Source organism: Balaenoptera borealis (genome assembly GCF_965194805.1).
Source record: "Balaenoptera borealis genome assembly, chromosome: 15".
Lineage (NCBI taxonomy): Eukaryota > Metazoa > Chordata > Mammalia > Artiodactyla > Balaenopteridae > Balaenoptera > Balaenoptera borealis.
This window is the reverse complement of record NC_138871.1, coordinates 471,079-1,624,511: the sequence shown is the minus strand read 5'-3', so window position 1 is coordinate 1,624,511 and position 1,153,433 is coordinate 471,079. Positions and strand designations below refer to the sequence as shown.

Sequence of the window (1,153,433 nt, the reverse complement as noted above, 5' to 3'; positions counted from 1 at the left end):
TGTATATGTGCATATACACACGCACAGACCTTGTATATACAATATACATATATACATTATTGTGTGTATATATATATGAAAAAAGACTTAACAAACAAGAAAAGGAGTGATAATTACAAAATTAAGAAAGTGGGGAGTCAGAGATTTGATAGAGAACAGTATAAAATTAGATGCAATTGTTCTTAAGGTAAAAGTTTTCGATTATTCATTTTATTGTAATGTTTCACAGTCTATCTGTCTTTCTCTTTTTTCCTCCCTCTCTCCAGATACATGTTTTAACTATTACATAAAACATTTTCAGAAAAGAATAATACTTCATGACCAACTGGCATATATCTGAGGAATGCATAAATGGTTCAATATTAAGACATCTATATATGTAAAAAATCACTGCATTACTTAATAAAAGATGAAAAAGATGAAAAATATTTTAATATTAAAAAATTAAATATTAAACAATGATTATCCAATTGATTCTAAGAAAAAATGATTGAACTCTACATTTCTGATAAAAATGCTTAGTAATCTTTAAAGAAAGAAATTTCCTTAATTTTATAAAACTATCAGAAAACTGCAGGAAACACCCTATTTCATGGTGAAACACAAAAGTCATTCCCTCCAGAGCTTGGAATAAGAAAAGCAGCCCACTCTCAGCATTCTAATGGAAGGTACACTAAAAAAGAGAAATAAATTAGGAATAATAATGTTGGAGAAAAGAAAAAACTGGTATTGTTTGCAGGCAGTATCTGATCTATCGAGAAATTGATAAGAAAATTGTGATATTGTTCAGCAAGGTGGCTGATCAAAAATCAATCTACAAAAAGAACACCTTTTTTATACCCTATTAATAACCAATTTAAAATATGATAGAAAACACATTCTTATCACATAGAAGCATGAAAACCTACATAAAAATTTCAAAAAATATGTTGAAAGGCCAAAATGAAGGTGATTAAATTTAGAGACACAGTATGTACTCAATATTTGTTTATTAAACCAACATTTATTTGGCACCTAGAATATGCTTGGCTTTTTTTCTAAATACTAAAGACAACACAGGAAAAAATAATTATTGCAATGGGGGAGTGACAGATATTAAACACATAATTAAAAATAAATAGTATCATATGGTAATAAGTATTATGGAAGAAAAATGAGGCAGCGAAAGAAGACTGGGAAGATGGGGTTGCTATTTAAATACAGTGGTCATCCAAGTCCTTATTGGAGAAACTGTATTTTAGCAAAAACAGTAGCTCTCTTGAGGAAGAGTATGCAGGTAGGGGAACAGCAAGTGCAGGAGCCCTGGGCAGACTCATGCGTGGTCAGGTGTGAGCTGGAGGGGAATGAGCGTTAGGAGTGGAGGAGGTTAGGCGACAGGGGCCGGGTGGTGTGGAGCCAGACAGGCTGCTCTAAGAAACTGGCTTTCACCACGGGGGAGGTGGAGATACTTATGGACTATGGATCGAGGTCTGACATGATCGAACTTGCATTTTAAAAGAACTACTCTGCTTGTTACTCTGAGTAAAGATTCCACAAAGGGAACTGATTATGGACACCGTAAACCAAGTTAGAGAGCCCTTGCAACATTCCAGGGTAAGATTAAATTTGCTGAGAATTGGTCAGGCTCTGGATTTACTTTAAGAGAGGGCCAACAGAAACTGTTGATGGTTTGGATGTGGGGTATGCAAAAAAAAAAAAAAAAAAAAAAATAGGAGTCAGGGATGAACCTGATGGTGTATATACTCAGCAAATAGAGGTGAAGTTGTCATTTCTTGAGAGCAAGAATATGGCTTGGGTGGAGAAGTGGAGGGATGGTGAGTATGTTGGACAAATGGTATAACGATGGAAAATTTCCCTAAAATCATCTTTAAATGTAATGCAATACCCACCCTAATCCCAACCTAATTCTTTATTGATGTGTATTTGATTTATAGTATTATATTAGTTTCATACATTATAATTAATTGAATGACTGTTGGTGCATGGGTTTATTTCTGGGCTCTTTATTCTGTTCCATTGATCTGTGTGTCTGTTTTTGTCCCAGTACCACAATGTATTCATGACTGTAGCCTTGTAGTATAGTCTGAAGTCAGGGAGCATGATGACTCCAGCTTTGTTCTTTTTTCTTAAGATTGCTTTGGTGATTCAGTATCTTTTCCGATTGTATGTAAATTTTAGGATTATTTGTTCTGGTTCTTTGAAAAATGTCATGAGTATGTTGAGAAATATTGCATTAAATCTGTAGATTGCTTTGGATGTATGAACACTTTAATAATATTAATTCTTCCAATCCATAACCCCGGGATAGCTTTCCATTTCTTTGTATCATCTTCAATTTTCTTAATCAATGTTTTATAGTTTTCAAGGTATAGGTATTTTACCTCCTTGGTTAAGTTTATTCCTAAACTTGGTCAATAAACTTGGTTAAGTTTATTTCATTCTTTTTGATGCAATTTTAAATGGGGTTGTTTTCTTGCCTTCTCTTTCTGATAGCTCATTATTAATGTATAGAATAGCAACATATTTCTGTATATTAATCTTGCATCCTGCAAATTTACTGAATTCTTTTATTGTTCTAATTGTTTTGGGTGGAGACTTTAGACTTTTCTATATATTTTATCATGCCATCTGCAAATAGTGACAGTTTTACTCTTCCCTTCCAATTTGGATGCCTTTTATTTCTTTTTCTTGTCTGATTATTGTGGCTAGAACTTCCAATATTATGGGTTTTTTTTAAATGAAAATGTAAGTTGTGGAATTCTACCTTTTAAAATTTAAGATCTATATGAGTAATTTAATAAATCCATTTAATGATTTAAATTTACATAATTCTGTTTTTTAAAAATTTGCTTAATATTGCTTAAATTGATAATTTGATGGATATATTATTTAGTAAATACTGATATGCAAATTCTATCTTTTTGACAAAATTATGCTCTGCCAGTTTTTCACAGCTGAGGAATCCCTGGGAAATCCATGTGACATTACTAGAAGCATCATGGTATGGTGGGTGGAAGCTTCCTAAATTAGAAGGACAGTGCCTAGCATAAGATAAACATACCAATATAGGATTGGCCCTGCAAATCCAACGGCATGTGAAATCAGTTTAATAAAACAAGAATGTATATAACAAATATCATGACATGAACAAAATTGGTTAAAGTTTAAAAGAGTGTTTGTGATTACAGGATAAGCTTCAGTTACCTGAATTTACCCCTTTCCCTGACAAAACACTATGTTTTCATGCATTCGTCTTCCTTTATGGAAAAAGAACAATATCAGAAGAAAAAGCATCACATTCACCTCAGTAGAGGAAGAATAAAATTTTTTAAATTTAGGAAATAAACTTGGTTGTATAACTTGATAATAATTGAGTCAATAGGTTAATATTCACTAACGTGTTTTCTCTGCAGTGCTGGCACACGTATGGGAAAAATATATAAATGGTGGAAGTTTCATTACAATTTTAGTGTTTGACAACAAGACGTTGTTTTGGTGTATATCATATATATTTAAAAGATATGATCATTTAAAACTGTGAATGCAGGAATAAGTTTATGATGCTGTTTTTTAAAGGAATGTGTTTAGTTACCTCTCACGAAGTAAGTATTTATTGACTATCTGCCACATGCCCATAAATTCTGTGCATTCAAATTTATACATTCAGAGGGAGAGCTTTAAAAAAAAACGTTTTCTTCTTTTCAACAAGTTTGTGAAGTGAACGTGAGGAGGAGATGGATCTATTGTTATCTCATCCACATTCTCAAGGGCTCTTCACAGTGGGCTTCTCTCTGCTGTGAAAGTGTTTCTAGCGCTCACGTCTGCATTTTTTGGAGTCTAAAACGGCCCCTGAATACAAATCAGTATGCATCATTCCAATGTTTGCAGAAACCCTGGAAGTGTTGGACTCATTTACACTCATGGGAAACTGGTCTCCAAAAGAGTACTTTCCTAACGGATTTCCATGCAAAATTTTGACTCTTGGCATTTTTACTGTGAATATTCACATTAGCATGTATGCTTTTCCCCATCACACGAGTCTAATTGCCAGGACTGATACACATGACTGCACTGAAATTTTATCTCCAGGGTCATAAAAGAAACACCTTGCCCTTATTAACAAGAGTAACCAATAATTAGTGAGAATTTATTGTGTGCCAGGCACTGTTCTGAGACTTACATAAGTTAATTTATTCAACCCTCTCAACCAAATTGTCAAGATATTCTTTCTGACTCAAGATATTTGAAACAGAGGGCAATATATAGAACCCACAGACAGTTAAAGGAAAAATCATAAAAGACAACTGAAAAACTTTCAAGTGACACAAGTTGAAAATTCACAGAAGAAAAGCAATACGAAATGGTTAATAAACACAAAAGTAGATCTTTCATGAATAACTAAAGGAATTCAAATGTTATAACCAAAAGTCACCATTTGTCAGTTAAAATGAGCACATAGAAAATCATAACAGTACTGGTGAAGGTACAGTCAACCAAACACCAATGGTAGAGACATAATTGTGCCTTGACAATATGCATACAGATATTTTTAAAAAACATTGCTTCTAGCTATTAAATATATAATTTTACCCCCCAAATTTATCTTAATGGGACCTTGGAATTTTATAGAGGAAGTATTAGAATCTTTGGAAATAGAATGAACCATTTAGTAAGTGGTTTTGCAAATTGAAAAAAAGTGGCCCCTTTGAACAGTATACATAAAATAAACATGGTGGATCAAGATTTTAATTATTTTAAAAAATCTTTAAAATTAGCAAGAGAAAATACAGGGAAATACCTCAATGAGACGCACGGTACAAATTATAAAGGTAAAAACTGATACATTTGACTGTATAAATTTTTAAAAACCTGTATAACAAAAAGCAACATACATAATATTTAAAAGAGATAGACTGGAAGAAGATGTATCGGTCAAAGAACTGATCTATATTTAGAACTGTAAATAATTCATACACATCTATTGATAGGTACATAATAGGAAACATAGAAAATTGAAGAAAAATGGTCAAAGGATATAAACAGAAAATTTACAGAAGAAAAATCTAGAAAGACAAAAACATGAAAAGATTTTCAACATTAAGAGTAATCAGAATTCTTTCAGAATTTGACAGATTAAGAGAACAAAAGTTAAACAAGAATCCAGGAAATTAAAGCAACACTCGGCTGAATCACATATAAAATGTTGTATTCTAAGTAGAATATTAGTGGTATAATCCCTGATTTCTTAGGCAAATACTGGACCATCAAGGAAACCTTAATGCTGAACAACAAATGTTCCACAAATGGCCCACAGATCTGCTGAGATGTAGCTCCTCTTAGTTATCCAGAAAATCGGGCAGGGCCTGGGCAGTTAGCAGCCCTACCCACAGACAGTCTCATCCATTTACCCAGTGTGCTGTGCAAATATTATCATTCTTGTGTGTACCATAATGTAAACAAAATGTTGGGAAGTTTGGTTTGATGATTTCCAAAAAGCTGAGATTTTGCTGATCACGTTTTCTCACCGTATGAACAGAAACCAACAGTAAATCTATGTTAAAAATAAAAAGAAAAGAAAAGGAAAATACCCTCCAAAACAAACAAAATCAATGATAATAACAAAATTTAATTTCTTTGAAATTTAGTAACGTCTTTCTAAATAACCCCTACATCAAAGATGTAATAAGAACTAAAGAGCCAAAGTATCTAAAGAAGAGATTACTTCATATAAACACTTAGGGAATGCAGTCAAAGCTAAAATCAGGAAGAAATACATAGTCTTGGAAGTTTTTATTAAATAGAAGCCTCCTTCTTGATTATGAAGGACGCACTGCTAGATAATCAATGCTATGAAATCACACACCTCCTATAGAAGCAGGATTTATTTTATATTTTCTGGTACAGTTGTCTGTAAGAATTTATGTTTTGAAATACAAGTTATTTTTAAAATAGGGGATTTCAGAGCTGGGCTGTAATCCTTCCTCCAGCCCCAGGGATGCTTCAGAAAAATCTGATGCTCCATCAACCTTTTTGCAGTATCAACTCAAGGAATATATCTACCAGAGAGATTCCTAAACATGGCTCTCTTGGTTGTCGGGATTGTGTATTTTGTCATCTGTGATTTGCTGTCAGCTGCGTTAAACAATGGAAGTTGGGCAGTTACCCATCCGATGTGACACAACTAGCAAGGTGTTTACACTGACAAACCCCAGGTCCGGAGTTACCTGTGCTCATGGGATTTGCATTTATGTCAGTGGTCAATGCTCATCTCTCAAGTTCAGTATGGATTTGTATTTGGAGATTGGAGGTCTTGTCTGAGTGTCGGAGACCTTCCTAATGCTTTGTCTTGTGCAGGCCTTGCTACTCTCCTAAAGCCAAGCGTGGTTGGTGCTGGATAAGCCTACTTTGTAAATCTGAATGACAGTCCAGCCTAAAATCCACGAATGCTGTCTTTAGGGAGATAGTAAAATCTCTGAACAGTACAGTGTACATGACAAACATGTGTCACAAAAGAGAGAATTAGCTCTGGTGGAATGGGAGCCACAGTTGTAGGTCATTAGATATTAATTCTTTTTAGATCAATGAAATATTAAATAAAATAATTTATTCATAACGAGTGGATATTTAGTCTGTAGGCATAACAATATTTAGGGCTAATTCTCAACTTAGGTATTTGGATCCCAAAGAATAGTCTGTGATTAACCAATTATACAGAGACTTAAAAACTCACATCAACACTCACACAACTTTAGTTCACACAGGTAGACCGCTCTTTAAGATGATAAAATTTCAAGATGGTAACAGAAATTTATCTGGTCAGATAACAGAATTTTAATAGAAATATAGGGAATGTGGGCAGGGTGATGAAAGTAGAAGTGTTCAGGGAATTTTCTGGAAAGTTCCCCAAAAGAAGTGATTCAAATGGAAGGAGGACTCCTTTTCCTATGCATTCCTCCCCCACTTGGTACTTGCTGATGTCAGGAAAGAATACGTGATGTCTGGATCTTAGTAAGCACTTTGTGAACTTGAGGTTGGGTCCAGTGTGCTGGAAACAGCAGAGCAGAAAGATAGATGCAGCCTGGGAAAACGATGGAGTCACACAGCTTCCTACCAGGCCTGAAGTGACAGCTCAGGATTTATTTTACATGAGAAGAAAAAAAAAATCCTTATTTGTTTAAGCCATTGTATTTGGGTTTTCTGCTGTGAACAGCATAACTGAATCCTAATTATTCTACCACCTCCCTCCCCCTCCCTCTCTCCTCCTTTCCTTCTTTTCTTTCTTCCTTCCTTCCCTTATAACAAATATAAAACTGAGGATGGTGGTGAGGGATAAATCAGGAGTTTGGGATTGGCATATACACACTACTATATATAAAATAGATAAACAACAAGGTCCTACTGTATAGCAAAGGGAACTATATTCAGTAATTTGTCATAACCTATAATGGAAAAGAATCTGAAAAAGAATATATATATGTATATATATGTATAACTGAATCACTACTGTACACCTGAAACTAACACATTGTAAATTAACTATACTTCAATTTAAGAAATGGTTAAAATTTTTTAGAAAGTATGAAATCACCTTGTTACAACACATAAGTTCTGATGAGTTAAAAATAAGAAAAGAGAGAGAGAGAGAGAGAAAAAGCATCAGAAATTAACATATTAAGAACCTAGAATAAAATTTGTAAATGGAAATTGATGTGACTACTTAAAAAATTTTTTTAAGTGTCTGCAGACAAAGGGTATAAACTGTACAATTAATAAGTGCATTTATGTGTGTGTGTGAAGTCGCATTTTGGTGTGGTTTTCCTGACACTGTTTGACCAAAAGGAAATTCCTCCCATAGCTCTTATTAAGCTATACACTTCCAAGCATCGACTAATTTTGATTAATAAAGAGAATATTTACCTTTCTATTCTGCATAAAAGGAAAGCTTTGCAGTGCTCTTGCTAGGTGATTACAATAAGTTAAAGCTTCCTAGTCTAGATCTGATTCCTTTTATAACAACCTCCTCCACTACCTGATAGAGTTTCCAACACCAGAAAGGGAGGGACCAGGTCCAGCACCAATAGTTTAAAAACATGTTAAAAGCAACATGTTAAGATAACACATGTGGGACTTCCCTGGTGGTGCAGTGGTTAAGAATCCGCCTGCAATGCAGGGAACACGGGTTCAAGCCCTGGTCTGGGAGGATCCCACATGCCGCGGAGCAACTAAGCCCATGTTCCACAACTAGTGAGCCTGCACTCTAGAGCCCGCGAGCCGCAACTACTGAGTCCGCATGCTGTAACTACTGAATCAGCCCGCGTGCCTAGAGCTTGTGCTCCGCACAAGAGAAGCCACCGCAATGAGAAACCCACGCACCACAACGAAGAGTAGTCCCCACTCGCCACAACTAGAGAAAGCCAGCGCGCAGCAACGAAGATCCAACGCAGCCAAAAATAAATAAATAAATAAATTTGTTTAAAAAAAAAGTTAAAAAAAATATAACACATGCATGATATCAGTACACGAAAGTACAGGATTGTATTCAAACAACATCAAAATTCACAAAAGGAAAAGAAATACTTTTCAGTCTATTTTCAGAATCCCACAGTAACCAAATTCCAGTAATTTTGTGTTTCTTTTAAATTCTTTTGTGGTTATTACTATAGTTCAAATACATTTGTGCTACTGATTCTTGATTTATCAACTTCAGTATCTATGGGCTCTCCATTATGAAAGATGAGAAATTTTTCCTTAAAGTTTATTCTTTTGGAGGCACTTTTTTTTTGCCTTATGAGTTGTGCATTTGGAGCTTCATTTAAGAATTCCTTCTTAAGGACTTCCCTTTAGTCCATCTCCTCCCCTAACTCACAGGAATATCCTGCTGCATTGTCTTCTACCAAAGTTATAATTTTACTTTTAATCTCAAGATGCTCATTCACCTGGCTTCTACATTGTGTCATGGAGTATGTGCTGGTTGGATATTCTTTCTCCATGTTTTCCTACCACCATTTACTGAGGAGTCTCTCTTTCCCTGTCTGTCTTTGCACTGCCCCCTTTATGATATATTTATTAGACGTACACATGTGTATTTGTAGGTACACACGGGTGTGTGCGTATGGGTGTGTCTCTGAACTAACCTGTTCCACTGCTCTATTCTCTTCCCTGTTCTCATACTAGCTTTGTGCTGTTATCCTAACCTTTATTACCCCAGCTTTAGAGACTGTCTTAATATCTAGAAATACAAATCTCGCTTATTTGATTTTCCTTTTCAAAACTGAATTAGCTATTTTGCCATATGAATTTCAGGTGGAATTTTTGTTGCGATTGCAGTGATTTTACAGATTAATTTGATGAACACTGACATCATGACATCCCATCTAAGAACATGTAATAGATGTTCTTCTATGTTACTTAATAGAGTTTTAAATTTTTCTCTATAAAGCCTTTGGCATTTAAAAATTTCATTCCTCGGTGTTTTATGGTTTTATGGCTATTGTCTCTAAGATTTTATTTTAAATTATGTTTTCTACTTGGTTATTACCCTTATAGAATGATGCTGTTGAGTTTTACAAGGTGATATTTTATTTGGCAACTTGCTGACCTCTTGTTTCTAATAGTTTAATTTCATTCTGTTCCAAGAAATGACAGTTTTACCTCTTCCGTTCCTCTCTTTTCCCTTCTCATTTCTTTTTCTTTCCTTACAGTGTTGGTAAGGCCTGTTGATTTTAAACCTTAATGGTAACGGTAAGATAAGATTTGATCTTAAAAGATATTAAGAGATATGTGTGTCTAAAGTTTCTCTGTTAAGTGTGATGATTATTGTAGGTGTTGCTATAAAATATTTATTTATGTAAGGAAGTTTTATCCTATTCCTAATTGGTAAGATTTTTAGTGTTAAGGTGTTGAATTTTCTCAAAGGTAACCCACATGCTTTATGGACAATCTCTTTGCACCCTTAACATAAAATGATGAAATATCCCTCCTTCACTCCATTTCACCAACTTTCCTTCTAGCTCTTTCATGTTTATATGACATTTGCATTATCAAAGTTTCTTATTTATATTATGTTTGATAACTAAAATTAAATCTTTCATATTTTTACTTTTTGTAGATCACAAAATTTAAAAAATAATAACCTTTAGAATATTATAATTATAAAATAATATGCACTCTAGAACCAAGTTTTATGATTTAGTCCTAAGATAAATGAATGTAGTTTCATGTCATTAAATTCTGCTCAAATGTGAAATTGCAAGAGTAAGGTAAAATTATTTCTATTTTCCATATTCTTCAATTATTTGGTATCATTCCACCTTTTAGATTTCTCCATGTTTAGACAATGCTTTTTTGCAAAGTGCTTTGTTTTCTTGATTTTCTAATTGCAGTTTTCAAATTTCTTCTTAACAGAAGACACCTAGCATTCTTAACAAACAATGGTATCTTTCACATCTTGATTGTGTTGTCTATCTGCTCAAGGGAACCTACATATTTTCTCTGAAAATATTTTTCTCAAATCTGCTTCAGTCCTGGTTTGGACCAATCACCTTCTTTCCCTCCAACTTAGTCATCATTCTGATATGTGTCTGTGTACACCCCTGTTTCCTGGATTCCTCAAGTTTCTTCTTTCTCAGATTACCTTTTTGTTTTAATGGAATATATTCTGGATGAAATTTACTAGTATCATGTCCTTATTTCTTGTGTGTCTGAAATTACCTTTTTGTTTGTCTTTACAATCTTGCTGACAGTTGGATTTGGTTTGGATTTCCAGGTTCAAAATAAGTTTTCCTTAAAACTTTGGAGGCATTACTTCATATTTTCTAGAATTCAGGATTGCCGAAGAAATCTGAAAGCATTCTCATTGTTACTGCTTTGTAGAAAAGGTTCAAGTGCTAGTGAGTGTTCACCCTTTTTATAAGAGTGTATAATATTGATATCTTTATACCAAAATGAAACTCTACATGCTAGTCAAGTGTTCAAGTTCTTTTTATGAGTGTGTAATATTGATATATTTATACCAAAATGAAACTCTATAGACATTCGATTAGAGACAATATCACATGAGACCTAGAATCGGTTGAGACAAGAGGTTTCTTGTTTCCTAACATCAGGCAAAGTTAGCTAATCAAGTACTAACTATGTGTTTATAAAATAGGTCCTTGATAGATGCAAGAAGAGCATTTACTACACAACAGACACTTCACAAGTACTTTTTAATTGTCACAACAACCCTGTGAAGTGGGTAATTATCTGCATTTTGCAGATGGAGAAACCGAGGCCCAGAGATGTTAATAAATTTCCCAAGGTCATCGGGCCAGTGAACGGCAGTCTGAACCTGAGGCCAGGCAGTCTGGTCCCGAGTCCACGCCTCCTCGTCTCCCCCCAATCCTGTCTCCTTCCCTCGCTCACCCACACCTCTGTCCCCATTGTCACCCACCCTAGTCCCCACTCTCCCACCTCAAGGCCTTGGCCTGCCCCTTTGGACTGATTCTTCCCACACCTGCCCCGTCTACACCTGTCCACCCTCACCTGCCCACCCTCACCTCTTTCAGTCCCAGCCCAGTCCTCATCTCCTCAGGATGGCATTCTTGACACTTTTGGGTGATGCACCTCCGGGTCTGCCCAGGACTAAGGGGTTTCCTGGGCTGGAGACTTTCGTGCCAAACCTCGGGAAACCTGCCCCGGTCCCGGCCTGTTTCTTCTCTCTGATCCTGATCTCCAAACTTTTATATTTTCCCTGCCTGTCTGCCTTCACCAGGATTATAAGCCCCCTGAGACGAGGGCCCTTTGTTCCTTTTCACTGTTTGTTTTGTTTATTACTGTTTCCTGGGACATTAGAATAACACTTGGCACAAACTATAGGTATTTGTTGAGCAAGTAATTCAAATGGGTCAAAACATTTTAAAAAAATCCACCACTATAGGCAATTAGGAACCATTAAATCTTGCGATCCTCTTTGGGAATATGAGAGGTCAACTCTCTTAAACACACCTTTTTCCTAGGATGTTACAGATTAAAAAAATCCCCTTTGTTCACGTGGCCACCACCTCCCATTCCATCTCTCATTTACTTAGAAATTTAAAAAATTTAAATATTTTTGGATGTGTGTGAAAGAGGTGAGGACATAGGAAAGGGAAATGCAAAGCTGTGAAGAGAGAAGCAAGAAAGATTGGAAGAAGTTCTCAGGAGCTTTGTTCCCCTGAAAAACGGGGAGCGCTCTGGACTGGGTGAGGCCACCTTAGGAGGGGGTCCCATTCCCGTGGGAGGGGACACACCCAGGGCCAGAGCCGGGCAGCCTCCTCCTGGACGGCTCACCTCGTGGAGGACATCTTTCCTTCACGCCGGGACTTAGGTGTAACACTAACCGGTTTTTCTTTCTTGAACCTGTGACCCTTTCTTGCTAAATTCAACTCACATCCTTTTTTCAGCTTCTCTATGCGGGGGGTAAAAGTTATCTTGGAAAGCGGTCTGCACATTTTCATAAAAATCACCTTTTGTTTTTGATTCCAAAGTCTTCATCATTCTGGGAAGCCTTCTTACCTTGTCACAGAGAGGATAGCGGGAGCCGGATGGATGGCTCTGGAGTCATTAACTTAAGGGATTCAGGGGGCATAAACCCTCCACTCACATTTCCATACCCCCTCCCGCCAGCAGAGCTCTGCGAGAAGTGGGAGAAGCGGCGTTTCGATTGTTCGAGAGAACTCTGCCTTTTACGTACCTGTTGGGCAACGCGTGTAACTGCTCCAGTGCAAACTGTCTCACCGGTCAGGTCTGTGTCCCTCCTGGGGGCGAGGCGGGGGCTTCAGCTCCGTGCCCTCCTCCTCTACCCAGTCCAGGAGCGATGCTTTCAGGGCTGGGAAGCTGGTGTGTGGTCCCCGCAACAAGCACTTGCTCACTCAGCCGTGCGCAGCAGCAGGGGAGAAAGATTTTCCACTTTAGATTAAACATCGATTACATATAAAAAACGCCATGACATGGAAGTCTTGAAATGGGCACGTTTGTCATCTTCATTATTTCTTCCCTGCGAGGAGGCACGCACTGCCCTTCCTCAACTTGATAGCACTTCACTGGCTGGCACGACAGTAAAACGTGTCTGGGGGAAACACAGGAAACAGCCAGAGGAGGACACAGCTAATTGTATTTTTGTCAGGCTTTGAGAATAATCGATATGCCCTTACTTTATTATTTACGTCTGCCCCAGTATGTACACCTAATGCTCAGTACTTTCCTTAGCGTGTTTTCTTCCTGGAGCTCATGGCACACGCTGTGCCAATGCCTCCCAAGAAGAGGGAATTGCCTCCAAAGACGTGGGCGCTTATGTGGCCTGAAAGCTTAGAGGGACAAGCGTCTGTCCTCTGTAGCCAGCCGCGGCGTCTTGTTTCCTTCAGACTGTAACCTCTGATCTTGGCCACAGTCTCAGGTAGGAGCCGAAGGGCAGATGACTATTTTCTGTTTCCGTAGTTGAATTAATTCCCTGTCCTGGGATGTCCGCCCTCCTGGCCCGGCTGGTTCCTCAGCAGGGAAGCGGTCTTGTCTCCCTCCGTGAGAATTTCCCGGGAATTTCACCGCCGTCCACCCCGGCGGTGGCCTCAGTTCCGCCCGGTGCCGTTGGTGCAGTGTGACTGCCCCCTTCCCCAGGCCCTGTCCTCACACCTTCCAGCCCTGGAGTTTCCCACTGGCCTGGGCACTGCCGGGCAGTGGTGGTTCCCTTCGGACTCTGATCTCTTCCAGCATCTTCTCCCATCCTGGCTCAAACCTGCTGCGTCAGACACCCGGCGCTGCCATCTGGGGGGCCGCGTTGGGACCAGATGGTGCAGGAGCCGTAAAATGGTCCCCGAGTTCCGGCTTTGGAGAGCAGTCAGCGGGCATCCTCATCCCGAGACGGGGTTGAACACAGAACAGCAGATTTGGGGTGAGGCGTTAGGCTCACCTAACCTGGTCTTGGGCCTCGTTTTCTGAACTGAATGTCGGCCTCACTCATGGCAAGGAAAACAGCTGAGTTTCCAGAGGCAGCAGTGACCCGCAGGGCTCACCGGGGGGCGTGTCCTGTGTCCTCTGGGTCCTGGCCCAGGTGAGCCCTCCCAGGGGCCCCACGACGGGGCCGCTCGTCCTCCCCGCATCCGTGTCCAGACCCCGGAACGGGACCCTGACGGCTCAGCTCTGTGGGCGCCCAGAGGCCACACTCAGACGGCCGGGGCCCTGGTGCCACCGCAGAGGTGTCCCTGGGGCAGCCCTGCCCGCTCCCCATACTCGCTGGGGACCCTGCTCCCCACCTGCCTGCGACTTTAAAACCCTGACCGTGCTCTGGTTTCCTCCCGCTTCATTTCACGTCTCTCGCTCCAGGCGGGTGTTTATCAGCTTAGGCGTAGTCCCCTCTTCCCCAAACTCAGCAGCTCAAGAGGAGTGGCAGGGTTTGAGATTTATTCGCAGCCCAGGTGACGGATGCGACCGTGACCCCGACAGAAGCCCTTAGCAGCGAGCGCTTGCCGAGGGCCGGCCTCGCTTGTGGACGCAGATCAGCTCACTCAACCCTCGTGGCAGCACTAGGAGCTGGCGCTTCTATTACAGCTGTTTACACAGGAGGAGGCTGTGAAGCCCAGAGAGGTCAAGCGCCTCGTCCGAGGCCACACAGAGACCCATGGTGACGGCGGGCTTCGACATCGGGCAGCCTGGCTCTGGCCCTTAAACCATCACAGGTAGACGGGTGTCATGCTCGGGTCACGGGGTTTTCAGAGATCAGGAGGTGTCTGGTCAGGTTCACGCAGCCCTGCCTGCAACCCAGGGGATGTCGTCCTGCAAAAACACCCAAAGCTGTTCCTGTCCATCCCCTATTGCTGGCTTCTCATTTTCCTCCGTATTTGTCTTTCCTCTGTGTTTCCTCCGAGGGGAACCTACACACAGCTGTTTGTGGCATCTGTCCTGTATCCTTCCTTATCGACATTTGGAAAAAAAAATTGTGTCACTTGTTAAGAACACCGATGGGTTACCTTCTCTATAGAGTTCTACCCTGGAAAACCACATTGGCAAGAAAACTAGGATAGCTTTTTAATACCCCCAGGGCATTTCTGGATACTTTAAATTTACCTTATATTTTTCCTTGTTTTGTGGGTCACTTGTTTTTATTTTCCTTCTAGGAGTTAGTAGGTTAATTCTTTATAGAAATTAGTTAAAAGTAAAATATGTAAAATAGTTCCTGTACTTTGTGTGTAGAAAGTAGCAATTTCCAAAAAATGCCTATGATATTAACTAATCATGTAATAAAGAACCTCTTGGTAAATCTGCGCTGGATTTGTGACAAATCAAATTTGCTTATTTTAAAGTAATCACATGGTATTTTGGGGTACTTTTTAAAAAAATTAATTAATTATGGCTGCGTTGGGTCTTTGTTGCTGTGTGCAGACTTTCTCTGGTTGCGGTGAGCGGGGGCTACTCTTCCGTGCGGTGCGCGGGCTTCTCATTGCGGTGGCTTCTCTTGTTGTGAAGCACGGGCTGTAGGCATGCAGGCTCAGTAGTTGTGGCACGTGGGCTCTAGAGCGCAGGCTCAGTAGTTGTGGCGCATGGTCTGAGTTGCTCTGTGGCATGTGGGATCTTCCCGGACCAGAGCTCAAACCCGTGTCCGCTGCATTGGCAGGCAGATCCTTACCCACTGCGCCACCAGGGAAGCCCTTGGGGTACTTTTGATTTTTGACCTAAACTTAACCTTTTTATAGATTAAAAAATTTTTTTACTCTGGAGTCTCAAATTGCCTATCAAGATTTTAATTAGTTCCAACTTAGGAGCAGACTGCTTCTATAATGCAGTCTCCTCTTTACCTGTTTCATCTCTCCAAGTTGTCACCAGTATGTGAAGCTGGATTTCTGTAGCGTTCATGGCGCTGAAAGCACATTTTCTCTCTTAGCTGGTGAGAATTGCTGCCCCGTTTTTGTGTGTTACGTTCAGGGGGCCCATGGCAACGTAGCAGGCCTAGGTGTTGCATGCTTCCAAGTACCCCCAGGTCTCTGACTCTCTGGGCTGGGGAGGTTGGGAGGCTGCCAAGTGGACTGAGGGGCCACGCTTTCCCCACGTGGAGGACACATCTCAACCCCAGCTCGGACGTCTGGCACACTCGCTACTTTCTTGTGGTTCTCCCCGCACAGGGACCTTGTGTTTTCTTGCGCGTCGGCCTTGGATAGGAACGTGTTTTAAATAACATCTAAATTGGGAACTCCTCAGTTCACACACAAAATTGTTGATGCAAAAGATACATAGCTAGTCCTTGACTTGGGTGCCGTGTACCCAGGGGTACTTACTCCACCCTAATTCATCAGTCTGTACACCGATGATCTGTGCACTTTTATGTATTGATGTTCTATGTCACTAAATATGATTACCAGAAAAGAGATCCATGAGAAGTGCAAAATGTCTCTTTACTCACAGGTCTGGTGCAGAATTTTCTCCCTGTGCTATTGACCTCTGACCCTGCGGGTGCTGAACTGGGCCCCCGGACTGGTTCTGCTGCCCCCAGATTTTGAGCATGGTCAGTATAAATGAACTCAAAATCTCATCCCTGCAAACTGATTTGCTCTTCAAGTTAGAACTTGAATTTGCAACATTTGAAAGGCCGGCAAAGTGCCCTCGTGAATGTGTGAGCTGAGAGCCATAATCCTTCTCAGTGAGCTTGTTCCAAAATCAAAGAAAAGTGTCTAAACATAACTTTGAGGTTTCTGTCGCGGCTCGCGAGGTATCATGATAGAGTTAACTGAAGCAGAGCAGGTTATGCTCTTTCAAGTTTTATCCCAGAAAAGTTCTGGTTTTTGAATGAAAACCGATGGATTTGGGCAAACAGAAAGTGGCTGGATTCCTGAGCTGTTATTTATGAACGCAGAAACCAAGTCTAGGGAGCTGCCCTCACTGGATCTTTGATAAAAAGTAATACTAAAAAAAAGATATGAGACTTGGCATTCAGAGAAATAAACACTATAATCTCAACAGATCTGAGATAAGAAATAGGCATTTTCTTTCTTGGCTTTGGGCAAAGTTAAGTTGCAAAGGGAAAACCCTAATGGAAATTGAATCCTTTGATCTTTTGTTTTTCTCGTTTCCTCTTTCATTCCGTTGTACTGATACATTTTTCTCTGCCTTCCTCTTTCTTTTCCTTTCCAAAAAAGACTATTGCAATTTTGAAACTCTCAGGTGAGTGAATAGCTAAGGAGAATTCATGAACTGTTTACTAGCTCTGTCCTGTCTAGTGGGGTCTGCTCTGCTTTGACAAGTCAGTTAGGGGATATTTCCCAAAGCAGAGGAAACAAAAACTGCCCTGGCCAGGCCTTAGGTCATCACCCTGCTGCTGGAGATGCCGGGACTTGGGTTTTGTAAACCTATGGTGGCCTTTGTCATCCACTGCTTGTGCTTAGCTCTCCCGATTCCTATGACAACTTGAAGGGATTCCCTCCTGCACATGGGCCTTTCCTCCTCCAAAAAAACGCTTTGAAAAGTCAGTTCTTTGCAAGTTGCTTCTGCTTTATGAGTGTGTTTGGCATTGACCCTGCAAGTTTACGTCTCCCTGTTTGGAGTTTTTCTACAGGAACGGAGAAAATGGGCTTTGTTACAACATCTGAGGACCCTGCTCTCCTCTTACCCACCCCTCCTCAAAGGAGGTGGGGCGCCAGGACCGGGAGACATGACTGTGGGCTGTGGGTGCCCCGGTGACCTCAGGAGGCTGTTAGGCACCTGAGACCCTCTATGCTCATCTGTAAAAACAGGAACGTGACCAGTGCTCCTTTCACAGGGTCCTTAAGGGGCGGATAAATGATACAGCGGCACATCGTACGTGCTCAGCTGGTGTTTGTTGTTATCAGGAGGCCACTCTCCTCTCCACCTCAGGTCACGCATTCCTTTAAGCTCCGGGAAAGAACGAGACTGAAATGAACACGTTCTGGTTTCTGCACATCGATGCATTCTGTTTCTCTGGACGTGTGTGTGTCTAGGCCTCGCATCCTGCAAGTCTTTGTTCAAATGTCACCTCCATAGTGAGGCTGCCTCTGACTATTTTAGCTAAAAATCTAAGCCCTGCTCCCTCCACCAGCCCCAGCCTGGCTCTGCTTCATTTTTTTCCATGGTGTCTAACATTTTTAAGGACTTTATATCACTTACTTATTTGTTAGGCTACTAGAATGTGGGTTCCATGAAGCCAAGGATATTTGTTTTTCACTGATGAACGTAGCTGACAGTAGTAGGAACCCAGTAAATATTTTCTTTTCTATTTTATTTTATTTTTTAACATTTCCTCTTTTTATTGAATTATAATTAATTTACAGTGTTTCAGGTATACAGCAAAGTAATTCAGTTATATATATATGTATATATATTCGGTTATATATATATGTGTGTATATATATATATATATATATATATATATATATATATATATATATACTCTTTTTCTTATTCTTTTCCCTTATAGGTTATTACAAAATATTGAGTAGAGCTCCCTGTGCTATACAGTAGGTCCTTGTTGGTTATCTATTTTATATATATTAGTGTGTATATGTTAATCCCAATCGCCCAATTTATCCCTCCCCACCCTTTCCCCTTTGGTAACTATAAGTTTGTTTTCTATGTCTGTGAGTCTGTTTCTGTTTTGTAAATAAGTTTATTTGTATCATTTTTTTAGATTCCACATATAGGTAATATCATATGATATTTGTCTTTCTCTGTCTGACTTACTTCACTTAGAATGATAATTTCCAGGTCCATCCATGTTGCTGCAAATGCCGGCATTTCGTTCTTTTTTATGGCTGAGTAATATTCCACTGTATGTATGTGAATGTGTATATATATATATATATATATATATATATATATATATATATATGCCACAAACCCAGTAAATATTTTCTGAGTGAATGAAAGAATGCATGTCTCATGAGACAGTCTTGCTAAGTAGTAAAGCTAAGACACTTGGGAAATGATGACAACATTTTGCCCATCTTTCACCTGCTCTGGACAGAATCTGGGTCTCAGAGAAGATCCAGTTCACATCTTGGCTCCTCCACCAGCACTGTGACCTGCCGCAAATTACTTGACCTCCCTGACTCTCGTCTACTTTGTCTCTAAAATGGGGACAATGATGTCCACCAACAGGGGCCCTAGGATTTAGTGGGAAAACGCATTGGAACATGCTTGGTGTAGGAGGAAACTGAAAATGCAGATTCTTATCTGTTTACGCTCAAGATCTCAACAAGCGTTGAGTCAAAATGCCAAAGATTCTTATGAAAACTCTGGAACTGGGTCAGTCTCCACGTGCAAGTTCGGTTCATGAAAACTGAAAGCTTCCCCGTTCATCAGATCTTTGAGGGGCTGGATGAAATGACAGTGCAGTGGGCTAAATAGTACCCCAGAGCTGTTCCTGCCAGCTGTGAACATGTAACATTACATAGTGGAAGGGACTCGGCAGAATCATTGAAGTATGGACCTTAAAATAGGGAGGTTATCCTGCGTTATCCAGAAGGACCTGTTCTAATGACATGAGCCCTTAAAAGCAGAGAACTTTCTCTGACTGGAATCAGAGAGATGCAGCAGGAGGGAAGCTGGAAAGATTCAAAGTATGCGAGGAAGTGGACCCACCATTGCTGGGGTGGGGTGCCACGTGAAGAGCATGAGGAGGAATGCAGCCGGCCTTCAAGAAGGAAGCCAGGCGCCTGACTGACAGCCAGCAAGAACCTGAGGACCTCAGTCCTACAACCACAAGGAACTGAATGCAGCCAACAACCTCCACAAGCGTGTAAGTAGACTTTTGCTCAGAGCCTGCAGGGAAGGATGCAGCCCCGCAGACACCTTGATTTTGGTCTTGTGAGACCCCAGACAGAGGAGACAGCTGCCCCAGCCAGACTTTGAGCTAGAAAAATGTCTGATGATACATTTGTGTTGTTTAAAGCTGCTAAATTGAAAGGCAATTTGTTATGGCAGCAACAGAAATGTAATAAAAGCCCAATGCAGTACACTTAACATGAGTGAATTTTCTAGTTTGTAAGTTATTCCTCAATAAAGCTGTTAAAAAAATCTCAGTACAAGAAAAAGGTAAGATGCTAGTGAGCTAGGATAGGTAGATAAGAAGGCCATGCAAGTGGACAGTTCTACCCGAGAAAGGATTCTGTCATTACTAAGAGAGGCCAAGGTGGAGTATTTAAGTTCTGATACCTCCCATGGAGTGTCATGTATAAACATACACACATTATGTTCTTATTTATGGAGCAATGCAAGGAGAGGAAAGCAAATTCATTATGGAATGGCACTAAAGCACTCTTTTATGAGCCAAGGTTGAAAACCTTAAAGCTAAAGAAGAGAGAGGAAAAAAAAAAAAGGATTCAGAGAGAGTGTAGTAGATCTCAGGGAATGAAAAGAATATTCAAAAGTTCAGTAAACTGTCCCCCTTGACACGAGAAATGCTTGTTGGAATACTCAGAGCTGGAGGCTTTGAAGGGGGCGGCTCAGCCCACTGTCAGAAGCCATGACTTTCTCTAGGGGGTTCCCAGATCCACCTGCCATATGCTGTTTTGAATTAAGACTCAGCAAGATATATGCCTGGATCTGAAAACACAGGCTTGTACAGTGATGGGCAGAAAGATATAACTGCTGTGGGGAAGAGAGCAAGCTGTTCTTTTAGTGCCTTTCATCTGCAGATTTTCATGTTTCTTATTTCAGAGGTGGTCGGCAGCTAAATTTGACTTTTTGTGTAATTATTTTAACTGAAGTCAAAGAGCCATTTTTGTTTCAGCAGAGTCTATACTGATTTTTTCCCTCCAGAGAATGATGAAAAGAGTTTTATGAAATTTTGAACCTTAGTGTCTTGGACATTAAGATCATTTCTATATCATCAAGAAAATGTCTATTTTTCTGACTCACCTGTAACCGGTAATTGTCATATAAATTTTGTGCAAACTGGAAAATTGCAGGGAATTTTCTATAGGACTTTCCATCACCTCTTTCTGCACTGTCAGTTGGAGTAGCTCTGATTCCCTACTTGCTCCAATAGGAAAACACTGTCTTAATTTTCTGGTTGTACTGAAATTCTTCTGCATTGAACTTTGTTTGGAATAATTTGGCTGTCAGCTGGTTTTTGAAACATTCTTCTAAATACATGTTTTTAAACAGATAGCAATAGCTTTTATTTTAAGATTTAAAAACCAAACAACTCAAAAACAGCAAACAATAAACCTCAAGCCATCTCTACATGGTCTGTTCTGCCAGTGATGCAATGAGACATTATTCTTCTGGTTTTAGGTGTTTAACTGCAAAGATCACAGGCTTTAGAGAGACACAGACATGGGTAAGAACTCTGGTTCTGCCACAGAATAACGGGATCTTCTTTGGCAGGTTAATTTGTTCCAAGTCCAATTTCCTTGCTTTGTGTGGTGGAGATTCCTGTGAGAGCAGGTGAGGGGATGCCTGCGGGGCTTTGTACTCGTGCTGTCCCCAGGTTATTGCCATCTAAGGCCCATTGTAATTTGGCCTAAATCATCTATCCTTATACTCACTCTCTTATCCTTACCCCTTGCATTTTGGGGGGAATATACATTTATATTGCTTTAAAAATTATATACTGTAAAATTGGCTTTTTGGTGTGTGTGCAGTTCTTTGAGTTTTAACGCATGTAGAGATTTGTGTAATTACAATTCCATCCCCAAGCCAGTTCCCTCGTGCTGACATTTTGTAGTCAGACTCTCCCCCCCATCGCATTCCCCAGCAACCACTGATCTGTGGTCAGTCCCTATAGTTTTGTCTTTTTGTCTTTTGCTGTTTTGTCTTTGAGGACGTCTTTGTTTTTGAGAATGTTACATACATAGAATCACAGTATGTCATCTTTTGAGACCGGCTTCCTTCCGCCAGCATGGTTTCTTTGGGAGTCAACCATGTTGCTGAGTGTGTCATGAGCTTGTCCCTGTGTATTATCCACCGCATAGAAAGGTCAGAGTATGTTTGTCCTTTCACTGTTGAAGGACACTTGGGTGCTACTTGAGTTTGTATTATGCTTACTGGACATGCCCTTTCCCTTTACCCTCCAGGGCTTTGCTTACAGTTGTTCCCAAGCCAGACTTCCTGATCAGCCTCTGTGTCTTCCTTTTGCATGACTGTCTTCCAAGAGCCTTGCTCTTAGAGTCTCATAGTGAGAAGGAGAAAGAAAAATCAGTCCCTGGGCCATAATCTCCATTGATCCTTCTCTGAACTGTCCCAGTGGAATCGGTCACCTTTCTTTCCCTCCTTTGTTCATGACTCTATTATGTGAGTCAGATGTAGACGTGGTACCTACCACACGCGCCGCCCTCTAAGTTCCTTGAGGTGCAGGTTTTATCCATCCTGGTGTCCAGTATGGGTTCAGAAGATTTCTTTTACAAATTGAATTGTACAAATTGAACATGATTGTGAAAAGGGCTGAGTTTGTAAACATCATGAAGTAGCAGGAGGTCTTCTTTTGCTTTCTGATCTTTCTATTTGTACCAATGCCCCTGATTTTCCAAGCAGTGTCTAGTGGTCCTTTTTGCTACTATGTCTTGCTCACAGATAATTTGCACTGAATTACAAATGACTGATGGCTTAAAATGTTTCCCGGGAGTGTTTGTACTTTTAGAGAAACCAAAGTCCTCAGGTGTAGGGATGAACTTATGAAATTGGCATTTCCTAGATTATTCTGAGTGTGAGAGGAGGATATAGGGAAAAAAATGGACCTTTGAGCATTGTTGAAATCACACTGTATGAGTCTGCCTACATCACCTTTCTATGAGTCCAGGCTTACAAGTGGGTTAGTTTATGGTCTCCACCGTGAGACCATAACCTCACAGTGGGGCATCCTTTAGTGGTCCCCATCATCCTAAATCGTTGCCATTTTGAAAAATGTGGTACTATATTCAATATGAGGGGATTGCTAGGTCTGATGGATTGTTCCTACTGGGTCTGGGAGGCATGGATAGGAAAATCCGGATCTCTTCGACTACAGAGATGTGACCTTTCTTTGGAAGTTCTTGGCAAGGGTCTTTCTGTTTTGACAGGCATGCTGCAGATAAGGAATATGTGGAAAGTCTCCGCGATCTTGACTTTGGCACAGAGTATCCCCCTTTTGGGAAGAGTCACAACACTTGTGGCAGTGGTGTGGCTGGCAGAGGAGCCAGCCCCTAACCCTCAAGCCATCCTCATCCCCACAAAGAAGATTTACATGAGGGCTTTTACTGGGAGACCCACGTCTTCAGTCTCCCAACGTTTTCCTTCTTTTGGAAAGACTCAGTCAGACTTCCCAATTATAGCCCTTTTTCATTATCACTCTTCTGAAAACACAAGAATAACTAGTACTATGTATCTGTAATAGATTTCTTCTCGTTGAAACTCAAATGAGAACATGCCAAAATATACAGTACTGATGAATGTCTGGAACTGAGCTACCCACGATCACGTGGTGTTGTCACAGGAAGAAGAGACCAGAAAGGATAAATGTGGTGCATGTTCTTCCCAGGATAGTTTTATATGATGTTGGGCAACTTAAAACGTGTTTTTGACTTTGAAATATGCATGGATATGTTAAGGAGTTGAGTAAACGATCAGAGTCATTTACAGAGTCATTTACATCACAGGGTGGAACTGGAGCTCCAGCTGAGAGGGGGCCCTCACTGAGGAGCAGAGGGAGAGAGGAGGTGAGGAATCTCCTTGGTGAGGGACCAAGGGCTGGAGTGAAGCACAGCTGATCTTCACAGGCAAAAATCAAGAAGCCAGAAGCCCGAAGAATGTCATGTATTTTAACAGCCTTAATTTGAACCCAAACAAATACTATGCTCAGTAGAATGTAATCTTAATTATTTATTAAACAAGCCCAGTATGACTGCCACTCGTCAGCACACTATCCGGAGTTAGCTGAAGATTCCCTCTGTATTTAAAACCGTAAGATTCAATTTTTAAAAAAATACTTGATAATTTGGGCTCTGTATTAATTTCTCTCAATTAGGCCTAATTAGTGTTTCTTCACTGTACCATATGTAATGTTTTCTTAGCTTGGCAAGGTGATGAATTGCTTCGGTTTACTATTTTGTCCCAAGGCTATTTGTAATGGAAAAAACCAAGTACCTCTTAATGAATTAAGGTCCCCTAATAAGGGCAACGATCTAAACAAACCGTTAAATAGAAAAGAGAAATGTCAGCACAGACAGAATCCCCCAAGTTTCTTGCAGTTAATAGATGTTGGCTGGTTTGCAGTGTTTGTGATTTTAATCTAAAAACGTGTATATGAATATCAGCCGTGTATAGTATACATACACAAGCATACATGTATCATACTTCTGTCATCCACAGTTTAGTGGTTATCAGGGCACCGTGGCCGACTCAGGATGTGGGCGGGAGTGGAGTCATGCAGAAACGAATGAGGGACACTCTTCCTCTTAAAAGGCCTCACAGTCCAATAGGGACTTGGCCACATTGTGTGACTCTGCATACAGGCTGATCCTGTATCATGCTTTAAGAGTACAGACCAAATTCACTGATGAGCTCTAGCAGTTTTCCAGTAGCATCTCTAGAGTTTTCTACATATAGTATCATGTCATCTGCAAACAGTGACAGTTTTATTTCTTCTCTTCCAATTTGGATTCCTTTTATTTCTTGTTCTTCTCTGATTGCCGTGCCTAGGACTTCCGAAACTACGTTGAATAAAAATGGATATTACTCAGCCATAAAAAAGAATGAAATAATGCCATTTGCGGCAACATGGATGGACATGGAGGTTATCATGCTAAGTGAAGTAAGTCAGAGAAAATCAAATATCATATGATATCACTTACATGTGGAATCTAATTTAAAAATGATACAAATGAACTCACTTACAAAACAGAAACAGACTCACAGATCTTGAAATCAAACTTATGGTTACCGAAGGGGAAACGTGGAGGGAAGTGATAAATTAGGAGTTGGGGATTAACATACACATACCACCATATATAAAGTAGATAACTAACAAGGACCTACTGTATAGCACAGGGAACTCTCCTCAATATTCTGCAATAACCTATATGGGAAAAGAATCTGAAAAAGAATGGATACATATATATATATATACATATCACTGAATCACTTTGCTGTATACCTGAAACTTACAAAACATTGTAAATCAAATATAATCCAATAAAATTTTTTTAAAAAGAGTACAGACCAAATGCTAGTGGGGTTAAATTTTAAAGCCATGGATGGTGGAGGTGAGAGGTGGTCTCAGTACCCATATATAAATATATATATATATATTCATATATATATAAATATATATAAAAATAATATATATTACATGTATTATATATATTTATTTATATATGTAAATATATATAATATATATATATATGGTTGTATATATATATTTAAGAGTCAGGGCCTCCCTCTTGGAGGAGGTCAGATTTGAGTCAGTCCTGAAAGATTGGTAGGTGGAATTCTCTAGCTCATTACGGAAGGAAAGTTTGGTTTTTATTTTTCTACTTTTTTCTTACTTACCTGGAATTTGTTGTAACCATCTTTCTGATTAAATAAGTAGCAATATACTCTTAATAGAAGATTCAGAAAGTACAGTATGAAGAAACAGGAAAAAGTGACCTCGAGGCAAATATAGATATTTCATAAATGTAAACTGATGAGAGACCATGTTTCTTCCAGATTCACCTGGTTCTGGTTTTCAAGTGTCCATCTCAAGCAATGAATATGTGTCCGGAGGTGTGCAAAACCACCTCTGATAACACTGACGAGTGACCTGCTGTTAGTAAATTTTTATAGTAATTGTATTAGATTCTGAGTGATTGTTCCACTTTTTGAATTTAAGCACAGAATGACTTTAATGTGTTTCAGTATTATTAGGTGTTTTGAAACACCGTGGTGGACAGAATAATAGGTACATCCTAATCCCCGGAACCTGTGAATGTGACCTCACAAGGTACAGGGATTTTGCAGATGTGATAGAGTCAAGGGTCTTGAGATGGTGAAGTTCTTCTGGGCCCAGAGTAACTACAAGGGTCCTTACAAGGGAGGGAGGGAGGCGCAAGGGTCAATGTGAAAGAAGAGGTGTGTCCATGGGGGCAGAGGTCAGAAGGATGCAGCCAGGAGCCAAAGGATGCAGGCAGCCTCTAGAAGCTGCAGAAGGTAAAGGAAAGGGTTCCCCCCAGAACCCCCAGAAGGCATGCAGCCCTGCCCAAAGCTCGTAAACCTGATTCAGCCCCATGAGACTGATTTTAAACTTCTGACCTCCACACGGTAAGCTATTGATAATACGTTTGTATTGCTTAAAACCACTAAGTTTGTAGTCATGTGTTACAGCCGCCGCAGGAAACACATACAAGTACCTAAAGGGTTTACAAGAATCTGCAGTTTTCAGTTAGTTAATCAAAGGTGTAAAAGTTTAAAGCTGTAAAATATATTGTTCCATACCTGAGAAACTGTATAGGAAGTATTTGAGCAGAGATGAAATACCATGAAGATGGGCATGGGCTGAGAATGTTGAAGAAACAGAAGATGGATTGGACATAAAGGAAGGTGCACATTCCATGGGATCCCCGGGCCAGACACTGTCTGCCAGCCCACCCCTGCGGTCGGGCCGCACGATTAGAACAGGGCATCCTCCTGACAGCAGGAGGCTGCAACGATGAGATGCTGGGACCCACCTGAACACACTGAGTTCATACGGCACTTTACTGATGAATACTAAGATCTGATAGGACCACACATGCTCTGCCTGATAGTTAGTGCTTTAGAATATTCCACAATGACTCATTTTACATAGTCAATTCCAAACTGTATGTGCAATTTTGAAACTGCATTTCCTAACCCAACAATCTACTGTAAGCTTTTCCTTTACATAATTATCTTGAATGATGACTGTGAACAAAACAGTCACAGAATGTGCATTTGGATCTTATTATCCCGCTATTGTTGAGCGTTTCTTTCTTCTAATTTTTAGTTATAAGTATTACTGCAACTAATATTATTGTAGATAAAATATGTATACCTAGCTGATGATTCCTTAGGAAGAATCTGACATTGTAAGACTTTTACATCAAAGGGCATGAGCGTTTTAAGGTCACCAGGTCACTTTCCAGAAATGTATTAATTCACACCCTGCAAGTGCTGGATTGCGTACCCTTCTTCAAAGGCCCTGTAAGAGCCAGATTTTGAAGTCATGGAATGGACTTTAAAAGCCATCAGCTTTGCCTGCAAACAGTGGTAATTCTAGAAGGGAGGGATTAAAAGTTGCAAAATAAACAAGGAGGGGAAGAAATGGCTGAGTTACTCAGGGACTGATGGGACTGGAGCACTTTGCAGGGGGTCTTACGGGTGACACTGGAGTCGGAGGTGGGGGAAGGAAGGTTCCTCCTGAATCTGCATTTGTGGGGTAGCAAAGAGTTTTCCCGTACACTGAATGTAACAGATCAATGAACGTTGTGACAGTTCCTAATGATTCACACATTCATCCTTCCATGAGATGTTTATCTAGTTATCACTTTTGTCCCCTGTGGCTGCTCACAGAACACTAACGGCGGTTTAGGAGGAGAATTAAACCACCCCGAGCCCCAGTGGTGCTGGACCACTGCTGTGGTCAGCAACTGTTCTTGATCGTCTCTCTGGAGGCCCGTGGCCGACTTGGGGAACCCCCGTAAGGGAAACGGACACAGCAGCGGTGCACATATGAAACATGGAAATACAAATAAATAAGCATTTCCAAGGGTGCAAAGGGCTGAAAAGGAGAATGACTTGATGCTACGGTTTGGATAACGGTGGGATTTAACTTACTTTGGGGAGAGACCTTCAAGGAACCAGTCTTCAAGTTGGACGTGATGATGGAGAGAAGGCAACCAGAGAGAGGGACTAGAGAGGTCCAGCCTCAGGAGGGCGGTTTGTGCAAAGGTTCAGAGGGCTGGGGAGACCCCATTGGAAGACTCCCAAAATACTTAGGTGTAGAAAAGGACTGAAATGAGCTTTAAAGGTAGCAAGCAGGTGCCAGGAAACTAAGACCTTAAGACAGAATGACCAGGGCCATGCACACATCCAGAGGTCCCTTTTTTCCCCCCTCTATTTATCCCTTAATGCACAGCACGCACCAGAACACACAGTCACACTGGGTTTTATAGAAGGGAAGATGGAAGGGGAGCATATTTGCTGGAGTCAAGAACTGCTGGATTGTAAGCCCGATCTTCCTATGGTGACCCCATAGCTCAGTAGCCTCAGAATATTCAGCAATCAAAGAAATCCAAAGAAACGGTAACACAGCAGAAGCAAATGTAAAACAGCAAACACCCAAGTCAAGCATCATTTGTTACAACAGCTAGTTGTGACAAATCACAGGCTACTCTGGGCTGTGATTCTGCTTATATCTCTTATCCAAACCTCTCTGCTGCTTGAAATCCTGTGGCAGAGACTGTGAGACCTCAGTGTAGAGTTCAGATCGGATCCCACGACGTGGAAAGGATGTCGGAGATTTGGAGAGTGGGGTTAGGAAGGTGTGGGTTCAGGAACAGTTTTGTTGTGTATATATGTATATTTGTGAAGGCTCTGATCTCTCTCTGGGTTTTTGCATCACTCGCAAGGCACTCACAAAAGAGATGGCAGGGTTTTTGTAAGCCCTTCTCCACGTCCTTCTTATGGCTATGGAGAAACTTTGCCAAAACATTTCATACACAGAAAGGAATGATTTAGCTAGCAGTGAACTCCAGGGCCAAGAAGGCAGTACTCAGGCATACTGAGGCGGATGGTCTCATCACCACTGGATAATGATGGTTGGAAGGATGTTTGAGAATCAATCACACTTCGATAGAGCAGCCTTCAAAGTGTAAAATACAGATGCCTGTGTGGCTTGCTGTGTATCACAAGTGAAAAAAATTTTTCCAACAGCTAAAATGCCATTTGAAAAGTATGTATATATATATATATATATATATATATATATATATATATATATATATATGAAAAAAGACGAAAGAAAATGTATTAAACAAAGGGAATACATCATGCACATTAAAATGTATGAATGTTAAATATATTTATATAGCAGCAACTTAGGTTGAATTACTGCTTAATCAAACTATTGTGGCTGATGGCAAAGCAATAAAAAAAAGTAAATGGCTTAATAATATTTAATGAAACATGCTTATGAATTACCTTAGAGTTCATTCTACAGCTTTCAAGATATTAGAGTAATTAATTGTTGTCCATAATCTTTACCTTATTTTAGAAAATTTTCCCCTTGCTAGTCAACCTGCTTAAATGATCCAGGATTATTATATCATTTTTTTGAATCTAGAGCTTTCTTGGCAGTGGAATGAATTATTATGTGGAAAGCTGCGTTTTCATCATTTTGGGGTAAATCAGTGAATAATTTAAGTTCGAAATTTCAGAAGGCCAATTACAGCTTTTGGCTACTCACTGCCGATGTCTTAGGCTAGGGATAGATGTGTTTGGACATGCTATCCTTTGAAAAATTCTAACGGTTTGTTTTAACTCATTAGAGTTTATCTCACTAGAGTTGGAAGGGTTACATTTAACAAAGAGCCAAGGTTGAGGACAGCATAAGCTAAAGGTGGGCCAAAGAATATTGAATTCTCCTGAACTCCAGAAAGAAATGTTTGTGATTTTATGTATTCAAGTGAAGAACGGTAATAGTGATTTTATATTTTTGGTATGGGTTTGGAAGCTTCATGGCTTGCCTTATGTTTCTGGAACCAAACATAATTGTTATTATTTGCACAAGACTTAAAATCCTCTCAACAAGACCTTGAAGAAGGTAGTATTCTTCTCCATTTACAGACAATGTTCAGATGGTTTATTAATTTTCTAAAGATCTCAAGTTGAACTTTATATTCAAATGCCCTGAGATCAAATTTGATAAATGCTGTTATTTGTTCAATAAGTAACATTCAACAGAACGTTTCTTGATAATACTGAGATAATTTTTAAACCTACAGCCACTTTCAGAAACTCCTAGCTTTTCTATCACGTCAAACAATGTCAGACTATTGATATCATCACTTTAGCAGTAAGCAAAAAGTGAACATGAGTGTGCTTCTGGAAATTCTATTTTATTTATTTATTTTTTTGCATTTATTTTTCCAAATTTCCTCTGTGCAGATTTATAGATGTCTTTTTTAAACATTTTAATTTTATATGGGAGTATAGTTGATTGACAATGTCATGTTAGTTTCAGGTGTACAGCAAAGTGATTCAGTCATACATATACATATAGCTATTCTTTTTCAAATTCTTTTCCCATTTAGAGTACAAAATATTGAGCAGAGTTCCCTGTGCTATACAGTAGGTCCTTGTTGGTTATCTATTTTAAATATAGTAATGTGTTTATGTCAATCCCAGACTCCCAGTTTATCCCTACCCTTTACCTTTCCCCTTTGGTAACCGTAAGATTGTTTTCTATGTCTGAGTCTGTTTCTGTTTTGTAAATAAGTTCACTTGTATCACTTTTTGTTTAGATTCTGCATCTAAGTGATATCATAGGAAATTTTAGATTAGAGACTTTTTCACCAAACATGCAGGTGAGGGCATTTAGAAATATTGGTCAAGATATGTAAAACAACCGATTGAAGGTATCAGAAAGCTACCAAGTCATCACAGGGCCAAGGTTCAAAAGAGGAGGAGAGAACAGGGCTCTGGCCTCATTCCCTTCAGGGTGATGCCAGTGGCTAAGTGGCTGAAATGTTTGTGGTTCTCTGAGCTGTTGAAGCTGGGCTCACAGCAGCTGTGTTAGAGGCCCATAAAGGAGGGAAAGCTCCGGTACCCAGCAGATTACTGGAGGAATGAAAAATTTAAAGGAATTAAAGATGTTTTAAAAATTAAAGATCTTTCTTGTCTGCATGACTGCTCTGTTATCCAAGGAGATTTATCCAAGTACCAAGGAGCTCCTAATCTTTAAAAAAAAAAATTGTTTTTTAAATAATTAATTTATTTTTATTATTTACTTATTTTTGGCTGCGTTGGGTCTTCGTTGCTGTGCGTGGGCTTTCTCTAGCTGTGGCGAGCGGGGGCTACTCTTCGTTGCGGTGCATGGGCTTCTCATTGCGATGGCTTCTCTTGTTGTGGAGCACGGGCTCTAGGCGCGTGGGCTTCAGTAGTTGTGGCTCGTGGGCTCAGTAGTTGCGGTTCGCGGGCTCTAGAGCGCAGGCTCAGTAGCTGTGGCGCACGGGCTTAGTTGCTCCGCGGCATGTGGGATCTTCCCGGACCAGGGCTCGAACCTGTGTCCCCTGCATTGGCAAGCGGATTTTTAACCACTGGATCACCAGGGAAGTCGCAGGAGCTCCTAATCTTGAATCGGTATAAATACTGCACTAAAAGAATCAATCAATTATTCATCCTGAAACTTGCTTTAGAACAAGCAACAGACAAAGCTTTCGAGGTCTCTAAGGTACTAAACCCTCCATGGTCATATTTCATAGGGGAGATATATTAAGCAAGCTTGTCTTTGGAGAGAAGGGAACATTTTCCCTAAACTACTCAGTTAGAGGTGCTGCAAAGTAAGGGCTTAACCATGAGTGGATGGAGACTAAGGGGGTGGGTACTGAGACCAGTTAATGGCACCAAGGTGTCCCCTTCACCTGTGGCTACAGTCTGATTCTATGTTAGATCCATTTCAAAGCTACACACTTTATTTTACATAATTATTTTTAAAGAAATTGTTTCTACCAGGCAGACTAGTAGAACCCTGAATTTGGAAGCACCCTTTAGGCTACCATCTCCGTGGTCCTGTCTCCAGCGCTGAGACGGGTCCTGTTTATTCCCAGGCCTCAGAATCCACACTGAGCCCCACTCAGCATTTCTGAGGCTGACGTTCTCAAGACCCTGTGGACACCTTCTCACAGCTACTGAGATTCTCATCATTACCATTAGCTTTTTTAACTTAGCACCTCATTAAGATCCTTTGAGAAAATTTACGCCTCTGTTTGTGTTCTCTAACCAGCTCTAAAAACACCGCACTGCCTAAAAGTCAGTGGATCTGAACACGGAGCCATTTAGTACGTAATAATCCTAAAATGAGAATTCATTTTAGATTTTGCAAAAATAAGTGGGATATATTTGGACCATTTAAAAGGACGCATGAAAAGTACTTGCTGATAAGGTTTTCATCTCAATCTTAATTCTTTGCTTTTTCTCTTGTTCTCTGGTGTCTCTCTGTATCCATTTCTCCCACGCCAGATTGAGCCAAATGATCGAATTTAGTCAATGTCATGGCCCGTTACGCTTGCTGTTTGATTTGGGCAGACGGCTCTTGTCAGGCAAGTCTCACTCAGGAGGCTTTCTTGTGCAGAACCCCCTAAGGCCCGGGAGGGTGGACTTCTGCCTGCAGGAAGTGGCAGCCTGGCCTTGGCTGGCTTTCCCTCCCTCCCGGAAGAGGCTAGGGGAGCCCCCAAGGAGGAGCCCCCATCCTGGTGCCACACCCCCTGCGTCCTTGCCCCTCCTCTGGAGCGGGCGGCAAGCACCAGCAACAGCACCTCCTTCGACAGAAAGACGAGGAGGGGTGAAGTGAGCTCTGCCCTCTGTCCTCCCCAAACTCCAGACCTCACGCCTGGCTGAGCAGCAGGGAGGGGAAGAAATAGACTGTAATTGGGTGTGGATTGGGATTTAAAGCTGGGGGGCGTAAAAGGAAAAAATAAAAGGGCCTGGGATCCATCTGACAACGTGAAAACAGGAGGAGTATAGCTGAAGGCAGTGACAGGACAAAGTAAAAGCCTTTCTTCTTTGTATCCCACTGAATTGGGGCCTAGGTACAAGTCTCAACACCATGCATCTTGTCTGGCTAGATTTCCACTGTGTCTCCAGCACCTGGCATATATCGGTAGGTGCCTGGCAGTTATTTGTCGGGGAAACAGACAAACAAACATGGACAAATGAATGGGCTTCTGGGTCAGTGGAGCCAAATATGAAGTCATACTCTGCCCCAGGGCAAATTAAGCAATATCCTTGGTGTTCCTATGTCCTCTGAGCTCTCGTTTCTCTCCTGTGAGTGTGACAATGGCAGTGATCTCAGAGGGTAGTGCTGGTTGACCAGACAACAGACAAGCACAGAGTAAGTGCTCAATAAACATTTATTTTAGCTCCTCCTTTGCTTGTGCACCTAATTATATACGCATTCTGTTTTATGCAGCAATTCAAGGGGCATTCCTTTGGACAGTGAATAAATAATATTACATTCAAAACAGAGAATTCAGTAGCAATAGTCACTTTTTTTTCCCATGATGAACAAAATATCAAAATTTTATTTTATTTACTTATGTTTTATGTCCTATTGGCATTATTTATTTATTTATTTTTTAACATCTTTATTGGAGTATAATTGCTTTACAATGGTGTGTTAGTTTCTGCTTTATAACAAAGTGAATCAGCTATATGCATACATATATCTCCGTATCCCCTCCCTCTTGCGTCTCCCTCCCACCCTCCCTATCCCACCCCTCTAGGTGGTCACAGAGCACGGAGCTGATCTCCCTGTGCTATGCGGCTGCTTCCCACCAGCTATCTATTTTACATTTGGTAGTGTATATATGTCCATGCCTCTCTCTCACTTCGTCCCAGCTTACCCTTCCCCCTCACCGTGGCCTCAAGTCCATTCTTTACGTCTGCATCTTTATTCCTGTCCTGCCCCTAGGATCTTCAGAACCACTTAATCCCTGTAAAATTTTCATGAGAACATTAAAAAAAAAAAAATCTAAGAAATGTTACACCCAGTGAAAGGAGGGCTATAGGACTTAACGGTACAAAGGCAACCTGAGCCCCATTTCAAAGCCTTTCCACCCACTTCCTTTCCCTCTTTCCCTTGCTGTTTCCCTTCCTGCTCTGGCTCTGCAGGATGGCTTTCTCCCCACTTCCTTTTCCACTTTTTGTTTTTCCTATTGCTACAATCTCCCTCTCTTTCATTTCTATCAACAGAAAGAAATGGAGGGAAAAGGGGAGAGGACCAGAGAGGTGGGACAAGAGTTGAAGGTCAGTCTCTTGATCTCCCCAGCGGGACACGTAAGGATGGAAGGAAGCGGCCGGGGGGATGAAGAGCAGAGGTGATGCTCATCTGCGACCACTAGCGTGTATCAGCATCCAGAGACATCCGCATGTACAGGTCGTTTTCATAACATTTTTTTTAAGAGAGGGCTTTCCTGCCCAGAAAACAAGACAAACAGAGACAGCAGAGAAAAGGTTGTGATGACAGCAGGGTTTTGTTTCCTGAGAGAGTGGGTACCAGATGTCAAACTGGCCTGCTTGACCGTGGCTAGGGGCCAGGCCAGCTGCTGACGTCTGTCCCACTTGTTCTAGCAGCAGAATTGTGACCTGTCCCTCCTACTTGCCCTTTGAAATCTAGGTTTCTCCTCCCAGTGCCCTCTGGCCTCATCCCTGCTGTGTGATCTCTGAACAAGGTTCCGGCTGAGTGAGACCAATGCTTCTTCCCAAAGAAGCAGCACTTTCTCCACTTCCTTGGAAAGGCAAGTAAAAATGGAAATGGACGTGGGACTGTGTCACAGGAAGCCAGCCCAACGTGGGGACACCCAGACTTGCACAAGGGATAAAGAATTCCTTTAAACACTCAGTCCTTCTTATACACTTGAAATGAGATTGAATTCACATACACACTCACCGCCCCCCGCCCCGTAAGTTAGTCTGTCACTTGTCAAGAAACCACCTGCTTAAGGAATATCATAGGAGAAATGATTCCATTTAAACCTGACTTTGTTGGGGCCTGTGCATGTCCTATCTGCCTTCTCTCCTTTTCCTTTCCTTTTCCTGGACATCACAAATTCATAAAAATACACTCATTGGGAATCTCCTATGTGTTCAGAACTATGTGAGGTGCTATTTGACAGAAATGAAATAAAAAGACTGGTCCCTGCCTTGGGGAACTTTGAACCTGGAAACAGGCATGCAGGTAATTAGGCAGTAAATCCTCCAGTGTTGCAGGCGGGAAAAGCTCTCTACCTTGTGAGCTAATTTGCAAGTTAGCTCATTCTTCTTGTGATTTTCCTTTTTAGAAGGTTTTTTTTTTTTTTAAACCACTTGATGGACTCAATATATCTCTGTATTGCAGTTTCGGTTTGTGAAATTTAATTCTGGTTTGCTTCATTTGAGGGAATGTACCTAGAAAGGTACATCCCTGTGCTGGCCACAGAGGCCTGGGAGCTCGGTGGATGGTCAAGGGTCCATCCACACACACATCACGGGTGAGTGGAGGGATGGCTCTGCTCCAGGTGCTGGGTGCTGCCACACAGATGCAGACTCTGTCTCCAAGGAGCATAGAATGTTCTAGAGAGGACCCTACCCCTAACCCGAATATGCACAAAGAGGGGAGAAGTTATTTTTGACGAAAGAGAGTGAGCAAAGCTTTATGGAGAGGTTAACAGATTATTTCTGTGCTGAGCAACACACAGAAAGTTTAGGGGGGCTTAGAGGGTGAACAAACCCATAGATGGAGCAGAAGCGGTACTGCTTTGAGTGGGTTGGTGAGGTTGACTTGTCAGCGTATGTTGACCTTGGTGTGAACCTTGGCAATGTGTTTGTATTTTCCCACTTTGAGTCTGCAGTTCTCTTGCAAGAAAGGTATTTAGAAGGTTCTATTTCCAGAAGCCTACTTGGAGACACAAGCTCGGCAGCTGGCAGGATAATGAACCCATTTCAATAGAATAAATCCCATTATTATCAATAGTAAGCAGCCACAGAATGATTCATGAAGCTCTTTTCAAAATTCAAAAAGTACTTAATCAAAAGGAGGGGAAGGAGAAAATAAATAGAAATCATGTCAGATGTTGATTATTGTTGGCTTTCTTTATGAGCCAGTTCTGCTCTTTCTCAGGCTGACTGGTGCTGAGGTCAAGTGCATGGATTTATTTTACTAAATAAAACTTTGCATTGGGCTGATAGAGAAAAAATCTGACAAAAGGCCCTAAACGTCCAGGGAGTTGACGGATTTTTTGCAGGTCACGTGACTGCCCTATGGTTTGTAAGTTCTGTGTTTGGGGTTTTTGATATGTTTCCAGCATGTGAATTTTGCTTGTTTCTCTCTCTCTCTCTCTCTGTTTCATGGTCCTTATTCCTTCTGCCTTTGGTTTCTCAACATGGAAATAGGTAGGTATCTCTGTTTTCTTCTGCTACGAGGAAAGACTTTCAGGTAAGGTTCTGAATAACCACGTACGACTTCAACTAGATTTCAAGTCTAAGTTTGCATCATCAGATGACACTAATACAATGGAAATTTGCAAGAGAGAGAAAGGAAGAAAGTTTCCATGTTAGGCAGGAAAATACCCAAAGGCAACTGTGTTTTTTTATTTCCAGGGCAGGAAAGAAGCATGACTTGTCTTTCCTGCTTGCTGTGCCCTTAGTTTTTCTAACCCTCCTTTGACTGTGTTCCTTGTCATGGTTTCTATAGAGCTAAAGTACTCCCTGTGAAGGACACTGTGGGATTTAGAGATTCTGCGGGGTCCTGGAGATGCAGTCCCTGTTTCTGTAGACACCACCCCCATCAACACAAAGCCTGTGATCAAAGTCACACTGATGTACCTTTCCTGGCCATTCAGCAAACTCAACCAGCCTTGCATCTAAGGCTGAATCTTTTTCTCAAAAAAGTCAGCCAAACTCTTTCTTTTCCTTTCAAATATCTTTCCTTCCTCCATGAAATCTGTATTCTTTTGAAAAGATGAATCCTCCTGTATTAGTTATCTTTTGCTGCATTAAAATGAACCATTTTGTTAATTCAGTGGCTTGAGCAAGAAACATTGCTTATCTCACAGTTCCTGAAGGGAAGGGATCCAGGTGCAGCTAAGCTCAGGGCCCCTCCTAAAGGTGTGACTGAGGTGTCCGCTGGGCTGCTGTCATATCAAGGCTCAGTGGGGAGATGACCTATCCCCGGCTCACGTGTGTGGTGGTCAGAGGCCCGGATCCTCATGGTCTGTTGGCAGGAGGACCAGGTCTTTGACGCATGGACCTTCCACAGTGCAGCTCATAATATGGCATCTGGCTTCCCTCAAAGTGACGGAGAGAATGAGAGAGAGAGAGAGAGAGAGAGAGAGAGAGAGGGAGAGAGAGAGACAGGAAGAACCCAAGATGGAAGTCCCAGTCTTGGTAACCTAACCTGAGACGTGAAATTTCACCAGGTCCAACCTACACCTAAGGGGAGACGATTACGCAGAGAAGGTGGGGGTCTTTGCGCCCTGTCTTACAGGGTCCTACCACACCTGCTGTGACTTATTGGAAAACTGTGTGCTCTAGGAGAGATGCTCTTTAAGGGCAGGGATTAGCCCCTTGGCATATTTCAACCACTGACGCTCTCTTTTAGACTTTTTTGGGTACCAAAAAGTAAAGAATTTCCACATCACCTCCACAAAACTGGAATTGATTTTGAGGAATTCTTGGCCCAGCATCACCAGTAAAAGTCTTTCTTTGGCTGTCTGCTGGATCCCCTCTCTCTACCAATCCTCTTCCTTGCTTGGAAAACTCCTACTGTCTCTCCCATCCTTGGATGGCACGTGGCCCGTTGAGGCCACCTGTGGCCTCCCTCAGTTTACATCAGCTCCCATTGCTGTGGTCTTGCACACTTCCTGCGATCACACCCACCACTGGCATGTGATCCAAGAAGTTCAGTCCCATTTTCAATCAGGCTCTCCATCCATATCAACGGACCTCCTCCTCCGCAGTTTTCAGCAATGGCTTTTCAAAGATTTTGTGTCTTGTTATAACCTTCTGCATCTGGGAAGAACCTCTCGCTTTCCTCCCCAAAGAATATTTCCTTCATTCCCTTCCTTGCTCCCCACCCATCTCACAACAGCTCTCTTCCCTGACCACATGCTGCTTCTTAACTTCTCTTCTGTTCCTGTTGCCTTTATTCCGAAATCCATCCTTATGAATTCTTTGTCATTTGATTCCTTGATAGTGTTTTCTATTCTTCAGCAGAAAAGGTCAAAGGAACTTTTCTGGCAGAGGCAGAACTCTCTCTAAAGGGGCAAGATTTGAGGGGCCAATAGAGATACCTAAAAGTGGGTAAGGGGAGGAGTCTGGGGGGAACACGGATGCTGATACAGATTTTGTCCTGTTGCTTTGCACATTCTCCAGAACTTGTAACTGGATAGACCAACTCACTTCTGCAGGTCGGCCCTAGTTGGGTGACCAGCCACGATCTGGGTGCCTGTCCTTTCATTAAGGGACATCTCTTGGTCCAGTCCTCTCTGGCTGGAGACCCTGGGTCAGAGTATCCATAATGTGGTCATTTAGAGAACAGGACCTGAAGCTGAGGCAAGTCCTCTTAGAATCAAGTGTTTTCACAGAAGGCAATGATTAGGTCAAACCAAGTACATTTGCAATAAAAGCAGAATGAATAAGCTACCTATGCATTCAAAATCCAGTGGGGCACAAGTCAGTGGGGATATGTGAGTAGGTATAAGGGTAGATTATCAGCAGGAAAATGCTTATTTTTAGGTGGTGTGGTGATCAGACCCTAAGTCCTGCAGAGCCTGGCTTCATGGATAAGGCTTACCAAGCCTTATCCATGTAGGGCTGGAAGAATGCAATACCTTCCACATATGCTTTCTTACATATTTTACAGCAATGAACAAAAACAACTATGCCAAGAATCCCATTAAAACAAAATTTAATGACTGCTTATTATTTATAAAGCAACTTTATATGCATTAATTCATCTAATAATCCCAATAACTGAACGAGGTGGTACAATTATACTCGTTTTTACTCACGAGAAAACTGAAGATTGTAAGGGTTTGGTCACTAGCCCAGGCTGGACAGTACACAAATACTGAGTCAAACTCCAACAAAATACATCTGTTTCCAAACTCAATACCTGTACCCACTACACTGCAATTCATGTAAGACACCAATATCATAGGAACATCAAAATGATTACTTGTTAAGGAGCTTGAAAAGAAAGCAAGTTCTGAGGTCAAATTAATTCCCATCTTCCAAAGTGTATAGCTTCTGAATAAGTAACTTGGTCTGAGCACATGCTCTGGGGCTGTAAGAACATGGTAGATCTGGTTGAGGAGTGAGGGTCATGCCTGCTGAGCTCTGCCAGCCCTCTATATAATAAGAGCAGATCTGTGTTGGATGTATGTGGTGTCTTTGAAGAAAAATGTGCCAAACACCAGGCAAAGAGTAAGCACTTAATAAATAGCAGCTACTCAGATGATAGCTCTTAAAGAATTTCAGTACAGTCTCTGAAAAGGAGACAAGCTGAGGCCTGTAAGATCACAAAGGCTGGGTCTGCAAGGAGCAAAGGATCTGGGTGGAGGCGGCCTCCCGCGTTTGCCTGAGTGGGGTGACCTGTTCAGACGCCTGTAAGCAGCACAGCGACGAGCTGAGATTTCCTGCGGCACAGGCAAAGCCCTTATCTTTCCGCATTTTCTCTTATGAGAATGAAAAATAATCCTTCCCATGAACAAAAGTGATGTGAGGGTTTGTGTTTTAAGGTGTGTTAACTTTCCAGTGACACATAAGCCCTACATTTATCATTTAGAGACCAGAGGCTTTTAAGATTTTTTAAAAGAGCAGTTTATTCATGACTTTCCTTTCCACCCAGGATTCTACACGCTGCCTTCTTGACTATTTCACGGTAACTGCTCTGATTTGTGTGAGCGGTTGTGAGTATTTCTATGCTGGGAGCTGAGAATAAGGACACGGGACCCAGGAATGTTAGCGCCACGCTCCACGGGGCTGTGGCGGGTGAGGGGTCGCTGAGACATACGGTTATTTCCTTTGACCCCCATGGGTTTTCCCTCCTCATTTACTGCCTTTCTCATTCCACCCCGCCCCTCCCACCACTATCCGCCCATTGCTGCCTCGGACCCTGTCCTGACTACAGAGAGAATCCCGTGTCCATAGTCTTAAGGCAGTTTATTGTTCCCTTTAAAATTTATGGTAAGAAACTAAACCATTATGTCTACGTCCTAGGAAGACAGATCCACAGCCATTTGAATTATCCAGCTTGGCAAATCTTTTCCATCGGTAGGACTTGCAAAGGGAAATGGAGTGAGTGAGTGTGTGTGCGTGTGTGTGCGTGTGCGTGTGTGTGTGAGAGTGAGAGAGAGAGATTCAGCAGCAGAAGCCAGGCCAGGCGGCATCTGTCGTGGAGGAAGCGCGTCCCTTTCTCTCACCATAAACAGCACAGGGAGATGCCAATCCTCCAGCCACTGGTCACCATCAGCTCCCTCACTCTTACAATCAACTCAGAAGCAATAAGACCAGAATTTTATGTCTCCCATGAAGGAAGATAAAGGCTCGTTTTCCTCCACAAATCCTGAGGCCTTTACTTTCTTGAGTCTAATGTTACGAGAAGAACGTGGAGTAGCATCGTGACGGCGAGAAACGCCTCCGTGGAAGGAAGTTTTGTGCGATGCCTCATCAGAAGGCAAGCTAGTGCCTCAGCAGAATCTGCTTTGCCTCCGGGAGAGGCTGATAGCCAGCACCGAGCCTGGCAACCGGGAGAGGCCTGATCAGCCGATGTACCGCTCTGGGTCCTCAGCAGACCCAGGCGTCGGGCTGAGGCGGGGGTCAAGGCATTCTCACCCAGAACCTCCGGCCGTGGGCCCTGGGCTTGCTTGGCCGTGAGGATTACCACAAGGGATCTGGTGAGCCACAGAGACGGCGGTGCACAGCAGTCCTCCCTCTGAAGTGTTATAACTACGGTGTGTGGGCGAACGTACAACAAGCATCTCCGTCAGTCGTGTGTGTTGGGTGGTGGCATCGCTGATGCTGAGAGATAAAGACTGAATTTCCTCTTCAGTAGGAAAGAGACCCCAGGCTAATCGCTCACTGCTACCGGCTCTGAGCTTTGTCCCTGCGCAGCTCTCACCCAGCAGTGGTGTAATATCGCCCTTTCCTCGTGTGCACACACTCAGTTAACGATCATTTACGCTTCCCGCTGTGGCTGCCATCAGAGCAGCAGTGACAAATGTCCTTGCTTAAGTCTGGTGGGACACGACTTCTTCAGCTTTGCTAAATACCCTTCCAGGTTGGCAGTAACGTGGAGAAGGTGACAAGCCCAGCTCATCTGATGGAAAGTTGTCCTGATTTTGCTGACACCACACTCCCTAAGCCCCATGCACTTTTCCAGAGGTGCATTAGAGCTGGAGTCTGTTTATTTGTCTATCTGGAAGTTTCAAGCTGTCACGCCTATGTTGTGATGCAGTTTGAGTGTATGTTATAGGAGTGAGCCACCCCAGAGATGCAGAACGGGCTCCTTGAGTAAAAGCCTTACTGAGCTTTCTCCATTTGCCCTGAGCTTGCTGCCCTGGGGGGCTGGTAGATGCTGCTCCCTTGGGGGAGGAGGGTGCATCACCAAGTTCAGCATGGGGGGTGCCAGGTTGCTGGGGGAAGTCACGTGGTGGAATCTTCATTTCTATTTGCTGTGGATTTTGTCGAGGAGACGTTAGCACACGTGGACGGCAGGACTTTCTTTGTTTCCCATGTGATTTCACAAAAATACCCCACATGGCTGAGGAGATTGAATCCCTAAGGTAAGAGAGGGTAGTAGTATGAAATTGCCCTCCACAAACAAAAGGTCTTTGAAGTTGTAAAAACTATGCATAATTTACAATTTAAACCAAAATACTTTTGTGTCTGTCTCAAGTTGTTCTATTCAGATTCTTTGGTGCAAGGAACAGAAATGTACTTGAAGAAGCTTAAGTCTAGAAAGGCATCTTATTGTAAGTGGACTTGTCTCCCAGAGTCCCAGAAGAGGTCAGGCAGAGGGGCTGGTGGTGTGTTCTAGAACCATCAGGAGGGAGGTGGTCTCCATCTCTGCAGATCTGCTTACTTACATTTACATGTGGTTCAGGATGGAGCGCCCCGCCCTTAGGTCTACTCAGCCTTATAGTTCTAGCCTTCAGCATCAAATACCTACAGCATCTTCATTCCAGATTGGAATGGTTATGTCCTTTAAACCAGGTGGCCACCCATAGGGTCAGACATCTAGAGCTAGGAAGGAAGTGGGTTTTGACCACGTGATACGTGTTGCTGATCTTCCAGGGTCTACGGTTAGGACAGGTTAAATTAGAAGGGAAAGTTACGCAAATAATCTACATGTAAATATAATGTTCCAAGTTACTTTCCCTCATGAAAAATCAAAAACAAAAAAGTATTTCACTATTTTCCTCTGTAGATTAATGTATAACATAGAACGAGATGAGATCCTATTTAAGGCTGAATTATAGATTCTACGGCCTCCCCCAGGACCTGGTGAATGTAATTCTCTTCCTCCAAACAAGCTATTTTATTATTAACAGTAGAATAATATTTACCTGACTAGACACCATGGATTTTAGTGGTGTGCTCTTATAGCACAGGTCAAAAATATAAAGAAAAGTGTATTTTGAAATCACCCTTCATATTCAGTATGAAATGGAATAGCATTTCCAAACTTGAGTAATGTTTAATTTTTAAAAAATTGTAATAACTTTTTTATTGTAGTAAAATATATAACATAAAACTTAACATTTTAACCATTTTGAAGTGTAAAATTCAGTGGTATTGATTATTTTCACAATTTTGTACAACCGCTATCACAATCTATTTCCAAAATTCAAAATGGAAATTCTGTAATCATTAAGCAATAACTCCCCATTCCTCCTGCCAGCCAGCTCCTGGTGACCTGTAACCTCTATGAATTTGCCTCTTCTAGACATTTCATAGAAGTAGAATCATGCAATATTAGTCCTTTTGTGTCTGTCTTGTTTCACTTAGATAATGTTTTCAAGGTTTATCCATGTTGTAGCCTGTGTTAGAAATTCATTCATTTTATGATTGAATAATATTCCATTGTATGTATAAACCACATTTTGTTTCATTTGTCCATGAACATTTGGGTTGTTTCTACCTTTGAGGTATTGTGAATAATGATGCTATAAATGTTGGTGTAAAAATATCTGTTTGAGTTCTTGTTTTCAATTCTTTAAGGTACATACCTAGACTGGAGTTTCTGGGTCATGTAGTAATCCTATATATAACTTTTTGATGAACTGTCAAGCTTTTCCACAGCAGCAGCCCTGTTTTACATTTCTACCACCATTTATGGGGGTTCCAATTTCTCCACAACCTTGCCAATGCTTGTGATTTTCCATTTTGTATTATAACCATTCTAGGAGGTGTGAATTGGCGTCTCGTACACTGTGGTCTCAGTTTACATTTCCTTAGTGTAAATTTCCTTTCCTTATATTGAGGATTTTTTCAAATGCTTATGAGATATTTGTATATCCTTGGAAAAATGTCTATTTAAATCTTTTGCCCTCTCTAGTAAATTTTAAATTTCAGTTATTTTTAGCTCCATATTTTTTGCTTTGTTCTTCTCTATATTTTCTCTTTATTAACATTTTCATTTTGTTCATATGTTGCTTTCCATTTTTTTACAGTTATGTGATCAATGTTTTCTTTAGACCTTTGAGCTTAAGAGAGTTCATTTATTTATTTATTTAGCTTTGGCTGCATTAAGTCTTCGTTGCTGCACCCGGGCTTTCTCTAGTTGCGGCAAGCGGGGGCTACTCTTCGTTGCAGTGCGTGGGCTTCTCATTGCGATGGCTTCTCTTGTTGCAGAGCATGGGCTCTAGGCGTGTGGGCTTCAGCAGTTGTGGCATGTGGCCTCAGTAGTTGTGGCTCGCGGGCTCTAGAGCATGGGCTCCGTAGTTGTGGTGCACGGGCTTAGTTGCTCTGTGGCATGTGGGATCTTCCTGGACCAGGGCTCGAACCTGTGTTCCCTGCATTGGCAGGCGGATTCTTAACCACTGCACCACCAGGGAAGTCCCTAAGGTGGTTCTTTTAAAGTCTTTGTCTAGTAAGTCCAATGACTGAACTTCCTCAGGGATGGTCGCTGTTCGTTTTTTTTGTTATTTTGAATGGGCTATACTTTCCTGTATGCCTTGGTATTTTTTTGTTGATATCTAGAATTTGAGTATTATAATGTAGGTACTCTGGAAATCAGTTTTCCCCTTCCCCAGGGTTTGCCCATTTGTGATTGTTGAAGGTTGTCTAGTTTAATTCATTTAGCCACTTTTCCAAAGTATTTAGGACAGACATATTCTTGGTTCGTGGTCACTGAAGTCTGTTCCTTTAGGTTGTGTTCAGTTGATATGTTGACAGAGAGTTCCTTGGATGCCAGGGTTAAAAACAACAATGACACCCTTTCCAGTCTTGGCATATTGTTTCTTGCTGAATTACTCCTTCAAATGCTGGCCAGTCTTGCCCTGAGCCTAGAGATAAATGAGAAGTAAAAAGTAGGGTCCTCTCGGTGTTTTCTGAGCACGTGCCTTGTTCTGCATATGCACATGGTTTTCTAAATTCCTCTGAATATATAGGTGCTTTTGAGTTTCTTAAAGCTCTAAGGAAATTCTCCCAGCTTTTCCTCTGAGGAATTAGGCAACGTTGTATGTCTTCACCATAATACTTTATCCCAGGTCACTGTGTATTGTTGACCATTTCCTGCCACTACCCCAAGTGGCTTCCACATTAGACACAGCACAGATGATCACCTTGCTTCAGTCCTTCAGGCAGCCTTGAACAGACATACACAATGTACAAGTAAGACCTGGTCTCTTCCTTCTGGAACCAGAGCCCAGGGTCCACACTGGGAACAGAGATTCCCAGCTCTAAGACTGTCACTGACTCAGGGAGAGCACAGGACGGGGGAAAACGCCACAAAGCTTTCCTGTGACTTTTAACTTGTCTTTTACCTGATTCAGCATTCTCTTGGTAGGTATAAAACTTTGACTGTTTTCCATAGTTCTGACAATGTTGGTTCTGACAGTTTCTGCTTGGTTTTTGATATTTCTAAGGGCCCCAACTTGGGCAGAAACTTCAAACTGCCTATTCTTCCATTTTTCTTACATCACTCTAATTGTAGTTTACTTTTTTTTTTTTTTCCCAAGAAGAGCTGCTGGTCTTATTTTTGATGCAGAACTTGAAAAACTATAGCCCGTGCAGCACATAGCGGCCTGTGGCCTGCTTTAATAAAGAAGGTTTTATTGGAATAGCCATGCTCATTTGCTTAGGTATTACCTATAGCTTCTTTCATGCTACGACAGCAAAGTTGTGTGATTTCAACAGAGAATGTGTGCCCCCAGAGAATGTGTGGCCCACAAAGTCTAATATTTACTATCTGGACCTTTACAGAAAAAGCTTGCAGACCCTGTAAATGATGTCTAGTGGACACTTTACTGTTTAATTGAAATTGTTTCCATTTAATGTTACTTAAATATGTATTAACAAAGTTGCATATACTTTTTTGTACTGATAGCATTCATAAACATATGAAACAAACAAATTTCAAAAGGAGATTAAAAAGACTAAAAAAAGTGATACAGTGAAAATTAACAAACTGATTTAACATGAGGTTCTTTTGATGAGACAAAATTGGTGATGCCGGGTTTAAGTAGAGAAATTATTTACCTCATTTTAGTTCTTGATGACTTGATTTGATTTGATTTTTGATTGTGAAAATGATTCCATTGAATCGTGATTATTACCATTTTCCTTTTTCCTTTTTAACAATGAACTTGCTAGTTCATAAGCTAACAAACATCCTTTACTTTGAAAAGCCAATCATTCCAATCATGCACCTGTTCTCAGTTTTGGGTCCACAGGGTCAGCCCTCAGAGGAAGTTTTCCATAAAAGGGATTGATTTAGGAAGGGTTCTCAGGAGAGTCACAGGAGAGAGTAGTGAAAGCGGGCTAGGGAAAGGAAAGAAGCCAAGCAGGTGTCTGATTTCCTTAGACGTTCCAGCCTTAGCCTGCAATGCAGGTTTTTACTAGCTCAGACATCTGTGCTACTGTAAATTGTAGGAAGATTCAGTTCTCTCACACATTTTTCTGTTCAAATGACCGTGCAATTTTTATCGACGCAGTGGGTGGAATGCCCTGTTAGGCCACTTGGCTCTCACTCGGACAGGACGCATCACTTGTGATCAGGTCTCTCTGTCCTTTTCTCATTAGCCCTCAGCGGTCGAGTTACACATTTCCCAGACACATGATGTGATTTCTGGGGTGTCAAATCAATATTTCATGAAACCATTTAGGAAATTCGGTCTTACTCTGTGAATGTGTCTTTCAATTGTAAATTTTCTCTATTATCTCTATTATCTTTATATCTGGTAAAAATAAGTTAATGAGTTCAATGTCTGACGAAGCACAACTGTGTCATTTGGACGTTACAACAGGACAACTCCAGGACAGCCAGATACACCCCTCAATGTGTTAAAAATTAAACATTATTGCCCTAGGTGATGATATGGCTCGAATACATTTGTAAACACAAATCAAACGTAAACACTGGGGTGAATATTTGATGGAAATGCATTATCTAAAATATTATCTCGAAATAAATTTACTTAATTAAAAAACATGATCAAGGACATATGGACTCCTGACTGTACGTTGGTAGGTTGCTTAGGGTCTGTGGACATGAGTCGGAATTCTAAGTGACGTTAGCCTTGTAAGTAAGTATGTGGCTTTGTATTTAGTTTTTAATTGCCTCATGAGGTGAAATAATCTAACTGCATTACAAATGTATGGCATAGGCTCACTGAACAAGGTGGGGGGAGAGGCGCTGTCCTAAAAAACTTTGGAATTGAGTGGAGATTGTTCAAGACAAAAGGAATTGCACACAAGCACTGTACTAAAGATGACAAAATTGTTTGGATGTTTGGGCTCACAAGTCTGAAACCACTCTATCAGGACATCGAAACTGAACAAATAAGTAAATGGATGGAGGACGATGAAGGGGAGAAGGGTTAGAATGAACCGTATGCAACTACACTAGAATTGGAGACACCAGTCTGAACTCACGTTCAGTGTAATGTACATATAAATGAAGATATGTGGAAACAATTATAGATAAGCGTACACAGATGAGTTTATGGACACACATCTACATTCATGCTCTGAGAGGGTCTAGGAGCAATGACATCACAGTAACAGTGAGCATTCCCAGCATCTAGATCTTGGTTTCTAATATCGTTCTTCAACTAAGGGAATCAGGGATCCTTGGAGAAAGGCTTGTTCTAAGATTGGGAGGGAGCATACAAGATGAGCCTGGGCCATCTTGTAGTGCCAACAAGTAAAGAAGTGCACACACACACACACACACGATGCTGAAATATATTTCAAAGGGACCCAGAAAGGAACTGAAAGAGTCCTCAGTGGTCAGAGCTGGCTGGAACAATTTGAGCAAGCATATGAATAATTGGATTTTACTAGATTATAACTCAAAGTATAAAATAAATAGCCAGGAGTTCATACTGATATAAAAATGGATGAGTAAATAAATGGGAAAAAAACTGTACAAATATCCTGTACAGAAGAATTCCAGATAATTTAATAGTGACTTCCTTTTTAAGAAAAAAAGAGTGATTTGCAGTAGGCAAACCTGACACACACCAGCTTTTCCTTGTGACCAAGCTTAGCATCAGCAGTGATAAGTTGCATTGACAGTATGTACCCTTGATACGAGGTGATGGAAATGACATTTTCCCGTTGTGATTTTCCTCCCTAGTCTGATCGTGAGAAAAAAAAACAGATAAAGCTCAAATTGAAGGACAGTCTACAAAATACCTGACTAGTACTCTTCAAAACTGTCAAAGCCATCAGAAAAACTGTCACAGTGGAGATAGGTCTAAGGAGACACCACAACTAATTGTATTGTGGTTTCCTGGATGGAATATGGGGACAGAAAAGGGGCAGGAGGTAAAAAATAAGGATTGTAATAACCTATGGAGTTGAGTTAATAATACTGTCTCAGTATTGGTTCATTTGTTGTGACACACATACCTCGGTCATGTACATATGTTAATGTACAATGTAATGTACCATGTACACAGCAATGTGCAATGTTAATTAATTCTTTCACACTGACTTTGAAAAGAGATCTAATCAGACTTTTGGAAAAGAGATCTAATCAGACTTTTGGAAAGTCACTTAAAAACATGCCGTAGAGAAAAACAAATACCGTATGCTAACACATATATATGGAATCTAAGGGAAAAAAAAAAAAAAGAAAAGGTCATGAAGAACCTAGGGGAAAGACGGGAATAAAGACACAGACCTACTAGAGAATGGACTTGAGGATATGGGGAGGGGGAAGGGTAAGATGTGACAAAGAGACAGAGTGGCATGGACATATATACACTACCAAACGTAACACTACCTTACTGCAGGGCAGGGACTGCTAACACGGTGTTGATTCTGGTAGTTGACCTGCCTTTGCCCCTTCAAACCCAAGTTCTCCACCCTGTCGTCTTTCGTAACCAGTGGCAGAATGATTGCTCCAATTTTCCTCTCCCCGCTCAGCTTTCGTCATTTTTCAAGCCTCTGCTTCATTTGCTAATGAGAAGTTCATTATATGTTACTTCTTGGTACTTTTTTCCTGCAGTTTTCTCACTGATTTATGTATTGTTGTCTGTGATTTGCTTTGCTGTGTCATAAAGACAGTGTTTATGGTTTACACATAAACTGCATGTAATGTATATAAAGCAACTATATATTTTTATCAACGATATTAATTATTTTGTGATCAGGAAGCAATACCATAAGAAATTTCACCCTAACATTGTAGGTTGTTATTTATATAAAATGTTTTACTGCGTTTTCATCTTATTTTAGGAAATTGGTTGGAGATATCAGCTTAAACTATAATGCATTGCAGTTTTTCCCATTTAAGATAATGAAGAAAGGTTTGTGGTTAGTGTTTTTGCAAAGAATGGATAAACAACTCAAAGTGGGAGATGCTTGCATTTTAATTGGTCCCTTTAATATACAGACTGTCCCCAACTCTCGATGGCTGGGCTTAGGGTGTTTGGGCTTTCTTTTTTTTTTAAATTTTAACTTTACTGGAGTATAGTTGATTTACAATGCTGTGTTAGTTTCAGGTGTACAGCAAAGTGATTCAATTATACATATACATATATTCATTTTTTTTAAATTAATTAATTTATTTATTTATTTTTGGCTGTGTTGGGTCTTCGTTTCTGTGCGAGGGCTTTCTCTAGTTGCGGCAAGCGGGGGCCACTCTTCATCGCGGTGCGCGGGCCTCTCACTACCGCGGCCTCTCTTGTTGCGGAGCACAGGCTCCAGATGCGCAGGCTCAGTAGTTGTGGCTCACGGGCCCAGTTGCTCCGCGGCATGTGGGATCTTCCCAGACCAGGGCTCGAACCCATGTCCCCTGCATTGGCAGGTGGATTCTCAACCACTGCACCACCAGGGAAGCCCTATATTCATTCTTTTTAAGATTCTTTTCTCATATAGGTTATCCCAGAATATTAAGTAGAGTTCCTTGTGCTATACAGTAGGTCCTTGTTAGTTATCTATCTTCTACATAGTAGCGTGTGTATGTTCATCCCAAGCTCCTGATTTATCCTTCCATCATGTTTCCCCTTTGGTATCCATAAGTTTGTTTTTGATGTCTATGAGTCTGTTTCTGTTTTGTAAATAAGTTCACTTGTATCTCTTTTTAAAAATTAGATTCCACATATGAGTGATATCATATGCTATTTGTCTTTCTCTGTCTGACTTATTTCACTTCATCTGATAATCTCTAGGTCCACCAATGTTGCTGGAAATGTCATCATTTCATTCGTTTTTATGGCTGAGTAGTATTCCGTTGTATATATACCACGTCTGCTTTATCCATTCCTTTGTCGATGGACATTTAGGTGGCTTGCATGTCTCGGCTATGGTAAATAGTGCTGCAATGAACATTGGGGTGCGTGTATCCTTTTGGATTATGGTTCTCTCCATGTTTTGACTTTCTGAAGCTGTGAAAGCAATGTACATGCAGTAGAAACTGTACTTTGAATTTTGGTCTTTGCCTGGGCTAGTGATCGGCGGTACAGTGCTGTCTCTTGACGCTGGGTGGGGTAACCACAGCACCCTGCCAACCACACGATCACCAGGGTGAACAGTCAACACGCTTGGAACCGTTCTGCACCCAGACAACCATTCTGCTTTCGCTTTCAATACAGGACTCAATAAATTACACAAGATATTCAACACTTTATTATAAAATAGGCTTTTGTGTTAGATGATTTTGCCCAACTGTAGGCTGATGTAACTGTTCCGAGAATGTTTAAGGTAAGTGAGGCTAAGCTGTGGGGTTTGGTGGGTTAAGTGTGTTAAACGCATTTTGACCGACGATATTTTCCACTCTTGATGGGATTATCGAGATATAACCCCATTGTAAGCCAAGGAGGATCTGTATTGAAATGAAAATCACAGAAAACATAATGAATGTACTTCCCTAATTTCAAAACATCAAATCCCCTAATTATAATATATTGTGGAAATAGAATGAAAGGGACAAAGTAAGGCAGTGAGTCTTACTTCCATGCATATCATCAAATTAGTAAGAAAGTTGCCAATACAGATAATGCAAATACCACACACATGTGGTGCTTTTCCAGGTCACAAAATTTTCCAAAGTAGTGAACATCTTTGGAAAGTCCTGAATAAAATAAAACACAAAATTTTTTCAATTTGTACTGCAATTGCATTCTTGGAAAATCCCATGTAAAATGAAAACGTGCAGAATTTTTGTAACTTTTATAAAAAACAAAGTTAGGTTCTAGCTTATATAAATTTAAATACTTATTTTTCAATTACATGCGTTTTCCTCGGGATGTTTTAAAGTTGCGCAGGATGCAGCCTAATTCTTCCCTCTGTGCACGGTTCTGCGTTTTGCGGAAAGCCTGGCATACCTGGATCTCAGACACTGCATTCTAGTGGCGTCTCTCAACTATTGGGACTGCCCCAAATCTCCCCTGAACATTTTCAAGACTCCTAATTAAGACCCTCAAACAGAATAGGTTACTCAATAGACCACTGCTTATTGTCTGAGTTATTATTACAGTAGGAGAGTTTAACTTAAGAATCAAACATCAAGTGAGCGAGTGTTTGCAGCCATAAGTGATAAAGGGCTCAATGCGATAGTAATTTTTAGGACTTTAAAGATGGCATCAATGCCACATTAACTTCCAGGGTCCCTAGGACCACAGATATTGAAGGAAGTATTGAAGTCCACTGTCCAGATTAGAGATCTGTTGGGAGTTATCTCTTCAGAGGCTGGAGAGCTGCAGAAGTCAAAGTGGGTTTCTCACCAGTTTCCAGTGAATTCCCTAAACTGTGAACACAAGAGTAATTTGCTAGCTTATAATCTATATATCTGATATATTTCATGATTTTCATTGTTTCTGCTATGAGGATAAGATTGCACAGATGGAAATTTATGTTTTAAAATATTTTTTATATCAGCCTCCACCTGGCAATGCACACTCGCATTCTGTCTGCCGTCAGGCAGGAGAGGCAGAGACTTGGTCTTCGACCCTGAGAAGTCATGTCACCGACCCTGCCGCTTGGCTTCCCGTGTGAGCTGCCTTGCTGATCAGATATCCCCCAGGAGTAGGGGGCATCTGCCTGGTGTGTATCTGCATTTGGTTTCTGTAAAGCTTTTGCATCTCCTTTTCCAAGCCTTAGCCATCATCTGAATTTTAATGCTGAATTATCTAAATATGATTTCTACTCTGTTTGCGCAGCTCCATGAATTTTAATCCGTTGCCCCTGTCAGATGCCGTCACTCCATTTTAAATAAACTGTTTCATCAGTGGCTGCACCTGTTGGGGCCACCGGCAGGGCCACCGGAGTAGCACATAGTCACCATGGACAGTAGGCCCCCACGTCAGTGTGAAAAGATGGAGCGTCTTTAAAGCTAAGGCCTGACGCGTCTGCTCTAGCTGGAGAGGGCACAGCGGTTCATCTCTGGGCCTCACATAGTCGAGGGGAATGGACAGGGAAGTTGAACTTACAGGTTGCTAGGTCATCAGGGAGAATCAGTTGTGGAAGTGGGAGTCTACCACAGCAGTAACGCCACAGCCATAGGCATCTTATGGGCATTTTACAGAAAGCCTAGATTTTCTTCAAACGTTCTAAAAACTCAAAGCTGGATTGGCAGAAGCTCAGGAGAAAGTCACCACAAAGTCCTTTCAATAGAAGTCTCTGTCATAGAAAATGTCATCAGCCTCCTGCACTTGTGAGTTATGGTCTATTTAGAAGACATTAATTTTCTAAATTAAAACATGATGCTGAGGCAGCTAAGGGAGATGTTGAACTGTAGATGCAGGTGCAGGTGTAGGTGCAGGTATAGAGGTGGGCAGGCAGGCAGGTAGGTAGGTATGTAGGTAACAATTAGCACAGCACAGATTACAGGGTGTGGCTTTCTCTCTCTCTCTCTCTCTCTATATATATATGTATACACACACATATATGCAACTATTTCTGTTGCTATGACGGTATCTAGCAAATGAGTCATTCTATTAATTTAATCATTGGGTATTTACCAAATACTCACTTGGGGAGGGTATAATGAAGATGGATACATGGATCTAGGAGATGACCATCTAAGAAAGAATATAGGCCTTAAGCATAAGTAATTTTTAAATTTGATAGTATACAGTTTTACCCCATTTTTCCTCATAGCTAGTCAGTGATTGTGTGTTGACTAACAAACTGGTGTCTGCAGTGAGCGATATGATTGGATGCGTCTAGAGAATGTAGTCATTACTGTCCTTATTTTACAAGGAAAGAAACTCAGGCTGAGCCTGGTTGGTGGTTTATCACATCAAATAGCCATGATGTGGCAGACCATCAACAAAGTGGACCCCGATCTTCTAATTGCAAATTCCAAATCCTATTTCGCATTGCTGTAAGAGAACTGCAGACAAAGTCATCTGCAAATACAGAAAAATAGGAAATTATCTGCATGCTTCACAAAAGGGAAAATGAGTATGGAAATCATGCTAGTGTTTGGTGGCGGAAATTATGTGTCCATTACATACTGTGTTACAAAGAGTGATCCTTTGAGGCAGTTCTTAGGTACCATATTGTAGGTATTGGGGGTGGAGGAGGTGGAGGTGGATTTGGGGGAGAACGGGAGTGTACATGGAAGGAGACAGCAGTATAGACAAGTATATGTTTTGCACAATTAAATCTATATTCCAATATAAATTGACAAGCAAAGAAGAAACCCTACCAAAATGCATTTTATCACGGCATTCCTCTTTTTCTTCACTTTTATCTCCTCCTTATAGTGTTCTCTACTCCTCTTCCTCTTCCTTTGCCCTCTTCTTTCTCTTCCCTTCTTTTGATTTTCTTTATAAGTTTCCAAGTTTTGGATAATATGCAAATATTACATTTATAAAGAGGAAAATAATTCTAAGGAGAGAGATTACTTCCAAGGGAAATGGTCGGAATGAGGAAAGTCTCCATATAAACAGTAAGACATTCACAACACGAGCCAGGAGATTTGGAACAGGGAGATGTGCGAGGAAAATGGAAAATGTCCCAGGAGGATGGATAGCAAAACTCGGAAGCAGGGAGCTGGCAACGCACAGACTGCATACGGAGACCTCAGCCAGGGCAGCTCAGCTTATTGAAACAAAGGATGCCGAGTGGGATGGCACAGAAGAAGGTTGGTGATGCGGGGGAGGGATCCAGCTAAGGGTTTGGTAGGGGGTGATCTGCAGTTTTCTGTGCTGTGACCTGGTTTTATGTAATTGGAAAACTGCCTCATATTTTTAGCATAAGCCTTAGGAGCAAACTGGCTAAGTCTGTTCTGTCTGAATGCACAGAGGGCAGAAACCTCTTAGTTTTCTCAAAACCAATAAAATAGAGAGAAATACTTATATTCACAAGTAGATGTTAAATCTAGGGCACATACTTGCCCAAAAACACAGGGCGTTTGGCAAGCTCAAGCTAGAGCTATCAAACATTAGGGCCTATTACTGAATATTTACGGTCTGCACCATTCCTGAAGTGGGTAATCTGAGTGTCTTCCACAGTTTATGGCAGGTATTTCTATCCCAATCATGAACACGCTAGCGAGTTTCGGCAGCACAGAAGTCAGTGCTATTTTTGCACCAATGCATTTTCATGGCCCACTGGTAGCTTTTGTATGCGTTTCAGATGAGTATAGTATAGTACAGACATTATAAATATACTGTGTTTCAACTTCAAATAATTTTACCTGGAATCTTTTTCCTCTTTTGAGGAATGTTCCACTTCTATTGCTATTAGTTAATCTATTCCTCTTCTGAGGAATGTTGCACTTCTATTGCTATAAGTTAAGCTATTATTTAGAACAATTAGTTCTAAGTATTGCAGGGATGCATTCCCACATGGAGTTTTCTGGGCCGGCTCTTGGCCCCAGTGTGTCCCGTTATTTTATGTGTCCATTACATACCGTGTTACAAAGAGTGATCCTTTGAGGCAGTTCTTTATGTATCATATAGTAGGTATTGGGGGTGGAGGAGGTGGAGGTGGATTTGGGGGAGAACGGGAGTGTACATGGAAGGAGACAGCAGTATAGACAAGTATATGTTTTGTTTTTACCTTTACCTTATTATTTACCTCTGTTCACTGGTGTCTTAACCAGATGACCATAATATCTGGGTGCATTTTTGACTTATTTAAACCTATTCCTTTCTTATTTCAAAGGAGACGGAACCTGCCGACACGGTCTGTGGCTTAGGGAGGCCGCTGACACCTCAACATGCCAACGGCTTAATGTTGGGCCTTTCCCACGCTCTAGTTTTGCTCAACAGAAACAATCCATCCAGCAGCGAAAAGTGTTGGGTTTTAACGATAGAATTAAATCCTCACAACTTACTAATTTCTTGAGCTTGGCAAGTTACTTAAAGCCCTGTGCCTCCTTACCCTTGTATAAGTGTAGGACTAACAATACTTTACTCATAAGATTTACAAGGTATTGCTTGAGATAACAGGAATACGATGCTGGGCATGGGGCTCTGGGCCCGGGATGATGGCCCAGGCTAAGGACACCTCGGCATCCACTGTGGTTCTGTCATCTCTTGCTCTGGAAGTGATGACAGGTCCAGTCATGGAAGGCAAAGTGAAATTTCATACCGAGCTGTGAACTTTCAATTCTGTTAGGGTGGTTTAAATTCCAGTCTAAAAATGACCTCTGTGAGTCATTTGTAATTTTCATTTGTGCCAGTCACTTTTTTTCAAAAATGATGGACAGTTGGTGCCATGTTGGAAAGCATCCTCTAAGGTGTGTAGAGGGGGGAAAGGACTGATGGAAAATCCACAGTGTAGAGAGACGTCTGTCCTGTCCTGTAACATAAGGAACCACCTGGATAGTAAACCTGTCATGTGTCAGCCAGCCAGAACGTCACTTTCCCTTTCAGACTTACCTAGTTTTGATGCCAGGAAACTCTTCCATTTATTTGGCTCTGGTTCCAAAAGCTAATTAAACCTGAAAATTAGATATGAAGTAAATCTATTTCAAGTTCTCTGCCAACATTTCAGCAAAAATTGCCCACGTTCTTGGTGCAGATTCAGGAGTGATTAACTTGTTGCCACTTACTACGCTGCTTCTTATAGATTTTATATCTGGAAAGTGAGCGATAGAATATTATATAACCTGGCAGGACTTATTGTATCAGAGAACAGAAATTCGTGGGATACTTGTTGACAACACAGTTTAGCATTAATTTCTGGAGCATTTTGCACATAGACACATAAGTGAGTAAAATACGTTCTGAACCGGTTTCAAGATGTGGGGTTAATATGAGATGGTTAATGATGGGATTAATGTTCTCTGTTTAAGAGCCTGAAATGTCATGTAGCTTCAGTAGTGGAGCTTTTGGTGCCTCAGTCAGTCCGAGGTCCCCGTCGTAGTTGGTGAGCAGTGATGTCCGAGTGAAAGAGGATGTGGAAGATGAGTTTTAGGGGCACAAATGCAGGGTGCTAACGGGGGGTATATGGGGGCCTCTTAGCAAGCTGAAAAGTAGCAAAATGTAGACCAAGTGTGGCTATACCCTCCCCCTCCCCAGATCCATGCTCTTGCTTCTTGCCTTACCTCTTTGCACAACTTCCACCTTCAGCTACACACGCCCAGCAGCCTGTAAGGTATAGTCTGTCACCATTTGTAAGCCCTCGTCAAGGAATACTGGGGCTTCAGAAGCCTGGGTTTGCAGAGAACAGGAGCTAACCAAGAGGTCTAATGGCTATGGCACTGCTTTTCTACCAGGGAGCTGGGAGTGGGGAGCGATTTGCAAAGGGACATAGAAGCTTTGGTTTCAGTTGGGCCGATGCTAACATCCAACTGGGTCATAGTCGCAGATTGGAGCAGAGCGCAGAGTTGTCTGGCATTAAGTAGCCCTGGTTCTGGGTGGTCCGTTCTGTTGGGAACTGGGCTTCTGCCAACCCTTGGTTCGTCCGAGGGCAAGGTTGAGCTCCAAAGACTTGGGAAGGACCCAGCACCTTAGTGGTTCCAATATATTTTAGCGGTGCCCTCCTATCTAAATAAAAAAATTAGCCCCTTCCTCATTATGTGCACATTGATTTTTATTTAAATAGTATAAATATTTTACCCTACATCTAAAAGAAAACATCATATATATACATCATAAAAAGCACAAAGACTGAACATACTTTTGAAAAATTAAAACTTAAAATAAATGTAAATGGAAGTTGTGTGCTTTCTTCCTGTGCTTCAAAGGATCACTTTGGAGAATGGGCTCTAGAAAAGTGTTCTAGGATTCAGGGGAGAGCTTGGTCTCCGTGGGAAGACGTTGCTATTTGGAAGCTGAAGTTTGGAAGCCGAGCATAACAGCTGGGAAAGCACAGCAGGGGTGAGAAGAGGCTTCAGTTTGGGGGGTGCAAAGGAAGCCTGGGATCCCCCTCACAGAACTGCATTTATGACAGCAAAACCAATCCAATTGACTCCAAGTTATCAGAACTGGAATCTAAATACACTCCTCTCCTCCATAAAGATCGCTGTGAAGACTGGGTCAAGCTGTATGTGAAGACCAATGTGATGCCAGGTGAACACTCTTTTTTAGAATATAAGCCAATAGGATATACTTATATCCTCATGGTAGACTCCGAGATTGAAAAGGTCTTTTAGGAAGAATACCCTCTCCATCTCCTCTCCCTCACCATTTTAGGCTGTAGGAGGTGAGTGAAAACTCGGGAAATCGTGAGAAAAAAATGCTCAACCCCTCAGTTTAGGAGTTTTCTGGGAGCCAGGTGAGGGACAAACGAGGTGGCCTGAGACTTAACAGAAAGGTCGGCCTAAAGGGGGGACGAGGTGCACAATTTCTGTCTCAGCCGGGGAAGCAACATGGATTTCTTAGAGAACATATGCTTTTGTGTGTAATGCCAAACAAGACTGCCCTTCTGGGAAGGCATGTGAGTCAGGCTTCTCCAGAGAAACAGAACCGGTAGGAGAGTTGTTACAGGAATTGGCTCACGTGGGTCTGGAGGCTGACAAGTCTCATCATCTGCCATCTGCGTCCTGCAGACCTGGGGGGGACCACTGGTGTGATTCAGTCTGAGTCCAAAGGCCCCAGAGCCAGGGGAACCGATGGCGTAAATCCCCGTCTGGGGCAGGAGAAGATGGCATGAGAGGCACCCACTCAAGCCCCGAGGCAGGAAAAAGGGTGAATCTTTCCTCCCCCTGCCTTTGTTCTATTCGGGCCCAATGGGTTGGAGGATGCCCACCCACCTTGGGAAGGACCATCTGTGGATTCCACTGACGCACGTGCTAGTTTCACCACAAATGCTCACACCCACACCCAGAAATAGCGTTTCCTCCGGGCACACTGTGGCTCAAGCTGACCCATAAAATCAACCATCCCAGGAGGTCACTGGTTCGGCCGGGTTTTGAGAGCTGAGGGGAGGGGGACCCAAGGCTCATCCCTGCAGAGCCGGCTTCATGGGCGTACAGCACACACAGTCCCACGGGGCCCCGGGCTGGCACCAGCCCGTGCGTGACCTGACACTCCTCCACCTGGAACTTCTCGGTACTGTTTGGACAGGGGCCCCGGCGTCTTCATTTGCACCGTGCTGCTCAGGCTGTGCGGCCCATCCGGCTCACCCACCTTCCCGCCTCCACGCTCTGTCCTCTCACTGTTTCCTGCTGCCCTTCGCGGTTCCTCTTCTGAGCTCCACCCTCCCCTTTATCACCCGCTCACCCCAGCCTTTCTCTGTTGCTTTACGTTCTGACGAAGCTGTATCCCATGTGGGACCGATCTGAGCACAGGAACCGAATCAGTTAAAAAGTTAGTTACAAAGTGTGACTTAATTTTGAGCTGACCTGGTCCTCGTGAACACTAAATGTGTGACAATCGCAACGCGCCTAATAAAACACTTCAAACTCTGTCAAAGCAAGCCAAGAAGACTCTGTGGCCTGAAACCACATGGAACATTTGCTTATACTATTTTGGTGGACTTATACTCATTTTTAAGAGCCTGTATTATCTTGAGTCTTTAAAACATATTATGTACAGCAGCTAATCCAGGATCCATCTGCTAAAACTGCCTCCGTGTAGCATTTGCTATTAAATGAGCTGTCAAGATGGTTTTGTTGGAAAATGAGAGTCTTTGTTTTTTTGTTTGTTTGTTTGTTTTTATAAATTTATTTGTTTTATTTTTGGCTGCGTTGGGTCTTCGTTGCTGCGCGCGGGCTTTCTCTAGTTGTGTCAAGCGGGGGCTACTCTTCGTTGTGGTGCGCAGGCTTCTCATTGCGGTGGTTTCTCTTGTTGCGGAGCACGGGCTCTAGGCACATGGGCTTCAGTAGTTGTGGCACATGGGCTCAGTAGTTGTGGCACGCGGGCTTCAGTAGTTGTGGCTCGCGGGCTCAGTAATTGTGGCACGTGGGCTCAGTAGTTGTGGCTCTGCGGGCTCTAGAGTGCAGGCTCAGTAGTTGTGGCGCATGGGCTTAGTTGTTCCGCAGCATGTGGGATCTTCCAGGACCAGGGCTCGAACCCGTGTCCCCTGCATTGGCAGGCGGATTCTTAACCACTGCGCCACCAGGGAAGCCCAGAGCCTTTGTTTATAGAACACAGGTAAGATAAACGAGGAGTGAGCAAGGGCGTTGCCGAAGGGGAGTTTTGTTCTGCTGGCCTTTAACACGGTTCTTGCCCTAATTGTGGTGTCACGGATCCTCTGGAGGAGAAGAGAAACAGAGACTATGTCAAGCTCTGCAACCTTTCTCAAATAAATCGCCATGCTACCCGTCTTTCCATTGGAGATGACTTGCCAGCGAATACTAAGGGCCATGGGGCCCGCGTCACTGACCTTCACCAGGCCCATGTGTTACCCTTGGTAGGGCGCCCGTTATGCACTGGCCGCTCCTGCGACTCGCCACTTCCTCCTTCTCCCGCCGGCAACTTCCCTTTCGGCTTTGGAGCCATCCATCAGGGCAGTGACTCTGACACCGAGAGTCTGAATGAGGTGGGTGATGGAACGGACTCTGAAGGTGCTCAGCCCCAGAGCAGGGGCCCGGGCACCACTTCTTGGCGACATCCTTTGCTTGGCGGTGCCGAGGGACGTACCGCACGCCACCACCTCCGCCCTCCAACCCCGGTGTCTCAGCTTCACCCTGTCCTCAAGGCACCGTGCTTAGAAAGTCAGTGTTAGCTGGCCGTGTCTTGTGTTGTTCCACTGTTAAGACAGAGTGATTATAACAGCTGCAGATGAATTTTACATAAAAATCTGAAATGCCTCTCCTTTCCTTGGTCTCCTAGCAGATTTCTTGTCTAGGAAATGAATGGAATTTGGAGTCCCACAGATTCAAGGTTTCATCCAATTTTTAACTAATCTTAGTTTCAGTTTAACTTCAGTTCAACTGTAAACCTGGGAGTCAAAATCCCTATCGCATACAATTTTCTGTGAGGTTTAAATAGGGTACATTTATGGAAGGTACCCAGGACAATGTATTTTCTATGCAATAAAATGGTAGTTATAAAACCAGGCATTTAAAATCTATAAAACCTGTGTGATCTGGAAGACTGTGGAATGCATCATTCTGGATGGATTTCCTATATAATCTCCAATTATCCCTCTATGATCCTAAAGATATGATCAAATTTTATGAAAATATTGCCTAAATTTAGTTTAGAATTCCTCTCCAGACAAAATACATGGTATGTTATCACACGTGTGTGTGTTTGTATCTGTGTGTGTCTGTGATGTTCCAACATCCTTGTCATCATGAACAGGAGCCACGGGTAACCTTCCTTCTCCAACTGCAAGCGTAATGTTCCTGGAAACCCTTTGGTAGAAGAAGTCAAGATTCAAAAATGTATTTTATGGGGAAAAATGTATTTGGGGGACCCTGTTTATGTGAAAGTATTTCAAATTACAAGAGGAACTACAAAGACCTTTCAAAATAGTTTGATGCTCAGTAAAATAGTCGTACCATGCTGAATAAAGAGAATAGTCATTAGCATTTTGCACTCCTGAAAATTACATGCTGGACATGGAAAATTAAATACACTGCCATCTCTTGTTCACTAAATCTTCTACCTCAAAATTTCACCGAGATTGTTGTTTGGCTTTATTTCACTTAATGCACTAGTGGAATGTCTTACCTTCTGCCCCTCCCTCTTCTGACTTTCTGACTTTTGTCTCCAAGTTGTTGACATTCCCTTTCTTGGATCTTTCCACACAAGCCTAGGACTGAAATTCTTAACATGGTCTGACTTTCTGACTTTTGTCTCCAAGTTTTTGACATTCCCTTTCTCGGATCTTTCCACACAAGCCTAAGACTGAAATTCTTAACGTGGTACCCAAAGCACGCTGTAAAGCTCCCCAACTCCCCTGTGCCCTGGACTATATCTCCTCTCTCCCTTCCCAAATCCTGTGTCTTTTTTGCCACTGCTTCCTAGCAGGACTGATTTTCATAGACGTGAATAAGCCTTCTCATTATTCTGGGCTGGCTGTGATGGGACTGAGTCTGCTTCTAGGAGGTTGTGCATACAGGGAACATGGGTTGGGAAGGACACCGCAGTGGTCCTGGGCGAGCGCGCTGGCCGGGGCTAAGCGGCCCCGCTGGGCAGTGCGTTCAGTTCTCCAGTCTTCTCTCTGGAGCGTTTCCGTCACCTCCAGGGTCGGCTGTTTCTTGGTGCTGTTCCTTTGCCGTATAACAACCACAGACTGGTTTCTCCTAGTGTTCACCTAAATCATCAGGTCTTCCCGTTCTGAATTTAAAGTTTATGAAGCTCACATCTCATTAGAGATTGCATCAACGACTCATTCCCTGTGTAATTTAACAGGCTGCATTTCAAGCTCAATTCAGTTCTAACGTTTGAGTTGAAAAATCTTGAAAAGCAATGTTCCAAGTTTTCTAGCTGTGTTCGGGAATTACAGCAGTAATTATTCTCTTTCATCTTACTGAGGGACACAGAGACAAACAGCCGTGAAATACGTCAGATCCGACAAGACTTCTCTGCTCAAGGTTGTAAAGTTAATAACGCATAGATTCCAATCAAATCGTTACCCCTCATTTTATTTTTTGTCACCCTCCTCACCACGTTTGAGGCTCAAGTTTTTTCCGTTTATTTATTAGTTGTATCCCCATAGTCTTTCCCCACCCACCGACCGCAGCCAACTATTCTAAGGTGTTGAATGTGATTCAGGTTGTTTTGTATAATTTTTGTAAATGATGTATAATTGCTTTGTGCATATAAATCTTAAATCTATGTGAGTGGCAAATTGACGTGAAATAGATTAATCTGATTCTCAGTTTTCCCCTCATCACAAATTCTGGTTTTGTAACACCTTACACTGTCTTGTCCTCTCTTACAGACCTTTGTAACTCTTAAAATATTTTTTTATTGAAGTATAGCTGATTTATGATATTGTGTTAGTTTCAGGTATATAGCAAAGTGATTCAGTTATATATATATATTTTTTTTCAGATTCTTTTCTATTATAGGTTATTACAAAATATTGAATATAGTTCCCTGTGCTATACAGTAAATCGTTGTTGCTTATCTATCTTATATGTAGTAGTTTGTAACCATAAGTTTGTTTTCTATGTCTGTGGGTCTGTTTCTGTTTTGTATATATATTCATTTGTATTATTTTTTAGATTCCACATGTAAGTGATATCATATAGTATTTGTCTTTCTCTGTCTGACTTACTTCACTTAGTGTGATAATCTCTCAGTCCATCCCTGTTGCTGCAAATGGCAATATTTCATTCTTCTGTGTGGCTGGGTAGTATTCCACTGTGTATATGCACCACATCTTCTTAATCCAGTCACCTGTTGATGGACACATAGGTTGCTTCCATGTCTTGGCTATTGTAAATAGTGCTGCTATGAACATAGGGGTGCCTGTATCTTTTCGAATTAGAGTCTTCTCCGATATATGCCCAGGAGTGGGATTGCTGAATCATATGGTAGCTCTATTTTTAGTTTTTTAAAAACCTCCCAGAGTATAGAGGTTCCTTACAATACTTTTAAAAGAAAGTTTATTTTTTAGTACACTTAAGATTTTATAGTCTTCCAAACCAAAACGGTAAATAGAACATCAAAACTTTAAAGATTGGTGAAAACACCCAAATCAGAATACTTCAAAACAACTCTGATTACTCACTATAACGTTCGGTCCTAACAACGAATTCACCAGACCTTAAATTTGTCTTGATTCCGTCCAGCCTCTTCCAAAGAAAAGCTGGGAGGTTTAAATGGGTTTGCTTTCAGCTTCCTGGGCCTGTTTCCACCCAACGCCTTCAGTGGGTCAGACGTTCAGCTCTCCCTCCCACCATGGCTGACACGTCCTCATCTTACGCCTGTTCCATCTGGTCTTTTCTAGGCAATTAGAAACTAGCCTGTCCATGCAAAGTATCTCCCAGCTGGGATACTTTGAGGGTGAAAGGAGACCTATTCAGAATGAAGCTGGGGCAGTAGGTGAAACCCATGGCTGTTCTAAGCAAAGGAAGACTTGTGGTCACTCTATGAAAAGCTGAAAGTCACCTTGAGCCCAGGGTTTATATCTTTAATAACCCGGATTGCACTGCCTTCCAGACCAAAATAACTGAATAGCAGGTCAGGCGCTGCGACAAAGTTGGTTAGGGGATATTTTTGGCGGAGGGGGGCGGCCCCTCCAGTCACATCACCCCAGCTCCCCTGCCATCTTCTCCCCTCTGTGTCCCCCAGCCCCGGGGACACGGGCTTTGCAGACACTCGCCCTCCCTGGGTTGCAAGGGCAGGTGGTGCCAGAGATGCTCAGCCCCCGAGGACGGGCCATGGCGTAAGGGGAGCCGTGCGTGTCTAGTGCCTCTGTCGCCACACAGAGTTTCTTTGCTCTGAGAGCCGGGGGAAGAGGGGCAGAAACGTCAGAGGCAGCGGATTTGTCTGGGACAGACCTGACTTCCTGCCAGAGCAGTTGAATCCCTCTCCGGTTAGACCGCGAGTTTCCAAAGAATCACACGTCTCTTTTCTTAGAATCTTATTCCCTCACGAAAACAACCAGGACGAGTTCCTAAAACAATAGGCACCTGATACGTTATTCCTTCCCATTAGTCAATCTTCTGCTTTATCTAGATTTGTCAAAGGCCGGTAAATACCTCCGTAGGAATTTATTAAAATCGCTGCTTCCCAGACAAAAATGGCTTTCCTGTCAAGTTCAGCAAACGATGCCTGCTCATTTAGAAGGTGATTTCTTTAGGTTGGGAAAGGCCTTTGGATAGAATCATTTTTCTTATTTTCTACGTTAATTTAGAGACCCAAAGCTTCATCAACAATCTCCAACCTGTGACTGAAGATGTATTTGCATGTTTGCAGCCCTTTGACGCTGGGCTGCAGGGTGGATAAGGTGGTGACTCCCTTGAAAAGGCACAGAGGGGCCCAGGCAGGTGGCGGTGTCTCGGGACGCATGCATGCCGACTGAAGTTCGGGTACCCACCACTCTCCCTCTTCCATCCTGGCAGCAGCGAATGTGTGGCTTTTGTTTCACTCTGCAAAGTCTCACCGAACAACCTCCCACCAGGAATCCAAGCAGTGGACCACACACAGCCCGCCTCACCCACTGTTCCTCCTCTTTCCCTTCAGTGATGCTGTCCCGCCAGCTCCAAGGACCCTGTGAGGGTGCTTACCCCCACTTGTGCCTCTTCCTGGGGGGCCTCCATCCTTGGATGATGCCAGAGACTCAGGGGCTGGCAGCCACCGGGGGGACACCTCCCTTCTAACAGGGAAACAGCCCTTTGTGCTAGACCACCACCAGGTACCAACAGGAAGGCTGTGTCCAGTTCCCGAGTCTCACATGGATTCAGTGAGGACACCCACTGCTAGCTTCTCTCTGCGGCTCTTCTTCTCGGAGAGCTCGGATGCAGGGCTGTGGACGTTGGCTCAAGGGCCCCACTTCCTAGAAGATGTCACACCGCTGCTGTCAGACACACACGCCTGCACACACGCCTGTGCACCCACCCACACACGTGCAACCGCACACACGTGCGCACACATGTGCACACAATGCACACACGTGTGCACACACGTGCAACCACACACACACGCACGCACATGTGCGCGCACACACGCACCCACACATGTGCACACATGCACACTGCTTTGTCGAGGTCCTCCCTCCCTCCCCTGGACCACAGAAGTCACGGCAGGCGCTGCGCATGGCCTGGACGGCTGCGCCCTCCATCTGCCACCCACGCACTGCACGGCCTTGGGCAAATCTCTCAGCCATTCTGGGTCTTGGGTTCCCCGTCTGTGACTCGTAGATAAGAACAGTACTTACCTTCTCAGGTTGTCGCAGATCTTAAATTGCTCATCACATGTAAACAGAGCTTAGACCAGGGCCCGATAAACCGTAAGTCCTCTGTGAATGTCAGCCACTGCTGTTATCACACTCACATCCACCTCGCCCGCGAGTTCTAAAATAAAGACGTTTGTGCTAAAAAGTCATCATAAGAGAACTTGGATTGATGCTAAGAAATCTTGGAAGAGGAGATAGGAGAGACTTGGTGGCTAAAAGCTAAAAGAGTAGACAGAAGCACTTTGTAAAGGCCTCAGTTAATTTCAAAATTGCAGACATGGAAGAAAGTGAGAGTCATATCTATCTTGTTCAACGAATAATACCAAAAGTATAGAGGCAAATCCTATAGAGTAGGAATATTACTATGAAGATGATTGATTTCTTAAATTTCTATGAAATAAAAATATTGTTACTGAACCATCAAACACTTGTGAAACCTTGAACTCCAGCTCTGCGACCCTTTCTGTTCCGTGATGCCCGCTGCTGAATTGTGCCAATGGGACCTGGAAAGACATAGGGTTAGGTCACTCAATAGTTGTGCCATCTGAGAAGGCATTTCGTTCCTCTGAGCCTTCATTTCTTATAACAGGGTGATAATAACACGTCCTCAAGGACCTCATTCTTCTTGTAAGATGGTAATGATAACGAATCCTCAGGGGAGCGTGGCAGATCCCACGAAAACGTGGGTATGAATGTGCTTCTGGAACCTGAGTTCTGCTCGAAGAATTGTCCTAAAATCAGGCTTTTACTTTGCTATGTCTTCATAAGAAACAATCTGTAACGTCCTTTTATAAAAAAATCGAGTCTACAATCTTTGCCCGGGCTCTAGACCCTCGGTAATCTGACTCCCACCTCTCTCTACCCTGCAGGCCCGGTCAGTCTACTCATACTATCGCTCATCTTGCTCAACTAAAAACACCTTTTAAATGCTTGCCGTGCCCCACGCTGGTCCACAGTCATGATTTTCCTCTTCAGGATGCCCCTTTCCTACTTCCCCACTAGATTAGGAGAACAGCACTGTTTACTCTTAGCCAGTCCAAGTGTTTTGCGTTAATGCCTCGCAAGAAGAATGTACTTTTATTCCCTGCACTTTGTACAGGGGGAAACTGAGGCTCAGAGGAGCCCAGGTCAGCACAGCTGGTGTGGCCTCAGCTGAGGGCTGACCTTGGCCTCCCGGGGTCCAGGGGACACCCTGGCATCTACCCACTTTGTTGTCTACACAGATTTTCCTGAACAGGACCTGGTTTGCTCGGCATGTCCTCCGTGTGTGCTGGGTATCTATCCTCTGCCAGGGACAAGGGCACCCAGAGGTCATCAGAACAATGTCCTCTGTGTTGGAGCCTCTCCTGATGTGAGAGATGGGCCTTCCCTATGTTTCCAGGGGGTCCATTGAATTGTGGGGCTGCTATAGTCACAGAAAAGAGTTGTTTTCTGTAGAATACACCCCTTTCTTGGTGGAAAGGTCCTAGATCCGTCTTCCTATATAATAATGAGTCCTCTCCACCACCTCTTTTTATAGCTAAGCTTGTGAAACAGCTAAAGGCTCTCATATGCTTCTGTGTGAAAAATGTTCTTATAATTTGAATGCCTACTTTGAACCAGACACTCTATTAAATAACAGTGACAACAGCAAGGAAGATAATTGCTCACACTTGTTGAGGGTCTGCTGTGGGACCCTCACATCTGCTCATGACTTTCCACGAGCTTATGGAATCCTCTGCGTACCCAGATGCAGGATCTGACCGCTGGATGCTTTGTTATCATTTTGTTTCTCACTTGTCCTGATACCCAAGTGGGAGGAGAGAATCAGCAAAGAAAGGGGCCCAGGCTCCGTGAGTGCTGGATGCTACGTGGCCCTTCCCACCTGCTTCCTAAAGGGCACATCACACAGCTCCTGACAAAACTCAGGCCACACTGCCCTCCGGCCAAGGCCCTCCATTGCCCGGCCCTGTGCTAAGAGTGCTTTCTGAACGTTTTCTCAACACTTGAATTTTACAAGCCAAAAAAAAAAAAAAGAGACTCAGGAAATTTAAGGACAGAGTTCCAGGTGATGTAAGACCGCAGATCCAGGGCTGGAGGCGGACATCCCAGTGGGTCTAAGGAGCCCATCTTCTGCCTGCCCTGTGCGGCCGAACTGTCCAGCCTAAGCGTGATGGATCCAGCGTTAGCCTCTGCTGTTTTCTGACTGCTTCCTGGACGTGAGCGTTTCCATATAATCTCCAAGAGAGGTTTCTGTTCCTTACAGGCATTTTCTGTGATGACATCCTCGTGTGTTCTGTGCAACAAGCACAGAGGCTGGCAGGAAACAGGGACACAATAATTGTCTGTTGATCGGAATGAAGCGTACAGCACCCGCCCCTCTATTCCTTTGTTTTATATGCAGGGAAAAGACACTGTCCCTATTTCTCTAGCTCCATAATTTGTGCTCAGAAAGACAAAGTAAATTGTGAAAACTAATTTATCAGTATGGGTCAGCTTCTCCAGAACATGAGTGGTCTCTCTTTTGCTGCGTTAATAACTTGCTAGCATTTTAGAAGAAACCAAGGCGCTAATGAGGTGCTAATCACCCCCCCCCACACACACACACCCTTTTAAGCAGCTAATTATGACAACAACTATGTAACCATATCAGCTTTAAAAACTAATGAATTCAACCTTATGAAGAAAAATGATTAATGAGTACGGTCTATACATAACTTACTAAGAAAAGGTCAGAGAGGCTATTCAGAGTCAGATGTTGAAAACGTTGCCAATTGCAGAATGGCTTTATCTCAATCTGTTATCCAAAATAAAAAGGGATGTCTTCATAGCTCGTTTTTATAAGCAATCTGGAGGTTCAGCCAGAACTCAACTCCCTGGGCCAAGAGAAACTTTGAAAATTTCAGCATTTCTCTCCTTAGCACAGTCAAGGAGTTCTTTCTCTCTACGGGGTTGGTACCTCATTTGCAAGTTTTAAGAGAGCTTTGCACGCTGGAAGGATTTGGGACTCCAGGGCAGCAATGAACCGAGCCTCACGCTTGTCCCTGTTGGTTTGCCATCTAGATTCTGTGCCTGTTTAATGTCCTTTTCAATGACTGAGTGCATAACTGCCCTACGGCTATATACAAACTAGTTTTGGACTTTTTGCAATTTCTCCCGGTTTCCGTTGCATGCTCATCGTTCAGTTTTCACAGTGTTCTTGAATGATAACATAGAAGCAGAATGCAAAAATTAATAGGAAATTATCTTTTTTTTTAAAAAAAGAATGGAACGAATGAGGTTTTTTATTTTAAGCTTTTGTTGTGTAATAGCTTTCCCATCACACTGGTCCTGAAAGATAACTCGCACAGCTGACGTGCGTGCCTGCACAAGGCTCAAAACACTTCATTCCTGTTGCCTCACTCCAATCTGTAGCTACCCGAGTTCCGCTCAGTCTGACCTCCAGCTTCCAATGTGTATCTTCATCCCCCAAAGTACGGGGCCCCAAAAGGGAATGCTGCGTGAGTTCCTACACAAAGCTGTTCCTGCTGGGCGTCTCGGCCCCCTCCTGGGGCAGCCGCCTCCTTGCCAGGCTGGCACCTACGGCTGGGACCTCTCAGTGCCAACACTGTGGGTCCTGTCTCCCTGGGAGAACGAGTCTCTGCCTTCGAGTTACGCCCTTTGGATGACAGCAAAGCCATGCTTCTTGTGTCTTAATGTTGTAAAAACTTCCAACACTTTCGGTTTTGACTCACATCCTTCTCTCTTCCAAGATTCTAAATCCTGGAGCTAGACAGGGAAGGACAGGAATGGTAATCGATAGGCAGTGTGTCTCCTGATGGTAATAATACTGCTCTCCATGCCTGGTCTTCCTGAGTTATAACATTGTGATGGTCCCCTTTGCCTGGAGCCCAACAGATACACTCAGGGAGCCCCTCTTAGGCCAATTTTGTGATACCCAAGCCAATACGCTTTCATTAAAACGTTTCCTCCATAACCTCGAATTTATTACTCAGTATTCCCAGGTCTGGTGGGGGCCATATTTAGAAGTGTCTGCGTCACTGCTTCAAAATCTAGTGGCTCTGTTATATTAATAATTATGCCCTGCTACTACTTTACTCCTTTTCCGTTTTAACCTGGAAGATTTGGGTAATAATTTAGATGTGAGGGTTTGCTACTTGGTCTTCACTCAATCATGTGATGGCCAGCTTTTATATAAGTATCGTCTCTATAGAAACTAAACATAAACCATGTGGATGTGTTTCAGTGCATGTATATCCTATGTACCCATATGTAAATACAACACACCATGTTTACCAAAGTGTAATAACCTTACCTTTCACCCTCAGGTTTAATATTTGGCTAACAGCAGATTACTAAGTTCTTGAGAGCGGATACTATGCTTAGCCCTCTAATTTTTTCCCTAGAGTGTCAGCACAGTGTTAGCATTAGAGGTCATTATATAAAAGGATATCAGGTGAGCCCTTTGACTATTTATGAAGTTACTTACTAAGATAAGGAGAATTTCATTATTGCTTATACAATAATGTGTAAGGGCTTGGGTTTTAGAGTCAAGCATCCATCGTAGGTCTGAATCCTGGTTCTGCCCTGTATTAACTCCATGACCTGGAGCAGGTTACAATGCCTGGTTTTGCCTTCATTTTCTCATTTATAAAATTGGGATAATAATAGTACATATACCATGAAGGTGTGAAGGTTAAAGGAGTTAATACTTGCATAGCATTTAATGCATTGCCTGTACAGAATAAGAGCTTAAAAATGTTAGCTCTTGGGGTTATCAATTCTCACATCATTAAATGGCTTGCTTTAAGGTGACAATTATGGTTTTTGGTTTGTTTATTTTTGGAAATTAAAACTGAGCACCTCACGAAAATACAAAAAGAAAAATCAATCATGAGACATTGAACAGAGGTCTGAGAGGCAAAGCAGGACTTGGAAACCAGGCTCAAGATCATAAATTGAGTACTATGGTCAGAACCTACAACAGCAGTTGAATTAAGGGCTTTTCCATGATATTCTTTTTATTTATTTATTTGTTTATTTATTTATTTATTTATGGCTGTGTTGGGTCTTCGTTTCTGTGCGAGGGCTTTCTCCAGTTGAGGCAAGTGTGGGCCACTCTTCATCGCGGTGCGCGGGCCTCCCTTTATCGCGGCCTCTCTTGTTGCGGAGCACAGGCTCCAGACGCGCAGGCTCAGTAGTTGTGGCTCACGGGCCCAGTTACTCCTCGGCATGTGGGATCTTCCCAGACCAGGGCTCGAATCCGTGTGCCCTGCATTGGCAGGCAGATTCTCAACCACTGCGCCACCAGGGAAGCCCCCATGATATTCTTGATTTCAAATATTCTCTCCAGTCATTCCTATAATAAAGATATTTGAAACAATGCTCCCTGTAGCCACATCCATAGAGAATTTTAAAGTCACATAGTAGCTTTGGTCAGGACCTGGAAGTTACAATTAAACAAACTGTAAGGGGGATGCCGAGCCAGGTCCCCAAAGCCTAAAGGAGCTTAACGGGTCCACATCAACAGGGCAGCACAGGCGGGCTGGGGTCAAGCCCACACAGTCTGTCTTTCTCCTTCTCGAGTCCACGGGGACACTAATCGTTAGCTGGGGGAGAAGACTGCAGTCCGCAGGTCACTCTCACCTTATTAGTAAAAAGCTGGGCATTCCTGAGCCAGACAGATCCTGACAGACAGACCCTGACTGCGTCTTAAGCTCCTGTTCCTATTGGAAATTATCTCACTGCTTCTCACCCAATCTTGGCATTAACAAGCATCCTGAAGAAAACAGTTAAACATTTATTTAAAAAATAAAAGCATGGCTCTTTCTCTGTCTTATACTTTACTGGGCAGGGAATGGCTGCTTTCTTGTTCATGTGTGTTCTCTGCATGAAAGCCACTAATACACAATCCCAAAAGTCTGAAAAATCTATCCTGGCACGAGAAACCTAAAATAATTTCTTTTGAGGCAAAGTCAGTGGTGTGAAGTCTAATGCATATTTTATATCTTAGTTTAATTCATCTACTGGTGTAAACCTTTAATCCTAAATCTCCCCACTCGTTTAGGGAGTGCTTGTAGAAAGTGGTCAAAATTGGGGTTGCATGGCCTAATACTAAAAGCGGCCAATGCTGGTGCTCTCAAAGCATTCACCTACGTGCACCGTGGAGGAATTGGGCTGCTGAATCACTCAGAAGCGGAGGGTCCTGGCGAGGCAAGTCATGTGTTACTGCGCAGTGAAGTAGGAGGTTGGCCCTCACTTTTCCTGGAGGCTCCGCTTGTAGCTGTTTTAAAAAGCTTTCCCGTCTGAGAATTAAATGTGGACGTTTATAATATTTCAGAGTCTGACATTTCATCCTTCTAGATGAAAGCTAATTGTCAGGAGAGGCTCCTGGGCACGCTCTCTATCAAAAGGTGGATGGATGTATCTGTAGAGACTCAAAGTCAACACCTTCTCGTTTCTCATCAATAAGGAGAGCTAATTTCCCAGCACTAACTTGAAATGTTTTTGGCTCCTTTGTTTGGAATAATTCATCATGGAACACCTGGTGAACTCATAAAAGCTTTGCACCTTCAAATAACTTTCTAACCTAAACTGTTCTGGGTGTATCAGCATTTCTTTTGATTATTAATATGAAGGACAAGTTTCATATTGTTTTGTGCCAACAGGAAGGAAACGTGACCAGTGAAATTTGTTCTCAGTGTGTCTAATGTTGCATGAGTGCAGAATTCTCTTCTCCTGAAAGCTCTGTCTCCCCCTTTGGTGAACCTGGCAACATAAACATTTTGATCTTCTCAATTATAGACAGCATCTGGGTGAAATTACCGAGTTCTTCACTGAACTGTTTGAGGGTTTCCTTTAAAGCCTTTCTTATTTGGGCGTTTGTTCCTATATATTTTTATTGTTATTATTATTGTGCAACCATAAAAATGAGTTTGTGGTTGAATTCAGTTTGAGAAAAGCAATAGATGCTAAATGCACCGATTTTGATATGATTTGATAAGCAAATCAACCTTCCATGAAGAAATGAGCTCTGCAGTCTGGAGACTGGTGTGTATCAGAAAATAACCCACGTAGCTTAAAAACATGCCGGCATGGAATTTCCAAATGTTAAAAAATTTATTGTTTACATTACGTAGTTGCCAAAACCCCTCAAAACATAGGCTTCTTTAAAGGGATGTAAAATAAGAACACTCACATTGGAACATAATGCAAGCAAATCAAGTACAGTAATGAAGAAAAAGAAGCATTTCAATTTCAGTTATTAAATATTAGCTATATACAAGCAAACCACTTTAGGTCTTAAGCTTTCTTCCGGCCAAGTCAAGTAAGGAAATGTGTCGAATTAAGTAACTAAGGATGGGAAAAGAGGAAATATGGTTTTCCTTTGAGAGAGATAAACCTCTCTTTCTCAGGTGGTTCTGTGTGGCCATTGAGAATTTAAATCTTGCCAAGCACACACATTGATATGAATATATACATTTAACTCATAGATTTATCTTTCAAACAGCAATTCCCTCAATTGCAAAGAGCAATTGCCAGCTCAAGGTATATCAGGAAGAGATAATTAAAACCAGAAGGCAGAGTTTGTAGGTATGATCTTGGGAGTAAATGCATATGAGATTTTGTTTCTGATCTTCTCTGTGAATTAAGTGCTATGGGTTTTCAGCTACGGCTTCATTGTCTAATTGCACACTTACGGAATCATCGTTATAATAAGCATGTAAATATAATGGCAATTGCAGCTGTAATCTCCTGCATGAATGTGGTTCTGAATTTGTAAATAGTGTCTAGAATAATTCATGGTGAAGTATCTAGTTCAGATTTAAAGATGGACATAATCACTAAGAAACGTGGGTTATTGTATTAATCTATTTAATTGCACATAGAAATAGTGTAAATTGCAGTTGAGCCTGTAAAACACAACCACTGGTGGATTTAGACTCACAGCCCTAGTCTTGTGTAAAAGAATCGCCACCAAGTCAGGATTCCTGCTCCTCTGGACCCATCTCACATCCTTTTTCATCTGCTGGGTGTCCCGGGAAGCTGACCTCTGTGATGGATTTGGCTAGTAGGGAGAATGGTCAAGGGAGCAAAGGTCGGAGTGGGATAGAGAGTTTGGAGAAGTTATTTCCTCGGACCCTTCCTTCCAGTTGGGCGATGTGACACTCTACTATGGCCATGACTCCTATCTCCCAGCCCTCCCCATGTACTGGCTATCTGGCCACCATTTCCACTTGCTCCCTGCCCTTGCTCCTTTGGGGCCTTGGGCAGCGGCCCTCTGATATTGCTAGCTCCAGGGCACTACGTAACCATTTTTGTAAATAATCCTTTGTTAAATTCTCCTCAAAGTATCCAATCTGAGTCAGCTATCTGTGACTTGCCAGGATCCTGACTGATATATATATATATATATATATATATATATATATATATAATTAAAGACATTAATTAGGGCTTTAAACTCAATATTGAAAATGACCTCTTTGAAAATTTGGCTTTCCTAAAATTTAAGTTTCCTCAATCTTAATTATCTTATAATGACTCAGATAATTTTAAAAATCAAGGAAATCATAATGAAAACAACACTCTGTTAAGCCTTTACATTCTTTGTCCACTTAAATCTCACCAAAGTCCTTTGCAGTGTATATGACTCCCATCCCCATTTTATACATGAAGAAATCGCTTAAGAGAGTTTACACAGACGGAGGTGGACAGGTCCAGATTAGTACCTGCATTTGGATTCTCTAATCCACAGGCTTCCATAGGAGGAACGGGTGGTTCAGACACAGAGGAGGGGCTGGAAAGAAGGGTCGGCTGAGAGAGAAAGATCCCCATAAAGGAAAGAAAAGAAAGGTGAAAGCAATGATGAACAGGAGAGTAATCTGCCAAAAGAAGTCAAGCTGAATGGTGGGAAGAAAGCAGTGAGCAAAAAGCAGCATGGGAAAGCCAGGGAAGGTGTGAGTGTGGGGCAGTGAGGGAAACTGGGAAGGTCCACGAAACAGCATCTTTACATAACCTGGCCTTGCAGCTCTTACCTCCCCTGACTCAAAACTGAAGGAAACTGGGGGGAGGGGGGGAGGGGAGGGGGAGGAACAAGGAGATGGGGGATGGGGAAGAGAGAGGACAGGGGGATGCGGAGGAGGAGGGACAGGGAATGGGCCAGGGGAAGAGGGAGATAGGAGACAAATGATCAATCAGTGCCTTTTTTGTAAACGACAACTGCCAGTGTTTTACTTTCATTATTACTATCTAGTCAAACCTAGCATGAAGACCTAACCTTAGTGGAATTTTAAATGAGAGAAAGTTCCAGAGGCAGGAAGCATCTTTCAAATGAAATAGACAACATTCCAAGCAACGGAACACCCACTTCCAAATCACAATAATGCTGCTTGGACAGTCAGGGTGAGAGCAGTTAAGGTCAGAGTTGCACATTGTCCAGTTTTGAACCTGATTGTCTGGTGTTTGAAGCTTCCTACTGAGCAAAAAGTTTTGAAAATACTCGACATGTGATGCTTGACCTTTCAAATTCAGAAAGCTTGTACCGTTGTATTCTGACATGACGTGAGCATTAATTTTATCGCTCATCCTCTTGTCTTCCGCCATTCGCGGTTATGACAACTTGCTTCTTAGGTAAAACCGGCACATAATGGACCTTCACACAAAAACACAAGGTGTTTTTGTTAAAACCATCTGGCAGCCCCAGCGCACGTCCCATTTGGACCTGAGCCAGTTACTGAGGGCGGCAGGAAGCACAGCCATTCCACTAATCTCCTCGGGTGTTTTTCCTCCTTACTTGATCATTTCCACGCATTTCTTGTTTCCCTTTATAGCAGGAGCTTTCTGCAGTGTTTGCCTGCACATCACCCCTTCCTCTGCCCTCTTAGTGGACATATACTACCCAAGCCTTTGTCCCCACCACCCACTGACATTGTCCTTATCAAGGTCACCAGTAATTTGCACTCTGCCCCATCAGGGGTCGCGTCACAGCCCTCATCTTACTCGTCCTAAGAGCCATCTGATCTATGGGACCACGCCCTATGTGCACCACTTTCTCCCGTTCCTCCCAGGACACCGCTCCTTCTCGATTTCTGCCCCCTGGCTGAATGCTTTTCTGGATCCTCCTGCATGTCCTAAACTCCAAATGGGGCTTCAGACCTCAGTTCCTGAGTTTGTCCTCACTGCCCCATCCCACATCTTCACATGCCACCTCTAGCCCAAGGGCTCCCAAATTTGCATCTCCAGCTCCAGTTTCTGCCTTGACACCCCAATCACATGTTCAGCCGTCCACTCTGCATTTCCTCTTGGGAGTCTGACAGGCATCTCGAATTCAGCATGTTCTAAACCGAAACTCTTGATCCTCACCCAAGTCACTCCTTTTCCTGGCTTCCCCTTCTCAGTAAATGGTGCCCCAAGCCCAAGAATCACTCCTAATCCCTTTCCTTCATATCTTCATCTAATCCATCAGCTCCACCTTCTACATATGGCCTGAAGCTAGTCGCTTCCCCTCAGAACCACCACTACCGTTGCATTCAGCTTATGTCCCTTTGCCCGGACAGTCACACCAGCCACAGGGCTGATTTCCTGCTTCAACTGCAGTCTCTTCTCCATTTAGCAGGCTGGGTGGTCTCCCGACAGAAGACCTGGTGATGCCATTTCTTTACTCAATACTTCCCAATGGCTTCTACGCCGGGGAGAAAAAGTCAAAGTCGTCATGATGGCTTAAGTGTCCTGCAAGGATCTGGTCCTGCCTACTTTACCTGCCTCATTTTTGGTCATTGCCCCCTTATTCCATATCAATCACATTGGTCTTTTCACCAATACTTGAATGCGTTAAGCTTGTTTCTCCGTGTCTTCTCGCTTTCTGCTCCTTCCACCTTACAATCTCTTTGTCTTGATATTTTTATGGCTCTCTCTTGCACTACTTTAAAATTTTGACTTCTCTGACCACCTTATCTAAAATATAGTTTTTTTTTCTTTCCACAAACCTGTGATTTGTAGTCCTTTAACTTGCCATATTATTTTTTATAGCACGTATAATTACCAGCCATTATATTATACATTTGTTACTTTGTTGTCTCATTTTAGAATACAGCTTCATGGTGGCAAAAACTTTGCTTTCAAGTGAAAACTTTCAAGGAAAACTTTGTTTTCATCGTTATATCCTTGGTGCTGATACTATTCGTGGTAGACGCTCAATAAATCTTTGCTGAATCAATGACTCTCTATTGCTGACTGTTACTACCCCAAACAGTCACACACATGTAGTGAGAATCTCAAAAAAAGGCATATGTGTATATTTGTGTATGTGTGTATATGTATATTGTGAGTTTATGTGTGTGTGTGATACCCCAGAACCAGCTACTGACAAGATCTAAAATTACACCCCAACACCATTGGGTACACTTAGCACCCATATATTGGTTTCTAAACACCTTTCTACACTTAAAGGAATGAGAAATTCTTGAAGAAATGGCAGATTCCAGGTCTGGAGCAGAAACAGTATAATACAAACCTGAAATATCTTAATATACCAGAAAGCAAGAACTGCTCCGAGGCTGATGGGTGTTTTAAAAAACACAGGCAGCATGTTGAAGACAAATTTAGAGAAATTAAAGCATCAAAAAGAAGGAAAACTATTAGTTATTGAAACACATGTTCAAGGTTTCAAGGGAGATTGAGAGAGAGAGACAAGGACAGAGCATGTCTTTTATAATTGGTCTAATTTTTGCACCAGCATCTAATCAAGTTCCATACATTGTCTTTGATTGTTAATTAAGGTAATCAAATAAGCTAAAAAACAGAAAGTATTTCCTAAAGGAAGGTTTGATAATATAATTCTAAGATTTGCTGGAGAAGAGCCTTTCCCCATTATTCAGCAATATGTTTGAAACTTGGGGACATGCCAGCTGCAACCTGAGTCTCTTCCTGGCCAAAGGGAGGGTGAGGCTGGAGAGCTTAGGTCTACGGATTTACCACTCACCACCATTGTCGGGTCACATCCTCCTCTCAACCCTACCACATTGATGTTGCTGCAAATAGAGAATTCATGGAGTTTCCAAATGACATTTGCAATGGCATGCCATTAACATATACATCTAGTGTATATTTGCCTAACACCTTGGGGAAAAATACATTTCCCCAGATGAGCTACCCCTCAAAATCCTGAATTACAAGGAGACAAGGACCATGTTCCCACTGGTGATTAAGGGACCATATGAGCTACAGCTTCCAGGCAACTATGGGTTCCCATTGTCTGCCACCCTTTATCTGGGGGAATTTAAAGAGATGATAATTTGCTCCTTTCTTCCTTCTCTGATATTCAAAGAATACACTCCTCCAACTAGACAAATGCATTTTGCATCTTTTTAAAATGAGGAACCAAAAATAACTCCGGGAGTAACCAAACAAAGAAAATAAGAATTTTAAGAATTCTTGCTTTTTCTCTACACGAGTGCAATTTTAAAAAGGGGAATAAGAAAAATTGGCAGGTTTTTTCATTGCTAATTAAAAAGTTATTTTAATGGCAGAGCAGAATATTTAGGAAAAGTTATAGGACCAAGGAACATGACAGAACTAAATGAACACCCACACATCTTTACAATGTAATCTGAACATCACGTGAATGTTTTTAAAATCACAATAAAGTGAAATTCTCAGAATATATGTTGGTAAACATAATCATAATTCATAAACATTACTGAATACCTTGGTAAACATAATCTTTTTTATTTCATTTCTATCTTTTGTTTCCTTTTATAGTGTGATAATCATTGTAAAAAACTTCAGTGTGCTTAGAATAAGTATGATCTAGTGACCATGAATTGATTCTGTGATAGTTCAGGATCTTGTAATGTCCTAGCGTTATCTTTGCTACCATTCTCTCTGCAGTAATTACCGCTGAGTGCGTGACTGTGGAAGGTTTAGGACATAAAACCAAATGGCTACTAAAATCAGGACAAATCATGGATAGCATTTCCTCATATGAACTGGTTTTCTTGGCATTTATCCGTTTCTTCAGGTGAGTCAGATAATTAAATCATTTTTGCTGAAACATTGCTTTCTGTTTTCACAGGTGTTCACTCACTGGGCCTTCATCCTGCCCTGTCCTGAGGCACTGTCACATCTGCTTGTCACAAACATCTTCAGAGCCCCTTGTATTTCTCCTTATTTGTCCTTCACATTGTGAGAGACTCAGCAAAGTGTAAAAAGCATCCAATTCAGTCTGCATCTCTGGTTTCAAGAACAATTTTACGCTACCTGGAAATCAATTCAATTTCATTATAAGCAAAATCCCTATTTAATCCCATGCGTTATGTAATGATATGTCAAATCTCACCAACAAAAGGAACCCATTGTTTGCTGAGTTCCTGTTTGCTACGAGTTATTAATGAAGTGTCATTCGTTTCCTTCAGCCATGGTGTAGATTCATAAATTGAGCCACAATTCTGCTGTTTTAGGTTCAGAGTCCCTTTTAGATAAGGCTGCCTTGCCTGTGCACTTCCAAGGCTGGTAACGGCCAAGGCAAGCATAGCCCAGTGCAGTCTGTATCCGTGTCAGCTGCTCGCGATGCTAAGATTTGATTTTGCTGTTCAGTTTCATGAGGCTGTCGGACCTCCTGGTGAAATGAGGACTTCTATATATTAATGTCATCACGAGTTCTACCATCACTGCTGGGTCTCAATCTGGAGAAACAAGGTCCTCTTGGTCTGCAGTTATGTCCCCAACACAGTGGTTACTGTGATATGTCAGGGCTTAGATTGCCTACCCATGCTTGGGATCTCATTGCTTGTGCTTTACATCCAAAAGTCATTGCTAAGACCCTTGTCAAGGAGCTTTCCCCCTATGTTTCTATCTAGGGGTATTATGGTTTCAGGTCTTACCTTGAAGTCTTTAATCCATTTTGGGTTATTTGATGTGCATAGTGTAAGATAGGGGTCTAGTTTCGTTCTTTTGCATGTGAATATCTAAGTTTCCCAGCACCATTTATTGACAAGACTATTTTTTCTCCATTGAGTATTCTTGGCCCCCTTGTCAAATATTAGTTGACTGTAAATGCTTGAGTTTATGTCTGGGCTCTCTGTTTTGGTCCATTGATCTATGTGTCTGTTTTTATGCCAGGACCACACTGTTTTGATTACTGTAACTTTACAATATAATTTAAAATCAGGACGTGTGATGCTTCCCACTTTCTTCTTCTTTCTCAGGATTTCTTTGGCTATTTGTGGTCTTTTGTGGTCCCAAATGAATTTTAGGACAATAGCTCCCACTGCTGAGGGTGGCCAGGATAACTTGCCCTCTCAGTGACCTCCCCTTCCCACATGGAATTCCAGTCCAGCAGTGGGTTGGGGTGGGGTTGGGGTTGCTTGGCTGGGAGGTAGCTGACGTTGCTTTCCTGGATCCCCTGCTTCTTTGTACCCCTGCAAGAGCTCAAGTCACCTCTCTCTTCTTTGCAGCCTAGAAGAGCCTCGCCAAAACAAAGCACCTGCCCTGCCATGGAGCAGTGAATGCAGGTTGTCTTTCTATTCCATTCCTTCCAGAGGTGGCTGACCCCTTAGCTGCAAGCACAGATGCCCTTATCAGAATTCCTGCGATGAGGCATCTCCCCCCGTGATGCAGGCTTTCTCTCCTACCTGACTGCTAGATGCGTTTGTCTTTCCTTGTCTAAAAGATTCATCTCTGTTTGATTTGATAGAGTTTGATGCATGAATTAATGATTTACAAGCCAAAGGGATAAGGCTAGGCCATTTATTCTATATTGTAATGACCACTGACCGGGTGCTTTCTGTATGCATAACCATACCGAAGAAGTACGTTTATCGTTTTTTTAATATTTTATATATTAGTTAGAAGTTTGCAAAGAAAGGTAGGAAATTTTCTTTACTTCAGGCTATTAAATGGAATGTGCAGTGTGATAAATCTCTGCTTTACTATCGCAAAACAAAGGCTCCTGAATTTCCCCAAGACCAGGTCGAGCTTCAGTCACTGAACAAAAAATAGCAAGATTCAGTACAATGATCACTTTTATATTCTTTTGGAAAGACCAGGTCCTCATCATTGCATATATAGAGTGTAACCATGAGTGACCACGCCCTGGGGAAATGAATCACCCAACCAGATGAACAGGAAATTGATGACTAAAATCAGAAATTAAAGTTAAATTTCATAATTATCCACGTCACCTTTGTGGTCTCAGTCTCATCGGAGGGGTACAGCAGGAGGACCAAGATGCTTGGGGTGCTGGATCAGCGACCCTGAGCAAGGTATACACACCTGAGACGTTCCTGTCACTTGCCTTTGCCGTTTCTAGGCTTCCACAGTTAATCTCTCTGTATTTCCAAAATCATCTGAGAGAAGCTCCATTAATTGCCTCACAACCTGTCTTATATTTGTCATGTTTTTGTAGAAATCAGAACGATGCTTTAATTTGGGAGCTTTTAACATTTTTGTTTAAAATTCTCAGAGTGTCTGATGAAAGCACACAAGCCACATTCTCCCCCAACGTGTCTGGGTTCCTTGGAGAGAGTTTCTGGATGCCCGTCCTCCTCTGTGGACCCATCTCAGCTCTTTCAATAGGCTGTGGCAAAATACCATTTATCACTGGTAAATAATCCATAAAATAAATCACTGGCATATTAAAACTTTAATAATTTATCAGTTTAAGCTGAGGTTCACTCTCTTTTTTTTCAAAATGAATAAAGCTAACGAGAAACATTTGAAGAGTGATGTCTCATTTTTAATATTGGCAACTTATCACTGATAACACAGTGGTGAATGCGGTTAGTTTATGAGTAAAATCAATGCAGCTGATTGTAATATTTCTGGTTTTTTAATGCATTTCCCCAGTTTGCTCTAACATCAGAAGCACACTCAGGAAGCAGAGAGTCAGGATGTAACTTTGGCCGATGCTTTGAACACAGGACCATTAGCTCCTATGTAACTAGACTGTACCTTGTCCGGGGACCCGTGCTTTAACAGTTTCCATGCCTTATTTCATTCTAATCTAATAACAACCCTATGAGCGGGTACTACAAATGCACTGCCCCTCTCATGTAGCTGTCTGATCCTTGTTTGTTGACTAAATTAATTTCCCAAAGAAAACGAGGCTTAGAGAGTTGAAGTAACTTATTAAAAGCCAACCAACTTTTGAGTGCTAGAACTGAGTCTGAATCCTGATGCAAGCCTGAGCCCCTGGGCCATGCCTCTCTTGTAACTAGATGGAGATGGACTGCCTCACCTTATGCTTTCAGAGCTCTGCTTCCCTGGGCCTTTCCTGTTGTCTGTGTCTTTTGATAATCAGAGAGATCAGCTCAGATGTGGGCCCCTGAAGTCTGGAGGCTGAGCGATCATCCAGAGCTGAGGTGATGCACACAGTAGAATGAGTGGGGAAGGCCCTGCAGCTTCGTGGGGAGGTGAGTTTCCCACAGTGGCATCCACTCTGCTTGTAGCTCTGACAGAACAAGACAGATAAGAACGATGGCCAAGAAACGTCCCCTGGCTTCCTCTGGCTCATAGATCTCGGTGGTCATGAGTCTTTTGATTTTCATGTGGTCAAGCTTTCCTTGTATGACCACATTCACTGTCCTGGCTTCAAACTTCATGCTAATAACTCCCAAATCCGAGTCCCCAGGTGGCTCCCTTGAGGCACAGACATATTTCTAAACGTGTAAGAGGTGATGAGAGATATTTTTTATCTGAGTGACCTGTAGTCATTGTAACTCATCCTGTCCCCAGGTTGGTGTCCATCTAACATTCACTGGTCCACCCAGGCTTCCAAGATAAAACCTCATGTTCATTCTTCATCAAGTCTCCACTCATCCAAACAGTTGCCAAGTCCCTCTTATGTCACCTTCTAATGCTCCCAGTCTGCATCTCTGGGGCACTGACTAGTTCAGGCCGTCTTCATCCCCTTCACATCCACGCAAGGCTCCTCATCATACACGTGTCATGAGATGCCCTCTTCTTGCTCAACTTCCTTCTACTATCTTCCTGAAACTCTCTGACCATGCTGAAGACTGTCTGAAGGACTTCTGGGCTCCAAGTTTCCCAAGGAACAGAGTTCAAGCCGTTAGCCCAAGATTCCTCATGGTGGGTCCCAACGCACCTCACCAACTTTAAACCTGCTCCCAAATTTATGCACCCGACCTGGGATTGCTCTGTATTCGTGGAGTCACCTCTCTATTGCCCTTTGTGTCTTTGTGTTTTTAGCCTTTGCCATTTCTTCTCCTTCCCTGAAGATCCAGCTCCAAAGGCATCTTCTCAGCAGAACTTTCTTCAACTTCTCTATTTAAGCATTCTTTCTTCTCTTTCCCAAAAGTCCTTTTAGCATATTTTCAAAATTACTTATTTTATTGGAGCGCTCTATGGGTTTGTTTCTCTTTTGTTGTTTTTTCTTCATGGCCATGTTTCTTGCCATGCCTAAACATTTTTGATTGAATGCTGGACATTTTGTGCAAGTTGCAGAGGCTCTGATGATGGTATTTCACTCCGGAGAGGATTCTTCTGTCACCTGGAAAGCAGATAGATGAGGGGTAGATTATCTTACTCCAAACAGGAACTGGGCTTACTGAGGCCACAGCTACCCCACGTTCCTCCACATGCTCTCCAGAGGTTCCAACCCTGATCCTCAGGTGTCTTTGGTGGGGCTCTTCTCAGTTTACAGAGACCGTATAAAACTTCATTCCACCCATCAGCCATTTCTGCCTGTTTTGCTATTGTTGGTTTTAATGCTCTTGCCCTTTGCATTTCCAGATTTCAGCAAATGTCTCAAGGGGAACCAATCTAAGTTCAGGATCACTTCCCTGCACCTGCTTCATCACCTGGATCTGACGCTTCAAGTTTTGCTTGACTTGACAGTCTTAAATCCTCAGATCTCAAACGTGTCTGTCTTGCATCATGAGATCACTAAAAGTTCTACTGGTTTCTTTTCTTCCCGCTGGTGGCCGTGTGGCAGGCCCTCTGCCTTCACGCTCAGACTCCCAACCTCATACCAAAAGTGAGAGACACAAGCGCAGCTGCAGAGTTTAGGCTCACCTTTCTGAAGTCCCTTCTCACAGGGACCTTGGCCACCTCCCCCCCGGTCACCACGGCTAATCAGCAACATCTTCAAACAGATTTTCTTCTTTCTTTTTCAGTAATGTGACCAGTTTTTCTTGTTGTTCCTGGTGGGAGTGTTAGTCTGCTGCAACTATTCATCACAGCAGAAATGGAAACTGAAGTCAATTCCTTTAAGCTACAGTATTTCACATCACAATGTGCTACATTATATGCCACTTTCGAAAGAGTCTCCTACTTGGTTTTACAGACTGAAGTTCTCTCTTCACGAATCTGTAATGGATGGCTGCTAAGAAACTAGGAGAATGGTCAAAACTACGTAGGCCTTTATGCTGTATTATATTTTATATTAACCAGGAAGTCTTTTTGCTTGCACACCGGGCTGAATTTCCCAGAAGTCGCAGAGATGAGGCAAGCAAATAAACCTACTGAAATTCTGTTTGTACACCTAAATCTACTGTACAGCACAGACAGAAGCATATTCATGTCTAGCAAAATTTTATAACAAGCACATACATTCATACCAGCATATGTAGAGCACTGGAAATATAATTCGAATAGTACAAAATTGTGGTATGGATATAATTATTGGAATTCAACATTAAAATTCATCATTCAAATGAGACAACAGTCTAATTATCCAGTCTAAATCTCTGCTCATTACACTAGCTTAAAGGAAGCAATATCTGTTTTTCTAGGATAAAATTCAGAAGACCTGGTTTTCTGTCCTTATTATTTGACCCTAAGCAAGTAGAATTTTCCCTAGGTGCATTTTCTCCTTTAAAAGGGGCCAGTATTATTTATGTTATCCTTGTCTTGTGGCTGTTTAGAGAAGAAAATTACATCATAGATATAAAAATACTATGAAAAGTTAAATGCATCTAAAATTATGTGTTATTATTAGCTTTAAAAAGTTTTAAGGGATTAGCAATACATGAATAGAGAAATTCAACAAGCTCACACCTGGGCATCTGACTCAGGAAATGGCTTTTTAGAAAAAGTGAGCTGGAGTGTGCAAAGCAAAACCAGGTCCCAGGAGCTCAGTCTTGATGTTGGGTAGGCGGCCACGCACACGTTCTGATTTCAGAGAGGCCGGGGTCATTTCTACTTCTCCATCCATGGTCCCCTTCCCCTCCTGTTGCTCCCAACCTCTTCCAAGTGCGCACACACACACACACACACACTCAGCGCTTGCCCTACTCTAGGTTCTAAGACTAAAGCTGCGTCATGACATCACTAACTCTATGGGGATAAACACTGTTGGGAACAACAACATTTTCAAGCCGTTGCTGTCATGTCTCTTCTTATGAGCAAGGTTTGCGTTCTTCCCCAAGAACAGTGTTTGCCATGGGAGGATCCGAAGGGCCCGAGAGCTCTGGGCTCCCAGGAGGGACAGGCTGAAGCTGGATGTGAAGAGGAAGAGAAAAAAGGGCTCCACAGGAGATACGGAAATAACATCAGCTCAGGCCTGGCCCCAACCGCACGTGGTGGGGAGGAGAGTAGGGCAAACGCACCTGGCCTGCTGCAGCCCTGCCTGCAAGGTCATGGCGAAATGGAGGTCAGCCGCTCTTCGAGGGATACGTGCTCTCTGCCAGCTTCTCTGCTGAGTGCTTTGTACACACGTCACTTCATTTGATGTTTATAAGAACATATGATCTTTCTTATACCATACATTATGGGCTGAATCGTGTCCCCTCAATTCTTATGTTGAGGTCCTAACCCCCAGTATCTCAGAATGTGACTGTGTTTGGAGACGGGATCTTTAAAGAGGTGATTGAGTTAAAATTAAATTCACTAAATGGGCCCTAATCCGATACAACTGGCATCTTTATAAGAAGAGGAGACGGGGTCTCAGACACCCTCAGAGGGAAGACCGAGGGAGGACACTGGGAAAGGTAGCCAAGGAGAGAGGTGTCCAGAGAGACCGGCCCTGCTCACATCTTCATCTTGGACTTCCAGCCTCCAGAGCTGTGAGAAATAAATTTCTGTTGTTTTAGCTGCCCAGTTGGTGGTACTGTGTTACGGCAGCCCTAGCAAACTAGTGCACCACAGTGTACAGCAGGAAATTAGCTCAGTTCTGGAGAAAGAGAAAGATGCGGTCACCACTGTCTCTTTAGGTCTTTTCTGGCACTATGTACAAATATTGAAAACATACTTCTTCACTTTACTGTCAATTTTTAATAGACACTTCTATTCAAGCTTTACAGTGAAAAGAAACTACAGTTTTTTTTTCATCCCATTCCTTTATGCATGCTTTGTAAACTGGCTTGATTTTTATTGCTACTCCTTCTTCTTTTAATTTAATCCTCTAACTTAGAAATCAGTAAAGTTCACAGGGAATCTTCTTAGTCCTCCTCTAATCATTACTGTAAAAACTGGCCTTGCATTTATGATTTGTTTTATTTTGATTTACCTAGTATTCTCTTAGTTTTACTCTAAGAGAAATTCAGCAACAATAGTAATGGTGATAGAAAAGAATATTATGGAATAGCCATTCACCAGGTAAAAAACTTAAAATATATGGCTTCATTTTTAATTAAAATACATTTTTAGAGCAGTTTTAGATTTACAGGAAAATTGTGAAGGTGGTACAGAAGGTTTCCATATATCCACACCCACTTTCCCCTATTATTAAATTTTACATTGTGGTGGACATTTGTTACAAATAATGAACCGATATTGATCCATTATTATTAGCTAAAGCCCATACTCTTTCTGAATATCCTTCGTTTTTCCCTAATGCTCTTTTTCTGTCCCAGGATCCATCCAGGATCGCATTTAGTCATCCTGTCTCCACGGGTTCCTCTGGGTTTTGACAGTTTCTCAGACTCTCCATGCTTTTGAGGACTTGACAGTTTTGAGAGTGCTGGTCAGGTGTTTTTGGAGAAGGTCCCTCACCTGGAATTTGCCCAGTGTTTTCCTCGTGATTAGCCTGGGGCTGTGTGTCTTTAGGGGGATGACCAGGAGGTCTTCTCAGCATCTCGTACGGAGGGTGCAACTGTCAACACGACCTACCACTGCTGGTGCGGACCTGGATTGCCTGGCAGAGGTCCTGTCTCTTCACAGAGAGTTGAAGTGGCCCACGTTTTCACAGCTGGTGGTGAGTGGAGAGGAAATTTCAGGTCAGATTTGTATTTTCTAATTTGAAGTTTAATATTCTCTTAAAAAGGTAAACAGTACCTTTTTAGAAAACAAACTCAAATACACGCTTACTAAGGAAGGGAGGGCTGGAGGTGGAGGCATACTGTTCAGGGAGAAGGAGCCCTACCCCAAAGCCCCTGGAGTAACGCATATCAGGTCATCTGTGCCGCATCTCCGGGTGGGATCGTCACACAACCGCGGCTGGGGGATTTGTGTCGGAGGGCTGTGGTTTCCCAACGTCTCTGTGTCAAGTGAGCGTCTGAGGTTGTAAGTAGGGAACGTGAGATTTTAAGGCAAATGAACTATTTGTCTTTCCCTAATTTAAGACGGTTTTCCAGAGAACCAGAACCAATGGGGCATATATAAATATATGATCTCTCTCTCTCTCTTTCTCTCTCTCTCTCTCTATATATAAAGAGATTACATAGGTAAAGGTATATGAGATTTGTTCATCATAAGGAATTGGTTCCTGCACTCATGGGGTCTGGGAGGCCCCCATCTGCAGGCTGGAGACCTAGGAGAGATGATGGTGCAGGTGAAGCCCAAAGGTTGTCCGCTGGAGGATTCCATCTCACTGGGAGAGGCAGGATTTTTGTTCTATTCTGGCCTTCCACTGATTGGGTGAGACCCATTCACATATGGAAGGCACTCTGCTTTACCCCAAATTCCCCAATTTAAATGTTGATCTCATCCCTCCACGCCCTCCAAGTGGACAATTAAATTCACCACCGCACTTGAGGCAGCTGAGCTCTCTCCTAAGAATGGAAAAAAATTAGGATAAAGGATGCTTCTTATGAATTCTGAGAAAATAGACCCCATTTCAGTAGTGTTAGTGCACCGTAAACCCAGCTGATCTAAGGACCCCACAAAAGTTTGGGTCAGCGTTGGCTACACTCAGACGCCTATGTGAAGGAAAAAAGCGATTTTCAAAGAAATGAGCAACTTCCCTGTCGTGGAAACTTCTCTAAATGTCCCTCTACAGTGAATGGATAAACAAGATGTGGTATATATACACAATGGGATATTACTCAGCCATAAAAAAGAATAAAATAATGCCATTTGCAGCAAAATGGATGGACCTAGATATTATCATACTAAGTGAAGTAGGTCGGAAAGAGAAAGACAAATACCGTATGATAGCACCTTAAATGTGGAATCTAAAATATGACACAAATGAACCTATCTACAAAACAGAAACAGACTCACAGACATAGAGAACAGACCTGTGGTTGCCAACGGGGAGGGGGTTGGGGAGGGATGGATTGGGAGTTTGGGGTTAGCGGATGCAAACTATTCTATATAGGATGGATAAACAACAAGGTCCTACTGCAGAGCACAGGGAACTATATTCAGTATCCTATAATAAACTATAATGGAAAAGAATATCAAAGAAGAATGTATATATATAGGTATAACTGAATCACTTTGCTGTACAGCAGAAATTAACACAACATTGTAAATCAACTATACTTCAAGAAAAAAAGAATTAAAAAAAAGAAATGAACAGCTTTCCCATTGTGTCTAAGCGGCTGTGCTTTCTCTTCTTAGCAGACAAGGGGATAATTTACTAAACAAAATATGTGGAGGCATCGAGACAGCCATGCTTCACAAGGTGAAGCTTTATTGCAGTGACAACTTTATTGCTTTTTCCCCTCACCCTGAGATGAGTTTCCTGGGGATGAGGGGTTGTACCCTCCGCTCACCAGCTGCCATGTGGTCTCATGCGCCAGCGATAATCAAGGTCTGAGACTGATGGTGACAGAGTCCTGCACATGACGTACTCGTTGGAGGACTGCTGAAAATATTATCCAGATTTCCCCACGACTTGGGGTGAGGCTGATAACCCGGTTTGCTCAGAGGCAGTGTGGGCTCTGGGGGGTTAAAGTTCATGGTTTTTGAATGAAGGAGATTATCAGACTCAGTTACATCCCGATAGCTTTCCTGGACGGAGCCAGAAGCTGGCTGGGCTCAAAGTGGGAGTCGCAGCTCAGAATCTCCGGGGCCTTTTTCAGCTTCCAGGATAACAGCATGGCTTAGCATTGACAATTGGCTTTATTGATTATTATTTTGATTTTTATATTAATAACATTTTATGTTAATAACATTTCCAAACCTGCACGAAAGTAGAGGATAATTTAGTGAAGGTACCTGTCACCTGCTTCCATGATTCATTTTGCTAATCTTGTGTCATTTATAACCCCTCTCTCACTCTTCCCCTCCCCCAACACCCCCTGAAGCATTTGGCAGCAGATCTCAGACATAACATCACTGTATTTATAAATACTTCAGTATGTTTCTTTAACAGATGATATTTTAAAACGTCACCATAATAACATTTTCACAACCAACAGAACTGAAAATAATTCCTTGGTATTATCATACACCCAGTGTGGGTACAAATCTCTAATTTCCTCAAAAATGTCTTTTTGGATATGGTTTGTTTGAATTAGGGCCCCAAAGGCTTCTACATAGTAGCCTTGGTTGGCATGCTTCTTATAGCCTTTTTTCTATAATAGCTTTCGCTCCATCTTTTCCCTCACAGACTACCTACCAGCTCCTGGGAAGCGGAGGATTTACACAGAGGAGAACTGACTAGGTCCTGCGCTGGTGAGGGGGTCTTCAATGTGCAGTAACTGGTGCTGAGTGATCAGATCTAGAGCCTTGATTAGAAGAAGGCGCTTTCTTCATGTTTCTGGCATGAGCACATCTCAGGTGGTCTTGTCTACACCCCACTGCATAACAACGGGGGCACTTGATACCCCACTGTCCTGCCTTCACGGAAGTGTGTTTGCACCTTGGGTTCAAATGTTGTTCGCCTGCTCCAGAGTCCTAGGGCCGCCTTTTAGTGTCTCCTTCAAGGGTTTTTACAACCATCGAGGACCACAGCCTGGATCCATTGTCTCATTAGTGATATTCTAATCCTGTCACTTCTTCTTTATTTAAGAATTAGAGTTCTCCCTAGAAAGAATGTTCCACTATTCAGTGGTACAGATGATCTTATTTGCAAGGCAGAAATAGAGACACAGAGGTAGAGAGCAAACATATGGTTACCAAGGGGGAAAGGGGTGGGTGGGATGAATTGGGAGATTGGGATTGACATATACACGCTACTATATATAAAATAGATAACTAATAATAACCTGCTGTATAGCACAGGGAACTCTACTCAATACTCTGTAATGACCTATATGGGAAAAGAATCTAAAAAACAGTGGATATATGTATATGTATAACTGATTCACTTTGCTGTACCCCTGAAACTAACACAACATTGTAAATCAACTCTACTCCAATAAACAAAAGAAAAAAGAAAAAAAAAAAAGAATGTTCCACTGTCAACTGTGTGGATACTTGAAATATGTTTGCATGGAAAATGAAGACTATGGGCTTGATTCTTTTCCTATATTTATCGATTTTCAAAATAATAATCTGATGCCTTAGCAATTTCGGAGAATGACCAATACCAGTGATCTCCTTTTTAGAGCATTACAAATGCATGGGGTTTTATGGATTTGATATGTTTTATTTCATTGCAATTCTAAAACTTTTATTATTCTTAATTTTATGCTCAGACCAGCTCGTCTTGATTGTGGGCACCCCGCCAGGTGAGTCCTGGACAAAATCCCCATGGTCATGGGCAGCCCTCATGCTTTCTGGCCACACGAGATGTTTGGACTTACTTGAATATTTCCTTTCTGGGATTTGGGGCATTGTTCCTTTCAGTGGGAAATCGTCCTCAGAGGCCACTTTTGTGTACAAGGTGTGCTAATTGCTATTAGATCATCATTATGTCTACTTGGCCTTTACAGTGGCCAGAGCTAGGAAATACGTCTGTTTTATAAGAACAAGAAACATAAATTATAAGCCCATAGTAACATTTCTATAATTCAAATTAAAGATGATAGAATGTTTAAGTCAGACAGAGAAAGATAAATATCATATGATATTGCTTATATGTGGAATCTAAAAAAATGGTAAATGAACTTATTTACAAAACAGAAAGAGAGTTACAGATATAGAAAACAAACTATGGTTACCAAAGGGGGAAAGTGGGGGGAGGTGAGGGATAAATTGGGAGACTGGAATTGACATATACACGCTACTACATATAAAATAGATAACTAATAAGAACCTACTGTATAGCACAGGGAACCCTACTCAATACTCTGTAATGACTTACATGGGAAAAGAATCTAAAAAAGAGTGGATATATGCATATGTATAACTGATACACTTTGCTGTACACCTGAAAGTAACACAACAGTGTAAATCAACTATACTCTAATAAAAATTTTTTAAAAATAAAAATAAAGATGATAGAATTTTTATCTGTTATTGATTTTTACATTTATACCTCTTTTTTCTTACCCTAGAAATCTTAGTTTTTAACTATAGTAACATAATTGCTTATTTGCTTAATAATTGAAAAAATTATTTGCATCATTAAATATTTGCTCATATGTATCAATTTCAAAATAAATCATTATTATTAATGACTATAATTGCTAAATGTATTTGAAATTTCTCTGTGTGTGTTTTGTCCTTAGAGTATATTCCAGTAAAATTACTGTATTTCAGAGTCACTGAAAATATTTCTTTTCTTTATGGTTGGGTCACTAACCTGATATACAGTTAGGGTCATTTGTTTCGCTTAATTTTCAAATTTTAACTTTATTTACATTTTGGCCTGGGGTAGCGGTGGGACAAGGCGGGCCCAGGCAGGCACTTCCCAGGCCGCCTGGGTCAGCAGGCCCCGCTGTGTCTGAGGGGTCTCCCGGCACATGTGGTTCCCGAGTTCCCTCTGGGAATAACCCCGGCTTTACCTCCTGGTTCCCCTGCAGGATCCTCTGGGGTGCACAAGGCAAGGCTGCGGAGAGGCCCTCCGTGTGGATTCACTGCTTTCCTTTACCACCACGCGCAGCCCGTGGTAAACCCACTCTAAATGGTACTTCAGGTCGGATCCTAAGGCTGCTCGTAAGGGTCCTTCCAAATCCAGGTCAGATGGAAATCCCAAGGTTTTCCACGGCACTGGACCTTTAACGATCTGCCTGAATCGGGGTCCCCCAGCGCTGCCACCCTCCCCGATGGTCCCCCATCTCCCAGCACCTGGTCAACGCCAACCGAAGTCCCTTCAGAATTTGTGCTCCATCCTGGACACAGCCCGCGGCCTGGGTACCGGTTGGTTTTGCCCTTCCTACTCCTTTGCTGAGGGTCATAGCGTGGCCAACACTGCCCTTTTGTCTCATCCTCGCCCTGGTGAGGGCTGCTGGCCTTGGGGGACGTTTGCTCGCCAGAAGCTGGCAGGAGTATGAAGAACAGGCTGGTGTTTATCACCCCCTTCTCACCTGTCTCCCACCGTGTTCTGTCTGGAGAGCTGAGGTTGCTCTATTTTGTCGCTCGATGTAAAGTTATAAATTCAGCCCAGTCTCAGGGCTGCACGGGTTTCTCTCAGAGGCCCAGGGCATCAGTGCGCTGCTGCGTGGCCTTCTCTGGGCACCTGAATTGGCCTTGCAAATACCTTACAGGGCTGGACACAGAGTGAGGGCAGTCAGCAGCTGGAGGTGACACAGAGGTTGCTATTAAAGCCCTTTTATTGCCCCAAATTCAGAATTGCTTATGTATATTTGCCAAACATAGAAATCTTGGGTGATAAATTGTTCTTTAAATGTTCAAACTCTGCATGATTCCTATCGCAGGAGAATAACTTTGCTGGCTGAGTGGTCGCCAGCTTAGACTAAGGATCGCTTGACTTGGCCCTCAGGCAGGAGACATTTATCATCCTTATCTTTAGACCCTCTCCCTCCTACCCCAGCTCAGAAATATATTTCAGCAAAGAGCTGTCCAAGTAAATGGATGATGTTTCTCTGTGTTAAATTTATGGCTCAATTACAATCAATCTTATGCTATCAGCTTTCAGGGTCTGTACATAATGAATATAAACAAAGTAGAGAACCATCATTTCTTATGCCACTTTGTTACATGCTGGAAAAAAATGAAATTGATGCCTCCTTTATAAGTAATTTGTTCCAGCATAGGATCTTAAAATGTCCAGTTAGCATAATGGGAGAGATAACAATTCCTATGGGTATAGTTTATAACAGTTGTGTAAGTTTGTATGCGACATTCACCTTACTGAAATTAACAGCTCAGATCATTGCTTTTTCTCTACCCATCATTCCCGGCATGTTACTTGGGTTGGGGGAACCGAACCTGCAGAGGTAAGCTTCTAAAGCTTCCACCTGCAGTATGGAAGGTGTGGTGGCCAGGTGGACTGTGCCATTTAAAGCCATCCAGCACAAAGTGACTCCCTGATGTAGGGTTGCTTTCCCCTAAGCTTTTCCCCCTTGGCTGCTAAGTCTTGCCACATAGCTATCATGACAAATCACTAAAGCCAATTATTGTAAGTGATTTGCCTTTTAAACCAAAAGAATATTTGGATTAAACCAGTTGAACACATTTCTTGTATTATAACAAGGCCATTCATTTAAAACAAAATGGTTCGCATGGAATGACTTGCTGGCATGTTGATACTTAGCATTCCAGACCCATATGCACAGCTGTTTACCATTTCTCGTCTAAGGCATTAGGTGTGCTACAGATATCAGACCCTAATTTCTCCACTGAAAACTTTATTAAGCATCCTTTTGTTTGGTCAGATAGACATCTGTGTTTCCGGACTAATGTATGAGGCATTTTTAAATCCTAGAGACACATTGAGCTGCTTTGCAGAAATTTCAATATGTACCCAAAGGATTATCACAGATCTATAGAGGGTATTACTATGTATATTTGTTGCTTGCCCCGCAAAAGACTGAGCCTTTCAGCAAATCTTCATGAAAAACAGCAGAGCTCCTGTATTTCGGCAATGCTGAGGATTGTTTGATAATAGGTGTCACCTTGGCACTTCACTCCAAGAGTTTTTGAAATGTATTTCCTCCTGAATTTCAATGGCTCGAATATGGATATGCAGTGTGACTGTATTTATGCTACTTGAAAGAACAACAGAATATTTAATGGCATACACACACACTTTAGGGTTAGCTCAAATATAGAAAAATGAAAGCCAAATGCAAAACCAGCATCCAACTGTAACCTGTAATGTGTTAACGTCCCTAATATGTAAAGCATGCATATGCATTAGGAAAATAATGCACCTCCTCCATAGAAAAGGTCAGGTAAAGCCTGAACAGTAGTTTATGAAACAAATGCAGGTAGGCAGGAAACTCACAACACGTCAGCCTTGTTAGAAACCAGAAAAGGCTGATTAAACAATGAGAATCAAGTGTTTCCTTGTAAGATCCAAAGAGGAACAGGAAGGGCAAGGCCACTATGGGGAGAGCGTGGGAAGACACTTCCCTATCATCACCTCTGGAGGGTGGAGCCCAGGGTCCCAGAGACAGCGGGTGCAGGAGGCTCTACGTTAGTGAGCGGTCCCTTGATACATCAATTAAACAAGGTCACACAAAGACATATATGTGCGTGTGTGTTTATATCACAGTGATTTTGAGAGAAGGAGTAAATGAAAAGCTAAATCTCTAATGATAGGATATTGGTGAGAAAATTACAGCACAGTCATATACTAGGGTAATAGGCAGCTACTAAATGAACTTATCGAAATCTATTTATTGACATGAAAAGATGCTGATTGCACATTTTACTGGGAAAAATTGATATAGCTCTGCAGCACAAACTACTTTTAAATGAATTGTAACATCAAGGATATTAAAGTGCACGCCATGTCAACAGCAGCTCAAGGATGGATTTTTTTTCCCTCCGTTTGGCTTATCTGTATCATCTCTCTTTCCTTTTCTCTCTTCCTTTAGTAAACAAATATAACTTTTGCAATATAAAAATAAAAGTTACCTATTTTAAAAATAGAACGCATGCATCTAAATGAGTATTATCTCTTGCTGTCACATTGGGGAACTATAAAAACCTAATGATTTGGTATAAAACCTTACTTTTGCGCCTCTTCACTAGAATCATTTTCTATACTGAAAAAGCATCCATCTTCATCTGTCTTGCTAAGATGGCATCTTTAGTATTTCTTGCTCCCTGTGTTTTCTTGCAAGAAGACCTCACGCCTGGAGTAACCTGTCGTTAAGGCTGAAAAGAACTGAAAACATCTTTGTAACCTGATTTTTTATTTATTTTTGGCTGCGTTGGGTCTTCGTTGCTGCGTGCGGGCTTTCTCTAGTTGCGGCAAGTGGGGGCTAGTCTTCGATGTGGTGCGCGGGCTTCTCATTGCGTTGGCTTCTCTTGTTGGGGATCACGGGCTCTAGTCGGATGGGCTTCAGTAGTTGTGGCTCGCGGGCTCTACAGCACAGGCTCAGTAGTTGTGGCGCACGGGTTTAGTTACTCCGCGTCATGTGGGATCTTCCTGGACCAGGGCTCGAACCCATGTCTCCTGCATTGGCAGGCGGATTCTTAACCACTGCGCCACCAGGGAAGCCCTGTAACTTGATTAAGAATGATAAGTTGCAGTGGTGAAACCATCTACGAGATTCCTTTGATGATATCTACATATGTTTTCAAGGTCGTATATTTTTTTCATAAATGAGAGTGTGCAAATGTTATGACTTTGTTAAATTAACATTTTTTTAAGTGGAGCCCTGGGGTGCTGGATGGTGAGCAAAAAGGCCATTGAAATAGGGGACTGAGGTGGAGAAGCTGATTATTCGCAGGTCCTGAAGGAAGGACCCAGCACACCTCAAGGGACCATGCGGGGAGGTCTAGGCAGGTTCAGACAGAGACAGAGGCGGGACCAGGGCATATGCCTTTATTGGGGTCCAGGGATGGAGTGTATTGTAGTTTCTGGGCTGAGGCCGATGGGTCAATTCAAACCAAAAATCTCAGGGGTTTTGGTCAGCTCTGCGGGCGTCTTATCTAAGGGGCTCAGAAGGGGAGGGCGCTGTGATCAGGGGAGCGACCGCTCCACAAAGGGCGGCTGGGAGTCATGTCAGGAATGTACATCTGCTCGTGACCCTGTGGGCTGTCATCTAGGGGACGTGCTGGCACCAGGGGCTGGTGTCCGTCTGAGGCCCCCAAGGGCCGCGTGGCTATACAGAACAGCTGCCGAGGTAGCAGCACCACAGGGCAGCTGAGCGAAACTCTCAACCACAGCCATTTAAGATGCATGTTCAAAGCTAAAGAAAATACAAAGGAAGTGTGGAAAAAATGGCTGCACAGGGGAATCCAGCTTCCCTGTCCCCCGCAAAGACCAATGACTGGACAGCCATCTACTGACCAAAACAGCCCTGGGCACCTCTGGAGTCCACATGGGAGTTTTAGCAACACCGCAGAACAAGAACCTGAGACGATCACACAGGAAAGAAAGGAAGACAGCTTCTCTGTGCTGCACTTGTCTCCCCCAGCAAGCAACCCTCAGGGCCAAGAAGGATCTTCCCAGCCAGAAAGCGTGCCCCTCGCTGGGAAGGTGGGCGAACAGCTTGTCTCGCCCCGGGGCACTGGCCTCACCGGCTGGCAGAGCTGAGGTGCGTTGAGCCCAGGGCCAGGAACCAGGCGGAAAAGCAGAAGCTTTGTTAGCCGACAGGTAGCAGTAGCTACTGTGGTCCAGGCACCTGCTCTCAGCAGATCCCACCCCTGACTGGGCCAGCATAGCCCTGCTCGCCCTGCAGACCTCACAGCTTTTGCCCCCAGAATGTTCACCTCTGCTGGGGCCAGCTCCCTGGGTCCTTCCCCACCCGCTGAGCCCAGGACCCTCAGGGCACCCATCCAAGGTCTGTGGCTCTACAAGTGCAAGACGCCAGCACCTGAGCCCCTCCCGGCCCACCAGAGCCCAGAGCGACGCCCGCAGGCAGCTGGGGCTTCTGCAGCTGCACGAGTGCAAGACAGCAGCCCAGCCCCCATGGCTGACCCCCACCCATGTGCCCACACTGGGTACCAGCCCCTCCAGCTGCGCACCTGCACGCCAGCAGCCTGACGGCCCTCGTGGGCTCCACTGCAGCACACGAGCATGGGGGAGAGCGTGCAGCTGGAGAGCGTGCGGACCGCCAGGGCCCTGCAGCTACTCGTGAGCTGGGCTCCGGCCCTGCCTCTGGCTGGGATCCCCTCTGGCTGGCACCGCCGTGCCCATCTGTATCCAGCCCCTCCAGCCGTGCACCTGCACGCGCCCAGCCCAGCCCCCATCCCTGGCCCCCACTGCGGTGTGCACGCCTCGGGGGGGTGTGCATGCAGAGGGCAGCACACCAACAGCCAGGACTTCTGAGCTGCCAGCGAGTCTACGGTGGGGTCCAGCCCTTGCTGCCTGACCTGGAAGCCATCACCGTAAGCGTGTCTGCAACCAGCCCTGCCACTACGCAGATCCCTGCAGCAACGTACGTGCACGCCACTGGCTCCGCCGCCCCCTCTGTCTGCCCTGGTCCCAGCTGCCGACCTGATCCAGAGGCCCTGCGTAGACCCGCAGCAGTCCTTGCAGTCCCGTGAGTCTCCCACCGTGCTCCCAGGGACCACACAGTTGCTGAAGCTGTGGACCCCAGTGGCCTGGGTGGAAGAGACGTCAAGCTGCCCAGACTCAGTGACGCCACGAGCCTGCATCACGGGACGCAGGGTCACAGCATGATCGCACGTCCCCATCTGTGGGTGCAAGTCTTCCCCTACTTAAATCAATCCATAAAGTCTGGAAGATGTGGACACTGCAAATGCACAGAAACATATGCGAGGCTGCAGGGATCGTGAAGAATTAAACTGCCGGTAATGAGGAAAACACAGTTAGAAATCTCTAATCTGCTATTTGCATGTCTCTTGTCATGGTCTTTTTTTCTTTTTTTGGGGGGGAAAAATGTCTGCTTCTTTAAAATTAATAAAATCCATGAGCAAATGACAGAGTGATCACATCCCGCAAGTGTATTTAAGCATCAAGTGTTTATTTTCTTAGGAGAGATTCAGGCTGAGTCAATTATTTGTTAAACACACAGAATTATGCTGCTACTTGTAGTCAAGGCAGAGAACTTTCAGCAAACTGACAGGTGATGCCATTTTGCAGTAAGAAAACCATCTGGGGTCCTAAGGAACATGCCTTAATTTTTCCTCTACTATTTGACTTAAAATAATCTAACTGGAATGATCATAATGTGTGAGAATGTCATTTCAGAGCTTACTAGCTTTGTGACTGTAGAACCCGGTCTGCTCACTTCTGTACACCCGAGAGCATCCGAGCCTGAGGGTGGGAGCAGGGTGGTTCCCCAAATTAGGCATCGTCTAGGGGGTAGACAGATGGAGGAGGATTTCTCACCCTGGGGACTAAGGGAGACGAAGACCCTGTCCTGGGAAGTTGATGGCATTTCAGGCACGTGTGGGTAAATCTGTCTGATGGAGACTGAGGATGTGACATCTGGGATAACAGCAGGTCCAGGGTTACAGTCTACACTATCCTTCTATACACAGTGTGCACGGAAATAAGATCACTGTGGTCACACACGTGATCCCTGAGATGTGACCAGGGTAACTGAGCAGTTTCAACAGGGAAACCTGCTCAATCAGCTTCTTCTCATTGAGGATCCAGAAAAATCAGTGTAGACTTTTGACCAAGGCTTCCTGGTTGATCCCAAAGAAAGTTCGGGGGTTTGGAAGGGTAATGCTGAACATCTGGTTGTGCTGTGGTGCAGACCTTTTAAGGACACACCTTGATGACTGGTTGCAAGCTGGAGAATTGTGAAGTATGGAATCATGCAGAAGGACAGTGCCGAAGGCGTGGACGCCCCCACATGTGTCTGAACACACATCACACTCACTGTCTCTGGGTAGACAACAGTGCAGTGGCCTGAAGAGAGGACGGCGAGGCGCAGGGTCTAAACCCCTGGTCGCTGGATGCTTCGGACACATCCCTGTGTCCAGAGCGAGCTTTTATTAAAAGGGTCTGCACTCGCTGCCTTGGCCCTAACGTGACCATTGCCCTAAAGAAGTGGCGCCCTTGTTCACTGCGCAGATTTTACTGAGCTGCCGGGACCAGAAGCACCGCCAGGGCTGCAGCAGCCCTTTCACCAGTCCTTGTCACTTTGTCATCATGGGTCCTTACTTCCTCCATAAAAAATACGAAAACGTCCTATTTTACAACTACATTGGTATAACGATGAATCTATTCCAGGCTGAATTCATTGTTACATACTCATTACTGTGATATTTATTTCTATCTTCAGATTTCAAGGTAAATTAAAATGAAAATATTCTGTGGCTCCTGAAAGTATAGATGGCCCTGGGCAGGGTGCCTCTGTGCCCGACGGGGCGGACGGGCTGCCGGCCCTGGGCACGGCGCTGCCGGGTGCCACGCATGGGGCGCGGCCTGTGCGCCCAGGGGTGAGTGGGCACGTCTCACCAAGGTGCTCTATTTGCTGTGTCATCTGTATTTAATTCAGCGGCTAGGTCTCTGGGGTGGCCCTGCGTGAGCCCAGTACCCAGCAGGGGCTCTCCAGGAGGACCCAAGCATCCTCCCTGGACGAGGCTATTCTCCCCAGGTTTTCTAAGCGACAGTCTGCGGAGGTACCCACCACTGGCGGGCCAGGGGCTGCCTGGTGGGAAGGCAGTTGACCATCTGCCCAGCATTCAGGCCTTTCTAATTCATTCACAGCCACGTTTTGCTTATTTCTTTATTTTTGGACCTGAAACATTTGGTCAGTATTGGAGGGGGCAGCACAGGATGGTGACAGGATAAAACAGCCCTGATTTGAATGCTGGTTGGGCCACTAAGCTGTGTAACCTTTAGGAAGTTACTTGCCTTCTCTGAGTGTCGGTTTCCTTTCAGCGTAGGTAATGACGCTTGGATTGCGGGAACGCCTGGCTTGTGAGGACACTGAGGAACGGAGAAGCAGGGGAGGCGGAGGCCTGGCTTTCTTCACCGTAGAAGCTCATTAACTGTTCATGTCTTTCTCCACCTCATCATCCATCCACCCCCAGGCAGAAGTGCAAATAAATGTTGGTTATGGACAAATATTAAATCCATTTTCAAAGGATGGAGAGCCAGGAAGAAATTTAAGGAAAGAGGCTGCATGTTTCTGAAGACAACCTTCAAAGTGGCAACGCAAAGCCCCAGGTAGCAGCAGCTCCATCAAAATGAAGTGCACATCTCTTCAAGGTGACCTTGAAGGGAGCAGAATCCCTCTGGCTATGAAAACATGAGTCCATTTGTTTAAAAAAAATGAAAAAATAGTCATGCTATAGCGAGCCGCATACATTTTCCATTTCGCATCTCTCGTAAACTGATGGACAGATATTTCTCTGAGATCTCTGGTTATTTAGTGCAACCCAGTTTTCTACTGGAATAAATAACTTTCTTTAATTATACAGTGAATGAAATGGAGATTCTGTTGTGCAGTGTCGGCATAAATCCCGTTACAAAATTTGGGAAAAAATAATAAAGTTAAGTTCTTCTTTCAAATTATAAAGCGAGACAAACTGCTCAAAATTAGCTTCATGTTTAGAACGAAATTTTTAGCCACGAAGGGCACGTTCATTTGTAGCCTGATTAGGTCCTTTTTTCCCCTGTTCCCCTAGACGTCCTTCAATTGTTCAACAACAACCTTTAGAAAATGAAGTGCTTTGGTCTGATTCCTTCCCAGCCATCTCGGCATCGCTTCTAAGAAACCCTCCCACCGACCTCCCCTCTCCTTTGTCAGGACTGTTCCCTTCAAGGGATGTCAGAGGCTGGAACTCAGACAGCAAGCCTGGCTCTCACACGGGATGTGTCCTGAAATGGTATCGACCCCATGGGTTTTTGGGTCTTTAATTTTTTTGTGTAAGTAATGTGCTTACGTGATTTAGACATCACAAATTAGAAGAAGGAAGACAATCACCAGCTCCTTTCCCACCCTCTCCTGGTTCCCTCTCTGCCCATTTTCCAACACCTGCAGCAGCTAACTTGATTCATAGCTTCTTATTTATCCCTCTGGTGAAGTTCTGTGTTGTGCAAGCCTTTCCAGGTGTGTGCACGTGCAGTTACATACATACCCTCCTGTGCACACATACCTACACACAATTAGTTTTCTGTTGCTGCAGCATCGCTGGCTTAAAATAATCCCACTCATCACCTCACAGTGTCGGTGGGCCAGGGGCCCGGGCAGTGCTCAGCTGGGTCCTCCCCTCAGGGTCACACAGGTTGCATCAAGGTGCAACCAGGCTGTGCTGCCTTCAAAGGCAGGGCTCTCCAGGAGCACAGGGTTGCTGGCAGAATTCAGTTCCTTGTCTCCCGAGACTGATGATAAAATTATTAAGCATTTCAAGATGGTACCCGCAGAGCACTAACCCCCAAGCGTGGGGTCTTCTGAGGCCAAGTGCGGGGACTGCGTCAGTCCCGGGTCCAGGAAATCAGTGCTTTATAGAGTGGGCACCCATGCCTGTTTTGGAATCAAGGCACTTTGGATCATCACAGTAATTTGAAGGGGACTGGCATTCGGTGTGTGGCAGCTAAGGACACTAAACGTCCTGAAAGTGCAGAAAAAGTCTCACTTGATAAAAATCTGTCCACACCCCGAAATCATGAATGTCAAATGTCCCCAGGCTTTCATGTGGATAAAAACCTGCTTACGAAGATCTGAGCCTTGACCCTAACTCTGTTTCACGTAAGTATTCTAAACATTTTTGCAATTTTAATATACTTTGGGTTTCCAAAGACAGTAACCGCCAAGTAAATTGAGAGAGGGTTGTATTTGTGTTGCTTGGAATTTCATTGAGTTATTTATCGCTTTTGGGAAATGGTGTCTCCAAGGACAGTGACCCTCCTGGTGTATGTCACCAGCTTTCACGGCTGTCACAACAGTTGCATTGGTCATAAGCGTGGTGCTCCAAGGACAATGGTGCTTCAAGGACAAAGGACGACCCTGCCTAAAAAAGTTTCAGCATTACACCCCCTACCGGACTCTTAATCGCCCTCTCCACCATGTTGTAATGGTTACGGAATACCTGAGTCCACCTGGGCGACGCCCACCTGGGCAACGGGACCTGTCCCAAATAAGGAAAAGCATCTGCCCTGTCCTGCTCCCACCCTATAGAAGGAAGGTATATGTGCCTCGACCAATCAGTAAACGAAATTTTCACCTCGGACCATTCCTGTGTTTTCTGGCCATAAAAACTGATCAGTACACATGTTTGGGCTCGACTCTCCCAGACTACTAGGAAGTCAGCTTGCTGTTCTGGCAGTGACCCTTCCCTCTAATAAATTCTATCTTCTTTACATTCTGCTTTGGGTCTGGAAATTCTTTTCCGGCCCGTGTTCGGATCACGACATTTGGTGGCCCATAAGGGGATCTCCAGGGGGATCTCTTTCCCCACCTCCTGCCCTCATTCCTTGGGATGCTCTGTGAACAGGCAAGTTGCTGTGGAAGCAACGGAAGAGCTCAGGCCAGGGCGAGTCACTTCCCGGCTGGCTACCGAAGAGTCGCCTCTCTGGTCACTGGTGCCCTGGCCGCACGGTTGTCACTGCTCTGGCCACCTCTCTCAGTCGGACGCGACTGCTGAGACGGCCGGCATTTCTGCACCTTAGTCGCACGGAGACGTCACTGGGACGAAGAGGGAGGCCTTTTTGCCCGTCAGTGATTCTCTGTACCCCCATTCTACGGCACTGGCGCTAAGGATGGGTTCAGGTACGTCTAACCCCTTAGCCTCACCTCTTGGCTGTATTCTCAGGAATTGGAAGGAATTTGACCCAGACAATCTCAAAAAGAAGAGGCTCATTTTCTTTTGTAACACGGCTTGGTCCCAATACAAACTGGGGGACCAAAAACAATGGCCTCTTAACGGGACGCTAAATTATATCACCATCCTCCAACTTGATCTCTGTTATCGGAGGCTGGGAAAGGATTCCAAGGTGCCGTAGGTCCAGGCCTTCACGACCCTCAGTCAGAATCCGAGCCTGAGGGACTCCGTCACGGGTGTCTCTCCATTGCCGCTTTCATGCCCTGTCCTCCCCCCTCTCCTCCTCCAGCTTCGCTACCTCGTCCCTCCCCATCTCCCCCTCCCCCAGGTATCTTGGATGACCCTTCTTGTCCCCAATCTCACCAGCCTCCTCAACCCTCAGCATCCCAACGCCCACCTCCGTACCCGGAAGCAGACCTTCCCTCCCCTCCCCACGCTCGGTCACGAGCAGCCCAACGCTCTGAATCGAGTCCCAATACGCTTCCCCTACAAGACGTCGCTAACGGAGACCTAGGTGCTATCAGGGCTCAGGGCCCCTTCCCCGTGTCTGATCTCTCTCCTATTCAAGGGAAACTGGGCTCCTTTAGCCAGGACTCCTCCACGTTCATCAGGGAATTCCAGGCTCTAACTATAGCCTTCGACTTAACCTGGCCAGATAGTCCTGTGGTCCCGACTACCTGCTGCATCACGAGGAAAAGGCCAGGATCGGTGCCGTGGCTCAGGCTTGTTGCATTTTGCAGGGAGGTCGCAAGAGTGAGGGGTCGTAGGAGGGAGAAGAGGAGAAATGCTGCCAGAATAACCCATGTAGGGGACATCTCGGGGCTCTGTAAGGGCTGCCCGGTGCGTTCTCGCTCTCCAGAACCACTGTGCCAGAGACGCTCCGTCCTTATCCCAGCAGACCTGTGCGCCCTCGGGACATTTGCAGATTTAACAACCGAATCCTGGGAGTGGCCGCTGTTTGGAACCTCACCAAGGTACAAATGTTAATAGTGTTCTAGGGCTGCTGTGCTGGACAGAGGGGACGTCCCAGGCTCTACCCTGGCATCGCTTATCACTCGCGAGACATCCCCAGGGGGGCTGCCTACATAGGCTTCATACCAGAAAAACAGGAAATTGTGTTCAATAGCAGGAAACCTAGTAATAGAAATCACCATACGAATTAGGTATAAAGAGAAAAAAGATCATCTCCACAGATGGCAAAAGGGTTTTGAAAAAACTCACTATCCATTCTTTTTTTAAATTAATTTTTATTGGGGTGTCGTTAATTTACAATGTTGTGTTAGTTTCTGCTGTGCAGCAAAGTGAATCAGTTATACATATACATATATCCCCTCTTTTTTAGATTCTTTTCCCATATAGGTCATTACAGAGTACTGAGCAGACTTCCTTGTGCTCTACAGTAGGTCCTTATTAGTTATCTATTTTATATCTGGTAATGTGTATATGTCAATCCCAATCTCCCAATTTATCCGTCACCCCCCCCATATCTATTCTTGATTTTAAAGATTTTATTCAATAAACCAAATAAAATAGAGCTATCTCATTCCAAAAGCCAGCACATGGGGAAAACATAGAGGCCTTCCCACTAAAGTCAGGATGAACGCAAGGATGCTTCGTGTGGGACCATCTCACCTCTCCTGGAATGAGATTCATAGGTGATAATCCACCTCCTCAGAAAATTTCAAAAGAAAATTTCAGTCAGTATTATTCAGCCCACACTGTAATAAAATTCTACATTAAAAAAGTGGTTTGTATTCCATATGTAAATGTGCAGACACAATTTCAGTAGAAGACAAAATGAAATATTCTTAGGCATACACCTAATTGTAATACCTAAGTAGGAAATGAACAGAACACAGAAAATATTGGACTGAATATTGTCTATACTTTTCTCTATATTTGACGTTTTGATACAAGGAATCAATAAGCAAACTTGCATCTATATAAATGTAACTCTAAATGTCATGGTCCAAACGTGGGTTGGAAAAGAATTTCCAGACACAAGGCAGAATGTAAAGAAGATAGAATTTATTAGAGGGACGGGTCGTTGTCAGACCTACTTCCTAGTAGTCTGGGAGAGTCGAGCCGGAACATGTGTACTGATCAGTTTTTATAGCCAGAAAACAAAGGAATGGTCCGAGTTGAAAATTTCATTTACTGATTGGTCGAGGCACATATACCTTCCTTCTATAGGGTGGGAGCAGGACAGGGCAGATGCTTTTCCTTATTTGGGACAGGTCCCATTGCCCAGGTGGGCGTCGCCCAGGTGGGCTCAGGTATTTCATAACCATCGCAACATGGTGGAGAGGGTGATTAAGAGTCCGGTAGGGGGTGTAATGCTGAAACTTTTTCAGGTAGGGTCGTCCTTTGTCCTTGAAGCACCTTTGTGCTTGGAGCCCCCCACTATATAGTATTTGATGAACTGTCTGAGTGTAAGTTATATCATGGCCCTTTACATCTAAATATTTCAGTGTGTTTTGTAAAAATAGAAATGTTCTCTTGCATAATTATAGTACAGTTAACAACCTCAGCAAATTCATAAATTGCACACCAATGCGATATTTTATCTAATCTGTTGTTCATATTCCAATTTTGCCCGTTGACCCAAGAGTGATCTTTAGGATATTTCCTCTTCCCTTACATTTGCTGTCATGTCTCTTTAGCCTTGTTTAATTGGGACTATTTCCACAATCTTTGTTTTTTCTTTACAATGTTGACATTTCTGAAGAAACTCTGATCTTGTTTTTATTAGACATTCCTCCTTTTGTTACCGAGTCTAAGGTTGCTCTGCTCGCCCCGCGAAAGGCCCATGAATCGGAGACGAGGTGCGGACGCAAGGAATACGACTTTATTTGGAAAGTCGGCAGACCAAGAAGATCGCAGACTAGTGTCTCCGATAAACCATCTTATCGGGGTCTGGATGCCAGTTTCTTTTATAGAATCAGAGAGGGGGAGGCGGTGAGGAAGTAAAGTAAAAGGGCCACCAGTCTTGCAAAACACCTCCTGGAATCAACAGCCTCAGGGAGGGGATGTGTTCATTTCTTCTTTTCTGCAGCCATTCACAGGCGGGCAGGGTTCCCTGAGGCAGCCCATTATGTATGATTATAATAACAAAAGCGACGAAAAGCAAAGGTTAAAGTCAAAGAGACAGATCCAACCTGGAGTCCCATTTAGCTCTTCCCTGTTACACTTTCAGGCTTGTCTGTTTGTTTCTGATTGGAGTCCGGTTATGCATCCTGGGCTAGAATCCCACAGAAGCAATGATGTGCCCTCAGTGTACCCCGTGGGGAGGCTGAGGGTACAACTGCAATTACATTTTAAATGGAAATGAAATACAATGATGTTTAAAAGGGGAGGAGGGAAAGAGCCCCAGGTCCCTTGGTTCTGCCCACCCTTCTCTTCAGGCGCCCAAGTTATCTTTTTAAAAATCCAAGTCTCACTCCGGCAGTCCCTCCTGAGGTCCTTTCTGAGCCCTGATTCCCCAGAGCCTCTGAGTCAAGTCCCACGTTGGCCAGAGTCCGCGCCCTGCCCCCACCCCGGCCCCCAGGGGTCTGTGACCTGGTTCCCAGGGGAGGCTGCTTCATCCTTCCTCCCCGGAGGCTTTCCTCTCGCCCCTCCGGTGGGCGTGGCCACGTCCTTCTCTCTGCTCTCTGCAGAGTGATTGCCCTGGACCCCAGCTGTATCTCCATCTACTACATCATAAGTTCTCTGAGGACCAGGATCACACATAGCTCGTCTTCGTAGTCTTGGTACCTGGGAGTCAGTGTCTGTTATGAAGGCATGAATCAATGAGTACATGAGTAAGGTCTTGCCCACGACAAAGTTCACCATTTGGCTCCTTTATTTAACAGCAGTGGAGGGAGACTGGATCAATTGCTCTAGATGAGATAGTGTCATTGTGGCCAAAAAGAAGGCATCACCAAGATACAGTCAAGCCAACCCTAAATATAAAGACTGCTAGAGCGGTAATTCCTGCTCTCAAGTAATTTCATGGTTTCGGCAGTTTTGCGTTTGATTATGAATACTTATTTTCTTTTTTTTTTTTGGTTGTGGCTCAGGGGCTCCTTAGTTGCAGCATGCATGTGGGATCTAGTTCCCTGACCAGGGTTGAAACTGGGCCCCCTGCACTGGGAACACGGAGTCTTAACCACTGTACCACCAGGGAAGTCCCATGAATGCTTTTTATTTATTTATTTTTTCCAAGAAAGCTCATCACATATTCAGTTCTAACCTTCTTCCCTGGAAATACGATTGTAAGACCCTTTGTTGATTGGGAAATGCTCGTGTTGTGTTGTATTTTCTTCCCACTCCTTATTCTAACAGAGCAAACAGGTTTTTCAAAGAAGGAAACTCATTCATTCATACATTCTGTGGACAGCATCTAGCTTTATTGTTCCAAATTGGGCAGTTCTCTCCTTTCTCACCTTGAAATAGCCCATATCTTCATGTTCTTCTCCAGGGTTTTGACTCTTTCAAGTTGAGTTTCTGGTGCAATTCCATGTAACATGATCTTATATGGCGCATGGGATTTGTATGTCAGAAACTTCATTAACCCAGATATACAAAATTTTGCTGGCTGGCATGGCTGATTATCAAAACTCCAAAATGGACCAATAAAAAAACCCATCTTCCCTATCAGGCATCATTTAAGAGTGGCACTTGAGTTGTTTTGAACTTGCCCAGATACGGTCATTTATCTTTTCAAGTACAATAACAGTTTACTCACTCCAGTAGGTTTTCATTCAGCACCAACTAAGCTCAGGGTTTCAGGCACTGGTCCATGCCCCAGCGATGCAAAAACTAAATCAGACAGTCCTTCCCATGGAGGAGCTTATGCTCTATTGAAGGAGACACCCGTGTAAAGCAACCACATGCTTATCGATTTCCCAGCAGTTAATCTGTCCTGCGATTATTCTATTAAGATCCCCTCCCCCAAGCATCCGTAATTTGGCAAACCCATAAAATAGGACTAGTCCTCTCTGCTTGGACTAAGCCTTCTTTGTACAGTTTCTTGGGTCTGATCTCGGAGAGGCATCAGTGAGTGGTGGCGTGAAGCGAGATCTTAGTTCCCTGCCCAGGAATTGAACCTGGGGAGCCTGGATGAAAACCAGGAATCCCAGCCACCACACCCCCTGGCTCTTGCCCGCCGTGAAAAATGCATTTCTCACAGAGGCAAAACTCTAAAAACAGGTACAAGTTTATTATTAGAGACATAGCACAACAACAAGTGGGAGAGCACACAGAGAAACAGTCTGTTTATTAAGACAGAAGCAAGGCAGAGATGCACAGCCGGAGGGGAAGGGTGTGGGCGTCCCCCCAATGAGGAGGAGCGCAGTAAAGGGGCGGTTAGGTCATTCATACAGGGCAGCTCTTCCGGGTCTCTGTTTACCTCTGGCCAATTCTCTGGTTTCTTTCTCCGCACCTGCCCTGCCCTAGCACCCTCCCCAACATGCGTGTGCAACTTTTTTCCAAGGTGGATTACAGCCCAGAGGCCTAAGGGACGGCCTTAGCATCACCTATTATGGGGTGGTGCCCCCTCCTTTTTGACCCCCAAGGAGCCTTTCTGTGCATGTGCAATGTCTCCCTTGCCCCAAGGATGGGAAATGTATGATCTCTTGATCTTTTAACAAGGTTTAGCCCCTCTCTGTCCCTGCCATAAAAGGGTCCAATGTCCGGTTATCTACCTTATTCCTGTTGTTGTTTCTTATATCGAAGTGCAGATCTCGAAATATAGACAGGAGTCAGGTCATAAATATGTAGTCCGGAGCCGGTTTGTCTCTTTCCTCAGGAAATGTAAACAGGGGACTGGTAATGAATGTCCGGCCTGGAGCTCATCTATCTTCTGCCTCAGGTCTAGTTAGATGTTCCTCTCTTGTTCTCCCTTAGAACCTTGGGGTCCTCTGTCTCAGCACCTACCTTACTGGGTTTGTCTGTTTATTGTCTCTTTCCCAGCCTAAACCAAGGGAAATGTCAGGAGAAGATTGTTCTTTCCAGTTTTGCGTCCCTCGTGCTCTGGGGGCACACATTTGGCACAATGAATATTTGCTGGATGGATTGATGCAGGACGGATGAGGTGACCCCTAACGTGAGTCTCCAATGACCACGGAGGCAGCCATCCAGAAAAGAGGGAAAGATGGAGGGCAGGTGCACAGGTCCCACCTTTTCATTAAATCCTATAATCCTTATTTGAAGGCATGGCTGTAAACTAGATGACAACTGTGCAAAATAGTTGTCTAGAGAGGCCATCTACTCATTCCAGGGATCTGTCACACTTCCATACGTTTGGAGTTACCTCTGGGAAAGCTAGTTCTAAGACTTCAGCACATTCTTCTGAAAGTTCTTGGTGCAGGCAGATCTTTGTTCTTTGAGATTTGATTTAAATTTTGGAAACAGGTCAAAGATATTTCAAGCAGAAACTTTTCTGAATCCCTCGTGCTTAGAGCAGTGTCTGGCACATAGCAGGTGTTCAAAAATGTGTGTTGAGAGAGTGAAAATATTTCTTTACTCCCAAATCACGCTTGGCTAAAAATAATTATCCTGTTTGTCTATGTGACTCACAGGGTCACATCATCCCTATGTGACTCATAGGGTCCTAGGGCTATTCCAGTGAAAAATTCCCCCAAATTTTTGAGGAAAGATAGTACCTTTGGAATAAGACTACAGCCACCTGAGTCACTTCAAAGGACACGAGTCCTCTCTGCTTGGACTAAGGCTTCTTTGAATGCACACTTTCCTGGATAAAGGATCATTAAATAAATATTAATCTTTGTGTACTATAGTTACATGTGTAAATTGATGTTTAGTGTCTATGTTCAATGAATAAGTGAATTAATCATCACCAGAGCACTGACTAAGGAAGCCAGGGCTTCTAAGGGTTCAGATAGAGGTAGAAAGGCTTCCAGTGCATTTTCAGAAAATGACTTTTCTGTGTGAGATTTTTTTTTAAGTGAATTTCTTTACTGAGAAGGTCTAGAAAGAGGAAGCAAGGACTCAGAAATTTGGTGATAAAGATACTGAAGTGCTTATCAGACATAGATTGTTTTTCCATCTCTGTCTTGGAGAAATACAAGCACCTTTCTTGATGCAGGGGAGGAACTGGACTCAGAATGGACCACATATCTTGACAATAAAGATGATCATTGTTCGTGCTAAGTTATTACTTGTTTGTAAAAACTGCTCAGACCAAAACATTTGGAGCCTTCCTTTACCCCTATATTTCTCTCAAAACATACATCCAATCAATTAGCAAATTCTGTGGGTGCAATAGTAAAAATAAATCAGACCATTTTAATCTCCTGGAATTCTAACCCATCGACTTTGCCATTTGGTTTCATGACCAGAAGTTTGAAAAATCCTGCTTTAGAATAGAATTTTCTCTTTTTAAACTTTATCACACGTCCTACTGTCATGTTTTTATTATGTTCTTAATAATCTTTATATCTTTTTGTCATTTGCATCTTCTAATGGTACTTGTACTCAGCAAGTATGTAATCAATTGCCCTTGCTATGTTTATTTAAAAATATTTTTCATGCTAAGAATATTCATGTGGTTTTTAAAAGATATTCTGAGTCTGTTCATTGATTTAAAGGCACATTCTCCTTCTCCACTTGCTACAGTGAGAAAAAAAACATTGTAATATTGTGTTTTCCCCAAATGCCCAACAACAGAAGATGGAATCCCTTTGAAACTCAGGCCCCTGACTGTGAGAGCTTCATCTGTTGATTTCTCTCAGATCTAATCAATAGTTTTTTATCTCATTCCTCACTCTTTGTTTGAAAAGGAACTTATTTTTTTTTTCTATGTTGAAATTACTTGATTATTGTTTCAGCAGAGGAAAATATTTGTTTCACCATTTGCTGCCTCTCAGACTCAGGGGAGATTTTAAGTTTCTAGATTGCTTTTCCCCTGCTTCCTATTTAGCCATTTGCTGAGCTTTTGTGAAAAATGTAATGTACTTAAAAATCGTCTGTGGAACTCCACCTAATGTATTTATCCATCTAAAGCCAGTGTTGTGGTTGGTCATTTCTGTGTCCCGACCATGGTTAATCTGTGCCCATGCTGCTGACCTGCACACTCACGGTGAGGAGGCCCCCCTCTCCTTCTGTCTGAGCTAAGCTGCCTCATGTGTCCCTGCCAGTCACTCATTCCCTCCATCTCCTGGGACTGCCTGGCCCCTGCCTCGCCCTCGGGCTCACATCGATACCCAGATCCCACCTCCACCTCCTCCAGGAAGACCTCCATGCTTGCAAGATGCCTGGCTCAGCTTTGCCCATCCCAGTGTTGGACGCATCTCATATTCCTTTTTCTGTTGGGACATTGGGAAGCTAGTGAGAGTTTGGGTCTGTTGGTGCAATTTATTCTGTGAATAGAAAGTAAGAGCTGGTCAGAGTTGATTGTTGAGAAGAAACTTTGTGTTTCGCTCTCCTCTTCAGAGAGAAAGAAAAAGTAGCTAAGATCAGGATTACTTATTAAAATAAAGGGAACTTTCCTGTACGGGAGAGCTATCTGTGCATCTGTCTCATTTCCACTCTGTCCTAGATGCTCTCTGTGAGTTGGGGGTGGCGACACATCTTCATGTGTTTGTTTATCCAACTTGGCCTGCAACAAAGTCCAGCATACAGAAAGTGTTCAACAAATATTGGTAAATTGATTAAATAAAACAAGTGTTAATACACTTGTTTGATGAAGGACAGATTGAAAGGGTGGGGAATCCACGCAAGGAAAACGATACGTGAGCCAGGATGCAGGGGAGATTCTTGGAAGGAGCAAATGCAGGTGCAAAGAAGAAAAGAAAGAATAATGGAGGCTGAGAAAGAAAGAGGTTGGTTTTAATATACTTTTTAAAGCCCAACATATTTTATATATTTGAAATGGGAGAAAACGCCATTCTTTCCCTCATTATGAAAGACACAAGGGGAGCGTCACACATTTCCACCTGGAATGAACATCTGGTAAAACGCAGATGGGGAGCCCTGCCCAGGCAGTGCCAGGCCCCTCCCCGGGCCCCTCCAGCCAGGAGGAGAGTCCACTCTCTTTGGGCAGCAGGTGGACTCCCAGTGTCAGGCTTGGGGCCCGTGGGCTGCTCTTTGGGGAGTTCCAGGCCCCCTCTCCTTCTGTCCGAGCTAAGCTGCCTCACGTGTCCCTGCCAGTCACTCATTCCCTCCAGCTCCTGGGACTGCCTGGCCCCTGCCTCGCCCTCGGGCTCACATCGATACCCAGATCCCACCTCCACCTCCTCCAGGAAGACCTCCATGCTTGCAAGATGCCTGGCTCAGCTTTGCCCATCCCCAGTGTTGGACGCATCTCATATTCCTTTTTCCGTTCTGCTCTACTGTGGTCTTGGTCCACTTTGGGGAAGTTGGGTGTTGGTTCTTTTATCTCCTAAACATGTCTCTCCCTGCCAACCCAGAAAAGCCCCCAAAAGAAAAAACCACAGCAGAACCAAACAATATAAAAGGCCAGCAGTGTCGGCTCCCTGTAGCCTCACCTGCCCGGGGGCAAACCATCTTGCAGGTGGATGGCACGGCCACCTGTCTGGGACGCTCACTGTGAGTGTGCAGGTCAGCAGCAGGGGCTGGAGGGAGGAGGATTTGAGGGAGGTGAGCCCTAGGACTAGACGGGGAGGCCGCGGTCCAGCAAGCAGGGAGAGGCTGGGGTGGTGGCGACCAGCCCACTCCCAGGTGCGGGGCAGTCAACCTGCATCTCTGATGCAGGCACCTGTGGTGACGCATCATTTCTACGAGCAACACCTTTTCAGGACCCTTCACAAATATGAACTTCACTCTTAGATGTGCTTTGAGTGAATGGATTACTTGGGGGCAATAGTACCTATAAAACCCAGGCTCTTTTAAGAAAGGAGGTATCCCGGAGTTCGCAAAAACTAAACAGGAGGATCAGGATTTCTGTAAGGCTGGTAACAGGTGGTTCAGGGTGGATGGGTGAGCAAAACCAACAAAATCTAGACTTTTAAGGATTGTCAGGAGTTTAGCTCACAGCTGGACTCCACAAACATTTTGTTTTACCAGGTACTCAGGGATCTTGGCTCCCTTGGACCGTCAGGAATTTTCACTGAGAGGTAGAGTTTTAAATGTAATTTTCTTTATGCTAAAATAGACCCTGGGGCTTGGGATTTGAGAGAACACTGGGGTCCTTTCATCTAATGTTGAACACCTATTATTGGCTATAAAATTAGTTTAATGGCTCATCTAAACAAGTAGTAGAACAAAACAGAAAATGTCAGCATTCATCTCACACAGTAAGAGTAAATATTGTTTAAAGAAAGTGTTGTTTCCTTTATATATATGCATGTGTATGTCCATGTGGGCATGTTCACGCATATGTGACCTGAACAAAGCACATCTTTTAGAAAAATCCCAAATATTAGAAATCCATATTTTTCAAAGGGGATGATAAAATGTAATAACACCATGAAAAAATAAAGTTCTGATACATAAGAATACACCTTAATTTAAAAATATATTATTCTCAACTTTACTCTAAACACTGATCAATCAGCCTGCTTCTAACAGCGGGAGATGGCCCCGTCTTTGTTACCTGTGTTCCAAATATAAGTTTTTAAAGTATTTTTCGAGTCATTGGCTTGGAGGGTGATTTCAGATGGGCTTTCACTTCCTGGGTCCTTAGTGCCACACTTGCCTTTCCTTTCATCATTTTCCTTTTTCTCTGTGTATTTTTTCAGGGCCACGTTATACACCTTCCCCCCGCCCCCGCCGTTTTAGTCCAAGTCTTTCTTCATGGTTATGATTCCCCTTCCGAATGTCTCCCTTGGACCAGCCACGAGCCCCTGCCCCTAACCCTTGCCCACGCGTGTGTGCACACACACTCACTCGTCACCTGGACACTGTAAGCTGAGAAGTCAGCCACCTCTTCTTTCCAAACTTTTGCAACTCAGATGCATCCTTTTCCACGATGTCACATGAATCCCTCTTCTCTGAACTTTTAGCTGCACATGGTTTTCCCTGTCACGTGAACTTCTACAATAAAATAGGGTCACCCTTCCACAATTCAGGGAACACTGCTCTTCACAAATAAGCATTGATAATGAGACAAAATTAACACAGCTGAGTAACCCCTTTATGTCCACTACATTTGTTATATTTAGACTATTCTTTTGTGTCCACATCAGAACTGAATGGTAGTCAGGAGCACAACAGAGAATAACTGCTAGAAGTTTCATTAATTAGAGTCATGTTTGCATTCTTACTGTCAATTTTATTTGGACTGAATTCTCCTAAATTTAGTGTGATTCTTAAGGTTTCTTAATAAGAAATGGTAGGCATGAATTTTTGACTATGTGTGAGCACAGGAAACCTGCATTTCTAACAGGAGATGCAATTAATTGAGTAAAGCACTTAGAAAAATCCCTGATACATGGTAAGTGGCCAATAAATTCTAGTTCTTATAATAATATTTTTTGTTACTTCACCAGCATTTTCACATTATGAGAGGTAGTCACAAGGTTTCACTTGACGAAGCATATGGCTATTTTAACAATAGAACAGGAACCCACACAATGAATTGGCAGATTGACACTCTCTGGTTCTATCTTATGTTACTTATGATTCTAATATAAAATTCTCATGATCTACATTAGAGTTGAGTATAATGTTTAAAAATGCCAATTGTTAAAGATACATCCTTCTATAGGAAGCCTTATGTTCTGGCTCCAAGAATAGAAAATACATAACTCACACTGAAGAAGAGTTACGAAGTTACTCTTCATATGAAGTTATGAAGTTATGAAGAAGACAGTTTTCTCTGTCTACAGAGAAAACTTAACTTTGTTCTTCTCAGTTACCATGTCTATCAGAGTGGCAGGGGATCCTTGATGTCTTTGATCCTGGTTGATGTGTGGATGGGGAACTCGGGTCAGAGTGAAATCAGCACGTTGCTCCTTGGAGGGAGAATTGCAGTCAACACGCTGCTTCCTTCATCAAGAAAGTCTCACCATTAAAAGAACCCCCGCATCTTTAATGATACAGGTGGTTTATATTCTGGCCTCATCTCAGTATGAACAGGTCAGGAGTAGCAGAACGTTCAAGAACTGACGTGGTCCACAGATCATACTTCTGAGTGACGTTGCACTAGAATATTTGAAATAAACCAATCAAAAAGTCTGCTTCTTAGATAATTCAAAATTGCTTATATAATAATTAAGCAATAAAATGACCTGACTTCTTTCTTTGTTCAAACAGCATTAGACTATGAATTATATGACTGCAATTCCAGGTTTGCTTATGATTATTACACGGGTAGGGTCATCAAATATAGCAAATAAAAGTACAGAACACCCAGTTAAATTTGAATTTTAGATAAACAATAAATACTTTTTTAGTATAAGTTTATTCCATGTACTATTAGGGACTTGTTTTACTAAAATTTTTTTAAAATAATAATAAATATTGTTTATCTGAAAAACAAATTTAACTGGGTGACCTGTATTTTATCTGGCAAACCTATACATAGAACTATGAACTAACTCTTTGGAATTACCTTATTGCAATATGTAAGTGGTCAATCACAAAAATAGTATCTTCCCCCCCAAAAAATCTCTGACTTTAATTTCCTGGATTGACAAGAAAGACTAATTAGTTGATGTTAAGAGTTAAGAATGATGGGTAAATTTTGAAAGCTTCCATGAGAAGGGATTTTCTATTTTATTATCCATTAATCTTGATATGGCAGGTAACTAGTGAGATTCCTTTCCAATATTGTTCAAGCATGAAATGACAAAACTGGCAGATGCTTCAGGCAAATATCATTTTTGATTGCATAATGAGCTTTGGGCATATTATTAATGACCATTTTGCCTACATTAATTACAACAGCATTATTTCTCCTGCTGGGTTTTCAGAATAGATAACATGCTTTAAGATTTTCTTTCAATTAAAGCATTCAGTTGAATGAAATAGGGAACACAGACGTTTGAGCATGATTTAAACTAAATGTATCAGTAATCACAATTAAGTGTAAATATAAATGAGATGAGGTCATTTAAACTAATTTAGTATATTTATTTATTTTAAAAAAATCTGTGTACTAGATAGTTTCATACGTATTTATTTTATTTAAATGCATATTAATGCACAGATAATTAGATAATATGTGGACCTAGATCCAGGTGTGCCTGGTTTAGAATCCATACTGTGAAGCACGAGGCTGTTCCACATCCTTTCTGGAGGCTAGAACAGCATCTGGTGTTCGTGTTATTAATGGCAACAGCTGATGGTCTACATTTCCTATCTCACTCGCCTAGAACCATCCCATCACGTCCCTTAACACATTCTATGTTCATAGTTTGTTTTCCATATTTCAATGTCTCTTCAAATTACTTACTTACTTAAAATTAGTCTTTGAGTCTACTCTTGAAGAGTAAATCAAAATCTCATAGCAATCTTACAGAATAGGAATTTCGGGCCAAGTGATCAGTTTGAGCTGAAACTTTTTATCATGAGGAACTAAAGCCCAGAATATCTAATTCTATTAAAATAACAATAAAAACAAAATCTAATGGACTGTATTTACTTTTTATTTTAAATACTTTTTATTATAGAAAAAATGAGCTTGGTGAATTATCAGTAAGTGAACATATTCACATAATCTCACCTACACCAAGAAATAAAATAACCAGGGTGCCAAAGCCCTTTTATACGACCTCCTGATTCCTACTCATCCAGCTTCTTCAAAAGTAACCGCTGTCCTGATGTTTAATTCCATAGATTAGTTGTTCCTGGTTTTGAAATTTTTGTAAGTAGAATTATACATTCCACATATTCTTTGTAAATAGCTTCCTTTACTCAACCATATTCATCCATATTGTTGTATGAAGCGTGAGTTTGCTCATTTTAACTGCTGTGTAGTATCCTATAATAGGAATATACCACCTTAGTAAATCTCTTATACTGTTTCCAGTTTTTAGCTACTATAAATAATGTGGCAATGAACATTTTTCTACTTATCTATACATGTCAGTTGATTTCATATTTAGGAATTTAATTATAGAATGATAGGGTAAATGAGTTAATTTGCTGAAAGAAAAAATGTCATAATCAAATTGGAATAATTCTTGATTTTTTCATTTCCATGTGAATTTGAGGATTAACTTGTACAAAAATGTCCTTAAGGGTATTATGATTAGGATGACATGAGCCTATAGATTAATTTGGGAAGACAATAATTTTACAATATTTAGTTTTCCAATCCATGAACATGGATTTTCTCTCCATTTATTTAGTTTTTTAAAAATAATGTTTTAGAGTTTTCTTTGTAGAAAAAATCTTTTATTTTCTAATTGATTCTGCTTTATTAAAATATAGTTACTATTTGTATACTGACTTTGTATCCAGCACTTTTGCTTAATTCATGTGTCAATTCTAATAGTTTACTTATGAATTATTTTTGAACTACTATATATGCACAAATATTTGGTCTTTAAAAAATGACAGTTATATATATTTTCTCATGAGTGTCATTTCTTTTTCTCATCTTATTACAATGGCTATGGCTTCCAGTGCATAGCTGGAGAGTTGCTATGAGGTCAGGCAATCTTATTTTACTTCTTAGCTTAAGGGGAAACATTTCACGAGGTTACCGTTAAGTACAGGCATACCTCATTTTATTGTGCTTCACTTTAGTGTCCATTGCAGATACTGCAATTTTTTACAAATTGAAGCTATGTGGCGCCCCTGTGTCAAGCAAGTCTAATGGCACCATTTTTCCAACAGCATTTGCCCCCTTCATGTCTCTGTGTTACATTTTGGTAATTCTCACAATATTTCAAACTTTTTTGTTATTATTAGATTTGTTATGATGGTCTCTGATCAGTGGTCTTTGATGTTACTATCATAATTGTTTTGGGGTGTCACAAATCAGGCCCATCTAAGATGATAAACTTAATTGATAAATGTTGTGTGTGTTCTGACTGCTCTACCGGCCAGCTGTTCCCATCTCTCTCTCTCCTCCGGCCTCCCTGTTCCCTGAAACACAACAGTATTGAAATTAGGCCAATTAATACCCTACGATGGCCTCTAAGTGTTAAAGTGAAAGGAAGACTCGCACGTCTCTCACTTTAAGTCAAAAGCTAGAAATGCTGAAGCTTAGTGAGGAAGGCATGTTGGAAGTCGAGACAGGCTGAAAGTAGGCCTCTGGCACCAAACAGTTAGCTGAGCTGTGAAGGCAAAGGACAAGTTCTACTTCAGTAAAAGTGCTACTTCAGTGAACGCACAGATGATAAGAAGTGAAACAGCCTATTGCTGATATGGAGAAAATTTTAGTCATTGATACACATTATACACACACACACTCACACATATTTATACTATTAGTGAATGGTGAATTATATTTATCGATTTCTAACCTCGTACTCAGGAATACATCTCTCTTGGTTGTGATGGATTATTCTTTTTATATTACAATGCATTCAGGTGGTTAATATTTTCTTTAGGACATTTCCATATGCTTTTTCAAAGAGTTCACTTGGATCTAGGTATTTTTGACACTCTTTGTCCCTTTCAGAAATTGGTACCAAGGCTATGCTGAAGTCATAATAAGTTGAAAAATGAGCCCTTGTTTCTACTTTCTGGATGAAATTGGATAATAATTGGTATTATACATCCCTAAAGCATTTAGTACAATTCACCAATGAAACCAACTGGGTTTATAGTTTTATTTGTGGGAACTCTTTAAATTACAGATTCAATTTTTTAAACAGATACAGCACCTTTCTGATTTCAATAAATTGTATTACTTTGCCTATTTTATTTAAAATTTTACTAAATCAAGAGCGAGGAGTTTTTCATAATATTTTATTATATTTTAAGGTTTGTAGAGTATCTCCCTTTTTATTCCTGATGTTGGTAATTTTGCATTCTTTTATTTATTCTTGATCATTCTTACCAGTGGTTTATCAGTTTTATGGGTTCTATAAATAATTGATTTTTGCCATTCATGACTATACATTTGTTTTTTAGTTATACTCTGATCTTATCTTTATTATTTCCTTCATCTACTATCTTTGTTTTTAATATGTGGAATTTTTTTTTTTTTTTGCTGGCTTCTTGGGATGTAAGTTAGGTCATTGATGGCCTTTCTTCTTCCCAGTGTATTCATTTACTGTCAAACATTTCGCTCAAAACACAGCTTTAGCCACATCCATCAACTTTTGATGCGTTATTTTCATTATAATCTGCTTCACAATATTTTCCAACTTCTATTGTGATGTCGCTTATTGTGATGTGGATTATTTAAAACTGCTGTGTTTTATTTTGCAAAGCATGGGGATTTTGTCAAGATTTTGTTACTCATTTTTTATTACAAATTTAGTTATTTTCACTGTGGTCAGCGATTTTACTCTGTATGAGACAATCCTTTAAAATTTGATGAAGCTTGCTTTATGGCTCAATGTACCGTAAATCTCAGTAAATGTTTCATGTGCAGAGAAAAATGTGTGTTGTGTATTCCTGGCACGTGGCCCTCTGTGTATGTCAATTACAAGGGGAAATTGTAAGGTCAGGCTGGTTAATGGTGCACAAAGCTTTTATGTACTTATTGATGTCTTTCTCGGCTTCTTCTATTATATATTAAGAGATACATGTTAAAATTTCCCATTTTAATTGTAGATTTGTCTGTTTCTTTTAATTCTGTGAATACTTGCTGAATATATTTTGAAGCTATATATCTAAGTGCCTACAAATTTAGAATATTTTTGTCTTCCTAGTAATTTGATTATTTTGTCACTATTAAATTTCCTTCTTTTTCTCTGATAATACTTGTTTTAGTATTTACATTGTTTTGAATTAATTATAGTCAACTTCCTTTGTTTTTCCTTCCTTTTACTTTCAACCATTCCATACCTATTTTTTTTTTAAGTAACATATGGTTGTGTTTTATTGCTTTTGTTTCTGTTTCTTTTTTAATTTCGAACGTAGTCTATCTTTGTCTTCTTTCATGTTTCACTGAAGGATAACTTACGTACAAGGAAACTGTTCACATTATAAGTGTATAGTTTCGTGAATTTTCATAAATGAAACACAACTGTGTGACCACCACTTGGATGAAGATGCAAAATAAAACCATCCCTCAGCAGTCCTTCGGTGCCCCTTCAGGCTGTTACCACCCAAGGCACCACAGATTGAAGGAAGCCACAAGCTGTCATGTGTTTCAGCATTCCCCCCGGGGTTTTCAACTCTCACCAAGTTTTACTCACAAACCCTTGCCCGTGGAGGGTCTCTGTCTCTTCAGCACTGGGAAACTTCCACTCACCCAGAAAATTCCAGTCTTTGGCATTATTTTATTCTCTTTATGGCTGAATGTATATATATATATCTATATATATCTCACATCTTTATCCATTCATTTGTTGATGGACATTTAGGTTGTTTCCATGTCTTGGCTATTGTGAATAGTGCTGCTATGAACATAGGGGTGTGTGTATCTTTTTGAATTAGAATTTTCTTCAGATATATATGCCCAGGAGTGGGATTGCTGGGTCATATGGTAACTCTATTTTTAGTTTTTTTAAGTATATGATTTTTATTTGTCCTATCAGTTCAATATTCTATATCTCTCATTCTTTGCCTTCTTTTGGATTATTTAAGATTTAAGCATATTTTATCATTCTGTTTTTCTTCTTTCTAGCTCTATTGCCTTTTTAGTTATATTTGCTTTTACTATTCTTTTAATGGTTACCCTAAGGATTACCACATATATTTTACTATATTTTGAACAAAACAAGGACTTTAAGAAGCTTAACCATATTGACTCTTCTCTACCAATTTACTCTGTCTTTGCTTCTAATTCTTTTATAATTTAAGTCCTACAACCTTATTATTGTTGTATTTGTTAGTATGCATACAGATTTTTTTTTTAATTAATTAATTAATTAATTAATTTTTATTTATTTTTGGCTGCGTTGGGTCCTTGTTGCTGCGCACAGGCTTTCTCTAGTTGAGACAAGTGGGGGCTACTCTTCATTGCGGTGTGCAGGCTTCTCATTGTGGTGGCTTCTCTTGTTGCAGAACACAGGCTCTAGGCTCACAGGCTTCAGTACTTCTGGCACGTGAGCTCAGTAGTTGTGGCACATGGGCTTAGTTGCTCTGTGGCATGTGGGATCTTCCCGGACCAAGGCTCGAACCCGTGTCCCCTGCATTAGCAGACAGATTCTTAACCACTGAATTAAAAAATATATATTTTTCCTTTTCTATTGTTTTTATTGCATCTCTGAGCTGCCATCTGGGAACATTTTCCTTCTGTCTGTCTGAATTTCATCAATAATATATCCATTAGTGCACATCTGCTGGTGATAAATTATCTTACTTTTTGTTTTTCTGAAAATGTCCTTACTCCATTTTCAATTTTAAGAGATGTTTTCACTGGATGTAGGATCTAGGTTGGCAGCTATTTTTTTTTTCAGCAGTTTGGAGATATTTTATTGTTTTCTGGTTTCTTGGTTTTCTGTTGAGAAGTTAGAAATCAGTCTTATTGTTCCTCCTTTGAAGGATAAGGTGTTTTAAATTGGATCCTTCTACATTTTTCTCTTTGTCTTTGGTTTTCAGCAGTTTTACCAGGATATGCCTAAGTACAGCTTATTTTTATTTGTTTGGTATTGTTGTTGTTGTGTGTTTTGTGTGTGTATTTATCTTGTTTGGAGCTAGTAGAAAATTTTGAACTTATTTACTAGTTATCTTGATATCAGTTTTGGAAGACCCTCAGCCGTTAACTTTTTAAATATTGCTTTGGTCCATTATTTCTTTCCTTTCCAAAATCCCAACTAAAGACATCATAGAACTTTCATCCTTGAGGTGTGTCTAATCTGATTACCCTCACTCAATTAATTTTTATTTCAAGACTTTCAATTAATGTAATTTTTAGTTCTAGAATTTAATTTTATTTTTTTATAGTTTCAATTACTGCCCAAATAATCTTATTTTTAAATTCCTTAACATATTCACTATACTTATTTTATGCTCTTCTCTCATAATCTTATTATCTAAATTTTTTTATATCTCACTTCATTGTGTGCTTTTCCCTTGATTTCTGTTATCTTGTTTTCTTGTTATTTCTAAGTCTTATCATTTTTGATCAGATGCCAGACCTGTGTATGATAATTCTAGAGACAATCTGAGCTTCTGAATAATACTGTTTCCTTCAGAAGGTTTTGATTTTGCTCCCAGTGGGCATTTAGACTGTAAATCTAGAAATCAAAAATCATCTTAATCCTGTTACGGCCCAGGGTGAATGAGGTGGGCTCTTGTCCCTTGAAGTCCTGATTTATTCTGGTTCTCTTTTACTCCCAGACTGTAGCCTTTCATTATACTGCAAGCCTGGAGTATTGAAACGGTCCTTCCTCTTTGGCACATCCTGATTTCCACCTTTTACCCTTTAGCTGGAAACTGCTTAGCTGTCCCTTAAAGATTCATTTAGAATTGGCAAATGCTTCAGAGAAAAAAGCAACACAAATCCATGTCTCCTAGTCTTAGGCCTGTAAATTTTTTCTGCCGTACAGATTTCTTTTTTTTTTCCTTTTCTTTCTTTCTTTTGTGTAATTAATCTAGTTTTTCTCTTTATGACTGGTAGGGTTAAGGCCAACCAGGTCCATTACGCTGGAAGTATAACCCCATTTGATAGAATATTTATGGCGCAAACGTCAGAGGTCCTAATTATATGAAGCAAACATTGATAGAACTGAAGGGAGAAATAGACAGCAGCATAATAATAGTAGGAGACTTTAATACCCAACTCTCAGTAATGGATGAACAACCAGACAGGAGATCAATAAGGAAACAACACTATATACCCACTGGACCTAAATGACATCTACAGAACACTCTAGCCAAGAACAACAGAATAAACCTTCTTCTCAAACACACAAGGACCATTCTCCAGGATACAATACATGTTAGACCACAAAATAAGTCTTATCTAACTAAAAAAGATGGAAATTATATAAAGTGTCTTTTCTGATTACAATAGAATGAAACTAGAAATCAATAGCAGAAGGAAAACTGGAACATCCACAAATACATGGAAATTAAACTACGCACTCTCAAACCACTGAAGAGTCAAAGTAAGAAGCACAAGGGAAATTAGAAAATCTCTAGTAACAAATGTAAACAAAAACACAACATAATATATCTCACAGGATGAAGTGAAGGGGTACAAAGAGGGAATTTTACTGTGGTAAATGCTTACATTAAAAAAGAAAAAAGATTTCAAATCAACAACCCAATTTTACATCTCAAGGACCAAGAAAGGGAACAAAGTAAACCTAAATCTAGAGGAAGGAAGAAAATAATAAAGATTAGAGGAGACATGAGCAAAATAGAGAACAGATAAACAATAGAAAAAGTCAACAAAACTGAGACTTTTTTTGAAAAGATCAACAAAATTGTCGAATCCTTAGCTAGATTAACTAAGACAAAAGAAAGAATACTCAGAAAATGAAGTCAGAAAAAGAAGAGGAGACTCACAACTGAAGCCATAGACATAAAAATGATTATGAGAGAATATTATGAACAATTATGTACCAACAAACTGAGTAACTTAGAAGAAATGGATAAATCCTAGAAACACACAGCCATCTAAGACTGAATCATGAAGAAGCAGAAAATCTGAACAGACCTACAACTAATATGGACATTGAATCAATCCCATCCCAGTAAAGAAGAGCCAGGACCAGATGGCTTCACAGGTGAATTCTACCAAACATTTAAAGAATTAACATCCATTCTCTTCAAACTCTTCCAAAAAATTGAAGAGGTGGGAATACTCCCAAACTCATTCTATGAGGTCAGCATTACCTTAATACCAAGGCTGGACAAAGACAATACAAGAATAGAAAGTGACAACACAATATCCCTGATGAATATTGACACAAAAAGTCCCCAATAAAATACTAGCAAACCAAATCCAACAGCACATTAAGAGGATTATTCACCATGACCAAGTAGGGTTTATTTCTGCAATGCAGGGATGATTCAATATATGAAGATCAATGTAATATACTGCATTCAGAGAATGGACAAAAGCACATGATCATCTCAATTGATGCAGAAAAAGCATGTGATAAAATTCAACACTCTTTCATGATAAAAACAAGAAACTAGGAACAGAAGGAAACTACTTCAACATCATAAAAACCCTATATGAAAAGCCAACAGCTAACATCATACTCAATGGTGAAAGAATGAAAGTTGCTCCTCTAAGATGAGGGACAAGAGAAGGCGAGCAGTCTCGCCCCTTCTATTCAACATAGAAGTCCTAGCCAGAGCAATCAGGCAAGAAAGATAACTAAAAGTCATCCAAATCAGAAAGGAAGAAGTAAAACTGTCTCTGTTCACAGATGACATGATCTTATATTTGCCAGGTATACTTCCAGGGACCAGAGCCCACCTCATTCACCTCAGGCCCTAGCTGGATTAAGATGATTTGGGATTTCTAGATTTATATCCTAAATGCCCACTGGGAGCAAGATGAAAAACAACCTACAGAATTGGAGAAAATATTTGTGACTCATATATTTGATAAGAGTTAATGTCCAAAATATACAAGTACTCGTATACTCAATAGCAAAAAAAAAAAAAGCTAATTAAAAATGAGCAAATAACCTAAATAGACATTTTTCCCATAGAAGATATTCAAATGGCTAACAGATACATGAAAAGGTGCTCAACAACACTAATCATCAGGGAAATGCAAATCAAAACCTTTTAGAATGGCTATTAACAAAAGCAAGAGATGAATTCTGGCAAGGATTTGGAGAAAAGGGAACCCTTGTGCACTGATTGTGGGGTTGTAAACTGGTACAGCCCCTATGGAAAACAGTATGGAGATTCTTTAAAAATTAAAAAAATAGAACTCTTATATAATCCAGAGATTCTACTTCTGGGAATATATCTGAAGGAAACGTGCTAGGGAGTTCCCTGGTGGTCTAGTGGTTAGGATTTGGTGCTTTCACAGTGGAGGCCTGGGTTCAATCCCTGGCTGGAAAACTGAGATGCCGCAAGCCACGCAGCGTGGCCAAAATAAAAAAAAATTATACAGTGCTATATGTCAATTGTATCCCAATAAAACTGGAAGAAAAGAAAAGGCAAATGATTTGTATAGGCATTTCCTCAATTATGATACACAAATGGCCAAAAAGCATGTAAAAAGATATTGAACATCTCTAATCATTAGAGAAATGCAAATTAAAACCAAAATGTGGTGTCCCCTAACATCCATTAAAATGATTACTATAAAAAGAAAAAAACCAGAAAATAGCAAGTGTTGGCAAGGATGTGGAGTAATTGGAACCCTTGTGCACTGTCAGTGAGAACGCAAAATTTATAGACACTGTACATTTCTTCCCTCAATTGCACATCTGGATATACACCTAAAAAATCTGAAATCAAGGTCTTGAAGAGATATTTATACACCCATATTCATAACAGCATTACTCACAATAGCTAAAACGTGGAAGCAACTCAAGTACCTATCAACGGATGAACAGGTAAGCAAAATGTGATACAAAAATACAATGGAGTCTAATTCAGCCTTAAAAAGGAAGGAGATTCTGACACCTGCTGCAACATGGATCAATCTTGATGACATTGTGCTCAGTGCAATAAGCCAGTCAGAAAATGACAAATAATATCTGATTCCACTTACATGAGTTATGTAAAGTAGTCAAATTCACAGAAACAGAAACTAGAATGGTGGGTGTCAGAAGCCAGAGGGAATGAGTGGACACTGGGTGAGAACAGGACTTTGTACACAAAAATAGGCCATCTTTTGTCCACTGTTTTTTCCCCATGCTTGCTAACAATTGGCTGATCTTGGACAACCAAAGAATATCCTTCCCTTAATAATTTAGTGTCACTCTAGTAATTAAAAATAAGAGTGTAATTTACTTACAATTTTCTTTTTTTTTTTTGAAACTCTTTTTTTAAAAATTTTATTTATTTATTTATTTTTGGCTGTGTTGGGTCTTTGTTTCTGTGCGAGGGCTTTCTCTAGTTGCAGCAAGCAGGGGCCACTCTTCATCGCGGTGCGTGGACCTCTCACTGTCGCGGCCTCTCTTGTTGCGGAGCACAGGCTCCAGACGCGCAGGCTCAGTAATTGTGGCTCACAGGCCTAGTTGCTCCGCGGCATGTGGGATCTTCCCAGACCAGGGCTCGAACCCGTGTCCCCTGCATTGGCAGGCGGATTCTCAACCACTGCGCCACCAGGGAAGCCCTACAATAATACAGTTTGATCTGTAGCAGTACGAGGCAGAAGCGATCAGGATGGAAAGGGCAGGAAGCATTCCAATAAAAGCCCTTGATTTCCTGAGCACAGATGCTCCCGTGCTTTACAAAAAAAGTCTCACGTAGCTTCTAACATTTAATTAACATTTTTATTTTGAAAATTACAACTTCAGTGAAAGCTGCAAGAATATTACAATGAACTCCCATGTACCTGCTACCATGATTCACATGGTGTAAGCATTTTTCCTCTCTCTCTCTCCTTTATATGTACAAACACATTTTAATTTCTATTTTCTGAACCATTGGAGAGTAAGTTACCTATATCATGACCCTTCATTCCTAAATATTATCTTTTTTTGGAAAAGTAAAGATATTCTTTTACATGTTAATGCTTATAAAAAGAAAGGAAGAAAAAAGCAAGAAATATGGGAGGGAGGGAGGGTGGAAGGGAGAAAAACAACACATCAATAGCAGAGGTGTCTCACCCTTCCATTCATTACAGTGAGTTTCTATCTGAGTGAGCATTACATGGAGATGTGAGTCTAGGTCTCTTTGAGACCAGCTGAGACCTGGGACCCTTTGCTGCGGTGCTTGCACCTGGACACACCTCTCCTTGAGCAACAAAATACAAAGAAACTGCATGGGACTAAAAATAACTGCGTGCATGCGCAGTCGGCGCAAATTCTGAACAAAAGATACAAGAAGACCAAAAAACCCCAGCTGCCACTTCTGAAGAGCTGGGAGAAAAAGCAGGGCGCTGCGCATGCCCCCTGCACACGGCGCCACCAAAGGGGTGGGCAGAACACCTAAGCCACCCCTCCGGCCCGACCCCTGGACACACCCCTACCCTCACCCCACATAAGGAAGCAGCTCGCCCCCCTCGGGAGTGAGCAAGGCCACCTGTTACTTGTTCTGGCTCCCCCCGTGCTGCAGCAGGGGGCCCAACAGAGCCTTGCCTGAATTTCTTGTCTGGCCTCTAGTCTGTTTCTATTGGTTAGGGAAGGCCAAGAACCCTGGGCGGTATTACCTTCACTCGTCTCAGGGCCCAGGACCGTCTTGTGGGATGAGCATCTAGGCACGCTGAGTCTAAAGAGACATTGTTAAAGAGTAATTTTGGCTAAAAGTGACTTCTTCTGTGTGCACCGTGTTTAAGAACTAAGCCCTATGAAACACGTGAATCCACCGCTCCCACCCTCAACAGGACATGGGCAGCAATGCTGTAATGCGACCAAATCATATTTCTGTAAATAATGTCTGTTTTGTTTCTATTTTTTAACTCTGGTATTGAATTAGACTGTTCTGTAAAATTGAGAGTTCAAATATCAGAGATCAAAAGTGAGTTTATTATAAAATAGGAAAAACAATTTCAATGACTAGAGTGATAATCCACTTTATGATCAAAAAGCAAAAGAATCTAGTTGACAATCTGTGAAACAGAAAACACACAACGTGTCTTCTATTGCAATCAACACTGTTGGTTTTATTTTAACAGAAAAACAGCGCCTTCGATATTTTAACTGGAGATTTTAATTGTATTGGTTGTCTCATTTTATTTACACGAGACTTATAAATTAGTTTCTTATTTATTGCTGTAAGAGATAAATACGTTCGACTTTTTACATCTAGTTTTTATGTTTTTACATATTTGAGTCATAGCATCATAAAAGTTGACAGTGGTGTTTAGTAAGAATTTTCCCCCCGACAGGGAGAACGTTGCTCAGTTTCAAGATGCCCATCTGTCAGAACCCAGGTTAGAACAAGGGCTCTGCTGTGCATTATTCAAACCTACATCCATCTCTGAGTTTCTCTGAGTCTCCACTTACCCATAACATAAGGAAAATACACTATAGGAATATTGGGAGGCCTGCGTAATGTAAGTGACAGTTTCTCAAACAGGGCCTGACACAAAGCAGCCACCAACCTCGCCGCCCTCCTCCTGGGTGTACACCCATCAGCTACTGTGCACCCACTTCTCCTTGTCCAAACCCCCAGCCCCGCCCCCAGGGCACAGGCTGGGGCACAGGGCAGGGCTCTCTGGGCCCAGTCAGCCGACATCACCATCGCTCCTGAAGCCCTTGGGGGGGATCTATATGTCCCCTCTGTAGGGATCTCCTGCTCTAGTCACTAAGTCTCTCTTCCATTTCAACCCTTTTTAGTTCTTTGAACATTTTTCTCTATCTCTTCCTATCTGCCTCTCTTCCTGTTTCTCTTTCTTTCCCACCTTGCATGTTTATTCCTTCATTTATCATTCGCTCATTCATTCCTTGAAGGCTATGTGGTGGCCAGGATTCTAAGATGCTCCAAGATCCCAACCCCAGGTGCGCATGCCCTGAGCCATCGCCGCTCCTGGTGCGTGGGTGGGCCCGACCTCATCAGGGAAGTGCTTTGAAAAGAAGGTTAGAGGTCAGAGACAGAAGAATTAGGAAAGATTCAAAGCTTCAGCAGGTGTGATCCTGTTGGTCTTGAAGGAACAAACTGCCATGTTGTAGAGAGGGTCACAGGGCAGGAAATTGTGACAGTGTCTAGGACCTGAACATGCCCTGCTGGCAGCCAACAAGAAACATGGGACTTAGAACTGCAGGGGTTGAATGTTACCAACAGCCACATGAGGCTGAAAGAAAACCCAGCGCTCCAGAGAGGAAGGCTGCCTGTCTCACATCTTTGTTTCTGCCTGTGAGACCCCGGGCAGAGGGTCCAGCTAAACTGAATCTGAATATCTGATCCTTGGAAACTGTGAGATTAAAAAAAAAAAAATCACATCCACTTATTAACATCTTAATTGGAGTATAGTTGCTTTACAATGGTGTGTTAGTTTCTGCTGTGTAACAAAGTGAATCAGCTATACGTATACATATATCCCAATATCCTCTCCCTCTTGCGTCTCCCTCCCACCCTCCCTATCCCACCCCTCTAGGTGGTCACAAAGCACTGAGCTGATATCCCTGTGCTCTGCGGCTGCTTCCCACTAGCTATCTATTTTGCATTTGGTAGTATGTGATTTTAAGCCTCTGTGTTTGTGGTTTTTCTGCACAACAATAGAAAACTGACACAGGCGCCTCGACTCCTGTGAGCTCATCCCTGGGCCTGATTCTAGGGCAGTTAATTCCTCTCCCCCAATCCCTCCATGCGGGCACCCCTGTCCCCGAGTTTCCAAGAGCACAGCCAAGATCCCGAGTCCCTAGGTCTGCACAGAACTCGCTGTCGGGAAACCCCTCCCCCCCTCTGCTGGTCTCCCAGGGTCTCTGTCCTTGTTTTCACCTAAATATCTGACTCCTTGACCAATCTCTGTATTAAATGACCCCTTGGCTGTTTTATTTTTCCCCACAATGTCCACGCTCATCCTATCACTTACCAGACCAAATAGTGCCTCTGGTTAAGCCTGTCCTTTCCTGCAGCCATTCTGAGATCTGCTGTGAAAGAGAGGGCAGGGCTTTGATAAATAATGAAAAACAAAATCATCTTAGAAAGACAGATGTCATGTTTTTCTGGTCAAGACAACCATCTCATTTAATGAAGGGCAACGTAAAAAGAGTGCCTCATCGACCAGGAGTAACTAGTCCCTTGGAAAGAGATGATCTCGAGCTTTTCCAAGATGTTTGAGAGGATCTCGCAAACACCAATAATTTGGGTTAAATTCAGGAGGAGTTTTGCTGTGACAAGACCCCGCGTGGTGAGGTGGGCTACAGAGCATACAGCCCGACCCCCAGCTGAAAGGCACACCGCCTCCCTTCCTGCAAACTCTGGCAGTGCCCTGTTTACCACCCAGCCTTGTAACCGCTCTGTTTGGGTCGGGGGGAGAGAGAGGGTCCTGAGAGTCAGGACTTGTGGAAGCTTCAGGTGCAGGTGAGAGTCAGGCACAGAGATAGTATTTGTCTTCTGAGGCCATTCAAACCCTAGATTTCCTTTTGTGTCTAAGATGCTGTAAGATACAGACATGTGTATCAGTCTCTGTCTCTGGTTCTTGACACAGAACTTCTGTATCCCTTCGAATTTCCTGGGTGATAGAGTGTCTTTTGTTCTAATGAGGAGACTCTGGGTGGGCTCCTGGGGGGCTCCTGCATGGAGCTGGGCAGCAAAAGACCAAGCCAAGACCGCAAGTGTAGAATTTTCAGCCCCACGCCCATCTTCCAGAGAGGGAAATGGAGTTGATAACTGATCACGCTCAAGCGTGAAGCCTCCGTAAATATCCCAACAGGGTGGCTGGAGAGCTTCTGGGCTGGTGAACACATCCAGGGACTGAGAGGGTGCCGCATCCAAACGCCCTGGGAACAGAAACTCACGCATTTGGGACTTTTCTGGACGTCACCTACTGTGTCTCTTCATCTGGCTGTCTATTCACATCCTTTATTACACCCTTTATAATAAACCAGTAAATGTAAGTCAGTGTTTCTCTTTCCCTGAGTTCAGTGAACAATTCAAACAAAGTATGGAACCCAGAGGGGGGTCGTGGGAACCCCAATTCACAGACAGGAGGTCAGAAATACAGGTGACATCTTGGGACTTGGGACTGGCATCTGATGGGTGTGTGGGTGTGGGCAGTGTCGTGGGACTGAGCCCCTGACCTGTGCCACCTGACACTGTCTCCAGGTAACGAGTGTGGGTGTTAAGTTTAATTGTAGGACGCCCAGCTGGCGTCGGAGAGCTTCTTGATGTGCGAACCCCCCATCCTACACGTCTGGTGACAGAAGTCAAGTGCGGCAGCAGGGAGCGGAGCGCGAAGAGAAGGGGTATGCGTCTTCCTTGGCAGGTCCGAAGAGCCTAATGTGCAGTCCTCTCTTACACTGATGTGTTCTCTCCTTTATGGTTACTATTCTCCCTCTGCCTGTGCTTTGCTTCCGTGTGCAGGGGGAGAACACTCTTCCCAGCTCCGGTGACAAGTCCCCTTTCATTCATCCTCGTGTCTTCGGGGAATTGTATGACGCTCCGTATGGCAAATGCTGCATAAAATAAATCGCATGACATGGCTAGACGAGGAACAGCATTTTTTGAAAAATAGCTACCACTCTGGAATAAAAGTTACTTGCAAATGTCAATATCATAGTTTTTTTAGGATTTTGTTTGAAGGGTGGAAAAAATTTTCAAACAACTGAAATGAATGATGAAGAGGGTGAATATTTTTTTTTCTAAAAATCTTTTGGTACAGAAGTCTTTCTAGCCAAAAAAATCAATTGGATATGGAGACATTTTTCTGCTTTGAGTTATGATGAAATGGTGGGTGGCTGCATTTGCCCCAGTTCAAGGACAACAAGTGGGTCATGTGAAGGTTGGAAATGTTTAATGGATTTTCCAGATTTTCTGAATCTCAACTGCTTGACTGAAAGTAATTAAGAGACCAAGTCCTAGGGTGAGCGTGAAGTCTCAGGGACCGGAAGTGAAGTAAGAGCGTCCTCAAAACCCCAGGGCATCAGCACACCTCCTGCGTCCTGTGCTCACTGGCAGATAGCGGGAGACAGTCACAGGTCTGAGAATGTGGGCTTTTCTGGCCAAAGTTAGCAGCAGAAATTCTGAAAACAGTTGCCAAAACCAACAGATTTTCTATGAAAAAACTAAAGTTAGATTTAAGATGAACTAAAATCGATGACCCGAAGTACAAACTTCTCAGATTGTCACTGTCTATTAAGACTTTAACCACAATAAATATTATTCACAGGTTTAGCAAAGTGAATGGCTGGAAAATTATCATGTGGCTCAGGTTGATAATGAAAGCACAAAACATGTGTTATGTTGATCGTTTGATGAATTAATTTAGAGAAGGTCCCTGGCCACTCCGGATAAACCACATTTATAGTGAACTCTCCAGGGTGTCTTGAGCGATTAAGGATGAGACATTGGTCTTTTCCCATCCTGTAAGGGAGGAGCTTTGCGCTTCAGGTTTATAAAACTCTTGAAAAGCAAAGTAACAATGAGCAAGAATCTAGAGGTCAGAGACAGGGAAAAGCTGGCCTTTCCTTCGGCCGGGAGGCACCGTGCATTCCGTTTCCTTAGGCTGCTTGCAAGCACTTGTTTGAAAGTAAAAAGGCATTTGTAACTTTAAGAAGCAGCCAGTACAGAGATGGCCAACACCACAGAATTCAAATCTATATATCTCCAAACCTGCAACTGCTACCCTCTTACATTTCAGTAACTTTGAAATGAGTTTACAGTTTATTCTAAAATGTAATTTCCTTGGAGCTGCAGAACAGCTCTGAGTAGATTTGTTAGGTCAGCTTTGAACCAGTGAATAGTCGGGTTTGTAATGGGGCTGCTGACACGCTCTTAACTCCATAGCAGAGAGCACTAAACTGTGATAATTACTCGGTGGTCATTTTCAGCTCTTAGGTATCGTTTTGATGGCTGATATCACAAAGCTGGCTGTTTTTCTCCTTTGATCATAAAAAAGTTGAATTTTTAGTGATTACAGTTTTGAAGTTTTTTTTTTTTCCCTGATGAAAGAGTAGAGGGGTCAGAGCCCCTCCTGAAAGGCGGAGGGCAGTCACTGACAGATGGCCGCTCAGGTTCCTAGCGTCTAATTTAGCATAATTTTCTGGAAAATGGTTCAGTTCTCTGTGACTCAGTCTCACACTTTCATTTTAGCATCCTTGGCCGTTCCCAATGCTTTCCCCAGATTTAAAAGCAGGATGGGCGCCACTTCCATCATTTCCACCTTCCTCTTCTCCACGTGGTGTTCCTTCCTTAAATCCCCACTGTTTCTTCCACAGTGTCTTTAATTTCATCGACACTGTTCTTCTTGCGGACGCTGTCCGTTCTGTTGCCTGTGGTTCTGCTGGGCTGTGTCTCTCACAGGGCTCCTCCCCGCAGCTGTGCAGATTCCACTGTGATGCTGGACGGCCCTTTCTCTCCATGCGACCAATTTACAAACTTACAGGGCCCAGTATTTGCAGACAAAACCACTCAGGATCACCCAGGGCTCTTTTTTGTGTGTCCTAATTCCCTTTAAAAGAACTTCTGGTTTTCAAAACCTGATTGGTAATGACTTCGCAGGCTAAGTAGCAGTTGGACATTTTTCTGTAATCTTGCACTTTGCATGCTTGCTTTGAGGAGTATCGTATTTTCAAAACTGTCCAGCTGTTCGAAACTGATACCCACAGTTTCTGCACATGACGGAGGGTTGTTTGTGTCTCCGCTGTTCAGAGTGAGGCGTGAAATGACAATCTTGACATTTTTGTGGTTACATCTGTCGCAGTGTCCTGTTGTGTCACTGTCAGACACACTTCGAATCTGGAGCAGAGACAATGGGAAATATGTACATGTTTTTGAATTAATGCAATCAGGAAGCATACTTATAACTCCACATCTTAATAGTAAACATAAATCAAATTTTCAGTTGTGGCAACTTTTCCTAGTTAAGATATTTTTATTCATATATATATATATATATACGTATATACACACACACAAAACTCATCTTGGTGCTTAAAATAGTTTTTTTCTTGCTAATCTTACTGGTCTAAAAATCTTCCTAACATGCTGGGACAATTATCTGCCTGAGGAAAAACATTAAAACTATCTGCAATTGGTAGATCCTATTGTGAAAAGGAAACGGCACACATGAGGCATTTTAGGACTGTGGGAGATTTAAAAATTGGTTATAATCTCTAAAGAAGGCGTTTGGGAGAAAATGTTTTGACATTACGAGTCTATTTCCAGATTTTTTTTCTGAAAAAATCCCACTAGGGATGGGAAATGTGATACTGAAATACGATATGAAAGTACATGGATTCCTGAGGTGGTCAAATTTTGTAATTAGCTTCATCAGAATCATTCTCATTTTCATATTTTATAAGGTGCATCTCGAATATTCTCATGAATTGTCATCACAACAATCAAACAATAACACTAGTCGGGTCACTGGAACATTTTTTTTTTAAATTTATTTATTTATTTATTTATTTATTTATGGCTGTGTTGGGTCTTCGTTTCTGTGCGAGGGCTTTCTCCAGTTGTGGCAAGCAGGGGCCGCTCTTCATCGCGGTGCGGGGGCCTCTCACCATCGCGGCCTCTCTTGTTGCGGAGCACAGGCTCCAGACGCGCAGGCTCAGCAATTGTGGCCCACGGGCCCAGTTGCTCCGCGGCATGTGGGATCTTCCCAGACCAGGGCTCGAACCCGTGTTCCCTGCATTGGCAGGCAGATTCTCAACCGCTGCGCCACCACGGAAGCCCTGGAACATTTTTTAAAAGTATACCAGCCCTTGTGCTTTAGAAAACAAATGTCACTGTCCCCACAGCAGGGTGACGAGGCTGTGTGTGCCTGGTGGCCTGTGGGAGGCGGGCTGCGGGGAGACACATGACAGACACATATGGTGTGTTAGAGAGAAGTCCGCCTGTTATCAATGGGGACACTGGCCTCCTGGCTATCGGCAACTTGGGGAGCTGGGATCCAAAGGGATGTTCTGATATCGCTTCCCAGCCCCCCGGAACAAGCCCTGCGTGGTGCAGAGATGCCATCCCAGGCTGGAATTGTGTGGACACCAGTGAATGCCTGCTGGAGCTAGAAACTTCGTCCTGGCCTTCCTTCCACTCCTGCATTTTTTTTGCTCTCATCCTTTTCACTGAATAGCTTCGTTTTTAAAAAGCTATGTTTAACCATATTTTGCCTTTATGATGCCAAAGCAATCTTTTTTTAAAACTTTTTATTTTATATTGGAGTATAGTTGATTAGCAATGTTGTGATAGTTTCAGGTGTACAGCAAAGTGATTCAGTTATACATATACATGTATCTATTCTTTTTCAAATTCTTTTCCCATTTAGGTTGTTACAGAATATGGAGCAGAGTTCCCTGTGCTATACGGCAGGTCCTTGTTGGTTATCCATTTTAAATATAGCAGTGTGTACATGTCATTCCCAAACTCCCCATCTATCCCTCCCACCACCCTTCCCCCCCGCCCCCGCCGGGCCCAGTAACCATAAATTCGTTCTCTAAGTCTGTGAGTCTGCTTCTGTTTTGTAAATAAATTCATTCGTATCATTTTTTTTTTTGTATCACTCCTGCATTTTCCCCAGATTAGGTCATTTTTATACCAAATGTTACTATTAATGGTTGCATCGTGATAATCCAGAGCGTGTTCTGAAGACCTTCATTCTGTCCTGTGAGCTTCTGCCCCGGTCTCGCAGCATGGGCAGCAGGAGTGGGGAGCACTTACCACGGGATTAAACACAAACGGTGGCCAGCGATCTTCTGTCTTTGGTTCCCTGGCCCTTCCCAGCTGCATAATAACACCTCCTTTCAGGGCCCGGGTGTTAGCGCACCCAGATGAAACCAAGTGCGCTGGGACATGAGTGGTCTTGGGTGCTGATGACCGAAGCATCCAACTGTGGTCCTGCACTAGCCGTGTGCAAGCCAGCAGGTGTGCCAGGCGTGGTCGGTGAGAGCTGGGGACGTTGTTCATCAGAGTCCCTGAAACAAGTGAGTGAGATCGGAGCTGAGCCCTCCTCTGTAGGAAGTGGAGAGGGTAGTCTGCCTCTTTCTACAGGGGTTTTGTTATTCATGTAGGGTGTAGAACGGCAACTGTATTTCTTTTATTGTTTGCTTTTTAATTTTGCAATCCGCCCTTTTAGCAGAAATGAGCTTAAAAAGTGAAAATGCAACTCTAAGGAAAATAAAAATGAAAAAATTTTGAGAGTTGATGATGGACACATAATCTGTCCAGAATGTTATTCAGTATTTACCATCCACCCTCCATTATAGAGACGTAGTGATTTCACAGACTCTTGACAAACAGAAGGCACACATCTGCTAACAAAACCTCAGCTCCTATTTCCTTAGTTAGCAGTTATTTAAAGAAGTCTGTGCCCAAAGATGTTGCTTGAATAAGTACAATTGCTGAAGGTGCATTACGTCTCACTTAGTGAAACATGGCTTTTCACTTAGATCAAATGTCTGTGTTTCTACGTTAGTTGTATACATTTTTTAATTACAAGTTTTTGTGTGCATGCATGAAAAGCAAGCTGATAGCTACTGATGTGTTATCTCCATTAGCAGGAGAAGAACTTGGCAAAAAGTTACATAATTCCACATTTAACCAGTAACATCAGATGTTTCACATATAAAACCAGTTAAGATAAACCCAACAATTTTTTGATGTTTTTACTCAATTCATGAAAATAAAATTTTAGACCTTTTTTTTTTTTTCCGTGAAAGATGAACTATCTGGCATAATTTGTGAACGCTATTGTGAAGTTAGTTAAAATTCAACGTTGAAGGTAAAATTATTTGTTTTGTGATTATATTATGAGTATAAATTTTACTGGGACACAGTATCAAAAAAAAAATTAATGTTCTTAATTTAAGAAATCTACAGATTCACTGTAGCACAAACATAGTCCATAATTGCACCCAAACAGGGTATGGTTTCCTACCAATAGAAATGGCTTAAAATTTACAAATCTTTATACAGTTGACCCTTGAACAACATGGGTTTGAACTGCATGGGTCCACATACATGGATTATTTTTCAATAAATATATTGGAAATTTTTTGAGATTTGCAACAATTTGAGAAAACACCAAACTGCATAGCCTAGAAATACCTAAAAAAATAAGAAAAAGTTAGGTATGTTATGAATATATAAAATATATTTAGATACTAGTTTATTTTATTATTTACTGTCATAGACTATACACAAATCTATCATTAAAAGTAAAAATTTATCAAAACTTACCCACACAGGGCTTCCCTGGTGGCTCAGTGGTTGAGAGTCTGCCTGCCAATGCAGGGGACACGGGTTCGAGCCCTGGTCTGGGAAGATCCCACATGCCGTGGAGCAGCTGGGCCTGCGTGATCTGGACCATAGACTGAGGTCTGCAGCTGCAGTTGCCACCATTTCAAGATAAATGTATCCAGTGCAAGGACCACTGTAAAAAAAGAAAAGGAAATTCCTGAAGCCATTGCTGCAGCTACACTAGCAGATTCAAAAAACTTGCACTTCTTGAGAAATCCCTTTTTATCTCATATTGAAAATGCAGCTTTTACGTGGGTGCAGAATTGCCATAGGATTAGAAAAAAAGTGAAGTCCTTATAGGACAACTTAAAGCAAAATGAAGGAGAAAGATCTAAATCTGGAGAATTTAATCCAGCAAAGGATGGTTTAATAATTTTAAAAAGAGGTTTGGCTTAAAAAATGTCAACATAACAGGAGAAGCAACTTCTCCCGACCAAGGAGCAACAAACGTGTTCCCAGATGCCATTAAGAAAATCATTGAGGAGAAAGGATATCTCACCTGTACAGGTTTTTAATGCAGACAAAAGTGTCCTAGTCTGGAAGAAGATGCCGCAGAGTACATTTATTAGTAAGGAAGAGAAGCGAGCTCCAGGATTTAAGGAAGGAAGGAATAGGCTAATTCTACTGTTTTGTACAAATACAGACAGAAGAAGCAGCACCAGGAAACAAGTTGACGTCAGACCACCTGGCAGAAGGGTTCTGATTATTCAGGACTGCTTCTGACTTCTTTTACGACGTGGACCTTCTATGATATGGGCACTGAAGCTAAAGCAAGTGGTGGAAGAAGGATTGGTACCATACAGAAACATTTTTAGAGAAACGAAAAAGCAAAAATGTCACACAGAAATTACGATGTATTTCCATGAAGTTCACCGAGTGTGCCTGCCTCTCCTGCCTTCCCCTCCCCCTCCTCCCCTCCCCCTCCTCCCCCTCTTCCACCTCCTCCACCCAAGACAGCAAGACCAACCCCTCCTCCTCCTCCTTCTCCTGAGCCTGCTCGATGAGAAGACAAGGAAGATGAAGACCTTTATGATGATCCACTTCTACTTAATGAACAGTAAATAACCATCATGCCGTATAGTTAATAAAATTATCTGTTTATTATCTGTTGTGTATGTACGTGTCTTGTGAAAATCCAGTAACTGTACAGCAAGAACTGTATGAGATGGTTTTCTGCCATCATCATCATCTAGATATTCATCGTGTAGAACGTTGTGTGCAAGACTTGTATTGAAGTGGAGAGCTTATCCTTATAAGCATAAAGTGAGTGATACTAACTATAAAATTAATAATGTGTTAGTTTTCCTACTGTTTTATAACTTTGCTTTCAAAGAATTACATTACCATATAGTATGCCTTTCTCTCTCATAATTGGAGAAACTGCATATTGGCCTATCATCACAGGTAAATGTTTAAAATGTAGTGATGTTTCCAATACTGTATTATGAATATGACGGTGCCATAAAAATTTTATAATGATTCTTTCCTAGTGTATAGGCCAGCCTACTGTGAAGCAATTGTATCAATTATACTAGGCTACCAATTAGCAATCGTATTGCTGCTTCTTCATTATAGATGCCTGAATCGTTACACCTGTAAATAAATATGAATTTATTTTTCACATTATGTTTTCATTTCTGATGTCTAGCGTTAGTAACACTATGCATACAGTGTTTTTTTTTTATTATATAAGACAAATTGATGTAGGTACCAATAGACAATTTATCTTGTAAACAGACTTTGTAAACTTACCATATCAATAAATACAGTACAGTACTGTGGACGTATTTTCTCTTCCTTATGATTTTCTTAATAACATTTTCCTTTTTCTAGCTTACTTTATTGTAAGAATACAGTGTAAAATACAAATAACATACAAATTATGTGTTAATTGATCGTTTAGGTTATCAGTAAGGCTTCCAGCCAATAGTATAGTAGGCTCTCAGTAGTTAAGTTTTGGGGGAGGCAAAATTTATACACGGATTTTCAACGGCATGGGGGTGGGTCGCTGCCCCGAACCCCAGCATTGCTCAAGGGTCAACTTTATATCAAAATTTACAGATCTTTATATATTTGTGTCTGAACTGCAACTTTTTTCTGATAAAGCTAACGTTGAATAAAAATAAATTAATAAAACTTCAGCCTTGCAGGATGAGTTTTCTCTCTTTGATGTTCATTAGGAATAATATTTTGGAAATGTTTGTGCCTTTCTAAAGGATTACTTTTAAATCAACCTAAGTGCCCTACATGGTATTGAACGTTTTTGTAAATCAGTTCTCTAAATTTTGGTTATACTTTGTTCAAAACTTGTTGGAAATCTTTAATTAAGTAATTCAACAAATGGGTCACCAAGAAATTTCAGCTTTCAAGACTTTTAGTGAATTGCCATTTTTAAGAACAAAAATTGCAAACAGAAAGATAACAGGGTTTATGCCTACAGAAGCACTTAGGAAGAGAAGAAATTAAATGATGGCAGATCAGACAGTATACAAGAAATGATTCGGACATTTGATACCTCTGGAATATCTTGATTATAAGGAGGAATATTTGATGGTCCTATTTTCAATAGAAAAAATTATATTCTGAGGTAGTATATAATAAAAGTGAGAAGATTAGAATTTTGTATCATTTAAATTGGGCATAATATTTCAAGACATAATAGAGATAAATTTCATATGTTTTGTCTTTTAAAAATATTTATTTTAATATTAAGTAATATTTAAAATTATTTATTGAGTGCAGTATTTTTTGAATATAAAAATAATTTTAATTGAGAATATCCTCCATTTAGTAGAATTTGATCTAAATTTACCAGGTGCCTCAGCACTGGTAAAAACACTATTTTCTCTTGTAAAAATACTGTTGTTTCCAAAGAAGAGTCAACGAAAGGTATCAACAATTTCAAATATATTAACTGTAAATCTCTATAAAATAATATCACAGATTTCGTAAAAAACATTTACAAACAATAAAATTATATTAAAATTAGCAACTCCAGAAAAATACCGGTGACATGATACAAGAGGGATACATGGCTTAGAAACTGATGACAGTATCTGACTACTTTCCAAGCTTCGCTTATACATGTGGATGTATATTTTTCATGCAGACTATCACTATGATGTTTTTTAAACTTTCCTTATGGTGCACACATTGTCTCTCTCTCACACACACACACACACACACAAATTATTCTAAAAAATAGATTTGGAACAGAACTATTCTACAGGTTGATATAATAATACAAGAAGACCAAGTTACCAAGTACTTAAAAAACAACCAGATGTATTTCATTTGAATGGTCCCCAGCAGCTCGCAGTTCGGACAGTGAGGTGCCCAGACACGCCAGCACCCAGGGCGGGCAGCCCCCAGCCAGCCTGGCCTCCGCATGGGCAGCCCCGGCGCCCACACTCGCTGCTGCGCTAGGCGCCCCTGCCTGGCCGGACCGCTCAGCACCCAAGCCCCTCCCCACCTCTCAGGGAGCCCCATCCCCTGAGTTTGCAGAAGGCAGAGCTCGCCTCCTACCAAAGCACGTGAACGTGTCCGACACTGACCCTCCAGCCTCGCGTGCACTGAGGGCCAAAGCATGCGACTTAGGCTTGGCCTCAGAGCCACCCTCAGGAGTCTGGAGCGGGAGCAAGTGACTCAGGGAAGGGGGACAGCAGGAAGCCCTGACGGTGGCGGGCCGTGCGGCCTGCGGCGGCAGCAGCACCCAGTTTCCAAGGACAGTGTCCAGTGTTGCTGCAGCGGTGGTGTGAAGGGTCCCGGCCTGGCAGGTGCAGTGGACGTGCAGTGGGGGAGGTGGACACGCAGGGGACGCACAGTGGATGCCACAGTGACGATGCAGTGGGCGCACAGTGGACGCACAGTGGATGCTTCCGTGGGAGGAGCCGTGGGGCTCAGTGTCCTGTGGTCCTTGCAGCCCCGCCTCTGCTCGCAGATCTTGGCTGCGACCCCTGACTCCCATCCAGCCTCTCTCATCGCTGCTCCTTTTCTCAGGCCGCTTCTCCTGGCTTCTGTGTGATTCGGGGATCAACCCAACTTGTTTTTATAAAAGTAATTTTCTTTTCCGCTCCTACCAGCCAGAGCCAGTGCCCGTGGTCCGCAGCTCAGGACCTTTGCTGATGCTGTCTCCAGGGACACCCGGGTCATGGGAGGTGCTTGAGCTCAGAACGTGGCTGGGGTCTCTGCTCCACACAGCATGCAAATCGGGAACTTTTCAAACTGGAAAAGGTGGTCGGCCGAGAGTGGAGGCACTTCAGCCCTGAAAACCGCACAGTGACCAGGGAGGGATGTGGCCCTGTCATCGGCCACCGATACTGTCCTCCTCTGCTTCCATTCCCATGAAACGGGCTTGTTCCCTTCACCTGTGAGGCGAGACACCATGTCCCCTGCTCTTCCCAGGATTCGATTTTCTCCCAGTTACTTTCGGTCCCGCGTGCCTACGTTCACCAACTTTGTGGTGTTTGCTTATCTTTTGAATGTATGTGACGAAACTTCCAATAGGCTAGGCTTTACCAGAATTAACTCACTTAGCACTCAAAACAACCTGTAAGTAGGTATCATTATCCTCACTGGAAAGATCAGAAAATTGAGGCACTAAAAGGTTTAAGAAATACTTTGCCTCGAGTCACAGAGTTGGTGACAGAGTGGGGACTAAATCTGAGCAGGGTGACCCCAAAGTCTCCCCACCGAGGCCTGCCTGCCCCCTGCGAGGCTGACGTGCTGGGCCTGGATCTTACGCCTGAAGACAAAGCAGGCAGGAGGCTACGTCTACGACAGATCTTTCAGTTGTGCGGACAAGGCGTACGTGTGCGGGAGGGGTGTGGAGAACGTGTTGCTAGGAACTGCTCCACTGCACCGAGATGAGCAAACACACACACCACCAACAAACTACTTCCTAACTTGCCTAGGTCACCTTTGCTGGTGGGACCCCTGGCAGGACCTTTGTTTCTTCTTTCCTGCTAAGTGTTTCCACCTTTTCCCCTTTATTTCCGGAAGCTCTGTGTTTTTACTTTTACTATATTGGTCAAATTGTTCTTATTCTTCACTTTCTGAGCTGTGTCCTAGGTCAGTTTTTGCGAAGCATGCTTGTGCATGTATTTGCTAGACCAGAAACTACTCTAATGGGCAGTGGAGCCTCTCCTTAGAAGAAAGACAGAGTTACGGGCTTTTCTCTCTTATTCTAGCCTAGAATAATAAGTAAACAAACAAAATGGAATAGAAAAGAACCGAACAGAATAGAATAGAATAGAGTAGAAAAGTAAAGTAAAATAAAATAAAATACCAAGAAAAAGCCCGTCTGACCCTGCTGCCAGTGACCATCCCACGGATGGCTCAGGGAGGGGAGAGTAGGGTGAATGGAGGACTCGCCGAGGTTGCTCCCACTCCAGGGTTCTGGGGACCAGAGAAGGGTTCACAGGTGCTAAGGCAGCTGCGCCCCTGAGCCACAGCGAACCGCACAGGGAAAAGCTATGGGGTCAGGCGGGAACACTCAGAGAGGGGCAGAGAGCCGCTTCTGGCTGGACCGGCCTCAGCAGTTCGGCCGGTCCGGAGCCGTTCCAGCTCAGACCAGCAGCGACGCTGGGGGGAGAAGTCACCTGGCTGGTGAGCCTTCCGCACGGTTTGCCAAACCAAACCCAGGCCCCGCTTGAGTTCTCTGTGCACAAGAATGTCAGCCAATCGTAGGGAAAGTCTAGCTGATATGAGCAAGATCATATTGAAGGGATGTATCACCTGTGGAGTGAGAGCCCGGGGGGGCAGCTGGTCCGGAGGCGGGGCTGTGATGGGGAGTGTGGGCGCGGGTGGCTGGAGGCTGGAGGGAGACGGGAAACAAAGGAGGAGCCGAGATGGGAGGGAGAGAGACGTGGGGAAGGGGAGCTGGGCAGAGGGGCGAGACCCCCCGCCCCGGGAAGGGGATGAGGGCACAGCCCCTGTGCCTCCTGGGATCTCAGCTTCTGCAGATTTGCTGCCGGAGCGAGAGAGCAGGTACTCCAGCAGCAACGACCGATGTGACCAAGAAGGGCTAATCGTGCCCTTTCCGAGCTGATTCACTCGCTACCTTAGCTTCAGGAGGAAACTGCGCAGGGGGACAGAGGGGCTCTGCCTCTCAACCAGGGCGGTGGTACTGGCTTTCAAGGGGAGTGAGGAGATGTAGGGGGTGTTTCTGGTGCCCCACTAACTGGAGGTGCCATGGCGATTGGTGGATAAGACCACGTTGTTAAACACCCTGCGACCCGCAGGTCAGCCAGCCCTCCTGCAAAGTGTGAATTGTGAGAAACACTGCAAAAACACAGTGCAAAGATTTGGGCTGAGCGTAGAAAAGAGAAACTGAAGAAGGTGTGGGGCGAGAAGAGAGGGAATGTGGAGGTGCATCTGGACCGATGCTTTGGGTGCCTCACGAGTCAGGCTCAAGGCTGAAAACAGGATCACGAATCATTTCTGCTGCAGAAACAGGACTTTGAATAGTATGGGAGGGAAGAGAGCAAGAGGAAGGGAAGCTGGTGAGAAACAGATGAGGGAAACACGTCCCCTGTCCCTCGGCTCCGGGTAATTCTGTAATAGAGCATCTCCCCGCCCACTCCACTCACTGCTTTTCTCCACCTTCCCCTCTGTCCAAGCTCTTTGCGGATATTGAAATTGTTCTAAATTGTACCCGAAGTTCTGTTTTTATTCAGGTGTAGTTGAGACAGGCTGGGACCTGGGAAGCTTTGCTGGGACCTGGGACCCTTTGCTGCAGTGCTGGCACCTGGACACACCTCTACTTGAGCAATAAAATACAAAGAAACTGCATGGGACTAAAAATAACTGCGTGCATGCGCAGTTGAGGCACATTCTGGACCCCAAATATACAAAGAGACCAAAAAACCCAACTGCCAATTTTGAGAAGCCTGGAGCAAAAACAGGGTGTTGGGAACAAAAGCAGGGTACTGCACATGCCGCCTGCACTCAACACCACCTTAGGGGTGGACAGAACACCTAAGCCAGCCCTCTGGGCCCACCCCTGGATGCGTCCCTACCCTCACCCCATATAAGAAACAAACTTGACCCCCCTCAGGAAGCGAGCAAGTGAGGGAACCTGTTGTCTGTTCTCACTCCCCTCTGCTGCAACAGGGGCCCCAATAAAGCCTTGCCTGAATTTCTTATCTGACTTCTGGTCAATTTCTATTGATTGCAGAAGGCCAAGAACCCTGGTCGGTAACACAGTGATGCCAACAGAGCAGGAGATGACCACCAATCAACGGACAGTTTGTTACTCACAGAGCCCAAGACGGGGGTCATACCACACCATGCAGGGACCGCCCCCGGGGAAGCACCAGGGTCAGTCAGCGGATAGAGGCAGAGAGGGGAAAACAGGGGCAGGAGACTTTATTGTGGTTTACAAGGGACAGAATGGGAGAAGCAGGTAAGCAGGCTGAGCCTTGGATGGTTTGAATAATTCCAGCAGGCTCTGGGGTACGTGGGTGGTCTCTAGCTGTCTGGTACCCAGCCCTGGGGGCGGATTTGGGGCAGAAGGATAGTATCCCCGACTTCAGGAGCCTGGTAAAAGGAAACAAGAAGAGTGTGGACCCAGGATTGACTGGCTTGCATTCAAAGGTGTGGACACCATCTCAGGAATCAGCTAACGCTCGGGGGAACATCTTTCCCTGACACCTCAAAGCCCCAAGATGTCAAAGCATCACAGAATACGGAAAATGAACAACGTGATTAGTACAGAGACAAGGATGGTGACAGAATGTTGCTCGGGGACCCACCCCCCCAACTGTGGCGACCCTTTTTTCCCCTCCTGGCCCTCCCCCTAGGGCGGGTGGTACATCCCCTGTGCCCATGCTGTCTGGCTTCCACTAGCCTGGCCCAGGCCACTGGCTTCAGGTTGCCAGATTCAGAGGCCAAGTTAACATCACTGGTGACATTTGGACCTCAGGACTCCTATTTCCGCTTCCTCACCCTTGATTCATCGTGCAGACATTTCTTGAGCAGCCCGGCACTGAAGAGGCACCGGGGTAAGTCCCAGATTGAGTTGATGGTCCCCATTAATGGCCTCACTAGATATGAGACCTTTATAAAGTAACTGTCCAGCTCCTCTCTTCCAGGGCAGACTCCATGACCCTGGGTTGTCTTTGTGCCTCCGTCTCCTGCTGGGTGCACGGAGCACCGCGGTGGGGAATCCAGTCTGGGGGGCCAGGGGCGCAGCCAGGGGACTGCAGCCTTTCGGGAGGAAGTGGCACCCAGGCAGGTAAGGGTGTGGCCTTGGGACCAGGCTGGTCCAGGCCCAGGTCTTGCTCCTAGAGACGGTGGGAGGGGCAGGTGAGCCAGAGGAGGGAGCAGGAACCATGAAGGGAAGGCCAGGCCTCAGGCGGGGAGAGACGTGGGCAACAGGACACATCAAAGAATGGAACCCACGTGCCGGGAGGAGTGGGGGGACTCACTCGGGGTCAGGATCTCAGGAGGCCTCGTAGACCTGCCTCGACCCCTCTGACTCCTGCCAGAACTGGATCTGCAGGTGACTGGCTGGTCCCACGAGTGTAGCACCAGCATGAAAATAATCACTGCTGAGCAGCCCTGCCTGAATATCTGTTCTCCCTTCTTCTTTTGTATCAGAACCCTGCATTTTAGTGCAGCACCTGGTGGGTCTGAATAAGCCCTACATTTCCAAGCTGCCCTTGCAGCTGGATGTGGCCATGTCCGTACCTTCTGGTCACCAAAATGTAACTAAGAATGAAAAGAGCATCTCTCAGAACTGTTCTCTAAGGAGAGTGAGCATGTCCTTTTCGGTCACCTTCTTCTTCCTAGGGGCTAGACTGTGGACATGATGGCTGGAGCCTAAGCAGCCATACTGGTCTATGAGGTGTCATCTAAGGAAGGCAGGCAGCGGAGTAGAAGCTAACAGCTCTGGCTGCCCCTCTTCAGATCTCTTTTACGAGTGAGAGTGATAAACGTGCATCTTATACGAGCCACTGGAACGTCTGAATGTAAAATAAGTACATTTTATTGCAGCAAACCTCATCCTAACTGAATCTCTGGGTTTATTATTCCTTTTTCACTTTCAGACTAGGGAACTATTTCTCTCTCAATGATCCATTCAAATCAGTGAAGCCTTTATATGGGATTGGGGAAATGGCAGTGGAGGCTGTTACGTAGATTAACTATCTTCTCCTGTTTCAGTGCTAACTTTTTCTGAAGAGATGGTTTTAGGAGTTGAAGGAATTGACTTTTTAAACCCTGCTTTCCATATTCAGTTTTCCAATTGTGACTTGAACGTATTACCCCAAGGCCGTTCGGAGAAACTGGATCAGTACATTTGGCATACTTTAACCGAGATGCACACCTTCCTTAATGACAGCAAAGAGGCACACTTCCCCCAGCTGCAACGTCCAATAGTTTCTAAAAAAAGATTTAAATAAAATATCATGGAATCTGAGAATGGAGGTTTTTTTTTTTTTTTTTTCAGCCCAACACAGACCAAAAAATTCATTTTAACACTTGTCAGCAGATATAAATCTGAAACAGAATACAAAAGCTTCTGGTGGTGCCCAGACACACCACCATTCTAAGTCAAATGCCAACCAGAGTCTTGTCATGTTTTCTCTATTTGTCCTCAAATGGGGGTGGGGGAGGATAGGGGGCAGCTCTGTGTTTAAGGTGATGGATGCTTTCATGGCTGTTTCCTTCTCGGTCCTGAAACGTGGCACCTTCTGGTGCGGTCGGCACATCCTGGGTCCCAGGAGTGCCACTGTGCAAACCCCAAAAAGATCTGCTGAAATCCCAGCTCCACGGTTGGGTGTTTGCATAACCTCCAGGGGTTTAGTTAATGCCTTTGCAGTTCCACATCCTCATCGGTGGAACTGGATAACAGCCGGCCTCTTAGAACTGTTGTGAAGGTGACTTGAGATAATCAAGTGAAAAACATGTGTTCCCCTGATACATGTGCTGTAGGCTGAAGCCCCTTTCGAGGGGAAAGCAGTTGTTTTTTAAACCTCTCAACAGTTATATGAGTGTGACGCCATTTAAGGGAGAGGACACAGGGGACAAGCTAAGCCATTTAAGGCGGGGTCCAGGCGTGCAGAGTTTCACTCAGTCAGTCTGAGTCTCCGAATCAGAGCTGGCTGCAGATCTGCAGAGTGGCAGCCCATCACCCCCAGAAGTCTGTTCCGTGGGCGTGAAAGGCTGGCCTGCCTGGGAGTTGCGATCGGTCTGTGGCTTTCTGGTATTTCCCGGAGTTTATCTCAGTGCTCACTGTTAGCAAGTGGACGCCCAGAGATGGAAGCCCCCTCACTTGGGAAACCGCCTGAGCAGAAGCTGTGTGCTTCATTTTCTCTGGAGGCGCCACTTCCCGACTGTCAGTTTCGGTCTCCAGATCTGCTGCAAGAACGCCGGCTCCACTGATAGCGGCCTCATTGAATTTGTTTCCACGCCTACATCAGGGAAAATGGAAAAGTTTACTTGTGTAAATTATACCGAAAGCGGGCTTCCTGGTGGTTGCTGCGTTAGCTTGTCATTTACCCCGAATCTTGATGGTTCATGTTGACACTGAACCGAGTGATGCTTCTGGAAGCCGTGCTTTTATGCTTCACGTCACTCACACCTTCTCTTAGGCTTGTCTTCCTGCTGTTTGGAAGGAAGGGAAACACACTTACTCACGCACAAACACGCACACACAAATATTTGAGGTCTCAACATGCTTTTGGGGGAGGGCTAGGGTGAAGCCAAATGATTGGTAAAATCTTCCTTTTTCTTCTTTTTCAGAGAAGTTGGCAGTTGAATGTAAACAAGGCTTGTTGAAATGGAAAATCTCTGGGCATAATTAAAGTCAATGAAACTCGAGCCTATTCTCAATGTGTTTCTTTTATTTTTGGAAACTTTAATTTCTTTAAAAAAAAAAAAGGCTGGAAATATGGAGGAAATAAACAGTAGATTTGGAGTGAAATGTTAAATAACCGTATTTTTGAGATGTAAGGCCTAGTGCATGTTTGCACATACACATTTGAGTTTTCTGTCCTGCAGAGACGGAGTAATTTCACCTCACAAAGGGCTGCCGTGTTGTAAAAACCATACAAATTGCAAAATACCAAGTTCTATTTTCTTCCCTCTTTCCTCCCTTTTATGAAAACTTTCCCTTCTCTTAGCTGAAAGCTTCCTAAAAATAAACAGTCCCAGACCTCAAGTGTTACCAAATTGGATGGCTATTGTGGCATTTCTGGGGAAATTTTCCATCATCGATTTTAAGACTATTGCAGAGATTTTCAATGACCTGAAAGATTTTGCAATCAAATTTCAGAATAAACATGAATAAAGATTGTGGTATTAAAAGCATGGTATGAATACATTAACACATAGGTAATAGATGTATCCACAAGAAATAATTTCCCCAATTACTTATTCTTGTATTTTCTAACCTGTCTGATATTTCACATACTTATACATTATACAAATATAAATATGTAACCTTTATATGATTTCCAGCACCCTCTTTGAGCAAGAGAAACAATTTATTCTAGGAGAAATGTAATACATTTGTTTAATGAATGTTGTTATCTCTGAACCTTCTTTTTGAGACTGCAGGCTGGTAAAAAAAAATGTTTTGTGAATCATTTACATTTTACATTAAATAAAGTGTTAGCACATTACCTACAAAATTCCACATAAATGAATGAACACATTTAAGGAGTTTGAAAATACTCACTGTATGTTGGAATATCGAGGTCTCAACTGCAGCACTATTAACATTTGGGGACGCATGCTTCTCTGTTATGGGGGGTCTCTGTGCGTTTTAGGGTTTGACCAGCAGCCATGGTCTCTGCCCTCGAGATGCCGGTAGCACCACCACCCCCAGGGTGACAACTAAAAAAATATCTCCAGGTATGGTCAGTATCGCCTGGGGGACAAAATTGCATCTGATCAATAATCACTAGGGATGACTCACTGTCAAACTGAAAAGTGGACTATTTTTTCTTGACTTATGTAAATTGTTCATGACTTGTTTTTGGCTGTTGTTTGTTCCAGTGTGGCAAGTGGTCTTTCCCATCGTTACTTAGCTAATATACGCTGATACCGGGCCTGGCACCCTCATCTGTCTGTGATTCGGGTCTGAAGCAGCGCAGAGATCGTGCTTGTTCTCTACGTAATGGAAGAGCGTAATGATTATCCCTTCACTTAATCGTCCGTTCGCTTAGCAAGGATGTAGGAGGCACGTCTCACATTGCCGGGTGCCCTGGAGACACACCTCAGGAAACACGGGGCCAGAAGTCCGTGCTTTCACGGAGTCTCCATTCTGGAGGCTGGGGATAGGCGGGAGACATGGAGGAGAAAACAGAAAACAAAAGGTGATAAGGGATATGGAAACAGAAAAGGAGCCTGGGGGAAGAGAAGTTTAGAAATTCAGGAAGGGGGGATGTCGTAAACTAAACGGGGGTCCAGGTGGACTTCACTGAAGACGTGAACATTGGAGCAAGTCTCCTAGGAGTGCGGGCCTGAGTGTTGCTGTCGTCTGGGCAGGGGTTTCATGACAGAGGAAGCAGCTTGTACAAGGGGCCGGCGGGGGCACATCCAGACGCCCAGGACCAGCAAGCCGGCCGGGCGGCAGGGCCAGCTATGGGATGGCTCGTCCTAGGACATGAGGGCACAGGGTCGGCCGGCGGCCAGGTCACGTGGGCCTTGTAGTCATTGTAAGGACATCGGCTTTATCTCTAGGACCAACGGGGCGGAGGCCCACTGGCGGGGAGAGCAAAGGAAGGACGCGAGCTTGCTCATGTTTTAATAGGTTGTCTCTGCTGTCAAGGGGCGCACAGGCTGTCGGAGGGTAAGGATGGGGCCAGCAAGGACACCGCGATGGACACTGAGACCGGAAGGGACAGCGGCCTGCACCAGGTAGAATCGGAAGAGGTGGCAGGAGTGCGAGAAGGAAAGGGGCCAAGTACGAGGGCAGGGCTTTGAAGCCTAGCTCTTCCCCGGGGCACAGGCGGAGATGCCAAAATGCCGGTTCGCAGCTGGGGGTCATGGGTCTGAAAAACTGGAGCTCGGCACTGTCTCATCTGAACATTCCGGGGACCATGTGCTTTGGATGTGCCGGCTGCCTTCCGGGAAGGTTCACCACGTGCCTGACCCATCACCTCCACTTCTCATTCTTTCGCCCACTCACTCCCTCAACACTGACTGACCTTCCTGGCTGTGGCCTTCGGGATCCTGGCAGGGCCATCAGGACAGTGGATCATTCAAGGAGTTGAAAGGAACCCACATGTGTTAATATATTATAGTTTAATTATTATTTAGTTCAGAATATTTTCTCTATTTTATTATAATTTATTCTTTGATCTGTAGGTTATTTAGAAATATATTATTTTCCAAATATATGAGATTGTTCCATGATCATTTTGCTATTCATTCTGACTTGTACTGAAGTCAGTTATATGCTATATTATTTCAATCTTTCGTATGTCTGAGATATTATTTATGGATTTGTAAATGGTCAATATTCATAAATTTTCTGTGTATGCTTAAAAAGAATATGTGTTTTGCAAAAAATGACTGCAGTGTTTCATAAGTGTCAGTGAGGCCAATTTTGTCAATCATAAAGTTCAAATTCTGTGTACAAATGTACAAAATCTCTTAGTGATTATTCTGCCCACTTGCGTTATAAATTACTGAGATGTCACTGAGTGTTGATGTATATTTGTCTACTTACCTTTTTACATTTGTTAATTTGTATTTTGAGGTATATTATTACCTACATAAAATTTAGAATTATTCTGTCTTCTTGTCTAATAAACCTTTTATCACCATGAAGTGCATGTCTTTATCTGTTACTCATTTTGCCTAAACACCTAATATTCCTCTATCTACCTGCTTTCTTTTAGTCGGTGTATGCATAGTGTATCCTCTTTGTCCTTTTATGCTCAATGTTTGTGTAACTTTACAGTTCAGATAAATCAATTATAGCCAACATCTAGTACTTCTAAAAAAAATTGGGCCTGGTGATTTTTTTCTTTAAATTACATAATTTACTCTATTTTCAATTAATGTAATTACTGATAAATTGCATGTAATTTATTATTTTGCTATTTGTTTTTCATTTGTTCTGCTAATTCTACATTTTTCTCTTTCTTCTATTTTGCTTATTTATGGATTGAGTATTTTTTACATCATTTAAAAAAATGTTTAGTGTTTACTCAAGATGATTCAAGATAGTAATCCTTGAATTATCATATCTAATGCGACTTTGTACTCTTACCCTTTCCTGAAACAACGAGTAACTTATAAGTCTTCAGTTTTATGCACCCTGCTATAGGCTTTACACACTACTGGCAATGTAGTTTAATTCCATACCAATTTTAAATCCTCCATATATTATCATTACAGATAAGTAATATTCAAAGATACCTTCTTACAAGTTTATCTCTTTTAAAGACTTCGCTTATGTCTTTATTAATAAATAAGGCATAGCAGTTGTTATCATAGTGTAAAAAAAGCAGCATCTACTAGGATTTCTGATTTGTAATTTTTGTTTGTTGTTTCTTTTGTTTCTTTTCCTCTTTTTCATTATCTTAGCTTTTTATTTTAGACCTAAAGAATAATTGCAAGAAAAGTACAAGTAATTCTCATAGATTCTTTATGTAGATTCCTCAGGTATGTACATTTCACCACATTGCTTTACTCTGTTTTCTCTGTCTCTCCCTCCCTCCCATTGTGCATGCACACACACGCGTGCACACACACGTGCACACAAAGCACACCCCTCATTTTTTTTCTGAATTGTTTGCGAGTTCGCTCATTGTTGACATGTTGCCCATTTATCTCTTAATATCTCCATGTGTCCTTAAAAGAAAGACATCGTCTTATATAACAGCAGTGCAATTACTAAACTTCAGGCAGGTAACATTGGTACAATCCTATTATCTACTCTATGGTGTTCTTTCAGTAGAGGGAAGATCTGGACCACACGTTCCCCTGGGTCGTGGGGTCTCTGTGACCCTGGTGAGTTTTGCAGTGCTTCTGCACTGTTCATGTCATTCACTATCTTGAAGAAAAGAGGTCAGCTGTCTTGAAGAACATCTTCAGTTTAGATTTGTTGGCTGTTTCCTCAAGACTATGCACTTTAGGCAGAAATACCGCAGAACGGAGGCTGTGTCCTTCACTGCACATCCCACCAGGGAACCAGGATGCCCACAGGTCCCCTTCTGGGGATGGTAACTTTAGTCACTTGACTGTGATGGTGTCTGTGAAATGTCTCCACTGTGAAGTTACTATTTTCCCCTTGGTAATTAATAAGAATCTTGGATGAGATACCTAAGACTGTGTAAATATCTGGTTACTCCTAAAAACCAGACAGAGCGTTCTCTTATCCACAGAAATAAAGAAGCTAGAAGACAGTGGAATAATCCTAAGTGCTGAAAGAAACAGCTGCCGACCTACAGTTCTTTACAGTGAAAGTATACCTGAAGAATGAAAATCAAATAAAATCATTTGAAGACAAAACAAAATCTGAAAAGTCCTTGTATGGAGAAAAAAGCGGTCATTCCCCTGAAGATGCTCATGAGAAGAAAACAGAGCCCACGGACACCCAGTTCCCATGCTCTGAATATCACGTTATCACCATCTCTCTGCAGCTGTTCTTTCTTATGCTGACCAGCCGGCCAGCCTGACCTGGAACCCTTTGCCTCACCCTGATCCTTGGCATATCTGTGTTGCCTAACTCCAGACTGATGTCTTGGGGTTTGATGCCTTGGAATCCTGACCTAATGGTCTGCTCACTCCATGTTTTCCACCCCTGGCTTGTCCTGGGCCTCCCAGTGGTAACTTCTTGCCCTGAGTCAGTAATCCACAGCTGTTATGCTTAGACGCAACAATCTGAAATGTGATATACATGTCTCAACAACTAAGAATCTCAGAGTGCATTTTATGTCCAGACTCTGCTAATGTATTAACTGTCATTTGCAGAACTGTGGTCTTCAGACCTCGTTTCCAAAGAGCTGTCCCAATCTTTCTCTAATAGATGTGTTATTGCTGAACGATCCAGATGGTTGCTGATTTAATTCAATTGCTAAGCAAGGGAGAAGAAAAGTCTGACCTACTCATATCTGAAACAAAGAAATCTCAATTTAGGAAGCAAGCTTAGCCTGCTTAAAATATTGCAAACGTTTTGATGGGTCGGATGGGATCAGTGCATCTTGAAATCACCTAAGAGGAGTGGTTTTGCAGGGCACACAGCTAACGGAGGGTGTTAGAGGCAGTAATTTCATACCCCTGACGCCACACGTGGCGGAAACTCTTGTGCGAGGTGTGGGCCATTGGCGGCATCTGCAGTGAGGAGGCCTGCGGGCCTGTGTGAGTTTCCTTCTCCAGCTGAGATAAGAACTGGGACGGGGTCCACAATCCTGTCCCACTCTAAAATGCGGATATCGCTTATATGTGGAATCTAAACAAGTGATACAATTGAACTTATTTACAAAACAGAAATAGACTCACAGACATAGAAAATAAACTTATGGTTCCCAAAGGGGAAACGTGCAGGGGAGGGATAAATTGGGAGTTTGGGATGAACAGATGCACACCGCTATATATAAAATAGATAACCAACAAGGACCTACTGCATAGCCCAGGGAACTATATTCAGTACCTTGTAATAACCTATAATGGAAAAGAATCTAAAAAAGAATGTATGTATATGCATAACTGAGTCACTTCGCTGTACATCTGAAACTAACACATCATAAATCAACTATATTTCAATAAAAAATTTTAAAAAAGAAAAAAATGCTGTGGTTTTCATGTTCTTATTATTCAATTAATAATACCAGTATCTCATTCATATCTTTAAACCAAATTTTTTCAGAAATGTAGCAATTTCCTTTCTGGAGTGAGGAATAGCAGCACAGCTACTTAGCAATAGCCTTGATCATTAACATAACTCGCTCCCTCTTGCAAACACACCATCGGCATTTGCAAGCCAGAGAAATACGTGTTGGGAGGGGAAAAAACGACAATCCTTAAGCCAAAAGGTAACAGCATGTCAGTTCATCATTTGGCACGAAAACTCGTTCCTCAGAATTCAGAGCATGAGAGATATTAAAGAGGTCAAGGGAGAAATGACAAGATAAAATGCAGATTGATTTAGGTCTTCAAAATTGATTAGCAGTTTGGGGCCATGAGAGCAATTCACTCTACTTGTTGCTAAAACTGATTAGCACTTTTTGAGGAAGGTATAGCAAATTGCTGTGCTAATCAAGGTAAATTAAATCCAGAAATGACGTTATTACTGCACCCTTTGTACTCTCAGCTCTGCTTCAGCAAAACTGGTTTGGAAAACAGTCTTCCATCAGAGCAGCAGATAAACTTTACTCTCCTCCATTCTTTCCTTTTGATTTTGGCATTTGGGGTAGAGGAGAAAAGCCACTCATGCTTTCCACCTTTGTGATGTCTCAGTATTTCTGAAAAAAAAAAAAAAAGCTATCATCTGAGAAGGTGCAAGTATCTATACTACTCTACATTGCAAAAAAATTGATATTTGCATTTTACCATTTTGTATTAAATTGCTTTCATTTGGTAAATAGTTTTAGCTGTGGCCCTGTCTGGGGCAGCAGTATAATTTGTGGATTACAGTCTGGAATATTGAGGGTGTGTCTCCCCCTCAGTTTGGAGTCTTGGGACGTCAAAAAGCTCATGGTTTTTTGTGGTTGGCCTGGACAAGCTTCTGTGTGGAAAGAGTGTGTTCCCTCCCCATGCATATACCTTGTCTTATGCTTTATTTTAATATTCTTTGGACATTTTGAACACTGAATGGAATATTAAAAGTAAATATCCAACTTAAATCAATTCCATACAACTAAAAGCAATTGTAACAGCATTGGGTCTAGATCTGCTTATCGATTGAGAAGTGCAAGTATCTATACTACCTTACATTGCAAAAAAAGTGATATTTGCATTTTACCATTTTGTATTAAATTGCTTTCATTTGGTAAATGGTTTTAACGGTGGCCTGGTCTGCCCAGGGCAGCAGTATAATTTGTGGATTACAGTCTGGAATGTTGAGGGTGTGTCTCTCCCTCAGACTGGAGTCTTGGGGCATCAAAAAACTCATGACTCTTTGCGGTTGGCCTGGACACGCTTCTGTGTAGAAAGAGTGTGTTCCCTCCCCATGCATATACCTTGTCTTATGCTTTATTTTAATATTCTTTGGACATTTTGAACAATTAATGGAATATTAAAAGTAAAGATCCAATTTAAATCAATTCCATGCAACTAAGCAATTGGAACAGCATCAGGTCTAGTTCTGCCAACAATTCAGATCAAGTCAATAAAAAAACCAGCATGTTTAGGTTTGAGTTTGTCTTGCCCCACTCCCACCCCAGTATTTTCAGACTGCGCAAGAAGCAACCCCTTGTTAGGTCTGAGGCGCCTCAGACTTAACTTCCCTTTCACTCCCGGGAGAATCTGGATTCATTAGGATAGGGGTGGAGATCGGAAATCTGTACTATCAGTAAACTCCACTCATCTGACTGACTTGCCACCAACTTTGAGAACTTCTGAATTTGTCCAATGTCCACACTTAACAGATAAAAACTTAATGTCCAAAGAGATAAAGTACAGTGCGTAGGGAAGATTGATGGTGGCGGATCATTATGAAAAACCCTAGATGTAGAGAAAGTCATCTCAGAAGACTTCATGGAGAACGTGACATTTAAAGGCAGGCCTTGAAAGTTGAATCAGGTCTTTGGAGGTAGCTGCAAATTGAAGGAAGAACTGTGGAGAGAGGTGGATATGCAAAGCCCAGGGCACAGCTGGAGGACTGCATGAAAGGGCTTATCGTCCTCAGTGAATGAAATTCATGGAGTGAGGACTTCCAGGCAGACCCAAGAGCAGTTTCAGGATTGGTGCTCCAGATGACATGGCCATTTGAAGAGGGTGATGTGGACTGAGTCCTACCAGGAGGAAATGGTGACGTTCAAAGAGAAGAAAGAGGGGATCTCAGCCTCTGCATCCACAGCTGCTTCTCCTGGGGCTTCATCTGTGCACGTGAGTGAACCTCAAAACAGTGAGAGGTTTGCTGATGCCTCACTGGGAGATCCAGTGCCAGCCATGGGTCTAAGAGCCGTCAGCATCCCTGCGGAGGATGGAGATTCAGTGTCTACTGCTTCTGTGATCATGCACCGCCCTACGACTATGCACATTACACAAGTTACAAATAACCCCCCTGATACTCACACTGCTAGCCTGTTGCACCTTCTCCATGAAAGCAGACTCTAGCTACTTCACAAAGCTGAGTTGGAAATATTCGGCCAATTAAGTCATTTTAATAGAAACAGTGGTTTACAATGTATTTTTCCAAAATTCTGCCCAGTGTGTATGTACCCTTACTTCATGCGTTATCAGGCATATTCCTTGCAGTCCTGAGCTCCCATTGCTCTGCTTATCCCTTTGGGAATCTAATAAACTCCGAAGCTCAAGTTCAAGTCAGCTGAGTCTTCAGCCGCAGCAGATTCCTGTCTTTATTCTGATGACTTAACCAATTAGTGGCTTCCCTGAAAAAGGCACCTCGACTTCAACTGACTCAGTCCTGATGAGCAAGATAAACTAGAGGTTGATTATTTGCAAAGAAAAGAATTTTTCTCAGGACGAGGGTCCCCTTGAGCCTTCTTTAGTTCTTTAAATATTGAGTGTTTACCTTGTTCTGGGTCCTCTTCTGGGCTCTAGGGATGCAGTGGTGAGCTAAACTGACAAAGTTTGTGTCCTCCTGGAGTTTATATCTAATGGAAAAACACCCAGAGATCAAAGAAACACATATACACTGTGTTTGCAAGCCATGATGGGTGTTTTGAGGAAAAATAAAGTAGGATAAAAGGGTTATAAACTTACAGGATGTGGGGAGGTGTCTTGGTTGGAATGGGAAAGTCTCTCTGAGGTTGTGACCTTTGAGTGGAGAGATGCGTGGAGTCAGGTATCAGCATCCACTCTGAGAACCGGGGCAAGAGCTGCCCTCCAGACAGGGGTGGCCCTGACACACAGCGAGCCAAGGAAGGCCAGCGTGGCTGGACCGTGTCTTAGAAGGTGCTGTCCGATAAAGAGCCACAGGAGTGAAAAGAGCCGCTGGAAAAATATTAAGTAAAACAGATGTGGATAGATTAGAAAACAAAAATTGAAAACCAAGAGACTCTAGGATTTTAGTTCTCTATTTATAAATGGGAAGGTCAAGATTAATGGGGTATAATCATTTGTCAGTTAATATTTCCTGAATATCCAACAGAAGTTTTTCACTTGGTGACAAAAGATAGAGTTCAAAGGGATGCTGACAATTCCCACCATTATGTTTCCCACCATTATGTTCTGCTCGTGATGGACAAAGTCAGTGCTTGATTGGCCTTTATACAAGATAGATAGATAGAGAGATAGATAGATAGACAGACAGACAGACAGACAGACAGACAGATAGATAGATAGATAGATAGACAGACATAGATAGACATACCTATATATAGTGAAACTTGTCTCTGTGTATAATTCATTCGTTTATTTATTCATTCATTCATTTGGTGGCAGTTTGTAGTCTGTAGGTAAGAAGGTCTGGAACAGGAGGCTAGAGTTGAAGTGACATCCTTGGGGGCGATTGTCATTACTGTCATTTCAAAAATGAACAAACAAAACCCAACTACAACAGAATAAGGACAGTAAACCCGCGTTGCGTTGCCCTGGGAAGCAGCTGCAGAGAGCAGCAGAGGCACCTGTGGTTGTATTTTTGGACAGAGAGGCAGTCTGTCCAATAAGAGGGTCAGTAGGAAGCTCTCCTGCTCGGGGACGTAGCCCCTGATCTTTAGCTCATGGACCAGTCCACCCAAACGATGAAAGAAGTTGCGGCTTTGATTATTCTGGTTGCTCTTTTGTGTGTAATTTCCAAGAAAAAGAATATCGCCAGTGGTTTCTGATGACCTCCAGGGAAATCGGACCACTTCCTCCCATACAAGTTCCCTTACTTCCTTCCCCATCCTACAGCTCTGATCACACCTCAGCCCTTCTCTGTCCCCTCACCTGTGCGTCCTACCTCCCACCCCCTGTGCTGTCCTCAACATTTCCAGCTGCGTGAACTGTCCCCATGTTTGCCACACTCTGTGAGACACACAGCCCTGGACGGCCTTCAGCAGACCGTGTGTCCTGACCGTCTGCCTTCGATGAAATCACTGTCTCCAGGCCACTGTTCTCCACCTGGAAGAAGGGGTTGGAAGGTAGGATAACATAGGATTCAGGTCAGACGCTCCCTTTTCCAAAATCCTTAATTGCACACCCCAGTCTAAGTATTATTGCCACCTTCTGGGTCTGACCCATGGCCGTCTTTGAGAGTCATTTGGCAACAGGTGACGCTGAGGTGGGACCTTTCCAGCTTTCCCTGGCAAGCCATGCCTCTCAGGAAGCGGACTTCTTCCTGTGCTGCGGTTCACTGACTTTCAGCCACACAGAGAGCTGGCTTCATCCCCTTCCAGCCACCTATCCTCACCAGCCACTCCCGCTACCCACAGATAATCAGCCAGGTAGGTCTGCCTGGCAAGATTCCAATCTGTTAGACTCCAGGAAAAGAATTTCCCTGTGGCCAGATGGCTGAAAGCTCTGGGGCATATTTCAGAGTAGAGACTTGCCCCTCCCACCACCAGAATCAGGAGACTTTTCTCTGATCTTCAGACCCTTACAAACTTATAGGCCTCCTGGAGGTAAAATTCCCCAAATATATATATATTATATTATATATAAATAAATATATTATATATATATATGATTCCCCAAATATATATATTATATTCCTCCAAATATATATATATATATACACACACACAAAGTTCAGTTCTAGTGAACTTTGTGTTTACACTGTTAAGATCATTAGCCCCAAATTATCCATGACATTACAATATGACAATTCTTTCTGTACCAGATTTTGACACAAAAATGAAGATAGAATACCAATCAGTGTTTAAATGTTGGGACACTATATCCCACATTGAAAGGTATAAAAAAGAAAGTTTTTAAAGGGTAGAGAACATCATTCCAAAGTCATTAACATTCTCAGGAGGAGAACTTGAATCCAGAAGCCATTCCAGTTTCTGGGATGAGAGTCTCTAGATTTCAGTTACTTTATCAAAAGAAGGGCATTTCTCAGGTTTAACCAAACACTACACACACACAGAATGTCATCTGCTAAATTTTAAGGAGGAAATGACGTCTTTAGGGTGTGAGCTCTTATGACACACCTCAGTGCTCCAGGCTCTTGACTGGATGAACCAGTAACCCCTCCACAATGTGAACAGAGCATGTGTCCTGAAGCAGATCATCATGGTTGCTTCTGAGGAATTAGAACTAAATTCTATTCACCAGTCTTTCCCTAATATGGCTGGTCCTTGTTCAACTCAATTCCTTGTGCTGCATTGACGTACAAGGAAAACTCACGCAATGGTACCCAAGTGAGGAATGGGCAAAGCACTAGTATTGGCTGAGAGAGTGATTTAAAACACTCAGCACCAGCCACATTGTCACGTGCTAATGATATCCCACTCTCTGGTTCAGAATCGAACACCTGGAAATCGTTTACTGTCTCTCTGGAAAAAAGCTCAAACGAACACTAGGAGCTCTTCTGGGTTAAGAAAACTCATGTGAGTATTAAACAATGGTTTCCAGAAAACAGTTGCCCCCACTTTTGGTTTGTACCTGTAAAGAAAACTGTGGGAAAGTCAACCAGGTGTGGAACTTGGAGGGATGGGGGATATTTGACATGAAGGCAGCTAGAGGTTAACGTTGGGAGCCTTCAAACTTCTGGGCAACTTGAGGCCTGAAAGTGGTTCCATTTGTCCTTCCCACCCCACACCCACCAGGTAAAACTGAGCATCACCCACACATCTCTTGTTGAAGGAGAGAACTCAGACCCAGGCAATCATCTCCTCACCGGCAGCACCTCTTCCACCCTTCCCTCCTCCCCCACTTCCTTTCCCCGGGTTGCTGAAGTCCGTCCAGTGTGCCAGGCTAAGTCCTGGACACACGCAGGACCTCATCAGTCACAGGCTTACAGAGGAAAGGGAGGCTAAGTCAATGTCCAACTTAGCCGGCAGGTAACGAATCTAAAAGTTGTATCCCAGGTAACACCTTAACCACAGTCTCCGCGCTTGAAAAACATACAAATTGCGAAAAGTGCGTGCCTGCTAATGCCAGTTTTGAGTTTGCATATCCTGTGTCCCCCGCAGAGAATATTCTTTCCCCTTTTCTCTGTTTGAAATCTCTCTCCGGACTCACCCTTAACGACAAGCTCTAATGCCCACCCTGGGTCCCGCCTGCCGGGATGGGTCCATGTGTGTGTGTCCCTGTTCTGTGGCGTTACCCACGTCCGCCCTGGTATCACCTGTCCTCTCCTCTATGTCAGGAGCTGCCTGGGGCCAGAAGCCATTTCGGACCCCTCTTTGCCTTTCCCCACAACCAGACACGGTTGTCAATGGTCGACATTTGATAAAAAGTCAGTCCAACTCACTATCGAAAGCAGCATATTTTCAGGTCCTTGCACTTGCAGCTTCTGCAGTAGAAAGTTAAAATGCACATTTTGGGTTTTTTTTCTACACTCACTCCGTGATCAGCGAGGTCTGCTGCCTGCCTGAGTGGCTCACGAGAGTGATTGGCAAATGTTCAGGAATTTTGTGAGCCTGGTGTTAAACACAGCCATTAATAAAAATGACATTGCGTAAACTTACAATTAAATGCATTTCATTAAAAACAAAGGTAATATGCTAAAATAGTATGTACTTCTTAATTATTTTTACATTGACTACTATCTCTGCTGTTGAGATTATTCACATGTAGTGCATAAGCCTGGTGGACATGCTACACGGTGCTGGACTCCTGGGTTTCTTGCCCCACCTGCACACGGTGATGCCAGGCTAGGTGCTTGCAATCTGCCAAGGCGGGAGTATTTGCCTCTTGGAAATCGGCAAAGCTCCAGATCAGGGGTCTTCCCACCCACAGCAAAGAGCGTACTGCTGACTTATTCTGAAACCAATTCCCCCTTATCCAGATCAAGCACTCTCATTTTTCTTTTAACCTTTTCTAATTAACTAACATTACAGCAGAATTCTTCCCACACACGGATTGATAACATTCAAAGCTTTAAAATATAGAAAACTGCATTTTAGGACTACAGAGGCGATGACCACCATTATCTTCTTCTTGAGCTGATTTAGAAGCCAGCATAGCCCTCCTGCAACATCACAAGGTCATAATAATGAATTCCGTTTTTATTATACGATCTGGAAAAATCTCTGCCATTTGAACTCTCAGGTTCTCCAGAGTCGAGAAAGACAGGGGTCCTCCTTATAATTTTCCATCAGAATACAAAATGAATAAAATAGAAAACATGTTCCTGTCAGTTGAATCACCATACCAAATACTTTTTAAGAGAAAAATGCTTAAATCCTGCATCTAATGATTTAATATAGAATCAGGATGAAGCAATTAAAAAGCCTGTATGATACCTCATGGGATTACTTCTGTATCTGGTTTATTCTCCCTCCCATTTCCCTGCCACCCCCATGTCTTCTTTGCTCTCTCCTTTTCAGAAAGCCTTTCTCTGAAGTTTTAGACTTTGAGCAGTAAACAGATAGGGTTTTAAGAAAAGCAGTGATCCACCGGAAGATTACCAGTTGTAACTGACTTGAAATACTTGTGGGGGGTATTTGGGGGGAAGTGATGTGTGAATCACTTTGTGTGCAGTCAGCGCTGCCTTTGAATGTGAAGTTGGTGTCTTCAGCAAGAAAAACAAGGTGAGAACACAAATGAGGTCCTGTCTTCTTCCCGAAAGTTGAGAGAAATTGAAGATTTCATTTTCATTCATTTATTCTTTTTTCCCTAATTAATTCCCATTTTTGCTCTATCTTCCTCTCTTCAACAATAAATCTTCCCTTCTCAAAATCTGCTTACTTAAGTGGGGTGTGGCCCAATTTGGGGTGATGATCTGGATGGGAATTTTATGAACATTGCTTACTGTAAATCAAAGGCATGGGGAGAAGTATGATTTATACAACTGGTTTTTTTAATGAAGTGAAGATTAGGTCATTCTCTCAAAGATATGTCTGCTCAACCAGCCTGGAAATTTTTTTTTTTTTAAGTAATAATCGACATTTTATTTAATTTAATTAATTTATTTATTTAACATCTTTATTGGAGTGCAAATTTTTTTAAATGTATTTTTCTTTTAACATCTCTATTGGAGTGTATTTGCCTTACAACAGTGTGTTAGTTTCTGCTCTATCACAAAGTGAATCAGCTATACATATACATATATCCCAATATCCCCTCCCTCTTGCATCTCCCTCCCACCCTCTCTATCCCACCACTCTAGGTGGTCACAAGGCACCGAGCTGATCACCCTGTGCTATGCGGCTGCTTCCCACTAGCTAACTATTTTACGTTTGGTAGTGTATATATGTCCATGCCACTCTCTCACTTTGTCCCAGCTTACCCTTCCCCCTCCTCGTGTCCTCAAGTCCATTCTCTTGGTCTGTGTCATTATTCCTGCCCTGCCCCTAGGTTCTTCAGAACCATTTTTTAAATTTTAGATCCCATATATATGTGTTAGCATACGGTATTTGTTTTTCTCTTTCTGACTTACTTCACTCTGTATGACAGACTCTAGGTCCATCCACCTCACTACAAATAACTCAATTTCATTTCTTTTTATGGCTGAGTAATATTCCATTGTATATATGTGCCATATCTTCTTTATCCATTCATCTGTCAATGGACACTTAGGTTGCTTCCATGTCCTGGCTATTGTAAATAGAGCTGCAATGAACATTGTGGTACATGACTCTTTTTGAATTATGGTTTTCTCATGGTATATGCCCAGTAGTGGGATTGCTGGATTGTATGGTAGTTCCATTTTTAGTTTTTTAAGGAACCTCCATACTGTTCTCCATAGTGGCTGTATTAGTTTACATTCCCACCAACAGAGCAAGAGTGTTCCCTTTTTTCCACACCCTCTCCAGCATTTATAGTTTGTAGATTTTTTGATGATGGCCATTCTGACTGGTGTGAGGTGATACCTCATTGTAGTTTTGATTTGCATTTCTCTAATGATTAGTGATGTTGAGCATCCTTTCATGTGTCTGTAGGCCATCTGTATATCTTCTCTGGAGAAATGTCTATTTAGGTCTTCTGCCCATTTTTGGATTGGGTTGTTTGTTTTTTTGATATTGAGCTGCATGAGCTGCTTGTATATTTTGGAGATTAATCCTTTGTCAGCTGCTTCATTTGCAAATATTTTCTCCCATTCTGAGGGTTGTCCTTTTGTCTTGTTTATGGTTTCCTTTGCTGTGCAAAAACTTTTAAGTTTCATTAGGTCCCATTTGTTTATTTTTGTTTTTATTTCCATTTCTCTAGGAGGTGGGTCAAAAAGGATCTTGCTGTGATTTATGTCAAAGAGTGCTCTGCCTATGTTTTCCTCTAAGAGTTTTATAGTGTCTGGCCTTACATTTAGGTCTTTAATCCATTTTGAGTTTATTTTTGTGTACGGTGTTAGGAAGTGTTCTAATTTCATTCTTTTACATGTAGCTGTCCAGTTTTCCCAGCACCACTTATTGAAGAGGCTGTCTTTTCTCCATTGTATACTCTTGCCTCCTTTATCAAAGATAAGGTGACCATAGGTGTGTGGGTTTATCTCTGGGCTTTCTATCCTGTTCCATTGATCTATATTTCTGTTTTTGTGCCAGTACCATACTGTCTTCATTAATGTAGCTTTGTAGTATAGTCTGAAGTCAGGGAGCCTGATTCCTCCAGCTCCACTTTTCTTTCTCAAGATTGCTTTGGCTATTCGGTGTCTTTTGTGTTTCCATACAAATTGTGAAATTTTTTGTTCTAGTTCTGTGAAAAATGCCATTGGTAGTTTGATAGGGATTGCATTGAATCTGTAGATTGCTTTGGGTAGTATAGTCATTTTCACAATGTTGATTCTTCCAATCCAAGAACGTGGTGTATCTCTCCATCTGTTTGTAACACCTTTGATTTCTTTCATCAGTGTCTTATAGTTTTCTGCATACAGGTCTTTTGTCTCCTTAGGTAGGTTTATTCCTAGGTATTTTATTCTTTTTGTTGCAAAGGTAAATGAGAGTGTTTCCTTAATTTCTCTTTCAGATTTTTCATCATTAGTGTATAGGAATGCAAGAGATTTCTGTGCATTAATTTTGTATCCTGCTACTTTACCAAATTCACTGATTAACTCTAGTAGTTTTCTGGTAGCATCTTTAGGATTCTCTATGTATAGTGTCATGTCATTCACAAACAGTGACAGTTTTACTTCTTCTTTTCCGATTTGGATTCCTTTTATTTCTTTTTCTTCTCTGATTGCTGTGGCTAAAACTTCCAAAACTATGTTGAATAATAGTGGTGAGAGTGGACAACCTTTTCTTATTCCTGATCTTAGTGGAAATGGTTTCAGTTTTTCACCATTGAAACGATTTTGGCTGTGGGTTTGTCATATATGGGCTTTATTATGTTGAGGAAAGTTCCCTCTATGCCCACTTTCCGGAGAGTTTTTATCATAAATTGGTGTTGAATTTTGTCGAAAGCCTTTTCTGCATCTATTAAGATGATCATATGGTTTTTATCCTTCAATTTGTTTATATGGTTTATCACACTGATTGATGTGCATATATTGAAGAATCCTTGCATTCCTGGGATAAACCCCACTTGATCATGGTGTATGATCCTTTTAATGTGCTGTTGGATTCTGTTTGCTAGTATTTTGTTGAGGATTTTTGCATCTATGTTCATCAGTGATATTGGCCTGTAGTTTTCTTTCTTTGTGACATCTTTGTCTGGTTTTGGTACCAGGGTGATGGTGGTCTCATAGAATGAGTTTAGGAGTGTTCCTCCCTCTGCTATACTTTGGAAGAGTTTGAGAAGGATAGGTGTTAGCTCTACTCTAAATGTTTGATAGAATTCACCTGTGAAGCCATCTGGTGCTGGTCTTTTGTTTGTTGGAAGATTTTTTAATCACAGTTTCAATTTCAGAGCTTATGATTGGTCTGTTTATATTTTCTATTTCTTCCTGGTTCAGTCTCAGAAGGTTGTGCTTTTCTAAGAATTTGTCCATTTCTTCCAGGTTGTCTATTTTATTGGCATATAGTTGCTTGTAGTAATCTCTCATGATCCTTAGTATTTCTGCAGTGTCAGTTGTTACTTCTCCTTTTTCATTTCTAATTCTATTGATTTGAGTCTTATCCCTTTTTTTCTTGATGAGTCTGGCTAATGGTTTATCAATTTTGTTTATCTTCTCAAAGAACTAGCTTTTAGTTTTATTGATCCTTGCTATTGTTTCCTTCATTTCTTTTTCATTTATTTCTGATCTGATCTTTACGATTTCTTTACTTCTGCTAACTTTGGGGTTTTTTTTGTTGTTGTTCTTCTTCTTTCTCCAGTTGCTTTAGGTGTAATGTTAGGTTGTTTATTTGAGATTTTTCTTGTTTCTTTAGGTAGGATTGTATTACTATAAACTTCCCTTATAGAACTGCTTTTGCTGCATCTCATACGTTTTGGGTCATCGTGTTTTCATTGTCATTTGTTCCTAGGTATTTTTTGATTTCCTCTTTGATTTCTTCAGTGATCTCTTGGTTATTTAGTGTTGTATTGTTTAGCCTCCATGTGTTTGTATTTTTTAGAGTTTTTTTCCTGTAATTGAGATCTAGTCTTATAGTGTTGTGGTCAGAAAAGATAGTTGATATGATTTCAGTTTTCTTAAATTTACCAAGCCTTAATTTGTGACCCAAGATATGGTCTATCCTGGAGCATGTTCCATGAGCACTTGAGAAGAAAGTGTATTCTGTTGTTTTTGGATGGAATGTCCTATAAATATCATTTAAGTCCATCTTGTTTAATGTGTCATTTAAAGCTTGTGTTTCCTTATTTATTTTCATTTTGGATGATCTGTCCATTGATGGAAGTGGGGTGTTAAAGTCCCCTACTATGATTGTGTTACTGTCAATTTCCCCTTTTGTAGCTGTTAGCATTTGCCTTATGTATTGAGGTGCTCCTATGTTGGGTGCATAAATATTTACAATTGTTATATCTTCTTCTTGGATCGATCCCTTGATCATTATATAGTGTCCTTCTTTGTCTCTTGTAATAGTCTTTATTTTAAAGTCTATTTTGTCTGATATGAGAATTGCTATTCCAGCTTTCTTCTTATTTCTATTTGCATGGAATATCTTTTTCCATCCCCTCACTTTCAATCTGTATGTGTCCCTAGGTCTGAAGTGGGTCTCTTGTAGACAGTATATATGGGTCTTGTTTTTGTATCCATTCAGCCAGTCTATGTCTTTTGGTGGGAGCATTTAATCCATTTACATTTAAAGTAATTATCGATATAATTACTATTTATGTAATACATAATGTATAATGTATAATGTATGTATAATGAAACAGTGATTCATTGTCTATTCAGGTATTCCACACATGCAGGGTACATCAAGTTGATTGTGGAGATTTAATCCGCTGCTCTTGAGGCTGCTGGGAGAGATTTCCCTTTCTCTTCTTTGTTTGCACAGCTCCTGGGGTTCAACTTTGGATTTGGCCCTGCCTCTGCATGTAGGTCACCCTCTGGCGTCTGTTCTTCACCCAGACAGGAGGGGGTTAAAGTAGCAGCTGATTAGGGGGCTCTGGCTCACTCAGGCCGGGGGAGGAGGGGTACAGAATTCAGGGCGAGCCTGCGGCGTCAGAGGCCGGCGTGGCGTTGCACCAGCCTGAGGCGTGCCATGTGTTCTCCGGGGAAGTTGTCCCTGGATCACGGGACCCTGGCAGGGGCGGGCTGCACAGGATCCTGGGAGGGGAGGTGTGGATAGTGACCTGTGCTTGCACACAGGCTTCTTGGTGTCTGCAGCAGCAGCCTTAGCGTTTCACACCCGTCTCTGGTGTCCGTGCTGATAGCCGCGGCTCATGCCCGTCTCTGGAGCTCGTTTAGGCGGCGTTCTGAATCCCGTCTCCTTGTGCACCCTTTTGGGAAGTCTGAGGTCTTCTGCCAGCATTCAGTAGGTGTTCTGTAGGAGATGTTCCACATGTAGATGTATTTTTGATGTATTTTTGGGGAGGAAGGTGATCTCCACGTCTTACTCCTCCGCCATCTTGAAGGTCCTCCTGGAGTGGAAATTTTTAATTAAAAAAAAAATCATTGACCAAACGTCTTTCTTCACAGTGGAGCAGTGATTTAATAAACACAGTGGTTTTATTTTTCCATCTCTACGCTTCTCTTTCCTACATAATATCCACTCATTTTGTCTTCTATCAAGTAGTTTATCATTGAAATGTTCAAAGATGCTACATCCTGTAGAATTGTCCTTTGAACAAGTTTCTGAGGGACACACTTTGCATTTGTCCATCCCGAAGGGTTGTTTCTTGGGCTTTTAAGAAAGAGGGTTTGGTAGGTGCTGCAGAGGGAAGAGGATGGCACTCACATAGCCCGAGTGCCCTGGCAGGCCCGACATCAAGAGAAGCTGGTGGGCAGGCACCTCCAGCCGACATCCCGACTCCAGGCCTCAGTCTGCCTTGAAAGGCCCAGCGTTAGTCCTGGCTCAGGGCAGGATTGAGGCTCTGCCCCATGCTCTACTGGCTTGCATCACTGAGCACGCAAGGGACGAGCGTGGTGACGGTGGACACAGGGATCCTGAGAAGAGGGAGGAGGGAGCGAGCCCACACGCCTGCCCTTCCGTGAACCTCCCACAGGGTTGGTGCTCAGGGCAGACAACAGACAGACCGATACCAAGAGCGAGACGGTCCAGATGAAGCAGGCAAGCTGCAGTGCATCTCCCGGCACAAGGAAAACGGTTATGTTGGAAGCCAAACAGCCGAGTACAGTCTTATGTCTGGGTTGGGGTACCTGGTCTTCCGTGTGAACTTCAACAAAGCACATACTTGTCCGAAGCCTCGGTTTCAGCATCTGTGAAGTGCGGACAGCGGCCCTGTTTCCTGCACCAGGAGCCTGATGAGAAGAAGTACCTGGCAATTCTTTGTCAAGAGCAAAGTCCTCTCAAATCACAAGGTGTTATCAATAGTTTGGAATCCATCTTCTAGAGACACATCACTGGGAAAAAAAGAGGTCACTGACTTTCCGGGGTCTGGAGAAAGGCTGCATTCCGGCCACGCTTTCTTCCAGGGCACTGGGTAGGCTGCCCCTGGAAGTGACAATTTTAAAGAAACTAGACCAACTGGAAAGCCTCAGGGAGCATAGTAAGTTCAGTAGCCTCTGAAATAAGCTCCTGACCCTAGAGAACTCGTCCACCATAAAATGAAAACGTGGCCAAGTGTGTGAAGTGGGGACCCACAGCAGGTGTCTTCTGAGTCCATGCCGTGAGCTGGACCGAGGAGAGGGTCTTGCAGGGCCGGTGGGAGTGAGCTGCCTCGTCTACAAGGTGGGCAGGTGTGCCCACTGCGCTGCGCTCACCTGCGAGGGGACCCAAGCCTGTCCCACAGCAGGAGCGAGCCAGCCACCAGCCGCCATCAGGAGCAGGGCTTGGAGTTTTCTCTCCCTAAGGTTGCGTTCCAGCTGCCTTGCCCCAGATGGGATCCTGGGAAAGTGAGAGGTAAGTGCTTTCATATTCATCTTGAGTAGATTGTTATTACTCCTTTCTCAGTTGACTGTCAGGAGGAAAAAAAGAAGAAGAAAAAAGCCATTTGCTGGAAAAGATAAGATGCACTCGCTCCCAGGTACCAAATGCTTTTTGACAGGGAGCTATTAGATGGAAAATTACCAGTGCAGCGAGGGGGTGTTAGGAGGACAGAGCAGCCTCTGGTCTAAAGGTCTGGAGGCTGCTGAAGGGCAGTGCCAGGGATCAAGCACCCCAAGCAAGGCCCCCAGGCAGCAGCAGCGCTGGGGAGCCTCAGGGCAAAGCATCTTCCACCCGGCCTGTCCTTCTCGCTGGGACAGGCCCCCAGGGCAGCCTCTTACTAGCCCAGGACACTCTGTGTCCATGTCACAGCCCAGGACTCTGGGAACATCGGCTGTCCGTGTTTCATTTTTGAACATCCCGCCACCTGCATTCTTGCTCCAAAGCTGAGCTTAATAAGGTGCTGACAGTTGTTCTGACCGACAGGACCTCAGCGACCATGGGAAGTGGCCATGGGAATTCAGCATAAACACACTAGGGCTTCTCTGCTGGACCCTTGAAGACTAAGTGAATCTGTGAAACGCTGTGAACCTGACCGACACGCCCTGCGCTTGCGAACAGGAGTGCCCAGCCAGAGGGCACGATGAAGGGACATCCGGTCACAGTGTCTCCAAAATGCCAGCACTTGAGTGCTCACCCACCCCGGGCCTGTCATCTAAGCAAGAAGGGTGGAAATGGAGGGACTTTGATCCAGTGTGTTCACAGAAAGAGATTTCACACACACACATACACACACGCAGGCACACTTGTGCACACACAAGCATTGCACACTAACAAACTTGAGCACACACGCAAGCACACATGCAACATGCATGCAGGTGCACATGCATGCACACGTGTACACACAAATGCACACACAATTGCCCATGCTTGCAGACTCGAACACATGCACACACACACATGCACACCCTTTAAACACAGTTTCCTAAAATTTCAATCATGACTCCGCTAATGAAGGAAGGGGGTGTAACAGCTGTACAGCAGTTCCTGTGACATTCAGGTCAATTCACAGTTTCTATAACAACGATTTTGAATTCTTGCTTGTGTGTTCATTTTCTTTATTTTTCACATGATAATTTCTTAGTTTCTTGTCAGTCTAAGCTGACCAACCTGCCTGCTTGCTGCAGGCTTTCTCTGTGAAGCTGTACTTCTGACATTTGTCCTTCAGAGACCTTCCAGCCAGAACAGAAAGCCTTGGCCAGACCCAAGGAGGACATAGGGCAGGCACGGCTCTCACAACCCCCTCCCTCCTCCATTCTTCCTTTCTGATCTATTACCACCCAAATCACAGCCACATCTCATTCTAGGTGAGCCTTGCAGAAATCAAATCCTAATCGTGCAAGGGCCATTGCATTCTTAACCTTTTATTGAAGAGTATTGTATGGAGACAGAATTGCACATGTGATAAAGACATTTTCACAAATACAACGCCCCTTCGTAAACAGCACCTGGATCAAGAAACAGAATATTACCAGCAATTCCAGGACCCCCTCTGGCCCCCTTCCAGCCACTGCTTCCTACCAAGGGGACCACGATGCTGACTTGTAACGGCTGAGATAAGCGTCACCTATTTTCGTTAGTTTTATAAAGTACGTAGTCCACTGTGTCTGGCTTATGTCACTGACTGCTGTATCCGTGATATTCATCTAGCTGTACTATTTCTGCACACGTGGCCCTACAGTATTCCATCATGTGAGGACACCACCCCCTCTTCATCCAAGCTACTTCTGATGGGTATTTAGATAAGTTCCGATTTCTGGTTATTACAAATAGTTACACTATAAGCTTCCTTGTACATGTCCTTTGATGACAGCATGTACACAGCTCTGGGGGGTATTAGCCTAAGAGTGGGATTTTGGGGTCATGTGATAGGAAAGTTCTTGGCCTTAGTAGATACTGACAAATAGGTCCTACACGGATGCTGATTTACACTGATGCTGGAAGTGTCTCAGAGTTTCAGTTGCACCCTTAACCACATTTAGTATTTTGTGTCTTCTTCATTTTAGTGTTATCACATTGTGCTTTTAATGCACATTTCACTGATAACTGATGAAATCGAGCATCTTTTCATAGGCTGAGTGGTGACTTGGATAAACTCATTTGTGTTTTCTATTTCCTATTGATTTGTAGGAGCTCTTTGTATATTCTGGGTGTGACTTAGTCAAATACATGGGGCTTACATTATCACTCTCTCTATAATGATATTTGGTGAATTCAAGTTGTTTATCTTAATGTGGTCTAATTTATTATATTTTTTCTTTTATGATTAGCATGTCGCATGATTTAGTGAAGTAATTTTTGTCTTTTCCGAGCTCATGAAGACGTTCTTCTATGATTTCTTCAAAAAGACGTTTTTTTTTTTTTTCATATGTGGATCTGTGATCCATCTGGAATTGATCTTTATAGTGTGAGGTAGGAATCAAGACTATTAGATTTTTCATATAAATGTCCATTAAAGCCAGCATCTTTTAGAAACCGTCATCACCAGGTGTGATGCTAAGGCCCTCACGTACATTCACGGTATCTTCTTAATAACTAGTCACCCCAATTTGAGATGAGGACTTGGCTGGGATCACAGAGTTCGCAAGCAACAGAATGAGAATTAGCAGCCAGGTCAGGCTGACTTCAAAGCTCGTCCATCATCCTGTTGTTCTGCTGTTTCCTGGCCTTTCCTCCTACACACGTATGCCCACACACCCACACACACCCTCACACACACACACAGATGCACACACAGAGACACAGACACACACCCATGGCAGAGTCTGTCCAGTGCCTTGGTACAGTAAGTTTTTAAATACTCATGTGGAATTTCTGTATCAAAGAACTAGATTTTACTTTAGATTTATTCCTTTAATGTATAGCAGGAGTTTGCCTCATTGTCCTTTGATGAAACTATTATTTTAAATAATGATTTTCTAAAGAAAAAAAGAGTGAACCAATAAGGAATGACAGATCTGCCCTATCATAGTTTATAGCTGAGAGTTTCCTGAGTTGTAAGAAAGCAGATTGTGTAATTTAAATAGCTGATCCTGTTTGCTTTACTGCAGGAGAATACGGGTAAAAGCAGAAGGGGATAATGCTGTGGATTAGAGGGAAGCCAGCCTTGTAAGGACAGCTTCTCTGCACCTTCTGTGCTATCGCAGTCGAAAGACACCAAAATTGCAAATTCCTTGGAGAGTTAAAGATGAGTCGTGCAGGAACATAGCCTGAATTTCCTGAGATGTATGTTGTCTCAGGAAACTATTAATTCTATATATAATTGGCAGCAGATGATTTTGAATAGAGCAGAATTTGATGATCTTTCCTTTGCTACCGCAGATGCCAGTTTCCAAGTTGGCTGGTGGAAACAGGAGTCAAGAAGGAGGGTGGGATGCATATGGACAACTTGACGCCCACAGGGACCACTGTTTGGTGGAGACCCTTCTATTTGAGTATCATGCTGTATCAGATGTTCAGTGCATATTTCTTTCATAAAAGTGGTCTAACATCATAATAACCTAATAAATCTTACTTCTTGAGGGACTGATATTACTGAATAGAGTAAGAACAGCTCCAGAACAACACCCGAATAGGATCCTTTCGACGATTTGCAAATGTGACATTAACAGAGAAGAATGTAGAACTGCTTCTAACACCCAGAGTGAAGATTAGCTTCCACTTTACAACTGAATCTGTTTACATGAATATACTAATTAATTCATGTTTATGAATGGGAACAAAAATCTCTGCTATTGAGAAATGTCAGGGTATATGTTCTATTTCTCTTAAAATCAATTCACTGAAAAGGTCCTGGGGATAGACCCCAGGGCCAGTATAAGGGTAGAGATCAATAAATGTACAAACAGGGGCTTCCCTGGTGGCGCAGTGGTTGAGAGTCTGCCTGCTAATGCAGGGGACACGGGTTCGAGCCCTGGTCTGGGAAGATCCCACATGCCGCGGAGCAACTAGGCCCGTGAGCCACAACTACTGAGCCTGCGCGTCTGGAGCCTGTGCTCCGCAACAAGAGAGGCCGCGATAGTGAGAGGCCCGCGCACCGCGATGAAGAGTGGCCCCCGCTTGCCGCAATTACAGGAAGCCCTAGCACAGAAACGAAGACCCAACATAGTAATCAATCAATCAATCAATCAATCTTTAAAAAAAATAAATAAATAAAAATAAAAAATAAATAAATAAATGTACAAACACTAAATAAATAAATAAATAAACAATGATTTTCTTATTAGAAAAAGAATAATACTCTGCATATAAACTTGGGGAATAATGATAGAAAAAAGAAAAATCAAAATTACTGTAATTCCATTATCTAGAAGTTTTTGCTAGTTTATTATATTTCTTTTAGTGTGTTGTCTTTTTCTTTCCTGTACACATGTGTTTTTCCACAATTGGGATCATTTGGTTCACAGAATTTTGATGACTTTTGTTTCACTTTATATTTTACCAGGAGCATTTTCCATGCTGTTAAATGTTTCTTGAAGGCTATTTTTAATGGCTATAAAATGTTTCTTTGTATGAATGACTATAATTCATTATTCACCTTTTGCTGCGTATTCTAGCTCTTTTTTTTTTTTTTTTTTTTGCTAGTATATAAATACCTATGGTACCTATGTTCTCTTACAAACCTTTAATCACATTTCTGATTCTTTCCTGATGATACATCCTTAGACGTAGACTGGCTGCGTCCACGTGTCCAGCTCCTTTTAGGCTCTTGCTGTGCGGTGTCAAGGACACGGTCTTCACAGAGATGAGATGTCAACCTAGGTCTCCTGGGAGCTTGTGTTAACTTACACTGTCCATCAGACCCCCAACATACACCTTCCCTGTAGCATCAGAACATGCATGTGCGGAATATGTAATATGGGATTGAAAAAAGATAGGTTTTGGAGAATCAAGCAAAGTCTGCAGTTAATGAAACAAAGAAAAAAATAGGTTTTTTTAAGCTGCTGAAAGAAAAGAAGAAGTTTGAATGCTGGTTAATCAATTTTTTTGACATCATACTCAGGAAAGTTTCTATCTTCCCAGAAAATAAAACTTAGAAATAAGACTCCTGAAGAGTTATTTTCTGGCTTTGTAGCTGAGGAAGTAATATGTGCAATCTTTTGGAAAGGATAAAGGCAATGCCTCCCATGCACAACATTTTTAATTAAGTTTTTATTTTGGAACAAGAAAGCACAGATTAAGAGCTTGCGTCCCTGTGGCATGTGACAGAGAATTCATCTCACAACTGATTTTATGTAAAGAGAGATTACGAACACCAAGTATGTAAATCTTTTCAGAATATCTAGTGGTTTTTTTTTTTTTCTACTTCCCAAATAGAAAAGCCACACGTGAGAGTTTATATTAAAGTCAACAGCAGAATGTAAGTGAGGGTTCCTGAGGCTTGCTTGCTTGAGCCTTGGAATGTTTTAATCACTTTGGCTGCTTTCAACACAAGGATGTGCAAAATGACTGCACTGCATCTTGGAAACACCACCAGGCTGAGATCCTGACATGACATCTTGTGTTGCATGTGTCCTCAACCCTCAGACCAACCGTCCTTTCATATCCCGATGCTTCGATTGGTCTCCTCGCCTTTGTTTTGTTATCTATGCCTTTTTTAAAAAAAAAATTTTATTGGAGTATAGTTGATTTACAATGTTGTGCTAGCTTCTGCTGTACAGCAAAGTGAATCAGTTATACATATATCCACTCTTTTTTAGCTTCTTTTCCCATATAGACCATTACAGAGTATTGAGAAGAGTTTCCTGTGCTATACAGTAGGTCCTTGTTGGTCACCTATTTTATATATGGCGGTACATATGGGTCAATCCCAGTCTCCCAACTTATCCCTCCCCCCTTTCCCCCTGGTAGCCATAAGTTTGTTTTCTACATCTGTGACTCTATTTATGTTTTGTAGATAAGTTTCATTTGTACCACTTTTAAAGGATGGGCTTTGGGTCACCTGCTGACTGAGGGGCTGAATTTCCAAACTGTCAAAGGAAAGTGACAGTATGCCCTTTTCTGATCCTTCTTCAAAGATAACCATGCCTTGGATTTCAAAATTACTCCTTTTCTTTATAACTTTGTCTCCTTTATAATACATAGTTTACTTGTGAATATTTTTGAACTTTGCATAAATAGAATTGTCTTGTTTTGTTTAAGTGTTCTTCATAATTCCGACGTTACTCCTTCACCAGTTAGTTACACACGCTGCAAAGTTCTTCCTCCAGGCCGTGCCCATCTCTCCTCTTCTTCATTAATGTAAGTTAGGGCTTCCTAACAGCCTGGTCATACTCTGCCTCCCCCATGACCTTCACTCGCCAGTGCGAGGACGACCTTGGAAGGGGGTGGAGGTGGTCAGCCAGGGGAGCCCAGATACCAAGTTCTGTATTAGAAACGCTGGGAAATGATGCAGATGTTTTTAACATATAAATGTTTCAACATGTGTGTATATGTATATATACATGTATATGTATGTGTGTGTATATATATGTGGTATATATATGTGTTTATATGTGTGTATATATGTATAAATAGGTATATATGTATGTGTGCATATATAATGTATGTGTGTGTGTGTATCATGAGAATTGAGAGGAAGAGTGATAGAGCTTGGAATACTTGCTCACTTAGGTATTCAGGAACACTAGGAATTGTTCACTCTACATTTCCTTTTTAAAAATTTAAAAAATTATTTTAAAAAGATTTTCTTTTGTTACTGAAGTATAGTTAATTTATGTTGTGTTAGTTTCAGGTGTACAGCACAGTGATTCAGTTATCTATCTATCTATCTATACACTCTTCAGTTTTATATACACACACACACACACACACACACACACACATATATATATATATATATATATATATATATATGTATATATGCTCTTTTTCAGGTTCTTTTCCCTTATAGGTTATTATAAAATATTCGGTCTAGTTCCCTGTGCTATACTGCTATACAGTAGGTCTTTGTTATCTATTTTATATATAGCAGTGTATGTATCTGTTAATGCCAAACTCCTAATTTATCCCTCCCCCCCTTCCCCTTTGGTAACCATAAGTTTGTGTTCTATGTCTGCTGGTCTATTTCTGTTTTGTAAATAAGTTCATTTGTATCTGTTTTGTTTTTTAGATTCCACATATAAGTGATATCATATGATATTTGTCTTTATCTTTCTGACTTACTTTACTTAGTATGGTCATCTCTAGGTCCATCCATGTTGCTGTAAATGGCATTATTTCATTCTTTTTTATGGCTGAGTAGTATTCTGTTGTATATATGTACCACATCTTCTTTATCCATTCATCTGTCAATGGACAATATAGGGACCCCTCTGAAAGCTCTTTTCTGGTACATGCTGCCATTCCCTGGAGCAGCTGATGGGGCCTGGACTTGGACCTGGACATGGCACTGTTGGTCTTTGGGCTTATTCTTGATTTCCCCCAGGAATTCTGGGGCATGATGATAAAAGGAGCAAAAAGTCCTCACTTTGTTCTGTGGGCAGTTGGTTTGCTGGCTCAGGTGAGGGGACCTTCTCGTGAAGGGATGCGTGCCTGACCCCAGATCTGTCAAACAATGCACAGGGCTCCAAGCACAGCTTGGTCTTTTGTTACAGGGCAGATTTGGATTTCATAGATTTGAGAAGAGGTGTGGTTGAGGTGTATTCAGTGCCCTGCATGCACTATACTACATTTTCACCCTGAGAAGCGGACATGAGCGTATGGGTTGTAATCGCCCATGAATTCAGCCTCTGTTGGCAAATTCGTCAGGTCAGAATATGTAAAGCCAATATGTGTCAGAAGTGAACATTTTGAAAACTGCTTGGTATTTGATTCCACACTTGCCTAATTCTAACAAATAATTTGTTTAAGAATTGTATCATAACCAGAAAACACCAAACAGTAAAATGCTTTCAAATATAGGCCAGTAACAAGAGTTGTCATTATAGAGGATGAGAACAGAGAATGAAAATGTTGATTTTTGTTATTCTTGTTATTACGGGTTTGGCACTATGATGGGTATTTTACAAAGGATTCAAGAAGTAGAAATACAGGGCTTCCCTGGTGGCGCAGTGGTTGAGAATCTACCTGCCAATGCAGGGGACACGGGTTCGAGCCCTGGTCTGGGAAGATCCCACATACCGCGTAGCAACTGGGTCCGTGAGCCACAATTACTGAGCCTGCGCGTCTGGAGCCTGTGCTCCGCAACAAGAGAGGCCGCGACAGTGAGAGGCCCGCGCACCGCGATGAAGAGTGGTCCCCGCTTGCCGCAACTAGAGAAAGCCCTCGCACAGAAATGAAGACCCAACACAGCCAAAAATAAATAATAAATAAATAATAAATAAATTTAAAAAAGAAGTAGAAATACAGTTAAAAAGTAGTTGTAGTAGTCGGTAGATTATTTTCTTTCTAAGTGATCTGGATTTTCACAAGGGTCAAAATGACCAGGTAGCTTTTAGACAGACAGCTGTGTGTCGCCCTTCTCAAGGCAGGAGGCCCGAGAACTTCCCATTTCAAGTGGACTCGAGAGAGTCTTAGAGGAGGTCTTGTACCCGTCACTGGATTCCAGGCTCTCCCCAGGCGTCCTGCCCCAGCAGCTGGGCTGGTCACAACCCTCAGAACTGGGGCTGGGAAAGGGGGTTTCCATCGCTTGTCTCCTGGGTTGAGAGACCTTTGGGCACCTGGGTTTGCAGGAGGGATTCTCACAAGTTCAAGACTGGGTCCTACGAGGTCCTGTGGGCAGGTGGCCGGGACAATGGAGAATGTCAGCTGATAAGGTAAATCCTCTGGACACGCCGGGGCAGAAACTCAGTCCCCTCCGCACCCCAGGTACCTGGTTCCCGTCTTTCTTTTCTGCTGCTTTGTTCCAAGTTGCTCGGCCCACAGGGCGCCATCCTTCCAAGTATGACATCATCCCTAAAGCTCTCGGGGTTACCACCAGAGGCCACGTGTATTCAGGGTTTACTGGCAACAGGAATAAACAGTTGGAAACTTTCCTGTGATGTCATTTCCTCAGTCAATTCCATCTTCTACTTTCCAGATACTCTAGGGGCTAACGCGACCTGAACCATTTCCTTCTCTCCTTCGTCTCCCTTTTTCTTCGCAGCTGACAAAGCCATGCTGCGCTTCGTGAGCTCACGGGAGGACCATGGATTTCTCTTGACTTGTTTGCCTCTAACCTCAAGTCACAGGACTTTGTAATTTTAAAAAAAAACAAAACTGAACAGAAACAAAATTATGTTCCAGTCAAGCTACACTAAGAATCTTACCGATAAAGAAGAAATAGCTTGCCACCAAAAAACAAAACAAACAAACAAAAAAACCCTAGAAAAACTAAAAATAACAAAAAAAAGGAAATTCCCTGGCGGTCCAATGGTTAGGACTCGACACTTTCACTGCCGAGGGCCCAGATTCAACCCCTGGTCTGGGAACTAGGTTCCCACAAGCCGCATGGTGCAGCCAAAAACAAACAAACAAAGAAACGACACTAGACAATAAAAGGTTAAGAAAAAAATTTTTAAAGAAAGCAAATTCCAAACCAGTTGATACAAATTCTAACTGAAGTAAATTGAGAGCGAACTTAGAAGGTGACCCACAAATCCACCCCATTTAGCTTCTTAGGACGATGGTGCGGACAACAAGCCTTCCTTACATCAGCCGTATATACATTCTCCAAATATTAGGGGCAGTCCCTGGGCAGTTACAAATGCGGTGCCCTCAGCCGCAGCCTCTGCCATAGGAGGTGGCCCAGAGCTGTGCAGGCTGACGGCAAGCGACAGCCAGCTCGGAGGGTCCCGAGCGTCCTTCCTTCCTCGAGGGGCTGCCAACTTCAGCCGTTACATCCACCACATTTCAGCCCCCAGCAAGCTTTCTAGGGACCCTTCCTGGCACAGGGCTCCACGCCGACCACGTGCCAGTTAAACGGCAGCTGGATAGATGCAGCCGCGTCGGCCCTGTTCTGAACAGAAACTCCCAGAAACCACGCCACAACCTTTGCGCTGGGGACAAGTCCTACAGCAGCCCGACCCCAGCCCTGAGCCCCGGGTGAGGGCAGAGGTCCTTCAGGACACAAACATGTGTCTGCAGGGTGTCCCTCTGCACCCTTGAGTCACACGTGTCCGAGGAGCTGGCGTCTTTCTGTTCCCTGGGCAACAGCTTCTGAGAGGAAAGCGCTCCTTGAAGGAGAGGGGGGACCGGGGCGGTCACAGGACCTGATGGGCAAGCAGGATCTGCCTATCTTTTAGCCAAACGCTTACACTCGCCAGCCTAAATCCTCTAACTCTGCTGTGATTTTTCTTCCCTCACTTGTCTCAAAGCCAAAGAAACATTTCAGGATGTGAACATGAGATATACTCTCCAGATTTCAACTCAGATTTATTCGGGGGCAAGAACTACAAATTCTCAAAAGCTATCAACTACCCAGGGACCAGAGTCTTCGTTTCCCGTACCTGTTGGTACATTCAGTACGGTCAGCAAAGAAACTGAAGGAAAGTGTGGTGGGTGTGAAGGAACAAAGGTGTTTGCAGGTTTGCGAAGTTGAAATGCCACCAACCACTTGTGCAGCTGTGCTTCAGACAGAGGAATTTATTCAGCTTTGCTCCAGAACATGCAAAACAGTCAGCATATCTTTTCATTGCAAGTCAGAAAACAGCAAATACATTTACTTTGTCAGTGTTTGACATTTAACTGGTTTCTCACTTCTTTCATCTTGTTTTGAGTTCACCAACTGCAGTTTCAGCAAAGGGACCTGGGAGGGGAGGGTCTGGATGGGGATGGGGGACCTGGGGGGGGGGCAGGTCTGGATGGCGACAAAGGGAACCTGGGGGGAGATTCTGGATGGGGATGGGTGACCTGGGGGGAGGTTCTGGATGAGGATGGGGGACCTGGGGGGGGGCAGGTCTGGATGGGAGCAGAGCCAGTGTCCACAGTCAGACTGGCCGGGCAGCAGCTGAGAGCAGCCAGCTCACTCAGTGGCCATGCGGGTAGTTTGTCATCTTCTCCCGTTCTCTGCATGCCCCCCGCCCTCCCCGCATACACACTCAGACCCCACAAGGAGCACACACCTCCCAGACACCCAGATGTGTCCCAGCACACGCAGCAAAGTGGTCCAACGCAGAGAGTCATGAGCAGATTGCTGCCTGAACTGACGCCTTGTTGCATAACCCATGCGAGCCTCCTAAGGCCTCACCCTTAGAAAGGGATCTGTCTGCAAACAGACCAGGACTCTTTTTTTAAGAAAATAAATTTATTTATTTATTTATTTGTTTATTTATTTTTGGCTGCGTTGGGTCTTCGTTGCTGTGTATGGGCTTTTCACTGCAGTGGCTTCTCTTGTTGCGGAGCACAGGCTCTAGGCGCGCGGGCTTCAGCAGTTGTAGCACGCAGGCTCAGTAGTTGTGGTGTGTGGGCTCAGTCATTGTGGCTCACGGGCTCTAGAGCGCAGGCTCAGTAGATGTGGCGCACGGGCTTAGTTGCTCCGCGGCATGTGGGATCTTCCTGGACCAGGGCTCGAACCCAAGTTCCCTGCATTGGCAGGCGGATTCTTAACCACTGCGCCACCAGGGAAGTCCTTTTTTTTTTTTATTTTTAAACCTCTTTATTGGAGTATAATTGCTTTAGACTCTTTTAAGAAACCAAAACCAACCAAAAAACAACCCAACAACATTGTATCTTTTTTCCTAAAAGAAAGGAACAAACAAAAGACACTTTCTCTGGGGAATGAAGTCATGGGTGTGTTTGTAAGGAAATTGTTTCTGTTTCTGTTGGAGTTTGACCTCAGAGCTGACAGTCAAAGGGGAATCATTTTTAACAGGAATAGCGTTTTAACTGGAATAGCCACTTGGCTGGGAGGCTTAGGTTAGGAATGTCATGCAAATATTCTTTTATTTATGATGAAAAGAAGTACATAGTAATATTTATCAGTTAAGGAGGCAATGATTTAATAAACACATAAATGCTCTTTGAAAATACGGTTAAGTGAGAGGCAGTGTTTAGTTAAATTTTTATGAGAAATTACACTGTAGCCATCTGACCAAAATGTAATAAGAGTTAAAAGTGTCTTTATAAATACATAGGCTGAAGGCTGAAGTCCCAGAGAAACTGTCATATCTGAGTTGAGTTTCAAATAAAATAAGAGTATTGGAAATGTCACAGCATCTTTTTCATTTGACAGATATTTGGGGGTTTTAACAATATTAAATCTGCTAGAGAGATCCTTTATTTATTAAAAGATCCTTCATCTGAGAGCCTTTAAAAATCCCAATAATAAATGTAATTGAAAATGGTTAGCCTATATCTAAAATAAATATGTGTATGTTTAGGGCAATATGTCTGCAATATTTAGCCAGAAAGGAAACCCTTCCTGTCTCTGAGTACAGACACACATATACACAAATCACAGCATGTTCACCTGTGGGCAGGTGTGACATACAGAAATCTCCCCTTAAGATGGCCACTCATGTGCTAAGGATACTGTAGACCATCCCTCCTCAAAGTCTATGCAAACTTCATGTATATGTGTATTCTTCAGAGCAGAAAGCTCATAGCTTTAATTGGACTGTCAAAGGGCTCAAAATGTCCCCCAAAGTTAAGACAAAAATGCAGTTTGATATTTGAGAGTGTGTGCTCATGAGTATTTTATTGGTAGCTGCAGCTCCCATGCCTGGACCAGGGGTTGGCAGAAGTTGGGTCTGTGATGGGTGGGCCTCGGCGCACAGATATATGGTCAAATATTATTCTGGATGTTTCTGTGAGGGTGGTTTTTAGATGAGATTAAAATCCAAATTGGTGGCCTTTGAGTAAAGCAGACCACCCTCCATCATGTGGGTCTGGTCTGCGTGGGAATAAGTCAATCACTTAAGAGACAAGCAGTGTTAGTCTCTAGGAATACGTCCAACCCATCCCTCAGAAGCTGGATGTCAAAGAGTGAGCACACAGACAGCAGGTCCTGCCCGGACATGGGATGGAGTTCTCCTCATAAAAGGGAGAATCCTGCCAGGACGCACATGGGAACAGTCACATTTAGAGAGCCAGGAGGGTGCTCTGGGAGAAGGAGAGGGGTCAGCACCTAGCACTCCCCCCGCCGACCCTGGGCAGTTCCAGACGTGGGGCTCTAGGACGGAGGCGTGAGGGTGAAATGGGCAGGATGGTGGAGGGATGGACAGTTAACGTCCCAAATAGATGAGACAAACTTTGCCACCATAACCCAGAGTCTGGTTATCAGATCTCAGCTGGAAAGTGGAGACAGAATCTGAGGCGCGAGGCGGAAATCAGGTTATTAGGCTTGAAATTTGAAGTCGGAGTGGCCTTGATCACGTTATCCTCTCCCCGAAGCATTAGATGAGGGCTGGCCTCCGGGAGGGAAAGCCAGAGCTTGCAAATGGGAAGGGAAGAAAGTAGGGGATAAGTGATATTTACCCACTTGCGTCGTGGCAGATGCAGCCCGGCGTTACTGATTTCTTTCCTCCTTAAATCCTCATAACCACTCTGAAGTGCTTATTCTTTTCCCATTTCATCAACTGAGACCTAAGTTCAAAGACTTGCAGAAACCCCATTGAATGGTTCGCTTCACATTTCTTGCTGAGCAAAGAAGAATCTAGGTTTCCCAAGAAGATTTTCTTCTGGCCCTTACTTGTACTCATTTCTGCTGAAAAGAAGCTATTCCTTTTATTATGACAGCGAGCTAGGTAACGAAGGGTCCTTTCCTGAATGTCCTAAATAAAAGTGCATGCATTCAAAGGATTGCTTAAAAGATTTCCTGCCACTAATTATAGGTGATTTATGGCAAAGGCTGTTTTACCTGTATTGTATTAAGGACATAATGATACTCAGAAGTAACCTGATTGAGTGACTTCTGTCACGGAAGACCCCTTGAGCATTCAGGATGGGTCAGGGGCCCACCTGACACCGAGGATCCCAGTGTCCATAAATACTGAATGAGGTGTTTGTAACTTAAAGCCTGGGAACCACCTTGTGAGTGGTTTTAAATTCAGCTCAGAAAATAACCTTCCAAATCAATCCACCTGGTTCTTGAGGTCGCCAGACCACATTTTACAACGTTTCCATTTTACAACTGCCTCTAAAACAAAATGATGATCCCCCTCCGCCCCCAATCTGGATACCCTTACACCTTTACCACCCACCCCGTAAAACAGGAAAGTAAGTGGAAAGGGAATTGTTTATTAAAATATCTGCTTGAGGTATCATTAGCTCCAAGTAACCCCCCTAAGCTTTCCAATCCGCCTGTGGTTATAAATAATTGGAGTGAACACACAGCACTCAAGAGTGGCAATGATGGAGACAAGGATGGTTTGCTCTTACAGAGAAACCTTCATCTAAGCTCCTTCACATTAATCAAGATAGATTGTTTTTTAAAAGACCTCTAATTACTTTCCTGTTAATTATTTATATTCTCCAAGTGTTTTATGCTTGCTTGTTCGTTAGTAGCCTCGTGAGGTATGTCGGGTATTAAATATTGATTTACAAGTCTGGGTACTGTGAACAGAGCTGGCTTGCCCCGCCCCGTCCATGGCTAAAGTCACCCATCCTCCTCACTGCCTTCATCGGCAGTGGCTCGTCACCAACCACACGCCAAGCACGGAACAAGAACACCTTGTGGGTCCAGCGGAACATTCCTGTTTTTACCACAGATGCATGGAACTTACATACCTGAGAGAGCATTGCACATCATCCCACCGCGAGCCACATAAGGATGCCGTTAGCGTCACTGGCCTGGGAGGTCGATTTCATGAGATCCTTGTCCTCACCTCACACCCAAAGCAGACATTACTAATCCACTCCGGATTTGTCCAGCTGGTCCCCGACCCAGGGATAATGCTTCTTCACACAGTGCTCTGAGCGACTTCCCCCAGTTGATTGGTTTTTATCTCCAGCGCCAACTCATATTTGCCATCCGCTCTCCCTTGGAACACCTTAGCGAGCGTGAGCTCATTACCGCTCAGGACGGATCACTCCTCTGTTAACTCTGGTTGTGGGACCAGCTCTTTCTAAATACTTGCCAACAAGATAACCTATTAAGTGACATTCTAAAATTTCTGCCTCTTACTTCTCCTATATCCATCTTTCTCTTATCCATTCTATTTTTTTTAACCTCTATTTATCCCTTGGTTTGAAAGTATGAACTCCAGTCATGGTGGAGAGAAAAAAATAGAATACAACTCCTCATATTTTATAGGTTCCGTTTCATTTAAAATCTATCCAAGTTTTAAAATAAACAACCTCTATCGTAGGTTTTGGGGATACAGAGGAGCATCCAGACAGAAAAACAAAGGCTGTTCTTTTTTTTTTTTTTTAATTTTTATTTATTTATTTATTTATTTATGGCTGTGTTGGGTCTTCGTTTCTGTGTGAGGGCTTTCTCCAGTTGCGGCAAGCGGGGGCCACTCTTCATCGCGTTGCGCGGGCCTCTCACTATCGCGGCCTCTCTTGTTGGGGAGCACAGGCTCCAGACGCGCAGGCTCAGTAATTGTGGCTCACGGGCCCAGCTGCTCCGCGGCATGTGGGATCTTCCCAGACCAGGGCTCGAACCCGTGTCCCCTGCATTGGCAGGCGGATTCTTAACCACTGAGCCACCAGGGAAGCCCCCAAAGGCTGTTCTTAACAACTATGATAGATGTTTACCGTGAGAGCACCGATGGTGAGGAATTAGGAAAGAACTCAGAGTCGAAAGCTGAGCTGCATTTTGAAAGACTGAGAGGAGTCTTGCCAGACAGATAATAGGGGAAGCACATTCCAAGGAGAGAAGCAGAGATGTGTGTTCCCATAAAAGCTCTGTTAGATCAGCGATTCTGGGACTTCGGCTGGAGAGCCCGTGAGAACACAGATCGCTGGTCTCCCTTAGCATGTCGGATGCCATGGGTTTGGGGTGGGGCCCGAGAACCTGCCTTTCTAACAAGTTTCAATGCCAATGCTGTTGGTCCAGGGACCCCACTTTGAGCACCCCTGCTTCCAGCCTCAGCAGACTGTGTGCACCTGCCCCTGCTTCCACAAGGATGGGTCTTCTTTTCCACCCGCCTTGCTTTTTGGGCAGTGAGCATGGAAAAGAGTGATAAACAAACTTTCAGGCAAAACCTTGAAGGCTTGTCCATCTGTCAAGGTGACCTGTGTCAGCCTGGCCAACGTGAGATCACGGTGCGTCAGGTCGGCGACTGTCTCAGTCTGTGGCCGTGGAGAGAGAAAGCCAACCAGTGACGGGGATGGGGGGAGACTCCAGAGGGCGGCACTGGGGGCCTCCCCTCCGAAGTTCTGCAGGGGCGTCCACGGCGTTCTCACGAGTGACTGAGATTTGGTCTTCAAGTCACCCCCTCCCTGCCCGCTTCTCTCCTTCCCCTGAAGGACAGCACTTATGCCACTGTCCTCTTAATATCCTCTCGAACTAAAATTCCTTTGTGTTTCTTCTTCCAATTCCCCAGCCTCCTTCCTTGTTTCAGTTCTCATTCTACCCACCCTTAATGGGATTCCAGACTACACGATGCTAATATTTCAGCCCATAAGCTGTCACTGTTTTGCCAACACCGACGCAATGACGCATACGCTGCTTTGGACTAAGACCGTTCGATGCCTCCGCCTGGTGTTTGGTGCCCTGGAGCCGTTTGCGAGCCACTGGTCCGGTCGGTGAGTCAGTCTGCATCCTCAGGTCTGTAGCTCAGCCCCACTCCCGGAGGCACCCCTCCTGCCAGCAGCTCCGCAAGCGCAGCCGCTCACACGGTTTTGTCCTCCCCCTCATCTGGCCCTTACTTCAGAGGCTACAGCGCACTGATAGAGGTGGTGTCAGATCCATCAAAGAGAGAGAGATGCAAAAGGAGAGAGACACAGAGAGGAGCCTGGGTCGGGGGCGGGCAGCAGCTCATCGTATTCTGTTACATTTGCTTTGGGGATTCTGTTTGGGACACACATGGCGTGTCCCTAATGAACCCCTCTGCAACGCCTTATTCTTGCTGTGCTTTCCCAGGAGGGAGCTGCTGGGACGTGTGTCCCAAGGCTTTTTCCTCCTGGAGCTGATTTGAAAAAAAGCTGCCCCAAATCTGCCCCTCCTTCCCAAGGTGCCCACGTACTTAAGCAGAAGCATCACACGTCTAAAACCAAGAGGGCGGACGGCCACAAGGGATTTGGACAGAAGAGAGACATTCTTCTCTCTCTCACTCTGTCTCTGTCTCTCCGTCTCTGTCTCTCCATCCCTGTCTCTGTCTCTCTGTCTCTCCCACAATCTCTTTAGAGAAACAGTTGATTCAGTTTGTGGCTGAAGAGATCCTATATTTTTCTCCCTATTCCCGGGCCCTCACCAGAGTGATTCCTGTACTTCTCAATGCATTCCCCCAACCCAAATGAGTTTGAGACTATCCCAGCATTTGCCACTTACGAGATTTTGTTGTCACTTGTTGATTCCGCCAGACCTTCTCCTCAACCCCCAAGTAGTAAAGTGATTACTGCGTATATATTTTTCTTTAAAATCAAAGTGGATTTTCATGGTTTTGCTCTCAGCACTTACAGCAACCCTAAGTGACCTGAGGGTGCGCTGGGGTAACCCAAAACCCCAGTCGGGGTGTGCTAATCAGTGTGGTCCGTTTTCTAAAGCTCTCCTTCCATCCCCCTTGCCCAGCTAATTGCAAATTGGTCCTGAAAACAGGGAAGGCTAAAGAAATGGGGAGAGGCCAAAGCTGCGGGTGAATTCTTACAAGAGGCCTCTGTGCCGCCCCTTCCCTGAGTCACTGGGCCTTTGTGCAGTCACTGCCGCCCAGGAAACAGGACATCTCGGGCCTGGGGAAGTGCCAGCTGGATGATTTCATCCTATTGTCTGAAACCCAAGCAGCTCGCCTTCTCTGAGGGTCCGCGGGGTCATGAGAAGGTGCTGACTGTTGTGGAGTCTGCCCTGCAATGCCTTTGCCCGGTGCCATTTCACACCGTCACGTGAAGGTCCCCAGCCAGGCGAGCCCAGCACAGGTCTGGCTCCGGGTCAGCTCTTCTCTGGGTTGTAAAAGTCTTGGCGTTTCTGTCTCTGTTTTGGCCGAAGGAGAGAACGTTTTTCAATAGCACTGCTGAAACGCTGCTTTCTCTACTTCAGTGCTTTTTCTGGCAAAAGGATTTGCTGGGAAGAGACCCAAAGAAAAGGGGAAATGATTCAGGGAGGGCAGACGCCCCCTCCTGCGCTCACGGCTCCACAGCCCGTGGCCCCTCTTCCCACATTTCAGTCCCTGCCCCCGGGAGAGTCTCGCGTGTCCCCTGAAGACCACTATTCCACCCCACACCTTTGTGCTGTCCTGCCACGTCGCACGTTAGACAGTGTGACAGCCCTCGGGTCCAAAAAGCAGTCCACTGAGTGCAGGCTCCAACCCGGACCGGGGTCCCTGCAGACGCGGGACGCCCCGTGCCACGTGTACCAGGACCTGAAGACGCAGGTCTGCCCCATCTGTCTACAGGATGCTTCAGGTAGCCTCGGTTCTGTGCCTCCCCCCGTGGGTCCCTCTTCCTTTCTCTCGGTTTCTCCTCAGTGGATGCACGCTCTCCTCGCAAACACGCTTCTGCTTTCCAGCTCTCTGGCCGGCTGGCCAAAGGGCCGTGGACGGAGGGCAGAGTTGGGAATGGGGGTGAGATGCTGCTGGGAAACCTTGCCTCGTTTTCCGGAGAAAGCGGAGCTTCTCCCAGCGTGGATGACCTGCGAACACTCTGGCACCTTGTCCTCTGTCTCTGAGCTCTGGAGAAGCGCCTGAGAGGGTGCTGCCAGCTGGACCCCGCCCCCCAAGTACCCTGAGCGCATGTGACACAGTAGTTGTGGTGCATGGGGTCAGTACTTGTGGTGCACGGGCTTAGTTGCTCCGCGGCACGTGGGATCTTCTTGGACCAGGGCTCGAACCCGTGTCCCCTGCATTGGCAGGCGGATTCTTAACCACTGCATCACCAGGGAAGTCCCAATAAAATATTCTTGATGAATGTAGCTGGACCCTCGTTTCATTTTCATATCAGAACCTTTATATTTTTCTCCACAATTTCTAGATAAATAGATATTTACTATAATATATGGAAACACACAGTGTTCTATCCCATTTCCAATATACTATATTTCAGTTCTTGCCTGACTATTTCTGTAAGTTTCTCAGTATATTTCTAGCCATTCACGCAGTGGTTGCATCCTGAGAAGTCCTGAGTGTTGCCAAGAGGGAACTCAAAGTTCATGACTATCCGTGTGAGTACAGACATGCCTACACGCCATATTTATAGCAAAAGAGCCTGCAGTTGTATGTTTCCTCTTCAAACTAGGTTGTTTAAGAGAGTTACATATGTTTTAACGTTTCTGAGTGATTGGAATTTCGGAAGGTTTCAACGTGTGTTATAAATGTTCTATTTTGTTGTGTTTTAATTAAATAATATAGCCTAGCAGTGGTTGAGAGTCTGCCTGCCAATGCAGCGGACACGGGTTCGAGCCCTGGTCTGGGAAGATCCCACATGCCGCGGAGCAGCTGGGCCCGTGAGCCACAACTGCTGAGCCTGCGCGTCTGGAGCCTGTGCTCCGCAACAAGAGAGGCCGCGATAGTGAGAGGCCCGCGCACCGCGATGAAGAGTGGCCCCCGCTTGCCGCAACTAGAGAAAGCCCTCGCACAGAAACGAAGACCCAACACAGCCAAAAATAAAATAAATAAATAAATTTAAATAATATAGCCTATACCTCTAGGACTTGGGTAATTTATTAAAAGTATCTTTGTAGTCTTGTACAGGAAGGATGAGTATAAATATTCCATAAACCTTTGGAAAGAATGGGTAGTCTCATTTCTTGGATGTGTGTCAAATGTTTATTAAAACATCATTATTAATGACAGTATGTCCTTGCTCTTTTACTATCTTCTTGAGATATTAGAGTGATGTTATAAAGATATAAAGATTCTCACTGCTCTTGTTTCAGACAATAAACTGTTTCATTTACAACTGTATTTGTGCATGTGACATTTTCTGATCATTGCCTCTAGCTTTTTAAAAATTAATAGGCTTTATATCTTAAGCAATTTTAGGTTTAGAGATAAGCTGAACAGAAAGTACAGAGGGTTCTCATATATGCGCCCCTCCCATTTCCCCCATTACTAATATGTTACATGAGGGTGATGTGGTCTGATTGTCATATTTGTTATGTGTCTGGTATACCTTCTATGTTTCTCCCAAGTTCTTGGATATTCTGTTCTGTCTTTTTCATTCTCTTTTTGCATTTCAGTTTTGGAAGTTTCTACTGACATTTCCTCAAGTTCACTAATTTTTCCTTCACCTGTGTCCATCTACCGACGAGCCCATCAAAGGCATTCTTAACTTCTGTGCAACGTTTTGATTTCTAACGTTTCTTCTTGATTCTTTCTTAGCGTCTCCACCTCTCTGCTTACATGATCCCTGTGTTCTGACATGCTGTCCAGGTTTTCCATCACTAGCCCTAGTTTATAAGTCATTGTTGTGTTAAATTCTGGCTCTGCCAAGTCTAATCTCTCTGCCGTACCTGAGTCTGGTTCTGGTGTTGCTCTGTTCCTCAGACTGTGTTTCTTTCTTTTTTCTTTTTAATTTTTAAAAAATTTTGTTGAAGTATAATTGATTTACAATGTTGTGTTAATTTCTTTTGTACAGCATAGTGACTCAGTTATACATATACATATATATATATTCTTTTTCATATTTTTTCCACCCTGGTTTGTCACAAGATATTGAATATAGTTCCTTGTGCTATACAGTAGGGCCTTGTTGTTTCTTTCTTTCGGCATGTCTTGTAACTTTTTCTTGAAAATCTGTGTAATACACCAGGAAAAAGGAATTGAGGTAAATAGGGCCTTAATGTGATGCTTTATGTTTTTCTGCCTGGTGTTAGGGTGTGTTTGCTATTTGCTACAGCTATAGATTTCAGAGGCAAAAATTTCCCTGGTGTCCTTGTTTTTGTCTCCTCTGCTTTTTTGGGGGGAGGGTGCTGCAGGGGGGTTTCTAAAGCTTCTTAGATAAGCCTGAGATGTGCTCTTTTGGTTTTATTACCCTGTTATTACCCAGAAGCCCTACTGATGTGGAGGTAAGATGTGTGGGCAGGGCAGGGTCCTATGTTTTTATGATTAGGTCTTAGCCCTAGTGAGCCAGTGTTCTGGGCTGTGATGTGAACAAGTGTTTCTCAGGTTTGCCTGCCGCCACCCCTTGTGTATAACAGGAGGGCTAGAGGGGGCTGGAGTTGGGTGTTCCCTTTCTGCCATGATGCTTAGGCTCTGGTGAAATAATTCCCCTTGAGGGCAGGCCCTGCCAAGGACAGGGAGCTCCGGGGGATTTACAATGGCTGACTTTCCTCTCTTCTTGCTGAAAGCACGTCTCATGTTCATTGTGAGAACTAGATGGGGTCCTGGAGATAAAACTCAAAATATCGGGGACCCCTGGAGTTTTTACCTCTCAGGCTTGTCGACACCAAGCCTCCAGCAGTTCATCAATTACGGTTCAAGTTTTCCTCCCCCAGTGCCTGTGCCTGGGAGGGTCCCACACCCCAGCTTCTGCTCTGCTGAGTTATGCTTCTCTGTATCCAAAGAAGCGTCTGGATATCCAGAGAAGCGTCTGTCTCCAATTTGGGGGCATCGATTCAGCCTCAGTTGATCTAAGAATAGTTGTTGGTTTTCAGGTTCTCAACTTTTCTCTTCCTGTGGGGATGGAGGTGATGACGTCTAAGCTCCCCCTATGCCAGGCAGGAAACAGAAGGTCCTCTTAACAGCCTTATCTTTTATGACAAAGTTAATTTATGTCCTTTTTATTAAAAAACAAAACCCTTCTTCAGAACATGTGAAAACCTGCTGCAAACCTAAAGAAACATGAGATTCAATAGTGTTTACGTCTAAACCTGACTCAGTTAGCTTCTGCTTCCACTTGGAAATCTGACTTTTTAAAACAAATTTCTAATGAAATGGACAGTTTGATGCATTTTCTTCAACCTTCCCATTTGACAAATCCCTAGACACCCTTTAAGAGCCAGGTCAAATATTACCTTGATGTAAATTTTAGTGAATTGTTTTTCCATGGTTCCTTCATATTTTGGACATGCATTAGCTTTAGAATTTGTCATATTATACTGTAGCGCTTGCATATATTCTTCATTAAATTGTGACCTACCTTGAAAGTTGGAATCTTTAGATATTAATCTCTGTGAGCACACTGTCACGCACATTGAAGGGGCTTAAATACTTCTTGTTGAGGGTAGAGAGGAAGGAGAAATCTCATCAAGAAAGGCTTTGGGCCAGTGAAGTGCATTGCACACAACCACCAAAAGTCTATGAAATAACTGAATTTACAGTCTGCCATCCCTTAATTCCTACTGGATTAATGTAAAAAATATTTAAAAGTTGAACGGGAAAGCTAAGATAGAGAATTTTGACTATAAGGCCATCCATTGTGAAATTTTGCCAGGGTAAGTTGATTTTACAAGAGTTGCTATGATAGGTGAGAAGTGACAGTTGATTCATGATCACATAGGTTTACATAGGAAAACATAAAACCATCAGGGTGATGTAAGTATTGATACCTGACAGCATAGAGATGAGCACTTAATAAACTAGAAACTCATGTTGTAAACATATTTTTGGCAAGCAAGTTAAAAATGGGAATGAAGATTGATTGAAAAATCTAAGCCCTTCAGCATTTCATTCAAAATAATAAGAAAATAGGTTGATGTAAAGACATGAGAAAATCAAGTGTCGTTTCATAATCTTCTCTGCATATTTATCAGGAGAGAAATGGATTCTTAATTTAAGGCATAAAATGAAATTAATCAAATCCCAAGTCTGCTGTCATTTTTATCCTTTTACTCTTGGTGATGGTCTAAAACATGAAATGAGCTCTGTTAAATAAAATGAACAAAATGTAAATATTGCAGTTTTCCCATTATAGTTATTCTGACTACTTGAATAAACAAACAGCATGGGTTGATATTTGCATATCTGCATAATATTAACAATTATGTAAACGGAATAGAGCTGCAGAGGTTCATAAGCAGAAAAATCCTACCTGAATAGATGATCAGGTGGATTTTGTGGTGAGTTCTCGGCATTCTTTATGACCTTAGGAAGCCACTTCTCTCTGAAGGAAAGCCATTTCCAGTTCTTACAATAAAAAAGAAAAATATCTTACCTCAATTACAAAATAATAGTATGCAATACAGTAAACCTTGCTTTAAGGAAAATTCAAATGTAAAAATTCAAGATTAGAGGAAACATAAGTAAATGGATGATTTCTTATATTCTAAAACAATTTGATAGTATTTATTACTATGGTACATATAAAGTATGGCTTGAATTGACATAAAAAGACACATACAATTTCTTAGGAACACATTTATTGCACAAAAGCTATCAGCATTTATGATTTGATACATCAAGATACAGTTATTAAAATTCCACAACTGCTAAGCATTGCAATTCATGACGTTTTCACAAAATAACTGCATGGTCCTGTCATTTTAAAACAGGACTTTGAGAACTTATTCAAAAAACAGAAACAGACTTACAGGTATGGAAAACAAACCTGTGGTTACCAAAGGGGAAAGGTGGGAGGGGGAGGGATAAATCAGCAGCTTGGGATTAACATACACACACTATTATATATAAAATAGATAACTAGTAAGAACCTACTGTACAGCACAGGGAACTCTACTCAATACTCTGTAATGTATGGGAAAAGAATCTGAAAAAGAATAGACATATGTATATGTATAACTGATGCACTTTGCTGTACACCTGAAACTAACACAACATCGTAAATCAACTATACTCCAATAAAATTTTAAAAAAAATAAATAAGTAAATTAAAAAATGGATGTTGGGGACAGTAAAAATAAATAAATAAATAAAATAAAATAGGACTTTGAAAGTGCAGATGTGGTATGTGCAACAATTAGAGGAAAGTATGAACATAAGTAAACTGCAGCAGCTCGTGTAGCGTCCTCCATTTGCTTCCGTGGAGTGTATGTGCTTATTTATTTTGGCTCATTAAGGGCAGAACGGTACCCGTGAGTCTGAAATAGAAGCATGTGTCTGTGGCGGGGTCAGCACGGGGCTCCAGGTGGACGGCGGAAGCATCCGTGAACTTAGACCAGGCAGCGCTGTGCAGCGGCATTCATCCCGCGGAATCCACACAGGGCTCCACACCTAGGCGTCACGCTCCCCATTTTACAAAGGATGCACACGAAACTCGAAGATGACTTAACTGAGTAACTGGTGGCAAAGACAAGATCGGAATCCTAGTCAGTTACGGAGCTCACAGAACCACAGATCTTTGCAAGGTCTGGAAACCATCCCCACCATCATCCACACCATCGAATTGACCTTTCTTGAGGGCATCTGTGTCCCAGACGCCATGCTGGATGCTTTCCCTACCACGTCTCATTTGGTCCATCGCTCCCTGAGGTAGGGCCCACTGTCTCCGTTTAGCAGAAGTGGATTGAAACTTTGGTAACTTTAAAAAAATCATCCACATCCCACTTGGATGCGATTTTTCCCACTGAATCTATGCCCCGGGTCGATTGCACTCTGAGCTCTGTGTCCTCAGGTTGTAAATCATGCTCTCTTACATTAAGAGTTCCCCAGGTTCCTCTCCGAGCTGACATATTGCTCATCGGCCGATTCCAGCCTATTTTGTATGCCTCCCTCAGGAATTTTGGAATTTCTCAGAAACACTGGGTATTAATTTGCAAAATGGCACACGATCTATGTAAACTGCAGAGAGATGCTGGCCGAGGTGGTTGTCCACTTCCGAGTCCCAGAAGGGACAGTCAGCCGTCTTCTCTTTTCCATCTGTGCTGTGTCTTCGTAATCCCTTGTCGGGGGGTAGGGGGCTGTAAATAAGGCTGTGGTTAAACTTGAGTTGACAAGGGGGATGAAGAATTCCAGGACCTGGCAGGTCAGTGTGGGGGGTGGTGCTTCCTTGCGGGCACAGACATCGTTCTGTTCTGTTGGTGGCAGTCTGATGGGGCTAATGAGGGGTAGAGAATGGGGTGTAAAGACAGTAGACCTTGGGCCCAAGTCTTCAACGAGTGGGACTCATGAGAGGCTCATAGTGAAAAGGGACAGAGTGCCATAGAACTGCATGGATCTCAAAGGAGTGCAGTTTTGCTCCAAGAGGGAGCCGTCAAGCATCTCTTCATGGTTCTGAGCACAGTCTTAGGAAATACCACAAGAAGGAGAAAGAGCACTTTGCCCTGGAGAGACTGGAAGGGATGTAATGTCCTCTGGAGAGAAGCAGGTTGGCTCCTGCTGGGGTCAGGAGCACTTAGTGAGGATTTGAGGTGTTAGCGGAGTGTGTCCAATCACGAGACAGGTGTTCTGTAGCGGGACGTGGATGCTTTCAAGGCGGGGAGCCATGAGGGGTAAGTCATCAGAGGATACATGAGATGGGGCTTCCACCTCGGGACAAAGAACACAGAGAACAGGGACGTGTGTGTGTGAGTGTGACATGGGACATCCAGCCGACCCCAAGGTGACACAGCAACAATCCCGAGTCCCTAAATGGAAGGGAGGTTTTCAGATGTCTCTGGGGTTAGTTGTGGCCAAAAAGTATTAACCCTAGACAGGGTTCAGTTCTGTTAATTGAGAGTGTCTTGCTTTTCTGATGTGAGACCCTGTGGTCTCAGTCTTGTCTGTTCCCTACAAGGCTGTAACTGGAAGAGTCACTGAGCTTAGAATTCTAGGGGTCTGGATGGAGGTGTAAACAAAAGACCATTTTGATGTCATCCCAAACTCATGATTCTCCCTTCTGCCTGGTGAGGCTGGTGAATTATGTCATCCTGCCCACAGAGCCTCACTTTTCTATGGGGAGGGAGGTAAATATTTTCTACAAGACTTTTCTTCGTCCAAGTTTACATTTTTGACCCAAATAGATTAGTTTTAAAAATCTCATGTGGTACAAAAAAAGAAAAACCAACCTTCAGTTTTAGAAGGCTTTGGCAAGGCTATTTTTCAGAGAAGACAGGGATGTTGAAAACATTCCAGAGTTCTTAAAACATTGATACATGGTCCCATAAGCGTGTCTAAAGATCAGGCAGGCAGACGGCTGTAGGGGACAGAGAACACGTTATTCTTAATCAATGTCCCTCACTTCAGCCAGACCAAATAGTGTGTAGTCTAACAAAGCCTCAGATCTCAAAAGATATTTTTTGTTTTCTTTCCGCTGAGCACAAGTGGCCCCCCAGCCTCCCGGGAGTTCAGGGAGGATTTGTGAGCGTCTCATACACCTGTGTGCACCTGCTGGGACACGGGGGTGCAGGAGGACACCTCCACATCTAGGTGCCTCTTACAAAGAGGGGGAAAGGGTTTAACCCCGGGAAATCCTACTTGTTTTTCCAGACTCTTGAAGGAATTTTTAAGGAAATGTTCCTCTTTACTCTCCTGAGGCAGTGGAATGACCTGCCATGAGATTCACAGAGTGTTTCTAATTTTCACAAGAAATGTGAAACCAAATACAAATACAAAACTGCATTATTCCACTTTAATTTTCATTTAAGTCCTATTTCTATGACTATAAATATAATAGCTTACTGCAGAAAATGTATAAAATTTCAAGGAAGCAATCAAAATCATGCATATGGGCACATGGGCACCATGAAACTCATTTTAATGAAAGCAAGATCTTGGAAAAAATATATAATTCTCATCAAACTGACTTCCTCTCTGCCATCTCAGAGAGAGGTTTTTAAAAATTATTTAAGGTAAAGATTGTTGTTCCATTTAGTTTTGCTTAATAAATTCCTCTTGACTCCTCTGGTGCCCTATAACATAGGTCATTCTTGGGTTATTTTTATTTTAATGAATAGCTCAGTTTATAACACATTATATTGTGCATGAATGAATGGAATTTGACTGCATTGTCCTTTCTGAAAACATTTGCCAACTTGGCATGGCACTTTTTGCTAGAATTATCTCTACACACTACGTGATTTCCCTTCTCTGCCTGGCCATGCCACAGTTTTTTTTTGTTTTTTGTTTTTTGTTTTTAAAATAATCTGTTAGTGAAATAACATGTGGGGAATTTCTAATTCCATGTCTGTTACATAGTACATGCTCAGAAAATGCTATCCACATTATTCACATTACTGACAACAATGTAGGATTTTAAGTTAGTAGCAATTCTGCAAATGCGTGACATAGAAATAAATAAGACAGATGTGACTTGGTTTGTAGGACCACCATTTATTAGGTATGGGAACCTGTACAAGGAACTATGATCTTATGAATCCCAGCTTCCTTATATGTAAAGAAGGAATAACGATTTCTTATAAATCTCAAAGAGTTGTATTAATGGAATAAAATATATGAAAATGCCTAAAGCTGTACTTAGTACAGTGTGTACTCAATTACCAGGTTCTGTTCCTTTCCTTCCTTTCTTTATTTGTCCACCCTTTCTCCCCAGCAGAGTGTCTGCTAAGTTTTATAACAAGTGGAAGAATTTGACTCTAAGCACCATGATGGTTGAGATTTGTTCATTTCTGTAGGTCCAGTCAAAAGTATAATTGGTAGGACAGAGTTGAGTAAATGGTTAGATGAATGCATGAATGAATGAATGACTCATGCACTGGCTGCTTTTATTCCAAGTCTGTCGTAGAAATAGACAGCTGGGGAGGGCAGACTGAGTGATGCACCTGGATACATCGGTTATATATCACCGCACGGCAGATTACTCCACACTCAGTGGCTTTCAACAACAAGCGTCATTATTGCACAGTTTCTACGGCTCAGCATGCAGGTGTAACTTAGCGGGTTACCTCTGGCTCAGTGTTTCTCATGAGCTTGTGGTCAAGCTGTTGGTTGGAGCCATGGTCGCATCTGAAGGCTCAAACGTGGCAGGTGTGTCTGCTGTTGAGCATCTCACGTGGCTTTAACCAGGCTCCATCCCCTGCCATGGGAAACTTTGAACAAGACTGCTCATGACTGGCTTTACCCGGGCAAGTGGTCCAAGAGAACAAAAATATACTGGGTGGCTTGAAATAATGGAAATTTATTCTCTTACAGTTCTCGAGGCCAGACATCCAACATCAAGAGGTCAGTGAGCCGAGCTCCCCTTGACGGTTCTGGGGAAGACTCCTTCCTTGCCTCTTCCAGCTTCTGGAAGCTCCTGGAAATTCTTCACGTTTCTTGGCTTATAAATGCCTCATTCCAATTTCTGTCTCCTTCTGTACATGGCCTTCTCCCTGTGTCTCTGTGTCTGAAACTTCCTCTCCTTATGAGGACAGTAGTCATTGGATTAGGTCCACCCTAATTCACTATGTTCTCATCCTGACTTGGTTACATTGCCAAGGACCCATTTCCAGTCTTCAGCGCTTTGGTCTTTAGTATGTATCTTGGAGAGACACAATGTAACCCATAACAGGGGTAGCAGAGATAGCTTGGTACATGGAAGCCTCCAGGGGCCTTTCCAGAATTACTTACAGGTGCTGAATTTTGACAGGCGCTTCCTTGGCAATCAATGTAATTCTCTTTTCTTCATGAGTCTACCTCCTGTGAAAGAGACCAAGGGAGGAAGCAGAAATGACACTAGACCATACAATGGGCTTCAGAGGAAGACAAGTGTCCATGCAGGGCTGCTTCCCTTCTTTGTCACTCACATGGAGCAGAAAAGGGTCCAGGGATCTCCTACACCTCATCTGGATCTGCAGGGACCAACCAACCAATTTGTGACACACTCTCAACTCTCATTTGATTATAAAGCAATACAGACATTCATAAATCTCCATAATAAGAGAAAGCAAACAGAAAAAAAAATCATTATACAGCTGATGAAACATTACTCAAAGGAGGGGGACATTATGAAAACTCACAGTAAGTAATTTCCTGAAATAGATTTACTCTAAGAAATGGGAGAAAATTTAGAAAATTTCTGATTAGTCCTCTCACCAAGAAAATTAAGGAGCATTCATTTTAAAGGTGGAAAAATCTACGATCAGAGGAATTCAGATAAAAATTTTAATAACAGGAATTCTGTATTAAAGATATTACAAAATTACTTCTTCTAGGAAGAATTTTGAGAATTTAAAGAACTTGAAGGAATTTAAAGGGTAAGAAAAAGAGAGAAAAAATGAGAGAAAAGGTGAAGACAGTCCTATAAATGCAGTTTAATGTTTATAGGACTCTCAAATTAATAGAGGAAACCTTTTTCCAGTAAAGTGCAGAGCACAAAAGCTCACAAAGTACCAATTAAAATGAATAAACTGGTAACAATTTCCAATCTGAGAATTTTTAATTTTAAGGCAAACAAAGGAAAGAAAATTCATGAATATCCAATTACAATTAAACAGGCTCCCCTTCTTCACTACCAAATAGTGTCCACACTGCACCAAATTGCTCTGTCTATTCCAGTGCAAGATTTCCAAGTTGTTAGTCATATGGAAATGAATAGAAAAATAGTGTTTGTCATTGGTGTATAAAGCATACCATCAATGGACCTCTCCTGGAAAAATGTATATTTTTGCCAACTGAAATAATAACTGACTAATTCAGGAATGGGGGAAATATAGTAGAAAAAAATAATAGGAACAAATGAAACCAGTTATATAAAGAGTGTTGTTAGAAAATTGTGCAAATAACTTTTTTGAAAGACAAAATTGTAACTTGATAATAATAATGCCATTTATTAAGGGCTTGTGATGGATTAAAAACTTTAATCACACAAATCTTATATAACAATATGGGCCTAAAATCCAAGGTGATAGTAATGAAACAAGAATCATCAGGGGAGGTAGAAGAAGGAATGGGAGAAAAAGGCAGGCTAAATTTCTTTTCACACATACGGTAAATACAATAGATACTGTTTCTTTCCTTGCTATTTCCAATTAGGGAAAATAGATACAACTCTCTAGATAGATAGATAAATAGGGATATCTATCTAGATACATCTATCTATCTATCTATCTATCTATCATCTATCTATCTATGATTGGACTCATACATTCCAAGTCACTATGTAAGAAAAATGAGCTAAGTGTAAATAGTTCTGAAGAGACCAAAAATAAACAAAAGCCGTTTTATGGAACCACACTCCCCATAGACGTCCATCCGTTTCAGAACTGCCCCCAGACTCACTAGTCCAGAAACAATCACACATATTAGAAACAGCATCAACAGAATAGAAAGGAAACAACGTACAGTCTATTTTTCCATCAGCAGTACCTGGTGGCGGCCAACGTGTTTCCTTCTCAGATTTCTCTGCAGCTTAGACATCTGGCCCCGCTCAGAGCCCCTGAAAAGTAAAAGATTAATTTTCATTAAGTCAGATGAATCTTCAGTAGGGCTGGAAAAATGACCTCTGGCTAGGTAACCTATCTGAATGGGAAGAAACTATTGAACAATATCAAGCACTTCAAAAATCTATTCCTAAAACCACAACAGTGCAAAATCTAGGAGTCAAGCAAATGGAATCCAATGTCTGCGAACCAGTTAGCATGCATTATACAGAATTTTGAGAAGTAAGACATCCATTTCTGGATAAAACTACGCTTAAATCTCCACTAAGTAACTCAGAACTTCAAACTATGTAGGAGATTTCATAATACTCCAGTGTCCAAAAATGTTCATGTTAAAGATTACAAATTTTTTATGCTGCATCTTAAAATACTTTAAGATGCAGTATTGTGATACTTTAGTCTGTTGTCAGGGAAGGCAAAGAATGGCTAACTATTATCTTTGGAGTCAAACATCATCTATAAATGAATCTGGTTATTAGTTTTATCCTTCAGTCAATCGTAGGGTGGAGTCTTATAGTCTTCCTTCTCTGATTTAGGATTTATGGATGATAAGACATTCTTCAGGACAAGTAGAAAAGATTTTGAGAATCAATCCTCCATTTTTACTTGTTAGTATTGTCTTTTTTTTTTAATTTTTATTTTTTATACTATTGGTGTATTATTTTCTATCTTCTTCAGCCTCTGAGCCTCTGAGGATAATTCTGGATGACATTCTGAGCTGAGTCCACAGGAACTCAGGAATGTGTGGAATTCACAATCTGAGTCAAGAAGCGTGTACTTTTGCACTGGACTCAGAAGACATCTGCTGTTTCTGTTCTTACCATGAATTGAGAGCCATGGTGCCCCTCGGGTCTGATATCAGAACTTAGTGGGAGCCTGACAAGGAGAACTTTGAAATCAGAAGAGATGGGGATTGAGACTATTTGCGAGAGTTAACTAAAGCAGTCAGAATCCCAGGATGCCACCTGGACCGTAAGAAAATAAAACCTGAGTAGCAACTTAAGAATATTAAAGAAAAGCTAAGATCCACCTATAGGAAAGCTGCATGGGAGAGAGCAAATCAAGGTAGTGAAAAGTGAGGTCTTCAAGAGGTAAGAGCCGTTCAGACTTGACTTCAAGAAATAAATGCAAAATCTGTGTAGTGAGTTCTGCAGACTAAAGGAGTTCTGTGTGGGGACCAGAAAGGCATTACCTTCCTTACCCAAGAAGGCACTCATGTGACTTAATCCTTCAGAATCCCCAGCACTTAGTATGATATCTGACATATAGCAGGTGCTCATTCCTGGCTTATAAACAAATCCAAGAGTCGGATGCCTACCGAGTGGAGGTTGGTGATGCCTGAGACAGACGATCCTCTGAAGATCCCTCCTCAGAGATAAACAAATCAGTATCTCACCAGCTTGTAAAAGTGCCAACCAGAACCAAGGCAGACAGGCTTGGCTAGGTTGACCGCACATGTCCTGGAAATTTCCCACAGGTGTCAGAGAAGGGGGTCAGAGAAGGCGGATCTAACCCCCCGACTTCAGAATGAACCTCCCTGCTACTGTGGGAGGTGTCCTACAATTATCTCAGTTTTGCTTACCTCAGAATATTATCTTGTCAGTCCCAAACTCCCTAACTATCCCTTCCCCCCATCCTTCCCCCCGGGTAACCATAAGTTTGACATGTACACTATATTTTGACATGATTGCTATATTTAAAATGGATAACCAACAAGGACCTACTGTAGAGCACAGGGAACTCTGCTCAGTGTTATGTGGCAGCCTGGATGGGAGGGGAGTTTGGGGAAGAATGGATACATGTATATGTATGGCTGAGTCCCTTTACTGTGCAACTGAAACTATCACAACATTGTTAATCGGCTATACTCCAATACAAAATAAAAAGTTTAAAAAAAAGGAATATTATCTTGTAATAAAATGCAAAAATCCCTCCTAAAACGTAAAACCATGTATGTTTGTTTCAGAGAGATCTGGAGAATCTCTTATCTAATCTGCAGGCACAACCTTGGGGTCAAAGAACACAGGTGGGGGAATAAGTGATGGGAGTGAGGAAAGAAAAGCCAGTAGGTGGAAACGTGGGGACCTGGGGGAAAGCAGTGAACCAGCAAATAGCCCCAAATAGGAATCAAATTGGAGTTTTCCTGCAGGAGGCCTGGCTTCCTCAGTAAACATGCAAATGTGTTTTCACCTCCCCTCTGTGAAAGATTTGGCAACGATAAATTCAAAGAGGGTGACCTATTTGATTTTTGCAGTTGTGAGGACAGTAATTGGAATTATATACAAATAATTCTGGTCCAGAAGCACCCTTAGTGATGGATGATACCAGATTGTCAGATCTGTTCCTCTCCTCTGATCCCCCCTGGCTCCCAGCCATCCGGGTACATTGTTCCAAAGATAAACACTTTTCTCTAATTTTTTGCGTCTTTGCTTCGGGAGTAATCTGATATCACAGCTATGTCTTATTTTTCAAATAATGAGCGCCAACCAGATGCCCAGTAAATATTTGTTGTTTCATTATTACTGAATTATGTCTTAATTCCAACCCAATTCATGTGCATAAACACACTTCTTTCTTTTTGTCTGTAAACTTTTTTCCTCTCAAATTTATCTGTGAGATCAAACTCTAAAACAAAGGATTGTGAGTCTTTCATAACATGGATTAGGAGTAGAGAAGAGCCCTGCATTGCGTATCTTCTCTTGGACCTCGCTTCCAACGTTAGGAGCAATTTCATTTCGTCTTTGGGAAAACATTAGAGTAGTGTTTTATTGATGGGCGAAAGCCTATCTTTCTAAGGCTAAAGTTTCCATTCTGGAGTAGATCGGTGTTTACACGTAGCTGCTTTTGATATATGTCCACATAAGCATACGAATGTGAGCCCCCTGAACTCCACAGAACAGGAGGAGAGACGCACACAAGATTCCACGCTCTGAATTCTTGCCTTGTCAGTGTTTAATGACTTAACAGCAAACCCCGCAGCGGCAACTGCTGGAGCATTTCTCTGCTTTCCAGAAGTTGCCACTTGGAGCTGGGAGCAGAATACCTCGAAGGCAGACCTCAGCCCATTTGCCAGCCCAGCAAAGTCATTATCTGCAGAGCAGCGTTCGACAGCAGCTGCAGCAGGAATGGCGGGAGCCCGGCGGCCAGGCTGGCATGGAGATGGCAGCCCGGGCGGCTGGATTCGGAAGCAAACCCTTGGGTGTCCCCCTCCTCCACCCCGTGACAGTGCCCGGCTCAAGGCAAGGTCAAGCCAACCCGCTGAACCACAGTCCAAAGTTACTCTTTGTAAAAAAGACAAGAGTTGTCCCACACAGTGCTGTGAAGACACAGCCAACTCCGTGCAAGATACTTAAGAAATACAGTCCCTAAATGCCTTCAGTAATCGTGGATTATAAAATATGAAGAGAAAGTTATAAATAGGGAAAGCCTATTAACTTGGTAGCTTTGCAGACAGAGCAAGAGAAAGAGATCAACACATCACTCTTTCCTCTCGCCAGATCCAAGCACAGAAATGCTTCCCAGATGTGACTTCTACCTGCTAACACAGAGCTAACGTTTACCCCTAACTCAGCAGCTGCCCCCATCTTCTGGGTGACACGGTACAGAGGACTGTCTGGCCCCCAGTTCACACTACCCCCCGACGCTGTGAACTGCCTGCCCAGAGATCTTGGGGCCCAGAGTGGTCAGCGTGACGAAGAGAGATGCTAAAATGATGGAAAAGGCAGGTGACAGGGGTCCAGAGGGAACCAGGGCGCCCAGCACAGGTGGTACTGCTGACAAGCTTGGCTTTAGTTTCCCTTTTCCTGGGGTTATTTCCTGGTTCCCTGATGGGCCTCGGTCCACATTTATCTTTTCAAAGGCTGAGTCCTACTTGAAAAAGTGAGTTCGTATCTTTATCTTCCCGGTGACAGTCAGCTGACATGTCTCTAAGGCCCAAATCCATTCCACTTCCCCAAAAGTTGTCCGAAGAAGTCCCACATGGATGGAAAGGTTGAAAGGACAAGTGGACGGAGAAAGGACCTTAGGCTGAGAGCAAGTGACACCCAGTGCACAGGATTTGGGATAAAAGAAGAGGCTGCCGTTGGGTGGTGGTTTCCTGGGAATAGTAAATGATTTAAGAAATCAATGCGATATTTGGGTTCTTCAAAAACTTGGTTAGGAAGACCCATTTCCATTTATCACCTTATTTTCATTTTTGTTTTTATTTTTTTTATGATTTCTGAAGTATATTTCAAACTTTTAGTATGAATTTTTTAAAAGACTACTGTTAATAAAGCAAATAAAATATATTGAATCTGAAAGATATGTCTCGTTTATCTTCTAATTCATTACCCTGAGCATTGATTGATTCGTGTAGCTTCTGAAACCATGAAATAAAGTTCATAATTTTGGAGATGGAGTTGAGAAAAGGATGGTACAAACAAATATCCTGGGCCTTTATTTAGGTGACTTTCTTTGTAATTCCTCTCTGTATCACCTTGTTTTTAAAGCTTGTTGAGACAAGGTAGAAAAGCAGAAAACTGAGCCAATAATTGGGCTCTTTACAATCGCCACCATTGATTGACTGCTGTAGTCACCACATACAATTGTTTTTGGTTCTTTACCTACGGATTTCTTTCAACAACATGGTAGTAATCTTTAGCAGGTGCTGAGATGGCCCTAAGCTCAGTAAGTGACCAGAGGCTGAAACAGGCCTCCACAGTTAGTACACCGACTTCACTGGTGCTGATTTAATAATCATGTGCCCAGTGTTTCCCCCTTCACTGTGTTACCTTGTTAGTGGCAGTTAACACGGAGAGCTCCACAGCAGCTGGGATGCTTGTTCAAAGCAGGGTCGTGGGCCCGACTTCCCGTCTCCTGTGGCTCTGATGCACCCTGTTCAGACCGCTGCCTTCATCTTCCTCCGAGGAAGAGCCACATGCACAGCGTCCACCTCAGGAACAAGCATCCTGAACCAACAATGTCATCATGCTGACCTGGACTTTGCAGCAAAGCCAGCGTCCCCGGAAGGTACTCTTTAGAGGGGCTCTGTGACCCATCTATGAGAGCAGCTTCAATCTAGCATTTCTTTCCTTTCTTTATATTTTCTTTCTGTTTGCACACATGATAACTGAGGTATTGGAAGATCTGAAAGTCCCAGATTGCACTGTTTGAGCTGTTATAATTGGCTTCTCTTTGGTATTCCAGGGAGGACCTCATCCCAGAACTGTGGATAAGATATAATTTCATTAGAAATACCTATGCTGTGTCTTGCGGTATTCCAGTGAGAGAGGTGAACTAAGCTAATTGATTCAGCTTGAATCTAACCAATTTAGACTCCTGGGTTCATCCCCACAACCCAAGTGTCTAACCAACTTGCTTTATGTTTCTTCCTCCAGTGGAATTGGTCAGCTCAACTGTCCTTCACCTCTCCCTGTATTTACATCACTCCATCTCTAACCGTGCTTTTTCCAAGACTTAAATTCTCTTCCCTGTTTATGTAAATTCTACTCATAACTGTTCTACCCTAGAGCAAACACTGTTCTCTTTAAAGTTTGCCAAATGTATTACCTGTAGCCTATGTTAGTTTGCTGGCATTTAATCATATTTTCATTCATTACATCCCTTGCATCGTTATTTAACTTTTTAACATTCTGTAAACTCTGTCTGCAGAAATCATATGTTCTATTTCTTTGGTTTCCCCCAAAGGCTACAGCACAGCCTGGAGAGCATAAAGAATATGCATAGTTAAATGACTATTCACTGTTTTGCCTCTGCAAATTATATTTCAGTGCTGGAAGATTGGAAGCATTTAAACAGACTATTTATTTTGAGAAATCAATACGCTTGTATAAAATATACAAAAAGAAAGACACGCTCTTAAATATTCTCAGAAATGTGAAATGTTCAGTTTCTTTAGAAACCCTGAACATGATGTTTTTCTCTTGTAGGCTTACATATTTGCTAACCATAAATGTATATGGTACAGGATTGCTCTACAGGAAAAAGATTCTTTTCCTCTATAGGATAACAACTGTCTTATAAAAATAAATAAAAATTTAAAATATCCTCTCCCGAAGGGAAGCTGCTGTCGGACTTAGAGCTAGGTCTCAATTCCACAGTAACAGGAGGTTATTTTTAGTGATTTTTCACATCTACCTCACGTTGTTCTTTTCTTTCACCGTCCCTTTTCACATTTATTTATTTATTTTTGGCTGTGTTGGGTCTTAGTTCCTGTGCGAGGGCTTTCTCTAGTTGCAGCGAGCGGGGGCCACTCTTCATCACGGTGCGCGGGCCTCTCACTATCGCGGCCTCTCTTGTTGCGGAGCACAGGCTCCAGATGCACAGGCTCAGTAATTGTGGCTCACGGGCCTAGTTGCTCCGCAGCATGTGGGATCCTCCCAGACCAGGGCTCGAACCCGTGTCCCCTGCATTGGCAGGCAGACTCTCAACCACTGTGCCACCAGGGAAGCCCCTAAAATTAAAGGGGGAAAAATGGGCACATAGAAAAATGAAACTGATACCTATCCCAATGTTCCCATAGCAATTTTTGTAGGGAAAGAAGAGACATTCAGCCCTGCCTTCACAATAAACAAACAAACAAATGTATACTAGGTTCAGTTTTCCTGATCAAAGCAAATATTTTAACACTGGATGCTCACCCAGGAATTCTAAAGTATATCAGATGTTACATTTTCATGTGATATAATAATTTTTTGGACATCTTGGTCTATTTAATGTGCCTTTTAAAAATATTTTTCTGCCTTGTATTTCACTTTAAACATGATCTGTAATTAAAAAAAAAAAAATGTCCAGCTTGGTTTTTCCTTTCTCCTTCTTTTTCTCTAAGGCTTAATTGATAAATGCTTAGTGGAGAAGCAATTGGTTTAAATATTAACATGCAATGAGCACATACTAAAAGAGTCAATTAAATCAGGATGAACTAACCAGAATCCTCCATTAATGAGACCTTAACATATATTCTGCCTTTTGAGGAAAGTGATACCTTGTAGGAAAAAATATTGAGAGCAAGACATTGAGAAAAGGAAAATCAGGGCCTGAGGCTATGACACGGGCTAATGACCTCTGAAGCCCCTGAGTATTTGCAGTTTCGTGCCCATTCCAAGAACCCCCCTGAGAACTAGAGTCATCTCCTCACTTGCCTTCTTCCTAGACTGGGCTCTGGGCTCCTTAAAGAGCTCATGCATTAGGTCCCCACAGCACGGTGCCAGTTCAGAGTAGGTTTCAGGAATGAATTGATGATAAAAATGAAGATCCAGATATCCTGCATGGTTTTCATTCATCCAAAACCAAAATATCTCCATTCTGGTTCTGGTTAGCACAGCGTTTATTAAGGTAGGTAGAAACATCACCATAAGAAGCATCAGTCTATTGGGGTTGGGGGGTTGGGGTGTGGTTCCAGGGGGCAGTGGGAGCCTGATGACCCAGTGCTCCTCCCCATTAGACCAGTAGCTCTCAGCCATGTTCTCTGGGGGGAACTCAAGGCTCATTACGGCCATGGGTATGAATGAGGGTGTGTTTGCATGTGTGCAGTGGGAGATTCTTTTGCAGTAAAAGAAAGTGGTTAAATACTCAAGCTCTAGACCAAAATGCCCGGGTGCAGACCTATGTTCTGCTAACTACTTGGGTACTTAGCTTGTTTTATGGGTTCAAGTAACCTTCTCATGCCTCTATCAGCTGGAAAACAGCAATAGTAATGGTAAGAACTCCATAGGGCTGGAGTGCAGATTCAAAAGCATGCTGCCTCCCAAAGTGCCTGACACATACATACACGTTGATTTCCATGTCTACTTAGAGAACCAGCCCAATACAGGGGCCCATCAGCACAGGAGGCCATCGATTTCCTCCTCAACCATTCCCTGGAGACTGGGCTGCACCCCTGCTAAGCTTGGAGCTTGCAAGGAAGCAGCGCTGTCTGATGCTTGGAGCTTGCAAGGAAGCAGCGCTGTCTGATGCTTCAGGGAGCTTCTTGCTATTGAACATGGGTTCACATTCTGGGCTTGTTCCTTAGGCTGGATTCTCAGAAGCAGACTGTCTGAGTCGAGAGTCAGCACCATTTCCAAAGCTGCTCTCCCAAAAGTTTGCTCTGATTGATCCTCCAACCAGAGACCCTCATCTTTCTGCATCCCTACTGTACCCTATATTTTCCCATTCTCTGACGTTGAGAGGATTCTACAGAGAAATGTGAAAAAAATAATGTAAAATCTAGGCACAAAGTCTATGAGGAACTCTTGGAGACTCTGCAGGGTGAAAGGCAGACAGATTGGGCTGAGCAAGAGAGCAAAGGTCAAGGTTAAGAGTGAGGAGGTGTAGACTGCCACCGCCCACCCTAGAACCCCATACAAGGCGGACCAGCAGATGGACCCTTCCATCCGCTCCCCCAAAGCAGGAGCGTTCCATAATCCATCACACTTTCTGACCCTGGGTATTTTCTTTTCTTCTATGTTAACTTTGTCCTTGGACCAAGTCCTTCAAAGACAGCCGAGTGTTTCTGCCTCAGACCCAGATGAAACTCCTTGTTTCCTGCGTTTAGATCAATAAAAAGGGCAAAAATAATTTAAAGAATTATTGACCTTCTTGGTTGTCTGCACACATTATTTTCATCTTGCTCTATATTTGCAGCCATAAGCGTATTTTTAAAAAAAGGGGGAAGGTAAAAACTATATTTTTGATCTCACTAGAGCATCCCTGTTGCAATACTTCATCTCTTTGCCTGCCGAGAAAATGTGCCGCACTTCTTCATGAGAGGAATGAAGATTTATACGTCTCGTCTTTGTTCTGTGCACAACAATTCCAGCTCCTGGTTTCAATAAGCTATGACAGTTTGAAGCTTTGGAAATGGTCAGCTGGAGGTAACAGATGATTTCTGAATTCCATCAAAAGACGAGACCATCAGAGGTGTTCTCCCAAGCCTGCACATGCTTCCTTAGATTGTGCTGAGCTGATAGAGAAATTTCTCTCCAAACCCAGTGGGCCAGAGTCCTTGAGCTCCCAAAGGCTTATGCCCAAGGGAGCCCAACAACCCATTCATAAGCCGCTATGTGGCTAATCTATAAATTAACACCCCCTGGTCCAAAGGCCAGTCAATCAAGTGTAATCATATGGTAACCTAGATGCCCGGGCAGGAAACACTCGGGATGAATTTAGCAGAAAACCTCCAGTTCATCATCAGAAGATGCCATCAGCTCCTTCTATTTTTGTGTCAGTGGTTTGATAATCAGGCTTTTTGTTCGGAATCATGCTCTCGTGGAGAAAAGGGCAATCAATCGTTTTGTTCACCCTCTCCTCTGACACTCATTGGTATCTTGACTGTGCAGTTTCCATGAATAGCCCTGTGTCCAGACAAAGAGATGAGTGGACGGGGGTTTCTGCCTTTCTAAGTATTCACAGGTTGGTGCCGTCAGTGCCTGGTGGCGGACGGGGCCGGAGCAGAGCGGCTGGGAGAGGACTGAGTCAGCTCTGCAAACCACGGGGTGACCCCGGAGAACGGAAACGCTACTCGTCTGATACAGAAGGCGGTGAGTGGTACATGTCCCTCATATTTCAATGAGCTTTCGATGCCTTATTCACACTTTCGCTAAGCCAGTCATTTCTGAACTTACTGCAATCGTTTTCATTATGCAGCACGAATTGACCCTTTAAAGATTTACCAAGTCCAGCTGAGTTCGATGAATTTGCGTTGAGCATCTGCTATATGCAAACGGGTCTTTGAGCCTCCGGGCAGGACTCGAGTGATGATGAGAAAGCAGACCTGCTTCCCACGTAGCCCCCAGCCGCAGAGGGATGAGTCGTGTACACACAAAGGACCAGCACCGAAGAGACAGGCGACACCTCATAAAAGGGTCTGAGGGTTCGGAGAGAAGCGAGGTCAGGTGGGATCAGCCAGGCTTTTTGAAGGAGCTGTAATTTCAGGTGAGGCTCGGAGGGTCAGGCAGGCGGCTGGCTGTGAGGTGGAAGAGGTGGGGAGGCTGCAGGGGGCCACATGGGCCAAGGGTGGGGGGCACGTGTGCAAACAGGTGGGAGACAGGTGGATATGGCGTGCTGAGAAGTTCGTGATGAATTCCGCGGTGAGACCCCACTGAACGTTCTTCATCTGGGGGAGCACCTGCTTGGAGGTGTTGAGAATACCAAGACCTGTGTGGATTTGGCTTGACAGGGCAGCCTCAGACCCCCTTTTTTTTTTAACAAACATACATGTTTTCAGGCAGGTTTTATTCCACTTTCCTCCACCCTGGTGGCCTCAGCTACAGCCTGAGTATGGCCAAGTGCCCAAGGATTTGTATTACAGCTTGTACCAACTGTATATTCTTCTTTACCTTTCTTGGAACTATACAGATGGACGCCCCTTTATCCTTTATGTAAATTGGCTGGAAAATATTTATTTCAACAGAGAGTTTGCCTTTTTAAGAAAGAGAAGTAAAATAGGGGCATGCAGTAAATATTTGAATGGAAAGCCATTTCAGCAAATGGCTTGAAGTATTAGCAATAAGCTTTCAGATAAAGTTTGGGTTGACATTTGAAGTCTGTGGTACATGTAGAAAACTATAAATTGTGTTGGCCAGAGTTTTGCCTTCCGTCTATACAACTTTTTTATAGCTGAAATGCACTGTTTATTCAGATTTGTGCTCTGCTGCAATGTTTGCTACTTTAAAAATCATATCTGTTTACATTTTCATTATTTTTATAACCTATATTTTAAAACATAAGGTTTGTTTTGATTTTATGGGGCTTTAAAAGCCTATACAGATACATGATGGCTATAAATTATTCAGACTGATGTTTTGGAGCAGTTTGTGAAAATTATGGCCATGGTTTATACTTAAATCACAAAAGTCTCATTATTATTAAAATATTTTGAGAGAGCCTACCATATGTATGCCTGTATTCAGTGTTGGGGACCAAAAGAGGTTGAAGAAATGGTCACTGCCCTTAAAGATATCATACTCCACTTGGTGGCACAGGACAGAAAGTAAAAGACTCCCCAAATATAATATTATTGATACATCAGTGACAAGAGCAGGAGGGGGGTGAGGGGAGGGCAGGGCTAGACCTGAAAGGAAAGGGTCTTTGGAGGATGATCCAGTGCTTTGACAAAGCAGGTTGGGAGCTCAGATGCCCCTCAGTCTTTCATTTTTGTCATTTTCCCCTCATATTGCTTTCAGTTTTATTGTTATTTTAATTTTAAAAATTTAGAATATTGAATATATTTACTTTTCAAAATTTAAAAGATACAAAAGCTTTCACAGTGTTGTCATTCAAAAATGAAACACTTAGGTATAAATCTAACAAAATATATATGAGATCTATATGAGGAAAACTACACAATTCTGCCAAACAAAATTAAAGAACTAGAAAGTTCCCAAGGTGGCCGAGTAGGAAGACCCTAAGCTCCCCTCCTCCCATGGATGCACCAAAATTACAGCTATTACAGAGAAATTATTGATGAGAAAGACTGGAACCTACCAGAAAAATCTCTTACAACTAAAGATATAAAGAAGGAACCACAATGAGATGGGTAGGATGGGCAGAGTCATGGTATAGTCAAGACCCACACCCCTGGGTGGGCGACCAACAGACGGGAGAATAATTACAATTGCAGAGGTTCTCCTCAAGAAGTGAGGGGTCTGAGCCCCACATCAAGCTCTGCAGCCTGGCGATCCTGCACCAGGAATATGAGACTCCAGAACATTTGGTTTAAAGGTCAGCAGGGCTGACTTTTGGGAGACCCAGAGGGCTGAGGGAGATATACTCCACTCTTAAAGGGAGAACACAGAATCTTGCATGACCTGGGTCCCAGGGCAGAAGCAGTAATTTGGAAAGAGCCTGGGTCAGACCTACCACTGATCTTGGAGAGTCACCTGGAGAAGCAGGAGGCAATTGCATCTCACCTGGGGACATAGACACTGGCAGCAGCCACTTCAGGGAGCTCTTTCTACCACGTGGATGCTGGTGACGACAAGTGACGTTGTGGGACCCTCCCTCTAGTTTACTAGCCTCAGGACCCAGCCCCACCTCACCCACCAGCCTGTAGGCACCAGTACTGGGACACCTCAGGCCAAGGAACTAACTGGCGGGGATGCAAGCCCACTCACCAGGACCTGACCCCACATGACACCATGGCATAGGCACTAGAACCTGGGACCACCAGGGCCCTGCAGCCAGAGACCCCAGGGCTGGCTCTGCCCACCAGAGGGCAAATGAAAACAAAAACACAGTGACCCAAAATCTATGGGATGCAGCAAAAGCTGTTCTAAGAGGGAAGTTTATAGCAATTCACTCTTACCTCAGGAAACAGGTAAAATCTCAAAGTTTTGCTAATAAGCATATAATCATCTTATTGAAAAAATTAAATTTTATTTTTGAAAAAAAAAACGTAGAATTTTGAGGCAAAAGGGGATGATGCAAGATCTGTACCCAGGCAAAGGCGTCTTTTATCTGTGAAAGCAATGAGAAGCCTTTTTCAGTTAGATATAGACACAGATATTATTCATGCATCATTTTAAAAAAACTGATTGAACAACCACCCTGGCCAAGAGAGAGATGAATAAAAATTAACAACTCACAAAGAGTGAAATTGTTTAAAAAGATATCAATCCTTCCTTTTCTACTTCTTGGAATATATATTTTAGAAAATAGTCTCAAATTTGTGTTTTACTGGTATTATTGTACAGCATTAGGGAATATCCTTAAAATGATAGTGAGTAATGCCCTTATAATGACAATGAATAACGTCATCATAGTAATGACATATAAGATTGATGAAGAGGATGATTTGTTAATGGCACGGAAAGTACATTAAGTAAAATATCAAGCTAACAAAAAGAATGCAAAATTATGTAGAGAGAGACAGATTAACTCTATTTTTAAGTGCTTAAAAAATCAACTGGATGGTACTAGGTCATTTTAGGAGAGTAGAATGTAAGAGGTGGTATAAGTTGGGTAATAGGTTAAAATGCTGTAAAAAAGATGCCAAAAATATAGGTGCTCCATCAGAACAGAAGAGTATTTATTTCTCATACAATAGCCTGGAGGCAGGCAGGTGGTTCAGAGCCTGTAGCAGGCTGTGCCCTCAGAGCTCACTAGGGACCCTTGTTTCTCCACCACGCCCTGGGGTGTGGTCCTTGTCCTCTTGTTCAGAGCTGGTCCACTAGCATCAGTCTGTGTTCTAGCCTGTGGGGGGAGGGGGGAAGGGGGCTAAGTGGCTTCCCTCTAGAAATGTGATCTGGAACTGGATACTCTCATCTTGCTACAGGAGCCCCTAGGGAAGACTGTCTCTGGCTGGGCTTCAGTGTACCCACTAAAGGGCCGGGGGTCCTAGTATTAAACATGGGAAAGAGCATGGTGGGGTCTCTTAGCCGTTTCTACGACCAGAGGACTTCTTTTCTCTTCTTAATATTTTCCTCTCACTTTTAATTAAAAAATGGACATGTATTCCATTTATGATTTTTATAGACACACAAAAAATAGGAAAGAAAAAGATTCTCGCTGGGCTTGTTCTGTAAACCTCTTTTTTAAAAAAAGATAGCTTATTATAGCACCTGCAAAATCTATGGATGTTTCACTGTTTTGTCAGATTCTAATCTGCACATCATGTAGAGAACAGTGAAATTAATTACCTAATAGAACGTACAATCTCAAAGTCATTTCTGTGGAGATTTCTAATGGAGTAGATTGCTGTTTTCTTTTATTTATTACGTTTTTATAGCAGATCAGGCTTCCTGAATGTAATGATTGCTTTGACGAGTAAACTGAGGATATATTCACTCAGTTAAGCCCAGTGTACTCCAGGAAGAATCGGCTGAAACACTCTAGGTGACCTTGGGAAGTTGTCCTGGGTTAGAAATTCCCCCAAATAACCCTGAATGTGCTACCCAGCACTATTGTACCTTTGGTTCCCGATAATGTGCTTTCTAATTGGATGGACAGCAATACTTTCCCTGCTGTGGATCAGAAAGAAATATCAAGAGATCCTCAAAGAGTGCAAACACTCACACCTATTTCTCCAATTATAGGCTTTGGTTTTTAGATCAAACCTTATGTTCATTTTCAAAATTTGAGTCATAGGTGGGTTTTTTCTTAAATATTCCTAATTACAAGAGGCATAAATGTTAAAGTGAGCAATCTTCTTGAAAACGTTTTTCAATTGAAGTTCTCAACTCACTAATGACAATGAAACGTGGGTGTTATTTAGTTGTCTGTCGTAACTGGCAAAGACATATGATGCAATGACACGCGAAACACAAAAGCAGACTGAGAAAATATGAAAGCTCCTGATGGAAAAAATTGGACATGGACGGAATGGTTATGGAACTGGAAGAAAATGTTCATTTAGGGACAAGATAATTGTCCTGTCAATCTAGACCCTGCGGATTTAATAGTCTCCTTGGGTATTTTCGTGGCTGTGAAATTTTCCCCTATGAGTGTGATAGCCACTTCTAAATAAATACAGCCATTTAATAATCTCGATATTACAGGTCAAGATTAGCAGCCATTTACGGAATAAGATATTGCTCCAAGTTTAAAGTGAGTGATTCATAAAAGTAATGATAGGGGTTCACACTTGCTACAGCCAGGCATATTTAAAATGTGTTATCTGTGTTCATTCAATTAATCCTCAGAACAGTCCTCCGAGATAGGTACTATTATTATCTGCACTGTACGGTTGAAAAGATATCACTGTCAAATTCCTTTCATAACTTTTCTGGGTTCATATGTGTTTTAGAATGTTCAGTGAGGGTGTGTGTGTGTGCGCATGTGCACCTGCTACAGAAGACTGGAGAAAGTAGATCACAGAAAGAGGCAAGTAGTTATTGGAGGAATGTCCCCAAGAAGGCAATTATAATCCCAAAGATGTCGTGACTTGCTTGTTGAAGAGGCTTCCAGTAGGGAGGCAGTTGTTGCTGCTGTAACAGGCTGAGGATAGGCTCAGCTAAAAAATTAGAAGAGATGTCTTCTGGTGGGTTGGGGGAGGCATTGGGGTAACAGTCATTCGGGAGGCAAGGTGGATAATAGCAGGAGTGTTTACTGAGTGCCTGTCTTGGGCAGACGCTGTGTCTGCCTTACCCTGAGTTTCTCCTTTCACAGACGAGGACAGGGAGACACAGCGAGGTCAGTACCGCTGAGGTCATGGCCAGGACCTCACAGAGCAGAGGTTCCTCTCCAGGCGTCCCGACCTCTGGACAGAACACTTCTGAGCATGTGAAGGTGTCAGGAAACGGGTGCACGTTGACAACAAGGACCATCTCGACACAACCCCACAAAGCCCTCGTTTGCCGCAGTGCACTTGGGGTGACCCTCATCTGGGCTCCTCCAGGCCCCGGGCCATGTGGGCAGCTCCTTGGTTCCCCTGACCCAGCATCTCTCCAGGTGTCTGTGCACACACAGCCCGTCTCTGCAGCCCCAGCAAGTGCTTCTGCAAAGCCATGTCTGTCTTCTTCCACTGACCCTCTCTGCTGTGCCCCGAGTCTGGCACAGCCCTCATGTGCACTCCTTAAGACGGTTTGTGAAGTCAAAGGAAAACAGTCGTACGTAGGTTGGGGCAGGAGAAGAAACAGTTATTTCTCTGCCTCTTTACTGATGGTTTGGACAACTTCCAAAGACTCCTTCTCCACACCTTTGTTCAAGGTGCTTCTTGGACCAGAAGCATCTTTCCTTCTTGGCAACGTTCGTCAGCATATTTTTATTTTATATTATTTTATTTTATATTATATTGTATTGTATTATATTATTTTATTTTATTTTATATTATTTTATTTTATTTCATTGTATTGTATTGTTTTGTATTGTATTGTGTTTTAGGCTGTGCTGGGTGGCTTGCGGGATCTCAGTTCCCCAACCAGGGACTGAATCCAGGTCAGGACAGTTAAAGCGCCGATTCCCAACCACTAGGCCACCAGGGAACTCCCCAACGTCTATTTTAAATGTTATATTGTCCAGGCAACGTTCTCTGATACTCACAGGTGAATTTCTCTCTCCCTCTATTGTTCTTTCAACTTATAACTGGTACTTACCCAGGCTCTTTTTGTCTTTGCTTCCTCCTCTTTAAAGCCGGAGTCCACTAAGTATTTCCCTTGGGGGCTGTTGCAGTGTGTGGTACCCTCTGCCCTGCCCACCTGCTCACCTGCCCACCTGCCCACCTCAGGGTCGTTGCCCACACTCCTCGATCTGCCTGGAAACACCTCAGGTGTCTGCATGGCTCCTTCTCTCTCTTGATTCAAATCTCGCATCAGAGAGACCTTCCTCTCTGGGTTCTGCAGAAGCCACCTCTGCGACAAGAATCGGAGGGCAAGTCGCTTTACTCAGGAGGTGGTCCCAGGAATCACAGGCAGGGAGGTGGGAAGAGAAGAAAGGCAAGAAAGGGGGGGCTGCGAGGCAGGGGGCTGTTGGAGCCCCAGACACAGCTCACATCTCCCCCCAGGCGTCTGGGGCACGGGCTCTCCCTGACTCCTGGCTCACCAGCCAGAAAGGCCTGAACACCCTCCAAGAACTCCAGAGGCAGTGCTGGCCTTGGGGGGGATAAAGGGAAGTGCCCGGAGCATGGGATGGGCAGAAGGCATGGGTACCACCAGCTCCAGTGGTCCCCATCCGTGCCCTTACCGTGCGGTCCTTAGCCTTTTAGCAGGTATCTGCACTAGACATGTGTCTATGGGTTTATTTTTACTGTCTTTCTCCCCCTAGATTCCGTGCTCCATCAGCGCCTGGACCTATTCTGTTTAATTCCCCGTGGTTCCCTCAGCACAGCACCTGGCACCTGGTAGGTGCTACTGCATAAATAGATGTTAAATGAATCAATGAATCAATGTGTGTTAAAGTTTAATTGACTACCTACTTTTCATCTACAAATTACTTTGTAGGTCAAGGATGTCTAGGGCATCATTGATTCAATACAGTCTTTCAAAGATTCTGTTTCTAATGCGTGGTAGGGCCTCATTAATTGACAGTGTTTGGAAATGACCTCAAATCAGGCAAATGTTTAGCTGTGACAATTTTGCTTAGTATTGTTTTTGTTGCTTCTCAGTATATTTAATATTGTTCAGTATTAAATGGAGAATCTTTATTTCCATGTTTCTTTATTTCACCAAATTTGGGAAGAGGAACTCTTCTATCCCTATCTATCTATCTATCTATCTATCTACTATCTATCATCTATCTATTATTTATCTATCATGTGTACATGTGTGTACAGTGGCTATGGTAGTGTAGGATGTTAGCTCGTCAGATACAGATGTTTTGGTTTATAGATGAGAAAATTGAGACTCAAGGTTTTTTTCTTTTTTTTAATTGAAGTATAGTTGATTTACAATGTTGTGTTAGTTTCAGGTGTACAGCAAAGTGATTCAGTTATACATACATATATGTCCATTCTTTTTCAGATTGTTTTCCCTTATAGGTTATTACAAAATATTGAGTAAGTTCCCTGTGCTATACAGTAGGTCCTTATTGGTTATCTATTTTATATACAGTAATGTGTATATGTTAATCTCAAACTGTTAATTTATCCCTCCCCCCCTACTTTCCCCTTTGGTAACTATAAGTTTGTTTTCTACGTCTGTGGGTCTATGTCTCTTTTGTGTATAAGTTCATTTGTATCATTTTTTAAGATTCCGTATATAAGCGATGTCATATGATATTTGTCTTTGTCTGGCTTACTTCACTTAGTATGATCATCTTTGGGTCCATCCATGTTGCTGCAAATGCTCAAGTGTTTCTGTGATGCATTCAAGGTTGTGTTGCTAAATGTGGGCGACCAGGACTGGAACAAATTGCCCACCTCCTAGGAGAGCATTCTCTCCATGACACGGCGGAGACTTCTTTCATGAGCTGCTATATTAAATGGACAAGCCAATTTCCTTTTGCGTGGCATGGCTCTTATAAGCAGAGCTTTTAAAATGTTCTTTAATTCCCCAAGTGAACATCTGAGCTTGGGTGATAGGATTATTCCTTCCATATACATGAAGGGAGGCGTCTGTGTGAGGCTGAGGGATTGGCCGCAGGTCACGAGAATGAGGGTTTGAATTCCGTGGCCTTCCTCGGATGCTGGAACAGCCTTTTCTTGTGGCTCAGAGAACAAAACGTTATGCAAATCAGGGCACCGTTGTCTGACTTCAGCCCATCTGGACCCTGATTAAGTGAAAGCAATTTCCTCATAATCCGCATTTTAGTGTGCACTTCCTCACTTGACTCTTGAGCCATTTCTACACGAGGCCAATTCAGCTTGAGTGGTTTTTCTTCCACTTAAGGGACTTTATTTTTGCCTAGATGGACTGGATAATTTGCATTTAACCCTTAGCAACAGGAGAAGTTATTTGCAGACGGGAACATTGAAATCAATGTGTTATCATAGGGTGTGGAATTGCAGTACCCGTAGAAATTGTCTCATAATTGTTGTCTCCTGTAATCTACTGTCTCTCTTTCTAGTACAAAACATGAGGAAAGCTCAACCAACCTGATGGTTATATTTCTGTTTCCAGAAACATAAGCACCAGACTTAAAGTGCACCAGCCATGCTGCCCAGATGGCAAAGGCTACAGCCTTCGCTCAGGGCATGAAGTGTGCTGGCCTGACTGTGCTTGGCCGTGTGCAGTGGCTCAGATGCCACGGTGAGGCTCGGCTAGAACAAAGCAAATATGCACTTAAACAGTTAGTCTTCAAAATTTCCTTGATGGAAAATTTATGGACATTTCTATTTTTATGCTTTTAAATCTTGACAACTAGATCAGAAGTGCAAATTTCCACCCTTAAGCAATGGACAGAAGGTTTCCAGAGCGCCCTTGCATGTGTGTGTGTGTGTGTGTGTGTATGTGTGTGTTTCTGAGACAGATATCATGTGCTTTAGAGACACAGGGGCAGAGACAGTGACAACAACGAGAGAGAAACACAGTCTTCCTGCTGGAACCTTGGTTGACCCAACAAACACACTTTTCCTGACTGGGTTAGATTCTTCTTTATTATTTCCTCTTTCACCTTATCTTGAGGTTATTTGGCCATTCTTTTACTAAATCCTTGAAACTAATGCTAAGCTCATTACTTTCAAACTCTCCTTTTATCCTAAGGTTGGCATTTGGGGAGCTCATGCGCTCTCCACAACCATGTTCTTTAATTCTCGAGTCTGTCCCGTCACCTCCAAATGCTCACACAGGTGGGCCTGGATCCTCAAAGGACCCAACAGATCCTCCTCGGGGCTGATTTAAGCCAGTGAAGATCCTCTAGGCTGATTTAGGCCAGTGAAAATCCTGGCAGCCAGACTTGCTTGGTGTCACTTGGGTAATCCTGTCTCTGGCCCACCTGCTTCTGAACAATGGTGCTGGTGTCTGGTTCTTCCTGACAAACTGGCTCTGTCACGTAGGTGCCCCCAAAGAAACTGTGTCCCTGGAGCAGCCATAGCCCAACACCACTCCAAGCTGCCATGTCAGGTCGTGCAGGCTGCACACTGCACAACTCCAGGGGGCTGTCATAGCTGTCAGAGATCCATATGTTTACTAAAAGAAAGTTTTAGCTGATGGGGAGTGAAACATTCAGGGGAAATGCAGCCTCTTTTGAGTCTACACAGCATCACCAGATGGGCTTTCTTTGATTGAGCTGGAGAGACTTTGAGGGCTCACCTTGCCTATAGGCTCCACAGTGGTCTTCAGACAGCAGCCTTCCCTCACCTCTGACCCAAAAAGGGGGAATCTCCCAAGCCCATCCTTGCTCTCCCTGCTCATGGCTACAACTTTGCCTCTGCTGTCGACAGCAGTGGCCGCATCCCCTCCATTCCCACACCTGACATGTGCATTGCCTGCCCCACCCACGCATCCACACTAAAATGCTGCTGTTGCTGCTCTGAATTGCATGCAGATAATTCAAGCCCAAGGCAGCTCTGTGACCCCAGCATGAGGCTCTGGGAGAGATGCGCTTGCTCAGCTCTCCCTCTGAAAAGCACTCCTCAGACCCCACCCTTGCTGCTGGCTCCTCTCCCCGCTCTCCTGGGCACTCCCAGACAACCACATCACCCTAGTCCTAAAAGGCAGGTATAGTCTGGGTGGGGAGAATAGTCCAAGCCACAAAGTCCTGAGGCAGGGTGGTGGCCCTTTTCCCACTCCTTGCATACTCCTCTTTCTTCCTGAGCCGGTGTGACTCCTGCTCTTTTAAAACCAGGAGACGGTGTAAGATTTGTGGTAGGTGTAGAATGGACTTACATGGATTTTTGATGAAAAAGCAGGGTCTTGGGTTTATTTTCCAGAAAAGAAAATAGTAGACAAGGTAAGAAAAAGGCCCCACGCACCACTGTAAATCAGGAAAACTAGAAGCAGAGTAAACAGCACATTGTTTATGAAGACCCTGTGTGGGCTGAGGTGAATATTTTACGCCCCAGTCATTTGCTGAGCCATAAGGTTGCTAGAGGTCAGTGAAATATACTGATGTGTCGGGCGGTCTCAATTCTGCCAGTGCCCCTTTACATCCAAACTGACAGCCTGGGTCTAAAAGTCACAAACACACAACAGAGGGTGGCGGGAGCACAGAGGTCGTGGATTTGCTAATCCGTTGGGTTCCTTAATGCAAAAAGACGTTCTGCCTTCCCATTATTGTCAGCCATGGGATAAAAAGTATTGCACTTGGCACGTCTTTTATACTGCCCTGCTTATCTACGCATTTCCATGGCAACGATCAGTGTAGCACCCGGATCCTCATTAATCCTCTCAACGCCCCTATTTGGTAGGCAGCTGACTGTGAATATAATCTCTGTTTCGTACGTGAGTGAAGCTTTCTCATCATTTGTGAATGTTGCTGGACAGGAAGAAATGCTTAAAACAGCCGTAAGCACACACAGCCCTTCATTAGCCGTTTTGGCCAAGACCTACTTGCTTTCCTTTCTGTGTTTCTCTTCTGTGCTTGCATCTCCCCGACATCTTGCTTTCATAAGCCTCTGTCTCGTCCATTTTAAACAGAGAAACAGAGCAGCATTGCCCCGATTCACCATGTTTGCAAACAAGTAGATGGAGGTGTCTCCACCGCCCCTCTGCTTCAGGTGAAGGAGACCATCGCTGAGTCTGACGGGGCTCCTCACAGAGGACGTGTGTCTGCCAGCACTCACTTTTTCCTTCAGCAATTTTAGAACATTTGCTGTGCTTACTTTTTAATCCTTACCTGATTCCTGGGCTTAGTGTCCACTCAAGTGAGCCTGTGTCACTGGAGGGGCTGGTACCTAAGGCGCCCTGTCTGGATGTGAGCGCCCTGCCCCACGAGTGAAGGCAGGTGACAGTTTGCTTTCCCTTAGGGCAAAGGGAGAGATGCCCTTCAACCTGCATATGACATTGTGGGCCACCCAATTTTAGGTAAAGAGGCAGCCTTGAAAGAATAAATGGTTTGGGAGACCGTTACCAATTTGTGAGACATATACATTAGTTCTAACTCCTACTCTATTTATTTATTGAAATATTAAGTTAATGTGAATCTTGTTTCAAATGCGGGAAGCTTTGAGTCAGCCAAAGAATATCTGTTCATAAAAGCGGGAAACGTCTTTAAAAACCGGTGTTCCAGGAGCTTGTTCACTGACTTTAAACAAACAGTATTTATATAACAATTGGATGTGATGAGATGTGATTGGATATAGAGAATTTGAGATTTTCCTAAAATATATAAAAATATGATGGAGACATGGCATTTTATCCTTCTCATCAGGTTCCCTGTTTTATGTTGCCAGCATTAATATTTGATAGAAATAATAACAAACCAGCATAAGCAGTTAAAGTGCCTGCCAGTGAGTTTAAATATGACCCCAGCTCTGAACCACAGAGAGAACTTCCATCAAATTAGAAGATTATGATATATCCTCCAGTGATTGAAAACAAATTGTCCATAAAGGTACCAAATGTAAAAAAATCTTCAGCATTAAGATAAAAGTATTCATTTTCTTCTGTATTAGAGTTTTCATGTTTCTTTGTGAAACCCTTAATTCTCCCAGTCCAATCACACCGGGGGAAAGCAAGTATATGTAAGTAATAATTACAATAAAACCAAAAAACGATATTGAAGTGCAACTCCACAGCTAACAGAGCTCCTGGAGCTCCTGGGACTTTGAATCCAGTGCTCCCACGTCCCTGCGGGGCTGTCTTCCTGGAGGAAGACACTCTGATGTCCAGATTTCTCTTCCTTGTCCCGCTGTTTGGTGCCTGGCCATAATGGGTGCTTTTGCTTCTGCCGATGCCCTGTGGATGATTGGCTGCCTGTGCCCATGGGCTTCTCAGCCCACAGCTGTAGAGGCTGTTCTCAGGGGCACAGGCGAGAGCTTCCTTTCCACCAGAAGCTTCTTTCCCAACGGTGACTTCAATCTTGGCGTCTTGCTGGACTAGCTTGTAAGGACCTGGGAGCAAAGTCCTATGGGGCTGAGGAGGACACTTAGAGGAACCCCAGGGTTTGCGTCTCAGAGTTCCCTCCACCAGGGATCAAGCACCGTCTCAGGATGGAGCTTGAGTCTCCACTGGCTCGGGATAGGGATCTGGATGCTGAGGGCCCTTTCCTCAGAGGCTGTGATGTTTCAGGATTTTCATCCCAGCGTTGTTAAGTCTCCAAAGTGGATCTCAAATTTCCTCCATTGTTCGGACAAAATCTTAATTGCTTCACTTAGAATCATGGTGATTATCATGGATTGAATTGTGTCCCCCTACACAAATATATATGTTGAAGTGCAGACCCCTAGCACCACAGAATGGACCTTATTTGGAGACAGGATCTTTAGAGAAGTAATCAAGTGAACAGTGAGGTCATTAGAGTGGTCCCTAATCCAACATGACTGGTGTCCTTACGAGAAGAGACTATTTAGACGCAGATTCATGTGGAAGAAAGACCATGAGGACCTGAGAGGAAGACGGCCTGCAGCAAAGGAGAGGGGCCTGGAGCCAACCCTGATGACACTTTGACCCCATACTTCTAGCCTCCAGAACTGTGAGACAATAAATGCCTGTTGTTAACGCCCCCCAGTCTGGGGCACTTTGTTACAGCTGCCCTAGAGGACTAACATAGTGGTCAACCAGGGCACACAGATTCGGATTCTGATTCCCAGTGATCTTTCTAAATATCAAATACAGTTGGACATCTGATAGCTACGTACTTTTTAACTGATCCAGGCTGATGGGTAGGGTGATCATATTATCACCATACAAATGTTTTGAGAGTGATCAGGGGTGCTGCCCTAACTGCCTGAATAAACAGAGATAACGTGGACCCTCCGAGGCAAACGGGGGCTGGTCATTCTGCACAGGGGCAAAGACTTGTGTCCTTTCTATTCTCCTTCTCTCCTCCAGTCATCAAGAAACCAGCTCATTGTTTGTGGAATATTTTGCAACTAGATTTTGGTAATTGCATCCCTGTGATGTTATTTTATACATCCTTTAACCCCTTCCCCTCCTTTAATTTGCCAGTTGGGTTTTAGAGGCTATCAGATTCAGATTCAGTTTTTTTGCAAGAACACTTGTTGGTGCTGCTGTGCCGTTAGGAAGCACACGGTGGCCGGTTGTACCTTCTTTTCTGATAGTGACGTTGAACAAAGCGTTCCTGTATCAACGGCCTGATCCAGCTCCTCCAGGGTTCCCATCAGACTTTCATCTAAGGGGACTGTCAGCTGCCAGCGACTGCCATTTGGTCTGTTATTTTCGTTTGGGTTTGCAAAATGGTGATGTCTTGCTCTTCCTTCTGCATTTAATAATTGAAACTTTTCCATAAAGAAGAATTTCTATTACCATATGTTTTGTGGGAGAGGCAGGAGAAATCCCTGATACTTGTCTTTTATTTGCCAATGTTCAGACTACAGTGATGGCCTAATAACTTCCAGAGTTAACTAGAGTTCGGGTTCATTGGCTTTCATTAGCATCACATGGATTTTGACATACTTGGTGGGTTTCAGTTCATCATAGTCACTGCTTTCTTAATGCTCCCATTGTCCTAGCTTTGGCTGATGGAGCCCATGCATTTGGCTCATGTGTGCTTGTGACCTCAGAGTTCTTTATTAGTGTCTTTGCTTTCAGTTACACTATATCCCAGACTTGTGCATTTTCTGCTGCAGACCTGGGATCAGTCATTTGTCAAGGAGCCTTAGTTCTTTTTCATGGGAAATATTATTAAGAGACCTCAATCTGAAAACTAGGCATGCTCATTGTAACTGAATTAATCCTTGCTTCTGGGCTTTTCCAGTACAGAGAGGTAGAAAATACATATAATTAAAAGAAAGTTATATAATGAGTTCGTATGGGTATTTCCCATTCAAATTTAAGATTATAGTCTCTTACACAGTCTCTTTGATGTTATACTTAGAATGTTGATGTTTAATATAATTCGCATGATTATTTATTTGCTTTATCCTATTTCATATATAATAGTTTCAAAACAGTAATGTGATTTTATCCTTAAGGCTTTAGTTATTGGTTGCAGTTTAAGATAGCACTGTCAGTTCTTTCTGTCTTTACATCTCTCTAGGTAATTTTACTAGGTATTGCCATATTTTTCTCCACGGTCGTTGAATCATTTTGCATCCTCACCACAATTATGACAGCACCGTGTCCCCAAGGCTTTTCCTCAGAGCATGACACACTTCTAGATTTTGTTCAGTCTGATTGGTGAAAAATTATATCTCAGTGTAGTTTTTTTAAGTTTTCCTTTGTAAACTTATGTATTTTATTTTATCCATTTGAAACATTATTCTGAAAAGGGGTCTGTGGGTTAGGCTCTGGTCTAGAGGGGTCTAGTTAGTATTCTGGAGCTTTTCAACAGCAGGATTCCGCCAAGGAGATGATTGTCAGCAAGACTCTTCCAAGGGAGGAAGCTGGGGTCGATTTAAGTTTCTCTTACACAGTTTTGTACTCTGGTTTCTCCAATAATGAGTTAGACTGAACATCTTTTAATTTTTAAAGGCCATTTGTCTTTCTTTATTTGTGAATTATCTGATCTTATCTCTTGCTCCTTTTCTACACATTTTTTTTCTACTTGTATAGTTTTCTGGTCTACTTTTGGAAACTTTCTTGGACTAACAATGCTTTGTGATATGGATTACAAATAAATTTTTTCATATTTTATTACATTGTTTATTTTGAATTTTTTCAGGTAGAGGTGCTTGGGGTTTGTTTTTGTAGTAGAATTTATCCTTTTCCTTCTTATTACTTCTGATTTGTGAGTTACAGATGGGAAAGACTTCCCATTCCCAGGTTTTTAAGAGATTCACCCCTGTTTCTTCTAATGCTTTTAAGGTGTTATTTATTTGTTTGTTCATTAGTTCATTCGTTTTTTGTTTAACTCTTTGAACCATTTGGTTTATCACGTTTTTTTGTGAGAAATGGATCCAATTTTATCTTTTTCCACATTGTTTCCAGTTATCCAAACATTGTTTTTTTCAGAAGTCCATCTTTCCTTTACTGATTTAAAATGCAGCCCTTTCATATCATATTACAGAAATTTCTAGGTGCAGCTGCGTCTTCTCTTGGATTTTGGATTTTGTTCCCTTGGTCTTTCTGTTTATTCATGTGATTTCGGCACCTTAAATTGCAGAGTTTTTATATTATTTTTATGTCTAGTAGTACTAGCCTTCTTATTCAAAGTTTCCTGGCTACTTTTGCTTCCTTGCTCTTCCAAATGAACTTTATTGTCAACTTCTCTAGCTTCAGAATTTTAAAAAAATCTGATAGTATTTTTCCTTGGGCTTGCATAAATTTATAATTTAACTTACTCTCTTTTCCTCTATTTGTCTCCTCCCTCTCCATCGATGACTTTATAATTTTTGCAATAAAATTAGCACACATTCAATATAAAATAATTCAGTCTATGCAGCAAATATAAAAAAGAGACGGAGAAAGAATTGCTCAAATCCTGGATAAAATAATTTTATTAAGATGGAATCTTTCTATTCATGCTGTATATTACATTTTAAAGTCAGATTCATTTTTCTTAATTTTAATGGAGGGAAAAATAACATGAAAACTAACATGAAACTGAAAGAAATATTTTTTGATCAGTAGAAATATTGATTCTTAAAAGTTCTCTTTAACATAGAGAAAATATTTAAAATAATAGTTAGATGTTAGGGTCATTCTCAAAGAGAGATTATCACTGTTTACCTGCCGCTCATGATGAAAAATTAGCACTCTCATACTTCTTCCTAACTCTCTTTCCTCTGCTTCCTGGCTTTCTTGTTTGTTTTTTCATTAGATAAGATTATGTTTTTTAATCTGTCAAGGTTTACAGCACTTTTCATCTGTGCTGTAACTATATTACCTACAGTTGTTCAGTATAATTCTATATTCAAATTGATTTGAATCTCCCTATCCAGTTATGCTATTATGCATTTTCCACTCTTGAGTTATTTTGATGCATCCCCTAAATGGACCTCATCATGTAGTTGTTTTGTCAAAAAGTTCTCACTGGGATGCTCTTGGCTGAGGTTTTCATGCTGCAGAGTGTCTGGAGGCTGCCTTTATTCTGGGACACCTTGGTAATAAAACTGGGTCATGTTAATAGGACAAAGGTTACACTGCAGAAACAAATGAACCTCGAAATCTTAGTGTCTAACCCCAGCAAAGGCTTCTTTCTGCTCTACTCCGTCACTCCAAGGCCATGACTATGGAGGGACCAGTCTGTGTGCCTGGTTCGTCTGTAATACAGGGCAAGAGAGAAAGTGGAAAATTCACAGTCACTCGCCTGCCTGGGCTCTCCGGTGACACACGTCACTTATCTCTTGTCATTTATCCAAACTTGTCACTTGGCCTTACCTCACTGTCAGGAGGCTGGGAAAGAAGCAGTAGGTTTGGACATTGTAACTACCTGCACCTGCGGGTCAGGGTAAAGGTGTTATTTTTGTTTCCTAGGTGCCTCAAACTTCTTTTTTTCTTCTTGGAATTCAGATCTTAACTAGAATAAGTACTACATAAGTGGTTCTTCAATATTTTCCCCAGAATATTTTTTAAATTAAACAGATCTTTCCTTTACTTCAACACTTTTTTATTCTGTTATTCATTTGACCATTTTCTCCATTTCACATGTTGAATTTTCTCAACACAAATGATCCTTTTACATATAATCATGTTTTCTTTTACTTTCCTCATTCCTCTGAACTGCTCCTTTTTTTTTCTTTTGAAATCACCACGATTACCTTACCTTTCTTCTGTCTTAACAGATTAGAATTTTGATGACTCTATTCTGTCTAGCTGCTCCTAAGGTATGCAATTAGTGTTATAAAAGCATTAGTATAAGTCCTTAAAATTCTCCACAATCTCCTTTTAATATCATCCTGTTGTTGAACCATCTCTCCTTTGAGCTCCGGTTTTCATGATATTAAGAACTTATTAAGTTCTTCTTGAACATAAAAAACTCAAGAATTTCTTCCTTTTCTTCTCTCATTTTTTCCAGCCCAGATTCTTGACCCATGTCCTGCGTGCTTTCCCCCCCTCCCCTCCCCTTCTCGTTCCTTCTCTTCACACAACGTGAGCAGATGTGCCCTCACATTTCTTTTCATCTTGACTGAGCACTGAAACAGGCTCCCCTGTCCAGACTTTCTATTTTCTCTAATTTCATGCATGTTAATTCCTCCTCCGGCTCATAGGTCTGATTTTAAGCCAGCTATTTGCTGTTTCATCTGTTTTGTTGAGGCCTAAGCTGGGACACTCGGGGCGGGGAGTGGATATGGTTATGGGGCACAGAGAAGACCATGCAGAGTCATTATTAGAAATCGGGGCTCTATACTTCTTTCTGGGAAGCTGGTAAGTGTGTCGGGGTTCACTCATCAAGTGGGGTGTGTATTTTATTTTCAAATAAAGATACCTATTAGCTTTGAATCGTTCCCCAAATCCAAATGGTCCCAAAGTCTTTGCTCCTTTAAGAGTCAGGCAGCCACCATTCTCGGCAGCATTCTCACTGTCCCATTAAGAAAATTAAAAACAAGAGGGTCTTTCCTGAGTTCTGGAAGTTTACTTTAGACTACCGTACTAGACTTAGACATCAGTCGTCATTCTGAAATTTTGTTTATTTCTTTTCTTAGCTGCCCCCTTTGGAAGTTTGCAACATGACACCATCATGCTCCTTGTTTGGGTGCTGGTGGCATGTTTTAAAACATTGCAGTTGCTGTTTCATTGAGTTCCCGGCAGGGGGCTTTGTGATCTGGCTGCACCCCACCATCTCTGCTCAGAAGTCTTCAAGAATGTGTTTCTGAAAGTGTGATAGTAGAACAACACACAACAGAAACCCTTGGATGCTTCTTAAACATGTGGATTCCTGGCTCTTATCGGAGGTAGGTATACTGTAACAGAAGCTCTGGGAATGTTTAGTTTACGCATTTTAAATACATTTCCTGGCAGATACTAATCACACTAAAATTTGAAAATCCCTGACTATGTAATCTTATGAAAGCTTCTACTTTTTCTCTTTCCAGCCCATAAAGAATTCTAAACACAATATTTTCTTTCTATTAACATTGCAAAATATCATCGAACTATGGTGTGTGTAACAAGGAATAAAGAGATCCCATCTTGGTGTTCGAGGGTGCCCACAAATCCATACATACCCGCTCAGCCTAGTTTAGTAGAAAAATGACCTGACATTCTCATTCCAGACAGCTCTTTAGATAAAAGAGAAATATATACAAAGTGCTGATGTCTGTACACCCAGAGGCCCTGTTAACGCTAAATAATCATAATTTGAGCTAACGTCTGGATTTGTGTATAGCAACAATTATTAGTACTAAGTTTTACAGCTTTTCTACCTGTCGTTTTCTCAAGAAATGAAGATGCGTTGTGTCTCTGTTGGGTGAACCACAGGGATCTCTGGAAGAACAGAATAAAGGTTTGCTTTTTGATGTTTATTTCCATTTGAGGAAATTGCAATATTGTTCATTAGCATTAACTCTGCTTGCAGAACAGCTCCCTTTCTTATATATTTTCTCACAAAAGTGTCTGATTATATTGCTTATGTAGTTCTCAAAATCTGATATTAAAATACTAAAAATGTACACATAAAACAAAGGGAGCAAGTACCAAAGTAGGTTCCGTCCTAGTAAAATTATAAGGAAAGCGACAGTTAGAAAAACAGTCTTTATCCTCTTCCCCCCATGGATGCCCATTCCTGCCATGTGCTTCTAGATCCTTCTTTATAAAGATTACTTTCAATACAGACTCTGGCCCTTTTTATGACTTACTCTGGATAAAATTCCATGTGCCACTTTTCCCAGGAATATTAGAACATAAACCAAATTTCCTTCAACATCATCAACTTTTGAGTACAAGTTAAGTTAATTTCCTTAAAAGACAAATGGATATTAAAATACAAATATTATTACATAAGACGGAATTCATAATTTATGCAGAAGTACAATATATAACAACATTATCTCATAGGATGGTTACATGTAATTATACCTTGTGAAGTTTAAAGTTTATAATATTAATTTTAAACAGATGGTGATAACCTAAGAATGCACAGTTTAATCCATAGAACACCCTCTAAAAGTTAATAAAAGGGAGTATAGTTTAAAAAAAAAAGAAAGAAAATAAAATGAGAGACAAAAAATTTTATTAACTACAAAGAAGGCTAGAAAAGAGGAACAGATACCAAAAAAAAAAAAAAAAAAGAAAAAGAAATAAAAGAAAAAAGAGAGAGAGAGAGAAAAGCAGGAGGGACAAGTAAAAATAAATATGAAGATGGCAGACCTAAACCATATCCATCTTTACTTGAAATGTAAATAAATTAAACATTCCAATTAAAACATACATAATATCTGACTGGAGAAAGAAGTAATATTTAACTCTGGGCTGCTTGCAATAGATGTAAAACAGATATGAAGACCCGAATATGTTGAAAGTAGGAGACTGGGAAAGAACAAATCATATACTTATAGGATAAGTTAAAGCAAGCTAGTATGGCTATATTAATGTCAAACTATAAAGAAATGGGACCTAATGGAACTTAAAAGCTTTTGCACAGCAAAGGAAACTATCAACAAAATGAAAAGACAACCTACAGAATAGGAGAAAATATTTGCAAATGATGTGACCTATAAAGGTTAATATCCAACATACTTAAACAGCTCATACAACTCAACATCACAAAACCAAAGAACCCAATTTAAAAATGGGCAGAAGACCTGAATAGACATTTTTCCAAAGAAGACATACAGATGGCCAAGAGACATGAAAATATACCCCACATCACTAACCATCAGAGAAATGCAAATCAAAACCAAAATGTTATATCAACTCACACCTGCCAGAATGGCTATCATCAAAAAGAACACAAATAACAAATGTTGGTGAGGATGCAGAGAAACAACTCTTTTTTTTTTTAATTTTAAAATTTTATTTTATTTATTTTTTATACAGCAGGTTCTTATTAGTTATCCATTTTATGCATAATAGTGTCTGCATGTCAATCCCAATCTCTCAATTCATCACACCAACACCCCCCTCTGCCACTTTCCCCCCTTGGTGTCCATACGTTTGTTCTCTATATCTGTGTCTCTATTTCTGCCCTGCAAACCGGTTCATCTGTACCATTTTTCTAGGTTCCACATATATGCGTTAATATACGATATTTGTTTTTCTCTTTCGGACTTACTTCACTCTGTATGACAGTCTCTAGATCCATCTACAAATGACACAATTTCGTTCTTTTTTATGACTAATATTCCACTGTATATATGTACCACATCTTTATCCATTCGTCTGTCGATGGGCATTTAGGTTGCTTCCATGACCTAGCTATTGTAAATAGTGCTGCAATGAACATTGGGGTGCATGTGTCTTTTTGAATTATGGTTTTCTTTTTTTTTTTATATGCCCAGTAATGGGATTGCTGGGTCATATGGTAGTTCTGTTTTTAGGGAAACAACTCTTGTACACTGTTGGTGGCAATGTAAATTGGTGCAGCCACTATGGAAAACAGTATGGAGGTTATTAAAAAACTAAAAATAGAGCTACCATATGACCCAGCAATTCCACACCTGGGTGTATATCTGAAGGAAATGTAAACACTAATTTGAAAAGATCATGCACCCCAATGTTCATAGCAGCATTTTTTATAATACCCAAGATATGGAAGCAACTCACGTGCCCATCAACAGATGAATGGATAAAGAAGATGTGGTGTATATATACAATGGAACATTACTCAGCCATAAAAATGAGTGAAATCTTGCCAGTTGCAACAACATGGATGGACCTAGAGGGTATTATGCTTAGTGAAATAAATCAGGCAGAGAAAGACAAATACTCTATGTTATCACTTACATGTGGAACCTAAAAAATAGAACAAACAAATATAATAAAACAGAAACATACAGACATAGAGAACAAACTAGTGGTTATCAGGGGGGAGAGGGAAGAGGGGAGGGGGAAGATAAGGATATGGGATTAAGAGGCACAAACTTCTATGCATAAAATAAACTACAAGGGTATATTGTACAGCACTGGGAATATAGCCATTATCTTGTAATAGCTTTAAATGGAGTATAATCCTATAAAAATATTGAATAACTATGTTGTATTGTACACCTGAAACTAATATAATATAGTAAACCAACTATATTTCAATAAAAAAGAAAAATGTAGCAGACAATACTGCCATTACTGTTAGTATTGATATAACTGATAATATCAATCAGACAGGAAGTACTAACAAAGATAAAGTGATAAAGTGTTAGTTATCTTTACTAACAAAGATACAGCATGATTCAACAGGAAGACATAGCAATACTAACTTTGTATGTATCTAGTAACAGATTCTCAAAAAATACAAAGCAAAATCTGATCACTTGAAGGGCAAAATAGTTGAATCCAAAACAAGAGCTGGATATTTTTTCTGTAACACATAGAGAAATTAGACCAAACAAAGAAAGCTGTAAGGAAATAGAAGCTCTGAACAACATTAGCACCAATACTTGACCTAATTGACTTTTACAGAAAACTACAAACAACAATGGCAGAATGCCCATTCTTTTCACGTGTGTGTGGAATATGCACCATGACAGAAAACATAACTGAGCGTAAAATGAATACAAAGTATTTCAGTTACTGGAATGTTACAGAATATATTCTTTGGTTACACAGGAATTAAATTGGAAAAAAGGAAAGCAATAACATACTAGCAAACATCCAAAATGCTTGGAAATTAAACCAGACATTTCTAGCTAACTTTTGAGTCAAATAAGAAATCACCCAAAAATGATAATAAAAATTCAACATATCAAAATTTGTGGGATATTAGCAAAGCATTGTGTAGTGGGGAAAAATATCATTTAAATGCCTACATCAGTAATGAATAAAGGTTTAAAATCAATGATTTTAAGTTTCTACTCTAAAAAAATATAAAAAGAAGAGCAAATGAAATGCAAATTAAGTAGAATAGAGTACATAATATAGTTTAGAGCTGAAGCCATGCAATGGCAAAGAAGTAAAATTAAGGCTGTTCTTGGAAAGAATTAATAAAAATCTCTAGCATGTTTAAAATTAAGAAAAAGAAAATACAAATTATAAATATCAGGAATTAAAAAGGTCATATCACTATATATGTTAAAATGATGACAAGGAATATTATAAAACTTTATGCCAATAAAGTTTGAAACTTAAAAAAATGAACAAAGTTCTTTAAAAAGTAATTTTATAAAATGGACACAGGAGAATACCTGAATGTCCCTGTATCTATAAAAGAAACTGAATTTTTACTCGATAACTTTTCCCCCCAAAAAATTCTAGGAGCAGATTTTTTCAATGCTGAATTCTGCCAACAGAAAAATATAATATCAGTCTTATAGAAATTAAGAAAATATAATACAAGTTTTATTCAAATTGTTATAGAAATTTGAGAGGTGAAGAATGCTTACCAACTCACTTTATGAAGCTGGTCCAAACCTAATACAAATATCTCAATAAAATATTAGCACCTTAAATTCAAGCATGTGTAGAATGGATAATGCCTCATGACCAAATGAGGTTTGGACCAAGAATACAAAGTTGGTGCAACATTCAAAATAACCAGTATAACTCATCACATTAATGTAACTAAGGAAAAGTTCCTATACCTACCTTAAAAGGTGCAGAAAAAAGATGTGACAAAATTCAACACCCAATTATCATAAAAGTTTTAAATAAACTAGAAATTGAGTGAAAGTTAGTTGGATAAATAGCATCTACAAGAAATCTAAACCTAAAATTTTGATGCACAAAGATACATCTTTTATCCAATGTCCCTACTCTTTATCATTAATTGGTGACTTTTTATTTTTTTGAGCAATTTCTCCCTTTAAATCAGCCTTGTTTGATAAAACTTCATTTTGTTACTATTTTGATATTATGTTTTAATGCCTTTTCCTTCTTTAAACCTTGAGTCTGTAGGTTTTGTTGATATTTCTTATGTACAATGTTTTTTGACCCAATATGTGTCTTTTTCCTTAAAGAGATAATTTTATCTCCTTTATATTTGCAGAATAGATATCTGATATTTGCTCTAAAATTTTGTCTTGTATTTTCTATTTTAATTCTCCTTTGTTTTCTATCATTTGCCCCATTGAACATCTTTATGTGGTATGTGGGTGGGTGTTTCTTTTAAAAGCATGTAAGTTTTGTATTTGGTATTGTGTTACTTTTGTGTATCAGTTAGGGTTCATTTGCAAGAAATGGAAATTGATGAAATGGGCCAGAGGCCTGTGCACTAGGTTGCTTCTAGGACAGACTCAGAACTGCACCGTAAAGCTGGCCCACTGCGGGTAAACCAGCGACTTTAATAGGCAGGAGGGCAGTGAGGAGTGGCCACTGAAACCAGTGATTAAAAGAACACTCCGGTGTCACCGGGAAACAAGGAGCAGGAAGCTCTCTGGTCACAGTTGCCCTTTGACTTACAGGGAGGGAGTAAGGGGCCCTGGGATACTGCTCAGAAAACCCCAGCATCTCCAAAACCGGTCTTGCCAGCAACAACTACCAAAAATAAAGGAAATTGCCTTGTACCCAGCTTCTAGCTTCTAAACCTTGAAAGAATGCATCTAATTAGTAGACCAAGCTTCGTGGAATTCAGGGAAATGCAGCTTGCAATTCTCTTCTGTACCAAGAGCACAGAGAAAAGTGGGAGTAGGTGGTGATTACAGAGCCAGGTCATGGGTTGTGTTTTAATTGGCAATTACATAATCCTCACAGGTGATATTTCCTAGGGGCTCCCCTAATTAATTTCCATACATTCTCTACAAATATACATCAAGCCAGAATTATTTACCCGATTCAGTTCTCTAGAGATTTCACAACAATGCAATTTCATACAAGAATTCTGATCTGAATTTTTATAACTAACCTCATTTCAAACTATGGACCTCATGAGTACTCAGCTGACGTGTTTGAAAGTGATTACCAGATATTATTTATTCTTCTGGTATTTCACAGAAAGTGACACACACACCTTCCCAACTATCCTTCTTTCTTCATTATCACCATTGTTTTAGTTAAGAACTTTTTAATTTACAGAGTCTGAATTATTTATTTTGTTCAAATAATTGTAAGAAGGAGAAGATTCCCCCATATAATGTACAGTGTATAGATGCATGTGCACAAGCAGGAAGGAGAAGGTGAAAGAGTCACGCACCATTTGGAGAAGATGTTCATAAAGCTCTTGGCTCGGGGCCTGAGGAAGAGCAGTGGACCCTGGCTGTCAGTTCATAGCATAAGGAGGCCAAGCTCATTCGGAGTGTTGGTCCCCAAAAAGAAAACAAAGGGAAGAAAATTTTGCTTCCAGTGATCCAAAAATGTAGTAAAGGAGCTCGCTAGTACTTCTGGGAAAATAGTTGATCGACGCCAAAAAGAAATAAATGACTTTCTTACACCTTTGTGCAATTCAGTTTCACTACTCTACGAAGCCTAAGTGCTATCAAAATGCCTCAAAGAGAGTCAGAGAAGGTTTGTTCGGGCAAGGAAAGATCCTGTCAAGCTGGAGAGAAGGCTGGTATTTTGTACCACCCTAATGTTTGTCTCAAAATCTCAACATTTAGGGAAAAAATAAGTAGAAAGATTAGGTCAAAAGTATATCATGGCTTTGGCATTTTCCAGTAGAATCAGTATTTCTGCTCTCAGTTGGTTGGACACTCTAGATCAGGACCCTCCCTGGAGTGTTCTGTGGCTTATCCAAGGTTTAGTTAGCATTCATTAGTTTTTCTCTGTAAAAGCTTGATGGTGACATGTTTTATACACTTTCAAAAATTAACCGAAAATAGTAGAACTATAGGAAATCTCCCATTTGTGAATCATTTAATCCTTGAATCTCAGTAGGTATTGACTACGGCCTTAAGCATGAAGTGATCTGAAATTAAGAACAGCAGTCAGTGTTTCTGCCTGTTTTAAAATCAATGCCAAATACCATACGATTGAGCTACAGTTATTGGCCAGCAAAGGAGATAAAATAATCAGATTCGCCATAGATACGTGTATAAAGGTGGAACCATCATTTCTATTTTATGACAGAGAAACTGAACCAGTAAGGGGAAAAGTGTGAAAGCTGGTCAAGGACCCCAGCTCACTAGAAACTGGCTCTTCTCTTGGTGGAATGGTCAAGAGATCTTAGGACAAATTTGAAATTACATGAGAACTCTGTATATTACCTGTCTTCTCCATTATTTATTAAGTCATTTGAGCAGACTTTAAAAATTTTATTTTATTGAAGTATAGTTGATTTACAATGCTGTGTTAATTTCTCCTGTACAGCAGAGTGATTCAGTTACACACACACATATATATACATGCTTTTTCATATTCCTTTCCTTTATGGTTTATCCCAGGATATTGAATATGGCTCCCTGTGCTATATAGTAGGACATATATAGAACAGGGAACCAAATATATATATAGTATCCATCCTATATATAATAGTTTGCAGAGCAGAGTTTTTAAATAACTGGATTGAGCCTCAAAGAAACTTGAAGAATATTTTAAGATATACATAAGAAGGGATTGACAAGATTTGTACCCAAGGATAGACTGGAGTGTTGGAAAGAGGAAAGAGAAGTCTGAATCTGGAGGAGGATTACTTTCTAGTAAAACATCAACTTAGTCTCAGAGGATGGTTTGCAAAGGTCAGTGCCTTTCAGTTGTTCCAAGAACACTTTATCCTGGAGCAGACGTGTCTCTTGGACACAGAGATTCATAAGATTCTCTTTCTCCTCTGCGTCATATTTGAGATTTCTTAAGGAGGAGGTAGGGGCACACCTGTGAGACCTGGAGTGGTTGGTGCAGGTATAGCACCTACAAAGGTAGCAACTGTGCGCGGCTGACGGTCCAGTGCAGGTGAAGGTGGACTCAAGGCCGTTGTTGAAGCATCTACGCCTCCCTTGCTGTCAGCTCTAGCTCAGGTCAGCAATCACTCACGGAGCACCACCGATGAGACACGCGTGTGTGAGCTGCGTGTGGGTCACGCAAAGATGAAGAAGCCACGGTACTTCCTCTGGAGAGGCTCACGGTCTGGTTGAGAGTCTGCCACATAGACAGGTGGTTTCCATCCCATGTAGTGAAGGCAGAGAGGTTAGCCCAGGTGCTGGGGAAGGTCAGAGGCAAGTCACGTGGCCTGACTGGGAGGTTCAGAACAGGCTTCAGAGGAGGAGATGCCCTAGGCTGGGTTTTCCGCAATGTGTTAACCGGATGGAAAAGCCGAGAAAAGCATTCCAGGAGGAGAATGGAGCCTGGGAAATGGAGAGAGCTAGAAAACAGGTTCCACAGGCAGCTTGGTATTATTAAGTTTAAAAGTGAAATGTGAAAAGTGCAGGAGATAGGGGCCAGGTCTTTACAAGAGAGCTATCTGTAGGATTTCATCTAGAAATTGGTACAATATGCAATCTGTGCTAAATACCTTATTGAAATGTTTAATTGCATGATCTGTACAGAATTCGCATTACTAGATGATGCCATTTTCTTTACTCTCTAGGACCTGTAAGGAGTAACCAGCTTCAGCCACCTGAATTTTGTCTTGGTCACTTCAGTAAATGTTTATAGACGTGGAGGTGGCCGATCAGTAGGGGGTACAGTGGCTGCTCATACAGAGTGGGTCGGGGAGGTGGTAAGATGTGTGCAGAGTGGAGCGGTAGCATTGTGGGAAGACCAGCTCTCTGGTTGCCATAGGAATAGATGAAGGACTAGGAGTATGGATGCTGTGGATAATCCATTCTTTCTACGTGAATTATCAAGATCTTAGAAGCCCCTTTGACATGGGAGGGGAGCGCTTTAGGAACAGTTAGTGAACAGATGTGTCTGAAGTGGACGCAAGTCTCTCCTCAGGTGTCACACGTTGAAAAGGTGGCCAGTGGAAATGCTCCTTGTCCAATGAGCCCTCAGCTTCCTCTCCCAGGGCTGATGAAACTTCTATCCTGGGTTTTCCATCATGGCCAGAGCCAATGCAGGGATGTTACCAACATCTTGCTATTTTGTTCTTTTCGTAATTATTTGATTAATAATAATGACTGAGCTACTTAATACTGTATACGTCTGCTAGCATTATTATCTCCCTTAATAGGACAGGAACCCTGATTTCTGAATTTAACCCAGGGTGTATAATAAACTCACAGTTATTCAAGTCTTTTAAAAAGAATGTGTATAGTCCTGGGCTGAAGGGGAATATATTCTGAATATTCTGTGACTGACATTCTTAACATTCGATATTGGACTGAATATAACTTTTGCTACATAGATAAGTGGGCACAGAGTTGGGAATGGGGATGGGGTTATTCTTATGATTTCTGTCCTGGAAGCTTTGGAGGTATCTTTAGTTTTAGAGTCTCTTCCTTCATATGTAACACGGGTATACTCTCTTTTACCCTGACACATCTTTGGGGTTTTCTTTCTACTGAAAAGTTCAAGAAACAGAGTCAGAATGTACTGGACTATCAGGAGAGCAGGTGTGATGGGAAAAGAGAGCTTCTGGAATCAAAGAGACTTGGGTTGAGACTCCTGAAAATGTGGACACTCCCCACCTGTTGCTGGATCCTCTCCAAACACTACCTTCGGGATGCCAAGACTTTTTAAAAAATATACCCTTAGAGAAGCCAAAGTAAAGACTGTAGAAGTAGCTGGGGCTGGAGGGAGAGTAGTTGTGGCTCAGAATGGAAGGTTTGGGGCTCCCTGGAGCTCCTTTCCCTCCTGTTAGTGGACTCAGCCCACAACCGCACAATCACACAGGACACAACAGCCAGAGGCTGACTCCGCCACTTCTGCTCACGCATCCTAGGCTGGGAGGGCTGGTTCCGCCAACAGTGATGAGCTCGGGCATTTGAAGGACACACCAAAATAAAATGACTCACGTAACCATCTTAAATAGAAGAAGCGGAATCAATGAACCAAATCAAACATTGAGAATAAGCGTAGTAAATGCTCTCAAAGATGTAAAACGGGGCAAGGGCAGCAGGAAGGAAAAACACGCAGTTATAAAGAAGAAAGGTCATGCGTTTGGTTTAACAACTATAACAATGGCAATAAAGACTCTGATGAACAGGCTAAATTGCTAATGACAAATTAGTGGACATGCCCTGGAGACATTTGGAAGGAAGAAAAAAGGTAGAAAATGTAGGATATACAGAGGAGAGAAGGAAAAGTGCTGTCATTTATAGAATATTCTTCTTTCAAGAAGAATAGAAAATAAGTAACTGGAAGGAAACGGATGAAGAAATAACGATTGCTAACTTCCAGGAAATAAAGACAGCGCTCTCCTTCGTTGTCCCTTCATTAATATTCTTTTGTGTCATGCAGACCTTGTCTTTTGATTCCCTCCCTTTCTATTTGGTGTTTATGGGGAAAATTTCCATTTTAAAATCTTATCAGCATTATTCACAGTAGCCAAGATATGGAAACAACCCAACTGTTCATCGATGGATGAATAGATAAAGAAGTGCTGTGTGTACATTTATATACAATGGAATCGGAGGCAAAGCTGGGAATTTAGAGTCTTATTATCCTGGTTTTGAATGGGATTTCAAAACACTAATTAGTGCCCTAACTCTTCCCCTGAAGCAACCTGTTTCACTCAAAGGCCAGTGAGGAAGCAGAATTAGAAGTGAAAAAGCCAAACTAAGGCTAAAACTAGCAAACTGCAGATGACATGAGTGCGTAATGAAAGCCACAATGAGCAAAGGCAGCAGCAGTTAGTCCAGGGAAACCTTCCAGGTCTGTTACTGTGTTCAGTACAGTCTTTAGTTCTTGACTTCAAAGCAACTGAAATGATCTGGTTACTTAAACACTGTAAGAAATGGGATTTTGCAAGCTGTATAAGGTGCCTATGTGTAAATAAAGTAGATAATAAATTGAGTGGGAGTGGTGTGGTGACTTCTTTCATGCTACAGATTCCCGGGCTGTGTTTACGCTTGTGGACCCTGTGTAATGATTAATAGTGACCCTTTCACTCCCGGAGGTGTCCTGGTTTGGGTAATAGATTATACATTCATGCAGTGTATCAGCAAAGTATTTACACATAGGTGTTCTTGAGTTATTTTAGACTTTGGGGCCCTCTTGGACTCATGCTTCACCTGTAGATCTTTAGTGTAAAAAGAATTCAGGGGTCTGATTATGGCTGAGGGTCTGCTTAAAGCACAGCTGAAATTACGTCTGTCAACATGTTATAAAGTAATAACCTCAGCATGGCTGGGCTGACAGACAAGAATAACTGCTGGACAACCTCTGGGGGTGGGAGTGTGTAGGGATCTTGCATAAGAAAAACTATAGGGTTCTGTGAAAAGGATCTGGATGAAGCCATGAGCAGGAAAAGCAGTGAGCTGTGATTGTGCAAATCAATCATCATCATCATCCTGGTAAATGGGAAGAAAAATGATGTCTGCACCCTGAAACTTCAGTTGAGTTTTCCACTTTATAAAAGTAGAAAATCAGCCTCCATTGTTAACCAAACTAATCCAGAATGTGGAAAGGAGCAGGGAAAAGAGAAATCCAAATAATGCAAGAGTACTGAGTTCCATGAGCAATAGAAAATAGTTAGAGAAACAGAAAAATCTAGAATGACGTTAGTATGAATGATTCATGCCTCCAAAGCTTGGGTTCCGTAATAGGTTATTACCGTAAAAGACGTATATGCACCTTCTATTTTTAAAAAGTATTTTATGAGCTTCAGAAGGAAGAATTTTCAAAAAGGAATTTTGCAGAAATTCGATCTTCAGGGTACGAAGAAAAGCGAGATGTTGCTGTCATGACCCACCTAAATGTTGTCATATTTGCTAAATTCTTGAAGGTCAAAGACTACTCTCAATCATCACATGAGAACATGAGGACATGGTAAGGTGCAGCCAGGGACACTGTCTTGTGCATCACAGAAAGGGGTTGAGATCTAAACCCTCATCTCACAATCACCTCTCCGATACCTCTGAGTGAGGGCTGAGAGAGAAGGAAAGAAGAACATTCTGGGAGTTTAATGCCTGGCAGATATTATTTGCTGGCTTTTAAGAATGTGTGTGTGTGTGTGTGCAAATTTCTTTCTCTGGTGAACCCTATACGCAACCATAATTAGCAAAAACACATTTTATGTGCTGTCATAGAGATCGGTGCTGACTCTGAAAATTTAGTAACCACCATAAAGGGTATCAGATATAACTGCATCTGTCACTCATCTGGATTTGGTAGAAATACCAGGAGAAAGAAACAAGTCTGCTGTCACTTTATCATCTGATGTGGCTGTGTTCAAGTTGTCCTTTTTGGATATATTCCCTGGGATTCTTTGTCCACAGTACAGATGTGGTCCCTGACTTGTTCTCGTTTGGGACAGGTCGAAAGAGCTAAGAAAAAAAGAGGTTAAAATTTGAGCAGTTTTTCAATCCCAAAAGTTATTAAACATTATTCAGCTTAAAAAGGAATTTGTTCAAACTATATTTCAGATTGTCTGAAATTTAGCAGCCTATTTCAAAATCTTCCTCTTGGCATTGGCTATATAGATCCATCAAGTTAAAAAAAAACTAAATCAGTCTTTATTGGACAGGAAATACCCCTGCAGAACAGACAAATTTGAAAAAAGATAATTGGGATCATTTTTCGCAAGTATGGTAAAATAATCTGGATCAAAATGTTCGTACCATTTATTTCTTTTAAGAATATTTGATGTTCTGCTCAACTGTCAAATCATAGAAAAAATGTGTAAGGAATTTCTAAAAAGCTATCGGAATATTTAGAACATTTTCTGCCATGAATGTTACATCTTCTTTTGGCTCACACAAAACTCTCCAAATCTTTGTTCTTGATGAGTCACTAAACATTTTGCAGAACTGAATCTGGGTGTAAGATGTAAAAGCCACCAGATAAGGGATTAAATATGGAAACGAGTTTCTTTCTGACAGCTAAAAAGTGTCATGAATTTTAAATGCTTTTTCTTAAAAAGAGTCAAGCTTTTCTCCTTAAGAGTGTTTTCCTTTGACTCTAGAAATTATTTCGGTTGCTTATAGTGTGGTCCTGTGGACTGGTCTGCAAGAAGTTGCCATTCTGAGGTAAGATAAGCAAAAAGTCGAACCTTAAAAACTTTTATAGTCATTTGAGCATTGATAGTAAGTTTATATCTGTTTAATCTAAGAAAAAACTTAGGGGCTTTATTATATATATTTTTCATTTCTCTAATAATTTGATTTTTATATATTTTGTGAAAGTTGAAAACTTTAAAAAAAAACTTGTTATTTTGGCACACACAGTTTGAGAAGCATTTTTCTAGCACACACAAACACTTCTACTTGATTTTCCAAAGTTAAAGAGGTCCTGTGACTCCAAATGCCTTTGAAAATCACAAGTCACTTAGATCTAAATGAGCACCAAAGTGAGTAGTGGTGGAGGTGCTTATAGCTTATCCCCAGGTTATTTTTTTAAATTAATTAATTAATTTATTTGTTTTCGGCTGCGTTGGATCTTTGTTGCTGCATGCGGGCTTTTCCTAGTTGCAGTGAGCGGGGGCTACTCTTCATTGTGGTGCAGGGCTTCTCATTGTGGCAACTTCCCTGGTGGCCCAGGGGTTAAGAATCCACCTGCCAACGCAGGGGACATGGGTTCAATCCCTAGTCCGGGAAGATCCCACATGCCACAGAGCAACTAAGCTTATGCACCACAACTCCTGAGCCCGTGCTCTAGAACCCACGAGCCACAACTACTGAAGCCTGTGTGCCGCAATAGGTTATCATTTTTTAATGGAGACAACAGAATCAAAATTGATTGAGAATATATTTTGGAAGCATATATAATTTATAGTTTAAATCTTTTGCACAGCAAAGGAATCCATAAACAAGACAGAAAGACAACCCTCAGAATGGGAGAAAATATTTGCAAACAAAGCAACTGACGAAGGATTAATCTCCAAAATATACAAGCAGCTCATACAGCTCAATATCAAAAAAACAAACAACCCAATCCAAAAGATCTAAATAGACATTTCTCCGAAGAAGATTACAGATTGCCAAACACATGAAAGGATGCTCAACATCACTGATCATTAGAGAAATGCAAATCAAAACCACAATGAGGTATCACCTCATACCAGTCAGAATGGCCATCATCAAAAAGTCTACAAACAATAAATGCTGGAGAGGGTGTAGAGAAAAGGGAACCCTCCTGCACTGTTGGTGGGAATGTAAATTGATACAGCCACTAGGGAGAACAGTATGGATGTTCCTTAAAAAACTAAAAATAGAGCTACCATACCACCCAGCAATCCCACTACTGGGCATATACCCAGAGAAAAACATAATTCAAAAAGAGTCATGTACTACAATGTTCATTGCAGTACTGTTTGCAATAGCCAGGACATGGAAGCAACCTAAGTGTCCATCGACAGTTGAATGGATAAAGAAGATGTGGCACATATATACAATGGAATATTATTCAGCCATAAAAAGAAATGAAATTATTTGTAGTGAGGTGGATGGACCTAGAGTCTGTCATACAGAGTGAAGTAAGTCAGAAAGAGAAAAACAAATACCATATGCTAACACACATACATGGAATTTAAAAAAAAAAATGGTTCTGATGAACCTAGGGGCAGGACAGGAATAAAGGACAAGGGCAGGGGGAAGGGTAAGCTGGGACGAAGTGAGAGAGTGGCATGGACATATATACACTACCAAATGTAAAATAGATAGCTAGTGGGAAGAAGCCACATAGCACAGGGAGATCAGCTCGATGTTTTGTGACCACCTAGAGGGGTGGGATAGGGAGGGTGGGAGGGAGACGCAAGAGGGAGGAGATATGGGGATATGTGTATAGGTATAGCTGATTCACTTTGTTATACAGCAGAAACTAACACACCATTATAAAGCAATTATATTCCAATAAAGATGTTAGAAAAAAATGATTGTTGGTCCTTGTTGCACTTATTCTATTTGCCTTATATGTTCACTAGGCTCTGGCTCCAGAGCTGAAACAATCGTGGAAAATCTGAAGACAGTGAATTAATGTGGTGTCTGTCCCACCGGGATTTAGCATTTCAGCCCGAGCCGATGCTCCCACCTCCAGGGCTTACAGGCCTTAGGTGTTTTCAAGAGAGCTTATGACCCGAACCGCTGAGAAGCTACCGGGAGCTTAGAAGCTTAATTCTGCAACGGGAGAAAAAAATGCGCCCGGATCTCTTCCTTGTTAAAGAGGCATTTGAGAGCCCAGAACAATGATTCAGTGTAATATAATCATTCTGAGTGATACGGCTTTGATGCAAGCAGATTTCTGAGTTTAGTGAAATTTGAACTTTATAATCCATGGTGGAAAAAAGATTTTTAAAGAATTTTTGGTCGTGCTTTTCTCCCTTTAATGAGATTGCTGGAGAATTGTACGTGTATTTTTCCTTACACGTTTCATATGTTTTCTAAAAATCAACGTGTTTCATTCTTATAATTTTAACAACTAAAGTTTTTCAGTTAATAAAACGCCGCTTTCTTGATCAAGTTCCACATGGATTTTCGCCTGAAGCGATAAACGTCCGCTGTGTGTAAACTTCACAGTGGGAGGGGCGATGTCGGACGCTGGGCCCCGTTATGGATTAAGATGGGGGTGGATACAGATGTTGTCATGGGCCCCGTTATGGATTACGATGGGGGTGGATACAGATGTTGTCACGGTTGCAGGACATGACAGCGTGTATATCAGGAGCAAGAGCTGGAGGGGCCTCTCACGGTGAATGCCAGGCTTGCAGAACAACGGTGCTCCATTCGGTTCTCTGGGCCAATAGCACTTAGAAGTCCACAGTGATACTCAGCGTCCTGGGACTAGAAAGCCCCCCGCTTGCTCTGGGCGGACACAGTCCGTCACTGTTTTGCTTTCCACACAGAAGCGCCCCCGTCTCTAAGCGGCCTGTCCAGATCCAAGCCTGGCCACAGTGTCTGCGTTGCGATGCTCTCTTTGTGTTTGCGTTACGAGGCTGCTGTGTGCCGCTGTCGTATTTAATGAGCCTTTATTAGACACACTCCCTGAGGGTCTTTTGTCAATAGAAGGTCCAACTTTAAAAACCAGTCAATATACATTTAATCAAATATGTGCTCTGAGAATGAAAGACAGACAGTGTTTACCACTTGGTCTAAGTCTCCCAGACGCTGATATTTGCATTTGTCATAAAATATCACTAGCATTTCCTCATCTGGCGTCTTAGCCTGGACTTTGAAAACAAAATACCACAGACATTTATTTCTCATAGTTCTGGAAGCTGGAAAGTCCAAAATCAAGGGGTCAGGTAATTTATTTTGGTGAGAGCTGTCTCCCTGGTGTACAGATGGCTGTCTTCTTGCTGTGTTTTTACCTGGCAGGAGAGAGGGAGAGGGAGGGAGGGAAAGAGGGGGTGAAGGAGGACGGATGCTCTGGTGTTTCTTCTACAAGGACACTAATCCCATCATGGACATCACCCCCATGACCTCCTCTAAACCTAATCTAATTATCTCCCAAAGGCCCCACCTCCAAACACCTTCGTTGGGAATTAGGGATTCTACATACGAATGTCTTGGGAGTGGGTCGGGGAGACACAATTCGCTCCCCAGCACCTGGGTCTACCACCCTCTGATCATCTCACTATGGGTTGTGGTAGGAGAGGGTGAGGGGTCCACATTTCAGTCTTTCAAGGTCAACTGTTTTGGTCTTATTATATACTGTGTTTCATGCTTTCATTTTATTGTTCCTTCTCCTACATAGACCTTTCAGTAATAGGTATACTTGTTTTTTTTATCATTATTTATTTTGCAGGCAATCCATTTTTCAATTGATTTTTACTTCTAGAAATGCCTCATAAACGATCCTATTATTCAGTTTCCAAGTGTGGTTACTGGTATGACCTGCAGTCTCATCGGTCCCAATGTCTGTCCCTGACGCATACATACGAAGCCGCTGGTTGTGATACTGTCTCTTCTGTGAGCTACTGCGTCTGCTTTTATTCTTCACAGCACAGTCTTCTTTAAGTATCTATTGATGTCTAGTTAAACAAGTCTGAACTTTAAAACAAATCCCCAAATAAAATATTCTTATTTTAAAAGGGTTGAATATTCTTGCACGTACATATTGCATGATTGACATTAATACAACAAGATTATGGAAACATATTTATATGCAAAATTAAGCAAACTTTAAGTGAAAGTATGTTCTCATCACTTTGAGGTATATGTCTGGAAATGGAATTGCTGAGTCATATAGGAAGCTCTATGTTTAACATCTTGAATGCCAGCCAAAATGCTTTCCAAAGCAGCTGCACCCTTTTACAATCCTATTAACAATGTATAAGGGTTCCATTTTCTTTACGTCCTTGCTAGCATTTGTTATTGTTTGCCTTTTTTATTCATCCTAGTGGATGTGAAGTGGTATCTCATCATGGTTTTGATTAGCATTTCCCTAATGACTAATGATTTTGAGTATTATTTCATGTGCTTATTGGCCGTTTATAGATCTTCTTTGGATACATGTCTATTCAAGTCCTTTGTTAATTTTTTCCACCTTAATGGAAATATATTTGACATATAACATTGTGTAAGTTTAAGGTATACACTGTGATGATTTGATATGTATTGACATTATGAAATGATTACCACGGTAAGGTTAGTTAACACATCCATTGCATAGTTACCATTTGTGTGTGAGTGTGTGTGTGTGAGTGTGTGTGTGTGTGTGTGTGTGTGTGTGTGGTGAGATCGTTTAAGATCTCTCTTAGCAACTTTCAAGTATATAATACAGTATCGTTAACCATAGTCACCATGCTGTACAGTAGATCCTTAGAACTTATTCATCTTATAACTGGGAATTTGTGCCCTTTGCTCACCATCTGCCACTTCCCCCACCCCGTGGACTCTGGCAACTACCAATTTATAAAAAATAAAAACAACCCAAATATCTATCTACCGAGGAATGGATAAACAAAATATGGTATATCTATATTGCAGAATATAACTGGCAATTAAAAGAAAAAACTGCATGCATGCTACAACATGGATGAACCTCGAAAACATCGTGCTAAGTGAAAGCAAAGTCTTTGGTGAAAAGACATTCACCAGAGTCTACACTGTTTCCATTTATAGTTCCACAACAGGCAAATATGCAGAGACAGAAAGTAGATTAGGAGCTGCAGGGGATGGGGGGAGGGAGAGAACAGGGCACGATTACTCATGTGTATGAGATTTTCTTTTCTCAAGTGAAAAAATATTCTAAAATTAGATAATGGTGAAGGTTAAACAACTCTGCAAATATACTAAAAGTAAGAAACCAAAATACAAAATTGTACACTTCAGAAGGATGAATTGTATGGTATGTGACTTATATCTCAATAAAACTGTTAATTTGTTTGAACTAAGCAAATGCCGTTCTTGTCTTTACCTGCAAGAGCATGATGGTCTGCCACAAGGCCTGTGAGCAAGATTAAGGATTTGGGAAATTGAATAAATATAGCCATTTATCTCCTCAAGTAAATTATCAGGGGCAGTAACAGGTTTCCCCCAACTTTTATTCTGAAAATTTTCAAACCTACAGAAACACTGAAAGACTAGTATAATAAAGACTCAAATACACTTTGTCCATATCTGATAATTATTAATACGTTAATAACTGGTAACGTATTACCACCTGTGTGTGTGCATGTGCATCTGAATGATCAGATGGTGAGCCACAGATATCGTGGTCCTTTCTCATCAATACTCCAGATCCAGGATGTGTCTCCTAAGAACAAGGATGTTCTCCTATATAACCTCAGCACCACCACCGGCAAGAGACCCACAGGTGACAGTATGTGTAGCATCCGATTAGATGATACACAGTCATTAGTCTCGTTTCCCCAATGTTCCCTGCAAGACACTTTATAGCTTTTTATGGCCCAGATCCAGGATCAAATCATTGCCTGACATCTAACATCTTTCAATCCAAGACGGTCTCCCTACTTCTTTTATCTTCCATGTCACTGACATTTTTAAGGAGTCAAGGCCAGTTATTTTTTTAAATGTCCTCTCATTTTTTTTAAAGTATAGATTCATGTTAAACACTTTGGGCAAGAATATCACGTTGGTGATAATGTATCATATCTGGACACGTGATATCAACTGTCCCAGTCTTAGTGAAATTCAGTAGAATAACTTGGTTAAAGGCGGGGTATCTGTCAGACCTCTCCAGTGCAAAGGTACCTTTTAAATTTCTAATTAATAAACAATCTTTGTAATTAATAAGTCATACAAGTGAATATTCTGTTCCCCCAAATAATGAAACAGATACTACATGCTAAGAATTTATGGGGAGTGTTTCTGATTTCCAGTGAGCATTGCTGGCTGTGTCTACCCTGGGCTGCCTGGTGGGAAAAGTCTGGGGGATTGTCGGTTCTCAAGTGAACGGGGTCACCACAGCAAGGATGTGGGGTTGGGGAGTATTTCTTAATCTATAGCAGTAGTATAATCACATGGAAATTTGAAGACTTAGTAGAAGTCTAATGAAGTAATGTTGCAATCTCCTTCTAGACATTCTGCATATTTTTAAAATAGATTTAATAGCACCTAATTCTGTAGATTGGTGCCAGGAGAGAGGAGCTGGGCAAATGCCCACGGAAAACGTCTATGCTCTTGGACGTGGTTAAACTATTGTTTCTGTCCCAAGAAGAGCATGTCTGAATAAACTGCAAGTTGAGGAGAAGCTTAGAGATAACACTTTGCTTTTCTAGAGCACTTTTGTGCCCAACCACTGGATGCACTCAAATCATCATTCAGTCTACCTCTAGGGGACATACAGGTGGTAATGTACTACCTATATCATTTCCTTTGAGGGCTGGAGAAAACCAGAGCACAAAATTGTGACCTGCTCCGTGAATCCCTCCGCATCACTGCAGGGGTGGGAGTGCCTTCATGCTTTCCTGCTCATTTCTTTAACGTTAATGAAAAGCAGATTAATTTTTTCATTGGAGGCTGCTATGAGACAAATGAAAGGTGAGGGCAGCTGAGTCTTTTCCTGCTTGAAAATTGCACATCACATCTTCGGAGACACCTTCCTAATTCTAAAACTATCCTGGAGTAAAAGGAGTAATTTAGACCAAGAGGATGAATGAATGCTGAGTGGAGAACAAAGAACTTAAGGAACCACTCAAAATATCTCAAGGATTTAGTTTGGAGGCAAAGCTGGGAATTTAGAGTCTTATTATCCTGGTTTTGAATGGGATTTCAAAACACTAATTAGTGCCCTAACTCTCCCCCCGAAGCAAACTGTTTCACTCAAAGGCCAGTGAGGAAGCAGAATTAGAAGTGAAAATAATGATTCTCTAGGCGGCTTTGTTGCCCTTCTTCCCCGTCTCAGTTAGTACTTAACCATGGGGGAAACCACGGGCAGGAATAAGCTGCAGTCTGTGTGAGAGAGACGGGGTCCGTGGGGCTGCAGGTGGCATCAGGAACACTGCTCAGAGCAGGTTAGATGGTCTGTGAATTGGGGGTGGGGCAGTAGCAGTTCTGGAAGAACGTGGACTTGGTGGTCAGCCTCAAAGCAGATCACACTGGCCAGCTGGAAGCTTTGCCCACTGAGTTGGGCGCACAATGATTCAAGAACTCTGGCTAGATTTGGGGCCATCTGCCAGACCTTCCAACCAGAATCAGGCTCAGGACCTCCTTCTGTTACCTTCACAGCTGCATGTCCTATATAAAAGTTAAGGACGGACTTCCTTCAACAAGTTTATATTCTGGAACACAATGTTGAAAAGTACGAACACATCAGTTTGTGAAGTTTAGATCCATGCTCTGCAAGAGGGAAACGCACCCGTTCCCTGTCAGAGCCCCTCACACCTGCAGTTCCGATCACTTTCACCTTTTTCTCCTGGAGAGCAAGTGTGTGTTAAGTTGGTGGGAACCCACATTTTTACTGATTGAATCCAGATAATACTACTGACAGAATGGGTGGTATCAGAATCCCCACCACCACAAACCTAGCTTGGACATTATTACAGGAAAAAGGAAATACTTCCAGTATGTGTAGAAGCCAAAATGGGACCATGACACCGCCACGGACCTTCAGAGCTACCAGCTGACAACAGCAAGATGTGAAACAATGACCCGGGCACCAGCAAGGTCTAAGCTAAGGGCCTGGGTGCTGAGTGTTTCCTGGAATCACAACAGCTAACATCTTTATTAAGATCCGGTGATTTTGTTTGGAGCAAATTAATTTGTACTTATCTGCATGAAACACATTCAGTTCCCTCCCTTCGACTAAAAATAGTTTCAATTCCTATCCCTTGGGCAGGTCGGCTGTCTGGGTTTTAGACGTGGACATGAAGGCCCGAGGACCCTTGATGAGCTATTGTTTTAGCCACAAAAGGACTGAAGGACCCAGTATTAGAAGTGAGGAGGGGGGGTTTTCCTGGTGGTGCAGTGGTTGAGAATCTGCCTGCCAGTGCAGGGGACACGGGTTCGAGCCCTGGTCTGGGAAGATCCCACATGCCGCGGAGCAGCTGGGCCCGTGAGCCACAATTACTGAGCCTGCGCGTCCGGAGCCTGTGCTCCGCAACAAGAGAGGCCGCGATAGTGAGAGGCCCGCGCACCGCGATGAAGAGTGGCCCCCGCTTGCCACAACTAGAGAAAGCCCTCGCACAGAAACGAAGACCCAACACAGCCCAAAATAAATAAATTTATTAAAAAAAAAAAAAAAGTGAGGAGGGAAGAACAATGAGAAACAGCTGATGAGAGTTCCAAATGGAAACAAGAGAGGAAAAGAAGCAGACAGATTTTCCTGAGAAATAATAAAAGAAACGTTTTTAGTTTCTACATTACAAGGTTCCATTGAGTGTCCTGAATAAAAATGGGGGGAAAGAAAGGAAACTTCTCATGGAAATTAGCTGACTGCTTCCCAGCCCCCATTTCCCCTCTCTCCTTCCCGACAGTCTTTTATCTCTGATGGCGACCTTGTGGTCCACGGGAAGCAGACTCCACCCCCAGCCCCAGGGCTGGATGCTATAGTCTATTTCATCTCTCTGGCTACAGAGATTGGTTCAAAACGCTACTTATGCAGCCTCAGTTGGTGACTCCCAGGTTTTCTGGGAATGCAGAGATAAACCACTTGAATGAGGAACGCTGGACCTCAAACAAGGAAGCTGGGAGCTGGTGGCAGCCAGCCTGGTCCCCTGACCTGATGCTGAAAGGCTGAGTGGAGACACAGGGAGAAACCGAGCCCTTGTTGGCACCCATGTCTCTGTTACTGGAGCATGTAATTCCTTTATTGTTCAAGCTCATTTGGGCTTGGGCTTGTTTCTCTCTGTTAATGAGAATTATTTATCATTGAATCCGAGTAAAAGGAATCTCATCAAGAAATTTCAGAGCAGCAAGGATGCAGCTATAGTTCTAAAACCTTCTTGCAAGAAAAAATAAAGTACATCGCCTACAAGGAAACGATCAGGCTGACTGTCAATTTTTCAGCAAAATTACCAGGTGGTAAAAATCGTGGAACAATATCTCGCAAATTTCGAGGGAAAATTATTTTTATCTTAGAAATGTATGTAGTGAATCTCTTCTGAAGTGTGAAGCCATGACATTTTCAAATTTACATTTTTAAGTTCGCCTCCCACTACTCTTTCTTAAGAAGTTGCTTAAAGATGTGCTTTCAAAGAAACGAGGGGCTCGAACAAGGGAGGGGAAGACATGGACTGGGGGCTGCACCCGGTCAACCCAATAAGGGATACAGGGATGTCCTGGGACAGCAGCTGTGCCCCAGCCTGAGGGGTGGTCTGCATGAGTGGGGTGGGGGGAGCGCCTGGGGCAGACACCTCTGCAGGGGTGGTCGCTTGTGGGAAAAGATGACCTGATGGGGCAGACTGGAAAGAAAAGTCACCCGGAAAAGCATGCAGTTGAAAAAGTTAGGCAGATGTTTACTATAGTGAAGAAGAAAATGCTGTATAAAAATTTCATGGCACACAACTGCTATCAGAGATAATAATAAGAACACAGATTATTGCTTAGTTATCAAAAGATGTGACATGGCGCCGTTGGGAGAATGTGATATGGCTTTTGAAGAGTCCCATTCACATCATGACACGGTGAAATGCACCCTTACTGCCTATAACTTATAGATAATTATGAATAGTTAACAAATGTTGTATTTTACAATTAACTGAGCAGTTATGAATTTTATTTTTGTTGTTTTCCTACTTTTTGGAACCCATTTTTTTTCAGCTTTCACACATAAGCGCTTGAAAATCTCATAGGTCCTAAGCAATGATCTATAGTGCCTGATAGATAGGACATGATGGGGGCAGTGTTAGGATAACACATCATCATCTGCTGTAAAGTGAATCAACTGGAAAAACAATGCAATTGTGATTAATGACAAAATCAACAACTTACACGTATTGAGCGCTTACCACACGCCAGGTTTGTCCCAAACACTATTTATGTGTTATTTTATTTAATGATCTCACTGACTACATGGTATTGGTATTATCGCTTCTATAGATAATGAACGGATGGATTTTAACCTCTAGCCTAGAGCCACCCATGCGATATTTCTCCAGAACCTGATGACGTTTAAAACAGAAATCAAGAAACAGCAGAGAAGCACGGTATTTAGAAATATGACAGTCAATACCAGCAGGAAAAAAAAAAGAAAAAACTTAAAGTGATCATTTGAGGAGTGGGTTTGCAGGTAGGAAGTGGTAGGGGAAAAAATGGCTAATTTTCACTATAAAATTTTGTACTGTTTCATCTTTGAATACCTGCCTGTATTAATTTACAAACTTAAAAAAAATAAAACAAAGAACATGAAAGCAACAAATGGCATAATTCTGGCCCCAGACAAGCTTTTTTCCATGTTGCTTTCCACATGGAGTTGAACTTGGGTGAGTGCTTGTCAGAGTTATTACTACCTGAGTCACGGTAGCAGAACAGAAGTCTCCAGCAGGACCACTGCAATTCCCAGGAGCTGATTCTCCTCTGCCTCGTCACACTGTGACGCTTTTCACTCAATTTTAGACTGGAATTCAAATAGTGATGTGAGAAAGAGCCATAAAGTATTTCAATAACATATTTGCATTCTGAGTTAGGAGGGCAGGCACAATGCCATAGTCTGCTCTCCACTTATATATTGAAATTCCTATTCCTTTGCTCATTTGCCCAATAGCATTTAATGGACAAATGTTAGCAGATGTGAATTTTTTCATGGTAGGTCCTGTTGGTGGAGGGAACTGCTAGGTGCATATGAGTTAAATCAAACAGAAACTTAGCTGGAGTGTGTGTGCGTGTGTGTGTGTGCGTGTGTGCATGTTGGGAAGGGTTTAGAGATAGAGACCCTAATCTCATCTACTGAATTAATCTAATTCCTGAAAGCTTGAATCTTTGGGTCTTATTCCAATAGTTAAAATATCCTAACAGAGGTGATCTTTATACTCAGACATATTTGATCTAGACAGTGCGTTGTAAGGAATTGAATTCCTTCTCTAGCTTAGGTTTCGGCATTCTGTCTCATATTATAATGCAGTGCTAGAACAAAGATCTTTTGAACACTCAGCGATTGTTCATTTTTTCTCAGGAAACTATGTCCATGTCAAGAATTTCTCCTACTGGGGCCTCATCGCTCACTGCCACTGGCAAACACGTAGCTGACGACTTACAGAGATAGAGTGCGGGTAGGGTGACAAAAATCATGATAAACCTCATTGACAATATCCTTCTTTCTGACAGAAACTTACTGAGACACAGGATCTGAAAAGATGTAAGGTTGGTGAAAACTGAGAACTTTTAAGGTTTGATTCTCTTCCAGTGTAGGAAGATGAGTTATTAAATATCCCCAATGCATTCTTAAATTTTTAATGCATACAATGAACAAGGCAGACCACACAACATGGAAACAACAGAAAACTTGTCATTCCCACACAGGAGAAAAGACAGAGTGGGCATGTACCAGGTGACAAGTCATGGGACACAGAAATGGGAAGTTGAAGAACAGGTAAGGTAAAAACATTGAGACAAATGCTAATGTTTTGTTTCAAACTTCAAAGAACGTTGTCAGTGAATTGTGTAATTATTCTCAGTCTTCTCCATAGGGCTGCCATCAGGGAAGTTATGAAATGCCCAGCATCTGGCGGTCAAGTCATCAGTGTCCATGACACCATTTTTTTCCCCATCAGTTGAGTAATCCAGCCATAAGTGAAATCAAAATGTTCTTTCCTTACTTATTATTGATTCAGTATTTTGTTTTAGTAGTCTCTGCTTTTGTGTCAATAGGCTCACAAATAACTCAGAATCCTTTCCACATCTATCACCAGGCTCACGGGGCTGCTGTCAGCAGAATCTGCTTTCCTTCATCTCTTGAAAACCAATGATGTGTCCAGCTCCAGGGTGATGATGGCTTTTGCCCTATTTTCCATGTTTTCTCCAAATCCTGCTGAGTAACCTTTAAGTAAAATTTCTGATAACTTGTGAATCAATTAAATCCCATTTTACTTCTCCACCTTTCAATAAGAATAAGAGTCATTGTTGTTGGAGCCTTGGAATCAACATTTGTTTGCATATTCCAAGGCTTTTTGTCTCCTGAGACATCAGGGGCAATGGCTGCCCTTGCTGTTTACAACCAGGGAGGTCAGGTGGATGATCTGTTTCGAAGTTCACTCTCACCCATTGTCTGAATGTGTCTTCCTCTCATTACCTGTAGGTGTGTGACAGAGGAAATAATACTCATACCAGTTTTCACTATTAATACATTGGGAAAATATGTTGAACCATAAAATTTTAGCTTTTTGTAAGTTGACATTCTCTTGACTTCCTTTCTACAAGGAGAAAGTGAAGTTCAGTATCACAGTGTCTGAACAGTTTTGAAGTACAATTAATATGTTTTTGTTAAATAAAGACCAAAATTTACTTAGATGGGTTCTCTCAGAAACAAAGAACTTTTAAAAAATCTAACTCCACCAACTCTTTCAAGCCATTTAGGAACTGCCAATAAATTTTTAAGAAAGAAGGAATGAAAGGAAGGAAGGAAGGAAAGAAGGAAAAGAGGGAAGGAAGGAAAGAAGGAAGAAAAGGAAAGAAAAAAAAGAAAGAAAGAAAGAAGGAAGGAAAGAGAAAGAAAGAAAGAAAGAGGGAAAGAAAGAAAGAAAAGGAATGACTCCTGTACCAGAGTTAAGTCTGGGACCTTCTAACTTACATTCTCTTCAATTACGTCAGTTGAGTATGCTTTTTAAAAATTCACTTTAAAAATTCAATCAGTTGGACTGAAATTCTTTTCTTCAAGTTTTAATACTGTAAATTATTTTAAAAATATTAAAATGTTCACAAGACCACAGATTCAAACAGGAAAGGCAGGAAAGTACATGCCCAGTCATGAGCTACTATGGTGGTTTCCAGCTTGGAGGAGTCATAGACCAGAAACACCTTGAAAAATCTTTCAAGGGAATCGAACCAAATTACCAACTTTTGATTTTACTAAGTAAGAAAAAACAAGCGAGGAAAATTAACACAACAAACAGCAAAAAACATGACCTCAGAATAAGAATTTTTAAATTTAAAAAAATTTTTAATTTTTAAATTAAATGAGTTCAGCTTTATGAGAAGTGCAGTGTATTTTTCTGATTTATTTTATAAGCTCTTACTTGAGAGATGAAAACCTTATCACAAAATAGCCTGGGTAGTTTAATTACTGCGTGGAAATCACTGATTTAAAGGGCTGACACTTCACTCAGCACCGTTTATGGAAAAGTTCAGAAAATGAAAAAAACATCTTCATTGGAAGCTCTGCTCCTTCCAGATGAAGGAATAGGGTCATCGGGGACTAGAAAAGATAAAAACAGACACATCTGCTCTGCTGCCATCATCCCTAACAAATACAGAAATCTGGAAATGGAGATTAAAAAAAAGATAGATGAACATTTCCAAAAGTATGTTGCATAAAGCACGACTTTCAGAAGCTGTTCCGTGAGAAGTGGCCAAAGACGGGTCGGTGATGTTGGGAGTTTCATGACGGATCGTGATGCATAGAAGCTCTGAGAAACTGCCGTGCTGGACCAGAAAACCTGACTAATTCTGTGCAGCTACTGCCCACGTACATGCAACCTCAGAACTCCCCTTGTAAGAACTGTGAACCTGGAACACGTCCCGTTCTCCAGTGTTTCACTAATCCGTACGACACTTAGGAGAGCTTTCAGGAAATTAAGGTATTAGTCTAGGCACTGAAACTGTACCATCTTGAATTATATCCAGTGACTTGAATCATATCCAGTCACTCATTAATTCACATTCACTGAGCAGTAACTGCAGGTAAAATAATATCCTAAACCATGTGAAGAATCAAATAATAAATGAGGAAAGTATAAGGGGTCTAACTTCAAAGATTATAATCTATAAAGAAAAATAAAACTTATTCAAGGAGCAAAAATAAAGTAGAAGCACATTAAATCAAGTTGAAGATAAATTATTCAGAATCACTGAAGGTTGAAAATAAAGAGGAAATAAAATTGGGTTGAAGATATACAGGTCTTTTTTTTTCCTAAGCCAAATATTAAATAATTAATTTATTTTATAACTCTGAAAAAGTCATTTAACCCCCCCTGACCTCACTTTCCTTATCTGAAAATGAGAAAATTGAGCTAAACTTTTCCTTCCTGCTCTGAAGCTTGATGCCGTGATTCTGACAGAATTTCCCATCCGGCAAAAATGACATTTGAAGAAAGACAGGGATTTTCTTTTATCAAAACAAGTAGATAGTTCTTCTGTCACCCATATTCAGATCCCTGGAGATTATTCCAGATGAAAAATTCCATGTGGCAGTTGTGGAAAGTAATGCATTTGACAAATAGCCCCCAGAGCAATTTAAGGGCAAGAAGGGCATGCCTCGAATTCATGCCCATGCCAGTGCCACATTAATCTTCCTACAAGACAGGTTGGGCACACTGGACCTTGCCCAAAACACTTTAATAGTCTTCCACGGCACAGAGCTACTCATTTCAAACTGCCTTGAACGTACGTCCCAAGATTCCATTCTTAATTACAAATTATTGGGTTGCAAAGAAGATAATGTTCATGAGCTACTTTATGCAAAAGAGACATATATTAAAAGAAGTGGGGAGACCCTTGAAACACAGGGCAGTAAGTACAGCTGGATTTGCTAAGGGCTTCACTAAGGAAGGGAATCATACAGAATCAAGATACTTATGTATTTATTTTTATCGGGATAGAATTCTAATACCACAAAGTTCACCACTTTAGAGTTTACATTTCAGTGGTTTTTCATATATTCACAAGGTTGTGCAACCATCACCATTGTCTGATTCCAGAACATTTTCAGCACCCAAAGAAACCCACACTCATTACTGTCACTCCCTACTCACCTATCCAGCCTCCTGTAGCAAAAAAGTAATTTATTTACTATCTCCATGGATTTTCCTATTCTGAACATTTTATAAAAATGGAATAACATAATAGGAGGCCTTTTGTGTCTGACTTCTTACAGTTAGAAAGTGTTTTCAAGGTAGATCCACATTGTAGCATGTATCAGGACTTCATTTCTTTTATGGTTGAATAATATTCAATTGTATTGTTATGCCATGTTTTGTTTATCTATCCATCAGTTGATAGACATTTAGACTGTTTCCATTTTTTGGCTATTCTGAATAATGCTGCTATAAGCATTCATTTACAAGTTATTACATAAACATATGTCTTCATGGGTATATGCTTTGGAGTGGCATATGCCTAGGAGTGAAATTGCTGGATCATGTGGTATCAGGTATTGAATTTTGTCTACCTCCCCACACCCAATTCATATGTCGACGTTGTAACCCTTATGCAACCTCATTTGGAAATAGGGTCATTGCAGATGTGATTAGTTAAGATAAAGTCATCTTCATTGGAGTAGCCCTGGTGTCCATATAAAATGGGGATATTTGGACACAGACACACTACGTGAACAAGAAGGCAAAGATTGCAGGGATGTGTCTACAAACCAATTACCACCAACCATGGCAACAAACACCGGAAGCCTGGAGAGAGGCAAGAAACAGATCCTCTCCCAGAACCCTAGGCAGGAACCAACCCGGTGGACGCCTTGGTCTCACACCTCCAGCCTCCACAACTGTAAGACTATACAATTCTGTTGTTGCAAAACATAATACTTCGTTCTGGTAGCCCTGGGAAATTAATTCATATGGTAATTCTACATTTGATTTTTGAGGAACTGTCAAAGTGTTTTTCCAAAGTGGCTGTGACATTTCACATTCACACCATCACTGCATGAGGGTTTCGATTTCTCCACATCCTAGCCAGCGCATGGCATTGCCCAACTTTTAAATTATTTTTATCTTGGTGGGTGTGTAGTGGCGACTCGTTATGCTTTTGAAAATATCTCCTTATAATCCTTACTATTCCTGTAAGATTAACAATAATGTCTCCTCTTTCTTCCCTGATTTTAGTAATTTGAGTCCTTTTGCCCCCCTTGGTCAGTATAGCTAAATGTTTGCCAGTTTTATTGATCTTTTTAAAGAACTAACTTTTGCTTTTGCTGATTTTCTCTATTTCATTTCCTTCCACTCTAGACTTTCTTATTTCCTTCCTTCTTCTTGCTTTGTATTTAGTTTCTCTTCCTTTTCTAATTTCTTAAAATGAAAACCTAGGTCATTTATTTGAGATCTTTCTTCTTGTTTAATTTAGTCATTTACAGCTACAAATTTCCTTCAGCACAGCTTTTGCTGCATCCTATAATTTTTGGTACAGTGTGCTTTTGTTTTCTTTAGTCTTAAATTATTTTCTAAATTTCCTTGTGATTTTTTCTTTGACTTGTTTACTTTGAAGTGTGTTGCTTAATTTTCACAAATTTGTAAGTTTCTCACATTTCCTACTGCTGTTGATTCCTAATTTCATTACCTTGTGGTCAGAGAACATACTTTTTATGATTTCAATCCTTTTAAATTTATTGAGACTTGTTTTGTGGCATAGCATACGGTCTATTCTGAAGAATGTCCTATGTGCACTTGGCAAGAATGTGCATTCTGTTGTTGTTGAGTGTTCTGTGCATGTCTGTCAGGTCTATGTTTACAGAGTTGTTTGAGTCTTCTATTTTCTTGCTAATCATCTGCCTAATTGTTTTGTCTATTATTGAAAGTGGTTTGTCAAAGTTTCCAATTTTTGTTGCTGATTAGTTTATTTCTCCCTATATTTCTGTCTGGTTTTGCTTCATGTATTTCGGGATTCTGTTGTTGGTGCATATATGTTTATGATTGTCATATTTTTTTAGGTGATTGGTCATTTCATCATTACAGTGTGTCCTTGTCTCTAGTGGCTGTCTTAAGCCTGTTCTTACTGATATTAGTATGCCCCCTCCAGCTCTCTTTTGGTTACTGTTTTATGGTGTATCATTTTCTACCCTTTTATGTTCAAACCTTTTGTGCCTTTGAATATAAACTATCTCCTCTACACAACAGGTAGTTGGATCTTGTCTTTGTATCCATTCTGCCAATCTACCTTTTTTTTGGTGTAATTACTGAGGTAGAATTTATGTATGACATTTTATCATGTGTTTCTTATACATCCCATGTCTTTTCTGTACCTCGATTTCTCTGTTATTGCCTCCCTCTTTGTTAACTAGATATTTTTCTAGTGAATACTTTAATGCCCTTACTGTTTATTTTACTGTATATTTTTAAAGTTTTTAATGTTTATTTTGGGGATTACTGTCAACATCTTTATTTATACCAATCTTATTTGGATTACTATCAAATTAAAGTCAATGCTATACAAAAAACTTTGTATAGTTGTGGTCTCCCTTCCCCACTTATTGTCACAAAATATATCTTTATGCATTGTTTCCATCAACTTGGGCTTATAGTTATTGCAGTATGCATTTTTATTTTAAATCAAATAGGGAAAAACAGTGTTACAGACAAAAAATGTATTTTTACTGCCTTTTGTATTTACCTGTGTAATTACCTTTACTGGTACTCTTTATTTCTTTAATGAATTCAAGTTAATGTCTGATGTTCTTTCTTTTCAAAATAAAGGACTGCTTATAGTATTTCTTGTAGGATAGATATGCTATCAATGAACTCTCTTAGTTATTGTTTATCTGATTATCTGATTATTATTGGTTATCTGGGACTTCTTAATTTCTTCTTCATTTTCTGTAGCATAGCTTTGCTGGTTACAAGATTCTTGTTTGGCAGCTTTGTTTTGTTTTTTTCTTTCAGGGCTTTTAATAAGTCACCCACTGCCTCTGGCCCTTATGGTTTCTGCCATTTGATATCTTGTCAGATCAAGACATTTAGACTATCTGTTTTTATTTTTCTTGCATGTACTCTCATTATCCTGGATTATTTCTAACAGTCATTGCATCAATCTAGTCCCTGAAATGAAACATAGAATTTCTCACACCAGAAATGTGCACCCAAGTAATCTGAGCCCTGCAGTTACCAAACTCTTTGTCTAATCACCATCAGAGATTTTCACAGCTTACTGGCAACTTCATATTCCAAGATGCTGCAGCCATTAGAATCTGGCTGGCCCTCTCTCTTCTCTCACTTCTACTTCCCTCCTTACCATCTCCCTGACGAAGCTCCTCCAATATCTCCTAATTCTTTTCAGACAATATGATCAGTTAGTCAGTTCTCTTCAGCTCTTATCCCGTGATTCACCTTCAGGCTCTCTGTTACATACCCAAACTCATCAAAATGTCTATAAAAACAAAAAAAAAATTGCTTCTATTGAATAAGGTCTAACCTATTTTGGAAGCAATTAGCAACTCAACATTAGTCTCCTGCTCCATTAAATATTCACGGTCACATTTATGTGCAGGAGGGTCCATTGTTCTTCCCCCTTACATATAATTTCCTGCAGCACATTTTTATACCATGGAGTATGATTCATTTGTCAGGTCAAATTACACTATGAGTTTCTTGAGAGCAAGTAAAAGATATTCAGTATGTAGTAGATGGTGAGTTAATTTTTTTAAATGATAATGACCTAGATTGTGTTTAATTTACTTAATAAACACACTAAGCGCACACCACAATTTGCTGGTGGAGCTGTATAATATACATGCCGTGTGAGCAATGTTTACAAAGGAAGTAAATAAGACAATGATAGGATGCATATAAGGACCCAATCAGCCTGAACATGATGCTTCGTTCCACTGGACATCGTAGATGCAAATATCTCATTTTGATCCATCCTGGTCCCTAGTGACCCTCTCATTCACCTGGAAGGGCCAGGTATGACCTTGCCTTTCGTGTCCTGATGAAGAGGATATTTCATTACCTTAGCTGTTAACCCCCTATAGTACTTATGGAAATTCCCGCACATCCAGACTGAATTTCCTCTCCTTTTATTCAGGTTTCATGAGTTTTTCATACACAGAAAGACACAGTAAAATTTTCAAGGAAAAAAAAAGATTCATGGTGCAGCTGATTTGTATTCAAAAGTGAATCATCTAAAATCCATTATACTGACTTTTCATCAAAAGGCAGCTAAGATGGGAACTCTTTTTGCTACAGGGGACCCTTCTTTCTAAATGGACTATCATCCCATAGTAATAAGGCCTTGTATAGGGACAGCACTTCACACTCCAAGCTTTGTTACATAAAGAATTAACTCATTTTATTCACCCAGGGAGGCAGGCAGGCTTTATAAGGCTTTTTTTAAAATGAAGACACTGAACTATAGAGCAATTTGATTTGCCTTGGTCGTACTAATTATTAGAAGTGAATTCCTCTGACAGTGGTATTGAAGGTGATTTTCACAGTATCAACAGTGGCTATGGCAGGGGTAGGGGCCAAGGGGTATGAAAGGCAAGTTTAGGTAGGTCTCAACAAATACCTTTTTTTTAATTGAAGTATAGTTGATTTATAATATTGTGCTAGTTTCAGGTGTATACAAAGTGGTTCAGTTATATAAGTATATGACTGATAATAATATAAATATATATATATTTCAGATTATTTTACATTACAGGTTATTTCAAGATACTGAATATAGTTTCCTGTGTTATACAGTAGGTCCTGTTGTTTATCTATGTTATATATAGCAGCGTGTCTCTGCTAATCCCATACTCCTAACTTCTTCCTCCTCCTAACTTCTTCCTCCCCCTTCCTTTTTCCCCTTGGTAACCATAAGTTTGCTTTCTTTTTTTTTTTTTTTATATGAGATATTTATAAGGAAATATTATAAAGTTCATCAAACTCGATTTAGAGTTATTGAGCACTTATTAAACACCCAAATTAAGTACCCAGAACACCTGCATTAAGCCTTGAAAACAAAATTACACCAAAATACTTTAGAATCATCTTGATACCTCAGATACATGTCTGATGCATCAATATTTAAATGTCCAAACAATATATACTAACCTTAAACAAATCTATCTCAATAATATTATTTGAAAATTAAACAGAAAAAATGCACTTGAGGTCATCTGAATAGCTCAGTGGCCCTCTGTCTACTGAGACAAATTTTTTTAAAGTAATTAACAAAATTTTTAATCCAAGTGAGAAGTACATGACTTTCACTGCAGAAATGATAGTGTTCTAGGAACTCAGAACTGACAATTAGGAGTACCAAATACTTAGTTTTCATAAGTTTGCCTTCTATGTCTGTAACAAACACCTTTTTTAAAACCATAAGTAATAATCTGAATAAAGGAATCCATGCCACTTCTGCAGCTCTTGATGATGGTGAAAATAAGGCTTATGATGTTGATAATGATGGTGATGATGGTGTTATCAGAAACTACATAAAGGCCAGGGATTGTGGTAGGGACTTAGATTGAAATAATTTATTAAATACTCACAGAATCATTGAAAGTTGAGTGCATTGGTCAGGGTCCAATCAGGAGAAAGAAACTTCACAGTAATTTGAATAGAAATTTACTATAAAGAATTTTAAAACAATTATAAGAGGACTAAAGATATAGAAGGAACTTTAAAAAGTAGTGTACAGCTGAGGGGGAGCATCTAAGGAAAGGAAAACTTGGAAGGGTTGCCTACCTCAAGCCTGGGGTGCAGACCTCATTTGACCAGTGGGTTGGAGCCCACTGCACAGTGGAAACAGTTGCTGGGTTGCCAGAGTCGAAGCAGAGTCACAGGACAGAAGGACGCCACCATCTCGGGCACATGGGAGCGCAGGTGGTGGGCAGGTATGCAGAGAGAGTCCTGCTCGAGGTCACAGCAGCATTGCCATGGGAACTGTGGTACAGTGTCCATCTTACGAGGGCCCCGGCTAGCACCCTTTGGGGAACAGGTGAACTGAGGCAGGTGGGATGTGCGCACATGGAGCTGGGGTGCCACTGCTGGGACAAGATAGGAGCGGCGCTGGTGTGTCCACGACTTGTGAGCTGGAGCCCGTGATTCCCAAGCCGAGGTGGGGCTGTGCGGTCCCTGAGAGGCTACCTGCTTGAGGGCACGGTAGGGGCAGCGTGAATAGGGTGCCCGCGCAGACATGCAGAGCTAACTGGCAGTGCCACAGGCACAGAAAAGAGCAAACTCTGCGCAGGAACCAGGAAGAGGAGCGCCTTCCTCTGCTGTGTCTCCCCAGCTCTCTCCACACTCAACGCTTCACGCTGTGCTAACCGCAAAGGAAACGTCCATTACATCAGAGCAGGTACTGAAGGATGGATTTCCAGCTGAGAGCAGTAAATTCAACTGGCACAGTAGGAATGCTATTAGTCCCGTTTTATTTTTATTTTTGTATTTATTACTTTTCTACGTTTTTTTATCCCAGCTTTATTGAGGTATGATTGACAAATAAAAATTGTATGTATTTAGGTTGTACAATGTGATTTTTAAGGTACCTAATGTGATGATTTAACATATATTAACTAATAAATTTTAAATATTAAATGTCATTTTATATAATTATATATTAAATATTAAATCAAATAAATATTAAAGTATATGAATATAGAGATAGATGATGATATATAGACAGATGTTGATAGATAGATAGATAGATAGATAGATATAGACAGACAAGAAACAGGTTTAAAGGGGTTAATTTGCTCAAATAATGTATTCAGAAAGTAAAGGAGTTACCATACTCACTGAGACATTTTAACCAAGGCATGTTCTTGATGCCTAATATGACAGATGCGCTGTGGTGCGGACTTCAAGCCGTCCACACCAGAATGCATCTATCATATTAGGTATCAAGAATGGTTCCAAATCCATTCTCATTCTCATCTTTTTCCAGCCAGAGACCATGTTTCCCCCGCAATCCTCCAACCCCTGCCCTTGCTGATGGATTCGGCCAAATGTTCAAGTTCTGTCCTAGAAAGTGAGAGGAAGTGATGGCGGCCACGATCTTTTTTTTCCCCCTTAACCAGCTAAATGGCTAGAGAAACCATGACCTTATTTGCTTACTTAGAAGCAAACATGTAAACACGTCAAGGACGGCGGGACCAGCCTCGATCTGACCCCCATCATCACTATGAGTCTCCCACGAGCGGGAATTTACCCCTAACTGTCAAGGCAGCTTCTTCAAACTTGCCCTCGTATATTCATAGGCAGAGAGTTGTGTACATAAAATGTCAAAATATATTGAAAATGATTACCTGTTTTATCCTCTGTTGCATATTTAATGCTCACTGAATATTTATTGGATGAGAAATGAGAGAATGCTTACCTTAATTGTGGTTAAAATTAATAAGCCCTGTTTAGGATCTTCCTACTGTGTGTAAAATAATATTGGTGACAATCCTACGACTCATTTCTCATGGATTACACTTTGAATTTTTTTTTCTTTGCCATAAGAGCAATCCCGTTATTTATTCCTCTCTCTTTGTTTAACACACGATTGTTCCTGAGTTGCTCCCCTTAGCGCTGTTGTGCATTGATCTTTAGTGCGTCTCCTCTTTGAGGACAGAGGCTATACGATGCTGACATCGATTCCTATCCATTTCAGTATGGACTCGTGGATATCTATGTAATACTTTGCATTACAATCCAGGACTACTGTATTTTGCTGTTCAGATTGTTCCAGCTTTGGTCATTGCAAGCTCTTTCAGTTTAGCTGTTGTGTCCCTTTCACATGCTGCCATCATTTTGTTTGCTGAGGACTTTCTTACTTCCTAGAACCACAAAGATCCCCAGTTCACCTTGTACATTTCCTTCTCCAGCCCTAGAAGCAGCTTTCTCTAAGGAGCCCTGGTTCCCTTTATTGGAGAATGACATTAGAAACCAAGGACTGTGCTCATTTCTAATGCACTGTCACTGTGTCTAGGCTCTCTCAGAGGACAGAACTAGAAAATACATGTATGTTTACTAACCCATGTGTACACACATATCTATAAATTATTTAATCTATTCATCTGTATCTATATTAGGTTAAACATGAGTTCATACTGATGCCTCTGCATCTAGTTTAGGAACAAATGATTCATTCTAGTTTTTCTCCCTTGTTTAACAGAAATTTCACACTCCAACAATGAGGAACCCAACTCCCTCCATCTGGCATTGATTTGTTTAATTGTTCAAATCCATTATACACGTGTAGTAGTATCAGAACTGTTAATCTGTAATACCATGCTAGTTGTCTTCTGACTAACCTTGAGTTAGTTGTCTTCTCACTTAGATTATGGGTTTTTCATTTTAAAAAATTATTTGTGTGTAACCAAGGAAGATTACTTCAGCTTGGTATAAAATTCAGATGAATGTTGTGATGAGATGGGTGACAAGATATTGCAAAAACATAAGACTCTGAATGGAACATTAGCATATAATTGATTTTATCTGGATTGTTTCAAGATCCCTTGAAAAAGGCGCTCTGATTAGCTTTTGCTGTTGATTCTTGGTTGCATGGAGTATGAAAGAATTATTATGAAGCTCCATTAGGAAAAGATAAAAAGAAAATTAGAGAGCAAAAATTTACCTCTGAGATTAGTACACACAATCCCATCATGACACATCAGATTTTAACATCCTAATGCTGGTATTCTCTTAAATTTTCAGTCACTTTCCAGGTATCTGGACACCAACCCACTGTCACAAGCAATGTGTGTAGATCAGGGTTGCCCAACAGTGTCACTATTGACATTTGGCTATTGACATATTGATAGATAATTCCTGTGAATTACAGAATGTTTAACCTTTACCCATTAGATTTCCACCTGCCCTCCAACCCCAGTTGTAACAACCAAACTGTCCCCAGATGGTGCCAGATGTCCAGTACAGGGCAATATTGTCCTCATTTGTAAACCACAGGTATAGATTTGAGGCTTGGTTGGATCTATTTAAAATTTTTCTTTGATTATTTGTTTTTAAGTGAAAAACGCCTCTGCCATACATGAGGAAGAGGTTTGCACTTATAATCTCAGACCTGATGGTCTCAATTGGGCTCCACAATAATACCATTTCCTTAGCCAGATATGTGTATATATGAGATAGATGCACCCTTAGACTTTCTGCTGCATGGCTCTTTTCAGAAATAACTTTTAAAAACGGGGCTCAGCAGGTTTGTGGCTTTCAAATATTTTGTAACTGAAGAACCCAAATTCCATCCAGACATCTTTGGAGATGAGAAGTAGAGGGGACAGGTGAGAGATTCAGGGGGGGAATTTTCAATCCCAAATTAAAGAATATTTTTAAAAATAAAACTTTCAGATATATGTCTAACCTTTGGGAATAACCAAAAGTTCCTTGAATAAGTAAACTTTTACCCACTCACAATTTGCTTTTACCATTAATAAATTGTGCCATTGCAGCCTCTTTAATTACAGCCTATTATTAAACAGTGCTGCCTTTCTCTAGTTTAAAACTTAGAATCCAGTTCTTCATTGAAGGAGAGATTTTCATTTATTTTTCATTTGAAAGGCATGCACTGTCCTGGGTGTGTTTAGGAGTTCCCTCAGTGAATTCATCATAATTGGCTGAAATATTTTTACAGAATCTGATCCAGGTTGAGTTTGCCAATGCTATGAATTACGGAACAGTTCTTCCTGACCTAAACAGTTGTCAGTCTATGGAAATCAGTGCTGCTTGAGGTTAACTTATATCAGAAGGTTAATGCTTAGGCTCTTAACATTGTGGACTTTTAAGGCTCAGATATTTCTGGCGTGACAAGTAGAAACAGAGGCCAGTCATCTTGGCAGGACACTTAGTGAACACTTGCCTGGAACACATTATTTTTCCAGGCCTTTAGCCCTTACGAGGGAAGAGTCTAAAAGACCCTTAGAATCCATCTTTCATTCTAAACCTAAGTTGGCTGATGGTCAAGCAGGATAAATAACTTACTCATAGTCTCCCAGCTGGCTGGTGGGCGTGACAGGTCAGAACTCGCATTGTCTGTACTTCTCACTCCCAGCTCATGTCTCTATCTGCCAGGCCTCCCTCCAGGGCATGGGAGCCAGTCTGATGGGTGGTGCACTCATAGTCAAAGGGGTCAGAACCCAGGGTCTCTGAACAGAAGTTCAGAGCCAGAAAAGGCCAAGCAGAGATGACCTGGGTATATCATGACTTCTTTCAAATACAAGCATACCCTGAAGTCCATCACAGTATATCCTATTCTATTCTATTCTACTGTATCATGACATATCACATACTATATTACATGAAAAAAGCTAGCAGGGCTGTGGGTGAAGTCAGGTGGCAGCTGGGCCCCTGGCCCCAAGCCCTCTTTCACTTTCCTTTTGGCCAATCAGCACAGGGGAAAAAAAGAGAGCTAAAATGTAAAACGTAAGTATCAGGAAAATGCAACTTTCTCTAGTAAAGTACCAAGAAGAGACGAAGATGAAGATGACTAGTAGGGAACAAAATGAGATGGGAATGGGTATCTGGGCAACCAGAGCATCAGGAGGAATAGGAAGACTTATTCTATGCCACCATGATTGTCGTATGTCAACTGGCAGTCTCAAGGAATGGAAAAAAGGACAAGCTCATTCAGAAATTCATTCAATGGGAGGTGGTAGGCAAATATAAACTGTGCCTGATTCACGACATTTATATCAAGGTCTTGGTAGGTGCAACAGAAAATGGAGAAATAAAAAGCAATTCCAAAAGAAAAAAATGGATTCTTCTTAAATCTGTGGCTGAAATGGATGTGTCTTTCAGTCAGAACCAGTCTGTTAGGTAAAGCATTATGAAGCTGTTATCACCCTTAGCTGAGAATGCTGATTCTCACAAAAGAAAAAGAAAAAAAAAGACCCAAAATGAAACAGATGAAGATTCCAGGAATTTTGTAACAAGGCAGAAAGGAAATGACTTTATGCTGATTTTCCATAATGTTGTGTATCCCACACAGGAGCTCAAAGAGGCACAGTCGAACTGATTAACCCAAAGGACAAGCCATGGTGGTTGTCCACAGAGCAGGTTTTACCTTATTCTTGAACTCATACCAATCCCTCTCTCGCCTGTGGTTGAACCAGGTCTGGTCTCTGACTCGTCACAGGGTGACATATTCAAATGTCAAAACTGCAGAAACCTGACCAGCAGCCAGAGACTAGGGTAGACCCAGACTAATTGGACAACCAAGTCGATTTAAGCTATTTTCCTTAGAAATTGGGTTACAGAAGTCCTCCTCTGAGAAACTGCACAAAGGCTGCTTGTTGCTCTTTATTAAAATTATTATCCAAACCCTCTCAGAAGGGGTGCCACGGTTGGTTTCCACAAAAGGAGGTTCACCTGTACCATCAACTTATTGCAAGAGAAAAGGTTATATGTGAAACCAGAGGCACCATTTAGAGAGAGACAGAGGGAGGGAGATGAGTAGATTATATTAAGCAGAAAATTGGCAAAGGCTTGACGATCTCTTGCTAAGGCTGTTCATGGCATCTCCCCACAGATGGCAGAGCCTCAGGTTAGCCTGAATTGAAAAATGGCAGCTGCGTGTGTGTGTGCGTGTGCGCACGCGCGCGTGTACGTGTGTGTACGTGTGTATTTGGGAAGGGGCTGTGGATAGTGATAGGAAACAATTCAGGCTAAATATAAAAAGCGTCACTTAACGTAGCCACAGCCAAGAGGCTTCTTGTGTGTCCCGCTCGTGCTGCACCCCTGGGTCGTCACAGCGTAAGGCCCACATGCTCCCCTCTCAGATGAGAACCTTGTCTTCTACCAAGAAAACAGAAGCAACCGAAAGGGGAACTTCTTCATCTTCCCTCCACAAAGTCCACCACGCCTCCTGCATCCCCTCCCCTCCTGTAAAGAGGGACAAAGTACGCACGTGCCTGCCATTCCTCACTGTGGGGGAAACCACCCCAGCACCGTCTCGTGGGCTTCGCTCCTGCGTTACACCTTATTATTATTGTCTTTTACACAATCAATTCCTCTTTCTTGATTTATTGCCATTATGGTGCAGTATTTCTCACCTTTAATACACAAGCCCTTCCTTCATCCTACGGCTCTTTCTGGTTGTTTCTCCATTTCTCAGTTCCACATGACAGCGAAAGGGACCAGAATACACTGCTCTCAAGTATGCCACTTTGGATTATTTTGAGCTGAAAGCAATTGAGAATCAACATATGCAGAAATAAGCCTCCTTGGAGCTTCCCTTATTGGACTAAGAAAGGAACTTCTAGAAATGAGGAGTGCCTTAAATCCACGAAGAAGACAGGAAGCTGGCACCGAGACGGGCCTGTACAGATAAACCTTACAAAAGTAACCCTGATCTTACATTAGTTTCCCCATATGTCCACCTTCCCTCAATTTACTGCCCCTAGAAATTCGAAACCCTTTTCCTGTGTGTTTTCACTTCTCCACAAATGTATTGCCCTTTGTTAGAATGGTATATAAGCCTCCAGGCTAGACTATGTTTATGGGGTTTTCATTTCATTTCTGTAAAGCCCCATAGGTACACCCTGTGCCAGTGAGAGAGGAGAGGGTCTCCCAGTTCAAGCAGACGGCAGACGGTGAGCCCAGGACCGCCTGTGGGTTAGTGCCCAGCGAAGTTAATAGACGTGCCACAGCTGTCCCCCGACTGCAGCTCAGGGTGCCCCAGGATTCAGGAGGGAAAAAGTGAGGAAAGCGGGAGGTAAATAAAAGACAATAGACGTATTACAGAATGAGACCGAGTTTCATTTTTGGCCCTGGAGCCAACTGTGCGGTTTCAACCATCTCGCGTGAGCTGCTCTATTTGTGCACATTGGGAGTCAAGGCCATTCTGGGACTGGGGGCTGGGAGGCACCTGACGGCCCGAAACAGAAACGTGCACACTTTTCGGCTCCAAAATAATTCGACCTGCGCCACCTGGAAAAGCAGCTGCCCGGAGATGAGGAAAGTTTCTGTAGGTTGGACAATTGCACACAGAAGCCACAGAAACGGAAAAGCCGGGATCAGAGAGTAAAGCAGTGTTAAATCAGCGCCGTGCAGGGCTGCCGGCAGCACTGCGTGCAAACACACCCCAGGTAATTCAGCGCTGATTACCCAGGGCTGTGCTTCTCCCACCTCTCTTCAGCACTCCTCTTTGTTCACCACGCACTTTCGGGTTTTCCTGCACTTCCAGCTGTTACTGGGTCACCTGCAAGGTGCATCACGTGGCTGCACGCACGTCAGGATTTCCATATAGACAGCTTCTCACTGCTCTAGCGGTTCCCACGAGCAGAGCGGGAAGCCTCTTCAGTGCACGCGCGTGTGTGTACAAGTGTATATATATATATAGTCATGTGTTTATTTCCGTAACAGCAGCTACACTACAGAATCCACTGGTTTGATCATTTCAACTCTGCTCTGCTTGGAAAGCTCATAGAACAAAACCCAAAGAAAAGACATCAAAGTCACAATTCATGTCGCGTGATCTCCACCTGCCACTACAGAGTCGAGTTGCCTGTGACCTTCGGGGGAATTTCGGCCAAGAAACAGCCTGGGAAGGTAGATAGGGGGCCAAGAGACCTAGCCCATTTGCCTCTGAGCTCCTGTAGATAGCTGCTATTTTAAGGACTGGAAAGGGTATACACGTGTGACACTGTTGCCGTAGCTCCCATTTGACAATGCCAAGGCTTTTGGCTGGATCTTACGCACAGACTCAGCGATGCCCTTCATCCTTTGTTTACGCCTTCCCCCTGCAGACAATCTGCTGCTCTCAGCTCCTGAGCCATGGCTTCCTGGGTCCTCTTTCACCATCTCACACCCCACAGCATCATTGTGGAAAATGAGAGCAGGAACTGAACTCTAGTGATACTGTTTCCATCGCCAGTTGCAGTGGAAACCTGGACACGATGTACATTGACACTGAAGGACCCAGCATCCAATTCCCCGCTATATGAGGGTTTTTCTAATTTATTTTTTTGCTATATATTACTTAACAGCCTCATCTGCTACTACTTCACTCTGAAGTCCTTGGGGACAAAGACAGAGTCTTGGACATATTTTATTTCTAGCGTCTAGCCAGTGTCTGGCACGTGGGAGACACATGTAAATTAGCTGTTGGATTATTTTAATAGGTCATCACGGAAGGGTTCTTGAAGAGTGTGGGTCTCAGTCTGCTTATTAATCTGGTAATAGGTTAACTGGAGGAGGTTAGAAGCTGGAGTTTGTTGCAATAGTCCAGTTTCACAATATTAAAAGGTAAAATTAAGTTTGAAGATTTTATTCACTCATTCAATAAATATTCGATGTCTGTTATGTGCTAGAGCTCATAAACAGTGAGGGAACACATAAAGATGCCTCTGTAAATAGTTATAGTGGGAGAGTCAGGCAGAAGACGAGAGACTCGCACCCACATTCTACATAATTCTAAGGACAACAAATGCGGCAGGGGAGAGGGCTAGGTGCGCAGTGACCAGGGAGCCTCACGTGAGGTTCCTCTGAGCAAGCACCCGAGGGAAGTGTGGGGTGATCGTGCACGTGTCTGAGGGAAGGATGCTCTGGTTCACAGGCTGTGGGGCAGTAGGATGCCCAGGTGTCCTAGAAATAGCGGGGAGGCCAGGCCGGCTAGAGCAGAATGAAGGGGCATGTGAAAAGGGGGTGAGGTCCTGGATCCTGGAGGACTTTCCTGGCCATAGTGAGGGCTTTCCTTCGTTCCTGAGTGAGAGGAGACATTGAGGGAATAATGACGTCACATAACTGGTATTTTAACAGGATCGCTCCGGCTGCCGTGTTGAGAATACATTGTCAATGTCACGAGAAAGGATATTAAATTAAAAAAATATATTGAAAGAGTTTAGGCATGGATGGTGGTAGCTTGAAGGATGGTATATCGTAGTCGAAGGGACAGAAGGTAATAAGATTCCAAGGGGATTTTGTGATGTGATATGAAAGAAAAAAGAAATCAAGGCTGACGTTCAGGTTTTGTTCTAAACAGCTGGAAGGATAGAGGAGAACAATCTAGATATCAGGGTGGTACAGGGAAAGTGAGTAGCAGAAACGCAACTCGGGACATGTAGTTTGAAGCCTCCTGAGCGCTCAGGTGGGTCAAGTGGGCAGCTGGATGGACGGGTGTGAATGTTGGGTAAGGGGCCCAGGGACTTGCATTTGGGGTGGTCAGCATGGGGACCCATGTGACAGGACGAGATCATACAGGACATGGGCGTTGACAGCAACGAGCAGAGGTCGGGGGCACCTAATTTTAGAGGTTGGAGCGATGAGGAAAAGGACAAAGTAGACAAAGAAGGAGCATCCATAGAAAGAAGAGGGAAAGAAGATGAATATAGGTTTGTGGAAGCCAAGTGAAGAAAATTTCAAGGATGTGAATGATAGCTGTGTCAAAGGCTGGGGACGAGTGGAGTGAGATGAAGACTGAAGTGTTACCGTTGTAGTTTTTTTCTAGCTTTTAGCTGTATTCCTTCATTTCTGGTAAAATTTTCTATTGATAGAATTTAAAACATAGAAAAGTTGGTAGAATAAAACAAGGATATTTCCTATACTCTTTACCCATATTCACCAAGTGTTTCTGTTTTGCCCTATTTGTATTATAAATTTCTCTCTCTATATCTACATATGAATATATAGATAGGTATTTTTCTTCTGAATTACTTTTTGGAATTATCATGTCCCTTTACTCCTAAATAGTTGAGTAAGTAGTTCCTAAGAATGAGGACATTCTCTTATATAATGCTGATATCATTGGCAAAATTGACAAAATTAAGAAAGATTAATATATAATGATCTAATCTATTGTGTCCATGTTAGTTTTTCACTAGTCCCCATAGTTATGGTTTATTGATAAACTATAGTTTATAGGTTTTTAATTATTGTTTTCCTAGTCTAGGATCAAATGCAGGATCATACAGCTCAATTAGTTGTCATGTCTCTTTTAATTTCGAGGTGTTTCTCAGCTTTTCTATATCTTTCCTGACCTTGATACTTTGTAAGAGTACAGACCAATGATTTTTAGAATGTACTTCAATTCGAATTTGTCTGACGCTTCCTCATGATTAGGTGATGTCTTTTGGCAGGAATGGCATCAGGGTGACATTACATCCTTCCCGGAACATCCTATTAGGGGGCACATGATGTCATTTAAGATGGTGTTTGCCAGGTTTCCCTACAATAATGTTACTATTGTCCCTTTTAGGTAATTTTTTGTGGTGATAATTTGTGGGGAGGTCATTTTAACATGTAAATATCCAATTCTACATTAAATAACCTGTTAGTTTTGAAACACACTGATAATTTTCCAAGTCCACCGTTCGTTTTATATTAACACTCAACTGTGAGGAGGAGCTTACTGTTCTTCATTTTTTATTATCTGGTTGTTTGTTTTCCTTGTTTATATCGTCATGTATTAATGACTTTTTATTATTCAGTGGGTGCTAATCCATTACTATAATTGTTTCTTTTTACGTTCAGATTGTCCCAAAAGTGACCAGGGCAAACCTGTTCATGTTAGTACCTGTGACCTTGTGACCTTGTGACCTATGACCTCCTCCCACTATCCTTTCAGCATTTCTCCATTTTCTGGTGCAATAAGATGTCCCAGGACCATCTCAGAATTTCCCTGTCCCAACTGTGGCCTCATTTATCCAAGGAAAGCTTTTTCATTTTACTGGAGAATGATATTTAGAAATCAAGATCTGGGTGTTTATCAGACATTTGTGTATCTTCCTTTGTGAGTTTTCTATTCAATATCTCATATTTGATGGTATAGTTTTCTCTATTTTCTACTTTGAATTGTCTCCAAAAGTGAATTAATTAAACTCAAACTGAAACTTGGATGAGGTGAAAATTCCTAAAGGGAATAATTGTTCTTCCCTAAAGAAAACTCCAAAAGTCAAATACGTACAATTTTCTCATAAAACATGATATTACAGAGGGGTATAATATTCATACCTGTTCTACTTTCATTATTGAAGGGTCACGCCCTTCATCCTTGCCCTTTTCCTCAATCAACCTTAATGTATTCTCATGGATTAAATCGCCAATCTAATATCCAAAAAACTGGGGTAAGTATTAAACACATTAGAATAATTATTGGCTAATTATCCTATCTATTTTAAAATGAATTATATCCTTTCTAAGAAATGTCACAATACTTCTACATGCAACACATTATTGGAATAACATTAAATCTAAGAAAATCTATGTCAGTCATCTAACTCGGGATATACAATCTTCTGTCCAAATTCTTACAGACGGGCCCCACTGATGCCTAACCTTCCCAGCGAAAGTGAGCACTTGCTTGAACTGCTGGTTTTCTCCCAGTGGGTGTGTGTCCTCAGCTCCCCGCTGGGCCCCCCACTGATGCCAGGGACGGGAAGCTGAGGGCTGACTCAGAAAACACTCTCTTTAGCTGCGGGATTGAGGCGGACGCTCAGCTCCTCAGTGGGGCCCGCTGACACCAGGGGAGGAGGGGGGGCAGGGCAGCCTCACCGAGTCCCAGCCCTCACACCTTGCCCCCCGCCAACCCGACTCCCCCTGCTGATGCCGTGAAGGTGAGAGGGTTCAGCCTCCCTCTGGGCGTCACTGACTGTGAGTGGAGGGGTGGAGGGGAGCGCTGAGTAGCCTGGCTGCCTTCGGGTGTTAAATCTTCCTGCTGCCAGGTGAGGGGTGAGGCTCAGCTCAAAGGAGGCTCCTGCCTCTGAGGGGAGGGGCTTCCGAGATTTGCTCCTTGCATAGTGGGTGGGAGGTGGGACAGAAGACCTGAAGAGACATTTTTCCAAAGAAGATAGCCAGATAGTAAACAGGCACGTGAAAAGATGCTCAACATCGCTACTCGTCAGGGAAATCGAAACAAAACCCCAATGAGATGTTGCCTCACACCCGTCAGAATGGCCATCATCAAAAAGTCTACAAATAACAAATGTTGGCCAGGATGTGGAGAAAAGGGAACCCTTGTTCACTGTTGGTGGGAGTGTAAATTGGTGCGGCCACTATGGAAAATGTTATAGAGGTTCCTCAAAAAATTAAAAATAGGACTACTATATGATCCAGCAATTCCACTCCTGGGAATATACTGGGAAAAAAATGAAAACACTAATTTGAAAAGATACATGCACCCCAATGTTCATAGCAGCATTATTTGCAATAGTCAATATATGGACGCAACCCAAGTGTCCACCGACAGATGAATGGATAAAGATGTGGTACATATGTACAATGGAATATTACTCAGCCATAAAAACCAAAAAATTCTGCCATTTGCAGTGATGTGGATGGACCTAGAGATTATTATGCTTAGTGAAATAAGTCAGACAGAGAAAGACGAGTACTGTATGATATCCCTTATATATGGAATCTAAAAAATAAAACAAAAGAATGTATATGCAAAACAGAAATAGACTCACAGACATAGAGAACAAACGAGTGGTTACCAGTTGGGAGAGGGAAAGGGGCAGGGGCAAGATAGGGGTAGGGGATGAAGAGGTACAAACTACTATGTATAAAATAGATAAGCAACAAGGATATATTGTACAGCACAGGGAATCATAGCCATTATCTTGTAATAACATATAATGGAGTATAATCTATAAAAATACTGAAACACCATGCTGTACACCTGAAGCTAATATAATACTGTAAAGCAACTATACTTCAATTTTTAAAAAGTCAGTGGTAAGTAGATACTGTGGGACTCCTTGAATGTAAAGTAGGAAAGCAGGTGGACCAGTCTGTTGATAGAGGTCAGTGGTGGTTACTGTGGGGAGGGTAGTGACTGCTAGAGCTTACAGGGACTCCTGGGATACAGGTGTGTCCTGTGCCTGGGTGCTGGTTACACAGACATGCTCACTGATATAATGAATATTATCCTCCAATAGAAAGTTTAAAGAATAGTTTACTAGAGGAAAGCTGTATACAAGAAAGAAGTGGAATCTTGAGAAAATGACATCTTCTTTCTTGGAAACAGTAAGAACGTTCTTCTTTATAGTTTGAAATTGCACTGAACTCTTTAATTCCATATTTAAGCTTTTCTCACCCGCTCCCCAAAATCCTACTTTTAATACACTAAAAAAATCAAATGGTAGCTATAGATGCTAGTTTGCAGCTCTAAATGCCTTTTATAAAATATGTTCTTCATTATTTTAAGAAAAGGAATTATAATCCATCTTTACTCTTTCAACCCCCACTTGAAAGACAAAAATCTTGTCAAGATTAAAAAAAAAGGGGGGTTTTCTTTACCCTGACATTACCATTATAATGTATTTATAACACAGCACGATCTCTATCTTGAAAATAGGGAAAATGCAAATGCACTAAGATGTTAAAAATTCAAAATCATCAAAATATGACTACAGCATGACCATGGCAGAGATAAGCAAGGAAAGGCAAGCATAGGAAGACACCATCCTGATCTCAGGATTATTCTGATAATTCAGCACTCAGTGTCTTCATGTAGTCAAGTTTCCCCAATATAAATTGTTCTAGCTCTGGCACTGCTGTTTCCCAGGCAATTGCTTTTAAAGCAGAACACATTCTTATGCTAAGTAAGTGTGCATGCCTTGGTGCTGAATATCATTTCTTATTCTAAGACTAGAGTATTAAAAATAAATATTTGCAGGCCCCATGATAATAAAATAAACACACTCCAATGAGAATGTAAGGGCAAAAGAAGAAAAAACATTTAAATGCTGAAATTATTTAAAAAAGAAAGAAAGAAAGAAAACACAGCAACCATTTGGCCTTTTAGAACTCATTGGCTTGAAATGAATTATTTGCTGATTAGGAATTTTGCTGTTGTTGTTTTTTTCCCCTTAAATTAATAGTATCTAGTTAGATAAGCAAATCTATCCTTTTTTGCTTAGATGGACCCCAGTTTATATAACAGCATAGAAATTTATTAATTAATGTTCTACTAATGTGAATAAATGTCCTTCACACACAGCAGACAAATAAAATCACCAACAAAATCATGGTTTAATTATTTCCTTAATAGCAACTTGAAATCAATACATCAACCTAATACCCACTGCCAAGACTTAATTCCCATCATATTCACTTGCTTTTATGTGGTTTCAAGCAATCAGAAGATGGAGAAGAGAGAATGCCTTTCATTCATATTATAATAACAACTTTAAAAAATTACAGATTTAATGTTTCAAAGGGAGCAAAACAAGGAAAAGGCAATGAATAAAGAGGACAAGCACCGGTGTGTTTCATAGCTCCGGCATCCACTTCCAGGGCTGAGAAAAATAGAAGCAACCATCTTATCCCCACTGGCTCCAGCTTCACCTCCAGGATAAATCAAACAGCTGAACACATGTCCATGAATCCAGGCTCTCAAATTACTTTCCTGATTTGGTCACCAGTTGACGTGATCTTGCAAAGCTTACTTCCTTTTCCTAAGCACAGGTGGTTTTAGAAACAGTTGCCTCTTTTGCGTAGCGGACAATCACTAAATGATGCTTTTTATAGAAAAGGTGCATTCCACTAAATTGTTTATAACGCATATTTCCTCAAAACAAATCATATTTTTCTTACGGACCTTCCTGAGGCCGTTATATTCCTATAAAGAAACTATAAATTCCCCAGACGCAACATTCAGATTCAGATTCTATTTATGTTTATTGGCTGAGCAATGAAAAAATGTCTGGCGATTATTTTAAGAATGTTCACATACTTCATGAAGTTTAATCCTTACAACAATCAGTTATGAAATTTATTTTTTTAATGACAAAAATAAAGCAGTTATGGGGGCTTCCCTGGTGGCGCAGTGGTTGAGAATCTGCCTGCTAATGCAGGGGACACGGGTTCGAGCCCTGGTCTGGGAAGATCCCACATGCCGTGGAGCAACTGGACCCGTGAGCCACAACTACTGAGCCTGCGCGTCTGGAGCCTGTGCTCCGCAACAAGAGAGGCTGCGATAGTGAGAGGCCCGCGCACCGCGATGAAGAGTGGCCCCCGCTCGCCGCAACTAGAGAAAGCCCTCGCACAGAAACGAAGACCCAACACAGCCAAAAAGAAATAAACAAATAAATAAATTTTAAAAATAAATAAATAAATAAAGCAGTTACTACTTTTTTTTTTTTTTTAAACAAATAAGGAGGACTTCCCTGGTGGCGCAGTGGTTAAGAGTTCACCTGCCAATGCAGGGGACGCGGGTTCGAGCCCTGGTCTGGGAAGATCCCACATGCGGCGGAGCAACTAAGCCCGTGCGCCACAACTACTAAGCCTGCACTCTAGAGCCCGCGAGCCACAGCTACTGAGCCCACGTGCCACAGCTACTGAGCCCACGTGCCACAACTACTGAAGCCCGCGCACCTAGAGCCTGTGCTCCGCAACAAGAGAAGCCACTGCAATGAGAAGCCCGCACACCGCAGCGAAGAAGAGCCCCCGCTCGCCGCAACTAGAGAAAGCCTGTGCGCAGCCACAAAGACACAACGCAGCCATAAATTAAAAATACAAATAAATAAATAAATTTATAAAAACAAAAAACATATAAGGATTTGGGGACTCAGAGCGGTTAAGTGACTTATGAGGTGATAGATCCACGAAGTGGTTACACTGAGATTGAAAACTGGGCTCCTTCCTGCATGTTTTCTATGTAATAAACCATTACTGAGAAAAGAGGCAACGACCTCCCAGCAGACTCCCCACAAGCCCCCCAGAAGCCCAGTCTGGTTGCAGTTTTATCTTCACAGCCTTTCACTGACTGCGTGTGGCTTCTGTGGCACTGACTTGCCCCCAGACCTCATATCCTGTTGCCTGGACCAGAGAAATGGTATCTCTGTCAAAGCACCCAGGGATGTAACAGCTGCTGAGCCAGGAACGTACCTCATTTGTGTGCCCACAATTCCTAAAGAGCTGAGCCGTGGTATTGACCTGCTAAGAGGCACTTGCCTGGAATAAGCGTTTCTTCATTTATTCAGTAAATACTTCATTTTAAGGAATTACACGAGCGTGGCAGGCACTGCATTAGACGCTGGGAATAAAGCAGAGCCCCCCAGTAACAGTCCAAGTAGGAGACAGACATGTCCACAGTCACAGTTGCTCTGGCTGCGTCCCAGGATGTGTGAGGACCCGTCCAGGGGCAGAAGGGGCTGTACTGGGCATTATGGTCAGTCCAGAATGGCTCTGCAGAAATGTCCCTGAGGTTCCAGTACAGTGAGGGCTCGCATTGCACTGGAGATCTCTACGTTTGCAAAATGAATTAATGTTGTATACCACCTTACAATTTTACATTAAGAAATGAAGTATACGACCATTCTCCAGAAGAGCTAATCAGACGAATGGCAGGCCAAGTGCCACATTGAACACACTTCCCAATGTCTTGTGGATGGCCTGTTCGCTCCTTGACAAAAAGGGCTGAAGACCAGCGGACTTTATCAAGATCCCCTGGAGTTGATAAATCCCCCAAAATCTCTGTATAAGAACATCCGAGGCTTCCTTTCAAGTTCATCAACATTAGACATTACCAACTTCATCAAAATACCTTTATAATGATGTTTAACCTACAATCACACGAATAAGCTTTATTTACTTTTAAGATGAAATGATTACACGTATTCATTCGTACAGGTATTGCTAATCTACCTGAGTTCCTTTTGTATTTGGCCTGTTTCCCAAATCGCACAAACTCACCATATTTGTCTGCATTCTCTCCAGGTTTCTCTTCAATGCCTAGACACTGATGCTCTTCAAAGAGATGGGAAAATAGGTGAAGAGGCAACAGGGGAAAAGACTTAGGCGTTTTAACTTGGGGGTTCTCATTTACAACAGCTAAGACAGCCCTTTCATTTAGGGACTCTGTGGGCTTTACCGCAGAAAAGCCTAATCACAGGAACTCAGACATCGGCAGAGTCTGGCAGCCCAGAAGGAAACAATGACAGGCTGGGTATAAAGTCTAGTGTTTTGACTTTCAAGTCCACATAGCCTGACCCTCTTAGAAAGAGCTTGGGCAGAGAGCTGATCAGATGCCCCATGGGCTGTGCTACAGTCAGGGACCGCAGGACCCTAGCTGGCAGAGAAAAAGAAGAACCAAGGATGAGAAATGCTGTCTTCAGACCACGGTGTTTCTGACAGGATCCTGCGGTTGCAGCAGTGCCCCTTAGCTACTCCGGATCACACAGCTGTGAGAAAAGGGAGGAATAGTCCCAAAGCATGTACAGCGTCTGATGTGTCTGTAATGCTGTGTAGTGTTCAGGTTCTCAAATACAACTTTCACAAAATTTGGGAAATGCTGGCATGTCCGGAGGGAATTAGCTGGAGGCAGGCAGCTCAGGCGATCCCCGTGGTCACAATGATGCTTTCAGCGGCAATGTTCCTAAAAAAAGTTTACAGGCCAGTTTGGTTCTTTCAGAAAAGTATCACGTGACACTGTAGGAAAATCTAAACATTCGGATGATACAAACAAAGAGACTTAGGAATTTTGTGTGATCTATGAAAGAATAAAGGCGAATTTTTAGCTGATTTTATGAAGTCTGCTTGTAAAATAACTAAATAGGGAAACAGAAGAAGGAGCAGAGCCAGGACAGGCTGTGGTCTGTCAATGTCTCCCTTATAAATTCCTAGAGGGAAGGTCAGGGCCAAGGGCATGGTGGGCCCTGGGGGCACAGGTGTGGCCGGGGCAGGATGTGGATAGGGAGGGAGAGAAATGGGAGGGAAGGGGGAGGGAAGGCACTGACCACATGGGGCAGGAGATGGGTCTGGGAGTGCATAAGACCAGAATAAAGAATAAAGCAAGAAAAAAGAAACACGTAACTGGATGTAACACGACATCATATCAAAGTCAGTGAGGAAAGGATTAAGGATTCATAGAGTATCTTAATGACATAGCATAGAAATGGAGATTTTTAAAGCCAAACCATGAGCAAGTATATGAATATAATTAGCTTCCTGGATAAAGAAGAGGACCACCAGTAGGAAGTGTGAAAGATGGCTTTGAGCCAATAGCTAGTTTATGTCCAGAAAAAGTCAGAATAAGGTAAAGGCTTCTTCTTCTATATCAGCCAGATAATATTATTATTCCATGTAAGATTATAATCTCATTCTCTGCAATGTCCCAGATCCCGGAATGAAGTTGGAAGTTAAAATGAACAAACAAACACAATCCCTATCCTGAAGCTGAGAGGGTTGACCTCTGTTATCTCTAAGATCTAAACCTCCAAGAGTGAATTTGCATCATTACACCTGTTTGTTTTATTTTTTATTTTTTTTAGTTTTGGCCATACCTAGCAGCTTGTGGAATCTTAGTTCCCTGACCAGGGATCGAACCTGGGCCCTCAGCAGCAAGAGTGCAGAGTCTTAACCACTGGACCGCCAGGGAATTCCCTCATTACACCTGTTTAATAACCCATCGTGTGCATTCTTAATGGACCGTCTCTAAGGGCTCAGTGGCTCAATTCAATTAAAGTGAGTCCTTGTCAAGCTACTACATGTGAAGGCAAAATAGTAAGAAATGATATTCCATTGTTACTAATGGGCTCTTACAACCTCCTGGGCTGTGTGTGTGTGTGTGTGTGTGTGTGTGTGTGTATTTGCTATTGTCAACGTTCCTCTTTTAGTAGTATTTGTTAAGTATTCTATTTTTTTGGTGATATTGAGCTTAATAAGCTAATATGTTTTCCTTTACATGTTAATACTATTTATCAACTTCTTTAGAGATGCTTATTTAATGTATATTAATCCCCAAAGAAGGCAACTTATTAATATCCAGGAGGCATTATTTTAGAAAGTATGTATTGTCAGATAAATTGGGTTAAGTTTTGCCAGGGTCAAGCAGAGGGAGCAAGTTTCTCAACCACTAAAAGCCTCGTGCCGAAGCCAGAACCCAAGGAGCTACGTACCTGCTTTACTTCAGTGCGTAGTTAACGAGGGCAGTTTTGGCAGAGAATTAGGGCGGAATCCATCCCAATTCCCAGAGTAAAACACCAGAATTAGGTTTTTATATATTTTTCCAGTTATGTTTATGCACATAGAAGCATTTACCCAAAGAACTTTTATACACACTATTTTATATCTTTGCTTTTTATCAGGTAATAATATCCCATCAACACCACATATATTTATTTCATAAATTTCAACTGCTGTGAATACAAGCCCACAGTCCCCTATTCCGCATCCTTAGGGTCAGACGTATTTCAGTAGTCACAATTTTTCAAAGTTTGGAAAGATAATACTCCTTATAATAAATTCCCAGAAAGGTCTGGGGAGGCACTTCTTTTTCAACCATACTGATATTTCTTCAGTGTAACAAATTTACACTGACTGGAATGAATAAAAGCTATCAACAACACAGAACAGATTCACCAACAAATGTGTACACTGCAACCTCTTTTTAAAACTTCAGTGTCCAGAATGTTTGGATTTTTGAATTGCTGATATAGATGGGTATCACACTGCTTGGAGTCACTAGATTTATTATCCATTTTCCTATGGATGGAACTCAGGTTATTTTAGGGATTTTATTATTAAATACGGGACTGAAATGAACATTTTAAAAAATGCATCTTTGGAGAAATACGAGGATATACCCTTAGGATGAAGTTCCAGAAGTAGAATTGATATTGAAGATGAAGTCAATTGACATGTGATTTTACATTTTGGCAAATATCACCAAATTCCCTTCCAAGGAAGTTGCACCAATGTAATATTCTCACTAGCAGTATATGAAAGGTCTGTTTCCTTGTACTCCTCCTGTATTAGATATCTGGGCTGTTGTAACAAAGTACCACAACTTGGGTGGCTTATGCGGTATAAATGCCTTGCCTCACAGCCCCAGAGGGTAGAAGTATGAGATCAGCGTTGGCAGGGCTGGTTCTGTCTGATGGCTATGACGGACAGTCTGTTCCAGACTCCACTCCCAGCTCCAGTAACCTGGGACATGCCTTGGCTTATAGACGGCTGTCTTCTCCCTGTGTTTTTCCCCTTACATGTCTTTTTGCCCACATTTCCCCTTTTTATAAGAATGCCAGTCCCATTGGACTAGGGTCCACCCTAGGGGCCTCATCTTACCTTGATCGTCTGCAGGGGCCTGTTTCCAAATAAGGTCACGTTGGCAGGTCCTGGGGGTTTAGGGCTTCACCGTGTGGTGGGGTCTCAATACAGCCACAGCAGCCCCCAACGGGGACTATTATGAAACTTTCCCAACATGGTGAGTAAAAATCCGCATCTCACGATTTTAATTTCCATTTCAAGTTGGATTTGAGTATTTTATTTAATTTTGTAAACTTTTTATTTTGAAATGAATACAGATGCACAAGGAGGTTGCAAAAATAGTGCGTGGAGTCCTGTAAATCCTTCACCTAGCTTCCTCCAAAAGTGACGTCTTCTAGAACTGCAGTATAATATTAAACCCAGGAAACGGACGCTGGTATGATGCTGTGGACGAGACTACAGATCCTACACTGTTCTCGTCAGTTTTCACACGTACCTTGTGTGTGTGGTAGGTATGGGTAACTGTTCTCTTCCAGCATGTGCTTGGATCTCGTGTGCAGATCTGTGCATCCATCCTTACAGCCAAGGCAGAGAAGCACAGAGAACCTTGTCACCCTATCCCCTTGATCACATCCTCCACCCCACCCCATCCCTGCCCTCCCAGCAGCACTGAGCCACTCTCCACCTCCAGTTCTGCCATTCCAAGGATGTTATAACAACGGTATCATTCAACATGTAACCTTTAGACATCAGCTTTTCACTCAGCATAATGAATGCCCTTATGTTGTGTCATACAGTGGTGCCTAATACATGCATCAACCTATTTGCCCCTTCCTATTGCCAAGTAGTATTCCGCTGAATTATTTTTTAAAAAAAATTTAAAAAAAATATTTATTTATTTGGTTGCTTTGGGGCTTTGTCACAGCAGGTGGGCTCCTTAGTTGCGGCTCACGGGCTCCTTAGTTGTGGCATGTGAACTCTTACTTGTGGCATGCATGTGGGATCTAGTTCCCGGACCAGGGATTGAACCCCAGCCCCCTGCATCGGGAGCCCGGAGTTTAACCACTGTGCCACCAGGGAAGTCCCTCCGTTGAATTATTTTTAATATTAGTAATCAGTGATGTTTATTTTTTTGTTAATTGCCTGTAAATACTTTTGCCTATTTTAAAAAGGTGTTGTCTTTCTTTCTTTCTGTTGTTGGCTTTGTCTTGCTTTATTAGTGTTTTTTTTCCATTTAGAATTTTCTTTATCATATCAATTTATCAATCATTTATTTTGTGGGTCCTTGAGTTTCTGTCACCCACAGAAAGGACTCCCATTCAAAACTTGTTGAATTTAACAAAAATGTTAAAATCTCAAATCTGTTTAGAATTATTCTGTGTGTGTTAAGGAGTGAGGTAGGGATCTAGTTACCCTGCGTGTCTTAAATGTATATTTCCTACAGATGATTTTGTGCAAACTTTTTATCCATCTCCATATATATGTGCATTTGGGTGCTTGCACCTGCTTGAAAAGCATGTGGTTTGTGAACCCCAGGTTAATTATGACATAAAACTTACTCAGCTGCTAAACATCACCTACTAGTTTATAGGAAAATTGTCCAGGATTCCAGATCTAGGTGAAAAATGGGAATTTGGGCAGGTGTAGGTAGACATTAAGAAAATATAAAAAGTATTAACTTGCAAATACAGGGTGTAGGCTTTTCAGATGATGCAGGTGTATAGGTTTTCAGCCAGATTCCCAAGGTCAATACACCTACATCTATCATCGTATTTTTTTTACAAAAAGTCCTCCCTAACCTTAAGACTAGCAGTACAGGTAGGGTAGGATACAGGGTGCAATCTCAGTAGAGCTTTCCCACGGATGGGAGGGCGGGTCCAGCAGCTAGAGCTATTCTTCCACTTGGAGACACAGTGACCTACCTGGTCGTAGCCCTCATGCAGGGGCTTGGCCTGTAGCATCATGACCACAGTGAGTGCTCCGCAAAGACAATACAGCCAGGGGATGAGGCTCCAGCCCTCAGCTGGCCTTGGTGATGAATTTCTGGTGATTTTCCTCTATGCTGTTCTCACGCCCACACAATATTCCCGTAGGGAACTTGCTAACACATGTAATCTCCAGTGATGAGGATAAAGGAGAGTGGAGAGAGCCACATACCATGCAAATAATGACTTTCTCCCACAAAAATCTCTGAAGACCCCACAGACTCACGGGCCTCCGGGCTGGAAGGACACCCAGATTCTGTCTATGGGGACTCTCCCTGGATGGACGCATCTCTCTCATAGCATCTGCACTGGTGCAGCCTGATGGCATTAACGTGGCTTTGAAGTCATGGAGTCCTGGGGGCCCGTCCTGCTGCACAACTTAATAGATGCATGACGTTGCCTGAGTTAGTTAATTTCCTCCATCATGAGATGGGGATAATGGAAGTGTGTGCATTACAGTTTTCTTGAGCACGTCAGGTTAGATAATTTAGGCAGCATGCCCAACATCGTGCTGGGTACATGGTATTAAATATGAAGCTGCCAGCATCGGTACCTCCCATGTCCAGACACTCCTTTCCTGAGGCCATCCTACAACTTAGGGGTAAAATGCTGCCAAGATTTCTCAGTTCACTGCCATCTGCTAGTGAGTCCGTGGCGCACAATGAAGCTCCTCAAAGGTCAATTTATTTTGTTTCTTTCTTCGACTAGTAACTGTCCCCACCATTTCAGGAACGTGAGAGCCTGCCCTGGGCAAAACGAGGAGGTCCAGTGGACAATCTGAAAAGCTCTTTCCTAATAAACTGGTAGTGGGTGATAATGCCTTACTGTGTCTGCCTTCCCATATAACGTATTTGTCGTTTTAAAAAGAACCCTCAATGTCCTATCCCAAAGGAGTCATTAACCGTGGGATTCCTGTGCCCAAGGAAGGTCGTGTGGGGAATCAGGGGTGAGCAATGGGGTTTCTTCCTTGCCGTTCCCATTTGGTCATAGAGGCATCTGCCCTGATAGAGGACGTCTGTTACTTTTTGCCCACCCAGCACCTGTTTCCATGGTGAAGGAAGAGAATACTCATTTTTCCTTTTGGGAACTACCCCTCCCTGATGTGGCAGGACCACCAAGTGGTCCTCCTCTCCTGGCCAATCAGAATCCTCCTTGCCCGGGGAACTGGAACAGGGGTGGGCATGTGACCCAAGCAGACCACTTCACCGGGTAGACATACGAGCCCAGGAAGAGGAAGCGAATCTCATTCTGGTCATGAACACCAAGGACCAGGTAAGCCTTTGCCGTCACCTGAAGAGCAAAGTAGAGACAAGAGATGGAGTGCATGAGAGAAATATTTTCAGGGCATCTTTTGAGCATCTAGAGACAGTGATGTGGGATCTAGAGCTTGTCTATTTTTCTTCTCAGTTTAAGTGGGTTTGAGGGGATTCATATTACAAACAGCTAGAAGAATCAGGTACAAATGGATCACTGGTTGAGGAGTGGAGAGTTATAAAAATCTATTACCACCATTGAACAGAGAACTTGAAATTTAGGCTGTATTGACCATAAGCCTATAGCATAAAAAAGTAAAACATAGACCTTATCAATGTATCTACACTGCACGCAGATCCTTTGATGGTTCCGTATCACAGCATAAACTCTCTTTGAATCAGACTCAGGTCTCAACACTGACACTAGTCATTCTCGATATGCCCATCCAGTTTCATGCCACTTCCTGAGTTTTCATTTTGTTAATTTGAAATTGAAGACCTTGGATTCCGGCCTCGCAGAGATTTGACTTTGCCACTTGCAACTTCATTGGCCTTGAGCAAGTGACCAAACTATCTTATCTTCAAAAATTTTTTTGTAATTTTTATTGGAATATAGTTGATTTACAATGTTATGTTAGTTTCCTGTGTACAGCAAAGTGAATCAGTTATATATACATATACATAGATCCACTCTTTTTTAGATTCTATTCCCATATAGGCCATTACAGAGTATTGAGTAGAGTTCCCCGTGCTCTACAGTAGGTCCTTATTAGTTATCTATTGAATATTTTATATGTAGTAGTGTGTATATGTTAATCCCAATCTCCCAGTTTAACCCTCCCCTTTCCCCTCTGGGTAACCATAAATTTGTTTTCTACATCTGTGTCTCTATTTCCATTTTGTAGATAAGTTCATTTGTACACTTCTTTTAGAGTCCACATATAAGCAATATCATATGATATTTGTCTTTCTCTGTGTGGCTTACTTCACTCAGTATGACAATCTCTAGGTCCATTCATGTTGCCGCAAATGGCATTATTCCGTTCTTTTTCATGGCTGAGTAATATTCCATTGTCTATATGTAAACAAAATTGTTTGAGGCCTTGAAAGAGTCCTGTATTGCTATTTTTCGTCACTACCTCCCTGGGTCAGGAGCGATGTTCTCTCAGTACAGTGATGACGTCTAATATATCTACAGGTGGAGAGAAAACATGTGTGCCTTCTATTCAAATATCATGTCCACAACACTAAGAATGTATTTAGTTCAGGGAATCTTAAAATTTGTGAAAACAAGCATGTGAGTAATCAGAACCATAAAAACAACTGATGTGATCCTCAGACTGAGCGGCCAAAGAATGTCAGAATCTTACAAATTAATCCTATTAAGTCAGAATAAATATTATAATTGTAATGACTAAATTATTAATTAAAGGAATCAAGTCAATGGAAAATTAATTATTAATTATTAATATTATTAATTATTATAATTTATAGATAATAAATATAAATAATATATATTATTATAATTATTAATAAAATTAATTATTATACTTGTGGACATCCCATCATCAGGTCTCTGTGTCTAGTTAAATTATGTTTTATTACTCTCTCTCTTAAACTTAATTATAAAGACTTTACCTGAAAAAGACAAAATAGTTTGGGAGATAACAGTAACTACCACACAGTATTGTTATAAGATTTAAATGAGATAGAGAATTAAAGTGTCTGGCCCGTAGTCAGTTCTCAATGACTATGAACTACTTTTGATGCTGTGATTGTATATCTTCAGCTTGCAGCACATGGCCTGCATGTGATAGCATCTAGATAGATTTTTTTTTTTAATTAATAAGTAAACATATCCTTAGCCTTGAAAAATCCTTCAGTTCATATTGTCATCCACTGCAGGGTCAATTCCTCGTTTTATGGAACCAGGGCAATAGTGCTCAGGACCATGAGTGGGCCCTGAGGCCAGTAAAACAGGTGTTAAGGTCCGCTATGCTATTTTTTTATTTATGGGACTCGGACAGGTCACTGACTCGGGCGGGTCAGTTTCCTTGCCTGTACTTGGTGGCAGTGGGACTACATACTCTTAGGGTTGTCAAGAGGATGAAATAAGCTGATTTAATAAGTGATTTGCATGACCTAATAACCTCCCCCTCTTCCCCCTTTTTAGTGGCTGGTACCTAGCATACATTGGTACAGAAATTCCCGGGTAAGTAGATATTATGGATATTCTTTTAAATATTGCTTTTTTGGTCCACAAATAGCAAGAAAAAGACAAAATCACTAAGACAAGCTCAGTTTGTCTATGAGCACCTCTGCCTGACGCCTGATAGCAAAACCCTTTATTTTAGTTTATATGGAATGGAAAATAGAATTGCAAATCTGCCACCAACATCAGTAAAAAGATCAACTACGATTCACGGCTACTGCTCCGGTCTCCATTTTGCTTCTTTCCAGCTACGCAAATCACACCAAAGCTTCAGTCATTTCACACCTTGGTGACAGCAGCCACCCCTACCCTAAATGCTCTATTTGTCCTTAGTTATGCAGAGGATCACCCAGCTCTGCACCCCTGTCTCATTGATAGTGTACAAGGTCAGGATGAATGAAGCCATCCCCAAGCACATGGTGGAGTAACCGGACTCCCTCTATCAAGGAAGGACAAATATTCCATGTAGCTCGTAGTCAATTAAGCGTGCAGTTCTGTGGAAAGCACATTTCAGGTATTAGGGCTGGGAAATGCTAAGGGAAATAGCTCGTACCATCTTTAAAAGGCTCGGGCCATGTGCATAAGTACGGCTGGTGAAATAAGCCTGGTCTCTAGCAACTTACTTCCATTTGTGTGATTCACACTTTTCACATTTTCACACCTGAAGTGGCATCAGAAGTGGATAAACTCCATCAGCAAGGGGTCTGTGAGGTCTTCATGACCAGCACTCAGATATTTTCAGCTCAGTCAATACTCAGGAAGGATTAGGATGATGTCAATGAGGGTATTGACTTGTTTCTTTTAAGAAACGCAAGGTTCTAGCGTTCTTCAATTTTCATGAACGTCTAACACAACGTAGTCAAATTAAGTAATGAAGATAATCTGGAGACTTATCAAATCAGAATGTAACACTGGAAAATCAAAGTCAAAGCATTTCAAATTTTTGTAATTTTAGATATATTTGTGGACGTTTGTAAAGTTGTGATGACAGCAAATTTAACGTAGTGATTAACAGCATGAGTTTTAAAGTGAAATTGCTTAGGTTTGTAATTCTTCTCCATCACTTTCTAGCTGTGTGGTTTATTTACCCTCCCAGGTCTCAGCTTCCTATTCCCTAAAATGAAGATAAAAATAGTTACTCTTCATGGTCATGTTGTGATATTAGATATACATAAGGTACCTGTTATAGTAGCTGGCACTCAGTGAGGGCTCAATAACTGTTGGCCATTATTATTTTAAATTAAGGATCTGAGAGCCAATCCTCGATTACTATGGAAACCAGGTTATTACGCATGCGTTCTTGCCGCTGTCACACTCTGTGATGTGAACATGAGATGATCGGTCCCACAGGTCCAGGTCGGTCTCAGTGTTCCTGGACAACAGACTTTCATGGAATTATCAACTGTCAGGGGACATTTTAGGGTCTCCATTTGTGAAATCATCATCCGTGTCGATCAGGAGATGTCTTCCCCGCCCCTCAAGGTCTCCCATGAGCGTATTTTTCTCCATCCTTGGTGAAAGTAATCAGGGCAAAGAGAAGTGCAGGCAGTTGTTCTGACTTGTCCTTCATTCCATCACAGATAGCGACACACAGTGGGTGAGAGCATTTTGGAAGGAGCCCCCTGCACTCACCACTGTTCTCTGTCTCACTATCTCTGTGTTGCATCCAAGGTCATTCCCATGTCTGCCCGTCTGCATTAACACAAGAGGGTGTTCTCTCTAAACTCAACCTCCGAGCTCATTACTATGCATGAGGTTTGATTTCGCTACTCCAATTTGTGGACACGCCCCAACGGAACAACAACATTTAAAATGGCCATTTTGTTTGCTCTGTGCCAGCACCTACCTGCTGCTGTACATGCCAATGTCAGCTACCAACTGGTAACAAAGGGACTGACTCCCCTTATTTGCATCAAGAAAGAAGTCTGTGGTTGCCTGTCTCTACCCTGGCCAAGTCCGGCAATATGCCTTTACAGACCAAGGTTAAAGGATATTTTCCTGCCCTCTGAGCCCATGCCTCGGGCTACTAGGAAGCAGTAGATAATAGGGCTGTGAGTGACCTTGAAAATGACCAGATAATGTGAGATTTTTGCCAATATTTTCTTTCACTTTGGAGAAAACAGCCCTGCTGTCTATTTGGAAAACACAGGAGGTGAGGTATCGCTTGATCGTTGCATAAAAGCCTGTCTGTGCGATGCCCAATTTCTGTTCTCAGAATATCTTTTTAGAGCCAGTTAGGGCTTTGGGGAAAGTATGGCAGAGAGAGGATTTCATGCAGCGCAGCTTTCAGCACCACTCTTTATTTTTGTCGTTCTTGGTGGAAGAGCTTCCAGATTCAACATCTGCCGTCAGTCTTTTTTGTGAAATGAAGTTTCACGTGGAAGAGAAACATTCTTTTTTTTAAATCAAAAGTAAGGAGATAAAAGCAACTAAATGCTGTTAGGAGGCAAAATGATTGCTGAAAAATTCAGCTTGCAGGTCTGAAGCTGGGACCTGCCATCACAGGGGATGGGATGTATGAACAGAATGTCTTTGCCGAGTATTTTAATTGAACGTTTTTGAAATGAGACTAAATGTCAAAAAAGCAAAAATAAAGGCGAAAGCAGGAACTCCTGAAGTATCTTGTAACTCCCTGGGAAAGTGTTCCAGTTTTGAGTTTGTTAAAAGCAGCTTCCTGGAGTTACCCTTCTCTCAAATCCTTCTCTTCCATCAAAAGAGGAAACAAAACACAAAAATAAGAGCTGGATGAGAGCCCCCAGGGCCCTGCTGCAAACATCTTGGTCCCAGTTCCCTTCACTAGCTTCCCCGGCTCTTGCGTGGCCGGGCCCCCTTCTGCAATGTTCTCATGGGTTGTTTTCCATCCCGTGTACACGGGACGGCATCCGTGTCTCCTTCCATCAGTGGAGCCAAGAATTGGGTTCCTGGTCGCCCAGCAACAGCACCTCTGCTTTCAGGGTAGCCCAAGACACGAAGATGGCTTCCACCTTCTGAATTTCATGAATGATGAACACAGAATGCATCTAACCCTATGAAGACGACTCCAGGAGATAGAAGAGCTTCACGGAAGGAAAGGAAAGGTCCCTGCAGGCGTGAGGAGTGGCCACCACCTGTTTCTGGGCAACAGCACCTACCCAGAAACCACCCAGCCCTGCGGCACTGGGGTCTGAGCTTTCCTGGAGAAGGAAAGCTCCTCATAAGGTCTTCACGTGACAAGCAAACGCAGGGAAAGCGAATGGGGGGCCGTAACACAGGCATCTGTAATGTTATTCATCTTCAGCCCCAGACACGGATTAAGAGCCTGCTGCCATCTGATAGGATTCTGAGCCCAGCCCATGCTCCTGATTACAGGAGGCGCCCTTTACTGAGAATGCGTTGCGGGGAAAAGGGAGCCCGCGTCCTAGCAGCTTGGGGCGTCCTCAGAGACACATCTCCACCACCGGGGCGTGCCTCCACCTGCTGTGCAATGAACGGGAGTGGAGGGGAGGCCAGAGGAGGGAGCAGCCCCCGTGTACCTGCACAATACCAGGGCCTCTCCCCGCACCTTCTCCTGCCCCAGCAAGACACCAGAGCCCACCTCCTGGGGGCCCTGATTCCTGGAACCCCTTCTTTTCTTGATCTTTTAAAAAGATGTTTTTAACAAGAGACCTGTACTTTCCCCACCTGTCCTTCCAAATCTATTTCAATTTTCCTCTTAATCATCCCTCCAGAACTGGAGACTGTCAGTGTTTTCAGGGACTTTTACACACAAAGGCTTTCAGGACCCTATAGCCACTGGGAGGAAGACAGCCTGCCTTAAGGTGCAGTGTAGCTAAGGGTTTCTCCTTCTTTCCCTTCAGAGACACCCACATCTTCCTCCCTCGGGGACAAGGGCTTCTCTGAGCAGAAAGGAGCGAGGCTTGTACAGATTCCGTCATTTTCCTTCGGCAAGATGTAGTTTTCCAAGAAGGAATTACAGCTGTCTTACTCACGGGTTCCAATGATGTTCTCTAAAAACAAAAACAAGCTAATGGAAAAAAATTCCACCCCAGCAGAACAGAACCTGCCTGTCAGCCAGCATCTTAACCCCTCTTCCTGCCTGGCGAGCAGAGCTATGTGAAAGGCATCGGAAAAGGGATTTCTGCCAGCCAAAGTGTTTCCAAGTTAATGTCAAGAGATTAGGAGATTTTAAGAACTCTGGGAAACCAGAGCCGAGAATCACAGGAAAGAAATACCATCCTCTGTCTCTCTGTCTCCGTCTCTCTCTGCAGGGGAGGGGAAGAGGGGAAAGACTACGTACTTAAAGCTGCGAAGTGTGTAGGAGCCTGAATATTTTAGCGGAAGCATTAACTAGCAAGACTTCGAGAAGGAAGAGCGAAGCTCATTTGTCTAGGAGACCCGGGACAGCAGGGGGTGCACCCTCTCCGTGTCCCACCCCTGCTCCTTCCTGTAAGAGCTGCACTGAGGTTCTCTGATCGCGGATCCCAGCGAAGACCCCTTACAGACGCAGCCCGAGTGCTGCCGTATCACCACACCACACGCTCGGTCCACACTTTTTTTTTTCCTTTTTTCTTTATTGGAGTATATAGTTGTTTTACAACGTTGTGTTAGTTTCTAGTGTACAGCGAAGTGGAGTTCCCTGTGCTATACAGCAGGTTCTTATTATCTATTTTATACATATTAGTGTATATATGTCAATCCCAATCTCCCAGTTTATCCCACCACCACCACTTTCCCCCCTTGGTGTCCATACGTTTGTTCTCTACATCTGTGTCTCTATTTCTTGGTCTTTTGTAGAGACATGGATGGACCTAGAGGCTGTCATACAGAGTGAAGTAAGTCAGAAAGAGAAAAACAAATATCCTATATTAATGCATATATGTGGAATCCAGAAAAATGGTACAGATGAACCGGTTCGGTCCACACTTTTATTTGCTTATATCTTTCAAAGGATCAAAGGCCCCTTCAGTCCTTCCTACATAGTTTGGAGGGAGGGTAGGGTGGATTCTTGCTTTGGCACGTGGTCTAGCAACCACCCTTTAAAGAGATGTGGGAGAGGGGATTAAACCCAAAGGCCCAGGCATGACGTGCCTCTTGTAGCTCTGAAACACATAGGAAATTCCAGACTAATTTGTTAAAATGTGTCTTTCATTGTACATTACTTTTTTTTTTTAAATAGACTTTTGTTTTCAAAACAATTTAAGGTTTACAGAAAAATAAGTGGAAAGTACAGAGAGTTCCTCTAACGATTGCGTCTCTTGTTTCCTGTATCTGATGCTCTGGCATCAGGGGCCTGGCTGACCCTGGAGAGACCGCCCCCCCCCTCCACCAGCGTTGGTCAGTTCTGGAGAATAAACGACTCCTTCCAGATGCAAACCCCCGGTCCAGGGTCCACACCCCGACCCACCTTCTCCTCTGCCGAGCTCCCCGCTCTGGACAGTTCATCACACCATGGCAGGTCCTGCACAGCTAGGGACAGTCCCACGACCCAGAGCCTACCGGAACCACTGAGACCAGCTGATTCTAAGCCTGCCTACCCTGCCTTGTTGTTCCTTCGTATGGAAATTGTAATAAGCCCCTTGCTGGCAGCTCCGGCGTCTTCACAGACCCCAGTGCTTCCCATGGTTCAGGGAGGAGAAGCACCCTCTGCTCTTGGGAAATGTAACAGACTATGGTTCAGTGGCAATCGTCTCCTGGTCTGTTGGCCTTGCTTTATCTAAATTACAATAAAACCTATATTTTCAAACGTTTCCCCGTACTCCATTGCATTTTCCCTATTATTAATGTCTTGCATCTATTGATAGTCGTGCCTTTTCTTCCTCAGTCTGTTGATGTGACGGATTACAAGAGTTGATTTCAGGATGCTGAGCCAGCCTTGTACATCTGGGGTAAATCCAACTTGGTTGTGCTGTGTAATTCTTTCTAATCATTGTTAGATTTCTTTTCCTAGAATTTTGTCCAGGATGTTTGTATCCATGCTCATGAAAGATATTAGCCTGCAGTTTCCCTTTCTTGGAATGGCTTTGGTTTTGGTATCAGCATGATGTTCGCCTCCTGGAATGAGTTAGGAAGTGCACATTACTTTCAACCACAGCCAAGATCATCCCTCAGTGGGACACGCCATCCACAGGAGATAGACTTTGGGTTGCATTTGTAGTAACAGCAATGTGTTTACGCTTCACTGCCCATCTTTTCTTTTCAGCACCTGGACTCCAAGTTAGAGGCTGTTGGGGATCCCTCGTGCTCCCCGGAAGTTCAGAGCTGAGGGTGGGCTTGCGATGGGCGTGCTGGCCTTCTCGGTGGACAGCGCGTGGGCTGTCACCTGCAGTAAGGTCAGGCCTCCTTGTCCTGAGCTCCCGGCTCTGAGAACCAGGCCAGGCACCTGGGTGATGCTCTGACTTGACAGGTGGGCTCCTCGTGGTTAAGAGACCACTGGCTCAAGAGGTCAGGGCTGAGAGAAGGACGTGAGATGAGAAGCAGTGCTGTTTATGCAGCACAGATGTCACGCGCTCCGATACCCTCAGCTCGCCAAAGGCTGCAGAGCCAGGGCCCCGGCATGAAACACCGCTGGCCGTTCCTGGTGTAACCTGGAGCAGACACAGGGCCCTGGAGCAGAGCCAGGAGTGTTATGGGGACCAGGGAGGAAGGATCAGTGAGGAGACCGGGGAGGAGGCGCAGCTGTGCTCTCTAGCTCAGTCTAGAACTCTACATTTTTGTTGAGTGGCCTTTGGCTTCCCAAATCTATCTTTGAAGTCAGCCCTCTAAAATGTTTCCTAATGGTTCCTTTCCAACAAACAAACAAAAATCAAGAAGGAGGTCTTCTGGCCAGTTATTTGCTCTTCTTACACCTCCCCTCCCCCACCCTCACATCACAATGTGCTCCTGTATCCCAAGATGCTGCCCACCTGCCCCAGACCCTAACCTCTAGGTTGCACAGCAAACGTGGGTGCTTTGGGCTCAGGGGCGCAGTGGTGAGTCAGAACCGTGTGCCATGAGCCAAGCAGCGTGGGCGTAGACAAATATCAGCATTTATTAGAGCAGTTTGCCAACTACTGAGGTTGATTATAGGGACAATGGTGAATAACCGTGTGTGCGTGTGTGTGTGTGTGTGTGTGTACACGCAGCTGTGTGGGATGGACTGAGTGCCACTTCAGCTCTATAGTATTTATTCTAAAGAGGTCTTTAAAGTGCTTTTGGAGTGGCTCGCATTAAAAGGCACTCCTGCCATGGGGCTGTTAAGCCCTCAGATTAAAGCAGCGAGTCGCGGAAAGCCCCTGGTAAGGCTGCCCTGGATGAGAGTGGGATCCTGTCAGAAGGTGTGAGTGGCCTTTCCCTTTGGGTCTGAGAGCTCTGGGTCCTTAGATACCCACCAGTAGCCCCATGCTTCTCCTGAACTTCCTCCAGGAAAAGCTCTTCTCAGGAGAGTTGACCTCATTCAGTGTCAGGTACCCAAGGCTGATCTGATGTAAGTAGAGCCCTTCCAAAGGCGTGAGACCTTCATCCCACAGAATGAACCTCTAATGTGAACTCATATCCCGTAGCAAACGGTGAAGGTCATTTGAGAGTTTTTATTATTTCCTGGCTATTTTAGAGGCATCAGGGGCATCTGGTATTTCCTCAAGTCCCCGCGTAGAAGTGACACCTGCTCTCTCCACCAGCTAAGTCCTGATATTTGGATTCTGGCAGCAGAATGCAATGACTCCAGCGCTTTATTCTCTGACAGGTTGTAGAATATTGTTCCCTGATGAGTGAACCACATTCAGTTTGCTTTTCTGAAGTGGGTCGGGTGTACGGAGCCAGTCAGAGAGCACACCCGTTCAGAAATGGCTGTCTTATTACAGAGCATCTTCAGAGAGACTGTTGGGGAAATAGAATGCCCATTTTATCACCTCGTAAGCACATCTCAGCAATGATATCAAGTGCTTAAATAGAATTCTTTTTGCTAATAACTGGAAATAACCCTTTACAAAATAGAATGTCAGACCCATTAAGATTGAATATGTAAAGTGGTGGGAGCATCCTGTAAGATGCACTATTTGTGAAGGTTATCACAATTGTATTAACTAGCAAAATGAACAATTCAACTGCCTGAGGACATTGTTGCCAACACAGTGCAAAGAATAGCATGTGATGTATTAATCCTGCTGCACTAATGCCATTTGGGAGTGTAGGGGCTATTTAGATTTCACAGGAAGTTGAGTCTCAAGATGAAAGGTGATTCTGAAACACCAACTTTTGTTATCAGCAGCACAGAGCAGTGTTTGGGTAAATTTCCTCGTGTGTTTCCGTGGACGTGGCGGTTACCAAGAAGCTGTAAGGCCGCGTGCCGTTGCCACACTTAAATCTAATCCTAGAATACTCAGTCCAGTACTTTTGGTTATATCAGGAGGGTAATAATTCCTATTTCTCTACAGTATATGAGTGCAAAGCTTCAACTCGCATTGAAATCTGACACAAGCCTTAATCAAGAGCATACAAAATTTCATAATCATGCACTGAAAGAAACTGATTACTTCCTATAGGTTTATCTTATTAATTCATTTAATTCATTTTATTTCAGGGAGGGAGGAAGGAAGGCAGGGAAGAATGAAGGCAGGGAGGGAGGGAGGAAGGAAGGAAGGAAGGGAGGAAGGGAGGAAGGGAGGAAGGAAGGAAGGAAGGGAGGAAGGGAGGAAGGGAGGAAGGGAGGAAAGGAGGAAGGGAAGGAAGGGGGGAATTCCTACTTGTTCCCTAAGCACCCCAAAGGGCGATGGCTGTAGACAAGAGTTGGTGATGGTGTGAGTGCCACTGTGCTAACCCCATGGCACGCCATCGGGGAATACGCCAGCATCGCTATAGCTTTCTCTGAACAGTGCACTGCACAGAGAAGCTTGGAAATTCCTTGTAAAACTCATGCTTTCTATTTCCTTTTCTCCTTTCCTAATGGACCACAGGGTAACTATCACTCAACAAACAGCAACGAGGTTGAGTAGGCAAGGTAAGCACACGTGGTCTGATACCGACACAGAGCTTTAGATTTTTCACCTTCGAGGTACCCTGGAGATTCTCTTAAGTGATCTTCTCATCATAAAGATCAGGAAATGACCATGTAGGTCTCCTAAGACCAAGCCCAGAGTCCTTCCAATCACATAGACAGAAGTCCAAGGAGAGAATTTAATTTTCTCTGGCTCCTTTGAACGTTTCTCTGCACTTCGTTTTATCCAGGGAGTCAGAAGTATCCCTCCCACCAGGACAGACAATGGACCCATGGGCCTGGGGCCCTGTGGGCAGCTGCAAGGCAGGGCAGGCTCAGGGACTGGGTCAGAACCCAGTTCCTTTTCCTCTTTACCCGTGTGCTTAGTGCAACCGCAGGCTTAACTCCCTGGACATCCAGGGAGACGTGACCTCACTCCCACCCAAGGACAGTCATCTGGACACTGGCTTTTCCCATCCCCCGTGATTATGAGACAGCTCCCACCTGGGATCTGGGGACTAAGCCTGAAGCCTGTGCTCTCAATTGTCCCAGCTGACTGGAGCCTGTTTCTGTTACTGGGACTCTATCAGCTACCCCACATGTGTTTTCTCAGGGTCCCCCTGAGTCTGTGTGTCCACAGCGTTGTTTGAGGACCACACGGGATGCTTTGTGGGGAGGACCGTGTGTCATCAGTGGCGCTGCATGTTCTACAACCGCCTTTCGGCCGCACCCTGTACGTAGCATTTTCAAGGCTTTGAGAACTCCTGCAGAAAATAACCCAGGTAACCTCAGAGTCTGCCAGCCATAGATGACAGCGTAAGACCTGTCTTCATGTCTCGTTAGCAATCTCCCCTGGGACCGCTGACTCTGAGGGAAAGTGTGTACTAAGGCCGAGGGGTTTGCACAGAACATTCTGGAGCCTGCACTCATCACACCCCCAACGGTTAATGTCACACATTTTCCACTAAACCACGAACAGGACAGCTTTATCTCCTCTCCTGAAACGGTGGACAGACAGGCCTGCTGTGTCTTCGTCTTTATTTTAAAGTCTGCTGACAGAAGTGTCCCATCCTGCACGTGCAGCCCCAGGTGCAGCACCCTAATACCCCCCGAGGCTGGTGTCTTACAAGCACCCAGCGCAGGGAGAGGCCTGCGTGGGGGGATGGGTGATTTAACAGCAAGGCCTCCCCCTCCCCCCAGCCGGAACACGGGCCTGGAGCTGGGCATCCTTACAGCACAGGGCTAAACCCCGGCTGCTGACCCCTGATCACAGACAGAACCGGGGCGGGGGGCGCTTTATCATAGTGTCCCGCCGCCAAAGGAACGGGAAAATGTCTGCTGGGTGTCTTCAGAGCAGTGTCTTGAGCGAGTATACTTTGGTTACACTCTGTAAAGGAAGAAAGGTAGCTGTGTCTCAGGTCCCTTGTGTTGAAATGTCAGCCCAGACCAGTCTTGACTGCAGCCTTCTACAGAGTGATCTGGGCTCAGACGGAAGATCGTTGTGGCCGCTGGCCTCCCGTGGGGGTCCTGTCCTTCACTGCTGGGGGTAAAAGCAGTGCTTATTTTGAGGCAACCTTTTGCATACTAAATATTGTCTGTTTGAGGAGGCCCGACAGTGGCAGAGAGTTCGCGTAAACCCGAGAACTTTCGGCAGCTGCCTTTGTCTGAAGCACAGGCAGCTTTTGTAACTTCCAGGAGTTCTGTGGCCTGTGCTAAAGCCACCTGGTCAGTCACTTGGAAAGTGTAAATAAGGGGCCGTGTTCTTTGAAGCCAGATGCGTGCATATGGACGAGGTTCAGCTCAGGCGACTTGCTTTCTAAATGAAATGTCACTAGAGACTTTAGTCTCAGGAATGACGCCATGAAATACAATGTAGAATAATAGAGGGTCACCTCATTCCCTGGGCGGCTCCCGGAGAGAGCTCTTACTTTCTGAAACCCAGGCGATGCCTAAACTCTACATCTGATCTGCTTTTTCTTCTCTTTTCCACGTTCAGTCCCCGTGCTTGACAAGCCTCGGTTTGGATTGCCATTGAGGCAAGAGATCATTGGCTTGACAAGCATTAATAAACAACATCTACACTTTATATTTATGAAGAATTTCGCAGAGTTTGAGCTGGTCTTCATGGAAGAGCTCTCTGAGGTCGTGGAGATGGTATTAATGCCCAGTGATCTTAGCACGTGTGCATGTTCACCTGTCCTAAGATTGGATGAGGCACCTTATCTAATTTTCTCCACAACCCTATGAAATAGACACCATGGGGAAAACAAAGTCAAGAGAGGTTATGTAATAGACAAGATCAGCACATACCATGAGCTATTTTTTTTAACTTTTATATTGGGGTATAGTTTTTTTTTTTAATTGGAGTATAGTTGCTTTACCATGTTGTGTTAGTTTCTGCTGTACAACGAAGTGAATCAGCTATATGTATACCTATATTCCCTCCCTCTTGGACCTCCCTCCCACTCCCCCCACTCCGCCATCCCACCCCTCTAGGTCACCGCAGAGCACCGAGCTGAGCTGCCTGTACTGTACAGCAGGTTCCCACTAGCTCTCTGTTTTACACATGGTAGTGTATGTATGTCAATCCTAATTTCCCAATTCGTCCCACCCTCTCCTTCCCCCCACTGTGTCCACATGTCCATTCTCTACGTCTGTTTCTCTATTCCTGCCCTGCAAATATTGATTAACAATGTTGTGATAGTTTCAGGTATACAGCAAAGTGACTCAGTTATACATATAAATGTACCTGTTCTTTTTCAAATTCTTTTCCCGTTTAGGTTGTTACATAATATTGAGCACAGTTCCTTGTGCTATACAGTAGGTCCTTGTTGGTTATCCATTTTACTTATTTATTTATTTTTTAAATAGATCTTTATTGGAGTATAATCGCTTCACGATACAGTGTTAGTTTCTGTTGTGTAACAAAATGAATCAGCCATATGCACACGCGTGTCCCCATATCCCCTCCCTCTTGAGCCTCCCTACCCTCCCCATCCCACCCCTCTAGGTGGTCACAAAGCACTGAGCTGATCTCCCTGTGCTATGTGGCTGCTTCCCACCAGCCAACTATTTTACATTCGGTAGTGTATATATGTCCACGCTACTCTCACTTCGCCCCAGCTTCCCCCTCCCACCCTGTGTCCTCAAGTCCATTCTCTATGTCTACCTCTTTATTCCTGCCCTGCAACTAGGTACATCAGTATCATTTTTTTTTTTTTTTTTTAGATTCCATATATATGTGTTAGCATACGGTATTTGTTTTTCTCTTTCTGACTTACTTCACTCTGTATGACAGACCCTAGGTCCATCCACCTCACTACAAATAACTCAGTTTCGTTTCTTTTTATGGCTGAGTAATATTCCACTGTATATATGGGCCACATCTTCTTTATCCATTCATCTGTCAATGGACATTTAGGTTGGTTCCATGTCCTGGCTATTGTAAATAGAGCTGCAGTGAACATTGTGGTGCATGTCTCTTTTTGAATTACGGTTTTCTCAGGGTATATTCCCAGTAGTAGGATTGCTGGGTCATATGGTAGCTCTATTTTTAGTTTTTTAAGGAACCTCCATACTGTTCTCCATAGTGGCTGTATCAATTTACATTCCTGCCAACAGTCTTGCTATGGTTTTAATTTTCATTCCCCTTTACTTAATGTTCTCTGATGTTTCATATGCTCATTGGATATTTGTATTTCTTTCCGTATGAAGTGTCTGTCCAAATCTTTTGTTAAGATTTTATAATTGCTTGTTTGTTGCATTATAAGAAACTTTTATATTTTCTAAATACCAATCCTTTGTCAGACATGTTTTTTGAAAATATTTTCTCATTCTATGGCATGCCATGTATTTTTAAGGATGTATTTTGATATGCTGGTGCTTTTACTTTTGATGAAGTATAATTTGTCACTGTTTTCCTGTAATGTTTATTGCTTTCTGTATCCTGGCCAAGAGACTGTTCCTCCTCCATGTCATGAAGAAGTTCTCCTGTGTTTTCCTCTAAAGTCTTCATAACTTCAGCTTTTATATTTAGGTTGTGTAATCAAGCTCAAAATAATTTTGTGTACATGGTGGAGCATGGATCAAAGTTTGTTGTTTTTTTTTTTTTCCTACGGGTGTGCAGATTTACCATCACCATCTTTAAACGGACTTTCAATTTCCTTTGGATTGCTCTGGCACCTTGGTTGAAAATCAAATGACTAAGTTTGTTTCTATTTCTGGGCTTTATGTCCTGTTTATACTGTTCTATTAATTTATTTGTTCTTCTTCATGCTTGAAAAATCACATTGTCTTGATTACTATAGCTTTATATTGTCTTGAAGTCAGATAGTATATAGCTCCTCATTTATTTGGATCTTCTTTAATTTCTTTCACCAATGTTTCTTTTTAATTTTTTTGTGTAGAGTTCTTATATCTCTTTTGCAAAATGTGTTCCTAAGTATTTTATGATTTTTACACTATTAAAAATGGCATTTTAAAAATTGGCATTTCCAATTGGCTGCTGATATTATATAGAAAAATTGTTTTTGTCTTGTGTCAAGATTAGCTCTCCACCCTTCTCTGGTCAACAGGATCTTAGCCAGACAATTCTCCATTTTTTATTCCTTTTCAGTTTCATGACTGCCCAAACTCTGCCTGTTTACCTATCTTTTCCACTACCAAGTAGTGACCCTTTACCTGGGCAAAGCTTGATCCAACCTCACAATCAGGAAAGGCCCCCACAGAAAATTAACTATGAAATGTGAGCTCATCTCTTAGCAATCTTTGTCCATCTAGTCTGGAGATACATAGCTAATAATATTATATAATATATAATAATACATAATATATGATATATTGTATTATTTATGTAATAATATACAATATTGTAAACAGTATTGTATATTATATAGTAGTACATATAATACATTATACTATATTTATACATTTATACAAAATATTATAGACAGAGATTAGGTGAGATTTTATGCGCTTTCTAATTGTTTTCATTGGGAGGTTTAGTCTGCTAAATGCTACTATAGCAGACACAAAAGCAGACCCAGGGCTGACATTTAAGAGTTAATATTAAATGGATTAGAAATGGAAAGAGAAAGAGAGACAGAGAGAGCTAAGAACTTGTTCTAAACCATTTCTATCACTTATCTAAAGGTGCCATTTGGAATAGATACTTGGATCTACATGGAATAGATAGAGCTGTGATAACTCACCTTCCACTGATATCCTATTATGTTTTATCTCTACTTCTTTCTTTGCTAAGACTCTTCTTATATTAATTTATGTCCTAATTTATGTACTACTAAGCCACCTTGCCTCCTTGGAGCCACCAGAGTTCAAAGCTCCATACAACTCTATTTTTTTCCTTCATCTAAGTACTTAGGATAATGTCTCCTACATATAAGCACTTGATAAATACCTGTTGAGAAAGAAGAAGAAAGGACTACTGGCTTTTACAATAAACATTTTCAAGTTAAATATTATGTTATAAAACAGATGGTCCTCATATGTGTAAACATAGTTAAATGCTTCTGTGTCCAAATTCCTTCCCAGAATTTTCTGGGATCTTGCTTTTTCAAATCCCAAATCCTGTGAGAAATCTTTCAATAAATCAGGAAAACAGGAAATGCAGTATAATTTTCATATAAAAAATAAAACTTAACAAGCGACATAGAGATTTTACCTGTTCAGGGGGATCTATTGACAACAAGTCAAAAGCAAGAGCTGATACTCAGTTGACGGTGAAGGTCAACATTTCCGTGGACCAGGTTAGGAACACAGAGAGAGAAGACATCCTGTTCTAATTCGTCTCTCATGTAGTTGTCACCATATTATGTGTTTTCTGGCTCTGTGTACTGCTAATGGTGAAGCATTCTTGCAAATAAAACAGATATTAATACATTTATATGCACAGTATATTTTGTACGACTCCTGTGAGTACTGCTCCAACGAATAGCAAGCTTTGGAAGCAAGAAAAAGAGTCCTTAATTTGGCGACTTCATTAGGAGATTCCGTGGAGTGCTATTAACCTTGCTAGCTATAGGCTACAGTTCTCTGTCAATAACTGAACAGAAGAGATAAAAAAAATAATAATATGGTTATGAAATATTGTGACATGGAGTTAGAAACTGATCTGAAATCTGAATTAAAAAGCGATAGTGATGTCAACCAAAAACCCAGTATTAGAGCAAGACAGCAAAGCTCAATGTGAAGATATTCTGGGACGCATTTAACAACGAGACCAACTTCAACACAAAATGGGGCATTTTCTATATCTGGGATATTTGTCATGAAACAAAGATCAACATTATAGGATAGGGCAATTAATCCTTTGTACTTAAGGTAATGAAATCTTCTAATATTAAATATTTGTAGTATTATCTTTCAATTTTTACAAAATTGTCTTTAGTATCAATATTCCCTGCTATTACTGCTTTTATTGCCAAACAATGTCTCTATCAAGTAGAGATCATTTCTGTATTTCCAAATATTTTTACTATTTGAATATTTTGAATATTTCTGGTTTTTATTATTTTAAAATACATCAAAATATATTTGTTAATAAGCCATGCTTTTATTATATTATATATAGTTATAATTTTTTTAAAGAAAACCTCTAAAAGGTTTAGTGAAACTCTGCCACAGAAATACGATGTAATGCCTAGCATCACAGTCACTTGTTATGTTAAAATACAAAAATAAAGAGTTACAAAAAATGAAGAGTAACTTTTAATATTAAGAATTTCTGGGAATTTTAATTTCTCTTCCTTGAATCCTCATATTTAATACTGGAGATTTAAAAACACTAAATACAGTTATAGAATCTGCAGTTTGACGGTAAGAAATTATTTATTGTAGGCATCTCTGGAACAATAGAGTCTAATATTTCTCAAACTTTTTTCAACCGTTAACCTGGGTTTCAATCAATGACAGAAGCAATGATTGCCCTTTGCTGTGTTTGTTTTGAGATATTATTTATCTCAATTATATGGATCTAAGCAAGTCAACAATTTATGACAAGATTCTAAAGCCTCTGAAGCTTGCTACCTATACAGATAGCATTCAAGAATGCTTGATTGCAGGTGTTAAAATAAAAAACAAATGACGACCAGCCTTGAAAATTCCCTGAGTGTACAATACCATTTTAGTCATACAAACAAAGCTTAATTTAGCTTATTTTGCAAGACTACCTTGACCTGGGTCATTTCTTGTTTATGCCTCTGTAAATCATGAGGAAAACTTGTGTTCCCCAAGGTTGATATGAGATAACACTAACCGATTTCCTATCATTTAAGAAAATTCTAATATTATAACCAATCACTGTGAAGAATAAGCAGTCACTGCTTTTCACTATATAAGCTGCTTTATAACAATATATCCCAGAGCTTCTTTCCTTGTTTTGGTTGGTGTGCTCCCAGGATGCAAACCATCTCTTTGGTGTGTGCACAGTAAACTTTTATTAACTATTATTTGGTGATTTATTGTTTTTACTTCTGTTATTTCTGAACTTTTGATGCACTATATAGTATTAGATGGTCCAGTGAGGCGTTCCTTTAAAAGACTGTGATTCAATTCCATGACCAGTTTTGAAAAAAATGGAGGTAAATTGAGTGTTTCATGATTTTAATGATAAAATCTTGTTTCTCTTTATTAGTTTCTTTCTCTTGGAGCATTTACTAGATTATTATCCTGGTGCAAGTCAGGAAGTTACTGTGCTGTATTCTTTTTCTAGCCCCATTTATACCAAAACAACCATCATAGTTAAGAGTATAATTTTTGAACATGAACAAGTGTAATACGAGATAGTCTGATTTTGTGGGCTAAGGTCATAGCTGCCGTACTTATTTTTTTATCTTAAGAAATGTAATTGTCTTCTGTGCATATTCATTTTATATCTAGATGTAATAATATGTTTGTCTGAAAGAGTCTGTATATTTTAAGGAAAGTTGTTTAAAACTAATACTTGGAGAGCACTGTGGAGCTTGGGAGGTAGGGGACAAGGCAAAGAGAGAAAGGGGGGGTGAGGGGTTGAGCAGAGGAGGTCAAGAGAAACGTGCAAACATTGGGACAGAGTCGGGGAGGAAGGTCCTTCAAGAAAAACACAATGTCAAACATCTGGAGATGCCAGTAAAGATGAGACTGAAACGTAGGAATCAGAACAATAAAATAGTGGTTTGCTTGGAAATAAAAATTTCACTGGAGGTAGAGACAAGACTGCTGTAAGTTGACGAGTGAAGAAAAAGGAGGTGAGGAAGTGGATGTAACATGTTCTGAGTTGGCTTCCAAGAGTTTCAGCTGTGCAGAGGAGGTGACAGGATTTCTGGAGGAGTGGAAAATCTCCACAATCTTAGACAGGATGTTAATATAAATAACACAGGCTTAGCATGGGCACTGAGTGAGGTCATGTCTTTGGAGCGTTTACTCCAGGACCACGTACACAGTAAGCACTTAATATGTGTTAAGCAGTATAATTTGTAAGTTTTGAAATCTGGAGAACAAAAAGTACTATTTCGTCATTTTTTATATGGTTTTTGTTTCTTTAATTACTTGTTTGTTGGCCCTTGGACTTTTGTGAATTGTGATTTTATACCATTTGCCTGGTTGTTTTCTATTGAGTTGTTTTTCTTTTGTTTATTATTTTCAGAAGCTTTATACAAAATATGTTTTGGTTACATACTCCTTTGTGTCTCTCCACAATGCACACTGAAAGACTCTATTTTTGACATGCTTTTACTTTTCCTTCCAACTTAGCCACCTCCTGTGCTTTCTTAAAATCCAGTGGAATTTTAGTTCCAGATGACAATTATTTTTACATTAGGCCTCTGAGTACTCAGAAATAATTTCTTGGCAGCTGCTTTATGTTTTATAATCCTACTATCTGCCATATAGTTAGACTGTACAAAGGATGTGAATTTAGTTAGTCTGCTCTGCACCCTGTGGACCCTTTCGTTCCTCTGCACTTTTAAGTTTTATTTTATGTTTCTATAAGTTTCTGTGATGTTTTCATCACTTACATACCCTTTTTCCCGGCTTTTAGAACTCCTAGAGGTGGATTTAGAACTTATAAATTTATTGTCCATATTTCAATGTTTTTTTTCAATACCCACCTTTTATTTCCTTCACACACGTTTCCTCCTTACAAATTATTTTCTCACCAAGACCCTTTATTATCCACTCACTAAATCTTTAGTCTTTTGTTTCCACAACAATATTTTAGAGCTCCAAGAACCCTTGAGAGATTTCTTTCCTTCCTATTAACTACTTCTGTCCCATCTATTTCTTCTTTTCCTTCTCTTCTACCTTTACCTCCTGCTCCTCCTCCTCCTTGGTTTCTTTTTTAATGGATTATATCTCACTTTTTGATGAGGACTATTTATTTCAAGGTTTTTCTTTTCCACTCTATTAATTTTGTTTCCATAGGGTTTTTTTCTATTTGATGTCTTGCTCTTAGGCTTTGATTCCTGTGTGTAAATGTCTGTAGATAAGAGTCTAAGGTGGATAAATTCCTAGGTGTCATCTGTTTTCTCATTTACAGCAAGGATTCTTGGAAAGAAATGAAGATTCACATTAAGAATGTCACATTTGGTGATTTCAGGAGACCAGTAGGATGGGAATTAAGTTGGAATTCACCTAGAGTTTATTTTCTAGGTTGGGAGTCTCCCCGTACCTCCCATGGTATTACATTACCTAAGACAGTACCCCAGATCAAGAGCTCCTGCTTCTGAAGGCTGCGTTCTTTGCTTCATCCCAGAGGCAAACACTGCTTTTAGTGTGTGTATCTCATTGGTGGTTGTTATGGCAGCACTGGCCCAGCTATACTCCCTGTGTGGCCACTGACAGATGTAAGGAAATCAGCGTGAGTGACTAGATTGGGAGTCAAATGATGATATCATTCGGACATGCTACGTTGAGCCTGTTGGGTGTCCAAGTAATAAGTCCAGACAGAATGTAAAACTATGGCTCTAAAGCTCCTACAGGAACACGTGTGTTGAGAGCTGCACAGGAAACCAGCAAGATGGAAGAGACAGATGATAACCTTGAAAGAAAACTTATCAAACACAAAGAAACCTTTAAGATAACAAAACTGTAAAATGCATCCTTTTAGAAGATGAAGAAATCAGGAAAAATGCGGAAAGCAATGTGGAAGCAGAAGGAATTACCATAACATGTAAAGGAAACTAGAGTGTCAAGCTAGAGGGTAGATTTTTCCCTTCAAAATATTAGGTAAAAAACCAGACGTGAAATTAAAATATAGGAATAGTTGACTCTTCTAAGATACAGACATACTGTCTTGCTTTTGTTTTTTGCTGTTCTTAAAGGATTTGTTTCTCCCACATTTTGATGTAAATTTAATCTTTCCTATATGAAGAAAGAGTCCCATAAAATGAAAGAAACATACGGATAGGAATTACCCCCAAAGTGTACTTTCATCAAGGTAGAGTAGAGGAATCTAAGTACTGTAGACATTTAATAGACACTCTATACAAACAAAGTAATGAAACTGCCTGCCTCATAGATCAAAATAAGTATAAACAGGATAGAAGTGTTGTTTGCAGCTCCTGCTGTGAGCAGGGAGCATATCTTACAGTTAGTGTAACCAGGTGACGTAGCATCAGAGGCTTAGGGTGAAACCAGAATGCAGAAAAGTAAGTGAAAGTTGGATATAGTAATGGAAAACCAGGAAGAATCATTGAAGTCAAAGAGAAAAATCAAGATGGGTGTTGAAGGTGATGGAAAACACAGATGCTCAAAGAAAAATGGGTCTATGGATTGAACATCCCCATAGACAAAATAAACAACTCAGGGTTTTTTTTTTCCCTTTAGAAGCAAAATGTATTTGTTTATTATGAGGTATGGGATATTAGATTTTCTCTGAAAGGCGTTATACCTGCTGCATGCTAGCTCTTTCTGGTTCAAGGTTTCTTCCTAAGCCTCAAATAAAATTCCATCACAATTTAAAAAGCAAAACAAACAAAAAAGGATGAACAACATTATTCTTCTATTTCTTATTTGTGAAGATTCCCTAGTCATCTAATTCAATGATATGCAAAGTTAACTATTTCCTGGCAACTTCGTTTCAAAGCATGGGGCTATCCAGATGGAAGGCTGTGAGTTTCACGACACAACAAACAACATTTCTTGCTCCTGTATTTTTTCACTGAAATCCCTGGTGACTTTGTTGTGCTTTGACTCAGCTTCCCTGGTGACTATCTGCTTCATTGCTTTCCCGTTACATCCAAACCTTGAGGAGGGGGCAGCCGCGGGAGGACTGACCCGCCTTCAGCAACACTGAGACCTGGCTGATTCCGGTTCTGCCCTCTCTTTCCTTCCAGATTAACGTCTTCCCAGGGAATTAGTATGAGCTACAAAAAGTTCCCACCAGAGTAAGACTAACCCTCACTCAGATTTTACTTGGTAAGAGGTTAAGGTATTAACCCTTCCAGCAAGTGCTTCAAAGTCCAGAAAAATAAATGAGTCAAAGTTCACATTTATGATCAGTACCCTGGAAATTTTGTTGGCAGGATCTTGCCCTACGACCTTCCACCTCATCTGATAGGCATCTGCTTTCTGTAGCCCCACGTAGGCTTATCCTTTTAGAGGGAGTATCACACCAAAATTTTAACTTTTTGATTCATGTTTCCTTAACATTGACAGAACTGGAAGTACAAATTTGGCCCTGATTTTTAGAACTCAGCCCCACTGAAATTTCTTTCAGGACAAATTAACTTTGCCCTGGCCATCTTGCTTAACTTCTCTGCTTTCACTCACTTTTAGTATCATTTCAGCTGAGTGTCTATCCGCATCTGAATATTACATCCTGATGTCTGAGACCCTCTACTCGACCCTACTGTCTGTGGTTGGTTTCACCATGGCTGTGTTTCAGATGCAATAATACTGAATAATTCTTTGGAGAACTTCTCCACCCGTTTCCTCATGGACAGTATTTGTGTCTTCAAATCAAATGGACCTCCTGAATCACCAATTTCCAATGGGTCAATTTTCTACAAGAATAGTTCATCTGTGGCCAACTTAGTGTGTCCATCTGGTTGCCTGCTTGGGTCCCCTATTGAAATGGCCATGTGTACTCAACCGTCTCCATCTTTCTTCTTTTATTGTCTTCCGCCTCCAATTCTGTCAGGCATTGTCCCCAGCGTGCCAGTGAAAAAACACTTCTCAGCAAGACCACCAGCCAGCCCTACCTTTCCAAAGCCAAGGGTCACCTTCACTCATCTTCAGCTGCACATGGCACAGCTGGTCGCTCTTTGTTTCTTGAAACTCTTTCTTGTCTTGACTTCAATCTCTCCTAGTTGTTTCCCTCCCTTGGCTGATGCTTCTTCTCGGTCTCCTTCCCCAGTTCCTCCTCATCTCAGAGATAAATGTCCCCACCTCCCGTCTCCTTTAAGTAGTCTCTTGCCTTCCTAAGATGATCTCATTCAGGGTCACACCTTTAAGTGCGTTTTACACACCAGCAACTCCCAGATTTGTATCCCCAGCCTCGCCCTCTCCCCAGAGCTCCTGTTTCCAACCACGCCCACGCCACTTGTGTAGCTAATAGACGTCTCTAAATTAACTTGCAAAACTGAGCTTTTGGCTTTTTAACTCCTCCACAACTCCTACCAAAATCTGCTTCTCTATGATTTTACATGTCTCAAGGACTGGACACTTCAAATGACTACATCGACACCTCAGGAGGTGGTCCAGCCCCCTCCCCTCCAGCACAGCTCTGGCTTTTTGCTACTTTGTAAGCTTGCTCCTATCTCAGCATTAAGAGCAGAGGGCCCTTGGCAATACTTTCTGTTGGGCTTTTAAAGGCTCAAAAAAAAAAAAAAAAACCACACACACACAACCCAAAGCCTGGTCCATATTTTTAAAGTTCTAAAACGAATCCTAAGTGACTTGCCTCGTCTCTCTCATCCACACATGCACACACTCACACCAGCTGCTTAGCCCATGGTCAAAGCCACCTTGCAGGCAACTTCGGCAGTGCCCTGCCCTGGGGAGGGCACTTGAACAGCTCTGCCTTTCTGCTGCCACAAGTGTTATATTAGAGACTCTTGTCAAATACGAGCTACAGAATGAAAAGTGTCTCCATCTCTCCCAAACTTTTTTCTTTGTCTTTCTTTAATAACATTTCTGTCCACTGGTCAATATCATTTATATGTGATTATATCAGCCATTCTTTTAGCTTATGGAGATACAAATTGGTAAGAGATGTTATCTGTGATCTGAAAGTGTTTTCTGTTTGATATTAGTTTTAGATCTCCCATTTTTCACAGAAAGAGACCTTCTCTGCCATGGGGTCATGCATCTCTAATTTTATCTGCCTTCAATTAAAAGAAAAAGATCAGTAATGAACCCAGAATGAAAAGTTTCTATAAACAACCGGCTAAGAAGGGATTGTTATCGCATTTTTCATTTTGAGATATGCATTTAATACTCTATTTCATCACTGTGGGAGGAAAATAATCTTGCCAAGGTCCAGGGCTTTGTGGCAGGGAAAATCCTGGTAAGCATTTGCCTCTTTGCAGTTAGCTGCATTACTGCAAATTCCTACAAAGGCGAGAGGCTACCCTCCTAGAGAGACAGAAAACAGTGCTCTGTGGGCAGCAATTCCATTTCTGGAACCACCATAGGAGTCACGGCTTATTGCTTTTCTCACAAAGCAGCTCAGAGGAAAGATGCTTCCATTAGACTTACCAGGAAGGTTGCTGCTGGATGGGATTCGAGGGGGTCATCCAAGCCCTTCCCCAGCATACAGGGATGACTCCACAGAAACGATTCACTGCAGATGAGAACATTCTCTGTTTAAATGTTTCCAGGGAACAGTCAGATCCACGTTGCCTGAGGACAATCAGAAATGATGCGTTCATGATTTCTCTTTATTGCCAAGGGAAAAATAAAATAGATAGATTTAACTGTAAGATAACATAAGATTGTCATGGACAGAAATGACTTCTCCTTATAAAAGCTGAGCCCATTCAGCCCCAATCAATAGCCAGGATTGCAGATGTTGGAATTTAGGCAACTTACAGCTGAAAAATAAGTGGGTAAATCCAAATATGCTTTTGTAGTGGAACCACACCTGTAATGCACACACTTTCTTTGTCTTGGTTGGGTACAGAAAATAGAAAAATGCAGTAGGAATGTAGAGACATAACCGTTTCTTTCTGTGTTTTTTAAGCCAGTATTTGTTCCTGGGATCTCTTCCTTTTGACTTTAAGCTGAACTGTCAGCCCATATATTAATTTCAGCTAACATCTTGTACAAAAATAAGGTGAGGCTGGAGTCCATCTGGAGGAAACTTATTGAAATTTGTGGACCAGGAAGTGACCACTTTTGTGATATTTACTCTCTCCTCTTCCCCTGTACAAAATTTTGCTCACAGAGCATTGACAGGCATGCAGGTTGTTTCTGAGCCATTTCCAAAAGTGAGACAAGCACAGAACTCAGACTGATACAATACCCGCGTGTCCATGACCAGCCACTAATTACCCCTGTGCTGGCCTGAAATGTCCCTGCTCTGTCTCAGAATAACACAATTCAACATGAGCAGTCATCTCTGCTTTGGCTTCTGTATTCTTGGTGTCCATTAGTTTGCTGTTTCACTAAACAGGGGGTGAAAGGAATTTGGTACAAGCTGTTATTGGAGGGATGACAGCTCTGGCAGACCTTGACAAATTTGCTAATAAAAATAAAACTATTGGAAGTTAATTAACTTTCCTTTTTAGGATAGAGAATAGAGCCCGACACATAGTAGTTGCTGAACAATTTTCACTAACTAAATGAGTGGATAGATGCACGATTATTGTAAAATTGGTGCTCCTTTATCCTTAAATGTTAGTTTTTTCCCAGTGGACGAGTTGATTAACTGTTTCGGCTGCCATTTGGACCAGGACTAATGCTGAATGAGAGAGACAGACCCTTTGATTGCACATTCTTTGAGGAATGAAATGGATTCAAGTAGCTTTTCCCTGCAAAGTTTCAGTTGGCTGCTTTTGCAGAATTTGCATGTGAGAAAATACGAAAGGATTTTGACTCACTGATCAGATTCCTTTAATTTCAGGTTCACAATGTCTTTTAATATTTTAAAAGAGAGGAAGACGGGGTGTCATGGTACAGCCATGGCTAAGACATGACTAAGACAACTAAATTATTCTCACGGGAAAGAAAGTCCTGGTGACATTAACCATGACGGTTTTTTTTCCCTTCGCCCTTTTCTCTAGTGTAGAGCCCGATGCTCGTCTTCTGATTAAGAAGAGACTGAAAATAGAGGAACATCTTCCCCTCGTGACCCAGCTGCTCTGGCTGCATCGTTTCCATCACTCTTTCTTTTCCCTTCACATTAGCCACCCTCACCTCTGTACGCGCTCACCAGACTGCCTCACTATTCCCATGTTGCCACTGGCGTCACTGCCCAAGGAGCTGGTTTTGACCCTGGGATCTGTCATCACGGCTCTCCTAGCACAGGTGCGTCTACTTCAAAGCATCTCTCAGGGGTCCTTTTACATTTTTTCATATCTAGGTGATTATCAGCCTCTTTGTTTCCTCATGAGGCCATAGTCTTCACTAGAGAAAGGACCAAGCTCTACTTTTCTCATCACTATTCCAGCTCAGTGCCTGGCCCAGAGCTGGCACTTGATAAATATTTACTGATTGAACAGATTAGTGAAGAAACTAACATTAGAAGGAGAGGTGCCATGATCTCCACCACAGCACATGTGAAGGAGAAATGCGATGGCTCCGATGAAACATTCCTTGCACAACAAGGATTAGCTGGTAAAACGTGTGGGTTCCAGAAATCTCCTTCCCCTCGAATGTATCTATAGAAAAGTCTTCATTAGAGACCTTTTTTTTTTGGTTCAGGCTAAGACACTCTTAGTCTAAGATCCAAATGCTTCTGGAAAGGTTGACTAGCTACTAGCTGTTACCACTTAGATGTGAATCAGTTATAATTTTTAGTACTTGGGCTCAGTATGCTGGAGGCTTTACTCAACTTACTGGATTGGAGACAATAAGGGCAGAGCAAGTTTGGAAATTGAGAACATTTTTTTTGCTACAAAAAAGCCACAAAATACCACTGAAGCTTCTGCTACCCTCAAATGTGTGAGGGTCGCTGTGATCCAAGGTGACTGGGCTTTAAGGTCCACGCAGGGCAGAGGAGATGGTAATTTGACACACAGAAAAATGGGGATTTAGAAGGGAAACTTCACACAAAGAGCCAGGAACTTTGATAAGCTACACCTTCTGTGAAAAAATAGACTAGAAAGAAATCTTCTTGCCAATGTGGGGAGATTCAAATGGCATTAATCCATCTGGGTTTGGCTCTGGCGAGAAAAATCTACCTGAGAATTCATTTATAGCCACAACTACTTTATGTGGTTTTAAATTTTGAGCTGACATGCCTTCTGATCACAGCATGTTCCTGGGTTGGAAGGGTGCAAAACCTCAGTAGATTTGCATGCTCAACTCAAAACGATACTTCACAGATAGTGGCCAGAATATGATGAACTCTTAATCAAATCTCTCTCTCTCTCTCTCTCTCTCTCTCTCTCTCACACACACACACACACACACACACACACACACTTGTGCACACACAAGGAAACAAACTACCATGAGTGAGAAAAGAAATAACAAACAGTCGTGGAGTCAGATCTTCACTAACTGAGAGATTCAGCCTTCGGAACTCTGTGATACTAAATAAAAGAAGTAGGATTAAATGTTTGAAGCTGTAAAAGAGAAAATAGGATATATGAGCAAGGTACAATTTATTCTCACAAATAACCAAGGCAACTTGGTAAAGATTCAAATACAACTTCTGGAAACAGAACATTTCCATTGGAATAAAATCCCCAATGGATAAGTACACCTAAAATCAGACATAGATGATAAAAGAAGTAGTAAACTGAAAGTTAGATGTGAAGCACTTCCCCATAAAGCAGGTTAGAGAGACAGAGAGAGAAAATATGAGAGAGAAATGGAAAATAAAATGCGTAGGTTTGATATATGTCTAAATGGAATTCTAGATAAAGAAAATGGAAAGAATAAAGGAGAGGAAGCACTTAAAAGATAAAAGCAGGAAAAAAAAAAAAACCCTGTTCCTCAGACCCAGAAAGTCTAATGACTCCAGATAAAAATAAATCCACACAAGGAAGACAGAGAGAGAAAGAGAGAGAATAAAAGAACAAGGGAGAGAAGACAGATTACCACAAAGGAAAGGCTTGCTGCTCTTCTCGTCAGATATTGGAAGATGCTTCAGATGATGGAGAAATAGTATCTTCAATTGTGCTGAGAGAAAGCAGCCGTCAACCTCAAATTCTATTCACAGTAAGTCTTGCAAGAATGGTGAAATACAGACATTTTTAGACTAATGAAAACAGATCATCAAAAGACTTTCTCTAAAGGACTTTGTAAAGAAAGTATTTCAGGAGAAGAGTGTGCAACGCTGGACAAAAGGTTGAATTTGCAAGACGGAATGTAGACACCAAAGACCGTAGTAAATGCTTATTGTGCAATTACTATGTACCAGGCAATTGTCTAAGCACTTCACATGTGTTAGCTCATTTGGTCCTCACTATGTGCTATGAGTCAGTGGAGAAAGGTCATCTGTTCAACAGATGGTCCTGGAGCAACTGGACATCTGTACAGACAATAAATAAGTATGCCTTGACCCTTACCTCACGCCATATGCCAAAATTAACTAAAAAGGATCATATGCCTACACATAAAAGTTAAACTGCAGTAGTGGAAATAATACAACAAATCTTTGTAACTTTGTGGTATGTAAAGATTTCATAGACAACACTTAAAAGTCATGAATGATAAAAGAAAAACAATAAAATAAGCCCTATCAAAATTAAAACATTTATTCTTTGAAAGACACTATATTTAAAAAAATAAAAGGCAAGCCAGAGACTGAGAGAAAATATTTGCAATATATATCATCTCAGGAAGGACTTGTATCAGGGATACATAAAGAGCTCTCACAACTCAATAATAAGAAGACAAGCAACTCCATAAAAAAATAGGCAAAAGATTTGAACATTCAAAGATATTTGAATGCCAAATGGACTCATTAATACATGCTCAGTAGCATTAAGAAAACATAAATAGAAACCCAAATGTGGTACCACTATAATTCAGTAGAATGGCTAAAATTAAAAATTAAAATTCCAAATGTGAGCATAGATATGGAGAAACTGGAGTGCTCACGTGTTGGTGGGAGGAGTATGAAATGGTACAATCATCTTGCAATCAGTTTGGCAATTTCTTTTAAGTTAACCACAGACTGGCAATATGACCCAGCAGGTTCTGAGTTTTTACTGAAAAGAAATGAGAACATGTGTCCATGCAGAGACTTTTACATGAATGTTCACAGCAGCTTGATTCATAATAGCCCCAAACTGGAAACACCCCAAATATCCATCAACAGGTGACTGGATAAGCGAATTACTGTGCATCCATACTACTGAATTCTGTTTAGCAATAAAAAGGAAAAGCTATTGTTATAAGCAGAAATGTGGATAACCCTCAAAAACATTACAGTGATTATAGTGTGTAAAAGAAGTCAAACTAAAATGTGTATGTACTGTATGAAGGATGAGTTCCATTTATATAAAGTCTAAGAAGGAAATCTAACGTGGAGTTTCAGAAAGCAGATCGGTGGTCACCTGGGGCCAGGGACGGGGTGGAGTTTGCCTGGGGAGGGGCTCAAAGGTAGAAGCTTCTGGGGATTCTCTGTATCTTGATGGGCTGGTGATTACACGGCTGTGCATAATTGTCAAGACTCAAACTGTGCACTTAAATTGTGTGTAAATTATACCTCAGTGAAATTTATTTTAAAAAATAAACATATCCTCTATGGTGACCTAAATGGGAAGGAAATCCAAAAGAGAGGGGATATATGTATACGTAGAGCTGATTTACTTTGCTGTACAGCAGAAACTAACACAACATTGTAAAGCAACTATACTCCAATAAAAATTAATTTAAAAAATAAAAATAAACAAGATAGAACTAAAATACTGGTCAACAATAAATGTAAGGGGAAAAGTGTTTGACCAAAGTTAAAACGTCCTAAAATACATCTATTGTTCTAGAGCAGGTTGGAGATACTGATTAGACTTGAAATAACTATGAGATTTTGATGATAAGAATTTTAATGATAATCACTAAGACAGAAATAGAGTGTGTATGTTTTCAAAAGAGTGAATATGGGTGAACGGGTGCGTGTGTCAAGTGGTAGGGATGAAATAAAAACAAAACACAAAACCAATCCTATAAAACAGAGAAAAGAAGAAGAAAAAGAGTCTTGCCCCCTTGCCTGTGATGAAAATGATGCATTTTATGCATTTGATTCAGTTTTATGTTAGTTCTCTACCGTTCTGGATTTACATGTTTTCCTAGGTGATTTTATCTCTGGTTTCCCCAACACCTTACGCACCTAATTTACAAATATATCCACGTCAACACAAAAATTTACCATTTCCTTTTGCATCCTGGAGAAAAAGATATCCTTCTCTCTGTTTAAGATTGAGCCTTTCACATCCCTGCCACCTGCTCAAACTTCCTCTTCTTATCCTATGAATTATTTTCTCTTACTTCTATCTCTTTATCTCCCAGGTCCATCTCTCTGTCTCTCACATACACACACACATATGCATGGTTTGTGATTATATATATATATATATATATATATACACACACACACACACACACACACACACACACACACACACACACACACGTATATATGTATATACATATAGATATGCACAGACTGCAACTCCCTGTCTAATTCATGACCATCTATCGTGACTGAGACTCTCATGCCCATGATTTCCCTCAAACTGCTCTGAGATCAGTGGTGACACCCTAGGTAATAAATCCCATAGATAATTTTCACTGCTTATTATACTGTATGTGAAATTTGGTTCTATTTGCCACTCCTGTCCTGCTGTTGGTTTTCTCTTCTCTCAACCATCTGTTATATGTGTCCAGGTCACCAGACAGCTGATAAATTAGAATTTCTTGAATGGAAGATGTCTTGCTTTCTCTCCCCTTTTGCTTTATTCTTAACCTACTAAACTCTCCTTCCTCCAGGAAGCCTCCCTGACCATTTCTGGCTGGGTTTCTGAAATATCTGTGTTCTTAAAGCAACTTCTGCATTATGTGTCTTCTGCTGTAGGAATGTGAGTTCCTTGAGTACAGGTGTTGAACACTTTCTATCTTACACCAGATGTTCAGCCCATTGTTACAGGGCCCTCTGTAGGAGGACCTCAGTGTATATTTGGTGGATGAATGAAGATGAAGATGGGAATTACCTATAGTCATTATTGTTAATATTTCCCTTTATTTCCTTTTGGGCTAGGGCATGAATGGCTGGCATGATATCAAGGAGTCAGGGTCTTGGAAAAATAGAAAGAAAGGGGACTTCTGAACAGAGGACAGATGCTAAAGGAAATTGACTACCCTTTAACTAAGCATGGTTTAAAACTAGAAGTTCTCACTCTCTTTGGGATACTCAAGACATCCCAGGTCGTCACCCTTTAGTTTCCAAGACAGATATAAATAATGGCATATTGGTACATTTTTAACAACTGGCTCTCCGCAGTAAAGAAACATAAAACAAAGAAGAGCCTTAATATGTAGCATTTTCCTGTAATAGAAATAGCCCATCATAGCTGATTTTAACCTATGTGATGTCAACTAGCTTTCACAATTCCTAAAAATTTGAAAATTGGCTTGTGTGAGCTGGTACAAGCTGCCTTTAGCACACCACTGGATATAAATAATGTATGTACAAAGGTCAATTTAATTGGCCTCCCATTTGTATAATGCCTTTCAATTCATAGTATTTTGTACAGATTTCCTGGAAGACACGGAAATATTATTATTGATGTTTAATAAAAGAGGAAATTAAAACTCAGAGAATTTAATGACTTATGGTATCAAGAAGGATGATTTTGGCAGCCAATAATAGAAATCCCTTACTTCAGCTGACTTAAAAATAAGGAGTTTAGTATCTTTTGTAATGGGGACACCAAAGGGAAAATCAGGGTTCAGAACGGTGCGTGTCCCTCATGATGAGTTTAAACACCCTCCCTCGTTCCCTTTCTCCTCTGACGTTCTTGGTGTTGGTTGGACCCTCTACCTTGATATTCAGGCTGGTTCAGGCAGTCCAGCTGGACTTGGCAATGGCCAGCGCAAGGGCGAAGACTATCTCCTCCTGGCCCAAGACTTAGGGTCAAGGAACCTGTCCCAGAAACTCCCCCTGAGATTGACCTCATTTCTCACTGACCACAACTGGGTCACGTGTCCAAGGCCAGAACACTTGAGGGCAAGAGAATGGGATAGCTTGGCTGACTCAGCTAAACGGATACTCTCCCAGTGCTGGGGGTGAGTCAGTGTCATCTGGGATCCGCTGGAGAAAGCTAGAGATCCAGACACATTTGGTGTTCTGTTAGGGAGGAAAAGATGGGCAATGGATAAGCAACGGGCAGTGTCCATAGAGTAGCCAAGTTCAGAGTCTAGTTGGTAGTGAAGCCTGCAATCTACCGTCATAATCAAGCACCACCTTCCCAAACATGACATCCAGTTTCTTTATAAAGATGTAGATAAAAATCATCTTTCTTTGCACTCCTCTGACACTTTTGTATGCAATTATCTTTGTTTATTATTCCAGCAAAGTTACATGGATTTGCCTACTATATTTCATGTTCTAGGTGTAGGGGCTTGCCTCTGTGTATTTCTTGTATGAGCATATATATAAACTCTGTGTTACCGGGTGACAACACTGTTTATACTACCAATTTGTGCTCACACAGTGCCTTGCAAGGAAAAGGCACAAACACTATATATATATGTATATATACACAAATATATATAGTATATATATAAACTAATATATATATAATATATATACATTTGAAAAAGAAAACTTCCAGGCTTCTCTTCCACAGGAGTCTTTCAACAACTTTCTAATATTGTGCACTGTTCAGTAGAGACAAACTTTAAAAGTTAGAGCCCTGAAAGAGAATTTTTTCTAAAAATTATTGCAAGCATTGGAAAATAAGGAGTTACAGCCCAAAATATCTTGCAACTATAACTATCGAGCTCACTGCAGTGATTACTATAACGTGCAGTGTGGCAGAGTTACAGTTGCCATGGGAACCACAAATTTGATTTTCTGGGGTTTTGTGTGTACAAAATCTCAACTATAATGCTGCCTTCATGTATTGTCTTTTTCATTTGTTATACACGTACTTGGGTCCAAAGTAGGTCACCTGAACTAAACACAGAAATGTTGGTTGCTTTCTTCAAAGTGTTTTTTAATATCTCAGCAGTATCAGAGTTAATTCAGAAAATGCATGTATAAAAAATTATTTTTGATCTTACTGCAGACATAATAGGTTAATCTCTTCCATCCCAGCTTACACCATTATTTGGAATAAAAGCCTCCTCTGTATTTTCAGCTTTTGATCTATTCACTTTCAAAAAGTTTATGTGAGTTGCTGCTGTTTCAGGTGGATAACAGATGATGTAGTTCTATCGATGTTTTGTTGTTTGTCTTTTGTTTTCTAATAATTCCTTTATATACTATTTCTGACTAGATTATCTCTCAGCTTCAATCTTTTAATAGAATGAAGCTCATCTCCTTACCTGGGATGGAGTGCTTTTCCAATACCCATGATGTAATGGCCATAGTTCAACCAACCTGATTTTCTATTGCTCTTTTCTATAAGTTCTTTGAAACACTGAGAACTCACATCTCTATGACTTTAATGAAGAGAAGGTTTGAATTGCTGCAGATACAAAGTCCCGGCAGACTCTAGATTTAGCCTTTACTCCCTGTTGCAGGTCTGTCTTGACATAGCAGGAAACGCTAGCTTTCTCATTAACTATAGGAGTGCACAAAATGTTCCAAGTTTATTTGGCTACAGTGAATCAGAGCATTGCTTTCATCTAATTTTCCCCCGTGAGAAGTCGACAAGAATTTCCCACACCACTGCTTTGCCAGGGCTAACAGCAGCCGCTAATGTTATTTAGCTATTGCTTCCACGTCTCGTATTTTGGATAAGGAACGTTCATACTTGTTTGCTGAATAAATTTGGACACTGTGCTGTTTTACCTTGAAGACTTCACATTGTCACAATTTTCCCATTTCTTTAATGTAAGTAGACAAAAATCTAAATTCTACCACCCTCAGCAGAGCTCTGGAGTGGTTAATTGAAACGTTGCTTGACAGAAAGCATTTTTTAATAATTGTTGCATTTTTAAATAAAATCAGAAAAGACTATGATAGTGTGTCGATGTCAGTTTCGATAAGGGATGAACAGGTATTGTGATGCATTGCACCAGCTACAATAAATCAAAACTTCAGAGACAGGATGGCATATTTAACAAACTTGTCATTTTGTCATGATGAGGCAGGCGGTGACTCACCACAAACTAGCAAAAGACAAGGGCAACATGCACGGCATCAGCATGCCTGCAGGCAGATTTGACGGTGCCAGCAATCTTCATCTGTGTGTGTGTAATTCACCTGAATAATCTTCAGAATCCTAAATCCTTCGAACTACTCAGTGTAAAACAGAGGGCTGAGGAACGAAGATGGGGTAAATGAAAGAACAAAAAAAAACGGATCATCAACCGGATCGCTCAGCAAACACGTACTGATGAGCTTTCGGAGAACTGGGTACCATAGGAGTAGAAAATATCCCCAAGGTTTAATTTGGGGGATGTCTGTCAGTGAAACAATAACTTGTAGAGAGACGTGACAAGCGGCCTTGCCTGAGTTCGTGCTAAATGGCAAAAAAAATTACATGAAGGAAACATGTACATGGTGCACAAGACTCAGTCCACTAAAACACATAGAAATCTTGGATAAAATACAATAACAATACAAAACTATATGTCAACCATTCATTTAATTCTCACAAAAAGTCTGTGATGCAAATAACAGTGAAATACACTACCCTCCTACTAGAAGAGCTAAAATCCCCCCAAAAAAACCTATCGCTAGAGAGGACGGGGAACAACAGGAACTTATATTCCTTGATGGTAGGAACGCAGTAGGGTACAGTCACTTCAGAAGGCAGTTTCTTACAAAGGTAAACATAGTATAATCATACGACCCAACAATTATGCTCCTAGGTATTTATCCAACTGATTGGTGAACGTATGTCCACACAAAAATCTCCGTGCAAATACTTACAGCAGCCATAATCATAATCATCAAAAATTCGAAGCAGACAAAATGCCCTTCAGTAGGTGAACAAGCAGAATCTGTACAATGGAACATCATCTAGCTCTAAGAAAGGATACACCGTCAACCCATGCGACAAAGTGGAGGAATCTTAAATTCACATCATTCTAAGTGAAAGAAACAAGTCTGAGGAGGCGACATACGGCGTGTTTCCAACTACGTGACATTTCATAACAACCAAAGCCATGGAGATTGAAAACAGATCAGTGCTTGTCAGGGCAAAGCGTTGAATACATGAAGCACAGGTGATTTTCTTTTCCTTCGTGATTTTATTTAATTATTTAAATAAATAAATAATGTTTATTTTAATTAAAATAGTTTTGAGTTACAGGAAAAATGGCAACTATAATACAGAAGAGACCTAATATACCCACACCCTATTTCTGACATCTTACTTATGTACGGTATATTTATCGCAACTAATGAACCAATACTGATACACTATTATTAACTAAAGCCCATACTCTATTCAGATTACCTTATGTTTTTTCTAATGTTCTTCTTCTGTCCAAGAATCCCATCTAGGCCACCACATTGCATTACACACGACCTCAGTCAGGGGATCAAGGTCAACAACAACAATGATGTCATGTTGATAGTGTGTACTCTTGATATGATGTGATGAAATGGACTTTACCCCTGTGGTCTTCCTTCCCCAAACCCCAATCTAATGATGAGAAAAACATCCAACAAAACCCAAACTGAGGGACAGTCTACAGAATACTTGGCCCGCACTCCTCAAAACTGTCAAGGTCATCAAAAACAAGGAGCATCTCAGAAACTGTCACAGCCCAGTGGAGCTTCAGGAGACATAAAACTAAACATTACACAGTCCTCTGGGTGGGATCCTGAGACCAAGAAAGGACATTAGGTTAAAACTAAGGAAATCTGGATAAAATATGGTCTTTACTTAATAACAATGCATCTCTATTGGTTCAACAGTTGTGGTAAATGTACCATTCTAATGTAAGGTGTTAACACTTAAGGAAAATGGATGTGGGGTGTCAGGGAACTCTCTGTACTGTCTTTGCAATGATCTGTCATTGTAATCCCACAATGAATAAACTTAAGCATAGAGATATTTTTATGTTGTCCAAAATATTACAAGTGAATGTCAGGAACAAGATTCAAGCAGAGGAATGATAACAGTCAGAGTCTGAACTTTAGCTACAACTGTGTATAGTATTTCTATATATATCAATGTTAAAAAAAAAAAAAAAAGATATTTTTAGGTGCCAGAAACAAGAAGGAAAGGAGTCGATCAAGAATCTAGGTGGGAACTGACCTCACAGGAGCCCACGGGCCTGACTCAGGGCCCGCAGGGGAGGCCATCTGGCTTTGTCTGTACAGCATGTAGCAAGAAGAGAGAATCTTGCAGAAAGCCCGGAGTCTGGAAGAACTGACCCATCCGTGCAAAATGCAGACCCCAGTTCCAAGGCAGCTGCCCCGTCCACGTTGCTTCCTCAGAACAGTTCTCACAGCATAGCGTGCCCCCCAGACTCTTCCCTACTGAGGAGCCTGCCCCAGCAAAAGCTTCAAGAAACCTGGGTCCAGGCCTCAGCGCGAAACCCTTCTTTATCTGAGGCAGGGCGCTCTAAGAACTAAAAAACAGTCCTTGAGTTTATACTTTGAAATACATGTTGGGCCGAAGGTCACAAGCCCTGATAGTGACCTGACACTTCACCTTAGATGACAGAGTATCAGGCAGCACATCTGTTGTGTACTTGGACCTTGGCTGCTTCAGAAAGACTCTCATTTTTAACACCTTGTTCATCCAGGCAACACGTGGATGACTATTTACACTGGGAAAAGCTAAGCTAGTGGGGAACACGTCTGGGGTTGAAGGGTCCGTGTTCCTCACTGGGCCTCACTTTCAGGAAGATGTCCCTGGTGCTGACCTTTCTACGGACTCCAAATCCAGGAGCACGTCGTGTGTTTTTTCTCATTGTCTTCCTCTTATGTCAGCATTTACATTAAAGCCATTTGGATCATCTCCAGGAGTCTCTATCCTTAGTTCTCACCTCCTTCTTCTCTATAAATGGAAGGAAAGAAATGGTCCCACCAAAACCTGGCCTGTCATCACCTCAGAGAACGCAGGTAAGGCCCCCTGCTGCTCTTCTGTTGTGATGCCACGTCAGGTCATCATCCCAGTTCAACACTTAACAGAAGCACCAAGATCATTGGCCCCTTTCTCCCTTGCAGGGTGTTCAAACCTCAGGGTGCTGGGGAGTTGCATGAGTAGCTTGTTTCATCAGCAGGTTGCTAGGTGACGCACAAACCTGTGCGTCGATCCTGGGTGGCTCGATCAAAGGCGCCGCATCTCCACAAGCTCCCAGGTGACTGGGACCTGAGGCCTCCTTGAGGGGCCTCACTCTCTCCCGAGCGTGTTCGTTCTCCTTCTTTGGAACCTTCTTCAGCTCTCCCTTATGGACCGCACCTCACTTTCTGTTCAAAGCTCATCCCTGCAACTAATTTTTCTCAACAAATAAGAGTCAAAGAATACGCTTTTAGGTGACTCAGTTTTCCGAATTGTGAAATGGCTTATTAAGTCGTACTTGCCTTATCTACGAGAGATACTGTGAAGACAGCACTAATACTTATAAAGCATTTGAAGTCTCGAATATGAAAAGTACTTTATGAAATATTGACGACCCATCTGTTCCACTGTGTAGTCAAGACGTTTTCCACCTGTGTGTTCTCAGACAGTATTATTTCTGAAGAGATATGTTTTTCCTTGCAATAATTATAAATGCCTATCACATTCATAAACAAACTTTGTTCAGCAATTTGCTCCAGTGTTTCCCAAGCAGCTCACCATAAAACAAAAGGACTTGAAAAGATCTGGATATAAAAACTAAAACAACTCTACACCAGGCAGAACTGTTCTCACATCATTCTGGAAAGAGATTAATTAATCAATTTTTAAAGTATTTTTTTGTTCCAGTAAGGAGCAAATGTGTCTTCTTATGTACAAAAAAAAAGTGTCCTGAAGTGCCGCCAGGCAGTAGAAAGGGTGGTATTTTGCAGACAATGGGCTTAGAGGAAGTAAATTTGAAAGAAGGCAAAATATATTAAACCAATGCTTCCAAAATGACATTAATGCCACAGATTATAATGAAGTATTAGACAGTAAACAGAGCAGTATTTCATAGTAAAACAAGTTTGGGAAGCACAGGGTCAGATCCAGTGAAATGGGAGGCTTTGCAGACACCCCAGAAACTGTGACACAGATTGTGTGCGTTGTGACCCTCTGAGAGGGGGGAGTGTAGGTCACGTGGTCTGCCCGTATTGCCTGTTTTTAGTGCTGCTTGGTCATCTAAATTTACATTGTAAGTCGTAGAAAATTTGGTAGCAGATAATGGACAGGGGAGAGTTTAGATATACGTCTCCTCGCACCTGCGGCGACTGACATGGCACGTGGCACATTTTGCTCAGCCTCTTATTTGCCTATAAAATACATAAACACTGAAGGAGGAGATGCTAGCAGTGACCAGATAATGAAGGAAATGTTTACATAGGCTTTGAAATATTTTACAACCACGTTCCCAAATTGCTGTCCTCAGAACACCTCTGCATAAGATGTTCCTGGAATAAAGGAAGTTTGGAAATGCTGCTTTAGTTCCACCTCTACCTGATTCAAAGACTTTCCATAATTTAGCACAAGGTGTTGCTTCCTCAGGGCACTGTATTGCCTTCTGCCAGGAAAAACTCCGTGATACCCTTTGTGTTCAGTGACTGCACAGTAGGCGTGCCCCGGAGATGTCCAATGGTGCCCTTCGCTGCTGCGCGTCAGGAAGCGCCGTGATGCGGGTTGGAGATCCACAGTGGACACCCCGGGGGCGAGAAACTTCCCAGAACACACCCATTTCCATGCTCTTAATCTCATGCTTCCCAAACCTACTCAATGATGAATCCACTTTTCTCTGTAACACCCACAAGGACTCGTGAAACATTAATGTTACGTCATTGGCCACACTTTGGAGAACACCCTCGCTGGGGGTCAGACCTGAGAATCTCAACCACTAGAACAGCAACACCCTTGGAAGCATAACTGAGAGCCTTCAAGCAGTGACTAAGGTTAAAAATAGCAGCAAGCCAAAGAGCACATGATGTGACATCAGTGTTAGTTTCACTAAGTTAAGAAAAAAGGAATCTCTCTGGCAGGAAAGGAATATAAAATTGATTCACTTCGGGGAAGGCTGAGACAGCAGAAGTCTCATGGATAACAATGAGCATCATGGGCTTCCCTGGTGGCGCAGTGGTTAAGAATCCGCCTGCCGATGCAGGGGACACGGGTTCGAGCCCTGGTCCGGGATCATGCTCCGGAGCAACTAAGCCCGTGCGCCACAACTACTGAGCCTGTGCTATAGACCCCACGTGCCACAACTACTGAAGCCCGCGCACCGCAACTACTGCAGCCCACACGCCTAGATCCTGTGCTCTGCAACAAGAGAAGCCACCACAATGGGAAGCCCGCGCACCGCAACGAAGAGTAGCCCCCGCTCGCCGCAACTAGAGAAAGCCCACACGCAGCAACGAACACCCAACGCAGCCAAAAATAAATAAATAAATAAATAAATTTTTTAAAAAAGAACTAAGGGAATACGACACAAAATCACACACACACACACACACACACACACACAAAATGAGCATCGTGAGGAAAGAACAGGAGGGAGGGTGTGGAGAAGCGGCAGGAAGAGAAGGACAAGCGAGACAGAGCAGAGGTGATGGAGGGCAGAAGGGAAAGCGAGTAGGAGAGGAGATGGTAGGTTAAGCTGTTGGGAAGTGCAACGGCAAGACATGGCAGTGGAGGAAGAGAGCACTGCCCATGAAAGGAAAAGCATTTAAATTCACCGACTAAGTAACTAACAGCCATCTACTACCACAGCTCTACGTGACGGGAGCAAGTAGCACTGATACTTGCCATCCCCCCCATCCCCCCACCGCATCACCGGGCTGCACTGGGTGACGAAGCTCCCCCTTCCCCTGGGATGTCCCGGTCTCAGCGCTGGAAGTCCTGTATCCACGGAAACAACGCAGGAGCAGTCCAGTCAGGACGGCTGGACACCCCAGTCAGCACTGACTCAAAAGCGCAGTGCAGTCAGGGCCAGTCGGTAAAGCGTCCCCATAGCAGGGCTCGCGGTCACCACTGCTTCACCCTAACCACACACGCGACCGAGAAACCCCAGAACCTGCGGAGGTGGTAAGTGAAAGTGTTTCCTCTTCAACAGTCCGTGAAGGAGGCACATCGCACCCCAGCTTAGCCCAGGAATTGATGTTCATCATGATGCTTTTATGTCCATTAAAAGGTTAACTTCCTCTCTGTGCTCTGTGGTACAGGGTAATGTGTTCTGGTCAACAAAAATGCTGAAGATGAAAGTTCCCATGCTCATAATGTCTTTATCTTCAGGTATAGGAAAATTAATCTATGAGGATGGGTGAATTTTCTGATGATGGTGCATAAGACGTGTTATTCCTTGAATATATGTTGTCTACATATATTGATGCACTTTCCAACTCACCTTTCTAGTTATGTTTTAAGGCTGGACAGCAAGACTGATTTGCATTCCTTGATCACTCAACAATTCAGATTTGGGGCAGATAGTTGACAAACGTGCTTAGTGATATGGGGAAGCTAGGCTAGGATGACCATGTGCCCGGATAAGGCACCAAAGGGAATCACTTTCCCTGTGTCCTGGACCAAGAAAAGATTTATGTGTAAGATCTGAACATGCTCTGCCAAGCCTGAAAGCAATTAGGAGAAAAGGGCGCCATGGGCCAAAGGATGAGATTTGTTTCTTGGGTCACTGGTCACAAGGCAGAAAGCACTGCCTGTCCTTTCCACGAGGAATGGCACTGAGATACTGCCTCATCTCCCACCTCCGATCTGGCAGTGCTGCCATAAGGGAGGGATCCGAGCTTAGGGAACATCCAGAGGCTGCAAACTCCTACTTTTCTGCTTCATCCTGAAGGGTAGATAGAGAAGAGCCATTGGCAGGTGAATGGAAGAGCAGTCATAGAATGGCCAGCTGCGCACTTTCCAGTTTCCAGAAGTGAGCCCTCAGGCATTGTAGCACAGCAAGAGCACAGTGCGTGAGAAAAGGTAAATATTAGACACCCACTGGGGTCTCACGACTCTCAGTATTCCCCAGCCAGCCCCGCATTCACCATTCTGCTTCCTGTTCATCGTTCCTCGGCTTTTTCCCAGGGACTGATCTGGAGAGAAAATTCTAAGGGAATAGAAGAGGTGGTTAGCAATTTAGGTAGTCCCATTAGCCCAGCAATTACCTTTCAGTGAAACCCTGAATAACACACTTCTCACATTCTGTATAAAAATAATATTTATTGTTTTTAAATTTAAATTATATTGTGAAATCTATTCCATGAATTATAAGTAGCTTATTTCATAAACAATTAAAATTAGACCACTACCAAAATTATAAAAATGAAAGTATAAATCATCCACAGCCCCACTACTCATAAATCACCACTGTATCAGTAACACAGGATCATGTATTATTCTTCTACATTAATTGTTTTCTTTTTACAGATTATGCAATTACCACAGTTTTGTAGAACATTTAGAGAAATCAGCAAAATAATAAAGAGAAAATAAAGTTGCCATAATAACCCTATCACACAGAGATAATTATCTCAACATTTTGTTTATATTGTTTTAGTCAATGACTCATAAATACACCCTCTATGTTCTTTCGTTTTACAAAATTAGAATTATATTTTCTACTTTTTGTAATTAGCTTCTTTTTACTTATCAAAGTATTAGATGGTTTAGTCTTCTTTAGAAAGTTTGCATGTATCCAAGACGTTAATTGGCTTTATTTTTTATTACTTTCATAAAAATACTCAATTTATTCCAGAGTAGTAGAAAATATTTGCAATATTAGTGACTATATAGTGATTTCCAATGTTAGTGACAATTTTTAGCAATTATATTCTTTCCTCTAGCATGTATTGGTACCTGCTATTTTGGGTAGCAGGTTTAGACTACAGTCTGGGCGCCAGTATCACGAGGGGCTGATGGAGTGTCCCTAACAGGGGGAGGGCTGGGTGGGTTGTGTGACATAGGACCCAGAGAGGAGGACCTGGGGAGAGAGGATTCCAATGTCAATGGCTGAAACCAAATCTTCTATTAAAGAGGCTCTATGTGTTTTAAAGACTCATACAGGAAAAAAAGGGATTTTTTTCCCTACTCAAAATAATTCCTTCAAACATGTTTCTTGACCTGGCGTGGGGGAAGGAGACATCAAAGCTGCCCACACAGATGCCACCTTGGCCTCTCACCTTCTCCAGAGCCACCTAGGTGAAGAGATGGCATAAGCAGACAGGTGTTGTGGACAGAACCTCTGGCGGTAGTGTGTCAAATGGTGGGGCAGGGTACTAATGGCAGGAGGTCAGTCAGGAGACTGATTTGTTACAGTCTAGGCAAGAGTAGATGCGGAATCAACCAGGCAGCATAAATGAGAGTGAAGAAGATCTCAGTGACGTTTCGGATGTTGAATGGACAGGGCTGATGGCTGACTACATGTATATCAAGAGTCATATAAACAGAAGAGCTGGGTAGATGGTAGTATCATTAATCAAGATAGGAAGCAAAATATTTTTGTTCCTGGAGATAGAAGTGGTGAAATATAATGGGTTAAATTTTATGCCAAAAGGTGGTAGAACAATAAATTTGATACAAGTGATTAGAGCTAGAGATTCAGCTTTAGGAGTCACTGGTATGTAGATGGCATTTGAAGTCATGAAGCAGGTGAGATAACTGGGGAATTAGAGAAAAAGACTGGTGATGGAATCCTGGAGATAAGAATTACGTTCCAGGAAGATCATGGGGTCAAAAACTGTCACAAGAGTCAAATAATGATAAAACAATCAACTTAAAAGGAAAACATAACGATTATAAATATATCTACACCCAACATCAGACTGTCTAAATATATAAACCAAACCTTGACAGATCTGAAAGGAGAAATAGACAGCAATCCAGTAATATTAAGAGACTTCAATACACTACTTTAAATATTGGATAGATCATCCAGACATAAAATCAATAAGGAAACGACAGGCTTGAACAATGCTTTAGACCAATGGACCAACAAGACATACACAGAATATTCCACCCAACAGCAGCATGATACACATTCTTCTCAGATGCACACAGAACATTCTCCAGGTTGGATTATATGTTAGGTCACAAAGCAAGTCTTATCAAATTTAAGATTGAAATCATTTCAAGTATCTTTTTCAACCACAATAGAATCAAACTAGAAATCAGTAATAAAAGGAAAATGAGAAAACTCACAAATATATGGAAATTAAGCAAGGCACTCTTCAACAACCACTGCAAAGAAGAAGTCTAAAGGGAAATGAGAAAATATCTTGAGACAAATAAAGATGAAACACAATGTACCAAACTTATGTGATGCAGTAAAAACAGTACTAAGGGGGAAGTTTATGGTGATAAATGTCTAAATTTAAGAAGAAGAAGGATCTCAAATAAACAATCTAAATTTACACCTCAAGAGACTAGAAAAGGAACCAACTAAGCCCAAAGTTAGTAGAAGAAAGCGAATTATAAAAATTAGATAGGAAATAAAAGAACTATAAAATAGAAAATAGAAAATTGACAATACTGAGTTGATTTTTCACAAAATAATCAATAAAATCATCAAACCTTTAGCTAGACTACTGAAGAAAAAGAGAGAAGACTCAAATAAATATAACCAGAAATGAAAGAGGACACCTTGGAACTGATGCCACAGAAATTTTAAAAAGCTCATAAAGGACTATTATGAACTACTATTATACAATGACAAACTGGACAACCTAGAAAAAATGGATAAAGTCCTAGAAATATACAACCTATCAAGATTGACTCAAAAAGAAATAGAAAGCCTAAGCTTTTAAATGTCATTAGCACAACTCATTCCAAGGATACTATATATTCTAAGATTTTAAGATGTGTTTCTCAGACAAATGTGTCCTAAAATATACATTTTAAAAAATCCAGTTTGGAATATTTCTAGTCCTACATTAAGGCTGTTTCATATCTAGAAGTTTTCTGTCCTTGTCAATAAATTACAGAGCCCACCTAGGAGAGATCAGTGACATTCTTATGGTATTGGGTCTGAACTGGATCAAAGTTAAACCTGTGTTTTCCATTGCGGAGCAGATTCAAGGTCCAGCTCTTATTAATGTTTTCAAATCTCTTCTGTTCATATACCCCTAAAATGTTCATCCGAATAACCACGGTCTTTTAGGATATTTACGTGGCTTCTCCCTGTCTAGCTGTGTTCCTCTTATCTATGAACACAGGCCCGAGACAGTGCCGTTGGTTCTGCTAACTCGGGCTGCTTTGTCTAATCCTACGGATGCGTAGACTGGCTTCTCTCCAAAAGCTACTGCAGCAAAACTCTGGCTGGGAGGAGGCGTGTGGGTAAGAGAAAGCTGGGCTGGGATGTCCCTGGCAGTGCCAGAGGATGATGCAAGTGAATGGATCCATGGATGAAGTGCAGCTTTCTGGGACAGGCTCTCCGGCTGTCCCCCCATGAGGTCCTGCACTGCTGATTCCCGGCCACAGCCCTGCATTTAAATCCTACTGCCGCCTGCATTGCTGAGAGGAAAAGCAGCACAGGCTCACGAGCACACTCTCCGAGAACAGGACCCATTGGGGCTTTTCCTTCCTTAGCAGATGCTGAGCTGGGATGCAGCATCTGGCTTCATGGAGAAAGCTTGTGTCTCTACTTTACATTGAAATGGCATCCCTGAGTAGCTCACGGCTCACCTTGACCTTCGTGTCCACGCACAGTATACAGGTTCCTGCTGCAGGCACAGAGACCTCAAATGTTAAAGTTGCCTCGAATGACTGAAAATAAATAAATTCCCTAAAATGTGAACAGAGGGAGTGTGGGTGAGGCAGTTTGTCCTTGAAGATTTTGTGGGAGGATGTTAGGGAATTTTAGGGATTGATTTGGAAGGTGACAGAGACTTTCTCATTGACTTATGTAACTGCAGCCTGGCGGTGTCGAAATTAGCAAGTGAAAGAAAGGGGAAACCTGAATCTTAAATCTTATTACCATTTCTGTAGGTAAAAAACAGTCAAATATTGTCAATTTCATATGGCTCAACCCAGTGTAAGAGTTATATAGGTTATAGACACTAGTGATCTAAGTTAGATCTAAATTTAAGGAAGTCTCCATTAAGCCCAGGGATGTGAAATGGTGAGAAGCGAGATGGAAAAAAAAAAAAAAGAGCCCCCAGCTAGTTCAAAACAGCTCTTGATTTGGCAATGGTGGCAGAAAAGAGAAAACTCAAGGAAACCCTCGAGGTATGGTTGTCAGGGAATTCTCTTTGTAAAAGTGGTGTGAAGTCATTAGAATCATAGCTTCTTAGGAGACTAGGAATTTGCCTTCAATTTTTAATAAACAAGAGGATTTTGCGTTGGAATTCATGCCAATTTGGGGGGTATGGAGGTTCAGGTGGAAGCGTTTGATCATCGAGGACCTCGTGTTGCTGAAGGTGGCGTTACTGCTCCGCTCTCTCATCAGCGTCCCCACGTCTAAGGGACCCTGCTTTGCTGGCAGAGCCCAGGGCAAATGAGCGGGTGAGCAGGTGAGCTCGGCAAAGGTACCCGGCACCGAGTGGGCCGAGGGGACCCTGACACGAGCTCCACAGTGGGAACCTCTCACTCAGTATCGATTCGCAGCCCTCTCCCTTCATGCTGACACCAGCTTTCTGCCTGTCAGAGCCTTTTAACCTCTGCCTTGCCTCTGTGCCCCATCCCCTGCAGCTTACCCGCAACTCACTGCTGGCTCTGCCAGCTTTTGTTTTGCGTTGCCTTGTTTTGTGTTTAAGCCGAAAGCAGCCTCGATATCCACAAAGTGAGCTTTTATTCCTGTCTATCCTTGCATATATAATGGGCTTAAGTCAAAATAAGGTTTCTTTTTTCTTTGTTTTTTTCATGAACTGGTTATTGACTTTTTAAACATCTTGGAAAATATTTCCTAAGTAAGCATCAGGGTAGACCAAACAATAAACATTTTGGAGTGTTCCTCTGGCATTTCTTTCATCTTTGGGACCTAGTGGGAATGGTGGCCACCACGCAGTCTGGAGTCAAAGGTCAAGATGCCAGTCTTGGTGACTCGGCTAGCTGCAAACGGGTGAAGCATTTCCTCCCTGTAAGCCTGTTTTCTCTTAGGTAAATGGGAATAATAATAGGTAACTTCATTAAGGAATAGTTGGAAGTACTCATTGATAGATTGCCATAAACATCGCTCAATAAATGCTAGCTGTCATTATCATTATTCTTCTTACTAATCCTGATACCCAAAGAGTCCCCCTGTAAAGTCCACTTCATCTACTGCTCTGTAATTACTGCTCTGTGGATTTCTGTTCTCAGTACAATACCTTTCAGAGGTAGAGGACTAGAGATTTTCTGTGATTTATTGACACTAGGGTTTGTTAAGTGGGGTAGCAACAAAGCACGGACGGCAATGAAATATCTCACTTTCTCCAAACCTTTCACGCGAACACTTTAAAACTACGGAATGTTCAATACTACCCATCTCTCCAGAAAGCAGTACCTAAGGGTTGGTTTTGGTCCCTGATATTTTTAATTTTTAATGATAAAGGATTCTGCTAAGACTGTGAATTCATTATCTTGTGGCATTTTGTTCAGTAGTTGTCTTGCTGGAACCCATGAGGACAAAACCCTCTAATGTTAAGAGTTGAAATGGAAAGAGCTAAATGATTTTCCTTGGTCAGCTCTCTACATGGGTGGCAAGAAAGAACACCAGTCACTTTTGGAAAAGCCAGTAATGCCCCTTAGGGTCTAGCGAGGGCAGGACAGAGGAAAACAAGCTTCAGTATCTGAACACTCCCTGGAGTCACAGGCGGAATACAATGAGTGGGCCACAGATCCTGAGGGTGGTGCCCACATCCTCCACCAGCGTTTAGGACAACCGGACTCTGCAGCCCTTAAACTCTAAAACAGAATAATGTGGGCTCTTCAATTCTGCACTTTGGTTTGTTTTGTTTGTTTGTTTGTTTTTTTAAAAAAGATGCTCCAGGGACTGTGTGATGACTGGTAAGTCCTACTCCTTACCTAGCTGTTTTTTCCATGTCATCCGGCCTCAATGAGCTAGGAACGTGCATTGACTTTTGGGTGTTATTTTGCAGCCTGAGACCGGGTGCCCTGACCCCCGCGTCTCTGGTCACCTCTGGGTCTGTTTGGCCAGCTCAGCCCCGTTAAGTCTCAGAAAGAAGGTGGAGGCTAAATGTGTCTAAAACATCAGTGGCTCTTGGTAAGGGATCGTCAGTGGAGTCTCATCTGCTTCACTGAGCTTGAATTATTTAGCAGAATCCCCTTTATTTTCTCCACTCAGCATGAGGCTTTTGAATTTCATCCCTCACATCCTTCAGGCCTACTTCGGTTATATATTTTCTATTATAATGCTTATCATCCGTTGCTTTTTGCCAAGGTGACTCTTCACCCCTCCCCCGTGGAGGGGAGCATGGTCCCAATTTTAGAAATCCCTGAAGTAAAGCCTATTTGAGTAACCTTTCAAGAGTAACCTTTCCTGTACGGAAACGACTTCTCCAGCCGAGTCTTGAGAACTTTACATGCTATTGATCTTTTCTCTGAAATTCAGGGTGTCTCCTGCACATTTTAAATATGTTAATTTATTCACCAAATATTTACTGAGTAACCACAAAAAAATTTAAGTCCTTGAATTCAGTTTCAGCCTGTTTCCTTTTGCTGCCTAAATCTCAGTATGTTAATTAGGGCTGCCAGATTTAGCAAATGAAATACCAGGAGTCCAGATAAATTTGGTTTTCAAATAAATAACAAATAAAAGTTAATTATACGTGTGTCCCATGCAATATTTGTGACATATTGATACTAAACAATTATCTAAAATTCAAATTTAACTGGGCATTCTGTATTTTATCAGACAACCTATGTTTTATCTGATCAGCTTAATACCCAAAGCTAAGTGCTAATGTTTTTCTAGACTAAATCTTAATCTAATTTTCAATCAGAAAATAATTTTCATTTGAACCCCCTTCACCTTCCCACTAACCTAGATTTAAAATTGTCTCCTTTCTGGTCCTGTAATTACCTCTCATCTGAAATTCAAATGTAACAGATACATGTTCATACAAATTGTCCTAAGAATGTGAGTCAACATAGAAAAAACAAATTCAACCTGTTCATTTAAAATATGTTCAGTTTTTGAGTACCTTCCTTCAAGACCTGTTTGTTTCTAACTTGACCTTTCTCTAGTTGTGTGTAGTAAGAGCAAAAGCACATCAGAGTGAAAAATGGATAGAGAAAAAGGTGAAGTTGGAAGTGAGACAGATTTGTATGGTACTTTCATCCATCCATCACTAATGTTCTGTGAGACTTGCTGATGGTCTGATTATGGTGAACCCAGGTACAAGGTGAGTTACGAGCATCAGTGGAAAAAGGCAAAGGACAGCAGACAAGCTGATTTAAGCATTTCAGGAATATGAAATTAGCTAGTACAATAAACTGCAAGTAAGTTGTGGTAAGTTTTTCCTCTTTGGTTTATAAAGCTTAGTAGTGGAGGTATGGAACTCGCCTCTCATTCAACGGCACTCAGAGTCATTTGCTGCAATATCTTCCTATAGTGTGTGATAAACATAGCTCATATTTAACCAAAAGGATCCTCATTGTCAAGGACATCATCTTCAAAAACACTTGGAACACCTGGGAATGATGAAATAAAAATTATTTTCACTGATTTATTTTTATTTTAGTGGAAGAAAGTATCCTCTTTAGAACATTCAAGAGTAGCTTCTGAGACACCCACTCTGTTTAGAGGCACGTCCATAAACAGTTGTAAAGGGTCAGATGTCACAGAGCGGTGGGTGTGCAGAGCTTGTTACGCTTGCTCAGTGACCATCACCATGCCCTGGGTTCTCATTCCCGAGTCTCCTCTTGATGTTTCATGACCTCATTTAAGGCAGATCTCTCTCTGATCTTTCAGAATATTATACAAAATGAACAGCATGACCTAGAAAATGTTTGTAATGGTCAAGAAACACCATCATCAGCGAAAGGCTGTGAAAGGACAAGGAAATAACTTTATCAGTGAGGCACCCAGGCTGTCAACTACGCACTTCGGCAAGACCTCATTATTGTATTTTTTTCCTGAAAAATTTTTGAAAAATAGTTCATTATTTTCTCGTTCTTATTTTGATCTCTTAATTAAGCAGAGAGATGTACTAGCTATGAGAGACATGCCTAAATGTTCTCTTCAAAATCTGTTCGCAGCATAGTGGCACTCAGAAGGCTGGTGTAAACGAATACCTGAAAATGGGCAAGATGGTCCTAAACTTTGCACCTGATATCTTTTGAAGGGTGAGTCAGGAAGAAGTTGCTAGAAAAATTGCTCCTTTCACAGTCACAGATAAGCAATTATCTTATTAAGTATATTACTAAAACAATAGCTTTATCTAATATATTCAGAACTTAGTGGAAAATTTTTCTTTAAAAAACAAATGGCTAAAGAAGATGTGAGATATATATATATATATATATATATATATAAAATGGAATATTACTCAGCATAAAAAGAATGAAATAATGCCATTTGCAGCATGGATGGACCTAGAGATTATCATACTAAATAAAGTAAGTCAGAGAAAGACAAATATCATATGATATCACTTCCATGTGGAATCTAAAAAAATGATACAGATAAACTTATTTACAAAACAGAAATAGACTCACACAGGTAGAAAACAAACTTATGGTTACCAAATGGGATAGTGGGGGAAGGGAAGATAAATTAGGAGTTTGGGATTAACATATATATGCTACTACATATAAAATAGGTAGACAGCAGGGTCCTACTGGAGAGCACAAGGAAATCTACTCAATATCTTGTAATAACCTATGTGGGAAAAGAATCTGGAAAGTATATATATATATATATATATATATATATATATATATATATATATATATATATATATATATAACTGAATCACTTTGCTGTATACCTGAAACTAACACAACATTGTAAATTAACTCTACTTCAAAAACTATACTTTAAAAAACCAACTCTATTACTAAGGTCTGAGGATTCCAGCCTCTCACAAAATCTGTAGCTGTTTTCCTCCTGTTAAGGCAATAACAAACAGGGGCTGGTGGATAAAAAACCTTTCCCTCAGATAAAAAGTGTACCACGAGCTTGTCTACCTTTATCCCATGTTACTGTGTAATTTCACGCCTAAAGCATCTCAAGGTGGATTCTTCTCAAGGGGACCCGATTATGTGACCTGATTGTAATGTCAGTCTCAAGGTTTTAACAGTTTTTCCTACTAGAAATGTCTCAAACCTAAGTTAAATATCGCACACCTTCATGTAGCCCAATTCAACTTAATTCAATACGAAAATTGCGTGCTTGCTGGTGAGGAGGGCACAGCACGATGCCAGGTGATGGGAGGAAGCAGTGAGCTCGCGGTAGGGCTGGCACACACGTGTAAGAAGATGTACAAAGGTAACGTGAGTGGGTATAATTAAATCACGGTGTGCTCTGGGGCAGCAGGTGTATGGATGGGGTTATGTCCAATAAGCTTCTGTTATGGAATATTTTTGGAGAGGGTGAGTTCTCAGGTGATCTTTAAAGGATGACCTCTCTCATCAGAGAACGCAGGGGGAGGAGTTCTAGGAGGAGAGACCAGGTGGTGAGGCTGGGGGACAGCTGGTCTCCACGCTCCACGGCCGATGGGTGAAAAACTGCTGCAATGAACTCTCCGAAGTCAAGCTCCATATCTTATTCTTTAGCCGAAACCTCACATGCGGTCGGTGCCCAACATGTTCTTTTTAAGGGGAATGAAGTCGTAATCAGAGGCCCCAGTCCTACCACGGAGAGTGAAATTATGCTGAAATTTCTTTGAAGACTTCAAGATTCCTTTCTGAAGTGAAGGAAGGCCGTCCTTTTGATTCTTATCAGCTATGCGTCTTTAGTTAGAGGTTAATCAGCCCGCATCTCTCAATGGCAGCGCAAGGGCGGTGGTTCAGCAATGTGTTGAAAAACCAGTCTTCCTCCTGTGTGTCCTTTACTTTCACACAAAACACTTCACTTCTGGCACTCTGGTCACCAAACATGTGGGATTTTTCCCGCACTAAGCAATTCTGTGACATGAGCTGGAGGTCCTACAGTTTAACTCAGTTTAATTCAATTCGGACACTACCTGGAGACAGCGTGAGACCCACAGGTTAAGGCTCAGTCCCTCAAAACTGCTCTCACCCACTTCAGATGTCAACTGCAAGTCTGGGTTACCACCTGAGAGTCTGACAAATCGGCTACAAATCTGAGGCTCCCATGACCCCCACTTGGGGTTTAATTAGTTTGCAAGAGTGGTTCACAGAACTCAGGGAAGCACTTAGGTTTACCAGTTTATTAAAGGATCTGACAAAGGACACAGATAAACAGCCAGATGAAGAGATACGTAGGGTGAGGTTTGGGAGGGTCCTGGGCCTTGGAGCGTCTGTCCCCTGAGGCTGGGCTGCATCATTCTCCTAGTATGTGGGTGCGTTTGCCAACCTGAACCCTGTACTTCTGGGAATTCTAAGAAGGCTTTATCACGTAGGCATGATCAGTCACTGCTCCACTTTCAGCCTTTCTCTCTGCTCAAGAGAATGGGTGGGGCTGAAAATTGCAAGCTTCTAATCATGTCTTGTTCTTTCCAGTGGGCCCCCCAGGAGGCCACCCAGAGTCTCCTCATTAGGACAAAAGACACTTTCATCAAAAGACAAAATATCGCCCAGGAAATTCCAAGGGTTTCAGGCGCCCTGTGGCAGGAAATGGGGTCAACCACCAAACAGTAAAACAAAAGATGCTCGCAGTGATTTTATCGCTTAGGCAATTATGAAGGCTTCAGGAGCTCCTTGCCAGGAACTAGGGCAGAGACCAATACATGTTTTCTACCTCACAGGTGATTTGCTTTATTATTCTCTTATCTACACAAAAACCTTGCATCATAGGCATTTTAATCTCTGTTTTACAAATCAGGAATCCACAGCTCAGAGGTGTGAACTAAGTGCCTTTGACCATAGAGCTAACAAGTGACCAGTACAAGAGGTGATCAGGGTCTGTTCTGGTAGCTCCCCGTACCCTCCTCACGCGTGTGGTCCAGCACGCGGCTGACCAGGGGACGTCCGGGAATTTGATCATCCTGGCAGCTGCGGTTGGGAGCTGTTGGTGAGAATGGTCCAGGAGAGAAGGGCAGGTGGTCTAACTCAGGGTTGGGTGCTGACCAGGGGGCTCTCAACACCCATGTTGTGGATGAATTCATGGCCTGTCAAAGCAGAGGTGAAATGGAACAGCACGCTAGGGTCCTTCCCCCACCCCATGTTCTCCGCCTGCCTTTTGCTGCAGAAAAACTTTAGCCAAAGGGTAAGTTTAATCAGAGAAGTGAGAAGACACAGAAGCAAAAGAAAACAGTCAAACAGGCCAAAATAATAACAGTGTAGTCATTAAGCAAAATCAAGAACATCTAGTTCCTCCTTTAGGGCTCTAGATAATATTCTGAGCCATATCCTGTGAGCTGTCTTGTAGATACTGAAACCTCCACCTGCTGGAAGAAGTGAACTACATCATGACCAGACTGTAGCCATGACATGAGCTGCCACAATTCTGAGAACTGGCCCCAAAGAAATGGGAACAAACCGACCCCGGAACTGAAGATGAACGGTACCTAAAACCATCAAGAGGACGCTGATTGGTCAGACCACCGATGATCAGTTTCAAGATGCCTGTCAGAGCTGCCTGTGCTGTTTCTGCACTGAGCCTCCTCCCTCTGTCTATACACCCCTGAAACTCCCCTTTAAAAGCCCTTACCCACTGCTTGTCAAGGGGGGACTCGGCCTTTGGACATGAGTCTGCCTTCTCCCCAGGTTGCTGGCCTTCGAAATAAAGCAAATTCTCCTTTCCACCAACCCTGCCTCCTGAGTATTGGCTTTGGAGCGGCGAGCAGCCGGACCCCACTTTCGGTAACAGAGGGACCAGGAGAGGGAGGTTTGAAAGGCAAGCCCAGCCTCTCCGCGTTCTGCTTGGTCTTCAAGCCACACACGTATAACAGGTAAATTACACCAAGGAAGGAGAAAGTCCTATGGATCCCGCATGTTTCTGACGAGGCTCTGATCTCGCACTTACAGTTCTCCTATCCTACGTGGTGTAGGTCCGTCTTAAACCTTTTCTTCCTCATGTGCTAAATGCAGTATAAAACAGCTGGGACTGTGGTTATGTTTCAGCATAACAACGCATGGGATGATGTTTTGTGAGGTGAATTCCTCAGAAAACGTACAGTGTTACTAATTATAACAAGAAACTTACCTGAACTAAATGACATCGACGTCAGGAAGCATGTCACCACCCTGCCAGCTTTGGGGGGGAAGAGTACAGTTTTCAGTGTCCTCCACGCGACCAATTCATTTTGAAAATGAATAAGTTTTTTCATGCAGGAAATGTCTCTCATCCTGGAGAGACTAACAGTACATATTCAGCAATGCTGAAGGCAAAAAAATTTTATTCAATCTTTTCCCCTTTATAGATCTAACAACTACCAAACCGTGAGAACACTACTGGCTTGAAACTAAGATTTCACCAAGGTGCAAGGACTTTAATACATTCACTTTGGGGTTTCTTCTTCATCTATACCTCAAAAATCTCTAATTCCACTTCTCGAGACATGACTACACCCTACAGGAGTCTTTGAGGACCACCCTCAGAGCCTTTGTTGCCTTGGATTTTAACCGAGTTAGAATTCATCATCCTTAGAGTCACTGAGGATCTTCTGCCAGTCGATGCGAAATACATTTAGATAATGACTCTGCCGCTCTGATGCTGGTTGGCTATTCATGTGAGATGCAGTTACTGTGTTTACTTCTCCATGTGATGAGAACCGTTAATGGCAGAATCCAGTCATTAAGGAGGGATATTATGGGAATTTTGAAGTGATTTTCTGTGGCTGTTCTTCACTATGAATTTGCACACGCAGAGCAGCCTTATTGATCCTCCCCCAAGCAGGAATTATCATAGGCAAGTTCCAACTTCAATCTGACAATGTGTTTCTCAGTTTTCAATTTTCTAGGTACAGATTCTTCCAATAAAATTTCCATCCTTCTCTGAGAAGTTTGCTTTAAACTGGTTAGTATATCATTAACTCCGTCTCAGGGTAATAGATACCATTTGTTGGCAAAATGGAACTCTCACATCAAACACTTGGCAGGAAAGAATCAAAGGAGACAAGTGTAAGATATGTCTGGTGGGTGATTTAGTTTTTTACGTAGCCTTAGTAACGACATCATTGCAGGGGCACGTGGAGAAAATTAATAACTTTGTTTTCTTGCACAATGAGACCTTGGACAGCTCACCTCCCAAACCTACACTTGAGAACAACAAAAGGACTTTGGTTTTTTACTCCCCAAGATGGATGACAGTGGAAAAGACTTCTAATGAATCATCACCTGATAAAACTTAGATTTATTGAAATCCTGAATTCACACTGTGCATTTACACACACATCGTGGAGAGTACACACAAAATCATCCAGCTGAATAACGGTTTTAGTGCTTAATTAATTAGTTAACTCATTAACACATCCCTGCATCCAACAAATATTTACTGATAGCTTATTCTGAGCAGCTATTTACAATGGCAGATGTGAGTGAGGAAGGTGTTTCTTGTCTTCAAGAATTTACAGTCTAGCTGGGAGACTGGCATATAAACAATCACAATCTTTTGGTACAGTGGCATCTCAGTGGGTGATGCAAAGGATGTATTATGAGGCATATGACAACTTTTGCCTATTGAAGGAATTACAAATATACATCATAAAAGTTTGTATCGAGACCCAGAAAAGATGATCAGAACCCAAGGATTCCTCTTCAGTGAGTCATTCTTCTTTCTCAACCTATTCCTTCTGTTTCTGTCTTTGTGATTCAGTTAACTCTTCAAGGGCACAGGTGAAAATCGTGGCCCATTTGCCCTTTTGCTATGACTCAGTTCCCATTTACTACTATTATTTTGTAAGCTTTGTGGGGTATCTTTTTACTCCCAGGAAGCTCTTTCTTACATATATAACACTAATATTTCCTGCTGCAATTAAGTCTTATCATTTTCTTATTCTTTTTAACTAACATAAATTAACTGCCGTATTTCTCAAGACAGAATCTCTGGTCTTTATTTTTCATTTTGTCCATTCTGGCTGAACTGTAATCTCCCATTCTACTTCCCCCACCCCAATGCTTTTACATTTGAAACCTTCTATTTGACCTGGAGCATTTAAATATTATCCCCTGTGTTACATTTCCCAGTCACTTCATAGCAATCAGTGGCTCTCTCTATTCGGCATTTTAAAAAAAACCCAACAAGGAATTGCCAAGTTGTACTGTTATATTCATATTTAAAAGTCTAGCTTCTCCACTGGGCTGTGAGTTTCTCAAGGGAAGTAACCTTGTTAAATTCATTTGTTATCCCCAGCATTTGTCACATAGGAGGTGCTCAGTAAGTATTTTGTAGAATAAACCTATGGTCCTCTATTGATGTATCTCATTATCTGGCTCCATGTTCCCAAATCTCTACTACCACAACTCACTTCATTTGCATTCACTTTTCTATTAAACTAGAACTTTTCAGATAGTGTTTCAGAAACCTTGGGTGGTTCTCCATTACCTTCAATAGAAAATGTGAATTGCTTAGCGTGTTACAGAATTGTCTCCACCAGCTCATGCTACTTCTCAGTCCTACCTCTCACCCCTTCCCAGCCCTAGATTCAATAAAATAATCTCTGCCCTAAGTCTGTTACACCCTTCTATGTCTCTCAATGTTGCCCAAGCTGTTTTTTAATATCTTCAATGCCAGCTTCCTCTACCTGAACCTCCTCCACACCCAAGCAGAATGCCATCTCCACCAAGCAACACCTCTTCTGCACCCTTGATAGAGCACACGGCTTCTCCCATCTTACCTCCTTAGCATATCATACACATTTTTCTATAGTACGTATGTTATGATGTTTGTTACATTTCCAAACATGTTTGTTATGTGCTGTTTATGGAGTTCTGTCTTCCTCACTGGTCAGTGAGCCCTTTGGCGTCAAAGACAGGTCTTACTCATCTTTGATGCTTGGTACAACATACATTTGCAGAAAAATAATACGTATCTAGGACACGTGTATCATTCAACTGATTAGCCAATAATGATAATTGTAGAAATGATAATGAATCTGTAAATAAATACTTGCCTTAAAAATCAAAGTACTGCTAAAAATTATGTGTCCCCAAGCTTTATTTTTCCAAAAAGACACCAGAAATATTCTGGCAGATTCTTTTCTCTATGATTGAAAATGCACTCTTCCTCTTTCCCTAGATAGAAGGAAAAATAAAAAGGAAAGAAGAGTAGTTGCATCACACTTGTGTCGGCAAGCTGTCAAACCCTCCACCCCTGACATTAATTGGATCATCCTCTGAGTGGGGGGAACTGATGGAAAATGCAATGCGAGGAGATGCCTGGGAAGAACAAATGCTACCCTGCCCATCAACAGTGATGAAAGTGACACCTCCAGAGTTATCTTTTATTCCATACTAACAGATGGCTTCAAACACATGCCACATACAGCCATTTCCTCCTGCTCTCCTCTGAGTATTTAGGGCAGCTTGAAAAACCAAAAATTAAAACCCAAACACAAAGAGCACTTCCTGGGGGGCGGGTGGGGTGTGAGTCACAAAGCTGAAAGCAATTATCAATGGATTTTTAAGTGTCTGCTTGCTGTTTTCTTAAATGACCTGCTATTGAAAGGACTTTTAAGATGGGGGTTAGCCAAACATAGAAAAAAAATATGCTCCTGATTTTTGCTTTCTACTGGTTACAAAAGAAACCAAACAAACCACAAAAAGATAAATAAGACAAGTAAAAAGCCATATTCACTGAGTGTATCCACCCCCCTACTGCAAGAGAAAATTAATGTCCAAAGAAATTTCTATTCAGATTTACACCATCATATCAGAGAAAAATAACTGAAAACTTGCCCCCAAATGTTTATGTGAGATGATATAAATCTAGGATAAGGGATATAAATGGTCAAATAATTTTTTAAATATTGTCTTCATTTAACAAAGAAATCAGAGTCAACATGTGTTATGAATTTTACCCTTCTCTCATTTGTAATTTTAGTCAACTCTATTTTCAAAAAATCAAATTATACTCGGCCAAGCAAGCACCTATCTTAATTTGCAGTGCTTAAGGAATATAGGAGTTGGGCAAATGTGTTTGTGAGCTCTCACCCACATAATGGAAAGTTGATGCTGGTTTGGTTCCAAGATTGCATGCAATTTAAATCAGGAGAAGATGGAAGAAATAGATATGGGTGGAAGGCATTAAAAAGGCAAAGTTGTTCTCTACCAAATAGGTCTAAAGAGAGGGGGCAGGTGTTTCCGTGGAATAAATATTTTAAAATGTATAGAAGTGGACAGAGTATGTGGAGGACCAAGGTGGGGATATTTGGGAAGGAGAGACATGGATTTGAGAAACGTAGCCCTACTATGAATTCAACCCTTTCTCTGGTCTCTAAGAGATTCAGCTACAGGTTAGCATAGATGCCATTTCATCGTTTAGTGTTTCTGTACTGTGCTTCCTTGTATACAAGTCCTGGAATAGATTGAGTCACAAGGAGTCTCAGCATTTTCTGGGGTTATAACCTAAGGGACAAAATACTTGTTCTAGGTTTTCTTTTTAGTAGTCATTTAGTAATGATTCTAGGATCATTACATCTTTGTATCATTTCATAATGCCATAAAGAAAGGCTGACTTCTACCTGGATTACAGTTTGGGAGGGGATTTTCCAGTGAATTTCTGTTTCCTACGGACAGCCTAATCCTATATTATTAATCTAATAAATACACATTAAGTTTTAGTTCACTACCAAATGTAAAATAGATAGCTAGTGGGAAGCAGCCGCATAGCACAGCGAGATCAGCTCCGTGCTCTGTGTCCACCTAGAGGGGTGGGATAGGGAGGGTGGGAGGCAGATGCAAGAGGGAGGAGATATGGGGATATGTATATGTATAGCTGATTCACTTTGTTACAAAGCAGAAACTAACACACCATTGTAAAGCAATTATACTCCAATAAAGATGTTAAAAAAAAAAAGTTTTAGTTCAGACAAGACGCTATTTTAGGTGCTGGTATAAAAGATAAATGCACATTGGCCTTGCTCTCCAGGACTATAGAGTCTATTGGGAAAGATTCAGTCACCTAAACTGCTTTGATAAATAAAACAGAGTTTAAGTACAGATAAGGGAGAAAGGAATTCTCACTGACAATTAGCAGAGGGTCAAAAGCAGACTTTGCAGGGGAGGAAACATTTCAGCTGGGGCTTTAAGGAAGATTAGGCACTCCTCTGGCAGAGAAATAAAAGGCAGATGGTTAAAATAGAAAAGTTTGTGCAAAGGAATGGTGACATTAAAGAGAGCGGGGTGCCCAGACCACAGAGAAGTACACTGTGTCTGAGCATGAAGGGAATCCAGGGGAGGGACCAATGCTGGGAAAGCAGGTGGGAAGACTCAGAGGTGACTTGCATGTCCCTCTGAGGAGTGATCTTGCTTGGGAGCACGGTGCCACCTGACTTCCCTGGTGACAACACGAGGACAACAGACTGAAGCAGAAAGACACAGAAGACAAGGCCAGCTAGTGCCTCAGTGCAGTGACCCAGGTGAGAGCTGATGGTACCAGACCCCACACAGAGGAGGTACAGGTGCAGGAAAAGATGCCAGAGCCTAAGGTCAGGAACTCAAAGAGCAAGACTGAGGCCAAACTGGACACAGGCAGCTGAGAGGTGAAGTCAGGCCCAAAGGAAGTGTCCAGACTGGATGTTTTCTTATTTATGGCAAGAGACACCTGGAGGAAAGGCCTGCTGGTGAGGGGAACACAGTGAACCCGTGTCTGAACAGGCTGATTTTAGCTGGGGATGACGGGAGGGAACCCAGATGCAAGATATGGGTCTTGGACCCAAGTAGGGTCAGGGCTGTAAGTGTAGATGTGACTCTACCATCTCGGGGAAATGTAGATATAAAGTCCCAGGAGAGATAATTTCTCATACCTTAGGCATTTCTGCATATTTCTCTTCTTCTAATTTGCCCCTCAAAATCTGACACAGTAGACAGTTCTTTTAAAAAGACCTGTCTTTGCTACCCCAAAGCTTTCGCGCAGACTGGCATTGCTGCCTTGCATGTACTTAGGTTTGATCTTTCCGCGGCCACCTTCTTCACAGCCTTTCACTGTCTGCGTCTACAACACACACTCAGCAGACTCCCCCACCGGTCTGCTCATCTCTACCTTGTTCATCTTCTTCAGAGCACTTATCTCAATGAATTTTCTGTGTCCCTAAGCATCTATGGTATGTCTTCTTCCTCTGATTATCAGCTCAGGGAAGACAGGGGCTGTGTCTGATGTGCCCACCAATGTATATCCTGTCCCTGGCATGTGGTAATGCTTAATCAATAATTGTTGAATTAAATGATAGATTTATAGAGGGAGGAAATTAGAGAAAGCTCCCTTGCAGGGGAGGAGGGGGGACTTTCATCCACCTAGTACGGTGAAGAGGCATATTAAAAATTGATCTGTGTGAAACACAAATAGTGAATTAAAAATTTGAGGATGCTAAAAAGATGACGTGAAAGAGGAAGAGGAGAAATGGGATTCTGGGGATGTGTGCTTAACAGAAGGCACGAGTGTGACAGAGAAAGGGGAGCAGAAGAATGAGGCAGGAGAGGATAGAAGAGAGGTTAATAAGGATGGAAATAAAAGGGAGAGTGTCGTGTAGGAGCCTGTGGGAAGTTAGGAAATGTGCACTCTCTCTGTCCCCCTCAGAACTTAAGCTATGCCTCATTCATAAGTTAGATATTTATACTAAGTACTACATGCAAGAAAGGGATGTTTAAAGCATCATACTGCTAACCCGTGCAGAAGAACCACTTAGGTACCCAGGAATCTCTAGGTGACCACTGGGTTAGGCATCCTTTTTGCCATCTAGGAAAGTAAAACTCAGAGATTTTAAATGATAGTGTAAAAACAGGACTGGTCTAGGTCTCTAAGCTGTAGGCGAGCATTTGAATTGTTATTATCATGCTGAGGGGTAACTTGGACCTTGAATGTGTCCTAAAGAGTTTTCACCAGGTATCTGGCTGAAGCCCTGACCCTTTAAGGGAACTCAGTTCTAGACCTGTGCTTGTCCTGATTCACACACGTGCACAAAGTGACCTTGGGATCACCCTAAGAGTCTAGTTAGAGACGGCCAGAGCAGACAGGAGCCCAGGAACCTCCCTTGTTTGTGTGTCCATTGCTGGAATTCCTGAATCTTGGACAGTGCCTGGTGCCTGGCAGGCACTAACTAAATATCGTTGAGTAAATGAATCTTCCATATTTTTTTTTTAATTTATTTATTTATTTTATTTTTGGCTGCGTTGGGTTTTCGTTGCTGCATGCAGGCTTTCTCTAGTTGCAGCGAGCGGGGGCTACTCTTCGTTGTGGTGCGTGGGCTTCTCATTGCAGTGGCCTCTCCTGTTGCGGAGCATGGGCTCTAGGCGCGCGGACTTCAGTAGTTGTGGCACGCAGGCTCAGTAGTTGTGGCTCGTGGGCTCTAGAGCGCAGGTTCAGTAGCTGTGGCGCACGGGCTTAGTTGCTCTGTGGCATGTGGGATCTTCCCGGACCAGGGATCAAACCCGTGTCCCCTGCATTGGCAGGCAGAGTCTTATCCACTGTGCCACCAGAGAAGCCCTCTTCCATATTTCTTAAAGGACCACACCTTAACTGCTCCAATTAGCTATTGCACTGTTTCAAATTATAAAAAGAAATGTTCTCTTCCATAAAAAAATAAATAAATAAATGGCATTGGTGTTTTCATAGCCATAGTGAAACAAGAAAGACATTCCCAAAAGTGGTTATGACATATGTTAAAAAACAAAGAACAAAAGTTTTTTTTTTTCCTTCAGAGCCATTATCATGATCTGAAATAGTGTCATATGTTTGTTGTGTTTACTTGTCTCCTACACTGGACCACTGGCATTACTCCCTTACTTCACCCACCCATTCAACAGACCTACTGAGAACAGTTATGTACCAAGCACTCTTCTGGGTGCAAGGACTGAACAAGCAATGGATAAGACAAAAAGTCCTTGCCCTCGTAACGCCCACATTTTGGTAGGAGAGACAATGATTAATACGTATCTTGGTTTTCATAGTATCTCTAGAACCTATCGTAGTGCCTGATAATCAGTAAATAGTTACTGAATGAATTAATAATTTTAAAAAAACACTACTTGCTAGACAGGCTATGTGCACTGAAGATACAGCCCTATCCTTTTGGAGTGTACTATTTATTTATGATTATGTTTTTAAGTAGCTAGAATGGCTTTGGCTTAAAGGTAGAAGAATAACAATCTACTCTTATGCCTGGAATTATAACTGAGCCACAGTTCTGCAGAAATTGCTCAGTAAGGCAACGCTGAATAATCTGACTAAGAGCAGCCTCTAAATAACTGGAGCAATTTATAAACTATCTGTTTACAATATCTGGACAAGAGGTTTAACTGAGGAGGTTGGAATTAAATGCCTCTAAAGTGTCTATGATATTTTTTACATTGAGCCAAAAAGACAATGAAAGATGAAGCCACTAAAATAGACCAAAATATAACTTCAGTAATATAAAGAAAATCAAGAGACAATATCAAAGCAGATTTTATGGTCCAACCACTATGATTTAACCAATCCAGAGAAGAAACTATGAGTCACGTATATTTTCAGCCACTTCTGTCCATTAGGGAAACATTTTTACCATTAGACTCATTAAGAAAATCAAAAATGAAACTATGCTAATAAGTGACATTTGCTGCCCCTAGAATAATGAAGGTAGACATATTAGATCGCAAGAACGCTGTAACTGATAATGAGAAAGTTCTTTGCATCGTGCTAAAGGAGAACTTACTATTTTATATCTAAAAAAGCACAATCCTGCGGAGCCTTAAAGTGTTATACCCTGTGTACTGCACTGTGTACGCGCTCCTTCCCGTCCCAGGGGCCCCTGTGAGATGCTCTTCTCGCGTCCCAGCAGCAGCACGTGTGTTTCTCCACGGTTTGATCAGACTTGGGGCGGGGGGGGGGGCGGGGGTAGGGCACGCCCAATCATATTCACGTGTCATATCATATACATTACAGAAAACGACAGGAAAGGGCAGGCAGCCTTGCAATCAGTTCTCATCCAGATGAGAACAAGCACATTTCGAGGCAATGAGGTTGAGAGAAGGGCCACCTCCACTAAAAACTCTGTCCAGCACACCTCCGGGCGCGCAGCGCAGAGGGCCAGACTACACGCTCAAAAGCAGAAATAGAGATCAATGGAACAGCCCGGACATAAGCCCTGCCGACGCCGTCTGGAACTGAAGAGCTCTTTGGGGGCATCTCCGGGAGGAAGTGGGTGGGCGCCTCTCGCAGCGGAACCAGCAGTAGCTTTTACCAGGCGATGCTGCTTCGCGCGGTCAAGTTGAAAAGAGAACTTTCAACTTGATTCATCTCTCCCTGGAGCCGGGGATTCTGTACACGGGATGGGGGGTGGGGTGCTGTCTGGGTGGGGACTGGGGGCGGGGCCGGCAGGGCTGTGGCTGGGGACAGGCAAGGAGTGTCTATCAATCTCAGGGGGCTTCTGGAAAGCGCAGGTGAAACCCTGAAGTAGTCGACGTGCTTCCAGGCTGTGCATCTGAGGGGAGCAGAGGATGAGGGGACTGATTCTCAAAGGTTCTTGTGCTGCACAATCCCTGGGGGTCGCGGGGGGAGAGGGGGCAGAGAGGGCGCTGTTAAAATGAGGATGGGACGCAGCAGGCCTGGGGAGGGCCCGGGACTCTGCATTCCTAACACGCTCCCAGGTGCGACCTCGCTGCCCATCTGGACGCCCCTTGAGGAGCAGAGCGTCACGGGGCGCCTGTCACCGCACAGACGCTGCGCATCAGTTCGCTCCGCCGCTTGCTGGAAACCTGTCCACGGATGAGCCGCTTGAATTCCCTGACATGACTCCTCAGCTATAAAATCACACGGAAACAACCACGTGAAGTGTTTTCACTAGGATTCAAATGAAGTAACACGACGCTCCCTGGCTGTGTGCGCTTGAGAACGTCGGGTACCCACCCTCAAGCTCCTCCCTTCACCTGAAGAGGGGGCACATTTGTGCACCTGCCGTGATGGAGGGTGCAGGTGGGCGCGCCAGGCACCTAGGACCCCGCCTGGCACACAGTGGGTGCCAAAGAGACTCGGGCTCTTTACCTGTGGTCTGGCACTGAGCCTGTGTCTCTGAATATGAAAATACCCATGTTGCGGGGACGACTTGCTGAGACATTCAGGCCACTGGGTTTAAAGCAAAGTCATCGCATTTGCTTCCTTTCCTTCGGTTCTTTTCCGAAGTGTTTACAGCAACTTGGGAGAATGCCCTTCATTTTACCCGGAGGAAAGTTCTGTTTTTAAAATCAGCAGCAAAACAGTAATCAAGACAGTATGGTACTGGCATAAAAACAGAAATATAGATCAATGGAACAGGATAGAAAGCCCAGAGATAAACCCACACACCTATGGTCACCTTATCTTTGATAAAGGAGGCAAGAGTATACCATGGAGAAAAGACAGCCTCTTCAATAAGTGGTGCTGGGAAAACTGGACAGCTACATGTAAAAGAATGAAATTAGAACACTCCCTAACACCATACACAAAAATAAACTCAAAATGGATTAAAGACCTAAATGTAAGGCCAGACACTATAAAACTCTTAGAGGAAAACATAGGCAGAACACTCTTTGACATAAATCACAGCAAGATCCATTTTGACCCACCTCCTAGAGAAATGGAAATAAAAACAAAAATAAACAAATGGGACCTAATGAAACTTAAAAGCTTTTGCACAGCAAAGGAAACCATAAACAAGACGAAAGAAAACCCTCAGAATGGGAGAAAGTATTTGCACACAAAGCAACTGACAAAGGATTGATCTCCAAAATATACAAGCAGCTCATGCAGCTCAATATCAAAAAAACAAACAACCCAATCCAAAAATGGGCAGAAGCCCTAAATAGACATTTCTCCAAAGAAGATATACAGATTGCCAACAAACACATGAAAGGATGCTCAACATCACTAATTATTAGAGAAATGCAAATCAAAACTATAATGAGACATCATCTCACACCAGTCAGAATGGCCATCATCAAAAAATCTACAAACTATAAATGCTGGAGAGGGTGTGGAAAAAAGGGAACCCTCTTGCACTGTTGGTGGGAATGTAAATTGATACAGCCACTGTGCAGAACAGTATGGAGGTTCCTTAAAAAACTAGAAGTAGAACTACCATATGACCCAGCAATCCCACTACTGGGAATATACCCTGAGAAAACCATAAATCAAAAAGAGTCATGTACCAAAATGTTCACTGCAGCACTATTTACAATAGCCAGGACATGGACGCGACCTAAGTGTCCATTGACAGATGAATGGATAAAGAAGATGTGGCACATACATACAATGGAATATTACTCAGCCATAAAAAGAAACAAAATTGAGTTATTTGTAGTGAGGTGGATGGACCTAGAGACTGTCATACAAAGTGAAGTAAGTCAGAAAGAGAAAAACAAATACCGTATGCTAACACATATATATGGAATCTTAAAAAAAAAATGGTTCTGAAGAACCTAGGGGCAGGACAGGAATAAAGACGCAGATGTAGAGAATGGACTTGAGGACACGGGGAGGGAGAAGGGTAAGCTGGGACGAAGTGAGAGAGTGGCATGGACATATATACACTACCAAATGTAAAATAGATAGCTAGTGGGAAGTAGCTGCATAGCACAGGGAGATCAGCCCGGTGCTCTGTGACCACCTAGAGGGGTGGGATAGGGAGGGTGGGAGGGAGACACAAGAGGGAAGGGATATGGGGATATATGTATATGTATAGCTGATTCACTTTGTTATACAGCAGAAGCTAACACACCACTGTAAAGCAATTATACTCCAATAAAGATGTTAAAAAAAGAAAAATTAAAAAAATAAAATAAAATCAGCAGCAAAAACTCTTCCTGCGTTGCACAAGGATTGCTCAGTGTCTGCCACTCATGTCGCTACATTTCAGTGTTCTGTTATTTTATGCTCCTTTTCACCGATGTGCACCAATAAACAACACTAGCAAAAGACCCACCTGCAGTTGCCCTAAATACTCAGGTAAAACTGGAATTTTTTTGAAGGAAAAAAATGCCCTGCTAAGGAGAAGATAGCTGACATTGGAAATACATTTTTGGTTCTCATTTATAAAGCAGTGACCCATTATTTTTATCTCAAAAATTCATTAATGACACAGGGTACTCCACTTATTGTCAGAACAGAGTGACTTACAGGAAGCCCTTGACCCTTCATCTGTAAGAACTCTTTTACTCCCCTGAAGTGCCTCCGTGTTTTCATCATTGGGGTCTACTGGTATCAGTGCTGGAAGCCCTCTGGAGAGGGTCATGTAGAGGGAGGGAAGGCTGATTAAGGTCAGTTTTGTTTTTAAATTAGTGGTCACCTAACAGACCAGGACAAGGTGGAGGTTCTAAGTATAGCATGAGGTCTTCTGAACTCCACTAATTGTTGCTGATTGTTTTACTGTTTTCAGAAATTCTCTGAGACCTAAACTGCTCTACAAGCTAATCCAGTCAAATTGCAGCATAAATTCTCTGAGACCTAAACTGCTCTACAAGCTAATCCAGTCAAATTGCAGCATCTTCTAAGGTCCGCAATTTGCGGAGTAACTTCTAAGGTCCATTTTTTATATTTGTTCTGACTCTAGGGGGGCTCTTTATTCCCTAGTTCTATCCTCCGAAGTAGCCGGTACACAATCTAGGTTGTACCGTCTTCAGTCTACAAACAACCCCTCATTTGTCCTTCACCACAGCCTCCAGCGTTCTTGACAGTGCTTTAGGTTCTAACTTCTCCACACTCTGTTGTAAATGAGATCAATTCTGATGGGAAAAGATTCTATTTGTTTTATGGGCTGATTCTCCCTGGCCCCCTTAGCATAAAGTCTGAGCCAAGAGTCTGGAGCTGGTGTGAGGACAATGGCAAACTTCTCTCTGAGTGACGCCCCTGTTTTGGGAGCTGTAGTTCAGTGGCCAAGAGCGGGAGGGGGCGGCAGCTTGAGATCCTCTCATCTTGTCTCCTGGAATGTAAACACCACCTCATAAGCCAGCGAAAGTGCAGCTTGGCCCCAGGATCTCAGCTGCACTCAAGGTAGAGCCCCTGTCCAGTGAGTGGGGCAGGGCAGAGGAAGGACGCCCTTATCCCTCAACTGCACTTTCCCTGAACTGAGATTCGGCAACAGGTGGCTGGGGACGGGAAGAGAAGAGTTAAAGTTCTACTCCTTCCGGGAAGAAAGCCCTCCAAACTGGATCTGGGAGGAGAGAGAAGCCTGCGTTCCTGACAACAGCAGTCTGGAATGGAGTCTCTGTATCACTGAGGTGAGGAGAGATGACAGGGAGGGAGCAATCTTGGGTCAAACACCGCAGACTCTTGCCTTTCTTAACAAATTTTCATAGATATATTTGAATAAATTTTGCTTCACTTTCTGTTTGCATTTAGAACCAGTTCCAGAGTCTGACTTTCTAATAACTAATTTTCACCAATTTTACTGGAGAGTTAGTCAGCAAAGCACATCACACTGTCAGGCTGGAATTTGATCCCTGGTCTGATTTATTTATAAAATATATTTATTCAATCACAAGATTCAAATTTCTACACTAAATATCTCATTCCTCTAATATTTTTCTCCCCAAACACTCCCTAACATTTTCTCTTAAACACTCACTTTCCAACTGAACTTAAGAATAGATTGTTGAACAGAATAGATCATAATGTGATAAGTTATTATTGATTAGTAACTGATAAATAGCTATCTACTTATTGTCTCGGTGGGATAGTAGAAAGAGCACTGGAACATGGGTCCAAATAAATGAGACATTAAATATTTGTCCTTGGAGAAATCTTTAACAAATTTCCTGATCTCAGTTCCTTTAACTCTAAAATAATGGAGTTAAATATCTGTAACATTCTTTCCATAGCTTTAATTTCCATATTCTGAGTGAATTTTATGGTAATTTTTATTTCCATTAAAAATTATTTCTAAATCCTGAAAAAGAATGTTAAAGGTCTTAGGTCAGCCATTGTAAGAATCAGTAGAGTGGAGTAATACAGGATGTTAGCATGAGAAGTTAGAAAATAATGAGAATAAGTGCAGGAGGAGAAGTTGTAAAAAGCCCACGGAGCAAGATGTATTGGCCTTACAGTCTGGAATATACTTCATAGTCTGTAAGGAGAATTGGTTTGACAAGACTGAAGGCAATCATCTTGTCATCATTTATGTGAGCCTGGAGTAAACAAAATCATCAAAGGTACTTCGAATTTTATTAGTGAGGAGACTTTACACATTTCTTTGGATTTGTAAGAATGGAAGGGTATTTTTCTAAATCTCAGGGACGCATCAAATATAAGAAGGCTCATTTTATAAACTGATCATCGAATCTCTCAACGTCTATACAAAATTAGGTATAATTAAGACCAAATTATGTTGCTACTTAATGGCAGTGAGAAATTAACTTTCCACAGTCTCCTCCATAGAACAAAACAGAAGTGGCTGTCAGATAAACACAAGCTCTTATGAGAGCTTGTTTAAGAATGAGATTTAAAATCTCTCACCACAGGGAAATAAAAGTCTATATCTACATTTGTTAGCCATAAGAAGAAACTAAGTCACGTCTACATGAATAATTAGAGTAATCACATTGAAAATGTGGGTTCTAGATTCAAGTTCCCCCACCTCCCTAGATACTTGGGGAAATTTGAAAAAAAAATAGGTATCTGTTTTTATAGAATTATTCAGACAATTATTTTAGCCACTTTTCCTGGTATGAAGCAACATAGGATTCTGTATATAATAAAATGCATAATGTCACTAGATAGGTTAACCATCACAATAAGCCTTAAATACTATATTTTCTATGGTCAGTAACACAAACATACGAAATTTTAAGATTCAACATTTTTCCCCTAATCATTCTTCCATGTCTGAAAAAAAAAAAGCACATTAAAAAAAAAATTGGATCAGAAACAAAAGGAGACATTTAGTTGTAACATTTGTCAAGCTTATTATTTCTTAATCAAAAATCTTGTCCTGTATGTTTTTTTCAGTATCTGATTGTCAATTTTTGCCAGAAAAATGATAGTAATTATGAGAGTGTATAAGTGGCTGGCTAAAGAAAAACTTCAGTAATTATTCCCAACACAGCACTTCAAGTAGCTCAGAGATGCTTTTAATTTGAATGCCCTCAGAAGAAATTCAGAAATATCTGTTCCTATCTTAACGGAAGTGTTAAATCTCTCATAATAATCACATTTGTGTTCTCATAGCCCCTTTCTTCAAAGGAGTGTGAAGAGACATCATGGACTCCATTAACACCGAGTAGCAGTTTTTCTCTTTTCCCCAGACCACATTCAGCGAGGTCCCCTTGGGTAATCAGCAAGCTCAGGCACAGGAAAGTTAAGTGATCCCTGCAAAGTCCACATAAGTCAGGAAAGACCTGAACTGGACGACTCTGGGTCCCAGAGCACCTCCTATAAAGGACAAACAGCTTATCATTCCTTTCCCACAGCAGTAAGACTGTTTTCCATGTATTTAAGAGAGGAATGAAAATTTAAAATACAAAACATATTTCTTCATAGTCTAACAGTAGCTACTGTGATGGTTAATTACAAGTGTCAGCTTGGCCATGGCACCCAGCTATGTTGTCAAACACCAGTCTAGAAGTCCCTGGGAAGGTCTTTTTTAGATTTTGTATTTGTTGGCCCTCACAATTGCATAACTCAGTTCTTAAAATCTCTCTCTCTACACAACTGGGGCAGAAGTAGCTAAGAATTGTTTCAAATTGTTCCAATCTTGTTGCTGGATTTGGTCACAGAGGTCATGCTGTTGGTGACATTCCTGGAGTCTGCTTTAAGGTTGTCAAAGTAGCCAATGTCTCTCTTTTGGCCTTATCCAAAGGCAAGAGGAAAGACCAAGATCATAAGTTTTTGATGGTGAAAGCACGATAGTAATCAATTTTCATATGCCAATAAAAAAATTCCCAGCTTCTGAGAAGGACATCTTGGTTTCCCACTTGTGTGGAAACCTTGTTTTAACTTTCTTTGAAATGGGAACATACGGCTAAAGTCTGAACAGGCAAGATTATTGGAGATTAAAGTAAACAAAAAGAAAAGACAGCCAACTGACTAAAATTGGGAAGGGCCAAAAAGAAATTGAGAAGTAATGCCTCTGAATAAAGGGAATGAGAGAATTTTATAAAAAGAATTACTATGGTTTATAGAAACCTATTTGCATAAAATAGACTATTTCCACCTGAGATAGGTCTTGAGTTAAAAGAGAAAGCTGGTTGCAGCTATAGTATGTTGGGAAGCCACTGCAGGGAGGGTAATCTCTGATTTGCAGCATTTGTCAATGTCTATGGCATAAATACTTTCACCACGGCCAATTTCAAGCTGCAAATTCCAGTTTCTAAACACAGAGTTGGTTAGAGACACACACAGCCAACATCCACAAGCAATTACAATTAGGAGACAGTCTCAGAGGCCCCTCTGGGTGCAGCCCTATTTCCAAGCTAACACTACGTGGCTGAGTAGAAAATAGGAGAAAATGCTCACATTTTAACACTGTCTTATTTCCCATTCTCTAAAGCAGACGGCTGACTCAGTTTATGAGCTCCAGTGACAAAGGAAAAAATACTCACTTCTTCTTTGGGAAAAAATAGAGGCAAAGAAAGGTCTTAGCTCTATTGTTGTATACAGAGGACAGCAAATCACATGCAGTGAAAAGTGTCTGCTTTTTAACTTCCCTTGAAGTTCTGTTCAGATGCAAAATGAAAAAGCAAGGAAGAGTAAATCTTTTTTTTTGGCTGCGTTGGGTTTTCATTGCTGCGCGCAGGCTTTCTCTAGTGCGGCGAGCGGGGGCTACTCTTCGTTGCGGTGTGCGGGCTTCTCATTGCCGTGGCTTCTCTTGTTGCTCAGCACGGGCTCTAGGCACGCGGGCTTCAGTAGTTGTGGCACACGGGCTCAGTAGTTGTGGCACACGGGCTCAGTAGTTGTGGCACACGGGCTCAGTAGTTGTGGCACACGGGCTCAGTAGTTGTTGTGGCACACAGGCTCTAGAGCACAGGCTCAGTCGTTGTGGCGCACGGGCTTAGTTGCTCCATGGCATGTGGGATCTTCCCGGACCAGGGCTCGAACCCGTGTCCCCTGCACTGGCAGGAAGAGTCTCAACCACTGCGCCACCAGGGAAGCCCAGGAAGAGTACATCTGATGAGCTAAGACTGAAGTCCAATATGGAGGCAGTTAACATTTCCTGCAGGGCATTATAAGCAACCTTTCCTAAATTGCTATATTGTCCTTTGCTTCTGGAATTTTATCCATATCTATGTAACATGTCATTTTCTAATGGAGAACTTCTTCATATTGGTACCACTTAATTTTTCCAGGGGAACAGTGGTCTATAGTGAGGTACCTTAATGGATTTACTCTGTTAAACAGCCTGTTCACAACAAAGAGTTGATTTTTTTTTCGTTTTGCAAAAACTGGTTTGTGTGTTACAAATTATTTTAAAAATAGAACAAATCAAATTATACTCATGAAGTATGGTCATAGACTTTAGTAGCTTGTTTTAGCTTCCTTTGAAAAATCAAATTTCTTGATGCTTTTGATGACACAGAAATGGACAAAAGTCACCTTTCAGTGCTTTCGGTAAGGGAAAGCGGAGTTTGATTTCCTGACTGTTCACGCTGGTGATGTAGCATACAGGTATGCCTGTTTCCTTTGAGCTTCCTTCCTCTCACTGAACCAGACCCATCTCTCCCTCCACCTGCAGCTTCCCTTCTTCTCTTTCAAAAGCTATTTTCTCACCTGCACCCAATCAATGAGCCATTTCTCACCTCCATAGGGGAAAAGTCAAATTCTCAGATACCTGGTTGGATATTTTGGACACCAATCTCAGAGTTCTTTACAAATACAGGTTAAAAAAAGAGACAACGGGTCCAAAATGGAATCACTTGTGCTAAGCCCACATCACAACTGAAACTCAATACCTAAGCTAATTGCAGTTTAAACCTCCCCCAGGAATGCAGTCTTAACCATCAGTCCGGAAGTTTCTGGTCAGCACCAGTGAGGTGATAGGCCACGTGGCCCCTCCCTTCCCCCAGAGCTACGGAGGTAAACCCTCTCTCTTTTTCCCTCCCCTCCTGCCTACACAAGCTACAGCTCTGTGAGCTCCTCTCTACTTGCTACATGGGATGATGCCCGAGTCATGAATTGTTCCAAAAAGCCAGTTAGATCTTTAAAATTTACTCAGTTGAATTTTTGTTATTTAACAAACACCAGAGATAAAAGAGGGGTTGTCACTGAACTCAGAGAAAGTAAGACTAATGTCCGGGACATGATGTTCTTTAAAGCAGAAGACTTCAATTTAAACAGAGCACTTAGTGAATTATCAGCCTGATTTTATGGACTTCTCAGAAAAAGAAATGGCTTGCACACAAAGTAGGAATAGCTTCTTATGCTATAGGCTTTTACATCAAGAGGAACACTTTAAATTTCCTACTGGCACATCTGACTAAAAAAAAGAAAAAAAAAGAATAAGAAACCAACCAGCCATGAAAATACATCTCACCATTTCTTCTTGGCTCAAAGCCTCAAGGTATTAAAGTCTATTTCTGTTAGAGAGCTTGCTTCATTAAAAAACTTTTCTACAACATCATTTTTTTAAAAAACCCTGGGTAACATTTTTCGTTGAAGCAGTGATAGGGTGTGGACAAGGTGCGGACAGCCTGCACAACGGAGAAGGAGCAAAAGGGGGAACACTGACACCCCCTTAAAAGCAACAGGAATTGGCCAGGAAAAAAAAACCCTGTAGCTCTTGCTAATATAATACATTTAGAGGCTCTTCCCTGGCCATTAACAAAAATAAGCGTGTATATGGCGGAATTGGAATTCCTTGCATTCTCAGCTACCTTTAGCCCTTCTATAGAAAGGACACTTTGTGCAGTTTTCATTCTCTGTTTCAGTTGGTTAGGCAGCCTTTGAAGGAAATCGGTTTAAATAACTACCAGTCTGTTAACAAAGACACATTATATTTCCTTAAATCAAACACTTAATTTTGCCACTGTTCTCACTGCTTCCTGTCTGACACCTATCTTACTGTTCCCATTGTTAGTCAGGCAGCAAGCTGTCACTCAAACCACACACAGCATATTCCTGGATCTAACAGAATTCCCCAAGGTTTTTAAATATTCTATGTGGCTCTTATCTCAAAGAACAATATGAAATTTTCAATATGCAAGATGTGAGTAATTACATATATTTACGTACAACTAAATAGTGCATAACACAGTCCAGCTGTTTACCGCAAAGTAAATTTGAAAAGTTCTCCTCTCCAAACAGGAACGAGAAATGTCACAAAGTCATGGACTTTGACAGAAAGGAGAGACAGTGCAATCCAAGAGTTAGAACTGGGAGAAAAATAAGGCTGCATTTAGACACAGAAATTATACAGACTGGTGGAAGGACGTGAGAGAACTCGGAGGTCAGAAAGAAGACTTTATAAAATTTCTTTTTAAGACACACAGGTTAGCTTATATTTTGTTAAAGGATAATTTTCAAAAAGAAGTGATGTCATCATTCATATAAAATGAACACATATTACATGTTTTATTTAATTCAATAATGAAGGGATTGATAAAATGTTGCATCCAATTCAAAGGATCATAAGGAATAAGAGAAAATGGAGTAAAGGGATGTTGAAATAAATTTGGTAGATACAAAAGGAGCCTCTTCATGATGGGGAAAGAAGAAGAATGAATCTGTATGTTTACGGACAAGAGGTTGCATTGCTATCAGTCATCTACAACTTACAGAGCTGTAAAATAGTGCAAAGGCAATAAAAGGCTAGAATCAAGATAACCTGCATAGTTTTCCATTGAAACACAAGTTCCTCCCTAAAACTCAACAGCTCATTTACCTAGCAGAGGATGGTCATCGGTAGGTTATCAACTACATTATCAATTTTGCTGTTAAGGCTTGATATGGACTGAAGTTTTTGTCCCTAAAAATTAGTATTTTGAAGCCTAATCCTCATTGTGATGGTATTTGGAGGTGAGGTCTTTGGGAGGTAATTAGGTCATAAGGATGGAGCCCTTATGAATGGGATTAGTGCCTTTATAAAAAAAGGATACTTGGGACCCCTCTCTCTGCTCTCTGCCTGTGAGGGTACAAGATGCCAGCAGTGTAAACCCGGAAAAGGGTCCCCATCAGAGCCCAACCATGCTGGTACCCTGACATCAGACTTCCAGCCTCCAGAACTGTGAGAAATGAATGTCTGTTGTTGATAAGCCACTGAGTCTATGATACTTTGTTATGGCAGCCCCAACTGACTAAAACACAGTTTATCTAGAATCACCAAACTCATCGCATGTTTAAGAATGAAACCTAGTCATGGTGAACACGTTAGAAGGATGCTGAAAGGTGAGTGAGTGATGGACGTTACTAGGAGAAGGCTGGAGACCCTCAGGAGTAGAATGGGGTTTGGGTCAGACAGCCCTGGAATTGAATTCCAGCTCATCTGTTTTCCACCTACCCTGAGTTTGGGTAAGTTGTATAAAAATGGAATGGAATGAAATCCATGGAAGTTTCCAAATTTCTATATAGCAGAAGCGTAAGAAGGACAATTCATAAGCTCCACACTTGACGTGAACTCTGTGTGTGTGTGTGTTTAGATTACAGTTACCTAGATTACTTAGGGAGTTTGTTGAGATGGATGGAGACTGAGGGGGAGGGGAATGTCAAATGGCCGGGAAGGATCACATGGTAAATACTCCACGATTGTATTGTAGTAGATGTGCTCTTATCTAAGGTGATATTGATCATCAGTTGAATCAATAAATTAATATTAATTAAAGCAGGGAATCTTTAAAAATGATACACTCACAACTTTAGACATTTTGTTTTATGACAAGATACTACTTCACATTCATTTCCAATCTTATGTTGTGGTGTCAAGGCTTATTCTTTAAGTGTCACTGCTGATCAAAATGGTATAAACCTAAAGTGGAATGAGAATTTTAAAGACCTGTTCACTAAATACAGGTGCCTTCAAAATGTTATAATTTTTCTCTCCAAACATTTACTGCTGTCTTGTTCACAGAGTGAATGTAAGTTTTGGGGTTCTGAAAATGATATAATTGTGTGATCTATTTATGAAAAACAATACAAATTTGTGAAGATAAAGTTAGGTAAGAAAGTGCATATTTATTTAGAAGGAGAAAAGTAATCACAACAAAATAAAATTTTTCAAAGAACTAATAACTACCACAAAATCACAAAATTGTCCAAATAGAATTTTTTAATAATCAACTGTTTGACATAACTCTATTTTCGGTTCCCTTTTAGGCTGCCTAATTTTGATTGCTTTTCTTTATGACAAAACTATTGTAATGTCACTGATTACAAAGAGAACAGAAAGATCACTTTATCTTTCCTCTAGAATTATTGATGGAAACTTTGTTTTTATTATTGAGCTTTTAGCTTTACAATTCATTACTGGTAATGACATAAACATTTTAGGTTTGCTATCAAATTCAGATGGATTGTTTGAGTTTTCTGGAATAGTGATTAGTCTTAATACTCTCTGAATTGACAACACACATTAACCAGATTTTTGGTATGCTCTTGTTATTGTGGGGTTTTGTGAGTTTTGCCAGGTCCAAGGATTTGGAAGACTTTCTACAGACCAGCTCCTGGCTGGTGAGTCCATACAACAACTGTATTGCTCTTCTGGGAAGTCATTCTTACAGCAGGATACTTCGCAATAACAAAAGAAATCTGACTTCAAACCACACAAATATACTGCATGAAACCCAAGTGAATGCACACCCCCAACTCACTCAACAACCCCTTAGCTACAACTTGGTATCTGCCCATCCCAACACCTCGCAGTTACAGGTGAAGCATCATTGAAGGCAAAGTGGAGAGGAACACACAGGCCTTCATCAACTGAAATTGAAATATTTTACTTTCACAAATTTTACAAAAACACATTGGTTGGGCCTCCCCCAGACTTGCAAGGAAACTGTGCAGAGGAGACCCTAAAACCTACACTGTGTTCCTGCATGCTATGTTCCTCTGCCCGCTCCTAATGTAGAAGCAATATTTTAAGGCAACTTTCTTTCATCTATTCTTTCCAAGGTGTTATAATTTGTTTTCAGAGAAAAAAATTCTTCTATTTGTTCAATTTCATCTGTTTATGTAGTATCTAATGAGGTTACATACAAATGGTAACCTGTATTACAGGCACAAGGTAGTTTGGGGACAAGTATCACCAATTCTGCGTGTGTAAACAGTGGTTATACATTGAATAGAATACTTAAATAGTCAACAATAAAAAGGTATGAACTTCTGATACGCGTGGCAACACAAATGATTCTTAAACTAATTACGCTGAGTGAGAGAAGCCGGACAAAAAGAAGTACAGGTTACATGGTTCCGTTTATGGAAAACTGTAGAACATACAAACTACAGTCAGAGAAAGCAGACAGTGGTGACCTAGGAGCCGGGTAGTATGTGGGGCAGGGGTCACAGTCGGGAGAGGGGATACCTCTGAGTGTGGTTGATATGTTCACTATCTTGACTGTGCTGATAGTTTCTCAGGTTTATCTATGTGTCAAAACCTATTAAACTGGGCTCTCCCCTTCTGAGATGGACCACATTCTGCCCATGGAATGTGCTTCTCTGCTTTCATTTTACTGTGGCTTCATTCTTTCCTGCACGCAGCCAAGGACCCTCCCTTGGCAGCCCCACCCAGGAATCGCCGAGACCTGGGAGGTGACCGTCCTCTCGCAACCCATTTTCCTGCAACCTCTTTACAGGTGATATTATTAAATCTGCTTCTTACCTTAAAAAACTTATTCAACTGTCCTCTTTAAAAATATGCGATTTTTATGTCAATTATACTCAATAAAACTAATCTTTTAAAATGTTTGGCCTGTTTACTGACAGGGGAGAGCAATCGTGCACCGAAAACACTGCGATCCCTGGAAAACACGTTCCAGAAGGAAGCAGGGGAGAAGGCCTGGGTGTGGATCTGAGGGGCTGTTCCAGAGGCAGGCTGAGTGGACGTCTAGGTGAGTACAAGAGTGTCGCTGTGGAGACCTGTACTGTGGCATAGGGCTTAACACCCTGGCAAGTTCCCCGGGAAAAGGGTCTCATACACTCCTGGGTGGCTCAGTAGGGGAAGAAGCAAGAGCCCATATTCAGTAGGGACCATGGAAAACTGTGGAAGAAGGAGTCAAAATGCTCCAGAAAGTAGGCACGCTGTAACGGATCTACGGTGTAAGTTCAGGACACCTACCAGGTGCCTTTCTTCCTAAATAGTTCCCAGAGGCAACAAGACACGTGCAGGTGAGTGAGTCACCAACACCGTCCACTGCGAGCTCAAGGGTAGCTGTCCCCGTAGGACACGGTGATGGGAGGAGAAGCTGTGACAGAGCTGGGCTCCCCGGTAACATGGAGATGACAGAATCGCTCACGTGGTTATTTCTATATCCTGTTATAACTGTAAACGGGCAAATACAAGAACAAGGACTGCTGAGGGCACGGATATCCGGACTCAGACCTCTCAGGAGTGAAAGCTTGGGTCCACGAGGCAGGACACACTGATCAACTAGCCAGAGAAGGGAATCCAGAGCAGGTGGCGGAGGAATTTGATAAAGGACATGCATTACGGCCTCAGGAGTGCAGTAATGGTCCCAGCAGTCCTCTTCGTTTAAGTTTTCCAAAAGTCATGACAAACCAGAGTCCTAAAGAGGCAGGATCTGGATGACATAAACTCAGCGTCAGATGGAAGTGGGTCAAAGTGATGCAAGTTTTGGACCATAGTAGGTGCTGTCGGAACCCCATCCAGGTGAGCTTTGGGGGCTGGCTGCTGCTAATAGCTCTGGGAAGCCCTCTTCTGCCGACTAGGGGCCACCTCACTGGTGACGCTCCTGTCCCCTCCCTCATCCCTAAAGAAGCCACTTGCCAATGCTTGACCTTGACTCAAGGTTGGACCAATTCTGCACAGCCTTTCGGAGGCTAAGTGGGAGGCTTGTCTCCAGCTAACAGCATATTCTCCTAACATTTATTCTTCCTCTCTTACTTCTCTCACTCCCCCTGTCCAAAATTACTTACTCAAGAATTCCTGCCTCGGGTTCTGTTTGTAGGAAATGGGAAGTAAGACAATGGGTTTCTGCACTGTAGTTATGTTTCAATTCTTAATTTCTGTAGAATGGTCTTAGCTCTGCTAATCAGTCTTAGGGTTATGTGATCGAATCTGTAGAATAACAAAAATGCTGACGATCAGGCAGGTACTAGGGAAGCACCAAATCAAAAAAGTTAACAGTTTTAGCTTTTCACTCATCAGAACTTCCATGCCATGTTAAACCAGGGGAATAAGTTCGTAGGAAACTCTGTTTTCATTGGTGATAATATAGTTTCATGAGAATGAGGTAAAATAATTTATGTTTAGAAATCTTTTCGTAGAGCAAGTGCTTTTGTAAATGCTAAGTAAGTAGAATGATAGCATAAACTTTTCATCCCTGAGTATCATTTCCTCCCAAAGGGAACATATAGGCTATTGCCTCACCGCGTGGCATGCTCTGCTGTTGTTCTCTAATCACTCAACTGTGTGTACAATCTGGTGTGTCTCGAGGGAACCGGATCTCACAGGGCCTGCCAGTTACATGTTATTCAAAAGAATTACTCCTTTTTCAAATAATCTGTTTAAAAAATTACTAGTGAGGTGTGAAAAACACTCCATTATTATCCACTTGGGCAATGCCGTTTGAACATGACACTCTGTACTATAACAGCAAACTTTCTGGATGGATAAAGATCTCTATAAAGTCCATCAATTTTTACCTTTCCTTAAAAAGTGAAAATTAGACATAAACCAAATGTCCAATTAAGGGAGGCTTGTCTAATAAATTATGGCCAATTCAATACAATAAAGTATTTCATGGTCACTAAAATCAGGTTATGGAAAAATATGTAATGACGTGGAAACACTATGTACTGAGTGGGAAAAGCAGGTTACATAATAATGTATAAACCCTGAGCTCTTTTACATATAAAAGTAAAATATAAGGTATGTATATATGTACAGTTATATATATGTATGTTTATATACATGCTCATATATATGCACACATACATATACCTGCATTCACACATATTTGTATATATTAAATAAACATGAAATATATATTTATAAATGTAAGTATTATATATTCAACAAATCTCTGCATTTTTGAAGAGGCTTCTCTTTCTCCCTGCTCCCTTCTTTCCCACCACCAACTGGTCCAATCCCTTGTCTTTCTTTAGCACTACCCTGTGTCTAATTAAGTCATAAAATATTAGATGGGAAAAATTCCTAGGGATTAACTGGTGTAACTCTCTAGTCAAAGCCACATACGTGACATGGACAGTTTAACCTTCAGGGAACAATTCTGGTAACAAGGAGTGCAAAGCTTCATTTCGTGGCAGAATCAGCATCTTGTGAAGTCTTCTTTGGGAGGTTTCCTTTCTCCTAAGAGCTCTATTATTATTATTATTATTACCAGAAATTTTATTTCTCCTGATTACCTTCAATTGGTCCCCAAATTTTGCCCTCAGAAGTACAACAGCTTCCAAGAACATTTCTTGAAATGTTGGAAAATATATGACATTGAAACATCTTTTCTTTTGGCTAAAAATCTTTCTTTTCTCCAATGCGTCCTAATGAATCTTTCTGTCTTTAGCTGAACTAAATAGAAAGCTGTGCTTGAAAACTCATGGTGACAAGGGACATAAGTTAACGGCTAGAAGGGTTGTTGGGAAGTTATTTCATATATGTTTTCCATGATAAAAGGCCCAAACTGGCATGGAAGCAGCAGAAAGCAGGAGAGAAAGAAAAAAAGAAGGATCTGTGAGGCTAAACCTAATTAATAATTTTGGTAATGAAGAAATAGATTATTAATAGATGCCCTTAATACTTAAAAGAAAGTTATATTTAGAGGAAAACTTTCAGAACTAGGCTAATAGTACCCCAAAGTTATTTTCCTAGTCAGCATTCAGAGACCTGCTCTAGTTAAAGCTTAAGCAAAAGTGTTTGTGAAGGATTCCACTTCTAGGTAGCATAGAGTGGGTTGCACAAGGCAGGGTCACCTCTGCAAACTTTAGGGAAAAAACAGATAATTTACAGAAATTGTCTAATTGTAAAGGCTGGGGATAGTTATGGGATTGAAGAAAACTAGATGAAACACAATCCCAGAGAGGAGAAGCCTTCCCAGGGGAGCTGTGGGTGCCATGTTCCTCCTCCCATCCGGGGCCATCTGCCAGCTGTAGACACAGCTGTATGAATCAGGCAGGTCCCGAAAAGCCCCAGGTCGGGGGAAAGGAAACAAAAAAAAAACCTGAAGTAGCCAAATAGGACTGGAGGGAAAAAAGGGAAACTTGAATAACCTCAAATATGTATTTCATTTTGTTCAAGGGATGTTTGCTGAATTCTGTGCCTGCCCTGGAGGCTAGAGAGAGAATGCAGGGGTTTCTCAACTAGCATTGTAATTCAGCCTTTTGCAGGATGAGATTCTGAGTTTGATTTTCCGTAATCCCAGCTCAGCAGCTACAGGAGACGAAGGTCTCTTTCAGGGTAGTCACAGAAGCTTTCAGGTCATTTTTGTGGTACTTGAGCTGGGTATTCAAATACCTCACCCCACCCCTTTCTTTCCCCATTTTGTCCAGTGACCTTAGGAGTAACTAGCCAACCTCATTATACTTGTTAATTTGGTAAAAATGTTCAAAAGTGTCATATACATGTTCACTGACATTCTTATTTCCTGTAGCTGTTTGACTAGGAGTCTCCAACAGTGATACTTTGTATCTCTGTTGCCAGACCATGCCATGAGCTATGGGTGCTCTCATTACTACTGGAAATAGAGTCATTAGTGTCTTTAAATCCAATCAGATTCCAGAAACCCCAGAACCAATTTAGAAAATTTATTCTTAAAATTCTGTATATATATAAGCACAAAAGCTTATATGCTACTAATATATCATGAAATGAAATTATGGGGAAGCAGAAGGACCGCAAAGATGACTGAGACAGAGAAGGAGGGAGAGCAAATATAAGGCAACGCTCCCGGCTGATCATTGCTTGACACCAAGAATAACTGATTGCTAATCTCGTGGGACAGTCTTCTAAGACACCTTATGAATTTCAGCGTTGCAGGAAAGTCAGAGAGCAGGAAGAGAAAAGAAGTTCCATCTCCTGTCACAGGTTCCCCTTTGTCAAAAGTGTGCCCTGATCTTCAGCAGTAACTCCTAAGACATTATTAGGTTATTATTTTTCATAATGTACATTACATAATAATCTCCCAACTAGCACAAAGTTACAAGATGGTGGAATTGTCCACATGTTTTTGCTATGCCAAATAAATTAATATGATTGGAAGGAAAGTCCATTGCAAAACATGCAGTAAAGATGCCAAATAAACTTGCAAGTGACCTGTCATAATCATTACCAATATGAGTAAAACTTTGTGCAAAATAATTAGAAAGTGACATGGGGAAAAAATTATTTACAGATTAGATGAGTGTAATCATGAATTTCCATGTGAGTACAAATGAAGTATATTCTTTATTCATATTATTTTGACAGTTTTAATCACAGAACACAAAAATGTTCTTTTTCCAAATTAAAACTAATTAAAAACTCTCTAAAGAACAATCTGCAACAACGAAACTCAACAGAACTAGAAGTACTCAGCAAAAGTGCTCAAGTAGTTGAAAAGGAGAAGTTACAAAACGTATTCTAATTTCGATAACGTAACTCATCACAAAACATCATTCTAAGCTTATTTTTAATTTAATAATATTTCTGTGCTGGCAGATATTATCTTTATCAACTAGCCATGTTTGCCTTTAGACTAAGCTTCAAATGTCTTTGTAGATGTAACAAATTATTAGAAGACTCTGTCATCAAGGATGGGTAGATTCATCATTTATTCATACAGCAAATATGCATGTACCTACTATGCTCCTAGGACCGGAAGATATAAGCAAATGAAGAGAAGCATGTTTCTAATAAAGCAAAAGCTGCAAGAGTGAATAGAAGAAAGGGAGAGAGGAGAGAATTAAAGAATTAATGAGAGTCAAGTTTCCGGAAACAAAGGGGTTTTTACCTGGTCGGTGAGGGTAACATTGCTGAGGCCTAATGCATCCTCCCTCTAAGAGTCCTGAAGGCGATTCTGATTTGTTTCGCAGCCACTTCAAAACAACACTTTCAGGCAAATTCCCACTCAGGCTGTGCTTTTATGTAGCCATTAATCATCACACTGCGGGCAGATTTGAACCTGACTGCATAAAGGCAGAAGTGAAGAATCAGCTCAGTCAAAGGAAGACTGAGGAAAACTTAAGAGCTATGAAATTCTGAAATGCTGTCCTGAGAAGGAGTTGCCTATTTAAGAAAAGGAAAGCAAGGTTTTTGCTGTGTTGTTTCGCTGGTTTTTTAAATTTTTACTGGAATCTAGTTGATTTACAATGTTGTGTTAGCTTCAGGGGTACAGCAAAGTGAATCAGTTATGCATATACATATATCCACTCTTTTCTAGATTCTTTTCCCATACAGGTCATTACAGAGTATTGAGTAGAGTTCCCTGTGCTGTACAGTAGCTCCTTATTAGTTATCTTTTTATATATGGCAGTGTGTGTATGTCAGTCCCAATCTCTCAATTTATCCCTCCCTCCGGTTACACCCTGGTCACCATAAGTTTGTTTTCTACATCTGTGACTCTCTTTCTGTTTTGTAGATAAGTTCACTTGTACCCTTTTTTAGATTCCACATATAAGTGATATCGTATGATATTTGTCTATCTCTGTCTGACTTACGTCACTCAGTATGACAATCTCTAGCTCTATCCATGTTTAGCTGTTCCTTGAAGCATCCCGACAGAAGCGTGATCGGCTCCAAGGACTGTGCTAAGCCAGCAGGGAAGATAGAAAAAAGACACTCAATATTGGTAATTCCTGAGAATGACAGTTACCTGTTTCTACATAAAAGAAAGCCTTTCTATAGCATATGGTTATGCTCTCGCCAGTGTATAAAAACAATTAATTAGATCATCAGCTTTTATTTTATGATGCAGTGATTTACAAACTCACCTTAGATCCAGCTGAAGTACAGAATGAAAGGACGTGGCCTGCAGCTCCTGAGACGGAACCAATGAACCCTCCTGCTGCAGGCCCTGCCCCATGTAACCCCCTCCTCTGAGTGCCTGACTTCTCACTCATATACTACCTCGGTGTTTAGGGGATATTCCTTCCATGATTAGATCACCAGAGCCTGACTTCCTTCTTGCTAGTGGGTTGTCCCCTGTCGGTTCTGATGAAGCAAGCTGCCATGTTTGGGAGGTTCCCTGTGGCCAGTAACGGAGGGTGGCTGTTGGCTGACAGTTAGCTAGGACCCGGTCCAGCAGTTTAAAAGGGACTGAATGCTTCCAGCAATCGTGCAAGTGAGTTTGGAAATGGATCCTGGCCCTGCTGAGCCCTCATGGGCGACCCCAGCCCCGACCCTCACCTTGGTCACAGCTTACAGTCTCAGGAGAGGTCCTACAGCAGAGATAAATAAGAAAGGAAAATAAGAAAGGAAGGAAGGGAGGGAAAGGAGAAAGGGAGGGAGGGAGGAGAGGGAGGGGTGGGAGGGGAGGGAGGGAGGGAGGGGAAAGGAAAGAGAGCGAAATCTCCCGTTCACCCTTTCCTCCCTGGTGCCCTGAGGGGCTCCCTCCGCCAGCCTGAACTCTGCGCTCAGGGGGCAGGCGGGTTCCTTCCAGGCGGCTCTGCAGGCTGTCTGACCCCCGCCACCCCTGCCTTGTTTCCCTGGCGGGCAGCATTGCTTATACTTCAAGTTGCAATGAGTTTTTCTCCTGTATCCCTCACAGGCCATTCACGCCACATTTTTTGATGCATTTTCTCATGTTCCTACCTGGTGACCTTGTCTTAGCTCCTGGTAAGACATTTCTGTCTCTCCGTTGACTCAGGGCTCTGCTAAGGCCCCAGGGAAATTTACAGATTGTCTTCCATCCCTGGCTTCCCAAGAAGCCAGGGAAGCTCTGGGGCTTTGGTGGCTGCTCTCTACCTTGGTGGCTAGACGATCACATTTGTGAGCCTGCTGTCTGCAGAGTGGATGGCAAGTCCCCTGTGCTCCTAGGTTCTCCGGAGCACTGAGCAGCATTCTATTTTGCTGTTCAGCTCTCTCATCTCAAGATATGAGCATAGGAGGATACCTACCCCTACTGCTTCCAACTGCATTCTTCTCCCCAAAATGCTCTCCTCCACCCCTGGATGGATTATTCAGTGGTGGACTTGGTTTTCTCTGTGTGTGTGTGTGTGTATGTGTGTGTGTGTGTGTGAGACCTGTAGGGTGTCTGTCCTACACATTTGCATTGTGTTTCCAGTCTATTCTCACCCACTAAGTATCAAAGCAAGTCTTTTTTCTTAGATCTTTATTACATTGGTCCCTTTTCAGCTGGCTACCAAATGTGAGAAGACTGGCTTCATGATGAGGGGCAAGGACAGCAAATAAAATAACACTCCCACATCCGTCCACAGATGATTGCTTTATACGCACCACCACATTTACAGTACAGGAGACAGAAGGCATGTAAGTCATGCAAGTGTTATTGTATATAATGCATATTATTGATTTATTTATATATTTATTTTTACACCATATTTTGTTCTCAAAAAGGATATGAGAAGCAACTGGATCCTGTAAACTGTGTTGCATGAGAAGAATGAATAAATACTACGAGGGATGAAAGGAAGGAACACTCATGCTAAGGTCCAGGAGGACAAGGCTGGGGTCAGGGCAGATGGGGGTGGGAAGTGAAGAGACAGTTTCACACAGAATTTCTGCCACTACCTGGGCTGTTTGACCAACTAGAACTCCCTTAATGAATCCTGAAGTCCTGTGTCTCCATCCAACTGTAGACAGACCTCGGAGATCCAGCAACAGCAATCACAGAATGATGAATATAAAGTTTTCTCCTTCAAAGGGAGCCTCAATACTCAATAAAACTTCACCATAATTCTTGAACTAGAAAACTCCCTCTCTCTCTCCTAAGCCTGACCACACGGTCAGAATTATTTCTGCTACCAAAGAAGGAGGAAGAGGAAGAAGGGGAGCAGTGGGGGGGGAACCCCAGCCTCAGACTGATATCACCTGGACTTTTCAACCCTAAGCAAGACTCCTGGATCCATATGGTCTTGTCCTCCAACCCCAATAAAATGGGAACTGACACTTATGCTCATGTCTAGGACCTCCCCTGTAATCTGGTTCACACCCACCGCCATGTCCAGAAATCATTCTATCTACTCTCCGTCCCTTCTTCTTGGTATTTATCCTGCTTGATGTTATTTATGATTCCTGGATCTCTGGTTTGGTGTCTGTCATTGATTTTGGAAAATTCTTGGCCATTATTACTGCAAATATCTCTTTTCTTCCACACTTTCTTTCATCTCTTTCTGGTATTACAATTATATATTTGTTATACCTTTTGAAAGTACCCCACAGTTCTTGAATGCTTTGTTCCATTTTTATTCATTCTTTTTCCCCTTTCCATCTCATTTGGGGACATTCCTATTGACCTATCTTCAAGCTTTTTTTTTTCTCATTAATTTCTAGCATTTCCTTTTGATTCTTTCTTAGGATTTCTATCTTTCTGCTTAATGTTATACATCTGTTCTTACATGTTGTCTAATTTTTCCATTAGAGTCCTTAATATATTAATCATAGTTATTCTAAAATTCCCTGTATGATAATTTCAAAATTTGTTTCATGTCTGAGTCTGGTTCTGATGCTTGTTTTGTCTCTTTAGTCTGCTTTTTCTTGCATTTTATCATGCCTTCTCCTTTTGTTGCTGTTGTTGTGAAAAGCCAGATAGAAACTGAGAAGAACAGTCCTCTGTTGTGAGGTTTTATGTTAATCTGGATAAGAGTTGGGCTGCATTTAATGTATTTTTAGTTGTAGGTGCCAGAGTCTTCAAATTACTTAAGCATCTTGTTTTCATCTCCTGTGTTGTTTGGGGGCTTCTGTAAGAATGCCTCCTTAGCTGAGTCTGCATCTTGCAGCTTTTTCAGCTGTAATCTACTCTTATATTGGAGAATTGCAGATGGGGTGATAATGGGTGGGGAGGGGAATTGTTCTATAATATTATGAATGAATCTCAGCTTTTAATTGGTCCCGTGACCTTCACAAGTGTCTCTCACCCTCCCCACCCCCAATATGAGAAAGGGAAGGAAGAGAGGTCTGGAGTCTGAGAAATGCCGTTCCCCCGGGGCAGATGAGGCTCCAGTGAGGTCTTTTTCCCCAAAGTAGGTCCTTGTTATGGAGAACTCTTCCTCCTCCTGCCAAAGCCTGGAGGGGAGCTTACTCAGCTCTTCACCATGAAAATCTGATAAGTTCCTGGAGGTAAGAGTCACGTAAGTGTGGGAGCCCCCCGAGGTGGAGGTCCGTGAGCTTCTCACTTCCCAAGTCTACACGCAGGCTCGGCAATTCAGCAAAACAACCGTGGAGGTGTTCCTACCACTTTATGGGTCCAACAGCTTCTCTTCCAGGTAAGTAGATCTTGGCTGTGACTCTGGATTCAACCATGTCTCCAGACTTGGGGCAGGTGGGGGGGGGGGGTCTGCCCTGAGATCTCAATCCTTGTTGGATCCAAGAAAGTCATTGCTTTCTAATTCGTTTCATTTTTTCTTATTGTAAGGGTAGGAGTGACAACTTCTAAACTCTCAATATGTCAGAACTGCAGCAGGAAATCTTTTTTTAATTTCAATATATTGTTTTCTATTGGCTACTTTGCAATAAAACTTAAATGTTCTCAAGTCTCTTTCAACTCAAAATAAAATGACACACAACCCCTTCATCTCCTAACCTCCCCAATTACTTCATTCTTTTCTCCCCTTTTCTGTCAAATCTCTTGAAATAATTGTCAAAAATTCCTGTCGCCACCTCTCTTCACTCACACCTCAGCCCTCTGCACACCCATTTCTGCTCTCATTATCCCGTCAAACTTGCCAAGAGCTGCCTTGTTGATAACTCAGAGGACCATGTTTTTTAATCTCTCAGGAGATTTGAACCATTATTTCTCTCTCATTAAAACGTTTTCTTCCCATAATGTCCATTACTACAATTGCAGTTTTTCCTCTTCCTTTTTCGGTTACCTGCATCTCATTTTTGAAAGGAATTTCTACTTTTTTCCAGTCCTTTTACCATTTCTATTCTTCTGGGTTCTATCCTAGTCTCTCTTCTCTTCTTATTCTGCCGCCTTTCCTACACAACCCATTCACTCCTGTTGCTACAACTGCCATCGGTACGACAGTAATTCCTGAATCTCTGCGGCCACTCGAGAATGTTCTCCTGAGTTTCTATTCCACTTCTCCTTGGATATCTCCTTGGATGCCCCATAAGCACTATAAAGTCATTGTACCCAAATAAATGTCATGTCTGGTGCTTCTTTTTTCAGTAAATGGCACTGCCATGCACTGTCTTGCCAAAAAAGTATACTGTAGCATGACTTATTACAATATACATTACTATATATTACAGTATTATTTATGTATAATACAGTATACAATTTTATGATAGTGTAATGTGTTACAATTTTATATAGTATAACATATTTTATGTAGATAAATAGATAGAAATGCTCTCTCTTATTCTCTCAACTAACCTAAAACCAAATACCAAACATTGGTTATTAACAGCTCTCAAACCTGTCCACTCTTTCCATCATCAATTCTGTGAACCTACTTCCAGCCTCTGCAACCAACCTGTATTCCTAACTCCAGGGCTGCCTCTCTCCAATCCGTTTGGAAAATTTCACTGTCAACGTGGACTTTTTAAAATGGAAATCTGCATATGTCATTCCCCTGCTTAAATTCTTTAATGCTTCATTCTATTAGCAAAAAGAGCAAACTCCTTAACTTGGCTTACAAAGACCAATGTAATCTGGCTTCTGCTTAACTAACTCTTTTCAAGGTTCCTGCCTGAGCCCCTTAACCGGTGAGTGAATGGGACCAGCTAAAGATCCATTCACCTGGCAAACTCAGATTTCTCTTTGGTCAGGGATTAGCTTAGCTATCACTTCTAAGAGGAAATCTTCACCAGCCATCCTTCCAAGTCTGGTTTTGATGCTGCCCTCATGTGTTTTCATAGCATCTGTATTTCCTATATTATGTTATATTTCAGTTGACAGTTAACTTACCTTTATTCCCATACAATAGATGAGCAACTTGGCTGGTCACATGCGTTTCAGCTTTTGTCAGTGTGCCTTCCTGTTATGCAAAGGCTTGAAAGCTAAAATCTCCACTTCTCACACTTCCTTGTGGCCAGGTTTTTTGGATACGTTTAGGTTCCCCAGTTGGATGCAACTGCATAGGGACCACAATTCAGAGCAGTGGGAAGGTGAGTGCTGGGACATGAGGCGCCCACTGTGGGCATCACCAGCTGCATAGCTGGCTCTGGAGCCACACCTGGGACTCAGGTAAGGTTGTATCATCCCGGAGGCCGCCGGAGCAGTTGCACGCCCCACCCACCCCCCACCCCCGATCCCTGCTTGTGGCAGAGGCAGAGGCTCCACTGGCAAGGCAGTCTGGGGAATTTTTCTAGTAGTAAAATTCTGGAGGCTCAGTCTGGAGCCTTCATCATCTCAACTATTTTACAAGCATCTAATTTATGTATTCAATCTGTTTCTGCCTGAACCTCTAAGTGGTATATATTATCCATCCCAGAGGTCTTCACACATCTTCATCCTGTTCATCTCATGATAAGCTCTCAATACATAGTTGTTGACTAATGGGTAGACATACATCAAAGATGCTATTACCCTTCTCTGGATCACTTCTGGAGAATTTTTTTGATATTTCAATAAAGTAACAGAGAATACCAGAATACATGTGACGATCACATCTAATGATAGCCAGAATAATTACTCTCATCACCTAAATAAAACTCACAGTAGTAAAAGAATACATAGTCTTATTCTACAGGAGATCATTAGAAGCTGTGTGTTCATGAAGTTACTGCGGCACATTGGTTATTTTGGAAACACGTCTTAATAGCTCGGCATGAGTTCATTTCTATCAAAAGTTAAAGCGCCACATTTTCTGCTGTGTATGCACTGGAACATTTTAACTATTTGAATAAAAATGTTATTCAGTTTATTCGATTTTGAAAAAAGCAGTAAGCTACCTGTATCATTTTTTTCTTGTTGATCTAAATGTCTAAACCTATGAGAGACGGTAAACAAACCTGCATCAGGACAGGCATTAAATTCCTGTATTGCGAGCAAAGGAAAGAGTATAAGAAAATATCAGTCCACATACCTCTGCGAGCAAAGTGTTTACGCAAACCACCCGGACAAGCGGTCTTCCGTCTGAGTTCCGTTCCAGACAAGTCTCGCCTCAGGTTCTCAGGCCAGGCAACGGCTGCTCAGTGACATGGCTGTGTGGCCACAGGTTAACCGTATTTCTGTAAGAAGAACATTTGAGCAACAGATGAAGCCACCCAGGGAAACTCTGAGATAAGGTTAATTAGAAATATTGAAGTAAGGCAAGCGTTCTTTGATGGCAAGTTTGGGCAAAGGCGGAGAAGGGAAGCTTCTGTGTGGCAGGGATAATTGAAGGCTGAAGCCGAGTTTGGGAACAGGTGCGTCTCAGAGCAGCATTCACTGCCGTAGACTGCTTAGGAACTTTTGTGGTTTTTTTAATTTTAAAGTCCAGACACAAGCTTTTGCTAGACAGAAACTTTTTCAAATGTGACAGGATCAGAAGTCCTGGAAAAATATCCAGTGGTTAAAATTGGTTCCCAGCTCAGTGGGTTTAAAATGTTCATCGCTCTTCCCCATGACGCACTCTCCCTTCCTCCAGTAATGCAAACTGGATGCCCCCAGGTCACTTGTATTAGTTAATAGAGGCTAGACGGTTCTAATAAACAGACTCAAAATGCAAACGGCTCAAACACGATAGAATTTTATTTTCCCCTTATCTAACCCCCATAGGCTGCTGACCCTGGTGGGCAGCTGGTTCTCTTCCAGGTATTCAGGTCACCCCCACGTACAGATCTCCCTCGACTGATGGCGCTATGTCACAGTGAGCCCGTCGTAAGTTGAAAATATCCCAAGGCGAAATGCATTTAATACACCTGACCTACCAAACATCACAGCTTAGCCTCACTTACCTTCAACGTGCTCAGAGCACTAGCCTTAGCCTACAGTTGGGCAAAATCAGCTAACACAAAGGCTATTTTATAATACAGTGTTGAGTATCTCATGCAATTTATTGACTACTGTACTGACAGTGAAAAGCAGAGTGGTAGCCTTGGTACACATCCGTCGTTCACCCTTGTGACGGCAGGGCTTCCCAGCATCACGAGAGAGGACTGTACCATGTATCACTAGGCTGGGAAAAGATCAAAATTCAAAATTCAAAGGACAGTTTCTACTAAATGCATATCGCTTTCACACCATTGTAAGGTTAAAAAATTGTAAAGTCAAAACACTGCAAGTTGGGGACATCCGTCTGAAATGGCTATTGGTCCTCTGCAACCAGCTAGCAGAAGGGAAAGGAAAACATCAGGGGGGTCTTCTGATCTCTCCTAAGTGCCCCCAGAATGGATATTCTTTGATATCCTAGGCAAAAGCAGGTGTCATCGTTCATGTCCTCCAGAGTATTTTTTTTAACTAAGACGCCCTTTTGAAGAGAAAATGTCATTACTTTCCAACATTTTCAGAAAAGAAAACCGAATAACAACAATTTAAATTGACATATACACACTGCTATATTTAAAATAGATAACCAACAAGGACCTACTGGATAGCACAGGGAACTCTGCTCAATATTCTGTAACAATCTAATTGGGAAATGAATTTGAAAAAGAATAGATACATGTATATGTATAACTGAATCACTTTGTTGTACACCTGAAACTAACACAACATTGTTAATCAACTATACTCCAATATGAAATAAAAAGTTAGAAAATAAAATAAAATAAAATCTTCACATGGACACACTAGTTTTCTTAATCAGTAAGCAAAGACCTATGGGTTATTTCACGCTTTCACAGTCATTCAAGCTAGGACAAGCCTGCTGTAGCATTTCTTTTATTTATGAAAGTAAAAAATTACTTTCATTTATACTCATGCACCTGCACACAGTTCCCTTATTTGTAATCTCTTCCATTAGTTGGGTACAGTTGTTACAACTGATGAATAACATTGATACATTATTAAACAAAGTCCAGAGTCTACACTAGGGTTCACTTTTTGTGTTGTATGTTCTATGGGTTTTGACAACTGCACAATATCAGGTATCTGCCATTACAGGATCATACAAAATAACTTCACTGTGCTAAAAATACCCTGTGCTCTATCTATATACCTCTCCCACCCCCATTTCCCAAACCCTGGCAACCACTGAACATTTTACTGTTTCCATAGCTTTGCCCTTTCCAGAGTGTCATATAGTTGGAATCGTACACTACAGCTTTTTCAGACTGGCTTCTTTCACTAAGAAATTTGCATTTAAGTTTCTTTTGAGTCTTTTCCTGCCTTGATAGCTTCTTTTCATTGCTGAATTATATTCCATTATATGGATGTACCACGCTTTGTTCATCCATTTCCCTACTGAAGGGCATATCAGTTACCTTCAGTTTTGAACAATTATTAATAAAACCACAATAAACATTTAAGTGCAGGTGTTTTGTGTGGACAGAAGTTCTTGACTCATTTGAGTCAATAGCTGACTCGCATAGTAAGAGTGCCCTTCCTTTTGTAAGAAATCAGCAAACGGCCTTCCAAAGTCACTGCCCCACTTTGCATTCCCTGTGGCAACAAATAAGACTTCCTGTTGTTCCACATCTTCACCAGCCTTGGGTTGTCAGGGTTTTTTGGTTTCTAGCCATTCTAATAGACATGTACTGGCATCTCATTGTTTCAATTTGCAATTTTCTAAGGACATGTGAAGTTGAGCATCTTTTTGTATGTTCATTTGACATCTCTCTGTCTTCTCTGGTGAAGAATCTATTGAGATTTTTGCCCGTTTTTTTAACTGGGTTGTTTGTTTTCTTAATGTTGAGTTTTAAGGGTTCTTTGCATATTTTGGATACAAGTCATTTACCAATATGTGTTTTCAAATATTTTCTCTTGGTCTGTGACTTGTCTCTTCATTCCCTTAACAGTGTTTTTCTCAGAGCAGAAGTTTTTAATTTTAATGAAATCCAACTTATCAACTTTTTCTTTCATCGATCATGTTTTTGGTGTCATATCCAAAAAATCATCACCAAACCCAAGGCCACTGAGATTTTTTTCTATGCTATTTTCCAGAGGTTTTTATAGTTTTGCATTTTACATTTAGGTCTATCCATTTTCAGATCCTAGAGTATTTTGATATTGAAGTTTGTTTAGTATAGTGATTATCAACTGGTGTCAGGGTCCCTCAGGGGATATTTGTGAAATTTTGGTTGTTATATCCATTGACATCTAGTAAGTAGAGGATAGGAATCCTGCTAAACATCCTGCAATGCACAGAGCAGCCTGTCACAAAAAAGGATTGTCTGACCCAAATATCAATAATCCCCAGTAGAGGAACCCAGGTCTAGCACATGTCACGTGGTATTGTTTTGTGTTAAAACTAAAATATAACTTATCAAAAAAATTGTGAGATACACTGAAAACCATGGTTGGTGAGAAATTTATAGCACAAAATGCATACATTTAAAAAAATAAAGTTCTAAAATCAATAATCTAAGCTTTCACTTTAGGAATTTATAGAAAAAAGGGAAATTTAAGCCTAAAGCATACAGAAGAAAGAAAACAATAAAAATAGAACAGAAATCAATGAAATTAGAAAACAGGAAAACCAGAGAGATAGGTAAAACCAAAGCTGTCTCTTTAAAAAAATTAATAAAATTGATAAACCTATAACAAGGCTAATCTCACCACAAAGGAGGGAAGGCACAATTGAATATCGGAAATGAATGTGGTTTCATCATTACTGACCCCATGAATGTTCAAGGATAATAAAGAAATACTATGGTACATAACTCTTTTTGAATTATGGTTTTCTCAGGGTATATGCCCAGTAGTGGGATTGCTGGGTCGTATGGTAGTTCTATTTTTAGTTTTTTAAGGAACCGCCATACTGTTCTCCATAGTGGCTATATTAATTTACATTCCCACCAACAGTGCAAGAGGATTCCCTTTTCTCCACACCCTCTCCAGCATTTATTGTTTGTAGATTTTTTCATGATGGCCATCCTGACCGGTATGAGGTGACACCTCATTACACTACCAAATGAGAAGAGTCTGCAAAATTAAAGACAAAAGAAATTGTCCACAAGACCTGCACTCCAGTTGATAAAGTTGTATCCCTCAGGAGTAAGTTTAAGAATTCTGATACTGCTATACATGTACATTGGAATGAAAAAAAATTATGTAAATGATTGGTGGATGGTACGAGCCCCTTTTCTCACTGTTGGAGGGAGAGGTCACAGATAAGCAAGGGGGGAGCCTAGAATGACCCACATGGAAATAGACTAGAGCTTACTCTAATCACAAATAGTTATATAGAGAATTATTTATAAATACATGTACCAGGGGTTAGTATGTGCACATATATTTCCTTGCTCTGTCAGCTGAGATAGTTCATTGACAATGGCACCCCAGTATTAATGAGCACACCCAGTGTCCCATCCTTGGTTTCTAACACCATTATCCAATAAAAGGAAACAGGGTTCCCTGGAGAAATGGCTGATTCCTGAACTGAGGTTAGAAATATTCCAGTGAGCTTCTAACAGTTTGAGGTTTCAAAAGGTAAGAAAGTGTTCAAAGAGAGAGAGAGAGGAGGAGAGGGGAGGGGAGGGGAGGGGAGGGGAAGGGAGGGGAGGAAAGAAAAGGGAAGGGCAGGGACTGGAAACTTAGTTTCCCTTGGAGGCAGACAGACTTTTGTTACGGAGACTAGAATATGGGGGTTACTTTTAAACGGTTACTTTTCTCCTCCCCTTGTCACAAAGCACAGAGGCATTTTTCTCCTGTCTTCACCCTGCGAATCTGGTGGGTTTCCCTCCTCCCTGTGTCAAAGGCTAGAGTGGATTTGAGTTGGACGGTTTTTTTCCCAGTTTGGTTGGCCCTAGTGAAGGCCAGTTGGTTGGGATTTGTTGAAGTCGTTTCATTGGAGGTCAGGCCTTGTTAAGAAGAATGGAAAGCTCTTGTCACCTTTCCAAGTGACCACCCCACCCCTACTCCTCACCGAGAGCAGAGGGGGTTTGTCTTTAATCCTCACTGGAACCCCGTAGGGCTCTTGGTGATACAACACCCAGATGTGCGGTGTCTTCCCCCAAGACTGGGTGGGCCCCCTGGGCTTTTTAACTCTCAGGTCTGTCCACAATGAGACTACAGCAATTCACCAGTTACGGCTTAAGTTTGCATACCCTGGTTCTGGCTGCAGCAGTGGGTTTCTGCTCCAGTAAGTTACGATACGCTATCATCACCTGTCTCTTCCACGTTGGGGATGGTGGTCTGCCTTGTGTTCTCAATTCTGTGATGGATCTCAGAAGAGCTGATGATTTTCAGTTCATATTTTTTTTAAGGTTGTGAGAACAGGAATGACTTCCAAGCTCCTTACATATTGTGCCCAAAATGAATGATTTATTTCTCCCTTTCTTTTTTACCTGCATATTGTTCATATAATATCAAGAAAATAAATATTTGAAAAGGCTGGTTAGAAATATATCATTGCTTACCCAGATTACTAATTCCTCAATATTACGAAAGCCTCAGAGGCTTATGTCATGTAAAAATATGTATCATTAATTTTTCATGGTTAAAATTCTCTGTTGACCTCTGTGAATATTTTCCTGGCATTAAACACTTACAGAAATAATCATATATGCCTTGGGTATTTAGTTAACTGCCCAGTACACAGTTTGGGGGCTTTCAAAATTTATATTCATGTTGCAAATCATCCCTCTTTTTTTGGTTATGGGTCCCCAGACCTCTTGTGTCCCCTGATGCAGAAGTTTTGTTGTGGTCTTTCCTGTGCTTTGTGGTAAGGTGATATTACCTCACTATCCACAAAACAAAGCCTGGACATGTGCAAACTGAAACTACATCGGCTTTTTATTACCTTAAAAATTTTAAACTTACTCTCCAACTTATTGCGTACTACAATCCAGGGTTTTCTACTTTTTAAGCAACATAACTGCTTCTCAAGATTCTTTCTTCTAGTGAGTATCTATTTGGGTACTTGAATTCTCAAGGTGTTCTAAGATACATGTTTTCGAGGCTAAACATCATTTCATTCTTCCTGGAAACATACATAAATTCTCCAAGCTCCACTTTGCTATTGAGGTCTCAAGTAAGAAGGTGAAAGTCTCCCAGCTGAGATATCATTATGGCTTTTTGTCCTCTTTCCAAATGTGGTTATAGGGTAGAGCTAAAACCACCTTGTTCTATAGTAACCGCAGACTTTGTGCCACTCAAACATATAAAATGTACTTGTGTTATTATTAAAAACGCAGATTAGTTAGTAAGAAGGAAGTCTTTTCGGAAATCACTGAAGCTGACAGTCGTTCTCAGTTTGCAGCCTCATGTTTCCACATCAGCTAGAGCGAACAGGTAACAGACCAGAGAGGAGAATACAATAGCTACGCGAAACCAACCTCCTCAGCCCAAACCACACGGCCTCTGTCGAGAAACACTTGCTCCAGAGCCTTTGCAAAAGGACCGCTCTTCTCAACTCCCAAAGAAGGGAGTAAGTCCAGCAGGTCTTGAGAACCAGCAAGGGGAGTTAGTCGCGAAGCTTCCTGGGCCCTGGGAATCTGGCCAGTTCCCAGGGATCAGCGAACATTCTGAGACTTATGATTAGAAATACAAGCATTTAACTTAATAGCCAGAGCTGCACGTTTGCACGTAAGCTGATGATTATCAGCTTGCGGCTTGGCGAAAAAGCAGGATTCCTTGGGGCGACACTTTGAAGTCTCACCCGTGGCGTGGACGCACCGCCCGGGACCTTCCCGATTGGGATTCCAGATTGCTGTTCCAGGGACTTCTCAGCATTGCTTGGACCTGGATGAAGCTCTCCTAAATTGGTGATGTATGCGCTATCTCTTTATATGTTGCTTGTTCTCCCAACCTGGTGATGAATTTTCTCTCAAACTCGTAACATACGTGGCAGTGCAAGTGCTCCCAAATTGATGATGTATGTGTATATATATATGTAGCTTGTCCTTATACTGCAACCTACTACTATTATAATAAATTTCCTTACTTCTTGGAAGAAAAAAAAAAAAAAAGGACCGCTCTTCTTGGTGCTTCCACCTGTGGCTTTTCAACAAAGAACTTAGGCCTTTAGGGAGGGGGAAGGGCACGTGTAAGCAGCCTTGTGGTTCATTCGTTTATGCATTCATCACTCCTCTGAGTCTTGCTATGCCCCAGGCTGTTTTATACAGCGACGGATAGATAGAAAATACCGTGTTTGCCGAGGAGCAGCTGAGAGACTGGCATATGCACAAAAGCAAACACTTAGGAAAAAGGGGCTATCATGGAGGTGAACCCAAGGGGCTATGGGAGAATGCAGTGGAGGCACCTGACCTCGCCATTAGTGGGGGGAAAACAGTCTTCACCTAAGAGACAGCATCTCAAGCGACTGATGATGTAATATCCAGATAACGAAGAGGATGGCATTTCTGGCAAAGGGAGACACATGAGCAAAGGCTGGAAGGTTACACATAGTTTGGGATGGCTTGAGCATGCTCGGGGTACAGGGAAGTGTGTGTATTTAAGATAAAAGACATTTGAACATACTTATATATGTATGTGGGAAGTAGCAAAGGACAGGGGTCAGCAAAGAGGAAAGAATCCACTGGAACGGATGAAGGCTCTTTGCAAATTGGGGGCAGATGTATTTAACATAGGCTTAAAGTTAAGGCACTGAACAGATGTACAAGGATTTTGTCAGCTTCCACTAAGAAATATTTTGCTGGGTTTTCAGCTAGTGATAAAAACAAAGATCTCCAGTCAAATAAGATTAGTAGAAAAGTAAAATTTTATCATGCACAGCGTTAAACATCTGCAGAATAATGGACCACATGGTACGTCTGTGGCAAACCCAATGGATAGTTTAGTGCCTTCAACCATCAGTGCCTTGAATTCTAGCATCAAAGAAAGTAGGCTGTGTACATTATATAGGGTTGATGGTTGGCAAGGAACAAACAGTAGGAAACTGTGGAAAAGTGATGAGAAAATCAACAATGTTACTCTGGCAATGAGTACAGGGCTCATCTACAGTCCAGAGGAGGAGGAGGAGAGGAAAATGAAATCTGGACAGGGGTTACCTGGCTGGGGTACACGGAACTGAAATGGGGAAGACTGAGACACAGACGTGCAGAGTAGGAAAGTGAAAAGATGAAGTCAGAGAAGAGATTGTGGAAATTCAGAATGGGAATATGGAGTAGTTCCAAAAGACTCCAAAGGTGATGACATTTAAGGTGCTTTCCCAAAGGAGTTTCCCCCAAATTACTAACAACTTGACAACTTGATGTCAGAGAAAATATGACGATGTTAAGGCGCTAAATGCAAAAAAAAAAAGGCGAACAAAGCCTTCACACTTTGTTCTCAACATGCAGATTCCTGGTTCTCCAGTTAAAATAGTTCCTCTCCACAAGGTCTTCTATGCCCTTCACAAACGCTGGCCTCCTGAGTCTTCAAAACACAGATCAAAACAAAAAAAATGTCCATCGACAGAGGAATGAATAAAGAAGATGTGGTACATATATACAATGGAATATTACTCAGCCATAAAAAAGAACAAAATAATACCATTTGCAGCAACACGGATGGACCTGGAGATGATCATACTAAGTGAAGTAAGTCAGACAGAGAAAGACAAATATCATATGATATCACTCATATGTGGAATCTAATTTTTAAAATATGATACAAATGAACTTATTTACAAAACAGAAACACATTCACAGATTTCAAAAACAAACGTATGGTTACCAAAGGGGAAACGCCAGGGGAGGGATAAATTAGGAGCTTGGGATTAACATACACACACTACTATATATAAAATCGATAGCCAACAAGGACCTACTATACAGCACAGGGAACTCTACTCAGTATTCTGTAATAAATATGGGTAAAGAATATGAAGAAGAATGAATATATATATATATATATATATATATATATATATATATGTATAACTGAATCACTTTTCTGTATACCTGAAAGTAACACAATATTGTAAATCAACTCTACTCCAATAAATTCTTTTTAAAAAGAGTACAATACTAGTGTGTGCCTGCCTGTTTTGTCTCCTATCAATGTGATGTTCAAACTCTCTCCCCTTAATACTCAGCCTCTAACCTGCTTTAACACCAGAAGTAAATGTTATCTCTACCTAGAAATCTTTCCTGAACCCACAGTTCCACCCCAGCTGAATTATTCCCATCTCCTCTTGCTACTTGGCACCCTATACATACCTCTAGCAGCCTGTGTGCCACATAACACTCATTTGTGACCACGTTTCCGTGCAAGGGTCTCTCCCACAGAATGCAAGGACCTTGAGAAATTGAGCAAAATCTTACCTTTGTATCCCTAGTACATGGCACTTACTTGGTAAATATTTGCTGAACTGAACTAGATGATATACCCCAATGCTCTTTTACATTTGTGGGTTTCCATCTTTTCCCCTAAAAATAATAATAATGATAGCTAATGTGTGTTGACCAATTACATGCCAAACACACTATATTCAGTGTATCACTTAATGCAGTAATCCTGTAAGTTACACATCATTATTCCCACATTGTTGATGAAGAAAACAAGTTGTTTATATCATATTTATAGCATTAAATTCCTTGTATGTAATCACAGGGGTTGCTACTCTAGAGACATTTGTGTGTATTCACTGCTCATGGGTCTATTATCTGAGGGGGACCACCCGTCACCAGTAACCATAGCTCCCAAGAAGACAGTGACTGTTTCCTGGGGAGGGGAGGGGTGAGATGTACCCTCAAGGAAATACATAAACATTTCAGTAAAAGGATGTGGAATTTAGTAAATGCCATCCAGATGGTTTTGAAAGCTCTTGACCATGGGGGTGAAATCTTGCCCACCTCCTCACTGAGAATCACTGCTCATGTTTAGACTCGTATCACCAATGCTGTAAATATGAAGGGTAGAAAAAGCCTAGCCCATTACGTGAATTTCAAGAGGAACTTTGGTGATTGGTGTTGGTAGAACAGAAGCCTTAGCTCTCTGACTGGAAAATGTGTCACCCTCTCTTCCTATTTCCTGAGTTGGGGAACATTAGAAAATGGGCCTGAGAAGCCACTGTTTGGTGGATTTACCCCCTGAAGAAGGAGGTGGGTGGATATAGGTAAGGCTGGGCCCACAGATACAAAGGCAGACATGTGCATTGCACACAGAACTCATAACTGCCACTTGCCATTCTGAAGGGCAGAATAAGGGAGGTAAGATGGAGACCCCGACTCTCAACCTTAAGTCACTCGGCCATCACTCAACAGAGAAGACCACGCAACAGTCCTGGTGTGTTGCTGCTTCCTTTTCTGTGAAGGCTTTCCAGTGAAGCTCTAAAATGGCACTGATGATAAGAAAAGATTCATTGAAGAAAACAAAATCTATTTGAGAAAAACAGTTCCAGATTTCTAAGTGAAGTAGAGTCAAAGTGCCATATTGAACACCGTTTGCCCCTCTTCCCCTAAAATACTAATAAGTGTTGATAAAGGACACACACACACACACACACACACACGACAAACAAGAGTCAAGCACTGAAAATGTTCACATCTCTGTCTTGGAAACATGACGAAATAGACGTCTCCCATGTTCAAAGAGCTAATACTTGTCTTGAACTGCCCACCCGTGACTTCCAAGGTCTAGAGAAGCTTTCACAGCTAACTCATCCTTCCTTCTGCCCCACAAAACCCGTCGCAAGCACAGTGTTTATTTTTTGCCCTCACAGCACTATCTTCTCCAATTAAGAAATAGGTGCTGTTTTTATTATCTTTTTTCAGGCTGTCTGTGCATGAGAGCTTGATTATGCTAATCAACGTTCCTGAACTTCCAGACAAGCAAGTGCCCTCCATTAAAATGTACGAGTGCTGCAGACAACTGAATGGGGTTAACCTGGCATGTCGTTTTGCTGTGTGTGTGCGTGTGTGTGTGTGTGTGTGCACGCAGGCACACAGGGGAAGCCAGGAGCTCTGCGGTCAGGGCAGAAAGAGAAAACTTCTACTTTAACATGACTTCCCCATTTTGAACATCTCGCTCCTGGATGTCCCTGCTGTAGCTTCCTCAGATTGTTTCACTTTTCCTGCCCCTTGTTTTCATTTCTCTTACCTCCTGCCTTCCCTGGCTCTTTCAGGAAACCCCGACGAGCACACGGGCATAAGTGACCACAGCATAAAAATGTCAGGTGATTACTTGGTGCTGAACAAACAGCTGCCTGATGCAGAAGCAGACACCTTCACCGAGCGTGTCTGTTCCATTCTAGCCTCGGGCAAATCCGTCTCGCTCGCTCGTTTTATTTCATGCATATTGCTTCTAGGTCTGTTTTGTGGAGACATCCGCTGCATCTCCCCACGGAGCAGACAAGGGCAAGCGGATGTGCAATTTCACTAGTCCAGCAGCACAGCGCGATGCAGTCACTGAAAACACATACCCTGCCTTGGAGGTCTGGGCTTTCTCCAGGCAGCGTGCCCTAATTTGCCCTAATGTCCTGTCTTCTGAGCATGCCCAGTGACCGGCACACGATGGGGTCCCAGGGGCCGGGTGGGGGGCTCCGGCTGAGCTTGCAGAAGCAGAGCCGCTTCGAACCCCTCATTAAGAAACATGACATGCAGCATTGACCTCGTGAGGATGGAGGCGATGGAACTGATGCAGCATCAGAGAGCATTTGCCCTCGGCTCCAGCATTTAGCTCATTAGAAAGTCGCTGTTTTCCCTTTTTCTGATCCAATGTTCCTTTCAAAAGCCCCTCTGACACCGGTCCGTGAGAGCAGCTGTGATTGTCTAAGTAACAGGTCCCAGAGACTTTGGTCCTCCTGGTGGTCCTGGGAAGCTCTGGGACACGGCAATAGTGTCCGGAGGGGACATTCAGCTGCCCTGTGAGACCCGGTTCCTCCTCCTGCCATAGTCAACCTTCACGTGAGGTGCTCACTCTTGTCTCAGCGAATAGAAACTCAGAGGTGCCGGTGGAGATAGCAGTTGAGCCACGTGGGACTTGAGTGTATCCATCTCTCCAAGTACTCCTCACTAATTAACTAGCCCGGAGCCAGTCCTGTGGTAACAAAGTCTGATGAACTGCCAGGAAGACAAGAACCGGGCTTCTGGTCTTAATTTTCTCCTCTGGAAACATTTGCAGTGACGTTATCTTACTGAGGAGTTATTCTAGTACATATAAGGATATTTTCTCCATCCCAAATGTATAAATTAGCTCCAGATTTCAGGTTGAATAGGCTTTTCTTGATATGGTAGAATTGACAGGGTCGGTGACCTATATCTGGCAACTTGCAAAGCAGGCAGACATCCTACTCCCTGTGAAAACGGGCTGTAAATTCTCTGTTTTCGTTTTACATAGTGATTTTCCCTTACATCATCACGCTTAAGTCCAGGCCCTGGAATCGTGGCGCCTCTCACAGCTCCGTGGGCGGGGCCGGAGCGCGAGGGAGGGGGTGTGGTCCAGGCGCCGTGGTGCGCATGCGCCGAGGGCCCCTGCGCCTGTTCACTGCTGCCCCAGTCGGTTCGACGGCAACTGTTTACACCTCGGTCTTATATTCTCTTATTGTTCTTGGTTCTTCCACCAAACTGCTCTTTCCTGAGAATTCTCCTGCCTTGTTTTATTCTAGAGCCCCAGCATGTGGACACTTCCTGTCACACAATAAGCACTTAATTATTGCTTGATATATGAATGCTTAATAAAAATCAAGCCTGAATTTACAGAACCACTAAGCCAGCTGGGAACAGTCCTAACGTAGCCTGCATCTGACTGATGAGGAAATGCAGTGGCTTGCCTAATAAATACGTTTCTGGAGCAGCAAAAACTTTCCTGTCCATCTCCCGTCCACCGAAACCCAATCAATTGGCTTTGCTGTCACGAACATCCAGAATCTGACAATGTCTCGTCATACCCTCCACTATCACCCAGCTCTGGGCCATTACCCTTTCTTACATGAATTATTGTAATAGATCTTCTCTGTTCCCACCTTAGATCTCTTACAACCATAAGCCTCAAAACACCCTTTAAAAGTTGACACATTAAATTAATCCTCTGCTCAAAGCCCCCAAATTCCTCCCCAGCTCCTTCAGAGTAAGAGGTAAAATGCTTACAATGACCTGAATGATCTGGCCCCTCCTCCGCCTCTCTGTCCCCTCTGCTGCCATGTCCCTCCTTCGTTCTGCTCAGCTGTGCTGGCCTCTGCTTTTACTCAGATACACCAAGCATCCTCCTGCCTCAGGACCTTTGCACTGTTTTTATCTTCTGCCTGGACATTCTGCCCAAGATACTGGAATAATCTACTCCATCGCTTCCTCCTGATCTTACTCAAATATCCCCATCCCGTAGGTCTTCCCTTTCAACCTTTGAAAATCTCACACACCGGGGCTGCCACTAAAGTGAAGGGCCCCTGGCAACCTATTTTGATGGGGTTCCTGGACACGGAGACAACTGGGCTCACCCAAAGTTGGCGTGTCAGCACCATTTTAACAGCTCAATATCATGCAATCCCGTGAAATAAACGTTGCCTGACCAGTGACAATAATCTGTTTACCAGGCCACCTCCTAGAATCAGAAGCTGGATACAAGGTCCTGAGATGACCCCGTAAGTGTAGTCCCAGAGGGCATCTGGCTCACCCCATGCAAGAGATAGACAGTCTCCCAAGGGGGAGAAATGGGGACAAGGTCTCTTTTCAAATTTGAAATGCCTTAGCCCAGTGGCACTGCCAGCCATAGCTTGTCCCAGACACTTCTGTGACTTAGACATTTTAATGAAGTTGCTCTAAAATACAGGCACTTCACTTGCCCAGTTCTAAAGGTGGTGTTTTCTCTCTCTCTCTCTCTCTCTCTCTCTCTCTCTCACACACACACACACACACACACACACACACCACGCACACCCCACACTCACACACATATACTCCACACAACATACCACACACACACTCATGCACACCACACTACATGCCACACACTACACACACACCACCACCCCACACACATATGCACACATCACACACGATTCCCTCACAAACAGGTGCACACCACACACTATGTGTGCATATATCCAAACCACCTCCACATATGCACATGCACACAGCACACGCTACACGTCACACACACACATACACACCCCACGTGCTTTTCATCTACAATGATAGACCCTGAACACAGGCGTGTGGTTGTATTTTTTCTGATGTCCTTCTGTTCTACTGATTGGTCGGTATCCTCCGCAGTCTGATTTCGGAGAATCCATGGCCTGAGCTGTAACTGAGCCTCACAGTGGAGAATCCAGGCCTTTGCCGTCCCATTGAACATGTGCTTTTAGCTAGGCCTGTCTCTCAGCACCTGTGCCCACAGATCTTGGCCCTTGCTTGGGTCTCAGTTCATCCCCAGCCTCACGCCACCTGCCATGAATACTCAACCTTGATGCAATAAAAACTCTGAACCATTTCAATGCCAAACTCTTTCCTTGAAGCTGGTTAGTTCTTTCTCCCAAATTCTGTTACATTTAATGATGACCCACAGCTAAAAATACAGCTAAATTAACATCTATTACTACCCTTCAAAGGAACTCTAATTAAACCAAAATATATTTTGGCTATGTGGATAAAATTTAAGTAAGTGAGGTTTTATGTGTCATGTCTTCTTGAAGAAGTATGTTCCCCTTAATTCTAGAGATTTCTGAGACAGAAGCATATGCTGTACGGTGAAATGCCGGAAATGGGACTGATTAGCAGAGAAATCAATGCACACAAGTGCACCTAAGATTCGTGTGTCCTTATGTCTTCAGCTATTATAAAGAAACATTATCCCAGGGGAAAAATAATTCAAGAAAGAACTGGATATATGGAACTGTTATTCCGTGGCAGAAAGTTAATAGACAGGCAGACAGGTGTCTGTCGGCTGTGACAAACAGTGTGAAAGTACTGTGAATTTTTAAGAGTGTTCTTTTTTTTTTATTTTACCAGTCAGAAATTTGTTCTGGAGGGGGAATGGAGGATAGGATATCCCTCACTATCACAGGAAAAATGGACATGAAGGCAGCATCGAGAGTTTCATCTGGCAGTCATAGGAGACTGCACAAGCTTAATGCATTATTCACTAGGAAGTTATGAAATCACAGAGGGAACAGATATGTAAATTCATAGTACAAGATAGTCAGCTTCTTAAATGAAAGCAGATGGAAGACTTTTCGGTTGCATTAAAAACTCGTGGTGCCAAAATGCAAACCAAGAGAAGATTCTGCGGGAACTTGGCTTGGGAGTGTTTTAGTTTTAATAGTATAATTTAAGACAATATTTGTATGCCACGGGGACAAGAGGGGCCATAGAAAGAGCCGGAGCTAAGCAGAAAGGGAAGCCTGGGTGTGCTTCAGCAATTTCTTTAGACTCTCTAAACTTCAATCTCCTCATTTGTAAACTAAGAAAGTGTGACCTGCTTTGTAAAATGAGACCTATTGTGAAGGCTTTGGTACATTTAGGAACACAGTGATTGACAAGAAGTGGGCACTCAAAAAAATGTTAGCTGGTTTTCCTGTCTTCTTGGAAAATTTCGGTCAGTGAAACACTCTGAGGGTGTCATTGCAAATGTCAGCCTGGGCCTGGGATCTTGTAGGCAGGCTGCCTAGACTCCAATTTACCAGAGGCTGTTGTCGGGAAGGAAAAACTTTTCCTCCACACTCTTGGGTTATTGCTTGGGAGCCTGCAAATTAAACTAAGAAAAGAGATTAACAGGAGAAAAGGCACACAGTTATTAATATTTACATGCCTGGGAGTTCACAGAAAAGAAGTGAAACTCAAAGAAGTGGCTGTACTCAGGGTCTTATATACCATTTTGACAAAAAAAAAAGGGGGGGGGATTGGGCTTTAAGGGATGATAGATCATATGGAAGTGACTAGGAAATATATGGAGAACTGATGAAGGATACAAATTATTTTAGTAAGATCTGTTTATATAAACAAGCATCTTCATCAAGGGAAATTTATGCCCTGCATTGGGCAGATGAGGGCGGGCAGAGAACTCTTCCTGCATCTGATGATTCTCAGTTATCTTCAGCTCAAAATAATCTTCACGCCAAAGTGGTGGCATATTTTGGGATGGCACATTCTGATTCCCTTCAAGTTCAACAGTTAAGTTTTATATATATAAGTTATATATATACATGTTATATATATACATATATATATAACAGTTGAGATATATATATGTATATCACTCTGAATAATAGATATATATCCAGGAAGAACTTTGTTTTGAAGCTGTATCCTAAGACATTTCCAGGTTTCTGATTTCTGGGAGGCATCTCTCAATTGTTTTCAAACACAATTCAAAGGAGGCGCTTAGAAGATCAGTTGCTCAGAATTTTTATCCAACCTAATAGAGGTTAAATGCATTTCCAGCTGTTCGTAAAGCAAAACTCATGTGTACGTCTCTGGAACCTGCTGTGCCTTTATTCATTGTATTCATCATTAAGATATTCTGGGGTGGTCCAGGACCAGACTAGACCTCCAGGAGTAATGAATAGTAATACTGTGGTAAAGAGTATAGTCCTCTACATAAATATGGAAAGAATTCTTGCTGTTTTGGAGTTTGGTTAACCCTTTCAGAACAGATTGGTTCCAGTTATTTTACCAAGAAGTAATTTGCTATATAAATTTAAAGTGTTTACAAAATTATAAACAGCAAGAAATTGCAACTCAGAAATTCTGGGATTCTGAGTTCATCAGGGTCACAGACAGGATTTAACCCACTAAACATGACTAAAAAAGGCAAGACTTCCCAGAGTCTGGGTCCCTCATCAACAGTCCCGTTCTGGAAACATCCTTAAATCCTGAAACCAGGTGAGGCTGGCGGTGCTTTTCTGTGGCTATGTTCCTTCTTCTCCTTCCCGCCCATAAAGTCAAGGTAATTAGCTTCTCTAAACCACAACACTAAGGGAATAAGTGGTTCCAATGAACCCTGGCGTATCGCTGTGATTCGAGGACTCATCTCTGTGATGGTGATCTGGTCCCCCTTTAAGAGTCCTCTGTTTTGTCTACCATTTCCACTGCACGATGCATAAGAATACATGTAGATCTGTGAAGAAATTAACTCCCTGAGTTTTAAAAGTTGGATATTGTTGAAATATAACTTTTAAAAATTGTGCATCGCTGTATTGCACACCTGTAACTTTATTGTGTTGTACATCAACTCTACTTCAGGAAAAAGTTGGATATTATCGGAATCCAGGCAGAGAAGGTAAGGTGTACGTTTAAAAGCTGATATATTTCCAAACAGTTTGACTGGACTCCAAACTAACATTATACATCATCAATATGCTACCATCTCCCATAACTCTTGCTATTCCTGTTCCTGGCCCTTCCTGAGGACCACCAGCTGCAGTGAATTGTGCTGAACTGCAGGGTGGTTTTGTGACAATAACAAATGAGGAGAAGGAGACCACACAGTATGTCTCCACTTGAGGCTTGAGGTTTTTAGCAACACGCGTGCCTGGTTGGATTCTGCAGCCTCCAGATGCAGAGACAGATATGAGTGCCTCGGACAGATGCTGGCTTGTGAGGTCCACTGCACCTCTGCTCCTGCAATCCTTCAGTTTGTGCTGCTTTTCATTTCTTCCCCAGAGCATCTCAAAAACTATAACTGCATTCATTATTGTGGGTGATGCACGTGAGTTTCAAAAAGGTGCTTATAACTTTAATTTCTTAATAAACAAAACCGATGGCACCATGCCTAAGACAAGCTCAGTCAGTAATTAAACCTCTATCTCATGTCCACGTCCACTATGGAATTGCTTTGCTATTATTCATACGTTTTTAAAAAGCTGCAAATAAGAGACCCTTGCCCCTGTCCAGAACTCCTTTGATTTGCAAACGCAGTTACAGACTGTAGTCTGTAAAAGATGATTCACTCTCCTCTCTCCACACACACTCAAAACAGTACTCACCCCTCGTCAGGTTCTGAGAGGTGGGGTTACTGTTACCTGCAGGTCATTCCTTGTTGTCTTGGAAATGTGTTTTCTCTGGCTTAGTGTTCCCACTGGGCAATGAATGACCTTAATCTCTGATGGAAAAGGCTCAGCAGGTATCACTCATGTGATTGGCTATTTCTGAATATATAATATAAATCCAGTATCTACTACAGAAGAGAAGAGATTGCTAGACAGACAGAAAGCTTCGGGTAGCAAAGCTTCAGACGTCTGATAACAATCCTCTAATATCTTCACATCCCCTTAAAATTTAGACCAAAATATTTGTAAAATTTATTTCGATTATCTCAGTCAGTTATAGACGGAATTGTGTCCTCACAAAATTCATGTGTTGAAGCCCTAATCTTTGAACATTGGGCTCTGACAGAGGTAATTAAAATTAAATGAAGTCATAAGGATGGGGCCCTAATCTCATAAGATAGCTGTCCTCATAAGAAGAGGACACAGAGAAAAGGCCACAGGAGGACACAGCAAAAGGCAATCATCGCAGGCCAAAGAGGGAGGCCTCAGGAGAAACCAACACTGCTGGCACCTTGATCTTGGACCTCCACTCTCCAGAACTGTGAGAAAATAAATTTCTGTTGTTTAAGCTGCCCAGGCTGTGATATTGTGTTATGGAAACCCTAGCAAACTAATACGTAGTCCATGTAGGCTTTTAATTGATTTTTTAAAATTCTCAGGTTTGATTAAAACAACAAAAAAAACCCTCTAACTTATAAAGACATTTTAAAAAACCCAAACCTTTAGCCAGTGAATAATATTTTTAATTCTTAATGATTAATAGTTCCAAATTAGTAATAACACCATGATGAGAAAATAGAGTTTCATGTTCATTTATTACTTTGCTCTTAATACCAACAGGCTTACAAAGTAAAATTCATGTTCAACTTTCATTCATCTGTGTGCCAGTGGAAAATGGCAATGGTAACTGTACACAACAGTATATTTATCTCTCATAATACCATCCTGTCCTCAACTGTCATCTCTGGATGGCTTTTCAGTGAGCTGACAATGCTCTATACAGCTTCAAGATTAAGTTAAATGTTATAAATAAACAGAAAAAATGACTTAATAATAGTCATCCATCGACAGCAATACCTAGTGAATGTGGAAAGCAATAAATTCCACCAAAGAGATAAGCCTATGATCACAGAAAACAACTGCCAAAAATCAGTACATTGAGGTGAAGAGAGACCCAGACTTACTGTGTAGCCCCATTAAAATGCAAATATTATACTGAATAGACTTTCCATTTATCTACCCACTTCCCTTAGGTTTGGAACAGAGAAATAAAATCTCTGCTAGCCTTGGTTAGGTTTAAGGAGAGAGGCAGAAGACAAAGCTAGGGGTTTTCACAGGGAGAGGGCTCATATCAGAGACCTCCTCTTACAACTGAGACCCCTGAAAGGTTCTTTGTCCTGCCGGTAGATGGAGAGAAATATACTCTACTTCCAGAATAAGATTATAAAAGATGTTCCTTTCCTGAGCTCCACTCTGGATAGAGGAGAGGAAGAGAGAGAGAGAAAAATGCCCTCTCTGACAATTCCTGACAACAAGCTCGGCCTCATAGGCTATAAGGCTGGAATAAATACTGCCTACGAGGCTCTAAATAACTCTAGCCACAAATTTAAGTTAAGTTAGGTTTGCAGTACCTATAGGTGGCTAAGTGGCTGACAGAAACAAACCATTTCTGAGAAGACACTCCCTGAACCTGGGTCCAAAATAATTCCCACAAACGGCACATGTAAGAAAATCAGTGTACGGAAAAAAATCACAAAACACTTGAGGAACTAAGACATAATGAGCAAACATCAGGAAAATACCTTACACAGAATTAGAATAAAATATTTTGCAGATATTAGAATCAACAGATTAAAAAATATTAGTGTTTAGTATGTTTAATGATATTTGTCAAAAATATAACAGGATGTGGCTAGGAAGATTTGAGGAAGAATCAATTAGAGATTTTAGAAATAAAAATTCTAATAAGTAAATGCAATGGGAAAAAAATACAACACTTTGTAAATGGCAAGAAAGAAAATTAGTGAGCTGTAATATGTATCTGAAGGAATATTGCAGAATGCAATGCAGAGAGACTAAAAATGGAAATATAGAAATATGAGAGAGACAAGCAGATATGGGGCTTCAGTGGATGGATCTAACATTGTAATCCTATTAGAATAGGATTCTACAAGTGAGGAAGTAGAGAATAGGGCAAAATAAATAATGGGTGAGAATTTTTCAAAACTGATAAGAGACTCCAGTTCACAGGTTTAGAAAGACCCTCATGCAAACAAACAAACAAACAAAAATCCATTCCTAAATGCAACATACAAAAAGAAGAAGAAACTATTCATATGGCCACTGACTTCTCAAAGCAGCAGTGAATGCCAGGAGACAATGAAATAATACATATGAAGTAATGAGAGAAATTAACTGTCAACCTGGAATTACATATATAGAAAAACTATCATGCATGAATTATACGACTCAAAAACATATACTAATTAGCAAAAGAATGAGGGATATTAAATATGAAAGAAGCTCATTAAAGAAACATCTAAAGGATATGCCTCAGGAAGAATGAAAATGACATTAGATGGAAGGTCTGAGATACAGAAAGGAATAAAAAGCAAAGAAATGTTAAAGTGTTAAACACATGGGTAAATCTGATATAAACTGACCATAAAACAATAACCGTGTTCAAAGAGTGGGGATAAAAACAGCTGAAGTACAATACCAGATATCAATAGCAGAGAGAAGGATCTAATCATCTTGAGAATATATATTTTTCAGTTGGGCAGAGACACTGTTAAAATTATTAAAATTTATAAAGCAACTCCCAAAAGAATAGAAACAAGGAATACAACTTCCAAAGTGACAAAGGGAAAAGAAATGTGAATAAAATGATGCAGTCCTAAAAGTATGCCAGAGATGAGAAATCATAGAGATGATATTAAAAGAGAGAAAAAGAAACCACCCATACTATTACAGAAATTTAATCTATATATCTTATAAACCACATTAGATATTCTTTGACAAAATGTGTCCATTATAATATAAAGATAATTAGATGTGAAGTTTAACATTCCAGCATAATAGAAGGATGGAAATAGTCAAATCAAGTAAAAAAAGTAATCAGAAGAAAGATGGTGTCTACACTAACATCAGATAAAATAGATTTTCAAAATAATAATTTAAGAAAATATGTTCTGATAGAATTTTCGAATCACTAGGATGATAAAAATTAATATATACATAAGCACTGACATAGCTACAAGACTGTCATATCCACCATTTGAACAGAAGATGTTCATGCATTTACATAAGTACATGAAGGTTTTCTCAGACAAAAACTTGGTGAGGCACAGGAGATTTGAACTATACCATTAGAAACCTTGATTTAGCATCTGGTAGAGATGCATAGAGTTCTACATCTAAAAATGGGAAAATTTATATCCATTTCAATTGTCCTTCTACTCCTCAGTCTACATGGTGATGACCACACACTTCATCTAATTCTTAAATGTAGAAACCCAGGAATCCACCCAGGTTCACCTCCTCACCCACATCTAACCAATCACCATATTCTGTCAATTGCACCTGCCCAATCAGCACACTTCCGTCTATTTTTACAGCCACAAACTTCCTTAAACACTGTGACATCTGCACCTTGAAGATGCTGCAGATCATGATGATGGTGATGGCAGGGAAGAGCAGAACTTATGTGGCTCGTACATGCCAAGTACTTTCCACATACGAACTCGTTCACTCCTCACAATGGCTCGGCTGGGTAGATGTGTAATTTTCTCCACTTCCCAGGTGAGAAAACCAGAGCACAATGTTAAATATTTAAGTGCTTAGTGGTGAAACCAGGACTAAGTCCAGGGGACCTGGCAGTAGAGTCTGTGCTCTTTCTTACACCTCACTGTAACTTATCCCCTCAAAGTATTTGTCACCTAAGCCTAGAACACTAAAACCATTTTCTCTTGCCCTCAGGGTGAAAATTCAAATTCCTTAATAAGGCACAAAAGGTAGCTCCATCCTCTAGCCTGATCCCTTGACCATCCTGCATCACACTCTACTTATTTTAGATACTTTCATTTCTTTGAACACTTCTGTGTGCATTCTTGCCTCAAATGGACCACTGCACATCCTTTTCCATCTACTTCTTCACCAATTTTGCTGGCTAATTTCTACCCATTCTTCACGTAGCTGTTAGTAAGGCATTCTGCCTCTGGGATGACTCTCTCAACCCTCTCCCTGGATAATTCTAAGCATCCTTCCAGTGAATTCCTGTTGCATCTTTTATTCTCTGTTTGCCTCCCTAATTGATTGTAAGTTCCGTGAAGGCAGAAAACACTCGCTATTCAATTTGTACCCCCCATGTATTCTGGCATATAGAACGCACTCAGTTAGGTATCAACAATTCTCAACATGAGGTCATTGTACGAACTTCAGAAATTCAAACAATTCCCTTGAAATTTTATGTCAAATGTTGTAAGCATGTGGATGTGTATTTTGGGTGGGGGCAGGTACGGGAAATAATTGCATTTTAAAAAAAATTGGGGGGTGTACAGTTGATGTACAATGTTGTGTTAGTTTCAGGTGTAGAGTCACGTGAATCAGTTATACATATACATATATCCACTCTTTTTCAGATTCTATTCCCATATAGGTCATTACAGAGTACTGAGTAGAGTTCCCTGTGCTATACAGTAAGTCCTTGTTGATTATCTGTTTTATATATAATAGTATGTATATGTAAATCCCAATCTCCCAATTTAACCCTCCCCTCGCTTACACCCCTGGTCACCAAAAGTTTGTTTTCTACATCTGTGACTCTATTTCTGGTTTGTAAATAAGTTCATTTTTACCATTTTTTTAGATTCCACATACAAGCAATATCATATGATAGTCGTCCTTCTCTGCCTGACTTACTTCACTCAGTACAACAATCTATAGGTCCATCTAGGTTGCTGCAAATGACATTATTTCATTCTTTTTTATGGCTGAGTAATATTGCACTGTGTATATATGTACCACATCTTCTTTATCCATTCTCTGTCGATGGACATTTAGGTTGCTTCCATGTCTTGGCTATGTAAGTAGGACTTCCTAAATGAAGCTCCAAATGCACAAATCATAAAGAAAAAAAAAAAAAAGCCTTCCAAAAGAATAAATTTCTAGGGAAAATTTATCATCTTTCATAATGGAGGGCTTCCCTGGTGGTGCAGTGGTTGAGAGTCTGCCTGCCAATGCAGGGGACACGGGTTCGAGCCCTGGTCTGGGAAGATCCCACATGCCACGGAGCAACTAGGCCCGTGAGCCACAATTACTGAGCCTGCGCGTCTGGAGCCTGTGCTCCACAACAAGAGAGGCCGCGATAGTGAGAGGCCCGCGCACCGCGATGAAGAGTGGCCCCCGTTGCCGCAACTAGAGAAAGCCCTCGCATGGAAACGAAGACCCAACACAGCCATAAATAAATAAAAATAAATAAAGCATAATGGAGAGCCAGTAGGTACTATCTAAAGTTGATAAATCAAGAATCAAGATAAATCAAGAAATCTATGACTTGCCACTGAGCTAGGGTGTGTCTGTAGGTGAAATAAATTGGAAGTCCTCCAAAAGCAGCTTTACAGAACCTGTCTCCTGGAGGAAGCCCATAACTTCACAATATTTCCCAGGATCTGCCCGTCCCATAAGATTAGCAGGTGGCACCTTACTACCCCTTAGGTGGCAAGCCGGATATATTTTCTGATTCCGTGGTTCCATTCATATTAAGGAATTGAGGGCTGCAATTAGGAAACCCATATTAATAGTTCCTATATAAATTAAATGTCATTATTGAGCCTGTCCAGGATATGAAATTATTTTAGTCAATCAAGTGTTCTAATTAATGGAGAGCAATAACAAGTCATATGTGACTATCCAGTGTTGAAATGGATTTGTGTGAGTGGTTGGTGGAATTTGCCTTTTCACTTTATAATTGCAATTGATTTTCAGATTTCAAAGAAGCAGAATAGGATAAAAGACATGCTACTGAGTGAAATTTAATCTTTGATGATTCAACAAGATCTCACAGACTTTGGGGTCAGTGCTGGAAGCATTCATCATCATTCCTGTGGCTGTGCGGTAATAATGATTTCTGGTTGAAGGGTCAGTTTTTACTCTGCTCATTTAAGACAGAGTAAAAACTGAGTCAGGAAGAGAAGAGAAAAGTGTTAAAAAATTTAGTGGATGACTTCAAGGAGAATAAAGGGAATTTGTATTCACTGGCTGTGGCGGCTGAATTGTTTTCTGTTCTATAACATGCATTAACTTTCCACCCTCCTTCTGCGGCCTCGTAACGGATTCATTATTACTTTTTTAATGATAAAAGTGTTCAGACCAAGTGTTTCATTAAAAGGACAAGCCTGAGCGGGTCCTGAGCACAAAGCCTTCAGTTCTATGAAGTAGAAAGTTAATGTTCACAGAAATTCGCGTGTCCTCTGTATTCAACAGAAGGACAATAACACATTAGTCGTTTTCCACCCTCATTGGGATTGGGGTGAATAGGAAATAGGAGGGAAATAAGAGAAGCAAGGACTGTCCTTTCAAGGCAATCTGTCGGGGTCTTGAAGCAAGCATTATGCTCCGTCTAGCATTCATCAGCCTTCTCAAACACCTGGTGATTAATTCTGCACAATGAGAGAAGTGTCAAAGAAATCCAAGACTGGAAACACATTTGAATCAGAAACCCGGAGCCCACAAAGAACTCCAGCTGTCTTCAGTAACTCAAGACCTTTCTTCCTAACTGCCTGCCGGTCATCTCCAAGAGGCTGTTACATTTATCATGACAACAAAGTATATTTATCATGTTCTTCCCGAATGCGGTCCTCCTCTTTTCTACCTCATTTCACCCCTTGAGGAGGAATTCATCAACTCATCCTCCGAGCTACTTCTATACCTAGTTTAGTGTACGGATGCCTCGATGATCACCTTTTACCTATAAGTAATGTAGGGTGCAGTGGCCTATTAGTATCTGCCAAGACAGTCAGCAGACTGAGCCCTCTGAGAGCAGGGACCGTCATTCATTACTGCATCCACAGCGTTTTGCATAGTACAGACCTCAGAAAACAGTTTAAAATAAGAAGAGCTAAGATGCACTGAACATTATATGCCAGACACCGTTCTAAGAATTGACTCACCTATTCTTTATAACCGCCCTTTGAAACAGGCACGCTATTTTCCCAATTTCACGGGTGAAGAAACTGAAGCACAGAAAGTTTAAGTAGCTTTTCTGGGGTCACATACGTAGTGACGGTAGGAGCCATGATTCAAATCGAGGGAGTCTGTCCCCAGTCTGCCTGAACTCTTCATAATGTTTTATCGGTGTCTTCCAATGGTTTCCAATGGTTAAACTTCCTCTCTCTCTCTCTCTCTTTCTCCCTCTCTCTCTCTCAGAAGAGAAAGTATACTCAATACTTTGAGGAATTACCACCAATTGGCCTCCACCAGTTGGTCCTGTCAGCTGAGAGTCTCAGCTCTCTTCCAAACTAAGTGTTGGCCCATCAACAGGGTGAGCTTACTTTGCCTAAATCCTGACTGATTATCCCAACAATACCTTACTTCATAACCAATACTGGAGCTTTTTCTGCAACTGCCTCAATGCAGACACTGTGATGTAATCCTATATATCATAGGTTTTGAATAAACAAACATATTGAATTAAATTTCACTTTTGGCAACAGGAAAACATGATATCTTGAAAACTTATCTGTCTATAAAGCACATAAAATGCTGGAAAATGTAAAGATAAACACAAAGCAAAATAAAAACTTTAAACCCTAAACTGAACCAACAAGGAATTAAGAAAAATTTCTAGGTGCCCAAAACAAAGAAAGCGCAGAAAACAGAATTTTTAAGAGTGCACTAAAGCCACAAGTGCCCCCAAACCTTTTTGCCAATTTTAGTAAATTCAAGTACTAAATGTTCCCAATCACAAGAGGGATAAGAGACATGGGCCTGGGCCCAAGAAAGTGGAGGATTGAGAACTGAGAAACCTACGTGTAATTGGGACCCTCAGAGAGCTGACGCCTCAATGATAGAATAACACAAAACAAAAATTCAACCGACTGCACAAAAAAGAGACTTGTCTGTCTTGGTCTGGGATTTGTGGTCATGGTTCTGCCTTCACGAGTATTTGAGGTTTGAATTTATACTTTCTGCCCAGTTCAGGAAACACAGATTTGCAAAATTACAGTAAGTAAGTGGCTCAAAGAGATATGGCGACCAGCAGATGCAAAAGCAAAGTGTCTATGGCGTTCAGGGCAGCATAAACTCCAATCTGAAATTATGAAACACATGAGCAATAAATGACCAAAAGATTAAGGAGCAAAGAGAGTCCAGACGACATCATATGTTAGGGTCCTTGCATACAGAATAAAAATAAACATGAATAAGATTTTTTAAAGGAACAAACCAGAGAATTGATAACATGACCCCCCAAAACTTACTATCTTAGAAAGGCAAGCAGGTTTAGAATCTACCCACATATAACTTCTAGAGATGAAAAACGTGTCATAAATATGTTAAAAAATTCTATGGATAGATTAAAAGGCAGACTAGACACTGCTGAAGGGAAAAATAGCAATGGTCTTGAAAGATATAAAAAATGCATTTGAGAGAGAAATGAAAAAATATGGAGAGGCTAAGAGGCATGTTGGATAGAATGGGAAGACAGAACATAATTTTCAGAAGAGAAGAAATTAAATGTAGAAGAGAAAATAGTCAAGGAGATATTGGTGAGACATTTCCATATTTGAAGCAAGTCGTGTAATCTTAGATTTAGTAAGAACTACAGTCATAGGGCAATAAATTAAGGAAAAATATTAAAAATATGACAATAAAACTGCAGAACAACAAAGAGAAAGAAAGCTCAAGCTGCCCCTGAGTTAAGACTTATAACTACAAAATAGAAACAATGAGATTGAGAGCTGACTTCTCAGTAGATTAATAGAAGCCAGAACATGGTGGAATAACTCATTCAATATCTGGAAAGAAAATATTTACCAACCCAAAGTATGAAACACTTAGGACAGTTACTCAAGAAAGACAGTGCATTCTATTTTCAGGCAAAAACTGAAGTTTACTAAGAACTTTCTCATAAAAGAAAGTCAAAAGGAAGGATAGAAGAAGGAACGTAATAAGTCCAGAAGAAATACCTGAAACACACAAAGGAATAGTGAGCAAGAAACTATTCAGCACGCGGGTATATCTTAATGAACGCTGGTTACATAAGAAATAGGGTTACCAAATTTCAGGATAAACAAAACAAAATACTCAAAATACTGGTTAATAATAGCATGCAAGTTGGAAAAGCACTAACTAATTTAAAAACTGAAGGTATTTACATGTTTCAGGGTGATGGCAGAACACTTAGCTAACTTTGTACTCGACTGGTTATGCAACTTACAATTAAAAAGTGACCACTGAGATAATAGAAATAGCCCATATAAATTTCAAACCAGGAGTGGAAAGTACAGTGCAGCAATAAAACCTCAATAAAGCACCCCTCCCAACAAAAAAGAAAAAGATTGATTAGGAGTACAATATTCAAAAAAACCTAATTCCAAATATATGAGTAATCACAGTAAATGAAAGTGGGTAAACTCTCATTAAAAGTCATTGTTATATTTTTTAATCTCCAGCTGTATATTATATTATTATACTATACTACTACCAAGGGATAATTACTCACCACCAAAAGGGCCTTCAGACAAAACACTTACTTTAGCCAGAAAACAAACAAAAGCATTAGTAGGGAAAGAGGATAATTACAGATAAGAGGTTTCCATGGACTGAATTGTGTCCTCCCGAGATTCCTATGTTGAAGCCTGGACTCCGAAGGTGATGGTACTTGGGGATGAGGCCTCTGGGGGATGATTAGGGTTAGATGAGGCCGTGAGGGAGGGGCCCTCATGATGGAATTAGTGTCTTTATTACACTAATACAAGTGTGGAGAGAGCTTGCTCACTCTGCCATGGGAGCCCACAGGGAAAATGTGGCCGTCTACAGGGCAGAAAGAGTCCTCACCAGAACCCAGCCACGCTGGCACCTTGACCTCAGACTTCCAGCCTCCAGGACTGTGAGAAATAATTTCTGTCGTTTAAGCCACCAGTCTGTAGTATTTTGTTATGGCAGCCCGAGTTGATATTCAAAGGTTCCAAGAAAATAAAGATCCCTTGTAGCCAAATTTCAAAGCAGATAAAATAATATGTATAGAGGCTTCCCTGGTGGCACAGTGGTTGAGAATCCGCCTGCCAATGCAGGGGACACAGGTTCGAGCCCTGGTCTGGGAAGATCCCACATGCCACGGAGCAACTGGGCCCATGAGCCACAACTACTGAGCCTGCGCATCTGGAGCCTGTGCTCCGCAACAAGAGAGGCCGCGATAATGAGAGGCCCGTGCACCGCGATGAAGAGTGGCCCCCACTTGCCGCAACTAGAGAAAGCCCGCGCACAGAAACGAAGACCCAACACAGCCAAAAATAAATAAATAAACCCAAAAGTTTAAAAAAAGAAATGTATGAGAACACAAGTTTCTAAAAAAAAACAAGCTTGTGTCAAGGCTCTAAATTCTACTAAAAAAAAAAATAATATGTATAAAACGAAAATTTACAGAAATTTAGGGGACAACTGAAAAATTTACTACCTTAATAAAATGTCTCTCTCAAATAGGCAAAAAGTTAGTGAGAATGCTGACATTCTGAAAAGAGCAATGAACAGTGTTGGTCTAGTAAACACGTACAATTAGTGACTGAGAAAACACCGTAACCAAGCACACGAGGAGGGGTGTATGTGACATGTGTGCCCTCCCATATTGTAAACCCCACATGTACCAAAAAATCACAGCACATCTCCTTACCCAGATTCACCGTTCTGTAGCTCACAACCATCACAGACAGGTTTTTTGAATAGGCAACAAAATCCAAAATATACTAGGATTGGAAGAAAAGAAACAAGACTATCATCCTGTTTTCTTATAAAATAGCCAAGAGAATTACTAGGGAACACGTAGACGTAATAAGGGAACTTAGCAATTTTGCTGGATATACAACATATAGATTAAAAATCAATGACATTTCTATACATCAACAACAAAATGTAGTTTTAAAAAGATACCATTTAAAATAATATTCCATATATATATGGAATGAATTTTCATGAGAAGTATATAACCCAGTTGGATAAAATTTCAGAGCCTTTTTTAAATAAATTAAAGCAGGCCTAAATAAATGGAGCAAAATGCCATATCTAGAAATTGAAGGATGTCCTAAAATTGTCAGTTCTCCCCAAATTCGTGTAAAAAATTCAATGTAAACCCAATTAAAATTCCAACAGAGTTTTTCTTGAACTTCCTGAAACTTAACATACTAATTTCAAAATGTATGTGAATGAACACACAGTTCGGGGACGGTCCCGCAGGCGTAATCTCTTATAGAAAAGTGACAGTAGGTAGGACAGGAAAGTGAGGCTGCAGAAACGGGTGGAAACACAGGAACTGATGGAGGGGCTGGAAACACGCACAGACTTTTATGACTCTTGTCACGTGGCGGAGCGGGCCTGCCCGTTGTGGAGAGAAGGTGGAACATTTAATGACAGTGCCCGGCAGCTGTTTATAAACACAGCCAAACGAAGGATAGCATCCCTCGCTGACAAAATTAACTAAGATGGTTAACACTGCTGTCATCTCGAGTCGATTTTTAAAACAAGATGCAAAATCATTTAAAAATGGATACATTTGATCACACAAAAATCATCCCTTCTGCTTATCAAAACTCAGCATAAAGCATGTGTGACAGAGACAGAGAGAGACAGAGACAGAGAGGTGACAAAGCGGGGAGACACTGGCTGCAATACGTGGGTGGCACATAGTCTCGGCAAAGAATCAGTGTCTGGTGTGCATTTTTTAAATCTACAAAACAATAGAGAAACAACAGCCACAGGAAACTGGACAACATTAGCAGGAGAGGAAACCTTAGAAATGAACTTAAAAATTTTAAATTTTGCCATCTCTCAATTAATCAGGGAAGTGAAACTAAATCCCAAGGAGATATAATTTCGTACTCATCAGATGGGTAAAAATTAAATTAAATAGTCTGATAATAACAAGAGTCCATAAGACTGTAAAGCGATAGAGACTCTTGCACACAGCGTAGTATAAATTGGACAAACATTTTGCAGAGGGATTTTGTCTAAAAATATTAAGGTCAACAGTGAACATGCCTTCCAGGTCTGGGAAGATGCCAAAAATAAATTCACAAGCGTACAGAGCATGTAGCGGAATTATAGAAGGGATTCTATAGGCATTTTTTAAGCAGTGGAAACATCCAAATATCAATTAAGTGGTGAATAAATAAGTTGTGACAGTTTTGTAGAGTGACGTATCACACAGCAGTGGAAAAGAAGACACAGTTACACACCGACCAACTTGGAAGAATCTTACAAATAAAACGTTGAGAGGATACAAAGCTTTAAAAGATACATAGGTAAAGGGTCCTTATGCAAACCTGCAGCTAATGTTATTCTTAAAGGTTAAATACCAAACCTTTCCCTTTAAGGTTGGGGACAGGGCAAGAATATCTACTTTTACCATTTCTATTCGAAACGTACCCTGGGTCCCATCCAGGGCAATTAAGAGAGAGGGGTGGGGGGAAGGAGGAAGAAGGGGAGGGAGAGAGAGAGAGACAGATGGACAGAGAGATTGAGAAAAGGAGAGAGAAAAACAAAAAGAAAGAAAGAGAAACAGACAAGTGGGAAGATTGGAAAGTAAAGAGTAAAGCTTTTGAGGCTTCCCTGGTGGCGCAGTGGTTGAGAATCTGCCTGCCAATGCAGGGGACACGGGTTCGAGCCCTGGTCTGGGAGGATCCCACATGCTGCGGAGCAACTAAGCCCGTGAGCCACAACTACTGAGCCTGCGCGTCTGGAGCCTGTGCTCCGCAACAAGAGAGGCCACGATAGTGAAAGGCCCACGCACCGCGGTGAAGAGTGGCCCCCGCTCGCCGCAACTGGAGAAAGCCCTCGCACAGAAACGAAGACCCAACACAGCCAAAAATAAATAAATAAAGAAGCTTTCATTTAAAAAAAAAAAAAAAAAAAAGAGTAAAGCTTTTGTATGTGCAGGTTACATGATTTTGTATATAGAAAATCTGAGGGAACATACAAATACCAGAACAGATGAATTTAACAAGGTCTCAGGTTAAAAGATCAATATATAAAATATTAATTATATTTCTACCAGCAATAAACAATTAGAGAATGAGGTTTAAAACCTCAGAATTGTTAGTAGCATTATAAAGAACCCCTAGGAACACATTTAACAAAAGATGGGCAACACTTCTAGAAAACATTGCTGAAAGAAATTTTAAAAGGCCCAAATAAATGGAGCTATAAATCATGTTGGTGCATTGAAAAGCTCTATATTGTTAAAATGTCAGTTCTCTTCCAGAATGATCTAGAGGTTCAATGCAACTCCAAAAAAATTATATCAGTCTTTTTTAAAAACTAGAAATTGGCAAGTTAATTTCAGAATTTACATGGGAATACAAATGACCTCAAGTAGCAAGACAATCATGAAGTTAAACAAAATTAGAGCATTTGCACTCCCTGACTTCAAGGCTAACTCTAAAGCAACAGTAACAAATATCATGTGCTATTTGCAGAAGTATATACAAATAGATCAGCGGAAATGAGAAGAATCTAGAAATAAACTCACATGTGTCGTAGGTTATTCTGAGAACAAAAAAAGGTGTCAAAGTAATTCAATGAGAAAAAGAAAGCCTTCTCAATAAATGGTCCTGGAAAAAGAAGATAGCCAGTAGCACCATTTAAACGTTTTATGTTTATGAACTCGCTTGAATTCTCACACAATCATATGAGGAAAATACTATGACTATCTCCATTGTTACAGAGAGGAAACCGAGGCACGGAGTAGGCAGATAACTTTCCTACAGTCACACAGCTCACAAAGACCAGAACCAGAATTAAGACTGTAGCAACATGGAGGGTTCAAAGCAAGGTAGGGTAGGATAGATGGGTTGTGGAAGAAGCTGCATTTGACCTGGGAAAGAAGAAAAGTGTTCATTTGGGGGGCAGTTTTCCTCCATGATTTTCTCTGGGTCCCTTTCCTGCTTTGTATGTTTCTGGCCCCAGAGGGTCCTCACTCTAGTTACCTCCCTTTGAAGAGGTCATGATCTAGCCATGCTTTACTGCCTCTTGAAGGGGAGGTACCAGACCCCTTTGAGCCAGGAAAATATAAACCACAATTCCCCCAAGATGAAATAGATCATTTGAATAGCCCTATAAATATTAAGGAAACTGAATTTATAAATACTCCCGAAGAAAGAAAATTTCAGGCCCAGATGGTTTCACTGGAGAAGTCTACCTAATGTATAAAAAACTAACAGGAAATGTGCAGAATCTCTTCCAGAAAATAGAAAACCACTCTGATTTAGCATAATGCTGGAAGTTGTAGCCAGTATAATAAGGCAAGACAAGGAAAAGAAAGACATAGAGATTGGAAAGGAAGAAATAAAACATCCCTATTTGGTAATGACATGGTTGTCTACATAGAAAATCCCAAAGAATTTACAAAAGAAAAAAAAATACTCTCAGAGCTAATAAGTGAGCTCAGTAAGTTCACAGGATACAAGATCAACATTTAAAAATCAATTGTGTTGTGTGTATATAATTTATATATAATATAACATTTATAATTATAAATTGTTATATATGTAATATATATACATGTTTATATGACATATTATATATGAATTAATAATATGTATATATAATATATATATTACATATATTGTACATTTATATTACATATATATGTATTAGCAATAAACACGTGGGCACCAAACTTTTAAAAACACTATTTATAACCACTCAAAATATCAATAAATGAATTATTTACATGTAAACCTAACAAACATGTATAGAACTTATGTGCTAAAAACCACACTGATGAAAGAAGTCCAAGAAGAACCAAATAAATTGAGGGATATACCATGTTCAAAAATTGGAAGATTCAACATAGTAAAGAAGTCACTTCTTGACAAATTGATGTACAAACTTAACATAATTCTTATCAAAATCCCAGAAAGATTTTGTGTAGATATAGGCAAAATTGTTCTAAAATCTCTATGAAGAAGTAAAGGAGCTAGAATGGCTAACATAATTTTGAAAAAGAAGAATAAAGTGGAAGCATTCAGTCTACCTGGTTTTAAGACTTATTACATGGTTATAATAATATCTATGGAATTGGCAGAGTTATAGACACATAGATTAATGGGATAGAACAGAGAACCCAGAAATAGGTCCACACAAATAGATCCAAAAGATTTTCCAAAAAAGTGCAAAAGCCATTTAACAGAAGAATACAGACTTTTCAACAAATGGGGCTGGAGCAATCGGACAAAAATTTTAAAAAGAATCTTGACCTATGACTCACACTTTATCCAATAATTAACCCAAAGTGCACAAATAAATCATGGACTTAAAGGTAAAACAAAAAAACTATAAAATTTTTAGAAAACAACGTAGAAGAAAATCTTTGAAAACTAGGAGTAGGTGAAGAATTCTTAGACCTGACATTAAAGCCATCATCGATCAAAGGATAATTTGATAAAATGGACCTCATCAAAATTCAAAATCTCACGTTGTAAAAGATACTATGAAGAAAATGAAGAGACAAGCTATCAAGTGGAGAAAATATTCCCCAGCTACATATCAAAGGACTGGTATCTAGAATATCTGTATCTATAGATACAGGTAAACATGTACATATCTCAAAACAGAGCAGTTGAAAAACAAGCAATCCAGTTAAAACATGGGCAACATCCATGAAAAGACATTTCAGTGAAAAGGATATACAGATGTCGACTAAGCTCTTAAAAGACACTTAGGGGCATAGGGCAAGATGGCGGAAGAGTAAGACGCGGAGATCACCTTCCTCCCCACAGATACATTAGAAATACATCTACACGTGGAACTGCTCTTACAGAACACCCACTGAACGCTGGCAGAAGACGTCAGACCTCCCAAAAGGCAAGAAACTCCCCCCATACTTGGGTAGGGCAAAAGAAAAAAGAAACAACAGAGACAACAGAATAGGGACGGGACCTGCACCAGTGGGAGGGAGCCGTGAAGGAGGAAAGGTGTCCACACACTAGGAGCCCCTTCGCGGGTGGAGACTGAGGGTGGTGGAGGGGGAAGCTTCGGAGCCACGGAGGAGGGCGCAGCCACAGGGGTGCGGAGGGCAAAGCGGAGAGACTCCCGCACGGAGGCTCGGCGCCGCGCAGCACTCACCAGCCCGAGAGGCTTGTCTGCTCCCCCGCCGGGGCGGGCGGGGCTGGGAGCTGAGGCTCGGGCTTCGGGCGGATCGCAGGGAGACGACTGGGGCTGGCGGCGTGAACACAGCCTGAAGGGGTTAGTGCGCCACGGCTAGCTGGGAGCGAGTCCGGGAAAAAGTCTGCAGCTGCCGAAGAGGCAAGAGACTTTTTCTTACCTCTTTGTTTCCTGGTGCGCGAGGAGAGGGGATTCAGAGAGCCGCTTAAACGAGCTCCAGAGACGGGCGCGAGCCACTGCTATCTGCGCGGACCCCAGAGGCGGGCAGGAGACGCTAAGGCTGCTGCTGCCGCCACCGAGAAGCCTGTGTGCGAGCACAGCTCACATCCACACCGCCCCTCCCGGGAGCCTGTGCGGCCCGCCACGGCCAGGCTCCCGTGATCCGGGGACAACTTCCCCGGGAGAACGCAGGGTGCACCTCAGGCTGGTGCAACGTCACGACGCCTCTGACGCCGCAGGCGCGCCCCGCCTCCTCCGTACCGCTCCCTCCCCCCGCCTGAGTGAGCCAGAGCCCCCGAAGCAGCTGCTCCTTTAACCCCGTTCTGTCTGGGCGGGAACAGACGCCCTCAGGCGACCTACACGCAGAGGCGGGTCCAAATCCAAAGCTGAACCCTGGGAGCTGTGCGAACATAGAAGAGAAAGGGAAATCTCTCCCAGCAGCCTCAGAAGCAGCGGATTAAAGCTCCACAAACAACTTGATGTGCCTGCATCTGTTGAATACCTGAATAGACAACAAATCATCCCAAATTCAGGAGGTGGACTTTGGGAGCAGGATATATTAATTTTTCCCCTTTTCCTTTTTTTGTGAGTGTATATGTATATGCTTCTGGGTGAGATTTTGTCTGTATAGCTTTGCTTTATAATAACTTTATTTTACTCCACTATATTTTATCCTCTTTCTTTCTTTCGATTTTTTCTCCCTTTTACTCTGAGCCGTGTGGATGAAAGGCTCCTGGTGCTCCAGCCAGGCATCAGGGCTGTGCCTCTGAGGTGGAAGAGCCAACTTCAGGACACTGGTCCACAAGAGACCTCCCAGCTCCACGTAATACCAGATGGCAAAAATCTCTCAGAGATCTCCATCTCAACATCAAGACCCAGCTTCACTCAACGACCAGCAAGCTACAGTGCTGGACACCGTATGCCAAACAACTAGCAAGACAGGAACACAGCCCCATCCATTAGCAGAGAGGCTGCCTAAAATCATAATAAGGCCACAGACACCCCAAAATACACCACCAGACGTGGATGTGCCCACCAGAAAGACAAGATCCAGCCTCATCCACCAGAACTCAGGCACTAGTTCCCTCCACCAGGAAGCCTACACAACCCACTGAACCAACCTTAGCCACTGGGGACAGATACCAAAAACAACAGGAACTACGAACCTGCAGCCTGTGAAAAGGAGACCCCAAACACAGTAAGATAAGCAAAATGAGACAACAGAAAAACACACAGCAGATGAAGGAGCAGGGTCAAAACACACCAGACCTAACAAATGAAGAGGAAATAGGTAGTCTACCCGAAAAAGAATTCAGAATAATGATAGTAAGGATGATCCAAAACCTTGGAAATAGAATAGACAAAATGCAAGAAACATTTAACAAGGACGTAGAAGAACTAAAGAGGAACCAAGCAACGATGAAAAACACAATAAATGAAATTAAAAATACTCTAGATGGGATCAATAGCAGAATAACTGAGGCAGAAGAACGGATAAGTGACCTGGAAGATAAAATGGTGGAAATAACTACTGCAGAGCAGAATAAAGAAAAAAGAATGAAAAGAACTGAGGACAGTCTCAGAGACCTCTGGGACAACATTAAACGCACCAACATCCGAATTATAGGGGTCCCAGAAGAAGAAGAGAAAAAGAAAGAGACTGAGAAAATATTTGAAGAGATTATAGTTGAAAACTTCCCTAATATGGGAAAGGAAATAGTTAATCAAGTCCTGGAAGCACAGAGAGTTCCATACAGGATAAATCCAAGGAGAAACACGCCGAGACATATATTAATCAAACTGTCAAAAATTAAATATAAAGAAAACATATTAAAAGCAGCAAGGGAAAAACAACAAATAACACACAAGGGAATCCCCATAAGGTTAACATCTGACCTTTCAGCAGAAACTCTGCAAGCCAGAAGGGAGTGGCAGGATATACTTAAAGTGATGAAGGAGAAAAACCTACAGCCAAGATTACTCTACCCAGCAAGGATCTCATTCAGATGTGATGGAGAAATTAAAACCTTTACAGACAAGCAAAAGCTGAGAGAGTTCAGCACCACCAAACCAGCTTTACAACAAATGCTAAAGGAACTTTTCTGGCAAGAAACACAAGAGAAGGAAAACACCTACAATAACAAACCCAAAACATTTAAGAAAATGGGAATAGGAACATACATATCGATAATTACCTTGAATGTAAATGGATTAAATGCTCCCACCAAAAGACACAGACTGGCTGAATGGATACAAAAACAAGATCCATATATATGCTGTCTACAAGAGACCCACTTCAGACCTAGGGACACATACAGACTGAAAGTGAGGGGATGGAAAAAGATATTCCATGCAAATGGAAATCAAAAGAAAGCTGGAGTAGCAATTCTCATATCAGACAAAATAGACTTTAAAATAAAGACTATTACAAGAGACAAAGAAGGACACTATATAATGATCAAGGGATCGATCCAAGAGGAAGGTATAACAATTGTAAATATTTATGCACCCAACATAGGAGCACCTCAATACATAAGGCAAATACTAACAGCCATAAAAGGGGAAATCGACAGCAACACAATCATAGTAGGGGACTTTAACACCCCACTTTCACCAATGGACAGATCATCCAAAATGAAAATAAATAAGGAAACACAAGCTTTAAATGATACATTGAACAAGATGGACTTAATGGATATGTATAGGACATTCCACCCAAAAACAACAGAATACACATTTTTCTGAAGTGCTCATGGAACATTCTCCAAGATATATCATATCTTGTGTCACAAATCAAGCCTTGGTAAATTTAACAAAATTGAAGTCGTATCAAGTATCTTTTCCAACCACAACACTATGAGACTAGATATCAATTACAGGAAAAGATCTGTAAAAAATACAAACACATGGAGACTACACAATATACTACTTAATAACGAAGTGATCACTGAAGAAATCAAAGGGGAAATCAAAAAATACCTAGAAACAAATGACAATGGAGACACGATGACCCAAAACCTATGGGACGCAGCAAAAGCAGTGCTAAGAGGGAAGTTTATAGCAATACAAGCCTACCTCAAGAAACAGGAAACATCTCGAATAAACAACCTAACCTTGCACCTGAAGCAATTAGAGAGAGAAGAACAAAAAAACCCCAAAGCTAGCAGAAGGAAAGATATCATAAAGATCAGATCAGAAATAAATGAAAAAGAAATGAAGGAAACAATAGCAAAAATCAATGAAACTAAAAGCTGGTTCTTTGAGAAGATAAACTAAATTGATAAACCATTAGCCAGACTCATCAAGAGAAAAAGGGAGAAGACTCAAATCAATAGAATTAGAAATGAAAAAGGAGAAGTAACCACTGACACTGCAGAAATACAAACGATCATGAGAGATTACTACAAGCAACTCTATGCCAATAAAATGGACAACCTGGAAGAAATGGACAGATTCTTAGAAATGCACAACCTGCCGAGACTGAACCAGGAAGAAACAGAATATATGAACAGACCAATCACAAGCACTGAAATTGAAACTGTGATTAAAAATCTTCCAACAAACAAAAGCCCAGGACCAGATGGCTTCACAGGCAAATTCTATCAAACGTTTAGAGAAGAGCTAACACCTATCCTTCTCAAACTCTTCCAAAATATTGCAGGGGGAGGAACACTCCCAAACTCATTCTATGAGGCCACCATCACCCTGATACCAAAACCAGACAAAGATGTCACAAAGAAAGAAAACTACAGGCCAATATCACTGATGAACATAGATGCAAAAATCCTCAATAAAATACTAGCAAACAGAATCCAACAACACATTAAAAGGCTCATACACCATGATCAAGTGGGGTTTATCCCAGGAATGCAAGGATTCTTCAATATACGCAAATCAATCAATGTGATACACCATATTAACAAATTGAAGGAGAAAAACCATATGATCATCTCAATAGATGCAGAGAAAGCTTTCAACAAAATTCAACACCCATTTATGATAAAAGCCCTGCAGAAAGTAGGCATAGAGGGAACTTTCCTCAACATAATAAAGGCCATATATGACAAACCCACAGCCAACATTGTCCTCAATGGTGAAAAACTGAAACCATTTCCACTACGATCAGGAGCAAGACAAGGTTGCCCACTCTCACCACTATTATTCAACATAGTTTTGGAAGTGTTAGCCACAGCAATCAGAGAAGAAAAAGAAATAAAAGGAATCCAAATCGGAAAGAAGAAGTAAAGCTGTCACTGTTTGCAGATGACATGATACTATACATAGAGAATCCTAAAGATGCTACCAGAAAACTACTAGAGCTAATCAATGAATTTGGTTAAGTAGCAGGATACAAAATTAATGCACAGAAAACTCTTGCATTTCTATACACTAATGACAAAATATCTGAAAGTGAAATTAAGAAAACACTCCCGTTTACCATTGCAACAAAAAGAATAAAATATCTAGGAATAAACCTACTTAAGGAGACAAAAGACCTGTATGCAGAAAATTATAAGACACTGATGAAAGAAATTAAAGATGATACAAATAGATGGAGAGATATACCATGTTCTTGGATTGGAAGAATCAACATTGTGAAAATGACTCTACTACCCAAAGCAATCTACAGATTCAATGCAATCCCTATCAAACTACCACTGGCATTTTTCACAGAACTAGAACAAAAAATTTCACAATTTGTATGGAAACACAAAAGACCCCGAATAGCCAAAGCAATCTTGAGAACGAAAAATGGAGCTGGAGGAATCAGGCTCCCTGACTTCAGACTATATTACAAAGCTACTGTAATCAAGACAGTTTGGTACTGGCACAAAAACAGAAATATAGATCAATGGAACAGGATAGAAAGCCCAGAGGTAAACCCACGCACATATGGTCACCTTATCTTTGATAAAGGAGGCAAGCATATACAGTGGAGAAAAGACAGCCTCTTCAATAAGTAGTGCTGGGAAAATTGGACAGGTACATGTAAAAGTATGAAATTAGAACACTCCCTGACACCATGCACAAAAATAAACTCAAAATGGATTAAAGACCTAAGTGTAAGGCCAGACACTATCAAACTCTTAGAGGAAAACATAGGCAGAACACTCTATGACATAAATCACAGCAAGATTCTTTTTGACCCAGCTCCTAGAGAAATGGAAATAAAAATACAAATAAACAAATGGAACCTAATGAAACTTAAAAGCTTTTGCACAGCAAAGGAAACCATAAACAAGACCAAAAGACAACCCTCAGAATGGGAGAAAATATTTGCAAATGAAGCAACTGACAAAGGATTAATCTCCAAGATTTACAAACAGCTCATGCAGCTCAATAACAAAAAAACGAACAACCCAATCCAAAAATGGGCAGAAGACCTAAATAGACATTTCTCCAAAGAAGATATACAGATTGCCAACAGACACATGAAAGGATGCTCAACATCACAAATCAGTAGAGAAATGTAAATCAAAACTACAATGAGATATCATCTCACACCGGTCAGAATGGCCATCATCAAAAAGTCTAGAAACAATAAATGCTGGAGAGGGTGTGGAGGAAAGGGAACACTCTTGCACTGTTGGTGGGAATGTAAATTGATACAGCCACTATGGAGAACAGTATGGAGGTTCCTTAAAAAACTAAAAATAGAACTACCATACAACCCAGCAATCCCACTACTGGGCATATACCCTGAGAAAACCATAGTTCAAAAAGAGTCATGTACCAAAATGTTCATTGCAGCTCTATTTACAATAGCCAGGACATGGAAGCAACCTAAGTGTCCATCATTGGATTAATGGATAAAGAAGATGTGGCACATATATACAATGGAATATTACTCAGCCATAAAAAGAAATGAAATGGAGGTATTTGTAATGAGGTGGTTGGAGTTAGAGTCTGTCATACAGAGTGAAGTAAGTCAGAAAGAGAAAAACAAATACAGTATGCTAACACATATATGTGGAATCTAAGGGGAAAAAAAAAAAGGCCATGAAGAACCTAGTGGCAAGACGGGAATAAAGACACAGACCTACTAGAGAATGGACTTGAGGATATGGGGAGGGGGAGGGGTAAGATGTGACAGGGTGAGAGAGTGGCATGGACATATATACACTACCAAACGTAAAATAGATAGCTAGTGGGAAGCAGCCGCATAGCACAGGGAGATCACCTCGGTGCTTTGTGACCACCTAGAGGGGTGGGATGGGGAGGGTGGGAGGGAGGGAGATGCAAGAGGGAAGAGATATGGGAACGTATGTATATGTATAACTGATTCACTTTGTTATAAAGCAGAAACTAACACACCATTGTAAAGCAATTATACTTCAATAAAGATGTTTAAAATAAAAAAAAAAAGATACTTAACACCCCTAGCCATTAGATAAATGCAGCGAGATATTCTTACACACCTATTAGAATGGCTAAAACAAAAATAGAACAGCAAATGCTGGTGAACATGTGGATAAACTCAATCACTCACAGACTGCTGGCAGGAATATAAAATGGTGAATCACTCTGGAAGTCAGTTCGGCAGTGTCTTCAAAAATTAAACACGCAGCTACCATATGACCCAGAATTACACTCCTGGGCATTTATCCCAGAGAAATGAAAACAAGCTGATGCAAAAACCTCTGCACCAGTGTTCACAGCAGCTTTATTTGTAACAGCCAACAGCTGAGAACAAGTGTGATGTCCTTCAAAGGGTGAATCGTTAGATAAACTGTTGATAGCAAAATATTCCTACCATAGAATACTACCCAGCAATCAAAAGAAATAACTATTGATACATGCAAGAACCTGAATGAATCTCCAGAACACTATTATAAGAGGAAAAGCCAGTCCCCAAAAGTTGCAGACTATGTGATTCCATTTATAAAACATTCCTGGAATGGCAAAATGATAGGAATGGAGAACAGAACAGTGGTCACTTAGGGGTGAAGGAAGGAGTAGGGACAGAAGGAAAGCAGGTGTGGCTGTAAAAGCACAAGAGAGAGCCCATGATGATGGACTATTCTGTGTCTCGAGTACATCAACGTCAGTATCCCGGTCGTATATTGTACTGCAGTTGTGAAGTACTGCCAAACTGACTTCCAGAGCGATTCCACCATTTTATATTCCTGCCAGCAGCCTGTGAGTGATTGAGTTTATCCATATGTTCACCAGCATTTGCTGTTCTATTTTTTTTTAGCCATTACTGCAGCTTGCATTCAGGGAAGCTGTGTAAAGGGTACCCATGATCTCTCTATATCTTATAATTGCATGTGAATCTACAGTTTTCTCAAAATAAAAAATGTGATTAAAAAAAAGTAAAGTGCTTCATAACTGGTCTCCCCCACTAAACTAAAACTCCATGAATAACTGTCTTGCTTTATATTATCTCACCACTGTAGCTGCCAACTAATAATGTGTCAAATGCATCAATAAAGTGTACTACTATTATTGTGTTTGCTTAAAAAATTGAGTGAAAAAATTTGCACACACACATATACATATATATACATATGGTTCTTAGCACTTGAAAACTACTCAAAGTTAATCACAATTAGATAAATGCAAAATAATACAACACAGACACCTTGAAATGATGATTGGAGAACATGAAAAAGTCTGACGATACATCCTGTGGGTGTGGCTGTGAAGAATTACACCTTCTGTACATCGCTGGGTAGAAATGCAAACAAGCACAACCCTTGGGGAGAGGAATTTGGCAATATTTAGTAAAACTATAAATATACTTACATTTTGATCCAGCAATATGACTTCTAGGAATGTACACTGAAGGTACATCTTCAACAATATGAAAATAAACATGCACAAAGTTATTCATTGTGGCAGTGTTTGTACTTGCAAAATATTTGAAAGAGACTAGATGCCCGTACATTGAAGAATGATTAAATAAACTCTGGCACATCCACAAAACAGAGTACCAGTACCATGCAACTGTAAAGAAATGTGGAAGATCTACGCAGTGATAGAGATTTCTTTGATATGTTGATAAATGCAAAAAGGAAAAGTTCAAAAGAGTATCTGTATTGTGCCACCTTTCACGTAAGAGAGATGGGGTATACAAAAACTTATATGTGTCTCCTCATTGTGTGCAAAAGAGTTACAGGAAGGATAAACAGAAATTAGTGAGACTGGTTACCTGCACAGGGAGGAAAAGGCCATAGGATAATAGGAATGATGGGGCAGTGACATTTCTCTTAATACAGCTTCTTTTCTTAGTAGCTCTGACTTTTAGCACAATGGTAAAGCTTCATATACACTCAAAATAATAAATTAAAATTAACTAGGATGTGAATGGAGCTCAAATTTAATGCCAGCTGTAACAAATGAATCTGTTTTAGAAAAAAATCGCTTAATTACATAATCACAATGTAGGGCGTAGAAAATAAACGAACTAGCCTAAGTAACTATGGAAAACACCATTTTGACTGTATACTCTAAGACTTATGACAAAAAGGAATATACACAAATATTTTATTCTAGTTAATAAACGTATTTCTCAAAGGGTTAGTTTTACATGCATACTAGTACTGAACCATGCAAATATGGAAAAGAAAACCAGGTATCTCACTGTTGCAGAAAGAAGTCACAGTACTGAAATACTAAAATATAAAGAACTTACAATCGCTGAAAGGAGGGAGACTATAATGACAGCGTGGTGTTGGGTTAGAATCAGAGGTACCGGTATGAATTTATGGTTTTAATACATGTGCAGAGATATCAAAACTGGAATAGATTGACCTATGTGCACAGGGATCCCCAGCTTTTCAAAAGTTCACTTTACGCCACTTTGCTTTCACGAAGGACGTACACTAGTACCTGTTTTCACTAAGGGAAAGAAGAGGATATCACTTTTATGAAAACAGCTAATTGCTTCTTTAATTGCTTCTTTACTTTGTGCCTTTTCGGCTTACAAAAGTTTCCTTAGGAATGTTCTACTTTCGGATAACACAGGAAACCTATACCACAACCCTTTGTATCCACAGCTACAGATGCAAAACCCAGGAATACAGAGGGCTGACTGTATTTATTGTACTACACCATTTGCATAAGGGACTGGAACCAATCCCCCATGGATACCGAGAGACAACTGTATATGTGTGTGTTACAAAAACTACATACACTTCCTAGTTGTGTGCCCTGGGGACACCTAAAGGCAGTGACACCCCAGAAGCAGTGAATGTACCCAGAACCCAGATGTTGGTTTCTAAATAAGATTCTCTCATAAAGGAAACCAGGGCTCCTTGGAGAAATGACTGGTTCTGGACAAGGAAAATACAAAATGAGCCCAAACATCTTGTGGTTCCTGAAAGTAAGGAAATGCTCAGCAAATAACAAGGACATGTTGAAAGGACACAGAAATAACTTGAAGAAACCCTCAGTGTCCAATGCTGGGACAATCTGAGCAGCAAAGTAAATAGTCAGAGGATTCGATTATAATCCTCAGAGGGAATAAATATCCAGATTCAGTATTGATATAAATAAATATTTGAGGAATAAAGGACAACTCCTCCTCACAGCAGAATTTCAATTAATAAATGTAGAAGGACTGGGAAGAGTAGAAGTATCCCCGTGACGTCAATACTGCAGCAGCAATTACTGCAGACAAAAATCATCAATAAATACTAACACTAGTGAGTGAAACTACAGTGAGAAATAGAGTAGCTGCCTAGCCTCAAACTATCTCCTCCAAAATACTGATTCATTACGAAGGGAAAGATGGTGAGTTTACAGTGGAGAAAGCCTGAAGATACCACCCTAACAGAGCAATGAAGATGAGCGTTAACACCATCGGCAGTGAGATGCTGGGCCTACATTCCACACCCCTTGGAAATGCGTTGGGGCGGGCACATTGTTTCTGATGTATTCCTGCCAAAAAGATATGACTTGAATCTAATCGTGAGGAAACATCAGACATATCCAAATTGGGTGACATTCTACAGAGTAGTTGAACTTACTCTTCAAAAGTGGAAGGTCATTCCAAAAAAAAACGTGAAGAACACAGATTTGTTCAGACCAAGGGGACGAGGCACCTGCATGTAACGTACGATCCCAGACTGGACCCCAGCCCAGAAAAAAGGGCACTAGTGGGACGACTGATGAACTTCGTAGAAGGTTCTGTAGATTAGGGCCAAGTTCATTTCTAGTTTCCATACTTGTGCTATGGTTAGATAAGACGTTAGCATAGGGGGAAACTGGGTGAAGGTTGTATGGAAACTCTTCACTATTTTTCCAACGTTTCTGTAATTCTAAAATGATCATTTTCAAAGATTTTATTTGAAACAAACAATTTGCGTGAAAATGGCCCATTAAACAATCTCAGCTAAAGTAACCCAGGGCAAATACTAGATTAAGCCTTTGGCTTTCCCATGCAAGCCCATGTGCATTCTTAAGGGAAACTTCACAAAGAATTGAGAGTAAGGTACGGGGAACAGGAAAATCACGAAAGAAGATGTGTGTGTATGAATTCCGATGCGGCTGTTAGCATAGGGAAGAAGGCAAATATACTGGGTACCTTCTACGTTTTTTAGAGAAATGCTCTCCGGACAAAGGATGGCTCTGCACTAAAAAGCCTGTGATTACGTGAAATTCTGCTCTAACTTCTCACCAGCAGCAGGGCCAGGGGTGCTGTGGCGGGGGCCCAGGAAGCCAGGCGCCCACTTCGGATGTAGCCACGGCGGATGGATGGTGGGAGCAGAGCTGAGCCACGTGGAGGAGGCGCGGGGCTGGGCCATCCGCAGCCGGTCCTGCTCTTGCCCTGCAAACTGCTCACTGACGGCCAGCGTCACAGGGGCTCCTGGAGAGGCGAGCATGTCAGGAGAAGCCACAATCACAAATGCCAGTGTCCTGACACAGGGAAGCTGTGCCTCTCGGCCATGTCATAGCACAGCCTGTGTTACCGGCGAGGCTCCCGGCTCCGCCATCCCCCGGGGCTGAGCATCTCCACGGGGTCGTCTGCATCCGGGCAGCAGTGGGAAAGGTTCCTGGGAGACGCCTGAACGGGTCAGGCCCGGGAAAGGTGAACCGGACCTCTCCAACGTGACACTGACCAGAACTGTCACTCGGCCCACCTGCCTGTGGGAACACCTGGGAAGCATCATCTAAGAGCCCCATTTGCTGAGCTTCTTCCTGCATCTCACACACATGGACCCTGGGGGTTTTCCCATCCACGCTTCTCGTCCTGACGTTATTCACTCAAATGCAACTTTTTTCATTCAAAATTATATTTTAGAGATATTTATATTAACACAGAGAGATCTGGTTCATTCATTTAAACTGTTATAATGTATTTCGTGGTATGAATAAACTAATGAATAAATAATCCTTTATAGGTGAGAATACGGTTATTTTCAATTTTTTAGCTATTATAAGCAAGGCTGCAATGAGCATCCTTTATATGGCTCTGTGTGCCCATACAGGAACATTCTGTTTATTGAAATGAATTTATACGCAAGAAAACACTACAGAATGGGTATGAACGCATACATATGTACTTAAAATATTATAAATGCACGGTAACCTCATATACTAATAGCACTTTGAGTAGAAAGGGAGGAATAAAGGAAGGAGGTAAAGTGGGAGGCTAAACTAAAAAATTTTAATTATATCTCATTTATTTATTTTTAAATTTTTATTTTATATTGGAGTATAGTGGATTAACAATGTTGTGTTAGTTTCAGGTGTACAGCAAAGGGATTCAGTTCTACATATACATGTATCTAAACTAAATAAAATATGCCAGAATGCTGGCATGTGTTTGATCTGAGTGGTGGATAACTAAGCACGTTTAAAACAATTTACTAACGAGAAAACTCTGCTGCCATCTGAACGCTGACCATTTTAACCACAGCGGATCCTCTAATCCCATCAGAGAAGCTCGCCTCAGCCCCAGCGCCATCTCTCTCCTCACCAAAGTCCGAGGTCTATATTTCACACTTCATTTGCAAATTGACCTTGCAGCCTCTTGCTTGACCTTCAGGGCCAGCAAGACCCGGCTAGAAGGAGTGCAGAGCGCTACTAACCAGCCAGGTTTTTAAATCCTGTGCCAGGAAACAAGCTTAAAGGAGACATTTCCCAGCTCCTAATGTGCAATTTTTGATGCACACAGCTGGATCACACAAATTGAAATGTTCCAGGATTTGGTTAATTGGGGGTGCTACAGGTATAATTTAATTGTGCGCTCAATTTTATAGCCTTTATTTTTGGAAGGCAAGAAAATAAATAAATTTGAGCATAGATTGCAGAGTAAACATCCTGTGATAATTTTACCCCATCATTTAATTATGAACCTTTCCGCACAGCTTCCTCTTTGTCAGCCTCAAAACCCTGAACTTCATTATGGCAGCAACAAGAGTTTTCTTTTCTTTTTAATTAAGTTTACTTTTCGATTTAGAACTGATCATGCTGACAGATGCTTTAATTCACTTGGAGTTCTACATTTCACTTTGCATTTTATCTCCTTCTTGCTTCTGGGAGCTTGTACATAAGAAAATTGTCCAGGGATGGATGGGCCACACAAAAATGCTTAGGAGACTGCCAATGAATTAGACTTGATTGGGAGCTATTTCCCTGTAGTCACCAGCTTCCCCTCCCCCATAGGCACCAGCGGATTGTTCTCAGAGGCTACGGTATTCCTGTCACTTATTTTCTGCTGGAGCCATGTATTATATTAGAATCTCCATGTACATTACCAGAAATCCTCACACCGACCCTACCTGTGGCTATTAGCGTCCCCATTTGAGAGGCAGGGCATGGAGACCCCTTCCATCCAGTGCGCAGTAGAAGCGGAACAGAAACACAGGTCTGTCTGACTCCAGACCTCAGACCCGTCATGGGTTCTCATTGCTCAGGCTGTTTAATTTAGTTTAGAAGCTGAAGTTGCTTCTACAGTGAGAACCAGTGGTCATAACTGGCCAATTCCGCTCAGTTGAGAAGTTGGTAGTGGCCATCATTTGAAATTTCTTGCCTCCCAACCTGAAGGTAAATGGAAACATTTAACAGTTCCTAGTTGAGCTTTGCCTTATGTCGAATGCCTTTGAGCTGAAGCCAGAAGAAAGCTCCGTGACATTCCAAGGTGAATGGCCTCCTTTACGGGCGCCTGAGTTCGCAACACTAATGTTGTGTTGCCAGGGTTTTCTCTCCGTTATAAAGTTCAAAATGATGTAACCATACGCCCACCTAGGCTTCTGAATGTACACCTTTGCACTGAAACTTAGATCTTTCGGCTGCATCTGTATTTTCTCTCCCTTGTGCCAGGCTGTGGAATGCCTATCAGCAAACCCGTCCCCTAGTGGCACCCCAGGGGTGATTAATGTGTGTTATTTCTACAATTAGAACTTAATGTTCCCTTAAGTGATATATTCTGTTAGTTCTGGATGAGTTACTTTTGTTTTTTATACTTTCTCATTACTGATTTGTATTTTTGCCAGCCTCCTTTAAAGGAGTATAAAACAGAGCTGCCATTAAGCAAATTATTGGTAGACATTATTCAAATTGTGTCCAAGTTTGTATATTTTAATTTACAAAGGGGGAGGACAAAGATTCATGAGGCAGTTTTCATTGCATGGCTGAAATATCCCTGAAAACTTGCAAAGCCAAATTCCTTTACCTGTCTAGAGAGCCGTCTAAAGGAAGGGGCTCTGACACCCAACTGTGCATCCCCTCTGAGTTGTGTTGGCACTTCTGGACTTTATAATGGCCCATTATGGTGCACAAAGAGGATGCGTTACTCCTAAAAGTAAAATGGACACATTGTCACCTGGTTCTCCAATGCCTCGCCACAGAGTTGAAAAGCTTGACTACCTGAGACGCTCAACACCCCTCCTCTGTTCTTGGAACCACCATTTCTAGCGTAAAACTTTGCCCTTGCATCATTGCACTTCACAGAAATGAAACAAATGGATTTTAATACAACCACCTTCTATCGTAGGTAGGTGGAGAGTTTTTGCCAGCCTGGAAAACTGTACTTCTCCGTATTCACAGATTGATTTGAGCAGGTCAACTCCCACTGTTTGGGACAGTCACACCAATTCTCTGCTCTTCAGAATCTATAAGATGAAGAATAACTTGAGAAAACTCTGTCAATCTCAAATTGATCATAATAAGACTTAGAAATGTCACAGCTTTTCTTATCATCCTGCATTAGGTATTCTTGATTATACATGGCAGGAAACCCCAGAAATTGTTATCATATTCAGAAGTCCCAGCATAAGATATGTCAAGATGCTACATTATTTATATAAAAATTCACTGATGGCTGTGTCAGGAAGATAGATCTCCTGCGTCAATGGGCTTTTTCTCAAGGCAAGTGCAACCATACTGAACTTGCAAAGAAGGATAAGAAGTATGGAATAGGTAGAATCCTACCTAGAGATACGATTTCAACAATAGAACTTGACTTCAAGCCAAAAGCCCACATCACTCTGTGCAAAGAAGGAAAGGCAACCCAAGACTCTCAATCTGAACCAGAATCTGTATCCAGAGGATTGAGGTCTGGTGCATGACAGCAGCAGGCTGTGGGAAGAACTTCTACATGTGGTCGTGTTCAATGTCAGTGTCATGGTCCAGGCTGGTATTTCCCATATGAAGTGAGAGACACAAGAGCCAAGTACAGTTTCTAGATCTTAGCCACGTAAGTTGAGCCAAGATTGGGCTCCAAATCCAGAGATAAATGAGAGATTAATCAGGACACCAAGAAGAAGTGGCACTGACAAAGCAGGGCCACTGGAAGAAGGCTGTACATTGTCCTGCAGGGACACATCAAGACCTGAGTGCAGGTCACCCAGTTACGCTCAGAGCCTACATGTGAGCTGGTCCAAGTCTTCTCAAACACTATCCCCCTTTGCAAGTACGGCCAACAGGTATGCCTGGGGCTGAGTTTCTTGGGAGAATCTTTCCATAGATCCAGAGATGAATTTACAAATAAGTCAATGAAGTTCAAGCTTCAGGCAGCTCAGTTGCACCAGCTACTTCCAAGGCCCTGTACTTAATTTTCAATGTATAATACATTATTTTCCATAAAAGGGACTCTAAATGTGATAACTTCAGGCCTCACGAGACCTCAGTCCACCTCTGCCGAGACCCTATCAAAGCTCTCGAGTCTGCAGTCTTCAGGGTTTCAAACCATACATGGCCCTTCATGGAATAAATTTGGTGTATGGGTCTTTCATAAGAAACGCTTTACTTTTTACAGCACAGAGGGACCCCAAAGCGTCTCAGAGGAAGATCCAATTCATAACACTCATAATCACAGCTCTAGATGTTTATCTCAGTTGATCACTCCAACAGAAAGAAGATGTAAAGAGATTTACGAGGTACTGGCCAAATTAGAAACAACTTTAAAAGATAAGCCCTTGTAATTTTATTTGTAGATAGGTATTGAAATAAGTCACTCGAAACCTAGAAAGTAACCAACTTCTGTAATCGAAAACAGCTAAAAATTCCTGAACTTCTCATCAGGTAAACTGTCCTGGAACATATATAATATGTAAAATGTATAATATATATAACATATATAATATATCTAGAGGGTTTAGTCCTGCTAAAGGCTGTAGCTAAAGGCTGCAGATAGAGCCCAGGGACACAGCTCTGTATTATGGTGCAGAGCGGAAGAAAACACGCCTTAGAGTGAGGTCACCAATGTTGTGACCATCAAAGTATTAGATACAAAATCTGAAAGGGCATCACATATGAGCTGGAGGACGGATAGAAAAAATAGCAACTATAAGGGGCGCTACAGGTGGAAGGAAGGAGGGAAGGAAGGAAGGAGGGAGGGAGGGAGGGAAGGAGGGAAGGAAGGGAGGGAAGGAGGGAAGGAAGGGAGGGAAGGAGGGAAGGAGGGAAGGAAGGAGGGAGGGAGGGAAGGAGGGAAGGAAGGAGGGAAGGAGGGAAGGAAGGGAGGGAAGGAGGGAAGGAAAGGAGGGAGGGAGGGAAGGAGGGAGGGAAGGAGGGAAGGAAGGGAGGCAAGAAATGCTGGTACATGGCACCGTTTGCCTATGCAAATCCCACACTGCAAACTTTGATTTGGAAGAACTCCTTGATCTGCTTCTTTATATAATCAAATTAAATGGTGTGGATTTTCATAGAAATACGGATTTTCACACTTACATATTTTATACTGCTTGTGGAAGAGGCATCTGACATTCAAGCCACTCAAAGGTCAGCAGTATTTACCTGCAAAAAATGCCTTACTTTATTTTTAAAGTGCTATTATTTCAGAAGATAGTTGTCATACAGCCCTGCCCAAATTCCTTCCATGAATTCTATGGATAATCAACATTTCTGGTGTACTCAAATGAATTCTAGATTTGGAAACATTTCAGAAATTGTACTATATACCCAGTTAACTGGCATGATCCGTCATCATTTCCTTCAAGACCAATAATCAGGAAAACTTAACCGAGACTCCACATTGATGTTTTTCAGGATTCCTTCCAGGGATAAACATCCCCGACTTTGATAGACTCCTTTTCAAGGTGTTACCAAGTCTATCACGAAGTTCAGCAGCAACAATCATGGTTTTGTACCAGTTCATTGAAATGAGATTCACCGGACTTCATCATTCCCGACAGTGGGTCTTTATTGACTGCAGCTCATTTTAAGGAACCTGTGGTTAAGTTCCACTGCCATCCTGCCCTGTCACCTCCAAGAAAATAGCCAAGATGACAGGACCACACAGACTGCTCAGAACTCCCGCAAGCATGCTGCAGAAGAGAGGACCGGTCAGCCTTGATAGGTTTCTCATTACTCAAGTTGTCATTCCGTGTTTGTCCACCATATAGTCCTGTTGACTTACTAACGGAGTGATTTCTAGAGACTTGCCTTTAAACTCTTGAACCAGCTAAAGGCTTAAAGAGAATGAGAACATATTCTTAATGGTTTTTGTTCGTTTGTTTGTTCACCTGTATCTACTCACTTCACCCTTTTAGTACAAGATTTAGTGCTTTCTAAAACTGGATCACCACTTTTCTGCCCTCAGATGTCTGGAGTGACAGTGACTTCGTGGTGTCTCCATGGCGGTCACCTCGAGTTATTCTCCAGTAGGAGAACGGACAACAGAAAAGACATTCACTACTTCTCATCTAATGCCATCCAGCATAAAGATTTTTCTCTAAACTTTCCAAGGATTTGTCAAAAGTACAAAATAAGGGAAACAGTGACTTTTTGTCAGAGGGCTACAATACTTTAAGAGAGGTGTATTAGCCAGGGCCAGAGCGGGAAACAGGTAACATACTCAAATTAGGATTATTCGAGGTAGGTCGAATAAGAAACTATTTGCCATGGTGGGAGCAGGATGCAGGTATAGCTCTAGAGATGTGCAGTAGCTTGAAACTAGTAACCATGGAGATGTAACCACAGCCTCATCTCAAAGGGCTGAGAGGAGGGAGAACTTACTGGAAATCAGATGAGCATGTGGAGAGAGTTTTCAGAGAGTCCCATCTTGAGAGAGGCAGTGACCTCCGTCAAAGGCAGCGTCAGCCCCAGGCAACCCTGCAGGGATGGACCTGGGGAAATAGGCGTCCTGTCCTGACTCTTTTTATCCTCTGATCTGCTCACTCTCCATAGGTTGGATCAGCTAGAACCTGGAAGGGAGCCCAGGGATGTGGTGCATCCAGTGGGCCTTCCAGAGTGACAGGGAGGGCCAGTGGGTGGCGGGCGGGTCTGCAGAGGCCAAAAAAAGGGGCTTTGCAAGTATAGTGTAGAGGCAGACTTGCAAATGGACAGCATTGAGGATTGAGCAGGAGGTGACAGGATGTGTGGGAGAGATCAGGGCTCGGTCCTTCGGAGTCCCTGCCACCGCCTGAGTTTTGGGTGGAATTACACTCAGATAACAGTGTATAATAGATAATCGTATTAAGAGAAACCTCTTCAATATCTCTCTCTATGATTTACTAAGACCCGCTCAAAAAAAAATTCAGGTTGCCACTTGGAAATTAATTTGGTGCTGTCTGCAGCCAGGGACAAAACTAGGGATCTGAACCTGACTCATTAAGTTCTAATGAGGCAGTGTGAATTGCAGATTGATTGGGGCCCAGGTCTAGGTCAAAACAAGTTCAAAAGGAAGATGTCAATTACTGTGGGTGTACATTTATATCTCTACCTACATATCCGTAATACTTCTACAGCTAGATTTATTAAATATTCTATCTTTGTTTCCCTTTGCTCTCTCTTTATGATATCATTGAAGTAGAACAGCTTACTGTCTTGAAGAAATGAATGATCATCCCTCACATATATTTATTCACATTTATTACATTTTTAGGCTGTTTGTGTGTGTGTGCTTTTCTGCCCTTTTGGGTATCAAAACGATATAATAAGCGTTTGGTGTTATTTTAGACTCTAAGCTCCTAGGAGACGAAACCATAGCAAACCTCTCCCACCTATACCACCAGCGACAGAGCACTTTTGCACTCATTACACAGAGCTGCTCTCTCAAAGATGCCAACAGATAACTACAGGCCGACTTGTTTACCAAAACTCTCCATACACATTTAAGATATCCTGTCAGTTTGGGTTCCCAAATCCATCACTTACGTGATCTCTGACTTCTATCTGAGGTGGGCAAGACAGTGTATCAACCTGTTTATCTTTACTCTAAATCTAGTCTGTAGGAAATGAACAGATCCAAGAACATGCTCTGAATACAAATCAAACTCCCAGAGGTTTAATATCCAGATTTCGTCTTGTTGTTTGTATTGTTTAGGAATAAATGAAGGTATAATAAATCAGACTCTGAAAGAAATGAAAAAATATCCAACATTAGTAAAGTGTTGTTATCTTGGCCTGAGACATAGAAAGACTCGGTTCCAGCTTTTGATTTTTCGGTAATTAGCCGTCTTGCCCTGTGAAAATCATTTAACTAGTCTGAGAGTCTGATTTTCTGATGCTAATTGAGGAGGTGGGTGGATGGGTTAGTAAATGAGCTTTAATGCTATTTTCAGCTCCAAAGTTATACTTGTAACATAAATTAAATGGCAATAAGAGAAATGCATGCAAAAAAAGGCTAAAGAGACATTAAGAAATAGCAAAAAATTACTTAAGTCATCAGATGTTGATAATTATAGGATGCCATCCGGAGTCCTACAAGAGTCCATAACGGTGAAAGCTCAGGAAATAACTGCCTCGGGGAGTGAATGAATAAGATCCTTCCTGATGGATGTCAAAAATCAAGCAATGAAAAAAGCATTGGGTAATGGGTGAGCCTGAAATTAAACCCAATGTAATGGTGGAAAAGATGACTAATGATGTGAATGTCTCCAGTTTTTGTCAGGGAAATGCCACGGCATCCTTGCTAAATAGATAGTGCAAGCCCGGCATTTAAGCCCACGAACTAGGCTGGAAAAAACAGACCTGCTGCACCCACCCCCATCCATTCAGAAAGCGTTCTGGGAAGGATGTGGGATAGTGGATTGGATGTGCGGAGGGGGCTTCAAGATACCTAATTTTGTTCAGAAAAGAGCTCCACTTCTATAGAGGGAGAAAAATGTCGTTATCCAAAAATGAAACCCTGATACATCCAGAACCTGCGTGATTTAACCACAGATCAAAAACTTAGACAAAAAAACAGATCCTACAGTATTTCTCTTTCTCTGTTTGACTTATTTCATTTAGCATAATGCCTTCAAGGTCCATCCATGTTGTAGCAAATGGCAAGATTTCCTTTCTGTTTATGGAGGAATAACATTCCATTGTATATATCTATAGCTATGACTATATATCTACATTTTCTTTATCTGTTCATCCACTGATGGACACCTGGGCCATTTCCATGTCTTGGCTTTTGTAAATAATCCTGCAATGAACATGGGGGTGCAGATATCTTTCCCAATTAGTGTCTTTGTTTCCTTCAGATAAATAACCAGTAGTGGAATTGATGGATGATAGGGTAGTTCTACTCTGATCTTTTTGAGGAATCTCCATACCGGTGAAATGTGTGAAGGTGGTCAAAAGGCACAAACTTCCAGTTATAAAATAAGTCCTGGGGATGTAGTGCACAGCATGATGACTATAGTTAACAATACTCTACATCTGAAAATTGCCAAGAGAGTAAATCTTAAAAGTTCTCCTTGCAAGAATAAAAACTGTAACTATGTGTGGTGATGGATGTTAGCTGGACTTACTGCGGTGATCATTTTATAGTATATACAAATACCAGATCATCACGTTGTACACCTGAAACTAATATAATATTATGTGTCAATTACATGTCAGTAAAAACAGAAACAGATCAACAACCAAAATAAGTGAAGACCCATATATGGTTTTCTAAAAATCCATGAAGGGTATGTAGTTTCAGAGTCTACAGAAAGCCCCGAATTGTCCTTTATTTTCCCACCCTCTCCTCCCACACTCTGACATTACTTCGCTTTACAAATTAAGCTCCCAGCAGCACTTCTTTTCTCTCTCTTTCCAACCTACCCCCTTTCTCTCTATTCCTTAGTCACGTGGCTCCGAGTAACTTGTGTTAGGCATGAAAGGGTATCTCCCATGTAGGAGGTGGGGGGGAGAAGGAGCACGGGGTGGCACTTCAGGGTCCCCTTGGTGGGGTGGGCTAGTGGGGGATGGAAGACTGAACACCATTCTCTGACCTTTAGGTGACGAGTATCCCAGCAGGAAACTTAATTCAGCCCAAATGGTTCAAACAAAGAGACGCTAATAAAACGACCAGATACTAGACAGGGGCATGTGAGTAGGTTCAAGGAAAAACAAGGGATATTGGGGCACCCGGGAACCAGCTGTTACCCTCCCTGGAGCGGGCAGCGAGGACTGCTCGGCAGGAGAGGTAACCAAGGAAAGACCGAGCTGCTGGCAGAGACACAGGCTCGGTGCAAAGAGATGTGAAGAGGAGGGAGCTGCCCCCGTTCTCGGGCCCTTGCTTCCCGGTGGCCAGCTGGCAGGACTATCCAGGCCGGGTCAGCCGCCAGGGCACAGAGCAGGGAGGGCGGAGTGAGGGGCACACAGAGGTGGAGGTAGACAGAATTACCGGCCCAGATGTCTCCCCTCTCAGCTATTACTGCTCGGCCACAAATCCTGGCCACCTGGGTCACAACAGATGCTCTCCTGTATACTGGAATCCTTGTTCTTTTCCTCCAACCCCTTTCCTGTGATCCTGGGCCCAGATCTCAGTCTGGGCTCGAAGTCAAGCACCAAGAGAATTCCTCTGATGGCAAGTGCAGGAGGCACTGCGTGTGCAACCTGGCCTGGGGACCACGTGTGTGACGGTCACCACCTCCTGGTCCCACCAGCTGTCCAGTGGTCCTGCAGCCGGAGTCCAGGGGAGTCCCCAGGTATTGCTTTTTTTTTTTATAAGATTCTGTTTTTCAGCATGCTACTTTGTGGCAAGGGGAGTTTGCAAGGCCCTGAATCAACTCCTTTGTCCTCTAGGGTTTAGGGGGACAGAGCTTAGAGCTCAGACAGTGTGGAATTTCCATCAGGATGAGGAGAAATTCAGGCCTGCAGCTCAAGGGAGCTCAGAGCTCACAGGAGCTCCAGCTTGGGGCTCACATCAACACTCTTTCATCTTATTGCGTGTGCTGAGATTTGAGGGTGCTGGTCTGGGTTCCCCAAGCATTATTCACAATAATATTTCTCTGGAGAAAAATTAATTTCTGGTTCAAAGCAAATGATGTTTTGGAATCACCTCCCACTAGATATAAAGTTGGCCATCACATGTTCTAAAATAAATAGGGTGAAAATTTTAATCTGAAGTAGGGAAGAAATGAGGGAAAATGTTTAGGGTTAGTGAATCAGTTTACTTGCCAAATTCTACTTTGAAAATCTTAACGTGGGCTCGAATTCACTAACACTTGATTCCTGAAAAGCATGAATTTTACTTAAAAATTCACTTTGAATTTTAAAAATGTCTCTCCTTTTATTGTGTCTGTATCCAGTGTTTTACAGCTAAAAAGAACTGTGTGCTGCAGCTCTTGGAGCTTTTTCTGAAGCATCACGGCTGTAGCGACCCTGGACCGGCTCTTCTTCTCCAGTCACAGGGATGCCCTCGTCAGCCTTAGCTGGTCTGAAAGGGCCTCGTGGGAATTCCCTCCAGGACTGTCCATTAGCGTTTCCACCTGCTGCGTTCTCCACCTCTGAAATTCTTTAAAGATTTTTTCCCCTTTGTTTTGTTTTGTCTTGTTTTCAAACCTAGATCATCTTATCCTGAGTGAGTATCTCAGCCACCTTACTTTCCTCTTAGGTCTTCAACAACTGCTTCTGGTGTCATGGCCAGATCCCTTTTCCCCCCTGCTGACCCCAAAGTGGACGACCCAAAGCTCTCCCCTCCCTTCCCCCCTTTCACCCCTGCACACCCCTCCACCCCATGTCTGCAGACTCTCCCTGCTTCTCAGCCTCTGGCCTTGGTCTTCTTTGCTTCACCCCCACCTTTCCCATGTTCTGGAGATGCCTTCTGTCATAGTTTCCTAGGGCTGCTATAACAAATGACCACAAACGTGGTGGTCTAAAAGAATGCCAATTTGCTCTCTTGCAGTGCTGGGGACTAGAGGTCTGAAGTCGGTCTCCCTGGGTCACAACTCCCTCCCGAGACCCCCTGGGGGATCTGTCTCCTCGCCTTTCCAGATGCAGAGCTGCACTCCCCGTATTGGGGGCCCCTCCTCCGCCGCAGCTGCCCACAGCTCAGCATCTTTACGTCTCCCTCCGCGGCGTTGGCCTCACTGCCGTCTCTCTTCTGTGTGTCCCTTCTCCCTTTGCTCTGTCTTACAAGGACCCATAACAGCCCACCCTGACCACTGGGGATGAACCCCGGATCTCCAGATCTCAAACTTAATAACATCTGCAAATCTTTTTATTAAACCATATAAAGTAACATTTACAGGTTCTAGGGATTAGGACGTGGACATCTTTGGGCTGTTTTGCCAGCCTTCCCTGAGGGCAGTTCTGAGCGTCCCAAGTTCAACGCACATGACCGATTTCACTACAGTCTCATCTTGTGAAGACAGTACTTCTATGAGGCCTTTCTGTCTCCCAGCTTGAGACATGGGTCAGCCTCTCCTCCCCCTCCCGTTCTTCTGCGCGATGCTCACGTCCAGACCCACAATCACACCTTCCTGCTACAGCCCCTGCTCCCACTGCTACCAACTTAGTGCAGGCCCTGCTTCTGCATTCTTGGCCCATTGCAGTAAACTCTCCCCAACCCTGCTGCAGACATCCCTCCTCCCAGTGGACGCCACTGCTGGATAAAACATCCCTCGATCACCATTCCAATCACGGCACAAGACAACCTACCTGCTGCGGCCTCAGGGTCCTTGTTCTGCCAGACAAGGCTCAAATCTCCGAGTCCGGTACCCAACCATCCCATCCCGTCCTTTAACCTGTTACAAACCTATCCTTCTAGCTAAACGCTATCGCCAAACCAAAGTGGAATTTCCATTTTCCAATTTTTGTCCATCCAAATCCTCCATTCCTCATGCCGCCTCCTCCTGGAAGCCCCCCTTGATTACTAAGCAAGCAACGCTTTCTCCTTCCTCTGAACAACCTGGTTCTTATTCACACATTTCTCATATTGCTCTGCACTATAGTTATTTGGGTCGATTTCTTTTCTCTTAGGTGATTTCAGGTTCTGTGGACGATGATATGATATCAGACTTCCACTGTCGCTTTGTAGAATGCTGGCTCACACGTAGTAAATGTTTATGAAAACTCTTGTTAAGTAAACCAGTGAATTAGAAAATGATTGGTTTCCCCTTTGGCTCTTTCTAACTAAGTCTTAGCCCTGTTTACTGCTCTGGACACCTTGGTGCCAGGTCACTTGTATCCATAAAGCCAAGAAATGCTGTGCTTAGAATTTCTTTGAATATGACCTTGAGCTTAGCTGGAAAACGGAGTGAGGACACTTACAGCCTCCTCGCTTCAGCTGTCGAGGTCTGGGGGGCACTTCTAGTTATTGGTGGTCCCTGTGCTGCCCTCATAGTGCATGACTCCGCAGAAATGGCCTTTGCTAAAATGGAACATGAAAAATTACTTTTCCACTTGCTCAACTTCAGCACACCCATCAGCAGCGATTATAGTCACTCATGTGTGATGACACAGACGTTGCATAGCTGTTCTTTGTAAATGAAAGCACATGACCAGGAAAGAGGGCCATTACACAAGAATTATACTCTGGGCTGCGTGTTAAATCCAAAATCAAATTACAGTTTAATCAACAATTTCATAGTAATTGCAGCATTTTTAAAAAGGAGTGACACAATTATTTAGGCAGAGTGATGGAGAGGATTAATAAATCCAGTATGTAATTTGGGGGAAGAAAGAAAAGAAGAAAAATTGCCTCTCTTTCCTTCTAACTCAGAAGTGGTCAAAGCAGCAGTAATATTTGAGTATGACCCTCCCATCCCCCTGGTTGCCTCTCATGGTAGGAAAAACAATTAATCATTTGACATGGAATTTTAAAACAAGTTTACACCTTATTATACACAAATGAAGATGGTGTAGTGCTTAGTGCAAAGTGAAGGACAATGGGATTTGCCTTTGGGGAAGCCCAGACCTCTTCCGTCCAGTGGTCTTTCCCCCAACGTGGCAGCTGAGCACGTGAAGGGTGGCCAGTCCAAAAGGAGATCTACTGTGAATACAAAATGCACACTAGATTTTGAAGACGTGGTATGAAAAAAACCCAGTAAAATAACTCATTAATTCTTTTTTGTATTATTACTCTTGGAATTATAATATTTGGGATGTATTGGGTTACGTAAAAACATATTTTTTTAATTAATTTTACCTATTTCTTCTTGCTGTCTTAATGTAGCTCACGTTATATTTCTGCTGGCCTGGACCACATGCTGTTCGTTGAAACTATCCTCAACAGGCAATTCTTGGTCTTACGGAATTATGAATTCATGAAGTGCCTCAAAAACCCACTGGAATGGCCAAAAATGAACATCATGAAATGAGAAGTAGAAATCAGATTCGTGAGCTGTTTGTATATTTTGGAAATTAAGCCCTTGTCGGTTGCATCATTTGCAAATATTTTCTCCCATTCCGTAAGTTGTCTTTTCATTTTGTTTATGGTTTCCTTTGCTGTGCAACCAAACCATGATAGAAAAGAATATATATATATATATATATACACACACACACACATATATATGTATATATACATATATATATATTTATGTATATATACATATATTTATGTATATATGCATATATTTATGTATATATACACATATATTTATGTATATATATATAGAATATATATATATACACACATATATATGTATATATACATATATATATATTCTTTTCCATCATGGTTTGGTTGCACAGCAAAGGAAACCATAAACAAAATGAAAAGACAACTTACGGAATGGGAGAAAATATATATACATATACATATATATAATATTATATATTATATATATATATATACATAACTGAGTCACTTTGCTATACAGAAGAAATTAACACAACAATGTAAATCAACTGTACTTCAATACAATTTTTTAAAAAAGAAGTCAGATTACAGTCAAGTAAAACCGACCATGTCTCCGAGCTTGGTTACATCCTTGAAGAGCGTTTCCCAGATTCTGTAGCACATCCTCCCACTTGACCCTCACAGACTCACTAGCTGGTGATCTCACCCCAAAACACAGGTGAGATCGCTGAGGCTTACCAAGGAGGACTGGCTGAGGGCCACATCGTCAGGGGCAAAGCTGGTCTCCAAACCCAAACCTCTGTCTCTGAGTTCTTTGTAACTGGGACTAAAATTTCATCACATGCTCTTTTCATCAAGATTCTCCATTAAAACAGAACCAATGGGATCAGAGAAGAGCAAGCACAGAGGTCTTTAAGGATGCGGCGGCTCCCCAAACAGAATGCATTTCTCACAAAATGCATATATATGTATGTGTGTGTGTATATATGTGCATTGCTGCTGGCCTGGACCATGTGCTCTTCATTTAAACCATCCCCAACATACAATTCCTGGTCTCGCTGAATTATGAATATATACACATATACATACATACACATATACATATACAGTGTGTGTGTATGTAATGGTAAACTGTTAAGATGTTGGTTACGGTGATATATATATTAAATCTCTGGAGTGGAAAAACAAAATCTTAAACGATAACAGGGAATTCCCTGGCGGTCCAGCGGTTAGGACTCGGCCCTTTCACTGCCATGGGCCCAGGTTCAATCCCTGGTCCAGGAACTAAGATCCCCGCAAGCTGCACAGCGTGGCCAAAAAAAACAAAAAAAATTCTTTTAAAGATAACAACAAAAGCAAAACAAAACAAAAGCCCCAGTGCAACAAGAGCTAGAAGGTGTAATTTTTTCTTTGACAAGAAGAGGTGCTTTCAGAAAGTAAAACTCACTAATATCCATTCTTGAATTTTCTTTTAGTGGTTAGAGAGCAAAAAGTGAAAAGAAGAAAGCGCTAGCGAAGACAATTGGTTTCTGTAAGTCTTAATGAGTTGCTTTCTACTGCAACCCTAACCAGGTCATCATTCCAACAGAGTTTAGAAACTATCACTCAACTGGATTGAGTTATTTGGCTGGTGGCAAATACGTTAAACCATCTAAGACAGAGCCTTTAATGTCATTCTGATTCCAGAATTCTGTTCTACCATTTGTCATTCACTGTTGCCAGTCTAGAGGCGTAAACTAGGAGTCTTCTTCTCCATCTAGCAGTGAGTTCACTCAGCCGAGAGGTGACATTTTTTCAGCATCCCAACAGAGGCAGACATATCTGGCAACTGCTGAGAGGGGATATTCAGATATGCCAAAACAGAGCTGTGCTTGTGCCTCAGGTTTTTTTTGCAAGTCTGCCTAGGGATCAGGTGTGTTTGTAATAACTTGTTATATAGGAGACTCTGCAATCTCTTCACAAATTATCAAGAGACAACTTTCAGTCTCTGCTATAAGCAGGGCAGGTTACTCTACTGAGAGCCATAGGATTTCAAAGTCTTCCCATTTCTCTGCCTGGAAAATGTAGTCACCAGCCTGGATCCTACTCAAATGTGCCAGAAAAGAACTGCTTTCTTCCCAGCCTTTTCCACGCACAGTCCTTTGCACATACCTTACACAGAGCACCACCATTCTGCAGCGTGATATCACTTACAGGGAAAGTCTTATCTTAGTTACGTCGGTATTCCCAGATCTTGGAGTTTCTGGTTTTCTCAATATTTAGATACAGTAGAATTCTATGAGTTTTTTTTTTTTTTTATTAATTGGAGAATAAAAAAAAGTAAAAATGGGTAGGGAGATCAGAATATGTAAAGGAAATTTTCACATCATATAGCATCTAGAAAAACTGTTATTTCTTTTCTTTAGGAATATTAATGTCTAGCAGAGAAATAGGAGAACCTGCTCTCCTTCCTTCAGAAATTATAGTCACTAACAAAACAATGATAAATTAGCAGCTAAAACTTATAGAATAGTTGCTACAAGTTTACAATGTGGCTTATTTTAGGGCAATTCCTTGTAACCACCTTATGAAGCAGGTGTAATTATCCCTATTTAACAGATAATAAGCAAAGGTTCAAAACTCTAATGGCAAGTGTGGAGTCACTGGGCTTTGAACACAAGCCACCACATGGCTTAAGCCCTACATGTGGGAAAGGCTCAATCCACGTTTTGGATGAATTGTGGAATGAGAGCGTGGGAAATCTTGAGCTGCGTGGGGAACTAAATGTTTGTGATTCATTCTCTCCTGTTGACGTGGAAGCAACACCAGCAGGAAGGAAAGAAGGTAGCCTCATCAAATTTCCTGGGACAAGGCTAATGACGGATCTTCCAACAAATGAATTAGCTGTTTGCTAGCTGGAGAGTCCTTGTCTATTGGGTGCTTTCATCAGGCTGTGTAGGATCACTCATGGTAAGGAACTCTGAGTTTAGGAAACATAGCTCCCTTTAAAATGTAACTCTCTGAATATCCCTGAATATAACTAGCTATGCAGCTGTCTGAAAAGACTTCAGCATAACATAAACATGTATTATGTGTGAGTGACGTGAATTCACACATCCCTTGGAGACCTCATATGTCAGTCTGAGTCAGAGCAGGATATAACTCTGCAAAAACAAAACAGTAATAGAAGGTGCTCTGAAAGTCCCAGACTCTCCATACTTCATCTGTGCTTTGCATTAACTTGAGTTCTTAATATTATTAGTGCAGCTTGACACTGGGTAAGAGCTCTGATTCGTGTGCGTCTGATTGACATGAGCTATGAGCTTCACGTCATCTAAGTTACTCAGCATTTACAAAGTATTCACTCGCTATGCAGCATCGGGTATGCTACTAACATTGCCATATGGGTGTGTCACCTTGGTCCCTTCATGCACTGTGCCTCATCTAAGCAATCTTTTCTTAGGCTGACCAGTACCTGGACATAGACGTCTAGCCTTGATCATGCAGGTGATTAAAGAAGCTTCCGTCCGAAACAGTAACTCCTAGCCACATGCGGCTATCTAAATGTAAATGAACTAAATTAAAATTAAAGATTAAATCAAATTAACCATTTGGCTCTTCTGTCACACTAGCCATAGTTCAAGCACTAAGGTGAGTGGCCACCATAATTGGAGAACATGAATACAGAATCTTTCCACCTCTGTAGAAAGTTCTCTGAGCAGCATTGCTCGAGGAGGTGGATTAGCCGCGTGATAAAGAGCCTGGATCCATGGATCTCCATGTGCAGTGACCCCCCACCCAGGCTGATCTAGACCTTTGAGCTGCCATATGAATGAAATAAACTTTATTAAGCCACAAAATTGGGGGCCTATTGGTTACAGCACTTTCGCCCACCTTAATGTTTAAACCTGTATAATCTAATTTTCTAGGGACAATGTCTATATTTCAATATCAAAAAGATACAAGCAGGATGAATCTAATGTACAGTTGAGATTGAGCACTGCAGATGTATTCTTTATCTTTTCCTGCTCTTTATCACCAGCACCTAACACAGGGCTCTACAAGAGAGGTGGTGCATATTTAGGGGTGTGATGATGATGGTAGTTACCGCGAGTAATGCAGGACTTACCTGCCTGTGTCATAGGGCTACCTGCATCCCTTCAGGAGACACTGCACATCTGGAGATCAGTTTCCTCTGCATCTTTCTCTGTTATTCCCACCGGTGTCAGCAGAGCCCTCTCTCTTAGGCTGCGTCACGCTGCAGTTTATTTTGATTTACCTGACATTTCCTCACACATAAAAACTCCTTTGAAGTTTTTATAACCACAAAATGCAATTTTAATAAATTCTCTTTTTATGGCAAACTTGCCCTGCAAACATCAATGGCTTTCTTCACTGTATGTGAGAGAAGTGATTCAGCAAATTAGCAAAGTGGCTGCTCCAAGCTCTTATCCCCAGGAAGCATCAAAAGACAAAAAGAAATTGTCAGAAACAACTTTTCAGAACTCCAGGAAACAGCACCGTTTGCAGCAACCAAGAAAAATACAAAAATGGTAGGAAAGCTTAGTGCCATTTTTACCTACCTTCGCCCCAGTCCCTACAGTGGGTCCCTATTACTCCCCAGTGCAAGGATCTACATGTGCGTCCTGGGGGGAGGTGCCTAATACAGCTCCTAACATATAACATGTTCTCAGTAAGTAACTGTTGGATCAAATAACACATAAATGCAAAAGTATTGACTAAGCTACAGATACACCCATTTTGAGTCTCTAAGGAGCAGCGAATACAAGTCAAGTCAGCTCATGCTGTCATCTGGTTCCCTCCCTCCTCCTTCCCTCCCTTTCCTCTCTCTGTCTCTCTCTCTCTCCTCTCTCTCTCTTTGTCTCTCTCTGACTCTCTGTCTCTCTGTTTCTCTCTCTCTGTCTCTCTCTCTCTCTCACACACACACACACACACACACATTTTGTTCCTTGCCTAATTCTTCCAATTCCATTCCAAGTACGACAGCAGTAGAATCATAGGAAAAATTAGAAAAGCATAGTTGGACATGGAATAAAATTCTGAAAGAGTAGCCTTGTCAAAAAAGGAGCGTTTTAGAAACTCAAGACAGAAGATGATTAATGTCCAAAGACCAAAAGTCATATTCCGGTGGAGATGAGAGCACCTGAAACCTCACCTGTGGCCAGAAAACACAAGAGAAAACGGGAACGGTGTAAGAGCAGTGACTGCAAACGTAGAAAGGAAAACCAGGAAGATTTAGAAGCTATGAAACTTAAGGTTGAGGGGAAAGTCTATTCCACTGCATTTAGTACTTGACCCGTGAAATGTAGGCACTTATAATATCAGACAAAAATAACAAGTAGCACCCAGAGATATAAAATGAATAGAAGGGGTAAGATGAAATACTATTATATCCTTATAAAATTCCAGCAAGGTGCTGAGCTCATAATAAAATTCAATGAATATTTGATGATTGATTGATATTTCAGTTCACAAATCCTGAAAAAGTGATGAAGGCATTTATTCAGGCCTCAAGGAAAGGACAATAAAAGCTCTTGGGCAGAAACCATGATTTATGCTGTCACTGGGTGCAATAATACACTGAGTGTGGAAATTGAGAAAGGAAAATTGTGGAGGGGAAGGAAGAGGACAGAAAGCCACCCCGGGAGTCCCGGGACGGGACAGGGAAAGTGTTAGCATCCTGGAGAATGGGGCGAGAACTTGATGATTCTGTCAAAGGAAAAATACTGAATAGAGTTAAGGCTGGTGTTGTTGAAACAATGAAACATAGCCACAGTTATAACACATGTAAGCATAATTGCCAGTGAACTACATTTCAGGAAGTTTAGGAAGGAGACTGATGGACTACGGCAAAGGATGTTATCATATATCCTGCTTTATTTCTGAAGACTTTGAAACATATGAGTTCATATTCTAAAAAGCAAAGAATAAGCAGATTGAGAGCAAAATAGGCTTATCTTTCAGCTTTTTAAAATAATAACTAATTCATCTTTGCAATAAAAATATCTTTCCTTCCACAGATTCAGAAACACTGCTGAATATAGATTATAATGAATTGGGAGAAAATACAAATGTATCAGCATAATTAATAGCAGTAACAAAAATATTAAATTAGAGCCTTTTCTAAAGAACGTAGAAGACAGATTAATATTGGAATTCTAAGGATTCCTATTTCTTCCTTCCTTTTTTTTTTTTTTTTTTGCAGAGTTTGGGTTCTTTGTTTAAGAAGTATTACTGCTTATGGCAAAAAGAAAGAATGTTAAACCCTTGGGGATAACATTATGCTTCTGTAACATGATGCATGCCTGATGCGAAGCAGAATCAGGATATCCTGAAATTGTATCCAAACAATAATCTTTCTTATAAAAATATATTTTGTATATTTTTTTTGAAAAACTATCAATATAAGTACAAAGTCATCCTGCAGTTATTAATATATCACTACCATAGTTTTGCTTTTGTTCTTGTTCTTTAGGAAGCTGTGTTGTCAAAATCGGTTAAGGAGTCACGTGCTCCAGTTTCACTTACAAATGCAGGAAACCTGAGCTGACCTGAGGTCTGGGGTTAACAATGAGATTAATTTACTTGCATCGGAGCCTCGTAGAAGGTCTTAATCATCCAGCAAGCTCTGAAAGATGTCAGTTTAGTAAGCCAGACCAAAATGCTAGGGATGTTGCATGTGTGTGCTTTAATAATTTAGGGGACAGACAGGAAAATCACAAATGAAGCAAAATCCAAGGAATCCAAAATCCATCTCTGTGGCTGTCAGACAGTTGTTCTGGGGATGTTAAGTAAAAATTATTTTGGAGAAGCACAAAGAGTAAATATCAATAAAGTGCCTGATAGTAAAACTGAGGGTGTCAGGGAACCTTATTACAGGTAACTTCTTCATCCGTACTCCACTTTTACACACTCAACTCTTTCTTTTTTTTTTTTTTGAAGTATACTTGATTTACAATGTTGTGCTAGTTTCAGGTATACAGCCCAGTGATTCGGTTATTATTTTTTTTCATATTCTTTTCCATTATAGGTTATTACAAGATATTGAATATAGTTCCCTGTGCTATACAGTAAATCCTTGTTGTCTATCTGTTTTATATATAATAGTGTGTATCTCTTAATCCCATACTCCTAATTTATCCCTCCCTTCCTCTTTCCCCCTTGGTAACCATAAGTTTGTTTTCTATGTCTGTGAGTCTGTTTCTGTTTCGTAAATAAATTCATTTGTATTATTTTTTTAGATTCCACATATAAGTGATATCACATAATAGTCGTCTTTCTCCATCTGACTTACTTCACTTAGTATGATATTCTCTAGGTCCATCCATGTTGCTGCAAATGGCAATATTTCATTCTTTTTTTAAAATTTTTTACTTTATTTATTTTTTAATAGATCTTTGTTGGAGTATAATTGCTTCATAATACCCTGTTAGTTTCTGTTGCACAACAAAGTGAATCAGCCATATGCATACACATGTCCCCATATCCCCTCCCTCTTGCGTCTCCCTCACACCCTCCCTATCACATCCCCTCTAGGTGGTCACAAAGCACCAAGCTGATCTCCCTGTGCTATGCGGCTGCTTCCCACTAGCTATTTAGTTTACATTTGGTAGTGTATATATGTCGATGCTACTCTCACTTACCCTTCCCCCACCCCATGTCCTCAAGTCCATTCTCTATGTCTACCTCTTTATTCCTGCCCTGCAACTAGGTTCATCAGTACCATTTTTTTTTTTTAGATTCCATATATATGCATTGGCAAACGGTATTTGTTTTTCTCTTTCTGACTTACTTCACTCTGTATGACAGACTCTAGGTTCATCCACCTCACTGCAAATAACTCAATTTCGTTTCTTTTTATGGCTGAGCAACATTCCATTGTATATATGTGCCACATCTTCTTTATCCATTCATCTGTCAATGGACATTTAGGTTGGTTCCATGTCCTGGCTATTGTAAATAGTGCTGCAATGAACACTGGGGTACGTGTCTTTTTGAATTATGGTTTTCTCAACTCTTTCTTAAATAAACCCGTCAAAAAGGCTGTGAGGCATCTAGGGGAATGGAAACAATCTCACTGAACCAGACTGCTCTTTTATGAAACATTTTGTATCTTGTTTCATGATTTATCCTCTTTGCCTCGTGTCTCTATGTCTCTTCCAAACCCCTGTTTATAGCTTTTTGTCTTAAACCACTTAAAATTACATCTCTACTTTGTCAAAAAGCAATATCAAACGTTGGTGAGGGTTTAAGACTGTATTTTCTGGAGAGATAAGATAGTAGCCATTCAAGGTCAGGCCTCAAAATTCCTGGTACTTCTACCCATGACCTAGGGGACATCTCTCCTGAAGGTTCTGGATTCATTAAGAAACAGTTTCCATTTTCCAAGTTATGAACAAAGAGCTAAAATCGCCTCTTTTCTAACAAATCCCAAGTAAATTTTCATTTTTCATGCTTTAGCTGTTGCATTTACTCATAAAATTGCAGGATATGTCAAAGAACCGACTCTGCACATTTCATACCATAATAAAACAAACCTGTTCACTATTATAGGCCATTTTTATGAATCCAGGATGTAGCCAAAAGAACAGAAAAGTGCAGCAAAACAAAGAAGGTCACTGGAGGTTCAATGATATCTCCAGGACATGGGAACAATCTTGCCTACCATCTCTGTAAAAAGACGTGCTGATCGCAGACACATCGCTACAAAGAGTCTAAAAAATTGTCAAAAATGATTTGGAAAATATCTTCTTTGAAAAAGCCTTTGCTATATGGGTTGAAACCCATTTTTTCACAGTGGTTAAGACTTTCAGGTTCTTAGACCTGGTGCCACGCCCCACGTGGTGCCTTCCTAGTTTAGCTCCCAAGACTCTGACTGACCACACGTGGAACCTGTCTATTCGGAGGGATACAGGACAGGAAGCCCAGCCCACCAGGTACCCTCCTCTGTGGGGCAGTCGTCACAGCAGTCCACTTAACCCTCTGGAATCGGCTCTCCCCAGCTCTCCAGGTGATGGCTCACCTGTCAGAAAGCGGGACTGACCTCACATTGACCGAGCACAGGGCATTCCATCCTAGAAGACTCAAGCTGCACAGGAGCCAACATTTTTGTAACAATTCCATAGGCATAACCTCCAGGGTCTCTGCAAGAAATGTGCCCAGTTACGAGCGTACAGTGAGGGAAGCCCAACACTGATTTCCCATAAGGTATTTATAGTCCAAGTGCAATTTGCCAGTCGGGGGTCATTTGGACCACAAGAAATGTTGCTTGTAATGCATGATCCAATTGCATCTGGTTGCTGGGAGAACAAGATAGGGAGTTAACTGGTGGTCAAATTCTCATCCAAAAGAGCAAAAGATTTGCCTAAACTTTTATGCAAGTTGGCATTTCCCAAAAGAAAGTTCTGTGAAGCGGTTGCTTCCCTTGTGAGGTATGCATCATGGAAGGAAGGAAGGAAAGAAGGGGAGAAAGAGAGAGAGAAAGACAAAGATTTGTTGGCAAACACCGTCTAAGATTCATATATTAACGTGAGTTTTGCACTTAGAGGAATTTCCCTGCATGTGTGATTTCCCCTACATATTATATGCACATCGCATGCCGCTAATCTCCAGGATGCCTCACATTGTTTATTTAGCAAAAAAAAAAAGTAAGCGTCCTCCCCTGCCCAGTGCCATTTTACTAAAACTAATGAGTGATGCTATTGCAAATGAACTTAGGGGATCATAGAGGATTTTTAAATAAGAAAGACTTTCTTGATTCTTCTGCGTTAGCACAGGTTATATCACTGATCCTCACTCGCTCTTGAAATTTTCTTGGATTCAAGGCTCTATCTTGATTTGAATTCTGCACAGAAAAGTGGAGAATCCAAATGAACCAATCGGGGAGAGGCAACAGAACAGAAAGAAACTGAAATAAACCATTTTGGTTTGTGTTTTGGCTTTACCACATGAGATTGCACTGAAATAGAACTTAATATGCATTAGAGTGACTGGCTGGGACCCAGAGCAGTTTCAGACTCTATAAGACAGAAAATCTAAAGTAGACGAAATGAACAAATATGCACGTTCAGAATATAAAATGGTGACAATAAATGCAACTCTTTTAGGCACAAGTTCCAAAGCCAACATCTCTACAAAAGTGTATATAGTATTTTCTCAGTGATTGTATACATACTGCTCTCAGTATAGATTTTTTAACTGTTGGTTATTTGGTTGTTAAACCAGATAAGCCCATAAAAATATATGTATGAGGACATGAATTTGTGAAGAAAATGAATTTCTGTGCATAAATGACGCCAAGGCATTAAAGATGTCTTCAACTTCTTCACAAATGCCCCTTTTATTTTTTCAATAGGAATTCAATGAACAAATAAGCTAAACAGAGACGATGTCTCCTTGTAGTATATTAAATTGAATGACTGATTCCGGGAAGGTTAGTGTTGATACTTTTTAGATGTGATCACCAGCAGCCAGCTGTGAATAAGAACTCCATAAAGAGCAGAGCTGGGGACAACAGGACACATATCTTCCATCTGATGGACCAATACAAAAGTAGAGTTTACGACTGCATATTTCAAACCTTGATCAGTGAGAAATCCTGAGTCTTGGCACAAATATAAACATGGGCCATAAATTAGCCATAAAAAGGGCACTACACTTTCAGGATCTGGGGCCCTGTCTAAATTTACAAGCTGTTTGCAGAGCCTCTGAGACTAATGGATGAATAAAATATTCCAGCCAACTAGTAAAGTAAGTATTATGCATGATTGAAAAGTACTGTAGCTGACTGCTCTGATTAATCAAGGGTGAATTACTGTTAATGTACGTAATAAATGTCACGGGCTGTTTTTCACTGAGAGGAAGCCAGGCACTCTATGGGCTCCACTGTTTTGAGAGCTGTGGATGAAACAAGGATTAATTAACCATCGGGAAGTTTTATAATTCCGTAATACTTTCTGGCTAAAACAGAACAGCCTTTTAACCCACTGCCTAGGAAGGGAGCCGCTCTGCCCCACCCAAATCCTCATGGGCCAGGGGAAGAGTTTTCATCAACTTCTCAGCTCTGGTTCTGTTCTGAGGTCACTTATAATATGATCATGATTAAAGAAGGAGAAAACCGAGTAGCAGGTTGTCCTATTCACAGCAAGTTCAGAAGTCATCGTGACACCCACTGCCTGGGGAAGCAGAACAACTCTGCGTGATGAAGCCTGAGTCATGTACCTCCTGGGTGTGGCCGGGCCTCTGAGCAGGTGAGCTCAGCGTAAGCGAAGGACGCGTATGCGGAACGCCAGGTAGTCAGGGCCCAGGAGCCAGACGGAGGCATGGCCAGGTGTGGGGAGAGCCCAGGAGAGCCAGGCTGGCTTAGGAGAGGTCACAGACGGGCGGGGTCAGTGCAGACGGCTGGCCGGGCAGAGACCTGCCCAACAAGCAAACATCAGGGCCAGGTCGCGGGTCAGTCCAGACACAGGTGCATTTATAGGAGAGTCTTAATATACAGTTTTCGGAGACTCTTAACCCTAAATTAGGGTCCAGGTGTATTCAAGTCTGCCCTCTGAAGTGTGATGGAAGGCAACACAGGGGCTACAGTCACTGGGTTGCCAAGGGTCCCTCTGAGGACAAGACCTGTGAGCTGAGACCTGAAAGATGAGATGGATCTACGGGTAAGCGGGAGCAGCAAGGACGAGGTGGATTGGAGTTCCAAGGAAGAGCGACTGCAAAAGTATCTACAGAACAATAGGGTCAGTGAGTTCAAGGTAAGTTTGGTACCGAACAAACCTTGGGTCCGCTCACCCGACAGGCAGCAAAGCCAGTCTACTGATGCCAGTTGTGGTGGAGGAAAGGACAGCATATATTTGCAGGGCACCAAGTAAGGAGAATGGGCAACTAATGCTCAAAAGACCCGAACCCACAGTGGCTATCATCAGGCAAAGGATTTTTAAAGGCAACTTTAGGGATGAGGGTCGCAGGGTGTGTGATCAGCTCATGAACATTCTTATGATTGGTTGGTGGTGACATAACTGGGAGATATTATGGGAATCTCAACGCTCAACCTTCTCGTTCCAAGCAATCTGGGGTCTTCGTGCTTGCGGTCAGCAGTTTCTATCTGGTGGAGTCCTGGTTTCTATAAAACCGAAGGATATGCATCAGATTGTTATCTGTATCCCTTCAGGAGGATCTAGGAGTCTTGTGACTGTTTTATCGACGAACTATTGCGCAAGCGGTTATTAATTTTCTTTCTTGGCTGCTTTTCTTTTGTTTCTGCATCTTCTCACTTCTTTAATTATTCACTGTTTGAGTCTGCTCTTTGGAACTCGGGCAAGGTCTAGGAGACGAAGCTTTTTCTACAAACAAGAAGGAGGGGACCCAGAGGGGCTTGTATCTGGGAAGACCCTGCCCGTTCCTGCTCGGTTTCGAGGATGAATAGGAATTGGAAAGAAAACAGATTCAGTGAGGATCAGTAAGACCTAGAGCAGAGGACAAGAAGGCAGGAGAGAATTTATTTCCTTTCTTCTCATCCTTCCTGAGACCTCCCACATGGGAGATGTGATGGATGGGGGAGTGGTATTCAGCACCTTTTGACTTCAGTCACAAATCTGTGGCAAATTAAGAAATGCCATGTTCGTTTTTATATCATTTCTCTTATAAATAATTAACAGTAATTTGATATAATTTGAGATCACATCATGCCACCAAGCTAAACACCACCAAGCCCCAGAGAGAGAATATAATGACACTGGCTTCTGGAATGTCATCACTCCTTTTCCCCCTGTCTCCCTTCCTCTGATCTCTTTAGAGGAACGTGACATGCACATTTTTCAAACACCTGCACTGGCGTCTTTTGCCAAATATTCCAACTAGCATTTTCCAGAGTCCCTAGAAAAATACTTTGGTTCACTGATCAAGTGAATTCCTTTTCCTTCAAATTTGTCCTGGATACATTTTAAGCTGTCTATCTGAAATTACTCTATATGCCAAAGTGGAAATAAAAATGGTGTTGCTAGAAAACATGTTTTCAGACTTTGCCTTCCAGAGAGGGTATTCTTTCCTGTATCTATATTGTTAGTTTCCATTCTGTTTGTAAATCTGCTAAATGCCCACTAAGTCAGTTCTCTGTCCTTATGTTTAGTAAGCTCAGTTTTTCCCTTTGCCTACATGAGAGTCCCAGCTGTTTGCTCGTGTTTGCAGAAGTGTCTAAGGCTACAGTGTCATTAGCCAGAGAGAGGAAATCACAGAAAGTTCGGCATGGAAGAGGTTCTTATATGTTCATCCCAACCCATCCTCTAATTTTACTAAAGAGAAAAGTAGACTCTGAAGAAGCAAGTGGTTCCCTCAAGGCTTTACTCTGAGGTGGTGGCAGAACAAGGTCTGAGCCGTCGCAGACTCCAGATCCAACCCTCTCTCCTCTTCACCCCGAGAGAATGACAGGTGGTTACACAGCAGACGGTCTGCAGGCTGGGAGTGTTGGGGGAGGCAGAGGGACGAGATGGAAGGGGTCTGTGCACACTCTGAAGACAGGTCTTCACTTCTGAGCACCCTTGGCAAAGCCATCAGATACAGGGGGAGGTCGAGAGGTCAGCTTCGTAGAAACGCAGAGTCATCTCCTGGACTTTACAAACGAGCTCGGTCCTTACATTGGTCTGCTCTCCATGCTCTTTTCTGCTTATTACTCTGGGGTAAGCATCTGCCCACAGGGTACCACAGGAGAAACCTGACATTTTTAAGATCCCAATTTTATTTGATGACAAGTAATTTAAAACATTACTACTAAAACAGACACGGGGTATTTTAGGGAAAAGAATACTACATTCAACTGAATTTTTAAGATGAAAAATGAGACTGCCAAATAATCTCTGACTTGAAGAGGGTCTCTTTGAGCTACTTCTCTTATCCCCCCAGAGGGTATGCATTCATCCTCCCATGTAAGAGTTTGAAGACTGAGGGGAAATATTCTGACCGAACAAATAGTATTCTAAATCACATTTTATGATGAACCATTTTGGATCTCAAAATTATAAAACCGTATGAATGCAAGAGTCCACACATTTTTTAAGCCCTACTGAAAAACAGGTTTTTTTGCATTTGCTTCAGATTTTCCTCTGGAGATGTGTCAATTCTGACATTTTATAACAGCCGAGAGGGAGACCTTCCAGCCTCCAGTCTGGCAGCAGATCTGTCACCCCACCATCAGCCTTGACCACAGAAATGTCACACATGTGAGGAGTCAGGGAACAAGAAACAGGACTCTTGTTACTGAGGGGTCTTTTTTTTTTTCCAATTTTTTAAGACGCATTTATTCCTACAGAAAATAAACAACAAAATTTTGAGAGAGCTGTTTTGATTCAAGTTAAGTGATTGTGTCTTTAATTTATCCATATGATTCTAAAATAATATTAAATTCCTACTAGGTACCAGGCAGTGGCTAGAAACTGCATTACTGTTCGCGCAAGTTCACGTGCCAGACGCACAGTGAAGCCAAACAAACCAAAACTTTGGAGTGTGGAGCAGAGAAGGGTTTATTGCAGGGCCACGCAAGGAGACGAGGTGGCTCTTGCCCTGAAAAAGCCTCGAGCTCCCCGAAGGTTTTCAGCAAGGCCTTTTTAAAGGCCAGGAGTTGGGGGGGTGGGGGGCGGTGTCGCAGGGTACGTGAACCGCTTGTGCACGATCCTCTGATTGGCTGATGGTGAGGCAGCAGGGTGATGTCACAGGGGTCACAGTATCAGCCCTGAGGCTCCAGGAGGCCTGGGGCTGCGCGCTCATGATCATCAAGTAGTTCCTCCATTTGTCTGGGGCGGGGGCAGTTCCCATCTGCAAAACAACTCAGGAGCGTGCATCGACTACTGTTATCCAGGTACTTCAGAGAGGAGCTAACGCAGAGGATATGGGGAGGGCCTGTCCCGGGAAGGCCCCAGAGGGTCCTGCTCAGTTACAAGTCCACATTTTTTCCCTGAGGCTTTGAATTCTTGTAGCCAGGCAGAGGTTTTCTTATGAATGACTTTGAACCCAGGTAGCAATCCAACTTATTGGAATGAGCTCCATTTTACTATCCTGCTGTCTCTTGAGAAGAAGACTCAAATAATTTGACCAAGGAAGGGAAGAAGGAGAAAGCCCATCCTCACAAGACACTGTCATTAAGAAAATATGACAAAAGTCTTCTATTCTGGGGTCCTCTTGGAAAAACAATAGGTGACCTATATATATAGTAAAAAAAAAAAAAAAAAAAAAATGCATGGACAACATACCACTGAGGGAAAAGACATAGAGTGGAACTTTTTCTGCTAGGTCAACATGCTTTTGGCTTGGTTTCAATGGACATGTGTCCAGAGCTTAGCTCAGCTGCTCCATGGTGTTGCTGCCTCAGCATCCGTTCTGCATGGCCAAGCAGGGGCCTGGGGGGGGGGGGCCTTAGACGGACACCAGCCCCTGGTGCCAGCACGTGCCCTAGATGACAGCCCACAGGGTCACGAGCAGGTGTATGTTCCTGACATGACTCCCAGCCGCCCTTTGATGAGTGGTCTCCCTGCCTCTCAGGGTCTTCCCCTTACGTGCCCCTTAGATGAGACCCCTATGGGTCTTACCAAAATCCTGCCCTTTTGGCTTGAATTGACCCATCTGGCCTTAGCCCAGGAACCACAAAACTCTCCGCCACTGTCCCTAATAAAGGCAGCTACCCTGGTCCTGCTCCTCTCTCCCTCTCTCTCCCTCTCTCTCTCTCTCTCTCTCTCTGCTCCCTCTGGACCTTCCTTTGGGCCCCCTGAGATGTTCCCTGTGCTTCACCCAGGACCTGTGAGTCATAAGCTTCTCTGTTTCAACTTCTCTTGTGCTGTTGAACCAGGCTCCCCGTCCAGCACCCTGTACTCCTCTTCACAAATGCTAACAAAGTCAAAATAACATGGATTTCAGGTAGTTCCCTGAATGTAAAGCTGTTAAAGGGAAATGCCAAAAACAGGAAAAATACAGGTATGAAATGTATTTTTCACTCCATCAAAGGGGTGGTTCAGAGCAGGTGGACGCCATCAGAACAAGGAGTGAGGTGTATGCATGAGCAAATCTAGGGATTGGGTGACACTAAATGAAAGATCTTCTACGGACCATGGACACACCAAGAGTGAAGCTTATATAATTTTTTTAAACTCTGACCACTAGCAGTGAGACAAAAGCAGAAGAATATCCAATCCTGTCACCTCCCCCCATTCCCTGCATTTAATAAATTGTCTCATTATCATCAGAGATAATGAGGAAAATATTATTAACAAAGGGATATTGGAGAAGATGTGAATTACTTTTTTGGTACATGGACTAAGTCAAACAATCTCATCTTTATAAACACACCCATGTGACTTACCTAATAATGCAATGATCTATCCAAGGCACAATGCAGTCAGTTTTCTTTATGAATGAGGACTTGACTCGCTAGCTACAGTAAATCCAGCTTCAGTCAGCCAAAGGATCGAATTCGTTACCTGAAATTCCTTTTTTAACATCGTTATTGGCGTATAATTGCTTTACAATGCTGTGTTAGTTGCTGCTGTATAACAAAGTGAATCAGCTATACGTACACATACATCCCCATATCCCCTCCCTCTTGAGTCTCCCTCCTACCTTCCCTATCCCACCCCTCTAGGTGGACACAAAGCACCGAGCTGATCTCCCTGTGCGATGCCACTGCTTCCCACTAGCTCTCTGTTTCACATTTGGCATTACCTGAAATTTTTACAGAAAAAAAAAAAAATATACGGACATTTGTTCCTCTTTGATAATTTTTCAACAAACATTTATTGAGCACCCACTATGTTCCTGGCTGCTGTACTAGGTGCTGGAGCTACAAAAATAATCAGATCCAGTCTCTACCCACAAGGAGAAAACATATGAAGAATAAATTCTACCATAATATGATGTGTTATGATTAATGAACAGAGGGCATGAAGGGACACCTAACTCTAAATGAGGAAAGGAATGGTCACAGGAACATCACTGAAGGACAGCCCTTGACCTGAGACTCACGGTATAACTTGAACTTTCCAGAAAAAGAAAAAAGTATGTGCAAAGATATATAGATGTGAAAGCACATGCTTTATTCCCGGGACCAGCAAATAAGATAGTCCAACCAAAATATAGTGGACTTATAGAGGAAAGTGCCGAAGGATGATGATGAAGATTAGGATAATAATAATAAGTTGGATAAGCAGTCGGTAATGAAAACCTTTGGGTGCGATGCATAAGCACGTTTCTGTGGCTGATGGGAAGCTGATGAATTATATGGTCAAATTTTCATTTTTATAATGGTCACCACGGCAACTGCATGGATGATGAAGAGGAAGGGAAGAAACTGGAGGAGGGTAGACTTTAAAAGACCCGTGAGATCCTCCAGAGAAAGAGACAGTGCCGGCGGGAAGGAAAGCAGCGACCGGAAGGAAAGCAGCGACGGAAGGAAAGCAGCGACCGGAAGGTGGAGTGACGATGCAGACGCGAGATGCCTGGAGGAGACGGAGCCAGCCAGGCTGGCTTCTCAGCTGACTTGTGCAAGAAAAGAGGAGAAAGAATGAGGGCGACGTGAGGAAACGATACAGATAGTACAGACTTTTTAGACCTAAAAAACAATATGACCACAATGCGTTAACACTGGCTACATGGCAAAGAGGTAACTCTGAGGAAAATATCGAGCCTTATATTGATTTATTAGGAAATAAGTGAGGTTGAATTAGAATTGAACAAAAGTTTAAACTTAAAAATTTAGGAGAAAACAACTCTAAATCAAGTAGAAAAAATAATTTTAAAAAATAAGAGTAGGTACTTATAGAAATAGCAATTTTCTTAAAAGCAGATATAGGTATTCAAAGCAAAAGTTGATCCTTTGAAATAAATAACAATTGTTACCATTTATACAGGGCTTTCCCAGGCACTGTTCTCAGCATTATACTTATTAACAGAATTAATCTTTTAACAGCCCTACAAAATAAATGCCATTTTTATAACTTTCTTAAAAATGAGAAGACCAAGGCATATGGAGTTAAAATGAGTTGCCCAAGATCACAGAGCTAGTAAAAAAATTAATAAAGTAGAAACTTTGGCAAGTGTGATCAGGAAAATAAAAAATAAAAAGATATAAATAAAGAAAATATCAGGAAGTGGGGCACAACTTCAAATATAATAGGGGTTTAAGAATTAACAAGAGAAGTCTATGTACAACTTAACCATAAATTTTAAATATTAAGTTAATTTGAAAAACTTTAGGCAATAAGGACCCAAAAAGATTAATAAAAGTAGAGGAAATTAAAGTGTTAATCAAAGATTTACCATTACCATCCAAAAGGCACTGTTCTAGGGACTTCCCTGGCTGTCCAGTGGTTAAGGCTCCTCACTTCCACTGCAGGGGGCGTGCAGCCCTCCTTCTGCAGGGCAGTGTCGGCCAGACCCAGAGAAAGCCAAACACACACGCCCACTGCACCTGAGCAGGGGGGAGCACCAGCTGAAAAAGAGTGTCACAGAGGATCAGGATTCTCTTAATGTAACATCCAGTGTGTTCAAATTACTTGTGTGACAAGGACTAGTATCTAGAATACATAAAGAACTCTCAAAAGCCAACAATCAAAGAATGCGAACACATTGAAAATCCTCTCATCTTACCAAAAACCAGGAAAATTACATGAATGAGAAAAGATGATCAACTGATGTGAAGATGAATCAGAGGATGAGAAGGATTTTAAAGCAACCATAACAAAAACGCTTCAACAAGAAGCCATGTTGCGTATGCTTCCAAAGTTAAGTGGGTATGGATTCAGGCTACATTATTAGAAATTTAGAATGTGTGTTATAATCTCCAGGATAGGCCCCAAGAAAATAAATTTTAAATATACAGGGAAGGAAATGAGAAGGGGATCAAAATGGCACACTAGAAAAAAAAAATCGATTTAACACAAAAGAGGACAGTGATGAAGAAATTGAGGAACAAAAAGATGTAAGACAAATAGGAAACAAATAACAAGATGGCAGAAGTCAGTCTTGTGTTAGTCAGGCTTCTCCAGAGAAACAGAACCAGCAAGATACATATATATCTAAAGAGATTCATTATAAGGAATTGGCTCACGCGATTATACAATTACACCCAGGAGAGCCCTTGGTGTAAGTTCCAGTCTGAAGGGCCTTAGGATCAAGACTCAAGAAGAACTGATGTTTCAGCTAGAGTCCCAAGGCAGGAAAGGGCTGATGTCTTTATTGCAAGGATTATTTTTTCGAGACTTACTTTCTTGTCTGGGTCATTGTAAGACAGGCTGAAGGCTACATAAAATCCAAAATTGAGGGACAGATAACTGGGATTTTTTTTTTTAAGTCATGCAGCTTCTTTTAATTTTCTTTATATTGGAGTAGAGTTGATTAACTATGTTGTGTTAGTGTCAGGTGTACAGCAAAGTGATTCAGGTCTACATATACATGTGTCTATTCTTTTTCAAATTCTTTTCCCATATAGGTCATTACAGGGCATTGAGCAGAGTTCCCTGTGCTGTACAGTAGGTCCTTGTTGGTTATCTATTTTAAATATAGCAGTGTGTACATGTCAACCCCAGACTCCCCATCTATCCCTCTCCCTCCCCACCCTTCCCCCCCGGTAACCATAAATTCGTTCTCTAAATCTGTGAGCCTGTTTCTGTTTTGTAATTAAGTTCATTTGTATCATTTTTTTTAGATTCCACATATAGATGCAGCATCTTAAAAAAAATAGCGACACTCTTCCAAAGGGCGTCCACTGACATCCATACGAAGGAAGAAGATGACATTTTCCCCGCCTTATCCACTATGTCCTCTCATCACACACTTTTATTTGGAACTCAGCTAATGCAAATCAGCAATTCACTGTTGAAAAGCCCAAAACAAACACACTTCATAAAATACTGCATTGATTTCATCTGAACCCTCTACGCTCCATCTTCTTCCATCACGGCGGAGCCTGTTCAAAGTTGCTCAGGCTGACCTCTTACAGACAGCAATTACTCGGGAAGTAACTCCCTGTGACAATTCATGTCTTTACACATTTCTGAGAAGTGTCATTTTCTCAGGCGAGAAAAAGGTATCCTGTCATCCAACACGAACTTCCTATCTGAGATGTGATTTCACAGCCTTTCTTTTGAAATCTGCTAATAGTGGCTGGTCCCCAAGCACGGGACTAAGTGGTTTAATTACAGACAGGTGGTGAAAGGACATGATTTTCTTGTTTCCTTTTCCCAGAATGATTGGCACAATAAGATGTCCTGAAAGAGGTGTACGTCTGCAGGGTCACTGCTGGTTAATTTCCACCCATATGGAAGTTACTTGGATTTGCTTTGATTTCCAATAACTTCCTTCAGGTAAACGCCCGTAGGGAAGAACCCGCAGACTCAGACACCATCCATAGGGCTGTAGGTGTAGGCAGTGATCAGTCTGCCAGCGGACTCTGCCTGCCACCACTACTGGCCCCCACTCTGACCCTAATCTGCACCGAAGTCATGCTTTGTGATAAACAGATTTCAATCCCATAATTGTGCAAATTTTTAATCCTATATTTAGCAAAGAACTTTGATCTGTACAAATGAAATGCACATGCTGAAAGTGGAAATATCTGTACAAAAGAGGATAATAAACTAGGAAGCTGACGTGGGTCCTTTTGTTGTTGGGATGCACATGAGAATGCCCGGTGGCCCATTAGTCTACAGGCTGATGATGATCAAAGACAAGGATGTAGCCAGTTGGCTCCAAATTCCCCCAGCTGTCACAGCTGCCTTCTTGGTCAGTTATCTATCCAAGAGAGGCGGGTACCAAGAGCCAAAGCATCATTGATCTCTCAAACTAATAAGAAGGGAGCCTAGTCTCTATCTAGCCGGGAAAATCAAGAAGACGTCTTACAGATCAGTCGGTTTAGACCAAAAATAGCTTAATTGACTTAGTCAAAGACACCAAGGTACGGTGGAAGAATTTCAGAATCAATTTGCCGGCCTCAACATTCTTTTCTTCTCAACTGTGTCTCATCTTGGATGATAGTAACTTGTTATTTATTTCTCATGTTGTTATTTATTTTATATTTGTTATTTTTAAACATATGTATTTTGTAGTTTCTGTCTATATGACTTTTGAAACTCTGGGGGCACTGTCTTTTTTTTTTTAAAGATTTTTTTTTTTTGATGTGGACCATTTTTTTAAAGGCTTTATTAAATTTGTTGCAATATTGATTCTGTTTTATGTTTTGGTTTTTTGGCCCCGAGGCATGTGGGATCTTAGCTCCCCGACCAGGGATCAAATCCATGTCACCTGCATTGGAAGGCAGAGTCTTAACAACTAGACCACCAGGGAAGTCCCAGTGTCTCGATATTTGTTGTTTGTGTTGATTCTTGCCCATTCTCTCTGTGTCCTCCTATGCTTTGTAATTTTAGATTGTGAATACATTTTCAGTAGGATTACATGTGCGGAAATAGTATGCCACCTGCATTAAGAAGGTATTACTCCAAATAAATTATACATTTGACTTTGTAGGCACCTCAGCGATGTTTCCGGTCTCTGTTATTTTTCATTTGGGAGATTTGGGATTATAAATTAATAGAAATTCAAACTTTAAACCCACCTCTATGGGGCACTAGTGATTACAAACTCTCAGGGAGATTATGGATTTTTTCACACCAAACTCTAATCATGATAAACAAGCTTCCACACTTCCTCCCTCATCAATGAGCAATTCATCTGTATTTACGGCTCCCACTAGAGGCTTTCCCTTTCAAGGCCTGGACCAAATGCAGGATTCTCAGTTCCAATCCCCCATCTTTATCAGGTACATGATTTACTTTTTGTGGCCATAAAATGCATGCTTCCTGGTTATTGAGATTGGTGAAATCCCCAAGGCAACTTGGTTCAGTACCCACCGACCACTGTTAGTTGTAGTTTTCTCCTTGCTTTCAGCCTGGGGCAATTTCTCTTACTTTCTTACAAATTCACCTCTGCACTTAAAAGTATACTTGCTAAACTTTATCCAGCATTTCTAGGTGTCTTGGTAGCAGGAACGTTTCAGATAACCTAATGGGCCAACTTGCTATATACAGTAGTCCTACCATTCAGACAGACAAACACACACAACTGGCCCATACTGTCGCATTTTGACTCTGTGTTTTCTGATGGCAAGCTAGCCCAGAAATAATCTCCATTTATCCAGGGACCAATCATCCATCTCATGCTTTGTTTGGACAGTTCCCTCTTCTGTGTATATTCCTACTTTATAGCTCGCTGACGTCTCCTCCAGAGGAACAGCGGGGAAGGGAATTAGACAAGCATTGGCAAGTCCCATTTTAACAGCATCAGTAAAAAGATTTCATGTTAGCAGAACTCTAACAGGAGTTTTGTGAACAATCTGAGGATCGAGTCATCTGGTTTCCCTATTTTTAGCTATGACTTACTTAGAAATCACTAAGTCCCTTTCACGTAGATAAGTCTCTCATTGTGTGTGTCTCTCTAAGGATGTTTTGTTCACTGCACCTGTCCAAGAAGAAAAAGTGTCTCATCATTGGATCCATTGGAATAGCAAGCAGATTATCTTTGCTTTGGGGGCATAAAGGGAAGGAAGAGCAGCTGTTGGCCCCGGATTGCAGAGACATGCCTGGCATTTAGGAGATGTGCAGAAACAAGAAGATTCCTTTGTATGCTCTTTCTAAAGTGACCGAAGGAAAAATAAAAGTGGCAGGCAGGGCACACGGCAGGTGGTTGCTCTTAGAACACACCATTAAAAGATTAATATTTCCCTCAGGAGTGGCGAGCTCTGGCCCTACGGGGCCCTGCTCTACCCAGAGAGAATTAGAGGGATTGGGGTTTGTGCTGCAGGAGAGACAACACTCACCACGGCTCAATCAAGAGCTGAACGGACGTGGTTCCGTCACCCAGTCAACAAAAGGCCACCTGTGCCACCCCCGCAGGGACGGGTCCAGGTGTCTGAGATGCTCTGATGTGCTTCCATCCTGACTCCCCCTGGTCCTCACGTCCCTTCCTGTCTCTCTCCTGATCTGAGGTCTTCTTCATCGTGACCCCTCTAAGTCTCTTAAACTCCTCTTGACGCTTTAGAGGTTTTTTATTTTGATTCGTTTCCTACTATCCTGTTATTTCTGAAAACAGTGGTTCTCAAAATTCAATGTCCAGGACTGAGGTTTTAATTCGGGTTTTGTTGTGTAATTATTTTCACCGTAAGCTCCCCAGGCAATTTCGATGCACGTACATCTCTGGAATAGTCTTTAAGAAACATTGCATTTCTACGTGCAGAAAATTAAACTGAAATATCTTTTTATTAAAAAAAATCAATAAATTAAGCAGAGCACATCTTGCCCTAAAATAATCATGAGATGCCACAAAGAAAATCGTTAAGTGGTGATGAAACCATCGAACAACCATCAGTAGTTTGATGGTCTCCATCTAGAACAACCAGTTGAACTTTGAGGAGGAACAAATTGCTGTTTTCTCCTCAGTGTTAGCTTGAGGTCAGCCCCCGGCAGGGAGGGGGGCGTTTCTAATACAATCACCAATTTCTAATAGATTGTGGACACGCCCTTGGCTTGGTGAAGAGTCAGGAATGGGACAGTCTGTCCTTCTGAGGAAATTCCAAGCAGCTCAATTATAATTTCCACTTGCTCTTCAGGAAAATAATTGTGGTATTTGCTCCATGCCTAAATGAGTTGAAGTTGTAGGTAATAAAAACAACGATCATCAAGGATCATTGTCATTTGCGTCAAGAATTATGTGATGTACTTTACCTGCTCTCGGCGCCACCCCGGGACAAGCAGCAGTGTTCTTGTTTTATCCATGATGATGACAAACGTTTGGAAAAGCCCTCAAAGTTTCACGTCCAGTGCAAAATGCTTTATGTGTGGTAACTCATTTATCCCTCTCGACATCCCTGTGGGGGAATTCTATCACCATCTCCACCTTTATAGATGAGAAACCAAGGCCCAGAGAGGTTAAGCAACCTCCCCAGGGTTACAGAGATAATCTACAGTGTGATGGGATTTCAAACCAGGCGACCCAACCCGAGCTCTACCTCTAACTGCTGGAGCGTTGTCCTCATGATTACGAGTGGATCAGAGACACCAGCAGGGCTTCTCAAAGCAGAACGCTGGGCCCCTCCAGAGCCTCTGACCAGCAGGCCTGGATGGCGCCCAAGATTCTGGTTTCTACCAGCTTCCCGAGGATCCCGACATGCTTCTCAGGAACCACACTTTGAGAACCACTGTGCGACTAGACGACACTGATGATGGGATTCCCGCCGTGTGTCTTGGATTCTAGAGTGAGGAAGCTCCCAGCTGAAATGTCTTCTGACACTAAGCACTGCACAGGGTTGGGTCACAGTCGCCACAAGATGCCCCTACTTCAGGCTCCAGCCTCAACTCAGGGTTCCCAAGGCCAACCTGGGATACAAATCCGGGGGTCTCATTACCCCTTTATGTTCAGTAAGGCTCTAGGCTGGCCCATGGATCTCAGGAAAGTGCAGTCCTCGTGATCACGGTTTTATTAGAGGGAGAAGGATATAAACCAGGACCATCCACAAAAGGAGGTGCTTAGAGTGTGGTCTGGAGGGTCCTCATCCCGTGGAATCAGGACACGCCATCTCCCAGCACAACCATGTGTCACAACGTGCAGAGGGCTGTTACCCAGGAAGCTCACCGAGCTTCGAGTCCCAGGGGTTTCCGGGGCTCATTGCATCGGCGTGATTGACTGAACCCCTTCCCTTCCCCTGAGGCTGGGCTGCTATCAGCCCCACCCTCTGCTCACCTGTCCTCCCAGCACACGTGGCCTGTCCTGAGTCTGCTCCTCATCTCGTAAACCTTCAGGCCCATTATGAATAACAAAGATGCTCCTGTCACTCAAGAAATGTCAAGGACTTAGGGGCCCAGGAACAGAGGACAAAGGCCAGCCAGAGCCTTTAGTACACAGGACAAACCGAAGTCAAACGTTCACAATAAGCTGGTAAGTGTCAGACCAAGTTGCCCAAAGTTAAGACGTGGTAAGTGGTACGTTCATGACTGAAACCTACCTCTTTCTATGCAATGGTTTTGACTCATAATTGTTACATTTTCTAATTCCTGTTATCTTTTTACTGTGGTGAAAATTCTTCATAAGTTATTAGCAAAGTAGGTGATGTTGGAGGGCTGGGTGGGAGGGGTGATACGGAGCAGGACCCTGTGGGCTCCTGGGCGCGAAAGCCCTTCCGTGTCCCCCATTTCTTGATTACAGGAAATGGGCTTCATTCAGCCTCCAGGACCTTCCCTGAGTTCCAATGGGCAGGTTCAAACAGTTACTAATCAGGGAAGGGAGGGGACGCAGAGACAATAGAGGAGCAGTCAGGAAACAATAGCGCAGCCTTGGGCCAGGGTCCTGGTCCCCCTCACGGGATGCACACAACAGTATCTTTGAGCTGTTTTGCAGACACTGAAACCCCCTCCAGGTGGGAGAAGTTAACTGTCTGCTGCTCACAAGCTTGGAGACACCAGACCTGTTGGAACCAGAAGGTTGATGATGCCAACTCCCGATTACCTCACCACCAGCCAATCAGAAGAGTGTCCACGAGCTGACCACGCCCTCTTTGAACCATTACTATAAAACTCTTCACGACCCCCTCCAGGTGGCGACACACAGTTTTGAGGGCATTAGCCTGCTGTGGCCCCCTTTGCCTGGCAAAGCAATAAGGCTGTTCTTTTCTACTTCACCCAAAACTCTGTCTCCGAGATTTAATTCGGTGTCAGGGTACACAGGCCGGATTCAGCTTCGGGGGAAAGGGCAAGCCTTGGGAATTTGCCCTTGACAAGTCTCCACTGCCAAGACTTAAACTGAATTTTCTTTTTTTCAGTATTTCTTCTCTGTTTACTGCAAAGCATCCGTCTTCCTCCCTGTCTTTTTTCTCTGTCTGGGCAGCTCTAACAAATACTGCACTGGTTAGTACATCACTGCAATTTTAATTGCCATCATTATCACCAGCAAATATTCTTCCTGCTCTATTTCACGCACTGTTATATATAAGTGCAGCCCATCTGTGATCTGTGCTAAGTGGGCCTCCAAATGTTGGTGCCATATTCAAGAGCTAATTACAAGTGGCCATATCTCACCATGGCAGCACGCTTTCTCCAGCACAATTATTTTCCCATTCAGGCCATGATAAAACACAGATTAAAATATAAGGAGGTAATAAAGGCTTATGTTTATTGAGCACTTACTATGTTCCAAGCACCGTGCTTTATATAGCTTACCTCTGCCAAAGATCACAACCACCTTAGAGGGAAGTACTATTACCGTCCTCACTTTCCAAATAAGGAAACAAGAGCACAGAGAGGTAAGAAAATCATCAGTTTCACATCTTATAAATAGCAGAACCAGGACTTGAATCCACGTGGCTCTGAAACCCTCCCCCTTAACCACTGGCCCACTGTCTCAGTTAATAATATCAAGACCCTTAAGGAAACCCTCAGGCTTCCTTTGCCACCTACAAGCTAATTCTCTTCATATTTAAGTTGCTTTATTTCACTGATTATATTCTCTGTGATGGGCAGGCGTCCATAATGCAAAAAAAAAACAGTGGAAGGTGAACCCACACAGGGAATCTGTCCATTGATATTCTAGCAGCCAGGACAGGGACAGATGGGGATTCAAGGTCAACTCCCTGAAGTCAGTCCACGAGGACAAAGGCTGAGCTCTGTCCATCTGGCTAGTGCTACTTCCAAAGGGCCACACGCTGCCTGTGAAGACAGACTTGGTTTTCATTACAAACAACATCACAGACCATGATATTCTGCACAAAGCATGGCTGTCAGTCTGCTCGGGCTGCTGTCAGAAAACTCCACAGACCTGGGGGCTCAAACAACAGACACTTATTTCTCACAGTTCTGGAGGCTGGAGTCCAAGATCCAGGTGCCTGTTGACTTGGTCCCTGGTGAGACCCTTTTCACGGCTTGGAGATGGTTGTCTTCTTTCTGTGGCCACATGTAGTGAAAGGAGAGAGACAGAGGGGGAGAGAGAGAGAGACAGAGGAAGAGAGAGAGACAGAATGAACTCCCTGGTGTCTGTTCTTACAAGGGCACTAATCCCATCATGGGCACCACCCCCAGGACCTCATCTCACCCTCATCACCTCCCAAAGCCCCTCACCTCTCCAAACACCATCACACTGGAGGTTAGGGTTTCAACATACGGATTTGTTGGGGGACACATTTTGTCCGTAACAAGGTACTTTTATGTAACACTTGTTCAGAGATTTCACTTTCCCGATGAGCTGTGTACACCAGGGATACAGCATGTCTGTCACTAAAGATATTAAATTTGGGGTGTTCTCAGCAGCTGCCCTGACAGACCCTGCAACCGAAAGCTGCAGACACCATCTCCACCAGGAGCCAGATGTCAGCAGATCCCCTCCGTTGCACAAGGACGGCCAGACAGTCATTTAAAAGTTTAGTGCATCTTCATCGAGTTCGATTTGAGGTTTGCTCTGGGAAGTTACTGGAACATATTCTTCTGTTTTCGTGAATATTCTGAAACCTCTGTGAAGTCTGATAAGGATGAACATAAATCATAACTCCCTGACACTCTCTGGAGAAAACCCTAATGAGTTTACGTCTCATAAAGAAGCTGGACACAACCATGGAGGAATTTCATCAGCAGTCGTGCCTGCCGGGTAATTTTTTTTAACAATCCATCTAAATTTGTGTTTATATCATCAAGTCATGATTTCTCTTCTAGCAGCAGTGCTTTATTAACTGTTTGCTTTCGTCCTCACCACTAAGAATTCACTCTGGCCTGACCGCCCACGCCAGTCCTGAGTTTGCCTTATCAAAACGGAAGGAGATCAAAAACATGAAATACTGGTCCCATGATAATTAATGTAAAGCTCACATGGAAAGCATTTGCTAATGTGGAAATTTGGCAAATACAGCATGTGTTTTCTTTAAATACAGAAATCTATAGTCAAGGGCTCTATTCACTTGGTATTAACAGCCTCCAAGTGAGTTTAAGATAATAGAGAGGATTCCATTACACACCAACTTGGCCATAGAACGGAATCGGATCCATTCATTCGCTGCAGCTCAGCAGAAAATCTGCATAGGCTTCAGGACTGGGACCACGGATCCATCGCGTGGTCCCACCCAATGCAGCCACAGCCCGTCAGACCCCGCTGCTGGGTCACAGACCAGCCACACAGCTGAAGATGGATGTGGTATTCAAACCTAGCTGTGTGCTGACTTATGGACACTCCTTTCTAGTGTGTTAATTACAGGTCACTTGTTTCAGCCGCTGTCATAGGCAGCATGTCATTCACTTTAGTCAGAGCAGGAGGCTGCCTTACGTTCCAACGCGTAGTTCCAAGTTCACTACTGAGACGGGTCCTTGTGAAGAAAGTGGGTCACAGGCTGGCTGAGTTAGTCATTCAGAGCCATTTCCCTTCTTAATGTTGTATCATTGTATCAAATGATACAAATGTCAGTCGTATCATTTCCCAGATACAGACGACACAGTCCTCGCCCACATTCTTGATAAAGCCAGGCAAGTCTGGGATGGGGATCATTCATCCTGACGGCCATTAACCCCTTCCAAGAGGCACATGTGAGGATGTAGTTTGTTAGTATGTGCTACTTAAAAAAAAAATTTCCAGCTTGCAGCTTCCTGAAATAATAAGCCTTCGGTTTACACATAACACATAAATAATTGTGTGTTCACCAGGGTTCCTGGCACTTAGACTCCAATATGAAACATCAGTACTTGACACAGAGACATGCAGAGTGAGCTGGGCATTTTGCTGGCTTCTAGGAGAAGCCTCCAAAGCCTTAGCTCAGGGACAGACTCCTTGGGCTCACAGCAAAGCCCCTGCACAGAGACAGCTGTCCTGTGGAAATGATGTTGATGGTGTGAGCACAGCTGAGGGCAACAGCAGGAGGGAGGTCTGCGTGAGGGAAGGCGCACCAGCAGCCATCTGGGATGCTGCGGCTGTTGCCCGTGCTCTGGGATCAGGGCTGCTTCTGGGTCTGAGCCGTCACCGGGGCCATGCAACTGGCATCTGGAGGCTTCCCATGCAAACTGGAAGGCCAAGCAGAGTGGTTGGGCCATGTCGTCACCATGGCAGCTACATCCCCTCCCCCAGGAATGCTGCCTTCACATGCAGCCCGATCACAGGAAACGTTTTCTTCCTCTGTGAAGTTTAGGTCAGAAAGGAGGAGCCCCCAAAGCTCTGAGTAGCTCGCACACATCGGGACTCCTAGTGTCCCAGGCCACCAGTAGAACGCTGGTGTCTCTCACTATGGTTCTTGTCTGTCTGTAAGGATGCCGAGCGGCTTCCTTCTTGAAGCAGACTGTGAGCGTGGGAAGAAGGGAGAAGGAAGAAGGAAGGCTTGTGGTCCGATGCTGTTCTGAGATGGAAAGGTGGAAGGAAGAGATGATTCCTGCTGGAAGTTTTGTCTCCTATGGAGGAGACTAATCCTTACGGAGCCTCACTGGGGGAAGCTTTAAAGATAAGGATTTGTTTAATCAGCTACAGGTAAAACCATACCTTACACAGCCAGCTTTAGATACAGATCCAGAAGGAGAGCAAATGAACAAAAAAGCATGTCCCCTGGAAGTCCATTCTAAATAATGGGGAAGTCTTGTATTCTGCTTGCAGGAGTGGGGTTAGAACAGTTTGGTTCTGGCTATGTGTAAGAATGAAAAAATTGTAATTTCAAAACCTCCATTTTTTTATATTGCTACAAGTAGACAACTCCTTATTTAGCAGAAGACTTATATTTTTAAAAGTGCAAAGTAAGCCCAGAACCTGCCTGGGGCTGGAGGGGAGAGAGTTAAGCCTCTTTGCATGAGAAGGTAACAGGTACATGCATGTGATGCAGAGACAGGAGTGGCAAGGAGATGGTTCGGTAACTCGGGGAACCAAGGACCGAGGGGAGAGTGGAAATCTTTCCAGGACAGGAGTCACGGCTTTCCATGACCATGTCAGACTCTATTTCGCATTTTCCAATGATCTTGAAAGAATCCATTAGCGTGACAGCCTTGGGGTAGAGGTGCTGAGGGAGAAGGAGGAGGGGGCGCGTCAGCCCCCAGGGAGCAGGGTAGAATCCGCCACTCCCCTAACTTTTTCTCCGCCCCCCACTCCTCACCAGGGGCCTCGGCTGGTCCTGGCCTTTATCAGGTTTTCTCCCCACATCTCCTGTCCCAGCTTCCCTGAGCCACCATGTGACCCAGCAATCCTGCTGGTGGACATATATCCGGAGAAAAACATGGTTCAAAAGGATACATGCACCCCAATGTTCATTGCAGCACTGTTTACAATAGCCAAGACATGGAAGCAACCTAAATGTCCATCAACAGAGGGATGGATAAAGAAGATGTGGTGCATATATACAATGGAATATTACTCAGCCATTAAAAAAGAATGAAATAATGCCATTTGCAGCAACATGGATGGACCTAGAGATTATCATACCAAGTGAAGTAAGTCAGACAGAGAAAAACAAATATTATATAATATCACTTATATGCAGAATCTAAAAAAATGATACAAATGGACTCATTTACAAAACAGAAACCGACTCACAGACTGGTAACTTACGGTTACCAGGAGGGAAAGGGTGGCGGAGGATAGATTGGGAGTTTGGGATTGACATGTACACACTGCTATATCTAAAATGGATAACCAACAAGGACCTACTGTATAGCACAGGGAACTCTGCTCAATATTCTGTAATAACCTAAATGGGAAAAGAATTTGAAAAAGAATAGATACATGTATATGTAGAACTGAATCACTTTGCTGTACACCTGAAACTAACACAACATTGTTAATCAACTGTGCTCCAATATAAAATAAATATTTTAAAAATAAATAAATAAAATAAAATAATAATAATAATAAAAGAAAGAAACAGGTCAGCGAAAAGCCAAAACTAGAATAAGAGCACAGGGAGGTTGCCAGCTAGACAATACAAGTGATAATTCCACGTAGCTTAAACGCCCTGAATCTGTACATGTTGTGTATGGGTGGAAACGCAGTGGAATCCATCTGAACATTGAAGGAAAGGTTTATCTTGGCAGTTCAGGCGATTAGGGACCTGTGAGATGCGTGTCTTTTTCTTTTTGTCCTAGACCGAGAGCCTTATCTATCCAAGTCTCATACAATCTCATCTAATTCTTAACAAGAATGGCTATTTGCTTTTTCATGTTTTACATATGTATGGTTTTCTATAGTCACGTTTATTTACTAACACTGACACAGCACTTCTTACATGCCAGGCACTGCTTTGAGCACTTAATAGACGCTACTGTGTGCATTCTTTCCCATAACCCTCAGGTAATTACTGCTATCGTCCCTGCTTTACAGATGAGAGGACAGATATGAATAACATCTTGGCCAAGAACCCGGGGTAGTAAGTGGCAGAACAGTGTCCCCTCAGGAAGGGAGGCTCCAGACTGCATGCCCTTAAGCGTGACACAAGGACGCCTCTCCTGTCCAATCACCCGAACGGCTTCCAACGTCAAAATGTGCCCGGCTTTGAATGCACCCTGCCTTCCAGGGTGTCCTCAGAAGACCAGGGCCTCACACGGCGGCGCTGCTTGTGCACGAGGCGCACAGCCCTGAACAGACTTGGGGTTTCGGGTGAGTTGAAGATCCTAACGATAAACTGCGGACTGAGTGTGGTCTCAGGTCTGCGCTTGTCAGCCCGAAGCCATGGACTGCTTCTTGACTTAATATGTGATGGAAAGTGTTGAGTAAGTGTGATGTCAGTGGATCTGAGAAGGGAACGCCCCTGCCCGCCCGAGCTCTCGCTAGCACGATGTCTGGAAGGCTAACACCAAGGAAACCCCTACAGGACGCCCTGAAAAGTAGCATCTTTACCGTCAGTAAAGGGAGCACATCTATTAAGTTAATGGCAGAGCTTAATTTAATGCTCCCTAACTCTGAAAAGACTATCAAGTCTCTTAACAAACTGTGTTTTCTCCTGCCATCAAGTTATTATAATTACTCAGTATTTGACCAGATGGCAAATAATTTCTGAAGTCAGACCAGGTGTTCAAGAAGCAGATCTAATCTCAAAGCTGATGACGGTGGTGAAACTAATTTAAAAGCAGTAACAGTGGCGCAGTGCTGCTTCCATGAAGACTGACCACAAAAGAAAAGGAAAGAAAAAATGGATATTTCCTGGAGAGGAGGCCAAATGAAGGCCGGTATGAGAAGGGAGGGTTCCGATGCTGAGTTTTAGGTCCATCAACACTTGCTTTCACAGGTGTACTGTCTACTTGAGGCTTGAAAGGAGAAGCAGCAATGAACACTCAGAAAGGCTCAAAATTAGCACCGGTGGCAGACAGTGTCAACTCAAATAAATATCAAACTTGGACACAACCTGATTTTTCTCACATTCCTGTTTCAGGCACAGAAGCCCGGATTTCATGGCTGCAGCTGGAAGTCACAGAGTTTTAATTCATTTTCAAATGAAGAGTTCCCATTAGGCAATCTTCCCAGTTTCCTATCCCAAGTCCCCGAAGGGGGGAACCTAACCCATATGTGTATTCCAGAAGAGGCTGGTGTTTTGGAGGCTTTTCTGGAGTGACAGAGGGTCTCAGGAAATATCTCTTCATATTGGCAAACTATGAAGCACTTCACGTCTTTGGTAAAGGATCAGTTTAATGAGGCCCATCTCCGTCGCTGGTTCTGTCTCATCTCTGCAGCCTCCAAATATTGTCGGACTTCAAGCCTCATCCTGGCACATTGTCTATCTTCTATCTAAACCCATCCTGCATGGTCTCGTCCAGTCTCGTGTTTAAACACCACATATGCTAATGTCACGGGCTGAACTGTGTCCTCCCAGACTTCATGTGTTGAAGTTCTCACCCTTAGTACCTCAGAATGCAGACAGGAGGTCTTTAAAGAGGTCATTTAGCTAAAATGAGGTCCCAGGTGTACAGGCATAGAGGAGGACCATGTGAAGACACAGGGACAAGACAGCCATCTGCACGACAAGAAGAGAGACCCTAGAAGAACCCACCTCTGCCGACATCTTGATATTAGGCTTCTAGCCTCCAGAATTACGAGAACCTCGATCCCCGTTGTTTAAACTGCGCGCACTGAATCACTTTGCTGTACACCTGAAACTAACACAACACTGTAAATCAGCTATACTCCAATTAAAATAATATCCTCGTGGCCCTCCGTTCCTTCCTTTTAGGTATTTACATGAAAATCAGCTTCAAGGGAGGCCCTCTTGAACGCGAGCACCAACCTAGGCTTCGGCCACTCTCTCTCAAAGATACGTCCGACCTGCCATCTCTAGTTTATATTTTCTCCTCTGCACTCATTGCTTTCCCACATACCCTTATTTCACTTGTTTCATGCATCGTCTTTCTCCCCCACCACAAGTCTAAGTTCCTTTCAGAAGGCACTTCTGTTTGCTTGGTTTACTGCCTTTCCCACAGCATCTAGTACAGCATATTGCACATAGTAGGTTGTCAACAGATACTTGCTGAAGTGCATGAAAACTGGAAAAGGCACCTCCTTTCTTCTTCGTTTACACTTACACCAAATTGGAAGTATAGTCAGATGTGGGTACTGACACTATGCCTACCTGGTACCACTGGCAACACACCATCTGTCTTCTGGGCGTGGCCATTTTATTTTTGATGAAATTCTGTTGGCTTTTAAAATCTAGGCTCTCTTCTCCAAAGAAAACTATGAATACTGCGTGTGATGGGAATTACTCTGACCTTGGAATTTCTGTACCTTTTATTAACCATGCACATAGACTTGGCATGTTCCGTAGAAGCATGTACCAAAGTATTGTACAATTTAAATTTCTATCATCTAATCGCACCAGGAGAGAGTTTGTTCTGCACCAGCATAACGTGGGTCCCCTTTTTTCTAGTCTTCAAACACAATTAAATTGCCTGGATCTTCCCCTGAGGCTCCTCCACAGCCAGCTCAGTCCTGTCTCGTGGCATCTACCTTCCGTGAAGACGACGAGAAGGACAGGACCTCTGGAGGCTTCAGCTTAGAAGCCTCACAGACCCTCCTCTGCTCATTCTGTGGGTCCCAGCAAGACACAGGCTCAGCTCAGATCCAAGGAGGTGGAGAAACAGACTCTCTCTTGAATGGGACGTGGTGCGCAGAGATCAGAGGAAGTTCTGGTCACACTTGGCAATCTATGACTGTCTGCCATCTGTCCTGAAGTATTTCTGTTACTTCTGTCTGCACAATATTCACATCAGCCCAGAGACCCAGTAAGTCCCGTCCCAACTGCAGCATTCAGCTAAGGTGGGGATGTCTGTCCTGCCTCAGGTTCACACGTGGATGAAGCTCCCCAGGGCAGCTCCTTGGATACATCCCATAGTGATCCAGAGACCGTGAACCTAAAGGACACGTCGTCAGCTCTCCACACATGTACAAGGGGGAGTCGGGGAGAGGGAAACTCGAGCACACACTCCCACTCAAAGTGGGGAGGAAAGCGGCCCAGAGCTGTCGCTAGCCTGTGGAAGTCCTGAAATGCAGCCCAGACAGGTGCCCAGGGCCCACTTTTCTGGGGCAGGGAGTGCTCCTTGAACGTACCTGGTTCTGCTCCCTGGGAGGGATTCCCTAATCCACTGTTCTCCTGTGTTCTTGGGCTTCAGCCTCTGAGATGTCCTCCTTGCCTAAAAAATAATAATAATAATAATAATCTATGTTTGCATCTGCAGTGTTTTCTCAGTCACTTCCTGCCCACGGAAATTCCAGTCTCTGGAGACCTCTTTTCATTTGTAAGTGCTCTGTCCATTTAGTTCAAGCAATTAGAACTTTCACCAATACATTTCTCTTTATTTTTTCTGAGTTTCTTTTGAATCTTATTGGGGTTGACTCTATGCCCCAAAGACCACATCCATAATTCTTTTCAAGACTAATATCTCCTATTTGGGGCAGGCCAAATAGCCCTATTTGGGGCTATTGCAGGATGGCACCTTTAAGATTCTTAGAAGCCGTTTGTCTAGCTTAGCAGGCCTGACTGTCACAGACTTAAATCTGTGTAGGACAATGCTTCACAAAGTAGGGTCTCCTGACCAGCCGCATCACTTAGAACTTGCTGGAAATGCAATGTTTGGACCCCACCTTTAAACGACTAATTCAGAATCCTCAAGAGAGAGGAGGGACCCTGTATTTTCACAAGCCCTCCAGACAATTTTGATGCATGGTAAAGTTCAAGACCCACTGTTGTACATAAGGGTCTTACAGCCATTCCTTTGCCTTGATCCTTATCCAGAGACCACTTCTTACAATGAGAATCATTTGCAGACTAGAGAAACTGGGGATGAAAAACAGTTTTCATCATTTTCCAATTCAGCAAGTAATAGAGACACTGTATTTCCTCTAAATCTTCTTTGCAAGCTGAAAAATTTCCTCTTAGTGTGTCTCTTTCATGCAGTTAACATATCACATGCAACTAGAAGAACTTAACCGATCTTTCCAACATTCTGCCTGGAGACCTCTGTAGCCAGATCCACCCGTTTTATTAGGGACATTTTCTACCATCCAAGTTCTCTCAGGACACAACTGTGCTACAATTAAATGACATGCACTGGAGCTGGGATCCCGATGGCAGAGCAGGAAGACCCTGAGCTCACTCCCTCCCACGGGCATGCCAAAATTGTAACTACGTACAGAGCAACTATCTCTGAGAACGACCTGAACACTAGCAGAAAACATTTTCCACGACTAAAGATACAAAGAAGGAGTCACAACGAGGTGGGTAGGAGGAGTGGAAATGCAGTGGAGTCAGGACCCACACCCCCAGCACGGCAACTCACAAGCAGGAGGTATATCACAACCACAGAGATTTTCCCCAAGGAACGAGGGGTCTAAACCCCACATCAGGCTCCCCTGCACCAGGAAGGTGAACCCCCAGAATGTCAGGATTTGAAAATAGCAGAATTTATGTGCAGGAGATCTGTGGGGCTGTAGGAAATGAAGACTCCACTCTTAAAGGCGGTGCACAAAATCTCACACACTCTGCGTGCCAGCCCAGAGGCAGCAGTTTGAAAGGTGCCTGTGTCAGACCCACTTACTGATCTTGGGGAACCACCTGGAGAGGCAAGAGGGGGCTGGGACTCCCCCTCAAGGTCATAGGCACCCACTGTAGCCATTTTCAGGATCTCAATCTACAGTGTTGACACAGGGGCTGGCCCCGCCCACCAGCATTCCCATAGCAACCAGACGAGGGAGGGCTTCTGAGACAGCCAAGCCAGGATCCACCCCCACCAGTGTGCCTGCAGCAGTGACCCCACCACAACAGAAGGGAGGATGCAGCCCCGGTAGGAACACCCTGGAGCATCCAGCTCTGGTGGCCAAAGGGAGGCATGCTGCTGGACCCCAGAGAACATCTCCTACGTAAGGTAACTTCTCCAAGATCAGGAGACATACAGACCTACCAAATAAACAGAAATAAACACAGAGAATTAGGCAAGATGAGAACACATGGGAATATGCTCCAAATGGAAGAACAACCAAACATCAGAAAAAGAACTAGATGAAAAGGAGATTAGCAATCTACCCAATAAATAGTTTAAGATAATAATCATAAAGGTGCTTACTTGCTTCAGGAAAAGAATGGATGAACACATGAAACATTCTCCAGGATAGAGTACATGCTAGGTAACAAAACAAGTCTCAGTAAATGTAAGAAAATTGAAATCATATCAACCATCTTTTCTTTTTTTTTTTTTTAATTAATTAATTTATTTATTTTTTGGCTGTGTTGGGTCTTCGTTTCTGTGCGAGGGCTTTCTCTAATTGTAGCAAGCGGGGGCCACTCTTCATCGCGGTGCACGGGCCTTTCACTATCGCAGCCTCTCTTGTTGAGGAGCACAGGCTCCAGACACGCAGGCTCAGTAGTTGTGGCTCATGGGCCCAGTTGCTCCGCGGCATGTGGGATCTTCCCAGACCAGGGCTCAAACCCGTGTCCCCTGCATTGGCAGGCAGATTCTCAACCACTGCGCCACCAGGGAAGCCCAACCATCTTTTCTAACCACAACTGTATGAAACTAGAAGTCATACAAGAAGAAAATTTAAGATAATACAAACACAGGATGTCTAAACAATATGCTACTAAATAACCAGTTGATCACTGAAGAAATCAAAAGGAAAATCAAAAAATACCTTGAGACAAGTGAAAATGGAAACACAACATTCCAAAATCTACAGACTTCAGCAAAAGCAGTTCTAAGAAGGAAGTTTATATTGATACAAGCTTACCTCAGGAAACAAGAAAAATTTCAAATAAGCTATCTAACCTTACACCTAAAGGAACTAGAAAAAAAGCCCAAACTTAGTAGAAGGTAGGAAATTATGAAGATAAGAGCAAAAATAAATGAAATACAGATCTAAAAAGCAATAGAAAAAATCAATGAAACTAAGAGCTGGTTCTTTAAAAAGATAAATAAAATTCATAAGTCTTTAGCCAGATTCATTAAGAAAAAAGGAGACAGCGCTCAAATAAATATAATCAGAAATGAAAGAGGAGAAGTTACAAGCAACACCACAGAAATACAAAGGATCATAAGAGATCACTGATAACAATTATACACCCATAAATTGGACAACCTAGAAGAAATGGATAAATTTCTAGAAGTGTACAATCTCCCAAGTCTGAATCAGGAAGAAACAAAATCAGAACAGACCAATTACTAGTATTGAAATTGAATCAGGAATCAAAAAACCCCCAGCAAAAAAAAAAGTCCAGGACCAGACAGCTTCACAGGTGAATCTATCAAATCTTCAAAGAAGAGCTAATACCTGGTCTCCTCAAATTATTTCAAAAAATCGAAGAGGAATGATCATTCAGATTTGGTCTATGAGGCCAGTATTATCTTGATACCAAAACCAGATAAAGACACTACGAAAAAGAAAATTAGAGATCAATATCCTCAGTAAACATAAATTCAAAAATTAAAAAAAAAAACTGAAATCAACAATACATTAAAAGAATCATATACCATGATCAAGTGAGATTTATCCCAGGTTCAAGAATGGTTCAGTATCTGCAAAGCAATCAATATATGTCACCACATTAACAAAATGAAAGATAAAAATTATATGCTCATCTCAAAAAGCATTTGAAAAAACCCAACATCCACTTATGATAAAAACTCTCAACAAAGGAGGTACAATATATAGAGGGAACATACTTCAACACTATAAAGGCCACATATGACAAACCTACAGCCGACGTTACACTCAAAGGTGAAAAATTAATATACAGAAATCTTGCATTTCTCTACACTAACAACAAACTACGGTAAAAGAGAAATGAAGGAAACAATCCCATTTACAATTGCATCCAAAAGAATAAAATACCTAGGAATAAATTTAACTAAGGAAGTAAAAGTTTTAGAGGTTTTCAATTAAAAAGATATAACAAATAATATATAAAATATAATATAATATGACAAAATTATATATTTCAGTAATATGTAAAAAATCTCTATCTGATTTGGACATTTGATAATATGAAACATTAAAGGAAAAGAATATTAACATAAAATGAATGTTAATAAAAATCATTTAAAATTAAAAGATAATACCACAAATATTCACTATTTTAAAGTTATTCTTAAAACAGACAAAAAAAAAAAACTAATTGTTCTGTAGCTTTGACCTTGTTGCATGACAAATATTCCAGAAGAAAAAAAAAGCTTTTCTTTTGTTTTATTTATTTCTTTTTAAAGATGAAGATATTTTTGTCTACTTGCCCTCATTTGGGTTTGCCATTGGAATTGACATTGCGCTGCTAATTCAGATTTTAGATCAGTTTCTGTTGTCACATTGCAGTATTCCTCATCAGTCCCACCTTCTCTTTGCATTTCTTCTGTTAAAGAACAAAAGCCTTTCCAGATAGTCTAGCGCTGGAAAATACCAGCAAACTTGGGTTGCATTTGAATAATACAACATCTGGTCCCCTGGCAAAGTTAGCAGTACAGATTCAGGAGCTGAAAATGCCAGTTTAAGGACTCATTTTGCTTTCGATACTCAATTTTTGGAATATCACTCATAGTATAAAACATACTCTGCATATAAACCTATTACTACTTGTTTTGTTTGTAAGAACGAGTTGCCACTAGCGGCAGACCGGGCTTTGCACGTGTCAACACCCACAAGCAATCCGCACAGATCAGAGTGTGTTTGCCCCTGTTCCTGAAATATGGACCTTAACCTTCAACCCCACCTCAGCTGCTGACTTTGTGTCAGTGGATTCTTTAGACCAACTAATTAATTAGCCCCTGTATTGATGGTTAACTTTTAATTCTCATAGAAGAGTTATACTACTCTTTCCCACTTCCCCAATTTCTTGATTTTTTTTTTCCTAGAACTTGGGATTCTGAAAAAAACATGAATTTCCTGAGAAATACTAGGAGGAAATTTCCTCTTAGAAACACTACATTCACTTTACCATATGTCGTTCTATAAAAAACTTGACTTTGTGCTTTAAAACAATTATCTGGATGAGAGGTTTCTTTTTCTTTGTAATGAATATCCATAGGAGACTATTCGGGAGTAATGTGAAAACCTATGTTCTTTTGGATGAGATTAAATACCTGTTATGTCTGGTATTCTATTTTCTCTCCAAGCTGTACCTTGCTTTGCTGCGATGAAGTCAATTTTAGGCCTCAATCTTAAATTACTCAGATATCTGCAAAGGTTCAGTCCAATATTTTATGTTCACATTTTGTTAGCTCTCATGTTCTGAAAATAGATATTTGCCAGCTGGGAAATCTAGCTTCAGTGTCACAAATGGGTAAATGCTAGAGCTGAATATATCTAATCTCTTTTATCAACACTTAAACAAAGAGTCTCAAACACTCCATTTAAGTCATCATGGAAACATGATTTTTGTACCTGTCCAAGGAGAGAATCTTGCAGTGTTTGTTTGTTTGTTTTGACTTAAAATAATCCTTTGATATTTATTCCTTTTCTTTCCTTTTTGTGCTCTTTCACTCCATGTTGTTAGTGACTATCTTACCAAGATATCTTCAGGGATTCTTAGAGTTTGTGTCACTGGGAATTCTCCCAAATCTGATCAGTGTGGGCTATATTTCCCTACATTATACAATGTGACACTTTGAGTTATGTAGACACCTACTTGCCCGGGAGCTTGTTCTGACAACCTTCCGGTTTTTAGATCCCAGGAAATTTAGATGCTTCTCCTGATTCTCGTTGCCAAGAGCAGCCAAAGGCCAGGAGCAGTGTCTCTTTTCTGAGTTGTTCTTGGAGAAAGCACAAAGGAGCAACCCTCTGGATACAAGAAAGGTCAAAACTCAAAGCATCCTTAGATCTCTGCTTGTTCAAAAGAGCCTTTGAATAGCTTGGTGCAAATGATTATTAAGTCTCTTTGTTCGTGGTGATGTTGGCAATGTTGGAGGGTGGGAGTGGGGTCCCTACAGCTCCAGAATGGATGCAGAATAGCTGGCACTACCAAGGACCACAAATTCTACAATACTTTAAGTCTCTCTAAATATCCACACAGCCCCAATCCACAAAGCTACCCACACCCTCACTGACCACAAGTGTCTGCACTTACTCTGCAGTTGTCTGTATCCGGAATCTGGGCCAGTGGTTACCTCTGCATGTGGGGATAAGTATGCGGACTTGCCCTGTAGTGTCTGCAGGAAGAGTCAAGCTCTGTCCCTGACACTCCAGCCTACTCGGATACCCTAACATTACATCCTGCCCTGCCCAATGCGAGCAGCCTCTGAAGAGGTCATTGGGTTGCTACATTAGTTTTATCATCTTCCTGGTTATTGATTTCCACTTCTCCCTGGAGTGCTATCGGTTGGAGCATTCTCAGCTTCAGTCTCAGAAGTCCTGTCACCGTCTGATCTCAGGCAGCAGGAGCTACTCAGTGACGGGGCCACAGGCTCCGTCACTCCCTGTGGGCAAGCCCTACCCTGCGTCTCTAGCCTCAATTCAACAGGTCCAATTTCCATTTAAAACAAACATGGCAACCTAGGGGCAGGACAGAAATAAAGATGCAGATGTAGAGAATGGACTTGAGGACACGGGGAGGGGGAAGGGTAAGCTGGGACGAAGTGAGAGAGTGGCATGGACATATATACACTACCAAATGTGAAATAGCTAGCTAGTGGGAAGCAGCCGCATAGCACAGGGAGATCAGTTAGGTGCTTTGTGCCCACCTAGAGGGGTGGGATAGGGAGAGTGGGAGGGAGACACAAGAGGGAGGAGATATGGGGATATATGTATACATATAGCTGATTCACTGTGTTATACAGCAGAAACTAACACAGCATTGTAAAGCAATTATACCTCAATAAAGATGTTATAAAGTAAATAAAAATAAATAAAATAAAATAAAACAAACATGGTAAATTCCAATTAAAGGTCCTAATTTGAACTGTGGGTAGAATACATATGCTATTAGCATAATGAAAAAAACAAATGTAGCATAAGCAAAGTATAACCCCATATGATGCAACTAATCAGTGATTCTATGATATTCCTATGATTCTATAACTCATATGATCATATGATATTCCTATTATTCTATGATAACAAACTCTGTGAATAGGATTCAGGGCAGAAGTCTCACTAAAATAATTACAAGATGTATTTTATAAAAATAACATAGAATAAGTGCTGTTACATATAGAGAAGATATATAATTTTTAAAATCAAATTCCTAAATGCATTTTCATTTGCATTTTCTTCTCCAAACCGTTCTCAAAGATTAAAAGTTTAATATCAACACCACCATTTTCTGAAAGTTGGAAAGGTAATAGCCACTACTAATACCAATCTGTACTCTTCTTTAAATTTATTTAAATTTGGAATTAAGCCTGAATTACACACTCCAAGTCCTCAGGTATCATAGCTGCTTCCAGGCCAGCGGGAAGTCTCTACAGCCTGAAGTCTGCCACTGTGCCATCTCACGACCCACTTTTTGACTAGAAAATGTAGGTGACCAGATGCCAATGGGTACATTCCCCAATGACTATTGGGAAGGAACATAATATCTTCATCTTATATGCTGTTCACATCCAACATAACATCTACTTCACTATCCATGCTCGGTTTTAGATAAGAGACCTTAAAAATAATCATAATAGGGCTTCCCTGGTGGCGCAGTGGTTAAGAATCCACCTGCCAATGAAGGGGACACAGGCTCGATCCCTGGACACAGGTTTGATCCCTGGTCCGGGAAGATCCCACAGGCCGCAGAGCAACTAAGCCGGTGCACCACAACTACTGAGCCCGCACTCTAGAGCCTGTGAGCCACAACTACTGAGCCCACGTGCCACAACTACTGAGCCCACACACCTAGAGCCCGTGCTCCACCACAAGAGAAACCACCGCAGTGAGAAGCCCGTGCACCACAACAAAGAGTAGCCCCTGCTCGCCACAACTAGAGAAAACCCGCACACAGCAACAAAGACCCAACACAGCCAAAAATAAATAAATAAAAATAATCATAATAAAAACCTTAACCTACCCTAAGGACTGATAAATGTAAGAACTTTTAGGACAAAGTAGCACAAGGCATACAACTTGAAAATCAGCTTATTTTATTTCTTGCCTTGTTGATAAAATGAAGTGGCTCTCTTATTATGCATTTTTTTTTATCATTCATCTTGTTTTGGTGTTCTGTGGAGTCAATATTCAAAGAACCAGGATTCTCTTTTCTCTCCTGTGGGGGAAGCATAAAAATCGGGGTGATGTGCTTTAAATAAACGGGAGCTTGGGAATAACCATGACACTGGCCCACACTTGCAAAAGTAAGTTGTCTGCCTAAGTCAGGAAATGGGATGAGTATTTTTAAATGTGTCATTAAAAGCCAATATGTAAATAATTTCAGCAATTATATGGCACCTGTGCCTGGGCTGATTGAAGAAAATAGCAGACACTTTTCACTCAGTCATGCACCAGAATAATAAGTAACCTTCACCACCCCCCGTAGAAAACACACACAAACACACACACGTGCACACACAGGCACGCACGAATGGCCGGTTAGTCAAGACGGGACATTCACGCCTCCCGCCTCCCTGTTAGCAGTTTTGTTCCTCTGTGTCTGCCTTATTTGCACTTGACTCAGAGCAGCAGGGGTCTGCAAACAGCATGTCCAGCCTCTTTGCCCCGATGGACCGCACTGAAGTACAGAGAGGTTCCTTGTTGCACGGCTAGGATAAAACTAGGTTCTTTTTAAAAAGCTAACCTATACAGATGTAGAAAACAAACCTAGGTTACCAGGGGGTTAGGGGGTGGGAGGGATAAATTGGGAGATTGGGAGTGACATATACACACTACTGTATATAAAATCGGTAACTAATAAGGACCTACCGCATAGCACAGGGAACTCTACTCAGTACTCTCTAATGACCTATAGGGGAAAAGAATCTAAAAAAGAGGGGATATATGTACATGTATAACTCATTCACTTTGCTGAACACCTGAAACTAACACAACATTGTAAGTCAACTATGCTCCAATAAAATTTTTAAAATAAATAAATTTAATTTAATTTATTTTTAAAAAATAAAATAAAAAAATAAAAATCTAACCTAAACGTGTTTAACGCTAACCTTGCTTAAAATCCTTCAGTGGTTACCTGTTAATCTGCTAAAATTCCAAATCCATGGCCAACCTCTCCAACCTCATTTTACTCAACACCTTCCTGAATTCTCTATGTCTGGCCATAAGGAGTATTTATTTTCTATGCCTCAAATGCACTCTCATTCCAAAACGCCTTTCATGTGTTGTTTTCTCGGCCTGGATTACTCTCCTTACATCTTTGACCACATAATATTTACTCACCTGTAGGTCTCTACCTAAATGTTATTCCCTTAATAGAGCCTTCCCTGTGCCCTTGGTGAGAGTTATGTTCCCCTGCTATAAGCTCTTTTACCCACACTCTCCCCCTATTTTGTTAAGACTCATCACACTTGTAATTATTTGTCCCACGTGTGTCCTTCCTGCTGGACCACTAACAATTGGAAGGCAGGGATGACTTCTGTCTCAAGAAAACTGTATCTTCAGTTTCGTGGGGCAGTACATAGACATACTACATTTTCAATTAAAATTGGATTATTTATTCTTTATTGGTTAATCAAGGTGTCTTGCTTGCAATGATTATTTCTGAATTATATCGTACTGCTTCTTCAATATAAAATACATTTTACAAGTAGCCAACTCTGTAAATGTTTACTGCTTGTTGCAACTAAAGATGCTTTGAGATGTTTCCTTCAGTAACGACAGTTACCGTACCTAGTGGGAGAAGCCAGGGATCTGAAAGGCAAGCATTAACGCAGGGTCTCACTGTGTCAGCGTAAGCGTTTTCCCTTTGCACTCTCCCATTCATGGTAGGGATCAAGGCAAATTTTGATGATGTCTTACTGGCCTCTGTCTCCTCATTTCTAAGTCAAATCCTACAAAAAGGCAAAATCTGCCCAGTTACATTGTTTAATTACTATTTAGAAAAGGTTTTCTAGTCTCCTGAGCTCATTAGCTCTCAATTAAAGTAAATTTCTCATTTGTTTCTATTATTTTTCGTAGTATTTTCCTTGCAGATTAGTAGCCTACATTATTCCCAACAAAGCGTCTACCTGCCCTTTACTCTGCTGCTTAAGTCGTGAAGCAGAAGGCAGCTCCCAATCAGCTCCCTCGTACCTCTGAGCCACCTCACACACTGGTTCAAACACCATTAGCCGTGGCTGCTAAGTTATCAGCAATTCTGAATGCCCAGCTGAAGCGTAAAAGGTGCTCAGCGTCCAGAAAAAGATTTAGATCATATCTACTCTCATCGGCATTTCTCTGGCTTTTAAACACTTAAGTATTCATGTTCAAATGACCTGATGCTCTGATACATCTAAGTTTTTTACTCTCATAACCAGCTGGGGAAAAATACACTCCCAAGTAACTTATATTTGCAAAAAGCCTTAAAAAGGTTGACATTATCCTAAAAGTTTGGCTGATTCATTTAGGGTCGCTGGACAGGGAAGCAGTCCACTGAAGCACACAGGACGGCTCGTGGTAGGAACAAAAGTGATGAAGGGATGACTTGGGATGTGACGAGTGAAGAGAAAATTCAACAGGAACGATCGTCACTACTGTCATCACCACTACTGTTATCCCCACGTCAGGACATCCAAGGCTGAAAGCTGCCACAGCCAGACCCACACTAGGGACTGTCTACACACCCTGCCCCTGACATTGTCATAAAGGCCCAAGACTCCATATGGCCAAGGGACATTTTAATTGTTTTTAATTACACAATATTCCACATATTAATTGAACTGTTTTATATTTTAATTAATTTATATTTTTCTGAATTCATATATTATATTTTTTTTAATTTATAGTATGTGTGTGTGTATATATATATATATATATATATATATATACTCAGTTGTTTACAAGTGATTGTACCTGATTTTTCTGGGCACTGAGTTCCATTTGGCTTAATTTTTTTTTACATAAAGATGTGCATTTTATTTTATTTATTTTTTTGGCCATGCTGCGTGGCTTGCGGGATCTTACTCTCCCGACCAGGGATCGAGCCCAGGCCCTCGTCAGTGAAAGCGCAGAGCCCTAACCACTGACCTGCCAGGGAATTCCCCCTTTGGCTTAATTTTTATTGATTCACAAATATCATGTCCCAGATTGTTTTGAAATGGGTGCTTGTTAATTAGCGTTATCATATGCAGTGTAGTTAAAACTGAACAGAGAGACAGAGAGAAATAGAGTTCCGTCAGCAACAGGAATGATGCGGCATGAGGTAAGAATCAGGTAGAACCACGCTGGGAATCAGGACAAGCCTGTCCTTACTTTCCCGTCACACCAGGGAGACAACCCTCAAGCTGCATTATTCAGACATGAAAAGGAAGATCATTAGGTTCTTAAAGGACTAACTTCATTTTAAAATCAGATTCGGATTGTAGCTCAGCCCAATCAAGAAAAACCCAGTAGGCCTAATTCTTACACATCCCTGGGCACCCCCATTTACACTTCTGTGCCTGAAACGCTCGGTGATTTCAAAAGCCCTGAGCCTCCCTGGGCACGTGCACAGGGAAGATGGAATCTGGGCCACATGACTTTTTCTAGGAAATATTAGAAAATTCTGGTGGTTTTCAGCCAGAAGACAAAGTTTCCAGGGGACCAAAATCTCTTTGATTAAAAGTGTGAAAAGTGGGCTTCCTTGGTGGTGCAGTGGTTGAGAATCTGCCTGCCAGTGCAGGGGACATGGGTTCGAGCCCTGGTCTGGGAAGATCCCACATGCCGCGAAGCAACTAGGCCCGTGAGCCACAATTGCTGAGCCTGCGCGTCTGGAGCCTGTGCTCCGCAACGAGAGGCCGCGATAGTGAGAGGCCCGCGCACCGCGATGAAGAGTGGCCCCCACTTGCTGCAACTAGAGAAAGCCCTCACGCAGAACCGAAGACCCAACACAGCCATAAATTAAAAAAAAAAAAAAAAGTGTGAAAAGTAAAACTCACACCAACAGACATCAGGACATTATCCTCTGAGATTGTCAAAACTAGATAAATACCAGAGTTGATAGCTCTGTAATATTTTGAACTGGTCCATTCATATCTTTTCTCATTGGTTAACCCCACACGCTTATACCTGACAGAGGGCTCAGAATTCAGGCTAAGATGGCTCATTTATTGGTGCACAATGTCAATGCTGACCCCGACTGGACGAAGTGAACACGGTTGCCAGGCTTGTGTTGACTCAGCCAGCGTCTGTTCTGCACCCAAGCAAGTGCCGAATAAAGGGAAGAGCTCTGAAGTGGAGGGGATCCTCACTGTTTCCTGAAAATAATGCTGGAAGCCAATTTTTGACATGGTATTTCTAGAGGTTTCCCTAGCTTATTTCATCTTTCTTGTCATAGAGTATCAAGGGGAGAGACACTTCTGATCAAAGGTGCCTTTACCCATTTTTCTGCCTGAGTTGATTGAAAATTGCATCACTCTCTTACTGCTGTGCGAGAGAGAAGACCTGGATTAACTGAGAGAGAAAATTTGCTTACGTTACCTTTGTTTTCTCAGTTAAGGTATATTTGGGGGATATTACAGAGATATAATGACTCACCACAAACTGAAGTATTGCATTTAATGAGAATGAATGAGCACCTTGATTTCTATACAACTGAAGGAGAAAAACAGCTCCAATACAATAAAACATTCTCCAAAATGAATTTTTATGATTCTTTTCAGAGATTTATGACCACAGGGACACAACTTCTAAGATAAACTCCATATCAAAGATATGAATAAAAACAAATAAAAAATCCTATAAAAATTTACCAGGGTCATTTTGGTTGCAAATGACTGAAGACCACAGCCCAGTTTTCTCAGGCATAAAGGCAGGATCAGCTCGTGCACGTAACCGCAAAGTCCGGAGGGGACGTCAGGGCAAAGTCCAACTCTCCCCTCTTCTCTGGGGTCGGCTCAGTTTCTCCTCTGGTTGCTGCAGATTCTGAGATAGAAGCTCTAGACCCTACATCCTCCCAAGTTCACGTCCAAGGCAGGAAAGAGTCCTTTTCAGAAATCTCTAGGTCTTACTTACGTCTGGCTCACATACCTCTCCCCACACGAGTCCCTGTGGTCAGGGGACTGCAGCGTCCAGGGTCCTGCGCTCCACCCTTAGATCTTGGCTAAGACACTTCGCTAAAGCCACACGGTCTGTGAGTGGAGGACCAGGTACCTTTCCATGGGAAAAGGAAGGCTCGGTTAACAGAAAGAGCAAATGCCTTTTTGTGGGAAATAAAACAGATGCTCACAAAAAAAACATTTTTTTCCCTTCTTTGGAGAATTTGGAACACAAATTAAGAGGAAATCTAACAGTAGCCACTGCTCCAGTACCCAGAAGCATATTCCATTAATATTTTGAAGTATTTTTTTACAGATACGTATTTTTTTCCTCCACATAACCTCATCTGTTCTATTTTTAACCAACGGACTTTTTTTTTTTTTTTTACAAACTTATGATCAAAGTCCATACGTTCTTGGAAAATGTACATTTTCTTTTTTTTAAATTTATTATTATTATTTTATTTATTTTATTTTTTTTGCCTGTGTTGGGTCTTCGTTTCTGTGCGTAGGGCTTTCTCTAGTTGCGGCAAGCGGGAGCCACTCTTCATCGCGGTGCGCGGGCCTTTCACTGTCGCGGCCTCTCTTGTTGCGGAGCACAGGCTCCAGACGCGCAGGCTCAGTAGTTGTGGCGCACGGGCCCAGCTGCTCCCCGGCATGTGGGATCTTCCCAGACCAGGGCTCGAACCCGTGTCCCCTGCATTGGCAGGCAGATTCTCAACCACTGCGCCACCAGGGAAGCCCCTGTACGTTTTCTTTATTTAACATTATTCTGTGAAGGCCTTTGGGAGAATCAACATAGTGTTTATGTTAATTCTTCCTGAGCAAAATTTATATCAGATAATCTGATCGTTAAGCCCATTCTGCCCTTAGGACAAAGTAAGTTGGGTGTGAAAAGGTGCAGAGGTGCCCCTTTGATAATAGTATATATTTAACAAAATTGGGAGCACACTCTTGAAATACGCGCCCCCCCCCCCCGGACATGTATCATTATATTATGTTCATTTTTGTATGTGTCTCTGGATAATATTTAACAGCATCAATTTTACTCGAACCTTGTATTCCTTTGTCTGGATGTTCCATATTTCATTTGGCAGATTTCTACTCTGGTACTTCAAATATTACAATTTTAACAATTCTGTATAAAAAATAACTTCAATTAATATTCTTGCATATAAATCTATCTTTGCATCTCTAATTATTTCCTTAGGATGAATACTTCAAAGCAGAATTACTGGGTAGGACGATCTGAAATGTTGTACGGCTTTTGATACATATTTGCCAAAATGCCCTCCAGAAAGATGGTTCCTTTTATATTCACAATCCCACTCTTGCTAACGCTTGGTTTTAAAATTGTGTTATTTTAAATTTAGAAACAGTGTGTTCACATCGTTAAGAAATTCAAACAGCCCCAGTATTTCAATAAATTCTGCGTTCAGCACATCTGCTGATGAACACTATACAGCCGTCGAACATGTTTCTGTTTCCTGATACATCAAATTTGAATTAACACCTGTGCTATAGATTAAGTAGCTCAGCTCACCTCGACCACCTCCCTCCCCACACCTTCTCACGATTTTTATAGTATTTATATATTATTCCATTATTGTAAAAATATTATATTATTTTATATTCTATTTTTCTGATCTCCATATAATTTGATCTTCTAAAACTACGAGTTTTAGTTTTAGCCATTGGAGTTTTCTTAAATTGGGGCAGAATCCTTCACTTCTCCACACAGTAAGATAGAAATGTGTTCACAGTACTTCTGCCCCCCTCCCCCCCCCCACCCCCCCCGTATCCAGTCCTTTCACCTCCGGCCCATCGGTCAGTACAGGGCACCAAGCCAGTGTGACATTGATGACTGATATTTAAGGTCTCGCTTCGTCCACAGCAGGGCTTCTCCACCTCAGCCCGACTGACACGCGGACCACAGCATCCTTGTTGTAGGGTCTGTGTGGTCCCTGGAGGGCACCCCTGGCCTCTGTCCACCAGACGCTGCCACTCACCCTCTCCGTGTGACGATCCAGCGTGTCTCCCGACTTGGCTCAGTGTCTCCCGTGGGGGGCTTCACCCCGGGGTGGGGGGAGAACTGGGGTCTCCCAGGCAACACCCAGTAGGGCTGTCCACGCTGCTGTTTTGATTTCCTGGGAGGAGCAGAGTGATTCCAAGCAGGGCTGCAGCAGTTGGGTGCGGGGGCAGGTACAGGTGACAGAGGTGCAGCCAGGGCTGAGCGGGGGCCCCTCTGCTCGGCCCTTTTCCTTCCTGAGAACAACTGACCACTTTTTCCCCCAGGCCTGTGTGGATACTTACCATCTCCCTTCTCTCAAGGGACACCCCACCCTCAGAGCCAGAAAGGGGGTCCTCACATATTTAAGTTCCCTTCTGAATCTAGCTGCAACATTTCTTTCCTAATGTTTCGTAGTTTCTTTGCGGATTCAAGTCCTACCTTGTGCATTTTGAATAATTGAAGCACACTTCTTGTAAATTGTTTTCAGATTACTCTGAACTTATAGCTCATCGTCTGTGAATTCTCTGTGTCTAATTTTTGCTCTTACTTTGGACTCCGAACTTATGCCCAAGGCGCCTCATTTTCCGCAGGAGTTTTGCTAGGGGCTGGTGATGGAGCCATCAGTGTGGGGCAGTTTTGCCTCTCGCCAGGCACTGTGAGTGGCACCAGTTTCACAAATCAAGTACTTATGGTTGAATTCTTAGCTCATGATTTTCTCACCATGTAAAAAATTCAAGATTGGATCCCAAACTTAGGCAGAGCACACATTTGGGTAGCTTGCGTTCTTGCTGCTGGAGACTCTTTCCACACCCGTGGTCCAAGGCAGATGGCGTGCTGTACGGGACATCTCTGGGGTGGAGAACACAATCTTATTTTCGTTTCCATTCATTTATAAATACCTCTTTTCAGCTCCCTTATTCAAGGACCCTGGTTCTACTTCACACGGAGCACAGCGAATGCAGCCCTAATGCCTCTGTAGAACGGACATGAAAACCCTTCCTGGAGATGTAGACCAAATTCCAGTCCTTTGGGGTTAATGGACGGCCCACTCCTTCTCAGGCACCTAGAGGTTTCCCTTTCTTACCTTTAAGCTCAGCTATGCATTTTCTTTTATTTTGTATTATTTTTGCTATGGCTGTGACTTAGTTGCTGTCTGTGTTTAGAACGAAGGTAAGAGGCAGCGTCGCACATCGGTCTCATCTGCCATCTGGACCCAGTGCTCTGCTTGCATGTGGGGAAGAGCACACCCCCGGCACATAGAGACCAGCTGCGCAAGGCAGGGCTGCACAGGCCTGAAGCAGGGAGGCAGACAAGGAACAGGTAGGTGCCAAGGGCGTCACGTGGCACAAAAATAAACCCACGCCTTTTCTTCCCTCATAGGGCCAGAGGTCCGTGGAAATTTTTAAGCGTTGGCAGTGCATGACCAGACACTTTTTTAGAAGCAAACTCTGACAGCGTGTAAGCTAATTGATGGCACGGAGTATAAACGTCTAGTGAGGTGAGCCATTTAGAAGGTGGAGGTTGGGGTGAGAAGCTGAGATAACGTGATAAGGAAGAGCATCGATGCAGTGCTAGTCACGATGGGTAGGAGACCGAATTTAGGGAAACTTCCTGAGGTTGCTTACCATGTTTGGTGATCATAACGGATGAGAAGGGATGGGGCTGGGAGGACACATGGGGCTGCGTCATGGGAGGGAGCTTGTGGACACATGAAGGACCAGCAGGGGTGGGTGTGCACCACACCCAGAAATCCATGTCTTGTGCTCCCGGGAGCACAGAAGAGTCACGACTGGAAACATAGATCTGGGGACACAAGGCAGAACCAAGATGCAAGACGTGGGAATTCCAACAAGTACGGGGCAGGTAGAGAAGGAAGAGTGGGGAGCACCGACGAAAGTTAACAGACACAGTGTTAGGGAGAGTATCCAGACAGGACCAGTACCGGCAGGAAGACATTAGAAAGAAAGGATTGTCCACAGGGTCAATTCTGCAGAAAAGTGGACAGAGAAGTACTGAAAAGATGAGGTGAGTATTTAAATGTACTGAACTATTTTATTTCTTAAAGGGGGACTATTGAAGAACATATGAGAAAGTATTAACATAAGACAAAATCTACATAGTACTTTGGCGGAAGTGTTATATTATTTTTGTGTACTTCCTATACTTTCTATGTGTTTAGAAATATGTAAAATGTCATTATTAAAATTTAATAGAAATGTAAGGTAAAAAATCAAACTGCTGATTAGATTGGGTGATTCAAAGACATTAGCTACCTTATTAAAATTCTTTCCACATGAGCGGGAGGCAAGCACGTCAGGATGAAGGGATTTGGCTGTGGAGTAAGTAACCAAGAAGAATAGTTATTCCTACAGAAAGTTTAGAGTGTAGAAATGGTGGAATCAGAACAGTTGCTTGAGGTGGCAATAGGACTGAGGGAAGAGTTTTTAGAACGGGCCACAGATTTGTGGACTCATAGCAGAAAAACAGAGATTAGAGATTTAGGAGACAGAAGAAATAGTTGATGAAAACTACTGGAGAAGACAGCCATTTTTCAGGTTAATAATTATAGAAAACATTTTACATGAAGTGTTCAAATCATCAATTACTGCTATGTAACAATTCAAACCTAGATACCAGTTTTCTTGGACACAGAATACATTTTAAATTGAGATCTCCTATCCAAACTTTGCAAAGGTAACCTCCAGAGAGTTCACTCTCAGAAAATGCCTTGAGGTGCGCTGAGCGTGGGCTCTGATGTCATCAGCAGGTGTGTTGGTTAGTAAGCATTGCTTAGCAGAACCTCAGGGAAACACAGACATCCCAAATTCTAATGATCCCAGGGGAAAAGATAAGCAAAACAGATCTTCAAAACTGTCTTCAGCTGTAATTTCATCAGCATATAAATTGTATAATAAATGTGAGATACAGTAAAAGGAATCTATGTTCCATGATATAGTTTCATTAATTTCAAATTTCTTGTATATTTGCTATAAAATTTTAGACGCACTGAGATAGAATTTAGCATCCAGGGAAGATGATCTTTACCTTCGCCCTTTAAGCATTATCATTGAGCAACATTTTTTGAACGTCAACTATATACGAAGCCCCTAGGCTAAGCCTGGGAAAGGTTGTGACAGCAAAGAGTGTCTCCCAAGGAGTTTATCTTCTAGTGAAGGAGCCCAGTGAGCACACAGCGACATCAGTGAGCGCTAAAAGCCACCGGAGCTGAGTGTGGGCCAGGCGTTAAGGACCTAGCTGGTTAAGATTTCAAAATGGAAATATTGTACTAATTCTATATTTCACCTCAATAGCAAGTAGGTAATTTTATCTAGATGTAGAAGTAGGAAAAAAGTAAGAATGCATGGGCTTCCTGTAAATTTGCCAATAGTCCTTGAGCCAAAGGGCAGACGCCAAGGTCACCACGTGGTGCTCCGGACAGGAAGGGTCTAAATGTCAGCTGACACTTGGGGCGGTTAAGACTTGAAACCAGGGACTTGAATTTGCGATTCGTGTCCCACGTTGCCCCTTACTCCACGCGAGTTTGGGGAAGAGATGTAATCTCTCCAAGTTACTGCGCCCCCATCTGTAAAACAGGGTTATGACTCCTACTTCTAACGTTATTATGAAGATTAAATAGATCATGTATTTTGAAACTGTCTTGTAAATGCAAAGCTTTATGTTAATGTTAATTACACATAAACATTAAAGGAAGTTATAAAGAGAAGAATGTCTCTAAATATGAATGAGCTAAATACATCTGTAGAGAATATGTACCCTACATGAAAGCGAACTCCCTCTGTATGCTATTCAGGAATAAAAAATTCATTTGTTTAATAAAAGCCATAAAAATTATGCCCTAGGATCCCTTTCAGTCGGTGCCCCAAGAAATGATGCACGACTTTTGATTTGGTACAATTCCATATAGCAGATGGTGTTTTTAATCTTCAGCAGCATTTTACATTTTACTTTTAGTGTATCAAGAGGTGGGGAAAGTGGGCTCTTTCCAATATGTTTTACATTTTGATAAACCTAGACATAGCCAGTAAAACTAGAAACCTTCTAGCAAAGGAAACACATTTTCTCCTATGAGAGCAAAAAAATAACATACTGATTACATTGACTAGTTTTTAAAATTAACTCACAGTGCTAGATTTAACAACAGTTTATGACGATATGAATTATCATTTATTATCTCTTTGCATGCCTTTTTTTCCTCAGTGAAAGCCATACGTTTTCAAGTTTCCAGGTATCATTTCTGCACAGAACCAATTAGTTTACTTGTATTTTAAACACACCCCAGCTCATTTGTTTAGGAAAGGTAACAATATATCAAGCCATCCAACCTTCAACAAGCCACAGTGCCTGAGAGAACAGGATTCAAACCAGGAGGAGAAGACAACGTTGAATAAATGATGGGCAGTTGTACGATTGGGCCACAGGCTCTTACCTGAATTAACGGCTAACTCATTTCTGCAGTGTAACGGGCTTGCTTTTTTTTCAGCGATGACATGTAAGGATTTGTTCCATATTACAATGGAATAATTTAAAGCATCTTAGCAAGAGTCTTTGGAATGCATACATTTGCTTTCCAGGTCATAAAACCAACACGAATAATTTAGGTCAGATTGGAAAGTCTGCAACGCACTGATCACCAGCAAAGCCCAGGCTAATCCATATTTTATGGAACATACATATTTAATGAAATAGGAACAGTATTCCATTCCGAATGAAGTGCAGTTGCTCTGTAATTAACAGGAGGAGGGTGGTGACACCACCGCTGCAATTTGTGTTTAATACTCAGCTTCCTGGCAGGGACCCTCACCCCAGGGAGAGGCCACAATTCTTTCCTTCTCCTTTTAAAGCTGCGGGGCAGGGGGCAGGCACTGTGTTCACTTTCCCACAATTGTCTTTAAACCTACCTGTCGGAGGCTATTTAAAGTTCACCCCCAGGTATGTTTGCCTCACACCCCAGGGAGCGCATACAAGAAGCCCACGTAACTTCTCTCTCCAAGGGCCAATTTTGGTTTCTTCTGTAGACAGTTTTGGCCAAGCTAGTAAGGGTTTGCCAGTGCCTGGGGGTGGGAAGAAAAGAAGAGATCATTTCACCAAGAACGACTCACGTCTGTGATCCCACAGTGAGACACGCTAAAATAATGAACCTCACCTGAGTTTGGATACAGAGCGAATAGACACACAGGAGCAGTCTCAGAAAATTGACTCAGAGAACCTTCCTCCGTGGTTTTGCCCCAGCACCCAAAATGTCATCAGCAAAGTTTTAGCCCTCTGGGTAAAAACACATGTGTTATCCAGAAAGATCCCACCACATGCAAAACCTCTAAAACAATCGAGTCCCCAGAAGGGATAACAGGAGACGTGTAACCGGCAGGTTGCCATATCATTAGACATAGTGAGTGCCCCGAAACTGTATTTATGTTTTGATTCCTAACAATCTTCATGGCCGAGTACCAACATCAAAACTTTTAAAATGCCATCATCTACAAGCAAGAGAAATTTGGAGGACTAGTAGGGAAATGATTTCATTAGGCTGTTTCCAGTGAAAATCAAGGGAAGAGAGAGCAGAAGAAAAATATATGTTATTTGTGAATGCTTTTAATTGACATAGAAACAGAAGACATCAAATCCAATCAGTAATCAACTCCTAGCCAAAGAATGCACTGACTGAATTATCCATCATAAGTTTATCCTCAAGGTGAGGGCACGATGCCTTAATTTGCTTCCCCATTGGATCTGACATTTGGACCCGAGTTGTTTTTAGAGAGCTGCAGAACGCTAACCTAAATGGGTACTGGGTTTTCTGTGGGATTTCTGGCCCAGCTTCTTTGAAACCTTTTCCTCTACTCCCCTCTAGTGAATCAACAGCAACAAAACAGAAGGAACACAAGCAACTCCTTCTGTTAAAACTTTAAATTGGGGGAAAAAGTGAAAACAATGAGCCCCCAGGGTTTGTATGCCAAAGGTCAAAGTATCTTGCAATTTAAGCTCATATCTGTTTCAGTTTGGGCATTAATTCTATTTTGGTGGAGACTGTTTCCAAATACAAATAATCAGATCTCTAAAAGTAACGTAGAAGAAATTAGAAATTTTACCAAGTCCGTCTGTGCTGGTAGAACATATCTGATCCAGGATATCGGGACTCGGGAAGCTTTATGAGGCAAGAACTAGGCAGTGCACACACAGATAACACGTGTTTCAAGAACCCAGGTGGATGTGTCAGAACAGAGGTGGGCTGTTGTCTACACCATCTAAATGACCAGCTACATAATCACGTCCCCTCCTTTCTACCAAGCTCCTCGGAACCCAAGGGAACCTATGAAAACAAAGCCACGGGAGGAGAGGAAGCTGAACTACGTGCCAATTAAACTCAACGAGTGGCAGTGAATTTTTGGATCTGACAGGCAAAGCAAAGGCAAAAATAAACATGTGGAACTACATCAAAAGAAAAATCTTCTGCACAGCAAAAGAAGCAATCAACAAATGAAAAAGTAATCTGTGGAATGGAGAAAATATTTGCAAACCACATATCTGATAAGGGGTTAATATCCAAAAAATAAGGAACCCCTACTACCCAATAGCAAAAAATCAAACAATCCAATTAAAAAATGGGCAAAGGACCTGAACAGAGATTTTTCCAAAGAGGACATACAAATGGTCAACAGGTACATGAAAAAGTGCTCAACATCACTAATCATCACGGAAATGCAAGTCAAAACCACAGTGAGACGTCACCTCATACCTGTTAGAATGTCTTCTATCAAAGAGGTAAGAGATAAATGCTGTTGAGAACGTGGAGAAAGAGAACCCTTGGGCACTATTGGTGGGAACGTAAACTGCACAGCCTCTATGGAAAGCAGTATGGTGGTTCCTCAAGAAATTAAAAATAGAGCTACCATATGATCCAGCAACCCCACTTCTGGATTTATATGCAAAGGAAATGAAATCATTATCTCAAAGAGATATCTGTATTACCATGTTCATTTCAGCATTATTCACAATATCCAAGGTATGTAAACAACCTAAGTATCCACTGACAGATGAATGGATAAGGAAAATGTGATATATACATACAATGGAACACTATTCAGCCTTAAAAAGGAAAAAAAAAAATCCTGTCAACCTTTGTGATAACGGGGATGCAACTGGAGGACATTATGCTAAGTGAAATAAGCCAGGCAGAAAATGTTTGATACTGTACAGTATCACTTCCATGTGGAATCTTAAAAAAAAAAAAAAAAAAGTTGAACTCATAGAAACAGAGTAAAATGGTGGTTGCCAGGGACTTGGGGGTGAGGGAAATAGGAAGAGGCTAGTGAAAGGGCACAAACTTTCAGTTATAAGATGAATAAGGTCTGAGGATCTAACGTATAACACGGTGACTATAGTTGATAACACCATATTGTATAACTGAAACTTGCTGAGAGTAGAACTTAAATGTTCTCACCAATACATTAAAAAGGTAAGTATATGAGGTGATGGAGATATGGTAATAACTTGCTGGTGGAAATCCATTCACAGTGTATAAGTATATTAAATAATCACGTTGTATACTTTAAACCCATTACAATATTGTCTATTATACCTCAATAAAGCTGAAAAACAACCCAGATATCAACCTCACTGTATTTAACAGCTGCGTTCTCCCACCCAGTTCTGTGTTCTACCCTTCAGACCCAAAGTGCAGGCCCTCATGTCTCTGAGTCCCGATCCTGTAATGCTTTAACAGGACTGGATGGGGAGGGTGGAGAGCCCCCCAAGTATGTCATTTTATTCTTCCAAAATCTTGACTCGTTTTTATTTATTATGTGAGCTCACCAGCAGAGGGCGCCCTGATACCATTTTTCTTCTCCCCCTGCAAACAAAACAATTTGAACAAGTGGCCAGAAAAATCAGAATCCAATCGATTACATAATATAGCTCATTTATCATCTTTAAAAGCAATCAGATGTGCTTGTAAGGTCACAACATATGCGTGTATCCTTCTAGATTCGAAGACAGGCTGTGTGTCACGCAGGACATGCTAAGGGATGGAAGGTAGTTTGTAGCTATTCCAAGGAACACCTAGCCTGACTTGACAAACATTATTTAATATGAAATTCTTGCAAATGATGTTTCAAGATTAACATCAAAATGCTTGCTTTTGTAAAGGGTCTGATTTCTTCGCAGTCTAAGTTAGCTGAGAATTTAGTCTTCAGTCAAGTTGGAGAACCCAAGGCTATTACTTTGCTTGATTTCTAGTCTAGGTTAATCAGTTAAATCATGTTATTTGCTTCCAGACTACTTTTAATTAGTCAGTTTGAACTTTATAAATGCAGAGTGTTTTCACCATGTCTCTTTTGGGGGTAAACTATTCTAAATCCATAAACTACCTTATTTCCTATACTGGTTTTTGTTTCTCAAGGCATTTAATGATGAATAAGGACTTTACTTACCTAACTCATTTTCCCTAGGAAAACCCTGTGGTCTGTAAATGTTAATTTACTTAAAATTAAGTTTTGTGTTCTGTCTGATACTGTGTAGAAGGATACATGACAAAACCCACAGAACCGTACAACAGAAAGAGTGAGCCCCCGTGTGAATTTTGGACTTCAGTTAATAATAGCACATAAATGTTGGTTTATTGGTTCTAACAAATATACCACAATAAAGGAAGATAATAATAGGGAAAACTGAGTGATGGGAAGAGGGGTAGTTTTTCTACAGAGCTATTCTGCTCTAAAAAATAAAGTCTATTGACAGTCTTAAAGAAGAGAGAGAGGAGGGAGTAGAATAAGGCTCTAATCTCCCTTCCCGCTCCAGGGGGAGGAGAAACTCTTTGGTAACGCCTGGCCCTGCTCCATCCTGGGCAGAGCCTTGGAGAGTGGAAGTCCGGAGAATTTGCAGTCTGCTGACTCTTTTAGTCAGAGTTTCTGACTTCGGAGGTTACTCGGGGACAGGGGGATGCAGCTAGAATTTGCGTTTCTAACAAGTTCTAAGGTGATGTTTCAAATGTGTCCAGGCAGAAGGGCCGCCTCACAGAGATTCCTGCCACACTGAAGCAAGGAAGCTACAGGCATCCTGACCCTCAAGCCAGGCAGTCACCATGATTAGAGGGGCCAGGCCTGTCAGCTCCAAAACCAAAAGACTGAAAACCAAACCCCAGAGTGGCCAAACAGCATCTCAGAATCCGTGTGGGGACCAGGGATGCGAGGACCTCACCTCTCCCGCTTCTCCTCATCCCCGGCACTTCACAAATTCCCTAACCAGACACAGTCCTGAGAAGGGGGCCGGCCTCCGCTGATAAGATTATTGTCACTGTAGCTGAGTGGGGGCTTAAAGTAGAAATAAAGCTCAGTTACAGGAAAAATTCCATTTGTTACACATACACACAAGATATTGAAGTTTTGGTAAACTCTTTGTTTACCAAAATTAAGATAAAAGGAAAAAATATCCTGAAAGATCAAGAGAGAAATTCATTCTTCATCATTTGTGGTATAACATGTATTAAAATAAATACTTTCAATGATTTCATACTTCTCATGTTTAAAGAAACATTCTTGTTCAAGCATAAAGACTGATACAAGTTGATAATTATTTATAAATTTCAGTATGCTTATCAATCTGGAACAATATCATAAAATTCAGGATATAAACCAAAAGACCTTGGAAATTTTTTGATGTTCTCACCATTTATAAATTTTTTGATGGTCTCACCATTTATAGGAATAACCATTGATTACATCTTTACAATTAATTGTAAACAATTAATTGTTATTCCTCAAGCAAGAATTCTAGTCTCTTCCATTCTGATAATGATGGATAACATAATTCATTAGCCAGGATTGTTCAATTTTATCACTACAGCAGAGCGGGAAAAATGGCTACAATATGAAGCCAATATTGAAAGAAAAATTTTATTCAAAATTGCTGAGGAAGTTTCTGGCACCTTTCACCAGCCAAACTCATAATCCTGGCAAAACTGTAAAGGTGGGATATAGGAAAAAACTAGAGCTTTAAGGTTTATTTCAATATTTGCAGATGTATTTTATACAGTTGCTTCATTCGAATGGATATTCTTCATTCAGTATCTTCTTACTACTGTCTATTTTCTGAATGGCTAGATGCTTTTCTCTGTCAAAAGTCAACTGTCTTGTCTAGACTTTGTATTTCTCACATGGGGATTATCCTCCTGTTTGTATATTGGCATATTCGACAGAGGAAGTAATGAGAGGGCTTTGAAAGACCCTGCCCATCACCCAGGAACTCCACTGCTCTCATCCTCGGTCGTCAGAGGAAATTGAATGAACAAATGGCACCACAAATAAACTGCAAAGCTATCCTGAGACTTGCCATACTGTTTTCTGCAGGACACCCACGTTTATAACCAGCAGGTACAGGCAGCTTCTCCCGTAGATAAATGACAGGAACCCTTGCATGAACTTCAGCTCAGAGACCCGGGAACAACACCACTGCAGACTGCTCTTGAACCCACGGAAAGAGATCCGACCAGGTACTGTTCAAGGGGGAAACAAATCTGCAGGAAAACTCCAAGGAATCAACCTTTGAGTTCATATTTCTCAGTTAAAAAGACATGACACAGCCATTTTCTGGACTCCATGCCTGTGGGGCACGTAAACTGTGGATCTCTTGGGATTCTCCAGGAGCTTGTTTCAACAAGGAGAAAAACCTTTCCCAAGACTTCCCCAGACTGTTCAATGGGAAAGTCTTCTCCTGAAATGAAACTGCTAGGTGGTGTTTCGGGGGCTCCAAGGAGCTCCGGTTCTTTACGTCTCAGCGCAGAAAGAATTCAGTGAGAGGCGGTGATAGATAAGAAGTGATTTATCAGAATAGGACGCTTGTGAGGCTTACAAGGGGCAGGTGAGAAGGTGTCGCACCCCAAGAACTTAGCCGGCTACAGTTTTATAATCAAAGGAAAAGCAGGGAAGGGGTGAAGATGACTTTCTTCCTCATTCTTGAGTAGACGTCATGCTTCCATCATCAGCTCCTCCTCCAGGTTGGGTGGGAGAATTTTCTTGTCCCTCCGTGGTCAAGCCGTGAATGTCATGGCCCAATGGAAATAGCAAAAAGGTGGTAACATATACTAAAAATGGTAAATCATCTCAGGTTCAGTATAATGTCATCCTTGCCTTATACTTTTGTTTTTAATGTGCCCAGAGGAGCATGTCCTAGGGGTCATTAACTTACTGAGCTCACTGGGCAGGGCGTGGGTCTCCTGCCACCATTGTTTTATTGTTTGGGGGGCATGTTTCATGCTTCTGTTGCATGGTTTTGTTGCCAAGCCAGCCTGCTTGGTTTTGTGGTTAAGCAAACCTGCTTTCTTGAGTGATCATTAACTTACAGGGGTCTCCCATGCATTTTTCTTTACTTACAATCCCCTAGTGGGATTAACTATCTAATCACCTCCTTTGTCCCTTTACTCTGTCCCTATCAAAAACATTTGGGTCAGGACCTGTGGGTACCAGGAGCCCGTGACTGCATGCCCTGCTTTTTCTCGCTCTCCTCCTTCTTTTCCCCTCCCTGTCAGTTTAATATTCTAGATTGTTAATTATCAAGAGTGGAAACTTTAACATCCCTTCCTCTGATTCTAACACTGTGGTCTCCAGGGCTAATCCCTGCCGTTCTAACAACACCTGACTGATGGGCAGGAAGTACGTAAGCTCGGAGACCTGGAAACTGAGCTGCTTTCTGGGCGGATCCAGAACTCAGATGGAGGATGGGTTTGCTTTCCCAGGAGGGGGAGTGTTTCATGGTGACTGAATTCCATCATTTCTCATCTTTCTCAGCATCACAGTTAACACACATACTCCCATTCTTCTCCATTTTTATTGAGTCTGGAAAATTGAAAACCAAAACACTATATCGATTTCCTCTGATAATATTTCCAGACTTCACTGAAATCAGACCTCTTCTCAGGAAAGATGATTTCTGCCTTGTGCTCAGGTTAATTTTGAAAAAAAAAATCCAATAATCATTATCTGTTTGTGCTTTTATTGTGTTATTGTGTTATTGTGTGTACATAGCTGTGTTCCAGCTGTTTACTCAGTTGAGGTTTTAGGAGATGTAGATTTTGTTGACTTCCAACTGTAAGCTTTTCTTCCCAAAAAATGGGTTGTAAGAAAACAGCTTTAAAGAGATACATAGGGAGGTCTCTAAAGCTCTGTGGTTTCTATAATAATAAACTTTATTTACTGAGCTCCCATTATGTACCAAGCTCTATACTAAGGGCTATACATTTATTACCTCATTGAATCCTGAAAACATTATTTGATGCAAGGTGAAGGAAATGGGGTTCAAGGAAGTCACATAATTTATCAAGGAATTAGTATGGACCTGTGAATGAGCTCTTATGTATGTAAGGACCTATGTATGAGGTTCTAGGTATGAATAGGGTCTTTGCATGAGATATTAAATATCATTGTTGCTGAAAAACATACTTAAGATCTGTCTTTTTACTAGAACGATGCTCATCTGCAATCCAGGCATTATTTTGTCTATTACACTATTAGACTGTGAATACGGAAATGTTTTGCTGCAGCTCAGGAGACAACCAAAGCCTCAGGAGCAGGTGCAAACACACAGCTTTCATGAAGTTTCCCACTTAATGCAAAACTGGGTAGACCACAGACCGCGAGATATTGCTGTAGTCTGACAGGTACCTTAGCTGCTCTCCCTGAGCAGTCTTTGAGGGCTGCTGCTAATTATGCCTGTTTTGGGTACAGTTACACCCTTGCTATGTTGTAAATGAATCTCCTTCCTTAAGCGAATATCCTCCGTGACCTCTCCCCTTCTCTCTAGCCTATGTGTCCCCTCTCAAGTTACGCTAGGGGCTGGCAAACGTTTAAAATAAAAGGCCCAATAGCAAATATCTGAGGCCTCGGGGACTACGCGATCTCTCTAGCAGGTTCTCACTATTCCCATCTGCATACGAAAGCAGCTATAGATGGTACATAAATAGATGAGCACGAGTGTTTGTGATTAAACTGTGTTTACCAACGTGGATACTGAGTTGGATGTGGCTTGCAGGTTGTTAATTTGCCAACCCTAATTCTAATCATCATTAAAGGACCTTAAATGAATTAAAACGTATAAAACTCTTAGAACAGGGCCTGGCATACACTAAGTTCTATATGAATTAATAAAATAAAATCAAAACTTGAATACGTGCAATTTCCTAAATATATCATGCCCTGCGTGCCCCATGCGTTTGCTCCTGCATCGTCTTCCTGAAATTTTCTGTCCCCTTCCGTCGCCGGATTCCTCTGTGACCTTCAGGACTCGATCCTCCAGCTCCAGGACACTGTCTTTGCTGCACATTCCCAGTAGGCATAGACGTGCCTGCCCCATCACGGCGGCACACAGCAGCCCCTGCCCGGCCCGCGCTCCCGCAGACTGCAAGCTCGCTCACGCAGGGACTCCGTCCTCCACTTGAGTGCCTCAGTTTCTAACAGGAGAGGCTCGCAACATTTTTAATCACGGAACAATGAGAATCTACAAATGAATAAGCTACAAGTTGTCCATAGGGCCCCAGTAACCAAATTCACAATCTAAACAAAAGATTATAAATCTCTTCTCCCAATTTTTTCTCATTCATCACAGACATCAGGAAAAGGAGGAGGAGACGCGTCCGCTAGGGAAGGACTCAGCTCCTCCTTTAACCTCGAGTAAGTTCTACAGAAGGAAATGTTTTGAGAACAGACAGTAAAGTACCCAGGAACTACAAAGTATGAATATAATAAAGGTAAAGATTTTAAAAAGAAGAAGGAAGTACCCTAAGAAGGGAGTAATATGAATGTACATGAAGGTGAGGAACTCATTTAACACTTACTATGTACGTTGTTTAAGACACTCTTTTAGTTTTTGTCTCAAAATAAGAAGTCTTATCTATGTATGTTTATATTTATTGAACAAATATAAGTGTGTGTGTGTGTGTGTGTGTGAGTGATATGTGGTGGGTGTGAAGAGGATCCAAAAATTAATAAAATGCTGAAGGTAAGACTTAACAAGATATCTATAATAAGAGGTCAAAAGTAATCGAGTACAAAAGTGTAGTGACTATCTTCTGTTTCCTACAATCCAGCATTCCTTCCCCTTTGTTTTGTTAACCAAACACCCTGCTTTCCTCATTCCCATTGCTTTGGTGGGACCCCTACTCACGCTGAGCCACCCACCACGAGACCCGCCCTTGACACCCAAGGTGAGGGGTTGGCTCTCAGCCAGTTCAATCACACACTCTCTCCAGAGGTTTTAAATTTTAATGAATGGACACAAGTTCAGAAAACGATTGGCCCTGAGTATCCCCAAGGAGCGCCCTGCAGACGCTCACATTTTATTCTTATTCGCTAGCTATCCAGTCCGGCTCTTCCTTTCCACTGATTCTATGACCTACCTTAAATCTTTTTTTTTTTTGACCTAAGTTAGAAGCAGAGTCTGTTGCCCATAACCAAAACATCCTAACTGACACAATCAGAGAAGTGAGATAAGTTTAAGAGAGGGCTTCCCTGGTGGCGCAGTGGTTGAGAGTCTGCCTGCCAATGCAGGGGACACGGGTTCGAGCCCTGGTCCGGAAGATCCCACATGCCGCGGAGCAACTAGGCCCGTGAGCCACAACTACTGAGCCTGCGCGTCTGGAGCCTGTGCTCTGCAACAAGAGAGGCCGCGACAGTGAGAGGCCCGCGCACCACAATGAAGAGTGGCCCCCGCTTGCCACAACTAGAGAAAGCCCTCGCACAGAAGCGAAGACCCAACACAGCCAAAAACAAATAAAAAGAAAGTCTTTCTTCTTGTTTAAAAAAATATATATATCGAGTACAGTTCCCTGTGCTATACAGTAGGTCCCTGTTGGTTATCTATTTTATGTATAGTAGGTGTATATGTTAATCGCAAACTCCTAATCACTAATGAACTTATATACAAAACAGAAATAGACCCACAGACATAGGAAACAAATGTAATGGTTACCAAAGCGGAAGGGGGGAGGGATAAATTACAAACAGGAATAGTTTTAAGAGAAGAAAGGAAACAAGAATACAGCTGTGTTGTAGGGAAGGCAAATTTCTGATGGCTTCCCTGAGAATTTGCCTAACTTCCACCATCGTTACCTAGCAGCTAGTCTCAGAACCAAGCTGTGGGATTTCTCTTGATCCCCACTATGTTTCTTCATCTTGGAGCATCTCTAGCCTCACCTTCAACCCCCTCAACCTCAGTGTCGAGATGACCGTGCTCTCAACAGAGCAATCACTTAGGGCTTTAATTGTAAGAGCATCGGCTGAATCCACTGCCACTGTGTCTTACGAACTGATTTCTCTCCTGTGAGCTCTTCCAGGTGGAAGGATTAAGAAATAGAAACCCATCATTCTGTGAATCCCCAGGGTGTATAATGAAAGTGTTGAAAGTTAGTGACGGTAAAGCCTGCCTGGAATTATAGATGTTTACAGTTTTTTCACTTTCTTTCCCAAACAATATGATAAATCCATTCATGGATTTGACTGATGTTCAAGTAATGACAGATGAATTGATCAATTTTTTCTCTGATGGAGCTTTTCCTTTTCTCTGGGTATTATCTTATAATTCTTGCCAGGAATTACTTTTTACTCAATAGAAATAATCTTAACCTCCTCAATAAATCAGTTACCGGTTTTTTTTCACATACACTATCAATAAGTTTTGGAAAATTTATTTGCAGACTTAAATGAAGAGTACCTTTGAATAAGTGAGTTTAGATTTTAGCCATCATCTAAAGATTAGTATATATTTGGACTAACAATTAATGACACGGGGAATTCAGCACTAGTTCAGGGGATTATCATGCAACACACAACAAAAAGAGGTACATTTTAAAGGATGAAAAATGAACGAGGAAACAATTATTAAGGATTTCCACTGTCGTTGCCTGGACCACGAACTCCTTTATAAAAATATCACGTCTCATTCATTTCTGTGTCCTCCGGTCTTAACGGAGTGCATGAGCTCTCATTAATTCAATGTCCACTGCACTGAATTTAGCTAATGAAACCCACAGCACACATACATACACAAGTGCATATTTATTCAAAATAATGTTCAGGTACAGTGGAGGTCACCACTGAAATATGCAGACAGTACAATTAGTGAGAGGGAAAGAGCGAAACAATTGACCCTCTCTGTCCATCTTTTATTTTCCTACTTTTGGTAGATATTAATTCAATAAACAGTGCGTTTTTCTCCAAACCCTCACTCTTACTCTAAAATGCAAAGTAAAGATGTAGAATTAAATGCAAAGTGACACTTGCCCTTGGTCTCAGGAAAGCAAGAGCAGTCAGTGAGTCCCGTAGCTCCACACTAAAAGGGAGCAACAACCATTCTACCTGGCCCATCATGTCATTCCCTGCGGAAACCCACAGAGCCAGGCCAGCTTGTCAGCTCTCAGGAGAAATCTGAATTTTGGGGGAAATCTGGTTTTAAGGCGTTCATATATGTCAGAATTCTGTGACTAAAACACAGCAGACCTGCAGACTGAACCCAGCTCATGCAACATCTCCCTGCTCCTGGGAGAGCCAGAGAGCTAAGTAAGACCTGAAAGCTCAGTGAAAACACATCACCAATCCCAGTAACGATCGTAACAATAAACCATTATGTTTCTACTAGTAATACAGGTTTAGGTGCACATGACTAGTATAAATTATTGGGATGGAAAGAGAAAAAGATCCTATCCACCTGCCCAAGATTTTATTCCCCAGATATAATGACCTACTTTGGCGAGGTGGAGAAAAGAAAAGAACAGACAAATTGGCCGAAATTCAGGCTCTCACCTCCTTAGCCACAGCCCAACAGCATTTAATAAGCAAAAGAATCAAGTTACTGATCGAGGGAGAAGATGGCGGAAGAGTAAGACGCGGAGATCACCTTCCTTCCCACAGGTACAGTAGAAATACATCTACACGTGGAACTGCTCCTACAGAACACCCACTGAACGCTGGCAGAAGACGTCAGACCTCCCAAAAGGCAAGAAACTCCCCACGTACTTGGGTGGGGCAAAAGAAAATAACAGAGACAAAAGAATAGGGAGGGGACCTGCACCAGTGGGAGGGAGCTGTGAAGGAGGAAAGGTTTCCACACACTAGGAGCCCCTTCGCGGGCGGAGACTGCGGGGGGCGGAGGGGGGAGCTTCGGAGCCACGGAGGAGAGCGCAGCCACAGGGGTGCGGAGGGCAAAGCGGAGAGGTTCCCGCACGGAGGCTCGGCGCCGAGCAGCGCTCACCAGCCTGAGAGGCTTGTCTGTCTGCTCCCCCGCCAGGGCGGGCGGGGCTGGGAGCTGAGGCTCGGGCTGCGGTCGGATCGCAGGGAGACGACTGGGGTTGGCGGCGTGAACACAGCCTGAAGGGGTTAGTGCGCCACAGCTAGCCGGGAGGGAGTCGGGAAAAAGTCTGCAGCTGCCGAAGAGGCAAGAGACTTTTTCTTACCTCTTTGTTTCCTGGTGCGCGAGGAGAGGGGATTCAGAGCGCCGCCTAAACGAACTCCAGAGACTGGTGCGAGCCGCGGCTATCAGCGCGGACCACAGAGGCGGGCATGAGACGCAAGGCTGCTGCTGCCGCCACCAAGAAGCCTGTGTGCGAGCACAGGTCACTCTCCACACGGCCCCTCCCGGGAACCGGTGCAGCCCGCCACTGCCAGGGTCCCGTGATCCGGGGACAACTTCCCCGGGAGAACGCACGGAGCGCCTCGGGCTGGTGCAACGTCACGACGCCTCTGACGCCGCAGGCTCGCCCCGCCTCCTCCGTACCCCTCCCTCCCCCCGCCTGAGTGAGCCAGAGCCCCCGAAGCAGCTGCTCCTTTAACCCCGTCCTGTCTGGGCGGGGAACAGACGCCCTCAGGCGACCTACACGCAGAGGCGGGTCCAAATCCAAAGCTGAACCCCGGGAGCTGTGCGAACATAGAAGAGAAAGGGAAATCTCTCCCAGCAGCCTCAGAAGCAGCGGATTAAAGCTCCACAAACAACTTGATGTGCCTGCATCTGTTGAATACCTGAATAGACAACGAATCATCCCAAATTCAGGAGGTGGACTTTGGGAGCAGGATATATTAATTTTTCCCCTTTTCCTTTTTTTGTGAGTGTATATGTATATGCTTCTGGGTGAGATTTTGTCTGTATAGCTTTGCTTTATAATAGCTTTATTTTACTTCACTATATTTTATCCTCTTTCTTTCTTTCTTTCTATTTTTTCTCCCTTTTACTCTGAGCCGTGTGGATGAAAGGCTCCTGGTGCTCCAGCCAGGCATCAGGGCTGTGCCTCTGAGGTGGGAGAGCCAACTTCAGGACACTGGTCCACAAGAGACCTCCCAGCTCCACGTAACACCAAATGGCAAAAATCTCTCAGAGATCTCCATCTCAACATCAAGACTCAGCTTCACTCAATGACCAGCAAGCTACAGTGCTGGACACCCTATGCCAAACAACTAGCAAGACAGGAACACAGCCCCATCCATTAGCAGAGAGGCTGCCTAAAATCATAATAAGGCCACAGACACCCCAAAATACACCACCAGACGTGGATGTGCCCACCAGAAAGACAAGATCCAGCCTCATCCACCAGAACTCAGGCACTAGTTCCCTCCACCAGGAAGCCTACACAACCCACTGAACCAACCTTAGCCACTGGGGACAGATACCAAAAACAACGGGAACTACGAACCTGCAGCCTGTGAAAAGGAGACCCCAAACACAGTAAGATAAGCAAAATGAGACGACAGAAAAACACACAGCAGATGAAGGAGCAGGGTCAAAACACACCAGACCTAACAAATGAAGAGGAAATAGGTAGTCTACCCGAAAAAGAATTCAGAATAATGATAGTAAAGATGATCCAAAATCTTGGAAACAGAATAGACAAAATGCAGGAAACATTTAACAAGGACGTAGAGGAACCAAGCAACGATGAAAAACACAATAAATGAAATTAAAAATACTCTAGATGGGATCAATAGCAGAATAACTGAGGCAGAAGAATGGATACGTGACCTGGAAGATAAAATGGTGGAAATAACTACTGCAGAGCAGGATAAAGAAAAAAGAATGAAAAGAACTGAGGACAGTCTCAGAGACCTCTGGGACAACATTAAACGCACCAACATTTGAATTATAGGGGTCCCAGAAGAAGAAGAGAAAAAGAAAGGGACTGAGAAAATATTTGAAGAGATTATAGTTGAAAACTTCCCTAATATGGGAAAGGAAATAGTTAATCAAGTCCTGGAAGCACAGAGAGTCTCATACAGGATAAACCCAAGGAGAAACACGCCAAGACACATATTAATCAAACTGTCAAAAATTAAATATAAAGAAAACATATTAAAAGCAGCAAGGGAAAAACAACAAATAACACACAAGGGAATCCCCATAAGGTTAACATCTGATCTTTCAGCAGAAACTCTGCAAGCCAGAAGGGAGTGGCAGGATATACTTAAAGTGATGAAGGAGAAAAACCTACAGCCAAGATTACTCTACCCAGCAAGGATCTCATTCAGATGTGATGGAGAAATTAAAACCTTTACAGACAAGCAAAAGCTGAGAGAGTTCAGCACCACCAAACCAGCTTTACAACAAATGCTAAAGGAACTTTTCTGGCAAGAAACACAAGAGAAGGAAAACACCTACAATAACAAACCCAAAACATTTAAGAAAATGGGAATAGGAACATACATATCAATAATTACCTTGAATGTAAATGGATTAAATGCTCCCACCAAAAGACACAGACTGGCTGAATGGATACAAAAACAAGATCCATATATATGCTGTCTACAAGAGACCCACTTCAGACCTAGGGACACATACAGACTGAAAGTGAGGGGATGGAAAAAGATATTCCATGCAAATGGAAATCAAAAGAAAGCTGGAGTAGCAATTCTCATATCAGACAAAATAGACTTTAAAATAAAGACTATTACAAGAGACAAAGAAGGACACTATATAATGATCAAGGGATCGATCCAAGAGGAAGGTATAACAATTGTAAATATTTATGCACCCAACATAGGAGCACCTCAATACATAAGGCAAATACTAACAGCCATAAAAGGGGAAATCGACAGCAACACAATCATAGTAGGGGACTTTAACACCCCACTTTCACCAATGGACAGATCATCCAAAATGAAAATAAATAAGGAAACACAAGCTTTAAATGATACATTAAACAAGATGGACTTAATGGATATTTATAGGACATTCCACCCAAAAACAACAGAATACACATTTTTCTCAAGTGCTCATGGAACATTCTCCAGGATAGATCATATCTTGGGTCACAAATCAAGCCTTGGTAAATTTAAGAAAATTGAAATCGTATCAAGTATCTTTTCCGACCACAACGCTATGAGACTAGATATCAACTACAGGAAAAGATCTGTAAAAAATACAAACACATGGAGGCTACACAATACACTACTTAATAACGAAGTGATCACTGAAGAAATCAAAGGGGAAATCAAAAAATACCTAGAAACAAATGACAATGGAGATACGACGACCCAAAACCTATGGGACGCAGCAAAAGCAGTGCTAAGAGGGAATTTTCTAGCAATACAAGCCTACCTCAAGAAACAGGAAACATCTCGAATAAACAACCTAACCTTGCACCTGAAGCAATTAGAGAAAGAAGAACAAAAAAACCCCAAAGCTAGCAGAAGGAAAGAAATCATAAAGATCAGGTCAGAAATAAATGAAAAAGAAATGAAGGAAACAATAGCAAAAATCAATGAAACTAAAAGCTGGTTCTTTGAGAAGATAAACAAAATTGATAAACCATTAGCCAGATTCATCAAGAGAAAAAGGGAGAAGACTCAAATCAATAGAATTAGAAATGAAAAAGGAGAAGTAACCACTGACACTGCAGAAATACAAACGATCATGAGAGATTACTACAAGCAACTCTATGCCAATAAAATGGACAACCTGGAAGAAATGGACAGATTCTTAGAAATGCACAAACTGCCGAGACTGAACCAGGAAGAAATAGAAAATATGAACAGACCAATCACAAGCACTGAAATTGAAACTGTGATTAAAAACCTTCCAACAAACAAAAGCCCAGGACCAGATGGCTTCACAGGTGAATTCTATCAAACATTTAGAGAAGAGCTAACACCTATCCTTCTCAAACTCTTCCAAAATATTGCAGAGGGAGGAACACTCCCAAACTCATTCTACGAGGCCACCATCATCCTGATACCAAAACCAGACAAAGATGTCACAAAGAAAGAAAACTACAGGCCAATATCACTGATGAACATAGATGCAAAAATCCTCAACAAAATACTAGCAAACAGAATCCAACAGCACATTAAAAGGATCATACACCATGATCAAGTGGGGTTTATCCCAGGAATGCAAGGATTCTTCAATATACGCAAATCAATCAATGTGATACACCATGTTAACAAATTGAAGGAGAAAAACCTTATGATCATCTCAATAGATGCAGAGAAAGCTTTCGACAAAATTCAACACCCATTTATGATAAAAGCCCTGCAGAAAGTAGGCATACAGGGAACTTTCCTCAACATAATAAAGGCCATATATGACAAACCCACAGCCAACATTGTCCTCAATGGTGAAAAACTGAAACCATTTCCACTAAGGTCAGGAACAAGACAAGGTTGCCCACTCTCACCACTATTATTCAACATAGTTTTGGAAGTGTTAGCCACAGCAATCAGAGAAGACAAAGAAATAAAAGGAATCCAACTCGGAAAAGAAGAAGTAAAGCTGTCACTGTTTGCAGATGACATGATACTATACATAGAGAATCCTAAAGATGCTACCAGAAAACTCCGAGAGCTAATCAATGAATTTGGTAAAGTAGCAGGATACAAAATTAATGCACAGAAATCTCTTGCATTTCTATACACTAATGATGAAAAATCTGAAAGTGAAATTAAGAAAACACTCCCATTTACCTTTGCAACAAAAAGAATAAAATATCTAGGAATAAACCTACCTAAGGAGACAAAAGACCTGTATGCAGAAAATTATAAGACACTGATGAAAGAAATTAAAGATGATACACATAGATGGAGAGATATACCATGTTCCTGGATTGGAAGAATCAACATTGTGAAAATGACTCTACTACCCAAAGCAATCTACAGATTCAATGCAATCCCTATCAAACTACCACCGGCATTTTTCACAGAACTAGAACAAAAAATTTCACAATTTGTATGGAAACACAAAAGACCCCGAATAGCCAAAGCAATCTTGAGAACGAAAAATGGAGCTGGGGGAATCAGGCTCCCTGACTTCAGACTATATTACAAAGCTACAGTAATCAAGACAGTTTGGTACTGGCACAAAAACAGAAATATAGATCAATGGAACAGGATAGAAAGCCCAGAGGTAAACCCACGCACATATGGTCACCTTATCCTTGATAAAGGAGGCAAGCATATACAGTGGAGAAAAGACAGCCTCTTCAATAAGTGGTGCTGGGAAAATTGGACAGATACATGTAAAAGTATGAAATTAGAACACTCCCTGACACCATGCACAAAAATAAACTCAAAATGGATTAAAGACCTAAGTGTAAGGCCAGACACTATCAAACTCTTAGAGGAAAACATAGGCAGAACACTCTATGACATACATCACAGCAAGATTCTTTTTGACCCAGCTCGCAGAGAAGTGGAAATAAGAACACAAATAAACAAATGGGACCTAATGAAACTTAAAAGCTTTTGCACAGCAAAGGAAACCATAAACAAGACCAAAAGACAACCATCAGAATGGGAGAAAATATTTGTAAATGAAGCAACTGACAAAGGATTAATCTCCAAGATTTACAAGCAGCTCATGCAGCTCAATAACAAAAAAACGAACAACCCAATCCAAAAATGGGCAGAAGACCTAAATAGACATTTCTCCAAAGAAGATATACAGATTGCCAACAGACACATGAAAGAATGCTCAACATCATTAATCATTAGAGAAATGCAAATCAAAACTACAATGAGATATCATCTCACACCGGTCAGAATGGCCATCATCAAAAAGTCTAGAAACAATAAATGCTGGAGAGGGTGTGGAGGAAAGGGAACACTCTTGCACTGTTGGTGGGAATGTAAATTGATACAGCCACTATGGAGAACAGTATGGAGGTTCCTTAAAAAACTACAAATAGAACTACCATACGACCCAGCAATCCCACTACTGGGCATATACCCTGAGAAAACCATAGTTCAAAAAGAGTCATGTACCAAAATGTTCATTGCAGCTCTATTTACAATAGCCAGGACATGGAAGCAACCTAAATGTCCATCGACAGATGAATGGATAAAGAAGACGTGGCACATATATACAATGGAATATTACTCAGCCATAAAAAGAAATGAAATGGAGGTATTTGTAATGAGGTGGATGGAGTTAGAGTCTGTCATACAGAGTGAAGTAAGTCAGAAAGAGAAAAACAAATACAGTATGCTAACACATATATACCGAATCTAAGGAAAAAAAAAAAAAAAGGCCATGAAGAACCTAGTGGCAAGATGGGAATAAAGACACAGACCTACTAGAGAATGGACTTGAGGATATGGGGAGGGGGTGGGGTGAGATGTGACAGGGTGAGAGAGTGTCATGGACATATATACACTACCAAATATAAAATAGATAGCTAGTGGGAAGCAGCCGCATAGCACAGGGAGATCAGCACGGTGCTTTGTGACCACCTAGAGGGGTGGGATGGGGAGGGTGGGAGGGAGGGAGATGCAAGAGGGAAGAGATATGGGAACATATTGTACATGTTTAACTGATTCACTTTGTTATAAAGCAGAAGCTAACACACCATTGTAAGGCAATTATACTTCAATAAAGATGTTTAAAAAAAAAAAGAATCAAGTTACTGAATTGTTTACTTTTTTAAATAAAATACTATTCTTTCTATAATAATGCCACATTTATTTTTATTTGAAATACTTAAGTAGAAAAATAAAAGGAAGAGTGCAATTACAAGGATTAGGCCAAGGATTAGGAAAGCATGGTTAACAGGACTTTCTGTAGTCTATGCGTTACAGTACCTAAAAGAGTACGTAGGGAGCTCTGGGTCAGCAAGGAAAGAGAGAGATGAACAATAATACATATCTTGTCTTGCTTACTCACAATACCAGCACAGTGTGAACCAGTGCTTATTCCGAGAGGATCACAAGTGCATAATTACATGTATCTTTAAATAAAATTTGACTTTTATGACTCAACTTTCATGGCATGCAAAAAAAAAAAAAAAAAAAGATTAAAAGCTATTATGGGGACTGCCCTGGTGGCACAGTGGTTAAGACTCTGTGCTCCCAATGCAGGGGGCCCATGTTCGATCCCTGGTCAAGGAACTAGATCCCACATGCATACTACAACTAAGAGCTCACAAGCCACAGCTAATGAGCCAGCAAGCCGCAACTAATGTCCAGCACAACCAAATGAATAAATAAACAAATATTTAAAAAATAAAAATATAAAAATAAAATATTCTTAAAAAAATGTTACTCTTTAAAAAAAGTTATTATGCACATAAGCCTGGCATATAGTTGGTGATCAATATATATTTGTTGAAAGAATGGATTGTTTTCTTACCATGTTCAGCACAAGAGCATATATGGGTCTTAGACATTTATAACTAAAATTAACAGGAACATACCACTGGGTCTGCTTATGTAACAATCTAAAAGCCATTAATTATAGACTTATTGCAGTTAATAAAATTCAATCTGAATATAAACATAAAAATATATACAATAAAGAAATACATAGAAATTATAGGTTAAATTGCTTTACTATTATTTGGACCAAAGGTGAACTCTTTGCATACGGAATAAATCTTCTTTTAATAATCCAGGGTGTCTCTAAAACTATTTTACATTACGAGTATAGGTAAAATGTTTATCCTTAATAAAATTTGGAAATCTATTTGTTTATTTATTTTAAGGAGTTAATCAGTAATATAAATAATTACAGTGTTAATTTCTGTTCATTTTTATATCAAATACTTTCTGAACATCCACATCTATTAAGTTGTTGAATCATGGGTTGGATAGTGGTAAAGATAACGTTCATTTCTGTTTTCTTCCTTACTGAGCAGTAATGTCAGAAGCGCTTACTTACAGAATGTGTTTACATTCAACATGAACAGAGTAAATGATCAAAATCATCAGTTACAATGTGCAGAACATGACACCCAATCCAGACGATTCTCACTGTGACTAAGGAATGATTAATGTCTCACTGCTATGAATCAGAGAAGATGCACCAAATGGCCCATTACACTCACATTCACAGACTCACTGTAAAATTGAATTAAATGCTTACAGAGTTATTCATCTCTAAAATAGCAAGATAATTATTAGAAAAAAACTAGCAAACAGACCTATCTTTAGTTTCTAGTTTTTATGATATTTATCCCCTAAAAATCTAGGATTCCACAATTTTAAACATAATAGTCTCCAAAAGATAGCATATGTATCTTAGATGACATCAGGCCTGCTTGGTGATACTGGGAATAAAAGAAATTGTCTTATACAACATTGTAAATCAACAGTATTTCAATAAAATTTTTTTTAAAAAAGAAACTGTCTTCCATGGTTAAGGAGTAGGTCTTCATGTCTGCTGGATTAAAGCTGGGCTCTTCACTGCAATATCAAATTTCTCCTAACAGGAGAGCATGATTTCTCTCTGGCAACAAGAGTGATGGCTGAAGAATTGGCTTATCTATTTTCCTCTTCACTTCTAAGTAATACTAATAATACTAATAATATTAGTACTAATAATAATTCAGGTGAATAGCAGGTGGAAAACTAAAGTCCATTCTCAATTATTCATCTTAACTGGGTTTTAATTTCCTTAAATGCATAAAATATTTCTTGTGAGTACTTAATACAGAATCCTTTATGTTACAAAAGAAAAATATACAGAGTTCAAGAATCTCCTGGGCTAACACAATTTTGTTTTGTCATTAAAATATGATGTTGAAATTCTGAAACCTTTATACACATGTACTGGAAGTGAACAACTAAGCAAGTGATGGAAGATGATGGAAATCAGGTATTTCACTGTTGGAGTTGGAGGCTGCAGAAAAGTGAGGGGAAGAGGCTCAAATGACCCCTCAGGAGCTGGACTAGATTGGGGGACATCAGTATGAACTGGTGCTTCAAAACACATACAGATGGATGTACCGATACAGATGGACCTATGTAGACTATTTATAGATATGTTCATACACAGTGGTTAGTATTCATACATATTTCCAAACTCTTTTATCTGAAAGGAGCTAGAAGAAATGATATTCCAGAAACAATGAGCTCACCCACGACCATTGTCCATAAAACAAACTAGAGTTCTTTGGCAAAAGGGCTCATTCTACAGCAGGGGTGGGAGATAGACAAAATGAGCTTGGAACATCTTGTCGTTGTAGAAGGTAAAGAAATGCTAACAGACACACACACACAATGGGGGACATCAAAGGGGCACAGTAGACAACTGTAAAACTCCTAATTCTAAAGCTGGAACAATTTAAGCAACAAAATAAATAATTCAGTTGAGATAAGACTAATATATTTATATATAGGGTAAAATAGACAAATCTTCCATGCAGAAGAATTCCAAGTAATGTATGCAGCTATTCCCCCCCAAAAGAGGTAGAGTATAACTCCTCACCCCTTAAACGTAGGTTCCTATAGCAAATTTTCCAAAGAATATAGTGTGGAAAGGGGGAGAGGAGGGGAGGGGAGAGAAACTTTTCAGTGGAGATAACGTGACAACACGACCTCAGCCGCGTAATTAAGGTCAACATCAGCAGTGGGTTGACAGCATGTATTCTTGATACGATACGAGAAGAATGGTATTTTACCTCTGTGATCTTCCTCCCCCAAACCTGTAATCACAATCTGATCATGAGAAAAACCTCAAACAAACGCAACTGAAGCACATCGTATAAGCTACCTGATCAGTACCCTTTCAGATGGTTGAGGTCATCAAAAACAGGAAAAAGCCTGAGACACTGTCACAGCCTAGAGGAATCTAAGGAAATGTGGGGGACTCGATGTCATACGGTATCCTGGACAGAAAGCGTAAAGACTAAGGGTATCTGAATAAAGCATGGGTTTTAGTTAGCAAGAATGTATTTTAGTTCAGAGTGACAACCGTACCACACTAATGTAAAATATCAACAATAGGGGAAACAATGTGGGATATACGGGAACTCTTTTATCTATTCACAAGTTTCCTGTCATTTAAAAATATTCTAAAATAAAAATTCATCGAAAAAAATATATGACGTTGATTTTCCCCGTATTGGAATAATGGTAACTGTAGATTTTTTTGTTTGGTGTTCTCCTACATGAGAACTTGCTTCCTCTCCATGTTGTTGACATTTACAACCTCTTACTGACTGCAGTGCTGAAAACTGGCCCATGCTGCCAGCCATTTCCCAAATCCTTACTGACGATACCTAGGATATAGACAGTGAATCTCTATTACGCTTTTAATTATATTTACAACAATAAGAAATGTGTTAGTTATCAATGTCAAAATCCAGTACCAGCACATCTCAGAGATACTGCAGGTTTGGGTCCAGACCACCTCAATAAAGCGAATATTGCAGTAAAGCCAGTCACACAATTTTTGGGGTTTCCCAGGGCATATAAAAGTTATGTTTACTCCATACTGTAATCTATTAGGTGTGCAAAAAACCAACTAAGCATCTAAAAAACAATATAGATACCTTATGAAAAATACTTTATTGCTAAAACATGCTAACCATCATCTGAGGCTTCAGCAAGTTGAGGTAGTAACATCAAAGGTCACTGATCACAGACCTCCATAGCACATGTAATAATAATTTTAAAGTTTGAAATACTGTAAGAATTACCAAAATGTGACTCAGAGACATGAAGTGAGCAAATGCTAAAATTGGCCCAATAGACTTGTTTGATACAGACTTGCCACAAACATGTAATTTGTTTTTTTAAAAAAATTGGAATATCTGCAAAGCCCAATAAAACAAGGTGTGCCTGTGTTACTACTGCTATCACAAACCTGTCCAGGCTGGATGTTCTCAGGGAGCCCATCCATTACGTATCATATTCCTATGTTCTCTGCAAGAAGCTTTTGCAATCAGTACAAATGCACATGTAAAACTATTTTCTCAAAAGAGCATAATTTAAAGTTAATGGAGAAAGTTCTCAAAAGGATGCAAGAAAAATGTTACTCTAGTTTTGAAAAATAAAGTCTTTCTACCTTTAAAGTAACATATAGTACAGTCATATAGTTTCACTTGTACCCAGAGAAAAAGAAATCAATATTATTTTTAAGTATAACAGAAGTCTTTATTTTCTAACTGTTTAATAGTTTAACTGACAAAGAAAAAAGCACACTCATATATCAAAAGATCAAGCAAATATAAAGGGGAGAAATGGAATGTAATTATAACTTGCTAACAGTAAGCAGCATTGAAACTTATTAAAATTAAATTTCTGGAAAGAAGACCAGAAAAGGTCTATGAAAGAAAGCATCAGGTGTTTACACATTATGAAATGCAAGCATACAATTTTGGCTAACTCACTTGTTTTTCTTTATATTACAGCCAATTACCTTAATAAATCTTTTTGTACTGGGCTATGATTTTTAAAGAAAATTAAGGCATTAAATAATTGTCCCAAAAATGTTTATTCCAGATATCCCATTTGTCTTCAATTCAGTTCTATAAACCAGGGTCCCTGAAGCAGAAAACTAGGATCAGTGAGAAGATTTTGAAATTTTACCTAGTAGACCTCCGGCCGTTTGCTGGTACCACAGCCATCTTTGTTTCCATGGTTTATCTGAAACCCCAGCTAGAAATAAAGATGTGGAGTAGCAATACTAACTCTGCTTCTGAAGACTGAAACAAGAGCACTGTGCAGAACTCAGGGTGCTATCAAGGATTGCGTAGAAATTAAAAGTGGCTCTTTCTCAATAAAAATGGGAAGATTCCTACGTTGACCAAATATATCAAGGAATAAGTTGGTCTCAAATATAATTGGCTTAAAAACTTTACCAAATAGTATTATTGGAAGCGATACCTGTTGGGTTCTTTTCCCCCAACATTTTATTATAAGAATGTTCAAATTTACTGATAAATTGAAAAAACTGTATAGAGTTTTTTGTCTTTGTTTCTGTTGTCTATAGCTGGCCAGTGGTTTCAGCAACGTCCATTGAAAAGGCTATTCTTCCTCCATTGAATTGCTTCTGCAACTTTATTAAAAATCAGTTGAGCTTTTTTGTGTGGGTCTATTTCTGGGTTCTCTATTCTGAGCCATTGATCTGTGTCTATCCAGCTGCAATACCACATACTCTTGATCACAGTAGCTATACAGTTAAGTCTTAATATCAAGTAAAGTAATTTAGCCCACCTTATTTTTATAAAGATTGTTTTAAATATTCTAAGGCTTGTGTTTTCCATATAAATTTTAGAATAAGCTTGTATACGTTTATTTTTAAAAAGTTTTTCTGTGATTTTGAAAAGAATTGCACTAGAACTTTGGGGAGAATTTACATATTTAGTCTGTTGAGTCTTCTAGTCTATAAACATGGCACATCTCTCCATCAGGTCTTTGATTTTTTCCATTGGTATTTTGTGATTTTCAGCATGTAAATTCTGTACATGTTTTGTTAAGTTATACTTCAGTACTGATGTTATCTGGGATAATAGTAAATGATACTGCTTGTTAAATTTTAGTTTCCCCACATTTATTGTACATATGTAGAAATATAATTGATTTCTGAGTATTTATCTTGTATTCTGCGACCTTGCTGAACTCATTTATTGGTTCTTAGAGTGTTTTGGTAGAATCCTCGGAATTTTCTACTTAGAAAATTATGTCATCTGAAAATAGGGACAGTTTTATTCTTTCCAATATGTATGCTTTTATTTTATTTTATTTTGTTTTATTTTTTGCTTTATTGCAGTGGCTAGAACTTTTAGAACTATGTTCAAAAATAAATGATGAATCAGACATTTTTGTCCGATTTTTGTGTTTGTCTTGTTCTTTATCTTAGCAGGAGATTATAGTTTTTCTCTATTAAGTTTCATGTCAGCTGCAGTTTTTTTGGTAGAAGTTCTTTATCAAGTTGCTATTCTTTTTATTGTTTCCGAAAATAGAAAGTTAGATTATTGATTTGAGCCACTAAAATTAATTCTCTACATTTGTTGTATCCCATAAGTTTTGGTAGGTTGCGTTTTTGTTTTCATGCTCTCAAAGTATTTGCTAATTTATCTTGTGATTTCTTCTTTGACTGATTGTGTTTAATTTCCACATATTTGTTAATCTCCAAAATTTCCTTTTGTCGTTAATTTCTAATTTCATCTATTGCATTTACAGAACATACTTCATATGATTTCAATTTTCTTTGAATTTATTGAGACTTCTTTTATGTCCAGCATGTTGTGTATTATGAAAATTGTTCCATGTATACTAGAGAAGAATGTTTATTCTGCTGCTACTAGGAGTGTTCTATAAACATCTGTTAACTCTAGTTGGTTTATAGTGTTTTTCCAGTTTTCTATTTCCTTTCTGATTTTCTGTCTAGTTGTTCCTCCCATTATTGAAAAACAAATATTGAAGTCTGCAATTATTATAGTTGAACTGTCAGTCAATTTCTCTCTTAAATTGTGTCAGTTTTTGCTTCATGTACTTTGGGGCTCTGTTACTAGGTATGCAACAATTATATGTTTATAATTGTTATATATCCTTGATGGATTGACACTTTTATAGTCACAAAATTTCTATCTCATATCTAGTAAAATTCTTGATTTTAAAATCTTTTTTGCCTGAAATTACTATATTCATTCAAGCTCTCTTTTGGTTACTATTTACTTGATATATCCTTTACCTTCAACCTACTGGTTGCTTTGGGTTTAATGTGTGTTTCTTGTAGATCCAGAATATAGCTGGATCATGGTTTTTATAATCCATTCTGCCAATCTCTGCCTTTGTTTGAAGTGTTAACCCTTTACAACTCCAGTCATCATTGATAACATAAAATTTACAGCTTTCATTTAGCTATTTGTTTTCTATAGGCTACACACTTATGATCTCATTTAACGTTAATTATCTCTGTAAACACTCCATCTCCAAATACAGACGTTAAGGCTTCAATATGTGAACTTTAGAGAGACACAATTTAATGAATAACAGGAGGGAATCAAACATGTCACTACAAAAATGCACTAAACAAAAAAAAAAGGCAATAATGGAGGAAATAAGGGACAAAAGCTATAAGACATACACAAAGCAAATAGCAAAATAGACAGTTCTAAAATAGTAGTTGGAGACTTTAGTACTACACTCTCAATAACTGATAGAATAACCAGACAGAAGATCAATAAGGAAACAGAGGACTTGAACAACACTAAAAACCAGTTGAACCTAACAGACATATGCTGAGCACTTCCCTCAACAACAACAGAATATACATTTTTCTCAAGTGCACATGGAATATTCTCCAGGATAGGACATATTTTAGGCCACAAAACATGTCTTAATAAGGTTAAAAAGACTTAAATCATACAAAGTATTTTTTTGCAATCACCAAAGAATGAAATTAAAAATGCATATCAGAAGAAGAATAGAAATATGTGGAAATTGAGCAATGCCCTAATAAAAATACTACAGGTTCCAGAATTAAAAAAAAAAAAGAAAGAAAGGAATTAGAAATAATTTGAGATGAGTGAAAATGAAAGAAAACATACCAAAATTTGTGAGATACAGTAAAAGTAGTGCTCAGAGGGAAATATAGCTACAAATGTTTACATTAAAAAGGAAGAAATATTTCACATCAATATCCTGAAGGAAAACTAAGAAAAAAAGGCTGAAAATATAAATAGAACCTTAATAATCTGTGGAACAAATTCAAAAGGCCATATATATATATATATATTTGGAGACACAGAGGAGGAGAAAAGAGAGAATGGGGCAGAAAAAAATTTTTAAAGGATGATGTAAAATCTCCTTATACATTACACAAAAATGAATTTGAGGTAGCTCACAAAACTAAATGTAAAAGGTAAAATTATAAAGCTTTTCAAAGGAAACGTTAGAGAATATCTTTTGACTTGGGATAAGAAAAGCCAGAGTGGACTCTGAAACTAAAACTAAAAAAAAAAAAATTAGATTTGGTCAAAATTGAAAACTTCTGATCCTCATTTTAAAAAATAGATATAGAAAGAATGTCTACAACTCAATAATATAAAGTAACCCATCACAAATGGGAAGAAACATTGGATACACACTTCACAAAAGAAGCCATGATATTAATCATTAAGCACATGAGAAAGTGCGCAACACAATTAGCCATTAGGAAAATGCGAATTAAACCTGCAATGACATATCTCTACATAACAACCAGAACAGTCAAAATTAAAGTGAAAATACACTAGAATTATTTTAAAACAGGACTGATAACACCGAATGCTGGCAAGGATATGAAGCAAAATCTTACACATTGTTGGCAGGAGTATAAAATGGTACCACCACTCTGGGAAAAGATTGGCATTTTAAAAAATCTAAACATATACTTTTTCTGTGACCCGGAAATATCACTTTTAGGTATTTACCCAAGAGAAATAAAAACCTGTGTCCGCAAAAGTACTTGTTCATAGCATCTGTATCCATAATAGTCAAAATTGGCCACAGTCTAGGTGCCTATCAATAAAAGCAGAGATAACTGTAGGATTTTCACACAATGGAAAATGATAGTGAAAAAGGGACACATCCCTTATCCATGCAGCAACATGGATGAATCTCAAAAATATGCTGAGTATTGATACATACTGTATGATTCCATTTATTTGAAGTTCTAAAGTAGGCAAAATTAATCTACGGTAGAAGAAAAATCAGAACATCACTTACCTTTTAGGACAATGACAAGCATTGACTCAGAAGGGGGTATAAGGGACTTTCTGAGGGCAAAAGGAATATTTTACATCTTGATCAGGGTTTGGGTTACAGTGGTACTTACATTTATCAAAACTCAGCTAATACACTCTCAAGATTCATGCGTTTCATTGCATGTAAATTTTAACGCAAGAGAAAAAAAATACCTGCAAACAATTACTGAACTCTAGTTAATGGTATGCTTACTCAGGGGGAGTTGTACTTATGCCATTTTCTTTGAAATACATTAAATAAATAAGGTGAATTGATGAATAGATAGAAGATGGACAAACATATATACGAGATTTAAACAATGTAACTCCATCTAAATGGTGGCTATACAAGTGTTAACTTTGATACATGTTTCAACTTTGATACATGCTTCAACTTTGATATTTACTTGAATATTTTCATAATAAAATGTTAGAAAAATAACCAGAAGGAAAAATGTCTTCTGCTGCTCCCAAGAACTCTAGCAGTGGTTACACAGAATGATTCTGATACCACCCACAGAGCAAAATCTTTGACCCTAAAATACATTATTCATCACTGTTATACTTTTTTTAACCAGGATTAGGGAATACAGTTGCAGAACCCCCATATATCTTCTTATCTGAAAAGTATGAAGATTTAGTCATCATGTGCCATTTATCAAAAGGACAGAAGAAAAGAACTTGGCATTTGCTGGGCAATTGCCTTTGAGTCTAATTGATCTGCATCCAAGTGATTAATTCCAGTATTATTGTTACTGTCAGGACATGGAGGTCTAGTCCAATGTGCTCAGCCCTTCATTCATTTTGAGTCTTAATTCTTTCCTTATGTAAAATAATAAGGCAGTTCAGTTCAGCTAAGTTTTTGACGAGAAGTACTCCAGGCATAGTGCTGCGTGCTGAGAATATAAAGAATGGGGTGTGACCTTCCCCTTCCCAGAGTCCACAGGCTGATAAAGAAATCGACGTGTGACCTGTAGACGGTTGACATGCAGTAGCAGGGACCTTTATCCACCACACTAGTCGTGTAATTACCTGTCACTGGAGGCTGCAACATCCCCGTATGTAAGCATATGAAAGGATGCTATACATCATGTCATCAAGGAAATGCAAATGAAAATTAAAGTGTGATGCCACTGCACACCTATTAGAATGGCCAAATTTCAGAGCACTGCCAACACCAAGTGCTGGTAAGGATGTGGAGCAATGGGAATTCTCATTTACAGCTGGTGGGAATGAAAAGTAGTGCAGACACCACTGGAAGATAGTTTGAAAGATAGTTTGACAGTTTCCTAACAAACTAAACATACTCTTACCATACCATCCTGCAATCATGCTCCTTGGCATTTACCCCAAAGAGTTGAAAACTTACATCCACACAGAAATATCTACATGGATTTTATAGCAATTTTATTCGTGATCCCCCAAACTTGAAAGCAACCAAGAAACCAGGATGTCCTTCCATAGGTGAATAGATAAATGAACTGATACATCTGCACAACGGAATATCATTCAGCACTGAAAAGAAATGAGCTATCAAGCCATGAACAGTCATGAAAGAGCCTTAAATGCATATGAATAAAGGAACAAAGCCAATCTGAAAAGTCTGCATACTTTTTGATTCCAATTACAGTGGCTCCCCGTTACCTGAAGGGGATAAGTTCAAGACCCCTAGTGGATGCCTGAAACTGAGGATAGTACAGAATCCTAAGTATACTATGTTCTATCCTATACATACATACATATGATAAAGTTTAATTTATAAATTAGGGCACAGTAGGAGATTAACAATAACATAATAAAATAGAACAATTATAACAATATACTGTAATTGAAGTTATATGAATGTAGTTCCTCTATCTCTCAATATCTTATTGTACAAATTCAATGCCTTTTCCATCTTAACTAAGCACTTGTCATGCACTGTGGCTGTAACTCTTGCAGTTTGAGGTGCAACAGCAAAACCAGAACAAATATCTTCTCCTTTCTTCACAGTTTCATAGATAGAAAATTAATTCTTACCATAGATCTTAGCAACCTCAGCATACTATTTTTTTCTTTCCTTAGTAAGTCGAGAACTTTCACCTCACTTAAAGGAAGCACTTTACAGCTTCTCTCTGGGGTATCCGAATTGCCATCATCGCTACTCTTACGCTTTGAGGCCATTATTAAGGAAAATAAGGGTCACTTGAGCCCAAGCCCCTCAATACCTTGACAGTCAATCTGATAACACAGATGGCTACTAAGTGGTTAATGGGCGGATCTGCTGGACACAGGGATGATTCACATCCAGAGTGGGATGAAGCAAGCTCTCATCACGCTAATCAGAACAGCACACAATCCGAAACTTATAAATTGTTTATTTCTGGCATTTTCCATCTCATATTTTCAGATTGGGGTTACTGAAACCATGGGAAATGAAACCGTGGATAAGGGGAGACTACTGTACATTCTGGAAAAGGCAATATGGAGACAGTAAAAAGATCATCGGCGGCCACAGGTTAGTGGGGAAGCAGGGGTGAATCAGTGCAGCACAGAGGATTTTTAGGACAGTGAAACCACTCTGTACGACACAATAATAGTGGACACATGTCCTTATACCTGTGTCCAAACCCACAGATTGTACAACACCAAGAGTGAACCCTGAGGTGAACAATGGGCTCTGGCTGACGCTGTGCCCATATAGGTTCATCCTCTGCAACAAGTGTACCATCTGGTGGGGTGTTGATGATGGCGGGGGCTGTGCCTGCATCGGGGCAGAGGGAGTATTTCAGAAATACTTTCTTCTTCAATTTTGCTGTGAAACGAAAACTACTTCTAAAAAAAGAGAAGAAAAGAAAAAGAGAGAGAAAGCCTATTAAAAAAAGATTTCAACTCTTACCCAAGATTTCCTGAACCAGAATTCTTGTGGTGGGGTCCTAGGGTCTGAAATTTTTAAAGCTCTGTGATTCTGATCATCACCCTGGTTTGGAAATGACAGGCCAAAATTGCAATTGAAGCTGAATGAAATCAACTAAAAACTGTGAAAGGTTCAAGTAGAAATTGTATGAGGAAAGTAAGACATGATGAAGGACAATGACTTAAGGAAAATGGATGCCCAAAAATCTCACTGTGCATTTTCATTCCTATCTGAGTCAGGTTCAGTATGTATAAGCCAAGTGATGTTTTTCTCAAATTACCAATGTTATTAAAAAAGAAAAGGTGATGCTGGTGACATTGCTTTGAGGACCACACTTTGAGTAGCAAGGCCGCAGACTGTAAGCCCGTTGAGGACAGGGCTCTCTTCCTTCAAGTCACTTGACTATATACCTACCAGGGATCAGAATCCCTGGTGCATAGTGGGTGCTCACCATGTGTTTGTGGAATGAATGCTCCCCTCCTCCAGGGAGAATACCCTATTCTGTTTAAGGCCTTTTGTTTGTGTTTTCCCTGAAATCCGTGTGTATAGATGATACGTCTTTCCCAGTGTTTATGAGAATATACTGGAGGACAGCTTTTGCTTGTTTCCTTCTTTCCTTTCACTAATGATAAATTGCCTAAGAGCAGAGGCTATATAACAGTCTGCATGTTTCTCTGTACTCAGGACAGGGCTTGGAACATAAAAGACACTTAGGAAATGTCTATGAAGTAAATGAATGATTTGGAAAGGCAATCCCTGCTTTTCTATCCACCAGAGCTGCAACTGATCTTCCACTGACATGAATTTCTCTAACCGCATGCGTGATCACGCATTCTCTGGAGCATGGACAGAGAGATGCATATTGAAGACAAAAGAGGAATGGGTGTCAGGGAGAGCACGTCCTGCAGCAGAAATTCACAAGCAGTGTCATCCTGAGATCCGGCGGAGGAGCCCAAAGGACACAGCAAATGAGCAAATGTCTCCCCAGAAGTAGACTCAGTACGTCAGCTGTAGTTATTTTCAACTGGTGCTCTTTGTCATAAAGGACAGCCCCTCTGCCAGGTCAGAATTTGTTTGGCCGCCTTCAAGGTCACTGTACCTCCCAGATCTGGCACTGAATCTGGACTCTGGCCAGTCCGGCTTCTTAAAGTGGATTAGGTGGGCCCCACGGACAGCCCACATCCTGGCTGCATTCCGACGCTTATACCTTAAAGCCCTGGTGCTATTTCTCTGAGGACAGCCTCTTATTTCGTCCCTCCCTGGATTTGAGTCTACCTCCTGACCTTAGCAGTGGACACTACTTCACACACCGCCATTGCCCATGCCAGGCCTGCTACAGTCACACGCTTTCTGCCGTCATCACCTGAAGTATACTCTAGTAGGAAAGACCGAAGTTAACCTGTGGCCAGTGTCCAGAAGCAGAAACTGAGTTATAACTGTCAAAAACAAAATGAATGAATGAGTGAATGAATGAATCGCTGCTAAAAGCACTTGAGTAATTATATGAAATTCCACCTCTGTCTTCCCTCTATCAGTTTCTTAAAGTTGCTTAAATTAATGTAAATGTAAAAATGTAAAAATGGAGTTATATTGACAGGCTATGCAACTGTTTTCCAGAAAAGCTGTGAGCTAATCATACAAACCAGACAAAATAATCACACACAGGCCCTTCTCCTCTATCTGAATTGTTTGGCCTCCGTAGGCTTTATCTCAGCCAAGGTGGTTGGATGCTGTCATTGTATATACAGAGAACAAAGAAAATGAGATAAGTGTGAAGGTTCATTTCCAAATCCAGTGTAAGAAAATGGGGGACGATCTGAAATCTTCCACAGAGAGAGGTGGACAGTAGTTAAGGAACACTCTTATTTATTCGATCTTTTACTAGATTTTCATATATCACTGTTTAATTCACTGACACAGCTGGTGGAATATGGGACCGAGTGAGAGAGCGGCCAGAGGGGCTGTGGCTCTATGGCATGCTCACGCTCTCTCTCTCTCTCTCTCTCTCTCTCTCCATCCCCTACACTCACACACTTACAGAAATACACACAGATACCTGTATCTATCTATATAGATACACAAATATAGCTAGATGTAAATATAGCTACAGATATGCAACTATACCCATGGATATATAAGGTAGGTGTCAGATATAGATGTCTAGGTGTAGATAGATATTTAAAACGTATATAGCAAAATTTTGCAGCACTGGTATAGCGTACTTTGGTGGGCAAGCAACCTTGTTGGCTCAACCTTGTCTGGCTTACCTGCTACCTTCATTGCTGTTTTGGACGACTCCTACAGTCTTTCATTTTGATCCCATTTTTAAGGGGAAAGGGTATGAATTTAAAAATGACTCTCGAAACCTTCCCAAAATATCTCCTCCAGAGAACACCTTGCAGGGAAGCCAGAATCAGCCTCCACCAGAGGCCCGGGAGGGAGGCAGCCCCTGAGCACCAGTGAGAGGCCCCTCAAGAAACCATTCCCGCAAAAGTCTGGGGAAACAAAACCCCTCGGCCCCTTCTCTCTGCTGCACCTCCAGCGGCTGCACCTGAAAACAACTTCCTGAGACCCTCCCCGTCTCCCCATTCCCTGCTTCCAACCAGAGTCGTGGGAAGTAGGCATTGGAAGTGACCCCGGGGAATCACGCCCTGCTTCCAGGAGGAGGGGAGCGGGAGTGGCAGCGCCGCGCCCGTGGCGTCAGGCCGGGACCCCGCCGGGCCGCTGGCCGGGAGCCCAGAGCCCAGCCCGGCCTGGTGGCTCCGGCGCGTCCCCTGCGCCCCACGCCCGCCGGCTCGCGGGGCACTTTCCTCTGACGTCCGCCTCCCCGGCTCTGACGATCGCCCGCCTGCCGCCCTTATAAAGGGGTCTGTGGCCAATACTGGATCGATCGCCGCTTCGCCGCGCCCACACCTGTCAGCTCCGCGCGCGCCGCGTTCCGGGAGACCCGGGGTGCGGAGTCCCCGGGGCCTGACCCTCCTGGCCCTGCCGCCCTGCGCCCCTGACCACCCCTCCCGTGTCCCGCGCAGCCTCGGCCTCCACGGTTCCCGAGAGGAGCCCGGACCCGCGGAGCGCGGAACTGCGCGGCGACCTCTCCAGGTAGGAGCGCGTCGGGCGAGCCCTCCGACGCGGCTCTGGGCTTCCCGCGGGCACGCCCGGCGGGGCGGGTCCCGCAGTCCGGGTCCTCGGGTGCGGGTGCGAGCGGCTGTGAAGTCGGGGCGCAGTAGGGGCGCCGGAGACGCGGGGACACCGGGGGCGCAGGAGGGACACTGGGGCGCAGGAGGGACACTGGGGCGCAGGAGGGGCAGCGGGGCGCAGGAGGGACACCGGGGGCGCAGGAGGGACACCGGGGGCGCAGGAGGGACACCGGGGGGCAGGAGGGGCAGCGGGGCGCAGGAGGGACACCGGGGGCGCAGGAGGGGCAGCGGGGCGCAGGAGGGACACCGGGGGCGCGGGAGGGGCAGCGGCCCTTCCCTGCTCTGGCTACAAAGGCAAAACCCACCCCACCTCCCCACCCGCCGCCGGGGCTCCCTTCGCCTTCCCAGAACCCCAGGGGGGCTGTTTCTTTCGCCCAAGGTCTGTCACTCACCTGCGTGCGCAGATATCTGAGTTTTCCCCCAGAAACTTGTTTGTGTAAATTGGGGAGCATGAATAGACGCGGTCACGCGGGGGAAATAATAGAGAACAAGAGAATTCCAGAAAGTAAAGGCGTTAGAACTTGGCATGTCTCTTCCAAGCGTCTTGGTTTTAGTGCCTCTGACGCTCCATTATGTTTTAGGCATTTCTGTACTTTAAATCGTTTTCTTGTATGTGCCATTAAGGGGGTGGAGGACAGATCGAAGGAACGGAAGACAGTGGATGGGGACAGTTGATCGGGAGGGAGACCCTTTAAACAACGCAACTCTTCAGTGGCTGCAGTAACTTAAACCTCGGGCACTTCACTTGTTGAAAATTGGAGGCTGTGTGGTTTTGAAATGGATTTCCCTAAAGTTGTTCCCCCCCCCCCCCCCCAGATATTGCATGTCACATTACTTCTGGAACAACTCCCTGAAGTTGTTTGAAAGGAGGGGTAGGATAATGAATGAATGAATATGGGTCAATTCTCAGAGTAATCTTTTATGATACACTTACACTACTGAGAAATTCTAGATTGAATAAGTACATAGTTCCAAAAAGCAAATACAGACACACTGTTTGTAAGTGATTTCTTGACTGTTACTGAGTTAAAACACAAGACAAGGTTAATTTTACATTGCAAGAATTTATTTAACACAAAATGATTATTCCTTAAACAACATCTCCAATTTCTTCTGTTTCTTGAAAACCCAAAACAAGGTTCAGTTGTTGAATAGAAATAGAGTGATGGAAAGGACACTTGTTGGCAACCACAGGTGAACTCGCGATTTCAATGTACTTCTTCTTTAAGTGGCGCAGGATGTCAGGAGCCAGCACTTTCCAGGTGGAAGGGCTGATAGCCATCGTGGCGTTCTACCTCCTCATATTGCTGGTTGGAATATGGGCTGCGTGGAGAACCAAGCACAGCGGCAGATCAGGGGAGCGCAGCGAGGCCATCATTGTGGGTGGCCGCGACATCGGGCTGCTGGTGGGCGGATTCACCATGACAGGTGGGTTCCGACGCGCCCACTCCTGCAGCCATCCCACCCTAGCTGCTCCAGGGACAAAGCAAATCTTGTTCTTTGTCCTTGGGGGATTCTCTGTGTTCACTACTTATATATTTAAAAAAATAATTTTTTACATTTATTTAGAACAAAATTAAAATGGTTTCAACTCAGTAGCGCTGGAACTAATGATTTTATAATCAATTACTGGACAGAATATCAGTGAAACAAACCTGGGCTATCTGGGCTGTTGAGCGGGTGGAAGCGGTAAAAACAAAGAGGTGGAGGAATGTGCAGAAGTGCCTTAGCCTTACAAGTTGTGTTTCTGTTCATTCATGTGATACAAGCAGCATCCCCTCCTGTTCACGAAGACAGGCATGAAGTTGTGACTTCGAGTTGTCTTAATGAATACTAACTAGTCAATGGACACTAACTAGTGATTTTAACTAACTAGTTAAAACTGAATAAATCAACATGGGGGCAACCCAATTCCAAATTGATGGATGTCCTGTTTTGAAACCTTATTCTCCCATGTAATGAAATAATTTACTCACAGGAAGACGATCACATGTTATGAATCCACGGCTCTGAGAAAAACATTCCCAGGAACATTGATATGAAACGAAAAAAGCCAGGGTGTGTCCTCGTAGGAATCCCTCGGTTACCAGCTGCAGCTCTTGCCCATTCAAGCCTCTCTGCTAGGAGCAGGCTTTCCTCCTTTGCCCAGAGGTGGTTCTGATTAAGTGGTGGCTTGTTTTTCTTTTGTGTTCTTCTCGGTTGTTGAAAATAATATTGAAAAACAACAATTTAAAATTATATCTGTAATATCACCTGATACGTATCCACTAACAACACACATTTCATTTTAGACTCTTAGTAAGTTCTTCAATGTTAGCGACATAATCCATACTAACAGGAATTCTCAGTGGATTAATATGAGTGGAGTACTCAGTGGAAAAATATCCCATTGCAAATCATATCGAAATGATGTCAAATTTCATTCCCGAAGTGCTAGTTAAAATTGATTCACCCTGTTTATCACAAAGTTTTCCAAACCAGTCTGGGAAGACTGCATCCCTGTTTGGCCATCTGAAACCTATAATGTTGTAGAATAACTGATGCACAGTCGATTCTACCTTTCAGATATTCACATTTTGTTTGTTTAACTCTTCGCCAGCTGTACATGGTTTCATTCAATCTTCATGATATCACTATGGAAGGGCTCTGGTTACGTCAGGACCCAGACTCCCGTGGTTAGTAAGGACCAGAGCCAGGTCCACACCCAGGTCTGGCAGCCATGCCAGGGCCCCTGCAGTGACCACACCCAGCCCTCCACAGGTCTCTCCCCACTTCTTCGTGAAGGTACCCAGGGTGAAAAGAGCTCTTTTTTACCCTCTGTTTCTGATTTTTTTCTACATACACACATATGCAGGAAAAAAATGTGTTTTGCAAAATAGTTGCTGTGATGCACAACATACAAAGTTAGAAAAATACAGAAACATGAAGAATAAAAATCACCCGCTTACCTACCACCTGCAGATGTTTACTGAAACGTTCATGTAGATTTTCCTGTTTTTTCTCTTAGTATCCAACTGCTGATCAATACACACATTCATACCTTCATTTTCAGTTTTCATTAGAGCACAAACATTTCTTCTTTCCTCTAAAGATCCACATATGATACCGTATCTGAACTGCATTAAAGCATTGTAATTATATTTCCTTCAGATTTCTCCTATGACAAAGAAAATAAGAAGAAAAACAAAATAGAAGGACAGAAGTTTTTGATTTCACTCAAACTGTTGAAAAGAATAAATGAGCTGTTGTATACCAAAGTATTTTGTTCATTGTAAATTATGATAATGTTCTATTACTATAATTTAGTAGTACATTTATTATGTCCATAAAGATAATATTTCAGAATTTATCTTTTATCATTTAGAGTGATTTTTAATCTAATAGGCTATTAAAATGTATAGAAAAAATTTGAATTATGATATTTCTTATAAAGTGTCATGCTCGAGCTCAGCTTTTAAAGACTTTTTTTTATCTCTCAGAACTGAAAAGAGCCTTGTTCAATATCATAATTCAATTAAAATCTGAACCATATTATCTAAACCTTGTCAGATTCATTGATTGTATTATTCGATAAAGAATAAAGATTGAAAATAAAAATGTATATAATTTAAAAGAATTCTTGTTCTCACTCATGAATCTGACATGAAATATACAAACATGCAAAGGACCAGATGGATAAAAATGGAGGGGCTTTAGTCATAATAAGTAACCAAGTCTGCCCTTCTATATTATAATATTTGCAATCATTCAGGCGCCAGTTTTCTTTCTGGAAATGGAGAGGAGACCTACACAATGAAAAATGATCACTAATAAGTGTTGTGCTTGTAAGACCATCAGATATTTACTTAATGCAGCAAAACATTGCTGGTGTGGAGTCAAGGGTCCCAGGTGCCAGGCGGAAGGTGAGGTCTCAGGGGCTGTGCCTGTGAGAATCGGTTGCTCCAGGTCCTGGTTACTCGCCCAGTGAGGGGTGGGGGGAGTCTTTAAAATTTCAGCAGGGTTTAGGATGAGAAAAGCACATCATAGCATTTGTTATTTATCAACACCACGGAAAAGCTACCGTGAAGATGGGACGGCTGCTAAACACGCATTTGTCCACTTGAGGATTTTGTATATAAACTCTCCATTTAAATATACTTAAAATTCCTTTGCAGGAAGGTCTTTTCACGTTGACTTTTAAAAATAGGATTAACCCTTGAACGTTCTCTCTTCTTTGCTTTGGATTTGGATTAAACGCCAGATAAATTTTGGCAAGAAACACAATAGAAACACTTGTCTTTGGCAGTTTCATATACATATTATTTATTCTACTTACATTCTAACCGTGAAATTTCAGGGAATTTTTCAGAGTCAAATTTTATTCCCCATTGCATGATACAGCCCAGAATTCAGTCTCATATTTGATAAGCTTCATGCCAGCCTATGTTCCTCATAATTTTACACAAATTCTACCTAGGGATTATTTTAAATATTTTGACTATACTCTTAAACGGATATAAACTGCAAAGATCTGAGTGTTCCATTAACTTTGGCTTTTCAGCAAGAATCAACTAGTCTAGTGTCTTCTCAGAGAAAATGATAGAGTTTATAGAGCATTCTTGGCCCAAACTTGTTTAATCAAAATGTCTTTTCTTTGGTTCCATAGCCCTTCTTCACCTATTATGCTACAGAAATGTTATTAAATAACATCTGAAGAAGACATATTTCTTATTATTCTTTATGAAATATCAAGCATCTCACTGAAAGACCCGGAGCAGAACAAAGAATTGCAAATGGGCATGCAGCCAATGTTGTAAATTCTCCTGAAGGCTGATCTAGCCCTAAGTGTAGGTCGGGTGCTTGGGAAGACAGAGAAGGAAAAGGTAATTTAAGCTCACTTTAGGGCACCTGGCACCCACCTCCCTCCATTCCCTAAACAGTGTAAGGGAGTGAGTACAACTTCCTTATAATTCAGAATAGACTTGCCAAAATCCTATGCACCCAGCATGCTTACAGAGTGACTCTATTGGTGAAAAGCACACACACAACCACAAATGCACACGCACACACACACACACCCCTCCCACTCCTTGAAGAAAACAGTCATGATCAATGAGAAAAGATCAATACAATTAAAACAAAAGGCCTTTGAAATGAAGACCCTTGACCCCATGTTATGGAGGCTGGGGGAAAAGTCGTAGTATTATTGAGAAGTAGTCATATAGTATTACATATTGTATATGATCTCAGACTTTATGATATAATAATATCATTTTAAAATGTTGATGACAATGGATTTAGAAAATACCTGGGGCAACACTGTTCAATGGCAATATGATGTAAGCCACAAATATAATCTGAAATCTTCTACATATCACTTTAAAAAAACATTAAAAAGTAGGTGAATTAATGTAAATAATAGAATTGCTTAACGCAGTACATTGAAAATGTTTTACTTTTGCCATGTAAACATTACAAAAAAAAAAAATGAGAACGCTTACGTTTATTTTTCCATGCTACGTCTTTGAAATCCGATGTGCCTTTTGCACTCTTCCAACACTTCAGACAAGCCACGTCTCCGGTGGCTGCTTCACCAGCCACTTGATGCTCAGGGTCGCCGTGTGGGGCGGAGCAGGTCTCAGGGATGACAGGTATGACACGTCTTCCCCTCGCTTCTCATTCTGTTTCAGCCACCTGGGTCGGAGGAGGTTACATCAATGGGACAGCCGAAGCCGTGTATGTTCCAGATTACGGTCTAGCGTGGGCTCAGGCACCAATTGGATATTCCCTTAGTCTGGTTTTAGGTAAGCAAAAGTTTACACCTGAGTGACTCAGTCAGTAAAACATAAAGATCAGGAATATAAATAACAAGTGAAATAAGTCAAACGATGTGAATAACTATTGCGGGAAATGCTACCAGAAATCCCTAAGTAGCTGTTATCAGAAAGTGGTAACACTAATGTCTAGGTGATTGGATCTCTTGATTATGGAATATGTTTTAAAAAATTCCCTTGATTGTTTTGCTATCAAAACAGTGAATTTCTTAACATAATGATGTTTTTTCCTTTCCAAAATAGTGCGGACATATCCTTAAAAATGAATCAACTTGAATTGTACCTGCATTTCATTTTGTAAATCAGACTAATAAAAGGTCAAGAATATTATATAATAGAGGGTTCCTAAATTTCTTTTGCACTTAGAATACTTTTGTTGGATCTTGTGCTTAATCAAATATCTGAATGCCCTGCTGGGTGACACAAATACATGAAGACATTTTACGGAGTGCAGTGCTGGTGCATGTTTTTCAATCCACACGCCTCTTCCATGCCATGTATGGCCTTGGATGCAAGCAATGACAATTGTATTAAGAAATTTCCACTTTGTTGCTAAATATTTCTTGGTCCTGTACTCACTGGATTTTGCAGACAGGCTCCTCAACACGTATAAGTGTTCTAAAAAATTCATTTCCCTTCAGAAATTATATATAGTAAAAGGTTGGCAAAGACTATTATATTAGGGATTTTCCATTTTCTCATTAACGCTTGCTTTAATGTCTTTTAGGTGGTCTGTTCTTTGCCAAACCCATGCGTTCCAAGGGATACGTGACCATGTTAGACCCCTTTCAGCAGATCTATGGAAAGCGCATGGGAGGACTCCTGTTCATTCCCGCACTGATGGGGGAAATGTTCTGGGCTGCAGCCATTTTCTCTGCCTTAGGTAAGGACCAAAGAACGTCGTTCTGTGCGCATCTCTGGTTGAATGAGCATCAGGTACACGGCTTTACTTTCTTCAGCCACAGGCCAGGCCACCCCCAACCTCCAGCACCTGGATTAATGCCACCACCCCCCTGCTTTTCTCCCATAAGATCGAATCTGATCACGTCCCTTTCCTGCTTAAAACCGGACCTTTGAACCAGGCTAGGAAGGCTTCTTATGACTTGGGCTCTTCCTTCTCCCTTCCTCCAGAATGGCAGTTCTGACACTTTGCAAGCACACTGCCCTCTGCTTAGGACTCACGCCCCTCTTTCCTTTCTAGCCAACCAGGTAGTGTCTTCAGATCTGCTAGAGATGTCACTTCCTCAGGGCCGTCATCTTGAACCTGCTGGATGCCTTTCCTATGGGCTTCCTGAGGCGCCAGGAATTCTGCTTCCATTGGATTTATCACTTTGTATGATTATGTGCCTATTTATCTATTTCCCAATTTCCAGCCTCACAAAAGGAACTATCAATTTCTTGAAGGCAGGACCTGTGTCTTATTAACACTTACAGTCCTATCACAAGTAAATGAATGAATGAATCACCTATAGCTACATGTTCTTCAAAAGAGAAAAAGGAAAACAACACTCCTTCCTTTCTCAGTGTAATCCCATTGCATCCTAGACTGTTGGGTTGTAGACATATTCAGGGATTTGGAAAATGGACTTAGACTCTTTGGGGTCTAACTTACTATCAAGATCCATCAGTGCTGAGGACAGCCTGTCTTTGGTGCTTGGATTCTCAGCCCACTGATATGACCTAGAAATTGAGAGATTTCAGTGGGAGACCTTCAGGCTCAGTACCCTCCCTGCTCATCAAGGAGAAATCTACACCATCCTACTGAGTGTTGAGTTCCTTCCTGAAGACCAGCAGAGCTGGACGTTCCTTGTCCTTCCTCAGTGAGCCGTGTGCATGTGTGACACCCAGGACACGCTGTGTTACTCTCCACCTCCTCTTACAAATGGAAACAATGGGCTTATGTCTACAGTCAGGCTTTAAGTGGACAAAACAAAAGTCAGATAAGATGAATTTCCTTCTCTGTTGCATATTAGACTACAAGCTAGTCTTCTGGTCTCAGTATTATCATCAGATCTGGTCTCTGTAATATCAGATATTAGTTTACACCACTCTTCATTCCTGTCTCTCTAGACTCTTGTATAATCCTATCTTATTTTCCTGGTCTCCAACTGTAAAATGAAGGAATGACTTGGTGTAGAAAAGAAGAGAACTTGATAGTTTTAAAAAAGCTGTAATAACTCAGTGAAAATGTTGCACTTTCCTGGCACTAAGTAATCATACTGCACAACCACCACTGCCATATCCTAATGAAATTTTATATAAAAGCACAGCTCCCTTCCCACCTTGCTCTCATTAGCTAAGAAGCAACGGTAGTTTATTTGTCACTGGTTTCAACGCCAGAAAATGTTGGCTTTGAGAACAAACTGCCTGCTGAGATATCAAAAAAGGAGTGGGCTGAATATCTAACAGAATACAAAATGTTCACTCTCACTGAACAAAGATCAATTTATATAACAGACCCCTGAAGGGAGAACAGAATGAATAATCTTTTATTTCTAAAGTATTTTGGAAATTTAATAGCTAAACTCAACTTTGCTGCAATTAGTTATTTTTGTAAATATATGTGTCTACATCTGTGGGTGCATGTCAACATATATGTAAAATATATTAATGTCTCTCTACACACACACATATCAAACAACATTTATGAAGATATTACTGCTGTTCTTGAAATATATGCTCTGGTAAAAAGAATGTGTGTGAATTTTAAATTAACACCTCTATTTTCTTCAAAAATAATAGTTGGACATAATTCAAAGTTAGTGTTTATTAGAAATAACTTGGGACAAGATCTTTTACCACCTTACAATGAATATGTATGAATGAGCAGAGCTCACCACTAAAGCTTAGGAGTATCTTAAACTATCTTCTTGGTATAAACAGACAACACCCTTACAGCTTCTTAAAGAAATGTATATTTACACTTCTAACGGCTCAATTCAGATAACTTTTATAACTTTATTTGCAGTATATTTAGTTTTACGGCTGCATGAGTAAATTAATATTTCACAACAGATCTGGAAGTATAACTTTGATTTTACTCACTACAAATGATGGGGTGATTTAGAAAATATTTAGAGAAAAAATTTATCCCAACCTTAATAGTGGTACAAAAGTAGGTGACTTCTTTAAAACCACTGAGTTACATCCAAATGGCAGCATTTACTAGGACCCTAAATCTTTAGGTTCCTCGTCTAGTGATCTTTCTTCTATAACATACAGCCTCCCTACCTTTTGGATGTGTAGGATTAATAGAAATTTCACAAAAGGGTGGGAAATTAAACAGTATTCAAAAGAGGTTGGGTAATAATTGGACTTTTCATAATTCATGGGGTATGACTCTAAAATGTTGTTCTTAAAGTAGAGAACTAGACCAAAGATGAATGACAAAGAATTGCGACTAAAGTTTCAGCATGAAGTAAATAATCTCAGGAGAAAAAAAATAAGAACTTGTTAAATATCCATACAACAATAATTCAGTCAGTTATCCAAAGTCACTTGTAAATAACTGACCTCTTTCCCTTCTCCCAATTCCTTACTAGGCATTTCCTTTTCTCAACTGGTTGTTATGCAAGAAAGTAATTCAATTTTGATACCAAAGCCAAAGCACTAAGGAAAAATTTCTTGAAAAATATTTTGCATTGTTATCTTAGATCAAAATACACTGCTCTTTAGATAATGGATTTTTCGTCTCGGGTGGGTTGCCTATGCTATTAGCACGCCATTGAGAAGCGATAGTAGAATGTAAGATTGCAAGTAATGATTCAAAGAAATCACAGATTTGTTGCATGTATGTTAACGTGGCAGGAATATCATTGCTGCGTTTAATAATACGAAATATAAACTATACCACTTTTGAGAAGAACAGGGAGAGGGTGTGTAGAGCAGCAAGTGAATTCTGAACTGGTAGTCCAAGAACTGCAGTGGTCCGGCTGTCCATACCATAACATTCTATTGGAAATACAGACACCAACAAACACAGTAAACAAAGTCAGAAAGTCAGAAAAGCATAGATCAACTTCTAAGGCAGGTTTACAATTTTGATGAAAATTACTGTAAAACATGATGCTAAAATCTACGGCTCTTCGGTGCACTGGTGTCCTAGGGGCAAGACTGCAATGCTCCAGCAAACAAATAAAATAAAAGCAGTCTTTCACAAAGCTGAAGAAGTTTGGAAGGAACAAGTTACCAATTTTATTCTTTTCTCCTACGCATTTGTTTCAAACCTTGGTACCTTATACCATGTGTCATCTAATAAAAGCTGGCTGAGGTCAGAGTTAATGCAAAAGAGCAAATGAATGCTGATTGTAAAATGTGGAGATGGGTGGTTATGCTTATCATAAAGGCTTAGTTTTCTCATGGATGTGAGTAAATATACTGCATATGTTCAACAAAGTCAGAGTTTCAGGTAGTTGGTGGCATTACTGCAAGATCTTATAGTAGTATTCAGTGTAGTATATGCCATGGATCTGTAAACAAATCGTGAATTTCAGGTGTCCCCACATAAATGAGCAAAGCACTAATTTCAGAAAGAAAGATTTTAAAACATATGTGTGTATATATATATACATATATATATATATATGTATATATATGTATATAAATGCAGATATGCATGTGCATATTCAGTTTACTGAGATGGAAGAATGTGAGACTTCACCTGGGCTGTTCTCATCCAATCCTTCCAGGAGCCACTATCAGCGTGATCATTAGCACTGATGTGCGTGTGTCGGTCATCGTCTCCGCCCTTATCGCCACGCTGTACACCCTGGTGGGCGGGCTTTACTCCGTGGCCTACACAGATGTCGTTCAGCTCTTCTGCATTTTCGTGGGACTGGTAAGTGGGGCCATTCACAGACTTTCTTTCTTCCTTCCTTCCCTTCTCTCTTCCATCCTTCCTTCTTTTCTTCCTTCCTTCTTTCCTTGCTTCCTTCCTTCCTCCCTCCCTCCCTTCCTTCCCTTCTTCCTTTCCTTCTCTCTCCCTTCTTTTCTTCCTTCTTTCCTTCCTTTCTCCTTTTGTGAAAGATAATGTGGTATTTTATACTAACTCAGCAAAAATTAACAGAAATGCTATTTTCCCATCATGAGTAATACACAGTAAGTCGTATACTATTGGAAATTTTTCATCTCTCTGTGGATTAATTGAATGAAAAACCTCTAGTCACGTTGTGAGATTCTGACAGAAAAGTGCCCTCAGTTAAGTCTTAGTAAGGTCTAGGGCTTCCTCTCCTTCATGCCTCCATTTGATGGAAACACATGTGGGATCGTCCTTGAATAACTTCCCTCCGAGTTAAAATTGAAATCTTGACACTTATCTGTGTCTCTTAACCCTTCCTTCTATTAGTTTTGGTTAATCCATGAAACTGCTCATGGGACATAGAAATTATTTGCAATCAAATCTTCTCGGTCACTTTAAGGAATGGATATCTTCTTCTAATTCTAAGAAAACACAAAAAGTTTACATATAAACATATGTAAAGTTCTCAAATTCAACGTTTTCTTCCCCAAGGTCTTTGCTGGCTGCTGTGTAGTTAATGTGAAATGGCATCATTCGCACAAAAGCTGACTATGTGCTGCTCTAACTCTCCTAAGTCAGTGTTTCACGGTGTCCCACAGAGAATATGCTTCCAGGCCCTTCCCTGAACAAGAGGAACACTGAGCTGTGCCGTCTATGAGAAAAAAATAATAAACTAAATCCTGTATGTCCCAGACAGTCGCACGGCCTAACGCTCTCCCGCGCTCTGGTTGCAGTGGGTCAGCGTCCCCTTCGCGCTGTCACATTCTGCGGTTGCTGACATCGGGTTCACGGCCGTGCACACCAAGTACCAGAAGCCCTGGCTGGGGACCATTGAGCCGTTTGAAGTCTACACGTGGCTCGATAGCTTTCTGTTGTTGGTAAGTGATGCTCTTACCCGAGGAAGGCACTCTCACTTGTCCTAAAATCAGACGCACTTCCAAGATTTCAGTGTTTATATGTAACACTAAAATGCACACTCCTGTCCATTTCTGGGTTGACTGCTTCCTACTGGAAGAAGGATGGGGCCACTGACAAGTGTCAAAGCGATCACTTCCCTGGGGTTACGTGTGGTGTGTCCACACTTGTGCTGAACATCATGCCCTACTGCCGGATACCTCCTCCAATCTGAGAGCCACACCATCTAAAAATTCTATTTTGTATCTTGGATTAAGGCATTAAAATCCAACTTCTTCTGAAATAAGTAACTCATTCAGTCTCTAATTAAATTTGTGGTGTCATAAGGCCTTAAGTGCATGAGATACGTAGGGAAGGGAGGTGTCACCCAGGACAGATGCCAAGAAAGAAGGCTGGGAGGTCAGGCAGCTGGGAATGTGCAGAACCTGTGGGTGAAGGTGGTGGCCTTGAGGGGTGGGCGTGGAAGAAATCAAGGCAGATCACAGACTGAGCGAGAGGGAGTACCAGAGAACCTCTCCCTCAGAGATTCTGTGATTTTGTGATTTTGCTAGAGGGGTTATGTATTTTAAGAAAACAATGTATTTGATTTCAAAGTAAGCAATAGATTAATTGTTATCAAAATTAAGGGGAAATGTTTATGTTTGTTCCCTTTTTAGAAGATTCACAATATTTTGTGATTTCATTATGTGTCTGTGGCACTTTGTTAAATTTTAACACTGAAAGTAGATGTGTCTGCCCCTGTGAAGAACTTACTGATAAGAAGACAGGAAAACATGCAAACTAATGTTTCCAGTGGTGGGGAGGAGGGCTTTTTCCCCAACGATTGTTAAGAAGTGCATTGGCTGAAATTTTCCTGGCATGGTTTACAATTATGAATTGAATGGAGAAGGCGATTAAATATTATATGTATGTGTAATTTTACCTTCATGGCTGGTGTATTTATGGTTATATGGGAGAGATGATGAGACTTAGAAAAACTAGGCAATTTTTTGATTATCAGTCACACCATTGTCTGAGTGACAGATTGAAACAGAGAACCAAGACCCCAAAGTCCTTTCTCCTACACCACACTTTAGTCCTCGGATTTACTTATCTTCAAGATAAGGCATTATATCCAATGATTGCTACAATTTCTCCCATCTCAAAAAATTGTATGACTAAGTCATGTTCATCCTTCAAATTGTAAGATAAGTTGAAATGAAATAATAGATGCGGAATGACTGACTGAATAAATAAACTGTAGATGCGAGTCTTGAAACGTTTCACCAATGGTCTCTGATCTTCCAGTTGCCATGGAAATGACTTGTCAAGTCCTGCTCATGGTACCCTAGAGGCATCTCCCCGTCCCACCCTAAACTTCCCCCGTCCCTATATTAGCACTAGATCAAGCTCCTGGATCATCTGGCCCTATTGTGACAGCCCCTCACTGGTCTCCCCGCTGGCAGCCCACCCACGTCCCACTCCTCCAAGCCCATCAGAGCTCCTGTTTGTCAGTGGAGGTCAGATTTTACCTGACTTACAAACCTGGATGACCTAAATGTCCATAGACACAGGTATGTAAATTATGATATATCGATTCACATAGTCATTGAAATTATTGACAAAATATTCATCGACATGGAAGATGTCAATGATATACTGATTTACAGGTTGCAAAACAAAAGGAAAAGTTTTGGAAGCATATAGATTTGAGGCATGGGATTATGAATTTTAGAATTTCTTCTTTTGCCTTTGTTTTGTTTTGTTTGTTTGTTTTGCTTTTGAGCTTGTATGGCTTTTATAAGAAGGAAATTGTTCTGGAGCCAATATGTGATTGGCACAGATGTGACAACAATAAACAAGACAGATATCCCAGAACTCGGAGCCAGTGAGAGAGACAGACAATCAAAGAAGCAACTTCAGTACATTGTGATGTGGGAAGTTCCCTCCTCAATTCACTCACTCACATGATAAATATTTACTGAACACTGACTCTACGCCAGTGAGAGGATTCTCCAGCCTCCTCTCTCACCACCCACACACACCCTGACCTCTACCCATACCAAACACACGGTGGTCTAATGGCTGCCTCTTTGTTTTTTTCTTTTTCCTTTTCACATTGGGTTCTTTCCCAAGAACTCTCCTCCCTCTCCATCTCCACCTAGTGACACCCTCTTGATGCTTAAGGGGACTCAAATGCTGTTTCTGTAGGTTACCATGCCTCTGTCTTCCTCCCACCTTTCCCCTCCCTCTGTTACCCCCAGATGATTGATTGTTTCTCATTATTGTTCCCATATGTACCTCTTTATAGCATCAACAAATTACACGCTAGTTCAGTGTCTCCAAACTTTTTTATTGTATATCCTCCATAAGAATGTTAAGCACACCCCCAAGGTAGGGATAGGAATTATAAACTGCTTATATGTACTGTACTAGCACGTTGTGTAAATCGTTTAATAAAACAACAATATAACATTTAGGTACGAGGTAGAAATGAATATAAAGAGAAATTCTAGCATCTTCTTGATGCCCTATATTGTCTAGAGCCTCTGCACAGCCCAGTCTAGAAAACACCATAATGCACTGACTCTCCCAGCGGACAGTGACCTCAACAGCAGAAACCACTTTTCACTCATCTTTGGGCTCTGACAACCGTTACGTTGCCTGGCACATGACTGGAATCCAGAAATATCCATTGGGTGTTTTGAATCAAATTAAACTTCATGGTTTCAGAATCTTAATTTTTTGAGATAATTTTGTGGTTGTTAGAACTTCCAGATAAGAACAAACTGAAGGTTTCTGGGTAGTTGTATATAATGCAGCTTAAAGTAGATAAATTAAGCAAAAGAAAATATTGTGCTACATAATTATGAGAGAAAAGAACTTGAGAAATTCTGCACAACTGAACCTATGACAATGACTTAGTGACAGCAGTGGAGACAAGCGGCATGTAGGACCATTTTCTACCCTTCAGAGCCATACATGTGACTATTCTGAATGTGATTGTTAAAAAAAAAAAAATCTCATTTTAAAAATACCTAATAGATGCTATTTGCCTCCAATTCATTTTGAGTCCCCGTGGTTCCCACGCAGATGCTGGGTGGAATCCCGTGGCAAGCCTACTTCCAGAGGGTCCTGTCTTCATCCTCAGCCACCTACGCCCAAGTGCTGTCCTTCCTGGCAGCTTTCGGGTGCATGGTGATGGCTCTGCCAGCCATACTCATTGGAGCCATTGGCGCATCAACAGGTAAATCTCTTACAGCTTCACTAATTGACTCACTCAGGCTTCATCCAAGTCACCAGTTACCACTCAGCTGCCCTCCCTCCCCCACTTTCCCTCTTCCCCGCACACAATTGGTTTCTCATCATGTTCATATATCTACCTTTGTAATATGTCAACAAATCGTCTTATAGTTCAGACATTGTTTGATTGCACAGCTCACCAATAAGACATTTTTGAGCACCGCCCCCCCGTAGTGTTGGTATATTTCTCAACTGTGTATTTGTGATCCTGTCAGCAGTGGTTCTCAGCCAAGGTGCACACTGTCGTCATCTGGGGAGGCGGAGGGACTCATTTCTATCCTACCCCACGGGGATTTTATTTTAATAAGCTAAGATAGAGCCAGAGACTGGTGTTTTTAAAAGTCCTCTTGGCAGGGACTTCCTGGTGGTCCAGTGGTTAAGAATCCACCTTCCAATGTAGGGGACGCGGGTTCGATCCCTGGTTGGGGAACTAAGATTCCCACATGCCGCGGGGCAACTAAGCCCACGCACCACAACTATGGAGCCCATGTGCCACAGCTAGAGAGAAGCCCACGCACCACAACGAAAGATCCCATGTGCTGCAACTAAGACCTGACGCAGCCAAAAATAATTAATTAAATTAATAAATAATAAATAAATAAATAATAAACGTCCCCTTGGTGAGTCAAATTTGAGAACCACTGACTCAGAAGTTGACCTGCCATCACCATGACCACCTAAGGACCACTTTGAACTTGAGGCTTCTGTTTACGTTTTCAATAGTTTGTTAATTAAAGGTTTCCTTTCTTGGAGAAACCAATCAGTAAGTTTGTAGGTAAAGATAAACTAAGGCACTAAGGCGCTTAGAGAATATCTTGCTCAAAATTGGTAAAAAAAAAAAGACCTTTACGAGATAACTTATCTCCCAGTTAGCCTCTATCCAGAACATTTTCTTTCTGTTTTTGTTTTTTTGGTTTTTTTCTTTGTTTTTGTTGTTTTTTTAAACAGGTGAATCAGCTATATGTATACATATATCCCCATATCCCCTCCCTCTTGCGTCTCCCTCCACCCTCCCTATTCCACCCCTCTAGGTGGTCACAAAGCACCAAGCTGATCTCGCCATGCGATGCAGCTGCTTCCCACTAGCTATCTATCTTACATTTTATCCAGAACACTTTTTAAATCACATCCTTAATTTGATTCCACTTATTAATTACTCCTGACCCTTATGTTCCCGTGATATACAACTTTCAAGAGCATTTCATGAAAGTATATCACATTAACCGAAAATCAAAGGCACCCTCTAGGTAGAGGTAATTAAAAGAGATTAAGGAAGTTTACCTTTCGCTCTGTTGTGTTTTGTAAAGATGACCCAGGATGAAGCTCAGTGGCTACTTTGACTTTCAATTAATAGAGATGTTGATTGCACTATTTAATTTTGAAGAGAACCACACCGCGGTTCATAGTGTACATGCTCTATTCCAGTTGTTCATCAATGATGTGATGAACACTCAAAAAGGTGGCTGACAAAGGTGACTGTGTGCCTTAGAATAAAAGATGGCATTTACGTCACAATCAGAAAACAGGTCTGGCCATTTAGTGTGTGTGTGTTGTTGGAAAACAGACTAAAAAAAAAAATTATAAAGCCTATTTTTTTCTTGGATGAGATACAAATTCTTGGTTGTTATTTCTGGTACCATAACATCTCAGTTAATGCTATAAAATTGGCCACATCAAAGCACGGCTTTGAACAATTGTAATAGAAAATGGAGGAAGGAAAAATGGTAGGATCCAAGGGAAACCACTCCTATTTGGTCCTGAAATCATGACATTAAAGTTCAACGAATAAAAAAGGAACTATATACTAAAGGACATTTAAAGCTTCTGTTGTATTCTTCAGCACATGCTAGTAAAACTAAACAGTAAAGAAGATATATATGCAAAGATAAAGTTATGTTTCAAGTCCTTTTACTACAGAGTCTAAAATCTGCCTGAAAATTTCAGCCCCATACTTGCACTTTTTATTCAATAAAAGGGGACTGTCCTTGGTCCATCATGCCTATTTCTAGTAAGTGGAATTCGATGCAAGAAAGAATTGAGAGAAGAATAATGCTGAGGAAGCTCCAATAACAAGACTATCCAGGAAGAGGATGGGTGAGAATAGCCCCACTGTCGTCTTTATCCACTTAATGTGTGTACCTGAGGAATGAAACAGTATGAGTTCTCTCACATCTCTGCATGGCTGGAGGAACGCTCTATGCTTCAGCTTAAGAACACTTATTTTCTATGAGTGTGCACAATGTAACACCATTGTAACACTGAAGATGAGAAATATATATTAAATATATATTTAATTTTATATATATATATATATATATATATATATATATATATATATATATATATATATATATATTTCACACCACCATATTCTGTTCAGGTCTTGTGCATAAGACTAACTGTAACCCATAAGAAGCTGGAATATATGAGACAATTTCACTGGACCAGTACATGGACTTCCCACCTAATTAAACTAACATGCCCTGTTAGACTAATTAGATTTCCCACTGATTAGACTAGTTTATAGGTTCCAACTTTATTTCGAAAGCTACCTAGTAAATAGGATGACCCCAGATGGATGGATGGATGGATGGATGGCTCTTTGGTTGTTGTGTTTGTTGTTTCTATCCACAGACTGGAGCCAGACTGGATACGGGCCTCTCGACCCCAAGGACAACCAACAGGCAGACATGATCTTGCCGATTGTCCTGAAGTATCTCTGCCCTGTGTACGTTTCTTACTTTGGTCTTGGAGCTGTTTCTGCTGCTGTCATGTCATCAGCAGATTCTTCCATCTTGTCAGCAAGTTCGATGTTTGCTCGCAACATCTACCAGCTTTCCTTCAGACAAAATGTAAGAACAGTTTTTTCAACATAACGTTATTGCTCTTTTTCTCCTCCTTGCACTTACTGTGTAGGTGTTTCTCTATGCTTATTAATAGTCTGCATGAAAACCTGACCCTACTTTGATTCAGCACTTTATTTATGCTGTATATGAGGTTTTTAATGCATGTTGTCATGCACGCTAATACTGAAGGGCACTAATCAATATAACTATTTCCCAAGAGGTACAGTCATATTGCAATAATTTAAACGTCTTCTCTTTCTAATGAAAAAGCAATGAAACCTCAAATAACTTCGAAAAACTTTGAGTTTAACTAAATACGATAAGAAATTCAGGAACCCTGGCAGAGGCAGAAGATAATGAGTAATTATTTCATGGGTTTTGGTCTCCCACCTGTCCTGCTCTTCACTTGAACCCCAAGTCCTTCTTTGTCAGAAAACAGCCTCTCAATTTGATTTTCCTCATTGAATGCAAGGGCGCAGAGCAGCACGATCGTGCTCACTGAGGGGCCCAGAGCCCCCCTCCACCTTCTTCCTTGACTCAGGCTTGCCTTTCTCTAGGTTTTCTAGGTCATAGTTAACAAAATGGTCCCACTTGTTTTCTAAGGCGGTTACCCTCCAGGAAGAGAGGAAGACAGGCCACAACCTCTCACTGCCACATGAAAAACTATTCCTTAACGTGGAAAGTAAAGCAATCCTCCCTTGCATTATCATTCCCCTACAAGGACCCAGCGCGCATCTCACGTCTTCCTCTAACATTCAGCGAAGAGCGCGAGTGGGCTCTGCTTCCTGCATACGGGTCACTGAAGCCTCTCCCAAGGTCGCCCAGGGAGGCTGCCTAGATTGCTCCCTTCACATGCTGTGGTTTCGGCTGGTTTTACCCATAGACTGAGCCTTTTGAACCAGGGGGATTCTTTAGAGCAGCTTTAAAACACAGGAAGGCATCTCATTCTCCTCCTAGAGGAGCCAGCACGTCCTGAGAAAAACTGACTCGATGGCGATTTCTTGCAGGCTTCCGACAAGGAGCTCGTCTGGGTCATGCGCATCACCGTGTTCGTGTTCGGAGCTTCTGCAATGACCATGGCCTTGCTGACGAAGACGGTGTACGGGCTCTGGTACCTCAGCTCCGACCTCGTATACATCATCATTTTCCCACAGCTGCTCTGCGTGCTCTTCATCAAGGGGACCAACACGTATGGGGCCGTGGCAGGTTACATTTCTGGCCTTTTCCTGAGAGTGACCGGCGGGGAGCCGTACCTGAACCTGCAGCCCTTGATCTTTTACCCTGGTTATTACATTGATAAAAGTGGCATATATAATCAGAGATTCCCATTTAAAACCCTTGCCATGGTGACCTCATTCTTATCCAACATTTGCATCTCTTACTTAGCCAAATACCTATTTGAAAGTGGAACCTTGCCACCAAAATTAGATGTATTTGATGCTGTCGTTGCAAGGCACAGTGAAGAAAACATGGATAGGACAATTCTGGTCAGAAATGAAAATATTAAGCTAGATGAACTTGCACCTGTGAAGCCTCGGCAGAGCATAACTCTCAGCTCGACTTTCACCAATCAGGAGGCCCTCCTCAACGTGGATTCCAGTCCAGAGGGGTCTGGGACTGAAGATAATTTACAATAAACACATCCTCACTGCTTTCCTAGACGGAGCGCTATAGCAGGCTAGTCCCGGAAGGGTGGTTTGCGTCATATAAAAGGACAAAAATCCATATAATAGTGCAATTGCACACATCCAAGACAAGCCAGAAGGAAGCGCCCCTGAAGCAGCATCCCTCTCTCCCTCGTGGACGCATCTCATCCTCATTTGACTTCGACTCTCAGTAGTTGTGTTAAGTATTCAAACATGAATAAAACCCCACTCAAAGAATGGAGAGCCAAAAAGAGTGTTCACCTTTATTATGGAAAAAGGAAGTAGATGTGAGAAAGCCAAGGAGACTGGGTAGCCTTGATCCCGACCTTGTTTGCGAATGCCCTGTGAGTCTAGTTTAACTCTCACACTGAAGTTGTGAGAATAAATCCCCATCACTCCAGGGAATGGTGCAGTGAATTAATCAGCTGATTTCCCTGATGTGATGAATAATTCCTTCTTTCATGTTCTTAATTATAACATCGCTGAATATGCAATTTGTTTTTCTTTTAGTAGTGGTATGTATTATTCTGAGTGCAGGCAAAGCAGACACACACAAAAATATTGTGTAGTGGCATTTCTTGACAGGCGAGATGATAGGAAAGTAGATTCTGTCCTGATAGAGGATCCCTGGTTCCTTTGGGTGTGTCTAAAACTACCATACAACTACCATATGCGTTGGGGAAAGTACCTACGGCGAGAAAGGCGTGATTATTAGGCAAACTTATAGCAATAAATCAAGAAGGCCACTAAGTAGAAAGTGACAGGAACAACAGTGAACTTTTACCTTCATCTGAAGTTTAGAAAATTTTGCTTCATGAGAAAAGAAGTAATCTGTTGACTTGCTATGTATTAGTATTGGAAGTGAAATTGAGCCATTTGTAAGGTGAGCTAGTTACACACCAATTAAGCTTAGTGAGAGGCAAACCATACCTCCTGATAGTAGTAAAATTAGAAAAACGAAACCACTCGATTTTGAATGTTAGTTAAAGAGGATGATTTAGTGTCAGGAGAGCTACTCTGTGGCCCTTTTTTGCAAAAACCAGTCTTAGGTACTGGACAGATTACCACTACAAATCGTATATAGTGAATTTTAAAATGCAGAAGAAAGGAGAAAGTAAAATTAGTCCTAAAGGGAAGAAGGACTTAATTTTAACATTTGGTGTCTACATAACTTTCATGAGGTTGGTCATTAAATATTATTTTGCTCCTTTTCTGGAGTTAAAAAAAATATGTGTATATTTATATGTAATGGTTTGTATCCATTTTTGAATTTTAAATGCTTTCCCATCAGTCACATCATAGAAATAACTGGAGCTGCGTCTACAAAAGCAGAGTGAGCTGATCAGCGGAAAAATTATCTAAGCATTTGATCCAGTTAAAGAAAGGCAGCCTGAATTATTCAAACTAAAGCACTTTTTCCAAAAAATATTTCTTTTTTTGTGATTCATAGACAAAGTGAGAATTCAGTGTTCAACATTAAGTATAAAAGTTGTGTTTGGGAAGCTAGAATTCCTTTTTTTACTGCAATTGTCCAAAAGCATCAAATAATACTCTCCTTTCTTATTAAACATGAATTAAATTTACAGGGTAATTTTTAAAACGTGAAATTAAATAATTTTATATGTTGTCATTCCCATATTTTTAATGCTTTATCCAAGCTTGGTGGTGAATGTGACATTGCATTCAGAATCTTTACAAAACATCGTCTGTAACCTAAATGAAAAGGGAATTTTTTTGTACCCATCTCTTTGCTCAGAATGGAGTGCTTGGAAAGGAGCACAGTTTTGGAACGAGCAAGTGTGGGAGTCCCAAGTTTCTCGGACATGGGTTGAGAGAAGAAACAGGGGCAGGAAACACATTTTTTAAAAACTACAAAGGTGGAAATTTTTGACAGGTAAAGGTAATTAATTGATGGGGACTGCAGCTCCTGGCAAATGTGATACTTCATATGTGCCTCTTTCCAGCACTCTACCTGAATAATTATTTTCACCCACTCCATCATCATACATTTTTGTTTCAACCCCTTTAGGCACATGCTTCCATAGAAACACATCACCCATGTTATAGTAGAGTGAAACAGGGAAGTATGGTCTCTACCGATACTATATTTTACAATTCTGTTGGGCAACAGTTGTCCAAATGACCGTATTTAAATCCAGTGAAAAAGAATTAATACTAATAGTGAAAATTTCTTCCATTCCATTCATTTTGTAATAGTAGAAAGATAAAGGGGAAAAAGCATTTACCTTGTCCAAGATATTAAAAACCAGAAAACGTAAATAATTTAAGCTAATAAATAATGTTCTGTGTTTATTTAACCTATTCTTTCTTTCCTACTCTCAAACTAGATATACAAAAAAAAACTAGGTTAGGGTAAAATGCACCAGTAAATGGCTAAATATTAGCAAGATGATTCTTTTAAAAGGACAAAAAAAAAGTTGAGGATCAAAAGGAATGAAACAACAGTCATAGGGTGTTTATTCAGGATCATTTACACACAAATCCCCCAGTTTCTAAGGAAGGAACAAAATTGTGAAACATGGTAGACAATGCTTTATGCCCATCATTTGCTCTGTCTCGACATCATGGGTAATGAGCACGGCTTTGTAGGCTTCTGTCTTTCCTCCGTGGGCCTAATTTTCAAAAACCCGTTCTCAATGAAAATAAAAGAGTAACATCTCAAACACTGGGTGTATTAACCTTTGGAGGCAATACCTGTGGATAAAGCGTTAGAATAAAATACATATTTTATTTTCATACTTTTACAATAAGTGTAACATGTTCCTTGTGTCATTTTAGTGTTTCTTTTTACACATGCTTTTCAAAACTATCAAGCTTGTAGCCGGACTGAAGTGTTAGGAAGAAACTTTCAAACACTCCATGTTAACATCCAACTTCATTGCTACATTTGTAAGTAATGAATTTGATGTGACTATCAAATGACTGTAAGCTTGAAATAAGTGAATCTAATGTAATGGCTGTTAGCTTTTTTTATTTGGAAATAATGAACTAGCACTGTATTTTAAACATAAATGTCACTTTTTCTTTTTAGTCTTTAAGAAAATTTACTCTGGTATAATGTATAATTTATTGTAAGTTTGCTACTGAACAGACAGATACATATAATAGTTCTAAACATATATTTTTGTCTGTCAAAGTATTATATAAATTGTGCTTAAAATAAGTAGATTTGCAACTGTCTGTGTAAATGCTTTAAATGTAATGGTACTGTATTAAATTGTGCTGGTGCAATTCAGGATATTATTGTCTAGGTTTGGCTTTTTGGGGCCCTCTCTTATAAGGAATATAAATAGTGCTGCAAGACAGTAATGCACCGGAATTGAAGTAAACCATCTCATTACCGGAACATATGAAAATGCTAAATTGAAATGCTGCACCTCACATAAATCTTGGGGCAATATATGATATCATAGCTCCAAAAAATGTGAATTATTTTGCTTGGAAAAGAAGTTCTATCACTGTACCCAGGCCTCTCTTTAAATCAAAGAAATCAACAGACATTATATCTATACCGTTAATATCAAGAAGATCTGCTTTTTAAAAACCATAGTAACTGATAATTGTTGATTTAGGATATGCAACCAATCGTTAGGCGATGAACTGGTTCTTTTTGTGCTCCAAGTATATACTTCATATCTCTTATCTAACTCCCTCAGGGGTCTTTAAAAGTATAATTATATAAACTCACAGAAGAATCTTTGCCCCTTACAACTTAGTCATAAGCATTTGTGCCTACAGATGTATACAGGGAGTAGGGGCCTCGAGTAACCTAAAAGATGAATGAAGAAAGAATAAATAGTTTTGGCAGGAAACTGTTAACCAACTGAGATAACATCAGTTTGGTCTGCCATATGGACACATTTCTGGAGAGCATGTATATTTGCTTTATCACAAATCTATACTATAGGGGAAATTATTAAGAGCTAGAAAAGAGAATTTAGAATATGATATTGGAGGCTGTAACTGCCTTCTTCATTTTGACCATTGTATTAAGAGAGTTTAATTTGACCATCAGCATTCTCCTAAGACAGACATTGTGAGAGAAATCCAGGGAGCTACAGGGTAATGAAAAATGATTATTTCTTCCTTTTTTATACAATCATCTAAAGAAAAACTCCAAAATAGTGATAACAGTCATGTCATATTACTCATATTCCCTAAAGTCAAAGAGTGTATGGAAATTTTATGTTGATTTTTAGTTGGAAAACTATGGTTACCTATTTAAAAGAAGTACTGCATTATGTATTTTGAAGCCAAAATACTCTGTTGGTTTAGTAATTTTTCATCTAGAAGTAGTTAAAAACTAGTTAGGACTAAAGGCCTAGTGACAGAGTAGTGGGTTTTAATGAAAGGAGTAATTGGAAATATCCCCCTAAAAGTGCTGTGAATGCAGCTGAAGTGAGCCAGAGCACAAGAAGGGCTCCAGGAATCAGACTCCTGGCTTCTGGCCTGAACATGGATGCAGCTGGGAGAAGTACTGAACTCTCTCGGGCTCTGTTTTGTCCTTTTAAGGCTTCTGATTCAGATCATCTTTAAGGTCTCTTAAATCTCTAAATTTTGACGACACCCTAATTTGGAAACCCGGGTAGGGACCACAGCATAACTTGGGGTCAGCAGACAGGAGGGAGACCACAGAGTAGGACACATGTGGCTTTGACAGCAGCTCTGCCTCAGACTGAAGGTCTCAACAGCTGTGCAATCAGGCCGAATCTCTGAACCTCTGGGGCCTCAGTTTCCCAAATGAGGGTCACAGTTACCTGTCATTAGGCTGAAATTATAGGATACATAAGAGACTACATGGTAGAACACACCTTAAAAATGCAAAGATATAGAACTATAAACAGAGGTCTCCAACTGAGAAAATTGTGACAAAGCATATCTAGCTACTTGGGAAACCGTTCTGACTTTGAATCTTGTCATAGTCAACTAGTTTTAAGCATGGATTCTAAGTTAGGGATGAAGAAAGGAGAGTCATGTTTTAAAGTATATTGAGCTAGAGATCATATTTGCTCTATTGGGCTTTTCAAGGACCTAGTTTAACAGAATTTTAGTGCTGCTCTGAATGCACCAAATTGTGGATCGCGTATGAATATGGCTGAACTAGGAGCACTGAAGTCTATGGAAAGCTGACCTCTATTCATACTGGGATTTTCAGGCAATACCACCTCCCAAGAGTACTTTGTACTGAGAATAAGGAATAGAAAGTCTACGGGAGGTGTGCAGGTTTGGAAAAGTCCTTTTAAAATTCTTTAATTTAGTTGCTCTGTATATTTCTGATCATTCCATTAAAAAGCATCATGATTCAAACAATTCTTTACAAGGTAATAAAAATTATAGATTGAAAAAGCAAATTTTGTTCTTCAAATACCACCCAAAGCTGAACTTTAAAGTCCATAAATGTATATGCCTGGGTGTGAGTGGGAAAGGATGCTGATGGAAACCAATAAAAATTAACATGAAATTTAAAGACATCAAGGTCAAGAAAGTATTGCAAACCATATTACTCTATGTAGGTTAAAATGTCCCAGGCCTAGATGGCCAAGGGCATAAAATATAAGCTCTGACTTAAGTGCAGGGAACAATCTGGGTTGAATTCATGCAAGGCGATCACAGTTGCACCACATTTGCTTGTGTTCTCGGAGCTTGAAGAGATACAATGGACGCTGCAGCCTCTATTTTCTGCTAATCGACAGTAAGTTGAAATTTAGCCTTCGGAAAAAATCTGACCTACATAGGCTTCCATTTTACAACAACTTTGTTTTCATATACTTCAGTTTTTAGAGTAAAATTTCTATTAAGTGATGCTATGTTTGGTATTTCCCACATTTCATTTTTCAGAAAGAACTAGAGATTTTAAAACATAGTATAAAATAAAAACATCTATGTGTGTGTCTGCTTCACGCACATTTGATTCAGTCTTCTATTCCTTTTACACCTAGTATCTACAAAACAATTCTGAGATCACAGTTACTTAGAAAGATGGCTAAAAAAAACTTTAAAATTCACTTTAGTTTACTCTATCTTCTAATTTACGAAAAAAATTCGAGACTTTTAAACAATGATGTCTGAAGTAAAAGCAAGTTTTCAACATTCGTTGAAAACGAATTAGGGCTTGTACTTTCTAGCCTTTACCACCTCCTGAACCAAGGAGTTAGGAGACACAGCCCTTCACTCCTGGTTTTGCTCCTGTTTGATCTTCAATGAGTTAATTGACCTGTCTTGGCCCCAAGTCACTTTCTATAAATGATGATCTTCAGGGCATCTCTCTGGCATGGAATTTAACAACTACATGAGTCTACAGCTCCCCTGCATATCAGTCCAGACATACTTCATTACTCATCCTAGAACTACTCAAATTTGCTTTCCAATATCTCAAATTCAGTGTTTTCTGGGAACTGAAGAATTATGGAAATGGAAGAGTACTTGTGGTGATGGATCTGTTCTGTATCTTGATTTGGGTGAAGGGGATTTAGAACGGCTGGCAGAGAAGGGGGACCATGAGCATTAGCTGTGACCCTGAAACCACGTGCGGTGGTGCGGCTGTAGTTGATACCATTTGCTTTCCTCTCCCAAGTTTCCCCCAGGAAAAGAGATCCACTGGAATCCTGAAAGACTCACTTAAAACTTCTGGACCCCTTAGAAATGCTTGCCTACTCCCTCCTTCCAAGTGGTCCTTCAGAGCGCATTGAAAGATACCAGTGAAGGATCCTCACCAACACCTGAGTCTGCCTACTCAAATATTAGAAATTCCCTACTATTCAACAAACATTCATCTTGTTGGGCAAAATCTGCATTTCCCTTAAACTTGATCTCTGTAACAAACTGCAAAGTTAAGCTTCCTTTCCCCCAGTTTTGATTGAAAACAAAACCGTAATTAGAAAAGATACATGCACCCCAACATTTATAGCAGCACTATTTACAACAGCCAAGACATGGAAGCAACCTAAGTGTCCACTGACAGAGGAATGGATAAAGAAGAGGTGGTACATTATCCAATGGAATATTACTCAGCCATAAAAAGAATGAAATAATGCCATTTGCAGCAACATGGATGGACCTAGAGATTATTATACTTAGTGAAGTAAGTCAGACAGAGAAAGACAAATATCACATGATATCACTTATATGTGGAATCTAAAAAAAATGATACAAATGAACTTATTTACAAAACAGAAATAGACTCACAGACTTAGAAAACAAACTTAGGGTTACCAAAGGAAAAAGGCAGGGAAGCATAGTTAGGATTTTAGGATTAGCAGATACACACTACTAAATATAAAATAGATAAATAGCAAGGACCCAATGTCTAGCACAGGGAACTATATTCAATACCTTGTAATAACCTATAATGGAAAATGATCTGAAAAATTATATATAGATATAGATATAGGTAAAGATATATAACTGAATCACTTTGTTGTATACCTGAAACTAACACAACATTGTAAATCAACCATATTTCAATTAAAAAAATAAATAAAAGAAAAAAATAAAATAATTATGAGAAAAAAAATTACATAGTCAATTACCATTTGACAAATAGAAGTTGCAAGTTTCTTTTAATTCCGTCAGCCACTTTGGTTGTGACTAGTCTTAATTTTTAGTCCTCTATTAATTTTCTACTATATTAAAATCCCACTCTTTTGTTAAATGTAATTTGCTGTAAGAATCATACACAAAAGCCTTTACTACTGTAATCTCAGCTAGAAACCATAGAAATATATAATTTATAACTATAAATATATGAATACTTCAATATGTACAATGAACCTGTTGTATTTTCTTATTTTCTAAGTAATGCAAAAAGATCAAGTTATAAGAATAAAACTATAAAGATAAAGCCTATAGTTATTTGTAAGTCTTAGACTATCATCTTATTGACAGTAAACGAAAACGTGGATGGCGACACTATGTTTTCTTCCACAAGGGTAATTTACTGAAAAATTGAAACATTAATCTAAAAGGAGAGAATATTATGGATTTAGCTGCTTCTGTGGCCAGTTTTGCCATTATGATGAGACTGGATGTATTTTTTGACACTTGACTCATTTCAAAAAATGTGAAGCAATATTTCTGCTGAAACTCATATGCTTATGGCTTCGTGAGGTTCTCACAACAATATACCCACTGTGACTGCTAGAAATCTACCGCAGCACTAAGCAGTGACACTGGAGGAGACGGGATATTAACCAAAAATCCCCAACGAGCCCCAAACTCTAACTCGAGTTGGTAAGGTCAATGTCTCTACTTCTAAGCATTTCACCGAACTGCATTGCTTTACAGTTTCTTGAAGTTGATTTTCTTCTGCTCACCCTGAAGTCAGCCAGTCCCGGGAAGAAGGACCTGCCTGAATAGATGCAGCAGTAGAATAGAACAGAACAGAATAGGCGCAGCAGCCTCCATCCCTAAGACTTCACCCAGCAGACCTGGTGTGCAGGCAGAAACAAAGGACACGCTGAGCACAACCAGAAACTTGGCCCATCAGGGGCTGCTTGACTGTTACATTCTGAGCACAGAAGCCAGAGAGACAGAGAGCTGTCCCTGGGGGGGCCTCTGAAAGAGCCAACCCTTAATAAGTTCATCGCCTGCCTGGGGACAGACACTTAAATGGCAGCGCCGTCACATGGACTTCTTTGTCCTCCTCTGGAACTTCCCAGGACGGAGGCCGAAAGCCCTGGGTGAGAGCTGCCCACAGGAGGGAGCCCAGAGCAGCATCTTCGCTCCAGCATCTTCGCTCCAGCATCTTCGCTCCAGCATCTTCGCTCCAGGGAGCCCAGAGCAGCATCTTCGCTCCAGCATCTTCGCTCCAGCATCTTCGCTCCAGCATCTTCGCTCCAGGGATCCCAGAGCAGCATCTTCGCTCCAGCATCTTCGCTCCAGGGAGCCCAGAGCAGAGACGCCAAGCTGCTCGGGGAAGGAGCCCCCTGCTTCACTGGGATACATTTTGAACTCTGCTCTTCCAGAGCGGCAAAAAAAAGGACTCTCTTCAAAAGGGGGTTTCTTCTGCAGGGTGTGTTTTTTAAAGACAGTCTACAGACACACACTCTCCAGAGGAAAGCCTTTGGTGAGCATGAATACCTATGCTGTGCAAACGGCTTCAAGTCGCTTTCAAAATTTGCAGGTGCAGACGATCACCTTTCAGCCTGTATTCATTATCTTTGATACCTGCCGATCCCAAATGTAACAGGCAGACTGAGAGGAAAGGTATTTGGTTGTGTTGCTGTTCTTGTTTTCATTTTCTACTCTACAGATGATAAAACTGGTAGAAAAAACAGGAAGCGATACTATGGCACCTAAGTGTTAGCACCAGGCTGTAGGGATGGGTTTCTCTGGGAGCTACCTGTAAAAATAAGCCTATTTTGCTTATGAGAAAAGATTATGTACATCTCCAGATATAATACAGAAGTTTATTTTGGAGATGTGATTTTAGTTCATTTACGTTTGCACAGTGTTTGCGGTCTCCAAGTAGAAGAATGGTGTCCAGACAGACGGCAGGAAAGGCTGACGTTTGGAAAAACAACTGGGCCGTGCACTGTTTCAATGTAAATGCCGAGGCTAAAAAGTCATGCCAAAGTTCTGGGCTGTTAAACATCTGGAACATGGCTCTGGAAGCGGGAGGCCTGAGGTGGGGCAGCAGAGGAAGGCTGGGAGTCCCTGGGCTATGTCCTCAGGGAGTGAGGGCGCTGCAGAAAGTTCTGTCCACTATTGATTATCCAACAAGAAGAGGGATTATGACAGGAAGGTTTTGGCTTCAAATAAAAAGTCTGCAATAGGGAGAACAAGGTTTTCAAAGAAGCCGGGCTCTGCGGGTTCATAGCGAAGTTCCAATCCAGAAAACCACAAAGAAAGTCTTAAAGGAGAACCAGGGACCAACAGAGGAATCATTTTCAGAAGGTGTAAAGGTTTCAGTGGATTACGATGGAAAATAAAAGGACTTTAAGATGCCTAGAAACTAATCGAAGGATCCTGGCAGAGGAAGCATGAAGTCCTAGGGGAAGGAGAATTTCCCTTAAGGGGGAATTCTCATAATTTCCCCTCTGTTACTCCTCTGGTGAAAAGGTTTTCATAGGTTATACCGTCTCTGCTAAAGGAATCGGGAACTTCTGCATCCACTCCTGGCGCAAGTGTTAAAGGTACAAGCAATATCCCTTAATCTGCTCCTGCCGGGGGGCCAAGTGGTGCTGGAGGTGAGCTCAGGGGACAGGAAAAGTGGGCTTCACTTAACTGTCCCTTCCTCCAGGGAGTCTCCTTCCTCCGGCAAGTTCGGAGGTTTAAGGTTTTACTTCATGAAGCAAGATAATAATCCACTGACCACAATAGCCAATAGTAGCTAGTATTTATTCCTTGTAAAAAATAACAAAAACACCAATTTAAAAAGTAACTACTATTTATTAAGCCATCACCCTATGCCAGATTCTGGGCTACACCCTTCACATATTTTTAATTTATTAAATACTCCCCAGACGTTCCTGTTAGAGATGAGAATATGAGGGCCAGAGAGGTTAAAGAAAGGCCCCAGAACCGCACCGCCAAACCTAAGGAAGATGTTTCAGAAAGAGCAACGTGACGCTGTCCCGCAGGCTGGACTGGGGTGGGGGGGGGCGGGGGGGGAGGGGCTAGATTGCTGAGTACCTGCTCAGCTGGGGGGTCACGGGGAGGGGGAGTCCAGCTCCCTCCTCGCCTCCGCCTCCACTCTGAAGCCCCAAAGGCTCGCACAGCCCTGGCTCTGCTTCTCTAACCCTCCGCCCTGGATCTGTTAGAATCTCATTTTTGCCCCAACACGCCATGCGAACGCCTCTCGCTGGGGTCACCAGCAGCCTCCTTTCAACCAAATCTGATCATACTCTTCAGGCTTTGCCTTCCTGGGGACTTCGCCTCCTCAGGGACTGCATTTTGTTGCCCACCCGCGCCCGCCCCAGTTCCCGCAGCCCCTCGCCCCTTCGCGCTCCCTGACAGCACCGTTTCCTGGCTCTCTTGCTAGTTTTGTGTCCATCCTACACCCCGTGCTGTGAGGCCTCCTTTGAAAGCCCCTTCCCCGCCCAGAGCTTCCGAAATACCGGATTCTGCCTTTGCCCTTTTTCCTTGTAAATATCCTCACTAGGTCACTGCATCCACGTTTTTGGTTTTAACAACCACCTACACCACAATATTCCTCAAATCCTGATTTTTAATCCAGATTTCTCAGTTCTATTCCTACTGAAAACTTCCGCAGACATCTCAGATACTTCCTGTTCAAAGCAGAGCTCATTGAGTTACTTCTCCCTGGACAGTCTTTCCTAATGTATGGCAGCCATACCTACCCAAGCCCCCAGTCAGAGCCTTGGGTCACCACTCACCGTGCAGTCACCAAGCCCCTTTGGTCTTTCTGCCCTGGGTTCCTCCCCCGTCCCTGCTTCTCCATCCCTGCCACTGACTTACTTCCACTTCACATCATCACGCACCTGGGACACTCTCTCCAGCCTCAGCTTTCTCAGATCTATACCCTGGGCTCTTACCAGAGACAGCTTTCAGAAATTCGGATCTGATTATGTCACTCACTCATCAGATCAAACCGTCCAAAAGCTCCACATCTTGAGAATAAGTACCCTTCAGGACCTGTGAGTAATAAAACTTAATCCTCAACGTTCCCTAATGATTTTTGCTGAATTGTGTTGTGCATTCATAATAAGAACACCAAGGGCTAGTCCAGGCACAACAAAATTGGCCCTGATGGGGAGAATGCCTGTAGAGGTTTGCTTGGAGAATTACTGCCCTGGTGAGTATACCACGCATTGCTAGCCAAAAGCATCCCTATCAATAGACTAGGACAAACACAAAGGTCAACCCAGAACTCTATACCCTATGAAAATATTCGTCATGAATGTATGCAAAATAAAGGTATTCTTAATAAAATAAAACTAAAAGGAACTCTTGTCAGTCACATGCACCAAAACAAATGGTAAAAGAAGCTCTTTAGGCAAAAGGGAAATGATATCAGAGGAATCTAATACTTTAGGAACAAAGGAAGAGCAAAAGAAATGGCAAATATCTGGGTAAATATAACAAAAGAAGATGATTTTCACCTAAGTTCTGTAAAATATGCATGTCAGTTGAAAGCAGAAGTTATACGATTGTCTGATAGAATTTTTGATGCGTGTGGATACAATAAATGCGTAAATTACAACATAAGGGAGGAGGAGGAATGGACGCATATGGGTGCAAGTTTTCTGCTTGCACTTGAAGCAGTAAATAGTAGTTCTAAGTAGACTGTTAAAAGTTAAGTTGCATATTGTAATCCCTCGCTCAACCACTAAACATATTGTTCAAAAAGATACAAATGGCCAATAGATAAATTCAAATGGAATACTAAGTAATATTCAAGTAATAGAAAAGATACCATGACAAAGAAGATAAAGGAAAGAAAAACAAAGGGTTCAAACAAGATAAATAATGAAACTGTAGAACTATATTCAACCATGCTCATAATTACACTAAGTGTAAATGTGCTAAAAATATCAATCATACTGAATTTAAAAAAACAAGAAAACATGCCACCATATGCCAGAAACACTATTAGAAATCCACTTGGAATGTCATTGATACAGATATGTTGAAATAAAAGAAAAACTAAAAAAAAAAAAAAAAAAAAAAGCAATGAAAATACTAATTAAAAAAAAACTAGAATAGCAATATTAAAACAAAAAAACATAGACTTCAGAACTAGGAAAAGTGCTAGGGAAAACAAGAGACATAATGTTAAAAGGGTCAATTCACTAAGAAAATAAATCTATGTTACCTGCCATATTAACAGACTGAAAAGATAAAGCACATGATCATCTCAATCGTCACAGAAAAAATTTTTTGAGAAAATTAAATATTCTTTCACAATAAAAATTCCCCAGCAGACCAGGAATAGAAGGAAACTGCTTTAATCTGATAAAGAAAAATCTACAAAAATCCTCCAGCTTAAAACATACTTAATGCTTTTCCCCTAAGTTCAGGAAAGGCAAGACTGTGCACTTCTGTCACTTCTATTCAACATAGTTATTTCTGGCGAAGGAAGGAAGGAAAGGAGGGAGGGAGGGTGGGAGGGAGAGAGAAAAAAGAGAGAGAGAGGAAAGAAAGAAAGAAAGAAAGGAAGGAAGGAAGGAAGGAAGGAAGGGGAAAGAAAAGAAGAAAGGACATACAGAATGAAAAAAAGAAATGCAACTGTTCATATTCACAGAAACATAACTGTTTATGTAGAAATTCTCAAGGAATCTACAAAAATCTCCAGGAACTAATAAATGAATTTAGCATGGCTGCAGGATACAAAGCCAACATACAATACTTAACCATATTTCTATACACTTGAACAATTATAAATTGAGCAACAGTAAACTAAAATTAGTAAAACAGTACCATTTACAATAACGCCAAAAGGAAATATTTAGGAATAAATAAAACAACATATGTACAAGATTTACATGCTAAAAACTATGAAATACTGATAACAGAAATCAAAGAAGACCTAAATAATTGGGGAGATATGCTGTGTTCATGGGTTAGAAAAATTATGATAATATAGATGATATATCGATTCTCCCCAAAGTTATAGCTCAGATACAATCAAAATCCAAGCAGCGTTTTTTAAATATACATAAGCTGACTCTAAAATGATATGGAAAAGAAAAGGAAATAGAATAGCCAAAAAATTTTTTCAAAGAAGAATAAAGTTGGAGGGCTTACAGCACCAGCAATCAGCACGTGATATGGGTGGGGCCACATCTGGGCGTGGGATGCGCCTGGACTGGATGTGTCCCCCAGGCAGGCAGCTGGAGCTCTGTACTCGCTCGCTCGCTCATATTCAGTCGCGCTCTCTCCCAGTTTTTTCCACCCCTGTGCTCCCGCCCTCCCACCTGGCTCATGTACCACGCGCTTCTGTCACACGCCCCGCCCAATTCCCTCACAACCCTCCCCCTCCTCCCACCCCTTTCGCATTCTAGTACCAGAGTGTGGTATTAGCAAAAATATAGACACAGAACAGAGTCCAAAGATAGATTCATGGTAAGATGATCAACTGTTTTCTGACAAATTGGAAAAGGCAATTTAATGGAGAAAGATAATTTTTTTAAGAAATGAACAATGGTGGACAGATTGATGACGAAGAAATATAAGAGAATTTGGGGAAATGATGGAAATTTTCTTATCCTTATTGCGGTGGAAGTCACATGGTTCTATGCATGTATTAAAACTCATGTAACTGTACACCAAGAGGAAGTAAATTTTACTGTACATAAGTTTTTAAAAAGCATTTGCACTGTTGTCTGTGAAACCGTAATTGCATAATGGAAAGGATCCAGAAGAAAAATATTCAGCCCCAGCTCTGCTTCTTCAAGTTTGTGAGTGTGGCTATTTTGATAGTTCTACCCTCCTTTTTTTAATCTAAGAAGTAGTAACATTAATACCTTTCTCAAAATGTTGGTGTGAGTGTTACACATGAGGTAATGTGCATAAAATATTTTGTGTAGTAAAAAAGCACTATATAAGTACTGAATATAATTATGATAAAACATGCATCAGAAAAACATTTTTAAAGAATCTTGAATTATTTATGTAAAGGGTGTATTAATTAAAATCCAAGCAGGAAAGATGCAACACACTCCACCTGGGCAATTTTAGGAGAGCACAGGTAAGCGAATATTTAGAGGATGTGGGTGGGGTGCAGGGAAATCCTGGGGAACAGCGAAGTCCCTGGGGGTGGCTAGCAACGCTGACAGGGGTTCTCGAGGTAGTGTTGATTCTGTCACACTTACGCTTGAAATCTAGAAGCCACTACTAGTAGCAGGGGGACAGAGGGGGGAAATTAATTGACAGGAAACAAAGCTCTGGGAGCCCCAATTCTACAGCTGCTCATGAAGCACAAGTTGGTGCATAGCTCCATATTCTCACACCCAGTCTTTGCTCCCTGTCTTTTCCTGCACTGTAGCTGTGTGGGACTGTTTGCCCAGCAGGATGCATCAAACCTTTATTCTTTTGTTATTTGAATCCTTGCAGGTCTGATTTTTGGGTTGGCTGCAGGTTTTCACAGACCAGCACTTTTCGACGAGACAGTAATAAGAGGCTCCCCAGTAAAGCTCTGACCCAGGCGTGGTCCTCCTCGTGTAAACTGTGTAACAGAAACCTAAATGTCCTTCAGTAACTGAGATCGACCCCTCAGTCATCACAGCCACATCCCCTTCTCTCTCTGTTGGTTCAATAGCCGAAGAAGCCAAAACAGCCAGGAGATGGTCTCAGCTTCCAGCTCAAGGAAAGGATGGTCATATCCCTGGGTGGATGGATTCCTCCCTAGGGATCAGATCCTACATACACACACACACACACACACTCACACACACACACAAGTCCAAGGTGTGGGAAGGAATTGAACATTCTTCCAGTGGGGTAACAGCTAGGATAGTGAGAGGGACCATTCCCACCTCTGGGTCCGTGGTGGAAATAACACCATGTGTTTTCCACTCGTACAGAGCATTTACCACACGGGTAAGTGTGCAAACTCACCCCCAACTCTCCCATAACTGAACCCGCTGTGGGCCATGCAGGATTCTACCAGGCCAGGTGCTTCTGGGGTGTGGGAGCCCATAGTCGGCTAGGGCTGCTACAACAAATGCTGTAGGACAGATCCGGAGGCTGCAAGTTCAAGATCCAGGTGCTAGTCGACTGGGTTCCAGGGGAGAACTCTCTCCCCGGCTTGCACACAGCCCTCTTCTCTCTGTGCCCTCACATGGCAGAGACCAGAGAGGCAGAAAACCAGCTCTCTCCTCCTTGCAAGGGCACTGATCCCAACAGGAGAGCTCCTCCCTCGTGACCTAGTCGCCTCTCGAAGGCCACAGCTCCCAGCACCACCACACTGGCCATTATAGTCTCAACATATGAGTCTGGGGACCTTGGTAAGAACCAGAGAACCACGGTTGAGACCCACCGTCACACGTCCGTTGCTGCCCACTGCGTCCCCTGTAGTATGTCGATGAATAGAGATGCTTACAGGTCAGGGAGTCAAATCCACAACTGAAGTGTGAGTCCATCCACAAAGGGCAGTGGGTTGGGGTCTAACACGCCCAGGAGCCCTGAGCCCAGCGGCTCACCCCACCCCTTTTCTCTTCCACGCCCTCCAGAGCTCCAGCATCAGACTACTTTTTTTCACTCTTTACATCTTTTTTTGATAAACACAACCAGGAGTCATTATTATTTTCATAATATGATGGATGAGAATAAAAGGTTATCTTTGATTTATGACATTTGATTTTATCTTGATTTTATCTTTTTAATTTAATTTTATCTTGACCTTGATTACTGAGATATTCTCTTTCGATGGCCATATACTTGATGTGTATTTCTACCTGTCATATCCCGCCTGTCTGCCTCTCACTGTGATGACCCTTGGGAAGATATGAAGTTATCAGTCGCCAGTTCTGTGAAGTTTAGTGATGGCTGAAAACCTAAACCCCTGTAAAAATCAACATAGAAACACCAGCCAGTAAATAAAATGTATTTTCTCATTATCTGTGTCTAGTCCTCTCACTTTATTTTCGAGAACAAAGCTGCCCGTTAAATCACAGGGAGCTGGAATTCGACTGGCATTCCATTACACAGGGCCTCCCCCCGGAAATCAGGCCGCAGGCACAATAATAAAACAGAGCCAACTCTACAGGAACGAGAGAGCAGGGTGTATGAAGCCATCACCGCTGCTGCCTGGTGGTATTTTCTGTTTTATTTGTATGGAAACTATTCACACAATAGAAAACATTCGTGAGAAAGCAACTTCCCTTCTGTTGCTTCAACAGAAGACAAGATAAAATTCAAACTCACAAATTAGGTCATTACCTTCCTGATGGAGCTTCATCACTGAGGAAATGAATATCAAGGTTTTTAATGATTTGTAAGAAATGCAAAAAAAAAAAAAAAAAAAGTAGACATCAGTGTTTTGATTGCAATAAACCTGTGATTAACCTTTCAAGACAGGGAACCAACAGCTTGTGCTAAAGAAAGGGGCTCCAGATAGAAACCATACTTCTCACCCAGCAGGATGCTTTCCATTAAAATAAAATGTTCAATATTTCTGCACACTTTAGCTTTACTAATTGAGACTAATCTAATGGAGAAACACAGATATTTGCAGGCTTTCACTGGCTGATTAGCAGCGTGTTTCTGTAAACAGGTGGCACGGTGGTTGGCCCACCTGGAGACAAACCATCAGACCTTGATGAACAGTGTTCAGTCTCATTTGCGTTAATGCCTCTGACATCAGTGTTTCACACTCTACTGCCGGCCTTCTCCGTGGGTACGGATACCAGCCGCCCTTGGCATGGCTTGCCATTTGCATTAAGTATTCATCACAGAGACAAATAGTCAGGGCCTGGCACAACAACACACTGTGGATTTGGAGAAATCCCAGCAAGTCCCTGGGGGTAGACTGGAAAGGAATGTAAGGCTTTTGCTTTCAGGAGATTCAGCCGGTCTTTGCAAAGCCGCCGGCGTCCTCATTTCAGTTGGCGCGAGTGCAGACAGGCCGCATCTGTTTACATCAAGTTGTGAAACGTACCCTGTCTACCTACACAGACGTCCGGTGTCTATTCATTTACTCCACAAATCCTCTTCAGTTTCTACACGTATTAGGCGCAGCTCAAGAAAGTGCTCCCGCGTAGCTTCTAATGCCAGTGGGAAGAACTGACGATAAACAAATAGCTCCATCTCGGCCTAACGTCAGGGAGGACATCCCTGCCCCTTCACGGGAAGTGGGTGTCTCACACAGGCTCAAACCAAAGCACAGCGGAGAGTCCCCCTCACGGCTGAGCTCTGTGCGGGTTTACAGAAGAGGGGGGCAAACAGGGAATTCCAGACCAGACCTGAAAGGAAAAAGAAAGGGAAACAGAATAGAAAAAAGGAGAAAGAACAATTAAAGTGAAAGGAAGAGAGGGAACATGAAAATGAGAAGCAAAGAGAGAAAAATAAGTGAAAGGAGAGGGGAAGTGACCCTTGTAAATGGGGCAGGAACACAGTACCCGTGACTGGGGCCCAAGATGACGCTGTTCACCAAGACCTTTGTGAGGTGGACGACCTGCACACGCATGCACATGCACGCACGCACATACACGCACACACGCGCACACACACATGCACGCACACGTACACACGCACGCACACGCAATGATGAATATGAAGTGGACCTTTCATGTCACACAATGAATGTGCTTTTTCCTCCGCCTTCAGGTACTGTTGTGCAAACACCCCTTGTAGGGAAAAGTGTGTGTGTGTGACATCGGACTTGATGCCTGCTAGCAGCCTGGGAACTGTATCAACGGATCTGCTTATGTATACAGGGCAGAGAGACTCCCATTGTGTTTAGAATCTTTAGAATCGTTTAGAATCTCTCCAGAGATCCTGATCTTCAGCTTTGTAATTTTCTTGTGTTTAACACGAATGAATAACCTTACTTGTGCCGCGAATGGAAGGAGTCAAGTCAGGGTGAATGAAAGCCATTTAGGCAAAACTCAAGTAAATAAATCTGTGGTCAGAGGTCTCCGTCAGCCTTTAGGAGAAAGAGGGCATTCATTCATTCAAAATTGCAACAAATATTAACTCTGGGCCGCCCTTATGTCAGGATCAGGGTTCAGTTCTTGGGATAGGAGAGCTGAACAAGACTGGCCAGGTCTCTGCCCCACGAGCCCCGACCCTCGAGCTGTCACCCTCCCCGACCTCTTAGCAAGAATCCAGCCACAGGAAGAGGAAGCGTGGCCTGCGAGGGTCAGTTGTGAATCGGGCTTAACCTTGAAAACGTTAAGTGGTGAGGCCTCTTCTTCTTCTCCTTCTCTTTCTCCCCCTTATACTTTTATTCCGGCAGGATGGACGGGGCGGCTGAAGCTCCTCCCTGGGGGCCCCTCCGAGCACTGGTGGGAAAGGTCCGTCCCGCTCTCGGCCGCTCTCCCTTCCTCTTCTCGGATGCGGACTCTCCTCCATGGTAGGCGTTACGGCTGGGATGGTCATCGGGGAGGTGCGGTGATGGCATCTCGATGGGGAGACCCAGGGATGCCTGGATCCTGCTGCGACCTGACCGCCCCTCCCTCCCTGCCCTGCACGCACCTGTGCAGGTGCAGAGAAGAAGCCAGGGCATGCACATCTCAGCTTCCAATCCCAGACACTCAGGGGCCCTTCGTAATCTCCACATTTTTCACAGACTCACACGTGATCGCAGCAGTGGCATTTTCATCGTCTGCTGATTGAAAGAAAACCTTAATGGTGAAAGTTTTTGAGATGTATTCAATAATTCTTTTTAAAATGTTTAAATTATTAAGCATAACAATCTCTGCACATTTAGAGATCGCTCCGCATACGGGAAGAAAAGCTGTGCGTTCGGTCTCCAGGTTGTGCAAGGTGCACACTTCGGGGGCAGACGCCCAGCTTCACGTCGTCCACGGCCCCAGGGTTCCCGCCCCCAGGTCTCCAGCTCCCCGGGTCTATGTGGTTAGACTGGACTAATTTCCCACTGGTACAGGAGACTCCTGCTTTATCCCCAGATGCTCGGCATCACGAAGACACCTCAGTGCTCTCCCCTCCTTTGCAGACAAAGGAAGACTGTGGCTTTGCAAGAGGCTCGTGGGGCCAGCTGAGGGTCCATGTCCGTGGTGAGGACATCCCAGAGAGAACAGGACAGCCACTTCCACCCCCAGAGCAGAGTCGAGACAGTGCACTCTGGGCGGGGCGCATGGGTGCTTCTTTAATGTTGATTTGGTCAGAATTGCTGTGGAATAACTGACCCCCGCCCCAAGGGGAGAGAAACAATTGGATCATCTTTCAAGTGAACTGTGTTTTCTTTCCTTTGATTATCCAAACAATGACCTGTTCTGTTAAGTGGGGGGGTGGGGGTGGGGGGTGAGCCTTTCTTCTCCCCAAGGAAGTGCAAAACCTCCATTTATAAAATAGAAACCATATTATCACATTTCCCCTTTATCCTTAAGGGAAAGAAGGAAGGAAGGGAAAATCTTATCTACTCCTTTGGTGAGGCATTTCCTTAACCCTTAGGGGAAACTGTTGCACACATCAATTTATACTCTGAGCAAGTCTGTGAGTCAAAAGAATCATGATTTGTCAAAGACAAATCTTCTAACGCAATACATTTTAAAGATAGGAAAAGCTTCCAAAGATATATACATCCACTTCTAAGAAAGGGAGACAGATTAAACCTTCAATCTCTCTTCTGAAGCTCGTGAATAAAATCCACTCGATGAGTAAGTTCTATGAATATGACTTGCCCAGAGTCTAAATATACTGCTGTTTATTCGTTTTGTTTTCTTGCCAAGGAAGCATTCTTCTCAACAGAGAAATAAGTCTAGTTAATGCCAGGAATGATCCTACCCCAAGTTCAGGTAATAATGGCATTGAACAATATGCACCTTAATTCTCTCCTGACTTGAAAGAGATGCATCCACACGGTATTTATTAAGCATCAGCTGTGCACCAGGTTTCAAGAGCCGTGGAAATAGGAAGGTAAATAAAACATAATCCCCGTAGGTTTAGGAAAAGCACAGCCTGCCAGGGAAGCACACAGGAGAGGAACCAGGCCAGTCTTGGGGACACTGAGGAAGGCTTCTGGGGCAGGGACATCTCAACTGAGACCTAAAGGAAGAGAAGAAGCTGCGGAGAAGTTAAGCCAGTGCCCCTCAAGACAAGGACCACCCCCCATGCCAATCGCTGTAGTTATCATGGTGAGAAAAGTACAGAGAGTAGGCATTCAGAAGCTTTTCTAGCAATTCGAACTACCCTGACATCCAAGCATGAGATCAGTAGGCTTATATTTTATGGCTTTTTGTTTGTTCTTTTCTAATAGTTCTTTCTATTGTATTTTACAAAAAGTATGTCTGCAATGCCTTGGAAATTTGGTCCTTCCCCAGCTTTCATTTGAGAATCGTTTCTCCCTCAAACAATTTCGTTGGCTCAACACGACTTAGAAAAATGTCTACAACCCTGCAGTTGTTTCCTTTCCCTGCACATGAACAAAGCTTTCAACTTGTTTCCCGTGGCGATCTGCGCGAAAGATGACCGTGGCTTGTACTACCCAAAAGCACGCCTGTCATTTTGATTTCTGACCCCTTCGCCCCCAATACCGCCTGCTAGGATAATTCTCAGTCCCCAGATTTTGGAAAACTTTCATGAGGATTCTTTTCTTTCCCCTTTCTGCTCATTTCAAACTAAATCAGGGAAGACGATGACTGCAATAAAACTCCGCCGTGGTGACTGGAGCTCCCTGCAAGCCGGCTGCCCTGGGAGTTCATGCCGCAGCCGGTTTCCTTCCTACTTCATCCCCCACCTGGAGCTCCAGGTGGTCGGGAGGCTACCAGCTGACGCAGCAAACACACAGCCGTGTACTCTGACTGTAAAACTTTCTAAAATGCGAACATCTCCTGCAAGTGCCCAGATGGGAAGCTTTTTTGGTTTTGTTTTTTCAAATGTATTCCAGTCATCCGAGAAGCAAACTCCCCATGAGTTTGCCTGTGGTGATAAAAGGGTTTGAGTCTGTTGCATGAGGGGAAGACCATAGGGACAGCTTCTCTGAAAGAGGCAACAAATAGTTACATTTCAGGGAATTTCAAAGAATGTTCCTGCAGGAAAAGGTACTAGGGATTGTCTAAGATAATCTGAGTTATTTTATAAAACTAATTTGAAAATAAATCTTCCGCTCTGCTCCCTTCCTAAACATACTATGAAATCAGCATATTCAGCCTGGAATCCATAGTTTTATCGCCAATTCTTTATTGTCGGGATTACATTGCCAGTACGAGAGGGGTGCCAGGAGAAAAATTAGCACTGGGAGATGGAAACCTTTTGACCTACTGCCGAAGTAGATGGGTGCCACCAACTCCATTTAATAAGATGACTTTCTTCCAGGTCAGTTTTGACCTTAACTTGCTTCGTCTCACCCTTGATGTCATACGTCACACTCACTGCTTCAGCCAGTTTATGGGATTTCTTTCTGCTTCTGAATATCTCATTTCAAAGATATTTAAATCTAGGACTGCTGCCTTCATATCTGAGATAAAAAGTTAGCTAATTCAAATAAATTAGCATTAATTTTGCCTGATTTTCCAGATTTTTGCTTTTAACATTTTCCTTTTTTCTTTGGCTTCAAAAATCTCGCATACTTGGGTTTCTTAGTTGTATTGACTAAAAAATTAAATGCACAACCTAAAAGTTGAGAGTTATGCTTTATGCGGCGGGAGTTTTTAGGACTTCAAGCCCGGGGAAGCAACATCTCAAGTAACCCTTAGAGAACTGCTCCGAGGAAGAGAGGGGGGGAGCCAGGTTATATAGAAGTTTTGCAACAAAGGGCAGGTAGTCAGAACATCAAAAGATTATTGTTAATTAAAGAAAACCAGGTATCTCAAGTTAAGGAATGTAGCGCTATTCTTTGTGTGGGAAGATGCAAGAGTCTGGGCTCACTGAAATCATTCCTTTGATGTGCACCTCAGCCATCTGGGGCCAGTATCCTGTGCTTTCACATCCTGAGTTCCCTCAGGGTTTTCACATCCTGAGTTTACCCAGGGCTCACCTTAGGGAGTGGCTGCAGTCTGATGGCTGCTAGGTGGCAAGTATTCTTTTCCTTCCTGAGTCCCCTCAGGGCGCACCAGCTCACCATCGGAGGTGGCTGCAACCTCCAGGGACTGTGACATCCTTTGTTTACTGATATGGCAGGAAATATTCCATTCCTCAGTTGATTTGATCATTAGCTGATTAGAATAATTATCTTTCATGTCTGAAATATAACAAATTTTTAAGGGTAAAAGATGCATTTTTCAGGTCATTCATTGCAATATCTTCATTCTAAGTTGAAGCTGGAAGGTTTAGAGGACGCAGCGAAAGCTGACTGACCCGGCTTCCCCGGAACCAGATCTCCCTCCTCCTTGTTTCCCCCCTCCAAGATTCAAACATGCTGCTCCCCAAGCACTGCGTTCCTTTCCTAAAAAACAATAGTTAATGTCGACTGAAAAACAATGCACAAGGTGAGAGTCGTGAGTTAAGTTTTATTGGGGGCAAAATGAGGACTGTAGCCCGGGAGACAGCATTGCAGATAGCTCTGAGAAACTGCTCCAAAGAGGTCGGGGGAAGGTCAGGATACATGTGATTTTGTGAAGGGGGGATACACGCACATATTTTTTTGCAGAAGGCTGCTGCTAGTCTCTTGAAAGTTGCTGCTAGTCACAAGGAACAGACGTCACCATGAAGGATCTTAGCGCTTTTCTAGATATGAGGAGATACAAGAACTGGGCTCATAAAATTGTCTCCTGAAAATATTTAACTATCTGAGGACCTGTTCTGCCAGTTTTTCCCAGAGCACAGAGGGCCTCATTCCTGATCTCCACCCTGAACTCCTTTCAGGGCGTGTTGAAGGTCAGCCGCTGCAGCGGCTCATGATTTAATCCTTGTAGAGGTAGATGGCAAGTGCCAATTTGCAGGTGACATTAATAACAGGATTGAGACAAATCAGTGAATGTCGTGGAAAAATGAACTTACTTTCATTAATATTTTGTGATTTATGAAATTAACAATTATTGTAGAGTGTCCTGTAGTTCACAACGTCCATTCATGCCTGTTATTTCATTTATCTTCAGAATAACTGCATGAACCTCTTTTATAATCCATGTGTATGCTCCAGTTTTGTCCAGAAACCAAACACAGAATTTCCCCTTCATGATGCAGATTCTGAGCATGTGTCTTCCACGTGACGTCCTTCCGTGGAGGCTTAAAGCCAGAGTGGCTCCACCTTTGCTCTCTGTCACCTGCGACACAGCAGGTGAGTTCTGGGGTTACCTGGGGCTCCAGTTACATATCTGATGGTCTGGACACAAGGACAGAAGCGTTCCGATAGTTTGCCGCCAGCCCATTTTCAAATTGCTAAACATCGTTTCCTTTTGAAAATTTCACCCGCTTATGGTGTTAAATGATACTATTCGTTCCGAAGCAGCGGTGGGAGAGGGCGGTGGACCTGCACCAGATGCACAGCAGAACCACTTGGATGGGAGGCGTTTTGTTAAAATGACAGTGTCCTGGCCCCACTCCAAGCCAAATAAATCAAAATTGCTGAGGGTGGAGCCTGGCGCTGGTCACCTTTCTAGAGGCTCCTCCCACCCTGGTATTTCCAACGTGAAGCCAGGTTGAGAACCACTGTGCAGTGGAAAGCTCTCCCAGTTTGGGTTCAAAACACCTGGGTTTCAAATCTGTGTCTGCTCTTACCTGTGCTATGATTTGGGGTAATTTAATCATTTCTCCAAACCTCAATTTTCTTGTCTCTAAAAACTGGAAGAGTAGTTTGTGAAGGAGCCCAGCACGATAATGGGCAGATAGCAAGTTTTCAATAAATAATAGATTCCCTCTCCTGTCCTGTCAGAGTCACAATACTAGAAACATGATTCCTTCTGTCACGTCATCAAAAACATACATATCTGCTTATGTTTTCCAAATAACAAGCTGTGGAGTTTCCTAGAAGAGAAGGTGGGTACTTTTTGCACATATTACATTCATATACGATGGGCTACTAGAAACGTGCCCTCAAACAACCAAGTTAGAGTATGATTTGCCCAATGAACGACAGCTGACCTAGTGCTTAAGCACTAATGCTTAAGAGCTTTTGAAGCTGCCTTTATCAATGGCATACTTAAATTCAAGGCTAAGTAGCATTTTGGACAAGTTCCAAAAATGTACAGTAAGTCCTCACTTGGTGAGAACACATCACAAAGCACGTTAAGCCTTAGTAACCAGACTGAAACTAAAAAGAGCTTCTGGGCCAAAGTCAAATTTTGAATTATACTCTGACCAACTACCAAGAAGCCCTTATGTGTCTAACTGGAGAGACCACAGAATGTTTGTCATCCACTAACTCATTCTTATTTTGTTATTTGATATTTATAATCTATAGCATGAGGGCAAGTTAAATGTCGCAGAAGAGGGAATACACTCAGAAAGTAGAAATACAGGATAGTGATGAAATATACTTATTCTGATTCCATGGTTAGGAAGTAGGTGATGGTTGTATCCAGGAATGACTACAGTGACTGAACAGATCGATAACATAGTTGAGATGCATGAAAAACGTCTCACCTGTTTAATAAGACAGGGTGACTCCAAGGCCATGGAATACACAGAGACCTGCCTCACTCCAGCTGGTGTTTCCTGATGGGCGTAACGCTGGCTATTGCATGTTAAACTGCATTCCTTAAAGTTTCTAGAACTTGGACTTTACGCTGACTCAGGCTGGCTGTTTTCCCCACCTCGTCCAAGTGCATGAGCCTTTGATGCTGTGATAATTCAGATCACTCAGCTAGTGCCGTGGACTGAATGTTTCTGCCCCCAGAATCCGTATGCTGAAGCCCTCGCCCACAATGTGATGGTCTTTGGGTAAGGGTGATTAGGCCATGATGATGAGACCCTCACGATGGGATTAGTGCCTTTATAAGAAAAGACTCCCAAGAGCTTGCTCTCTCTCTGTCTCTCCCGTGTGGGCACCCAGGGAAGGGTGGCCACTTACATGCCAAGGAGAGTGGCCACAGAGTGAAACCTGCCTTGCCACATCGTGATCCTGGACCTCCCAGCCTCCAGAACTGTGATAACTTTCTGTTGTTTAAGCCACCCAGTCTGTGGTACTTTGTTGTGGTCGTCAGAGCAGACAGGTACAGAAGGGTGAATAGTGACAGGGAAGCAAACAGACTGGAGGGGACCCAGGGGGCTATTTGTGACCAGTTTCCCTACCCTAGCTGATGCCACTCAGTGGAATTAATAGAGGTAATTACTTGTGCTTGGATGCGCTGCTGCCCGTCCTAAATTACAAACATAACTTTAATTAACATTGGTCATATATTACTTGTGATTACTCCTATCTAGAAGAGACTGTCATAAATGCAGGCAGCCAGGAGTGGGGAAGGCTTTTGCTAATAGCACTGCGTGTTTCAGAGAGTTGACAATTAATCATCCACCCCTGTTGTTTACGAAAGGGCCAGCCATCTATCTAAGGTGGGACAACAATTACATACCTTAATCATCAGAACTTAATAATAAAATGCATAACTTTATAACAGAGGAAGTCCAAGAAGCTACCTCTTTCTTTCTTTCTTCCTTCCCTCCTTCCTTTCTTTCTTTCTATATTGAAGTATAGTTGATTTATAATGTTATGTTAGTTTCAGGTGGATAACATAGTGATTCAATATTTTTATATTTATACTCCATTTAAAGTTATTATAAAATAATGGCTGTATTTCCCTGTGCCGTACAATATATCCTTGTTGTTTATATATTTTATACCTAGTAGTTTGTACCTCTTAATTCTCCACCCCTATCTTGTGTCTCCCCCCTTCTCTCTCCCCGCCTGGTAACCACTAGTCTATTCTCTATGTCTGTGAGTCTGTTTCAGTTTTGTTTTATTCATTTGTTTGTTTTATTTTTTAGATTCCACATATAAGTGGTAACACAGTATTGTCTTTCTCTGTCTGACTTATTTCACTAAGCATAATACCCTCCAGATCCATCCATGTTATTGCAAATGGCAATTTTTCATTCTTTTTTATGACTAATATTCCATTGTATGTATACATATTGTTCTCTATATATATACACACAATATATATTGTTTTATTTATATATATATATATATAATTTCTTCTTTGTTCAGTCATCTGTTGACGGACACTTACGTTGCTGCCATAGCTTGGATATTGTAAATAACGCTGCTATGAACACCAGGGTGTATCTTTTCAAATTAGTGTTTTCATATTTTCTTGATATATACTCAGGAGTGGAATTGCTGGATCATATGGTAGTTCCATTTTTAGTTTTTTGAGGACCATCCATACTGTTTTACACAGTGACTTCACCAATTTATATTCCCACCAACAGTGTACTAGGGTTCACTTTTCTCTACATCCTCACCAACATTTGATATTTGTGGTCTTTTTGACAATAACCATTCTGACAGGTGTGAGGTGTTGGTCATCCGTATTTCTTCTTTGGAAAAATGTCTCTTCAGGTCTTCTGCCCATTTTCAATCAGATTTTTTTGATATCGTTGTCTGAGATGTATTTTGGATATTAAGCCCTAATCAGTTGTATCATTTGCAAATATCTTCTCCCATTCCATGGTTGTCTTTTTGTTTTGTCAATTGTTTCCTCTGCAGTGGAAAGCTTTTAAGTTTAATTAGGTCTCATTTGTTTATTTTTACTTTTATTTCTTTTACTTAGGATACATACCCAAAAAATATTGCTATGATTTGTGTCAGAGTGTTCTGCCTATGTTCTTTTCTAGGAGTTTTATGGTTTCCAGTCTTACATTTAGGTCTTTAATCCACTTTGAGTTTATGTTTGTATATGGTGTGAGAAAATGTGCTAATTTTATTCTGTTATATGTAGCCGTCCAGTTTTCCTGCCACAACTTATCAAACAGACTGTCTTTTCTCCATTGTACATTCTTGCCTGCTTTGTCATAGATTAATTGACCATATGTGTGTGGCTATATTTCTGGGCTCTCTCTTCTGTTTCATTGATCTAAGTGTCTGTTTTTGTGCCAGTACCATGCTGCTTTGATTACTGTAGCTTTCTAGTAGTATAGTCTGAAGTCAGGGAGCATGATACCTGTAGCTTTGTCCTTTTTCCTCCATTGCTTTGGCAATTTGGGGTATTTTGTGGTTTCATATAAACTTAGCATAATTTGTTCTAGTTCTGTGAAAAATATCACACATATTTTGATAGGGACTGCATTAAATCTGTAGATTCCTATGGATGGTATGTGTATTTTAACAATATTAATTCTTCCAATCCATGAACATGGAATATCTTTCCATTTCTTTGTATCATCTTCAATTTCCTTCATGGTTTTCCTTTATGGTTTTCAGAGAATAGGTCTTTCACCTATTTAGTTAAGTTTATTCCTAGGTATTTTATTCCTCTGATGTAATTTTAAATGGGATTGTTTTCTTGCTTTCTCTTTTTGATAGTTTATTATTAAAGAAAAGCAATAGATTTCTGTGTATTAATCTTGTATCCTGCAACTTTACTGAATTCATTTATTAGTTCTAATAGTTTTTGGGTGGACACTTTAGGGTTTTCTATATATAGTATCATGTAATCTGCAAATAATGACAGTATTGCTTCTTCCCTTCCAATCTGGATGCATTTTATTTCTTTTTCTTGTGTGATTGCTGTGACTAAGACTTCCAATACTGTGTTAAATAGAAGTGGCAAGAGTTGGCATACTTGATTTGTTCCTGATTTTAAAGGAAAAGCTTTTAGCTTTTCACCATCGTGCATAAAGTTAGCCGTTGGTTTGTCCTAAATAGACTTTATTATGTTGAGATATGTTCCCTCTATACAAACTTTTATGAGAGTTAAATTTTGTAAAATAATTTTTCTGCATATACTGAAATGATCATGTCATTTTTATCCTTCCTTTTGTTAATGTAGTGTATCACATTAATTGACTTGTTGATGTTGAAACATTCTTACATCCCTAGAATAAATCCCATTTGATCATGGTGTATGCTAAATTTTTTTAGCATATTGCTAAATTCGGTTTGCTAATATTTTGTTGAGGAATTTTGCATTGATATTCATCAGAGATGTTGGCCTATAAATGTCTTCTTTGTAGTGTCTTTGTCTAGTTCTGGTATCAGGGTAATGATATCCTTATAGAATGAATTTGGGAGTGCTCACTCCCCTGCAATTTTTTTGAAATAGTTTGAGAAGAATAGGTATTAGCTCTTCTTTATATGTTGGGTAGAATTCCTATGTGAAGCCATCCAGTCCTGGACTTTTGTTTGCTGAGAATTTTTTGATTACTAATTCAGTTTCACTACTAATGAGTAATCTGTTTAGATTACCTATTTCTTCCAGATTCAGTCTTGGAAGATTGTTAGTTTCTAGAAATTTATCCATTTGTTCCAGGTTGTTTAATTTGTTGACATATAACTGTTCATAGTATTCTCTTGTGATTTTTTATATCTCTGTGATATCAGTTGTAATTTCTCCTCTTTAATTTCATATTTGATTCATTTGAGTCTCTCTTTTTTTCTTAATGAGCATGACTAAAGCCTTATCAATTTTACCTTTTAAAAAAAAACAGCTCTTAGGTTCATTGACCTTTTCTAATTTTTTTTTTTTTTTTGGTCTCTATTTTATTTCCTCTGTAATCCTTATTATTTCCTTCCTTCTGCTGACTTTGGGCTTTGTTTGTTCTTCTTTTTATAATTCCTTTAGATGGTATGGTAGGTTGTTTATTTGAGATTTTTCTTGTTTCTAGAGGAAGGCCTGTATTGCTATAAACTTTCATCTTAGAACTGCTTTTGCTGCATTCCATAGGTTTTGGGAAGTTGTATTTCCATTTTGATTTGTCTCGAGGTATTTTCTGATTCCCTCTTTGATTTCTTCATTGACTCATTGGTTTTTTAAAAGCATGTTGTTTAGTCTCCACATGTTTGTATTTTCCCACTTTTCTTCCTGTAATTGATTTCAAGTTTCATACAACTGTGGTCAGAAAAAAAAAAATGCTGGATATAATTTCTAGCCTCTTAAATTTGTTGAGACTTGTTTTGTGGCCTGGCATGTGATCTATCCAGGAGAACACTCCATGTGGTCTTGAAAAGAATGTGTATTCTGCTGTTTTGGGGGTGCAATGTCCTGTAGATACCTATTAATTCCAACTGATCTAATGCACCATTTAAGGCCACTGTTTCTTTACTGATTTTCTGTCTGGATGATCTATCCATTGATGGAAGTGGGGTGTTAAAGTCCCCTACTATTATTGTATCATTGTTCATTTCTCCCTATATATCTGCTTTATATATTTAGGTGTTCCTATATTAGGTACATATATGTTAATTAATGTTATATCCTCTTCTCGTATTGATCCCTTTATCATTATACCATGTCCCCTTTGTCTTTTGTTATAGACTTTGTTTTAAAGCCTACTTTGTCTGTTTTGAATATTGCTACCCCAACTTTTTTTCACTTCAGTTTGCATAAAATATCTTTTTCCATCCCCTCATTTTCAGTATGTGTGTGTCTTTAGCTCTGAAGTGAGTCTTTTGTAGGCATCATATAGATGGGTCTTGTTTTGTTTTGGTTTTTTAATCTAATCAATCACCTTATGTCTTCTGATTGAAGCATTTAGTCCATGGATATTTAAAGTGATTATTGGTAGGTATGTACTTATTGCCATTTTATTATGTGTTTTCCAGTTGTTTTTGTCATTATCCCCTGTTCCTTTTTCTTCTTTTAGTTTCTTCCCCTGTGATTTGATGATTTTTTTAGTGGTATGTTTGTGTTCCTTTCTTTCTTGTTTTTGTGTTTCTATTGTAGGTTTTTGATTTATGTTACCATGAGGTTCATATATGTTGACCTGTAACTATATCTATTTGTTTCAAGTAGCTAGTCCTTTAAGGTCAAACATATTCTAGAAGATCTACTTTTTTTTACTCCCTTCCCCTACACTTTGTGTTTTTGATGTCATATTATACATCTTCATGTATATCCCTTACTGCAGTTATACTTGATTTTACAATTTTTCGTCTTTAAATCTTTGTACCACCTTATTTAAGTTGATCCTCAGCCTTTACTATATATTTGCCTTTACTAGTGGGATTTTTCCTTTCCTATAGGTACTTATTTCTTGCTATAGCCTTTTCTTTTCCACTTAGAGAAGACCCTTTAACACTTGTGGGGTCAGTGTAATATTGATGAATTCTTTTAGTTTTTGCTTGTCTGAGAAGTTCTTTACCTCTCCTTCAATTCTGAATGATAAACTTGCTGGTAGTGTATCCTAGGTTGCAGGTTTTTTCCTTTCAGCACTTTAAATATATCCTGCCACTCCCTTTTGCCTGCAGAACTTCTGCAGAAAATCAGCTGACAACCTTATGGGGCTTCCCTTGTATACAACTCTTTTTTTCTCTTCTGTCTTTAAAATTCTCTAATTTTTGCCATTTTATTTATGAAATGTCTTGGTGTGAGTCTCTTTGGGCTCATCTTGTTTGGGAGTCTCTTTGCTTCATGTACCTGGAAATCTGTTTCTTTCTTCAGCTTCAGGAAGTTTCCATTCATAATTTCATCAAATGTATTTTCAGTCCTGTACTCTCTCTTTTCTCCTTCTAGGATTCCTATGATGCAAATATTGGTATACTTGATGTATACCAATACATCTAATACATGTCTAAGAGATCCCTTAAACTATTCTCATTTTTTAGAATTTGTCTTTCTTTTTGCTGTTTTGATTCATGATTTCCATTATTCTATCTTCCAGATTGCTTAAGCATTCTTCTATATCACCCAGTCTGATGTTAATTCCTTCTAGTGTGTTTTTCATTTCAGTCGTATTTTTCAGCTCTGACTGGGTTTTTTTTTTATTTTATTTTTTTTAGTCCCTTGTGAAAACTCTGAGCTTATCTATTCTTTTCCCAAGTTCAATTAGCATTTTTATTACTAATACTTTAAACTCTTTATCTGGTGATTTATTTATCTCCATTTCATTAGTTGTCTTTTCAGGTTTTTTTTCTTGTTCTTTCATTTGAAACATATTCCTCTGTTCTCATTTTAATTTTCTCTGTCTCTATGAAATTAGGTGAAACACTTACCTATCCCTGTCTTGAAGGGGTGCCCATTTGTGGGAACATCTCTATAGAGTTGGCATGTGCCCAGGGGCTTTGGTGGGAGAGCTAGATTTGACGTGAACTCCCCAAGGCCTGTCCTGTTCAGACTTGATTTGCTCTCCTCCTCAGCCTGCCCCTAATGCTGGCATTTCAAAGCATCTTGTGCCCAAGCCTATCTTTGTCCAAATATATCTCCCTTGCAAGTCACGCCTGGCCGTCTGAGATTTTCACATTGCTAACTACTTTGTTTGGAGATAATGAATCTCCCTGTTAACCTGAAAATGTTATCAAGGAATATAACCTATTAAGCCATTTTCAGCCTATAAAATTGTTTGCCTGTTTGTGTTTTTGCTTTGTTTAATTTTATCGAGACTAAATAGAGGCACCATTCTTTATCTGAAATACCATCCCACTCATTTCTACCATTTCTGAATCAACAGATATTTCTAGAACAAACCATTTAAAATTAGCTCCAAATAAAATTAAAACCAGCATTATTAGAAACTCAATTTCAAAAAACTGTATTTCTCTAAGAATATAATTATTAAATTATATGTCTTCCTCTCACGATTTATGTGTATTCCTATATTTTTCTGTATCCAACTTAATTACCTCTCAATCTCTGTGAATTCACTGAGCAATTTCTCTGCTGTTGTGGGTCACTGTGTGTGGGAAAGGCAGCCACTAAAATCTTAACTCAAGTGAAATTATTGTGTAACAGGCCAGGTATTACCTAGAGAGAATGGAACTTTAGACAATATTTTCTCTGGAAGCCGTCCCAGAACTAGAATTTGAAAATGCAGGGTGACACAAAGTCTAAAAGGGGGCTGGGGAGAATCTTCAGATTAGCCGTCCCCCAGGGCCACTAAGAAATCAAAAGTTCCCAAGAGTCATATGTGTGATTTTAAAAGTCATAAGGGGAAACACAGGGCTCAGCATCAGATAAACCTTGCAGCATGACTGTGGGCAGTTTGATTTCTTTGAGCCTTGGTTTCCTCATCTGTAAAAGTGTGTATCATAATATCAGTTGTTCAGGGTGTATGTCCAGAGCAAAGGAAAGGAAATATAAGAAAATGTTGAACTGTGCCTGGAAGAATAAAAGAAAAAGAAAACTGTTTCTTTCAACCAGCACCTCTGCTGCCCGTCACCTTTCCATCTTCTGCAGGCTGTACCTGCGGGCACCTAAGGCCTTGTGATAGAACAGGTTCATTAGACAGTGAATCAGGAAAGTAAGGGAAGGACAAAGAGCCCGGCCACTGAGATTTTGCACAAGCAAATCAGCACCTTGAAAATAACTTGCAAAGTCATTTTAGGCATCACAGAGCCTCCCATGGAACAGGACCTAAGGAGTCATCTGGCTAGAATTAGAAACTCTGGTGAGATCTCCCTCCCCACATTCTCTGGCTCTGACTAGCAGTGTCAAAGAAGGGCCACACCAGGACTGCCCATGGCTTTCCTGCTGAAATAGATGCTTCAGCAGAGTTAACTCCAAAATAATGAAAGTTAAGGAGGAAACGCACATTGCAATGCCTGAGATGGGTTCAATCTACATTAATAACATCTCCCTCCTATGCCTTAGCTTTATGACTTGGCAGTGGAAGTCATTTTGACACAGGTCCCTAATAACATCGGTATTCATCCCAGACTACTCGATACACCCAATTAATATGTTCTGCAGATGATCTGTCACCCTGCAAAGCTGCTAAATGAATCAAACTCACTAAGTGCTCTTCTTTTATTAATAGCACAAGTCGCATCTCTGCAGAAAAGCTGTTAGCAGAGCTGGTTTCTGGCTCTTGTTGGAGCACGTCATACAGAAAGGATATGAATCAAGATAAGTGCAGCCTGTCCATAAGCCTGGAACAAACGACTCCGCCTGGCCTGGGGGCAGCCGATGCACTGCCTCACCAGCTCCCGGGAAACAAGTGTCCAAGACGAGTTCCCGTGGAGTAGAGCCCACCCACACATAAGTCAGCCGAAAAACCATTATTTAAGAACTTCTCTCTAACAAAAGAAAGCAAAGAGTCATAGATTATTAGATTAGGAAGGCCCCCAAAGATCATCTAGCCCAGTGGTCCTCAACTGTTACCGTAAATAAGAATCATCTGGGGCTTCCCTGGTGGCGCAGTGGTTGAGAATCTGCCTGCCAATGCAGGGGACACGGGTTCGAGCCCTGGTCTGGGAAGATCCCACATGCCGCGGAGCAACTAGGCCCGTGAGCCACAACTACTGAGCCTGTGCGTCTGGAGCTTGTGCTCCGCAACAAGAGAGGCTGCGACAGTGAGAGGCCCGCGCACCGCGATGAAGAGTGGCCCCCGCTCGCGCAACTAGAGAAAGCCCTCGCACAGGAACTAAGACCCAACACAGCCAAAAATAAATAAATAAATAAAATTTAAAAAAAAAAAGAATCATCTGGAATCTTTTAAAAAGTATCAATAGTTACTAAACTGGTACCAGTAAATCCCAAAAGATTAAAATAGTATAGAGTCCGTTCTCTGACCACGGCTGAATTAAAATAAAAAGAGGTATCAGAAAAGTCCCCTTTAGAAATTGTGCAACAGATTTTCAAGTAATCCATGGGTCAAAGAACAAATTATAAGTAAATTAGAAACTGTTTTTAACTGAATGATAATGGATATACAACATATTAACATTTGTGGGATGCAACAAAAAATAGTGTTTAAATATAACTTAATGGCTTTAAATGGATATAATAAAAAAGAAAAATTTAAATCAGTAATCTGTGATTCTACCTTAATAAATTAGGGAAAGAAGAGAAATTAAGCCCAAAACAAGCAAAAGACAGGGAATACTAAAAATGAGTGGAAATAAAGAGAATAGAGACAAACAATACAGAAAATAAATGAAATCTAAAGTTGGTTGTTTCAGTTCTTCAAAAAATCAATAAAGTTGATAAACCTCTAGAAAAACTGACGGAGAAAAAGAGACGCAAATTATTACCATCATAATAAAAAAGGAGACATCACAAAAATTCTATATATATTAAACGGAAAACAAGAAAATATTATGAAAACTTTATGCAAATAAATGTTAAAAGTTAGATGAGATTTATAAATTCTTTGAAAGACACAATTAACAAAAATTGACAGAAAAAGAAATAGAAAACCTTAACAGCACTATCTGTTACAGAAATCTAATGAGTAAACAACATTCCGGCGAAGAAACGTCAGGCCGAAGAGTGTTTCACTGGTAGGTTTTAACAAATATTTCAGGGAAAAATACTACCAATGTGATACGAAAACCAGACAAGGTCATTATAAAAAGAGAAATGTATTGTTAATATCCCTCACAAAAATACAGACATAAGAATATTCAACAAAACATTGGGAAATCAAATCCATCAAAACATAATCATGATAATGTACACATGGCCAAGTGTTACCATGTCAACATGATCTCGGAGAGGCAGCAGTGAGTGGTGGCGTGAAGCGAGATCTTAGTTCCCTGCCCAGGAATTGAACCTGGGGAGCCTGGATGAAAACCAGGAATCCCAGCCACCACACCCCCTGGCTCTTGCCCGCCGTGAAAAATGCATTTCTCACAGAGGCAAAACTCTAAAAACAGGTACAAAGTTTATTATTAGAGACATAGCACAACAACAAGTGGGAGAGCACACAGAGAAACAGTCTGTTTATTAAGACAGAAGCAAGGCAGAGATGCACAGCCGGAGAGGAAGGGAGTGGGCGTCCCCCCAGTGAGGAGGAGCGCAGTAAAGGGGCGGTTAGGTCATGCATATAGGGCAGCTCTTCCGGGTCTCTGTTTACCTCTGGCCAATTCTCTGGTTTCTTTCTCCGCACCTGCCCTGCCCTAGCACCCTCCCCAACATGCGTGTGCAACTTTTTTCCAAGGTGGATTACAGCCCAGAGGCCTATGGGACGGCCTTAGCATCACCTATTATGGGGTGGTGCCCCCTCCTTTTTGACCCCCAAGGAGCCTTTCTGCACATGTGCAATGTCTCCCTTGCCCCAAGGATGGGAAATATGTGACCTCTTGATCTTTTAACAGGGTTTAGCCCCTCTCTGTCCCTGCCATGACTGTCATCTTAGGTGTCCTCAAGAGACAAAGCCTGGCTACTTGCCCCGTTTCTGTTGTCACTTCCATTTCGGAGAACAAACAGGAGGCTGATTGTAAATGTCTAACCTGGAGCCCATCTATCTCCTAGTGCAAACAGGAGTGCGTTTTGTAAGTGCTAGTTGTAAGTGTCTGGCCTGAAGCCCACTTTTTCCTGCCCCATGAAATGTAAACGGGAGGCCAGTTGTAAATGCCTAGCTTGGGGCCCATCTATGTCTTGCCTCAAACAGAATAGAGTTGAAAAAAAACTCTTATGACCTCAGATCATATAGACACAGAAAAAGTATCTGACAACATTCAATACCTTTCATGATAAAACTTCTCAGCAAACTAGGAATAGAAGAAAAGTTCCTCAATTTGACAAAAGTAAATTTCAAAAAAAAAAAAAAAAACATACATCAGACTTAATGATGAAAATTACATGTTTTCTCAATAAATTTGGGAATCCAAATAGAATTTAATCAGACGAGTGGGAAGTGACTTCTCCAAAGCCTGAGACACTATTTAAATAGACTCTCAGGCCCACACAGGGTAGACCAGCCTCCTGCAATAAACGGTCATTGGAGCTGAGAGGGGAGGCGGGACCCGTCCAGACACAGTCTGTGCACCCGCAGCCATGGCAACACGCTAAGTGTTCCCATCACTCCTCACACAGGCCAAGCGTCAGGAGGGGCCACCAAAGTGCCCCCATACCTCACACACACGGGAAAAGCCAAAGTCAGGCCAGCAGTCCCCAGCTGGTGGGAGGGAACCAGGGTGATCCCAAGAGGAAAACTCCATAAATAAAACCAAAGGTCAGGCCTCAGTCCAACCAGAGATTAGTCCAAAGTGAGCGAGTGGCACCAGGAGGGGACATCAGGTTTCTAGATGAGCCAGGGTGGGTCCCACCATGAAACATCCTATAAAGGCAGATAAGCGGGGGAGGCTTGTGTCCGGTCCCAGGGAGACTGAGTCCCACTCTCGGACGCTTCTCCACCTTTGACGGCCCTGAAACTGAAGAGAAGGGATGTCCCAGGAGGTGGCTGGGCCAGGTGATCGGGGCTGTCCCTCCCTTGTGTTTTTCTGCCCCTTGGACACAGCAGGTGGCAGGTACTTCAGAAAGAAGCTGCCCAGTGGCCCTGGGATGTTCTAGAAGCCTGGGGGTGGGGTGGGGAAGGAGAGGCTGAGGGGTCGGCTGGTCCCCCTCTGGACAGAAGGTCGAGGGCAGGCAGTGGGAGGAAAGGGGAAGCTCTGGATTCGTGCTGGCTGGAATTTTCTACGGCCTTTTAAGCCATCAAAATATCCTTCCTGGAGCGCCAAGTGAGGAAACACCCAGGAAGTCTCCACCAATCATACTGTGGGTCGGCCCTAAGCAGAACTGTGGTTCAGCTGAGTCTACACCTAGTCTCACCCCACAACTTTGTGAAAAGGCCTCCAAATGTCTGAGGCTCCTCATGCCTGGAAACACCCGCAGACTTGAGGCAGATCCTCCGCTAAACTTTCAGACTTAAATCCTCACATCTTAAATCCTCGGGGCAACGTGTATGGCTTCCAGCAAGGTGAATAGAAGAGTATCAGAAAGGAAGCATCCTTCCGGCCTTGCCAGAGTGAAGGTGCTCTGAAGCACCCCTTCCTCCCCCACCACCTCTGCTGGAGACTCTGTGCTCACCCAGCGTTCCAGGGTGGTTTTGATACCGAGCAGGGCCCTGTGGGGCTCCTGGGCACAAAGTCTTTCTGTGTCCCCCATTTCTTTGATTACAAGAAATAGCCTTCATTCAGACTCCAGGACCTTCCCTGAGTTCCAATGGGCAGATTCAAGCAGTTGGTAAATAGGGAAGGGAGGGGATGCAAGACCAGGGAGAAACAAACAGTCAAGAGAAACAATAGTGCAGCCTTGGGCCAGGGTCCTGGTTCCCCTTCAAGGAATACACACAACAATATCCTTGAGTTGTTTTGCAGATACTGAAACCCCCTCCAGGTGGGAAAAGTTAACTGTCTGCTGCCCACAGCACGGAGACCCCAGACCGGTTGGAACCAGAAGGTTGATGATGCCAACTCCCGATTACCTCACCACCAACCAATCAGAAGAGTGTCCATGAGCTGACCACGCCCTCTCTGAACCGTTCCTATAAGACTCCTCACGACCCCCTCAAATTGGGACACACAGTTTTGAGGGGCACTAGCCTGCTGTGGCCCCCTTTGCCTGGCAAAGTAATAAAGCTATTCTTTTCTACTTTGCCCAAAACTCTGTCTGTGAGATTCAATTTGGCACCGGTGCACAGAGCAGCTGAGCTTTTGGCATCAATTTGGGCAGAATATTTGGGGTAGGATCACGGGGGGGGGGGGGGCATGAGGTAAGGAGGACACAAGATCTCCAACAAGGAGATCCGGGTACTTCTACTTTCGTCCTGACCCTTCTCTGCGCGCCAGGACAGGGCTGCTCTGTCCAAACCCTTACAGAGGAACCTAAGCCAGGTGAGATGCCAGCGGAAGAGGGAGAAGGAGAGAAGAAGGAGAGGAGGAGGTGTGATGAGAGACGTGAGAGCCCGGGAGGAGCATCGGAGAAAGAAGCCGCCGTCCACCACAGCAGATGTGTTCCAAGGTCAAAGGACATTTACGAACGCATATTTGGGGGGGCAGGCGGAGCCGTGCTGTGCAAGCCTGACTTGAGGGGAGCTGCAGGCTCACATCAGAAGCGAGAAGGTCCTGGGGGCCGTGACTGCAGGGCGAGGGCTCGGCCGAGTCACACCAAACTGTCTGTGCTTCGTGGTGGCTCTTTCTGTCTTAATGCATTTTTGTGATATTAAAAAATCCTTTCAAAAATCAAATTGAACACAACTTAGCAGTTCACAGATTTTCCCCCAAATGTCATGTGCTTTTCATGGTTCTGTCTTGTCTTCTCCGGCTCCTTCGTAACCACTGGGACGTGAGAACAGGTGCCGTCCTAGCCCCCAACCCCTCTACCCCAGGCTGACTTAGCGATGCCAATGCCTGTATCTTCTCCCGGACCTGGACGAGCCCACCCAGCTGTGGTCAGTGCCTGGAGGAGTTGTTTCTTGCTGACTCTGAGCGCAGCCAACCAGAGAAGAGGCTGCGAAGGGTACTTGCTATTTCAGTCCTTTTACACCCGGTGCCCGTGTAAATCCTTAGAGTCTGGTCTCAACTACATCAGGACCTAGGCTCCCAGCCTCCCGCTGTTCCCCTTTCTCTCTCTGTTTGTTGTCTAACTCTAGAGCCTCAGGGGCAGCCGCATCCCAGGCAACAACGAGGAGGGAGAAGGACCAGGGCTGTGCTGGATTCAGGACAGGGGGGCACAGGGGAGCTTGGGAGGGTGGAGGCGGGGTTCCACTGCTGCAGACTCGGAGGCCATTCCGAGTGTGGTGTTAGCAAGGGCTGCACAGGCCAAGGTCGGGGAGGGGGAGGGCCATGCATCACTGGTCCAGGACTAGCACGGGCCCAGAAAATGCGGGGATCTGCCCCACGAGACCTGTGAGCCTGAATCTGTAAGGAACAGGACGGGCAACGGGCAGCGTTCCAGAGAAAACATCTGCATTAGGTGGTCCGCCATCAGCGAATCCAGTAAGCCAGGCTCAGGGGGATGGGGGGTGAGGGGGGTGTAGATTCAGCTGCTTCACCCAGAAGCTGTCTCCAGATGCTGCATTCCCGGCTCAAAACCCACAGCGCTCTCAGACACGCCGATCACATTTGCTCCCAATTAAGGTGGCCTCAGAATTTAGAGCATGTGATTATAATGGGTAAATGTAATTCCAGAGCTGCATAAGTAGTTTTTCCAGAAACTTGGCAAAGCCTCTCCATCGGCAGCGAGGCTGGTCTGAGGCTGAGGACCATCTATTGCCCAGCCGTCCCCTCCGCAGCTCAGCAATCCCGAAAGAAAGGAGGTCGAGTTTGCAGGACTGATCTGTTTCCCAACAGGGTTCTCAGCATAACATCTTTGGGAATTTTTTATTGTTTTGTTCTAATTTCTTGTGTGATCTAACATTTTTCGAGGCAAATTGGATTAAGAGGGTAGTTCAGTTGGTTTATGAAAGCACAGGGATTGTCAGAGCCCATTAAGTAGGTAAAATTATGATCTAAACAGATGAAGCTCTTCTTGTTTACGCTGATTTCCCTGGGGCTTCCTACAGAGGCCGCCCGCAGCTTCATTAACATCAGTCTGCAGAAGAGGCCCCCGGGGCTGTGCCTGCAGCTTTGGGGTCAGGTTGGAGACCTTTCTGGAATCACGCAGTTTAGGGATGGAAAGCTTCCCTAACACACTGAAGGTCTGAGGTACCTCAGGATACCATGCGTGTGGTCTTTCTTCACAGCAGTATGCTTTGTGAATTCAGCTAGAGGGTAACTCTGGGATTTGACTGCTTAATATTAATTGGAATTACTTGAAGTCTGGCTTTATTCATTGGTCAGTTTGTTTAGATTACACCAGATCTCAGAGTTCTAGTAAAATCCCACCAGTAATTGTTCTATATTTAGATCTCCACAAAAAGAGGAACTGTTAAATTTTGGGGCCCTGATCCAGCATCTATTTCACAACAGTTTGTTTTGACTGTATAATAGTATACATAAAATAATGCATGAATCGGAAATGAGAACAGAATAAATTCTTGTTTTTGTTAGAACAGAGAGCAGGCTTGTGAGATGCAGCTTAAACCAGACCCCAGTACAAGAGCCAGGCTGGGGGGCTCGCCCGTGCCCACCTGGGAGGCCGCACATCACCCGCTCTCTCCACTAACAAAGACTAGTCTAGCCACAGGAGCTCCCAGAAAGGAGACTGAGGCCGCAGTGCTGTGACTCACGGGGTGAACAACAGTCCCAGCTGGCCTGCTGCTGAAGGGTTTCCTGGGACGTGGGGCTTTCCGTGCTGAAGTCTTGTTCTGCGGCAGGACAAGGGCCCTCACGCCGCTTCTGCCTGAGCCCCCTCACGTCAGGTGACATGCATGCTCCTTTCCAGTTGCCCGCTCCAGACCACTGTCGCTCTTGTTCTCTCCACTGACAGACTACTTGGGGGAAAATACAACAGTTTCACTGCACTGTGTTTTTTCTTCTCGATTATACAGAGACAAATATATTCTTATCTTAAGTAAGTGTTCCTGACACTTTGTTGAGACGTCTCCTTGCAAATAAAGCGAAGAACTCGGCGGCAGCATCGGATGTTCCGGCCCCTCGCAGGTTTACCAGGGGCCTGATTAGACCCGGGCCAGGCTTCAGGGTCCTGCAGGCTCAGGAGTGTTAGGAAAAACAGTCACAGCTGAGATGCCGCGACCACTTGCTGGGGCCGCATTAAGTGCTCCACGTGCTAAGGCATCGGACCTGCTACTATTCACGTTTTCCACGTGAAGAAACTGAATCTGAGAAAAGGTAAGTAACTTGCCAAGGGCCACACGATTACCACGTGATGGACGTTGCCCCATACCCAGGATGCCCTGTTCGCGCAAGTCCGTGCCCCGGGCGCACAGAGAGGCCAAACGCACTGAAAAGTCGGAGTGTGGAGCAGAGAAGGGTTTATTGCAGGGCCACGCAAGGAGACGAGGTGGCTCTTGCCCTGAAAAGCCTCAAGCTCCCTGAAGGGTTTCAGCAAAGCCTTTTTAAAGGCCAGGAGTTGGGGAGGGGGGGGCGGTGTCGCAGGGTACGTGATCCGCTCGCGCACGATCCTCTGATTGGCTGATGGTGAGGCAGCAGGGTGATGTCACAGGGGTCACAGTATCAGCCCTGAGGCTCCAGGAGGCCTGGGGCTGCGCGCTCATGATCATCAAGTAGTTCTTCCATTTGGGGGGGGGGGGCAGTTCCCATCTGCAAAACAACTCAGGAGTGTGCATCGACTACTGTTATCCAGGTACTTCAGAGAGGAGCTAACGCAGAGGATATGGGGAGGGCCCCAGAGGGTCCTGCTCGGTTACAGCCTGGCCCTAGAACCTGCGCTCTTAGGGGCTGTGTTCTCCTGTCTCCTCTCGAAGACCCCCTTGGATGGGGCCCCTGAGGAGCTGCAATGAGACCCTCTTGGCAACCCCATGGAGGACAAGCTCTTGTCACCAGGTAGAGTCAGATGACGGTCACGTCACAGGAAGACTGAGGGGGGAGCTGCCTGGGGGCTCACCAGCAATACCAGGAATTCTAGAAATTCTCCAGTTGACCAGAGGAAACGTAATGACATTTCAAATAATAAATTCACTAACAATTATTTCATATGTCTGCTGGGAAAAGCCAAAATTTTGATGAGTGGCATTTTATTATTTTTCTCAGCTTTCGCTCTCCCGTGGGATACCAACCCCTCCAGATGGAGACGTGGCCCTCGCTTCTTTCTGAACCGCTCATTTCTCAGCAGAGCTCAGGGTACAACGTTCGGCATGTTCTCAGTGTTTAGGAGTGGATTATACATCCCGACCTCGTCTTTTCTACTTTCCTTTGCAGGCACGTGAAGGGGAGACAGAAGTTCACAAGTACTGACAGTGAATGAATGATTTCTCCAAAAGCAGCTTGCAAACCCAGCTACCCCAAGCCTGTTGAACCAAGTGGAAGCTTTATTATTCAGATTCACACTCCAAACTCTTAAAGTGTGAGTGGGCATAAAAAATAAACCACTTCTTTTTTTTTTTTTTAAGATTTTTTTGATGTGGACCATTTTTTTTTTAAAGTCTTTATTGAATTTGGTACAATACTGCCTCTCTGTTTTATGTTTTAGTTTTTTGGCCGCAAGGCATGTGGGATCCCAGCTCCCTGACCAGGGATCGAACCCACACTCCCTGCACTGGACGGCGAAGTCTCAACCACTGGACCACCAAAGAAGTCCCTAAACCACTTCTTAATCCATAGAAAACAGACACCCAGGGCAGTCTCTTCAGATCTCAGCCAACAGTGACTACGGGGACAAAAGGGGCTTCGCTGACAGATGCCGGGGCATCACGCGGCAGGTCAGAAGGGCAGCTGCCTGCACAGGCTCACGTTTTTCCAGACAGTGGCTTTCGATATATGTATGGGCTCTCGGAGCAGAGTAGTCTGTAATGCAATTTCAGCTCATCTAATTGAGAAAGAAAAATGGGCAGTGTTTCCCAGACATGTCTGCCTAAGCCTTCGCTGGATCCACGGCATTTGTATCAATACAGGAAGTCAAGGAGGTAATTGAATTCATAGACTTGTGAAGAATAAATCAATTTCCCGTGGAAAAACCCTAAGACCAGAGCTTATCCATAAGCTTCTTCCTTGGCTATTTTTATTTGTACTTGCTTAGAGCGTTGTACAAAACAAAGATTTGTGACAAGTCTAAAATGAGTCATTTTTGGAATGAAACCTTTGAGAGATTTTTCTCTAATAGTGGAACTTTCCTCTTTCCACATTTGTCTTGATTACCCGGCAAAGCTATGGAATTCAATAACACTGAGGTTTTTAAAAAATCACTCTTAGGATATTAAAACAGAAGGGAAGGAAAGAGAGTATTTTTAATCATTTATCTTTCTAACAGCCATTCAAATTCTTTCTTATATTCTCCTCTTTAGAGCATAAGTTTGAACATACTGAGAAAATGTGACGTTTTAGAGACGCCCATATAGATCTAAATGCCTAAAACAAGCAACATTCAGATCTTAAACAAATTACATATCTTTCCATGTTGCACCAGGCAGGGTTGCAGCAGGAAGCAGATGGTCCCCTCAAGGGGCTGACGGAAGAAAGGTCAATGTCAGGACAGCTCACAAAAGTGTGGGCTCGGTCAGGCCTAAGGAGCGGGAGGTGAAGCCCCCTCGCAGGGGTGAGGGAGAGGGGCTGCCCGGGAACAGGCTTTGCTGCAGGATGCTGCAGGATGCTGCAGGATGCTGCAAGATGGGGCTGCAGGGAAGGGGCGTGGCCTGGCCGCAGTCAGGATGGGGGGCGGCGGTGGAAGCGGCGCCCCCTCCCCTCTACCTGTCCTCTCTCCAGTCTCTTGCTGGTGCCCCTCATTGCCCAAACGCAACCAGAAGTTGACAGGGAAGAGGTAGATTGATCCCTGCAGGCTGATCTTCAAGAAAAAGAGCCGACCTCCTCCAGAGCTCCACGGAAACCAGCTACAGCCCTGTTCTTAAGGCCACGGACCCTGAATGACCTCCAGGCTTGGCCCCCAAAGCTGGCCCTCCCCACACACCCTCGCTCAGCCCTAATCGCAGCTGGAGGGATCCTCGCTTCCCTAATCACACAGCTCTGAGGCCACAGCTGCGGCCTTCCTAACCGCAGCCACGCCCACTAGACCTCCGTGCGCTGCTCTAGAATGAAAGCGGAACAAGGAACCCACACTGGTCCTAATGATCCCACCCCTGAGTTTTCCCAGCGAGTGCCCCGTACGCGTGCTCCCTGGTCACCACTTTTGTTTGCGCTGAGCAAGGAAGCCAGGTTGACGTAATGCACTGAGGTCAGCCTCCACGCAGGGCGGGATGCAAACGTCTGCGGACTTGATCTGGAGGGTCAGGCTGTGCCAGACCCCGTGCTGGGCTCTCTCTCTCTTTCTCTCTCTCTCTCTCCCTCCCCCTCCCTCCCTCCCTCTCTCCAAGTAAGCCCTATGATCCTCTCCTGTCCTCATCTTCACATTAGGAAGCTCAGGTCACCTGCCCAGGAGATGCTCTCCTTCCCCAGTGGCCGACTCCTCCAGGCTCCCAGCAGAGGATGGTCCACCCAAACGGCCACCAGCCCAGCCCACATTCACTCCACCTCTGACTGACTTCATTTGCTGGTGACACTGATCAGGGCTGAGCGAGAAAGCTGATGATGAATTGATTTCTGTCCACCTCTGTTAGGGAGGATGAACTTGGCACTTTCCATCAGCTTTCTGTTTACTGTCCAGCGAGGTTTCGGGAATTTCAGCCATGGGCCCCCTCTTCTGCTGAGTATAAACCAGGAATAGCAGTACCAGCAATTGCATTAATAGCTACCACGGCCAACATTTATCATTTTTCTGTGTGTACACACCACTCTTCACATTTCTCATTTAATTCTCTCAACAACCTTATTTAGAATTTTAAGTATGAAAAAATGGAAACAGAGAAGATAAGTTACTTGCCTCTACTTACACAGCTGGTATGTGGCAGAGCTTGCTTCGAACCTAGATTCAATCTCAATTATTATTATTATCATTATTCTTCAATCTCAATTATTATTATTAGACTCCAGCACACGGACTATAGGATTTTGAAACAGCACAGTCCCTGAAGCCGAAAGACCTGGTTCTTCTTCCTGGCGTCCAGCAGGTGAGCCAGGTGTCTGAGGCCAGGAGCCAAAGGAAAAAGAGTATCAAGGGGTCACAAGATGGAAGCTGAAGAAATCTTTAGAGATATAAAGGCCAGTCGCTTGTTTGGAAAATCAGTCTTAGTTTCCTGACATCACACTGGAGAACCTAGAACCCTGACCCCAGGTTCCCAAGCTGAGCTGGGACAGATGCCGGGACAGAGTCACTGGTGAGGCTGCCGTCCCCAGAGACACTCATGTCTCTGAGAAAAAAAGAAAATATGAACCAGCATAGATGGTCTTTCTCAGTTTCTGCCAATAACCAAACAATTTTACCTGCTAACTCCTACGCCGTAAATACAAAGGAAGACCCCAACTGCTTCCCTTTTTGACTGGTTCATGATGGTAACGCAGATCACCATCCCTGTACGAAGCCCTAGGCCTTGGCTCAGACACTTAAACCCTCGGCATTTACACGTGTGAGGACACAGCAGCGTCGTTACCAAGATGGAATGAGGGAATCCATGTAAACCCTGAAGCACGCTGAGGTGTAGCCTGGGATCCAGTAGTCCACGGCCAGCAGAATGTTACAGGCCGTTGAGATCCTTGAAGGAAGAAACGGTCCTGCTCTGCGAGAACATTCGCTTCGCATAAACCACCCTCCCACCCTGAATGGGGCAGACCCATCGCCCGGCCCCTCGCCTGCTCCTGCACAGCCGCCGGGGTGTGGACCGATTTCAACAGAGCGGGAGAGATCAGAGGCCTGTGATGTGGGATGTCCTGGGATCAACCTGCTCCCTCACACTTTCAAAGGGATGCCCCAGACTTCAAATTTGACTTTACAAAGCTGAACTATGATCACAAGCATGGATGTCAACAGGGATGTAGGTAGAGGATGCTCTCAGAATACAAGGACCAGAGACCCAGGCTGGCTGTGCGGCTACGAGACCCAAGGAGAGTCACTGCTGTGTGCTCAGGAGGGAGATCGCCCCTCTCACTCCTCTGATGAAAACCCGCTGGTGATTAAAGAGATAAATGATTAAAAATCACTTTGCGGTTCCAAGCCATTAACGGCAGAATGATAAACACAAGTATTTCCACTAAGTGTATTTTTAATCAACCTTCCATTTTAAAAGTCACTTAGCCCTGATTTTTGTTCTTAAAAATGGACACCATCGACCATGTTGCTTTTCCAGACTACAAATTCACATACATTAGGGGAGATTCCTGAATGAGTGCATTCAAGATTGGGTCCCAGTCAAGTAGAAACCAGGGGTTTTCATTATCTGCAAATAACCCACAGACCGTCAGCGAGTCGCATAAACCCCTGGAGGCCTGAGTTCCACCATGGGGGGGGGGGGGGGGAGGGGAGCAGACGATTCTCAGCTCCCTGGCAGCTCGCACGCCATCAGGTCCTAGGATTCTCCCAACATGGGCTGCTGTCTGTCAGTCACAGCGCCGGAAAGGGCAGGCTGTGCTCCGTCCACCCGCACCGCGCACCGCGCTCCCGGGAGACGCTCCGCGGAGCTGCGCTCTGTGCGTGCGCGCAGCTTCCTTGCATCTTCAGCAGCTCCTCTCCCTCTTTGCCCCGTTAGCTCAGCTGGGCCTTGGGACCCCCCCAACCCACCCCCCAGGCAGCCCACCCTCTCCAGCTGAAGCCCCTGAAGCACAACTGCCAACAGAGAAGAGGACAGAAAGGGAGACTGACCCGCTGGCACCGCCCCTCCGCGCAGGGATGCAAGGTTCCGCCCAGCGGCAGGTGGTAAATCACCGTGTCTCTCATTCAGCGGAGAAATTGCTACTGGCGTCGTAGTGCCAAAACTCCAGCACAATTTCCCTAAAATTTTTTTTTTCCTGTGGCATTAAAAAAAATTTTTTTTTATTGGAGTATAGTTGATTTACAATTTTGTGTTAGCTTCAGGTGAACAGCAAAGTGAATCAGTTATGTATATACATATATCCACTCTTTTTTAGATTCTCTTCCCATGTAGGTCATTACAGAATATTGAGCAGAGTTCCCTGTGCTACACAGTAGGTCCTTATTAGTTATCTATTTTATATATATAGTATTGTGTCTATGTTAATTCCAGTCTCCTAATTTATCCCTCCCCCCCTTTCGCCTTTGGTAACCATAAGTTTGTTTTCTACATCCGTGACTCTATTTCTGTTTGTAAATAAAATCTGGAGAAAACCATAATTCAAAAAGATACATACACCCCAATGTTCATAGAAGCACTATTCACAATAGCCAGGACATGGAAGCAACCTGTATGTCCATGGACAGATGAATGGATAAAGAAGATGTGGTACACATATACGATGGAATACTACACAGCCACAAAAAAGAATGAAATAATGCCATTTACAGCAACATGCATGGACCTAGAGCTTATCATACTAAGTAAGTCAGGCAGAAAGAAAAATATCATATGCTATTGCTTATATGTGCAATCTAAAAAAAATGGTATGATTTTTTTTAATTATGATGAAAATAACAACCCAAATTCTCTACCCTCTTTCCTTAGTAAATGCTTGTTGTCTTCCCTAATTGTGTAATTACTGCCTTAAGACTCCTTGTGGGCTTATGTATTGTCCACGAAAAGGGTGAGTTTCCAGAGATGCGGGACAGAAATGACAAGAACGCTTCCGAGGCTGTGGTTGGGGAACAGGAGGCCGGCTCCTTGGCCCACGGTGGGGTTTTGCTTTGTAGTTGGAATTACACAGGCCAGGGGAGGATACTGAGTTGTCCTGGACAACAAAGGAGTATGTGAGAGGCCACCGCCAGCAGCAGGAGGGGTGCAAAGGGACACCTAGAGGAGCAGGGAGCCGTCTCTCGGAATCACCCACGGGGTCCCTGCTTCCTGGTTTGCAGGTGCCTCTGCTCCTCCGCCCATCTCCATGGCATCAGGGTAAAGATGGGGGCTGCCTGAGGGGCACCAGACCCTGAGGGTGCAGACAATTTGTGCCCCCAGTTTCCCTTGAACGTAACCCTCGGGAGATCGGTCTGTATCATCCAGCCAGTTCCATCTGCTGAAAGATGATCTTACTGCCAACAAAGGGAAGGCACTTGCAACATGATTTGATTAAATACGTAAGTTACAGAAAATAGGGCCACCTGAATATTTTGCTGTGGAAATATTTTGACCATGGAAATAGATATTATAAAGAGGCTGATAAAAGAACAAGTGTTCACTCACACTGGCTCTGTGGCAGGCGCCGTCCTATGCTTTGGAAGGCCCTTGAGAACTCTCAGGGGGTCCTGCCCTCCTGGGCTCACATCCCAGGAAGAGATAGACGTTAAATAACATAACTACTGTTCCTGTAAGTGCTAAAAGGAGTGCGGAATAATAAGAAAGAATATTCAGGGAGACCTGCCCTGGTCTGGGGAGTTGGGGAATTTCTCTGAGGAAATGATATTTAGCTAAAATCTGATGGGTGGGAAGAGACAGTTTCAAAGAGAAAGCAGAGCAGCAGAAGGAGCACATACAAAGGCCCTGGGGCAGGAAGTGGAAGGACATGCTTATGGAGCGGAAAGGACGCCATGTGGCTGGAGCTTGGAGAACGAAGGAAAGAGGAGCAGGGCATTCAGGGACTTCAGCAAATCTGTCCTAAAACTCGAGCGACCAACTCACCCCAGTTTGCCTTAGATTTTCCTGGTTTCAGCACTGAGAGTTCTGCATCCCAGAAAACACCTCTGTCCCAAGCAAACAGGGACAATTCCCCCAAGACTGTCCCGATTTTAAAACTGAAAGAGTCACCTGTAGGAATCCCCTTCCTCTTGGGCACACCAGGCCCGCTGGTTCCCCATACTTCGGAGTAATGGAAACGGCATGGTCAGATTTGTTTTAGGTGATTTTTTTTAATTGCGTAGCCGCTTGTGGAGGAAAGGATTAAAGAAGCTTAAGATGTGAGCCTGGGATGTAAGCTAGGAGGATAATATGGTCGTGGTGTAGACTCGGCTGAAAATAAAGTGAAGCTGAGAGCAGTTGATAGAAGGGGGCTGTAGGCCTGGGCCTTGACTCTCTGTGCGGGGTGGTCCCCAAGTCTGTGACCAATGGCGCGTCCCATTGAGTCAGAATCAGAAAGAGAACATGGGTTTGGAACACGAAGTCAGGAGTTAGGTTCGGAAGGGCCTGTGTGTCTTCCTGAGAGCAGCATCTACTAAGCAGTTGAAGCTTCAGAAAAGCTTCTAAGTATCTGGATGTGAGAGGGAAAAACCTAGAGAGGAGATATTTATCTGGCAGTTATCAAATAGAAGTTGAAGTCTCTGGAAGTTACTGAAATAAACTAAGGAGAATGTGTAGTGAGAAAGGGGTCTAATGACTGAGCCTTCAACATTTGGAAATTTAGTAAAAGCAGATAATCCAAGAAAGAAGGCTGAGAATGGATTGCCAGAGAAGTCGGAGAAATACAGGAGGACAGGTCATCATGGAATCCAAGGAACAAATGGCTTTCAGGAAAGACGAGAAATCGGTGTTAAGGGATCCCCAAAACCACCACCGAATTTCACAAGATGCAAGTCATTGGTGAAACTATTTTTACTTTCGTAGATGAAATTACTATTTTTTCTTTCAAGTATTAGTTAACATTGTCAATTCTTGGCACACATGAACCATTTGGATCCTCAAAAATAGTAGGTTACATCTATAAGGGGACAAAAATATACACACTCATTTCAGTAAATCCAGCATAGAATTCAGGAGTTTCTTTGAAAGTTTTATTTGTATGGAAGCAAAGCGCTTATTTCCCTGGAATTATAAGTGAGGTTGGTGCTACACGGGCCAGATCTTGGTGGAGGTAACATCCAAAGGTGAGGAAATAAGGTTTCTACTCAACGTATTTTGATTGTGCAAAAGATATTAACTGCAAATACTGCAAACAGTACAGTGATTTTTTTTCACAAATATACAGAAAATGCTTCATCTTAAAAGACGTATTACACTAGGGATTGGCAAACTGTTTCAATAAAGGGCTGGAAGTAAATGTTTTAGACTTTGAAAGCCAAAAGACAAAATTAAGGCTGTATGTAGAGTTTATTTTGTAACAAGAGAGAAAACAAATTTCCACAAATATATATAAATAGAGCAGTTTTTTTGTCTACCAATGAAAAGAATGTTTTGGGGGGTGGGGAGATAGCCAATTTAATTGGTGTTCAAAGTTAATTTTCTATATTATCATATTGATTGCAAATGTGCTTCTGTAAAATCCATTCTTATTTTGTGGATTGTACAAAAACAGGCAGCAGGCTGGATTTGACCCATAGTTCCTATTACACAACGTACACACACACACGCATAAATATGTATAATATTTATATAAATTTTTTGCTGAGATAACTGAATAGTTTTTATCTAGGACCGCAATATCTCCACCAAAATGAAGATTTTCTTTAAATTACTGAATTCACTGAAAAGGGATTCCAGTGTTCCATAACAGATAAGATATAGCTGAGACAATTGCAGAAAATTATCATTTATTTTGGGAACATTTATTTGGGAAAAATAACAGAATCTTTTGGTTTGATCTATCTTGTTTTAAAAGACCATGACTTAAATATATATATATATATATATATACACACATATATACATATATATCTCCATATAATACATAATTTATAATTTGTCTTTTAGTCTCAAAATTTATATAAGTTAATAACATTTGTATCATTCTATTATGTTTTTTTAATTACAATATTTTATCTTTTACTTAAAAATCCAGGAGAACATGACAAAATAGAAATATTTGTTAATTTTGGTTGAGTACGAACAGCATTTAGCCTTTATTTTCCACAGTGGAATTTGTTTGCTTCTTACCTATAGGGACATTCAAGCTTCACAATCTGAAAAGAAGGCGTAGCAAGACCTCAGAAAGGTCTCCATTCCAATCTCCAGTTAGTTTATGACTAAGACAGTGACCATCACTTAATTGCATTAAAAGATGGAAAATCAAGCAAAGGAATTTGAATGGAAGATATTTTATCCATTCAGATAACAAAAGAAAGAAACTGCTGGGCTTCCCTGGTGGCGCAGTGGTTGAGAGTCTGCCTGCCAATGCAGGGGACACGGGTTCGAGCCCTGGTCTGGGAAGATCCCACATGCCGCGGAGCAACTAGGCCCGTGAGCCACAACTACTGAGCCTGAGCGTCTGGAGCCTCTGCTCCGCAACAAGAGAGGCCGTGATAGTGAGAGACCCGCGCACCGCGATGAAGAGTGGCCCCCACTCGCCGCAACTGGAGAAAGCCCTCGCACAGAAACGAAGACCCAACACAGCCAAAAATAAAAATAATAAATAAATAATAAATAAAAAATTAAAAAAAAAAAAAGAAACTACTAAATTAGCAAGTTCATGAACATGGGAATAAAGATGATACAGGAGAACTGAAGGGGGAAGGGCACTCTTTTCTGCAATTTGAAAATATTGTTTCTGGAACCTTTTCAGATCTTCCAGTGACCAATCATGCTGTTCGCCCCAATGGAGAAAACTGCAAAAGTAAATGTGGGTTAACTCCAAGCGCTGCCTCAGTCCTGTCTCCGCGTCTCACGAGCTGTTTCTATTTTCCATTTGAGGTGACCCTTCAGCACCCCACCCACCTCCCTGCATCACCAAGGCCTGCCCCACCCCAGGACCACCACAAAATGCCACTGTCTCAGTTGACTACGGGTTTCACTTTTTGTCATTATCCAGGCCAAAGTAAAAACAAAAATTCTAGATCGACAGCGAGAATACTTGGACAAATGTGCCTGGGTCACTGACAGTTTAGATTTTTAATAACACTGAGGTTTGTCTCAGCTGATTTCCCACACAGGCAGAGGCCAAGAGGAAGGCTTTTGTAAATGTAAGTTATTCAGGAAAGTGATTCACAGGGAGCAGGAATAAAGAACAGGGGATTGAAATATGAATGGGGCAAAGCTACTAATACTGGGACGCACAAAGGAGTTGGCTCCTGCTATGGGCTGCTCCGTCCCGCGGGACTGTTTGAAACATGCGTCGGGTTGCCTTCCCGGGGTAAGAAAGGGGAAACTTGTCCATCAGTATGTGCCACCCGTTAGTCAGGGAGTCCATGGTGACCCCACAGCTGCACACGCATAAAAGCCGAAGGGCACCCAGGGCCGCAGGGTCAGAGACGCTCCAGAGCACGCAAGCAACTGCCCTGAAGTTGCACAGCAGCTGTGCAAAGCTGGGAAGCCTGCCCAGCCCCAGGCGTCTAATGGTGGGTCTTCCCATAGGAGGGGACGAACCTGAGGTTCCTCCCAACGCAGCTCTGAGACCGGGTACAGTTAGGCTCCTGAGACACGGCCACATGTACTGGAATGTGACCTGAGACTTACGCACATTGAACAATTCTCATCCCAGGCTGGAGAAACTCCCACAACGCCAAAACCGAAGTCAGAGTTTCAAGGTTTGCAAAATACCCTCCTCCCTCCTTCTGAATTTTTTTCAGGGGTAGAGAAAAAGACTACATCCTTTATGTTTGTTAGAAAGAAAATCTAAACACTGCCTGGATAGGAACATAATTGGAAATGTATTCCCTCACTTTTAAGGTGTTAAATCCAACTTATGAGTAAACAGAGGAAACTTCCCTGACATCCCAGGCCTCCCACCATCACCTAATGAGACTGTTTTGTCTGTTGTCAGACAGAGCCGAGCTTTAATTATTAATTTACAAGTCAAATGATCTCTTCCATTGAATCATTCCCGCACAGACTGAAGGAGTGCTTAAACATTGTCTAGACCAACGACTTGCTTTGCAGATGAAGGAAGTGAGGATGAAAAAGAGGAAGCAACCCGTCTCAAGTCAGCCAAGGAGTCAAGCTCAGGTCTTCAGACTCCGGGTCTAACGTTTTCTCTATGTGACTCCAGTGGGATTGCTTTGTCTTCTTGATATTTCATTTCATGCAGCTGTACTTTCTATTTCCATCTGAAGTGCTGCCACCGTCATTTTTCTGTAGGACCGCACCGCAGTTTACGGCTCATTTATAGTGTTCGGGTAGCCGGGCGCATCCTCTCCCAGATGGAATTTTCATGATGAATCGTGAGGGTCAGGGCCACCCCAAGAGGCACTGCTTATACTTCCCACTAAATGCCTCTGGGGTTGAACTCTTGCGCCCTTGTGATGAAGGGGCATGTAATCGGGGCCAAGCACGTGAGGACCCCGGGGCTCTGAGGTCCTGGTGGTGCACCCTCACCTCTGGCCCCCGCCACCCCGCACCCGCACGGAAGAGTAGAAATGCAAGGGTGTCAGCCTCGAATGTAAAGACCCCACGTTTAAACGAGCGGGGTCAGGACTGTTTCATGAGCAGATGAAAGGTCTACCAACAAACATGGCTGGAGAAGCCCGGACGCCTCTGCTCACAGGTATCTTCCTCCGGGACCTCTGCTCCAGAAGTTTCCCCATGTAATAGCACTGGCACTTAACTGAGTTTCATATTTTAAACATTCACTGGTCAAATACAAATTAGGTCCCTCACCTCTGGGTCTAGCAAGGATAACTCACCTCATAAATATCTCATCGCTGCCTCTCACGCAGCAGGGACTAGGGCACTAATGTTGCAAAACCAGTGGGGCAGAAAGAGACCACACAACCAGAATAATAATGTAATATCATGCAGAACTGGGAGCCGGGAGCCTGAAACTGGTCCAGCCCCCAGGGCATTTCCTCACCCGCAAACGTCTTTTTAGATTTCTCGTAGTGGAGGCTCCCAAAGACAAATGATCTCAGCTTTTGTTTATCTGAAATGTTCTTATTTTTGCCTTTATTTTTGAACGTTATTTTCACCACATAGTGAATTCTAGGTTCATAATTCCTTTTCTCTTTCAGCTTTTTAAAGGTATCTTTCTGCTTTCTTTTGGATTGCTTCATTTCTGATGAACGTTCAGCACTGAGTTTTTTATCATTGTTCTTCTTTTCCTCTGACTGCTTTTAAGATTTTCTCTTTCTCTTTGGTTTGCATCAATCAAAAATGATGCAGTTTGCTCTGTGTTTGTCCTGCTTTTTAAATCTGTAGGTTGATATTTTTCATGAAATCTGAACATTTTCAGCCATTATACATATTTCAGCCATCCTCAAATATGTAGTTCTAGCCCAATTTCCCTCTCTTCCTTTTCTGGCACTTCAATCACATGTGCATTAGACCACATGCCCAGAGGCTCTGTTATCTTTTTCAGTCATTTTTCTCTCTGCATTTCCGTTCCCATCACCCTATCTTAAAACCCACTAAACTTTCTTCTCTTAACCTGCTGTTGAGCCTATCAGATAAAATTTCCAATTCAGATACTGTGTTTGGCAGATGCAGAATGTTCATTTGGTTCTTTTTCTAAAGAATTAATTTCTGTATGGAGTCCCCATCTTGTCATCCTTTTTGTGCCCTTTCCCCTTAAGTCCTTGAACATAATTATCACTGCTGTATTCAAGCCCTTATCTTACAAGTCCAGCATCCCTTGGGGTTTTCATTTTTTATGGATTTCTGAAAATTGTAGATGTTGCAGAGTCTGATTTATGCTAACTTCCTTAGAAGAATATTGAGCTTTATTTTATTCATTTACTGGCCAATTAGCTTTATTCTGTTTGTGCTTATTTTTAGGCTTTGTTAGGCAGCTTTAAGCTCCCATACTCGAGGGCTAGCGCACCCCGTGCTCTGACCTTGCTGGGGTCTCAGTCGGATGCCTGCGGTACCCACGATGGCTTCTCAGATCACCAGCATCTCTCAACATTGTGTGACCCCGACAGCCCCTAGTAGCTGCTCTTTGCCGGCCTTCAGGGAGTTTCATCCTGTGTCTGTAGAACTTAGTATTTGGCCAAACACTCCGGGGAACTCCTATACAGGGCTCCTCCTCTGTGGGCCTTCTTCTCTTACACCCTATTCCTCACATTCCCGCAGCCTGAGTGGCCCTGAACTTCATTCTGTGTTTCTCCCACCCAGCGTTGCCACTGGACCTGGGCTCCATTACCCTATGGCACGGCTGGAATGTACCCCCAGCAAGAAAACCAGGGCGCGTGTGAAGCTCATCTCATGAGAGTCCCGTCCCCCGGGACCACAGCGTTATGCTCTATCTCATCCGATCCCTAAACACAGTGGTTTCAAAGCTGTCCGCAGTGGGAAGATACATCTGCTATCCATCACTGAAGCATGGTGCAAACCAGAAGCACCAGCATTACTTTTAACATCATGAAAATAAGCTTCTTATAAGTACACGTTGAATTCATTGAGAGATGCCATGGCAGCAACACGTTATAATTGAATAAGGTCTCTTATGGGTTTTAGAAATTTGGGCTTAAGTTCCCAGCTCCGTGACGTCAGTTAATCATGAATCAGTCTAAGCTTCAACCTTCTCAGTTGTAAATTAAAGAAGGAGTATTAGATTATCTGTAAAGTTCTTCCTAGTTCTAACATCTTTTTATTCCGTGGCACAAAGATAAAATTCATGAAATTTTCAGTTTCGAAGTAGTCCAAATAAGCAACCCCTTTATTTTAGCGCTGATAATAGTTCATAAGGGCTTTGATAAGAGAAGATGTGGAGAGAAAACGGAGCGCTTAATGTACTATCAAATTGTCTTCTATATGCTATGTCTAATGCTCAGCATATTATAGGCATTTAAATTTCCCATAAGAGTAACTGTAACATACCTAATAACTCAGTGAATAATACCAAGAACTCATTACTCCCTCTTCGCCCAAATGGAATGGATAATGTGTTTTATATTAATTCTAAGAATGACTTGAATAATACAGGCCAACTTACTTGTCTAGACTTCCTCTTTCATTGTAGACTGTTCTGGTTTACTGACCAGATTTAAACAAAATTGGAGTAGTTGGTGTAATCTGAGGACTGAAGGGTCACAACTGTTACCTTCATTTATTTATTTACTCTGCAAATATCTATTGAGAACTTACTACGTACCAAGCACTGTACCAGCTTCTAGAGACAAAATTATGAGCAAAATAAACTGGCTTTCTGCTGTCACAGAGTCTTGTAGAGGAGATAGGTACTAATAAAATAATAATTTATAAATCAATGTAAAGTTGCAACTCTGAAATGCTCTGTCAAAGAAGAGACTGTTATAAGAGGCTAGAGTGTGGATTTCAGCTTGGGAATACAACAGCTTCCCAGGAAGAAGAACAGGCTGTGGTGAGAGGGAGGTGGTGGGCTTCCTTGTCTTGATCCTTATTTTAGACGAAATGCTTTCAACTTTTCACTGTTGTGGATGATGTTAGATGTGTGCTTTTCATATATGGCCATTTTCATATACGGCTCTTATTATGTTGAGGTAGGATCCCTCTATACCCACTTTGTTGAGAGTTTTTATCATAAATAGATGTTGAGTTTTGTCAAAATCTTTTTTGCCATCTATTGATGATCATAAGATTTTTATTCTTCAATTTATTAATGAGGAGTATGACACTGACTGTTCTGCAGGTATTGAACCATCCATGCATCCTTGGGATGAATCCCATTACTTTTTCTAGTTTTAGCAATATTAATCCTATCTTCCATAAAACATAATAAAATTACCTACATATTACCAACAATTCCTCGACACAGTGTTCATTCATCACTCTGCACATTTACACACACTACTCAAAGTATTGTTTAAAGTGACAAAAAATGCAGATGACCCTATGATCTGACAGAATGATGTACACAGCCATCAAACATTGTAGTATCAATCCTATTAGTTACTGACATAGAAAATATCCATACTAAATTATTAAGTTTAAAAAATAGGTTGACTTTCCCAAAGAGTATGTTAACTAATCACCTAATTTGGAAATATATGCATATGTTAGTGTATACATAGAAAAACATCTAAAAATGTATATACTACAGCTTTAGCAATGGACCTTTTTGTTATAAATTTTTATGCTTTTTAATTTTGTACATGTTTTTAATAGCTTGGGTTAATTTTACAATCCAAAATTTTTTTATTTTATTTTTTAACGGAAATATATTAACAGATTATTTTAAACATAAAAGTGAGGTGATAAGATTTTCATATTGAAAAATTCACTCTAGCATATGTGTATATGCAAAGTAGATGCACATACACAAGTTAAAAGACTTCCACAGAGGTCCAGGCGGATGATCATTTGAACTAGGGGTTTGGTGTTGTGACAATGGAGGAGATGAATTCTAGAAATAGTAGAAAAACTTGACACGAATTGATGATGTTTAGTTACCCTCTGCTCTCAAAATGCTACACATTTGGGATAAGGACATGAACACTGAATCTCACTGTCCATTTTCTTGTTGAAATTATAATCACCTGTGACTGTTTTTTTTCTTATTTAAGTCTTTTTAAGCATTTAAAAAATCAAATCCATGTAATTATTTTCCAGTTTCATAGCAATCCTTAACTGTCAGAATGGTATTCATGAATAAAATATGTATATTAAACCCAAATAATTTCTGTGATATCGCCAATGGTTGCTAAGAAAATTACTTTAATAAAATAATGGTCTAAGTTGAATAAAACAGTGATAACTGGCAATGGAGTTGTTTATTAAATAATTTCTTTGGCAAAAACTGACTGAACACCTACTATCCAACTTTGTGCAGGACTGCATGTTGTAGAAGATTATGATCAATTGAATAAGAAATGGTCCCTTGTGGGATGAATAGGAAGGTTTGAGGCACCACTAAGAATCAGAAAGAAATGGTCCCCTTCCCAAAGAATTCATAATCTGGGGAGGATACTGAAGAAACGCATCATTAACCATATTCCAACGTAATAATAACAACGACAGCCAGCACATACCAAATATATATACTGTGTCAAGAGCTGGAATAAGCAATCTGCATACGTTATCTCATTTAAGCCTCATGACAACCCTATAAAACATTAGATATAAAATCATTATCTCCATGTCACATCTGAGGAAACAAAGACTTAGAAAGGTTTTGCAATTGGACCAGTATCAAAGAGCTAGTGAGGGATAACACAGAGATTCATGGGCATGATTCCAGAGCACATGTGCTACACTGTTAGGCCAACAGGATGAACAGCTTCTGCACAGAACACAAGCAGCTCATTCCTTGGGGGGAAACTAAGGAAGGCCGTGCAGAGAAAGTGACTTTTGTTCCAGATTTGAAATTTTCCACGTGCTTGAAAATGCGTAGGAATTCAAGACAGAGACATCAGAAGAGGCATACAGAAATAAAAATGAATGATATATAGTCATGTATGGCTGGAAAACAGAATGTAGAAAGCTATTCACAGATGATGAGACTTCAAAGGAAGGAAAAGTACTTCCTGAATTTAAACGAAGGTCCTTAAATGTCAAAGAGCCAAGAATAACATGCCTTTTATCTAGTCAGAATCTCATTAAGTTTTAATGAATATCAGCAATTTCGATGTGTACATAAAGTTATAAAATGGCCACAGGGAATATACCATCAGATAGTTTGCGTTCTTTAGTTAAATATTGTTAGGAATTTAAAGGTTTGAATTTACTGTCGCATAAATACATACATCTTTGTCAGCCGTGTTGGATGTGGTTGACCAATAGTTTGAGTTTAATAACATGCAAAAGAAACAGAGTATATATCCCCTGTGATTTGAAAGTCACCACAAAGCCCTGTGTGCCAAAAGTTCTTCAGGCTAGCCCATCACTGAGAGAGAAATTCTTATACTCAGTCACCCTTTAAGACAAACTTCTCTTAAGTGAAACAGAGAAAGACAAACACAGTATGAGCTCACTTATATGTGGAATATTTTTTAAAAAGCCAAATGCATAGAAACAGAGACTAGAATGGTGGTTTCCAGGGGCAGGAAAGTGAGGAAAATGGGAAGATGCTGGTCAAAGGGTACAAACTTCATTATAAAATGAGTAAGTTCTGGTATCTAATGTACAGTATGGTGACCATAATTAACAATACTGTATGTATCACATACTTGAAAGTTGCTAAGACAGTAGATCTTAAACGTTCTCACCACAAAATATTGTAATTTTGTGAGGTGATGGACGTGTTAACTAATACATGATTGATAATCATTTCACAATATATATGTATATTAAATCATCACACTGTGCACTTTGTTATATGTCAACTGCATCTCAGCAAAGCTGGAACGAAATAAAAATAAATAAGACAAAATTCTCCACAATAGCACAACTAGGGGCAGAAAAGAATGCCCACTACTAACATAAATTCCTTCTTGGTTTCATGATTAACCTTAAGATTTAATATGAATTGAAGCTGATGCTCTATACCATAGCCATAAATATACAATAAATCTATAAAAATGTAATGTCATTTTAAAAATTACTCATCACAAAGTAATCTTAGCACTTCATGAAGAAGGACTATATTTATCCCATGACTTACCCTGCATTAAGTGGCCAGATTCCAGTTTAAGAAGTACTGGATTAAGATGCTATCTTTAAACACTGTTTTTATTTTTATTATTTTTCACACACACACACACACACACACACACACACACACACACACACTGTATTTTATTTTTACAAGACATAAATAAACTGACGACTGACGAGGATGATTATAATTTTTGTGACTTTGTGTTTGAATAATAAAAAAAAAAAATCCCACAAGGACTCCGAGGCAAAGAATATACAAATCAATTTTCACTGCAAAGTAAAGGAGCTGTTACAGTGGAGGATTACTGGACTGAATGCCAATATTAAACACTGTTTTTAGAGTCATAACTTTGTCCTCTGACAGATTGGCTTGGAAATTAGAATACAGGACCAGAAAGGAGCAGTACACAGAAGTTGTACATTTCAACAGGACTGGAATTAGACACTTGAGTAAGGTTCTATTGATCGGGCATTGCCGGGAGAGACAGCCAGTGCCGAAGGGGGGCTTGGAAGAATTTGTGTGAGGAGGGTGGAGAAGAGGCAGGAAAAGAGAAGAAATGAGGTTTCGAGTTAATATCAATATTGATTTTAGTATGAAACCCATAGACTATACATGCAAAGGAAGAAGACAATGGTTTCAATGGAGATATTAACATAGAGGTAAACATTGGAATGAAAATACAAACTACTTCAAATAGCAAAACAAAATAGTAAACATATTAATTAATTGCAATCTATAGACCTTATTTAGATCTTAAGATGAACTTTCAGTATTAATGGGACTTTCAATAGCGAGTAATGGGTATTTGATGATAAAAAGGAATTATTGTTTGTCTTTTGTGCTGTGAATGGTATTGCAGTCATTTTTTTATAAAAATTATTTAAAGAAACATACTGAAATTTTTACTAATAAAATGATATGATGTCTTGACTTTGCTCAAACTAAGCAGGGAAGTAACTGTGGTTGTAAATTAAACAAGACTGGCCATGAATAGTAACTGTTGACACTGGAAGATGCTTACATGGATTTCCTTGCAGTATTCTCTCTACTTTTGTATATACTGAATATTTTCCATTAGAAATAGGCAAGTGTAAGGGGCTTCCCTGGTGGCGCAGTGGTTGAGAATCTGCCTGCTAATGCAGGGGACACGGGTTCAAGCCCTGGTCTGGGAAGATCCCACATGCCGCGGAGCAACTAGGCCCGTGAGCCACAACTACTGAGCCTGCGCGTCTGGAGCCTGTGCTCCGCAACAAGAGAGGCCGCGATAGTGAGAGGCCTGTGCACCGCGATGAAGAGTGGCCCCCGCCTGCCGCAACTAGAGAAAACCCTCGCACAGAAACGAAGACCCAACACAGCCATAAATTAATTAAGTAATTAAAAAAACAAAAAACAAAAAACTGACACTAGCTGTTTTAAAGAAAAAAAAGAAATAGGCAAGTGTTGAGAGGCAAAAGTAACATTCAGAAGCTAGAAGACAGAGCTCTGAGTGGGAAAGATGGGAATGAGAAAGGTCGGAAAGCGGGGGGAATGGCAGGGAGTCGGGAGGGAAAGCACATCAGGGGAGGGATGTTCTGTTTCATAAGCAACTGATGATATTTACACCCCCCAATTTCACCTGTAAAATCTTCAGATTGTTTTATTACATTCTATACTTCTCATTAGGGCTGAGTACACTCTTTCTAGAAAATGCAAATGGCTCTGAATCCCTGCAGCAAGGTGGTTGGCAGGCAGGCAGGCGGGCAGCGGTGGAGACAGAACAGTGCTCCAGGCAAGGGCACAACGAGAGGCACAGAGGGCAGAGACGCTCCTGTTGGGAGGAGACACTAAGAAAGAGGATCCGAGTTGGTAGAAACCTCATCCCGTGGAAGCCTGTCTCACTGGTCCTTCTGCAAGTAACAGCTCAGCCTCTAAGCAGAATACAGAAAAGCAACTACCTGAGGACTCTGGACTTCGATTTTTCAAAAATGCAGATTTGGAGGCTGTCTAAATTTGGAGCAAGCCCCTGATTTTTTTGCAGCTGTGCCCTTAGGGCAACACGGTCACCGTGGCGGCAGCATAATGATGTCTGACAATACAGAAGCCACTGTCTTACATGGCAACCTCAGAACAGAGAGAATCGGCGGAAAGTCAAGCCCAAGTGTGTTTTAAACTCAGCCCAAACCTCCAAGATTCCTAACTGTGCATGTGTAGGAAAACTGAAAGTGATGTGCAGCTAAGGCAGGAAGACTGAACTGAGAGCTGAGGGGCAGCCCAGAACAGCTGTGCAAGGTGCAGTTTGCATCTGAGTTAGGCCCCTTGCGTAACAAAACGGCAAAATTCTGCAGAGCAGTGAGAAAATACAGAATTTCCATAGCATAATATTTACACCATCAAGAATACAATCTGGAAGGACTTGGTATGTGAATATAGTTTTATAATGGAAAATTATAAACCAACTTTATAAGAAAAGCCAGCTAATTAATATCAACTCTAGATCAACCGGCTGTTTTAATTATGAGACAAAGACTTTATTTTTGAATTTTTAACCTTTTTAAATTAATTTTTATTGGAGTACTGTTGCTTTACAATGTTGTGTTAGTTTCTGCTGTACAGCAAAGTGAACCAGCTCTACGTATCCATGTATCCCCTCTTTTCTGGATTTCCTTCCCATTTAGGTCACCACAGAGCAATGAGTAGGGTTCCCTGTACTATACAGTAGGTTCTCGTTAGTTGTTTGTTTTATACGTAGTAGTGTATATATGTCAATCCCAATCTCCCAGTTTATCCCACCACCCCCTTCCCCCCCACCCCGGTATCCATACGTCCGTTCTCTACATCTGTGTATGAGACAAAGACTTTAAAGCAGCTATTATATCTATGCTTGATGAGGTAAAAACTACACATAGCTATGTACACACACATACACATACACGTATATATGCGTGTATAGCACATATATATTTTATAGCATGTATATACTGTATATGTTTTCAAAAGGGAAATAAAACCATTTTTAAAAGAGCCAGAGGGAGTTTTAGAACATAAGACTACAATAGCTGAAAAAAGTTCACTGAATGTGTTTAGTAGAAGAACAGAGGGAAAATCAATAAACGTGAAGATAGATCAATAAAAACTATCCAATCTAAATAAGAGAGAGAGAAAAAAAATGATGTTAAAAAAACCTCAGAGCCTCAGGTACCTCTGGAAGAAAGTAATTAATAAGAGTAAGAGCTGAAATCAAGTAAAAAGAAAATCAAACAGCAAAGAAAATTAACAGAGCCAAAATCTGATTCTCTGAGAAGACTGACAAAATTGACAACCTATCTAGATTGATGAAGAAAATAAGACAGGGAGAAAACACAAATTGCCAATATTAGAAATGAAAGATCAGTGATCACTACAGTTACTAGAGACATTAAAAGAACAGGAAAAAAATGATCAACAATTTTAAGCAAACAAATGTTACAATTTAAAGGGACAAAACTAGAGATTAATACTCTTCATGAACATATCATAAAAATTCTTAACAAACATATCAAAATAAATCCATAAATATTTATAAAGGATAAAATATCATGATGAAGTAGGGTTTATACTTGGAATGCAAGATTGAGTATTCAAATGTTAATAAATTCAGCATATTAACAGGAATAAAGGAGAAAAATACACAATAATCTACATACAGAGAAAGTGTGACCAAATTCAATCATCCATTCACATGTAAATAAGAATTTTCCTCCCCTCAGAAAAACAGGAATAGAAGGGAACTTAATCTGCTAAAGAGCATATACAAAAAAAAAAATCTTTAGTCTCATCATATGTAATGTTGAAATATTGAACATTTGCCCCTTATGATTGGGAACAAGTTAGGAATGGCCACTGTCCACATTTTTATTCAGCATTGCACTAAACTCCAAGCCAGTACAATAAGACAAGAAAAAAAATCATCAAGACTGCGAAATAAGATATAATGCTGTATCTCTCTGTAAATCACGTTTGTTTACATAGAAAATCTTCAGAAATCAATACAATACTTAAAGAAACTAGTAGTAAATTTAGCAGGACACAGAATACGAAGTTAATAAAGAGGAACTAATTATAATATATTCTATTAGCAACAACCAATTCTATTTTCAAATTCCATTGTAATGGTGTCTAGAAAAACACCGAATGAAAGGCTTAAAAACCTCCACTCTGAAAACTACAGACACTGCTGAGAATTCCTTTGTTCAGTTAATTAACTCCAGTTCACCACATTTGCTGGACTTATAAATACCTGATAATTCACTATGTCTAATTCAGTACCACTGATGAAATGACTTTTATAGTCTCTCATTACACAGCTCACAAACTGAGAAAAGGCAAATGAAACAAGTTTTAAGTATTTTCTCCATCACTTTGTTCCACTGTTACTTATAGCAGCTTTCTAGAGTAAAATGGTTCAAATTAAGAGAGAGAAAGCAGTCTCGGGAGTATTCAGAGAGCAGTGAGTTTAGTTACAGCCATTTCATCATGGTTAGAAAGACACCAACAGTGGTACCTTAAAGTTGTCACTACTCATTCTGAAAAAAATAATGAATAATAGTATTTTGGAAAGACTCAAGTCAGAAGCATGAGAGAAAATGGACTTGCTTCAGTATGAAAATGTATATGGGGCTTCCCTGGTGGCGCGGTGGTTGAGAATCTGCCTGCCAATGCAGGGCACACGGGTTCGAGCCCTGGTCTGGGAAGATCCCACATGCCGCGGAGCAACTAGGCCCGTGAGCCACAACTACTGAGTCTGCGCATCTGGAGCTTGTGCTCCGCAACAAGAGAGGCCGCGATAGTGAGAGGCCCGCGCACCGCGATGAAGAGTGGCGCCCGCTTGCCACAACTAGAGAAAGCCCTCGCACGTAAACGAAGACCCAACACAACCAAAAATAAATAAATAAATTAATTAATTAATTTTTTAAAAAAAGTATACGGATGCAGGGGATCATATCTCAAACACAGTAACGAAGGTGGAGTCCAGGACACAGCAGCTTTCCAACAATCAGACGACTGTGACCACTCATCTCTGCCAGCTTTTCCCTGTGAAGGGCTGAGGATGCTTCCAGTCAAGGAGACCTTCCTGGATGAGACATGGTGGCTCTGGGTGTGGTCAAGGTGTCCAGCAACAGATCACAGACCACCTGAGTAAAGTGCAGCACTGATACAGAGAACGATCAGATGGGCTGTTCTGATTATAACACCAAGGGAAATCCTCACAGATGTACATGATTTTGACAGATGTTTCTGGCACACACTCTATTTTCTTGAGCACACTCTACATTTAAGATATTGGGCTAGATGCTGGAAAGAATACAAATATAATTTAAACACAACTTCCACCTTGAAGTGACTGACAATTCATAAGGGTTAAATGATTTTCTACGAAGATGCCACTGAAATTCAATGTGGAAAGTCTTTTCAGCAAACTCTGGCGGGGAGCTACTGGATACCTTTGTGGGGTAAAAAATAACATTAACCCTTAACTCAAGACAAACATGAAAATTTGCTCAACACGGATCATGGGACTAAATGTAAATATTTATAGAAAATAAAAGAAATAAGATTCACAAATAACTACAAATTGAGGCATAAAGGAAAATCTTCACAGAAACAATGCAAGGCATAGTAAACAACTCAAAAGAGAGTGACATTGCCTCTAGATGAAAAGAAACTATAAGCCTTCATGAGGAGTGACTCTCTTGGGTTGCTCTTATGCTGCCCTTTAAAACGATGGGAGAATTACCATTTATCTTTGTAAAACATGGGCAAGTAGTAGAGAGAATCTGGGCTGGTCACTAAATACTAGGATGGGAGAGAGACAGGAGATATGGCCAGTTGCAGGGCATCTGGGTAAGAGAAGGACAGTGTCCCTCTGTAGGGAACCTGCTGACCTTTGCAACGACTTCAGACAAAGTGAGCAAGCCCTGGACATCCAGGGGAGGGTAGAAGACAATGGCCAGGTGTTTGCGCAGGAGGGACAGGCACAGTCAGGTGAAAGAGTGAGTACCATCCTGAAAACACACCCCCAGGTGTCGGAGGAGTGAGTCTAGAATTCAGCAGAGAGAGGAAATCGGCGTTAGTAGCACAGGGCACCAGAGCCTCCCATGGACGGTGCTTCAGAGAAGCTGTTATGAACTGAATGTCTGTATCCCCCCAAGATTCTTATGTTGAAATCTAGTTGTCAGTGGGATGGTGTTTGGAGGTAGAGCCTTCGGGTAAAGTCGTGACAGTGGAGCCCTGGTGAATGGAATTAGTGCCCTTAGAAGAGGCCAGAGATCAGTATCTTTCTACCGCATGAGGAGACAGCGAGAGGTCAGCAGTCTGCAACTCAGAAGAGAGTCCTCACCAGAGCCCAACCACACTGGCACCCTGATCTCAGACTCTCAGCCTCCAGAACCGTGAGAAATAAACTTTTGTTGTTGATAAGCCACTCAGGTTATGTACTTTGTTATAGCAGCGCAAACAGACAGACAGAAGAACTCCAGTCTCAGAGAAGAGGGGACTGCTCGTCAGGGCAACTGTGGAGCTGAAGGAGGGCAGGAAGCAGTTCTAGAGCCTGGGATGAAGCCCGGTGAGGTAGGAGGGCTTGGAACTTGGGCTGAAGACGGGTGAGCTTGGCAACACAGAAATTCAGAGAATAAGGCAGAATTCGGTGACATGCTGGACCATCACCAGCTCCTATTAACATGTACACTCCTCCATCAGCGCAGGGAGCACTGGACCTGACAGTCAAAAGCTGGGGCAGGAAGAGGCACAGTGATGGCCTCAGGCTGGGTTCCCTTAGTAACACACGTTGAGGCAAGAATTTGAGTGTAAGTCGTTGTTTGAAACATGATCCCCAAAAGCACTAATAGGGCAATGTGAAAGGAAATGGGGAAAGAAATACGGGAATCATTACTGAGCAGGTTACTGTATCTATAGGTAAGTCCCATGGAAAACTTCTGGAACACAGCATAGAACACTCCAAGAGATGGCCTTTTGAAAATGCAGACACCCAGAGCATTCTTACACCTACTCCTTTTTGTCATTGATTAAAGGATGCATCTGAGAATATTAACTCCTTTAATTCTGACCTGCCTTGTGTATAGGTCAAATACGTTGCCTTCACCAAAGAATATCTGTCAGGGAATTTGATGTGCTTGCAGGAAGAAAGCTTCCATGGGAATGGAAATGCTGAAGGGATTCTGGCGGGGCACCAAACCTATCCACACTGTATACCTCCATACTGCCCAGGTCCACCCATGTTCCATGTTAAGGTCATTCTGTCCTGTCCCTGACTCTTCAATATAGTGGGCAGTTACAGTTTCTGATAACAAAGAAAGTTTTGCATGACTTACCACGAAGGGGTAATTGCCCTGAATTCTCGTCCCTGCACCTACAATTGCTCCCTGGACGATAATTTATATTCCTTATTCCCCTGTTTCACCATCCATCTTGCCATGTCTTTGTCAGGCTAGGATTGGGGCAAGTGCCCATCTGTGGTTTTTCCTGGGAAGGGAAGCACCAAGACGTGCCCCACAGAATCACCCACGTTCCTTCATATTCTGCCCACGTTAAGTAGCAGCAAGCTTACATGATCATGATTATACAGGCTCATTTCCCCTGACAGTATGAGTTCTTTCCTTGCCTGCTGGTCCACTGGTGTAAGAAGCCCAGAATGATGACCCACAGCCTTGGGTTCAGTGGAACCCTTACTATCGTCCCTGGTAGAAGCAGCCCCACTCAAACCTGGAACAAGGGTTTCTAAATACCACACAGATTAAAGCAGCAGCTACAGGAAACATAAATTCCCCATCGTCGACTTCGAGTGACGGTTAAGAGGAATACTCCTTCCAGTCCTCTGTCCCTGAATACAGGTTCTCCACCCACCACTGACTCGATGCTGTATAACGGTTATTGGTTCAAAGTGTAGACTATGTCTAAAGGACAGGGCCCAAAGCAAAACAGCACCATCTCCAAAGTGACACCTTAGCCCTAAGGAGGCAATCCTAATGCTCTATCAGGCCAGCAGCTCCAGGTAATGCAATACATGGTACAACCTGTACCAATAAATGGTCCTGTAACCATGCACCTGGGGTTCTGTGGGACCTCATGCTGATAAATCATAAAGCCTATGACCCCTCAAATAGTATAAGCTGAGGCACTGTGGGAGAGGAGGGAAACCCAGATCTAGTACATACATCAGTCCCAGCATGAACAAATAACTACTTTCTCCAAAACAGAAATCAACCTGCCGCCAAGTAGCTCATTGATTTCCTTCAAGGATGGAGGGATGGTACCATCTTGAGGTCTCAGTTTTAATCTCTGCTGACAGCTCATAAATTCAACGGTGGGAACAGCTAGACTGACCTGGGGAAGGCGGAGCCCATGCGGCCGCCATGTCTGCCCTGGTGGCAGAGTTGCACGCACAGCTCCATTGGGCCAGTAGGGAGGTGCCCAATTCCAGAGGCTGGAGTTCATCCTTTGGACAAGGCATCCGTCTCCTCAGGTGCTTAGCGCCCCTCTGAGGTGGATGCTCTCCAGCAGGTACTGGTTGACAGGAAACCCAAACAGGCGCACACTTTGAACCACCCCCAGGGACTCCTTCACCGGCGTCTCCCCAGTTTCCCTGATCTGCACCCCTCCAGTACTGTCTCTTCCGGTCACCAGAGCAACAAGTCACGTCATTAGCTGCACCCGGAAGGCCTTGTTAACTCCTTACGTCAGACGGATCTCTCTCCATGTCAAGTTTCTGACCGGGTTTATCGCTCCGAGTTCTGCCCATTGCGAGGAGGTACCCCATCCACGGTCTCTCAGAGCTGCTCTAGTATGTGGGATGGAATGTAGCAACAATCCAGTTTTGCTCGCATCAATTTATCAGACTAATTTATTCATGAACTAAACATGAAATTGTTAATCCTCTATCAGCTGGTCATAGGGAAGCTTCCACGGGACCACAGGTGTGCGCTGACGGAGACACAGGTGGAGCGGGTCTATTCCTATAACGCACTGGCGCCCCTGGACCTGCTTACACGTGATCGATCACACGCCATTTCCAACACGTGACGGATTGCTGCTGTGCTCACCCAACCTCATGACAGGTGAGTAGCATCACCCGGTGACCTTGTCACTTGATGCCCAGTGTCAGGCACTTAGTCTCTACCGAGGTCTAGCTGCATCCCAGGACTACTTTCCTATGGTGAATTCCGAGTGAACACGAGCAGGGGATTAGAATCACGTCAGAGAGAGAATCCAAGGACAACACTGAGTCCGGCCAACACCTGAACGTCCATCGTTCCAGCTTCTTCATGGTGACCTTCCCTCGGGGTCCTCGTGACCACATTCCCAGCCTCAAACGTGCAGTCACATCCCCCAGCATGAACAGAAAATAAGCAAAAACCCCACAGTCAAGAAATCAGACAAACAGTAGGGAAAAGAGTCACTCTGAGTCCCCAAACCCGCCATTTTTGTGCATTTTACCGAATTGAAGCAGTAATTAAAATTGTCCAGATGCTGTCGGTTCAGGGGAGCACTAAAGTAGAAAACACAAAACTGCTTTAATTGCCTTGAGGTGATTACATTGGAAGCAACGGCTCTCCATCAATCTGGCCTCCTTTTTTAGCAGAGAAAACACTGAGCAGGTTGCATTTCAAGAATATTGATCTGTCTGCGCTGTGTGTGTATTTTTAAATAACTGTAGGCAGGTCATAAAGCTGCTTTCCGATTCTTAGTGGTGCCTCAAACCTTCCAGTCATCCCACAAAGACGTGTCTACTTCCCAGTTCTGCCTCACTAGCTCAGAAACTTCTCACCTGGGTGCACACACAATAGGAAAACTATAAAGGTAAGCTCTCTGGGGTAGAAATTCTTATAGTGTCTCTAACATAAAAATAGACTAGATTGATGAGGTCACTTAAAGTGCTGCCTCTAATGAGTTGAAGACTCCCATCTGTGCTATTTTCTCATGTGGAGGAAGCCAGGGAGAACGAAAATCAATGAGATGTGATGATCTCTTCATCAACATTCAAGTAACAGTGGGATACTCAGAGGGGGGGTCCTGAAGGCACTGAGGTTTTAGCCTAATAACTGAAGGCAAACAAACAAAATTAAAGTGTTAATTCAAATCCTGAGTGACAAATGTAGCTGTAAGAAATGCAGTCCTCTGAATCTACAGACATTAACCAAACAAACAAATCCTCCCTCCCCGAAGGAAAGTATAGATCAACTGGCAAGTTAACGTTTCCTTGGAAAATAAGACACACCATGGACCCTTCCCTGGCTGAGTGTCACAAGCGTTCCGTGATCCATCACTGTTCTCCAGATGCCAGGAGACTTGGCTTCCGAGTCTTCAGTTTGCTAATGCGGTGAAAGGGAAGGCTGAGAGAAAGCCAAGCAAAATTGGACTCAGAAAGTGCAGTAGAAAGTGAATGATCATAGTGAAATGTTTGTGTTTTCAGGTAAATCATGTTTATAAAATACACTGGAGTAATATTCATACACCTGTGGAAAGTTACCCGCAGAAGTTCGCAGGAAAATATCTTGTTGCACTTACCACTACTTTAATACTTTAAGGCAGATACCTCACTTTGCTGGCTAATATTCAGGATTTATTTATTCCACTCCAGTTGACAAGACTGAAAGAATGATGCTCAGAGACGGAAGGAAATGGCTTTCCTGAATTTTCTGCATTTTCTCCCTCGGACGTTCAACTAGCCTAGTCTGACTTCACTCTCCAACCCTATCTAATGAAATATTCCAGTGGGTGTTAACACCTGCTGCAAACTGGGGTCCTTCAAAGTGGAGTGCCCTGCATAACAGTTCATTCAAAGGAAATGCAACTGTCAGGGCAGAAACAAAATGTTCCTTTGTGAATCTGCCTCAGGACCTCGCAGCTTCAATAGCAACTGTCCTTGGGATGGAATAAAGGCGGAGCGGAGGGAAGAAAATTATTTAATAAGAATTCCATACTTATAGGAAGCATCACGCCTGCAGAGAAGGGCACACTTCAGCACCCTCTGAGATTAATGACATTTAAATTCAATATTAAGTTTCATGATAAAAATATGTTACTATTCATCACAATTAAACCTATACAAAAGTGAACTTTTATAATTGAACTACAACATATTAATGTTTATTTTAATTAGCAGGAAATCACAAGGTAGGAAAATATTTTGAGGCATCTGTTTTCCAATCATATGACACAGACTGCACTTTTTTCCCTGAGACTGTAATCATTAAAGGCCTTTGTCCCATCCTACTTGATAAATGGAAATATTTCCTTCTACTCAAGGTCACAGCAAGACAAAAAAACCTGTGGAAGGCAGTGAAGATGAAATTTGCCCAGTGTTAAAAACACTGTTTATAGTTTTCTGGTTTGGCTCAATCAAGTAAAGCCTCAGAGAAAAAAGAACAGTGAATACCAGTAAACAAAGAGGGCAAAAGACCAAACTCAATGTCTGTCAAATGACCTACATTCATAAATATTTATTATGCTGTCTCCAAATATAAGGTTTTTAAAAAAGCATCTGTGCTGATGTATTTGGCAAACATCTTCTTGGGGGATTAAATCTAGTGACCTGAGACTAAGAGATAATGATAATTGTTTTAAAGGAAAGAATTCCAAAACCATCCTAGTCTGGTCTTTTGTTTCTTCAACTCCATTGTAACATTTAACTTGTTGAAGGGAAATACTTATGGAATAAATACTGCCCTTCTCCTTATACACCCCATCTGCCTTTCAGAGCAGCAGAATGTATGGTAATCATGGGTTTACACATAAAGAATTTCTTTAAATACCTTAAGGTGTTCAGTAGAAATCTGTTATAAGCTATAGGAGGAAATATGGAGTAGTTTTAAAAAGCCACAGTACCTGGAGTAAGATATATCTGCATCTGAAACATGGACTCTTGTAAGATCACAACTAAGAGGTCTCATCTGGAGGCTTGACTGGGGAAGGATCTGTCTCCAAGAGCATGTGGTTCTTAGCAGAATCCAGTTCTCCAAGAGCTGTTAGCTGAGGGTCTCCACCCCTAGCTGACTTCTGACCAGAGACCACCCTCACTTCCTCAACACATGGCCTTCTTCAGTGTGGCAGTTTGCTCACCAAAGATGCAAGCCATGAGGGCAATAGACAGAGTCAACTAGCAAAACAGAAGTCACAGTCTTTGTACCTTAATCACAGAAATGACATCCTGTTACTTTTGCCATATTCTTTTGGTTAGAAGCAAGTCAAGGGTCCCACCCAAACTCAAGGACAGGATTACACAAGGGTGTAAATACCAGTTGGTGGGAATGTCTTCCTCCTGTGTGGGATTACTGTGAACACTAAATCATCTATCTCATGGTGAGCACGTGGTAAAGATCAGTTCCCACCCGCTGTCAGGAAGCCTTCTCTTCCTTAGTTGTTATTGTGCTCAGTTACTTCTGTTCATGTTCTGCACCTACACTGTCTCAACCATGTGGGTTTCCATGAATTATGTTTCAGAGATTGTTCCAATCAATTGTTGAGACTACTTCCTATTGATGACATTTGCCCTGATGTCTTCCTAGTGGATTAATGGGAAGGGAAGCTTTTCAATGGAATGGAGAGGAGGAAATGGGCAGATTATGAACAGAACTTACAGTATTTGGGGGGACAGCAGTCTTGCACTGGAGGAGAATGCCTCCAGAAGGTAGAAGTTGTAAGTAAGGCAGAATTCAAATAAATAAATAAATAAATACACTTTAAAGCCATATCTGGATGCATATATAAATCCACCACTTAATAACTGTATTCTTGAGCAAACTGTTATTTAATGTATCTAAGCCTCAACTGCCTCATCTGTAAAATAGATATAATAGAACTTCCCTAATTTATAGGTGTGTTGTGGAGCTCAGACGAGATAATCTTTGTATAGGGTTTCAATAGTCCCTGGAACATGGAAAATACTCAGTAGATTTTATTATCATCATCATTATTAGTGTAAAAAGACAAGTTGGGATTAGATTATAGGGAGCCTAAAATGCTGGACCAGGGAAAATTTCTTACTCTGAAGATAACAGGAAGCCACTCGAGGTTTTCCTGGGCACCCGTTGTCACTGTGCCTCAAAACTCACTATCTAAAAAGAAGTGTATGGACTTCCCTGGCAGTCCAGTGGTTAAGATTCTGTGCTTCCACTGAAGGGGGCACAGGTTCAACCCCTGGTTAGGGAACTAAGATCCCGTGTGCCGAGTGGTGCAGAAAAAAAAAAAGATTAAAATAATAATAACAATAAAAAGAAGTGCAACAATATTTTTAAATATGTATATAGCAAAAACTCAATTTGACGGAGAAACAAAATTTTTGTTAAAAGGCAGAGGAGGGGTGGCTGTAGGAGAATCCAGTTATAAGATCTGAATCAGTAAACAATTGCCACTGGCATTCTATTATCTGGTTTTTTAATCTATCCTTCTTGCCTTGCTTGTACATCTTTGTGGAAACTGCAGGCTTACCTAGATAATGCCATGAAGTAGATCAAACCATCCATTCAGTCGTACAGAAGAACAGATGAGTAAACAGTTACCTTTGCTTAACCTGAGTCTAGAAAGAACCTTTGTACAAAAACAAAACAGAACACCATGCCCAGGTGTCTCCAGGTTGCCAAAGGTAGTAGAGGTGAGATGACAGAACCAGAAGAAGTGACAACCCAAGTGGTCTGTCTTACAGAGCTGCTCTAGAAAATAACTGTCTTCAAGCAGGTACGGACGGTCAGAGCTTGCGCACCTTCTCTCTAGTGCTTTGTCGCTGTGTTTCTTTAATACCTTGTAACACATCAGAAAATATTGAGAAAACTATTATCTACTCATGCACAGAAATGAGGGGTGGTTCTATTCCTTTTGGCTTTACATGCACATGGTCTGGACCAGCAAGACATCACAAAGGCTGCTTTTCATCCACGATGAGGGACGACAGAGCCATGTGTGGCACTCCCGAGAAGTAACGTCAGAGGACTTATCTCAATAAAACCTCTGAAGAGAACTTGAGGTAAGATTCTGCCATTTGCCCGAAATCCCTTTGCAAAATCACCAGCAAGTGGAAAGCCAGGTTCTACTTCAACACACCTAGAGGTAACGAATTCATTTGCTTCCTAGACAGCCAACTCCATTTCCAGGAGTTAAGCTGATCAGAAGAACGGCCAGGTACTGAACTGAAGTCGGCCGCCTGCAGCTTCCATCTTATTGGTTCTAGTTACATACTTCAGAGTCAAACAGGCTCTGTGTCATTTCTTTGTCACAATGCAGGTTCTCTGTGTTCATTTTTCACTGACATCCTTTCTAGTATATCATCTACATTCCCCTTAACTATTCCTTACATCATGCTTGTGAGACCACTTTCCTCTGAGAACAAGAAAGAAAGTAGAAAACCTCCCTGGAAGCTGATCGTTAGGAGCTAGGCTGTAGTCTTCCATGATGAACACAAACAATCCAATAATAAACAGACCAGGTCACTGTTACCATGACGAAGAAAGACAAAAACAAGACCTCTCTGTATTCATGTCTGAACATAAAACAAACACAAGGATGCTCTAGCACCACAAGTAATCAGACACTCCTCTCTCCCTGCTAACCTGAGTGGCTATTGCTTCTTTATCAGTGACTGCTCTAGCCTCACTTCATTCAACCTGGATCCTAAATAAAAATTAAGATACCCTGATCTTTGCAACAGCAGTATCCGTACAGCCAAGAGGTATAAACCACCCAAATGTCTATTTAAGGACAAATGGGTAAACAAAACGTGGTTTATCCACACAATGAAATCGTATTCAGCCACAAAAAGGAGTGAGGTACTGATACACGCTACCATGTGGATGAAACTTGAAAACATTATACGTGGAAGAAACCAGTCACAAAAGACCACATACTATATGATTCCAATGGTAAGAAAGTCCAGAATTGGGAGACTTATAGATACAGAGAGTAGATTAGTGGTTGCTAAGGTCCTGGGAAGAGATTGGGGTCTGGGGGTGATAGCCAAGGGCACAGGGATTCTTTTGGGGATAATGATAATTCTAAAATCGACTGTGGTGATGGATGCTCACATCTGTTGGGGAAGTTAATGAAGACCAACTGAATGAAAACAGACCAAGTCTATTCACTCAGAGCTTGATGCAGCAAAGGGGTCAGCCACTGTCACTTCTGTTTGGCAGAGACTCAAAAGTAGTCAAAGGAGTGAGTAAGCTTTTCAACAGAAAAAAGGGAAGGGTTTAGGTGTGCCCTGATTGAAGGCTATTGGGGTGAGGAAGCTGTAGGTAAGCTAAGTGGAAGAAAGCGTCCTGTGTGATTGGTTAGGGATGCATTTTTGGCTTTGTCTGCTTGGTCCTAGGTTGGAAGCAAGGACAAAATTCAGGGAAGCTGTCAGTTATTAATCAAGTCCCTGGCCATTTGGGGTGGATTTTTTATAGGTTTTATAGGTTTCTGGCCATTGTCTATTTGCATATTCAGTCTCTCACTGTGAGTATACTAAAATCCATTTAATTGTGTACTTCCCATGGGTGAATTGTGCGTTATGTGAGTTATATCTCAGTACAACTTTTTAAAAAATTCAAGGGGGAGGGAGATACCCCAATTATTCAATTGCATCTGCTTCCTGCATCACCTAATCCAGAATCGACGCTTGTTTCTTTAAGCCCTCTCCATAACCACCCAGCACAAGCCCAGCCCCTGCAGTATACCCGTCCTTCCTTCCTCTGGCTGACGTGCCCCTGGTGTGTGAGCCGTCTTGCTGCAGCAGTTGGTAACTGAACTTGCTACCACACGCGTGTTCCCGGCAGTCCTGGAGACAGAGCACTGGGCTTTGTCTCCCGTCCGGTTACTCTCCTCTGACACGTCAAGTCTATCCACACCCTCTTTGCATCACTTACTACAGGAATCCTTGTGTGTGCTCAGATCAGCACAGAAACGAGCAACGTTCTCACGTCGCCCATTCATGTCACTGAGTTTCCATCATAAGAATCTAGTGTGATTATTCTTCTGGCTCAAAAAAGTGCAAACATCTACCCTCATATATGACAAGCATCTCGACGCAGGGAAAGCCAGATGATTGTCCTCCCATAATCAGACCTTTCTTTGAGGAGACATTAGAGAAAAATAAATATAAATATATCTAACACACATGTTTTAGCATACATATACATACATATGCACATGCATACACACATACATGCATACACACATGTATGTGCCCACATGCGTGCACCTGTGTGTACGAAAAGCTATATTTCAGAATTGGCTATGGGCCCATATTAACTCTCCTGAAACAAGCATTCATATGGAAATGGTCAAACATCCGGAAACTGAGAATCAATACTGAATAATTTAAGTCAGTTATTAACTTTATTACTTAAGCAGTAACACGTTCATTTCAATTATTGATCTAGCCGACATAATTAGAGGGGGCAAAGCTTTCTGTATTGACAACAAGCCAAATGGGAATGGGGAGAGGCAGAGAAAGGAAGATATTCTTCACATCAACCTGGCCCCTTCGGGTTTCCAACAGGAGAATTTCATTCCTTGGAACCATCAGGAGCTCCATCATCTTTGCTCACTCAAGCTATCAGCAGCGTTTCCCCCACAGAGAAAGTAGTAACCCTTTGTCCCTGTGCTTCCTGTATTTAGAATATTCTTAAGAAGGACGTTATGGTACCCAGGCTATAAGTGCTGATACCAACGAATTAAAGGGAATCTTACAGGAAAGAAGCGGTGAGACACTGGCAGTGTGCGACCTGCTCACATTCTACACAAAGCATCTGAGGGGCCTGCACACCCCTGTTCCCTCCCCACCCCAGACCCAGCTGCTGTCCTCACAGGGCACCTTCTACAGCAGAGAACCATCCACGTTGCCCCATTGTTGGCCCTGGACTAGAGCAAAGCTGCTGAGGCAAAGGCGGACCTGAGTAGGAAGGAGACAACGGAACACAGCGCATGCACGCACGCACACACATATGCATACATACACGTGCACACACGCGTGCACACACATGCACCACACGCACCACACACATATGCATACATACACATGCACACACGTGCATATACATGCACCACACACATGCACGCACACACACGCATACATACACCTGCACACACCTGCACCACACATATGCATACATACACATGCACACACGTGCACACATATGCATACATACACATGCACACACGTGCACACATATGCATACATACACCTGCACACACATGCACCACACACACACACGCACACACACACACCTGCACAAATACACACGCACACACATGCACCAGACATATATACACATATGCACATACACACACATCAGGTGATACCTGACAAATCCTTAGACATGAATAGCGTTAAGTTATGTTGAATACTTTAATCTCGGGAGAAAAGAAATTCAAAACCAAGCTATAGAGTTCCGTGTCTTACTTGGAGAAGAAAGCACACAAACCAATCCTCCAACAAAAAACAGCAATAGACGCTGGGCAGACTATAAAACACAGCTACCTGAGAGCTCTGGAGATTGAACAAAAGCAGACAAATTGTGGAAGGGAGTCAAAACCTGGACTAAGTAACCGGCACGGAGGTTCCCTGAGGGCAGCCACTGCTGGAGCAGGGTCGGTGTGAAGCAGCTCAAGCCCAACAGGAAGTTCACCATGTTTCAGACCAGAAGGACCAGGACAAAGAGCCAGGACAACCAGGTCCACCGAAGAGCAAAAGGAAGACCTCAAAATAGAGGGGAAGCGGAACCCTTAATTCTGTGTGTGAGCTCAGACTAAGTCTCTAGCTGAGACACAGACGTGTGTGATAAACTGAAAGTAACTTGCAGCTAAGGCTTAAAGAACTGGTCTAAGATAGGCAGCTCCCACCTCCTTCCAATCCCTGCATTTTTATAACTTCTCTACGTGAAGAACTAAAGAACATCTCAGAGATATTGAAGATCTAAACAAGTGGCGTGATAGACCACGTTCACTGGTCAGAATGCAGCGAGCCAGTTATCCCCTCAATGTGGTCCAGTTGTGCTGGTGTAAAAGCTGAACCTGTCTGAAAGTTTATTGTGTGGTCTGATGACAAAATGCAGGTTAAGTGCTTAGCATCGTATCTGATAAAATGTAGGCACACAGTAGGCACGTAACAAAACTTAACTATTATCATTATTTATCTGCAGCTTTCTCCATATGTTCTTTTACAGCTTTCTCCATCTGTTCTTTTTTATCCATCTGTTTCTTCCAGTATTTTCTCTTATCAAGCTGATAGAAACTTCTAGATCACCAGATTAGTTGAGGCTCCTCTTGAGTCTGAATAGATAGACTCATCTTGCCTTTTCATGTACCAAGTTGGACACAGAACTTTAGAGCTAGTCATATACAGCACACTGATTAATTGGCATGGCTAAGTAGATGCATTGCTCTGACTTTCTTTATAGGTAGAAATGAATATCATAACAAAAATTAACTGTCATCCTCTGTCACATTTCTTGTCTATCTTCACCTTCCAAGAAAAACAAAATTGAACTCAAAATGTGGCTCTCATAAACCAGAAGTACCATAAAGTCTTAAGAAACAAAAAATCTTAAAACCATTTTTGAGCTATGATAGTTCAACCTAAATACACTGTTATATGCACAAGTAAATTTAGACAATGAACAAAATGTATGTAGATAAAATACCTGCAGATACGAACGTACAGCCCACTAATTCATCTTTATACATAGCTTTCTCTGAAGAGAGACCCAGGTTAGACAATATATTGCCCCCACTTCTTTATAGAGCATATACTTTTGTGGAGTGTGGGCTTACAATAACTAATTTCACTCCCTCGGGACTTTCTACATGTGTGCTGAAGTAGTGTTATAAACCAAGGTTTAATATAGAAAAGTTTTAAAAATTGATAGTTTTAATGAAATAAGTTATAACCTGGAAGATGATCAAGAATTCAGTCTTGCTCAGCCATTATTGGGACCCTCTTTTGACCTTGCTCAAGGAAACAAAAAGAACAAGCCGTGATGGGTAACTTCTTTTGGAACCAAGGGATGGAGTCATCATGCAATGATAAATCAAGGGAAGAGTCTTTTCCAGTAATGTGATTAGTAATTCCAGGGTCAGAGGCAGAGTGCCGAGAAGAAAATCTGATGACGTAAGCTTATAACCTTCACAGCCTAACCGTGTCTGTTACTAAAGTAGCTCAAATGGCGTCATTTTTTATTATACTAGCAACCAACCAGCTGGGTCAAAAGGGGGGAAAAACAAACACGTTCAGCCTCAAAGCACCTTATTTGGTTTCCTAGCAATCGAATAACGACATCTCTGGTGAGCTGCTAATGAAATTCTCTCCTCTTAACATCTAATCAAAATTCACAGCCAGAAGCAACATGGAGTGAGTAGCCCAGCTAAGACATTAATTATTCTGGTGATAAAACTGCCTCAACAGTGGGCTTCAAGTAGACATATTCTTTGTGACCAGAAATGCTTAAAGCATCTTGTTCACCCTTTGATGTTTGAACATTTCAGATTAGGTAGGAGGGAGGGCACAGAAGCTATCCACTCCCCCACAGGTCCTAGTGGGCAACTTGAGAATCAGAGGAGAAAACCTGTCAATTTGTAGCTCTTGTCCTTCAAATCCCGAGAAAAATGACGCTTCGTCTCTGAAAGCCACGAGCATAGGAGCCATGCCAAATTAAAGCGACTGACTGCTTCAGCCCCATTTAGTTAACAATAAGAAGACCACTGTTGTTCTAGTGCTACAGAATTCATCTGACAGGATACCACTATTTGTTAAACTTAGAACAACCTTGGACCTACTCATCCACTGTAAGGTTTTCTCTAAATGCAGAAGTGCCTTGGCAAGGCTATGCACATAAAGTATCACAGGCACCATTATCCTCAGAAAGAAAACAGCTCTCTACACTTAGTGCTTGCAGCACTCTGGGCATGTAGGTGATCTGGAGAGAAATCCAATATAACCTGCCAACCATATGGCCTAATTTCAACTTCTTTTCTTATGGCAAATATGCGTGGCCTTCAACTGTCATTCCAGAAGCAACCAGATGGTAAAATTTAAGGCTAAAAATCAATAAGAAGTGATCAGAGGCTGGGTGGGAAATAATTAGTGAGAAATGACTCTCTGACAGACACCTTTGTAAACACTTTACATGGAGCATATCATTTACTCCTCATATTAACTCTGTGATATAGACAGTATTATTATGCTTATTTTGTAGATGAAGAAACTTGATGCTTAGAGAAGTTGGTGAGTTACCCCAGATCACGCAGTCAGTTAAGCTGAGGAGCAGGGTTACTAGCCCATGGCCGTATGAGCCCAGACCATTCAACCTCTACCATCCTGGCAAAGAAACAGCGGCACAGACACATCTGACAGGCATTGACATAAATGACCAGACACTTTTCAGGGCTTGAAGTCACTGAGTCCTCACAACCCTATGAGGTAAGCATTGCTTTTATTACTGTTGTCGTTATTGTTATTATTTTTTTCCATTTTACTGAGCAGGAGAAACAGAGATACAGAGAAGCTGCTAGGACACCAAGGTCACATAACTATCTAGTGATGGTTCTGGAATTTGAAAGCTTAATGGCTCTGGAGTCCACACTCAATTACATAAATGCCCAAGGCCATTATTCTTTACTTCCTCTGGAAACTTCCCTTGGCTTTCTAGGCAATTGGAAAATGTAACAACCTTTTACTGTGATATGAATTGAATGGTTGTCTACAATTGGATTTTATGGGGAAAAAAAAAAAAAAAAACCCTGGAAATCAGAAAATAAAAACCCTGATTCTGATTTAGGTAAAATTAGTATATGTGACCTTGAAATAGTCTTTTAATACATCATGGGCTTGACTTCCTTGATGACTATCAGTCTTTGCCATTCTCCTGAGTGTGTATGAGCCCTTGACCTGCTGTGGATCTTCTATCATTGTGTCCAAAGCCAAGGCATGATTTCCCAACTTCTTCTTCAGCTCTTTTTACCCGTGCTTGGAGACTAACCTGACGGTGTGCTTCTGAACAGGTAAAGCTTTAATGCCTCCAAGGAAAGTCCTAGTAGAAAAACACAAATCACCTTTCCTGGGAATTGGTTTGAGCATCTTTGTAATAAAAGGGAAGTGAACAAACCATTCCCTCCACAAATTGTGGGTGCAACCATTCACATTCATTATCCTTGGGAAAAGGCCTTTGCAATATGAATTTTCCAAAAACACGTGAGTCCATAAAATGCAGTTTCTCAAGCATGAACCCATTGAGTAGACGTCTTTAAATCTTCTAAAAGCCAATTCTTACCAGGAGGCTCAGGAGGTATTTTCTCAGAATGGGTACAAAAAGCAAGACATAATTACCAAGTTTGGGGGGATTATGCAAAAAAATGAATCTCAGGAAAGAAAGAATGGGAATGTGTTAGGGACAATGAGGTTATAAGAAGAGCTGCCCTCTGAGAGGGAGTTTAAAACCCTTTAAGTAAAGTGTCACCATTGTTTAATGAAGAGAGCTACTAAAGTCATCCATGGCAACTAATTCTTTAAAAAGCGTGTTTTGATCATAAAATCATTCCTGGAATGAAATAAATGTTTGCATTTTCAAAAGCTGTCCAAGAAAATAACTGAACTATATAAAAATAGGGGATTGGTGGAGTAAATGTTCACATCCATAAAACAGAATGTTGCATAGTCATTAAAAATGATACCCTGGAAAGACTCAGACATAGAGAACAGACTTGCGGTTGCCAAGGGGGAGGGGGGTGGGGGAGGGAAGGATTGGGAGTTTGGGATTAGCAGATGCAAACTATTTATACATAGGCTGGATAAACAACAAGATCCTACTGTAGAGCACAGGGAACTATATTCAATATCCTGGGATAAACCATATTCTTTTCCATTCATAATGGAAAAGAATATAAAAAAGAATGTATATACGTGTATAACTGAGTCACTTCGCTGTACAGCCGAAATTAACACAACATTGTATATCAACTATGCTTCAATAAAAAATAAATTAAAAAAAAAGATACCCTGGAAACATTTATTGAGTGGAAAAGTGTCAATTATGTATTTTGGATTTAAAAAGAATGTTCCAAAACAACCCAGTTATGGTGCCAATTTGAAATGTCTAAGTGTAAGTGTGTGCATATCGATGCGTGTACACCAACGTGCTGCTGATTACTTCTGAATGGTAGAGCATCTTATTATCTTATTAGTTTATGTGTATTTTCTTGTTTTCCATAATGAACATGTATTAATTCTATAATGAAATCAAACAGAGTTTTAAAGTAACCTAAGCGAGCAGACCCTGTGTGCAATCAACAAGACACGATACACATCAAATGCAGAATTGCTTAAACTAAGGAGCTGTTGGTGTAGATTAGACCTTCCTGGGGAAGCTGTTCTGAGCAACAAACCACTACTGCTAAGCTGTCAATAAATAACCCTGGCCTGGCAGGCTTAGTATGATCTTCCTGTGGACCTCCGCACACAAGCTGAGAGGGACCAGGTATTCATCTACGCAGAGGGCCTTACACCAACTCCAGCTGACCCTGCAGCAGCTCTGGGAATGAAGAACTGTGAGGCATGAGCTTTTCAAAACGGTAAAATACAACTTGAACCCACCCATGAAATGTAACCCCATCACCAGCAAGATCAAATTTACAGCTGGGGTCAAAGAGCCTGCTGTTTCTCTCCTAGATTCACTCTTTAAAAGGAGAAAGGGCATTAAACAGATCAAGATGAGTAATTCTAGGAAATACATCTACTGAATATTTCATCCTGTGAGTGGCAGAAGTAGTAGAAACCATAAAAATAAAAGAAGCCAGGCTTCCCTGGTGGCGCAGTGGTTAAGAATCTGCCTGCCAATGCAGGGGACACGGGTTCGAGCCCTGGTCCGGGAAGATCCCACATGCCGCGGAGCAACTAAGCCCATGTGCCACAACTACTGAGCCCATGTGCCACAACTACTGAGCCCGTGTGCTGCAACTACTGAAGCCCGCGCACCTAGAGCCCGTACTCCACAAGAGAAGCCACCGCAATGAGAACCCTGCGCACCGCAAGGAAGAGTAGACCCCGCTCGCCGCAACTAGAGAAAGCCCGCGCGCAGCAACGAAGACCCAACGCAGCCAAAAATAAATAAATAAAATAAATAAATTTTTTTTAAATAATAAAAAATAAATAAAAGAAGCTGAGGCAGGAGCCACCAAACTATGTCCTAAAACAGCTTTGAATCCTTTAGGATAAGCTCCCAGGATGGAGGGGGGCAGGGAACGTTGGCCTGAAAAACTCTTCACGTTTGTCCTTTTAAAAAATTATTTTTCCGAAGTGCCCTCAAAGTTTCTAAATGAAAATAGAGTAAATAAGTTTTACTTATGACTAAATCTATAGCTACGCTCAAGTGAAGCCTCGTATACAACTTAACGGTGGTCATGCTGGCTGCAGTACACAAGAGCAGGTGTGCGTTAGCGGAAGCCTCAGGAGATGCCAACCCCCGGAACCGGACCACGTGGCAGGACTGGTGACATCCTGCGTTCAGACCGCACATCGCAGAGCAACTTCCCCCACTACGCATCTCGTCTGACCTTTAAAACTACTCAGGGAAGTACGCAGAGCAGGTATGATTGTTACTATCTCCATTTTTCAGGTAGGGATACTGAAGCTAATCAATTATGTACAACCAGAAACAGTACTTAGAAATGAGATTTCTCACCCCAAAGTGACAATGTTTAGCTCTCAAAAACAGAAACACTAGTTTAGTAAATCACTGCTCTATTTCCCACTCTGTAGGATGAAAAAATTCTTAGGATTTAAAAAAATTAAGTTCTAGAATATGTCTTCTTTTTCCAAATATCCATCTACCTCTTTCTGGATGGCAGTTCCTCTATTTTTTAAATTGAGGTGAAATGCACATAACATAAAACTATACATTTTAACGGGAACAATTCAGTGGCGTTTCGTGCATTTATAGCATTGTGACACCACCACCTCTGTATTGTTCCAAATGTTTTCCTCACCCCAAGATAAAGCCCATCCCCTTGGAGCAGTTGCTCCCCTCCCCTTCCTTCCCTCCCCTGGCAACCGTCCATCTGTGTTGTCTCTAGCTGACGACTTTGTACGTGTCACATAACCGATGCATATATGATGTGACCTTATTGTGGCTGGCTTCTTTCAAATGGCCTAGTGTTTTGGAAGTCGCCACATTGCAGTTTGTATCAGTACCTCATTCCTTTTTATGGCTGAATAATATTCAAGATTTTTCTCCTTTGTCTTTAGCCAGGGAGACTCCACCCTACAAGAAAACTAGGTCAAGGGGATCAGAGCCGTAGTATTCTTGGTTTGCCACACCTGAGGAAGGGTGACTGTTCTATAAGCAGGGGCTAGGTGGAAAACAGGTGCCCTGACCTCTGAGAGGCACTTGTCTAGAATTTAGGCTCTGCAACACACAGCTGGTGGGCGGAGTTCGTGCAATGAGACATTCAGGTGGCCTTCCCCTCCTAGGGGGATCGCATGGCCTCAGCTGGGAGCTGAGGAGCGAGAAACCCACGTGTGCTTGGCCGTACACACCTAGGGTGCAATTTCCATCACGTTGAGTGATGAGGACGGAGAGAGGAAGTGGGTCATGGGTCAAATGCCAGATTCTCATTGTTTTTACCAAGTTTTAATAGATTTTCTTAAAACAAAAGCTTCTTCATTTGCTGTATGCTCTTGGAACAATTTCCGGAGATTTAAATGATTGTTTTCTTAAACGTAATTTTTGGCAGTTATGCTTATTTTACTGGGCAGCCGGACCATGAAGCTCTTCACACTGCTGTAGCGGAAGTGGATCTCCACTCTGATATTTTAATGCTGGAGATAAACCTGGTTCCTAAGCAGACCCAGATGAGAAAAAATACACAAAATGTTTAGAATTGGTAAGAATCCCGATGGCCGGCTAATACGGTAAGTCAACCCCCTTACTTAGCATTTTACAGATTTTTTTCAAATGGAGACTTAGAAACAGAAGCATCCTGGCCGCACAGCTACCTAACGTCAGATAGAGAGGTCAAGAGGGTGTCATATATAGGGATATTTGTAGGTTTCACCTTAGAATAGTGTTAAATTTGTCATGCAAGAAGTCTGTTTCTTGTCTGCCTGGACTGTCTAGTCTCATCTTTCCTAAGTGGCCTTGATTAGCTTCTCTGTGGTACCTAATGTTTCTCCATTTGTTTTTAGCTGCAATGCGTGAGACGCAGTGGAAATAAAACTCATCCAACATTTCACAAGAAAATGTGCTGCGATGCTTCAGAACTGTGTCTTTTTTCATCAGTACTCACACCAACCATTCATATAACTTGCTTATGCATTTTAAATCAATCACATTATAAGCATAGATAGGTATAGATATGTAAAAATAATAGGGTATTTTTCATTTCTTGTAGGTCCAGAAAAAAAATAAATAAATAACACATTTGAGAAACGCTTAAATTCAATAGAGAAAATTTACCTTAGAAAGCTGTTTTCTTACAGGACAAATTAAGAATTTAATATTAGATGATGAACCCTATTATCTTAATATTGTAATACTCTTTTTTAGTATAGTCCCTAAAATATTTGTTACACAATATCAAATATTTAGGTCAAAACAGAAGGTATCAGTGTATCAACCCTTTAAAAAGGAGCACTCAAGGCCACCATGATGTTTGTGAAATGGGATAGAAAAAAATGAAATTCTGAAAAATATGTATCAAAATGGACTCTGCCTAATAAAAATACAAGGGGGAAAAAAATCCCAGATCCCACAGATTGACATGCACTTTTGGTAAATGCTTCCAATCAGTGGGATTTAAAAGCCAAGGGAGATAATCAAAGGATTTGAGGTTTCTCTGCTGGCTACCTATCTAGTGAGCCTTGAGATTCCTCCTCTGCCATCTCTGTAGAACTATGGTAAAATTAGGACTTTTGCATCCTTCCGTTGAAGATTTATGTATTGGGCTTCTGACCACATCAGATACAATTCAATAAAACCAAAACATATTTGCACTGGCTTGCATTCACATTATCACATTATCAAGCTTTTAAAAATACCTATTGAGATTTCACTTGAAAAGGAAGAAATTTCTCAAATGTTACAGTAAAGATTCTTGTAACAAAAGAAGCACAACTTCAAATTTTTAGATACAGACTATTTCTTTTCTCTGTAGGCAGAAAAGAGAGAAAGAAAAAAAGGGCCCTGCAGATGAAAAGTTCTACTCACTCATCTGCTAATGTTTTGAGGTTATAAATATTCTTTTATCCCTTAATGTAGAACAAATGTGAGCAACCAGCCAATACCTTGAGAAAGCTATCTGGACTTTTCCTGAGAACTGTCATTCTCTGTGGTTTAGAGTCTGTGTTTTAGAGAAATGTGTGTTTTCTTTTTCTTGCCGGGGATTTCTTGTGTCTCAGGAAAGCCACAGAATATAGGGGAGCCTGTGGGCATCTATACCATTTATCACAGGGAAGCTTTGGATAGAGACACTCTGTGATGTGTCAGTTGGGGCTTGACACACCAGAAGGGAAGAAATAAGTGAAGTTGTTATCAGTGTTTAGTTACGGAAAGAATCCAGGAATATCTAAAAGGTAAAGTCTGTACATTGATTCCAGGTTGTGAGTCAAATCTTACAGAAGTCATCCAGGCAATCAGATAGCTTGGTCGAGGCCATGGGAATTCACTGGAGTCCACAGGCAGGCCCAGGTGGTCTAAGACTTCCCTGATATCATATGCGATATTCTGTGTGTTTGTATACATGTTCATCTTTCATGACTTCTATAATATGCAACTTGGAAGGCTGCCTTGTTTATTCAATAGGGACTGTGCTATTTCTGTGTAAAAGAAAATTCCCCAAACCTATTGGCTTAAAACAGTAAGAATTAATTTTTGTGCATGAGTTTATGGTCATCTATTGATCTGCACCAGGCTTGATCAGAGAAGGGCTTGATAGTGCATTCGTGGACAGCTGGTGGGCTGTCTGGGAACTGGCAGGTCTGGGACAGCCTCACTCACAGGTCTGGCCATCGCCCACCTGGGGCATTAGTGGTGACAGAGCCATGGGTCTTTCATTGTGCAGCAGGTTGGTTCGGGACCACGGATACGGCAGTAGCAGGGTTCCAAGAGAGAGTAAAGCACTCAAAGCCCATGGAGGTCTAGGCTTGAAACCGGCACATTGCATTCTGACGTATTTCTTTTTGCCAATGCAAGTTACAAAGCCAGCCTAGGCTCAAAACCTAGATAAGCACACTCCACCCCTGGGTGAGAGAATATTCAAAATCACACTGCAGAGCTATGATACAGAGAGGAGTACACAATGGAGAGAGTTTATGCAATCTTCTCCGTCCTGTCACCCACACCCTTGCCATGGCCTCATCGTGGGCACACTGTACTTGCCACTCCTTGACTTGACATCTGTCCATGTGACTTGATTTGGCTAAGGGCGGAGGTCAAACCATCTGTTCTCAACATAGGTCTTAAGAGGCCTGTGTCTTCTGCTTGCCCTGTCATACCTGCATTGCTCCAAATGGCTATAGCTTAAGCCACTGAGTCTGGGGATGATTTGCTACACAGTGTTATAGGCAATAGTGGTAAGAGCCAAATGATATTGGAAGGATATTGAAATGCCAAAGGTAGACAAGGGCTCTTCCCTCACGGAGCTTAAATTCCACTGGGAAGAGATACGCCATAAACAAATAAACAGAATTATGTCAAATATAATTAGTGCTATGAATAAACCAAAGTTAGTAAGAGTTTGGTAAGGGGTTTCCTTCCTTAAGGTGACTAAGAACTTACGACGCAAACTTCTGTTTTCATTTTTAAATACATATGGGTAGCAGCAATATAGCCTCAGTCACAGAAGTCTGTGTTACAGAAAATGGTTGTCACTTTACTACAATTTTTTTTCCACATCTTTATTGGAGTATAAATGCTTTACAATGGTGTGTTAGTTTCTGCTGTACAACAAAGTGAATCAGCTATTCGTATACACATATCCCCGTATCCCCTCCCTCTTGCATCTCCCTCCCTCCCACCCTCCCTATCCCACCCCTCTAGGTGGGCACAGAGCACCGAGCTGATCTCCCTGGGTTACGCAGCATCTTCCCACTAGCCATCCGTTTTTTTTAAGCTTCCCTAATTCCCAAACTTCAGCTATATCTCTGATGATTCTCAATAGAGTTTAATATTAGTGCAGGCATAAAGTGAGTAGCATTTGGCAAGCAATCCAATAAATAAAGTTTTAGATTATATAAATATAATCTAAAGCACTATAGTAGACTGTAAGGAAATAGTGCTGCTAACTTTACTTTTTATAATGAGCAAGGTAGGATTTATGAATGCTCAGTGTTTTACTTTCTTGGTCTCTGATGTGCAAATTGAATTTTATGCACCACTGTGCTGAGCTCAAACACACCATTAGGTTTTTACTGAAACTGAGTAATTACCACTTCTTGGCTAGAGATACAATTCCCAAACAAAGGGAAGACATCTTAGAGCGATGTTAGCTTGGCGTCTAATAATAAGCATCAGAGAAGAGAACAAAGCTTCCTTACCGGGCTTCCCTGGTGGCGCAGTGGTTGAGAGTCCGCCTGCCGATGCAGGGGACACAGGTTCGAGCCCTGGTCTGGGAAGATCCCACATGCCGCGGAGCAACTGGGCCCGTGAGCCACAATTACTGAGCCTGAGCGCCTGGAGCCTGTGCTCCGCAACAAGAGAGGCCTTGATAGTGAGAGGCCCACGCACCGCGATGAAGAGTGGCCCCTGCTTGCCACAACTAGAGAAAGCCCTCACACAGAAACGAAGACCCAACACAGCCATAAATGAAATAAATAAATTTTTTAAAAAAAGCTTCCTTACCTACAGTAAGTCTGTTTCATCCCTTCACAGATCTGTGCTGGGAACAAGCCAGCACTTGATAAATGCAACCTGGAACTAATAGGATGCGGGACAGACTTGGGGTAAAGCAAGTTGTGTAAACACAGTCCTTGACCACCACTGTTATTCTATGCAGAGTGTGGCCAGTTCCACATGCAAAGGACCCAAAGACCTGGTCATTTCTATGCCCTGCCTTCTGCCTGGGACAGGCAGACATTCAGTCCCATCTGTTTCCATCCTTTAGACCTTGAACTATTTCATTAAAACATTCCCATGAAAATAGTTCCCGATTCATCATTTTCATTAGTTTCTTTGCCCTCGGAGACCAACAGTTATCAGAAGTAGTGGTATGTTAAAAATTAATTGCTGGGTGAACATTTGGGAAATTATTCTATTTGCAAACAAATCTCTGGTACTACCAACTAGAGTTTCTGTTTCCTAGCTCAAAATCTTCTGGATTAAGGACATCTGCAGGAAGATAAATCCACAACTTCTTAAGACATCATTTATTGCGACTGCCATCTCATGCCAATCTCGGAGTCACCACCTTTCCTTTGGATATAATCTTACAGCCATTATACATCCCACCGACAATTATTTTCATGGAAGAAAAAGCAGTAACTAGTTGCGTCAAATCATTCAGAAAAGCATCTGTTGCCAGGAGCTGAAGCAGCCACCTAATAGTCGCAGAGAGCCCAGGGGCAACAGGTGAGCAATCAAATTTTGTTATTCTCCACCAGGTTGAAAATCATATTTTACTCAAAATCTTTTCTGGGTTTGGACCGTTACGAAGATTCCCAAAAGGAGAATATGCCCCAACCAGACCCAAGCTGAGCTCATGCCTGCAGTTATGTTATCCTTTTCTGATGACATGGTCCCACCAAGCACACATTGAAGTAGCGTTTGTGTCTGGCATCTGCATCTGTCTGGCTCTGATGTAGGGTAGAGGCCACAAGGGCTTGTGCTGGCCCTGTTATTCTGAAGAAAATCCTAAGCACCAAAGGAAAAAGAGGAGATAACTTGGAAAGCTCTTTAAATTACACTCAAGTTGAGAGGCCTGAGGGGTGGTGGTGAGCAGGTGGGAGGGGGGGAAAGATGAGGAGAAGAGTGAGGAGGGAGAGAGGCACCCACACTGTAGGTCTGTTGCTCTAGTTGCAGAGCTGCGAGCTACTCAGGGATGCCACTGCTCCCATCACCCACCCAGAGGTTGCTCAAATGTTCCACAGAGAAGGTCACAGCTCTCGACCACACCGGCTGTTTCTCAGGACGGCGGGACTCCTCTCTCCGGCCCACGGGGCCTCTCAGGGCCCTTCCTACTGAAATGGGAGTAAATGCGACATGAAGACAGACGTACACATCCTACCTTCTTTCCTTTTCTACAGCCAACACTACCAGCCACTCCTGCTGCAAATAAGAGCTCAGAAAGCTCAGAAAGGTGACCCCCCACGGCTTCCTAAATAGTTCCTGGATAAAAATCAAGCACCTGGTGATTTGGGGCCAGGAATTAATGTTATTACTTGTTCCCGCCTCAGCACCGGCGGCTCCTACCCCAGGTGCTGCTCTGGAGGGAAAGGGGGTGAAGGGAGTGGGCAGAGAGAAGACAATACGTCAATGTAGACGTCCTCAGCACCACCACGGACAGTTCTGCCCTGGGACCAGGCTCCTCAGTCCTCGTAGTACACGTGAGAAAGATATCTACAAAGACTGCCACCTACCCCTTCCCTTCAAATTCTTCTCAAGTATCATTTAACTCTTTCTACGCTCAGGGATCCTTACGACAGTGACCTGTTCAGGCAACACGTCAGCAGTGCAGGAACGCTGAGTACCTAGGTAACAAATCACTCTAACTTGCCTCTTCAACACTTTTCGAGTGCACTGTTATTTCTTTTCAATAGAACTGAATTATCTCTGTGACCTCATTAGCCATATAACTTGCTTTAGATAAAGAAATGTGTACGTACAGCCCACATACAAAGCTCAGTTTTCATACTTGCTGGAACCCTAGGAACTCTGCACGCTCTGGCCACAGGTGCCCAATCTTAGCTTCACGTTAACTGTTTAAAAACAGAGGCTACAGGGAGCCTCCTTGACCAGTTTAGGCCAGAACTTTGAGACTGACTCCTGGGGGCCATGCATGTTTTTAGAACCACACCTGAAAATCACTCTACCCAGTTACTTGTTAATAGCTTCTAGTTGATTCTAATTCCAAACATGGCTACTGGTCACATACTGTTATCTCTTACGGTAAAAGGAAATGGATGTCAGACAAAGAACAACGGACAGGGAACAGAAGTCTTGGGTCTTCATCTTGGAACTGGTTCTAAACAGCAATGTGGCCTTGTCAACTCACTTAATTCCTTGGGCCTCTATCTCTTGAAATAGGGTGTTTTAGATTAAATATCTGAGTTCCCTTCTAGCTGAAAATTGGTGTTTGTGTGTGTATGTCTATTTTATAGTAACCAAATAAATGACCTAAAATTAATCACACTCCAGGTTTAAATGATTCCACCATCAACTGGAGTTCAGCAACATTTGTCCTGTACCTGGTTTAATGTTCCAATTTTAATGTGAATTTTCATCATGACAATTTTCAATACAGATATTTCTGTTTTCTACAGTGAAAACCTAGTCCCATTTAATAACTTCTGTAAACAGAAAGGGAGGAAAGGAAATTTTGTGTTCAACCTAAGGATTAAACTGCAAAACAAAAAGGACAGAGCAGACACAATAAGAAATAGAACTGGCCAAAACAAAAATATCAATCACGTTTTCCAAAAGTGTTCATCTTACACCTTGATGCTCGATGGCGCTCTTGCCCATCTTCTGACGTGCCCATCTTCTCCTCTCCCTCTCCCTTCCTCCCAAAATTTCCCTGTTGGCATCAGTTTAGGTCTCTGAGGCTATTGCCCAAAAGCCAATGAGGAAGGGCTTGTTGGTTTGGCATTCTAACTCTGTTCTTGTTTTCTCAAAAAAAAAAATCGTATGTAGCAACAGATAAGACATTTGAGGACAGATGTTATGGCACCTCTTCCTCATGAATGCCCTAGGAGAATTTTTGCCGAGCTTTGAGTCACTTTTTAACACAAGCTCCTTCTGTGGTTTCTACTTGCAGGTGACAAAGGTGTTCCCAGTGGAGAACAGGGGCAGTCAAAGCTGACTCTGTGGAACTCATGGGGAGAAGTCTGCAGGGGGAATGGCTGGGGAACTTGCACATAGTAAATCCTCAATAAATGGCTGGAGAATTACAAATTGAAACCGTAATTTGATGTGCAAAGATACTGGTTTACAAGTTCTACTAAGAATCTTGATGAGCATTGAAAAGCACCGTTAATGCCAGCTGAGAACTCTGGAATAGCATCATCATTTCCTAATGAAACCTGGAAGCTTGATTCATTTTGTTCATTTTCATCCCTGCTTGAGAGTTTTATAAAGGTACCCCATGTCCTGCCCTACCAAAACTAATCATGAGCCAACCTGCTGTCACATTATATTTCTTCAAGGGAATAAGTTAAAAAGGGGTAATATGACCCAAAAACAATAGGATAAGGCACCACACTGGAAACATTTTAAGTATTAAAGTAATACCATACATCTACACCAACTTTCTATTCTGAAAAGCTACCACTTTGATGGGTTAACTTTTACAACCTCTTAGAACACTATGGTGATAGCCGTTAAGATTTTAGTTTCAATGTTACTAAAATCACCATGAAAATGTCCCTACTTAGATTAATAGACTAAGTCCTGACATTAAGAACACCAAGCAGAACAATAGTACATCTATTCAAAGACCCCTGTGTTTATAGGATCTTTGTGCTACACATTCAGTCTCATTCTACTTAGTATAGTCATATTTCTTCATTAGCTTGTTTGTCCATAGGTTTCCAAATTAAATGCAATTACTTAAAAGGAATCAATAACACAGCTAAGACAGTTCAGACCATGGTTGGTTCCTAAAATAATTCTCAATCTGTTTTACCAGAATAATGTCTAGTCAAGTTTGAAGAATATTTTAAGAGGCCCTAAATCAGATTAAGTGCTGGCTTTCGGATCTTGCTATCTCGGAATGCTGCCAGATAGCAATCTCTGTGATTGAGTCATTCTGCATTAGGGGAGCTTGTTCCGATGATGTCCAAATGACTCATGGCTTCTAATTCTCTTAAAAAGAGCCATGAGACCTGCAATGTTAATTACATTATGGGACAGAGTGGAGGAGTATTTACTAGAGATGGATCCAAATTATGCATCGCAGGCTCCTGTCTGCAGAGTCATTTTGGGGTGTACATTTATCCTCACAACAAAGGCATCTTGCTCTCATGGCACCAGGGTTGTTAGTTTTTCACTCTGCAAATATATTTTTAACAAATGAAATACTAGCTAACATGACCAGAGTAATCAGAAGATGTGCAATTTGTCCTCCTCTGGCCCTGGCTGCAGGAAAAACAACCATGCTGGGCAGTAGCTGCTGGGCGCTTAGATGGAATATGGGGTATAGATTTCATTCTGAAAGGAGCGTATTATAGGAAACGGTCGTTTCCTCTGAGTGTGAGTGATAAATCTAGTGGACAGCCTGCTCCAGACAACGTTTGTTTGATGGAAGAAGATTTTGCTATGCCTTACCCAGACACTACCCACATCAATCAAGGACGGTTAGATTTCTGAGTTCTTAAAGGAATGACACAAAGGAGTTTTGTTTAGTGAAATTTATCTGGGAATACTGAGCTTTAGCCACAAGAAAATCTTTTGCACTTCTCATTGCATACTCGGCTTTGGTGGACATGTGTCTTTGCTGACATAAAGGAATCAGATTACAACAATCCGAGACCTATATTCCCTGCTGCTGTGCAAGTTGTACGGACAATGGGCTCTCCTCTCCACTTACCCAGAGCCTGCTGGGTCATGAGAGGTCAAATGTTTTGAGAGGGTCTTGGATTTTTCCAGGCTCACAGAACTCATTTAGTTTAATTCTGTTAAAGAAAAAAGACAACCCCTAGCCCCACCTGAGTTCTAGAAGCATCTCAGAGACAGAGGAGACAATATGAATCAATACCAGCTAATTAATCTGCAGGCTTTTCTAGGTACACACCTGTGAAACCAGAGCCAGGATGCTGGACTCTGCTGAGTTGGCGATCCCACCACCTCAGACCTTCTGAGTAACAGCAAACAAAGGGAGAGGACCACGGAGAATGGCTTTCCTGAAGCAGGGAGGCCACTACCGTGGGAGAGAAAGCCCAGCATCTGAGACAGGGAGAGAAGGGAGAGGAGCAGCAGGAGAGTTTCTGGAGGGATGGAAACAGTGGTCACAGTAAAAACAGAGCCTGGGGATTACAAGCCACTTTTAAGCCTATTCTGCATAGATTCCCATAGCCCTTGGGAAAAATCACAATAGTTTTATTTCACTTTATCTAAACTACAGAAATAGTTCATAAAAATATAGAAGTAATAGAATTAAAGCAAAAGTACTCCTTAACTGACCTCCCTCAAATTCCAGGAACCTCCCCAGGGGTCACCTTCGTGATCAGGTTAGTACCTCCCCAGGCCTCCTCAGATGCTTGGGGGCTGGGGGGAGTGAAATCAAAAGCCAGCTTGTGCCCACATGCTGAAATGGGTGCCTTAGCATGAGGCTGCCACTGCCCAGAGGAAGTCACCCCTCTTCTACTCCATCAAAGACAAGCGGTGGCTCGGGACTCTTCCAGGATCTTTGCTGTGCATTTATACGCATTTATATGATTCAGATACATCATTTAGCTTTTTATTAGGCATGTGGTTTTGTAACTTGCTTTTTTAGTTTATTTATTTTTTCTTGCGGTTTTATTGAGACATAACTGGCGTACGGCACCGTGTACGTTTAAGGTGCACAGCGTGATGGCCTGACTTGCATACATCATGTAATAATTATCACGGTAAGTGCAGTGAACATCCACCATCTCATACAGATACAAAATTAAAGAAACAGAAAAACATTTTTTCATGCGATGGGAACTCTTAGGGTTTCCTCTCTCAACAACTTTAATGTGTAACACGCATCAATGAATTCAGTAAAGTTGCAGGATGTGAAATTAATATACAGAAATCTGTTGAGTTTCTATACACTAACAACAATCAGAAAGAGAAATTAAGAAAACAATGCCATTTACAATTGCATCCAAAAAAATAAAATAAAATACCTAGGAATGGATCTAACTAATGAGGTAAAAGACCTGTACTCCAAAAACTATAAGACACTGATGAAAGAAATTGAAGACGACACAAACAAATGGAAAGATATACTGTGTTCATGGACTGGAAGAATTAGCATTGTTAAAATGTCCATACTACCCAAGGCAATCTTCAGATTCAATGCAATCCCTATCAAAATACCAATGGCATTTTTTCACAGACCTAGAACATGTAACTTGCTTTTTTAACACAAAAGTATATCTTGGAAGCTTGTCCAGGTCAATAAAATGTAGGATGACCTCATCCTTTTATGTGCATTTTTTATGTTGACCTATAACCAAGACTCCCCCCACCGCCAGAATCAATTTAGGCTGTTTCCAACATTTTGCTACTACAATCGATAAGGTGAACATCCTTGTCCATGAAACTGCTTCCATGAGGTGTGCTGGAGGAATGGGGGACGGGGTAGTTTTGTTTGCACAACATCCCACAGGCCGCCAGGGGGTCAGTGGTAGCATCACGGAGGACATGGTTCTGTCCAGGTAAGGGGGGCCTGGACCTCTTACCTCGTGTGCTCTGTGTCCAAAAGGCGCCCGTGCGCTAAGTCCCAGGGATGTGCCACCATCTGCAGAGGTGACACCACATCCGGCCCAGGAACGGTGTGAATGGCGGACACAGGAAGAGAGAAGATTAAACCCACCAAACCCCCCTTCTCCAGTCGCCTGAGGACCCACTGTCTTGCTTCTCTTCGCGTTCCTGGAAATACTCACAAATTACCACAGTGTCCACAACCCCCATGACGGCTTGGAAACATTCTGCAACATTAAATAGCAAATATCATTCTTTAAGATTTCACTACACCCGGGCTTCCCTGGTGGCGCAATGGTTGAGAATCTGCCTGCCAATGCAGGGGATGCGGGTTCGAGCCCTGGTCTGGGAAGATCCCAAATGCTGTGGAGCAACTACGCTCGTGAGCCACAATTACTGAACCTGCGTGTCTGGAGCCTGTGCTCCGCAACAAGAGAGGCCGCGATAGTGAGAGGCCCGCGCACCGCGATGAAGAGTGGCCCCCGCTTGCCGCAACTAGACAAAGTCCTCGCACAGAAACGAAGACCCAACACAGCCATAAATTAATTAATTAATTAATTAAAAAAAAAAAAAAAGAAAGCCCATGGCAAGCCTCTGACTCATTAAATAAAAAAAATTTAAAAAAAGATTTCACTACACCCTTCTGAGTGACCAGGTACTTGGCTAGGTTTCTCCTCAGCCTGCATTCTTTGTACAAGTCACCTGATTTGGAAGTGACTATCAAAGAGAAGACTACAATAGTGACCGAGAAGCTCAAAATGCAATCTCTTTTGAAAGGCCTTCAGCCAGTACATCAAAGACCTTCCTTACATCGGGCCATTGAGTGGGCACTGCTATAGTCATAGGGAAAACTGTTTCTAAACTTTCTTGGAAGATGAAGAAAAATGTGAAAAATGAAGAAAGGGACAAGAAGTGCAGTGTGTTTGTCCACAGAAAGTGGATGTCAAAGGGCTGTCTGGCCTGTGACACGAGGGTTCTACACCGTATCCTCAGGTCTCTGGAGGGAAAATGCTATTTCCTGAAAAGAGATATGGACTGGCCTCTCCACTGTCACCACAAAAACAGCCTGGAGGTTGCTGGTGTAATTTTACTTTTCTTGTGTATTTGACTCCTAACTGTTTCATGGCTGTGCAGAAAAGAAGCAACATAACAGGCCTGAACAGCCTCTTCTGACAAGCCTGCTTACAAGGCTGGCCCTTGGCTAGCAATTGGGAACTTAAGTTTGGGGAGAGTTCCCATGGTTAACTGGTAAGAGGGGTTCGCTGAGCCCAAACTATTTGTACAAATTGTATGGTTTATGCCCAACACCTGATTTTCTTCTGGGCATCTGAAATTTGGCTGTGCGCCAAACTGAGGGTGCCCATGTGATGAGCCTCCAATAAAACCCGGGAGTTTAGTCTCTAACGAGCTTTCTTGGTTGCGAACAGTTCACGCTGTCGTCACAGCTTGTTGCTGGGGGCATGAAGTGCATCCTGTGGGACTCCCTTGAAAGATGACTCTGAAAGCTTGTGCCTGGTTTCCCCCTTCCCTCACGTGCCTGTTTCCTTTGCTGATTTTGCTTTGCCTTCTTTCACTGTAATAAATCATGGCCATGAAAAAAAAAAAAATTTCACTACATACATATGTATATATGTAGCTCTAGACATATCAGGCGGAGAATAATACTGATTCTTTGTAAGGGCAACTAGATGGACATTGAACTAACTTATGGTTAGTTTACTCTTACAAATGTATATACTCTTACAAAAATCTTATAAACTAATAATATTTAATTTAAAAATTTTAAGTATATATAATCTTTCTAAAATAATTTTTATTTAAAATTTTGGTAGATGTTATTCTAATTTATATTTTACCTTTCAATTTTAATAACCATTTTGAGTACTTAAAATATACAAAAATTCTAACTTTTACTTTTACATTTTTATAAACATATATTCAAGTTTTACATATTTTCAATCCCATTACATTTAATTTTTAATCTAATACTTTCAGTAGGTCAAATGAAATCCTGAATAACATAGTGATCTTGCTAAAATAAAGATTAAAAATAAATGTGTTGTACAAGAGAAGCCACCGCAATGAGAAGTCCGTGCACCACAACGAAGAGTACCCCCTGCTCGCCGCAACTAGAGAAAGCCCGCGCGCAGCAACGAAGACCCAATGCAGCCAAAAACAAATAAATAAATAAATAAATAAATTTTTTTTTAATGTAGTACTGCACTCTATTAAATAAATCAGTGTGTTGTAAACACAGTAGTGTGTGCATTATATATAGCTTTATTTTATTATCCATCGAAGCATTGCTGACCCATGAACAGAACACCCAGGCCAAAAAGTTTTTGGGTTGGCCAAAAAGTTCGTTCGGGTTTTCCCATAAGATGTTATGGAAAATTTTTTGGCCAACCCAATACAATCATAACAGCTAAACTCAGTTCTCTTTGATATTTTGCAGACTTTTAGTTACATATACTTATATTTTTGCTTTGAAGCTATGATTTGTAAAGGTAGAAGATTATACGAGTGTCTACATATGCACATGTATACATATACATCTATATATTCATCAGCTTGATTTATAACTTTAAATATTTAGGCACATGGTCCTCTGCTTGTGCTCTTATCCTGCCCCTTGCAGGTGTCTTGGCCTGCTTGACACTGCTCATTTCCAATATTTTGTTTTATTTTGTGTATTTATATATTTGCGTTCCACTTATTTTCAAAAAGTTTCAGAGATAATTCACAATAAAAACATCCACATGCATATACAGTGTGGTCAAAACTAGTCATCAGAATCTACAGTGGGTTTGCCAAAAATATCCACTGTGGAAAAATATTATTAAACTGTATTAAAATATAAAAATTGCTAGAAAGTCAGGCTCAAAGAAGAGAAGAATTTGAGGAATTCAATGACTGCTCACTTTCCTGCTGTGCTTCCTGTTAGCCTGAGCCTGAATGGAAGCAATCAGTTATACATTTCTCCTTCACAGAAAGTGAGGAACACAGATTTCCCAAGAACACCAAACTTCTGAAAGAAGTTTCTGGTGTGGAAGTCCACAGCAACATTTTTATAGCAAATGTAATAATGGGTAATATGTATGGCTTTTAGTTTTGGTGAAGACTTACAACAAAAGTTGAATCAATTAAAAATCCAGTTAATGAAAATGATTCTGCTGTCCACCGAGCCACCTTCTGGTGACCCAATGCAAGAAAGACCCAATTTTTTTTTTTCAGAGAAAACCAAGAGTGTGCCATCGCCCACAAAATTGACGGTGGCTTTCTAAATGCCTGGTGAATTGCCCAGGTTAGCATCGTGTAAGCACTGCTTCTGGCTGCCACATGCAGACAAAGAACGAGAAATTGCTGGGTGCACCGTGAGTCCTCCACACACACCTGTAGAGCTGAGTAAGAGCCGTCCCTCCAGGACGTAAAGGGACCCTTGGTGGCGGCTATGACGAATGCTCTTTGGTGCATCCTGCCCGAAGCCACGTCCCCTTGCTGGGAAGCTCTTTGCCCCAGCCTGGAATTCGGGGAATGCTGCTGCTGATCTGAAGCACAGCGTCTCACGAGTTTTAGCGTTATTTTGCTTTTTTCTTCAATTTCCCCAAAGCTCTTGGTCTGGGTCCTGGAGCAGAACACTTCTGTGATAAATTGACCTTAACTAAGCCAGTGTATGGGCTAAGTTAGATTAAAAGAGCCTTTGGCTGCCAACAAATCCATTTAGAGATTTAAATATATTTACCTCTTGCTAAATATGACAAGCTCTGCACATTTAGTCAGAATGATAAATTTTTCTCAAGGAGTTGCAATCCGCTGGCATAGTTTCCATAGTATGAAATATAACCTAATACTCTAAAAGGAAAACATTGTGAGGCATTTATCATTCCATCCCCTGCCCCCTCAAAAAAAAAAAACAACTATTTTCCAGCTTTGACTCATCACCTAGGTCCCAGGCTACTACTTACGCAAACGTCTTGACAACATACACCACCCATCTCAGCGGGTCCTAGCTATGCTGCACACTTTGGAAACTTTGATTGAAGTGCTGCCTTTTTATACATCTCATTTCTCACGGATAACAACTATGAGGGTTCATTTTGGGATCAAAATAGAACATTTCGATGCTAGACTCGACATTATCACTGTCTGTAACTGCCAAAACAAAAACTGATGGGATGACAGATTGTCTTGTTAAAAGAGCTTCGCTTCAGTGGTCTGGAACCTGCAAGCAATTTAGTCACACTGGCTGCCGGTCGCATCTAGGTATCAGGGCATCATTCAAAACGATACAGACACATTAAATATGGCTTTTCTTTATGAAGTAAAGTCCATGAGCTCATTAACCATGGACAGGCATTGGGACTCACATAAGTAAGATCACTTTTAGTAGATTGTTTGAGGGCAAAACTATCTCATGATTAAAGGATCTTGTATAGGATACATTTTATTTTATTGGGTTGGCCAAAAAGTTCATTCAGCTTTTTCCGTAACATCTCCAACACTATTGGAAATAAATATTTGAAGGATAAAATGGTACTTTATTATATCATTATTGCCAATTTACAGTCATGTTTGTTTTAATTCAAACTTTTCATCTTATTTACAGCTATTATAATAAAATCAAGCAAAGATTTCACAATAAGACACTATATATACGTGGGCCACCTTCTCTTTTCACATACAAGTCAGCCAGAGGCACCATTTCAGGCCAGACTTCCTGTGACTTAGTAACAGTAGAAGCTGGTATTTGTATGTCCACTAAGCAGATCTGTGAGGATGTTCACTCATGCATCCCACAGACACTGACTGAGTGCCAGTTTCCCATGGGGACTGTACACAAAGTTCCATTCGACTGGCCAGTGGCAACATCACGCATTAGGGAACAGGGTTTCAGAAGCCCTCACCCTGGTTTTCTATCCCTCTGCCTTCAGGAAGCATTGGAGAGGCCCCAGCACCCAGGTTTCTTCTACTATTCCATTTCCCCATGCCCCAGAGAGAGAATCTGATTACAGAAACTAATTCAAGTTCTACTGTTATGCATATAAACATGATTTTATATGAAGAGCGCAAGGTCCTAACACTCGATTTTCTCTCCCTGATCAGAAGACAATGACTCAAATAATAACTAGGAAGGGACACTCCAGAAGCCAGAACCCAAGGTCTCTGTGAATTGGGGACAACCCACTTCCCCGTCAAGGATATCCTTTCCCAGGAGAGCTTGGCTTTTGCTATGGGCTGAATTGTGTCTCCTCAAAATGCACATGTTGAAACCCTAACCCCCAGTATGACTCTTCCTTGGAGGCAGGATCTTCAGGAGTTAGTTCAGGTTAAATTAGGTCATAAGGGCGAAGCTCTAATCCACTAGCACTGTGGCCCGATAAAAAGAGGAAGAGAGAAATCTCTCTTCACCGTGAGAGAACACACCAACAAGGCAGGAAGAGCACCCTCACCAGGAGACGAACCCTGTTGGAACCTCCACCCTGGACTCGTCAGCCTCCAGAAGAGCGAGAAGATAAATTTCTGTTCTTTGAGCCATCCAGACTATGGTATTTTGTTATCCAGCCCAAGCCGACTAAGACAGCTTTCATCAGGGGTTTTGTCAGCAACAAAGATAAAAATTTACTGTGAAACTGAAGGAGCCCTGGAGGAAGCTGGAATACTGTACAAAGTGTCCCAACCTGATAAATAATATTAGCTGTTATTTATTGAATAATTAAAGCCAGGCACCGTGCTTCGCGGGTGCACAAACACACGATCACATTAAGTCCTCAAAGTAACCCTATCAGATTGATAGTATCTCCCCCATTATATTAACTGATGAAACTGAGTCTCAGGAATGCTGATCCGTTTGCCAAAATATACACAACTAGCGGGTCCAAGATTTAAAGCCAAACCCCCAAGGTCTACCTTTTCGGCCATTAATTTACAGTGATTCTAGGCAGAGCACCTGTCTTCGGGGTTACTTAAGAATGCCTTTTGTGCTCTATGCCTTCAAACCAATCAGAACCAGCCTGACCCCAGGTCCCTATCGAGCCCAGATGTGTCCATTTCAGTCAGTGTTGGGCGCTGGGAGGAGGAAAGCCCCTCAAATCGGGGTACGTAGGAAGCTGCAAACCCGACCTGCATATATTCTGTCTTTTCAATATTCACCAACAAGATAAACTCCTGAATGGACTGTGGGGAAACCTCTGGGGACCCAACACGGAAGCATCTGAAAGGAGTCACCAAATCACACTGTTATGGGTTTTGCCTTTTTCCGGCCTCTGTAACCATCACACCTCCACTGCCTGGAGGAAAAGCCCCCGAGCACAGAGTCCAGTGCAGAGAAGCAGGGAACTCGCCCGCTTCGCATCTCAGGAGCCACCCGCTCGCAGGCTCTGAGTGAGCCAAGCTGTCTTTCCGGGCAACGTCCTTTCTGTCCTGAAGCAACAGTGCGTGGCTGGAAACTTAACATCATCCAGTTAATGCAAAGTATTTCCTCTGCCCCTCGCTGAGCCTGCTCTGAATATGTGCCAAAATAGCTATTAGCGGTGATTAAAAGTGAGACGCCCGAGCTGAGATTCCGTCAGGAACAGAGAGAAGTGCCTTTCCACCCTGGGCTCATCAACACTGACGAAGGCTGGGTAAGGAGCCTGGTCAGGCGTGGAACAAAAGACCTGCAGAGAGAGGGCTCAAGAGCGTTTCTTCTGATTAACCCACCGGATGCACGTGGTATGGAAAAGTCAAGCAGAGTATTTTGTCATCTCGCTCTTTTTGAGGAGGGGCCAGAGACGAAACAAAGCAAAATCCTAACTCTGTCTATTGTAAATGGACTTCATCTAATTTGGAAACAAAGCCAGTCCAAACTACTGTCACTGGCGTGTGAGCAAACCTAGACTCACCTGATGGTGGGTAGCAGCCCGTGCTCAGAACTATGGAATCAAGGAAAACTTGTCCCAAAATGGTGCTGCCTTGGCTCTTCCCGGGAGCATCCTAGACTCTCCACAGCCACAGGACCATATCTAGAAGACACAGAGGGCAGCGTGCATCCTGTATTCCAGCCTAACTTTGTTGGGTCCTGACAACCTTAACATTGAAACCTGGGCTCGTCTTCCTGGAATAACCAATCTAATTCTGGGGAAAGGTTAACATCAGGCCAGAGCTGATCTTCTCGTGGTAATACTTGAAAATCGAGTTAAGAAAAGTATGGAATGTCGTGTCCGTCTTGTTTGCTGTGTACATTTTTTTTTCTGCAGGGAGGCACGTGAATTTGGGGAGCTGTGAGTTGTCACAGCTCTGTTCTAGAACAATGTAAAATGGTGGGAAACATAAGGTGGCTCCCACACTGTCATCGACGGCTGGTTCCCACGTCCCACACCAGTGAGGGCATGAAAGATCCGGGGTAACACCAGCCGTGTGAGGCTGCAATGCCGTGTGGACTGCGTTGGACACCTCTCTAAGGCGAAGTGCATGCTGTATGAGATTAATCCCTATTGCTTCTTCTTGAGCTCGGCTGCCAGCTAGAGTGAACCTCGAATCACTGCAATGCCGCTGACCAGCTTTCCTTTCATCATGGCAACATCTGGGGACCCAATGAGCCACATTCATTCCATTTTGTGATTTAAGTTAGCCCAGAAATTGACTTAGAAATCCCAGGTAAGCTTGGTGTTCCTATTGACTTTCAACCTGCCTTATTTTCCCAGGAATCAAGGGGAGAGGCAGCCAGAAGGGCTGAGGATTTTCCAAATTTGATCCAATTCTCAGTCAGATGTCCAGAATTGAATGATAACGCAGGGACTTCCCCAGTGGTCCAGTGGGTAAGACTGCGCTCCCAATGCAGGGGGCCCAGGTTCAATCCCCGGTCAAGAAACTGGGTCCCACACGCATGACACAACTAAGAAGTCCACAACCCCGTGTGCCTCAACTAAGACCCGGTGCAGCCTAAATAAATAAATAAATATTTTAACAAATAAATAAATAAGTAAATGATGACACAGAGAAGGCCCACACAGGACCCTCTTTTTATTCATAGCAAATTATGAATCTGTCATCTTGGACATTTTTACATTGTCATCATACACAGTAATCCTGGGAGTTACCACACAGTTATCTCTGAAATAAAAATTAGCATAACTGATGTTCACAGAAGCTGTGCACACTAAAGGGACTAATCTCAAGGGACTGACCTCAAGCTTAGAAGAGTTGGTGGCTTCTCTGAAGAGAGAGCCCAGTCACAGCAAAGATAATACATTTAATATTACCTGACATCGCCATACGTATTCTCACATCATAGGCTTCGTGAAAGTGGGGAGAAAACTACATCAGCCCTCAAAATGAGGCTCAGTGTATCAGTCAGTGTTCAGTCAGGAAAATGGAAACCACTATTTTTGCTACTTGCCATGTCAGAGAAGCTGATTCACAGGAACCCATTGGAAGGTCACTACAAACCTCATGCCCCATCCACCTGTGGGTCCACCAGCAGCTGCCAAAGGACAGTAATGGTCTCCCTTTCTTTTCCAGCTTCCAAATAGCACTCAGGTGACTCTTACTGGTGAAACGTAGGCCAGAAATATCAAAGGAATGTGGAAAATATCGTTTTCAGGTTTCTAGCCATTGGGACACAAGTTAGAGTTTAGAAGATTTGAGATGGTTCTAAGTATCAATGGACAACATCTAGCAAACTCAGAAAGAAAGACAAACCACCCCAGGAGGTATTTGCCTAAATTATATCATTGAAAGGTAAAGGTCTAGAGAGAGCGGCCAACTATAAAATGAACAAGATGATAATACAAAGCCTGGCAAGTAGGTAAACAAGTGAAAGAAAGATAATGGAGGAAGGAAGGAAGGGTGAAATATAACAAAAGAAAAGTGAGGAACTAAGAACTCATTCTGGAAGAAAACATTACCCAGGGGAGGGGATAAAACCTACAAACGCTTTAAGCTATAGAAGAACTTAAGAATACTGACTCAATAACACTTGAAGAATTCCAAATCTAGATGATCAAACAAAAGAATAAGATGAAAAGAAAAAAAAAATCTTAGAGTGAAGAAAGAAGCTGAAATTAAAAGGCCAGTAGAGATTTAATTGTTGTATTAGAAAAAGCAAGGATATAAATAGACTTGCTACAAATCCAATTACTGAAATTCAGGAGAAGCCTAAGATAATAGCAGGGAAGGTAGAAGAAACATGAAAAGGAATCAGATAAAAGATGACAGACGTGGGGAATTTCAGATCTGGTATTTCAGGATAATGGCAAGCCTTATTTTTCATCTCCCTCTCAGTTACTTCCCCCAAAACACATGACATCTACAAGGAGGACAAGTTCAGCATTTCTACAAAACTGAGAAAATGCAATCATCAAATTACCTGTAATTAGAAAAAAACAAAGGAAAGGAAACCGGGTGTTCTTACCGTAGCAGTCCTCTAGGTGTGAAGCATGGAGAAGAGAAGCTTAAAAGACTTCGTATAAAACAGCAGAAGACCACCTTCAGAAGAGAAATTGCAAGAATAAATGCCCAAATAAGGAACCCAGACCAGGACTTCACAGTTTATAGCCTTATATGGAGAAAGGAACTAGAGGGGCAGCTTAGAGGAACTATTGCTTTTAGAAAGAATTAGATGCACACGGAGGGGATACACCTTGGAAAAGACCCAGTGAGAAAGGAGGAAATGAAAGGGAGAAATTGAGAATGTTTCAGAAATGAAAGACACGCCAACTCTTCTCTTCCTTACCCACCACCAACACCTCCATCCACAAAGCAGATGGCACAGAGGGGCACCGTCGGACTAGGAATCCTGTTCATGAAACGAGTAGAATAAAGAACAGCAGATCACCTTGATGTAAAATGACTGCAACGTCTGGGAAATAAATAAATACATACATTTAAAAAAACCTTTTCTGCTGATGAAAAGACTTGACCAAAAAACTCAACACAAGATTGAAGAAAACTGTACTAAACAACTTCAGACTATATTAAATATCCTCAGTCAAGAATCTGGGGATGTGGTAAAATGTCTTTAATCAGAAATACAAAAGCAAAGAACAGAAATATATAGAAAAGCAGGAAGAAATGAAATGGGAGTTGATTAGATTCAGGAAATGAATAAAAGATAAAACAAAAGCATATAAAATTAAGATTAAATTGCAAGGTGCCCAATAAAGACATACTCAAATAAAAACTTAATAGAGGCATTAAGAAATTTTTTTAAAAAAAGAGAAAAAGTGTGAGCTAAAAAGGAAATTAAAGTACCAGAAAGAAAGTGCATAGTAATGGAAGACAATCGAACAAGGCTGAATGTATATATAATAGTTGTCCTTGAGGAGAAAAACCAAAACAATTGAACAGAACTAATATTTAAAACTATAAATCAAAAAAATCCCAGAAATAAAAGAGAAGTAACCCAACATATATTCTAGTAAAGGTATTAAACTTTAAAGATAAAGACAAAAATATTTTGTGTCTCCAGACAAAAAAAAGAAAGAAAGATACAGTAAGAAAGATGGGGAGGGCTTCCCTGGTGGCGCAGTGGTTGAGAATCCGCCTGCCAATGCAGGGGACACGGGTTCGAGCCCTGGTCTGGGAAGATCCCACATGCCACGGAGCAACTGGGCCCGTGAGCCACAATTGCTGAGCCTGCGCGTCTGGAGCCTGTGCTCCGCAACTAGAGAGGCCGCGATGGTGAGAGGCCCGCGCACCGCGATGAAGAGTGGTCCCCACTTGCCGCAACTAGAGAAAGCCCTCACACAGAAACAAAGACTCAACACAGTCATAAATAAATAAATAAAAGAACGTGAATTTCTTTAAAAAAAAAAAAAAAAAAAGAAAGATGGGGAAAGGGAGGGAGGACAGAAGAAGAAAGAGAAAAAAGAAAGAAAGAATTTATAAAGGCAGAGGAATCAGACAGATTTCTCAAAATAATATATAAAGAAAGGCAACAGGGGAGTATAATTTTCAAGAAACTTGAGGAATGAAAACCAAGGATATTTATCCAGCCAAACTTCCCTGAAGGTAGTAAAGTTATAGAAAAGCAGTTTTTCCTCTGCCAGAATTCAGGGAATACGTACTTCCAGACAAATCTACTAGAAGATGGCTTTTTATCCAGCCAAAGGATGGCTACTTGGGACTTTGCAAAAGGACTTACAATGAACATTTCATATTTTTAATTGAAGAGCTAAGAACAATAAAAGGGCAGGGTCATGAATTCAAGTATAATATGAAATTTTGTTCTAGTGAAGGAGGGAAGTGCAACTGCAAACAAGGCGGGACAGAAGAGAAAAGGGAGAAAGTAGGATAAGATCAGTGACTGTGGTCATTGGGAGTGAACGGGTACCACTGAGGCTGACAGATGGTGGAGAGTCAAGTTAAAGAGCCGGGTTGCGAGGGCGGCATTAAGGGCACTATAAAAAGCACTAATCCAGAGGTAACCACTAAAATAAACATTTATACCTTCTTAAATATCAAAAGAAAAAATTTAAAGCAACCACACCAAATAGAGAAATAGACACAGTAAATATAAAATAATAGGGGGACTTCCCTGGTGATCCAGTGGTTAAGAATCCACCTTCCAATGCAGGGGACACAGGTTTGATCCCTGGTCAGGGAACTAAGATCCCGCATGTCGCGGGGCAACTAAGCCTGCATGCCACAACTACTGAGCCCGCACGCTCTAGAGCCAGCCCACCACAGCTAGAGAGAATATAAATGAATAAATAAGTAAATAAATAAAGTAGTAAGCAAATTAATTACTGCATAAAATAATAAGACAAAATTGGGACCAGTAGAGTAGTCATATCAATAATCGTGACTAGGACTAATGTGCCCATAAAAAGAAAAAGATTTTCAAATTGGCCCATAAAACAAAATACAGCTCTCTACTACATACAAAGCACACTTATAATGCAGTGATTCAAGAACGCTAAAAGTAAAGACTTGAATAAATACATCCTGGGCAAAGAAGCAATAAGAAGCCAGAGGCTGCAATCCTGATACAAAACATAGAATTCAAGGCAAATGAGTCAAAGAAGGGCATTTTGTAATATTTAAAGGCACCTTCCACATAAAGATCTGGTAGTGATGAATAAGTATGCACTAAATAACACAGCAACCACATACACAAAACAAAAATTACAGGTGATGTAAAAAGAAACAGAAACACAGTAACAATAGGAGATTTTAACATATCACTCTGAACAGAAGACAAAACAAGTAGACAAAAATTAATGTAGGATATAAAAGATTTAAACAATACAATCAATAAGATCAATCTTTTAGACATACACCAATCACCTTACGCTGATAAGAAAGCACAATATTTCTTTTCAAATGCGCATCAAACATTTATAAAAACTGGAAATATACTAGGGCACTAGTAGGAACTTTTAGGAAAGGCTCTCTAATGATGACTAAAATTCCAGATTCAGTAAAGAAAAACTGATAAGTTTTACTACCTAACGGTGAAAAAATTGCATTGTAAAGCACGTCATAATCAAAAGACATGACAAACTGAGAGAAAATATTAGCAATGTACATTACAGATAAGAGACTAATTTCCCTAATTTACAGAGAAGTTTTCAAAATTAAGGGGAAAATATTTCTGCTCCCAAGCAAGACGGAGCAACAGGGGATGAACTTACATTCCCCTGAAATAACTTTTATATGGCAGGAAAAATATGTGAGAAAGAAAAAGGTTTTCAAGACACACTCCTCAAGCAGCAAAGGGCAGTGGTTCCTGATACATGAGAAACAAGCAAGGTAAGTTGTATTGTCGTCCTGGTTCACAGCCCTGAGTGGGTTTCCAGGAGCACCTGGTGGAGCTGGTGAGCTCCCAGAGCTGAGCAGGTAGAGCTGAGAACCAGGGGTTCGATAAAGGATAGCAATGTAAAATTGACTGAAGTTGATAACTGTATGATTTTTAAATAAGATAATACCCTTTTCTTAGGAAATATACCCTGAAATATTTAGGGATCAGAGCCATAGTTATGTAAATTATCCTCCAGTGGCTGAGAAATAAATTGATCTGTGTTATGTGAGGGGGGGGGGGAGGGAGGGTGCACACACGTACAGCAAAAGAAAGTTTTTCAATAATTATTTACACAATGAATAGAGGATTTTCAAAAGGAATAAAAACTGATGTCTTGGACAATAAAAAGAAATAAGAAAAACTGTGGAATTTACAAGTGTCAGATGATGATAGGAAAAAAATCATATTTTACTCAAAATTAATATGGATTTAAAGTTTTTAGAATTTTTCTAATCAGCACTTGCAAATTCTTTGTGCTATATTTGGCGATTCTTGCATCTTCCAAGAGTAATTATAACTAAAATTCTAGAATCCACTAGTTTTGACAACACGTAAATTGAATTTGTTATAATCCAATTATGGAGTGACAACTCTGGTATTATAAAGCATATCAAAATTTAATTTAAAGATATGCTTATGTATGCGTAGATTTGACCAATTCTTCGTGGGTCAAATCTCTATCAAAGACTTGAATATTCAGAAACCATAATTACCGAAGAATATTGTTTTGTTGTTTTTGAGGTATGAATTATTCATTTTATTTGTTTGAGTATTGCAGAATTCATACTGAAAACTTGCACTATAAATTCAATATATAGCATCCAAGTAATTAGCACAATGACAGATTCATGGGCAGAGAAGCAACTTTCCCTTTGTGTGGTGGTTGAGTAATAGTAGTTTCAGAAAGAAATATAAAGCAGCTTGAGCTAAAATAACAAAACCTGAAGCAAAACAAAATGCAATACCATTTACCACTATATTTTTGATTCCCCACTACAGTTTGTTTTATTCATCATACATCATAACTCAAGCTAGTGCATTTCAACAGTACTGGATAAAGCCACACTCTCAACCCCAAACTCCCTTTTCCATAATGATACCGCATACATACATATTCTTTAGGTCCAACTCTTCTCAAATTCTGATTGCCTCTGCCTGTATAGAATTGGAAAAGACTTCAGACTACCCGTACCCTGGGGGGAGAGGTGATGAGAAAAAATACCTTCATTTATCAGCTACAAGGGTTCTAAGAAATCGGACAATACTCCTGGCATGCTTTTGAATGACCTTATATGATAGAACTTAATTTTCTTCTAGTGCTTAGATCCACAGTCCTAATTTTTTAATAAAAAGTACCTGGGGTGACCTCATCAAGATAACGATGTAGGTCATTCTCAACTCTCTCTAGTCCCCCTCACAAGAAGGCCAACTAGAAACTACCCATGGACAAGACACCATGAGGAACATCCCAGAACCCAAGGGTGAGGCTGAAGCACCCCCTGGACAGCAGAGATCAAGAAGGACACTTAGAAGGGGAAGAGGAGCAGCTTCCTTTTGACCGCATAGCCCATCCCCCAGGCCAGCACAGGACCACACTGAGAAAGCCCATCCCCTCCCCCGGACCTATGGTTTCTCCAGTGGAAAAGAGAGAACCCAAGGCAGACATCCAGTTTCCCCACTGTTTCAGGAAGCTTCCCGGGAGGTCCACTCAGGCCTCACCTTACAGAGCCTGACCACTGGGGGTCAGATAGAGAGAAGGGAGGCGGGGCTTACAGCCACCAGGGCTCAGATCTTAGCAGACTGCATTCTTGCTTGCAGTAGTGCATGCCAGAGTGGAGATTCCGGCCAGCAGAAGACACAGGGAATAAGCTTCTTGACAGGGACCTTGGCAGTGAAGTTTTGGATATAATATCAGAAGCACAATCAACAAAAGCAATAATCAACAAGTGAGACCATATCAAACATAAAAGCTTCTGCCCGGTGAAAGAAACAATCAACAAAATGAAAAGACATTCTACAGAATGGGAGAGAATATTTGCAATATAACAGATAAGAGAATAATATCCAAAATATACAAGGAACTCATAGAACTCAATAGCAAATAACAATAATAATAATCCAATTAGAAAACAGGCAAAGGATGTAAGGAGTCATTTTTCAAAAAAAAAAATATACAAATGGCTACTAGGTACATGAAAAGGTGCTCAACATCACTTATCATCAGGAAATGCAAATCAAAACCACAGTGAGATATCACCTCACACTTGTTAGAATGGCTATTATCAAAAAGACAATAGATACCAAGTGCTGGTGACGGTCTTGTGAAATAGGAACATTTGTATGGTGTTGGCGGGAATGTAAATTGGTGCAGCTACTACGGAAAAAAGCATGGAGGTTCCTCAAGAAATTAAAAATACAACTACCATATGATCCCAAAATCTCACTTGAGGTATATATCCAAAGGTGAATTATACTGCAATGAACATGGAGGTGGAGATATCTTTGAGAGTGTGATTCCACTTCCTTTGGATATATATATTATATATATATTATATTTTGGAATATTATTCAGACATAAAAAAAGAAGGAAATCCTTCAATTTTCAACAAGATAGATGAACCTTGAGGGCATTAGGCCTAGTAAAATAAGTCAGACAGAGAAAGACAAACACTGTATGATCTCATTTATGTATAGAAAAATTTTTTTAGAACTCATAGAAACAGTGAATAGATTGGTGGTTTCCAGGGGCAGTAGGGTGAGGCACTGCGGGAAATGAGTGAAGGTGGTCAAAGGGTACAAATTTCCAGTTATAAGATGAATAAGTTTTGGGATTTAATGTATAGCTTGGTGACTACAGTCATCAACATTGTATTGTATACTTGAAAGTTGCTAAGAGAGTTTATCTTAAAAGGTCTCACCACACACATACAGATGGTACCAAAAAGATGGTAACTATGTGAGGTGGTGGGTGTGTACACTAATCTTACTGTGGTCATCACTTCACAATATGTATGTATATCAAATCATTACCCTGTATACCATAAACTTAGACATTATAAGTCAGTTATATCTCAATAAAAGTGGAAAAAAATTAAACCTTCAAAAAATGTTTAATAAAGGCATTTCTTGACCTTAGATAAGAGAGAACCATAGGACAGACCCTAAAACACAACACTAGTCATCAGGGACCCTCACATTACTCATACCATACAGATGGATATCTAAAATGCTCTTGGTAAATAAGAATTTCAGGGCTTCCCTGGTGGCGCAGTGGTTAAGAATCTGCCTGCCAATGCAGGGGACACAGGTTCGAGCCCTGGTCCGGGAAGATCCCACAAGCCACAGAGCAACTAAGCCCGGGAGCCACAACTACTGAGCCTGCACTTTAGAGCCCACATGCCACAACTACTGAGCCCGCGCACCTAGAAGCCACTGCAATGAGAAGCCCACGCACCACAGCGAAGAGTAGCCCCCGCTCGCCGCAACTAGAGAAAGCCCGCGCGCAGCAACAAAGACCCAAGGCAGCCAAAAATAAAAAATAATTAATTTTTAAAAAAAGAATTTCAACATCTTTCATTCAGTAAAATTCTAAATTTACATTGGGACTAATGTGTGTTTCTCCTGAGCTCTGAGAGTCAGATTTTCAAATGCAATTAAGGTACTTTGAAGTGTACAGCATAACCCTAACTATTGAAGCACAGTTCTTTCTCCTTGATGGCAGCAACTGCTCAGAAACAGGGTAAATCATCTTGTACGTAAGACCTGTGAATGGGCGGAGACTGCAATAAACAGACTTCATTGTAAAAGCATATAGTGCGTTACCACAGTGTCAAAATGCATGAGACAATGTCGTAAAAACAATCAAAATCTTAAGGAAGATCTTAATGAATAAGACAGACTTAAATACATGCTGGATACCTAGATTAGAAAAAGCAAATAAGGAGAACTGAAAAAATGCTTTTGATTAGATGTTTATTTATTTGATTAAAAATATTAGAATAATATGGGGATATATGTATACGTATAGCTGATTCACTTTGTGATACAGCAGAAACTAACACACCACTGTAAAGCAATTATACTCCAATAAAGATGTTAAAAAAAAAATTCCTACTAGGGAAGATTCAACTTCCCTCTCTTCCTCACATACAGTGTTTACGACATCATGATCCTGTAAACATGTAGAAGAACTATGTAGTGTACTATAATTTCATTTTCTTTCTTGTGCATTGTTTTCTTAGAGTGAATAAAGCCCTCTTTTTTTTTCAAAAAAAATATATTAGAATATAAAGTTTGAGGCAGGTGGTATTAACCAGCAGCATCTTCTGCAGTAGAACTAGGTTCCAAAAGTACTCTTATTTCTAGGCATTTACTTTTCGTTATGTCTTTTTTATCTGTTGATGCCTGGAAAAACTCAGAAGCACGTTTACACAACTGTGCAGTGGAAACTCAAATATATAATTGACTCAAAATGTAAAGAGGAAAAAGCATAGATCTTCTTATCTAGTTTAAAAATCTCTTTCACACATTTCAAAATACTAAATCCCAGCTTAGTGGAAGCCATAACCTCCCTACTAAATGTATTTTTAAAATTAAAAAAAAAGGAGGAAAGAAAATATCTGCATTTAGATACAGATCGTATGGAATCGTGCCCAAGACTTCCTCGGCAGCTCAAGGTCAATAACAATGGAGTCAGAGCCAGGAGCCTGGGGACCATTTCACCATCACGTGCACGTCATCGCACCACGCATGACGGAAAACACTAGCAACCTGAATGTGAGAATGTGTGCAGCTGTCCTTTTAGACTTCTTTTTTTTTTTTGGTAAGAAACCTTACTTCACATGAGATCTACACTCGTAACAGACACATGTACAGTACATCATTGTTGTCTATAGGCACAGTGTTCTGTATCAGATCTCTAGAACGTGTTTACCTGGCATAACTAAATTTTACATACAGTGATTAGCAATTCCCCATTTCCCCCTTACCGTAGCCCCTGGGAATCATCATTCTATTCTTTGCTTCTATGAGGTTGACTATTTTAGATACTTCATAAAGTAGAATCAGAAATTGGAACGTTTACACAAGATTGGTAGGAGTGCAAAATGGTACAGCTGCTATGGAAAAGAGTATGGGTTTCTCAAAAAAAACAACAACAGAACTACGATATGACCCAGGAATCCCACTTCTAGGTATTTACACACAATACTTGAAATCAGGATTTCAAAGAGTTATTAGCATTCCCACGTTCACTGTGCGCTATTCACAACAGGCAAGATGTGGAAACAATGTAAATGTCCATCAACAGATGAATGGATAAAGAAAATGTGATATATTCATAAAATGTAATATTACTCGGCCTTAAAAAAGAAGGAAGCCCTGTTATATGCAGCAACACGGATGAACCTTGAGGACGTTACGCTTCGTGAGATAAGCCTTCCCTCCTTTTTCACAGAACCTTCCTGTCTCTTTCTCCTCCTCCTCCCACCTCCATGTCTTCCTTTTCTCTTTCTCTTTTCAGCCCCTGAGTCCTTCCCCCACAGGGCAATTAAGATTGTGCTTAGGATGCAGGTCCAAGAGACAGCCCAAGCGCTACCCCTACACCTGCCTGCCGGATTCTGGTAAGAGCCCGGAGGCCGCGCAGGCGAGCAGAGAGGCGCAGGGCCTGGGAGTCACAAGAACCTTTCATCCCATCCCTGTTCTTTGCCTCCTGAGTGACTTCAGTCATTTGAACACCAAAGAGATGCAGCAGGAGCATCTCAAAGGCATCTTCCAGTTCTAACATCTCAAGGTGCAATGCTTCTGAGACCAACGGGTCTTTAAAATGCAGAAGCATAGAGCTCGTGGTGGAGTTCCTAGGGCCAAAGTCTGGGGCTTCATCATTCTAGAGAGGCAGGAAGAGAAGAAATGCAGGCAGAGGAGGAGGAGGGGCCCTAAGACACAAGCTGCTGTAATCCTTCAGAGGAAAGCCGTGTGGTGGGGGTCTGGGGGAGGATGGAGCAAAGGACACAGACACAGGTAGGCAGCAAGAGGCAGTTTGGGTTCCCTCCAGCTTCGGGGAGCTCAGGAAGCATGGCTAAGGTTCGGAAAGAGTTCATCAGCAAAATAAGACACACGGAAGGTGTAAGAGATTGTCTATGTCATGAAAGACTACGAGACCCAGCGTGGAGGAAACGCTTGCAGTGCAACGGGGAGCGAGTGTGAGCCGTTTCCAGCTTCAATCAGACCACGGCATGGAATTCTCAGTGTCCTGGACTTGCTGATGCATTAAACGCCGTGCGGCATTCAGTGCTCACTCTGCGCCCAGCACTGTACAGCGAATGGTCCAGGAACACGATGGGAGTAGAGGCACGCGTGCTGCCCCTGGGATGCTCCCTGATGATGTCTCCCCACTCGTGCAAGCACCTCGACAAAATGCTGATGATCCCACAACACAGGGGGCCTTTACTGGCTGACACGTATGCAAACACATGTACATTATTGCCAACGAAGAGGAACACTGAGTAGAAAGGCGCTTCCTCCCTGCTCTGAGCTTGTGCTTCGTGGCACTTCAGGGGCAGAACAGTGAAAATTATTTTTGCCGTGTACTCAGTCCTAAATGGGCTGAACCGTTCGTGAGTGTGCCCAGCAGGCTTTCCCACAGAAAACAAGCCTCCCCCGTTCTGTAAGCTTAGCTTTCTGGCAATAGAATCTTCCAGTGTCACAACTACACTTAAAATACAATCACAGACACTTGTGGTTCTCTTATTATTTTCAGAAGCACATAGAGGCCACGTGAGTGAATGTTAAAGAGAAGGAAGGAATTATTAGTGGCTCTTTGGCATCTCTAAATTCAGCATAGGAAATTTTAATAATTTAGGCTCTTTACTTGTAGAACCATCAGGCTAAGCTACCTCAAATTTAGAAACTTTAAATCCCTTTCCAAAATAAAGGAAAAAATATTTTTCCTGTCATCTACCACAGCAAAAAAAAAAAAAAAATACTCCCAATTCCCCACACCCACTATCCATCATCCACTCCAGCCGCTGGAAAAGATGCAGATGTTCAATGACTTCTGTCAGCCATACACACCTCTTGAGAAGCTCATGTACATAATTCTCTTAACCCAATTTCTTTTCGATTGCAGAGGGTGTACTTCTTGGCCCTGCACAGTTGTACTGAAACCCTCCCTGTCAGCGTCCTCACTAATCCCTTTGGCCATCTTTATCAAAATAAACTCACTAAACCCAATTACAAAACACAGCCTCCAGTAAACCTGTACCTTAACATATGTGCTCGTTGGGTAACCACATTGATACATGGTCATGTTTACACTTCAGACAAACAGCGCAGCTGCACCTTCCACAATAAACATCCAGGGATACGGAGAGAATTTCATTTCAACCAACGTTGCCTTGAAAATCACCAAAGGAGATTGATAACATGTAACTTTGGATGTTAAATTATTAATAGTCGTCCAGGGTTAAAATAAAATGTGAAATCAGGATCAAAGCCCAGAGTGAAGTTGAGTTTACAGGAAGTATTACAAAATTAAGAAAAAAGAAATACAGCATCAATAATTCAACAACCAGGTAGATTAAATGTGCAACCCAACCAGCAAGAAAAATCATACCAGGTTTCTGGCTTTCAGGGGTTTAGGAAAACGATTTTTTTTTTTTAATTGGAAAGGGCAGCAGGAATATGTCTCTCTTAATCGTTTTCTTTCTGCTCTGGAATTAAAGAGAATGAGAAGGGAAAGCAGGGACTTTAAGAGACACCAAGAAGGCCATTTTACGTCTCAAGAGGGCACCAGCTTTGTTAAAAGTCAGATAGAAAGAAAAAGATGTATAGAAAGTTCTGACTTTCTGCCCCCAAATAGAATCGTCATTTTATTAGAAACAATACAATTATTTTTAGATCTTTAAAGAAGAGTGAGCTTCAAAAGGAAAAGGTGAGAGGTGGTCAGCAAAGACCCCTTAAGTGTAAACATTAAATATAAATACTGAGATATTTTTTTAAATTCCTTCTAGATAGCCAAGGCCAATAAATACACGAGCCCCTCTGCCCTCTGCTTACAGCGGGCGGGGCCCACGCTGCGCAGCAGCAAAGCCAACGGGGCAGCTCTCTCTCTGCGCGGGTGGTGGGGAGCTTCACGGGGCTCTCCCCCCATTGGATGGTCACTCTCGGCTTCCTTCCATGGGCAGGGCCTTGGCAGCAAGGGGTTAGGGCCTCAGTGAAAGCAACTTTCCCCTCAACGGTGCAGGCTGTGTGAACACCTGTGCATCATTTTTGCATCCACGTTCACGTACCTGGGCGCTGGGTCAGAACCAACAGGCCCAGGAACGTTCACTCCTCCACCAGTTCTGTTCATGACGTGCGGGCAACGGCCTCGTGCCCCCCCCGCCCCCAGACTTAGGAGCGCTCCATCCTCGCCTTGCTTTGTATTTGCTCACACATGACCTAGACCATCTCAACATCTAAACTCACTAAAGACAGACTTAGAGCCGCTGGGGTTACACGCTCACTAAAATAAATGCTGCACCAATGACTATGTTCATTTCAGCACCCTTAGACCTGTGTCTGGAATATTTAGCTGCCACTGGAGGGACCAAGATGAGAGAGGTGATTGGCACCTGCTTACCCTCTAGGCTTTGGTTTCCTCATCCGTAACAAAAGGAGGCTGAGTGAGACACTTTGATGATCTGAGCGTTATTCGTCTCTTGTATCCCCTGCCCTCCACCCCCAGCCCAGGAAACCTTCCCTACTGTAGCTCTCCCACCAAACCCCCCTCTCGCCTCCGAGCAAATGCTCATGCCGCTCCCTCCTGCCCTCGCTCCACTGGGAGGATGCTGCCTTCCAACTCCTCCCTGCCACTCATCCTGGTATGTCTCAGCTCAGACAGCAAACCCTTCAAGAAACAGCCCACTTCCTCTCCTCCGCACAAGCACCCTCGTCGGGATGTGGGCTCATCTCCTGCACTCTTCTAACTCTCATAACCTCTTCTACACGCTCATGTTTTTAATCATAACATTTATGCCATCCTAGGTCTGCTCCCCCACTGGTCTGTGTGCACCCTCAGCACCTGGCAGACTTCCTGGAGGAGGTGAGGGACTCAGTAAATGTTCTCAGATGAACCGAATGGAAAAGAGTGGATGGAAAAATGTGCAAGTCACACTGTGTCTATACACACATTTCACTAATGCCAGTCTTCTTAGAAATACAGGGAGGAATCATCTGTTAGAACGGTGCCTGGTGCATAGTAGGGATTCAATCGCTATCTGGTTAGTGGATGACAGAGTACTTTCTAGTAGTTATCCTGGATGCGGGCATTGTAGTCTTCCAGGGAGGAAGAAAAGTGGTATCAGTATAGATATACACATATACATATACACTTATATAGACATATATCTTTTAGTAAATAAATTTTATATGTATATGTGTGTGTATATATATATATATATATATATATATATATATATATATATGTGTGTGTGTGTATATTTTTTTTTCCTTTCCCGTGGACAAAGGCTCTATTTTGGCAAGGATCAAATGCAACACCACAATTTAGACTAATCAAAGTGAAGAAACTTCTATTCAGGCCAGTTGTTCTGGAAAATCACCCCCTCTTGCTGGAAGAAAAGAAGGGAAAAAAACAGCCATTAATTACAAGTTATTGAGTAAGTGAAATATTGCCCATGTGAATGCAAAACATTTCACTAAATATTTTTATTACATGTTGGAATTTTAGTATATTTTTATATTGGGTTAAATAAAATATTTTATTAAAATTAATTTCACTTCATTTTGCTTTTTTCAATATGGCTTCTAGAAAATTTTAAAGTATATATGTGGCTTGCATTATATTTCTTTTTGTCTCAAATTATTTTTTTATTGAAGTATAGTTGATTTACAATATTATTTTAGTTTCAGGTGTACAACACAGTGATTCAATATTTTTACAGATTACACTCCAGTTAAAGTTGTTACAAAATAATGGCTATATTTCCATGTAATAAAATAATCCTTGTTGGTTATCTATTTTATACACAGTAATTTGCATCTCTTATCCCCTACCCCATCTCACCCCTTCCCCCAGCCCTCTCCCCGCTGGTAGTCACTAGTTTATTCTCTGTATCTAGGAGTCTGTTTCTGTTTTGTTATATACATTCATTTGTTTTATTTTTTAGATTCCACATATAAGTGATAGCATAGAGTATTTGTCTGTCTCTGTCTGACTTACTTCACTGAGTAAGTAAGGGGCTCGTCTTCCCTGTGTTGGACCCCAGGGCTGGGGGTCCCAATATGTGGCTCAAACCACTCACTCCCCAGGACAGAACTCCACTCCCCCCACCCCGCATGTCATCTCCCTTTTCCTGAGTCCCCTCCCACGAGCACAGGTCCCGACCTGATGGCTTCTCTTCCCTTCCTGTCTGATTCCATGTGTGTCTTTCTTACAGGCATGGTTGTACAGGAGTCTGTCAGTCTCCAGGGCGGATCTCCCACCCTCCACCCCGTCCTCCAACTCCCCCATCTAGATCCAAGTAGACTCGCATTATCTCTCTGTAGGATAGTGTTGTTATAAGACTTAGTTAAAATTCTTCTGCTACTATACAATTTCTATCTTTGATAACAAAGCTTTGGAATTTATGACAATGAAATCCTCTTTATTCAAAGAAAGTTTACTCTATTCCACTTTGTCAAGGTAACTCAACCAAAGCCTATTTATTCAAAACAGTGCCATCTACTGAGAGAAAATAATAAGAGCTCGGAAGTGACTTCACCCTTTGGGTCCTGGCACTGGAGTTTCTCTCCTGCTCTTATTTCCAGGTAGGCAGAACTGTAGTGAGCCCGGAGCAAGGTCATTGTAAGAACTGCCGCGTTCTGACCTGTGAGGCTGCAGGTACACACCCGGCTCCGTCCCCGCTCTCCATGTAGACAGCAAGGACCACCCAGGAGCACGGCCGGTCCACAGCGCAGCTTCTGGTCAGCCTGAGTGCCCGGCTGAGCGAAGAGGCAGACTGGGCAGCGAGAGCACTTCACGTAGGAGGTGCTGTTTATTGTGGAATGTTCTCAGTCCTCGCACAGCCTCATTTGGGGTGCCGTGGTGCTCAGAGCCTGCCCTTGTGCCTAAAGACATTTTCCATGCTTTCAAGTGACGTCTCCAAGCCAACTTTTTCACTTGAACACATTTTAAACATCTTCCGCCCCAAACGCAAGTTTCCCAATGGCCTCACTGGAGCCTTATCCACAGCGACCCGTGGCACCTGCGGTCCAGCAGAGGCAGAGGAGAAGGAAAGGCAGAACTGACACCAGACCACCCTTTGACAGGGAATTCTGAGAACCTGCCCACCCACCCCCAAAACAATACTCAAAATGGAAGTGAGGCTGTGCCGCTCTATGGAAATATACTTTCAGAAATTGCATCAGCCCCTTTTGTAAATGACATGAGCACTTCCCATGCTATATCTTACAAGAGAATTATTAGTTAGGAATAACCTGCTTAATTGTTCTTAAGACACTAAAAGTTAAGGCTTCCCACTTTGATTAATTACACATTGCCTGTGTGTGCGCGTGCACGCATGACTGTGCACACACACACTCACTCTGAATCGTTTTCACTCCAAACATTAAGCATTCTTCCCATGAAATGGGATTCTAGATGATTTTGATAATTTCTAACTTTATGGTTTTCTATATTTTCCAAATTTTCTATAGGATAAGAAAAAGAAAGGAAGGAATAAAGAGGGAGAGAAGAATGAGAGAGGGGGAGACAGAAAAAAGGAGAAGGAAGCGGAGGGATGAGGGGAGGAGGAGGAAGAAAGAGAAAGAGAGAGAGACAGACTGTCTCAAAGCTACTCCTTTTAGAGAAGGAAGTCAGTTGTGATAAAAGCCCTCCTCTCAGATGGCTTGGAGGAAGCATCTAAGAAAACTCGATAATGCACTTTCATGGTCAAGCATCCCCTCTCTTACGCCCCTTGGTAAAGAGTTTTCCCCAAGAAGGAATGGGTAGCATTGCACGCAGTAAACGTCGTTTTTCCTTTTCACTCATTCAAGACAATACAGCTAAGATCCAGCTGGAGATTCTTTTTTTGGCACTGATTTTAATGCTGATTCTCTGGATCAACCTTCAGATGCTCAAAGGTAATAAAAGGAGGATGCCTGTGGTGCTTTAAGACCATTACAGGGATCAAGTAAACTTCAACTGTCAATTACCGTTAACAAGCAAATACCTCTTAACCACAGTTTAATTAAGGATCAAAACTGGGTACTTCTAAGAATATGATTTCCAGCAGGTATGGTTATTGAAGGGTAGAAAAAGGGGAAGGGGGAAGGACAAATCAGAGTATGGGATTAACAGATACAAACTACTAAATGTAAAATAGACAACAACAAGTATTTACTGTATAGCACAGGGAATTATACTCATTATATGGTAATAACCTGTAATGGGATATAATCTAAATAATAATCAAAAATACTGAATCATTATGCTGTATGCCTGAAACTAACACAATATTGTAAATTAACTAGACTTCAATTTTTAAATTTCCAAGTATTTAAAAGGCAGAAAAAGAAATAAAGCACGAGATGGAAACTCCCCAGGTGCGTCTCTCTTTACCCTCCATCGCAGCGAGCATACCAGAAGCAGGAATGGATGAAAATTCCCAAATCAACGTTTTCCCAATGTATCAGGAGTGTGGGTAAACTGCGACAGTTTACAGCTGTGGGAATAACTCATCCCGCCATCAGCTGCGACCATGCAGCAAGAAAGATTTTCCTTGCTCACAGAGCAACTTTACAAGACTTTGACAAATTCCCAAAAGTTTCATGTTTCAGTAATGAGAATGAACATTTATGAGCCCCTAAAATTTAAATTTGGGGTGTTTTATATTGACTTTGTGAGGTTTTATGGATTGCTAGTTATTCTCCATTTGCACACCCATTTTCTAGAACACTGTCCAACCTTTTCTGTCTCGCTCTGGGCCCTGGGAGGCAACCCATACAGAGGACATCACTGGGTGGGGCCCCCTTGCTGGCTTGTTTCCAGGTGGTTTCAGCCATTGAGTGACCACCCAGAGGCCAGAAGACAGAGGAGAGAGAGGTCAGGGTCTTTATTCCCTGCAACGTCCTGCTCTCTAGGTGCAGCCAGGTCCCTTCACAACTGGAGGTGCCTCGAAGTGGTCCTTGGTCAAGGCTTCAGCTCTCACAGCAATTCCCCTTGTCCCCTTGCTCTGGGATTGTTGATAGTTTTATTCTAGTGTTAGTCTTTGGGTGTCTAATCACTCCTCCAGGAAGAGAAAGGTCTTGCCAATGTGTATCAGTAGATATTATATGTAATTATATATATATTTTTTCTGTATAGTCTAATACACAATATATACTATACTGCATATTATTACTATTATGATATATTAAATTATCTTTTATTAACATCTTACCTAAGTATCATAATATATATTCTAATATAAATATAAAAGCATGATGGAATACACACTACTATATATAAAATAGATAACCAACAAGGACCTACTGTATAGCACAGGGAACTCTCCTCAATACTCTGTAATAACCTATATGGGAAAAGAATCTGAAAAAGAATGGATGTATGTGTATGTATAAGTGAATCACTTTGCTGTACTCCTGAAACTAACACAACACTGTAAGTCAACTCTACTCCAATATAAAATAAAAATTAAATTTAAAAAATAAATAAATAAAAGGCACAATGGAGCGTATCTTAAAGGTGTTAGATCAACGAGCACACTGTGGGAGATTTACTGTCTTCGCTCACTCAGCAGCAAGTGGTCTAGCCGTTTGTTGGTCTGATCAGTTGAAGCCTGGATCCAGTGGTGCTACGAGCAACGAACTGAGAAGTGGAAACCTCGCTGACCATATTGCAGCTGAGGAAACAGGAGGTCTACGGAGACGGAATGTGGGAGCGGACCTCTTACGTGCGAGACCTGTAGGCACTTCCTAACCTTACCCCGTGGCAAAGCAAAAAGAAACACATTGGTGAGGGTTCCAGCATCCCCAAACCATTCTGCATGGCTGTCCTACGGATCCCTGAAATGATGATGTGAGATCGTGCCATTGACTTGGAAGCTCGGATTTTACTGGGTTAGGGTTAGGGTTAGGGTTAGAATAATGAAATCTCAGGGTGGTGGGGACCCGGTCACGAGGCTTAACTATCAGAGACAAATTGACCCAGTTAGCATAATACACCACTGAGATGCAATGGTGGAGTTTACTGACACTTAGAAATCTGTAGAGGTTTATTACTGGCTCCCTATTAATAGACGGGTGACCTACTAAAGTATTCCTTGATTAAGATAATCCAGAAATCACTATGAATCCACAGCCAGACACTAGACGTTAGGGCAGTTCACACATCCTGAACCCCTGGAGTGAGAACCATTAGGAATGGACCTTAAAACATGGCCCAAGTACACACCTTAAAGCTTCCTCCGCTCTTTCCCAGAGAAACCTGCAGCCATTTAAAAGGATGAATGTGTGAAGAAGAGATGACAGATCTTCAGAAGGTTACAGGTGTTGGCTCTAAATTGACACTAATCGAGGAGACACAGATGCCACTCTGGTTGAATGGTTAGCATGGGGCTTACAGAAGGACACTTGATAAATATCCTCGGTCTAAGTTTATCTCAAAGACCCATGCAGTGCTTATTTCCCTATTTTCTGCATGAATAATTGGAATAAATATACTCGGAACTGGCATAATTCCCACAATGACCCCCTGACTATGGTATGGTAGGTAAACCAAAAGTAATACTGAGAGCATTTGTGAGAGAAACAGCAGAGTTTAGTGTTACCATAAAAGACATCAAAGATGCAAAATGGTGAAGCCAAATGGTACTTCCAGATTGACTCTGAGTTACTATAAATTTGGTGGAGCTGTGATTACAGACGTCGTGCATCTCCACCTAGACGGGACGCAGAGACTGACTCGGCACATGCTTTTCCAGCCCTAACCAACCTGCACCTGGTGGACACGGCATCTACCCTACCGGCCACCAGGCCCCCAGCCATGACGACTCTCCTCTGTTGACCTAATCCAGGTTGTTGATTAAATCGTGTAAACAGCAACAGGAACTACCAAGTAGCCTAGACGCCTTGGGTGTCGGAATGAGAATGATAAAACCCACGAAATTCGGAGGCATGACTCCTTAGTGAAGCTGGTAGGGATGGGGTGATCTTGGTCATACAGGTTATAGCCTCTAAAGTGCAAGAGAGTTGCTGCACTTAGGCTGACTATACAAACAATAAAAAAGAGACGCAATACTTTGCCTGAAGGAATAAAGGGATGTCAGCTATTCTTAGAAGACAAAATAGCTGATGCAACAACCTTGACGCAGAAAACAGCACGGCCTGTCCTAGGGATGGAGGGGACACCAGGGTGACCACAGCGCGGGAAGCAGAAAAAGCGTGATACGGTTGAAGGGATAGATCATAGGGCCTCAGTGAAGATTTTGGATTTGGTCTTAAGCGCAACTGAAGAGTTTTAAGCTGGGGTAAGTGTGAGAAGGACAATTGTGATTTGATTTATGTTTGAAAACAATGAAACTGGCTACAATGTGAAGGATTTGGGAAACAAGATTGGGAAAATTAGAGGCATTAATTTGACAGAGGAAGAAAGGGAAATAATTGTGGAGTTCGGGGTGTTGACTTATTCATTGACAAATTATATCTGTGTACTGTTATCATTAAAGTCTCAAGATCCCTTTGATTGGTTCCAAGCAAACTGCCGTAAGTCACTTTTTACCAAAAGCAAATGGAATGACAGCTTTTGACCAACTTTCCAACGTACAGGCTGTGAGAGAAAGTTTTGGTATTAAAGATTAATAATAGTTCTTTTTTTAGCTTAAAAAAAATAAGAAATTCCAATATAAAAGATCAAGAGGATTATCTTACCTCCCCCTGGAATGTAAGTGTACACCCCACTTCGGAGAAAACTGGCTTAGAGGGATATTCAGTGGTATGGAGTTAATGAAAGTTTAGAAAAATTGAACAGAAGTGGGTTTCATTTCCAAACCTCCTGGGAAAAGTCCAGGAGCCCTGGGGAAACTGAGTAATAAACTCCCTTCTAGAAGCGTCCTAAATACTCCCCAGATCCTCAGAGTTTAGAGGACAAAACAAAAAGCTCTGCTTTCTGTCTCCATTTTTTTCCATGTCTATCTCTGTCTCTTCCCCAAATCTATACCAAACCAACCACATAGTAAAACACTCAGCTAACAAGCCTGTGGGCATCAGACCTGCACTTGAGGGTCAAACGCACACAACTGCCACTTTCGCAGTTATCCACATTATGGGCAAGAGTGGTGGATCGTCCGCTGGGCTTGAGAATTGATAAAGTAAGTACTTCACGGGAACAGTACCTAATCGTCATGTGAGTTACGATCATCTCCCTTTCTGCAGATTAGGAAATCAAGGCTCAGAGGATTGAAGTGAATGGTCAAAGGTCATTACGTCATCCAGTACCAATTTGGGAATGTCGGTTAATTGATAACACTTTGTCTTCTTATTTATTACTAAAAAAGTAATATCAAAAGTGCATCTGGTAGCAGCCAGTATAAATCCAAGCCAATATTGGTTGGATGACCAGCCTACCATCACACAGAAATAAACTTCAGGGATTCAGATTGGAACTGACCCTTTTATTTTTCTGGAGCACCATTCACATTCTACAAAATAGTTTTTGATAGAATCAGAAGTTTTGCATTGTTTTTGTTAGCAGAGTCTAGGCATTCAGCCACATTCTCCATTTTTTTCACTTAAAAAGGACAGAATATCAGAGTCCTGTCTGGTTCTCGGACAAATGTTGGGAACAGCATTGCATAGTAGCTCCAAAGGCAAAACGCAAAGACACCAGACACCAGAAAGTGTGGTGGGCAGCATGGGGAGGGGCAAACAGACCAATGCAGACACTGGTTGGCCCTGTGACCTCACCAGCTTTGTCCTCTCCCTGAGCCCCATTATCCTCAACCGTACAGAGGGAAAAATGAGACATGTAATTTAACATTGATGTCAGGATTACATGAAATGGAAAGGCAGCATCATATGGAGGTTGAGACAGTGGGCTTTGGAAAGAAGTTACCTGGATTTCTCTCTGAGTCTCTCTTACTAGCTGAGTGGTCCTGGGCTGATCACTTCACCTCTCATTTAAGTTCCTTCCTTTGTACAGTGGGCAATGGCAGTGCTTACCCTTAAGGATCTAGTGAGGATTATGTGAGTTGGCACATGAAGACTCATTGTAGAGCCTAACCTGTTGCTAATGTTCGGTGTCAGCTCTGATGACACTGACGATGGTCATGACCATGGAGAAGAGTAGGGGCTACCAAGGGCCCAGAACATGGAAGAAGCTCCGGACAGGAGCCACCCTTCCCGCGATTCAATGATCCACATCTGTGGTCCCCCTTTATGATGAGACTCCAATTCAAGCTAAAACATCAGCCCACATACACAGAACTGTAGACATTCACATAGAAACCATAGCCCTCTCAAGTCTACTCAGTATCTAAGACAATAATCTGACTTGCTTACATTCTTCCAGGTCCATCAATGACTTTAACCATTTCATCTCAAACTTTTCCAAAAATAATCCAACTACTTTGTTTTTTTGTTGTGAGATAGTTAGATTCAATGCTTTTACCATAAAGTTCTGTCCTAAACAATCAAACACTCCAGGAGCTAAAACATCACCAGGCACTTTTATAGGTTTTGATGACGAGTGAGAAAGGTCTGTCCAGACAGACCCATGAAAAATCACTATTACGTTAAACACACTTGCTTTCATACATCACCCACTAATACCAAGGGAAGAAGGGATTGACAACTCCATGTAATGTGATTTAAGTATCCCAGAGCCTGTGGGCTTCGCCATGAAACATAAATTTCTTGCCACTTTTACGTTAGTTTTTCATGTTGTCATATTTTCCACGAAATAGTTATATCAAACAGTAATATTTCACACACACACATGCACCTTCTTCCCTTTCTAGTGTATTTATGTTCACATGCTTGGAAGAGCTAACAGTCCGTTACTGCACCCAACCAGTAACACTGGAACCAGGGCTGTACTTGCATCTGTAATAAATCACACAAAGAGAGCAGCGCTCTTTATAGTGGGACCTAAACACGACAGTATACATATATATGTGTTTTCTGAAAAAAAAAATAGAAATAGATGTAGATAGATATTGGTCTGTCTTGGTTAATATCAAAAGATTCCTGGTTTTCTCTTCTTTCTGTATGGTTTCTTATATTTGTGTTTTTTTTACATACCTTCCTTGCTTTGCAGAAACATATGTAATCAGGTTAGGAACATGACAAATCAACATAATGAAGAGCAGTGCTTCTCAAATCCGATCACCTGGGTGGCACCTTGTTTTAACACCGATTCCTGTCCTGACTCCAAGAGATCCTGGGTCAGCGGGTCTGGGCTGAAACCCGAGAATCTGCATTTCCAACCAGTTGCCGAGCGATGCTGATGCCGCTGCCCAAGGGACCACATCTGAGAGCCTGTGATGCGGAAGAGCCACCACCAGAGTCCCCTGGGGCCTCAGAACCAGGGTTCTGTCCTTAGCTCTGCTATGTGAACGGAGGCACGGTGTCTACCTCTCTGGATCACAGCTCGCCACTGGTGGATGAGGAGTTTGCACTGGACGAACGCTGAGATCTCTTCCAACACCAATGACCCACGACCGCTATGCTCTCCCGGCCGCCTCTGCCCCAGGAGGGCTCCACACCCACCTGGGCGCCGCTCCCCCATCCCGCTCAGGAGTTTCTCTCTTTGACTCAGTCTCCAGCAGTGGTGTGCAAAGGTTTTCTAAGTAGCAAGGACAGCTAAATACATCTATTTCTCTTTCCTATTTCTAAAAGGTGAAATGCTTCGCCATTCTTTATCTCCTCTTCCCATGCTTAGTAGAAAGACAGGGTACACTGCAGGCTTGGTTTGGAGTGACCAGCCTTCACGGTGTCTGTCATCATAGAAAGACTGACATAATAATAACAATAGCAATTAACGTTCGTTGAACGCTTACTGTGATAGGGTCCTTACACGGGTCATCATTTAGTCCTCACAAGAGCCCCACGAGGTAAGCCATCACTGTCGTGCTCATTTTAGGCAGGAGGAAACATACTCAGAATAATCTGTCAACACACTCACAGTCTATCGTGGAACTAGGATCAGAGCTGGAATGAAAAATCAATTTTGTTTGATTCCAGATCTTGGGTTCTTGGTCGTGGTCACAGTTAAAATGTATCACCAGTTCTACCCCAGAGCCAGGGTGGAGGTGAGGTTTCAACAAAGGCTCAGGTTAAGGGGTGAGGTGGGAGGGGGTGAGGGCAGAAGTCCACTGGGCGTAGCAAACCATCTAAGCTGGGACGACCAGGGTCAACACCAGCATCAACTCAAGAATGTGAGAAGAGCCTGTGAATGTGGCCAGGGCTTGTTATTCAAGAAAGAATCTAAAAAAGAGTGGGTATATGTAATGTATAACTGAATCACTTTGTTGTACAGCAGAAACTAACAAATGTTGTAAATCAACTATACTCCAATAAAAATTTTAAAAAAAGAGAGAGAGAGAGAGAGAGAGACACTGAAATCCTGGCGGAATCAGAACACAGAAGCCATGAAAGCAGCTCAAAATCAAACCCAGAGCAGCAAATGGGCAACTGAGAAGATGTCAGGACCGGGAATTAGGTGGAGCTCGCCCAGGGTGGTTCCTGGAATGAGACTTCTCAGTGGAGACCTGACTTGTCTGCAGAAGCCATTCTCCACCCTAGAGCTGGACCCCAGGGTGTCCCTCCTCCAGGTCATACATGGGCAACAAAATAAATGCTGGGAGGAGAGAGCACAGGAATCCACAGATGTTAGGCTAATTCTCCAGGGATCGTGCCCATTTAAAATGCCAGAGAAAACTGCCTCAATTCTTAAATTACTTAATATGAAAATCATTTTAATTGCACTAACAAATAGAATAAAGTAGGACATTATTAACTTTAGACGACTCAGAATGACTCATTAGACATCCGCCCATCCCCAGAACCCCTGACACGTTGCCAACCACATCCAAAGCACTAACCCTCTGCCTCAAGGCCTTCAATAGTGGCTCCAGAATTTCTGTCTAAGAAGGGTCATTCTGTCTGAACTACATTTACCTCCCCTTGTTGTAGGATGGTACATTTCACTGGGGGTGCCTTGAAGTGAATTTCCATGGCAAATACAGCGTTTCTCATTTTTAATGTTGGGTCCATTATGTTTGGGGGACGGAGGAGACCACGGGGCTATCCCTGGACCCTGTGCATCTCACACCCTTTACATTCTCAGCAGGCGTTCCATTCCAGGGGCTGTGAAGATGCAGTCAGAAAACGGGTCACCTCCCAGCCCTTCCAAGGGGCTCCAGACACATAATGCTGACAGGCACGTAAATAATTAGCTACATTAGAAAGAACTGCATGAGTAATTTCTCTCCCAAAAGACTCCCATGAAGTTGTCCCCATTTCACTAAACCATAACTGTAAACATTTTTGCAACGTTTACAATGTGTTCCCGATTACATATATTAGCTAATTAAATTATTACAACTACACTACAATATCACTAAGTCCATTTTACAGATGAGAAAACTGAGGCGTAGAGAAGTGACTCGCCCACAGCTGCACCAAGCAAATAGCAGAACCAAGAAGCAACCCCGGCAGCCTGGCTCGCGCCCAAGGTCCCAAGGCACACACTCCCACACACTCCTTTCTATTTCTTTGTATCATCTTCCATTTCCTTCCTCAGTGTATTATAGTTTGCAGAGTACAGGCCTTTCACCTCCATGGTTAAGTTTATTTCTATTTATTTTATTCTTTTTGATGTGATTTTAAATGGGATTTTTTTTATTGCTTTCTCTTTCTCATAGGACATTATTAGTGTCTACAACAGCAAAAGATTTTTGCATATAAATCTTGCATTCTACAACTTTGAATAAATTAATGCATTTATTCAAATAGTTTTCTGGTTTATTTTCTATACATACTATTATGTCATCTGCAAATAGTGAGTTTTACTACTTCCCTTGCAACTTGGGTGCCTTTTCGTTTTCTTCTCTGATTGCTGCAGCTAGGACTTCCAATAATATGTTAAATACAAGTGGCAAGAGTGGACATTCTTGAATTGTTCTGGATTTTAGAGGAACAATTTTTTTTTTCCATTTTACTGATTGTATATTTCAGTTTTTTTTTCATTTTACTGATTGTATATTTCAGTTCTGTTTCTTTTTCATATTTTCCAGTTTTTTTTTCATTTTACTGATTGTATATTTCAGTTCTGTTTCTTTTTCATAGAGTCTATTTCCTTGTTAAATTTCATATAGTGTTCATCTATTTTTTCTAATTCGGTTAGCTTTCTTATTACTAATGTTTTGAAGTCTTTATCTGGTAAATTACTTATTTGTTCTATGTTGTACACTTGAGTCAAATATAATATTGTACATCAACTACACTTCATTTTTTAAAAAATGCGCTCTCAGGCAGAATCTGTGAAGGAGGTCACAGGTGATAGTAGTTATTAAAACTAGTCATGTCATTTTTATTGTGAGCCTAGAGTGATAAGTACTTATGTAAATCTTGCCTCTCAAATTTTAACATGCATACAAAGCTTTCCGGGATCCATGGAAGAAACTGTGATTCTGCAGCTTTGGAGGGGCCCCATGAACCGGCATCTTTAACAAGTTTCTGTTTTGTGCTGATGTTGCCCCCCCAGACCCATTTTTAGTGTCACTACACTAGAGAAAGCAGGCACCACACATCTCAGCCCCCTGTCCCAACCATCTTATCTCAAAACGACTACTGTTGGTTCTACTAAAGACCACCATCATGGTCTTGAAGGATCTCAAGTTTTGCTTACACTTTAAAGTTTATGGAAGGCTGGTAAAGTTGGTAACATCTGAGTGAGTCTTTATTTGGAAAACGACATGTATACAGTCATTAGTGCAAGGATAATTGAGCATCTACTATGTGTTTACAAGTAGGTTATGGTGCACTGTTTTGAGGACCTCACAGATATTACTGGAGTTAACCCTCATAATACCCTGGGATTTGGCCAGTGGGAGTCTCATAATAACCATGAAGATGCAGATACTGGGACTCACCTTTCTGTCTCTCCTTCTGTTTCCCTATCATTGATTTTTTTTAAATGTTTGCATACAATAGAAGCTAACTATAGATGACTGCAGGAATACAGAAAGGAAGGGTATCTTAGAAGTTCAGAGAATTTTCATTGTGTGCTGGTTACTGTTACTTTTTTTCTAACAGATTAGATAAAGTTTTACAAGTAAAAGCCAATCAGTTTTCCTGACTGGATGTATTTTTTATACTTCCATCAGAAATATATGGTAATTTAAATTCCTTCCCATCCTCACTAAAATTCAGTGTTACCAATTTGTGTGTGTGTGTGTGTGTGTATGTGTGTGTGTGTATATATATATATATATATATATATATATATATATCTCTCTTTTTTTTTTTTTTAATTTAGGCATCTAGAAATTTGAGGTGGCATCTCGCCATTGTTTCCCTGGTGTCTAGCATAAATAGATAAAGAAATGTGATATACATGAATGAATATTATTCAGTCTTACAAAAAGGACATCCTTCCATTTGGGACAATATGAATGAACATGAAGGACATTATACTAAGTGGAATAAGGCAACACAGAAAAGAAATATTGTATTATTTCAATTATATGTGGAATCTACTAAAGTCCAACCCATTAAACAGAGCAGAATCTTGATTGTCAGAAGCTTGCAGGAGGGGAGACGGGGGATGTTGTTCAAATGGTATAAAAATTTGGTTATGCAGGGTGAATAAGTTGGGGAGGACAAAGTACAGCCTGGTCAAACAGTCAATTATGGGGTATATTATACTTTAAAAAAAAATAATTTATCAACAAATCAACAATAACATTCTGAAGCATATCATGCATTGCAACACAGATCATCATTGAAAGTATACTGTTGGAACTTTCCTGGCAGTCCAGTGGTTAGGACTCCGCGCTTCCACTGCAGGGAGCATGGGTTCGATCCCTGGTCGGGGAACTAAGATCCTGCAAGCCGTGGGGCACAGGCAAAAAAAAAAACAATAAAGAAAAAGGAAAGTATAATGTAAAAGAAAAACCTTCTGCTCTGAAAACTTACTCCTTTCCCACATTATCCTTGCACTCATATAACTGTTTCATGTAATTTACTTTTTTATTTTTTATATATTTTTTAATTGAAGTATAGCTGATTTACAATGTTGTGTTAGTTTCAGGTGTAGAAACTGAAACTAAAGTAGAAAATTCATGAACTCCATAGGGGTAATAATTAAACAGCTTAACACACACATCATTTTATTGGCAGTAGACATATTGGGAGATTCAAATTTGAATTAAACCACACATTTTCTTAAGTGCACTGTGTTGCAAATTGTCATTTACATTCATGAACTATAGGTAAAAACAAAAATGCAATCAAGCAATTTTTGGAAACCTATCATTAAAAAGGAAGCAAATTGTCACGGAATTACTACACAAGACTAGGAGAAAAAGTATCCCCCCAAATCTGAGTATAAAATGTATGCATTATTAAGAAAGAATCCTTCTAAATAAGAATAATTTTCACCTGTGACCACGCTTCCATAAAAAATAACCATTTTGAATCACTGGTATCTGTTGCAAGGCAGGAGAATTTCACAGAAAATGCATTACAATCATTCATAAAAAGCTCTAATAAAAAATTTGCATATATAAGCATTTAAAAGACACACACGCTATAATCCATATTTAGAAGAAAAAGAAAAAATTTTTTATAAAGAAAGGAACAAGATGAAAGTTGTAAAACATGCAGAGAATCACTGATGTATAAAATAAATATTTGTGTCTAAATTATAACATGATTGAGATGCACATTGTGAAATATGGATGAAAAATCAAATGATTACTTTTAAAATTTTAAGTATAGTTGATTTACAAAGTTGTGTCAAATGATTACTTTTTGATTGAAATAATCTTATATTTAATAACCAAACAATTTACAAATATGCAATGCCTACTAATTAGCTAATTTAATTCTTACCAAACGTGTTCATTTGAGCATCTTATATTAGATCTTTCGAATCTAAAATCATAGATGATTTTGACATAGAACTAATCAGAAAGTGAAAACATATAGGACAGAGTCCCAGGAAGCTTCATCTTAAATAAGACAAACTTATAAAATGACAGTTATCAAGAAATTAAATAAGATTTGAGGCTTGAAAGTAGAGTGGGTAAGGGTCTAAGCTCCCCTAGGGTATCCATCATAAAGTTATATGAGTTAAAGATGAATTATTTTACCATTAATGAATTGGTGCAAAATACACTTAAAATGTCTAATGTTAGTTCGTCCAAAGGAAATGGAAGTTTTGAAGTGAAACTGAGGATTACATTTTTGCATTTTAGGAAGGTCCTTGATACTCTGAAGGAATTACCAAGAAAAAAATTTGCAGGGTGATATTTGAAGTTCCCATAATATTGGGTACTTTAAAGCAGAAAACATATAATATCTGTCCCCAGTTTTCCTCTAATTTTGGCACCAAATCCCAGTATCTCCAGAACTCCTCTCACACACTTCTGAGTTGACATAGAAACAGAGCTTAAAAAGTAAATGGCCTAGGGGCTTCCCTTCCCTGGTGGCACAGTGGTTAAGAATCCGCCTGCCAATGCAGGGAACACGGGTTCCAGCCCTGGTCCGGGAAGATCCCACATGCCGTGGAGCAACTAAGCCCGTGCGCCACAACTACTGAGCCTGCGCTCTAGAGCCCGTGTGCCACAACTACTGAGCCCACGTGCCACAACTACTGAGCCTGCGCGCCTAGAGCCCATGCTGAGCAACAAGAGAAGCCACCACAATGAGAAGCCCGCGCACCGCAACGGAAGAGTAGCCCCCGCTCGCCAGAACTAGAGAAAGCCCGCGGGCAGCAACAAAGACCCAACGCAGCCAAAAATAAAATAAATAAATAAAATTTTTTTAAAAAATAAATAATGAGACACAAGTTTGGGTGCCTTCTTCTGACATATTCCACTCGGATTTACAACTAGGGAACAGGAGCCTCTTCCCCTAAGGCTCTGGTTACCGAAGTAACAAGTGCTGGGCAGGAAGAAATCCTGCCGCCTTGTGGCCATTTCCCAAAACAGCAACCTTAAAACTATTGCTTAGGGGCACTTAATATTCACAAGGAGTGCTGGGCTGTAAATGATACCTGCCCTCAAAAAATCTCCAGGGGTAAGGATTCGAAAATAATTAAAAACAGGGCAGACTTTCAAGAAGACCATTTCAACCAGTAAATTCTACTCACACTGTTTAAAAAATTATCCATGAAAACAGGCTCAACATTGTGAATTTTTAGAGATCTGCAAGTCAAAACTGCAACGAGGGTTCACCTTGCACCAGTCCGAAAGGCCATCGTCAAAAGTCTAAAAGGAATAAATTGTGGACAGGGCACCGAGAAAAGGAAACCCATTTATGGTGCTTGTGGGATGTAAATGGTAAGAGCCACTATGGAGCAGAGTATGGAAGTACCTTTCAAAGGTAAAAACACAGCTACGCTATGATCCGGCAGTCCCATTCTGAAGACTATATGCGGAGAAATCCAGATTTCCAAAAGACACATGCACCCCACCGAGCACTGTAGCATCATTCACAACAGCCAAGACATGGAAGCATAAAAAATGTCCATGGACAGATGAATGGATAAAGAAGAGGTGACACATGTACACAATGGAATAAGCCTCAGCCAGGAACAAGAATGAAAGAATGCCATTTGCAGGAACATAAATAAATCTAGGGAGACTCCTACGAAGTGAGGTAAGTCAGAATCAGAAACACAAATATCATATGATATCACTAATAGGTCGAATTTAAAAATACACACCACTGTATTAATTGAGAAAAGATAAAAGACTCAAGAGACTTAAGAAACAAACCTATGGTTACCACAGGGGTAAGAAGGGGGCAATGGTTGAATTAGGAAGTTGGGATTAACTAATACAAACTAGTACGTATAAAATAGATAATCAGCAAGGACCTATGTATACCAAGAAGTTCTATCGCCAACCTGTAAAAACCTATGTGGGGAAAGATTCCGAAGATGAATAGATATACGTCCATGTATAACTGAAAACTTCTGGATGCTTACAGCACACGCAACGTTGTATATCACTGTTACTCCAATAAAAAATAAAAATTAATTGAATTAAAAAAAGATAAGGAGACACAAGCTGTTGGGTGTTGGTCCTGGCACATTCCACTCTAATTGACAACCGCCAAAGAGGAGATGCCCTCAGGCTCTGGTTGCCTGGGTAACCAGAGATGGGCAGGAGGTAATCCTGCCGCCTTGTGGCCATTTCCCGCAATAGCAACCTGAAGACGATTGCTTACGAGCACTTCATATATTCAGCAGGACTGCCGGGCTCTCAGTGATACCTGCCATCCAAAAATGTCCAGGGTTAAGTAATCGAAAATAATTAAAAACAGGGCAGACTATCCAGAAGACACTGTCAACTAGTAAATACTACTCAGACTGTTTAAAAGAAAAAGAAAGCACATGAAAAGATGCTCAATATTTTGAATTGCTAGAGACATGCATATCAAAACTAGAATGAGGTTTCACTTCGCCCCAGTCTGAATGGCCATCATCAAAAGGTCTACAAAATATAAATGGTGGAGAAGGCATGGAAAAAGGGAACCTTCCTATGGTGCTGGTGGGATGGAAATGGTAAAAGCCACTATAGAGAATAGTATGGAGGTGTCTTTACAAGTTAAAAATAGAGCTATCCTATGATCCAGCAGTCTGGCGCCTAAGAGTACATACACCAAAATCCAGAATGGAAAAAAAAACATGCACCCAAACGTGCACTGCAGCACCATGCACCATAGCCAAGACCTGGAAGCAACCAAAATGTCCATCGAGACATGAATGGATAAAGAAGTGGTACATGTAGGCAATGGAATACAAATCAACCATGTAAATGAATGAAATAATGCCAACTGCAGGAACCTAGATAAACTTAGAGAGAATCATACTAAGTGACATAAGTCAGAATTAGAAAGACAAGTATCATATGACATCACTTATAGGTGGAATCTAACAATTTACACCAAGGAACTAATTGACAAAACAAAACTATCTCACAGACTTCAAAAACAAACTTATGGTTACCAAAGGGGACAGATGTGTGGAAGCCATAATGTAGATAGCTGGGATTACATATTACATGTAAAACAGATGATCAACAAGGACTGAGGTGTACCAAGCGAGGTCCACCCAACACTCTGTAATAACCTATACGGGAAAGGACTCCAATGAAGAACAGACATATGCTTATGTAGAAACTAAAAACATTCTCTGCCCTTACAACACACACACCATTGTGTATCACTGTTACTTCAATAAAAAATAGAAACTGAATTGAAAAGAAACCAAGAAGTGATGAGACACAAGCCTTTCAGTGTTTGTTCCGGCACATTCCACCCCAATTTGCAGCCCCAAAATGCCACATCCACTAAGGCTCTGCTTGCCAGTGACCGTAACTGGGCTCCGAAGAAATCCTGCCTCCTTGTGGCCGTTTCCTGAAACAGCAACTTTGAAATGATTGCTTATGCGGACTTAATACTCACAAGGACTGCAGGGCTGTAAAAGACACCAGCCCTCAAAAAAATTCCAGGGGTAAGTAATCAAAAAAAAATTGTTTTTAAAGAAGGGAAGACTTTCATGAAGACACTATCAAAAGGTAATTACTACTCACACTGTTTAAAAAAACAAAAAGCACATGAAATGATGCTCAATATCATGAATTATTACAGTCATGAAAATCAAAACTACAAGGAGGTATCACCTCACAGCAGTCATAATGGCCATTTTCAAAATATCTACAAACAATAAATGCTGGAGTGGGTGAGGCGAAAAGTGGAGCATCCTGTGTTTCAGGTGGGATGTAAATGGTAACAGCCAATACAGGGAGCAAAAGGGAAGTGCCTTTAAAAGGTCAAAATACAGCTACCATATGATCTGGGAGTCCCAATCCTAAGAGCATATCCAGAGGAAAAAAGAATTCCAAATGAAACATGCACACAAATGTGCACTACAGCACCGCTTACAATAGCAAAGACCTGGAAGCAACCCAAATGTCCATCACCAGATGAATGGATTAAGGAGAATTGGTACATGCACACAATGGAATACTACTCCCGCATGACAAAGAATGAAATAATGCCATTTGCAGGAACACAGATGAAACTAGAGATATTCACAGTAAGTGAAGTAAGTCAGAATCAGAAAGACAAGTATCATATGACATCACTTATAGGTGGAATCTAACAATTCACAACCATGAACTAATTGACAAAACAGAAAAAGTCTCACAGACTTAAAAAATAAACTTATGCTTACCAAAGAGGAAAAAAGTGGGGAAATGTAAATTAAGTGGCTGGGATTAACAAATACAAACTATGACGTATGAATTTGATAATCAGCAGGGACCTAAGTATACCAAGGTAGGTCTGCTCAACACTCTGGAATAACCTATAAGGAAGGAGAATCTAAAGATGAGTAGATGTATGTCTATACATAAATGAAAAAGATTCTGGGCACCTACAAAACACAGAACATTGTATATCACTGTTACTGCCCAAAAAATAAAAGTTAAAAAAAAAGAAGTGATGAGACAGAAGCTTTGGTTGTTTGTTCTGCCACATTTCACTCTAATTTATAACCCCAAAACACGAACCAGAGTTGGTCTTGAAAGAAATGCTGCCGCCCTATGGCCATTCCCTACAACAGCAGCTTTAAAATTATCACTAATGGGGATTTCATATTCACACGCACCGCTGGGCTGTGAAAGATAACAGCGCTCAAAAAATTTCTGGGGCTAAGTATTCTAAAAAAAAAAACCAAAATAGGTCAGAGTTTCATGAAGACAATATCAACAGGTAAATACTACTCACACTGTTTAAAAAAAAAAAGCCCATGAAATGATTCTCAATATCACAAATCATTAAAGACATGCAAATCAACACTACAACAAAGTATCACCTCACAGCAGTCAGAATGGCCATTATCAAAATGTCTACAAGCAATAAATGCTGGATTGGGTTGGAGAAAAAGGGACCCTCCTATATTGCAGGTGGGATGTAAATGGTAACAGCCACTGTAGAGAACAATATGGAAGTGCCTTTAAAAGGTAAATATACAGCTACCGTATGATCCGGCAGTCCCACTCCTAAGAGTATATCCAGAGAAAATCAGAATCTGACAGAAAACTTGCACCCAAATGTGAACTTCAGCACCACTTACAATAGCCAAGACCTTGAAGCAACCAAAATATCCATCGACAGATGAATGGATAAAGAAGTGGTACAAGTACACAACAGAATATTACTCGGACTGACAATGAATGAAATAATGCCATTTGCAGGAACATAGACAAACCTAGAGATAATCATACTAAGTGAAGTAAGTTAGAATCAAAAAGAAAAGTACCATGTAATATCACTTATAGGTGGAATCTGAAAATTCACACCAATGAACTAATTGACAAAACAGAAAAAGTCTCACAGACTTAGAAAACAAAAACTTATGCTTACCAAGGGGGAAAGATGTGGGAAAGGGATAAATTAGGAGGCTGGGACTAAAAAATACAAACTATTACGTATAAATTCTATAATCAGCAGGGACCTAAGTATACCAAGGTAGGTCTGCTCAACACTCCGGAATAACTTATAAGGGAAAAGAATCCAAAAATGAATAGATATGTTTGTATGTATAAATGAAAAACTTTTGTACACCTACAAAACACAGAACATTGTATACTGCTGTTACTCAAAGAAAAAATAAAACTTAAATTAGAAAAAAAAAAACCAAGAAGTGATGAGATACGACCTTTTGGGTGTTTGTTCTGGCATATTCCACACTCATGTACAATCCAGGAACCCGACTTCCACAACGGCTCTGGTTGCCTGGGTAACCAGAGTTGGTCTTGGAGGAAATGCTGCCGCCTTGTGGCCCTTTGCCGCAACAGCAACTTTAAAACTATTACTTGTGGGGACTTAATATTCACAAGCACTGTTGGGCTGTGAAAGATACCAGCCCTCAAAACATTTCTGGGGATAAGTATTCTTTAAAAAAAAAAAAAAAAACCCTAAAAATCGCAGACTTTCATGAAGATGGTATCAACAGGCAAATACTACTCAAAATGTTTTTTTTAAAAAGCACATGAAATGATGCTCAATATCGCGAATTACTAGAGACATGCAAATCAAAGCCTTGCAGCAGTCAGAGTGACCATTATCACAATATCCTCAAACAATAAATGCTGGAGTGGGGGGTGGAGAAAAGGGGACCCTCCTATGCTGCTCTTGGGATGGAAATGGTAACAGCCACTATAGAGAACAGTATGAAAGTGCCTTTAAAAGGTAAAAATAGAGCTGCCATACGATCCTGCAGTCCCACTCCTAAGAGCGTATCTGGAGAAAACCAGCATTTGAAAATATACATGCACCCAAGCGTACACTGCAGCACTCTTTACAATAGCCATGACCTGGAAGCATCTAAAATGTCCACTGACAGATGAATGGATAAAAAAGAAGCGATACATGTACACCATGGCACATTATTCAGCCATGAAAAAGAATGTAATAGTGCTGTTTGCAGCAACATAAATGGACCTAAAGATAATCACGGTAAGTGCAGTAAGTCAGAAAGAGAAAGACAAATATCATATGATATCACTTACAGGAGGAATGTAAAAATTGATACTAATGAACTAAATTATAGAAGTGAAACAGATGCACAGACTTGGAAAACAAACTTATAGTTACCAAAAGGGAAAGGTGGGTGGATGGGATAAATTGGGAGGTTGGGATGAACATACACACACTAATACATATAAAATAGATAATCAACATTGACCTACTGTATAGCAAGGGAGGTGTACTAACCACTCTATAATAACCTATATCTGAAAAGAAACTGAAGATGAATAGATATATGTATATGTATAACAAGAAGATTCTGTACACCTACAACAAACACAACATTGTAAATCAACTTTAGTCCAATAAGAAATAAGCATTAAATTTAAAATAAAACAAGAAGTAATGAGACACAAGCTTTTGGGTATTTGTTCTGGCACACTCCACTCTAATGTACAACGCTGAAACGTGACTTCCATTAAGGCTCTCGTTACCAAGGTAACCAGAGTCGAGCACGAGAAATCCTGCCGCCTTGTGGATCTTTTCTGCAACAGCAACTTTAAAACCAGTGCTTATGGGCACTGAATACTCACAAAGACTGCAGGGTTGTAAATGTCCCCTGACCTCAATAAATGATCTGGGGTAGGTAACAGCAAAAAAAGTCAAAACAGGGCAGACTTTCCAGAAGCCAATTTCAACAGGTAAATTTTACTCACAGTTTTTAAAAAAAGAAAAAGCACATGAAATGATGCTCACCATCACGATATATTAGAGACGTGTAAATCAAAACTACAACGAGGTATCACCTGCACCAGTCAGAATAGCCATCATCAAAAAGTTTACAAACCACAAATGCTGGAGGGGGCTTAGAGAAAAGGGAACCCTCCCGTGCTTCTGGTGGGATCTAAGGTGGTAACAGCCTCTGTAGAGAACAGTATGGAGGTGACTTGAAAAGATAAAAACAGAGCTACTATAGGATATGGCAGTCCCACTCCGGGCATATATCAAGAGAAAACCAGAATTGGAAAAGATACACGCAACTAAACATGCACTGCAGCACCATTTACCACAGCCAAGACCTGGAAGCAACAACATGTCCATCGAGAGATGAATGGGTAAAGAAGAAAAGGTACACGTTCACAATGAAATATTACTCAGAAATGAAAAAGAATTAAAGAATGCCATTTGCAGCAATATAGATGGACCTAGAGATGATCATACTAAGTGAAGTAAGTCAGAAGGAGAAAGACAAATATCATGATACCACTTATAGGTGGAATTTAAAAATTGATACCAATGAACTAATTTACAAGAAAGAAACAGGGACTTTCCTGGTGGTCCAATGGTTAAGAATCCGAGCTTCCACTACAGGGGGCGCAGCTTTGATCCCTCGTGTTGGGAGAACTAATATCCTGCATGCCGCACAGTGAAGCCAAAAAAAAAGAGAGAGAGAGAGAAACAGACTTGCAGACTTAGAAAAGAAACTTATGGCTACCCAATGGGAGAGGTCGGGGGAAGGGACAAATTAGGATGTTGGGAAAAACCTATACACACTACTATATATAAAATAGATAATGAACAAGAACCTACTGTATAACACAGGGAAGTCTACTCAACACTCTCTAATAACCTATATGGAAAAGGAATCCGAAGGTGAATAGACATATGAATATATATAACTGAACAAGATCCTGTACGCCTACCACAAGCACAATACTGTAAATCAACTCTACTCTAATAAAAAATAAAAATTAACAAAAAACAAGAAGTAATGAGACACAAGATTTTGGGTGTTTGTTCTGGCACAGTGCACACTAATGTACAACCCAGGAACCCAACTTCCACAATGGCTCTGTTTACCCGAGTAACCAGAGTGGAGCACGAATAAATCCTACCGCCTGTGGCCATTTCCACAACAGCAACTTTAAAACATGTGCTTATGGGCACTTAATATTCGCAAGGACTGCTAGGGTGTAAATGACACCTGCCCTCAAAAAATGTCCTGTGGTAGGTATTAAAAAAAAATTCAAAATGGTAAGACTTCCAAAAAGCCAATTTCAACTGTAACTTTTTCTCACACTTTAAAAAAAAAACATGAAAAGATGCTCAACATCTCAAATTATTTGAGACATGCAAATCAAAACTATGAGGTATCACCTATCTCCAGTCAGAATGGCCATCATCAAAAAGTCTACAAACAATAAATACCGGAGAGGGTGTGGAGAAAAGGGAACCCTCCTATGCTGTTGGTGGGATGTAAAATGGTAAGAGGCACACTATAGAGAACAATATGGAGATGCCTTTAAAAAGCAAAAATAGAATTCTGCCACTTGCAACAATGTGGATGGGCCTAGAATATTTATACCTAGTGAAATAAGTTAGAGAAAGACAAATACTCTATGTTTTCACTTCTATGTGGAATCTAAAAAATGCAAGAAAGGAATATATATAACAAAATAGAAATACTCACAGAGAACAAATTAGTGGTTACCAATGGCGAGAGTGAAGGGGGGAGGGAGAGATAGTAGTTTGTTTCTCTTAATCCAATACCCCTATGTATAAAATAAACAAACAAGGATATATCAGACAACACAGGGAAATATAGCCATTATTTTGTAATAACTTTAAGTGAGTGTGATCTATAAAAATATTAAATCCATATGTTGTTCCCGAGACTAATGTAACACTGTAAATCAACTATACTTCAATTTAAATAATCCATAGGGTGGCTGAGTGGATTTTAAAAAGTACAATTATATACTGTGTACAAAATATTTATGTTAACTTTAAATCCATATATAGGATAAAACTGAATGACTGGAAAAAAGATATTCCATGCAAATGATACTTGCCTGACTAGTCTATTATCAGGCAAAAAAGACTTTAGGTCAAACCTCTCAAAGAAAAGACGGTTATCCTAAGTGATAAAGGGATTAGTTCATCAATCAATTATGACAATTATAAATATGTATGTATCCAGCACTGGAGCCTCTAAACATATAAAGAAAATATTAACACATATGAAGCTGAAAATATGCAGAAATTAAATAAAGGTAAGAAACGTCAATACCCAACTTTCAACACTGTATAGCTCATCCGGACAGAATATTAATCAGGAAACACTGAACATGAACACACACTTGATATCAAGTGAAACTAACAGACATATGTAGTACATTCCACTCAACAGCAGCAAATTTCCATTCTTCTTAAGTACACATAGAACATTTCCTAGGATAGGTCAAATATTAAGCTGCAAAACTAGTCTTCAAAAATCCAAGAAGACTCAAATCATATCAAGTATCATTTCCAACCCCAATGGTATGAGACTGAAATGCAATATTAAGAAGAACTGAACATTCAAGAACCCTTAGAAACTGAACAAGCTCCTCAACAGCCAATGCATACAAGAATAAATCAAAAGGGAAGTTTTAAAAGTCTTAAAATCGGAAACACAAAGTACCTACATTTACGGAATACAGGAAAAACAATTAAATTCAAAGAGTTATGTTTACAGTAATAAATGCATATATTTTAAAACTTTTTCTTGAGAGGGGATCAAGATGATAGAGTAGGAAGATACTGAGCTCCCCTCCTGCCACGGACACACCCAAATTATAACACCTTACACGGCAATTATCGCTGAGAATGACCTGAAGACTAGCAGGGAAGGTTTTCCACAACTAAAGACATGAAGAAGGAGAAACCACAAGGCAGGTAGGAGGACTGGAAACACAGTCTAGCTGGAACCCACGCCTCGAGCACAGGGACCCACAGCTGGAAGATATCACAACTGCACAGGTCCTCCACACGGAGGGAAGGGTCTGAGCTCTGCATCAGGCTGCTCAGCCCAGGGTTCCTGCCCTGGGAAGAAAAGAACACAGCGGGTCTGGCTTTGAAAACCTGCAGGGCTTACTTTCAGGAAAGCTGGAGGCTAAAGAAAACTGAGACTTTGCTCTCACAGGGCACACACACATCTCACACGTTCTCAGTCCCTGTGCAGAGCCAGTAGTGTGAAAGACACCTGGGCCAGACCCACTTGCAAATCTCGCAGAGCTTCTTGGAAAGGCAAGAGGCAGCTGGGACTCCCGCGAGGAACTGAGACACTGGCAAGCAACATTTTAGAGGCTTCCCTGGAACTGATTAGAATCAGGGGCCTGCCCCACCCACCACCATGCCCACAGCACTCCCGCACCACGAGGCCTCACGACCAGACACACTGGGGGCCTACCCTGTCCACCTGTGCGCCCGGAGCACCACACAGCCGCCCACAACGGAGGGCTGCCTTGGCTACCAGCACAGCCACGGCAATCACACACCGCAGGGCCTCACAGCCGTTTAGGCCAGGGGCCAACACCGCCTACCAGCTTGTGCGCAGCAGGTGGCCCTGCCGTAAGAGACAGGTGTGTGCAGCCCACACAGGGGACACCCCTGGAGCATGCGGCTCTGCTGGCCGGCGGAGAACGTGCTGCTGGGCCCTATCACTCATCTCCTATACGAGGCCACTTCTCCGAGACCCGGCAATGCAACAACCTGAACCTAAGGAATAGAAATGCACAGAGAACTAGGAAACTAAGGAAAGAGAGGAATATGTTACAAATGAAGTAACAAGACACAAGGTCAGAAAAAGAACTAGAGGAAACAGAGATAAGGATTCTATCCGGAAAAAAAAAGTGTTCAAGGTAATTATAACAAAGAATCTCACCCAAGTCAGGAGAAGAATAGATGGACATAGTGAGAATTTCAACAAAAAGTAATAAAATATCAAAAAGAAGCAAACAGCTGAAAAATAAAATAACTGAGGTTAAAACACACACACACACACACACACACACACACACACACACACACTCTCACACAAACTAGAGGGAAGCAACATTAGATTATACCATACAGAAGAAAAGATCAGGACTTCCCTGGTGGTGCAGTGGTTAAGAATCTTCCTGCCAATGCAGGGGACACAGGTTCGAGCCCTGGTCCAGGAAGATCCCACATGCCACGGAGCAACTAAGCCCATGTGCCATAACTACTGAGCCTTCGCTCTAGAGCCCACGAGCCACAACTACTGAGCCCACGTGCCACAACTACTGAGCCCGCGAGCCACAACTACTGAAGTCCGTGCACCTAGAGTCCATGCTCAACAAGAGAAGCCACTGCAATGAGAAGCCCATGTACCACAACGAAAAGTAGCCCCTGCTCGCCACAACTGGAGAAAACCTGTGCACAGCAACGAAGACCCAACGCAGCCAAAAATAAATAAATAAATATTTATTTTTTAAAAAAGAAGAACAGATCAGTGAAATGGAAAACAGAGTAGTGAAAATCAACCAAGCTGAAGAGCAAGAAGATAAAAGAATTAAGACTATAGGCAAAGAGACCTCTGAGACAACATCAAGAATATTAACATGAGCATTATAAGGGTCCCAGAAATAGGAGAAGAGAGAAGGGGCCAGAGAACTTATTAGAAGATATAATAACTGATAACTTTCCTAACCTGGGGAAGGAAAAAGACATCCAGGTCCAGGAAACACAGAGTCCCAAACAAGATGAAGACAAACAGGTCCACACCAAGACAGACTATAGTTTGTGTCAAAAAAATTAAAGATAAAGAGGGATCACAGAAGCAGTGAGATAAAAGCATCTAGTTATGTGCAAAGTAGTCCCATAAGACTATCAGCTGACTTTTCAGCAGACTTTGCAGACCGGGAAGGAATGACACAATATATTCAATGGGCTAAAAGGAAAAAATCTACAACAAGAATACTCTACCAGCAAGATTACAATTCAGAACTGAAGGATAGATCAGGAGTTTCCCAGACTAGGAAAGCTAAAAGAGTTCATCACTAATACAGCAGCCTTATAAGCAATGTTGAAGCAATTTACTTAAACTTAAAAGAAGTCTCACTAATTACTGATAGTAACAAGAAAACACACAAAAGTAAAAATCTCACTGGAAAAAGTATACATACAGTAAGGGTAGTAGATCAAATGCTTATTAAGCTTCTGTAAAGAATAAAAGACAAAAGTAGTATGTTTTTTTAAAAAGAGAGGGCCCAAATAAATCAGAAATGAAAGAGGTGAAGTTACAACAGACACCACAGAAATATGAAGTGTCATAAGAGATTACTACAAACAATTATACAGCAACAAATTGGACAACCTAGAAGAAGTGGATAAATTCCTAAAAACATAAATCTTCCAAGACTGAGTTAGTGATAAATAAAAAAATCTAAACACATCAATTACTAGAAATGAAACAATTAGTAATCAAAAAACTCCCAATAAAGAAAAGTCCAGGACCAGGTGGCTTCACTAACAAATTCTACCAAACATTTAAAGGAAAGTTAACATCTATCCTTCTCAAACTATCCCAAAAAATTGAAGGAGAAATGCTTTCAAACTTACTCTCTGAGGCCAGCATCACCCACATATGAAAACCAGATAAACACGTACCAAAAAAGGTAAATTAAAGGCCAATATCCCTGATGAACATAGATGCAAAAATCCTCAACAAAATATTAGTAAACTGAATTCAACAATACATCAGAAGAACCATACCCCATGATCAAATGGGATTATCTCAGCAATGCAGGAAGGATTCAGTATATGCAAATCAATTAAGTGACACACCAGATTAGCAGAACAAAGGATAAAACATATGATCATATTCATACCTCCAGCAAAAGCATTTGGCAAAATTCAACAAAATTCAACATTTGAATTGTGATAAAAACTCTTGAGACTTCCGTGGTGGTGCAGTGGCTAAGAATCCATCTGCCAATGCAGGGGACACGGGTTCAATTCCTGGTCTGGGAAGATCCCACATGCCGCGGAGCAACTAAGCCTGTGCGCCACAACTACTGAGCCTGCGCTCTAGAGCCCGCAAGCCACAACTACTGAGCCCATGTGCCACAACTACTGAAGCCCAAATGCCCTACAGCCCATGCACCACAACTACTGAGCCCACATGCCACAACTACTGAAGCTTGCGTGCTCTAGGGCCTGCATGCTGCAATTACTGAGCCCGCACGCTGCAACTACTGAAGCCCGCACGCCTAGAGTCCGTGCTCCACAACAAGAGAAGCCACCGCCATGAGAAGCCCATGCACCACAACGAAGAGTAGCCCCCACTCGTCGCAACTAGAGAAAGCTCACATGCAGCAACAAAGACCCAACGCAGCCAAAAATAAATTTTAAAAATTAAAAACAAAAACCTCTCAACAAAGTGAATATAGAGGCAACATACCTTTTTATAATGAAGGACGGGGACTTCCCTGGCAGCCCAGTGGTTAGAAATTCGCAATCCACTGCAGGGGGTGCTGGTTCAATCCGTGGTCAGGGAACTAGGATCCCGCATGCTGTGTGGTATGGCCTAAATAAATAAATATATAAATAAATACATACATACATACATACATACGTAAAATAAAGGGTATAAATGACAAAAGCAGACCTAACAGCATACTTAACAGTGAAAAGCTGAAAGCATTTCCTCTAAGCACAGGAACAAGACAAGGATGCCCACTCGCACCACTTCTATTCAACACAGAATTAGTAGTTCCAGCCACAGCAAAAACCAACAATAAAAATACGTAACAGGATCTAATGTGTAAAGGAAGTAAACTGTCACTGTTTGCAGATAACATGATAATATGTGGAGAAAACCCTAAAGATCTCACCAACAAATTATTAGCATAAATAAACTCAGTAAATTTGAAGTATACATATTTTTTTTCTTTTTTTCATTAATTTTTATTGGAGTATAGTTGCTTTATAATGTTGTGTTAGTTCTTCTGTACAGCAAAGTGAATCAGCTATACATATACGTATATCCCCTCTTTTTTGGATTTCCTTCCCATTTAAGTCACCACAGAGCAATGAGTAGAGTTCCCTGTGCTATACAGTAGGTTCTCATTAGTTATGTATTTTATACATAGTATCATTAGTGTATATATGTCAATCCCAATCTCCCAATTCTTTCCACTCCCCCTTCTCTCCCTTGGTGTCCATATGTTTGTTCTCTATGTCTGTGTCTCTATTTGTTTTGCAAATAAGATTATAACATTTTTCTAGATTCCACATATATATGTCAATATATGATATTTGTTTTTCTCTTTCTGACTTAACTTCACTCTGTATGACATTCTCTAGGTCCATCCATGTCTCTACAAATGACCCAATTTCATTCCTTTTTTTATGGCTGAGGAATATTCCATTGTATATATGTACCACATCTTCTTTATCCATTCATCTGTCAATGGACACTTAGGTTGCTTCCATGTCCTGGCTATTGTAAATAGTGCTGCAATGAACACTGTGGTACATGACTCTTTTTGAATTACGGTTTTCTCTGCGTATATGCCCAGTAGTGGGATTGCTGGGTCATATGGTAGTTCTATTTTTAGTTTTTTAAGGAACCTCCATACTGCTCTCCATAGTGACAGTATCAATTTACATTCCCACCAACAGTGCAGGAGGGTTCCCTTTTCTCCACACCCTCTCCAGCATTTATTGTTTCTAGATTTTTTAATGATGGCCATTCTGATGGGTGAGAGGTGATACCTCATTGTAGTTTTGATTTGCATTTCTCTAATAATTAGTGATGTTGAGCATCTTTTCATGTGTTTGTTGGCCATCTGTATGTCTTCTTTGGAGAAATGTCTATTTAGGTCTTCTGCCCACTTTTTTATTGGGTTGTTTTTTTGATATTGAGCTGCATGAGCTGTTTGTATATTTTGGGGATTAATCCTTTGCCAGTTGCTTCATTTGCAAATATTTTCTCCCATTCTGAGGATTATCCTTTCATCTTGTTTATGGTTTCCTCTGCTGTGCAAAAGCTTTTAAGTTTAATGAGGTCCCATTTGTTAATTTTATTTTCATTGAAGTATACAAAATTAATATACAGAAATGTGTTATTTTTCTCTGCACTAATAAACTAACAGAGAAGTTAAGAAAAAAATTTATGATTGTATCAAAAACAATAAAATACCTAGGAATAAATTTAACCACAGAGATGAAAGGCTTCTATCCTGAAAAGTATAAGACACTGATGAAAGAAATTGAAGATGACACAAATAAATGAAAAGATACCCCATGATCCTGGATAGGAAGAATTAATCTTTTTAAAATAACCATATTACTCAAAGCAATACACAGATTTAAAGAAATCCCTATCAAAATACCCATGGCATTGTTCACAAACAGAAGAAATAATCCTAAAATAAATACAGAACCACAAAATACCCACATTGCAAATGCAATCCTGAGAAAAAAGACCAAAGCTGGAGAGAGCATGCTCCCTGACTACAAAGCTACAATAATCACAAAAACAGACACACAGATCAATGGAATAGAAGACAGACCTCAGAAAAAAACCCACACACTTATGGTGAATAAATCTACTACAAAGGAGGCAAAAATATACAATGGAGAAAAGACAGTCTCTTCAATAAGTGGTGCTGGGAATACCAGACAGCTACATGTAAAATAATTAATTTAGAACATTTCCTCACACCAGAAAGAAATATAAATTCAAAATATATTAAGGAGGGGCTTCACTGGTGGTGTAGTGGTTAAGAATCTGCCTGCCAATGCAGGGGACATGCGTTCGAGTCCTGCTCCGGGAAGATCCCACATGCCGCAGAGCTACTAAGCCCGTGTGCCACAACTACTGAGCCTGCGCTCTAGAGCCCGCGAGCCACAACTACTGAGTCCGTGTGACACAAGTACTGAAGTCTGCGTGCCTAGAGCCCGTGCTCTGCAACAAGAGAAGCCACCGCAATGAGAAGCCCGTGCAAAGCAACGAAGAGTAGCCCCCCCTCGCCACAACTAGAGAAAGCCCGTGTGCAGCAACGAAGACCCAATGCAGCCAAAAATAAATTAATTAATTAAATTAATTTATTAAAAAAAAAAAGAATGAAGGCATCAGCTAAATCCTTTTACACCCACAGCTGACAGAGGGCAGGGGAGTTTGACTCACTAACCTACTTTCCGTGCGCTTCTCCCTAATAAGACAGTCCATTTAGAACTTGTCAGGTGGGGGAGAACATCATGTAGCGCACTAATAATCTCTACTACAGACTCTCAAACAGCAAAAGTACAAAGATGATGAATCCTTCCAAAGGGTTCTGTCTATATTGTTACAGTGGTTTCCTTCCCACTGTGAACACTTTTCAAACCCTATCACTTGAATTATGTTTTTATTTTTTTCAGCACCAAGAATGTTAATCTATTGTAGTTACAGAGAAGGTAAAGAATGAATTCACACAACACTAAAAAAATACAAAGTAACTACAACAACAGCAGTAAAAAAACAGAAAACAATGAAAGGGTAATTTTTAGTCCTTATCAACGATTAAGTTAAACTTTAACGGACTAAATTCTCAAATTAAATAACACAAAACGGTTGAATTAATTTTTAAAAAGAACCTACAATATGCTGTCAACAAGAGGCTCACTTGAATTTTAGGGACATATATAGGTTAAAGTGAGAGGATGTAAAAAGATATTCCATGAAATGGCAGCCGAAAGAGAGCAGGAGTAACTATACTTGTATCTGATAATACATATTTTCAATCAAAATCAGTCACAAGAGACAAAGTATGTTAATATACAGTGGTAAAGGGGTCAAATTATCAAGAGACAATTTTAAGTGTAAATATACATGGACCCAATACCAGAGTATGTAAATTATTAAAGCAAATATAAACTGGAGAAAAAGCAATAAAGTAATAGTAAAGCACTTCAATACCCCACTTGTAAACATTGAATAGATCATCCAGACAGTAAATTAATGAGAAAACACTGACCTGAATGACACTTCAGATAAGTAAACATAACAGATATATACAGAACACAGGACTTGTAAGACTGGTCAAATCAGTGTTTTACTGTCTCTGTTAATCAGTGAAATTGACCTTCCCGTGAAGAGGCAGGAATAATATAAGAAGAGAAGACCCAATGGAGCTTTAATTAATTAATTAATCAAAAAAAAAAGTAAACCACTGAACTCTAAGGGACAATGTAGCTTTCAATGAATTAACAATTTTGGTTGGGATGACCTTGGAGAATAAACCCACCTCAGTGATTAAAATTTAGACCAACTAATCAAAATGCTTTATCACCTATTGTTTTAAAACACTGATCAATGGAACAAGTTATACTAGGGATAACAGTGTAATTGTATTCTAGAGTTCATATCAACAATAGGGGTTATGACTTGATGCTAGATCAGGACATTTCAATGGTGTGACTGCTATTAATGGTCTGTTGCTCAACGATTAAAGTCCTACCTGATCTGAGCTCAGACTGGAGTCATCCCAGTTGGTTTCTGTCTATTATATGTAGATTTCTCCCAGTATGAAAAGACAAGAGAAATATGGCTTACTATACAAAATGTCTTCAAACTAATGATGATATAATCTGCATTCAATTAATTTATACATAACCCTACTGTAGAACAGGGTTTGTTAGGGTGGCAGAGTCCAGTAATTATGTAAAACTGAAACATTTATCTGCAGTGGTTCAAGTCCTCTTCCTAAGAATATGTTTATAATCTACATTTTTTCACAAATTACACAATTTTACTCACCATAGCATTCCTCATATTAACTGAATGGAAAATCCTAGGCTATATACAAATCCAGAAAGGGCCAAACATCATCAGTCCCTATGGATTATTACAACCCATTGCTGATGCAGTCAATTATTTATTAAAGAACCACTATGACCATCAACATCATCAATTTATCTATTATTGCACCAGTGCTAACCTTAACCCTGGCTCTCACTACATGAATTCCTCTTCCCATATGTTATCCACTAATTAATATAAATGTAGGCATACTATTTATATTAGCCATATCAAGCATAGCCTTTTATTCTATCCTCTGATCTGGATGAGCTTCAGATTCAAAATACTCATTGGAGATCTATGGGTAGTAGCACAGACAATCGCATATGAAGTAACATTAGCAGTTACTCTCTTATCAGTCCTGCTGATAAATGGATCATTTACACTTTCAACAGTAATTACTGCACAAGAACACGTATGCCTAATTTTCTCCTGACCCCTACCCAAAATTTGATTATCTCTATACTAGCAGAAATCTAACAGAGCCCCAGTTGATTTAACAGAAGTAGAACTGTATTTGGCTTCTATGTAGAAAATGTAGCAGGCCCATTCGCCCTGTTCTTCCTAGAGAATATGTCAATATCATTATAATAAACATTTTCACAGCAATCTATTTTTAGGAGCATTTCACAACCCCTTTATGCCAGAATTATATACAGCCCATGTCATCATTAAAACACATCTAACAATCTCCTTTCTACGAATTCAAGCATCCTACGCACAATTTTGATATGATCAACTTATACATCTCTTATTAAAAAATTTTCACTGCTCACATTAGCCCTGTGTGTATCAGAGGGCTAATCACATGGCCTGTCATCACATCAGGCAACCCACCACAAACTTAAGAAATATGTCTGACAAAAGAGTTCCTTTGACAGAGAAAATGATAGAGGTTTAAACGCTTGTATTCCTGGAACTGAACTTACTCCTGAGAATTGTACGTTCTCCATGCCACCACATTACACCACATGCTATAGTAAGGTTCTCTAAGTAAGCTATCAGGCCCATACCCCCAAAATATTGTTGTATATCCTTCCAATACTAATAAGCCCTATTGTTTTTACTATCATTCTATGGACCATTTTCTCAGGAAACATAATTTTAGTAACAAGCTCACACTGGTTAATGGTATCCCCATTCTAATAAAAACATGAACCCATAAGCTACAGAAGCATCCAACAAATATTTCCTAAAATAATCCACCACATCAATACTACTTATAATGGCTATTATCATTAATCTAATATACTCTGGTCAAAGAGCACAATGAATAACAAGAATCTTTAATCCAGCAGCATCCACCCTCATGACAATCGCCCTTGTCACAAAAGTAGGACTTTCCCCATTTCACTTCTGAGTGCCTGAAGTCACACAGGGCATCCCATGAACAGCAGACCTGATGCTATCAACATGACAAAATTGCACCCCTATCAGTTTTATACCACATGTCACCATCCATCAACCTAAATATACTATTAATCATAGTGATATTATAAATCATAGCTGGAGGCTGAGGCAGACTTCGCCATACTCACCTGGAAAATATTACACCCTCCTCATCAATTGCCCATATAGGATGAATAACAGCTATTATAATGTATATTCAGATTATAACAATCCTAAACATACTAATTTATATCATAACAACACTATCTTCTTCCTATTTATGCCCAGATCATGTACTACAACAGTATCATTATCACACACATGTGATAAAACACCTCCCATCACAATCATTTTCCTCACCATTATAGTATCATTAGGACATCGCCCACCACTATCAGGGTTTTTACCCAAATGAATAATTATCCAAGAGATAACACAAATAACATCACTCTACCAACACTAATAGCCATCAAAGCAGTACTCAGCATGTTTCTACTTGCAGCTAACATACTACACATCACTAACTATATTCCCTTCAATAAACAACAAAAACATAAAACCATTTGAACATACAAAACAACCTTCTTATCATTACTAATCATAATAGCCACACGATTACTACCCTTAACACCCATTCTATCAGTGCCAGACTAGGAATTTAGGGTAGCTTAGACCAAGAGCTTTCAAAGCCCTGAGACGTATAGTTTAATTAATGCATAGAATTAAGGATTACAAGACTATCCTACATCAATTGAATGCAAATCAAACATTCTAATTAAGACAAATCCTTACTAGATTGATGAGCTCCCACCCCAGGAAATTTTAGTTAACAGGCAAATCCTCTAGTCAACTGGCTTCAATCTACTTCTGCCATCAAGGAAAAAAAAGGCAGGAAAAGCACCGGCAGAGTTGAAGCTGCTTCTCTGAAGTTGCAATTCAATTTGTTGATTCACCACAGGGTTTGGCAAAAAGAGGGCTCAATCTCTGTCTTTAGATCTACAGTCTAAAGCTAGCTCAATCATTTTACCTCTGTTCATAAACGGCGGATTATTTTCAACAAATCACAAAAGATAACGCGTTTTATATTTACTCTCTGGTGCTTGAGCTGGGGTAGCACGCACCACCTTCAGTCTGTTAATCTCGGCTGAGCTCTGCTAATCTGGAGCGCTACTCGGAGATGCCCAAACCCGTAACGCAGTCATACAGTCCCTGCAATGTGATAATTTTCTTTCTTTATTACAAGTGCAAGTTCTGTTGTGACTATGTTACAGATTTGGTTGTACCCATTATGATTGCGGGGTTTGAATACTGACTTGTGCCACTGATAACTGGGGCACCTGATAGAGCACGTCCCCGAATAAATCATACAAACTTTTGACTACCTCCCCCATCATTCTTACTCCTACTCGTATCACCAATCGTAGAAGCTGGTTCTGGTACAAGTGGAACCGTATATTCAGCTCTAGCCTGCAATCTGGCCCACGCAGGAGCCTCTGTCGACCTAACCATTTTCTCCTTACTTTTAGCAGGTGTCTCTTCTATTCTTGGTGTTATTACTTTTATTACTACAAGCTTTCATATAAAACCAGCAGTCATGTCCCAATACCAAACACCAGTATTTGTTTGATCTGCCCCAACTGTAGCCGTATTACTATAATTATCACTCTCAGTCCAAGCAGCCAGAATTGCCACACTGTTAACAAACAGAAATCTAAACACTACTTTCTTTGACCCTGCAGGAGGAGACCCAGTCCTATACTAACACCTATTTTGATTCTTTGGTCACCCTCAAGTCTGTATTTGTAGCCTACCAGGGTTTGGAATAATTTCACATATCACTGCATACTATTTAGGACAAAAAGAGCCTTTCAGCTCTATGGGAGCAGTATGAGTCATGTTCACTGGCTTTTTAGGATTTGTCGTGTGGGCCCATCAAACTTTTACTGTAGGGATAGATGTCAACCCATGAACATACTTTGTATCAGCTACCAGCCCTCCCACCCAAATCCCATCGGTTTTACAGGCTCCATGTCCACTACCACCAGCTCCATTTTCCAGATTCCAACACTCACAAAGGCATGCAACTTGAGAACTGCAAGACCAAGATTTAAGCTAAGTACTTCTGGGTTCAGAGTCGTGTCTCTGGTGAAAGAATAGGCACTCAGGGTGCAGAGAGCCTGCCAGCTCCCACATCAGATCTAACACCAGGAGAATTATCACTAATAGAAGTCAGCAACTGAGTCGTACAGAGATAGTCATTGAATGTTAGTTTCACCTGAAAATGTTTTACACTCATGAGCTGTTCCTTCTTTAGGTCTAAAAAACAGCTGCTATGTCAGAACTCCTAAACTAAAGGATCCTAACATTGACAGGACAAAGCCTACATCGCGGACAATACCCAGTAGAGGTCGTTTTCCTGCGTTCAGACAGGACCGAGGGAGATGGAGGAGACACGGGGTGAATCCAGAGGCCATGGGGGACATGCTCTCCGAGCTCCAGGGCAGGAACGGGGCCTCTGGGGTCCCAGGCCGCCCACCACGCCCTCCTGAGATCTTGGGAACATTCCCTGTCAGTGATGAGGTAGCCAGAGCACTTGTGAGGTCCCAGTGCTGTGTCCTATGTGGGCCCCATGCTCTTGGGACCACACCCCACACTCTGCGGGTCTGCCTTGCATGGTCCTTCCTGCCTCAGGAGCAGAGACCACCCAGCAAGCAGTTCCCTCCCCAACCAGCAGGAGGGGAGGAGAGCAGGGGCACCAGGGGACTCTCACTCAGACAACACCCCAGCGGTGCCAGCGGGGACAGTGAGGATGCAGATGAGGCACAGACCAAGAGATGGGACCAGAGGACCCAAAAGGCAGCTGGTCAGGTCCTGGCTCACCTGCACCCCGGACACCTTTGTCCCGCATACACCCCCTTCCTCATACACCCTCTCCTTAAATGCAGATTCTTCAGAGGCAAACAGGCAGAGCTTCAGACTGAAAGTCAGCTCTTCCAAAATGACCCGTCAGCAAACACTGCAGGATTCCACCCCCATGGGGGCCCTGGAGTCGACAACTCAGGGACTGAAGTGGATATCGGTGCCAGGGGCAGTGGGAGGGAATGGGGAGTGAGACTTTCATGGTTGTGGAATTTTGGTTTTGCAAGATGAAAAGTTCTAGGGATGGTGGTGATGGCTCCACGAGAAAGTGACTATATCTGATGCCTCAGAAACGTGCACTTAAAATGGTGATGATGGTAAAGGGTATGTGACGTGTGTTTTATCTCACTTAAAATAAATTCTTAAAATAATGTCTTGTTAATTGAGATTCCATTTCGACTCCCCTTCATCACAAATGTCGGAGGCCCAGACACAGTCCCCTACCTTAGGGGCCATCACGGTACCCTCACAGAGCACGTGGGAGACCATTCTTAGGAGGGGCTAGTCTGTGCTCACCTGACCTCTGTCCAGGGGGACCCAGGCAGTGGTGACCACCATAGATTAGACATATGATATGCTAGGATATTAATATGATACCACCAAGTGTTGTCACTCACCGGAACACAGAGCAGCAACCCACTCAAACATGCCTGACCTCATAAGATTGTGACAAGATGAAGAGAAGAAAAGGAACCACAGGTTAATCAGGGCAACACCCTTAATGCAGAGGTTGGAAATCTCAAAGGGGACAGGACACACTGCAGGCAAAGAGCGCATATGCGGTCTCCCCGTACATGTGATCCTGACCCATGCAGGTGTGGTGAGACCCACACAGTCCCCGCACCCTATACCTGGGGTCACACATCCACACTCACCAGGGTGACCCACCTCCCCAGACCCTGCACCTAAAGTCACACGTTCTCTCTCACCAGGTGACCCCTCTCCCCAGACCCCTCCACCTGGGTCACATGTCCACAGTCCCAGGGTGACCTCACCTCCCCAGACCCTGCACCTGGGGTCACACGCCCCCTTGGTCAGGACACCATGGCTCTGCAGGGGGCTCCCCCAATGTGGAAACAAGCTGGGTCCCTGGGACCTCCTGGGATGGGAAAAAGTGTCAGGTGGGTCTCCTCTCCCCACACTTGTCCCAGAGGAGTCCTCCTCTTCTCACTTTGGTTCTGTGTGATTTTAACTGTTTTTAAAGCTTTCATGCTAAAGTTGAACATGCTACCTTGGTTTTGGCAGGCTCGGTCCTTTCTCGTCTCACTTACATGTTGAGAAAACTCACAGGACAGCAGGGCTGAAAGCCGAGGGGCAGCTCTGGACGCTGCTGAGTAGGTATGGGAGACTGGGAGGAGAGCTCAGCAGCAGGCTCAGCTGTTACCCATCAGCCTTAAGCCCAGATCCGCGCGCCCTGCAATCAGTTCACGAGCTAAACCTGCCTCCCTACTCACCATGCACGTGCTGGTAATTGGGATCATTGCCAGGTAGCCCACCTGAGGAGTCTCCACAAGCCCCAGGGAAGGGGAACCTCGCGGGGTAAAGACTAAGGCCCCGACCATAGCACTGACCGCTGGGAGGGTCAGGTAACCACCCTCGGGGGAGAGCGCTGCTACCCAGAGAAGCCCACCTCAGCTCCAGACCCCAGACATCTAAGCACTGACATTCAGATGCGGGCACGGAGTTTTCCAGTACTGAGGCCAGGCCGGGTCTCTACCCAGGTGCCCATGTCCCCCCCCCCCCCCCGAAGCTCCCAGGACTGAGGCCAGGCCGGGTCTCTATCAAGGTCTCCACGTCCCCCTTGAAGCTCCAGGACTCAGGTCTGGCTGGGTCTCTACCCTGGTCCCCATAGTCCTAGGTACGCAGAACACAAGTCCAATTGTTCTCATTATAGACAGCACATGGTCAGCTCTAAACATAATCAGTAGACAGGACATGCAGAGGTCTAAATCTACCGCGTAGACAGAACTTGGTCACGTTTAAACTAAATTAGGGCTTATCTCCTAGGAGGCACAGGTCACACACATGGGGTCTCTCATCCTTGGACACCCACATCAGGAAACTGAACAAAATCCTTGTCATTAAACATTTCAACAGGCAAAACAAAAATGTTACCAATTTCTCTGGCCACGTGATGGTCCGAATCCAGGGGTGAGCCCGGAGCTTCCTGTAGAGCAGTCCAGTCTCCCGCAAGGACAGACAGGAAGTGCCCTGATTCTAGCCTCCCAGGCTTCCAGCTGGAGGCGGCCGCACTGGAAGCGCAGGCAGGACAGTCCTGCACGGTCCGGGCAGAGAGAGCCTGTCGGTCCGTTCCGCTGGCTGATTCCGGGCGGGACGCTCAGGGCCGCTGAGAGCCCTGCACTCAGGTCCTACCCCGCAGCGTACGTGCGTGCTGCGTGCGTGCGTGCTGCGTGCGTGCTGCGTGCGTGCGTGCTGCGTGCGTGCGTGCTGCGTGCGTGTGCGTGTGCGCGTGCAGAGGGGGCGGTGGCTGACGGCTCCCATGGCTACTGTACCGGGCACCGCGCTGTCTTCGAGGGGAGGCACTGGGAGAGGTAGGGGCACAGAAGCCGTTGGAGAGGAGAACGCACCGCGGAACTCCTTGCACACGGGCTCGCCCCACCCGGAGACCCGCCTGCCCATCGTGGGCCGCATGTCAACCCCCAGCCCCCCACCTCCCGAGGGCAGGGCGCCTGCTCTTTCAACAGCGCAGGGTCTCACATGAAGGAGACCCAGTGGGGGCTGTCACCCCCCCCACTCCTGATGCTGAGTTTGGGGAGAATGAACCCTCTTGACTGGGCGATGGGACCCTGTGAGGAATGGCGACCCCATCCAAGTCGGCGCCTGGGTGAGAGATGGGAGCACAGGAGCCAAGTGCAGGGACTGGAGGCCAGGCCAACAGGAGGGGCACCCCAGGCCCTGGCCGGGCTCTCCAACTGTGACATTGTAGCTTTAGGGGACCTGGGTCAGGTGACTGAATATTAGTAATGGGGGTCTAAACTGGACCCTGAATGGGGCTTAAAGAAGGTGTGAAGGATGTTACTGAGACAGTGACAGTCATTGGAAGACAGACTCTGTGTCTGGACATCCTGCTTCATCCATTTAAATCCCTGAGATCTGTGACCTTTACGTGGCTACACAGGATTGTTGGAGCAGCTGCGTGCGGATATATCTGGGGCACAATTCAGTCTGCAGCCAACTTGCAAGTGGTTCCAGCAAACACACAGGTGTGCGCACAGGCAAGCACAGCACACAAACATACGCACGTGCACAGCACAAATATATTCACACACTAGCATGTGAACACACATGCACGCATATGCCCATGCACACACTAACGTGTGCCAGTGCAAATACCTATCCACGTGCACAGCATATGTATGCAAACAGGCACCTGCCCACGCATAGCACACACACACAGGGAATAAAGTGAATACCATAAAGCTTTAATTCCTGAACACAAGTGAAGCTCACATGTGTTCTTACCGTTTTCTTAGCTTTGATGTTTTTCAAAATAAAAAGTTACTGGCAAATGACTTTTGATTCATAGGACTTTCTGAAGTTATTCCACAAATATCGTTAAGACATGAGAAATGAACGTAGATGTTACATGTGTCCATTGACAGATGAATGGAGAAGCAAAACACGGTCCATCCATACAAGGGAATGTTATTCGGCCTAAACAGAAGGCAGTTCTGACGCAGGCTGCAGCAGGGATGACCCTTGAGGGCATTATGCTCAGTGATGTAAGCCAGACACGAAAGGGCAAACAGTGCTTGATTCACTCATACAAGGCCCCCAGAGCCGTCAGAACCATAGAGACAGAAAGCAGGATGGTGGGTGCCGGGACTGAGGGAGGGAAAATGGCGGGGTGGGGGGGTGAGTGTTTAATGGGGACTGTTTCAGTTTTGCAAGATGAAAAAGTTCTGGAGGAGGATGGCGGTCAGGGTTGTACAACAGTGCGAATTACTTCATGACCCTGAAATGTGCACTTAAAAATGGTTAAGATGGTAAATTTTATGTTATGTGTATTTGACCGCAATTTTTAAAACTTTTTTAAAAACAACAAGAAATAGTCCATGAATACCACAATATGCACAACTTCACTAACAACGAGGGATTAAAGCCATAAGAAAAATACTGTGCATACACCTACCAGAATGGCAGACATGAAAGACATAGTATCAAATATCAGCAGGATGTGGAGCAATGGAAAGCCTGGTACGCAGCGGGGGGGGATGCAACCACTTCTGAAACCATCGGGCCTCAGATAGCGAAGTCCGTGCACACAGACCCACAGTGCTCCTCCCAGCTGAACACAAACCCCCCAGCCCTGCACCAGGACACACGGACACGGACTCTGCAGCCACAGGAGCCAAACCTGAAAGAACCTGAAGGCCATCACAGGCGGATGCAGAAATGAACCATGCACGCTCCTATGAAGGAATATTCCGCAGCAATGGAGTACATTTTGTTTAAAGGTAGTAAAACTATAAAAATTATTTTTAAAAAAACTATATGCACAAGATGAAAGAATCTCATGGACACAATGCTGAGCCACCAAAAGCAACAAAGCAGTCTGCACGGTACACCCACGTACAGAGTCTGGAACTGGGCAAAGGTGGGCTGCGTTGTTTAGGGATGCGAGCCTGGGCGTAAACTATGAGGACAAGTCACTGACACAAAATCAGGAGAACAGCTACCTCACGGTGGGGAGGACGCTGTGACGAGGGAAGGGCACTCCTGGGTGTCCACTCGTCACGTTCTGTTTCCTGATCTTTATGATTATTCTTTACGTGTATATAAAGTAATTCTTTTTTTCAATTTATTTATTTTATTTTATTTATTTTTGGCTGTGTTGGGTCTTTTGTTGCTGTGCACGGGCTTTCTCTAGTTGCGGCGAGCGGGCGCTACTCTTCATTGAAGTGAGCGGGCTTCTCATTGTGGTGGCTTCTCTTGCTGCGGAGCACGGGCTCTAGGCGCGTGGGCTCAGTAATTGTGGCACGTGGGCTTCAGTAGTTGTGGCACTCGGGCTCAGTAGTTGTGGCGCACGGGCTTAGTTGCTCCATGGCATGTGGGATCTTCCCGGACCAGGGCTCGAACCTGTGTCCCCTGCATTGGCAGGCGGATTCTTAACCACTGCACCACCAGGGAAGTCCCTAAAGTAATTCTTAATATAAAATTACAGCTTATCATTTTTGTTTATTAAAAAGGAGGTCTCCCCAACAAAGTAGAAGGAGGCCTGCTTCTCCCAGGGAAGCAAAGGAATAGTTTCTAGCAGTGAAATCTCGATACCATGGCTGCTTCAACCATCAAACCTGACAACAACTCCCGTGAGCGGGGCAGCGGGGCCGCGACACTCAGTAGGAGGCTCTGGGACCTCAGTCCTGGGTCACTGCCTCTGAGGAGCCCACGGCACCTGGTCAAAGTTCTCAGTCATTCTGTGCATGACCCTTTTGCCTTGGTTGCTGTGGCACAGCTCAGCCGGCACCATCGCTGGGAGAGAAAGAAGAAACGTGCAGAAGAGGGAACCAGGCTTCAAGCTGACCCACCTCCTTCTACGGAGACGATGCCACAGTCCCTAAGAGAGGACAGCAAGGCTAGGGAATCCAGCCTCTCTGCCTGAGGCCTGGCCACACTAGCGCCCCACGCTTCTGATGCCACAGGGAGAATTTCGCAAGGTGCCCTCAGACCACCTGGTTGGACACATGGGGCTTTCAGACGCGCAGGTCCTGTCCGACCCCGCACCTCTGGGGTCACATTCTGGAGGTGGGCCTGGAAGCCTCCAGATTTTCACATTTGATAACAGCGTTATTGACACTGCATTTCTGTACCACGCAGTTAGTTAACCCATTTTAAGTATTAAGCTCAGTGGTGTTTTGCATATTCACAGGGTTGTGCAGCCACCGCACGTGCATTTGACAACATTTCCATCATCTCCCCAGAACCCCACTCTTCAGAGGTCACCCCTCATTTCCCACAGCCCCGGCATCCCCAGTCCACTTCCTGTCTCTGTGGGCTTGCCTGTTCTGGATGTCTCATGTAAGTGGAATCCACTAATTGTCCTTTCATGTCTGGCTTCTTCTCTGAGCATCATGTTTTCAAGGTTCACCCATGTTGTAGCCTGTGTCAGTGCTTCACTCCTTTTCATGGCTAATATCCTCCCCCCGCTTTTAACTCTGTAATTAATTGTGACTCCCTGCCCACACTGCAGAGGGTGGATGAGAAATTCACCTTCCATTATTCTTGGGGTGAAACCTGCACTTTTAACCAACACCCAGGGGTCCTGTGCAGGGGCTGAAAGGCTGCACAGTCACCCTGTGTGACCAGAGCCCAGGAGGAAGGTTGAGACGGGCCTGCATGTCTAGAGGACCAGCCGTGCAGTCTCATGTGACACCACCTCACTGGTCAGTGTCCTGTGAGAGGCGTCCCCCACGTGCCATATGGGGGACACAGAGCAGTCGGGGGCCACAGCGCTGCCTTCAGTTCAGGCCCACCCATGGCAACTGTCTACTTGGAAAGTGCTGAGGCTCCAGGGGAGGGTCCTTCCTGCCTCTTCCATCTTCTGGGGGCTCCAGGAGTCCCTGGACTTGGGGCTGCATCCCTCCCTTCTCTGCCTTTGTATTCACGTGGCTTCCCCTCTGTGTCTGTGTCTCCCCTTGTCTTGTAAAGAGAGTCACAGAGGATTAGAGCTGCCCTAATGCCCTTGTCTTAACTACTTACAGGACGAGAGCCTACTTCCAAATGGGGTCACCGTCCTGAGGCCCTGGGGTCAGGATGTGGATGTCACTTTCCATTGGGGGGTACACAATCCCCCTTCACTCTGAGACAACAAATCCCATAGGACAGATGTCCTTATAAGAAGAGGAGTCAGGACACAGAGACACCAGGCACACGCCCAGGACCACGAGAGGTGACCAAGACTCTCCTCAAACATATCTCACACAGACCTTGTCCTATGCCTCGATTTTGGCCTTGACCTTGGCCCCATCATTGCTGGGCCTGCACAGCCCAGTCTTAGCCAGAATCCTGCTGAATCAGTGCACAAATGAGGGCACCAGAACACACCAGCCCAGAATGTGCCTCTTTGGTGTGTGGATTACTTTGAGCTAAAGGCCACCAAGAACCAGGAGATGCAGGGAAAGCCCTAGCACAGGGCACAGGTTTTCCTCCTGAAAAGGAAATTCACATTTACAGAGGAGATGCCCATTGAACAAACCCCACTAAACACCCTTGTTCACCATGGTTTCCTGGCTGCCTTCCCGTAATCTGCTCCCCTCAAAAGAAGCCCGAACCCCTTTCCTTTGTACAGTCCAAGAAGGGTGAGAATCCCGACTTCTATTCCCTCTTGGAGTGATCAGGGCCGGGTACCCCCGTGCATATGTGCGACGTCATGAAGCCTTCTGTGAACTAACATTATCCTAAGGAACTTGTGTGTGTCTTTCTCTGGTGCATCTGTCCTTGGCCTCACCCTGGATACCTGGTCACCCTGGAAACCTGATTGGCTGTAAACCCCTTGCCCACGCTGAATTCAGGAAGGAGCCTGGCTCTAGACAGAGGCTTCTTTTCCCCCATTGCAATAGCTCCTGGATAGAATCTGGTTTTGGTGCTTTCCTCACCATCTGGCTCTGGTTCTCTTTGAGACAGGACCCAGCAGGAAGAGAAGACGGCTGTCTACACATCAAGGAGGGAGGCTGCAGGAGAAAGCAACCCTGCGGACACCTTGAACTCGGCGCTTCAGCCTCCAGAACCCAGGAGGCAATGAACGTCTGTGGTTTAACCACCCAGGCTGTGGTGTTTGTTACCGCAGCCCCAGGAAACACAGACACCATACTCGGTGAGAAGTGGCGATGAGCTGGGTTTGCACCTCAGCTCCACCACCAACGAGCCATCCTGGGACCAGCTACCCCACCGTCCATGCCTCGGTTTCTCACCTGTAAAATAGGATTGGTCATAGTGCCCATCTCATAGGGTCGTGAGCTAAAGCACTCAGCACTGGGGCCCACGATAACCATACAACGTGTTGGCCATCACCCCGACATTCTGGACCCTCTCCTCTGGTGGGGAAGTGTTCCCTCGAGTCTGGAGAAGGCCCATCCACCGGTATGACCTCCAGCTGTTAGAAACTCTTTGTCTACAGTTGAGGGGGTTCAGAATTTGACACCCCAAATATGCCACTTTGGCATAAGGGTTACTTTGAGTTGAGGTGACTGAGATGCAGCAAAAAGAAAAAGTCTACCCTCCCCCATCTGCCTGATCCCTTTGTGAGGATGTCCCCTTCCCTCTCCTGTACCAGGAAGAGGAGAAAGAATCTTATCGTCTGAGAAGGTGCCGGCTTCAGTCTGCATAACAAACCTCACAAAATCTGCTCTGTCTTCCATTATTTTCCCCCATTTACTTACCTTCCCACAACTTCCGGTCCTTGGAAACTGAAACCTGTTTTCCTTTGTCTTGTGACTTCTCCAGAAACTTATCACCCTTTGTTAACACACACACAAGTCCTTAAGTCTAAGTGTCTCTTTGCATCTCCACTTCTTTTCTGTGAAGGGCTCTGTACATAGACATGATAAAACTTTTGCTCCTGTTAATCTGTTGGCCATCAATTTAATTTACAGAGCCCTGGTACAGCATATAAGAGGGTAGAGAGAAAGTTTTTCGTGCCCTACACAGCATCATGGACACCAAAAGCCAACCCCCCTCTGCTCTTGTTCTGCCTCAGCAGCAACAGAGCCCAACCCTCTCCCCACCTATGACACACTCGACCGGAACCCCTGACTCCATCTTCTCTCACAGCCTGTCCTGAGGCTCTCTCAGCTCATGCCCTGTCTCATAAATGGCCCCACAGGCGTAAGCGAGGGACCCCAGGCCACCTGGGGCCATGTGACATTCAGGCAGCACGTGTCCAGGTGGCTGGAGCTGGCCTCTGCCACGCAGCACACACGGGTGTGATCCCATCCCAGTGCCATCCACTTACGATGGCCCACACATCCCTCATGCAGGTTTCTGAGATGCTGGTGGACCAGGGCCAGGGCTCAGATCCCAAACCTCCACCCTCAGGACTCTGTGCTGTGGGATGGCTGCAGCCTGGGGACCCCAAGTGGGAGGGTGGTCAGCCCCGAAGTAGAGACACACACCTCTGCTGTCCTTCTTAGGAGAACAGGAGTGGCTCTGTGCCCCTCCTGACCACCCACCCCATTGGGCCCCCTTCACAGCCAACTGGAGTATTGACTGGAATCTGCACCCTCTTGGATCTGATCCGAGTTGGGCCAGGTCTCAATGATCCCAGACCGAGGGGCTCAGGTGACTCCTGGGATCTAATAGGGATTCCCCATTTTGCTTTTAAGGGAAAACCACTGAGTTTCAAATGCAGGGAACCAGAACTCACCAACCCAAAATGTGCCCCTTTGGTGTAAGGATTATTCTGAGCGGAAGGCCGCTGAGAACCGGCAGATTCAGGAAACGCTCAAAGAACAGGCACAAGCATTCCTTTTGCAAAGGAAGTTCACACTGATAAAGGACATGCCCACTTGTAGGCCCTCTCCTTCTCCCATACCTGGAAGAGGAGGCTGCTGAACGACTCTCATCAACAAAAAAGGCACCGACTTGAATCTGCACCACAAACCCCACTAAACACCCTTGTTCACACTGCTATCCTGACCGACTTCCCATAACTTACTCCCCCCAGACCCCTTTTCCCATGATGGCATTTAAGTGCCCCATTCTCACCACCTCCCTGAGTAACATTTCTTTATAAACTCCCTTTATATATGTCATTTAAATTTTTCTTCTCTTGTTAGTCTGCCTTTTCTCAGTTTAACTTCTGGGTTCCAGGCACTGAAACTGGAAGGGGAGAGGGCACTGGAGCTGGCTGCCATCCATCGTGAAAGCCATCTTGGAATCTTCAGGACTGACATGAGCCATTGTTCACCACAGCTGGTGTTAGAAGTTAACTTACAAACTTACACTGGATAATCTATATCGAGAATAAAGGCAGCAGGGACTTCCCTGGTGACGCAGTGGTTAAGACTCCAAGCTCCCAACGCAGGGGGCCCGGGTTCGATCCCTGGTCAGGGAACTAGATCCCACATGCATGCCGCAACTAAGTGTTCACAGGCCACAACTAAGGAACCTGTGAGCCACAACTAAGGAGCCCGCTGGCCACAACTAAGGAGCCCATGTGCCGCAACTAAGACCCACTTCAACCAAATATATAATAATAAAATAAATTTAAAAAAATAATTAAGGCAGCAAGTTCTCAAAACTCACCACTGTTACTGTGGAGCTGACTGGTTATCGTACTGCCTCTCCCACTGTCTCTGCTCACCCTTACCCCCTCCCACCCATAGTGCGTGTGGTGGAAACACTCTCTGGGGTTCCTCCCGACTCCCTGCTCAGGGACATCACACTGGAAACTTGAAACTGGCCACCGTGGGAATGTCTACACCACAGAAACGGCAAATGCCACAGCCCAGCCTTGCTTGATTGTTTTGTTGATCGTCTGGACTTAGAGAGTGATGGGGAAAGTGGGACTCGTGCAGACCAGATGCACAGGTGCGTCTGTGATGCTGCAGTATAAAGACCCAGAGAACACTCTTCCGCATCTGAAACCCAGGACGCGATTCAGCAGAGGCTGCTGATGTTACAGAGGGAGGAGTGAGCTTCCACACACTGGGAGTTCGCGGTCTTACTCCTTAATTACCAGCAAATATCAAACAACGTCAGAACCGCTCTCCTGTGTCAACTAGGGGACTATGGACGTCTGGGGAACAGGAGCCGGGCAAACATCCACAAAAGCATCCCGTGAGGCCCTGGGCTCTCTGGAATTTACACTAGAGTGCTGTCTGTTAGTATTTTTTATGAATTGTGTGCCACACATCCTGTGTATCAGTTTAGCTAATAAACGTTTATGCCCATCCAGGCACCTTTTGGGGGGAGCCCATTGATAATAGAGGATTGTGTGTTATCTGTTATCACATGATCTCAGCATATCTTTGTTGTCTGTGTACCACCGCCCTTCACATCAGCTTGTATCATAAACTGCGCACGCGTGCTGGTTCTTTCCCTGGAGAGCGGGGTCCTGACCACTGGCCAACATGTCCCTGCCCACGATCCCATCACCACCCCCGGCAGAACTCGGACTCTGAAACATCAGCTGGACTCACACCCAGACCCTCGGTGTCCAGGGGTGTGGACTTTCCAGACTTTCACCTCAACTCCACAACTTGCCAAATCGGATAAACACGGCCACTTTGCACACTCAGATGTCAGCGAGGGCAGTGGGCAGAGCTCCTAGGAGAAGGAGGAGGAACACGGTGTGTCCGGGCAGCAGGTCCACGGTTAAGGCCATGGTGAAGCCGGGCAGCCTCACGTGAGAACCAGACAAGGATGCTGTGGGTCCAGGACGTCTGCGTCTGGGCACCGTCACCACAGGAGAAAGGGTCACCGCAACAGACCTCAGCCTCACTCATGCCTGAGTGAAAGAAGGAATGAAGGAAGGAAAGGGTGGTAACCAAGCAGGGCGTCCACAGGGACCCCAGCTCCTCCCCCAGAGAAATTCCAGAGTTGTTCCCAACAGGGACACCTGCATTGTGGGCCCTGGACCCACACCCCTTGACCCCAAACACTATAGATTGTTGAGTGAATGAACAAATACCATCCCCAGGTACAGTCACCAGAGCCCCTCCCTTTTAAGATCAGCCCTGTAGCTTAGAAGCACACAGACATTTCTGTAGAGCTTCACAATTGAAGAGCCATGTTAGGCTGGGGAGGTCCTTTCAAGATAACACAGTCGCACCCTCCCCCCAGTGGAAATTACCAGCAGTCACAAGCAGTTGGCATTCTAAGAAGAGAGAGCTATGACACACCCAGCCCTAACCACCACATGAGTAGAACATTAACCCAAGGGTGACCAGAAGGGACCATAAAAGAAGCCCCGAAAAAAAAAAAAAAAAGAAGCCCCGTTTCTCACTCCCAGGGCAGACCCCCTCGTTCATGGTATATAAATTACACCTCCACAAAACCATCAATAAAAATTAGTTTAAAAAGTGAATAGGTCTCACTTTGGGACTCAGCTTAGAGGCAGTAATTTCCAGATGGGAAGTGGCCTGTGTCCCGTTAACCTGCCAAGATCATGGCTCCCTGTCCACCGATGCCGAATAGAAATGCGGAGACAGAGTTTGGAGGAAACAGAAAGAGTAGCTTTATTCCTTTTGCCGGGCAACAGAGGACACAGTAGGCTAGCGCCTCAAGAACTGCCTCCCCCTCCCCGGGGAACAGGGAAAGGTGACATAGCCCGGCCCCGGGGCTCAGGGCTGGTGGTCTGGGCTAGGTGGTAAGGCTCAGAGTAATTAAGGTGTTGCGTTTCTTTTCTTCTGCAAATTCATGGCCGAAGCTGGTGTCAGGCAGCTCAGCAACCGGGTCTGGTGTCCCTGAAGTTAAGGGCCGTGCCCTTCTTTCGGAAATGACGAGTGCTACAAAGGAGCGTCGGGGGAGAAGAATGCCAGGAGCAAAGGGTAATTCACACGGAGTCAGAGCCATCAGCTTGGTGAAGGACACGTCTAGCTACACGTGTTTGCTAGTAGTAACAGCTAAAGAATAACCAAGATGGCTTAACTCTTTCAGGCCTGTTTCTGCTGTTTCCCAGCCTGTTCACTGTTTCCTTATTTTCCTTGTTTACCAGAAAAGTCTCATTTCTCTTTTTGCTGCAACAAATTCTCTGCAGCCTTCGCCTGGGTGCCCAAATTCAACTCACCTCTCAGGTCCAAAAGGAACCTCACAGTGGGTTCCAGACATGAATGTTCTGAAGTCCTGAACGCCAGGCAGCTGCAGGAGGTGATGTCTCATTTGACAGGCCAAGCAGAGGGGCGGATTCTGGCTGGGTTTGTCACATTATTGACAGCGACAGGCTGGCTGATATACACGTTATGAATTGATGTCCCAGCCTCCAAACACTAGAGTATTTCCTTCTAACAACAGGTGAGCTAAAGAGAAGAAAATGGTCTTCAAAAGCGCTCAGAATGGACCAGAAATGTGTTAACTGTCAGCGACAGTGGCAGGGACCATTGGAGTTCTCAGTCCCAGTGAGAGAACTTTCCTGAATCAGCCCATTTTAGAGCTTCACCCCCCTCTCCAACCCTCACCACCACTGTGAACTCCACGTCTGGTGGAGTATTTCTCATTCCTTTAATGCGCTCCGCTCTTTCTCACCTCTGGGATGCAATTTAAACTCTCTGGAAAACTCCTCCGCTCCCCCAACCCTTGTTCACTGTGCTGAGTCCTACTCACCTCCAGATTGCTTGTCAGAAGTCACTTGGTCCAGAGCTCTTCCTGTACTCTTTACGACCAGCTCGAATCCCGCCAAATGTGCTCTCGTGACCCCGCTGCTGGCTTCAAGGATCCCGCATCACATTTGACGGTACTTGCCTGTTTGCCTGCCTCTCTCTCTCTCCCTCCAGATTTCAGTTCTCTGGGGGCAGGACCGTGTCCTGTTTACCACTGTATCTCTGGTTACAGTGCCTGGAACACAGTAGATATGCAGCAGATGTTTGTTGAATGAATTCATGTTCCTCCCATTCACATCGCACCAATAGCTGAAATGGAAAGCAAAGAGAGTGTAGTCGATGGTCCCTGCCGCTACCAATAACACAGAAGACTGGGGCAGGAAGACAGACACACAAAGAAAGACAAGACTGTATGGTTTGCTGTGAGAGTGAGTGACACAGAGTGTAAGTGCAACAGAAGTTTTGAGAGAAGGGAGATGGCGCTTGATGGATTGTTTGGAAGAGACCAGATGAAGACCTTGAGTCTCTACATTTTCTATTCATGACTTCTATAGCTGAAAACAAATGGCATTTTGTGAGCCTTTGGGCAAGGCAGTGAACTATTTACCCTCCATCTTTTCCAAGACTGGGGGCTATCATAGGAAGAGAGACTGGGCAGCCTGCCATACGACCTTAGTGTGGTGAATTCAAAGCTTGTCATTGCTATTGATTAATATTATTTTTGTATCAGTTCATATCTGGTCACAGGGAATGCAGACAGATACAGAATTTCAATTTCTGGATACTGCATGAAGTTTTATTGCAGCAAGGAGGTAACAAATGGTTCCTCCAAAAGGTAGTTTAGTAGATTGCTCTAGTTGAAAAAGACATAGTAATGGTGTTTTCCTTCAAAGAAGGAAAGACGTTTTCATTCAACTCAAGTCTTATATATTGATACTATACAGAGTGAAACTACTCAAAGATTCTAAGAATCATGCATTCTTACATCTACGATAAAGGCAGTTTTAAAAAGCTTTTTTAACAAACATTAAATTTCAACAAACAGTAAACATGTTAACAAACATTCTAAATGTTAACCTGGCATATTTATTTAAAAAATCAAAATTCCTGAAAGTAGCGGTTATTAACATACTACACAGCAAAGATGTAAGTGTCTCATGTGTGACAAGCAGCTTTGCTTCTGCTCTCTTTGCTCCGTATGAACATCAGGCAATACAATTACTCCTGCCCATGTGTTTGCATAACCTACCTAAAAATAAATATTATGCATGTTTATGTAACATATACTGCTGCAGTCTCCCTGATTCTTCTGTAAAGAAAGGATCCAGAGAAAAATTAAGGCTCCAAATAAAATCGTTCAGGTAGAAAAGTGAATTGCTACAAATAGGCCAGGAAGAGGTGAGAATGTGACTTGCAGACACAAAAGTGGAGATGCTTGCAGAGGAGAAATGGAATATTTCCTGCCGTGTCAGTAAACAAAGGATGTCACAGTCACCAGCGATTGCAGCCACCTCAGACGGTGAGCTGGTGCGCCCTGAGGGGACTCAGGAAGGAAACAAAGAACACCTGCCATCTAGCAGCCGTCAGACTGCAGCCACTCCCCACGGTGAGCCCTGAGGAAACTCGGTATGTGAAAACACAGGATACTGGCCCCAGTTGGCTGAGGTGCATATCAAAGGAATGATTTCAGTGAGCCCAGACTCTTGCATCTTCCCATACAGAGAAAGGTACTAAATTCCTTCACTTGTGATATCTGGTTTTCCTTTAATTAACAATAATCTTTTGACGTTCAGACTACCTGCCCTTTTGTTGCAAAACGTCTATATAACCCGGTCCCGCCTCGCCTCCTCGGAGCAGTTTCTCAGACCTACCTGAAACGCTGTCTCCTGGGCTGCAATCCTCATTTTGCCCCAAATAAAACTTAACTCACAACTCTCACGTTGTGCTTTTTTTTTTCAACACACAGTAGGAAGCGCTTCTGGAGAAAGGATCTGAGGGAGCACGGTAAGGAGGTTTACGAATGTTCACGGGAGGCCCTTCTGAACATAAAGGGCAATAAAAAAAACACAAGGGGTGGGTGTTGTGGAGTGGGCGAGGGAGAAAGCCTGCGGTCAGAGGATGGCTTGGGCAGAGCAGTGCATGAGCCGCGGGTAAGAGGCTGGAGGGCCAGAAACGCACACAGATGCCACGCGTGTCAGGTCTGTGTGAAGCTGGGAAGGCTGGCCGAGAAAAGGCAGCGGATGGGAATGTAGCAAACAAGGGCAGAACTGTCGGAGCGGGTGAGGTGTGGCTGGAGAGGAAGGGGCAGAGGCGAACGGTGAGGACGAGGGAGGGAACACGTCCCGAAACTGACGATGCGCAGTGATTTCGTAAGATCGATGCTGTATGTTCTTTAGAGAAAGTAGCTACAGGGGTTCCAGAAGGGCAATCATGCTGAAGGAAACCACAAAGTTCACAAATGAGAAACATAAGGATTAGTTTTTAACGCCACTGATAGGTTGAATGGGACTGAGGGAGTTACTAAAGGCCCACATCAAACCATATCAAAGGGAAAGAGAATTTCATACTGATGAATAGGGAAAGTATGGTTCCATATACCACACAATAATTTTGGAGTATACAAAATGTATTAATTGGACTGACCCTGCTAAAATTATAATTGTTTTGCATATCCGTGCAGTACACATCTAGGATTATAAAATACAGCATAAGAATATTAAATACACTTTGCTGAATGCATTCTTCTAATAAGGGATAGTGTCAATTAGCACTCTTCACAGCCTTGACTCAAGGATCATATACAAACATGAGTGAATAAGCAGAGAAGTAAATATTAGCTGCTTCCACCACTTTACTTCCTTCTGGAGGTGTAAAATACTGAATGTGTTTACATTTTTCTACTAAGGAAATTAGTTTCAGAGCCTAAGGGATTGAAAAAAAAATATTGACTTAAACAAAACTATTCTTTTCTGGAAAACATATGTTGTAATTTATAAAAGGAAGATCTTTTTTAAAAATTTTGGTGCTTCATAGTATGCTGATAATTTTGACAAAATTCATGAGAACTGTCCAAATGAGACAGACTTTAAAATTATAGACAGAGAGCATCGTGAGTTCTTGAAGCACTTTTTGGGAGGGAGCTAAATGTTTTAAAACCCTTTGGTTGGGGGCTTCCCTGGTGGCGCAGTGGTTAAGAATCTGCCTGCCAGTGCAGGGGACACGGGTTTGAGCCCTGGTCCAGGAAGATCCCACATGCCACGGAGCAACTAAGCCCGTGCACCACAATGACTGAGCCTGCGCTCTAGAGCCTACGAGCCACAGCTACTGAGCCTGTGAGCCACAACTACTGAAGCCAATGCACCTAGAGCCCATGCTCCGCAACAAGAGAAGCCACTGCAGTGAGAAGCCTGCGCACCGCAACGAAGAGTAGCCCCCGCTCGACACAACTAGAGAAAGCCTGTGTGCAGCAATGAAGACCCAACACAGCCAAAAATAAATAGATAAATAAAGTTAATTAAAAATGGATTTCTATTTTTAAAAAACCCTTTGGTTAGCTCTTTTCACAGCAGACACTGAGGTGAACTCCTGGTTAATGACCTTGTTCAAGGTCACTGAATAAATCAGTTTCAGTCCTAAGACTAGACTTCTAACCCCAGAGTCCTTCTGTTTAACCTGTCTCCTGAGCTGAGTTGCCATGAAGAGACTCGTTAAATACTTTGGGTTTTTAAATATGGTTTAAAAAATTCAATGTGATTAACCATGAAAACAGGTAACACATGTGCAATTTATGTACCTTACAGCGTTGTTTATTGCTAGGTAAAAATCTAGACACCCTCAGATCCGGACAAATCCAGCTTTAGAATTGCTTTTTTTGGCCAAGAAACTGCTGAAAACTTTGGTTTTCAATTAGTTACCAACACTGAAATTATAAGTTTCATGTAGCTGGTTTTCTGGCTTCTTTTTTTAAATTTAAAAAATCTGATCTAAAGTATAGTATAGCAAATATAGACAACAATATTTTATAATCATCAAATTTGCTAAGAGACTAGAACTTACTTATTCCGACCACTAAAAAGAAATGATAGTTATGTAACATGATAGAGGTGCTAATTATTGCTACAATGACAGTCATACTACAATATAAAATGTATCAAATTGACATGTTGTACATGTTAAATTTACACAATGTTATATGTCAAGTATATTTCGATAAAAATTTTCTTAAAGAGCTGAGGACATTGGCCTATAGTCTCAAATGATAAAAATTCCCTGGCGCTGGGGAGCACGGCCCCCTTGAGATGGCGTAGTTCATCCCCGCCTTCACACGGCTTCTTCATCCATTACCTGAAGAGCCTGGCCCTGCAGGCGTGTGGATTAGAGAACCTTGCTGTGGAGGGGTCCCTTCACGTCACCAGATTAGAAACCTCGTTTCAAGGCCATTTTCCTGAGCTGCCGGTCAGAGTCTTTATAAGGGATTGTCCTTCCATCTCCTCTTTCTTATCATCTTGTCTTTCTCCAATTATCTTTCTCTGCTCCCATCATCCTCCTGTTTTCATTCCAAAATATTAGCCTTTCCCTGAATATAAAGTACACTATTCTCTACCCAAAATACTCATTGTGCCCTAGATACAGTGTGTACATGTGGATATTCATGATTTTATAGATACTACTGATTTACCTTGCCCAGAGGGCCTTCTCCGTAGTATCCCTATTCTCCAGCGCAACTTTCTACGTACTTTCTTGTCAGTTCTAATATCACTTCTTTTTTTTTTTATTGAAGTATAGTTTATTTACAGTGTTTCAGGTATACAGCAAAGTGATTCAGTAATATATATAAGTATATATGTGTATATATATTCTTATTCAGATTCTTTACTGTTACAGATTACTACAAGATATTGAGTATAGTTCCCTGTGCTATACAGTAGGTCCTTGTTGTTTATTTTATATATTAGTGTGTATCTGTTAATCCCAAATTCCTAATATATCCTCCCCCTTTCCCCTTTGGTAACCATAAGTTTGTTTTCTAGGTCTGTGAGTCTGTTTCCGTTTTGAAAATAAGTTCATTTGTATCATATTTTAGATTCCACATATGAGCGATATCATATGCTATTTGTCTTTCTCTGTCTGACTTACTTCACTTAGTCTGATAATCTCTAGGTCCACCCATGTTGCTGCAAAGGGCATTATTTCGTTCTTTTTTTTATGGCTGAGTAACATTCCAATGTCACTTCTTAAGGGAAGAGTTCTCAAACCAACCCACTTCCATCCTCGCCAGTGTTCCTCACTTCCGCCACTGGGGTCTTCATAGCAACTTGCCTTACGGTAGTCTGGCTATTTATCTACCCAGCCCACCCCTCACCCCACCCTCCTCACACACCCTTCTCTGCACTGTGCTATTTGCATCTGTGACCTCAGGATCTGGCTTTCTTCCCTACCTTCTTCCACTCCAGGTTTCCTCTGATAGGAAACCCCCTCCCCTGCAAGATCGAGGCAAGCACCACCGCTAGCCTAGCACTTTGGTCCAGCCAGCTTGACGTACTGAGAAAGTGGGACTGGACATTTCTCTCTAAATTACTGGTTCATCTTAGAGGATAACATAGGCAGAACACTATGTCATAAATCACAGCAAGATCCTTTTTGACCCACCTCCTAGAGTAATGGATAAAAACAAAAATAGGAACTTCCCTGGTGGCACAGTGGTTAGGAGTCCGCCTGCCAGTGCAGGGGACACAGGTTCCATCCCTGGTCGGGGAAGATCCCACGTGCCACGGAGCAGCTGAGCCTGTGCACCACAACTACTGAGCCCACATGCCACAACTACTGAAGCCCACGTGCCTAGAGCCCGTTCTCCACAACAAGAGAAGCCACTGCAATGAGAAGCCCATGCACTGCAACGAAGAGTAGCCTCCGCTCGCTGCAACTAGAGAAAGCCTGTGCACAGCAACGAAGACCCAATGCAGCCAAAAATTAATTAATTTTAAAAAAACATATTCTGAGGAAGAGTAACTGGTAAAAGGTTTGACGTGGGGCAGTGTGATTGTCACAAGCAGCCACGCACTGCCCTCTGGTGGTCACATGAGAAATGGCATGAGTGCTCAGGGTTCCCTGGTTCTGGGGCAAAAGAAGCCACATCTAAACTCAGACATCTTCACAGGATTGCAGGTAGATCAAAACCAAACTTGTAAGATTCAATGTTAAGGGGGGGATCTTCTAGTGGAAGGGATTATCTTGCTATCTCACACTACGGAAAAACAGGCTTCTTCCCAAGTGCAGTATATCAGGAAGCATTTATGGAGCCCCTGAGTCAGGCACTGGGCCCCAGGACAGAAAGTCAGTGCCTCCCAGGACCCACAGGGGGCGGGGTGGGAAACACCTGGTGTGCATCACAGCTCTGTGTGTCTGGTTGAAAGAAAACAGAATATCAAACCAAAGCATGTTTATGCAACACTTCCAATTATATTAACACTAAACCATTTTTAAAAATTTGAAAACTATCACTCAACATATCTATATTTCATCTAAATTAATGGGATCATCCTATATTCCTAGTTACCTTTTCACTTAATATTAGTACTTATCCATGTCATTAAAAGTTTTTGAAAACAGTGTTCCTTAATATCTTATACATAAATTACATGTTTCAATTTCACCATAGAAATATAGTGCCAAAAAAAATTTTTAATTTTAACCTAACGCTTGGCTTCTAGATTTGTTTTAATGAGAATTTCTCTGAAAAGCTAAAATTACTATGAAAAGTAAGTTATCTGCTGTCCTTGTTCTTTTCACCTGTTACATCTTATTATCATTTTTTTCATTTAACTGTAATTTTTCACTGAGATAACATTTTAAATTTGGATTTTAAGAATGTCAAGAAGGACTCTGATGTACATAGATGCAAAAAATTCTCCACAAATATTAGCAAACCAAATTCAAGAATACATTAAAAGAATCATACACCATGATCAAGTGTAGTTTATTCCAGGGATGCAGGAAATTATCCTGCAAATTAAATTATAATATATGCAAATCAATCAGTGTGATACACTACATTAATAAAATGAAGGATAAAAATCATATGATCATCTCCATAGATGCAGAAAAATCTTTTGACAAAATGCAACATCTATTTATGACATCAACTCTCAATAAACTTGTTATACATGGAATATACTAAAGGCCATTTAGGACAAGCCCACAGCTAACATCATACTCAGTGGTGAAAAGCTGAAAGTTTTTTCTGAACTATCAGGAATAAGACAAGGATACCTACTCTCACCACTTTTATTCAACATAGTATTGGAAGTCCTACACAGAGGAATTAGGCAAGAAAAGGAAATAAAAGGCATCCAAATTGGAACAGAAGGAGTAAAACTGTCAACATTTGCATATGACATGATATTATATGAAACCATAAAAACTCCAGCAAAAAAAAAAAAAAAACTATTAAGAACTAATAAACAAATTTAGCAAAGTTGCAGGATATGAACTCAGTATACAAAAATCTGTTGCATTTCCCTACATTAATAATAAACCATCAGAAAGACAAAACAATCCCATTTATGACTGCATCAAAAGAATAAAATACTTTGAAATAAATTTAACCGAGGAGGTGAAAGACCTGTGCACTGAGACATGGACTCTGGGACCACAGAGCCTGGGCTCACATCCCAGCTCACTCACCTGCTGAGTGACCCTGGGCAAATCACATAATGGCTCTGAGCCTCGCCTTTCTCAACTGGAAAATGGGCACAAAACCAGTGTCTCCTCACAGGGTTGTGAGGCTCCAAGGAAAGGCTTATCTAGACCAGGGGGTGGGAGGGCCTCCAGCAGCTTCTCCTGGTGTGAAACTGTCCTGGAACTGGGCCCTCCTGACCCTGTGGGCAGGGGTCAAGGGTGGAGCCTGGGGCCAATCGGGCCCGGCTCCTCACGTGGTCGCCCCTGTGTGTGTGTCTCTGCCCTAATCCCCTCTCCTTACAAGGACACCAGTCAGATGGGATTAGGACCCATCCTAATGACTTCATTTGAACTAACCAAAGGCCCCATCTCCAAACACAGTCACATTCTGAGGTGCTGAGGGTTAGGACTTCAACACACGAATTTGCCAGGACACGATTCAGCCCATTCCAAGGTCTTAGCCAGAAACTAAGTTGGGGGGTGGTGCAGGCAGAGGAAACAGTGTCTGCTAAAGATGACCTTTAACAAACGTGTCTGAGTTTATTTCTGGAGTGTTTGGGGCTGACTCGGTTCCCGCCGAGGCTGCCCAGGGTGGGTGAGAGTGGGGGACCCGTACCCTGAGCACCCAGAAGAGACCCCTGTGCTCCTGGTCCTGCCTGAGGGGGAGGGAGCTCAGAGCTGGTCTGGAAGCCCCGACCGTAGAGCTTCTGGGAAAAGCTGCGTGTCACCATCACAGGTCAACCAGCCAAGGCTGGTCTAGTTCCAGATCAAGAGTCAGGTCCAGGTGCTTTGGCTCACCCCAGGCTCCCTAACTGGGCAGGAACACAAGCCCTTTGTAAAGTCCCAAGGTCGCTTTGTAACCCCTCCAGGACCTGCCCACTGAGCTCTCCTGTCCAAACTAGGACACATAACAGGCACTGGGACACACAGACAGGACATGGCCCCCATCCCAGGAACCTCAATAAAAATGAAAGAATCTACCAAGGAACTCAACCCTGGGGGAGCAAATTTCTGGGGGCTGGGACTCCATGTCTCAGAAAAGTTTACTTTTCTCCTTAGAAAGTTTTGGTTCTGTTTTGTTTGGTTTTCAAATACAGACTTACCTAAAATTATAGTCCTGTCCTTTCTGAGAGGTGAATTTCACCGAACTGCATTTTTCCTCCTCACCTGGTAAGGAAGGAAGAAGCTGGTGGGTGGTCCGGACAAGCCCACGCCGCTCGGCCAGCACACCTGCTCCCAGGCCTCCGTGCACCTCACTCGCTCTGAGCAGTAAACAAGTCTCTAATCCTTTTGTGGCTGCACACAGTTGAGCTTATTCCCACCACGATGAACTCGTGTTAAGTCCCCGGGAAACTGAGCAGTGAGTCAGGCCTTGCCTGAGAACACTTCTGTTGTGGAGAGAAATGAATGTCCCCTGCAGGTTTCCAAAAGGTAAACCAAGACACCCCAACAGGTGTGCAGGGGGGTAGGCAGCTGGGCCCTGGGACTGGTTCTTTCTCTGAGGACAGCACAGGTCTGTAACAGTATCAGCACAGTGCACACTCCCACAACCACTGCCAAAACCTGCGACCCAGAACGTGTCTATGAAGCACTCACCTTTTTAGCGTTACTCCAAGGCTGAATAAATCCCAGTGAGCAGTGATTTGGGTGCAGAAGAGTTTCTGTGCCACTCTTGCTGTTGATATCCCTGTCCCCGGCGAACCATTTTCCAGCAGCAGCCAGCGTGCTCTCTGCCCACGTGAATCAGAGCCCTGACTGTGAACAGGGGATGCAAGCGCCCCAAAGGGGCCGTTTTGATTTAGAACAAAAGCCAAACTCGCTTCCAGGCCCAAAGCTGTACGACCTGACCCCACCTACCTTTCTGACCTTGCCTCACTGGGAGGCTCGGGCTCCTGTTGGTTCCAGCAGCTGGTCCAGCCCTGGGTCTTAGGACCTGTAGCCCTTTCTGCCCGGAATTCCGCTGCCGAGGCTTTAAGCCAGCCTGGCTCCTTCTGGTCTAATCCACTCCCTTGGGGAGCATGTCCATGACTGTCGGCATCCCATGGCGTCCATCACTAACTCTCCTCATCATAGCATAGCACCTGCTCTAACCTCGTTGGCTAGTTTGTTATTATCTGTACTAGACGGGAAGATTCATCCCACAACACCAACCCTCTGGCAGAGCCTAGCACAGGGGAGGTGCTCAGTAACTCTTTTTTGGACAATGGACGGATGGATGTATGCATGCATGCATAGATGGATAATGCATGGATGGATTCATGGATGGATAAATAAGGACCATCTATCTACCTATAGAGTTCAGACAAAAAACTCCACAGTGATCTAGTGCTCAACTATCTAAGTGCCTATACCCGGTATTTCACTCCACTGGACTCACAAACCCACCCACCATTTTCAACTGTGGTCCAGACGTGAAGAGCAGTCCAGCCTTCTTCGGTCACTTCCCCCTGGGGAATCCGCCATCCTTCCCATTGGCTAGTCCAGTTAGAAATCCTAAGGCATTTGAACATGGGTAGCAGAAACAATACAACTATTAAAAGTTTTATCTGTGATTTACAACTAAACACACATTCAGAGAACCATGATTTAAGTTCTGGGTGTGCACCTAAGAGCTGATGAATATTAAATGTCACTGAAAGTCCAAAACATGAAATTTCCAGAAATTGTCCTTCCTTGTAAAGAGAAATATACTATTTCTTCCACCTCACTCTTTTCCTCCAGAATAAACAGAAACAAACAGATCTCATAAATTGGGATCAAATATATAGTACTTTAAATTTAACATTTTACAGTTTAGAGCAAGTATCCTTAGAAGACAGTTGGTTTAACATTTTTTATTTTTTATTTTTATAGTTTTTTGGGTTTTTTTGGGGGGCTGTGTTGGGTCTTCGTTGCTGCGCGCGGGCTTTCTCTAGTTGTGGCGAGCGGGGTTACTCTTTGTTGCGGTGCACAGGCTTCTCATTGCAGTGGCTTCTCTTGTTGCAGAGCACAGGCTCTAGGCATGCAGGCTTCAGTAGTTGTGGCACACGGGCTCAGTAGTTGTGGCGCACGGGCTTAGTTGCTCCTCGGCGTGTGGGATCTTCCCGGACCAGGGCTCGAACCCGTGTCCCCTGCACTAGCAGGCGGATTCTTAACCACTGCACCACCAGGGAAGTCCTGGTTTAACGTTTTTTAAATGTAGTAATAGACACATATATAACTTGGTAGGCTTTTAATTTGATCAGTTTAACATATAATAATGTTACAGTTTATTTGGACAATTATAAATATGCTAATCTAATTTCATAATCCAATTCATAATCTAATTTCATAATCTAAAGGCATTGCTTCAAAATATGGAGAATCCAATAAATCTAAGAGATCTGATTCTGTATATTCAAAGCGAGTGTCCTGGGATTGACCTGCCCTCTCACCTCATTGTGGGAAGAACAGAATAGTGGCTACCAGGCTTCAAACCTCGTAGTTTGACCAACTGGGTTCAAACCTCGTAGTCTGACCAACTGGGTTCAAACCCCTGACCAGCTCTCAGCTCTGGAGGGTTACCTAAGCTCTCCAGGACTTCAATTCCTTACCTGTAAAATGGGTAATGATAGTACCTATCTGGGAGGACTGAGGGAAGGATTTTTAAATCATTGTAATACAAGCAAGCACTTAGAAATAAATAAAAACAAACAGATTTTAGCAAATGTGCAAGGGTACACACAGTGTGTCCACAAGGACATTTTATGACAATAGAATTGCGTGAACACTCAGGCAGTTCAATTAAACTAGCAAAACAAAATAAAAAGGATTGGATTTCCCTGGTGGTCCAGTGGTTAAAACTCTGCGTTCCCAATGCAGGGGGCCAGGGTTCACTCCCTGGTCAGGGAAATAGAGCCCACACTCCACAGCTAAAGACAGTGCAGCCAAATAAATAAATATTAAAAAACAAACAAAATCAGAAGGATTTGTTAAGCAATTGTCAATAAATGGAATCCTAAACAAACAAAATAAATATCATTGCATTCTTAACCTTTGACTTTTTTCTATCAGAGTATTATGTACACTCTAGACCAGGGATGGCCACCAGGCTTTATCTTTCAGCCCAGCCGTCCCCATCATTTTTGGCACCAGGGACCGGTTCCGTGGAAGACAATCCTTCTGCGGACCGGCGGGGCGGGGGCGGGGATGGTTTCAGGATGATTCAAGCGCATTACATGTATTGTGCACTTTATTTCTATTGTTATTACACTGTAACATATAATGAAATCATTATACGACTCACCATAATGCTGACAGGAGGTGGAGCTCAGGTGGTAACGCGAGCGATGGGGAGTGGCTGTAAATACAGAAGAATCGCTCGCCTGCGGCTCACCTCCTGCCGTGCGGCCCGGTTCCTAACAGGCCGCAGATCGGTACTGGTCTGCAGCCCGGGGGTGGAGGACCTCTGTTTTAGCCAACTCAGTGGGAAGTGACACTCTGGGAAGAGTTTAAAGGACTCCCAGGACACGTTTGGGCGTGTGGGGAACGCGTTCCCGGTCAGTTATTGAAGTCAGTCCAGGAGCAGGAGAAGCCACTGCACGGGCCACAGAACCACTGCTCCTTGTCCTTGTAATTCCAAACTGGTTTGCCATGGCCAGGAAATAGGCAGCCACAGGCCGGGTTCCGGGAACTGAAGACCAAGTTCCGGGAAGACAGAGGGGAGGCAACGACCAGGACTCCCACTGGCCACTTCCTTCACCTCCTGCTTCCACCTGAGCCCTGAGGTGCAGCCCCATCCAGACCCACCTTAAGCAGGTCCTATTTCCAGGGAACTAAGGGGCAGGGCCAGAGCAGGAGCTGCTCCTCCTACGGGTACAGGTCTGGGGCTTCAGGACTCGAGAAGCCCCTGGAGGAAGAGCCTGCGGAAAGGAGTCTTCAGGGCCAACACACAGGAGCAGAGGTCAAGGTCGGTGAGCCCCCCAGCGGGGCTCCTTCCCCGGAATCAGCTCAGCCCCCCGGAGGGGAACAGAGCCAGAGGTGAGGAGGGGAAAGCGCCTGCCCTTGTTTCTGCTCACACAGGAAGAACATTTTCCTCCAAGACATGAGGGAGGAAAATTAACTCTTCTGCCCCTCATCCCAAACTTTCCTGGAGACACTGTCCCTGGTGCCAGGGTGGCCTTCCTGAACAAAGGGCACCCCCTTCCTGGGGGGTTCACTTGGGGCTCCTCCCTCCCTGCAGGGGGGCCTGGCCAGCCACCTCCACGGAGTAAGGCCCTCACAAAGCGTGTCCTCCAGGGAACATGGCGGGGCCTCCACGGCGGGACCCAGACCACCCAGGAAGCCGGGCCCAGGCCCTCTGCCCAGGGTGTCACCCCGAACCGGGGTCCCTGCTTTCACTGGAAGTCGTTTTGGAAAGAGCAGACGGGAAAACTGACAGCAGATCAGAGCCCAGGCAGGCAGCCCGCAGAGCTGGGGCGGCCAAAGGGCTTCTCAGCCCTTCTTTTGGCTGCAGGAAAGATTCCTTCCCCTCACTTGTCACCCCAAGATGGGCTCAGGTTGCGCAGCTACAGACACAGAAGGTCCAGCAGAGCCATTTGTGGGGGGCGGGCAGGACGACGGGCAGGAGGCGGGTCCCAGGACCCCCGAGCCTCCACCCAGGGAGAGGGACCTCCCGAGGCCTCAGCAGAGGAGGCTGACGTGGTGGTTTCACAACAGTGACAAAATCGGGCTCCCGCCCTGCGAGTCATCAGACCAGCACGGGGGGCACCAGGTGAACAGGACAGGCCCCTGCAATCAGAAGCTAAAGCTCGTTCATTTCTAGATCTCCAGAGCAAAGTTTGCTCAAGTATCACTGTTTCTCTATGCCACTGAAATTGCTTTTTAGTAAACTGAATGTGTGTAGATTACCTTTTAATTTAAGAAAGAATTTGGTTATTAGGTAAATGTTTTTTCTTTTCTGACTCAGTGTAAATTTAAAAAGTTTGAAACGTATCCAAGGAGGTCTGTTCTGCCAACATACAGGATAAAGAGGTTTACGTAAGCCAAAAATAATAGATTAAGGAACTTCCGGATCCAATGACAAGACCAGATTACTTGAAAACCCTCCCAATACAAGCACCAAGAAATTCTAGATGCAGACAACAAAACAGTCCTTTAAATGTGGAGCCACTTGTGGAGTGGGCACAGGACACTCAAGAGGGCTGAGCCACAGGCCGGAGGGGCTGACCCCACCCTGGGCAGTGGGTGCAGACGCCCACCTGGGTGTTTTAAGGCCTGTGAAAGTCAGGAGGGGAGATGGGGGCCCTGTCTGAGGGGATCTGGAGTTGGATGAGCTTGGCCTCTTCAAAGTGCCCTGGAGACCGCTTCCCTGGTGGCGCAGTGGTTGAGAATCTGCCTGCCAATGCAGGGGACACGGGTTCAAGCCCTGGTCTGGGAAGATCCCACATGCCGCGGAGCAACTGGGTCCATGAGCCATAACTACTGAGCCTGCGGTGTCTGGAGCCCGTGCTCCGCAACAAGAGAGGCCGCGATAGTGAGAGGCCCGTGCACCGCGATGAAGAGTGGCGCCCGCTTGCCGCAACTAGAGAAAGCCCTCGCACAGAAACGAAGACCCAACACAGCCAAAAATAAATATAAATAAATTAAAAAAAAAAAAAAAAAAGTGCCCTGGAGAAAACGGGAGTCCGCGCAGGGAGGGGGTGAGGAAGCTTGGGATTTGGAACCCCAGGCCTGGGATGCAGGCCCAACTACACAACCCACTCGGTCCAGCGACCCCTCAAGGCACTAAGTTAATATGAAATTAAATCTCAGGTTAGTGGTACCCTGGGCCCCTGCCAGGGCATGTCCACAGCTTCTCCAGAGAGAGAAGCCCTCAGCAGGCCACACAGGATCTGACACGTGTCCCCACAGAAAACGAACTCGCAATCCAAATGGAAACCTCATTTAGAAAGAACCAACTGAAGGACAGACAGCACGGTAAGACACCCACCCCCGCCAGAACTGCAGGTAAAGGGAACACACAGCCGTCAGTATTGTAAAATACGGACCACGCATTGCCAGAAAGAGAACTCCGTGTTCGGAGAAGTCAACACCCTGCAGAGCATCTCTCAGCCTTGGCTGCGGGGTAGGCGAGGGGGCGTCTGGGAAGCGGGGGGCGGGGGCCCCCCAGCACATCAGAAACCACAAGTTACCCATGACGCCGCCACAGCCCACATTCACGTTATCTCGGTAGTCAGGAAAACAAATGAGACTTTTGTTTTTCTCTTATACTTTTCTTTAGAAAATTTTAAAACTAAAACTTTTTAAATGGTTCAAAGAACACCTGTGAACGTTCTCCTGGATTCACCCACTAAGATTTTACTGTACCTGCTCCCCCCTCCCTCCCTCCCTCTCTCCTCCCTCTTCCCCACACACGTGTATGTGTATGTACATCTACACACACCTCTATGTACCAGTGAACATGGACTAATTTAAAGAAGCATCAGAGTGTAAGTTGCAGTCACTGCGGCCCTTCATCCCTGCACAGTTCAGCCGGTATCTCCTAAGAAAAAGACATTCATTTTCCCTATAAACACACGGTCTAGTCCAGCCTCCCCAGCTGTCCCCATAATGTCTTCCGGAGCTTTCTTTCCAGCCCAGAATCCTGGTGTGTTTTGCGCTGCATTTGGTTACGTCTCTTTAGCCTCTTGTAATCTGGAACAGTGCCCCCAGACCATACCATGTTGTTCTCCTTTGTCGTATATTTCCATGATATTGAATCTTTTGAAAAATTCAGGCCAGGTGTCTCATAGAACATCCCACACTCTGGTTTTATCCAATGATTTCTTCATGATTAAATTCAGGTTAAACATTGTTACTAGAAAACTGCACCTGTCACGTTGTTGATATCAGACCGTGAACCCACCGGGTGGTCCTGCCATTGGTTGCTAAGCGGCAGCACTTAGTCAAGGTGGTCTCCTGCACATCATTCCATACGAAAGCGCATTTTCCATCTATAATCTGTGGGCTGAGATTGTGAATAGCCTGTTTCTCTCCCCATTTCATCCAGTGCTGGTCAGCATCCACTGGTGATTTTTTTCTAATATTCCTTCCCCATTTATTAGCTGGCATTCTTCATAGAGATCAGCTGAGACTTCTAAAAAACAGTCACAGAGCCTGACAGGAGCCTGCCTTCAAAATGAGCAAAGAACTAGCACATATAAAGGGCTGTTGGTCGTGAGTGCAGGATGAGAAACTACAGAGCAACTTAGGAAAAGGCTAGCTGGAGCAGAACTAGCTGAGTCCCACCTGCAAAGATGTGAAGCTGGGATCGCCAGCGATGTAAAACATGTCCACTAAGATGTGTAAGGATAAAGTCATAAACCACGTTAAATAAGAAACAGACAAAAGATCTATGAGTAAAAATAATGACAACAGTTGAAGCTAAGAATGAGTTAAATAACAGACTCAATACAATTTATAAAATAGAGGCAGGCTGAAAAAAATTACATCGACTGTAGCCAGAGATGCAGAGCAAGGAAAGGCTAAGAGATCTGAGGACAGAAAGAGAAGGTCGAACAGAGCCAGCTGGAGTCCCAAGGAAAGAGCAGAGAGAAAGGGAGAAAGAACTGAGCACGTTCCAAATCTATGAAACCCGTGATCCTTGAAATCAAAAAGTACAAGTTCCAAGAAAGATAAATAAAAATGAATGCAAGCTTAGATATCATCCTATAAATCTATAAACAACAAAGAAGAAATATTATTTTTAAAATTGGGGAAGAAACACATTTCACTTACAAATGAGCTATTTAAGAGAGCAAAATTTTCAATAACAAAAAAAGGTCAGAAAACAATGGGATAATTAGGCTGACAATAAAGGTCTAGGAAAATGCATACCTGGCAACACTATCTAATGGCTGTGTGGGTGCATCGATAAGTGAACGGATAAACAAAGTGTGGTATGCCCATACAATGGAAGAACACTTCATTATAAATAAATAAATAAAAATAGAATATCGATACATGCACCTACAGGGGTGAATCTCAAAATAATTATGACAAGCTGAGTCATGTGTGTGAAACGTATTCAGGTGGAGGATTATAAACAGGGCAGTAACATGACATTTATGTGAACTGCTCCTTGGGCCTTTCCCAGAATGTCATACAGTTGGAATCATTTAGTTCATAACCTTCTTTCAGATGGGCTTGTTTCCCTTGGTATAATACTCATCAAAGGTTCTCTATGTGTTTTCATGGCTTGACAGCTCATTTCTTTTGAGCACTGAGTAATAGTCCATTGTCTGGAGGGACCACAGTTTCTTCATCGATCCCCTATAAAGGCATCTTGGTTGATTCCAGGTTTGAGCACTTGTGAATGAAGTACCACGGACATCTGTGTGCAGGTTTCTGTTGTGGACGTAAGTTTAGCAACATGTGCTTCTGTGTCACCTGTGTCTCTGGTGAGGTGTATGTTCAGATCTTCTGCACATTTTTGATCATGTTGTTTGTTTTCTATTTGTTGAATTCTAGGAGTTCCCTGTACAGTTTGGATAGCAGCACTTTATCAGATATGCCTTTTGCAAATATTCTCCCCAAGTCTGTGGCTTGTCTTCTCGTTCTCTGACAATCATTATATTTTAATGCAGCATATTCGATACTGTCTATGCCTTCAGTTCACCAGATCTAGCTGGGTATATACTGAAAACTGAGCAAGATAAAAATAAAAATGTTGCCAGAAACACAAAGTAACAAAACATGCTAATGCATACTGTCATCCAAACAATAGCTTCTATTCATAAATATACTGAAGAAAAATTAGGAATCCATTTGGACTCTTAGAAAACGTTATTCATGAGTAAGTCAGGTTTTTCCATGTGAGTGTAGGCATCCCCAAGGCCACTGGAGCACAGAGTTACAGAAAGATAGCAAGCATGGAAACAGAATTACACAATATTGTTTGTTACTTTGTTCCCTGAAATCATCACTGTTTCAGCACTTTAAAATTATGAAAAAACTTCCTAATTCCTTCCTAGTGGAGATGATTGTTTGTTTTATATTTGGGGGAGCAAGGTGAGGAATCAGCTTTAAATAAAACATCCTTGTTCTTTCTAGGTTATGCAGTTGAAATTGTTAGAAGAAAGAAATGAAAACTTCCAGGCTTCGATATGTCCAAATGTCAAAATCTTGCCTCTCAAGTCTTCGTCCTCACTATTCACTATCTACTTTTATAAGTTGGGAATTTTCCATAATAACAAAGTTAATTTTTTTAAATGGGTGCTTAAATACATTGAAATTTAGCAATGTGGCTTATTCCACTGAGCAGCCATGTGGAAAACATCTAAAAAAGCTACCTTTTATCAAAATTACTTTCAGGTGAATCAAAAATTTGAATATGTAAAATAAAATAATAAAACTATTAGAAGTAAATATAGGAGAATTTATTTCTTTTTGGAGATAAGAACGCTTTTCTGAGCAACACACAAAAGCCAAATTCCAAAAAGATTCATGAACATGACTAATAAAAAAAATCTTTTTTTCTGCACAGGAAAAAAATTACCACACAAAGTCAAAATATCAACTGGGAAAAATATTTCAACACATGACAATGAGCTCATTTTTTTAAATATATAAAGACCTCTTACAAATCAGTTATAAAAGACCATTAAACCAATAGAAAAATTGACACAGAACTTATTAGAGGCAGTTCATGGAAAAGAAACACAAATGGTTTATGATATATGAAAAGATAGTCAACCTCAATCATAAAGAAATGAAAAATAAAATGTCAACATAATATGATTTTTCATTTATTAGAAGCCAGTTATTAAAATATATGTCATTAAGAAATATTTAAGTGAAAAAAATCAAGATGTAGAACAATCCATATAGTATGCCTCTACCTGTGTAAAAATAACTACGTGTCTATATACATATATCTATATATACATATATATGCATATATGCTTAAATATGCATAGAACATTCTGGAATAACATTGTACAAACTGGTTACAGTAGTTGCTTCTATGGTGGGAGCCTGGAAGTCTCAAGTGAGGAGTAAACATAACTTTCCATCCTGTGTTCTTTTATGATGTTTAAATTTCTTTCTTTTTTTAAAATAAATTTATTTATTTTATTTATTTATTTTTGGCTGTGTTGGGTCTTCGTTGCTGTGTGCGGGCTTTCTCTAGTTGCGGCGAGCGGGGGCTACTCTTCATTGCGGTGCGCAGGCTTCTCATTGTGGTGGCTTCTCTTGTTGTGGAGCACGGGCTCTAGGCGCATGGGCTTCAGTAGTTGTGGCACTTGGGCTCAGTAGTTGTGGCTCACGGGCTCTAGAGCGCAGGCTCAGTAGCTGTGGCGCATGAGCTTAGTTGCTCTGCGGCATGTGGGATCTTCCCGGACCAGGGCTCAAACCCGTGTCCCCTGCATTGGCAGGCGGATTCTTAACCACTGCGCCACCAGGGAAGCCCAATAACTCATTTAACTTTAAAGACATAAGAAAGTTGTCCAGAACTTTCTCTTTTGCCTCAGGCTGCTCTGGACACTGCTCCAGTGGCCCTTTCTCCTCCCTCCCACCCCTTCCTCAGCTCTGCCCTCAGGGACCTTCACCCCTGGACAGTTTCACTCACTGTTAGTGTGGACGGATCGCCATGTTACAGGTGGAGAGAGGCTCCTAAAAAAGGGGTTGTCACTCTCGTTTTATTAACCCCAGACCGTTCCTTTCAAACAAAAGGGACGCAGAAGCCCAAAGAAGAAGACAGGTGATCTGAACCTGCTGGTGGGACCCAAGTCGGGTGAGAGGAGGGTGGGGCTGGAGGGGGGGTGGTCACGGCGTCAGGTGAGGCTTAATTCAACCGTGTGGAGGCCTGCTGGCACAACGACCGTGGAGAGGCTTCAGTGCAGCAGCCTGGGTCTCACACAAGCCCCCTGCCGGTGTGCAGCCCCGGGTCCACGTCCTGCCCCAATCCTCCAGCTGGGGAGGGAACCCCGACTGGCCTGGCATGTGGTCATTGGTCCCTTGGCAGATAACATTGTCTCAGTTTCTTGAAGTCTTAAATTTATTATAGAAATGTAATAAAGTAAATCCAAGCACAGCATTCCTGTTTTTAAGTTTAAGAACAACCTTGGCGTATTTAGTAAGTTCGTCTCGCGTGCAAGAAACTTCAGCATGTTGGGTTATCTAACAGATGACCTTCTTGCAGCTAGAAGTCAATATGTTAGGAAGCAATTTATTATTTAGACTTGGGATTTTAGGTTGAAAGTTCAGACAATTTTACTTAGTTTATAAATGTTTAAGGGAATTTAAGAATCGCCATATTAGCTTAACTCACTAGATTTGTGAAACTTATTGAAGTAATTAGGACTTTTTTCTTGTTGTTATTGTTAGAGAACTGAGCAACTTAAAAACTAAAGTAGAACATATTAAATGAAATGCAATTTAAAGCACGCCGGGGAATTTTACTAACTAGGCTGATGCAGTCTTTCAGGTGGAGAACATTTACCCTGTTCTTCTACTCCCTGCACCCGTGCGGTTGGACGACGGGTCCAGCCTGAATTCTGAGTCGGGGCCCCTCCTCTGCAGAAGGAGGGGCAGCCTGGACCTGGAAGCCTGGCCCCCCCAGTGGACAACTGCTCATCTGATTCGACTTCAGGTTTGTGCTTGCTGAGACCCCTGTCCTCGGGGGCCCTTGCCCCGGTGCCCCGCTTGGCCGTCTGCCTCTGTCACTCAGGCTTCGGACAGGCCACCCTGATGAGCCAACCTGGGGGGTGATGCCGAAAGCACAGCTTCTCTGTGCACCGGCGCCAAATTAAGTCTCAGAGACACGGTTTTGGGTGAAGGAGAAAAGGAGAGCTTCATTACTTGGCCAGGCAAAGGGGGACACAGCGGGCTCCTGCCTCGAAAAACTATGTGTCCCCACACATAGTGATGAGGAGCTTTATGACAGTACTTCCCAAGATGGGGTTGCTGACCAGACTGGGGTGTGTGCAGGGTCTCAGGTGGTCGGTCTCCTAATCCTGATGAGCTTCTCTGGTCCCTTTAATCTCGCCTCAGGTGGTCTCTAGGCTGCCCCTCCCTTCATTAGCAGCTGTTCGAATCTGCCCTTTGGAACTCAGGGAAGGTCATGGAGGCTGGAGTCTTGAAGTCTTGCCTATAAGAAACGGGGGACAAAAAGGCCTCCATGCCCGGGAGCCCCACAGGGCCCCGCTCGGTTTCAGGGGCACCACCGCCTCGCCTACCTCCCAGCTGCGCTTCCCTCCGGGCGTTTACCTCCCCCAGATCATGTTTGTTTCTTCGTCATCTTTACACCCCGAAACGAAGCTATTTAAAATGCTCAGGCTCCCACAGTTTTTACTTCTCTTCTCCTTAAACGTAACAATGAATTCCCAATGCATCTCTCCTAACTTTCTCAGGGAATCTTAAAAAAAAAAAAAAAAAAGGAATCACTGTTCAAAGCTTTAGAAATGACACAAGCACCCCTTTCTTTTAAGCACCTGTGAAATAGGTCCACATAGAAAGATGTCCTCTGAGGAAATGAAAGATCTCTCCCTGGAGGAGAAATACCTGCAACCAGAAACCAGAGAAGTGAATGGAATCCTCCTGACCCAGATAATAAGAGACAACTGGGAGAAATCTGGAATTTCCAAGCCAAGCCTAATGACCTGCTCATTGTAACCCATGCAAAGGCAGGTAGTTTGGAGAAAGTGGTGGTGGGGAAGCCAGCTTCAGCAGAGCCGGGATACCTGGAGGGGCCCCCGATTTTAAAATCACAGGTTTTCACCACGGCCAGACCCTAGAACAATGAAAACCAGACTCACTTATGAGTTCCAACCCCCCAGGGGCCAAGAGCCTCCTTTTTATTTTGGTCCCTGATAGAGAAAGAGATGGGCAGACTCCCACGTGATCAAAGGACTGGATCAATTACAAAACTACTTGAAAGCACAGAGTCTGAGAAACAGCGCAGAGGTTCCTTCCGGGAAGCCTTGCCGCTCCCCGCGCTCCTCCCCTGGGCTCTCCCGGAAGCGGAGACAGAGCTGGAACTGAGTGGAAAAGTCCACTCAGCATCGGGTCCAAACCTGCACGAGGACTGTGGGAACGGGGTGGGGGGGAACACGTACCAGAATCCTATGAAATGGAGAGGAGCTTGTGGGGAAGTCAGGGTGGGAAGAGGCAGAGAAGCCAGGCTCGTGCAGGGTGGAGGAGTAGAGACCCCAGAGCCCAGAGGGCTGGATGGAAAGTCGGATGGAAGGTCTGAGGACGCTCCGAGTTACGTGCTCATTACTCCAAGCAGTGGGAGCGAGGGAGGTAACCAGTAACCAGTCTGGGGAAGTCTCTCGGTGGCCACGGGACTTCACAAGAGAAACCCTGGATGTTCAGAACCAGGAAGATTCCAGAAGAGCCCCTTCTCCGCAGTTCCTGATCACGCTGGCGTGTATTCTGTCCTCTCTGGCTCAGGACGCCCTCCTTAGCCTCTCTCTGCTCCCATCACACAGCACTGCCGCCCAGGCTTGGGCAGTAAACCAGGGTAGGGACCTCCTGCTTACTCCTGCCGGAAGCTTTCAGTTTCTCAAGAATCACCTTCTGTCTGGCTTGCACTTCTCCTGCTCAGATCTGAACTTAAATTGGTACTGCACCTCATCAGAAAGTTGTTCTCAGTTCACCTTGGAAATTATGCAGTCAACCCCCAGACCCTCCCAGCACTCTCTCTGCAGCCTCGTTGCCCCCTTCCCCCAGTACCTCTCAAACCCGCCGTGAGCCCTGCTTACGCTTCCCAACATGGGAGGTACGTCGGCCTCATCCTGGCTCCCAAGGTTTTCCTCCCTGGGATGCTCTGGCTTCTTAATGCAGGTGGACACTCTCGTCCTGCTCTGACCCTTCCCTGCCAAGAGACCACCTCGGCTGAGCCCACCTACCCCTTCCACAGGGAGCTGCCCCTCCTCCTCTGAACTCCCATGGCCCTTTGCACATCCCTTATGGCTCTTACTGGAGACCGTTCACCTTTCAGTTATCTGTGTATTGTCTTACCTATCAGTGAGCACCAGGCTTGGCTAAGAGTCAGAGGCACCAAATGCCTTTGGTGTGAAGAGGAAAATGGACATGTGGTGGGCAGGGAGCACAGTCTAGCTCTTTGCCCACCCATGTGTCTATTTACACCCCTCTTCTGTATCAGTTAGGATTCAGTTTGGCTATATGCGTCAGAAAACTCAAAATAAAAAGTAGTCTGGAGGTTAAAAGTCCAGGTGAAATGAAATGGTGGCTGCACTGATCCTCAGAAACCCTGGGTCCTTCAAACTTTCCGCTCCACCATCTTCAGGCTTAGCTTTTGGTTTTATAGTCCAGTGTGACTGCTGGAGCTCCAGCCATCACATGCACATTCCAAACAGCAGCAAGGAGGTAGGAAGGGAGGAACAAGGTCATGTTCCTTCCCTTCAAAGACAGCTTCCCAAAATGTAATGACATGGCCACCTTTAGCATCAAGAAAGACTGAAAACTGCAACCTGTGAGCCTTGAGCTATATGTCCAGCTAAAAACTGAGGCTCTGTTACCTTGAGAAAGAAGAGAAGAATAGGTATGAACCAGGCAAGAAGCAGTCTCTGTCATATCTTATCTCCTCCAAAACGACTGGAAGCTTGTTGGGGCAGGAACAGCGTCTACTTCATCTTTGTGTTTCCGTACCTTCCTTTGAGTCAATATTCTTTCACTCAAGCTACATTTATTCGGTACAAAACCCTATGTGAGGTATGAGGTATGCGGGACAAAGGAGCAAAAGGACAGCCCCCGCTTCAGTAGAGCTCACGGTCTCACAAGAAGGCAGGTGTGTGTGAAGACCCGGACAGTGAGGACAGGGGACAGGCGCTCAGAGCAGAGGCCCGTCTTCCCTGAGTGTCCCTCAGAGGAGGTGATAAGCGAGCTGATTCCGCTCAACACAAGCAAATGTGAATTTTACTGAATATGTGCATAATCAAGGAAATCGAGTGAAGCTGTACAGTGAGTGGGTGGGACTGAGGAGAACTAACCCTTCCAGGCGCGACCTGGACCCAGGAGATTGTGGGCGTGATCCAGAACGGCAGGGACGTGCAGAAGAGCCAGCGGGCCAGGACCTTCGACCGGCGTCCTTTCATGGGGGGGCCCTCCCTCCGCCGCTCAACTCAGGCACGCGCCCGTGGGGACCCGCGGGCTGTAACCTGTGCTGGACTAGTGTGCAGGTGAAGGAGAGTTATCTCCACGGTCGGCCTTCTAGAAAATACTTCCAAAGGGAGCGGGGAAGGAGTTTGAGGACGGTTCAGGTCAACACACTCCCTTCGGCTGGGAAAAAAGACCCCTCAACCCGTCTCCTAAAATACATGATTGGGTGGCTTCAGACAGCGCATTCCTCCAGAGCAGGCACGAACGTCCAGCGCAGTGGAGGTGGGGTGAGGCCTGCTGGCCTCCAGCGAGCGGGAACTTCATTCCCTGTCACTGTGCTACCATCTCCTGGAGGAATGTCTTCTGCTGTATTTTATCTACAACCGGTCTGCCAGAGAATCAAGCTAAACTATATATGGTACCATTATTATCAACAAAGGACGTGCTTCACACCAGAGATACTAAGAAACAATGGCAGGCAGGTAGGCAGCACCCTTGAAGAGTTTGCAACCAATTAGGAATAAAGGACATGTTTTTACAGAGTAAATAGTAGCAAAGTGTAGCTTTGCAATAGGACACAAACCAGTGGTGAAAAGGCACAGACTTTGGAATCAAACAGCCCAGCTGCAGTTCTGGTTTGGATTCTTATCTGGGTGACCTTGAGCAAGTTATTAAACCTCTCAAAACCTAATCTTGCTTCACTTGTAAACTACTACCTGTTGAAAACCCATGATTGACTGGGCCAATTCTTCTAGCACCACTGGTTGAAAAACTTGTCTTTTCTCCCATCGAATTCCCATGGCCCCTTCACCAAAATCGAATAACCATACACGTATACCCATACTGGGTTTTCTTTTCTGTTCTTTTCCACTGTGTGTCCCTCTTTATGCCAACACCACACTTGTTGACAACGACCGCAGCTTTATGTGGTCTGACCGGTGACAGTGGGCCAGCCCCAGCCCGGGATGTACTTCACAGAGACATGACGTCAGGAGGCAGTTGACGGGCTTCAGCATCACTCGGCACCACTTAAGGTAGAAGAAGCTGAGCTCCGGGTCAGAACCCACGCCCGTGGGGCCGTGGCCGAGGCCCTCCTACCGGGGCCAGCGGCATCTGACACCCAGGCACCCGTGGAGCAGGGGCCCACCTGGCTGGCTCTGTCTCAGCACCGCTCCTGGGACGGGGTGGCCCCGGGGGGTCTGCTAGCAAGCCTGCAACCCGGGCTGTCAACTGGAAGAGCCAAAGGAGAGCGTGTGCGCCGGGCAGGCTGGGGGCCTCCTCTGGGGAGAGCAGTCTGATTCTGACCGAGGCCAAGTGTCCTTGCTCTGGAGCAGGGGGTCATCACCTCTTGTTTAAGGTGGGGCGGACACCTGACCTGAGTCACCAACAGTGACCCCTTGATTCCGGGGATCCTTTGTGACTGACGTCCACCAGGTGGAGGCCTCGTTTCCTCTCCCTGGGGTCCACAGTCCCGCCAGGGGATCCTGGAGCTGTAATTTCAATCTCCTGCAACGTGTTTGGTGCATTTGATTGAATTAATGAGGTTTCATAACCTGAATCGTGAGGCAGAGCCAGGGGCCTCAGCGTTTCGGCTGGTGCTGGGCCATCGTGTGGGCCGAGAAACCTGTGTAATCACGAGGGACCCAAGGGGTCCCCTTGGGTTCTCTGCTGCACGAGGGTCGCTCTGCACAGCCTTCCCTCGCTCAAGGCGCCAGCACACGGAGGACAGCCAGGCGGTCGGAAACCCTGACTGGTGGCGTGACATTCCCCTGGCGAGGATGTCAGAGGGGCGGGGTCTCTGCAAGTGCTAACAGGGAGGCTTGGAGAAGCCTGGCGGTTGGTGTGAGGGCTGGAGAGCTGAGGGCTGGGAATTCCGCAGTACTGGGGCCAGGGGTTAAATTTCTGTCCGTGTGGGACCATCTGTTGTTTAAAATGCTTGAGGAGCGTTTCTTTGAGTGGCCTGTCATTTGGGTCCCCTCTATGAGCCCACCGCCAGGGGCTGGGAGGTTGCGTGGAAACCCCACATGACTCCGTGCTCTGGACCCATGACCGCACACCTTAGAGGTGAAATGAGTACCTTGATCTGACTTTGTGGGGTCTGGTGGGCCAAAAGGGAGGAGCATCGACCTGTTTAAGAAGGAGGTGACGTGACGGGAAGCAGAGTTTCTGCAGGAGATCGTAGAGGTGCCCGTAATGGTGGCTGTGAACCGTGGCACCAGCAGAGGCTGGCAGCGGTCCCATAAATCAATCTGCCATAGGGAAGAGTATCCAGAGTTTTGGGGGGAACAATGGGGGCAGTGATCTGCCATCACCTTGGCTGTGTGCCCCATCAGTGGGCGCTGTCCGCCCCACCCTGCTAGGGGCGTGGCATCGCTGGAGGAAGAGTGGTCCAGGGCTGTCTGGGACCCTGGGAGGGGCTCACGGGGGCCTCGGAACAGGCTTGTGGTTTGGATAGGGAGTCTGCAGTGTCGTCACGATGTGTCTCTGGTGTCTGTTGGCCGAGACATGGCGGCCTCGGAACAGGCTTGTGGTTTGGATAGGAGTCCGCAGCGTCCTCACGACGTGTCCCTGGTGTTTGTTGGCCGAGACATGGGCGGCCTCGGAACAGGCTTGTGGTTTGGATAGGAGTCCGCAGCGGCCTCACGACGTGTCCCTGGTGTTTGCTGGCGTGTGCCGAGACACGGGCGGCCACAATGGACGTGTCTGAGGTCTCCCGGTGGAGGCCCCCCAGGGAGGCTCTCCCTGAACCATGAAGTTATCCTTTTGCCACTGTCCAGACGACTGCCAACCCATCGGCTACTGCCCAGAGTCAGGAAAAATGCGTGCCCTTGGGGGTCTCATTTGTATGGCCTGTTGTATAGCCAAGGGCACTGCCCCCAATTCTGCCAGTCGGGCCGATCTGCTCGACCAGGGGTGCACCAGCAGGGTGACTCGGCCCAGCTGTCCAGCGGGCGGTCACTGGTGAAGAACACAAGGGGCTCCCCGAACTGCTCGAGGGGTCGGCCCTGGGGGGAGCCACCAGCTGCACCTCGATGTCGGTGGGCAAGGGGCTGAGCTCGGGGAAACCTCATCCCCCTGTAATCCGCAAAGCCCCTGACAACCTTGAGGTGCCGTTTCCGCTTTAACAGTGAGGCCTCGGCGGCTGTGCCGCGCCTCTGCGGGTTGAATCCCTGGCCCCAGCAGGATGGGGGCTTGCGTGCGGAACCGTGTGGGCTATGAACACCTCTGTCTCTAAAAGGGCCCAGCAGGCTGCCAGAGTTTGGCATTGTGGGGAGGCGCTTTTGGTCCAGAACCCACGGTCAGCCGGGTGGGCTGTACTCAGTCCAGAGACCCCTGGACTCAGGCACAGTCAGGCGGCCGGTGCTTCTGAGCCCAGAGGGACGAAGGGCCGGGCCCTCAGCTGGATGCTCCCCAGTGGGAAGAAGCCGATTTGCATGGAACTGCACAAACAGGCTTTAGTGGGATGGACAAGCGTGTTGTGTGTTGTCTCCCAAAGGTGAAGAGACCTAGCGTGTGCTGTGCCACAGTGGCAGGGGGCCCGCTGGCGGGGGTGGAGGGATCTCACGGCCCCCAGCGGACCACACCCAGCCCAGAAACTCCACAGAAGTGCCGTCCTTGAATCTCAGCGGGGAGCGGCCCACCCTCTCTGCTGCAGAGCGTGTATCACTGGGTGTAGGTCTTCCTAAGGGCATCCTCAGAGGCCTCTGGAGCAGAGCGGAGCGGAAGCCCGTCTATATGACGCCAGGGGCGGCAGTGGGCTGGCTTGGTGAGTTCAGATCTCATCTGCACAGGTTGTGTGTGGTGGTGGAGACCTTCAGGTAACCCACGGTGAAGGGAACTGGGTGCCCTCGAGAGTGAGAGCAAATAGGGGCTGCACGGCTTCTGTGATTGGGACCGAGCGTGTAAAACGTTAGGTGGCCGGATCTGGGGCATCGTAGCAGGCGCCTGAGCCTCTGGGTGTCATCTGCCTGCTCCATAGTACGGGGACCGGGAGCCTTCAGGGCAGGAACCTCTGCACTTAAGTACTGAGAGTCGACTGTGCATCTCCACTTGGCGGCGGCCAGGTTCAGCGCTGGCGCCATTGGGCTATTGCGGGGTGACACGGTGGCCTAACGACCCGGAGGCAAGCGCGTCTCTAATGACGGGATGAACGGCCGCTGTCCCTGCTTCAGCCAGTGCCGTGGCGCATTTACTGTCCACACTGGAGAAGGCAGCTGGAGGCCCGCGTTTGGCAGCTCCCACGAGAAAGGCCAGGAATTGGGGTTATTTCACCAGGCGTGTCTCTGGGCGAGGGCACCTCCACCTGTAACAGGAAAAGAGGAGGCGCGGGAGCCACCTCCACTGGGGGCTGTTCCAGCTTGGCCGAGTCAGTTACCTCAGTGTGAGCCCCCCAAGGAGCAAAGCTGAGGCACAGTAGGATGTGAAGGGGGTTTATTTAGGGAAAACCCATGAGGAGGGAGGTGGAGCGAGACAAAGGAGGGTGGGGCGCCCCAGGACCACGTTCAGTGTCTGGAAATCGGTCCACCTCATGGACAAGCTTCCGGGAACAGTCATGCCTCTGCCTTCCATTTTTAAGTTTTTTGACTTATTTTGACACTTCCAAATTCAGATCCTATAAATGCAGAGTGCACTGAATGTACTAGTGTTTCTTATTGATGTCGGCTTCATCAGTGAGTCTGGAAATCAATGAAATACAGAATATACACCAAGTATCAACTTAGAGATTTGCAGTGAAAGGTGTAGCCATCCAGCAGAGTCAAATGCTTGTCTCAGCTGGACCGTACATCTCCCCTGTGGGCAGGCTACTTTGGAGACCCAGCTGTAGACCCTTCCACATTCTGGGCTGAGCCTTTTCCAGGGAAACCACATGGTCAAGGCTGTTTAGCCAAGACACTCTCTCCTGGGTGCAGGGCTCAGAAATGCAGTGCAAGTGGCTGCTTTTGAGTTTCTCTGCTCTGGTTTCCATGGCGCTCCATCACTTCATCTTGTCCTTCTCCCATCTCCAAACAAGATGCCGTCAAATTGAACAGGTTTCCATATATCAACTGCTATCCCATCCCTGATTTGCTGCCCTGAGATTACACCGAGGTCACTGCAGCTTTGAAAACTTCTTGGTTTATTCCCACAGACCGATACCTTAATTTTGCTGCTCAAGAACCAACATGACTTCCTAATTATAGTGCAGATGCAAGGTCAGAAGACGCATTAACACTTGGTTTGTCATCAGATTAACAGCTTCTTTTTGTGAAACTGGGCCTTCTAAAAAATTTACAAATCTTGCAGGCAGCACCGCCTTTATCTGCTGAGAGCTGTCGATCATCTGAGAGTAGGAGGTGATGTGACGGAGCTTAGTCCGAGCTTTTCCTATTACGATAGAGCAGTGAGCTAAGTAGTGCCCAAAGACATCCACACCCCAGCCACCAAAACCCCTGCAAATGCACCTCACATGGTAGAGTGGGCTTTTCAGGTGTGATTCAGTAGAGGATCTCAAGATGGGAGATTATTTGGGTTCCCTGGGTGGCCCTCAGCATCAACACAAGGGTTCTGATGAGAGGGAGGCACGAAGGTCAAAGGAGGAAGGAGGAGAGGAGACACCTGCCACAGAGACTGGAGTGATTCCAGGGCGGAGTCCGGGCTGAGGAGCACAGGTGGCCTCAGGTTCCAGGAACCACAGGGAAGTACATCCTCCCTCGAGCCACCAGCAAGAGCTGGTCCTGCGACCAGCTGGAATTCGGCCCAGGGAGACCTGGCCTCCAGACCGTAGGAGGGTCAACCTCTTGTCGTGCTAAACCTCTACACTTGTGGTAATTTGCACAGCAGCAATAAGAGGCTCACACAGATGGATCCGCAGACTCAGAAGATGTAAGTGTGTGGCCTTCGCTCTCACCCGGACATCTGACTCCAGACCAGAGGCCTTTTCAACAGGCTCCCCATCCAGCCCGGGCTTCCCCTGTTCCAGCTACTCAGGCTTTGGTTTGCAAAAAAAAAAAAAAAAGCAACAACCAACATAAGCATTGAGATACATGTTTCCTTAATCATAAGACCTTGCTGCTGTGCATCCTTTTTGGCTTCCTGAGCACGTTCGTAAACACTGGAGAGAAGTCCAGCAGGAGGAAAGGGGCAGAGAGCAGAGTCACGGCCGGGCTGGGCTCACGGGAGGAGCTGTGGGGGAAACGAAGCTGAGGCCGCAGGACCGGAGCTAATTCGCTCAGAGGAAAACACCACCTGGGTGACCGGCCTGGACTCATGCACGGTTCTAACGAGTACGTGCAACACGGGGAACAGGCACCCTGCCGAGGGTGCACACAGCCTGGGGAGCCGGTGGGCGGAAGTGGAGGCGTGCAGCAGGCCAGCAGCCGGACCACGGCTCTGCCACTCCCGGGAGGGGACAGGTCACCGGCAGCTCAAAAGGCGGACTTAGTGCCGTCCTGTGATCTTATCACGGATAACAGTCATCTGTGAGGCTGCGGTTCCTGGTGTGCGGATAAGGCAGAGGGTCCCCGCCCTGCAACCTGGTTACAGCCCCCGCTCAGTGAAAGCCAGGGGACCCCCCTCTCACACCCTGAGAAATGCCCCGTGGCCTCTCTGACCTCCAGGAGCATCAGAGCGAGGGTGGCTGCAGCACTTGTCACGCAAACCAGGACACTCTGAGAGAGAAGGGCAGGTTGTCACTGACTACGCTACGACCACAGCTGTAAACTGGAACCGCGCCGGGCAAACTGGAAGGAACAGTCACAGAAAATGCAAGTCTAGTCACTCAGACGGGATGGTCTAAGATTCTTCTAATCACACAGTAACTTTTCTGTCTTGTTTTCTCAGTGTCTCGATCCCCTTCCTGGCTGACTTCAGATCATCCATGTGGCCAGAAATGCCAAGGACTCTCTGGTGTCCTATTACCATTTCTCAAGAATGACTAGGATGGTGCCGGACCCTGGTCCCTGGGGGGAATATGCTGAGACATTCAAAGGGGAAAGGTGAGTAAGAGGAAATTGTGGCTCACGCCTCCCTGTTCCCTCAGCCGCGGACATCGGAGAGGCAGGGCTTTCGCTGACCAACTGTGTTGCTCAAGGTTCTGGGAGGATGCAGGTGGCACTCAGACAGGGTCACTGGCGAGGGTTTAGCTACGACACTATGTAGAAAGCTGTGGGCAGTGTACCGAACCCGACTGGCAATGGTACGGGACTCTGGGGTGTGGCAGATGGGGAGGGGAGGGTCCCTAGCAGGTGGGTTGGTAGGAGACAGTCAGCTACAGGGAGCCTGCAGGGAAATAAACACCATCGTCACCCTCCTGCCCCCCAGGTGGGACCCTGAGGACGGAGGAGCCCAGGGACACCGACCCCAGGGTCAACCCCGCAGCAGAAGGAGACGGAGGGTGGCTTTGGGGGCCGGCAGAGGACACCATGCACGTCGCTTCCTCCCATTCACCATCACAGTGGGGAAAGGGGCCCAAACATCCGGTCACTGTGATTCTTCAGAATGAATTCAAGGCTTCTTTTCACAATCAGCCTGTTAGGGAACAATATTTATCACAAAACGCTGGTCTGGGTACCATGCAGCGATGCAAGAGGAATACAGACCCTGCACCCCTGCCCTTGGGACAGTCTCTCACGGGGGAGCAAGTTCAAGGGTGGAAACATAAACCAGGGAATCCAGGGTACTTTTTATCATCTCTCTAAATATTAAAAATCCCTGTCTCTGCAAATAAGAATTCTGGTTATCTTTACTAAACGTCCTCTTTCATTTGAGACACCCATGCTCGCTTTATGAGCTTCAGGTTGATACGACGCCCCATCTCTCTCCTTCCCCTCAGTGCTGTGGGGCTCCTGGTACGAGCACGTGAAGGGATGGTGGGACACCAAGGACCGGCACCGCATCCTCTACCTCTTCTACGGGGACATGAGGGAGGTGAGGGGCGTGCGGCCACCGTCACTTCCCAGCAGGTCCTCAAGGGCCCCCTCTCTCCCTGACACCCTTTCCAACTCAGCTTTACCCTCAAACGCTGCAACTACTTCTTAAAAAATCTTGTAACTTTCCTTCCATTCACAATTTCCAGAAGATCCTTCCGCTCAGGAAATATCACATGCCTTTATAACCTGATTGATCCTGGCACTTACGAACCATGTTTCTTCACCCACAAAACATGCGTCAGCTCTGTTTGTGTCTCGGGAAATTATGGTGACGATTTATGAGGTCACACTGTAAAGCGCCCGGCTTCCTCACCCAAGACCCACATCTCACACTGAAGTGCAGTCCACACAGCCGCCGGCAGGACTGGTCCCACGTGGGGACACAGGGCTGCTCTCTGCATTCACTGTTATTCAGGCATCGCACAGTCACTCTCGTGACCCAGGAATCAGTGCCCTAGAATTACAAAGCTACCTCCTGGGCCGGCGCTGAGAGGTCCTCTGGAATCTAGTCAGACGCCACAGGTCCTCCTTCGGCACCTCTGTGATCAGAAAGAAGCGGGCCACAGGACTCTCGTTTCTGGGTCAGCGTGAGATCCCTCGTTCACCCTCTTACTGACCTTCCGTTAAGCTCTCGGTGGACCCGGTGCCGTCTCTACAGTCACTTTCCCTCCTCTGCGCCTCTGTGATCTCCCCCAAGGGATGGAGCCGCGCCTTCCCACGGAAGCCCGTGCCCTCCCTGCATGCCCGCGGGCAGCACGCTTCCTGGGCGGGCGTCGCAGGGCCGTGTTCATGTTTCTCTCCCCCCTTGCACGGTGGTCAGCCTCCTCGGGGCTGGGACGGCCCTCACCTTCATGTCCTGCGGCCCCGGGACCGTCCGGCGTTGTCCACAGCCATCCCTGGAGGAAGACACCTTGACTAAATTTGAGCTGATCCTTTAACTCATCCCTCCCCAAACACAGTCTGTCCAAACAGAATGTCATCCCCTAATGGAAAACTCCCAATTATTTGTTTTGTGTGACTGTTCTACGTACAGGATCCAAAGCGGGAAATTCTGAAGATGCTGAAGTTCCTGGAGAAAGACGTATCAGAGGAAGTTCTGAATAAAATCATCTATGACTCCTCCTTCGATGTAATGAAGCAAAACCCGATGGCCAGCTACAGCACCCTGCCCACCAGCATCATGGACCCACGCGTCTCCGCCTTCATGAGGAGAGGTGCGTGAGGCCCACACTCTCAGAGGCCAGGCGGGACTCTGGCCCATTTCCCGGTTTCTGGGTGACGTTTCGTGCTCCTGTGCCTGTTCTGTGGGTGACGCTGCCGGGAGGAGCAGACTCCCTTCCCCGCCCTGTGCCGGCCCCGAGCGGGCGGGCTCACCCACCATCCCCCACCATGCCGGACTCACTGAGGCTTCGCCTCGTCGCCGGGATGCCGGGGGCCTGGAAGAACTACTTCAGGTGCCTCAGGAGGAGGACCTGGGCAGGACTACGAGAGGAAGACGGCCGGGAGCACGCTGACCTTCCGCACAGCGTCTGAGCACTGGGGAGCCTGGCAGAGCCCCTCACTAGACGTTAGACGCTTGGGCCTCATGACCAGGACACTGAAAACAATGACTCCCTTCCACCCTCCTGAGCTTCGCACACTGTCTGCAGATCCCATGCCACGTGATACACAAAATGCGATCACACCCTGGGTAGAAAGAAGTTTAAAATTAAATCACACGGTCGTTCACAGAGGCCCGGCCACATGCGATGCTGGAGCAAAATAACCACACGACTTAACCCCCTAACTAGTGCACAGCGCCTGGCCTCCCAGGGTCAATGCTCGTGAAAAGAGAGAAAAGAGTCAGATCAGACCCTTGACACAAGAGGCATGTAAGACGCAAAGAGATGAGGACGGCGCCCCGGGGAGAATGTGAGAGGCACCAGGTCTTATCCCCCTGCGTCCAGAATGAGGGAGACTCGGGGCCGCGAGGCTCAGATGGTGGAACAGGGGATGGGGTCTGACGGAGACGGGGATGGTCTGAAGTCCAGAGACCAAAGTGCGAGGAGCACGGGGTAAAAGCAAGCCTGAAAGCCAGGGAGATTTCATATTCTGGGTAGACCTCTTCGAGAGAGAGGAAAAAAGCCTCAAATTAGCCCAAGAGAAATGAATTAGAGGAAAACACCCAGCACCATGTGCACATAAAGGACAAGGTGACCGTCGGGTCTCTGGGAGGAATCAATCCCACATTATGCTTCGTAAACAGACGCTCTAAGCAGGATTGTCAGGACAGCCAATTTGTTTAGCTGCACATGTAATGTTCTGATTCTTTGTTGTTGTTAAAACCTGCCTGAGAAAGTGCCCAGCCTCATTCACACAATTCGTGCAAAGGTCAGTGCTTTACTTTAAAAGAAAGTCAGGAAGGTTCCTTCTGTGGGATTGGCGCTTTCCTATGCCACCAGATCGTCTGGTACTGAAAATCACCTCCTCCTCCCAGGATCTACGTACGCTCTGTTTGCAGTCCTTGGTCGTTTACCTTCTAAGGCAAGCGTGCAAATCATTAACCACAGGACAGATAATCCCGTGTGGTGTTTGTGCCGACCACTGAGCTGCACCGAGGAAAGGGAGGGGGCGCTGAGCCTGTGAGATTAAACAGCAAATACATTTCCATCGCTGAACACCCACACCTAATGTCTGCAGTTCACCTCTGGGAGCTCCTAAAAATTCAGACAGCGAGCACATAACAGCTCCCGTCCTGCGCACAGTGTGGCCTGGGCATAGGCAAAGCTTGTCTTTCTTCTTTTATAAATTGTAAAATTCTTCTTGATTTCATTGTAAAAGTAAATTCCACTCATATTCTCAATAAATCTCAGGCACAGAAAATATGGATTTCTCTCTTACAAAGCTCTGCTCTGTCCTTTTAAAAAATACTTGCAGTACTGTGAGGAAGAATTAATGGATTAATTCTTTATTTTTTAATTAATTAATTTATTTATTTTTGGCTGCGTTGGTTTTCACTGCTGTGTGCAGGCTTTTCTCTAATTGCGGCGAGCAGAGGCTACTTTTCGTTGTGGTGTGAGGGCTTCTCACTGCAGTGGCTTCTCTTGTTGCAGAGCACAGGCTCTAGGCGTGCAGGCTCAGTAGTTGTGGCTCGCGGGCTCTAGAGCGCAGGCTCAGTCGTTGTGGCGCACGGGCTTAGTTGCTCCGCAGCATGTGGAATCCTCCTGGACCAGGAATAGAACCCGTGTCCCCTGCATTGGCAGGTGGATTCTTAACCACTGCGCCACCAGGGAAGTCCCAGTGGATTAATTCTTAAACCTTTCTAGGCGTCTTCTCTCCCTCTCTCTCTTTTCACTCCGTGGAGTTAGAGCTTTACTGGAGGAATCTGGTGACCAGCTTTCTCCTCCTAAGAGGTTTACTTTTAGTTGGAAAACCCACCATCTCTTCCTCATCATCCTCATCCTCCCTTCTCTCTCCCTCCGTGGGTTGTTGATCTAGGGTCACAGGGGTTGGAAAACCATGGCCCGTGGGCCAAACCCAGTGTCTGGTATGGCTGGAAGATGAGAAGCCTGTTGTATTTTCAAAAGGTTGTTACAGAGACAACAGCACGGATGTGACCCACAGAGCCTGAAACCTCCACCATCTGGTCTCGTACAGAAGGGGGTTGCTGAGCCCTGGTCCAGGAGAAGCCCAGCCAGGTCCATCCTGTGGGCAGAGCCCCCGAGGCCCCATCAACCCAGCAAGGCCTGTGCTCCCCGTTACCCCACTCCTGTTCCGGACGGGGGACAGAAAACTAGCACAACCCCTCCCAGTACCCTCCGCTGTCCAGGTCCCAGGGAGATGGAAGTTGGTGGAACGTTGGGTCACCCCCAGCTTCCAGCCCAGCCAGAAGCTGCCACCAGCCTCAGGCTGCTCTTGGGAGACGTGGGGCCCCATTTGGGGTTGGTTCCCAGAGGCAGACCCTGAGCTGAGGACCACGTGCTCCCAAGAGAGACTCATGGTTCGGGGGGGGGGGGGAAAGGGGGAGCAGGCTGGAGGGGCAGGAAGGGGTGGGGACTTAGCCCAGCTCAGCCCCGCCTGATCCTCAGGGGCTCTGGGGAGGGCCCATCCTCGAGGCATCGGTCCTCCCTGGGGGGAGAGGTCAGCTCCCAGGCTCTCGTGCCCTCAGAGCATTGGGCAAAGCCGCCCAGCACCCAGGGCACCCTGCCTCTGAAGGAAGCCGCCCAGGCCCGTCAGAAGGAAGCACAGAGCTGGGACGCAGCAGCCTGGGGGCATCTGGGCAGAGCACCTGCAGGTCCCCGCGTTTCCAGAGCGCCAGTGGGGAATAGCCCCCTTCTGAGTCCCATGTGGAAAGCTCCCTACCAGGAACCTCGAGCTCTGTGTGCCTGAGAGCCTCATCCTGGAGTGGGAAGCTGGGTGGTCGGGAGGGTAGCGGGTGGGATGGGGCAGCAGCCGATGCTCATTGGGTGGATTTGCCAGCCCGGCACGGTGGGCTCTGCCCCGACTCCTGGCCCCTTACCCCACTCCATCCTGCTGCCGGACACGTGGCCTCTCAGGTGGGAGCACCCAGCACCTGCTCCCTGCAGGGCAGAGGGGAGGGGGCCCAGCCGGTGGGGCCCCGGGAGAGCACGTCCCCTACTCAGGGCACGAGTCCTGCTGTGCTCAGGGGAGCAGAGACTCAGGGTCAGGTCTGAACCGAGGGACTGAGACAGGGCAGCCAGAGAAGATGGAGCAGTCGGCCTGGGGAGGGCCCCGTGTGATCAGGCAGAAGCTCGCAGGCTTGGAGGACAGCCGGGGTGGGAGGATGGGAAGGGAGCAAACAGGAGGGTCTGGGGCAACACCTGAACCCCAGGGTACGAGACGGCGAAACTCCCAACAGAGCAGCTTCACTCAAACTAAAGGACGAAATATTGCTTTATTTTCTGAATGTATTAAATAGATCCTAGTTTCTGAAAGAAAGCTGAAAATATGAAAACACTTATACTTTTCCACCTGACATTGAATTTTATGAAACCTTTCACTGCGATAGAGGGACAGATGGGGGAGGGGATGTGTCACTGCTTTCCAGCGTATCGGGTCGCGTGGGTGTATCTTAACGCCTCCACACCACGAGAATTCACAATGAGGTTTGCCTGGCCCGTCAACCCCCAGCAGGATGTTTTGATTTTCAAAGATTTTCCTTAACAAACAGCCTTGGGGCGCTCAGGCTGGTGTGCAGTTACCTCCACGTTGATCTAAAACAGAAAAAAAATACTTCGAAATCGTGAAGCAATCTGAACACAAAGCTTCGCACTGGAAGCCTGTAGATTTACGATGAAAGCCCTTGGATGTCAGCGTTGTTTCTGGAAATTGTTGTAAGTGTCGGCCATCAGCAGGGCTGGGAGTCTCGGGTGCCCAGGATCTGACTCTGCTTCTCCTGCAAACCGTGAGAGGGTACAGCTCTGCTGACTAGTCCAAGGGCGTTTTGCGGGCTTTTTTCCCCCACTGGTGAATTCCACCAAACGTTTATTCTTTTTTAACTTTTTATTTTATATTAGAGTATAGTTGATTAATACATTTCTTATTGAGAGACTGGGCTTCATTATCAGAAGGAGATTGAAGACCACAGGCTGCCAACCTGTCTCAGCTTCTTCCAAGCTGGAGCCTGTGGACCTGGAATTCAACAGGAACATACACTCCCCTCTCTCCAAAACTCCGGATGGCGCCTCTGCGTGATCTGCTCCCACACCCAACCTTCTCCAGGACTGTTGTGTTTGCAGCTTCTGGGGAGGTGTTCTCACATGTGGTACCTCCAGCCCCTCAGTCTTGGAGATGGTAGAGCCGGAGTCCGACCCCTCCTGGTCCCCACCCCATCCTCACACACCATCTACTGCCCCTGATTTCCACCTGCTGTTCATGAAGGCACAACTTTCCTGGGCATTCTTCTCCTTGATTTCCCACAACTCAAATACTCTGATGTTATGAGGTAAAGCTAATACTTAAATAAAATGATGGAAAGCCAATACATGGTATGTTAGATGAAAAGTGGATACAAGAGGGAAGGAAATAGAGATATTTGTGTATAAATACACACTTATAACAAAGCAAGAAGGAAACTGTCATGATGATTACAACCCTTGTCTCTGCAACTGGTCACGGCGGGTTTCTATAACCACCTTCTCCCCCTACCCGTTCCGTCTCCCCTTCGCCCTCAGCAAGCAGCTCGGCTGCCGTGCTTCTGACCTGGTGGTGACTGAGGCCTCCATTCCTGAAGGGTCTGGGCCATCAGCCATCCTGCCTGGGTGGGGTTCTTGTCGGTTCCCGCTGACCTTGAGCACAGGGCATGGTGACACCGAGACGCCCCACGGGGGTCTCCGTGATCCAGACTCGCTGGTCCTCACCTCCCGTGTGGATGCAGACACAGTCCAAATCCCCCTGGAGGTCAGGACAGGACCTCCCTTCTCTGCCTCTTGATTCTGAGGCGCAAGGAGCCCGGCGTGGCCGGTAAGTCTTAACTTCCAGTTCAATGGAGGCATTTGTGAGTCGTCTGGAGAAACCGTCCCTCCCTTCGGACTAACCCCTCTGGTAGTTCTGGCAGCAGCACTGCACACAGAGAAGGCAGATCGCACCAGTCCGTGTCTCTTCCACTGCGGACAAAACGCTGCCCCTTCCGTGGTGGACATGGTCCAGTGTACTCAGCCTGGTGTCCAGGGACACTGGGAGCAACCAGCCAATCACAGGGTACCCATCAGGCTGACAAAGATGTTAGGACGTGCTGTACACATGGTCACTCAGATCTTTGCTTCCTACAAGTGTTCATTAGACATACACAATGGTGATATTTTGCACATCTCTACTGGTTTATTGACAGTACATGCCATGGTCTAAAGTGCTCTCTTCACTACTGGAAATAGAATCACTAGTGTCTTTACATCTAATCAGATTAGAGAACCAATTCCAGAAACCCCCAAAGCTAATTCAGAAAATTCATCCTCAAGACTCTGTTCCTCTAGAACCACTCTTGGCACCAAAATCTGTATTAGTCAGGTTCTCCAGAGAAATAGAACCTATGTATATACAGAAGAACTGGCTCACTCTGTTACAGAGGCTAACAAGCCCAAAAGCTGCATAGCTGATGTCCTGGTTTGAAGCTCTCAGGCAGGAGAATTTTTCTTACTTGGGGCGTGTCAGTCTTTTGTTCCAGTCAGGCCTTCAACTGATTGGATGAGGTCCACCCTGATGACAGAGGGCAATCTGCTTCACTCTGATTACCAGCTCAAATGTTAGTCTCACCCAGGAACGCCTCACAGGAACACCTAGAATATCATTTGGCCAAATGTCTGGGCGCCCCACAGCCCAGTTAACATGAAACCAACCATCACAAGCATGCAGGCTTCCACACTGAGGTCATGTGTTCTTACCAGCTCACCTCTAGCTTCCCCACGTAGTCACAAGCTGGGTCCAGGAAAGTCCACCTCTGCTGGTCCTCTAGTTTCTGCTTCAGTGGCACATACCCCTCACCTGGGCTCTTATGGAAACTTGCAGTTCCCTCCCAGCCTCTACTCGGGTTTCCCCAACCCACCCTACAGCCGACTTCATACTAGTCTTAGAAGGCAGCGTCAAGTATGTCATCCTCCTGTGCACACGCTTCAGCGGTCATCTGCTGACCATCAAACTCACCCCTCTCCTTGGCCTCCAAAGTTTATCTCCATTTCTCTTTCCCGCATGCTCTACACCAGTGCTCTCAGGATCCCTACATACTCTTAAAAATTATTGAGGACCCCCCACTAGATCTTGTCTGTGTGGGTTATGTCTATCAATGTTTTCAATATTAGAAACTAAAGCTGAGAAATTTTTAAAACACAGGAACACACACACTCATTCCATCCTCCCATTGGTCATCAAAATACTGACATCATCACACACAATACAGCTCTGGACCCACCTACACTCCTGAGAGAGGGAGTGTGAAACAGGCAAACACCGTCTTATTACCATGGAAACAGTGTTGATGTTGCAGAACCCCTGAAAGAGGGATCACCAGGGATTCCCAGAGCACTTGGGAAATTGCTGCTCAAGTTAATATCAAACAGGACTGGTCTCCGGGCCCCAAACAGACTCACACCATCCCACCTCCTTGTCTTTATGAATCTGAGTCCTCTCTGCCCTGCCCTCCATCCCATGTCAGAGACTCTGCATTCTTTTCTGAAAGAGGAACTTAAATGTCATCCCTTTTGTGCACTTTTTCATGCTGGCCACCACCACTTGCATGTGCGTGTGTGTGTGTGTGTGTGTGTGTATGTCTGTGTGTCTGTGTCTCTGTGGTGTGGTGCTCCAAGGACAAAGGTGCTTCAAGGACAAAGGACGACCCTGTCTGAAAAAGTTTCAGCCTTTCACCATCTACCGGACTCTTAATCGCCCTCCCTGCCATGTTGCCGTGGTTACGAATTTCCTGAGTCCACCTGGGTGATGGGACCTGTCCCAAATAAGGAAAAGCATCTGCCCTGTCGCACTTTCACGCTGTAGAAGGAAGGTATATGTGCCTCGACCAATCAGTAAATGAAATTCTCATCTCGGACCATTCCTTTGTTTTCTGGCTATAAAAACTGATCAATAGCACATGTTTGGGCTCGACTCTCCCAGACTACTAGGAAGTCAGTCTGGCAGTGACCCTTCCCTCTAATAAATTCTATCTTCTTTACATTCTGCCTTGTGTCTGGAAATTCTTTTCCAACCTGCATTCAGACCACGACATGTGTGTGTCTGTGTGTCTGTCTGTGCATTTCCTTCCTCAGAATCTTCTAAGTATTTATTTTATTGACAACTCCTTTCTGGTATTTGTGTCCTTCCATGATTGCCGTTCACGTTCACGTATTTACCTTGTTCCTTTGTCTTACACACCTGTTGTTTTCTCCATCCCAACGCTAATCTCCCCTCCTGCTATCCCACCCTGATTTTGCTTCGGGGAACGGCCCCTCCCCAAATGCATACAATTGCACCCTTCTCTGGCCAAAGGGTAAACACATGTCCCAAACTAGGCCAGTCAGATACTCTGCCTGGAATTTTAATTACAGCAGAAACTGACTTTATTCGGTGCTCACTTACCTTGAGAGAAGTGCCCTGAGGAGAGGCTGTCTTCCAGGTATGGCTCCTGGAGCTACTCCACTGCCTGTCCTCGCGCTTCTTCTTTCTTTCAGTTTTGTGACCTGTCCGGTATCCTATAAATAAAGCATTTTTGTGTCTCACTTGTGTCCGTTCTTGTTGCTTGCAACCAAGTAGCTCTAATAAGACACCCCCCGCCTCAGTATGTGTGTATAAACCCACACACGAGAGCAGGGCAAGTACAATCCTCCTCATCCTGTAAACCACCCCCCAACATCACACACACACACACACACACACACACACACACACACACTCACTACACAGAATAACCACACAAAGAATAAGTCGATATTACCTCCTATTCCAAAAGCAACGTTCCTTAAAAGGATTTATTATCATCACAATCAATTTAGTCTTAATGACATCATTCTCTGCGTGGGATGACATTTGAAGGTAACTGGGAACCCAAAACCGGAGGACAGGGCAGGATCTGATTCCTCCAATCATCAGAGTGGGTACTGGCAGTGGGGACCCAGAACTGATCAAAGTCCCAGCCCCAGGCAGCTCCCACCCCAGGGAAGAGATAACACCTACTCCGCAATGGCGTTGAAGCTCTGTCTGCCTGAGAGTCAGCGGGAAAGTCCGGGAAGACTCTCCCGCCTCCTTAAAGTATAATACAAGACGGCGGGTCGTTTGGAAATGAAGATACTGATGACAAACTGAAATCATAATGAGCGACCCCAGATCAGGCAGACAAACATGGAGCCGGGCGGCCTGGTCTCAGACACGTCCCTGCAGCAATGAGAACTTGAACTTTCTGAGACCTGCAACAACCCCAAGGCCACCAGCCTTTCCTAAAACACCTGCAGGCTGCCCACTTTGGTCTCAAGGCCGGTCCCCTGGTAACTGGGCAACAACGTCAGACCCCAACCAAGCCTGCTCAACCAGCTCCCTTAGTTCCAGCCAATCAGATCCTAACTACTGACAAACAGCGCAGGGAACTAATTGTGGCCTCAGCTGGGTTTGCCTGTATAAGCTTCTCCCACTTCATCGTCCGTCAGAACACAATTCAGGTGCTTCTCAGCTCTGCGTCTCCCGGCTACAGTCCTAACAAACCCCAAATAAACGCCTCTGTGTTTCCATCAGGTCTCTGTTTCTGAAATTTGGGTAAACAACACTAAAAGCACTCAGGAAATGTAGGTCACCTGTGGGCACAAGCACTTCCTGGGCCCACACCCCGCCAGATTTCCAACCAAAGAATACCGTGGTGTACCTATGCCTGGTACTACGGAAGACTGGTTTATAACAAAGAAGAAGGGGGAGGAGGGGAAGGAGGGAAGGAAGGGAGGGAGGGAGGGAGGAAGGAAGGGAGGGAAGGAGGGAGAGAGGGAGGGAGGAAGGGAGGGAGGGAGGGAGGGAGGAAAGGAGGGAAGGAGGGAAGGAGGGAAGAGGAAAGCAAAGAAAAGAAAAACTTATACCCCCTCAAGACCAATGTAAGTTGTTCTGGGCCCTTCGATCCACCCATGGAGGGAGTCAGAACCAGGCTCAGCCCAGGCACACAGAGATGGAGATGCACTCTCAGGTCACCTTGGGAACCGTTGCCAGGCATGGATGGTACTTCCCTTCATGCTGAGTCATGGGTGTGCTGTGCTCATGGGGTGCTGTGAAGGTCTGGGTGGGAAGCGGTTTAAGCAAGAAAGGAGACTCCTGCCAGCAGGAACAGCATCTGGGGCAGCTGGGGGCGGGAGAGGCGTCTCAGGGTGGTTCTCTGTCAACTCGCTTCCGTGCTGACACTGAGCACCAGGGGTTAGCGCAGACCCCACAGGTCAAGGGCAAAGTCTTTCCCAAGACCCTCCCCAGATGCATCCACGAGTCATGGGGACCATCTGTGCTTCTGACCAACCAGCGCTAAGTGTGGAAGGTCCCCATGACGCCCATAGCATCCATAATGGTGCTTTCAGGACTCACTGAAAGCGCTACACCTACAATTACAGTTTCATCATAGAGGATTCAGATCATGACAGCCAAATGGAAGAGGTGCTGGGGGCAAGGTCTGGGGCAGAGGGAGCAGAGCTGCCATGCCCTATCCCCTGTCCTCGTAGAGCCCGGGCACGGCACCCCCCTGCCCCGGCCCCTCACTGTGCTCACCGGCCGGGAAGCTGCACAGAGCCTCGGGGTCCGGGATTCGTGGGGTCTCATGTAACTGGTCACACGGCTGACCCCACTCTCCAAGCCCCTCTCCTCTCCCTGGAGGGGGCATGGGACGGAAAGGCCCAACCCTGTGATCACGTGCTTGATCTTCTGCCGTGGCGGCCCCTCCCCTGGAACTGTCTATGGGCCCAGCAGGTGTCACCTCGTTGGCACAAACTCAGGTGTGGTCTAAAGGGACTCAATGGTGAACAACCAAAGGCTCCAATCACTCAGGGACTTCCAAGAGCTTTTGAAACTCGGCATCGGGAACCAGAGACAAAGACCAGACGTGTTCTCGATTATATCACAAGGAGAAACAGGAAAGCTGGGCGGGTCTGGTCTTGTTTTCGAGGTGGTCAGCCGAGAAGGGTTGTGGTGGAAATAGGAGGGAAAAAAACCTCCGCTGGAGCCAGGAATGATTCCAAGGAAAGGCACAAGGAGGATAAATAAGCACCAGGGCTTTTAGGAAAACAAGGGGCTTACAGGGGATGTGGCACGAGCCTGGAGGTGAACTCCAGGAAGGAAGAAGCCAGAGGGTGTGTGTTCTGTAGCTCCCAAGTTTTTGCATCCACTTGGCTTCAAATAAGACAAACATGTTTTATTAGCTGTGGACAGACCCCGACTGATATGGACACTGAACAGCCTACAACAGGAAGGGAACCTTCCCTATTAGAGCCTCGTTTACTTTACTCTTAAAAATAACATCGCTGGGCTTCCCTGGTGGCGCAGTGGTTGAGGGTCTGCCTGCCAGTGCAGGGGACATGGGTTCGAGCCCTGGTCTGGGAAGATCCCACATGCCGCGGAGCAACTGGGCCCGTGAGCCACAACTACTGAGCCTGCGCATCTGGAGCCTGTGCTCCGCAACAAGAGAGGCCGCGACAGTGAGAGGCCCGCGCACCGCGATGAAGAATGGCCCCTGCTCGCCGCAACTAGAGAGCTCTTGTGCAGAAATGAAGACCCAACACAGCCAAAAATAATAAATAAATAAATAAATAAATAAATTTTTATAAATAAATAAATAAATAAAATAACATCGCTGACCCCTTCGGCCATCTGTGCTGGGAGGTTCAATCTAGGCTGCCATTGTTAGCAGCACAGAAACTTCCCTCCAGCCTTTCGGTGTAGGCATTCTGCGTTGCAACCTGTAATCCCATGGGCAGATTCCCTGCAACTTCTTAATTAGCTTAAAATTCCCAGAAGAAACAATTAATGGAGATCTGTGAATTATTTTGTGAACACAGAGGAGAACTACAAGCGAGGTGGCACTGACTCTTGCTAACGGTACAGAACAGCAGGGCTGAATGCGCACAGGACCCTGGATGGCAGCCAGGAGCCAAGGGCTCGGCGGCTACATCACAGCCCCGCTGGGGCTGTGTAGGCCTTTGCGCTGCGTGCAAAGTCCTAAACAAGAGTCCCAGCTCCCTGGATGGGCTGGCTCCCCCCTCGACTGCCAGCCCAAGGCAGGGCCTGAGGTCTGAGCTCTGCCCTGTCTGTACGATGCCAAGAACGCAGCTCTGAGCTGACTGAGAGTAACACTCTCCTGCAGCAGAAATCTGATATCCAACGCTCTTGGCCCTGAACAAGATGGAGGATGTAAAATTTGACAGCACGGCGCGCCTGGCTGTGGACTACGTGGAGGGGATTCTGCAGCCCACGCCCACCTGTGACACCTGGGATCAGATCTGGAACTTCCAAGCCAGGCCTGATGATCTGCTCATTTCCACCTACCCGAAAGCAGGTAGGCGGGAGGGATGGGGGGAGACGCAGAGGAGGCTTAGGAAGAGAAGCGGGAAGGGTGCATCAATAATGAGATAAACCAACCTGGATCTGAGTGGAAAGCTGTTTACTGGGCAGAGTGATACCGCCAAGACAAATCACAGGTAGTAACTGAAACCACACAAAAAATATTAAAATGACCTACACATCTTAAGAATTTAATTCTTTCTGTGATGTACCTGTTTTTTTACTTCCCTGAAAGAGAGTGAATCAAACAGCCCAAAACAAAGGGGCCAGACTTGCTGCCTCACTTGTTCCCAGCACAGGCCCTTATAGCAGAGCCAGACAGGGCACCCCTGCCTGATCTAGGGAAGAGGAGGGGCTTGGGCTCTGCAATGCTGAGCTTGTAAGTCTCCCAGCTCAGGGTCCCAGAAATACTCTCTTAATTTCCACCCTCCCTGGTGGTATGTTGTGAACCTAGTTTCTTATTTCAATAGTCAGTTTAACAAAGTCACTGAAGAAACAAGACAAACTTGAGCTCAGCCACTGCATCATAAAAATGCGGGGGCGAGCAGAGAAAAAGAGTTCTCTGCAGTTATTTGTGTACATCTACAGTTAAACCAAAAATACAGTATTCAACTCATACCCCGATTGCATAGACATTTGCTCTTTGCAAAGTCAAGCTCCATGTCAATAACTTCTGCTACATGCTCACACACACGTGCATGCACACACACACACTCACGCACACACGCTCCACCCCCTTTGCCTTCATCTGTAACAGTCTGACAAAAGGCTCTACAGGCAGACGGGGCCTTGGACTCACCCGTCCATCGGTTTCATATCGGCCCTGATTTTCTGATCTTACTCATCATAAGTCTGTCCAGAATTAAAATTTTCTAAATGTGAATTTCTGAAAGTACCCACTGGTGGGGATCACATCTCACTGCCTTAATTTCACCCACAACTCTTAATTTATTACCATAATTTCAGTACAATGCTTAATCGTTCATCTTTCCTCCACCTGCCAAATGTGAGCATTAAGATTCGGTTCATGTAGGGTTTTCATGGGTTAGGGGCGAGCAGGACTGTACAATCCAAACAACACACTCAAAAAGTGAAGCACTTGCCAGCTAAGGTGATATTTAGTCAATCACTCAAAACTCGTACACTAATAAAGGCTATATTGATCAGAGGGAAGAAGAAACAAGCTCAGATGATGGAATGGTTTACACCTAAATTTTTAGCAGAATAATAAATACTCTGTGACTGAGGCGAGACAAACACACTGTAGAACCGCTGACTGCTGGGGGACCATCTGACCCTGAACCTCCAGTCGCACTGGAGCCTGCCCCAGTGTTAGCCCGTGGCTGTCAATTCAGAATAAACACACAAAACGAGTACACTCGAACTTCCTTTGAGTCAATAGCTAAAGAAATATTGGTCCTGGATCCTGTAATGAAAGAGTTGGTGCCAGAAAATATTAGAAACCAACTCATCGAGGATACAAACTGCAGTTGCTCTCTTGTTTTCTAAGCTGTGCCCCCTGGTAGACCTAGAAGTGCTGAATTGGGAGCATGAGAAAGGGTCTCGTAACCAGAGTCGATCAGCCCAGACCCAGGACTCAGAGCTCAGTCTCCCAGCCTCCTCCCGCCACGGACTCAGTCAGGTGTCTGGTCAGTAGTCTTCAGCCAAGGCCGAAGGTCAGGTGGCAGCCCCACGCTGGTCAGGATGGGGCGGCCCGCAGGAGCTGAGCGGAGCTAGGAGACAGAGGCCCTTCTCGGGGGCAGCGGGGGCAGTGAGGGCGCAGCCTCTGGGTCGAGGTTCCAGGCGGCAAAATGCGGAGTGGCCTCTGCACATCTTCTATCAATCAGACCTCTACCTCCTTCCCTCAAATCCCAGAATGTAAATCAGATCTCAGGACATTTAGAATCTCAGCGGCAAAGGAGCCTAGGGGATGCACTTTTTAGCCTTTCAGGTAAAATAAAGGAAAGCGTGAAAATGGAGACTAAGCCCTAATCATTCATTCATTCGGCCAACATATAACAAGAGCCTCCTTCTGCGTAGCAACCACATGCTATGCACTTGGGAAACAGAGTCTGAAGACCACACCGTGATGACTCTCCACATCACAGGCTGGTGAGAAAGACGCTCGTTCTGCCTTTCTAAGGAACTATGCAGCTAACTCAATAGCATAACAATCCTAATTAATGGTTGTACAGAATAAAAAAAGAACTACATATTTATGAATCTAACGTCCACTCCAAATTGGAGTCTTTGTATAAAAATCCATATCATACCATATTATGATAACACAAGATATAAACAAAGAAGGATGGTTTCTGAATTCCATTATAAAGCTGGCTTTAAAGTGCACACAGCTGCTCTAACAAGTGTTTGGTCACATTCTAAGAACTGCAGTAGATAAAGCCTGTGTTTCCTCATCTTCCTGGGGAATAAGGAACAACCTGGACGCAGGAGATCGTGGACTTGATACAAAACGAGGGTGATATTGACAGAAGCCAGCGGGCGCCTACTCACAAGCGATTCCCTTTCATCGAGTGGAAAGTCCCGGGCATGGAATCTGGTGAGTACGGCACAGCTGCACTTGACCCCGGGCCTAGACACCCACCAGGGATTTTTACTATCCAGTAGCCCTCTCAGAATCCTAGGCATTCAAACAGCCATCGATGGACTCCGTGACTATCTTTCTCACCGTCTGGCCATCGTTCTAACTCCAGACATTTTCTAATCAAGTTACTGTTTATGCAAAAGTAAGTTAAGTTTTGATTCTCCAATTAGAAATTAACTTCACTCCACAAGGATGAGCCTAGGTAAGATAATTTTATGGTGGAAGGGTTTGAATTTTTTAGGTTCTTCTTTATTTGGTTTATTGTTATGGTTAAAAACTGCTCTAGCCCAAAAAACCCATTCGTGGGCTACAAGTATTCTCTCAGATGAGATCCACAGAGAGTTACAGGCGGCCTGGAACTGTTCCTAACGTAGTAATAACAAAGCAGCAAGATTCTGAAGCAAATAGAGAAAAATAATGGGCAGTCATTGAAAATCAATTTTACAGGCTTGGAACAAGCTAATGCAATGCCCTCACCACGGATCCTGAAGACGCACCTTCCCATGCACTTGCTGCCACCATCCTTCCTGGAGAAAAACTGTAAGGTAAAGAGCCAAAGGAATTCAGAGTTGATCCCTTAGAAGGACCTCAGACTGGTCCTCAGTCAATTTCCTCTTAAAACACTTCGCTTGTTAAAAAAAAAAAAAAAAAAAAGAGTCCACCTTGTCACACCATCAATATGCAAATTAATATGAATGCTTTCCACCTCCCACAAAAGCCAAATCACAGAAAGGCAGCATCGGAAAAATTCATCTGTATGGAATATACCCACCCTAACATAACTGTTGGTCTAATCCTGGTTTTGCTTCTTCCCTCCCTCCCTCTGCTCCCAGATAATCTACGTAGCAAGAAACCCCAAGGACAGCATGGTGTCTTATTACCACTTCCAAAGGATGAATAAAGGGCTTCCTGCTCCAGGAACCTGGGAAGAGTACTTTGAGAGTTTTCTGGCTGGAAACGGTGAGAGAACTCAGCTTTGTTCCCATCCTTTCTCAAAATCCTCAGATACTCTACAAAGAAGTCATCATTTCCTTAGAACAGCAGGGGCTCTGCCTTCTTCACGGGGAGGGAACCACCAGTGTGACCTTCTCCCTCTCTTGAGGACTCTCCTCCCGGGGGGTGCTTGTCAGCTGGGTTTCTGCGACTCACTGCCCTCTTTCTGATCCCGCCCTGCAGTGTGCTGGGGCTCCTGGTACGAGCACGTGAAGGGATGGTGGGACGCCAAGGACCAGCACCGCATCCTCTACCTCTTCTACGAGGACATGAAGAGGGTGAGGAGCAGGGCCGCCTAACGTGTTCCCCTCTGACCGTAAAACATTTCAGTCATAATGTGCAGACCCCATCAGGGACTCACGGATTGAAACAGGGCACGGAAGACACTTCATTTCACCGGCTGCTGCTGTCCACACATCAAAGCACACCTGGGACGTCATGAGTTTCTGTATCACAGTCTCACCTGAGCTTCCTGGAGCTCTGGGCTCTGGGACACCTTTTCCTTATAGGCAGAGGATGGCAAAACGAGGGATGCCTTTTTTTCTCCTTGTATGTAGATTTTTAAATTCCGTTTAGAAGGGGAAAAATATCTAGCATATTTTGGGTTTTTTTATTAGTACTTGAGGAACGTCATAGTTTCAAGAAACAGTTTAAGAGATTATGGTGCAGTGGGAAACACTAATGGGTTAGGGTCAAAATTCCTGAATCCCAGTTCTGGCTTTACTGCCTGCTGGCAATTATTCTTTGTGAAGATGCTTAGCATCTAGGAATTTAGTTTCCTTACATGCAGAAAGGAGATAGTAATATGCACTCCAAGAGCTGTTATAACGACTAAATGAGGTGGTGTCATGAGAGTATATTGTAAATGGTCATCTACCCAGTCCTTTCCGTGACTCCACTGAATACAGGGATCTATACAGAATTACAGCCTCTGTTCTCGAATTTATAACTGAAAGCCTGGTTCACAAAAGGTACGTCACAGACAGCTGCATGGCCTCTCAGAGCCCATGCCAGGCCTGCTAGGTCAGACGTGCGGTTTTAAAAGATTCCTCGGGGATTCCTGTGCACATTAGTTTAGCTGCATTTCTCTTAGGTTCCACCACTACTGGGCTTTATCCAGTTGTGTCTACAAAATATCTGAAGAGTGAAAAACACAGCATCATTTTTCTGTTTTTCATTGAGATACAACTGACATGTAACATTATATTCGTTTCAGGTGTACAGGATAATGATTTGATATTTGTATGTACTGAGAAATTATCTCCATAATCAGTCAACATCTGTCACCACACATAGTGACAAAAATTTTCTTTCTTGTGGTGAGAACTTTTAAGATCTATTCTCGGTACAGTGTTATTTTACTGTACGGTACAATGTTATCAATTATACAATACAGTGTGATTATAGTCACCATGATGTACACTACATCCTAGGACTTATTTATCTTACAACTGGAATTCTGAACATTTTGACCCCCTTCACCCATTTCACCTCCCACCTCTGGCAACCACTGATCTGTTCTGTATGGTTTTTCTAAACAGGTAAGTTTCTAGGATTCCATTTCTAGGATGCTCAGAACCTGATTCAAGGGCTAGCAGGACAACCCATACACGCATCTGTATAAAATTCTCTCCCTTGTGTTTACTTGGTACAAAAGTGTGGAGACACCACAGAGAGCACCGAAAAACTAAACAACAGGAGAGCATACAAAAGGAGACTCTGGTCACATACACATGTATGTACTGCTGCAGTTCAGGAGCTGTCTCATCACAGGATTCCAGATATAGACACTCAACTAAGGAATATTATGGCAGGGGTTATAAGAAAGAGTTTGCTCTTTTATGACTGGATGTGACAAACAGGGGCCATGATATCAGATGCTACTAAGCTAAGATCAGGGAAAGTCCATGTAGGTGACGCTTGCCCACATATCGTCAGAGCAATGTCAAAGGAGGATGTGTCCCTGGGAACGGTGGATAGATCCCTGGGGTAGATCCTAATGCATTACGAATGCCAGGAAGAGACTTTACCGAAATGGGCAGTCTAACCTCAGGGTCCCCAGCGCCCTCTTACATGTTTCTGCTATCATGCTCTGGACCGCCACCTGCCTGTGGTCACTCAGAGCGCGCCGTTCTCAGCACTCTTGCTGATTCCTAGTCTGTGTGAGGCCAACTAAATTAAGCACTTTTGACATCCAAGCTTCAAAGCAGGAGCCCATTTTAAAGCAGGAGACACAGTGACGGGCATAAACGCTCCCACCGGCAACGCACCACTCCTCCCGGACACAGGGGCCTTCCCACACCGCAGCACCCCTGGGCCGCGTCCCTCTGAGGAGGAAACAGTGGCGACAATGGGGCTGAAACCTTCTCAGAGACACCGAAGCACCCGGACCAGTTGGGCACTGCAGCTACTGCCACGGGGCCTCTTGGGTGCAAAGAAGTCCCTCCCACCCTCGTGCCCCCCTCACCGGCACCACTGGGAAGGTCTGGGGCCACTTCTGTCCACATGAGAAGCAGGAGACGGGCCGCTGTGGCCGGGTCCCCGACGCTGCCACAACACCTGCTCTCAGCATCAGTCCAGTGGCTGTCCGCACGGGGCGTTTAGCTGGACGGGCTAGAGCAGGACATTTGGGCCTGACTCCGGACACATCCCTCCATGGCACGTGCCCCGTGCGCTGCACGTCACTGTGTGGTGAGTGTCTCACCGACACGCTCAGTTGACGCTTCCATGTTAGAACAAGAAGAGCGTAATGACTCCAATTGATACAGGCACCACATCAAAATGAGTCATTTCTGAAAAGCTGAGCATTTGTGAGACACGATTTTTTAAAATTTTAATTCATGACATGTTACGGATTACTAGCATTCATTCCAACAGTCTTTTAAAACTATTATTTATTGATATAAATTATCTTATATCAAGTCTTTTCTTTTGACTCTGATCATAGAACCCAAAGCATGAAATTCAGAAGCTGGCAGAATTTACTGGAAAGAGCCTAGACGATAAAGTTCTGGATAAAATTGTCCATTACAGTTCATTTGACGTCATGAAGCAGAACCCAATGGCAAACTACACGTCGATTCCAGCTGAATTCATGAACCACTCTATTTCTCCATTCATGAGAAAAGGTTTTTATGTTTCCTTTTCACCATAATCTTAAAGGAACTGTCCAGTATTTCAGAGTCTTTGGGGAGTTTCTTTTCTATAGATAAGAAAAATAAGATCAAAAATAATTGGTTCTGGGAAAAGAATTATTTAAGAAACCACAGGTGAAATGAAATCAATGTTCAGCCACAACTGGAGAGTGAGGTTTGGTGTCTAAGTCCAACCCTTTATCTTCACCTTCCTTCTGGAGTTCTGGCTGATAAGGTGAAAATATACAGAATTAAGTCAGATGGAGCAAAGAATCCACTTTACAGAGGGCTCTAAGCTATCAGCGAGGTCCATTCACTCCAAAATACTCACTGACTGGAGTGGCTACTATGTGCCAGGCACCGTTCTGGGCAACGTTCAGAGCAGTGAACAAAACACACGAAAATTCAGGATAATAGTTGCTAGTAAGTACTGTGGAGAAAAAGCAGTCTGGGAAAGGTAACAGGGGTTGCACTTGGAGAACTGGAGGGGAATCTTCTTTTTTCTTCCCTCCTTTTTCAAAACCGCATGTTGAGTCCTTCCAGAAGCGGGCCCTGCCTGGTCTGCCTGCAGGATGCCAGCCACAGGCACAAGCACCGAGCGTGCTGTGACGGGCAGGAGGGAAAGACAAGAGAGCTCCTCAGACCTGCTGTTCACGTGGCCGTGTCACCTCCCGACCCACAAGCCAGACAGGCGATTCCGCCCCCTTCCAGGAGGAGACGCTGCCAGGCCAGCCAGAGAAATGTTTGCCCAACTCTGTCCCTCCCTGACGGGGAGTAGAAATTCTCACACAGAAGCGGGAGAACAGAGAAATGCAAATCCCCCCACGGTACTGACACCCACCACCCCACGTCTGTTTCAGGGGCCGTGGGAGATTGGAAGAATCACTTCACTGTGGCCCAGAACGAGAGATTTGATGAAGATTACGAGAAGAAGATGGCAGACACCACTCTAACTTCCCACTTCCGATTCTCGTAAGGAAGAAAAAGAACCAGAGTCATCGGTGTGAAAGCTGATTACCCCGACCACGTGATACTGGATTCAGGTGGTCAGACTAGTGCTCCTTGTGTTTGCTTTTGTTCACCCTAAAACAAGTGACAGGGCTATCAGAGGTCTGGGCAAGGTGGAGGGTGGGCAGGGTGGCAGCGTGAAAACCATGGCCTCATTGCTAATCAGCATCACATGTCAGTTTTCCACAGATCGTGCGCTTGTTAACGTATTAAAAATGCTTCGGTCATCACACAAAAACACGCTAAAATTTACAGATTAAGTTCAAGCCAATTTTTAAATGCAGCACTAAAATGTGTAAACAGTTATTTCTAGCAATTTCTTCATAGCCAAGTAACCATCAGGTGACTCTGTTTCTAATTCACTCCAGTGCATCCACCCCAGCCTCTCGCCGCAGCCTCTACATTTAACGGGACTCGCCCCCCTCAGCCCAGCCGCGCTGCAAACCGTCCCGGTCTCCCATCTTAACCTCCCTCCCTCCAGCGCCTCTGCAATCCTGTTCTAATCCATCAGCAACACCTGTCGGTTTTACTTCCAGGAAGTCTCATCTCTACAGCCATCCCCCTGGTTCAGAAGCCTCTCCCTCTTGTCTATAAGCTACCTAACTCTTCTCTGTTCATCATACATCTGCCAAGCTTGTTTTCCCACAACAAGACTCATTACATTTCTCTTTAGCTCAGAATCCTTCAATGATTCTGAATGTTCACTGCCTAGAAGATAAATCCCAAGCTTTTTAGCCATCAATTCAAAGGCAGCTACAACCATATGACACGGTTGACTGACCTTGCAAACCACCTTCCAGCTGGATTTCATTCTGCCAACCACCCTCCTTGCCTCAGCGACGAGTCCCCGTGCTGGGCCCGAGCACATCTCACAGGTTCCCAGACGATGAGTTTCACTTTCACCCCACCTCCTCCTGACATTTCCTTTCCTTCCTTCCTACCCATCCAAAACACAGACAACAAGTCCAATAACCAGCACAGGTCTCCCATCTTCCTACAGATACTGCAACCTGAAGGGACCAGCTGCTCTTCTGAAGTCCTTTACACTTAGCATAATTCTTCTGTGATTAAGATTAAAGTATATCATGCTCTCTCTTGGATGTCTATATTGTCTCTTTTGTGCATATTTAAACTTTCATTTATTTTTTCTCCAAGATAGAGACATTGCTAGATACTTCATTGCACACCAAATGGCAAACAGTATGCTCAAAAATAAGTAACTTAAATACTATATCAGTTAAGGAAATCTAAAAAGCTAACTTTTTATATTCTAAGTAGTCCCTGGAACAGCTATCATCTTTAGCTGTGCTGTGTTAGCTACTAGCTGCGTGTGGCTATTTAAATTATTTAAAATGTGGAAAGATCCATGCACCCCAATGTTCACAGCAGCACATTTACAATAGCCAAGACATGGAAACAACCTAAATGTCCATTGATAGATGAATGGATAAATGAGATGTGGTACATATATACAATGGAATATTACTCAGACATAAAAAATGCAACCTTGTCATTTGTGACAACATGGATGGACCTAGAGGATTTTACACTAAGTGAAATAATCAAAGACAAATACCATATCATTACACTTACATGTGGAATCTAAAAAACAAAACAAACAAAACAAAACAGAAACTGACTCACAGGTACAGAATGTAATGTACAGCATAGGGAATATAGTCAATAGCACTGCAATAATTTTATATGGTAACAGATGGTTACTAGACTTATTGTGGTGATCAATCCTTAATGAATATAAATGTCAAATCACTATGTTGAACACTTGAATATTAATATAATATTGTATGTCAACTATACTTCAATTTAAAAAAGTAAAAAGAGGGCTTCCCTGGTGGTACAGTGGTTAAGAATCCGCCTGCCAATGCAGGTGACACGGGTTCGAGCCCTGGTCCAGGAAGATCCCACATGCCGCGGAGCAACTAACCCTGTGCGCCACAACTACTGAGCCTGCGCTCTAGAGCCTGCGAGCCACAACTACTGAGCCCGTGTGCCAGAACTACTGAAGCCCGCATGCCTACAGCCCATGCTCCGCAGCAAGAGAAGCCACCGCAGTGAGAAGCCCCCGTTCACCACAACTAAAGAAAGCCCGTGCGCAGCAACAAAGACCCAACACAGCCAAAAATAAATAATTAATAAATAAATAAATTTATTTTTTTTTAAATAATAAAACTTAAAAAAAAGAAAAAGAAAAACATCTGGGTATTTTCAAGCCTACAGCCGTGGGTTTACATAAATAATTTGTCTATATTGCTTTTAAAATAAATAATTACATTGTTAAATGTTTAGACTATTACACTGAAATATTGTCTAAATGAAAATAATAAACTGTTATTCACAATTTTTTTTTCAATTAAAAATAAGTTTAAAAGTCAAATATGTAGAGGCAGAGAGCAGAGTTGTGGCAACCAGGGGCTGGAGGAGGGGGAAACTTGGAGATACTGGTCAAAGGGTACAAAGTTGCAGTCATGTAGGATAAGTCTAGAGATTTGGTGCACAGCATGACAACTATAGTTAATATGACTGAATACTGGAGATTGCTAAGAGAGTAGATTTCAGATACTCTCATCACACACACAAAAATTGTAAGTGTATGTGGAGATGTGTTAATTACCTGACTGTAGTAATCACTCTGCTATGTTTATGCATATCAAATCATGTACACCTTAAATATATACAATTACTGTTAGAAAATAAAATAAATTTTTTTTAATTAAAATGAAAATAAAACAGACCCTGTTATATAATATTGCTTTATTTTCTACATAACTCGTGTATCTATTAAATTAATGCTTTCCCTGCTTATGGTGTGTCTCTACCACTAATTCAGCGGGGAGACTTTTTCCGTCTTAATTACAGCTGTACTTCCCCCACCCAGTGCCCAGCAGAACGCTTGGTGCACAGAAGATGCTCTGCTAATGTGTGTGGACCGAATGAACCACTACACAGCAGTAGCCCCCATGCTTTCCTGTTCTAGCCCAACCCAATTAACCACCAGCGGCAGGATGTCCTCCTCGGTCTCTGAGCCGACGGGAAGTGCCAGGCTGACCTCCTTGCCCCCTCTATTGGCCAGTGGAGTTCGGAAACAACCTAGCGCACCACTGCTTTGAACCTGCAGTCTTAGCCCAGAAGAGCCACCCTGCCTAAAACGACCACGGTGCCTGGAACCTTCTCTTGTGCTTGAGTTACCCATGCTTAGTTTCTTTGCCAGTTATCTGGAAATAGGCAGAAAGGGACCAAACTTTACCTAACAGACCCTTGCCTGGATCATGTGCCTCCTCTGTGTCTGGGTCTTCAGATGATGCTAAAAAACACCACATTCAAAAGTAGCAGGAGCGCTTCGTGAGGCCACTGTCCTTCTGACACGTTAGAGGTGAATCCATCTAAACACAGCAGGCCCCTTATTTTGAACCCTACTCAAATTCAGTCCTATAATAATAGATAATCTGAAATGATCAGACCCAAAACTCAACATGCAGTTGTTAAAGAAATGAGACTATAGGTGTGATTTCTTATAAATTCCTTCAGCTTGACAAAGGTCTCTGTGTCTGGTTTTATTTCATGCGAATAGAAACAAGAAGTCCTTAAGGGCTGTAAACAAGGTGCACTGAGATATCTGCAGAATTCAATGGATTAAAGATAATTATCTAACGGATAGGACTATACTTCTTCTGAGATTTTAACATGATTTTTTCAGTTTTCATAAAGGGATGTAAGGCTTACCAAGAGTAAAATTTGGTTTTGTTTGTTTTGGACGCACCGTGTGCACACGATCTTAGTTCCCCGACCAGGGATTGAACCCATGCCCCCTACATTGGGAGCACAGAGCCTTAACCACTGGACCACCAGGGAAGTCCCACTACGAGTAAAATTTGGATACCAAGCAAAGGTCATTTGTTTGCGAAAAGTAATTGCATCTGGAGATCCAGCACACAACCAAATCTTTGGGAGAAGGGGTTTGCCCGCTGTTGCCTTGTTGAGTTTACTAAAAGGTGTACCAAATTAAATCAACAGATAGTGGGAGAAGTGGGACGAAGGGAACACGACAAGAATAAGGGTAGTGGACTGAGGCAAATCCTTTTAATTTCACCAGACCTACATTTAATTTTCATAATAGAGACACAGTGGTACTGTGAAAACAGAGAGTTGTTGTTTTTTAACTGCAGATGCAGAGGGTTGATAGAGGGCATCCACACAAAACCTACTTTCACCATGATACCTAACGGTCAAAGACTGAACACCGCTGCTCTTAGATCAGATCATGGCAAGAATGTTCACTCACACCCCTTCCAACATAGCACTGGGGGCCTCAGCCTATGCGGCGGGGAAAGAAATAATACATACAACGCATACTTTTGGAAAGGAAGAAATAAAACTGTCCCCCTTCTTAGATGACATGATTGTCTGTGTGAAAAATCCAGAGGAAAAACGTACAAAAAGCCTCATAAAACAAAAAAGTGAGTTCACAAGATACAAGGTGTTGAGAGGCAGTTCTGCTTGGATTTCTCACATTTCTGAGCATCTTTCAGGCAGCGGCAATTACGGTCTTTGATCTGGACTATCTTTTCAAAGACACTGGGGAGCTGAAACAAATGGTGTCAGTAACGAGGATGTAGAGCTTTCCATGGATCGAAAAATCAGAAGTTCACTTGGTTAAGCCCTGAGCAGCCACCTCCCTGCTTAAATAAAGTGTAATTAATATAAAGCCTTGTTTACTGACATGGAGCTGCCCTGGCCCTCTGCTTCCTGGACCCCTCCCTCCACATCTGTCCCCTCTACCCAGATCCTTGAAAAAGAAAGATGATCAGGGTATGGGCAACGGTCTCACTCCCTCCGAGATGGATATGAGTCCGTACGCATCCACGTGAACATGCTCAGGAACACCAAGAGCGAGGGGCTCAAGTTTCTACGACTCTGTTAGGTAAAGACACCCAAGTCACCATCCTCCCCAGGCCCTGGTAAGGCAGGAGCGTCCACATTCTCCTGGCGGGGTCTGGACAGGGTTCACCAGGAGAAAGGAAGCCAAAGGGACCCTATGGGAGGGGCGCCTTCGGTTGATTCAATGTCCTACTGTCCCTACGTCTGAATGTTATGTGGGAACTGACACGTCATACGTCTGTGCTTCTCCATCCCCTGAGTGCCAGAGGGGATCGTCCCCGTAAGAAAGAGCCTCCTGTAAAAAGGGGGAGTGGGAGAAACCCCTTTGCCATTTGCTACCAGTGTGTGTGCGTGTGTGCGTGTGCGTGTGTGCGTGTGTGTGTGTGTGTGCAGGGGCAGGGGATTTTGTGGCGATGCGTCTTACATCCAGACCACCCCGACAGAGATGACGGCTCTCAGCTGGCAGGTTAGAAGCCCCCATTTCAATGGCCCTGAAGGGGGACTCACCACGCCCTCCTAACAGGCAGCCTCCCCGGTGAAAGTCAGGGGCCTGACAACAAGTAAAGCTTCTGGAACTATGGCTCCAGACTGCCTTCTCTCTGCCCTACCCTCACCATCACCACCATTGAGGCCAAAAGCCTTACTAGGGGTACTGGGGACGTTCTTCTTGGTCCTTTACGTTGGCTAGCCCATAAACTGGTACCACCTGAGTGTCGTGCAGAACGACAGGCTTCCCCTGAAGGTGTCCGGCAAGCTGTGGCACGCTGGCCACTCTGGTGGCTCTGCACGCCCAGTAAGCAGTTTGAGCCAGGAGTCGCTGTGACTGATGCCCGCTGACAGAGCCTCTGGGGAAGGGAGGAGCCCCACCTGCAAGTGCCCCTGGGGGTTTGCCCTCGGTGCCTCCCGGGATGGTTGCCGGCCGCGTCCCCCCTGAAGAGCAGCCATCAGCGTCTCGGGAGTCCCTGACTGACCCAGGTAGGCCTCGTGAACCTCCAGCCTGATACTCCCATTTTGGGGTGGCTCGACTCACAAAACCTTGCCTGTCAAGTGCAAATGGTGGATTCAAGAGCGGCGGCCTGGCCACGCAGGCATCTGGGCCCTACCTGCGAAAGCAGCAGCTACCTCTCCAGGGAAAGCTTTGCCCCCCGCTGAGCCAGGTGAGTCATTGCACTGGCTCACTGGAGCCCTCAATTCACAGACGCCCCTAAACGCTGAGCCTGCTTTGACTAAGCGAAAGCTCACTGATTTGCACTGGACTGCGGTGCCGGCCCTGCAACACCAAAGGCGGACACGGCCCCTCCACCCAGAGGCCGGAACCCAGGCCCCTCTCAGGGCTCTGGCCAGTGCCTGCCTCGGTGAACCTTGCTCTGTGCTTACTGACCCCTGGGCTTTGCCACTGGCCTAGCTACCGGGGCTGCCATTATGAAAACTAGAGTAGCATTGAAGACGCCCCCCTTGGGGCTGTGAACCGTGGAAACAAATGATGACTGCTGACTGCACTTTCCGGGGCCGTCATGTGGATGTCCTCAGAAAGGGCCCTTCTCTGATGGGACACACGGGAACTAAACTGCTAGGTGGGCACGCGCTGCCCTGGTTGCTACCATCCTGCTGCCCGGATCCACCATCACATCAGACGTGACAACGCAGCCGCCGTCACAGGAAAGGCACAAAGTGAAGGGCTCCGCCTCTGCAGAGGCTGCCACTGGGTTCCGGACTGGTGACTCCTGCCCAGAGCTGCTCTGGCCTCTCCTGGCAGACTGACCTCCGACCCCTCCCAGGCGTTCTATTGGTGGAGCCTCATCACCGACGACACTTTTTCAGGTTTTGGTGCTGCTGTTTCAGTCCAGTCAGCCAGCTGCAGTCACACCGTTGCAGCCCCTGAAACTAGAATTTGTCGTGTGTTTGGTTTTGCGGAGTTTGCAACCTGAACGTAGCATGCCTTTTACCAAAAAAGCAGCTCGACGATGGCTGGCCGGGGGGTATTCCATGGCGCTCCCATGCTCCCTGCCTTCCGCAGGCATTGGATTTTGTTAAGCACTGAAATGGCCTCTGTAAAAATCAACTCAAAAAGGGTTTGACTGCTTCCCTCACATCCTGGTCTGCACACCTTACCAACGCAGGTGGTCACTAAATGTGGCTATCCCCAGAAAGATGCCCTCTGCCACTTGCTGGGTAATGATCAGGAAGAACAGTTGGCAGTTCCTTAAAAAGTTAAACATGTACTTACCATAGAACCCAGCAATTTCCCCTCCTAGGTCTCTACCCTAGAGAAATAAAAACTTATGTCCACACAAAGCTCTGTACGTGAATGTTTACAGTGGCTCTATTCATAATTACCCCAACACTCGAAATGAACCCAAATGTCCTGCAGTTGGTGAATGGATAAATAATGGCACAACCGTACAGTGAATATCAGTTAGCGATGAAAGGCAACAAATTATTGACAAATGAGACAACCTGAACGAATCTCAAAGGCATTTTGCTGAGGAAAAGACGCCTGTCTCAAAAGGTTTGTTTCCATTTATATGACATTCATGAATGACAAAGTGATAGTGATGAAGAATAGATGATGGTTGTCAGAGCTTAGGGACGGGAGGCGTGTCGGCCACGATGCAGTAGGATGAGGGTAATGGAACTATTCTGTGGACTGATTATGCCAGTGATTACAAGAGTCTGTACATGTATTAAAATTCAAAGAACTGTATGCCAAAAGGAAAGATAATATTACTGTACGTTAATTGAAACAATAAAATAAAAGGTGGGGAAGACTTCAAAACTGCCAAATTTCTTATTCCTTTTTTAATTGAGATATAATTGACATATAACATTAGTTTCAGGTGTACAATATAATGATTTGATATTTGTATGTATTGCGAAATGATCATCACAATAAGTCTAGTAAATATCCATCATTTCTTTCTTGTGATGAGAACTTTTAAGATCGACTCTCTTAGCAACTTTCAAGTATACAGTAGAGTATTATTAACTGTAGTCACCATGCTGCGCACAACATCCCCGGACTTATTTGCTTCATAAATCAGAGTTTGTACTTCTCGACCCCCTTCACCCATTTTGCCCACTCCCACACCCTGCCTCTGCCACACCAATCTCTTCTCTGTATCTATGAGTTCGGTTGTTTGGGGGCTTTTTTTGGTTTTGTTTTATAAAATGTCAAAAATGTCCAAAATTTGACCAAAATTTTGGTCAAAATTTCGGTCCATTTTATAAAAGACAAAGAAAGGCTGTGGAAGTGTTCCAGATTAAAGAAGCCTAAGCAGATGTGACAATTAAATGCAAAACCTGATTCTAGCCTGGATCCCATACTGGAAGGGAAAAAACAAATGCTATAACGTCCTTGATGTTAATAGATACAACAAAATCCCTGTAGTCTCAGTTCTAAGTTGCCTCAAAACCCAGAAGAAAATGACCAGTGATCTTAGGTTCTGTCCTGCTGATTGGTTTCTGTATCAATTAATTCACAGATTCAATTAAGTCTTCATGCAGTGCAATGCATGAATATATATACAAGGCAACGGACTAGATGGAGAGGGGGCAACAGAAAGTCCTCTTTTTCTCCAAAAGGTGCTCAAAGTCTCGAGTTTCACCAACACGACCTGCCAACGCATTTAGTCACTCTTCCTTAACGGTATTCACTGCCATGTAAACATTGAGAACTTTGGTGGCTTTCACGAATTACTCGTGATTTTTCCAAAAAGCTGTCCGAGACTATTTCTCTAGTCCCGAGGAAAGTCACTCATTTTACAACCCCGCCCAGTGTCCAGATTTACGGGCATTTTCCGAAGCCAGCTCACTGCAGGGGGATCCTTTCCCCAAACTGGCAAACTTCATCCCACAACCTGCGTCAGGGCGTGACAAGTGACAGCCAGTGCCAGGCTGGTGGCTCACGGAGCGGAGGGGAGGCACCGGCTGCGGCAGCACGTCTTCGCCCCGGACCATCCTGGCGCCGCCCGTCCCCACCGGGCGGGGGCCCCCAGGCCGCCTCCCTCCCCCGGCCAGCGTCCCCCCACTCGGGCCTGTTTCCTCAGTCCCGCTCAAAGAAAGAGCTACCGGCCACGAAAGGCAGGTGTCAGCACAGGTCCCCAACCCGCCCGTCCACCCGGAGCGGGGCTGGGCGCCGGGACTACTCACCGTCCAGGAGGAGGGCCGGCGTCCAGGCTGCCAGGCGGGACAGCGCTCCCGCTCTGCGGTCACCCACTCACCTCAGGAGCAGCTGCGCCTCGTCCCCTCGGCCTCCTGCAGCCGCAGGGCACAGCCACGCGCCCGTTCCGAGGCTAAGGGCCTCTGGGGGAACTGAGGGGGGCTGAGGGGACAGCTGAGGGCACAGGAGGACAGGAGATAGGACAGGTGAGGGACAGGAGAGGGAACAGGAGATGGGACAGCTAAGGGGACAGGTGAGGGGACAGGAGACTAGGGCGGCCGCCTGAGCGCGCGCGGTCCCACAACGCCCGACCCTCCCAGGAGGGGCCGGGCCCCCCACTGCCCTGGTGGCGCGCCGGGCCCCGCCCACGGGCCCGCCCCTCCACGCCCCGCCCCATCGCGGGCCGGCCCGGGGGCGAGGCGGAGCGCGCGGGGAGCCACCTCCCGAGGCGGAAGCGGAAGCGCCGCCGGGCCGCGGCCTTGGAGACGCGGGGGCGGGGCCGGCGGAGAAGCGCGACCTTTGACCCGCGGCGGGGCTCCGTGGGAGGCGGCGGGCGGAAGTGCGGGCAGCGGGTGGCCATGGAGGTAACGCGTGATCCCGGGGGCCGAGGGACCACCGCCCCTCCCCGCCTGCCCTCCCCGCCCGCCGGGGTCCGCACAGCCGCATGTGACCGGCTGGCTTTCGTTGTGTTTTGCAGGAGCCTGTTCACGACGGGGTGGCCTCGCCGGCCGCTCCTGGAACCGGGAAATCCAAGGTGAAGAGACGCCGGAGCGGCGGGGTCCTGCCGGGAGGGGAGGGGGCTCCCTGGGGGACAGCTTTCCTCCGGGCTCTCGGCCTGAGCTGTCGCGGTCGCGCGTTTAGTCCCTCCTCTCGGAGCTCCCTGGTGTGAAGCCTGAGTTCGTCTCCTTGCCGCCCCGCTCAGCGCTGCTGAGAGATTCCGCAGTTTCCCAACGTTAGACGAAGCCGTCTGGTTTGTGAGGTCCGAGCGGTGGGCTGGCGTCCCGGGCTCGGCTCTGCTGGCGCCTCCGCTGATGTGAGCACAGGTCACCGCTGGGGCCCTGAACGGGCGCCCAGGAGTTGGGGACTTGCCGCCGAGGTTTATTGTTTCAAGCTGACTTTGAGACACTCGCCCAAACACTCGGCTGCATTGAAGCTTCACGGTAACCGTGAGATAAATAACGTGGTTATCCCAGCTTTACGCCTAAGAAAACTGAGCCTGCAGGGGTTAAGGAACTTTCCCTGATTTTTAGGTAAAGCCTAAACGCACCCTGATTCATCTTACTGCTGTAATTAGGCTTACGTGTTTTCATGTGGCCAGAGACTCCTTTCAGCCTTGAATAGGACGAAGCAATTTTACAGATCTAAGGAACTTTACGTAGAATTAGTCCCAGTTCCCTAATTTTGCAATTAATCAAGATCTAAAAAGTGTCTTAACAAGGATATCTGTAACGTAAGGGGATACGTGCGATTTTCTCTACGTTTCATAGTAGTTGCCGAGCTAATAGTTATTGAGTGAAACTTGCATTTGCTAATCTTAAAAAAATGTGTTTAAAAAAAAAAAATGTGGTGTTTGGTTGACATAAAGATCTATTCAATAGGATGTTTTTTATTTTTAGGCAGACTTTATGTTTCTTTTTTGTGGTATAGTAGAAACATGAATTCTCGCAAATTGGTAACATCCCTGCCTCTTCCAGCTGGAAACATTGCCCAAGGAAGATCTTATCAAGTTTGCCAAGAAGCAGATGCTGCTAATACAGAAAGCTAAATCAAGATGTACAGGTATTGGGTTGAAAATATTCATGTTGACCGCAATCTTGTTTAATCATGGTTACAACTGTTAGTTTTTTAATAGTACATTGGCTTGTTTTGTTTATCAGTGAATCCAATAATATTAGTGTAGTGGAATCTGTTATTACTTAACATTCTAAAGTTTGCTTCTGATATTTTTTATTATCTCATATCCCTAAACTGCAGTTACCTTTGAATTAATAAAGTCAGGGAGGAGGATTTTAAGAAACAGTTTGTTAAAGTTCAGCACTTTTTTTTTTCCTCATGTGGATCGTATATTCTTCTGAGTAAAGCATTTTTTTCTAGAGTTGCCAGTTGAAATGTTAGAGACATGAAGTTCTGAGCCCAAGGAAGTAAGAAGAGGCCCCAAGTAAAGTAGTAAAAGATTTCTATTCCTGGAATTTTGAAGTATATTTATTTACTGAAGCTGGTTGATTGCCTATTCAGTTTCCCTTTCTTTATATTCCAAAAAGACAAAGATATTAGTATCCTTTTTTAATATGTGTAGGTGAGCTCTTGAATTTTCAGTAACTTAACTGCCCAGCCTAAAAGCCAAGACTTATTTACTACTAGAAAAGGTCAAACTGTGTTTCTGGAGGTTGGATCAGCTTATGATAAGAGAGTAATTTATTTGGAAAGATGTTCTAGGCTCCAGACCTAGACATGAGTTGATGAAATAGATTAACATGTGTGTTTAATATGAGGTTAGTTGTTGCTTTAAGATTATACAGTAAGAAGTTATTTACAGCTGAAATAATGTCTGGGATTTGCTTCAAAAGTATCAGGATGCATAAGACAAGAGGGGAAGGAGGAAGTGAATACAGGTTGGGATGAAACAAGGTTGGTCATGTAGTAATTATTAAACCAAGATGTTGGAGCATAGAGATTAATCACACTATTCTCTCTGGGTTTTTTAATTCGTTTGGAGTTTTCCATAATAAAAAGGAAAATAAAAGGTAATGCTGGGTGAACTTAGTGCTTTCTCAAAATATCTGCTGCTTCTTAAATGTGTTCTAATTTATAGTGATTTTTTTTTAAGAGTGTACTTATCACTTGAGCCAGTAATTATTTTCTTCATTTCTGAACTAGTATCTTTTTTATTTTTTTAATTGTTTAGAATTGGAGAAAGAAATTGAAGAATTGAGATCGAAACCTGTTGCTGGAGAAACTGATGATATTATTAAGGTAATGAAACAGTTGTGCGTATTGCTTTAATTTTCATTTCTTTATTTAGAGGAGATGCCCGATGATTAATCGGATTTCCTTGAGGGCTGTCAGCCTGCTTGAGCGCTATCGGGCTCCCGAACCTTTTGTTCCACTTCCTCTCTGCCCTTGGTTACATGCTTCACCTTTCTGGTTGACTGTAAAAAGAGAGGTGAATGACCTCTGCGTCCCTTTCTGTTCTGAAGTGGTGTTCCTTTCTGTCCTTGTCATCCTTTACACACTCTGTAATTATGGTTATTGCTTCAGTCTCAGGCCTGCTCTTCCCTCTCCCCATCAGAAAACCCCGCCACGCTCAGGACTTTGATGATTCTCTCCATTCCCATGGTTCTTTGTTAAACACGTCATGTCTTACTTGCTAACCATACTTACCTTGATGACCCGTAACTGGGCTCTCTTTCTCTTTTACTTCTACATATTGTCGTCAGATGATAGAATGTTGTTTTTATATTGTTATCCCCTGTTTAAGGCCTTGAGTTGCTCATTCTTACTTATGTGCCCTTAAGGTAATTAAATGCTTTTCCTTCCCCCATTTGGCCTACCTTCTTTAAAGTTTCTTTGCTTCTCAAAGCTCTGCAGAAGTTTTTTTCCTTGCTTTTGCATATTTGTAATTTGAGTCATGGTATCTGTCTATTCTTTGATTATATGTTATCTTAGTCTCCCGACTTGTGAGCCATGCACAACTGAGGGACTCCCAGGAAGCTACTACCAGGAGTCTTTAAATCTCTGTGCATACCTTGCACTACCATTTTGTTCTTCATTGAGCTAAAACAGTGTATGAGTCCTGAATGGTGTGCACAGGTACCATTTGGATTCGTGATGTGCTGATTGGTTTAAGCATTACTGAATTCGTAATGGTTTTGTTTATTTGGTCACTATGTATTTCCTTAATTAGTGATAGCAAAAGCACAACTGCATGTAGTTAAAGAGCACTGACTGTGGAGCCAGACCGCCTGATTCAGATCTTCAGACCCCGCTGTGCCACACACCAGCTGCGTGGCCATGGCTAAGTTTCTTAACTTCTTTCTCTTCCTTCACCTGTAGACTAGGGATAATAATAAGACCTACTTTCATAGCGTTGTATTATGAGTTAGTACCTACAGTACGTAGAGCTGGATCTGTCACATAAGTACTCAATGGTTTTATTATTACCATATATTATTTGGGGGATATTTTCTACACACATGTATACATACATACATACATTCATGCACACCCACACTAAAAAGGAGGTTTTTGTATTTGAAAAGAGCACTCCAGAGATTCTGTTCTAATTTTGGATCAGTTAACTCTTAGCCCTTAAAATACTTTTCATGCTGTTGCATTTCAGAATATTCAAATATCTGTCCCTTATTTCCTCCTTATCAATGTATTCTCCCCTTCTGTCAAAACTACTCCTAAAAATTTAAGAGTAGAAAATTTCTCTCAGTTAGCTAACTTTACCTTTCAGGTTATTAATTTAATATTAAAGCATGTTATCCTGACCACTCAAGTCTCAGAAAGTAAAGGTTGGTAAAATTAAATGAGAATGAAATCTTTGGTTTCCAGTGTTAATGAGAAAATTACATTGGGGAGTGATTCAAGGAGCTGTGCATCAGTTATTCAGTTGCTGTAAGTAAGTTTTCTGTTTTAGGAAAATCATGTACTGCAATGTAATATGTCCTCTGCACCTCTGGAAAAGGGAGAAGACTTTCTTGCTATGTTTTATCTCTTCACTGGGAAAAGTACACTGGAAAAACATGGCTTTGAATATAGAATTTTCTGTCCTTCATAAAAATGTATGGCTTTTTACAAGTTCTAGTTATTAAAATTTCTGATAGTCATCTTCTAGTGCATTGAAATACATCTAAAGTTTTATTGCAAACCTGGCATATTTGACTTTTTAAAAAGAGGAATAAAAACCCATATTTTCCATGTCAAAATTTGAGGTGTATGGTATTACATTGAACTTATATGCTGCTTCCAAATGCAAGAGAAAGGTAAAAATTACATGTCAAGATGCGGAATTTCTAGAATGTATCACTCTTGTTGTTTTCTCTTTGCTGGAATCAAATTTGTATTTCCTAGGAAATAACTGTCCATTTTGTGCCTCTAGTCTTTAAGGATATTTATAGCTGCTTTCAGATAATGCCTTCTGTATATCTCCTAAAATTATTAATGTTTTCAGGCTTCCCCTGATAATATACCAAACAGAAGTTTACATTGCAATACTATATAATGTGAAAAAACTAATTTTAAAACTAAAATTGTTTTAACAAAAGCAATATATGCTCATGATTTAGAAATAGTACTAACAACTAAATAACTTATAATTCTAAATAGCTTATGGAAATTATCTCTCTATTTCTGAATAATATGCTTATACTGCTTTTCCTTGATTTATCCCTTGGTGGGACACTTAGCTATTAACTTCCTGTTATAACAGATGAAAATTTCGCTATCTTTCACAATGACTCCTACTTTCCAACTGGTCAAACACATCAAATAACCGTTTACATTTTTTTCTGGACACCTGCCTCCTAAAGCCTTCTGTCCTGTGCTAATTTGGTCTGGTTGTTCTCCAGGTCTGCTGTGGTTTTCCTGGAGTCGGCCTTTTGCCATGATTCAGGGAATTATACTGCTTTCCTGTGTTGGCCCCCCACCCTGTTTGCTGGGTCACAGGTCATTCACTTTCTTGGATAACCTCATTTTGGTAGAGCATGTCCTTCTCCAGCTTCCTAACAACAGATGCATAGGAGGAAAATTTTTGTCATCTTGTATTTAAAAGTGGCTTTATTCTACTCTCATGTTTGAATAATAGCTATAACTTGGTATAGAACTCTAAATATTTTCTACATCTGCTTTGTTTTTGTATTTTTGAACAACAGAGTTTTTCTTTATTATTTCACAAAAGAAGTTCAGAGGCAGTTCTGGAGTGATAGTTGACTAAGGTTTGTTTAGGATTTTATCTCGGTTTTAATGTTTAAGATTAACTTTATCTAAATTCACGTGAAATGGGTCTGTGATTTTCCTGTCTGTAAAGTCCTTGCATAATGTTATCAAGTTATGCCAATTGTGTAGAATAACTTGAGAATTCTTGCTTTTTGTTTTGTCTGAAAAAATTCATATGTAATTGGGATAATCTGTTCTTTGAAAGCTTGATAGAACTCACCTATAAAACTATCTATTCCTCCTGTTTTCTTTGGTGGACAATTTTAAATCACTAGTTTGATTTTTAAGTAGTAATAGTATTGATGATGCTTTTTAATTTTTTTTCTTGAGTTACATTTTTCTAGGAATTTTTTTCCATACCATTTTACTTTTCAGTATGATTGGCAGATTAATAATCATAATATTCTTCTTAACTGTATAATCTGTAATTTATATATAGATAGGTTCTCCTTTTATTCATAATATTGTTTGTGACTTCTGTCTTCTCTTGATCAGTCTTACAAGAAGTCTATTTTGTTAGCTTTTGTTTTTTCAAAGAACTGACTCTTGGCTCTTCTATTTTCCACTTCATTAACTTCCTTTCCTGCTTCATTTCTGCAAGAGGTAAACTTTCTCTGGGGGAGGGGGGACACTGGTGATTTCTTGCCCATTATTCTGAGCACGCCCCATTGAGATTGTCAGTCAATCCGATTTTTGAACCTGACTCTCCAGTTCCTGAGCATTTAGTTTGCTAATGAGTGTTTGCCAGCTTCTCATGTGTTTCCCAGCACGAGCCCTTAGGTTATAGCTTTCTTCTTCTTTCTAATTCACGTCCTCCACGTCCTCCACTTTCAGTTTTCCAAAGATATATTGAAATTTCTCATACCCTCATGTCTTTTCTCCTTTTTTCTTTGCTCTTATGTATATAGCTTTTTAAATATTCTTACTTTAGCATGGTTTGGAAAAGGTGAGGAGATAATTTTGCATGAAGTCAATCCACCATTTTTAACCTCAGGCAAACAAATCATCCTGTTCCAAAACAGGCATTGACCATACGTCTGGATGCTATTCTTTTGGAAAAAGCAGAGACTGAGCAACAGTGTGTTTCTTTGAAGAAGGAAAATATTAAAATGAAGCAAGAGGTTGAGGTAAAGCAACACTTTAATTTATTTTGCTTTTTATTAACTTATATAGTATAGCTATGCATTTTAGAGCCAAGACCTTAAAAAGCATCTGATCTGATTTTAACTGTAATATTTACAGACAAGGAAACAGATTGATATTTAAAAAGAAAAATAACTGAAATCACTCAACTACATAGAGCTAACATTTACTTGTTCCATTGTTTAATCTTCATTTTAGTTGTAATATCATTCTTTAGTAAAAATGGGAAAAAATACCTATTTTATGAAAAATTACCTATTTAAATAAGTTGATTGTCACACATACTCTAAATGTTATCGAAAGAAAGAAAGAAAGGAAGGAAAGAAGGAAGGAAGAAAAAGAAAGGAAAGAGAGGGAGGAAAGGAAAGGAAAGGAAAGGAAAAGAAAAGTTGTCTGTTCAGTTCTAGGATATTCAAGTGTCTTTTGGGTCTGTGCTAATTTTCTCCCAAAAGCTATATTACTCTATTCAGGAGATATTCATTAAAGCCTATGACTTAATACAACTTACATAATTTATTACCATTTAAAGGAAAATTAAATTCAGAGATTTCCTAGCTTTTAGTTATTGCTTTGAGTAACCTATTTAGTACTGCTTAAGGTAGTCAGAGCTTCTAAGCAGAATTCTTGGAATCTCAGTATCGTATTTCTTTATGTACATTTCTGCTCATTTCTTATTTTTTGAGCCTGTGTCTAATATTTTTCCTGAGGGCAGGGGTTTGTTTTGTCTTAAATAATTCTTGTGTGCTTACTTTTATAGGATTCTGTAACTAAGTTGGAAGATGTGCATAAGGAGTTTGAACAATCAGAAAGAAACTATGCAAAAGAAATGGAAAATTTGAAAAGTGAATTAATGGCAGTACATTCCAAATACAGTAACGATAAAGCTGGTTGGCAAAAGGAACTGGAGGAAGCAGCAAAAAAACAATTAGAGCTTTCAGAACAAATCAAATTTCAGAGTGATTCTGAAGATAATGTTAAAAAACTACAGGAAGAGATTCAGAAAATTAAGCCAGCCTTTGAGGAGCAAATTTTATGTCTGCAAAAGCAGTTAGAAGCTGCCACAAATGAAAAGGAGCAAGAAATTACTCATCTCCAAGGAGTCATTGAGGCTAATTCTCAGCAGTACCGAAAAGAAATTAATAGTTTGCAAGAAGAACTTTTACGGTTGAAATCTACACACCAAGAAGAGGTGAAAGAATTGAAGTGCCAAATTGAAGCATCTGCTAAAGAACACGAAGCAGAAGTAAATCATTTAAACCAGCTAAAGGAGAACTTAGTCAAACAGTGTGAGGCAAGTGAGAAGAACCTTCAGGAGAAATATGAATGTGAATTAGAAAACGCAGACCAGGAAAATCAAATGTGTTCTTTGCCCTTACAGGAAGATACTCGTGTAGAACAAGCAGTAAATGAAAAAGTCAAACACTTAGAAGATACCCTAAAAGAACTGAAGTCTCAACATAGCATCTTAAAAGACGAGTTAACTTACATGAATAATCTTAAATTAAAACTTGAAATTGATGCCCAGCATACAAAGGATGAGTTTTTTCACGAACGGGAAGATTTAGAGTTTAAAATTAATGAATTATTACTAGCTAAAGAAGAGCAGGGGTGTGTAATTGAAAAATTAAAATCTGAGCTAGAAGATTCAAATAAACAATTTTGCTGTACCGTAGAACAACATAACAAAGAAGTACAGAGTCTTAAGGAACAACATCAAAAAGAAATATCAGAACTAAATGAGGCATTTTTGTCAGGTTCAGAAAAAGAAAAATTAACATTGATGTTTGAAATACAGGGTGTTAAGGAACAGTGTGAAAACCTACAAAAAGAAAAGCAAGAAGCAATTTTAAATTATGAGAGTTTACGAGAGATTATGGAAATTTTACAAACAGAGTTGGGGGAATCTGCTGGAAAAATAAGTCAAGAGTTTGAATCAATGAAGCAACAGCAAGCATCTGATGTTAATGAACTTCAGCAGAAGCTCAGAACTGCATTTAATGAAAAAGATGCTCTTCTTGAAACTGTGAATCGTCTCCAGAGAGAAAATGAAAAGTTATTAACACAGCAACAATTTGTACCAGAACTTGAAAATACCATAAAGAACCTTCAAGAAAAGAATGAAGTGTATTTAGTTAGTCTCAGTCAGAGAGATACCATGTTACAAGAATTTGAAGCAAAGATAAGTTCTCTTACTGAGGAAAAAGATGATCTCATAAGTAAAATTAAAAGTTATCATGAAGAGGTGGAGACTGTCTATCACAAATGTGAAAGGGAAGAAAGGTTGATTGTAGGACCCAGGGAGAAAGTGGAGCAGACTACCCAGTACAGCAGTGAGCTAGAACAAAAGGTAAACGATTTAACAGCACGACTAGAAGAAACCTTAGAAGAAAAGGATCAAAAGGACCAAAAACTGGAAAAGCTTATGGCTCAGTTGAAAACTCTCTCTGAAGACCAGGAAGCAGTGTCATCTGAAGTGAAGTCTCTTCATGAGGAAAATAGTAGACTGAGTTCAGAAAAGAACCAGTTGAGCAGGGATTTGGAAGCTCTCCTGTCTCAAAAAGAAGGAGATTTTATGCTGAAGGAGCAGATTTCTGAATTAGAAAAGAAACTTCAGTTAACAGTTGAAGAAAGAGATAATTTAAATAAACTGTTGGAAAATGAGCAAGTTCAGAAGTTATTTCTCAAAACTCAGTTGTGTGGTTTTCTTGAACAAATGGAGTCAAAAGTTTCAGAAAAAAGTGAAGAACAAGATGTTGTAAATGTCCTACAAGCTGTAGGTGAATCCTTAGCTAAAATAAATGAAGAAAAACACAACTTGGTCTTCCAGTATGGTAAAAGGGTAGCAGAGTTAGAAAAAGAGATTAAGTTCCTCCAAGAAGAGAATGTGATTCAATGTGAGGAACTTAGGTCTTTACTAAGAGACCATGAGCTAGAGAAAGCTCTCTTAAGGAAAGAATTAGAAGAAACCGTCTTGGAAAAAGAGGCCCTGCAGTCTGATCTTCTAGAAATGAAGAATGCTAACGAACAAACAAGGCTTGAAAATCAGAATCTCCTAATTCAAGTTGATGAATTATCTCAAAAATTATGTAGCAAAAATGAAAACCATAATGAAGAAGAAAAATATTTTATAAAGGAACTTGAAAACCTAAGGCCATTACTAGAACAAAAAGAATCAGAATTGCAAGATGTGAGAGCAGAGTTGATATCGTTAAAGGTACTATTAATTTGCATTTTACTGATTTTAAAATAAATTCTTAGTTCTAGTCATAGACTCTAGAAAATATATATATTATTGCACTTTGAAGTCAGAAGTAAATTTTTAGCATTTAAGATCAAATGCATATTTCTGAAAGTACATTAAACATTTTCACATCACACTTTATCACAGTGAGCACTTTTTGGTTTTAGATCATTTTAGAATTTTGTTTTTATATAAGATTAGATGATTAGGGGGTTAAATGTTAAAACTGTATAATTAGTTACCAGCAAAGCTACAAGTAAACATGGAAAAATTTGAATTTCATCCTTGTGTGGTATGCATATTAACTTAAAGAGCACTGTTGAGCAAAAATGTAGACTAAAGTGGTATTTAATTTTAACCAAAAATTTAGGGTTTTTTCCCCAAATCATGACAGGATAAACTATAATCATCATTTAATCTTTTCCTTAATGCATTATGTATTTGATATCTGCTGGGTGGTTCGTCTTGGTCTTGGATATTGCTGTTTTTTATAGTAAAAAACATGACCTATACTATGTTTATAGTAAAAAAACATCATGCTACATGCATGATAAGGTCAGAATTACCTGGTCTATCAAGGTAAGAAAAAGACTGTTCACCAAATTGCTTTTTGTATGAATTCTCTTTGATAATGATTTTTTTCATGCTTAACATGACGGCCAGTACATCATGGGGAATGCAGTGATTGTCTTTGTTTTTCCTGTAAAATCTAGGATTCCTTAGAGAAATCACCTTCTGTAGAAAGTGATCAACCTTCAGTAAAAGAGTTTGAAGAAAAAATAGGTAACTATGGTTTTGCATATGTTGTCACAGTTAATTACACAGATTCTTTTTAGTGTTAGAATAGATTGGGAAGTATTGTCACCAATTAATGAGTTGTTAAAAACATGATGAGTAGCTCTCTCTTCCTGATGCCCCCACTCTTGCCCTGCTGCCATCTGCTTGCCTTCCCTTTCAAAGCTCTCATTTTCTATTGTTTAATCCAAAGGAGTGATGTGATTCCATTTATAAATGGTTCCATGATTGGTTTTGGATTTTTCATGCATTTAGCAACCTTATTTGAATGCCCAACTACCTAGGCACTGGTAATAGGAAGGGGGCTAAGATACACACCACACAGACCGTGTCTTCAAAGAACTCACTGCAAGAAGGGGCTGTTACTGCAGTACTTTGGAGTGTGGACAGGGTACGCTGGTGACAGTACAGGAAGACATGATTAACTGCTCGTTTTGAGTTAGGAAAAACATCACAGAATAGGCTGTACTTGTGTGTTGAAGAATGAGAAATTTGACACGAGGAGAAAGGTGCTGCAGCAGGAGGGAACAGCAGGTGCTTGAACGTTAACATCCATGACGTCCAGGAGCCTCCTAGGAAATTCTGGAGAGGCAGGAGTCTGAGCATGAGAGGGCTGGTGTGTGTTGTGCAGAAGAGCTGGGACTTCCCCATACCCATTTATTCCTCAGAGTAATGTTAGGAGGTAGCTCTTTTATTCCCATTTTAAGATGGAGAAACAAACTTAAAAAAGTGTTGTGTGATGTACCCATAATTCCTCAGTTGAATGCCCAGTGGGATTGGCGGGGGAGAGGGGACGGGTGGTTGAAAGAATTTGGAATGACCCACAGTTTTCTGTAATGGGTGACTGGGGAAGGTCGGGTTAGGGGAGAGCATGAGTTCAGTCTTAGGCAAATGAAACTTGATTACCACCCCAACTGGAGATGTCGAGTAGACTACTAACTGTGCAAATCCGGAGTTAATGGGGAGAGGGTTAGACCAGATAAAACTCCATGCTTAACACAGTGGGCATTAAAAGCCACGAGGTTGCGATCCCAAGGAAGTGAGCGTAGGAAAAAAGACGAGGCCCAGAGACAGTTCTCTGTCAAAAGTCAGAAAGATAGAAACAACCAAGGAGAATGAGAAGGAACAGCCGGTGAGGTAGAGCCCAGAGCATACGATGTCTTTGAAGCTAAGACAGATGAAGTACAGGTGGAGGAAGTGCTTGAGGAGGGAAGAAGGGTCACACTAGCACTCAGAGCTAACCCGAGCCAAGCAGCATCCAGCTCATTGGCGACTTGATAACACTTGCCACGATGTACCGAAGCCAGAGCCTGGTTGAAGTAGGTTCAAGGGGAAAATGGGGGAAGAGAAACGTGAGGGCATGTATAGACCACGCCTAGAAGGAGTTTTGCTATAAAAGAAAGAAGACATGGGACAGTGTCCAGAGGGGAGATGTGCTCTTTTGCCTTTCTTTGTGTGATGTTTCACCTGTCCTATTATGACCCTCCCCTCCCCTCTTTAGCTGCTTCCACTCTTTGTTCCTGACCTTAATCTCTTGGTGATATTTTTCTTACTGCATGTTTGTAAACTGTTGGGAAGAAATCTGTTGGGGGGGGATTTGCTGCACACGAGGGGAGAATTGCTACACTGATGCCTGAGTAGGTGAGAATGTGCGAGATGACATGCAGAAGTGGCACACGTGGCCTGTGCTACGTGCACAGACAGTGCACCTGTCGCAGCCAGAGGAGGGCAGCATAAGTGAACACGGCTGTGAGCCCTGGATGAAGAAGCAGGGACAGAAATTCAGATCATAGCTGAAGTTAAGCAGAGATACCAAGAAGTAAGATCTGGAACACTGGCGTTTAAGTCGGGGAGATGGCTAGAGAGGTTACGGGAGAGATCCAGATTGGACATGTAAGCAGATTGCAAGTTCAGCTGTAAAAATCAGACCCACCAACCAAGAGGCATGTGCCTATGGATCATAAATGTTTAAGTGCATCTGATATCTCCTCTGCTTGATCCTGATGTGCACGTCACCACCTGAAAGCCTAGCATACCTGCGTCTCCAGGAGATCTTCTACTGTTAAAGGAGTCCTGCCAGCCTCTCCAGTTCCTAGACACTTATGAAATGGCTAAAAACAGTAGGCTGGGACTTCCCTGGCAGTCCAGTGGTTAACACTCCGCACTTCCACTGCAGGTGGCACGGGTTCTGTCCCTGGTCAGGGAGCTAAGATCCCATATGCCATGTGACATGGCCAAAAAAAAAAAAAAAACAGTAGGCTGTTGTGGAAGATTGAAGAAAATGAAAATTGTTTACATTGTTTGCCTCATTTAGAAAATAAGTAAGCTTTTACTTTAAAAACTAGATATTAATATTTTGCTTTTACTTTATTACTTTTAATCTCAGATTGCAGATTTTGTGTTCCAGATTAAAGATCCATTTCTAGGGCTAAAGTAAGTAAATAATGGGAGTATTTTCGCTATTTTCCTTTGAGTCTATAGATAATTGTTTCATTGTATGTTTTTAGCATATCTGGAAGAAGAATGCAAAGACAAAGAGGAGAAAATAGAGAAATTAAAACTAGTTGCTGTGAAGGCAAAGAAAGAACTAGGTTCTAGCAGAAAAGAGGTAAGGTGACTTAAAAAGGCAACGTTTAAGGAACTTACATGTTAGAAAATCAAGTTTGTCTCTACATAAAAAAACTATTGTATATTTAAAATAGGCCCAGACGCTACGGGAAGAACTTGAATCTGTTCGCTCAGAAAGGGATCAGGTGTCTACTTCCATGAGAGATCTCATTCAAGGAGCAGAAAGCTATAAGGTAAAAATAGTTACTTTAATAACAAGTTATATTTGTAACTTCTAAGTTAAGGAATGCACTAGGAATGTAAAACTCTTGTCCATAACATAATCACCTTGTATTTTTTAGTAAATCTTTTTTTCAATTTTTTTGTGTAATGTATCATCCTAGTATCAGATTTTAAGTGGCTAAGCTTTAAATATGCCTTTAAGCTATTGTTTTTTAAAACTAAATTTCTGTTTTGGGATTTCCAAATAAAATCAGTAACAAAAAAGATGGCTATCGTTACTGTTATTATTTAATAGTCTTCTGGCCAAATGAATAAATGTGAAAGTTAGACATGTCTAACACGAAAGTGAAAACATTTGAAGGCAATATTGCTTGTCTACCTAAATAACATGAGAATCTATTATAAAAAAATATAAGAATTAAAAATAAGAGAGTACCATTATATTTCTTTATGCATTCAAATATTTATACAGCCAGGCTAAGTACTGATTACTGGGGAGACGGCGGTCAACCAAGTAGACGGAGTTCCTGTCTGCTTGGGACTTAAATTCCAGTGGCAGACAAAAATCCAAGAAAATACTGTGTGGAAAAGTAAAGGCGGGTAGGGGGAGTAGAGTGGCCAGTAGTCAAGTGGGATTTGATGGAAAGAAGAAAATACCAAAGTAGTCCAAAAAAATGAAATTTCAGGAAGAACTTTAATGAGACTAAGTGAAAAGAGAAAATTGACATCTTGCTCTACCAGACACTAAAATTTATTATAAAACTACATAATGTGATACAGTTCTGATGCAAAAATAAGGCAGATTAATTGAACAGAAGACAGAGACTTCTGGGGACTTCCCTGGCGGTCCAGTGGTTAAGACTTTGCCTTCCAATGCAGGGGGTGTGGGTTCGATCCCTGGCCGGGGAGCTAAGATCCCACATGCCTTGGGGCCAAAAAACCAAAACAGAAGCAATATTGTAACAGATTCAGTAAAGACTTTAAAAATGGTCCACATCAAAAAATCTTAAAAAAAAAAAAAGAAGAAGACAGAGACTTGTGTATAAAAACAAGCATTTACAGGCCCCAGGCACTCTTCTAAGTGCTTTACATGTCTTATCACACCTGATATGTGTGTGATAAGTATGTTATTAACGTTGCTGATTCACCGGTAAGGAATCAGAGGCACGGAGGTCACAGAGCAAGTAACTAGTAGAGCTGGGGTTGGATTCAAGCAGTCTGGTTCCAGATCTGTTCTTTCACCAGCTAAGCTATGCAACTCCAGTAAGATTTGAAAACAGAGAAGCCAATGCAGAAGGAATCAGAAAACTACTTCAGGAAAATTTGGTTAGATTTTTACTTCATGCCACACACCAAAATAAATTCTGCAGTTTTGTCAAAAATGAAAGCGATTTTTTTAAAACCTAGAATAAAATACTTGATCATTCGAGCTCTGGATACAAAATACTTTTCTCAACTTAAAAGCAGTTAAAGAAGTTACAAGGGAAAAGACAAATTGAACTAGATAAAATATAAAATTGACATATGAAAATATGACAGGGGGTTAGTATCCTTAATATGTAAAGATATAAGTCCATTTTTTAAAAAACACTTCTTTGAAATTCATATATGGGGTTGTCTTTTATGAGCCATTAGGAGCTTGCTTCTTTACATTTTCAGAAGCCATATGATTTATTATCTCCTGCAAAGGTAGACCGGGTATAACAATTTATTTGTTTAAAATATGTATTTCAAAGGACTGGGAAAAAAAGAATAGAACATCCAAGAACTGTGGAACAGCTGCACAAAGCATAGCATATGCGTAATGAATGCCATAGGAGAAGAGAAAGAGCAACAGAAATATCTGACACGATAATGACTGAGAATTTACCCAAACTAAGGTCAGACGCCAAGTTACAGATCCAGTAAGCTCAGAGAACACCACACGGGGTACATACCGAAACAGTCATTTTCGAACTACAGAAAATCAAAGGTAAAGTCCTGAAAGAAGCCATAGGGGAAAAAATACCTTATTTATAGAAGAGCAAATATACGAATTACATCCAACTTCTCAGAAACCGTACAAAAAAGAAGCACGTGGAATGAGTTAAAGTGTTGAGAGAAAAAACCCACCGACCTAGAATTCTGTGCCCTGTAAAATTATCCTTCAAAAGTGAAGGAGCAGTAGAGTTTCTCAGATAAAAATTGAGGGACTTTGTTGCTGGTAAACATGCCTTTCAAGAAATGTTAAAAGTTCTTTAGAGAGAAGGAAAATGATAAAGGTCAGACCCAGAAGAGGCAACACAATATTTTTTGTTTTTTGTTTTTGGCCGTGCTGCGCATGTGGCATCTTAGTTCCCCGACCAGGGATCAAACCCAGGCCCCCTGCAGTGGAAACATGGAGTCTTAACCACTGGACCGCTAGGGAAGTCCCCAACACAATATTGAAGAAGAACAGAAGAACAAAGTGGGAGGATTATCCTAGCCGACTTCAAGACTTACTATAAAGCTACAGCAGTCAAGACAGTGTGGGGTGATATTGGTAAAAGAATAAAGAAACAGAACAGTGGAGCAGAATAAAGCCTAGAAGCAGACCACAAATATAGTCAACTCATCTTTGACAATGGAGCAAAGATAATCTTCAACAAATGGTGCTGGAACAACTGGACATCCACATGCAAAAAAAATGAATCTGTCCACAGACCTTACACCTTCACAAAAATTAACTCAAAGTGGATCACAGACATAAGTGTAAAACACAAAGCTATAAAACTCCTAGAAGATAACATAGGAAAAACATAGGTCATCTACACCCTCGACGACCTTGGGGAAGACTCCAAAGGCACAATCCATGAAGGAACTGATAAGCTGTACTTTCTTTGAAGGCCACTTTCAAGGAAAACTCAGAACCATTTTGTTAGTTATTTTGTACAGGGATTCATTTTTGTGCAGGAGAGCAGTCAGGAACAAGGCAAAAACAGGATTTATAAGAAGCGGGGAGAGGAAACACAAACTACAGGCAATCTGGAAACAGTGACTCTCATATATTTTGGAGGAAAGCCCCACAGGCTGGCGTATAGCACAAAGGTCAGTCCCAGGATTCTGTCCTTGAGTAGGGGCCAACTAGGAATATCAAAGAAAAAAATTCAGTTGGTTTTAGAGTCTTTGGAAATTGATGAACGTTTTGCATCAATGGGTGAGACTGTATAAAATGTCTTCTTGTGTTCTTCGATTAGCACCTCTGCCTCACCTCAGGCCAGGCCCGAAACAACTCCCTCAGCAGAATTCTTTTGGTGGAGTTAACGGGACCAGGTTAAACTTTTTCTCCTCTCTCCTTAAATGTTGTATACATTTCAGAAGTTTATTTTTGATGACTAGGATCTATAACTGGGAGATGCTATATTGTATACATTTTAAATCCTCTTCCCTTTAATAGATTTCCCCACCCATACTAAAAGTCGTCTGGATTATGCTAATTGTATTATATAACGCCATTGGGTATTCTGCCGAATGTTGAACCTAGGTAAATATTTCAGGCTTCCGGAATGAACTCATAAATCTTATATTAAGATGGCTCAGTAATACAGTCTGGCTGGTTGAATGTATGATAATACCCTAAAGTTAAATCCTTTTGTCTTTTGTTGAAGAATCTTGTATTGGAATATGATAAGCAGTCAGAGCAGTTGGATCTGGAGAAAGAACGGGCTAATAATTTTGAGCACCAAGTAGAAGACCTTACAAGACAACTAAGGAATATGGCTTTTCAGGTAACTTTAAACTGAGCAAATGCATACATGGAAATTGTAATAAGTATTTTTCAATTCTAATATTTTTTGCACAAAAAATTAAAATTAATACATAGTCAGAAACTTTATTTTCTTTTTCCCACTGTTGGGAGAAGAATATGACAGAAAACTAGCCACCATCCCGTCTTACTTATTGCTGTAATCTCAGTTCTTCTGGGTTTCTTGTTTTTGTTTTCATTTTTTCATTTTCGCCTTTTCCTCTATTAGTGCTCCTGGTCTCTTGTAATGTTTACCAAGTTAATATCAACAGTGACAGTGTTTTAAACTTACTCTTGATTTTACGTTTTCATTCTGTGGAATCGATTTTGAAATCTTCACTTTTTTATGCTATGCCAATATTCTCATTAATGTTGCATTTTATTCTTCCTCTCCTGTGTGTATTTTCTGCTTGTTTACAGTAGTGAATCATTTGTCATTCTAGTGTGAAAAATTAAACTCAGATAATGAAGACCTCCTGGCCTGTATTGGGACACTGCAGTCTAACACCCGGTTATTAGAAGTGCAGATTTTGGAAGTCCACAAAGCCAAGGCCATGGCAGACAAAGAGTTGGAAGCTGAAAAACTTAAGAAAGAGCAGAAAATAAAGGTAAAAACAGTTCTGTGGGATTAATTCATTTATACAGTGATATTTTTATCAAAGTATTTAAGTGAATGAAAGACTTGCTAATGAGTAGCGTTTGTTAATATAGCAAAGTTTATTAAATCCTTAATGTATGCCAACTATGAATTTGAGAATCCAAGTTATAATTTTTGGGTATGTTTTTTTTTAAGTATGGAACTTTCTGTACTTTATATGTCAGATTTATTTTATAGCCCCTTACAAATACTTTTTTTAATGCTGGTTGGCTTAGGGGTGGCGATGTTTTAATTTTAGGAGCATGCCAGTTCTGTAAACGAACTTGAAGAGCTTCAGCTACAACTGCAAAAGGAAAAGAAACAGCTTCAGAAAACCATGCAAGAATTAGAGCTGGTTAGAAAGGTAAAATGAAACACCAGACTCAAAACCGATACCTATATTCACATTCTTAAATTATTCTGTAAACATAGAAAAGAAATATTTGAAAAACAAGGTTATTTGTGGTGCTGAAATACTGCTTTATAGATTATTTGCCTCCAAATACTGAAAATTAAACTTAGTTCTGAGTGCCCGTCTCTCCAGAAGAATCTAGGCTCACAAATTATTAGACTTGTTTGCTATTTTATTTTTCATACGTGATTGTTGCATGACAAATGAAGATTTAATTAATGTCAAAAGCTGAAGTTTGTATTATGCTTAGAACTTTGGCTAATTTTTCTCTACTTTTCCAAGATGAGGGCAAAAATAAAGGTACTGTAAGAGATGCTTAAATATGAATATTTATAAATAAGAGCCCCACAAGAGCAGATAGACCGATTGTAGTTAATGAAAACTATAATGAAATACAATGAAACTGAAAAGTCAAATTATTACAAAAATACTTTATGAAATTACAAACTAGAATGTATCCAACTTGTAGTTTCTGCATTAATGTGTAAACTTCCTCTATAGAACCAGTGTGTTCCTGTGTCATCCTTTTAGAAATTCTGGAACAAACTTAACTCATCTAGTGTAACGTGGATCTTTTATTATAACACGTGCAGGATGCCCAACAAAGCACATTGATGAACATGGAGATCGCTGATTACGAACGTTTGTTGAAAGAACGGAATCAGAAGTTAGCTAATAAGAACAGCAAGATAGAAGATTTGGAACAAGAAATAAAAATCCAAAAACAGAAACAAGAAACCCTGCAGGAAGAAATGAGTGAGTAAAATGGAACCCACTTTAGCTCACGGTCACTGCCCCCAGCAGAAGTCGGGGTCGGTCAGGGGGGATGCTAGTTGTTGGTCTCACCAGCCCTTGGAGGCCAGGACATCCACACAGCAGGGACCGTGCCCGAGGACCAGAGAGGGGGCTGTGAAACCACTTCCTGTACCCTTGTGTGCAGTCCAGGTGGGTGCTTAATGCAGTCATTCCCGTAAACGTTTCTCAGGTGGTCCTGGGCCACCTTTTGCTGATTGTCAGCAGAGCGGGATAATGCAGTAGCGGCGAAATCTTTCTTTTTACGGTGATTATATTCCATTTTATCTGTTAAATATTTTCTGATGTAAGCATCTAGAGCTCTAAGTATCCCTTTAGGCACTCCTTCAGCTACAGCTAACAAATTGATATGTTGTATTTTTATTTTAGTTCAGCTGAAAATACTTTTTAATTTCCTTTGAATCTCTTCTTCGGCCCATGGGTTTTTGTTTTGTTTTGTTTTGTTTTTGGCTGCATTGGGTCTTCGTTGCTGCACACGGGCTTCCTCTGGTTGCAGCGAGCGGGGGCTACTCTTGGTCGCGATGCATGGGCTTCTCGTTGCGGTGGCTTCTCTTGTGGAGCGCGGGCTCTAGGCGCGTGGGCTTCAGTAGTTGTGGCACGCGGGCTCAGTAGTTGTGGCTCGCAGGCTTAGTTGCTCCATGGCACGTGGGATCTTCCCGGACCAGGGCCTGAACCCGTGTCCCCTGCATCGGCAGGTGGATTCTTAACCACTGTGCCCCCAGGGAAGTCCTGGCCCATGGGTTTTTTAATCCCTAAGTAATTAACGGAACTTTCAGATATCTTTCTGTGAACGGTTTCTGTAACTCCTCACTGTGCACCTACCACGTCTTCCAGCTGCGTTCTTGTGCAAACTGGGTAGCAGGGCTCCAGGGCACACACGTTGCAAACATTTGGTTTTGCGAGTTAGTCAACTAGCTGAAAAAGAGTCTTGAACCTGGGAAAAACTAAAAAGAGCTGCTTATTCAAGAAGCCACCCCCTGTCACTGGTGAATACGTACAGGAATGAGAGGTTCAGGCAGCGGGTGCCAGGAGCTCAGCGGGGGAGCTTCTGCAGACAAGCGAGTGGAAGTCAGGGCTCGCGTTGGGCCTTGAGATTTGAAGAGAAGAAGCGGGGTGGGAAAGGGTGGTCCTTTCTGCAGCACAGTTACGAGCAAAAGTGAAAAGAAATAACGTAATTTTGGAAGTCTTAAGTAGTTGGAGGAAAAGGCTTGCCCTGCTAGGGAGAAGTGAAATGTAATTAGGAAGCTCTTCTCTATCCAGTTCAGAAAGGCCCTGAATACCAGAATGTACTCGGGCCCTTTTGAAGGGCAGCGGGGCAGATCAGTGAGCACAGTGTGGAGTCTTGGAAATGCTGCCAGCCTCGGGCAGCACAGGCCCTGGAAGGCTGAGCGGGGGAGCTGTGGACCCCCGGGGAGGAGGGTGAGGACACATCAGGACAGTGCCCATGCAAAACCCTCAGCCAGCTCACTGTGCCTGGGGCATGAGGAGCACACATCTTCTTAATCCCAGGCGCTCCAGCATCGGGCCCCCGTGGACCTTCTCAGCCTAACCCTCGTTATTCCCTCGGTGCAGAGGCCCTTCCTTCTTCCTGAAGCGCGACTCATGCTTTTCCACGACTGTGTCTGCCGCCATGCCCTCACCCTCCTACCCCTGTGCTCACCTTCTGGAATCCTTGCTAATCTTAAATGTTTGCTGTTCCAGGAAGTCTTCCTTGTCCCAAGCAGATATAACCTGGATATAACCTTTAGCCAACGTGGGCCCGCATGGCCTTTTGCATTTGTTTTAATAGTTATATTTTGCTTTACATTATCACACTATCCCAGACGGTATCCCCTAATTTCATTCTGTGTTCTCGGAGCTCATAATTCCTGGAGCACTCAAAGGCTTTGTATGTAATTTGTGCCTTGTACAATCTTTTCAGGACTGGGTAAATAGTTGCCAGGAAATAACTGATGATAACATATCATAAAGGCAAGTTAAGGTATTTTCTTACAGGACACCTGCTCTTGTTTACTGAGTGATACAGTCATTGCATGTGGATTTAACTTCATGCAGTTAGTCATTGCTGGTGGGGTCTTCTAGCAGCGGTCACATGGCCACGTTCGTGGCCTAGACTCAGCATCAGGCACACTTGTTCTGTAAAGGACCAGGTTGTAAATCTCGGGCCCCAAGGTCTCTGTCGGATGTTCTTTATTTGCTTCACAATGGCTGTGGCCAGGTTGGCCTGCTGGTGTGGTTGGTACTGTGGTCTGGACAGTGAATCCACTTATTCCCATTTGATGCTTGTTTCTTCTTTACCTCTGTTAGCATAAAAGTTTTTTGTTTTAATCATGTTTCAGTCTGTTCCTTAATGAACTATCTTTGTCCTACAAAACAATTAGTATCACAAACATAGATCAAGTCTGTGCCTCTAAGGTAATTGGAAACACACAGCACCTCTTTTGAGGTATTTCTTACAAATAAAGTCTTTATGTTTTAGATACACAGTAAGTATATGCCTTTATCTTAGAGATACGCGCTAAAATACATACAGACAAATGGATTTCAAGCGTGGGGGGCCCAGGGGGCACAGGAGTAAGTGAGAGTGTGGGTCTGGGGTTGCAGACGTTTGCTGTAAAGGGCCAGACAACACGCATTTTCAGCTTTGCAGGCCCTGTGGTCTCTTGCTGCGCTAAAGCAGCCGTAAACAGTATGTAAACAAACTGTTCACAGAAACAGGCAGCAACAGTGGCCTGTGAGCCTGACACCTATTCTGGGTGGAATGAGATTGGCCATGTGTTGGTGATCGTTAAAGGAGGTGATGGGTCCAGTGGGGTTTAGTGTGTTATTGTCACTAGTGTCATATATGTTTGAAATGGTCCGTAATAAAAATCTAAGACAAGTTCCTTTCAGAGATAGGCTAATACAAAGAAAAGACTTGTCATTTGTTCACTTAAATTCACTCATAAAACTGTTTCTCCTGAAATGATCTCTCCTACTAGCTTCACTGCAGGCTTCAGTACAACAGTATGAGGAAAAAAACACCAAAATCAAGCAGTTGCTTGTGAAAACCAAAAAAGAACTGGCAGATTCAAAGCAAGCGGTATGCGAATTTCTCAGTTTCATATTTCAGTCCTTATTCATAGAGTATTTATGAATAACTTCACTATTTAATTTAACCGAGTTTCTTGTTCTGCAGGAAACTGATCACTTAATACTCCAAGCGTCTTTAAAGGGCGAGCTGGAGGCAAGCCAGCAGCAAGTAGAAGTGTATAAAGTAAGATTCTTTTTACTCTTTAAGATTTTAAAAAATTTGCATGTGGAAGTAAGGTACCACTTTGGGATTTTTCTAAATATATATGTATATATTACACACATGTGCACGTGCGCGCGCACACACACACACACACACACACACACACACTTTTCCCCCTAAATATTCTTCATCAACATTTTGAGGAAGGAGAAGCAGTGAGCCAAGTGTAGCTTATAACTGGGTTTACCATTGAGCATAAGCTTGGTTCTTTTCATGTATTTGAAAACCCGTAATACACTAAGAATATGGCAGCAGAAAATAAACATGGCCCCAAACCTACATCTGAACTTTCTAAATGATAGTACAGTCACAGGAATCTGTTCATAGAAAGGTTTTATATATTCATGTTACATTACATCTATTACATTTATTTATTGTTTATATTTTTTTATATCCATTATGTTTATATATAATATCTTTAGGTATTTAATTAAACGTTGAACTGTAACATGTGGTCTGGAATTTTTTTCATGATTGATTGTTTGATTGATTTTGATTCAAGGAAAACCAAGTTAATTTATTGTGAAAATGCTCTACTCATATTGGCTCCAGTCTTTCAATAATAATCATAAGTTAAAAATCCTACTATTTAATTACGTCCCTTAAATATAGTCCTCTCTCAAAACCCAAGTTGATGTTTAACGAAAGTCGGTTTAACCAGCAAAGATCTGATTCACCAGAGCCTGACCGAAAGCCTCTGCCCCCAGATTCAGCTGGCGGAAATGACGTCGGAGAAGCACAAAGCTCACCAGCACCTGAAGGCGTCCGCGGACCAGCAGCAGCGCACGCTGGGCGCCTACCAGCAGAGGGTGGCGGCCCTGCAGGAGGAGTGCCGCGCTGCCAGGGTGCGTCCTCCCCAGGGCGCGCGGCTCCCACCCGGCTTGGCCTCTCCGACCCCAACCCCAGCCCAGCCCTGACTCTCACTTGCATAACTTCTTTTTGCTAAAGGGAAGGACATGGGTACATACTCTTCCCATTTTAACCTGGTTTTGCAGTTTCTGTGTGGAAGAAAGGTTTTTTTTTTTGTTAGTTTTTTCATTAGGAAGGTTACAGTTCTCTCTGAGGGCTAAGTGATTATAAAATCATATTCTGTTAGAACAGCCACTTTCTTTCTTCAACATACAGAACAGACCCCTGCAGTGGTTTTGTTACAGGTGCAGCTCTGTCTAAGCCACCTTGGCAAAGGGGCCTTGGAAGGTCACAGGTCACTTCAAGAAAGTCCAAGACCTAGAATTTAACTTTTCCCACTCTCTTTTGAAAACTGAAGTTCAAGTAGCTTAATTTCTTTGAATTTTTCTTATATTTATCATAAGTGAAAATTGTTCTAAAGTTCCAAAGGCAAATAGTGCTATTATAAAATTTATGGGCAGTAAATTAATGTACATGGGACGAAAACAGGTGGAAATGTACCTCTTGTCAGACAAAATTATGTCGTTCAAAAGCTTTAAAAAAGTGTAAGGCCAACAGAAGTACACTTTTTAGGGAAAGGTAACTGGGGGCTAAAACGTATCAGCCATTTTGCTTATTTTTAAAGAAAGGTTTTCATCTTAATTCATTAGTCTCCGAGAGAAAATAGGAGGATCACACAACCTAGAAAATGCAGTAAATTTCTCTCTCTCTGAACTGTTACAGGCAGAACAAGCTGCTGTCACCTCTGAATTTGAGAGCTACAAAGTCCGAGTTCACAACGTTCTAAAACAACAGAAAAATAAGTCTCTGTCTCAGACTGAGACCGACGGAGCCAAACAAGAAAGGTAAAGTCTGAGCTACAGGGAACCCCCCCCGGGGGTGGGAGATCCTGCCCTGATTGCTTTTGACCGTGGAGGTTTACACGTAGTCACCAGTGAGGACAGAGCTGGCTTCACCGCACTGTTCACGCGGAGAGACGTGTGCATGAGCCGTGGAGCCAGGTGGCGTCCGGCCCCCCGGGTCACACAGTCCAGCCCTGTCCGCCGGTTCCGGTCACAGCGTAAGGACAGATGTCACCGTTAGGTCAGGACCAGTTTTCCCACTTTTGAAAATATAGTAGGAGAATAAAAATGCTTCCTTGATGTACTGATTCACCATTAGTTAGTCTAAGCATAAGTTGATTACAAATATTTTACTTATTTCAAAAAGTTTTAAGTTAACTAAATTTTCATCTAGAATTAAATTTTTCTTCTTAAATTTATGACAATCTCAATTACATACTGTTTCAATAGTATATTATTTAATGCTCCTTAAAAACTAGCATACAGATCACTTTTGTGAGTTATTCAAACATATACTAGGAATGAGAGATAAGTAGGGCATTCTACAGCATGTATGTTTTGTTTTTGTACGTAGAGACCCGCTGTTCAGAGCAATTTTATATCTGGCTCTTACTGTTCTCAGTAGGACTAAATATTCTGCAGTATTTGTGTGTTTATGCTTGTGTTACTTTTTAAGTATTTAATAAACAAGGGAACTGTAGGCCAAAAAATGCTGAGATATTTTTTTCTTTCGATAGCTCATCTTAAAGCTGAAGTTGAACATTGACACACTTACTATAAAAATACCACCACTTACAAGAGTCGATTTTGATCATTTCAGAATTTTGTGTTAAAATTATTTTAATGTAAATGTTTTAAGTTCCTTCTTCTTTCTTATATATTAAATAGTTTTTTTAAAAAGAAATTAATAGTGTGTTATACCACTTGTGACAGAGTTATAGGTTTTAGCTGTTTTTCTCCAAAGACTTTCTTTCACTGTAACTTGGTGTAACATGCTGTTCCCAGGATGGTGAGCTTAGAACTGCATTTCTTTTTTTTTCAACTAATGACATAGTCCTGTAATATAGAATAGACTATTTTGATGCCATTTAATGGTCTACTCCATTTGAATGTGAAATTTGTAAATTCAGAGACTTTTGTAAGCGTGTAGTGTCTGCGATCTGAAGTCTGATTATAGCGTCTTTTATTTCACATTTAATCCTATTCTCTGAATTCTTGTGATCATTATATTTCCTTTAGAATCATCCATAATTGCAAAGAGTATGACATTGAAAGGATATATGATTAAAGTAAAATTTATTTGAAATCACAAAATCAGTTTTACATCTTTCAAAAAAATTTTTTTAACTATTTCTGTTTCAGAGAACATCTGGAAATGCTGATTGACCAACTAAAGATCAAATTACAAGACACCCAAAATAACTTACAGATCACCGTCTCTGAACTGCAGACCTTGCAGTCTGAACACGACGCGCTGCTAGAAAGGCACAGCAGGATGCTGCAGGAGACCGTGTCCAAGGAGACCGGGCTCCGAGAGGAGTAAGGCTGGTGGCGCCAGCAGGCGCGTGGGTGCCGGGCAGCAGAGCATGTGTCTGCTGGAGCTCCCGGCCTGGCGCTCCCGGGGAGGATGCAGGCTGACGGTTGGAAATAGGTGTTTCCACAGGCTTGGTGACTTGCTGCTTCTACCTTAGAGCTCCCCCTTTTGATTGTTTCTGTACTTCGCTTTTCTAAGAGTAATGTTATCTGCTCACCCAGTGTTCTGGCTCCTGTGGCCTTCATGGCCAGATGCCTCTTTCCAGCCAGGTGTCAGAGGACAAGCACGTTTCTGTCTCTCTAGAGGAAGACATTCCGAAAGCTGCTGGCTGCGCTCCGTGTGCAGCTGCATCCTCGGCCTGTCGCCTCGCCGCACTTGTGTCAGTCAGCGCTCCCAGGAGTCGCTGGGGTGTCGGCAGAATAGACGGATTACTGTGAACGAGAAACTTTGAGCTCCCGGGACACAGCAGTTGGGTTCATGGAGCACCTTCCGTCCAGGGTGTGGGGATGCTCTGCAGAGCTCAGGTGTGCTCGTCTTACGAGTTGGAAGCACTTGGTTTGCTTGGCTTTTGGCCTTTCCACAGTGTGACTTAACCTGTGTTAATCATGTAACTCACAGTTCCAGGAAGACCCACCAGTCTTCTGACTGCCTGGCACCAGGTTTTCCATGAGATTAGCTTACACGGTGATGGTCACTTGCTATTTACGTCAGAAGTTTCCAGCACTTATTCTTTACTCTAGAAGGGTCGTTGCAACTATAGTGCTAACACAACTGAAGTGCAATTATTGCATGCTCCACATGTAGCCCTGTGTTCTGATAAACTGTGAAGGAGGCTCCTCATCTGAACACACGCTGTACTTCCCCAGCTCAGGCCCCTTGTCTGAACTGGATGATGACCGGGGTGGTTTTGAGCTCGTGTGTCAGCAGTGAGCAGCAGCTTGAAGAGAGATCTTAGTTCCCTGCCCAGGAATTGAACCTGGGCTGCCTGGGTGAAAACCAGGAACCCTAACCGCTAGTGCCCCAGGGGCTGGAGGCTGGAAGCAGAGGCCTGGCTCTTATGTTCTTTGAAAACAAAAGAGTTTTACAAAAAGACCAAGGCTGTAATACAGGCACAGAGCTTATTAGAAGCCCAGCACACGTGGGGGGAGCACACGGAGAAGCGGTTTATTTACGACAGAAGCAGAGCAGAGCTACACACCCCGAGAAGGGCGTGGGCGTCCTTGCTGATGAGGAGTGCACTAAAGGGGTGATTTACATTGCTCATCTAGGGGCCATCTTCCGGGTCTGTCTTGTCCTCTGGCCAAGCATCTTGCTTCATTTCCCACATCTGATCTGACCCAGGGCCCTGCCCAATATGCGTGTGCATCTTTTAGCCAAGATGGACTTCAGTGTGAGGGTCTCTGGGAGATGGACAGCACGTATTATGGGATAGCGCCCCCTCCCTTTTTGACCCTCCCGAGAAGCTCTTCTGCACGTGCAGTCGGGGAGGTCTCCTTCACCTCAAGAATGGTAGATGCGGTCGTCGTATCTTTTTACCCCAGCAGCTTAGTTTCTCTCTGCTCTGCCATTAACCTTTTCGTTGAAGTGTCAGGGGGACACAAGCTCCAGTTGGCTCAGACCAGGGGCCCGTCTGTGTCCTGCCTCAGTTCCCCAGGTGCACGTGCGGTCCACGTCTCAGGCCAAGGCCATGTCTGGGGTGGAAGCTCTCACACGGTGCGGCCCTCTCCCCAGGCTGTGCGCCGTGCAGTCGGAGAACGCCGCGATGAAGTCTGAGCACGCGCAGACCGTGAGTCAGCTCTCGGCCCAGCACGAGGCCCTGCGTGGCAGCTTCCGAGACCAGGTGCAGCAGCTGCAGGAGGAGCACCGGCGGACGGTGGAGACGCTGCAGCAGCAGCTGACCAGGCTGGAGGCCCAGCTCTTCCAGCTCCGGAGCGAGCCGTCCACAAGAAGTATGTATGTATGCTCGGACACTGCCATCCCTGTCCTGTTCTGTGTGTCTGCACTTCCCACAGTCCTGAGGAAGTAGGTGACTTACTGGGTGACCACCAGCGTCAGTGCTGCGGTCAGTGAATACTGGATCCGCTTACTGAGAGGAGACTTGGACATTGAACCCTCCTGTGGTACTTACAGCAGCCTCTGCACCCCTCAGGATACCGACCTTCACGTAATTGTGTTTTCCTCCGACTCACGGACACTCTGTCGGTCTCAAGACCTGTGTCCAGATTCCAGTGTCCACTGCATTCGTTTAGTGTTCTTCACTGCTAGTCTTCAAATACGTCTGTCTTTTAATCAGAAATTCCAGAAAGCGCTGAACTTGTAGGATCATTTGGCCAAACACAGCTTCTTCCCTTTCAAGTTTCTAATTAGTGGAGTTTGAGTTTAACCACACACACGACTTCCGTTCTGCTTCCTGGAAGAGATGGGAACCCGTCAGCCAAGTTGAGGCCACACTTCAGTATTAACTATCCACTTTATACGTGTTACTGATTCCTTGTCACCAGGGCATTGGCAGCTGTGGTCACTCCTCAGGATCGAAACCTATGGCAGGAGTCATCAGAGGAAAGTAACCAGCCAGGGGGACACTGGAATCAGGAATTGGCAGTACCATAAGCAGTCAGCCAACTTTCAGGGAGGTGCTTCAGCAAAGGCAGCCGAAGGGCTAGTGTTTGAAAAGGGGGGCGGGAGAGGGAACTTCATGGAAAGGAGAATAAAGGAAACTTGAGAAGATCTGGTCAGAATTCTGGTCCCTAACGCAGCTCTGAAATCTTGGACCAAGCCATTTAATTTCTCTGACCTTGCGGTTTCTTGCGATTAATAAAGTAACGTGCTCGGAAGTACCTTATAAATCTCCCAGTTCAGCCAGGGCTGCTTACCGGCAAGCAGGGGAGCCCGGCCCGGGCACCGTGATGAGGCAGCCTGCCCTGGATTCGGGCTCTTCTCTGCTGGGCGCCGCAAAAGGAGCGGGCAGTGGCAGGAACCAGCAGGGTCAGAGGGTGAGGCCAGTGGCCAGCGAGCGCATCCTCGGGGCTGATCTCAGCAACAGGGTGCTGTCCCGGAGTTTGCAGTGCCGTAAACACCCAATCCTCAGAACCTGGTTGAAGGGGTCTTGCCCTTGTTTAGCAGCTGGCCAGGCCTCTGCATTGTGTCATCTAATGGTTTATCTTAACTCTGGTAGCAAGTACCGCTTTTGCTGAATTGACTTAAGTGGTTAAAAGTTCAATAACTAAATTGTTAGAGCTGTTTCAGAAGTTCTTTCTTTCTACACCGTTTGCTTGTCTTCTGGTTTTTCAGATTCCCTACCATACCATTTGTCATCCCTAGAATCATTTTAACTTTACTGTGTATCTCTGTTGATGCTGAATCCATAATTTTGGACAATCTCTTAACTCTTTAAAAAAAAAACATGTAACAGGCCCAGCTTCTTCCCAGCAACCTTTGAGGAGCCTTCGAGAAAGGAGAAGCACAGACCTCCCGCTTCTGGATATGCCGGCCACGACCCGGGAGGAGGGGGAGGGGATGGAGACCACGGACACCGAGTCCGTATCTTCCGCCGGCATCCACGCGCAGTCCTTAGAGCAGCTGCTCCGTTCTCCCGAAGCCAGACTCGGTACGCTTCCTGCTCCATTGTGCCTTTAGTTAATTCTGTTGTCCTATCCAGCTAATATTACTCTGATTTATAAATGCTTTTTTGAGCTCCTCTAATAAAATTTTTTTTTCAGTATTCCACCCTTTTTCAAATGGAAAACTTTCCTGCAGAATGAAACCAAAAAAAAAAAAATTTTTTTTTTTTAAACAAAAAGTTCCGCCCACAGCTTGAGCCAGAAATAGGTGGTTGGAAGTTCTGTGGTGGTGGTAGAAATAGGATAAATTTCTCTCACCCTTCTAAAAAAACTGACAGTTTCCGTTTGTTCCTCTTGATGAAGTGGTCATGCTAAACTTGCCTTATTAACTGTAGTAAAGTTTTGGACTGTTTTCTTCTTACCTATAATGCACATGAATGTTCCTAGTTCAGATGACTCTGTTCGTCATCTCGGAGGCTCCCGGATCTGGAGTGAGGACCAGTTGTGTCCTCAGCCCTAGACTGTGAATGGTCCCTTGTCCCCCAGCAAGAGTTAGTCCTCATACGCTGTGGCCACAGCTCCACAATCAGACTTGGCTTTGCCATTTTTGCCAAAATTACTTGTTGACTTTGAGCCTCTTCCCTCGTGTATTAGATTTGAGTAATAATACCGCTCCTTCCCTGGTAGAAAATCCTTGCGAGAGACCATGATTTAAGTGATCAGTAACTGCTGGTACTTCCTTCTTTATAAGTAAAGTGACACCAGCTCTCGGGACATTAACAGATGTAGGAGGATGAAACCAGTAAGTTGGTGCCTGCACGCTGGCCCAACAGCTTCCAGAACGAGCTCGTCGAGCCTGTGTCCAGGCAGGTGGCCCGCTCCACAGCAGAGTCCGTCTTACCTCTGTCACGTGCAGCCTTTTAACTGGGCCATGGGGGACGGAGAGCAGAGCAAAGTGTCAGTACTTGGGTATTTTCTTATTTGGAATCTTCGCCTGTGACCCCTCATTTTGGAAATTAATTGTTGGGGCAATTCCTTGCAGAGCCTCCTTCCTGGCATGCTGAATTCACCAAAGAAGAATTGGTTCAAAAGCTCAGTTCCACCACAAAAAGTGCCGACCACTTAAACGGGCTGCTTCGGGAAACAGAAGCCACCAACGCCATCCTTATGGAGCAGATTAAGGTGAGGGCGGGACGCCACCTCCAGGAAGCCCTCCACACATACACACACTCATGCGTCCATCACACCTTGATCCCTCACAATGTTACGTTCCTGAAATGGAGAAATATTCTTGGCTTTTATATCTTTTATGTAAAGACTATTTTAATTCCTACTTTTTCTAAGAAGCCCGAATTGATTTAGAGATTAGACAGCTGTTCACAAGTCCTTGTTCCACGTTTGCTTGAGTAAAACTTGAACGGATGTGAGTCCCTAAATTCCAGACACGGACCATGGAGCACTTCCAATTAGTGGCAAAGTGGCATAGGAGGTTTTCCTGTTTAAAGTTGACTCTGTAAGCGTGTAGGAATCAGGCAATTGAGGATTACGCAGCTGTTTGCACCCGAACTCTCTGTAATACAGTCATGTTGTTCGTTGACCTCTTCTCACAAGCCAGGCCCTGCACTTTACATTATGTTATCTTATTTAATCCTCATCATCTCTGGGTGAGAACAAGCGGATCAGGGTGGAGAAAGTTCAAACTTGTGTCTGTCTGAAAAGTGCCTGCTTCTGCCCTGGACCTGCTTCTCCAAATAGATGGTCCTACCTCAGTGTAGGGCCAGAGGCTGTCCTTGTCAAATTATGTTTTTAATGCTGAGTTAATTCGGTTATTTGCAGTAAATTGTATATATCATGACATCCCACCTCTAACTATTTTAGTATGCATTTCTATAAAATATATAAAATAACGTTTTCCCATATTGTCAAAGCTTTATCACAGCTAAAAAATCATTAAGTAGCCCAGAACCTGAGTGACTATTCAGATGTTATGCTTCCACAGACTGACATTGTCCCATGATTTCTTAGACCTTAGTGTCACTTTTTTAAATGACCCTATGTTTGAGGACAGAGTTGGCCAACTTTCATGGACTAACCTGAAATGATAAGATGTAACCATGTATTTTTATTTGTTTCAACCCAGAAATCTTCCTCAAATATTCACCATCCTGCATCTTTTTCACATCGTCCTGTGCCCTCTTTTCTGTTAGTTTCTGATTGATATTCATTGTGAATTGTCTCTCTGTCCTGGACTCCACTTTTGTTTGGTCGCGTGCTATTCGTGTTGAGGCGGCTCTGGCTGTGGACACCCTGCCTGCCTGCCGGGCGGGGGCGGGAGTGGGGATGGCGGTGGGTGCGGCCCACAGTCTGTCATCCCGGAGCCCTGAGCCCTGGCCCCCTTCTGCCGAGCGCGGAGGCGGCGCCGACCCGCGTTATCCCCCCGCCCCGGTCCCCGGTCTCGGCCCCGCTTCCCACCGTGCGCGGTGCTCCCTCTGTGGCCGGGCCCCTGGGCCCCGTCGCCCACGGCGCCTGCTTCCCGACTTCCAGGAGCCTCTTGATGTTTCTCATCTGCTCTTTGCTCCCGGCCTGGTCGCTCCTTTGTTGCCATTTTGGGGGCGTTTCGGGGGAGAGAAGAAGACCGCGTGCGTCCAGTCTGCCGTGTTAACCCGTCTGCACTCCTTTCTCTGACACCAGCTTCTGAAGAGTGAGATCCGGCGGCTGGAGAGGAACCAGGCGCGAGAGCAGTCGGCCGCCAACCTGGAGTACCTGAAGAACGTGCTGCTGCAGTTCGTCCTCCTGAAGCCGGGGAGCGAGCGGGCGCGGCTGCTGCCCGTCGTGGGCACGATGCTGCAGCTCAGCCCCGAGGAGAAGGCCAGGCTGGCCGCCGCCGCCCAAGGTGCGCGCGCCTGGGGCGCAGACCAGAGCTTTGAAACTCTGTCCGTTGGACGCGCTCTGCCGTGTGTGTCCCCATGAGTAGGGTTGAAAAGCTGGCTCTAACGTTTCAGGGCAGCCGTGGTGTGTTTGCGTCATTTTCACGCAGCGGGCAACGGGGCAGTGTCCAGTTCGATCTTCCAGTTCTTTGAAATTGGATTTGTGATCCTAGCGTTGAATTCTGCCCGCGAACACAGTTTCCTTTTGTGTCGTACTTTTTATCACGTGGTAGACGTCCTCACCCTACCCACCCCCCGGGAGTCGTTCCCCACGGGGCCGTGGGAGAGAAGTGTCCCAGTGGGGCTGCCGGGGCCCAGGACCGTGCGTGGAGCGTACATTCCTACCTGCCTCTCGGACCTTCCGCTAGAAAGCTCTGCTTACACCCGAAGTGCATTGCGGAGAATTTCCAGCGGGGCGAATTCGTTGCTGAGAAGGCCGTTGTGGGCCTGTTACTCCTTCGAAGGCAGTGAGGCAGCGTGTCTCCTTTCTCTGGTTGCTCTTAGAGTCTTCTCTCTCCTTCTCTGGGGCAGTTGCACTTTTCTGTGAACAGGGGAAAACTTCCAGCCTCTGTGTGAGGAAGGACAACAGAAAGCGCCACCCTGGTCCCTACACGAGCAGCGTGCAGCGGGCACTGCTGGGCGGGGAAGGTTGGCGCTCTGCCGGCCGTGAACGTGTTCACACGCCTGCTCCCTGCGTGTCAGGTCCCAGCAGGTTCACAGACTGCGTGTCTTTCCTACTTGACGTATGACTTGTGATACGTCGGCTTTGCTCCCCCAGGAAGTGAGTCACACAGCATTTTTCTGTGCAGCGTCAGGACCTCAGCCCCTGGCTGACAAGACTGAGCCTTGCTTCTGTACACGTGCGCTCCCAGCCGGCCACGGCCCCCAGGGCTGCGTGCTGTTGCTCGGGATGCGTTCGGGGACTGTCTGAGACAGACAGGAAGTGCTGCAAGCGTAAGGTCAGACAGGTCTGTAGCATGGAAATGCCGTGTGAGAAGATTAACACGTTTGTTTTGCTCCCCACAGGTGAGGAGGAAAATGCTTCCCGTTCCTCCGGCTGGGCGTCCTATCTGCACAGCTGGTCTGGACTTCGATAGACCGAAGGGAAAAGCATTATTTATTAACCAAATAGAATCCATTCGGCAAAAAAGGTTCACGTACATGGCTGTCGTTCTTTTGTCCAGAAGCGTGTGTACGTAAGTCACGTCTCCGTGTGTGTCCATACGTGTGTCTGATGGGTTTAACTCCAGCAGGTGGAGTGTGGGAGGGGCTGCGGCCCAGGGACCCTGCCCCTCCCGCTGCTGCCAGACCCAGGGGCCACGAGGCCACCCCACTCCCTCCTCCGGACCCTCAGGCCACCTGTGTCGGGGCCGCACTGTGAATTCTGGAGTTAAACTAGATTTTGGTCCTGTACCAGCTGGAATTTAGGCTTTTAAAATAATGTTTGAAGACCATTTATCACAAGGTCAGACTTGCAGATAGATTGTTATTAGTGACAAATTATGAGAGAAAATTTGTGAGTTAAAGTGTGAAGGAAAATGCTTTATCAGTAACGCTGACGTCTTTATGACAGGAATGTAAAGTGAATGTGCTGCCGTTCGTTACGAGACTAAGTTAAAATGTGATTCATTTCGTTATTTCCTTTCAAATGAGCTGTTCTTTTTTCTCTGAAGTGTATTACCTCAAAACCTGTTCTGGGATCAGATCAGAAGCCCTGGTCGCCACGTTCCCGTGGCGGGGGCTGGGCCCTGGGGCCCTGCCCAGGCTCCTGCTGTGCTTCAGCTGCTTCCGCGCCAGGAGTCTGGCGGGACCCGGGCCGCGTCCCCAGATGACCATTCACCGGGGCGCCGGCTTGCGGCTCCGCGTGCTCCCGGCCCCAGCGGACAGGTCGCTGCGTGCTGCACGGGGCCCTGGGAGATCGCACAGCCCCCGAGAGCAGCTCTAGGTGCGGGTCATCTGCCTGGGCGCCTCTGAATATTCCATGGAGCCCATCAAACACGTGTCCTTAAATCATAAACGTGAGAATGCTAGTTGCAGAGTTTCTTTGTGAAAAAGTCGCCTCACAGTATGCTCTGGGAAGCTCTCTCAGCTTCCAGCTCATACGCCGATCTTCAGTCTCAGCTGGTGAACTGACTTTGTACTTTGGTGACTGGGAACTTTGGTTTCCAATTTAATTTAACTGAAATTTGCTGCTGACATGTTGAGTTTGTTCTTTAAACAAAAATCTCAATGTCTGTCTTTCCTCCTGTTTTAGAAGAACAGACCTACTAGTGAATGTATTAATGAAATGCATCTATTTCAGAGCTGACTTTAAAAGTTTAAGTTTAGTTTTTTCCTTTATAAGCTGTGAATATGAGTATGCCAGCAGTATGCGCTATAACTGTCACAGTATTTAAATAAATTTCACTGTCTCTGCAAGTCCAGGCCTCTTTGAAATCTATAACAACTTGTTTTGAAATATAGTCTCTACCTATGGACATAATAACAAAAGCGGCTTTTTGCAAGATAAAAAAATTTATTACTTTGATTACAAAAGAGGTATCCTTCCCTGGTTTTAGCAATGAGAGGAAATGTCATGATTAATATTTCTATTAAACATGTTGCATTGTTATGCCTGCTAATCTTCTATTAGCCGAGGTCTCCTGGGCACTTTGAGTTGCTTTATGAAATGAATCTTGGGTTCCTTCTCTGCTGTCTTTACCAGTCGGGACCTCAGACCCTGGGTGCTTGGAGGAACGCAGGTCGCCCTTTGGGTCGGTGGTGCCTGCTGCATCTGACACCCACCTTCCGGCTGAAACTCGGGCCACCTTGGCCTTTCCGTGGGCACCTCTCAAGTTCCGGCCTCGGTGGTGTGAGGGTTTCTTGTGCAGCGAGCTCTGCTTATGCTCCGGACAGCGTAAGTGGAGAATGACATTCCTTTAGGCAGAAGCGGAGTACTCACTAGCGGCGCCGGGTCCTTTACCCCACGTTAGCCAATGATGAATCCAAGAGTTCCCACGAAGATACAACAACGTTGCTGTTTGGTAAACAGAGCACACAGAAATGCTCACGTGTGACTAAATAGGAACGTGGTGGTGGCACTTGGTGCAAGACTGTTGTGTTTTGATTTGGTGTCTGAAAATCAGCTGTGGCTTCGGCATAAGCCCAGGAGGACAACCTGCTACAACTTTGCGGTGTCTTTGGGCTGATTTTCACCCGTGAGTGTTAAAAAGCATTTGGTTGTTTACGTATTTGGTTATATAGAGGAGGGAAATGTTTTTCTCCTGCATTCAAAATGTGATTACATGGGAAAAGAATCAAGTTCTGACATTCAAGTTGTTACTGTTTAAAAAAATAGGGCTTCCCTGGTGGCGCAGTGGTTGAGAATCTGCCTGCCAATGCAGGGGACATGGGTTCGAGCCCTGGTCTGGGAAGATCCCACATGCCGCAGAGCAACTAGGCCCGTGAGCCACAACTACTGAGCCTGCGCGTCTGGAGCTTGTGCTCCGCTACAAGAGAGGCCGTGATAGTGAGAGGCCCGCGCACCGCGATGAAGAGTGGCCCCCACTTGCCGCAACTAGAGAAAGCCCTTGCACAGAAACGAAGACCCAACACAGCCAAAAATAAATAAATAAATATTTTGGGGCTTCCCTGGTGGCGCAGTGGTTGAGAGTCTGCCTGCCGGTGCAGGGGACACGGGTTCGAGCCCTGGTCTGGGAGGATCCCACGTGCCGTGGAGCAACTGGGCCTGTGAGCCACGATTGCTGAGCCTGCGCGTCTGGAGCCTGTGCTCTGCAACAAGAGAGGCCGCGACAGTGAAAGGCCCACACACCGCGATGAAGAGTGGCCCCCGCTTGCCACAACTAGAGAAAGCCCTCGCACAGAAACGAGACCCAACACAGCCAAAAATGAATAAATAAATAAATAAATAAATAAATTTATTTAAAAAAAAAAAAAAGAAAGAAAGGCTCCTGTGAGTCGAATGCTGAATATGGTGAGGAAACGTGATTTCAGGTTCAGTAATGCAGGTGACCACCTGGTTTCCTTGGAGGATGGGCCCACTCCCACCCACCTCTCCAGAGTCTGCCCTCACCCCTCCTCTCTGAGGACGGTCACCGCCCCTTCCCCACCCACACCATACAGATGCAGGGAGGCCCAGCCATAGTCACCTGGACCAGGTGCAGGGCCCTACCTGAGCCAAACCACCTAGATTCTCTCAGGGTGAGGACTTGGGGCCGAGAGTCAAGTCAGCATGTCTGTGCACCCAGAATTGAGACGTGTAGACGCAGGGGCTCCGGATGACCAGAAGGAACGGGGAAAGCCCACCAAAGCCCAGCGCCAAGGAGGCTAAGCTGACGCGCAGAGATCACGGAAACCTGGGCCAGGAGTTCTAGGGCCTTCCATTAACAATATGGAATGAGCTCGTGATATTAAAGTTCAAACAGAAGAAAAAAAATTGAACAAAAAGAAGCAGACATTCTAATCTAGGAAGCTCAGAACTTAATAGTCTCTGGTCTCTGAAAATAAAAGAAGTAGAAATTTTCAAAGAAATATTGCAAGAAAGCCTTGTGCAACTAAAAGACAAGTTCAAAATAAAGGGCTGATCAAAGATCCAGCAGAGACAGTCCCGACTTCCGACGGGTCGACTTAAGATTTTTTGACTTTCTGATGGTGCGAAAGCGATACCTATTCAGTAGCAACCGTACTTGGGGTTTTGAATTTGGCCCTTTTCCCCCAGGCTGGCGATACGTGGTCCGGCCCCTGCCGTGCTGCTGGGCGGTGGAGCCGTGGCTCCGAGTCACCCCGCGACCAGAGGGCGAACAGTCGGCACACTGACAACCATTCTGCTTTCACTTTCAGTAGAGAATTCAACAAGTTACATGAGACAGTAAACACTCTGTTATAAAACAGGCTTCGTGTTAGATGATTTTGCCCAACTGCAGGCTATATCGCAAGTGTTCTGAGCACGTTTAAGGTGGGCTGGGCTGCGACGCTTGTGGGGTCAGGTGTACTAAACGCGTTTTCCACTTTCAGTGGGTTTAGTGGAACGTAACCCCATGGTAAGTGGAGGAAGATCTGTACATGAACGAAACAGGAATATCGATGTAAATTTTTAGGAGAAAAAGAGGCTCCTAAAAGGTTTCCAAAGAGAAAAAATACAAGTCACATACGCAGGACACAGGAGGGAAAGGGGAGCTGCATCAGACCTCTCGACAGCAGCACTGCACACCTCAAGGCACTGGAGAAATTCCTTCAAAATTCTGAGGAAACATGATTTCCAGCCTGGAATTCTGTAAGCACAAGCTCTCAGTTAAATGGAAAGAGAAAGACATTTTCAGATCCTTAAGAACTGAAAAAAAAAAAAAAAAAAAATTACTTCCCATGTCCTTTCTAAGGAACCTTTGAGAGAACCTGCTCCAGAGGGAGAAGAGCACGTAAAACAGCAGCCGCCGAGCAGAGACTCGACACGGGAGAGCACTGAGCCGGGTCCCCGGATGGTGGCTGGGCAGCGGCCAAGAGGCTGAGGACGAATAAACAAGGTTCCAGATGCGGGTTCTCCTCGGAAAAAAAAAAAGTGGAACTAATAGATTATTTGATGTAGCTAATGTGTAAACTTTTATTGAAAGATGTTGGAACTAATAAGGACCTATCATATAGCGCAGGGAACTCTTACTCAATACTCTGTAATGGCCTGTATGGGAAAAGAATCTAAAAAAGAGTAGATATATGTGTATGTATAACTGAGTCACTTTGCTGTACAGCAGAAACTAACGCAACATTGTAAATCGACTATACTCCAATTTAAAAAAAAATACAGTTTTACTGAAAAAAAAAGATGTTGGAAATGGAAGCATGAACACTGACAACATATTTGATATTAAGGAAATATTTTTAGCTTTTTTAGTTTTGATAATGTTTATGTTTAAAAAGAATTATTTTAAAAACATGCTGAAATATTTATTGAAGTCACATTTGATCTAAATTAATATGGGAGGAGGGAAAAGTGGGTGAGAGTGTAAATGAAAGAGGATCAACAATAAATTCATGGTTTTCTCATGGCAAACATGTTCATTTTATGCATTCTTTTCCCACACACCTGAAGCACACAGTTTTCTCTTTTTTACATAATTTGTACATTGTGTTTTTTAAAAATATTGAGATATAATTTACCTACCATAAAACTCACTGTGTAGACTGTACAGCTGAATGGCTTCAGTGTAGTCACAGGATTGTGAAACCATCCCCAATTTTCATCATTCCAGAAAGAAACTCCCTACCCGTTGTTAGCCTCTCCCCCAGTAACCCATCCCACCCTTGGCAACCACTAATCTGCCTTCTGTCTGTAGATTTGCTGATTTGTATAATTCCTGTTACATTGCAACTAACTCATTCCTTATTTTCCAATAAAAATAATAATCTCATGAGATTAAATGAAATGGTGCAGTCAGAGGCTGACTCAACACATTATCTGGGACATAGGACACATACAATAAATGTGGGACATAGGACACATACAATAAATGTTAGATGTTTTTATTTTCCACTTTCAATGTATAATTACAAACTAGTTTCAGCACATTCTTGTCACTGTCATTACCAAGAAGATTAACATTAATGTTATCCAGTGAAACCATTGTTTGTGGCTACAAATCTTTTCTGCGGGATGTACTAAATTCTAAATGCAAAAATTAAATATTTTTAAAATTAATATCAATGACATTTAGGGCATTTCTGTTACTGCTTTCCTAATTAGCAAAAGCAATTTAAAATGTAGTTTATCCAAGATATTGCGATTTCTGCTAGCTGTGTTTCTTTTTTTTTTGGTAACTTAGAAGAAAGCAGGTGTCTGGGTTTTGTTTGGCTTTTGATCAACTTTAAATGTTATGCTGTTTCTTAACTTGCTGCTGGCTAATATACAGGGTACGCTTTCCTAGGGGGGGCCCTTGAGAACTGGCCATGCCTTCTTGCTCCTTTTCTTACCCCAGTAGATTACCAGAAGGCCACGCTCCCTGGAGAACACTTCTGTTTCGACTTCAGTCTTTACTCTTAGTAACTTCCCCGAGGAAGTGGATCTGTGCGTGAAGCCTGGTCTGCCTGGCTTCAGAGTATCTACATTATCCCGTGATGTATTTCCCAGTTGCTTTGTCTGAGCATAGGTATAAATGTGACTCACTGCACGGGGTGGGAGGGGTAGTGGTTCATTAAGTCTAGTGGCGCAAAGATGGAAGAAAACCGAAGACACCACAGACTTTCAGTGAAAGGGATTCTTCTTAAAATTAAGAAAATTTATAAACATGAAAAACAATTAGTAAACAGACCTTGTGCCCATACTGTACCAGGTTCTAAAAAGAGCCACCCTTTGCTAAGAGCACTGCTTGTTATTCACAATTTATTTCTTTCCATACCTTGTTTGTATACAAAAGCATGATTTTTATTACTTCTCTTATAACCAGAGTAGAGGCTAGAATTCAGACCTGTTCTGAGCAATGTAACAGATAGTTTATATTATTTATTTTAGTGCAGTTTAAGATTATAAGATACAGTTCCCAAAGAGTGAAATACCATTCTTCACAAAGTGTGGGTCTGTAGTGTCTGTAGAACAACGTATCCGTATACCTCTTACACTAAGCATAATTAGGAACTCTCTACATTTTATGGTATAGAGTGATCTCATTGTAAGCTGAAAACTCATGTTAACCACTGGACGTTGTCCAATGTTTAATTCTTATGATTCATTCTGAGTTTCTGACTGAGATCACTCTCTCTGGCCTTGTGCGTTTCTCCTGGGACCCATAAAATATGCAGCTAACTTAATTTCATGACTGCACTATTTCTGCTTCCTTTCCTGGAAAAGGAGGAATCATTCAGATCAGCTTTCAAACTGCCTTATATATGACGACTTTGAAATATTTTAGAATGAACTCCTTTGTTCTAGAACTTCTGTGTCTAATACAGTAGCCACTATTCATATGTGGATATTGAAAGACTGAAATGTAGTTATTCCAGACTGAGATATACTGTAAGTATAAAATACACATGAGATTTTAAAGGCATACGAAAAATAACTTGGTTCTTTGAGAAAAGTAGTAAAATAGACACAACTCTGGCAGGATTGACCAAGAGAAGCAGAGAGATGACACAACTTTATTAATAAACAGGGGACACATAATAGATAAAGTAGAATTTTAAAAGATATGAGAATAATATAAATAACAATTGTGAAACTTTAGAGATGAAATAAAACAATTTCTTTAAAATTTAAATTTACTCTGTATTACTCTGTGCGATGATTGTGTAGATTTTAAAAGCTTGAATAACCCTATAACTACAATAGAAATTGAAATGGTGTTTAAAATCTTCTCAAGAAGAAAACACAAAGTCCAAGTGGATTTGCAGGCATGTCCCACCAAATTTTCAAGTAACAATTGACCCAATTTCATACAGATTTATTCAGACAATAAAAAGGAAATATTCTCCAACTTACTCTATAAGGCCAGCATAAACCCTGATACCACAGATAAGATATAATTGGAAAGGAACATCGCAAGCCATTTCATAGTGAATATAGCTACAAAAATTCTAAACAAAATTTGATTAACAAATTGAATCCAACTGTGTATAAAAGAAGATAATACCTCATGACTAAGTTGGGTGGATCCTCAGTATGCAAGGGTGTTTTCATATTAGAAAATACATAAATATGTCTTATTACATTTACAGATGAAAAGAGAAAAGGCATTTGATCAAATTCAACATACACTGATATAAATTCTTAGTGAATTAAAAATAGGAGGAAAGAGTATCAATGAAAAATGAAGAGCAAATGTCATCCTAACTGGACACTGTTAGAATCATTCATTTTAAAATAAGGAAAAAAAACGTGGCACTCACTAGGATTACTTCTACTTAACGTGGCACTGACAGCCCTGGATAGTGCAGTAAAATAAGAGAAATTCCAGACATATGATCTGGAAAAGAAGTAAAACATTATTTTCAGCTGATAAGATGGCTTACATTAAAAACAAAATCTACAGATAAATTATTAGAAAACTTAGGAGGGTTTGGCAAGTTGGCTGGTTATAAGATTAATATATGTAAAAGGTCAGTTTTGTTTTTATTGTACTGTTAGCAAACAACTGAAATACAGAGAAGACACCATTGTAAATCAGAGAATACCAAATACCTAGGAATAAATACAACAAAAGATATGGAACACCCCTAGACAGAAAGTCACAAAACTTATTAGAATATATTTTTAAAGACTGAAATAAATGGAGAAATGCATCATATTCATGAGTAGAAAGACTCAATATCATAAAGATGTCAGTTCTTCCCTAATCATAAATTCAGAGCAATTTCAAGCAAAATGTAATAGGATTTTTTTTTTTTTTCTTTCGTCTGCGTGGCACGCGGGATCTTAGTTCCCCAACCAGGGATTGAACCCGTGCCCCCTGCAGTGGGAGCTCAGAGTCTCAACCAGGAATTAGTTAGACTGGACCGCCAGGGAATTTCCTGCAATAGGATTTTTTATGGGACTTGATAAAATGATAGCAAACTGTATGTATTAAGAGGAACAGGCAACAGCCAGGGCACTTCTGAAAAACAAAACCAAGGACATGGGGCTGGCCCCATCAAATATTGCAATCATACGAAACCACGGTAACTAAGGCAGTACATGGATACAGTGTGGGTACAAGACACACTGACCAATGGACTAGAATAGTGAGCCAGGCCAGACCCACATGTACGTGCAACTCTGTTATTTCACACAACACACAAAATCAACTCAGAATGTGGTCCATACACACAATAGAATATTATTCAGCCTTAAAAAGGCAGGAAATTCCAGGGACTTCCCTGGTGGTCCAGTGGTTAAGACTCCACGCTTCCAACGCAGGGGGCACGGGTTTGATCCCCGGTCGGAGAGCTAGGATCCTACATCCATGCAGCACAGCCAAAAAATTTTTTTTTACTTTTAAAAATTAAAAAAAGAATGCAATTTTGACACAGGCTACAACGTGGGTGAACCTTGAGGACATTGTGGTGAGTGCAATAAGCCAGACACACAAGGAAAAATCCTACATGATCCCACTCATATGAGCTCCCTAGGGTCATCAGATTCACAGAGACAGAGAGTAGGGTGGTGGGGGCCAGGGGCGGTGGGGCGGGAGTCGTTGTTTGATGGAGACGGAGTTTCCATGGGGGAAGATGAAAAGAGTTGGGAGACGGACACTGCAGATGCTGCGCAACAGTGAGAATGTACTTGACACGTGTGAACTGTACACTTGAAAATGGCTGAGATGGTAAACCTTCTGTTAAGTGTATTTTATCACAACTAAAATTTAAGAACAACCCTAGATTGATTAAGGATTAAATGTCAACAACAGAACTTTACAACTCTTAGAATATAGAGAGGAATACCTTTTAAAACTTGGGGTACAGAAGCTTTCTTGAAAAAGATGCCTGAGACATTAACTATTAAAGAAAAAACTGATAAATTGTAGTAAGGTTGGGTTTTTTTGTTTGTTTCTCAGAAACACTTTAAAGAAAGTAAAAAGACAATTATAAACTGGGAGAAGATAGTCACAGTAAACATAACTGATAAAAGCACAATATTATGAACAAAAATCTCTTTCAAATAAATAAGAAAAGCACACACACACACACACACACACACACACACACACACAACCAAAACTTAGGCAAAAGATGAGCAGAGTCATCATAAAAGATGAATCACATACTGCCCACAAATACATGAGGAAATAGACAATCTCATTATTGACTGGGGAATTTTTTTTTTATAAAGGATTTTTTTTTAATTAATTTATTTTTGGCTGTGTTGGCTCTTTGTTGCTGCACACGGGCTTTCTCTAGTTGCGGCGAGCGGGGGCTACTCTTCGTCGTGGTGCACAGGCTTCTCATTGCGGTGGCTTCTCGTTGCAGAGCACGGGCTCTAGGCACACAGGCTTCAGTAGTTGTGGCACACGGGCTCATTAGTTGTGGCTCGCGGGCTCTAGAGCGCAGGCTCAGTAGTTGTGGTGCATGGGCTTGGTAGTTGTGGCTTGTGGGCTCTAGAGCGCAGGCTCAGTAGTTGTGGCGCACGGGCTTAGTTGCTCTGCAGCATGTGGGATCTTCCTGAACTAGGGCTCGAACCCATGTGCCCTGCATTGGCAGGCAGGTTCTTAACCACTGTGCCACCAGGGAAGTGCCTGATTGGGGAACTGAAATACCATTTTACCCCCATTTTATTGGCAAAAGGAAAAAGTGACACCAAGTATCGGGGAGGATGTTTGCCTTCGAGATCAGTAGTTTGGAGCAAACACTTTAAAAAGTGGCTTGGCCTTATCTTCTACTCACTCCAAGATAAATATTTAAGAGAGATTCCAGCATATATACAACAGTAAACAGTCAGAATGTTCGCAGGAGAACACTTCACAATCGTAAAAACCTAGAATAACCCCAGAGCCCAGCAACAGTGGAATTAATTAATTGTGATATATTCACACAGTGGTCAAACAAATTAACTACAGCAACATGGAACAATATCAGTGAATCTTAGCAACATAATATTAACTGATAAAAAATAAGTTCCAATAGATTCTATATAGTGTATTCTCTGTATAAAGTTAAACCAAACTAAAATTTTAGTTGCTTGTTTGCAAATATGTGAGTGTATGTTCAAGAATTCATATAGATTCAATAAAACTATATAAAAAGAAAAGCAAGGAGACGGTAAACAAGGAATTCAGGATGAGAGCTGCCTTGGATGGAGCAAGGGAAGAGGATGGCTCCAGTGGGTAACCAAGTATTTATGTAAATTATTATGAAGGACCTAGCTTTTCTTTAAGTGTTTTCATGGGTTCTTACTACATTATTAAAAATAATCAACTTTGTAACAAAACGATGAACTGAAAGTGAGCCATTAATGGACCAAGGATGAAAGTGTGTCAGGAACTAAGTGTTATGATCAACCAGTTCCATGTCCCTAAAGTTTAAAACTTGAAAAATACAAGCAGTGTAAAGATCACCCCGAGGAAGCCGTTATTAACATTGTGTTTCATTCTTTGCCATGTTTTCCTCCATGAGTGATCACACACACACACACACCCCCATCGCCTTCCTGACCAGCCTCTCCCCGGCCGTGACACTGTGGGACGTACGTCACCAGGGGACACACGAAGCCAGACTGGCTTCTGCTGGGACTGCACTGACCTCGTGGTGGCAGATGGCCCCGAGGGGGAGGGGGAGGGGCTGGTCCCTGTGTAGCTCAAAGGAGCAGAGTTTCAGGAACCTGTATAAAAGCCGAGCCTTCTTCACCTTTCAGCACCCTGTGCAATGTCCCCTGGCCCCGGGCTGTTTCTTCCACGTGAAATGGGGCGTTTTCAGGAGGCCGTAGGCTCGAGCCTGGGAGTCTTCGTCTAAGCGTCCACCCTGGTAGCAGGGAGGGGGGTAGCAAGCTGGTGTCCACCTGTAGGCGGCGTGGAGGTGGGTCTGCGGAGCTACAGTAGTGCCTGAAATAGAGGCTCGGGTGCAGGTGGTGCTTCAACACAGGGCAGAGCACGAGACAGAGAGACCCACAGCCAAACAGCCCTCACGTAATGTAACACGTGGACATTTACAAACCACCATACGTATTCTCCAACAACATAAGCAAAAGAAAGGACGTACACCAAAACTGTGAGAATCCTTCCTTATAGTTGGGAGCAATGGGGAGGGAGAGCATGAGTGTGAAGGGAAAAAAAAAGGGAGAGAAATAATGAAAGAAAATTTAAGTTAAATTGATAAACAAGAGAATGGAAAGGATGTGAGAAGGGCCTTGCATTAATTACTAACAATAGTAGAATGATTAACAAGTCTTTCCCCCTAGGGTTGAAACCAATTAGGACTCTATTTTTTCACGTGCCTGTTCTTGCTTGCAGATCGGATCGTTTCATTCCCTTTACTCAGTGGTTCTCAAGGTGTGCTCCCCAGACGGCAGCCACAGCATCTCCAGGGAGCTGGTTAGAAATGCGAGTCTCAGCCCCACCCAGACCCCCTGCATCAGAACCGCAGGCCAGAGGCCCAGCAGGCAGGGTTTAACATGCACGCTGTGTGGTTCTGGTCTACACTCAAGTTTGGGAACCAGCGGTCCGTGGGACGTAGCAACAAGGATCCACTGGAGCCTGCAGAGAGCTGAGGTCAGATTAGAGAAGAAATTGGTGTGAGGACAGTGAGAGGAAACACGTTATATATATATATATTTTTTTTTTTTTTTTTCAATTCTTTTCTATTATAGGTTATTACAAGATACTGAATATAGTTCCCTGTGCTATACGGTAAATCCTTGCTGTTTATCTACTTTATATATGGTAGCATGTATCTGTCAATCCGAGTGGCATTGGCAGTTTTTAAAAACTTCTCAGGTAATTCTAACAGCCAGGGCCGAGATCCATTGATCTATAAATAAATGGAATATACAGTGCAGCTGTTAAAAAGAATGAACTAGAGATATCCGTATTGAAGTAGAAGACTGTCCAGGATATATATTTTTAAAATATTAAGATGCAAAGTAGTATATATAGTGCCATTTAAGAAAACATACACAGTGGCTAAACGTATAGAAAACATCTGGGAAAACAGACACCAACCTGTTTTCAATTACTATCTCTGCAACATCGGATCACAGGTATTACAATATGCTGTCTCTTGATAAGTTACATGTTTATGTAATGTTTGAATTCCTGACTAGTAAACATTGTTGACAATTGTTATGCTTCTATGTAACTGGCATTGTTCTCAGTGCTTCTATTGTGTCTTTTTTTTCCCCTACTGATTCCCCAGTGCCTAGAACAGTGTCTGGCACCAATATTTGTTGAGAGGTGAGTCTTATTTAATCCTCTAACAAACTTTTGAAGTAGGCCCTGTTATTATTTCCATTTTGAGGAGGAGGAGTCTGAAGCAGGGAGAAGGTAAACCACTCAGCAGGTGGCTGGGAGGATTTGAACCCGGATGTGCCTGAGCCCACACCCTTCCCTCTCCACCAGGACACATCACGTATGAGCAGAGCTTTTCTGCTACGGAGCCAGAAAAGAGATGAGTATATATCACCTGAGGAAGCAGGAAAAAGCTGTCTAACTAACCCACCATTTCTGGACAGATAAACACTGTTTTCCCTGTCCGCCTATTATATACTTGTCTATTGGAGATTCATGGAGGATGAAAAGAAAAGCCACATTAAATAAGTGTTTATTGTGAATACAACCTCTAAACTATTTCCAGTCATATGCCTTCTGTGTGTAAATGTGTATCCACATGCGTATAACACATAAACTTACAAATACCAAATTTCATTTTTAAAAGCTGAGTAATGAGAGTCAAAACAAAAATGAATGAAGCAGTCTTGGAGACATCGTGCTTTCATCCCGAGAGACTCCAGGGAAAGATGGACAATAAGAAATACACTTTAACATTTAAGACCAAGAGACAATATTTTTTTCCGTCTTTGTGACAGGCATTGGTCAACCACGGAAGCAGCTCGCCCAGATAACCATCCACAGACAGGATAACTATGATGAAATGCACTACTGCTTTAAAACCACCAATTAGAGACCCAGAGGTAGCCAGTTTTTAGCCAAGTGTCCTGAAGTGACAGCAAGATTAATAGATCACAAACTACAGCATGTTGGAAGCAAGCTACCATGAAAAGAAACCTGCTTTATAAAATATAACCACAACAACAATTAAGCAAAGCAATTGATATGAAAATTAATCTCTTACTTTTGGGAACATTTGGAATATATATGCAAAACAACCCCAACTTTTTATTCGAAAAGAAGTGGGAGATGAAATTTGTTGGGAAATGAGATATCAAGACAAGTACAAGTCTCTAAATATTTTTATTTTTTTCTTTAAATATTAATACATATTCTTTTCTGGAAAACAAAGAAATGTAGGAAAACATCACATAGACTGTTCTCCAAACAAATCAGAACTACTGTTGATATTTAAGCGTTTTTAACCAGTTGTAAATCACACACTGTATATAAAAATTTTAACTCATCCCATACAATTAACCACACTGCATATTTTCTCAAATTACTACTGTCTTATAACTTGAATTTTTAATGAATTTATAATACTCCATTAAGGAAATATATTTTGTGTGCATGTTCTCCCCTCTTTCTAATCCCTAGACCCTCTACAGATTCAACTTCTGTTACTAGTTTCTTGCATATCTGATATTTCCAGATATTTCTGAATATACAAGTGGTGAGTGTGTGTGTGTGTGTGTGTGTGTGTGTGCCTGTGGGTCGTGTCTCCCTTTTCTCTTCCCTCAAACGGCAGCATACTAAACAAACTTTTCTCCCTTTCATTATTTCCTTACTTAAAATATATTGCAGAGGTCATTCTTTATTACTACAAATCATCTGCCTTGTTTTTTTTAAACTGTGGTAAAATATACATAACATAAAATTGACCTTAAACATTTTTAAGTGTGCAGTTCAGTAGCGTCAAGTATATTCGCATTGTTGTACAACCAACCTCCAGAGCTTTCTCATCTTTTTTTAAAAAATTTATTTATTTGTTTTTGGCCGCGCTGGGTCTTCGTTGCTGCGCGCGGGCTTTCTCTAGTTGAGGCAAGCGAGGGCTACTCTTGGTTGCGACGTGCAGGCTTCTCATTGCAGTGGCTTCTCTTTGTTGCGGAGCACGGGCTCTAGGGGCGCGGGCTTCAGTAGTTGCAGCGTGTGGGCTCAGTAGTTGTGGCTCATGGGCTTAGTTGCTCCACGGGAGGCGGGATCTTCCAGGACCAGGGCTCGAACCCGTGTTCCCTGCATTGGCAGGTGGATCCTTAACCACTGTGCCACCAGGGAAGTCCCAGAGCTTTTTCATCTTGCAAAACTGAAAGTGTACCTGTTAATCAAAACTCCTTACTTCCACCTCCCCCAGCTTCTGGCCCCCACCATCTATTTTCTGTCTCTATGAGTGTGACTCCTCTGGGGACCTCATATAAGTGGAATCACACAGTATTTGTACTTTTTTGTCTGACTTATTTCACTCAGCACAATGTCCTCAAGTTTCATCTGTGTTGTAGAATTTCCTTCCTTTTCCTTCCTTTTTTTAAATTTTATTTTATTTTATTTATTTATTTATTTATTTATGGATTTGTTGTGTCTTCGTTTCTGTGCGAGGGCTTTCTCTAGTTGCGGCAAGTGGGGGCCACTCTTCATCATGGTGCGCGGGCCTCTCACTATCGCGGCCTCTCTTGTTGCAGAGCACAGGCTGCAGACGCGCAGGCTCAGTAATTGTGGCTCACGGGCCTAGCTGCTCTGCGGCATGTGGGATCTTCCCAGACCAGGGCTCGAATCCGTGTCCCCTGCATTGGCAGGCAGGTTCTCAACCACTGCGCCACCAGGGAAACCCCTCTTCCTTTTTAAGGCTGAATAATATTCATTACATGGATGGACCACATTTTGTTTACCCATTTCTCCATCCATGGACCTGTTTCCACCTTTGGCATTTGTGAATAATGCTGGTGTACAAGTATCTCCTCTAGCCCCCGCTTTCAACTCTTTTGGATGAATACCCAGAAGTGGGATTGCTGGATCATATGGCAACTCCCTTTTTAGTTTTCTGAGGACCCTCCGTACTGTTCTCCACAGTGGCTGCACCAGTGTACATTCCGACCCGCAGTGCACCAGGGCCCCAGTTTCTCAACCAACACAACACCCTGCGCGTGTTTGCATTTCCCTGATGACCAGTGATGTTGAGCATCTTTTCATGTGCTTGTTGGCTATTCTTATTTTTTTAACATCTGTGTAGTATTATGTGTAGAAACCGTGATTTATTTAATTAATGTCCTGGTTAAACAAACTTCCTCAGTTACTCTTAAAAACAAACTGCATGGGCCCTCCCTGTACAAGCGTGTGGCCAGTTCTGTTCCGCTGCCGCACGCCGCCCACCCGCGCTGCAGTCCTCCGTAAGGAGCACCGCCACCCCTCGGGGCTCACCGGGTTCCCCGGAACGCTCCGCGAGAACCGTCCGTAAACGGGGTCTTCAGCGCTGCTGCAGCTCCGGCAGCGGCCCCACAGCGCGCACCGGGTCAGAGCGGAGCTGACTTCACATCAGCACCGACACCGCCCACCCACCCCGCCCGCGGGATTCAGGTGCGGGGACAGCGTAGCAGGACGGAGGGCAACCCGACCCCGCACCCCGACCGGGCCGGGCCCTCAAGCCCAGGGACAGAGTCCGCCTCCGCTAGGGCGGGGCCTCGGCGCGCGGGGCGGGGCGGCCTGAAGGCGAGGGCAGAGCCAAGGCGGGGCGGGGCCGACATCGGGGCGGGGCCGACATCGGGGCGCGGCCGACATGGGGCGGTCCAGGGGACGAGGCCTATCTGGAGGCGGGGTCGACCTCCGAGCGGACGGTTTCGGGGACCGGGGCTGGAGGCTGGGCAGTTCCGGGAGCGGGGCCGACGCGGGCGGGGCCTAGTTGGAGGCGGGGCCGACATCCGGTCGGGCGGTTCCGGGAGTGGGGGTGGGGCCTGATGGGCGGGGCAGAGCCTAGGTGGGCGTGGCCTCCGCCCCCCGCCCCCGCCCCCGTCCCTTCCTGCCAGTCCCCTCAGCGAGGCGGAGAGGCGGAGCGGCGGCAGCGGCGGCAGCGGCGGCAGCGGCGCGGGTACGCGGTGCGGGTTCGCGTGGCCGCCGGAGATGCTGGGCGTGGCGGCAGGAATGACCAACAGGTAAGGCCGCGGCGGCCGTGAACCCGCAGCCGGAGCTGGAGCCACGTTGGCGGCGCTGCCGGCCCCTCCCCGTGCGCTGGCGGACGGGCCTGCAGAGCCGGCGGCCCGAGTGGACCGCGTCCCGGCCCGGCGCTCCGCCCGCCCGGCGCTCGCAGCCCGGCTCGTGTTGCGAGAGGCGTCCGTGAGGGCCGGGAGGTCTCAGGGCTCGAGATTTACCGAATTAGAAACGAAACTGAGACTTTAAAGGACATTGACTCATTCATTAAACGTAAAATAAGTCTGTGATCTCAACATACATAATGCATGCTTTATGAAAATAGCATTTTCCTAAACAAAAAATTAGTGCGACGAGAGCCCTGCTCTTACATTTTGCATATCTCCTAAATGTCTGCATTTTCCTGCCTGCTCTTTCAGTCCATTGCGGTCCGTTTTGGTTGAAGTCTGAAGAAAATCTGCTCCTAACCAGACGTGTGGTTGGAAAAGGGAGCAGTAGTACTTTAATAGCTTTTCACGTAGTTGCGGTATTTTTCGTTATTACTCCAAAACTAGACAAGCTTAATGTTTCTTAAAGATTCGTTTGATGTGGAGTCTGAAGCCTTACCAAGGAGGTTTTCACTCTCCATGACATTGAAATTCACCGTCTGCCCTGCAGTTGGAAGGGGCTTGTGCCCCGTTGTAACATCACCCTCATTTGGAAAATGTTGATTCACTGAGTTAGGCAGCTCTTCCAAATGTTGACACATCTCTTTATACAGTATCACTAAATAACATTTCTTAACATCACCGCTGATCTCCTCAGAAACTCTCTTAAGTTTGAGAAGCTGTCAAGCTCCAGGTGGTGGATACAAGTTTTCAAACACTCTAATTTTCAGTTGAAAGTTTGATTTTTATTATTCATAGGAAACTCTTGTCAATTGTTTTCTTCAAAGTAACAGACTCACTTTGTTTAGTTTCAAGAAATGTCTGCCAAGTGCAAGTCTAAAAACCATAGTTCGTTATTCTTTCTGGTAAAAATGGTAGACCATGAAAAAAAGCATCTAATTCAGCCGGCACTGGATCACACTCGTGCTTTCCCTGCAGACAATCCTGTTACTGTGGTATGCGGCCCAAGTGCTTTGTTCATCACAAGAAACAGAATACAAGGTCAAAGTTCGAGATTTAATAACAGTAATTTGTATTGCTTCATCAAGGACATTTTCTTGTTTTTAAAAAAATTTATTGAAAATTCAATCAATACAAAATTTAAAATATATGTAAGATATAAAGAATGACAATACAGTGGATACAGTATGAATTAAGAGTATAACCATTTCCTTTTAAGAGCCTTGATCATCTCCTGATCCCATCCCATTCCCATCCTGAACTTTCCCTTCGCAATCCCTTACTTTTTTGTGTGGTATTAAGCACATTCATAATGTGGTGTGGCCATCGCTGGCATCTGTCCATCTCCAGAGCTCTTTTTTCTTGCAAAACTGAAACTCTGTCCATTAAACAACTTCCCATTCCCCTCTCCCTCCAGCCCCTGGTCACCCCTGTTGTATTTTCTGTCTCTGATTTAGACTATTCCAGGTTCCTCATATAAGTAGAATCATCCAGTCTTTGTCTTTTTGTGACTGGCTTATTTCACTCAATATGGTGTCCTCAAGGTTCATCCATGGTGTAGCCTGTGTCAGAATTTCCTTTCTTTTTAAGGCTGAATAATATTCCATTGTTTGTTTATACCATTCATTTGTTTATTTGTTCATCCTTCAATGGACATTTGGGTTGTTTCCACCTTTTGGCTACTGTGAATAACGCTGCTATGAACATGGGTGTACGTTTTTTAATAGAAACTTTTATTGAGAGAACTGTAGATTCACATGCAGTTGTAAGAAATAGTATAGAAAGATTCAGTGTATCCTTTACCCAGTTTCCCCCATTGATAACATTTTGCAGAATTGTAGTGCACAGTCTCAGCCACAATACTGATGGTCATACAATCCATTAATCTTATTCAGATTTCCCCAGTTTCACCTGTAGTCGTGTGTGTGGTGTGTAACTTTATCACGAGTGTGGGTGTGTGTACCCCCCGCGGTCCAGCTAGAGGACAGCTAGTGCCCTCGCCCCGAGGGTCCCTCCTGCTCCATTTTCCTCTGTGTTCTCCTCCGCCTGCTCATTAAACCACGCATCCATTCAGCATCTGTAAAATTTTGTTATTTCAGAAATACTGTATGAGTGGAATCACACCGTTCTTAACCTTTGGGGATTGCCTTTTAAACAAGTCAGCTTAATTCCCTGGAGACTCGTCTAGGCTGCTGTGTGTATTGTAGTTTCTCCCTTTACGGCTGAGTAGTCCTCCTCAGGGTGGGTGTATATAGGACAGCTTAACTGTCAAATGAGGGGCAAATGAAGGACATTTGGGCTGTTTCCGGTTTTGGCTATTAATAATAAGGACATATGGACGTTTGTGGACAGGTTTTTGGTGTCACCATAAGCGTCCCTTTCTCTGGAATAATTGTCCAGGAGAGCAGTGGCCGGGTGCGTGGTGATAACATGTTTAGCTTTCTCAGGAGCATAGACTTTCCCAGAGTGGCTGGGACAACACCGCTTTCATCAGGGACACTGAGAAGGGAAAGGGGCGTTCTTTCCCTGCAGGTGCCTGGGGGTGAGGCGCTGGGTCCCATCACCGCTGCTGCCCCTGCCTTGATTGGTGCTGGGGGCTGGCATTGGGCCCACGGCTGCCTTTGCACCATCAGTGAAAGGGCCAGCACCACGCGGAGGGCTCGGCATCTTCCGGGAGCTTCTTCGCATTATTATGAAAACAGTTTTCATCCCCAGGCTTCTTGAAAAGGTCTGGGGACCCTCCAGGGTTTCGAGACCACCCTTTGAGAACCACTGTTAACATAATCAGAAATCATGAGGGAAATGCAGATATTTGGAATATTTAAAAAGGAATATCTACAAAGAGTTTTCTTAGAAATGTGTGTCAAATGCTTGTTGTAGTGAGTGCTTTCTAGTTGGAGGGAGTTTTAGTGGGACTTGATGAACCACTAGGGGAAAAGCAACTTTTGCCCTGAAGGATTTTTCCGGGCACGATGCCAGCGTGTTATGAAGAGGGATGGTGTCCTGGCAGTGAGGGTCTTCGTAGGTCTTCAGTGCTCTGTGCCTGTTTGTGCGCTGAGGAAATTGAGCTCTTAGTTTAAGGAAACTAATGAAAACTTGGTAGTAGGAAAGATGCCTCAGTTCTGGTTGCCGTGTGCCCTGAGGGCCTAGGACTGTCAGGACCGCTGTCTTGACTATTCATCGTCCCCCCTTTCCTTTGGGGTGACCCTGAACCACTCCTGGACGCTCTTTCTCCTGCTGGATGTGGGTGCAGTGAGTGGCCTTCCCTTTCCTCCCCGAGGGGACCTTCCTGCCCTCCTCAGGGTCCGGGGGCCTGCAGTGGGGAAGGCAGATCCAGGCCGGTGATGGAAGCACAGAGCTTTACCCCAGGAGCCTCTGTTTTCAGTAATCTTGTGTCTGTTCCTCAGAAGATCAAGTAAATAAACCTCAGCGTAGGTCACGTTCTCAATAGGGCTGCACTTAAATAGAAGGAAAAGCATCTCAAACTGCTGGTCGATTTTACATTTCTCGTTAATTGTGCTTTAAGCTGTGGTTTCCTGCCTACAGAAATGTCGTCTACATTACACGCTGGCCCGTGGCCAAGTTGTCTTCCAAAAACTTTAATTTTAAGATACTTGAGAAGCGAGAGCTGGGGTGCCCATTGCCACGTTCCGTGGACCCTCCAGCAGCTGTGGTTTTACCCCTTGTGCGACGGCCACTCATCTCTCGTTTCATCTCATCAGACGTTTGCACGCAGGAGCTCACAGGAGAGGGGGTCACGTTCCTGCATTCTTTTCACGTCGGAGCATACTTTTTGCCTTGATGCGTCCACAGGGACATTCTGTGTGCGGGTTGGGAGCTGCAGACACAGCCGGCCGTGGCCAGTGCATCCTGTGGGAGGGGAGGGGAGCGGAGGGTGGAGGGTGAGCTTGGGCTGGGACACGTAGGAGCGACGTAGCTCACCTGAGGTCACGTAGGGCCCCGTGCAGCAGTAAGAAAGAATTTAGAAAGATCCAGTGTATCCTTTACCCCGTTTCCCCATTGGTAACATTTTGCAAAATTGTGATGCGCCATCCAAGCCACAGTATCGACGGTCACGCAGTCCCTCGATCTCACTCGGATTTCCCCGGTTTTACCTGCGGTCCTGACCCTGGGACATCCCCATAGGCTGCAGATGCCCAGGTGAGACCTTGTCTGATGTATCTGAGCCCCATGAACATGGTAATTCTGGAAACGTCTGGATGAAGTATTAGATGTTGCCCCAGAGCTAGTGTATCACAAAGGTCCCGGATGTCAGCCTCTTTGAAGTGGATTCCTTTTGTGAAGCGCGTCCTTGGGGACGTGGGGTTCTGAGGCCCTCGTGCTGGTGATGGTGGTTCTTCGTCCCCCGGGGGCCTGGGTCTCCTCTTCACCCCGTGCGCTGTCCCCACAGGGCCAGCCTGAGAGGCCTTGCTGTTGGCGGGCTCCTCTGCTGGTGCATCTGTTAGGGGACAGGTCTGACCATCCGCTTAGACAGACCGTGAGGTATTTCTCACGGGGAGAGTGGTGGTCCTCGTGTCGTGTTTCGTGTGTCTGTTTCGACTCCTGAGGCCGGGCGTGTTGCCGTGCAGCACAGGGCCCGCCTGGGGGGGCGTGTGGGCACAGCTGGTGGTGGCACTGGGCCGTTGGTGGGTCCTTCTCCTTCTCCACGTGGTGGATGCGGCATGTGGTTCTCAGGTGCCAGGTGGGTGTGGCCGCGGAGATTCCCAGGCGGATGAGACATGGTCCCAGCTCATGAGAATCTTTCAGTTTGTTGTCATTCATGTCGGTTCCAGAGTCTCCTGAAACATCACGTCGGTCATGTCCCCCCTCTTTCCAGAATGTTGAGAAGACTTCCGATTGCCTGTCAAATAAGGGCCAAACTCCCGTGCCTGGAGTTCAGGCTGTTTGTCACCTTCCAGCGGGTCACAGGCCCCTTGGTTCTGAAAACATCCGGTGCTCTCCCATTGCAGGGCCTCTGTCAACGTGGCTCTCTTGGGCTGGAAAACCTTCCTCTCCTGTGTCTTGTCTGCAGTCGGGGCAGGATTGCCTCTGGCCCCTGGATACTGAGTTCCTGCAATGTAGACTGAGGTTGTGTGCTGGGGACTCAGGGCTCAGAGCTTGTGTCTTTCCTCCCAAAGCACTTTGGCTTCTTTTCGGGTAGTTATCAACTTCTGTTTTATATTATAGTTACGCATGTAGATATCTAATCTTCTCTGCCAAATTGTAGGCTCTGGAAGTAAAGGAACGTCTTCATCATGTTTGTTAGACGTCCAAGGAAAAACAAACGGGATTTAAATGAGCTTTATTTCTCCTTTTATTCCTTCATTCATTAGTGAATTGAAGAGTCCAGAGCCAGCTCTTCTGAGTGCCTGTGACAGTGCTTGAATAAACTCTCAGAACTTGGCGTAAGACGAGATGGCCTTCACATGTGGCTTAACTTAACTCTGCAGGCAGAGACCCAGCATCCACGGACCACTGGGAAGAAGTTCAAATGATGTCATCCCTGTTTAGATTATTTCATTTCATGGCTAGGCCGCTCTTTTGGAAACTTTCTTAGTAGTAACCGTCTTTTATTAATGACCTGCAATGACACAAGTACTTTAAAGGAGTTAAACATCTGTTTCACAAATCTGACACGGCTGCACTTTGAGGCAGGATTTTTATGCCCATTTTACAGATGAGGAAACAGCACAGGCGGTTACGAAGTCCCCGCGTCACAGGGTCAGGGTGAGATGAGCCGAGGTCGATGCTGAGCTGTGTCCCCTCCCTGTGCCCCCTCCCCAGGTCTCTTCCCCGTGTCCCCTCCCGTTCAGGCGAGGCTGTGGCTCCCACTTCTCGCTTTCAAGGCGTCCTCTTCGTGTGGTTAATAGTTGCTCCCTGAGCACGGCAGCCGCGAGGGAGCTACATCATCTCACTGCCGGATGGTCCTTCTTTCTGAGCTTGGAGGGTCCCGGATCTCACTCTGGAGGCCCAGCAGAGAACGTATCAGGTGAGATCACGTTCTTCACTTAAATTTGGTGTCTTTGTGTGTGTGTGTTTGTTTTCATTTTGAGCTCCTGGCTGTGCCGCGCACGTAGTGGTGACCTTGACAAATCTGGGGACCGATGTTCCAGTTCAGTGCAGGTCGGTCCTGTGCTGTCGGCCGGGGTGTGTGTAGTTACGATGCGGTGTGGAGCTCGTTGTCTGTCTTGTATGGGGGTTATTTGTGTCCAGGTACCAGAGGAGAAGTTAAAAAAGTCTTTGCGAAATTAAAGGAGGAACTGATCATTTGTCACCAGTTATTATAGCTTTGCTGTCATTTATGTAAGACATGGGCCCCAGGCAGTGTCTCTTGAGCCCCTCAGGAGGTAGGGACGTGCCAGCCTTCAACCGGGAGCCGGGTTTGCTTGGCATGTCTTGGGGGAGAGTCAGGAACCGGGGAGAGCTGCTCCCGAAACGTGGGCTGCAGACCTCCCTGCACGGGGGTCATGCCAGTGCAGATTGGCCAGCCTCATCCCCTGCTTCTGGGGAAGAATGTCATGAAGTCTGTACTTTTAAACTTTTTTTATTTTTAATTTAAAAAAATTTTTTAATTTTTTGGCTGTGCTGTGCAGCATGTGGGATCTTAGTTCCCTGACCAGGGATCGAACCAGTGCCCCCTGCAGTGGCAGCGAGGAGTCTTAACCACTGGACCGCCAGGGAAGCCCCTAAACTTTTTTTAATGGAGAGTTCAGACATAAACACAAGTAGAATAATGTGTCCCCATGTCCTACCTTAGCTTCAGTCCTCACAGCCTGGCGTGACCTCACCTGTGACCGAGGCCCAGTCCTGTCCCTCTGCTCTGCCCTGTGTCGTATCCTAGAGATTTTGTTTATTTTATTTTATTTTTTGACCTCGCAGCATGTGGGATCTTAGTTCCCCGACCGGGGATCAAACCCGCGCCCCCAGCAGTGGAAGCAAGGATGCTTAACCACTGGACCGCCAGGGAAGTCCCTAGAGATTTTAATAGGTATCCTAAGATGGTAAGGATTCTTCTAGAAAAGATTTTTAAACATAACTACAACATCATTATCCCACCTGAAAAAGATTAGTACTATTTCCTGTATATCATCAACTACCCAGTTAGTGTTCAATTTTCGTTTTATCTCAGACATTCACTTTATAGTTTTTTCTGAATTGGGATCTAAATAAGGTTCATACCTTTTGAGAGCTTGACAAGTCTTTCAGTTTCTTTTAACATATAGGTACCCCTTCCATCTTTTTTTTTCCCCCTTCCTGTTCTTGTGATTCTTTTTGTTGAAGAAACGGGTTCCTTGTCTTGAAGAATTTCCTACAGTCTGGATTTGGCAGGTCACATCCTCTGGGCATAGTTTAACTTCTTTGTTCCCTATAAAGTGTATAAATTGATTGTTGGATCTAAAGAAGCAGTTCTCAAACTTCTTGGTCTCAGGACCACTTTCCACTCTTAAAAATTATTGAGGACCCTGAAGAGCTTCTTGATATTTGCTGTATTTGAAATTTAATCAGCCTTTTGTATGTTAACATAAATATTTTGTGATTATTTTCCAAAGAAACAAAATACTGAAGAGTGGAGTGGCTTTAAAATACTTTAGACGTAGAGAGAAGAGTGGCTTTAAAAATACTTTTTGGGCAGATCTCGTCAATGTCTTAATGGAAGACAGCTGGCTTTCATTCTTTTGTAATACTTCATGTCACGTAGCTTCTGGAAGACTTCACAGTGACCCGTGAGAGGAGAGTGAGCGAGGCAGTTGCCGTCTTAGTGTTGGTGTGAACGTGGCCTCGACCTGCACGTCTCCTTGGAAGCTGCGGCCCAGAAGCCTGAGTGGGCTCCCACACCCGTGACTGCGTGAGGGAAGGCGGTGGGTCCTCCCGTCAGGAGGCGAGGATGTCGGCAGCTGTGGATGATCAGGGCCCTCGATCAGACCTTTTCTCTAAAGGGCCACGTGGTAGATACTGTCACCTCGGCTCAGCTGTGCTGTTGTAGCGTGAAAGCCGCTGTAGACAGCATGTAAGTAAATGGGCACAGCTGCGTTCCAATGACCTTTTAACTACAGACACTGAAATTTGAATTTCATAGAATTTTCACATATCGCCAAGTATTAACCTTTAGATTTTTTCCCAGCATTCAAACTGTTAAGAAGCTGGGGAGTATGGAGCAGATGGACATTTTCCTATTCCTCCCACTAAGCACAATAAACGCTGGACATTATGTATAAAACAAGCGTAAGACTCTGAAATGTGGGGAATTCCCTGGCGGTCCAGTGGTTAAGACTCGGTGCTTTCAATGCCGTGGGCCTGGGTTTGATCCCCTGGTCGGGGAACTAAGATCCCACAGGCTGCATGACGCGGCCAAAAAAAAAAGTTCTGAAATGTGGAGAGAAGAAGGCAAGCTGGCAGGGACCACGGGGCCTGATGAACAATGGGGTGATGAGTTGTCTGGTTTTTCTTTTTACCTTCTTATCCCCGTCTTATCCCAGACTCTGGCCGTCTAGAAATGCCAGCAGGTACAGACCAAAAACATGTCACAACGAAGACTGTTCTCTGTGGGACCAGGAAAGACAGTCTAACGAGAAGAAAAATGTTTAGACAGTAAATGCTCGACTTCAACCAAACACCCAGAAAAAACTGTGGCCTCACCCGCACTCACGGCAGAGAAAATAGACTGGGGAACAGAGCAAAGCCTTGGGGACCTGTGGGACCTTGGAATTCTGAAAGCAGAGAAGGAAGAGCATGGGGTGGAAAAGGCCCAGAGGAAATAATGGCTAAAGATTTCCCCAAATTGGCCAGAAATGTAAACCTACAGATTCAAGAGGCTGCACACACCACAAATAGGATAAACCCAAGAAAATTCAGGCCAAGACATATAATTAAGCTTCTAAAAACTAAAGACATTTAAAAAAAAAAAAAAAAAAACCTTGAAAGGGACTTCCCTGGTGGTCCAGTGGCTAAGAGTCTGCGCTCCCAATGCAGGGGGCCTGAGTTCCATCCCTGGTCAGGGAACTAGATCCCACATGCCGCAACTAAGAGTTCGCATGCCACAGCTAAAGATCTCGCGTGCCGCAACTAAGACCCAGTGTAGCCAAATAAATAAAGAGATAGATATTAAAGCAACAACAACAAAAACCAGCCTTGAAAGCAGCCAGAAGAAAATGACACCATTCGTTTATGGGAAGGAATTGGAAAGACAACAGGTTTTCATCAGAGACTATGGAGGTTAGAGGGACGCGGCACAGTGTTTTTGGTGTCGGACCCTCACATCTCCAGAAGGGGGGACTGAAAGGTCTTTATAAGGACCCTGCAGATCTCAGCTTCCTCTAAGCTTCTGTTAGAAACACAGGCTGGCTTCTCCAGATGCAGACCGTCTGGCTGAGAACTGCAGTTGTTTGGATTTGAAATTTTGCATGGAAGGGGTGGGAAGGTATGAAGCACCTCAGTGCCTCTGGAGCAGAGCTCAGGACTGGTCTTGGAGCCTGTGTCTGAGCTTGTCCGGGCTGTGTGTGTGCTAGCCTCGCATCATGGGGGAATGTTGACCATTGGTGATGACTTGGGCCTTAGTAACGACTGTCCTGAACCTCGTCTGTGTGTGCAGAGCTTTGGGGTTTATGAAACCTTTTGTCTCGTCCCCAGTCCCTACCTTTCCAGCCCCATTTGTGATTCATCCGCCCCTTCCTTCCCCCAGTTGCCCGGGAGAAATGTGTTCTGAGAGCTGTTTGAAATTAGGACACACCTTTTTCTTTTGTGTCTTCAGGTTTTTACATATCCCGTTTCCCAACGTTTTGTGCCTTGTGAGGTGTTCCCAGTCCTCTGGGTTCGTTTCTGGAGTGATCTTTTCCATGCGGCCTTGGCAGTCCAGCCCTGTTGTTCCCCCTCCTCCCTCCCCAGCCCCCCGCCGGCCCCGTGCACCATGACCCCGATGGTATAAGACCTGCCACGTCGCTTGTGAGGGGTGACTCCCCAGAGCTCCACCCTACACCCCACTCCCTTCAGAGGTGGTTTTTCTCCGTTCAGCCTGTGTCCCAGGATCTAGCGACAACGCCTGGCGCCTCTTAGATGCTCAGTAAGTAGGTGAATGACGAATAAGAATAAATACGAACATCCTTGCTTTCGCATGAAGAATCAGAGATTTGGGAATTTGAAAGATGCGCTCAGGGTAGGAAGCTGACCCAGGAAGGAGCTGGAGCTTGAATTCTGGTGACTTGATTCCAGGGATGTTGGTTTTTCCAGCTGGAGCACCGGCCCACTGGCGCTCCTGTACCCCTGCCAGCTCCACGTTACCGGGATGAAAAGAGCTGTGTTATCAGATGTTACCATGGGAAAGAGCCTGTGCTCAGACCCCAGCTTCGCGCTCACCCGCTGGGGGTGGCCCGGCTTGCCTCTGCCTCGGGTGCGGAGCGAAGGGAATAGTGCTGGTCTCGGAGTTAGACCAGTTTCCACGTGTGAGACATCCAGAACGAACGGGGCCCCGCCCATCACGCACCCTCCCTGCTGGTTGTCAGGAAAGAGGCGGGAGTGGAGGTTTCCTGAACACGGGTGAACATGTGAGAACTCCGAGCTCACAGGCCTGGGGGCCGCGTTTTGCGGACTTCCCACCTAGATGGTTAACTCCTTAGGGTTCGGCTGATGTTGTGATGCTGCAGTTGAGGGCATTTCCCGTCTTAGCTGCCGCACTTCTGAGAAGAGAAGCTTCCTCTTCCTCCGGGACTACTTGGTAACCCGGCGGAACCAGGTGTCGGATGATGCGCGCTGTCAGGCGACTCGGTCCAGGCCCCTCTCCGTGTCTGCTGCTGCCCCACGCTCAGCCCCTGAGCCTCGTGCTGGACGGGAGCCCTGCACTCGGACAAGCACGTGGTTGTGGTGCCTGTGATCTTTGTGCTCCTGTGCCGCGAGGGCTCGGCTGGGGCCAAGACCCGTGCTCTGAGCCGTGCGCCCTCGGTGGGGATGGGGCTCCTCCAGGAGCTCCTGAGCCCCCGAGCCTGCCCAGGAGGTTGACCCCCGCCAGGCGGTGGCCCTGCGGGCGGGGCTTCTGTGGGAATTGCCGGGCGTCCTGCCGTCTCCACCGGAGGACAGCGGGGGAGGGGCGGGATGCGGTGACGTCAGTCGAGGATGTCTCTCTCGAATCCTTGGAACGTGATGGGGAGATCACCAGCCGCGGCCTCGAGTGCCTGGACGCCCTCAAGGGCAGTCGTGCTGTCAGTCCTGGGCTTACAGAGGCAGATGCAGAAACACAAAAACGACCCCTGCTAATCAGTAATGAGCACATAATTAAGGAAGAGACCTCTGGCGTCTGGCTTATGCCTTCCTTCCAGCTTGGATTTATTCTTCAGAGGTTTGAATATAGGTTAAAATTGAGCCTGACTCTTCAGGCTTGAGCTGAATGCCTCTTTCTGATATTCTAATGGGAAATTTTACAACAAAATAAATATTCGTTCACTACTTTCAAATTTTCTCATCCGGAGAGTGTGTGGTAAAATGGTGTCCAAAACATCACAGTTTAAGGTCATTGCCCACATTAGAATACCCCAATTCCCTTGGGTCCTAACGGATTGCCGTCAGAACTGTTCTTTCTGTGGAGCACAGTGTAGATTTTGTCACCGTGAGACACGTGTCAGGGATTAGAGCGTAGTCTTCATTAGAATCTTGAGGTGGAGTAATTCATCCACCAAACGAGCAGCCTTTGTTTTTGGAGTGTGGGTAGTGATGTTTCTGTAAAAGCCAGGGATCCTTTGTGAACATGGCTGAGACTAGTTTTCTGTTTTCAAAAATGAGTCTAAGGGACTTCCCTGGTGGCACAGTGGTTAGGAGTCTGCCTGCCAATGCAGGGGACACAGGTTCGAGCCCTGGTCCGGGAAGATCATGCCGCGGAGCAACTAAGCCCGTGCGCCACAACTACTGAGTCTGCACTCTAGAGCCTGTGAGCCACAACTACTGACCCCCGTGCCACAACTACTGAAGCCCGCGCGCCTAGAGCCCGTGCTCCACAACAAGAGAAGCCACTGCAATGAAAAGGCCGCGCACCGCAACAAAGAGTAGCCCCCGCTCGCCGCAACCAGAGAAAGCCCGCGTGCAGCAACGAAGACCCAACGCAGCCAAAAATAAATAAATTAAAAAAAAAAAATGAGTCTAAGATAGTAAGAGCTTCAGCTCCAACTAGAATCTGGAAAGTTCCGTTAGCACTTAGCCGGTTTCGGGTGATTGAATATATTTACATGATTGAGGATGATGATGAAAAAAATATGTTTAAAAAATTTTTAAAGATATATGTATAGGACACTAGGTTATCTGTTTTATAAGACAGACCAGAATTACAATGATGTAACTTTGAAGTGGGTGCCAGGCTAATGTCTGAGATAATTTAATGGTGGTTCTGGACTTAATGTCTTTTTTTTTTTTTTTTTTTTTTTAATGCTGGCTTACTCGCGTCAGGAAATGAGAGCGCTTTTTGTCTCTTGGGCATTTGCCAGATTTGCACAAAGCAGGAGGCATCTGCAGATGTCTGTTTAAGGCAGTTTCTTCATGCTTTTAACAGAATGTGTTAGCATGGGTACTTATGCACAGTTGTATGCAGGCTACGTGATTTTTTGCTTCCCTGTGTTAGACCTGGGCTTTCCAGCCTTTGTCAGGTGCTTTCCCCTCTCTAGTGTTACTGGTGATGACAAAGGACATCAGTGAAGTTTAGAAAGCGGTGCTTAATTTTATTATATAGCTGTCTATTGAATTTGACAAAAGACAAAAAAGTTCTAGCGATTCCTCAAAATTTCAGAGGTCTGTTTTTTCCCACAAAGGTCATTTGAGGACCGTGAGACCAGACTTAAAAGAAGCGTTTTCCCAGCTTGAGCCCTTTTGATTTTTAAAATAAAGAAACACCCACATCTCTTTCTGATAATACGTTTGGTCATTTAGATGCTTTCTATGAAGGAAGTTGTGGTGATAGTTTCTGGAACGTGAAGGCTGCAGCAGACAGAGATTAAGTGGGTGATGGGAAAGCCAAGGATACAGGGCTTGGGAACTTTTTAGAAATGAAGCTTTGTTTTGCGCAGTCTGGGTTAATCATGCCTCCCAGGAGGAAGCATTGCTAGAGATTAGCTAAACAAATGGGATGAAAGTCAAAATTTGAGGTTGGATTTGTCAGATAAATTTTGATTAAAGGGCTTAAATTGTAAGAATGCAACATTGTCCCACAAAAAGCTGCTGATGCTTTTTGGGATACCTGTGTATCCCACGCCCAAGTGACAATGCAGAGGACACAGGAGGCACTCAGTAAGTGTTTGTCAAATGAATGAATAATGGTGTCGTATGTTTTATTTGGTATGTATGGGGTTTGGCTTAGTGAGGTAGAGCTCTTTAAATGTTGCCGTATAATAACACGTGAGTAAATGCTAATAAAGATGCCTTCAGTCAGCATTAAAATAGATCTGAAGGCTTATTTCAACTCCATGTAATTTCAGTAATTCTGTGCAGTATTTCAGTATTTCTTCTCTCCGTCGGGATTAGTGCAGGAACAGTTCTCGGACATGGGAAGATGCGGTTCTGCACCAGTGAGGCTTCCAGGTGAATGGGTGAAATCTTCTGGATCAAACATGAACATTTTTTCTTGTGAACTTCTTCAGTTTTCCATATTAATATATAGCTTCAATACCATTAATCAAAATTCCAGCTGGGAGTCTTCTGGTAAAATTGATAGAATTATCCTGACGTTTCTTTCTTTGGAGGAATAAAGGGGCAAGAATAACAGAAAGCTAGTTACTGCAGGGAACAATGTGGTGGGCGGGGGACATGAGCCATGTTGGCTGTTTACACATCATAGCTCATCACACAAGCTCTGTGATAACGAGGTTTTCAGGGGGAAAGAGGCAAATTATTCAATTAATGTCCCACATATGGTGAGATCATTTGTTAGCAGTTAGGGGGGAAAAACCAGTTTATAGCTTTATAGCCTTATATTACATTAGAAGAAATTCCAGATGCATAATATTTAATAGTTACTTATAAAATTCAGCCAGATAAATGCTAAAATAAAATAGAAATGTTTATTAAATTTTTCAGAATGAGAAGTACTTTTTTTTTTAATTAATTAATTTATTTTTGGCTGCGTTGGGTCTTTGTTGCTGTGCGTGGGCTTTTCTCTAATTGAGGAGAGCTGGGTCTGCTCTTCGTTGCGGTGCGCGGGCTTCTCATTGCGGTGGCTTCTCTTGTTGCGGAGCACGGGCTCTAGGTGCGTGGGCTTCAGTAGTTGTGGCACATGGGCTCCAGGGTGCAGGCTCAGTAGTTGTGGCTCACGGGCTTAGTAGCTCTGTGGCATGTGGGATCTTCCCAGACCAGGGCTCGAACCTGTATCCCCTGCATTGACAGGCGGATTCTTTTTTTTTTAATAAATTTATTTATTTATTTATTTTTGGCTGCGTTGGGTCTTCGTTGCTGCACGTGGGCTTTCTCTGGCTGTGGCGAGCAGGGACTGCTCTTCGTTGCAGTGAGTGGGCTTCTCATTGCAGTGGCTTCTCTTGTTGTGGAGCACGGGCTCTAGGCGCACAGCCTTCAGTAGTTGTGGCATGTGGGCTCAGTAGTTGTGGCTCGCGGGCTCTAGGGCACAGGCTCAGTAGTTGTGGCACGTGGGCTCAGTAGTTGTGGTGCATGGGCTTAGTTGCTCCGCGGCACGTGGGATCTTCCTGGACCAGGGCTCGAACACGCGTCTCCTGCATTGGCAGGCGGATTCTTAACCACTGCGCCACCAGGGAAGCCCCAGCAGGTGGATTCTAACCAGGGAAGTCCTAGAATGAGAAGTACTTTTTAAATTCAGAAGTTTTAGGAACAAATTACAGAAGGAAAGACATTTGAATAAGAATAAATTAAATTTCTGAAAATTAAGAACAAAAAACAGACTGGGAAAAACACTTGCAACAAAAGCAACATAAAAAATATTAGTATTATGCGTTGATCAGAATATGAAAACCCTAGTACATGTGTAAGGGAAAGAACATGAACAGAGATACTATAACAAAATAGAAACAAAAGAGGAAATGTAATTAATGTACAAAAGTACAAAAAGTGTTCCAGCGTGGTTAGTGATTCTTCAAAGAAATAAAATAGATATTATCAGTTGCCTACAATATTAGCAGATCTTATTAAAAACATACTTATCTTATATCGCTGGTATGAGGGTATATTTGTAAAATTTGTTAGGAAAATAATTTGGCAGTATGTATCAAGTCTGAAATGATTTATAACTTGTAATCCAGAATATCCACTTCTGTAAATCAAACCCAAGAAAGTAATTGTAAATGTGAAGAGAATTTGATGTGAAAATATTTTGGCAGCATTATCTATACTACAGTTTGTCCTACAGTTTAATTCAATTCTGACACTATCCACCTGGAGTGTAAAATTAACCATTTTTGAGAGCACCATTCGGTGGTATTAAATACATTCATAATGTGCAACTGTCCCCACCATCCGTCTCCAGAACTTTCATCTTGTAAAATTGAACCTCTGTCCCCACTAAACATCAACTCCCCGTCCCCTCCCCCAGCCCCTGCCCCTGCCCCACCATCTACTTTCTGTCTCAGTGGATATCACACAGGATTTGTCCCTTTGTGTCTGGCTTATTTCACTCGGCACAACATCCTCAGGGTCCATCCGTGTTGTAGCCTGTGTCAGAATTTCCTTCCTTTTTAAGGCTCAGCAATAATCCATGGTATGTGTAGACCCACCAGTACAAGGATGACTACAAGTGGCTTCCTTGTCTTGTTTCTGATCTTTTGGAGAATGCATTCATCTTTTGACCATTAAGTATATCTCTTTTATTCCTAGTTTTTGAAGGAGTGTTTTTTATCATGAAAGGCTGCTGAAATCCTTTTTCTACGCCCGTTGAGAGAATCGGGGATTTGGTTTTTGTCCTTTAGGCTGTAAATATGGTATATTACATTGATTGATTTTTGGATATTAAACCAAACTTGCATTCCTAGGGTAAATTCCACTTGATCATGGTGTAAAATCCTTTTTAGATGTTTGCAATGTTTTATTTTTTAGGTTTCCTTAGGTTTTCTTTTTTTTTGTTTTTTGGGGGTTTTTTTTTTGAGGATTTTTGAGTCTGTGTTCATAATTGCTGTGTTCTGTAGTTTTCTTATTTTGTGTCTGGTTTTTGGTGTCAAGGTAGCACTGGCCTCATGCAGTGAGTTGGGATGTGATCAACGCCCGTTATGTCCACTGGCCATGAATTCACAGCTCCTGGCGTGTTCTTCTTGTTACGGTTCTTGGGAAGGGTCCGTCTCTGGTCTCAGGGGAAGCCGGGTATCTTTTTCTGTGGCTTGCTTCTTTCTCTGGTCATTTTCCTTTGCACGTTTGAGGAAGACAGTTCTGTTTCTAGAGTGTGTGAGGTGAGCCCTCGTGGCAGGACTTGTGCCTCGTTTACAGCTGTGTCAGCCGTGCAGTGTGGACCCTTCCAGTTTGGGGCTTTCCTTTGGGAAAGTACCGTTTGTTGATGTCTGAAGTGCCCTCTTTGTTGGCCATAAAACACAGAAGGAATCGCTCCATGTTTGCAAAGGGACACAGAGTACATGTGCTGATGGACCCCGTCCCCTTGTCAGGTCGTCTCTGAAGCTGAGTGACCCGTCCTGCTGTGCAGGGAAGTGCGTGGTTCTCCGTAGTCAGTCTGTCTGTCCACTGGGCTCTTTCGGTTACAGACAACAGAAAGCAACTCTGGCTAACCTAAGTCAAGAAAGTGGGTTATTGGAAAGGCTGTGAAATTGTAGATAAGAGGAAAACTGATTATTCATGTCTCGGAAAGAACCGGGGTATTAGTCACCCTGTCTTCAGATTGCCTCTCTTGGGATGAGTCCTTTCCGGCTTTCTCACCTGCTGTGTCATTGGGCTCAGGATCCCGGTGTCGGGAGCAGCGGGTCGGCCTGGCCTCAGTGGGCGGGTGTCCACCCGGGGGAGCAGGGCTTCCTCACTCGGTCTCACAGAAGGAGAACCAAGGCGTCAGCACTAGAAACGGGGGGTGGATCAGGGAAAACAAATGTTTTCTGCCTGGCTGTGGTCCATCCTTTTAAACACAAAGGTGATTCAGGTGCTGTTAATCTGAGCACCAGGTGCCCAGTGGGGTCTGCTGACGCAGGTGAGACGTATTCCTTTCAAAGGATTTCCTGTATGTTAAAGAGAGAGACCCAGAGAGACAGGAGAGCAAAGTCTGCAGCCTGGGACCGAGTAGAGGTGCAGCAGGATGCCAGAGCAGGCGGGGGGCCCTTCAGCAGCCTGAACCCTGGGAGGGACTAGTTCTTACAGTAAACAGTTTTCGAAGGAACAGTTCTCACTAAGAAATGTTTCCAAGCCACAGACTCCAGGGGGTGCTGGGTTGATACGGTGTTGATGTCTTTCGCTCCAGGCGGCCCTGGTGTCTGCGTTAGGGCTGGAGTTTATGGTTGATTTGTCACCGTTGAGTGTTTTGTGCAGCCGAGAGAGAGCTGGGTGGTGAGCTCCCAAGCCCCCCGGCAGCCAGCCTGACAGATACAGGACGAGGCTGTCAGATGCTGGGGGCGGGGGGGTGGGGGGAGGGCAGCAGCCTCAGCATCACCTGTGACCTAACCCCACCCTGACCCACTGAATGAGATCCTCGGGGGATTCACGGACCTGTAAAAGTCTGAGACGTTGCAGAGTGGGCATTGTTGCTTGACTGGCAGCATCCATTCCCTGTGTTCTTCTTAATAACAAAATGCAGGGGAGTTTTGTTTTTTCAGTGCCCTTGTAATAATGGTAGTAATGAACCTTCAGATGATGAAACGGTAGTCCTCGTTCCCCCCTGGCAGCCATCCTGCGACCATGAAGGGATCAGCCTTGAGACAAATCTGGCACGAAGTTGTCAGAACAGAGGATGGAAGGAACCTGGATTTGTGAGCTGCTGATCTGCCCTGGGCCTGGGTCTCTCCCAACCCCGATCTCCCAATTAAGTGTGATAAATTTCTCATAGTTTACACCAGTTTGACTTTGGGTGTTTTTTGTTCCTTGCAGCTGAAAGCATCCTAATGTATCCAGACGTGGAAATGGGTGCTGGACACACAAGGTGTTGTATGTGCCGATCCTCTGTAAAATACCTACTTTTTCAGATGGTTACAGGTTTTTCTCTTAGTCTTATGAATAATGCTTTTGCCCCCGGGTGATCATTAAATTGTTCAGTTGAAGGTTGGTGGAGAGAGGGGGAGTAAGAAGAACGAGAAGGCTGTCCTGAGAGGGGGCGAGCGCTGGGCTGCAGAGCCCCCCGGCTGGGGAGCTGATCCGTGCTTTGCCCTGATTTGGTGTTTGGAGCTCAGTTTTTCATTTGTAAAATGAAAAGAATAATAATGAAATGATGGAGGTGAAAACGCCTTGAAAACTGGACTCCTTTTTTTCCCCAGTTTATTTCTCATTTCTAATTGCTTTTGTTTTTTCCTTATGGTGCTAAAACATACATAATGTAAAGTTTACCATTTAACCATTTTTAAGTGTACAGTTCAGAACTGTTAAGTTCATCAGATTTTTTCAGCAGAAACCTTACAGGCCAGAAGGGAGTGGCTTGACGTATTTGAGGTGATGAAAGGAAAGACCTTCCAACCAAGAATTCTTTACTCAGCTTGGTTACCATTTGGATTTGTGGGAGAGATAAAGAGTTTTCCAGACAAGCAAGAGCTGAAGGAGTTCATCAACACTCCGCTGACCTTGTAGGAAATGTTAAAGGGACTTCTTTGAGCTGAGAAGAAAGGGCACCAACAACCTAAGTGTCCATTGACGGATGAATGGATAAAGAAGAGGTGGTGTGTATGCAGTGGAATATTACTCAGCCATAAAAAGAATGAAATAATGTCACTTGCAGCAACATGGATGGATCTAGAAGGTGTCATGCTAAGTGAAATAAGTCACACGGAAAGACAAATGATCTCACTTATGTGGAATCTAAAAAAAAACAAAGGGCTTCCCTGGTGGCGCAGTGGTTGAGAGTCTGCCTGCCAATGCAGGGGACACGGGTTCCAGTCCTGGTCCGGAAGATCCCACATGCCGCGGAGCAACTAGGCCCGTGAGCCACAACTACTGAGCCTGCGCGTCTGGAGTCTGTGCTCCACAACAAGAGAGGCCGCGATAGTGAGAGGCCCGCGCACCGCGATGAAGAGTGGCCCCCACTTGCCACAACTAGAGAAAGCCCTCGCGCAGAAACGAAGACCCAACACAGCCATAAATAAATAAATAAATAAATAAAAATTATAAAAAAAAAAAAAAGTTAAAAAAAACAAAAAACAAAAACCAAAAAACAAATGATCAAACAAAACAAAACGAAACTCACGGATACAGAGAACAGATTGGTGGTTGCCAGAAGTGGGGAGGGAGGGTGGGCAAAATGGGTGAAGGGGGTCAAAAGGTACAGACTTGCACTTAGGAAACACGTAAGTCCGGGGGATGTCATGCACAGCATGGTGACTGTACTTAATAATAGTGTTCTGTGTATTTGAACGCTGCTAAGAGAGTCGATCCTGAAAGTCCTCATCACAAGAAAGAAAATTTTGTAACTTTGTATGGTGATGGATGGTAACTAGATTTATTGTGGAGATCAATTCTCAGTGTAGACAAATGTCAAACCGCTATGTTGTAAACCTGAATCGAAAATAATGTTATATGTCAACTATACTACAACTAAAAAAAACCCCAAACGTGTGCAGCCATCACCACTATTTCCAGAACTTTTTTATCATCCCAAGCAAACCCTGTCCCTGTTAAACGCTAACTCCTGTTCCCCTGCCTCTGGCCGCTGGGAGCTCTGTCCTACTTTCTGTCTGTACGAATCTGATGACTCTGGGGAACTCGTGTAAGTGGAGTCCCACAGGATCTGCCTTTTAGTGTCTGGTTTATGTCACTGAGCACGATGTCCTCCAGGCTCGTCACGTCGTAGCAGGTGTCAGGATTTCCTTCCTTTTATGGCTGAACTACATTCTGCTGTGTGTATGGATCACATTTTGTTTATCCGTTTACCTGTTTTGGACACATGGGTTGCTTCCACTTTTTGGCTGTTGTGACTAATGCTGCTGTGAACATGGGTGTGCAAATGTCTGTTTGAGTCCCTGCTTTGAATTCTTTTGACTATATACTTAGGAGTGGAATTGCTGGATCATATGGTAATTCCGTGTTTAACTTTTTGAGGAATCGCCAAAGTGTTAAAAACTTGAGTCTTTTAAAAAAGGAGTTGTTGGGACTTCCCTGGTGGCGCAGTGGTTAAGAATCCACCTGCCAATGCAGGGGACAAGGGTTCGAGCCCTGGTCTGGGAAGATCCCACATGCTGCGGAACAACTAAGCCCGTGCACCACAACTAGTGAGCCTGTGCTCTAGAGCCCGCAAGCCACAACTACTGAACCCGTGTGCTGCAGCTACTGAAGCCCATGCGCCTCGAGCCCGTGCTCTGCAACAAGAGAAGCCACAGCAATGAGAAGCCCACGCACTGCAACAAAGACCCAAGGCAGCCAAAAATATAATATAAATAAATAAATAAATTCATTTTTTAAATTGAGTTGTTATTTATATTTAGAAACAGATTACAAGGTGAACCTATGCCTTTCTTCTTGGGACCAGATTTTTTTCGTTGATTGCAAGGACTTACAGTTTTAACACGGGACTCATGAACTGACCTTTTTATAACACGCTGGACATACTGTCAGGTTCATATATATTACCCTCTTTAATCAAAATTAGAGAATAGGCAGTTTCTGCAAGTTAAAGTTTCAAAGTTTGAAGTGTAAAATGCTTCATGAGAGTTTTGATGTCAGGGTACCCAACTTTGTGTGTGTGTTTGAGAAAGAATTGATTTATTTCTTCCAGTAAACACGGCATCTTTATGACGCACGATAAACAAAGGGCTGAATGTCTAATGAAATAAAGACGTAGAATACAAGATCTTACTGCTCTATTAACACTTTCCAGCAAAGAGAGATGACCTTGGACCATTAGATGTTAACACTTTCCAGCAAAGAGAAATGACCTTGGACTGTTAGACACCTAAGACATTGCAGGTTCAGAGCAGGAGGAAGGTCATTGTGGGCATTCTTGCTGCAGCGTCCCTGATGTCTACTGGCAGGTAATCACAGATGTACAAGTGTTTACCCTTCCCTTCCTTGGATTGTAGGCTCCGTTCTAACAGCCCAGCAAAGCTTGCTCATGTTTTTATAATGCTCAATGCCTCTGTTGTTCTGGCTTTTCTCTTTTTTTTTTTTAATGTGACTTAGTCAAATTGGCTTAGTCTGCAGAATGTATTGGAGGCAAACATCCTTTGACATCAGCTGTGAGAAAACTTTTAAGAACACATTGAACGGTCCGTCGGAAAGGAGCACCGCAGCGGCCCCGCCAGGGTGCGTGACGCAGCACTTGGGTCCCGCCCTCGGGGGTGGTTGAGCTCACGTCTCCTCCTAGAAGCTGTTCTGTGTGGATTGACGTCCACACCCGTGCAGACCAGCCTCGGCTCAGAGCCTGCAGGTGACACCTGTCTGGAGGCTGTGCAGGTGGAGACTTGTGATGCTCCGGGCTGTTACGGATGCCCGTCTGGACAACGTGGGCATTGGTCCTGAGAGTTTCTAAATGTCCTTAGCAGTGTTAAAGTGTCTGAAAATAACCAAAGTGTGTCGTCCTCAGGTAGCTCGCTGCATGGCATCGAAGAAGCTTCTTTTGGTTTCTTAGTCTGTAAATATGAGTTGATTTTAATTGGCTGTGCTTGAGTAAGAAAATAAAACTTTCTAATTGTTGTCTTATAATCGACTATTAATAACTTCCCAAACCGTTACTTTTATTTTGCAGCACAGTGTTGGTTTGTATTCCATTAGAAATGACTGTGGAATTATGAAGGGGTGTGGTGACACTCTAGCCTCTGAAGAGGTATCCCAGTCTGCACACTTAAAATAATTTTGTCTTGACCTTTTAAAACAGCCTATTACCCTCCACCCTCAAATACAACCTCTGTGGAGTGGAACTTACTCTGTGGTATGGTTGGTGTGAGATCTGGAGTCCCCTTCAGCACTCTCTTGTGAGCTGTGTGTGCACACGTGTGTGTGTGTTACGATGTTTTCAGTGAGTTGGTCAACATTTAAACAAACAGGCAAACATTTATAACTGGTTTGGCACTAAATCAGCCTTGAGAGCCATTATCTGCAGGTCGTCTCTTCTGCACACCTTTATCCCAGGGCCCGCCCTAGGCGCTGGGGATCCCGCAGTGAGTGATGGAGCCCCTCCCTCCCCTCCCCCAGCGCCGTGGGGTTCCCACCTGGACGGTCCTGGCCTCTTCACTCCCTGCCCCAGCAGGAGGTGGGCGTGCGGGTTCACGGCGGGCCCCAGTGAATAAATGAGGGGGTCTGATGAGGTCACAGTCACCGCGCACCTGGCTTGTGGCCCCCGACTCCTGACGGTCCCCTTCCTCCTCCTGGCTCCCCACCTGTCGGCTCAGACAGCAGCCAGAGCGATCTGGGTAAACCCTGAGTAACTTCCTGTCTGGTTCAGAGGCCTCCCGGGTGTCCCCTGGCCGTAGAGCAGCCCTGGTCTTCGCAGATGGCTGACAGCCGCCCCTGCCCCCGCCTGCGTTCCTGTGGCTCCTCCCACTCACTGGCCAGGCCCCGCCCAGAAGCTTTCATCAGCCGCCGCTCTGTCCACAGCTGGCTGCAGGGCCCACTCCGTCGCCCCTGTCAATGGCTGTGACCTCCTGTCCCTGATCCCTGACCTCCTTCCCAGGAGGAGGCGTGGGTGACAGTGCGTCGTCCGTCCGTCCGAGGGCCCGCTGTTGCCGTCAGGAGGGGCCTCTGGGGCTGCGGCCGACCCGCGGGCCTCAGGAAGGCATGGGCAGAGCTTCAGGAGGTGTGTGCAGGGTTGGGGCGTTGAGCTCTCTCCGGCCTGATCTGTCTACGCCCAGGGCTGCTCCGCACTGGACTGACCTCTGAAATGCTTCCAGCTCAGCCTGGGTGTTAACCAGCTCTTTTCCAGCTTAGCTGGGGAGAGAAGTAAGAAAATACATTGATTTAACCATGGGAATTCCCTGGCGGTCCAGTGGTTTGGACTCGGGGCTCACACCGCCCCCAAGTTCAGTCCCGGGTTGGGGAGCTAAGCTCCCAAAAGCCGCATGGTGCAGCCAAAAAAATAAAATAAACTGCATCATGAGGTGGAGTTAAAACTGCCTTGAAAGACAGCTGAGTATGGAAATGAGTGTCTGCGGGGGGCCTGGCCTTGTGTAAAGTTAGGCCTGGGATTAGATGGCCTTTCAACCAATGTTTGGAAACAGAGATTGTAAATGGAAAAGGTATCTTCCTTAATCCTGTCTGATCATTTAACTGACCTTTGGGACACTGTCCTTATGGCCTGTTTCCTGTGTTAGGACCCTCTTGTTTCCACGCTGTCACTTTTCTTCTCTCACTGCCAGCTCCGTCTCCTGTCTGTGAAGGAAAGTGAGTGTTTTAGGGTTTGTCGGGGCTCCGTCACTTACTTCGGGGCCGGGACAGGTCAGGCCCCAAAGTAAGTGCTTCACTTTCCTCTTCGGCAAAGTGGGGATTACAGTCCTGCCGACTTTCCTTCCTGTGAGGGTTGGATGTGGATTCCTGGCGAACCTCCCGGAGTGTCCTTGGGGGGGTGAAGGCTGCCTTGATGGTGTGATGCAAGGGTGCAGCCCCGGAGGTGGGATCACCGTCCCGCTGCGCACGTCTTCTGCGTCAGCCGTTCTTCTCTAGGCTTCAGATCAGCGTCTTGGGTCATACATTATTTATACCCTCATTTATAGAGATGAGGAGGCTGGCACTCAGACAGCAGCTTGCCCCGGGCCACCCAGTGAGTGGCAGGGCTGACGGGGCTCAAACGTGGGTCTGTAAGGCTCTGACTCGTGCCGTTTCAAATACGTCGTGGGTTTTTTTAAATTGCGATAAAAACATGTAAAATTTACCATCGTAACCATTTTTAAGGGTACAGTTCAGCAGTGTTACGTATATTTACATTGTTGTGAATCAGATCTCCAGTTCCACCTTGTCATCCTGTGGAACTGAAACTGTACCCATTAAACAGCATCTCCCGTTCCCCCCCCCCCCCTTCCCTGGCAGTCATGCTCCTGCTTTCTCTGTCTATGGATCTCACTACTTGAGCACTCCTTTACCTCACGTAAGCAAAATCATACAGTATTTGTCCTTTGGTGACGGACTTATTTCACTGAGCATAGTGTCCTCAGAATTCATCCATTTTGAAGCATGTGTCAGAGTTTCTTTCCTTTTTAAGGCTGCCTAGTGTTCCCTGAAGGGATAGGCGACATTTTATTTACCCATCATCTGTCCATAGATGTTTGTGTTGCTTTCACCTCTTGGCTATTGTGAATAATGCTGCTGTGAACATGGGACGTCAAATATCCCTCTGAGACCCTGCTTTCAGTTCTCCAGGATACACACCCAGAAGTGGGATTGCTGGATCATTTGGTAGTTCTGTTTTTTAATTTTTTGAGGAACTGCCGTACATTTTTCTGTAGCAGTTGCACATTTTACCATCCCACCAACAGCGCACAAGGCTGCTAGGTCTGTACATCCCCACCAACACTCGTTATTTTCTGTTTTGTTTTGTTTTGTAATAGCCATCCTAGTGGCTGCGAAGGGGGTATCTCATTATGGTTCTGATTTGCATTTCCCTGATGCTTAGTGATGTTGAACATCTTTTCATGTGTCTGTTGGCCATTTGTGTGTCTTTTTTTGGAGAATTGTCTATTCTAAGTCTTTTGCCTAGTTTTTAGTTGGATTATGTAATTTTTTGTTGTTGTTAAGTTGTAGTTCTTTATATATTCTGAGTAGCCCCTTATCACATACATGATTTGCAAATATATTCTCCCATTCCTTAGGTTGACTTTTTAATGCTGTTGATTGTATCCTTTGATGCACAAAAGTTTTTAAGTTTGATATAGTCAAATTTGTCTATTTTTGCTTTTCTTGCCTGTGCTTTTGGTGTCATATTTGAGAATCCTGTCCAATCCAGCGTCATGCAGCTTTTCCCCTATGTTTTCTTCTAGTAGTTTTATAGTTTTGGGTTTTACTTTTAGGTCTTTAATTCACTTTGAGTTAATATTTGTATATAGTTCAAGGTAAGGGTCTGACTTTCTCCTTTTGTATATGGAGATCCAGTTTTCCCAGCATTATGTGTTGGAGAGATTCTTTTCCCATCGTGCTGTTTTTTTAAGGGTAGGAGAGAGAGAGTGATAAGGTGGGGAGATAGTTATTTGGGGGAAAAATAAAGCTCAAATATTTTTTAGGTCGTTTACTGCTGCATTCATGGAGAAAGGCATGTCTAAATCTTTGCCTGTGTGACATCTTTACAAGAATTATGGAGAAGTTGCTTCCTCAACTTAGAGTTCAACTGTTGTTTATATTTGTGTGGAGAAAAGTAAGTCAAGACATGACAGTAATACTCTATTCTCTCTGGCCCTGAAGAGTTCCACTTTCCAGAAACCCAGGGTTTCTGGAAGCCAGAAGTGCTGGCAGGTTGGTGGAGGGGGGCAGGAGACCTTTTTAATGGCAGAGTAATGAGGCCCTGCACTCGGCAGGAGAGAAACAGAGCCCATGCCTCCAACAAGTTGTGTCCCTGTTCTGCACCAGCCTGGCTTGGAGCCTGAGCAGCGGCGTCTCGGGGGGGTGACCGTCCTGGAGGGCCTGGGCACAGACCCTGAGGAAAGGGGACCCACTGAGGTACCCAGCCGTGTGGCCCCGGCGGGGGTCGGGGGCACAGAGCCACTCCTCCCGCAGCTGAAGCGCTGGCCTCAGGCTACGCAGAGACGTGGGCTCCAGGAGAACTGGTCCACAGGGACTCTTGAGCAGCTACCTGGGGGACAGGTGTATCTCTCTCATTTGTGTCATATATATAAATATATATATGTTTTTCTACTAATGTGCTAACATTTCTCAAAGTTGCTAAACATTTCAAATGTCTGATTCTCTTGTTAAAATCTCTGGGCTATAAATAGGCTTATGGAAACCGTATTAGTATTTTTACCCCTGTCGTTTCTGCAGTAAGTGTTAAGCGTATGTGTGTATTATTTATTGTGAGGGATTTAAATGTTAGGCATCCTTCCCTCGGGTTACAGTGCGGTACAGAAGACAAGATGTTTATAAGTAACAACAATAATAAGACAAAAGGTGGTCTTTTTAGATAGTCTTCGGAGGTTATCTGTAGGAAGAGAGAGGTCTTTTAAGGCTGGGGTGAAATATTATGTAGTTTATGGGTCTAGGCCCTCGACCACATTGCGTCTTGTGTGGAAGTAGCAGGACTTCTGTGGGTCCCATTGGGGCGGATGGTAACTGAGAAATGTTTTGAGCCACGTTTCATCCCTGTTCCAGTATTCTGGATGTTCTCTTGGAGCTGTTTGCAAACAGTGTGGATACCCCCGAAAATAGACACGGACGGATGTAGTCGCTCATCCCCACACGATTGACTCCAGGTGGGCAGTACAGTCCCACGGAAACGCTGTGATACCTTCCTCTGGGGTCGCATTCAGGAGGGACCAAAGCAGCCTCGCGTGATGTTCCGTAAACGCTCACCAGCCGGTGGTAAAAGAGAGTGATAACTGTTTTAGACAGTGAACCTCAAACATTTCATCTGCTCTGTCTTGGAAGACTCTCGCTGTTTAGTTTTTACGCATTTAGCACATAATCCTGTATGATAAGAAGGTACACACAGAGAGGCGTGGGCTCAAGTCCTCATTTGGGGGAGCTGCTCCGGGGGTGGAGGGGCAGGCAGCCCAGAGACAGTCCTGCAAGTGGCCGATGGGGAAGGTCTCCCTCGGAGTCGTGTGTCCTTCGGGAGCTCGGCCAGATCTGATCAACAGCCTGCCTGTAGGTTAAGGATCGCTGACCCTTACATGCTAGAAAAGGTGGGTAAAGGGTGAAGTTCTCCCGGACAGTGTGAATTTAGTGCAGCGGTTGCAAAACTCTGATGAGACACAGACACCACGAGCGGTGAGTGTGCTGCAGCCCATGTCTGCGCGCTGGCGGGGCTGCGCGTGGCCCGTCAGAGCTGCTGGGGACGGGGGGCTGGAGGAACCGCAGCCCGTTCATCCTGACCTGACTTCGTATCCATCTTCCGTGCCTTATGTCTCTCCTTCGCCTTGCAGGAATTTCCCTGTACTGGGGTGTAACTGGCGCACGTAAGCCGCGTACTGAGCTTCACACTGTCAGTTTTTCCTCATGACATCATCTCTGCCAACGGGGTGGTTCCGTGCAGCCCATCAGCCGCAAGGCCCCTCGGGCTCCTTTGTCATCCTCTCCCCCTGGGCCTCTGATTCCTTTGCCACTGCAGTCATAGGAGAATCTGAGAAACATTGTCTTAGGGAATTCTCTTATGTTCTGGAAACCGGCCTGGACCCCCGAGGCAGCTCCTGGCCGAGCCTACGTCTCCGCCCGCCCCTCGTCCATCCTCTCTTGGCTTAGAACCCGGCCCGATCTGCAGTTCCGCACATGCAGTGCGAGCGAGCTTTGCTGGTTCTCTGCGGCTTCCTGGGCCCCGGCAGGTGGGCGTGACCAGTGCTCCCCAGACTGTAGTGAAGAGTGAGGCTTTTCTTTAAAAAAAAAAAAAAAATTCTGGTCCATTGTTGACCGATGCTTCTGTGAAAGGCAATAAAAATGGGTTACTAGAAAAATGAAGTGACAAAAAATCATACGAGTACGAATCTCAATTTTTTTCTTTTTAGATTGGGAAGATGTAAAATTTCTCTGTCAAATTAGTAACTTTTTACCTGTTCTCAACTTCTGCACTGATCTCATTGTAGGTTGAAAAGAAAATCTCACAGTCACAGCTACACTGAGTAGTACTGTGACAGGCAACTCTGCTTTTCCTGTTTGTTTCACTGGGTAGAGTGATCTTTTGACCATGCTTTTAGAGTTTCCCACTTGGAGTGTTCAGCAGCTGTTGGCCAATTATCTTGACTTGGGAACTGAAAGGAAACTAACAATAGTTGAGTACTTACTGTGTGCCGGTCACTGTGCAAAACATTTTTATTTTTATGATGTTAGCTATGGGATTGTCATGTACAGCCTTTATTATGTTGAGGTATGTTCCCTCTGTACCCACTTTGTTGAGAGTTTTTTTTTCATGAATTGATGCTGAATTTTCTCAAAGGCTTTTCCTGCATCTATTGAGATGGTCATATGATTTTTATTCTTCATTTTGTTAACGTGCTGTATCACACTGATTGATTTCCTGATATTGAACCATTCTTACATCTCTGGAATAAAATTCTGCTTGATCACAGTGTATGAGTCTCAGCGGAGGGGTGAATTAATTCACTTGAATTCACATGTTCAGTTAAATATGTCTGAAACCTCAGTCTGGGCCAGATATGTCCCAGTCTCTGGGGATACAGCAGGAAGTAGAGCAGATGAAACTCCCCATACTCAGGGGGCTTATGTCTTTGTTGTGGGGAGAGATCATAACCAAACAAATGAGACGCATTAGATGGTGATAAGTGATGGGTAGAGACGTAAGTTAGAGGAAGGTCTGGGGTGGGAGGTCAGGGAAGGTTTCACCGCCGTGACCTCTGAGCAAAGATACGAAGGGGCAGAGGAGAGACCCCCCCCCCATGCCCACCATCAAAGCCAGCAGTGATGGTGGGGCTCCTGGAAGTTTTTGGGGAGCTCAGTGAGGTTAAAGACCTTTCTCCCAGGTAGTAGATGGCTGATCTGGGTTTGAACTCAAATTTGGCTTTTTTTTATCATGCTTTAAAGTCTTTATTCAGTCTCCACGCTCCTGGTTTAAAAGATGCCTGAATCCAAATACAGTGGAAATCCATTTGGGAGAGCAGTTTACGTGTGTCAAGGAATTAGGTTGAAAGTCTGCTCTCTTTGTGGACTTTGCTTTTGATTAGGTCTGGATATTTTCTAAGGCTTTGAATATCTTTTTCCTAAGGGTAGAAAATACATGAGTTTTGTGGTTGAATTTCCATTTTTAAGTGGATGAAATTTCTCTAGGGGCCATAGAGAGCTAGATAACATCAGGGAAGGACTTTTCACGGGAGAACAGATGATTAAAGCTCTGGAAACCTTTTGGTGTTGCTCTCGCACGAGCACTTGGCAGTGAAGGGCTGTGTAAGGCGCTCCCTGCTCACCACGACCCGTACTTAGCAGACGCCTCTCCTCTGCGTTGACAGGCGCCCTGGCTGGGGGCTCTTTTCCCTCTGGCCCCGCTCCCACTGCCCAGGACCCCCCTCCCGCACAGACCCTGTACCCGTCGTCCAGGCTGCTGAATCTTGGACTCCCCTCTGCCTGTCACTCAGCCCCAGATTGGGTTCGGGGGGGTTGTCACTCATGACTGTCAGGTGTAACCTTCTCACTTGAACTTGAACGCCACATGAAATCCCCATGGCGGGTATCCCCATACCTGTTTTACAGACGAGGAGTGTGACGTAATTTGTCCGAGGTGATCATCCCTGGATTGCTGCTATTCCGTCTCCCTTTTCAGCTACAGTTTGGACTCGAGCAAGCTTTTGTGGGTTGGTCATGATTTTATTAATGAAATTTATTATATGGCTCCTGTGGAAATTGCAAAATTGTAAACAGAATCGGCTTCAAATTTTTGATGCTTGAGTTGGGGACTACTTGAGTATCATTGAGTTTTTACAGCCTTGCTAATTTTTCTTAAAGACTTTATTTTTTAGTGGAGTTTTAGGGTCACAGCAAAGTTGAGGGGCAGATGCAGAGATTTCCCATACACCCCCTGTCCCCCCGCCCAGCCTCCCCTGTTATCAACATCCCCCCCAGATGGTGCATTTATTATAATTGATGAACCTACATTGATAGATCATAGTTGCTAGTTTACGTTAGGGTTCACTCTTGGTGTTGTACATTCTGTGGGTTTTGAGAAAGTGTGTAATGACATGTATCCACTGTTATGGTCTCATGCAGAGTGTTTTTATTGCCCCCAAATCCTCTGTGCTTTGCCTCCTCATCCCTCCCCCACCCACCCCCATGCCTCCCTTTTTTTTTTTTGATGTTGAAATGTAATAATTCGGGTAAGTGTGCTTCCACGTTTGGCGGGGGATACTCTTATTACTTTGGGAATTTATGTACTAGCTGCTGTCGGTAACTTTTCCTTGTTAACAGGCCCTAACACCCTTGGAGTTATCAGTCATGTGGAGTGACTTCTCACACTACTTTTTTCCTCACTAGTTTGTTTTATCATTTGTAACTTCCCCTCCGTGGTCGGGGGATGGGATTTTTAAACCCGGAGTGGTGTATTTTTTTATACATTTGCAAACATAGGATATGCTTACAAACGGGAACTAACCTTTCTTCAAACAGTGGGCAACAGAAGGCAGCAAGCTTGGCCCCGATGCCTGTGCGGCCAGGCCTGGCTCCCCACTCATGCCCACCCAGCATGGCTGCCTCTCCGTTCCCGGCCTTGTAGCCATCCCGACGTCCTCAGCTCTCCCCTTCTCTCCGCGGAGTTTGTCGGGGCCTTTGTTTCGCTGCGGCCTCATGGTCCTGCCGTCGTGGGGCTGAGGGTCTGGAAAGGACGCTGACCCATGGGCGGGGCAGTGCAGCTGCGCCCTCTTGTGGTCCTTTTCCTCTTAGGCCCTCTTTCCTCTAAAGGATTGTATGTTTTGATCTGTAATGACTGTCCAGAAGTCAATCTGAGTCACCAGGGTTGTTTAGTCTTTCCTGAGAGTCAGGGGGGCTACTTGGATAATGTGGGATACAACATTCTTGAGTCTGTAGCCAAACCCAGCCCCAAAGAGGTGCCAACAGGACAGGAGAAGTTGCAGGGTAACACTGACAGGACACCTGCCTCAGGGGACAGAGGGACTGAACCGAGGCCAGTGTGACGTTTGTCTGCACTCGGTGGGGGAGGGGCAGGCAGAGCAGGGGGCTTGGGGTGGAGGGGAGGCCTGCGACAGAGGGTCCCTCAGATACTCGATCAGCGCTTTTGCCGTTAGGTAGCTTGATGGCCTCAGAAATCCTCTGGGTCAGTAGTTCTCAGTGGGGCTAGAGCTGTTCCCTAAGGAGCCACTGGGAACTTGTGGGCATTTTTTGTTACCTTGATGGTTTGGGGCACGTAGATGTGGAGTTGGCTAGGGCCAGGGTGGTGCCGGGGATGCTGGATGGGGCCGGGGATGCTGGATGGGATCGGGGATGCTGGATGGGATCGGGGATGCTGGATGGGATCGGGGATGCTGGATGGGCTCGGGGATGCTGGATGGGCTCGGGGATGCTGGATGGGGCCGGGGATGCTGGATGGGGCCGGGGATGCTGGATGGGGCCGGGGATGCTGGATGGGATCGGGGATGCTGGATGGGATCGGGGATGCTGGATGGGATCGGGGATGCTGGATGGGATCGGGGATGCTGGATGGGATCGGGGATGCTGGATGGGCTCGGGGATGCTGGATGGGCTCGGGGATGCTGGATGGGGCCGGGGATGCTGGATGGGGCCGGGGATGCTGGATGGGGCCGGGGATGCTGGATGGGATCGGGGATGCTGGATGGGATCGGGGATGCTGGATGGGATCGGGGATGCTGGATGGGGCCGGGGATGCTGGATGGGGCCGGGGATGCTGGATGGGATCGGGGATGCTGGATGGGATTGGGGATGCTGGATGGGATCGGGGATGCATGATGTGATCAAGGATGCTGGATGGGCTCGGGGATGCTGGATGGGATCGGGGATGCTGGATGGGATCGGGGATGCTGGATGGGATCGGGGATGCTGGATGGGATCGGGGATGCTGGATGGGGCCGGGGATGCTGGATGGGATCGGGGATGCTGGATGGGATCGGGGATGCTGGATGGGATCGGGGATGCTGGATGGGATCGGGGATGCTGGATGGGATCGGGGATGCTGGATGGGATCGGGGATGCATGATGTGATCAAGGATGCTGGATGGGCTCGGGGATGCTGGATGGGATCGGGGATGCTGGATGGGATCGGGGATGCTGGATGGGATCGGGGATGCTGGATGGGATCGGGGATGCTGGATGGGATCGGGAATGCTGGATGGGGCCGGGGATGCTGGATGGGGCCGGGGATGCTGGATGGGATCGGGGATGCTGGATGGGATCGGGGATGCTGGATGGGGCTGGGGATGCTGGATGGGCTCGGGGATGCTGGATGGGATCGGGGATGCTGGATGGGATCGGGGATGCTGGATGGGATCGGGGATGCATGATGTGATCAAGGATGCTGGATGGGATCGGGGATGCTGGATGGGATCGGGGATGCTGGATGGGATCGGGGATGCTGGATGGGATCGGGGATGCTGGATGGGATCGGGGATGCTGGATGGGGCCGGGGATGCTGGATGGGATCGGGGATGCTGGATGGGATCGGGGATGCTGGATGGGATCGGGGATGCTGGATGGGATCGGGGATGCTGGATGGGCTCGGGGATGCTGGATGGGGCCGGGGATGCTGGATGGGGCCGGGGATGCTGGATGGGGCCGGGGATGCTGGATGGGATCGGGGATGCTGGATGGGATCGGGGATGCTGGATGGGGCCGGGGATGCTGGATGGGGCCGGGGATGCTGGATGGGATCGGGGATGCTGGATGGGGCCGGGGATGCTGGATGGGATCGGGGATGCTGGATGGGATCGGGGATGCTGGATGGGGCCGGGGATGCTCGATGGGGCCGGGGATGCTGGATGGGGCCGGGGATGCTGGATGGGGCCGGGCATGCTGGATGGGATCGGGGATGCTGGATGGGGCCGGGGATGCTGGATGGGATCGGGGATGCTGGATGGGGCCGGGGATGCTGGATGGGGCCGGGGATGCTGGATGGGATCGGGGATGCTGGATGGGATCGGGGATGCATGATGTGATCAAGGATGCTGGATGGGATCAGGGATGCTGGATGTGACCGGGGATGCAGGATAAGGTCAGGGATGCTGGATGTCACAAAGTTTGCATCCACAGGACTGTGGTTCAAGTTAAAACAAAAAGGGGAAAAACGTTTTTATAATTCTCTGAGCATAGCACATACTTTTATCTTAGATATGATCACAGAGTACTTTTACACAGTTTTAATTAACACTAAGTTTTCTAGGAATGCCCTGAGATTTGTAAATTGAGTGAAGCACAAAGTTTGCCTGGGATTTTACTTTAATCTTTACTCTCATAAGTGGTATTAATTTCTTTTTTATCCTATTTAGAAGCTCAAAGCCTTTAAGACATTGATTACAATCTATTGGAAAGGTTTTTGTTTTGTTTTGTTTTGTTTGTTTGTTTTTAAATGAGAGATGGCTGGTAAAGTCAATCAATATTTTTTCAGTGAAATAGAGCAGAGACCTCAGGGAAAGCTTATATATAGGGATGAATATGACAAATTTGGGGGGTTATAAATGTGATTCATAGTCAGGATTAAGAAGAGTATTTAAAGATGGAGAGATTCAGTAGCACTTGATAGATTGAGTAAAACAAGTTGGGTGAAATTACTCCAGAGTTTTTAAAAGGCAGAGAGGAAGAGACACGCAAGGACATGGAACGTGTTGTACACCAGATCCATGTGCGCTCAGGGGGTGCCCCGTGGAAGGCATTTAACCTGACTGCTTTCTGTCTGTGTGAGGCCTGTGAAGGAAAACAGAAGCTTGGCCGCGGACGGACGGAGAAGACGTCCCGTTCCTGGGCGCCCAGCCTGAGGCAGGGGTGACACGGAGCAGACGCTCCACCTGGTGGACGATGCTGGGCCTCGGCTGGGCCTCCCGCTCGCTGGCCACCTGCGGGGGTACCAGGCACCGCTGTGCGCCGCGGCCCCTGTCCAGCTGCAGGGTGACAGCCCCGTCCCCGCTCTGAGAGGCATCCTGTTCTTGAGAACCAGGCTTTCACGTGGCGGCTGTGCTCTGACCTCCGTGGCTGTCTTCTGACGCTTCTCCCTGGGGGCCGGAGGGAGTCTGGAACCTCCGCCTGCACCACCGTCCTCATCCGAGAGGTGCAAACCGCCACCCCTCCTACAGGCTCGGTTTCGTTGAACTTTGCCAAGTGCCCAGTGTGTGCCAGGCACGGGCCCAGGGCCTGGACGGGCGGGAGTCCAGCTCCCCGGAGCGCAGGAAAGGAAGCCGTGCAGCAGAAGCGCGAGGGTCAGGGGTCCTGCGAACCCGGTGCCCCTCCGTGTGCAGGGATGTCGGTGAGGGCACGTGGGGAGGGTCTTCCACTGGCCGAGAGGCCAGTGTGTGCAGCAGCTCCCCGCACCGTGTGCCTGTGTGTGTCTGTGTGTGTCTGTGTGTGTCTGTGCATGTGCGCGCGTGTGCGTGTGAGCGCACTGTTTGTGCGTGTGTGAGCGCACGTGTGTGTGCGTGTGAGCGCCCTGTGTGTGCGCGCGCGCAGGCGGCTTCCGGGCTGCACCGCCTGAGTGGCGGGAGTGTCCAGAGAAGAGGATGGGGACGGGGTGGGCCGGGGGCTGCAGGTGAGCTTCCGCGCTGAGCGGAGCTGGTTGGTTAGGGACCCGCTTCCTGGGGCAGTCCTTGCTGGCCGGGTCTCTGGGGGTTGATCACAGGCACCGGCCGGGCACCCGGGAACCGCAGGCCAGGCGGGCAGCAGGGGGCCTGGGCTGGGCTGGGCTCCAACAACGGTGAGGTGGGAGAGAAGAAATGGGAAAACTGCTCAGGAGCCAGACTGGGCAGAAGGGGGGGTCTGAGGACAGGAAGGCACGGGTGGCCGGGAGCTCACCGGCTGGTGGGTGGAGCGCATGCCTGGCCACAGGAGGCTCGCCCGGAGGGTGCAGGCGCCGGCGCGCGCGGGCAGTTTCCTTTAATCCTCCGGGCTTTGAGTTGCTGGTGAGGATGTCCCGTAGAAGTAGCCCGCAGACAGTTTGGTGCCTGACCGTGAAGCTGGGGGGATCTGGCTGGCGTTGCTGGCACAGAGGAGGTGGTGGAGCCGTGAGGATGGGGGTCACGGGGAGACAGTGGAGCCAGGATGGGGGCTTCTCCCTCCTAAAGGCGGGAGCAGAAGGGATCCTGCAGGAGACAGTGACGGGTGACCCTGATGCGGGCGGGGCCGTCTGGAGGCCGAGGGAATTGAGTTGGGACTTGCTGGAGAGCCTTGTTTATAAAGTCAAACATGAGGGGAAGGATTGAGAATGGCCCTCCTGGTTTTGTCTTTTAAAAGGTGACTGGGACCTTAATAAGAGGTGTTTCCCGACGGCAAAGAGTTGAATGACTGGGCTGCCCTTAGAGAACCATCTGGAAAGGAGGAGGGGCTCCAGGTGGCTGTCTGGACACCCTGCCCACACACCCTGTGGGTGTCCTTCGCGGTGCCCATGATCAGTCAGGAATGGGGCCAAGATGTCAGCGTTCCCCTCTTGGGTGTTAACTGCAGTGGCATAAGGTACATTCTTAGGGAGAATTCCACATCCCGGGGCTGCAGCTCCTGAGACTTCCATTCTGTTCTCCTTCTCCTGAGAGAGATCGTGGCTGCTTCCTAGGGTTTGCGTCTGGGGCAGGAATTGGGGGTGAGGGCCTGTTTCTCCCCACAGACCGCCCTGTACTGCCCGCTTCCTGAAAGGGAGTAAAAATCAAGGCCAGGGGAAGATTCTCCCTTTTTTTTTTTTTTAAAGATTTATTTATTTAATATTTTATTTTTGGCTGCGTTGGGTCTTCGTTGCTGCGCACGGGCTTTCTCTAGTTGTGGCGAGCGGGGACTACTCTTCGTTGCAGTGCGTGGGTTTCTCATTGCGGTGGCTTCTCTTGTTGCAGAGCATGGGCTCTAGGCGCACGGGCTTCAGTAGTTGTGGCACGCGGGCTTCAGTAGTTGTGGCTCACAGGTTCTAGAGCGCAGGCTCAGTAGTTGTGGTGCACGGGCTTAGTTGCTCTGCAGCATGTGGGATCTTCCCAGACCAGGGCTCAAACCCGTATCCCCTGCATTGGCAGGCGGATTCTTAACCACTGCGCCACCAGGGAAGCCCCCAGAGGAAGATTCTGGCTGGAAGTTTACTGTGCGTGTATCGTGTGAGAAATCCCCACCAGCCCTGAGGGTCAGGGTGAAGCTCAGGGCTGAGCCCCGAATCTCAGAACTTTCTCTGCCCTGGCTTGCCTACTAGGCGTCAGACGCCCTGAGGTCAGATGCCCTGAGAGGGGCCTGCCATGCTAGAGGACAAGCAGAGGCCATGGGTTGTTTTCTTGTTTTCAAAGATTAGCCTCAGGGCCTGTAACCCAGGAATCTGCTCTGTAGTGAAGGAGGCGGTCAAGGACCGGCCTTGTGTTCTCGGTGAATCCAGGTGGGGAAGCCATGTTCTTGCAGAAAGGTTGACCTAGTGGCTCCTGAGTTCTTCCTGCATCTCCAGCAAAGACCCCTTTATTCTTCCGTGGAAACTTGGCGCAAGGCGGCCCTGGTGGTGACTCAGCCAGGACAGAAGGAGCTGTTTCCACCGCTCGGCCTGATGAAATGCGGCCGCCCGGCTCTGGGTTGGGCCATGTCACCGGGAAGATGAATAAAGACCAGCTGCTTGACCTGATGTGCCAGAGAAGGCTTCAGAGATGCTCGGTCAGTTCAGATGTGAAGGTGTCGTCAAGACCCAAAGGGGTTCAGCTCCTTGCATGCTGACCAGTTATTATTTATTTTCCTCAATATTTTCCTGCGTATTACAAGTGCTTTCAGTAAGTTTGCGGATGAACTTCTTGACTTAGTAAAGTATGTAAAACAAGCCAACAGGATGTGAGTTGTGACATTGGGGGTGTTGTCTTGCTTCAGGGCTGCGGGGTTATCTTGTAACACTGTCACATGGCTCAACTGCGTGCAGGAAGAACCCTCGATGTGGCTTCATCAGCTTAAATATAGTTCAGGGCAACAGACACGGAGTTGAGATGAGGAAGTTCTATGCAGTGTAGGAAACAGGAGCTTTAAAGATAACTCGCTGTGATGGGAACCCAGCTTCCGGAGCCCTGATAAATGAATGGAGTAAGGGCAGACGCACAGAGAGGGGTCCCCCATTCCTGAGTCTGGAGGCAGCAGGTAAGGACCTCTTTGCAGAGGTGAGGCCATGCATGTACAGGGGAGAAGATGGGCGGTGGCCTCCAGAGAAGTGGAGGTGACGGCCCAGAGCAGCCAGTCACAGGCTACTGTTGTGTTTCTGGGTTTGTTTCCCTCCTGACCTGTCCTTCTCAGTCATTTGAAAGCAAACCTCAAAGACATTGGTCTAAACTTGCAAGTACAGTAGCAGAAAGGTCTCCTAGTAGCCTTTGGCCACGCTAATGTGTGCTTCTTGCTGCAAAGGGCAATGATGTGGTCGTACTTCCTGTGGGTGTGTATCGTCGAATGTGTGTAAAAGCAACTGTATGCTTTATGGGTTTCACAGCAAGGGCGGGTGAGAAAGGGAGGTTATACTCTATGTTTGCAGAGAAAATATTAACAACCTTGATAACGTTCAGTGCCATAGAGTTTATGGTCCTGCAGAGACTTTTTCTATAAAAGACCTCAGGGATGCTTTTTGGCATTTTATTACATGAAATGTTTTTAACTCAAATTCTGTCTAGGGTCTTAAAACACACCAGCAAACGTGTACTGTTTAACACTGTGGTTAGTGAACTTTGGTCTTAACCGTGGTGAGAAAGAAGCAGCCTAACTAGTGGGGGAGCTGCTCTTACTCATTAACTGGTAACTGTTTAAAAACTGGGAGGGCCTTTTAGAGGAAACTTAATGCGCCAGATCTGCACTTGTAAAACGTTTATCAAGAGGAGATTATTCACCCCAAGAAAATCTCAGGCCTTACACATGATTTGCCCTTTGAAGTGAATTTCCTTAGAGACTTAAATGTATTTATGAAAACGTTTATTTTACAGCTAATATTCAGGAACATGATAACCTTGAGAGGAATAGTCCTGTGGTATAGGATGGGGTGATTGGGGTGATGGGTAAGGGAGTTTCTTTTATATATATACATGTATTTATGTTATGCATATCTGTATACATATATAATACAAGCATACATAATCATGAAATATGGAACAGTTATAGTGATCAGGAGAAGAGAATTATCTTTTTCAGGGACAAGAAAAAAAAAGTTAAAAAGAGGGCAATCACTGATCACTTCCATTTGGCCTTTCAGTTAATAAAAAGGGTGCATACCTTAGTTTGCAGCCAGAGGCACTGTGCATGGCTTGTAGGATAAAAACACTGTGGATGAACACACACACTTGGTGTAAAAACGCAGCAGAGAACAAACACAATCAGACCGTCATGAGTGTGGTCACGTTGGGGGTGAGAGGGGGAGCTCTAATCCTCGGGGGTGGCGCCGGGTGGTGGGTGATGGGCTGTGGAGAATGAGTGTGTTTCACACTCACAGGCAGTGGGAAGGGGGCTCTTCAGGGGGGCTTGGCGAGACAGCAGGAGGAAGGTTTGCAGGTCAGGTTGGCTTCTCTGTTCAGAACCCTCCATTGCCTCCCTCTCCCAGAGTGACAGCTGGTTCACGAGGGCGTGTTTGCTCTATGCCCTGCCCTGGACCCCCTCTGTCCTGGGCCCCCTCTGCCCTGGGGCAGACTGGGAGGTGGTGGCACATGAAACGTGGTGTCACCAATTCCGTCATCCAGGTGACAGTGACTCGTCTGCTCCATGCTGAGCGCTGCGCTAGGTCCTGGGGACGCTAAGAAATGGTGCAGCTGGTGGGACCAGGTGTGTGGACATCCTGAAGTGAGGGCTCCGTGATGGGGTGGGAACCCGGGTCTCCTGGGGGTTGGGGGGAGGGGAAGGAGTCTTAAGTTTCACTAACGACTTCTTGATGTCAGCAGCTCTGAGAGAGTTCCCTGAGAAAAGATAGAGCCTTTACGGGAACTTTAGGAAAGTATTTTCAGTTTTGTTTTTTAAAGCAGAGGCCTTGCAACGATTTCGAATTAGGTCTTGCCCCCGAGTCCTTGGCAACATACTGGTGGGCCGACTCGCTGTCAGAGGGAAGGTGACACGGGAGCCGGGTTCCTCTCACTGCCTCTGCCTGGAGGACAGATTATAGCTGCAACCTTAGTGTGTCATTTCCGGGGAGAGTTAATCCATTTACACAGTGGAGGTGTCAGTCGTCTACAGAGTGATGGAGTGGGTGACATGATGGGACATATGGGAAAGTATTGTATGTACCAAATGTTGCTACAAATATCTCATGCTGTCATTGGGGGGAATTGGGCCCTTTAACACTCCTAGTGAGGGACTTCCCTGGTGGCGCAGTGGTTAAGAATCCACCTGCCGATGCAGGGGACACGGGCTCAAGCCCTGGTCTGGGAAGATCCCACACGCTGTGGAGCAACTAAGCCCGTGCGCCACAACTACTGAGCCTGCGCTCTAGAGCCCGCGAGCCACAACGACTGAGCCCACGTGCCACAACTACTGAAGCCCGCGTGCCTAGAGCCCGTGCTCCACAACAAGAACAGCCACCGCAATGAGAAGCCCGCGCACCGCAACGAAGAGTAGCCCCTGCTCACCGCTACGAGAGAAAGCCCGCATGCAGCAACGAAGACCCAACGCAGCCAAAAATAAAATAAATGAAATAAATTTATTTAAAAAAAAACCAAAACACTCCTGGTGAGAGTTTGGGATAGGGTATGTAGAACATGAAAAAATCGAAAAATAAATTTACCAAATCTTCTTGGTGAGGCGAGAAGAGGCAAAGATGCCCTTAGCAGTATATTGCTAGGGCTTAAAAACTGTGCTAAGAGGAAGTTTCTTTGCTGCTGGAAAGAAGTTCATCTGCAGCCTGGGAAGGTGTTTGGGCGCCGAGTCCTCTGGGTTCAGCTGTTCGTGCTCTTTCTTGTTACTGATGTGACAGTTCAGGGCTGCTCAGGAGAATCTGCCTTCCTCACTGGTTCATCCACTGAGACTGTTTATCCTTGAAACACTGTGGTGTAGCTGAAAGAATGTGGGTTTTACAGCTACCAGACTTAGGTCAGATCTTACTTCTGCCCCTTGTATGATTTTGAACAAGTTACTTAATATCTGAGTTGCAGATTCCTTATCTGTGGATGGCAATAACCCCTAATCTGTGAGGAGTGAGGAGTCCTTGAGATATTGTATGTAAAAGGATTCTAGGTGACATCTAGGTGGTTGACAAATGTTCCCTCCCCACCCCCATTTTTTTTTATTGTGGTAAAATACCTCTAACATAAAACTCGCCATTTTAACCGTTTTTAAGTATAAAATTTAGTGGCATTAACTATAGTCATGATGTTGTGCAACCATCACCACTGTCCATTTACAGAACTTTGCGTCACCGCAAACAGCTGCTGTGCACCATGAAGCCTCAACTGCCCGTTCCCTGCTGCCCGCCCCGATGGCCTCTTATCCGCTTCCTGTCTCTGTGAACTTGCCTTGTGTGTGTATCTTACATGAGTGGAATCACACAACATATGACCTTGATGTCCGGCTCCTCCCACACACCAGAATGATTTTGAGGTTCATCCCCGTGTGGCACGTGTCTGGGCTTCTTTCCTTTTTTTGGACGGATGTTACTCCATCATATGGATGGACTACATTTTGTTATCCATCATCTGTCGAAGGACACGTGGGTTGTTTCCGCCTACTGGCTGTTGTGAGTAGCGCTGCTGTGAACATGGTTGTACAGGTATCTGGGTCCCTGCTTTCAGTTCTGTGGGGCGGGTACCCAGAGGTGGAATTGCCGAGGCATATGGTAATTCCTTTTTTTAAAAAATAAATTTATTTATTTCATTTATGTATTTGTGGCTGCGTTGGGTCTTCATTGCTTCACGTGGGCTTTCTCTAGTTGCGGCGAGCGGAGGCTACTCTTGGTTGTGGTGCATGGGCTTCTCACTGCGGTGGCTTCTCTTGTTGTGAAGCATGGGCCTTAGAGTGTTCAGGCTTCAGTAGTTGTGGCACGCGGGCTCAGTCGTTGTGGCTCGCGGGCTTAGTTGCTCTGCGGCCTGTGGGATCTTCCCGGACCAGGGCTCGAACCCGTGTCCCCTGCATTGGCTGGCGGATTCTTAACCCCTGCGCCACCAGGGAAGTCCCAGCATATGGTAACTCTGTGTTTAACTTTTTGAGGGACCACCACACTGTTTCTCCCGCTTTGGTTTTTATATTACTCTGCACCATTTGAGCGTGTCTCCTTAAAGACCTGGAACTCCTGGACCTCGGGGTTGGAAGGAGCCACGTTCTGTTTAGCACCTGAGAATCTCTCCTGTTCAGAGCCTCCACAGCCCGACCACTGCTGCAGAGTCCTTCTCTTTCTTCCTTTTGCCTTTTCCTTCTTCAGTCTTCTCCTCTCTCTTCCCTTCCCCTTCCTCCCTCTGCTCTGCCCCTCCCCCACCTTCTCTAAAGGGGCGTGGTTGGGGGGGATCCTGCAGGTCCTCCTCCTCCACTCCCCCCGCCCCCACCTGGCATTGCTGTCCTCGTGGGAGGGACCCACGCACAATGAGCTTCCTTAAGCCAGACCTTCAGAAGGGTTGGCGCTCGTAATAAGTGATGGTGAGTATTTGCGGAAAGTTGGGTGGAGAATAAGAAAATGGCATCATCGAAGCGGGGAATTCAGTCTTCAGGGCTGCCAGCCCAGCACGGTGCTAGCAACAGCTGCAAGGAAATCATAAAAGTGGCTTTTCCACAAACCAGCCAGAAATAAAGTCCAGACTGCCAAGTCAGGATGTCTTAGTCAGGGTGCTTTTCATTCCTTGTAATCCTGATTGGCCTGACCAGTAATTGAAAGTCAGTTTTGAGTCTGACTTGACTTATTTCTCAGGCCACTGTAAAGGTCTTCATTTGTGGTGCATCTGATCAGACCCTGTGGTAAATAAAGGACGTATCCATGCGTCTTAGGAGGCTGCAGGCGTGGGCAGGAAATAGCTACAGTTATGGCAGAGCTACACTTCAATGTGTGCGGTAGCAGCAAGTTATTAATAACGGTCCTAAGGAGAACATGAGCCGCCGCTAGAATTTTGGAGTTAATTGTACTGATTTGTGAATTCATGGACCAGCGCGAGGAGGTGGGCGAAGCTGATGGAGGATCGGAGCCGGCAGCGCGGCTGTGGGAGGGGATGGGTTCGCCGGAAAGCTTTGCACGCGCCCTGCCCGGTGAGGCTGAATTCCATGGACGTGGTTGGAGTGGAGAGGAAGGAACAAAGAGACTCGGGATCCAGGCTCTCTGACTAACCCCGGGGTGACTGAGTCAGCCACTGAGCGTGTCCACAGGATTTCTAAGACCTTAAAAGAAAGGGCAGCACCCTTACTGAGAACGCGCTTCCCCGCGCTGACTGTGGAAATGCTTTCCCTCAGTTCTAGTCCTCGGCAACCACCGAGGGAGCTTCATGTGCGCGCGTTACGGCCGGAGTCTAGCCTGCCCCAGCTGCTGATGGTAGGGGTCCCAGCCCAGGCCGCCCTCCCAGCCCCACCCCGGGCTGCGCGGTTACAGTGAAAGGAATCAAAGCCTCCTGTTACGCCTGAGTTTTCAGTGCCTCATCCTCAGGATGATTTCTGGGCCACATTTCTCGATTCCGTAAACGGGGCCTGTGACCTTATCTAGAACGGCCTGTCCAATAACGTGTCACGTGAGCCACGGCCACTGTGTAGTTTAAGGTTTCCTAGCAGCCACGTGCAGAAAGGAGCAGGTGAAATTAACTTGAATAATATATTAGGTTTAACTCAAAATGCCAAACTATTATCATGTCCCAACTATATACCTCCTGTGGTCACATTAACAATTACTGAGATGCTTTACACTTTTGGGAGCTAAATCTCTGGAATCCCGAGTGTATCTTACACTTAAAGCATGCCTCGATTTGGACTCGCCTCACCTGAGTTGCTGTGTGTGGCTGGTAGCTACCAAGCTGCACAGCGTAGACCTAAGGAGAAGTTACTGAGACTCATCCAAACATAGAGGCTCTGTTTGAAGCCCTTGGGAGGGATTCTGGGTGGGCAGGAAGCAGCTTCGCCTGAGATAGAAAGGTCCCATTTACGGACGGCAGAACGTCACCGCACGACTGAGGGGCCGTTCGTGGAGAGCAGTAAAGTCCTGCGGCCTCAGTCTCCACTGCCAGCAGTGACCACAGGAAAACTGTGACACCTTGACTGCCAGGCGCTGAACCATACTTGGGCGGGATGACTTGTCTTGGCAAATCTACTGGCCATTAAGAATGGAAACCACAGCCTTTAATGTATATATGGACACTGTTGCCAAAGAATCTTTTCCTCCAAATGCCTAATGCCTTACTCAGATGAGGAGATGTAGCGTCTGCCTGCGGAAGCAGCCGTGAGCAGGCGTCCTTATATGGGAATTTGCACAGACCTCAGCCCCACTGGGGACAAGATCCACCACAGCGCACACTTCTCTTCCAGCGAAGCAGAAATTATTTTTAACTGTTCTTGGAATTTCCCCTTCCTCCTTTTTCTTCCTGTGGTTCTGCCTACTTTGTCCTCTTGGCCCCACTTAACTTCTGTCTTCCAGTCTTTTCCCATCTGTACTCACTTAATCTGGTTGGTTTCTGTTGTTGAGTTGTGTGGGTTTTTTATAGATTCTAGATATGAACTCCTTATCAGATACATGATTTTCAAATATTTTCTCCCATTCTGTAGGTGGCCTTTTCACTCTGTTGATTGTGCCCTTTGACGCACAGAAGTTTGTAATGATGGTGTAGTTCCCATTGTCTGTTTTTACTTTTGTTGCCTGTGCTTTTGGTGTCATATCCAATAAATCATAACCAAAGCTAATGTCATGAAGTTTTTCTCCTATATTTTCTTCTAAGAGTTTTATGTGGGCTATTTGGAGTTAATTTCTGTTTATAGTATGAGATTAAGAGTCCAGCTTCAGTCTTTTGCATGTGGATATACATTTTTCCCAACACCGTTTGTTGAAAAGACTGCACTTTCCCCATTGAGTGGCCTTGGCACCCTTGTTGAAAATCATTTGACCATATTTGTGAGGGTTTATTCCCAGGCCCTCCGTTCTCTTCCATTGGTCTGTGTGTCTGTCCTTATGCCAGCACCGCACTATTTAGATTACTGGAACTTTGTAGTAAGTTTTGAAATCAGGAAGTGTGAGACCTCCAACTTCACCTTTTTCAAAATTGTTTTGGCTTTTTGGGGTTCCTTGAACTTCCTATGAATTTTAGGATGGATTTTTCTATTCCTGCAAGAGACATCACTTTGTTAGGGTTTAGAGCCTCATTTTTTTTCCCATTCATAAATGAGTTGTTGAGGATACTCTGTGATAAGAAAAAAGAGCAAAAAAAAAAATTTACTATTCAATGTTAGTCTTCAATATATACCTCAAATATAGCTTTAAAAATAATTATTTATTTTGGCAATTCTCTGCAAGATGAGGATTTTCAATACAACTTACTTTCCCTGTTTTCGTAAAATACTTTTTAACGATGTGCAGCCTTTAAGGGATAGCGATTGTACATCGTTAAGCATCCTCTCTAGCCAGGACACCAAAAATAATTTGTTCTAATTAAAGTTAACAGAGCCCAGTGGCCAGAGCAGAGTTCCCTCACTTTAGGTATTTTTGCTTGTTTGGGGGGGGGCAGTTAATCTTACTGAACCTCAATTCCGAAGTCCAGAAAATGATCCTTAAACTCAGCCTTTTTAATCCACCCTACAGGGTCATATTCCAGAATGCGGGTTCACAGTTGAAACTTACTGGAGAGGCTGAGGGGCTGTTTGTTGAGGCAGGAGACCTCCCCCTGCCCCCCATCACTCTGGCTTTGTCAGCCCTTTCTCTCAGCCTGGAGATGTCACAGCGATAGTCTGGCCAAACCAGTTGGAAAGACGTGCGCAGTTTTCTCAGTTGCACAGGTGAGAAGATGAGAGTTTTGTGTTAGATGAGGTGGTCGCATCAGTGGTCGCGCCCCCTGGAGGTGGCGGTGCACACGATGGCAGCGTTGTGCAGACAGGGTGGGGACGTGGCGGACCCTTTAGGAAGCTTAGCTTAGTGTAAAATGATTACATAACATGTGGGTGGGTTCGGTCTCCTGTCCTGTATCCCTGGTAGGGGTGCGCACAACGAGGGCATGGAGAAAAGAGGCCGGAGGTGCTTGGAGCAGTTGGATGGGTCGTTACAGTCTTAGTGGGACTTACTGGTCCAGACCACTCTGAGGCGCTGAGGCTTATAGACCTTCACAGAAAAATGCACAGAAGCACGTACACGAAAATTTTCTTATAACGTCAGGGGATTCGTGCTCCCAGCCTCTACCACAACACACGATTGTAATGGCGACTGCGTTTCTGAGGTTTTTTTAGAAGCCTTGCATTAAATAGGACAGTTAAAATATTGTGAATTCTTGATAACTGAATTATCTGCAAATTCACGAGCACAGAGCGGTCTGGTACTTTCCGGCAGGTGCCTGTGTATGTGTGTGTTTGCCCGTGTGAGAGACAGGGACACACACAGGCTCTGTCTTTCCACTTCTACAACCAGAAGAATTTCTTTGCGCCCATTTCCTTTTTCTTCCTTTTCCATAATGCAAACAGAAATGCTGTTCTTTTAAAGCCTTCTCCTACATGTTCTACACATTAAATTCTAAGCTCTTTCTTAGACGTCCTGTTTAAGGTGATAACAGCCAGTTGCGGGTACCTGCCCCGTGTGAGGCTGTGCACGTCACCTCTGACCCCTGCCTCAGCCCTGCAGGGCACGTATGTTGGAATCAGGACCTGATGTGTACGAGGCTGGCCCGAGACCCTCCAACTAGTCAATCTTCCAGTGTATCACATTCACCGTGAACCAAAATAAACACCTACTTTCGCCAAATTTATTAGTTTACAAGTGGATTTTTTCACCAGGTGGGTCTTAGATGTGATCTGAGGGGCAAAGAAAGCTTTCTGCTAAAAAATACCGCCCACTGTGGGTGGTATTTCCGTGGTGTTGGTCAGAAGAATGAAGGTAACTGTCAAGTAAAAATGTTCTGGGGAATTATAGTTTCAATCCTTAACGTTTTAGTTTAAAGTAGTTGGCCAGATTTTTTTTTCTTATCACAGCTTTAATAGAATTGAAGGAAACTTACGGCTTCTTATAAGCTGGGAAAAAGGAAAGATTGATTAGTACTGTACTTAGAAGGAGAGATTGAAGATGGAGCGCTGGGCGGTGAGCATCTCGGTGCAGGTCAGTGAGGATAAAACACCCAGTTTGGAATTCTGCGTGGGGTGGAGTCCTGATTGTTGGGCACTAGCAATTTGGGGAGAGGAAGGTGTGTCTGCCCCCTGGGCACAGCGGTCCCTGTTCTTCCCCGACTCCGCAGCTGTCATCTTCCTCTCTGGGCAGGTCGTCCCGTGGGGAGTGAGGCCCCGGCCAGGCGGGTGTGCGCGGGTCAGACCCCGTCTTGACGCTGTCATGTGTGCAGGCGTGGTGGAAGCTGGGAGTCTGTTTTCCTCTTGTTGTAATTCCGCCCTCGTCCTTGTGAAGGCTGTGATTGTGGTTCTTTGGGGCATTCGCTTTGGGAAAGTGGGGTCGGATATTTTGCTTGAGGAGTTAGCATCTTATAAAGAAAAATCTGTTTTCTCACGGCTCTCCAGTAAATGGTGCTTTGAGTGAGTTTGCCAGATATGGTTCAGTCTGCAGGCTAAATCTAGCCCACAGCCCGTGAGCAAACAATGGTTTTGACGTTTTTAAATTGTTGAAAAAAATGAAAAGAAGATGTGAAAATTACACGAAACTCAAACATCAGTCTTGGGACGCAGCCCAGCATTTGTCTGCTGGACAGGATCAGGTGAAGAGTCATGACAGAGGCCGTGTGGCCCTCGGAGCCTGAAATAGTCTCGCTCTGACCTTTACAGAAACAGTCTGCTGACCCTGCCGCGGAGGAGGTTAGCAATTGTGAAGACGCTGTTTAACGTTGTCAGGTTTCAGACATCCCTGCATTCAGATCCTCGCAAGTTAAATCCAGTTCTGTGGAAATGACTAGATAGTGACATACTTTAATTACATCGAAACAAGTCTTCACTTGGTTGCCATCCTCACGAGTGGGTTTCTTGTAACCAGCGTGAACTAGCTTCCTTCCTTCCTGTCCTGGAAGAACACTGGAGACTCGTCAGAGCCGCCTGCCCTCTGCTCCTCGGAGCCGACCAAGGACCAGGGGGCTGGGGGCTGGGGTGTCTGTAGAGCTGCGGGGCCAGCACGTGGCACTCAGACATGTGCACCTTTACCAGGTAAGAACAGTTCCCCTGGGGGGAGGTTTCTGTTTGTTTTTGTTTGGGGGTGGTGGTGAATTTATATCATTCCTTTTTAATGGAATCCCACTGTTTGTCGATTTCCCCATCTGATGAGTCTGGACGGGATGCTGAGTCCTGCTCCCACTCGAGGCGCTGAGCCCCCCGCCCCGGCCTCGCCAGCCCCGGGTGCAGCTGAGACCCAGGCGTGACTGCCGGCTGTCGGGTTCAGAGGTGCAGGCAGGGATGCCCCCCATCATTCCTAGAGGGCGTGGCTGCAGCGGGGCCGGGCTGGGGGGCCAGACGCCCCCGCGGTGCTCTCTGCGCCTGGGGAAGATCTGTGACTGGCCGGCTGGTGGGCAGGGGGCTCTCTTCGCTGATATGAGCTCAGTGCCTTGTTGATCCCGGAGATTCTGTGAACAACCCAACATCCTTTTTTAAGTACCTCTTCTGCTGAAATTAACCTGAGGTGGTTTATATTGCCTGCATCCTAGAAAACCTGCGTGTGTTGAGCTGAAAGTGCCCATTCAAAATGTCAAACATTTTGTATTAAAACTTTTTTTTTCTTTTTGAAACTTTTATTTATTCCTCTTGATATCCTATGTTGTCCACCTTTTCCTCTTTATCCACAATTACCTACTGTGTACCTGCCACCTGCCAGGCGCGTGGTTAAATGTCAGCAGAGAAACGTTTCATGTTGGGCTGTAGTGATGCCTCACTTAGAGGATGTCGTGAGGGGTGGTCCCGACCTCGGTCCCCAGGTTCTCTGTGCCCGTGTCAACTCGGGGACAGCAGTGAGGAGCCCGAGAGCAATTCAGGAAGGAAGGAGGTCAGACTTTGAAATCAGTACAGGACAGAGACCTGTAGTCACCTTGAGGGATGGAGTGACTGAACGTAGAAAGAAACAGGAGGAAAGAGGTGAGGCCTGGGCACCGGGTTCCCCCGCAGCAAACCTGGTAGCTCGTGTGATGCCCCGGGGCGCCCACCAGACAAACCTTGTGACGGTGATCTGACTTCTCACCTGGTCTACACCCGGGAGGGGACCGGCTGGTCGTGCAAGCTGAGTGTGTTAGTTGGCCTGGTGGTTACAGCCTGGGTTCCTGGTTTTCACATCCGCTCTGCACGTGTTAATCACAACCGCTGAGACGCATCCGCTTTGGATAAACTGACAAAACGGGGTTGCCCGCCTTCAGAAACTGAAGGTCAAGCTTTTAAGCTTTCGAAAATTCACCAAGGAGAGCCTCTTTATGGGAAGCTGCTCACCTTCCCGGCCCCCAGCCAACTGTCCCCATGAATCACGCACCCCTTTGGGGTAAACTCCAGTTACGTGCGTGTATACGTTAGTAAGAAATAGTATCACAATTTTGTGAGACACTTTAAGAAAGATCGATCAACATTCTTGTGTTTCTGCGAAGTTTCCAAACGTCACTCATTCAGCAGGCTTTTCCGTGGACCCACTGTGTGCTGGCTCCGAGCATCACAGTGTGGCAGGTGCCGCGGGGAGGATTTGTCTGCAGGAGCCCCTCCGGGAGCTCTGTGAGTCCCCACAGAGTGGAACCGTGTGGGGATCCAGACCTGCTACCGGCCCAGTGGGGCAAGGGTGTCTGGCAGCTCATCACAGGGGAGGGAGACGCAGAGCGTGTGGGCTCTGGGAGGGGGGCCACTGCTGGGAGGGAGAAGTGGCTGGAAATGAGGCCGCAGGTAAGGAGGTGGTGAAGGCTTGTGTCTCCTGCGACACCAGGGTCTCTGGACTTCGCCCCCTGGAAAATAGACATCGTCTTCCGAACTGAAACATAATACGCTCAGATTTGCAGTTAAAAAAAAAAATACAGCTTTGACAGCAGTGAGTAAAAGGAGAAGTATCGATGATGATGTGATAATTGTTTTTCATCGAGCACTCCCCATGTGCTAATTACTCCATTAATCCACGTCCTTTTCACAGTAGGTCCGTGGGGCATGGGTATAACCATCCCCTTAGGAAGAAAAACTCTCCAGTAAACCCCTGCCAGGCTGGGATCTGAGTTCAAGGCTGACGGACCACGCCTGGCCCAGCGCAGAAGGGTGGGCCTGGGGACCGGGGACAGCGGGGTGTGCGGGGTGTGCGTATGAAGGGAGGGGCGACATGACCTTTCGCACAGTGGCTGGGCTGGTGAGAAAGAGGCTGCCGAGGGCGACTGGAGGTTTGGGGCAGCGTAGTGTGAGGGGCAGCTTGACCAGCATGAGGGGTCGGGCGAGCGCCACTGTACGCCCCCCCCCCGAGGGATGCATGGACCGCAGTTAAGCCAGCTGTCTGCTCCCTCCACCAGATAAGTGCACGTGTGCAAATCATCTCACACGAGGACGTGTTTCTACATGTCTAGTTAAGACCCCCGTGTATAAGCTTTAGGTTTGCTTCTCTCCAACCGTGGTGCTGGTGCTGATCTCAGGCAAAGTTTGCTGTTAAAAGTACTACGTTCTGCACCTCAGCGTCCATACTGTGGACAGGTTTCTTTTTACTGTGTTCTTCCTGCTGCTTTACTTCTGGGTTTGGAGTAGAGGTCTTCATTCACCTACCAGGTAGTTGTGTCTGGAAGCCGGCCCGTCTCACCTGGTTTTGCTGGTCTTATGACTCATTTAACCCTCTTATCTCTGATGCAGCCTACATGCATCCTTTTTTTCTTACAGTTTATGTCCAATAACTTTCTCATTATCTTTGGGCTTCACAGCATAATGTTTCAAAAAAATGTTTCTTTTTCCAGCTTTATTGAGATGTAATTGACATATAACATTGTGTAATTTTAAGGTGTGTAATGTGATGATTTGAGACATGTATATAGTTTTGCAAGATGTTTACCACAATAAGGTTAATTAACCCACCCATTACCTCACATAATTACCATTTTGTTGTGGTGATGAGAACATAAAAACTGTTCTCACGACTTTCAAGTATATGGTATTGTTAATTGTTGTCACCATGCTGGACATCACGCCCCCAAAACGTATTCCTCTCGTAACTGGAACTCTGTGCCCTTTGACCAGCATCTCCCCATTTCTCCCCCACCTGGCACCTCCCTTCTACTCTGTTTCTATGGGTTCAATGCTTTTAGATCACACATGTAAGAGAGATCGTATAGTATTTGTCTCTCTCTGATTTATTGCACTTAGTGTAATGCCCTAAAGACCATCCATGTTGTTGCAAGTGGCAGGATGTCCTTCATTTTTATGGCTGAGTAACACTCCTTTGTGTGTGTGTGTGTGTGTGTGTGTGTGTGGTTTTCTTTATCTGTTCATCCAGCGATGGACACTTGGGTGGTTTCCATGTCTTGGTCATTGTGAATAATGCTGCGGTGAACAAGGGGACACAGATATTTCTTTGAGATCGTGATTTCATTTCCTTCAGATATATTGACCCGGAAGTGGAATTGCTGGGTCACATGGCAGTTCTATTTTTAGTTTGTTGAGGACCCTCCATACTCTTTTCCATCATGGCTGTACCAATTGACGTTCCCACCAACAGTGCAGGAGGGTTCCCTTTTTTTCCACATCCTTGCCAACATTTGTTATTTCTTGTCTTTTTTAAAAAATATATTTATTTATTTATTTATTTGGTTGCACTGGGTCTTAGTTGCAGCAGGCAGTCTCCTTAGTTGTGGCATGCAAACTCTTAGTTGCAGCATGCATGTGGGATCTAGTTCCCTGACCAGGGATCGAACCCAGGCCCCCTGCATTGGGAACGCGGAGTCTTAACTACTTCGCCACCAGGGAAGTCCCTTCTTGTCTTTTTGATAATAGCATTTCTGATAGGTGTGAGGTGATAGCTCATTGTGGTTTGATTTGCATTTCCCTGATGATTAGTGATGCTGAGCATTTTTTGTGTACCTGTTGGTCATCTGTATGTCTTTGGAAAAATGTCTGTTCAAGGACTTCCCTGGCGGTTCAGTGGTCAAGACTCCACGCTTCCCATGCAGGGGGCATGGGTTTGATCCATGGTCAGGGAACTAAGATCCCACATGCTGCATGGCCAAAAAAAAAGAAAGAAAGAAAGAAAAATGGCTTGTTCAGGTCTGGTGCCCTTTTTTTTTTTTTTTTGCTGCGCCCCAGGACTTGTGGGATCTTAGTTCCCCGACCAGTGATTGAACCCAGGTCCACGGAAGTGAAAGCACCGAGTCCTAACCACTGGACTGCCAGGGAATTCCCTCATGCCCATTTTCATTCATTCATTCATTCATTCATTCATTTATTTCTGGCTGCGTTGGGTCTTCGTTGCTGTGTGCCGGCTTTCTCTAGTTGTGGCGGGGGTATAACAACAATTAACAATACTGTTGACAGACACTGGGGAGGCTGTCAGACCAGGAGGGACGGCAGACCGGGAGCTGGGGATGTGGGCCCCCCGTCAGGCTACTCTTCATTGCAGTGCACAGACTTCTTATTGTGGTAGCTTCTCTTGTTGCGGAGCATGGGCTCTAGGCGCACAGGCTTCAGTAGTTGTGACCTGCGGGCTCAGTAGTTGTGGCACGCGGGCTCTAGAGCACAGGTTCAGTAGTTGTGGCGCACGGGCTTAGTTGCTCCGCGGCATGTGGGATCTTCCCGGACCAGGGATGGAACCCATGTCTCCTGCACTGGCAGGCAGATTCCTAACCACTGCGCCACCAGGGAAGCCCTCGTGCCCATTTTTAAATCAGAATCTTTTTTTTTTTTTTTTTGGTGTTGAGCTGTATGCATTCTTTATACATTTTGGATATTAACCCCTTATCTGATATGTGATTTACAAATATCTTCTCCCATTCTGTAGGTTGCCTTTTTATTTTTTTATTGTTTCTTTTTCTGGACAGAAGCTTTTCAGTTTGATGTAGTCCCACCTGTTGATTTTTGCTTTTGTTGCTTGTGCTTTTGGTGTCATATACAAAAAAATCGTTGCCAAGACAGATGTCAAGTTGCTTTTCCTTTATGTTTTCTTCTAGGTGTTTATAATTTCAGGTCTTACATGTAGTCCTTAATCCATTTTGAGTTAATTTTTGTGCATGGTGTAAGATAGGGGTCCAGTTTCATTCTTTTGCACCTAGCGTGATACTTTCTGTCTTCTGTGTTATTAAGCATCATTCAGAAGTGGTAAGAAAGGCTTTTAGTGTTGGTTACGTATCGAGTGGTGGACACTCAGGCTCTCGCAGTGGGTTACATTCCTGTGACGTTGCACCTGAGAATTAACAATGCCCTTTTTTAGACTTTCATTTCCTGAAAATTGTGTGCATGTAATACCCTGAGAAGCCACGTGGTGGCAGAAGTGGTGCTTTGAAACTTGTGGGTTTACAAACCTGCTCTAAGAGAACGTCTGCTCTGCATCTTCATCCTTTTTTTTTTTTTTTAGATGAAGGTGTAGAATTTAATAGAAAGAGACTCCAAATACCCATCACCTACCTTAAATAAAACATTGCAAGTACAGTTGAGCTCTTGGTACACTTCCCGTTGTGATGAGTTTCCCTCCCGCTTTTCCTCTGGGAGGGAACCACTCTCCTGTTGATTCTTATATTACACACTGTGTATTCTTAGCACTCATGGGGTTGTTTATTTTGTTTTAGATTTTAAATAGTGTGTGCTCTTTGTGATACTGTGCAAGCTGTGCTTTTTCACTCTCTCGGTTCTTAGGTAGGTTTATCCATGTGGATTTGTGCAGCTTTAGTGAATTATTTTTTTCTATAGCTGTGTGGTATTCCAGGAGGGGGTCACGACTTGTTACATGCACTTTCCTGTTGAGAGACACTGGGGAGGCTGTCAGACCAAGAGGGATGGCAGACTGGGAGCTGGGGACGTGGGCCCCCATCAGGTCCCCTGTTGCTGTCTAACAACACACTTGGTCTCAAGAACACCCGTTTTCATTAGAATCTTTGCCTCTTTCCCCGAACGCTTGGCCTGAGTCATCACACATACCCTGAAGGGAGACAGCCTCCAAGGAGTCCAGGAATTCAGCGACGTAAAGGCTCAAGTCTGACGCCGTCCACTGGCTTCTGCCCCCGGAGCTATAGGAGGAAGGTCTGTGTCAGTGACCTCGGCCTCCTTCCCAGCCCTCGGCGCCCCGTCCACCGCGTGGACCCAGGTGCAGCTGGGCTCCTGCCTCATTTCTGGGAGAGAAAGTGGGCAGGCGGGGGGACCGTGGTTTAGTCTGTCTCCAGCCTGTGTTTAGTCTGGGGTTGTCCCCAGGGCCTCTGTGCCCACAGTGGGGAGGGGACACCTCCCCTGCCCCCTGGAGTTCTCGTTGCTGAACTAATAGTAAAACTGATGCAAGACAGATGAACAGGAGAAGAAGAAACAAGTTTCAATTCCTGCGCACGGAGGTCTCGCAGAGATGGGACCTAAGATGTGGCCAAAGCAGGTGGCTTTTGTAGACAAACAATAAATTTGTGAGGAATTGACAGGACTAAGAAATGTAGGCTTTGGATGCCCAGTTAGTGAAGGATCTGAGTGGTTTGGCCCTGGGGTTAGTCACCGAAAGAGGTCGCGGGTTTGTTTGTACGGGCTGCCCCGTCTCTGGCCATTAGGATGTCCTCCCTCCTTCACATGGAGACTTACCTCCTGCTTCAGGGAGACAGAGGAGGGGGTCACAGTGTCCCTCTTACATCGGCCGTTTCTTAAGCAGCTTTAATTCAGAATAATCCATGTGCTGTTGAGGGACATTTGGGGGCAGCTCACCCTGGACCCCAACACTGTCCTGCTCCTGTGTGTCCCCGAAGCTTCCTGGGTTGGGCTTGTCCGCGTTCAGACCTGGCTGTGGATCCACAGTCTCCCTCGTTGGCTGTGTTGCCTGTCAGGACCTTGAGCTGCTTGGAGACTCAGTTACCTCAAATGCATAGTGGGGACAATAGTGGTCCACAGCTGGTAGGACGGAGGTGAACGTTAAACGGGAGCGTGTTCCTCAGCTGTGAGCAGTACTTACATCAGCTCCGCATACGGCACGTCATGGGCATTTTTGTGCCCCAGCCCTTTCTTTTGTAAGTACTCTTTGAAAACGGTCTTCTTAGATTCAGTCAGTTTAAAATGCTGGCTTTCCGCGGGCAGGACTAAGGCAGCACGAGTGCAGCCCGGGCTCCGCGTCTGGTCTGCCACCGGTTCCTCTCCCTAAAAGCCTCTCCCGCCCACTCCCCACCCCCCCAACCCGGCCGCCACCCCCGTCTCCGCCCTGACAGCTCGGTCTCCCCCATCCCCAGGCCTGGGAGAGGGGTCTTTGGACCGGAGAGACACCCCTGACTGGCTCTCTCGCCTCACCCCCCCCAGCCCCTCCCCGCAGCCTCCGGGCCTTTGCACGAGCTGAGCTGCTCTCTCCCCAAGCCGCCCCTCCCTCCGGCTCTGGGGGATCAGACCCCAGGTTTCCGCCTCGGGAGGCGTTCCCTGCGTCCCTGCCGTCCTCACAGCGGCCTTGTCTCCTGTGACGTGACACATTTTCAGCTGCATATTTATTTGTGGGTTAGATGGTTGGCAGGGTGTCCTCCCAGACAGAAAGCTTTAGGATGAGACTTTACACAGAACCCGGGGATGTTTTGATGCCCTGGTGAAAGGGTTTGGAGGTGGAAGTTGACAGTAGTGACTGCGGCACTGAAACCAGGCTGGGGCCGCGCAGGAGCTGCGGTCACGCTCACGACCCCCTGGAATTCCGGGGAGAAGAGCCATGGCCTCGGAAGCTCAGAACTGCTGCCGGTAACTCTGCCATCCGGGGATTCTTGCTCCGGGACCTTCGCCTGTTGGTTTTGTCACAGGAACGTTTAGTGTAGAAATGTGTTCAGCAGGTCCACACCTGCTGCGGGGTGGAAGGGTGGAATGAGTGGAAACAGTGTGTGTAGCAACTTTATACAGAAGGTGATGGCAAAACACATTTTAAGTCAAATCATGTGAAAATCTGGATTTTCAGCAAAGCTCTCTTTTGTGAACAGATGACCACTAGAATTCCTTCAGAGAATTAAAAATTATCCTATCTACAGAAGTTTAGCTTGATGTGCAGTCTTCTGAAACCGTGTTGACGGTGTCACATGGGCTTGCACTTGCCCGTGGATGGAGGCCGGGGCCCCGCTGACTCTGCCGCGTCTCTCCCCGTGGCCTCGGCGTCTCCGCGGCTCGTGTGTCAGGCGGGTGGTCAGGGTCCCTTCCTGGGTTTTATGTGCAGCTCGGCTCTTGGCTGTGGAGCAGGTAGCCGGGAAGCGGGCCGAGGCGGGGGTCAGGCCGGGGGTCGGGGGCACGGCCGGCCGAGCGTGTGAAGCCAGCCTCAGGCCCCATCTGGGTCCGGGGTGGGAGCCTGACCTGCGGGGAGGGGTGAGCGTGCCAGGAGCCTACCAACCTCGGGCCCTCCCCTGCCGTGGGCCCTTGCTGAAATTTTAATCCGCGGAAAAGACCGTTCAGATCATCGGATTCGACCGCTCTGTTTCTGAAGGGAAAGATTGAGGCCTTCGGGAGTGATGTGACTCGTGTGCCTGCCTGCCCGCCGGCTGCAGCCGGGACGTTGCCCGTGTGGACCCACCAGCCGGGTGACCCCGGGCTCCCCCTGCACCCTCGCACCAGCTTGTCCCCCCCTCGGCCCCGTAGAAAGGTTGGGGGGTGGGAGGGTGACCGGGAGTTTTGTTTTAAATCCTTTTGAAGGGCGCAGGAAAGCTTGCTTGTTGCGGCGCGGCTTTGGGAATGTTCTGTGATTGTCTCGCAGAAGACGGTGGGTGACCCGTGTAGATTCTCTGTGTTTCTGACAGCTGACCTGTCGGGTCTCAGACTTCGGCCGAGGCCCCCCCGCCTGCTCGGTGAGAGGAGGGTCGAGGGGCTGTTCAGAGGGGCTCGCAGACGGGCCAGGGACCGTGTCTTTGGTGATTTTTTCTGACTCTTCTGGACGGTAGATTCTGCCCTCTCACACTCTGCTCTGGTCGACTTGAACTTGAACCTGCTCCTGAGAATCGCCGAGGTCCGAGCCCTCGTGTGACACCCGGGACACGCCTAGGGGCCCGTGTGGAGGGCGTGGGGCTGGAAGTGAGAGTTTTGGAGACGGGAGTGTGGAAGGAGGGAGGTTGGTGCTCTGCTTTATCAGAGAAACTTTACTTCCCCTGTAGGGGATTATTCATAGGATAAAATTTAAACTAAAAAGGATTCATTTCCATTAAGTTCAGAGTGGTTGCAAAACAAAATTCTTCTCTTACCGCGTGTGTACAAGGAAATTAATGGCCTGGAAACGTACAGCTGCTTGACCGTCTGCAGGCCTGAGGCCCCTGGTCTGGAAGGTCTGCTGACGGGCCAGCAGCCAGCTGGGCCCCGAAGCCAGGGTGCAGCCCTCAGTTCTGCCAAGAAGGAGCCGTCAGCGCCGGAACGCTGGGGATGGGTCTTAGGGGCTTGATGCCTAATTAGGTTTCTCTACCCCCCAGAGCCTGAAGGGGGTACTGGGACCAAGTACACCAAGAACTGGGCTGAGTCAGGTGGAGGGTGGTGTTTTAGTTCTTAGCCCCGCTGGAAAGTGTTCACACTGGTGGAAGTGTTGCTCAGCTCTACAAATGTGCAGCATCTGAGTTTCTGCAATCTCACAGCAAAGTACAGCTTTCCAAAACTGTGGAGTGGATGTGCCTTTTAAGAATCTCATTTAGGTAATGTTGAGTGTTAAATGCAAAAACAAAACAAAACAAAACCAGTTTCAAAGCTCTGGAGCATTCATCTGAAACGTACCATCATCATAAATTGGCGAGGCTCTCAAAATCAATTGGTCGAACAACTAACCAGAGAACTTACTGAGCAAACGCACAGTCTACCACGTACCTGGCCTTGTAAGACGCAGCGATGCAGTAGCTACACGGCTGCCCTGGGAGGGCTGTTATCTGGGGGGAATGGGGGGATGGAGACCCTGGTGATAGTGAGTGAAGGGTCTCCAAAGCCCTCCTGTGAGAGGGACCCCTGCGCTGAGTCCAGAGGCAGGACTCGGGGCCAGGATGCCCCATCTGTCCTGGGACCACGCTCAGCACGGGGAGGAGCCGTCGGGTCACCGCAGGGTCTTCCAGGACCCGCGAGTGACCGGTTTACATTTGGAAAGAACTCCTGGAAATTTGGAGGATAGAGTAGAGGAGGGTGAGGCCAGAGGCAGAGAGATGACTGGGAGGTGGAGAGAGATGGGGGGGGGGACAATAGGGGCTCTTCTGAACCAGGGTCTGGCCTGTGGTTGAGGTCAGGGTCCCGCCCTGGGGCAGGGGCGTCTGTGCAGGTTGGAAGGTGAGTCCGCCTGCCAGTGCCCTGAGATGGGGGCGTGTTGTGCTCGCATGCATTTCTGAGACTCACTGACCTTCCTCGGATTCCCAGAAGGTCCGTGACCGCCTCCCCCTTCCACTTTGAAAGGTGGAGGATGGGGTCAGAGGTCAGCCTGCAGAGCGAGGCCCGGTGTGATGTTCCCAGGGCCTTCCTGTTTAGTCATTTCAACCAAGAGCACAAACCTATTGCAGAAGAAAGTACCCGCTGAGCTGATGTCGCATTTCACTGGGAGTCGGAGCTCAGGTCCCAGGAGAGCCCGTCGGTCGGGGGGAGCAGTGGGCAGGTTCACAGAGCCGCCACCCCGCGGTGGGAGCGGGCCGGGGTGCCCCCTCGACACGTTCTGTGAACCTTTGTTCGTTGACAGCCGCTGGGCTCTAAGGGTGGCAGCACTGCCCTTCAGAGACCGTTTACGCCGCGAAATGGACATCCCTGTATGGACACCCACGTGGGCCTCCCTCAAATGCTAAGACAGTCGTTTGAAATTCAGAACTCACTTAAAATAGGCCTGATCTACAATCCAGGCTCAACTGATAACTTTCTACGGGAGGGCGTGAAAGGAGGGAACCACGGGGACGGGGATGGGGACGTGGGGCCTCTCCTGGCGTCACGTCACCTGCCGCGTCCCAGGGCTGTGCCCTCTCTCCCTCTCTCCCCCCACGTAGATGCACAGAAACCTTTGTTCGGGGGTGTCATCTGGCTGCAGCCTGAGCCATTGTGTGGTAGGGGGTTGTTCCCTCCCAGAAATGGGGGCCCCTCCCTGGCTGCACGTGGCGGGGAGGGACGGGTACCACTGTCTCCCACGGTCTGTGCTGTCAGTGAAATGGCAGTGGTTAAAGACCTTTGCCCAAAGCCCCAGGATTTAATTTTCTGCAGTTGTGACGAGCACGGATCTACTGAAGCTTGTGTGCGTCAGCACAGCCATGTGAAAAGTCCGCAGGCGAGAGTTGTTTCCGTTTGTTTTACATAACTTTTCTTCCCCCTGTTCACATCCTTTCCACTTTAGACTCGTCAGATACAGGGTTCGTCCTACACGGTAGTGTTTCCTGTCTTGTCAACTTTGCTAGTTTCTGAGCCTTTTCCCTTGTCAGCGGGCTGCATTACTCTTTTGCAAGTTCTCTTTAAAAATCAAGCTCTCTTATGTACATTTTCCTATAGAAACAAGTCCTTTTCAACGTTGAGGCTTCTGTGTTTGCAGTGGCTACAATTAGTTTGTATTTTATTCCTCAGGCATCTATTCTGTTTTGATGCCTACAGTTAAAAAAAAAAAAAAAAAAAAAAGATTGCTGCTTGTTTCTCTGCGTTTTTCACCTGTCATGACAAAAATGTAAGAATTAGGCGCTTTAAGGAATCCTAATTTTATGTTTCTATTACTGCATGCTTCAAACTTTTCTGTGTTTTATGTCTCAGTAGGATCCTAGAGCTTTGTACAAAAGGTATATGTAAACCTTCTAAGTTTTTCCTATTTATTTTTGAATGTGCAGAGCATTACAAGTCCAGCAGGTATAGAGCAGTGGTTATAGAGAAGCTGTCTTATGCTGCTCTGCCGTCCCCCAGGCACCCGATGATACCAGTTTTCTGTGTATCCTTCCAGAGAGAGGAAGAGATACATTTGGCCCTAGATTTTTTTTGGTAATGTTTTGTCACTAATTACATCGTGTGGTAACAAAATTACTAACTTTCCCCCTGCATTTTCTTTAAAAACGTATGTTACACTTTGATAGTGACTGTAAAAAGTTGTGTTTCCACTGGGGCGGGCGTGGGCGGGTGGGGACCGGGGCTGCAGCCCTAAAGGAGCCGGGGCCGCAGCCCCGAGTGAAGAGGTGAGATGCAGAGCCCCCTTCCTTGGGGTCCTGAATATTTGAATTTATAATACCGATCCTTCTAGAGAGGGGAATGTATTAACTCTTCAACGCTTGCTGTGAAAAGAACTTTCAGACCCATTTCTCTGCGCTCTCGTCCTGGAGGGGATTCTGGGAGAAAGATGCTGACACGCAGAGAAACTGCCGGCACCGCAAAGCCAAGCTGTTGGCTGAGAGCAGGCCCGCGCTCGCGCCGGCGGGGACTGGTCCTCAGAGGGGCTGAGTCAGACCCGCCTGCTGCCGCGCGGGCGTCCCGCGGGGGCCGGGGACAAGGACGCGCCCCTATGATCTGTCCCCCACGCTGCAGACACCCACCCACACCCCACACCCCAGGAACCAGACCCTGCCTCCTGACGTGGTGGCCGCTGGGGTCAAACACGCGGGGACAGCCGTAGGCGGACAGCGTGCGCATCTCCCGCGAGGGGACCCGTCCCAGTGGGCGGCTTCGGGTGTAGAGAATCGCGGGGCGGGGGATGGCAGAAGAAACCACCTCCCTTTCAGTTATGAATTTTTGAGTAACACTTAATGGGGGAGAAAAAAGACACTTCCTTCCTTTCCGAAGAGGATTTAGAGCACCGTGGAGAGAGCCGGCCTGCTGCCTTTCAGAACTGTGCTTTTCCGTTGGAAGGAAAACGTCCCAACGAGCTCATGATGACCAGGCACTTCTTGAAACCGACGGCTGCGTGTGAAGTGTCGGTGGATTTCCTGGCACAGAGCACAGGGCAGGACCCTTCTTGAGTCACGACCTCTCTGGAGCGTTTTAGCCCACTTTTGATGCGGAACGATGCCGGAAGGGTCCACGCAGGGGCCGGCGCGATTGCTCAGGGCGGCCGGGCTCTGCCCGGCGGCAGCACGTGAGCACCAGGCCCTCCCAGGTGCCGGCGCGGAGGTGCGGCCGCCCGCGGGAGGGTGTGTACCCGGCAAGCAGGAAGCGCGGCCAACGCCGCCGCCGCCCCAGGCCGCTCCCCGGGCCAGGTGTGCGCGGGGCGGTCCCCAGCCCTGGCGGCCGCCCGCCCTCCGGTGCCGGGCTCCGAGGGTCGCGGTGCGTGAGCATGACGGCTCTACAGCTCAAAGAGCTCTCGCAGTCGGGGCTGTACCGCCGGCGGAGGGACCGGCCGGACAGCCTGCGGCTCCCGGGGCCGCAGGAGCAGGCGCTCAGGTGAGTGGAGCCCGGGGGGGGGGGGGGAGACCCGGCAGCCTGAGCCCCGGCCCGGCCAGGGGGTGCGCGGCGAGGGGCGACGGGCTGAGCCCCTGGCGTCGTCTCCCCAGCCCCGCGGCCTCGCTACACCCCCAGGGCCGAGGCTCGCAGAGGGAGGGTTAGACCTGCCCGCCGCTGGCGGAAGGCACATCGCTTGGGCTTCTCAGGGCGCGTTTCAGAGGGATTTTTCTCTGCGTCTGACGGTGAGGGTCGCGGGTGGTGTCTTGGGTGGGCGGCAGGGTGTTCTTCGGTATTGACATGGATTTCACAAAGGAAGGCAGGGCAACTTTTGAACGTAACCTGGGAGGGAGGGAGACCTTTCTAACTGAAAAGGTTAGGGGTTGTCTGTTTCCATCGTTAATTGGCCTAAAACAACACGGTGTTAGTTTTTCTTACCACTGTTGAATTTTTTTTAGGTTACAGGTTCTGAGCAGCCCCTGCACGTTGAGCTGTTGCTTAAACTGCTGTGTTTGCCGCGAAGGGTGGGGACCCTGAGCTGACAGCAGGCTGCAGGGACCCTCCTCCCGGCTCTCGCGTGCTGGGTGGCACCTCAGTGCCTTTGTGGACACTTGATCCACGCGTTTGAATGTTCCACTCAGGTGGTGAGAGAAATAGATACGTTTTATATATAGAGAGAGTATATAATAGTTATATTCTCTCTATATATATATTTCTCCTATAAATTCGCTTTTAGTGTTTATTTTAAATTCTTTATTTAAACTTAACAGGAAAAAATTGACAAGGAAGCTCTTTAAACTTATATTAAATTTGTCTACAAATTTACTACAGGAACTGTACTTTGGGAGGGAGATGTTTATTTGAAAATTTTTGACTCTGGCTGGTACTGGTACTTACACTCTTAGAATTTATTCCCTGCCACATCGGGTGTCTCTTAGCTACAATTAGTGTATTAACTTTGAGTTGACTGGATTAAACAGAATTTTAAAGCTTCAGAGTTTGACTTGTAAATTTTAAGTATGAGGTTAGTGAGAATACTGAGCCCCCTCTTGCTTGACCAGATGGGCACGGGTGGACGTGACCCCTGAAATTGCCTCCAATCTGCTCTTGATCCAAGAGTGAAAACTTACCAAAAGTAGTTTTAATTTCAGATTCGGGGTCCTAAGGAATTCACTTTAAAAGAAATAAGATATGTAAAATGACATTCAAGACCAGCCAACTTTCACTTATTTTCAGACAGTGGCAGAAGTACCCATGAATGAGATTACCTGTTATGTCCGAGGGGGTGGTTATCTATATAGTCATAATAGCCTTTGAAACAACTAGGTTGTTTTGTTTTGTCTCGAGTTTAAATTACAGAAGGAAGACTCATTCTTAAGGTGTATTGCTTGTTGCCTTGGGTTGAGGAGCCATTTTCCCACTTTTTCTGCTGTATTGTCCCCTGGTGATTAGAAGGGGCTTAGGCTTCTGCCATGTCTCTGTCCCCGGGTTCAGAGAAGTGACCATTTACTTATTTTAGGACTTCGAGCTCAGCCAGGAAAATAGCCGTTTATCGATTTAGAGAGTCAGGGTTTTTGCCTACTTTTATAGGAAGCCTGTTTTTAGTATGAAATCGGGTTCCTCAGGTAATAGAAGCTGGAGGGGTGACTTTGAGGTTAGACACGCCCAGTTCAGGCCGCTGGGTCAGACAGATAACCTTGATGGACTCAGGTGGCTCCTCTTTAAAAGGAGGATAAAAATCACTGCTGCTATTGAGTGTCGTTTATTATCTCATCAAACCCTCGCCACCAGCTTGATGGCAGGCATTGTCATCTGGTGAAGGGCACCTCGTGCATTACTCACTCGGCTACTGTTCATCCATCTCCGACTGTGTGCCACGTCGAGGCTGGGCCACATTAGGCTCAGGGCTGCCCCAGGGACACTGGCGTCTGGGCCCTGGAGGGTCACCTGCAGGTGTTCCTCCCAGGAGCTGTCGCTGGACTGAGCACCTGTGACATTGGGCACCTCGAAGTAGCACAAACCCACTCCCACTCCGACCCCCTCACTCACACACCATTTTCTCAGCACGTTTATGGATTCTGGCAGAAAAACCATCAGAGACTAACAGGGCTGTGCTCACTGCCAGAAAACATGTTTACGTTTAAATTGAAGACTGTGCTCTGAAACAGAACACAAGTATTTAAAGAGCACATAAGAGTTAGTGAAGGACTTCCCTGGTGGCGCAGTGGTTAAGAATCCACCTGCCAATGCAGGGGACACGGGTTCAAGCCCTGGTCTGGGAAGATCCCACATGCCGCGGAGCGACTGGGCCCGTGTGCCACAACTACTGAGCCTGTGCGTCTGGAGCCAGTGAGCCACAACTGCTGAAGCCCACACGCTACAAGTACTGAAGCCCGTGCGCCTAGAGCCCGTGCTCCACAACAAGAGAAGCCACCACAATGAGAAGCCCGCACACCGCAACCAAGAGTAGCCCCCACTTGCCGCAACTAGAGAAAGCCCGCGCACAGCAACGAAGACCCAATGCAGCCAAAAAAAAAAAAATTAAAAAAGAGTTGGTGAAACTGCTTCCGGCTTCAAACTCCAAACTGTTTAGAACAGAACGCTGCCTGTATCGATTTTTATTTCAAAGTATCCAGTACAGCCTGAAACGTGCTTTCCTTGCTTTGTACAGCAGACCGTCAGCCTCCACACCTGAGGGCTGAGTCACGGCAGGCGGTTCATCTCGTTTAGACTTTGTCCCAACAGGAAAAAGTTGTGTGACGGGAGCCTCTTAGCTCTAGAACGTGTCCTTAAGTGTGGCTGGAACCTGACATGCCTGAGAGACCCCTAGACGTCACCTTCCTCCGTGGAGGTGGACCTGAGGACTCTGCGTGCAGGTAGCGTTGGTGCCACCTCCTCATTCGGGGACGGGACTTCTGACCTCCTGCTCTGGCCGTGGGTTCATTCAGTGAAGCTCTTGTCCCGCCCCGTGGGCTCGGAAGCTGTTCCTCGTACCTTCCCGGGCATGGACCCTTTTTCCTAAAGTGCCTGATGCCTGAAAATACCATCCAAGATATACCCGTGTGTGTGTGTGTGTGTGTGTGTGTGTGTGTGTATTTACTCCTTAGCTATTTATTCTCCCTCTTAAATTGTGCTGCACCCAAACAGTTTTTTTATTTTTGAGGAAACCTGAATGAAAAACACACCTGTGCGATCCACAGCCCCTCCTCCCCCCACCCCCCTGTTAAAAATTCTCAGAGTCACCTTGGCTCTGCCTCAGACACATGGGGTCTATAACTAACTGGGGACATCTCAGAATCAATTCTTTGCCAGCTGGCTCAGAAAGGAAGTTTAATGCAGGACCAGGGACTGGTGAATTATGACCCTTAGGTGGCCCACGAGCTCAGGATGGATTTTATATTTTTCAAATGGTTGAAAAAAAGGAAAAAATTATTTCATGACATAGGAAAATTACATGAAACTCAGTGTCCACAAATAAAGTTTTATTGACATACAGCAGGCATATTAGTACACATGGTCTCTGGTGGGTTCTTGCCATGGTGCCCGAGCTGAGCTGTGGCCACAAAGACGGGTCTGGCCTCCGGCTCTGCAGTCGCCCCCTGGTCTCGAGCTCAGATCAAGGACCCTTGGGTCCTCCCCTCTTGTTCCTTCAGTTGTGCCCCCCTCCTCCCCCCGCCTGCATGAAACAAAGGGGGATCAGATGAGGCGGCTGGCGTTTGGGCCCCTCTGTGAGGTCCACTGGGGAGGACTCGCTTGTGCTCTGCTTTCCTGCACTTTTCCTGGTGGAGCTGGGTTACCAGGACCAGGAAGGGGGTGCAGAGAGAAGTAACCTTTACTTTATGGCGGTTAAGGAAGGCTTTGGATCTCCTGTCCTTCTAGATCTGGGATGGCGTCATTTTCCAGCAGCAGGATGTCTTTGCTTGGTTAAGAGTAGGGAACACGGATCAGGCCCCCATGCTGACTGAGCCCTTGCTGGGGGCCAGGCGCTGTGGTGAGAACTTCCGTGGTTCTGTTCTTAACTCAGTCCCGAAAGGGGGAGAAGAACCCAGGCCATGAAGGGGCCCAGCTCCCGGCCTTGGTTCAGCGTCCTGTCGGGTGGGAACTGGGCCGTCCCGGTGCCCGGGGTGGGCTGGGGGAGCGTTTCCTTCAAACCTGTCTGCTGTTTGCCGATCATCTGGGGGACCCATCTTTTGACTGAAAAACCAGCGTCTGTATTTTAGTTTTAGAAACATAATCTATTAGAGGGATAAAACTGCAGCTTGGCCATTTTGTCTGTCCTCATTTAACGGTTCAGCAAGAGCACATTTAATCTTCCCAACAGTGAGCTCAACCGATAGCAAGTATTTCTTCTCTTTGGTCCAAGGAGGTGTCAGCTGGCCAGTGTTGGTTTTTGAAAGGTAGTAGCGCCTTCTCGTATGTGTTTAAGGGTGTAATTCTCACACACACACACACACCCGCGCGCGCACTGGAGTGCTATTCAGCCGTGAGAATGAAGGAAATCCAGCCAGTCCGGACAGCAAGGATGGGCTCTGACAGTGCCAAGTGAATGAGGCGGACAGGGAAAGACAGACAGCGTGTTCTCTGTCTTATATGCAGAATCTAAAACCAGAGTGGAAGGGGGTCCAGGGGCAGGGAGTGGAGGCCTGGGGAGGGATGTTTTAAGGCACAGACTTGCAACTAGAGGATGAACAAGCTCTGGAGGGAGGCCTGCCACACGGCACGGTGACGGCAGTCAGCAGGGCTGTGCCACGTGGCGTGACGGAGGTGTCACTGATGCTCCGGGGTGATAATAACAGCAACACTAAGCATGTCAAACCAGCAGCCGTGCACCTCAGACTCGCACGTTACGTGTCCGGTATTATCTCACTGTAAAAAATGTGTAACACACAAGTGTCCCTGTTGGAATAACAGGTTTTACAGGCACCCCTTCCTCACCCTTCTCACCGCCCCCCCTTAATTGAATCCAAGCCACAGGCCCCACCATCCACCCCGGGGCCTGGTAGCCATCCCTGCCCAGGGTCTGCTCCTCCTTGAAGGAATGAAAGCATACTGGCTTCGAGATGCCTCTTTTATTCCAGGTTAAACCCCTTTGACTCTGAGAGAGTAAGTTAAATTGATGTCCATCCCTCTGATGTCCCACACAGAGGGATGTATCTACCAAAGGAGGGACCGTGACCTTTCGGTTTTCCTTCTTCAGTGGTTTTGGGAGGCTTATTTTCTGAAGGGAAATGTTTTCCTCTCAGTCACCTAAAGTATTTCCATACAGTTGAGGGCGTATATGCTGAAATTAAAAATAGTATTAATGCTTAAAGTTAGTGTGTGTTAAAGGGACGGTTGAAGGGTTGAAGGTCCTGTTCTGTGTCTCTGTGCTGCTCAGAGACCCTTGGGAGAGAACCTCGGCCTCAGCAGAGTCAATTTGTAGATTTGCTGTCACTCACATAAAGTTTTCTAAATGATTTACTATGACAATTAAATGCCAAGATTTTAATCATTATAAATTGCTTTTCTGTAGGTTAAAAGAAAAACAAAACTTGATGTATCAGTTATAAATCACTTATAAAAACAAAAAAAATTACAATTGGCTAAAACGTGTGCTTTATAGTACTTTGGAGAGATGCTATTAAAATGAAACAGTGCTATTTATTTTATATGTATTTATATATCTTGGAAACACAGCCACTTAATTGTGTATCTGTGCAACCCAGTGGCCATTCTGTGATTAAAACAGACTTTAGACAAATATTCTCTTACATAAAATCTACTTTTAGAAACAATCATTAAATAAGTTAATTAATATGAATTATGAAATTAATATTATGAATTATGAATTAATATGAAACAGTGGTTGCATTAGCTTCTTAGAGCTGTGGTAACAAGTACCACACCCTGGGAGGCTTCAGACGGCAGAGATGTTTGGTCTCTCAGTTCTGGAGACTCGGGGTCAGAAATCAGCGTGGCAGCTCTCCTCGTGCCTCTGATGTCAGCTGCAGGGCTGTGTGTCCAGCGTGTGGGGCATCACCCTACCCTGGCCTGTCTCACGTGGCTCTGTCTCCATGTGGCGTCCTCCTCTGTATGTGTGTCTCCTCTTGTAAGGGCACCAGTCACATGGGAGTTGGGCCCACCTGCTCCAGTGTGACCTCAGCTTGTGCCTTAATTACAGCTGCAGAGACTCCACTTCCAATAAGGTCATGTTCACAGGTACCAGGGTCAGGACTTCAACATGTCTTTTGCAGTAGGAGCCCTAACAGTGGTGTCTGCGTGATACACTGCAGCTTTCTTACTTAAAAAAAAATTTTTTTTTAATTTATTTATTTTATTTTTTGGCTGCATTGGGTCTTTGTTGCTGCGCGCAGGCTTTCTCTAGTTGCGGTGAGCGGGGGCTATTCTTCGTTGTGGTGCACGGGCTTCTCATTGCGGTGGCTTCTCTTGTTGCGGAGCACGGGCTCTAGGCGTGTGGGCTTCAGTAGTTGCAGCACGCGGGCTCAGTAGTTGTGGCACATGGGCTCAGTAGTTGTGGCTCACGGGCTCTAGAGTGCAGGCTCAGTAGTTGTGGCACACGGGTTTAGTTGCTCCGCGGCATGTGGGATCTTCCCGGACCAGGGCTCAAACCCGTGTCCCCTGCATTGGCAGGCGGATTCTTAACCACTGCGCCACCAGGCAAGTCCCTCAACACGTCTTTTTAGGGGACAGAATCCCACCCACAGCAGTGGTTTTTTCGAAGGTTAAAGATCATTCCAGTGTGCAGTTTTTTAGAAACAGCTTTATTGAGGTGAAACGAATGGGCCTCAGTAGACGCACAGTTTAATGTGCAGCTTGGTCAGTGTTGACACGTACACAGAGTCAAGGTCACGCGCGTCCTCCTTGTCCTCAAGTCCCTGCCTGCATTTGTAGCCCTCCCACATCCCTAGGCAGCTGGTCACTCTGGATGCTCTTGCATTTTCTGGAGTTGTGTATAAATAGAACCATTCGGTCACGTACCCTTTGTTTTCTTTAGGCTCCTTTAACTCAGCATCGTTATTTTAAGACTCGTCCGTGGTGCAGGAGTCAGTATCATTCATTTTACTGCTGAGTCACCTTCCGCTTATGGATTTAGTGCGTTTGTTGGTTGCCGTTGAGTGGTGCCCAGCTCTTGGCCGTTTCAGATGAAGCTACGTGAACATTCGCATACAAGTCCTGTGCTTTCATTTCTCTTGGGTGGAATGGTGGGGTTGTTTGGTGGGCACACACTTAATATCTGGAGAAACGGCTAAACGGTTTTCCAAAGAGGCTGTACCATTTCGTGTTCCCACCGGCAGCGTTTGAGGGTCCATTTTCTCCACATCCTTAGCCACACTTGGCACGGTTGATGTTTTCCAGTTTTGGCCTTTCGGGGGAGTGTCCTGCTATCTCCTTGTGGTTTTATTTGCATTTCCCTCATGACTCACGAAGCTGAGTATCATTTCTTGTGCTTATTTGCAATTCCTGTATCTTCTTTGGCAAATTTACCATTCAGGTTTTTGCCCAACTTTTACTGGGTTATTTCTTATAGTATTTAGTTGAAACAGTGCTTCGTATATTCTAGATACAAGCCCTTTGTCAGCTACATATTTTGCAAATGTCTCCTCCCAGTCTTCGGTTTGTCTTCTCATTTTTATAAATGTCTGTTGACAAGCAAAAGTTTTTTTATTTTGATAGTTTATTGATCTTTTTCTTATATAAAGTGTGTGCTTTCTGTGTCCTATTTAGGAAATCTTTCCCAAACCCACAGTGAATAAGATTATTAATAAATATGTTCCATATAAATGTAAGATCATTAATTCTTTCTTTACACCAGCTTGGCCTCTCTCGCCCTTTACCGCTTTTCTGGCTGTGCTGAGTCCTCACAGGGCTGCTGTGCAGTTCACAAGAAAGGAAAAGGGCCCTGGAGACCCGTGGCTGGTAGTTCGGGAGTTGAGCCGGGGCTGTTCCTTCCCCGTGTGTCTTACGCTCTTAACTACACACTGAAGCCTCACTTAGGTTTTAGGGTAAGGTTTCTTACCTGGAAGGTCTGAACACGCTTGATCATATCTTAAAAGTTAAAAATTTACCAAGGGTGACCTCCTGTGATGCCCGTTGAAACAAAAATGGAATTTTTCTGCCTCGCAGATAATTCATACATGTTTGCCAGAGAAACTATCTGGGTTAAGAAAGCTAAAACTATTATATTTTTGTGTCATAATGAATATATTACTTAAAATTAAGCATTATAAGAATGTCCAGCCTTTTACCTAAAACATTTGTCCTCCTGCCCTGGCATCAGGATGTGGGGGAACGGACAGCGTAGGAATTGACCAGGCATCGGGGCACAGAGGATGTTTGCTTATGTCTGAGCGTGTCTGCTGCCAACTTTAGTTCTCAGTTCTAACAGACAGACAAAACTGGGACAAAACAGAAATTCTGCAGTGGTTTGGAAAATTTTGTTTCTTTCTTTTTTTGCCGCACCTTGCAGCATGTGGGATCTTAGTTTAGTTCCCCAACCGAGGATGGAACCCGAGCCCTCGGCAGTGAAAGCGCAGAGTGCTAACCACTGGACCTCCAGGAGTGATTAGGGCTCCGCGCTTTCACTGCCGAGGGCCCGGGTTCCATCCCTGGTCGGGGAACTAAAAAAAAAGAAAAGAAAAAAAAATAAGCCTTTCTGGAAAATTTCAATAACATTTCCAGGTGCAAGGAAATACATTCTTTGTTTCATGGTAAAAGCTAATGTCAGTCATCTTGGCAGTAATGGAGATAAACTGATGTTATGGGTATTTTAAACAACGAGGTTCTATAAAAGTATAGCCAATTTAAAAGATCAAAAATTTTCCTGGATATGGAATCATTCTTTGTGTGGCAGTCAACAAATGCCTTTAAAAATGGATTCAACCGGAAATATCAGCTATTCAACACAAATGGCAGTTTTGGCTCTCCTTGATTTAATGTCGTGCTTTATTTAAAGGATATATTGTCAGGTTATGGGTTTTCTGCATTAGGCGTTTGTGGTTCAGTCTGCATTTGCTAAGGTCCTGCCACGTGCCAGGGATGTGAGGCTGGTTGAAACACTCATTATCTGCTAACATAGAAGTTCTTGTGTGTGGACAACAGACAACAGCGAGATACTTAAAGACCCTGCATCGCTGGAGGGAGGCCCATAGCACTGCAGGAGCAAGTGCGTTAATCCTCTATTGTGAGAAACAGATTACCCAGCACTTAGCGGCAGTGGGAGTTGGCAGACTTGCTGTAAAGGGCCAGATAATAAATGTTTCAGGCTTTTGTAGGCCTTCTGTCAGTGTCACAACTGCTAGGCCTGCGGTTGTAGTGTGAACACGGGCCGTGGAACGTATGAGTGAATGTGTTGCTAAACTTAATAAAAGCAGCCGGGGAGCCAGATCTGACCTGTGGGCACGGATTTGCTGACGGCAGGCCTGTAATCACCATCGTTGGTTATCTCCCGGTTGCTGTGGGTCAGGAATCCGGGTTCAGCTCAGGCCAGCGCCTCTGGCTGAGGGTCTCTGAGTCAGGGCTGCCTCTTCTCGAGGCTGGAATGGGCTGGAGTGGCCCCAGAGCGTTTTGTAGCCTAATTCCAGAAATGAGTGCCGACCACCTCTACTGAATTGTCTTCATCAGGAGCCCTTCAGCGAGTCCAGCCCACACCGGGGAGGGAGCCGTTACACACAGGTGCGAATACTGTCAAAGACGAAATACTCCTGACGCCTGGTAGAGAACAGGAAGGACCACCAGGATGGATGTAGGGACCCCTGCAGTGGGGCAGAGAGACGGGGCTCAACTCCGAATCCACCAAGGAAAACGGGGGATTCACAGCGAAGGAGCAGGCCGGGGGTCAGCGGTTGGAAAGTTACTGAGAGGGAACAGCCGGGTGGAGGGAATCTGGCTAAACCGACCTCCCAGGATTCCTGCTGAAGACAGGCCAGGACATCAGACGTCGCCTGGGGGTGGGGTGGAGGCCGAGGAACCGGTCAGGTGCAGAGGGCCATCTGATCTGCAGGTAGGGGATTCTGGCCAGGCTGACAGAGCAGGATTCCTGCGAAACTGGACACAGGAGTCAGGGCCTCGTCAGAAAGCTCTGCAGGGAGTCTTTGGGGGCGCCTGGAGGTGGCCGCCCCAGGGCTGCCGCAGGGGGTCCCGGAGGAGAGGCAGTGGGTGCAGTGCAGGGAGATGAGACCCACGTGCCCACCGGCTGTGCTGTCAAGTCAGCCTGGGCTCGTCTTGGTCCGGAGTCTGTGGCTCTGCCTTTGTCGTCGTCACGGTGCCTCGGCCTCCCGGGCGCATCATTTCCTTCCGTCCTGCTCCTCTCGTCCCCGACTTCTAGCTCCATTTATTACTTCACAGCCGGGCGTAGGTAAACACTTGCTGAATGAAAGCAAAGGAGACCCAGGAAAGAAGCGGACGTCTGCAGACAGGACGCCGCAAAGTCGCGGCTGTTCTCCCACGTCCGTGGTTGACCCCTCCTTCGTCCGGTTGGTGCGGGGGTGCTGGGGCTCGCGGCCGCCCCACCCGCATGCCCTCATGCGCCCAGGAGCCCCTGTCACCATCCCCGCCAGGCGGGCGGGCGTCCCGGCTCTGCTGAAGTGCGAGCCGTCTGAGGGCACAGAGGTGCGGGGACCAGGTTTTCCATCACGGTGGCTTCTTGCTAATAGACACTCAGTACAGGGTCGCTGAGTTGCAGGAATAAATGAAGGTCCTGGTACCTTGCTGTCGGCTTCGTGGTTCCTCGTGTCCCCCTGACAGCAGCACGGCCCTGCGGGGCCCATCACACGTCCTGATGCAGGGCCACCCCGTCGAGTGGCTTCCCCGCTGTGACAGCAGCCTCGATCCGCGAGGCCGTCCAGACCTCTGGCCCCAACACCCTCTGCCCTGGCCAGTCTGCCAGCCTCCTCGGGCCATTTAGTGCCCTACACACCTCATGGCCACCTTCCCGGGCCAGTTATTCCCTGGACCGATTCCCGATTCACGTGACTCCTAGACTCTGATTGCTGGGCGAACAAGTGATATAAGACAGATTTCTGTCCTTACAGCCTCGCCTTCTTCCTGGTTACCGCTGGGCAGTCTTCTGCTATTGATTTTTCTATCACCCTCGTTATTGTAACTATTTGAAACCTCCCCCATCATTGGTTTTCTTCACCTCACCTGCTTTCCTGAAACCACCGAAGCTCAATGGTGTAAGATTTCTCTCTCTGTCCCCCTCGTATTTGTGCAGACGAACTTCACGTGGGGACACATTCAGGTTTGCAGGGATGTTATGCAGCCGGTGCGCGGTTCCTCCCTTGCGTCGGTGTAACTGCTTCCCGCATCCCTGGGGGTCACCCCCTGCCCCCCGCCCCCGTGGGTCTTGCCCGGCCCCTCAAGGGCCCTCCTCCCCAAGCCTCTTTGACCTTTCCCCCTGCCCTCGGTGATAGACGGTCCCAGAAACGCTGTGACTTTGGTCTCTTCACGCCGAGCCCTCGCAGCCCAGAGTTTGACCCCCCGTCACTGGCCCACGTCACCTCATCAGTCTTGGTTCTGGTGGGGGGCAGTGACAGTAGCAGGCTCTGGCTGGCTGAGGCAGGAAAGAATTTTATTGGAAAGAGTTCAGGTTGCTCACAGAATTGACAGAAATGGGCAGATGGAAGAGCTGGGCTCAGGGGTGGGGGGCGGGAGGCTGGGAGACCCCCCGGCAGGCACCCTGGCCGAGGTCCCGGAGCTGGACCGAAGCGTCCTGGCTGGAGCTCGGTGCTGCCGCCTAAGCTGCTTCTGTCCTTAAAGACGCCTCGTCGGCGGTGAGGTGCTGGAGCCAGGGTCTTGGGCCTGCGGGACCAGGAGGGAGCCCCAGGGGCTCAGGGTCCATGGTTCTGGACAGTCTGCTCCTGGACGGGCGGGGTCCGACCTCAGGGCGCAAGATGAAGGGAAGGGTGGTCAGGCTGCAGCAAAGCCTCTGGCCTCCTCCTCAGCTGTGAGGACGTCCAGGGAACGCGGGCGGTCCAGAGAAACCGAGTCAGGCTGAGGAGGAGCTTCCAGAGCTGTGCATGGGCCCAGGTGCATGAGCCCAGGTAGGTGCATGAGCCCAGGTAGGTGCGTGAGCCCGGATGCAGCCTCGGGGCTCAGGACCGGTGCTCAGGCATCCAAGTCCATGGGGAACGTCAGACGGGGGAGGGAAGGTAGCCTGGCTCGTGCAGGACTCCGTGAGTAAGCAGTTCACCTCGGCACCATCTACGCCTGCACAGCGAGCGTACAGACTGCCTTCTGGATGAGGAAACGCGGACGTCGCCCCCTGAGCCTTCCTGCCGTTGTCTTCCGGCCTGTGACCAGGTGGTGACCGCCCAGGTGATGCCCCGTCCCCGCCCCACTCCGTGCTGAAGCTGCTCAGCCATCCGTCTGACTCAGTGCTTTTACCATGACGGCAACGTAAGGTGTGGATTTTGTCCTTGAGAGCTGTTCTTGTTTTTCTGTCCTGTCGCTTTTGCCAGCGTCTTACCCTTAGTAATTGATTTGGTGGGTTTTGTTTTTTTTTTTAAAGTTCACCCCAGAAATTTTTATTTTAATTAATTAATTTATTTATTTATTTTTGGCTGTGTTGGGTCTCCGTTTCTGTGTGAGGGCTTTCTCTAGTTGCGGCAAGCGGGGTACACTCTTCATCGCGGTGCGTGGGCCTCTCACTGTCGCGGCCTCTCTTGTTGCGGAGCACAGGCTCCAGATGTGCAGGCTCAGTAGTTGTGGCTCACGGGCCCAGCTGCTCCCCGGCATGTGGGATCTTCCCAGACCAGGGCTCGAACCCGTGTCCCCTGCATTGGCAGGCAGATTCTCAACCACTGCGCCACCAGGGAAGCCCCGATTTGGTGGGTTTTTAAAATTTATCCTTTGAATACAGAATTCTCTTCTGAATCTGAAAGGAGAAAACGGTCCCGTGAAATAATCCTGGTCATTTGTCTCCGTGGTTTAGAGCATTCCCATCCGTGGAGCGCTCTTGATAGAACTAAGTCCACGTGTGGTGCAGCCTCGCAGACTCATCGCTGGAGGGCCAGCCGCTCTTACTCTTACTCCGTCCACGTGGTTCTCTTCGTTTGTTTGCACTATTCTCAGCATCCGTCTTTTGGTGGTCTTTTCTTAGTAGACTTAGTAGACTGAGCTCTTTGAAAACTCGATTATTTTGTTCTTTCTCTTTTCCCAGCTTAGTCATGTGACCTGGGCCAGGCTAGTTCTGATGGCAAATTTGCTTTCCTTTATGCCATGACGAGAGATTGTTCTGGTTTGTGCTTTGCCGTGCTTGGTGTGGACCCAGGATGGGGCAGGTGCACGTGGCCTCCTGCATGGAAACCCTCCCACCCCCCATCAGCTCCATTTACGAGAGAACTGGAGCCCCGCAGTCAGGAAGGCTTAAAGTTGCTTTTATATCATGTAAGTAATTAAATGTGAAAGACGCAGCACAGGCGCTGCCCTGAGCTCTGGAGCTTCCCCTGCACAGACCTTTCCTTCCACACCTTCCTGGGAGGTTTGTGGCTGAGGCGGGAGGGAGGGGGGCAGGACAGACACGGCGCGGGATGGGAGAGGACGGCACGGGAGGGGCAGAGGGACCGCTCCTCGGGGCGCGAGTGGGAGCTGACCTGGACTCCCAGCGATTTCATCACGTGACCCGCCACCCTGCCCAGTTTCACGTGTAGGTGTGGATGTTTCCAGCTGCTGAGTGAGCCCCGTGCCTGTTACTGGATCCGGGCCCTGGGGTCTGAGCATGGCCTTGTGCCTCGATCTGGGTCCAATCAGGAGGGGAAACCCACACAGAGATTAGAAGGAGGAAGGTTCGCTGCAACGATGAAGTTCCTAACTCTAACGGGCTTGGGAAGAGGGGCTGCAGCAGCGATCCCACTGGGCGCAGGGCTGGGGGCCCAGGGCCGGGAAGGAGGGGCAGGATCTGAGCCCGCAGAGGGAGCCGGGAGCCGGCTGGTGGGATGTCCGCCTGGCCCAGCGCCCGGACCGGGTCGGAGCAGAGACCCGAGTGATGCTGTTGAGCCAGCGGGCCTGCCTGAGGTCGGGTCGGGTCGGGCGTGACCACCGCTCCTCCAGACACGCAGACCCCCTCCCCCTGAGAAAAGCCAGGGGACTGGCCGAGAGCTTTCTCCCTCAGCCTGCGGAACGGCCTTCAGAAACCCAGATCACCCGGTGCGGGGAGGGGTGCCGGGTGGACCAGAAGAGGGGGAAACGCGGGACACACGTGGGCCCACGGAGAGACGCCGGCCGGTGCCGGACACCACTGTTCGGGCCCCCCGACGGTCCCGTGGGGGCATCTAAGGCTTGGCAGCTGAAACATCTAAGGCTCCGGCCTTGCTGTGCACACCTCGTGAAATTTGAAGTGAATGAAAGAAAAGAAAGCTTTTTAAAGTTATCAAAAAAAACACGGATTTTGCAGTTCCCCCACTTTATCTTGTCCGATATTTTTCAAATGTTGCTTAATGTGCTAAAACATACATGAAAACATGTTCTTTATTTAAAAGAAAAGCAGTGAGACATGTAGATTAAAATTTGAAAGGGTTGTTTTCACTTGAATGAAATGTTTCTTTCTGTCCTTTGTCCTGAAATTCTCAGGGTTTTTTTTCCTTGAGGAGGGCCGACCTCACAATTAGCTCCATCACGGTCACAAGATAACTGGGCTGGCTTCCTCCCCCGAAGGCCTGCTGAAGGTCAGCTTTCAGGGAGCCGTCCCGGCTGAGTCAGAACTAAAATAAGGACCTAACGGAGAGCCAGAAAGCAAGTGGCGCCGGTGGCCCCCATGGCCGTGGAAGGGCCCGTGGACACACTGCAGGGATTTCCTTGTAAACCGGACTTTCTCTGAAGTCCACACTCTTGCTAAAAATGCTGCCCTTTTGTATTTGAAATACGAGACCCTCTCAAGTTTGTCTGTTTTGGTCAGGACACAATAGATCCCGTAAAAAGGATGTTTCAGGGTGAGACGGTGTGTTTGTGGATCACAGTATGAGTGCCAGGGAGAAGTGACCCGAGAGTGGAGGGCTGCTCCAGGGGCGTTTTCCCACGGAGACGGCTAAACACGCAGAGAAAACGGCCCAGCCTGTAGGAGGAATTCTGAGCATGTTCTTCAAGCTGACCGAACCCTGCTTGTTTGAGTGACCGTGGGGACCCAGTGGGAGGGAACCTGGGAGCCCAGTTCCAGATTCCAGCCGTGATGACAGTTCGGGGGGTGGGGGCAGTTTCTTTACTGAGGGGATGAAACCAGGCTGAGGTCGTGAGTGAGACCCTTAGATGGAGTCATCCAGTCCCTGGGGAGGGCGGCAGTCTGCCCACCAGCTGGCCCATCCTGTCCCCTGCGACTGCACACGGGGCTGGTCCAGCTGTTGGGAGAGCTGTTGGGGGAGCGTGACGGGGTCGGTGGCGGAGTGTCTCCGTGCGGCGCCGGTCCCTCTCCAGGGTGGAGCAGGGTTAGACCTTCCCAGATCCCACGGCTCCCGGGCCCGCAGGTCAGCACAGGCGGAATGTCAGAGGAGCTTCACAGGAGGATCTGAGCGCCTGGCGGGCCTCAGAGGGCCGGAAGCTCTGGGAAAGCTCGGGAGAAAAGGGCCTGGAGTGTCCCTGTCCGCTTGGGTGGTGTCCTCAGTGCTGGGAACATTTGTTCGTCACCAGTAAAGGCGATTGTCCACGTGGCAACAGCCCTCTCGAGTGTGTGTGCATTTTGACAAGAAAAGGGATTGGGTGTTATCAGGCTGTCTCCACACACGGAGGTCTGGGGACGTCCCTCTGGCTTATACACGAGTTAACTCAGATTTTACGCCTGTTTGTGGCCTATCAGGCATACGCCGTACACCTGCTTTAATTAGTAAAGAAAAGTGCACACTGACAGAAGTCAAGTCCTTTTTCATATAAAGATACATATAAAGATAGAAAGACTTCCCCAGACCTCTGTGTGTGGCAGGAATGTGGTGAGTCTTCTCTGCCTTTTGTACACTTTCTGTAACAAGCTGCACCGTGTGTGGGCCGACGGGGTCGGGGAGTCTAGCTCACCCCACAAAGCTGTGCAGTCGGGCCCTGCTGTCCCGGTGCCCCATGTCCCTGCACGCGGGGCTGCCCGCTGCACACGTCATTCGCCAGTTTTCTGCTATTAAAGATTTTGCCTTTTGCTCCTGTTGATGGAAGTAATCAGTAAACAATCTAGAACAGGAATAGAAAGGAGTTTGGGGCGTTTTTCTGAGCCAGACTGGGAGGACTCTAGCCCGGAAGACAGCCTCTCAGGTAACTCTGAGGAACTGCTCTGGAGAAGCAGGGTTTTCAGCACAGTTTTTTTTTTTTAAATTTTATTTATTTATTTTTGTCTGTGTTGGGTCTTCGTTTCTGTGCGAGGGCTTTCTCCAGTTGCGGCAAGCGGGGGCCACTCTTCATCGCGGCCTCTCCTGTCGCGGAGCACAGGCTCCAGACGCGCAGGCTCAGCAATTGTGGCTCACGGGCCTAGTTGCTCCGCGGCATGTGGGATCCTCCCAGACCAGGGCTCGAACCCATGTCCCCTGCCTTGGCAGGCAGATTCTCAACCACTGCGCCACCAGGGAAGCCCCAGCACAGTTTTATATTTCATCAGAACAAAGAACATTAAACAAGCCAGGGATGCATTCCTTCAAGGTTTAAAAACAACAGACCAGCACGTACGCAGTGAGTCAGCGTGGCCTTGGCACCTGGGGAGGGAGGCTTATCATCCAGGGAGGGCCAGCGCTGGCGTCCCGGGAAGGGGGGCATTTCATCTTTATATTAACAAGGACGTTCTTTACTTCTGGTCACTGCGCACTTTTCTTTAATAATGAAAGCAGACGTACGGCGTATGCTTGATAGGCCACACACGGGCATGAAGTTTGAGTTAACTTGTGTATAAGCCAGAGTGACTTCCCCAGACCTCCGTGTGTGAAGTCGCCTTCCACGCTTCCCCGTCCCCCTGCTGCCCGGGCTGGGCCTGCACAGCAGGTGACAGGTGTGCAGCTCCCTCATTTCCACTGGGTTGGAGGAGGCGTGCAGCCGAGTCTCTTCTCTCTGGCCCCTCGTGGTGGATGATTTCCTTCTCTGCAGCCAGGAGCTGGGAACAGTTTAACGGACAGGGCAGACGTCCTGGTAGCAGCAGTGCCCTGTCTCTCCTGTCTGTTGGAGGGAATGGGGCATTTGTGCAGGATGCGGGTGTGAGAAGGACCTTTCCAGCACCGCTATCTTTACTGCATGTCACGATTGTTTTGTTTTAATAGGAGAGGAAAATCAGAGTAGGTTTTCCATTTGAGTGAAATAGAGAAACAGTGAAAATAGCTGGTTTGCCATCCCCACACTCTGCACGCCCCGGGTTCCTGTGGATAGAGGTTGGAGAAGCTCCTCCCAGGCGCTGGGGTCACATCCACACAGCGACTCTGCCTGTGTGACAGGGGCAGCATTAACAGCACGTTTCCTGTGTCAGGGCCCTCTTTTTACAGGCAGTCGGTCAACATGTTCAGCCACGTAGATGAGGACCTACTGTAGAGCACAGGAAACTCTACTCAGTACTTGGTAATGACCTACATGGGAAAAGAATCTAAAAAACAGTGTATCTATGTATATGTATAACTGATTCACTTTGCTGTACCCCTGAAACTAACACAACGTTGTAAATCAGCGATACTCCAATAAAAATTTTTTTAAAAACGTAGAAGAAATATTTGGTAGTGATGCATGTAATTCAGTTGTTGCTATTTGAGGGAATTTGAATTTAAAAGGTACCAGTTATTAAAAAGTTGCGTTTTTGACTTTGCCAACCACGCTCAGGCTTACACTCAGTGTTTGAGCTGGTGGAAATAGCTGCCCTTTCTTGGCCTGTCGCCTCTGAGCAGGTTATTTGTCTTGGGCAGGGTGTTTCCTCAGGGGCGGAATTTGTTCTGGCTGAAATCATGGCGTTAGCTGGGTCGATGGACTTGAAGCCTTCTGTGCAGGACACGGGAGTGGTCAGCTCAACAGCAGACGTGCTGCGTGTGGTTTGGCATCTAACACGCAGTCAAGCACACTCAGCCAGGGTCCCAGGTCCTGCCTGCTCTGGTCTGAGTGTTTGCGCACCCACTCAATTCATGTACAGAAGTCCTAACCCGCGATGTGGTGTTAAGAGGTGATGAGGTCGGGGGGCGGGGTGAAGGTCTTGTGAACGGACGCACAGAGCCCCTGCCCCTGCGCTGTGTGTGGGCTCCGCGAGGAGGTGCCGGCCAGGACCCAGGGGAACGGGAGAGTCCTCACCGCACACGGCCGCGCTGGTGCCTTGGTCTCGGGCTTCCAGCCACCAGGACCGTGAGACATGAATTTCTGTTGTGTAGAAGCCACGTGGTCGGTGGTGTTTGGTTACAGTGGCCCTAAAGGACTGAGCCACTGCCCAGCATACAACAAGCCTCTCCACTCTGGATGGACGTCTGGGGTCCAGGCCTGTCCTGGGGGATCCCCCAGAGATCCAGGTCAGCCTTGGTGAGGAGGAGGCCTGAGCCGGTGATGGAAACTCTCGGGAAGAACCTTTGGGAGCCCAGGACCCAGGAAACCACCTTGCAGGCCCACTGTTCAGAAAAAAACGGCTTTGGGGTGTTTTATACAACAGCTTCGCACCTGCTTCAAGGGCTGCTTTCCTGCGCAGCATGGGCCGCAGTGATTTCAGTCAAGGGGGTTCAGGTAAATGTTTTTCTCATGGTTACAATCACGGTCTAAAAGGGTTGTTTGCATTTCTAAGAGTGACATTATTAAGTGCCAGAAACGGGTTAAAAGTAACAAAATGCCTGGCTATGAAAATTGAGCAATGGTGTTAACTTGGCCTCAGATTACCCCCTGCCCTCTTGGAGAAATTACACGTGTCTTTGAGCTCCACTCCGCATGGCTGGATGGGGACGTGTGGGACCAGCCGACGGTCCTGTGCAACCCGTTGGGCATGTGGTGCCCTGACCAGTGGATGCCGCGTAGTCACGGGTCTGCCCTCGGCTCCAGGGCCCGGGGAGAGACGCGCTCGTCACCTGCATGAACGGTGGAGGGAACACGTGCGTCCCCGGGCAGCTCCTGCCACACGTGGACGCGCCTGTGTGCTGAGCGGGCGCCTCTTACGTACCGGTTAGGTCTGTAGAATCGTGAGCGCGTAGCAGAAGTTCCGTGTGTTCAGATGTGACACGTGTGATGTAAGGAAATTACTCGAGCAGTTACTTTTTAAGAAGCTGAGACCCCAACAGAAAGGCTGCCGAGGCCGGGCGTCCACCCGCCCCCCCGGGACGCCCTTGGGGCCGAGGCGACCATCCGTCCACTCCTCCCCATCAGCCGGCAGCCCTGCAGCCTCGCCTCTTGCTCCTGTGTTGTTTGAGCATGAGGGGCGCGTGGAAGGCACAGGGACCCCTCTGCCCTGAGAGCTTCTCTGCGAGAACCAGCTCCTGGGACGAGGCCGGCAGGGGGAGATGTGTGATGAAGAGCCACGGCTCTTCCGTCTCCTCCCTTCAAACCTCAGCCTGCCCCTCGACCCAGCTCCCAGTTAGGCTACACCTCGGTTATTAAAAAAATGAAAGGAGGAAAGAATGAGATGCGGCAGATATAAGCAGACGGAGCCTCGTCTACCCCTCCGCATCTGCCGCGGTGCCCTTGTGCTGATGGGCAGAGGGCACCTGGGGCTTGGACTCCGGTGGCAGGTCGGTGTCTCTGGGGCGACTGTGCGCCCTCGTCAGCGCGGTTCCAGCTGGAGGGAGAGGAAACCGGGAAAAAGGAGGGTCTCCTCCTGCTCTGCCTTCGCACAGTGTTCCCGAAACAGCAGAGCTTCAAGAGCGGAGGGACTCTGTACGAAGTTTCCAGCACAGTCTGGGAAGAAGGACCTCGTGGAGGGTGTGGAACAGTTAGTAGCTGGTGGGGAGGAGGGTCGGGACGCGTTTCCTGTCCAGGCACAGCCTCTGGCGGCTCCGTCCGTGGAGAGATTGGCGAGCCTGGCTGCATTCAGGGCGCCGGGGAAACAAAACACACAACAGACCGGATTTGCCCTGATCGCAACCTCAGCTCTCGGCCTTGGTGATCAGAATCAAGTCATTCTTCAGTGAGCGCTTTAGTCCGTCAAAGGCACAGTTGAGATTAGTAGGACAAACACAAAGTAAATAGTAAGACACCGTACTGTTCATGCTATACATCTCTGTAGCGTTTGAGTTTTTTCCCAAATAACATGTATTACTCTTTTTCCCTTCTGTCAGTATGATTATCTGGTGGAGTGACATTTCTGACTTCTTTTTTGTACTTATCTGTGTATATGTGAACTTAATACATATACATAATAAAATTGGGACTACACACCTATTAGAACAGCTAAAATAAATAATGATAACACCAAATGCCGGCGAGGATGTGGAGGAGTTGAATCTCTCATGCTTTGCTGGTGGGCATGTACAGTGGTACAACCACTCTAGAAAACAGCTTGGCGGTTTCTTAAAAAACTAAACGTACCCCTCTCATACAACTCAGTAATCTCGCCCTGGAACATTTATCCCAGAGAAATTAAACCTTATATTCACCCAGAAACTTACCCACAGCTGGATTCACAACAGCCCCAAACCGGAAGCTACTGAAGTGTCCTCCAGTGGGTGATGGTTAAACAAGCTGTGGTGTGTGCACACCACAGAATACTACTCAGCAGTGAAAAGAACAGGCAATCCACATATGTGACAACTTGGTGGGTCTCACGGGCATTTGCTGAGTGGAAAAGGCCAGTCTCAGATGGTCACAGGCTGCGTGATTCCCTCTATGCAGCTGTCTTAGTCAGCTCGGCTGCTGTAACAAAAATGCCATAGCTGCATGGCTTAAGGAAGGGTTTGTTTCTCAAGGTTCTGGGGCCTGGGAAACTCAAGATCAAGACTCCAGCGGATGCTGTCTGCTGGGGGCCCACGTCCTGGCTGGTGGGCGGCTGTCTCTGGCTGTCTTCTCGCCTGGGTGTCTCTGACTCCATCCTGGGGGATTAACGCCCCTCCCTCATGACTTCATTCGACCCTGGTGACACCCCACAGGGCCATCTCCAGATCCCGTTGCCTTGGGATTAGGCTGTCAGTATGAATTCTGGGGACACAGACATTCAGTCCACAGCAAAAACATTCTCTAAATTACAGTTACGTGGATGGAAAGCAGACTAGGGTGTTGCTGGAGGGTGGGTGTGACCATCAGAGGGGACATGAGAGAGGTCTTTGTGGGGATGGAAAAGCTCCAGGTCTGGATGGGGGTGGCGGTTACACGAATCTACAAGGTGTGACAAGGTGACACAGAACTGTACACACATCGCGCTGGCGTCAGAGTCCTGGTTTTGATTGTACATAAGATGTAGTCATTGGGAAGCTGTGTGAAGGGTACAAAGGTCTTCTCTGTACAATCTTTGTAACTTCCTGTGACTATAATTATGTCAAAATAAAAAGTTTAAAATGTGATTGCAGGTCCTTCACATTATCTTTGGTTCCTTGCTGGATGAGAGACTTCATCGCGTCGTGTGTTCGGGAACCATCAGCTTCTCCGCAGTCCTGCTTTCCTGTCTAGTAGAGATGGGACTAGTCGTTATGGAGGGAATGGGATAATTGGCTACGTTTTTAGATGTGCCAACAGCAGCTGATTTTCATGGTTTTCCAGACCAGGTAGATGGATGATTAGCCCCTTTCACTCACCAACAAGTACCTGTCACGCATCTTTGTGTCTGTGTGTGTCAGTGTATCTGTGAGTGTCTGTGTGTCAGTGTGTGTCTGTGTGTCTATGTGTGTCTGTGTGTCAGTGTGTCTGTGTCAGTGTGTGTCTGAGTGTGTGTGTGTCAGTGTGTGTCTGCGTGTCTATGTGTGTCTGTGTGTCTGAGTGTGTGTGTGTCTGTGTGTGTGTGTGTGTGTCTGTGTGTCTCTCCACACCAGCTGTCTCCTTGCCTCTCTATTCCACATGGTCACTGTAAACAAAAGTGTTTTAACCCTGAGGCTGTTTCTTTCCTGTGTGAAGATGGCGAGCCTCTTGCTCCATCCCCTGCAGGCTCTGGGCCGGGGCCAGTCTGACCTGTAACCTGAGATCCTTAGGGTCCAGAGTGGGGAGAGGGTGTCCCCTTTTCGGCCTCTAGCCCGTTTTGTATGCACCACCCAGCCCTCCTGGATAACCCGTTTTGCTCCCCAGTGACCACGTGTAACCGTTCTCCCCCGGAGAGTTAGCATCTCGTCTCTGGATCAGACCACCTGGCTTTAAATCTCGGCTCCACCACCTACTTCCTGGTCATCCAGCCTCTTCGTGCCCCGGTTTCCCCACCTGTACCTCCTGGGGACACGGCAGTGAGCACCTAGGAACGCTATTTACAGTTCTGGCCATCATGCTGTGGACATCTCAGACACGTTTTGTCTGTTTGCTGATGATTTCATGGCCCTTCTGTCTCTCGTGTGACCTGCTCTCTGTCAGTCAGTGTGCCTTTCACCTGCTCCCTAGGTTTTCTTCTTTTGTTTTTGATTGATTAAAACACTAAATTTTTTTTTAAAACCCACTAAATATAATTTCAGCATCTTATATAACCATGTAGGTTTACATTTTTTTTTTGATTTTTAAATTATTTTCTTGAAGTTTTAAACTTGAAGTATAGTTGTACAATGTTGTTTAAGTTACAGGTGTACAATCTAGTGAGTCACCATTTTTAAAGGTTATGCTCCATTTATAGTTATTAGAAGATACTGGCTGTATTCCCTGTGCTGTGCAGTATAGGCTTGTAGCTTATTTGCTTTATACGTAGCAGTCTGTGTCTCTTAGCCCCCCGCCCCTGCCTCCCCTCCCCCCTTCCTCTCCCCCCTGGAAACCACTCTTCTGTTCTCTGCATCTGTGAGTCTGCTTCCTTTTTGTTGTGTTCGCTAGTCTGCTGTATTTGTTAGATTCCCACCTGCTCGCCGTGGCCTGGCGGGAGGCACAGGGCTGCCGGGAGGTCGGTTTGCAGAGACCGGGCCCCTTTCACCGCCCCAGGGCACCGTGTCCTCGTCACTTCGCGGCTGACCCTGGTGCGCTGGAGCCGACAGTGGCGTGGAAGGAGCCCAGCGCGCCTGCAGTGCGTCCTTTATCTTTTATCCGTGACAAAGGCCCAGAAGGACGGGCTGCCTTGGTTACAGGCTCAGCTGGGGCCAAACGGAAGGAGTTGTAACTGGACGCCGGCTCTTCCCCTGCCCAGCCTGGGACTGAGCTGTCACTTCGCCAGAGTCACAGAGCAGGGTTCATGCCTGCAGCCCCCGCACAGCTGTTCCATCCTCCCGAGGGCGGCCGGGCCGCCGCACAGCCGGTCCCGTGTGCGCGGGGAAAGTTCCTGGAGCTTCCAGACCCTCGGCGAATCCACGCCGTCCCGGGCACAACTGCCTTGCCCGGAGCTCTTAATGTGAAGGGGCCGGCGCGACCCTGGAGCCGCTGACGTGTGGGAGCGGGGAGGGGAGTGACCGGGACGCCGCCTGGGTGTCGTGCCTCCGTCCGGGTCCCTCCGGTCCCCCGTTCCGCTCCGCGATGGCGCTCCCGGGCCCGCGCCCCGCTGCCATCCCGGAGGGCGAGGAGGTCCCCCCGGCGGCCTGTAACGGGGAACACCGGGCGCCCTGCGGCCAGGATGAGAGGGCCGTGTCCAGCCTACAGCGCAGGCACAGCGACGTCAGGGTCTACAAGGAGTTTTGTGACTTCTACATCAAATTGTGAGTGCCCCTCCCAGCCCTCTCCCGCGGCTCGAGTCCCCTGCCTTGGGCTTTGACATCTCCCCGCCTTCAGTGGGGCCTCCCGGGGTGGAGGGGGCGTCCAGCGCTGCCTCCAGTGGCTGCCCGTGCAGCCCTGAGGTCTCCCTGTTGGGAGCTGGGAGTGCCTGGGGCCTCCAGGGAATCATTAGCCAGAAGGAGCGTTTAACGGGCCCGATTCTCTGTTTCCACCCATCCGTTCCCTGCGCTTTTGCAACAGATGTTGCTTCTCTTCACAACTCCTGAGGAGCTCTGTTTAAGACTAATTGGGCAATTATAATTACACTGTAACCAAAACACTTGGTAAGCTGTCAAGACGCTTTTAGGGTTTACATTTCTGCACTTTAACGCTCGAGGTTTTGTTTCGCACGCTTTGGTAAACGAGGCACTTGAACAAGGGAAAGCTCGAGGACATCAGGTTTTCTGTGTGCAGCTGATGTGTGGAAGCAGGTCGGCCAAAGCACTTCTGACCGGACAGTTGCAAAGGCTTTTCTGTTCCCCGAGGTGTACGTTTTCCGACAGAAGGGAAAAGGAAAAGGAAATCCTTTTCTGAAAAATTAGCCTATTAATTATAACTGACCAAGTGACAGCTCTATCATCCCTGACTTTTAATAAGTAGCTTCTATCATCTGTGTTAACTGTGACAGTCGCTGTGGAAAGAATGTGTCAGTTTCCCGTCCAGGGGATGCTGGCCATTGGGGACACTGTGCCTGCCGGGCCGGGGGTGTATGGGAACTCTCTGTACCTTCCACTCAGTTTTGCTGTAAACCTAAAACTGCTCTAAAAACAGCCCATTAAAAAAAAAATACACGGTGCCAGAGGGTCAGAGACAAGAGAGGAAGGGAAATAATGTAAACAGTTGAGTAGGTGGGTGAGACTATTGGTTGGTGGTTTTCCTGGAAGTTTCCTCTAATGTTCTGTTTCTTTTCTTTTCCTGCTTGTTATTAAAATGAGTACTTCTTCAAAAATACATATTACTTAATCTCTAAAACTACTTTATTTTTCCTGTGTGTGGGGAAAACTTGTTTGTATAATGTGTCTATCTGTTTTCTAACTATTTGAGTATTTGAACTTGAATGTAAACGGTCTATAGTGTAATGAGTATAAATAGGTCAATGATAAACATTTTGATCTTGGGACCCGTTTACATTCTTAAAACAATATTGAGGTCTCCAAATAGCTTTTGTTTTATCAGCATTTACTGTATTAGAAAATAAAACTGAGAAAAATTTTAAGTATTTATTAGTTCATTTAAAATAACAATAAGCTCATCACACATTAATAATATTAACACATATTAATATTAATTAAGTTTTTATGAAAAATGTTTCCAAAATGAGAAAACTTGGGGGGAAGAGTGGCATTGTATTACATTTTTGCAAATCTCATTAATGTCTGTCTTGATAAAACTGTTTCACCTGCATTCATCCTTCTGCAATATGTTGTTGTTTCACATGATGTTTATAAAGAAAATGTGGCCTCCCACAGAGATGTGGGAAAAGGGAGGACATTTCCACCCCGAGAGGGTCACTGATCTAGGAAATCATGAGTCAGGATGTTCCAGGATTTCTTCTTTTGTAGCTCTCTTGGGGTTCTACTAAAATCATTGAGAATTTGGTGACTCTTTTGAGAAAGTTTTAAAGTAATAATAATGCTTCATATTTGAGTAGCATCTTCTGGTTTCCAAAGTGGTTTTATATACTTTTTCTTATTTCATCCTCAAAATGGTCCTAGGCCCATGGGGGCAGCTGTGGGCTGAGGACACCTCGTCGAGGGACACCTGTGGATGCTGGCCCCCCCCCTTTGGAGAAGGGGGGCAACAAGCCTTTCCAGAGCTTTGATAAAACTACCACCGTTCGTCTGGCTTATGGCAAAGCCAGGTGATGAAGGGAGTTGATGGGTTTTTCTCCCTGATCCACAGTAATTTTGCAGTGACAAAGTAGAAAATTCAATTTGGTATGAGACTCAGGTCAGGTTTGCCACAAGCAGTGAGGCTGCCTCCCTTCCTTCCTTTTCTGGTGGTGTTTGAATTGCGTTTTGCTTGGGGTGGGGTTGTGAACATGGCACTTCTGGTGGAGTGTGAATACCCCAGGGCAGGATACTGCTGGGTGAGAGCTTTGGGGGAAGAGGGCGGGGTTGTCTTCCGCTGGGGTAGGCGGGGGTGAAGCATGCGCCGTGCCAACCTTGCTAAGGAAGCAGCGAGATGTAGGCTGAGATGTAGGCTGTGACGGGACGGGGCAGCCCGTCTGCCTGCGGGAGGGACCCCCGCCCACCTGCCGCTTGGGGGGCTGGGAAGGTTCGGAGGACGTCGGCGATGACTTCCCCAGGTGGGCTGACTGGGTGTCTGGGTGGAGAGAAGCTGCCCCGGGGCCGGCCACAGAGCAGAGCGTGTGCTCTGAGCAGGGTCTGGATATCTGAAAATAAACTTGCAAACCACGAAGCTGGCTGGGCCAGTGCCTGCTCTGCCTGGGGACCTTCCCACCTGGAGCCCGTTCCTTTATGTGAGATTCAGAGTAAGCAGCGGTCTGGTCACGGGCTTGATTGGATGCTTTTCCTCCAGGCTGCACAGGGTTGGGTGGGACGTGGGCCTTTACTGGAAACACCCACGTGTGCTGGGGTCCAGGGGGACCCCGGCCCGGACTCACCAGACGGGGTCTTGTAGCGGTTCCTCTCGAGCATTTGACGTGACACCGTCATCTGGTTGTGACTCGTGGGCGGGGGACCTGGATTCTGGGCCTGTGTCTCCCGTGAACTGGACAGCTTTGCAAGGTTGGGCTCGTTCGTCCCTGAACCTGCACTTCACCATCTGTAAAATGATCTTCAGAGTGGAAGATTCTCTGCTTTTAAGATACGTTTTGTAATATTAGTGTTCAACATTTGTCTTCCCAATTGGATTATAGGGCTAAGGCGTTTGGCGGGTTGTAGAGCTACTGAAGCTGCTTTCCGCAGGCCCTCACGGCGGGTGCGAGGGGGCCTGCGTCTGGCCGGGCCTTCAGCGTGTCCTGACCCACGTGGGGGGGACTTAATGAGGCCACTTGTCAGGCTGTCGGCTCAGCCCTTGAGGCGGCTCTCGGTGCCCCCTGCGTCCCTGCCTCCTGGAAGGTGGTGTGGGTGCGCTCGTGGGCATTTGGCAGGAGGTGCAGGAATGTAGGCGAACCAGAGGGTCTGCACCCCGGACGCTGGGTGGGGTTGAGACCTTGGGTTGCAAGCGGGAAACGGGCTTTATGGACAAGATACGATTGCTGTGGCCTCAGACTGAGCTCCCGGGAAGGGCCGCGTCCGTGACCTGTGTCCCTTGTGTGTTGCAGCAACATGGCCAACGCCCTGGCCAACGCCAGCTGTGAGCGCTGCCGGGGCGGCTTCGCGCCCGCCGAGAAGATCGTCAACAGCAACGGCGAGCTGTACCACGAGCAGTGCTTCGTGTGTGCCCAATGCTTCCAGCAGTTCCCCGAGGGCCTCTTCTACGAGGTGGGTGCCGGCAGGCAGCAGCCACAGGCGGTGCGCGAGGGCGGGGGTGGCCCTGGGCGGTGACGCTGGCGGGTCCCGGGGGCTCGCCCGCCCGCCCTGCGGGTGCCCCCCGCCCTGCCCCAGCACAGCCCGCTTCCTCTGGCCCCACGACTCCCAGCACCTGTGTCCTAAAGGGGCTCTTGTTTGGGGGGGAAGGGGGCACCCCCTCCGTATCCAGCTCTTCTCTGTGTCTCCTCTTCTTCCCCAACACTTGTTCTCCCTGATCCTGTGGTGTCACCACATGGCCTGCGCTCGCGTGTGTTCATTCTGACCAGTCCTGGAACCCCCTTCTCACGTCTACTTTGGGGGGGCTGGTCTAGGGATGACCCCGAGCTGTGAGCGAGGATGACAGTGTGTGTGTGTGTGTGTGCGCGTGCGTGCGCGCACGCGCGCGTGTGATCACCTCCTTACGCATTTGCACGTGTCTCTCTATGTGATAATACGTATACGTAGAGTTATGTGATACCCAGAGATGGCCACTGTTTGATTTCTCCTTCTCCTTCTACCAAGCAGATTTTAAACTTTTCTGTTTTACAGGCCATTCCTGAGGAAGGAACGGTGGTTTTTAAAGGTCATTAGTAAGTCAGTTGCTGGCCAGCTCGACAGCATTTTCCCATAGAAACAGTGCCCCTGGGAGGGAAGCACCCGGCCAGCCTGCGGCGCAGCGTGTCAGGACACAACTCAGGGAACACCATGTTATTCACTCAAGCGCATTTTTCCAGCTCCTGCTGTGTCCCAGAAACACACGTTCCCTACGACAGAAACCCGTGCAATTGGAACGAGAATCTCTCTTTCCGTGAAGGGCGATGGCTTTCGGGCTGGGAACGGCAGGGGACAGTTTGGGGGGCTGAGCGGAAGAGGGGACCCAGTGACGCACAGCCGGAGGGTGGGGCTGCCCTGGGTGCCGAGGAGGGTGAGGGGAGCAGGAGGAGAGGGGGTGGGGCGGGGGCTGAGGTCTCACGAGGCTCTCCGGCCCCTAAGCCGGGGCAGGGCGGTCAGACCCAGAGCATATTTACGGGGCCCCAGGGGGCCTGCCCCCGAGCAGACATTGGTCTCCACACCCCGGAAAGCCTTTTCTTCCTTGAGGCCCAGAGAGGCTGAAATGCCCTTGCTGACAGCAGATTAGTGACATAAATGGGATTAGAACCTAGTTTGGTCCTCTAGTATCCGATATGGTGTTCTTTCCCTGACATACTCTTTTCAAACCTAAGATCTTTTTATTGAAGTGAGTAATTATGACAAAGGGCTTAGGAGAGAGATTCCAGGGGAGCAAGAGAGAAGAAAGGCAGGCTCTGTTTTCCAGACATTTTTCTTATTTCCATGGCCCGCTGTTCCCTCTCTGTCGCCTTCTCTTTCCCGTGCTGTGCGTCTGCCGGCCACATCGTGCAGCAGGACCGGGTGATGAGCGCGAAGCAGGCGGCACGCGCAGTGCCCGTCGGTTAGCCGGCCCCGGCCACGCTCCAAGCAGGGTCCCCGTCCTCGCACTGCTGGCCCTCTGTGCTGGATGGCGCTTTGCTGTGGGGCGTCCCGTGTGTCGTACAGTGTTAGAAACGTCCCTAGTCTCTCCCCTTACATACCCAGTTGTGACAACCGGAAGTACCTACACGCATTGCCGGCTGTCCCCTGGGGAGCACAGCCACCCTCGGCCGAGACCCGCTGCACTAACACCTCTTCCCGTAGGTAATGAACTTCCCCGTGCTGGCAGCAGGTTGGTTCTCAATGGCTCGTTCCCCAGGCTGTGTACGCAGAGCCCTGCACAGAGCAAGACCTCCTCGTGGTCCGTCTCTAAGACTCTGACTGCAGTCAGAGTGGATTCCTGTGCCATAAAATGTACTTAGAAAGTATTTCTAGAAAGAACTCACTTAAGAAAGACCCTAAAGAAAGCATACACCTTCTTGTGTAAATTGGCACAGGGAGATAAGTACAGGCAGACCTCGGATAGTGTGGGTTTGGGTGCAGACCACCCAACAAAGCGAGTATTGCAATAAAGCGAGTCGCACGAATTTTTTGGTTTCCCAAAACATAGAAAAGTTATATTTACACTATATGTAGTCTATTAAGTTACAGTAGCATAATGGCTAAAAAACAACATACACACCTTAATTAAAAATAATGCTGTTGGGGGCTTCCCTGGTGGCGCAGTGGTTGAGAGTCTGCCTGCCAATGCGGGGGACATGGGTTCGGGCCCTGGTCTGGGAGGATCCCACGTGCCATGGAGCGGCTGGGCCCGTGAGCCACAACTACTGAGCCTGTGCGTCTGGAGCCTGTGCTCCGCAGCTGGGGGGGCGTGATAGTGAGAGGCCCACGCAACACAATGAAGAGTGGCCCCTGCTTGCCGCAACTAGAGAAAGCCCTCGCACAGAAACAAAAGACCCAACGCAGCCAAAAATAATTAATTAATTAATTAATTAATTAATTAAAAAAAGAAAAATAATGCTGTTGGAAAAATGGTGCCGACAGGCTCGCGGGAAGCAGGGTTGCCACAAACCTTCAGTGTGTAGAAAACACGCTATCTGCGAAGTGCAATAAAGTGAGATGTGCTTGTACGCATCCTTGGGCAGCTCATCACTCAGCTATAGCTGTAACGAAAACATCGTCGTCATTTACCAGAAGCCAAGACACACTTTCTATGTAGTAACTAGAACCGCTCCCCACACTGAAATTCAGTTTTCTCTTTTTGAAGATTCTACTTCTACATTTTAATTTTTAATTACTAATGATTATGAAAGTTATCCATCTTTTTTTTTTTTATATAAATTTATTTATTTATTTTTGGCTGCGTTGGGTCTTCGTTGCTGTGCGTGGGCTTTCTCTAGTTGCAGCGAGCTGGGGCTGCTCTTCGTTGCTGTGCGCAGGCTTCTCATTGCGGTGGCTTCTCTTGTTGCGGAGCACGGGCTCTAGGCGCATGGGCTTCAGTACTTGTGGTACGCGGGCTCTAGGGTGCAGGCTCAGTAGTCGTGGCGCGCGGGCTTAGTTGCTCCGCGGCATGTGGGATCTTCCTGGACCAGGGCTTGAACCCGTGTCCCCTGCATTGGCAGGAGGATTCTTAGCCACTGCGCCACCAGGGAAGTCCCCGAAAGTTATCCATCTTTTAACTTTATCCATATCAGAAGACTGTGATCAAGTAAGAATAAAACACTGCGTGTAATTCGTGATCCTTACTTTGGTGTTGTGGTTAAATCTTGAGAGGGAAGCCTGTCTTCATGGGCTGTCAGTTTTGCCCATCATTCTCCAATAACGTGGAGAAGTGTTTGTAAAACGGCCAAGTCACAGGCGGTTGATTAAATGCCATTTCCAGGGGGAAACACCCATTTGGCCCCCAGGCCCTGACACTGTGTGTGGCCATGACACCACTTCCTAAATCTCATTTTGTGACATCAGGGATTTCCTCCAAAAGGATTATCTTAATTTTTCCCCAAAGGAAATGGTTTGTGAAATAAAGGGGAACCAACAGTTCCAGAGTGACGTGATTCCAGAAAAGTTACCGACAGGATGGAGCGGGGAAGGCCAGGCAGCCTGCCCGGCTCGGCTCAGGACACCTCACCTTTCTCTCTCCTTAGTGTGAATTCCCCCAGTATGACCCCCGCCCCCCCATCACAGATGCATAACAGGAAAGACCCATTTGTGGTGAGTGATTTAGTGGGAAGACTTTACAAAGAGGTTACTTCCCTCGTTTCCTCTAATATGGAAGGAATCGTGATTCCTCAGGAAGCTGGACCCTGGGGGCAAGGCTGGTGGGCAGGAAACCTGGGAAGACTTCTCACATCTGCATGTGGCTGGAGGTGAGACCATCAGCACAGTTTCAAATTCTGAGCTTTCTTTAAAGCGGCAGGATTCTTCTTTTCCCCCAAAGAGAATCTTCACGGAACTCCAAACCAAACTTAGAACCATTAAAAGCAGGGCTGTTCTTGGCTAGGGTCCCCTCCCCATCCTGGCGGGTCCCAGGCTTCTTTGGCATTTTGTTAAACACTGCGAATTTGGAGCATTAGTTTTTCTTATTCTACAGGCTTGTTCTATGATAAACCAGTTCTCGGTTGTACCTAGAAAGACAGTATTCATGGAAGTTTGATTCTTCCAACTTGATGCGTTCTGACTTTTCTTCATTTCACACCCTAGAGTTTTACTTTGGATCAGCCTCCGGCCTTTCTCCTGCGCTCAGAAATCGAGCCATAGTATGTCTGATCATTTCTACATGCTTAGAAAAGAGGCAGCTCGTTCTAGCAAAAGAAGCTCTCCCTTTGCAGAAGTCTTCATTTGGGGAGCACACCCCGGGCATGCAGGGGGGTTGCCATAGGGATGGCTTCAAGGGCCCATTTCTGGACCCTCAGATTCTGGTCTCAGGGCCTGTTCATCCTAAAATCGATTTGCCTGATGATATTTTTGTATTCACGATAGCGCTTAGTCCTCGCCCTTGACGAAAGGAAGGGATCTGAAATCTTACTCTGACGAATTGCTCTAGGACCCCCATCAGAAGAGATTTTTGGGGGGTCCCTAAACCCACAGGGCTACCCGCCTTTCCCGGCCTTATGTATTCTCTTGCTAAGGATGCAGCCCAGCTGAGGAACCGTATTGGGTGTTCTGTATGCGGATAGATGGCAGGTTTGGGAATGTGGGGAGTCGTCGTGACAACTGTCTTTTAGGACTTTGCCCTAATCTCGTCCCCTAATTTCAAAAGGACTCATCGTTTTAAGACAGAGAGAGGCGTGGAGAGAGGCTGCGGAAGGGCGGGCGCGGTGGGAGCCGAGCAGAGCAGGCGTGACGCTCACCGGGCTCCGAGCGGGTCACGGTCCAGCCGGGCTGCGTCCACGGCAGCATCCTTAAGCCCCACCGTGTCCTGCCCACCTGAATCACAGCTTTAAAGACTTATTCCAGCCACAACCGGCCCTAAGCTTTTCAGTCTTCTACTAACAAATACAACATATATGCCAACTGCTGGCCTCCTTTTGCTTTGTTTTTTTAAGCAATATGTGTCTTTCTCTGTTCATTAAATGCAGAGTCATTGCTGATCATTTATTTTTCTCCTTACACTTGATTTTAATGGGTCTCAAAAGTCTGTGACAGATCTTTGGTCGAGTTATTCCCATCGAAAATACTGATTTTAAAAACTGATAAATTAAAACTGCCACTCGCGTGCGCAGTGGCACTCTGCTTCCGAAGGCTTTACGACGCCTTGTTACCATTACCCAGCCTTTCACTAGTAAACTTAAGTGGCAAGTTGAGACAGTTTGAGTCTCCTTCCTCCACTGAACAAGACGGGGTGGCAGGTAAAAAGTTGATCATTTCTAACTACAGTTATTTCTGCATTTTTATATTATGTTTCTTTAAAAAATTACTGCTAAAAGCTCAATATCAGATTTCTATGAATGTACACAGTATACACTCAGTAAAGGAACATATCTCACTTATAAATAACTTCTGCTTTGGGCTACACGTTACAATGCATTGTGACGGAATATTGAGTAATAGTGTATTGAGTTAATATCTTCTGTTTGTAACTTTAAAAAATAGACTCATTAAATGTATCAGAGCTCATTCATTTGAGTTTAAAAATGAAGTAAGACTTTTTCTGGCACACGATAAATCTGCTTTGCCCGGAATGCCAGTTAAGCTGTAGGGGATATGGTCAATATATTGAATGAGCTAAATCTGCAGCTAATTTCCATAATTGAGGAGATTGAGTTGACAACTGGAACATCATTAAGCATGGATTTTGATAATTAAACAATATGTGATTTTGACAAATAACTTGTAAGGAGCTCAGAGATTCAAAGGGATGCATTATATAATTCCCACAACTTATTTACGTGAAAAGGGTACAAGCAACCCCCAAAATAGAAAATAAATCTAGAATTAATGTTGAACCCTGAGTCTCCCAGGAGTCAGTCATCTTTATTCATGGAAGCATGAAATAATGGTGAGGGTAAAGAGTGGCCCTGCTCATCTCATTAGGGTTTGCTTCTCATGTAAATAATTAAATAGTGAATAAAATGTAACATTCGTAACATACCTATGTTTTCATCATTTGTATACCAACAATCATTGTAATGATAACTTAATCCAGAAGAAAATGAATGTTAACCCTTAGGGCCTTATGGATTTGGAAAGTAAAACAAATTTTAAAGTTTCACAATACATTTTAATTGCAGAGAAATATGGTAGGATGATCAGTTAAAGACCTTAGTGGAAAAAGTGTTGTTGTAGCATAAAACTTTTGGGGGGAAATGAAAGGAAAACAGTTCAAGGAGAGAAATGAAGGATACATTTTCCACCTATAGGAAAAGAATATTTTTTAAAACGGGTTTTGGCCCCATTTAAAAATGTTTACATTTTTTAAAAATATGCTAGCACATTTACTGTTCGTAAGTACGTATTTTCAACGTGGGGGGAGGTTTGTACGTCTGTGCACATTTTCCGGGGGGGTGTCTGTGGCTCTCGTCCGATCCCTCCGGGTGGAGCCAGTGTGGAGGAGCTCACCCTTCTCTGGGGGCGGAGGATCAGTTCTGGCCTCAGCGGGTCTTTCCTGTGCCCACACTAGGTGCCGGGAAGGTACCGAAGTGTGTCCGCCTTTACGGATCTCAGGAGGATTACAGATTCTGGGCAGAACTTTAGTCCAGAAACCTCTTTCCTCCAGTCTCCGCAGAAAAATTCCATTCATCCCGGGATTGTTTCCTATTTACGAGCCGGCGGTACTTTCTGTTTCAGTTTGAAGGAAGGAAGTACTGTGAACATGACTTTCAGATGCTCTTTGCTCCGTGCTGTCACCAGTGTGGTAAGTTTCACTGCCGAATGCAGGGTGAAAAGTAAGTTCCCTTCAGAACGACTTCATAGCACGTGCTCATAGGAAGGAAAGCGTGCAGGTGCTTTGTCAGCCCTCTTCCCGTCAGTAATGTTAATGACGCTTCTCAGGGCCTGTAGGGTGAAGGTAACCGCAGGACTCACCGGACTTCTGTTCGATGCCCCGTAGGATTCCTTTCTCCCCTGTCAGTGCAGCCCGGGCGGCCTCAGCGGGGACCTTGAGACGCGCAGGGGTGGCCTGCGTGTCACACGGCAGGAGAGACTGGGGACACCGAGTAGCGTGCTGACAAGGTTGAATGAAGGAAGAAATTAAGTATGTGGTACAAGAAAACGTGCGGTGGATTTCTGTTTTCTGTGTCCGTGGCCAGAAAAAACCAAAAAGACCTTCGGGAGAGGGAGAGCCCAGTACCTCCTCTGGAAAAGCAGATTCAGAGATGTGATAGACAGCCTGAAAGTGTGGCGGCTACAGAACCCAAAACAAGGACTCAGATGACGCGGAAGCACTTTTCTAGTAGCGCTTCGTGCGGGCGCCGCACACGTGGGGAAAGGGGCAGGTGTTTTGCCGGCGGCTGAGGGCGGGGACACCGCGCTGCAGCCGCTGCGCTCCTCTCCGCAGGGGAATTCATCATCGGCCGAGTGATCAAAGCCATGAACAACAGCTGGCACCCCGAGTGTTTCCGCTGTGACCTCTGCCAGGGGGTCCTGGCAGACATCGGGTTTGTCAAGAGCGCCGGGAGGTAGGAGCAGGTCACCCCGTCACCTGTCGGGCACGGGTGGGCAGAGTGGCGCTCCGCGGTCGCGCGTGCTCCCTGGGGCCTCGGACACGGAGTTGGGGCGTGGGGCCCGGTGTCTGCGGGAGAGGCTACCGCAGGGAGTGTCTCAGCCATCAGTCTGGTCCTCTGGGAGGGATAAATAACTTCCCGTGTGAAAAGTCGGGGCTCGGTTCTGCTCTTTTAAGCCCAGCGGTGATGTTTAAAGAAATGGTTTCTTTAATTTCTTTTCAGAGATACGGGAATCTTTTTTTTTTTTCATTATTAGGAAGAACCTTAGATTTTAAATTTAAGTTTCTAAAACAGTTTTGGCTCTGTCTGTTTAGACATCTGTGTCGCCCCTGCCATAACCGAGAGAAAGCCCGAGGCCTTGGGAAATACATCTGCCAGAAGTGTCATGCCATCATTGACGAGCAGCCTCTGATATTCAAGAACGACCCCTACCATCCAGACCACTTCAACTGTGCCAACTGCGGGTATTGCAGTGTCTTCCTTTTCGTTGTGCAAAGAGAGGGAGCCAGTGATCACACTGATCTGTAGTCTTTCTGTTACTCTGGCACCCAAATCGGTTTCCTTCAACTTTTAATCTGGAAAACGTTAAACCTGTGGAAGAGTCAAGAGAATAATACATAGAGAACCGCCATACCCTTCATTCAGTTTCACCAGGCAACATGTTGCCACATTTGTGTGTGTGCGTGTACACGCGAATGTATACACATACGTTTAACTAGTCAGCTCATATTAAAATACCCCTAATGATTCCCACAACTGTTTTTCATCACTGTGTTCTTCCAATACAGGATCCCCCCAGAAACAAAAAACTTAAAAAGGTCTTATCTTCATACGTGCATAACAATGTGTGACAATTAGAGTGTTATCTTAAATTACATTTGTTACTTTTGCTGTATTTACACCTAAAGGGAATTTTTTTTTTTTCCTCAAAAGCTCATGATAAATTGTTAGGCTGTGAGCTTCGGAATCTGCCATCTAATATAAGAACTTAATGGAAAAGATACTTTACTGTAGTCAGCATGACCATCCGTGCTAAGTTACGGTAGGGAATGGAGAGCTGGGGTGAAGGCTGACAAACAGCTTCTTTTGGGAGTTCAGTTTCTACCTTATCTCGTCCTCTTGCCTGTCCTCCCTCGGTTCATTTTTCATGAGCGCTTCTAAAGAATCTTTTAAAACCGATGAAATTCATCTTGCTTTGGGGCCATCTCTGTTTATGGACTCAGGAGACTGAAAATAGTAGTGAACTTAAGCATTTGGAGGAGGAACGGCCTGAGCATCTCGTTTGTGTATTTTCTATTAACCTAAAACTATTCTTAGCAGCTTGCTAGTGAGTGTCAGTAAGCGGAACTAGTCTCCAGACTCCTCGGTTATTTTGGGAAGATAATGTCGGCGGGTCTGCCCTCACGACTGGGATCCTCCTCCCCAGCCTTTTAAGGGAGACGAGGGACTCTAAAGTGACAGCAGACAGGGGACGGTAGCTGTGGCCGGTGTGGTGGTGTGTGTCCGGCCTATCAACACTGCATGATGTTGATGTTTGGATACGAATCTGAAGCCTGTGCAAGCCTCTTGATCAGACTACTCTGACCACCTCCAAGGGGGAGAAAAGCAGCTACAGGGGTTGTTGCGGGTTCTCTTCGGAAACCTTCTCGGAGGCACATGGGCTGCACCGGTTGCCTGCCTGCCTTGCGGTGGCGCTGCTCAGCTGGTCCCTTTCTCGTGGGCAGGAAGGAGCTGACCGCCGACGCCCGGGAGCTGAAGGGGGAGCTGTACTGCTTGCCGTGCCACGACAAGATGGGGGTCCCCATCTGTGGCGCCTGTCGCCGGCCCATCGAAGGGCGCGTGGTGAACGCCATGGGCAAGCAGTGGCACGTGGAGGTGAGTTCCCTGCGGAGGGGTGGCCGGGGCCCTCGCACGCCCGAGGCTCAGGTGCGCTGGCGAGGCTGGGAGATGCTGAGGGGCACACGTGGACCTCGTGGAAGACTAAGAACATAGACTCTACACGGCTCCGTGACCTCCAAGTGACGAGGCAAGCAGTGCTCTTGGTTCCTAGATCCCTGAGGCAGGAGGTGTCCTGGTCCAGCCCAGAGATGTGTCCCCACGTTCACCTCTGTCCTCACTCTGTGCTGTCGAGTCAAGGCCTCCGGACGCCTGGACGAAGGCTGGATGCACCACAGGGTCACCTGTGGCCCAAATGACATAAGCACCCCAGGCTGTCACGGATCTCCTCTGAGCTACTTCAGCTTTGGGGTTTTGCTTCACTGTGTAAATAAAACATGGCAATCCAAGTATGACCTAACGCAATTTCTTTCAGCATTTTGTTTGTGCCAAGTGTGAGAAACCGTTTCTCGGACATCGCCATTACGAGAGGAAGGGCCTGGCGTACTGTGAAACCCACTACAACCAGGTAGGGACGGGGCTGGTGGAATACTACACACACTTGTATGAACTTGAGCTTCGCAATGCTTAAGTACAAGGAGAGCTCTGGGAGAATGTACTTTGGGCTATAGCGATTGCTTTTTTAAAATATTTATTTATTTATTTATTTTTGGCTGTGTTGGGTCTTCGTTTCTGTGCGAGGGCTTTCTTTAGTTGTGGCGAGCGGGGGCCACTCTTCATCGTGGTGCGCGGGCCTCTCACTGTCGTGGCCTCTCTTGTTGCGGAGCACAGGCTCCAGACGCGCAGGCTCAGTAGTTGTGGCTCATGGGCCCAGTTGCTCCGCGGCATGTGGGATCTTCCCAGACCAGGGCTCGAACCCGTGTCCCCTGCATTGGCAGGCAGATTCTCAACCACTGCGCCACCAGGGAAGCCCGCGATTGCTTTTTAACGTTTTATTTGGAAAATCATTTCAGGCTCGCAGAAAGGTTGTAAAATAAAAAATACAAAGAAAATACCTACCTGTTTTACTCAGGTTTACTACCTGCTTCATCATGTGTGTGTCCTGCCCTCTCTATGAAGACGACACTTACGTAAATGCACGTTTCATTATATACAAGTTTATGTACACATATAAACACATGCGTATTTTTTCTGAAGCATTTGATGATGAGTTCCCCATGCTCCTTTACCCCTAAATACTTCAGTGTACATTTCCCAAGAATACGGGAATCTCTTATGTAACCGTGGTTATCTGTATTGATTACTTCAGTCTGTCCATTCCAGTTCTGTCACTTGACCCAATCAAGTCCTTCTGGCCTTTTTTCCACTCCAGAACCGAACCCAGTGTAGGGTTTTCATGCTCCTTCAGCTTCCTGAAATCCAGAACATTTCCAGAGCCTTTGTTTGTTTTTGATCATGATGAAGAGTAAATTCTTTTCATTGCAGGAAGTAAAAACTAGTCAGTGAACTTTTACTGATTCTCTCTCTAGTAATGGCAAATTCTGGGTTTAGGTAGCCAGCTATTTGTTTTTAAGTTGTACAAAGAACTGAAATTATTTATATTAAATGTTTGGTGTTCTGATACTTAGTTGTAACACATCTTTACTTTTTTTTTTTTTCTTTTTTTTCATTTTCAGCTATTTGGTGATGTTTGTTTCCACTGCAACCGTGTTATAGAAGGTGATGGTAAGTACCTGCAGGGATTTTAACCTGTAGGGCACCGTTTTGACACAAAAACCCTTGGGTCATGTGAAGATTGAAAAAGGTTGTTTGCAATGTGATGGTTATCCGTTACTTTTCCTCTTTCTTTGCATATTTGCCAAGTATTCTCTAGCAGGGCGATGCTAACTCCTCAGAGGTGGGCTTGTGGCTCGTTTGTGGTGATACTTTAGGCCAGTGCCGTAGGGTCGTTACCATAGCAGCGGCTGACCTAGGGTCGTTACCATAGGAGCGGCTGACCTAGGGTCGTTACCATAGGAGCGGCTGACCTAGGGTCGTTACCATAGGAGCGGCTGACCTAGGGTCGTTACCATAGCAGCGGCTGACCTAGGGTCGTTACCATAGGAGCGGCTGACCTAGGGTCGTTACCATAGGAGCGGCTGACCTAGGGTCGTTACCATAGGAGCGGCTGACCCCAAGGCCTCTTCTCCTTCCGGTTCCTCCTTCCGGAAGCTGCAGGGCGTGTTTCTTGGGAGCACTTAGGAAGGGTCCCCTGCACCCTGGCAGTTATCTCTAGGTGTTTCCAGGGCCCGCCCCCTCGCCCCTGATTGATGGGGACGGGAAGGAAGCAGCTGTGTTTGCCAATAGGCGCAGCAAGTTCTGCCAGAAGTTTCCTGGCGAAGTTGCAAACATTCCTGCTTCAGCCTCTGAGCAGAGAGCCTAAGTCGGCAAACGCTTTCTGAAACACTGCCCGTGTGCCCTTCACGAAGGGGTGGGTTCAGGAAAGTGATCTCTAGTGCCTTTGGGAATAAATTTTACCCCCGCCCACGGAAGGCAGCTGCCAGGGGAGGGAAGCTCTTGCCTTAGTGTCGGCTTGGCAGACAGGCTCCTGCAGGCCGGTGAGTTAGCGTCTGGACTTTGTTTTAATTACCTGCTGTGCTAGGAAAGCCAGGGGCCGCGCCGTCACAGCTTGGCGGTTGGGGGCGGGGCTGGGGGGGTGTCGGCGTGAAGACCTGGTACCTGCCATTCGGATGCCTCACGGGAGAAGAAAACATGAACCACCAATACGGGTTGAAAAGGCAACGGTGATCTTCCCTAAGGGGAAGCCTACAGTCGTGGCAGACAAATGCAGAGCTGGGGTTGTGTGCGCTAACAACGTGATGAGATAAATTAATAAATAACGTCGACCGATCTTGTGAACGTCAGTTAACGGCACGAGATTTTCAGTGCCGTGTGTGGCTCTTCGGTGAGAAAAGCCCTCGAGGAGGGCACCCAGCCCGGGACGGGCGGGTGCGCTGAGTGACGGCCCCCCTCCTGTCCCCTAGTGGTCTCCGCGCTCAACAAGGCCTGGTGCGTGCACTGCTTCGCCTGTTCCACCTGCAGCGCCAAGTTAACGCTCAAGTAAGTCTGCCCTCGGCTCCCGCGAGCGCCGCCACCAACACTTAGGGGGCGTTGTAAAAACATTCGCAGAGTTTAAAAAGAATGATCTGATGCCTTATTTCTTCTCTCTGTTCAGGCCTTCTAAGAGCAAAGGTTCTTCCTTTAATTGTTCCCTGTTTTCTCCTGTTCCTTCTCTGTCCTGCGCAAAGGGATAAGTTTGTTGAAATTGATCTAAAACCAGTCTGCAAACACTGTTATGAGAAAATGCCAGAAGAATTTAAGAGGCGACTTGCCAGACGGGAGAGAGAAGCAAAGGATAAGGACAAGCAGAAAAAGAAAAAGCCAGTCTGTTTGTAAACTTTTCTATCCCTCTGTCATCATTTTCACTGCTTTCTCTTTGGTTAGTCCTTTAGAATATGTTTTCATTCGTTTTTGTCTCTTGCTTTTTTCGTTACTTTCGGGCATGTATCTGTAGCCAGGAGAGATTGAAATAGAAGCGTTTGTCCCATGTAGAGCTGGTCCTTTTGCCTAATTATTAAAGTTACACACCTTGAGAAGGGTTCACACTTAACACTGGCTTGTACTTCACTTTCGTCCCTGAACCTGTAGACTCTCAGCTCGTTTTTTTAATCACAATATGGTATAGATTTCTTTTTTCTTTTTCCAATGGATTCAAAGGGAAGAATTCTAATCTCCTAATAGATACTGGAAAAGTTTCAAAGTATTCTTGTCTGATAATTGCAGCTTTTAAAATCCTGGTTTTTGGTTTCTTTGCCTAAAATAATATAATTTGATCAATTCCAGTGTTGCATGTTCTAAGTTCTATATTAAACTGAATCCTCTCAGCATGTTTCCTGTCTAAGCAGAGACCCTCTAGGTACATAATAAGATACGGCATCTCTGGTGTGTGTATTTGTGCTTTCATTTGCTGCCCACATGCTACTGATTATGAACTCATTTTCTTGATGTTTTCAAACTCAATTGTATTCCTGATTTTTATGGGAAATATTTCAATCTTTGAAATTCTCTTGAATTGCTAGCATGATTGTCCCCGTTCCTTCATTGTACCATTGTGTTCTGAGCTCTAAGAGTTTTTTTATTGTTTAAAATTAAAGAGGAATTAAAATTCAGATATAAGATGAAAACAACGTAAGGTTTGTTTAGCAGTATCTCTGGGAGCAGGGATAATTTATTTCTTTCATCAAAAACATGGCGGTTTTAATAGCTTTTATTCTAAGAAGACTTTGGGAGAACTTTTAACTCAATGGTACTATTTAAATCAAATTGCCAGTTGAAATGTAACATCATTTGAATAACTGTCAGCATTAGGCTCTCTGAAAAACAGTAGAAAATAATTCCCATGTGGTGCTTTAAAATAAAAGATTTTTCACTTTAAATGTGTGGTCAGGAATTAACTTTGTCATTAATGTTGTTCTTTAAAATTATATCAGCAGATATAATAATTTGTCACAGCTGACAGTATATCACTGGACCTGTCCCACAAATGCTTCCTAAACATAATTTCACAGAAAATGAGCAAGTTGTCAAGTTCTGCATTTGCTCCATTCACAATTAAGGACCCACGATTTCAACGGCGATAAGCCCTCATACCTGTCAGCTGGAGCTGCATCACCCCTAGCTAGGAGGCCGTCTCAACACCTGTCCACAATTGTTTTACAAGTGAATTGAGAGTGTGTATTGCCCTGGCTTGTTAAAAAGAGTTGAGTTCTCCGTATATGCGCCATTCACAGATGTGACCACAGGCCACAGGTCACAGATGTGACCACCTGGTCCACTTGTGCTCTTGAAGAGTGATTTAAAGCTTTCTGTCAGACAGCCAACCAAAATAACCTATATATTATGTTAGATTTTTTTCAAGATGCTTGTTGTTGTTGTGGGGATGGGAGGCCAGGAAAGATGAAACCTCACAGCTACATGATGTAAAATACTAAGTAAGATGATTTTGCCTTCAATAAAGAGAGGATCATTCAAATTACAGAAATACAGTTCTTTGCTTTGAATGACTGTTCTTTAAAAGTGCTCTCATGGTACTTTAAAATGTGATTGACTTTAATTATCTGAATTTTATTTACATTATATTCCCTGTATACTTAGCACAGACTAAAATGTATCAATAATATCCATTCTGTATTACACAGATAGATGGACAAGATCCGTTTACAAGGGCAACTTTCTTCAAATGATATTGTGAATTTTTTATGTTTACCATAATGATTAGAATTGAGATTAGAATTAAAGTTTTTTGCTAATACGAATATAGATGTTATATGCATAGTGTCTTCATTTACTTCAGTAAAATTACTGCACATTATTTGTCTGTCTATATACAAATGTTGACTACATTTCCACTAATTTCTTTTTTATTATTATTATTGTTATCTTTAGGAATAAGTTTGTGGAGTTTGACATGAAGCCAGTCTGTAAGAAGTGCTATGAGAAATTTCCATTGGAGCTGAAAAAAAGACTTAAGAAGCTAGCTGAGACCTTAGGAAGGAAATAACTTCATTTTATTTTTTCTCTTCTATGCAAAGATAAGAGATTACAACATTGCTTGACCTGATACACCCTTACTTAAAGCTGCATCGCAAAATAGTTGAGAGTGAAGAGGACCTACTGAGTGGTTTTCTTCATCTCCTTTTTCTCATTAAAAAAAGTTTGTGTAATCATATTTAAAACATGGATGAGATCAAAATTTGCCTTTGTTAGTAACCCTTATCAATTTGAAATGTCAACTGTACTTAATAGCAAAAGAAACATGGTTAAATGTTAAATTTTAATTGAGGTCCAAAAAGTTAAATATAACTTTTAAAAATGAAAGTGAGGAGTCAGCTTTTACATGACTCAGATAAAAAATATAAACACTATTTAACTTTGTACTCAAAAGCAAATTAATTGCAACTGCAGTTTGGGAGGATATAAGAAAGAAAAACAACCAATCAAGAAAAACAGACCTTACAGAATCTTAGTACATTTATCAAACTAGTGGCTGTAAAATGAATATACACATTACTAAGATAAGAAACAAGTATATTCAGAACTACTTGATTTGGGGATTTTTGTTGTTATGGTTAAGTGCCATAATTCCTATGCTTAGTTTTATATTTTATCCTCCTTGTGAACGTCTTCATACAATAATTACTTAACATAGTAGTTAGTTAGCTGATAGTATTCCTTTCTAAATTTTTGCCAAAAAATTTATACTAGGTATTTGAAAATACAGTATACTTTACAATATTGGGAAAATGAAGTATTTTTTAATGTATTACAGCAATTATGCTTCTAAGGTTAAGGTCAAAGATGTAGTCTTAGAATAGGACATGAAATTAAATGTTATGTAGTTTGGAATGTATCACTTAAAAAAAAAGTGAATGTATATGTATTGCTCATATTGCCTTTATAACCATGCTAATATCTATGCTTTATACATAAATGAACTTGCCTTGCCTTAGAAAAATACATACATTAATCAGGAATTCTAGCTGTTTCAGACCTTACGAACTAAAAACAAGTGCATTGACTGAGATTTGTAAACTCAAATTCATTTACCACAGCTATGATTATATGTTAAAATTTTTTTCACTTTTTGGGGAAACACATTGAAATTAATTTCTGTAATCTTACTAGAAGAGAATGATGTTGATGTGTGTTTCAAATTTTTCATTACAAATCTCATAATTAGATTTTATTTACTATAAGTAGGAGGTATAAATGACACTTTTAAATTGGAAGAGGAATGTTCAAGTATCAATTTTAGGTCAAAAGTAGTGAATTATTTTACTTTGTAAAAAGTTTTATCCTGAAGTTTCTGGACCAGTCTTTCCTGATAAACTTGTATGCAAAGCAAATTTTCTGAACATTTTTTAAATGTTGCTGCTGCTATGTTATCACGTAAAAGAAAGTTGCCAAGATGGACTTAGGGGAAAATTATTGGTTTTTCCAAAAATTGCTGAAATATTGTTTTACCATTAAAAAAAAATCTCAGGATGCTACCAGTCTGCCATTAAAATATTTGTATGCATGTATTTTTTAAACATTTGTGCATGCACTTTACAGAGTAAACTGTATGTCAGTCTTCAGTTAATTTATAACCAATTGCTTTATTTTTTAGTGTTCTTTTAGAGTTCAAAGAATTATCAGTGATTGAAGATAATCAATATATAGTTTAAGACTGTGCTTAGAAGTCTGAAACTGTCTTTGCATTTGACAGCAAGAATCAAAATCCCTTCAGCGTGCCTTTGTTAGCTAATATATGACCAGCAACAAAAATCTTCAAAGTATTTATTAAATACTGTACTGTGGATACAGGCAGAATAGTGCAGGGTTTTCAGTCTGGGGTCTTGAGGCTAAATTCCTAAATGCTCTCACACCGGAAATTCGGAGCAGAGGCGCCCATTTGCCTGTGTTCCTAATCACTGGGAAGAGGCATGGGCTCAACTGCTGCCAGGTTTACGTCTCTCCTGCAGCCAGAGGCCCCACTGCTCACCCCTATCATAAAATACGAGTTCGTATTTTCTGCAAGTCTGCCCCGTTGAGCCTCCAAGGCTGTGGGGTGTTTTATCCAGACACACACCTCCTCCGCTTTAGGGGACACAGAGCCCTCACTCGTGGGGGGAGGAAGGGCCGAACAGTTGTCAGTGGACGAGAGGACGGAATTGCTTACTTTACGGTGTTTTGCACGGCTTCCTCTGGCCGGAGAGAAACTCAGGCTAGTGAGCAAATCTTGGCTTAAAATCCTACAAGGCAGTTTGAAATAATTCACTGTTTACCACTTCTAGGTGGTCTTTTTCTTATCAAGCCTAAGATAATTGGGAAAACGTTTGGGTACAAGTCAAACGTTCTTTGGATCATGTTCAAAGCCTTATTAACATTGTAACTGATGGTAGATCATTTTGCCTCATTTATTTGCCAAAATAGCAATTTCTAACTTAAGGAAATTTTGAGGTCAGCTTACAGCATTGTTATTGTATTTCATTTTAGATTGTAAGCTCAGTGGCAGGGACACTATGTCAATAATTGTGTTTTTACATAGCAACCCGTGCAGTATACTCTTGGTGCTTAATAAATGTTCATAATTGTTAAAAATACTGTTGTGTTTTGCTTAACTTGAATGGCTTTGAGACATGGAACCATGAGAATATAGGACTAGTGCTTAAGAAAGTTGATTTGGAAACAACCTAAGCATCCATTGACGGATGAATGAATGAAAAAATGTGGTCTATATAACAATGGAATATTATTCAGCCAGAGATAAGAAGGGAATCTTTCCGTTTATGACAACGGGGATAGGACACTATGCTAAGTGAAATTAAGTCAGAGAAAGACAAATACTGTATGATCTCACTTATATGTGGAATCATTAAAAAAAACTCCAATAATCAAAAAGCAAGAGTCATAAAAAAAAACAAGAACAGACTGGTGGTTGTCAGAGGTGGGGTGGGAGGGTGGAGGTGAGCAAAATGGGTGAAGAGGGTCAAGAGATACAAACTTCCAGTTATAAAATAAACAATTCATAGGGACATCATGTACAGCATGGTGACTATAGTTATTAATACTGAGTTGCACGTTTGAAAGTTGCTAAAAGAATATATCTTAAAAGTTCTCATCATAAGAAAAACATGTTAAAACTGCATGGTGGGGACTTCCCTGGTGGCGCAGTGGTTAAGAATCCGCCTGCCAATGCAGGGGACACAGGTTCGATCCCTGGTCCGGGAAGATCCCACATGCTGCGGAGCAACTAAGCCCGTGCACCACAACTACTGAGCCTGCACTCTAGAGCCCGTGAGCCACAACTACTGAGCCCGCATGCTGCAACTACGGAAGCCCGCGCACCTAGAGTCTGTGCTCCGCAACAAGAGAAGCCACCGCAATGAGAGGCCCGCTCGCCGCAACTAGAGAAAACCTGCACACAGCAACGAAGACCCAATGCAGCCAAAAATAAATTAATTTTTTAAAAATTCCGGGAAAAAAAAACTGCATGGTGATAGATGTTAACTAGACATTGTGATCATTTTGCAATGCATACAAATACGGAATCATTATGTTGTACACCTGAAACTAACTTGATGTTATAGGTCAGTTACACTTCAATTTTAAAAAGAGTTCCACATTTTTTTTTTAAAGCCATTTTAAACTTTTACTTGTATGTAGTTTTTTTCTGGAACACAGTTTAAGTGGTACTATATCTAAAACCATGTAAAAATGTCAAACAGCCTCTGTGCATTCACAGGGCAGCTTCCTTGTAGGTAACACGGTGTTATTTAATCCTGACAATCACCCAGGGCTGTGAAGTCAAGGAGGCCCTCTGAGCTTGCACGGCAAGACGTGGCGTGTCCAGAACCTGAACCCAGGTGGTTCCTGTGCTTCCGAGCTTGTGCACATTTCTGCCCTGTTACTTGGTGGATGTCTGTGTGTATGAAAAATTCAAGTCTTCTTGAGTATATCACAGAAACATTCATGTATACGAATAAAAGCAAATGGCCTGATTGCTGTATACAAGGCAAATCTTAGAACCAGGTACGCTGGTGGTGGAGTCTTCCCACCATTCACTGTGAATTCTGACCTGCTTCAGTTCTTTATCTTCACACCCTTCAGCTGCCCCGTGCTCTTGGGGCTCCATCGTTCCCGGGCTCCTCCTCTCCTTCCTCAAACGTCCGACCTGAGTCCTGCACGCCTTGTCCTCCCCTGGGCAGGTGCAGGCCTTGGCTTCCTCCTGCCCAAGAAAGAGAGGCGATTACAGCACAGCATGGGAGGAAGCATAAGGTTTTGCAGGATCACACGGGCAGCACCCCGCAGGTGGCGGGGGAAGGTCTCCTGGAGCTGGATCTTGAAAGGAGAATAAATACCCACTAGCCCGGCCTGGGAGCAGGGGCCCTGGCCCTCTTCCAGTTCCCATTTCCTCCATTTTCCCACTGCCCTTAGTGGTATCACCAGCTCTCCAGGCTCCCAGGCTAAGGTCGAGTTGCCGTCTGTTCTCCCCTCCCCCACCCCTCCCATCCCCACAGCTAAGGACTCCAAAGTCCAGCCCTTCAGCTGCAGAAGGTCCCAGAGCCCTTCTTCCTCCCAGCTGGCGCCCTGGCTGGCTCCACGCTGTCCTCACTCTGCTGTGACCTCCAAGCAGCCATCACTCGGCTCCCCTTATTTACCAGCCTCATTAGGCTCACCGAACAAGCAGGTCCCAACCTATTGCTGAGTCTGTTTTCTCCCAATGGCCATGCCCATCACGCAGGACTATCTTTCCCGGACCTTCACCTGCCCTCCTGAGATCCATGTACCCTCCTCACTTTTGAGACTCACATCAAATTCACCCCATTTTTTAAACCTTTCCCGACTTCCTCAAGCAAAACTAGTCACTCTCCTTTGCTCCCCAAATCCTCTGCTCACACCTCTGATTCAGTAGTTGTTTTGAGCACTTGTATGTATTGGTTTGTGTTCCTGCCAAAAGGATGGCTCCCAACGGAAGGACTCGTTTTGTCCTTGTACCCTTGCCACTCACAGGAGGAGCTCGGCGATTGCTGGATACTTGGCAAAGCGCATTCCACCCTGAGCAGTTTCCAGCATTCCACAAAGCTATCAGAACTTCTAGAGCTCAGAAGCAGCAGCGCCCATGGCCCCCAGCTGGCCCTGGGACACATATGTGCTACGACAGACCATGCTGACTCTTCATTTTCATTCATCTCAAGGTATTTTCTAATTTCCCTCGTGATGTCTTGACTCATTGGTTATTTAGAAGTATGCTGTTAATTTGCACATATCTGTAAATTTCTCAAATTCTGCTCTGTAGTTGATTTCTAATTTCATTCCATTGTTGTGGGAAAACATACTTCGTATGTATAATTTCAATTTTTTTGCACTTATTGAGGTTTCTCTTATGCCTTAGCATATGGTCTATGCTGGAGAATGTTCCATGTGCACTTGAGAGGCACGTGTATTCTGCTGTTGTTGGATGGAGTTGTCAATAGATGTCATTTAGGTCTAGTTTGTTTAGGGTATTGTTAAAGTCTTCTCTTTCCTTGGTGATCTCTGTCTAGTGGATCTGTCCTCTATTTTTAAAATATATTTGATGACAAAGAAAAAATTATAACACTGTTCAGTGGCATTTATAGTTCATGTACATGTAATATAAGACATCTGCAACATAAAGGGGGGAAGGTAAAGCTATCTATATGGCCATAAAGTTTCTACATTCTACTTGAAATGGTGAAGTATTCGTTCTGAGTACTCTGTGAATAATTATCTATATTGGAAGCCCTAGAGCCACCATTTAAAAAACAACTATACAAAGAGATATATTCAAAAACAATAGATAAATCAAAACAGAATGAGAATATTATTATACAAAATACTCAAATAACCAAAAAGAAGGCAGAAAAGAGTAAACAGAGGAATTAAAAATGGAATAAACAGAATCCAAATAATAAAATAGGAGACATAGATCTAAACATCAATAATTACATTAAATATAAATGGACTAAACGTAACAATTAAAAGACATTGTCAGAGTGGATAAAACAATACCTAACTATATGTTGAACAAGAAACTAGCTTTAGCTTTTCTTGTCATTTTATAATGACATACGTACATTAAAAGTAAAAGGATGAAAAAGAAATATAGAAACTTTAATCAAAAGAGCTAGAGTGGCCATATTAGTATCAGACAAAGTAGATTTCAGAGCAAAGAAGATCATCGGGGATAAAGAAGGACATCACACAATAATAAAGGGTCAATTCACCAAGAAGACACAACTATCCTAAATGTGTTTGCATCTAACACCAGAGCTTCAAAATTCATGAAGCAAAAACTGACAGAACTAAAGGGAGGGAAAGACAAATCCAAAATTATAGCTGAAGACTTCAATACTCCTCCCTCAGTAATTGACATAATTAGGAGAGAGAAAATCAATAGTGACACAGAACTGAACAGACCATCAACCCAGTGGATCTAATCGACATCTGTGGAACACTCCACCCATCAACAGCAGAATACACATCCTTTTAAAGTGCACATGGTAGATTCACCAAGGTAGACTATATCTGGGGTCATAAAACAAACCTTATCCATTTAAAAATAGTAACTAAAATCGTGTAAAGTTAGTCCTCTGACCTTAATGCAAGTAGACCAGGAGTTGATAAGACAAACATAACAAGAGAATCTCTAAACACTTGGAGGTTAAACAACAGACTTCTAAATAATCGACGGATCAAAGAGAGAAAGTCAAGGGAAATTAGAAAATGTCCATATCCCTCATGAACTTAAATGCAAAATCCTCAAGAAAAATTAGCAAATTGAATTGAGTCGTTTATAAAAGGTTAATACAAACTCATCCATAAAAAGTCATGAAATTCTGAAAAATGCTGTACCATAGATGAAACTTGAAAACATAAGGCTAAGTCAAATAAGCCAGGCACAAAAGGACAAATAATGTATGATTCCCATTATATGAGGTTCCTAGAATAGGCGAATTCATTAGAGACATAGAGTAGAGGGTACCAGGGGATGGGGATGGGGGGATGGGGAGTTACTGTTTAATGGGTACAGCGTGTCTGTTTGGAATGATTAAAAAACTTCAGGAGACGGATAGTGCTGATGGCTGTACAACACTGTGAATGTATTTAATGCCATTGAATTATACACTAAAAAATCGTTAAAATGGTAAATTTAATGTTATGTGTATTTTACCACGATAAAGAAACAAGCCACGGAGCAACTCAGCCTGTGCGCCACAACCACTGAGCCTGTGCTCTAGAGCCCGCAAGCCACAACTACTGAGCCCGTGCGCCACAACTACTGAAGCCCACACGCCTAGAGCCCGTGCTCCGCAACAAGAGAAGCCACCGCAATGAGAAGCCCACGCACCGCAACGAAGAGTAGCCCCCGCTCGCAGCAGCTAGAGAAAGCCCACGCTCAGCAACGAAGACCCAATGCAGCCAAAATATAAAATAAATAACTTAAAAAAAGAAGCAATATCAAAAAAAATAAAAAATTATAAAATAGATAACCAACAAGGACCTACTGTATAGCACAGGAAATACTGCTCAATATTCTGTAATAACATAAATGGGAAAAGAATTTGAAAAAGAATAGATACATGTATATGTATAATTGAATCACTTTGCTGTACACCTGAAGCTGGCTCAACATTGTTTAGCAACTACACTCCAATATAAAATAAAAATTTTTAAAAACCCAAAAAACATACAATCTAACTTATGGACTGTGTTGATAGCTAATTTTTATTTAAGAAAGATTTCCTACTTAACTCTACCAAATGAAATGCCAAAAGAAATTTTATAGGCTGTTGGCTATGCTGTATTTTTAAATAATTATACTGTTTCAAAATATGGTATACCAATTGTTAAGACAAATTTTGCATTTTCTATATTTTACTTCTCTCTCAAAATACACCTGTGCTTCCTTTTTAAAAAATAAAATACATTATGAAAAAAAATCATACTTAAGAGTCCTGCCCAGAATGTGAAGCTTAACTGACTGATGCTGCTCATTATAGAAAGAATAAAATGTTTTCTCTCTCTCTACCTTTTTATTTTTTAATTAATTAATTAATTTTTGGCTGTGTTGGGTCTTCGTTGCTGCACGCAGGCTTTCTCTAGTTGCAGTGAGCTGGGGCTACTCTTCGTTGCGGTGCACGGGCTTCTCACTGCGGTGGCTTCTCTTGTTGCGGAGCACGGGCTCTAGGCGGGCAGGCTTCAGTAGCTGGGACACGCGGGCTCAGTAGCTGGGGCACGCAGGCTCTAGAGCACAGGCTCAGTAGTTGTGGCGCATGGGCTTAGTTGCTCCGCGGCATGTGGGATCCTCCCGGACCAGGGACCAAACCTGCATCTCCTGCATTGGCAGGCGGACTCTTAACCACTGCGCCACCAGGGAAGTCCCTCTCTATCTTTAAAAAAAAAGAAACAAGCAAAACACAACACCACCGTGTGGGGTGTATCCTGGGAATTCAAGGAAGGCCTAACATTCTAAAATCCAATGTAATCATATTAACATCTTAAAAAATTACATGATCGTATCAACTAATACAGAAAAAGCATTTGACATATTTCAATGTCCATTCATGATAAAAACTGTCAGCAAACCAGGAATAAATGGAAATTTCCTTAACTTGATAAAGGCATCTACAAAAAACCTATAGCTAACATTGTACTTATTGGTGAAAGTCTTTCTCCTTAAGATTGGAAACAAGGAAAAATGTCCTCTCTCACCTGTCTCATTCAAAATTGTACTAAAATTCCTAGACCATGATGTAAGGCGAGAGAAAGAAATAAAAGGCATACAGATTGGATAACATGATTGTCTATGTGTAAAATCCCAAGTAACCTACAAAAAAATTTTTTTAAAACTCCTTGAATTAATAGGTGAGTTTTAACAAGGTCACAGGATACAAGGTCAACAGACAAAAACCAACTGTATTTCTCTATATGAGCAATGTACAGTTGTAAGCTAATATCTAAAAAACAACATTTACATCAGCTCTATGAAAAATGAAATAGCTATAACCTAACAAAACATGTCAGGATGTATATACTTAAAACCACAAAACACTGATGAAACTGAAGACCTTGAATAACTGGTCCATGCAGTGGATTGGAAGACATGGTAGAGATGGTGATTCTCTCTGCCCTAATCTACAGATTAAACACGTCTACAATCAAGTTCCTGCAGAATATTTTATAGATACAGAAAATGTGATTGTAGAATGGATGTGGAAAGGCAAAGGAACTAGAATATAACAATTCTGACAAAGAAGTGTAAAGTTGGAAGAATCACAGTACTCGATTTTAAGACATATATAAAGCTGCAGCAATTAAGACAGTGAGGTATCTGTAAAAAGTTAGATGCATAAATCAATGAAACAAAAGGGAGAGCCCAGACACAGATGCTAACATGGTCATTTGATTTCTATAAAGGGGCCATAGCAATTTAATGGAAAAGGATACTGCTATAGCAATTAGACATCCATAAGCAAAAAGGCTCTTGACAAAAACCTTCCACTTAATGAAAAAATTAACTCAAAGTGGGTCATACATCTAAAGTGTAAGACAGAAGAAAGCCTTCGTGACCAGGGGTCATAAGTCCTTAGATGTGACAGCAAAAGCATGATTCAGAAAACAAAAGAATTGATAAGCTGCACTTTATCAAAATCAAAAAATGTCTGCCTTGTGGAAGACACTGTTGAGAGAATGAAATAACAAACTATAGACTAGGAGAAAATGTTTCCCAGTTACATGTCTGACAGAGAACTTGCAGTCAGAATACCTAAAGCCCACTCAAAACTCAACAGTGAGACAACTGTTGATGAAAATTCAATTAACAATCAAGGTAGGAAGAAAAAAAAGGAATTTTATTCGAGCCAAACTGAGGATTATAACCTGGGAAGCCGACTCTCAGAAGCTCTGAGAACTGTTCCACCTGTTAGATGTCGAAGGCACAGTCATAAACAGTTTTCAAGACAAAGGATCGTAAATCAAAATGACTTACTGATATTTCGCATAAAGTTCACCAAGGATATATAGCCCAGGTGAGCAAGTCACCATGACCCCGTGCAGAGCTGGGAAAGAGCACGATTCTTTCAAGAAGTCACATTGCTAGCTCAGAAGGAAGGAAAAAGGAAAGCTCTTTACCTTCGAGCAGGCACTCCCATGTTTGAGGAGGTCTGGTTAATGTGTGATGCAGATGCACACTGCTCATTAGGGAGGGAGGGGGAAAGCCCAGGGGACACAGAGAGAGAACTTGATGTTTAAATTTTCCTGTCCTGCCTTGAAATGTAGATTTTATTTCATCACAACAAACAACCTGATTAAAATACGGGCAACAAGTAAAACACAGAGTTTACCAAACAAGATATATGGATGGCATATATGCCTATGAAAAAACGTCCAGCAATATTACCTGTGAGGGGCTAAAACAGAACCATGACAAATTCTGCTACACACTTTTTAGAGTGGCTTTAATTAAAAAATGCTGACGATACCAAGTGACGACAAGGAGGCCGAGCAACCAGATCTTTCATGTACTCCTGATGGGAATGCAAACTTGAGATGGCCACTCTATCAGCTTGGCAGTTTCTTGTAAAGCCATACGGAACACCCACTATAGGATCTAGCAATCCCACTCCTGAGTCTTTTTTTTTTTTTTTTTTTAATCCACTGGAAGTTTTATTTCTTTAGGATTTTATCCCAACCAGTTGTTTAAAAACCGAGTAACACAGACCTGGGGGGTAGGGATTGGGGACTGCACCTCCCTCCTCCTCACCACGGACAGCAGTGGGAAAGAGGGAGGGGACGGGAGAGGTGGCTACAGCAAGACAGCAGCAGCAATAATGGGGGCAGCTACACCCCAGAGCCAGCTCCCTCCTCTCCTAGGCCCTGGCTAGAGCCCCTATGGCTTGGGGTGGGCGGTGGGTAGAACCCACCCCAGGCCCTCCCCCATCCCTCCTCAGATAGCCTCCTTGGGGGCTCAACCCATTTCTTCCGGCAGGAGACTGAGGCACACAGAGAGGAGGGCGTGGGAGAGGAGGATGCTGGAAAGGCAGGGAGGTGGCAGAATGAGGTGAGAGGCGTGGGCGAGACCCTGGCTTGGAGGCCTGAGTCTTTCTTTAGAGGACTTATAAGCAAAGTTTTCCTTAAAGGACCAGAGAGTAAATATTTTAGGCTTATAGGACATAGGTCTCGGTCACAACCAACTACTCAACCCTGTCACAGCGCAAAACAGCCATAAGACACCACATAAACGAATGGGCATGGTCGTGTTGCAGAAAAATTTTATTTGCAAAAACAGGCAGCCAGGGAATTCCCCTGGTGGTGCAGTGGTTAAGAATCTGCCTGCCAATGCAGGGTACACGGGTTCGAGCCCTGGTCCGGGAAGATCCCACGTGCCGCGGAGCAACTAAGCCCGTGAGCCACAACTACTGAGCCTGTGCTCTAGAGCCCGCGTGTCACAACTACTGAAGCCCGCGCGCCTAGAGCCCGTGCTCCGCAACAAGAGAAGCTACTGCAATGAGAAGCCCGCGCACCGCAACGAGAGAAAGCCCGCACGCAGCAACGAAGACCCAACGCAGCCAAAAACAAATAGATAAATAAATTTATTTAAAAAAAAAAAAACAGGCAGCCAGTCCACACACAGGCCATAGTTTTCAAACCCTTGCCCTAGAGAAATGACAACTTGTGTTCATTGAAGAAAAAACTGGTAAAAAAATGTTTACAGCAGCTCTCTTCATGACCACCAGAAACTGGCAACAACCCAAATGCCCTACAACTGGTCAGTGGATAACCCTGTGGTCCGCTCACCTGTGGAATGTTACTCAGCAATGAAAAAGAATGAACTATTGAGGATGCAAAAAGTTGGATGAATTTCAAAGGCATTATGCTGAGTGAACAAAGCCAGTATGAAAACACACTGTATGAGTCCATCCATAAGACATTCTTGAGAAGACAAAACTATAGTGCGGGGACTGATCAGTGCTGGGAGGGCGTGACTCTACAGCAGTTGTGTGAATCAGTTTGGGGAATGATGGAGTTGTTCTGTATCCCAACTGTGGTAGTGATTACATGAATCTATGCATGCCTTAAAATTCATGAAACTATACACCCCCCAAATGGGCAATTTTTCTATGTGATTATTTACCAAAAATACCGACGTCAGTTTTCCCTATTAAAAAGACAGTAATTATCACTTTGTGCGTTCATTTCTTCACCACCTAATCCCTCCACTGTTTGCAGGCTGCTTTTTGCCTGCACCATTTCTTTCAAAAATCAACTTACAGGAAACAAGTCTAAAGAGTTTTCCTCAGTCATCATTCCTGATCTTTTTGCAGCATTTTACACTGTTGATTATTCTCTCCTTAAAGCTCTGTTTTTTAGCTTCTGGGACGCTGTAGTTTTGGGGTTTTCTGTCAGCCACACTGACTGCTACAGGTAGTATCTATTTTCTAACACAACTTGTTCCTTTTTAAGTTCCACGTCAATAGAATTATGAGAGCTTTGCCATCCAACACACCAGACATACATGGCAATTGAGCACTTGAAATGTAGCTGGTGCTCCTGAGGAACTGGATTTTTAATTTAATTAATTTAAAATTTAAAACTTGCTATTCAGTTATTGAGAACTTCTAAGTATGTTTGGAACAACTTGGGTATATGCATCTATTTTTTCAACCCTAAATTTTATGAAATCTAAACACAGATTCAATTTCCATAGACCAGATTTTGAACGCTTGGTACAAAAAAAAGAATGTAAGATAGTTTATTAACAACTTGCTCATATTAATTGCATGTTGAAATTATAATGTTTTAAATATACTGGGTTGAATAAAAGGTTATTCAAATTAATTTCTCCTGTTCCTTCTTACTTTTTAAAGTGTGGCTTCTAGAAAATTTTTAAATCCATGTTGGGTCACATTTTATTTATATCAGACAGCACTGATTTAGGGACTTCAATTTCCAGAGACACATATATACAAACACACATGTGCGTGCATATATATACATCTATATGTATACACATATAGATGTGCACGTACAAATGCATATACATACGTGTGTGTATACACATTTCTTAATTTATGATTTGTGCAAGCTCTGCCTCCATGATCCCAGGCAGGGTTGTGCTATCATGTGATAGTTCTAAGTCCTTCCTCAGCTCATGGGTGAAAGATCCATTTCTGCACTTCTAAGGCAGTTTAGGTTGTACAGACATTGAGAGTAGCATGTACAAAAGCCTCTATTTTCACAGATGTGATGAAAGCAAAAGTTTTAAAATGAAAACTTAATTATGTCCAAGAAGAAAAGATAGCATCGGTGGCAACGAGCAGTCCTGTTGGTTCCTCCTGTTTCTGAGGTCCTTTATGAACATTTTAACCTCGTCATGTCTACTAAGTTCAAAACTCATGAGAATATTCACAGTGCTACCTACAAGTAGTTTAGGATTACTGTAGAATCATACAAAATAAGAGCGCTGAGAAAATGATGGGATGAACTGACAGTATGAGTGATTCTGAAGAAAGAAAGAGTCATGTGATTACACGAAAAACAAGGTGTCTGCCAGGGAAGATAATCAGCAACAGAGGACAGGGGGACTTGAGGAGATGAAAAAACTCTTGATTTTGATCAGCATCAATGCTGGATGCCTGTCAGTTCAATTAATTCAGAAGTTGAGGACTCAGATTAATCAGGTAAAACTGTGGCTGATGAAAGACGTCATAAGTCAGATATTTCTATGGATTCAACTCTCATTTGAATTAAATTTGCAATGCATCAACATGAGTGATGCAGCCATTAGAGCGGAATCCATCCCACTGGTAAGGTGGTCCTCGTAGAGAACATTACAGTTAGCTGTGTGATTTGGGGGAAGGATAATTACTTGTGAGAACAAGTTGGGATGGATCTGGTCCATGCTGGGAAAAGATGTGGGCTAGGATGGACATCTTCCTGGAGAAGAATGTCTATTTTTAAAGCCCAGCAGGACAGATTCATCCTCCCATTTGGTGAAAACTGAAGTTTCAAAGCTTAATAAATGTATGTAAGAAAAGCCTCTTGAGTGCCTCAAAGTTTTCTCTTTGGCTTACTCCTTTTCAGTATATTCTAGTAAAACAGATTAAAGGTAGTAATTTTACCAGGTGTGCTTGGCAAAGTTGCTTTCCTGTCCACTCCTTTGGTTTCCTTATCTGTCGACTTGAGCATAATAACAAACAACATTACCTTCACGAAGTTGTTGGAAGCATCAAATGAGTCAATACATGTGAAGCTGTTGGGCTGCACCCCGCAGGCCTACAAGCCCTGTGCTTGCCCAGCTTCAAGACGGAAGAGCCCGGAGTCAGCAACAGAGACATCGATGGTTTAATGGATGGGGGAGCTTACGCGTCTGAAGCAAGATCCTGGAGCAATACCCCACTGTGCCCAGCGGACCGAGGGCAGGACGGGGTGGCATCTTCACTTCCTCGGGGAAAGAGAGATTACCAGTTATAGGGGAACTGAAGTCAGGTGGGCTCATTAGTTACCAGGGAAACCAGTATAGGGGCAGGCCCCTCACCACTCCCTTGATAAGCTATCATTAGCTGGGACCTGGGGCAAGTACTAGGTGGGCCAAAGGTTCGTTTGGTTTTTTCCATAAGATGCCTCTAGCAGCACTTAGTGGTCTTTAACTTCAGTTGAAACAATTTTGTTAGACTGTATGTGACAGCTGTCATATCAACGTGCATTTAAAAAAAGACTTATCAAAATTGGTGAATTTTTGTGTAGCCATTTTAATATTGAAGTTGGAAGGGAAAAAAGCAACATTTTCGTTATATTATGCTCTATTATTTCAAGAAAGGTAAAAACACAACCGAATTGCAAAAAAGGATTTGTGCAGTGTATGGAGAAGGTGCTGTGACTGATCAAACGTGTCAAAAGTGGTTTGTGAAGTTTCGTGTTGGAGATTTCTCGCTGGACGATGCTCCACGGTCAGGTAGACCAGTTGAAGTTGATGGCGATCAAATTGAAACAATAATTAAGAACAATCATTGTTATACCACGCGGGAGATAGCCGACATACTCAAAATATCCAAATCAAGCATTGAAAATAATTTGCACCAGATTGGTTATGTTCATCACTTTGATGTTTGGGTTCCACATAAGTTAAGCGAAAAAAACCTTGACCATATTTTCACACGTGATTCTCTACTGAAACATAATAAAAACGTTCCATTTTTAAAACAAATTGCGATGGGCGATGAAAAGTGGATACTGTACAACAACGTGGAACGGAAGAGATTGTGGGGCAAGAGAAATGAACCACCACCAACCACACCAAAGGCCAGTTTTCATTCAAAGAAGGCGGTGTTGTGTCTATAGTGGGATTGGAAGCGAGTCCTCTATTATGAGCTTCTTCCGGAAAACCAAACAATTAATTCCAACAAGTACTGCTCCCAACTAGACCAACTGAAAACAGCACTCGACGAAAAGCATCCGTAATTAGTCAACAGAAAACGCATAATCTTCCACCAGGAAAATGCAAGACTGCGTGTTTCTTTGATGACCAGGCAAAAAAAAAAAAAAAAACTGTTACAGCTTGGCTGGGAAGTTCTGATTCATCTGCCATATTCACCAGACATTGCGCCTGGGGATTTCCATTGATTTCGGTCTTTAGAAAATTCTCTTAATGGAAAAAAATTCAGTTCACTGGAAGACTGTAAAAGGCACCTGGAACAGTTCTTTGCTCAAAAAGATTAAAAGTTTTGGGAAGATGGGATTACGAAGTTGCCTGAAAAACGGCAGAAGGTAGTGGAACAAAAGGGTGAATACGTTGTTCAATGTAGTTGTTGGCGAAAACGAAAAATGTGTCTTTTATTTTTACTTAAAAAACGGAAGGCACTTTTCGGCCCACCCAATACTAGGAAGATCAACTACCCAAGGTAGGCTCTTCCCTCCCAAACCAGCCACCCTTATTCACATCCAATACGATTGAAATAAAACAGAACCAGAATGTTCTGTTTTATTTTCCCTCTTTATAAAGGCAATAATTGCTCATTGTGGAAAATTTGTAAAAATTGAAAAAGCAAAAAGGATCGGCTGTAAGAGGCCAGGTTAGTTCCATGTGTTGGATAAAAACGTATTGTCTATTAAAAAAAAGGATCAAAATTATCCATAACCATAAATCCTAAACTCCCTGTATACACGGATGTGATCTTTTTAACCCTAAAACCTACTGAAAACATTTTATGAAACTTGTTTAGAGCTAAGACCTAAAAATTCAAATTCCAAAAACGAGCGCTTTGACACACGACTGGCGCCGAAGAGTGACGTCGGCACCGGGTACACGCCGTCCGCCTCCAGCGCCTGCGGGGCGGGCTATTCACGGACGCAGCTACTCGCGGCCCGCGTCGTCGTTACGCACCTTCTACCGCGTCACACAGCCCGCGAGCTTCTCATTCCCGCGCCGCGCAAGCGCAGTCACCTCCGCACGCCGGCGCCCGCGGGCCTGCGCGGCGCACAGGGCTGACGCGCCACGCACGCACGCACGCACGCACACTCGCAGGCGCGTCGGCCTCTCGCCGGCGACGGCGCTGCGTCACGGACCTTTGGGCGCCGCGCTCCCGAGACTGCGACCGCTGCGGCCTAGGCGCTGGCGTCCCGCGCCCGAACCCTGGTTGGCGGCGGGATGAGGCGCAGTAAGGCCGACGTGGAGCGGTATATCGCCTCGGTACAGGGCTCTGCCCCGTCTCCCCGGGAGGTGAGCGGGCCGGGACGCGCGGCCTCCGGGCGGGCTCGCGGGCGGCGGCGCCATGGCTCGCGTTGAGGCGCGGCCGGCGGCGGGGCGGGCGGTGGGCGGCGGGCGTTGGCGCTTTTTCTTCTTTCTTCTCCTTTTTTTTCTGTTCCACTTTCTCTTCTCTTCGTTCCCGGCGCCCGGGCGGCCAGGGAGGCGGCCCCGCTGCGCCCACGGCTCGGGCTCCGCGCCGAGGCCCGGCCGCCCCGCCGCCCCTTACACCCCGCCGCCCCTCACACCCCGCCGCCCCTCACACCCCGCCGCCCCTCACACCCCGCCGCCCCTCACACCTCCTTTTACCGGCATTTTGTTTTTCAGCGGAGCCCTGGGGGGTTGTGAATTTCCTCCCGGGCCTTGTGTCTGGGGCAGACTTCGTGGCCTGCCGGCGACGCCTCTCGGGGTACTTTCCATCCTTGGGGGCAGATAGCGAGCTGGGTGCACCGTGGATCCGACAGTCGCTGGTCGGATCCCTGGTCGGTGCCCGGGGTCGAATCGCAACTCTGCCCTGCACACGCTGTGGGGTTTGAGGCCAGTGTAGCTTACTTCATTAGTAGGGTGGAGTTAGGGTATTGACAGGAGTTTTAGGCGGGTCTTTGTTAAACATTGAGGGGCAGTGCTCGGCGCGTTTGGTGAGCACTCAGATGTGGCTGTTAAAGGCACGGTCGTTCAAGGTGTTCTGGGCAGGGGCCTATGCGAATAAAGATGCATGAGGAAGTTAAAAGCCGAAAACCGAGTGACAGTCATGAATATAATGGCACCGTAATTGTGTCTTTAGCCACATATTAGGCGTATGTTGTGTCACTGCCTACGACCCTGTGGATAGTGAGACCTGGAGAGATGAAAGATACTTGTCCGGGGGAGACAGGTGGCTCGGCAGGATTTTGGCAGGATCTTGGCAGTGGTTGTGGTTTAGTTTCTTTTAGAACCAGTGGAGTGGCGGACAGCCCATCTCTCCGGAGGAGGGGACCAGGTGCCTACATACAGATTGTAATTCCCAGCTGCTGCCGTAGTCATGAATACACATGTGGTACCAGAACCTCACTGAACGTTCCTGTACCCCTGAAACCAGTATAACTTTTTTTTCTAAAGCAAGTTGAGAGCTTTTATGAAATTCTAAGTGGGGACCCTGGCTCTCAAAAGAGTAAGAACCACTGTCTAGACAGGAGTTAGAATGTTCTTCGAACTAAGGAACTTTTCCGTCAAGTAAATAAGGGGACAAAACTTTAAGGATTGGTTATTATTGTCACTTCTTTTGCATTTATAAAGAGTATTTTAATCAGATGTTTTTTTTCAGACAAGGAGAAATCATTGATTTTAGAACCTGGGGCCTTCAGTGGAATATTGTTTAGCAAGTGCATAACTTTGGAACATGTGACAGTAATTCTATAAACTTGGGTGTCAGTGAAATGACAAAACAGGGCGCTGTGGACAGGTTGGGAGGGAGATGGTGGAGTGAGCAGAGACAGCAACTGTGAAGAGTAGGAAGAGATTAGTATCTACCTGGTAGCCAGTTTGGCAGAGACTGGCCATATGTGAACAGACCAGGCTTTCTAGGATGTCCAAGTTCTAGGTGCCATGATGGGTCCATAGTCTCCTGTCTTCCCAGGCTTCCACTGTGCTTTCATTTGTTCACCTCAACTTTTGTTCTGCCATTTTCTACTCCTTTACGTCTGCTTTTGTTCTTGTTGAAAATGTCACTTAATGTTTCTTCAATTTTTTTTTTCCAGATGGCTTCTATTTAGTTTTCCTAGTTTTCTGTCTAGTTGGCTTTTTATTCTGCACCCCTGATTTCCTGCTCTTTAGAGGCAACTTGACAGCTCTTAGGTGTTTGTTCTACCGTTAACGTCTGTACTTCATACTTCTGAATAACATACATGTGTACAGTTGACCCTTGAACAAAACAGGTTTGAACAGCACAGGTCCACTTATATGTGGGTTTATTTTCAATAAATATGTGCTAGAGTACTGTGCGATCCATGGTTGGTTGAATCTGAGGGTGTGGAAACTTGGATATGGAGGAGCCAAGGTTCTGGAGGAACCGAGTGTGTATACAGAGGGCCGACTGTAAGTATATGTGGATTTTGAACTGGGCAGAGAGGGTCAGTGCCCCTAACCCTTGCTTTGTTCAAGGGTCAACTGTAGTTTTATTTCTTTATTTCCTGTTCCTCATTTTAGACACTTTCTACTGGCTTTCACCTTTCTTCCAGACCTGTCCACGGATGTATTTACTTTTCCCCTCCTTTTTTCAGTTCTGTTCTTGTAAATTTTAGTTAAATGAATATCTAGTGTTTATATAATTATGGTAAGGTAAATAGTTTTGCATTTAAGTCACCTTTATTGTGTAGTTTTATTTTTCCTAGAGTAAATAATAATTGCTCTATTTTTTTGGTTGGTTTAGTTTTGTATGATGTATTCCTTTTTTTTCTTTTAAATTAATTAATTTATTTTTGGCTGCATTGGGTCTTTGTTGCTGCGTGTGGGCTTTCTCTAGTTGCAGCGAGCGGGGGCTACTCTTTGTTGCGGTGTGGTGGCTTGTCTTGTTGAGGAGTGCGGGCTCTAGGCGTGCGGGCTGCAGTAGTTGTGCCTCGCGGGCTCTAGAGCGCAGGCTCAGTAGTTGTGGCACACGGGCTTAGTTGCTCCGTGGCATGTGGGATCTTCCCGGACCAGGGCCCGAACCTGTGTCCCCTGCGTTGGCAGGCGGATTCATATCCACTGCGCCACCGGGGAAGCCCGGGTGTTGAATTTTGTCACATGCTTTTTTTCTTTTGGTGGCATTTGAGATGATCTTGTGGTTTATTTCTTTTGCTCTTTTAATGTGATGGATATACTTGTGTTATGCTTTTGGCAGGTGTACTGGACCCAGCTCTGCCTCCCCAAGGTGTAGAGGGGAGGGAGGTGAGTGGCACTGAGGGCTTTCCACTCACTCTACTTTTCATATCCGTTTATGTGCCAGACGTGAGTCATGCTTAACATGGTCCTCCTTGTCAGCTGATCCTCTCAAACTCACTGCCCCTTAGCTGTTGTTTGACTAGGTTAGTGAGAATCTTGGTCGTTAATTCGTACGTCTCTATAATTAGATGATAAGGCATTTGACTACCTTAAGAGACTCATAGTTACTCTGCCATTTATTACCTTCATTGAATTTCTTTACTCTGACATTGGATGTACTGGGCAGAAATCACATCACATCAATACCTACAGTTGCCTCTTTTAATTAAGCAGTGAGACTCCTCAGGGCTGCCCCAGTTGGAGAGGTGCATTCTGGTGTTAGTCACAGGCTAGACCATAGTATGCAAGGGGCAGATGAAGTAAAGTTGTAGAGCTGGGCAGGTGCCATGTCATGCTAGTCTTTGGTGAGAAATATGGGTATTTTCAAAGTGTAATGAAAGCCATAAAGGGATTTAAAATTTTAAAGAAAGGCACAATGTGGTTTGTCTTATGTTTTGGCGAATTAATTTTGGGAGGGAAACAGGAAGGAATTAGTCGTTTTGGTAGTCCCACAGAGAGATCATAGCAGGCTTGTACTTTGGTAGCAGCAGTAGAGATGTAGAGAAATGGATGGATTGAGGTGACACAGAAGGTAGAACTGACAGGTCTTACTATTTTACACACAAGTTTGGAGCTCAGGAGAGCTGAGAGCCAGAGATACACATTTGAGAGTCAGCATAGTCATGGGTGAGATGGATTATGTATCCCAGATGCGATGCTCTGAGAGGGAAGAGGACTTAGGACCTACTCCTGGGGCTCTGCCAGTTGGACAGGCACAGCCTTCGGGTGCCTGTGCTTCGTGAGCTGAATCTGATTGTAGCCTTGTGAAAACGCAGGGCACTGTACATAATTGGTGAAATACGGTAAAGTAGCACTCTCTCCTGCTTCTGTGCTTGTCACCCTTCCTGAACTGCAGGCTTCGTGCGTGAAGACAAACTCAATTTCCTGCCCGTTCCCCAGCTCCCAGAATGCTGCCTGGTGCATAGCAGGCACAGCGAACAAATCTAACACCTGTACTTTTAGGAATAAAATCAGTCAATGAAAACATTGCTTTGTAGGCTGCTTTTTCACTTAGTATGTTGATTTTTGTTTTTCTGTGTCCTTATATAGCTTTCAAAAATAAGATGCTTGATGGCTGTGTACTGTTACCACATGTGTGTAACATCATCTGGTGTGTCCCAGCAGGCTGGACTTTGGAGCTTATAGAAATAAAAGAGCCAGGGTGTGGACTTGGATTATTACCAGAAGAGTTCAATTTTTATTTCTGCCTCTTTAGCTCCTTGAGTGTAGAATAATGATCTGTGGAGCGGTCAGTAACTGGACCAGGGAATCCCCAGTGCCTTAATGGGTCTGAAGTACTTCGGTACTCTCCCCATAAAGGCTTACACGTGGCAGGAGAAGTGAAGTCTCTTGTGTACCTCTCCTTCCCTAGAAAAGTGGGCTTCTGTCTGTTTACTTATCTGTAAAGTGAGAGAGGGGCACCACACGGTTTCTAAGGTTTCTTGCTGATGTAAATTCTTAATTTCTGATGTCATCTTGTCTTGATGTTCTTAAATTTATTTTTTTGTTTCATGAAAATTAGAAAACATGCACTCAGGACTTTTAGAACATGTGCATTTCTACAGGCAATTTTTTAAAATCTTTTAAGTGAACAGAAATCAAATATATTAATATTAACCTTGCTAGGACAGATTTTAGCTCTTGTGAAAAATATGCAGAATTCAAAATATGATAAATAAAAGAATTCTTAATTTTTTTTAGAAGTCAATGAAAGGATTCTATTTTGCAAAGCTGTATTACGAAGTTAAAGAATATGATCTTGCTAAAAAGTAAGTACCAAACTGTAAACATGCCTTAATTTTCTAAAACCGGTGCTTTAACCTCATGTTCTTCTTTGAAATGGTTAAGTACACGTTTTTAAGCAGTTCTTCCTAAGTATGTCCTGGAAATAAGGGATTCATCACTCAGATTGGTGATAAGAACTAGTCTGGATTCCATATGCAGGTTGAGTCTAGAATGATACTTTCTGCATGCCTGCTGCTTGTTTACACCTGGGACAAGAAATCGTTTGGCATTAAACTTCCTCTAAAGATTGTCCTGGGTTAGAATAAAAAGAGAACCATGCCTATATTTTAATTTCTTCCTGGTTAGATATCTGCTGCTTTTATCAGCTGGAAAAAAATGACAGTGAATACAAAATTAAACTAATTTCTGAGCAGGAGAATAGCTTGTGTAAAAGATCTTTAATTGACTGGATAGGTGATCCTGTGAGGCTTTGTCTCACCATAGAACCAAGAAGCTTGGTGGTCTGATTTCCTGATTTATAGTGGCTTAAAGTTGGAAATTCTGAGGGAGGCAGGCTATTAAAGGCATTGATGGGAAGATGAAAATTCTGATAAGGAAAGTGTTAGCGCCTTTATTTAACTAGCAGCATTGGAGCTGTTAACCCTGTTCCTTATTAATATGACACTTTTTCCTCCAGTGTTGATCTTTGGTCTAATATCTCCTGTGATAACATTCACTGGGCCTAGAATATGCTTATTTTTAGTTGTCACTTGAGTTAAGGAATGGAAGTAACTGGCATTTGGTGGTGTAGTGAGTGATTTTTCTTCTGTGCTGTTTTAGCTGGGTACAGTCCCGTTAGATGTTATTTTCTTGTTTAAAAGGTGAATACATTCCCTTAGTTGTTATTTGGAAATTGTTGCTCTTTAGTGTTCTGCATTATGATAGTTCAAAGATATATTGTAATCACTTTCTAATTTCTGTGCAAAACTTAGTGCTATTACCAAAATGTAATAATAGAAAAAAAGTAATTTATGTGTTCATGTCTTAAGAATGGGTAGCACTAGAAAAAAAAATTTGGTAAATGTACCATTTAATGGTAAAATGAGTATGTTGTCAACTTTGTACGTGTGCTTGTGTTTAAGTATTATCTCTTTCTTTCTGTGGATGCTTTTCAGTTATCTGCATATTCTACTTTAAGTAAACAGTGGTAGTCAACAATTAGAATAACAATATGTTAGTTTAGTGGTTGCTTGGCTTAAGATATTCTCTCAGCATATTCTCTCAGTTAAATGCAGTTCTAAATGTGATAATTTAAAGATTGTTTTTATATTATTATTATTTTTAAACAGATATATATCTACATACATTAATGTGCAAGAAAGGGATCCCAAAGCTCACAGATTTCTCGGCCTTCTTTATGAAGTGGAGGAAAACATAGAGAAAGCGGTTGAATGTTATAAGGTAAACTATATAAGATTAAAACATAGCCTTCGCACAGCCAAACACACATAATGCCCAGATTAATTTATGTAGTAAATAATTCAAATATATTTTATGGATGTCTTGAAAACAAGCACTGGTATCATCGTACTATTAAGTGAAACAGCTTGAAACAGATTTTAAAGTAGTTAGCCCAAAGAATGCTGTATTTTATCATTAAGAGATTAGCGATTGTAAAAGAAGATTAACACCTATAAATTTCAAGTTTACCATGATCAGAAATGCTGTTCTTATGTGTGTGGTTCCCTCCCTCCCTCCCTCCCTTCCTTTTCTGTTTTGCGTTTACCAAATAAAAAGATAATTTTTTTAATTCATCTTCAGAAAACTTGCAGACACTTTAACAGCCTTGAAATAACATGCTGTCATTTAGAAATAGAGTTTTAATAGAGTCACTTGATAAACTTTTAATTTTTGTGTATGAGTGTATGGACTTTAGGAATCCTACTAATTTCTTAATTCTTTTTTGATATCAGCGTTCAGTGGAATTAAACCCAACACAAAAAGATCTTGTGTTGAAGATTGCAGAATTGCTCTGTAAAAATGATGTTAGTGATGGAAGAACTAAATACTGGGTTGAAAGAGCAGCTAAACTTTTTCCAGGAAGTCCTGCAGTTTATAAACTAAAGGTAAAAAATTAAGCAAAAGAAAGCATATAATAAAAGCAGTTGGGGAGAACTTAAGACACAGCTATTTCTAATATTTGGAGTTTAAATGATTTCAGTAGTAACCTTTAAACCGGTGTGTGTGGGGATGGGGAGTGTGGGAAATGGGTGAAGGGGGTCACAGGGGTACAAACCTTCAGTTACAAGATAAATAAGTTCTGGGGATGTGAAGTACAGCTTGTGACTATAGGCAACAGTACTGCACTGTGCATTTGAAAGTTGCTAAGAGTGGATCTTAAAAGTTTTCATCACAAGAAAAAGTAATTGTAGCTGGGTGAGGTGATGGACGTTAACTTATTGTGGAGGCCATTTCACGGTACGTACGTTATCACAATATGCTGTTTCATTAGGCACGAGTTTGCTTCACACATGGCATCTCATTTACCCTTTGGAATGATTAATATTTTAGGGATTTTACGGTTTGTTAGCTAGATGGTGGAGCTAAGATTAAACTGACTTCTATCTGATATGAAATTTTTGCTTCATTGGGTGAAAATTACCCATAGGGTGACAGTTTAGAGTTATAAAGTTTTTAAAGAACTGTTATCTAAATTTGGAAAGGACTGTGTTACGGGATTGTGAGGTTTTCAAGCAAAAGTTAAAAGACAGTTTCTCTAACATGTTATAGGTAATTTCTAAAAATGATAGAAACTTCTTGCTAATATATTAACTCATTATGCTTGTTATTCTTTACTGAGTGAAATATAGTTTATTAAGTGATTCTTCTGGAGAAAGTCTTTCCAAATATACTAGGCAAACAATTTTAAGTGTATGTTGGGTCGTAACCAATATATTGGGTGGCTTGTAGGATCTTAGTTCCCCGACCAGGGATCGAACCCCGGGCCCCGGCAGTGAGAGTGCTGAGTACTAACCACTGGACCGCCAGGGAAGTCCCGAGTACATTGTTTTTAACAGGACCCCTCCATCCCGACTTATACATGTGGCCGATAGAATTTTTAAAACTTTTTTATTTTGAAATAATTATAGATTTTTCTCAGGAAGTTGCAAAGATTGTACAGAGAGGTCCTGAGTTTACTTCATCCAGCTCTCCCCAGTGGTTACCTCTTAATGTAACTATAATACAATATCACACCAGGATTTTGGCGTTGGTGCAGCGTGTGTTCAGTTCTTGTTCATCTCATCACGTGTGTAGATTTGCATAACCAGCACTGCAGTCAAGAGACAGAACTGCCCCATCACCACAGGGCGTCTTTCATGCTTGCCCTTCTGTGGTCACATCCACCTCTCCTTCCCATCGTCCTTAACTTCTGCCAACTGTGAATTTGTTCTGTCTTTATAATTTTGTAATTTAAAAATGTTGTGTAAATAGAATCAGGCATCGGGTGACCTTTTGAGGTTGGCTTTTTTCATTCTGTACAATGCCCTTGAGACCCATTCAGGTTGTGTGTATCAGTCAGTAGTTGGTTCCTTCCTTTTATTGCTGAGTAGTATTTCGTCATATGGGTCTGTTCCACAGTTTAACCATTTACTTTTGAGGGAAATTTCAGTTGTTTCCAATTTTTACCTATTACAAATCTGGTATGAGCAATTGTGCACAGATTTTTAAATCAGAGGTGTTTTAAAAGCCCCTAGAGATAAATACTAGTAACATTAAGTTTTTCTCCCTGTGATAAGCACCTGGATTTTAAATATTAATCTAAAATGTTAGGTTTCAGTGTGTAGATTTCTTTACCTTATTATCTTTGTTTTATGCCTCAAACATAATTTCCTTATTGGCCATGACAGTCCATTCCATTGTGACATTACGGACCATGTATAAATGGGAGGGGATTATTCTTCTTGCAGTATAACCAAAAGCTAAATGTTTCTGAAGCATCCTGATTTTCTTTAATGACTCTTTAAAGACAGTGTTGTCTAAAACTAAATCTTATGTCAGATTTTCCCCCCCATCTTTTGGAATAGAAATCCATGAGATTTGTAACTATTTAGCAAAGTAATTCTGTTTCTCCTAAAATTTGAGGCTTACTTACAGTAAATAGTTTTTTGGCATTTCTTTAATGAACAAAACTACTCAATATTATTAATGAGAGAGCTTTTTCTCTTGGGTATGGGAGCAGAATTTTTTTTTTTAATATTTATTTATTTACTTATTTGGTTGCACCGGGTCTTAGTTGCGGCTCACGGGCTCCTTAGTTGTGGCCGGCAGGCTCCTTTAGTTGCAGCTCGCCAGCTCCTTAGTTGTGGCATGCGAACTCTTAGTTGCAGCATGCATGTGGGATCTAGTTCCCTGACCAGGGATCAAACCTGGGCCCCCTGCATTGGGAGCGCGGAGTCTTAACTATTGCGCCACCAGGGAAGTCCCGAGAGTAGAATTTTTGAAAAGCATCCGTAATGGTGTTGATCTTTTACTTACTTATTTTTAAACATATAATTGAAGTCTAGGGCTTTTTTGCAGTTATAGACACACCAAGTGTAAGTTACAGAACTTATCCAGGAGGAGAGAGATTGGTGAGGGAGAAAGGGCACTAATGGCGAGCATGGTCTGCGAGGCGGCAGGGTGGGGAGGTGAGTGCAGGAAGGTAGAGTGGAGCTTAGAGGTGATGGCTTCCATTTTCTCCGCGGGGGATGAGTTGTGATCATAAGTTGAAAGTGAGGGTTGGAGGAAAGAGGAGTATGAAGTGAACTCTTCAGGGAATGGAGAAAGTGCGTTTATTAGAAGTAAAGTAGGGCTTTATTTTTTCTAGGCATTACCAGTTTGGCAGTTTGAGATTGTGCAAGTAAACCAGTTAGCTTGCTTGTGATTTCCCAAATTCCCGAACGCCCTGCACTCACTTGTTCATCTGTTAGTGTATGGGCGCAGAGAAAGCAGGTGGCGGGGTCTCCAGGAAAGGTGGAGGGAGTTAATTGAAGGCATCTGTAAGTAAGGAGTAATTGTGGATATTGGGACTGTGGCATTTCAGCTTGACATGGAAGGAAAGTGTATGTGTGTATTTCATGGAAAATTAAAACTTGGTGATGTCAGTGTACTGAACGCTTTTCATGTGGTAGAGGCAAAGAGGTGTGGCAGTGAGGGTATGTGAGCCCCAGTGAGGTGGGAAAATGAGAGGGTGTGGCGGTCTGAGCGCTTTGATCAAAATTTTGCCCAGATTTTGCCAAATGGATGGCTGAGGCTGGAGTGTGGAGCAGTGGAGATGAGGTCGTTAAAGAGCAGAATGGCCAGGCTATTATGTGTCTTGTGCACTTCTCAGTTGCCACGGACAGTGGCAGTTGTTAGGGATAAAGGAGGACGGTTCTATTCCAGTTACTGATGAGGGGGGACCTGGAGGAGTAGCCGGATAGCAAGTCCTTTAGAAAACAGAGTTAGGAGCAGGGATGTGGGGGTGGGGCGGGGACATGGTCTGGTGGTGACGCCGGGAGACCCCCCCCCCTCCTCTACTTGTGCGTAGGCTAGCAGAGAAGTGATGGCAGCTGTCTTGGAATGGGACCCCATTCAGAAAGGCCAGAAGGTGAAGACTTTGAGAAGATAGCAGAGCAGTAGGAGCTCCACAGTGGGAGCAGAGGGGGCAGGGATGGGTCAGCCTTAGGGAGATGCAGAGCACATTGAGGGTGAGGACCCTGATGGCAACGGTTCCTGGGAGGCTAGGCTTCTGGTAGTGCCCGGAGTGTGCAGGGACGCGGGCCGGTCGTCCTGGCACACTCTGAGGTGAGCATGGGCAGCCACTGCTGCTGTGTCATCCCAGGTGTTTCTCCCCACGTACATTTCTTGAGGTTTAGCTTCTGGGCTGGAAGTGACTCTGAGGGGCTAATGAGGTATGTAGAGTGGGAATTGAGTAAAGCCAGACGCAGTGGGATGATGCTCCTAGGAGCCATGATGTGTTTGAAGTTGCACAGATGTTTCTCTAATTCACGGTTCTTTAAAAATAGGAGCAGCTTTTAGATTGTAAAGGTGAAGATGGATGGAATAAACTTTTCGACTTGATTCAGTCAGAACTTTATGCAAGACCTGATGATGTCCACATGAACATCCGACTAGTAGAGCTGTATCGCTCGAACAATAGACTGAAGGATGCTGTGGCCCACTGCCACCAGGCAGAGAGAAACACAGCCTTGCGTTCAAGTTTAGAGTGGAATTCCTGTGTTGTACAGACCCTTAAGGTGGGTAAAAACTGTTGGGTCTCACACTTCTTTATGGACAGTTACCATATATCCCTTTGTATTTAAGCGCTGCCTTCCAAGACCTAAATTTCTTTCATTTATGTATAGCAACTGTGAAATGAGATATTTACTAGCATGATTTCAATTTATAATGGGTGGATTGGAGAAATAAATATGAGCAATACGTTTATATATTTTTTGTTTTTATAGGCTGATTTAAAATCGACATGGTTTTACAGCATAGGAATGGGCAAAGGAATTTGTAGGCATAAAGCACTCAGTTTTGTAACACATGATAAAGTTTTGTAACTTGGAGTTCTTTTTGCAAAATAGGAATATCTGGAATCTTCACAGTGTTTGGAGTCTGATAAAAGTAACTGGCGAGCAACCAATCAGGACTTACTTCTAGCCTATGCTAACCTTATGCTTCTCACGCTGTCCACGAGAGATGTGCAAGAGAGCAGGGAATTACTGGAGAGGTATGTTGACCTACGGAAAGAGTACCTCGGTGTCAACTACAGATTTTCTGTTTGTGGTAATTCCGTTCATTGGTCTAAACATCTTAATGGCATTATTTTTTTCTGTAATATATCCAGAGGTAATAGTTAACATAATGAACTACTTAGTAGGAATCTTCTTTTGTGGGGATATTGTAATTGGTTTTGTGTGACTTTGATTTCTAGAGAACTGTATTACTGCTTAGGCTTTATTAAGTTATAGTTAAATATTTAGTTTTGACATACTTAATAAAGAGTTGAGCCTGAAAATGAATGTTCTAACTGCTGTTCCATATTTTGTTTCAAAAAAAATGATACAATCTTGATTGAAAATCAGAGAATAAACTTCATTTGTCAGATATTCTAGTATAAGCTGTTAACGTGACTGATGTTTCAGAAAACAGTGTTTTAGCTTAGAAACAAGATAACTAAAATATAATACATGATTTTTCTGTTTTCCACGTTTTAATTTTGAGGACCAGTATCTCCACTTGATTAAAATAAATTCCACTGAACAGAAACATCACTTGGATTTGTGTGTTAGTTTAGAGTAGGGGTTGACTAGAGCTTGTGGGCTTAAACAAGGCTTACAGCCTGATTGTATGAATAAAGTTCTCCTGGACACAGCCATGCTCATTGTTGTGTGTTATCTATGGCTGCTTACACACTGCAGTGGTAGAACTGAGCACTTGTGACAGAGGTGGTGTGCCTGCAAAGCCACATTAGTATGTGGCCCTTTATAGGAAAAGTTTGACGTTCCCTGGTTTACACTCTCCATTTGTCTGAAAAGTAATTCTTTTCACTGAAGTGTAGAGGTAGTTTTCTTGAGGAAGTACTTAGTGTCTTAACATGGGTAGGGTAAGGGAGTATCCAAAAAAAACTAAATTGAACTTTTAGATCATTTTAGAAAATATTTAGGTTTTTTTGTTTTTTTTATTTTGGTGTGGTTATATACTTAAAGACTTGGTTACATGAGGAAATGCAGGAGAAAGAGACAATTTTTTAGTAGTACTAAAAAAAAGTTTTAACTTCATGGATCCCTAGGAGGGGTGTTAAGACCCTCTAGGGCAGCGGTCCCCAACCCTTTTGGCATCAGGGACTGGTTTCGTGGAAGACAGTTTTTTCCAGGGACTGGGGGTGGGGCGGGGGCGGGGACGGGGAGGGTGGGGTTGGGGGGCGGTTCAGGCAGTGATGTGAGCGATAGGGAGCCGCAGATGCAGCTTCGCTCCCCTCCTGCCTTGCGGCCCGGTTCCTAACAGGCTGCAGACCTGTATCGGCACGAGGCCTGGGTTTGGGGACCCCTGCTCTAGGGGTTCCAGGAACTCACCTGCTAGAAGAAATATCTGTTTTTCAGATTTCTTATAATCTACTTTAAAATCATCCTTCACATTTCTATTGTGTTTGCTTTTGATTTTTTTACAAAATGAAGATTCTGAGAACCATTAGGATTCAAAAGCATTAATTAGTACATAGATTACAAATAATAGTGAGAAATATAATTTATTTAACTCTGTAGTTATGTATATAGTAAGAAGAGCAGTTATGGCATTGATAATGCACATATTTTAGTTATTTACTGATAATTTGAAAATGGCATGTTTAATTTGAGAAATTTCAACTTTGGATTAAATAACAAAACCATATGGAGAAGATGTTTTGGAATAAGACATTCTAGAGGTTAAGCTTGAAGTATAAGAAGTGTGTGGAATAACAATAAGCACTAGATGATTTGTAATTCATAAAACAATATGGATTATTGAGAGAATGTGGAAGATGAAGCTTGAAATAAATTGTTTTATTTTATTTTGAATTAAATAATGAAACTGATTATTCACAATGCAGTAGTTTAATGCATGTTTATTACTTTAATATTACAGTTTTGATAGTGCTCTTCAGTCTGTGAAACCTTGTGTGGGTGGAAATGATGAACTCTCAGCTACTTTCTTCGAAGTGAGAGGACATTTCTACATGCATGCTGGTTCTCTGCTTTTGAAGATGGGTCAGCATAGTGACGTGCAGTGGCGAGCGCTCTCTGAGCTGGCTGTGTTGTGCTATCTCATAGCCTTTCAGGTAATCCACTCCCAGTTTTGCATGCAATTGACATTTCAGTGAGACTTTGTTGTATTTCACATGGAGGTGTGTCCTGGTACATAATGAAAATATGGGTAAATATGTAAAATTAAGATGAAATAGTTCTTTGATGGGTGAAGAATAACAAGATTTATACAGTACTGGTGAGGTTGGTGAAACAGGTACATTGATGCATTGCTGGTGGCAGTTGGCATTGCTATGGCTTTTTGGAAGATCAGTCTGAAGAATTTGATCTTTTTACTCTGCCATTTCTGGGAACCTGTAGTATGGAAATAGTCTCAAGTGTGGATAAAACTTCATTCAAAAAGATACGCATAACTTGGACGAAAAACTAAGTAAGTAAATTTTGGGGTATGGTTGCGTAAGCTATGATAGAAGAATGTGTTTACCACACGCATTTCAACATGTTAATTGGAAACATACATATGTAGTATGTATACAACATTAATAGTATATTTAATGTATAGCAGTATACTTACTCATCTTTGGAAACATGAAACTTCTTTATACATAGAACGTGACATGAAGAAAATACGCCAAAATATTAACCATTATTTTTAGATGATGAGATGCTGGCTCTTATCCCTTCCCTAATTCATTTTTGTAGTTTTAATGTTTTCTTTAGTGAGCTTGTAGTAATTCTGAAGTGAAAAGAGATGAGCAGTCTTCCAAAAAATGAATTAAGCCCAGCTTGTAAAAATTACTGTTAGCTTGGAGAATAATCTTTTGCCTGAGAGAAAGAAAAAGGGGTTCACTACAGATTTACTTTTAGGGAATGTTCCTCCTTCTAGTTCATATTACCTAGATCTTTTAAAAACCTGTTGATATGTGGTCCACAGTGCTACGGTGTGCTCAGTGGAAGCATTTTGGTTCATAAGGAATATGTTTTAGTGAAAATTAGTGAAGTTAATGAAGTTTGCTAATTTATATAAGCACTAAAAGGTACTTATGATTAATATTTTTACAGAATCCTCAAGTAGTTGACAATTTTCTTATTTTTAATGGAAACTAAAATGTATTAAATTTTTAAAAAATGTGTATTTTTAAGTTAACACACAGTCAACCATTCTAAACATTGACCTTTTTAAAATTGCAGCGTAGTTGATGTACAGTATTGAATAAGTTACAGGTATATAATATAGTGAGTCACCATTTTTAAAGGTTATACTCCCTTTATAGTTATTGTGAAATATTGGCTCTATTCCCTGTGTTGTACAGTATATCCTTATAGCTCATTTTATACACAACGGTTTGCACCTCTTAACCCCCCACCAATACCTTGCCCCTCCCTCCTTCCCTCTCCCCACTGGTAACCACTAGTTTGTTCTATATATCTGTGAGTCTTTCTTTTTTCTTGTATTCATTAGTTTATTGTATTAAACTTTGACCTTTTTAAATAGTAAAAACTAAATCTCTCTCTTGATTGCGTGAGGCTAACTTTTTTAATGGTAGGGTTTTCAGACCCTTGCTCAGGGGACTGCTGTAGTTCTAGTGAGTCCAGGTAGTCCCCCGCTTATGATTGTCCGACTTACAGATTTTCAACTTTACAACGGTGTGAAAGTGCTACGCGTCCAGGACAAACTGTACTTTGAATGTTGATCTTTTCCTGGGCTGGCGATACGTGGTACATACTCTCCTGCGATGCTGGGCGGTGGCAGCAGGCTGCACCCCCCATCTGTCACACGACCATGAGGACTTACAGCCATCTGTACCCAGACAACAACAGTCCTGCTTTTCATTTTTAGTACAGTATTCAGTCAATCACACGAGATATTCAACACTTTATAATAAGTGGGCTTTTTGCATTAGATGAGTTTGCCCGACTGTAGGCTAATGTAAGTGCTCTGAACATGTTGAAGGTAGGTGAGGCTAAGCTGTGATGTTTGGTAGGTCAGGTGTATTAAATGCATTTCAACTTAGGATATTTTCAACTTACGGGTTTATTGGGGCATAACCCCATCGTAAGTTGAGGAAGAGCTGCGTGTCTGTGTTTCAGCTAGGCTTTAAGCAAATTCTCTTTTGAAACCTTTTCTTTGGCCGCACCATGCAGCTTGCGGGATCTTGGTTCCCTGACCAGGGATTGAACCGGGGCCCTCGGCAGTGAAAGCGCCGAGTCCTAACCACTGGACTGCCAGGGAATTCCCTCTTTTGAAACCTTTTAATTAAGATGAGGAAGTGTTGATTTGAGATGATGTGACTGAGTACATTCATAACTAATTTACTGGTCCCAAATGATAGCGGTTGAGTAGTTCTGGAAAAGGTGCCAGTTTTATGAATTGAGGTCAGTTTGAAAGCAAAAAGAATTATGTCACATTTTGTTTCTTATTTTCTGTGGTCTTCAACATCTATCTATAGATGACTAAGTTTGGCTTCATGCTTAAAAAACTTCTGGGTAAAAGCATAGGTCAAACTAATGTTTCTAAAATTCAAAATCGGAAGTTTTTAGGTTCATAAGTAATATATTTATTTTGAAAAATTATCTTTGGAAAGGTGGTTATATTCACATGGTTTCATATTGTAGTGGCATGTAAGAATATACAGTGAAAACTCTTTCCTGTGTCTGTTCCTTAGTCATTTACTTCTCTTCCCTGGAGGAACTAATGTCATTAGCTTCTTATGAGTTCTTCAAGAAATGTTTTATGCACGCACACTCTTCTTAGAAAATACAGAAAGAAGAAATTCTGTACATTCTATTTATTTTACTTTATTTCCATGAAATATATCTTGGTGATATTTCCATATCAGCCCAGAAAACATAGCATGAGTACAGCACCCTCATTTGTTCTGACGTTTGCATGTTATTTCATTCTGTGGATGTACCATAGATTGGGTTTCTTTAAACCAGTGCCCTAAAACCACGATACCAGGTTTTACTTTTTTGCTATGCTACTTCAAAATAATTCTGCAATGACTAATTTATGCCATTTCACATGTGAAAATTTGCGGGTGGAATAAATTCTTGAGAGAAGAATGGCAGGATCAAAGTGTATCTATGCATATATAAGTTTTAGAGCTATTGCCAAATTTCTAGCCTCACAGAGGTTGTACCAAATTATACTCCCACTACCAATTTAAGAAAGTCATTAGAGGTTTAACAGCAGTTACACCCACCATCCATATAGTTAAATTTTAGGATATCTCCAGTAAGTGTTCATTGTCTGGAACTGAACATTTCAGTGATGGACATTTGCTACTTTTCAAGATAGCCTGTTGCGTTTTTGGATAATTTGGTTCTTGGTGCTTCCTTATATGGAGTAAAAATATTTCTCAAGCTGCTACCCATTGGTGGTGTTTTTTTCTTTTGGTGCTATTAAAAAGTCTAGCCCTTCTTTTACAAGGTAATTTTCCTAATATCTGAAGGCAGCTGTCTTTTTTTCACCATTCTGTTTATTCATAATTGTTCCAGCTCTTCTTCATAGGATATGGCTTGGAGCCCTTTTATTCTCTTGGTTGTCCCAGTTATCCCAGTGGTATCTCAGATATTCTCTGGAAATGTGCTGTCCACAGTGTGGCATTTCCAAGTATGGGTCCACCAGTGCCAGGTCATGGAGAGCTGTCATCTCTTCCACTGCTCTCATTCTGTTTATGCAGGGTAGAAAAGGTCTCTAACCAAGTACTCCCGTTTGCCCAACTGTAACTTGAATGTGCTTTTAGTAGAAAGTAGTTTCTCAGAAGTGCTCTTTGTAGGCATCTTTTATAGATTACCTAAATTCCTTGGTTCCGAGTGTTTTGCAGTTAGATTTCCAGCTATGCTTAACATTGGCTAACTGTTTATTCTTTATCGAAAAAGTACAGTGTAATAGAAAGGAACATCTTACTATTAGAAATGTGAGTATCACTAAATTAAGATTTTTGATTCTAAAATGATCAGGTTCCAAGACCAAAGATTAAATTTATTAAAGGAGAAGCTGGACAAAATCTACTGGAAATGATGGCCTGTGATCGTCTGAGCCAATCAGGTAATAGTAATGTTTAACTGATTTTATTTTAAAAAGAAAAGAAAATTTCTGTTTGAGCACATCTTATGATAGTATCTTCTCTCTGTCCAGGAGATAATTTGTCATAATCATTTGTTTCTCTTTGCCATATTGGATTAGGGAGAGAGATATAGAAAGAATGATAAGAAATTGTATATTCTTTAAAAGGAACAAATATTGTTTGCTCCCAGGTAGAGAAACTCCTTACTGGCCCCCCGCCTCCCCGCCCTTAATCTAGCTGCTAGAGCTTCCATCCAGAATATTTTTTTTCCTTTTTAAAAAAAAATTTTTTTTTTAATGTTTATTTTTTGCTTTCTCGTTGTGGCGAGCGGGGGCTGCTCTTAGTTGTGGTGCATGGGCTTCTCATTGCGGTGGCTTCTCTCGTCGCGGAGCACAGGCTCTAGGTGCGTGGGCCTCAGGAGTTGCAGCACACGGTCTCAGTAGTTGTGGCATGCGGGCCCTAGAGCACGTGGGCTTCAGTAGTTGTGGCGTGAGGGCTTAGTAGTTGTGGTGCACAGGCTTAGTTGCTCCGTGGCATGTGGGATCTTCCCAGACCTGGGATCAAACCCTTGTCCCTTGCGTTGGCAGGCAGATTCTCAACCGCTACGCCACCAGGGAAGTCCCTCCATCCAGAATATTTTAAAGCCCTTCCTGAACTAAGAATAAGTTACTCATCAGTTGCTTATAAGACATTACTATGGGGGATATAAAGATGAAAAAGTTATGGATCTCCTTCTTAAGGAACTGACATCATAGTAACAGAGATAGAAGGTATATATTCACATTCTGTTAGGCTCTTGGAATTTTTAGATTTATTCCCAGTTTTGACTATTTGGGATGGATCCTAAAGGTCTGTTACAGACCATCTGGCTTTGCTAAGGCAGAAACTTGCAGGTGTTCACGTAGGCAGTGAACTGAAGACTCCATTGGAAAATGTTTCTATAAGAAGCAGTTTTCTTATAAAGTTGAAAGGACTTTGTTAAGAGTTAAGAAGTTGTCTTAAATCAGAGTAGCTATAAGCTGTTGTCTGTGGGTAGACTGTTGATCAAGGCCCCTCTGTCCCACAGCTTACTTTTTTGTGAGAGACAGACTTTGAGTCCTTGAAGAAGTGACCTTCTGTTTTTTTCTTAGGTGTCCCGTCTACGTTTGCACAGTGTGTAAAATGAACTTGTTTTACTATCTTTGATCTGGGCGTTACTGGGCTTGTCTTTGCAAATTTTCAGAGAGATAATGGTCTGGTGGTAACCAAACCTGACTGACCAGCAGAATTACTCCACGTTTTTTTTTTAAAAACAGCTTGATTGTGTAAAGTTCACATATGATATTATTCATCCATTTTAAGTGTACAGTTTAGTGGTTTTTTAGTATGTTCAGAGTTGTGCAGTCATCACCACAATTTTAGGATATTTTCATCACCTCATAAAGAAACCTCGTACCCGTTAGCAGTCACTCCCCATTTCCCTCCAGACCCCCTCGTCCTAGGCAACCACTAATTTTCTGTCTCTTTATATCTCTCTGTTCTGGACAGTTCATATAAATTGAATCATACAAAGTGTGGTCTTTGGGTGACTGTCTTCTTTCACTTAGCGTAGTGTTTTCAAGGTGCATCCATATTGTAATGTGACCTAGAACTTTATCCAAGGAGTGTTTTTAAAATAGATTCTTCACCCCAAATCTGTGGAATCAGAATCTCTGGGAGTGGGGCCTGGAAATAAAAAAAGAAATTTTTTAAGCTTTTTAAAGGATGATTCTGACCAGCCAGGTTTAGAAGTTAGGTTTATCAGGTCAGAAAATTTGAGCTTGGTCCTGTTCTCCTCTGGCCACTTGAATCCCACACTTTTCCATCTAAAATGGAAATCCTTTTGGTATTTTTCGCACACATTTTTTTCTTTCCTTTTATTCTAGCATGTAGATATAGATACTGTTACACCTGTAGTCTATTCATTTTTCGCATCAGCACCCTTTTGGATCCAGCTGTGGTTGTTGGGCTGGCGGGCTGGGTCTGAGATAGTCATGTTATTTCCCCTTAGGGTATGTGAATGAAACTATTGAGAGAGATGAATAAAAACAATCTGTATTTTTTAAATGATGGAAATAATTTGTTTTTCAGGGCATATGCTGCTAAACTTAAGTCGTGACAAGCAAGACTTTTTAAAAGAGGTTGTAGAATCCTTTGCCAATGAAAGTGGGCAGTCTGCTTTATATGAAGCTCTGTTTTCTAGTCAGTCACCTAAGGATAGATCTTTCCTTGGTAGCGATGATATTGGAAACCTTGATGTACAAGCACCAGATCCTGAGGATTTGGCTCGATATGATGTTGGTAAGTTGTGTCTTTCTAAGGAAACATTTTGCATTTTAATCCTTTTATACTAGGAGACAAATAATAGCAACAAGGGGAATAAATTGCCCATAATCTCATTACCCAGAAATAATGACTTAATATTTTCCTGTATTCCTTGCAAGTTTTTTGAAGGGTTGGGGTAGTATGAGGGGTTGGGGTAGCCGTAGTGGTGGCATATGTTTTTCTTGTAAATAGTTGTTTATACTGTACACATGATTAGTCTCATGAATTCTTTCTCATCCTGTCTCTCTAAATATCACTTTTAGTGGCAATATGATCTTTTTAGTGAAGTAGGCATAATTTGTTTGCCACTTTTTATTGTTGGGTATCGAAGATGTTTCCAGTTTTTTCACTTATATTAAAATACTGATGAAAACTTTAAAGTGCCTCCATTTCAATTTTTTCCGTAGAGATTCCTAAAAACAGAATTACTGGGATAAAGTTGATGAACATGTTTAAGTCTCTTGCAAATTGCCATATTACAAGAAAACTTGTACCTCTTTATGCTTTCCGAAGCCCATAACGTTTTTTGTTTTTGGCCATAACTTTTTTAGTATTGAATTTCTTGTAGAGGAAAAGATGTATTTATTATCCTAATGGACTAATGTAGTGGTATCCCATTGTTTTAATATTTCTTTACTGAAAGGAAAGTCTATTGTTTCAAGATTTCTTACTGGGTGGCTATTCTTTATTTTACCTCTGTCAGTAGATTTTGTTTTATTGAGTTCTAGTGAGGCTCTTTTTTCTTCTTAGCTGGACTTCAAAGGAACGTTTTCCATCATAACTGTCTTTATTAAAGTTCCTAGATGGAGTTTGAATACTTTTAATAAGAACATAAGACTTTGCTTATCATAGATTTCCCCTGTGCTCTGATATAGAAAAGCAGTTATAAAATTAAGGTACATTTAATATGAGTCAGTTGTTTATGTTGGCAAAGCTGATGGGACACAAAGATTTCCAAAACCTCAAGCCAATTTTTTTTTTTTTTGTATTTCAGGTGCCATTCGAGCACATAATGGTAGTCTTCAGCACCTCACCTGGCTTGGCTTACAATGGAATTCATTGCCTGCCTTACCTGCAATTCGAAAATGGCTAAAACAGCTTTTTCATCATTTGCCCCAGGAAACCTCAAGACTTGAAACAAATGCACCTGAATCAATATGTATTTTAGATCTTGAAGTAAGCAGAGATTTTAACAACTTAAATATTATGAGTATTGTTTGATTTTTTTCTACTTAAATTGATTTTTCTTTAAATAAAACAGGTATTTCTACTTGGAGTAATATATACCAGCCACTTACAATTAAAGGAGAAATGTAATTCTCACTACAGCTTTTATCAGCCTCTGTGCTTGCCACTTCCTGTGTGTAAACAGCTTTGCACAGAAAGACAGAAATCTTGGTGGGATGCAGTTTGTAATCTAATCCACAGAAAAGCAATGTAAGTAGTCAAATAAAAATACTCCTTTGACTTATTGCCTAGGGACTTTAATTCTCATGTGAAGTTTTAATTTTTAATTATCATGTGATGATTAACATACGTGTAAGTGTTGAACTCCATGTTTATAAATCAATTTTATTAAATAAAACTTTTTTTAGACCTGGAACCTCAGCAAAATTGCGACTTCTAGTTCAGCATGACATAAACACTCTAAGGGGCCAGGAAAAACATGGCCTTCAGCCTGCTCTACTTGTGCACTGGGCAAAGTGCCTTCAGAAAACGGTGAGTTCACTGAAGTGGAAGCAGTTTTTAAGAACATTACCATCATTTTTTAAAATCACAGACTTTACATTGAAAGCCTTTCAGTTTTAAAAACAGTAGCAACTTATTCATATTATGTCAGGTGAAATGTATTTTCTTAATCTTGCCACAAAGTAGTTAGTCTAGTTAATATATAAGTGCTTAGAACAGTGCCTGGCACAGTAAATGTTACTTAAGTATTAGCCATTGTTATTATTACTTACAATTACCTTACGATAAATATTGTCCAGCCTGAAGATTTTTTTACGTGTTTGGTGGCACAAGGTTCTGTAGGTAAGGGCATTATAGATCTCTTGCTAAGTAGTTGAGGTCTGTTCTGTGGCAGATTAGATTAGTTTAGCCCTTTGACCAAACTGTGGCATCTGTAAGAGTGGCAGATTTCGGCTATCTAAAAATAGCAACTTCTGAAAAATAAAGTGGGCTGCCTGATTAGTTAGTGTCATTGAAAGTGTGTAAAAGTTGGTTCTAGAATAATCACTGGTATTAAAGTATACCAGTATTAAAGTGGTTAGTTATTCCAGTATTTGGAAAGGTGAGCATATGACTTTTGAGATTCTATTTTGCCTTGATTTGAAATTTTAACCAGTTGTTCAGACCATCTGTAAATGAATTTTTGGATCTGATCGTTTGTGTCTTCTAACTTTGTATTTTTTTAGGGCAGTGGTCTTAATTCTTTTTATGATCAACGAGAATACATAGGCAGAAGTGTTCATTACTGGAAGAAGGTTTTGCCATTGTTGAAGATACTCAGAAAGAAGAGCAGTATCCCTGAACCTATTGACCCTCTGTTTAAACATTTTCATAGTGCAGACATTCAGGTAATGGAGGATCCCTTTGTGAACTAACTGGAAATGTGGATTTCCAGTTTATAAACAAAGAAATGGAAGTAAAAACTACTTAAATTTGTTGCTTGGCTATTTCATGGAAGTCTTGTTTTCTAAGTCCACTAGCTGTCACAAATACAGTATGGCAGAAAAGAGTACTGAGATGCTAATCTCACTAGATCGTATAAAATCTTTGGGAAATCATTTGGGTTTGATATTCTGGGTAGAGGCGATTTGACTAAAAATTATCCAATATGTTTAGGTATCTGAAATGGGTGAATATGAAGAGGAAGCACACATAACATGTGCTATATTGGATGCAGTTAATGGGAATATAGACGATGCTGTGGCTGCTTTTGAATCTATTAATAATGTCGTTTCTTATTGGAATCTTGCACTGGTAAGTAATGTGGTACTTGAATTAAATGGTTTTTGTTTTAAAACATAATTGTTTCATAAAAGCACTCTGTGTATAGATTTTTCACAGAAAAGCAGAAGACATTGAAAATGATGCACTTTCTTCTGAAGAACAGGAAGAATGCAAAAATTACCTGAGAAAGACCAGAGACTACCTGATAAAGATTTTAGATGACAGTGATTCAGATCTCTCAGTGGTTAAGAAAGTAAGTTGCAGGTTGTTTGTACTTTCTTATTATTTTGATACGTACTTTTGCCTTGGTTTTATATTTTGGTAATTTCAAAAATGCTTAGTGATGCCTTAATGCGCAAAAGGGAGGGTGTTTAAATATTTAATTAGCATTGCTTTGCCTTAGGTTTGGGGGTGGGGTGAGGTGTGTGTGTTTTTTTTAAACTTGGGCATTTAAGTTTATACTCTTAAAAAAATGCTTGTTAGGGAATTAGAAAAGGTTTCCAAGGCACGCATTTATTTTTGTTATCTCGGCAATGAAATCAACAAATATTGCTACCTAAGGACTAGTTCTGCATGGACTTCGCAGTTAAACATGTCACTGAAATCAAAGGTGGTTGCTGACTACTTGAGAGTGTTTCTCTCATCATGACCATCTGATGTGACTACCTTTTCCCAGCTGTCAGCAGTTTGAGGCTGTCGTGATGGTATTAACCTCAACTACATTCAACCTTCCACCTGTTTTGTTGATTAGTTGTGTTGCTGCCCTTGGATTAGGATTTATGTTTGGTGCATTCCAACATCTGTGTTTCTCCTCATATTCAAAATCAGTTGTTAAACGTCAGTAACTTATTTTGTTCACTTGGAAAAGCTTCCCCAGTTAACATTGCTCTGCCATTACTGTGGCTAACAGGAGGGATAGAAACAGCATGGACTTGAGGGTTGGAAGCCTTTGATTACACAGCAGTTTCATGTTTGTTGTTACATAAAGTATAATATGCTTGTTACACAAAAGTGAAAAATGTAAATTAGTAAGAAAAAAAAATCTGTGTTTATTTTAGAGAGAGTTCTTAACTTTGGTAATTTTGCAGGCTAAAACCATTGATTCATGCCTTTTGTTTTTAGTTGCCCGTGCCCCTGGAATCTGTAAAAGAGATGCTTAATTTAGTCATGCAGGAGCTCGATGACTTCAGTGAAGGAGGGCCTCTTTATAGAAATGGTTCTTTGCGAAATGCAGATTCAGAAATAAAACATTCTACACCGTCTCCCACCAAATACTCTCTATCACCAAATAAAAGTTACAAGGTAAGTGGGGAAGAAATGAGTCACTCCACTGTGGAATATGTTTCTGTTCTAAATGTTTTAAGTACTTTTTTGTTGTTATTTTTTCAGTATTCTCCCAAAACACCACCTCCATGGGCAGAAGATCAAAATTCTTTATTGAAAATGATCTGCCAACAAGTAGAGGCCATTAAGGTAAATCACTTGTTTTCTCTAAACTGTGCCTCTCATATTCCTAGATTCCTTCCTTGCCCACTTTCTCACTTATTTCTAAAACTGTTCAAAAATGTTCCTTTGCCACGTGACTGTAGAATCATACTGTGTTTTATGTGCTTTCGTCTTGACACTTAGCATATTTTTGAAATTACTTGTGTCTGCGTCCTCCCCTAGATATGAATCTTTCAACGGTAGAGACTCCTATATCCAAAACATAGCCTTGTTTCTGGCATAGAGGAGGCTCCCAGGTGATTGAATTGAACTAGTGAAATATACTACTCATACCTTGGTCTGTGAGTTTGTCTCAGACTGACTGTGGTTGTGTATGTTAAATTTATAGCTAGGACTTCACAAGTGGTCTAAACTTCAAAAGGTCTCTTTATCTTTTTAATATTTCATATGAACTTGACTTAATTATGTAAAGAAATAGTTATGTGAACATGATTTTATTTTAACTTTATGGAAGTGACCTTAACTATAACACTCAAAGGAGCATAACTTCTTTGAGATTGGAAGTACAGGTAAGTTGTTTCACGCTCATTGACAAGAACTAAATCATTCATACTTCTAAAGTTACAGCAAGGAAGTATTGGTGTGTGTATGACTATTGCACTGCTGTCAGCAATTTGTGAGACTGAATACTATTTGTATTTTTTGCACTTGTGAATTTGCACAGTTTTTTTGTTTTAATTTTTAAACTTACTTTTGGCTGTGTTGGGTCTTCGTTGCTGCGCGTGGGCTTTCTCTAGTTGTGGCTAGCAGGGGCTACTCTTCGTTGTGGTGCGCGGGCTTCTCATTGCAGTGGCTTCTTTTGTTGCAGAGCACGGGCTCTAGGTGTGTCGGCTTCAGTAGTTGCAGCACTCGGTCTCAGTAGTTGCAGCACGCAGGCCCCGGAACGCACGGGCTTCACTAGTTGCGGCTCATGGGCTCAGCAGTTGCAGCGCGTGGGCTCTAGGGCGCATGGGCTTCAATAATTGTGGCTCAAGGGCTCTAGAGCACAGGCTCAGTAGTTGTGGCACCTGGGCCTAGCTGCTCCACGGCATGTGGGATCTCCCCGGACCAGGGATTGAACTCATGTCCCCCGCATCAGCAGGCGGATTCTTAACCACTGTGCCACCAGGGAAGTCCCAGCACAAAGATTTTGTATGTTAATTTTCTATAATCCTGGCCTGTTAATGATATTACATACTTACCATGTAGGTTTCTGGCACCCAACATTGTAGTCTTGGCAGCACTAGTAGTGGAGGACTAGTCCGTGTGCCTAGAAAGCTGAGTTCCGGTACTAACTGCCTTTGATGAATGATCTCGGGTCAGGGAGTTCCTTATCTTTCTGTCTGTTTGGCTTCTCATCTGTAAAGTGAGTGAGAATTGTTGAAACCGGTTTTCATCATGTGTTCTAGGTTTTTGAATGTTTAAAATTATGTTTATAGCTTTAATTGCATATTTAAATCTATGGTCCAGATACCAGTAGTGACCAGTAAAATTTTCCAGTTGATTCCATCAGTTTCTTATTTTTGGATGTAGCATCTGGACTAGGCACAGTAGATGGATGAACAGGGAAAATTTTATTTTGAAAATTCAGGATATTTTTCACCTCAGGAGTTACGGTTTTCAGGAAATTTCTTTGCCTAAAACACTTTTTTTTTTTTGGCTGCACTGTGTGGCTTGTGGGATCTTAGTTCTCCGACCAGGGATTGAACCCCGGGGCCACGGCAGTGAAGGCACTGAGTCTTAACCACTGGACTGCCAGGGAATTCCCTCTAGAACACTTCTAGAAGAAGAGAGCAGACATTCTGGATTTGTCTCTGACCTCATTTGTTAATTTTACTATTCCTGAAAAGTGCCTGCTTTGTAGGTTCTGGGGTTGGGGAGGGCGTTGTCATTTGGTTGTCTACAAAGTGATGGATCTGATTGCTGACCACTGGCTGTCATTGGAAGGCATTATGTCTGCCGGTTTGGAACTTAGTAAGAGTTAAGAGCTAAGAGCGTAAGTGAATTGTCTGGAATATATCACTGTATACAACGTGTATACGTAATATATACAGTATACTATAGGTAATATATTCCGAGCAAATGTTAGCGGTTTTCCCTTTCCCAGTAGGGCATTGGAGCTTTACCTTGAGAGGTTGGCAGTGTTTGGCACCGCGTATGCGGCTGAGGGGGAAGCTAGTCTGGGAGGGAATGTGGGGTGTAGAGCAGTCCAGGTGGACTGAAGAGCAGAGCAGGTGCAGTGAGGCGCTGGAAGGGCGTTTGGGGCGATGCCGCTGAGCACCGGCAGCGTCAGAGAAAGAAGTCCACTTCGTAGGTACTTGTTTTCTTGAGCAGGTAAGTGTCTTGGCTAGAGCTGAACTTTAGAAAGATTAATTTAAGCCAATGAAGAATGGAAAGGGAGATGAGGGCATTTAGGTTAGAGCTGACTCTAGAATGAATGAATTAGGTAATGGTACTAAGGAGTGAAAGAATGGGAGCAAATAACAAGCTTTGACAAATTAAGGATCATGTTTTAAATCAGCACCTGGTACTCAGATCCTACTGGAGTATAGAATCTCTTAAAGGCATCATCAAGTATTAAGTTTGCTCTAGCACTGTATCTGCCGTGATATAATTGCTTAAAATTGTTTTCTCTTGCAACAGAAAGAAATGCAGGAGTTGAAACTAAATAGCAGTAACTCAGGGTCCCCTCATCGTTGGCCTACAGAGAATTATGGACCAGATTCAGTGCCTGATGGATATCAGGGGTCACAGAATTTTCATGGGGCCCCACTAACAGGTGAGTTGGCAACTGGATACTCCCAGGTATTAGTGAAGTCTGTACTTTCTCCTCCTTTGAATAGGTAACTTGTGAAATCACCTTGTCTGTATACATTTATCTATATACATGTCTGTCTATGTCTGCCTATATGTTACTTAAGCTGTATTTGGTATTACCAAGATTTCTATAACTCTAAGCAGAAACAAAACAAGCTTTATCTGATCCTGGTTATATAAAGGCTAAAGGCTTAAAGAACCTTTTAATGCACATCTCAGAGGAGCTGAGACTGAGTTGGAACTATGCCTTATGATTGAAAAAATGTTAACTGACAGCGTTATTCATTAAGAGATGCCTAATTAAGAACTTAAACGTCTTGGGAATTATTTTGATGACATACTGAGAGGTATGACAGTCATGGGAAACCTTTTATTTTGAAATACTGTGGTCATATATAGAAGGAAAGAGTGTGGAGCTAGAGCATACTGGATTTTTAGGTTGTGCTCTCTTAACTCTCTGAGCCAGTTTGTTTGAAACCTGGAACTAATACTTTGCATCACATGATTATTGTGAGCATTTGTGTGTGGGTGGTGTGCGTTAGGCATTTACTTAGAATACGCATTAAACACCTAATGAACCAAAGGGTACGGACTGTGTCTCCTGTGGTTGTCTGTGTGCCAAGGTGCTTGTGTATGTAATTTTATTTGATGACAGTGACCCAGAGTGGTGGGTACCATTATGAATGCACATTTTTTAGATGAGGAAATGGGTTTGGAAGGGTTAGATAACTTACCCATTATTGTACAGATAGTCATTGGTAGAGCCGGGGTTCAAACTCTGGTGCTATAACTTTAAAGCCACTTGTCCCCAGGCAGCCAGAGTGATGGGGAAAATAGGTTTCTTTCACATGAGACAGATTCCTGAAATGTTGGTAATTAGATTAATTGGTTTAAATTCAAAAACAGATTCAGAATGGTGTGGCCTAGTTTCATACATTTGTGTGATGGTCCATAGGGCCATACTTAAGGCAGACTCACGGTCCTTTTGTAACAGTGTCCTTCAAGTGCACGCAAAGTAATAGAAAAATCTTTGTGTAGTCAGACTCACTGAATGTCGTATGTAAGTCATAGATAAATATATGAGAAGTCAGGGTTTAAATATTGTTTACCTAAACCCTGTGCACTGCGTAGAGCCTTGACTACAGAAGATAGGCAAGCTGGCTGGCTTTCTCCTGGGCTCTCCGAGTGCTGTGTGGAGTCATCATTTGGCACCTGTGGGTCACAAGTTCTGTTTTCTTCTTCTTCGTACAGGCATAACAGGTCTTCTGGTTGTTAAACACATATATAAGCATAACATTCACATTGTCTCATTTTATTCTTGCAGTTACTCTATGAAATGGGTAGAAGCAGCACATCCTCATTTTACAAGTGAGAAAAATGGAGACCCCAAGTGGCTACTTGACAAAGTCACAGGCAGCTTTATGGCCCTGAGAGGAGAGCTCAGGTCTCCTGATTCCCATTCCTGTGTTCACAGACTGTTTTTCTTAATGAAAGTGCAGATGTGCCAAGATGGTCCTTGTCTTTTTAAAAGAAGATGATTAAAAAACAATAAGCTTATAATAAAGAAATAATCAGAAGTGTACTGACCAGTGTAAAGAAAACTAAACACTAACCATATCACACTGAGTTCTGCTAACATTTTGGAGCATTTCTTTCTGGTCCTCTTTCTTTGGATATTAGAGAACTTTATCACGTTGTATGGAGACGAGTAGCCTGTTTTTAAATATTTAAGTTCTGAGCAGTTTTCTACTCAACGTTTTTTTTTGACAGTACTGTTAATGAATACAAGGTATCCATCATGTGGAAGCTCTGCAGATTTTATTCCCTTATTTTTAAATTTCCAGTTGTTGCTATTGTAAATAATGCTGTGAACACAGTCCTAGGATTTTAGGGTTTTGTAAAATTTCTTGTGTTGGGAAATTGCTTTCCTGAGAAGCTGTGCCGGTTTTACACTCTTACCACCAGTATCTGGTAGTGCCTATCTCTTTGCACTCTTGCCAACTGTTTGCTATTACCAGTTTATAAAAACCTTGCCTATTTTTAAAAACAAAAATAATACCAGCTTTTAAGTTTTTGTTTTTTTAGTACTAGGCATGCTCAGCACTTTATAATCCTTTATATTTCATGAGTTAATCTGTTCATTGGGTGCTTTTTTTCTATAGGATGTTTTTAGTACTTGTTTTCACAAGTCACCAGTTAAGTTTCAGACTTTATGATTCTTGGCTTATATCCATCATCTTGTTCTGTGTTCTTTGCCTGTTTTCTCCCCAGAATATGTCATGGTAGCCATCATCAGGCAGCCCATTAGTTTTCCACGCTCAGGCTTGGGCCTCTGCAGTGGCTCTGTTTCTCTGGTAACTGCAGAGAGGACAGACAGCCTGGCTCGCCTTTACTAGGTCTTTTTCAGGGCTTTCCACAATCAGCTGCCCAGTACCTCTTGGGTCACAATTTCTGCTTCCTCTTCTGTGTAAAGGTATAAATGATCTTTAAGTTGTTTTGTTTTCTGGTAAAACTTTCTTAAAACAGATCAAGCAAATGATTGTTGGTTGTTTTCACCATCAGCATGAGTGTCTTCTAGTTGCTGGTTTCCTGATAACACACACACAAAACAGATGGAGCAGATAGTTTGGACACCAGCATGAGTGTCAGTCATGCTATGCCCTTTTTATTAAGCCAGGGAACACATTTTGTGTTACTTGTGAGATCCTTTGCATGAATTTGTTAGGTGATTTTTGACCTGAACGTTCTCAGCTTGAGTTTAAAAAGTGCAGCCTTGTCATTCTGCACATTTTCAAGGCTCACTTCAAAAATGTGGCCCTGAGACCCTCACGTGCGTTTTGGTTCCTTAAGTCCTTCCTGTGGCTAGTGTACCCCCCGTGTTTCTGGCATGGCACGACTGTGCCTTTGCGTCGTGCCCCTCTTCCTCAGGGAGCGGCCCTGCCGCTCCTCTTGGCTCCTTGTGGGGACTGCTCTTGTTGACCACCCTGCTGCTGCTCTCGCTCCTCCTGTGTCACTCCTAGCAGTTACTCCTAGTTTGTCATTTGATAATCTTTATGATGATGTGTTTTGATGTTTAGAAATTAAAAAAAAAAAATATGTAGTTAAATCTCTTTGATTTCTACTGCTTTTGTATTTATAGTTCTTGCCTAGATAGTCCTAACTGCAGCATAGACTTTTTTTAACAGTGTTTTCTTTCTTTTTTTTTCTTTTCTTTTTTTTTTTTTTTTTAGTTGCAACTACTGGCCATTCAATGTATTATAGTCAGTCACCAGCATATAATTCCCAGTATCTACTCAGACCAGCAGCTAATGTTACTCCCACAAAGGTAACAAAGGAATAATTTATACATTTATAAGTATCTCCTTTTTAATTGTCCAGGCTTCCTACAGAGAAATTCAAGAAGTAGTTCAGCATTAAAACTTAAATGTCCCACCAGATAACAGATATTTTAAATTTCTCTCCAGATATAGAAGTATGTTTCTCAGTTAATTTCTGTGTTACAATAAGTGTGAACATGTAGAATATTTTTAAATTGGGGTGGTGGTGGGTCCTTCGTCATTCGGTCGTGACAGAAGCAGGACGGTGCTGTCCTCACTGGAGCGCTGTGTGTAACTTGCAGGCCTGGGGCGCTGTGACCAAGTGTCCACGGAGACCGGCATCCAGCAGAGCCGGGCAAAGACCCTGGCTCTTCAGTTCTTAACTTCTCTATGCATTAGTTGCCTCATATGTAAAATGAGGATAATAATGCCTTAATTCATAGGGTGTTCGAGGATATTGAAATGAGATAATATATGTACAGTGCTTAGAACTGTGCCCAGTTGGCACGTTAACAAATGTTAGTCTTCATTGTCATCATCATCATTGTTAACATCATTGGACACCTTGTTCAGGAGTGAGGAAGGTACTTATTCTATGGATCTGTTGTAGGAGAATTAGGTCTCTAAGGTGCTGTCATTAGTTAAGGCAATTTTCATTATATGCCAAGCAGGACTAGACCTGTAAGTATCTTTGTAGTAATGTAGAAGTGTCTTCTCTTACGGATGCACTGTATGCCCTAGTGATGTATTTACCCTGTACTCAGGCTTGAGGTTTATGAGAATTGGGTGGTATCTAGTTAAGCTGTAGTTTTATAGACAACCTACAAAAATGTGCGCTTTATTTTTTTTTTTCTAGGGACCAGTTTATGGCATGAATAGGCTTCCACCTCAGCAGCCTGTCTACACCTACCCACAGCAGATGCACACACCACCAGTGCAGAGTTCGTCTGCTTGTATGTTCTCTCAAGAGATGTATGGTCCCCCATTGCGTTTTGAGTCTCCTGCAACAGGAATTCTATCACCTAGGGGTGATGATTACTTTAATTACAATGTTCAACAGACAAGCACAAATCCACCTTTGCCAGAACCAGGTTATTTTACAAAACCTCCAGTTGCAGCTCATGCTTCAAGATCTGCAGAATCTAAGGTTATGGAATTTGGAAAACCCAATTTTGTCCAGCCCGTGCCAGGTGAAGGCATGGGGCCATCCTTGGCAGCACCTGTGCGTACATCACAGCCAACTGCTTTTAAATTTAATTCAAATTTCAAATCAAATGATGGCGACTTCACGTTTTCCTCACCGCAGGTTGTGGCACAGCCCCCTTCTACGACTTACACTAATAGTGAAAGCCTTTTAGGTCTCCTGACTTCAGACAGACCTTTGCAAGGAGATAGCTACAGTGGACCAAAAGCTGCTCAGACCATTGGACCTCGAAATACATTCAATTTTGGAAGCAAAAATGTGTCTGGAATTTCATTTACTGAAAACATGGGCCCAAATCAGCAAAAGAATTCTGGTTTTCGACGCAGTGATGATATGTTTACTTTCCACGGTCTAGGGAAATCAGTGTTTGGAACGCCTGCCGCAGAGCCGGCCAACAAGAGTCTTGACACTGATGGGGGTAGTGCGCATGGGGATGAGGACGACGACGGCCCTCACTTTGAGCCAGTGGTGCCTCTTCCCGATAAGATTGAAGTGAGAACTGGTGAGGAGGATGAGGAAGAGTCCTTCTGCAATCGTGCCAAGTTGTATCGTTTTGATGTGGGATCAAGAGAATGGAAGGAGCGTGGAATTGGCAACGTAAAGATACTAAGGCACAAAACCTCCGGTAAAATCCGCCTACTGATGAGACGCGAGCAAGTGTTGAAAATCTGTGCAAATCACTACATCAGCCCAGACATGGCCCTGGCGCCCAACGCCGGCTCAGACAGGTCCTTTGTGTGGTACGCTCTGGACTATGCAGACGAGTCGCCCAAACCAGAACAGCTTGCTATTAGATTCAAGACACCTGAGGAGGCAGCACTTTTTAAGTGCAAGTTTGAAGAGGCCCAGAGCATGTTAAAAGCCTCAGGAGCAAACAGAGCCACAACCTCCAGTCAGGCTACGAGAACTGTAAAAGAACCCACAGGTCCTGACAATAAGGATATTGGCAAATCTGCTGCCGGAAGCATGAACTTTGAATTTCAGGTTGCAAAGAAAGAAGGGTCTTGGTGGCATTGTAACAGCTGCTCATTAAAGAACGCCGCAACTGCTGAGAAGTGTGTATCCTGCCAAAATCTAAACCCAAGCAGTAAAGAGCTCCTTGGCTCACCATTAGTTGAAACTGTTTCCACTCCTAAACCTGGCTCAGAAAATACTCCAGATAGATTTGCATTGATGACTCCAAAGAAAGAAGGTCACTGGGATTGTAGTATTTGTTTAATAAGAAATGAACCCACTGTATCTAGATGCATTGCATGTCAGAATACAAGGTCTGCTAACAAAGGTGGATCTTCATTTGTTCAGCAGCCTTCCTTTAAATTTGGCCAGGGAGATCTTCCTAAGTCTGCCAGCAGTGATTTCAGATCTGTTTTTTCAATAAAGGAAGGACAGTGGGATTGCAGCGTTTGCTTGGTACAAAATGAAGGAAGTTCTGCAAAATGTATGGCTTGTCAGAATCCAAGAAAACAGAGTTTTCCTGCTTCTGCTGTCCCAGCACCTGCCTCTTTTAAGTTTGGTGCTTCAGAGACAAGCAAGGCTCCAAAGAGTGGATTTGAAGGAGTTTTCGCCAAGAAGGAAGGACAGTGGGATTGCAGTTTGTGCTTAGTGCGAAATGAGGCAAGTGCGGCCGTGTGTGTGGCTTGTCGGAATCCACCCGCTTCTGCTGCTGCAGCACCTGCGTCTTCAGAGACAAGCAAGGCTCCAAAGAGTGGATTTGAAGGAGTTTTCGCCAAGAAGGAAGGACAGTGGGATTGCAGTTTGTGCTTAGTGCGAAATGAGGCAAGTGCGGCCGTGTGTGTGGCTTGTCGGAATCCACCCGCTTCTGCTGCTGCAGCACCTGCGTCTTCAGAGACAAGCAAGGCTCCAAACAGTGGACTTGAAGGGATGTTCACCAAGAAGGAAGGACAGTGGGATTGCAGCGTTTGTTTGGTACGAAATGAAGGAAGTTCTACAAAATGTGTGGCTTGTCAGAATCCAAGAAAACAGAGTTCACCTGCTTCTGCTGTCCCAGCACCTGCCTCTTTCAAGTTTGGCGCTTCAGAGACAAGCAAGGCTCCAAACAGTGGACTTGAAGGGATGTTCACCAAGAAGGAAGGACAGTGGGATTGCAGCATTTGTTTGGTACGAAATGAAGGAAGTTCTACAAAATGTGTGGCTTGTCAGAATCCAAGAAAACAGAGTTTACCTGCTTCTGCTGTCCCAGCACCTGCCTCTTTCACGTTTGGCGCTTCAGAGACAAGCAAGACTCCAAACAGTGGACTTGAAGGGATGTTCACCAAGAAGGAAGGACAGTGGGATTGCAGCGTTTGCTTTGTGCGAAATGAGAGTTCTTCCTTAAAATGTGTGGCTTGTGATGGTTCTAAACCAGCCCATAAACCTGTTGCAGAAGAACCTTCAGCTTTCACTTTGGGCTCAACAACTAAGGCAAATGACTCTTCTGAAAGTCAGGTGGGAACAGGATTTAAAAGTAACTTTTCAGAAAAAGCTTTTAAGTTTGGCAATGCAGAACAAGGATTTAAATTTGGGCGTGTGGATCAAGAAAATGCACCTTCATTTACATTTCAGAGTTCTTCTAATACAGACTCTAAGTCAACAAAAGAAGGATTTAGTTTTTCTGTCCCTGTGTCTGCTGACGGGTTTAAATTTGGCATTCAGGAGCCGGGAAGTCAGGGGAGGAAGAGTGAAAAGCCCTTTGGAAATGACGCTGGTTGTCAGGCTCAGGATGCTGGTGGTCAGAAAGACGGGAGTGCTGTGGTTCTTGGTCAAACTGGCAGCACTTGTACATTTGCAGATCTTGCAAAATCAAATTCAGGAGAAGGGTTTCAGTTTGGCAAAAAAGACCCCAATTTCAAGGGCTTTTCGGGTGCTGGAGAGAAGTTATTCTCATCACAAAGTAGTAAAATGGCTGATAAAGCAGACCCTTGTGCTGACCTTGAGAAAGATGATGACGCCGATAAGACTGAGGACAGTGACGATATCCATTTTGAACCAGTCGTCCAGATGCCTGAGAAAGTGGAGCTTGTCACAGGAGAAGAAGATGAGAAAGTTCTTTACTCACAGCGGGTAAAATTGTTCAGGTTTGATGCTGAGATAAGTCAGTGGAAAGAAAGGGGTTTGGGGAACTTAAAAATTCTCAAAAATGAAGTTAATGGCAAACTGAGAATGCTGATGCGGAGAGAGCAGGTGCTGAAGGTGTGTGCCAACCACTGGATCACCACCACCATGCACCTGAAGCCCCTCTCCGGGTCGGACAGGGCCTGGATGTGGTTGGCTAGTGATTTTTCTGATGGCGATGCCAAACTAGAGCAGCTGGCAGCAAAATTCAAAACACCCGAGCTGGCTGAAGAATTCAAACAGAAATTTGAGGAATGCCAGCGACTTCTGTTAGATATTCCACTGCAGACTCCCCATAAGCTTGTGGATACTGGCAGAGCTGCCAAGTTAATCCAGAGGGCGGAAGAGATGAAGAGCGGACTAAAAGATTTCAAGACGTTTTTGACGAATGATCAAACAAAAGTCACTGACGAAGAGAGTAAGAGTTCAGGAGCTGGAGCTGCCAGTGCTGCAGACGCGAGCGGCATGCCAAATCCTGAGACCACCGGGCCCACCCTAGAGTGGGACAGCTACGACCTAAGGGAAGATGCTCTGGACGACAGTGTGAGTAGCAGCTCAGTGCACGCCTCCCCGCTGGCCAGCAGCCCCGTGAGGAAAAATCTCTTCCGCTTCGGTGAGTCAACCACCGGGTTTAACTTCAGTTTTAAATCTGCTTTGAGTCCGTCTAAGTCTCCTGCCAAGTTGAATCAGAGTGGGGCCTCAGTGGGCACAGATGAAGACTCTGATGTCACTCAGGAGGAGGAGAGAGATGGACAGCACTTTGAACCCGTCGTACCTTTGCCTGATCTAGTCGAGGTGTCCAGTGGTGAGGAAAATGAACAAGTTGTTTTTAGTCACAGAGCCAAACTCTATAGGTATGATAAAGATGCTGGGCAGTGGAAAGAAAGAGGCATTGGCGACATAAAGATTTTACAGAATTATGATAATAAGCAAGTTCGCATAGTGATGAGAAGGGACCAGGTATTAAAGCTTTGTGCCAACCACAGAATAACTCCAGACATGACTTTGCAAAATATGAAAGGGACAGAAAGAGTGTGGGTGTGGACCGCATGTGATTTTGCAGACGGAGAAAGAAAAGTAGAGCATTTAGCTGTCCGTTTTAAACTACAGGATGTTGCAGACTCGTTTAAGAAAATATTTGATGAAGCAAAAATAGCCCAAGAAAAAGATTTTTTGATAACACCTCATGTTTCTCGTTCGACCACTCCCAGAGAGTCACCCTGCGGCAAAGTCGCCGTAGCTGTGCTAGAGGAAACCACCAGAGAACGGACGGATTCGGCACAGGGTGATGACGCGTCAGGTGCAACCTCAGAAGTTGGCGGGGTGTCTGGCACACCTGAAACGACAACAAAAGCAGTGGTTTCACCTCCAAAGTTTGTATTTGGTTCTGAGTCTGTTAAAAGCATTTTTAGCAGTGAAAAGTCAAAACCATTTGCATTTGGCAACAGTTCAGCTACTGGGTCTTTGTTTGGATTTAGTTTTAATGCACCTTTGAAAAATAACAGTAGTGAGGCCAGTTCAGCAGCCCAGAGTGGATCTGAAAAAAGAGCGGAGCTTGGTGGTCACCAAGAGTCGCAGAGCTCTGATCTCACACCGTCTTCCGACAGCAAAGTCAAAAACTCCTCTCCTGCTTTTCCAAAGGAGCAGTCCTCAACCAGTCACACGTTTAAAACACCAGAAAAGGGTAAGCACTTAGCCTTTAGATTAAGCAGAATTTGTCTTTCTTGCCTTCCTTCCTCCCTCCCTCCCTCCCTCCTTTCCTTCCTTCCTTCCTTCCTTCCTTTTTCTTTCTTTCTTTCTCTCTCGCCCTCCCTCCCTCCCTCCCTCCCTCTCTCCCTCTCTCCCTCTCTCCCTCTCTCCCGCCCTCATTTTTTTTTTTTTAACGTTTATCTTGGTGTGGACTCTTTGTAGCAGGCTAATGTTGTAGTAGAAGTCGGCTCATAAACACAGTGCTCTGTGAACAGCCAAAAAATATTTGTGCGGATTTTTTTCCTCCCTAAAGCAGTTTACTGGTGAGTGTTCAAATGTTCAGACAGCAGCAGAGAGCTTGTGTGTAAGTTGTTTAGCTGTCGGTTCCTGGGAGACGCGTGTGTCCGAGCAGAGCACAAGGACTCAGCTCAGCACTGGGTCCAGCTTAGGGCCTTGAGTGTGAATCACGAGCAGGGTCCTTCTTCAGGTTATTACCCTTACGTTCTTGTCACTCAGAGCATGGTACTGAGATGTTCACATTTCATGTAAGGCAGTCTTGCCACCGCTTGTTAAATGAGCAAAGAACGAAGCCCTCGGGATAAATGGGTACGTGAGACGGCCACATTGGTGTAAATGGATGGACTCTGGATTTTATATTTTAAAATTATACTCATTTTGATTCTCCAAATGTTCAAAAATGAAATACTCTTTATTTTCTAGGGTTTAATTTTAGCCTTTTTAAATCTAATCCAATGGCATTTTGGAGCAGCACTCCTTCCTCCCAGCCTGAGAACAAAGGTACAGAGCTGGCACTGGCAGTGTGAGAGGACATCCGTTTTCTAGCAGCTGCTCGTCCTCAGCAGAGTAACTGGCTGTGTGCAGCTAAGGGCTTAACACTGCAGCATGCATGTGACAGAATGCCGGCGTGACCCCTTAATGCTGCTCTCGTGTACTTGGATGTCATGTTTTCTCACATGTTGTACAGCATTGTTTTGAGGTAGATCCGTGTGGTCTTTCCCGTTCTCTGTTTTGCACATCAGATGCTGTTTCAACTGTGATTAATGACGACCTGTATGTTACCTAACCTTGATCGTCTGCCAGTGTCCAAACGTGATGGCAGCAGCGTGTGTACCACAGGGAACCGAGTGTTTCTTTTAGCGCTTTCTTTTTGGACATGGAAGATGCTGTGTCTGAAAGTAGGCCCCACGTATAAGAGCTACCATTATATCCTGGTGTGTTCCCCGTGTAGTACAGACCACTTGTGGGAGAAAGTGTTGGTGCTGTAATGGAGTACTTGGCAGCTGGCTCTGTTAGAGACGGTCAGGAGCAGGTTGTGGAGATGAAAACTCACTGTTACGGTTCAATAATATATCTTGAGCAACACAACTGTGTTAAAAGTTGTCAAACAACTACAGTGATCACATGACAACCTGTGAGTTCTGGGACCCTCAGTTTTAAAGTGCACCAGTCGTACTACTTGCTACAGCAGCTCTTTGCCTTTATTCTTAAGGATGCATTCTTTGAAAAATTATGTGAATAGTGTGGACTTTTTTCTGTAAAGGGTACATACTTGTACACAGACTCTGGGGGCCCTAGGTGAAAAGTCCCTGGTCTGAGAGCAAATGTACCAAAATACTGCTGCAGGACAAAGAGTCCTGTTCTGTTTCAAGTCTGAGAATGTCATGGTTTCAAAGGACTGTAGAGATGAAGACTTGAGGCTGTCTGCTAAACAAGAATCTCTTATCTCACCATGTCTTTTTGTGGCCCTTGGCTAGGAATTAATGCTACGTTTTTGTAACAAAGGAGGGTGAAAGGCAAGTTCAACATTGCAAAAGGGCTGTTGTCTGGGTCAGCATCATCCAATAGAAATAAAATATGACCTGTGTGTGTAATTAAAAAGCTTCTAGTAGTCACATTTAAAACTAAAAAGAGAAATAGATGAAATTAATTTTATTAGTCTATTCAGCTTAACCCATTATGTCCAAAATACCATTTCAACTTCTAATCAGTATAAAAAATTAATTAATAAAAATTAATAATGAGATGTTTTCCCCCTTGTTTTTGGTGGGGGTTTTTTTTGTTTGTTTTTTGTTGTTACCAATCTTCAAAACCCAGTGTGTATTTTTACACTTGCAGCACATCTCAGTTTGGACTGGTTGCACCGCAGGTGCTTCATAGCCAAGTGTGGCTAGGCGGCCATATTGGACAGCGCCAGTCGGTACAGAGCATGCTTCATGGTTTGCTTACTCTTACCAGTTCCTTTAGCCAGAAGTCCTTCTTTATAGACCAGAGCATACTGTACGAAGAGTTCCTTTTCTCTCCATCTTTTGCCTTTTTGTTGTTTTTGGTTTTTCAGCTAATAGAAATGGTCTTAGGTTCCTACAGGATTATTTACCCAGAGGATAACAGGTTTAATTTAATTTTATCTATTATCATGCTTGGAAATACAGAAAATTGGATGTAATTCTAATCACCCGCCATCCTTGGCAATTGTTAACTTTCCTTGTAGGGTCTCATCGAGGTTGGCTTTGCTTTAGTTTTGTATTTATACTAATCTTCGCTTATGATTTCTTTAATGTTTCAGCTATCGCAAATGTATGGATATTTTGCTAAACCATTGAGTATTCCAAGTATGGTTGTGGCTGCACTTTTTAAATACCTTTTTAATTTATAGCCGTTAATAGCATTGTTTTCAATGATCAGTAAGTAAAAGCAGGATTTTTTTTTTTGGTTATTAAGTAGATTCTGTGTCCACTAAGGGTTTTTGATAGAACATTACCTCGGGTTTCTAATTCTAATTCATGGTTATTATGAGCTGTGTCCAAATCAAAGTATGTGTGTTTTTATCAGCATGCTGTTTTAACCTAAAGATTAAGTTCCATGATTTTTATTTTCAGTTAGAATATTGACATTAATTAATTAATTACTTAACATCTTGTCTTCATCAATTTTTTTGACTTGTCTTACAGTGGAAGAGAAGAAAAAGCCTGAAGATCTTCCCTCAGATGACGATGTTCTCATTGTGTATGAGCTGACCCCGACCCCTGAGCAAAAAGCTCTTGCAAGCAAACTTCAGCTTCCTCCCACTTTCTTCTGTTACAAGAACAGGCCAGACTACGTCAGCGAAGAGGAGGAGGACGGTAAGTCTTCTGTTGCTTTAAAGCATTCTGCTCCTGCTCATCATAGTGAATGGGGTGACGGAATTGTTTTCAGCCTGCTTCCTGGAGCCCACCCCTGCCGCCCTGCAGGTCGATACTGATCCTAAATGTATGTGTGAACAGTCAGTGGATGTCATGACTGAAAGAGCTGCATTCATTTATTAGCATTCCCTGGGTGGCTGCCGTGAACAGGGCAGGCATGTTGAGGGGACTGAAAGCAATTCTCATTTCCCTGGGGTCTCAGAGGGGTGGGCGAACTGTGAGGCAGAGACAGGGTCTGATTGGGGAAAGCTCTGTGGGCCCTGTCCAAGTTTTCAAGCAGGGGAGTTACGTGCTCAGAATAATTTCAGCAGGGCAGTTGGGCAGTGGTGTGGAGGACTGGGTTGTGGGAAGGGGAGCTAAAATGCCAGAGCAGCTCAGACGAGGCATTCAGGGTGTAGAATAGGCAAAGTTGGTTGCTATTTGGATGTGGGGAGTAAGGGAAAGTGTGAAGTTGGAGATAATTTTCCTAGATTCCTGGCTGGAAAATCTCCTGAAATTTACTGGAAGTTCTTTTATTTAATAAACCAAATTATATTTTAAGATGAAGATTTTGACACAGCTGTCAAGAAGCTTAATGGAAAACTATATTTGGATGACTCAAAAGAATGTAGACCGTTAGAAGAAAATCTAACAGGTATGTAACATTAAAATTACTAGTTACAATGTTTTTTAAAAATCTTCTGTTTAAAAGGAATCTCGCAATCTGGTCACCTCTGTAATTACCGATTTTGCCTTTTTGGTGATTTAAAATATTTAAAAATAATGTGAAGTGAAAAACATGGTGCTCCTGGTGGTGCTTGTTCTCCATCAGCATCCAGGGTCTTGTTATTTGGGTCTGGAATCTGTCGATGACACTGAGGGCCATGGTGGAGTAGTTGGACTTCATCTACTTTCATCTTAACTTTCTTTTCTTGTGTTGTATGGGATTTTCAGATAATGAGAAAGAATGTATTATTATTTGGGAAAAGAAACCAACAGTTGAAGAAAAGGCAAAAGCAGATACGTTAAAGCTTCCACCTACATTTTTTTGTGGAGTCTGCAGTGACACTGACGAGGACAATGGAAGTGGGGAAGACTTTCAATCGGAGCTTCACAAAGTTCAGGAAGCTCAAGTAAGACCGTCTCTGTGTGTTCCTTCTGGCCCAGTTGCCTCTGTTGACGCGATAAGCTAGAGGGTCCTCACCGCGTGGTAATAATGGGGTGCGTCTGGCAAGTGGTCGGACACCTCAGGCAGCTCTGGCCAGAGGAGGAGGACTCGTGTTCTGCCCGGAGGACCGGAGGCCCCCCTGCGACCGGTGTGTGTGCTGGGCTTGGGGAGTCAGGGCGGCAGCATGGCAGTGCAGAGGTCCCTAAGAAGGTCTACGCCCTGCAAAGAACGGTGTTAAGTAGTTCATTTTCTGTGCAAGTTAATTGATGGTGGAGTGGGCAGAGTGGATAGGAAATAGCAGCATCTGAAACCTAGCTCCCCTGACCTGTATACCTTGCTTGGCCAGTAACTTCGCGATTTGGTTACTTTCTTAGCTCAGGTGTAGCAATTTTAGTAGCTGTCAACGCCTTGGTGTCTTAATTTGTATTCCACAGAAACTAGAAGACAAGGTCCTTGTCTTGTAGTTGTTTACAATCTAATTTTGACATATTCAGAAAGGTTCGTTGCCTCTCAAGAAATACTGTTTGTTTGTTTTTTTTAATTAATTTATTTATTTAGTTTTGGTTGTGTTGGGTCTTCGTTTCTGTGCGAGGGCTTTCTCCAGTTGTGGCAAGTGGGGGCCACTCTTCATCGCGGTGCGCGGGCCCCTCACCGTCGCAGGCTCTCCTGCTGTGGAGCACAGGCTCCAGACGCGCAGGCTCAGCAGCCGTGGCTCACGGACCCAGTTGCTCCGCAGCATGTGGGATCTTCCCAGACCAGGGCTCGAACCCGTGTCCCCTGCATTGGCAGGCAGACTCTCAACCACTGTGCCACCAGGGAAGCCCGAAATACTGTTTTTTAAAAATTGTTGGAAAGATGGTTAAAATGAAATAGAGTCCTGGAGTTAGTTATGAATGCAGTGTTTTATTTAAAGGATACGTGGGTAGAGAGAGACATGGCCCAACACATGGCCTGAGTCTGTAGGAGACTTACTACCCTTCACCGTCTGTCTGACTCTGAGGAGTCTAGCTGGCCTGCTTTTTTAGCTATCCACCTAGGATATGCCGCCTGTTCCATAGGCTTCAGCTTATTCATCAGTGCACGTATAGCTAATGGCCATCAGCTGATGCAAAGACATTACTTCCTTGTTTATAACCAAATAGATTTGTGGAAGCCCTATCTGAAGTTTTTCCATCAGCGGCCTTGCTATGCTAAATCTGAAGTATATTTTAAATCCCTCAGCAGTTTCCCTGGACTCGGTGGAAGTACACGATACGCGATTTCTGTTAATCATCTTCTCTAATTGCTGCTGCTGGAGGCTTTATTTATTTATTGAAAAATTTATTTTAAAAAAAAATTTTTTTTGGCTGCATTGGGTCTTCGTTGCTGTGCACGGGCTTTCTCTAGTTGCGGCGAGCGGGGGCTACTCTTCCTTGCGGTGCGCGGGCTTCTCATTGTGGTGGCGTCTCGTTGTGGAGCCTGGGCTCTGGGTGCGCAGGCTCCGTAGTTGTGGTGCACGGGCTTAGTTGCTCCGCGGCATGTGGGATCTTCCCGGACCAGGGCTCGAACCCGTGTCCCCTGCATTGGCAGGTGGATTCTCAACCACTACGCCACCAGGGGATTCCCTGCTGGAGGCTTTAGGATCCAGTTTTTCATTCAGCAGATACAATACAGTCATAATATAAAGTTGGGTTGTGCAGATTGAAACAATGCATTTTAAATTTGGCCTCACTCTTTTGTGTGCAAAACTTAAAAATATTTATTTAAAATTTATGCTTTTCAAAACTTACAACACTGAAAAATAATCTCTGTGCTGATGCACGGACTGAATTGTACATTGTTTATTCTTTTCCCAGCTGTGGTGCACACAGGACTTGGTATCTTTTGTCAGTGTTTTGTGAACTGTGCTGTTTATAGGCGTTGAAATGGCTTATTTGAGTGACTATTGTGTTATCATTGTTATAACTTAAAATCTTTTTGTAAAATATCCTGTAACACTCTCATAATGTTCATTAAATAACGGTCCTAGGGGCTGTTCAGAAATACCTTTGGTACAGAAATTAAACATGATAAGCCACTGTAAGGGTTGAAAAGAAATTGCCAAGATGAATTTTAATTTTGGAGGAGAGCACCCTTTGATACACAGAGACAAAACAGAGAACTAACAACCATTAAAGCTGAGACGTGCTGTGTAATGGGTGTAGATATACATCCTCTTAGGATGCACCCTTCGTGATTTATACTCAGTCTGATTCATCTTGGACTATGCGAGATCTTCAGATAGGCATCCCTTGCATAAAACACCTAAGTGTACTGTATTTGTAAGTGCTTCCTATGAGCTGGCACTGTGCTGAGGATTGGGGATACAGTATTTGATTTGTCTACAAGAGTTGTTCATTCATGGACTCTTAAGTGGCGAATGTATTAGGAGCTGGATTACGCACTCCCCTCCCCCAAGTAATCTACCCTGCGTTTTTGGGGTAACATTAATTGTGATATAATTCACCCATTTTAAAATGTACAGCTCAGTGGTTTTTTGTATATTTACCACAGTCAGTTTTAGAACATTTTCATCATCCCAAAAAGAAGCCCTGTTAACCTCTAGCAGTCACCACCCTTCCCCATTTCCACCCATCTTCTCTAGGCCTGGATAACCACTGATGTACTTGGTCTCTGTAGATTTGCCTATTCTGACATTTCATATAAACATAATAATGTGTGGTCCTTTGTGTCTGTCTTCTTTTACTTAGTAAGTTTTTGAGGTATATCCACATTGTAGCATTTATCTGTATTTCGTTCCTTTTTATGGCCGAATAATATTCCAGTGTATGAACATACCACATTTTGTTTACCCGTTCATCTGTTAATGGTCATTTGGGTTGTTTCTTCTTTTTGGCTATTATGAATAATACTGCTGTGTCAGCCTAAATCATTTGACACGAACAGAATGGACCGTCTTCTCCTTGTGCTTCAGTCATTAAGAAATAATGACTTGGGCTTCCCTGGTGGCGCAGTGGTTGAGAATCTGCCTGCCAATGCAGGGGACACGGGTTCGTGCCCTGGTCTGGGAAGATCCCACATGCCGCGGAGCAACTAGTCCCGTGAGCCACAATTGCTGAGCCTGCGCGTCTGGAGCCTGTGCTCCGCGACAGGAGAGGCCGCGATGGTGAGAGGCCCGCGCACCGCCATGAAGAGTGGCCCCCGCTTGCCACAACTGGAGAAAGCCCTCGCACAGGAACTAAGACCCAACACAGCCATAAATAAGTAAATAAATAAAAATTAAAAAAAAAAAAGAAATAACGACTTTTTTCATTTGTATTAATTTTATAGATTTACGTAAGGAAAATTCACTTTTCGCTGTGTGTATGTTTTCTGTGAGTTCTTACACATGCCTGGATTCTTGTAATCCCCACCACAGGCAGGCAGTGTACAGAACTGTTCCAACACCCCAAAGAATTCCTTCCTACTGTCCCTTTCGGTTCAGATCCTCCCCCACCCAGAACCTCTGGTAACTGCTGATCTGTTTTCTGTTTCTACGTTTTTGCCTTTTCCAGACTAGCATGAATGGAATCATACATTATGTAACCTTTGATACTAGCTTTTTTCACTCACTCATTAAGCTCAAAAGCATAATGCCTTTGAGGTTTGGCCCAGTTACTGTGTGTAGTGATAGTATGTTCCTTTCTGTCACTGGGTGGTATTCCCTTGTGAGGATGTACCACAGTTCATTCATTATTGTTTTTGCAGGGAAAACAGGTTTCTAAATAGATCCAATCAGTTGATACTGTGTTGTACAAGTCCAGTCTATCCTTGCTGATTTTTTTCTGCTCGTTCTATTGATTATTGAGAGGAGTGTTGCCGAGCATGTTTGTTTCTCCTATCAGTTTTTGCTTCACGTACTCTTGTTAGGGAGTGTTCCCTCTGCTTCTCTTTTCTGGAACACATTGTAGGAATTGGTAATATTTCTTTCTTAAACGTTTGATAGAATTTACTACTGAAACCATCTGGGCCTGGTACTTATTTTTAAATTTTTATTTATTTATTTATGGCTGTGTTGGGTCTTCGTTTCGGTGCGAGGGCTTTCTCTAGTTGTGGCAAGCGGGGGCCACTCTTCATCGCGGTGCGCGGGCCTCTCACCATCGCGGCCTCTCTTGTTGCGGAGCACAGGCTCCAGACATGCAGGCTCAGTAATTGTGGTTCACGGGCCCAGCTGCTCTGCGGCATGTGGGATCTTCCCAGACCAGGGCTCGAACCCGCATCCCCTGCATTAGCAGGCAGATTCTCAACCACTGCGCCACCAGGGAAGCCCCCTGGTACTTATTATCATTATTTTTTTTTTTGGAAGGATATTAATTGATGGTAACATTTTCTTTAATAAATATAGGCCTATTCATATTATCTATTTCTTATGTCAGTTTTGGTAGGTTGTGTCTTTTGAGGAATTGGTTGGTCCATTTCCTCTACGTTATCAAATTTTGGGGCATAACAGGGTTTGTGAAGTGTATGAAGTTCATTGAAATTTATTACCTGTTTAATGTCCATGGATCAGTGTTGATAGCTCCTGTTTCATTTCTGATATTAGTAATTTATGGCATCTATTTTGTTTCCTTGGTGAGCTTGGCTAGAGGTTTATCAAATTTTATTGACCTTTTCAAAGAATCCGTTTTTTATTTTATTAATTTTTCTGTTTCCTGTTTTATTGATCTCTGCTCTGCTTTTCATTATTTCTTTAGTTCTTTGTGCTTTCCATTTATACTGCTCTTCTTTCTAGTTTTTTAAGGTGAAAGTTTACCGATTTTAGATCTTCTTTTTAACATACGCATTTAGCGGTACAGAGTTCCCCTTCCTTGCTTTTGTTGGCATACCACAAATTTTGGTAAGCTGTAGTTTCATTTCTATTTAGTTCAAAGTATTTTTAATTTGTCCAGAGACTTTGACATGTGTATTAAAAATGTGTTGTTTAATCTCCAGATATTTGGAGATTTTTTTTCAGCTATATTTGTTAGTGATTTCTAGTTTAATTCCATTATGGACTGAGAGTATACTTTGTATGGTTTCTGTTCTCTTGAACTTGCTAAAGTTTGTTTTATGGTCTAGAACGTGGTCTTTCTTCATAAATGTTCCATGCGTGCTTGAGAGGAACGTGTATACTGCTGCAGTTGGATGGAGCATTCTGTAAATTTTTTTATTTCTGTTATTGTATTTTTCAATTGTGAAGTCCCATTTGATTTTCTTTTGTGCTTTATATTTTTTTGCCTGACACCTATCTTTTCATTTGGCTTAAGAGTATTTGTCCTTACTTGGAACATTGTTAGAACAGCTTTTCAGAGTTTTTCTGATCATTCAGCACACGGATCATTTCATGACATTCCCCACCCTCGGCCAAGGAGAGTTGACTTTTCTTGGACCCTTTTCCGTCTGTGCCGTCGGCAGCTGCAGTTTTGGACAGCTCTGGTACGCTGCCTGGGATGTGGGTTAGTGGGTGGGGGCAGGAAAAATTTCCCACAGGGTTCTCACCAAGATTATCCCTCAGGTCTTGAGAGTCTTTTTTTTTTTTCTTCTTTCTCTTTTTCCTAAGTTAAAAACAGAAGTTTACTATAAATACATTTTCTAATGAGATGGCTCTTAGGAGGGGGGAAGTTTGTGGTGTCTTGATTGAAAGTGAATTTGGTAAGGCCAGAATTTCAGATTGTCACTTTGCCTGTCTCTCCAGTAGTCTTTACACCTGGGGACCATCCACCATAGTGAGGGGCTTTCTTTTTTCTGTAAAACTGGGAGACAGTCAGAGAAAATCTCAAATCTCTTGCCACCATCCAGCAGCTCTGGCCAGAAACCCTCTTCCTCCAGGTTCAGTACTTTCTTGTTGTGACACCCGCTGTAGGCAGGTAGGAAGCGGGTCAGCAAAGGGGCTCAGGCACGACCTCGCTTTTCTCCTCCTCGGCTCAGCCCAGTCCATTTCCGGAACCCATGGTTGCTTATGGGGGTTTGGGAGGAGGTTGTGTCCGGGAGGCAGGGACTGGCCTCATTGGCTGGGGGCAGGCACCTGTGGATGATGGGCCACGTGGCCTGGAGGTGCCCCCACGCCCCAGCAGTGTGCATGGGGGCACGTGGCTCAGGCCAGTACCTCCTCGGGTTCCGGCTGTGGTGCGGGGACCCCGACGGGCTGGCCTGTGGAGGCCAAGTTGTCCGTGGTCTCATCACTAGGCCTAGCTGCCACCTGCATCTCAGCCAGTGCTCCTCACCGGTGGGCCATATATATATACGTATATTTTTTTTTTTTTTGGCTGTGTTGGGTCTTTGTTGCTGTGCGCGGGCTTTCTCTAGTTGCAGCGAGCAAGGGCTACTCTTCGTTGTGGTGCGCGGGCTACTGTTCGTTGTGGTGCGCGGGCTTCGCATTGCGGTGGCTTCTCTTGTTGCTCAGCATGGGCTCTAGGCGCGCGGGCTTCAGTAGTTGTGGCTCGTGGGCTCAGCAGTTGTGGCTCACGGGCTCCAGAGCACAGGCTCAGTAGTTGTGGTGCACGGGCTTAGTTGCTCCGTGGCATGTGGGATCTTCCCGGACCAGGGCTCAAACCCGTGTCCCCTGCATTGGCAGGCGGATTCTTAACCACTGCGCCACCAGGGAAGTCCCATGTCTTGAGATTTTTAATCCTTCTGCTTTCATCCACTTTTCAGAGGCTTCTTCTAGTTGCTTTATCTGTTTCAGTCCAATTCAGCTGTAGGTGCTGGGAGAGGTAGGATGCAGGGTGGAATGGGAGAGAGAAAAGTGTGCTTACTCCATTTTGTCCAGAACTCCAAGTCCTCAATTTGTTTTAAAATAGGGTATATGATTCTTTTTGTCAATCAGTACTTAATGGCATAGTTATTTGTTACTTCCTCTTTGCAGAAATCCCAGAATGAGGACATAACTAGCACGGCTGACAGTGTGTGTACAGATGGCAGTAAAGTGACTGTACCATTTTTGTGTAAATATGAAGAACCAGAGTTTACTACCAAATCTATTAGTTCACCACCTGTTTCTTCTGAAACTGCCGATAAACCTGTGGATTTATCTACTAGAAAGCAAAATGATGCAGATTCTACAAGTCAAGGTACAATTTGATATATGTTTATAAAAACCTTCTAGGCATGCATTACTACATAAGGTACACCTGTGATTTTGAGAAGATAGACTTTTAAATGCAGATCCAGAAACTCCCTTTCTTAAAACAAAATTTGTGATGTATAAAGGGGCATGAAATATTTCGCTTTTATGAGCTTATTTTTTACAGTTGAGAATACAAAAAATCTTTAGATATTTCCTGAAATCCTGCCTTTGAATGAATGTTTTAGATTATATTAGATTGTGTAAAGCAGAAACTGTATAGCTCTCTATCTGACTTAGTATAGCTCTACATCTCATTTTTAAAAAATGATTTTGGGTATGATTTTGGTATATTGTTCATTGAGAACAGTACCTGAAAACTTAATAACAATGAAGAAGCTCAGAACTTGGATGTCTTTTATAAGTTTTCTTCAGAGAGATAACCAGATTATAAATGTTCCACACCCCATCCCACCCCATCCCTCTCAGTAGTAGAGCAGGTCCTACCCCCATTCTCTTTGGGTCCTGAGTAAAGCTTTGATATTCAACGTGTATTAAATGAAATATTAAATTGCTCTTTTCCTTTTGCCAGTGGAAAGCAAAACAGTTTCATTTGGATTTGGAAGTAGCACAGGGCTGTCATTTGCAGACTTGGCTTCCAGTAATTCTGGGGATTTTGCTTTTGGGTCCAAAGGTAAGATCAGGAGGAGCGGTTTTAATGATTGTATTACAGAAATATGCACACCTGGAGGAGCAAGCCCTTTGTTACTCACCTGGCCATTTGTTTCCCCAGCCCTACCCTCCAGCTGTCTAGTGTTGTAATAAAGGAAGGGCTTCTGTTTTATTGTTATTTCTGCTACTATTAATATAACCATAAGAATTTTCTCTTAATTCATTGTAACTCATGGTGCTAGTCTTCCCCATCCTGAAATGCAGAACCGTCACTCCAGTTTTGGAATAACCTTGGGATTGGCAGATTGTTCTTTTAGTTACACTTTTGATTTACTAATATTTCAAGATTTGTGCATCAGTAATTTTTAAGGAGATTTTGCAGTTTTTTATTTTTGCAGTATCCTTGATTGTGCTTTTTAATATAAGGGTTGTGATCATTTATAACTGGTGAGCTTTCCTATCTTTTCCAGTGATTTTTTCTATTTTTGGTCCATTTGGGTATCATTTGTAGAAAATAATCCTTTTCCTTGACTGTTTCAAAAGCTTGAAACAATTAGCATATTTTCTCATTCTTAAGATAGCTTTCATGTATCTGATTAGAGCACCACCTAAATTGAACAAGATGCTTGATTTGTCGAATAAATTTTATTGAAGATACATACTTACATGATTAATCTAATTCAGAATAGTGTTCTTCCCTCTCACATATTTTTACTTGTTTCACTAACACTGGGTTTAGCCAATCAGCAAAAACAAAACAAAAAAACCAGTTCCTGTCATTATGGAAACACATATAAAACTTTTAGAAATTACCTTCAGATGCTACGTTATGTTGGAATTCATAGCTTCACTGATGTCAGGTTGCTTTATTTTTAATTTATTAATAAGTAGCCTGAAGTCACAGGGTTATAGGTCAACAGATACAACAGTATAGTGGGTATAATTATCCACAAATAAAAAGCCAAATAAAAATTGATGTGTTAGGTTGCTTGATACTTGGTATACCTTTTTCAAAGTACTCCATCAGTACTGTACAATAAAGTGTGAGGTAGGCAAGACTCAAATGCCATGTGGGAGGCTCGCCCTGAGTATTATTTGCTGATGTTCACTCCTTTTTCCGTGAGATTATTTACCAAGCTCTTTTTTAAACTACATTTCTTGTTTTGTTCTTGGATCTGACAGGAATTTGTGCTTTGTCTTTTCAAAGAAGTAGCTTTTGGTTTTATCAGTTCTTTTGTTTATGTTTTTTATTTATCTTCAGATTTGGTCATTACTTTCCTTTAAATTATCATTAGTTTTCTTGCGTGTTGAATGCCTGCTTTATTTAATTTAGGTTGTGCTAATAAGCACAGAATAGCATTTTGAAACTAAATTCCCCTGGAATCAATTTCATAGCTTTTCATGGGGAATTTTCACACTACTGTAAGTTTTTTTAATATTTTAGAATTTCATCTTGCCTTCTTTGATTAAGAGCTTGTGGGATTTAATTTTTTTTTTTTTTTTTTTTTTTAAGGTAATCAATTTCACCAGAATGGTTTTTTGTTTTTTAAACTTATTTCTGGCATTGTGTGGACCTTTTTGATCTTAAACTTTTTGTTTTGGTTGGTTTTAAGCTACCAGGAGTCTTTTTTTTTTTTAATCCTTTCCTCCTCTTCTGTTATGTTCATTTTATTTTTGTTTCACGTTTTCTTTTGTTCCTTTTTTTCCCTGTCTTCTCCTGAAAGTCCTCTTCACAGGCAGGTCTGTCGGTCACTCCCTGTCTTTTGTGTAATATTTCATATGGAAACTAAGAGAACACAAGGAACACCTGTTTATCTGCTGCTCCCCTTTGTCCGTGATTTGACACATTTTATCGTATTTCCTTGAGATTCGGTAATGTTTTCATTAAACCCGGACACAGAGTAGAATCTTCCTAGGTACTATTATCTAGAACACAGTTGTTGTTAACTTGGTATTATTGACGTGCACATCTTTATACTCTTACTGTGTAAGTTCTTCTGTCCCTTTAGAACAGTGGTTTTCAACTCTTGGCTTCATATTAGAATTTCTTGGGAGCTTTTTAAAGAAAAAAGAAACACCTCATAGTTATGTTGGGCTCTCTGGGTGTGCGGCCCAGGCATTGGTATTTTACAGAAGCTGTTGGTGTTATTTTAATATGCACCCAGTGTTAAGAACCATTGCTTCAGAGGAATTTTGAGACTTTCTGCCATACCTCTCAGGGTATTGGGGTAATTTAAAAATTTTTTCTGCTTGGGAGTTCCTGAGCCAGTTATTTTTGAGCCCTACGCCTGTGTATCATGTAGATCTGTGGTTACTGTTCCCACACAACCTGAGATTGTGCTCTTCTTGTTTCAGAGCATTCTTTTGCTGTATCTTCTTAAGAATTTTTTTTTTCTTGTTTTTTTCTCCTCATTAAACCTGGCTTAGGAGTTACTGCTTTAGACACTCATTTTGTTCTTTCTTCAGGGTGCTGAGTTTTTAACTGATCCGTGACATTTTTGCCTTCTCCTGAGTTTTTGCATCAGATGTAGGATTAGAGAGCAGTGATTTGTCAGCAAGAGATGAAGAGTTGAGAGGTTTCTTTCCTCTAAGATAGTGGGGAATGTATTAGCAGGCTAGGTCCTTAATTTGAGATGTGGGTGAAGAAGCTTTTAGTTTTCACCTTCTCCCTGTGAGGGAGAGGAAAAGTCTTTGTTCCTCTGTGTGGGAGTGGGGAGCCTTTTCACCCCTTAACCAAGTTAAGCCTAGTATTGCTTGAGGAGAGTGGGGGTCAGCTTCTCCCAAGGCTGCCAGTGCCACCTGGCCAAGAAGTTTAAGCTCCAGCTCTAGTTACCTTAGGAGGAAGTTGAGGTAGAGAAGTTATAAACATGTGTTTAGTCTGCTTCGGCTAATATGGAAGTAGCAGATTTGGCTTCTTTGAGAAGAGTTTTAGGTTCAAAAGTTATATTTTTCATGTGATAGAATGTTTTATGAAATGAACTACCTTTGGAGCTGAGCTGGGTTTTCAGAGTTTCAAAGTATGTACTTTTAATTAAGAACCTGCTTCATTACTGAAAGTTCTTGTGTAGTTTAGTGTCATGAAGACCTAAGGCTCAGACGATCCTAGACCCTATCTGTATATCCAGGCATAAACGTTACTAAAAGTCCTGTGTACTCACCACATGAGTTTAACATGCCAGAAGAGTACAAGTTTAAACATTTTTATTAGAAGTATGTTACATCATTGGAAATTAGATTCATTCATAAAGTAATCTAACTGGGATTAAAAGCTTATTAAAATAGATACCACTGTTTAAGTATCCTAATTTATTCATCAGATAAAAATTTCCAGTGGGCAAACACTGGAGCAGCTGTGTTCGGAGCACAGTCAACCAGTAAAGTTGGCGAAGATGAAGATGGTAGTGATGAAGAGGTAGTTCATAATGAAGATATCCATTTTGAACCAATAGTGTCATTACCAGAGGTAAATATTGAAGAATGAAAACCTTACTAATAACTTCACATTTTAAGTTTAAAACTTGACATGGGCTTGATTTGTAGGGCTGGCCTTATTTGCATTTCTTTCAGAACACTGACCATTTCAAATGGAAGCTCTTTATTAGAAGTTCAGCCTTTAAGTTCAAATAGTCTTTTTAAAAAAATTTATATACAAATGTTATTTGGTAAATTCTATATGAAATCCTTGGGAAGAACTTGATTTTTCATGTTTGTTTTCAGTAACATAATTCTAGGGGCAAAAAAAAATCCCCAACCAACATCTCATCTCATATTTGCCACAGTCCTTTCAATAAAAAGTAAATTGTACTTTTTCTGGACAAGAATGTTGTTTTAGGCAAATTACTCTTATCAGTTTCAACCTCAATCAGCAGATAATATTTAAGAACAAGCATTTTTTTGAAACCTCTCCTGTAAAAGAATGTATTTAGTTTCCAAAATGAGGAAGAATGTTACGTAAGAGGAAAATGTGTAATGACAAATTTTTCCTGCCTCATCCAAATCAGATGTATTTGTAACCCTAGGATGTTAACAGGTTTCAAATTCTGTTCATGCCAGTGTCTTAAGGAATTTGGATCTTGGAATTTGTTATGGAATATTTTATAAGCAGCAGCTTATAGATAATTTCATCTCTTGTCACAGGTAGAAGTAAAATCTGGAGAAGAAGATGAAGAAATTTTATTTAAAGAGAGAGCCAAACTTTACAGGTGGGATCGAGAGGCCAGTCAGTGGAAGGAGCGTGGGGTTGGAGACATGAAGATCCTCTGGCACACGATGAAGAATTACTACCGGGTCCTCATGAGAAGAGACCAGGTGCTCAAAGTGTGTGCAAACCATGTCATCACCAGAACAATGGAACTGAAACCCTTGAATGTTTCCAACAATGCTTTAGTTTGGACTGCCTCAGATTATGCTGGTGAGCTCTACACGCAAATGCTTCTTTCCGGTTTGGGGATTTTTCTAAAATTGATAACAAATACATAAAACAATTTATAATATAACAGTTATTATAACACAAAGGTCACTGTGTTGTTTGTTGTTCAATAGATGGAGAAGCCAAAGTGGAACAGCTTGCAGTGAGATTTAAAACTAAAGAAATGGCTGATTGTTTTAAGAAAAAATTTGAAGAATGTCAACAGAATTTATTGAAACTCCAGGAAGAACAGGTATCACCCAGAGCAAAGGAGACAAATCCTGTGGTGTTTTTTGATGTTTGCGCAGATGATGAGCCTCTGGGACGTATAACCATGGAATTATTTTCAAACATTGTTCCTCAAACTGCTGAGAACTTCAGAGCACTGTGCACTGGAGAGAAGGGCTTTGGTTTCAAGAACTCCATTTTTCACAGAGTGATTCCAGATTTTGTTTGCCAAGTAAGTCTTAACTCTACATCACAATGGGTGTCTAGAAATGTGCAGCACACCAACTTGGGAAACTTGGGTGTTTCTCCGTGCTTATAATTTTCTTTAGACTTCTTTAGCATTTCCACACCCCCAGCTTCTGTCCCCACAAGAACTTTCAGCCTAAAACGGTTCATATTTTTAATGCCTTGAACCTGCTAGAAATCAAGGGTGGGAAAAAGATCGTTTCATTTTTTGTCTTCTTTCACAACTGGGTATTTCTGAGTTTTCAGACTACATTCTCAAAGAAGCTGGGTGTTTAGGACCTACCCTTTAGTGGTTAGTTCTGTATGTATTTTAACATTTTATTTGAGATTCCTGTTAATTGAAATCTTTTTTCAGGGGGGAGATATCACCAAACACGATGGAACAGGAGGACGGTCCATTTATGGAGATAAATTTGAAGATGAAAATTTTGATGTGAAACATACCAGTCCTGGCTTACTATCCATGGCCAATCGAGGCAAGGATACCAATAATTCTCAGTTTTTCATAACACTGAAAAAAGCAGAGCATTTGGACTTTAAGCATGTAGTATTTGGGTTTGTTAAAGATGGCATGGATACTGTGAAAAAGATTGAATCATTTGGTTCTCCTAAAGGGTCTGTTAGTCGAAGAATTATTATCACAGAATGTGGACAGATATAAAATCATTGTTTTTCATAGTAGATTTTACCTGTATAAACAGTTGAATTGAAGCCTAGCTGTTATGACAACATGGTAATTATGTTCAGCTTTTGAAAATGGACATTTCCAATGTATAAATGTAAAATTGCAGCTTATAGCTGTTGTCACTTTTTAATGTGTTATAATTGACCTTGCATGGTGTGAAATAAAAGTTTAAACACTGGTGTATTTCAGGTGTACTTGTGTTTATGTACTCCTGACATATTTGTATTAAAATGGAGTAATACTAATCTTGTTAAAAGCAATAGACCTTCTCAAACTATTGAAGGAATATGATATATGCAATTTAACTTTAGTTTCTTCTCAGATATTAGACTTCCTGCATGGATATACTTACTGTTTGGATAAAGGGACCATGACTTGGATAGTTTTTATTTCAGATTTGGAATATATTTGGTAATTTTCACTATTGGTGTGCTCATTTATGAATAAAGATTCACTTGTGAGTGGGTAGAGCCAGAGGGTAGAGACTTAACCAAAGTGCTCTTCTATCAATTCTTGCACCTCCTGTATAGCTAACAGAGTACCTTCTTTCCTTAAAATGTTATGTAGCTTCCTGTGCTCTTCCCAAGGTATTAAATTAATTTTTACATTTTAAGTAAGTTGAGTATTTAGACTTTTTAAAAAACCTGTCATCTGTTTCTACTACCTCAAACTGCATTTGGTTCTGATAGAACTTGAATTTTTCCTTGCAGTTATTGTGATAAAGTATGAGTATTTTAAAAAGGTCTATACCATGTTCTTTGGTTAAAGATTTGGTTTATACTAGATTGTTGCAGTACCTTTTTCTGGTGAATTTTGTAGCAAAAATAAAGTGACAATTGTTAACAGCCATGACACTTAAAATATTCATTACTTGTGCATCTAGTTGTTTTTTCATTCTGGAACCAAAGTAAGGAGATAATTAAAGATCTGTAAACTCAAACTGCCACCTAATTTCCAGAGCTCCCAAGGAGAGGACTGTTTTCCAGTTGGGTATACACTGAAAACTTACTTGGAAATGGCTAGTGTCAGAAGTTCGACAGAAAAAGAGGGACGTTCTCATCAGCCTACTCGTGTGGCACCACAGAGCACCCCCGGAGAGCACATTTTGCGTATTCCAACCACTGCCGGCGGTGCCTTCCGCCCCCCGGGGTTCTTTCCAGCGGAGCCGCCTCATTTTGGGTAGTGAGGCAGTGGGGCTGTCGCGCCGTTTGGGGTTTGGAAACAGGCTGTCCTGGGACAGCACCTGCTGACCGCCCGTAGTGCGGGGGTCTCGTGGGGTCCGTGTGCCGGGCGCGGTGGACGGCCCTGACCCTCCGAGTGTGGGTGTGTGGATGCGGGTGTGGGTGGGTGTGTGGGTGTGTTTGTGTGTGGATGCGGGTTGGGGTGGTTGGATGCGGGTCCCCGCGCGCGGCTGCCCGGCGGGGACACGGGTGCCTGTCACGTTTCGGGGCGCCTCCCGAGGGATTCCAGGCTGCGGGAGGCACTCGGAGGCGCCCTAAAGCATCCCAACTGTGGACTCACAAGCTTGGTAACGAATGCTTTGGCCGAAACCGACTTCTCCAGGATTAGTGTCTCACAGCTGCTTCGATGGGTTCGAGCGCTTATGAGACGGACCCGCGCGGACTGCGCCTCGGCGTGACCCTTGGGAAGGAAAGGAAAACAGGAGAGCCCCGCGCGCGCCCTCACGGCCCGCGAGCACGGACCTGCGCCAGCGGCCGGGCCCAGCCACGTCCGCGCCGGAAGAACGCCGGGGGCGGGGCGTGCGCGCGTCGTGACGCACGTCCGAGGCGCCCGCCCAACCGCAGATCAGAGCACTTTTGCCGGGGAGACGACGGCGGCCGCGGCGCGCCGTGCGTCACGGCGCAAATCCGCTGCGTCCGCCCCGCCCGGCCGCGCGCCGTTACCAGGGAGACGACGGCGGCCGCGGCCATGGAGCTGAGGGTGGTGCAGCCGCCCGGGCAGGACCTGATGGTGGAGCGCCTCAAAAGCCGCTACGGCGTGGGGGGCGGCTGCCCCTCCGAGGTGAGGTCCCGCCCTGCCTGTCGGCCCATGCCAAGTCCGCGGGTCGCCGGATCTGCGGGTCGGAGCGTGGGCGCGAGGCAGGGCCCCTGGCGGCGGCGGCGGCGGCGGCGGCGTGCGTGCGCTTGCGGGGAGGGTGCTCTCGGCGGGCACCGGGAGCGGGAAGGGCCGGGCGCGTCAGCGCGCAGATGCGTGGCAGGCGTTCCCGGCTGTGACTTGCATGCGGGTCGGAACCGCCTCGGTCCCGCCCCAGAGCGGCGAGTCCGAGCCGGTTTCACGCCTAAAGGTGCGGGCGCGCGGCCTGGTGGATCCGCGGTGGCCGCCTCTGTGCGCAGACCCGGCGCGCGTGTCAGGGCGGCAGGGAGGGGACCGGGATGAGGCCGGTTGTGTCGGGCGGGGGCGCCGGGCGGCCCGGCCCGCCCCGGTCACCGCTCCGTCGTTCTCTTTCAGCCCGGGCGCCGGCGGCCGGACGTGGCGGAGCGGCGGCGGCGGCCTCCCCGCACCCCAGGTACGGCGGCGGGCCGGGTGTCCGCGCGGCTGGGGAGGCGCTCGCTCTTTTTTTCACCGCAGCAGATGTAGTTTATTGTGCAGCGTTTAATGCTTGAAGTGTATAAAGGGGAGAAATAAAGTGTTGAACGTTTGGGCACTGGCGGGATGTCGTGACGAGGTGGAAGGAGGACGGATTCTGAACGTTCGGGGAGTTCGCCTACCGCCTGCGGTCCTTAGGTTCCGACCCATAGAACAGGGTTAGAGGCACCTGCTCTGCTTGCTTCCCCGCGTCGTTGCCGGCGTCACGTGCGGGGGGGCCTGGATGAACGTCAGTGCTGTTTGAAGAGCAGACTTGATGCCTGTTTTCTGGAAGTCTGCATTAGGGAGATACACAGACAGGAAATCGCTACGTAGCTTTGTTCTCCTACGTTTCGGGGTCGAGAATGAGGTCGTTGATATCTGACCTTAGTGAGCAGCCTCTGCCGTCTTCTTTCCTGTTCACAGAGGACTTCGGTTTCTACTCACGTGGAGATGAAGCTGGTCCGTCGCTGAGATGTCACTCTGATGAGAGGAGGCGCGGCCCCGCATCCCCCCGTGGTGCCCTCAAGCGCGGGACCGTCAGTTGGCAAGGTACCCCGAGTCCTGCTCGGGCCTCCCCTGGGCATCTCGGGAAACTAAGGAGGGTCAGGGGCTGCCTGTGCGTTTGCTTTTCTCTGAGAGGAGCCTGCTGAGTGGTTGGAGAAACTGGGTGAGTGTTACGGAGAATTTGATAAAAGCACAAACCTAGCGTCGTGTTTGCTGGCATAATGCAAAGTTACATTGTGTGATAGATGGCTCTTCATCCAGGACCCAAATGAAGACCTTGCTCCCCTCCCCCCCTTTTTTTTAATGGTGATATTCTAATTCTAATTTTAAAGTATTTGTTTATTTATTTATTTATGGCTGTGTTGGGTCTTCGTTTCTGTGCGAGGGCTTTCTCTAGTTGCGGCAAGCAGGGGCCACTCTTCATCGCGGTGCGCGGGCCTCTCACCATCGCGGCCTCTCTTGCTGCGGAGCACAGGCTCCAGACGCGCAGGCTCAGTAGTTGTGGCTCACGGGCCCAGTTGCTCCGCAGCATGTGGGATCTTCCCAGACCAGGGCTCGAACCCGTGTCCCCTGCATCGGCAGGCAGATTCGCAACCACTGCGCCACCAGGGAAGCACCCCCCCTTTTTTTTAATTAACTAAGGAATTAGGGTAAAAACGAGTACAAGTTTGTTAGGCGGCGGTATTAACTTAGTCTGTGTCGTGTGTCTCCTGGTGTGGTGAGCACTGTGTCCCAGGTAGCAGAGAGACGGAAGAAGTCAGCCCAGGGGGTTGGTATCAATGCCTATAGCATACGTATGATGTGGTGCTGGGCTGTGAGGGGTCAGCAGTTTTGTAGAAGAGATTTTACTCTGGGTAAAACCACTGTAAAAACAATGGAGGCTGAGGTGAAATAAAGTTCTAAGTTGAATACTATTAGTGCCAAAAATACGTGGCAGAAGGAAGTGCTTAGGTATCAAGAGGGAGCAGACATTTTGAAATAACGTTAAACCATAAAGATGTGTACGTATACAAAATGAAACGGGGTAATTGTGGAGAGAAAAACAGAAAATTGTGCCTAAGGTATCTGTTGTTAATGTGATTGATATTTTGGAGCTTGAATTGCTTCATTCTCTGATTAAACGAATTAATCCATGTAAAGGACTTAGAACAGTGTTCAGTACGTAGAGAAGCACTCAGGTGCACCGCTGTTTATCATCATTACTGTTACTGCCGTTTCCTTTGGTGCTCACAAAGTCACTTAGTTGATCTGGAGTCAAGATTTGGACATGGGGTTGATCGAATATAGAGGAAGGAAAGAGAAAATTGCTGGAAGTTAATTATGAATTCATGGAAATTATTTTCATATATTTAACTGATAGTTTTATTTTTAAGGTAAGCGGTCTGGGTGTAATTTCAAGTTACAAGTTGAAGCTTGTGGACTGTGAAAGTTTCTAACATTGGACAGTTTTTCCACAGTCCCTAGTTGTGATCTAGTGTGGAGTCGTAGAGCTGCCCAGCACAGGCCGCAGGTGTCTGTTGAGTTCTTGAGATGGGGCTGGTCTGAATTGAGATGTGCTGTGAGTATAAAATACACAGCTGATTTTAAAGATGGCTAAAAGAATGTAAAAGGTCTTATTTTAAAATATTGATTGTATGTTAAAATAACAGTCTTTTAGATATACTGGGTTAAATATAGTATATTGTTAAAATTTCATGTCTTTTTATGTTTTCAGTATGGCTGTTAGAATTTTGTTTTTTCTTCTTGCGGCACCGAGAGGCTTGCGGGATCTTAGTTCCCCGAAGGGGGATTGAACCCCGGGCGGTCGACAGTGAGAGCACAGAGTCTTAACCACTGGACTGCCAGGGAGTTCCCAGAAATTTTAAGTTATCTTTTGTGACTTGCAGTATATTCCTTTTGAACAGCACTGGTCTGGAAATGTCAACGTTCAGGTGATCTTTTTGGAGAGAACACCTGGGATTCTAGTTCTGCTTCACCTTTTGCTGGTTATGTCACCTGTCAGTTAATTGAACTTTAGGGTTCCGTTTTGTCACCTTAAACACTGGTTCTCTTAGTTACAATTAGACAGAGCAGTGCCTGTCAGAGCTGCCTCACAGCAGTATCCGGGGTCAGAAGGAGGAGTGTGGAGCGTCGGCAGGGTGTGCAGTTTGCAGTTGAGCCTGTTTGAATGTGTAGAAGGAACTTTGTAGTGAGTTTTCAGCATCAGTGACTGGTACTTTATAATTTTTCCTTTTGCTTTTTAAAACATGTTTACTTGTTACATTTTTCTCAGTTGTTACGCTGTTAATATTTGAAAAGCAGTCTCACCTGCTTTAAATGCTGTAGAAATCTTCCAGAATGCTGTGATAGAATTTCTTTTAAAGCCTAGATGATGAACTGGATTCTTTTCAAGATTTAAAACAACGGGAAACAGAAGAAGAGTTCATTGGGAATGATCATAGAGTTAGTACCTCCGAAATAAACAAGCAGTCTTTTAAAGAGATAAACAAAGGTAAGAGAAATACTCATTTTAGAACAGTCATTTAAACAGTACCTCTGTCCAGTAGGGCGCCTAAAGCTTACCCCATAGTAATAACGCTGGTTCTCAGGGGTCTGTATTTCTGTGTCCTGGAGCTTTGTAAGCCATGAGCTGGCTACTGTGCTTGTCATGAAGCTAAAGGAGAAGAAAAAATAAACTTCATGATTTTCCAGTAGAATTTCTACACTCTCAAAGTTTATCAAAAGTGCTTAATAATCAACTGAATATTTTTATAATTTCTTCAGTTCTTTTTCACGTCAGTATTTGTTAGGAAGTGAGTAAAATTATGGTAGTCGGTGCCTCTTCCTTAAACATGTTAGGAGAATAGTCCAGATCACTTGCGGTCTGACTTCCTTTGGCCCTGAGCAGTGGTTGCTCTCTGTGTACCCGGCTGCCTGTCCTAGCTTTGCCAGGATTTCAGGAACAGAGGCAGCCGGGCTGGTGCCCTCCCCTCTTGGCTGCAGGACCCGGCTGCCCCCGCGAGCCTGTGCATCTCCCAACACACAGGACACTCGCGGCTCCGTCCTCTTCGCCATTCATCTCAGCGTGCGGGGAGCACGAAGAATACTTCTGCCGGCTTGTGTTTCCTGCTGTGCGGTGGGTTTTCCCACGGATGACCATTGAACAAATGCTGAGTGTGTGTAAAGGCTGACAGAACTAAGGAGTCTTCAGGCCGGTGCTGGGTGGACGGGAGCCTGGAGAGGGGGTCTCCCCTTGAAGGGCGTCTGCTGAGTGAGGGAAGGGAGACATTTTCCTTTTTAAACATCCCTCCTTTTTGTCTCGGCTCCGCAGTCTGTCCCGGACGGGGAGTGCTGTGGGAGGGCCCTTCTTAGAGCCGGGGCCGCTGCCCCGGCCGGAGGCCAACGCAAGGGAAAACCACTGTGCTCGGTGTTCGCAGAGCCTGACTTCCGGTAGCTCAGCGCTGGCGAGGAGCGAAGCGGGAGGGCCTCGCTCTCCACTGCTGCGGGGGGTTGGTTAGCTTTGGGCCCCGGGCAGTGGGCTCTGCACGCGTACCCTGCCAGCCTGCACTGTTGCTGCCAATCGTGTGCTCTAGGGGAGCGCTCCCCGTGGGCGCCGGGGGCCAGGGCCGAGGCCGCCCCGCTCGGGTGTCCGCGCGCGAAAAACACAGCACAGGTGACGCAGTGGAGGGTGGTGCACCTGCCGCCGTCGTTAATGCAGGAACGTGTTATTTAACGGGGGAGGTTATAGAGGTTACGGCATTATATGATTATTTAACTACAGACGCTACATAAAGTTTAAAGACAGGCAAAACAAATAATTTTTTAAACATAAGTAGTAAAAATTAAAAAGAAGGGAAACAACGATGAACACTGTATTTGGGTTAGTGGTTAATTTGGTGTAAGGGAGAGAAGGGAACGTGCTCCGGGGTTTCTGAGGTAACTTTGCATTTCTTGGTCTAGGCAGTTAATCCGTAAGTGCTTTCGCGCACTCATTTTTGAAGTAATCTCAGATTTACGGAGAAGTTGCAAAAAGACCACAAAGAATTCCTGTGTGGCTTTCATCCAAACTTTCTAAATGTTAACCGTTTGCTGTATCATTCTTCCTCTCTGCATATAGTCCTTGAAACTTTTTAACAATACTATGAGGATATTTAAAACTATAAATTCAGTTTTTAATTTAAGTTTAATTTTCTTAGCAGTTGCCGGGCCAACTAATTCGGCCTCAGATTCAAGGAACTGGACTGACTGTTGCAGTGACGCCAGTGACTCTCCTTCGAAACGTGTCAGCTCCCCAGTGTCCAGAGCCTCAAACAGGCAGGGTGTGCTTCCGCGTCAGGTCAGCCAGATCTACGATGAGTTACTCCAGATATACCGGAAACTGCAGGTGAGCCCGCAGGCTGAACCGAGGGTCCGGAAACGTTGATGTTGTCAGCGCCGAACGTTGAGGAAACACGAACACAGGTGTTTCGTTTTAATTGTGTTAGTTAAGTGTTTATTTCCATTCCATCCGTACTGAAGAAATAAAAGAGAATTTGCTGGTAAAGTATGCTTTTTGAAGTAAGTGTTCTAGATTCATTGTTTTAAATACCTATATGTAAAAAGTTCTCCTGTCAGCTCTCACCAGAATTCAGTTCCGAACAGTGGCCTTTATCTTCTTTGTCTCTAAAGGATGCAATTCATGTCTTTCTCAAGCATCCACTAAGTGGGAGTACAGAAGGAAGCAGAAGTATATGTAATAACAATTTCTGTTTGAAATTCTTCTAGTTGGAAATACGTTATATTTTTATACACATGAAATAAACGTTTTTTAAAAGCCAGTATCAGTATTTTGTCTAAATAATTCTAAATAAAAAATAAGATTATAATTACTGTAGCATTTCAGAAGATTATTTTGGCCTAAAATCGCTGGGGGAAAGCTCAGGGAGAGACTTAATGTGGTAACTTGACAGAGAGGCAGGAGTTCAAGAGGAGAGGAGCAGGGAGGACATTCTTGGTACAAGGAGTTGGAGGTGAGACACTTTGGAAGGAGGGCTTTATCAGGTTGTGAGGTCACCAGCCTGTCGGGAGAGAAGATGCTGACAGCTCAGGCCAAGGAGTGCCAGGGTGAAGCCAGCGTGTTAAGAAGATGCCTTCGACCGTACTTTACAGGGTAAAAAAGAGTAAGGGTTCTAAGGACATAGCTATCGTGTATAGCAAACACAATAAAGATATAAATATTTAATTTAAAAAATGAAGTACAGTGGGTTAATCTTGTTTAATTAATCTGTAGTTTAATCTGATTTAAAAAACTACTTTGTGGTCTTTTATCGTGTTGTCATTAAACATACATTTTTGGTATGTTGTGTGATATCATTCATTCAACAAATATTTGAACACCTCTTAATATGCTTTTTGATGCTAAGTGCTGAGTATATAGAAGTAAATAGAGTATATGGTCCTTGCCATGCATAGCTTATTAGAAGTGATGCTTAAGTACCCATGTAGTTACAGTTGTACAAATTTTAGTGAATGATATAGTTATAATATGAACACCTGATTGGAGTGGACTGAGAGACCAGGCAAGGTATTTCTAAGAAAATAACATTGAAGTCAGACGCTGAAGGTTGGGTAGCGTTTAGCCCAGTGAAAGAGGTCCGTTGTAGACAGACGTTCTGGTATGAGAAGCCCCTGAGGCCTGGTAACACTCATTCAAGGGAAATGTAGCAGGGGACTCTGCAGAGTTCCTTAAAGAAATGGATTGGAGGGGACGGGTGTGGAAGTTGATAGCCCAGATAGGGTATTCTACTGCAGTGGTCCCGGTGAGCGATACTGGCCACTCGGACTGGGCTGGCGGCAGAGAAACAGAAGTGAGTAGATTGGAGATTTATTTTGGACTTGGGGTGAAGTGTTGGATATGGTGCAGAGAGAATAAGGTGTTGAGGATGAGTCCCGCGTTTCTGGTTTGTACCACTTGGAGGAAGAATGGATTTAGGGAGAAAGATCGAGATTTTCATCTGGAATGGATCAGGTTCGAGAGTGAAATGGAGACACAGGTCTCACGCGGTCAGTAGGTGAGGCCTGGAGCAGGTGCAGTGTGAAGAGGTAGGAGCAGTGCCCTGGGCTAGGGTGAGGGCCCTGGGGGTGGAGGGGAGCCAGGGGCTCTAAGCATCGTGAAGAGGTGGGATCAGAAGGTCTTGGAGATTGTTTCAATTTGAGAGATGTGCGATAGGCTTGTAGTTCAGGGGGAAATGCAGGTCACTTCTTTGGGTATTGGAAATGGGCTGCTTTTTGCTGAGATAGGGGACAAAACTAGAGAAGGAGAGGATTAATTAATTCCATTTTTTAAAAAATTCTAACTTTTTGTGCAGGAAATAATTTCTTCATTTTCTTTATTTTATAAGGTAACACTGTATTTTTGTTTTTTTAATTTGTTTTCTTAAATTTTAATGTTGTATTTTTTGGCTGCACCACGTGGCATGCAGGATCCTATTATCCCCGACCAGGGATCGAACCCGTGCCCCCTGCAGTGGAAGCACAGAGTCTTAACCACTGGACCACCAGGGAATTCCCTGTATTTTAGTTTTTAAAAAAATACGACATGTAGAAAAACATCAGCAGTGTGCCTGTTGCCAGTATTTTAGTATGTTAACATTTTATTAATATTTCTATTTGATATTTTTAAAGAAGTAAAGCGTTTCAGTTACAGATGAAGCATCCGTCTCCCATCCCGTTTCCTCTCTTCCCAGGATAAAGACCTCCCCTAAAGCTAGTGTGGATCATTTCTGTTATGTTTTAACTAAACCCTTTATGTATTCGTATGTATGCGTTGTTTTCGAGTGTTTTAAAATTTTATGTAATGACACATTGTGGATATGTTTTCACAACTTCCCTTGCGTCATTATTATTACATTTTTGAGATTTACATACGTGGAAAATGTAGACCTAGTTTGTTCGTTTTAATTGCCGTTTTGTATTCCAGCCTGTAAGTAAACCGCCAGGACTTGATTTCTGTGTAGATGCGCAGCAGGATAGAGTGCGCCCCGCAGGCAGCTCCGTTTGCTCCCCGACGCGTGAGGAAAGGCAGCACGGGCGCCACGTGGTCCTCCGGGGGGGGCGGGTAGTGCCCGTTCGCTTATGTTCCATTAACGTGATTCTCTCTGAGTTCAGACACTAATGATAAAACCATATTTTTAAGCCAACCAGGATAGTAACCTACAGTGCAAACCTAAAGACCTTGAGAGTACACGAGGTAACAAGACTGTGTCCAGGAGTTCAGTTTCAATTCTCCAGAATTCTGTGGTTCTTTGTTAATCAGACAACATAAGCACCATATCAGAATTTCTTGGCTTTCATCATCTGCTAAGGTGAAAAGGTTCCAGCACGTTTCTGCCAGTGGTTGACTGATGATGGGGAATCTTCCAGTGATTGTAGTAGAACCCATCCCTCTGAGGGCCTCATCCATCTGCTTCAGGAACCGCTGGGACTGAGGCCTTGCTGGGTGTTCAGAGGGGAGGCTGGTCCTGTGCAGAAAGCTTCCGCGTCCAGAACTGGTGGTCAGAGGAGAGCCTGACCGTGAGCCATCCCAGGAAAGGGAGGAGGGAGGTGTACCTTCACAGGGCCCGCCGGGCACTGCAGGAAGCAGCAGGTCAGGGTCTGATGAGAGCCCGCTTCTGGGTTCATAGACAGCATCTTCTTGCTATGTCGTCACATGGTGGAAGGGCCTCTTTAATTTTTTTTAAAGTGTGCAATTCATTTATTTTCAGTATACTCAAAGAGTTACACTGGCCATCACCCCAGCCAATTTTAGAATATTTTCATTATCCAGTAATGAAACTCCCTTACCCATTGCATGTCTCTCCTCATGTCTCCCCATACTCGCCTCAGCCTTAGGTAACCACTAATCTACTTTCTGTCTCGATGGATTTGCCTGTTTTGGATTTTTCATATAAATATGTAGTATGTATGTTTCGTATAAGCACGAGGTAGCTGGCTTCTTTCACTTAGCATGGTATTTTCAAGGTTTATCCATGTGGCAGCGTGTATCAGTACTTTGTTCCTTTTTATTGTTGAATAGTATTCCATTATAAGGATGTTCCACATTTTCTTTATCCATTCATCAACTGGTGGACATTCGGGTTGTTTCCACTTTTTTGGCTATTACGACTAACGCGGCTGTGAACACTCGTGTTTAAGGTTTGTGTGGACATGTGCTTTCACCTCTCCTGGGTGTGTACCTGGGTGTGGAGTTGCTGGGTCGTACGGCAGCCGTGTGTGTTTCTCTTTTTGAGGACCCGTCAAACTGTTTCCCAAAACGGCTGCACCATTTTACGCCCCACCAGTGCTGCGCAAGGGTTCCAGTTTCTCGCTGTCTTTGTGATTCTAGCCATCCTAGTGGATGTGAAGTGCTGTCTCGGGGTTTTGATTTGCATTCCCCTGATGGCGAATTGATTTCAATTTTGGACATGAGTATTTTGTGCTACCTGAAAGCACACAGGTGGAGATGTTAATAGGCAGCTTGGACTTGAGTCTGGAGCTTGGGGGAAAGAGCTGAGCACCGCAGTTTGGAAACAGTGAGTTGCGTACGCAGTGCTTTTAGCCCCTGGGTGGATGGAACCAAGCAGAGGAAGTATGGAGAAAGAAAGCAGCCTAATCCCCAATCTTGAGGAGCGCAGTAATTGAAGGGCAGGGGAGGGAGTAGAGCCCGCGGAGGGGAAAGGGGACCCGGAGGAGGTGGTGTCAGGGAGGCGAGGAAGGAGGGGACCAGAGTGTGCGATGCGTGAAACCAGGGCTGCAGCGGGACCTGCGGGTTCAGTGATTGGGCAGCTGGTTCAGTAGGGGACGTGGGTTGAGGCCAGATGAAAGTATCAGTACGTCGAGGAGTGACTGGGGTGTCAAGAGGGCTCAGCAAACGTAGACAACATTTTAAAGAAGTTTGTGAGCCGGGGAGGCCAGTGGGCGGGGTCCAGGGAGATTTCATTTCTGATGCGACGGCAGTGTTGGAAATAGTAGAGCACTGCGTGGCAGCAGTCTCCCCAGGAGGCAGAGGCAGTGGGAGGCCGGCCTCCCTTTGTAAGGTTGCCTCCCCGCGCTGTCTTCTGTGCCCCCGTGAAGGCAGAGACCAGGCTGCCTGCACAGAGGCTGGAGGAGGTGATGGATTCAGGGTGGAGGGTGGAGAAGGTTTGCATAGGCGCCGTGGGGAATGGGGGGAGGTGAAGGAGGATTTCTGGGCCGCACAGGAGCGCCTCTTCAGGTGTGAGGCTTTCTTCTCCAGGGGAGCTCAGCTGGTGGCGTCGGGGCAGGGAAGGTGGCTGGAGGTCAGCCCCGGCGATGGGAAGGGGAGGGGTGGAGGGCATCCCGGCGGGCGCGGGGAGCTCCGCGGTGCTCACCTCGCTCGCACCCCAAATTCTCTCGAGTCCTCACGGTGGAATCTCACTGGTGGATCCTGCAAAGTACAGGGTCACCTGCACGCCGGTCTGGCTGTTGCTGCGTCTGCGCTCACTCGGTTCCCCTGTGTCCGAAACGCCGTTCAATTGAGCTGCCATCTCAGTGAATGAGACTCTCACTTGTACCGCTGGTGCGTGTGCTTCCGAAAAACACTAAACTCTGCCCTTTCCATACAGTGTGAAACTGCAGCACAACAGGAATTTGCTGAAGAGCTTCAAAAGCGAGAACGTTTTCTGGCTGAGAGAGAAGAGCTGCTTTTCAGACATGAAAGTGCCTTGAATAAAATTAAAGGTGTCAGAGAAGAGGTTCTTACAAGGTTCCAGATCTTGAAGGAGGTAAGCGCATGGCGCTGACTTTAGCGCGCAGGGCCCTCCTCCTCTGGTTTGGGCTCCCTGCTCGTTCGCATTTGCACGTTTGCTCAGCCTCTCCGCCCTCACATTTTCTCCTGGACCAGTTGAAGGTGGGTTGCAAAAATCAAGACCCAGCACCCTAAGTCCTTCTTCCGTGCTATGGATCGCCTCAGAATGAGGGTGTTCTCCACATCACTATTGAACCAGGAAATGCGTGCTAATTGTGTAATTTAACCTAAAATACATACACAGTCCACGCTCGCTTTCCCAGTGGGTCCCCAAATTGTCTTTTATTGCTTTTTGTTTTGTTCTCTGATCAAGGAACTAGACAAAATGCAGGCAAATCTCATTGGTTTCTCTGGATCTAGAGCAATCCACGTCACCATTTTTGCATTTTGTGAGGCTTTTCTTTGAAGACTTTTGGCCTGTAGTCTTAAAAGAGTGTGTCTTATTCTGTATTTGCCTGATTGTTTCCTAACATTTATATTCAGATTAAATATTTTTATCGAGACTGTCAGGTAGTTGGTATGGTATTGTTCTTTGTTTCATATCAAGAGATGGGTTACTATACGTGTAACTTATATAGAGGAGAATTTACTATTTGTTTTGAAAGCGCGTGCAGTCTCGTGATGGGCGCCGTGATCAAGAAGAAGAGTATCCCGGCCTCCAGAGTTCCCACGTGCTCCTCATAGTTGCCCGTCTCCCCCGCCTCCCCGCACCCCCCAGCAAGCACCCTCCCCCCCTCCCACTTTGCTGTCACCCCGCAGGTTTCTGAGGCTGTTCCTCTCTTCAGTCCTTTTCTTGTGCGTCCTTCAGATTTGATCACGGGATCACGGTTTCTTCTTTCATTTCCATGTTGCAATTGAGCTCGTCTAGAGAATTTTTTTATTTCTGGCATTTTAAAGTTCTAAATTTTCCAATTATTTTCAGTTTTTCTTACGAGAATTTCTGTCTTTCCATTTGCATTCATTGGCATTTGGAATTCAGTTAAAAATTCCACTCTAGATCACCTAAGGGTTGGCATTTTTCTTGAAACCTAATCACATTTTTCTGGTTCTTCGTATGTGCAGTGAGTTTGGGATTGTCTTCGGGACCTTTTGGATATTATTAATTTTGTATAGATTCTGGATCCTTTCATAACACTCTGAAGAATGTTGGTTGTGTGTATTCATTTCTTAAGCAGTGAGCCCAGTGGGTCGAGGCTGAGTGTTTTCTGACCGTGTGGGCTGTGCCCCCGTCGCTCGGTTTCCAAAGCCTGTGCTGTTGCTCTGGAGCCTGTCACGCGGGCACCGCTGGGGGCTCTCAGCCTCTGCTGTGATGCTCTGGGTCTTTAAGGTGCCTACGCGCAGTGGGGCTGTTTTTAAACTGAACTCCTGTCTCTGCCCCTTTGCTCTGCTGCTTTCGCCGGCTCAGGGCTGATCCAGATTTGAGCACGTTCCTTGGCTCGTGGGGTCCCCTCTTCCTGGTTTCGCAGCCCTGAAAAGCAGTTTCTCTCCGATTAGCAGTGTCTGGGGCCTGCCCTGGGGCAAGACTGCAAGGGAAAACGAAACCCAGGAAACTTCAGCCCCTTGATGGTTTCTTCTCCAGGTTTTCCCTCCTTTCTACTAGTCTCTGGTTTTGTTTCCCTTTGACATTCCTTAGGTAGTAGCTTTTTGTGTTTTGTGTACGGTTTTTAGTTTTAATTAGTTGTAATCGGTAAGAGAGCCCTCTGGAAATGGAACCCATGTCATACATTTTTAATCTCTTCTGGAGGTGGAAGATTTGTACAGTGAGAATATTAATTTAATTTTTAAAATACGTATAGTATTTGTGACCATATCCTAAGTTATTTCAGGTGTCATTTAATGTAATAATAAAGTTGCATAAAGCTAGTTTTTTTCACAAGCTTGGATTTTTTTTTTTCTAAACATCTTTATTGGAGTATAATTGCTTTACAGTGGTGTGTTAGTTTCTGCTATATAACAAAGTGAATCAGTTATACATATACCTATGTTCCCATATCTCTTCCCTCTTGCATCTCCCTCCCTCCCACCCTCCCTCTCCCACCCCTCTAGGTGGTCACAAAGCACCGAGCTGATCTCCCTGTGCTATGCGGTTGCTTCCCACTAGCTATCTATTTTACGTTTGGTAGTGTATATGTGTCCATGCCACTCTCTCACTTCGTTCCAGCTTACCCTTCCCCCATCACAAGCTTGGATTTTTAAACAGGGCAAAGAATGAATGCTTGGATTCTCAGCGCTCTCCATCCCAGTTTTAGCCTTGATTTTTTTCTCTTTGGATTTGTGTGTTTGCTACTTGTAGTAAGTATAAAGCTAACTGCTTTATTTTAATGGAACCTAGATGATTACTTGAAAGAAGGAAATTAACTCAGTTTCTTGATTTCCTGTGGAAACTTGCTTGTTTTAATACATTACGCATAAATTTGAGAGTAAAAGGTGAAAGAAACTATATAAGTATTCACAATTTAAATCTAAAAGCGCTCTCATTTAAATGGAATTAGAGGGGAAATTGATTTTAATCATTTATAAAACTGGTTAAGGAAAGTCGAATAGTTTGGGGCTCAGGAAATTTTAGTATTTAAGTTTTCTGAGATGTACAATTTTAGCTAATTTATGAGAACAAGAAATTAGTTTGTTCTGTCTATGGCATATCTCTTCTACTCCACAAGGGTAATTTAAACCTTAAATTTTAATTCAAAAAGCTATGAATAATTAACTAGTCTCTTGAAAAGGATCAGAAATCCTTCATTGTTTTATCATTCCATGATGTCAAATAGAAATTATTTCAGTGTGTTTCTGTTGTGGATTTTTCTGAGCAGAAGCAGAAAGTAGCCTAATTGCTAATTAATTTGTGTCCTATGTTTTAATAGGTATTTAACATATGTTTTTAATGCTTTGTTATTAGTTTGGTTGATTATACAGTTTTTATAAATCATTTGCAGTATTAGTCGTTATGCTTAAATACACTGATTAAAGTCCGTGTGATTCAAGGAGTTTTAATTTTTAATTAATTTATGTTCAGTGGCATTAGTGACATAGAATCTGTATTTTTTTCCCTCCTAGCAACATGATGCAGAAGTGGAGCACTTAACTGAAGTTCTTAAGGAAAGAAATAAAGAAAGCAGGAGGCTAAGGTCCTCTTTTGATGCATTGAAAGAATTGAATGATAGCTTAAAAAAACAGGTAAGACCTATTGTATCTATATTAGATTATAAGACATTCTTAGAACTATATAGATTAACAAATTGTTAAGTCAAAATCTTAGAACATATTCTGGCTAGAGAAAACCTTGATTATCTTTATTTGTTACCTTTATTATAAAATACTTCCAAATGTAAATAAAGTATTCTTAAGCTCTTGGTTTCTCATCATCTGTTCTGACAACCAGCTGAGATGTTTGACAACTTGAAATTTTTTAAACTATTAATAGCAATGACTAGATTAAAAACAAGCAAAAGAAAACCTGCTAACCTGGGTACTTTAGGCGCTGATTTGTAGCTTTGTGCTGTTCTTGCACCTGCTGTTACACACCATTCTTTATGTTTGGAGTGTCTGTGATGTGTTGATCCTGTGCTGGGGAGCGTGAGCTCATGCCCACCGTGTCACATTGCACTGCCCTTATGTATTCAGTGCTGTGGTTTAGCTCAGTGCTTAATAATACTCAAGTTGCACAAAATTCTTATGAGTTGTATTTTTTTTTTTCCACTTCCCTTTGCCAGTTTTTGCCTGAAAGATGTGAAACTGAAGGGCTCTGTGGAAGAGGGACAGGAGAGTGATCGTGTGTGTTCGTGGGGAGGGAAGCGTAGATGAGCAGAAGCGGGTAAAGCTCGTCACTTCAGTGGTTAAGGCCTTGGGCTGGGGAGCTTCTTGGATTCCCACATGTTGGTGAGCTCGTACTCTGGGATAGAACTGGGCTCCTGGAATCCCTTGGCTAGCTGTGTGTTCTTCACTACTTGTTACAACCTTTCCCCTTGGCAGTGATAACTAGGTCCCCCATTTCTCACTTGATGTGACGCTCTGGCTTCTCTGAATCAGGTCTAACCTCCTGCAATTAGAGTGTCACCTTGACTCACTGTTGTCTGGAAGCCTCCTTATCCTGGAGAGACTGCTTTTTCCCATCACAGTCTCAGGCGAGCACTCTTTTTTGAGAAGGGTTTCTTTAACTGCTAGTATAGGTGCATTGTTGCCCATATGTGTCTCTTAGGTGGATATAATCCTTGATAATCTTGCGTGTGTTTGATGAGTGTGTGGTGACGGGAAGTGTGCATTATTATGAGTTTGAACCTATTGATAGGAGTGGAGAAAGGTTGGAAAATTCACAAGAGAGGCATGTGGGACATAATGAAGAAGTTTAACACGGGAGTTCCAAAAGCAGTTAATAAGGCAAAAATATAATATGTGAAGAGGTGATATCCAAAGCTGGTGAAAGATGCCAACCTGTAGATTCTAAGAAATTCTATTAACCCTAAGCAGGGTAAATACTGAGGAAAACCATATAAGCACGCTATTTTAAGACACAAAGACTTTAGATAAAGATAAAATCAGAGAAAAATAAGACACCTTACCTTCAAAGAAGGAGCAGTAAGACTAATGGCTAACTTTTAAGGAGGAAATATCATGTACTTTATTTACATAAACAGAAAAAGAGAAATGCTCCCTTTCTTGTTGTATGAGGCCAGCATAACCTTGAAACTAAACCTGTCAAGAACATTACAAGAAAAAAAAAATGCAAGCCAGTCTCCCATGAGTACAGATGCAAAAATTTTTAATATCAGCAAATTGAATCCAGAGGTACACAAAAAGTATAATACAGGGGCTTCCCTGGTGGCGCAGTGGTTGAGAATCTGCCTGCCAATGCAGGGGACACGGGTTCGAGCCCTGGTCTGGGAAGATTCCCACATGCCGCGGAGCAACTGGGCCCGTGAACCACAATTACTGAGCCTTCGCGTCTGGAGCCTGTGCTCCGCAACAAGAGAAGCCACAATAGTGAGAGGCCCGCGCACCGCGATGAAGAGTGGCCCCCGCTTGCCACAACTAGAGAAAGCCCTCGCACAGAAACGAAGACCCAACACAGCCATAAATAAATTAATTAATTAAAAAAAAAAAGTATAATACAACTCAGTGGACTTAGTCCAGGAATACAAGGGTCATTTATCATTTGAAAATTAACACATCATCTAATAAAAGGAGAAAAATCATATAATTCCTTGATTTAAAATTCAGCACCAACTCAAAGATAATAACTAATAATAGAAGAGAACTTAATTCTCATAGAGTATCTACAAAAAAAAAAAAAAAAAAACCAACTTCTGAATCACACTTAATGTAAGTTATTGAAATCTTCTCCCTTGAGATCAGAACAAGATAAAGGTGTTCACTGTTACAGTTTTGTTGAACTTTGTGCTGAAGTCCCAGTCAGTGCAGTGAGGAGAGGAAAGGCAGGGTCGGAAAGGAAGAAATAAGAATTATCCTCCGATGACATGATTATGCACAGATGTAGTAAGTATCCAAGTGAGCATACAGACAAGTTATTAGAATTAAGCAAATTTAGGAGAATCTTTGGGTATAAGTTCAGTATATAAAATACCAAGTGTATTTCTGTATATCAACAATAATCAAGTAGTGAATGTTTATTGAAAGATACTATGGGTAGTAGCATCAAAAAGCAATGGCTATCCAGGAATAAATCTAAAGAAAGATTATACATGTATAGAACATGCATAGTGAAGAGTGCAAAATGTTATTAAAAGCAGCTAAAGAGGATCGAAATAAGTTGAAGGCTATGTTATGTTCAGGGATGAGAAGACTCAATATGGTAAAGATGTCAGTTTTCCTAAATTAACAGATACATTTACTCCAATCCCAGTAATTCATTATGGTGATATTTAATGATTTGTACACTTTTCTGTACATACATTATAGTTCAATAAAAAGTTCTACTAAAAGACGTTTCCTATTAAAATGTACACGTGTAAGATGTTAGGAGACTTGCACATTTTTCATAGAATGAAGTAAACTTTCTTAGAAACTCTTAATGTTTTAGGACCAAATGGTGGTTTTAGCTGTGATCTTTAATCATGGGTGCTACCTCTGTCTGTTGTGTTATGTTGCTTGGTAACACAGACTAGATAAGATAGTACACTGGGAAAACTTTAGTAGGAAATCGGCTTGAGGTTTCTATTGATATATCTAATGTTTTCCTACTTTAGTTAAATGAAGTAAGTGAAGAAAACAGGAAGTTGGAGGTTCAGGCTAAAAGAGTTCAAGCTCGTTTAGATAATTTACAGGTAAGGTACCTGCTCTTCTCTTGAGACACAAGTGAAATTTAAAATGACTGCCTTTGGACTTTCTCACTTTTAATATAATTTTTTTTTTAATTCATGGATATGTACTGTCACAGAGGAAGTATGAGTTTATGACAATACAGAGATTGAAAGGAAATCCCCATGCCGCTCACGAAGCAAAAAGTTTAAAACAGGAAAAAGTACCAGTTTCAAAACCTTATAAGGTATGATATGATTTCTCCATTGGAAAGCCAGGACATTTTTCTCTTCCTTATTTTTTTTTCCCTTTAGCAAACATTCTTCTTGGTGTGAAAGGACTCACTGTGATAATTTCTTTGTAGAAAAGTATTGCTATAATATTTCAAATATGCTTTTGTTTGCAGAAACAAAACAAAACATTCAGCTGCTAAGAATATTCGTGTATAAGGCTTTTTGGGGACATGTGTTTTCATTCCTCTTGGAAATATAGCCAAGACTGGAATTTCTGGGTCATAAGGTAGAGGTGTGTTTAACTTTTGGGACAACTGCCAGTTTTCCAAAGTGGTTGTACCATTCGTACTCCTGCTAGCAATGTGTGTATGACAACTTTGCCAACATTTGGTGTTTGCAGTCTTTTTCATTTTGACCTTTGCAGTGGGTGGGTAGTGATACCTCACTGGGCTTCAGTGGTTTTGATAAATGCTCTAGTTTTTCATAGAGTGAACTGGGGGGATGGCCCTGTTTCAGGAAGGCAACGGGAGCCCCAGCAGCAGAGGCGGGATGGGCACCGTCTGGCCTGTGACGGGCCGGCGCTGTGCGGCAGGGCCGGATCCAGCAGGAGCCGCCGCGCTCCAGTCCTGCGCATGGGTCCACGCACAGCACCTCCTCGACGGAAGGCCGGGGACCTCGTCCATCCGCAGGGCCAGGCCTGGGGGAGCTGCTTGTGCCGAGCTCTCGGGTTCCCCGCTTGGCGGTGCTGCGGGGTGTCAGCAGGGAGGTGCCGCGGCTCTGGGCCGTGCTGCCGAGAGCACAGAGGACCCGGCCTGCGTCCCCTCCGGCACCTGCAGTGGGAGGTCAGCTCGGGGCGGGCTGTCGACGTCGGGCGGGGAGGGAGCCAAGCCCACAGCATCGCTGGCCCGGCCTCCGCGTCTCGTCCAGGAGGAGCACGGCGGCCACAGCAAGGGCGGCAGCACTGGCCGCATGGCCCTCCCGGGGGCTCCAGGCCTAGGGCCCCCTTCTGACCTGCAAGGACCCCTCCTGGGCCCCACATTGCGCTCCCAGTGGGGCTGCCCCAGCCTGTGGCCGCCCCGCCTGCCCTCGCCTCTACCAGGCCCCGGCTGTGTGCAGAGGGTTTAGTGGTTGGAAAAGGTCGTATTTAACTCACCCCCGCCTTTTTCCTGTCATGGATGCTGGCTGTGAAAAAAAATAATTTTTTTAAAATTAATTAATTTTATTTTTGGCTGCATTGGGTCTTTGTTGCTGCGCGCGGGCTTTCTCTAGTTGCAGCGAGCGGGGGCTGTTCTTCGTTGCGGAGCGCAGGCTTCTCATTGCGGTGGCTTCTCTTGTTGCAGAGCACGGGCTTTCGGCACCCAGGCTTCAGTAGTTGCAGCACTCGGGCTCAGTAACTGTGGCTCACGAGCTCTAGAGCACAGGCTCAGTAGTTGTGGCGCACGGACTTAGTTGCTCCGCGGCATGTGGGATCTTCCCGGACCAGGGCTCGAACCCGTGTCCCCTGCATTGGCAGGCAGATTCCCAACCACTGCACCACCAGGGAAGTCCCGTGAAAAAATTTTTTTAATTAAAAAAAAAAATAAAGTAAATTGGAAAAAGTGGAGATTTATACTCAGGTTAGTCAAGATGATTGCAGTTTTCATCAAAAGTTCCTATGTGAAGAAAATTGAGAAAGTTAAAAGTGACTCTTGGTCAGAATAGTATAACTTTGTTTTCATTCATCTGATTCTGTTTTTGTGGATTGCTGTCTGCTTAATTTTGCCTTTTTATTAATTTGCTTTTGTATTTCTCTGTCTAAAATTAAATCTAGCATAGTTCCTGTTTAAGGAACATGTGTGATAAATGTTGAATTAAACTGACTAAAAGTGATTTGAAGGAACACGGAAATCAGTTTAGTTGAATTTATAATCTTTTTATGGCACTTTGTGCTTATTTTCCTCCCATTTTGGTAGACTCTCAGAGAACAGGATTTCCAGGAAAAATTTTTCATACCCTATTTATAGAATGTTATGGTGTAAAGGAAAACAACTTTTTTGGGAAAAAGAAGATTTGAAGTTTCATGGTGGAAATTGTTTAGCTTTTGAGACCTTTAAATTTGTTAAAATCTATTAGTTATGGTGGTTCATGCTCTTGAGTTAAGGCCAATTTTACTCTTCTCGGTTATCAAACTTGGATAAAGAATTTTAATGAAAATTCTCTCTTTTGGTTATAAGGTGCAGTTCTTTGAATTTCCTTGTTATGGTGGGTTTCTCCCCTTCTGTCAGCCAGCATTTAACATGTTTCTAATATTAATTAGAGATACTTGATTTGGAATTTCTTTCATTTGGAGAAGCTTTGTCATCCAATACATGTTTTAGTGTTTTAGATAAATTATTCCATAATCACTTACCAAATTTAAAACTTGCCTTTGAAGTTTTAGGAGGCTGTGAATTGAAAGAAGTGCTTGATTTAGTTTTTTGGCATATAGGTACCACTTAATGGACAAGTTTATGAACTTCTAACTGTCTTCATGGACTGGATTTCGGATCATCACCTTAGCAAATTGAAACATGAAGAATCTGGAATGGATGGTGAAAAGGCACTACCCACATTTGCTTCTCAGAGAAATGATATTCAGCAGAAGTGTGTGAAGGTTTGTTTTTTAATTTGAAATATATGACTCAGTAGACACGAAGATTGAAAAAGTGGTACATTTTACAAGAGAAAAAATATTGAAAGTATTTTTGATAGAAAGTTGATTATACCAATAGTCAGTTCTAAAAAGATTCATTTCAGACTTAATTCAAATTAATTCATACTTATATTTTTTGTAACATGATGGGAATTTCTTTTTAAAGGCAGACCAGAAATTGAAAACCTACTCCAAAAATGGTAAAATAATTGTGTATTAGAGTTAGGCAGATAATCAGTGATAGGAACAATTCCTGATACACATCATTTTAGGATTCAGATCCCACTAAAATAATTTTATTTTGCCTTTTGTCATGAAGGGTTAAATAGTATTTTCAAGGGACTTCTCATTAACAAAGAGAAATGACCATTTTCTTAAATTACAGACATTAATTTGGATATTGATACTCAGGATTTCCAGTCAGTATAAATTGTCATTAGAGATTGACGGTTGCATTCTACAAGAAATACATTAAAACTCTGAAGAGTGGATATCTAAAGTTGTTTGTTTGGTTTAACAAATTATTAAATACAGGCCAGGATTTCATTTGAGGAAATTATTTCCGGTTTTCATCCTTACCTAAAAAGTTTCTTCTAAATGCTTTTTGTGCTAGGCAGGATAATGGCCCCAGAGATGTTCATAACCTAATCCCTGGAACCTGTCAATGTGTCACATTTACATGGCAAAAGTAAATTAAGGTTACTAATCAGCTGACCCTCAAGTAGAGATTAATCAGGATGATCTGGGTGGGTCCAGTAATCACATGAGCACTTCAGGCCAGACAAAAGAGGCAGAAGAGTAGGTGAGACACTCAGCGCATCCTCACTGGCTGTGAAGATGAGGAAGAGGGTCATTAACCAAGGAATGCAAGCTGCTTCTAGAAGCTAGGAGTCACCTTCTGCCGACAGCCAGCAAGGAAACGAGGACCTCCATCCTACAACCACAACCCAAAGGAGCAAAACAGGGATCCTTCCCAGCCTCCAGGGAGGAACTCAGCTCTGCTCACACCTTGATTTTACCTGGTTGAGACTCAGTCAGACTTCTGACCTACAGAATTGTGAGATAATAGATTTGTGTTCTTTAAACCAGTAAGATTGTGGTAATTTGTTATGGCAGGAATGGGAAACAAATACATCTTCGTTTAGAATTTGTCTCTTTTAGCATCTGCATCAACTATTCTGTCTATATCTAACCACATTTTAGAAGTAGCTGCTGATGAGGAAGGCTTCCGGTATTAAAGTTCTGTATAGAAATATCATCTGTTAGAGCTAGAGGCAATAGGGCAGTCCTAGGATATTAAGGCTAACAGTCGATCATTTTAGCAGATGGAGTATGGGTCATGTAATATTCTGTTTTTACATCAGGTTAATGGCATAAGAGGAGAATGTTGAGCACATATTTGGCATGGGATTCTTGTCATCATCCTTAAGTGAGGATCGTTATTTATTAACTTATTCTGGATTTACAGTTTTTGTTGAGCCTAGATCTTTAACTAAAATATTTTTAATATATGGTCCCTGGTGTATTAGTAAAGGTAGAATAATGTTAAAACTTATTAATAGCCTTCTTAATAGAATAAGAGAAGGATAAATAGTACCAAACTAATGAATTACTTAACTGCATATACTTGTGGCCAACAGAGAAGCAACTATTCAGATCTTTTTAGGAGTATGTACAATTTGTGATTTTAAAATAATGAAGCCTTTTTTCTGACAGCATGTATTGAAAAACTTTGATGAGCCCTATATTTATTTTAAGAACACTAGTATAGCTGTGAAAATACTTCTGCAGAATAATGGCTCTATCAGTTGCCTCTGGGAACTTCTGACATACTTTGTTGTATATTTTATCACAGTCATGCCCCATTATCATTTGCAGATCGATTTAATATTTTAAAACACAAAAAGCCAATGGGGACTAAGTATGGTACATTTAAGTAGATGATCAAACTCTGAGTATGGTATGCCTTAATAAGACTGCTTTTCTTGTGGGACTCAGAAATAGGTAGGTGGAATATTTTCAAAGAAATTGCAAAAGGAGTAATTCAGTACAACCTGGAGTGTAATCCGCAGCTTCAAGTTGTAGTTAAAGCACACACACAAGCCCAGAGAAGACACATCCCTAGAAAAGTTTTGAGAGGTCCCAGAACCACAAGCTGATTGGTGGGCTGGTTGGTGAAGGGTCTTCCCCTCCATGAAGCCACTCGTTAAGACTGGGAGGGGTTGTGGTTTTTTCCAAGTGCCAAAATTAAAACCAAAAAAAGTCACAAGGCATTCAAGGAAAAAGGGGCATATGGTTCTATCAAAGGAATGAAATAGAGCTCCAGAAACCGACTATAAGGAAACACAGCTCTCTGAACTTCCAGACAAAAAAAACCTTTAAAACTCTCTTAAAGATGTTCTGTGAGCTAAAAGAGAACACAAATAGACGACTAAGCAAAATTAGGAAAATGAAGTGTGAGCAAACTGAAAATATCAAAAAGTAGAAATTATGAGAAGGAACCAAATGAATTTGGGAGCTGAAGAATATAATAATTTGAACTGAAAAAATTCATTAGAGAGGCTCAACAGCAGACTTGATCAGGCAGAAGAAAGAATCAGCAAAGATGAAGACAGGTTATTTGAAGTCATTAAGTCAGAGGAGCAATAAAAGAGAGAGAGAATGGGGAAAACTGAAGAAAACCTGACGGACTTGCAGAACCCTGGCAGGTGGATGAAGTGGACCAACATATACACCGTGGGAGACCCAGAAAGAGAAGAGAGAGGAAGGGGCAGAGATTTGTTTTGAAGATTATTTGAATAAAAAATGGCCAAAAACTTCCCAAGTCTGAGGAAATAAATGGACATACAATTCAAGAAGCTTAACAAACTCCAACTAGGATAAACTCCAAAAAACCCACTCTGGGACACATTATAATTAAACTGTTGAAAGTCAAAGACAGACTCTTGTAATCAGCAAGAGAAAAGTGACTTTTCATATTCAAGTGAGCTTTTGTAAAAATACAGCACACTTGGGAGATAACTGTGGGTTTGGTTCCAGACCATTGCAATAAAGCTAGTCAGATGAATTTTTTGGTTTCCCAGTGCATATAAAAGTTATGTTTACACTGTAATGTAGTCTATTAAGTGTGCAGTAGCTTTATGTCTAGAAAAAAATTGTACATACCTTTCAAAACGCTAGCAAGTTGTAATCTTTTTGCTGGTGGAGGGTTTGAAATATTGTGAAAATTCCAAAATGTGACACAGAGGAAGTGAACAAATGCTGCTGGAAAAATGGTGCCAATAGATGTGCTCAATGCAGGATTGTCACAAACCTTCAATTTGTAAAAACTGCAATATCTGCAAAGTGCAATATAGCGAAGCACAATAAAATGAGATACGGCTCTGTCAGCGGATTTCTTAGGAGAAACTTTGCAGGCCTGAAGGCAGTGGGTGGTATATACAAGGTATTGAAAGAAAAAACCCATCAACCAAGAATACAATTATCTGGCAAAATTGTCCTTCGGAATGAGGGAGAAATTAAGACTTTTCAGATAAACAAAAGTTCAGGGAGTTCATTAGTAATAGACCTGCCCTGTAAGAAATGCTAAAGGGAGTCCTTCCATTTGAAATGAAAGCACACTGAACAGCCACATGAAGCTATATTATAGAGTTTACAGTAAAGGGAAATACATGGACAAATATAGTAACTTGTAAGTTTGGTGCATAAATCCACTTTTAATTCTTGCATGGAGTTTAAAAGACAAAAGTATTAAAAAAAAAAACCTGTAAATCTATGTTAATGGGTTATGCATCATATAAAGATGTAATTTGTCACATCAATAATAGAAGTGGGGTGGAGGAGCTGTAGAAAAGTTGTGTTTTGGTATATAACTGAAGTTTAGTTTTTATCGCTTTAAAAAGTTGTTTTAACTTTACACAAAAGGAAATGAGAAGCAAATGAGAGCATATCACTACAAAAAAATCAGTGAAACATAAAGGAAGGAAGGCAGTACAAGAAGAAAGGAACAAAAAGCCGTAAGGCAAACAGAACACGGTTAACAAAATGGCAATAGCAAGTCGTTCCCTACTAGTAATCGCTTTAAATGTAAACAGATTAAACTCCCAGGTCAAAAGGCATAAGACTGGCTGAATAGATGGAAAAAACCCAGCATTGAACTATTTGCTGTCTATAAGAGGCTCATTGTAGATCTAAGGACACTCATAGGCTGAAAGTGAAAAGTGTAGAAAAAGATAATCAATGCAAACAGTAACCAAAAGAGAGCAGAGTGGTTCAGACAAAATAGACAAACCTTAAATCAAAAACTTACAAGAGACAAGGACATTTTAGTATGATAAAAGAATCAATTCACCAAGAAAGTATAACAATGATATTTATGCCTAAAACATTAGTGTTCCTGAATATAAAGCGAACATTGACAGACTTAGAGGGAGAAATAAATAGCAACACATGGGGTTGGTATTAGGAGACTTCAGTACCCCATAATGGATAGAAGAACATCTGACAGAAGATCATAAATGAAACAGAGGACTTGAATAACATTGTAGACTAGTTAGACCTAACAGACATATACAGAACATTTCACCCAGCAGTGGCAGAATATACATTTTTCTCAAGGACACATGGAATATTCTTTGGGATAGACTATACATTAGGCCACAAAACAACTCTTAGCAAATTTAAAAAGACTGACCTTATATATCTTTTCTGATCCCAGTGGGATGAAACTAGAAATCAATAGCAGAAGGAAAATGGGAAAATCTACAAATATGTGAAAGACAAACAACATACTCTTGAAGAAACAGGAGGTCAAAGAATAAATTAAAAAGGGAAATTAGAAAATGCCTGAGACATGAAAATAAAAACATGTACCAAAGCTTAAGGGATGCAGCCAAAGCAATGAATGCTAAGAGGGAAATTTGTATCTACTGCTTAGATTAGAAAGAAGAAAGCAACCTAATATCATACCCCAAGAACCAGAAAAAGAATAAACTAAACCCAGCGTTAGCAGGGGGAAGGAAATAATAAAGATTAAAGGTAAATAAAACAGACCATAGAAAAACAATAGAAAAAAATTAATGAAACTAAGAGTTGGTTCTTTGAAGTTTTTAAAAATGTACAAACCTCCAGCTAAATTAAGGAAAAAAAGAGAGAAGAATCAGAGACACAACTAAAATCAGAAATGAAGGAGGTAGGACTTCCCTGGTGGTCCAGGGTTTAGGACTCTGCACTTCCACTGCAGGGGGCCTGGATTCGATCCCTAGTTGGGGAACTGAGATCCCGAAATCTGTGCAGCGTGGCCAAAATAAAAAAGAGAGAAATGAAAGAAGCATTACAACAGGTGCCACAGAAATGAAAAGGATTATAAGAGAATATTATGAAAAATTGTATGCCAACAAGTTAGATAACCTAGAAGAAAAGGATAAATTCTTAGAAACACACAACCTACCAAGGCTGAATCATGAAGAAATAGAAAATTTCAACAGACTTACAAGTAGTAAGGAGATTGAATCAGTAGTCGAAAAGCTTGCCAACAAACAAAAGCCTGGGACCAAATGGCTTCACTGGAGTATTCTACCAAATGGCTTCACTGGAGTATTCTACCAAACATTTAAAGAAGTTCTCACCCCAGTCGTCCTCAAGACTCTTGCAGAAAGTTGAAGAGCACTTCCAGACTCATTCTGTACGGCCATCATTACCCTGATACCACAGCCAGACACAGATACAAGAAAACAGAATTGCAGGCCAGCATTTCTCATGAAGATTCATGTATAAATCCTCAATGAAGCACTATCAAACCAAATTCAACAGCACATTGAAAAGGTTATATACATCATGATCAAGTGGGATTTATTCCTGGAATACAAGGATGTTTCAACATATGGAAAAAATCATTGTAATTCACCACATTAACAGAATGAAGAACAAAAACCACACGTTCAGCATTTGACAAGATTCAGCTCCTTCTCCTGATAAAAACACTCAACAAACCAGGAATAGGAGACGTAGAAATACAGGATAAAGAAACGAATATAGAAGAAATAAAACTAGAAAGAACAGAAGGAGAAGTAGTATCATTTTAGTATTCATTCTGACAGTCCCTGTCTTTTAACTGGTATATTTAGAACATTGACATTAAAGTGATTATTGATACAGTTGGATTAGTATGTACCCTATGTGTTACTGTTTTCTATTCATTGTCCTTGTTACTTGTTTCTCTTTGTTTTCCACTCTTTCTGCCTTTTCTGGTTTTAATTTTGTTCACCATTTTTTTCTCCTCTTTTAGCACATCAATTATACTTCTTTTTTTTCCTTTTTTTAGCAATTGCTCTTGAGTTTGTGATAGTTGTGTTTACAACTAATCCAAGTCCACTATCAAATAACCCTTGACTGTAACTTCAAGGGTAGTGCAGACACCTTGTAACACCTTGTAACACCCGTATCGGGGGAGTTGGGTCTGGGAGCGCGGGTACGCCAGAATCTGCAGGTGCTCAGGCTCTTTCTATAAAATGGCCCTGTGTATCTTCCAGTTTCGAATCCTTGGATTCAACCAACCACAGATGGAAACTTGAACCCATGGATGTGAAACCCACGAATACAGAGGGCCAACTATATATTCATTGATAAAAGTCCATGTGTTAAGTGGACCTGCACAGGTCAAGAGTCAGCTGTATTCCCAATTCCTGCACTTTGTTGTCATTCATGTCACTGAGCCATAAGGTATATAATCACTGAACACCTCATTGCCCTTATTATTTTGAACAAACTGTTGTCTGTTAGATCAATTAAGACTAAGAAAAATAAAAGATTTTATTTTACTTTCATTTATTTCTCCTCTAATGCTCTTTATGTAGATCCCAGTTTCTGACCTGTATCGTTTTACTTTGCTCTGAAGAATATGTTTCAACATTCTTTTTTTTTTTTTTTTTTTTTTTTTTTGATTTTGTGTGTGTGTGTGTATTTTTTTTTGGTGGCTCTGTACAGCTTGCAGGATCTTAGTTCCCCAACCAGGGGTTGAACCCGGGCCACAGCAGTGGGAGCCTGGAATCCTAACCCGTAGGCCACCAGGAAACTTCTCAACATTCTTGAATGGTGGGTTTAATGGTGAGAAGTTCCCTGAATTATTGTTTGGTGAAAAAGTCTTTATTTCTCCTTTTGAAGGATGACTTTACTGAATACAGAATTCTGTGTTGGTGGTTTTTCTCTCATCACTTGGAATGTCTCACTCCCTTCTCCTCTTCCTCGTGTGGTTTCTGAGGAGTCGTCCAGTGTAATGCTTATTCTTGCACCTCTGTATGGTCCAGTATTTTCCCAAGATTTTTCTTTCTCTTTGATTTTCTGAAATTTGAATGTGATATTCCTAGGTGTAGGGTTTTTTGGCTTGTATCCTGCTTGGTTAAACACTTTCCTTTGTTAGGGAGAATAGAGTGCTCTGGCATGTCTCAAAATGCCTACTTTCCATCCTTTGCTCACCTGGCAGTGCCTTGATAAAAGCAGATATTGAGACCAAAACAGAAGACAGACCTTCACTATAGAGAAAATTCTAGCTAATTAAAAAGTGAAGTTTGAGTCAAAACATTTTTTTAAACTTTTATGCTTCAAAGTATACTATCATGAGAGTGAAAGGCAACCCAATGAATGGAAAAAATATTTTTCAAATCAGATCTGATACGGGACTTCCATCTCGAGTATTTAAACAAAAAGACCTTACAACTTAGTAATTAAAGACAGCCTAATTGAAAATGCTCAGTGCATCTGAATAGACGGTTCTCTAACACTCACCCAAATGGTCGATAAGCACGTCAAACGATGCTCAGCAACGTTAGTAATTTGGGGAATGCAAATCAGAGTCACTTTGTTTTGTCACTTCACACCCCCTGGGATGGCTAAAATCAAAAAGCCAGATAATCTTAAGCATTGACCAAGATGTGAAGAAATCGGAACTCTCATGCGCTGCTGGTGAAAATGTAAAAAGGTGTAGTAGGAACTTTGGAAAATGGCCTGGCAGTTCCTGAGAAGATTAAACGTGGATTTACCATACGAGTCAGCAGTTCCACTCTGAGGTGTGTACTCAAGAGAAATGCAGGTGTGTGCACACATAGATTCATATGTGAATGTTCATGGCAACATGACGCACGATAGCCAACACGTGGAGACAACCCAGATGCCCATCAGCTGACAGATGGCTCAATAAAATGGTGTATGTAGACTGTGGAATATTACTTGGTGGTAAAAGGGGATGATGTATCCTTGCATAGTACAACGTGAGTGAATTCTGAAAATACTGTAAGTGAAAGAAGCAAGTCACAAAAGACCACATGTTGTGTGATCCCATTTATAGGAAAATCCTGGAACCGTGTAAATCAGTGTAGAGCAAGTAGCTGAGTGGTTGTGAGGACTGGATGCTGAGGTGCCTGCTAATGGTTAGGGTCTTGGGGGGGAGGGTGATGGGAATGTTCTCAAACGGATTCTCACGATGGTTTCACAACTCGCTGAATGTACTAAAAATCACTGAATTGTACACTTTACATGGGTGACTCGTATGGTGTGTGAATTATATCTCACTAAAACGATTACCAGAAAATTCACCACCACCACCGTGAAAGACAGGAAAGACACCAGGCCGACACGAGGTGCTCTTGGTCTTGGCGTTCCCTGGGCCCTTAGGCCTGGGACACTCCGCTTCCTCCCCTCTCCCCTCGCCTCCCCTCCTCAGCTTCATGCTGGTAACCTAGTGAACTTACTGAATATCTCACACTTGTAATTTTCCTGCGTGCTTTCCTTGTGTTATGTACCTTGTTTGTGACAGAAGCACTTTATACGTAGTTCTGTGTACCTTATCTTGTATGCCTGTGTGTGGTCCCAGCTGAAAGATTTCTCTCTGCAATGAAACACTTTCCTTCCTTACCAGTTTTAAATACTGTAATTTAAGGGTGGGGGGATTAAGAATGCAAAATGTTCCTGTGATTATGACCTTAACAGAGTAGGTGGTTATCAAATTCTGTTCATCCACAAAAGTACCCAATTTCGGGTGTCTGTAAGTTTTGTTTTGCTTGAAATTTCATTCTAGAAAATAACTAAGACTAGGAGGAAATTAATGAAGAGCTTTCAGGAGAAAATAGCGTCAGATTTATGCTTTGAAAGGGTCATGTCTGCTGTGACGCGGCAAGAGGGTCAAAGAGATGCAAGAGCAGGTCTGGAGGACAGTTAGGAAACGCAGGTGGTTCAGGGAAAGGACAGTGTGGCCGTGAGCTGGAAATGGGCCATCTAGAGAACGTTTAGGGGGGAAGATTGACGAGACTTGGTGATGGATCCCGTATAAAAGGTGGGCTCTCAGGGTTGGCGCCCAGGCTCCTGACTTTGCACCGGGATGAACGTTGGTCGCGTTCACTGCAAGTAGGAAATACTACACGAGATCTGGGTTTGAGCCTCCACTGTTGGTAAGTTAGTTTTAGATGAGTTGAGTTGCAGACACCAGAGCGCGTGTGTGGGTGTGGGTGTAGGTGTGGCTCCGGGGGCTGGGGCACTGCGGAGAGGCCCGAGCTGGGCGTGTGGATGTGGGAGTTTGTGAGTCCGGACTGGCTAGCGCTGAGTCGAGAAACTCCGGTATTTAATGGTCAGGTGAGTGAGGACCAGCCAGCAGGAGAGAATGGTAGTGGCCCGAGAAGCAGAGGAGAGCTGGGTGTTGCGGGAGAAGTTGGTGACACAGAAGACGGGGGCTGTTTCCAGAGGAGGGCGTAGATCATATATGTCCTTTCAGACTCAGAGGTTTATCTTTATACCTTATTTATCGCATCTGGGGTCCAATTACATATGGTTTTATATCCTAGCTTTTATTATTTTTACTTAATTTTTATCATTAATATTTTTCTGTTCATAATCTTTAGTCTACTGAGTAGCTAGCTATCTACTTGACCTAGCCTTTGCTAGGCAATTAAGTTACTTCCATGTTTTAGAAACAATGTAATAATAAATGTCTTTGTGCATGTGCTTTTTTTTTTTTTTAATGATATTCTTGTCTGCTTACATTCTTTTTATTTACGTATGTATGTATGTATGGCTGTGTTGGGTCTTCGTTTCTGTGCGAGGACTTTCTCTAGTTGTGGCAAGCGGGGGCCACTCTTCATTGCAGTGCGCGGGCCTCTCACTATCGCGGCCTCTCGTTGCCGAGCACAGGCTCCAGACGCGCAGGCTCAGTAATTGTGGCTCACGGGCCCAGCTGCTCCACGGCATGTGGGATCTTCCCAGACCAGGGCTCGAACCCGCGTCCCCTGCATTGGCAGGCAGATTCTCAACCACTGCGCCACCAGGGAAGCCCTGTGCATGTGCTTTTGAAGGGGTTTATTTTAGGTGATTTTCTTAGGCTAGTATAACAGAAGTGGGATTATTTCATCAAAGGTTTAGAATGTATCACTGTGGTCTTAATCTTTCAGCAAAATGACATACTGTTGAAGCAGCGTTCATAAATACCTTTTTAAAAAATTTGCATTATTTTTATAAGTTGACATTAATTAAGATATTTATGAAAGACAGACATATAAAGAGGAAAGTAAATATCACTCCAGTTACTGAAATCTCACTGTTAATATTTTTTAAAAACATCTTTTTTTATCTCTTTTTCAATATAAATTCATAGACATATTTTATATAGGTGGAATCTTATTACACTTTTTGTAACCTGCTTTTATAACCTCAGGATATGCCATGGCAATAAATATAGATGCCATTATCATTTTTAATGGTTATATATGCACTATAAGTTTATTTAACCATTTAAGATTCAGCGTGTGTTTTTATAGGTTAATCTTAAAATCCTAGATGTGCCATTGCTGGGTCAAGGGAATACATATGTAATGTTTCAAATACATATTTCCTTATTGTATTACATATGGTTTTAAAGTGAAGATTTTTTGTTAGAGAACTCTTTTTTTTCTTTTGGAAAAAGATAATTTTTGGAAAATTGTGATAATTGATTTCAGACATCTAAAAACAGTGTGTGTTTGTATTTTCCATCATTTTATCTCTAGCTTTTGCCTGTGATGACAGAGCAGCTACAGTGGATGCCTTTTGTGAATGCCAAGCTTCACGAGCCTTTTGTAAAGTTTATATATTGGTCTCTAAGGCAGCTCGATGCTGGAACACAGGTAATTGGTGAATGGGAGTCTATCTGCAAGTAAAACCCTGTTGCTCTTGATCTTACTCTTTCACAGCTTTCCCCACGTGTCCTGTTCTGTTTCGGGACTTTTCCTTGCCTCCCTTGCTTTGTTCACCACTTTCTCTTCTTTCAGCTTTTACTATCCTATTTCTCAATGCTGTAGATCGGATTCAGGGTGTAACATTGTTTTTGAGTTTCAGAATTGTGTAATAAGGAGTTTCACTGTGTTAGGTTATTGTTGAAACCAACTGCCCCCCCCCCCCGCCTCATTATTTATTTTATAATCTTTCATATTGTTCTGAAGGTAACAGAAATTGTTTTTTTGTGTTTATGCCAGTAAACACACACTAGCTAAATGGAACAGTGATTATTAGGATAACCTAATCAAAGAGGGAAAATTATTCCAGCATCTTATAAAATGAAGGGTAGGTGTTACCAGCTCATGTAAGGGTTATTTAATCCAAGTATGATGTGTGTATATGACCAGTTGTGCTATGAGTTGTAGTAGGTTTGTAAAATGTTACTTCCCCAGTTAGTATTGATAAATGCTGTTACAGCTTTCATTTGGTTAAACATGGAGAAAAACAGATTAGCGCTAGGGTAGCTTACTCTTGGTCCTGTGGAGCTCAGGAAGCGCACCGCTAAACTGCTAAGTGCAGGGCTGGTGGGTAAGTAGTGGGGTGGTTGAGGTTTAGGGAAAATGTCTTTCCTGAGGATATCCTAAATATTTTGCCTTCACGGCGCACGCGAGCGAGTACGTGTGCATGTGTGTGTGCGCACACGGGCACGCACATACACACAGTTGACCTTAACTGTGTGTCTCACCAAAGTTGTATAAATCATCTGGTCTGTTAACGTCACTGTTGACTTTGCTGTTCGTATGATGGTTTCTGAGAAAGGTTGGCCGAATGCTTGCTTTCAGCCGCAAAAGGCTAGACTCACAGAATTGAGTGAAACTTTGTTTTATCTTCCTTCCAGAAGAGTCTCCTCGTCTTTCTTCAGATACTTTGTACTCTGTTCTTGTCTTCAGGTCTCCACTCAGCACCACTCTGTGTGCACTGCCAGCCTGCACCCACTTCCTAGTGAGAAGCAGCCACTCTCCATTCTTGCCACTCTGCCATTCGTTTGCTCAACGTTTACTGATGGGTTTTTAACATTTTAGTTTTAACAATTGTCAAATTGCAAGTACTTTTTTTAAAATTAAGCTTTTTATTTTGAGATAGTTGTAGATTCACTTGTAGTCATAAGAAATAATAGAGCGATCACTTGTTTTCATTCCCCCAAAGGTTACATACTCCAAAACTAGTTGCAGTACCACAACCATGATACCGACATGGCTATAGTCAAGGTAACGGAACAGTTTCATCACCGTGAAGGTTTCTTATGTTGCTTTTTTAATATATAGACTTTATTTTTTAGAGTGAATGTAGGTTCACAGCGAAATGGAGCACAGAGAGTTCCCGTAAACCCCTGCCCCACACGTGCACAGCCTCCCCACTACCAGCGTCCCACCAGATGGGACCTTTGTCACAGTCGATGGACCTGCATGTGCACGTCCTCGTCACCCACAGTGTGAGGTTCACATCAGGGTCACTCTCGGTGTTGTACGTTCTGTGGGTTTTGACAGGTGTATCAGGGCATGTAACCGTCATTGTGGTATCACACAGAATAATTTGATACAAAAAATCGTTTGCCCTAAAAATCTTCTGTGTTGTGCCTATTCTTGCCCTCCCCGCAACCCCTGACTCCTGGAAACTACCGGTCCATTTACTGTCTGCAGAGTTTTACCTTTTCCAGAATGTCATAGAGCTGGAATCATACAGTATGTACCTTTTTCACATTGGCTTCTTTCACCTATGGTAAAGAAGCTGGTAACACCTTCTTTCAGTCATATGTATTTAAGGTTCCTCCCTGTCTTTTCATGGTTTGATAACCCTTTTCTTTTTAGCCCTGAATAATATTCCATCGCCTGGATAGACCACAGTTTATCTATCCATCACCTACTGACAGATATGTTGGTTGCTTCCAAGTTTTGGCAATTATGAATAAAGTTGCTATCACATCCATGTGCAGGTTTTTGTGTGGATATAAGTTTTCACCTCCTTTGGGTAAATATCAAGGAGCATGATTATTGGATAGTATGGTAAGAATGTGCTTTTTTTTTTTTTTTTTTTTTTTTAAGAAACTACAAACTGTCTTCCAAAGTGGCTGTGCTATTCTGCGTTCCCACCAGCAGTGATGAGGGTTCCTGTTGCTCCACATCGCGCCAGCATTCAGTGTTGTTTGTGTTCTGGGTTTGGGCCCTTCTAATAGTGTGTAGCGGTATCTCGCGGTGGTTTTAATTTGCATCTCCCTGATGACGTACGATGTGGAGCGTCTTCTGTTTGCCTGACGTCTGTATGTCTTCTTTGGTGAGGTGTCCAGGTCCTTTGTGCACTTTTTAATTGGGTTGTGTGTTCTCTTCTTGCTGAGTTTTTAGAATTCTTTGTATATTTGGATAACAGTCTTGTATCAGATGTGTCTTTTGCAGGTATTTTCTCCTAGGGTGTACCTCCTAGCCTAGGTGTTTCTCTGTGGCTTGTCTTCACATTCTCTTGACAGTGCCTTTCACAGAGCAAGAGTTTTTAATTTTAATGAAATCCAGCTTATCAATTATTTTTCACAGATCGTGCCCTTTGGTGGTGTATCTAAAAAGTGATCACCGTACCCAAAGTGAATTGACCCGTTCATCACTATGTGATGCCCCTCCTTTCCCTGGTAACGTTCCCTGCTCTGAAGCCTGTTTTGTCTGAAATTAAGATTTCAGGGGCTTCCCTGGTGGCGCAGTGGTTGAGAGTCCGCCTGCTGGTGCGGGGGACGCGGGTTCGAGCCCTGGTCTGGGAGGATCCCACATGCCGCGGAGCAGCTGGGCCCGTGAGCCACAACTACTGAGCCTGCGCGTCTGGAGCCTGTGCTCCGCAGCGGGAGAGGCCACGATAGTGAGAGGCCCGCGCACCGCGATGAAGAGTGGCCCCCGCTTGCCGCGGCTGGAGAGAGCCCTCGCACAGAGGCGAAGACCCAACACAGCCAAAAATAAATAAATAAAAATAAATTTAAAGATTTCAAAGCTGTTCCAGCTTTCTTGTGATTACTGTCAGCATGGTATATCTTTCTTTATCCATTTATTGAATACTTTTAATTTGTATGTGTCTTTAGATTTAAAGTGGGTTTCTTGTAGACAGTGTATAGGGATCTTCTATTACAGTCTCTTGTAATTGGTGTGTTTTGACTGTTGTTATTTAGAGTGATTATTGATACTGTTTGGTTAATATTTACCTTAGTTGCCAGTTTTCTATTTGTTGACATTGTTCTTTGTTTTGTTCTTCTACTCTTTTCCTTTCTTTTGTGGCTTTAACTGGACATATGATAGTCTACTTTCCATCCTTTCTTAGCATGTCAATTGTACTACTTTTTTTTACTTTTTTTAGTGGTTGAGTACCTTATTAGAACAAAATATTCCTAATTCTTTCCTTCTGTGTTTTATTCCTTTGTATCATTGCTGTCATTCATTACTCCTATACATAAGCACACACACGTGTGTATATATGTTATACGCACATGCACATATAAACACACATGCATACATAATCGAATACATTGCTATTATTTTCAACAAACTGTTATCTGTTAGACCAATTAAGAATAAGAAAAATAAGTGTTTTTATTTTACTTGCACTTCTTCCTTCCCTAATGCTCTTACTTTGTGTACATCCAGGTTTCCCAAGATATATAATTTCCTTCTCTCTAAAGAATTTTTGTTAGTATTTCTTGCAAGACAGGTCTACTGGTAACAAATTCCTTCAGTTTTTGTTGATCTGAGAAAATCTTTATTTCCACTTCATTTCTGGTGGATGATTTTGCGGTATATAGAATTCTGAGTTGGCAGGTTTTTTCCCTCAACACTTTAAATATTTCCTTCTGCTCTCTTTGTACTTATGTGGTTTTTGAAGAGAACCTGGATGTAATTCTTATCTTTGCTCTGCTATAGGTGAGCTGTTTTTTCCTCTGGCTTCTATTAGGATTCTTTTCATTAGCTTTTCTTTTCTTTCTTTTTTCCAGCTGCGCGACATGTGGGATCTTACTTCCCCCACCAGGGATTGGACCTGTGCCCCCTGTGGTGGAAGTGCAGAGTCTTAACCACTGCACCACCAGGGAAGTCCCTAGCTTTTATTTTCTGTAGTTTATGATACACTTTGGTGTAGTGTTTTGTTTTCTTTTTTCTTTTGCTACTTATCCTACTTGGTGTTCTCTGAGCTTCCTGGTTCTGTGTTTTTGTTTCTGACATTAATTTGAGGGAGGTTCTCAGTCATTATTGCTTCAAGTATTTCTTCTGTTTCTTTTTCTCTTTCCCTTCTGGTATTCCCATTACCCGTATGTCACACCTTTTGTAGTTGTCCCATAATTTTTGTATATTCTGTTCCATTTTTTCAGTCTTTTTTTTTTTCTCTTTGCTTTTTTTTTTTTTTGGCAGGGGTGGCTGCGTTGGGTCTTCGTTGCTGCGTGCGGGCTTTCTCTAATTGCGGTGAGCGGTATCTACTCTTCGTTGCGGTGTGAGTGCTTCTCATTGCCGTGGCTTCTCTCGTTGCGGAGCACAGGCTCTGGGCGCGTGGGCTTCTGTAGTTGTGGCACACGGGCTCAGTAGTTGTGGCTCGCGGGCTCTAGAGTGCAGGCTTGGTAGTTGTGGCGCACGGGCTTAGTTGCTCCATGGCATGTGGGATCTTCCCGGACCAGGGCTCGAACCTGTGATCCCTGCATTGGCAGGCGGATTCTTAACCACTGCGCCACCAGGGAAGTCCCTCTCTTTGCTTTTTAGTTTCTGAAGTTTCTGCAGAAGGTATCGTCAAGCTCAGAGGTTGTTTCTGGAGCCGCGTAGATTCCACTAATGAGCCCAGCAAAGCTGTTCTCCATTCTCAGTGGTTTTCATCTCTAGTGTTCCTTTTGGTTCTTTCTCAGAATTTCATCTCTCTGCCTATTTTATCCATCTATTCTTTTATGTTGTCTCCTTTCTCCATTAGAGCTCTTGGCATGTTAATCATAGTTGTTTTAAATTCCCAGTCTGATTATTCCAACATTCCTACCGTATTTGGGTCTGATTCTGTTGCTTGCTCTGGCTTTTCAAACTGTGTTTTGCCTTTTGGTGTGCCTTGTCATTCTTTCTTGCTACCTGGACCTGCCGTACTGTGCACTGGAGCTGCTGCAAACAGGCCTTTAGTGCTGTGGTGGCAGGTGTGTGGAGGGGAGTGCTCTGTGGCTGTGTGATCAAGTCTCAGTCTTCCAGGGCGCGCGTGTCCCTGGCCTGTGAACTTCACAGGTGCCTCTCGGGTCTTCTGCCCCTGAGGTGGGGCAGGAGCATAGAGTTCACTGGAGTTGGGTGTCATTTCCCTTCCCCTAGTCTGATTAGACTCCGATAAAACTCCAGTAGGTTAGGCTCTGGTAAAGTAGGTTTTCTTGAGGACAAATCTAACACTGGACAGTGTTACCGTTTTTGCTTCAGCTGTCACACACGACCTCAAGATGAGCAGGGAAGTCTGTCTGCTCACCCGTGTTTGAGCCCACCGTGCTCTTCCTTGCCGATGTTCCGAGCCTCCTTCTTCCGTCTCTCCTGTTTGAAGAACTTCCCTTAGGCAGTCTGGTGACAAGCTGTCTTGCTTTTCTTTTTTATTTTTTTTAATTTAATTTTTATTTTATGTTGGAGTATAGTTGACTAACAGTGTTGTGTTATTTTCACGTCTACAGCATAGTGATTCAGTTCTAGGTATACATGTATCTATTCCTTTTAAAATTCTTTTCCCATTTAGGTTATTACAGAATATTGAGCAGAGTTCCCTATACTATACAGTAGGTCCTTATTGTTTATTTATTTTATATGTAGTAGTAGGTATATGCTAATCCCAAACTCCCAATTTATTGCCCCAACCTTTCCCCTTTGGTAACCATAAGTTTGATTTCTAAGTCAGTGAGTCTGTTTCTGTTTTGTAAATAAGTTCATTTGTATCTTTTTTTTTTTTTTTAGATTCCACATATAAGCGATATCATATATATATATATATATATATATATATATATATACCACATCTTCTTTATCCATTCTTCTGTCAGTGGACATTTAGGTTGCTTCCATGACTTAGCTATTGTAAATAGTGCTGCAGTGAACACTGGGGCACATGTGTCTTTTTGAATTGTGGTTTTCTCGGGACATGTGCCCAGGAGTGGGATTGCTGGATCATATGGTAAATCTATTTTTAGTTTTTTAAGGAACCTCCATACTGTTCTCCATAGTGACTGTACCAATTTACATTCCCACCAACAGTGTAAGAGGGTTCCTTTTTCTCCACACCCTCTCCAGCATTTATTGTTTGTAGATTTTTTGATGATGGCCATTCTGACCGGTGTGACATGATACTTCATTGTAGTTTTGATTTGCATTTCTCCAATAATTAGTGATGTTGAGCATCTTTTCATGTTCCTTTTGGCCATCTGTCTGTCTTCCTTGGTGAAATGTCTATTTAGATCTTCTGTCCATTTCTTGATTGGGTTGTTTGTTTTTTTGCTATTGAGTTGCTGAGCTGTTTGTATATTTTGGAGGTTAATCTCTTGTCGGTTGCTTCGTTTGCAAATATTTTCTCCCATTCTGAGGGTTGTCTTTTCATCTTGTTTACGGTTTCCTTTGCTGTGCAGAAGCTTTTCCTTCATCTTAGAATGGTCTGATTTTCCCATCATTTATTTCTAAAGCATATTTGCACTGGATATCAGATTTGGGGATGACAATTCTTTTCTTGCAGCGTTTGAAAAATGTGCCAATTCCTTTTAGTCAGTTTCTGTGGTTTCTGTTAAGAAGTCTGCTGCCATTTGAATTGCTTTCCCATATATGTTCATTTCTCTGACACCGCTTTCAGTTTTGTTCTCTTTCTTCAGTTTTCATGAGTTTGGCTGTGCTGTGTCTCATTGGTCTCTGGGTCTGTCCTCTTTGGGGCTTGCTCGGCTCCCTCAGCCTCTGTAGCTGGTTTTCTGCTGAATCTGCCGGGTTTCCAGCCGCTGTCCTTCAGCTGTTCCTTTGGCCCCGCTTGGCTTGCTCCTGCTTTCAGGGTTCTGACTGTCGTCGCTGTCACAGCTTTTGTGACAGTCCCTCAGTTTCTTGAGTCTCTATTTTTTTCCCTCAGTTTTTTTTTCTTCTTTCTGTTCAGATTGGGTAATTTCTGTTACTGTATTTTCCACTTAACTGATTCTTCCCTCTGTTCTGCTGTTCAGGCTGTTCATTGAGTGTTTTGTTTTGGTTGGTGTGTTTTCAGTTATGAAATTTCTATTTGGTTCTTCTTTACGTTTTCTTTGGTACGACTTTCTTTTTCTTTGATGAGATTTTCTGTTTTTTTCTTCATTTGTTTCAAAAATGTCTAATTTCTCATTTCGTCACAGCTCCTCTAGCATGTTTGTCATGTTGGTGTTGGCAAGCATTGGTTTTCCTTTTTCATTCAGTTTGAGGTCCTCCTGGTGTGATTAGTGATTCTCTGTTGGAAACTGGACATTCCGGCCTTGTGTCATGAGACTCCGATGTTAGTAAACATTTTGTCTTGCCTGGCTGGTGCTGCTCTGCAGACGAGGGGCCTCCTCAGTCAAAGCCCCGGTTCCCCGTCAGCCTGTGTGGCCATGGGAGGCCGTGGGGGGGGTGGTCTGGGCCCCTCCCTACCTGGGGCGGGGCTGGGGGCGCCTCACTGCTCCCGCGTGGCCTCCGCTGACGCTGCCTTTCCGCCTGGCGGGGGTGGGAGTCCCCACCTTCCTGACGACCTTGCTGGCTTTGGGGGGCTGGGCCACAGGCTGTTCTGTGGTGTTTGGCTGGAGCGCAGTTTTGTCTGCACATTTTTTGTCTCACAGGTCTTCCCTTTGCCCCCCCTGTGGCCAGAGATCAGCGCTTGGTGTTAGGGTGGGCATACTCTGTCCTTTGGTGGCCGCTTTTTCGGCTCCAGATCTGGGAAGTCTGAAGCCGTATTGGGTGTTTGGGGCCCCAGCCAGCCTGCTTTCTTCTGTCCGCCTTTTAGTCATCTGGTGGTTGTTTTCTGTACAGTGTCCAGGGGGTTTAGTTGTCCTCAGAGCAGGAAGACTAGGGGGAGGTAATACCTACTCAGTCTTGTGGCCAGAAATCTTATTTTCTATTTTAAAAAATTTGTTAACCTGGGGGGGGTCAAAGTTGTTTTTGACATGTTTTTTGCCTTATAGTAGAGAAGGCAACTGTCCTACAAAATATGGTTGAAGTCCTGGGACGAGCGACCCCCGGAGGCAGGTCCTGGGCCACACTGAGCACAGATGCATGAGACCTCACGTTGTTCTTCAGCAAAGACTTTGGTTTCTCTTCTGTTTCCACTTAGAGGGAAGTAGTATCAACACACGTTTAAGAAAACAAAAAGCTTATTTTTAAACATAAGCAAAATTCCCTTAATCCTGTCTTTCTAATGCATTATTCTGAGTAGGATTTTGAAATATTTTCTTCTATTACCTTTTTACACTGAGGCTTTCAGGCACAAATGTATTATCTCTTCCTAATGATATCAAAAGCTTACTGATAATATATGTGAATTAGATGTCACTGCTTGTGCAACTCACCACCAAATCATTTGACCTCTGACACTCATAAAATCTCAGTATATCTGTCTCTGATTTTATGTGCAGAAATTCTAGGGCTGAGACTTTTTATCCACATTGCAAGATCAGTGCTGATTTGGGAACAGATGGGTCAGAAATCCCCAGAGGATGGGGGAAGCTGTTACAAAAGTCAGTGATATGGGTTTGGAGAATGGATTTATAACAAAGGGAATTTTAAGTTATTTCTCAGTGTGGCTTCAGTACTCCCATCTGCAGCAGTTTGAATGCTTTTCCTGTGTTGGCTTCTTACCGTATTTGTGGAAAACCGTCAGAGCCTGTGTTGTTTTAGAGGTAGTTAATATGCCATCATTTCTGTTTTGCTCATTTTCTTGCTTGAGTTGATTCGCCCTGAGAATTGTCCATGGTTCTAACCCAGCATTTTATTCTTCTGAAATTGATAAAATGTGTCGCAATCATGGTGACATTTACAGTCTGACTGGGCTGTAAAGCAGCGAGGCGCTAGATGATCGCGTGTGAGCCGGCACTGTGGGATGCTGGGCTCTTCACCAGCAGTGGTGAAAGTGGGCAGCACAGACCCCACGGGCCTCCCCCTGTGCCTTTGGCTGCTCTGTGCCAGAGATCTCTCATGATCTGCTCTAAAATGTTTTGAAATGGAATCTTGTCATAGTGCTTCTCCTAATTTAATTCTTTGGAAATTACTGTTTCTAATTTCTTAGTTGTACCCATTTCTTTTAGAGAAATATGTAGTATAAATAATTTTTTAAAGTTGATTATAAAATTACTGCTTTCCAGTTTTGCATATTTTCATCTCCATTTAATCTGTTTTTAGTTAGCAAAAGATTGGCTTATTTTTAGTTCATATATTGGATTGTAGTATTTAAAATACATATTTTCTGAACATGAGTAAGTGTACTAAGATAGTACATATTTTTAACAGCATTCGACTATGACATCAACATTGAGGAGATTGGGTGAAGACATATTCAAAGGAGTAGTGACTAAGGGCCTTCAGGATAATTCTTTCGAGCATTCTGTGGAGAGTAAACCAAAGACAGCTGCTTTCTTTAAGAGCTCCAGTTTACCACTGAGATTTTTATCAACTTTAATTGTTCTCAAAACAGTCACACAAGGTAAGCTTTCAGATGTGCTTGTGGTATAATTTCTTGTCAATAACCAGAAGAGAATCCTCTGTAGTGGAGCAGTTCTTACATAGTTAAATATATTTTACATTTTCAGAATGAGCTTTTAAGTTGTTTTATACCGATGACCCATTGTTAAAAACTACTTTAATTGCAGAATTTGAGAAAAATGAGTGGTGGGTTGGCTTTGTTGCCCCTCCCAGAGGCCCTTGTTGATGCTCTTACATCACATGCCCATAGCAACCTTTGCTGCCACCGCCCTTGCGTTTCCCACATGGTATTGAGATTGCTATTAATAGTTTACTGATTCCTACTAGAGCAGCGCTTGGCAGACTAGAGCCCATGGGACAAATGTGGCCCACCACCTGTTTTGTCAATAAAGTTTTATTTGAACACAGTTATATTCATTTGTTTCCTGTTGTCTCTGTTTTTGCCGTATAACAACAGAGCTGAGTAGTTGGCAACAGAGACAGCCTGCCCTCCAGAGCCTATAAAGTTATTACGTGGCCTTTCACAGAAAAAGTTTCTCAGCCCCCACACTCGTGTGTAAGTTTACCGCCTTGTTGCCCACTGCACACCCTGCACCCAGCCTGGTGCTTGATGTATACGAGGGAACGAGGAAATGAATGCATTAAAAATGTTTCCTTCAGGGACTTCCCTGGTGGTCCAGTGGTTAAGGCCCCGCGCTTCCACTGCAAGGGGGCGCGGGTTCGATCCCCGGTCGGGGAACTAAGGTCCTGCATGCTGCACGGCCAAAAAAAAAAAATGTTTCCATCAAAGTTGGCCGTTTTTAGTACAGTTTTGAAATACAGCTCTAAGTAGTTATCTTTTTTGGATTATTAAATATGAGAACTTGTGTTAAGGTGAGTGATACCAATGTAGTCAAACAATAAATAGACCACCTTTCTATCGTCCCTGTTAAATTATATAACTCAGTCTGGGTGGTTGTTTTTTTAAGTGCACAGTGACTACTTTCTCTGAAGTGTATTCTCCTGATTGTAAGGAATTTAAGGGAAGAACCAAATTGTGCGTCTGTGTTAGTTATCTTCTTCCTTACGGTTCTGGTTCCCAGAGTTCTAACAGATCGGGTGGTGACTGTCTGAAAGGTTGCTTGTGAGAAGGGGTATTAGCCCAAGCCAGAGTTCACCACGTGTCAACATACATGATAGTGTCATTTGATACAAGGTGATACTCATTACTGATGAAACGAATGGAAAGGAGAAATAAGCAGGAAGGGACTCGGTGCCTCCTGTCCCCCTTCTGTGCAGCACAGTATTGGACGTGCTGACCACCTGCGGTGACCTTAAACAAACGGGGATGAACATTGGAAAGGAATAGAGAAAACTGGTAACTCATGGGTACTCTGTGTAAGTCAGACAGAGAAACTGGCTGAGAGATCAGTGTGCTGTGGTCTGAATGTGTCTCGCCCTCAACGTTCACATGAGGAGACCCTAATCCCCAGGGAGGTGGTGTCAGGAGATGGGCCTTTGGGAGGCGCTCAGGTCGTGAGGGTGGTGCCCTGATGAACAGGACCCCACAGAGCTCCCTCGGGCCTCCACCACGCGAGGACACAGCAAGAAGACCGTGAAGTGGGAGGAGGGCCCTCGCCAGACACCAAACCGGCCAGCACCTCGACTTCAGACCCCCAGAGCCGCGAGCAGGACTCTTCTGTCCTTTCCCAGCCGTCCAGTCTCTGGCATTTTGTTGCAGCAGCCCGAGTGGACTAAGGCCTAAGCTGGGTTTCAGAAAATGGGCTCCAGAGGAAATTCACAAAAATCTGTTGATTTTGACTACTAATAGTGACCAGAGCGTAACTACCGCGACCGTCAGTAACAAGCAGCTGTAATGTGTGAAAAAAAGAGATCTTGTTCATGTAAGCAAAACAAAATAATGTAAAAAATGTGGATATTAATCTAACATGGTGTCTGTAAAACCTCATCTGTTGTGAAATATAACAGGACATAAGTAAAGATTTGGTAAATAATGGGTGAATGAACAGGTTGATAAAGATTATCGCCAAAGTTAAAGGGCAGAAGTAAAGGACTTTTATTCTTCTTACCCGGGAAGACCAAGAGTATTAAGATCTATAAGACACCCCAGGTGGCTGCATCTAATGATACCAATTAAAATTCCAATATGGTTTGTGTAAGTTGAGAGAGTAGTAGAAAAGTTTATTTGAAAAAATATTTGCAGTGAGCGTGATAATTTAAAGGAAACAAGTGAAATAGCAGCACTGGGGCAGAGGCTTGCCTTAGCAGATTTTAAAACAATTGTGATGTGTAATAAAAAATGAGTAATATTGATATAAAACATGATAATAGGAAAAGAGTCCAGAATTGACACACAACTGGCACTTCATGTGGACTTACTGAATTAATGAATTTGATTGCTTCCTGGTCCAAGTCAGTTTTTTTTTTTTTTTTAAAAATCTGGAATCTATATTAATATAATTTGTTTTGCTACCATTCTTTTTTTTTTTAATTTTTATTTATATTTATTTTTGGCTGTGTTGGGTCTTCGTTTCTGTGCGAGGGCTTTCTCTAGTTGCGGCAAGTGGGGGCCACTCTTCATCGCGGTGCGCGGGCCTCTCGCTATCGTGGCCTCTCTTGTTGCGGAGCACAAGCTCCAGACGCACAGGCTCAGTAGTTGTGGCTCACGGGCCTCATTGCTCCGCGGCATGTGGGATCTTCCCAGACCAGGGCTCGAACCCGTGTCCCCTGCATTGGCAGGCAGATTCTCAACCGCTGCGCCACCAGGGAAGCCCCCAAGTCAGTTTTTTAAGAACATAGAATAATAAGCCAGTCCCTGTGGAGCTGGTCCCCTGGTTCCCTGTTAGCCTTCATTTGTCAGGTGCCCCAGAGAGGTCCTGAGGGCTAGAAGGGGACTGTTGGGTCTCAGCCAGAAAGCCGAGGAAGAGCCAGGAGAGCAGGAGGGCATGTAGGAAGCGTCGTTAGGGGCGGTGGTGCAAGTGTGGGGAAAGGGGATTGAGGCACGCTGTCTTGCCGCGCACTGCAGCAAGTTCCGGGAGAAGTAAAGAAGTAAACGTAAGAAAAGCTCTTAAATTAAACAGTAGACTTGGTGAGAGGACATTTCCTACTTATAAAATAGAAGTGTCTGTTACAAGATCGGTAAATTTAGTAGAAACAGTGGAGCATAGATGTGATGGATAATACACATAATATTAAATGCTTAATAACCCAAACATATGTGGGTCTGTAAGGTGATTTCCTGTTCCATTGACTGGACAGCGCAGGTAGATTGTTCCTGAGAATCGACGGAGGTAGTGATCCTTGGTGTGGATTTGACACTGTCATGTCAAGCCCTTTGTATGTTGTCTGAATATGGTTATCCCCATTTGAGTGGTTATTAGGTCACAGAGCCTAGACCTTTGTGCCAGGGCCACACAGCAGTGTTTGACAGCGTGGTTCAGCTCAGCTCCGTCCATTTCTAAAGCCCACCTCGTGACCCTCCAGTGTGACTACCCGAGACCATCAAAGAGGTAATAATAGCAAATGCCTCCACAGCGCCTGCTGTCCTGGGCTAAGCGCTGCGTACTGGCTGCTCTGAGCCTTCCAGCAGGGTGGCGAGGGGTCAGCGTTCTCTCACCTGCGTCCTGCAGGTGACACGTGGAGGCTAAGCCTGCGCCCTCCGTCACTGCTGTGTGGCTCTCCGACCCGTCACACAAAGCTAAGTGATCGGGGGATGTGCCACCGGAGGGGACATGTACAGCTTTGATTGCACTGTAATTTATGATCACTTTTGAAGTGCATTCTGGTTTCAGGAGCCACCAAGATGTATCATCACCTTTAATAAGACTTATTGTAAGGAAACAGTTCAAAAGGGAAGGAAGTCCCAGGTTGCTGGTGTGCTGTCTGGGATGGTGGAGAAAGTGGGTGGGTTCTCGCGCTGTTGCCGGTCTTTTTCTAGCCACACACGGTGGTTTCAGGGTTACTCCCCACGGGAATCTGAGGGGGGACGTGGGGTTGTCATTTTTACAGAAGAACAAACTGTAAGGGAGCCAGATCTTTCTCGAGGACAGAGAAATGTCCTGCGTCATCAACAGTGATAATGCATAGGTGTGGGAATCAGCGTGAAACATTTTAATACAACTCTCCGTGCATGCACACTCACTTGATCCGTGTAAGGATACGAGGATTAGAAGAAGTGGTAAGAATCTTACCTGCTGGGATTACCTGTCTTGGGGACAGCCTCTCCTATCTGACTTAACGCGTGCGTCAGGGCTTGTTCTGTGGTCCTGCCCTACCCACCTCGGCCCTCGACCTGCGCGGGTTTGTGTGCTTGTGATTATGCCCTCACGCCTCCGGCTTAGAGGGGTGCCGCATGACTGCCGTGCCCTGGGGCAGGAAGGCTTGGCCTGGGGAGGCGGCAGCGTGACCGGCAGGTGAGAGCCCAGCTCTGCAGCCGCAGGCTCGGCCCTGTCCGTGCTGTGCAGCATCGGCCCCTCCCTTTTCTGTGTTTCCACCGCGACGTTGTGTTCTCAAGATTGATGAGAAGGTTTAGCAGAGCCTGGCGTCCAGCAGGCCCCTAAGCAGTACGCTAGCCACTCTCGCCGTGGCCGTCATTACTGTCTGCTGTTATTAAACCGCTCAGGGTTGGTTTCACCTGAGACAGAATCGATCTGTTGCATGCCGTTGGGTTTCTGTCGCTGCTCATATGGACCATGTAAACCCTTGGTTCTTTGGGCTCAGCTCCGCTGGGAGGCTGGGCGGGGCTGGGCTGGGCTCCTCCCCCACGTGGCCCCTTGCCTGCGCCTGTCTACACCGCACCAGGGGCTGCCTGGCTGGAGCGAGGGAGCCCCAGGCCGTCTCTGCCGCCTCTGCGGTCCCAGTCCCAGGTGGGCCCGGCCGCAGAGGCGGAGTCACTGCCGAGACTCGATGCGATCCTCTCGAGCCGGCCGTCGCCCACCGGTGGCCTCTGATCAGGACTAAAAGGTGGTCTCGTTGAACGTCGGGACGTTTCTTAGACACTCCATAGTACGGCATGTGTATAGAAAGAAACCAGGTTTGGCACAGGTGGTAACTAAACTTTTTTAGAATACTCTTAGAGGTTAAATTGGGTTTTAGGAAATCTTCACTATTAGGGAAATTAAAGTAAGGAGGTAACTTTTAATTTCCCCCGAAAGATTAGACCACTTTAAAAAAATAACCAAATACCATCTTTCTACTCCCTCCAAATTAATAAAGGACTACTACTTTTTAAGTTTGCAAATCTGCTGTATCGTGCAGCCGTCGGCCTGTTTAATCTGAGGCAATGCCAAATGAGAAGGCAGAGGACTTAGTGTCAGATGCAGCGGGGCGGCACCGATAGAGGTGCTTGTCCCCGGGAGGGGCCGTCTGCGCTCTCCTGCCTCAGCAAGGCAGCTCCGGAGAGCAGCTGCGGCTTTGCCGACCTAGATACACGGTCGCTTTGCAGTGCTCTGTGAAGCTCAGAAGTTAAGTGCACTAGTGTGCCTTGGGCTAGATGCTACTAGAAGTAAAGATGAAGGGTGTTATAAATTGACGCAGAGGCACAGATCTTAAGTTCTAAAAATTCTTTCACATGTGTTTTAATTTCACACAGGTTATTCCCAGCTTCTCATTCTTTTTTTAAATAAATAAATTTATTTATTTATTTATTTTGGGCTGTGTTGGGTCTTCGTTGCTGCACGCGGGCTTTCTCTAGCTGCGGTGAGCGGGGACCACTTTTCGTTGTGGTGCGCGGGCTTCTCATTGCGGTGGCTTCTCGTTGCGGAGCACGGGCTCTAGGCGCACAGGCTTCAGTAGTTGTGGCACGCGGGCTCAGTAGTTGTGGCACACGGGCTTAGCTGCTCCGCGGCATGTGAGATCATCCCGGATCAGGGCTTGAACCCGTGTCCCCTGCATTGGCAGGCGGATTCCTAACCACTGCGCCACCAGGGAAGTCCCCCAGCAGCTTCTCATTCTTAGTAATTAGGGTTCTAATTATTTCTTTAGTTTACATAGCATGGACACCAAAGAAGAGACAAAACCTGAGGCCAGAGGACAGGAATTTTAGTGGTGATCCTATCATATTTTCAGTGTGTTTCAGAACACTTCTGAGCCTTCTTTAAACAGAACTTTCAGCAGAAAAATTAACTCACTAGTGCGTGAACAGCATGAACAGTTTCTATTGCTCCGAATAGTGTGTTGAAAGACTTTTAGAAAACTGGAATGTTCTTGCACACTTGAAAGCGCGGTGTGAATTGTTGTAGCCATTGAAGCATCTTAACTCACCTGCGTTGATCCTGGCCACATCAGTGCTTCCCGGTCACCCGTGGAACATCTTGGAGAACGTTCCAGGGCCCCTGACCGCAGGTGCCGTCCCTGCGTCGGCCGTGGTCGGACCTCCAGCCATTCGTCACGGTGGAGGCATCACAAGAGACCCCGGGCAGGTCAGTCTCCTGAGGCTCTTTGAGGGGCTCCTGTTTGGTCTGGATCAGAAGGCAGAAACCCTCGTTTAAAACCCATTGAGCACGTTTGTATAAACTTACATTTTGAAACAGGTGACCGCGTGGCAGCAGTAGCGAGAAAACGTCATCTCAGGAGCCTTGTCAAGATCGCGGTACTAATGCTGTTGAGATTTGTGGAAGCATGTGGCAGTGACAGTCAGATGTGGGAACTAACATTACTTGTGGTATTTACTGTTACACATCCATTGTTTTCTTTCTTGATGTAAAAAAGGAATGGTGTTTATTGTGACTGCGGCGTTACAGTAGGGAAATTCTGAACGACACTTGCCCTGTCATAACGGAATGCCTCTCCCCGTTTGCCTTCAGCCTGTCGCCTCTGGTCGTGCAGTTTTTCCTTTCCTCTTGGATCCGTGGAGTGGCGGTGTTCCCTTCCTGCCGTCCGCCTCTGTTACCAGCTGGACACTGACGCAGCGCTGCTTGGCGCCCTGTCTTTCAGCCGACCTCCTGGCGCAGGCGTTTGACTCCCTGTGTCTGGACTTGAAGGCGGATGAAGGGAAGAACCTGTTCTTGGAGTGCCAGGCTGTCCCGGTGGTGCTGAGCCACCTGAAGGTCTCCAGCAAAGGGCTCCTGTCCAGCGCCATCGACAGCCTGCTGCAGATGACAGTGGAGTCCAGTGAGTGTCACATCCGTCCTGAAAGTGTGGCTCTGCGGGTCAGGCCCTGGGGCCTCTTACACGCTACATGCTGTGCGGTAGAGTCTTTAGTCCCACCCCAGCCCTCCGTCCACATCTCCACTAACTCGGCACAGTTTCCAGGGGCCCCCGGCTGTGCGGATTCGCTCTGCAGCGTCACCCCTGTCCTCGAGCCTCTCTCTGCGCTCTGTGTCCCGTGTCGTCCCTGAGGCTGTGGGGGAGCGGGGCCCTCAGACACGCCCCCACCTGCAGGGGGTGGGGACCCGGTTCCCTCCGGTGGTAGTGCTGGTGTAACGCGCTCTTCCGACTTGCGGGTGTTGGCTCCTCACGCAGCCCGGATACGGACGAGGGTGCCGAGCCCGGGCGCTCTGATTCGCTTTGGCTGCCTTGTTGTTTGGACCCCAGGTAAGCTCCCGACTTGTACGAAGCAGCCATTTAGCTTCGGCCATTCTTTTTCACGTGGAGCTGCTCCTCTTCCCTGTGTTGCATTTCTGATGATGCCTTTCAGGAAGCGGAGACCGCAGACGGGAAGCCCGAGCTCCGCCTGGGAGTGAGCGCACGAGGGCGGGTGCCCGGTGGCCGGCCTCGGGCAGAGGGTTTGTAGGCAAGACACAGAAGCAAAGCGGAGCACCTGTGTATTTGTCTCTAATGTAATGTTTGCCTCATTTGGCTGTTAGGATCGTTGTTCTTGAGTTCGGTTTCTCAGATTCTGGTTGGGTTCTGCTCTGTCTGGTGGGCTGTGACCTGGGGGGACTGGAGCCACCTAGTCTGGTGGCCGCCTTGTTTACTGACTGTTCTGACAGTATTTGGGGAAAGTGTGCTGGGTTCCCGGCGCTGGGTGGGAAGCTCAAGAAGACTGGTCCTTGGTGCGGAGGTGGAGAAGTGGTAGGAGCTCCGCCCGTCCTGGGCTCCTGCTGCCGCAGGGTCCCTTCTCCGCCCACCCCCGCTGCTCCCCAAGCGTGAGGGGTGCCCTTCGCTGTGCAGGCAGAGTTCTTTGGAAGCTGCTGTGACGCATTTCCGTGAGTGTAAATTGAGGTCTGCGTTGATTTACCTGAACATACGTATTGTGAGCACACTGTCACTTTTAGATTGAGGGCTTCTGATCATCTGTTTGGGGCGTGAATGTAAATCATACAATAACTGAGCAATGTGCTTTTAGAAAACTACTCTGCGGTTTCTTTTTTTCCTTCCTGTCAATGGTGAAAGCTGTTACTTCTCTGGGTTTAGCTGTGTAAGAACATGAGTCTTACTTTATTTTAAAGAACACCTTCCTGTTCTTGTCAGACGTAGTTTAAATAGAACATTTAAGTTTGTGTTTGTATTGTTAGTTTATTCTCTTGTGTGCCCCAGAATCCACCTTGTCCAAGGTGACACACCTGAATGGCAGTGATGTATTTGAGTACATGTTGCACACCTTGTTTTTTTAAGTATAATTTACTTTTATTATAAAAGTAATAGAAATTCGGAAACTGGCAAAAAGCCAGGAAGTCTTAGTATCCAAAAATATGTACATTTGCAAGCACACCCTTCTCTATTGTGCTTTTTGCAAGCACTCTTTTTTTTTTTTTTTTTTTTATACATACTGAAGGTTTGTGGCAACCCTGCCTTGAGCAGGCCTGTTGGCACCATTTTTCCCCCAGCATTTGCTCACTTCCTGTCTCTGTGTCACATTTTGGTAATTCTCACAGTGTTTCAAACTTTTTCATTATTATTATATTTGTTACGGTGATCTGTGATGAGTGGTCTTTGATGTTACTCTTGTAATGGTTTGGGGGGGCCATGAACTGCACCCTTAGAAGATGGTGAACTTACTAATGTGTGTGTTCTGACTGCTCTGCCGGCCGCTGTTCCCTGCCACACAACAGTACTGAAGTTAGGCCAATTGATACCCTACAATGGCCTCTAAGTGTTCAAGTGAAAGGAAGACTCAAACGTCTCTCACTTTAAATCAAAAGCTAGAAATGATGAAGCTTAGTGAGGAAGGCATGTCGAAAGCCAAGATAGGCCTCAAGGCAGGTTTCTTGCAACAAACACTTAGCCGAGCTGTGAGTGCAAAGGAAAAGTTCTCGAAGGAAATTAAAAGTGCTCCTCCAGCGAACACACAGATGATAAGAAAGCAAAATAGCCTTCTTGCTGATTGCAGAAAGTCTCGGTGTCTGGATAGAAGATCAAACCAGCCACCACATTCCCTTAAGGCAAAGCCTAATCCAGAGCAAGGCCCTGACTCTCTTCAATTCTGTGAAGGCTGAGAGAGGTGAGGAAGCTGCAGGAGAAAAGTCTGAAGCCAGCCGAGGTTGGTTCATGAGGTTTCAGGAAAGAAGCCGCCTCCATAACATAAAAGTACGCGAGGAAGCAGCAAGTGCTGATGGAGAAGCTGCAGCAGGTTATCCAGAAAATCCAGCAAAGAGAATTCATGAAGGTGCTATGAAACAATATGGCTGAAAGCTTACCAATTTGAGGAAAGACATGGTTTTACAAATCTAAGTAGCTAACCAAATTCCAAAGCTCAGTGAAGTTCAGGATAAACCCAAAGAGACCCACACGGAGACACATGATATTAAACTGTCAAAAGTCAAAGACAGAGAATCTTGAAGGCAGCAAGAGAAAGTGTGGTCTGCACACAATGGAATATTATTCAGCCTTAAAAAGGAAGGAAATTCTGGCACCTGCTACACCTTGGATGAGCCTTGAGGACATTATGCTCAGTGCAATAAGCCAGATACAGAAGGATAAATCCTGTATGATTCCACTCATGTGAGAGCCCTAGAATCATCAGATGTATAGAGACAGGAAGTAGGATGGTGAGGGCAGAGGCTGGAGGGGTGGCTAGTGTTTCACGGGGACAGAGTCAGCTGGGGAAGATGAACAGCTCGGGGGCGGGGATCGGGGGGATGTTTGCCCAACGGCGTGAATGCACTTCACACTAACAAAGACTACACTTTTATAAATGGTTAAAATGGTAAATTTTATGTTACGCATGTTTAACCACAATTTGAAAATTAAATATAAATGAACTTTTAGTACTCAAAAAAAAAAAATTCAAGCAAGGAAGAACTGTAGAGAGCATTAAGTGTTTTTTTCCAAAAAAATCCCCAGAAACCTTGTCATTTGGAAATACCATCATCAGCGTTTGGTGGATGTGATTGCAGACACCGTCCTGTGCGTGTGTCCTTGGAGGAGGGGGGCGGGTGGGTGGGTGGCAGGTGGAGACCCTGTAACACAGGGGACTCGTTACACACATTATTTAATGACACGTGCTTAATCTAACAGGAAAAATGAAGCGGAGTTGAGTCAAAAATGATCACAAGTTCCTTCTGTTAAGAAATAAGGTGAAAGACATCGGGTCTCTCTATTTTACCTTTTTTATTGTAAAATACATACAACACGAAATCTCCCATTTTAACCATTTTTAAGTGTGCCCTGTTGGTTGCACCGCTCAGTTTAGGCAGTGCTGACACCCAGCCGTGGAGGGAGGGGCACTGGCACCACCACCCTCTCCTTCCCCCACCTCCACTTCCCGGCCCTTTAGTTTGTATCTTTCCTGTGACCGCAGAATCTGCACATTTGCTTCATGCTAGTTTCTTCTTCGCTTTATGTTAGTTTCACATTTAATCACATTCAGGGCTCAGGATTAGTCCTTTGACTGCAGCCTCTGCATTTCTGTTCTTAATTCTCAATGATCTCTTTTTTTTTAATTAATTAATTAATTTTATTTATTTATTTTTGGCTGCGTTGGGTCTTCGTTGCTGCCTGTGGGCTTTCTCTAGTTGTGGTGAGCGGGGGCCACTCTTTGTTGCGGTGCGCGGGCTTCTCACTGCGGTGGCTTCTCTTGTTGCGGAGCACAGGCTCTAGGCACGTGGGCTTCAGTAGTTGTAGCTCGCGGGCTCAGTAGTTGTGGCTCGTGGGCTCTAGAGCGCAGGCTCAGTAGTTGTGGCACACAGGCTTAGTTGCTCCACGGCATGTGGGATCTTCCCGGACCAGGACTTGAACCCGTGTCCCCTGCACTAGCAGGCGGATTCTTAGCCACTGCACCACCAGGGAAGCCCCTGAACAATCTCTTAATCTTGCTCCCTCGCCTGTGTGCACCCCCAGTTTAGGAGGTGCTGTGGAGGCTGCTTCGTGTGTTGGAAGTGCTGCCGGGCGCCTACACTCAAGGAGGTCCCGTCTGAGTGCTCATGCTGGGTCACACGCGGTGCTTCGCAGCTGTCTCGAGAGGCCAGTGGGCAGCCCGGCCTTCCCAGCAGTGGTGCCCTGCTGCTCTCCTGGGTGGTTGATGGCTGCTTCCTCCCTCAAGCCCAGGGTGTAGCCCTTGGATGTTGTCTCGGTTGCTGTTGTGCTCATTGGATCTGCAGGTTCAGTTCTGTGTCCACTTAGCATTTCACATATAACATAATATGTAATATTTTTCTTTTATTAACTTTATATCGTTAGGAACACTAGTTGTCCTCATGGATCTTTTTTGATGGTTTTCCACATCTTGGCTTCTTTCTGGTCCTTTCATTTTGGTTTTCACTCTTTGTGATGATCGGATTGTTATGATGGTAATCTAATTTTCAGCTCTGTCCTTTCGGTTTCTTGATGTTTTAATTTATTACTTCTTTAATGGTGGTGTTTTGATTCTCTCTCTCTTAAATCCTGTTGTTTATCATCTTTTCTTTCTTATTTTATTGACTAGCCTTGTTCTTATTAGGTTAACTGAGACCTCAGAACTCTTGTGGAAAACTGTTCTGTTCTTTGTGTTTTCTTTTAGGTTTGTCTCTGCCTTGTGTGTGCTATATCCCTTTCTGATTGATTGATTGATTGGTTGCTTGATTGCTGTAACATGCTCACAAGTTGACGTGCTGTCTCTCTCTTTTTTTAAATCTATTTTATACATATTAGTGTATATATTGTCAATCCCAGTCTCCCAGTTCATCCCCCCCCTGCCCCCTGCTTGGTGTCCATACGTTTGTTCTCTACATCTGTGTCTCTGTTTCTGCCTTGCAAACCGGTTCATCTGTCTCTGATGACTGGTTCCCTGTCCTCGTGGACGGGGCGGGCCTTCTACGCTCTGCCTACCATTCGTCCCCGTCCAGGTTTTCTCTCCCTTCCGTGCCACAGTTTGAAAGCCCTTTTCCCTAATGTATCCATTCTTTCCTGTAGCCGGTGGCTCTGGTGGTGACATGCTCTTTGCCAGATTCTCAGGGCTGTGTTCTCACTTCTCAGATTCTGCTAAAATATCTCGTTTGGGTTCATTTAATCTAGTTAGTGGGAGGCGTGGGTGTCCTGTTCCCATAGAGAAATTCTCTTGGCTTCAGCTGGTTCCCAGTACAGTTCGCTCTGGGACTTTGTTTTCAGTTGATTCCCTGTCGGAAGAGTGAAGAGGCGGCAGGGGCTCCCCTGCGGGTTTGCGGCGGGGGGGGGGAGTTGGTGAGGATTCCCGAGGTTGCGTCCCCTCCCCCGTGTCTTGCGGAAGAGGGGCGTCGAGGTGGGCTCAGGCCCTGCTCTGGAACTTCGTGCTTCTGTCCTGGGCCGCCTGCTGCCAGTTTTAAGGTCGTGACGAGGACTTCTCCCCTTCCTGTGTCTGTGTGTGGGTCTGGTTTTGTAAATGAGGTTTTTTGTTTTTTGTTTCGTTTGTTTTACGATTTTTGATCCATATGACTAGGTGTTGGGGAGAGAAATTCTCTCAAGCACTTTTATCTTCCCATTTTAATCAGTGAAGACATCAGTGAAGTTTAGAAGAGGAATCACCTGGCCTTTTGGGCCTTCGGTTCTTCTTTTCCTCTCTCGTTCTGGCCACGTGTATTCAAGTTGAAATTCTTCTAAGCTTAAAAAATATATATTAAGTTAAACACTGTAGTACTGAAAAAAATGTTAAGACTACAATGTTTCACCCTTATACGTAAACCTAACCTAAGGCATATATGAATCTTAGAATTTCCTTTCTCTTATTTAATGTCTGTCTCACAGGTCAGAAGAGAGATTGGAAATCAAGCCAGTGAACCTCTTTTGCTTCTAAAAGACCTTTATAAGCTTTACTTTTAAAATATGCGGGTATATTAAACTCTTTGGATGGTCTTGGCCTTTTTCCATTACAGAGGTCATACAAGGAAGTTCACTTTTATTTGGAAGTGCTTACTTGTAAATGTCTGTGTTTTATTCATGCCAGGACCTGATTTACACATAAAGTAAAGCAAAATAAAGGGAGATGCACTCTCTTACACTTTTGCAATTTACAAACAACTATCATAACTTTCTTAGGTGTTTTGGGGGCTTTTAAATGGAAAGCATTGATACTGTGGCTTGTAGCAGTGTTGAGAACCCCCAGAGGTGGCTCCGGCCGTGACTGGGGACTGGTCCCTCTCCCCGGACCTCACTCGTCAGCCGTGCAGTGGTCAGCCTTCCGGTTGAGAGTGACTTGCACCACGGGTCTCAGGATGTGAACCGAGGAAGGTGTACCATTGCTTAACGAAGCTGCTTGAACTCTCGGTGTATTTTTAATCTATTTGCAGATTATGTGCACCATACTTGTAACCTAAAGTTCATTCTTCAGAAAGAGTCTGTGTGTCTGAGACCGAAGCACATGTAGACACTTGGTGGACTCCTGTGGGGAGGTGTGCATTTCCCCTCCTGCTTCTCACCTCGGGGTCCCGTGCAAAGGGCACACCGACCTTGTCTCCATGCACCAGCTTTCACTTTCTGTTACCAAAACATTCCTCCGACTGTTATTTTGGGTTTTGCCAATTTCACTACTTAATAGTTTATTTTACTCAGTACACCATCAAAATACTGACATAGAGTCTTTCCGGCTGTGCTTATGTGCTCAAAAAGAATGATGAGTGCAAATTTCTCTTATTCTTATGTCCTTTAGTCACTGATTTGTGCTTGAAATAAAGTTCTGTCTCCATTGTGGGAGCCCCTGAGTTTTACAGGGGAATTTAACTATTTTAAAGGCCACAGTTTAATGTTATAGTATGATTTTTGTTTCTGTCCAAGCTTCCCTAATTACAAATATAAGTGATTTACACCTTGGAAAGCATTTTTACACATTGTTTTGTTCAGTGGAGCTTTCAGTTTTCACGGTTACACACTTTACAGGGACTCTTTTTCATACACCTTTGTATACGTCTCTGTCAGAGTCAAAGGATATACACACTTAAGTCTTTTCATACGAATTTGGCAAATTCCAGTTATTTCATTACATCAATACTGAGTTGAATATTTTTACTGCTTTTGTTCTGTTGTGAGTTGCTTGCTTGTACCCTTTGCTCATTTCTAAAAATATTAGGTCCATCTTTTTCTTAATGAATTTATAAGAGCTCTTTTTATAGTAAAATATCAATTCTTCTGGCAAATATATTACGAGGAGATTTCTGCCCCCCACTTCCGCCCCACCAAGTTTGGCATTTCCCTTTTGTTTTGCTTTTTAGAGCATTTGCCTTTTAATTTGTTCTAATTTCTTTTACATAGACATTTAAGTTTTTTACTTTATAAAATTTTTCAATCTTTTCTTTTATGAATCTTTCCCACTTTTGCTTTTATGCTTTAAAAAGTTTTTTTCCTATTCAGCGATTATGTAAGTTGTCATTAGCACGTAAATGCAATTCTTAAATTTAGGGTTTTTAAAAAATTACTACCCCAACAGGATTTCTTACCGCTAAGTATTTAAACAGCGTCCTCTTACAGACTTTCTTCTAGATTCTGCTTAATGGAAGTTTGACACCAGGGGAAATGGTCTTACCTTCGGTTTGCATCGGTTCAGCAAGAGCCAGTAGTATTTTAATTCTTCAGATGATGGCACTTTTCCCCATAGTTTAAGAGGGGAAAGAATGAAAACCCAATTCAGTGTTGGTAAGCCCCGCCCCCAGGTGCGCTGGCCCCTCACCGCGGACCTGCCTGTCTTGCAGGGTTCCTGCAGCCCTTCCTGGAGGTGTGCAGCTGCTCCCTCTTCTTCCGGACCTGCTCGGTGCTGCTCCGGGGCCCGAAGCTTGATCTCCACATCCTAGAGAAGCTCAGCATCATCCTACAGAAACTGTCCAAAATCAAGTAAGAATTTCATATTTTTAACATTTTTTATTAGAACATATCTTACTGTGATCATTTAGATGTTTCCGAATCCTGTAGTGGCTCAACTGTGATGACTAAATCAAAGTTTCCAATAAATGTGTAGAATATTAACACTGATCCAAGACCACGCGCTTAGTGACAGAGTGAACCCTCGAACAGCTTCCTGCACACTGGTTTCTGTGACGCAACAGGTGAAAATAAGGGAGAGAATAAAAAAATATATTTTGTAGATCCTTATTATTGACTGCAGTGAGTTTAGGGAAGAGAATGAATCAGGCAGAAAAGATTTTAAATGATGCTGGTAACAAACTCTCATGGGCATGCTACTGCCACTAGTTTGGTTTTATTGCAAGAATTGAGGGCTTTCTTTTCATATTTCTTCTTTCCCCAATGCACACACTGGTATAACCAGTTTTTAAATTATAAAAAAAAGGACATAGACTTTAAGCTGTGTTTTCCTGGAATCTTGTATACGCTCGTGTTTCTCTTGAGGCACCTCTGAGCACCTTCTGTCCATTGCGTTTTTATGACAGTGCAGTGTTGGGCCGGTTCAGCTCCTCTGCCCACCCCGCCCCCGTCCCCCCACCTGTGACCTCCATGGCAGTGAAACGGGCTATTTCGCCATGCCTCAGCATGCAGGGATCGTGAATACAACGCATCCTGAAATTACTTGTGGTTGTGTGACCGCAGGTCTGTCTGTTCTGTTTGGTGTCGCACACTGTACCACACTGTAGGGAATTATTAATTGTCAAATTGTAACCTCATACGCAACTCACCAAATTATTAGTTTAGCTTTGGTATCAGCTAAACTTGTCAGTTCATTGTTTTCCTTTTCCTGCAGGCTGACTGGCTGTGATTGTCTTGATTTGTAATCAGTAAGTTCTCGAGGAGGCCTGTTGCCGTTTACCCTCTGTGGTGGCACAAGGGTGCAGTGGCGTCACTTAGGTTTAATTCCTTCTCAGCTCTTCATCCCTGGGCTTTGCTGAAGTAGTGCCCAGTGCAGCTGTGTCCTTGGGCCAGAGTGCTTTACGGCTGGCGATGTGTTTGGTAGTTTGTGTTCATTTCAGACGTAGATAAAGAACTAGAACGAAGCTTGGATGAGGAGTTGGGAGTAGTTGACGCCCAAGCAAGTCTTAGCATAAATCTGTAAACCCTTCTGTATCGGGTGGTGGTCACGTGGGTTACTGGAGAGGCAAACAGATAGATGTACACAGGAAATAGGAAATATGCTACCAGGTGTCATTCTCACTGATCGAAAGTGATGTTACTGACTGGTTACTATACAGAGGATGGTTGCAAAGGTATTTTGGAGCCAAGTCAAGAGGCCAAGTAATATTCTGCTACATTAGGAAGCCCAGCCTACTTAAAATAAGGTGGTCAAGTATTTCACTCTTTCCGGCTGTGAGGGAAAAGTCCGCTCTAGTAGTGAATAGGGTGCAGGTTTCAGGATGATAAAGCATTCTCTTTTCTCCTTGAATACTTTTCCACTTTAGGCCTATTTCATACAAGCTGTTTTGTTTGTCTTGGCATGTTAATCCTTTAGTTACCCATTTGCCCACATTTACACATAACGTATCTCTCACTGTCCCTAAGTGCGCGTAATTCAATTAATGTGCTCATTCTCTTACAGGAGTAATAAGAAGCTCTTTGAACTCTTTACAGTTCATCTGATGCTTCAAGAAATACAAAGGACGACACATCCAGAGCACGCATTTCTCTGTATTAACCTGAATTCAACTCTGTTCAATTTGGGTTTAACAAAATGCAACTCCCTGGCCGCCAGTGCAAACCCTTAGGCTGGCTCATTATTATTTATAGGTATTACCTATGTGTTGCTACTTGTAAGATTGTAAAAATCACCAAAGTAACTACCAAGGAAAGTTACGAGTAGCATCATTTATCATGAAAAATGGAAAATTGTTTTAACCTTTAAAATGAAACCTGTAGAAGCTGTGGAATGTGGATTTTTTCCATTCAGCTAAGGTGGTACTAATGTACACGATGGAATTTTCAGGGTTAATGACCCTGGGGTTACGTTTTGTAAAAATGTTGTAGGAAAATTCTTTGGAATAAATTGGCATGCATGTGGGAACAAGGTTAGAGCATGTCATCGTTCTGTTTTCTTAATATGTTAAAAGTCCCCCTTCTAGAAGCATATGTACACACACTTTAGCCGCCATAGTTCCCGCACCCAGAGAGCTCTCTTGCCATCAGAGGTGAGTGACGTAGCCAGAGGTCTGGGTAGAGCTCGGGGCGTAGGACAGAAAACTGATACACAGAAGAAATCATCCTGCAGACTCACAGAGATTATCCTCTATCAGCATTTAATCTCATTTTCAGAATCTGGAAGAAAGTCTCAGGAAATTTGGGCCTCTTCAAAAGAAGGTAAGAAACTGTGCTGTTTGTGAAGTAGAAACAGAAATCCATAAAGAAAGAGCTGGCTAATGTGATGGTGAGGCTTACAGGCACTTAAAAATGCAGAAGCGACAGTGAATGTGAGAAACAAACCCATCATCAGTGCTTCAGGAGGTGGAGCCAGTGCTGGGCAGCAGGGGAGGTGCCGGGAGAGGGCGGCGGGCGCACAGCGTCGGGGCTGGCGCTTCTTTCCGAAGGGGCCACAGGGCACAGGCCGAGCAGGAGCTGAGCTGAGAGCCGGAGTCGAATGGGGACTGAAGGCCTGTGAGCACACGCCAGGGATGATGGGCCGCCACCTGCAGGAGAAGAAAAGCAAGCCAGCTCCTGCGATGCCAGAGGTCGATCCGGAGGACTTAACACCTAGTGAGCATGCCTGTCGTCGGTGTTTTCAGGTTTGCAGGTGTTCAGAAGTTATCCGCTTACGTACTATTCCTGAGGAAAGAAACTGCACAGATTATTCTGACCAACTTAAAATTGAGTTTATTAACTCAACCTCGTACCAAAAGACTGTAGTGGGCTCTGAAACCACTGAAACGTAAATAGGTTTAAAGATTTGTTGTAATTTGTGTATAAAATGGAATGAAATGTTAAATTCCTCAAAAGGGTAAATAATGGGGAAAGCAGTAGTTGAGAGTATTTGGATGAGACTCTATTAATCGATGTCAAAATCAGAATTAACGTGGGCCCTGGGATCTAGGTGGAGAGGGGGAGCTAGTTAGGAGCAGTTTTCTACATTTTCACCATTCCATTTCACTACTGACTTTGACAGAAAAATGAAGGATAAAGAATGCTTTTGGAAAATGTCAGAGTAACCACTATTAAAAGCAGAAGAGATTGCTTTTAACTGAAAACTAAAATACGTATACAGACATGGCAAAACATAGAAAGCCAGGAACATGTGAAGAATAAAAATACATATTTAGGATAAGTAAGGGAGGTTTTTAAAATTATGAATAAATTCTGTATTGCCCTATGTTGATAAATTTGCAAATCTGGATGGAATGGACTGTTTTCTAGAAAAAGACAAACTATCAGAATTGCCTCAACAAGTCTGCAATAGAAAATCATTAAAGTCTTATAAAAGCGTGAAAATTAATTTTTAAAATGACATTAATTCCAGATGTTTTGCAGGTGAATTGTTTTAACATTTCAAAGAGGAAATATTTAAAGCTATTTAAACTGGCCCAGAATGTAGGAAAAAACATTCATTTTATACAGATAGCATGAACCCAGTACCAAAAATTGTCAAAGAAAGAAAGAATAAAAGGTTCAAAAGTTTCAAAGAAATATGAACAAATCAACACCAACCGTATGTTACAGGAACATTAATCCACGACCAACTAGGGTAGCATGCGTTCTAGAAATACCAGGTTGGCTTTCTGGTAATAAAAAAATATATAGTTTCCTGTATTTGCTGAGCAAAGGTAGAAAGCCATACACTCTATAATTCAACTTAGATTCCTGATAAAACTCACTACAGTATGTTTAAAGGGCCATGAAATCAGCAAAGTTACTGTGAAACACTGGACACATGCCTGTTAAAAGTCCTGTGACACATGGTGGATGTTTAAGGAAGCGTAACATTGGGGAAGGAGGTGCCCACCTGGGGAGCTTACGGAACCTTAGCAGGATGTCCGGTTACAAGATAAACGTACAATTGCAGAGCTTTTAAATACTCCAGCAATCACTAATTAGAAATTACTGTTTCACTTCAGTGTTAGTAGTGAAGTTAATAGTTTACATAATAAACTTTTATAAAACAGGAATCAAACGTTAACAAGGAAGGTTCAGAACCTAATGAGCAACTGTCCAAGCTTGGCTGCCAGACATGGGGGAGGATTTGATGGGGACGGACTCCGTGTTCCGGGTGGGAGGCCACATCTCCCCGAGTTGCTCTACATTTCAACTAAAACTAATCCCAATCAGAATTCCAAAAGAATTCTTTTTAGAACTTGGGAAAATCATCGTAACTCATCTGGAAAAATTAACAGGCAGGATTAGAGAAAGAAGTTGTTGGTACTTGTCAACACTGAGCTGAGTTCTTACTTGTGCTGTTGTTTAATCCTCGTCAGAGCCTTGCACTGGGTCTTGTCATTGTCGCCCTCACACAGGTTGGAAGAGACACGGGCTGGGGAGACCTGCCGTGAGGGGGAAGGGGAAGGCGAGCGCTCGCGGTGCTGGGTTTCACCCGGCTCTGGGTGGGGCTCACGACCTCTCCTCCAGCCCCCATGCCTGCTGGAGTGAGAAGCAGTCACAGGTAGAGAGCCTGATTCCAGCGGGTGGCGGACTCCATCCCCCAGGTTTGGTGCAGCTAAGAATGTCGGGGACACGGCCCCCCGCCCCGTGCCCCGAGCTGGTGGCAAAGCAGAGGATCCCTGGGAGCCAGAACTGAGGGCGACGCAGAAGAATCAGGTGGGTAATGGAGGCCTGGGGCCCAGGGGCCCTGAGCCAGGAAGGCAGAGACGAGGGGCCATCAGTGGGGTGGGTTGAACCGTGATCCCTGCAGAGTTGGGACCCCTGAAGGCAACACGTGTGATGAAATTGGGGAAACCCTGGTCTGCGGAGGGCGAGTGGGGGGTGCCTGCCTGAGCAGTGGAGATGCTGAAGTATGGTATGAGTCCTGTCGCCTAGGTTTAAAGAAACGAGGTGATTACAGATACAATGAAGAAACAAGGGACTAACAACATTGACTGCAAAGTTTTGAAAAATAACTTCTAGAAGTGAAAATATAACCAATGAAATTAGACACTCAACGGATAAGATTAAAAGGAAAATTGGTCATAGCGATTATGCAGAATGCCCATAGGGAAACAAGAAAAACCTAAAAGACTCTCTTACATAAAGGATAAAGCATAAAAAGAGCTAACATACGTATAAACGAGCTCCAGAAAGAAGAACTGCAGCAGAGAGATCTGAAAAAGTAATGGCTAAGGATAAATTACTGAGAAGGATGGAAGATATGAATCTCCAGTTCAAGAAGCCAAATGAATTAGAAGCGAGAGAGGTACAAAGAAATCGCTACCTAGAAACATTGTATAGGAAGAAATGAAAGAACACCGAAGACCAGCAGATGCTTACACGTGGCCGGAGAGAGAAGACAGGTTGATTCAAAGGGCCTGCCGTCAGCCTGGGGGCTCTCATCAACACCCTTCCCAAGACAGGGGCAAGAGGCGGACATTTCAGAGAAACCAAATATTCACTACCAATAAATTCCACTGAAACCTCTAAAGGGTGTACTTTAGGAAAAAGCAGAATGGTTTCAGAAGGTTGAAGAGGCAAGATGAAATAGCGAAGAAAGTGGTAAATAAGTGAGTAAAACTAAACTCTGTGAACAGCCATATTTAATATGGCTAAAAAGAACTAAAACCTGTGAGGGTGCAGGTCTAAGGGGTCTCCAGGTACAGGGAGCACAGTCTGGGATGCAGAAAGAAAACAGAACTATTCCCATTTTTAATGCTTTGCTGCTGTTTGAAGGTGTTTTTGTACACGTGTGCAATTTAAAAGTTTACATATTAAGCACACAGGTGCACGTAGTGGACGTATGTTCCAGCCGCTGGTCTCATTCTCCATGACTCCACAGCTGACCCTTTTAGTCCCATTTTCCAGCAATTAGCAGTCATTTGTCTCACACAGTGACTGTCAATCTTGGATGCACATTACAGTCGCCTGGGTGGGCTTTAAAGTGTCCTGCCCCACCCCCGACGTCTGAGTTCACCATCCTGGGGTGTCCTGGAGGGTGTGGAAGTGCCTCAGGTTCTTCTAAGTGTGACATCGTCCCCACCAGGGCTCTGGGCGAGGGGCTCATCCAGGTGTGAAGCTGGTGTGTGTGGAAGCTCTGCCCAGGTTCTTGGTCGTAGATTCGGCAGGTGGGCTGGGAAGTGCTGGCCCAGGTGGTGTGACCCTGAGCAGCGGCATTTCTGAGTCGCAGGTTTTGCATCTGGAAGCTGGGCTGCCCTGTTGTTTCAGGACATGGAGGGAGGGGTGTGTCAGGCACCATGCCCGTGTGTGGCACGCTCACAAAAGGTTTTGTTTGAATGAGGAGACGAGTCAGGACGATCCTGCACAGGACTATTGTGAAGATTACGGGCAGGAGAGCCCTGGGTGGCAGAAAACAAGGCCACGCAGGTGGCTGTCCCTGGCACCTGTGATTGCCGTGCTCAGGTGCCCTGCGACCGCAGGACACCAGGGTGCCGGCCAGGACAGGGCTGGCCGCCTTCCCGTGGCGGCACCGAGGTGCGGGTTGTGTCTCGTGCCAGCGGAGGTTTTCAGGGTTGGGAGTTCTCCAGAAGCTGTGTTTCTCTATCTGGTCTTTACCTGTTCTAACTGCTGACCCGCCGTGGACCTTCCGCTATGTCGTCGCCAAGTCCCCGAGCCCCTTTCCTCCTCCTGTGGTCCCCCGGCCGTCTGGTGTCCACGGGCCCCTTCACTGTTCCCCTCCTTGGGCCTCTTCTTCCCATCCTGCCTCCCCGACACTCCCCCGCCGCCCAGGCTTCTGCTGCAGCCCCTCTGCTCCCACTGACAGGGAGGTGGCCCTTGCCAAGGAGGGTGCGTGCCCCTGGAGGGGACAGGGCCGGCTGGGACCCCCGCCCGGCCTCTCACACAGGCGCCAGCCAGGAGCAGAGGGACCAGACCCGACTCCACCCCCGAGAGGGCTCCCTGGAGCAGTCAGGACTCTCCTTTGTATTGGTTTGTTTACTGAACTTGTAAAATAAGCGACATGTACAGAGTTAGACGCAAATACTGATGACTAAGACTTCACTGGCCAAGGGCCATTGCTCCGGCCTGGGTGTGCTCTAAGTGTTTTTATTCCAGCAGAAGTGGTGGCCATCTCCATACAGACTGGCAGTGGAGCCCCAGCCTTGCTCAGTGATCATTCTTGGGGTCTCATTGATCTGAATCCCACCACGTAGGCTAAAGCTCACCAGAGTAACCTGTTCTTGGATTTGTTTCCAGAGAAGCAAATGACAAGGGATCGTGTCGCTCTGAGAGGATGAACGCCCTAGAAATGGCAGGTTGAGCCAACGAAACAGGCCCAGTGCCGCTGGACCTCTGGCCCAGCGAGAACCGAGAACCGAGTGAACCGAGGCCGCCCCTGCTCCTCCCCTGACGTTTGCAGCCTCGCCGAGGGGGGGGGCCTCATCACCATCATCACAGAGCAGGGAAGGGGGCACCAAGGGTCCACGGAGGAATGAGAAGGATACTTAGGTTGTGCTGTGGAGAACGCAGCCTGCAGGATACATCAAGTAGGTTCTGAAGAACAGCAGCAGACAGACGCAGCACATGACGATACTAAACATTCAGGGCCTAACTGTGATCCTGTCACAGTGTGTTCCACGTTCACTGGTGGGAACTCGCTGGTTGCTTTAAGCATACGACTGACTTCCTCCCCAAAAGCATTTGCTCAGTCATGTGACTTGTAATTTTATAAACATAAACCCGAGACTGGTTTTAATTTAGGAACAACCAGGATCAGACCTGTCCCTGGGGGCTGAGCAGTGAACTCAAAATTAACCCCCTGGTGTGGTCTCTGCCCGGTTCCCGGCAACAGCAGGTGTAGTGAGAGAATCTGCCAAGAAGGCCTGTCTACTAACTTGCTCTTCCAGCGTCTGCCAAACACTGTAGTTACTGGGAGAACACTTGTTCTGAGAGTTGGTATCCGCATTTCACTCGGTGATTCACGCTGTGCTCACACCCATGGAAGGCCTGGCATCTCCTCCAGCCCCACCTCATTGTTGCTCACTTGAACTTCATTTTCCCTGATGCAGAATCACAGACTAACCTCTTATTTGCAGAACAGAAACTGAGGCTTGGGAGGGGAAGACAATGGCCCACATTGGCACGAGCAGACCAGGTCCCCGGACCCCAAGCCTAGGTGCTCCGTGGCTGCAGGCCCACGTTCCGTGACGGGCTCAGAAGGCGTCATGAGGAAACCTGGGGTTACGCAGCTGGCCTCTCAGGAAGTCGTGATTTCCTTTTCCAAGCAGAGCCGACCACTTGTTTCTGTTTGAAGCCAGTGGCCTGTGTCCCTGAGCACTGCGGCCGCAGAGGGTGCCATCCGAGTGCGGATGAGAGCGGGAAGCGGTGCAGGGACCCCTGGCCCCCAGGCTGGACTCGCGCAGCGGCGAGGTCGGCTGTGGCAGCCCTTGACCGGACGCCCCGCGGACCAGCGCGTGGGGCAGGTGGCAGAGGCTTCCGTGTGACTGGAAGGGCCGCAGGGAGACAGTGACCCCAGGGCCACATGGGTGATTCAGACCCACGCAGAGCCTGGAGCAGGAGGGCGTGGCACAGGGCCTGCCTCTTACAGCTTTCCCAGCCTTGGAGCTGTGTTCCTCGTGGGGACACCCGCCCACCTGCTTCATCTCCCAGAGGAAGCGCTCCCCCCTCGGGTTGTGTGCCGTCTTCCAGGCGAACGTCTGTCTCTCCCGGGCTGTGAACTCCCCGCAGCCAGGGACCAGAGGCTTCACGTTTGTCCTCCCGGCACTGCTGGTGCACACGGGTGGCGCTGACCGTGTCCGTGGAGGAGGGAGTGGCGGGCAGGCCGCACAGATGCGCAGACTCGCTGGGGCCGGCGTGTCCACGTGGATTTCTGTCTTTGGTTAGACCGGGAGACGGGCCTGTTTCCTCCTGTTCCTCAGACCAGCAAGGCGTCCCTGGTGCGCAGGAGACCGCCCAGCCACGGGGTCCACGGGCCCCGCTCAGGACACGGGGGGCGGCAGGGCGGCGGGCGGCGGGATGCCCGCCCACTCCAGGATGTCGGCGCACAGGGACTCCACGGCGTCCAGCCGCTCGATCTGCACCAGCTTGGTGAGCAGCTCCGGGATGCTGTAGCCGGCCGTGCTGATGCGGTCAAAGAGCTGCAGGCCGTCCGTCATGCCCCCGATCTCGTCCCGCTTGAGCCCGAAGCTCTCGGCCAGGTGGCGCCACGTCTTCACCACGGCCTTCTCCGAGTTGTACGTGGCGCTGAGCATCCGGCTGGTCTTCTCCAGGCAGTCGAACGGCAGCTCCGTGGGGCTGAGGCCTGTGCGACAAAGGGCCACGGTCAGAGATCGGCAGAAGCGCAACACCTTCGAGAAGGCTTTCTAGACTCTCTTTTTTAAAACTAAAATAAAACACAAATGCAGAAAACCACACAGAATATATGCTGAAGGTGAACAACTCCCGGGACACTGCCAGCCACACGCGAAGCCCCTCCATTCCCCTGATCCAAGCAGCCCTGTCGGACGCCCTCTAGGACGCGGTGAGCCATCACCAATGCCTTTGATACGGGCCACCCTTATAGTCAGGTGCCCCTGCTGGTATCAGGTCCCTTTATGGGGACCACGGTCACCTTCATGAAAGGTGCTCCAAGGACAGCCTGGCGTGGGTGTCATCTGAGCCAAGTCACTGCCAAGTCAGTGGCCTAGCGTTCCTCAGACCCCGCTGTACGTTAGACTCGGCCAGGGGCACTTAAAAAAGAACGTGTTTCCACTTCTGGAAGATGCAGTAGACATGCTCTTCCCTCTTCCTCCTGGTAGCACAGCCGAAGACCCGGGACACACCCACAAGCACAGACAAAATGCCCATCAGAAGTCTGCTCTCTCAGCAAGAAGAAAACACTCGGACGGTAACTGCCTTCTTACAGCCAGACACCCAGAACAGCCCTGGTCCCACTCCCTCCGAGGCCAGCAAAGCTGAGCGGGAGCCTGGGCGTCCACCCCCAGGAGGCTGTAGCACCAGGTGTGTCGGGAGGGCCAGGTGGGGACATGGGCTTCCTCCTCATCAGCTGGTAACAAGCCTCCCCGCCCCCATGGTGTTGGTGGAGGCCACTCGGAGGAGCAGGTGCCCACCTGCACCCCCATGGGTGTCAGTGAAGGCCGAGTGGGAACCCGCACATCCACGACCACCTGGTGGTGACAAGAGGTGCCCCTCCCCCACACAGGTGTGTCAGAGGAAGCCAGCTGCACAGAAGCTTCAAGTAAGACCCTGAGTCTCAGAACATCATATAAAACTGTTCAGGCTTCCATAGAAACTCAACTCATCACGACCAAGAACCAGGAAGATCTCAAATGAGTGAAAAAAGACAATCAGTAAATGCCGACACTGAGATAACGAGAGATGTTGGGATATCTGACAAAGATTTTAGAGAAGCCGCGATAAAAGTGCTTCAACAAGTAATTACAAACATATTGACACTTGAAACAGATAAGAAAAAATAGAAAGGTTAACAAAAGAAAGTATAAAAAACCAAATGGAAATGTTAGAACTGAAAAATGTAATAATCAAGATTAAAAGCTCAGTAGATATAGCAGAGTAAAGAGGAAAGAATTAGTGAACTGAATAGCAGAACAGAAATTACCTACCTGAACGAGAGAGAGAAACTTAAAGTCACAAGAGCCAAACCCAGCCAGACGGCTGGAGAGGGTCCCCGGGAAGTAAGTGCCCCCTGGCCCTCCGCTTACCTTCCACGACGCCACACACGTTGGCATACACGTCCAGTATTTTCTTCCTTCGACTCTGAACCTACGAAGCAAGGCGAGTGCTACGTTTCAGAAAGCGGGAAGACGCAGCAAAGGACCTAATGCCCCACCTCAGTGCTGCCGGGCAGCCGCCCCCCCGCTTCCCGTCAGAAACGCTGAACCGCGCCCCGGCAGGAACAGCTGTCAGATTCGCAGAAGGACGCCTCTCCCCCGGGTCACCCGGCTACGGCGCCCTCATTGCTCACAGGGCCTTCCTGGGCTCCACTGGACGTTCAGACTCAAAGACGACCAGAGGCCACGTCTGGCCTCGGTCTGTGTGGCAGGACGGACCCGGGGGCCCCAGCCTGCGGGCGGGTTCCTGCAGGCGCGGAGCCATGTGGCGCTCTCCTCTCCAGAGCGGGCGGCTCGGGGTGCACACGTGGCCCTCAGAGCCACCATCTCTTGGGATGACCCCACAGGCCCCCTCCAGGGGTCGCTGAGCTGGGCAGCCAGGGCGCATCCTTGTCGGGAGTGACCCCGAGGCTGCACCTCGGCCCCCGCGGCGCCCGGCCGTTCTCTGGGCGGCAGCCGCACGTGCGCGCGTGCGCACGTGTGCGCGTCTTGTCTGGGTGGGTATATTCCACTATGTTTACAAAGGATGTTGCTGTCCTGTGCTTTCCAAGCCATTTAAACTTTCTCCTCTTGGTTTGTTATTTCTCCCTTTCTTCTGCAAAGCTGCATAATAAGGGAACTAACTTTTCTGTCCTTAATGCCTCCTTTTGAACCTGTCTCCTGGTGGGGCTCGTGGGAGGAACCCCGGACTCAGCAGCGCCCGTTCAGCGGAGGGCGGCGTGTCTGGGGGCCGGGCGGGGGCCTCACCCCGGCCGCCTTGGTGGCGGTGGCCGCCTTCTCCCTGGCCAGGTGCACCAGCGACAGCAGGCACAGCTCCGGGGGGCCCTGCCCGTCGTCGCTGTCCAGGCTCCGGTTCAGCAGCTGCTCCTTCTCCGACGAGGCGTCGTTCTCACTACGGAGACAGGGTTAGGGTTAAGGTCGCCCGGGCTGGCTGGCCTCACCCGCTGCCCCAGCAGTGGGGCCTGTGGGCGCCGACAGCTGTCCGTGCTTTACCGAGCGGCTCTGGGCACGGGACTCGAGACGGAGAGACGCGGCTCTGGGCACGGGACTCGAGACGGAGAGACACGGCTCTGGGGCCTCCCCACCTCCCGGCCGTCCACACCCGAGTCTCCACCGAGCAGACGGGGTCCCGGGCCGGCGCCGCACCCCACAGACGCCTGGAGTTACTGGAAACAAAGCTGAACACAGCCTGCGCCCGGGGACCCCCTCCGACGGGGGCGGGGCGGGGGCCTTCGGGACCCCCCACGGGGGGCAGGGGTGGCTCACGTCACCCCCCTGCCCCCACCCAGCCCGCGGCCCTAGCCACGCTCTCAAAATCACTCCACGCGGACGAAGAACAACATTCTTCCGTATAGGCACCCTGCTCGCCTCCTGTGGTTTGGCTGAAGATCGATTTAAAAACACAGAGCCCTGTGTCCTGGCAAGTGGGTCACAGAAGCGAAGCCCCGCCGCAGCGCCACCTGGAGGTGCAGGACCCGGAGCCCGGCGCGGACAGCAGGCGGGGGCGGCGCGTGCGGCCTGGCGCCCCTTCCCGCTCGAACCCCCGAGGGCCCGCCTGCGCCCGCGCTGGGGGCTGCCGCGCCCGACTCACCTCTTGGCCGACTTCGCTGGAGCTGCCGTCAGCTTCTCGAATTCGTCCTGCTCGGAGAACATCACCACGCTGTCTGTGGGGACGGGAGAGGGTCGGGGAGGCGTCAGCGTCCGGCCTCCCCGGAGGGGCCGCGCGCGCCCGGCCCTCAGCCCACGCCCTCCCGGACGCCCGGCCCAGGGGCTGCCCCCAACCTGGGGCCTCTTTCTTCTCCTCCTCCTCGCTCACGGGGGCTTCTGGGCTCTTCACGGGGGCGCTGGGGCAGCAGGCTGCGGGGGACAGAGGGCGTGGGCGGCCGGCTCGCGTCGGGGTGGGGAGCGATGGGGGGGCGGGCGCAGGGGCGCGGGGGCGGCACCTGGGGCGGGAGGCCTGGCCTTCAGGATGTAGAACATGATGATGAGGACGAGGGCGACGGCCATGGTGAAGATGGTGGACATAGCGATGACCAGGGCCGTGGCCAGGTGTCCTTGGCCCGAGAGCTCTCCTGCGGTCGGGAGAGAAGGCCGTGACTCGGGGCTCGGGCGCCCCTGCCGCTGACCTTCCCGGGGACCCTCGGGATCCAAAAGGCTGGCTTCGTCTGAGAACCGAGCCCTAAAAGTCCACTCCGGCCCCCTTGCCGGCCAGCGGCGGCAGATACCCAGGTTGCTCCCTGGTGTTTGCTCTCGGTTCTACTTCTTTGGGGACCCGGCAGGTGGGTGTGGAGAGAAGGGGGCCCACGTGCTAAACTGTCCTGAAAACAGTTCAACCCAAGCTTTTTCCCAGCAAGAGCCAGGGTGGAAGCGTCGCCTCCGAGGGCCGAGCCTTGATACCCGGTGTGGCTCCAGCCTCTCCTGCAGCCTCGGGCTCCGTGCGCCCAGGGCCCAGGCAGAGGTGTGCCCGGGCTGGCACGCACCTCCTCTGCACGTCTCCCCAAAAAGGGGAGACCCGTCCTAATTCTCTGAGGGAACCAAGCAGGATCCGGGTACCCAGGCCCCCGGACCCTGGAGGGAGGCCGGCCCCTCTTTGTTAAAAGGCACTAGAGCCGGTAGCCAGGCGCTGCCCCTCCGGGTGGGGTGCATCTGGGTGGTCCTCGTGTTTTCCTTTCCTCTGTGCTGGTGCCACCTCCGTCCTGGAGGAAGTGAGGTCCAGAACTTCAGCTAAGTTCCTGCCTTGGTGCTCTGTGTGAACGCAGGGGTCAGGCTGGTGGGCCGCGCGCCCTGGGATTCTGAGATCTGGGCCCTGAACGTGCTTCCCAACCGGGCAGCACGGGAACAGTGCCCAGTCTTGCTCCGAGAGACACCAAGGCCAGGGCCCTGCAGCCCCCCAGCCCTGAGGGCTTGGGGGTGAAGCACAGTTACTGGAAACAAGTATTGAGGTGCCAGGTGGGCAGGTTCATTTGAAAGCCAGCAAGGCTCCCCGAGTCAGGCCCAAAGCCCGGGGGCTGGCCTCCCCTCCGGCTCCCTGCCGCGCACGCCCGGCTCACCAGCGTGGTCCACGGGGCCCCGGCACCCGTGGAGGGCCCGGCTCCCCTCCTTGCGGAGAAAGTCGCTAACTTCCAGCAGCCGGGGCCCGAGCGCGGCTGTCACGTGAGGGGAGTGATCCCAGGTGGGGAAGGTCCCGTCCTGACGACCCTCCTGCCCCCCCACTCTCGGCCCCCCCTGGGGCCGGCACCCTCGCCGCCTTACCTTTGTGGGCGAGCTGGGACGGGGACAGGGTGCTACTGCCGGGCGTGCGCAGGACGCTGGCAGAGACTCCCGAGACGGCTCCCACACCTGTGGGGGCGGCAGTGACCATGGGTCCCTCGAAAGGACCCGGACGCCCCAGCCTTGGAGACGGAGCACAGGCCACGGGCTGAGCGCCCCCGGCCCCAGGGATCCAGAATTCTCGTGGGGAAGGGGCTGGGCTGGGGGGCCCCTTCACCTCTTAGAGCTCATGACAACCCTACAGAGTGCCCTGACCTCGCCGGCGTTGTTGCTCCTTAACGTGGGCCACACGGGTTCACAGCTGCTCAATCCGAGGGAGTCAGACTCGGTCTCCACGAGCACCCGTGGGGAAGAGGGAAGCAGGTGTGTGCCCCCGTGTGTTTGGGGGGAAACACCTGAGGGATTCTTTCCATTGCATCGAACAGGGACGTACTTGTAATACTTTTTCTAGTTATAAAACGAATACATGCTCGTGATTAAACATCTGGAAAATATCGGAACCCAAGAAAGAAGGGAAAGGATCACCCATAGCCTCATGGTCTAAAGTTGACATTTTGATGTATTTTCCTCTAGAATTTTCCTCTGATACGTTTTAAAAATAGTTGTGACCAAACGGTTTAAGAACCGAGATGAGGTTTCCTTCCCTCAAAACTGTGATTCACAAACTTGGTTCCTTCGTAAACGGTGTCGCAGTCTGATTCTGGGGTCGGTTGAGTCAGCAGGGGTTTGTCCTGTTAAATCGCCCGGATGGTAGACCTTCCTTAGGTCAGACTTGAGCTTTGTGATTCGTAAAGAGGATCATGTTTTAATAAGTTTCCTCCTGGGCTTCCCTGGCGGCGCAGTGGTTGAAAGTCTGCCTGCCAATGCAGGGGACATGGGTTCGGGCCCTGGTCTGGGAAGATCCCACATGCCGCGGAGCAACTAAGCCCGTGAGCCACAATTACTGAGCCTGCGCGTTTGGAGCCTGTGCTCTGCAACAAGAGAAGCCGCGATGGTGAGAGGCCCGCACACCGCGATGAAGAGTGGCCCCCGCTTGCCACAACTAGAGAAAGCCCTCGCACAGAAACGAAGACCCAACACAGCCAAAAAAAATTAATTAAAAAAAAAAAAAAAAAAGTTTCCTGCTGTCTGGCTTCTGTCTCTCCGGGTCTGGGGTCATTCGCGCCTCGGGTTTGCCTGAGTGAGGACAGGTGCGCGGGGCCCCCATGTCCACAGCTGGCCGTCCTGGCCCTGCAGGACCTGGGCAGCTCTGGAGGCGGGCGGGTGGAGAGGGTGGAGGCTGGGGGGGACGGGCAGTGGGGGACTGGCCCCGAGTGACCACACTTCTGTTTGTTAGAAACTGAACTGTGCCTGGAGACCCCCGTGGTGGGGGAGGGGGGAGGACACGCGGTCCCCGCAGCCCGGCCGGGCCTCTGTCCCCCTGGGCGGCCTCCCTCGTCCGTAGAACACCGCCGGCTGCTCAGATGTCCCAGGACCAGAGGCACCTCCGCTGGAGATTTCGGTTTCTGCAGCCCAGGGCCTTCACCCCTTTGAGCTCCCAGCCTTTGCCCTTTGCCCTCTGCACACAGCGGGGCAGCCCCTTCCCCACGCCAGGCTCGCGCCCAAGGTCCCCACCACTGCCGACTACTGGCCCTCGGGTGAGTCCTAGCTCTCCCGCTGAGAGGGTGGGGCCGAGGGGTGCGGGTGGCCGCGGTGGGTCTTTGCATCCTCTCCCGGGTGGGCTCCTGAGTGCGTCCAGGGCCTAGAGGGACGTCCCTTGGCCTTTCCCCCACCCACCAATGTCCGACACATCTCGTGACTGAAGCGAGATTTAAACGGCATTGACTTCACCATCTCTCCTGGGGCGGGGGGCAGCTTCAAGCACCACCCGATTTCCTTTCAAAAGCAAATAGGTTGCTGGGAACCAGGCCATCTAAGGGGCTTGAGGCAGCTGAAGCCGCGTCTCAGGAAGACAAATCCCCGTGGGCTCTGCGTGTGGGTGTTTGTCGTCTCTGTCTGTTCCTGTCCCTCTCCGCTGGGCTTGCCCGTGCTGCTGGTGACAGGCTTGGGGACACAGACGCGCCCAGGCCTGTGGTCTAGAGAGAGACAGCCAGAGCTGCCGGCGGCTGGACCTAGGAAATGCCTCTGCCCCCCCGACGGGAGGGGCTGGCACACAGTGACCACATCCCCTGCCCCGCAGGTGCCCCGCCCCCGCCGGGTGGCAGCTGGGCCTCTGCGCTGATTCACGACACCCCCAGGGGCCTCCAGCTGGTGTTGCCTGCACAGCCCTGGGCTCCTCGCTGATCTTCAGTGGATCAGACAGACTGTTCCGGGCACATCGAGGGGTGGGCATGTCTGTGGGCGGGCGCCCTCGGGACAGCACCACCGGGACCCTGCACAGCCGAGTCTCCGAGTTCCCGCCCCAGGCTCCGCTCTGGTCCCACGATGACCGACTCGGCACCAGCACCAGTATTTGGCGTCGAGAGGTTTCTGTCCATCCAGCGCGTGCCTCCCGGGTTGGCTCCTGAGATAAGAATGTTCCTCGGGGTTGGGTGGTCGGCGCTCCGTCCCTCCATCCACAAGGGAGCGAAGAGGAGGCGTTCTGTAACCGGGCTGAGGCGAGGCAGGAGACCCCAGAGGAGAGCAGGTGTGTCTGCGTCTGGGTCCGGGTCTGCTCGGCCCTCCGCTGAGTGGGGGTCGTCCTCTGGGGACTCTGAGCCCCAAGCGCGGGGCTTAATGAGGCCGCACCTCCATGCCGGGGTTGGGGGGCGCGGGCGACCGGAGTTTCTGGGGCCCTCGGTCTGTTAATCCACAAGCTGTGAATACACCAGTTTGTATCAGCGTCCGGCTGGGATCCTCCACGTAGGGCACAGTTTGGATTTTTAGGGACGATTGATGGATTCGTACGGCTTCACGGGGTGGCCCCGGTGCAGACGCTGGGGCAGCGGCGGAGCATCAGGGCCTGGCTGCTCTCGGGGGACGCAGCTTGGAGCCCACGGGGGCTGCGACAGGAGCAGGCGACGGGTGTGCGCCCTCCCGGCTGAGAAGCTCTGCCTTAAGAAACAGCTGGAATCCCGCCGCTGGGGCCAAGGCTTCACCTTCGAGCGGCACCACTGCTGAGCAGAGAGCTGGCCCTGGACCGGGCGCCTCGGGCACCTTTGTCCCCACAATGCTGGACGGGGGTCGGGGTCGGACGAGGAAACTGGGCACAAAGTCAAGGACCCTCCCAGGAGTGGAAGCTCACCGCGAGGCCCCGCCCTGCACTGCTCCGCCATGCAGAGCGGCACGCGGGGAGGGGGCACACCCAGGGCTCGGCCTGCAGGACGGCTTCCCGCGGCCTGGCCTGGCTGGGCTGCTCCAGCACTGAGACGTGGGTCTGTGTCCCATGCCGCCCTGGGGTCCGTGCCATGCTCTCTTTGATGTGGTCTGCAGGATCCACTGTCCAGCAACCAAGGGTGTCAAGGGGCTGGCTTCACGGGGGGCCAGCCCAGGCGATCACATCCAACCAAAGGCTGGAAGCAAAGGGGCTCTGGGCCCCCGACCAGTGGGACCCAGGCATCCAGCCGGCGACCCCGGGGACCTGGCCAACTCCTGGCTTTCCCGGGACGGGGCTGCTGGCAGCCCTGTGAGTTGGTCACAATCAGCCTTTCTGGCCCTGTCTGCTGGCCCCTGAGCAGGAGCCCCAGATAAAAGGTCAGCGCAGAGGAAGGTGCCGACCCCAGAGGTGGAGCCCACTCTGGAGACCCCCTACCCAGCAGGCTCCACTCCCCACGTAAGCCCACAAAGCCTCTCCTGGCTGCATCTCCCCATTTCCCAGAGGGACAAATAGAGGTCAGGTGACTTTCAAGGTCGCACAGAAGGACTCCAGGTCCCCTGACTCTCAGCTTCCCTTCCTTGCTGGCCTCCTTCAGGGCTGGATCCTGCAAACCCACTGGGGGCCCAGCTGGGGGCTGCTCTTGAGATAAGCAGTTAATTACGGGCTGGGGGCCGGAGGTTACGCGCTCATTGTCGAAGTCTGCTGGATTCGGGGACTCTGCTGTCTTTCCCCATGTGATGGGCCACGTGTTGGAGGAGAGGAGGGGCTGCTTCCCGGGCTGAGAGCTCTCCGGCTTCGGGGTGGCTAGTGGGGTCCCTCCCGGACGAGGACACAGGCCCTGTGAGCTTTCAGATGAAGGCCCATGGGGAAGAGCTGCATGAATCCCAGGTTACACAGCAAAGAGCTTTTTCTCAGTAGGTGGGGGAGTGTCTGCCGTCTTCCGAGATAGGACTTCATCCCAAAGCCCCCTGGGATTGAACTGTTTAGATTCCCCAGCAGAAGCCACAGAAGTGGCAGCCCAGGCCTCTGGACCTCCTCTAATTTGTGAATTAATTAGCATCTGGCTGGGTGGGAAAGCTCAGCTTTAAAGACATGCAAACTGTCCTTGCCAGGTTCATCTACTTAAGGACTTTGGAAGGGAGGGAACGCCCTCCCACCGCCCAAGGCACCTCCTCCAGCCGATCCCAAGGGCAGGAGCAGTGCCACTCTCTCCTCTTGCCCTCCGCCCCTTCCTCCTGGTGCCTTCAGGAGGCAGGCCCTTGTTCTAGTCTCCCTGACAAGATATTGTGAGAAAGCGGGGTGGGCAAGGCCTTATGGAGAAGCAGGAGGGCAGGGCCCCAGTGCAGACCCTCAAGCTCTCTGGAATGGGAGCAGTGGGGCCGCAGCCCAGGACCGGACTCCCACTTCCCTCCCAGCCGTCCCGTCGTCCATCCGTCCACCTGTCCCACCTCGTTCGTGTCTCCCGACCACAGACCTGAGAGGCCACACACCGCCTTCTCCGAAGCAGAGATTCCTGGCCCTTCCTCACAAATGGACGCCAAAGAACGTCAAACCAAAGTTAGAGCAGGAAAGAAGCAGCCCGAGGTGAGATTCTGAACTTGAGAGACTCACGGTTACTGCACGTGCTTTGTGATCACTCCTCATATTCCCTTGGCCTCGTCTGGTTTATAAAACACACGTGAGAACTCACAATTGCTGAGCCCTTTGCAGCACTCAACAAAACACCTTGGCATTGTGGGTATTTGCAAAGATCGCGTTTGCAAAGATCGCGAGAGATGGATGGTCCACGTTACGGATGAGAAAACTGAGGCTCACAGAGGTGCCGTGACTGGTGCTGACCTGCATCTGACTCGTGGTTCTGCCACTGCAACCCTGCCCCGCCCCACGGACCTGCAGCCTGCCGGCCAGCGCGCACATCATCTCTGTGCCCTCACGGTCACGAGCCAGGGTAGGACGCTCCCGCGTAATGCGAGGTATCGGGCTGAGCCAGGACCGCTGCCAGAGCGCAGACACTCACATTCCTTGGTGTTGGGGGGCGCCAGCAGGCAGGAGTAGCAAACCATGCCGTAGATGTTCCGAGGCCTGTTCTCCAACATGTAGTAGCTGCGGGGGGTGGGGGGGTGGGAGGGGCGGAGAGAAGACAAAGCAGACAGGTGAGCAGGCGTGAGCACGGCGCGCGCTGACCACTCGGCATGCCCGCCACCAAAGCCGGACACGGGGGAGGGCGGGCAGGCCCCTCGGAGGAGGAGCGCCCCTGCAGCACGGGCACAGCCTGCAGCCTGGCGGCGTTACGGGCAGGGGTGTCCAGGAGCCCCTGGGACTCTGGGACCTCCTGGACCACACGGACGCTTGCTGACCGAGACCGAGCGGGGCTGGCCGGAGGGCGTGGCAGCAGCAGAGACCGTGGCCACGTCTAGAGCGGTCAGGGCAGACGGCCTGAAGCGCAGCCAGGTCGCGACCCACAGTCCCCCGCTTTCTCCTCAGATAAGGACGCCTGGTGAGCCCATGCTGTGGCCGCACCCACTTAAAGAAAACGTCAAGGCCTTCAGGTGCGGCTGCCCGCAGGCCTTCACGCCCAGTGATGCCCCACCGATGTCGGCGTGCCAGCCGGGACCCTGCAGCCCGCGGGGCCCTCCATGAGGGCCGAGTTCCCTGCAGGCCGCACCCTGGGCCCGCCCAGGCCCCCTCACCTCACCCCCCCCACCGCAGGCTTCAGCCCCTCTCTGGGCCCGTTTCCCGTAAACACACGCGGAGCCATTCGCCACATGGTGAGAAGTCACTGAACAAGTGAGCTGCTGCCAATGTCTTCCCTAGTTCAGTTCAAGCGATGAAAACTCCTCCCCACCACTGGACCTGCCTGCGGTTGTTTTTCAATCTCTTTTTTATTAGCCGTGCCCACCCCGGCCCGTGACGGCAGCGGTGAGGCCGGAGGGGTCTGGACTCCAGCCCCCGAGAGCTGGACGGTTACCAGCACCGTGATGATCGTAACCGCCTGCCCTTCCTTAGGGCCCTTCATCCCCAGGTCCCCGCGCATCCTGTAAACGTGAATTAACCGATCGCAACACACCCCCGCCAGAGAAGCCGCATCAGGCAGGCTCACAGTTAAAGCTCTCAGACGCACGTCTGCCGTCTCCAGGGCCACCTGCCGGCGCGTCTGCTCCGGGCCGGCCGGGCCAGGGCCCCGGGGTGACCCCTCCCCTCCAGCCCAGCCGTCCTGGTCCCCGGTGCCCTGTGCTGGGTGCTGCGGGGGAGGCGCGGGCAGGGATGGGTGGGGCCGGGGCTCCGGCACAGAAGCTGATGGGGCCCCAGGGTGTCTCATGGGCCTTCCTCCCCTCCGGGCCCGGCCACTGGCCCTGGGCATGGGCTCTGCCTAGGTGAGACCCTCCCCCACCCTGGCCCTCCTCCGTCTTCCTGGCACACAGGTCCCTCCCGGGGAGGCTCTCTGAGCTCTGCCCCTGCCTGACGAGGCTCCTGGGCCAAGCGGTGTGATGAGCTGAAGGCCCGGCGAGAAGCAGGTTCTCAGGGTTTCTGGCATGTTCCTCCAGGAGCTGTCAGGGGCCTCCTCCTAACTGGGCCTGCATTCAACCCCTCGCTGGTCTCTAGCACCTGCTGCGCACAGAAATTTTCAGAAACGTTAGGTTTTTCTCCTTGGGGTCACTCAGCCTGTCCTGGGCGGGACGGGGGTGAGGATGCGGCTCAGCTGCTTCACTTCCCTCCACCCGAAGCTGGCTGTTCCCTTCGGGCCCCGTGGCCCTTTGCCTTTATGCAAAGCTCAGATTGCCTACACTTTGGTCTACACTGTGACTTTCCCCTAGTTCTTTTTTCTTTTTGCTCCTGTTCTTCAAGGGTTGATTAAGGTGAGGGGCCCAAGACAAGACTCGGTTCATACGGGGCCTCTGGAATCTTCCTCCAAGTCGATGGGGTGTAGCTTCTCCCCAAGGACTTCCTCCGCTCGGGGCTCCTAGGCTAGCTGACGCTCCCTTGCCCTCCCCCCGTGCTGGCCGGCAGAAGCCACCACGAACTTCACCCCGTCCTCCCTCTGTCCTAGGAGGCCCGGCAGGGAGTGGCCGCGGCCAGCGGGAGCTTGTCGTGGGGAGGCAGTGAAATCCAGCCTCTCTGCGTGCTTTGTTCCCCGGCCTCTGCACAGCCTTTCTCACAGGAAAGCCCGTGGACGGCTCCTTGTGCAGCCGGGGCCCGGCCGCCCACTGACACACAGCGCCTGCCAAACCACAGGCAGGGACACGGCCACACAGATCCCAGGATGCACTCGCAGGGCTGAGCTGGGTCGGAGAGGCCCAGGCGAGCCTCACCCACCCGCTTCCTGCCCTACGACGTGGAATCATCCCATCCAGACCACGAATGTGCAGGTGACTCCCAGGTCGGACCTGAGCTCCACACCTGCCTCCATCCACGTGTTAGGTGTCCTGGTCTGGACACTACGACAGCCTCGAATTCCACACACCCCTCCTCCATCTCCCCTCCACCTCCTGCACCCACGTCCCAGTAAGAGGCGTCACCACCCTCACGGCTGGCTGGGCAGGCATCCCACACGACCCGGTCTGCAGTTCCGTCACCAGAATCTTCCAGCCGCTCTAAAGGCTTCCTCTGCCTCTGCTCCCCCCGCTCCCACGACTCCCCTGCCCTGGTCCCGGCTCTGTCTCTTCCCCAAGCGGCCCGGTTCCTTGTTCTGGACGCAGCCCGACAGCGCCCTACGCGGCCGCGAAGTCTGTACGGGACCTGCAGCGGCACCAAGTGAAGACTTGCCTCATCAGCACCGTCTTCCCTCCATCCCTGCCCCCTGCCCATCCCCACAGCCTTGCCTGCACCTTCCGCTTGGCCACAGGGACCACAGCCCCACGGCCCCTTGTACTTTGTCTTGAGCATCTGCCTCAGACAGCCCTGTCCTCTTCCTGGCCCCCGTCCCCAGCCACCAAGGAGGGTCCTTCCTGGACCCCTAGACGACTGGGCATGCCTGCCCCACTGGGCTGCAGTCACCGATTTTCCACTGCAAAGAGAGGAAAGAAGTTCTCCTCTTTGTCTCACTACTACCCACCTGGCGGGCTCTCAAGTCAGAGGTTTACGAAAGTAAATGCGAGAGCTGCTACGCTAGGTTGTGACTGTCAGATCCGATTCTCACACCCGGAAGCTCTCAAAGTAAGCTGAGGTTTTGCAAAGAGCATTATTTTCTTCCCAAGGTGAGCAAGGCTAGGTGTGCAAGCTTTTCCTCGGCACAGCTGTAGTTAATCCTCGAAACTGCATTTCTCTCGTGAATTATGTGTCCGCACCGATAAAAACCAGTCAAGGCAAAGACCTAGGAAGTGTATGTTATGAGGGACTGATTCCAGCCACCTAAAGTCAAGGTCCTACTGAAGTTCTCTTGTTCAGGCAGTGTCTGCACAAAGTCCTCAGCAATGCTTGTGTCACTGGTGGGAAAACCTCGATTCTGCTTCTTCCAATATGTTCGTTTTGGTGGGCACACGGCAACACAATAACCTCCACAACTAAATTAAAGGCTGGCAGCTACAGAACTTTTATTCTTATCAAACTTTCTAAAAGAACAGCCTAATATCCTCCCTGGGTGTAGCTACCTGTTTTTTTGCATACTGAGAAATAATGTTCCCCTGCTTTCTTTACCTGTTTGACAAATATGTTTGGATCGTACTCTGTGTCAGGGATGGGGATGTGGACTTATCAGGCAGATACATGGCCATGCAGGTCTGCAGCTCAGGAGGCGGGTCTGAACCGAAGGCCGAAAGCTGCAGAGACTCGGGGTGGGGATGGTCACCAGCAGGGGGATGGCAGAGGAAATGGATACTTCCCAGCATAAATTTGAACTAAGATTAATTTCTGCAAGCTTAAAATATCTCCCTCATCTTAAAGAGTCTTTCACTTTCAATCTGTCTCTAACTCGGAGGATCTTTGTGCACTTCCCTTTTTTTATAGACTAACGTCCACTGCTCTTGTTTGCATGTAGTCTTCTTATTTTCTATCTCCTCTTAATTCAATACAGTGATTCCAGGTGGGAGGGGCAAGCAGATAACAAGCGACAAGCCGGCTGCGAAATATGGTGCATTGTTCACACTACTGCTGCTATGACCACCGCCATCATCACCTCCATCATCACCATGACCACTGCCATCAACACCATGTCCATCAACATCACCTGCATCACCACCATGACCACTGCCATCACCTCCATCATCACTTCTATCACCTTCGTCATTACCATGACCACCGCCATCATCACTGTGTCCATCAACTTCACCTGCATCACCACCACCTACATCATCACCTCCGTCACCACCAGCTCCACCGCCTCCATCACCTCTACCATTGTCACCACCACCAGTGGCCTTCACCACTGCTCTCAGTCTCTATCTGCAGCCCTTGTGAGCACAGGTTGGGTGGCCACCAGAGGGAGGTAGTCACTGGGTGTCAGGGCTGTACTTTCCTTCTCCCAAGGGGAACTTGCTACTGTCTTGTCTGTAAGAAGGAAAACTCTTTCTGTCTTTTAGGCTAATTGTACTTCCACTTTGCTTTTTTGGGAAGACTTTTGACACATAACAGAATTGTGGTGGAATTACAGGCACCATATGTCTCAAATATTTATATTAGTAGCTTTTTACACTAAGTTTTTCCTAGAATACTAAAAATACCAAAAATAATACATTGGTATGGAATCTTGGTTTTCTTTCCTCCAGAGCACTCCACATGTGTTGTCTCATTGAAAGTATTCAACAGATCTCCTTGATTTGAGTACTCAGAGGTGCTATGATGACGATGTCCACTTAGGGACACACACGTGGAGCCTGGGTGGGCAGCCCATCCCGGGGAAGGTGGAGGGAGGGACCCCGACCCTGGACATGTGCGCCCCGCTGATCCGCAGGCCTGGCTGCCTGCCGTGGGGCCCGGGGCGGCAGAGGAGGTGGGGCGGGGCGGCCCTGAGCTCACCCGGGCAGGCAGGGCCCACACTCGGCGTCGTGCTCCGTGTCCCCCGGCGTCAGCACCGTGGCCCGGAAGAAGCCCTCGCAGTCCTTGTGGCGCCGGCAGATCTGGTAGCCGCCCTTGGAGAACTTCTCCGCGGGGCAGGGGACGCAGCCGTAGTCCTCGTCTCTGGTGCCGTAGCCGCAGGACTGGCCAGGGACGGGGACACAGGTGAGTCAGCGGCCGCGCCCGCCACGACCCGATGGCGGTCCCTCTAAGCCCTCCTGCCCCGCGGCGCCCGGCCCCACGCTGCCGCTCCCGCCGGTCCCGGATAAACTCAACCGGCCAAGCCGGTGGAGCTGCAGGCCCGGGCGCCCGACTCTCGAGGCTGCACGAGGACCCCAAATACCGCAGCCGCGTTGGGGCTCCCGGAGCTGAGACCATCGGCGTGCAGCTCGTCTGGAGGAGGAGAGGCCGCGTCCAGGCCGCCAGCCACGCGGGGCAGGACGCCGCGGCCTCCGGCCACACCCCCCCCACCCAGGCCTGCGCTCCTTACACTCCCCGGCGGGCGCGGCGCGGGGTCTTACCAGGTAGGGCTCCTCCCCCGGGCCGCACGGGGGACACTCGTGGCACAGACCCGCGGTCTGGTTGTAGAACTCGTTCTCGCCGCAGGTGGGGTCCTCCGCTCCGGCCCAGCATGCCAGGGACGCCTGCCTCGAGTAAGGGGCTCCTTTGGCCTCCACGCGCCCTGGTAGACGGCCCCCCGACTCGGGTTCTACGTCCGGAAGTTGTGGCGGAAGGATCTGGCGGGGCCCTGCGGCCCCCGGCGCTGATTGGACGCCTTCGGTAATGACCAGGCAGCCCCCGCCCTGCTGTCGGAGGCTCCATCCCAAACGCTCCACCCCAGGAGCTCCCCCCACTCCCCTCCCCACGGGCCCCTACTCCTGGGGAGCCCGGGGGCTTGACTTCCCCAGCTCCGTGGCTGCAGGAGCGCAGGGCACGCAGCCGGCGAGGGGAACTCCGAGCAGCGGCCACCTCGGGCCCGGAGCCAGTCCGCGCTTTGCTGGCGCCTTGGAGAGCGCAGTGCAGGGGGTGTGTGATCGCCCGTGTCGCTGCCACACAAACAGGCCGAGAAGGACACGGCTGGTGAAGGGCACGGCCGGGTGGGAGCTCCCACTGGAACCTCCCCAGGTGCCCTGGCCACTTACCACCAGGATGGGCAGCCAGGCCATCCGTATGCCGCCTCCCCTGTGGGCCATTCTCTCCCGAGGGGTCACCTGAAAGACACACTTCATCCATGCGGGGGCTGCAGGCGAGGGCTGCTCCGGGACCCCGGCCCGCCCAGCCCCACCTTCACTGTCCCCGGGTCTGAGGGCCTCCCGGCAGGCGCAGCAGAAATGAATACACCCTAAAAGAAAAGGCAGGTTTTAAGCTGAGCCCCAGGCCCCTTGGACGGCCTCCACCCATGGCCCCCGTAGCATCGTGCCCTCCCGGGGAAAGAGCTCCAGAGAGGAAGGGCCAGAGCCCACTGAGGGCCGGTGCAAAAGCCCAGGGTGACGGCTACTGTCCTCCTGCTCGGAGGGTCTGAAGAAGCAGGTCCGATCCTCCAGCCGCGGGGGAGCCCTGAGAGAGAGGTCAGAACCCAGACCCCCCATCGCCCCCGCTTCCTGCCGCCCCTGCCCGATGTGAGCTTCCTCCCTGGCACCCGTTGGAGCCATTCAGAGCACACTTGGGTCCAACCCTGTAGTTTTACTGTTGAGCCAGCTGAGGCCCAGAGAGGTCAGGGGCTGGCCCAAGGCCACACAGCTGCCACATGGACAGGGCGACCGCAGCCCGCTTCACCAACCAAACCAATGCCCTGCCGTTATTGTCACTTCTCCTTTTTCAGGATCAGAGGCCTGTGTTTCCGACGCACAGCGATTTTACCTGGGAGCCTGGTGCACGGAGCGATGGTGGGCTCACCTGGGCTCCTCGTTCCCCAGCAGCCACATTCGGGCCACTGCTGTCTCGCCTGGACACGGGGTTTGAATTCGTGACAAAAGAACACACCCCGTTCTGACGCTGGCCTGTGGGAGGAGCTTCCAGAATCAACCACCGACTCAAGACTCCGGTCAGCTCCTCTAGGGAAGCCCCCAAGGTCACCCCCACCCCTAGTCCCCTGGGCGACCACCGTTGGTCACGGAAACCCACGCAGAGATGGAGCAGGTGCCTTGAGCCATAGCCCTGACGCGGGGACCCACTCCTGCTCCGAGGACCTCGTGTCTACAGATCAGGTTCCTCACGGCCCCGGGAGAAAAGCTGCCACGAGCTCACTGTTCGAGAAAGTTGGGGATCGGGGAAGGGCGGGGGCAGCCGGCGATGCGAGACGGGCCTTCTTCTCTAAACCGCCAGGACTCTGCTCAGTGAGACTTCTGGGGAACACGCACTTTCGAGAGAAGCACCCCACACACACACACGTGGCCGGCGGCCGGCGCGGGGCCTGTCCTGGGAACTCTGAGTCCACCCGCCTCTCACCCTGGCGGGCCGTCCGAGCGGCCCCGTCGGCCTCCTGATCCCATGCTCCCCACGCGAAGGGGGTCGGTGAGGTCCAGGCGGGGCCGTGGGTGTCGGTGCTTGTTCATCACTCTCACAAACGCCATCCCGTGGGCCACCGGCCCAGCGGGTGCAGGGCAGGCTCGGCTCCCCAGAGGCGGCTCCAGCTGGTTTGTAAAGCTCCCCACACACAGGTGGAAGCAGTTCTGCAGCAACAGCCTCTGGCTTTTCAACAAAGACTTCTTGGCAGGGAGGGAGGAGGGAGGGGTGACCGCGGACTGAGGGAGGTTATGGGGAGCGACCGCTTTCCACGAATTAGGGGCGGCCCTGTGAGCTGTGTGAGCAGGAGGAGAGGCAGGACAGTTTGGGGAGGATGCCCCGCCGACCCCAGGGAGAGACACGGGGACGCGGGCAGGGCCCTGGGCTGAGATCTTTCCGGATCACTCCCCTGTTGACCTCTCACCCCAGTAACATCAGGTGGCTCTGGGGAGGGGCTGGTTTTCCGAAATCTACTGAAGAGACACAAAAAGTGCCTTCCCCACGTTCCCACACACAGTCCTGCCCTCAGAACTACGTTTACGGTTGAAAACACCAAGTGGACGAGGCTAGATTGAAGCACCAGCCACCTGGTGGTGAACTCCTGGATGTTTTCCTTCCAGCAAAGAGCAAGCTGGGGCAAGCGAGGGGACTGGGTCTGCTCCGGCCAGGTGGGGAGGGAAGGTGCAAACAAAGGCCGGAACTTAGGAACCGGCCCCTGGGTCAGCCGGCCTGGGTCGGGACGGTGGGTTTCCCTTGCCGGCAGCCCTGGGGCCCTTCCAAGGACAAGGCCGAAGGTTTCTAACTTAACTGACTTCTAAATATAGTTGCACCTGGGAGGGCTTCCCTGTAAACCTGAGAAGGGCCGGGCCGCAGCTCAGGGCCGTCCAGGCTCCTGGATGAGCAAACCCTCAGACTGACGCAGAAAGCGAAGCAGAGCCTGTGGCTTTGGTTGCATTTCCATCATCAACCCCAACTGCCCAAGAAGGAAGGGGGTCAGGAAGGGAGGCGAGGGCAGTGCCCGGTCAGGAGTGCAGCCCCGAGGTCTGAGCCGTCACAGAGGGTAGCCCTGCTCCAGCGGCGCCTGGGAGCTGGTGGAGCCGAGTGGCTCCCCGTCGTGACCCCTGGTTGTTTTCACTTTGGGGGTCCCCAACCCTGTGCAGGGCAGCGCCCTGCCCCCCACCTGTTACCGACTCTGAGCCCGGTAACCATGGCAGTGGTGGGGAAACGGTCGGGGGCACGGAAACACCTCCTCCCGTCAGCCGGTGGACTCGGCCGTGGGGATGGTCCGGTTCAGGGTCAGCAAACTGCCCCATGAACCCAGCCGCCACGCTGTCCGGCTCCAAGAGGCCACAGAAGGTCAAACGCATCAGGCCTGAACCCTTGGTTGGGGCCTTCCCAGGAGAAGTTGACAAAGCATCTGGTGATTTGAGTTGAAAGTTTAAAATGAGAATCCCCTATTTTCATTTGTTAGTTTCAATTGAAATAATATTCAGAAAATAGATATTCTTGCACACATAGAATAAATATAATGCACGCAACATGCATTAATCTTTGACCACTTCTGACTTTTCTTTTGAAGGGTCACTGCTAACACAGATAAGCATGCCGAGCTATTTTGAATCTTATCTGGGGCATTTGTTCTTCTGCAGCAGAATCCAGGAAGGCAGGAAAGAGCGAGGAAACTGGTATCTTGGACATTTCTGTTCACATCTTCTATGTCACTCATCCTTTCCTGTTTGCTTTTATTTTCCTACATATAGACCAGTGACGATGGCAATTTTTTCTGAGGTGCTGTGCACAGCCGTGGCCTCAGAAGATTCCCTAAACACCAGCAGTATTATTATTGTCTGTCAGCCCCCGTTTGGGCTTCTCAGAAGCTACTTCATATTCAGCAGGAGCTTGTGCATTTGCTCAGCGATAGAAGTGGGGCTGGACCCCGAGGAGGGGGCTTGTGAAAATAGTGTGGCCAAGATTTATTCATCCAGAAAGTTCAGAGGGAGGGCAGTTATCCTTGTCCAAACCTCCTGCCATAAGATCTGTGCTCACAGATTCATTTCTACTTCATTTAATGCTTCACAGCTGAAAGGACCTTGTAGAAGTGATGGGCCTGGTGAAACTTCAAAAAAAAGTCCCTATTTTATTGCCTTATCAAAATCGAGGGAAAGCATTTCCAGGGTGAAATCAGGAAGGTTGTTTTAACTAAAATACATCGCTTTAAATTACAAAAGAGAAGTTTTTCTAGGACTCTTATATAAACATAAACACGAAATTTTGTTGTAACATAATAGCAGCTGCTCTCCAGCACTTAAATATGCAGGCCATCCATCCACACCATATCCATCCATCTGCCCATCCGTGATCCAACCATCTGTCCATCCGTCCATCCATCCATCCATCCATGCAATATTTATTGAACACCTACTCCAGACCAGGCTGAACCACAAATTGACACAATCCCTGCCAGGTGATGTCCCCCAGTTTGGTGGGACCGTGAGATAAACACTGAGAAGGGGAACGAGCAGTGGGTGCCATGGGAGCACGTGGGGTGTCATGTGTGGGGAGGTCAGGAAGGCTGCCCCCGGCCCAGAGAAGGGAGCACGGCCGGGAGTCAGCCAGGAATCGCCCTGGAAAGGCAGAGGGCTCGGAGGAGGGCCTGCAGGCTGGGACCCGGGAGGGCACACTCGCTCCAGGTCACTGCTCTGTCCTCTTGCCTCAGCAGCAGACAGTGAGTCATGGCCTACACCGCGTTCCATCAAGTCAAGCGTCGCTCTCGTTTTCTGCCCAGGGACCGCTGTGCACGTCTACCCCAGCTCATCAATCTCCTTTCTTTGCTCAGAGATGTTGGGAAGCCAACCCTCCCAGCCCACCCTGCCACCCCCAGTCCAGCTCTTCCTGTACCTGGACCCCTGGAGGACGGAGCTGGCAGGGCCGTGAGGCTTGGAGCCCGGGTGGAGCTTGGCCACAGCGGTTCTGCTCAACAGCACGACCAAAACAAGGACGTGACAGGCGATTCCGTAAGACACACCCTGGAATCCCAACCACCTCAGGCAAATAAGAGACACTCACTTGACGGTGAAGATACCCTTCAAGTAGAGGAAGTTGAAGGAAATACTCCATTGGCAGTGGGATCCATAGGTTCTAAATCGGTACCAAGCAGCGATGAAGCAAGAAGGACCTGGAAACCGCTGCTATTATTATTTGCCCCTGAGAGGCCCTCAGCTGGCTCCCGCTCCGGGATGTGACCGCGGGTAATTAGACGGCTCCCGCATGGGTGGCAGAGGCCGTGGGGGCCTCCAGGTGGTGGCCTGAAAGGGAGGGGGAGGCGAGAGGGGGGGCTGAGACAGCCGCCTGCCCCCAAGTCTGCTCCTGCCCTGGAGCCCCACTTTGAGGCCTGGAGCCCCGAGAGGGGAGAGGGGCTCTCGGTGCGAGGACGGGCAGAGCTGTGCCCTTGGGCTCTCGGCCGCCCCCGGCCTCCCAAGGCTGGAGGGGACGGGTCGGGGCCACCATTCACCACGTGGCGGCCCTGCGTGCAGAAGGGCTAGAAACTCTCAGAGTCTCGAATGCCCTCAGAACCGACGGCTTGTCGCTCTGGTTCACGGCACAGACACTTGTGTTCTTATTGCTGAGACTGTACTTTAAAACGCAACCAGCTTCATTGGGGTGCAGTTAACGCACAATAAAGCACACTCATTTCCATCATGCAGGTGGTGGGACGGACGGTCTGCACCAGGTGGCCACCCCCAACCAGACCGGCGCCTGCCGCCTACAGGAAGCCTTCCTGTGCCCCTTCGCCACCCTGCCCCGCGGACGTGCTGGTCACCACGGACACGTGTGCCGGTTGCAGCTCCACGAGGAAACCCGCAGCGCCTCCCCGCACCAGCCGTGAGCACGCGGAAGGGAAGACGATGACAGCGCCTGCCGGAGCGCCGTCCAGGCGCTGCCTCCCCAGAGCTCACCTGGGACAGACCGTGCGCGTGCTGAGAGCGGCAGCCCGCTCGCCCGCGCGAAGCATCCTCCATCCTGACACGTCCTGCGCTCACGCAGACTCGGCGCCGAGGAGGCGCTCCCAGCGCGGCCCGGGCCCTCGCCCGGCCTGGGGATGACCGTGTGGCCGGCAGGCAAGCGGGCCAGACCGTGGGATCCCAGCTGGCGAGGGGGCTGCGGGGAGGTCTCTCCCCTCACAGGTTCCGTTGGTGGGGAAGCCGCAGCCCCTGCCTGCCCTCCACTGGCGGAAACCACGGGGGCCAAGAGGAACCTCAGCGGGTTTCCTCAGGCGCCCGAGTGTCTGTCGGGAGCGGAGCCCTCAGGCGTTGCCGCGGGCAGACACCCGTCTCTCGACTGTGTGGAGGGCGAGTGGGGGGCGACGCAGCCCCGGCCAGGCCTCGCGCATGCACACGCTTGTTACTCCCGCGAGACTAGGAGGTGGGCGCTCACTGGGCCCCTGCTGATTGGCTGAGCCCGTGGAGGCTCAGAGAGGTTGCGCAGCTTGCCTGAGGCCCCAGCGTACGAGGTGGCAGAGCCGGGGTCCCGGCCCAGACCTGCTCCTGTTTCTGCCAAGCGTCCTGGGGGCACAGGAGGGGCTGGGTGGGGCTGGAGCAGGGAGGGTCGGAGGGCCACGTCGGCTCAACGTGGACTCCGTCTCATCTACCTTCTGCGGCCCCGCAATAGCTGGACTCTTCACGGGAGCCGGGGCTGGCACAGCTGCTGACCCCCCAGCCTCCCTTGGCGGCTCTGTTGCTGTGAGGCCCCTCTCCCCCCCCCGCCCCCCCCCCCCCAGCCCTTTGAAGAGTCTGGGAGCTGGTTGGTTCCAGTGCATCCTGTTCTCTCCTCTCCCCTTTGGACGGGGCGTCAGCTCCCCAGATGCCTGGAACCCAGGCACACGGGGCAGTGAGGATGCTCCCCAAGACCCCCCTGAGGACGGAGGGGCGAGAGGACCCCCAGCAGCGGAGGGGCAGGGGCTTGTGTGTCTGTTTGCTCCGAGCATCCCGTCTCAGTCCCGCTGACGGGGCCAGGCTGGAGGGAGGAGGTGGGTGGTACCGGGGGTAAGTAACCACCAGGTGCCCCGACTTGGGGTCCCAGCAGGAAGCCAGAGTCTTGTAAATTCGGATCCTTCCTGTCAAGCTCAGGGGCTTGTTCTACTGCTTTGAGAGGAGTTGTTTTTCGTGTTCTCTTCACGTTTGTTCAGGGACGGGCTAGTGAGGAGGTGACCCAGGGAAGGCCCCTGGGGGTCAGCCAGGAGTGCCCTGAGGCCGCAGGGATGGAGGGAGGTCACAGCCTCACGGACCACAGGCTGGTCCAAGCCCCCTGTTCCCGCCCGGCTCGTTCCCCATGGGGTTAAACTATACGTTGGTGTGAGACAGAGTCGTTTACAAGCTCACCACGTTCGTGTCCCATCCTGTCCTTTCTCTAAGGCGAGGAGCCGGGGTCACTGCCGGCGTCCTGAGGGTCCTTTTAGAGACACTGGAGGGGGTGGCATCGCTGAGCTGAGACAGGCAGCCACTCGTCTGGATGTGAAGATCTGCCACGCGCACCCCAATTCTGAGCGGAACTGGCCGTGCGGCTTCCTTGGCTGATGGTGCAGGAGCCCGAGTCCACGCTGGGCTGTCTGTCTGTCTCTCTGCCTGGTGCTGGTGTCTGATCACCGCCCAGCACTTCCTTCCTTGGAGGCTGCACAGTCTGCGCTCCCAGCACGTCCAGGGCGAGCGGGACGGGGTGGACGCTGTGTCCACCGCAGCTGCACACGGAGCAGCCCGGCCGAGACCTGCGGCCTGGCCTGAGCCTCATCCCCTTTCCTCTAAGTTGGGGGCACAGGGGGGTCCCTGCCTGCCCGCTCCTCAGGACGTTGCACGAGATGGATTTATGTGGGAGGGTTTTGCACGTGGGGCTCAGTGTGGACTGAGGTTACTCGTGGGGGGGGCACACGGGTGGTAACTGTCCAGCCACATGGAGCAAACGCACCTCTGCTCTGAAGGAGCGTATTTTCTTTGCGAAAAGTTTGAACAGTCTAACTGTGACCACGAGAATCACGGCCACGGGGCTCACACTGCTGCCTTTTTTTTTTTTCTTTTTTTTTTCTTGGCCGTGCCACACGGCATGCAGGATTTTAGTTCCCCAACCAGGGATCGAACCCGCGCCCCCTGCAGTGGAAGCACGGAGTCCTAACCACTGGACCGCCAGGGAAGTCCCCACACTGCTGTCTTTAACCTGAAGTGGCTGTTATTCCTGCTGTGGGTGAGGTGGCGGCTCTTTCAAAGCAAACTCTCCCTGTGGGGGAAGGACTGGGGCCCTCAGTGAAGAGGTGCTGTACCCACTGCAGGTGCCAGGCCAGACGCTGCACAGGAAGGGAGGTCCTGCTGGTCCCCCGCGCACACGCGGAAACGGTGGCTCCCAGCACCAGCCCCTGTTGGAAAGTGATCTGCAAACACTTCCTCCCATTCAGTAGGCTGCCTTCTCATTTTGTTGGTGGTTCCCTTCGCTGTGCTGAAGATTTTCAGTTTGATATTGTCCCACTTGTTTATTTCTGCTGTAGTTGCCGTTGCCTTTGCATCAGACTCAGAAAAATAATCACCAATTACAATGTCAAGGTGCTCACGATCCATGTTTTCCTCTAGGAGTTTTATGGTTTCAGGCCTTACATTCAAGTCTTCAGTCCATTTTGAGTTAGTTTTTTGTGTGTGGTAAGACAGTGGTCCAGTTTCATTCTTTTTCATGTGTCTGTCCAGTTTTCCCAGCACCATCTATTGAAGAGACTGTCCTTTCCTCACTGTATATTCTTGCCTCCTTTATCGTAAATTAATTGGCCATATGATTGTCCTTTGGTATCCACGAGGATTGGTTCCAGGATCCCCTGAAGGTACCAAAATCCACAGAGGCTGAAGTCCCTTATATACAATGACATAATATTTGCATAGAACCTATGTATATCCTCCTGTATACTTTAAATCATCTCTAGAATACTTATAATACCTAATACAACATAAAAGCTATGTAAATAGTTGCCAGCACAAGGAAAATTCAAGTTGTGGTTTTGGAACTTGCTGGAATTTGGGGGGGGGGGCATGGTCGTGGTGGATATTTTTGATCTGTGGTTGGTTAAATCTCATATGCAGAACCTGTGTATTTGGAGGGCCGACTATATGTGTGGGATTATTTCTGGGCTCTCTGTTCTATCAATCTATGTGTCTGTTTTCATGCCAGTACCACACTGTTTTGATGACTGTAGCTTTGCAGTATAGTCTGAGGTCAGGAAGTGTGATGCCTCCAGCTTTGTTCTTCTTTCTTAAGATCGCTTTCACTGTTCAGAATCTTTCGTGGTCCCATACACATTTTAAGATTTTTTGTTCTATTTCTGTGAAAAATGCCATTGGAATTTTGATAGGGATTGCACTGAATCCACAGATTGCTTTGGGTAGTATGAACATTTTTACAATATTAATTCTTCCAATCCATGAGCACAGTATATCATTCTACTTCTTTGTGTCATCTTCAATTTCTTTCAGTGTTGTACAGTTTTCTGTTTACAGGTCTCTCACTTTCTTGGTTAAGTTTATTCCTAGGTATTTTATTCTTTTTGATACACTTGTAAATAGTATTGTTTTCTTAATTTCTCTTTCTGGTAGTTCACTCTTCGTGTGTAAAAATAAAAGAGATTTTTGTCTATTGATATATTTTTAAAATTTATTTTTAATTTATTTATTTTTGGCTGCATTGGGTCTTTGTTGCTGCACGCAGGCTTTCTCTAGTTGCGGCAAGCGGTGTCTACTCTTCGTTGCAGTGCGCGGGCTTCTCATTGAGGTGGCTTCTCTTGTTGCAGAGCACAGGCTCTAGGCGCCCAGGCTTCAGTAGTTGCGGCACACGGGCTCAGTAGTTGTGGCTCGTAGGCTTTAGAGCGCAGGCTCAGCAGTTGTGGCGCACGGGCCTAGCTGCTCTGTGGCATGTGGGATCTTCCCAGACCAGGGCTCAAACCCGGGTCGCCTGCATTGGCAGGCAGACTCCCAACCACTGAGCCACCAGGGAAGCCCTCTATTGATCTTCTATGCTGCAACTTTACTGAATTCATTTATTAGTTCTAACAGTTTTGACTTGGGGTCTTAGGATTTTCTATATATAAAATTATGTCATCCACAGATAACGACAGTTTTACTTAGTTTCCAGTTTGGATTCCTTTTATCTTCTCTGTTTGCCGTGGCTGGGACTCCCAATACTACGCTGAACAAAAGTGTTGAGGGCTTCCCTGGTGGCGCAGCGGTTGAGAGTCTGCCTGCCAATGCAGGGGACACGGGTTCGAGCCCTGGTCTGGGAAGATCCCACATGCCATGGAGCGACTGGGCCCGTGAGCCACAATTACTGAGCCTGCGCGTCTGGAGCCTGTGCTCCACAGCAAGAGAGGCCGCGATAGTGAGAGGCCCGCGCACCGCGATGAAGAGAGGCCCCCGCTTGCCACAACTAGAGAAAGCCCTCGCACAGAAACGAAGACCCAATACAGCAAAAATAAATAAATAAATTAATTAATTAAAAAAAAAAAAGTGGTGAGAGTGGGCAGCCTTGACTTGTTCCTGATCTTACGGGAAAAGTTTTCTGTTTTTTTGCCATTGAGTTGATGTTAGCTGCCAGCCCTGGCGCTAATGTAAATGCACTTAAGGTCACTGAACTGTACACTTAAAAAGGGTTAAAGTGGTAAATATTTTTATGTGCTTTTTATCACAATAAAAAGTGCCATCGATTCCATAGGAACATAGGCTAATTTAACTTTTTTGGTAAGTAGTCATTCTATTCCTTAAACCTGAGTTGACTTGCACCCAAGGCTGGGAGGAATAAGATGTGAATATGTATGTATTGAAGATATCAAGGGAGGGTTGTCATATGTCCAGGGTCTCAGACCACAACTGCCGTCACAGCCTGAGGGAGGGGCCCCGCCATGGGTGCCACGGGGCCCAGGCCGCATGGTGGAAACAATGCAAGAAAGGCCGACAGAAACTCATCACTGGAGGTGTGCTGAGGACTTCACACATGCACGCACACACACACGTGCACACATACAGGTACACACACACACACAAGTGCATGCACACACACGCACACACGTGCACACACACTTGCACAGGCACGCTCACACATTCACACGTATATGCACGCACTTCGAACATCAACTTAATGTTAGTAATGACTGTTTCTGGGTGGCAAAAGTAGAATTTTTTTTGTTGCTTTCTTCTTCATACTTTTATATTGCTTGATATATTTTTTTTCTACGGACATAGGCTATCTTGAAAAAATAATTATTCTAAAGCATACTCTAAAGCAATGGCATTGGTATTCACACACACATGAAATATTTGATGATTTTGCTTTTCAGTTAATGGGAGAACAGGGCTACCGTGAGGCCAGTCTTCCCAGCCTACGAAGTGTCGTGTTGGTAGAGGCCTGTGTCCCATCTGTCAGAACGTCGCCTGGTGCATCCAGTTGCCCCCATGATCACCATCCTCCTGCCGTTGCTCCTCAGGACCAGCCTCAGAACCGGTGCATGACTTGTGATTTACTTGACCATGAAAACTTTTTTTCCTAACAATTGTGATGAGATCCCTACTCTTGCCCATAAACAAGAATCATTTGAGGTTGGAGGACTGGTTCGGGGCTGTGTGAAATAATCTTGCCAACTGAGGAGCCCACATAAGTGACATCCACTCCCGCCAGCCCTGAAGGCCACACAGGAAACAGATGTTCTCATTTCTTCCCGAACTCCGGAGTGACTCAGCTGAAACAGTGCCGGACACAGCCTGTGATTTCTCACAGGCTAGGTCTTCATGCTGCCTTAGAGGCAGATGGGGCTGGAAATGACCTCAGGGTAACACGCCCCTTCCACATTAAAGGCCTGTGAGCTGACTGAGGCCAGTGCCCTCACGTCCTGAGGTTTCTGAAGACTCTGGTGTGTCTGGGAGCAGCTGGAACTCCTGCCTCTGGAACTGTGGGTGCAGCGAGCGGGACAAATGCATCGTCGATGCTAACGGTCACGGGCTCCGCAGTGGCCACGGTGCCCTGGCGACTTCCAACCACAGGACGGTGCCTCCTGGCTGGGGAGCTGCTGCCACAGGTGCAGCAGAGCTGACAACAGCCTCTAAGACTGAGTTTCTTGACAAGGGCTGAAGCCGGTCACCAGCAGGTGGGCAGCCAGGGCTGGTCAGTCGGGGTGCGAGGGACCTTCATTCTTTCACGTTCCAACGTAAGGTGCCTGCAGGTGGGACAGGGAGACCTCACCTCCCCCGGGCTCTGGCTCCCTGCCTGACGCCTGCCGGATGCTCTCCCCTTAGCTCTGCCTGCGCTTCCCCTCGGCTCCGAGTTCCTCCGTCACCTGCTTTTCTTCTTCCCCAAGAGACTCCCTGAACTGGAGATCTGCGTGCAAGATGCTTACCGGGAGGTGGGCTTGAGAAGCGGGGCTGTGACGCAGTCCCAGCAGAGACCTCAGACGGGCTGCCGTGGGCCCACAGCGTTGCCCCCCTGGACGGGAGCGAGGGCACCAGGATGGGCTGTGGCTCGGGCGAGGCGGCTTTCTCCACCCAAGGGCAGTGGCCGGGCTGGGGGACTCAGCTGCGAGCCACCCGCCATCCATCCTCCCAGCATCTGGGAGGCACACCCCAGGCTCTACGACACCCCCGTTTCTTGTGCTTCTTCCGCAGGCTGATAACTACCTATCCTGGGGGTTCCCAGCATCCTGAGAGGATTCTGTGCAGCCTGGGGCTCTTGTCTCGGGGGCGCCCTCTTTCCCTTCCTCCTGGTTATGCTGGTTCAGTCCCCCAACGGGAGCTGGGGTCGAATTGTCTCAGCATCTGTCCCACGTGCACATCCAGACTAGTGGGCCCCAATTCCAGTGGCCACACCACAGGGCTGGTCCCAGAGAACCTCTAAACTTGGCAGATGATCGCAAAGAGCTGAGCTTCCTGTTATTCCTCTTTTCTGGGCAACGCTGTGTCCGAGGTCAGACAAGAATTCAACCAGAGGCTTCTGTGATGATCGTTCCAACAGGTAGTGAACTTCAGGGAAATTGAAAGGAATTCGATACAAAGCAATCTTGATGGAAGGGGGTTAGTCTTATCAGAATTTACATGCATGTCTGAGGCCTTTGTGTCACATCCTTTGTATAACCCTATAGAGATGGAGGTAATGTGCTGTAGAGGAAAGAGCGCTGGACCAGGGTGGGGCCTTGGGTAAGAACCCCACTAAGAGGCTTGTTTCTTCAACTGGGAAATGAGGGTCTCAGGCTAGACGATTTCTGTGTCCTTCCACCTCTACTAGCCCATGGTTACATGCACGCTACACAGCGAAAGCTCTTGGCAACACTACTAATACTGGACGTCCTAAGTCTTGTCTGTGAATTCCAACATCTGGGTTGTCTCCAGGTCCTGCTTTTTCCTGGATTATTGGGTCACGTTTTCCGTCTTCTTCATATGTCTGGGAATGTTTTATTGCATGCTGCACACTGTAATGATGTGCTGTAGAGAATCTACTTTATAAAATCTTTCACTTATGGCAGCCCGGGTAGCACAGGAAGCATTTCTATGCAATAAATTCTTGTCCTGGACCATTTGCTCTTCAGAACAAGGACCCTGTTCCAGATCCAGTAGGAGGATGGGGGTGCCCTCGGCAGATGGTTCTGATGAGACCTGCGATATATGCGCTGCAATTTCCCCATCTTAATGTTTTATCATTTGAATGGTTCATTAATTAACAGAATTTCCCAGATGTTCTGAAGCCGACTTGCCCTCTTCCAGGTTTGGAGACCCTGCTACCTTTGGGTCGGTGCGGCCCCTGCTGCATCCATGCGGCCACCAGCCCTGAAACTATGCTTGGAAAAACACTCCGCACCCACTCCTCTTGGAAAAATGGTGAAACGCATGCCTGCCCTTCCATCGTACTCAACGCCTCTTCTGCGCAGACCTGCATCTCATCTGGTGTTTTACCAGCCTCAGAATTCTCTACCTGCTTACCTGTACCCTGTGCCTCAGTGACTTTAGTTAGCCAAGGGTCACTGGGAAGATAATTACATATTTAATCTCTCGTTTCCTAACAATAGTCGTCAAACGGCTCTAAATCAAACCCCCGCCATGGGCTCGATGACTCTCCCAGGGTCCGTGGCCACCACCTTCCTCACCACCTTCTGCTTTAAGTGCCCAGACTCCGAGCCTCGGATCCACAGCCCCACACCTGGATGCGCTTCAGCTGAGTGAGGAAAGACGCTCTTGCCTCCAGCTGCATTTAAAGCATAATTGACGGGGCATAAAAAACCGTTTGACGCCCAAGCCGCCTCTCTCACCAGGCCCACCAGGGAACCTGTGGAGGGAAGACACCTCAGGACCCTCGCTTTCTGATGGATCCGAGTTATTCCGAAGGGAAGGATGCTGGCTTTCCTTGTGCTCCTCTGATGGGTGCAGCTGTGGCTCGGCGGCATCTGCACTGAGCTAAGTATTGTGTCTTTGTAACATTTTTGATCTTAATTAATTATAGCTCAGGAAAGCTGACAAAGGCAACCTGTCTCTTTAATGTAAACAAGATTAATTGCACGGTTCCTGCAGAAAATGAACTACCAGCAGTTTAACAAAAAATGTTTGTCTTTAAGCAGGCTTTGGATAAAAAAATAAAAAAAAATTAAAACTGTTACAGGAAGCACTGAAGCTGCCACATTAGCATGCCCGCGAGCCTCGCCCTCATTATCAGCCTAAACGCACGCCCGCCCCCACTTTCATCCTCCTCCAGGCCGGGGCTGAGGACAAGAAGGGGGGAGAAGGCCCCTGCACACAGCAGCGCCTCCGAAGTCTGGAATGCAGCCTGGCTGTTTGAAGACCAGGTTTACACCCAACACCTCCCCTCATGCTCGTCGTCCAGACTCGCCTGCTCTCGCATCAGCCACAGGCCGACGGTCTGGGTGCTTCATCTTATAACGATCGCATAATCCAAGATAAACACCCGGGATCGCTATCACTTTCATTAATAACCGTGAAATATCCCTTCCTTCAGCAGGTACAAAACCCAAACAGGCGAATGCACTCCATGGACCGAGGCTTGTGGCGGCAGGGGGCCGAGGGCAGAGGGGCAGCTGGCGGGCATCTCACAGCCACTCTGTGGCTCCAGGACCACGGCTGGGCGGTGGCGGAGCTGAGCCGGGCACTTGCCTCTCCGCCCGTCACCCTCCAGTTAAGGGGCTCCTGGAGTCCACCCCGGGCCTGCGGGCTGCCCTCTGCTGGATCCCCCACCCCCGGGGTAAAGTTCCAGAGCAAGGCTTTGGACCGGGATGCTGTGAGCTTAAGGCGCGTCAGAAAGACCGGCAGGGGGAGGGGGTCCCGCAGGCTCCTGGACAAGAGAAGGCAGTGGGTTTGGGGCAGGACGAAGGCGCAGGTCGTGAGCATCTGGGAGCTGCAGGGCTAATGAAATAGAGCCTTCCCCGCTGGCACATCCCCAGGAAGCGGCCTCCGTGGCTGGAGAGCAGACACGGAGCTCAGGGACCAGGGAGGGAAGCAGTGGAGTTGGCGCCCAGCCCCGTGGCTGCCAGGGGTTCCCGGCTGAGAACGTGCTGGAATCAGGCCTGGCGGAGTGTGTGCTGGTCGGGGGTGACGGGGGTAGAGCAGCAGCTGCCGTGAGGCCAGAGAGGGCCTCTGGGGGCCGAGTCTGCTCCGGGGTCAGGGCACCCACGGGGCTGGCGGGAGCAGAGGCGGCCGGGGCTGCGCCCTGGGGTGGGCGCCGTGCTCTCCCAGAGAGGAAGGGGCTGGGGAGGAGAGGGACTTTCCGAGTTTGGTGACGCAGGGGCTACAGCAGGGGCTACAGCAGCGGCCTCTGGAAGCAAGTCTGGAAAGTGGACACCAGACCGCCCGTGGCAGAGGGGAAAGAGTCCAGGGAGGAGGTGCGGAGGAGGGGTCCGGCCCGGACAAGAGGAGCCTGTGGCCCGTGAGGGGGCCTCCCGATTGTCACAACCTGACGCTGCGTCCCTCCGCACCTCACTTTTCTGGGATGAAACGACTCAAGTTGTAAGCTTTCAAGGGACCCTGGTTCCAAGGAAGTCGCCGGGCCGAGGGGCCCCTGCGAACGTGGCCCTGGAAGCGGAGGGAGTGGCCGGGCCACCGGGCTGTCTTGATGCCCGGGCCAGGCTCTCCCCCACCATGTCCTGCGTGGTCACGCAGAGCCTGGCACAGACGGTGCAGGGAAACGGGGACGACGCACCCTCTGAGATGCGGGCTTTCCCGCAGGCCTTCACCCCGGGGCTCGGGCCCCTCGTAAAACACCGGCACGCGCGCGTCTAAGTGAAATAAGAGACTTACCCACGGTCGGCACCTGCGGCCTGCACTTCTCTCTGCCACGTGGAACCGCACACACTGCATGCCGGTCCTGGGCAGGGTGCGAGTCGTGACCCACGAGTGAACTGATTCCACAAGGCGCTCAGGGAGGGGCTGGCAGCTGAGGACACACTGCCCCAGGGGGGACGGGCACGGAACTCCCACCAGCAACCGGGGAGGAAGGCAGCTCCGGGGAGGAGCTCCTGACCACACCGAGCAGGCCGGGCTCCGAGGGGCAGTCCTGGCTCAGCCCCGCCCACACGCGCACCACGTCTCCCGGCGGCGGTTTCTCCGGCGGTAACTGACAGCCCTGTGTTCGACGGTCGCCACGTTCTAACTCTGGTTTTCGGACCTGATGTGACACTTACTGAACAAAGCAGGCGATCGGAACCTCAGAATGTTTAATGAGGGTGGGTTGAGGTCATAGGCGCTGGGGATGGTAGTCAAACGTTATCCTCCCAAACGGTGCAGAACAGAAGTTCTCAAGACAAGACCATCAAGGACAGATATTTTCTGGAGCTTTTGGGGGGGTGGGGCCTGAGGTGCCAGATGGGGGACTCACTTCCGCCTCCACTGGCCCCTCAGGAAAGGTGGATGGGGACTTCATCACCCGGCCTCGGTCTCCGACATTTGTTCCGTTTTTTTCATAATTTCCTGACTATAAGAACTTCGTAGAAAGTTTTCAAATATGTAGAAGTTTGAAGAAGAAACTTAAAAGTCACTTAGAGTCCTACTCTTCGAAACATTATTGAGATTTTGATATATTTCCTTCCATTTTATATACATATAGAATTGAGAGTCATGTTGTATACAGCGCGTTGTATCCTTTTTGCCTAATAATTTAACCAGCATCTCCGTCTGTCACGACATGGTCAGCAGGAGCACGGCTGAGGACGTGGATCCCACCTCACAGGTCCAGGAGCAGGTAACCCAACCCCTGGCTGGACATTCGTGTTTATCCCAGTGTCTTCCACTATTGTCATCAATGTGACGACAACGTATACAAATCACACAGTGTGAGGGACTCTGATTCTTCCTTAGAAAACACTCCTGGCGGCAGGACTGTTGGGTCCGAGACCAAGAGATGCAGGGGGGTGGGGGGTGGGGCGTGGGGCGAAGTCTGCAGAGCAGCGACCACTGCCAGGCCCAGTCCGCCCCGACTCGACTTTGGAGACACAGAGTGAAGAGGATGCAAATGCAAAGGCCCCACCCAGCCCTTCCCTCCTCACCTGGGGGGGGGGGGAAGGAGCCACCCGGCCCGCTCAGAGTGCAAGCTTACACCCAGGCCGCCCTCACCTGGAATCTCTGCAAGGAGCAGGGGGACCCAGAGGGGGACGAGCCAAGGTCTTGGGGGACAAACATCAGATGTGCATGTCCAAGGTGGAAATGCCTTTCTGATTACAGCGATTCTGAGAAGTACAGACGCACCAAGTGACTGTTACTGGCAGAGGGGTTATAATTGTTCCTTTCCTGAAGCCCTGTGGTCAGAATGAACTCGGTTCTCATGCAGGGGCCCTGGGCCGCTCAGGCTTAGGTGGGTGGTGGGTTGCAGGGAGGTTCACGGCAAGGGTGGCTCTTAACCGCTCTGGCCTGAGCGTGAGGCCACTGCCTTGCGCGAGGGGTCCTTGTGCTGCCAAAGGACACAGGCAGGAGCCCCGTGTCGTGTGTCCGGGCCGTCGCTTACGTTTCCAAGTTGCTGTTTGTAAGAAGGACCCCTGCTGTGTTCCGGGAAACTGGGGGCGGGGTGGGGGGAATGCGGCCAGAAGCTGGGTCCTTCCTCCCACCCTCGGCTCTCCCCGCGTCCTGCAGTTTGGTAAACCCCTGGAGAGATGGTCTCCCTGTGCAGACTCTGTCCGTAAAGCGCAGAGGGGAAATCCACGGAGACACCAGGTGGGAACGTGAACTTGCCAGGGGCCGCGTGGGCTGCGTTCAGACCACCCCTGCCTCTCCTCCGGGCTTCCTGAGGCCACCAGCGCCCTGCCCGCCGCGAGCCACTAACTCCCCAATCCTAACCCAAGTTACTGCCCGTGAAAATCTTATGAAACAGGTGGGTTCATTGTGTGTATCTTACTGATAAACTGGGGATTAAAGAGGTCAGGTCACTGTCTACATTCACACAACCAGGAAGGGATGAAGGAAGTCAAACCAGGGCTTCCCACCCAAGGCCGACACCCGGCCCAAGGCCACCACCCTGCCCCGCGCCCCCGGCCGGCATGATGTCTCACACCACACACACACACACACACACACACACACACACACACACACACGTCGAGGCCACGTGCCACCACCTCGTCCAAGAGACGGAGCAGAAACACTGAATTCAAATTCCAAGACCCTCGGTCTGTAACGGTTATGATGAAGACCTACCAACACCCCTGGCATTGATCTAGGATAAGGAAGGCGCCTCACGGGGACGCCGAGGGGAGGGGCTGGCGTGTCCTAGCTCCTGCAGTGATTTCGTCAGCAACAAACCATCAAAGGGAACCAAATGCTGTGGCTCTGCTGGCAGCAAGGTCGCCGGTCACTCACAGGCCCACATCCAGCCCAGAAGGGGCTCCAGGCCCCTCGCAGCCCTGACTCAGATCGCTGGGGCCCACACACAGAGACGCTTCAGAGTTTGGGAAATGCCATCAAGTAGTTTTACGCTGAGTCCTTGTTTGAAATTTGGGGAAATGTAAAGTGCAAAAAGACCTTCACGAAGTCCAGGTTTAGTCAAGGGGACGTTTGTAGGAGCTGTGAGAAAAAATTCAATGTGCTTTTAAAGGTCATTCACAATCTGCTCCTCGGGTGCCCAGGGCAGACATTCTTAACTTTAAAAAGACTTGCATTGTAGGAACTACAAGGGGGAAACATTCAAAAAAATTAACCCTTTCGTTCTGAGGTAACTGTAGATTCACATGCAGTTGTGAGAAATAATGGAGAGACCCATGTCCCCTTGACCCCAATGGTCTCATCTCACAACTTTATAGTCGGGTGTCTCCCAGAGTTGTGGTACAGAACAGCTATGAGAGGACTTTCTAGAGACTCTTTATAACACTCCGTCAACCGCAAGAGTGAGTTGCCATTTCAGCAGAAGAATGAACCTGGGCTCTTCGGGTGTTCTGACCAGTGCAGGGCAATTCCCAGGCCGAGGGTCTCACGGGGGTGCCTAGCCCCGACCTGCCACCTGCAAACGGGGGGCCCTTCATTCTGTCAGTTCTACCTGAAAAGACGTGGACAGAAGGCGGAAGCAAGGACGCCCGCGCTCTCTGGACTATCTGTGGGCCGGGCTCCAGCAGAGTCCAGCCCCGGCTCCCGCCCCGGCCGGTCCTACACTCACCTCCCCACTGCTTTCTGAGCCCGGCCTCATCCAGGACGACGGCCACTGTCCACACAGCCGCTAAGCCCTTGAGTACGGCTGGTGTGACTAGGGAACTGTGTCTTGAATGTTAACTGGTTTTAATCACTTTAAATATACAGTCCTTTGTGGCTAGTGGAGACCCCACCGGGCAGGACAGAGAAGGCCCTTCAATCTCTCACCTCTCAGATGTTCTAAGTATCTAGGCTTGTCTAGGTGGCCATCTACCTCCCTGTGGGATGGGCAGTGAGGCTCAGTCCCGAGGAAACTGAGGCTCCGAGTGGTCCAGGACTTTTCTGCGGGCCTTCAGTGAGTCTGTGCCCCAGCTGGATGCACGCCCAGGTCATGTGACCTCCATGCCCAGGTCACATGACCAACCCACCAACATTTCTCTCATCCTTCCCCTAAATGGAGTGTGAAACCCAAAATATGGGAAATAAAAGTTCATATTCTAAACAGCAAGGCAGACACTTTTGGGAAAAAAACCCCACAGTAACCACTGATGGAAACAAGGATCGTTTTTTGACAACTAAGAGACCCCTATTTAAAGAACCAAGTTTCTATGAGCAAAAGGAACAGCAAATAGCAAACCAATTCTAGGAAGCCAAGAGCATTGAAGTAAATTCAGACGAGAGCTCACAAAACGCTGGCTTCGACGCCATTTGTTAGGTGAACCCACTGCCCATGCAGGAGTGTCCCCGCCCTGGTGGGGGGAGGCTTCTCCCGGGAGACCCAGTCCTTCTCCATCAAAGCCCCCAAACTGCAGTCAACTCTACACACCACGCAGCCTCGCAAAAACACGCTTAGAGTAGGGGTACGTCATTCATTCTAATTAAATCCTACGAAGTTCAGCTTAGACTTGAAAATGTATTTTTTAACAATCTGAGGCTTTTTGTCCTCAGTTACGCAACCTGCTTGTTTTACACTAACTTCCTAAAACCTTGCTCTTTATTTCATATTCCCCCAGAGAGTTAAAATTTGTGTCTGGGGGTGTGGTTTTCCCTGAGTCCCCAAGGTCATGGTTCCGTCCTTCAGTGACCACAAACGTCCCAGAGAGACTGCAAACAAGGACGACCCTGGGGGGCTTCAGCCCTGCGGACCGTCTCCCCGACCTCCGCAGGCCTCAGAGGGACTTGGGTTTCCCTCCTACCTTGGGCTGTCTGTGCTCCCTTTCATCCTCCGCTCAGGCACTGCTGCAGAGGGCAGTCTCTGCCCTTCCCGGGCTTTCGGCTCCCGGTTCTGGCTGGCACGTGAAGAGAGGCCGGCCTGGGGTTTTATCACATCACAGCTGAAATTCAATATTGGGCCTTTCATGTCTCACAGCCCACCTCCCTGGCCCCTCCCCACACTGGCCCTCCCCCAGCCCGTGTCTTCTGTACCCGCTCACCACCCACCCCCAGGCAAAGGTATATTTCCTGAAAACTGGAAAAACCAGGTACTACCAGCCTCAGATCAGTGCTAATGAAATTAGGCTATAAAATTCAGGCCCAGGTCCCTTATCTGTGAGGGACACCTCCCCATTTGCACCTGGGACCCAACATGCACAATAAATGTATCATCACCCAAGCCCTGGATGGACGGCGGTCGGGCCATTAGCACGCCTAGGGGTTCTGATCGGGCTGACTTTGAAGAATCCTCTCTTCCTGGTCTGTTCTGCACCCACTTCCATCTCGTATTAAATTTCAAGAACTCAAAGATGTTTCCACGTCGCATTCTATTAGCTGCTCAAGTGCTGTCTCTGTTATCTCTGTTGTCAACATGTTTTGTTGGCTGAGCTGTACAACAAGCTTCCAGACGTCAGGACGAGCAGGGCATTGGAGGCCTGTCCCTGCTGGGCCCCTGGGGTGACACCCTGTGGGGCGCAGGGAGTCCACTGCCTGGCGTCTCACCAGGTCCCCGCGGGGCCAGAGCCTTGACCTCGGGACAGTGGAGTTCAGCTCTGCCGTCTCTGGTTCAGTCCCACAGAGGGACCCCGTCTCTCCAGGACGCCTGGCCACAGCGCTTTGTCCTAAGGCCTCAGCTCGGCGGGCTCTGCCTCTGGGCAGGTGCTGGGTGGTCCATCCTCCCCCCGAGCTGCGTGTGGGGTTGCAAGCAGGAGCCCAGGCCCCTGGAAAGGGGCCCCGATCCCACGCAGGACAGCAGCTCCCCAACGGGATCGGGCCACAGAGGGACGCCAAGCAGAACCCCTTCACTGGGGCTGAGCGGACACCAGCCAATCCTGTACATCTGCGATCAAGTCAGTTGCGGCTTCATATTTCACAGAGAAAACCAGGAAAAAAAAATTAAGAATATCAAAGGTAGAATTTCCTTTTGCTCGGCGCTTAGTGCTGCCCGAGGCTGCGATGAATGTGCTGGGGACAAGGGCTCGAGGGTCTGCAGGATGGGAGGGCAGGAGGGGGTGCCTGCTCCTCTCTGGTCTTCCCAGTTAGCGTTTACAGGTTTCTTGCTTGTCTTTTCATCCTTTTTTATTATCCAAGAGGCTTCTAACCGTCCTGTGTGCAACAAGTGACTTCCTGATCTTTCTGCCAAACAAGGTGGTTATAAAAGTTGAAAAGGATTAGGTGCTGAGGCTGCAGGTGAAAGTGTCTGCAGAAGAAGTTGTGAGTTTGATCCTTTAATTGCCTCAATTTTACTTCAGACCAATTTCTTTCCCTCCTTCCCTCAAAGCTTCCGAGGACACAATCACTGGGTAAAACTAGACTGTGGATTTCTCTTTCTCTTTTCCTTCCACGCTGCGAGGCTTGCAGGATCTTAGTTCCCCGACCAGGGACTGAACCCGGGCCACAGCAGTGAAAGCGCTGAGTCCTAACCACTGGACCACCAGGCGATTCCCTGTGTATCTCTGTTTGTTTGAGGGTTTCATATGCGGATTTTTTAGAAGGAAAGTAAGAGCCCTCGGGATAAAATTCTCCCCAAGGAACAATGTGAGCAGAGCGGCAACTTCCCAGAGACAAAGGACGGAAACCCTGTGGATGAGCGAGAAGGAGACCCCTCAGGGCCCCCGCCCCAGCCCAGTGCACGGCACGTGCAGGACATCTGGACACAGAGCAGGGCCGTGCTCGCGCCCACGTGGGGATGGACGCGGGGGGCGGTGTGAGGATGCGGGCCTGAGCCCAGCGCGCGGGGCCATCCCAGGTCCGGGTGGAGAGGCCCCCGCCTGGCCCTGGGCATTGTGCCAAGCGCCCCCCGGGGACCGTCTCACCTGGTTCTCGGGGACCAGCGTAGGGGCGGAGCTGCAGCCGGTCTCAGTCACACGTGGGGAGCCAGGTCGTAGCAACTAAACTGCGGTGGGTCAGGGACTTGACCCCATCTGGGTTCCTCAGGTGTGGGTGACCCTGCAGCGTGATGTTCTGGGTGATTATCTAAATACTCGCTTTTTAAAGAGCACTGAACCTGAGATGCAGGAGAGCCTGAAGTGCCCGAACAGTTCCTACGCCAGCCGTGGGCGAGTGGGGTTGGCCTCCCCCTCGGCCGGTGTTTGGGCCACACCACCTCCAGGTGGGCCTCTGGGCCAGCGGCTTCCTACGGGTTAGGGCCTGAGCCTGTGCTCTGCTCGGTGCGTGTCTGCAGACCAGCACCCCAGCATCCCCTGTCAGCAGGGCGGAGCTCCCTCACCCCTGACCCTGGCTTCACCGCTGAACCAGAATCTGCTGTTTGATTAGGTCTCCAGGTGACTCAGATACACACAGACACCTGGGGCCGGTGGATTCTCACCCAGGGCTCCAAGCTCTGCTCGGGGGCATGTCCCCGACAGTAAAAAGACTAATATGGGGCTTCCCTGGTGGCGCAGTGGTTGAGAATCCGCCTGCCAATGCAGGGGACACGGGTTCGAGACCTGCTCTGGGAAGATCCCACATGCCGCGGAGCAACTAGGCCCATGAGCCACAATTACTGAGCCTGCGCGTCTGGAGCCTGTGCTCCGCAACAAGAGAGGCCGCGATAGTGAGAGGCCCGCGCACCGTGATGAAGAGTGGCCCCCACTTGCCACAGCTAGAGAAAGCCCTCGCACAGAAATGAAGACCCAACACAGCCATAAATTAAAAAGAAAAAAATTTAATTAATTAATAAAATAAAAAAAAAAAATTGGGCTGGCCAAAATGTGCCTTTGGTTTTTTAAAAAAAAAAAGACTAATATGTATGTGAAGTCCCGCTATGCTATTACGTACATTACACACATTCACACACTTGGAGAGGAAAAAGCAGGAGGTCAAAGATGAAAAAGCAGTATTTATTTCCTAATGGTGCAAAAATCGTTTCGGTTGTTTAAACTTTGAAAACCGGGGTTGTAGCATCTCGTGTTTGCGGTGGGGAGGTTTCTTCTCCTCGGCCATGGCCTGGAGGATCAGTGAGGGGACAGGGCCCCACGGAGCCCCTGTGCTTGCTGGGGGTTGAAGCAGAAGGGCCAGGAAGACCCCTCCCATCCCCGCCTGAGCCTTGCTGCCCACAGGCGGGATTCTGGGAGTAGGCATCTCGGCAGCCCTGTGGGCGCTGGTCTAGCCTCCACCTCCTGGTCCAAGGCCAGCTTGTCCTCTGGCTACTGTGCGCACCCTCGTCACCCGGGGCTGAAGCTTGACCGGGATTCAGAAAACTACCCAACCTGGGAAATGAGGGCCCTGGAAGGACAGCACGGCCCCCCGGGGGCCCGAGGGGAGGGGGCCCAGGCTTTGCTGCACCAAAGGGAAGCCCAGGCATCTGAAGGGCGGATTTTGGCCTCGTAGAAAAGATAACCCCAAAGATGATAAGTTCATGGCTCTGCAGGACCTCAGCTGTTTTACTATCCTAACATCCTTGAAAAACCGCCTCTAAGTATCCAGTTCCTCAGATGCTCCTGGAAGCAGCTTTGCTGCCTTGCAGGTCCTCATCCATGAGCTGAAGAAATCACTGCTTACGCTCAGTTTACAGGAGCCGTGGTTTCAGCCCCCGACAGCTGGACCCCACGTGCCCAGTGAAGGGCAGCATCTGCTTCATCCCGGTGACCAGGTACCACCTCGGAGAAATGAGCCCGTGGGACTCAGCCCCCTCCCTTGGCGTTGCTGGGTCAAAGACAACGTCAGTGTGAAGTTTCCCCTCCTCTGCTTTGCGCCTCTCTCTGCTGCGGTCCCAACCCCACCCCACCTTTTTAGATACACAGGTTCTGTTTCTCCAAAGACCTCATTTGAAATGACCCATTTCCCCCCATCCTATTTTTGCTGTATTTATTTGTACGGCTCACGGGTGTGATGGCTGAAGAGGCGGCCGCCCAGCCCTCCTGGCTGGTGTGCGCGCCAGCCTTGCAGCCACTGCCCCTCCCAGCCCGCTGGGCCCGGGAGCAGCCCAGCCAAAGAGGATGTGGGCTTGGTTCAGAAACAGGGCGTCTGGCCCACAGGCCGAGTGTTGCCAAACCAGAGTCTGAACGAGGTGGGTGGATTTTCCCAGCTCTGCCCTCGTAGCTATGGCTGTGGCGGCACCAGAGTGAGAACTTGGCTGAATTGAAAACAAACAAATAGCGCCGCCCGGCTGACTTGCTAATGATCAGCAGGGGTTGGCCCAGAACGGAGTCGCAGAGACCCAGAGGGCGGCCTCGGGCATGGTGGGCTCCTGCATCTCCGTGCCTCTTCCTGCATCTGTGCTCTACCCTCCCCACCTGGCTATTCTCCCCTTGGCCTTCTTGAATTTTCTTCTAGAACTTTCTGCAGAGACGTGCCCAGAACACGGCAACCTGCACCCCAAATCTAAAGTATTTCCTACGAGGGTGTTTCACCAGGTGTTTATAATGCACCTCCCTGCTTTTAGTGCAAATAGGCCGCTAGATGCCGGATGATCCTCCAGGCTGGCCGGGGCTCAGCCTCCAGGGTTTTCGAGGCCTGAGCCCCAGCAGTGAGTAGGCGCTGGCCGGTCCAGCCTGCAACCAGTGGCTCCTGGACCCACCTGCCCAGGGAGGAAAGTGAGGGTGCGTTTCTGGAGGGCCTGTTGGGAGTCCCGGCCGCACACGTAAGTATCGCTGTTCACAGCCCCGCACCGACCCCCAACACTGGGAACTGTCCTCCTTGGAGCCACAAGCTTGACTGCCCTTAATGTTCGTGGTAAGACAGCGGCCGTCCGACTGTCCTGCAGGGAAGGACCCCGGGTCCTCCATCCCACCCAATCTGCTCCCACAGAGGCCAGCGGCTCCAGAGCTTTAGGTGACGCCAGGGGGCAGGCGTGCAAAGCGACAGGACATCCACCCGCTTCCTGAGCTGCAAGGTGACAAGCAACGACTGGGGGCCAGCAGGTAGTAAGGAGGGGTTACAGCGACACGCATGGCACACACAACACTCGCCACGCGTGTGTCATGCGGCGCCCACGCCGGCAGCTGTTACCCCCGTTTACAGAGGAGGAAACCGAGGGACTGAGAGCGAGGAGCAGGGCCGGACGCAGGAGGTCTGGTTCCAGGTCTGTTCCGACTTCCAGGCCCTCCCACTGGACACGGCCCAGGACCCGATGCTGGAAGATGGCTCAGGAGCAGAGGACGGAACTGAGTCTAAACGAGGGGTTTTTTACTAAAACAAACTTCTTACCGTAGAACAGTTCTAGATCTCTGGGAAAGTTGCAAATACAGTGCAGAGCTGGGATGTGCCTCACAGCTAGATTCCCTTTTGTTAAGATCTTACATTAGTAGGAAACGTTTTCTCAACCGCTGAGCCTATACGGGTGCATCGTGGTTATTACTAACGTCCATACTTGATCAGATTTCCTTGGCTTTTCCCTAATGTCCCCTTTCTGTCCCAGGACCCCACCCAGGATGCATGCACATCTCACTACACCAAGCGGTCCCTGCTCCGCCCCGGGATGAGCCATTTCTCCGAGAGTTCCTGGTCCTTTATCCGAGGATGGCGTCAGGACCTGGACCTGGACCTGGACCTGGACCTGGTCAGGGAGGGGCTGCCCAAGGGGCCGGCGTGCCCGTCACTGCCCCGGGGACGGAGCTCGCGCTGCGGGGGCAGCTGTGCCTCGACGGGAAGTGGACGCCATCGCTCGCGGGGCTGCCCTGGCGTTTGCCAGGTGGACGAGCCAAGGTGGAGAGACGCGGCCTGGACTCTGGCCCAGAGCTCTGCCCGGAGCCTCCCTGAGAGGTCCGGTGGCCTTTCACCTCTGGCTCTTGAAGAACTTGCCCTTTCTGATCATTCTTTCAATAGGAAAATGAGTCTAGGTGTTATTATGGGCTCGGTGCTTTCTCCACTTTGAGACACACACTACCTTTTCATGGGAAGACCACCTCGTTAACATGAGGCGTCCGAGCCGAGAGCAGCGGGGCCTTCGGTGTTTGTGAAAGGCCAGGAGGGCTTTCCTGGGCCGAGCGAGCTCCCGCCGAGAGGCAGACTATCTTCTCTTGCTCAGTCTCTCACACAAACTCATCACTTTCTTAGCCCTTATTACATGCAAGACAGCAAGACATCACACTGTCGATGAACCCAGGAGTGAATTCTTATACCGACAGGGTTTATGGCATCTTTGGACCCACAGTCTCAGGAGCCTGTTTTTAACAGACAAGCTCCAACAAGCGTCGTCTTGTATCTTGGGCTGCGGTGCTCAGTCCCCTCTCCCGGGGACGGGCATCTCTCTCTTCGTAGGGTCTGCCCGGGCAGGAGGACGGCTGTGTGGGTCCTGACCTCACCTCCAGGGGAAGCCTGCTGGGCTCTGTCTGCTCTGAGAAGAGCCAAGTATCTTCTAAAAACAGCTTACTGGTCTTTGAAGTACAAACGGATCCAGGCAGAGTTTAGGAGGAGTGTTTTAAGGGCTCACGTGACACTCAGGCCCAAAACGCCCCTTAAATCTCTGTGGTTCTTAATAATCACCTTCTTACCAGGTGGCCAGGTCTCTCCTAAGTCTAATTAAATACAACGAGCTCATTTAAAAAAATCACAAAAAGATTAAACTTGGCAGGTTCTGGTGTCTTTGCACATCTGCATGTTTGTGATATTTTCTTAAAGATTCAGAGTTTCACAGTATGTTTGTGACGAGCAGGCCTGCAAGGGACCCTCATGTTTAGGAAACACGCAGACCCTCCTGCTAGAGGCTGAAGCTGACAGCTTTAGAGAAGGTGCATTTTTGGTTTGTTTTTAACAGTGATTTTTATAAATCATTAATTTTGACCATTAAAATATTAAACTAACTTGTTGGAATCAGAGACACAGTGAAGCTCAGCCACAGGAAATGGGTTTTGAAGAAGTAGGTACTCCAAGCAGACAGTCCCGATGCTGGCGCGTTTCAGTGTGGAGTTGGTCTTGAAGTAAAGCCAGAAAAAAGTCAGAAAAAGCCATTTGAAAGCAGGGGGGCATCGGTGAATTTGTTAGCACAGCTGCAAACTTGGTTAAATTAAACCCAACAGGAGAATAATCCACACACAGAGCTAAAGGAAGCAGATCATGTAAACGCAAATGAACACAATTTGAAAGCTTTCCAAGAGGAAACCATTAACCCTCAGGAGTTCTTGCAGGGGCAGGGGTGTGTGAGGAGCAGACATTACATCTCCAGGGGGGCTCAGGTGTCTGCTACTTCCCACAGCCAAGAAGTGCCAACTCCAAAATGCTCAGTGATGAAGAAAACGAGATTCACCTGAAACTCCTAGATGCTGAGCCATCCAGGGTATACGAAGGCTGCTGTCCCCACCCCCAAAGCATTTCTTCATCCTCCTCCCTGAGTATCAAACTCATGCCCAGGACAGACCTCTCTGGCTGTTGGTTAAGGTGCCATCCAGCTTGGGGTGCTGAGAGCCAGACTTGCCGCTTGAGTTTGGCAAACCTCTGCCCTCTTTGCTAGGGCCACAGGAGGCTGCCCTGGGCCCTCATTCCCCCCACCTCCCCAGACTGGTCCCAGCCTCATCCCAAGCTGTTTGTTTTTGCATTTCACACACATGCACCCTACCTATGGCACCCCAGGAGCAGAGACTGTAAGACACCCCTCCCACCAGAATTCTGAGGCCAGGGTTGCACAGTTCAGACAAGTTGTTTGTCCAAAACGCCGTGAGTGAGGAGAGGAGCAAGGGGAGGGACGGAGGGAGAGAGCCTGGGCGGGGAGATGTCAGCGGCGGGGAGATGATGTCAGTCAGCGGCAGGGCTGCGGGGAGGGAGAGCCCTGCTGCCTCCCACCGGGGTGAGATTAATTACGAGTCGAGAGCGGACAACCAGAGGACCCGAGGGTCTCGGGCAGTGACAGTCAGCGCGAGGATTGTTTGGGGAGAAGTGCAACTCTTGCCCTGAGAACAGCTGGTCCCTGAGTGGCGTTTCCTCACTCTGACCCCATTTCCCGACGGCGGACAGGTGGCGGGCGTGGGCACGGGGCTGCGGTGACCCTCCTCCCTGGTCCGGTGTCCAGTGCGTGTGCCCCGGGCGCCTGCGACATGGGGCCCGGTGCTGGGGGGTCCGAGGGGCGGGCCTGGGGGGCCACCCGCTGCCCCTTGTCCTCCGCCTGAAGCCCAGCCGGTCCATCTCCTGGTTGTTCTTTAACTTCAGCTCGTTCCGTCCCCTCCCCGACGTGCTTCACTGATTCCAGACAGACCTGGGGGCTCAGGAGAGTCACGTCTGCAACCTCCCCGGGAGGTCCTGAGGACCCAGGAGGAAGCCCCCTCTCTGGCGGTGGCAGGGTGCCCACCCCGGTCCCTGCTGCGATCCGCATCTCCACACAGACTCACTGATCGCCTGCCCAGTCTGGGCTCACACACAGACGGGCACATTTACACGACATGGTGTGAGCAAGGCCTTACACAGGAGTTTTGGGGTCGGAGCTGCTGTTTATACAGAGTGCGGCCAGGGAGGGTTTCCGTGACAAGGAGACCTGAGGGGTGGAGGCGGCACAGACGTCCTGGGTGAGAGCCCAGGGCAGGAGGAAGAGCGGATGCAGCGCCTGCGGCTTGTGTGTGTTGGGCGGGGGAGGAGGGGCAGCGGAGGCGGCATGGCTGGAGTGTGGTCAGGGTGCCACTGGGTGGACGGGGGTTAACCTGCCAGGCGCCGTGTTCCATGGGGCTCGCAGACCCGGCCCTGTCACTGCAGGGTCCCATTGGCTTTCTGGAGCCGGGACAGATTGACAGGCTCTTCCGGGGAAAGACAGACATCTCAGATGGACATGGGTAAATGAAACCAAAGTTATGATTGAGAAGCAGAGGTCCGGCTGCTGTAGTAACTTCAGCCCGCGAGGGCACGCTGAGTACGGACAGGGCTAAGGGAGCCCCCGCCCCGTTCTCGGTCCTTTGCTGACCTCGTCGCACTGGAATCCGCTCAGTTATCCCAGGAGTTAGCACTGCTGTCCGTTCTCAGGGAACTGGGAGTCGTTACAGTGACGACCTTCCAGGGTACCAGCCCCAGCACGCGGAGCAGGACGTGGGCTCCCGTCCAGCGGACACACAGGCTGTGCTCCCACCCACCTCCCTCTCCGCCCCGCCAGCATCACTTCCCAAGCCCTGCTGCCTCCCACGGCCGTGCCCACTCTGCTCCAACCCCAGCGGGACACGTCCAGCCCAACCCCCGAGGAGAGGCAAGGCTTCTGGAGTTGAGGAGATCTGGCTGGTCTCGGGCCTCCTGCTGTCCCGGCGCTGCCGCTGGGAACAGGGAGCCTGCCTGGCTCTGGAAAGAGAAGGTTCTGTCTTCTGCTCAAGCTCCCCGTGTCCTCCCACCCCAAACCACACGCGCTCGGGCGCTGGGGCCCAGCCGGCAGGAGCGGCTGCCAAGGGACCTGGAACTCAGCGTCGCTGGGGCTTTAGAAATCCCTCCAAATCTCCCCGCCCCTGAAATGGTTATGATATAAAGTTAAACTTCGATCTAATCTGCAGCAGCCATCACCCCCCATCCCAGACCTGACCTCTGGAGGAGCCCAGGGAGGACACCAGGGTCAAGTGGCCCGCGTGGGAGTGCCGCCACTTAGCAGGACAAGCTCCTGGGCCTCACTGACCCCTGAGCCTCCACTGCGTGTCTGCGAGGAGTGACGGTGACCCATTTCACGGATTGTTAAGCAGAGTAAACGAAAGGAAAACATTGGAAGGCAATCAGTGTCCACAAAGGCTGGTTTATGTAAACATTTATTGCGCACCTACTGTGTGCCAGGCACCTGCTACAGACCAGAGGGAGCCCCCCGTCCTCAGAGAGGGCACAGACAAAGTGCAGGGCGGGTGGTGGGCACTGCTGTCCCGTCCCCAGAGGACTCTGTCCCCTTGTTTGTGTGACTGTGAGGCTGTCTGTCCTGCTTCTTCCTTTCCATTCTGTGGGCCATGAGAGCAGAGGTCAGGCCTTCTATTTCTTTTAGATCCTCTTACAAAACCTTGAGCAAGATTCAGAGCATAAAGTAAGCCTCCAGAGAAGCCCTGAGGAGTGTTCTTCAGGTAAACAGGAAGGACAGCCCGAGATGCACCGACCAGGCCACTGTTGAGAACCAGAAGGCAGGCAGAATGATGTTCGGCCTGACGGAGGCCTGCATCTCCAGAGGCCCCACTTTTATTTAATTGGTGCCACAGGAGGCAAACAGGCGGTTCCTTAGGGAACAAGGACACACATTTGTGGTTGTCTCGATTCTGTTGATTCTGTAAACATAAGGAGAGGCCAACATTCTACTGTTCTGACTTTTGCAATCTTCACAGAATAAATATTTGCCTTCAAAACAACAACTGGGAAAGCCATCAAGGTAATGTTCTCAAGCACTGTCACCCCACGCCCCAGCCAGTCGAAGAAGTCAGGGGCGAGAGCTGCGTGTGGTCTCTTTGGATGATGATTTTCATGTGGAAAGCTCAGGCTGGAAACCAACAGGCAGCAATTTGGGGGAAAGTTTTGTTTCTTGGTGTTGAGAGTTGACTCAAAACTGAGTGTCCCCAGTCACTGGGACATCCCTGCCTTGGTTTCCTCCGGCTGTAAAACGGGGAGCAAAATAACTTAAATGAGAGCTAACAGGGCACCAAGGCATTTGCTCGGACCTCAGGGGTCGTGGGGACAGGGCTGGCCCTGCTGGAGGGCACCGGGTAGATCAGATGCCTGCTGTGTGTTCACACAGGTCTCTCTCTCCAAATCCCTCTAAGAACGAGCTAAACTTTAAAAGAGGTTCTGCTGAACTTAAGTGACACTTATTGGACATTTTATCTCCCATAAAGGAACCCATCTGAGAAAACCACACTGTGCAAATGTGCCGTTTACACATGCCGCCCTGCACCCGGCAGCCGCTGCCCACTCTGGGCTGCACTTCTTGGAGAGGCTGGGTTTCTGCAGAGGATGCAGCATCTAAGTAGCCCCAAAGTGTACATTCTGATTGATTTTCTTCATTACGGGCAGGAAGTTTTATGAACAGCCACTTTGAGTCATTATTAAGAACTGAATCTTAAAGAAAATGGACTTTGAGAGTCCTGAAGTGCATTTAAGAAAACGTGTCTCCATAGTTTTAAAACTTAGGGTTTTTCTGGGCCAGATGTGTTGTTCGTTAGGCAAGAGCACAGGCCTCAATCAAACCATTAAACCGTAAAACCCTATCTACGGTTGGCAGCTCTGACTTGCCAGCCGGGTGCTAAACCGATCCCTAGCTCAGTTCCCTAACAGCTCACCTGGAAGGAGAGGTTTCTGAATTGAACCATCAGGGCAGTGTTCTGTCCATCCAACTCCATCTCTCTGCCAGTGCTGGGAAGCACGTCTCCATCTCTCCAGGTGAGACCTGGGGAGTGGAGCTGACAAGCGCCCCTGGGCTGACTGCGGGAGTATCTGGCAGGGCTGCAAAGGGGTGGAGGGCCATGTTTGACTCTACAAGAACCTTAAGTGTTTCCTTTCCAGTTTGAGCCTTTTAAAAATGTAAGCTACCAGTGCTAATAAACGAGCAGTTTACATGAAAAAAAAGAAAAATGGAAGCATGTTTCAAGTTGGAGTCTTTAAAAGTTTTCTCAGAAAGGGTCCCTCTGTCATTGTTCATTGCAAAGAGAGCAGATGTCGAGTTGAAAAACCAACTGCCCCTGCTGCCCGACTCCCACCCTCCAGCCCCAGCGGCCATCCTGCAGCGCTCTCAGAAAGAAGCTCCTACAGACTGACTCAAGGCGGGGGGGGGGGGTTGGATTTCAAAATATACCACCTGGTCTTGCTGTGGGCACTGACGGTCCCAGAATGACACGGGCAGCCCTGAGTCACTGTTTTGTTTGCCTTCCCACTGTCCTCGCTGAAACCCAGACTCCTCACCATGGCCTCCAGCTCTGCTCACTCCATCCCTGGTCTCCTCTCTCACCTCCTCCTGTTCACCCCGCCTTCCTTCTGCTGTAGCCACACTGCCCTCCAGCTGGGGTGGGGCGTCTCGGGTCCACCCCACCCGGGCTTTCCTTGGCCACCCCTCAGATTCCACTTCTCAGGACGCCCCTCACTCTCACCCAGGCACTTCTCCGCTCACCCACTTATATCTTCCTGGCACTGGGTTTACGGGAGTGTCATTCATGTCTCTGGACTGTGGCTCCTCTGTCCTCACTAGAGGGCAAGTGTCCCAAAGTAGGGGCATTTCCCCACCGCCTGCGGGGCCCAGGGCAGTGCCTACCATGGAGCAGATGCTCAGAAAAGACTTGGATGAATGAGTGAACATTAAACATACATTAAACCCACCATGAAATCCTACCTTCTTCTCTCTCCCGGGCACAAAGTTTAAGAAATATGGAACTGGAAATATGGCAACATGGACATTTTAGTAGAAAAGATTTAGCCCGATAGCTGTCAAACGGTGGCCTCTCGGTTTGCATTTGTAATCTGGATTCGCGTGTCTGTCTTCACATCCTGAGAAAGTGCTTTATGCCAGGATTAAGGTGCTGTTGGCAGAATTCTCTCCCTATTATTTTAGGGAGACTAATATCTTATTTCAGTGTTTGAGCTCACCTTTTAGTTGCTGTATCCAGCCTCTGAAAGGTGTCGACCCTGAGGGATCTGGAAACACCGCAGCTGAGCTGGGCTTCCGAGTACGGGGCCCTCACGGCCACGGTGAAGGCAGCCGGGGGGGGGCTGCTGAGTCCGTGGGGAGAGGGACTCGCCAGCAGGGCCCCTCCCTGCCAAGTGAGGGGCCCAGCCTGACTCACCGCCCGAGAGCGTCTGGAGGACCAAGCTGGCCAGGGGGCATGGCCGCCTTCTCAGTGCAAGTGCGTCTCCCCGGGGAAGGCTGGTCTCCACCGCCCCACTGGACACACCCAGTGACCCATCTGCCGGAGACGGAGGAAGGCCTCCTGGTAGTTAGTTCTGCGAGAACCATGTGCCAGAGCTCTGGGCATTTCCGCGGGTCCTGGCGTGTGCCTGTCCCACCTTGGCTGACCTGAGCGCCAGGCTTGGAGTACCGCATCTCTGCCCCCAGAGGGCTGGCTCCAATGGGATCTGCTGCCTATTGGCTGTTCCTGGGCCCCTTGACCCCATGGTGTGATTAGAATGGCTGGCGACCTTTCTCTGACATGATGGATCCCACCTACCACCCAGATGTATGTGCACCGAGCGCCCTCCGTGCTCGAGGGGGGCACCAAAGCCACCTTGGAGGGTGGGACCCCTCGAGCGCTGTTGGGTGAGGCCCACCCTGCTCCCAAGACCCTGGCCACACTTCTGAGCTCCGACCACGTGGGGCACCCACCCCGGACAACGCCTGGTGCCCTTGGGACAGACAGTGGAGAGAAACGCAGTGCAGTCTCACTCTCTGTGCTGACAGAGGCCAGGCCTGACCCCCAAGGCCCCGTGAAAATCTCTCTTCATTGCTCGAGTGCATCAGACTGAACCGCCTGAAATCACCCACAGTCACCCATTTGCTCTGTAGACGAACAGCAGTGCCGCCTTTCCACCCCGCTTTCCTCTGCCACCAAACCTTTGTCGGGGAGACTCCCAGAGACACGTGTGGCATCTAGGCTGACACGACCCCGGACCTGAGGTCTACCTGTCGCACCTGGGGGCGGGGTGGTCCTGGCACTTTCTCTGCTCATCCCCACAGAGGCAGCAACTGAGCGTCTGGTATCAGCTCCCCTTCCTGCCCTCGAGGGACACAGCCTGAGTCTGGTCGCCCGGTGCTCCGCCCTCGTCAACCACGGCTGCTGTCGCATCGCCGCCTGTGCTGTGGCCACGGACAAGTCCCTTCCCCTTTCTAGGGCCCGACCCCCTTATTTGAAAAGCAGGGAAGACAAGCATGAACATGTAAAGTGCCATAGAAACGAAGGGCAGAGGCTAAGGGCCCAGGTGTCAGCTCATCGTCGCTTGCTTTATTCCGGGGGAAGTAATCTGAGATTGAATACAGGTCCCACCCGGGCATGTGAGCTCACTGTGGGCAGCAACCTCGGCCATGGCGGGAGGCCCTCAGAGGGTGGAGGCCCGGCCTTCGTTTCCTAGTGGATCTAATGTGCTAAGTGAGCTTAATGCAAGTTAATTAACGATGCTCTTGGTGGGCGGAATTACCTAGGCAGAGCCGAGAACAGCGTCAAAGCAACGAGCAGGCAGGTGTCCGCGGGGATAACTGAGGAAACCAGGGCCAGGGGGAGAGCTGCAGGGAGGTGAGCAGGCAGGACCAGGGGGGCCAGGAGGGAGACGGCGGGGTGAACATTTCATCACCGGGCTGGCTTCCAAAGGGCCATCCTGTTTACAGCTTCTGTGTTTGAATTTCAGGTTTACCGGAGTCTTTGAAGTTGGGTTCCTGGGCATTTGCTTGAGAATGAACTTCATTTTTTGGAAGCCACAAAAGTCACAAAGAAGACTCGGGTGGCCTGGCTTTCATCTGTGGTCCTTTGGGACCTCAGCAACTTTGATGGGAGGATGCGCCCCAGTTAAAAGAGTCAGTGGGCTTTGCACCCCGTAACGTGGGGGACAGGCCAGGTCTGAGCATGGTGGGGCTGCACGAGGCACGGGACACAGTGACACCCAAGGAGGAGGGCGAGCCCCCACGTCTGAGCTCCACAAATACGAACATGCCGCAACATGAAAACCCTGTTTACTTTCAGAAACTGGATAGTAGCCAGAGGGTGAAAATCAAACATTTCAGGGAAATTTTATTGACTCTTTCCCCCCAAAGACATGTGCTTCCAGGATTACTCTCCAAATGTGCTGTCAGAGAATTCTCCCTTGTCATAGCCTGGCTCACTTGGCGGGGTTGGGGGGGTGGTTAGGCACAGAGACACCCCAGCTGACCAAGCCCAGGCAGGGCCCCCATCCTCTCCTCCAGTGACAAGGGACACGGGGTAGCCGTCGGGACTAATGCTCATTCCCCAGCTTTGCTGAGTTGCTCTCTTTATGGTGGACCCTGTTGAGATGTAACTTGGAAGGTTTTAAGGCTTAGAAATCTCAGCGCATTAAATTGGGTGGGAAATATTTCTGTTATTTGAGTTGATCCCTTTTCTCCTTTAGCTCATGATGGATTTTTACCTCTTAAATATTTTGAATTAGCTGCAGTTTCACTCTCGGTTAGAGAATGTCTCACTATGCGACTTCAGACTTCAGAACCTCAGGGCAGGAGAGGCCGGGCTTCCTCAGGCCCTCCCCACCCCGTTTGTCAGCCGTCACCTCCTATCCCAAGTCTCTCCAACTCCATCAAGCTCCCCTGATGGACGGACGGGGCTTCCTCTCTGCTGATGTATCAACTCACTCCACTCCTTATGGCTTTAACGTCCCTCTTGGACCCTCACCGCTGTCCCCGCTCCCCTAACACCTCCAGCCTCCACGGAGCAGGTGCATTTACGGCGGGGAGATGGGGAATCAGCCGCTCTGGTGCCGGAACCCGCGCCGCCCCTGATCTGTCAGGGCATCGAGTGGAAACTCTTGGCTGAAGTGAGAGCTGAAGCCACCAGACGTGCATCCTCACCCGCTCACTCTCTGTCCCCCGCACCCCAAAAACACGGCGGCCATAACCTCGGCCTCAGTCTTGAAGGGAAGGTGGCTCAGGGGACCCGGGGTGGGACCCCAGCCACTGCTTGCCTCCCCAGGAAGCAAACTTTCAGGCTCCTGGAGACCCTGGCGTCTCAGTAGCCGAGATCCCAAGCCCTCTGGGCACACAGAGTATGGCTCCTTCGCCAGATGCACAGCCCAGAGCAAAATGGGGTTTCTGCTGTTTTCCTGAAAACAAAGAACAATCTCAGGTCTTAGAACCAGTAGCGCAGACGTACAGTAACCGGGAAAGCTTGTTCAAACGCAACCTAAAAATGACACGCATTTCAAAAATGCACCCGGGCTGTCTCCTGGCAGTGACATCTCTGTCTCATCCACAGCCCAAGAGCTCAGGAAACCAAGAGGGAAGGACAAGGCTTACCTGGACCCCACTGGGGGATCCGTTTCCAATCCCAGCAGAAGATGGTCCGGGAAGAAAGCCAGGCTCCGTCCTGTCGGGGCCACCGGGTTCCCCGGTGGCCGCCGGCCGCGTCCCGGGAGCAGGTGTGGAGTGGCTGGTGGCCGACAGAGCTGCCGGGGCTCTGCCCTGCGTGCTGTCAGCCCACTCCTCTCTGCTCCCGGGCTCCTGGGCCTCCTGCCTGACTGTTCCCGCACCTCCTGGAGCCTTCCGCACGCAGACTCACCTGCACCATCTAGAGGCGTCTCCCTGCACTGGACGCAGGGCCCGGGAAGGGGGCGGCGGGCGGAGGGGCCTCCCCACCGCCCCTCGCGCCTGGCTCTGACTTCCTGCCCAAAGACACCCGTGGAATCTGTAAAATCATTGACTCCCTTCTTTGGAGGGCGGGGGGGGCGGGTCTTGCTTCTCTCAGGACAACCGGAGCCTTTGGGCACGGGAACACCAGAAAGCTAAATTAGCATTAAAACCACGTTCATCAAAGTGTGTGCACCCAAGGGCCCCCACCGGGATGGCCGTTCACTGCTCCTGCCCGGTCCTGCCCTCCTCTCCCCACAGCTGCTGCAGGCAGAGTCACCAGGAATGCACTCCTGTCCCCCGCCCCCCCATACACCCCCATGCAACTGCAGATCATCATACACACGCCGAATCGCTCCAAATAACACACACCCCATATAACTCCAGATAATCATACACACCCCATGAAACTCCAGACAAATATACACCCCATGGAACGAGGGATGAGGAAGACATTTGAAACAAACATTTTGAAAAGACCTGCCTTTCAGGGTTGGTCAATGCTTTCCAAAGTTCTGTGATCCTTAAGAAGGAGGCAGTGTCTCCTGCCCTCCCACCCCCAGCCCACTCGCACATGGGGGTGACCCCCTCCCGGCTCGCCTTCCAGCCCCTCCTTTTCCCTCTGGTCTCCTCAGCCCAGATACATGCATCTTACTTCATACGTGAGAAAGGAAACAGCTTAGAGGGAAACAGAAATGTGTGGACTGGGTGAGGGTCCTGAGTGCAGCATCTACTCCTTTCTGAGGATGAACAGATCCCAGTTCGTCCGACTTATTTGCCAACATAACGATTATCCAGACAGACAAGGTTTAAATGAGAATTTTACCCTGAATGTTGAAATTTGCTCCTTTTACACATCCCATGCTGAGCCCAAACTGAAGGTTTGTGATAAATTACAATTACTAAAATTTTTAATGTAGGAACCTAGGGAAACGAACGGTAACTACATATTCTGGGCTAATCTAGAATTTCTATTGCGTACAATTTTGACTTTTTGCCATGCTCGTTTTGTTACGTGTGTTTGAGGATGAAGATTATCTTCGGTGTAACTTTTTTTTTTCTACTGGAAATTAAATGGTGACTTAAAATTTACCAAAAAGAGATGACACTGATACTGCAAGAGAGGTAAAAAGGAGAAATATTAGAATGGGCACAGAATATGGGTGCTGCAGTAGAAGCCAAAGAGGTTTTTCCCTCTCTTTGGAAAATCTAAAACATTATGCCACCATGTCCAATGAAAATGAAGGTACAAAGTAATTTCATTGATTAAGAGAAGGAAAGAAACAAGTGAGATTATTGCTTATCTTCATCGTTTAAGGCTTTGGAGATCCGAAGATATGTGATTTCTGTTTTTCTGACTTTCCTGAGAGACTGAGGCAGCAACAGCAAAAGGTTAAAAATAGCATTAAAAAAAGAAAAAAAGATCGTAAATCAAGATTGCAGAGCACGGTTGGGGGAATGGGTCTCGGGGGTCTGTGCAGAACGGAGATGTGCTGGACACTCGCACCTGAGCCCCGACCTGCCTGTCCCCCCCCCCCCACCCGACCGTCGAGCGTTCACAGATGCCCGGCTGGGACCCAGCGGAGGGGCTGAGGGCAACCCCACCTCTGCACGTGATCGTAGAGATTCGGTGGGACTCCCGTGCCCGTAGGAAACATGCCCAGGTTGGGAGGGACGCTCTCCCAGCAGACTGGATACTTTCCAGTGAGTGCAACTGCCCACATCCTGGTCATCGGTGCTCAGCCTCTGTGTCCTAACACCAGGCTCCTGCTGGGTGAGCAGGGAGAGACTCTGCACACACACTCATTCCATCAAAACGGCATCTCCTGTGTTGATGTGTTCACGTGTCACGTGCTCATTCAGCGAATGCCTATGGAGAACCCCCAGGAAGCGGGCACGACGAGAGGTGCTGGGTACCACCAGGAGGAATTGGCCTGGAGGTGTCTACACTCGGGAGAGGCAGGGCCATCGAGGCACCAAGGAACCGAAATATACTTTCTGGAGGTGATAAGCAGGCTGGGGTGGAGGACACCTGGGCTGTGTGGGCGGGATTGTTATCGTTTGCTGGTGACAGTTTCCTGCTGTCTAATTACTGTCTGAAAAGGTGGCATCGGACCAAACACGCCAAACCAGGAAGCTCCTTTCCTGGAGCTGACCCCCGACGTTACCTGCCTTTATCTGTTGTAACGACTCGCCAGCAAGTGTCCTTCTGGTTACCGACAAACAGTTTATCCCCAAGTTCCTTCCAGTAGATGATGCTGCATAAATTAGAGTTACTACTCAAATTATGAGTATTGGATAAAGTGTTTTTATGCCCACGTGGGTGCTCAGTGATAAGTTATTCAGAGTAAAATGACCAAAGCTACGTCTGTGGTGTGGAATTGGCAGCTCGGAGACTGTGCAGACATGGAGCGGACCGGACAGCTGGCTTCTCAGGCCCGTCCTGGCCCAGCCCCTCCCCGTTCCCTGGAGCTGCTAGTGGTCAGGGTGCCAGACCTGTCCTCCTGAGAGCCCGGCCGCCCGTGCTTGTCATGGCTCCGTGGACAGAAAAGGCAGGAAAACAAATATTCATGACTTAAGCGCTCACCATGTCTTCCTAAAAGTGCAGATCCTGACGAGGGCCCCGGCTTACAAACAGATGCCTGAAATATCAGAGTGGAGTGAGGTGATACGCAGGGGACAGGCAGGCCGCCGAGATGGGGAAGAGAGCCCAGGAGGTGGCCTCTGGCCGATACAGGGGGTTGGATGGTTCTGAGAGGGAAGGACAGAGTCTTGCAGGGCAAGGCAGAGAGGTGTTCGGGTGGAGCAGGGCTGTGCCGCAGCCCCACGGGGAGAGGACCCCGACGTGCCTGGGACATGGGGAGAAGCGGGGAGCCGACCCGAGAGGGCTGAGCCGGGCTCGGAGGGAGCGGGCACCGTGCGCCAGGGGAGGGGTTGGATTTTATACCGAGTTTATCCTGATTAAAGACGATGGGCTTATTTCAGGAGAGGAGCAGCCTCTGTCCTGGCAGGGTGAGAAGCAGAGAGACCGAGTCCGGGAGGCACCTGCCAGCTGGAGGCGGGAGGGGAGATGCTAAGTGAGCAGCCAGCCTGCCTGCGGTGTGACCCCACCTCCCACCCCCTCCCCACCCCAGCGCAGAACGAGAGGGGCTGCTCCAGGTCAAAGGCAGAGTGAACGAGGTGGGCTTCACCTGCTTTTATCCCCAGCAATGAGGTTCTGCGTTTATTTGACTGAACTTGGCCATGCCAACACGTGCTGCTAATAAAGAAATAAACGTCTGGCTTCTCTTTACTCCCTGTTTGCCCAGGATTTGTACCCTGGACACTGCTTCTTACAAAGGAACCCTCTCCAGGGAGGGGGACGCAGACCTGGGTGGAGATGAGGCTCCGATTAGGGCTGGGAGGGGGCAAAGGTGAGCGTCCGTCCGTGCTCTTAGCTCCCTGTGTTCCCCTTCTCATGATGTCACGCCCTCTCCCCATGATGTCAGCGGTAAATTGAAATGTCATTGAAATTGATCCTCCTGTGAATGACCTTGGGAGCTTAAATAGCACAAATGTTCAAAATGCTAAATGTTTTTCATGACCTGTAATATTGTCATTCAGCTCTGTAGCACAGATCAGTGTGCTTTTTTAATAAAGGAAACCACAGGAGTCTTATAAAACCTATTTGCACTGCATCAGAAAAATTAACAGAGGAGGGAAACACTGAACTTGGAAATGTGGAATATGGATGTCTTCGTTTAAAAATCAACAAATTCATTCTTCCATTAGACAGATTCATATTTCTACCATTATTCATGGCTTTGGGGAAATGGGGTTAGTGGTCCAAGAAATAATCACTCTGTAATCAGTGGAAACTCTCAGCATATGGGGAATATGAGCCCATAGTATAAACATGTAAAATTGTCAGTTCATTGTGTCATATTTAACAAAGTTTATTAATGGGATTTTATTTATGAGAACATTTTCTTTTCTTCGGCCACGCGCCATGCAGGATCTTAGTTCCCTGACCAGGGATCGAACCCGTGCCCCCTGCAGTGGAAGCACGAGGAGTCTTAACCGCCGGACTGCCAGGGAAGTCCCTGTGAGAACGTTTTGAAGTTTACCTGAAAGCAGAAGAATCATCAGTTTACGAGGCTTACGTGTTCTTGGGGGCGTTTAATTCTACAGCCCTCCCTCTTCACCTGTCAGGGATATGCCCTCATACTCCTCAGAAACTGTGGGCAGCAAACCCCGAATGGGTTAATTTTGATGGGGATCCCACCTGGCTGGCCAAGCTGCGCCCAGGCTCTGTCTCAGCTCTCCTCCAGGTGAGGCGCCCTCGCAGCTCCGTGTGGTCCCACCTTCAGTTTGACCTCCTGGACGCTTTTCTAATCTATTCCCTCGATCCCACTGACCTCCCTACTCCAGGTGACCTTCCTGTTCCAAGTGACTTCCCTGCTCGCTCAAGCTTGGAAAGCTCTGTCATGGTCCAACCTTAGGGCATCCTCTTTGGGACAGAGTTGGAGGCCAGGGGGTGGCTTCCGCCAGGGGGATGATGCAGGGGGCCGAGCGGAGAGGGTGGGATGGAGGGTGTCTCCCGGCCCTTCTCTCTCCGCTCTCCTGGGGTTAATCCACACCCGGTTCCACCTCTCACCTCCTTGGAGAGCATCTCTCACCTCTGATTTCTGTCCTCACTTCTTCCTTGAGCTCCTTTGTTCCCCCCAGTTATTTCCATCTGCAGAGCCTACCACAGCTTTGGATCTGAAACATCTAAAACCAGACTCAGCAACTTGAGTAAGTGTAAGCCTTACTGGTGGTGGAAAGACAGCCCCCACTAGTAACTGACATTTCCCTGGGGTGGGAATGGGGAGAAATGTGCTGTCTTAGGAAACGGAGATAAGCTCTCTTATCTACTGCAAAAGGTTAGAAGCCCCGCAGGCTCAGAAAATCAGGAGACTAAGAGAGAAACGCCCACCGGTGGGCAGCCTGGGTGACCAAGGGCGGGGTTGGGGGCAGGGGCTCCTCTCTCCTTCCCCCTCCCTCCTTTCCTTCTCCCCGCCCCCCTCCAGCCAGCATCACAGGGTGCGCCGCTCCCACTGCATGGGGCTGACTGCTGTTTCTTTGTTTAAACACTGATTTTATAAAGAGCCCACTTCTGTGAAATGGTGAATCATGCAGGGGATGGGTAACAGGAGACTATTTCACAGGCCTGGCCCCATACAGAAGTGCCAAGAGTTGAGAATTAGTATTTCCCACACTCTCCACTCCCTCGGAGACCCTTCCTCAGGGCCCTTCCCACGTGGGGTCCTGTGTCCCCGTCCTCTGTGTGCTCGTGCGTGTCCTGCTGAAGAGGAAGCCCGTGAGGAAGGATGCATCCTGGCGTCCCACACGGAGCGTCACGCGTGTGTGAGCTCACATCTGTGGAGTGAATGAATGAACGAGTGAGCGAATAAGGTGGGCGTGAGGAAGTCACACAGATGAAGGAGACCACAGTCTAATCAACCTCCAGATTGCACCTGCCAAACGCTGACCTGCCAAAACAAATGCAATATTTTAACAGAAGTACCGTGGCCCTTCGCTGTAATGCTTGCCGAGCACTGGGCGCTGGGGGGGCCCTGGGGGCTCAGTGGTCCCACCCACGTCTGACTGTGTTGCCAGTGAATGGCTGAGCAGCTGCTGGGAAGCGAACAAGAGAAAAACTCCACGTACAATGACCTCTCTTATATCTGATACTATTTACATTTTATACACTTAGGTAAAAAGACAGGCTGGTAAATTTCAGTGGGGGATTTTTGTTATATGAGAGCTTAAAAATAATTACACTTATTTTTTCCTGTAAGAACAGTCTGGGCATGTCGAAAGTGATTTGGGCAACAGAGACTAACCTAAAACGTTCATAATCTCACCACCGAAGATCACCAGTTAACGTCTGAATGTTAATTATTTCGACCTTGTTCTCAGCGTTTTTTGGTTCCATAATTGCAATCACGCTGTAAGTGCAACTTCGTGTCCTGTCCTCTTTATCTGCATTTTGAGTATTTCACTTTACCTAATCCTCTGGAAACATAATTTTAACGGCTACTTAATGTTCTATCACTGGATAGAACATTTAACAATTCTTCTAAGTTTGGACATTGGCAATGGATACTTCCACTCAAAAATTTTAATGTGTGCATTTACATGGTTACAGAGAAGAGTGGCTCCTATGAAGGTAGCAATCCCCTGCCCTCTTCCTTTAGATCCTTTGAGGCAAACACTTTCTTTTCTGATTATTTTGGAATTCACCTGCATATCTTCCAACGAGTCACTTACATCACTCCGTCTTGGACTTCCAGTTTTGGGCGCTAGCGCCGGCGTCCTCCTGGGAAGCCGCACGTTTATTTACCACCTCCACGGGCTCTCCGACACACCTCATCCCGCAACACACGTGCTTCCCTTCCCTGCGGCCTCCCCAGAGCAGCTGCTCCTAACTTGGGCGAGATTACCTTCAGCATCTACATCACGTTATGCTGTGCGCGTACACTCTGTTCACTGCTGAGGCACGTGGCAGGCTACGCGTCCTTCTCCCTCCCTGCGCGTCTTTTTGTTTCCCTGGGATTCAGAGAAGCCAGAGGAGGAGACCAAGCAGCAGCCCTGCTGCCCCAGGGGTGACGACGTGTGGGCTGCGGCAGCTCCTGGCGCCCGGCACGCACCTTCTCAGCTCCGAGAACACACCTGCTACTCCACGTTCACCCTCCAAACCCCACACAAAACGTCCCTCTGGCCAAGGTTACTCTGGAACCACTCAGGATGCAGCTCCAGCTGCTGGGGTGAAAAGAGCTGCTGTGTCCGCCCGAAGCCCATTGGGCCAGTTTGCCTGATTCCGGCCAGGGGCCCACCAGGGACGGCACAGACTTGTTCTCAGAATTCCTGTACCTCTAATTCCATTCATGTCTGGTCCCTTCCTTGGGGGAGCAACTCAGTATGGACACCCAGGTCCTTCTCCACTTGAAACCAGCGAGGGATTAACCTCTGCAGAGATGAATCTTCTGAGTCATACAGCTCAGAGGTGAAAAGTGAGCCCAAATTCACAGCAGATTTTTATAAAAATACATTTTTATCATCAGCACAAAAAGCAATTTTTTCCATGTGATTTACTTTGTATTTTAGGATTTTTTTTTTTTCATCCAACAGCTGTCACTGTGATAGCCTGATTCGTTTTAAACTTTACAACTGATTTCTCTCAAAAATCAAGGGGTTTAGAGTTTTGTTTGCTTCCTTTTAGAGAACTTTAATGGACTCTTGATACAGGGGTAATTGTAACAGCTTGAGGCTGTCCGCATCATTCTCAGTGTAGTGATTTGCTTCTCTGAAGGAAGTGCTTTTCTTATGAGTAAATGGATAGTTCACTTTAGAGGCACACCTGCCCACCTTGAGAAGTTCATGAGAGGGCTCAGTGCACTAGGGTTACAGACGATTTAATAATATACAAACACGTCATTTGAAAACCGGAGGAATGTGTGCCCTCGAGCAGCCCTGTGACACACACAGGTGTCTATTCAAACCTGTTTGTATTGCAAAGTGCAGGGTAATCTCTTTCCAATCATTCTTAATGGCTCTGCCTACTCCCATCCTGACTTGTTACTAGATAAAGTCTGAAGTTCAGAAGTAAGTCTCAGTTATTTTTTTTCCCCACTTTTGAACAACAGGGAAATATTCCAGTTGAGTTTACTAGACAATTTGACAGGCCAGCTAGTGTTTTGAAGACAAAATTTGATGTGCATTGTTTACTGATCAGTAAGCCCTTCAGCTCTACATTTATTTTTTTATTAAGCCAATGGCATCAACCAGATTCTCTGCTGCCAGACAGGAAACGTCTGCTATCCATGAGAACACAGCCTTTCTTTTCCATGTGGCTGCCCAAGTAGCCACTGCTTTAGGAAAAGGTAGGCTGAGAGATGCAAGGATCCTGAAGGGAACAATGTAAGACCCTGAGCTGTGTCGAAGACCTCTTGGCAATGCCCCGGCAAGGAGCGTGGGTTAAGGCGAACCTCTGTGCCACTTGGCAAATCACACAACTGCTCCTGGCCTTGGCTTCTATCTGAGGGCAGGGAGATGGTGCCAGTCAGGGTGTGTGATCACAACAGGCCAAGCTGAGCTCCTGCGCGCCTGCGGCTGTGTCCACGGCGTGTCTGCTCCTGTGTCCATGGCATGCCTGCTCCTGTGTCTACGGCATGTCTGCTCCTGTGTCCACGGTGTGTGTCCAGGGTGGGAGCTGGTGCCGGGGCAGGACTGGGTTTCAAATGCACTAGGTCAGCTGGAGAAAACATCTGGGGAGACATGTTTGTCCAGGGCCTATGCTCACACCTTGAAATAAGTAAAGTGTCTGGGAACATTCCGGCATTGTTTGTCTTAGAAAGGTGCTCGGCCCGGCTGCCCCATTCTCCCAGCTGCCGGGGGGAATCTTTTTTTGGGGGGAGCTGCTCTGCCTCCTTCCTCAGGAAAGAACATAACATCCAGGTCATCTTGGAGGAGACGTCTTGTGGTCAGACTCAAATACCACTGGGTTTAGACGTGCTGGCTTGATCTTTTCACTCACTGATTCTTGCCAAAATGCAACCACTGTTCAGCTTCATATGGCCTTAAAAAGATAATCAGTCTCTCTACTCATTTATCTATCCATCCATCTCACTCTTAATTATCTGGCAAATCAACTAAACGCCTCTGGCTTATCCTGCCCCCATTGCAGTAAAGGAAGCTAACTTTACGGATTGGTCCAGTCTGGGGTTCTGTGCTTTGTTACTGAGTTTGGCCCCTATTCAAACTCTTCAAGTTATTCAAGTGGGTCTTTGTAGTTAATGTAACGCCGAGACCATCGAAGTCAGCACAGACATCGTCTATATCCCCACCGACAGGGCTCTGGGGTGCTCCTCGGGCGACAGCACCCAGGAACCGTCCGGCGACCCTGCCCCGGCCACCCTGACACGACGACCCCGCCATGGCCATCCCGCCAGCTCCAGCCTCCAGGGGGCAGGGCCCCAGTCCGAGGGGAGGTCTGCAGGTACCGGCTGCCCTGGGGAAACAACACGAAGGTCAGGAAGTGAGCTTCCGGCCAAATACTAAATACCTTAGTAAGCCGCAGGCCCTCCCCGACGCTGCTTCCCTGAGCGGCCTCTTGTTTGCCTGTCTGCTAGGAGTGGACCATTCAGAGCGGACGTGTGCGTGGCCCCTCTGCCTGGCAGTGCCCCGGACGGGCCTCACAAAGGCTCTTGTCCTTCACCGACGGCTCAGGCTTCTGCAGCGTGAGAACTGAGAGAGTCACGCTGTTTGATGGAAAATTCACATAATCCGTGCAGATGCTTCTGTGCTTTTCTGAACAGAAACATCACGGGACTCGCCTTCTGGGGATGACACAGGAGCAGCGTCGTGAACACTGACTGCTGGTGACCCTAAGCCAGTGGCAGGGCCCCGAGGACTTACGGGCTCGTGAAACTGCTGTCCCTGCAGCGAGCGACCCCAAACCTCAAAAAATTCTCAAAAAGAGGACAACTGGGCGGTTTTAAAATATCGCTCTTCTCCTAATGACAACAGTAATGCATGTTCATTGCAGAAAACTGTTATGTACAATATAACAGAAGGAAAAATATAACACTGAAATGAGATGTAAAATGGCGCTTTGCTGCCGACCATTCCTGTCACATTCGGCTGACGCCTGCGGCTGCGCCTGTTAGAAATCCCTCTTGGCGTCTACCCCGGGTTCCTCATCGTCACTTCGAGGTGACGTGCCTTGCGACTGCTGTTTCTATTTCTGGTTAAAACGGCACTGGGGTTTCAAGAAGATGAGATCAATGTCATCATGAATGTACGAAAGCATTTCTCTATGGCTGTATTCAATAGAAATATGAAATCGGGGCAATTTATAAACTGCATCTTACACATAATATTGCTGGTGTGTCTATAAGAAGCTGGTGAAATTGGAAGTAGTCCTTAATCTCTTTGAATCTTTTCACAATGACTCTCAGAACCTTCAAGGTAGATTCTAAAACAGAAGGTGCTGAGGTGTCTCAGTCTGTTCGGGCCGCCATGACAAGAATGCCATAGACTGCGGGGCTTAAACCATGAAATTTATTTCTCACAGCTCTGGAGGCTGGACGTCTGAGGTCAGGGGGCTGCAGATTCAGGACCCTCCTCCTGGTGTGCAGACGTGCACCTTCCTGTGTGCCCTCACGCGGCAGAGAGAGAGGAAGCAAGCCCTTCTCATCAGGGCACCAGCGCCATCGGGAGGGCTCCACCCCCGTGAGCTCATCAGCCCCCCAGGCCCCAACACCCCCGCGCTGGGGATTAGGGTTTCGGCAGAGGAATCTGGGGACGCAGAGTTCAGCCCACAGCATCCCTGTAACGTACTTTGGCAACGTGAGGCCGCTCCTGGCCTGCAAGTTATGAACGTGGACCCTCCCACATGCGTGGAAAGAGCAGTTTCCAAAGGAAAATGGCCCTTCCGGTCCACGGGGACGGGGGTCTGTCCTGTGGATCTCACTTACGGGACCAGAAGCTGAGGGGGGGCGACCTGCAGGGACAGGAAGCAGGCCCGCCAAATCCCCCGACCCACCCAGACCCCCGGGGAGGGTGTTCCGGGCTCCCTTCTCTGTGCGTCTCGCCTGTGCTCACTGGAGCTGTGGCCAAGGAGGCCCGCACAGCGTGTCCGCCACCATCCCTGATGGCCTGGGCTGAGGGTTACACTGAGACTGTGACCGTCCAGTGGGAGGTGGGACGCCCGGGGGGGTGACCCCACAGCCATCGGGGCGGCCTGGTGGTTTGCTCCCAGGCTGGAGGCCGCTGTGAATGTGACACTAGCCATCTCGGGTCAGGGATCCCGGTGCCGACTCTATACCTGGTCACCCTGGTTCCTTCCTTCACGCCCTCGGGGAGCCTCCATCCAGTGTCCACTTGAGCCTGTGCCACGGTCTCAGATTTACTGCCCGACGTGCTTCTCCAAAGAGAATGGGCCCACCTCTAACTGCCCCTTGCTACCTTGCAACGCCCAGCCTGTGCGAACAAAGTTTCCAACTGGCCTGGATTCAAGGGCTCCTGAAGGTGACCTCGGCCTAAACCCCCAGCCTCGCGGTCAGGGCACCAGGCTGTGTCCTCTGCTCACCCTGTGTTTTAGCGCTTTCCCTAGAAAGCTCCACCCCCTCTCGGACCAAATCGTGGTATGCTACTTAAAATCCCTTAAATTTCTCTTTTAAGTGGATTTCACATAAACGAAGCAGGACTTTTAATATCCTCGGGAGGGTTAGTTTAAAGTTAAGAGGTGCCATAGCCCGTCCACCGTGTGATGGACATCACAGCATGTAACAGTGGCTGGTGCAGGCAGGGGAGCAGGAAATGACAGCTGAATGAATGAGTGAGTGAGTGAATGAATGAGTGAGTGAGTGAATGAATGAATGAATGAGTGAGTGAGTGAGTGAATGAATGAATGAGTGAGTGAATGAATGAATGGAGAAACAGGTCCACCTGCCGACGGGGAGGGCCCTGGGGGGGGGGACCACTGACGCGGTGTGGATGGTCCTGGAATCAGCAGCCTCTGTGCCTTTTGTCTCCCGGGTCACCGTGAGGGCCCAGAGCTGACACGGGGAAGGCCTTTGCAAAGACGCTCACGCCCAGGGCCCCCTGTGGTCACTCGGTCGCCATGGGTCCAGTCCTCCCCGCCACACCTGGCCTCTCCCCGGCCGGCCTGGCCCGACTGCCACTCAGCGAACACGGAGGTGGGTGCACAGCCCCAGGTCGCCCTGGGTTTCTGCTCTTTCCCACCGGAGACTCAGCCCCACTGGCGGCCCCCGACGCCCTGGGGGTCACACCCATCTTGGCCCCCAGTCAGCAGATTAGGTGCGCGTTTTCTTCAGCAAACAAGCTTTTACTTTTCTAGATTTCTTTCACCTGAGAGCTGTGCCCACCCCCATTTCCTCGCCACCCCTCTCCTCACATCCATTCACTCTCTGACCTTCTGCCAAAAACTCTCTTTCTCCAGGCGCGGCCGCCCGCCAGTGCCCGGACTGCAGTGTGTCGGGCACGGTGAGGCCTCCGTGTTCAAACCCCCAGGGTCACGCAAACAGTGCGTGGACTGTCTCCTTCCTGTCTCTGGGGCTTTGTTGCAGGCTCCTCAGGGCTTCCTCTGGTGTAATTACCACCGCTCCCTTCTGAGGGCTGCCCACCTCCCACCCTTGTGTTAAACATGCCACAGATCTTCCGAGATTTCTTTCACTTCTAAAGTTACGACCTGTCGGCCTTCACATCAACCTCCTGGATTCTGTTTCAAGGTATTTTCCAGAGCGAGCTTCTGCACAGCGATTGTTCTGCTTCCCCCATCCGAGGAAGGTGTAACAGGGCGAAGGAAAGGGTCAGAGCTCAGGCCCCCCACCCAGTCCTCTGCCCGCGGCTCAGTCTTGTGAAACTTACCTGCGGTGACGTGTACACCGAGTGCACTTGCCTTTCCCCATCGCTTCCCACTAACGAGGCCCCTTCCCTCCAGCTGAGACCAGAGGCCTCCGGGCGGCCACACTCAGGCGCCTCTGTCACCGCTCACTCAGGCAAGTGCTTCACATGAAACTTAGATTGTGATCACCAAGCCCTTGATTAAAATGAACATTGATTGGGACTCACAGGTCAGGATGGAAAATCAATTCCCCCGGTTGCAGGGGGCCACAGCCAAGCTTGCTGATTCCGTGGGCTTGAAGGGGAGCCCCCCGTGGGGAGCCAACAGTTGCCCCACACGTGACCAGGAGGTAATTTTTCCTGGTAATGATTCCTTTTGAATCAGGAACTACTCATAATAGCTGCCCTAAATTCTTTGGTCCACATACTAAATAAATATTACTGAGTAAAGGAATTCACTTTATTATATAATTCGGCCAACACTTGTGAAGCACTTCTGCTTGGCCAGGCCCCGTGATAGGAAGACAGCCCCTACATCCAGCTATGTCCGATGTTCAACTGCATGGGCTCCTGGGCGAGGGGGTAGGTGGGGACTTCAGTCCAGTCCATGCACAGCTGGCCACCCTCATGAGTGGGGTTTTCTCCACCCAGACGAGGCACCTTTGTGCAACATGTGTGAGGACTAACCGTGGCCCTAGCTAGGAACTGCCACTGCAGAGGTAAATAAGGTGAAGTTTGTCCCCGGAATCTGCAGGAGGCCTGGAAACACGTTGCCTACCCAGAGGCAGGTAGAGTAACAGGCTTCCTGAATTAACGAATAGCCAAGAATGACTTCTAATTAGTCATTTGAATGCCACTTTCATTTTCCGAATTACTTTATGAAATCTATTTACTTAAGAGGTTATTTCTTGAAATTTTATTTACATTGTTCATGTGCCTAACTTTTATTTTTTTAAGAATAGTTAATACAAGAGTAAACTTCACTACAGTTTACCTTTGAATTGCAGCAAAATCCCATGTTTGCATAAGAGCACGTTAGTAGAAACAATGATTTCCTGACATGAACGGATTTCATAAGCACCCATGGCACAGTTATCCAAATGTCACCTGGCCAGGTGTTGGAAGACAGACATTAGAAGATGAAATGAATGAGCCCTTGATCCAGGTGGAAGGCTCAGGGTGGAGACTGAGCCACACACTGAAGTAGTTGGGTTTCGTCCCATGGTTACCGCTTCCCTGGGTTTACGCTGGGGCTATTTTAGAGTAATTGGAAGGATGGGGGCAGCCCGGAGCTGGGCTCCCGCTGCCAGGAGGCCACGTGGCCCTGGGGTCCCGTGGTGGTGTGGCCCAACCAGGGTTGGGGGCAGGCTGGGGTGGAGGTGGGGCAGGCTTCAGGGGCAGAATCTCCACACAGCTTGTTGCCTGATGAGCAGGAAGGTGATGAAGAGGAGGAATCAGAAGAGGCCCTTCCTTCAGCCTCGCTCCAGTAAGGAAACTTGCGATGGTGCTTAAAGGAACTTTATAGAATAGAAAAACAGAATTATTTCATTCCCAAATAAGTTATTAAGGGGAGAGAAACCATGGGGTTATCTCTCATTATAGTTTAATTAGAACAGAATTTAAAAAATAAAATTAATAAGATGAATTGCCAATTTGAAGTGAAAAAACAGTATTCATGGAATTGTCTTTATCTGACTCATTCTGTTAAAATAAAATTTTACAGCATCACCAAACTATAAGGTGGTGGAACCTAAACAAATGAGGGTTAGATTGTTCAGTTCTTTTCCCTCTGAAGTCCTGCTTTGAAGTGTCTGTGTGGGGTGAAGTCGGGGGGAGGGGGGAGCTCGGGGGCTGGAGGAAAGAAGGGGATTTGACTCCTGTCTGTTCAGCTCACGTTTGGGCATTCTGAGTGCAATTAAGGCACAGTCTGTGTCTGGGAAGCAAGCCTGTAATGTTTTGATGGGAAGCACCCCGGAGTATTTCTGTCACATGAAAGGGTGGTTTCTTTTGTGCAAACCAGTAAGTCTACCGAAGTCTTCATCTGAGCAGGACCCAGTGTGTTAGGAATGAGTGAACAGAGGGCTGCTCCCTCTGAGTTTTATCCCAAATGTCCGGCTCTGTGAGCCGTGAGGGCAGGAGCGGGAAGACCCCCTGCGGGAACCTCTGATGTGCGTGGGGGTCTCGAGCAGGGATGCCTGAGAGGCGGGGGGCCGGGAGCGGGTGGTGATAAACAGCCTGAAAGTGTGAGAGGTTAACGGGGTGGAGATGGCGGGGCAGGCCCCAGGGGCAGGGGGCAGGGGGCCGGTGATATTCAAAGTCCGCAGTTAAAACAGAAAGGGTACCAGCACTGCGCTTCATGTCCAACAGGAACGGTGTTTCGAAAGCATGGAATCAATTACTTTTCATTGTTCCCCTTCACCGTGAGGGCTGAGCCAGGAGGACGGCCACCCCCAGGAGGAAGGGCCTTCACGTCCAAGTCTGGGGGCTGAACAGAGAGTTGTCCCACCAGCAGAGGTGACTGGACTTGGGCCAGGATGTGGCACGTGGATGTGAGGGCCGAGGTCCGGGTGGGTAGGACGTCCCTCTCGACAACGGGGCAGAAGCAGGTGGACTCTGGGGGGGAACGCCCTCCCTGACGCGTGACCCCTGATGGGGTCAGGCTGGCTGCCTGAAAACAGCACGTGCCGGTGTGTTTGTGTTTACTTTTTTTTTTTTTTTTTTTGATTTTTTAAATGTGTTTACTTTTAACTTCCAGTTTTCTTGGCCTGGAAACCCTGAAGCTCTGACCAGTTACTTCCGAGGAGGTTGCGTTAACCTGAAAGACACTGTTTTCGACCCAAAACGAGTCTGTTGTTTGGAATTGGAAATCTAAGTATCTTCCTCCCACCAAACCTCCCCACGTCAGTGGGACTGGGGGTCCAGACAAGAGGAGCCCAGTTACAGGAAATCAAAGTCTAAGCGTCTTCAGGCCTCAGTCTGTGCACAGTCATTTATACAAAATATCCAAACTGGTTTTTGGTTTTGGTGGTGAGATCATGGGTGACTTTTGTGTGTTTGTGTTTACTTTTTTTTAAATTTGTGTTTGAATTAGGTGAAAATTTTATGAGCATGTATAGCTTTTTATTTTCCAAAACAAGACAAAACAAAGCAAAGCAAACTCCTAGGCTATTTCCACTTGAACAAATGGGAGAGAGATAGCATCACCGCTTCACCCGTCCTGTCCTGGTCCTCCCTGTGGGAGGGGCTGTGGCTGTGCTCCAGACCCGTCTTGACCAGAGGCTTCTATGAGCGGGGGTCTGGGGGCAGCAGCCAGAGTCTGCAAGGTTGAAGGGGGAGGGGAGCCGGAGGCACGGCAGCCTCTCCCACCTCCCCGCCCGCCCTCTGCACCTGCCGGGCACCTGCCTGGACCGAGCCGGGCACTGGAGCAGCTGGGCACCACCCGGTGCCCCTCCTCCGGCTATCCCTGGTTCCCCCGCCGGCCACCCTCTGTGACCCCAAACCCCTCCACGACTTTCGTCGGAGCCAGAGGGGCCTTTTCCCACTGTCTTCGGGACTCCTGACTACCCGAGAGGAAAAGGAAACTCTCACTTTGAGCACCTGATGCCCTGCTCTGCCCCCCATCCCCGAGGGGGCCCTGCCACGGTCTCTGGTCTCTCTCCGGACAGCTCGGTGTTCCAGTTACAGCAACCAATGAACAAATAGCTCCTCGGCCCAGCTGGACCCTGGTCCTGGGTGGTGGGAGGGTGATGGCCCCTCTCTTGTCGTTGTTTCTGAGGACACGCTACCGTCCCAACCAGCTGTTTCTATCTACTGAAGTGCAACAGGATTTTATAGGTCTCCGAGTATATCTGCATAAGCTGAAGAAAAAGTAACTTGATAAACACTTAGAAATTCTGTGTAATCCAATTTTTCTAAGCATTCAGGCCATTAATTTTGTCCGTAAATATAATAGCTGCAGCAGAATATTTTTGCTCTCTCTTGCTAGGCATGATTAATTTATTAACTTTTCAGGGTTTAATCATATCTTCGGCGTTAAAAATTAGGCTCAGGCTCTCTCCCCAAAGAGGTAACATAACATGGTGGGGAGATTAAATTTAACCACCTTGGGCAATTATCCGATGCAGTCCTGGAGCATCAGCTCAGAGCAGCTGTGAACTCTCAGAGTCAGGTCTTCCTCTGCGTTAACTTGCGGTGAAGTTGCAGCTGAGGCCCTGCCACGCCGCCCACTGACCCTCCGGCCCCGGGACCACATGTCCTGCCCTCAGGACCAGGGAACTGCAGGGGCATTCATGGGCAGCCTCCAGGGTCTGCTCTTTTGAGACTGTTCATATTCCTTTTCCACTTTTCTCTTAATTTTTGTAAAAAGCGAACCGATCTTTTGGGGAGTAGGAACCTCTCTACAGGCTGCTGTTCTCCAGTCTCTGGGTGTCTCTGAGGACCCTGACAGCCGCGTCCTGCAAGTGCCCACACCTTAGCTTTTCCTGTGGGTTCACCTCTGGGTGGATGGAGAGTAGGAGAGAGGTCCACCTCACACACAATATAGTCCTGTGTCTGGACCATGAAAACAGTGAAGAGAGTTAACGAACCTGAGCAGTTCCTATGTTTTAGAGGAGATCTCATTACCAGGTAGTGTCATGTTCCTCATTTTTGGACCATCCACCGTTTCCCCTCTGTCTCCTTTTAAAAGAACCGTTTTGTTTACAGTGTGAAATGTGCCCTTTGTGAATAAGATGGAGAAGAAAGAAAACCGTTTTTCCTGAAGGACCCAGAAGGCAAGAATTTCGAACAAAGGTGTTTTGAAGTAAAGGTATCCTAGGAGACTGTGGGTTCATTATGGGCTGTTTGGAATCAGGGAGCTGGGGCAGTGCAGGGAGGCCAAGGGCAGAGTCCAGCCGTCCTCGGCAGCCTGTCTTCCTCTCCTCGCCGCCCCCTTCCCCCCGAGGTCTGCCCAGCATGCCTCTGGGAGGGGCGCTTAGGTGTATTTTTAGGGTGTGCTTTCCTCAGAGCAGCCAATTGTCCGACCGTCTCAGTCGGGTTCACAGAACAGCAAGCTTTTCTCTGCTTGTCCTGTTTGGAGCCACTCTCCTGGCCCCCTGGAGAAAACCCGAGGGACGCTCGGGCCAGGCTTCTTCTAGGGGCATTTCTCTTAGAATCTGAGAACAGAGATGCAACCGAGCCCCTCTTCCTTTGATTTAAGAAGCTCTATGTGATCCGATTAAGTTGGTTTTCATGTTTCTTTCCGTCAATGCCATGGGACTGTCATTATGCAGGCACTCAAGGGGGCCCTCGATTCTGAGAAAGTGCCTCTCTTCTCTGCCGAGCTTTTATGGAACACGGAGGTTTATGGAGCTTTTACATAAAATCTATGGATGACGCTAGCGCAAAAATGTTGCCAGGAAATCCTCATCAGAACTTCAGCTTTTCCCTCTTTGGAGCTATTCTTCATTTGCTCAGAAGAAACAACAAAATTAGGAGGGTGTGTGTGTGTGTAAGTGTGCTGGGTGTCTGTGCAGCCACTGGCCCCCGTGGCTCTCTGGCTCTTGAAAACGGCTGGTCTAAGTTGAGATGTGCTGTAGGCATAGATCACCCGCTGGATTTCAAAGACTAAGCACGAAAAAATTGTAAAATATCTCAATTGTTTACAATTGATTACATGTTGCAATCGTAATATTGATATTTTGGATACATTGGGTTAAATAAAACACAGTATTAAATTTAATTTACCTGTTTCTTTCTACCATACATCTGTGGCTCACATTCTATTTCCCTTGGACAGCACTGGTGTGGGTAGTACACCCATGGTCTAAAAGCCAGGATTTTGAGGGGCTGTGTATCTGACATTCCCTCTGCAGGCAACTAATGCTTGACTGCAGTGATCATTTGGGGTTCAATGAGTCTTTTGGACTCAATATGTCTTTTTTACATATTACGTATTACATGTTAGCTAGATGTTCTTAACTGTTTTTTAAGAGACAACAAAGTGTTAACTATAAAGAATGTGGAAGGAGACTCTATACGTTTGCTGCATACTTAGGACCTGCACAGACGTAGGATGACCACAAAGGCCCCCCGCCCCCTGAAGGCCGCGTGGCCGCAGCAGGGAAGGGCCCCCTGCGCTCTCCCCGCCCTGGGTTTCTGCTGTGTGTCTGTGTGCCCTGCGCCTTCCATCTGGGACCCTGGCTTCCCCTCGCCACGTCCGGACGCTGGCTGCAGAGGGAGACTCCGTCTGTGTCGCTTGGTGGGCGCCTTACACAGAAGGGTCTGCAGCCGCCTCAGTTCCCCAGTTCTGCAGTTCCCCAGCTCAGTCTGCCCCACCCCGCTCTCTGAGCCCAGGGGACTTCTCCACGCCGGTGGAGGTGGACCCCCTCCGCTCCCAACCCGGAAGACGTAGAGGAAGCCGCTCTCCTCCCCATTTGCATCTCTCATCCGCCCTGAGCTGCTGTGGCACAAGGAGCCTCGGGCCCCATCCTGGCAGGTTCCCCAGAAAGACCAGGCTCTGCCGTGCTTTTCTGCTTCGCTGTTAAATCTCCCCCTCCTCCGTCGAGGTCACAAACAGTTGATCGAAACGTTTATCCCTAACCCAGTTCTCTCCCTAGAGGGGGATTTCTCCACTTCCTTACGCCGACCCACTCCAGTCTCCACAGTGCGCAGGAAAGTATGCGGAATGTTTGTTTTAGAATATTTTCTGAATATTTCTTGGCTCAAATCAATATTTGGTATATGACCCTTAGAAATAATAACCCAAGAGGGAGAGGGGTAAGTTATAGGAAAGAATGTGCTTTTCAAATACAAGAAAAAAAGCAGGCGGCTGGGTCACCAGGGTCCATCGGCTCTCATTACGATTGCTCAAGAAGACTTCATGTTTGTGACATTTTAAATTCTTTTTCTTTGGGGTGGGGGGGGGCGAGGGTAACTGAAATTTCTGGATTGCTTCTGGACAGCTCAAGAGACAAATGGAGACAAACTCCAGGGAGAAGCGGACAGGGCTGACTCGTGGTTACTCCCCACATTGGAGGGGGCAAGGCGTGTGTCCTCGGGTCAGGACCCCACTGCTGGTTGTGGGGTCCTGACCATCTTTTAAAGAGGTTTGCGGTGCTCGTCAAACAATGAGTGCTTAACGAATGGTGATTGACTGTGTGAATAATTGAAGGAAAGGCGATGTGTTTATTCACTCATGTTGGTTCAGCTGTGAAATTTAATCACTAACAGTAATCACAATATTGAACCAGAATCACTGACATTGGTTTTCTGATGCTCCAGGAATCCTCCAGTTTCCTAAGAAATGTCAGAAAGTCCTTCAAACTTAAGTTTAATTCCTTTTCATAAAAATAAGCCCAGATGATGTAATTTATGGAGAGGGGTTATGTTAGTGCTTTAAGCATGGGCTCAACATATTAAACTATTTTTACTTTGGGGAAGTCACAATTTTTCTTTTTTGGAGTAAGATTTGACTGAACATAGTCTGATTTTCTGAAGCAGCAAATGAACCAGTTCTTAGTTCTGAATGTTCTCTGGGGCAAAAATGGTAAAACACAAAAATTCCCCAAATTTATTGGAACAGCATCTCAACGTGCTCACCCAGCTGCCTCGGGGTTTGTGCCCAAGAGCAGCAGAGCTGGGCTGAGTCCCTCTCCCAGGTGTGACCTCTGGCTATGCTAACAGGACGGGGAGGTGGGGGTCTGGCTGCCACCTGGCCCAGGGGACTGGCTGTATGGAGAGCCCCCCCTGGCTCGCCCTCTGCTGCCCCCGGTGGCCCTGGAGCTCCTGGTCCGGCCAAGATCGCTCTCGCCCGAGAAGCAGAGGGTGACACGTCTCACTTCACGCCCATCCCAGGTCCCAGTCCCTCGGGAGCTGCTGTCTGTTCAGAGCCGCTCCAAGCTTCCAACGAGCTGGTGGAAACGCGGGGGCAGAGCCTGTCTGCAGGAGGCCAGGTCGGAGAGCCGGCCCTCCAAGGAGGCCGTGAGGACTGGCCCCGGCCATGCTGGGGGGCGGGTTCCTGCTCTTCTCCGTCGTGGTCACGCTGAGCGCGGCCGGGCTCGCTGACGGGCCCACGCACGAAGAGGACACAGCAGCCCTCCCGGGTCTCGGCTCTGGGGAAGGGCTGGGCTGCCAGGCAGGTAGGCCTTACAGACCTACCCTGGCCTCGGCCTTGGTCAGTCCTCAGCTCAGAAGCTCCATCGTCAATCTGCACCTCGCCCGCTGCCCTCTGCCCGCTGCGCTCCTTTCCCGCCCCCTCAATGGGCCAGGATGTGCCTGTCCCACTGTCCAGACCCTCCCCTCCCTCATGCAGAGGACCCTCCCAGACCCGGAATGCATCGTCTTCTCTTCTTGCTTTATTTTCTCCACCTGACAATTTAGCTACGTGTTCCTCTCCCGTCATGAGCACGAGGATTTATCAATTCCGGTTACTGCTGGGGCTCTGTGTCCAGCCTGGTGCGCGACACATAATAGACACTAAATCCCTTCAATCACGGTGACATAAATACTAAATAAGTGTTGATGGGAGAATCCACTTGGAAAGCACGGGCGTATTGGTCAGGGCTGTTTTTGGCTCTTGGATTGCACAAACCCGCCGTTCTACTTCAGGTCCGCCCTCAGACGGGCGTCTGGGAGTCTCTGCCCGTGAGGTGGGCCAGGCACACCACTTTTCCTCTGGGTTCCGGGTCCCACCCAGCAGGGGTCTCAGCACCCCTGCCTGGCAGACCCCTTTATTCTTGTGCCCGGGGTCAAGCGTGCGGGCGGCCCCGAGGGGGCTCCTCGGCCACCAAGTCTGGCGTCCTGCCTGGACCGCCAGGGCAGGTCCCTCTCCCCTCAGCACCAAACCTCCTGGAGGTCCTGGCCTCTTTTTCTGCCTCTGCTCTTAATTGAGCTGATCTGTTACCGAACTTCAAAGGGCAGGGAAGTCCCTCCCTCCCGGGGGACCGGGGCAGACTCCCTGGTCCCTGCCTCATACCTTTGTTTCCTTGATTGAAGTATAATTTGCATAAAGTAAAACACACAGATCTGAAGAGTTCAGCTGAATGAGTTTGGACAAATACATACACCTGTGTAGCCTCCACTCCAGTCAAGACCCCCTCCCTCTCCCAGAACCCCCCGGCCCTTGCAGGCCCCCCACCCCCCCCCGTTTCTATCACCAGGGCCCAGTTTTACTTATTCTGCAATGTAACACTCGTGGGGTACACTGTAGGTGTTTTGAGTTTCAATAGTTCTTTTTATCACAAAGTAGTGTTCTGTTGTACGGACGTACCTCAATTTGTCTATAAATAACCTCTGAGTTATTTCCAGCTTTTTGCTAATTATGAACAGAGCTGCTATGAACTTTCTTTATTAGGATTTGAGAGGACAGAGGTCTTCATTTCAACTGGACAAATGGGAGAAGAATGGCTGCTTCATAGATCAGGTGCATGATTGATTGAATAAGACAGTGCTGGGCTGTTTTCCCAGGTGCTGCGTCATTATTTCCCTTTTTCCCTGGGAATGTGTAACACTCCCTGTGTCCGTCTTCCTAACATCAGCCATGGCAGTGAGTGTGAAGCCTTGTCTCCTGATGGTTTTAATTTGCGTTTCCATGATGACGGGTGAGACTGAGCATGTTTTCATGTGCTTATTTTCTTTTGTGAAGTGTCTGTTCGAGTCTTTTGCCCATTTTTAAGAACTGGGTTGCTTACTGTATATTATTTTATTTTTCAGAGGATGAGCTTCATGCTTTATTGAGGTGTAACTGATGTATAACGTTAGGTTAGTTTCGGGTGCACACACGATGATTCATTATTTGTGAACTTGGGAAGGATCACCAGTGTCCAGTTACTATCTATCCATTTGCTCTCTTTCTCGTTCCTGAGGTGAGGCCAGTTCTCTGGCAGTTCTGTGTATTGCTGATACTTTCCTCCGTTTTAGGACTTTTCCTAACGGTCCCCCTGTCTTTTTCTGCAGCCTTGGCTCGGAATTCCCATGTGATTTCCCTGATTCCAGCCACGCAGGACGGAAATCACTCAGGTGGGAGACTCTGTCCTCCCCAACGGGGATCCTGAGAGGGGCCACGTGGGCTGGGGTGTGAGTGCGTGTGAGCGTGTGCATGACTGTGTGAGTGTGTACTCGTACACACATGAACGTGCGCAAGCTGAGGCTGGGCCCCCCTTGCAGCAGCATTGCTGGGGTCCCAGGGACACTGGTGAGTCATGTGCGAAGGGACGCTGCGTGCCTGGTGCAGCCCGGGAGCCTGCTTCACCTCCTGTGCCACTGCTGGTCGTGTTCTCACCTCTGTCAGGTTGGCGTTTGTCCTGGGTGGGAGTCCACACGCAGCCTCGGCCCCCTGGACTCGGCGGGGAGGCACCGGCCTTGGGTGTGGGCTGAAACTCTTCGGCTTGGACACCTGTCAAATGATCTTTCAAACACAGGTGCACATCGTCATGGCTGACAAATGCAAAGTAATTTTTTAAATCCCTTAATTCACAGTGACTTCGGAAATCATGAATGTTCTGCTAAGGATACAAGTCCTGTTATGTGTGTGTGGGGATACAACGGGGGGCACTGAAAAGTGGTTAATCCATATTCTCAACATGTGGGTGACCAACGCCCCTGCACCGCACCCCACAGGTTGAAGTTCCGGGAACTTGGCGCGCCTCCCTCTGGCTGATTCAAATGAGGCGGGGAGGGGAGACGGGAGCGGTCACATCCCAGGGGCCTTGCCCACTGCCCCGAGCCGGCCCATCCCTCGTCAGGGCCCCAGGAGCCCAGCCCACAGTCACCCCACAGGAGGAAGGACCGGCAGGGGCCTGACGCTGGGCCTGCTCCCCCCGCCCCAGAGGACGGAGCAAAGCCCCTCACGCAGGCCCTTTGGGCAAAGAGGTGTTACGGGAAGATGGGTCCCAGTCCTTCCTCCGCAGCCCTGAGCCCCACTCCTCGTCGGTAACAGCACCAAAGACGTGTCAGGACCCTTAAACCAGACCCGCTGGAGGCGGCCGCCCTGCCAGGGCCTCGGGCAGCTCTCGCCGGCACCCAGAGTGGGGCGCCGTCTTGACGCACAGCTGGTGAGTCTTCCTGAGTGCTCGCGCCCAGGTAATGGCCCCCCGGTCAACACGGAGCACCCCGACCGCTGCCCCTCAGCCCGGCTCAGCTGGCGGCTCCGGCCCACGTACGGAGGGCCCACCGCGGCTGGAGGAGGGAGGCCCTGGCCCTGGGCAGCCCCCCGCCCTTAGAGGCACGGCCCTCTCGGGTGACCAGCTCGGCCGAGCGGCTCCGCGGCCCGCAGCCACGTCTCGACGGGGCTGGGGGGCTGCGGGCGAGTGCTGGCAGCCTCTCGTGCTCGTGGGCCTCAGGGCGACCACCTGTGCAGGCAGAGCCCCCTAGCGCACACCCACGCTGCTCCGTCCACCTGTCGGGTGTGCAGCGCCCCCCACGCCAACCCAAGAGGGCCTGCCGCGCCCCGGGGCTGCCACAGACCCCCTCGCCGCGCCTGTGGGACCTGTAGGTTTTCCAGCTGCACTTGTACATCCCCGGGGGCCAGGGGTGGAGGGCGGGGGGAGAGCGAGCCCCCCACTTGCCAGCTTTGACCCTGCCTCCAATCACAGGCTGGGCCTCCTTTCCCTGCCCAGGCGCCCTTGTGACGCCAGAACGCGGGACCGCACAGCTTCCCCTCCAGGAGCACCTGCCACCTGCCCCTCCTCGTGTGCAGGGTGAGCTCCCTGGCCATCTTGCCCAGCAAGGAGGCGGAGACCTGGCTGGGGAACAAAGGGCTCGAATGTTCCTGCCGGCACCTGAGTACACACACTGGGCACGTTTGCCCCACACATGCACTACAAACCTCTGGTTTGCTGTCTTAAATGAAGATGATTTTCTTTCTTGACTTATGACAAATCACATCTAATTAGTGGCTTGACTTAGGCAGGCTGGCTGAAAGGGGTAACTGCAAGTAACTGAGAAACCAGAAAATTGTTAGTGTCTTTAACAAATGGAATTTTTTTGTCTCACCAAATACTAAGCTAAGGCTTTGTTTCAGGGATTCAGTGATAACCGTTAACGGCGATTCTTTTGGTCTCATACTCATGCCTGTTGCTGCATGGCTACAGAACAGCTGCCCCAGCTCCAGCTGTCACATCCATTCAAGGTGGTTGTGTTGGTTTCTGGCTGTGCCCCTCTGGGCTCCTTAAGAGAAGAGAAACGTGTTCTAAGTGCCAAGCACTGTGCTTACAAGCATTATCTCATTTAATCCTATGGTAATTCTATAAGGTAGGTGTCACTGTTATTCCCATTTTAGACATGAAGAAACAGAAGCTGAAAGAGAATAAGGGCTGGTAAGTGGCAGAGTGTGGACAGGGGCCCAGTCCTCTCGATGCAGCCTTTTCCTTCAGCACATGGTAGAGCTAAGTTTGCTCCAATGGAAACACAGAGCAAGTGTTTCAGAAGCTCTTTAAAGAGTGGAAGCCCCTTCTGGCTGGAGCAAGGAGCGGGGAGCTGGTGAGCGAGGGTCGGGCATGACCGGGGCCCCCGGGGGAGGGAGGATGGGTGTTCTACCTGCACCTCCTCCTTCTTCTTCTGCCCAGGGCAGTGACTGAGCGGCCCTCGAGGCTCCAGCCGGAAGGCATCTCCCCACCCCGGTGATCTCTCGCTGCTGGGGAAGAGCCCCCCAATTAACCTCACAGCCCAGAGTCCATCCCACCGCAGCCTGGAGGCGGGAGCTCTTTACACCACAGGCGGAAGGAGGGACGGCCGAGGCTGGCGAGTCAGCACTGGCTCAGTTTTCTAAACGTGGAAAGAGAAATCTTGGAAGCTATGATCTCTGGAGTGAGTCAGTTTTCAGCAAAATTCTGGAGTAGACTTTTAAACAGATTTAAGCCGAGACAAAATAAACCAATTTTCTTTCCTGAGCACAGCCGTCTGGGGTGTAAGACGTCCATGGGGGTGCGTTTGATGGATGAATGTTCCCACGGAACCAGGGGTACTCCCATGGAAGCTCCGTACTGTCCAGTTCTTTGTAACACTTTTTAATCAATAATTTGAGGGAAGACGTAGACAGGGTGCCTTAGAAATGACAGAGAACGCAAATCTAGGAGGGATAGTTTATGAGCTGGTTACAAAGTAAAATTTCAAAACACTTGAAAGACAGGTGTCTGGGGGCTTAAATAAATAAAATGGAACCTGATAGGATTCATGTAACACCTATAACTTAGATCAAAGACGGAGCTGAGATGTGTGGGCTCGGGGGTCCTGGTCCATCGCGAGGCTGAATGCAGAGGGCGGAGTTGACCACAGACCACGGGAGCAAAGGCTGATGTCCTTTGATGCCCTGGTGTCCGACACGACACTGTCGCAAAGTTGGGCGGCGTCCTGGTCGGAGCCTGTCCTCTGTCCCGAGAGCTCTGGGAAGTGTCTGGTCCCCCGGCTCCTGGTCCGACGGGCTCCTCACACACCAAGTCACCCTTTCTGGATTGAACATTCACTTGCTTGCTGCAGACCTTTGACTATTTTCCAGAGTTCCAACAAGGTTGATCCTGAGTTTTTGCTCATTTTTTTCCATGTTGCTGGAGGGATGGTGTGAGCCCGCATCCCTCCCCGGCCAGCCCACAGTGCTGTGTCACGGCAGCCCCAAGTGTCGGGGACCGGCTGGACGTGAGCGAGCTGGTAAAGGTCACACTGGTGGTCCTTGACCTGGAAAGGGGAGGCCTGGTGGGGATGTGGTGGCTGTCTAAAAAGCGTGGTGGTCTGACACCGAGTGGCTCCAAAGAGAAGCACAAGGAACCGCTGGGAAGTGGCAGAGACCCGGGACCTTGTGCAGAAGGGAAGGGTCTACTCGCCCTCTGGGGAGGTGTCTGAGCAGCTGCCTGACGTCTGTCGGAAAGGTTGCCCAGGGCTCCTGCACGCAGAGCAAAGGTGAGGCAGCCAAGGGTCCCCATCCTGAGACGCCATCATTCTCGTCCTCCAGTCTAGGCTTCTGTCATCACTGCCTCGGATCCTTCTTTATAAAGGCCCCTCCTCTGCACCCAGCGTGGAGGCGGCTGAGTCGCTAAAACTAAATCTGATCACGTCTCTTTCCTGCTGAAAAAATGCACTTGGTTCCTCCTGCCCACAGATCCATCCCAGCTCCTCAGGGAGGAGGCCCGGGTCTGCGTGTCCTACCCCTGTCCCCCTCCGCACCACCCGTGATGCCATGGTGGGAGCCTGGGCTGGGGGCTGTGGCCAGGACCCCAAGATGCACAAGGAGGTGACTTTGGGGCTGAGCCTTAAAGGAAGGAGGGTCAGCAGGTGACAAGGGGAGCCCGGTTCTTCCGTCTGGAACCCAGTGTCGACCTCAGGACCTTGGCCACATCTGGGGACGCTGGGTCATTCTAACTGGGAGTGGGTGACGCTGGCACCTGGCAGGTGGGGGCAGAAGTGCGCAGGAGGGGCCCCCGGGTCACCTGCAGAGACAGGTGCACTCGTGGAGCACAGAAGCACCACGAGGGCAGGTTGCTCCCCTCTGTGGTCACTGTTGTGTCTCCAGAGCCCAGAACAGGATTCCATACAAGAGGCGCCCCGTGAATGTTGAATGAGCAGAGTCTTGTACATACTCAGCACTTGGTAAATATTTGGTATTATTATTTTTTAAAGTTAATTAATTAATTTATTTATTTTTGGCTGTGTTGGGTCTTCGTTTCTGTGCGAGGGCTTCCTCTAGTTGCGGCAAGCGGGGGCCACTCTTCATCGCGGTGCGCGGGCCTCTCACCATCACGGCCTCTCCTGTCGCGGAGCACAGGCTCCAGACGCGCAGGCTCAGTAGTTGTGGCTCACGGGCCCAGTTGCTCCGCGGCATGTGGGATCTTCCCAGACCAGGGCTCGAACCCGTGTCCCCTGCATTGGCAGGCAGATTCTCAACCACTGCGTCACCCGGGAAGCCCTATATTTGGTATTATTATTCTTTCTGACAGATTTGTGTAGTTTCTGAGCCTAAGGCTTTCCGAATGACCGCTGCCCGTCTCCTGGGCAGTGCGGCCAAGTGGGCAGGTGGTGGACCTGGAGCCCAGGAGCCCATCTGGGCCCAGCTCAGCCATAGGAGCTGTGTGTCTCTGGGCAAGTCCCTTCACCTCTCTGGGATTTCATTTCCTCGTCCACTGGGTGGAATAAAATTTGTTTTTCTTTTTATCTGTCATACTGATGGAATGAGCAGGTACGATCATGTGTCAAAGTGCTTTCAGCATCGAATACCTTTAAATTATTGCCTTTACATGGTGCCTTCTGCAAAATAGAAAAGCTTGCTGATGTTACCACGGCCGACACTGCCCAGTGGTGGGGGCCCCTTACTGCAACTCAGAGGGTTTCCTTTCTGCCCACAAGCCACCCCACAGCCCCCCACACACAGGTGCTTGAGAGGTGGAGCTGGCGGCCCTTAAGACACATCATACAGTTCACGTATCTCACTCATCAGCTTTTGCGTTTAAATGTCAGGCAATACACTCAAGATAGTACTAATAAATTTTCTGTCTTGAGTGATTTTTCTCAGACAGACACCAAGGGAAAACAATCAAAGAAAAACCCAATAAAACAGATTATAAAAATACAGGATGGGGATTGTGAGTCCAGGACCTGGACCTCCAGCTGTTCTTAAGGCTGCCTGGAGCGGAGGACCCTGGGCATTTGATTTGGACGTGCGTCTTTTGGAGAGATCGCATTTCTTCTGAACGAAACATCAAAGGACGCGGCTGAGGTGCCAGCACACAATGATCTGCCAACGCGTGCCCAGGAGAGTGGCTCCCCCCTCGCCATGCTCGTGACAGCGGCCCGGGGGCTGTGATGGGACCTGCAACATCAAAGCGAGGGCAACATGCTTGTGCCAGAGCCGGGGTCACAGCCTCACCCTCTGCTCAGTGGGGATTAAACCTGAAAGAACCTTGGAAACTTGGTGAATGTAAATAGTATCCACCTGGCAACACTGTTCACACCTTTACTTCAGCTTCTGGGGGTGCTGTTCTTTCCTTGAGTCATCGTTTCATTCATTCATCCAACAATTATTTACTAGATCCTTACAGCTGCCGGGCACTGTTCTAAGTCCCCAGAATCTTGTGGAAAACCAGACAAGGGACTGATAAACGAGTGAGTAAACAGTGTAACTTCAGAATGTCATAGTGTTAATATTGTTAAATGTCCCTACTGCCTAAAGCAGTCTACAGATTCAATGCAATCCCTACCAAAATTCCAATGGCGTATTTCACAGAAATAGAACAAGCAACCCTAAAATTTGTATGGAACCACAAAAGACCCCACATAGCCAAAGCAATCTTGAGAAAGAAAAACAAATCTGGAGGCATCACACGCCATGATTTCAAACTGTACTACAAAGTTATTGTAATCAAAAGAGTATGGTATTGCAATAAAAACAGACACATAGATTAATGGAACAGAATAGAGAGCCTGGAAATAAACCCATACACATATGGTCATGTAATCTATGACAAAGGAGGCAAGAATATACAATGGGGAAAGGACAGCCTCATCAATAAATGGTGTTGGAAAACTAGATAGCTACATGCAAAGGAATGAAACTGGACCACTATCATACACCATACACAAAATTAACTCAAAACTGATTGAAGATTTGAACATAAGACATGAAACCATAAGACACCTAGAAGAAAACACAGGCAGTAAGCTCCTTGACATCAGTCTCGGTGATGATTTTTTGGATTTGACATCAAACGACCAGGTAACAAAAATAAAAATACACATCCACCTAAAAAGCTTCTGCACAGCAAAGGAAACTACCAACAGAATGAAAAGGCAACCTACCTAATTGGAGAAAAAATATATATAAATGGGCAGAGGATCTGGACAGGCATTTTTCCAAAGAAGACAGGCAGCCAACAGGCACTTGAAACGATGTTCAACATCACAGGGCCTAATCATCAGGGAAGTGCGAATCCAAACCACAATGACGTATCACCTCACACCTGTCAGGATAGCTGTCATCAAAAAGACAAGAAATAACAAGTGTTGGTGAGGATGTGGAGAAAAGGGAATCCTCATGCACTGTTTGTGGGAATGTAAATTAGTTCAGCCGTGAAGGAAAGCAGTATGCAAGCTCCTCAAAAAATTAAAAATAGAACTACTGTATGATCCAGCATTTCCACTTCTGGGTATTTATCTGAAGAAAACAAAAAAATACTAACTCAAAAAGATATTTGTACCCCCATATTCATTGCAGCACTATTTACAATAGCCAAGATGTGGAAGCAACCTAAGTGTCCATCAAGGGATGAATGGATAAAGAAACTGTGGTAGATATACATAAAATGGATTGTTATTCAGCCATGAAAAGAAGGAAGTCTTGCCATTTGTGACAACTTGGATGGCCCTAGAGGATGTTATGCTAAGAGAAATAAGTCAGGGCCCTGGTGCAGTAGATAGTTCAGCCTCACAATGAAAGCACTGGCACACTCATGATTTTGAGCGATGTTGAGGTTTACCTTTTTTGTGCTGATCTTATGCTCTGGGCTGTCTTAGAACCAGCGCAAACTGATTGCAAAGCAGACCTCTGTGGACCTTCTGGGGGCAGGTTCCTGGTACAGCTCCCGGGAAGGCACTTTGCTCCCCAGGTAAGCTCCAACGGTAGCTTCTTCTGTTGCCTCTCAAAGATCCTCCTTCTCTCCCTTCTGAGGAAAAACCTACAGCAAAAGGATCACAAAGAGAAAATGAACCAGCCAGGTGCCAGCATGTCTTTATTTCTTGGGAGTTCTACCTTTAGGTTGATGTCAACCAAACTCATACATTAAAAACATCCAGCAAGTCTCTACTTTGGTGAGAAGGGGAAATTTGGAGACTGAAGAACTAAAAGATTTTCAAATGAGAAGGGCACCTGCAAGGACAAGGGCTGCTCATTGCGTTTGCTGAAAGCTGTGTGAATCTTTCAGGAAAATAAGAAGCGTGTGTTCCCGCTGTGGGCAAGGATGCCGTCAGTCCGAAAAGCCAGATGGAGCAGATTTCCGCGTCCCTCAAATTCCTGACGTTTCTACAAGTTGGCCAGAGACCAAGCTGAGGCTGGCCATGACACTGCCGTCCCTGGAGGATCCTAAAAGGCATGTGGCCTCTCATCTCTGCCTCCTGCACAAGGGGGAGATGCAGTGGGGTGACCCAGATTTTGTCAGAATCTTGCCAGGGAAGCTTAAGATTAGAATGAGCTGCAGGCTGTAGAACTGTGAAACAAACCCAAGAGGGCTTTCCTAAGACCCGAGGACAGCAGAAGGGCCCATGGCTTGTCCTCAGAAGAAGGGCTCTGCTCTTATTTTGCTTGGTTTCTCCATCCAGGAGCGAGGTCTCCAAATGACGAAGGAGGAAGGGACCCGGATAAGAGGGAATTGGGGCCCAGGGCAGCAGAGATGGTGGCTGAGGGCCGGGTACCCCTCCGGGCCATGGCAATCCCCACCTAGCATCGTGAGGGAGCTCGTGGTGGTGACGCCTGGACCAGAGCTGGACGTCCCTGTGCTCACCTGGGGGCATAAACAATCACCTGAGTTCTCGTTAAATGGCCAGTCAGGTAAAGACATAGAAAGAATAAGAGAATCTGCAAAGCTGAGGCAAGAAAATGTCCCAAATATTAACAAGGGGAAACGGTAGGCTCAGGGAATCTCCCCATGTTTCCCACCAGACGGAAGCTCTGTCTCTTCCTCAAAACCGTGGTAGCATCTTCCTTGCTGAGATGGTCCCGCGGGAGCACCTGAGCCTCAGGGAACTGGGCAGAGTGTGTGTTGGGGAGACGGGGCACCTGCAGCCAGGAGAACCTTGCTGGCTCAGGTGGTCCCGGTCCAGCCGACAGGAGCTGAGCCACTGTCCGGGTCCAGGGCTGAGCTGCTGTGCTTCAGGCTTCACGCCCCCCGGGGGTGGGGGCACGTCAGCCGTCAGATTGATTTTATTTTTATTGCGGTAAAACACGCATAACATAAAATTTATTAAAAACCGTCCTTCAGTGTACAGTCCAGGGGCAGTAAGTACATCCCCAGAACTTGGTCGTTATCCCAGCTGAAACTCTGTCCCCATCAGACACTAACTCCCCTCCCCCCGCAGCCAGCGTCCTACCTCTGCTTCCCTCTCTCCTCACTCGACCGTTCTGCGGCCCTGTGGTCACTCCTGCCCGCTGGCCTCGCAGCAGCTCTGCAGTCCTGATTAGGACTCAGCTGTGGGCATGCACTCCATCGCTGGGGCAGTGGCGTGGTCTTCTCCATGGTCTGTCTCGGCTATAGATCTGGGCCCAGCACATACTCCTGCCCTCCGCTAGGAGAGGGGGCTTTTTTCTGCGCCCTTGTCGCAGATGCTTTGGGGTTCCCAGCACTGATCCCCTCCACGTCCAAGCTTTGTTGGGCAGGGGCTGGGGCGTGGGGAGGGGGAGGGGGCTGGGTGGGGTATTTCTGTGGGCACCGCCACCGGTATCACAGGGGTCCCCCGAGGCCTCCTGCAGCCCTGTGACTTCCCCGCCATGCGGGTGGAGAAGAGCCCGCAGGCGGGTCTGAATCCTCCACGTCCCAGGCCCGGGCAGCCCCCCCAGCGTTCAGAGGTGCAGTGAGAGTGTAGCCGAGTGTCCTCACCAGAGTCGGGGCGCCTACCCACCTAAGCAAGCCCTAAGTCTGCGTCTCCTGAGACCCTGGGGAGCCGGCCGCCTTCATCCGCAGATCCCTGGCGGGCTCGGGAAACGGGTGAAGCTGTCGGGTGCCGGGTGATTTCTGTTGCTGCTGCTGTAGAAGCGGGAGCTCCGCTGGTCCCGGCTCCCAAATCCACTGGGAGCAGGAGTCTGTCCTTCTCACACCGACTTTTCCCCCTCTTTGGGTTTGAATTCCCGCGTTTCTGTCCTTAGTCTCACTTACGTCGTGTCTCTTTCGGTTTGTCATTCTAGTATCTAGAGCGTCCCGGGCTATAACCTACTGTCTTCCTGGGATCACACAGGGTTTCCGAGATACCAGGTCCTCCCCTGCAGTAGCTATCAGGCAGGGCAGGTACTAACCACTTCGGTTTTCAGTTTTATTTCTTGAATCTGAGCGTGTTTATTATATTGTATGCAGATTTTCCAGGAATTTATAGGAGGAAAATTTTAAGAAAAATTGATGATTGTACTGCAGAGCCTGGAAATCCCAGAAAATGGTGTTCAGTCTATCAAGTCTGTCCTGTGCATTCTTTCTCAGGAATTCTTGAGGATGGGTTCTCACCAAATGAGGGAATAGACCAAGGATGACGAAGCAAAGCGGGGCTCTACCCCAGGAGGCGTGAAGAAGCCAAGCCAGGAAGATGGCAGTGGGCCCAGCGTAAGATGGGGAGGCCTCCAGGGAAAAGCACAGACTCAAAAGAGTGAGTATTATGATGCAGTGTTTGAAAAAGGATTGAAGATATAATAAAGGCAAATAATGCAAGGAAAAGGGAGACAATAAGGAATTTCAGGGGGAAAAAAGAAACACAAAAAGAGCTGAAACAGAAACTTACAGTTCAAAGAAAACGCAAGAAAAGGCAAGGCTGTGGCTTCGGCTTACAAGCCCCGGGGCTGGGGGCCCAGGGAGCAGGGCTGGAGTCAATCAGTGAGGTTTTCCAGCTGAGACGCATGAGGACTAAACCCTCGCTGTCATTTGGGATGACCGCCCAGGGTTTGCAGCTGAGAAGTAGGGGTGGAGTGTGAGTGGACTCTGGGAGGGGGGAGACGGGCAGAGGCATGAAGGGGGGCGGTGGGGAGGCGGCTGCGCCCCAACCCGAGCTCGGCCGATTACCTGGACGATATCACTGATTAAAAGGTAAAAGAACCAACCCCCCGCTGGGTGATTCATCCATAGTGTTTATGTAGTTACTATGCGTAAGGCAATGTTAAAAGGATAAGAATGAAGACATAGAAGCAGAAATGGTGAGCGAAGGAGGAGGGAGGAGAGATTTGTTGCTAAAACAGGGCCCCGATGACAGGAGAAAGGACGGCTCCGCGGGGGTAGAGGCTGGTCCTGAAGACTCGGGGAGCGGGGAGGGGCGGGGCCTGGTGACGAGGCGGCGGCAGATGCAGGGTTCTGTACCCAAAAGGTGACTGACGGGGTGGCTTCAGAGACGGGGTGCCTGAGCCGCCCACCTAGGGGCCCTGCAGCCTCCACCTGGACCCTCAGGCTGACCAGGGAGAAGCCTGCTCAGCTTCTAAGGATTGCAAAGTCTACGGTGTGTGTAGAGCAGCAAAAAATGTACTTGTACACAACGTACAAGTGTGTATATTTCTAAAAGAATCCCCCTTAAAAAAAAAAAACAAGAAAAACATCATACTAATATAATACAAAGGCATCTCAGAATGTGTCTTAAAAAGCTAAACCCTATCAAGTTCCCCTAAATTTGTAATCCCAAAATACTCTGATAATTTAATGAGAGAACAGCTCTTGAAAACTGTTCTCCCTTGACAATTCTTGGGTCGTTAGGAATAATAATCTTTAAGATCTGGAGCTGTTATCTTAAAAGCCCCTCACCTGTCAGAATGTACCCAGTGGAGGCCGGTGGGAGGGCCAGCAGGACCAAGGGCCCCCGAGCTGCGTAGGAGCCTTAGTTTCCGGAGGCCTGGTAAGTAAGTGATGCAGGCTGCTAAGCTCTGCGAGAGATCACGTGTCCCAGCAAGGTACTTGGTGAACTGCTGTGTCTGAGAAAAGGAGCCCGGGAGGGAGGCTGACGGGCCAGGGGGCCGACCGCAAAGCAATGAAGGTCCCGTAAGATCCACAGAAGGAGCAGTCGTGGTGCAGGAAACGGTCCTGGAAAGAGCCCTGCAGGGCGTTGCCCGGCTAAAGAGAGAAGGAGGCTGACCTTTACCGAGCACCCTGCCCGTTCCCGCTGGAGGGCTGAATGGCTCGGTGCCGCCCCAAAGTGACAACCTCCATGATGGGCACTGCAGGCATACCATCTGCCACGTCCCGCTCAGAGGTGAGCGGGCACACTCGTTACCCCGGTTCACCTGTGAGGGACCAGCGCCGCGTGTCAGGGGGCCACTGATCATGGGTCCAGACACGCACCTGCCTTTGCCTCTGGTCTCCTCTCGTGCACCGTTACCATGAAAGGAACTCCCACAGCGGCCCTGGGAATTCACAGCCACCTCCTTGGGGAGCAGCTCCCTGATGTGTCAGCTCAACCTCCACAATTACCCGCTTTTTCAGGAGAAGTCATCCCAACCTCTTGTTTTCTCTCTGCACGACTTCTGTTCACAGTCATGTTTTCTGGGGCTGCAGAGGCTCATAGAGGCAGAAGGACACAGTGACCCCTCAGGGAAGAGGGCGAAGGAAGGACGGCTGGCAGACCCATATCCCCAGGGGTCAAACCAGACCCAGCCACTGTGCCTGATGCAGGCGGGCGCAGCGGAGCCCCGGCCTTCCCGCCGGGCGCTGCGGGCGTCTCATGGGGCATCTCCAGCTGTGACGTCCGCGGTCCCTGGATGCATCACGTCTCTGCCACGAGGTCATGTTCTGCTGGAGCGGTCGATGTTACCTCTGTCCTCACCTCTGCTCACAGACCACCTATAAGGCTCTGACCTCTGCATGCATTAGGCTTATAAAGCTGTGACCCAGGGGCCTATCTCAGGAAGACGATGGAAGAAACAGCCCAGCAGCAAAAAGAAATTTCACTGTGAGTCTGTTTACAGACAGAAATAGACCCACAAAAAAGAAAAAAGAAAGAAATAGACCCACAGACATAGGAAACAAACTTATGGTTACCAAAGGGGAAGTGGGGGGAGAAATTAGGAGTTTGGGATTAACGTATACACACTACTATATATAAAACAGATAAACAACAAGAACCTACTGCATAGCACAGGGAACTCTACTCAATAGTTTGTAATAACCTATATGGGAGAAGAATCTGAAAAGGAATAAATATATATATACGTATAACTGAATCACTTTGCTGTACACCTGAAACTAACACAACATTGTGAATCAACTATACTTCAATTTAAAAAATGAATTAACTAAAATAAAAGAATTACAACCAGAAAAAAGAAATGTCACGGTGCCTTTAGTTCTGTCAGCAGGGTATTTAATCCGCAGCAAACACAGTGGTTCTTTAACAATCCCCTCCCCTCCCATCAGTTTATACTTAGCTGAACACATGGTTTCTCACTTAAGCCAGGAGGGAGCACAGGTCACAACCCTCGTGTTGGTTGGGGCTCCGCTGGGGATGCAGAGCCACCGGGAGTGACACAGAGGGAACCAGGCACCCGTAACTGTAGGGCAAGGCTGTGGCCTGAGGTCGGTGGGGCCGACCATCAGGAGGAAGGTTGAAGGTCACGTGAGTGAGAGCAAGGACTGTGGGGCACCTGTCTTCACCTGCAGCCTCAGCTCAGGGCCGCCCGCAGGGGAAGCCGTGCCCTCCGCTGAGCCCTGTCTGCCCCGGCCGGGACCCGGTGCCAGGCTGCTGTCCCACGATCGCGGCTGTGCCGTGGTTCCTCTCTCGCCGGCTTCACAGCATCGGAGAGAAAGCCTCTGCCCCAAACCTTGCACATGTTCGTCTTGTGCCCACCTTCCGCTGGACACATGTTGGAAAAGGGACTCTGGAAGCGGAGGCCCCGTTGGCCAAGCCAACACCCAAGTCCAGAGTCTGGCAAACCCGAGGTGTGGGGGCCCGATGGGCCCATCACAGCTCCCGGCCCTTGTCTGAGCCTGTGCCCACCTGCCTCTGGTCCTTCCCCCCTCCTTCCTCTCTCCTCTGCATCACAGAGCCCAAAGAACTGGCCCCAAAAATCTTGTCTGCGAGGGTACAGAAGGCAGAGCCAGGCTTCTCTGCGGAGGAAGAGGGCCAGGCTGGGGAAGGGCAGGGGCAGGTCCCGGCCCTCATACTGGGGCCCTTGCCGACCTGTTCTCACCACACGCTGTCACGCACGTGCAATATATGTTTATCCAGCGCCTACTCTGTGCCAGAGGGGAGGGTCCTGTCTCATTGGCAGTGAGTCCTTAGCAAGTGCCCAGCGGGCAGTGTATCTGCTGGACGGATGGACAGCGGATGAATGAACGGACACAGTGGGAAGCAGGGCGCTTTCTGGGGAACACGGCTGTGGGACATTCCCTGCAGGGCATGTGCCTCACGATCCCTCACACGAAACTCAGACGCAGAGAGGTCTGAGGAGGGGCCACCATGTGGGGCTCCAACTCTGAGGATCTGATTTAATTCAGCACCTTGTGGCTTCTTAAAACGGCTTTTGGGTTTAACTCCAGGTGACCCAAGTAAGTACAGGTGAGCGATCGCTACACAGAGGCAGACAGGAAACCCAGGAGCGCTGATGGGCTTCCCATGACCTGTTATGGATTGCTTTGCAAGTTTAATTACATTGGTTCCTTCAAACACAGCTCACGGCTGATTAATAAAAATATGTTTTCTATTTACGAGATGTGGATACTTACCATCCCGTTATACTTCACAGGCAAAATAAGACTTCATAAATGTGGGTGCAAATTACGTTTAACTTGTATCAATAGATTAGAGATTCAGCTTGGCTAATCCTGATGCAATTAGGTGAATTTAAAAGGATGTTGAGAAAAACGTAGGGCCAGGACAGGAATAAAGATGCAGACGTAGAGAATGGACTTGAGGACACAGGGAGGGGGAAGGGTAAGCTGGGATGAAGTGAGAGAGAGGCATGGACTTATATACACTTCCAAATGTAAAACAGATAGCTAGTGGGAAGCAGCCACATAGCACAGGGAGATCAGGTCGCTGCTTTGTGACCACCTAGAGGGGTGGGATAGGAAGGGTGGGAGGGAGACGCAAGAGGGAGGGGATATGGGGATATATGTATATGTATAGCTGATTCGCTTTGTTATAAAGCAGAAACTAACACACCATTGTAAAGCAATTATACCCCAATAAAGATGTTAAAAAAAAAAAAAAAAAGGATGTCGCATCCATTTTCTTTTCCTGAAGACAGTAGTCTTGGAATGACTCTTAGATTTTTTCAGTGGTCTTTCTGTTCTCATCATTATAAAAAGAACTTCTGATCTTAAATTCTGCCACCCCATATATGGGGAATTGAGTACAGGAGTCCCACAGCCCTCCTTTCCCGGCACTGTGACAAATATTCCTTAGAAAAGAGAATCTCTCTTCTCAGTGACCGAGGGTCCCAGGAGGGTCCTTTCACTAGCTCCCTCTTCTATGTCTCAGTCTCGCGTGTGACTACGGGTGGGAGGGTGGAGAGGGATGCAGGAATCTGGTACACACGGGCACTTCTGCACAACAGGCATAAGGTGGGTTATAAGTGTCTGTCCTCCTGGGGTGCCTGGAAGCAGGACCCACTGCTTCCTCCTGGAAGTAGCACCGGCTCCGAGTGGGTGACTCCCGGGGCAGTGGACCCAGGACGCTGGAAATTACAACAAGCCTGACTGACCCTGAACCAGTGCCATGGGCAGGTGGCATCTGCCGTGGCTGGAACGTGGTAGAGTCCCTGGGTGTCCACATCCTAGCCCTGCAGCCACTCACCCGTGGCACCTAGAGATGCTTGGGTACTCGAGGGCCCCCTCCCAAGCTGTGCTCGGAGCCACGACCCACAAAATCACTCTCGGGACTGAGAGATACCCTTCCCACCCCTGCGTTGGCAACGCTTAAAGCTTACATTTTGAGAATCATGGACTCAGAGCCATGGGCACCTTCAAGATAACTGGCTCGCAGCGGCCAGTGCAGAGTTCCCTCCACCTGTGACCTGACGGTCAGCGCCAGATGGCTGGTCACTGGAAGGTCAGGCCTGGCACAGTCCTGGGAGGCAGCTGTCCATGCCTTCTGGCATCAGGTGAGATCAGGTACAGTTCACACGGGAGGATGGGGGCAGAGGTGACCTGTGTCACTCAGGCACCGTCCTCTGGCTGGAAGGGGCTCCCCGACCCTGAGCAGGCCCGGCATCACCACGGAGGGTGTGGTCCCACATCATGACCCCCACCACCTGGGATGCCACACTGGACACGAGTCAGAAGTGGACCTTCACTGTGTCCACGCACAGACTGTGGCGTTTGTTTATTACGGAGCCACGGTTACCCTAACAAACGCACAGGCAGTGACTCCGTTGCTGCTTGAATATTTTCATGCTGAGGAACTTCCTGCTTTGCGGGCGGTCCACTCTGTTTGTGAGTTAATAGACCACCGTTGCTCATTGTGACCGAAATCTCCCCTCCCTCTACCTGCCACGTGGTGACCCAGCTCTGCTGCATACACGGATCCAAGTCCCATTTTCTACACGCTGATCTGTACTTTCAAAGGTTTATGTTTACTGATAGCTGAAATGCAGCTTTGTTGTGGGAGTTTAACAGCTGGGAATGATATGACATACCCATTACACCGCTGAATATTTGAATATGAGGATGTGACTAGAGCAGGCTCTGACTGACCCAAAGGGAAAGCTCACCGTCAGGACAGGAAATGCAGGGCTCAGGGCTGGCTCTGACCCCGCCACGTTCACCCTGGGCCCTTCACCTTCTCCAGCAGCTCAGAGCCCGTCTCTAGAAGGAGGCTGTAAACCCACTGTATTGGGAGATAGTGTTCTCCCAGGAAAATGGATACTTTCAATCACAAGTTCTGAAACTTCTCCCCCTCATCAAGAGGGGGCCTGCATTTCCGCAGCTCTTCGCCCCGACAAGCTGCTGTGCCCACTGCTGGGTGAGCGGGAGCAGAGGGTGCCTGCGTGACTTCTGAGGGGCGACACCTCCCACCACTCGCTCCCGGGGACCCGGCCACAGGGAGAGGCCATCAGCTCCGGCCACCATGGGCCTCACTGCAGGCCAGGCACATGGGCTTCGCGGCCGAGCGGGGGCGGCGGGGGAGAGCAGCTGTCCCCACTGAGCCCAAGAGACTGATGTGTGAGCAAGATAAATAGTGCCCTGGTTTCAAGCCACTAAGTTTGCTGGCAGTTTTTCACGTGGCGGAACACACTGGACCACTCGCTGTGACACCCCAGGACAGCCTACGGCCTGGTGAGCCCACATCAGGCCCACCAGGTGGTTTCCTAGCAAAAAACAAACCAGAAAAACCGGGGTTTAAAGTATTCGTAGTCCCGCGGGCAGGGTCCACATTCATCCCCAGCGCCTGGGGAAGAGGAAATAGGTACCATTTACGGGAAGTGGGAGGGGCTGATGATAAAGCCAGCGGAGGCCCGACCCAGCGGAGTCCGCACAGGGCCCGCAGCCCCCGGGCGGCAGGAGGCCGGGTGTGAGGCTGGGGGGTGTGCACGTCCCGATGTGGAGTCTCTGACTCCATCCGAGTCCCCTCTGCTGCCTTCATGGGGCTTTTCGGGGAAGCCTCATCCCAGGCACACGGAGGCTGTGACCCGGCTTTCCAAGGAGGGTCCCCAGTCCCTCCTCTGGGGCCCCATGAGCGAGCGGTGTGTCCTGTCCGCTGAGGCGCACACGGGTTTTCAACATGCATTTTACCCAGAGGGTCTGTGTGTTTCACCACAGCTCAGAGTGGAAACGCTTGGCAGATTCACAATTCCAACCTTTCCTCGGAAGGAGGTGAACGTTATCTTATCTGAGAAAAGGCCCTGTTATTCTTCTTCATGAGATTGATGATTCTTCATTAGCTCTATATCTTTCACAAGTATTTCACATTTTTCTAGAAAACGCATCAGTATTATTTACAATTGACAACCACCCCTTGGATGATTTAAGATGTACTCCTACCAAAGACATGAGTCCAGATATTAAATATTATTCAATGTCAATTACACTGTGATTATTCTGGAAACTTTTCTTTACATTCAATTTTCATTCATTTTTCTCATGACTGTAATTTAAATAAGGGATTTTCTTTATTGGGTTAAACGTGTCCCAGTGCTTTAGCCGATAGCTATGCAGAGCACACAGCTTTGAGCATCTTCTGAGATCTGGGGCCAAACTAAAATAAAGTGTGTTGTGTCTCCAGACTGGAGGAGAATCTATTATAATTCTTTTTTTATAATAAATTTATTTATTTATTTATTTATTTTTGGCTGTGTTGGGTCTTCGTTTCTGTGCGAGGGCTTTCTCTAGTTGCGGCAAGCGGGGGCCACTCCTCATCGCGGTGCGCGGGCCTCTCACTGTCGTGGCCTCTCTTGTTGCGGGGCACAGGCTCCAGATGCGCAGGCTCAGTAGTTGTGGCGCACAGGCTTAGTTGCTCCGTGGCATGTGGGATCTTCCCAGACCAGGGCTCAAACCTGTGTCCCCTGCATTGGCAGGCGGATTCTCAACCACTGCGCCACCAGGGAAGCCCCTATTATAATTATTTTGAAGACTGTGAACAAAAACATAGGCAATGGTAGGATTATTTTTAATACCTGAAAGCATTTGCAATATTTCTGTCACAGCGCTATGGAAACTGCAGTGGGCAACAAGGAGGCGCCTTGTCCGAGTGCAA

The 1,153,433-nt window shown here is 44.2% G+C and overlaps 7 protein-coding genes, 6 long non-coding RNA genes and 1 pseudogene across 65 annotated transcripts; 8 read left to right on the top strand and 6 right to left on the bottom strand.

Annotated features, from left to right (window-relative positions):
• Nucleotides 1–242,529: 242,529 nt before the first annotated feature.
• On the bottom strand, nt 242,530–406,706 carry LOC309612077. 3 transcript variants are annotated; one of them, XR_014234928.1, is made up of 5 exons: nt 406,457–406,572; nt 371,998–372,142; nt 307,827–307,974; nt 259,573–260,149; nt 242,530–251,255 (listed from the first exon to the last, which is right to left on the bottom strand). It is a non-coding gene; the product is annotated as an uncharacterized lncRNA (long non-coding RNA). The 3 variants fall into 3 exon arrangements; XR_014234929.1 differs by lacking the exons at nt 242,530–251,255; nt 259,573–260,149 and adding exons at nt 283,676–293,039; nt 299,816–300,006 and having other exon boundaries at nt 307,831–307,974; XR_014234927.1 differs by lacking the exons at nt 242,530–251,255; nt 259,573–260,149 and adding an exon at nt 283,676–293,039 and having other exon boundaries at nt 307,831–307,974; nt 406,457–406,706.
• A 113,721-nt stretch (nt 406,707–520,427) lies between these two features.
• LOC309612079 lies at nt 520,428–693,654 on the bottom strand. Its single transcript, XR_014234933.1, has 4 exons — nt 687,892–693,654; nt 685,155–685,280; nt 521,996–525,692; nt 520,428–521,342 (listed from the first exon to the last, which is right to left on the bottom strand). It is a non-coding gene; the product is annotated as an uncharacterized lncRNA (long non-coding RNA).
• On the top strand, nt 526,560–539,598 carry SLC5A7 (solute carrier family 5 member 7). Its single transcript, XM_082357362.1, has 6 exons — nt 526,560–526,715; nt 530,521–530,669; nt 531,584–531,727; nt 534,837–534,990; nt 537,681–537,898; nt 538,900–539,598. The coding sequence occupies exons 1-6, from the start codon at nt 526,583–526,585 to the stop codon at nt 539,527–539,529; spliced, it is 1,428 nt and encodes a 475-aa protein (XP_082213488.1). The 5' UTR covers nt 526,560–526,582; the 3' UTR covers nt 539,530–539,598.
• A 5,373-nt stretch (nt 693,655–699,027) lies between the features above and the next one.
• On the bottom strand, nt 699,028–768,692 carry LOC309612075. Of its 7 annotated transcripts, none has more exons than XR_014234918.1 (8): nt 768,553–768,692; nt 747,835–747,947; nt 717,192–717,295; nt 716,399–716,557; nt 715,906–715,969; nt 707,130–707,434; nt 706,597–706,825; nt 699,028–705,315 (listed from the first exon to the last, which is right to left on the bottom strand). It is a non-coding gene; the product is annotated as an uncharacterized lncRNA (long non-coding RNA). The 7 variants fall into 7 exon arrangements; XR_014234919.1 differs by lacking the exon at nt 699,028–705,315 and adding an exon at nt 719,067–719,120 and having other exon boundaries at nt 706,021–706,825; XR_014234922.1 differs by lacking the exon at nt 699,028–705,315 and adding an exon at nt 706,021–706,315.
• On the top strand, nt 722,122–741,759 carry LOC309612270 (sulfotransferase 1C1-like; annotated as a pseudogene). The gene is made up of 6 exons: nt 722,122–728,428; nt 730,764–730,925; nt 733,805–733,971; nt 737,714–737,838; nt 738,675–738,769; nt 739,805–741,759. The product of its transcript is annotated as a sulfotransferase 1C1-like (transcript).
• LOC309612071 (sulfotransferase 1C4) lies at nt 750,298–761,872 on the top strand. The gene is made up of 7 exons (XM_082357356.1): nt 750,298–751,762; nt 754,202–754,327; nt 754,820–754,917; nt 755,206–755,332; nt 755,549–755,643; nt 758,313–758,493; nt 759,360–761,872. The coding sequence occupies exons 1-7, from the start codon at nt 751,609–751,611 to the stop codon at nt 759,473–759,475; spliced, it is 897 nt and encodes a 298-aa protein (XP_082213482.1). The 5' UTR covers nt 750,298–751,608; the 3' UTR covers nt 759,476–761,872.
• Nucleotides 768,693–769,054: 362 nt separating the features above from the next.
• GCC2 (GRIP and coiled-coil domain containing 2) lies at nt 769,055–806,943 on the top strand. Of its 11 annotated transcripts, none has more exons than XR_014234913.1 (24): nt 769,055–769,146; nt 769,260–769,316; nt 770,257–770,341; nt 771,468–771,535; nt 775,525–775,629; nt 776,403–778,859; nt 779,600–779,669; nt 782,189–782,289; nt 782,384–782,482; nt 786,098–786,217; nt 786,678–786,842; nt 787,131–787,235; nt 787,877–788,039; nt 791,078–791,178; nt 791,275–791,352; nt 792,099–792,236; nt 793,024–793,145; nt 794,505–794,681; nt 796,408–796,625; nt 798,089–798,283; nt 799,279–799,418; nt 800,928–801,129; nt 802,190–802,359; nt 806,539–806,943. XR_014234913.1 is itself a non-coding variant. In XM_082357312.1 (23 exons), the coding sequence occupies exons 1-23, from the start codon at nt 769,141–769,143 to the stop codon at nt 802,258–802,260; spliced, it is 5,007 nt and encodes a 1,668-aa protein (XP_082213438.1). In that variant the 5' UTR covers nt 769,055–769,140; the 3' UTR covers nt 802,261–806,943. The 11 variants fall into 11 exon arrangements, 7 of the variants coding, with proteins under 7 accessions (XP_082213438.1, XP_082213436.1, XP_082213441.1 ...); XR_014234914.1 differs by having other exon boundaries at nt 803,868–806,943; XR_014234915.1 differs by having other exon boundaries at nt 802,837–806,943.
• An 11,763-nt stretch (nt 806,944–818,706) lies between these two features.
• Nucleotides 818,707–924,029, top strand: LIMS1 (LIM zinc finger domain containing 1). Of its 12 annotated transcripts, none has more exons than XM_082357345.1 (10): nt 818,707–818,861; nt 906,235–906,394; nt 913,065–913,202; nt 913,845–913,965; nt 914,325–914,474; nt 915,735–915,885; nt 916,322–916,414; nt 917,523–917,571; nt 918,870–918,945; nt 919,134–921,304. In XM_082357345.1, the coding sequence occupies exons 2-10, from the start codon at nt 906,358–906,360 to the stop codon at nt 919,279–919,281; spliced, it is 963 nt and encodes a 320-aa protein (XP_082213471.1). In that variant the 5' UTR covers nt 818,707–818,861; nt 906,235–906,357; the 3' UTR covers nt 919,282–921,304. The 12 variants fall into 12 exon arrangements, with proteins under 12 accessions (XP_082213471.1, XP_082213480.1, XP_082213478.1 ...); XM_082357354.1 differs by lacking the exon at nt 919,134–921,304 and adding an exon at nt 921,331–924,029 and having other exon boundaries at nt 818,710–818,861; nt 913,136–913,202; XM_082357352.1 differs by having other exon boundaries at nt 818,710–818,861; nt 913,136–913,202; nt 919,134–921,301.
• LOC309612076 lies at nt 823,109–827,192 on the top strand. 2 transcript variants are annotated; one of them, XR_014234926.1, is made up of 3 exons: nt 823,109–823,124; nt 824,834–824,952; nt 826,663–827,191. It is a non-coding gene; the product is annotated as an uncharacterized lncRNA (long non-coding RNA). The 2 variants fall into 2 exon arrangements; XR_014234925.1 differs by having other exon boundaries at nt 823,110–823,124; nt 824,810–824,952; nt 826,663–827,192.
• On the bottom strand, nt 914,464–937,938 carry LOC309612078. Of its 3 annotated transcripts, XR_014234930.1 has the most exons (4): nt 937,832–937,938; nt 935,656–935,889; nt 925,505–925,654; nt 914,464–914,601 (listed from the first exon to the last, which is right to left on the bottom strand). It is a non-coding gene; the product is annotated as an uncharacterized lncRNA (long non-coding RNA). The 3 variants fall into 3 exon arrangements; XR_014234931.1 differs by lacking the exon at nt 914,464–914,601 and having other exon boundaries at nt 922,918–925,654; XR_014234932.1 differs by lacking the exon at nt 914,464–914,601 and having other exon boundaries at nt 922,918–925,654; nt 935,656–935,893; nt 937,832–937,914.
• A 25-nt stretch (nt 937,939–937,963) lies between these two features.
• RGPD4 (RANBP2 like and GRIP domain containing 4) lies at nt 937,964–992,564 on the top strand. Of its 6 annotated transcripts, XM_082357300.1 has the most exons (30): nt 937,973–938,167; nt 942,950–943,017; nt 944,323–944,434; nt 944,947–945,099; nt 949,021–949,251; nt 949,585–949,730; nt 951,626–951,818; nt 955,711–955,798; nt 957,927–958,136; nt 959,155–959,336; nt 959,422–959,597; nt 959,756–959,879; nt 960,575–960,736; nt 961,005–961,142; nt 961,219–961,365; nt 962,235–962,414; nt 962,502–962,585; nt 965,241–965,376; nt 968,645–968,739; nt 969,588–974,730; nt 975,456–975,533; nt 977,705–977,875; nt 978,477–978,569; nt 978,869–979,047; nt 985,945–986,149; nt 986,735–986,836; nt 990,132–990,277; nt 990,952–991,225; nt 991,357–991,682; nt 992,052–992,564. In XM_082357300.1, the coding sequence occupies exons 1-30, from the start codon at nt 938,096–938,098 to the stop codon at nt 992,355–992,357; spliced, it is 9,720 nt and encodes a 3,239-aa protein (XP_082213426.1). In that variant the 5' UTR covers nt 937,973–938,095; the 3' UTR covers nt 992,358–992,564. The 6 variants fall into 6 exon arrangements, with proteins under 6 accessions (XP_082213431.1, XP_082213426.1, XP_082213429.1 ...); XM_082357303.1 differs by lacking the exon at nt 944,947–945,099; XM_082357301.1 differs by lacking the exon at nt 975,456–975,533.
• An 848-nt stretch (nt 992,565–993,412) lies between these two features.
• Nucleotides 993,413–1,053,993, top strand: CCDC138 (coiled-coil domain containing 138). Of its 14 annotated transcripts, none has more exons than XM_082357326.1 (15): nt 993,415–994,403; nt 994,851–994,908; nt 995,394–995,519; nt 997,843–997,965; nt 999,653–999,837; nt 1,005,053–1,005,211; nt 1,008,289–1,008,408; nt 1,011,435–1,011,512; nt 1,011,626–1,011,733; nt 1,014,187–1,014,351; nt 1,025,418–1,025,534; nt 1,035,117–1,035,309; nt 1,042,242–1,042,418; nt 1,050,323–1,050,461; nt 1,052,113–1,052,582. In XM_082357326.1, exons 1-15 carry the CDS (start codon nt 993,969–993,971, stop codon nt 1,052,276–1,052,278), a joined length of 2,349 nt encoding a protein of 782 aa, XP_082213452.1. In that variant the 5' UTR covers nt 993,415–993,968; the 3' UTR covers nt 1,052,279–1,052,582. The 14 variants fall into 14 exon arrangements, with proteins under 14 accessions (XP_082213458.1, XP_082213455.1, XP_082213452.1 ...); XM_082357327.1 differs by lacking the exon at nt 1,052,113–1,052,582 and adding an exon at nt 1,052,823–1,053,993 and having other exon boundaries at nt 993,416–994,403; nt 999,650–999,837; XM_082357320.1 differs by having other exon boundaries at nt 993,418–994,403; nt 999,650–999,837.
• Nucleotides 1,053,994–1,055,049: 1,056 nt separating this feature from the next.
• Nucleotides 1,055,050–1,112,643, bottom strand: EDAR (ectodysplasin A receptor). Of its 2 annotated transcripts, none has more exons than XM_082357338.1 (12): nt 1,112,391–1,112,643; nt 1,076,162–1,076,230; nt 1,075,541–1,075,663; nt 1,074,981–1,075,162; nt 1,070,047–1,070,132; nt 1,064,717–1,064,803; nt 1,063,408–1,063,536; nt 1,063,247–1,063,321; nt 1,063,056–1,063,128; nt 1,062,212–1,062,356; nt 1,061,336–1,061,396; nt 1,055,050–1,059,915 (listed from the first exon to the last, which is right to left on the bottom strand). In XM_082357338.1, exons 2-12 carry the CDS (start codon nt 1,076,210–1,076,212, stop codon nt 1,059,593–1,059,595), a joined length of 1,335 nt encoding a protein of 444 aa, XP_082213464.1. In that variant the 5' UTR covers nt 1,076,213–1,076,230; nt 1,112,391–1,112,643; the 3' UTR covers nt 1,055,050–1,059,592. The 2 variants fall into 2 exon arrangements, with proteins under 2 accessions (XP_082213464.1, XP_082213463.1); XM_082357337.1 differs by lacking the exon at nt 1,112,391–1,112,643 and adding an exon at nt 1,081,481–1,082,146.
• A 28,549-nt stretch (nt 1,112,644–1,141,192) lies between these two features.
• On the bottom strand, nt 1,141,193–1,151,623 carry LOC309612050. Its single transcript, XR_014234908.1, has 2 exons — nt 1,150,669–1,151,623; nt 1,141,193–1,142,746 (listed from the first exon to the last, which is right to left on the bottom strand). It is a non-coding gene; the product is annotated as an uncharacterized lncRNA (long non-coding RNA).
• Nucleotides 1,151,624–1,153,433: the final 1,810 nt, after the last annotated feature.

Bases quoted from the DNA above. Each gene is read 5' to 3' on its own strand.
- GCC2 (XM_082357310.1), top strand. The intron at 775,630-776,402 runs GTAAAGCAACAC...TTACTTTTATAG, and splicing joins AAATGAAGCAAGAGGTTGAG to GATTCTGTAACTAAGTTGGA. The intron at 793,146-794,504 runs GTAAAGTCTGAG...TTTCTGTTTCAG, and splicing joins GACGGAGCCAAACAAGAAAG to AGAACATCTGGAAATGCTGA.
- CCDC138 (XM_082357320.1), top strand. From the start codon at position 993,969: ATGGGTTCGAGCGCTTATGAGACGGACCCGCGCGGACTGCGCCTCGGC. The intron at 1,025,535-1,035,116 runs GTAATTGGTGAA...TATTTTTAACAG, and splicing joins AGCTCGATGCTGGAACACAG to CATTCGACTATGACATCAAC. The intron at 1,050,462-1,052,112 runs GTAAGAATTTCA...ATTCTCTTACAG, and splicing joins CAGAAACTGTCCAAAATCAA to GAGTAATAAGAAGCTCTTTG.
- LIMS1 (XM_082357344.1), top strand. From the start codon at position 902,712: ATGGCGCTCCCGGGCCCGCGCCCCGCTGCCATCCCGGAGGGCGAGGAG. The intron at 915,886-916,321 runs GTGAGTTCCCTG...AATTTCTTTCAG, and splicing joins GCAAGCAGTGGCACGTGGAG to CATTTTGTTTGTGCCAAGTG. The intron at 917,572-918,869 runs GTAAGTACCTGC...CCTGTCCCCTAG, and splicing joins CCGTGTTATAGAAGGTGATG to TGGTCTCCGCGCTCAACAAG.
- RGPD4 (XM_082357300.1), top strand. From the start codon at position 938,096: ATGAGGCGCAGTAAGGCCGACGTGGAGCGGTATATCGCCTCGGTACAG. The intron at 959,598-959,755 runs GTAAGTAGTCAA...AACTTTTTTTAG, and splicing joins CTAATCCACAGAAAAGCAAT to ACCTGGAACCTCAGCAAAAT. The intron at 991,683-992,051 runs GTAAGTCTTAAC...ATCTTTTTTCAG, and splicing joins TTCCAGATTTTGTTTGCCAA to GGGGGAGATATCACCAAACA.
- LOC309612071 (XM_082357356.1), top strand. From the start codon at position 751,609: ATGGAGGATGTAAAATTTGACAGCACGGCGCGCCTGGCTGTGGACTAC. The intron at 755,333-755,548 runs GTGAGAGAACTC...CCCGCCCTGCAG, and splicing joins GAGTTTTCTGGCTGGAAACG to TGTGCTGGGGCTCCTGGTAC. The intron at 755,644-758,312 runs GTGAGGAGCAGG...CTCTGATCATAG, and splicing joins TCTACGAGGACATGAAGAGG to AACCCAAAGCATGAAATTCA.
- EDAR (XM_082357337.1), bottom strand. From the start codon at position 1,081,543: ATGGAGGATGCTTCGCGCGGGCGAGCGGGCTGCCGCTCTCAGCACGCG. The intron at 1,063,322-1,063,407 runs GTGCCGCCCCCG...TGTCCCCCGCAG, and splicing joins GGCCAGGCCTCCCGCCCCAG to CCTGCTGCCCCAGCGCCCCC. The intron at 1,062,357-1,063,055 runs GTGAGTCGGGCG...CTGTCTCCGTAG, and splicing joins CCAGCGAAGTCGGCCAAGAG to TGAGAACGACGCCTCGTCGG.
- SLC5A7 (XM_082357362.1), top strand. From the start codon at position 526,583: ATGCGTTCCAAGGGATACGTGACCATGTTAGACCCCTTTCAGCAGATC. The intron at 526,716-530,520 runs GTAAGGACCAAA...CAATCCTTCCAG, and splicing joins AGCCATTTTCTCTGCCTTAG to GAGCCACTATCAGCGTGATC. The intron at 537,899-538,899 runs GTAAGAACAGTT...GATTTCTTGCAG, and splicing joins AGCTTTCCTTCAGACAAAAT to GCTTCCGACAAGGAGCTCGT.